The 1153433-nt window shown below is 37.5% G+C and overlaps 7 protein-coding genes and 4 long non-coding RNA genes across 36 annotated transcripts in view; 3 read left to right on the top strand and 8 right to left on the bottom strand.

Annotated features, from left to right (window-relative positions):
* Positions 1-148063: 148063 nt before the first annotated feature.
* NBEA (neurobeachin) lies at positions 148064-622014 on the top strand. Of its 11 annotated transcripts, none has more exons than XM_064645533.1 (59): positions 148254-148740; positions 232036-232267; positions 238677-238777; positions 239029-239124; positions 242956-243077; positions 248914-249040; positions 254394-254513; positions 257830-257976; positions 264862-265059; positions 265471-265604; positions 276750-276858; positions 279044-279196; positions 279954-280122; positions 288163-288242; positions 289039-289101; positions 289210-289307; positions 291035-291127; positions 294159-294267; positions 295749-295830; positions 296046-296169; positions 296491-296683; positions 296942-297964; positions 302116-302333; positions 303793-303946; positions 310888-310911; positions 313357-313537; positions 314630-314760; positions 316033-316140; positions 317819-317987; positions 319367-319462; positions 332435-332873; positions 341627-341763; positions 345729-345855; positions 349961-350088; positions 368946-369007; positions 381635-381699; positions 394261-394369; positions 397982-398148; positions 431413-431537; positions 450835-450978; positions 454083-454121; positions 465739-465875; positions 517699-517816; positions 518695-518797; positions 524186-524301; positions 532694-532806; positions 542379-542519; positions 551105-551224; positions 561913-562065; positions 573795-573962; positions 593515-593604; positions 595105-595297; positions 598316-598387; positions 600905-601060; positions 601983-602153; positions 613216-613317; positions 616662-616858; positions 617594-617745; positions 620243-622014. In XM_064645533.1, the coding sequence occupies exons 1-59, from the start codon at positions 148459-148461 to the stop codon at positions 620331-620333; spliced, it is 8871 nt and encodes a 2956-aa protein (XP_064501603.1). In that variant the 5' UTR covers positions 148254-148458; the 3' UTR covers positions 620334-622014. The 11 variants fall into 11 exon arrangements, with proteins under 11 accessions (XP_064501606.1, XP_064501603.1, XP_064501608.1 ...); XM_064645531.1 differs by having other exon boundaries at positions 148255-148740; positions 341627-341781; XM_064645532.1 differs by having other exon boundaries at positions 148255-148740; positions 310888-310896; positions 341627-341781.
* Positions 467700-470510, bottom strand: MAB21L1 (mab-21 like 1). The gene has a single exon (XM_064645542.1). It carries the CDS (start codon positions 469642-469644, stop codon positions 468565-468567), a length of 1080 nt encoding a protein of 359 aa, XP_064501612.1. The 5' UTR covers positions 469645-470510; the 3' UTR covers positions 467700-468564.
* A 59154-nt stretch (positions 622015-681168) lies between the features above and the next one.
* DCLK1 (doublecortin like kinase 1) lies at positions 681169-920851 on the bottom strand. Of its 4 annotated transcripts, XM_064645545.1 has the most exons (18): positions 920528-920851; positions 917053-917441; positions 907187-907533; positions 795218-795317; positions 759025-759141; positions 746320-746414; positions 728934-729018; positions 727479-727587; positions 722596-722653; positions 721743-721862; positions 715796-715942; positions 710563-710696; positions 709830-709907; positions 709086-709182; positions 707579-707659; positions 700431-700544; positions 694711-694784; positions 681169-686056 (listed from the first exon to the last, which is right to left on the bottom strand). In XM_064645545.1, exons 2-18 carry the CDS (start codon positions 917426-917428, stop codon positions 685999-686001), a joined length of 2190 nt encoding a protein of 729 aa, XP_064501615.1. In that variant the 5' UTR covers positions 917429-917441; positions 920528-920851; the 3' UTR covers positions 681169-685998. The 4 variants fall into 4 exon arrangements, with proteins under 4 accessions (XP_064501615.1, XP_064501613.1, XP_064501616.1 ...); XM_064645543.1 differs by lacking the exon at positions 694711-694784; XM_064645546.1 differs by lacking the exons at positions 694711-694784; positions 759025-759141; positions 795218-795317; ... (1 more) ...; positions 917053-917441; positions 920528-920851 and adding an exon at positions 747332-747455.
* A 34748-nt stretch (positions 920852-955599) lies between these two features.
* CCDC169 (coiled-coil domain containing 169) lies at positions 955600-988005 on the bottom strand. Its single transcript, XM_064645558.1, has 8 exons — positions 987446-988005; positions 981326-981408; positions 980781-980891; positions 980650-980690; positions 965880-965978; positions 965631-965684; positions 962048-962124; positions 955600-958627 (listed from the first exon to the last, which is right to left on the bottom strand). Exons 1-8 carry the CDS (start codon positions 988003-988005, stop codon positions 958525-958527), a joined length of 1128 nt encoding a protein of 375 aa, XP_064501628.1. The 3' UTR covers positions 955600-958524.
* Positions 988006-992484: 4479 nt separating this feature from the next.
* On the bottom strand, positions 992485-1013308 carry SPART (spartin). Of its 8 annotated transcripts, none has more exons than XM_064645551.1 (9): positions 1013229-1013308; positions 1003389-1004221; positions 1002022-1002219; positions 1000905-1001009; positions 999061-999190; positions 998084-998278; positions 996972-997130; positions 996807-996897; positions 992485-994095 (listed from the first exon to the last, which is right to left on the bottom strand). In XM_064645551.1, the coding sequence occupies exons 2-9, from the start codon at positions 1004217-1004219 to the stop codon at positions 993909-993911; spliced, it is 1896 nt and encodes a 631-aa protein (XP_064501621.1). In that variant the 5' UTR covers positions 1004220-1004221; positions 1013229-1013308; the 3' UTR covers positions 992485-993908. The 8 variants fall into 8 exon arrangements, with proteins under 8 accessions (XP_064501621.1, XP_064501625.1, XP_064501619.1 ...); XM_064645555.1 differs by lacking the exons at positions 1000905-1001009; positions 1013229-1013308 and adding exons at positions 995748-995806; positions 1009245-1009306; XM_064645549.1 differs by lacking the exon at positions 1013229-1013308 and adding an exon at positions 1009245-1009306.
* Positions 1013309-1025921: 12613 nt separating this feature from the next.
* LOC135409670 (uncharacterized) lies at positions 1025922-1028377 on the bottom strand. The gene is made up of 2 exons (XR_010428302.1): positions 1028180-1028377; positions 1025922-1026391 (listed from the first exon to the last, which is right to left on the bottom strand). It is a non-coding gene; the product is annotated as an uncharacterized LOC135409670 (long non-coding RNA).
* A 1324-nt stretch (positions 1028378-1029701) lies between these two features.
* LOC135409672 (uncharacterized) lies at positions 1029702-1039527 on the bottom strand. Its single transcript, XR_010428304.1, has 2 exons — positions 1039447-1039527; positions 1029702-1029896 (listed from the first exon to the last, which is right to left on the bottom strand). It is a non-coding gene; the product is annotated as an uncharacterized LOC135409672 (long non-coding RNA).
* Positions 1031566-1034752, bottom strand: LOC135409671 (uncharacterized). The gene is made up of 2 exons (XR_010428303.1): positions 1032168-1034752; positions 1031566-1031807 (listed from the first exon to the last, which is right to left on the bottom strand). It is a non-coding gene; the product is annotated as an uncharacterized LOC135409671 (long non-coding RNA).
* Positions 1039528-1039673: 146 nt separating the features above from the next.
* Positions 1039674-1045872, top strand: CCNA1 (cyclin A1). Of its 2 annotated transcripts, none has more exons than XM_064645556.1 (9): positions 1039674-1039756; positions 1039863-1040011; positions 1041181-1041424; positions 1041660-1041781; positions 1042494-1042717; positions 1043349-1043553; positions 1044364-1044477; positions 1045144-1045277; positions 1045605-1045872. In XM_064645556.1, exons 2-9 carry the CDS (start codon positions 1039883-1039885, stop codon positions 1045654-1045656), a joined length of 1224 nt encoding a protein of 407 aa, XP_064501626.1. In that variant the 5' UTR covers positions 1039674-1039756; positions 1039863-1039882; the 3' UTR covers positions 1045657-1045872. The 2 variants fall into 2 exon arrangements, with proteins under 2 accessions (XP_064501626.1, XP_064501627.1); XM_064645557.1 differs by having other exon boundaries at positions 1039691-1039760.
* A 36769-nt stretch (positions 1045873-1082641) lies between these two features.
* LOC135406815 (uncharacterized) lies at positions 1082642-1085535 on the bottom strand. The gene is made up of 2 exons (XR_010426492.1): positions 1084416-1085535; positions 1082642-1083377 (listed from the first exon to the last, which is right to left on the bottom strand). It is a non-coding gene; the product is annotated as an uncharacterized LOC135406815 (long non-coding RNA).
* Positions 1085536-1150918: 65383 nt separating this feature from the next.
* The window catches only part of SERTM1 (serine rich and transmembrane domain containing 1), a 17104-nt gene continuing 14589 nt past the window's right edge, over positions 1150919-1153433 (top strand). For 4 of the 5 annotated variants that reach the window (XR_010428305.1, XR_010428306.1, XR_010428308.1 and 1 more), the window contains exon 1: positions 1150919-1151027. The gene's annotated coding sequence lies outside the window, so the exon portion shown is untranslated. Of the gene's footprint in view, positions 1151028-1152128; positions 1152188-1153433 lie in introns of all 5 variants that reach the window. The other variant, XR_010428307.1, reaches the window with a different exon arrangement.

Consider the following 1153433-nt stretch of genomic DNA (forward strand, 5'->3'; position numbering starts at 1 on the left):
GCCATCAGATCTGCAGAACAAATGCAGACACCTTGTCTTGACTCTGTCACTGCCAGAGGCCCACCCACAACCTGGGTGGGAGCAGGATATGGTCTCAGCACAAGTAGCAGCCATCAGGCTGAAGCTAAGGCTGAGGCTTTTGGGGTAGAAAAAAAGGACTGAATTACATTTTCTATTATTTTCTGTCTAGCTCTCAAAAAAAAAAAAAAAGTGAACTTATAGCAGACATCCCCACACTTGTAGAATGGTGACTGGAGGGACATAATGAGAACAACATGGCCTGTTCTAAGCATCCAAATTGGTGTGTCAACAATCTGAACAGAAACTGAAATGCTGTAAAGGGGTACTGAGCAGTAATTGTCTGGTCTGCAGAGGAGGCTTCCAAAGGCTTGTCAGTGCAGGCAGGGAAGATTCAGACCCTCTCTACCTCAGGCAACAGAGGTAGACAACAGCACTGCTGTTGGTGGAAGTACAGACTGAAAATAAATGCACTGAAGAAATTATGGCACTTTCCAAATTAGGAGGGGACACCAAACTGGGTGTCTGACAGCAGTGCCATGCTTTGCTGTGCACATCTGTGTGCAGGGAAAACATTCTTGATCCTGGATGTCCCAAGTTCCCTCTTGGTGAACACACCAGGATGCCCATTCTACCAGTATACATGATAGGCAGAAACAAAACAGTTAATGCATTCATTGAACAAAGTACCCGAGACAGATTCTCGAACACTGAGACTGAAAAAGAAGCTTCACAGGAAAGAGTGTGACTGAATTCAGTCACTCTAAATTTCCAGAAGAAAAAAGCAAAGAAAGAAGAAATCAGAATTATACACATCCAACAAAGCTTTCCTCCCTAGTTTTCAGGCTGAGTGAAATCTAGGAACTATCTGGAGAGACTTAAGTACCAGGAATCTTCTTTGGACTTAACTTTTTAACCCTGGATACAGGAGGAATGTTTGCTCTCATTTGTCTCAGCTTGGGGCCCCAAGTTATTCTAAATTTAGCCAACCTATTGCCAATCTGCAATATGAATATTTGTCTGAATCTCCAGCAAATTTTGTGATCTGATAGTATAATTTTTTTCAATTGCAAATAGCATATTAATTTATACTAAAAGATGTAGAAGACTAGGATAATACCTGCTATGGTACAATCATTTCTAAAGTAGTATATGACAAATGATTTTGATAAAAAAATGTATTATGAGATATTAGCTGGAATCTGGATGTTGAAGGACTATGAAAAACCACACAGTAAATAGACTGAAAAAGTAGTGAATTTGGTAGAAACTAAGTTTAGTAAAGAAAGTAAGGAGAGTGGTAAGACTTACCTGAATTTAATACAAGATTAAATTGATTTTGCTTTATATCATAGAATCATAGAGTTGTTTAGATTGGAAAAGAGCTTTGAGATCAATGAATTCAACCACTAACCCACCACTGCCAAGTTCATGGCAAACCATGTCCCAAAGTGCCATATCCACACATCTTTTGAACACTTCCAGGGATGGTGACTTCGCCATTTCCCTGAGAAGCCTGCTCCAATGCCTAACCACCCTTTTCAACAAAGAAATTTTTCCTAATATCCAATCTAAACCTCACTGGCATGATTTGGTGTGACTTTGTCTTGTCCTGCCACTTGTTATCTGGAAGAAGAAACCGACCTCCCCCTTGGTACAACCACCTTTCAGGTAATTGTAGAGAGTGAACCTCCAAGCCTCCTTTTCTCCAGGCTAAACAACACCAGCTCCCTCAGCTGCTCCTCACAACACTTGTGCCCCAGACCCTTCACCAGCTCTATTGCCCTTCTCTGGACACGCTTCAGCACCTGTTTTGTAGTGAGGGGCGCAAAACTTAACACAGGATTCGAGGTGCGGCCTCACTAGTACCAGGTATAGAGGGACAATCACTGCCCTAGTCCTTCTGGCTACAATATTTCTGATAAAAAATAAATAAATAAATAAATAATATGTTGTATAGTTAGCATATTTCCATGGGAAACTTATTTCCATAGTATAACCATGTTATATATTTAGTAAGACTGAAATAAGAAAAAATTAGAACTGAATATAAACTAAAAGAATAATGACAGTTGAAACAAAGCACTCACTTCATATACAGATATAAAAGTGCATGCTATATACTTGAGAGAGGACAACAGATACAGTGAATGCTCACTAGTGAAGATCTGATAAACTTTTTTGGGAGTAGACTATTGTATTAATTGTTGGCTACATTTTATTACAAAATCCCAGTGAGTGCTAGAGACAAAATATGAGAAGAAAAAATGATATAATTTGGTATTCCATTTCTCTATTCCCATTAGTGCACAATATGGCTCTTGATCTTACCTAAACATAGCTGCTGACTGACTAATAGTCACTTGAATCCACTTCTAGAATGATCTAACTAAAAAACCCCTGACCACTACATTTCTAGGCTAAGTGTACATTTAGACATTCATTATATCTACTTGTGTCATGTGTATTTATCATACACACACACACACACATACACTCCCCCCTGGCAATTCAAAATAAGACATTCAAAAGTAGCAGACTGGTTATGATTGAGATGTACTGGAGGCTTTTTTTGTCACAAAGCACTTCACACACTGGCATTACTGCTCTTCTAATATGTTAGGCATGTGGTTAACTCAAAATGAGATTTTAGTAACGTATTTTTCTGCTAGAAAAAAAACACAGCTTTGAGATGCTTCTCACAAAATAATGGCTTTTGAGAGACATGTAATTCATACAACTAAGATTTTACAGTGCTTACCTAGAATCAGTAGCAATTGTGGAGATTTAATTGGGATTACTGATGTTTTATCTCACAGAAATCCATTAAGTCTTGTTTGAAGCCAGAAATTCATACATTCTTAGAGGTAAAATTGCATTATGTATTTTTACTGTAAGTTCTCCCTTAATCAAAAAGCAATATTAGTCTCAGTATCCTTAAACTAAGCAATTTCTTTCATATTTTATTACTATATGTGCTACCATTTTCTCTTTTAGCCTCAACATGGCTTGGAAATCATGGAAATAATATTATCTTCATTCTTCATAAGGAGAATTTTTCATAAAGGGAATTGAACCACAGAGAAAATAAGAGGGTTGTCCAGTCTGGCACTGGAAGGTCATGGCAGGATCAAGGATCAATACTGAACTTTCTACTGGGTAAGATCAGAGCATGCAGCAAGTCCAGGAAAATGTGAACATTAGCAATTAAATTAATGATGTGAAATTACTAAGGCAATGATGTTACAGAGCAGCATACTTCTTCACATCTTTGACTTAATACTGTCTTTTTGCAAGTGAGTGTTTCAACTTAGAAGCATGTGAATCCAATTCAACTGGGAAGGAATTGTAGCTTTCCCCGTGCCCCTGTATCCACTGCCCTCTTCTTTTTATTGTTTGTTTATTAGCCCGATAAGTGGAACAGTTGTTCACACCAAAATTTAAATGACCTAGAGACAGCTGAGTAGAACCTTGCTGAAGTGAATGGAGAAGTTCAAATCTCACAGAATTACTCTTCTTGCTTTCAATCAGATTGCGCAGTCATGTGTAGTTTGAATGAGTCATGGATGAGTTTTTTCAGAACTGTAACAGCTGGAATCTAATTTTCATAGCTTTTTTTGATAAAAAGAAATAATAAGGCAATATGCCTAAGCTGATGACTTTTACCCTTTGTATCACACCCTTCTGGTTAGAATACGTTCTTAGGAAGTGCAAGATCTAGATGCAAATTTATAATCTGATCCTACTTCTCCTCTTATATTAATGTCACCTCCAGCTGAAGTCAAACTCTGTAGAGATACCCTTGATTTTCCTGTTATGGCTGATTGTACAGCCAGACCCATGGTGCTTATGAACCAGAAAGCGACAGGCCAGGACAGCTGTGACTCTAAACTGCTTGTTATGGCACTGATGACATGTAAATTCACAGGTTAGTTTCTCTGCTCCCAGGGTTGTTTTTGCAATCTGTGTGTGATAAAAGCCTGCAATGATCCTAGAAGTGGAGGCTGTAAATTCTGCTACGTGTTCTGCTCAGAGCACCCACAGCACCTATTTCTCATGGAGTGTGGCAACACCTGCCTGTGTTTCTGGATCCTACTGGGGTTTTGGTCAATGTCATGTGCCTGCCTTTCATGCCCATGTGCAAATACTCAGAGCCAAAAGCAGAGAAGGAGGCTCCTTGGACCTTACAGGGACCAATCAAGCACTTTAGCTGTCTGCAGAGGTGAAGTAAAGGCCCAGCAGTAATTCAAGCACAGCTATCCAAAGTCTTGCCTTGGGTATATGCAATATCTACAAGGGTCCTTGCCATTAATGTTTATCCCCACAATACCTCAGAGCTCCCAAGAAAATATTTACATGAAAAGCCCTTTAAATGAAACAAAACAGCTTTTAGAATTAGATAGCTTCTCTGTTGATTGCTCAGAAGTATTTCATCATCCCATAAGTGCTAAATGTCTATGTAGAGATTATCAGAATGTCTGTCATTTAGGCCATTGCTTCCTTGTTCTAGTTAGAACATTCACTATGATAGAATGAAAAGAAGTTGGTTCTTCATAATTTTTTCACAAGATCATGCTAACACTAAATGTGCCTATCACAGTTACCAATTCATTTTTCAGTTTGTCAGTACTGCAATAATTTTTATGGATGTGGCCATTTAAAATATGAAACTTTTACTAACTGATTCAATATCAGTTTTCCTTAACTTCCTCTCTCTTAATTTGCTTGGCAAAGTTGTGCTTAAAGATAAGCTAAGCATTAAGCATAATTTTACACTAAGTCTTAGTTTAGAAATGCTCTGCTTTCAATGTACATTTGCTTATTCATCTTTTGTAGTAATAATCATAAAAACACTCTGCAGGTTTATTCCATCAAATTGAAATTATGAAAGTAATTCAGTATGTTATGATTCCAGATTATGACTCAAACATGGTTTTCTTTAGTCAGGGAATGTGGCTAACCAAAATATTAAGTCTTTTTAGTAGCACTTTCTATATATTCTTCCCTATCTGACATAAGTTGACCCACAAGCCTAAATATGGTCCAAGTCACACTCCATAAATTAAGGAGACTTCAATAATGAGGCTAAGTGAGTCCAGCTTGCTCAAAGCTTAGAAATGTCAGCCAGATTTCTATAGGGCAAGAGAGCTATTTGGCTTTTTCTTTTAGAGGCAAACTTTAAAAAAAACACCTTCAACTTAAGCCAAGTAATAGCACTATTAAATGTGCTAGATGTTCTAGCCAGCTTACAAGAAACATGCAACTCATGCCTTATTACTGCTGCAAATGGACACAGCTGTAAAATCTGTCTTTTAAAGCCATTTTGGTCTAAATACGTGTTTTAAATCTAGACCTGAGGGCATACAGTGAAATGCCAGCCCTTTGCCTAGGATCCTCTGAAGATAGAACACTGTCAACCTGAAAAATGAAACACTCTTTCTTACATGGCTCTTGCAGGTACGTGCATGGGCTTGCTTGTACGCAACTGTAGGATGAGACAAGAATCACATTTCCTCTTTGCTGGCTGAAGAAATTAGCACCACTGCCTTTCCTCTGGAGTCCTGCTCACTCAGATTCAGTGACATATTATTGTGCACAGGAGGACCAACAAACAAAGCAGGAGCTACCAACAGACTGATGAGACAGTTGCAGACCAAGAGAAATAGTGATTTCTTTAGGTCAGTCAGCTAGAAATGGGCGTAATCAAGAACTAACACTGCAGAACTAATAAAATCTGAAGTGCCCCATTACAAGGTTGGGGTTTCTCACCTCTCCAGGCCAAGGCAGCTGTCAGGTTCACAGTTCAATAGACATAACTTTGTCAGGTTAAGACACAATGCCAAAATGCCACTCATGATTTGTCACTGTCACCACTGCCATCACAGCAGTCTGTATTCTGGTTGAATGCAGGCTTCCTTCTGATATATTACAGTACTGGGGGAAAACAAAACAAAATCTGAACAGTTTGAAAATTAATAAAAGAAATTTGAGAGTTTCATGTCTCACATGGAAAAGGAAAGAAAACTGTACTAATTTGAACTTAGTTTTCATGCAACTATAAACAAGGTTTGTGGGTACAGATAATTCAAAACATGAGGAGACTAGTCCTAGAAAAGACCTAAAAATTAGGTCATAATCATCATTCAAAACAGAGTATAGAGGAAGATTTGAAAGTACATTTAATTTTCCAAGTTTTGTGGATTATATACTAAAATTAACATATAATCACCTTTAAAGATCATGCTTTAAGTTAACAAATCGTTATATTCGAAGAAGTGATAAATAGACTTCAGTTCTACTGACAGAGAAAAACTTATGCATCACTTTTGCTCTTTGATAGTCCCTTTCAGTGCAGTAGGGGGATGAGAACCTGCCCACACATGAATGAGCTGAGTTCCACAAGGAAAATAATCCACAGGATGCACATCTTCTCTGACTTGGCCCTTAGTGACTGCCCGGGGCTGCTACAGAACACTGCTCACAGAATAATGAGTTGGGCTCCCACTTTGAATTGTCCCTGGGAGAAATCTTTCTCTGGTATACAGAAAGAGCCTTAAGATCTTTACAGCTAAATGTAGACTTCATCAACAACCTTCCTAATATTCAATTTTTTTTCTGATTATTGATCATGTCTTACTGTCCAATGTGTTCAAACACATTCACATGCGTCTCTACATTTCCAAAGATACAGATATCTCATAAGAGTTGTGATGTATTGGACATTCAGAAAAGGAAACACTCATGTCTTGGGAAGTGTGTTGTAGATATTTTATTCAGAGTATTAAATAAGGAGAAGCCACAATGGTCAACAAACATTCTGTTGATATCCGTCTGAACTATTACTGGCACGATGCTCATCTTTCTTCTATTTCTTCTTAGGTGAGATTCCAATTGTGGAGCAGATGGGAACAGAAGGCTCTGTAATTTAACTCCCAATCTCACCGTCCTCAAGAAAGAAAATAAGTGAACAATACTTACTGACCAACTTCTTTTTCCTGTAGTTCTTGAACTTTAGTGAACTAGAGAGTAAGAAAAAAGTGGGGTCATGAAAGTAATGACATCTGCTCCATTATCTCTTTTGCTTTCTTCTGCTTTTAATTTTATTAATAAAAGAAAAATGTTTTCAGCAGTACAAAATGACATTGAGCTGTTTGAACAGTGAATGACCAGAAATATGGAGTGTGACACATCCTAAACTTAAATAAAGAGATTTGATTCTCCTCCATATGATGTCTTTCTTCACCTCCCATTTATCTCTCTTCCTGTGCTCTGTTCCACCTTCAGTAGTTTCCTTTTAATGAAGGGGCAGAATATTTCAGAAGCAGAAGTTATGGGCTGTCATGTCTTATTTGTGAGCCCAAAAGCTTGACATTCTCTCTTGAGAATGAGTTATAAAACACTTGCAGAGTTGGACATCCATTTGAAACCAATTTGAAGGTTTCAGGTTTTGCTTTGATGCCACCGATTACTTCCTGCATTTCATTATGTCTTTGTAGCCCTTCACTTTCATAATTCCCATAGGCATCAGCAAATAAGGTTTAAATTTAAATGTATTTGCCCAAGCAGGTATTTTCTATCTCAATTTACTTGTGACAAGCCTAATGTACTCATATGAACAACGTGTATTTGTATATCAACTAGCTCTCAGAAATTGCCTGCTTGTGTTCAAAAAAAGTTAGGCAAAAGTTAGACTTCTTAGGTGTCAAAATATCTGAACAATATATAATTTGCAGCATCATTAGCTATCTGCATATTCAAATTATAGGACTGCTTTCTGTTTCTTTGCTTCTTTGCATTATTGGTCACAAAAAAAAGACAGGAAGTGGACATCATGTCCTGCTGCCTTGAACAACTGTAAAAGGAACTCAGAGCACCACATATAATATTTGTACCATATAGTGATTTATGCAAAAGAAAAAAAAAAAAGGTCACGTCCTCTGCGAGCACCAAAGAACAAATTATTGACAATTTAGCAATATCCTTTTGATATGACCATTGTGTTTGACAGTAAGACAAAGAACAGGGTAGATGGAAGGAATTAACTAGAGGGAAGGGTACAATTTCTATGGAAGCAAGTATGGTATGTTAGCAAATGATTTCCAGAAACATATAAAGCAGTTGAGCACAGGCTGTTCTTCATGTATATAATATTTCCTGATATCTTGAAAAATATCCCACTAACACAGAGGAGGTATTTTTCCGAGTAAGACAAGGAGATGGCTGTGCCTTTGCTAAAGCAGAAGATGATCAGTCAGCACAATATAAAGATCCAAGACAGAACCAGTGTCTAAAAGCATACTTGCTGTATATCCACTGCTTCAAATTCATGCAGTAGAGTGCTATAATAACATGTCCTTTTTATTAATTTGCCTTTTTCTGTGCAGTATTGCCAACATTTACGTCTAACAGTCTTTATTCCTTCTCCCTTACCTATTCTGTTAATTATTCTGTAACTAGCTAACATTTTAAATGTTAGTCTTTTTATTTTTAATAGTGTATGTTTTAATTGATTTTTAGGTTTACAAGGCAAAGGTCTAGACAAGCCCCAGTTATTCAGGTAAACAAATATTGTTTAGATAACAGGCCTGTAATGCTAAGGGATTTAAAGATATATTCATACAGTGATCCTGAGGCTGTGAGTAGGTCAGGTAGGAGAGAAAAAAATAAAAGTGAAAGGTCAGGATATAAGTTAATTTTGCCACAGGGTTTTCCATTATATGACAGACACTTAGAGCTCAATAAGTAAAATGTTATAAATTGTTTACTTGTGATATAAAGCATTTTTTCAAGAATTCCCGTAAAAATCCCATTTCAAAATACTTTCCCTTCCCCTGCAAAAATCATTATTTTTTATGAGTTACATATTAGAGTATTTTTTCTTGCTGACTGTAATGGGAGTGTCTCTCAGCTGAGAATCAGTAATCTTTTCAAAATCATTCTCAAATTATTGGTTCATTGTGTGCCTGGAAAAAAGGAATTAATAGAAAACTGATGTGAAAATACCATTCTGTAAACTGGGATCTATACAATAGTTTCTATTTCAATTTGCAATAATTTAAACCAGACTCAACCCTCTCACTTTAGAGGAGTATCACAAATTCACTGTGGTGTATCTCAGTATCCAGTGCCAAGCTTTCAAAAATAAATGGGTTCCATTTGTAAATATCCAGAATTTTCCAGCATTTAGGGGATTTGAGAGTTAATAGCCTAGAGCAAAATCAGTTAGCCATACATCAGAAAGGTAATATGTTTTGGCTTATGGAAATAATAGAGCATACATGCTGGAAGGGATCCCTGGGACTGCATATACTCTGCCCTTGTTAATTTTTCACGGCTTTTTGCATAAAAAAGTACACATACATCTCACTGGGTGAGAACTGTTTGCACACACAGAAATGGCACTTTAGCCTGGAAGCCTTTGTATGCCTTCACTTTTCTTTAATTCAAAAGTACTATTCATTGGAGTTGAGAACAACACATTACACAACCTCTGTGGCCAGGCTGTGGGTACCCGATGCAGTGATCTCTCCCCAGCCACTGCCTACCGAAGCAGCTGGGCTGTTGATTTGGGGAGACATGTGCTTGCACACTATGGAATACTTTCAGACTGCTCTATTTGCCCACTCTGATACCTCCCCAAATCACTTGGATCCCTTTATTTCCCCAGCTTTGTCCTTCCCTAAACATCCCCCATACAAAATCTTGCACCTCATAATGTGTCACAGACCTTTGTAGGCAGTAACCTCCCTCAGTCCATAAAGGTGATCGAGACAACATCTCCTATTGACTCATGGATTGATGTCGTCTGTGGATGATCGGGCTAATGCTCTGTTACAGCCCTGGCATGAGCCAAGTCAGGGTGCTTCATTTTCTCTGATTAGGTTACTGGGGCTCCTCTGCCTGTCACTGTTCCTGTGTGTTCCATTGTGTTCAGGGAGACAAGCCTTTTGATACATAGGGTAAAAGCCATTTAAAACTCAATGTGAATGTCAGAAAAAGATCAAATGAATGATGACATAAAAGTTCCCATTCTCCTCACTGGATGCCTATGTAACTCAGGTATTCATGTGAACATCACGCATGCTTATGTTAAATATAGTGAACCATATTTAGTAGGGAAGAGTACAAATATTTTCCTCCTTACATCAGTGTAGATCCTTCTCTAAGACTTCAACTTACTTTCATTACCATAAATGACCCCATGCTTGCTCAAAGGCAGTTTACATTCATGTGTCCATCCATGTGTTCTTAGAGACTCAGCACAGTAAGTAAACTTCAATAGGTTAGGTTTCCTTTCTTATTAGAAGTGTTTTCAGCACTAAATGAACATGAAAAGCTCCACGTTACTATAGGCAATTCTAATCAAGCCAAACTAGCTGAATAAAGATAATAGGAAAGAAATATTATTAATACTGCTATATTTGTAGAGACAAAGCTCTATTATTCTGTACTGATGATTTAGATTAATCAGCCTAAATGTAACCTGAAAATTTGTAGTAAATACATAATTAGGATATTACAAATGTATAAATTCATCAAAATATTGCAAAATTCAGTAGAAATATTTCAAAGCCATGTCCTTGTTACAGGGAACACTATTCTTTCATCAGAATTTTAGAAAGTATTACTGATGAACATTTTGGCAAATAAAATTCCCACCAGAGCTCATCTGAACAGTCCAAATGAGAGCAAGAACCATGGTAATAATTAAGCAACTTTGATGTTCATGGGCTTCAGCACTCAAGTTCAATCATTATCTGATGCTCTTTCACTTCCCAGTGCAGAGGAAGTTGTCTCTCCGTCTGAATTGCCTAAAAAAACTCCAGCCAGTGTCTGCCTTACTCTTTTTCTCTTTCCCTTCTGAAAAAAACATTGACATGGCTGTGCTTTGTAAGTTACAGGGTCATTTCCTACAAACTAATTACAGCAGATCCCAACACAGAACTCAAGGAGCACTTCTACTTATTATGCTCATCTCAAGAACAGACCCATTGGGAGATGATGAGAAAAAGGGGAGAATTCTGAATAAACTGAAAAAAAAAGAAACATAAGACAGGAAATAGCATTTCAACTGTTAATTACAGGATGACACTGAAATGGTTCAGATTACATGTGAACCTCCTCCTATTAGAGATAAACACTTAGAAGAGTTATTCAAAGAAAGGCATAATTTCCTTCCTCACAAATCCTGAAATCTTGTCCCATCCATTCTGAGAGAGGAACAACACAAAGAGTTCTCAGACGGGAAAGAAAGAACAAATGATGCCTTCCTAGTATGAGACAGTTTTCTAGGCAGTTCATTGTTAGACAGTTTCCAAATGTCACAGATGAATTAGATGGCAAACCTTGCCTTGAGTTCCATGGCAACAGAAGCATTGAATGGCAAATGGAAGGGTAGGTAAATCTAGAAAGAATGTTATATCATATCTTGCTGTGATGGAAAGAACATTGGCATCTGCCACCCGTCCTGGGTTTGAGTTTTAACAGTGGTTTTAAAATGTGAATTTAAATGAAAATAGAATTAAAGTATTACATAAAAGAATAAACCCGCTTCAATCCTCTCTAAATTTAAAAACTATTTACAGTAGGTTTTGTGTTGGTACTGAATGGTGTTTTGCAGGGGAAGAACCACACCCACATCAATACTTGGATAATCACACTTTAGTAGCCTAGAGATCTGTCCAGTTTTAAAGTGGCCCAAGTTTATGGTTTTAGTAAATCTGTAGTAATGGAAACACTACATAATGGAGTTGCCAAGATCCAGTTGATATGGAAAGTTTGATTACTGTGACAATGGAGATGGTCAAAATAGCATCTATCTGAAGAGAGTGTCAGCATTTTGTTAGGAATTGCCAAACATGGTACACCAATGTGATCTACTCACATCCTCAGGTCCATCCATCTGGTAGTGAAGCTGGACATGTACCCTGTTAGGCACACAAGCACACCTACACAAACATATTTGTGTATGACTGGCCACACTGATCAACACCAAGAGGAAACAGACAGCACCCACATAGACAACTTCATCCTGTTCCTCCTCTTCTGCTCATCTAGAGTGAAGTCTGCTAGTGGACTCCTGGTCCCTGGTTTCCCCAGCAGGTGCTGGCCCTTGGCCATGCCAAACACCAAGATTTGCTACCTCACTCCCTTTGCTGGCACCTTTGCTTCCACTTACTACCACATACAGGCTGGTCCACACCAAATATCTTCCTACTAGTTGGCTTTCAGACCTCTGGGCTCTTGAGTATCCAAACCCCAGGCCTGTTTAGTACCTGGCCCCAAGACCTCTTATTCTTCTTGCTGCTGCTCTAGCTTGGAGTTCATATGTGAGCTGTCTGTAGCTATGCTCACATACACACAGAGAGGGTTGAAGTTCCCCGGGGAAATGCTCTTGTCCACTTAGTGGTACTTAGACTGCCCATATATAAACACAAACTGGAAGGAGACCCTGTTACTTCAATCAGTCAGCCCTTACAAACAGCACCTAACAGATTGTCGTTTGGGGATTCTATATCTGATTCAACACCTGAAAGTTTTGGTAATACAGTAAAATAAAGCACTTTATGTGTCAGGAGGATACCTTAAAAGTTACTCCTGAATCACAATCTCCACCGGTTAAAAAAGAAACACACTATGCATGAAAGGAAGAAATATAATCTTCTAAGATCTTCCTTGAGTTTTTCCCTTTTTCTTGCATGTTATATGAGTCCTGTGCATCACAGGAGACCATAAATATATACAGCATTTCTTTTTACCATTGATCTCATGTTCGAAGGAGCTGTGCACCAGTTAGGACAGTGATGTAAGACACAGAGATTTCAGATTTGAAAATAAAGCTGAAAATTACAACAACCGAGTTGTAAAAAATATAACTTACCTAGGGAAAAATGGCATCACATACAGCTTCATTGGAAGCACAGCCTCTGGAAAAGAGGTATAAAAGATTTGAGCAGAACTCGGTTTCAACTAGCACAGGAGAGGATTGTGATTCTTCTGCGTCTTTATGCAGCATAGTACTGGCAGAGTCTTAAAAGCTCCCATTGTCCCAGCATTAGACAAAAACGTAAAAGATATTTTAATTTGTGCTCAGAGATGGTCCTACATCATTTTGTCTGGGATTCTTTTTGTCTGGGATTCACAAAAGTATGATTTTTTAAAATTATTTTCCTCCCTTTTCTCTTTTTCTGAGTTGTTTTTTTGTTTGTTTGTCTAGGTTTCTTCTTTTTTTCTTCTACAGATGCATCCTGTTCCCCAGAAGTAGATGTACTGTTCTATCCAGCCTAGAGTGAATAAACCTTTTCATTCCTTTCCCTTCCCTTTCCTCAAGTATAAAGCCCCTTTTGAAGTAAATAGAGTGAAAATATTGAGATTCATACATTACCAATATCTGCAACTACAAAGTCACAGATTTGTTAAACTGTTTAGAAAGCCCAGAGATACTGAACATTTTCTGTGAAGAGAAGTGAGCAATCAGTTTTGTCAGGACCTTCAGTGCAGAAAATATTCCAGTCTTTCTTGTAAGTACTTTTGTGACAGACCAGGGAGGTTTGCTTTAAAAAGTCAGCCATCTAGAGGTTACTAGGTGATTCTCTTCATCTGAGAGACAATAAAGCCATCCAGGAATGTATTATATCTGGAAATCTGTACTGGCCAATAACTGACATTTGGAATACCTACTTACCTCTTTCTAGGACTGTAGTATAGTGTAATCTCGATTACAAGCATAAAGTCTTCAGAATATTAATTACGTGGTTAAGCACAAGCTGAACTATTACTTTAAAAAAAAAATATATGAGAGATTCAGCCTTTACAGAGTCATTGCTGTTCACCCAGAGCACAATGCTGGCAATAGAGAAATTCCAAAAGTGCATCAGTGTAACCAACAGTAGGATCTGGTTTTATTCATGTAGCTGAGACCAGAAGCCACTGATGTGGTATTTATGGGGTGGCCAGGTCCTGGTGCTGTCACTTGACTCATGTAACCTGGTAGAGGGAAGTGATAAATGGTGGATATAATATCACTCACACTATTCACCTATAATAACCTTTATGTGAAGAAAAGTATATCTTTCATTATTTATGCCAAATAGTTTTTATTTAAATCATTAGCATTCATTAAGTTGACAAAAGAGACCAGTGAAGTAGGCCAGGGCAACCATATATGAGTTTCTGCCTTCAGGTGAAATCAACTTTGTGTGGCTCCATAAAATTCACTTGCCTCAGCAAGAGAAAGTAATTCTGAGGTAATTCTGAGTCCTGCTTATGAAATCCAAGCCTGAACAAAGAGTATAACATGACGTTATTTGAAGGGATTTGATATGGTTACATGTGTGTAAGAAGAATTTGATGTATACTGTTTGAACATATCTGTCAGTATAGGGAGGATCTGGTACTAAATCAGTTGTTTAAAAGTTGTGCCCAAAAATGTGTAGGTACTGTGGACTGTGTTAACTATTTCCCAAATTATCCTTTGATGGCATTTCTATCTTCCTCTAACTTTCTTTTTAGAATTCCTTAAGTTAGAATATACTGTATTTCTATATTTCTAAACTGGCAAATCACCAAGTGATCAGGAAAGTTCTTATTCCAACTATATTACATTCTATTCTCCACTCCTCAAGAAATTGCAGTTCAAGACCATAAAGATGCTGTATTTACAGTATTTGTATGTTCACTTGAAGCATTTGAAGGGCACTTTGCATGCCAGTTTAGCTACACTACTACCACCAAAAGTGCTTCCCAGTTCCCTAACCTGCATGTGCACCCTTCCATCTGCATAGTAAGATGAGACTGATGCACAGTATTCTACTCACTTCTCCAGATATAAGAAGTGCTGGAGCAAACTAGGCAAATTATTTGGGTGCTGAAGAGCCAGAACTCCAAGTTACCGTGTGTAAGAAAATAATAAAGCCAACTCAGCAACTGTGCTGGACCACCTCTGACTGGGTAAAAGGTAGGTCCAGCAGGGGGAGATCATGACAACTGACTCACGGATCACCAACCTAACTGACTCAAAAGAAGAGACAGTCTGAGAATGCGGACTGATTAGCATGAGAAGCGAGAGAATAATTAACCAGTAGAAGATAGAATGCTAATTAATAAGAGAACTACATAACTTCTAGCCAAAGAATATTAGTTCCTTTGTTTGCTAAAATATATAAAAAGTTTTGATAGTTGGTGGGCTTGATTTGTGGAATACCATTGAGCACCCAGGCTTGCGCAACTGTGAAATAAATAATCAATGTCTCTCTCAAGTGTGTAATTATTGGTTTGTTGCACGCTGGGTAATGAATCTAATTTTTTTGGATAGCAAAACAATTTTAGTATTGCAGTTAGGGCACTATAAGATCTAATTTTAAGCACCTAAGTCTAAACCCCTGCTTTAGTTAAATGGATTCCTTTTATAATGACAGAAAAGAATTAGTGACTCAGACTGGGACTTCCAAAATAAATCACACTAAATTGCTTAAGATCATGAGGAGGGAGACAGAGACAAAAGCATGGATCTCACTCAGCAACATGAGAACATATTTTATTCCACAGGGGGTTAACAACCCGGAGTCTGTCCTGCAAACACATATCCCTGCTTTTTCTTTCTCCTAAAATGAGATATAGATCACTGTTCAGGCAGAGGAGATAATGGGCAGGCCTTGCTGGAGGACGGATCACCGTGTATACTCATCTAACAGTTTCACCGAAGCACCACTCAAAGCAGTCCTCAGAGACAGCTGTGATTGATAGACACATTGTCTATTCAAGACTGTGCTAACTCAGTTGGAAGGGTGGAACAATATGCACGTTCCTGCAAAAAAAGTCTATTAACTGAACAGAGGGTGAATCAAGGTGAAACATGAACAATCAGATTGCAAGGCAAGACTAGTCTGAAATGGTCCTCTGACCAATGTATAAACATTACAGCTTAGGTTTTGGACATGGAGACGTGGCAAAGCTTTGTCATGGTCATGTGTGTGCTAATACCTTGCTAGACAAAGAATTTTTATTTGAACTATGCCTTGATAACAGAAAACCAGGCTGAGTTTGCTACCAAACTGGACCTACAGCTATGTTTTACAAAACAAGGTTAGTGGTGGAGTTTTCAAACAGCTGATAAGCTGCCACCAAGATTACAATGCCTACACTGCACATCTACTAAGAGCAGATAACAGAAGCTAAATAGAACATCTTCATAAATAGCTTGACATTATGTGAGAGATGGAGTTAATTTGACTGTTTTGCCTCAGGAAAGACCTAGCCTGCAAAAGCAGGTTGAAAAGTCCTCTGTGCAAAATTCCCCTATGACAAGTCTGTGACCAAACTAGTGTTCAGGGTACACTCTGGCAGACATGAATTTGGATACCTTTCAGAAGTAGAAGTATCCTCCACTGTATGTGAGAGAGCTCTAGCCATCTGGCCCTTCTGGGAAGAAGCCTCCTCCTTAGCAATGGTTTCCAAAGAAAGCTCTTTCCACCACTGTGTCTTGTAAGGATGACAATCTTGCATACTCCAAATGCTGCCTGGATTAGGTGCACACTGCTGCATTAAAAAGAGTGTTATGTGAAAGCGTGAGCTCAGACAGTGACCACCCATGCAGCTTAATTCCTGTTGCTGATTTTAACTACTTCAGCCATCTCTCTCTATGAGAAGTCTGGTGTAACACAGCTCCTCCTCAGCAGCATGGACATGAGCCAGTCCATACTATTGCATCTCTGCCTGCCCTCCTCCTGTTTAGCACCGCTACACAATGACCCTAAGGGGACACAAGCCAAACAGTGTCTGTGAAGAAATTAATCTGCTTTAGCTTAGGAAACTACAAGTCGAAGTCTGTGTAGTTTTACTGGTCTGTCTTTATAGTTGGTGGAGAAATAAATATCTCTGGAGGTGACACAACTCATCCCAGGATTGGTATCTGCACTGTCAATTCCCATTTCATTCCTAGATCATGAAATGCAGACCATCTATTTTAGATACCTGCCTCTGAGGGCCAGCCAGCTCCCTCAGCAGTAAGCACCATGTGCTTTCAGCAGAATTATCCTGCCTGGACAGGCAGTATGTTGTGCTGCACCTAGTCATCCCAGACCCACACCCTGGCAGACCTCACACCCTGATGTGGCACAGCCACCCTGCACCCCACTGCTGGCACACAAGACATTTGCATGGCAAAACTATCATCCTAACTATTTTAGCTACTTTGAGCCGATTCCCACCCCTCAGAGCATTACGTTATGGGGCACCATGGAAGACCTTGAGAAGGCCTGGCCAAACCTGTACGTGGGCAGTTTTCACGGAAAGGTGGCAGCAGCTTCAGGCACTGAGCAACACTTGGTTCAGGGCTATATCCCTAGGGTGGTAATGGAGGCAGTGCAAAGCTGTTCTAAAAGGTGTGTCTTAAGGATCACCCTTTTGAGTGCCTTTGTACAGGGGGAATCTAAGGTGACATGCTCAGATTCAGAGATCTAACTTTTATATCATTACAAATGAACCTTGAAAAGTGATTTTTCAGGACAAGAATGTTAAAAGGGCTCAGGATAAGATAATTTCCAGCATAATAAACAAACACATTAATCCTTATCAATCCTTATATTACATTTCTATCTGTAATGCCCATGCATTACTCACTACACCAAGAAAGGTTCATCTGCTGAAGAGTGTAACATAATAACACTGCTCTGAAAAACCAGTTAATATTTATTATGCTTGTGACACCATGAGAGTTTGAATGACTGATTTGACAGCTACAGTTAATGATAATAGACTTAGAAGCCATTAAAGATTTGATAGCACAAAATAGGTCCTTCCATTCATCACCTAGTTCTGCCAAACAAAGAAGATGCAATACTTGATGTATAGATACACGCAAAAATATGAGGATGCAAGGATACTATTGAGCCCTAAATCATGTTAGACATACAGAATACAGATGAAATCTGCATTACCATGTGATGACCATGAATTCATGTGTTTCTTTCCATAGCTGGAACCCCCAAGTCTGACTCAACTATAAACAATCACCTGCCCTTGTGGCTGCACCACATAGCTACTTTCTAGCAGACAAATTAATCTCGGGCCCTTTTCTATAAAAGGCCTGATATTATATGATGCAAGAGCAAACACAAGTTTAAGAAAGTGGGATTTATTACTACTCTGGATATCTACAGTCTAACTACAATTGTCTTGAACCCTTGTTATGTGGAACTGCAGAACTGAGTCAGGCACATCTAAGCATGTAGATTATAGACTGTGTAGATAATCATATTCCCATGGACTTTATCCAGTCTGTACACTCTGGTTTTGTTTCACTTGCTCAAAACAATGGCTTTAGAAATCATATAAATTCCATGGGGATTTGTATGCAGACTGAATGCTGTAGTTTGATTTGAAATGTTTGCAAATGAACCAGTCCCTTCAGGCTCATGATTAGATTTGTGTTACAAGAACTCACTGCACCATCACCTGAACATTACAGTCATCTCTGAATGACAAAACAAACATTTTCTACACCTTCGGAACTCAACTGAGTTAAACAATCTCAAGGTTTTTTACAATTCCATGTGAAAAAAATGCTAATAATAATTTCTTCTTCAAGAGAAAGAGCAAATCCTATCCACGTGCTTAGATGGTGTTTGATTCTTCAGTTTTTTGGGAATGAAAGGCTAGGTTCTGTTGGAAAACCCGAGGGCATTTCATTTGAAGCAGAAATGTTTTACAGAATGTTTAGTTGTGTTCTCTAAACATTAAAGTGAAAGACTCTGGTTTGCAAGTCATAGAAAATAAGGTAGGAAGTGATCTCAGAGAATCATTAAGGTGCCTTACCCTGCCAATGCTGGATATGAAATAGTGAGCCAGCAGCCACCTGTGTAGTAATTTTTATTTTTAAAATATGAAGGGATTCTCCTATTAGAACTTCCTTTCTAACACAGATTTAGCTTGCTCTTCTTACTGTTTTACTACAGAAATGACCACTTTCTACATCTGTCACTTAGGTCTTCACTTTCTAATTGATGCAAGGTCACAAGGGATACTTTTGCAGCAAATATCTGTTAAATCTAAGAGTTAAATCTTTCTTCAGTTTTTTTAAACTACATCCTTTTCTCTACTTAGTTCTTGGAACCAGTTATAATCAAAAGGTTTCTACCAGACAAGAAGGACAGAATTTGCCACTCCTTATATCAACAGCATTGCTGAGACCAAGTCTTTTCTCATTAGTTCGCAGTTTGCTGTGTTTTAGCTGGATTCATACCAGCAATAACTGGAAGGAAACAACAACCCAGATTGCAAAACTGATGTGAACTACAAATCAACTAATTCTAGTAACATTCAATGTATCATGACCTCTTCAGCACTCCCATCACACCAGATCCAGAGGAATGAGGTGTAAAAGTAGCTATATATGCCCATTTTCATCAACACATATCAGAAAACATACATCCCAGTAAGCTATAGAGAGGACAACTCAAATTATCCTATCTACAGATCGGGAAGGTCTGTAAAGAACATTGTAAAGAAATCACAGAGAACTAATTAATTAATAATTAAAGAGTGAAAAATTATAAAGAACTATGTTGCTATTATCCTTGAAAACTGACAGAGCTTTACAAATAAAAATAAAGAGGCAGAATGGAATCGGCATCTAGAATAACAAGTGGACTAAAGGAAACTGTAACAGCCATAAAATGCAGAAATAATAATGTGCTTGAGGTCTGTTGAAATTACCTCAATTTCCCCTTCAAGCCAGCAGTTATTCTTCTCTTAGTGGGAACAGTACAAGGTTGGCAGGTCTGTATCCAACCAACAGTACCATAGCCAGGGAGAAAAACATCCCTAAAAACCTCAACACAAAAGAAGCAGCTGCCTGAAATGATAAATCACTGCCAAATCAGACAGCCTATTCAAACACAAGCAAAGGCAGTAAATACTAGCAATTGATAAACACACCAAATGAAGCAATTGATGCTCAGCTCTTGTGGTACAAGGTAATAACAACCCATGCACATATCCACCCAACTGTTCTCCTTTCTGAAGGGTAGAGATGGACAGAGATATTGCTTTGGTTTCAAAAGTTCTTGCAGTGACACTTGCACAAAATCAAAAGAGGTCAACATATTTTTGATTTTCAGGAATTCAAGATGTATAGCTGATACATCTCTTATTTGTGCTATGGTCTTGAGGTCAGTTGACCTACTCCACCCAGCTGTACTCAGCTTTGATCTGAGAGGGGAGTGCAATATGTACTGCTTTCAAGGTAACATCTCAAAATCACTTTTTCCTTTTTAATAGCTCTGTATCTGCACTTCAAGTTGACAGGTCCCTTCATGCAAGAAGGGTTTCTTCTGGTCTATAACTTACAAAGCTGAACCAGGGAGTGAGGTTTGAGCTAAGCCTCAGTGCACTCCCTGAGATGTCTCCATGACCAGAACAGGGCATATAGCTTTGCATTCACATCTGCCACATGCAAAGCCAAACTGGGCAAAAAAACTTTAGAAATCTGGGTTGCCTTTTCAGCAGTATATGGCAGAGTCCATCTCAGAAAGCTCCTACAAATTACATATATCCAATATCAGCTGTATGAAGACACTGTAAGTGCTAATGGGACCATGTAGTGGATACAAAGGACGTTGTTTGACTGGTTTATCTGCACTGGAGGTAGGTGGTATGAGACTGAACAGTAAAAGAGGCCCAAGTCTTTCTCCTGTGAATGGGTCTCAGCACCAGCTTGCATCCAAACAGTAGCTCAGTGAGCAGCAGCAACAGTCTTGGGAAACCAGAGAGGTCCCAGCTGACTGGAAGCTGTTGCCTGCTTTTCAAGAAAGCCAAGGAGGACCCCAGAAACTACAGGCCTGCCAATCTCACTTCAGTGCTTGGTAAAGTTATGGAGAAGACTATTGTGGGAGGTATTGAAAAACACCTGAAATACAGGGCAGTCATTGGTCACAGCCAGAGCAGCTTCATGAAGGGAAAGTCCTGCTTATCAAAACTGATTTCCTTCTATGATGAGGTAACCCACCCAGCTGATCAAGGGAAGCCAGCTGATGTAATCTTTTTAGATATCAGTAAAGCTTTCAATGCTGTCTCTCCCAGGATCCTTCTAGACAAAGTGTCCAGCACACAGCTGGATAAACACGTCACATGGTGTTTGAGCAATTGGCTCATGGGTCAAGCACAGAGGGTAATAGTGAATGGGGTAACATCAGACTGGTGACTTGTCACTAGTGGGGTTCCACAAGGCTCAATTTTAGGCTCTGGGCTCTTCAACATCTTTGTATATGACTTGGACACAGAACTGGAGGGGATACTAAGCAAGTTTGCAGATGACACAAAACTCGGAGGAGCTGTTGGCTGCTTCAAAGGCAGGGAGGCCCTGCAGAGAGATCTCTACATATTAGAGGACTGGGCAATCTCCAGCCATGTGAAGTTCAACAAGGGAAAATGGCAAATTCTGCACCTGGGATGGGGCAACCCTGGATATATGTACAGACTGGGGAATGAGATGCTGGAAAGCATTGCCATGGAAAGGGACCTGGGGGTCCTGACTGATGCCAAATTGAATATGAGTCAGTAGTGCCCTGGCAGCCAGGAGGGCCAACTGTGTCCGGGGGGGCATCAGGCAAAGCATCAACAGCCAGTGAAGGGAGGGGATTGTCCCGCTCTGCTCTGCACTGAGACAGCCTCACCTTGAATATTGTGTGCAGTTTTGGGCACTGCAATATAAGAAAGATATTGAGCTCTTAGAGAGTGTCCAAAGGAGGGCAATGAAGATGGTGAAGGGCCTTGACGGGAAGCCGTGTGAGGAGTGGCTGAGGTCACTTGGTCTTTTCAGCCTGGAGAAACTGGGGAGAAACCTCATCACAGTCTACAACTTCCTCGTGAGGGGAAGAGGAAAGGCAGGCATTGATCTCTTCCCTACAGTGGCCATTGACAGGACCCGAGTGAGTGGCCTGAAGTTTTGTCAGGGGACGTTTAGGTTGGATATTAGAAAAAGGTTCTTCAGCCAGAGGGTGGTTGGGTGTCTGAACAGGCTCCCCAGGGAAGTGGTCACAGAACTGACATAGTTCAAGAAGAGTTCAAGAAAGTATTGGGCTTCACCAAAAGGAGCATTGATAACAAAATAGAAGACAACATTTCACTGGTATGAATAAACTGGTGTAGCCATTGCTTGAGAAGTATAGGGAAGTCTAGATACTTCTAGTGTTCCATTCTAGAAAAATGCAGTAGAAGCAACTAAAAGATCAAGAGGCTACAGCAGATGCCTTATGAGACCAAGAAGAGACTAAAAAGGCTGGGAGTAGATATTTGGTCTCTTAGTCTTTGGAGATGAGAAACTTGGATGGAATATGACTTAGGTTTGTAAAGACATGAAAACAGTGGATAAGATAATGTAGACCTGTTATTCACTGAACTGTCTACACTTTGAATTACAGACAGGTTTTTAAACCCGTAGGAGCTTGATTTAAAACATTTGAAAGAAAGTAACTCTCCAGAGGGTACTGAACTTCTGCAATTTACAGCCATAAGAGTTTGTGGATACAGATGATATCAGCAGGTTCAGAAAAGTATTAGACAACTCATGCACAATAGGTCCATAAAGAATTACTAAAGGGAGAAGAAATACACTACTTTCTGACATCCCTGACACACCAGCTGGGGTTGTGAGGAGTACAAGGAGAAGGGACAGCAGAAAATGGTGTGGCTTTTGTGCACTGCTGAAACCAGATCTCCTGTTGTCAATGGAGAGACAGAACAGGTAGCTGGATAGACCCCTGGTCTGATCCAGACAGGCATTTATTCTGTTCTTATGTTTTTATCTTCAGTCTGATGTGAATACAGCTATGTGCTAGGCAATTCATATTCTCTGGACTTCAACTACTTCATTACAAATTATCCAAAAAAGTAAAAAAGAATCTAGCAATGATCACATTGAGTGGGTATCTGAATTCTCTTCCAATTCATGAATTAGAGCTTGAATAAAAATGTTGCTCATAAAAAAGTGAGGAAAAAAAAAGAAAACAGGAAAAGTATTCTCCCATATTAACATGTTTAATTCTTCATGCAAGCTTTTGTTAGTAAAGCTCATGCAACTGCTGCCATAAAAGGATACTGTTGTTTATGACTTGGTATAGAGACTAGAGGTGGAAAGTGACCAGGTAGGAATATGATTATCTGGTATTCAATTTGTGTGTGACATTCAGAAAGCGGCAGGAAGTAAATAAGGATAATTCCATCATTATCGCATAGTGCTCACACTTTAATGCTTTTATAATGTACAGTAGCTTTCTGCGTCTTTCCACAGTAATTGCTGGGTCATCTCAGAGCACCATCAATATTCTGCAACTGCATTATACTGCATAATGCTAATGGTATTACAGAATGATAGCAGGCAAATAATTACAACATGAAGTAAAGGAAAAACAAAGAAAGGACAGAAGCATTGGGTAGACTGCATGGCATGACTCTAGATGAGGTGGGAAGGGAAATGGAAACACTTCATAGTTAATATTGTCATCTGTGTGGTTGTAGCTGATGGGTTGAAATAGCTTTTCTACCCAATCTGTTGCCACCAGAAGACTTGATTCAATGTGTATGTAAACATATGCCTCTCCTGAGCATGTGAGCAAACTACTGAAGGTCAGGGTACTATGCACTTCTTCAGTGAGAAACAGATAGATTTATGGATTTCTATAGCATGGCCCGTGACAATGATATTTCTGGAAGTTGAAAAAGAGAATGTGTCCTCAAGGTTCAGATACAAAGCCTAAATTTTCTTGATTCGACAAGGACCACATAGCATTTCATGATAGCAACAACTAGTATTACACACTTCATTGGAATTTTTATTTTCTGGAGGATATCAAGTGGCATCTGGACACAGGTGACATATACAGGGAAAAATTAAATCCTCACTCATAACTGGGCACATTAATTGAAAACTTGAAAAAAAAATCATACCTAAAATGAAATGTTCCCTTCACCCAGAAGTAGGGAGGAAGAAGCAGAAAATATCTATACTCTTTTATAATCTCTTTTCCTTACAATTTATAACAATTATTGCAGTCAAAACATATCTTAGATCCTTTGCAAACAAAGCATGAACTATAAATATAAAATATTAAATTTTTTTGTGAAAAGTTGCTTTTGTGCGATTACTTTGCTCTTTACCAGGAGTAGAGTAAATTGATAGATCATCACCATGAAAGAGTTTAAGATTTTGTATATTTTGAAATACTTATTTCAAGCTACAAAAGATATAAATGTTTAACTATTGACTACAGCTATATATATTTGTATTTTACAGAATCAGAGTTGGCACAGACTGTTGGATATCATCCAGTCCAATCCTGCTGCTCAGAGCTAGGTGAACTACCAGGTCTGTGGTCAGTTGGCTTTTGAATATCTCCCTGAATGGACACTCCACAACCTGTCTAGGAAACCTCTTCCAGTGTCCAATCACTCCCACGGTGACTTGTTTTTCCTTATGTTTAAACTGCATTTTCTATATTTCAACTTCACCCATCGCCTCGAGTGCCTTTACTGGCATCACTTGGTAGAGTCAAGGTGCATCTTCTTAATTCCCTCCCTTCAGGTACTTGTACACATTGATAAAATCCCCTTTTACATTCTTTTCTCCAGGCTGAATTATGCCAATACTTTCAACCTTTCTTGTTTGTCGGATGCTCCAGTCCCTCAGACATCTTAATCGCCCTTCACTGGACTCTGTCTAGTAAATTCATCTCTCTCTTCTTCTGAGGAGCCCAGAACTGGACACAGCACTGCAGATGTGCCTTTGACAGTGCTGAGTAGAGGGGAGAAATCACCTCTCTTGGCTTGCTGGCAATGCTATTCCTAATGCAGTCTGGGAGGTGATTGGCTTTCAGAATTATTTGCTCCATTATCTTCCCAGGGACTGAAATGAGGCTGTCCAGCCTGCAGTTCCCCAGGTGTCCTCCTTGCCCTTCTCAAAGACCATAGTGGAGTTTTTCTTTCAGTCCTCTGGAAACTCTGACAGCCACCACAGCCTTTCAGAAATGATCAGTGGTACATACAACGGTACATAGTGCTTTTATCACAATCTCAGTGTGATGTTGTGGGACCCATGTTTTCTATTTTCCCATGTGTTTTAATCTACTTTATTTCTTTCTACGATACACTAGGAAAGAAAAATTTGAAGAGCTGAAATTCTTTCAGATTTCAGACTCGAAGAAAGGTTGTATGGCCAAAACCCTCTCTGTAGTTTTGGCGGGTTTTTTTCCCAGTGATGTCTATTGGTCTTATATCAGCTTTCTCCTTTTGCAACAAATTGTCTTGCTTTAGTTTCATTCTGCCATTGCCATCACTTCAAAAGGAGTTCTGTAATTTGCTCTGCAGGAGTTAGTTGGAGGAAATATTAAAGAATTATTCTACAAGTATAGTAATTTATGACTTTGTCAGAAATAATGTTCTGAAGCTGCTTTCTTTTCCAAAAATGCTGCTACACTTTAGAGTTCCTGAAACTGTTATGTACAGCCCTATACACAGCAGCGATACTGTGCATCAGAAAAGGCATACAGATGCACTTCTTAAGAACAAAGAGTCTTATTTTGCAGTGAATATTCTTGTTCATGTGTTCTCTGAATATACTTTAAAACAGTATGCTGTTAGGCAATTGTTATCACCCCCTTTTACCACTTCATAGTGATGGTATTGGATTTCTTCCTCCAGGATTTTCATGAACTATGAGCTCCTAAATTTATTTCTAAAATAAATAACTTGCTGTAAGAGAGAGAAATTGACATTTTTGTAGAATAATAGGGCTTTCTGTTCCCTAAAACAAATCATGCTTTGAGCCTGCATTTCTGCTAACGGTGGTCTCTAGTGGAAGCATGCTTGCCGACTGTCCTCTGCTTGCATGTTATGGCTAAATGCAGCCAGGCTCACTCTGAAAGAAAAACAGAACATCTAAGTCATGAGTCAGACTGCTGTTAGCAATTAAAACAAAAAAAAACCCCAAAAATTAAAATCAGACTTTATGGCAGAACATGAACTTACACATGAACTGAGAGTTTGGTTCTCAATAGAAAATACTAGTCTACAGACACATTCCTTAAAAAACAGCTGAGATGAATAGTTATAATAATAGTTTTAGTTAAACTGTGCTTATTACATTTCTACGGGTAGATTACCAAGAAAGCCCTGGATCTCTTAGCATGACAATTTCTCCCTTACCCTATATGGTGAGTTGACCCTGGCTGGGCACCAGGCATCCACCAAAGCCACTCTCTCATTCCCCTCTGCAACTGGGCAGGGGAGAGAAAATATAACAAAAGGCTCATGAGTTGAGATAAGGTCAGGGAGAGATCACTCACCAATTACTGTCATGGGCAAAACAGACTCAACTTGGGGAGATTAATTGAACTTATTACCAATTAAAATCAGAGCAGAATAATGAGAAGTAAACCAAACCTTGAAAACACCTTCCCCCTGCAGCTCATGAAGGAGTTCCATGCTGGAGCAGGTGCATGCCCAAAAGAAGGCTGTTAACCTGGTGGAAGCCCACGCTGGAGCTGGCTCCTGGCAGGGACCTGTGGACTCACAGAAAGAAGAGTCCATGCTAGTGCAGGTTTGCTGGCAGGACTTGTGATCCCGTAGGGGACTGACACTGGAGCACGCTGTTTCTGAGGAACTGCACACCCTGTGAAGGGACCCATGCTGGAGCTGTTCGTGTAGAACTGCAGCCCACGGGAAGAATTCATTCTAGAGGACTGTCTCCTGTGGGAGGGACTATATGCTTGAGCAGGGGAAAGACTACTCTCCCTGAGAAGGACTGAAATGTGATAAAACTGACCATCACCCCCATTCCCTGTCTCTGCAATGCTGCAGGGGAGGACATAGAGGCTGGAAAGGAGTGAGGTGCTTTTAAGATTTGTTTTGCTTCTCATTATCCTTGTCTAATCTTGCTTGATTTGTGGGAAAGCATTGAAAGGGTTATTCTACATACACTCTGCTTATGCATTTGTTCCTGTGTGACAAGCAATAAACTGTGAGTTTTGGTCTATGTTGGATGTGAAGTTGAAACTGAGCAGCCTGTGCTGGAGGGTAAAGGTGGGAGATTTTGTTTTCTCTCCCTGAAGCAGCCCTGTGCTCTTGTTGCTTCAAGATGAATGAAATGAAATGTTGGTTATAATCTGACTGTCCCAGCTGATAGCTGAACCTACTGGATTGCTCCAAATAATAGCTTGCTATCTCAGAAAAATAGAGAGAAAACATTTATCAGTTTCTTATACTTTATTTGGAACATTGAGCATTTTGTGCATTTTAGAGAGGCAGTTGAACTCAGATGGGTTCTCTAAGATGCTTTTTGTGAGTAGTCCTTCACACTTAAATGAAATCTGTAAATTCTGTTGAATTTCCGTCAAGTCTACAAACCAACCCAGAGGGATGCCCTGCATTAAGTCTCACTGCATGAGACTTAATTAGGTCTCATCTGGTATAGACTATACAGAAATATTTTTCCACAAGAACAACATGGAGCCACATTTGTGATGAGCCTGGGGAAAATAAAAATTATAAGTGGAAATATAAAATGGCAATAATTTTGTGATAAGAATTGAAGTGAATTATGAGTTTCTACTGTTTTCTTAAGGCTTTTCAGTAAAAAGTTCAAATATTTTGTGAAACTTGGTGCCATCACTGTGAAAGGAGTTTATGCATGCAATCACTCCATTTGGATGGAAGATGGGAATTTAAAAAAGAAATGTTCATAGAATGTCTCAAGGGAGCTCTAAAGATCTTCTAATCCAAACCCACTAACATGCGCAGGGACGTCTTTTGCTAGATTGGATTGCTCAAAGCCCCATGCAAGCTAATCTTGAACACTTTCAGTGCTGGGGCATCCACACCTTTTCTGGGCAACCTGTTCTAGTGTCTCACCAAGCTCATAAAAAATAATTTCCTTCTTATGTCCAATCTATACCCTCCCTGTTTCTGTTTAAAACCATTAACCCCTGTTCTATAAAGATGATGTCTGTATTTTTTTCCATTGCCTCAGCTGGAGAACTGGAATTGAAGCACAGACTGAGCTAAGCTAGGTTTTCAGGGTCACAGCTCAGCAAACTAGAGAGCTTTCCATCACATCCCACATTTGTCTACCTGATGGTACCTGAGAGAAAGAAAAGGACAAAGGTGCCATAATGAAGCCAATACAGAAAAAAAAGCATTTAGGGAGCTTTCCCTTTTTCATCAAGCCCTCAGCAATATCTGAAGTTAAATGACACTGGTTTTTTGTTGCTAGGACATTTGGAGAAAGAATCGGGGGAGAGGCACTGATTCCTTTGCAGTCTGGCAAAAAATCCAAAGACATGATGATTTCTAGTTCCCGGGTCACCAACCAGCCGTGTGGGTCAAAATTCTCAAGAAACAGAATGGGAGAAGATCAACCATTGAGTTTAGTTTCCAAGTCATCTTGCATGTGGTGCTTTTTTTTTTTAAGGCACATATGGGAAAAGTGCCTTTAAGAGCTTACCAGAAGTAAATAAAACCCACTGTTATGTCAACCAGTAGACTATTCCGATTTGGTTTAATGACCTTTGGTTTTTTTTCTCTCCTGTGTCTAATTTAGCATTATGTTTGTCTTCAATTTGTGGTAAAGAAGTGTGGAATTAAACACATTTGTCAATAGCATGCAGTAGCAGTGAGATATACAGCAGGACTATTAAAGCAACACTTCTGAAAGTGTCAGACAGTGAAGTTTCTTCTGATAAACTAGGAGACTTCTCCACTGGTACTGGGTGTCTTCTTTGGTAGGGGCCTTATGGCCAAAGACTTATGCTGGGTGGGTTTCACCTCACACAACTTCTGACTGCTGAAATGCAGATGTTTGTTTTAGTCTCCTGCAGTTAATAAAGACAAACCGACCCTTTAGTAGTCTATTGAAAATGAAGTATGCCATAAAAGGGTTGTTTTTTTTTTCCTTTCCACTGATGCCAATCAAAACAACCCAGATGACTGGCAAAAGTGTAAAATCAAATGACACCTACAGTTAGCAATGTTCTTCCTGAACAGGCCATTGCTTCAAAGCTTTCAATCAGTGGTCAGAGATGTTAAAGCAAAAGCAAACTTGTTCCTCAAATTCTTTTAAAGTAAGACTAACATAAATATTAAACTAGGAAAGAGACAGCAAAAAATGTGCATATTCAGAGTACAAGTAGGTATCATAACCTTAAACTATGGATAAAATATCATAATTTTCCCTTTCTGACACTTCCTCTTGGTACAGTAATATATTCTACTATTTTTGTGCTCATTTTTAGATGTTCAACCTTTCACATGCGGCACAAAAGTAGTTTTAATGCCAAATTCAGCACTATAAATTCCATTCCCGGAATAAAGTACCTGAAAGTTCCCAATTCCCTTTGTAGATCTAACCTTTGAAATCCTTGTAGATTGGTTCAAGAAAGAGGAATTCAGCCTAAAGCAAGTGCGGAAAAGAACAGTTTTATCAATCATAGGAGTAGAGAGCATATTTCATGTAAAAATATGGTGCTCAGATAGTTTAACAAAACAAAGGTGACAGAGAGGTGATGCAATTGATTTTTAAAAATACATCAGAAAGAGAGTTATTTATTCTGAAGAAAGTGCTCTTAGAAGCCAAAAGAGACATAGACTGCCCAAGGAATAAATTAAAATGGGATATTGGAAAAAAGGTTCTATTGCTTACACAGAGAAGTCCTGGAAGAGTCTTCCAGCAAGTCTAATAAGGAAGAATGGGAAGCATATAACCTCAAATGGATCCCAACCTCCCAAAGGATGCAGTCAACTAATGCACCTGAACTACTATGACAACAGAAGGCTGGAGTCAGTGGCCCAGGAATATGCTCACAGTCATGTTTTACTCATATTCCTAACTGCAAACTTAGAGTTTTAGCTCGTATCTTGGTGGAGTAGCTTTAGCAACTTATTTCAGAGAGGGAAGATGCCTACAGGTGCCATTTAGTTGGCACTGATAACATCAGATCTCCATGGCACAATTCTGCTCTTTTCCCTGAATCCCTAGCTACTCGATGTCTGTGCCATGGCATGTTTCAGCTCAGGTAATCCAGCTACAAGGCAAAGCAGCAGTTCCAGCTGCATCATTAAAAGAAGATAGAGATATGAAAGGGATGAAAACTATCTCAGGCATACCTTACCAAATACATATATTTGATAGAGTAAAAAGGTACACTGAGAGCAAGAAGCAACCCTGACCCAGGAGTCAGTTTTACAAAGCGGAGCTGCTGAAGAACAAACCAAGTGCTATGAAATGCCCTCTTTCGTTCAGGTTCAGGCAGGCTGGGATGTGTTGTCTGATCCAAGTCTGTCCTGAAGGAGTAAGAGCAGAGCATTGCCCTTCTTTCTTTTCATCCCAGCTCTCCAGAGTGAGGAAGAAAGAAGATGCCCCAGGACTTTTGAACTACGCTGGTAATGAAGAATATAGCTGAGTCTTCCCTCTTTTCCTTACTTTCTGTGTGGTCCAATTCTGTTTCCTACCTATTCTTTGAATTCTAATATCTAATTGTAGCTAATACGTCCTTAATTTTTCCGGTATCAGAGATGCTCTACTGTAACTCAAGGAACACAAAATAAGCATTCAGGAGTGCCCCTTTCTCTGGTTTCAAGATGTAAGTGAAAAAATAATAACTGTAAGGCATGTATGAGAGCATTTTGTTGTTTTTGTTGGGAGTTTTTGGCATTACTGTTTCCTGACTGCTATGGAAAATGAGATTTGCATAGTAAGAACAGTCTTCAAAGCACTCTTCCTCCATTTGAAGACAGGACTCCTAGAGGAAGGCCTCTTCCAATCCCTGTGAACCATCCCAGAGCTGTGCTATAATCCAGCTTCTGTTCCCAGTTGTGTTATCTCAAAAAGTACCAAATGCAAAGCCCTGCCTACAGTTCCGGCCCTAGCCAACTAGTTTCACCAGTGACCTCAAGCAAGTCAAGATTTAAAATCTCCATTAGATCTGAATTCAAGGGAGTCAAGATTTAAAATCTCCATTAGATCTGAATTCCACTCCTGCACCCTGGCCTCATTTCTAATACATAAACTATAGTAGTTTTCAAAATTAGCATCCTGCAGCACTTAAACCTGGTACTTTTCATGTGGTGATAGCCATGCTCAATATGACAGTGCAAATATACTAGGCAAACCAGGGCAACCTTGCTAAGATAAATATAAAAGTCTGTCTCCCTAAAGAACCCAGATTAATTTTAGTACAACAAAAGCTTTTGGTTAGGCTGCTCTCACACAAAAGGTTTGGTGGTATGTTGTTCATTTTATTGATGATAAATGTGCCTTTTATGTTCAAGATCATAAGCAACATACGTTTAACAGCCTGACATATGTAGAGGAAAACAAATTTCCTTTCTGCACACCAGATGGAAATTATAGATGTGAGAGCTGGGAACAAAGCAACAGTATCGGTAAATCTAGTATATTAACCTATTTCAGGCTGTACAATTAGAAAAGTTATCAGTGACATCACAGCTCATGATACATACCCACTGAAGTGTCCCCTTTGGGAAGACCAATATGGGTAACTCATCATGACAGTAAAAGACATGCATCATTTAAACTACACTACACTCCCAGGTGATGAGCTAGGTTATCTGAAAGAATTGCACTGCACATGGAGCTGTTGTCAGACCCCAGGGAGTGCTAAGATTTACACAACCTTCTCTGAATGCCTGAAAAAGGAGATCACTGTGATAATTTTCATGAGGTTGATTATTCTCATAATCCATACCCAACAGATGAGTGGAGATTTTTTTTATTTTGTTTTTTGGTGCTTTGTTTGGGTTTTTTTTAATGGATACATAAGGATTAGAATACCTCAAGCAGTCAGTAGAAAATTCCAGGGGAAGTGTATGTTGGTAAGTCTTTCTTCTCCATTTCCTGTGACACTTATCTCAAGGAAGAAGAACCAATGCCTCCATGACACTAGGTTGGATTCATCCCATCTTAGCCTATATCAGAGTTTGTCAACCTCGTTTTTACAATGAGCAGAGAAAACTCAGAAATTTCAGGTAGAATTAATTTGATTTCCTTTAGACATCTACCTTTAAGAAAGGTCATGCCTTAGTGTCTGTTTCCCTCATCACTTTAAAAAGGCAGCTGAACAGAGAAATTCAGGTGCAGGCACTGTGTTTTGCCAGATTAACTACATACAGTGATTTACAATTTAAATATCCCTCCTGATCTCAAGGTTTCTTTTTCATGAGTCAGAGTGGGACTACACTGTGGTCGTATTACGCACAAACAGGAGTATATTTGCCAGAAAGGTCCCTGGGCTTTTGCCTTATCACTGTCTTAAAACAGTGTGAGCATGATCCCATGCCACCTGATGCAGTGTGGGATACCATGAACTCTGTCTCATTCTTACCTTGTTCAGATTTCCCCTACATTAAAGCTTAGTGAGTCATAAACATGCTTAAGAAACAAGACATATGACTTTTAGACCTGTTTCATTTGGAGCAGGGAACACTAAATCCAGACTTGTTTTCTCCTGGGAGAAAAATGTAATTAATACACTGGGAACTCTCCTCCTTTCTGTTTAAGCTGGGCATATAGCCAGGAGTATTAGAACATGTAGGTTCATCAGGAGAAAAAATAAAGTGGAGAGTTCAAGTTCAGTCTTAGTCTTCAAGTACTCAGCTGAGTAAAACCGCTGATTAGAAAAAAGCTGATTACAATAATGCAATGATTTGCATCAAGTTCATGACTATCTCAAAAATGAGGTGAGATTTTGTTTTCTAATTCATTATCTCTGTCTACATTTCTCAAAATTAATCCACATCTATTAACACAGTAAAATTAAGGCAGAAACACTATTTCCTGAAAGATAACGCTGCAAAGAAAGTACTGCTGCAGGGAAGGATGCTGCTAACTTTCCATCTAACCAAGGGTTCAGCACTATAGAAACATGGCATAATTAGTGCTTTCAAGAGCTATAGTTCCAATTATAATGCTAAACATATGATAGTTCCCTTGTCTTTTAACTAGTGCTTCAGATAGAAAAATAAAACTGCTGTACCACTTTGGCCAATATGTTTTTCTTCTGTCCCTGTGTAGTTAGTAAAGTATTATTTTTCTAAAGGTGCTGCAATCATCCATTTTATTTATCTCCTTTAATAACTGAAAAATGAATGAATTATACATTTCAATTAAAAAAAAAAAGTTTAATGGTGCTAGTAGGGCTAAACAAGCTCAGCCTAGGATCTCACCTAGTATCCAGTCTCCAGCAGTGAGCAATAGCAGAGGTTGTTGCATGCAAATAGGGCGAACATGTGATATTGATCAAATACTCTGAAGCCTGTAGCTGACAGCTTTGTTGAGCCAAAGATGTTATGTTTGCATGTGACTGGGAAAGTCATGGAAGAGTTAAGAAGAATCAGGCCTCTATTCATCAGCAATGGTGTGTTTGTTTCTGAAATTCTATGTTATAAATAAAAAGAGAAGGGAAGAAAATCTAACTTGTTATGGTCCGACAGTTCTTAAGGACTTTGTAAAATCATGTTGCTACTCTTCCCACCCCCTGCTCCTGGCCCTGATCTAGGATCTGGGTTCATAAAGATATGAATTTCCAATTTTGTGAGGCCAGCAGCCAGCACACCTTTCAATAAGGAGTACACAAATGCAACTTTTCATGGGACGCAGTGTCCCCTTGTACTTTTGGAGTGACAGCTAGCAGTAGTAAGTTGATGTCACCAGGGTGGCAAAGACACTACACCTTCTGAGGATCTGTTTCAAGTCACATAATCACAGAACTAATTAAACTGGAAAAACCTCTGAGATCACTGAGTCCAATCTACGAACAAACACCACCATATCAAATAGACCATAGCACGAAGTGCCACATCCAGTCTTTCCTTAAAGACCTCCAGGGATGATGACTTCATCACCTCCCTGGGCACCTCATTCCAATATCTAATCATCCCTTCTGTGAAGAACTTCTTTCTCGTGTCTAACCTAAACCTCCCCATGTGCAGTTTAAGACTATGTCCTCCTGTCTCATCAATAGTTGCCTGAGAGAAGAGACCGACCCCCCCCTTTTCAGGTAGCTGTAGAGAGTGATGAGGTCTACCTTGAGTCTCCTCTTCTCCAAGCTAAACAAACGCAGCACCCTCAGCCACTCCTCAGACAACTTGTGCTCCAGACACTTCACCAGCTTCATTGCCCTTCTCTGGATTCATTCCAGCACCTCAATATCCTTCCTGATTTGAAGGGCGAGTACTGGACGCAGTACTTGAGGTGCAACTGCACCAACGTTGAGTGCAGGGGATGAATCACTTCCATTGTCCTGCTGGCCACACTATTCTTGATACAGGCCAGGATGCTATTGGCCTTCTTAGCTACCTGGGGATTGTCTTGGTTTAAAGACAATGTATGCCGGGAGGCGGGACCTCCAATGGAATAGAAACACCTTCCTCCAAATTACTGTAAATTTGAGATTATGAGACTTTTGAGCAAAGTCCAGGAACAAATAACAGTTTTTACTAAAACAGAGAACAAAACAGAACAAAACAATAACCAAATAAGAACAGAGTAAATGTACCCAAAAATAACCCTTTCACCTCTGTGCCGCTGAGACGACACCACAGCCCTGGTGTGGTCACGTGATCACAATGGAGCCGGGGCAGAGCCGCTACCATGCCGGGTGGGTGACACGTGAAGAAGTTCACAAAGGGGGCTCCCGAGTCTCCCCAATGCGGCTGCAGTGGTGGCGAGGTACTGCTGAGGTGGCACTGATGAAAAGCGGCAAAAAGCAGCAGAAAGTGGCAGCTGCGCTGGCCGTCTAAAAGCAGCAGAAAGCAGTGGCCATGGTGGGAGGCTGGCATGGGGGGGCTGCAGGACCTGGCACTGCAGGAGTTGGTGTGGCTCAGCCTCAGGTCTCCTGCGGCTACTGATGACTCTCTCTCAACTGCAGTCCCAGGACCAAGAGGGCTCATTCCATGGCAGGAGAGACTGGCAGTGGATGCGATACTAGGACAATAGCAAAAAATGCTGGCTTCTTTTATTCTCTTCAGCTCTTGCAGAACCTTCACTTTAAGGGATCTCATTTCAGTTCCCATGGTGTTTTCCCTTCAGGGGTCCTGTCTCCCCTGCCAGCCATCCCCGCCTCACTCCATGACCACCATCCAAGTGGCATCTGGTGTGATGTGCCACTCTCGGTGTGAGGTGCAGCACAGACTCCCCATCCCTGGGTGGCTGCTCAGGCTTGGGGCTGCTGCAGGGGTGCTGCTGCCTGGCCCCATGCACAGCCATCTCCGCACACTGTCCCTACCCAAAAACTCAAGGTGGCATGGAAAAATTCGGCAAGAAGGTCTAAACCACAACAGTCACACTGCTGGCTTATGTTGAGGCAGCTGTCAACCAGCACCACCAGGTCCTTTTCCACTGAGCCGTTTTCCAGCCACTCTGCTCCCAGTCTGTAGTGCTGCATGGGGTTATTGTGACAAAAGTGTAGGACCTGACACTTGATCTTTTTGAAGCTCATGCCATTTGTCTTGGCCAACTAGGAGCCTAGTTGTGGCTCCAAAATATGGGGTGCCAAAACAATTGCCATGATTTTATTTGGGGGATTTAAATGAAATTGTCTGCAAAACTCAGGCTGATATGACCAGCCAACATGGAATCCTTTGGACTGATATTTAACAAAATGCCAGTCAATTTTGAAAACACAGAAAAATACTGAGTCCCTCAGATCCACTCATTGCTACCTACCCATGGCACCTTTCACATTTCTGTCTCTTCTGTAGCCAAGTGCTGCATTGACAGGTCTGAACTGACATTCTTTGTGAATGATGATGATGTTGCCAGAGGTCCTTGATGCTGAGACAGATATATGCTCATTTTGTTGCTACAAATGTTGTTGACTGATCCTGTTAAATCTATGTATCTCCTATGTGGGAATGTGTCATTAAAACTAGATATTCCCATGTGGGAAGATTCGAGGAATTTATAATATTTATAATGTCACTGATATTACCTTTAATCTAATTTACATATTTTCTGCTTATCAAGTTGGGGGGTTTTATTTGTTGTTTTTTTTTTTTTTTTTTTTTTGTAGAGACAAACACAGAAACAACATAAACCTTTTGTAAGCAGTAAATAGAGACTTGAAATAGTTTCCAGAAGAGTCTGGTTATTGGACTCCATCTGGGCAGTCTAGTTGTGGTTTGGTTTCATTTACAAATGGAAAGAAAAGAATCTTTTCTCTCTTGGTGATTGTTTGAAATTACCTTTCTAAAAGTTCAGTTTTAAACACAAAATTCTCCAGAAGCTTTCTGAAGCTACACTGTTCTCTTCTCTGCTGGGAGACAGCCTATTTCAAAACTGAACATAGAAACATAAAATTCTTTGAAAGCAAAGACTTTGGAGCCCACTTCAGTTCCACTAATAAAGCCCAGATACCAGCATTCAGTTACTGAAACAAAGGACTCTAGAGGTAAATCCACCTGTTTATTATACAGATAATGTTGTAGCAATAGCTGCTAGCAGGAACTTGTTTGAAGAAATAGGTACAGAAATAGAAGAAAATATGAAAGTAGATATGGATATAAGAAAAATGCTGTAATTTCCAGTAAAGCATAACAATTTCAGAAGTGAAATACTAGCTATATGCAAAAGTTTTTGCTATATACAAGTGGGGAGAACAGCCAAAGCCAGAGCTGTAATGCATGCAGTTGGCAACCTCGACCCCTGATATCCGCCATCACTACTCTCTGGCATTCATCCCTCCATGTGTGTCAGTCCTTTCCTGTATGGACTCCACTGCCTGCTCCATGGTGGATGGGGCAAGGAAGGGAAAAGTGTAATCCTGGCCTTTGCAGCTGGTCCCTGGGGCAGCAGCAAGAGGAGTTTGTGTTTATTTGCTCCCAGCTGATATCTCTGAACAGAGCTCTTCTCCCATTGCTCCTTCCCGAGGCTGTGGTTACATCTGTGTTATAATTTATTTTTATGGTGCTAATTAGACCATACTGCTAGGAGTGACCTGAATCCCTCTGCATTTTCCAGAGATTTGTCTCTCTGCAGCAATGTTATACTTTTAAGTAACATGAACTATAACTGTGTAATGCCTGTTTGTCACATCTCCCATTACAACAGATGTTTGAGGGCCTTACTATGAAATAACTCGTGGTGACTCAGTCACTGCCAGCCAGCCAGTACCAAGGCGAAGGCAGATGGGAGGCATGGAGACCACTGGGCCACCTCTTACCTGTTCCCACTGAAGGTATTGGTACCATCAACTGTGTGTGCATGCACGTTGCTGCCTAACGTGCAAGATACACCGACAGTTTGTTTCCCCAGGCAGACCCTATGTTTCATAATGAGCCTAGTACAAGTGCTTTTCTCAATGTGAAATGTGTGTAAATTTGACACAAAGCGTGCTCTAAGAATGTAGTTCAGAGCCTATGAAGTGGTTTTGACACACAGAACAAAAATTTGAGGCATGTGAATGCAGAGGTGTGAGGTGCCTGTCCCAGGAGCTGGAGGTGGTTAAAGGTGGAAAGGTCTAATGACCCTGTGCAAACAATGAAGGAATCCCCCACAGCAGCTATGACCAATTTTCATGCTTTTTTACTCCTAGGTGCTGTGGTGTTTTGTGGCAGTGGTTAAGGAGAAGATAGACTAGGAAGTTACCACTTTGACGAATCTCCCTTAATTAGGACAAGGAAATCAACAAACAGAAGAGATGCTTAAAAGAGAAACAGGAGGCACAAAGATCTGTTCAGTTGTTTATAGAGTGCAATCACAGATTTAACTGAACAACTAAAGCTCGTTAAATCAAAGTGTTAAATTTCAGCACAGATTTTAAAGAATGAAACATTCTCCCAGCTGATGGGTGCTGTGGCCACATTTCATCTCTGGCCAGCTGCTCCTTACTGATCCAAGTGATCGCTTTAGTGCGGTGAGCTGCAGCATCTCACCAGAAAGGAAGCTGGGAGTGTCCACCTACACCCTGTGAATGATGTTTGAAACCAGGGACACTCTCAATATGTCTGCCTCCAGCTGAAAACCCTATTTTGTTTGCAGGGCGGGCTTTTGCTCCCCTGCTGTCTTCTGACCTCCATCTTGATTAGAATTCTGCAATGAAGTTGGACAGTAGCACAGGGATAACAACAGAGGAGCCTTACGTGGTGAGAAAACAAGCCAAACAAAAAGACTGCAACCATCCAATATAGGACAGATTTTCAGTTCTGAACTCTAAAGAAGATATAACTAGATCTCAGAATAGTGGACTGGAGGCCTTGGTTATGTAGCAGGAGGCAGTAGATTTATTAGGAATCAGCACTGTACTGAAGCATGCCTCTACTACCCAATGAAGGACAGCACACAGCTCCCTGAGCTATTGGACGTGTTTGCAGTAAGTCCACACAGTACATTATTAGCCCAGCATTCTGACTGAGACAGTCTTTGGTGCTAGGGAAGACTGATCAGCCCAGCCTTACTGAAGGAACTGCCGAGTGCTAACCATTGCAGCTGCAGAGCAAGTCATATGTCATAATTACACTTCAGAAGGTCAGCCAGTATAATATCCAGAAATCATTCTGACCACCACATTGGTCTTACAGCTGGCAAAGGGTTAATTTCAGCATTGTTGAAACCAAGAAGGTTTTAGTGAACTGAGTGGAGGCAGGAGTCACCATGTGATATATAAAGGCTTTCACATTAGAAATAGTTTTCAAGTCCTCACAAATGTCACTATGCTTCTTTTCAAGTGACCTTGAAGCAGACTACACTGTACTTGCAGCATAACAAACTGTCTTGGAGTGGGATTAAGCACACCATGACCCATGTTTTCAGCTCCATAGTCCATTGAGTGTGGGCTCAAAGCCACCTTAGATGTGTATTGACACTGCTCATCTCTCAGAGGGTTTTTAGCTCAGGTTGTAGCATTGTCCAACTGGCACTTCTGGAGACAATTTCATGTGAGCTCTGTGGCTTAATTATGAGCCAATTTGCTGTGTCCAACTCCCTGTAACCTCCATCTAGCCCTCCTGCTCATCTGCAATAACAACAGCAGGCAAACAAGAATGATGTTGTCTCCTGGAAGGGCCCTGGCACAGCCCTCTGCAGAGCAGTGGGGATTGTAGGCAGAATTCAAATGGGATCGAATTCAGGTTACTGGAAAAGACACTGTAGATACACAGTACTGGGCTTCTGACTGCCTCAGCTTCAAACCTCTCCAACGAATCATTTGCTACAGCATGGACAAATGCAGTCCAAAAAAAACAAAGCTGTGGATATCTGCCAGACTACTGGACCATAGTGGATTCATCTCAGCCTGTGATCACATTCAACCCTGACAAAGTGTCAGCTGTATTTGGTAGCTGTTGACCAGTCCTGAGTAGCACAAGTGTGCTGTAGGTGAGTCTGAAGTTACTTTTTATCTTGTGTTGTCAATTAGAAACGGTACTCCCCAGTTTAGTGCTTTCACTGAAACTGCACCACTGCTCACTTCCCCCCCCACTAAAAACACAAAAGGCAAAGATCACAGGTTGAGATAAAACAATTTACTGGAAACAGCAATTAAATAAGAAAACAAACATTATCAGTAACAATACTAATGAAAAAAGTGCAGGTGGTTTACATGCAAAATTCTCACCAAGCCTGAGACAATGAAACTGGCTTCCTTTGTTGGACTGGAAGAAATGCAAGAGAGAGAGACAGTCCCTTTTCCCCTCCCCGACAATGACCTGAGGGGGTATCAAATAAAAGTAGGGTCTTGGCCACATCCCCTCCTGCTGGTCTGGGCCAAAAACTTTCATATATTTCTGGGTCATTGGCTTTTGCTGGATTTTTTGGTCTGCTTTAATATGTGAGACAGTTCAATCTTCTGCTAGGGAAGTAACTGGAATTTCATGAAATTTATAGGTGTAAACAAATCAGGATGATACATGTGCCACTTTAGGAGAATTTCATAGAATAGTAGAATGTTAAGCATTGAAAGGGGTTTCACAGATCCTCTAATCCCAACACGCCTGCCATGGATAGGGATAAGGCCTTGTCCAAGCTGTCCTTGAACACTGCCAGCGTTGGGGCATCCATAACCTCCCTGGACAACCTGTTCCAGTATCTCACTACCCTCACCACCAGCCTAAATTTCCCCTCTTTCAGTTCGTACCCATTAGTCCTTGTCCTATCACTACGGTTTCTGATGAAGAGTCCCTCTCCAGCCTTCCTGTAGGTCCCTTTCAGATGCTGCTGTGAGGTCCCCATGCAACCTTCTCTTCTCCAAGCTGAACAGCCCCAAATTCCTCAGCCTGTCTTCATAGTGGAGGTGCTCCAGTCCTCTTATCAACTTTATGACCCTCCTCTGGACTTGTTCCAACAGTTCCATGTCCTTATGTTGGGGGCACTAGAACTGCATGCAATACATAACAGAAATGAATCCTTCTGAGCAATTGTTATTGCCCATTTCAGATCACCTTGAGCTTCTGGGACCCTAAAACTGTACAGCGCTCTTTAAAAAAACAGAAGAACCAACTACAGCAATACTCTCCAAGAGAAATTTGAAAAGTGCTGTTAGTCTTCAATATAAAACACTTTCTTTATCTAGGATTTAATTTTATTAATTAGTATTCAGCTTTAAAAATCTGAAGTAGAGGCAGAAGGATTCAGTGTCTTTTAGATTATCATCGGTAAAGTACTTTCGTTCAGAGTTTCCAGATATGGAGGAATACTTATATATCATTATTGCAATTTTCTGATGATATTTCACTTTAGAGACCCAGGAGTATTTCAAATCTCATCAGTTCATCCGAAACTCTGGTAGATCGATTTTAATGACTGCAAATCCTTGAATGGTATAAATCAGAATAACATCTGTCATTCCTGGTTTTCACTTTGGTCTTATATTTCTTTGATGATTTAAATACATCGAAATAAAGATGCCTGACATAGTGTTTCAGTTACATTTTAAATGTCTTTTGAATAGTTCTTCATCCAATTATACACAGTCGCTTATGTAACTGAACAACAATAACATTTTTCATTGCATATGCTATACCCGTATGAAGTACTTGAGACCTTTAATAAGTTTGATGCTGCAGGGTACTAAATGCGCAAAGAAGTGGCCAAATGTCATCACCATTAGTGGGGCTGTCTGCACTGAAAATCTGGACTGACAGCAAATCATGAAATTTGAAAGACTTTCATACAAGCTTGCCAAATTCATGGGCCCCACCTTGAACAGAATAGAATAGAATAGAATAGAATAGAATAGAATAGAATAGAATAGAATAGAATTAGAATAGAATAATTTCAGTTGGAAGGCTCTTACAGTGGTCATCTAGTCCAACTGCCTGACCACTTCAGGGCTGACCAAAAGTTAAAGCGTTGTTAACGACATTGTTCAAATGCCTCTTAAACCCTGACAGGTTCGAGGCATCGACCATCTCTCTAGTAAGCCTGTTCCAGTGCCTGACTATCCTCTTAGTAAAGAAAAACTTCCAAATGTCAGGTCTAAATCTCCTATGGCACTGCTTTGAACCATTATCATGCATCCTGTTACTAGGTACCAGGGAGAAGAGCTCAGCACCTCCCTCTCCACCTCCCCTCCTGAGGAAGATGTAGAGACCAATCTCCTTTATTTCAAATTAGACAAACCCAGAATCTTTAGCTGCTCCCTATAAGACATGCCGTCCAACCCTTTCACCAGCTTTGTTTCCTTCCTCTGGACACATTTATGGACCTTCACAACCTTCTTAAATTGTGGGGCCCAGAACTGCACTCAGTACTCAAGGTGACACTGCACTAACACTGAATACAGTGGGATTTGACCTTTGATGTCATAAACCCAGCACTGCCAAGTCCACCTCTAAGCCATGCCTCTATGTGCCACACGTACATGTTTGACACATCCCAGGATGCAGTTTTTCCTCATGGATGCCAGGGCACTCAGATGACTCATATTGAGCCTTCTGCCAGCCAGCACTCCCAGATCCCTCTCTGCAGAGCTGTTCTCCAGCCACTCCTCTTTCACTTTGCACTTGTGCCTGGTGTTAGTCTGTCACAGACACAGAATCTGGCATTGGTGTCAATGGGAAATGCATACATGAGTCAATCACTCTAGATAGTGGTTGTGTTAGACATGTTCTAGACCAGGTTCTAGACACCTTAGGCAGGGTTCAGCTTGACCTACATTTTGGATGTCTACAAGGTAAATCAATACATTGATATATTGATATTGATTGCTGGTCATCCTACACTGTCTTTTTAATCAATTACATAAGCCTTTCTATGACAGGTGATTCATCTTACCTATCTTAGAAATGTAGGTAAGCATGAAAAGAAACACTTTCCAAAACTGCTTGTTCATCCTATTAACAACAAAGGCATAGATCAAAATTTGGTCTTATAAATACCACTTTTTGTTTGAAGGAAAGTTTCAGTACAATGGCATATTAGGTGCCTAATGGGGCTAGGTAGGTATTTTTGATTGATCTTTAGAATTTAAGTGCCTCCTGTTAATGTATTTTTCATTTCCAGCACCTGAGGATTACCTGGATCTTGTCCTCTCACTTTATTCAGTTGTACAGCCACAGGAGAGAGATATAACAAGCAAAACCTTTGGATATGGTCTGGTTCCTAGTCTTTTTCACAGCAGTATATCTGTGTGTTTAGGACAATGGCCAAGTCACAGCTGATCCCATATGCAGAAATGTACCTTGAGCCTCTTAAAAACCTTAGCCTTCCTAATCAGTTCATTTCCATTCACAAATCTGTAATCTTTTCTCTGGAGCACTTAAGTGCACATGTCATTCACAACCTTTTAGGGGTCAGGGATGTTAAACATTCATTGTCACTGCCATACATGTCTGGCATATCTGCTACAAGCAATCATCCGGGTTTAGTCATCTTCTTTGTCTTCCACAGCTACTACTGAGTGTGAAATGTCTATCTTTATAGGAATATCTATGATTTGTTTCATCTTCTGAGTAAATCTAAAAGACCCATTGTGTGAAACAGTTCAAAGCACCTATCTGTTGGACTGCTACTATAGTTTTGCTTAATGTGTATGTTATGCAGAAAAAACGTCTTGGACTCTGGGTTTATATGAGGTGCTTTGTAAGATCAGTAGTGTATTGTGATAGTGAGGCACCTTAAAAGGACAACTCAGATCTAACATAGGTAGAACTGCTTTTTGCAGCTTTTTCTCTCTTTCCATCTGCATTTTACAGAGCTGACAAAAAAAAAAAAAAAAAAAAAAAAAGGAGAAAAAAAGTGCCCCGTTTGAGCTAGGAAAGAATCTAGGTCTTATCCAATATTAATGGAAAGATGGTCTGAAGCCTCTGTGTATCCTGGGACAAATAAATTCGTATCTCTGGAACTTGACAGCATCATACTATAAAAAGTTCATAGAACAAATTCAGAGCTGTCCTAATCTCACAGATAAATAATTGAACATTGGAATATTTTTACTCCAACTATATTTAAATACTAAAACCTAGGTTTAAATAAAAACATTCAAATCAATATTAAACCTACTTCCTTCCCTCTTTTACCTCCTTGCCCAAGCTCTATGAAGCACCTGATCTGGAGAGAGAGAGAGAGAGACAGAGACAGAGACAAAGAAAAGAAAGAATGAATCCTATGAAAGATATTCGGTGGGGAAAAATACCAGACGCAAATAGAAATTACTTTCAATGTGTGTACACCAGAGCACTAGCATTCAGCTCGCTGAAAAATCTGCCAGTGAAATGCCAACCTTTTGAAAGGATTTTATTTTCTTTGGTTCAGCAGATTCCTTTTTCATTACTATAAGAAACATTGTAGAGTGCGCAAAGCTCTGGATAAAGTACATCAACAGCTTCAGCTGGGAAAGAAGCATTCATGTGTATGAATACACAGGATGAAGCGAAATGTCTGTTGCTACAACAATTGTTACCTTTGACCCTCTGTTGCTTGTCCTCCAGAAGATGAACCTGATACATGGTAAGCTTTACAGCCAGAAATCTATTGACTTTGAAGTGCTGGAATGTTGCTATTGAAGAACGGAAGAAAACAAAACAAAGCAAAGCAAAGCAAGCTTACTCTATTGACATTAAAGCCAAACACAACTGAAATCTCAGAACTCCAGCAGCTGTCTGTTGTTTCAGGATATGTTTCCCACGTTATGCCCACAGCATTTTGCAAGAAATATATTTCAACATCCTCAAAGATTAAACTTTAGTATCACACCCAGGAATGAAATTGTAAAGGCTTTGAGCTAAAGTGGGAGGACTGAATCTTAAAATGAAAAATTTTGTCTGCGATTACAACCAAATGAATTAATTTTCTCCTTGTAACTTCTATACTACCTGTGCAATGCACAAGATTTTACCTTAGTACGGAATGCGAGATTAAAGGGAAGATACATATTAATAAAGAGATTTTACCTTAATATTCATTTCCAAGTGCAGCTCAGTAGAGCAGTACGAATAATGATAAGCCACAGTACCATTAGAGAGAAAATCATCAATGGCAGCTGTTAAGATATGAGGTACATGAGATCTCACATGTACTTCCTGTGAAGGCAGGAGTGATCTGGGCTCTGAGAGAAGGTGGTGCACAATCATCTACAAAATACAAATAAAATAATAAGCTTTAGTTTGGTAAAAAAAGAGCATCAATCACAGATGTTTTTGCAAATGTCTCCAGTAATGTCAGCTTATTAATTTTATCACACATGAACAGAAAATCAGCTATGGTATTGATACAAAAATTAGGTATTTGTGTTCTAGTGGCATAAATAAAAGCAAATATCTTTTTACCTATCTTTCATGATGTTCATAAACTGGTGATTTAGAGCTTCTATTTAAAGACACACAGCAGATCCAGTAAAGGCATGAGCATAACCTGAGGGACTTTGTCTTCCTTTCCTCCCTAATTGGGTTTTGTTTTGGTTTTTTCCTGGTCCAAAATTAGATTGTTAAGTCTTCAAAGCAGGGACCTGAACTCAATTATCCTCTTATTTACTTCAGTCAAAGTCATTGGAGCTTCACTAACAGTAAACTTGCAAAACGGGGTGAAGAATCATACTTGCCTTACTAGATGTCTCCAAAGAAATCTGAATTGCACAGGCGTGTGATGCAGCCACTTGAAAAAGTTCACTGGATACTACATTAGTTGTTCCACCTTGCCCATTGTCATTTCTTTCATTATCACGTGACTACAGAAGTGTCATCCCTTGCTATTCTTGCACCAGAAATGAGAAGTGCTTCCTTAGGTCTGTTAATGTTGTTTCTGCTTCCAAAGATTCAATTGCAGAATGTCATACTGATTTATTATGGTCAGCTGTAATTTTGGCAAAGGTATTTCTCATTCCAAAGAGAGGTTGGCCTCCTCTCTATCCAACAATTACAAAAGAACTTAGGTCCTTAAATTCAAACTTCATATTTTTTGAAAACCCCATACTTAAAGTCTTCCTCCCAGGGGAATCAGACTGATCCATGTGTTGAACAAGGCTTCATAGCTATAAACCCCCAGCAAAGGGGAGATCTTTCCAGAGGTGTACCATAAGGTACCTGACTAACTCTGTCAAGAAGGGCTTAGCCCACAGCTCTCCTTTCTGTATTTCTTTCTTGTTAGTTTAGAGCTGCTTCTATGTCTAAGTCTTTACGGTCTAGTATAAACTCTTCCTCATGCATTATGCAGAGGACTTGCCACTTTACTATAATTTCTGGGTGCAGCCTCAGTGGTTACCAGGATTTGGAAAGTCTTCTGAATCCCCAGGGATGGCACTAGGAATTAGGAACAGTATTCTGCTTTGATGAGGACAAGAATCATAGAACAAAAAGTGCAGTAGAAACCTTTGTCCAAGCCATTTTCATGTCACTGTGACAAAATGTGTATCAGACACAGTGAAAGAGCAAGAGAAGTGAGTATCTAAGGAGCTTCTGAAAATCTGTGGAAAATTTAACTGTTTCACTAAGTCAAGGTTATACAGAGTAAGGGAACACTTTTTTTTTTGCTTTACTTTTTTTGCCCTGTAAAATTTTCTGCAATTATATGCATATGTATAAAAGTATTCAGATATTGATACAGAAATAAACTTCTAACTGATCTCCAAATATCACTTGATGATTCTGATGTTCTGTTCCTAAATGGCATAGGTAACCTTTAAAATTACCTTTAAAGTTACCTTTTATTACCTTTGCAATTTATTAGCCATTTTATATATCAAAGCTTAACGTAATATGTGTTGTAATGCTTTATAATTAGTTCATTTGTTTAAAGAGTGCTGCAGTATTTTAAATAGAGGGTTTTTTTATAGAATTTGTCTTAAAATGAGAAGTATTTCTAAGAATAATAATCAGGTTCAAGTACTGTCAGCCTGAAACACAGTGAACAAAAAAAAGTTAAAATGGAATTTTACCTTTACTTGACAGTCTCCTGCCATATTTATGGATTTTATTTTTGCAATAAAATTTGACGGGGAAAAGGAAAATGACTGATTTTCTTTGTTCCACCTATTAACTCTACATTGGGTTTAGAAAGATACATTCACATAGGGAAAAATAATTAAACCAAAGGTACTCCTAATAACCTGAAGAAAATCAGTTGAATATAATATGTTGAGTCTTCTTCGGTTACAGCGTATCATAATGATAAAATTGAAACACTTTCAAAGAGGAACATTTTGGCATGTTTGCTTTTATTGGGCTGGAAATGTCCCTTTAACATTCTGATCTAAAACTGAATTATTCACATTCTCTCACGTCTTGGAGGAATGAGATGAATTTTAAGGGAGCAGTTAATGTCAAACACACTTCTTCTGCCTTTCTCTTGGAAACATAGTAGGGCTGACTGCTTACTTCGGTTTTTTACTTCAGTGTTATTGTGTGTTTTCAGGTAAAAACTAGATCAGTAATATTGTTTCATTATAGATTTTTTCTTGCTATTTATCTGTAATTTAAGGAACAGAGAAAATACCACTTTATTCCAAGTGCATGAATCATACCTATATGATACTCTCTAACTGGTAGTCCAGAGAACATTTTGTTATGCTAAAGTTCTCTGGGAGCAGAAGACTAGCACTGAATGCACACACCAGTGGTGGATTGTCACTGGCCAACAGCCAAACACCCACACAGCTGCTCACTCACTCCCCTCTCCTGTGAGATGAGGAGACAAATAAAGGTAAAAAGATTCGTGCATTGTGATGGAAGTCCAATAGGGAAACACAAGCTACTCACAAAAGCCAAGCAAAAAAAGAATTTATTCACTATTTCCTATCAGCAGGCAGATGTCCAGTCACTTCTGCAAAAGCAGGACTTCATTGCCTGTAACAGTTACTTGGGAAGACAAATACCAAAATCATGGATATCCCTATTACTTCTCCTTTCCCTCAGCTTTTATTGTGGAGCAGAACATCATATGGTATGGAATATCCTTTTTTGTGAGTACAGGTCAGCTGTCCTGCCTATGCCTCCTCCCAGTTCCTAGCCCTCTCTCAGTGGAGAGTTTCAGCTTGTAGAGTTATTGCTTTTGGTATCTGTCACTCCATGTTTGAACTTGGACAAGTCACTTCTCAGTGCCTCAGTTTACTTGGGCTTAACATAGGAAAATTTCTCCTTCAAGACATCAAGAATCACTATTCAGAAAGTGCTTTCAGAGCCATGGACAAAAAGAGCAATAGAAGCATCAAATACCATAGAATTATTTTTAACATTTGTATTTCAATTCTGCCCTCTCTAGTTTTGTTCTGGAATTTGGCTTAGATTTATGCACACTGAATCTTATGGTTTCATCAAATTTAGTCCTCCTTCTCTCATCCTTTCATTTTACATTTTATGTGTCTCAGCTTTGGTGAAACCATGCAAACAGAAGGCTTTGAGATATTTTAGAAACAATTAAATATTTTATTCCCATTAATGTTTAGGACTGATGTTTGATTTTTTCATGTTAGCAGGTTAAAGTAAAGCCCTGACTATACCTCCTTTAGACATGTTTGTATGAAAAATAATAGCTACAAAGTTAGTCTTTGGAGTAACAATGACATACAAAATAAAAAAACAGAGAGAGATCATATCTGTTCTAGAGATGAATAGCGCTTGTTTAAAGTTACTAAAAGAGGTTCCAGGGATAAGGAAAGGAAGGGATTTCATAGCAATGTACTAGACAGTGCCTACTATGTGTACAGAAAGGATGAAAACGGCCTCAGGTACTATAAATGAGGCCGCTGCAAAATAACGAAAACGAACCAAGTTCAAAAGAATGAGAAAGAGTGAGAAAGACCATGCTGGATTCTAGTAGGATGTGCTAATCAAAGACAAGTAAACTGCATATAAATCCCAGTCAGTTTCTTCTCATTCATATGACTAATAGGGCATTACCAGGGAATACTTCTAGGAGAAAGGCAAGAATGGAGCTAAAGTTAGAGTGGCCTCAGCATGCACACTCAACCTGGTATCTAAGAGGTCGGTGCTTAACCCCAGCTAGGAGCCATTTAGACTCTTCATCACCATCAGTGAAGGGTTCCCTCTGTTAGTATGGTGCTGCACTGTTGAAATCACAGAGTGGAGGAGAGAACAGAAGTTCCACTGCTCTCAGACGAGGAAGCACACCATGCTTCGAGAGTCAGTTCTGGCCCATAGGTTGCATATGCCTCACTCCTGACTGCCTGACAGCCTTGTTCAGTGGCAGGTTGGCCCCAGCTTCCCACATCTCTGGACTTATGGCTTTTGTATCAGTGGACACCTTATGTCTCTGTGCCGGCAGTCAGGCTGCTGTGCAGCGAAGCGGGGTTGAAGCTGACCCTGAGAGGGAGCAGAATGGTGCAAGACACAATAAGGAGCACAGTCCTGCGTAGGGTTATCCTTATATACATCTGAAGCACTGTCCTGGAGGTCGTGTGTTATCTGAAACTTACACCCTTTAAACGAACCCGATTTAGTTCTCACCCCTCTCTGCAAGTACTTTCTATCAAAATGACATAGCAGTAACAGTCAATAACATACACATAAAAGTTATCATAAAAAATGGAAAAAGTGTAATAAGAGATTACCCAGTAGGTTTTTGTGGGTTTTTTTACCGTTTAAAGACCAAATGTAGAATTTTTACACTACCGAATAACCAGCCAACATAAAATGTAAATTCTGCTTTTCACTTTTTTCTCTTCTACGTGGTGCAACAATGACTCAGGCTGCACATGGATGGCAGTTTTATAAAATCACATTTCTGACCATTTCTAGTCCTGATCCTTTTTAAAGGGTAGGAGTTTTCATATGTTTCTATTACCCTCTAATTTCATGGTCTATGGTTGAACATAAGGCTGTAATTCAATTGTGGATTTTTTTCTAATATTACAAACAACAAGAGTAATGCTGATTTACATTCTTAGTGTTCACGTATTGTTATTTAGAACATAGGCAATTTATATTACAGGCAATTTATAATATATTCATTAAGGTATTTGAAGTGTGTCATGCTGGAAAAGAAGACTTAATCCATAGAATGTATAAAGCAAGAGATTACAGTGAAAGAAATCTCAAAAGGAAGAGATTACTGAGACAAAGAAAAATTAGTACAGTAGTTCACTTCCTGAGGAACAATCACTTGTAGATTGTGTGTGTGCAGCCTGCCTGCATGTACAATCAATTTTTAACCAAAAAATAGAATGTGGTTAATCAAATACTAGCAAGTCATTACAGTATAAGATATTTATAATACAATGCATGTTCCACAAAATAATGCATGGAAATTAATTAACAAAGTAATGAGGATATCTTATATCGACTTATGCTTGTCCTGGCAATATCTATTTCATGTTATGTTCAGATGAACAAGAAAGTACAGTCATAATTACAGTAGAAAAAGCTTTTGAAAGATGTGAAATCAATAGCTATCCTGAAACTGGTACCAGAAGAGAAATATTTTGCAGAGCGATTAAACTTACAACTCACTGGGAGCCACACACTGTCATAACACTTGATCTTACAAGAAGCTGAACATTTTCCCTCTGCTCTAGCAGACTATTCATGCAAGGATGACAGATAAAGTCCCATGAACAACACTGGCACTACTCTTGTGCTTACATTTAAACTGGCCCTTAAACACTTCAGATTTTGAACCAGTATGCACACTAAGATAGAAGAAAGAGCCTTTAACAAAAATTTATTAAGAGTCCAGAATTGAATTCTGTAATCCTCAAGGTCAAAGTAAGTTCTGTTCATTCACAGTCTGTGACTCATGCTGCTTAAGGCATTTTGGTTGCATATTTAAATTATGATTATCTCACAGTCTCTACCCAGGCAAAATGTCCTTTGGTCTATCTGTTGGAGCATATGCATTCATTCTACAGATCAGCTTCTGCGCTCTTGATAATAGCTTAATCCTCTTCCTTTACTTTTTAGCCAGTCTCTGCACCTCATGCCTTTAGGCTGATGCTGTATATCACTGACAAAGGAGCAGTTTTGCTGCCATCATCAGATGTAGCGGGATCCATGTGCTTTTAGTGAGTAAGGAAGAACAGAAAAAACCTGAGGTGCTCAGGCACAGGGCTTTGAACTCTACCTTAGTAGAGACTACCTTAGAGACTCCCACTCTGTTGGCTACTTTAGAGGCAGCAGAGGCAGGAGTAAGTCAGAAAAGTTGTGATGAGACTGGTAGATTTACTGTCATGGGATCTGTTGCCCATTGGAAAACAGAGATGTGGGAGTCTGCTCCCACTGACATGAGGCAGCTTCTGCTATGGAGTGTCCTCATTGCACCGCCAAGGGAGGTTAATCTTATTAATGCCTTCCCACTGAAATCATGAAAATAGATATTGTTCAGCTAAATTAGTATCTCTTTATAATAAAGAAGTTTGGTCAATAAAGATGCTAACGTTGATCGAACATCAGCAGAGAAGAAAGTATTTGACTTAAAACTTCACATGGTAAATGGATTAAAAACTAGTGAGCTGATAGATCTCAAAAGATAACTGTAAATGAATAATCTTCAAGTGTTGCTTCTTGGGATCCCTCCCGGGACTGAGGTTTCATTCTGAGGTGTGTAACACTCTTCTCAATGACCTAGAAGGAAACACTAAATCATTGCAGGTAAGATTTGTAGATCACAGTGTTAAGGATGGGGAACAGTAAACAGGCTCTGTAACTGGTAAAGAGAATGGTGTTAGGCAGTGCTTAGGCTAAATGCAAAGCAAGACAGATAAATACAAACTCATAATCAAGAATAGAAAATGTAGCTTATACATACAGGTGAGGGGAGTGTAACCTAGATAGCAGTCCAAAAAGAGTTTGAGGATCACACAGGACAAACTGAGTAAAAAAACCTAGGTCGACGCTGTCCAAAGGGCTAAAACAATCCTAGGACACACAAAGAAAGGAAATTTCCAATATGAAGAGACAAAAATATGTTTGCGTATGTGGCAAGAATATACTTCCTCTTTAGGTTTTAGGTGTCCAGAATATTGCTGAAAAATTAGAGTTCAGGGAGGAGCCATGACAAAGATTGAAGGGTTGGAAGTTCTGCTTTGAAACTCAGTCTGTTTTCCTTATCAGAGAGAAAGTTCAAGGACGAATAAATCAGTTTATGAGAATCTATATTTGGAAGAAAAGCAAGAATGAAAAACTCATTCACAGACAAGCTACAAATTTTTAACTGTTAAGGCCTCTGCTGAATTTCAAATAGCTGAAAATGTTAAAACTGGCTTTTTATTCTTTTGGGTTTTTTGGGTTTTTGTTTTGTTTTGTTTTTGGGTTTTGTTTGTTTGTTTTGGTTTGTTTTGGTTTTGTTTTGGGTTTTTGTTTGCTTTGTCTTTGGTTTTGGTTTTGTTTGTTTGGGGTTTTTTGTTTTGGTTTTTTTTTTTTAATAAAAGAGACCTTTTTGTGTTTCCCACTCAAATATACAGTAATACAAGAAGGGAAAATTTTGCCCAAACTACATGAAGGGTAAGAATATGAGATCTTAATGACTTCTTCTGGCCTTCTAATCTTTAGTGTATATTCTACAATATGTTTTAGTCTTCTGTTTAAGAATGAGTGTTCTGAATTTTTTTTCTGCTTCCCTTTGACTTGAGAATGTCATTATAAAATGACAACCAAGTTGATTAAATTGTACTAAATTTCATCTGCTGTCTTGGCAAATTTTGCTCCCAAAAGAACAGTGCATGTAAAATATATTGAATACTTTACACTATTAGTTTTTTGTCTCATGACTACTTGCTCATTCACCATTCTATATGAGCAACAAAGCCATAAGGATTAAGGGTAGAACAAATACATTTTCCATTTGAGTGCCAAATGAAAACATGGAAAAAATCCCCTCACCAAACTAAAAATCAAAACCCCATAGGTATTCAATTTACAATAGAATTATTCGTTCTTGGGTGTTTGACATATTAAAAGGAGATGGAGGGACTAGAGCAAAACAAGAGAAACGAGGAAAATGAGAAGGTGTCTCGGTGGTTTATTCCTTATGTCAACAAACCTACTTACCTCTCCCAGCTCCCACTGGAGTGTCCAGTGCTTCAGTGTGTCTGAAAGCCATCCTGCCAAAGCTGTCCTTAGCTAGAAGTCCTCTCATACAGACTTAGTAAGAGAATGTGAGACAGTGCATTCCCTATAGGACGTGTAAAATGAATGAAATGGTCATCTGCCTTTGTAGGCACTTTTCTGAGTCACAGAATGAGTGCACATGGCTAAACAGTGCAAGCCTTTTGAAGGCAGAAGTCCACCCTTGTGAGGCGAGTAGAAACCCAGAACAGCCAGAGAGGAGCTGGGAAGATGGGAAGGATGAGATATCAGAACACCCTGCTATCTCTCCTCTGGCAACATCCACACTCAGAAACAAAAGAGCATATGGACCACAGGACCATTGGACCACTATGTAGCCATAAGGCCAGGTGGCACCAGACAGTTCACATGTATATTGCCTACAGTATTTCCTGCTATAGCAAAATACTTGAGACCTGATTGAAACACTCCAAAAGAGAGCCAGAAATGCACAAATGAGAAGGACTCAAGTGCCTGAGTTCATACCCAGGCATAATACACGCATGCCATTCTACCAGTGTTTCCATCACAATGCTGCATGTTGCCATTGGTTCACTACACATTCTAATATGTGTGAGAGTAACTCAGAATACCTTAAAAACATGGTAGCTAGGATATTGTAAATGTAAAAGAAATAAGGGATATTCATCTACCATCTTCAGACTGTGTGACTTCTTAATTAATAGAAAGGAATCACTTTTACTTTGACAACATTGTCAAGGCAGCCTGTTGTGTCTTTGCTTCTGTGTAGTGTCTGAAATTAAGACGCTTGGGAGAAGTCCATGTAAATATACTTTAGAAAGTGTGGGAATGAACTGCTTTGACATTTCTAGCATTATCAGCATTTTCACAGTGACCAAAACTTAGCAAATCCAGGTTGAATTTATCACGTCATTGCATCTATTTCAACACTGCTTACTTTGCCTTACCTTGCCCTATATTTTTTGTCTTTTTTTTCCCCAAATATAAGGCTCATTGGAAAAAAAAATAAAAGTGGATGACATCCAGTCATCTCATTAGCACTACATCATGGTACACCAGTGAGCTGATGCCCATTTGTGAAGACTCCAGGCACGAAGGAAAGGGGTTGGAGCACACCCAGGTCTTGCCCCAGTGTGAAGTCGGTACAGAGTCAGGATGCTCATTTGCATCCACGAGTCCGGGATCTCTCCCAGTCCATCCTTTTGGTACTCTGCATCACTAGGATACAAGATGATGGGCATGCTAGAGGTCTGGAGCACTGTTTTCCCCCTTTAGAAATTTAGATGGTCATGCCCAAGGCCAGGTCACTGATCAGTGCTGCTGTGTGGCAAGAGCTGGAAGAGCCTTAGGGGAGGCTCTCTCTCCTTCTCTTAGGAGTTGCTTTGGAGCCAAGGCGCTTGTGTTTGGTGCCCAGCTGAGCTGCACTTTGACTACTCTGTAGCCTTAACTGTGCTCCCTCCATCTTGTGCCTCCCTGATCCTTACTCTGACTCCCAGCTTCTGCATTGACTTCCTGGCTTTACCTTGGACTTGTCTCATCACCATGGATTTGCTGGGTGAATGCTGATTTGTGTCTGATGCTGGTTGCTTTCACAGGCTTGCAGTAGACTCCTGGCTCAGGGACAGTGGGACAGTCCTGGATAGTGGCAGTACTGGCTCTGCCTGCCTTGCTAAGAATCTCAGTGTTGAATTTACTATCCAAATCTTTACCTTGGTTTTAATCCTTGATTTAAACTGTTTCAAACTCTTTACTGCGAATACTCTTCTCTTAGGACAGAAAATTAAAGACCTGTCCCACTCTCTGGTCATCTCTTGAACAGAACAGGAGATGATATTCTTAGCTTTAAACTATAAGGTCTTCGAACAGCAGACACTCTTTTTGTTCTGTCTTTGTCAAGCAGATGGGAATCTGAGGTCCTATACCATTTTCATGTAAATGAAACATAATATTAAATTATAGAACTCCCTCTTCATCCACCCAGAATTCAATCTCTATCCACCCCCACAACAGGTGGAGGATGCACAATTTTGCTAAAAATTTTTCCTTTTGATAGAGGAAATCATTTTTCAGTAAAGCTGAATTTAATCGTAAGATAGAATTACAGATAAATTGGAATACCTTTATGGCAAAGTAAGAGGAAGATAACCATGTTTAAAAGTTAATCCAGTATTTACAGTGCAGGTAAAAAGGAAAGTGAATCTAAATGTATTTTTCTTTTTAAAGGTGAGAGCTTCCACATAGAAACCAAAAATCTGACTCTTATGACAATTTTTCTGAAGTAGTGAAATGTAAGTACAAGAATGTTAGATTTGTAAATCATACTAATATACAAAGATCACATATTTTATTATATTTTCTATTTTATTATATTTCCTATATTTCCATTTTCCTCAGAAAACCATCCAGAAAATTATCAGTTTTAGAAGCTGTGTAGAGTTCCAGCTTAGCTGTATTGATCCAGTATAGGCATATATAAGCCAAAATCTCACACACATGGCAAGGAGGCTTGGAGAAAGGTTAAACTCAGAGGAACGTTGAAATTTAGAAATTTGCTTGAGCTACTTTTACCATTGTTGATCTAAATGAGAGACACCAGAGATGAAGGACTTCAAGTAGTGGAGGCTCTGAGTAGCCCCTTCTGGTGTTCAGTGGGGCATCTCTCAAGGGGGTAGAGCATTTCTCAAGGGGGTGGTGCAGCCACTGCAAACTGTCACACAGATGGAGAGGACACAGCATATGTGATGCACTGACCTCCTTCTGGAGGCATGATGAGCATTGCCCTGAAACAGTCTTCAAGAAAAATGGACCTTCAGAACTGCACTAGACAGAGTTGAGTATAATAAAAGGCACCTACAGAGTCCTACATCTGGCTCAGAAGGACTTGCGTGGGAATAAAAACTCTTTGCCCACAGTTCAGATGGTTTAAAGTGATCCAAATCAGGGACATATTCTTAGGGTCATGGGAATTCAAGATCTATATCATCATTCTCCATATTGGATGCACTCTAATATTTTATTATCAGCATATACTTTAGCTTGAAGTGAGATAAAATAACTGTAACCAATTTAAGCTGCTGAGGATGGTATAAACAAAATTTCTGCCACTTAATGTGGTTTGAATCTTTGTTCCGCAAAGTTTCAAAACAAGTAACAAAGCACAGCCCTCTCCGGGAAAGTACTTGCACATAGATTTAAGTTTCAGTCTTGTTAGCACGTGTTAAGAAAGCATTTAACACCAAGTACATGGTCAGGAGCTTTCCTGAATATGAATTGTGAAATAGAGGCTTTAGTTACAGTAAAAACCTTGGAAAGCCCAACTGTAAAGTAAGATATGTGTAGACAGATCTCCAATGGGGGATAAATCCAAACCCTCTTTCTCCTGTTAAATAGCAATTAATTCTACCCAAGTGAGTATGAAAAATTGATCCAAATGGCCTAACATACCTGTATGCTAAGCCAGGATTTTCCAGGAAACATTTTGTAAGACCCAAACCCTTAAGTTTAAAGCAATTTTTGAATATAAGAAGATAATAAATACACGCTACAAGGGATCTTAGATCTAGTTGTCATCCCTTAGTTGCATGAAAAATCCAGAAAGCTTTCAGATATCTAACAAAACCTGATTGTTGCAAAATTTCTTTTAAGCAAAAAAACTTTCCCTTTTAGTCTAATAAAACAAGACAGTTTCCATTGCCTGAATTAAAACTAAACTTTAACTAATTTTTTTTTAAAAATCCAGCCTGCCATTAAATAAAGGATATATTTGTTATACGTGGGTGTTTGATAATCAGAATTGTAGAATGAGTACAAGCTGTACTTTTTCATCCTAGATGTTTATACCACTTGATTTTAGTTTTTCAGCATGTGGGGAAAGAATGCAGTCAAAAAAATATTGCTTGGTCTGAAAGTTGCACTTTAAATAATTTATTATTTCAATAATTTTTATATTTGCCATAGAGAAGGTAACACTTAAATGAAAACAGCAGAAATATCAACATGAATAAATTGTTAATGGCTACTTTCCTTTTTTTCCCCAAAAAACCTCATTTGTTATGTCATAATAATGATTACTTTCAAGGCCTGTCATTTGCCAGTCCCACACAGTGTAGGAGGGGTGAATGAAAGCTGAAGCACATAGCAGACTTGCACAAAAGGATGCTAAAAGGATGCTATATAATGTTATCTCAGTCATTGTCTAATGATGTTCTGAGTTGTTCTTAAATTTGCTTTTATTTTTCAGAGGAGTTTAATAAAGCAAGCTTCTATTACCTTCTAAACCCAGCAAGTCATATTTTGTGCTTTTAACTATTTGCTTCATTTTGACCTGCATTTCAATGAACATGAGGCTTGAAGAATAATTATGTTGTTCAGGCAAAGATAAAAAAAAACCCACCTGTTATTCTGGACTTCTCCTCCCCTCCAGACAGCCTACTCAAAACCATGGACATTATTATCACAGATAGTATTTAAATCTCAGTTACATTCTTGAGGTCTGACTGCCACAACCACTGACTTACAGCAATTTACACAGATGATTCTTGGATACCTTACTGACAGGCTAATGGAGTCCACGAAGTCCTGAGCAGTGGTTCAGTTATACTGAATTGCACCTGAAAATAGAATGTGTGGGTAGGTTTAAGTGTCAGTGTCCAGTCTTTCAGCTACAGGTTGTGCACACATTTAATTTTATGCACATAAGCAAAGCCATGGTTTAACTTGGAGCAAAACTAAGTGCTTTAATTTGTTCTCCTACCATTTATAATGATAGTATTTCTATTAACTGAGCGATTCCATTACTTATTTATGCTCTTAAAACATTATCTGTTACTATTTTTAAAAGCTTCATTTCACACTTACAAAAAGCATGGTCCTGATTGAGCTCCCACAAAAGTCCTTTCATCTGCATTACCATTGTTTTAGTAGGTGAATACCGAGATGTTATAAGTTATATTCACTGTGTGTCAGCACACCCAGCTGTGTTCACACTGCAGCCAAAATAGCAGCTTTATACCAGCCCTGTAACATCCACCCTCCAGCTTATTCACTGTCTTCCCTGATGCCTATGTGAAGTATGTTGCTGTCTATCAGCAGCTCAGGACTTTGGTATTCCTATGGCTCTTTTTTCTAACCATGAAATGCAGTGGAAGCGAAGATTGGAAAGCATGGTGGAGAAATGAGAAGGGTAAGTGGGGCACCTGACTGAGAATTTAACCCCTCCTTCTTTCAGCTCAGCATTTTACTGGTGGCAACAGTTCTTTTACCTGACTAGCAGCCCAGAATATGCTTACCTTGGAGCTTTTCATGACTCTGAAGCATGAAACACAGAGTACAGCTGGAACATCATTTCTTTGAATGGATGCTGGAATGATGCATCCATTCCTAAACAGGTCTAGGTTAGAAGCACACTTATGGGACCATACCAGGCTGGAAATATGATATTGACTCCAATGGACTAAAAAACCTTTCTGTGCACAGGGTTACTGTTACAAACTGTGAAGACCTGATTTTGTTTCCATTTCAACAATGTGGTTCCTCCCAGCAATGGAGGTTTCTATCACAGGAAGATGCAGGATGGAAGAAGGACATTGCTCAGTCAAGAAATGAGTAGTGAGACACTGTGGAAACATGAAATGAGAATCTTGGACAGCCACTTTGGAAAAGCAAGGGTATCCATTACCAACACTGTCATGAAGATGACTCTACTCGGTATCATCTACGCTCAGCACAGGACGCAGCATGACAGGCATCATTGCTGCCTGTAAACATAATGCCTTCCCAAAATTAGAGGCACATATCTTGTCCACAGATAAGATGTCCACCTTGTTGTGCCTGTGATCTCACATGACTATTCAAACTACAGCGAGAATCACCCTTCTTTCCAGTGAATCACCATGTTCCCACAGAAACACCAGAATTAGCAGCCAAGTCTTTGCTAACCACACAGGCCAAAGTTTACATAAAACAGCACAGCATACATCAAACATGGAGCGGATACACACATGACCACCACGACACTTAAACGTTTTCTGCAGACTACTGTCAAGTTAGTGTCATCCTGCATAGATGTGACACAGGAGGGCTATTTGCAAATGAGTCTACGAGGGAGCCATAGGTAGTATAGTGATAAAGACAACAGTGGTTGCTCTAGATATCCTAAAGATGGAAGAAAAGGATTTAGACTCTAGTCAGAAATGAAGAATAGGAAATCAGTTTCAGTATCTGCAATGAAGGTAGTGACAGCATGACAATGTCCTAGTTTATGGAATTAAAAAGTGGAAAATGAGGTGTTAAATGCTAAAAATGTTCATATATATGTCAATAAATAGAAAGAAGCTGCTATAGAGGGAAAGTCTACATTCAGTTAAGAGAATAGAGAGCAGTATGATATTGTCAGTAGGAGAGAGAGGACCAAGTTTCTTCACTTTGTCTGATTTTGATATATTTTTCTTCTTTAACTTACAGGTTGGATGAGTCTTGTTATTATACAGAGGTGAAGACACTGAAGGTAAAACTGTGCCATGTTTCACAATTAATAGAGTTACTGGCTTCAGTAGAAACAGATATTACCCATGGTCTTCTAAATGCATGAGAAGATCTCAAATCAGGTGTTGTTTCTTGCCTTTTTTTTTTTTAAGTCCACGATGCTGCAGCTAAATGAATTTGAATTTTAATAGACAAAACAGAAGGAAATTTCATTTAAGTTAGGTTGTAATGCAAGATAGGAAGCCCTGTAAGCATCAGAACCAATGCATGTTCTGTCTCTGCCCTAAGTGAACACAGAGTGGACCTTTTTTCCCTCTGATTACAGAGGATAGAACTAGCTGAATAGCTATCATGAAATATTTAACATGTTGCTTGCAGAACCTTATTTATATGCCATAAGAAATGGATCTTTTCTCAGTCAGACTATTTTTTTTTTTTTTTAACTTTAAGATCCTTTAAAGATCTTGAAAGAGAACTAAGTTTGGATTTTTGGGGTTTGAATTGTTTGGGGGTGTTTTAGCCTACACTGAAAGACTTAGAGGAAACAAATTGCCTGAACCTAACAGTCTCATGTCACAGAAAAGTCCAAGAAGAAAGGTTTGCATTGTAAGCCATGGAGTATGTGTTACTTCTAAAACCGCACATTACTATGGGCTTAAAGACATCGTTTTTCCCTGTAACCTTTAGCTTGACCTTTGGTAATTAGCCACTCTTTTTTCTCAGCCCAGAGAAACAGAGGCTATTATCTAAAAAAGAAAGTTAGAGACCTTAGAAAATGTTCCAGAGTCCGTACTTCAGAATTCAGTTTGGAAGTAGCTAGCCAGTATAGACTTTCCATATAGTGTCTTTAATGTGCAACTGACAATAAAAAACTTGCTTTTAGTAACAATCAAGAATTGCTTTTCTTCACAGGATTTAATTTTAGTGAATATTGCTACATCTTGAGATTGTTGTTCCCTAATATTTTTGCTTTAAGTTCCACCTTTTAAAAAATGCATGTCCACCTAGAAGCTGCCTTGCAGAAAACTTAAATAATATTTCAGTGTTGAACCTCTTTAGACAAAGTGTAATTCAAAGTTATTTTTCACTATTAGTACATCAATTTGTTCCAATTCTTAATTTCAGGTTCTCTCATTCGACCCTTTTACGCAGATCAAGGCCACTGGCAAATCTGTGGCAGACTTTCACTGACATTCGTGGTGGGATTGGGTAAGAAATGCCGAGCACTAAGACAGTTCACAATCCATGGAAGCTAAAGGTATTTTTCCAATCTTCAGAGGCCTTTAGAATAAGACTCAAGGATATATCACGTTTCTTTTTCATTAAAAAATTGGGATATCATTCTGAGACTACAAGACCAGACCCAAGACAAAGAAAGCTGATGGGATTTCATTGATGATGAGGCTGTTTCTATCAGAGATGTATCTCTGCATTCACACTTTCCATGTTCCATGATGTCATGGAAGACATTTAAGAATATTGACTTATGTTGATCAGAGGTTAGCTCCTTTTTCTTCTTTGACAAATATATATTTACTAATTTCTTTGTAACAAAAGCCACTGTATAAAGCAAGTGAAGAAAATAGCAGGACAGGAAGAGGAGAAGGTTTCCTGTAGGGAGACTTTTTTCTCCCCAAGTCAAAAGTGAAGGATTTGAAACGTGCAAGTAAAGGCACTCTGGGGCAGGCAGAAGGAGGCAAAAGACAGAGAGAAATTATGTTTCACTCTCAATAGGACAGTCAGATGCAGTGTGAAAACAAGATATGGTGGCACATCACTATCATTACCACGTCTCCCACAAATTTTAAGTTTTACGAATTTTTCAGTGAAAAGAAAAGGGAATAAACAAAAGCATTCTTGGACTTTATTAAACAATTCAGTGAAGTGCAAGTCCATTAAAACTGCCATATCTGAAACATTATGAATGTAATTCAAATAGTTCCAAGCCTTTTGCAAAACCATTTAAACACACTTAACGTAAATTAAACTTCAAAACCATTATTGGTGCTCTGCTCTCTAACACTATTAATTGACTAATATAAACTAAACTCACTGCAAAATCTTAATAAATCATATTGCTATTAAAGTACAAAGGAAATTTCAGCGAAAACTCTAGAAAACATACCAGTCATACCATACAATAGAGCACCTTGTTCATTGACGGGAAAATGCATATCATAGAATGATAAAATATCTCATATTAGAAGAGAGCCATAAAGATCATCAAGTCCAAATCCAGATGTATATATAATCATCTGTACATTCAGTAAAATAAACCATGTGCTAATGCTAAAATGAATAAATCCACCTCCATTTCAAAGGTATCTCAGGCATCAGAATTTCACTGATTTATTCTGATATGTTTGATTCACTTTGAGATTGCTTGAATTCAGCCTTTAGTTACCAACATGTTTGCTCAAATTTGTATTAATATCAACATCATCCTCCACTGGCATCCTCCTCGCACTGTTCCCACAGCAGGGACAAGCAACATACATCTTTGTGAACTAATGAAAGATCCATCAATGTTGCCACTTCAGGGTTCAACTAGGTGTTCATTTTATTTAGATAATAGAGAAGATCATCAAAGTTGGTTTGATGTAGGATGTATTTGCTAGAAAGGTGCTTAGAGATATAACAAAAGAACTAATTTCAAAACATCTACAGAAGTGGTAAAAGCATTCACTTTGAAAAGATTTGTTATGCTATTTATGTCTAGATTAAAATATTTAACTCTCTGAAGACCAACCTTTTAACAGTCTCCTTTTAATCCTTGTTTTTAGCATAATTTTTAATTATGAAAGTATCTTCTTATTTTTATCCAGTTGTCCTTTTATTTTATTCACTAGAAAGCTTCTTTTAGTCCACTTTTTGGGCTCCCCATTCTATTGCAGTGCTCCCAGAGCTGTGGCTTCAGCAGCAGCTGGGGGAATGGCTGGGAACTCTACCAGGAGTGCTGAAATATGAACGTATGGCCCTCAATCCTCAGGACAAGAAAAGAGGTTTCTTCCTCAGCTTCTAAAATAGATGCACATTTTGGTGGGTCTGAGGCTAATGTCCCATTTTTTAATGTCACTTCTAATTACATCCTTGGTTTCTTGTCTGTTAATAACAGATCAGCTTGCTCTAGACAACTCACCATACAAATGTGACAGCCATGTGTGAGAACAAAGGAAAACTGCATTTCCTTTTGATTAGCCAGAACACACTGTGAAGCGTTCAGCTGGCTCTGTGTCAGCTGCATGAAGACTGGTACCTGATCCAGCAAAAGGTATGATGGGACCAAGTTACCCCTTCAAAAATTTTCTAGGAGTTTCAACTGGCTGGGTTAACTTGCACCAAGTCAATTCTTTACATCATGTGAAGGTGGTATCTCAGACCTGGTATTTGTTACCCTAAAATTGAATTTACTGTTGAAAGTCTCAATGTCCGCTGAAATGCAGTCTGATGCTGGGAATGAAACCAGGCTTTTTACACCTGAATAAAGTACAGGCTAGCACTGAGGACATTCCAAAAAAAGGTCATTCTATGAAAGAAGAGAGATATTCTGTACACATATACCTTGGGGATCTTTTTGTTCTGAAATGCACTCTGATACTGAGTAGACATCCTTGAAAGTCCCTGTTCCATAACCACACATATCTGAGACTTCCCATTTGAAGAGAGGTCCAGGTGTGAATTTAAGCATATAACCATCAGTTTTGCAGGATCAGGACTTCTATATTTCACTAGCAAGTAACGAGGATATTTTGAAGGGTGATGGAAACAAATGATGGAAAAGATATAAAGATTCAATATTTTGAATCTAGCAAAAACTACATGTAGGTAGGTTTATATGTGTTAATGAATTGCCATTGTCTAGGACACATATGGATTCACTGTAACAGAAGGAGCTTGGAGAAGAGGAGGTAGTCATCCCAAAATGGGGACTTGGGTGTTTCTGACTCATGGCTGCAAATACAGACACACAAACTATCCGGTTGTTTTAATGGAGGTTCAGGGATGGATACATCCTTTTGTATGTCAAATAAAACAATTTTTCTCCTTATTGTGATCTGGAAATGATTGCAAAATTTATACTAAAAGCATTTTGATTTGTGGTTCCTGAAAATCTTGTGTTTACTCTCAATGTTTATAGTGAATTGGCTTTAAAGTCAATTCAGAAAAAATTGTTATTCCTAGAGAAAAGAAATGTGGCCAAGGCTGGGTTTTCATCAGATATTTTTCCTTCACATTTATGTTTTGTCCTGTTTGACTATTCATTTAGAATTCTAAGGCTTTTTTATTATTTGTGTAATCCTGTAGGGGAGCTACTATCTAGAGGTTTTGAATCTAATACCTTAGGCTGCACAAAAGGGCCATAAGATAACCTCCTTCCTTATCCTTCTGTTGCAGTTGACAATGACTTTAAACATTCCAATAATGGAAAAGATCAGAGCTAGGAGCCAGTTTACAGCTTTTTTAAAGTGCATATACTAGTACTGTAACAACCCAGTTACAGTATGGAAAGGAAGAGGAAAATAGAATGGAAGAGGAAAATAGAATAGCTGGTGGGGAGGGGAGGGGGAAAAGAGCAAGGAAGAAAGCAGGCAGAAACATTCTTTTAGTACAGTGCTACATTTTGGAATATCAACCAAAGCCTTAAATGAAAAAAGGAAAATTCAAAGTGACTCTAAAATGTGAAGCTATTTCAACTGAAAGAGTGCCTTGGAAGGCATTCCAGCATTTCTCGTGTTGGCAGTGACTAAGGCAGGACTAGCTGGGAGCTTCCCTGCAGCTACGTTTGTCCTGTATTGTATGCTTCAAGGTCACCCATGTCACAAAGAGCACGTGTCTCACTCAAACAATACACCCTGTTTTATAAACTGCATACATTTTTTAATTGCTCTCTCTGCAAGTGAGAGAGAAGGTTATAACAGAAGAAAATTGTTCAGCAGTGGTGAAGGTCAGAAGCTGAATAGATTTGTTTAACAAACCATCTCAGTACCATCTTTTTAATCCTTTGAGAAAGGAATAGAGCAGAAGGGCTGTTAAAGTTCAGTCTACTCCATTATTAATTTGCCTTTTTTCTTCCCTATTTACTCATATACTGTAACACCTTCCACATCTAAGCAATGGCTCCGGGCAAAGCCAGGGTCTGGCCTTCAGCAAGAAACATGTGCTTGACTTACTGGGGCTTTCCAATATGATGAGGCCATGGAGCCTGCAGCTGAAAGAAACAACTGAACATTCCCTATCACCTTCACTCCTGCTGCCCCAAAAAACCACATGGGAAATGCAGCACAACACTGATACCCACAGCATTAAATCCATTTTCCGTTTCACACTTGGCAACTGCCCACTGTATTTACATAGACATACATGTATATGCAGATGGATGCTCGTCATCGTCTCCCCAACTCTGGAGATCAGTAGCATGGCTTTAACACAGTGCAGTGTCACCTGCAGATTTCGTGCCAGTGCAACTCGTTGTGCAAGGCACAACACCTGCACAAAACCTGAGTGTAACTGTTTGGATATAACAGGGACCAAACAAAAAAATATTTGGATAACAGGATTGCAAGTGTTAAACTTGCTCTTCAATAAACACAGTAGCTCTATGCATATAATAACCCACTAAGGATTTCACCTATACAGCGTATACATACATACAACCTGAGAAATCAGTAAAATGTCTCCATTGAACCATAGAGCAAAACTGACAGCAAAGTTGAAGAAGCACTGTTGTAAATAATTAATAGTAAAATAACATACAGATTGGGTCTGTCTAATACAACTGCCAGTACATGTCAACTAAGAATATCTGAAACTTTGTACTAAAATGCTTCATTCTGATGAGTGTGATAATGGAGGCCTGGCAGAAAATAAGACAGTTAAAATCCCCCAATGTTCATGATTTTTCTTGGTGTAATTGTTTGTTGAGGAGAATGGTAATAAAGGCTCTTAATATAGGCCAAAGCAAGCAGCTTCTGAGGATAAGATTGCTGCTCCACTGATTTCTGGTGCATTTCTGGTAAAGTCTTCCCAAGCAGCATGGCCTTTTTTCACTGCAGCTGGCTGGTCTATCTACCTGCAAGCTCTGCCTCAGCCCAAGGACACTACCCCAGGTGACTTTTCTTGACTTCCCTGGTTTTAAGACTCTTACAATAGGTTTTCTCCTGTGTAGAATCCTATGCACCATTGAAAAGATAAACTAAAACACCTTTAATGACATTTTCCTTAACTAACTTCTGGGGAGCAGGAACCCTTGCTACAGTTAAGGTCGCAGATCTTGGAAGGTGTAAAGAAAACCTCTTATGCCCAAGGTGTCCATGAGGATGAATGGGTACTAGACCTTCTAGCCTGAGAGTGCATTACTTTTTCATCCATCCTTCCCCGTTCCTATTTTTACCCATCCTGAGGGAACTGGACCCCAGCTTGCAGCTCAGAGACAGGCACATTAGGTGGGAATCTGTGGAGGTCAGGACCTTATGGTGCGTTTCTCACCACACTGAGGTAGGCACTTACATGGCGTGTGACGTGATACTCACTGTCCAAATCTTTCTGCTCAACCCATGCACCTTGTGAGTGCTGGTGGCTCACTCATTAAAAAAACTGCAGAGACACATGAAAAAGGGGTGCTGTCACTGACATCCCTATGCTATACAATGTCCTAATGATGGCTGTTCACTCCAACAATGGATGGATGTCAGACTCAGGAACTTCAAGAGGCCTGTCCTCTGCCTGCTGGGAATAAACTTAGCCACCATTTTAGCACTGGTAAAAAAGCTATCTTGCAGCACACTTGCATAAAATCTTTCCAAAGTTAATATATAAAATTAAAATATGGTTACCCACCCAGAATAAGTTTTTCTACTTTTTTCCCAGGTATGTGGTAAAGTCTATGAGCCAAAAATCATATTACAGGCTAGAAAGGAGTCAAAAGTTAAAATCACATATTTTTGTTCAAGAAGCCTGTGAAAAACTCTTCGAACCACCCTCCTGTTTACAATAATGGATTAACTTCTGAGTGTGAGCATTATTATTATTATTACTACTATTATTATTTGTCAATGTTTCTACTCAATTACTGATTTTGCTTTAGTTCGCTGATTTCTGTCTAGTCATCACACCTGTCAGTGACTTCAAATATTTTTCAGAAGCTGAATTTCACCCTATTGTCTTTATTAACCTAATTTCTGATTACTACATTGGCAGCAGTCATGAAGGACTGATGAAAAAATAAGAGGCATAAATCTTTCTAACTAGTCTTAGAATAAAGAGACTTTTCTGGGGAGTGTTGGAAGCTGGTTTTCTTGCCTTGTTAGAAAAGATGCAGTGGCCTTTTGACACCAAAAGGGTCTCATTAAAACACAGATATTACTGAACTCTCTTGATCAAGATTGATTTCTATTTCTTTGTGGTGTGATTAATCTAGGAAAAAGAAGCAGTATTTGAGCAAACTAGTGAAGGGTTATTCATTTATGGACAATATCTGCTCAATCAAGAGACCTCACAGAACAGCTTTTTGTTCTGATTAAGATTTATACCCAATTAAAGGTTTCAAACCAATTCCCACTTAAATCAAAGGGAACTTTCTCCACCAACTTCGATGGTTGTTGATTAAGCCTGCAGAGAGGATGTTCTTTCATATATGAAAGTTTTCCCAGAACACTCTGTTTTCCTTGAGGTAAATTACTAGTTCAAATAGCAGAAGGAGGACTCTGAGAAAAGACATTGTCTGAGAGATTTCTGAGGAAGGATATTTGCAAAGAGGCAGAGATCAGGAGATATTTTAATAATTTATGCATAAGATCCACTTTATTTAAGTCTGTACTTTACTGTGAATCATAGGTGTACGCATAAGTATCCACAGAATAATCAGAAGGTTGGCTGTTATTTATTTTTGAGAGTGTATTTAAATAAATAAATGATGTGGGCTAGTAAAGTTTTGGTTGGTTGTTTGGGTTTTTTGGGTTTGTTTTGATTTGGATTTGGGTTTGGGTTTTTTTCTACAAGCACTAGTGAAATGAAGTACTACTAGAGAACTATCACAGTAAATATCCACAGAAACCTTGTTAACTCCTGTAAGAATATTTGAAAACTAGTCAATTTTAACTTATACCATTTAATGGACCTGAGTTTACACTGAGTTTACACCTAGCTAGTTTAATTCTGGTGTGTAGATCCATCCTCTTCAACAATATGCAAGTCTTTCAATTTTTAAAAGTTGCCTTTTATTTTTTAAAGGAGTATTTAAATTCTAAAGCAATTAGAGGACAAACTTTAGCATTTAAGAACTAATCTAGCTAGGGTACTAGAAAACTCATACAATTACAGGAAATAAGCTTTTCCCAGGTAACAAGTGTTAGGAAAAGAGGAAATGAGTTCATGTTACTCCAGCAGTGGATTAGATTGGCTATTAGGAAAAATTTCTTCGCTGAAAGAGTTGTCAAGCATTGGAACAGGATGCCCAGGGAGGTGGTGAAGTCTTTATATGCCTTGGCAAGGCATCTAAAAGATGTCTAAGTGTGATCTTTAGGGACATGGTTTAGTGGCAGACTTGGCAGTGTTGGGCTAATGATTGGGTTTGATGATCTTAAAGATCTTTTTCCAACTTACATTATTGAATGATTATTATATTTTCGTCAGAATGCTATACAGGCTGCCAGTACATCCACTGCTACAGCTACACTATATGCCTCTGACAAGTTTCTAGATTCCAAAAGGGATTACAAGGAATGAAGAATCTGTTAGGACCAGGTAGATGTGTACATACATGAAGAAGGGACACCTCAGGCAATTTTCGGATTTGCAGTGAAGAATTGCTGGTATTTAGAGACCTTTGGTGTAAAGCAGTTAACGCGTGAGAGGATTTGAGGTTTCAGTTTTGGACTTTGGATATAAAGTCCACCTAAATCCTTCTCTGGATTTGGTCTGTAATTGCTAAGTACCACATCTCTCTGGGTATGTTCTTTCTCTAGTTGATCTTTCTTAACTCAAACCATATCCAGTTTTTGAGTGAGTATCAAATGGCACAGTGTTAATGTATCCCACCATTGTGCATGCTCATGCTTTTGAATGGAGAATTAATTTGAACACTGAATATCTTAAAGAATGCCAAGGAAGTCTTGCATAATGCCAGCTTCAAGAGAATTAGTCGGCTGTGGTGAGAAGAAACATTCTTGGCATCTCACAGTTCTGATCCCCTTGGCTAAGCCCTCTTTGCTTTTAATAATTTCTTAGAAAATGTAAATCTTCCACTTGTATGACAAAATCTGCAGAAATTACTGGTAACCTTTTGTAAAATATAGCACATCTGTGTCCCTACAATATTCATATTTATTTTACTAATTTTGTCCACCCGATATTCCTATCAGAATGAATCCTAAAGTTGAAAGTATCATTCCTGTTGTTGTATATATTACTAGAGTGCCTATGGACATAGCAGCCCAGCATTTTTGGAGTGCACAGTGCTGCACAAAGAGAAAACAGGAATACAATCCCCATTTCAAAAATACATCCAGCTAAGCAAAACAGAAAAACCCAAACCTTACAGTAGATTAATACAAACAAGTCAGCACAAAAACAGTTAGTAACTTTTCTTTCATATTTCTGAAGATGCAGAATAGTTCCCTAGTCTGTCTTCTGTCTTTTTGACTGCATAGTTTAAAATGTTAGAACTCAGTATCCTTACCTGCCTGCAGTGAAGATTTTCAGTCTACTATTCTGACCCCAGAAAAAAGCAGCCAAGTGGTGGCCAAGTATTACTGTCATGCAAGTGTAAAATTGAGATGAACAGCGTTCTTGAATTCTATTTTTCAGTATTTTAAAATTTTGTATTAAATTGAAAGAACACAATACACTTACGTCTAGGTCTGCCTAGTTTGCTTCATGTTAGGCTAAGTTGGAGATGTCTGAGTCAAAAGAGGAAAATAGATGCAACTGAGTTTCTCCAAACAAGAATAACTTCACCTCTGTTAGCTTCCTAGAATATCTGTCATCGCCTCATGGGGTCTGAGTCAGCACCTCAATCACAGAATCATAGACTAGAACCATTAAGGTTGGAAAAGACCTCCAAGATCATAAAATCCAGTCTTCAACTGAATATCACCATACCCACTAAACCCTATCATTAAGTGCCATGTCTACTCTTTCAGTGAAGAAATTTTTCCTAATATCCAACCTGAACCTCCCCTGGTGCAACTTGAGGGCATTTCCCCTTGTCCTAACACTTGTTGCTGGGGAGAAGAGGCCAACCTCCATTTCACTGCAACCTTCTTTTAGGTGGTTGTAGAGAGCAATAAGGCCTCCCTGAGCCTCCTTTATTCCAGGCTAAAAAACCTCACTCCCTCAGCCACTCCTCATAAGACGTACACTACAAAATGTTCCATGTTCTTTGTATAAGACCTGTGTGTAAACTCTTCTTCTGAATAAAGCATCACCCTCAAGCAGACAGGGGTTTACCTGACTTAGGGAATGTTTGCTTTTTCATTTCAGAGGCTTGTGTAGTGAGCCTTCCATTGTCAGCTGGTTTGGATATTCAGACATGTTTTAGGTACAAGGCAGTAGGAGCTGGATTCTTGGAGAAGAAGTGCTGTTTGTTGCCAGCAGAACTGGTACCTGTGCTGTGGAGTCACTTATGCTCTACTCCTGTCCAAACTAAAGGAATGAATTGGAACCACCTGTGCCTATAAGTAATTATGCCTTAAGCTCCCCTGCTTGCCTTTGCATTAGAAGAAATGAAGATCAGTGATCTCAATGCGCAGATGGTGAACAGGAGAAATACCTTTCATCTGGTGGAAGCTGTGTGCTGAATCTATTTTGCCTGTGGCACTTCAGCCCATCACCAGAGCACCCTAACTTGTTATGTTGCTTTGCCACAACTCTATTCAGCAACTTCATGTATAACTTAATAAGCAGGTTTTGGTAAAGCTTTGGAGACAAGGGCAAATAGCTATCCAAGTTTAGTGAGCAAGAATTGTACTTGACTTCATGGTCCTCAGATTGCGCTCCCTCTGACTAACTCATGGAAGATTGGTTCAACGCATAGTGTACAGCCAATTCTTCACTGTACCTTTGGGTGTAGACAGAAACAATGGCTTATGCTGATCACAGAAAGTCCTTGTTAACCTAGGTGCAATACTAAATGCAGAGAAAAATTCTTCCTTACAAAAGATGAAAGAGAAAGAGTCAAAGAAAGAGAAAATTACCCTGACAGTACCCTCAGGGAAGGAAGAAAAGAGGAAACTCAGCATGGAAGAACCAAAGTGGAAATAGAGCTGATGAGTGGAAAGTAGCCTTCATTCTCACATTTTCAAGGATCTAAATAGTTATTCTCCCTTCCCTAAGATTAAGGTTATTCTCCCATGTCAATCTAACAGCTCCTGATGTTCAAACTGAAAATCATTCCAATCTCAAATGTTAGATGACATTTTGGGTACTCTATGACATATATATCACATGCATCATTCATCCTGATTTTGCCAGCAATTTATTTACTGTTCTTACCTCCTTCTTATTTGAACAGGACGTCACTGTTTTATTTGCCATCTGTGAGCTCCATATGGTCATACCTAATGAAAGTAAGTAGTCTAAAAAAGATGACACCATTAAATAACCTTTTCTGATTAAATACACAGTCTACTTCTTTTAGACTATACTTGCCATCACTAAATGTCAAGACAGATAATCTTCTTATATTTTCTGTAGACCACACTGTTTGGGATAGCCGAAAAAAATATTGGCTGTCAAGTTAAAACTCCACTGAAATTTCCTAAAACTCTCCAAAATTAAAGTTCTGCTGTGCCTTTTCACTCAGATAAGGCACATACATATTAGCAGCTTTTCCTGAATCTCCAACTCCATCAGAAAGAAAGAGAAAGCTGATAGGCCTTTACATTTTTTGTCTTCTAGTCTTAAATGCTTGGACCCCTCAATCCATAGAGCTTACCTCTGACTCTGTGATCTCATTTATGAACTCACTCATTTTGGTGGGAACAACAGCATGGGAATTCCGTGGTGTGTTCTCAGGCACCACAAACACTGCTGTGTTTCTGAGCACTTTAGATGAATGAGCAACACAAAATCAGCTGCATCTGCCTCTCAGTTTTCTGTCTCATCAGCATCCTTTGCATTTAGTAGTCAATAAAATATTCCTAGGCTTATATCTGTAACAATGAGACCTTTCAGGCCCACAGCCTCCAACTTCCCCAGGGAAAGTCTTAGCAACCAGTACAGCATCTACAAGGTGTCCCTGTGGAACTCTTTGAACAAGATGCTTTTTCTGAAAACCCTTGAGAGAAGAGGCCAGGATTTGCTCCTGATATATTTTTACACTTCAGGGATATAATTAAGGTTGGCTTACATCTGTGAAACCCCATTAAAGCTCTGGCAGGCAGAGTCAGGACCTTTTAAGCCAGTGGGTTTCAAAGTTCGATTTTTATAAATAAAGTTGAAATAGATGCTAGCTTTATGTGGCTACAAAACTGCTACTGTACACATGAGTAGGGATTTTAATGATTAGTAGAAATCCCTAGGGTGTTGAATGAGGTTTTAAATATTGTTTTAAAATGCATTAAATGAAAATAATTAAATAATATATTGCTTTTACAATGCAACTAAAAGGGCTATGTAATTAGAATAAGGAGTAATAAACAATATTTAATTGTGGCCCTCGTGTTCTTTATAATGAGATTTGAGTAATTAGTGAGATGATGACTGAGTACTTATTACTTAGTATGACATTTGTGTTCCATTACACAAAACATCAATCACTGTTTCCCCATGACAGCTGTTATGGCAATGCCTCTTTTTCTCTTTTCATGTTACTCGGTTTGCAGATTTGTGGAGTTACCCCAAATTTTGCTTAAGCTTTTCACTGTCTGCCTTGATTGTTTTGACAAGTAAGGCCAAACTCCACTGTGATCTATATAATGTAGCATGAATGACTACTAAAAAGGAGATTTATTTTTCCTTGTGATAAACCTGCTTGTATTGAAAACCATGCTGTAAAAAAAGTCAGGTTTAAATTTTTTTCAGCGTAACTGTTCATCTATGAAGTTTATATGCCTATTTATTACAGAATTTGAAAGACCTTTTTGAATTATCTGGGAAGCTTTTTTGCAAGCCTCTGTTGATGGGTTCGTTCCATACTGTGCCCTGCTCTTCAAGAATTGAGCTCATGGTAAAACTTCATCTGAGATTGTCAAGCCTGATCCTCTCAAAGGTTTTGAAATGTAAAAAGTGAGTGTTAGTATGGAGTTTAACTAGGAGTCAATACTGAAAAAATGCTTTTCGCATCACATTTTTGTTAGCAAATATTCTATTTCCCTCAACACCACCTGAAGTTTCTCCTGTATCCATGGTCAGTCTGAATTCTATTACAATGAGGGCAGGTTACTCATAAATGGCTGGGTTCCTTGACTGCCTGCCATTTTGACTCTTTTTCTTGATGGGGAAAAGGCAAAGAAGTTTTCTCCTTGTTTATCTACTCTAGGCCAGAGTAGTTTTAGTGACTGTTGAATAGCTGGCATTCTAATGGTAAAGGAAAGGTATTAATTGCCTCTTTAAAGGTTGGGTACTTATGAGCATTTCCTGACTACATCCAAGACAGCTGTTCTTTTTTCAATGTCTGACACCATCCAGGCCTTGAGGACTGACATACTGTTTAATGCAAACATAAAAAATGGCAGACTCCTCTCAGTAAAATTAGCACGTAAGATCATAGCACCTCCTCACTAGCCAGCCACTCCAGGACATCCCACAGACACTGCTGTCAATTTTCTGACTGTTTAATGGTGAGGCTGAGATCCATGGGTGTTCCCTTACATCACACACTTCAAGTGATGAACTACAAGTACATGATATAAGAAAAAAAAGTCTTTATCAGCTGCAAAAAGCAAAGCCCTGCTGGGATAACTCGTAAGTTGTGATGACACGTATTCAACTTCAGTGACTGATTGTCGTATTGTGAATAGAGGTGAAGACAGTGCATCCTGGACTGAACTGACCATGGCAGGGAATCTAGTGACTGTGCTAAACAAAGCCAACAGCAAAAAGGTTTTTCTAAGATATGTAGACTAGACTGTTTAGCATCAACAACTCTTTCCAAGCCCAGGAAGAATGAGGAGAAAAGAACCTTTTCTACACATACAAATGGACTAAATACAGGAAATTGGTTCTGCCCTGTGTCTTTTCCTTCTCTTCTGCTGAAAAAGCAGAAAAAGGCCGATTAATGTAAGTCTATTGGCTGTCAGATAATACACTTGGTCTGAAGTCTGCAGCTCTTGGGGTTTTTTAATAGTTTTGATTTTCTTTATGTTTGCATTTTTTTAATTCTACATTCAAGGAACGGTGAAAGACAATCTTCTGGTACAAGAAAGTATTTTCATCAGAGAATTGAGACATGTAAATATTACCAGTTTGAGGCATAAAATCAATCCTGAAAAGATGCTGATCTGCAGTTGCTAGCTTGTTTGAGCTGGACAAATAAATAAGGAACCTTCTCTGACAAGCACTGTTGCTTGTGCTCAAATTGCCTCATACAGTCAATTTCATTGACTTCGAGCTAACTTTGCTGAATGTCATTAGTTCTTATTGATTTAAAATAGTTTTAAAATATATGGGATACTCCTATATCTAATGAGCTATAAGATGAAGGCAGAATAGACTCCAGAAGAACATTGGGTGTTGAAAAGGAAAGAATTAAAAAAGGGGAGAGCGAATAAAGGCATAGGGCAAATTCAGTTTCACCTAAGCTGGAACACATAAAAGCTAGATATGTAGGCTGTGTTAACTGCTTGGATTTTCTCCATAGTCATGAAGAGAAAGTGACAACTCCATGGAGCTATTAATTTCACAAATCTTGGAAAATTATTTTAGGAATGAATGAGTCACTCTTTGGGGCATCTCTATCTCTCCACTGAGTTTAAAGGAAGTACAGGGAATACCAGCGAGCAGAGGAGAGCATACCACTGTCCTAAAGACAAACCATCGTAAATAGGTCAGATTTTTTTGTTTTCTCTTAGATATCTTATTGAACTCTAAGATATAAAATATCTGAAAGGCTTTTTCATAGAGTAAGACTATTAAGTTTTTTCTCTAGCTCTACTAATTTTTAACCAAATGATCCTAAGTGTTTTAAAGTATCTGTATGCCCATATACACAAAATTAACCAGCTGTTATGTGGAAGAAGCATATTACATGCAAACATTAACATTTACATTATTATCCATGGTGGGTGTATCCTGTAAGACTGGTGAGTCCTTCAATGTGGGCTATAACCATAGAAAAGCTGAAGCATTTAAACTAGGATTTTGGTACCACGTAATCGTACTTTGCAATCTTTAAACCTCCACCCAACTGTGGACATATTTTGTGTTTGATTTCCTACAGCTTGCTCTGCAGGTATTACTCTGCAGAATTACTCCCATCTGAAACATCAGGTGCATAATTCATTACCAGGAGATACCTATAAATACATGCCATGAAGCTGTCTGACCACTTGCTAATTAGGTGCTCCAATGACTAACTTTCAAGTATCTGGACACCAGCCTGGTATCAAAGGCTGAGAGATGCAAGCTTAAGAGGCATCAATTCAGTAAGGAGACACACAACTATCCACTAGGAAAGGACATGAGTTTGGGAGTAGGAAGGTGTGTGATTGAATAAGATAATGGTCAAGGAGGCCAGAGACAGGACACAGAAGACAGCAAAATGTTCACTCTGAGACTTCTGATCATAAGATCACGCTGGGAGGAAGTGTAAAAATGGGCTCAGAAGTGGAAGACAACCCTGTAACTGCCTTGGCCTAGCCACCTCCTCTTCAGCTCTCTGGTCCTCACAGCGAGGGATTCCCAATGAGGACAGCATGCCTGGCCCTGGGACTTCCTCCAAGAGATCCTCTCTACTGACTGTGCAGTTAACATTGCTCACTTATTTTAAGGTACGTTCAAGTGCCATCTGTTTCTTCCAACCTCTCCTGAACTCTCGATTGGCAGGGGGTGGGAACCCATTTCTGGTCCCCTGTCAGCTTGAGGAGTTTAGATCCTGGTCTCTCACCACCATTGCCCTAAGAAGACACTTACAGCTTAGTTTAAGTGCACAAATCTTCTTCCCCTCCTCTTGAAGTTCCAACGTCGCCTGGGGAAAAAATAAATCAATATTTCTACAATTAGAAACAAAGAGAACAAATAAAGTCAGATGAAAAAGGACAGTTATCTGCCTTGGAACTTTGAGCTCTTTTTGCAGAGAAAAAAACCCCCCGCCTATTTGCAATACCTTGAAACAGTTTGTATCTGTCTCATATGCTTCCTGCCTGGGTGAACACCCTCATTACTAGCTGTGGAATCAAGAGTTTTCTTCTGCCTTTTCTTTCTGAGCCTTGAATTTCTGAAATGAACCCTTAGCAGCTCAGTAGTCCCTAAATAACTCTAGGAGAAGGCTAAAATATGTATTAGCATTTTCTCAGATATGGCCTCTTTTGCAACCCAGAAATCTCATCCTGGAGTGGTTCAAGAAACTGATACTTGTTCCAGATGTCCAGCAGTGTGCTGCTCCTGGTCTCCAAGAACAGTACAACCCTCCAGCAACAACAGTGCACGTGCTCAGTGGGGAGTGCTGGACCTGTGTAACAGCAGAAAATGTTGGAGTGCTCTGGGATGGTGTGCAACACATCAGATCCAATGTTTTTTTGGAGGCATTAGGTTTATAGCTCATGCATCATAGATATTCTGGCCATGTGCAATAAGTATGAGGCTACATAGAAAAATTTAACTTACTGAGCACTTCCTAAATGTCAGAAATGCACTGTACTGATCTTTGATATCCAGGCCTTACTCTGTGCCAGAATACAGTGAGAGTTGATTTTGGTTTCCCACCTCTAGGTAGAAAATTCTCCCCATGTGGCAAATAGACATCTAGCACAGACCTGACTGCTCCAGGAGCAAGCCCTACCATTGTAAAGCACTGCAATGTGTAACCTGTGTGCAACTCGGTCCTCTCCTAGGTTTAGTCTCAGCTGCCAGTTCATGTTTGCTAAATAGTGGTATTATTTACATTCTGTTTCCATTAATAACTGTACAGCATGAATGTTCAATTTTATTCTTATTTGATGAACTTTTGCATTAATTTTAGTCTGATAAACACAGGAGATGAAGGCTCAAGCACTGGTCATTAAGCCTCACTCCACTTTTACTTGCTCCCGAATAACAGCATTTACTCTACTAGATTGATTTGTGATAGCCAGGATTAGTTTCCAGGAAATACAACTTTTCTATTCTACATGAATTCTGGGAATAATACCATGAAGCTGTGCAATGACTAAAAATGGTAAGAACGGGGAAAAACAAAATTTCTCAGAAATATAACTTAAAGCAGTTCATATTATTCCTGGTCCCTTAAAGGTATTTTATCACCCTCCAACTTCAAATTTTTTTTGGTTTTGAGAAATTTTTAACTTCAGAAGAAATCATATTGCATGTAATTTTCCTTCTAACTGGTTCATCAGCATCAGGGATGCCAAAACTTTCTCTGTCCTGATGCATTCTCCATCTCCCTCTTCTAGAAATGCCAGTAAGGTGAATTTAGCAATCTTTTCTGTACTTCCGTAGAAGATAACAAATTGAGGATAAGATGGTATGAGTGGTAACTGCAGTCATGGTGTCTGCTTACTTCTCTAAATCAAGTTTAGCCAAGCCTATTCCTCATATGCAGCATATTAGGTTGTTAAGTTTGAACAGGTCTCCAAAATCTGCATATCAGTCTGGCTTCTTAACCTTGTTTCAGACTCTCTTAAAAACTCACTCCAACACAAAAGTATACTTTTTAAATGAAAGGAACTTAAAAAGGTCAATATGCAAAAATGTTGTGCTATATCTGTCATATCCACCTGAACACCTTGGTTATCCTGCAGCACCTAAAATGTCATGAGATGTGTATATTCAGTTATCATGATTGTTTACTACATGTCCAAGTTGGTTGTCTGAGATAGTTACCCATCATAACAAGTAGAGGCAGATAAACAACCCCAATAGGCCAAACAGTCAATTTGCTCTAGGCACAATTCTAAGGGAAAATGAGCCTCTCATAGTGGGTCTCTGCTTCTTTCCACTGAGTGGAAATGGAACCTAAGGCAGATAAGTCAGGCCTTCTGTATACCTTCTAGGTGTCTTAGGACAAATGAATCCCATTCTTCAAATCTTAAGTCAGTACCATTCCTAATTGAGTTAAAACCTTGTTTGTGTGTAATGCAACAGAAAAAATAACCTGGGTTACCTGACTGTTAGAACTGGACAATGCATCTTATCCTGAAAGTTCTAGGCAGATTCTGCTGTTACATGCACTGGTTCAAATAGAGATATAATCAGTGAGAACATTTTAAGTCTCAAAAAATGTTTGAATTCCTGACTAATGGAACCTGCACAATGCAATATACAGAGTTCTTTGCAGAACAGTCCAGCTGTTTCATGGCTTCTTACTGAATGGGTGTGAAATCAAACAATTTTCAATAATCTACTAAAGAATAAAATTGTTTAAAAAATCACTTTGGGCATGGAAAATAGATCCTCTTCTTTGTTTAATACATGGAGAGTATGAGCATTTTAGTAGACAACTCACTGAGTGGATCAGGTGAGAATCCAAGTTGTGCCCTGAGCCAGAGAAGGGGCTTTCCATTCCAAAACCACCACAGATAAGGCAAAACTCATTTGAGGCAGTGCTGGTGTCTCTGACTTATTTCTTCTTGAGCTTTAAGCCCCATCCACTTTGCTATAATGAATTAGTTCCACTTCATTCACCATATTAGAGGCACAGAGAAAATATTACTGGAAGTGTGTAGTTAAGATTGGGCTGTTTTTGTATTAAAATGCAAGGTGCTTGTCACAAAGGGATCTTTATAAATGGCTTGTCTACCTAAAGCAGATACTGAAAAGAATGGTACACTTTTGAGATTAAAAACAATGAAACTAACCAAAAACCTACCAGAAGAAAAAATTCTGATCATTTGAATCAAAGTATCAAGAATCAACTCTATCAAGGAAATCCTGATGCTATAAAACTACTCAGGTAGTTTTGGTTGGGTTTGCATTTTGCGTTGAATGCCCTATTAAGGTCTGTGCAAGGCTCATTTTAAAAGTCAAGGAAGTGATAGTCTGTATAAAGTGTAGCTATACATAGACTAGAAAGGAAGGTCAATAGGTTTTGATCTGCTCTATGCTTTCTTGATCATATTTTCACTCATTTTAAGAAAAGTCATGTAATATTTCCCCTGCCTTTTGAATCAGGGCATGATCTAAAGCTTAATAAATGAATTTGAGATACTCATACTCATTTCAGTCATTTACAGTCAATCTTTTACTGGGCTTTTCCTGAGGCATCCTTCTCCAAGTCTTACTTTCAAAGATGCCATCTTGCTGGTCTGAGGTTCAAAAAGAAACCAACACATTCAGAAATTTCACCCAGTACTGAGCAATTTGCTCTCGAAAAAACTACACTTTTTTTTTTCTCCTTGCAAGAAATCCAGACATATGAAGATTCAGTTCAGCTTGTTCTGAGATTTGAGATATATATAGATGAATACAAAGGGTAATGTTACAACAGCGCAACAAGTAACCTCTCATCAGGTCTGCACTGGTATCTGTCAGCATACATAGTCCTAGGCAATTACAACAGTAGAATAAAACATTTTTACTTTAAGCTTCCCTGAGAGTATATAAGGTGATAACCCTGCATCTCAAGACCTGACGTGTAAGGTATTGGAGATGTGTTAGATTCAGTTCAGAAGGACACATCCTCTTGTCTTTCTGAGTATACTGAGTACCTAACCACAGCTGGAAATCTGGGCCAGGCACTTTCACTGCCACGTCTTTTATTTCTTCGGTTCATTAGTTTGTATAAAACCACCAAGCAATACTAATTAGGCTACTATGAAAAAAAAAAAAAAGGAAAGAGAAAGAGTAAGAGTAAGGAAAGATTAGGAGGGTGCGCTGCATCTTGTAACATCATGATCAGTTAACTGTGAAATTACTGCTTATCCCCGCTATACATTTTCTATTACCCTATGGACCTTTTCAAACTCAGTATGTTGCTGATGGAAAAAAAAAACCTTTTAAAGCTGCAGGTTAAAGTCAAGGTTAAGCAAATATGCATATATGTACTCCAAAGTAAAAAAAAAAAAAAGCAGAAGATTACCGATAAATTTTTGCATTTTAGCAAAAAATACTTATTTCTAAGTAATTATTTGTTGAGATGGATGTTTGAATAAACAGGTTTGCATCAGGATATCCAGGCATTCTAACTCTGCCCTGCATGTATGTTTTAAGAAGCTCTAAGAAGAGTGTTTTATCATCCCTAGCAAACAATTTCCCCTGCACCATTGCAGCTTGGCCAGACTCCAAGTCCTGTCCCACAGAGTGTATTTTCCAGTGGATATAAAAGGATTATATTTCTCCTTTAAGGGATACATTCTGCACATGGTTAAATTCCAGAAGGATGTGATATTGATCTAGTCAGAAAGCTGTATTTTAGAACCAAGATTAAGAAGTTTTAATTCACAAAAATTCCAGTAATTAATTAAAATGAAGATTCAGGGGTTCATGTACTTTTTGCAATAACATCAATCATGATAAAACCATGATAATTGATAACAATACAGATATTATACACACACAATTTGTTGACTTGTACAGCACAACTGAGCCAACGTTTTAGTACACCAAAATGTTTTAAGAACAAGAAGCACACTAGTTATTCTACAGTGAACAACTTAAAGAAATGAGATAACAAAATTTGAAAAACATATAACTATTCACTTTTTTAAAGCCATCCTTTTTTAATAGCAGATATTTTAATAGTTCGTTTACTTTACATACTGTATGCTTAACTTCTGAAATATTTTTAGGGTTATACTATGATATGAACTATAAAGATGTCATGATGCTCTCTTATTGGAATTAGAATATAAATACTGAAAAATAAAAGATCTAACTGTTTCTCAAAACCAAAATCTTCAAATTCCCTCAAACAACAACTAATTTGTTAAACTATACATCAGATCTTGTAATAAAGAGTAGTAGTCTACGGGCGAGAAAAAAGATTTACAATAATAGCACATCTAACAAAAGAATATGAACTTAAGAATGGAATGTTGTCCTTGTCTATTACTGGTCTTCATTTCTGATCTGATTTATCTCCTCTTGAAATTGATGAAAACATTTTCAATTACTTCAGTGAAAACTGGATCAGTAACTAAAAAAGTTATTGGCATAAACCAAAAGCCAATAGGATATAAACCAGTGACTTCCCTCAGATGAAATTAAATGCTAAGAATCTCCCAATAATAGCTATGACAGTAAATGATATGTTTATTAGGCTATCCAGAGCATTAAAGTTTAATGGAGGTCTCTTCAAAATAACCATGATGTAGCCATTCTCATACGTACACTGCTTAATTATATCTTCTAACAGTACAGGATTCACTACATTGCAAACTCTGCAGCATTGTATTATATAAGCAGCAACTTTAAAATAATTAACAAATTAACATGAACACAACCTGGTATCCATTGATCACATGGCACTTTGAATCATCATTTGTGTTCTTATAGGCTAGAGAGTCTAACTAAATTACATTGGGCTTTAACCTGCATATATATACTAGTGCTTCAGTCATGTCTGTCCACAGGGAAGTACATCACCTCTTGCAACTGAACTACAAAATGACATCTAGGTTCAGCAGTGGTGGACAGTTCTGGGATGGGAGATCCTAAGATCTGGTGACGGGGACAGACGTGGAGGCTGTTGACACTAAACTCTACCTGGACAAAAGGCTTTCCCCACAGCAATAAAAGCTGGTTTATTTTTCATAAAAGGAATTGTGGCATGTAAGATGTCCAAACAGATATCAGAGGCAAGTAAGCTTCTAATCAAATATGAGAGCTTGGTGTTTTTAGTCAGGATTTAGAAGCTTGCTCTACTAAGTCCCCAGACTGTCTCAGCAGGGTGGCACAGACACCTGACACAGGAAACACGAGTCACTGCTGTTCTCTGGTATAGCTCATGGGTTATATAGCTCATGTATATAGGCTATAGCTCATAGGCTATAGGGGTTTACCTTGTCTTTTACTGATCAGTTGGGTTTTTTGCTGCAACAAGAGTAACTGTGGAATATGTGAACTTCAGTCACAGACATGACACACTGAGGATGGAGGACTGTGTTAAGGGGCCGTGTGCTCTTTAAATGCATATATTAAATGAGAAAAAATTTTTTCTGAGGAAGATAAGTCATGAGAGATACTTTAAGCTGTGCAATGTAAAGGGCATGAGACAAAATAATCACTGTTAAAAGAGACCACAGTTTTATTTCTTTTGACATTTGTGTGTGTTCACTCATCCAAAATGGCAGACAGAACAAAAGCACTGCAAGCCAGTGTCTAGTGCCAGTTACACAGACAGCACTCTCCGAAGTCTTGCCAGCATGTATGAAGGGCTTAGGTTATTAAATGGGATCGTGGTTTTATTTACCTTAGCCTTTGCAGGCCAGAGAAGGAATAATTCTGGATCAACAACTGGAAGAAGAATTTAGCCACTGCCATCTTACAGCAAATCACTGTCTGTCGTCTGGTATTAGTGTCAAGGAAAGAAAAGGAGAAGGGTCTAGGTACAAATTTAAGAGCTTAGTTAATGCATCTCTTATCGAATTGTTTTCTCAACAAAATCAAGAATATTTACTATAAAATATCAGTTTGGTCTTAGAAAATAAAGCTGACACAAATGTATGAGACATTGTGAAAAATAGCATTGATAAATTTCTTCAAATAATTAATATAGTTGCGGTGTTCATGTGCTCACAAAATAACTGATTTTTTTTTGTAATTGACACTTTTTGTAGATTCTACAGTAGTTTCTGAGGTGAGATATATATTCTACACTTTTTGCAAATAGTTCATACTATGTGTTCATACTTTCTATATTTCTGTGGTGAAGTTCATATTATAGTTCTTATATCTCATTTCAATTATTTAAGTGCTGTAAGAAACAATATTTAAAGTTGTATATAAAAAAAAATATAGTTCCAAAATGTCTTCAAGAACATCTCTGATGCAAATTTCTTCTCTATTACTTTGTGCAAGCAGTCACTGTGATTCTCTTTTTTGCATAAATGCTCAATTACTGCACGCTTACAACTAAACAAATATCCAAATTTATAAATACCAGACCAGTAACTGCATGAGTTTTATTTTCAAAAATACTAAACAGATTTTATCACATTGAACATAATGTCAATTTCACACCTATTCTAAAAAAATGGATGAACCTGCATGTGCTTAAAATTACTTCAAAATTTTAAAGGTGTAGATGACAAGGCATAGAAAATGTGAATTCATACAAAATTCAGACAATGGCTCCAGAAAAATACTCTTTACTCTGCCCAGATCTCAGAAATAGGTTAGGCCAGAGTTACTCTTAAAATTTGAAAAGATAAAGCAAAAAGTCTAATTTGGACAGGACAATTGGTGTCAGATGGAAGATGTTTCAGAGAAACTAGCACTATTAAAAATGGAGAAAATTATTTTAACATTTAGAGCACATAGCTTGAAAACTTAGACACAGTGGATTAACCCATATTGACTTTTGAATTTAATTGTATCCAAGACTTATAGGTAAATCCTGAGTTTCTTGCAAGGACTGGAACTTAACCAGAACAAGAATATGTTCACAGCTGAACTGATTTCTTCTTTTGTGTGGTAGTAATGCCTCTATGTGAAGGAATTAATTTCCATGGAGCTCTTTCCCCATTTTCCATCAGGACAGAAGTTTCAGGATGTCTTTCCCCTCTCTCCTTCACCCTACCATTATTTTCCACTAAAAACCTCCAGGAAAATGTCAGGATAATGTAAATGTAAACCAATATTTTTTATGATGCCTCCAAAATGAAAATTCAATACAACAAGTTCTTTGTCATCTTATTTTATAAGCCTTTGGTAGTACCAAGACTATATCGTGTAAGGCAAGGTCAGACAGCCCAATACTTCCCAGAGCCAATCTACGCCACATTTGTACTGGTAAACAAAACAAGCCTCAGCCTGTTTCCTATATCTGACATCAAGTGATGTGATGCAAGCTGTAAAAGTAAGAGAATATTTTCATATCCAGTTTTGAGAGAGGAAATTGAACAGCTGATGAATGGAAATTCATTAGGTCAACTCATCATTTTCCTTTCTTAATATAGTTAGCTACAAAGCATGTTTCATAGAATCATAGAATTGCAGAATTATTTGAATTGGAAGAAAGCTTTAAAGATGACTAAGCTCAACACCCACTGCCATAGATAGGGACACTTTCCACTGGACCAGGTTGCTCAAAGCACTGGCCTTGAACACTTCCAGGGACACAACTTGTAACTGACATATTTTCTAATTCTTCCACATCATCTCTGAGCAGCGAGTAGAAGAATTACAAATGGAATGAAAACCACTGAACACAATAAGCCTACAGAGAAGGATTGTTCTGGTTTTGTTTTCATTTTCATGTTTATAGCAGAATATGGTAGAGTAAAACATGCAATCTTCCTCTTTTTATTTCTTAGTTTTTTATACTTTCTGCACTAAATTTTTATTTCTTCAGTGCCCTATTTAACTGGGAATTCATTTATTGCGATTGTTGCTCATAATTTCCTGTTGTCTCCTTTATTTTAGGATACACACTTCATCAACTTGAACTACATTGTTCATCTGCTCCTTGACCTCTCACCAAGACCATTTGTTTAATTTCTATGGTGGTTTTTGTTCTAAGAGAGAGAGAAAAAGAGGGAAGGAGGGAAGGAAGGAAGAGAGAAAGGAGAGAAAGAGAGAAAAGAATGAACCTATCTATTCTGGAAATAGTACTTCTGTTTCAGAAGTTTTCATAATTTCTCAAGAATCTAAAAATCTAAAAGCCTTCTCCAATGTTTATCCTGCAAGTCTCAGCAGCGTCTCTCTTTCCCTTACTGCTTTTCAGCACTGTAAGGGTTACTAGCCTGAACTTGGGATTTCTCAGCAGTGTCTCTAGAGATACTGAGGAATAAACTCTCTTTCTCCCTGAAGGACCTAACTCTGGACCGCATAACCTGCCCAGAAGATTTTTTCAGTGGGAATTACAGTAATGTGACAAGAGAAAACCAGATAAAGCTTATACAGCCTTGGGCTATGAAAACTTGATGACACAGAATAATCCTGGGGAGAAGAGCAAGTTTCTCAGTCCTTTAAATAAGCTTGTGCCTAGAGTGCAAAGGGACTTTCCTGTGATACATGAAGAGAGTTGAATGTGCTACCAAGACAGTTAGCTTCTGCAAAGCAGGGCTTCCCAAAGTACATACAATTAGAAGGTGGAATAAACCCAGAGTTTCTCTAAGGTAAGTGAAAAACCGAAGGTTGGGCACTGCGTGGTAAACATCAGTGAAATAAGGTGCTTTCAAACAGTAGGTCTGGGTGGAATTTTAGCTACAAATATTTTTGCAGTTCTGAAGGAGAAACACTTTCCAGTTTAGGAAAGGATCTGAATGAAGGGAACAACTGTGGCAAAACAGAGTGTGAACACAGTAGATTCTGCCAAGAGAGAAATCCTTGAGGGTAAAGGAGTATGAAGGTGAACTCTCAGAGTTTTTATTGGATTAGTTCCAGTATAGTGCTGCATGTTGAAATGAACAGCAGTGATGCTTGAAACAATTTCTAGTCAGGAACCTGTTTTTTTTTTTTTTTCTTAATTCTACAGTGCTATAGATTCTGAACTGCTTTTATGTCACATTCATTAGCTGCACCCTGCTAACTAACCACTTGGGTTCTATAATAATTGCAAACTTAAATCACTTTGTTACTTTTAAACTCTTTTTAACTTAACCATCTTTGACCAATACATAAAAGCTCTTCATTATTTTATTCCCTCACTAGAGCCTGGAATCCTTGACAAGTTAACAAGAGTTAACTTATGACATTGCAACACTAAATCATAACAAAATGTCAAAAATGTAAATGAACAAGAGAAACAGAGACTCAGCTGTGGAGAGGGTTAGGAGGAATGTGTTGCTCCTCCTGTTTTCTATTTGACACCTTTTTGAGACCCTCAGAGCTGGTGACAAATTGAGAAACCCAGGTTCTTTTCTCATTCCTGTTACAATGCCAGGTACCCGCAAACCATTGCAAAACAGACTTAGCCCCAGCGTGAGCCAGAACTAGAAATCCAATTCAGTGTTTTAAATAATTGAGGAAGCCTTGCCAGAAGTCTTTAGCTCCAAGCCTCATTTCTTTGTCAAGAGGAAAATCCAAATCCAAAGAATTGCATGAGGAAAATAAAAAATAGTGCTGACCAGTGTGACAGCAGACATATATTTCCTTTAATCAAGCTAATTAAATATTTGTAGCAGCTCACATGAATATAAAATAGCATTTAGTAAAAGAAAAACTATAATGAGGAACTTGTTAATTGAATAGCTATATTAAGAAAGGGAAACCAGGAGTCAATCTAATTCATTTCCATTCATCAAGTTTTCAATTTCCTCTGTCTCTCAAAACAGGATATGAAAATATTCTCTTGCTTTTACAGCTTACATTACACAAAAAATTGGAATATTTGGAAAATCTGTTTTATCTTAAATCTCAGTTTCTTTATCAAATTTCTATCTTAGCTGTGATATCTTATCATTGAACATAACTTAGCTGTGATATCTTATCTCTTCTTATCATTGAAAAAAAAAGAGCAAGACTAAGACTGATGAGTCTCTACCTATTAAAGGTCTACCACAAGGGTTAAAGAGATGAAGAAGCTTTGTAGGATACCAATGAAAGCCTTCAAAGAAGTCTCTTTAGCTATAGCTAAATCACTGTTTTTCAAACAGCTACCCCAGGTTAAGCTCATGGCTGAACCCTTATACTTCTACCTATTCAATTACCTCATGTAGCCCCTCCAGAGCAAGAAAATTTAAATCACAGCTCAACACATTAATGCAAGCTTAAAAAATCCTAATGTCCAGTTCAGCACACAGTACCCCAAACATGGTTCTTGATCACTGAGTTCTCTGAACCCAATCTACTGTTATCTAAGAAAGCATAATGCACATGAAAATATGGATTATGAGGTTCAGTTCACTTAAACTGCTCTGAGGCAGTGTGTGGTAATCTCCAAGGAGATCTGCCAAGGAAAAATGTTGGGAATGTTCTACTTCTGCTTCTTTATGACAGGTACAGAAAGCCTGTAATGTTTCTTTTCATAAAAAATGCAAAGGATGGTGTTTATAGAGGGGTTAATTATACTCGGACAAATATTTAGTTGTATTATGGAAAGCAGCTTAGCAAGATATTTGGGATCTCCACAAAACTCGGACAGTTTCCAGGCAGAACTTTGTCTTTATTTCATCCTACAAAACAGTTAGCATGTTCCAGGAAAGGGAGCTGTCTCCTGACACCTCTGATAGGGAACAAACATTGCACACAGCAGGAAAACAGTGTATTGATTAGATAGAAAAAGAATATGCTAATACACGGGTATGCCTATGATTTTTGTAAGTGCACTGCTAAATCATCTGGAGAATAATATTACGGTTTTAGAACAAGTGGGTCTGAAAACCCTAGTTGATGCTGTGTAAGTTTCCTTCCAAACTGTCTAATTTTCATCAATAACAACTTTCAGGAGTGTCATTTGGTTTTTCGGGTAGCTTTACTGTTCCACAGTAATTTGGTTTTTAAAGTTTAAAGCTAAATGATCTAATTACTTTTGAAAACTGGAAAAGTAGAGAGATACTATCCCCATGGCAAATAATGATAGCCATTCCTAATTTTGTAAAAGCTCTAACGTCAACAGTGTTATCAGACCATGAATGATATCCCACATTTGCATCTGGAGAAACACAGCTCCCTTTCTTGCAGAGCAAAGAGTCAAAATACACAAGTTCAATGATATATATTTGATGAACTTTCACCCAAGGTGCACAAAAGGATTCCCATCTGCCCTCTAAAATGAAAAAGAAATAAGCAATTTACCAAATTACCAAATTATTTTTTAATTCTTAGGAACTTCAAATTAGACTTTTTCTCACTGTAATCAGGGAATTGAAGATCATATCTGAGTGCCCAGCAAGGCCAGCTCACTGATAGGGCTATCTTTGTGGGACACTACCACCAACCTGGGCTTCTCTGCCTTGGAGCTCTTACTGGGAGATACTTGCTCTTCATCCTTTCCAGAGCTGCACTGCATCACAGCTGTCTGCCTGGCCAGAGGTCCCATGGATCCAGAACCTAACCCAGGGGCTGACACCTTGGCCCAGCCATGGCTTATCCTCATTCCCAGGGAGGTTCCTAATGCCCTGGGCTGGGGCTGCCCTTGGTTACCCCCTAGCTCAAGTCTGTGGGCAGTGAGATGGCCCGACTGCTGAGGCTCTGCCCTGCATACCTGTGAGTCTTGGCTCACAGCTCCCCTCAAAAAGGACTCTGTCCTCCCTGCCTCCTGACAAACTGGGGTTTTTTCCAAGTTAAATATGTGGAGCAAAAGTATTTTGAAAAGAAAGAAAGGCCGACAGCTCTACTTTAGCTGCCACTTTCCACTCGTATCAAGTGGGATGGGATTCAGTCCAGATGGTCAAGCAACCACAATGTACTAGAAATGAGCAACTAATTGGGGCTAAAGTTAGGAACCTGTACTCCCTCGTCCTCTACACTGACTGATACCCTGACTCTGGAGGGAGCATATAAATCTTGCCCTCCTTCACCTACAGTAAGTCTTTGTAAATAACCCCCAAAATGTGTTTTTCATTCCATCTAGTATTAGTGATCTGTAAGTTAGGCAACTTGGACATTAAGGCAGTCTAAATAGTGGACAGACTAGAACAAGCATTTACAGAATGCAATTTATGCCACCTATCTTTAATAATTGTCTCAGGCTAAGGCACACATCTTTTACCAGCCGTGGAAGGAGCTAAATGGCTGGCCTAGACCAAAAAATAAAGTGCAATGTTTTTAGGCAAAATTCATTTTAGACATATACTTTTACACCAGTGGCTACTCTGGTAGAGCAGCCACCAATGCATTGGTTAATACATGAACTTTGAGGATACTTGATGGTGATTTATTTTGGCTAAGGTTCTGGTCTGTGTGTTGGAGTGAGAGGCAGGGCAGGTGCCTGCAGCCAGAGTCTCTCAGGGGGATTTCACTCCAAGGGATGGCAATTAATTACAACAAATTAGTAGGGTAATTTGCAATCTTTGAAAAGATCTCTGTTGTTGTTTTTTCACGTTCTGAACTTCTACTGATTTGAAAGAGATTCATTGAATGGGCTTCCGAATCTGACCATCATGAAGCTCCTAAAATCTGTATTGATTTTTAGCTTTTAGTCTAGAAACATGAGGCGGGGAGGGAAATCCTCAGTTGTGAAAGAACAACAGTTTGCTATTGCAGACAATCACTTTATGTAATAGGTCTTTGAAAACTCACCTATCTCTGATTTTAAGTAATCTTCTTTCTACTAAACAGCTATGCAGAACATCACTACACTCATATTTACAAGCTTTTCTTGACTTTTCAGAATGAATGTACCAATCAGAAATCTATGATTGTCTGGGTTTTAATGCCCTAACTGTTCCATTCTCATGTTTAACAATAGACTTCTATAATTTCTGCCCACATCATTAACAAATTGACAGAAAAAAAAGCCAGAAATCATCCTTTAGGGACATTGTTGGGAATAATTCCTCGGTTTTGTGCTTCCTCTTTTGACACAACCAATGTTTTGACAAAACCAATCCTGTTTACCTTCCTTAAACTTTCCCATCTCTCTCTCTTCCAGGATTACTAAGTGTTTCAAATGCCACCATAGCACTCTAGTGAATGCCAGATACACTAGTTCCTTGTCTAGAAAAATAATTTTTCTTTTCTAGGAGAGACGTTGTGTTATTCTGGTTTTATCTAGGGTGGGTGAAAACATGTTATGTTCTTGTACAATTTATTTCAATGCTTAATATCTTTTCAAATTTCTTCTAAAGTTTTGCTTACTACTGAAATCAATCTACTGCAGCTGATGTCGCTCTATATTTTTCTGTTTTGAAATAGGTAATTTTCCAGTCATAAAACAGCACCCAGGACTGACAGAGTAATTTTCAAACTTGATATCAACTTCCATGATTTTGGACAATAATTTTTCCAGATTTTGTGAAGGCGATTTTTTGATGGGAACATATTGTGTTTCATGAATGAGATTTCTACTCTGCTTGAGGTAATTTCTTTTTTTTTTTTTTTTTTTAAACACATACCCAGAATTTCCTCTGCCTTCCCTTCCTTATTCAATATCGTGATACTTATTCAACTGAAGCATCTAGGGAAGATGGCAGGAAGGAACAACTGAATTTTTTTATCCTCAATATCATGGTTATTGTATAGGATTTCCCCTCTTGTTTTCCTTCTTAGAAACATAGCAAAAAATATACCAAGTCAAACTAGAAGTCCATCTCCCTCAATATCATCCTTACAAGAACAACCTAAGCATCAGCCCTGATAAAAATAATAACATGAAAATATAGATGTCACTATCAACCTTTCAGGAACTGGTATTTTCCTCATCTATTCATTTAAACAACTTGAAAAAAATAATTCTGTTTATTCTAACTTCAAATTTAAATGCTAAACTAGTTTGACCTGGGGCAAGCCTGAATTGCCTCCTGCCTGAGCTTTACGATGTTTGCTGTCTCATTCTGTCTCTTTTTCTACTGCTGATTATTCTTCATGCCTTTTGAGAGGTGGCACTTGAGCCTGTTAGAACTAGAAACGTCATCCTTCTAGTTTATTTGAGGTGCAAACTCTGAAGATTTTTGCAATTATGACAAAGAAAGTCCAAACAAACAGCATATTACAGATCCTGTACTGTACCATTTAAGTATTTAAAGCTTGTTCCTCTGAGTCTGAAAATCTTAGACAAAGAGCTAATTTTATGCCTATGTAAATTTACACAGCACAAGGCCAAAATGCATTATTCAGTCTAAGATCATATTCTAAAATTGGTCTTTATATTCTCATATGCTTTAAAAACCTAACCTTAACCAACATAATTTCTTACACATGTAGTACTTATGTGAATTAGTCTTTGAGCCAACATTTCTATAAATACCTTTACCATATAATTCACTTTTATTCTCTCTGTTCTCCAGTTTCTATGTAGGAAGTTAAAATCTTCTACCATTACACAATTCCAAAGAATATCTCTTTCTAGCAATATTTCAGAGATCTCTGCTCCACTTCCCATCCAGTCTCTTGGATATCACATAATACCTCTAATCCTTTGAATATATTTCACAATTTTCCTGAAAGCTATTTTTTTACTTAAGAAGATTCTGCTTTTTCTGTAACCATCATATTTCTGCCTCATCTTTACAATATTTTGAATTCTTCCTTTTTCTTTTTTTTCCCCCAAGCTAGCAAATTCCACAGCGGTGTAAATCTTGACCTCACACATATTTCTAGCTGACAGAAGTATGGTCTAAGAACTACTGGTACTAATGTTAAGTTATACATCTTTTAAAACTTGAAAATCTCACACAATCTTGCTAGATCCATTTTTTAAGAAATCTGAAACGACATGTATTATCCAATATTTTATTTTGAAATTTAATGTAAGGTTATAAATTATTCCACTTTAAAACCTTTTTCCTGCATTTTGTATAATCTTACATACAGTTTTGCACACACTTCAGCAGGCAGTGTTTTCACTTTGAACAGTTACTTACATAAAATTAAAAAAAAAAAGAAATGAGAATTTTTTATTAAAAATATGTCTTTACATGGTGTGCATAATAATAAGCCATAAAAAAATATTCAGATTATAATCAAGAACCATTAGAGGGTTTCTGGAAATTCTGACATTGTTAGGCACTCAGGCCTGAGAGACCTACATACAGGCTTGCTATATTTCAGAGCATGAACACCTGCTAGCTAGTTCAGATACACACAGAAATTCTCAGTGTATTCCTAAACTGGTTCTCTTTCAGGGTACTCTTTCTTTAATGTACCTACAGCAATAAAGGACTACTTAGTCTGACAAGATGTCATCACTCTGTAGTAAAAAGATGGTGTTACTGAATGCATGGCTAGATATGCAGTGTTATGTTGCATTGCCTGTACCATGCCAGTGCCTCACACTGATTTATATAATTCAATCAGAATGAAGAATCTATTTCAAATTGGAAGAAGTCATTGAATTGCCACCTAGGACCTTCTACTTTAAAGAATTTAGTCCTATGTTTGCACTGCCTCAGACTGCATATTTTGGGTTGCCTTTCCCAACTTCCCCTTTCACCACTTTGTGCCTCCCATGACCTGCACTGAACAAGCTGCTGCCTCCTCAGTCCAGTGAATTGGTCATGTCTAGAAATAATGCAGAAAGGGACAGTCCTCTGGTTAAGCAGTTGGAATGACATCTCCAAACAATCACAAAATACATGTGACCATAGACTGCATATATCATACAGTACTGCAAGTATTTTTCACAGACACATCTAACACCTGTGTTCGCTTTCTACTGAGCAGTGAGAGTTCACAGCAGAACCTCAGTCAGATGTCTAAAATTAGGTGACCTGAACCTGAGAGACAGATTCCAGTTTAGAGAAAAGTTGTAATGGGCATAAATCTAAGTTCCTGAGGAGTATTAGTAAAGTCAGTGGGTTTTAAAAACACAATTAAAATCAAGCTTGTATGTGTTTTGTTTAATGGAGTTAAAATTCTCAAATTAAATAGGCTTAAATGTACTAATGAATGGAAGCTTTTCCTTCTGTCTATCTCGGTTTCTTATTTAGAAAGAAAAGCTACTCTTTTACTTTCTTTTGCTTTCTTTTACTCAGTTGGACATCTCTAGGGCAGATAGTGTCTTTGGGAGTGGAATTGAAGACTGACTTCTCTGTGCCTCTGTATTTGTTTGCAATATTTTTCTTATAGTCAAGACTTCTGAATCATCTGAATGCTCTGGAATCCAGGCTTTCATTTAAAAAAATTGAAAGCTTCTATGCTTCATAGATACAGAGAAAGGTTTGCACACATGTTCCAATTTATCTTGGCAGTTTAACAATCAGGCAACAACAACAAAAAAAGGAATTAAAACCATTGAAATAAGGAATTAAAACCTTTGAAATATCATTACTTTTAAATTGATTTGATGATAATTGGAGTTTCATTTAGAGGTTTTGAAATGTTGAAATTAGGCAATTCTGATTCCACAGTGCAATGGGACAAAATGTTCACTGGAATCAAACACTGCAAATAATAGCATATTAGCAAATGCATGCTTTAACTGCAAGAACTTATGTACTTTTGTCCATGACTTTAACTGGAAATACAATTTGGCGCAGGTAGAAAGCTAGAGTATTTCATCTCTCCCCATAATCTTCCTTAGTTGAAGCAATTTTCAAAGAATAGCTAATTAATAAGAAGGACCCTGAGGAAGGTGGGTTCTGGCATTCAAAGTGAGCAAGAATGGTGATTTCAAAGTGGAAAAAAATATTTCAAATATTAACAGTTCTGGGCAACCAACTTAAACTGAAAAGTCAGACAAGATGCTTATTCCATCTTATTTTTCCTTCACATGTTGTCAAGAAGCCTATTCCCAAAGAATATAAACATTCAAAATTTGCTTGTCTATTCCCCTATTTATGAGGAATGCAATTAACAAAACTACTGAGTAACCAGAAATATATTTTTCAAATTTTTTCAATTTTAGATGAAGTCTGGACACACTTTCAGTGATTACTATTTGCTGTACACAAAAATCCCCTGGCACTCTTTCTCACATGGCAAAGGGTTGACTAGATCCTTATTTCTTCTAGATCCATTTGCTCATTGCCAATTGTTTGTTTTCTGTAGGAACGTCTGGTCCCTAAGACAGCTTCAGGTATTAAATAAACTATGTCTCAGCGGGTTAGCTACTTATAACTGCAGCCACTTGAAAACAGTAGCAGTAGGAGAGGCAAGGGAGATTATCATATGTGTTTGAGAGCAGAACAAGAAGTCATGGAAAACAAAAGTCTCTCACAGAAATAAATACCAGAAAAAAGTCCAATTACAGAACAAGGACATCATAAGTTCTTTTTCTTCCTCTAAACAAGAATAACAATGCTGCGGAAACAGGAATTTTATATTTAAAGGCCAAGTACTTTTCAATTACACCAAATTGAAGCTTGAACAAGACAAGGATTTTCCTCTTAATGCATGAACTTCAGATTAATATTGGTGAAGGTGAAGAAAAAGATCTTACCAAATATGTGGTAAGCAAAATATGTAGTAATACCACAATAAGATAGATTTCACCACAGCCGTTCATTTGGCAGCGTAATTCCCTATATTTTATTTGTTTGGCTCATGACTAAATAGTTACTCAAAATTCAAGTCACTATCACCCAGGTAGACAATCCATACTTCAATAAAATTAGGGAAAAAAAATAAGAAAGTAAGAAAGGAAAGATAGTGAGCAGAGATGTTGACTCCTCTCCAGATGACTAACAAGGGAAATACAGCACTTGTTAAAGTTTGGTGAGCAAAAGATAATAGTGACGATATAGCATGGTCAAAATACATTCCTCATAGCAAAGTGTATTGCATATAGCATTTAATTTAGTTAATTATCTATCAGTAAGAATATCAATAGGAATATCAACAGGAAATTAGTATCTGTCTGATAGGAAACATCCAAAGGTTCTCTTGTTTAGAGATCTTCCTGTATTTTTTATAAAACTTGTCATAATTTTTTCATATGAGTCTGTGTCAGTCCTTTTCATACTTGTAATAGAGTGATTCCATTGCTTTTTACAATATTGCGCTCTTTGTCTGACTATCAGTGAGGAAAATAGGGGTTTTTTCAAATTCTAGTTACACATTAATATGTAACTTTATGATTCTGTCATTTAAAGACTTTTACATCCTGAATGTTTGTGAGGAGTTTTAATTTGTAAAAGTAAAACATACTTGAGCTCGTACTTATACTTTTGACAGAAGTCCTCACCAAGATATCCCATCTTTCTGAGAAGGCAAATATTTAAAGACTGGGGCAGCGTTTTAAAAAAATTGTTTTTTCTTGTACAAGTCCAAGCCTAAGCATAAGCAGCAGTGATGAAGAGAAAGCTGAATCATCAAACATTCTTTGACTTAAAATAGTTACATTTCTTTTAAGTGCAGTGCATAGAAAAAGTTATCAGTAATGTAAGCAGATACCAAGGCAGGAGGCATAAAAGTTGCTGCCCCTTTTGACTATATCATTTACTCAAAATTCAGGGTCCTGCAGCTTATTTCTGTTAGAAGGAGGAATGGGTGGAACCAGGTACTTTTGATGCTGACCTGTTTATTTGTGAACAGTGGAGACTAAGTTCTTTTACTCTTAAAACAGCAGGAATGAAAAAGCCAGAGGCAGTTTCCTTGCTTGTAGTTCCAATTCCCTTCTTAGCTCACCACTATTTAATAAATAGCTTCCTTTCATAGTAGAAAATCGAGAAAATGCAAGAGTGCTTCTCTCTTTTTATCTTGGCCTTCTGGTTGTTTTATTTGTGTTGAACTGTGACACTTTCAGCAATGCTCTTCAATTTATCCCATCAGTCTGCCTTCCCTCCTTTGTTGTTATCTGACATTTGAAAAAATCCTAGAACCACAAGACCTAAGGTAGCATTAAGATGCTCACATTATTAAAAACATAAGAAATGTCTCAAAAATCAAGGGAAGTAATTAAACATCCAAAAATTTTTGGTAGCTAAATTGAAGCATTTCTGTTGTTTTTTCTTTGAGCCTCTCTCAAAGAGAAGAATAGCTGTTCAGGAATCAATTAATCTGCTTAGCCTCAGTGACAGACAGCAATCACATTCAACTAATTTCAGTGAATACAGCAATCATATTCAACTAATTTCGGTGAATAAAATAGCTTTACCACTGGTTTATTTGCCATCTGGGGGCACTTCTTCATGCTCAACAATATCATTTTCTCTATGATAGTCAATATGTACAGTGTTACTGAATTTCAGGCATCTGAGCACATCGCCCCACTCCTCTGGATTTGTCTGCTTGGACTCGGGGCCAGCTTAGATAAGGGTGTGGGTGCCTGGCCTTGAAGAGAGCTGTTGTTAAGAGCCCTGCTAAAAAACCCTCGGTGAAGCTCCTCGTGAACAGGTCTGCTGAGATGCCACAGAGAGGAATCTGTTTCCTTTCCCAGGAGCTGGATTAAGATGAGGCTTTAATCCCAAGGCACTGCCAGAGCCACTCCACACTTACAGCCATGCTTGCACCTTGCCACACACCTGATGGCCGGATCTGGACTCTGACCCACAGGCTGACCTCTGGACTTGACCCCAGACGTACCTCCTGCTAGGGACTTGCCTGGCACATGCTGGACAGTTGACTGAACTGGTTACCAGCAGCCTCCTCCTGTTGCCCCTAGGTGCACCCTGAAGGTGCCCTTGCGCTCCTGGCCCCCAAGAGCAGCCAACCCACGCTAAAAGTTCAGTAAAAGGCAACAAAACCACCACCAAAGGAAATAACCAGCTTTTAGGCATCTGCATTGTACAGGAAAGCACAAGTTAAAACAACAGCCAGAACAAATGAGTACTCTGATGGCAAAGTCTGGTAAGTAAACCAAATGCAGGAGCAGCAGCTGCACTGAAAATAGTGTGTTCTACAGTCTTTCTTTTCAAGTGTACCCAAAAGCACTACATGCCTTCCTCCCAATCACACCAAAAGACACTGTGCAAACTTTGCCAATCCTGAAACACATAATCAGGAGATGTATATCAGGTTTGGACCCTGATATATAGCACTAAGTAAAAAAAAGTAAATATAGTCTATGTTGCATCTCCTTATAATGGATGGTATATTAATTTTTAATGCCATTTTTTTAAGATGCCTGGCTTAGTTCATTTAACAAGCCACAGATTTTAATGAAAAAAGTATTTGACCGTCTCCAATGAGAATGGTAATAACTAAAATTATTTCAACTACATTATTGTTAGAGGCCCCAGGTTAAATGAATTCACATCGGCTTCTAACACATTTACACACATCATTGTCTGTCTTTTTCCTGTGTCTTGTTTGATAATGCTTCTTGAAAGATTCAGCTTATAGGGAAACACAGTCTCAGACACTTTATGTTTTTTCTACATATATATTTATAAAGAAGAATCAATGGCTTCTGATCAAAGAGTGATTTATGAACATAAGTGCACAACAGAGGAAAAAATCCCCAATGTACTTGGTATCTTCTTGCTTAGCCTGTAAACTAGATGTACATTGCATTTTTTACATTCCAAGTAAAATGCAGATCCATTCTTGGTAAGCAATAACTTACTCTGCAAATTTTTTTTACTAAATCAGTAAGAGCCCCTTGCATAGTAAAATGACACCCACTGTAAAAAAGTAATGGAGAATCTGATCAACACTGATAAAAACAAAATGTTGAGGCTAAAAAATACTATTAGCTCTGAGAAACACTTTCAAGGAAAAAAGAAAAGTAACGATGCATAAAAACATGGGGTATACTAATATGCTGGTGAGCTGAAGTTATAAGTTAGTTGTATAGAGCAAGATCAGAATATAATGCAGGAAAACTGAATGGCCATGAAGACTAAAGAGGAACCAGTGAGTAGTAGATTAATAGTACAAGGTGTAGGCAGAGATAGCTCTGAGAAATTATTTGCAAGCTTAGAATTTATCCTTGGAAACTTAGGTGAATTTCAGGGAAATGAATGAAACACAGGAAATACGTCCACCAATATGAGGAGATTGGAAAATACAACTTTAGATCTAGAATGTATCCCTTTTTACATATACAGAGAAACATGAATAGTGTATTTCTCACTTTTATTAGCTGAGATCAAGATGTGTGGTTTGCTTAGACAAGCAGGAAGAAAGCTAAGTGGGGGTCTCATTGCTGTCTATAAATATCAAAAACAGAGAAAGATTCAGCTGTATTTATGCTAAAGATCCGGTCTGGCATAGGTATGAGTGAACCATGAATACATTAACAGCAGATTAGATTAGTTTCAAATAGCACAGTGAAGTGCCAAATGGGTTGTTTGGAGGCTTGAGGGAGAATACCTTCAAGGTTTTTTAATTTCTCAGTTCTAGAAAAAGGTTAATTGATACATAACAGGAGATGAACCGGCAGAAGCTGATGTCCCAGGAGTTCCCTTCCAGCCTTGTGGTACCTAAAGTGGCATGGAGGAAATAACAATGATTATCAAATATCAAGATCTACTAGGATGAGGTTGTTGGACATTAGACTCAATTGTTTACTAATCTATCTTTTTCACTACATTGCTCTGAAATATAGGGTCATTTACTGTTGGTGGAATTGTTTACCATTTTGCATAGAATATATATATATATACTATTTCTTTTATAAGAAAAAATATAAGAACTATTTTAATATTATAAAATGCTGTTACAGGAACATTTATTGTAGCATCACCCTTTCATAGAGTCCTGCCTGATCTGAATCACATTCTGTATTCACCATTTTAAATGGATACAGAATGGATTAGGGCAGAAAGGCAAAGTAGTTGCCCAGATTTTCCAAGAGCTGTACACGACACTGGAGGGAAGTAAATGCTCTAATAGTCACAGTGTTTCTCACATTGTGAAGCTTACTGAAAATAAGCCCTTTTAACCAATGACAGTGTTTGGCCTCTGTCATATAGCATGTAAGGGATATAATGGAGAGGCTTACATTCATGTTGGGAACACTGCGTATTACTCAAAATCAACGGGTCTAAAATATTTTATTCCTAGGTCTGTTTTTTTACTTGAGCCAGCTTCAGTTAGGCCAAGCACTATCACAGAGCAGTGACATTTCAAATATCTTTATTTGCTTGAGCCACTGGGAATCCCTCAGTGCCCCTTCGGACAAAACACACAGATTAAATATCAGCTGCAGCAGGTTATTAAAAGAAAGGCAAAGAATGGGAACATAATACTGTCTGAGAAACAAGAGTTTCTTGTCATGTCCAAGAACCACTTACACAGCAGCACTGAAGTAATACCTCCAAAGCAGATAGAGGAGCATGACATAGATTGTGGTGAGAACTGTGGTGAGAACCACTGGAGCCCTACTCCAGGTGATGCACAAGCACTCTTTTGCAACTGCCTGTCAGGTTTGTTTAGTATCATGCCCTGGATGAACATCGTTCTGCTACTGTTGTTGGTTATTGCTGGCTTAGTAATGGATCTCTAGCAAATACCAAGTAGTTTCCCAGATGCCTGTGGCAAGATGCCTGTAGTTTGAATAACTCCTTTGGGGTACTCTTAGTTTGACAGCCTGGATGTCTTCCTCTTCTTTCCCCTCCTCCTCACTGGTAATGATGCTTTCCCCTGTCAAGACTTGTGTTGAGCATTCCTAGGGCCATATAGCAGCTTTCATAGAATCATAGAATCGATAAGGTTGGGAAAGATCTTTGAGGTCACCAAGTTCAACTGTTCTGCTGAAGTCCTTCTGTTAAAATCTTTAAAATGTGCCAGGATAGTCAGGGCACAGGCTTATAAACTTTCAGTCTGTGAGTGGGAAAGTCAAAAAACTAAACTCAACATTTATTCTCAAATGATTTTTTTTCTTTTTATATATTAAAATATGTAGAAGTAGAAAATCTTTGAAGATTATTTGGATTTTTAAAAAATATTGGTTTCAGTATTCTGCAGCAGCAGTATTTCCCAGTGTTGTGTTAATGTGCAAATACAGTGGATGACTGTGTTGTTATTACTATTACAAAAGTATAGATGTCGCTAGTGTGAATTAAAACCAGGTACACAGATTTTCTTGCCATTTTTCCTTTGGAAACTTCCTTATTTTATTTTATTTATTTTATTTTTCCTTTTCACCATTTTTGCTCTAGAATACTTTTGAAAGGCTTGGATAAAGCTATTTATTTTAGTTTATTTCTCTGGGTAAAGGGGTTAAACTAATTGCCTAAAGGACAGGACTTGACTAGCACCAGATATGATTGTTGGAAGCCTATCATTTAGGGTTTTATGAAAAGAATGAGGAGCATAATGAGTATTCCTGCCGCATGAAGGTAAAGTAGCTTTGCATCTGAAAGTTACGAGAAGCTTCAAGAGGCAGAGAGACATGTTTTCTCCCTTGATATACCATTTGCTCTTTGCACTTGATGATCTAAATTTAATATGAAAAACCTGTGACTCTTTAGAAAGAAAAACAGTCAAAGGGAAATGGTGTCTTTCAATATACAGCAGACAGAGTCACTAAAGGTATAGCAGAACACTTTAACAAATAAAAGGTCATATGAGTTAATTAGGCTTTTTTCCTCTTCCATTTAATAAGAAACAAAGTTGCCATGGAGACTCACTGGATAATGCATTCTATTTTGTCACAAAAACACCTTTTAAAAAGAACATTTTTAGTGAGGAATTTTCAAAGTGAGTGCCCTGGAAAAAAAACCACATGAAACCTTTACTTATTTTTCTTCTTTTTCATTTATGTCTGCAGTAATTGTTCTGTCCCTGTTGTGCGATGGTTGCCTGGGAAGAGTTCTCTCTTCTGCCTATGGAACAAATAGATGGAAATAACAATTTTGGTGAGGCAGGAGTCCTGCAAACTAACAGGACACATTATCTGTGAATCTGATACTCCTGGAACCCCTGAACTCTATGAACCTCTTCTGAATTGCTTTCTAATATCGTGGACCCTAAATTCCCTCTGTCTAAATTGCTCTGTGCCTTGTATTATAGTCCCTAACCTGGAAGTAAGGTTCACAAGACAGAGAGAAGAATCTTCCTAGAGCTCTCTGTATTTCATTCTTGGCACAACGTTGAACCAGGACTAGAAAAAAAAAGTGTGGAGTAGTAGTTTCCCTCCTGCTCTTTGTATGGTATAGATGCCTAACTCAGAAGAAGGACTCCCTCTAATGAGTTTTCTACTGAGACAAAGTTTTCAATACCACTTTCATCTTGATAGATGGTGTGAAGATTGGTTCTTGGGCACCAATTTCCTCTTCTCCAGACCATGCGGCTGCTTCAGGGCTTACCACCACTTGTTTAAAGGACACCTACAAGTTTCCATAACAAAAGGGATTGCCATTGTCATTTATAGTTCTTTCAATTTTTATGACAAGAAGTTTGTCTCATGGAATATTTGAAGACTCTGAATATAATTCTAAGACTTTGAGTTTTAATACTGTATGTTTATATTTCTCTGTAGTTTTTCATTCGCATTATTGGATGATATATTTTTTTTCACCTGGAGGAACAGTCCCAAAACATTTTCTAATTTGTAATTAAGTTTACCTTGACAACAGATTTTTTATGTGAGCTTTCATATGAATATAATGTGAATTTGCTTCTCCAGTCACAGAAAGCTATGAAAATAGATGATAATAATAATAAAAATTATATTACGTTTGAAAGCGTTGAAATGCTGCCTTTCATTATTCAGTGTTTCAGAGTACTAGTGTTTAGCAAAAATAGATTAATCTTACTCAAAACCAGGCCTAAAAATGAATTATAAAATGCGTATAGTAAGAATATTTTGACGGACAGTCAGTACCTCTACACTAGGTAAAATACATAATGAAATGTAAATAGTATGTGTGCCCTAATAGATGAGAAGCACTCCATAATGCTAAACATTTTTTTTCTCATTCATTTTCAATTCCTTGTTTTTCCTTGCACCTAAAACAATTTAAGGAAATAATTACACGTACTTCAATTTAAATATTTTGTTAAAATTGTATACCACTCTCAGCTTTTTGACACACACCTAAGACCTTGTATGCAAATGAGCTATTTTGAAATTTATCACAAAGAGTCCTTATCAAGCAGGCAAGGAGGCAAAAACATCTGGACAAGCCTGATTACTGTCTCCAGACAGAGCAGAAGCTGTGTGGAACCAAGCGTAATCTATCATAGGAAAGGCTTACTTAGGGCACTTGGTAGAAGTGACACCATTTAGAGGGGAAGTAATTTTTTTTAAATTTATTCCCTGAAGGACAAGAGGAAATATTAAATATTTAATGGCTTCACAGAAAAGTAAAATTGCCTACTTTAACTCAATTTCCAAGTCTGATTGATGCTGTATTATTTCTACATCTGCATACATGACTAAGAACTTGACATATGCCCATAGTTTCTTAGAGAAATATAAAACAGCAAGTAAAATATTGGAAATACTACTATCACAGGATACGCCAAGTTGGAAGGGATCCACAAGAATCATTGAATCCAACTCCTGGCCCTGCACAGAATCATCCCCAAGAGTCACACCATGTGCCCAAGAGTATTGTCCAAATGTTTCTTGAACTTGGTGCTGTGGCAACTTCCCTGGAGAGCCTGTTCCAACACCCAACCACCCTATGGCTGGAGAACCTTTTCTTAATATCCAGCCTAAACCTCCCCTGACAAAATTTCAGGCCATTCTCTCAGGTCCTGTCACTGGTCACCAAAGACAAAAGATCAGTGCCTGCCCCTCCTCTTCCCCTCATGAGGAAGTTGTAGACTGTAATGAGGTCTCCCCTCAGTCTCCTCTTCTCCAGGCTGAACAGACCAAGTGACCTCAGCCACTCCTCACACGGCTTCCCATCAAGGCCCTTCGCCATCTTCGTTGCCCTCCTTTGGATGCTCTCTAAGAGCTCAATATCTTTCTTATATTGCGGTGCTCAAAACTGCACACAATATTCCAGGTGAGGCCACAGCAGTGCAGAGCAAAGCAGCACAATCCCCTTCCTCAACTGGCTGGCAACGCTTTGCCTGATGCCCCCCAGGACACAGTTGGCCCTCCTGGCTGCCAGGGCACTACTGACTCATATTCAACTTGCCATTGATCAGGATCCCCAGGTCTCTTTTCACAGCACTATCTTTGATGGATTTGGTTATTGACTAGAAGAATTTCTCTAGCACACAAACTAGATAGCCACTTTCAAGATGACACACTCAGGTTATCATTAATAGAGGTAATGGAAAATGAAAATAGTGTTCATAGTATATGTTATCTATAAAATATGTACTTTTAATTATTTTTCAGAGCATAAAGTCATAGTATATAGCTGTTCTTACTATTTCATTTATTTGTATTTTATATTTATAAAGAACAGATGTAAACTTCATTTTGTAGTAAAGTAGTAAATTAGCAATATATAAGGCCTTAAATCAGTTAAAATGTGCATCTGTAATACAACTTAAAATACAATTAAGGAAGCAAAAACCTCAAAAAGAGTAAAATTAGCTACCCGTGCAAGATATGGCTACCAATATAATTAAAGCATAAAATCCCTTGTTTTTCCTTCCACCAATCATATACTACAAAGCATGTAGAAGAGGACCTGTAGAGTGGGACCATATTATCAAACTTAAGATATTTGAAGGAGAGATGTTAAGCCTGAACTAATCTCTGTGGGATCCTTTGTGATCAAGAGAGGAAAACAGACACCATCAAATAAGGATTAAAGTGCTCTTTTTTGAACTCTGCTCACAGGACATAATTTTTTTTTTCTCTCCACTAGTAAAAAAAGGAGCCTAAGTTGTGCAGATTTTCCAGCTTTTGGATAGTCGAGCTAAGGGTGACTCATTTCCCTTGTTTCTTGTGAAAACTCACATTTTTTAAATGTGCTCTCCAATTTAGCTACAAGAACTTCCATGTAAGGGGAAGAGTGCATCATGTTTTATTAGTACCCAAAATAGACTGAGCATCCGATGGTTGTTTGCATCTTGAGTCACAAACAACATTCTGGGAATGTTTGGGGGGGGTTGTGTGCTCCTTACCCTGATCACAGCTTTTCATTGACATATTGGTGCTTGAACATGTCACGCAAGGTGTAGATATAACCACTTCCCCATAGAATTGCAGATGATTTAGTTAGTTAGATCCTTATAGGCAGAAAATCTATGATTGTTCATTTGCGTAAAAAAGCTTATCCAAATACTTATATTCACTTTATGGACGCCTTAGGATCAAGTGACAACTAGTTCCCCTCCTGTTCTTTCCAAAGTATGATTGATTAACACCTCCAAGGGATAACAGTGCCAACTGTTGCACAGTTGTACGAGGTAATCTTTATGCAAGGTTCACAGCCAAAGATATCCCACTTTGCAATCAGATCCATGTCTATGAGAACCATTTCCAAGATGCGGATCATTTTTGCTGATACAGTGATCCAGCCAGGAAACAAAATAAAACATCAAAACTGCTGTTGCTTCAGTATGAAAATGTTGGCATCTTCAGCATCAGCCAATTGGACTCTTGCCTTCATATAAGCCAAGTCCTTCAGTTCTATGATGAGACCAACCATACTTCTACCAAGGTTGACTTCTCGCAAATGGTTTATCAATGCAGCCTTGGAAATCTGTAATAGAATCATTTAGTGTTGCTCCTTTTAACTGAGAAATAGTTATTACTCAGCTACATTACTGACAAAACATGCACCAGACATGGTGCAAGTCATCCAGTGAGGATGTCTTCAATGGTTTCATTTTCCTCTTCATTTTTTAATCCCAAAAGAAACGGCAGACATATGGCTTTCTGAGGTACCCAGTAATTTCATGCTACAGGCATTTTTAATTTTGCTTCTGTGAACACATTTGTTTTGTTTTCACCTCGGTCTTCTTTTACAGTTTCACTGGAATCCTTCTTATGAAGATTTGCTAAAGAAAGAAGTTAATTGTTAGACCTCTTGTACTTGCGCTACCGATCTTCCCAGTTACAGTATTTCTGTTTTCTTCTTCACAGTAAACAACTTCATTACATTGCAGATGAGCAAGCAGGCATGTACTAAGAGATGCGGCTCAAATTGTTTATTTTTAATAATGTGATTCTTCAAGCAGGAGTAGCAGCCTGAGAACAAAGGGTTTGATTTTCAGTTTTAATAGTTTTTGTAATTTTAATAATTTTTAGGCATTTATAGAATTTACAACTGCATCAATCACTTTAGTGTAAATTAAAATATGAAGTAAGAAAATATTTTGTAGGAAATCAGCATTTGATGAATGATGTCTTAGTCTATTAGGGGTAGCAGTGTGCTTTGTTTAGGTAAAAAATTTTGAAAATTTTCCTGGAATTAGCTGAGATTCTTTGACAAAAGCAACAGTAATTTCATAGATGGATGTGTATCTGTACATCCTACAGAAGATCACTTTGTGGCATTTTAAGAATTTCCATTATAGACTGGGGAGACTATCTTCTCCCAAGGATTTATCTCCCAGGCTCAGACGGTAGTTCACAAGTGAACAGAAGCAACAACTCCAAAATAGCAAAAGGCATGTGTTTTTGACAGAAATAGAAACTCAAAAGAAACATGAACACACAGAGCTAGGAAAAAGATCAAAAATCGCTGTCATTTAGTATTAGTACTGGACTGTGCCATAGTATCCAAATCCTCTGAAAGCCTGACTGCACTGTTCCACTGTACTGCTGGAGGAGATGTGGGCAGGAATTCTACCTTAGCAATGATCACATTGTACTTCTTCCTTATTTTTTTCAAAATCCTGTATCAAGTGTCCAAACTGTTCTTGTAAATAGTTTAAATTCAGACCAAGTTCCAAGTGCCTTCAAACCCCACCTGCTCTTGTGGCTTGGCACATCAAATCGCTCCTAGGAAAGGTCATGGTTTCCTTTACAAAAGGACCCCACATCATTTGTTATGCCTGACATCCTCACTGCAAAGTTTCCTCCAAAATTGCCAGCTATATATAGCCTTCTCCTACTAACATAATTAAGTTACCACTAATAATAACTACACTATAGCCAATAGTATGATTAATAACTACTTAATTAATATGAATCAACTGGGGCTTGGGTCTCCCCTGTGGCAGTGAAGACATAGTTATCCTTTTTTGATTTTTCCAGTCTGCATACCCACATTTGCAAAACAAAACCCTGGACCAGTGAAAAATAACATATGTATTTAACCAATAATGAACAACTTCCTCACTGAGCCTTTTAGTGATTAAAATAATTTATAATATTCCTTGTCACTTGGGCATCTTTCTGCTTCATCTGGAATGTAATAACTTCTAAGTCCTGATTTAGAAAATTGAATTTGTTTTTTCCATTTTATTTTTAGCATATTTTCCTTTAAAACAATTTTTTTGAGCATTGATTGAAGTAATTGTAGACGTTAAAACTGTTTTTTATAAAGTATATCCGAACGGGAAGCACTTTTTAAAAACAAAACAAATAAAAAAAAACAACCACATGGGATTAAAAAGTAGACTATCAAAGAGAAACACAAGTCAGAAGTGAACCATTACATCCAAAGTGGAAATAAACCATTACAGCTTTGTTGATATGAAGGGAAAAGACCTGAATTCCACAGTTCCTAAGCAAACTCAAAATTGAGGTGTCAGGGGATTTTTTTTCAGACTGAATTATAGTCTGTTTTGTGTCTTGCTTTTGAACTTCTAGTCAAACAAACTATATTCTCTAAGCACTAATAAAATAACATAAACATATGTCAATTCCTCATGAAAGGAAAGCCACCATTAGAAATTTGGCAAATACAGTGCATTTCATTTAGTGTTCAAAATGACAGCATAAAAAGTCTTTACAGCATGTTGAGGCAATGAGATAAAACACTCAGCAGTTTCATCCATTTAGAGAAAAATACATGAAATATTGGCAGCCTGGGAAGTAAATTCATTGAATGGAAGTAGAAGCTGCAGTGCCCTTCAAAATGTATCTTGTTCTGTATTACTAAGGCTGGAGGACCCACACTGTAGTTACGAGGCAACCATCTAAGTCTTATATATGATGTTTATTTTGTAATGCTCTTTCTGGTTTGCCAGCTATGTTTGAAACCTTATTACCATATGTCAGCTTAGTGTAAGAATTCAACCTGCCAATAATCACTGTCTACTGTTTTGTATGAATAAACCTTAGAAATTTGAAGGTTGATGAGTTAATTTCTCAGAAAAAAATAATTCAATAAAATTGAATGTACTTCATTAAAGATAAGAAACTCCAGACAGTAGTGTAGAGTTTGATAATTTTAGACTTACATAACTGTTTTGAAAAATGTTAAGCGTTTAATTTTCTGTCTAATTGCCACTTCCATACACTTTATGAGATTAAAAAAAATCCACATTTTCTTTTTTTTAAGTGTCTGTGTATTAGAATTTGGTCACCTGTGAGTGTCGGTGCACAAATGAAAGAATAAGCCACTGTATTCTTGAGTCGATCTATTACTTTCATTCCTTGGTGATTTTCCAGGCCAAAGCAAAATCATTCACAGCACAAGTATAGAGGGACTTTATACAGCACTACCCCAAGGGAAACCAGGGACAAGATGCAACATAATACATTAAATCCATTTATTAAACACTATTGTTCAAAGCCTTGAGAAGAAATTTCTTCCGTAATTCCTGGAAAACTGTGGTTGTTAATTCTGTAATGAGGAGAATGGTTTCCTAGGAGGATGAATATAATTGTGTGTCTATATGCTCTTCTTTTCTTTATCAGTTCCCCTTTGTGCTGCAGGATACGTCTTGAACTTTTTTTCCATAGCTGTCAGCTTTAAATGTTTGAAAATCTGGTTTTGAATTGCACCGTATGCAGAGAATTTCAGCTATTTTGTAACCCAGGCTTTCTATAATATCTCTGAAAGCAACCACATACAGTTTCAGTTCTTTTGCAGTAAGCTCAAAATTGCTGTTTTCATGTGCCAAACATGGCAGTTGGCAGCTCGTAAACCAGCCCATGCAATTAAATGATCTGGGAATGTTTGGGGTCTTTTTTCATATGTTCCTTACCCTGATCACAGCCATGCCTAGTGCATAGAGGCAAGAGAGGACACAAGTTTCTGGAAACGGCAGTGAAGCAACTGCATGACAACTCTCAGCCTGTTGCTCATCCTCACCTACACGCCCCACCTCACACTACTTCAGACTGAGCAATGTGCAGAATTTAGCCAGTAGAGGTGGGCATTGTAAGAGGCTCATCTTGTTCTGTGTGCATTATGGTGATTCAGAGACAAAAAAAGAATGAGTACTCTGTGGACATACAATTCTATGCCCTCAGTGCATGCCTGAATTCATTCAAATCAATGTTTCTTTCCTGTTTACAAGGTTTATGCAGCTAATTATTAAGCCCTGGAGGCCTGAACTGACAGTAGAGAACTGAGGAAACCTGTATACTACTAAGTTTTATCATTGTAAGTTTTACTTGTAGGCTTTCCACATGTGTTGCTAATTTACATCCTTATGATAGTCAACTCTATTATATAGTTCACCTTAGGACTATATAGTTCATGTCAGGCCTAGCATGTTGGCAGTAGCTTGACAGAGTTGTATCATTACATCAGTCAGAGAAGTCCATATTTGAGCACAGCAAAGGACAAGTTTGCTCTACAGTAACTGGAGGACCACTATACAGAGACACAGACATCACTGTATGTGGTTAGGCTAAAAGTGATCAGAGCAATCCATACATTTTTGTCTTGAATGAAACCACATAATGGCTTCCATAATTTTATCACCTGATGCAAGGAAGTAACTAAGTAATTGAATCACGTTTAACTACATGTTGAAAATTGCCAGTAATTCCAACAGTTGGCAAGAATGGTACCATGGTTTATAGACCAGATAGAAGATTGGTTCTAGTTTTTCCATTATAGGTCTCATACCTCTTATTATAATGTTCTGATAATGGATTTTGTACTTTACTTGTAATTCTTGAGTGGAATTTAACAAACTGAAATAAAGCCCAAAGATTTCTCCCTGTGTGGGATTTGGGACAGACCGTATCTAAAATTCATGAACCTTCTGCTTAGTCCCAAAGTCACATAGAAAATACTTCAATAATGTAAAATATACTTTCTATAACAGTAAAGACCACATTGTAGAGAGGTACTCTTTTATTATTTTGACAAGATCTCCAAAGGAAGAAGGGGTAATTTGCTATATTAAGTCCACCACTGCATGAAAGATCAGTCATAATAAATAATCACATTTGTAATAAATAACCAGACAAAGCACAGAGACCTGAACTGAAGTGAAATGACTACTTTAGCAGCTGTGGGTTCTAACTAGTAACAATAAATGGTAAAAGAATCACTTTAGTCTCTATGCTTCTGTAAAACTGGTGAAACTAAGTTCACAACCTGTCTTGGTTAATTTTCCATCATAAGAGTTGGCTAATAGATTAGCGCTCATTTTTAATAATTCTTTAAGACTCAAGTAAAAGAAAACAACTCCTTCAGCTTCTAAGGCAGAACTAAAGAAAAAAACCCAAAATGCTTATTTCTTCTACCAAATTCATGATTAAATTCAAGTAGATGTATTAATTTAGTGATTTGATATTCTGATACCATTGATCTATTGATTCAATTTCAATTATTACCTTGGTTTATTTCTTCCATTAGTCCATTATTAATTAATTTCATACAGTAATGGTAGCTTTAATCAGTGTTGTAGATATTTAATTCTAGATTAGCTTGTCTTTTTAATAAAATTCATAAAAATAATGTGTTTTGATACATCCTTTCTGCTTGCAACATGGGCCAATTCCTCTAAGACAAGAGCATTCACGTGAGGTATTTAAAAAACAGCTAATATTATTTCTAAATTCACACCTTTGTCTCTCCCAGTTGTGTCATACTAATCAGCAATAAAATTGTGATTTGTTCCATGAATTGCTGCTTATATGCCTTCCAAATAAGAGGTTGTCTTAGAAATGTTATCACTACCACCGGCAGAAACAGAATGAGCAACTGGACACTGTGATTTAAAAGAAAGTAAATTGGAACTATATTAAAACCTGAGTACCTTTTGTGTCAAAGTAAAAAGTCAGTACTCATCCTTATCTGGACCAACATTTTTTTTATCATCCTTTTTTTCTGTAAACAAATACTGATTATTTTATTGAAAATTAAGCATGGTAATGGTTTAATTAAGACTGGTAATGGTTTAATAGATTCAAAATACGGAATTATGCAAATACCAAATCAACAGAGGATTTTAATACCTAATCAACACCTTGTTCTAAGAAGTTCTGTCACGATAGCACATGACTTCGGACCTGGTGGGGGATAGCATGGGAACAGTCCACAGGCAGCAGCTGCAGCACCCTGTCCTGTCACCCAAAGGCTGAAGCCAGTGGTGTGTCAAGGCAGACAATACTGTACCATGCCATTACCTATGTATGGATTACCTCATGTTTTTACCTGCTCCAGTTTATACCTACAAAGTGCCTCCAGTATGTGTGTGCATGAACTGACACAGTCACTCAAGACAATGCTTCCAGGTATAGCAGTGATTCTTCTGTGTGCTCCTAGAAGGAGTGACAGTCTGTCAATGACACCAGTGCTAATAGGGGATCTCAGCTTTTTCTGTAAGTCACATCCATCACAGCTCTGAAGTGCAGAATTGTGGTGTTTTCACCATACACAAAGGATTAACTCACCTTGAAATGTTTCCCAGCCCACCTGCAAAAATTTGGATGATCAGTCTGCATGACACTCTCTAAGATTTTGTTCAAATATTCGGTCAACCCTTCTGCTATACAACCAACATCAGCTCTGACAGAATTTCGTTATGGTGGTGTCCTCCAGCAGAAAAGTAGGCAGACACTGCATGAAGTCCTATGGGTCTTGCTGTTTCATTTACCAGGAACACATTCAGCCAGTCTCTCATGCAGCACTTGTGAGCTTTCTTCCCTTCCATCACCTTGCACTGATTCAGGACATAGCAGAGTAATGCAAACTCCATGGTGCTGCAGCTGCTTTTGGAAACCTGTGATACACTTGCCTTCTAGACAGAAAAAGCTGGTTTAGATATTACACTGAAGAATTCATGCTAATATCAGAAATTATTTTTCTGTAAGAAATCAGAGGTCTCTCTCATCAAAGGGAAATTAATGCTCATTAAGCTTTTATTTGGAAGGCCCTGGAGGACCTCTGGAATTTAGTACATAAAGGAATTTATAAGAATCTGATCTTTTCACCAACAATGCTGTGAGATGCACTCTGGGCCTCCAGAAAAAAATGTCATTATCTACAAGACATAAATTTGGATTAATGCTGGAAATGTGTGCCCAGAAAACATCCGTTTTAAAGCAGTTAATCATCCATACAAAAGCAAACTACAAATACAGAAAAATAACACCTATGAATCCTTGTTATTGCTGAAAGACATGCAGTATAATTAGGAAAACTGTCCATGGATTTACCAAATTCAGCAAAACATTCTACTCTTCACTGCAAAAGTGGTATGAATTCAGGATTTAAGGAAAATGGAATTTAAGAAAAATTGAAATGTAACCAAGTAATGGTTTACAGCTATGTAAAAAAAATCCTGCACATTTTAAGACAAAAGTGATGGGATTTTGAGATGTTATTTGCTTACATTTCAGTTATCTGTGTACTCTGAGTTTACAGTAACTTAACTGAGTTAAGTTTTTGCTCAGGCATGAAATAACTAACGAATAAATTGGATGAATAAAAGCATGGATAAAAGTTCTCTTCCTGCCTCATAGCAAAGAGGGACAAACAAAATGTAATGTCCCTGTTTTAAACATTGAATGAGTTAGGTTATTTTAAAGATAGCAGTCAGCTTGTGCTAGTCCAAACTAATATGACCAATATATTTCGTGTATTAACAACAGGGGAATCCAAGTTTACATGCTGGCTGCATAGCTGCCTTGAATTCATGTTACAGTATATAAAGCCCTTGTCAGAGAAATTTAGCCTGGCTTATAAATTGATGTGATTTTTTTAAGATTCTGTATCCGGATTTTTGGCAAATTTTCTCCTTTCCCTGCAAGGCAATTTCCCCTCAGTATTTGAGGGACAGGAATAGGGGAAAAAAACTGAAAATGGAGTAAAGAAAATTGGTATTTAGAAGGATGTGGAATCCTGAAGTAATAGGGGGATGCTGTCATACAGAATTGTAAATATTTAAAGTATTTTTGCAGAGCGTGGATACTGATGTGAAAAGTATGTGAGCAGTATGATGTACAGCTTTGCATTCTCTGGGTTCAGCTGTTACAACTGTAACACAATATGCTGGGGAATGCAACCATCAAGTCTGAAATAGAGGTGGCTACTGCTGTGCAGTACAGAAACCTGTCTCCTAACAAACACTGGATGACAAGAGCATTCTTGGATATCTAAGCCAATCAAGATCAAACATACAGTCTTCATGTTAGTCCAATTCAGAGACTTTATTTTTCCCTCTATTATCCTGACGGGAAAGAAGAGCTACTATTCATATGAGTGCATCTTCTGCTTATGCCTTTCCAATGACATACCCTACTACTGTTGTGATCATGCAACGATGAGCTGGTCACCTTCAGGGCAAGACACAAGATACATTTTGGTTCATACCACATGCACATTCTTTCACATCTCTGAGACCCTCTTGAGACAGATAGGAAAATCATGGAACTTTCAAATAGGTCAAACAAGGGAAAAAATTAGTCTTGGGGAAAGCAAGCAGATTCTTGCACAGTTTACCTGTTTAGATAACAGTGAAGAAACACTCATTTTACAGCAGCTAACGGTGAAGATGGCTTAAAGGGATTAGTAATAAAGATGCATTATATCCAGCTCAGATTCTAATGCAGTCACTTGTTTTTATTGAGCTGAAAACAGTATTTTACCTGATATTCTTACATGGGAAAAAATACAATATCGATATAACCATTTCTGGGAAATTAAGGACATTCTATAAGATAGTATAAGTCATTAAAAAAATATAAGCTATCACTTTGAGAAATTGTATTCACTTGCAAATACAATTTGGTCCTAAAACTTCATAGATTAATAACTATGGACTTACTGCAGCTGACATTATTTACAGTCAGTATTTCTTAAATCCTGGAAAGTCTATACATGTTTCCCAAGAAAAATTTTGGTAGGTCTTTTATAGACCAGGTTTGCAATTGACTGACAGAGGTGACTGTATATATAGAATGCTCATTGACACTCTACCGGCTCAAAGACCTGTCAGTGTCAAGAAAGTTATTGACACCAGCAGTGATCCTTTCTGTTGCCAAAACAACTCAGAGCTACAGCCAGCAATGACTGGAGGAACAAGTTTTATACAAACACGTAAGTGGTATGTGCAAATATATGTATACATTAACATTGGTGATACTTTTTTTGGGGGGGGGACACATGCAATGCACAATCAGTGTTATAATAAATTATTTCATGTTTTGTATTTCCAAGTCATCTCCAGCTGTTTTTAAGCTGTTACACCTAATTATTATGTTACCCTAATCTATACCTTTTTAGCCACTTCAGTGCTAAGAAGGTGATTGAAGGAGGATCCATGTGCTTTTATTTTAATTCTAATTGTATGGAGATACCTTTAGCCAACAAACACTACAGTCAGTATTGTAAAGTAAGAAGAGAGTATTTTTTGTATTAATCCATTATGATGAATACACTTACAAAAGGAATACAAAATGTAGATAAATTCGAATGTAGAAAAGTTTAAATTAATATCTTTTGGTTAAAATTCGTTTACAAATCTGGATATAAATGATTAGAGAAAAAAATTAAAAATAACATAAATGTTTTTAAGTGTTACTCTTTAAGGTGTAAGTCTGAAAAAATTCTATAACTTATGATTTGGGTATAGCTGGAATATGTCTGAAAAAGACTCCTGAATTCTCATTCAGATCCTGTTTTCATGACTTTAGCATCTGTGCTCCTCCTCACCAGGTATAAAGTAAAGAGCAATTTTAATATAACGTAAAGTTTTAGGATTTTATGTAAGGAATTAAAATTCTTTTAATTCAGAAATTAAAAATATTGTGTGCAAGTGTATATACAGTTTCACCATATTGCTACCACTTCAGAAGTAGAATTGTATGTAATGCTTGCTGTGACTGCCTAGGCTCCCCACTAGGACTCAAAAGGAATAAAAGGGTCACCCACTGAGAAGAGACACCACATCTGTGAAGCCTAGTTGGTTTAAGGAACAATTATGAAAACTGACTGGAAAGGGGAAAGAAAGTCAGAAACTGACTCCTACCATAAGGAGTGTGGCACCTTGCTTTCCCTTCCTGGAAAAAGGTGGGAATTAGGAGACTTGATTGACTTGAGAGATCAATAACTTGAAGGCATAGATTTGAAAATGCTTAAAATGGATTCCCCCCAAGTGAGAATACGTATAGGATTTCTTTGCCAAATTTTCACCACTTCAAGCACAACAGACTTTTAGTATCTGGAGACTTCAGCAGAACACTATGATATATGCTCCAGCATCCTGTATCTTTTCCAAACTCCTTTTGGACATATCAGTGGGTATTTGTACAAATAGTTCTCATTGTTACCTTATACGTAAAAAGGATCAACAATCTGATTATTGAAAAATACACACTGTGGATGTCAAAGTGAAACTTCCACTCCACTCTTTCGATTTTCTTTCAACAAAATAATCTGAAATCTTTCAAGGCTCATCTGCCTTACCTGAGATATTTTTAAAACCAGAGAGTTATTGAATGATGAAAAGAACAACTTTTCCAGCACTTCAGATTGTGAAAAATATTTTGTACCTCCCTTTGTTAGAGTGTTTTTCTACCCATTGAATGACTCAACCCTAAGTTGTCACAATACATGGACATGTTCACATACATACTATTATCAAGTTCTTTCCGAGTCCTTTAACACATTAGACTGTATGCAAAACTTGAAATAGACTTTTGAGTGTGGTTTTTCAAAAAGTTACTCTAAGGCTTTGGCTGTACACAAAGACTAAATCTATTACAGATATTCCTTATTGCTCTTCAGACAGTCACTAGGAAAAGTTTAATCTCAAGTATATCAAGCTTACTCTTAGGAGATGATGATTCAGAGTAGTCAGTCAAAAACATTTAATTAATACATGCTGTTCAGTGCTTTAGAGGACTAACACACTCAGGAGATATGCACTATAACCAGTAATATTCTCACATTAGAGATTTCCTAAAGGAAGAAAACTTTCTGCACCAGAGCATTCTGAAAAATGGAAATAATACATAGGCATGCTATTTAAATCTTTCACTGTTGTCAAGCCTTAACCTACACAGACACTTGCTGACTCCCCCACCAGCAGGATCAGGGAGAGAACTGGAAGAGTAAAAGCTAGAAAACCCTTGTGGGTTAAGATAAAGACAGTTTAAGAGGAAAAGCAAAAGCCATGCACATAAGCAGAGAAAAACAAGAAATTAATTCTCTGCTTTCCATGGGCAGGCACATGTCTACCTATCCCCGGGAGAGCAGAGCCCCATCACACGTAACTGTTACTTGAGAATACAAACACCATCACTCCAAGCACCACCACCCCCACTACTTCTTCCTCCAACTTTATATACTGAGCATGATGTCAAATAATATGGAATATCCTTTTGGTCAGTTTAGGTCACCTGTCCTGTCTGTGTCTAGTCCCAACCTCTCATGCACCCTCAACTTCCTTGCCAGTGTGGCAGTAAGAAAAGCAGAAAAGGCCTTGGTTCTATGTAAGCACTACTCAGCAATGAAAACATCACTATATTAGCAACCCTGTGCTCAACACAAATCCAAAACATAGCCCCATACTAGCCACTGTGAAGAAAATTAACCCTACCCAGCCCAAATCTCCACATCTGCAAACTGGGGAGATGTCTTATCCAACGTTCAGTGGATCCAACTGCAATGATACTGCAGTATTCATCTGACATTCAACTTAATGAGTTCAGATGCTCCTTCAGTAGACTTCTGGCCTCCCTTCCTCAGGTAACTTCCATCCATGACTTAAGGCACATCTTGTCAAAGAGGGTCAGCATTTGAGTAAGTTGAATTCTTTATTGATCACATGAACTTTTGATACATCTGATGCTTCAGAATGCTCTTGGCCTACTGTTGTATACATCTTGATTTGGAGATTCAAAACAAGATGGAGGACAAAATGCAAGCATTCAGTCTCTGCAATCTTACAATTAAAACGGTGTGTACATAAGAAAATTAAATACATCCTACTATGTCAAAACAGTCGTCCACCACAGGAGGATAGTGTTTTGCTATACTACTGAAAAATTAATAGAGAATTTTTCAGGTAGAAAACTCATCCCATGTGGGTATAAAGAGAAGACTATGCTGCACATACAAACAAAAGTGCTGTATTTATTAGGAAAAAACCCTCACAAACAACACCTCTGCAGTAGAGTAATCAAGGTATCTTATGTGAAAACTTTACCTTTTTGAACAATAAGTAGCAAATAAGCACAGGGAAAAAAGTCATTTGATTTCATCAACTGAATTGAACTCCTCCACAGACAATTACTTTCCCTTCAGTCTCACAGTTTTCTCAAAACTTGGTATGTTAAAAAGTATAGCTCACTTTGGTTTTTTTCTATTTATGCAAAGTTTATCGTGGTAATGCAATCTGCCATTCTTTCCACAGTCACATAGCAAAATATGAAACAGCTGGCTAAAAAAAGCCTGATTCCGAGCTTTCCTTATATGGCACATAGTTGGCAAATGCCTCTCCTGGATATCACAAAAATGTAATTATAATGTCATGGGGGTTTATCATTCAGATACAGTCAGTATTAGTCAGTTTGAGTCTCCTGCATGGGACTTTGAGTCTAGACAAACCATGAAAGCAAAGCATCAGCTGACAAAGCTTTTTGCTGTCTCAGTTATCCTCATCAGTCATATGTTAGTGTGTCTGTATCATTCGCCCTGATCCTCTATTTTATCATGAACAAAAATGTATTTTCAAATAGACTAGCCTTTGATATAGTGCCAATGTTGAGAATTTCTGGGATTTCCAAATAACAAGTTTCTACTCCTTCCTTACAGATTTATTGGTAAGACAAATGAACATGCCACAGAATCTGTGTAAACAGTAGCAAAAATAAATGAGAAGCATTTTCAAGGGAGTAAAGAACAATAGATACTGCCTTGGATTCTGGGAATTTTGTTTAGTATGGTCACTATGCCAAAGCTGTGCACAATCTAGTCACTAGAGTGTTAATGATAAAGATAATTTAATAGTCTGTGACATTATAACTATGAGTCTGTGTAAATAGCAGGACATATTAGGGAGAAGATTAGAATTTGAAGTATGAAGAAATCATTGTGCTCAGTTTGCTATGGACAAAAATGCAAAATTGATGAAAATGCAGACGCATTTTATAGTACAATGAGATCACCGTCTATAAGACCTTTTATCAGTAGGAAGGGAGGACTTTACTCTTAAAACCCCAAAAGCAGAATTATCCTTATGCCCTTGTTTCACTTCTGGATATCTCTTTCTCGAACTTATGTACTATGATGCTGTAAAGCATAAAATGTTATTATTAACACCATTCTGCCAGAGAAAACAGAGTAGAACTTCTACTCTCAATAAAGTTGAGCTTTACCTACATCATATATATAGAAATACCCAGAATGAGATTGTTTCTTGCAAGCCCTTAATTTGCTTTCAAATGAAAGAAAACTGAAGTATTCATTTATATATTGCATTTAATTTGAGACATTCTAAGTGGGTTAGAATATTTTAAGCTTGATATAATACCTCATGTGTATTATACTTCATATATATATTATATCTAAAATTACTTATGCCAAAAATTTTATGATAGTTTAAGGAAGAGAAGCTACTTCCACATCATTTACTGAGGCTATCTGTGGCACTTTAACTTCTCAGATCATTTGAACATATAGTATTTCAGATGCAAATAGAATAAAAGACAACTCTAAATTATGTGTTATACTTCAGTAATCAAGTGCAGACAAACGAAGTAGGCATTCATGGTCTCAATTTTCTAAGAAGCTGAATAGTTGCTAATTACAGTAGACAGTATTCTATCCCATTTCAAATATCTAGTAATACTTTATCTTTGTTACTAGGAAACCATTAATACATTATAGGGAACATGAAATACCATAGTAATGCATAATTTCATCATTTAGCCTTCTTTTTCACTTATTAACCCTTTAAATATGTATTTTCCTGTTCTTACTGAAGAGAGGAAATATTTTCTAGGACCCATGAAAGGTATTATATCTAAGCTAAAAATCCTTTACATATTCACATGGTTAACAATACATTGGCAGTCCAAATTTACACAAGTTAATTTGTTAATATGTCTCAGTGTAGAACAAGCCTTTTAGCCATGAAGGATTTCTCTGGGGCTTCTGTGAAACTAAAAAGGTTGACATTTGTTATCCATCGGTGCAGTTTATGTGCTGGTATCACATTTGCTGGAAAATAATTTAAATATGCATAACATCTTAGTTTGTTTTTTTTTTAAGTATGAAATATCAATAATTCATATGTTAAATGAAGTAGGAATTGTCAATTCCACGATACTGTGGCTTTGAGAGGAAGGTCACCTTAAGAAATTCTTACTGCCTGTTTTAGTCATGGTTTTGAGTTTACAAAATGGGTTGAGTAATCTTAACCCCACATGAATTCACTGATACAATTGACAAAATATAAAGAGCAGCATGTTCCTGTGTGTGGCTGGGAAAAAACAGGCATGTAGGATGTAAAATTTTTTGAGCCGACATCGTTGATTAACCCCTTAAACTATGACTCTGAGGTTCCACTAACTCAGAATTGGCTGCAGCTTGTTGAGACATTACTAAATATGAAGTGTGACTTCTGTGCTTTCAGAAATTAATGTGAATAAATCATATAATATTGCAGATATAATTTTCAAATTTTGATTTATAATTAATATTGGTAAATAGTTTTGGAGAGCCATACTCATACTACTTATTAAAGAACATCCATCTAAGGAATAACATGTTTGACAAAGATGTCGAATGAGGACTATATACTAAAAAGCAACAACTCGAAAAATGAAGAGTCACTGGACAAGCAGCTCAGAATGATATCCTAACATCACTTGTCAGTGTAAATGCAAGAAATTTTTGAGAGTATTTGAGAGAAGTTGACAGATTATATTTTCTCTCATTATACATTACCAAACTAGAATATTGCATGTCGCTCTTGTATTTGCACCCCTAAAAACTGTAGAAAAATTACAATAGGAACAAAAAATATGACTCATATTATTCAGAGTCAGGCAAATACCCTTTTCTTGCAGACTGAAGATATTCAGCTTATCAAAAGGAAGTGTAAATGATTGTGTACACATAAACAGATTTTTCTTGGAGATAAAGTATTAGATGAGAAAGGGTTCTGTTTGGACAAAGTTTTAAATATCCGGTTCCATAAGTTGCTGAGACATTTCAGCTTCTAAAGACATTATTTCCTGCAAATAATTTCAGTCTTACCCAATAAGAATTATTTGTATAAAAAATAAATGTAGTCCCACAAATGTAAGAAACAAGAATCTAGGTTTCCTGGATTTTGAATTTGAATGCAATTGTTCTTTTTCATCTTTAAATAAATAAATAAAAAAAAGATGTAACCTTATGAATGTATTTGTAGATGAGAAAGCAAAACATATAGAACATATAAAAGTCTATGCCATTCCATAAAATATCATCTACTTTCCATCCGCTATATAAGCATGTTTTTAAATTGTTACAAAAAATAAAAAGATAACAGAGAAAGGTGTTCTAGTATCTCATTAATCAAATCCTTCAGAAATTCAGACTGATTTTACCAACAAAATGTATCATCAATTTATCAGAAAGTACATTACTATGATAAACAATAAGGTGCGCTTCTAACTTTAAGAAACCATCTAAGAGGTGCTTATTCTCAGGCAAGTGTTATTTTTTCAGATTTGCTGATATGAGAAGTAGTGTCAATGAAGACCCACTTCGGTAAATAACAGGAATATGTGTACAAACATGCAGTGATCAGTTTTTCAGTGTTGTCCATTAGAATTTGAATTATGACTGAATATTTCCTGATGATTTATTATTTATTGATGTTTGTATAAATAAAAAAGAACCCTTAAGAATACAAGTGCACTAGTACAGAACAATAGCACTGTGTTATTCACCCTGAACTTTCTTTAACAAAAATTGTTAGCAACATGTCATATTTATGACATTCAGGAGAAAGGATCAGTGTAATAAACCTGCAACACAGAGTGCTGGCAAGAGACTGATTGCTTTTTTCCTGGCACAACTCACACAATCTGGATAATGGCCACCATATTGACTTTCACAGTGTAGGCTGCGAGAGGACAGGATGCTAATCTTATAATGTTTGTACAGTGACTCATCTTCCACATAAGTAATAGAAGCAGAGAAGGAGTAATGTCTTTGTAGTAAGTCTTTTCGCAGGAGATATTGGCAGAATCTGTGGGGTGAAATATAGGTGGCAGCAGGGGAATGAAGGAAAATTAAAAAATATGAGTAAAAAAGGAGGATGGGTACAATTGCTGAGTTTTGCAGTTCTATCTTTGTTCTTCCACAAAAATTAAGATTATTAATCCCCTGCTTTCTTAGCCATGGCTAATGATAAGAGTGGAGATTTAAGCACAGCAAATCTCCACACTCCAGAATAACAAAAGCTATTATGGCCTTCACAGTCTCAACATTTCTTTGTAGAAAAGAGGAATAATGTAGAAGTATGAGCCTGGATCGTGCAGGAGACTGAAAGAATAATTGGGGAAGGAAGGATGAGGGAAGCTGGGTTAGTTGCAGTAGACTGTGGTGTAGGACAGAGCAGTGACTGGTTTATTGGAGATCTCAGTGCATCAGGCAGGTTTAAGCAATACCAGAGTGTCAAGAATTGCAATAGGACATCTGCAGGTGTTGTAGGGTGTTGGCATGAGCATATGTGAGCATGTGGTATTGGCTCGTACATTTGTTTTCAAGAGCTGGGTTGCCATTATACTAGGATTGAAAATTGGAGCCCTGGTATGGGAGACACTAGTGTTCTCTCTCTTTCTCTATCCTTGCTCTTCATCTGCGTGTCGCTTCCCCATGGTTGCTCACTGTAAGACTGGTGAAAGAGAAGGTAGGAAAAAAACACATGACTGGGTGAAAGGAGGATGCTAAAGAAAAGGAAAAACTACTGAGTAATAGCAGCAGCCCTGATGAATGTCTAGCTTTTCAGCAGGGCTGCTAGAGACGTGAAATACGTGTTATTTGGCAGATTAGAAAATAAATCTAAGTCTGGCAAATGCTGTTGCAGTCTTTCTCCTTTTCCATGGAAGGCTTTTAAGATTAGCTGTTGATGCAAGAAATGTGTATGTGTTAAACAAAGGGAGCTAGTCATCAGAAGGAGGAGCCCAAGTGAAACACTCAACATCAGTCCTGAAGGAAGTGATAAAAAGACATAGTAAAGAGCTAGTGTGATCAAAACTTTGAGTGTCCAAAAGAGTAAGAATGAAAGTGAAAAAGACTGTTCATTAGATATTTTGGACAGGAAAGCAGGCTTGCTATTGATAATACCAAAATTGAACTTCACGTGACCTTTAAAGCACGTACTGATTTCCTATTTAGAAGGCACTTGGGAGACATGGGAAAACCACAAACCGATGAGGGAACATTACATTAGTAAGAGGGTTCAGTGAATGACAGTGAATGGGAGCAGAGTAAATATATGATCTGCTGGGATGGCAGGCACAGAAGAAAGGATCTTTGAAGGAAGCAGCATGGTGCTATGGAGAATCACTTCACTTTAAAGAGCTACTACTTTACTACTTTAAAGAGCAGGAATGTTTTGGAGAAGGCCTGCATAACTGCATGCTGTCACCAGAGAGAGGAGTTTGGAGAATATTTCAGACATTTCTAGGGATATGCAAAGGAGCATTTGTAGGAAAATGGAATTAATGAAACAGTTTCCACAGACCCTAGTCTGTGGAAACGGCTAGACAGCAGCAGGACATATTGAAGAAGAACAAAGAAATACACCAAAAGCATGTGAACAGAAAGAGACTAGAGTAGGAAATAACCTTGTGTCAGCAGAAAAACTGTTCAATAAAATGGAACAGGAGACCAATGAGAAGGACTAGAAAAAAATTGCCAGAAAGATCTCAAATTAAAAGGAATAAAATTACAAAGGTACACATGAAACACATTTTCATATAAAATATTTCATATAAATCTTACTCAAGAAATATTTGGGGCTTTGTGTTTACCTGAACACATGATTTTTAAGGAACAGGAATTATATGACTGTTTGTATTTCATAGTATATCTGCTATTCTGAGGTCCTCATCTTGACTGAGGCCTTTGAAGGTTAAATATTATGCGTACTATACTATACCATACCAAAATTATACAACAGTAATTTTATTACTTCTGTACAACAGCTAGTCTGGAAATAATATGGTATTGGGTGTATTCCTTGTGTTTGTGCATGTAAAATAATTTCAGACCCACATATACAGACTTAATTCATTTGGATCTGGAAAATACATCTAGGGTGCTTTGGGCACCCTGCCACCAGTGCTATATGTGAGCTAGAGCAAATCTGCTCACAGTTATCTTTCTAGTTGCTGTAACAGAGGCACAGAAGTCCTTTGCCTCCCTTTTAGCCATGATACAGCATTTAGCAAATATGTCAGAATCATCTGAATAGTGAATCTTTCATGTTCAGTATTCTAGATTCGCCTTGTTTCCTGAATGTCTCTTGAAAACCAAAGAGGTCACAAAGGACAAGGAGTATCCAGGATTAAAGCAGGCTTGCTTTGCTGAAAGTTTGGATTAAAATTGTTCTGCTTCAGTGTTTTAACTTGATTCTTGATTTCTCTTTGTACAAAATCAAGAACTTAGTCTTATTATTCCTGACCACGACATTAATGCTTAACAAATAATTATTAGCAAAAATATCATTAGGCAAAAGAAATAAAAATAAGAAGAATTGCGTCTGTATGCAGAGAGAAAAAAAGAAACTAGAGCAAAAGAACCTAATTTAAAAGTGAAGAGGAAGAAAATTAGTGATGATGATATAATTGCTGAGGTACTGACTACTCAGTTTTTAATGAGGAAAAAACTGGGGGAAGTAAGTATAATTAGGAAGTAATGAAGCCTCTCTAAATACAGCTGTTTATAAAATAGAGGTAAGAAGATGCTGGAATGTACAATGGCTATATTCACCATCATATTGTTTCGTACAGAAAGTACTGACGGAGGCCAGATTTTCTTCTGCTTAGACTGCTCTGATTATATATTCAAGGAGCACAAGAGTTATATAGGGAATTCTAGATAAGTTACGCATAGAATTTAACCTAAAATAATCTAAAGTAAATTGTCTAATTTACTGACAATGTTCGTAAAGAAATGAGAGAATATCAGAGAGATTATTCTCGCATTAAACATTTATAAAAAGTTTTTTTCTGGTAAGTAATGTTTGTTAACTCAACACATGTTGTCTTCTAAAAGAGCAAGTGGGTACTTATTCAAAGTTTGGAAACAATGGCTGCTGTATACCTGAAAATTGTTCTGTAGCTTAGTAGTTTCAGTTAATTTCTTGGTGGATTACAGACAGTTTCTTATATAGGGCATAGCATTTGCTATCTCCATTGACATTCCCATCAGGCAGGAATGAATATTGAAATATGTATTCTAGAGAAGTTTACTTACCTTTAAGAATTTTCTTCCAAGTTCATATTTGGGGGCATCTAAAAAATAAACGTAAAGAAATTCTTAATGATTTCTGAAATTTCAGGTCCCTGGAAAGTTGCCAATATTATTCCAATTTACAAGAAGGCCATGAAGGTAGACCCAGAGAACTATAGACCTGTTAGTGTAACCTTGATTCCTGGAAAAATTATGAAGATCATACTGGGTGCTATTGAATGACATTTAAAGAAAAAACTCTATCATCAAGCATGGCAAACATGGGTTCCTTAAGGAAAAATTCTGTTTAACTAATTTGATGTCCTTCTATGATAAGGTCACCCACCCAGTGGAAGAGGGGAACTTAGTGAATACATTTTTCTGGATTGTAATAAGACTTTTGATACTGTCCCTTATGGCATTCTTCTGGACATGGTACACTGAGTGAAGAACTGGCTGAAGGGCAGGACTCAAAGGAATGTAGAGAAAGGGGCTACATCTGACTGGCAACTGGCTACCAGCAGAATTCTAGGGGTCAATTCTAGGGCTGGTTCCATTTAATATATTTATCAATGATCTGGACACAGGAGTTTAATGCACCATTAACAAGTTTGCTGATGATAACAAACTGGGAGGTGCTGCTGAGTCTCAAGCAACAAGAGGCCTTGCAGAGGGATCTAGAGAGACTGGAGCATTTAGCAGCCATCAGTGGCACGAAATTTAGCAATTTCAAATGCCATATTCTGCCACTAGGATGGAGTAACACCAGTCACAAGATTAAATTGGGAGAGGAGTTGCTGGAGAGCAGTCCTACAGATAGGGATCTGGTGGTACTAGTTGATAACAGGCTCATTACAAGTCAGCCTTGTACCCTGGCAGACAGGAGAGCAAACTGTATTGTAGAGTGTGTCAAATACAGCATCACCAGCCAGGTAAAAGAGGTGATTATCACAATATATTCAGTGCTGGTGCAGCCTCACCTTGAACACTGTGTGCAGTTCTGAGCACCACAGTTTAAGAAGGATGTGAAGGTCCTTGAATGTGTTCAGAGGAGGGCAACAAAGGTGGGGAAAGGGCTGGAAGGCATGTCCTATGAGGAGCAGCAAAGTACTCTGGGCTTGTCTGGTTTTGAGAAAAGGAGTCTGAGTGGTAACTTTGCTGCTCTCTACGGATTCTTGAAGAGGGGAAGGGGTGAGGGAGGTGCTGAGCTCTTCCCCCTGGTATACAGTGCCAGGACACATGGGAATATTTTAAAGCTGTGTCAGTCAGGGTTAGATTTTAAATTAGAAACCATTACTTTACTGAGAGGGTAGTCAGACACTGGAACAGGCTTCCTAGAGAGGTAAGTGACACCCCAAGCCTGTCAGTGTTTAAGAGGTGTTTGGACCACGTCCTTAACTACATGTTTTACCTTTTGGTCAGCCCTGAAGTGGTGAGGGGATTGGACTAGATGATCACTCTAAGTCCCTTCAAACTGAAATATTCTATTCTATTCTATTCTATTCTATTCTATTCTATTCTATTCTATTCTATTCTATTCTATTCTATTCTATTCTATTCTGTTCTGTTCTATTTTATTCTATTCTATTCTACTCTATTCTAAATAATCTCCTACACAGGCCATTCTCTGATTTCAGATTCTAACAGATGAAATTTAACAGGTAGAAATTTCATAGTCTGTTTCTACATATAATGCAAGAGACTGTAAGAGAATTCACAAGGGATATGAACAAAAATAATCTCATACATAGCAAACTGCAAGGATCAAATTAAGGCAGGAATATTACCTTCAGTACGCTAAAATTTCACCCAGGGAATTAACAGTCATATCAATGTATGGTGGTATCAACATTCACACAGTGTTTAGGAATTGGTAACATTGAAAATTACTTGCCTGTATTGTCTTGATAGTCAGTAAACAAGTCAAATACCAGCTTCAGATGCAAGAAAATCCAAAGGGAGTGGGTAAGCCCTTTGTACCTGTTCATCTGAAAAAAAATATTGGATCAGTGTTGTTTTATAGTTAAAAAGGTGGTTTACATTTTAAAGGCTGGTTTATGCTTCATATGAAGCACAGACAGTTGCAAGTTTCATTTTACATTCCCAGGTCTCAAAAGACAAATTCAGTTCTCATGTCACACAAAACCACCCCTGTGCCTAAGTACTTCTCCATTTTTGTTCAAGACTGTGCAACTGTAAAAAACACTAGAATTTTCTCTTGCAAATAAAACCCATTTATTCTAGGAAGTAATATTTGCACAGTGCCTATTATGACAGGTTGTATCTCTAATTGGTGTCACTGGTAACATTTAAAACACAAACATCTAATGTACCAAATAAAAACGGTACTATCCAATTCAATATCAAATAAATACAAAATGAAGCAATAATGCTATTTATCCTCTCTTTCATAATTCATTGAACTAATCAATAAAATTTAACATATTTTATATCAATTATAGAATAACAGTGGATGCAGATCAAGGATATGAATTACGTTGAACCTAAATAGGTTAAACTGAAATCCATACTTAATTCCTTGAACTCTTGAACCCCCCAGATCCAAGCATTGCCTTGCACTGTCTTCTGTGTGTATAAATTCTGCAATATGATATGTTAAGGCAAGAAAGGTGGTACAGTTTGGGAGTTCTGCTATGATTGAAAACCTCTTACTTTCTTAAGCACTTTTCATGGCTTAGCTCCAGCCAGTGGCTGAAGACCACACAGCTGCTCACTCCCTTCCTCACAGTGGGGTGGGGTAGAGAACTGAAATGGTTAAAGTGAGAAAACACACGGGTTGAGATAAAGACAATTTAATAGGAAAAGCAAAGGCTGCATTCACAAAGTAAAATGGGGAATTCAGTCACCACTTTCCATGGACAGGCAGGTGTTCAGCCTGCCTGGAGAGCAGGGCTCCATCACGCATAAGAGTAACTCGGAAAGACAAACATCTTAAGTTCAGGTGTCGCCCTTCCTCTTTCTTCTCCCAGCTTTTATTGTTGAAGATGACATTATACAGTATGGAATATTCCTTTGGTCAGCTGGGATCAGCTGTCCTGCCTGTGTCCAACTCCTTGTGCACCCTCAGCCCACTCACTGGAGGGGTCGGGTAAGAGGCAGAAAATTCCTTGACACTGTGTAAACCCTGTTCAGCAGGAACTAAAACATCCCTGAATTATCAACACTGTTTTTAGAACAAACGAAATCTCACAGAAGAATGAATATTGCAGGGAGGGTTTTGTTGTTGTTGTTGTTGTTTTAATTTTTAATTGAGTTTTTTACTACTTCTGTTTGTTGTGCTGATACCTCTGCTGCCACACTCCTAAACAAGGAGATCCTGCTGTCAGCCTCCTTCGGGTCTCAAAATTCTTGGTGTGGAAAGGACACGTTGGACAGTCTTTCTTTTGCAAGATGAACAACACTTCTGAGCTCTCTTGAGGGCCACCTTGCCATGTGCAGATGATCCCTACCCAGGACATAAAGGACATAATTTGCCAGCCTTTCTCCTCAGCTCTTCTGGCCCTTCAGTGGTAGATGAGGAAGGTCTGTCCCTCTGAAGTCCTCAGGGAACTCTGGGCTGTTCATGGATATTCCTTGCTGGAGACTCACCAACAAAGACAACCTCATACATTGCATACTTCAGTTCATCAGATTTGCACATATGACAGAATTTGTGATGTGTGGTTGCTACTAGATACCTTAAGAAGCTACAGACCAGAGTATGTTGGTATTTTCTTGTGGATTTTGGGGTTTGTTGTCATGGTTTTCTGGGGAGATGGGGGAAAGATCTTGTGCATTATATTTATGCCCATAAAGTATATGGTAAAAAAATAAAAGATTTATTTTACAATTGGTTTTCAGTTTTAGCATTCTGCTTTCACACAAACCAGTTTTTCTTGATTATCAGGAACAAGTAAGCAAAGACTATCCCTAACTGATCTGTCATTCTGGCACCTACATCCTCTTTGGCAGTAGTATAGTGCAAATAAAGAGTGGGTAAGCTTAATTCTTTTTGTAAACTGTAATTCCCAAATGACAGGTGAATAAATTTTACATACTTGCCTTTATCTTCAACTATGTCTCAACTATGATTCAGAAAAGTAAAAAGGAAAATATTCTTAAAAGATCATCTCACTAAATTTACTCTTTAGCTCTTACAAGAAACATATGTTTATTAAAAAGGTGGAGCTTCATAGGCACGGCAAGCCAATTAAGAAAGACTACAGACAATTAATTACCACAGGAATCCCTAGATTCAAGGAGTTGCCTTTAATACTATGCTACTGGTGCTGTGAGCCAAGAAGGGTAACTATTGTTTTGTTCTTCACATCACTCTTTGTTGCTGAATTTATGGTGTGCACCTCCTTCCCATAACTCTTTCCCTCTTGCTATTGCTACACTCAGCAGTCTCCAACCTCTGCTTTCTGAGGGTGCCCCGTTGGCCTTCAGGAAATGCATAATCTTCCTCCAAAACATCCTACCTAACCCACTCAATTTCTTCTTAAGATAAAATAACAGACTAACCAAGATCAATCAGTGAAGAGAACACATATTATCTGTCATGGGTGAATATGTTGCTACTTGATATGAATTAGGTGCACCCTGCCCTTCTGTATGACAAAATATTGAAGATGGTAGAAGGGATGAATAGAAGATCATCTGCCATGCATTTAAAGTTAGTTTATCAACATAACATTTAACTTAACATTTTGAGAATTAGGACCTGTAATTTCTCTCTGTGACCTCTCAGCCCACTCTCCATATAATTTATAATTTGACTTTTATTTCCATTCTATTATAAGAAAACATAGAGGGATTGTGTAGATGGAGCCTTAAAAAGTATTTTACAGAATGTTTAACTGTCCACAGCAGTACAACAAATGTATATGATAAGCACAACAGCTTTAATTAATCCTATTTCTTAAAAAAAGAAAACACCTAATCTTTCTCTTATCCTCCTGGAAAACCAATGCCAAAAGTGTTAACACAGTCGTCCTTCCTGCTCTTCTATGATTCAGTCTATCTGCTTTCAGCAGTAAGACCTGGTCCATCTCACCTGCCTTTGGATTTTTAGCTAAAATTCTAAGTGCATGGTGGTGTACAGTGACCCTGAAATGCCTCTGTAGTCAACAAAGAAATATATTTTCAAAGGGTGACCCAGAACTTCAGTAGGCATCTCACTATGTGTGGATTATAGAGGGATGTGCAAACACTTGGCTTCTAGCCTAGATAATTCAGTTAAGTCTCTAAAGTGGTGGAATGGATCCTTGATGCATTCTCATACCTCCTACCAGTGGAGGCACATGGCAGTTTTCTGGCTCAAAAGGTATTAGTGAGAACAGCTAGCAAAGCATGCATTGGACAAATGAAATAGGAGTATTAGCAATCCTCCTTTGTCTAACTATTTCCTTAATTCCCTATATTACCTGCAAGACCCACAAAAGTCAAATACTGTAGGTTGTTTGGGGTTTTTTTTGTTTTGTTTTGTTTTTTTGTTTTTGCATTCATTGGAAGAAAAATTAAATGTGTATTTGCCTGTTTCTCAACTGCATTTCACTGGTTATCTAGGGTTTTGATTTTGCTACACTCTGAAAGGTCATAATACCAGGAAACCTTAACTTGACATTAGCAATAAGTCTTACCATTGAATATAGACATTACTTAAAAGAGGGATGATGGAATTTTGTCAAAATGTGACTTTTTCTGCAAGTAGTGAAGTGAAAATGTAACCACGTTCAGGTAATACAGAAAAGTGCAAATACAGGGTATAGCTAAAGTTGTTCCAGAAGATTCTGACTTGCTGAAACAGAAGAGCTGTATAAAAAGAACATGACTGAAGAGTGAGAATAAATAAATCAAACAGTGAGAACAAATAAATCATGAATAGTTCATTAAAAAGGATGGTGTAGGTTTCATTGTGAGTAATTTCAAATGGTACTAAGAAGTAGGTGATGGGTGCTGTAGAAAAAAAATTCATGACACTAGGCATAATTCTCTTAACCCGATTATTCAGAGTTGTTGGATGTGTGCAGCCATTGAGAGGTCAAAATGTTTTACTTCTCTAAAATCCAGATTGTCTACTTCAGGTCAGAGTAATCTGCTCTAGTTTTAGCAACCAAGCTAACTAATTTAGATGCCTAAGTCAGAGTCAGTAAGAACAGATGTTCTCCATAGCTAGTGAACAGAAATAGGCATCTGCAGTGAACAGAACAACTCATCCTGAGGCATTTAAGGGCCCTTGACAATGTCATTAACGACCTGGATGATGCAGCACAGCGTACCCTCAGCAAGACTGCAGATGACACTGAGCTGGGAGAAGTCACTGACACACCAGAGGCTTGTACTGCCATCCAGAGACACATCAGCTGGAGAAATGGGCTGACAGGGACCTCACGTTGTTCATCAGTGAGAAGCACAAAGCCTTGCACCTCGGGAGAAACAATCCTAGGCACAAGTACATGCTGGGGGACACCTGGCTGGAAAGCAGCACTGCAATAAAAGTCCCAGAGATCCTGGTGGACACCAAGTTGGACATGAACGAGCAATGTGCCCTTTTGGCAAAGGTGAATGGTGTCCTGGGCTGCATTAGGAGGGGTGTTGCCAGCAGGTCAAGGGAAGTGATATTTTCCCTCTACCTGGAACTGGTGAGGCCACACCTGGAGTGCTATGTCTCATTCTGGGCTCCTCAGTACAAAAGAGATATGGATATGCTGAAGACAGTCCAGCAAAGGACCACAAAGATGACTAAGAGAATGAATCAACTGAAATGAGGAGAGGCTGAGACAGCTAGGGTTGTTCAACCTGGAGAATAAAAGGCTGAGGAGGAATTTTATTAATGTATATGTATGCCTGAAGGGATGGTGTAAAAAAAATTGAGCAAGACCCTATTTGATATTGCCCAGTGAAAGGGTCAGAGGCAATGGGAAAAAATAAACACAGGAGATTTCCTCTGAATATGAGGAAACATGTTTTCACTGTGAGAGTGATTGAGCACTGGCACAGGTTGCCCAAGGAGGTTGTGGAATCTCCCTCCTTGAAGATATTCAAAAGCCATCTGAATGTGGTCCTGGACAACTATATCTGAGTGGCCTGGCTTGAGCAGAGGGGTTTGACCATATTATTTCCAGAGGTCCCTTCCAAACTCAGACATTCTGTGATTCTCTGAAATAAGTTAACATATTCCACACTCAATAAAAGCTTATTTCTCTCACTTGAGTGTGAACAGAGAACATGGTGAATAGCCAGGTTCACAGAGGCTCAGTTTCCAGACAAACGAAGTTAAGTTAGTTGACTTTATGGATTTTCAGTCACAGTTACCCAAATACAGATTTAATTGCTTAACTAACTAGCTTTTGAACATACAGGCATAGGCAAGCCCTTAAGATGACTTCTGCATTTCCTAAAATTTAATTTTCACCAGTTCAGAAAACTGTGAACAAGGTCCAAACTAGAATGTGAAGATTATAAAACGTCCTATTCCATTAATATAAGTTCAGTTCTATTTTCTGATCTGTTATATTTTTGTCTTATGAAAATGAATTCACAGGGGAAGAAAATAAAATTGCACAGTGTAAGCACAGCAACTCCAGCATAATCACTGTCAACAAAAACTATGTCATAATTATAACATTATCTTTCAAAATTTTTAAACTTCGCCTTATTCTTAGTAAATGTTATTCCTGTAGCTAATTTAGTTTGTAAGTGGAAATTTTGCAAACTTCTTTGAAGTAGCTTTAAAAACAAAAGCACAGAGAAGTTAGTCAACATAAAGTGTAATTTTGCACTGGATTCTCTTCCTAAGGTATACATATAACAAAATATTTGTTTGAAACTACTCACTAAACTGGCATTACTTAAAGCTTTGTAAATACCAAACTAAGGCAAAATTACCATGTAAGTTTTCTGAATTGTTAAAGTGCTTCCTTACTTTGTTCATGTACATAGGATCAGCTAGCATAAAGAATCATAATTTCTAAGCTGAAAGTTACAGTTCCCATTGATGACCCTCCTCAGCTGAAATCCAGTCTCTGTCATCGAGAAAAAGAGTCATTCAGGCTGGAAGTGATCCCAGGAGGTCTTAAGTCCAACCCGTTCAAAGCAGAGTCAACAGTGAATTCAGATCAAGTTGCTCAGGGATTTGCCCACAGCAAATCCATACCGACTGTTCTGAATTACCTCATTTTTCTCCATGCACCCAAAAGTGACTTTCAAGCAGACTTGTTTAATGATTTTCTTAGGGAATAGCCTGAAGTTCTCTGTAGTGTGCTTCTTTTTACTTTTGAGTACAGTACAATTGCTTTTTCTCCCTGCCGCAATCTCTATGACCATTCAAAGATAATAAAGCTACCACCCTCTCCATCCTTAGAGGTGTCTTATTTGTTCCATGGATTTTGATGGATCACGATTTTTAAGGATCAGTTCTTTACCACCACTGTTATTTCCACTCCTTCTGAAACTCTGACCCTAGGCACAAAGGCATAAACCCAGACCTGGGCACAAAGGCACAAACACAGTTTGTTCCAGCTGAAGATAAGATAATTCCAAGGTACACACCAAATACATAGTTATGGGATAATACTTGAAGATTCACAACTTTTGGATGAGAATGTTGGCTTAAATCATTTCCTTGTTTTTCTATTTTCACTTTGAGGGAAATTCATCATTCATTTCAGCAAATCTTATTCTAAATCTGGTATTATGAAGACTTAGTTTGGATGAAATTAATATTTATTATTTGTGGAAGAAATAAAAAATGTTTTAAAAACTCTGAGTTCATAAAAAAGATTTCAAGTAGGTTGAGTTTTCTTTATAAAGCAATTCCTAGTTTACCAGTTTTGTCTCTGAAACATTTACACTCTGCTCTAGATGTTCTGAAGTAGCTTAATGATTCACTAAATAAATGCATTAATTATTTATTTAATATAATACTAGATGAAAAGAAAGCAGATGGTGTCACCCACAGATTTTCCACTTTGTTAAAAATTATCATGATAGTATCAACATAGAACAGGAAGCAATATATGTTTCTGGGTTTTGCAAAGTGAAGAGATGAAAAGGGCCTGTTGTATTGCTCCTGGTGCTGCCGCTCTTGATGATGGGATCTTCTTCCTGTTATAAATGATCTAGCCTGAGAATTTCCGCTCTAGTGTCACCCACAGAAATGTTAATGACTTTTTAATCCCACCTGTCTTTTTTTATGTCAGTGTGCTACCAAGGCACCATCTTGGAATATGTGTATGCTCATAAATTAAATCAGCAGGTGATCAATGTTTAATGTTTACACTGTAAACACCTCAAGATACCTCAACACCAAATTACATTTGTATTATCAGATTACTGTAGAAAAACCTTTGGACCAGCTTCTTATCCACAGCAATATATGTTAGGACATTGATTTCAGTGGCCACCCATCGAAACGAGAACTTAAATGAATTAAGAATCTAAATCTTAATGGAAGGCTGGGGAGGGGATCCTCTTTTAACATTTTTATCAGTCCTTATTTGCTTTTTAAAGATGGATTACAGAAGAAGAAAACCTTTCAATGTCTGTATTAACCTAACGTATGTATAGCCTCTTATATTACAAAGACTTGCAGTATCACTACTAGCAATAAATAAGAATATTTAGGTGACAAGTTGCACAGCACAATCACCCAGTTTCCATTAGGAGCAGGCTGTACAGATGCTTTATAACACAATTTACAACATAAAATCTAAACATAAAGGTTCATCTATTTTAGTTTTCCTCCATACCTTCAATTTTAATATAAGAAATCAACAGTGATGATATAGCAGAAATTCTCAGTCACATAAGCAAGTCTTTCCTCCTTCTGTTTTCTTCTGGATTCATTAAGGGTGGTATTCCCACAGGAGGCATCAGAAATATGATAAAAAATCCTGTTTTCACAGAGGAGTATTTGTTTTATTGTACTAGTCCACCATTTGTTTTACAATTTGACTAACAATACGTGTTTAAAAACTAGTATAGCTATTTCAAAGTACTAAGAAACTGTAGCTTAAATCAGGGTTCTATTGAATCTAATTTATTCAAATAAGGGAAAAATCAACTTTTCCTGGCTATCCTGAAATCTGGTCAAAGAACAAAAACTATAGTCAGACACTATGAAAACTGAGAACAAGAAAAAACAAAGGGTGAATAGTAAAGTATCATATAGCTACATGCACAGTTTGAGTAGTTCAGAATTATATTTATGCAATGATTCTTTATATAAATAAAACAGATATCAGTAAAGGATGTGAAACCTCTTTGTTACAATGTATATAAAAGCCATATAATGAGACACATTTGTGCAAAACAAATTAACATTTGGATTATGTGATAAACTAGAGACATAGATCTGAAAAAAAATCACAGGAATAAATATGTACAAGGAAAACAGAAGTTGTAAATGAATACAATTATTTTTATTCCTGGAAGAATTTTTAGTACTTTGATGGCAATGAAGAATTCTGCACATTCTGATGGAATTTATTACATATGAGGGATTTTTATGTTTTTCTTTAAATTCTTTCCTCAGTTGTGTTGTGCCTAGATAAGTAAATCACCTAAAACACTATCACAAATAATTAAGATGCAAACATAGGCAATACTTGAAAATCTGTCCTTGGGTTTGCTTCTGATAACTATGTAGAGAATACTATCTATGTAGATAAGCCCGGTAATGCTTGGAAAGGCAAGTAATTGCTCATCTTGCAGTAACCAGTTCTGCAGAATGCAGGATTTACAAAGATTCCACTCTACTGTGCATCTGTATCCTAGGCACAAGAAATATAATTCTTTTTCTAATAAGCTGGTAAGAGGCATGACAACTTTATGAGCTCCCCATTTTACTCGGTAATAAAGATACCTCATTGTCAGGACTCTAAATTTGTCAAGACAGAATACATGCTTGAGAAGCTTAGCTACAACAATATGAACAGCATTCTTTCTTTTCTAACGTGGTAGAAACTTAGAGTGTTGCAAGAAGTGTCCTATATGTGGAGATCAGTAAGGAGCCTGTAGTTATCTATCAAATCTTTTTTATCTAAGTATTACAAAATAGCATAACATGGTATCAAACTACAAATTGAACACAACAGCAGAGATTTTGCGAGTTCAGTCTATATAAGTTGTCATGCATTCTAAGATATTCTTTAATATTAAAATGAGTTATGTCCATCTGCCATTTGAAACCCCGTCAGATTCTTTGAAGGTACCCATCATTCTGAAAATGTTAAAAACATTTCAGTGGAAATGTATTTGTCAGCCTAAATCAGACCTCTCCAAGAAGAAAATCACTGTAAATATATCGAGTATGCGAATCTGTGCTCTGGTTTGAGGAGGAGGTCTAAGAAAAGAAACATAGGAGGGGATACATTAATTTGAGGATAAATCATTTCAATGGAGAACTTAAGTTGAACACTTTCAAAGAAACCTGTCTAGGAGGAGCCTATATGAGCTTGGGAATTACTTCACTCTCTAGCAACTAAGTAACAAAGAAAGAAATCTTCAAAAAAAGTGACAAACAAAACAAGAGAAGCACAAGTAGAAATTTCTGTCCTTTAAGTAACCTTGGTAAATAGACCTTGCCGTACTACAGAATGAAAGGTAGTGCTCTGCTTCTTGCTGTAGAGTATCCGCACCAGAGGCTGTATAAATTGTTTTTATGCTAGTGTAAAGATGGGGGAGTTGGAGAGCTTAAAAGCAGTACAAAGGATTAAAAGAGAATAGAGAAATACTGATTTCATGTTGCAAAATCACATCATAGAAATTATTTCTGAAGGAAAATTTGTTTCAAAAAGCTGCAATGTTTGGATTATCTGGGATAATAAGTAGCTGGGACTTTTAAATTTGTAAAGTTTCTGTATTGTGGCACTGATGAATACTTTCAAATGCGATGCTTTCTTCTTTAGGAACAAAGGGTATTTGTACCATGAAAAATACTGTATGCCAACTGTATCACAGTTACACGCTGTTACACAGAATGAAGCACGGACCATTTTCTGGTTCTGAGGTCAACATTTCAGCTTCAGCTGCTACACATCTAAACTTCATATTGAAGTTTAGGGATATATACACAATATACAAGGTTACTTTGTCTAAACATTTAATTGAGCCCAATATATGAGGTGGTACACTGAAGACTGCGTCCATCACCAACAGGTAAGATTGAGCTCATTTTACATCAAAGACTAAAGAGGATACAGTGGAAACTCTTTTTTATATCCTATGCAGACAGTTGTGCTGGCACTACTCAGTTTTTTTCCTAATACTCTATTTAACATTATGTGTAATCTCCTAATCAGAGTAGTTTTGAAACCTGGTTTTCCAGTTACAGGGGTACTGCCCCAGCCACCTTCCTGGAATGATAACGTAGTAGGACAATGCTTATACTTTCTTTTGGGCCTTTATGCAGAAAGAAGTGCAAAATTGATGGAGAGGCATAAACCAAAAGATATTGAGTTTCCAGTTCAAAGAGAAGAAAGTTCCCAAGGAAGGCAGAGCCCCAGAGCTGCTGAAGGGAACTTCATGTGCAGTCCTGATTTGCATTCTTATTCAATCAAACTTTCTTAGTCATTGTTTCATTGGTCAGCTCTCACAAATAGTGTTGAGTGTAAAGAATGCTGTCATGAACAGGGAAAATACAAAGAATCTTTAAAGATTAGAAAAGAAATAAAAGTGTAAATATGATACTCTAGTGAGATCTGTTGAGCTCCTCTGTTAAATGGTGGAGAAAAACTCCATGAAAGGAGAAATTATTTGTGTAAACTTTGTCTATACTCAACACTGAAGTTAAAAGCTGAAGTCAAGACTATCCTGTTTCCCTCACACCTACATCAAATCCAAATACCTTGCAAGCTATTTATAAAGAATTTAAATACAACATTAATGTGTCTACCTGAAGCTGGAAACTGCAAGTAATTGAACTGTGTGGAGATTAATGAAAACACAATATGTATCCAAGCAAATAAGTCAAAGCTGTGTGTCTTGATGAGCCTTTGTTTTTCAACATGGAAACCTTTGAGAGGCGATGTATGCATGTTACAGTGAGACTGACAGCTCTTATCAAATATAACATTAGCACTGTTCAATCATTGTAACTTAGTTATTACTCACCAGGAAAAAAGCCTGATACTATACTGCATCATATTACTATAAACAAGAAGAGATTCAAGTTATTGCAATGTAAGAAAAAAATGAAAATAAATGGAAGTTGATGAAGGCCTAGGTAGAATATATTGTATTAATGCATTCTTAAAAGCTAACTTCTATTTACTCAATAAAATAAAAAATAAAAGCTGTATAATGGAAAAGCCTACAGCCCAGAAATGCCAAAGTAGAGTTTTCCTATACAATTATAGCTGGTCCCTTGTGCTTACATATTATGACAGTATAATTGCATGATCAGCTACTAGTTTTCAAATGATACATTAGAATATCTTGCAATAACTTTTACGGCCCTTATGAGACACATTTTGGAAGGCGTGGTTTTCCTGGGGACTTCCTTAATTCACCAGGTGTCTTGGTAAATAATGTTATTCATGGACTTTCACATACAAAAAACTTGTACATTTATAAAAAGATTCCTGAAAAAATGTGTATTTTATCACATAAATTATATTTACCTGTGAAAGTGAAGACAAATTTGTCACATTACAGAAGTGTGCAAACAGCTTCAGTGAAGCTCGGTCTTCATTACCAACTTCCCACCCTCTCTCTCTCTAAATGTCCTCTTCATTGCAGTCCTAGGAAGACTGACTAAAGAATGCCAATCAAATCCATTCAAGAACTTCAGCTGGGGATGCATCTGCTGAAGAAGTTTTCAAAATGTCTTCCCATGAAACAACCTTTCTATGGGCAAATGTAAACCACTCTAGTTTTGTGGGGTTTTTCCTTCTCCTCTATGGAGGAGTAATTTACAAAGGAATGACTTAGCACTCATCCAGTGAATGTATCATGGCCAGCAGCCAAAAAACAATATTAGAAGCTAGCTGACAGGCAGGTAATCTATTGTGTGTGGGAGGGAAACAGGGTTGTGCTGAGCTTCTTATTTAACCAACTCCTAGGGAGTGCCACTGACCAGGAATGACACAAATGATACAGAAACAGGAACTCTGCAGTCAGTGAAGCAGTTCACCTCAGAGGAAAAAAAAAACCAAAGGACTACAACAGTAGGCACGCTGATGATTTGACATTCCATAACATATGCTCCCCAGCAGAAGCCAGACTGACTGCTCCTGGTGCAGAAGTCTTGACAGAGATGAAGTTCCTGGAGAGGGTCTTAATCATCCAGGTCTCAGGCTACAGAGAGTGCCTGCTACTTCTCTCCAAGACTCCTTTGGAAGTGATGGTGTCCTCATTTGTATGAGGTGTGTTCTGCTTGAATTATTGAGCCACCAGGTGAAGGTGCCAAGACTGCATAGTGTTGGAGGAAGTGAATGGGAGGAAATCTACAAGTTCTTCATGAAGATTTGTCAGAGGTCAGCCAGACACTCCTCAGTGAGTGGTGGCTGAAAACACTTTTGACTTCCACCAACAGAAGGAATGCTCTTTCTAAAACTGCACATGCGGAACTGAAGGACACTCGCCCCAGGTGAATAAGAACATCAGGCTGTGCAACAGTAGCATAGGGAAGCTCTAATAAGCATCTATTATAGATAGCCTCAACAAGAATAGGATATGTACAAAGCTTTCTGTGAACAACGGAAAGAAGCCTCATGATTGCAGGCCCAGGTTCTTGTGGAGAGGCGGGTTTTGATCACCCCAATATCTGCTGGAAAAGTAGCATGGTCATTTGTAAGCAGTCCCAGAGTTTTCTGGAATCCACTGAAGATAGTCTTTCAACACAGCGGATACATGAGATTAGCTACAAAAGGTAATCTGCTGAGTCTTCTAACAAGTAAGGAAAAACTGACTGGTGACATAAATATCAATAGTAGCTTTGGCTGCAGTGACCATGTGATGATGAGAATTTAAGATCTTGAGAGAATCAATGAAGGCAAATATCAGCATAAAGACCTTTGATCTCAAAGTAGATTTTGGCTTGTTCAGGGATTTGCTTGGCAGGATGTCATCAGAGGCTGCCCTGAAGAACGAAAAGAGACCAGGAAATCTGACTGATCTTTGAAGACATCTTCCTTAAAATGCAAGAATGGCTCCACTGTTGTACTTGAACTTTAGCAGATATACTAGAAGGTCAATCTGAGTTAACAGGGAACTCCTGATCAATCTCAATATAAAATAGCAAGTGTACAGAATGTGGAAGTGAGGACAAGCTATCTGGAGTAAGGACAAACTATACAGAAGGATTACAGAGACACTGATCAAATATGCAGGGAAGGAATTGGGAAACAAAAAGCTCGGTTGGGTTTCAAATTGGCAAAGCATCTGCAGGGTCACAAGACATTTTACTAGTAAAACAAAAGGAAGAGTAAGAAATATGTGGACTTGTTGCTGAATAAATTGAAGGCTTAGTAACAAAGGATATGGAAACCGCTGAAGTTCTCAGTGCTTTCTTTGTCTCAGTCTTTACTGGCAAGGTGCCTGGTCCCTCCTGGGTCCCTGGGCCCAGTGGCAGAGTTTATGAGAGTCAAGTGCTACCCATGCAAGAGGAAGAGTGAGTTGATGATAATTTAAACAAGTTGAGCATATGCATGCATCCAGTAGTGCTGAAGGAACTGTCCACTTTCACTACAGGACTACTTAATATCATCTTTGAACAGTCTCAGTGATCAAGGAAAATTCCTGATGACTGGAAAAATGCAAATGTCTCAATCATTTTCAGGAAGGTTGAGAAAGAAGATTGTAAGAACAACAGGCCAGTCAGCCTTACACCAGTCCTCAGAAAAACTGTAGACCAAGTCCTCCTGGAAATAATTTCTGGCACATGAAGGAGATGAACATGTTTAGGAAAACACAATGTGGTTTTTCAAAGCAAGACGTCTGACTAATCTGATTGCCTTCTGTGAATAAGGGGGGGAACAATGACTGCTGTTTATCTTGGTTTTAGCAGAGCTTTTGACATATCTCCCATAGTGTCTTGTGTAGAGGAAACAGAGGTACTGGATGAGTGGACTACAAAGTGCATGCAGAGCTGGCTGTGGTCAGCACTTCGAAGTCCACCTGGCAGCTGATTAATAGGGGCAATTGTCAAGGGTGGGCTGATCATAAGAAAGCAGTGAAAGCCAACTGTTCCACAAGTGACGGGGAGCCAGGAGCAGAGTACAACCTCACAGGAAGCAGGGCAGGAGCCTGGGTAGTAAGAACCTGGTCCACCAGTACCTAAACAAGGCAAGTGGGGTCTGGCTGTGGTACCCAGGGTCAGATATTGTGCAGCGATCTGTAATGGTGAGGAACAGCTAAGGTCAAGCCAGGAAAACAGTGCGCAGGTCAGAGTCCAAGGCTGAATCAGCAGGACCCAGGATCAGGCATGGGTATGGCTGCAATGCAATAGGAGCTGTAGCTCAGGTTAGTGCCAGACAGTTGAGCTGCAGCCTGAAGGAGCTCTCAAGAGAAAGAAGGTCTTATTGCTGAGTGCCGTATTGCAATGTAGCACAGGCAGGGTCCAGCAGTATGGCCTCTGCTTAAAAGCAGTTCCCAGAATGCAGGTCTGTAGAAAAGGACCTAGTTTTAGGATGAGAAGATGACTGTATATAAGCAGTGCAGTTCTGTAGCAATGCAAGCTTGATCACAAATCAGGATGCATTAGTGAGAAGAGCGAGTTAGTTGAAGTGCTTGTTCTTCTCTAGCTTGCACTTGTGAGAGTGCATTTGGAGAATTGTGTCAAGTTTGGGGGTCCCTGATATAACACACTGACAAACTGACAGTGTTCATCAGAGGCCATGAAGATAGTTAGAGAACAAGAGCACATGACATACAGATAAAGGTTGAGAGCACTGGGATTTTTCATTTGTCATAAAAGAAGGCCAGGTGATAGCTAATTGCTATCTTAAGCACGCAGCAGGTGGAAACAAAGTAGATGAAGCCAGGTTTCTTGGATATACAGAGTGAAAATATGAGAGGCAATGAACAAAAGTTGCAGGAGGGCAAATTTCTGATAAGTACAAGGAGAAAAAAGTCACCGTGAGTATGGCCAAATACTGGAAGAAGATTCCCACAGAGGTTTGAAAATCTTCAACTCTGAAGATATAAAAAAACTTGACTAGCAACCTAAGTTACTCAAAATATTGAGAACTGGAGGGGTCCAAGAAGGGAGAATTATACCAGGTCAACTTCCAAGGACCCTTACAGCCTAAATCTATGTCATGCATCTCATTGTCAGCTCCACTTTTACAGATGTCTTAGAATGTGTTTTGAAAACAAGACTTAGAAACATGGTCTGATGTAACTTTTATTATAAGGTTATAATAAACTTGTATATTCTGTTCACGGTAATGAAAACTAGACATCAGTGGCTCGGTGTGCACATGGAAAATGGTGCCATGCCTGCTTCTGCAAGGGTGACCAAGGTTTGATACTGTATAATAATGTCATTAATGATCTGGATGATGGAATACAGTGTGTGCTTATTAAATCTGCAAACAACACTAGGCTGGAAGCAACTGTGTGTACATTGGAGTACAAGATTAGAATTCAAAATGATCCTGACAAACTGTAGGAATGGTCTGAGAAAAACAGGATGTTATTTAACAGACACAAGTGTGGGCCATTATTTTTAGTAGATATACTAAGTTGCACAAATACAGGATGAGGCTTATCCAGCTTGTTTGTACTTTTGCAGAACACAATCCAGGGGCAACAGAGGATCACAAGCTGAGTCAGAGTCAATGACGTCATGTTGAAACAACAAAAGCAAACAACACTGGCATTTTTTTCTTTAAAAGGTGTAGTCTGCAAGACATATGACATAGTCTTTCTGCTCTACACAATACTGTAAGGCCTCAAATGTAGTAGCCAGTCTAGCTTTAAGCACTACCTCAGGAAAGATGCTGAGCAAGTAACTCAAGATCATGACCTTAAACCCTTTTGGGATTCTGATGACAGAGTAATTTTGACTTACTTTCTTGGGTCAACTGTAAACATCCAGAAATATGTCCTTTTCTTTGCTTTGCGCCACATCTCTTCTTTTACAGTCATAGATTGAAATCATTAAGACAATATCAATAAATATCCAGAAAGGTAGTCCTAAAGCAAGGAAAAATAAATAATGCTTGAAAACTGAGGAAGAAGGGTTTCATAGCTCTTTCTTCTCTAGGGGATAGATGGTTACTTTTGTTTGTTTGTTTGTTTATTTGGCAGTGATGTCAGAAAAGAACTATCCCAAATAACACCTTCTCATTTTAGTGCAAGCAAACAAGCAACTAAATAAATCCCTTTGGTAAATCCTTCGTGCATTTTCGTTCATGAACCTTCTCTGAAGTCAATTGCTTTGCAGGAATATAATAAACATGTTTACTGGGTGTTTGTTGGTTTTGCTGGGTTTTTTTAACTATTTCCAACATAGGGAGATAATCATAGAATCACTGAATCATAGAAAGCCCAGGTTGGAAGAAATGTCCAAAGATCATGTGGCCCGACCTTTCATGGGAAAGAGAGCCCAGATGAGATTATGTAGCACCCTGTCCTATTGCATCTTAACCTCTAGTGATGGAGATTCTACACATCCCTGAGGAAGTTGTTCCAACTAATGAGTGTTCTCAATGTAAAAAATTTCTTTCTTATGGCAACTTTCCCAGTAAAACTTGTACCCACTGCCCTTTGTCTTCTCCATGTGGCTCCTTGTGAAGGGGGTCTCTGTCTTCCTTGTAGATTCTCTTAAGGTACTGGAATACTGTGATGAAGTATTCTCTCTCTCTCATCACATCATCTCTCTGTGATGAGCCTTCTCTTCACAGAGAAAAGATGTTACTCCTTCAGCCTTTCCTTGTAGGGCATGTTCTCCAGCCCTTCGACCATCTTCATAGCCCTTGTTTGGACAATCTCCAGTATCTCCACATCTTTCTTGAATTGTGAGGATTAGAACAGGACACAGTACTCCAGCTGCATCCTAACAATCTGAGTAGAGCAGGAAATAATACCCATAGTTACTGTAGGTTCCTGCTGATAATATCAATGATACATCAATAAACTATTGAGTGCTACCCCATAATAAAATTAGGCCATCAAATATATATACTTTGTTGAGATAAATTATCTTATCCACTTTAAACTTTCCGTTGATCTCCGTTCCTTAGTGCATTATAAATGTTAAATCTTTAAAGGTATAATTTGATATAAACAAGATACAAGACCTTGCGATCCTTTTTGTCTCCTATTGTTGGTCATACTGCAGTATGTGACAATATCCTTTCTGTCTAAACATTTATTTGGTTCCAAGTAGCACAAGCGAGCACATGAAGGGCATATAAAATAAATATAATTTGCTAATGAATTAGGTCTGTTTCTTCAACAAGTATATACAGTTCATAGCAACAATTAGTTCATTGCAATACGGAATTGTTTCCACCAAAAGTTAATTTCCATCACAAATTATTGTCTAGAAACACACTACAAGAGAAATGTCAAAAGTAGCGATAATTGACTCATACCTATTGAGCTTAAAATAATGCTTGTTTGTTCTATAATTTTTAAGACATCTGGACTAATTTTGTAAGAGCTACATATTTTTAACCCTAATTAGAGTTTGGAATTTATAAGAAAAAATATTTTATGCTTAAAAAGGTCATGGAAATCTAGTTGTAAAAAGTGTCTTGGACTAAAAATGGCAGTGTGGACTGACTGTGATTTGGCCATACTGTGATGAACATCAAAGGATAATTCTTTAAGTTAGCCGACAGTTTGATGTGCTGTATGAAAACAGAGTGCTTAACAAAGAGTAGAAAATATCAGGGGAGGAGACACTAACATGATTTTTCTTAAGATCCTTACTGCTATCTAGAAAATAGATCTTTATGGGCCCTCATGTTACTACATTCCCATTATGCAAGAGCCAACAATATAGATTGAAGTATCTACAGATCAAGGAGTTGAGATATCAATAACAATGAAACAAAAAATCAGTTATGGAGAGAACCAACAAAGAGGTCAATATTAATAACTGACCATTGTAATAATTGATCTAATAATAACTTCAATACTGAAAATCATTGTATTAATTTCAGTACTAAAAAGGCTGCCATGGTTAAGTTTGCAAAACATAAAAAAGATGAGAATAAAGCATTGAAATGGATTAAGCAGCTCAAACTCATTGTTTTAAAGAAAGATTTGTGAAACAATCACAGAATAAACCCTTTCAAAGCCAAGAACCTACGCAATGCATTACCATAAAAATTGTTTTATGTGTTTCCTGTAATAATATGAATCTTGCTATTTACATCTATGCAACTTTTACAATGATTATACTGTAATAAAAACAATTAAGAAAATAAGACCAATTGAATATATATCTTCATTTAAAGGTAAAAGTTATATTTTATGTGGATCTGGTTATTGTTTTACTACTTCTCAGACTATTATCTCTTTTTACTCTAAAAGCTTACGTTTAATGAATTCTTCTCAGTAGAATTTACAACCATTAGAACAAACATAATGTATATTTTATTTTTACTGCTCTGAGTGTAAAAACGAGAAATTTAATTTTGATTAATATAAATTCCTTATATATAGTAACTATATTTTTTTTAAAATTGCAACAGAATTATTCGGATAACCTGTTGCAATGAAAATCAAAATAACTTACTGAAGTCATACTCTCTTCATCTGCTTCATTGTGATTGAAAAGTTTATAGTCTCACTTGGAAGGTCTGTTACAGTGTTTCTGAAATTGCAGAGGGTATAACAAAGCTTGCCTCTGGAAATACCTACAAGGCTTTTTTTTTTTAATATTTATCTTTTTCAAGACCAAAGTAAGAAGCTATAGAAGAAGCATGTAAAACTTATTTACAGTTAAAGTAGCAAAAAATTCTAACCATTTTTTTTTACTTGTGCTTTAATGCACCCTGTCACATGGAAGGGTGTCATTAGAGGTGGGCCTATGCCAACCACACAAAATTCAACAAGGCCAAGTGCAAGGTCCTGCACCTGGATCAGGGCAATCCCAAAGACAGGCTGAGCAGAGAAAGGATTGAGAGCATCCCTGAAGAGAAGGACTTGAATCAGTAATCTGTGCTTGCAGCCCAGAAAGCCAATCGTATCCATAGCTGCCCCAAATGCAGCATGGCCAGCAGGTTGAGGGACGTGATTCTCCCCCTCCACTCAGCTCTGGTGAGACCACACCTACAGTACGGTGTCCACCTTTGGTGCCCCAAACATAAGGAGGATGTAGACCTGTTGAAGCAAGACCAAAGGAGGGCCATGATAATGATCGTATGACTGGAACACCTCTCCTTATGATAACAGGCTGAGACGGTTGGGATCATTCAGCCTGGAGAAGAGAAAGCTCCAGGGAGACCTTATAACATCTTTCAGAACCTAAAGGGGGCCTGTAAGAAAGACAGAGAGAGACTTTTTATAAAGGCATGTATGATAAGACAAGGGGGAAGGGCTTTAAACTGAGAGTAGGTTTAGATTAGATATTAGGAAGAAAATCTTTACTGTGAGGGTGGTGAGGCTCTGGAACAAGTTGCCCAGAGAAGCTGTGGATGCCCCATCCCCAAAGGTGTTCAAGGCCAGGTTGGATGGGGCTTTGAGTAATCTGGTTAAGTGGAAGGTGTTCCTGCCCATGGCAGGGGGGTTTGAACTAGATGATATTTGAGGTCCCTTTCCAAACCCAAAACATTCCATGATTCTATTTGGTGCAACACATATGCATAGCAGGGTAAGTTTAGACGCTCTGATGGCCTTTCAGTTAGTATTTCCCAGGGATTTTTTTTGAACTTACAAGAAATCCTGGTTTTCAAGAGAGAGGGGCTAATAGCCCTTCCTGAGCCTGGCGCAGGAACAAATCACATTACCCTTACTCATGGGAATAATCTAATTAAACACAACAGGAATCCTCATATGGACATGGTAAAGCAAGCAGTATTTCAATGCTACAGCGGCAGACAAAAGAAAATTCTCTACTTCTTTCAAACATGGTTCAGTCTGGATCTACAGCATTTCACTATTAAAAAAATAATATTTTTTTCCCTAGGATTCAGTGTAAGCATATGCCTGTACAGAGCAGTCCGTATTCACCAAAATAGTTCCATGTTTTGTAGCCAAGAGTCTGTCTTCTAAAGCATGTTTTTCCATATTTTCTTAGTTGAATGACTACATAATTTTTTACCCCCCAAAAATGCTAGAATGTATTGCTAGAATTTATTTCAGAACTGAAATAAAAAATGAGCTAAAACTTCACACTATTGTTAATTTTATTTTTCTTCCCTATCTGTTTGTTTGCTGTAAACCTAGGAACATGGATACAGGGGGGTTTTTGTTTGTTTGTTTGTTTTGTTGTGTTGTTGTTGTTATTATATTTGAGACCACCTTCTGGCATTTACGGAGAATGGATTCTGAGAAAATCTGAAGAATATCACAGAAAAAAAACTGTCAACTACTACAGTTGAGTGAAAAGTATGCTCTGGAAGCAAAGGGATTGCTTTCTCTCATTTCAGTGGGAAGCAAGTGTTACAAAAGGTACAGAAAGAGACAAGATCAGATCTTGTCCTCAGTCCTGTGAAGGATATCCAGTGAAGGATAAAGGAATGCACAGCATCCTTCTACACATGGTGTTGGCCTGTGTCAATGACTGATCTTGCATGCTGACCTGAAAATGGCTATAATTTTGCAAATACTGTGACTTGCTAATGTAGAACACCTTGCTGGACAGAGATCCAACTATCCATCTCATGAATGAAATTGTCACTGAGAAATTCACAGTCTTTGCAGTGAATATGTCAATATCAAGAAGAAGAGATAAACGTTATTTTAAAAGGAAAGAAATGAATCACGTTCTGTAGCATTTCTTGTGTATGTACTCTTAATTTTCAGCCTGATGAAGTTAGAATGGCAGCAAACGAACACCAGAGCTGCAATTACTACAGGGCTGAGATTAATGTTTCAAATTTGTTGTTCTTTAAGAATGCCAGTGCTACAATAATGTTCACATGAGTTGATGAATGGCTTACCTCACTGAAAGTTTGCTTATCAAAAACAAACACTGTTGATTAGAGAAGACAGCTACTACTGAACAACGTTCTAGCTTATAAAAATAAAGAGAACATGATTTTGTAAAAATTTATTTGTCAAACCAAAAATTAGTTTAAGAACTAAAGGAATCTATTAAACATAATGTTGGGAATTCATCTTCTTTTAATTTTTTGTGGTTTTTTTTTTCCCCCCACACTACATGTAATGTGTTATGTGATCTCAGCAGAGGAAATGGCAACCAGTTCAAACTGGAAATTATATAATAAAGGATTTCACTAATACAACTTCTAATAAAACTCATGATTGCAACTTTATCAAAAATTCAATGTGGAGGAATGCATGTATATGGAACAGCTGTAGTCAAGAATTACTGTAGCATTTGGGTACATGGGTAAATGACGGAGTCTTCCATGAATAGTAGTATGAAGTATGGAATGGACAATGAAACATATCAAACTATATTTTGTTATCCTGTTTTTCTAGAGAAAGGAAGTTTATGCAGTTATGTGCTTCTGGTCCATCTGTTCCACCACAAAGATGAAGTAGTCACTGACAAATTTTAAGCAAATTTAGCAATGGTTCTCAAAATTTCAAAGTTATTTTGGGATTGTTAAAAGTCAGTAAGTCAATAGAGATCCAAATTAATGTACCTACCAATAGAAAAGCAATTATAACTTAAATTCCTACCCATTTTACAGGCACTAGTCATGCAACGAATCAGAACAAGAAATCTAGTCAACTTATCAGCCAACATGAAGCTTTCAACCAACCACACTATTTGTAGCAACACATCTCACCGTACAGATGTGGATGTGAGAATAGTAAAGAGGAGAAGTGCTGGGTGTTAGCTCCTAAAGGGGTTACAATTTTTAGTGACTGTTACAGAGCTCTAGTCTTGGGTTTCAGTTTTGCAAAAGATGTCATGCATTCTTGAAAGCAGTTAAGTGAATGTGCATTCAGTTTTGGTAGTTCTGCGGTGGGACCGGTGGGAATAGAACCTTTGTCACCTCCAAGAGTATACAAAATTCGAGTATACCTTTATTCTGAATCATACATGATTGCTTGTGTTTGGTGGCAAATTGTAAAGGAATTTACTTCCAAGAAAACTTTGTGCTTTCTTGCCTCTCACAACTGATCTTTTGGGTTTTCTTCTCATCTTTTGCAGCTTTCTGAAATAATGTTGGTTCCATGATTCACAGCTAGCACTGTTTTAGTCATGTCTATGCACCTGGGGAATGCATACCCACAAGCACCTATGGCCCTTGCCAAAAAAAAAAATGTAACATACTGTACCTACAAGCACATAGAACAAACGCACCTTAGTACAAAGCTGAGGTCTTTTCTTTCTTCTCTTGGGGGAGCTTAGAGCATCTGCTGTAATCCTGGAGGATGTACTGATTGAGTTCTGCTGATTCATTGTGTTTATGCAGTTTATTACTCAAAGCTGGATAGGAGGACCAGCAATCCAGACAAATCCCCAAACGTGGGGTTACAGAAGAGTCAGGATGAACCATATTCTGAGACCAGGGGACAAGATCTGTTGTAAAATTCAACTTTGTGATGACAGTCACTATGAAGCAAAGAACATATTTTTGAAAGGTATGGATTATCTCCAACACATGCAGAGCAAATATATACAACTTTATTCAAAAAACTATTAGAATAATTTGACCCTCCTCAAAATGTTGCAGGTATTTCTGTTTCTTTGGTACTGGAGAGGCTTGAAAAAATGCCCATTGCCATGAACATCTCTGCAACCAAAGGGCTTGGTAAAACTGCTGTTGACTGGACGTTTCTGTATGTAACACCACCACTGAGCAAGACTGTAAGTATTAAGAACAACTCTGGAAATATATTTTTCCTTGAACAAGCAGCACATGAGCTCTCAGGATGGATGACCCCAAGGGTTTCACCCTGTCCCTCCCCATGCCTAATGGGAATCCATCTCAGGAGCACGCACTGCCCCTGACACCCTCACTCCAACCTGACCACTCGCTAAGCCTGGAGTTGCTAAGAAAACCCACCCAAAAGGTCCCCCCTACCCAAACACTTCCACAGAATCACAGAATGGGTCAGCTCGGAAGGGACCACAGTGGTTCATTTGGTTCAACCTCCCCGCTCAAGCAGGGTCATCCTAGAGCACATGGCATAGTATTGCGGCCAGATGGTTCTTAAATATCTCCAGTGAGGGAGACTCCACAACCTCTCTGGGCAATGTGTCCCAGTGCGCGGTCACTTTTCTCACACAACAGCCTGGGACCAGTGCGGAAAACGCACGATAGAGCCCACAGCGGCTGGAAAGCGCGGGGGCCGCCCGAGGAGCCCCGCGTGGGTCTGCTCAGCCGGCGGGGGCAGCGCAGACTCCTCACGGGCAGGGTCCCGGGAGCGGCCAGGAGAGCGCACCTGCCCGTCCCCGCAGCCCCTCCCGCAGGGGGCGCGCTGGGGCTGCGGGGCGCGGCCGGCCGCCACCCTGTCCCTTTGAGCGGCGTTGCGAGGTGTCTCCGGGGCGGGAGGGCGGCGGCCCGGGGCTCACCGGCGGGAGGCGGCCCCGCGGCCCCCGCGCACCTGTTCACCTGCGCCGGGCCGGCTGGGGGGGCCCGGCACGGCCACTCCCCCGACGGGCTCGGCGCAGGCGCCCTGGCGGCTACCGCAGGCAGGGGGCGGCAACATGGCGGAGTGAGCGGCGGCGGGCTCGGCTCCACAACAACAGCGGCAGCGTCGATCGCTCGCGCCGCCGTCCGCCCCGCGCGCCGCTCGGCCCCGCCGCGCCGCACCGCGCTCGGCGGCGCCCGCGCCCCCGGCCCCGCGGCGGGGAGGCGGCCACGGCCGGGCAGCGCTCGGCTAACGGAGCATCGGCGCCCATAATAATCCCTCATTATAGCGGAGCGGGGGAGCGGCTCCTGGGACGGTGCCTACGCCTCGGGCCGGCTCCCTGCGGCCCCGCCGGGTGCGACTGCGGTGGATGCGCGGCTCGGCCCGGCCGGGCGGGGAGGCGGCGGCGGCGGCAGCGGCAGCGGCAGGTGCCGGTAACGGCGGGGGGTAAATGGCGAGCGAGAAGCCGGTGTCGGGGCCGGACCCGCAGCCCGCGGGACTCATCTCCGTCGGGGCCGGCGGTGGAGGCGGCGGCGGAGGCGGCGGCGGCAGCGGCGTCGCGGTGATGGGGGAGCTGAGGGCGTCGGGCTCCGGGTCCGTGGTGCTCCCGGCGGGAATGATTAACCCGTCAGTGCCGATCCGCAATATCCGGATGAAATTCGCCGTCCTCATCGGACTCATCCAGGTCGGGGAGGTCAGCAACCGGGACATCGTGGAGACGGTGCTGAACCTGGTAAGCGGCCGGGCACCCCGCCCCGGTGACGCCCCGGCGGGCACCGGCCCGCGCAGCCCATCTCCTCCTGGGGCTGCCCCCGCGCCCCTCCGCCCATGTGCCACCCCAAAGGCACCGGCATCCTCCCAGCCCCCGTGTCCCTCCTACACGCACGGCCCTTCTCCAACCATCCTTCCTTCCCAAACTCCTCTTTTGCCTCTCTTTCTCCTCGTTAATCCCGCGATTTGCTCGTCTCCTCGTCGTGCGTGTGACAGAAACCCCCTCAGCGCTCCCTAAACTCCACGCAGGACCCTACCTAGTACAAACAGGCCACTCTTCCCCTTCCCAGTGCCTCGTCCCAGCTGCCTCCTGCAGAAGTGTAGTGTGTGCAATTCACATGGTAAAAAATAAGGAGATTAAGTAATTCGCAATTTCGTGTTATGGACGCTGCCCTTTAACCTAGTGGCTTCCTCGCGGGAAGAAGAGTGGCATGAACGTAGTATCTGTTTTTAATTGGAAAACATTAAGAAAACCAGCCTGAGCTGGTATCTTTTTCTTGGATGACTGAAACATGTGAAGGGTTTAACCCTGTTAGATCAGAGCTAGTTGAGCATTTTATGTAGAGGAAGGGGGAGGAGGGAGATTTTTGGGAGGATTTAATACTCTTTAATATCTGTAATCAAGTGTTAGTTGTATTGCAGTATTGTATTAGGTTTTGCTCACGTCTTAATAATCTGCCATGCTTTCCAAAACACATTCTTGTCGGCAAAGTAAGTGTTGTTACTACTTTTGTTCAAGGTCTGTGCATTGCAAAATAGTATTGTCCAGTGGTAAATAGCTGAAACAAGGAGTAGATGCTAAATTGTATCTCCTGAGTCATCTGCTCACTTCATGGAGTGAAAGAGTTACTGCAGGACTGTATGACTTAATGTTTTTGCGCTACCTACACCAAAGCCTGAGGAACCTACAGAAGCCAAGCGAGTGGATCTAAAAATGAATCACTTTCAATTATGTGCAATTTGGTGCTGTTCCTGAATGCAAAATTTGCTGCAGCAAAGCTTTTGAAGCAGTTCAGTCAATGAAATACCCTCAAATTTTACATATAAAATAGGATAGAAAAATGACTGCTCAAAACTGAATGACAATTAATTGAAACTGCCTTTGTTTCAAATGAGTTTAATGCTTCTAACCTCCAGTCATTTTATACAAAGTCACATAAAGAATATATTTTGTTTCAAACACTTTAAAAAGATGTATTCCTCTGTTTGACAGTTATTTGCATTTGACCTAGCACACACTGAATGGAAAAGCTGCAGCATGCAGGGAAAGACGTGATTTGGTCAGATCATTTTAATATTTATGGCTTATCTGAACACACAGGGTTAAAACCCTGTTAGTTTTGTGAATATATCAAAACAGTAATCTGGTATATTTCCCACTCCTTCCTACAAGCTGTTTGACAGCTTGAAATGTGACTTGTAAATTTTAATTTTTTTTTTGTACAAGTGTGGTGGAAGTCATCATAACTTCATTGGATTATTACTCATTCCTTTAAAAGTAGCACTCAAAATAAGGAAATGACATACAGTTATTTTCTTAACTGGCTTTATATAGATCATGACAGATACAAATATGTTTAATCCCTTTCTGGTTTTCTTTCTTCCTTTATTCTTTTTACTGATATTTAAGCTTATTTTAATTCTGGCTGTTAGTGCATCAGCAACTGGACTAACATTGGCTTGTCTTTGGTGGGGAGGTTAGGATATGTTTTGATATTTGTGTGGAGGACATCCAGTGCTTGCATATAAGATCCACCTACTAGTTAGTTCCTACTGTTGAAAACAATATTTACATTTTATAATAAAGACAAGAGTATTTAACAGTTCTCTCAGCATAGGGAAATGTACATGAATGTGAAACTGCTTGTGAGTCTGCTGCAGCAGTGATGCATTCTGGATCAGTCATTACTTAACAGATGGACTCTAATATACAACAGTCAGTATTCCCAAAGCAGAGAGAGGTTATATAGTGTCTACTAATTTTTTTGTTCTCAGGGCCGTGAATGTTTCAGACTTATGTTTGTGGATTTGAAACTTAATTTACTCGCATGTGAAACATAGTGAATATGGCAGATACACAGTAAATCTGATGGCATATCCCTAAACTACTAAACATCTGATTCTGTATTAAGGATTTGAATAGCAACTTTAAATAAAGTGCAGTTTTCTGTTTTAGGAGCATTCTTTGAGGGGTGAGTAAGGGTAGAGAAAACGATTTTTTTTGATATTTTTGTTGTTTTGTTTTTCTTCAGTCTTTACTAGTTCTGAATGACTTTTGATGCAAGTGTGATAATAAGTGAAGAGTGATGAAGAGTTGATCTCTGTTTTATATGTCAGTTGATATGTTAAGTCTCTGAGAGTAATATAACCACTGTGCCATGTTGTGTAACTATAAACCATTTTGGTCATAGCTTTTTAGTATAAGAATTCTGCATAGCTGAGACTTTTATCATTGGAGAAAATCAGAAGTTAAAGATTGAGATACTTTTAAAATTTTCTTATTTGAGACTCCTGCTGACTTCTGTGTAAAGCTTAAATAAGTTTATTCATTCTTCCTGCATCTGCATAAAAGCAGCAGTAAATGTCTGAGACAAAACTTTGTTTTGGTGTGCCCTTGTCATGGAGATGGTCACTCCTCTTTTCTGTTGCCGTTTTAGGGTTTGTTCTTGATCAGTTTTTATCTTTAAATGTTTGTTTTGGTGGCCACACACTGAGGTCTCTATTACTGCATTTCAGACTTACTTCATGTGGTACCTTCTGATGTGGATGTACACAGTGATTTATTGTATCTGTGAGGTGCTTTTTATGCAGTGCTGAAAATCTTTTTCTAGTCTAATATCTGATTGGATTTTCAGTTTTGCCAAATTTTAACCGTGGACTTTCAGCTAGACAGTATTTTGTTCTTGGGCATGCCTACATTGTTTATGAGATTAATTGCTTCTCTTGATGCTTTTCATAGTGTTTTCTCAAAACTTGCTGTGTTTGAAGTTCTCTTAGATTGGTGAAATTGTTTAATGGAGTATCACTTGGTACAATATCTAGTATTGCTTGTGTTATTTTTAATTGTTTAACATTACAGTAAAAGACATAATGGAGAAAGGGTTCAGCCCCTTTTATGCCGATGAATGACTTAGTTATCCTTAAAAAGACACCTGCTAGTGTTAGTACTATGAAGCTCAGATCTTAAGAATCTATGAGCTGAAGGCTTTTTTACAATGACTCTTTAGAATACAGTATTCTTTTTACCTTTCTGGAGGTAGGAGGGAGCACCTCATTGCATCTCATGCATTCTTCTGTAATAGTGTTTATTTTGATTTTGGTCCATGGGTTTAATATGAATTCCCAGGTTCAGCATGCTCTCTCTGAGATGTGTGTTCATTGACCCTTGTGTACTGCAAAGCACCAAACTAGAGAGGGCTTTTCTTAAAAAAACTTGTAATCCTTTAATTGCTCTAAGTGATTTGTCTTTGGGGATATTTTGGCACCAGTCCTGTGCTTCTGTTGATGAGCAGGCCTCTCTCCTTTGAGTAGCTCCATTAGTTTTCTTAGGGTACTGTCAAGGATGTTGTCATAGCATGGTAGATGTGCTTGTTTCTGCTAGACTGATGTTTAAAATAAAGTTCTGCACCATGTGCTCCAGCAATGTGATATGGAAGTGGAAGTGGGTCAGTCTGTCCACCTTTATTCCTCTACTTTAAGTCTACTTTTGTTTATCCTGTTTCCTAGTGCACAGTTCTCACACATGGCTTTAATTAGTTTTCTATAACATACTTTGACTGGTCTTTCCTTACAGTATTTTTACTGACTTGCTTTCTTCATTCTCTGCTTTTCCAGTATTTTAACAGTCTTGGGAATTTTTTCTTCAGTGTGTATTTTGAACTGACTCTTGCTTGGCCATTTTTCATCAAACATGACTATGTGAGTTGCATTGTTTCTTAGCTTTTAGCGTCCTTTCTCTGTTCCAGGTTGAATTTCCTAGAATTTTTTGTTTTGTTTTGTAGAGCTGATTCTCTGGCAGTGTGCAATAAGAGAGGTGAACAGGAAGCTGAATGACACTAAAAAATTGTGACTGGTGCTGAAACATGCTGTTCATTTTGCCTGTGCATCTTGAACAGATGATGTGATGCAGATTTGAACAGATTTCAATCTGATACAGGTGTAGCTAACCAGGGTTCTCCTTGTGCAATCTGGAAAGCTTTTATATATGTTTTGTCAGGCTAGAGAGTGCTTATAATAAGTAGGTCAAACACCAGGCATAGTTCAAAAAGTCTTTTTCTGTTCTTGTTGACTGCAGCCCACGCTTCTGCCTAGCTCTTCTCATTTTCTTGGCTGCTCCATCCTACTTCAGTGTTAGTCACCCATCACAAGAGGTAAGCCATTTTTTAGTGCTCTGTCACATTGTGTACTCGTAGGAGTGGCATTTGCAGCTTCAGAGCAAATGGGTTGAATTATGTGAGAGATCCTTCTCTCCCTACAGGTTTTCTGTAGTAGTGGTCATAAGGAAAAATGTAAAGGGAGGCATATTTAAGAAAGAATTTTTTCTTTTGGTACTTCTTCGGATGTTGGTTGAGGGTCTTCTTAAGATAAAGCTGGCTTTTGGTATTTGAGTTCTTTGAATCCATTTAAAGTTTTGGTTGCTGCAACACCCCATGGCACAGTTCAGCTCTTATTTGGGGAGGAAGAATCACTTGTTCGTTGGATGCTGTTGTAATCCTAAGAAGCGTGGGCCTCCTGAGCTGTAGCCTCCATCATATGACTTCTGTTTTTCTTGTGAAGCTAGCTTTGCAGGCTTGAGAATCTTGTTCCATTTTCTTGGTGAAAGCCTTCTCATTTTGAGTATAATTCTCTGCTGATAGATGGTACTGATCAAAAAAGTGAAGTTTGAGGAAGTTTTGAAGTTGGGATTTTGGTTTGTTTTGGGTTTTGTTTCTTTGTTTGTTTTACATGTTAAGTTTTGGTTTAGGTAATACTTAACTGAAAGTGGCAGTCCTGTTACAGTCTGTCCCACTGATCCCTTTCTATCCAGATCATCTATCCTACTAGGCTGTGTCTGGACATTACTGTAGAAGCTACCAGAGCCATATGAAAAGAGCAGTATCCAATGTTTGTCATAACGTTCCGTGGGCAGCTGCGTAAGAGTACTGTAGCTGTTGTTATTAATACTTCCATGGAAAACTTAGTTTTGGTTACATAAAATCTTTGAATAACTGGATGCTCAATTATTTTAGTGTAACTGATTTCTTTTGGCTTTTTTTGTCTAATCTTTGATAGTAGGTGTTTATGGGTGAGAAGTTTTTTCAATCCTTGTATCAGTCATAAAGCACTGGTGTTATCTCAGCAAGTGGCTTGGAATTTGCTGTGGTTCTGGTATAACAGGTTGATACATTTCTGTAGGCAATAACTTCTAAAAATCTGTCATCGTGAGCATATAGCTGAACATTCCTTACTGCTTAACTCTGAACAGCTATTTTCTTCTCCTGTTTACATCTTACTTGTCTTTACTTCTCACTTGTCTTTATAGGATTCAGTCCATGGATTATAAAGGAGATGAATACCTAGAAACATTTTTATTATTTTTGTCACACTGAAGTAATAAAATTTGGAGAGTGGTATTAATAAAACACCTCAAATCTTTGGCCTTTCCCCCTACTCCCTCCTGAGACCCTACCTTTGTTTTATACCTTTCCAACAAGCAAAGGGTTATCACCTTTCTCTATGATGATTCTATTTTTACAAAATTGTGACCTGATTCCCCATTTGAGCCATGTGTTTTACAGGACTAAACATTTCTCTGTGTACTCAGTTATACACTAATCTTTCTCTCTCCCTTCCATATTTTCCTTCATGGTCCCCCCTGCCCCTGCACTCAAAAGGGCAGAAGTCAAGGGGAATGGCTGATTACATTGATGAGGCTGAGGTGTAGGAGGCTGTGGTGCAGTTTTTTCTTTCATGTTAATGCTTTTCAGTGTCTTCACTCATATTTCTCAAATATATGAATCACAGTCTATATTACATCTGTAAAAAAAAAACCCACCAAAAACCAGCACTGAAAACCTGCATAATCATTTCTGAATTCCTGCTGAAGTGTTTGTTCACCTATCATGCCATATTGAATTTAGTGAAAGTGGAATGAAATCTGTGATTGGGTTAGTACCAAAACTGAGTCTTTTCTGTTCTGATAAATACTGTGCACAGTATTAACAGAATGTTAACTTAATAAACTATCCAAGCTATTTTAAATCAACCTCTTAGTCTCACCTGTTCATCACTTGGTTCTGCACTTTTTTTATTTTTTATCTTAACCTGTCTCAGTATATCCACCATTTCAGATCAACTTGTTGCTCTCCCATTACTACTGTGTTTTGTCATACTTTACACAAAACGTTATCACTGCAGCTACTTCATTAGCTGATATATTGAATGTGCCTGGTGGGCAAAGGGTCGATGTAGTAGCATGTGTTTATGTTGATGAAGTTCCATTTATGTTTTTGTGAAATTTGATCCTCAGTCACCATTTGTTTTTATGGAAATACCTCATTGTGTAGTTTTATTAATTTTTGGATAGACAGAATCCTTAAATTTCCTTTAAATCTGAATCAAATTCAGAACTTGCTTTTATAATCAGAGGCAGCAGATCTTATGAAACATCATTTTTGAATTTGATGATCTACCTCTCACTTCTGTCTTTCAAGGATTTGTCTTAGATGTACTAGTAATGATACAGTATTCAATATTTGATATTCAGCATAAAGATAATGAACAATTAAAAAATAGATTATTTTTTTGGAGAGTCACATATTGCTTCCTTAATGATAGAAACACCCACTTCAACAGTAGAATTAAGATGGATTTCAGCTATTTGAACTGTAATTTCATAACTTCCAATTTAAGAAGATTGTTAATGACACTAGTATCTAAGAGAAAGATTATTTGTTATTTCCAGTAGAGAAGCACTTCAACTTCTGATCAACCTACTGACTCTCCACTAAAATTGCATTCTGATAATTTGTATAGTTTAGCATTTGTTCTACTTTTGATGTACATGGAAAATAATAATTTTCAGTAAATAAGTAAGTCTAAGTAGTTTGCTGGTATAAATCTCAGTAACACCAAATGTTAATTCATTTAGTTTAATGCAACCCTCTTATATGACTACCCTGCTTTAAGATTTAGTTGCATCACTGAAATTGTTCCAATGCAGCAATTCTGTGAAAGCTTGCATAAATGTGAATACTGCTTATGCTGCTCCACAGCTTACAAATGCTTGACTTCCGTCTTTGGAAAATTACGTTTCTTTCACTGCCCTTTTGTTTACACTTGAAAGCCTTTCTTAACTATGCAGAATAGGTATTAGGTTTTGGAGTAAGCTGGAAGTGAGATAGGGCAAAATATTCACTTAAAAGTGAAGCTGTTATTCATATTGTGCTTTCTGATACCTCATGGCTTTTGTCATACTGGGACAGTGTAGACAGAAGGATGGAAATAGTGATTCTCTGAGTAGATCCTTCTAAACTAACTCCAGTAGCAGCAATGTGGCATTGTAAGAAATTTTATGTGATCTCACTTTCTTTTTTTTTTTTTGCTTTATAATTCTTCATATTATGTGACATATACTCATTTATAGAAGATTTTCTAACTTTTATTGAATTTTGATTGCCTGCTTTAAGAGCCACTGTAACAGGTTTTTTTCCTTCTTGTTTTGTAAAAAGAAACTAATTTGGATATTTAGAAAAGATGAATTTGGAAACATCCTTAGACTCAGAAAGGAGCCTATTGCAAAAAAGAAAGAGTTAGAGAACCTTACTGAATGCATTATACTTTCATGGCTCACCACCCCCTGTTTTCCTTCTGTTACTCCAGTGAAAATACATTATCTGTTTTTGTAAATGGCAAGGTGTACAGTGTTTGTGAGTCATATCTGTGACTGATGGCTTCTCAGCTGTTAATATTCATATATTGAATAGCTGAAACTTAAGGAAACAATTGTGTAAGAGTGCATTGGATTGAATAAGGTCTTCCAAGCAAGATGCTTAGGAGGTGGGAGCTACTTCTTCTACCTTTGTTTCCCCTAAAGAGATTTATGTAGCCTCTGCCCATGTTTTAGTCTCTGGTGTTCCAGAAGTCTTTTTTGCTGCTTCTTCTATGTCTTCAGCTATGGTGTATATATCTCCAAAGCACCTGCAGAAGTCTTCTGGGTTTTGTTTGTTTTGTTTTATGCAGCTTATTTGGTGATTTGAAAGACTTTCTCATCCACTCTGTTCCTCATGGAAATATTGCAGCCTCCATTGCATCTTAGGAGAGCATTATGTGAATTCAGAAATAGACTTCAAGAAGACCCTGTTTGAGTTGCATCTACTATCCAAGGCTGAAGTGAATTGAGTCCATCTGAAAAGAAACTTTGTCATACTGTCCTGGGCTTGTTGTATGAACCACTGAGAAGAGTCTGGCTCTCTTGTGTCTACTCCCTGCCCACCCAACCCCTTCCTGACCCCTCCCCAAATACACATACACATTTATGAGATCTCTTCAAACCTTCTCTTCTTAAGGCTAAACAATCCCATCTCGCTTCAGCCTTTTCTTTGTATGTGAGATGTTCCAGTCCCTTAATCATTCTCACATTTAGATCTTTGTTCTCCTTGTGCAGATAATAGTGCTTCCTTTTCAAAAAGTGGGAGGTGGAGTCTGGGAAGCCTTTTAATTATAGCAATCCTTGTCCTCATCTCACAGTATGAGCTGCAATATCTACCACAAATAACCCAGTCAATGTTGCTAAGCCTAACCCAGCAAAGGACAATTTACACCACATGCAGCCAGGAAGAAAACAGACCTCAGTGAGCCACAGCAGCAAGTGTTTGCTTTTCATCCATTGTGCCTGCTTCTTAATGGATAGTCTTGGATGAAACACAAACCCAAGAGTGTGTGTCAGTACTGAAAATCACAGCTATGGTTGTAGGTAAGCTTTATTTCTTGGATGTCAGAAGTATAAAATGTTACTACATTTGATATTCTACTGAAAAAGTATAAAGTTAGTGGCTTAATACTGAGTTAATGAAACTTTGTGGCTCTTTACATATACTATAAATATTACTGCCTTCAACAAATTAACGTGAATTGAAATTAAACTAAAAAAGCTATTACCATAGTCTTCAAAGTTGTAGATGCTTGATATTTAGAAGGAAAAAATATTAAAATTCAATATAGAGCCAAAGCTGTTGAAGTTCTGCAATGAGTTTGTCGGAAGTAATAGATTAATGACTTTATACGTAGTCTAATATTTATAGATTAAATGTTCAATAGCACTTTATGTACATATAACTGTATGCAACTTAGATACTGTAATATATTAAGCAAAGATGCTTGTGTAACAAAATTTTTATAGTTCCTTGTTTCATGAACAGAAAAAAATTCATTTATTCAAAGTAACTTATAATGTGCAATAATAAATACATTGTAACTGGAACGGTGTGTAGGCTATCACTGAGAGGTAGTCAGTCTTTCACAATTGATACAGTACAGTGTTTGACATTTCAAACAGTGCTCATTGAGTAGGAGCTGATACAGTCTTTAAAATGGATGGTTCTTCAGTGAAGCTGTTGATAGTTACAGGTATTTACTAAAATCAAAGCCTATTATTCCCAGAGCTCACAGTTGTAATGATTTCCCTTATTAGTAGTATTTTTTCTACTTTCAAGGCCAGGTTACATGGGGCTTTGAGCAACCTGGTGTTGTGGAAGATCATCCCCTATGGCAGGGGGACTGGAACTAGATGATCTTTGAGGTCCCTTCCAACCCAAGTTGTTCCGTGATTCTGTGATGATTCTATAATAAGGGGAAATTAAAGAAATAGTAAAGGTAACTATAATAAAATAGTTTGTGTTGGGTTGGGTTTTTTCTTAATAAAATATGTTTAAGTTCTATTTAAGAACAAATTTGGATCTACTTGGTTTGTTACTGAGTCTTTTCTTAAAAGTACCAGAAATGTAGCAAAATTATAAAAATTAAACTATTTGTTTAGGTGGAGTTTAACTATTGAGAAATTATACTTCTGAAAGGAAGCTTTACATTAAAAAAACCCCAAAAACCTAACAACATGAGTAGAAAATCCTGAGTACAACAGGTTCCCTTCTTTCAGTGATGCAGTGTCCGCCTGGATTTACAGAGACCTTGAAATGACTTGTTACATGATGTTTTATTAATTTTTGAGGAGTCTAAGGGAATTATCACCATCTGTTAATACCAGAGTCTAAGCTGACATATGGGTTTCAAAATGCTTTGTGTTGAATTTTTTTAAGTAAGAAATCCTCCTCTTAAAACTAAATACAGTTAAGAGGTTTCAGAGTGTAAATAGAAAATACCTTTTATAGTCCACATTTAAGCTCTTGGATCATTTGTCCCAGCTTTGATTTGTGGTTCTAGCCTGTCCTCTGAAGCTAGAATGGCTGCAAGTACTTGTAATTGAGATTTTTCACATGCAGGAGTTATGACATAACTGGCTTTTCAACTTACTTCACCCTGAAAAGAAAGCAGCACAAATAATGTATTTTCTTCTGACTGAGATCAATCCTAAATGTGTCTTGTACCAAAACCTGATATTATCCAGACATGCAAAAAAAGCAGTAAGAAGCCTGAAGTGTTGTTACAATCTAAATGCTTTTTGGAGGTCAGAGGAATCCTCGGAGCCCCTCGTTTAAATTATTACTTCAAAATTTCTCTCTCATATACTCCTCGTGGAGTCACAGTAGATTTTTAAGGCTTCATGGTAAGGAAGCTGATGAAACAACCTGAGCATTTTTGAGGATGAGGGTTGGCATTTTTTGCTCAAGCAGTACATCTAAACTGGCTATATATGTTTGTTGCATTAGTTTTTGAAAAATCTTGTGTTTAAAAATTCCCTTATTTATACAATTTGTAGAGTATGAATGGTTGAGGAGACCGCATACTTTATAGTACAAGCAGGACGTGGCACAGCTGCAGCTGACAGTACAGCCAATGTGAATTTTGATTTGAAATTCCTTTAGGAAATCATGAAGATTTCCTGGGAGATAGGGAAATCTGTGGTCTAAAAGTAATCCTGGCTTAAGAAAACCTCCTTAGCATTTCTATTTATTTAGAAAATGGAAATCCAGCTAAATAGTCTATACTTAGTGTAGCAAAATGAGATCTTTAAAACACTATAATGAAAGGCTACTGAGGCATTATTAAAAATTAATACAGCCAAGAGAGTTATTGAGAAAAGGAGCATTTAGCAGTAATTGTTAATACATTATGGTACTGCTATATATGGCAAGTAGCTTCCAGCTTCTTATTCTGTGTTCAGTTTCCCTTGTAATATTTTTCATTATTTTCCAACTTTTTTTTTTCTTCTCATATGTTTGTAAGTTAAGAGTAACCATTCTAGGTCAATGGGTTTATACTGTGACTGAGAAAAAAGACTTGCCTGAAGTCTTTTATTGTATAAGCATCAAAATAACCTGTAGAAGAAAAATACACTAAGTAAGAAAACTGATCTCTGGGGAGTAGAATGTCATATAAAAAACTGTATTATGATGCTTTTTGGGGATAATGTCTGGGATAATGCTCGGCTTTGAAGGTGTGGGGTTTGGGGGATTGGAGTGCTATAATCCTGGTCTCAGAGAGTGTATTGGGTTTATGTGGCCAGGTTTCGGTAGTGGGAGGGCTTCAAAGGTGGTTTCTGTGAGAACCTGCCAGAAGCTTCTCCCATGTCTAATAGAGCCTGTGCCAGGCAGCTCCAAGACAGACCCATCGCTGATGGTGTTAGTATCTGTGGAATAAAAGATTTCAGAAAGGGAAAAAGTTACTGCAGAGGAGCAATTGCAGCTGGAGAGAGGAGTGAGAATATTTGAGGGGAACATTGCTGCACGCACCAAGGTCAGTGAAGAGAGTGAGGAGGTGCTCCAGGTGCTGGAGCGGAGATTCCCCTGCGGCCCATGGTAAAGACTGTGGTGAGGCAGGCTGTCCCCCTGCAGCCCGTGGAGGTCCACAGTGGAGCAAATACCCACCTGCAGCCCCTGGAGGACCAGGGAGCAGGTGGATGCCCTGAGGTGGCTGTGACCCCATGGAGACTCTGTGCTGGAGAAGCTTTTCTGGCAGGACTTGTGTCCTCATGGAGAAACCCCTGCTGGAGCAGTCTTCCTTAAGGACTGCACCCCATGGAAGGGACTCATGCTGGAGCAGTTTGTGTAAGAACTGTAGCTTGTGGAAAGGGAACCATGTTGAAGAAAGTTGTGAAGGGATGTTACCCATGGGAGGGACACTATGCTGGAGCAGGGAAGGAGAGCAGGGAGGAAAGAGGGATGGAGACAATGTGTGATGAACAAAGCACAGCCCCCATTCCCTGTCCTTCTGCATCACTTGGGGGAAGGAGGGAGAGAAGTTGAGGAATAAGAGAGGGTGGAGGGACAGTGTTTTATTTATAGTTAACTTACTCTGATTTGATTGTTAAAAAATTTGTTTCCCCGAGTTGAGCATATTTTTCCCATTGCGGTAATTGCTGAGTGATTTCTCCCTGACCTTATCTTGACTCATGAGCCTTTTGTTGTATTTCCCCCCCATCCCATCCAGCTGAGGAAGGTAGTCATAGAATGGTTTGGTGGGCACCATGTGTCCAGACAGGGTCAACCCACCACAGAGAGATAGGTTTTGTTTAAACAGTGGAGACGTTTTGAAATACAATTCTTTAGGAGATAAGGTCAACCTGTAACTTAAATATTTTCATTTATAGTTGTAAACAGAATTACAGTTTTGTGCAGACATTGATTGATATACCGTACTACTAATTTTCAACAAACAGCTGTTTTTCAGCTTTTGAAATGTGGACTTTGGTAATTGCATTGACATTTGCAGTGGTGAGGTATAATTAAAAAAGATGTGATTGATACTTTAGAGTGACAAATAAGGCTTAGTTATGCATATTGGCTGTCCTAGATGCATTGCTGTTTCTGATACCCCAATGCGTTCTGACTAGTCATAAGAACTGGCAGTGACACTCAACTCTTTAGCAACTCCACTGTAGCCTCTGGAAAGTATTGTTTGACAGAGATGAATCAGCTTGTTCTCTCATGCAGATTGCTGATGTCTCTCTTCCTACTTGTGGAGCTATTTAGAGACTTCTTGGAGCACAGTGATAGCAATAAACAGGTTATATTAATTTTTTTTGTGTCACTAATACCACATTCTGCTCCATGCGATGTGAATGAAAGTACTTACGTTTGATGCTCTACAGCTTTTACTTACACATCTAGGGATTATTTCCTACTAACTGGTGCCTCTTGTATGGGAAATACAAGCCCAGCTTTCACACAGAAGGCTCAGAACTTGCGTCTTGTAAGATTTGTGTCTCATAGCTACATTGTGCTTTTAAAGTGCCTAGCTGAATAAAAAGAAGACTAAAACTGTTCTTATGACAAATTCATAGTGGAGGAGATGTTTTACCCTGGCTTGGAATACTATAATTAAGTGTGTGTTAGAGGAAATTGTTTTCTTTTTCAAGTCTATCAGACAGCTACTGCTATTTAAAACTTTCGTATAGGAGAAAACTGTAATTTATTTATTTTGGTGGTAAACTGGTAAATTAAAATTTAAATTTAACAAACAAATGAACAGGAATTTTGTAAGTTTGTTCTGGATATATTCAAAGTGCACTCATCTAGTTTTAAGTTAAGCATCATACTGCCATGGTGCAGTTACTGTGAGATTTCTTTTTTGAAGTGAAAGGCTGGAAGACTTTTTTTTTTTTCATAGAAGAAAGGATCAGAATCACGTTTGTATGCCTTTATTCTTATAACTGTCAAATAGTATTTTCTGTTTTGGTGGGCTGCCAGAGACAAATATATGTGTGCATGTTCTACTTGGAAACATTTGATTGTCTTTATGCCTATTTGGTAGTTGTATCATGGATGCTTACATACGATTCTCTTTTTCTTTGTGTAGGTGAGATTAACATTGTCGAACTTTGTGTGCTTTTAAACTTGCAGAACCATTCCTTTTTCCTTGTACAGGACCAGTTAAGACTTTCACAGATGTCTGGCACATTTAATTGCAAACTGCCATTGAACTGCACAGACATTGTTCAGTTGGATCATCTTTTCTATTTTGAAAATTCATGGCAAAAATGAAAGAACATGGAATGCCTAGTGAGCATCAGTAAATTAAAATGTAAATATAAGAATTTGGAGGAACTTCTATTGTATGAAAAAAATGTTAATGTGGATGTTGTTACCCAGCTTTGAATCACAGGATTATGAAGCGTTACGAGATGAACTATGAATATTGGTTAAAATGAGAAAAAAATAGCCTTGGATCAGTTACAGAATGTTAAATCGTGACTCACAGAACAATTTAGAATGGAAGGCCTCTTATTAGTGGTAGTCAAAACTGAGAAAGCATATATTCAACTGTATGCTTTGAGAGAAGGCATGGTGGAACACATGCAGATCTATAAATTTACTCCGAAATACTGTGGTTTGGTTTTGTTTTTTGTTCAGGTACTTAAAAAGATTTGATTTTACTTTCAAAAATGTTAAAGGTATCTTGTTTAAAAAAATGTGGCATTATTGGAACCCCTGTCCTCTTTTGTTGGTGGCACGTTACTTACAGATGAAGAAAATTTACTCCTCTGAGATGAAGGGGCTCTGCAGAGCTGCTCACAGTAAAAAAGTAACTAACGAAGCTATATATCTGCTCCAAGTAAGAAGATAAAACTGGATTAAAAAAGGGACATATCTGTTTAGTGAGGCACCATTAGTTGTTTTAGACATTTACTGGCCAGTGATTTCTTTATCATTGTTCAACCTAGTTGGACTTTACTTTCTTCAGAATGGAAATTTGAACTAATCTACTTAGATTCACTTCTTTAATACTTTACCATCTTCACTATTTAAATATGATTGCATTTTTAAAGCCTTCTTTTGATCTGCAGTAGTAAAATTCAGTGTAATCCTTGTCATAAGTATGTCAGTGGGTTATGGCTTTACTTTCAAATCAAGTAAAATTTTAATTGTATTGGAAAACAAGTATTGAAGATGCATTAAATGAGGATTTGTGGAGTATGGGGAGATATTATTAGCAAAGGAAACAGAAACTAAGTATCTGATGCAAGCTTTCAGTCTGGGTTATTTTTTTTTCTGTTTTGTAGGCCCGTTTGTTTCAGCTTCCATAGCTTCACTATTACAGCTTATTGGTAATTAAAATGATTTTAATTTTTTTTTAAATTCTAATTTTAAATCTTTCTTCAAAGTGAGTATCATTACTTATTAAATGAAAGTAAAGCTATCATAGTTTTTTATCTTGAGTAAACATTACAATTTCCTATCCTTAAATTTTCATGAGCATCAAAGCTGTATGTATTCTTACAGGATTTCAGGATAATTGTTTGGTTGGATTTTTTCATAATGGATTTCAAATGAAAAATACGTGTATATTTCCAACTCCGCATGCCTTAAAATAAAAACCATACTTTTCAAATAATGTTCACAGCATTGGAAGTGTGAAGTATTTCTTCTGGCTGGAGTATTTCAGCAAAATATTCTTTCATAAAAATCTTCTATGTGCTTACATTAATTTTACCAAACTATTTATGTGTGGCTGGGCTTCGCGAACAAAGATTTAGGAAGGCTCTATCCACGTTTGTTACAGGCACACTGGTGGCTTATGAGGCCAATACTAGATAGCAAACTATTTATAAAGAACAATGAAATATCAGTTTCAGAAATGTGTGATTTTGTTCTTTGTTTGGTTTTTGTTTTCATTTCTATCAGGAAGTTTCAGCTCTGGTTGCGGTCTGTGAGAGTTTTCTTTCCGTTTTGCTTTGTGGTAGACCTGTGAAGGAGGGGAGGATTTGGGGGGTTGGCGGACAAGAAGTTTGATAAGATCTGGCAATATGCACTTGCAGTCCAGAAGACCAGCCATGTCTTGGGCTACTTTAAAAGGAGCATGACCAGTAGGTTGAGGGCGGTGATTCTCCCCCACTACTCTACTCTCATGAGATCCCTCTGCAGAACTGTAGCCTTCAGCCTAAGGAAGATGTGAAACTGTTGGAGCAAGTCCAGAGGAGGCAATGAAGATGATGGGAGGGTTGGAGCAGGTCTCCTATGAAGGCAGGCTGAGAGAACTGGAGTTGTTCAGCCTTGAGAAAAAAAGGCTCCAGGGAAATCTTACTGCAGCCTTCCTGAACCTAAGAGGGGCTTAAAAGTGAGCTGGCGACGGACTTCTTACAAGGGCATGTAGTGGTAGGACAAGGAGCATTGGCTTTAATTAGACATTAGACAGAAAATCGTTACTGTGATGCTAGTGAGGCACTGAAACAGGTTGCCCAGAGAAGTTGTGGATGCCCCATCAGTGGAAGTGTTCCAGGCCAGGTAGGGTGGAGCTTTGAGCAACCTGGTCGAGTGGAAGATGTCCCTGCCCATGGCATGTGGGGATTGAACTTGATCATCTTTAAAGGTATCTTCCAATCCAAACCATTCTATGTTTGTATGAGCACTCTCTGGCAAATGAGAAATGGGCATTTCAGTTGCTTAGATGATATAAATAGAAGCTGCAATCTGTCCTTCATGTTTTTCTTGAGGATATGTTTCTGTGGGATCAGTTTTTTATCGAGAGCTCAAGTGGAGCTTACATTCAGTCTACTCAAGGTCCTTAGCCTGTGATCTCACTTGTATTTTCCTAATTCCTTGGTGACTGAGATTCAAGTGTAGTTAAAGCAGGGAGAGTGGAGGAGTGAAATAAAGGTGCTTGTGACCCTGCATAGGACTGTGTGGGGAAGCTTAAGTGTTATTGTTGTTTCAGACAGTTAAGCCTATTAGCTAGGATTTGCAAATCTGTTGTGTTCCTGAAATACCTGCTCAGTCAGAGGTTGAAGGGGGCATCTCTTAGCTGAACCTCATAGTTCTTGTGAAATGGCGTTTGTATGCTAGGTACCTTTCTTTCCTAAACTTGTTTAAGAACAGGTAAGGGTTGCATGGATTCTACTGAGTGAACCAGATTCAAGCAGGAGTTGTGCTGGCTGATGGTTGTCGTCAGATTAAGATGCTTCTCAGGCTTTGAACTGCATTAAGGCTGGCTGTGTTGAAGCTGTCCAACATCAGCTCTTCCTTGATCTGCTCTTTGTTCTCTCTTTCTCCCCACTTCTGTAAAGGGATAGTAAGTTGCTTACATTTCTCAACTACCCCCATGGGATCTGAACTTGATGGTCAGTGGGTTGTTGGCAATCCATTTGTTGTTTCACCTTTTCAGAAAATTGCTGTCTCCACTGGAAGAATTCCTAGATTTAATGACAGGTTACTGTTATGCTGGGTTTTTTTTCCAGTAAGAATGGAAGATCAGATCACTCATTCACAATGAGGGTCATGACTGAATTTGTCCTCAGATTAGCTTAATTTATTTCTATTTTGTTTACTGCTTGTCAGAAGCATTCATCTATATTCTGGATCCAAGGAAATTACCTTCTTGCCGCAACAAACAAAGGTGTTTAAATTACCACGCATTTTTAAAGATACAACCATACTTGTCTAGAAGATATCAAAGTTGTATTCTTCTGTGTCAAGATTTTATACAAAGCCATGAAAATGGATTCCATTCAAAGTTGTAGAATTTTCCTTACTGGACATCAAAAGCTTGTTACCTGGAGACTTTTTCTCATTTCTAGCAAGCTGTGCGTAGTCAAAAAATATCCAGTGCTTTTTTGGCAGAGCAGTTTTGCAATAACTTTCTGCATACATTCTGAAAGATACTTCCAGTGTCTTGTGAAATTACAAGATACTGCACAAGGATTGCTACTTTGCTTGGAACATACTCTTGTTTGTGCATTACAGATTTAAAAATAAATAAGAATTACAAAAGTTGTTCTTTTGTATGTGTTAGCATATGGGTCTCAAATTGGCAAATCTGTATTTTCTTCTGTAAAACCTGTATCATGATGAGATCCAAAATATTTTACTGAATTAATTTTACATTTTTTTTAAATTTTCTTTTACTTTTTAAATTTTACAGGGTTAACATAGTCCGTTGGCTAATGCAGATGAGCTGTTGGTAACTCAGTGATGTTACAGTGTTAGTGAAAAAGCACTGGATATGTCAGGATCCTACAAATCTTTCTTGATACTTAGCCATGGGTAGATCTTGATTGCTTCTTTGGAACACAGTTGTTGTATTTTTCAGATAACTTCTATCAGAAAGAGAAAAGATCCCACATTGGCTATCAGTACTAATACCAGGGATTCTGAAGAGCACCACAAGTGTTGCAGAGGACGCAGTGTCCATGTGATACGCATTTTAGAGGAAGTTACTTAAGACTAATTATAGTCTGGTCCTGTTTGTTAGCAACTGAAGCATACTTTATTGTTGAAGATCTGGAGTTCCTCCAGTTTATTTTTATGACTACTCCTGGAGTGCATCTTTCATTTTAGTCATCTGAAATATAATTTGTGCACTCCAGGTTCACATTGTGCTATGAAGATAAATGCAGCTGGGAAACAGTGTTTCAGAACATGTAGCGATTTCTCTGGAAGACAAACATTATAATAATGAACGCTTCCCCTTCTCCTTTCTCTTAGCTTTATTGCTGAGCAGTTGTCATATGTTATGGAATATCCTTTTGGACACTTTGGGTCAGCTGTCCCGGCTGTGTCCTCTACCAAGATCTTGCCTACCCCCAGTTGGGGTGGCGAGGGAGGAAAATATTGGAGAGACTGCTCAGCAGTAGCCAAAAACAGTGGCATGTTATCAGCACCTTTGTAGCTACAAATACAAAGCATAGCACTGTGAGGGCTGCTAAGAGGAAAATTAAGTTTCTCTCAGCCAGACACAACACATCGTTTTATATCATGGAATGGTTAATCTTGGAAGGGACCACCAGAGGTCATCTCGTCCTGCCCCCCAGCTCAGGCAGGGTCCCCTAAAGGATGTTACCCAGGTTTGTGTCCAGATGGCTTTTGAATGTCTCCAGGGAAGGAGACTCCACAACCTCTCTGGGGAGCCTGTTCCAGTGCTCTGCCACCCTCACAGTAAAGTTCTTCTCATGTTCAGGTGGAACTTCATGTGTTTCAGTTTGTGCCTGTTGCCTCTCATTACACACATGTAACTTCACGTGCACGGCCTTTTCTGCAGTCTTCCTCACTAAGTGCTAACTGAGACACCTGTCTGAAGTAAGGTTCTGTTTTGTGTGTGTGTGTGCTTATGCTTTGGTATGCCTTTAAACCCAGGCATTAGAGTCTACTACAGGAAAATACATGGTAGGAAATTGGTGCTGCCTTTACCAAATGAAATTTGTATGTGTCTGGGAAAGTAAGTAGCCCAAGTCTGTCAGCACAATTGTTAATTCCTCAACAGAGTTTTTCACTGTGCCTCTTCTCTGGAGATTTTGTTATTTTGAGACTGTGAGCATTTCCTTCCATAAGAGAATCTTAATTTTTTTTCATTAAAATATGTTGGCTTAGAATTTGGTGTTTATGCCAAATTGCACCAAAGCCCATTTAACCCACTAAACTGTTTTGAAAGAGTGGATGCATAGAGAAGAGTTAAAGAGCAGGGAGAGCTTGTAATGAAACCTTTTGCTGTTGCTGCTCTAGCCACTAGCAAAACACGGCTCTGAGACTTTTTAGGTGTCACCCTTGCACTAAGCATTGGTTCGTGCCTTTCTTCTTGAAAAAATTCAATGAATTTTTCTGCTGCTTTAGTACATATATAAAATGTGTTTTAGCATGTATTTCTGTGGGAAGGAATTACAAAAGTGCTTGTGTAGCATTTATTTTTAAAACTACCTTTTCCCAATTTAATGTGATATGCTTTAGCTCTTACGTTTTAAGAGCTGTTGATTTTTGATTGTACTACCCATTATTTTATGGGTCTCTTTTTTTTTTCTTCACATACCTTCTTCAAGCTGAAGAGTCACAGTTTACTTATTTCTTGTGGTAGACTACTCCATATCTGAACAGAAAAAAAATAGAAGTGGTGAATTGAAAAATATTTTACAACCAGCATTTCAGTTCTTAACTGGAGTGAAGAGTGTTTTCTAGAATTATACCTTTCAGTCAGTCTTAACTGGGTTTTGGGTTTCTTATTCGTGAGCTTGCTGGAACAGATTGAAGTCATAATCCCTTAGTTTTAAATCTCCTAGTTTTGAAAACATACTGTTTGGTCACATGTGTTGTGCTTCCCCCCTGTCACCGCCTCCCACTTAAGTATGTGATGCATGGAACAAATCCTTATCTTTTTGGTTTACCTTCTCCTTTTGTCTTACTGTGCCTTGCATCCCTGCTGACACTGGTTAGATCTTTTTGTCACAAGTAATTGCAATAATGATGTAGGGATGAGACTAGATGTTTTACTAGAACCAAGTTTTATGTCCGTTCATTTTTTTCAGTGGAAAGAGAATACTGGGGGAATTTGCAAAGACCATTACTAAAATTAAATTGGAAGACTCATACAAACCTGATGTGGATTACATTGGCTGCTTATAAGAAGTTGAGATTGTTGCTAGTGACATCCCCAGAATCTAGTAGTGCTGCTACATTGATTCTTTTGACTGGATTTTGGTACCTGTAACTTTGTTGCCATGACGTGGTTTATCACAGAATCACAGAATATGCTGAGATGATCCACAAGGATCATCAAGTCCAACCCTTAGCCCTGCACTGGACCAACCCCAAGAGTCACACCATGTGCCTGAGAGTATCATCCAAACTCTTCTTGAACTCTGTCATACTTGGTGCTGTGACCTCTTCCCTGGGAGCCTGTTCCAGTGCCCAATCACAGATGATACTGAACTTTGGTAATTTATCAAAAGCTTTCATTTAAGTGGATTTTTTTTCCTGATGCTTATATAGCTATCATTATTAGAAAGTAGGATGAAACTCCTCTCTTGCCATGTACAGGGCATCAGGACCTATATATTGAATTAATACTTCACAATAGGCTTTTTTTTTTTATTCTGAAAATGTTAAAATACTTAAAATGTCAGATTATCTGTTCTTTTCTATGATTCTGTTGTAACGATACTTGGGAGCAAAGAGGTACCAATGTGTTGTTTCTGGTCTTTTTAAACAGCATCTCAAGGTGTTGCTATTTTTTGATATTCCCTTGGTTTCTGTCAGGAGAACTCAAAAGAAGGTTGTTTGCCTTTTGTTAAATCTTTGGAATTTCTCATAGCAGCTCCTTAATTTGCTGATTGTTTATTTGGTTTTAGGTTTTTTTTGGTTTTTGTTTTTTTCTAAGTAAATTACTCTGATGAAACAGGGATATGGCTTTTGTTGCCTCGGTATGTCAGATTGTTAGATTTTTAATGGTTCAGTCTTGACTGTAGACAAACTGTGGCCATTTTTCAGTGCCTTTAGTTTGCATGCAGATTTGGTCAGATGACTGTAGAACTCTTCTCTGGTTTAGCTTTTCCTAATTTTGGGCACTTTTTTCAGTCTTCTTGAATTAATTATTTGTAATAAATAGCCTAACCTGCTTCTGTGAATCACATTCAAAATTCACTGTGTTTTTTTACACTTTTAGACTAATCCTGCTACTAAGCAGTGTGTTAATATAGGTATTAGCTGATCAATGCTCAGTGATGTGACCTATGAAGATGTATTTCAATTGCACTTATCGTGTGACAGAATGGGAAAGTACCATGGTTTTCTGTATTCCAGCAAAACCTAAACAAAGCAAAGTAAAAAACAAAGCTACCATCCTATGAGGGAGAAGATGGTATCTCTTGTCCTGTGACAAAAGCACTCTGCTGAAGGGCTGTGGAATGAGTAATTAAAGATACTGTGGAGTAGCAAATCTTTTCCTGGAGTTGAGTCATACACCTATTATCAGATTGTGAGATTGTGTAATTGGAAGCATGTTGGGCACCACATCGTGGATTCTCTGACAGGCCTTTTGCTGAGACTGATGACTCTGAATGTGTTGGCAGGGGAGGATAAGATGAAGTTGGAGAGTTGGTAATAATAGGTATGTAATAGGTACCAAGTCTGAGGCTATCATCATTACAGATGTCATTCAAGGAAAGGAAGAGATGGAGAAGGACTCTTACATAGATGGGAAAATGCCTGAGTTAAAATCTTTCTTTCAGCTGACCTTAGAAAAGCTTATTTTTCTGTTTCCCTTGTCTCAAGAGACTAGTCATTTATTTAGGAACCAAATTAGATCTCTCAAATTTGGTGATGCACATGTTTTCCTAATCATCTAGTGATTAATTTTCAGTTAATTTGAGATACGTTGTTGCATAGTCAAATGGTCTCTTTTCTTGAGTATAGTTAGTGATACTGACATATTCAGGTCAAAACTGGGATTTGAACTTGGTTATTTTCTTCTTGGACCTTTACAACAGTTTTGAATTTTTTAAACCCCAGACTTTTCTATTGTAGTCTATTTTTGGTTGGCTGTGCAAATTATTATACTGGTTATTATAGTGGTAGCTAAATATTTTTGAGCAATTTTGTTATAGTTGATATAAAGTGTATCTTTAAGTTTCTAATAGAAAAGCTTTGAATATGTACGATTTCAGACCACGTTTAGAATAAAATTACTGAAATCTCAGATTCATTATTTTGCCTCTTTAGACACTGTGCATATTTTTGGATTGTGCATCTGTCTCATGGGTACTCTTCCTTGTTACAGGACAGTTGCCTACTTAAAATGAGTGGTTTTACTCTTGGTTGATTTTTCTGACCAAGACACAATAATTTTTGTGGTTTTCTTTTTTTTTTAATTTTTTTTTCCTTTTTTTTTAGGATAGCTTAAATAATAAAACTTTTATTGCCATTTTCATTATGCTTTGGCAAAGAGCAATCTTGTCTGTTTATTTTCATAAGGTCTCAATCCCAAAGTTATTGACAGTGGTATCTTGTCTTACAGACTGAAGACTGTATCAATTGGAACTCAGTTTCATTTATTGTATTAGCCTTAGAAGTCATAACACTTTTAACAAAAATATAGTTATGGGTTCTTTCATCATTTAGAAAACTGCCATTTGCTATGTGTGAATCTGAGTAATGACTTTTGAGAATGAGTAATTGATTTGTACAGTAAGTGTTGTCAAAGGTGTAACTTGTAAAGCTGCATAAAACCAAAAGCCAAAAAGAAGCAGAATATGCGATGTTTTCTTATGGCAGTTTTATGGAAAAAACACTTTGTTTTTAAACAAGAACAAAAAGTTTTAAATCCTTGTCTTTAATTGTTTGTCTCTTCTGCACTGAATACCTAGCCTGAGGCTTGCATTTTGTTCTCTGCTTCAGTGATGTTATAATTGAGCATGTCTAAGGAGACTGATGGAAATATTAATTAGTAATGATTCCTAAAAGAAAGTGTTGAACACTGGAGGGCAACATTACTGTTTGCTGAAAGCAGTCGGTCTCTACATGTAGGAGAACCTGTCCTCACACTCAGTGCTGTATGCCTGCTACCTTTTCTATTTCTTGCCGTTTTAGAGTTCTTCACATATAAGTTGGAATAAATGTGACTGTTAGAGGTGACTGTTAATGTGGCCTTTGCTTTGCTGTTTCCTGATGGATAGCGATTTAATGAAATTGAGTACTGAGTTTTAGCCAAGCTTTAACATGACACTCCACAAGTGTCTGCATTTAATGAACTCCATTAACCTCTGCTTGATAATCAAAAAGTAGTCTTCCATTCTGGCTAAACTATAGGGTTTTATCATTGATTCAATGAGAATTTTTCAAAATGCATACCAGAAATGTAAATTTCTTTATTAGACAACTGAGATGCATCAAGCTGAATTTGGATGTCAGTTGGGTTTCATTCAACTTAAACATACCTGTAGTATCAATTAGATCCACAAATACCTCTGAAACACTGGCTCTGCATCTCCTAAAGATTTTATTTATTTCTTTAATCTGTATGTCACTTATAACCTGGTTGTTTGGAGCATAGCTTTTCTGTTCTTATTTGCAAGTAGTTCAGATAAAATATTCTGCTTTTTATTAAATAGAATAAGCCATTATCTTTTCGTATCCTTTAAAAACATAATGCTTATCTTATGTTGTAGCACTTCTGCCTCTGCTTGCTTTGGCATGGGACTTGCCTTTTAAGTCCTGAATTCTAATTTCTGATGCAAAAATGTGTTTGCAAAAATACTATCAAATAGCATTTTCTTACTGCCATCTCTTTAAGAATAACTGTTTCTTCATGGACCTGCTTCAGCATAATCAAAATTGTCTTTTACGGCGTAGAGAATTGTTTGTTTCTTTACCTAAAGTCACATAAGATGTCTTGGTGTTTACACATAGGTTTGGTCTAAAAGAAAGTTTAAATACACCAGATTTTTATAGCATATTGATTTAGGCGTAGTTATTGAAATCAGTGAGGGGTTTGCATTCACATTTCTTGAACGAATGTGTATGAGGTTCATTCTCAGAATTGCTTTGCAAAAGTTAGATGTCAAGGTCTTCATCTCCGACTGCTGAAAAAGTTGTCTGACTTAAAACTTCAGTTTAGGCTGAAGAAGAATGCCCTCAGTAATTTGTTTCTGAGATGGATTAATTTTCTGACATAAAACTCTATTGGCTGTATAAGGTGTATGCTTGTTGGATGTTGCCCATTGAAAGTGCTTGTGGTATCACTAGGCTGAGATCACTTTGGACAAGTTTAAGGATTGTAAGGAATAATGTGCCAAATTCTTCTACTATAAGAAATATTTAGAAGACCCTGATGTTCCTATCTCCTCATGAATATATACTAATAATGTTGATATTGAAAGTTTGGGAAAAAAGGCATTTTGTGAGGTATGAGCAACTGATGGGTAAGGAAATGTAACTATTTTGGTAGAAGAGGGGGAAAAAGAGAGCAAAGAGAAATAAGGTGACATTTGAGTGACAGTGCAAAGAAAGGATTTGGAATACAGGAAATTCAAGAGGCATCGTTTCATCAAAAGGAAAGATTAATATGCTTGGAACATGGAAGATGTGCAAGAAATGGTGTAAAACACAAAAATAACAAAGAATAAAAATAAGGATAATCCTGAGATTTGAGGAGTGGGAAGGAGAAAGAAGAGGAATGCAGATAAATGGGGAAGGAACAGTTAAACACTATGCTTTGATTTTGACTGAAAAAAATACTGTCTTTCATGGTTTATTTGGTCCGAGGATCTGGTCTTGACATTCTGTTTTAATATCCTTGATTTACAGTTTCATTTTAAACATCTGATTCTGATAAATGACAGAGGAATCTGGGTAGAATGGTTTTAGTTGTCAAAGATATTTTCTAGTATACTTGCATTTCCTTTCCTTAGATCACTGAACCACTTAAAACTAGAATCATGCTGTGAGCTCTTCCATAATTGCATAGTCATCAATAAGAACCAAGGAGGCCCTTGGTTTTGCTACACTGCTAATCAGGTTCTAGTCTACATGTTTTCATCTGTTGTGTCAAACGCTCAATGCAGTTCTGGAGTCATGTTTTCCTTTCTTCCTGAAGCCTTGCATGGGCTACCCATTGCAACCCATCTGAAAAACATTTGCCCCTTTCGCTCCACTGTGCACACATCAAGACTCATAATATCACGATAAAAACCAAAATTGACCCAAATCAAGGAAATACAGCGTTTAAACAGAAGTAGAGAGCTTGCTGTATTTGAAAGCTGATGTGTGTTGATCTTCTACTTGGTATTTGCATCTTGTAAAATAGCTTAAAATGTATCTCGTGAAGTGTAATGTATTTATAAGCCATATAGTTGCAAGTTATTGGAACTAAATACATTATTCTGCAACATACAGATTACAACTTTATGTGTGGATCATTGCATAACTAAATATTTTATTTCAAAATTCTTTATTTGTCCTGTAACCTATGATTTATATTAGCTTGATTTAATAGGACAAAGTAAAGCACGGAGGGGTCCTCAGAAAGCTAGACTGATTTATGTGCTTCACTGTATCTTGCTATTTGGAGCTGTGGTTTTATTGTAGTTGCAAATTCTGTAATTTGCTTTGACATCCACCTTCTCTGAAGGTTGAACTGCTAATTTTGTAAAAATTGTATGTATAGTGTGTTTTGGCTGTTTCACATACATTTGAAAACCAATGCTTATGCTTTTCATGATTATCTTCTTACTTTTTGAATAAGCTTTCCTGATTCAACACCTGAAAACAATGGCCTTTTTTTAGAGATTAGCTGGAGTTTACCTTTGCTTGTCCCACAAGAATAAAATGGGGTTTGGAATGGTTGTTTTACAGAAGTAATTTAAATGGCACATGCTTTGTTTACTTAGTGAAATTGTATACCTTCAAAAACCTCACCCATATAATTAAAAGAGTGATAAAATTGTAAGGGTCAAAAACTTACCTTTAATTATTCTAATACAATATTTTTTAACAAGTTAGCCTTGTTGTCCAGGGAATTGATTCCCTAAAAGTAAGTGTGTGGAAACCCTAACAGTGTTTTTACTTCAAATTATAGTGTAAATGCTTATCTGTTGTGGTAGGCATTTTAGGAAGGTAGGTTTAACATAAATGCTGAAAGCTGTGTGAACTGCAGTCCCGTGTAATTTATACAGACTCAGTTAGTTGCCAATTAAGAAACTGGAGTTGTTGACCTGGTATTTTATTTTAAATGTCCTACTATTTGTCTGTGTCTTTTGGACCATTTCAGAAAGGTTTCTCAAGGCTGTTATGAAGGAATACTACTGCTTTTGTTTGGAGTCTAAGAACCACTTTAAAGAATGATGAAACTAGCATGTTAGTTCTTCAGGTGTTTTCATACATCCCCACATGTACAGGATAAAGAAGCTTGTGGCGTTAACTTCTGAAACTTGTTCGTGGACTGTATCTGCTGATTGAGTCAATGCATCTCCTCACACACAGTTTGGCAGTGAGGAAGACTGTCTTTTATATTCTTTCTGACTTAAAGATTGTAGTAAGCTTGCATTACCTTCAGAGTTTGGATTGCTTTGTTTTGCTATTTCAATGACACTTTCCTGTAGGGGAAGAATAAGGTTATGTGCCACCTGCCGGGTACATACCTTACTCTGTCTGTGAAGGTGGAAGCGTTGCCTTTGGCTGTTTTTAAGTAGCAGTCATCCAGGATCAAAATCCAACCACCATTACAGTGGTGGAGCATTGAAAGCCTGTAATGTGGGATGATCACATTGTATTTCTGTTACAGAGTCACTGTTATGTCCTACTTTGTCCATCATCTTTTTTGCATCTTTCTTCAACCATATATCGTTGTAGTACAGCACCTGCCCACCTTCTGCCATCGCAGACTGGTGAACTCCACAGCTTTATTTACTTAGTGATACTTGAAGAAACTTTTTTCAGCTTAAAAAAAGCTGAAAACAAACAAGTAGAAACCTCCCTATGCTGGTAGATCTTAGTAAATTTACTTTAATTAGTAAATTAAAAAGTCATTAAGATGAAGAACTGGATCTGACCACTAATGAACATATTGGACTGAATGAATCAGTAGCTTATATAAAGTGTTGAGCACTTAGAAAATTAAAATATTTATTTTTTCAGGGAGGGGAAGTTTGTCATTTTGTTTGCGATACCACTAGAATTTACCTAGGGCTGCTTAAATCATTTAGAAAGACCAGGAAAAATAGTCATAATGTACAGTCTCCCTCTGTGTCACTTATTACACTAAGGATTGCTTAATTTGTGAAGTTACATTGTAAAGATAAAGTAGCCACAAAAAAGTTTTTGCTTCTTCACTCTACATGAATGACTGTAAATTAAATGTGAAATTACATTTGCTTGGGAGTAAGGTGTTTAAAGAAGGATTGTAATTTACTGATAAGATTATTATAGATTTTCTGTTAGAAATGACATTAACCTATAATTGGAGGCTGTGAGGATTATTTACACATATTCAGCATCCAGAGAAAGAATACTGTTTTGTCTGTACTCCTTTCTTTCTTTTCAGATTTTATTTTAGACTAACTTTTTTCTTATCAACTAGCTAGTAAGTGATAAAAGTGACAATGAAAATCTAAGTAAATAAGGAATATTTTATTTTTGACTAGAAGACAGAACAAGTATGATAGGTGTAAAATTAGAAAGGTAAGTGAAAACAATCCTGAGGAACCTTGCCAAAGCAGTTTTCCATCAGTGTAGTAGCTTTGTTGTAATGAACATAAAAGTTGGAATACCCAGAGTCCACTAAATTTTAAAAGATTAAGTATTTTTATTTTATAAATATTTAAAATATTTAAAATTAAGAAAAATATATTACTACAATATGGTGCTTCAGAACATATTGTTCTGAAGCAGTTACGTCTAAACATTCCTCTGAGAGAACGTATTTATTAATGTCCCTATTGCAGTGATGTGAAGCTGAAAGAATCAGACATGTCTACGTAAAGCTGCAGTTGAGAAGTCTGGTTGAGACATGGTTTTGCCTATTTCAGGTGATATGAGTTGCCCAAGGTCACCTGTGTATTGGCATTTAAGAGGTAGGCATCACCTTTTTTGACAAGCAGTTAAGAACAATTACTTAAAAGAATTTGTTAGGAAAGCATATAATGTATATACATTTATGAGTGTTGCAATTTATGGTTCATCAAGTTGTATTAATGTTTATATTGAAAGTTATATATGATATACCAAATGTTGTTCTAGCACTCAATACAATGGCTATTAAAAGGTGCCAAAAAACAAAATGTTTGTTTCCATGTATGTAATTGGAGGTTGCTGTCCAAGAATATTGATATTCAAAGTCCTGAGAAGTATCAGATTCTATTTGATCTCTTTTTCTTCACCTTAGTGTTAGAATATATAAAGTTATTTTCAAATAATTATTAAAAAAATATTGCTTCTGGGATGAGAAATTCTAATTCTTGTTCTAAAGAGGTTTAATGCTGGCTTTTTTGAGTCAAAGTTTGATTAAATAAGGACTTTGGAAGGCTTTATGAACCTAATACAGACCCTGGCTAATGTGATGCTAGGACTTAGTAATTATTCAACAACAGTCTGGTGTTTGTATTTCCTGCAGTCTGCTCGATGCAGTATGATGTCACAAAATCAGATTGGAAGTACTCCAAACAGCACCTGTAATGTCCTCCTCTGTGGTAACCCGTGACAGATAAAATTGTCACTGTCTGTTGTTTCCACTTGCTGATAGATGAATGCGACATCTGTTACTTAATGAGTATCTTAGGGAGCAGAGAGAAAGAGAGAATGTTAAAGACTTTTTTTTCCTATCCACATAGATCTGTATATTAACCTAGTATGCTTCATTTAGTTTTATCAAGGGAATTTGTAGTTTCATTTGGGGAAATTGGTGTCTGTTCTTGTATTTTGCTAAATAAAGTAGGGCATGTCCTATGACACGTTTCACTATAAAAGACATTTAATTGTTGGGAGGCAAGCGTGCAAACATAAAATTGTGAGCCATGATGATTCCATAATCTGATTCTGTGGCTTTTATCTGACTTTTGAGGGCGCTATTTCTTATATCACCCTCCTCTCTTGCGGAGGAGTGCTTGGCACATGGCGTGTACGTACCTTCCAGCAGTCCCTCAGCAGTGTGACGGGTGTGAGGTGTGTGTGCTTTTCCTGAGAGGGGTGACTAACTGAATCAGAGCAGAATCCCCCATTTGAACCATTACCTTAAAAATAAACAAATAAATTCCTTGATCTTGAACTACTATCTTGAGGTCTTTGTTGCTCCCAAACTGGAGATTTGCAGTGTTATTCCAATTTCAGGATGATTCCATTAAAGCTGAGTGTGTGTTACTGACAATCCATCGGCTGTTGAACTGCATGAGGCTGCTGGGATTTGCAGAGCAGCCGCTCCTTGCTGCATGAGTCAGCAATGTGTTCAGCAGCACGAGACCATTCTTTCTTAAATATTTGGCTTGCTCGATCCCAATCTGTTGACCTTAGCAGGAACTGTACGTGTTATGTCAGTAGCAGCAAAAACTAATAAGTCCAAGTCATCTTCACCAGCATTTCTAAGGAGTTTAAGTATGAAGAAATGCAATGATAATATATAACAATGAAAATTATTATATATTATTATATAATAAGAGATCAGGGGAGGCGCAGGTCAGTATATCTGATAAGTGTACTGGTAAACAGCTAGAAGCCACAACTCAGAATAGAATTAGAGAGCATGTGGGTGAACACTGGAAAAGTTTTGACAAGTTTTAAAGAGCAACATTTTCTGAAGGAAACTATGTGTATGAACACTTGATATAATCCAAAGTATTAGGCTAGATTTTTCACCAGAATCTCTTAAAAGAATCTGAACTACCATGATGTAATGAGAAATTCTTACATGTGTAAAAGCTACTTAAAATGTACAATGAAAAGAACAAAAATAAATGCCCCGATTTCATACTGAAGGTCACCAATGGAATCCCTCAAGGATCTGAACTGAGGCCTGTGTTCTTAATATATTCATAAATCATTTAGAAGAGAAATGAATAATGAGGTGTCAAATTTGCAGACACTACAGGGTAATTCAGGATAAGTAAAAAAAAGTCCAACTGATAAAATGGCAGTTGAGTTCAATGTAAATAAGCAGGTATATGGAGAGGGAATAATCCTAATATTACATATAGGTGTAAGGTCCTTCAGTTGATCGTTACTACTCAGAGAATAAAACCTTGTAATTGAGATAGATTAATGACAATGTTAGCTCAATCCTCAGTTGCAGAAAGGGAAGTTTAAGGAGTCATTACAAATGCAATTGAAAGGAAAAGATTGGAACAGCATGCCAGTAGGGAGAGTACAGCTCTGCTGAAATAATGATACAGAGAGTTGAACAGATTTGCTGTTGCTTCTAACTAGAGTTATGTTAATCTAACAAGTAGAGAACATTCAGAATTCAAGATGCTTTTCAACATAATGTGTAGTTGAGTTCTGAGACAACTTGCTATGGGCTTTTGCAGCAGAAGCCGTCACATACCAGTATATACCCACTTAACTCAAAAAGTTTGAAGACAATACTGCAGGTTCTGGAGAGAAAATTAGGCCGAGTGATGTATATGCTTACCTTATGCTTATGTTTTTTCCATGATATCTTTTGATGTCTTGTTAATAAACAGGTATTTTCTTAGATAGATGGGTTTTTTTCTGACCTAGTATGGCAGTTTTTACGAAATTTTTCAGTATGAAAACCTGTATTCTGGCCTCAGGCTTTAATTAAACCTCTAATTAAATTCCTCTCATGAGGGAGAGGTGCGAGGGAAGAAGAAGAAATATCTTTAGTACCTCTTCTCCTGTGGTGGTGGTATTAATGTATGGCTCTCTTCTAGTCCTGCTAACACTGGTAGTCTGACCTTACTACTGATACTCCTTTTGTCGCGCAGCTTTTTGTAGATGGGAAGTGGTTCTGTTTGCTTTCCTGTTAGCATGCTAATCCTGTTCTACTACAGCACTACACTTCCAACACGCTAGTGTTTCTTTAATTCGTCAACTCCTTTTATCAGATTTAAGAACCTGAAGGGGAGCTAAAAAGATCTGCTAGAAATAGAGGTTTGCTTCCAGCTTTGCTGTGGATCAGGAAATAAGGTTTGAAGCTGGATTTATTTAAAGGTCTATCTAATTATATAAATCAGCCTATCTATAGGTATTATTTCCCCTCCTCTCTCTAAACTGATTTGAATTAGAGCAGGATAACCAAACTGGTTAATGAAACATTATTACCCTGAATGGGAACTGGAACTAGAAGAACTTAACTGTAGCTGTCCCTGAATTGAAGAAGGAAGTTATTCTGTGCCATGACTCATTAGCTTCCCAAGGAGACAGTATCTGTGAGGTTAGGGTTGTTTGTGGCTCACTAAGAAACAGTTTGTCTGTTAAATATCTTTATAAATTCTCTGGACAAGGAGATCAAATGCCCCCTCAGTCAGTGTGCAGATGACACCAAGTTGGGTGGGAGTGTTGATTTGATGGAGGACAGGAAGGCTCTACAGAGAGATCTGGACATGTTGGATCAATGAGCTGAGGCCAAGTATATGAAGTTCAACAAGAAGAAGTGCTGAGTCCCACACATCAACCCCATGGATCTTTACAGGCTTGGCAAAGAGTGCCTGGAAAGCTGCCCAATGGAAAAGGACCTGGCGGGGCTTGTCAACAGAGGCTGAACATGAGCCAGCAGTGTGTCCAGATGGTCAAGAAGGCCAGTGGCCTCCAGGCTTGTGTCAGAGATAGTGTGGCCAGCCGGACTAGGCAGTTATGCCCCTGTTCTCAGTGTTGGTGAGGCCACACTTCGAATCCTGTGTTCAGCTCTGGGCCCCTCACTGTAAGAAAGACATTGAGGTAAAGGACCATGTGCAGAGAAGGGCAGCAGAGCCAGTGGAGGGGTTGGAGCATGAGAAGCTGGGGTTCTTTAGCCTGGAGAAAAGGAAGTTCAGGGGGAACCTTATCACTCTCTACATCTCCCTGAAAAGGGGGTGTAGTGAAGTGTGGGTTAGTTTCTTCTCCCAAGTAACAGGTGATAGGACTGAGAGGAAGCATCCTCAAGCTGCACCAGGGTTTGGTTTAGATTGGATAGTAGGAAAAATTTCTTTACGAAAAGGGTTGTTAAGCATTAGAAAAAGCTGCTGAGGGAAGTGGTTGAGTCCCTGTCCTTGGAGATATTTAGGAAATATGTAGATCTGGCACTTGGGGTCGTGGTTTAGTGGTGGACTTCATAGAGCTGGGTTAACAGGTGGTCTTGGTGATCGTAAACATCTTTTACAACCTAAATTATTCTACAGTTACCATATTTGCTTATAGGAATTTACTTAAACGCATTTAACAAGCTTACTACTCATTCTTTGAACTGAAAACATTTAGTTACAGTATATAATTGAGTAAAGAAAATGACTGTTTATTTTATCTGCTCTTTTTTGCCAAATTTTGAAATGTGTGCAGGTAGTACAGTGTGTGTGCATGCACAATAGGATACAGCTTGAAAACATTTTTGAAATCATACTACTTGTGAAATCATGTTTCTATATCTAAAGTGGATTTTGTGTATTTTGAGATGTGCATCTCTCAAGCATTCCAGTGTTGTTAAATACAGCAAAAGTAAACGTTGCCCTTATTATAACTATTTCTACTTGACTAAGTGTATGCCTGAGGCAGTTAAGGCCTGTGGGTGTCTGGAGAAGAGACACCCCTGAGAGGCTGCAACCCATGGACGACTCATACCAGAGCAGGGAGAGCCCTGAGTTTCTGTTACATAATGATCCATTTATTGATGGACATAAAATACATATATAAGTAGTATTTTTCCTGGCTTTTTAAAGAACTACTTGAGAGATCTGACTAATTTTAAAAAAAAAAAAAATCACATATGTCTTGCATGCAGCCCAAATTAGGCAATTTAACCCCTCGTGTCTAGCCAAGCAATATGTTACTCTAAAATGAGCTGAACCTGCTAAACAGACAAGAAATTTATTCTAGTTAATGTTTCATTTCGTCTAGGTCTGTTTTTACTGTATTGAATTGGGGGTGATGTAGCCCTTGGGGATATGGTTTACGGGTGATTATGGTGGTCCCGTGTTGACATTTGGACTAGATGGTCTTGAAAGTCTCTTCCAAAATTGATGATTTTGTGATTTTGTGTTTTGTTGTTTGCTGTTTTATAATTTCTTCCTCTGATATGTCATTCACTTAAAGACAAGGCCATATTATATATGTTAAGAGTGTGATATTTTAAAATATTATCCAGTACACCCAAAATAGTGTGTCAGAAGTTTGGCGTTTAGTTCTAAAAGAACATTTATTTTGGGAATGACAAAGTAGGCTGTTCACTGGGAATATCTTGCTTTACGTTAAGTTAAATGTATCAGTGTTGCAAAGTACTTGAAGGGGTTTTTGTAGGGTCATGCAAACACAGGAGATACGTGTATCCTAATTTCTGTAGATGCTTTTACAGGAGACTCATTATCCTGATTTAATAAAAGGCAGATAATACAGTTGATTTATAGTTTTCACTTAATGCAAATTTTTCATCAATGACATTCTTAACTTTCAATATTTGTACTGAGTAACCCCGTCCTGCCCTAAGGTTCACATTTCTTATTATAAATACCTGAACAGTCAAGCCAGTGGCTATATGAGTATTATGGTGAGCACTGGACTTGCACAGCTCATGGTATAATATCTGTAAATCAGCTTACTAGCCATGACTTTCATCATGTACCACAACATGCTACTATGTAACTACTATCAGTGTTAAGTAGTTTTATGTTATATTTATGATATACTGTTTTGTTATGTAGCACGACTAATTGTCCATGAAAGTATGTATATATACACATTCAAGTATATTGTTCAGTACCTTGTGTTCAGTGTGTGTATGGGCTATTTTTGTACCTACTCTGAATCTTTTGTTTGAATTATGTAGCGTGCGTGTAATACAAATTATTCACCTAACTGTTCTTGGTAGCATCTTAACATCAGATGCAGTCCTGCAGCAACCAACAGCTTATGTTAATTTTTGCTATATATAGCTTTTCCTGTCTTTTAAACTCTGCCTTTACTTTTCTTCAGAATAAATTAGTATTTAGAGATCAGAATTATTTTTTCTCAGTGAAGGATAGATTCAGTATCAGTTGAAATTTCTGTTATTTTGTACTAGGCTGGCTGTAGAGCCTAGAGTTTGAAGTGGGGAGCATCATTCAGAATTGCAAAAGGGATACCTAGTGAAGGGGGTACTATGCACACTTATGCAGTGTTATTACATAAAAGTGTAGCAATGTAGTGAAATCAATTACAAAGAAGTTCTGTATCATTGTAGTTGTCCCACTTTGACTTAAGAACCACCTCCTCAGGTTTTTTCATAGATGTTGTTACTCAGCTAAATCTCTCATTTCTTCCTTACTTCTCCTTTCTTTTGGGTTCCCTACTGAAAATATGGGAAAACATAGAATCATAGAATATGCTGAGTTGGAAGGGACCTATAAGGATCATTGAGTCCAACTCTGGCCCTGCACAGGACACCCCAGGAATTACAGCTTGTGCCTGAGAGTGTTGTCCAAATGCTTCTTGAACTCAGAAAGGCTTGGTGTTGTGACCACTTCTCTGGCGATCCTCTGGGTGAAAAACCTTTTCTGATATCCAGCCTAAACCTCACCTGACTCAGCTTCATGCCATTCCCTCGAGTCCTGTCACTGGTCACCACAGAGAGGAGATCAGTTCCTGCTCCTCCACTTCCTCTAGTGAGGAAGTTATAGACTGCAATGAGGTCTCCTCTCAGTCTCTTCTCCAGGCTGAACAAACCAAGTGACCTCAGCTGCTGCTCATACGGCTTCTCCTCAAGGCCCTTCACCATTTTCGTGGTCCTCCTTTGGGTGATCTCTAATAGCTTAGTGTCTTTTTTATATTGTGCTGCCAAAAACTGCACACAGCACTCAAGGTGAGGCCACACCAGTGAGAGCAGGGTGAGACAATCCCCTCCCTCAACCAGCTGGCAGTACTTTGCCTGATGCCTCCCAGGACATGTTTGGCCCTCCTGGCTGCCAGGGCACTGCTGACTCATATCCAACTTGCCACTGATCAGGATCCTCAGATCTCTTTCTGCAGGGCTGCTCTCCAGTCTCTCATTCCCTAGTCTATGAACACAGCCAGGGTTGCCACATTCCAGGTGCATAATCCAGCACTTTTCCCTTATTGAACTTCATATGATTGGTGATTGCCCATCTCTCTGATTTGTCAAGGTCTGTCTACAGAGCCTCTCTGTCCTCAAAGGAGTTGACAGCTCTTCCCAGTTTGGTTTCTTTGGCAAACTTACCAAGTTGTTGAGGAGAACTGGTCTGAGGATGGAGCCCTGCAGAACCCCATTATTGGCCAGTCATCAATCTCATGTTACCCCATTCACTGTAACTCTTTGTGCCCGATCTGTGAGCCAGGTGCTCACCATCATGAAACGTGGTTATTCAGCTGTATGCTGGACGTTTTGTCCAGAAGGATACTGTGAGAGACAGCATCAAAAGTTTTGCTGAAGTCCAAAAAAGATTACATCAACTGGCTTCTCTTGATCAATGAGGTGGATTACTTCGTCATAAAAGGAAATCAGGTTAGACAAGCAGGACTTTCCCCTCGTGAAGCCGTGCTGGCTGTGACCAATGACTGCATTGTCCTCCAGGTATTTTTCAATACCTCCCAGAATAATCTTTTCCATGATTTTACTGGGCACTGAAGTGAGGCTGACAAGGGGTCAGGACCCCTTACTGGGGTTGTCCTTCTTGGCCCTCTGGAAAACTGGGACAATGATCACTATCGGAAGATGGTCATCTAGGTCATCTAGGACCTGCCTGGATTCCCAAGACTACTCAAAAATCACTGAGAGAGGCTTTGCAATGACATCAGCCAGCTCTTTGAGGATGCTGGGATAAAACCCATTAGGCCCCATAGATTTGTAGGGATCCAGCTGGAGCAGCAGGTCCTGCACAAATTCAGGATCAACTGGGAGTTGATTGTTTTTACAGTCATAGTCCTTCAGATTTCCATGATTGCATTCTAGTCATCCATTAATTTGCCAACACTATTTTCAGACTACTCCCAGGCAACATTGATAAATTCTATTAATAAAGTTGTTACCATGTGAGTCTTTTTCCTAGATGAATATGATTTTTCCATTTATGGGAGAAGTAGGAGAAAAGCACTGTTTAACACACTTAACTGTACCATTCGATGGATGAACTGTTTGCCTTTGCCTCCTTTATCTGAAGACATTTCCTCTGTGAGCATAGAGTACTTCTGCCAAGGAAGTTTGTATTTTCTATCATTTGAGTTCTCAGTTGCCCAGAGAATGCTCAAAAGATGTATTGGACAAGTTGTACTCAATCAAGCTTTTTTTTCCAGTTAAGACCTTTTGATTACTCTTTTGGACACAATGTCTTGTTGGACTTTCCTGTACAGGAGTTGCATGGGTATTTGCATATCTTTCATACAGCTCTGACTTATTATAGCTGGGCATTTATCAGTGCCTCAGTGGATGTGTAGCTAGCTTACTAAAAGATTTCATCATTTCTAACTTGTTATACCACCTCACTTAATGAGGTTATGAAGATGATGCATAATTTCATTTAATGAATACTGCTCAGGAGACACATCTAGGATCTGCCTGTGTCATAATATAGGCAATAAGCACAACAGCAGTCTGGTAAACACAGCAGCATAGAACTGTTTTAATCTGGTCGAAAGTCTTTAACTGATAGCAGCTCCGTGCTTCATAAACTTGTCAACAGTGATAGGCTTTTTGGCTGTAAGAGATTATTTCCGTATAAATGTTGGCAAGCTCGTGCAAGATATTTATCACCTGAATAACATATGGAAAATTCAAGTCGCATTCTGAAAGAGGATCATGGTTAGCAGAGAGTCTCCACTTTCTTATACCAGTTGCATTTTTCCTTTTCTTATATAAAATAGACAGTAAGTAAAGCCTGAGTCCTGCTGGGGAAATTCTTTAATTCCAAACTCAACACAAATGGTGTCATAATTGCTCTCATGGTCTTTTAGTGTGCCTCAAAGATTTTAGCAGAGGTAAGTGCAATGTCTTTTTTGGATATCAGCTCTTCTTCATTGACAGTAAAGCTCATCCATGATAACTTCATTTTGAAAGAGTGGCAGTTTAGTTGTTGGTGTGTCTTATGTGGAGGAGAGGTGAAAAAGAAACACTAACTATCAAACAGTTTCAAAAGAACAGCTATTTTTTTGTGGCAGTGCGTGTTCTAAAATAGAGTACTGCTTTTAGATTCCCTGCTGGCATTTACAGATCAACATAAATTATTCTGTAAAACTGGCAGAAGTCTTTGGTGATTAAAGATGTAAGACTTCATAGTCTCTTGAAATGTGCATTTTGATTTGGGCCATTTACGTTATGAAGTTTCATATTAGTTAAAACCTGAACATATTTTAAAAATTTGTTTCTGCCATAAAAAAAATTAATGTGTTTTATAAGGTTTTAACTTTTGTAATGCTCACCTCTTGAGCAAAGCAAGGAATTCAAGTTAGTGTCTGGAAATGTGAAACATATAGGAATAGCTATGATTTTTAATACAGTGGGATATGAATATACATATCTAATGCACATCTTAGCACAGTAGGATTAAGTGTCTAAATTTTGTAGCAGGTGAAAAGAGATGTTTTCATTTGCCTAGCATCCAGATGGTACATGGAAGAAAATAGGTTAATCCCTGTTTTGTATACGGAACTAGTTCATACTGATTAGCAGATTTCTTTTCCATGGAAATTTCAGTCTGGTTACTGTAGAGCTCTGTTCCTTTGTTGTTCCAGCATTTCTGTTTTTATAAGGATATTGCATAACATGCAGATCTCTGTGATCCTGGAGTTCTTGAATGCTATGATACAGCTTTTCTTAATCAAATCCTTCATAAAAAACACAGTATTAAAGGATGCTTTGAATGTTGTTCACTCTGTCATGGATGTTCTGTTGAGAACTGTCAATACGAACAGTCTGCTTCACTGATAATGCTATTTGCAAAAATAAAGTCCTTTACTCATAGTAGAAAGAGAAAGGGAAGTTTGAAGGTAATCGTGCTTGAAAGCACTGTTCTGACCCCTTATTTTAAATATTTATATCTACTTTGCTTTGACTTAATAGTAGTTGTAGAATTTGCTTAGGAAATGTATGTGTGTATCTATCCAAAGGGTTTTTTTCCACAGGCTATATGTGCTCCAGAGAAACCAGTCCACATAAAGGAGCTCTGCAGCAACTTAGAGAGTTATATAGGGCAAAGTGGATACTCTTCAGTTTCTGAATTGCAAATCACTCTCTCTTATTGAAAAGATGTTGCTAGAAAGACCTCAGAAGCAGAAGGGGCTTCTAATCAGCCTTTTCCCAGAGCAGTGGTTGGATATATGGTGACACAGTTAGAACCAGATATGGAATAATCTTCTTGTGGGGCAACTGCAATTTTTCCAGAAGAGACAGGAATGTCCATTTTAGTTGAAAGCAGTCACAATCCCTTTCCAGCTTCATTGGGGGAAAAAGTAAATTAAGCTAAGAAATAAGTTTTATAAGTTTTTTTGTTGGTGGTGGTGGTTAGGTGTTCTTGCTTGATCTGTTTGTTTGGGGGTTTTTTAGACAGTCCTATCTTGTTAAATTGATGGTGCTAAGCTGTTGTTTCTTCAAAGTTTTCATGTCTTCGTACTACAAAAGGTAGTACTTATTGCAAGTGTCAAAAGTGACCTTTTTTGCCCCTAATTGTTAGAATGCACTCCGGTGATTTTTTTTTTTGTCAAAAACCTGACTATTTAGACATAGACTATGAAATGACTATGAATTCCTTCCAAATAATATGATAGTAATGTTAAATGTTTAAAATGCTTTCAGTAAGAGGAGCTCAAATTAACTTTTTCAGTTAAAGAATACAACCTACAAATATTTCTAGGTCAAATGAAGTGATGGTTTGAATGACCATTATAGCAGGTTTCCAATACAGGAAACTTACATCTAACAAAAGAATAATTTTTGGCTATAAATATTTTAAAATACAGTTTCCCTCCTTAAATGACTTGATTGTTTTTAGCTTTTTGGAATATTAAATGCAGACCTAAGGAGAGGCTGATAATATCTGTGGAGGAAGAATCACTGGTTTTTTATGTAAAAGTCAGAGATATAATGAACTTTACTGTTTGTCAGTATTGCTACTGGTAATGCCTGTTTCTTGGACTTACATCAAAATCCATGGTTGTTTTCTGGGCCTGGTTTTTAGAACCTTACCTTGTTTTCTTGCCTTTTCTCACAAGAGATTTAGAAAAGGCCATAGTGCAGTTTTTCTTGCATATAAAATCAAATTGGTGCTTACAATTAGTTGTCAGAACCAAGGCAGGCTGCAACCCTAGACAGAAACCACAGGGATTTCAACTGTTCCTGTCCTTTTTTTTTTTTTTTTTCCTATGAATGTTGATGGCTTTGAAGTAAAAAACCTAGATTCTTATTTAATTATGTGACTTCAGAAATCAGATCCAATTTGAATGTAACCGTTTAGTGGTATACTTTTCTGAAATTGCTAATTTCAGGAGACTTTGGGGGCAGGGGAGGAGGGTGTATGTATCCAGGCCTTTGTGAGTTTCATAAGGAGTTTTCTAGAATTAGGTCATAATCTTATTTTAATTCAAAGTAATTTATTAGAGGAATACATGTGCATTTTCAGAGTATCAGAATCATCTTACTTTAATTGTGTTTAAGGAGTCACTGCCTAAACTACTTTTGTGCTTTTTCAGTTATGTTTTATAAAGGAAAGCTCAATGCTTGTTAGGTATTAAGATATTCTAATATATCCCTAAATAAAGCATGGTTGCTGAGCTTGATACTGCCTTTCTGTCAGTGAGCATCAAAGCCTAGTATTTTAGAAGTGCTTTTGTTGGTAAATATGTGTAATTTTAGGTGTTCTAATTACAGTTCCTCAAAATCAACTTTGCATTTAAAACAGGCTCAGAAATAGTGCAGGAGGTTTGAGACTCAGTTAACTGAGTTCCTGGTTCTTCATGACAGTGGACCTTGTAGGTCCACCTTTTCACTTATATCCATCGATTAAAAAAGAGTTGTGGATTTTACTCTTTTTTATCTTACCCTGTTCCAGAAATTTGAATGCACTGATAGCGATGAAGATACTAATAAACTTTAATAAGAAATAGATAAAAAGTACTTATTTTTCCAAGAGGCCTTTGTGTTGAGGGGTGGCTTAACCCTTCAGCAAGCAGACATTGACACTCAACCAATGACTTTTATCTGTTTAGTTAAATTTATTTCTTAGATGCATTGCTGAATTAGAGCTTTACTATGATGCGTTTACAGTTTATGCGATAATTTCAAATGTAATTTTAAATTTTAGTTTTAATAACTATTTACTATTAAAGAATAAGTTTCTCAAAGATTTAAGTAGTTCTAGATGTGAGGAATTGAACTGACGTAGATACATGTTATTTTCTGGGTTTAGTCTTGAATGGCTTCCAGATGTGGGACATTCTCTCCTTTTGTGTTCTTGCTGAAATATAGGCCAGGCTCTCTAAAGGTAGGGACAATTTTTCTAGTGTGTTCACAATGCTGGTGATTTGAGTTCCTTATTTAATTATTCTGATAAAAGAAAAATATTTGTTAAACATTCAAATACAAACTGTTAATTTACAGCAATAGAAAGGAGACCTTTGTTGCAACAAGTAATAGGAAAGAACAGCAAAAATTCTGTTAGTGTTTGCTGTGTGATTTTTGTCCGTCTTGAGTAGTTTCTGTGCTGCTTTACATACAGGGAATCTTACTCTGCTGGAAATCTTGGTAATTATCCTTCAGGGCACAGCATTTGTAGGTCTTCTCAGAAACAGAACTGTGTTGTTGCAAGCAAGAATAAGCTGATGCTTTGTTTACTGTCCTCTTTCTTCCTGCAAGGACAAATACTAGGTGCCTGGGGAGAGAGGAAAAAGGAGGAAGACCTGGCAAGGTGCTGAGGCTCTATACAAGACTTGCTGGATGGAAACTTTAGTGTAGTCTGACAATGTTTTTCTTTTTAGCGGAAAGAAAATGAGATCCAACTATATATAAAGTACACTCATTTTAATCAAGCAAAATCTGCACCTTGTGGAGGAGAAGGTATATTATGATAATCACCTCCATATGTGGCACGTTATAGATATCATTTTTGTAGTGTTTTCTTTAGTGAAATGACTCAATTAGTTTTGCTTTGATATTCCAAAGATTTTAAAATTATTTTTTAAACTGACTTGATAATAAAGGAAAATTCACTGACTGCAGTCTTTGTTAATTAGGAGTTTGTGTGTATGTCTTTGTGCTCCCTCCTGCTTACTGAAGGAAACCTGAAGAGGACCTTTCTAGTGACTTTGCATTTCAAAGTGCTAACATAGGTCATTGCACTGGCTGGGGGTAAACCATCCATGTGCTCTCCCAAACTGTATCTGCATTGGCAAATCCTGTTTGCTTAGAGAGCAAACGCTGCAGTGTTTGAGATTTTAACTTCCTGAGAAACAATATGGTCAATACCCATCAAACTTCCTTTACTGTAACAGTAAGAATTAGGAGCTTGGGAAGCTATTCTTTTAAGAAAAATAAAATATTCTTTTCTATATTAGAAAATTTGAAATATAATTAAAGAAGACAAAATAGAAAAAAGTAATTTTAAATAATGCTTTGTCTTTCAGATTAATAATTGAGTCACTGGTTCTTAATTTACCTACCAACTGAAAACAGCATTGATTAAGTTGCTTAGAGCTTTTTGTTCCTTTGGATTCTTGTGCCTTAACTTCCATGTTTAGTGCCAAATAAGCATCTCACTTCAGGATTTATACTGCATCTGGCTATGAAAACCTATTTTGTAATCCAATTTCATGATGCAATGAAAAAATTTAAAACGCAGATGTAATAAACAGAACCATCCTGTCTTGTACTCTGAGATGATGTTTTTTCTCCTCCTTTCAGAGAGTTTCCTTGAATTCACATTTCAAATACATTGTTTAGTTAGCTAGGAATTATAATTTCATCAAGTAATTAAATATTCAAGAGCATGGACAATATTATAATTAGTATACAGCAAAATATTTTGTCTAAACACATCTTACCAAACCTGAAAATTATGGTGTTTTCCCACATTGACTACAATAGAGAGTTAAACTTGGCAGTTTGGCTACTTCTTCTAGACTATGCTGCCCTGCTGTAGCTTCATTTTTGAGTTCATCTATCATAGTTGATTAAAGACTTAAATGGAAATCTTAGATTAGTTAGATTATGTAGATGAAGAAAAGCAAGTGACTATTAAATTACTAATCAGTCCAAGAAGAGAAACTGCTGAAGACATTAAGTGAAATAAGTAAATTCATCAGTTTTATTTTGCTCCTGAAATTCACTGAACTCTTGTATATTGTGATAGCTCAATTTTAACTCCTGTGGTTTGTTTCAAATTGGAAACCAAAAGGGTGAGTCTTGTTCAAATAACAGCTATGGACTTTGTTGTAACTGGGGTTTTCAGGAATTTGGAATTGAAAGTAGAAATTTTGGCCAAAAGAGAATGCCATTAGTTTATTCCGACTTGAATAAATACTTAATAAGAGACTTATATCACACTTGAAAGGCCTTATTGTAAGGTAAAACATACGCAGGTATTCTTCCCAGGAATGCCAAGGCAGTGGAAGGATTAAAAAAAAAGATTTATTTCAGATGCAAGAACCATTTTTTAACTATGCTGTGCACACTGGGCCCTTGGGGAAAAAGGCAATGTCCTGCCTTCTCCAAGGCTTTTTGTATCTTCTCTGTCTCCTCCCCTACCCTCTCTGCCCTAAGGCGGCCTTGTACATGTCTGCAAACATGTTACCTCTCCGCATACCAGGGAGATGGCTTGCTCACAGCTTCTCCCTGCAACTTTCTCTGAAATGCAGAAGGGGAAAAAAAAAAATCTAACCCGTTTGAGAAGGCATTTTAATCTTCCTAAGCGAAATCGAGTTTTAGCTTTCCGTCACAAATTCTTCTGAAATTGTATCCTACACTTATCCTATTAGAAAAAAAAAGAATAAAAATAATAAAAATCCAGTAACTGACAAAGAACTGACCAACACAGTCCCTGTGTTTGTTGAGAACTAAATTAAAATTGAGGAGAAAACATATGAATGTGTAAGTGCTCAAAGTCTGATCTGAAAGGTTTCATTAGATGAAGATAGGTAGAGTCTTTCTAATTTTAAGCTATTGGAAATTTTTAGAAATTGTATTTATACAGAAGTCAGAAAAGTATGTTCAGGAAAATGTTTGAAATATCTTTTCTTTGAATTTCAAATGCAAACTTGAAAGTTTACCTTTTAAATTACATATCTATATATTAACTTTTATATAAAAATGAACATATTTACTTGAAGTAGATACTGTAATATATGGTTTTGGTTCCAGAACCACATAATATATTTGATCATATTACTTTTAGTTCCTGGCATCCAGAAACAAGGTGACTATATAAAGTCTTCTAAACACTTATTTGAATATTGTCCTCAGTAAGTCACTTCATCTCTCTTATTGAGGTTTCAAAGGAAATAATTTTACATAGTAGCGAACAAAAAGAGGTTTTTAAGTAAGAATTTAAAACTTTACAATTACTATTTTGATACTTTTGTAGTTTGGAATAGCTTTTACCTTAGGCGAAAACTGAAATGCATAATTTATATTAAACGTTAATTATATTTCAAGTTAATGCATTGTTGAATATCTTGATTATTCAAAGGCCTTCAAAATATCATCTTAGTTGACTGACTGCGCTCTAGCTCTGCTCTGCTGTGTTAAAACAAGTAACAGTTCAATGCAGACATGCAAATGTAAGTTGATGATTTAACTGTATGTTATGACTGTTTGCCAGACACAGCAGGTTTAATTAGTGAGGCCATTATGACATTTTATTGAAGTGTGAACAGAGAAGCACCTCTATGGACTTGGTGTCTCTGTTCATTCACTTGAAGCTACTTCTTCACTTAATACAAAACACTGGGTGGAGAAAAGAAAGCAGATGGCATTGCTCAACCTGGCAAGATCCTGGCATCCTTTGAATGAGTTGATACGGAAAGTGAAGCAGCACAGTCAGCCCACAGAAGTAGGTTGCTCTATACCGTCCCATCATTTTGGTCCTGGTCTACACTGATCAGCAATCATCCCTCATCCTGGTCTCATCCTAGCCATTACCATGAATTTCAACATCAGTATTTTCCTGTAGTCTGTGGGCTTCACTGCTTAAGCGTTGTCATTCCAACAACCCCAGGCCTCTGACTGTTCCTGGAATTCAGTTCTGAAGCAGTAACTTAGTCCCTTTTGCCACTCTGAATTCCCTTTGAGTATCAGTGTCACTTAGATGAAGGGAAGAGATGATTGCTCCAGCTAACATCATGGGAATTACAGAATACTAAAGAAGCGTGAAGCCAGTTGAAGGAGAGGAGTGCTGTGTGAGCAAAGATGAAGAGAATTCTGGTCTGGTGAAATTTGCAATGTTCTGCTTTGTGCGAACAAGTTCTCTGTGATTTATGACTTTGTTGCAGGAAAAGGTGCTGCATTAATAGCAAGAAAATACAATCATATATCTCCGTTTACATAGTATTAAATTAGTTTACACCATTAGTAGCCTTTTGTTAAGTAGAAATTATATCTGATTTCTCTAGATTGTGTGGATTTTCAGTAAACTAGCAGTATGGAAGAGCTGAATTCATTCAAACTAGTTGAATAGGCAGAAATTTTGGAGTCAGAATGCATATAGTAAACAAGGATGAAATATATAGCTAAAGAGGAAATTCTGTTTGTTCAGTTTGAATGACATATATAGGTAAGGTTTCAGCTGAGTAAGCTTCTAGGAAGTGATGCATGTGCAAAAGGCAATTTAAATGCCTGGCACGTTGCTTTTAAAAAACGAAACAAAACTTTCGCTGTGGATGTTTTCAGTAATTTCTTTCTTCTTTAAGATTAGAAATCTTTCCCAGGATAAATTTATTTTGTTCAGAATTACTTTCTTGACATTATTCTAGGGGAAAAGCTGAAATAATCCCAGTCTAAACAATGATGTTATAATAATTCTGTTAATTTATAGAAAGGAAAGGATGACTTGCATGATTGCAAGAGAATGTAAGCATTATTTACCTTTCTTTTTGTGCTGTGTAGTATGAGTGTCAAAGTCTGCTAGATATTCTGCTTTATAAGAAAAAGGAAGTCCCATGCTAGAGTGCGTTTTATGTGACATTGTTTCATTGTGGTAATAATTATTGTGGCTTTCATGTCCATTTCTTATTAAAGAGAAAACGTGGTTTGAATTTAGGTGTATGTCAACCATAATTTCTGTTTAACAAACTGTAACCTTGAAACATAAGTAATTATTAGATGTTATATAGGCAGATGTTTTTCACAGACTATGGCCTGAACATCATGAGTACAATGCTGTTCTCCTGAAATCGATCTTTTGTGTGCATACTTGCACATGCACACCAATAAAACCAGAAAAGGTTTCTATTAAAGACTTACCAGTAAAAAGCATAGTATTAAAAAAATGTGTAATAGTGCCATCTGCTGACCTCTGTCATAAAATAACTAATTTGTATGAATGAGCACTGGAAATGTCACTGCAGAAAAAATTAGAACACCAGTCAGTTGACCTAAACTGAGAAATGAGTCAAATCTGCTGAGAGAAGTTAATAAACTAATGTAATGAAAACCAAACCCGAATAAAACTGTAAGTGAATGTTGATCGCAAGGAGAATTTTCTTGGCAATTTTTTGTACGTTGACAAACAATGAAATTTCACAGTAAATTAAGGTCGATCTGATGCTTTCTCGCTGTTCAAAAATGTTTCTGACTTTGTTGTGGCAGTCAAGATTAAGAGTTTCGCTGTCATGTGGTGAAACATGCATCTAGAAAATTCATCCAGCATGAGGGCATACAGGAAATTATGGCTAGTCACATAGCTGTCTTTATTAAAGACTCATTTGGATCATTGGAAGCAACATAAGAAGTATGTAGACCTGTTGGAGTGGGTCCAGAAGAGGGTCATGATGATGATCAGAGGGCTGGTGTACCTCTTTTATGAAGACAGGCTGAGGGAGTTGGGGTTCTTCAGCCTGGAGAAGAGAAGGCTCCAGCAAGACCTGTAGCAGCCTTCCAGTACTTAAAGGGGTTTACAAGAGAGCTGGGGAGGGGATTTTTTTACAGGGGCATGTAGTGATAGGACAAGGGGAAATGGCTTTAAACTCAAAGAGAGTAGCTTTAGATTAGATATTAGAAAGAAAGTCTTTACTGGAGGGAGTGGTAAGACACTGATACAGGTTGCCCAGAGAGTTGCCCCATCCCTGGAAGTGTTCAAGGCCAGGTTGGATGGGGTTTTGAACAATCTGGTCTAGTGAAAGGTGTCCCTGCCCATGGCAGGGGATTGGAACTAGATGATCTTCAAGATCCCTGCCAACCCAAACCATTCTGTGATTCTGTGATTGTGAACATCCTTCTGTCATATTACCTCTGTCCTGCTTCTATCCTGAGCAGCTTTCTATAAAGTTTTCATTGTGGCATGCCTGTTCCTAGAGGAACTTCATATAAAGATCACTCTCACTAACAGTTATATAGAAGCACACTTACCACTTGGTTTGAGTTGAGGAATAAGCTGAAAGGGGCTCCTTAAAGTAATTGTTTGCAACATCTGAAAGGGCAGAGGTCTTGGAACTGAAGATGACCTCAGTAGACTGTTTCAAAGTCCTGAAAACTGACTACGAGGCTGGACAGTGAAGATTCCTGCAGGCTTATTTGTACGTTTGGAAGGACAGGCCATATTCAGTATTAGGTAAACCATTTGTATTGTCGTTGTTTTTACTCAACGTGTAGCAATAAAGGGTTATAGTTGCTAAATTTCATGTAATTAGAAGAGCTTTAGAGAGAGAATTATCCTAGATTGAGCTAATCTTCCTTTATATTGCACCGTAGTAAAACAAAGTCACAAAACCACTTGAGTGCTATAGTACTCTTAAAATAGTGGGAGAAGTAGCTGAAAACCTTAATTTTTAAGATTACTTAAAAAATTCACTGTTTGGAATACCTTTACTTCAGGATATAACAAGAATTACCACAGAATCATTTTGCATATGAAAACTAGAATCCGTAGTATATCAGTAGCTACTGCATTTGAGCAATATCCACTTATTTTGTTACTGGCTTAATGGCTATTCTTTGTATTGCAAACATGAGTAGTTTTTAAGTTTTATTTTTAATTTACATACTGCAGACTTTGGGTCATGTACTCAGATCCTGTGTGAACAAGACAAATAATTGTCATACAGTTTCCTCTTATCTTCAAAATAGCAAGAAGGATCCAGGAGTCTTCAGCCTCACCTAAATCCCTGGGAAGGTGATGGAGCAGCTAATCCTGGAAACCATTTTCAGCACATGAAGGATGAGAAAATCATCAGGAGCAGTCATCATGGCTTGACCAAGGGGAAGTCATGCTTGACCAACCCAACAACATTCTCTGATGAAGTCACTAGCTTGGTAGATGAGTGGAGAGCAGTGGATATTGTCTATACCTGAACTTCAGTGAGGCTTTCAACACTGTTTCCTGTGAGATTCTTGTAGAAAAGCTGTTGATATGCAGAGTGGATGAGTAGACACTGAGGTGGCTTGAAACCTTGCTGAATGGCTGGGCCCAGAGAGTGGTGATCCGTGGCTTGCAGTCTAGCTGAAGGCCAGTTACCAGCAGTGTACTCCAAGGGTCAATACTGGGTTCAACATCTTCATTAATGATCTTGATGATGGTACAGAGTGTACTCTCAGCAAGTTTGCAGCTGACACCAAACTGGGAGGAATGGCTGATAGCCTGGAAGATCATGGTGCCATCAATAAGCTGAAGAAATGGACTGACAGGAACCTCATGGTGGTTCAGCAAGGGGAGCTGCAGAATAATACGCCTGGGGAAGAACAACCTATACACCACTATATGTCAGGGAGCCAATCAAATGGAAATCAACTTTTCAGAAAAGGGCCTGGGACTTCTGGTGAGCACCAAGTTGAATGTGAGCCAGCAATGTGTCCTTGCAGCAAAGAAGGCAAATGTTACCCTGAGCTCCATTAGATGAATTACTGCCAGCAGATGGAGGCTGTTGATCCTTCTCTATTATTCAGCACTGGTGAGGTCACACCTTGAGTTGTGTCTGGTGCTGGCCAGCCCAGTACAGAAGATAATTGGACATACTGGAGATAGTCTAGAAAAGGACCACTAAAATCATGAAGGAACGAGAGTCTCTCTCCTGTGAGTAATATCTGAGAGAGCTGGTGTTGTCTAGCCTGGAGAAGAGAAGGCTGAGGAGGGATCTTATTAATGTATAAATACATGATTGCAGGTTTTATAGAGGATGCAGCCAGTCTCAGTGGTGCCCAGTGACAGGACCAGAGGGAATGGGCACAAACTGAAACACAGGAGGTTCCTCCTGAACATCAGGAAACATTCTTTTAATTTTAAGGGTGACAGTGCACTGGCACAGGTTATCCAGAGAGGTGGTAGAGTCTCTCACCTTATGGATATTCTCATCTTATGGATATTCAGAAGCCATCTGGACACAGTCCTGGGCAACCAGTTCTATGTGGCCTTGCTTGAGCAGGGGATCTAACCTGGCTGTCCAAATTTCAGCCTTAGCCATTTTGTGATTCTGTGATATACCTTTGAAGTTTTAATAATAAACTAACAAAATAGGGGTAAGTTGCAAGCATTTTACTTTCAGCAGCTCAGAAGTAAAATTTCTATTAGATTACCTTGCTTCTTTTTAAGCAAGTCATTGAGGTATTGTTTTATTTTACAGCTTTTGACTTTTAGTGGAATTAGTCTGGGATGATATAGCTTTAAAACAAATATGAAAACAGCTCACCCCAAAAAACACCCCAAACCCAGCCTTTCTAACAAACCTTGATTGGATGATTTGAAAAAGATTAATTTACATTCTCCACTGAACTCCTTCAGTGATTTCCTTGTGGCCATGAAAAGTTGCAAAATTTCAGTGAAGGCCAGTTGTCTGGATGACTGTGTCTTTGCTGTTGCTGCCATCACTGAACACCTGTGTGTACCTTCATAACGTAAAAATCTACATGTGATTAACTGAATAGTTCTCTGTATTTCACTGAATTGCCTAGATTTTTACTGTCAAGAGTGAGTACTTACATTGACAGCTGACATGTAGTTATTTAAATTGAGCGTGTTTAAACTGTGCTGAAGTTCCAGCTGGCATTCCTATAAGACCTCAAAGTTCTTCCATATTGCTTCTGTTCTGAAAGCTGTGCCCATCCAGGTTTCTGATGGGTCTCCAGTTGACTTTGCATAAGAGTCCCATTCTAAAACAACTTCTTTTTTTCGGTGGACCTGAATTCTGTTCAGTTTTTTCTGTTTATCTTTTCTAAGTTCTTCTTTTACATTTCTGAAGAATCAGAGATTTCCTTTTCACTTCTACTGCATGTAATTATTTTTTACTTTTAGTACGTATTTTTTGTAGTTAAGAGAGTAAAACTTGTCTCCCTGTACTTTGTTCTCCTCTTTTTTGACAATTTATGCTCGTGTATTTTTTCTTTTTTTCTTTTTTAAATTATTTTTCTCCTTTACTCTCTATCATTGTTAAAATTGTCTTTTTTTTCTTAATCTAAGTGCCAAGACGCCATTGTAACCTCATCTCTGATGTGTTAAAGTACATTCTCCAAACTTTTCTGTTTAGTCCAAATGTGTTCCTTTTATTCTGGCCATATTTTACAACGTTTTATGTCCATTTAGTGACCTTAGTTTGATTTTTCTCTTTGAATGTAAACTGAGTTTAATAACAAGTTGATGATGAACCTCCTTGTTCACTGACTGTCTGTCTGGCATGCTGCTATTAATACAACTGAACTTTTATTCTTATTGACCCCTTCTGTTTTTTTAGAGTTCTGTGTTATTTTCTTCCCAGTATTGAATAAGTAGTACTGACTTCTTTTCAAAGTACACTGCTGATGTCTATCTTGCAGAACACCTCATAGGGCAATTTGAGGTCTGTTCTTTAGTCTAAGCTATATTTTAAGATTTAAAAATCATTTTTTGTGCTCATGCAATTAAACAACAACAACAAAACAAGAATGAACAAAACCTCAACATATAGTTGATTTACATGGAGGTTTTGTGGTAACAGCTTTAGCTTCGAGGTGAAGGCTAGTTAGAATTTTTATAGGAAATAATAAAGAAATTTGCTTATCTTTAAAATAACCTATCTGAAAAGACAGTCTAATGGGAGTTTTTAAAAATGTGATTTTTAAAAAAATATTTCTTCTATTTTTGACAGCAGTAAGCTCAGTTTTCTGGAGACAAAGGTGTGCTGACTTGTGGCCCCCCAGTGCCCATGTTAGACTTAAAAGACTGATGCTCTTCAGTATTTGGGGGGGATGGGTTGGTACTCAGGGGGCTTCTTTTTGTAGTGCTTTCAGTAGGGGTGATTGTTTGATATTGGCTTTGTATTTGTGTTTAGCTTTGGCCTGTGGCTCTGGTATCACTGCTTCTCACTTTCAGGTTTGCCTTTCTCTGCACTTCATTTTCATTTATAATTCTTTGTTGTTGCTAGGGGAATCTAGGACTGTAGCTCTTTTTATTTTACTGTCTTACAATGGGTGTAAGTGCTTGCAGCACAGTAGGTTTTCCAAGTTATTTACTTTTTACTCTCCAGTGAATTTTCAGGTGTAATAACTTAATTTACCTGTCTTGTACAATCCAATAGCTAGAAATATAAAATTTCCATGAATTATTATGTTACTCATTTTTAAAAATACTTCTTTTTGGAACACAGTCTTAAAGATTATGAATGTGTTTTATTTATAAAGATGAGAGATAGGTTTATCATTGAGTTTTTCAAGTATTTTTTAACATGTGACTCTGTGGATGGGTTTTTTTCAGGGTTAACTAAGATCAGAAGCCTTAAGGGAATTGCATCAGAATGCCTAAGGATTTCACACTTACTTAGTTTAAAGAATGATGTAAACCTCATTGCTTCCAAGTCTTTAAAATATTTATTTTTGAGTTCCTTATTTTGTTAGGTATAGCTGAATATTTCTAAACTTGTATTGCTAGAGGGAAAGGAAAGCAGCATAAAATGAGGAAAAAATCGGGAGAGGACAAGGATTGTAGTCCTTTTGGTTTCTTGTATGCTTTTTTTGTTGTGTTTGTTTGTTTGTTTCTTACACAGTTTCCAGGTACTCCTCACTAAATCTAGCCAAAGAGCTTTAGGCCTAAATAGTTTTGCCACTGCCTGGTATGCCAGAAATGTAAGAAGAGGGCTGCTCATGCATGGTAGAATGTGAAAACTAATTGGGTTAGCTACCAGTGTCTAACTATTGCCTTACCATTGTCATGCTTTGGTTGGATAGTCTTGCTTACTCATTTAGTTGACTGTAGAATTTGCTGGTGAAGTATAGAACACAGTTTAACTTTTCAAAAAATGAAAGATAATGTCTGTATGTTTTTCCCAAAGCTCTTGTATTTCACAAGGGTTTATCGGCTGCTGTGTAGACCTTCCAAAAGACTCAGACTAATGAGTCCTGATTGACGCAATTTACACTCCTATTCCATGGTTTGTGTGGAATAGCAATCTTTTTATTGATGCGAGGACTTCTTAAGGCACTTCTAAAGAATATAGGTTCTGAAACTTTTCTGGTGCGTGGTTGCCAGATGTATAGGTTTTATAGAAAAAAAGGACAAAATCTCAAATACCTTATGGATAAGTGTGTTCTTCCTTGAGTGAATCTTCTTCTCTTTCTTTAAATATTTTTTTTGCATAAATGCCTGGTTCCTCACTAACAGGGTAGGCTAAGCAAAAGCTTTTTTTGATATATTTGGAATCTTGAAAAAGACAGTTTTACTTTTCCTTTTTCAATATGGAAATTGCGCTGAAGTTAAATGAAATTCTTGTAGTTGACACTAAAATCTGTTTAATGTAAACATTTAGCAACTGATATTTCTAATTTGAAGTTACAGTAATATATTTCCATTGCAGAGTCAAAATGGTTGGTGGTTTGACATTAAAAATTCTTTCCTCCTTGAAGCGTTTCTCTTTCCAGATGTTTTAAAAATTATTACAAAGGAAATATTTGTAATGATTTTGTTTAGTAATGCATGACATTCTCTCTGTATATAGTTTTGTTACCTATGAAAATCTACAGCTCGCATAAAAATTTTCATTCTTTTAGCACTGTGTTTGCACAGAGAAGGGAGTGGAAAGGAAGCCAGCTGGGCCTGGGCAAAAGACACATTGTGTATCTCTGGTTGCATTACAGCAAGGTCGTTTGGAACAGACACGGAGCAGTGAGACGCAAAAGTCTGTGGGATACTAGAGGCTCTTTTGTTAATGCTTAATAAGCGTAATGTAAGGGCAGCTGACAGTGGAAGCAGGTGGAAATGCTGTAAGTAATTACAAACATGAATTTGAGAACTGCCGAGTGAATAAATTGAGAACATGAATATTTTACTTTATATGTTTTAACATGAGAATTTTTAAGTCTACTATAAATAGACGGAATGCTAAAACAACAAATCTTTATGCCCTTTAACTAAAGTCACTTAGCATACAGGATCTGTATATGTAATGTTGAGTCGTGCTTTGCAGTTCTATATGGTATGCATACAGCTTGACTGTACAGTAATTTACAAATTCCTAGCAAATACTCCACAAAGAAGGCACATGTTATTATAATAGCACAGACTGGTTTTTGTATCTGAAAACTCATCCATTAATTACTTCAGTAAAACAAGAAACCAGGCTCAATAGTCAAGTCTTTTTGCCATCAGGTTCCATGAGCAATCTAAAATGTCTTTTGATGCAAAAATCATTTACTTTGATATGACATTTCTCTAAATAAAATCGAATGGTTATGTGATGATAACCGAAAATAAAGTTTTAGGCAGAATTATGGGATTCTCTGTAATAAGATAAGGAAGATGAAAAATAACCATGTTCTGATTCTCTGGACATGTCTCGCAAATAGTCACAGTACTATTTCTACCCTTTTTCCTTAATTTGTATATTAGCTTCAGATAGTGTTCTCACTTTGTACCTTTGATTTCCTTTCTCCTCCAAATATTATATCTCTAATGCAGAAAAGTATTTGAGGTCAGGTGAACCAGTTTGCGTAGAGGGATTTTCTCAGTAATCAGCCACACCTTCAAATCTGTTACTGCATACTGTTTTACAGTTAGTATGACAGTATGCATTGTTGAGATTTAAAATAGGATATTATCTCCATTAGTAATGCAATTTTCCTTTTAGTTAAAAAGTCAAAGCCTTAGGTGCATGTTGCACCTTCTGATCTGGCGTTTTCTTTTCTTGCAGAATGGTAAATGGTAAATGGCATTGCTCTGCTTGTGTAATAAGGTGTCATGAGCAAAATAGCCTTTACTTGGGGATTTTTTACTTAATTTATTGCCAGTTAACACAACCTTTGGTTACTGATTTGAGTGTTGGGGAGAACCAAATAATCAAACACTTAGACCAAGGCTTTCTTCCGCCTGTGCCAGGCTGGAGGAAAGCTGAATGCCTGTCCTCCCTCCAGTGCCAGCTTGCCCTGCTGTCACTTTGTGGTTCTGGGTTCATCCCAGCTCCTCCAGCAGGCTCTGGGTAGCGCAGTTGGGGTCATTTGCATTGCAGTTTGCGTCTGACACTTCGTGCTTCTCGATGATCTCTGCTGCACACTTTGCTTGCTCGTTTTTCCTGCAGCTCTTTGCTTATTAATAGTTTCCCCCTGCCACACAGGGCTTCTTCAGGCTTTCCTCTGACAGGCTTTTTTTCGGTGGTAGTCCCTTGGGGTGTTGCTGCTCTGACGGTTGTCCCCGCAGCTACTGTCCCTTGGGGGTGCACACACCTGTTGTAGTGAGCTGTTACTCACCCCAAGAGCATGTTGGTGTCCCCTGTTTTGGGGACTGAAAGGACTACTTGCAGCAGTTTTGGGGCCAGCGGCAAATGACAGTGACCAGCCTAGGGCAGTTCACATCCATTTCCACACAAGGCCTCGCCTTCTGAAACCAAAGCCCTCCCAGCTACACCCTGTACAAGCAGTGTTTGTCTGTAGAGTTTCTGTGTCATTTATTTTGGAAGCTAAGGGTGAGAGAGAGGGGGAAGTATGTGAATAAATGGAGAAGCCTGAGAGCCATACTTGTACAAACACTGTGTGAATTAATCGATGTTTCAGTATATAACTCCAGCAACTCGCCAGGTAAATATGTTGCTTTAACTTGGAGGGTCTCTCAGAAATTGGAGAATTTTGTCTGTCACCTTTAATCTGTACTTGTGCACTTTCATTTTGGTGGGCTTCAGAAGAGGTCTGTGCTTGCATCATGAGAAATAAAGTACAGTCCTGATAGATTTCTGCTCATGACCTCTTAGAGAGCTGCTTCCGTCTGGCATCCCCTTCATGACTTAGCTTTTGTGCCCTGAAGCTCATGCAAGCACCAGCTCCATCAAATGCTGTTCAGTGCCACCATAATTCTTCCTGACCTTTCTTAATTCTGAATAGCATTAAATTTATAGAGGACATGTTAACTGAAGTAAGACACCTCTTCTCCAGATGAAGCTACTATATTTCTCCAGTATAGCTTGTGTCCTAAAGGGCATAACTGAGGGAGGTCCAGTCCTCTGGTGCTAATACCAGGTAAGAATGGGCTGCCCAGTGGTGGATTCACCATCCCTGGAGGTTTTTAAGATGAGATTGGGTGTGGCACTTAGTGCCATGGTCTAGTAACCAACCTTTGAACTTGATGATCTTGCAGGTCTTTTCCAACACAGTCGATTCTATGACTTTAAGGATAGCTGGTTAAGGATGGAGGATTTTGGCAACCCTCCTTCCTCAGCAGAAAGAGACTATTTTGTTAACTTTTGTATTTCTGTGGCTGTTTTTTATTCTGCCATAATGTTGAATGTGACCTCCCTGTATTTTGTTTCAGAATGTGCCACTGTTTAATACCAATTCTAGCATTGCAACGGTGGTAAATTTGTTTATGTCCCTACTTGTGGGAGTACTTTAACAAACCAACCCCCCAAACCAGACTTTGCTGTAGAGAAGGGATGTTCATTAATACAGTAGCATCTCTGGGACTGGCAGTGTCTCTGTTTTGAGTGTATAACAAAGTTTTACTTACTTCATTATATTTTGTTTGTCTGTGCCTGTTTTGTCTGTTGTCAGTTTTGTAACAGTTCAGGCTCCAGTGTTTAAAGCTGAGTGTGCTGCTGTTCAAAGCTAAGAGCTATGAAACCCCTGATGTTCTGGTTTCTTGCTTGGATGATAAGTGTGTTAATTATATTTAAATGCAAATTGTATGGGGAAGAATCAGTCACATTTTTTAAATGAAGTCTTTCTTAAACCCAGGGAATTAGAACTCTTAATTTCTGCATTTCAGTTTACTTTTTAAAAGAAAAAGTCTGCTCAAGATAACAATCTGTATGTTCCAAATGTATCGGTGCTCTGCAGGGTGAGATACTGCATATGCTTATAGATCCTTATAGATCTAAAGAATCCTTTTCCAATGGAAAAGCATGGACAAACTATAAAACCAAGAAGGTTGCAATTATTTAGTAACTCAGTGACAAATCTACTGAATATAGTGCCTCTTTTTTGAGACCTGATCACATTAGTCATTTGCACAGTGGAGCATTTGCATCACAGAGATTACTTGGAGAACCTGTAGTAACTGTACAGGAAAAATAGCTTCCTGTAAAGCTGCAACATTTCCTTTAGGTCCCAAATTGCTGGACTAGATGACTAGGTGATGGACTGAAGGGCTTGTATTGTGTTTTCATTCAAAATTGTAATAATTTTTTTTGTGATAAATCTTGAGAATTATATTTTGATAGAGACATTGTAGAACAGAAGTAAGATTTAGACTAATGTAAATTTATTTATTTACAGAAAGGTAAACATAAGCATAAATAAAAATTTAAATAAATAAATAAGTAAATAAAAGAAAAAAAACCCTGTGTGCTGAAAGAATGGCCTAGACATAATCCTTATTCAGATAAGAACCTGAGGATTTCTCTCTACAAAGGGAATAGAAAGTAAATTCATGAACAAGGTATGGCTAATGAAGGAGCACTTAGAAACCAGGAAAACTTAGCATTAATACATTGGACAGTCCACATAAACGTCCATATTTATTACTTGTATTCTCATGCATATTTTTATACATTGCTTTTCCATAAATTAGCTATGGTAATTTCAGTGATTCTTCTTCTGGTACATCTTGAGAAAAACTTTTCCCAGTTCAACAAGTGAATACAAAAATAAAGCTATTTTAGTATTCATTCAGAAAATAATAGAACTTAAAATTAAAACATTAAATTTGATTTTATAAACAAATTTTGAGTACTATTATTTAGCTTTATTCACAGAACAAAAAGTACTTGCATAGTTAAAAATGGGAGGATAATGTGCAGAAGAAAGAACAGTGAATTAGGAAGGAAGAAGATAAGGACATTTTGAACTAGGAGCAAGGGGAGGACAGACTAAAAAGAGGATCTCCTTTATATCTTTATTAAGATTACATGTAAGAAAAATATTCGAATCACCTAACAACTTGGCAAAATTAAATGGAATTAAACCTTTGTATTTACTGGGCTCAGATGAGTGAGGAACTCTGAAATGCAATTGTTTTTCTGAAGAACTAAACAAAAAAGTTGAGAGGGCTTTTTCATGTTTATTTTCTCGAGTGCTGCTTAGGAGAAAAGTTTTTCAATATGCATTTGGTTATGTTTATTTGTTGTTAAAGGAATTATAAAGTTCTAAAAGTAAATAGCTGTTAGGTTTCTCCCAACTCCTCTTTTCTCTTTTACTTTCTTCTCTCTGTTTTTCTGCATAATTTCCTTTAAAATGTATGTTCATGTGCTCATGTAAATTTCTCTGTAACAATACATATATAATACATTTTTAACTTTTTTCTTTAATTTTTTGTTTTATTCTCCTATATGCCTAGAATGCCTAGAGCTTTTTTTTTTCCCCCTTCTGTCTACTAGCCTTCAAAAGGAATTTATTTTATGTCTGTGAGAGAACATCTTGCAGAAAAGGACATAAAGCTCAGTCAAATGAACTTATCAAAAAAGATGAGGTGTGACTTGATTTGAAGCATATAAGGGCTTCTTTGTGGTAAGAGTTTCTGTAGTAAAAGTCTTGTTAATTTAGTAACAAAACATCGTAAGGGCAAATGGCCAAAAGCTACAACCAGGAAAATGAAAAATGAGATGTACATTTTTAATAGAATGAAAATCACTGCAAGAATTTACATCTTCTTACTACCCATTTTTAAATAAAGATTTTGGATCTGTTTATATGGTCTTTTGCAGATCTAAGCACAGTCAATCTCATGTTTCTTTTGGAAGAACTTTATGATTTGCTTAAATTTAAATGCATTCTGACAGCTGCTGCCTTTTAAGATGCCATTCAGACAAGAGCAAACTAGAGTTTTTCAAAGAAGCGGTTTAGGGGATGCAAACATTTTTTTCCCCATTGCTATTTTGTCAGTACACTATCACAAATACTCAGTCCAAAGCAGGCACTTTGTGAAATAATTGTATTTAATGTCAGCATCAGGTCCTTGACCTGAAACCCCATTTGAACAGGTATTTTCTGAGTGTTACGGTGTAACCATCATGTAAATTGAGGTCTGAATAGGTTTGTCATCAAGCTTTCATATGGAAGGAAACATCGCAATACATTAATTTCTTTTGTTAGGTTTGTGCATCTGATGATGTAAGTTTTTGCTCACTGTCCCTGGTTTTGTTCTTAATGTCTGTGTTGTAGAGTAGTACAACTTAGGTCTTATATTTCCTTCAGTTGTAGATATTTATGAACCATATTGTGACATAAAGTATTTTTTCTTGGTGTCCTCTCATCTGATAAAACCATGACTACAGTGAGCAATTTTGTATGATAAATGCCATGATATTCCCTCTTCTGTATGCAGGAATTAAATAAAACCATTTTTTACAATGGTTAGTATTTTTAATCACCTTTTACTCAGAAACCTCTTTCTTGAAAAAGAGGCATAAATGAAAAGGATAGAGGGGTTTATCTTAACCTTGCAAGGTGGAAGAATAAGAAGTATTTGTATGGGTGTTCTTGATATGGAGGGGCAGTAGGTATGTTTAAATGAAGTTATGTCAGCAAGAAGGCTTTAATATATTTTTCTTACAAACATTACAAAAAACCCCATAAATATTATTTCTACCAATTCTGTAAAACTAGCTTATAGTTTAGCAATTTAATTACCGAATTTATGATAAAATACAATGAATCAAATGTAAAGTCAGATGCATGTTTTTATTTGAATATTTCCTCAATGTGATGATTGTCACAGGAAATAGCCTCGAAAGTTAAAAAGATAACTGGACATAATTGAACTTCTTAATTGCATCATTTGCTAAGCTTCATCAGAATTATTTTCTTTACTGTAGCAGTGGCAGTGGTTGAATCTGTACACCAGTCTCTGAAGCTTGCAGTAAAGCACAGAAAGTAACCTAGTTTCTCTTCTCCCTCTCATAATGAAAATACAAAGTAAAGGCTTTTTATAAGCTTATTTTGTAATGGAAATTTTAGCAGCCTTTTGAATGAACAGTTATGTCTTTGTTTCCATGGAGCTAGCACTAAAATAGCTCAAGAGCGGTGTGGTTGTATTAAGAAGCTATGTTAGGGTTTCTTTGGGGAACTTTCCACTTGTTCTAGTCAAGGCGATTTTAATCAAGGCATTTGTCAGAAAAATGTTAACTGATCAAAATGTTTTCTGTGCTCATCCCTTCCATGAAGCCTTCCCATCAACAATAGGAACTTTGACACTTCTGTGTATAAACACTGCAGTGGTGACTTCATCCACAACCTACATGCCTACAGGAGGTATGTGATGATATGCAGGTTTCTTGAGTTTAGGGGAGTACATTTCTCTGTTTATTAAGAAGTGTCCTTGGACTCTTCGGAAAATTTTAGTTTCATCTAGTTGTGAAATTGGAGTGAAAGGGGGTTGGTGGTGTGCTGAGTTTATTTATTTTTGTAAAGGTTGGAGGATTAAACTGTTTTGTAGCTCTCTGTATGGCTGTTTAGGATGTTTCAAAGTATAGAATCATAGAATCAGTTAGATTGGAAAAGACCTCTACAGTCATTGAGTCGAATCATTAACATAGCACTGCAAAGTCCACCACTAAAGTATGTCCATCAATGCCACACCTATAAGTCTTTTAAATACCTCCAACGATGGGGGCCCAACTACATTCCTGCACAGCCTGTTCCAATACTTGATAACCCTTTCAGTGAATAATTTTTTTTAAAGTGTTTAGTGCTTCAGAGATCCTAGTTTTTCAGGGTGGCAGAACCTGAAACTGAAATCCTGAACCTGATGATTATTTTAGGATAGGTTTTTAGTAGATGATTTTCAGCATAAGGAGAGTAATTGAAAGTGACTAGTTAATACTGAAAGTGTAGTGTGTTTTCACATGTGAGAGTCAGTGCAAAGGTCTGAACTATCATCTGGTGTTTTGTGGTCACTAATGACTGTGAAGGTATGTACTTCTCTCATGGGACCTCTTGTTTGCTATGGAATAAGTTTCTTACTCTCCTCTCTGTCCATCCCCTTAAAACTCTTTCCTAGCCCAAGGGTTGCTGCTGTATCTCTTGGAAAGAAAGCCCTTAACACGGACATCACTCCTTATTACTAGATTCTGATCTATATTTAGGAAAGTGGGTAGTTTGTATCTCAGCAGGGGACATCAGAAGAAAACACTTCCATTTTAACCTTAGACTAGTAGCCTTAATGCATCATGTTAAAATATGTAGTCAGTATTGTAAGTATGTAAGCGGTAAAAAAACCCTAACAAAACAAAACCAAAACAAAACTTCAGGAAATCTGAGAAAATAACAGATGGATCCAAGACATATCCTTTATAGCTTGTAAAATAAAAGCAGTGTATGTTTAGTGTCAAATGTTTAACCAGCTATTTCAAAGGACTTCAAAAGTTTTACAGAGTAAGTATCCTAAGCACTATGTAGTGGCTGATTTTTTTTCTAGCTGTGTTACTGTAGATTATTTAATCTGACTAATCTGGTGTTCCTTTGTTTTGAGACAGTCTGGTACGTATGGATTTGGGAAATACTTGGGGCTTCAGCAGCTGTGGAACTTGAAAAATCTTTCTGAGATTCCTGTTCTGTAGATGAGTAAGACAAGACATCTGTACTCTGAATACTTGCTGAAGTACCTGATTGTCTGGCCTACATCCAGCCGTCATTTTGCTTTACACTCATGTATTTACACTTGACTTTTCTCACTACCTGGTGTTCAGCTCAAACCTTGGCTGTGTTCCTGCCTTGCTATTTGAATCAGCTTTATCCAACTAGTGCCTCTCTGACTTTAACATTAAACTTAACTGTTACATTAAACTTCTGTAGCTGAAGAAACTTTGTCTTTCTTTAGCAAATAGTGAGAAGAGGAAAGTTACAACGGTCACATATTTATCAAGCATTTATTTATACCAATAGTCAAAAGCCTTAAGAATCAGATGAATAAACCTGTATGAATCAAACAATGAAACATCTCGAGAAGGTTGTGTATACTTCCATAGTTACTTGTCCTTTACCTTGGTGTCATCTCCCATGTTGGTTTGAATTAGAGTAATATGAACAAAATTATTTTTTCTCATTATTATCCGTTCCCTTAATTAATTAAAACTGGCTTTGAAATGTCTATCTACTCTATCTGTTACGATTTTAAAAAGGCTTCTGCAAGGAAAGATTAGTCTTTCTTTGCAGGTAAGTTTATAAAACTCAGGTAAACTGATGTTCTGAAGTTTACTAAGCCTCTTGCAAATACTTTTGGGTAGACTGTTTTTTATAAAATCAAGAAACTAGTATTTTGCTATGTTCAACATTAAATATTGAGTTGTTGAATAAAGGTACTGCCACATACACATAAACTGAATTCTTAACGTTTACTGATACTCCAGATTATCTGGAGACCCCTTTTTGTAATCAGCTAAATTGCTTGCACGCTATTCTTGTGGTCCCCAACCAGAATTATCCTGTTACCTACTTGAAGGTTCACCTGACTAACTGCAGTATGAATCACAACCTTTTGTTCTCTCTGAAAATATAGCAATGTATTGAAAATTTAGTATAAATTTGATTTTTCCTTCTAGTTAACCTACATATGAATACATGCACTTTATGCTGGACGAATATTTACAAAAGCCTGAGCAGAACTGAAAGAAGCTGAGCTTGCATATTGTAACTATGGAAGCACCAGAGTCTGATCACTTCATAGACAGCTGTTTTCTGGGACATAGCATGTGAGAAGCATTATCAGGGCTTTCCTAGTATTTTTTCTGTGCCTGTACTTGGTAATATGCATCCCTTTTGCATGTCATCTTCAGTTACCCAGTGTTGACTATATTCACATTTTAAATGTGATGAATTGTGGACATTTGGAAATAAATATTTGAAGAAAGAAATTGAGAATCGTGTGTAATATCTGCAGTTAAGCTCATTTTTGCATATTATAAATCACTATTTATTGAAGAGCTGAGAGATTCATGTAGCTTATACTTCTAGTAGAATAGTACAAAGCTTTGTCAGTATTTTCAGTTTTGAACAGGTACTTTCAGAGTTTTCTCAGATTGGATCTCGTCTTTCACAATCATTTGCAAGACTGCTAATATTTGGACAGGTCTTTTGTAAAGAAATGTTAATAGTTTTACTTAGTAGCTATGTGGAATATTTTGCTTTCTGTATTTTGAAGCTGCCTGTGTTGTTGTTGCTGATTTTTGCTCTTTTCAAAGATGGAAATTACTTTTCAGGTATTTCCAGATTTGACAATTTCAAATTAAAACAGGAGGAAAAATACCCCGTGATACTCCAGTTTTCTATAACTTTTGTAAGAAACTATAAGCACCTGACCATAATGGCTTTTGTTATAAAGTGTGGTAAGGCACTTAGTCATCCATGTCTTTTGTCATGTGATTTCTTGTTTTCACATATTGTGAATGTTAAGCCTAGTTTGGTTGTAACCACATACATCTTAAAATGCCTTTTCTAAATACTATCATATTTTGATTCTTTCACAGCATGAAACTTTTAACCCGGGACATTTTAATATTTATTTCATTAAACATGATTACAAATTGATGTTTATTGTCTTGTGGTCCTGGTTACTGTTGATATTATAGGAAATACTGTGCTGCCCTTAAACTACACTGAAACGTGACCAGGAAGTGTTTATCCCTCTCTCCCACCTCTTGCCTTCTCCCCATGTTGCACATGGGTCTCTGCAGTTGGACTGAAGGCTTGCATGGTCTCCTTTAGCATGGCTGCTGGTACCAGAACCTCAGTGGGGGGAATTCTGCGTGCGTCAAGCTACTCTTGCGTTGCAGCGACTATTTAGCTTTGATTGACATCAAGTTAGGAGAAGGCTGGTAAAAAAAAGCGTTTTTATTAATGAGGGAAAAATGAAATTTAAATTTCTCAGCATCAGTCAAGCTTACAGTGTGTTAGTAAAATGCGGATCTGAGTCAACAGCAAAGGGAGGGGGAAGCGTCTAGGCTAGATCAAATTTGCATCTGTATTGGAAATAATATTACTCACAGTACCAGAGATTACTTCTCAACACAGAGGAGACATTTGGAAGTTGTGTGACAATATCTCAGTGGATCGTTCTTTCCACACAGCACTCCGTAGGAGAAGCGTTCAGAAGTAAACCCTCAAGTCTTTTATGGGACTGGAGAGGGAGTGACATATGCTGCTTAAGGTTAAGGTGAAGTCTGACACCAGAAGTTTCACTGGCACTTCTTGGAGGACAAATTGATAGAGATTCAGGTGCTTTCAAGTGATAGACATTCTTGACATTGTCATACTTAGTTTGCAAACATTGTGATTCTGAGTAGGTGAAATAACCTTGTTACAAAAAAATTAGAGCCTGCCCTCTTTTTCTTTGGGAGTGATGCCCACTTTATGATTAAGGTATTAGTTTTCTTCTGGTTATTAAGAGCAGTCACAATTTGGTTTTTCAACTTTTCATTTTATTTAGCTAGTTATGACTAAATACATTTTCTTTTGTGGTTTTTCCTGCTGCCTAGACAAATGAGAAATGTACAGAAGACAAAGAAACATAGAGTAATTGGTTAGTTACTTAGACCTTCAGAATCAGAATAAAGCCATCCATTGTTTTTTTAAAAAATATGAAAATTAGAACAACCTAATCTGACTACTGGAGTTCAAAGTTCTGGTAATACTATGGTTGGAAAAAGGTGGGGGTTTTCCTCCTTCATGTACTTCTGTAACTTCTGTTATGGAGAGTATTTGTATGTGAAATTTTTTGAGAAGATAAGCCTCAGCTATATCTTAAATGGAAAGGTCTCAAGAAGAACTAATGGAATACTTAGTTGTTTCATTAACTGAAACAATTGAAAGTGAAGTAGTTTATTTGGAGAATAAAATCATGGTTATTGCCTGCATTCAGTAAGATAAGAATATCATTAGATTTGCCATGTAATAAAAGTTGGAAGGAATACTGGAAAGAGAGATGCTTGAACTTCTGATCAAGATTTTACAGTCAGTTTAATGACTATGTTCTTGTGAAGTTGTTCTCGTCTGTTTACATATAGGATGAATTGTCAGACTCGTTTCTGATTATTAGCTATTTGATTAAAGAGCGCTGGAATGAATTTTCTGTTTTGCCAGTTGGTAATGGTTTCTGAAACCTCACTTCTGAAAGAGCTTTTTCGGATTATGATTATTTAAATAGCTGTGCTTTTTCCATTTATATAACTGTTCCGTTTCCTCTGGATTAACAATCAAGTACTGATTCTGTTTTACACCAGACAAAAGGAGAAAACCACACTCTCCATGTTAATCATAATGAAGTAAGACATAAGGCTCTGAATATGTTTGGTAACATTTTAATGTAAAATAACTTCTATATTTTATTAATTAGTTATAAAAACATAAATTAATGTTAAATATTCATTAAAGTAAAACTGCATTTCATAAAGTAAAAATACAGAATACCAAAACAATACTTTCAGGCTGCTTTTCTCAAAGTATCTTTTTTGCTCTGTAACATTTCACATATTCAAGTTTCAATTTGGAGTGTTTAAAATGGGATCTGAAAAGTCCTTTTGATAGATTCTGCTGGATTTATGGCATTAAATATTTTTAAATAGTGAACTGTAGCTACAGTTCCTTTTTATATTTTATTCCTCTTTCTAAATTGTGTAAAAGGTTGAAAGGGGATGGAAAGTAACTGAATCCAGCCATTTGAATAGGCTTTGTTTAGAATTCCTTTCCTTTTATTACTGCTTAGTAATTCATACTTTCCCCCAAAATTGAAATGTGTGTATATTCTTTTGAGATGATGAAAAAACAGTCAAGTTTGACTGGTACCTTGCATGAATTACTTGTAATATGATTATTTTTTTTCTTACTCATTTCAATAGGTGACTGGTTTTTTTATTTAATTTTTAATAAGGAAGGTGTATTAAACTCCTTTGAGTTCCAATTTCTTTTCTAAAATGTGATTGAAGAATATGTTAGGCATCACCAAACGTAATCACTTCAAATGAAAACTGTGATAATTTTAGAGCCAAAGTCTTCGTTAATAAAACATGGCTACATAAGGAATGTGATTAAAAATGTGTTCTTATGTGAATAAACCTCTCTTTTCTTACAGATCCCTCCTCCTATTTTTTTTATTAATTCTGCTTACTAATAAGCTAATAATGTGCTTCTGCTAAGTAGAGGTAAATCTTATTTAGGTACTGAGAAAAAAATTGTCATAACATTTTTTGTACTTCAGCAGTTTTTGTTTTTTAACTAAGAAGAGTACAAATTTCTCTTTTAATGAAATGAAGAACACTTGATTTTCCACCATTGTGTAAGATCTACCCCTGTAATTATTGACTTTTGATCTGTAGTTGTCTTGTAATCAAATCAAGTAATATGTGACCTCAGTTTTACCCAGTTACATGATGCTTTGAAAACAATTCTTAGTACATATAGAGCTGTGTAATTAGATTTGCAGATTGAGTGTTTGGAACTCAGACCACAGGAATATTGTTTTCAAAATCTGGGTCTGAGTCTTGGAGAGACCGTAAAAGAGCATCCTTAAGTATTCCCTCCAAGCTTCAGCCTGTATTAGTTGAGTAAACGATGAACGAGTAGAGTAGCAAAACATGGAAGAAATGATAAGACAGGATTGAGTGTTTTGTTGAAAAACTATTGTTGTATGTTCACCGTATTTTTTGTAAGCACTTTGCTTTTTTTTTGTGTGTGAACAAGCTGAGGGATAATGTGCTGCTGAGAGAACAGTACCTTTTCTTTTTTAATGTTGTTTGAGGGAGGAGAGAGTTTAGTATCCTAATTCTTTATTAGTAGACTTATCCTTTTATTTGAAACTGTGTTTAGCAATTATGTATAAATATAGCTTATGATGGGAATCATAAATGGGGAAGGTGATATTTTAACTCTGTTGTTTACAGAGAAGTATGATGCTTATGTTACTGTATTTATGTTGTGTGCATATTTCCAAGAACGAGTGTGTGGTGCAGTTAACATTTTTCAATGGGCTTTCAGAAGTCTATTTCCTCCTTATCTCCTAAGGAGTAATAGAAGGCTAACTTCATTTCATATGTGCTACCCTGTATTAACTGTGAACTCTCACAAATGTTCTTATAAATGGTCTTGCATTTATGTTGGCTTTGTGGAAAATGTTTTGGTTCTTAGTATGTATTCGTTCATTTGAATACATGCCTGGAATAAAGACAAGTACCACAGACATTCAAACACTACAAAAAAAAAATCTTTTATTGCAGTGAGAATATATATAGAAAAAGAAACTACTAGTAAAAAGAATCAAAAGCTAAAAAAAATACAAAAAAACTACTTTATCAGTTGGCATTCATACAATACTACGAACAGCTTTTATTACAGTATTAACTGGTAAAAAGGGAATTAAAGGGATACAAAAAAAGGATATAAAACATTTGCTTTCTAGGTTGCTTCCTATCAATAAACTGTGCTTACCTACCCAGACAGGCCAGGGCTACCAGGATCTGCAGCAGCTGGTTGGTACCCATGCTTAGCAGGCAACTCTGCAGAGCAACACAGTCTCAATGAAAGGATGAGTATCGCTCCTGCCAGCAGTCCTGACACCCTGTTTTATCAGCTCTACATTACCCTACGTAGGGCCAGTACGTAGTATAAGGGGATGCTTGAGTGGCAACCAAACACTGCCTGTTCATTACCTAATAGCAACAGTCTGCGCATGCCCTGCTGTAGGGCAAGGGGTGAATGACCCCTGCCCACATCATCTTCCTCGCACCATCATCTTTCTCACCCCAATGTACAGTCTCTACCATTGTATTTCAAGGTTGTTTGTATCTATCTTGCAGTATGGAGCCAAGCCAAGGAGGAACTCAGCTATGATAATAGGGGACATCTAGTTGACTTGCTAAAGACACAATGGACCTTACAGTTAACTTGTGCAATAAAGTTACACTGTACAATACTGTGGCTGGTTTCACATCCTAATATAATTACTTGCTCACCCCTCTATGCCCCATAGATCATCTAAATCCAAAGTACCCCCCTTACATAGTAGCAATCAGAAAAGCAGATTAAATATTAGGAAGCATTAATAAGGAAAAGATGAGCAATGCAAGAGTAATTTTTATGAAATTATGAATTAATGATATGTCTGTATTTTGAATGTTGTATGAAGTTCTGGTGATTTCCAGTCTCAAAAGAATATATTAGAACTTGCAAAAAGTATGAAGGGTAAAAAGTGTGATTAAACATGGGTTTTAGATGAGGAGTGACTTAACAAAGTAGGATCGTTCAGCTTGGAAGAGAGATGACCAAGTGTATTTGAAACAGAGGTGAATAAAGGGAAGAACGTGATAGAAAACGTGTTTTCTGCTTTTCAAAGTGCAAGAAGTAGAGGGCTGAAATTAAATAATCCCGTAGCAGATGTATAGCAAGATATTTCTGCACAAATCATAAGGAAAATGTGTGACTCATTAATTCATTACTAAGGGCTAAGGTTCTAAAATGTTGAGAGTTCAAAAACTAATCAGAGAAATGAATGGAAGAAAATCCATTAGCTTATTGAAACAAAACTGTTATTTCTAGAGCAAGAAATTCCTATGTCACAAGTACCGGGAGATTAGAATGCTATAATGGAGAAAATTCAGTATACGCCTATGCCGTTCTTACACTTTTTGCAGATACTTACCCTCTTGTCACTGAGTTTCAAATGCTGAGATACTTAATGTAATGAAGATGCAACAATCTTCTTAAATAAGGGAAACTCTGACCACTAATAAATTGTTTCTTATGCTTATTTATCTGCCTTTCATTTTCCTCCTTTAGAATTATCCTTTGTGATTAGAGTTGCATTATTGTCATCTCCTAGTCTGCTGTATAATTCTGGCCTTTGTTCTTGACTGTGCTATCATCTGTAAGTTAAAGAGAAGATTTCATTGGATGAAGACCTGCATAATAAATTTAAAAGAGGGGGGGTAAGGCAATTAGGTGCACTTATGGCTTTGTAAAACAATTCATTGTGGTCTGTGTGGTGCCTCCTTTAGTGGTTGAGGTTTTAGGTTTTATTGTTGCACAAGGAAAGTCTTAAATCATTAATGACAGCTAAAACCCTGTGGGAGTCCAGTCACAAACTAGAACAATTATCTTACACTATCTGAGAGTTATTTAGAGAAGAAAAGGGGACAAATATTGACAAATCTAGTTAAAAAAAAATCTTAGTCTTATAAATCTTAGTATCAGGAATTGGCTCTGTAACGAAGGGGAGATTCTTCTTGTAAGGACTTGGAAAAAATAAATTGGATTACAGAAGTTTTAAGAGTTTGTAAAGCACAATCCCTGTCCTTTATTTTGTTCACTTTTGAGGACAAGAAAAATGTAACAAATAGTATAACTTCTGTTGATTTTCTTAAAAAAAAAAAAAAGGATGGTATGGACTGTCTTTGCTTGAAAACTTAGTTGATTATAATTAATTAGTTACCAAAATTAGGCTACCAAAACTAAGTCACAGGAGATTTATGGCCATTGTTAGAGAATCTGGCTGTTGATTTTCCCAACCCTTACATATAAAATTCATGTGTTTGTGTAATGTGGTGGTATTCTGCATTTTTTCACCTATTAAACAGCATTATGCTGTTGCAAACTATTGTATTTACTGAGAAATTAGTGTTTTTTGCACTAACTAATTATATTTAGAAGAGTTTTGTTAGCTATAAACGAAAATTTATATGACAAAATGCACTTATCAAGGGAACAAAGTAAGTTTTGAGATAAAACCATGCTTGTTTATGCCTCTGACTGTGCTTATTTATAAAATATAGTCAATTGCCATTTCAGTCTTAACAAGAATTAGGTAGATTCTACAGGAAACCTTTGCTCAAGCTCCGTTAATAAGTTTAACTCTATAATAGGTATTATTTTCCTATTATTTGCTGCAGTCTACATATCTTGGTTTTAAATATTGCATAACCATGATTTATAATTTTGAGGCTTTTCAGAGTTTTTGAGTTTTTTGTGACAAGAGGGAAATGAAACATTTCAAAATTAAAGCAGTTAAAGATCCTAAAGAAACCCAAAACTTAAGAGAAAAGTGGACATGAGAATGGGACACTTTAAAAAGTGGATTATATAATTTTAGAAGTTAAAGTGGGTAATCGATAGCTTAATCTTAATGGGAGGAATATAAATAATTCCTTTACTTACCAAGCAACAGTGCAGTGGTATAAAAAAGCAACCTGGGTTTATGGCAGCCGGTACTTAGCATGGTGAGTTGCGTGTGTTGGTACATAAGAGGGCTCCTTAATAGTGAGGATAAAGCTGGTAGTGCCAGCAGAGAGCAAGTGCTTTGCCTCTCTGTTTGTACCTCAGGGGAAAGAAGAGGACAGTAAGTAATCTATTTGTTTTAGATTTACACGCTAAAGGTCAATATATGACGGTTGCTTAGAAGAAGGTAGTGGGCTAGGTGCGTGGGACTAGTGGCCTTTGTCCTGATGGTATGTGGCTGTTTTCTTGATCTTACTTGATGTATATAGGTACCACATACACCATAATCCTCATGATCAACATCCTTTGTCATGTTTTTCTTCTCGAATTGTTAAGTTATGTGTCCTTGATCTGCCTGGGAACAATCCCACTATTTCAGACTATTCTGAAATAGACCCCATCATTTTCCAAGACTAAAATTCTGTTAACTGTATTGCTGCAATTTATTCTAGTCACAGAATGCATCTGAGTTAACATACAAAAATAAAAATTGCTTTGACATTTGAATAATAATAAATTAATAAAACAAAAATAAAAAATAAACCCCAATTGTTTTGATTTACTGGCAACTCTGTTGACTAAAATCATCTGTTAGTATTTATTGGAAATACATTCTGTTTGCTTCTGTAAGTGAAGGTGAGGAAACAGGAGTGTGTACGTTCTAGGATTTTTCAGTTGTTTTCTTTAAAAACAGACATTACTATCTGCACAAACATTTTGTGCAGTACCATTTGTTGTGCAATTCAAACTAGATTTAAACCAATGTGTAATTATTGAAAATTTATTGTTTCTTAGTCTTTCAACATTTTGATGACTGATAACAGAGTTATCTCTGATAACTCTGTTAAACCTCTTCAAGCTTTGCTTTATAGGGATTATTCGAATTACCTAGAAAAAGAAAAATACCAGAAAGCTACATGTAGTTTGTGACTCTTCAAAAATAAGTAAGGGATGCTGATGACCTATTAGATTTGCTTGTGCAAGTTACAGTGGTACAAATGCGTAGTCTTATTAGCAGAAGACGCTAGAAGAGGCTACAAAAATAGTTGCCAAAAACATTTAGTTTCCCAGAATACATTTTGTTTGTGAGTTTGATAACTCTCAGTTATCTCAATTTCCTTCGCCTCTCTTCTGGCAAGCCTATTCTTCTTCGTTTTATTTATTAAATTGTCACTAATTGTTCCCTTTTTTGAGGTAAGGAGGTCCGTTATCTAACAGGCTGATCTCTGTTTGATTAAGTCAAATAGCCTAGTTTGTGGTTTTTTTTATGGTTTGTGGTTGTTTGTTTATTTAGATTGTGGTTTTCTCTCTAAGGCTCCCTGATACTTAGAAAATGTCTGACTTTGTCAAGTATGTGCTTAAAAAAGCAGGCGAGAGAAGCAGTTAAAATTTTCTCCTAGCAGATTATTAACTTAAACAGACTTGTGTTCTATCTTAATGATACTTGTTTCAGTAAATCGTATGTATACTTGACTGCAGTTGATCTACCACTTTTTTTGATTTTTTTTTTAATGCATACTCACATTAATATTAATGTGCTGGATTTTGGTATAGCAGTGTAACCATAATTCTAATTTTAAAGTGTTCTAAACATACCTGTACAGTATTTTTCTCTTGATATGACTTTTAGATGTGTGCCTTATTCAGAAGAGCAGTTCTGTGATTTTTTTTTCCCCCCATTAAAACATCTTTAGTATTTTATTTATTTAATTTCTGTTTGATACTTATATTATCAGAGGAGCAAGTTGATAAAACTCAGCTAATCTGACCTGGATAATTATGGGTTATATAATTCTAATATACTACATTACTACAGAAATCCTACTACAACAAATATAGTTCAAACCATGCCTTGATTTTGTGTTCTTTTTAAACTAGACTGTCATTTCCATCCATCAGGGTTCATGAGATTTTTTTTGCAATGAAGTTTCAGCCAAAGAATTTCAACACATCCTCATGATAAAAAAAATCAGACACTGTTCAGGATTTAGTACATGGGAAAGGTTTTCTGAGCAGCACAACAAAATTATTTTTTTTTCCTTTCTTGCACCAAAGCAGCTTATAATTTTGATACTAAGAATCAATGAAGGGAGTCTGGAACAATGTCTCGAGACACATAGAAATCAGTTCAAATGCACAAAAATGTTTATTTCTTAGGTCCTGTTCCTTTAAGGGAGTTTGTTTGGAACAGCTTGCTGAAGTGACTTAATGATGCTACTGCCATTACTTCAACATTACCATTATCATTAGATAGGCATTGACAGCTGCTATTTTTCAGGGCTTATCAAATGAGAAAACATTTCTTCTGGGACTTGGGGAGTACTGGAATTGTAAGACTGGACTAAATGGATCTTGACAGACATACACCTTGTGTCTGTTACAATCTATATTTGCACATTCTAACACTTACCCTCAGCAAGTTTTCAGGTGACAGGAAGCTGAGCAGTGCAGTTCACACAACAGAAGTATGGGATGCCATCCAGGGGGAACCTAGGCAAACTTGAGGAGTGGACCCATGAGAACCACAAGTTCAAGTGCAAAGTGCTACACCTGGGTCAGGGCAATCCCAGACATGAGAACACACTGGGGGAGGAAGTCACTGAGAGCAGCCCTTCAGAGAAGGACTTTGGTGATCTCATGGATGAAAAGCTGGATAGACCCAGCAGGGTGTGCTCACAACCCAGAAAGCCAACTCCATCCTGGGCTGCATCAAAAGAAGGGTGGCCAGCAGGTCCAAGGAGGTGATTCTGCCCCTCTACTCTGCCGTTGTGAGACCCCACCTGGAGTGTTATGTCTAGGTCTGGGGTCCTCACACAAGAAAAACATGGATCTGTTGGAGCGGGTCCAGAGGGGAGCTATGAAGATGATTACAGGGTTGGAGCACCTCTCCTATAAGACAGTCTGAGAGTTGGAGTTGTTCAACCTGGAGAAGAAAAAGCTTCAGGGAGACCTTATAGCAGCCTTCTAGTACCTTAAGGGGGCTTATAAAAAGGAGGGAGAAGACCTTTTTGTACAGGAAAATAGTGACAGGACAAGGGGCCATGGTTTTAAACTGAAAGAGGACAGGTTTAAATTATATGTTAGGAAGAAATTCCTTATTGTGAGGATGGTGAAACACTGGAACAGGTTGCCCAGAGAGGCTGTGGAAGTGTTCAAGGACAGGCTGGATAGAGTTCTGAGGAAGTGGAGTCCTGGTCTCCTGGGTGGTATCCCTGCCCATGGCAAGAGGGTTGGAACTACATGATCTTTAAGGCTCCTTCCAACCCAAATCATTCTATGATTCTATGTGCTTCAATGAAAGTTCACACCCTCTTTAAACAAGGTATTAGGACTGTTTTTCTGTCAGCTTTGGCATGTGAAACTGCAGGATGACTGTGTAGATAACTATATAATTTTGTAAAATAAAACATCAATGGTACCTAATAAACCTGTGTGTAATTTTTTTGCAACAAAGGTGGTTTCTGTTTGACAGTTGCAAACTTTGTCCATTCATTGTACAAAATCTTACTGCTGATGCCAGCGATCTTATTTAGAACTGTCTTCACAGAAACTGAAGGAAGGTAGACAGTTCTTCAGTAATTTTTACTGTCTCTTCCTGGTTTATGTCCCAAGATGATGTTCCGAGGCACATAACAATGACAACAGGAGGGCATTGTTAAGTGCAAAGTTAGTCTCCATTGCCTATAGAGTCTTTGTTCTTTCACAGTGAATAATATCTTCCAAGCATTTCAAATAATTTTTTTGTCATTTCTCTTCATGCTTGGAAAATATGATCTAAGATTTAAAAAAAAAAAATCAAAATTATTAACTTATAGAAAATTACTGTGGGATGGGAGAAGGCATGATAAAATGCTCTTCCAGTGTAATAGTGGTGTGAATTGTAGGCTTATTTGAAATGGGGAATAAACAGGCTTTATAATGTATTCAGTGAATTTGAATTTTTAATATCCTGAGACAAACAGAGAAGTGTGACGGTTTAGGAGGAACTCAGGGGGCCATGCTCAAGGTTAGTTAGTTGGGTTCATACCCTTAATAAGCAAAGTTTGCTGTACTGTATTATGGGTTGATACTGTGTAACTTGCAGTTTTTTCCTTCAGTGGTTTGTTAAGACCACTTACACAAAATTCATTAGAGGTTACTGAATTGAACAGTGAGTTTAATGGGCAAAACTGTGTGAAGTAAATTCAGGGGCAAAAGCTAAAAGTTTTAAACCCTAATGGATTGTTCCCAGACAGTAAATAAGCACTCACTACCTTACCCGCTCTCTCTCTCTCACATATACACCAGCACAATGAGCAAAAGCAAGAAAAAAGTGCATGGATTGAGATAAAGGCAGTTTAATAAGTGTAATGCAGGGGCAACCACTAGCCACCTCCCATAAGCAGACTGATGCACAGCCAGTCTATGTACAGTGCCTAGTTTGGAAAGACTGCTTCTTTGAGTTCTTGCTGACCATAGTGGTGTGGGATATCCCTTTGGTCAGGCAGGGTCAGCGGTCCTGACTGTGTCACCTTTCGACACATTGCCCTCCCCCACGCCACTTGCTGGGAGGGCAGGGTGAAAAACAGGCAGCCCTGACACTGTGTAGACACCACTCAGCAATAGCTAAAATATTGGTATTTTATCAGCACTCTGTTTTAGTCACAAACATGAAACACAGCACCATATGGGCAATACAGAAACCTACAGCAGTATCCTCCTCCCCAAAAGAAAATATAAGAAATTAAAGTTATTTTTAAGATATTTTTAACCTTTTATAATAACAAGCTCATTCTTCAAAGTACTGAAAGCTGAACATGTTACTTCATTCATATTGTCTCAGCAAGTAAAAAGGACACTTAAATTCATTTCTCAGGTTACTTCAAAATTGTCAATAAATGTACTAGGTAGCATTCCCTTAGTGACACACTGCTGAGTGCGTGCTGTACATTATTCAGGGTAAAAATGGTTTTGAAGCTAAAATGAATGAGGGCTCATTTAAAAGGGGTGTGGTAATGTACAGAATTACATCTTGCTGTAATTCATGTGAGAATCAGTCTTTTTAGTGCTGTCATTTGTTTATAAACCATACTGGTTAAGATTTATCTGACATAACTATAGATGTGCCTGTCTGAACTAGTTGTCCTTTTATAGTCAGGGAAAAGTACTACATTCCCAGAGAAAGATTTATTTTATCCTGATGTTGCATCTAAAACCAGTGAGATGAATCACTTACCTAAAGCACCTTTTACTTGCCAATGATGGTAAAGGGAATTTTGAAAAATAGCCCAAATAGCTGTAATTCATATATCTAAAGAACTCCATTCACCAATTAAGCATTACAAATGAAAAATACCTGCCTAAGATTTAAGATTTTTTTACCTCTGATTTTCTCTGTAGTTATACTGATATATTTAGGTTAACAAGTGTCATATCTTTCATTGAACAGTTAAATTTATTCCATTTAGCATTCTAAATGCTTTTACCTGAAGAAATCTTTTATGCATCTGAAGAATAATCTTCCTAAAAATGTGAATTAATTGTTTAGAAATTTAGTGGTTAAGTTAATGACCAGAAAATAGTAACTTGGGGTTTTTTCCTGCCTGGGTCCAGTACTGCTTTTCTCAGACTACTGTGTTTTAATGCTTAAACTGGAGCCCTGTCTTTATAAAAGAAGCAGGAGCAGTCTGATTCCATATATTTTGAACCGATTGTGAAATCAATTCAGTGTTGTTTTGTAGAAAATATGTTCCAGTTTTGACATGTCATGGTTTGAGAGCCTCAAAAAATCTAATTCCCTAGTTTAAACCCCCTCCCACATCTCAACCTAATGTGGGATGATTTTTTCCAGACAAAACAAGAGACTCAGAATGGGGGAAAGGGAATATATTACAATGACTGTACACATAAATATTATAATACATTATACACACGATCTCAACTATCTCTACCATGACATAAGTATTTACAATGGATCAGATCTCTTCTCCCCTCCAAATAAAAGTCCAGGAGGGAAGAAGGACAGATCCTTTCCAGTCAGAGCAGTAGTTTCTAAGGCATCAAGCTTTCTTCTTGTCATGCATTCAGCAGCTGTGGCTGGATCTCTGCCAGCACTCACGAGGGGAGTATCCAAGCCCCCTCGGCCCCGTCGACTCCAAGCGAGGGGTCTTCCGTGGGCTACGTTCACCCCAGACAAAGGTCGTTCCACCACGGTCATACCGCGAAGCACAGGGGGTCTTCGTGACGGTCTGGTATCTTCAGGGGACTCAAGCCCCTTGCAGAGCTTCTGTGCCCTGCCTCAAGATGGCTGCGAGCTTCTTTGTAGCTTACAGCAAGGGAGGGACCCCAAGGTCACCCTCCTACACACCGTCCTGGCTGAGCTCTCAGGGCAACCGAGCTTCTTAGCTCCTTTACTCCAATTAGGACTTTTAATCAGTAAGAGTCCACCCCCTCCATTTTGGAGGGATCTCAAAGAAAGTTTTAGGGGAGTTTTGGAGTTCTTACCCCCAAACTTCCTCTCAGTAGAACTTATTTCTGCTCTCTGCTGCAGTTCTTTCTCTTTCAGCTCTCCTTCCAGGAGTTCTCTCTGCGGTGCTGCATGCTTTTGTTGCTTTGTCTTATCTCTTCTGGCTCTGTGCCACCATTTCTCCGGTCAGTGCTGGCTGTTGCTACTTCTGCCGCTGCCCACGGTGGAGAAACATCTCCTGGCTTAACTACAGACACTTAGCCCAGTCTAACACTGTTCCAAGTCTCTGCAGTCCCCCCAGCTGGGGGACGGGGGCTGGAGCCCCCCTAGGGGGGCTCCTGCTCTCTCTCTCCTCATGGTCTTACAACATGGTCACTTCTACTCCAACCAGACTACAACTCGTCTCTTCCAGTCTGGTTGTGGTATGTTTATATTTCGCAGGAGCGCGGATTGGTTCAAATCTCAAGTGTCACCACCCCCTGGGGGTTACCACTTTCTTAGCTTCAGGGGGAAAACCTGGTTCAAACCACTACAGACAAAAATGTTATATGATGACTTTTGTTATCAAGGGTAAAAAGCTTATTAATTTTCTTTTCAAAACAGTAAATTGATTTGGGATTTTAAGATATTTTCACTTCTCATCCAGAAGTTATTTTTCAGCTCCTTTCCTGTGGACCTAAATGCCGAGTCAGTTGTTCTACAATGCCTAGAAAGATAGATGAACATCAGGGAGATGAAGAGAATTAATAGTTTTGTTTCCAGATGCTTACCTCCTATACCTACAAGTAAAGATAGTTTATTCTAGTCGGATATGTGTATATTTGAACCTAAAGTGCTTCAGTCCAAAATAGATGAGGCTTGTTGTCATGTTAACTGCCCTCATTTATTTTTGCCTTCAGAAAGGCAGAGCAATAGTAATTAATTAGGAGAGAGAGGGTAGGAGTGTCTTGGTGCAGATTGGTCCTGGATGTCGTTAGGGTTGTAGTAATTATACTATTGTGATAATTCACTTTTTTCAGTGGCACTGTCTGTCTAGTATTCTGGAATTCATATCCTTGATTTTTGTTTAAATAAATGCTGATAGGATTCAAACTTTAAGGAAGCTGGAAAGAAGTGCTTCTTTGACAGCAATGAATTGCAAATTCAGTGATTTAAACGCTTGAACACTTTGGTTTACATAGTTCTAATATATTTCTTTCATCAACACAAATATAGAAAATACAGGTTTGCTAATGTAGATGGGGAAAACAGGGTTATGATAAAGAGCTTTAGTTTTGTGGTAGATAAGTGCAGTCACATTTCACTTTATGATCAATGAATGTGAAACTGAAAAGCATCTTTGCCTACTCAGAACTGTGTAGGGATTAAATACAAGAAAAGAAATAGCAGATGGATATAGATAATGCCGCCTTCTCCTTGTACGCATCATTGAAATGGAGAACATTTGAAGAAGCAAAAAAAGCTGAGAAAAATGTTGTCTTAATGATTAAAAGTAAGTTTTGATAGTACTGGTTAGTTGTTCTTAAGACTGCAAATCAGAGAAGTAGAAAGAAACATGTGAAAAATATTAAACAGAAACATCCAGTTTAGAGACCATGAAACTTATTCCAAAGTATGAGTGCAGAGCATGGGAAGATAGACTATTAAAATTTTTTGATACTTTATCTAGTTAACTTGAAAGTAATTGCAAACAAAAATGTTTTATTTGCTCCCCCTGCACTTCAGATTTTATGTTTTATTGTTGTTACTCTATTTGTTTTACTTTGTCATTCTTTCTTTAGCAGAATGCACTAGTGTATTTCATTTAACAAAAAAAATAGCAAATGCTTCTAAAATTTCTTTTTGTATCTCATACACGTCCTAAGATCCTTATGCTTGACAGTTGCTTGGGGTTTTTAATCATGGATGAAATTGTGTTGAAAAACCTTCATATCTTCAGGATTTTTATTTTTTTTTAAATCATCCTAGAATAAGTTTGTACCTCTGCTTTATTTGAATTTTTCAGCATTCAGTGGTATGCTGATGTTCCATTTGTGTCTTCTAAGACTGTCTGCCCTGTTTCTTTTCTATGTTTCTTTTGCTGTGTTCAGTTGATGAATTTTCAAATTGAGATGGCATCTCTTATTTGAGAAAAGGAGCCTAAAGGGCAACCTAATTACTCTCTACAGCTTCCTGAGGAGGGGAAGTAGAGAGGAAGGCTTTGAGCTCTTCTCGCTAGTATCCAGTGCCAGGAGGTATGGAAATGGTTCAAAGCTGAGTCAGAGGAGGTTTAAACTGGATATTAGGAAGCATTTCTTTACCAAGAAGTTGGTCAAACACTGGAGCAGGCTTTCTGAAGAGGTGTTTGTTGCCCTAAACCTGTAAGTGTTTAAGAGGCATTTTGATAATGGTGTTATCCTCCTGCTTTAACTTTCAGACAGCCTTGGAGTGGTCAGGCAGTTGGACTAGGTGATTGTTCTTGATCCCTTCCAACTGAAATATTCTATTTTCTGTTAACTTCAATCCATTCTTCAGAACCTTATTTGAAAAATCTGATACTAAATAATTCCAGTTTTCACAAGTTAACAATTTAATTCTAGATGTTCAGCAGCAAATGTTTTATTCCATTTCAAGAACTGGTATAAATATACTATCTGAGATATGTAGACAACTTCTCTGTTTTGGGGGAAGATCTCTGTTCTAGATCAAAAGGGCATAAAAGATCAGCCTAAGTTCTGCATAGATGTGGCAGCTTAGGAAGAAACACTTTTATTGCACAGCATAATGAAAGGCAGAAACTGAAGAGTAGCCACTGTATTCAGAAAACTGGAGATTCTGAGTAGAGCAGCTGCATTTGAGAATGGTGATGTAGATTAAGGTAGGTTCTTGGAGCAACTTGCAAGTGTCAACCTGTCATTGTAAACATCCTCAGGATAAACAATATAGTCTAATTTGCTTATTACTGCCAGTTCAGTACGACTTTGGGAGGGGTTATGTTTGTTGACCACAGTCATCTGACTTGGAACCTTGGTCGGAACATTAGTTTGCTGATTCATTTCTTACAGCCATGCTGTGAAAGATGCAGAATAGTTAAAAAATGATACATCAGCTTCATAAAGTACAAGCAATATTTCAGGATACTTAATTACAGTGAAAGCAATCTTTACTGAATATTAAATATTCCCTTGAAGAATGCAAAGACTGAATGTTTGACATAAGAAAAAAGATTGTATTTGAGATCTATGATATGGAAAGAACACTGATTTATGGTACGGTATGCTGGCTCCTGTAAGGATTTCTATCTATGTTTTCATATTGTACTCCAGCTGAAATTTGTCTTATTACAGAAGTCTTCTATATACTTTATTAAAAATAAGTTATTTCATGGCAGTAAGATTTAACTTTTTGGTATGTGGTGTTGCATCCACAGTTGTACCCAACTGATAAAGTTGTAAATTCAGGATGAATTTTTAATTGCTTACTGACAGTTTTTAATATGGCATAATTATTTGAAGTAGTACCTTCAGAGACTTCAAGATCTCTTTTCTGGCTGATAATATCAGATTTGTGAGCCTGTCATTCTGTACATACACACGAGTAAAACTATAATAATATGGTATTACTTTACATTTACTAATTTTGAATTTTAATCATGGTTGCCTGGCCAGTCGATATCAGAAAAATCTTCACAACTCTCAGTAGTTGGTGGATTTTAATTGCATTTAATGATTTCTGACTCTTCAGTAAACTTCTTGCTTCCATTAGTATCAGCACATGTTACCAGCTCATTATCACTGTGGTTCTTCGCTGATCACCTCCCCATGTTGTGAAGACTGTCAACCTACGGTCTTCCTTGGGAAATGCAGGTGCAGAAATGTCATTAGAGGATACAGTTTTGTAGCGAATCTTTTACTTCTCTTGTTGGCTGAATTGCATTTGATTGTTCACATTTTAAAGCAGAGTTTGTTGCTTTGTATTACTTCTTGAACACCATTTAACCATGTTAATTTATTTCTTATACTCACTTCATTTTTGGTTAGATTTTCTTAGTCATCTGAAACTACTTTTATCATGACTGTTAATATTTTTATTTCATGATGGTTTTTAGGTTGACTACTTTAAAGAAGTTACTCTCCCCCACCTTCCTAAATTTTTGCCATCATTGTTAATTAGTTCATTAATTTGTTTCCTTTATTAAGGAATTTGATTTTAATGATAATTATGATCATTGTTAGTGGCTTGAAATATGCTTAAGCTGCAGTTATGGGCAAACAGGTACATTTTAAAATGTACATAGTTTTCTTTGGTGAAATAAGCAGTCACTCTGATGGACTGTAAATCTCTTTCTGGCAAATGGACAAATATCCTACTGGATAGTTTGTAGCCCAGTAGAAGATTCTCCATAAAACCAATTTTATTAGCATTCAGTGTATTTTGATACAGATTTGCTGCGATGTTTTATAAAGAGAGACAGCTTGTTTTTAACAGTACTGAAGTATCCCGTCACTTCATACCAATATAGAAACTGTTTCAGTCTTTTAAATATTACATATTAGTATCCTGATTTATATTAGCAAGCAAATGCAGTTTGAATTATTTTAGAGTCTGTAATGAATTATTTACATAGTTTTACTCATTCTATGTTAGCTTATTACTTGAGCAAGAATTTTACAATGAATAGTGTTTGAGGAAAGGACATCAGTTGTATTGCACCTCTTAATTCCAGCTGAAGCATTACTGGATTTTTCTTTGTTTTTAAGTCCATGTTATCAAAAGGAAATGGTGGGATTCATCTCACCTAAATTTGGCATCTGAAAGTTGTGTATCTAAATATTAACATAGAATTGTTGAGGCTGGAACAGAAGTCTGGAGATTCTCTTATCCAACCCTCCTGCAAAAGCAGGGCCAACTAGAGCCAGTTGTCCAGGTCTGTGACCAGATGGCTTTTGAATGTACCCGGTCTTGAAGACTCCGCAAATACAATTTTTCATCCTAGATTTCCTCCATGGAAGGAAATGGAAAAAAGTAGATACTTCCAGAAGGTGTTTAATTTCATTTTAGAGTAAGCATCTAAGTGAGTTCAATTGAATGTCTTCTACAGGTGCTTGTTTTACCGCTGTGTGTTTTTAACATAATGTCAGAGAGGCTTATCCAGGTGAAGAGATATCTGAAAATGCAACAACCCAGATTGCTGGTGAAGTGTGCACCAGTTGCTTTGTTTTCAGAAATACAAACTTTACCTTTTCTTGAAAAGAGAGTGAAAACTCTGTAAATTAATTTCATGATTCTAAAGAATGACCATAGAAATTCTGTGCTTCTAATATTGAAATTTTTTTTGCCTTCCCTTGGTACACATTATGTGTTTACCAAATATGCAAATATGTGATATGCAGTCACAAGTTTTAAATTAAAGTACTATTATTGTTTACCTTGGCTGAACGCCAGGTATTCACTGGGCCTGCGCCCAACCTCCCTCCGGAGGGAAAGGGGAGGAGGAAAGAGGGAGAAGAAGGGAAAAACTATGAAAACCGAAACTGCCAAGAAAGAAGGCTTTATATGTTCATAGAGAGAAAAAAAATTATAAAACTATACACACGGAGAAGAACTAACAACAAAGATTACTTCCCCACAATGAACGCTCTTCTCCCCCGAAGAAGCAGCCCGTCCACCACTGTGCAGCTATCTGGAAGAGAAGAAAACCCTTACTTCCTTCCCATCTTTTATATCTGAGCTGACATAACATAGCATGGAATATCTTGTTGGTAAAATATACATCAGGTGATCTATCCTATTTCCGTTTCCCTCTCAGTGAGGGTAACAAACCCATTACAAGTACTAATTATAGTTAGGTTAATAGTTTTATTTGAATGCAATTAAATATCTCAGGAGAACTAAGAAGGTAGTCAATTTATATATGTAGCATATTAGAAGTTGTTATGTTGGAAAATTATAAATTGTCTATTAGCAATTAATTGATAGAGAAAAAGTAATTGGAAAGTGAATGAAAAGTATGAATTAGGGTGGGACCCAAAGCTAGTACTTGCTTAATTGTATTAATTTTATCTGAAGATTGGGTCTGAAGAAAGTCTTTGAATATTTGGATAGGTTTAGCCATCAAAAGAAAGTTTGCGTAGTATTTCAACTTGTTTCTTTTTTGGAGTTTAATTTGAAGGCAATATCAACTGCTTTTAAGTAGGCTGTAGAACTGCCTTCTGTTAGAGGTGACTGTTGAAATTATGCACTTGTAAGAGATTAATTCTTTGAATATCTTTAATATCTTTAATTAAAACATGTTATTGCAATTTTAATTGTATTACTTCATGAAACAAACAGAAAAGGGAAGGTCTTAAACTGAAAGAAGGATGGGTTTAGATTAGATATTAGGGAGAAATTCATTACTATAACGGTTGATGAACTGGAACAGTTTGCCCAGAGAGGTTGTGGAGGTATTCAAGAGATGGCTGGATGGGACCATGAATAACTTGGTCTAATAGAAGATTCCCTGCCCAAGGCAGCAGGTTTGGAACTACATGATCTTCTAAGGTCCCTTCCAACCCAAATCGTTCTGTGATTCTATGAAATGTAATATTTGTACTTTCAAAATTCTTCAAGTTACTAGGATAAAGTAGGATGCATGAGAGTCAGGCTTTGTTTCCTTAAAAATTAAAAGAGGTTTTTGCCAATAAAAGGAGAATTTTTTTTTTAAACTAATCTTCATACTCAGTTCAGTAGGGTCTTTTGAGTTCGCCTTTTTTAGGTTACATAGGTGACTGATCAAAATTATTGAATTCCATTCCTGAAGATATATCTGACTATATCTTCTTTTGCTGTTTTTTTCCCTCACTCCTAATACAGGCTTGGTAGTTGTGCTATTTAATTAGAGCTCAGGGCTCTGGATAGTGTTTTGCAAGTATCTGGATGGACAGGAGTCAGGCTGAGTGCTTGTGCCCTTCCTAGTGCAGTCTCTCCTTTTCACCAGGAGTAGGTTTCTTTCACCACACAGTGAGCTGATCTGTAATATAATTATGCAAATTTACTGTGTCCATGTTGGTCCAGAGCAGATCACTGATTCTTTTCCTGGACATGACTACACGATTGTTTGGGTGGGACAATGGAAAGGGCAGTAAGGTCTTGCAAATACATAACTAAGGACAAATGTTGGCTTATATCCAGGGAAAAAGCTAAGTTATTTTCTAGTGTCCTCTGAGAATGGTAGAAAAGCCTCAGTTGCTTTTGAGCTTTTCAGGTTCTGCGCTACGTCTGTCTGAGCCAGGCCACCATTTCAATTACTTCATAGAAAGGAATGTTTCAAATACATTTTGATTTGATTTGATTAAAATGTTGCATTCAGTACTGTGACCAAATTGAAGGTAGTATTTTATGATATATTTTATGTGTTTATTTTTTACAGGCTTTGTTTTGTATAGCATGATGGTTAATTTGCTCTTAGAGAGCATAGCTGTGAGTTTCTCTTATCAAAATTGCCTCTCTCATCATGTAAAATATATTCAGTATTGGTCACGATGAAGGTATGAAAGACACTAAACTATGTATTTCACAATGTAATGCTGTTCTTGTTTTCTTTTTTAGCTGGTTGGTGGCGAATTTGATCTAGAGATGAACTTTATAATCCAGGATGCAGAGAGCATTACATGCATGTCAGAGCTTTTGGAGCACTGTGATGTAACGTGCCAAGCAGAAATCTGGAGTATGTTCACAGCGATTCTACGTAAAAGTGTGCGTAATTTACAGACTAGCACAGAAGTTGGCTTAATTGAACAGGTACTGCTGAAGATGAGTACTGTGGACGACATGATTGCAGGTAAAAAATTGCCAACTGATAAAATGTTATTCCGTTCTGGAACTGCCAGTGTTTTGTGATTATGAAAGGGTGTGAGATGTCTTGGTTTTTACTTAAAGTGATATTTTGGTTAGTACTGCTATTGAGTCAGAATTACTATTTTATCAATTTCAGGAAAATGACAAAAATATATTCTTAGTCTAAAATATATGTAGATACATTGTTAAAAATAACTGCCTGTTAATTCGTCTCACAAGATAATGTTATGTTGGTGATAAAAAAGCAATTTTTAATATAATTAAAAACTGTACAGTTATACTTTCTAACTACAAGGTAATATTTTGGCTTTTTAGAGCATTGATTATTTTTAATTATTTGGATATTAGAATTATTATGGTCCATTTTAAACAAAACCTCATTTTACAGCATATCAGAAATTATTCATAGGTTTTAATGCTGGACATATAAATTATGTTAAACAATCATTTCCTAATGTATAGCTGTGATCCCTCTCATGTCTCTTAATTTTTTATACATGTGGCTTTTAACATCCTATAACTTTTTGTGGTGTTAAAAAGATAGCATGCTTTGTTTGCTTACTGAAAATATGTGATGAAGTTATTGCACAGCTAAGGTTTTCAGAGTATGTTTGAAGGAGTTTATGCTATTCCATGCTACATCCTCTCAGTAACAGGGTACAGATTGTAATCCTGGATTACTTGGTTAGAGGAGCAGGGTTGGTTGCCACATTTAAATATGGCAGCTGAAGAGATACATATGATTATATTTATTTTCCTGGGGGGGGAACTTAGGCAGTTTCTTTCAACTCAATTTGAAAGTAGTTCATAATTTTTATATAGTTTGTAACTGATAGGATAGTTAAATTGTGAGGCACTTTAGAAAGATTGAAGAGGTTTACCTTTATTAATTCTGAGGTTTTAGTTGATGATTTGATTCCTGACATATAAACAGGTTTTGTGGAACAGTAAACTAGCAAGGATTTCTCAGGAGAAGGAAAAGGAGGATAACAGCAGCATGAAAACTGGATTACTGAGGAATGATTTTGTCCTTGGCTTTTCTTTTTTTTTTCGGTATAAGGGTATCTGTAATATTAAGTATTAGGAAAAGCTACATTCTATTTTTCAAAGCAAGTTATAATCAACATCTTGTTGATTAGCAATGTATATGTAAATGCTAAAATTAGAAGTGTTATGCTAAATACTGTACTGTGAGATTCAGACTGAAGTATAACAGACCAGTAGATTCACAAATTATGTGTTTCACCAAGTATGTTTTGTTTTGCAGTACTTGTAAATATATTAGAAGAGTATAAGGCTGAAGATACTCTTTCATTCTGTTTTAACTATAACATATTATATGATGAGAACACACATTTCTATTTTGAAGTTTTTCATGTTTAACTCATGGAAATAATGTTCTTATATGAGTAATCACACTGATAAAATTTGTCCAATTTGAGATCCCCTAAGTAGTACTTCTGTACGCGGCATATAGGACTGCAATGATGTCTCCATTAGAGAGAATTTAAAAAAAATTGCTTAGCTAATTACAAGTCAGAAATCAAGAGCACAGGATCTGGCTTTCAGGAGCATTTGGTAGTTGAAAAATCATTCTGAAGGTACAGATATTAATATAAGCCAGGGGTAGTACATGAAAAAAAACTCTAATGGATCCTCTACTTCATAAATCTTTTTTCTGAGAGTAGTCACACAGTAGTTCAGAAAGAGATCTTCTGCAGAAAAAACATCAGTAAGCTTGATCTTCAGTATGCTTACATGGACAAAGGGAGCCCATATGTAATTTAAAATCAAAACTGAAAATTGGAATTCTGATGAAATTTTAGATGTGCAATGTGTTTCAAATTATTTGAATAGTTTTCTATATATCATGAGCAGGGATTGAACAGAATCACACTTTGTAGGGTCTCTCTCTGATAACTGTAAATAGATGAGAATGTGAGTTTTTTGAGAATTTTTTTTGATAAGACATGGAAGCAACAAAATTAATCATTTGCTTTTCTCTCTTGATTTCTGTAAGCTCCTCACCACCCTTTTATAAATGGTAACAAGTTGGTAATAAGTCAGAAATAACAAATATGGTCCTGTAATAACTATTTCAATGTCAGATTTTTTATGACAAAATCAGCGACAACTAATGCAGTATCTGTGCTCCCTAACCTGCTATGCAGATGTTGAGGTCATATTTGACACAAGATGTCTGTAGAACTGCTTTACTCCAGATATTTCTATGAACTTTCCACTCCAAGGGAATGAAGTAAAACATTTTGTGCCAAAATGTTTTTTAACATTGAGGGAAGATGTTTTGAATCAGAGTTGTGTTAGTTTTTACTTCTAGGAAGTTAGTACCACTTTCTTCACAAAACAGTCGGTATTACTCTGTCAGCCCAATGTTTTGAAATTGGCTTTTTTCATCTGTAAACGGTACATGTTTTCTGGGATTTTTTTATTTGGTTGTTCTGGGAGTTGCTTGTTTGTTTTTAGGTCATCTCACTTGTACCTTTGTGAAACACTGTGATTAGGCCTAGATGGGATTTAAATAGACAAGACAGGCACAATCTCTGTTTTATGTTCTGACAGCATGTTTTCAGGACCAGTCTAAGTCTGAAGCCACTCTTCTCTGATTTTATGAAAGTAAGACTGCAGCAAATGAACATTTACCCAATCTTTTGCACTGAAAAGAACTTGTCTGTCTGTTTAGATGAAGACTGTCAGATTCATGAGGTTCTCAGCACTTTAAATATCTCACTTCACATGATTTTACAGATTCTGTGGTCAAAAATAAAGCCTAATCATCTTGAAAGTCTCTATTGCAATCCAGATGGGCTCATTGCCATTTGTATTTCACGTTGCTTTCCAGAAGCAGCACCTGTCAGAAGTCATCTTTATGCTGTGATAATCTATTGTACTAATAAAGGGAATGGTCAGCCCTTTTAACAGTGGTTAAGGAAAAGAGAATATTAAAATATTTTCATAGATAATTGGTGCTGTGGTTTTTTTGTTGGTTTTTTTTTTTTTTTAAAAGCGTCACAGGATCTTCCCTGAGGGTTTCACTTTTTACAATTCTCTGTTTCCAGGTGATGAGTAGTGAAGCAGATCATCTGCTCTGAGGGACTCTTTAGGATAGTATGTAGTACCTTTACAGAAGTCTGAATGGTGTATGAGAAAGTAGCCTGAACTGCTACAGAGTAGATATGTCTCCCTTAAGTGCCATTTTATTTCCCACAGTTCTGTTGTGATGCTGTAGGTAATTGTTATAAAATTGCTAGTTACTAAATTCTTCAGCACTGAAACAGTTCCTAGTTTTCAAGCAACAATGTTGGCTTTTGACTGCTCTGTCATTGTTGGACTGTTAACAAGCTCTTTCAACTCATTCCATAAGAAAAATGGCAAAATGATCACATTCTGTATTTCCAACCTGTAGAAATTAGTTTACTGCACCAACAAGAGGTAAATTCACAATTTCGTGGTCGTCTGTTGTTATAAGCTTAAGGAGGAATGAGGGCAGTTTCCTGAAGTTGGATTTCCAATACTGTTTAGTATGTCTTCTAAAGTTAATACCAGACTATTTGTTTTGACATATGCACATTGTTACTTGAAAGACAGGCAGACTCTTTTATTATTGTATTTTCATATTAAATGACTGCATTAATCATTCCTTCAAGGTTGCTGGTTAATTTTTAGATCATATGAAAATTGCTTAGTATAAAACTATTCAGAAGGTGCCATTAACAGAAATTAGAAATGCTTTAAAAATGAGAAAAAGTACCTGTTTTTTCCTTCTGGACTTAATATTATTTTACACAATCATGTTTTTGAAATGAGATCATAGATTCCAGTCATATATGTAATGTTATTTAATATAAAAAAAAAAGTAGACATTAAAAAAATCCAATTCTAGTACGTTTTCTGACCCTTGTCCATTTATAGATGAATGTATTATTAGGATTTATAAACCAGATGTGGACTGACTCTTTTATGAGATTTCTAATAAGTATGAATAAAATTATGTAATGAATTGCAGTTATTTTTAAGTCTTGTTATATTGAAACAAGAAACAAACCTTCTTTAGAGGAGTTTATAGCAATATCTTTAAGTAACCTTAAGTGCTTCGACTTCCACAGATGTTGTTAGCTTTATCTCTACTTGTTACCTACTGGGCTTCAATCTTCCAGGTCATTGTTTTACCCACAGTTGCTAGGGAGCTTATGTTTCCTTTTGTCCATCAATGTTTAATTCATTACTTATAAATATGTATTTCTAATGCCTGTAGGTTATCAACATCTTCAGTAGAAATAAGAATTTTTCTGTACCATAAGGTACTACAGGACTATAACAATGAAAAAAAGAAGCACATGCTCAGTGATTTTTAGAATCTGCCAATCATTTCTGTGTTTGACTGTATTAATTTACACTTTTGTCATCTATTACAAGATTTTTTTTTAATGCTATTCTGACTTTCACAAGACAACTTTGCTTCTATACAGTATTTTTTCTCTGTAAAGGAAGCATAATTTGAAGTAGCATGATCTGGAAAGCAAGCTAAGACTAGAAAGTGAGAATTGAGAAATTCCCAGCCAAAGATTAGTATTCACTTGTGCTTATTTCCCTTTCTGAGTTTTCAGTGTGTTACTGTTCTCAGTTTCTGATCATGTACAAGATGTGCAAATCACTGCCAGCTTCACACTAGAGGCTGGAGACTGTACAGTGAAGGGGGCAGATGCATGTAGGTACTAGAAGAGGATCTGAGTCATAGAATTCACCACTGTGAAAAACAAGACATTTAGTTTTCTTAGCTGTATTTTGTTTTCCCTAATTCTGTCACAAATATAATGGGACAGTAATTTAAAGGGAACATTAAATAAAGAGAAAGGGGAAGGGGAGAAAAAATTCTGTACTTGAACATTGGGATGTTCAGATCTTACAGTGAAAATGTCTGCTAAGTTGCAGTGCTTTTCTTTTGCCTTTCCTGTTATGCAATTTCACTCACCAAACAGCTTGTTATGTCTCCTGTAAATGAAATGATATTTTGTTCTTCACACATGCCTTTTGCTTGCTCAGGTCCAGAGGCTAGTCTCCTAGTGGAAAAAATTCAATAGGTATTGATAGTTTTGCTAAAAAACACATATGTATGGATTTGCAGAGAGAAAATTTCTTTTAAAACAAAATATGAAGTGTCATTTAAAAAATGTATGCTTCTGAAGACTCCTCTTTGACAGACTCTGTAAGAGTCATCCTTTCACTAATGAAAAAGGAGAACATGCAACCATACAAATACAATAAAAATTTGTATGTAGAAGCCCATGTTTTCTACAAGTTTGGGGGGGAGGATTTTGTGATTGTTGAACAGATTGGAAAAGTTTGTTAATGCTGATTCTGTTGTTTTGTTTTGGAAACTCTGTACTTCACTGCTTAATCTTTGAATTAAATTTCTTATACCACCTCTATGAAGATGAGCAAATTACTTTTCCTCCTGCTAGAGGAAATAGTAATTCTTAGTAGTGCATTTTATTCCAGAAAAAAGTGTGAGGTCCAACATCCCACAAGCTAACAAATTCTTAAAATGAAATTCTGTTTTTTAAAATAAAAATTCAATTACTAGCAGTAGGTTTAAACCTGATACTCTCTGAAAGGCAGATTACTTATTGTTCTTACTCTAAAAGTCTATGGGGTTTGGGACGTTGTAATGAAAACTGTATTACTTAAATTTGTTAGCAATCACTTCTTTTTATTGTGCTCTTTAATTGTTTTCTTGCTATGATTTTCTGAATTTTTTTCCTTGTGGGTCTTTTGCTTTGCTTTTGTTTTTGTTTGATTGTTAGATTTTGCTTTGATTGGTTTGGTTTGGTGGAGTTTTTGTTGTTTGGGGGGGGTTTGGATGGGGGAAGGGTTTTTTTTCCCCCTGGTCTCTCCTTCTGGTAAAAGTCAGAAGCATTACCACTGTAGCAAAAATGTGGGAACTATACAAACTATCAGTATAATGTGCTGCACTTAAGGACAAACATCTTTTAGGTCAAAATTTTTTGACAAATATTAACTTCAGAGGAAGGAAGAACTCTTATCCCAAAAGTATACAGCAGAAAGGAGCAAGCTAGAAGTTTTTAATGTGTCATGAATGTTGTGAAATGGGACCAATTAATTCTCCAAAAATTTAATTTTTTTTTTCAAAGTGTGATGCAAAATTTAAAACTGGGCATGTAGTTTTTTTCTAAAAAATGCCAAAGCAATGAGAACGTGAAATCCTTTGTGAAATATTTAAGGCATTAAGTTTGATTTTTAGAATTTGTGAATACACTTACTTTTAGAAGTATTAATTTTTTGGCTTTTTTTTTTATTTGTTTTTTCAAAACAATTAAGTTCAGAGTTCAGAATAACTTTATTTTCCTTTGAAGATCTCCTAGTTGATATGTTGGGGGTTCTTGCCAGCTACAGCATCACTGTCAAAGAGTTGAAGCTTTTGTTCAGCATGCTTCGAGGCGAAAATGGAATCTGGGTAAGCTGTGATTAGATAAAGCAATAAGTGTCATTCCATTAGAGATTAAAGTTAATGTAAATTGTCTCCTGGGACATATAAACTTGAATTAATTGTTTTTCTCATGTTGACTGAACATATGTTTAAGAAATATTTTTGCTAACTACTTCAGAGTTAATTTGCTTTGTTTGAAAACTGTCCACTTTGCATTGTAGCCTATAGAGTACAAAAATGATTGTATTGACTTTTATGCAATTTTCTTGTTTTCACAGCCAAGACATGCAGTTAAATTATTGTCAGTCCTTAATCAGATGCCACAGAGACATGGGCCTGATACCTTTTTCAACTTCCCAGGCTGTAGTGCTGCAGTAAGTTTTCAACCAAAATACTACAATTTCAGGAAGAAATAAATAGTCCCTTATTTGCATTTCCTTTAATTTGTTTCAGAAATGCGTGAAAAGGAAGTAAGAGGATAAATTCATGCTTGAGTAGTGTATATGTTTTCTTCCATAGATTTGCAAGGTAGTTATGTTGTTGAGAAGTTGCACTTGTGAGGATGGAATGTCAAGCAGCAGATTTTTCTTTGGGGAAGTTACTGTAAAAGTGAAACCTGAAAATTCCAAAGAACAGTGTTATTTTATTAGAATAATGTGATTGATATTATATAAAGGAAAGGGCTGAGGAAAATCTAGGAATGAACTTCTGCATGTCATCACAGTTTACAGTGACTGCTTAGTCATACATTTTATTATAAATTTTTCTGCTTATCTGAATTCCAACAGCTGTTTACTTTGCATCAAGGCAGTGATTTAAATGCAGTCTTCTTTTTGCTTTTCTTCATGAGATAACTTACAACGGCAAAATTGTATTTCTTTCCAAACCTTCCCAAATGGATATTCTCTCTTTCACTGACTGCATGTACTTTCAGAAAAAAAGCTACAAATAAATTAAAATATTGTATACAGATTTATAGATTATTGAGAGTAAATACAAACGGGTAAAGCAGAGTAATCCATATTTGAGGTTCAGTTCTATTCTGGTATGGATCAGGATATACTTATGGTAGAACATAGAGTCTTTTAACAGAAAATAATCCTGAAATTCCTGTTTTCTCATGCCAGTGCTTGAAGTCTGCTCTACTTGCATTTTATCAGTAGCTGTTTTAGCTGGGTCTCTTTCCAATACACACAAGGGGGTTCTCCTCTACCCCTCTTGGCTCTTTGACTTCAATCGAAGGTCTCTCTCTCTTCCGTGAGCTGTGTAGCAGGGACAAAACTTGCTTCACCACATCATATCATGGGGTGTAAGACCCCCATGAAGGCCCCTTCCTCAGGGGATTCACCCCTGAGTCAGAACGTCTCGGGCAGCTTTCAGTTGAGAGCCTTTGCCTCAAGAGTTCTATCAGAGCTCCTGTGCTCTGTCTCAGCTGCCAGCTTGGCAGCAGCAGCGGGGGCGAGCAAGGCCACCCCCTCTGCATTCCGTCTGGCCATCCCAGTCCAGCTCCGGGACGCCTGAGCTTCTTAGCTCCTCTCTCTCTCCGGTGCTGCAGCACTGCAAGACTCCTCTCAAGTAGGAGGTCTCAGAGGGGTTTGGGGAGTTTGTTTCAGTTCTTACCCTAAACACTCTCTCTGTAGAGCTTAGTTCTCTCTCTGCTGCTGGCTCTCTCTCTGCTGCTGGCTCTCTCTCTCTCTCTCTCCTTGCAAGAGTTCTCTCTGTGTTGCTTCAGGCCGTCTCTGCTGCTTCTCCTTATCTCTTCTGGCTCTCTGCCACTGTTCTCCAGTCAGTGCTGTTTCTACCACTGCTCCTTCTGTCCACTCATGGTGGAGAAAACTCCCAGCTTCTCAGTCACAGACTGCGGTCCAGTTTAATACTTTTTCCGAGTTTCTATGCCCCCAACTGGGGGCTGGGGGGCCGTGGCCCCCCAGAGGGGCTCCTACCCCTTCTCCTTGTGGCTCTACAACATGGCCACTTCTCTACAACAACAACTACATCCTTCTTTTCCGATCTGCTTGTGATATGTTTATATTTTGCAGGAGCGCTCATTGGGTCCACAAGTGACACCACCCCCTCGGGGGTTACCATTTTTTTAACTCCAGGGGGAAAACTTTTTTCCCCCACCACAGTAGCACTGATAATCTTCTTCAAGCACAAACCACTGCCTCCATTTCTTGTGAATACAGTTGTTGGTTTGGCAGATTGCATCAGGGAAATAAACTGGCTGAAAATCGCTCTTTTACACCTGGGCTATTTTTCTAATGACTTCTTTGATCTTGTTGGATATTCAGCTGTATAAACAGGTGTGTCAGCAAAATGCATAGTGCAGATTGTGTAAGGAATTAATTAATGAGTTTTGAAAGGGAAAGTTTCATTTCGTACTGCTAAATTAAAGCCACAGTTAACCTCTGCTAAAAGTAGATGCAGCAGCAAGACAGGTGTTGCAGAATATGAATGTCTACAATGACACGTACTGCTTTGACATCTCTGGGCTTCAGAGGCAAACCCTAATGAAATTTCTCTCTTAAATTTATCAGAGGTTCAAAAAAGGTTTTGCAGGGAAAGAATTTCACATATTCCTCCCCGTCCAAAGATATGCATCAGTTACAGGAGCGTAAAGCTCTTAATCGAAATGCCCAGTACACATTTCTCTTTCCTTGGATTGGATCCTTCCAGGATTTTGTTTTACATAGCACTCAAGATTGACTTCAATCTGTAAATCAAGACGTATGAGTTTCAAATTTACACTTCTTGAGTAGTGCATGTTGGATTACACTATGAAGTTCTGGAGAGGATACATCCTCTGAAGTGGACCAAGGGCAAATATTTATAAAATGATCCAAAAAACAAAACACTTCATTAGAAGAGAATGGATAGGACCTTGTTCACTAGCACTGAGTTCAAGTTTTCAGGTGTGATGCACTGTGTTGACATCAGACAGAGAAACAGTATAATTTTTAATTGGCATGATAAATATCAGATTGGTCCTCTTTAAAGTTAGGTGCATGCTGCTTGTATAACCAAGACTTCTGTGGCAGTAAAAAGAGCCAAGAGTCTACTGAACCAGTCTAGTGATATGCTTCTGAGACCTGCTTCACTATCCCAGCTGAAGGACTCTTCCAGAACTGTATTACATCTCTGCCAGTCTGTGTAAGTGGCATGTTAGTCACTCCATTTGGACATTAGTGGTGGTGGTTCCTAGGTGTTGTTCCCATTTGTCATCAAGCAGCTCTTCTTCTGTTTCAGGCAGGAAACTCCTTCTCAGCAGGCATATCCCAAAGGTGTTCCTTTAAATGTTTAGTACCAAGCTTGAAGCAGAACTGGTGTTTTTTCTTTTGTCTTCCTAAGTACTAGCATGATCAGAGCACATTGCTGTATCTAATTATAAAATTTACTGTGGTTTTCCTATTTCTCTGCTCTTAAAATTGTATCAGCAATTGACTTGCATATAAAAATGATGGAAAAGTCAGTCACAGAACTCACTCACGCTTGTCCTATCACTACATGGCCTTGCATAAAGTCCCTCTGCAGCTTTCTTTTAGGCCACCTTTAGGTACTGGAAAGCTGCTATGTCTTCCATTTCCTCCCTAATCGTTATTCAGGGCCTTGCCCAGGTATAAGGAGTTCTCTGAAACCTCTTCATCAGTCAGCCCCTAAAAATGAAATACTGAAAAATTTAATTTCTTCCCAAGACATCCCTTACTATGGATGTATTTAACTGGGAATTGGAGTAAAACTTTCAGTCTCTTACCTTAATAGATGTTCATAGGAAAAAAAATCTGATAGTGCTCTTACAATTCAGAGAACAACCTTTTTTATACTGTAGTTTTAACAATGAATCTTTATAGTGTGATCTGTTGATTAATTTGATTTAATATTTAAGTTTATAGATGAGATTAATAATTATTGAAAGCTAAATTTATGGTTTAATTTCTGCAGAAGTATTTTTTCTATTTTTGTTCTGTTAATATCATTTTGTGTCCTCTAGTGATAGAATTTATGTAGTTAAAAATTAAAGTATTTTAAAATAGATGAAAAAGTAATGCATTTATTCAAAAGCACTATTTGAAGTTTTTTCTGTATTATTTAAAGTTAAAGCAGATCTACAGATCTAGAACAACAGGATTTTAGAAAGACATTACCTTTAACAGTATTTCTCAAAAAATTAACTTTTTTGTTTCTTTTTTTTTTTCCTCTTCTTCCAGGCAATTGCATTGCCTCCTATTGCTAAGTGGCCTTATCAAAATGGGTTTACTCTTAACACCTGGTTTCGTATGGATCCACTAAACAATATCAATGTAGATAAGGATAAACCCTATCTCTATTGGTAAGTAACTTATAATGCTGCAGGTATGATTTGTTATGTCTTCCTAGTATCAGTTAGTCTTTCTCATTGTTTTTAGTTCCCCCCTGCCAAATATCTGCAGATTTTAATGGCTGCTTACTGTATACAAGCTCCTACAAAGTCATCTGTCCTTTTTGCTTTGCAATTTATATATCCATGGTTGCAAGATATGTGCTTTGTGGATTAACCATAAAATCTAGTGTGGTGGTTTCTTTAGGAATTTTAAAATATAATATTTCTTAGAGCTTTAAACTGAGAATGTTGTCGCATTTTCTGTTTGGTGTTTAAGATTCTTGTCTGATGTTAGTTCTACAAAATAAATATGTTATATTCAGCGCGCACTGTCTGTATGTTAGCTAGAGGTAATAGAAATTAGATCTGTGAATATAAAAATGGCTTACTGATCACCTGTTCCCAAAAAATGTGCAAATTTGGTGTGAGTGTAATGCATATAAGAGAAACTGAATATACCAACATCAGAAGGAAATTAGGAACAATGCGAATTCTTACCATTTTTATATAGTGGCTCAAAGCAAGCTATAATTAATAATTCAAAATAGGAAAAACATTCAAACTAGATCTTCTTTACAAAGATGTTGGACTTTGCCACATGAAAGTTTGAGTCACACGCAACCACCACCAAGAGGAAGATACTAAAGCAAACATTTATTTTCTTTTAAATGTACTTTTGAGGAGGTAATACTTTTTTCTGTTTACCTAGGTGAAAAATATGTCATACAAATTAACTCTTTCTTTTTAGTTTCTTCTTAAAAGTAATCTGTCTCTTAAGCAATCTTTATTTTAAAAGCACTAACTTAGTAGCATGGACAGCTTCAGATAGTGCTCTGATTTGAGGCAGAGGTGATGAAAGCAGTCAGCTAGAACAGGTTCCTTGGGACCTTCTCCAGTCAGGTGATGCTTACAAATGGAGAAGGGAAGCAAAGAAATGTTTTCACATTTGCCAGATGTGAGGGAAAATTACTACTGTTCTGTAATTAGCTAAACACTAAGCCCTACTTCAAGAACTGTAAGCCAATTTGTTTTTTTCTTTAAAAATAATTTTAATTATCTCTGAGGATGATATTGGGCAGCTTCTAACAGACAGTCTATTAACACCTGTGTATTGGGACAATATTGTAGTTATCTTACCAATTATAAAATGAATGTAACAATCCTGGAAAGAAAATTAGAAGTTTGACATTTGCATGGATGATAAATAACAAGGCAGACCAGTCAAGTTCAAATAGTAAGATTCAGAATTACATAGCACAAATTTTAGTATAAGCCAACAAACATCATATACCTAGCAGTGAATAATGGGTAGTTATATGTATGAGTAGTTATATATAAGAAAGCAGGGATTACAGTAGGATGTTAAAGGTTGATATAGGTTACCAACTGATCATAAACTGCTTCTTCATTGCTCTAGCTGAAAAGAGCTAATGGGATCCTTTTAAGGATAGTCTGAACAGAGAAGAGAAAAAAGGTGATGTGATCCCTTCCTGAAATCTTGGCAGAAGCATTACTGAAATGCCATTTACAGTTAAGAACTGGTACTTTTAAGAGGCTGGTGGAAAAATTGGTACTATTCATAGGACACCTGGGAGTGAACTGTGCCCTGGAAGACACATTTTATAATGAAACCTTTCAAGAAATAAAAATAGTGATGAAAGTTAGGATGCTCTTGGCTTCTGTTTTCAGAATTTATGCAAAACCTAATGTTGATGGATTTTTTTTTTAATCTGAGATCCAGTGGGTAGCCTGCAAAATAGGAAAAATCAAACTTTTAGACACACAATACTTTATCAAAGTTAGAAGACACAGTATAATAATCATCATCATTAAATAGATTTTTGGAAATGTTTTCTAAAAAATAAGGTGTAGATTCTTTGTCTTATAGACATGCAAATTTAGAAATTTAGGGCTAACCTTATGCATGGTCAATTGGGAAGTCTCCCTCCTCTAAATCTCTATACTTCTTCCTGCTAAAAAAATAACTTCTAAGTCAGGCCTGGAATTTGATAAGATCGATACGGATACTAAGATTGATTTTTGATCCGGTTTTTTGTGTTGTTTTGTTTCATTATTTTTTAAGAGATGTTTTCTTTCGGATTATGTATCAGGCTCTGTAAAAAAATTGGAGGGTGAACTGAGGCCAGATTGTTATAATTGTTGCTTCTTGTCAATTAATCATCCAAGTGATTCCACAAGCATTTAATGGAAGAATGGCTAAAACTTCTGCAAGTGCATTCTACATTTTATTTTTGCAGATGTAAGGACAAGGAGAAAAAAAAAAAAGCCAAAAATCAAGCTTTCTAGTATTGTCAGTCCTTCTCTAGACCTAATAATAATAGAAATAATGCAGAACAGTTGCAAAAGCACATAATGGAATTCCAAAGTTAGTAGAAAGGAACTTCCCCTCCCCCTCATTCAGGCAAGAATGTATTAATATCTTCTCAGTACTATGATCATATGTTAAATTGCTTGTAAAATCCTAAGGTAAAGAAACTGGAATCCCTAAACAGTTCCCTGGTGGATGGAAGAATGCTTTCGTGTAATGGAAGTGTAATAACATTCAGTAGCTGCTTTGAGAAACTGGCTGAAATGAAACATAACTGTAAAGGTTTTATGAACGAACTGTAGTAAAATTGTATACCAGCTGCTCTGGGAGGTAGTTTAAGGCTCATAAAACCATATGGCTGTTGACAGTACTGCTCTTGTTGTCTCTGTGCATTTCATCTTTGGATGTGGCAAGTTCTACACATGTAGGTAATTTGTAAGAGACTTTCTTTGCAGTATCCTAGAGACCAGTCCTGGCCTACTTTACCTTTGGCAAGAAGTAAAATACGAAGATTAACATTATATACTATAATGTTGAGGTAAACAGAGAACATGTCTGAGTTCTCAGTTTCTTAATTACTGTTGTATTAGAATTCTAATTGTTTGGAGGAAAAAAGTAAAGTCATGTTTATAGAATCTTTTATTCTATTTATTCTATTCCAAGTTGAAGAGCCCTGCTAAGAAAAGAGCTGTTTTTCGTTATGTCATTGCTTTATTGTGTTCATATGCTGAACTCTGGGAAGTTAAAGTGCTTAAAATTTCAGGAACAGCCTCATTTGACCATAATGGTGACAAAATCAGCCCAGTAACCAGTAAGGATAGAAAATGAAAAAAATTTTAAAGGTGTAGATGTTTCTTCAAGAGACATTCTTTATTTCAAAATGCTTACTAGCTCCTATCGAAAGTAGTAGGATGCATCTTACACAATTGTAATAATGTTTTATCAAGTAAAAATGTGATGATATTTACAATGTTTGGCAATTTAAATTGGTAATTTAAAATAAAACATTTTATGTAACATCTCTAATCAAATAATACCACATCATATGTCAGGGCGTAGTGAATCTGTATTTTTTTTTAATATCCTTCAGTTTGGGATTCTGTTAAACAAAACCATTTTAGACTGTAGAGGTGACTTAGTTGCTGAAAAACAAATTTGTCATTGTGAGAGATACAGCTACCTGCTGAAAAATTTTTTGAATGGCATAAGGCCCTAAGGAGGTAAATCAAATCTCAGACCAGCTCACAACACAATCAGTTATTTTTATTGTAAAAGCTGTAATTTAAGTTTTTAACCTTCATGTTATTGTACAAAATTCACTGATGTGGTCGTGCAGGTAATTTGTATATATAGGTAATGTAGATTGTATGCATATATGAATGATATTCACTGTTCCTTTTGTTGAGGGGTTAGCCGCCTATGGGGTCATTGTGGAAGCCAGATCATTGATGTGATCCAGATTAAAAATAGTCTTCAAAAGATAAAGGGGAATGTCAGTGTTATAAATTGTCTTCATTGTTGAGGTCAGTGGTAATGGACAGTATGTAATTTTTCTCTTCATTCTTAGATTATGTATTGGTTTATTTAGAGAGGAGTTTTTACGTTTATTAAAAAGAATGCCCTTTTTTTTTTGCAAAGAGTGGTGTATGGAAGCCCTTTACTAAAGGCTGTGGCAGGGAATAATGCTCCTTTTCAGCACAATAGCTTGAGGGGAGAGAGAATTGTGTACAATGTATAGAGGCAGATGAAAGAATGAAGAAGACACAGCTTGAATTTGAGAAAATAAAGAGATATCCTATATATACTTCAAGACTGGACGGAAGGACCTCTGGGTGAGGACCCATTAGAGTGCAGAAAATTCATCTCTAGATGTTATTATTCTTGTTTAGCCTCATCACTCTGTTTTTAACATTTAATAAAAGTATTCTAATTTATTAAAACAAAAATGGCTTTCTAGAATTCGGTAATTTGAATGTCTGGTTTTTGCCTCCTTTAAAAATTCACTTAGAGGAGAAGAATGTGTAAACCCTGACTACCTCAGGGTCTTATCACACCACCTATCTTGTAAAGAATCTATTTTTTTCATAAAGTCATGATTTATGAGTAATATTTTTGACAGTGAGCAAAGAGGAAAATCTGATTCTCTCCTTCAGTGATGTATGCATACACATTTAACTGTAATTTTCTGAAGATGGAATTAGGTCTATAGCTATGCAATTTTTCTGCATATTAAAATCAAGGTTATATCTTTGTAGTAGGGTAAACTAAAGATATAGAACCTAATATATAGAAAGATAAAGATATGTAGCAGCTATTAAGTAAGATGAAATCTGAACTTAGTGCTTGTTTGTACATTTCACTTCTTAATGTTCCTAGCAAAAACCTAGTAAAGTGTTTGATGAAAATGTTGCAACAAAGAAACCATTTAAAACATCACTGTAAGAATATGAAATTACTTTATACATTAGCTACATTAAGAGAATGAAAGTGTTAATTAGTGGGCTACAGGACTTTATACAAATGTTCAAAATTAGTAGTATCTTTTCTCATACTTGCAAAGCTTCATTTAAGAATTTATTGATGAAGTTCACCATCTAGACCTTGTATTTCAGCCATTGGTTATTTATTTAGAGAAAGGTTGAAAGCTGTATGCTCCTTATTAATCATAGCAGACTGCTCTTTACTGTACTTAGCTTTTCAGAAAGCATTAAGTGACAATGGATGTAGATATGGACTTACGCATTTTGAATTGCTCTGTGTAATGCCATTTGTGAATTTTGACCAGCTACCTTCGCAAACTGTTTTTTATATAAGTCCAGTATTTCTCTTTACAATGCTTTTGATTTCAAATATAACTAGAGAAATGTATGAGATTTCTGCATTATCTGTCTTCATGACGTTTGTCACAAGAAGGCTGAAAACCGTTACTAAACTTAGTTTCTTAAAATTTCAGTCCTTTATCCATTTGACAAATGAAAATAAATTCACCACTCAGATGAATAAACCTTCATAGATCATTAGCCTAATTAATTCATGTCTTGAAAAATAATTCTTTTGCATAGTAATTGTCTTGAATCCCAATTTGTATGTCATACCATCTGCATTTTTCTCTGAACCCCATAAAATTGCAAGGCAGCTCACACTTGTTCTGTAATGGTTATTTCTTCACAACTTTAATCAGATGTATTATTTTAAATTATGATGAATTAGGAAACTGAGGGGAAACGTGATAGGTACAATATTTAATATCTTGGATTTTAGTAAAAAAAAAAGTACTGATTTTTGAAGTGTAGCCTGGAATCAATTAAGTGCTGAAGGTGAGTAGCACCCCCCAAAGAATGCTGGGAGAAAATTAAGTTCACCATTCCAGGTACTAAGTTATTTTCTTTCTCATGGCGATTTAAAGTTGTATTTGAATCTCTTTATTATACAATAATTCCCCTTGTCCCAATTTCATTCATAATTCTTTCTTTTCAGTTTCCGCACTAGCAAAGGTGTTGGATATTCTGCTCATTTTGTTGGCAACTGCTTGATAGTTACATCATTGAAGTCAAAAGGCAAAGGTTTCCAGCACTGTGTGAAGTATGACTTTCAGCCACGCAAGGTAAGCAAAGTGGTATTTACAATAAAGAATAACATTGAAAATGTGACAAAGTACTTCTGGGAAGAAGGACTAAAATCTCTTTTGTGTTACTAATACTTTCTTTTTTATGAGTAACTGCTCTGATGATCATGCAAATTTTTATGTCTATTACAGTTCAGAATCAATTAGAAAAAAAATAATTTATAGAGTAACAGTTCTATAAAGTCAGCTTGTTTTTTAAAGTACTGCTTAATTAGCTTCAGACAGAGAAGAATTCTGAGTATTTGTAAAATGATTTATTTTATTATTAAAACTCCCTCATTCTGTTTCTGAAAATTCTGTACCTGGTAGCTTTGTGGCCAGAGTCTTGAAAAATTTTGCTGGCAATGCTGTATGATATAAGGCCCTGAACTTTCTTCTGTGTCAGTGATGTTTTGGGATTTCTCATTTTTCATAGTATATCATGATTATATCTGTAGATCATATCAGTGTTCATTTCTACTCTATGCGTAGTAATCCTAGGGGAACAATTATTCCGCAGCCTTCAAAATTGCAGTTAGTTGACTGAGGCACTGACTTTCCATACAGCAAGCATTATGTGTTTATCATTGATAGTGGTGTTGTGTATATTTTGCTGTGAAGCTCATTTCTTTTTTTATGGGCTTAGATTTTGTATGTTGAATTTCAGTGCTTGTTTTGTTCTGAGAAACCAAACTCTTAGGGAGGGAATGCCATTGTTCACACATCAGCTTAATGTTCTACTATTTTTCTTAGTATGTATTTGTGATTCAAAATCACTGATTCTGATTTCATCAGGTAGCTTTTGTTCACTTGTGGTTTTTTTAAAATGAAGTAGTGTCTTTTTCTAGCATATTACTCGAGGATATATAAAGCCTTATAAACACGTCTGCTGAGTCTATCAGAATGAATCAATTCTGTTTTGCACATTTAATTTTATAGACAGAAAAGTGTTGTGATAATTCAATTTTCTTTTACAGTAGCACATCTGATGCTACTGATGAACACTGAACCTGGAACAAATGAACAAATGGAATTGTTAACTTTCGTATTATGTTATTGTTAATTAGACTGTGGGATCTAGCTGATCTTTACTTGCTGATGAAGTCATAGAATCATAGAATCATAGAATCATAGAAGCGATTGGGTTGGAAAAGACCTCCGAGATCATCGAGTCCAACCCTTGGTCCAAATCCAGTCCATTTACTAGATCATGGCACTCAGTGCCACGTCCAAGCTGCGTTTAAAAATCTCCAGGGATGGTGAATCCACCACCCCTCTGGGCAGCCCATTCCAATGCCTGATCACCCTCTCTGTAAAGAATTTTCTCCTGATATCCAACTTAAATTTCCCCTGGCGGAGCTTAAGCCCGTGCCCCCTTGTCCTATTGCTGAGTGCCTGAGAGAAGAGACCAACCCCCACCTGGCTAGAACTTCCCTTCAGGTAGTTATAGACGGTGATGAGGTCACCTCTGAGCCTCCTCTTCTCCAGGCTAAAGTCATGTCTTTCATATTTTAGCAAGACATTATTTTGATAATTTTTAATACAAATGACTAGTTTTCTTTATGCCAACTCTAGAAAATTTTAGCTTTTGCTGTTCTACTTAAAATAGCTAATTGTGAAATACTAGTACACCTATATCTCATTATATGAATAGCAGTTTCAGTTTCATATCATAATAAGCTGATCTGCTGAAGTATGTCCAAATATAACTCCCATGATAGTTTTATATTTCCCAAAGTTTGTGCTTCATACACTTTGGGTCATATGCCAAATTTGGAAAGTTTTTGAAATACATGTTATAGAATATATTTGCACGTGGTTTAATATATTTTTTCCATTACTAAGTTGTGTTTACACGTATATGGTAAGGTACATAATGCATAATGGAGGAAATAAAATGTGTCAAATACAACTTCTGGCTCTAACAAGTCAAAATGTGTACTGTTTAACATGTAAATTGATTTTCTTCATGTTTTTTAGATGTGACACTGGTTTCACTGTGCAAGCTTTGAATGTGTAGATATGTATTCAAAAATTGTGTACTGATTTACAGAGCAGCTAACTGTCCAAATGCTAACTTGAGAGGTGTGATTTTTGCAATCAGATGTACTATTTCCTGTAGTTTTTTGTATTTGCTTACAGGCATAGACATTTCAGCAATAGGTTTTGCCAGAAACATCATCCTCATTAAACTTCTGAATAGTTTTTTTTTAATTTTTGGTAAATCACAGTAAAATTATATATTCAAATCACCTAGTCAAAAGCTTTATGTAGGCAGATACGAAAGTTACTATGTTCTTCATGTGACACCATTCACATAATGTGTAATCTTAATTTAAAACTTTAAGATGTGTCAAGTTTAGGCTTCAATTGGTGTATTTTAATAACATTGTAAAAGGAAGCATTTATAAAAACGTATGGAGAAATTTGGTATTATATCTCCAAATAAAAAATGTGGGTGTAATACAGTAGACTGACATCTCAAGAGAGCTACATAAGCTGTGGCAGTGTTGTATTTGATACGTCTATACTGCTTTTTTGGTGCTTCAAATTGAAATTTTTGTGTGTTAGTAACCCCTAGTAATTTCTACTCCCTTGAGTTCCAGCCTCAACATCAATCCTTTTAAAAGTATAGCAGGAAAACAGTGTAGTCAAGAGCAAACAGCTTTTTCTTTTAGGTGTTTCTAATTCTGAACACCTTTACTAATTTTAGTATAGACAGAAATAAATTCCACATATTGGAAATACTTAGTGCGTGATGCCTTATCTTTCTGATTGTACTGTGCTATGGAGTAGAAATATCACTTCACAGTTGGTGACTAAGCTCAACAGATTTCAGCAGTATAAAAAATGGACAGGTTGTTATCTAAAGTGTCTTTGAGCACTACCTGAAGAAGCTCTTGTTACAGCTGAGAGGCATGGTCTTTGTGCATTTTTGAGAAAACGATATAGGAAAGGAAACTACAGGATGAATGTTAAATAAAACTGTATTACTGACTTTGAATATTAAAAAAAAAAGATTTTTTCAACTAAAAGTTGAAGAAAAATTTTGTGTAAGATTATGCAATGTGGTTTGGTTTGTAGTGTATTAGGAAAGTCCTGAAAATCATGTCCTCAGATACAGAATAGGAGAGAAATCAAAAAATCACTTGTATTTGCACTACCTTGCTGTAAACTGGGTGGCATCTTACTGGTACAAGGGTTCAAACTTTTAAATAGCATATACATTTAGATTTATGTACTTTTGAAACTTTTTAGAGAGTTCAGACATTGATTCTTGCTTGACTTTGTCTTGAAAAATGCTGAATATGCTTGAATATACAAGATTTGCAATTTTTCATTTTTAAAGGAACTGTGAAAAACTGCCTTTATTTCTTAAATAAAAAGGTGTTTGTTAGTGCTAGAGAAATTGCCTGAATGTAAAGATACAAAAGGCTGAGCGAATATACTATTAGTCAAAAAATCCAGTAGAATGTTTAAAAGCTCCTCACAATGTACCTAAGCATAGATAAGTAGCAAAGTACAGACAACTGTAAGTAAAAGGAAGTTGTTCAGAAAGTTGAAGTTGTGTCAAAAGAGTACTTAGAAAAGTATAAGTTATAGCAAATAATATGCAAAATTATTACAATTCAATTTTTTTTCCTGTGCTCGGATGACTAAGGCTTAATAGGAGCCTTTGAAGAATATCTTAACATAAGAAAAAAGCTAAATCATTTAATTGCATCATTGTTTACTACAACACAAGTCTGTGGGGATGAGTCAGAGGAAGTGTCTGGAATTGAAATGTCAATAGAAGAGAAATCAATGTAAGAAATAGTAATTAAAAGGCACCCCAAGTTCCAAAGAAATTTGAATACAATATTTACCAAACTTTCAATTGGGATATATAATCCATTTTTTCAAAGAAATTGTTGATGGAAAATGCTAAAAATTTTAAGAAATGCCTTTGCCGATATTTAGAATTACATATTATCATGCCTGATTTCTTAGCAATCAAAATGGGTAGAAGCTAGAAAAATGGAAACGAAGGATTAGAAAACATATAGATAATATTCATATCTGGGATAAAGCAATGTGCTGATGCACTGGAATTCTTGTCTGCTGCTTCCATTCAATTATTTGTAAGATTCTCACTTTGTAGAAGAACAGGTTTGTGAGCCAGTTGATACACTCTATTCCTGAAGACCTGTGGGCATTCTGAAAGCCTTAAAAAAGAGAATTTATACATGTAAAATACAGTGATAGAAGGATATGAATCAAGTGAGCAAGCAGGAATCTCAGGAGGACTTTTATTTTCTTATAGCGAAGTATGCATTGTGAACTTGATGGTGTTTGTCATCCTCTATTTAGGAACTGGCTTTGAAAACCTGTGTTACTCCTTTTATCCAGATTTGATAGTGACAAATATGAGACAAAGAGTAAACCATTTTTTAATACTTGAATACTTCCCTTGCCGTTTAAGATGTCAATTTAGTTATTTCTAGTGTAGGAAGACAAAAAGCAGTATTTGACTGGACTAGTTATGATAGCGATCTGGGATAGACTTTGTGTGCATGCATGTGTACATGTACACGTGTATTCAAGAAAATCAAAGCTCAGGGTTTTTTGCCTTTTTTGCCTTTCCCAGTCTTAGATGAGTTTAATGATTCAGTTTTGAGGGAAACTTCATGTTTTCTTCTTGAACTTATTTGTTGCGGACATAATGATTCTTGTTAAACAAAGTATTTGAAAGACCACAATACTTGTACTTGGAAGCATTTAACTGTGATGCTTTCTCTGTTTGATTATAAAATATATTTTAATGATATGATAGGTGTCCAAAAATCGGTGGAATGGTAAAGAATAGAGGAAAAATATCAAAGGAAACAATCAGGATAACATCTTAAACCGGGCTGTAAAATTTGCTATTATGAATTTTTTCTTTTTAATTTATAATTTTTGACAGACAGCTGTGATGCAAAGGCAGAGCTATGTGATAAGAATTTGTTAATGTAAGAGCACATAGCTCTGGATTTCCCATCAGAACTGAGTTGTGTTTTGTGTGTAGTGTGTATAGTGTTGAAATTAAATTACACTTTCAGGAATCAAAGTTTTTTCAGCTTTTTAATTGTATGTATGCAATTTTGTCTCTAATCCCGTAAGGGGATGCTGGTAGGTACATCATTACATTTAGGCACAATTCTACTGACTGGACCTGAAGTTCCAGTGACTTGACTTAAAATTTTATGGGTTTGCAAGAATACATCTGTTTGTATAACTTTATGAGACTGGTCACTTATTTTTTTATGCCATTCATTAACTTTATATTTTATAGCACAAAAACTGATTGTACTGATTGTTCTTGTCTTTCCAGTGGTACATGATAAGTATTGTACACATCTATAATCGATGGAGAAACAGTGAAATACGATGTTACGTGAATGGTCAGCTGGTATCCTATGGTGATATGGCCTGGCACGTTAACACAAATGATGTAAGATTTTATTGTCTTCCTTTTTTATAACTTTTTATTTTAAGGTTAATTGGAAAAGAAAAAAAAAGTACTGTATTTGTTTACCTCGTGTGATAGAGTTACAGATTTGACAGATTTAGCTTGAGAAAAGTCCTTAAGAAAACCTGATTTGTTCTGCCAAATAACTATGCATGCTGCCAATGGATACAAAATTACTGATTTTTGTAGACGTGAGATTCTGCATTGGATTCAAGAGGAGATATTTGTTAATCCGTAGAAGATTTCTCTGCTTTTCGCCTTAAGGAACATCAAATTTTAAGTAGGCTCTTTAATTGAAGTAGAACAGACTAGCCTCAGCTATTATCAGAGTCATATTGCTTTAAGCACTGTATAAATATAGTAAGAAATCATTTCGTCTATGCAGAGTTTACAAGTTTAAACCAACAAGAGAGAGAGAGAGAGAGAGAGAGACAAGGATTAGCAAACAGAAGCATGGAGAAGTGTCCAAGGAGATATAATAATCTGAAGTCTTAAATCTGTCTCCCAATTACAAGTATATTTTTCCTATTGTTTCACTTGCAATTAGTAAATAGGTGGTTGACCAATAACAAAAAAATGCTGTGCTAATGTTACAGTATTAATATTTAAGTAATATTGTTAGCAAGTACAAATTAGCTGCTACAAAATTTCTTACCTGCAATACAGAGCAATTTGAGTGGGTCGTAAGCTTTTACAGACATGTGGTCCCTTGCTGGCCATTCAAACCAGTTAAAAGATATTGAGAGGTGTACAATTGCACAGCATTAGTAAGCTTTGAGCAAAGATACAGTGAGCTTGCAACTGTTTGTCCAACAGGTAGAGAGCAGTCATTTTTACCAGAAGATTGCATGCATACCTGTAAATACACTTGTATCTATTAACTGGACTGAGATCAAATAAAAATTTATTCTTACGGGAAATGCATCTGCTTTTATATTGTTTGTAATTTTATTATTTTAATGACATTTTTATAAGTTCCAATTTTAATGTTTTGGGGTATGTACACTCTCTTTCTGTACCTTCTACTTTGGAAAGCTTGAGAGTCTACACCTAATGATGCAGAAAATAGACACTCTTTCTGACCCAAAATTCTGGATGTGACAGGCATACAAAATGGTTTTCTTGTGCTTTGCCTTCAGCTAAAGCTGTGATAGACTTTCAGAGGTTCTTGATCCATCAGCTTGCTACACTTTTGTTATTTTTTTATTTATAATACGATTCTCAGTTTTTTCTGACTGACTGTGTGGGATAACAAAACCTGTTTGTACTTAAGGAAATGAGCTGTCTTTCACTAAATGCTAGAGGCAAAGTTGGATTTGAAAGGAAGGGTTTAAATATTACATGTTAATTAAAGTAGGAGGGCTCTGCTTGCTAAAGCTTCTGATTGCCGTTCTTTGTTCTCTTGGTAGCATTTCTACTTGCAAGAAAAGGCAGGCCTTTCAGTTTTTGCAGAGCATGGGTTTCCCCTTGGTGATGTAAACGTTTTTGTGATAAGTGGAATGTGATGACTGAAAAGCCACTTGAGGTCTCCGAGGACCTGGGCTGTTACTGGTGTGTGGAGATCTGTAGTCCTTCATGACAAATGCTAAGCGGGAAGAGCTGCTGTAAACTGGGAAGAATGAAAAAAGAAAGAACTGAAATTACTCCAGAGTAGCAGACCTAGAGTGTGATTATGTGTAAAACTCAGAATCTATTGAGAAGTTCAATGGCTGTTGTACAATTAATGATTACTAGAAGAATTCAGGAAAATGCCATTGTAATAGGCAGGAATGTATATCTCAGAATATTTAAGTACAAATTAGGAAAAAAATGACATTGGTAGCTCAGACAAATTCCTCAAATAACCATTAACAATGGCAATTGCTCAACATTAATTGACTTAACACTTTCTGACAGTAATGGCACAGTGTCAGGAAAGCCTTCAAGGCTAAGCAAGACTTCAATGAACTAACTGAAAATTATTAGAAATTTTCACCATTAGATTTACCAGGAGTCATAGGGGTCTCATTAGCCCATATTTTACACTGTGCATCCTGGATATGACTTTATGAATCAATATTAATGTATTTTTTTCAGAAGTTTTTTAATTTTGTCAAAATAATTGCTTAAAAAATAGAAAGGGAAATTTTTTTTCCAAGGGGAAAATATAATTAAAAGAGGTATTTGGTCAAAAGGAGGATAAATCAAAGATAAAAAGCTGGATACTTCTTACCTCACCCCATCTCAAGGCTGAGCTCCAGATCTTTGACTTCCTCCTAACTGCTTAGACAGACTCCCCTTTTCCTTGTTAATAGCCTATTCACCTAGATCAGTTTCTGTAACAGTTCACCATATTTCCTTCCATTCTCTATTTTTCCTTAAAGTAAAACTCAGCAGTCAAGCAAGATGAAAAAGCAGGCTTCCTAATGCAGGTTCTACTGGTTTGCTGATTCAGCTCAAAAAGTGAGATGTGAGATGTGATCCTTATTTCCATTCGGTAAAGTACATGTGACTCAAGGAAGCTGACAGAATAGCCTTCAAAGATCCTTGAGCTTCCTGTTGTTGTCCTTTTGTGCCGCATCTTGTATTCCGCTTCCCCAGGTCTTTGTTCTGTACAGGTTTTTTTAGAAGCACCAGAAGAACTTAACATGAATCCTGCAAAATAGCCACAAAAATCACTTCTAATCCGAAAAAATAGGAAGTGGATAGATGGAAACTGCAAAAGGTCTTTGTACAGAGGGATAGTTATTAGAAGAAGGAATGGAAAATACCAACTCTTGTGACTATAGAAGGCAGAAGAGAATTAGGTCAAACTAAATCATTATAGCCTGTGGTCATAGAGAAAAACTGTGCACCGGCTGCAAACTAGAAAAATCTGTGTTTGGGGATTTTTTTTGTACTAGAGATATTTAGCTCTGTTAGCACAACAGTGAAAGAAGAGGGCATTTCAGCATGTGTTCTTGTGAGTTTGCAGTGGGAGTTCTGAGTATAATTACAAGGAACTTCAAGGCTTTCGTATTTCGAGAAGGCAATAGGGAAGGTTATTTGGTAATTGAATGTACTATTCTAATTTTCTCTGTTGTATTTTGACCAATTAATAGAAAACAAATCCTAGCAGACAGTCATAATAGCATTGTAATGCAGACCTGTAAACCAGTTAACGCTACAATATTCAAAATTAAGTTGTTCACCACAGCAAAGTAATAAATGATTGATAATGGTTGGTTTATCTTTTTAATTACAGTCTCCCTTTATTTTTGGCTTCAGCAGCTGTGCATTAATATTATTTCATTATTAATATTGCTTTTTTCTGGTACAGAGCTATGATAAATGTTTTCTTGGATCTTCGGAGACTGCTGATGCAAATAGAGTGTTCTGTGGCCAGCTTGGAGCAGTATATGTATTCACTGAAGCACTCAACCCAGCACAGATTTTTGCAATACATCAGTTAGGACCTGGATATAAGGTAATAATGGATCTTAAAAGCATAAAACTGGAAAAAGTAAATGATTGATAGATATAATTGGAAGATACATATGGATGTAGATATTCCTCCTAGTATCATGTATATTTTTTCATGTGATTTGGTTTCAGCAAAAGAAGACTATTTCTTCAAGTATCCTAACTAATTTTGACTTTCCAACAGCTTTTTGGAAGATGCAAGTTTCTTTAAAGCTTAGCTGAAATACGTTTGTATGTGAAATTTATTACTTTGGGTCATACTCAAATTAGAGAAATTTTGTATTCAGTATACTGAATACCGTGGGAATAACTTTCCTCTCTATTCTCTGTGTCTAAAACCTGAGTTAAGGCAGATTAACATTCAGCAAGGCATAATAAACTAATTCTTTCAAATGCATGGTTTCAGACAGTTCTGCTGAAGTACCAGTTGAACTTTTTACTCATGCTTTGCCAGTGACATTTGGGGGACAGTTTGGACAAATTAATGGTGCATGGATCTCTAGTCAGACACTAAAGTGCCTAGTGGATAATACTTGAAAATTAATCTAACCTTGGATAAACACTATTGAATTTCTACAATCAATTATTCCCAAATTTTCTTTTTTTTTATTTTTGAAATCTCCTGTGATCTGAACTAGACTTTCAGTTTTTTGGTATATGCAATACACTCTGAAAATAAAAACCTTTAAAATCCAAAAGTAAATATCAACATTTAGATTCTAGTAATATTAATTTTGTGTGCTGAAATTGACTGCTCTAAATCATTTGATGATAGCTAGCACTTGAATGACAGCGAGAGTTGCAAATTTCTTTAATGGTAGGTGTGTACTGTGAATAACCAAATATGTGTCAGCGTTACTTGGAGAAGAGGAAATCTATTGTATATGGTTGATGGTTAAAACTGCCCTGAAACTAAAAATGTTCAGTCAGTCAATAGATATGTATTACCTGTGCAAACAAGGAGTATTTTATTCCAAACTTAGTACTGTACTAAACAAATATTTCTGCAAATATATTTTGGTCATACAAAAGAAACTAATATAACTTTATACTTCTTAATAATAAATGTAGTAAACCTTTATGAATTTATTAAGTTCCAGAATTTGCAGCAGCATACTGATGTGATATCAAATAGGAATAATGTTTTCATGTGTTTCAAGAACTGAAAATTATTATGAAAAGTTTTGTGAGTGTTGAAGGGGTTGATAAGGCACATGTGCTTTCATGATAAATGACATTTCCAGTAGTTATTACACTAACCTTATTACAGTTTTGTCAAATTGCCTTTCTTGATTCATAGGCTTCCATTAAACTACATTTCTTCACACCTGTACCTTCTTATTGATTTTTTTAAAAATTCAGTTAGATAAATTTAATATTTTGGAGATATTCTTCTTTGGTATATCATATTTTTAGATTTGGTCATGTACCCAGCACAGTTAATGCCCCCTTGTTCTCTGAAGGAGTTTCCTTCCTTGTCTAAAAATCTGAAAGTATACTTTACTAATTAATAGCAGCTGAAAAGAACAGGTTCACAGAGTGGACCCTAGAAATAACTTTTTATTTAACTTCCTTATTTCCAAAAGGAAAAAAAAGGACAAAACAGAAGACTTTTTTCTCGCTTTCTTCCAACCCAAGATCTATCCACATTCAAAAAAAAAGGAACCACATCCTGTAATTTAGAGATCTCAGAACACCAATTGTAGCCTTCACTCAAAGCCTGCCTGTTTCACATCTCATTTAACTTCATTTCTTCAGTTCAGAATACTTAAGTATGGTATTTCTTAATCCAGAGGAGCCTCAATTGATATGTAGCTTGAATTGCTGAACATTAGAGATCATATTCTTGCTCTTGCCTAACTTCCTAAAGAGCAACTGTTCTAGATGCATTGTGAACTCTGGTAGTGCCAAACTTTTTCTCCCAAAGGAAGATTATTCAAAATAGTTGAGAATTTTTGGAGAGTGTCTTCATACATATGTTTTTTTCTTCCCTATGACAGTCTGTGGTAGTTCTTTTGATTTACAGTTCATACTGTGGTCCATTATATCTGAGGATCTGATTCTTTAGGGGAAGCAACCATCCCTCTACCTACTTTGTTCATGAAAAGAGACTATGATTTTGCCTATCATTCAGCTGCCCTCACAATCATTCCTAATGCTCCTAGTCTGCAATGACTGCCATTGAGACCTCTGGAATGCAGAAAAATATGTGTAATCTACCAGCATACAGGACAGTGCAGTAGGCACACAGCTGTGAATATACATAGTATGTATTGTTGCAAATAACACCAAAGGCACAAAGTTCAAGAAAAGGCAGATCTTGATCTACAAAGAAAAATGAATCTGTTATACCTTGTCCCACCTCTGTTCGGTGGTGCAGGTAGGATTAACTAGAGAAGTCATTAAAATAAGCCTTATTTATTATGCATATAAAATAATTATATAATTATGTATTAATTATCTAATTATATTTTAAATATTATATATAATATTTATATTATTTATAGCACATTACATGCTTATTACAGAGTGTTGTAACATAGAAACAGTTAATAATACTTCCATGCTGATCTTGCTCAGCATGTCCTTCTGAATGCATTTGTTTGTAACCAGCATGACTTAGTACAAAGATTTATTTGTTGATCAAATAGATGTTTCAGTTTGAAATAAATAATAAAGAGGGGAGGAGGGGCAAATATACTTAGAACTATGTGATTTGTCTCTTCCCTGTTGAGTCATCCTAAATTAATCCATAAGTTATCTTGAAATTTAAAATTATATTTAGTAGAAACATAGTAGGATTCAATATTTGCATTCCTAGGTTTTGTCCGTAATAAAGCATGCTCATTTTGAGCCTTGTTCAGCCTTGCTGAACAGGACTTTTACCTATTGTGTTGACACTTGACACTTGTTAGAGATGGAAGAAAGAAAAAAGAAATGAGAGCACACTTTCTCACTGTGCTTGTTCTGCTGCCCATCCTTGTTCCCAGGCAGCAAAGAAAAGCCTGTCTCAGCTGGGATTCCAAGGGGCTGATAAACAGAATAGAGGCGCAAGGAAGGTAATTTGGGAGAAAGAGATGCATCTGATAGCAGTGTTTGGTGCTGTTTATAAAGGAATGTTTCTGAAAGTCCTGTCCTAATAGCCCTGGGAAATCTGTGCCACTTCTCTTAACCCTCCCACAGACATTTCAAAGGAAGTTATCAGATTATTCCATATGTTGCTCTTCATCAGTGCTGCAGTGTCAATCTTTTTGTTACATATGAAGGCTGGAATATGAGTATATTCATGCATACACATACACAAAACAACACTGAAAATTCAAATTTGCTTAAACCAATTACGTAGTACAAAACATTATTTTATGTGTGATTGCTGAACTTATAGTAGCAAAATGGAGTGAATAGTAAATCAAAAAGCAGCACTCTTGCTGCTAAAGGAAAAGGGAGAGCTGCTGGTGTTTAAGCAATGCTCCTGATCAGGCACACTGCTGGAGTAATTATTGGCTCTCTGTTCCCTCTCCCATTCCTGTAGGAGCTACAGCTATCCTTTATATGGATCCTGTATATATTTTTACCTGATATAGAATATGTTGAATCTAAGGCTCTTTTTTGCCAGCTTGATGCTTTCACACTGCTTGTACCAGACCTCAGAGTAGCATTCCTTCAGTGACCAGTAACTTACCATTTACTATTTGAGCTCCTGTGCTCAACAGCCTCTGCTATCCTCCTGAGGCTGTATTTTCCCAAGTCCCCAGTATGATATGCATATGCATAATTTCTTTTCTCTTTCTGTAGATCAATGTTAGTAATAAAGTATCATACATCAGAATTTGTAGCCTCTCTTTCCATTCCATATAGTAATCTTTTGGGTAGGAGATCACCATTTCCAGTTTATGATTTGTTAGGCTTTGATGGCAGAATGTCCTTTTAATTCCTTTTCTCAAAAAAGTGTGAGGCAGTATTATATTGTTTCATAACATATTTGTGCCTGACTTTCAAATAATGATCTCTGATAAATAAATTCTTGAGACATATTGAACACTGAAAACTAGGAGATAGATTAATGCCAAAATTTGTTTATAAAACTGATTTAAGTTAAGCAGTTTAGAATGTTACAAAATTTCATGGCAATGAAAGTATACAATTTTATGTTGAAACACTGACATATTTAAAACAGCAAAGTTATGAAAAACTGTATAGTGGAAAAACCTTTAGAGTTTTGGAATCTGACAAAACTTAGAGGCATGAAAGATTTTCAGGGTAATAGATGTTTTCATTTGACAAAACATTAAAATATAATACATGCAGCATGTAGATATCTTTAGAAATCAATGGAATCACTATATTTTTTTCCTCTGCAGAAAGTGCACAGAGTATCTGTATGGTTTAAAATGCCCTCTGGGGAGAAATACATCATCACCTTCCTCAGGACAAAACTATAATATGTAGCAGTCATTTTCTGATAAGTGATGTAGGCAGCCATATAAACAGAGAGCCAGCTCTCATGTTCTAAGCGTAATACTCTTTGTTTGGGGTTTTCTGCTTCAGTAAGTAGTGTGGCCCAATAGGAACACATTTCTAGATTAAAACATTTAGTGCTGAGAACTGAATACTCACAGTGTGTAGATTTTGGGGTTTTGACTTCAGATTGGTTTTAGTCTGATCCTTTGGGCTGAATGAATATCACCTATTGCAGGACTTTTGAGTTTCAGCCTAAAGGAAGTCTCTTTGGTTCTGAACAGTTTTGCAGTATGAACAGAGTAGTAAGTGGGAATCACTGGCAGTTTACCTACAAAACAGACTCCTAACCCAAACGCAAATCACAGAATCACAGAATGGTTCAAGTTGTTTGAAGGGACAGCTGGAGATCATCTAGACCAACCTCCTTGCTCAAACAGGGCTGTCTAGAACTGGTTGCTCAGGACTATGTCCAGACAGTTTTTTTAGTGTCTTCCAAGATAGAGACTCTCTCACCTTGCTGGGCACCTTCACAGTGAAAAAGCGTTTCCTGATGTTTAGAAGGAACCTCCTGTGTTCCAACTTTGGCTGTTGATGCATGTCCTGCCACTGGGCACCACTAAGTAGCCTGACACCCTCTTCTGTTCACCCTCCCTCCAGATATTTATACATGAGATCCCTTCTGTGGCTTCTTTTCTGCAGGATGAAAGTCCCAGCTCTCTCAATCTTTCCTCACAGGAGATATGATTCAGTCTCTTCATGATTTTAGTGGCCTTTCATTGCACTCCCTCATTAAGTCCATGGCTCCCAGTGGGAGCCCAGAACTACAGGTGTGGTCTCACCAATGCTAACTAGAGGGGAAGAATCACCTCCCTCCACCTGTTGGCAACACCCCTCCTAATGCAGCTAAAGATATCATTATCCTTCTTTGTCAAATGTAGATTGAACCATTCACTTATTGTCGCCCTTACTAGTTGTGTTTTCTGTTATGGTACCTGCACCTCATACGTTTTCAGCATGGCATTGCAGCCTCCCTTCTGCCTGACATCACCCAGACTGGGATGCTGCTGACCAACAGATCTGCTCCAAGCAGATCTCCCAGCAGCTGCAGTCGGGTTCCCACTCTATTCAGATTATGCTCCACATACAAATGAATGCTAGTCACAAGACCTTCTATTGCCATGTGTCAGTCACTAGAGCAGGTGCACTTTCCCATCATTTGGCTGTTAGCAAGATAATTTTGTCAGCATTTCCAGCAGCAGTGAGAGCTCTGCAAAGGCTGAATAGGGTTTATGGGGTTATGTTATTGGTAGGAACATCTAATTTGTTTGGAAAGAGCAGTTGATAGCCTATAAATTGCCTGTTTTAATTCTAGCATGGAAAACAAAAATCCTAATGATGGTACTTTTCAATAGTTTCATGACATTTCATACTGGGGGGGAAAGGGGAAAAGAAAATTTGGTAGGACCAAAGGGATATAAGGAGTATTGTGATGGCTATATGCAGTGAGAAGTAAGTAAAATTATTCATATTAACCTCAGAAATAAATTATTTTAAACTGAGTAAATATTTTAAAAATATCTTACATTTTTATTGCTTAATTAAATGTTGGTAATTTCTAACAAATTTCCTTTGTTTGTATCAGTACAGCACTGTGTTACTACTAGTTGTCTTCTTGCCACCACTAAATGGTTGTTACAATAGTTATATGCCAAGTAAATCTGACAGTGCTTTGCAGAAAGGCAGAAATCTATCTTCTTGTGCTTGATTGATTTGTCAGTGTTGCCAGAAAAACTTAGTTTTAGATAAGATACGAGTCATGGTATGTTAGGAGTAACAGAATTTTTCAGCCTTCCTTGGAAAAGCTCTGAGTTTAAGAATCATTAATTTGAAATACGGCATTTATAATTTTATTTGGATTTTATTTTAGTATAAGTAGCTCATTTATATATACTCCTGACTGTTAATGTAGCATGGATTTTAATGCTGTTCAAAAGTAACTATTCCTTTAATCAAGATGGTATATCATTTTATATTCTAATTTGAGTGAGTCTATATAACCTAAAATACAAAGTGATTCATTTGTTCATTATTTTTAATGTGTTATATGCTTACTTTTTATTTTAACATATTTATAGCTGCTTAATCTGACACTTTTTTTTCAGGTAGTTACTTCTGAAACTTGTTAACACTGATGCTGAAAGGAGAGATACTACATACAATACCAAATATTGTATTGATGCATTGGTGTGGTGTAGAGTAAATAAAAAAATTGTCTAATTGTTCAGTAGCATTAGGCTACTGGTAAATAAATGAAAACAAAGTTTAGTAGTTTCTATATGCCCTCTCAAGTCCCATGTAGTCTTTGCACATTTTATGGCAAGGTTTTTGTCTAAATTAATTACTTTGTAAAACTTCTGTTTTTTTTCAGAGCACGTTCAAATTTAAATCTGAGAGTGACATTCATCTGGCTGAGCACCATAAACAAGTGCTATATGATGGGAAACTTGCAAGTAGCATTGCTTTTACTTATAACGCGAAGGCTACTGATGCTCAACTATGCCTTGAATCCTCACCAAAGGAGAATCCTTCAATTTTTGTACACTCCCCCCATGCTCTTATGCTTCAGGTTTGTGCTGCTAAATTGATGTTATGAGATTACTGTTAGCTGAACATCACTTGTATAACCAGAGGATTTGTGTGCTAGTGTACAGAGATTGTTATTTTGTATTATATAAGCTCTTAAGATAGCTTTCACTTGACCTGTTCTTTCTTCGCTCACTTTCTAAAGCAAGAGATTATTTCTCCCTTAAGAAATATATACTTCATACCTTATATAAGGCACAGTTTGCCATGATAAAGAAGTTTTTCTGTTTAATGTTTGCCTTAAATATAGTGATTATAATTTAAATATAAGTAAGGAAAAAAAATTAAAACAGGTTTGCGTTCAATTTGGTGTTAAAGTGCTCCCAAATTATATTTTAAACTGTCCTTTAAAATTGAGATTAATTGAGGTTTTTCCTTTTTTTTATTAATTTAGGATGTGAAAGCTATTGTAACCCACTCCATTCACAGTGCAATTCATTCCATTGGAGGGATCCAAGTTCTTTTTCCTCTCTTTGCCCAGTTAGACAATCGACAGCTGCACGACAGTCAGGTGGAAACAACAGTTTGGTAAGCTACTTTCAACCAAGATTAAAACTAAATAAAGCTTAGCATATTTTTGTTTTTATTGTGGGAATGTGCTATATTTTTCTGCATTTTACCCTTGTTTCCTCGAAAAAAATATTATTTTTTGAAAAGTAGTTTACTGTACAATATGTAAATTGTATTAATCTGATGAGATTCTAGATGGAACTGGCATAAAATTGATATGAGTAAATAATGAATTCAAATCATTCTAGAGTCTCTAAGGGTAGTTGGGTAGTTTTATGACAGTTCTTCCAAATTCTGAAAGAAACCAATGTGCTTTTACTTGACAGTGCGGTGTCAAGCTTCTCAAAGTCTGTGTCATTTGAACCCATATTTCATAACATTCAATATTAATTCATTCATGATCAGAAAGTCATAGAGCTATGATCAGTTATCAGTCAAAATGTTAAAATTGTGGCAGTGACTGGGAACACACTAAGAGAGTTTTAAGCCAGGACCCATGAAGTCTCTGCTCTAATACTATGGAAGACATCCCTAAGTTGAAGAGCTTGCACAGCTGTTAGATGAATGCTTCCATGGGTATCTTGAAAAGGACTACTTAAGAGTCTGTCAGTACTCATGCTGACTTAGAATCATGGAATCCTTTAGGATGGAAAAGGCCTTTAAGATATTGAATCCAACCATTAACCGAGCACTGTCAAGTCCACCACTAAACCACGTTACTAGATGCCACATCTGCACGTATTTTAATTACCTCTGAGGATGGTGACTCCTTGCTCAAAGCTAGCTCAGCTATAATTATTTTTGGAAAGAAGATCTCCTGCCACTTGTTTGTCAGAGCAGGCTCCTGTCCTAGTGTCAACATAGGATATTTAAACTTCTCAGTAGAAATGTGTGGCCTAAATCTTTGGAGGTAACAAAACTGAAAAGGTAGTGCTGAAGAACTGGTATAGTGTTTCCCTGTAGGATGATCTGTAACCAAAGCCTGATAGAAAGCATTGTTTAGGGGCTACATAAGCTGACTTTTGTATTTGAATAAATTGTTAAAATAGATGCATAATGCAGAACACATGGCTTATTTTCCTGCTTAGAATATTATTCTAGTAATTATTCTGGATATTTTCTATTGCATTAGATAGTTCATTAATAAATTAGTTAACTTAAAAAATAACAAATACAAAAATTGCTAAAAAATTTGAAAAATTTAATCAGAAGTGATACATTGCCATAATTTCTCATGAAAGATCACTTGTCTCAATTTAAGAAATTTATCAATCTGGTGATGTTTTGTCAGTCATCTGTTTTCCCCTCTGGTAACTCAAGTATATGTAGCTAAGATGACTGCTGGTTTTTATTTGTTTCTGTAGTGTGAAAAGTTGATGTATTTCATGAGAATATTTAAGTACAATGTTAGAAGTAATACCACAGTCTTAAAAATTGTGAATTCTACTTCCAAGCGGTATAGTGGTGCAAATTATTTCATTCAACATTAAAGTCAGAAAAGCTGGTTGTGTATTGGCTCCTGTGGGATATTTACTTTTTCGTAGTCTGTTTTGCAGGGTGTACCTTGCATGTATGCAATTATGGTGAAGTAAGGGAAATAGAAAAAGAATGCTTGGTTTGAAATGAACTCAGAAAAGAAATCCCTGTATATTTTATGTACTGGCAAAGCAGTAGGCAAAAATGTTTTATTCTAATTTAAGGAAGATTATGTGTGTCCCTACATAGGAATAAAATACATGTTAAATTCATTAATGATCTGAATCTGTAATAGAAGACTAAGTAGAAACTAGATCTGTTTAAAAATTGAGAGCTAATGTAATATAAGTTTTAGAAGTTGAGATAAAGACTAATTCTTCCGAAGTGTGTGGTCTTCCCAGTGAGTGAGAACATTCATAATCAATTTAAAATGTACAGAACATTTCTGGAGTTTGTTGAACTGTAAGCAGAAAAAAAAAATAGTTCTTGAATAAGTGAATGCAGTTCTGCTATAATTAGATTATATTCTAAACAGAGATCTGTAATTCATTATGTGATTGTACGAATGCATAATACAAAAAGATGTGATCCTAACTCAAGAACATATTCAAAAAATTTTTAAGCAAATGGATGCTTGATGAGATGTAACTTAAATGTTGAATTACCACAGTTTTGGTGTATGTGCATTATTTTATCATATTTTATTTAATGGGATATTGTTATTGAGAACAATAATACTTTAAGTGAACAATGAAGTAGGCAAATAAAAGAACAAAAGATGCTTCATGGAAGTATACTGTTATGTTTTTAAAGGCTTGTGTGGCTGTAAAATTTAATTTTTTCTGGTGGCCAACTGGAGGAATGTAGAAGTTGTACCTCAGATAGTTGTGCTACCTTCTGTCCTAATGTTTCCTGGGAGGTGAGAATAAATACTTTGATATCTCGGTGTAAGTGTCCTAGGTTTCCAGATTACATTTCTGAATCTTCCTCACCTTCTCTCCTGGAAATACCAAAATCTGTTTAATAACTTCAGGGTTCTCAGTTATTTGTTTTGTTGTTTGGTGGGTTTTTCTTTAACATTGGAAGACGTTTGTTAATATGACTGTGAGGGAACACTTTGCTTTTCGATCATCTTGATCCACTTACAATTGCAATTTTTCTATATTAATAGATTAATTGTAAATTAAATTTTAAATTATAAAGCAGGGCAATATGAATATATCAAGTTTGTGTTTTAATGGTATTTTTAATAAGTGTTCTTTATTCCTGTTATATGTATACCCTTGTGTGCCTTATCTACATCTTCCATGAGACTAAGTATTGAAATTAACCTACAATTCCACTTCTGAAACACTGAATAGATTCTTATGCTCTCATACACTGAAATTAAAAAAATGGAAACTGTTCATATCTTAAGTATTTTTTTCTCAGGTGAAATAATGCACCTGCTGTTCAGGAGAGTGGTGCTTAACTACATTGCCAAGACTGCTACTTTTCAGCTTGCTTTTCATTACTCTGGTTAGAATAAAAAAATTAACAGTTTAGGTCAATAAGGTGTTTTATGTAATGAAAAGAAACATAGAGTGCTTGTGGTGCACTGAACATGACTGGATGCTAGGTGCCCACCAAAGCCACTACATCACTTCCCTCAGCTGTCCAGGGGAGAGAAAATATATCAAAAGGCTCTTGGGTCAAGATAAGGGCAGGGAGAGATCATTCCCCAGTTACTATCACGGGCAAAACAGACTCGACTTGAGGAAATTAGTTTAATTTTTTACCAAACAAATCAGAGTAGGATAATGAGAAATAAAACCAAATCTGAAAGACATCTTCTCTCCACCCCTCCCCTGTTTCTGGACTTAACTTCACTCCTGATTTCTCCGTCTCCTTTCCTCAATGGCACAGGGGAACGGGGAATGGGTGTTCCAGTCAGTTCATCACTCATTATCTAAGTGCGGCTTCTTCCTCCTCAGCGAGAGAACTTCTCACACTCTTCCCCTGCTTCAGCATGGGGGTCCCTCCCACAGGAGACAGTCCTCCATGAACTTCTCCAATGTGGGTTGCACAAGGCTGCAGTCCTTCAGGAGCAGACTGCTCTAGCATGGTCCCCACAGGGTCACAAGTCCTGTCAGCAAAACAGCTCCCACATGGGCTTATCCCTCCATGGGCCCACATGTCCTGCCAGAAGGCTGCTCTGGTGTGGGCTTCCCACGGGGTCAAAGCCTCCTTCAGGCATCTACTTGCTCTGGTGTGGGGCTCCTCCAGGGGCTGGATATGTGCTTCACCATGGACCTCCAGCCTCACCATGTTCTTCACCAAGGGCTGCAGGGGCATCTCTGCTCCTGTGCCTGGAGCACCTCCTGCTCCTCCTTCTTCACTGACCTTGGTGTCTGCAGGGCTGTTCTCACTCCTCTCTCTGATTGCAGTTGTTGGGTGGTTTTTGCCCCTGCTCCTTTATGCCAGAGATGCTGCCTCTCTTGCTGATGGGCTTGGCCTTGGCAAGCAACAGGTGTGTGTTGTACTCAGCCGGCATTGTCTCTGTTGGACATGGGGAAAGCTTCTGGCAGCTTCTTAACAAAACCAACCCTGCAGCCCACCTGCTACCAAAACCTTGCTGTGCCAACCCAATATAATGTTTTTTTCTGTTATGAAGCCGCTGTTGTTACATTTGGTTAAATTATATGGTAATATGATATGAATTTGCTTTGTTCACTTACGGTCTCTTGTATAAGGTTATGAACTAATTTGAGTCTGCTGAGCATTGACATACAGACTGACTCTGACAAGGTACTGGGTGTGCAGTCTTTGGCACTGACCCAATTTCATCCCAGAATAAATAACAAGTTAATTCAGATGAGGTTGTTGCTTCGGACTGTACCACATTGGGAAAACATTTGAAAATAGAGGGAACTGTAGCAGTTTCATTAAATAGGTGAAGTCATTCCAAGAATTGTTTTACATACTTTTTCTAGAAGTTCCTAACTGGATTCACTAGATTGCATACACGATACAATAAAATTTAAAAATACATCTACTGTTTATCATACTAAATAAATACAGTGCCTTAACTCCTTAAAGGTAATATGTACACCCACCTAGAATTTGTAGCAAAGTAAATGTAAGCAACTTTTCAGACAGTTTTATTGCTGACTCTATGTTCACTATTTAATATAGATAGCTCTCTTACAGAGTGTATTGCCCACCTATTCTAAGTCAGTGATATGGAGACATTTTTGAAGGATGCAACAACTCCTCTATAAAGTTTATAAAGGTTCCTTTCCCAATGTTAAAATGTAAATGTTTAATGTGTTTTACTTTGGTCAATTAATATCTCATTAAATTTTTCTTTTGTCTTTTTACTATTTTTTATATTCAGATGAAGAGGTTTTGGGTTCCTGTCTGGTAGTGTTGCTGCATCTACTTTTTAAGATTAATAGTTTGATAAAAAATAGGTGGTTTTCCTATCAGTTTCTGCAGATATGAAACAGCACAGCTTGACAGGAATTAGGATTTGATGTATTGATTTTTTATTAGCTTATTATGAAAAATCCGTGGATTTCCGATAATTTTTGTTCATGTCTTTAGTTTAACTGAATTTATCTTAAGATCATGGTAGCAAATAAGATGAATGCCAAGTAGTATCCTACTTTCCTAACCTGTCCTCTCATCCTGTCTTTCAAGACTTTTCTTGTCACAGCTGGCACAGGTATTTAAACTTGAGAGGAGGTATGGAAATAATTATTTCTGAGGTTGTTACATTTGCCTTTTTGCCTCTGATGGAGAGCCAAGGTCCCAGTCCATTGCTACCTGTGGTCTACAATTTAGAGTTTGCAGTGTTGAGTGCTGATAACCCTCTCCCCATGCCTTTCAAAGGGAAGATTGTTGAGTATCACTCCTAAAATTTCACATCTCTAGTGTAACCTAGCTGTACTCAGATAAAATTGGTTGTACTGGAATTTTCCCAAACTGTGACAGCAGGAATGTGACTTGCCAAATCAGACTGCCTGGATGATAGTTCCACTGTATCATGTGATAGAAATCTTTTGTAAGCTACCGTACCTCTGCATACTCCAGAAGATCCAAGGACTATTAAGGGTGGCTAGTTTATTACTGGAGTCCATATCCCAAAATGTTTTGCCTGTAAGCAGGGATGACTTGCCTCTTTAGTTCTCCCACACAACACCTAGTCATCTGACTCATTTTATGAATGAAACACATTCAGTAGTTTTCTTTGATTGGCCTCAGCACGTGTTACAAGAACAAAAATCAAAAAGGCAAAAGAAACAAATCATTTCCCCTTTTTCTCCAACAAGCTTACAGACAGAAAAAACACAGTTAAACTGAAAGCTAAAGAAACACTTTAGAGAGCTACCATAGCTGTAGCTCATGGAAACTTCCTCTCCATCCCCACCATCCATCCATCTCTTCTACTCTGGGTTTATCTTACCTCTAGCCTGGTTAGGGGAACCCTTCTTGGCTTTGTGGCACATAGGCTTTAGTGGCCGTGACTGCATAAATACTCATGAAGTGACTATTAATGTTGCAGCAGAGCAATTGACTGTTTTAAAACATGCACATGTTTTTGATTTCATGATTTAGCAGTGAATATAACTTGATGAAAATCCCGTTTTGTATTTCCAAAATGTATTATAAGTGCAGTGAAAATGATTTCTCAAATCCTTGCTTAGCCTTTGTGCTTTGATTTTCTTCCTGAAGAACTGAAGTAAGGAAGGGGAAATCATTTCTTATCTTCTGTGCAGCATAATATATTACCAATATAGTAATTGATAGTCCTCCCCGAGGATTTCTAAGTTCATACTGTGAAAAATAGTAAATATTCTGATGAAGTAAGAAATTTCTTAATAAATCAGACAAAGTCATTTAAAACTACTTGTTAATAATGCAATGTAACGGTCAGCCAGCAGATGAAGAGCAATAATAATAATAATAATTTACCTCAATACAGACAGTATTGTGTTCCGAGTTTAAGGGGCAAGTGCCTTGAGAATTTGTTTAAAAACAAAACATTAATTGTTGTTTTATGATTTTTCTTAATACCACTTTACCTGTTTATGCTGATTAGTTTTCAATAGTTATCATATTAACAGCCTGTGATGAAGTTGATCATACAGTCTTTTTGTATTATTTTGGAGAAGCTGACAATACAAATGGAGTAAGTTTATAAAGGTTCCTTTCCCAAAGAGAATCAGACAAAACAAATACATGCATCATTCTCTTTTATGTAGACTCTTAAAGTTAAATCATCTGTTATTAATCAGAATACTTAGATCTTCACAGAAATATGCCTACTTTAACTAAAAGTGCCTTTTGTAAAGCCCAATCCAGATAACTTTATAATACACAATACAAGATGGAACTTAAATTAAGGTAAATTTAACAGAGAAAATTATCATGGGAATTAGGAGACTAGAGAAATTGATCCGTGTGGTGGTTTAAAAATAAAATAGTGTAAGAGAACAACAACAACAAATCTGAGACAAATTTCACTTTTATCCTAATTATGCAAATTCCTGACTTTGGAGGTACTTCTAAGCAGTATCATAACTATTAGAAGTACTACATTGCCATGCTTTGGCCTATAACCTTTTTTTCACTGCTTTTTAGTAATGGAAAACTACTGGAATTTTTTTCTCTGAAATTATTTATTTTTTCAGTAGATATCATAGTTCTCTGATTTACTGTTGGTTGACACATATACTTTCATTTTCTATCTGTATCTTTGCTGCACTGCAGACATACTGATCAGTTCTAGGTGGGGCATGGTATACAGGAGATGTAGGAATGGGCTGAAGTATCCTTTATATTTACCTTTGTATCTAGGGCAGTTGAAAATAGGCAAGAATGGAGAGAAATTTTGTATGGCAGTGCACAGAATTTTGCGAGTTTAATGTGAACCCTACAGCAATCCGATGCATGTTAGTTGTTGGTAAGTTTGTTAAATTCTGTTTAAAAAATTGTTCATCTTAGAGGACAGTCTTCTAATTAATATTATTTCCCCTCTGTCAACAACAACCATTTTAAAAGCATGATTTTGGCAACCTGGTTCTGCTGATAAAAATTTTTACATTTCAAATCTTCAGGTTTAATTTCTTTTCAGCTGCCAAGGTGACTGCATAAGTTGGCTATCCTCAGAAATTGTTAAAAGTTCTGGATACAGTCCTCTGAATTAGACAGACTAAATTCTTAGGATGCAGTATTGAGAAGAAGAGATCCATTACATCAGTATGGATTTTTATATCTAGATACACACACTTAAATATTGACTGAGTTCAGTCTGAGCATGTAGGGAAAGAAAAGTTTTGAAGAGGTTTGGAAAGTTTGTCTGAGAATTGTTAACTGTTAGGTCTTTTTCAGGCAGATTGAATGATCTCTAGCATAAAGTGTGAAAGGTAGAAAATATAACATGTAAAACCAGTGTTGTGTGTAACAACTGTTACTTAGTGCAGCTTATTCCTCCTTTCTCTCCCAAAAAGAAGCTTCACCTGAAACAAGTGTAAGCAACCTCTCTAGAGAAAAAAAAAAACACAAACCACAAACACTACACAAAAAACAAAACAAAAAAATACTCGAAAAGAAAACCAAAAAATCAACCCCTCAGACTAAGCATATAATCTGTTTTCTGCCTGGCTCTGATCATCATCATCTTCAGGGAGTAATAACTTCAGTACTGTACATGCCATGAGAATTTAAAAACATTTCCATTTTGATTTTATAGTTTGTCTAGTAGTTAAAATATTACAGATCTTTTACTTACTTCATTTCCTGCATAATAACATGGACAAACTGCTAAATTTAATTATAATGCTATTTTTTATCAATACTGTGGTCCTATACAGTATTCATCTCAAACTTCATTGTGCCTCTGTGTGCCTGCCAGATGGTTCTCCTTAACTGCTGCTTTTTCTGGTACTTGGATTTTTTTAATGTGCTTGAAGGTGTAATGATGCATTCACATGTGCTATCCCAAGATTTGAATTACTATATACTACAGTCAACTGTATTATTTATGGTGGCAATCTCAGATAATGCAGAAGGATTAGAAGCTAGAGTTACTGCTTGCAGACCTGAGATGACTCTGCAGAGCTGAGTATCTTTATGTGTCTGGATTGATATATGTTAAAAGCCATTTGGGAATTATGTAAAAGCATAGCTCATTCACAAAGGTATTGGCTGAATTAATACATTTTCCTGGAACTAGAAACACTTGGCATCACTTTACAGTAACAGCTAGGGTAGCTCTGTGCAGAGCTAATGTGGGTAGGCAAAATTAATTAGTTCAGCCATAGCCGACATAAAGATGGTTAATATCTAAAAAGTAATATTTGGACTCTACCTGCATCTGAATTATTACACTTTTTTGAGTTGGTCTTTCTTACACAAAACCAGCTTGTCTGTTTCTGTGTCTGTGGCATGGTTAGGTATAAGCTGGTCACTGATTCACTGATTATTTCTGAGTTGACTTGTGTTTTTTGTGTTCTTAAATAGAAGGAAAGAGGAAGTGTGTCTTATAACTTGCATTTAGAATCCTATCAGAAGTTCTAACAGTTGTATAGAGATTGTACTGATATAAGAACAGTTCAAGCCCATGACTTTACATCGAAATTCATAGAATAGGCAAGTAAACTGCAATACAAAGAAAAGGGCTTTTGATAAAGTACTTGTGGAATGAGAATCTGTTAAACTTAAGTCTGGTGGCATGGTAATGGTAAACTAATCTTTTAAATCCATTTTAAGAATATTTTTGACATTTCAATATAATATTAATAGTATTTGATATTGTAATTTAGATTCTAATCCTGTAAAGATGTATGCTTTTTCTTAACTTTGTGCATAATGGGTGATTGTCCTAAGTTATAAGGTTATTCATTGAGGTTGGTAGTAAGCACCATCTATCCATATGAAATTTTCTTTGACCTATTCGATTTAAAAAAAATATTTTCTAAATATAAAGCTTCAACCCTTTATATGATCTTCTTATGGATTTTCATGTAGTAAAAATTATTAGGATCTTATTTTATATGACAAATACAATAGAAACTTTTGGTCAGGGTAAGAAAAAACTGATGCATACAACCTGGTTTGATATTGATGTGACAGCTTGACAGGCTGTTTTGATAAAAGCTTTGGAGTACTGTAAATGGATATTATCTGTGTTCTTTTACTGCTGACACTCTGTGGAGCATTCTGTATGTGATTTTAGATGGATTATTATGACCATTCAACAGTAAAGCAAGACAAGGCACTATTTCATGTTCACAGCATGTACTTTGGCTACACTGTGTACTTTATGCATGGCAGCCTTGCTCAACAAATAGAATAAATCTTGTTTTCCTCAGCACATTGATTATTTTTTGATGCTGGCATGGATTAACCAGTCTCAACATTTATTTCAAAGTAAAAGATTTTATTTGGAGAGCAAGAGAACCTTTAGATGACTAGATACTGTAAGTAAAGTTGAAATTTATAAAATGCAGGTTGGACGTTTCCTTTAATTCACTTTTTCATAGCTGCTACCTATGTGAGAACTTTCATGGTTGCAGATGCTTGTCTGTACAGCTAGGAACTATTACACCTATTTTATTTTCAGAAAAGGAATAATGACTTTATGTATGCATTGTATATGCACTACAATGCATTCTTTCATCTATCTTTTTGAGATGTTTGAAAAATAATTTTAAATATTTCCTTTCTGTTACAAATATAGTTTGTTTGTTTATTTTTCCCTTTCCTCTTGTTTTTCGCAACAGTGTATTTATGTTCCACTCTCATCGCCCAAGAATCAGTTGTGATTTTCCCCCCCCCTGTGATGTTTCCATTGCAGGTTTTCATAACAGTTGCATGTTCTTGCCAATTCTATCCCCTGAAGTCTTCATATCTCTTCTGTTTCTAAACTGTAACCTTCTCTGAACACTTTTTTTCCCTCCCTGTGCTTTATGAACGCTTCACTTAAAGATACTGCTGGGATGGGCTGCTGGGCGATTTCCTTGTGGCCTCTAAAGTGTTTCTGTGCTTTCCTAACTGGATGAAAAGTGATCCTCAACTTTTATTTGGTCAGGCCTAGATATTATTCCTCTCTTTGGTCTGAAGAAAGTACGAAAGAAGCTCTCCACCCTGCTCTTGTTTCACAGTCATTTGTGGTGGGCGTTATTGCCCATGTGCGTGTTCAGCCATTTAATGCCTCATTTCTGTGGTAATAGTGACTCTAGGGACAGAAGTGTGGAATGATGACACACCTAGTGGCTGCAAATTTTGCTGTTTAGCATAGTTAGTGTGGATAGTAAAATGTTTGACACAATTCCTGCCTGCATCTAAACGCTGTCAGCTGGATCCCACAGCATCTCCTGCCTCTTTCAACTGCCAAACTTTTGGCTAGAACTGCAAACTCCCAGACTGGATATTTAAAACCTGGAGTAGTCCTGGTCAAACCAGGAGTACTGACAGCATGATTTTGCACTTATTTGAGTATGAATTCCCACTCCTAACACTGTAATATAAGAAAAATAATTGGAGAAATTTGTTAACAGAAAAAGTAAGATTTCTATTCTTTCAAGAATAAACCTCTTTAAGCCTGTTTCTGTTCACTTAATAGCTGGTGATTATTGAGAAAGTAACAGATTGGCTTTTCTGCAATTGTAATCTGAAAAAATTCCTGTTTTTTACATGCAGTGCTACCCTATTGGCTTTCTTGGTTGAGCTTCTTAAGAGTTCAGTAGCCATGCAAGAACAAATGCTTGGTGGAAAAGGCTTTCTAGTAATTGGCTATCTCCTTGAAAAGGTATGTTTGGAGAGTTTTTATTTTTGTTCTTAATATTTCTACTGTCATTGTAGTACTTTCAATCACTTGGCTCAAAGGACTGTTTTCAGACATGATGAGCAGTTATCACAAAACTGAGGTTCAGTTCGGTTGTCTGAGGAATATTACCTGCCTTCTGGACCAAAGCCCTCATGAAACCCTGTTGCTCTGATTTCATAATCTGCATAATCTGAAAACCAACTACTGTTAGCTATACTAAGACAATGATACTCTAATGATTGAATCTCATGGCTCTAACATTCCTGAATGTCTGCTACTGGATTTTTCATTAGCATGAGGTCAGTATAGCAATCATTTGAGAAGAAGATAAAAATCATAATCTCACCCTCAAAAATATACTGAATTTTGAAAAAGAATGATAAATAGTTTGTCTCATTCTGCTCCCTTTGTTATTTGCAGCTAGGAAAATACATTCTTATAGTAGAAAGCATTTACGTTCACTGAATACCTAAAAGCAGACTATTTTCTATGCTTCTATATTTTCAGTACTAAGCAAGTGTGATTTAGAATTTCAAAGAACTAGCCTAAGGTGGTGTTTTTTCCTGTGGTAGGTTTTCTTGTGACATAACCAGAATGAATTTACAAAGCTGTTACCTCCGGTTCTGTAAGTTATTACAGGCTAGTAATGGGCAGGCAAGTGAGCCCTCATGGAGTCTCTTTCTCCTGAATAGAGCACTGTGGTTTACACACATTGAATACATCAATTCAGAATGTTGTACACCAAATTAAAAAAAAAAATAATTTGCACACTCTTCTAATTAGCATCTGCTATGATATTAAACTCAGGCTGTGTGAATATTTAAAGGATTTTGATTGATCAAAACAATTCTTACAAAGATGCTGTTTTCTGGGAAGTTTGCTGCTATATTCACTTAGCTACAGTTTTTACTACATATTCACTGATCTGTATTCACTTAGCTATAGTTTTTTAAAGTGCTACAAGGTGTTTTATTTTTTCAGTATATGCTTATATTAATTTGGCATACATGGCAGGAAAAAATCCTTTTGCTTCCTAAGCCAGTCTCAATTTCATTATTTATAAATTATCTCTTGTATCTGTTGTTCATTTGCATGTAATCAAATACTTCAGAGGACAGAAAGCGCTTTTTTTTCCTGACTTGAATTTCCAAATGTTTTTGTTCTTATTAGTTGCAGACTATTTATTGTGAATCGTGATGTACAAGCCAAAGGAACTTCAGCATCCAGACTGAACTTGTATTACTGAAAAACAGACTTCAGTTCTAAAAATAACAAATCTGCATATTCCCAGACTGTACTTACAGCAATAAAAATAATTGGAACATAGAATCATATAATCACTTAGGTCGGAAAAGACCTTTGAGATCATCAGGTCCAACCATTAACCCGGCACTGCCAAGGCCACCACTAAACCATGTCCCTCAGTGCCACATCTACACATCTTTTAAACACCTTCAGGCATGGTGATTGAACCACTTCCCTGGGCAGCCTGTTCCAGTGCTTTACATTTTGTAGAGAAGGCAAAGGGAAGGATGTTTAGTGGCTTTTTTATTAATTTGTTAATTTAGTATACAAAGAAATTTGTCAAAGTCTTCATGCCACATTACTATGTAAGAGCAGGTCTCAACAATAATTTTATAGCATATGCTATGAAACTGAAAGACTCTTCTGAAATTTGAGGAAACCTTGAACCCAACTCCTTCAAATACCTACTTATGTTTAAGAAACAAAGGCAAGGCTACCAGTAGTGTACATTTACATATTGAGACACCCAATTCCAGTAAGACACATGATTAACTTAAGAAGAGTTAAGGACTTCAGATGAAATTCTCAGTGCACTCTGCTGTAAAATGTTGGATCCTGACTGGCTTCTAATCAAACAAAAACAAAACCAACCAACCAAAATACCAAACAAACAAAAAAAGAAAAAATATTTAACCATAGTTACTGATGAATATTTTAACTTGTTAAATATAGGCATTAGAAAGACTATTGATATTATTAGAAAGTAGAAGTTGCCTTCATATGCAATGACATCAAAACACGTGAAGCTGCATGTATTTAGTGATGATGAGATGGGTGAAAATACTGATTCATAGTTCTGCTGTAAGTATATTAAGGAGGAAGGCTTTTCTTTATCTTTGTTCTTCTGATTATTTCCCCCCAGTCATCTAGAGTTCATATAACCAGAGCAGTTCTGGAACAATTTTTGTCATTTGCAAAATATTTGGATGGATTATCTCATGGAGCACCTCTACTGAAGCAATTATGTGATCACATCCTTTTTAATCCTGCTATCTGGATACATACCCCTGCAAAGGTAGTTGTACACTTGAATAATGTTATGACTCTCCTACAACAAAATGAAATGCCTGTATTCTTTTGTAACATGGTACTTAGGTTTTTGGGTTTTTTATTTTAAAATATGGTAATAGCAATGATTTTTTAGATCATGAAGTCTATACCCTGCTTAACTATGTACTCTAATGTCTTTTATAAGTTTCTAAAAGTAGTTAAATTATTGGACTGTTTCTGGAAACCCAGTCCCTTTTTCAGTGGTTGCATTACATTGTTTTCCTAAAGATTAAGCATAAAATTATGTATTTTTAATTGTAGGTGAAAGATGACACGTTTTGTTACACATTAGCGTGAGCTCTCACTTTAATTTAAATTATGTATTTTAGTTTGATAAAATCTATAAAATGTTATTGTTCACCTCTGGTAATAATGAATTAGTTGTTTTCCTAAGTAATCATAGTTGAGATATGTGAACCAAATTGAAAAGTGGCGTGGTCCTAAAATCTGAAAATATGTACTTCTAGTATAAGAAGTCAGAATGGAAAACAAGACTGTATGTTTATCATTACTTGGATCATAAAATCATAGGAAATTTAGTTTGCAAGGGACCTCTGGATGTCGTTTCTAGGTATCAGTCAAGTCCCTGCCCTAACCAAAGTTTTAATTTTTTTTTTTTAGTTTTTTATATCATATCCAAAGTATATATTAAAATAAGTCCTACAACTTAAGGTTACTAATACAGAACTTAGGTTTACGTGGGTAACTGTTTCATTCTTCAGGTGCAGCTGTCTTTGTATACCTACTTGTCAGCTGAATTCATTGGAACTGCTACAATCTATAACACCATACGCAGAGTAGGAACAGTCCTGCAGTTAATGCACACACTGAAATACTACTACTGGGTGGTTAATCCTGCTGATAGCAGTGGCATTACTCCTAAAGGATTAGGTAAGTACAACATATAAGAAAGGAAATATGAGCATTTCTTGTGTAGGAATATTTATGATGTTCTTGTGTGAAAGCTCCTTGGATCTGTAGACAAGGAGGTAAATAAATGGCAATAGTTGATAGCAGTGGTCAAAAGTAGAACTATGCAAGTACGTTTTGCTGTATCATATGCCCCTGATGATAATTCCCTAGCTTAGCTCAGGAAGTATTGAATGACAGCAACAACAGAATGCAATAATAGATACTGGCTAAACGCTGCATGTTACAGATGTGTATTAGAGCAAATCATTCTAATCCTATATACTCTGACTGTAATGTCATTACATTTAGCTGTCTACTTGTGTAAAGCAGAAAGGATTTGGCTGAAAGTCTCTTTAAAAATAATAGATAAAGGAGAACTTATTAATTTTCTTTTTTCTGTAACTACTACTGTCATGCTGAGAAATTGAATAATTGGGGAATGTTTCAGTACTGTCAAATATCCAAATATTCACAAGTATGACATATAGAACATATAAATTATTGGATTATTCTTCATTTGTAAGTGAGCTGTATGCATATGGTTTTTCTTCAATTTTTTTTCAATAAGTAAAAGCAGAAGGAACAATTCTTATTCTAAATTAGGTATCTTAATAGACGTTGGAAGTTGTAGCTTGTTGAGGCTCACAGAAAGAGCTGCTATAGGATCTGGGGCATCATTTTTAATTCTCTCAGATGAACAATATTATTCATGAAATTATTAAAATTTATTTTAAAATACCTAACAAAGTTGTTCTCTGTTCATTTGGATGAAAAGTTTGTAATACTAGATTATGAAAATTAACTGTGGTTGTTACTTAATTAGCTTGAAATCTTTGTCAGTGATAAAATATATTTTCCACTTATACTGACTCTGGATTCCTGCTGCAAAAGTAGAATTAACTTCAATTTTGGTACTACAGTGAAGGTAGTACCTTCTAACTGAGTTAGACGTCTGTCAATTATAGACAGTGGAATGCAGGAGTCAGTTGCCTTAATATGGGTTTCCAGCATCATTATAATCTCTCTGGGCCATCCCACCTGCCTTTCAGAAGGATGCAGGTTTCCTGTGCATACAACATCATATTTGCTTGTTTTGGGTAGATATTTTGCATTTACTTGTTATGGGTAGAGATTTTGCAGGCTTTATGGCATGTCAATTCACACTGGTAAGTATGTTTAGGAAGCTGTGTCCTATCCGGGGTTGACAAGAGACTTGATAAGTGTTTTGTTGGAAAGGTGGTTGTTTTCTAGACAGCATTGGCTCTATTGATTAGATTTCCACTGACCTCAGTGGAAGGTTAGAAGCTGGTTTCACGTGTGGGAACTACACTGTAGATGTCTGAAGTCAGGGTGAGCTGAATCCTACCCTGGTACTGTCTTTATCCAGCTGCATGCTTTCAGAGCTTTACTCTGTTGATGGTTACACTGCTGTGTTGCATAGGTGCAGTTTTACCATCAGACAAGTTAACCATATCTGAGCTCAATGAGGAATTAGGATGTTTAAAACTCAGCTGATCAGCTTATGATATATACATTATGTTTCTGACTGTTAAATGACCAAGTGTTGGGAGGTGAAGCTTTCAGGTGTCAACCATATTTACACCGAGATAGAGACCTGGAAAATTGCTTAACTATTTTGAGACTGTAAGTTTAATAATACTGTCTATTGGATATGGCTGTCACTCTTTTGGGGAATTTTTTTTTTTTTTTTTTTTTTTTGGTTGGTTGGTTATTTGGGTTTTTGTGTGTGTGTGTTTTATTTGCTTGCTTTTTCTTCTGGTAGTTTTGTTTTGTTTTTAATTAAAAAATTCGCTTACTTCTGCGTTGTGATACTACTACCTAACAACACTTTGAAAATGTACTGGAGATTACAGGCTGCTTCCCTCTGGCTAGGCTTGCTCTTTAGTGGAATCAGTGACATTTCTTTGTGTAGAAAGTATGGCTTGTTTTTATCTCCCCCGGATCTTCCTCTCCACAGTTAGCTGTATTTTTGGAGTATTTGTATGTGTACTGCCAGTTGAATAGCTGCAAAAAACTATATAGTGTATTCATCAAAATCTGAACAGAAGGCATGAGGTACACAAGGACACAAAATTAGGCATGACAAATGAATCAGTTAACTCTAAATTAGCATATATACGGATGGTTTACTTCCCTACCTCTTCTTTTATTCTTACCTGTTTAAGGATATATTACCTTGTCTTCTCGTTTGTGTTAATTCCAGGCAAATTTTTTTTTTTTCCTCAAGAAGGCAACTAGGTCAGTCCTTGAAAGGTAATCAGACAGTGCAAATTAGTGGTTGCTTGGTGCAGCAGTTTGACAACAAATATCACAATTTTTAAGGCCTTCATACAGTAGTTAGGAAGGTGTTTGATAAACTGTGAGGACGTGCATGTTTTCAAAAAATGTGTTATTATCCACTATATCTGAATTTTTTCATTTTTTTCTTTAGTTAGATTTATAAATAAATTTGACTTTTTAAAGGTTAATATCTGCTTTTTCCTTGTTCCTTATCCTCTTCTTTCCTCCCTGTGTCTTAGACTACAGAAAGTCCCCTGTAATTGATATAACTCTAAAGAAGTGTTTTGTAGTATTCTCTTTTCTGTCTGTAAGAATGTCTTTCCTTGAGTTGGAGAATGTCAGCGTATCAGAAAGACCAGTGACACTGCAATGAATGTGAAAACCCAGAACAGCTATGGAATTTTCTCTGTGCAAATCAGCACTAGGATTCTTTTTGCTATTGTTTCACGGATAACTTCTGCTTCTGACTAAGATAGATGTAATAACTGTGGTAATTTGCAAGCAAATGATTGGGGAAATATAATAATTGCTGAGGTGATGGGTTGCTAAATTTAATTTCACATTAACTTAATTTCTTATTAGATTTTTATCAAATCCACTAGATTTACTCTCAATTGATAAAATTCCTGAAAACTTCACCAGCATATTACATTGATTTTCTTTACCAGATGCACCAATCCTAGTATTTCAAAAAAGTTAACTCTTCCAGGATTTTGGTTTTGTGCTGATTTTTATTAGCCTGCATGTCATGGTTTGAGATAGTCCCCAAATCCAATTCCTTAGTTACATCCCCCCTCCCACATCTCAACCTAATGTGAGATGGGCTTTTCCAGACAAAACACACCAGACTCAAAGTGGGGGAAAGGGAATATATTACAATGACTGTACAAATAAATACCATATCACATTATACACATGATCACAACTATCTCTACCATGACATATGTATTTACAATGGACCAGATCTCTTCTCCCCTCCAAATAAAAGTCCAGGAGGGAAAGAAGGACAGATCCCTTCCAGTCCTTAAGCAGCAGCTCCTCTTCTGTCCTCCATGCAGCAGTAACCGGGTTGTTGTAGCTGGATCTCTGTTCAACATACACAAGGGAGTCTCCAAGCCCCTCGGCTCTCCTTCGGTCCAAGCGAAGGCCTCACCTGTGGACTGCCAGCAGGGACAAGACTCGCATCACCACAGGCATATCACGAAATGCCGGGGCATCTTCGTGAAAGTCCCTTCCTCAGGGGATTCAAGTTCCCGTTTGCAGAGCTCCGTGCTCTGTCTCTCAGGCTGCCACCGCGGCAGCAGTGCAAGGGGGGGGGAGCCAAGGTCAACTCCCCCCGCATTCCATCTGGCCATCCCGGTCCAGCTCCAGGACGCCCTGAGCTTCTCAGTTCCTCTCTCTCTCGTGCTGCATACTCCAAGGCTCCTCTAAAATAGGAGTCCATGTCCCTCTTCTCCAAGAGGGGCTCCAAGGGAGTTTTGGGGAATCTGGTATCAGTCTTACCCCAAACTCTGTCTCTCAGCTGCTGGCTCTCTTTCTCCTGGCTCTGTCTTCCAGGAGTCTTCTCTGCGGTGCTGCATGTTTCTGTTGCTTCTTGGTCTTATCTCCTGGCTCTCTGCCACCTTCTCCGGCCAGTGTCGGCTGCTGCTCTGCGCCCATGGAGAGAACATCTCCCAGCATAACTACAGGCACCTAGCCCAGCTTTATGCTGTTCCAGGTCCCTGCAGCCCCCCAGCCAGGGGCTGGGAGGGGGCCAGAGGCCCCAAGGGGCACAGAGCCCCTTCCTCGTGGCTCACAACATGGCCACCTCTTCTACAACAACCAAACTACAACTCATCTCTTCCGGTCTGGTTGTGATATGTTTACATTTCTGCAGGAGCGCCCATTGGGCAGAACTTCAAAACTTCTAGGGGTTTCCACCCCTTGGGGTCTACTACTTTTCTCAGCCTCTGGGGGAAAACAAGGTCCAAACCACGACACTGCATGCAGCTACTTCTGCCACATGTAACCAGCAAGTGTATAATTTGTTACAATGTAGAATAATGTATAAAAAAGTAATTTGTTAAGCAAGAAAGTTACACTGTAAAAACACAATGAGATGAATTTTAGATTTGCTGCATTTTAAGTAGCATTTGATATCTCAGAATGGAAGATATTGTTCATTGTCTATGAACAGTAATTTTACTGTATGAAACAGAAAAATGTCATCATGTGAGTAAATGACAGCTGAAACTCTAAGCTGACTCGACATGAGGCTTTTCAGATCTGAAGACTTTAGTGGAAATCTTGCCGATATCCGAAATTTGACTTCAAGTGCTATAGTACCTTCATATAATTTGCTGTCATATTAGAGAGTAAATTTATTCATGCAGACATTTTAGTAGTGTGATGTTTTCTTGTCTTCTAGGCATGTCCATTTTTATGTGGCGATACTTAAACACTTTTTAGTATTAGTAGTTTGATTTACTATTACTTGCAGACAGTTGCTTTGCTTTAGGGTTTTATTGCCTTCCTCTGTCTTAATAAAGCACAAAGTGGGTGAATTTTCAGTACTGACAGTTTAGTATCCGTTATTTTAAGTCCAAAGTGGCTCAAAATTAAAGTTTCCTATTTGGCTAGTGCAGTTTTCTTTTAAAAATTAGTTTCCCCCTTGTTTGTCCTAGTATTAAGCTTATAAAATGGGAGATATAAATACTTTGAATTATTTAAAAGGCTCAAATACTTATTTTAAATTTAGGGTTGTATCTTCTCTTTTGTTATTGGTTTTCCTGTTTCATTGTGGTATTTCTTCTTAGATTCAGAATACTGAATTCATATTGGTCTTTTTTTTTCCTTCTGAAGTATTAGAAACACTGTCTCAAAATGTGAAATTATCACCTTTCTCAATAATTATACTTAGAAGGTTTTATATTTTAGGTATAGATCCACATAGTGAAAGTGAGTTATCTGTTTAAAGTGACAAGTTATACTTTTCTTTTGGTGTTGTTTATTTTAAATTTAAAAGGAGCATAAAAAGTCAAACCAATTTCCACAGGAAAGAATGTCTGAATTTTATTATTTATTTTTTAAACTTGAACTGTGGTTATAGCTATTTTTCTTGATTTGCCACATGCATGCCTTTAATATTTTGTTAAATCATACAGAATAAGGATAATAGGGTTGCCCAGCAGTTGCAGTATCCAAACACACAGCAAAGAGGCAATGAAGTGAAAATTATCTAAAATATATAACTTCGTTCTGAATATTTCTTTTTGTGGATTTGGGAAATGAGTAAGAGGATAAGTGAGGAGATAGTCAACTCTATCCTGCTATTGGTAGATGGTAGATGGTGCATTTCAATGATACTTCAAGCTGACAGAGACATCTTAGCATTCTGCTATCAGTCGTCTTTGATGTTTTGTCTTTTCAAATTATACTCCAGACCGATATTTAAAGATTAACCAAGCTGTAATTGTCTTTCTGAAGGAGCAAAATACATCTATTTTAATATCAAAGCAATCGAGAAAAATTTAAACACACTTTTTTATTTTCATCTTTGGATGTCTACTAACTATTGGATAGTTTAATTTGTTTATTAACCTTTTGAAAGAAAATTAAAATAGTTTTGCACTCTAAAAAAATCTTCCATGTTTCTGAATTAATTTGGTGTTCAATTTCTGCAAATTTAAGAGAGAAGTCATTAGAGCCCACCAGGATATTTATGCCTTGACAAATCTTCGCTGGAATTACTTACCAACTACATGACATTCTCTGGAAATACTAATGAGCCATCAGTGAGAAGGCATAAAATAAAAGTAATAACAGAAAAGTAAAGTAAATATTGTGGAGTTTTCTTCCTAAGACAAAATAATTTAGGATTCTCAGTGTTAACAAGTGTCAGAAATGTATTGTACTAAACTGCAATTTCGGACCCTTTTGTGGTGCGTTGTATGAAATACTTGCTGCTTCATTGTTTGTAGATCATAGAATCATAGAATAAGCAAAGTTGGAAGGTACCCATCAGGATCATCCAACTCCTGGCCTTGTACAGGACACACCAAGAATCACACCATGTGCCTGAGGGCATGGTCCAAACACTTCTTGAACGCAGACAGACTTGGTGCTGTGACCACTTCCCTGGGGAGTCTGTGTTATATGAGAGAAATGTGCATTTAAGTTCCAGACTACTGTGTAGCATAGTAAACTCTCGACCTGAATGGCCAAGCACTTCTGTTTCTCTACTAGTGCTTCCTATGTGCTTCACAACCCTTACTGTGAATGGTCCTTTATGAGTAGCATCATGCCTCCTGATAGAGAATGCATGGTTGCTAATGTGCAAGTTATCTCACATTAAATAGAGTTTTCAAGAACGTTCTTCATGTCCAATATTTTTGAACATGAACTGTAGAAGTGAGATTTATGAAAATTATTATAAGGAGAAATTAATTATAGTTTTTGCGGATAGAAGGAGTTGCACAGTTATTTCAAGGGTTGGGTTAAAGTGGAACTGAATTCTCATTAGCTTTACAGCAGTAAGAAAAATAGGTCCTTCTGTGACCCACATAAGATGTGATTTTATTTATGTGTTCATGGAGATCAGATTCTGCTATCTGTTTCATGTTGTATTAATGTAAGGAGTAGAAAAATCATGTTTTTCACATATTAAGAAAAATCAAAACAGATGGAAGAATGTTGCATTTGGTTGCTGGTAGAACTGATAACACAATGTTTTATTTCCAGAGACAGAATTAGAAATCATTATTTTTGTTATTCAAAGCTCCCAATCATTTTTGTTGGGTTTTTTTTTTGCTTTGTTTTTTTTTCCCACACCTGTACTGACTGTACTTAACTCTGTGAATATGTTTACGTATTCCTTCTTAATTACTTCTGCTTTTGTGCCTCTATAATTGCTCTATGCTGCAGGGAAGAATTGGATAATGTTTTTTTTTTTCTCATTTATTTTTGTCAGGGTAAAACTGGCTAACTCTTGGTATGAGTGTATATTTAAAAAAATCTGACGCAAATCAGGGGCTATCTGTGATAAATACATACATAAAGAATCTAAGAGCAGGAAATGCTTTAGTGACTCATACTGGTGTGGTATAAAGGAGACATCCTTTCTCTTTGCCAATTAACAAGAATGTTACTATTTTCTATTATGAACTTCTGGTTGCTGTACCAGATCTTAAAAGCATCATCTTTGTAGTTGTTTTGATTCGGGCTTGGTTTTAGTCTTTAGCAGTGCTGATTGTCAGTTTCTGAATGACACTGACACTGAATTATCTATATGCATTAATGGTCACAAAGATTAATAAACAGTAAATAAATAATAAATAATCCTTTCTTTGTTGGTTTTCATTCAGATGGTATTTAGCGTTGTGGCTTCCTTCAGATGATATTTAGCATAGTGGCTTAGTCGTTCCAAGTTGTTATCACATGTTGCTATCTATCTATTACTATCATCTTATTCCTATCTTTTATCTTCATGTGTCTTTAAAAAACTAAATAAAATTGAATATGAATTTCCTTTTTCTCCAGCTGGAACATCACTTGTACTTGAGTATATTGCTGTTGAAAAATGTGATTCTGAAAGGTTATAAATGATATAATTTGCAAATGTGAACTTTTATATAAGAGTAGACCACGAAATCTGCTGTGGGAATTGTGATTTCCTTAAGAAGCTGCAGTCATTAAATGAATTAGTTTATATTTAAAAGTGCTATATTTTGCTTCTTCCAGATGGTCCTCGACCCTCCCAGAAAGAAATCATATCACTAAGGGCATTTATGCTTCTGTTCTTGAAACAACTTATATTGAAGGTAATGTAATCTGTTCCAGAGGGAAAACATTCAGATGTGTTATATATGTGTAATAGAATCTTTCACAGTAGAACATAGGTAATACCTATCAGGTATTGTATCTGTTTCTGGTCAATTTTAATGTTTATGGGCTTACTTCTAATCAACATAAAGATGGTAAATCCATACAATATTTCTTATTACCTCACCAAACTCTGCCATATATATTTTTAAAATTATTAATGTATTTATATTTAAGAGATTAACATATATTTAAAATAATAATTATTAAATATTTTTATTAAATTAATTAGATTAGATTACATTAGATTTATTAAATTGATCAAATGAAAAAGGTAATGGCAATTGTTAAGTTAGTAGTTGCTTTAACCTTCTTGTTGCTTCTATCACTGGTTGAAGTGGTGTAGGACTCTTCCTCTCTGTTACAGCTGAACACTAGCCTTTGAGATATAATCTTCTATTTGAGATTAGATTGAAAACCAGTATTTTCTGGCTTGGCCTTTTCTGCCTGTTTTTTCTATTTTGTCTCCAAAATTGGAGGAGTGACAGTAATAGTTTGTAGTATCTGAGGGTGCACACTATAAGAATCCTTTCTGTCAGGAACAGAAAACTGACCTCATACTGTTTTGAATTGCCAATGTGATAAGGAAAAGCAGTGGAATGATTGTGAGAATTTAGTCTTTTAAATTTAAATAGAAAAGCTGTAAGGTTATTTGATTTGGTCCAAATTTTGCTTGAGCAAACTTGAAGAATGTATTTTCTCTGAGTGATGTCCTTCCTTTTGTTTTTCTTTTAGGATCGAGGAGTTAAAGAAGATGAACTGCAGAGCATATTAAATTACTTACTAACAATGCATGAGGTACGTTTCTATAATTACTTATCTTCTACTGTTACCAATTGTACCAGCACCATGGGAAGCTTGCTGTTGAGGTTAGTTTGTAGAATAACACTGATGCTTGTCATACAGGATGAAAATATTCATGATGTGCTGCAGCTGCTAGTGGCACTAATGTCCGAACATCCAGCATCCATGATACCTGCCTTTGATCAGAGGAATGGGATACGGTAAGGCTATGAAGTCGGAAAATACATTAAAAGTAATTCCAGTATCATGACTCTCCAGTTTGCTTCTTTTTCACGTAAATATCACACTTGCTGATCTTTCAAACTTCAATTTTATTAACTTAGACTTTATTTTTGGACAAAATGAGTGGTTACAATAGGTTGGAGGAAACAAGACTTTCCCCTAAAGATTATCATTATGATATTTCAAGGTAAATGTATTGTTGTACTTGCTTCTTAATCTCAAATAGAATGTATAATTAACAAGATGCATCAAAAAGCCGAGTATCTACCTCAGAATAATTCTGAATATTCTTTCTTGGTATGTTTAACATTTTGTGGGGAGAAGAAGAGGAAAAGATAAATTCTGCCCTGGCCACTCAAATTTTCTTTGAAAAGAGTGGAATTCAGGTGTTTATCTTTTTGACAGTGAAATTAATAACTGATAATTCCCAGAGAAGTGGGCTTTTTTTTTTTTGTTTATTTATGCCTAATTTGGCAATACAGATCTTTTTCAGGGACAAATACTTTTCATGTAATAAATTAATATTTACTATGGAATTTTATTTTTTATTGTTCTGAAAATATTTTGAAAAATGCAAGGGACTTGAAAAAAGGAAAAAAAACCCACACAACATCTGCTGCTTAATGAAGTCAAGATTAATTTTGCCTAAATACTAAGATCTTTGTATAAATACGTGTACTTAAAACTGTTTGAATGACAATGCTATTTGAAGGGAGGACACCTTGTACTCCTGGTTAGGAATTTCCTTTCTGCTTGTACTTTGTATTCAGGCAGAATTCTATTCCTGACACCTTTGAAAAGGGTAGGACTGATCTGGAAGACTGAAGACATCTTTATGTAACATTCGTAGTACCAATATTCAAACTCTATGATGGTGCAGTCTTTGTGTTTAAAAGTTTGTGTTGAAAAACTGGGAAGAATGCACAGCATTGCAACATTTAAGTATTGAAAAAAGAAACAAAAAACCTTACATAGAATTAGGTGTTCATTTGCTTAGGTTATCAGAGGACAAAAGCCTCAGCCTCAAAGGCCATTTGATAATAGCGTAAGTCCTTTCAAAAGAGGAAGATAGTGTCTGCTAAAGCACTTCTAATGGAGAAAGACTAGCAAGAATGTCTAAATGCTGAAGCGAAGCTAAAATATAAATTCAAAACTTCCTTGAACAATAGCCCAGGGGAAAGGTAGTGTTTTCTGTCTCTTGGTGCCTTCAGATGAAGGCTGGTTTCCTTTCTGAAAGACTTCAGAAATTGTGCTTAAACCTATCATATTAATTAAATATGTAATAATTAAATCAGTTAATTATTGAGGCCTTTTTTTAATCCAGGATTTAAAAACAGAAGGGTGTAAAAACCCAAGATTTTCACTAGCATCCAGGTACTCTTAAGAAACTCCAGGATGTAACCTTATGTGTTCCAGTCTGTTTTTGTCTTAAGCTACAACTGCTCAGACTGTCTTTTATTTGATTGTTCCAAGATAGAAGTATAAGATGGCGCTTTCTATTATAAAACATTCAACTGACACCATGTCCCCAACCTCAAGAATTCATAATCAAACTCTTATGTTGTGCTTGATTCTTTCAGTATATCCTTCCATTTTGTGTAATTGCTATTTTTATCATTTTATTTCTTAATAAAAACCCCTGTTTAGTGAAATACAATCTATATATATAATGTTCAGTAATAATCTTACTGAATTTCTTTTTCAGAGTAATTTATAAATTACTTGCTTCCAAGAGTGAAAGTATATGGGTGCAAGCTTTGAAGGTCCTTGGATATTTTCTTAAACACTTGGGTCATAAGTAAGTGTGGTTTTAAAATTTTTATAGTGGTGTATTTAAGTTCACAATTCTTGTCTTTCTGTCATAATTACTATATGTTCTTTGACAGTCTTTAGAAATTACTGAAAATTGTTATATTTTCTGATTAATAACTTGCACAGTATTGCCTTTATACATTGGGATAAAATGGATTTTTCCACTTAACTTGCTATTACTATGATGTTTGAAATGATATGTTGATTTCCAAATAAATGATATGCTGAAACTCAAGTCTTAAAACAATGGAAAAACATTTTCTAAAGAATATGTTTTATAACTGTATATTGCATGTTCAGATAAGGTTAACAGGAAACATATGATTGTGATCAAAAATTTGTTTCTGGAATTATCAGTGTCATTGCAATAAAATTTTCAGGGCAGTACTTTTAAAAATAGCTTTAAAAAGATGGAAAAAATCTTTTTACATGCAGAACATGTTATTGACATGGGAAAGTTTCAGAAGGAAAAGAAGCAAATCAAGCAAGCGGTATTTAAAAAAGGAGTTAAGGACATACTTCTGTGCAAGAAATACATAGAAGATGTGGCAGCAACAAATAATCACATTTAAAAAGACCAGATGTCATGAAATAGATGTACTTAGTCTCATCTTTCATAATATGGAGTCAAGAAAGCATTAACAAGCATGAAGTGCCATGTAGCCTGCTGTTACTCACTTTTCCCCATCTACATGTGGTGTTAAGCTTCCTGCTGGGATTAACCCCAAACAATATTTCATTGGAATGCTGTGCAGTATAGAAATTAACCACGTGCTTCACAGACTTCATCATGTAAGCCTCCTTAGAAGGGAAAGGGGGTAGGAGTCCAGCCAGAGTGTGGTACTGCTAGACATGCTTTTCTCAGTAAGATCAATAAAGTATGACTGTATAATTGAGAGACAGCTGAGAATATGCTCCTAAATGGGGTTTTTCTTTTCGGATCCAGCCAGTCAAATAGCGTTCTGGGAATTAATAAAGCAAATTGATAGTCCACTCAAGAATCTCTAAGGGCTTTTCAAACATTACTTACTAAAAATCATTCACATTAATAGGAGTTGGATTAAGTAAGATACACAAGATGAAGGTTTGACTTGTCAGAGCCTGGTTGTGTCCAGATAAGTACATTTGTTTACTATATTTATCGTTTATCCAGAAAATCAAGTAGCAAAGTATGTTGGTTGAATGTTACAGAAAAAGAAAAGTGAGAATTTTCAGAAGCTGAATTTCACTTCCCATTCCTTAGCACCTACTTGCAATTATGGATATATCAGTGTAGTTTCCATTGTTGACTGAACATATGTACTTAGCCTAAATTTAAATTTATTTTTTCATGTAATTGGAGTAATTGAAACCCACTTGAATATTCTGTGTAACTTTCAGAGGTTTTTAAAATTTTCAGATCTCTGAACATCTCCAAATGTGCATATTTTATATAGATTTCAGCAAGATTCCTCCCCCATTTCATATCTTACAGCTAGTGCTTTTGAGGTGTGCCTGTTTGTGAACATACATATATGTGCATATGCATGATTTTATAAAATTAGTCAACGACAGGAATGTGGGAAACCGAACATAGGTTTAAGGCGTCGGCACAGGAAATTCTAAGCAATTATAAAATTATAAACTACATAAAATTATTAACTACATAAAATTATAAAGCACTTATATTTCTGTTTCACAGTACAGGAAGCAGGCATTGTATTTTAATACACTAAAGCAGAATTGCATGAAGAGATATTACATGATTTATGAAATCTTAACCGATACAGTATTATAACAAATGTGCAGGTACAAAACCAATTACCATTTCTGTAGTTCATATATATGCATCACAGATGAAGCTATACAGTGGAAGTAATTGATTCTTGGGAGAAGTGACCAGTAAAGTGTTAGATGAGGACCTGAATAACTTAATTGATTTTTCTTTGTTATCTGCGATGATAGACTAATTTGTCTAACTTTAACAGTTGACAAAATCCTGTTCTCTTCCTTCTCTGCTATATTTGATTCTTTCTATGTCACTACTTGAAATCATAGTCCATTGTTTACTTTTGGTTTTTATCTGCACATTTAAACCTTGCAGTGAAAGTCCTCTTTCATCTGCTAAATCAAAGTATACAAGATTGAATACATGTACACTTTCTCATAAGTAACTCATGAACTCCCTTTTGTGCACAGAAGAGTACACACTGGTGTAAGTTGTTGCCACTCTCTTTTGTGGTTATTTGAAAATTATAATATGATGTATTAATTTCAAAAGTTCTAGAATAAATCTATGTAATTTAAACCTGTGTTATTTTCATTGGTAATCAGGAGAAGACAGTTTCATAGCTTTTGAATGCATAAAATTTTCAGAAACTTTACTGTACCTTATGTTATTTAATATTTTTCTTCTACTTTAATATAGATTGTTAATTATTTTGAAAAATGTTTTTTATTTCATATTCATTATAGTAGTAGGTAAATTTAATGATACAAAGTATGAGAAGTACTCTGTTTATTTGTGATGTTATATCCAATTTTAAAAGGATAGCGTTTGGGGACAGATGGAATTCATTGATCTGAACTGTTCTCCAATAATTTAAGATTTGAGTGGTTTTTGATACTAGATATGAAATTCACTTCAATCACGTGCAATTTCATAACTTTTCAGGATCACACTTTAGCCAGCCTATGAACATCTTGAACTTTCTTAGCCTGGGTAAGATAGAAAGGGATTAGTTTGTCTTTTTCCACCATGAAAATCATGAAGGGTAGAGAAAGGTGTGTGATTTATTTTATACAAAAGCCCATCTTAAATACAATATTACTGTCTGAGAACCTTTGCGTATTGCTACAATTGTGTTCATATTGGGATATATCATAAATGATGTTTGTTTCCTCGTTTTTACAGAATAACAAGTTTGGGAGCCTTTTAGTACAACAACAAAATATTTAGCTTTCGGGTTTTATTTTACATTTACTTAAAATGTTCAACAGGCTTGGCATTTGCCTAGTGTTTTTGTTTTCCTTTACAGGCGAAAGGTTGAAATCATGCATACTCACAGTCTTTTCACACTTCTTGGAGAAAGGTTGATGCTGCATACAAATACAGTGACCGTTACAACATATAACACGCTTTATGAGGTACAAATTATTAAAGATTTTCATCTCTATTATAAAAAATATGACTTTAAAATATCTGTGCTTTACAAGATTCTGAAGACTTTTGAGAAAGTGTTAGAAATTTTAAGAAAGGATTTCTTTGTTCAAAATATATTTTGCCATGTTTTAGCTGTTTTTATTAAAAATGTCATAATTTTTACGTAAGCTCTGTAAAACTTTCCACTTGTGATGGAAGAGATCCTGTTACTTCAGATGTTCATTACTTTCCCCCCCCAAAAAAGAGTTACTGCAGATCTCTAATTGCTCTTACTCCTCCATTGTTTGGAGGAGTTTGTTTCCATTGAAATGGAAAGTGCTGGAGTCAGAGGTGCCTCTTTATTTCTTTTTTTTTTCTTTTTTGTACCCATCCATTCAAGTTTACAGAATTTTGAAAAGTGCTGTTTTTCTTTTTTTAACTATGTCAAATGATAAGTGAACACAGCCATTTTTATATAGCAAAAACTGCTTCAGGTGAGTGAGTATGACCTCAAAGCATTCAGCTGTTCTACCAGGTTCTTGTAGAAACTTCAGTTTTGTTGATGAGCAATTTTGTTAAAGCAAAATATTGGCAACATCAAGTTGGTTGAAACCTGTGTCTTCATGCCTATAAATGCATAAATTTCACACCCAATCTTCAATTATTTCTAAAATGGTGACTTAGAATAGAATCTCTTGCAATTTCTGAAAACCTTATGGACAAGAAGGATTTTTAATTTTTTTTAGTCCGAAATAGATGTAATGGATAGATGCTCAGGAGTGCTTCCAGAAAAGACACAGAAGACTAAGGGAGTGCTTGGTCTTTAGGGTTCTAAGTTTGAGTTTGATGTAGAAAATGTTCTACTATGATTGTGAAAACCTAAACATCATCTATTAGCCAATGCCTTAGACATCAAGATCTTTTTTATTGCGCATATCTAAGCTTACCTTGTATGGTTTGGCCACATGGGTCTCACAGTCTGCATCCTACATTCAGTTTTCTGATAGCTTCTGTTATTGGTATTCTCAGAAAATATGTATCTCATTGAATGGAATGCTGTCTCTGACTCTTCCTCTTTACTATGTGGAGAAAAGTAAACCCACTTATAAGAATTATTTGGTTTGGATGTGCATGAAATCTATGAGAATAATTTTTGATGTATGGAGCTTGTGAAAAAATTTTTAAACTGTGAATGTATAACACTATGAAAAATATGAATGAAATATCTTTAAAATACCATAATTGTATATGTAGTCAACTAACTAAAGGGTTAGTTAACCAGACACTGTGAACCATGAAAATCTTGATCCCCGAGTGCAGGAATTGCTTTATTCTATTTTTCAAGTATTAAAATATTTTACCTAACTTTTTTATATGAAGTTACAGTGTGGCCATGGTAAATGCTCTTAACAAATTTAGAAATGAACAAAGAAGTGCTGTAGTGTTTAATTAATAATGGTAAAAGTAAGTTAATATTCTGTTTTAGATTTTGACAGAACAAGTATGCACACAAGTTGTTCATAAACCACATCCAGAGCCAGATTCAACAGTGAAAATTCAGAATCCAAGTAAGGACAATATATTGTGTTTTTATGTTAAATGTATCACCTAGAGGTTGTGGGTTTTTTGGAAGTAATTTGATTCAGAAAGTGAGAACAATTCCTTCATGTATCTTAAATACATATAGCTTTCTGTGACTACTTACATTAGTTGCTGACAGGAACTATTTTCTTTTCTTAAACATTGTTACAGTGCTTTACATAACTAATTTATTCTTTCAAAGTGATTCTTAAGGTGGTGGCAACGCTGTTAAAAAACTCCACGCCAAGTGCAGAGCTGATGGAAGTTCGACGATTGTTCTTATCTGATATGATAAAACTCTTTAGTAATAGCCGTGAAAACAGAAGGTATGTCACTGCAAATAGTATTTTTTCATCCTTGATTTCTGGGTAGTAGCAATCTGTTATACTCTCTGTGGAGTTGTATACTCTTAAATGAAATATATTTAAAATAAATTTAATAGTTTGTGTTAGCTTTTCTGATTTCAGCAACTAATACTTCTTCTGTTTAGAATATAATTTAAATTTTCATTCATACTGAAGTATTCTTAAGTTTATTTCTACACTGGATTGATGTTCAGAGAAGATGTTCCTCCCATCTTAACCATCATAATGTTAAAATAAAGAAGCTTTGTTTGGATATATTTTGACCTAATTATTTCACTTTAGATGTTTACTTCAGTGTTCAGTGTGGCAGGACTGGATGTTTTCTCTGGGATACATTAACCCAAAGAACTCTGAAGAGCAGAAGATCACAGAGATGGTTTACAACATTTTCCGTATTCTCTTGTATCATGCAATAAAATACGAATGGGGAGGCTGGAGAGTGTGGGTGGATACTCTTTCTATAGCTCATTCCAAGGTAAGAAATGGCTCGTGGATGTTTTGTTGTTTTTTTTTTTTAATACTGGTAACTCCCCCAGAGGGACTAGCAGTATAGTAAGACGAAATGTAAAGTGATTTAGTGCCATCTGGTGGCTATCGCTATTCATGTCAAGATGGCATTTTTTTGTTAAACGCTTTGTAAGCTGTATGTAATGTGTCGTTAAGATTCTTGTAATTTTTGTCCAAGTTCATGTAGTGTATATTCAGCCACATAATCTATTCTTTTCTTTTTAAGGTCACATATGAGGCTCACAAGGAATATCTAGCAAAAATGTATGAAGAGTATCAAAGGCAAGAGGAAGAAAACATAAAAAAGGGGAAGAAGGGGAATGTGAGCACCATCTCAGGTCTTTCCTCTCAGACAACTGGAGCAAAAGGTGGCATGGAAATTCGAGAGATAGAAGATCTTTCACAAAGTCAAAGTCCAGAAAGTGAAACAGATTACCCTGTCAGCACAGATACAAGGGATTTGCTCATGGCTTCAAAGGTGTCAGATGATGTGCTTGGAACTGCTGAGAGACCCGGGGGAGGAGGAGTGCATGTGGAAGTTCATGATCTTTTAGTTGATATAAAAGCTGAAAAAGTAGAAGCTACTGAAGTAAAACTTGATGATATGGATTTATCACCAGAGACACTGGTAACTGGAGAAAATGGTGCACTTGTAGAAGTTGAATCTCTTCTAGATAATGTATATAGTGCAGCTGTTGAGAAGCTCCAAAACAATGTTCATGGAAGCGTGGGTATTATTAAGAAGAATGAGGAAAAAGATAATGGTCCATTAATAACTCTGGCTGATGAGAAAGATGAACCTTCTACTAACAATACCTCATTTCTCTTTGATAAAATACCTAGTCAAGAGGAGAAACTTCTACCTGAACTTTCAAGTAATCACATTTCTATTCCAAATGTTCAAGAGACACCGATGCATCTTGGTGTAAATGATGATTTGGGATTGCTTGCTCATATGACGAGTAGTGTAGATATAACTTGTGCTTCAAGTATAATAGAGGACAAGGAGTTCAAGATTCACACAACTTCAGATGGAATGAGTAGCATTTCTGAGAGGGAGTTGTCTTCATCATCTAAAGGATTAGAATATGCTGAAATGACTGCCACAACTCTTGAGACAGAGTCTTCTGGTAGCAAAACTGTACCTAGTGTTGATGCAGGAAGTATAATATCAGATACAGAAAGATCTGATGATGGTAAGGAAGCAGGGAAGGAGATAAGGAAGATCCAGACAACTACCACAACTCAGGTAAATTCCAAGTAGCCATGTATATGTCTGATGTAATCACCGTTCATTGATGCGTGATAAATTAATAGTATGAGAGCTGAGAGATGTTTGAAGTGTATTTCTTCAATTATATGAAAAGTGTCCATCTTTGAGGCCTAATTGCTTTGAAAATGCCATAATGTATAAGGATTCTGAAGTCTTTCATGTCTGTATAGAAAATATTTATTACAGTTGTTCAGAGAATGTTGCATGTAATCAAAGATCATTTTTAAGGATGTTATCAGGTGTTAGAATTTACTACCTTCAAGATTTTACTAGCTGACTTTATGTCTGGTATGTATATCAGTATTTATCTCCTAGGATTTTCAAGTTAAGCAGACTTACTGCAACTATGGAAGAAGAAGCAAGCATAAATTGCAAAAATTGCTCCGCTCAGTACTGCATAGTGTCTACCAAATTGTCAGAAGAAAAAGTTTCAGGGATATGCTCAAGTACACGCAAAGTATGTCCTGTGATGAAAGAATATAGATCAGTCTTCCTGCTTTGTTCTTCATAGCAGCAGTACTTTGAGAAAAACTCCAGGGAATGGACATTTAACTTATTGGAACAACCTTTTGTTTTCCAAAAGAAATAATTTCCCTTAAAAAAAACCCAAAAAACAACCACCCAAAACCACTCAGACCAGTAACACTCACTTCTAAGTCTCTTCTTTTATGGTAAGAACCTCTGTTTTTAAGAGAAAACCAGATGGAGCTCTTGCATTCCCTAGGCAGGTATTATAAAAAACAGTTGCGGGTTCTCTTGTAAATGTTTTTCCCATAACTATGAAAATCCTCATAACATCACTGACACCTTGTCAAGCCTTGTGTAGGGATCCTTATATTTAAAAGCATTCTATTTAATAAGGAAAAAACCCTGAAAGCTCTCAATAGAAATAGTATTATTTCTTATTATCAGTTATGTTTTAAGTCTTAAAATTAAAGATTATTAATACCATGGAAATTGATAAGTGGAATGAAAGGATGATACCAAGACAAAGAGCAGTCATGTTTTTGTGGGGTTTTTTGTTTATTTTTTTCTTTTGAAATGTGAACTTTTGTTTAAAGAGTAAAAGACAAGTGAAATTTGCTACATACATATATGCACCCATAAACACAGTGAATTTGTAAGGTAAATCTTTAATGAAAAAGATAATCTGACTTAGTACTAGCTGCTGTAGAAAATCCTGTTGGTGTGACTTTGGGACTTTTCTGGGTTCTAACCAATTTTCTTGATAAATTTCACCTAAGAACAGTTGAATTATAAAAATGTAGATTCCTCAAGCCTATAATTATTTGTTAGGATTAAAATGATACATAGATCTTAATGAGCTAGTATCAGATCATTCTAACATAGGAAATAAAAAATGCTTTCGAAATGTTTTCTTCTTAGCCACTCACAAAATTACTAATGTATCATTTGGATCTGCATATTACCTACAAACTGTGTACTCATTATAAGTCTGACTCTACAGGTTGTTTAGCTCCTTTGAGTCTCCACATATTACTTAAATTACAGTAATTTCCCACTAAAATCAATTACAAACTACAATGAATTGATTAAAATATGTATCCATTAATATATCTTTTAAATAATTTTCTTAAAAAGAATTCTCAACTGAGCAACCAGCAGAATTGTTATTTTCTAATCTCTTTTTTGGGTGTTTCGAAGTACCCTGTGAACTCTAAGCTGTCCATGGTTATATATTATCTCTTAAAATGAAGTTAATGTTAATAAAGAAAAGATTGAATAGGTATTAAATAAAACATAAATAGAACATTTTTGTTTTCATTAGTAATGAGCAATGTTAATTTTAGCATTTTTACAGCAGAGCTGGGGTCGGAGTTTTGATTGCTGCACATGTGGTGACTGCCCCATTAGAGTTGATCTCCTTGAGACCACTGAAAATGACTTAAAGACCAGCCACCTAAGTGTAGATAGTTGTGTTTCATGCTTGTTTATGCAATGACAATTCACATCAAAGCCCATTCTTGCAAATATGGTATTATTGGTGTGTGAGTCAACACAGTCGGGTATCCAGAACAACCACAAAACCACAGCTGAAATGCAAAGAGTAAATTTATTTCATAGCCTCACTAACCGGAAGATCCTGAAGCAACACCTGGGTGGAGACACCCAAGTGGGAACACAGGCAGGCACCATTAGGCTCAGTCCATCCTGAGGGGCGGTGGGTCTGTGATTTGCACCCATTTATCAAGGGCCCATGTACATGTGGTTTAATACCATGCTGTGATCTCCCCTGTACTTCTTGTGGTCTCTGAGCTTTGATCTCTCTCCCAAAGCAGAGAGCTCAAGCATGTGCTTGACAGTGCCTCCAAGTCTCTGTAAACACCTATGTTATCTCTGCATGGAAATTCTACTTCTCAAAACAGAGAGAGGATAAACAGCAGTAGCAGATAAACCCCCATAATATCTGGGGTTTCTCACGCTGATATTCTCCAGGCCTTGGCATTCCCAGTTACAAGGTCACTTGAGTGAATCTACCATCCTCCTTGCCATTCTTCTGCTTTTAACTCTTCTCTTCCAACAATTGACTAGATGAAAGCAGTCGTGGTACAGTTATGATTCTATTACTGCTGCTGACATGACAGCTACCTGTAATTTTACTCAAAAAAAGTGGTATGTGAATGGAGTTGCTAACCTCAAATTCTCTGAACACATATCTACGGTCAGCTCCCTGCCTTATCAGTAAGAAGCAAACTGTCTTTTGTTCAAGTTGACTGAAAGAAAGCAAACAAATTGCACAACAGAGGCGGGAACTACTGCTTACTTCCAAGAAAAGTTAGTGCCTTTATCAATAATAGATCAAATATTGAAGAATATAAAATTCACTCTTTTCTATGTTCCCAACCAGGAAAGACTGAAAATAGAATTGAAAGCACTATGCAGAAGATTCATACAAGAAAAAAAGAAAAGAATCATTTAAAGTTAATTCTAAGAAAAACATAGGAAATGAAAGCAACATTAACTATTTTGCTCCCTATAGGTCAAATCGAATGAAGGACACCTGCCCTGCCCTCAAAATCCAGGCTACAGGAGATCAAAATCTGACTAAAGATATAGGAAACTTTTCATCTCAACTTCAGTGCCATGTCCATTTTTATATTGCTAGCAGAAATATTTTGTAAAGTTCTCTTTTGCTTTTTAATGTCCAGATTTAAAATAGTATGCTGAGATTGGGAAATTAATATGTGAGCAAAGCAAGGATACTTTCTATGTTCTTAGTTTTAAACTAATCTAAAGTCACTTAAAAGTAATTTCAAGGATTAGACTTTGTATTTCTCCCTTTCAGAGATGTTGTACATTATAAGTTGTTGTTGTTTTGAATATTTACCTTAAATTCAGTGGTAATGTTTGTTCCTTACTACTTTTACCTTCGCTGTATACTCATATCCTCTCTGTGTATCATATCATATCATAGTATAGCATATCATCATAACATATCATCATCCTATCATATTCTCTATGTGTATCTTTTACTTTTGTCTTTAATCACCAAGTAGAAATACTTATGACTATGTAGTATTGAAAAGGAAAGAAATTCACATCCACCACCTGTTGGGAGAATCTAAAGATTGTCCTGAGGATCCATAAAACTGTTAACGAATTAACAAAGTGTTAGGAGACTAGACTTAATTCCCTAATGATCCTGCTAAAAAGACCAGATAAATAAATTGGTTTTGAAAAATGAGGAGCTGTCTAAAAGTACGCTGACTCCTTGAAACTATCACTGTGTAGTTTGTCCATTTTGAGTCAAATCTTCAAACAAAATTGTGTTATCAGCACAAAAATATAGTTGTTTCCTGTAAACAAAGTCTAGTCACTGCTGACCTTGCATGTGCTACATTTGGTCTTTTCTGTAATACTTCAAGTGAAGAACTTAACTGTAAACCCTTGGTGAATATCTGAAAGGGAAGCCAGTCAAAGCCTCTCAGTTCTGGTTGATTTGTATTGGAGCAGTTCATTTATTGAAGGATAGTGCCTGCCTTGGAATATCAGTGTCTCCTGTAGTTTGTTGCTGAGTTGTTTTAGCCTATCCTTTCTCAAATTTTGCATTGCATTCAAAAACACATTGCAGAAAGTTGACATGGTTTTTTAACCTGTTGATATAGGCAGTACAGGGTCGATCTGTCACCCAGCAAGACCGGGATTTACGTGTTGACTTGGGATTCCGAGGAATGCCAATGACAGAAGAGCAGCGACGGCAGTTTAGTCCAGGTCCACGCACAACTATGTTTCGTATTCCAGAGTTTAAATGGTCTCCCATGCACCAGCGTCTCCTGACAGACTTGCTTTTTGCACTAGAAACAGACGTACATGTTTGGAGAAGGTAAGTGGGTGTTTCTTCTTTAACTCCTGATTTGTGTTTCCATCAATAAGGAAAAATTAGGTGTTTTCTAGAGGGGATGTTACTGGGATAGTGGGAAGGGAAAGAGTTGGTGTTAGCTGAAGTGCCCTTCTGTATCTTCTGTCTTCTCTTTTTGCTCCTTCCCAGCCTGTAACAGCTCTATTTCACAAGTAATTTCTGCTTTCTTGAGGGATTGTGTAACTCCTACATACCTAACTAAACTGAGCTGCTCTTTCAGCTTATGTTTAGCATTATAATCTACTGTTTCTATTCCAGGCATGAGGACAACTTGTGTGTCTGCTAGTGGGCATTTTCTTAATTGGTCAATTAAAAGAGAGCTTGTTTGCTTGCAAGCCTTATAAATAAAACCTCTTTTCTATTACATTTTCTAAGGAAACGCTGTTTCTATAAGCAAATTTCTTTTTTTTCATTCCAGATCCTGCTTGGGGTTAGTCTTGGTGGCTATATTATATCTTATGACAGCAATGTGATTTCCTAGGGGTTTTGTACATGTTAATAGAGATATTCAAGTAACTATAATACAATAGATACAATTTAATCTAGTTTCCAGTACAGAATAGTTAATTTTCAGAAAACTTGAGCATATTTATATCAAAGGAGAAATTTATATTAGATTTAATTTCTAGTTTGGTGAACAGTTCTGTGATACTCACTTGGAAATAGAAAATTTTGATATTTTTCTTTTGGCCAAGTATGTGGGAGAGGATTGTACTTTGTGTTGTATATTTCCAGTTGAAGCCTTTAATTTTGTTTGCTGGCTGACAACAATGTTATTTTGGGGAAAGACCATACTTACAGACCAGAGTACTTCTCAATATTTTCACACAGGGGTTTAATATTTCTGGGAGTGACTGTTTCATGGGACAATTTCTCACGAATTAGGAGTTGCTGAAATGTCCCCTAATCTTATTAGCATCTGTGGTTTGCAAAGCTAATGTAAATGGTAAATTTAATATCAGTTAATAAAGTTAATATTAGATCAAGGTATGATCATGTTATCAAGTGTCTCCTTTAAAACAGTGGTAGGTATTATCATTAGGTGTTATCAAGTGCGCTTCAAATGGCACTTGTGCAGCATGGTGAACTCTCAATGTTAAATAGTTACTTCCATACTGCAGAAGCAACTCCACTGATTTTAGCAGAACTGTCTGTGAATTAAAGTACTGGTTGATGGGAATAAAAAGTTATAAGCCATTGTTCTCAACTGAGTATCTGAATCTAATCCTGTGTGAAAATGGATAGCAGTCGATTTGTTCATTAGTCTTGTTCCTATTTTTATACAAATTACATGCAAATTTTTGTAGACCATATTTCTCTAATGTATCAAGAAACATTCACAGTCTGGTTGCAAAGATTAAGTTTATCTAAACTTTTGTTTTAGTTGTTTGTTTTTAATTCATCCTTTCTTCTGTTCTTGCAGTCACTCCACTAAGTCTGTGATGGACTTTGTCAATAGCAATGAAAATATTATTTTTGTACACAACACAATACACCTCATTTCCCAGATGGTAGACAATATTATTATTGCTTGTGGAGGAATTTTACCTTTGCTGTCGGCAGCCACATCCCCAACTGTAAGTACAATATTTCCACCTAGTGGTCATATTAGAAATTGTTGTTATTAGTGCCAACCATTATTTCCACCTGACCTTCCTTCTTTAGGGACTCCTGTCCCCTCTCTGCCAATTTCTTACAAAAATTTAAATTTACAATCAAAACTGTTACATTTTGATATACAGAGTGTTTATAAGATTTTGCATTTGAAATGCTAGTTTTATCAGAGAAGTAGTACTAAGTAAGAATAATATTTCATAGGTATTTAATATTTCATTTTAAGGGAAGACCATTAGGACAATGATTCCTGTAATAAAATTGCATGCGTTATTGATATTCATGAATCTGTTTTGCATGGCTGCTATTTGTTTGCGTGCCAAATGATACCAGAACTCATCCCCTCACTGCTCTATTTACTTCTTCCTTCAAGAGGTCCTTTCCCTTTTTTTTTTCCTTTTTAATTTTGTATTGAAAATAACTGATATTTCTATCTGCTCCAATATTCTTAGTAAGTTTTAAGTTCTTAGCAGATCACTGCTCAGGCAGGCAAAGTAGCTTCATGAAAAAGGGAGGAATATTTTGTAAATATTATGTAACTGACAAGAGTAATTACAGCGTTTGAATGTGATGCCTTGTCTGTGCATATAGTATCTGTGACTATTTCTTTCATACTAAATGTTTTATCTTGAGCATCCTGTAAGCATCTGTAGTTAATATTGATCTTTGAAATGGAGACAATGAGACTGAGAAGGGACAAAGAGGCTCCTCTGAAATGTGGCTAAGTAGGCAATGGAGGCTACAAATATAGTTTGGCAGTAAAAGCTCAGTTCCTTGTTGTAGCCATTCAGCAGCTGAGATTACTTTAATTTGCCTCTACTGTTACTTCTAGCTAGCTAGAGAAAAACTGTTTTTGAATTATTTTATTTGAAAGCTATGAATGCATGGCTAGAGATTGGCTAAACATTAATATGATTTTCAGACAGGCAATTAATGGTAAAATGTTGTCTCTTTATTGTTTTAACTGTGTTAACTGGAAAAAAAAATTGCTATAAGCAAAAGTGAAAGACTTTAATTGTTCCTAGTCGCAAGAATGACAACAAGGTCCTGATTTTGCAGGTGCTTCATTGTAAATATTGACAAGTATGAGAGAATGCAGACTGAGCCATCTTGAAATGTAGGCTGTGCTATCAATCTTTAGATAAAAGGACATTGGGAGATATTTTTGAAACAAACATCTTATGCATCATTTGAAAATGATGATGTTTTGACATCTTTTATATAAAAATATAAAATGGGCACAGCATTAATTAGGCTGCAATTCCTTTGAATGATCTTTGAGGGTTTTAGCTCTTATCCTGGTTTATGATACTGCAGAGCCATTCTATGGAAAAATAATTTTGAGGTTCACCATTTCCCTCTATTTATTCTGGATGATACGTATCTGTGTGTGTGTAGGTAATTAGCTGACACAGCTTTGTAAATTACACACCTATTTGTTAAAATACTGTGTGTTGATACTGCCATGCTAAATAACAATGATTTGCATGCATTGATACAAAAGAGTACATTTTTCAAATTTGTGTATTATGCATGCACTTCTCCACTACATGGGGACTGTGTGTATTACTTGAATGCTCTACTGTCTGCTTAGGACAACAAAATAAATTGTGAAATAAAGTAATTCACTAAAAGATCAGTAGCTGGCTTCAAATTCAATTAATTATACTCTATGAAATTAAAAAAACAAAACAAAACAAACAAACAAAAACCAACCAAAAAAACCACAATCAAGCAACAAAAAACAAACAAACAAACAAACAAACAAACCAAAAAAACCCCAAAAAACAAAACAAAACAAAACAAAAAAAACAAAAACAAAAAACAAACAAACAAACAAACAAAAAAAAACCAACAAAAAAAAAAAAAAAAAAAACAACAAAAAAAACCAAACCAAAAAAACCCCCAAAAGATCACTTTTACCCCAAATGTACAAGTAGGGTCAGAAGCAGTTGATAGAATCACAAATAACTCTCACCTCATCTAGACAATAATTTCGTAATCACTTCCACCAAGCAGAGAACTTCTCCCCTCCCATTCAACTCCATTCCTGTTCTGTCATTGCCCATCCATAAACATTAGCAGGAAGGTGGATATATTCATCATTGTGACAAAGAGTGAAGCACATGCTTCCTCCTTCTTAGAGAAGGTATTCTCCCTCAGTATTGTTCTGAATCACAGCTTTGAAGGGAGCAGATGCCCTGTTGTGCATCAGGCCGCTTGTGAATATCTATGATATGATGAATGAAAAGAAGTTTCCTACTGATTTTCAGACTTCTAGTACTTGAGCATCCTTGAACTGCTGTGGAGAAAGTGGATGGATTGCTAGTTTGCGATATATTTCTTCGCAGGCTTGAAAGGGCAAAGTAGTTCGGTGCTAGCAATCGGTTACAGAAGACTGACTTACTCTCCTCCTTCCAATAGCTGCTAATGGGAAGAGAAAAGAGGTTTGAAACTGGAAGATTTATATGATGTCTCCACTGCATAAAAACACTTAAAGCAGGTCTGCAAGTGACACTTTCTGCTAGAGTAACTCTCAATGGATGAAGGAGCCAATAGGCTTTCTCCCTCACTGACTCAAGGACTAACAGAATCACCAAAATGGTTGTGGCAGGAAGGAGGATGCTGCTGGAAGTCATTTGCTCCAAAACCGCTGCTCAAGCAGGGCCACCTAGAGCCGCTTGCCCAGGGCTGTGTTCAGACAGCTTTTGACTGTCTCAGAGGATGGAGACTCCATCACCTCCCCTGAGCAACCTGTGCCAGTGGTCAGTCACCCTCACAGTAGAAAAGTATTTCTTGATTTTCAAGTGGAACCTACTGTGTTGTAATGAATTATATCAATGAATGGGTTTTTATCCACAAGATAGAGTCCAAACTTTGTGTTGCATTTCATGAATCCCTTCCAACCTCAGCCATTCTTTGGTTCTGTGTGATTTTTGTGATTCAGTAATTTAATCTGGGCATGGTATTAGAAGTCCACTCAGGCAGTACTGCACTGCTCTTAGAAACGGAAGCTGTTCACAGGCTACATAAGCTGCCTCACCGGGTCAGCTCGAGGACCCATCTACTTTAGCATTCTGCCTCCAATAGTGACTCTTTGCAGCTCACATTAAAATAGGGAAGTCTGAGCAAGCATATTGATTGTTCTACTGAAACTTCATTTCAGCGTTTAGGATTTCAACAACTAGAGAGCGTGTTTGGGCTGTCATATTTAATAACCGCTGAGGAATTTATCCTTCTAGAGTTTATCTAATCTTTTTTGAACCTATTTATGCTTTTAGCCTCCATGATATTCTACGGCATTAAGCCTGACAAAGCAATTATATAACATTAGAAGCACTTCTTGTCTTTGTCTTTTTTAAGCCTCCTTAAATGCATAGTCACAATGTGTCTTACTGTTTATGCTATGAAAGGAGTAGTTAATTATGTCTTTATTCAGCTCCATATCATTTATGACTTTGTAGGCTTGAGTCATATCTTCTGGTGTGCCTGTTTGAACCCATAGCATCTTCATCTTGTTTAGTCTCTAATCCTCCATATTTCTGTTCTGTGGAGCTTTTCTGAGGTGTCAAAACCCTCATATTTTGCAAATCCCATAGAATACATATTCAATTTATCAACATGTATGAGCTCATTTTACTTAATTTCTTCCTTCTTCACTTTCATGGATGCTGAGTCTCCAATATTGCCACTGAAGGCCTTTGGGGTCCATAATCAAATTTTAAAGTAGTAGTTCTTACTTGTTGCCTCTTACGGGGTTTTATTTGTGGCATAGGTCACGTATTTACATATGCTTATAAAAATTACTTTACTTTTTGGTCTGGAATAATGAGCAATGAGAGCAAGAAGAACAGAGAGTAAAGGTTATTCAACCCTTTAATTTCAGGATGATTAAAACAGTGGTGGAATTCAGGAAGAGATTAGGGTAAATTTAAGTATCCACTTGAAGTACTTATATATGGCCTAGATTTCTAGCTGGTAGAGAGCTATTCCACAGTAACAAATGATTCAGCTATCTCTGATGTAGACATCTACCTATAGGGTCCAGGGACTGGAATGATTGTTAACCTGGAGCTGGATCCAGCTACTTTTTATGAGATACCTTACTTGTTTTCTAATGGGGAAGATGACAAACAGAAACACATAGTTCCTTTTTTACCTGTCTCATAGGCCTACTTGTCCACAGTTCCTTGACTTCAGTGTGTGAGTCCAAGTTCAAGTAAGTCTGAGTTCATCCTGGGCTGCTTGTTTTTAAACAGTCCTAAATTCTGTTGAAAAACTCTCTTCTCAACAATCTGCTATAGAGTTGTTCTTACATGTGTCCCATTGCCTCTCATTTTTTTAAAAGGCATTTCACGAATTTCTCATTAGTAGAATAGAATATTAGATGCTTGAATTAATTAATCTATTTGTATAAAAGAACCAAGGATAAATTTAGAGAAATGACTTTGAGAACATTGGAGCAATTGCAGTTTTGGGTTTTTTCTTCTGTGCAACAGCTTCTGCATTGCTTTCCCTCCCTTGCTGAAAAAGCAGTATTGTCACAGTTTCTTTAAAAAGATGAATGTTTGGAGAATTTCCCATTTCAAAAAGACTTTTTTCCTTTGCATAGTTTGGATTTGGAGTAAAATGGCAGTTCTTCTGGGATGGGTGAAAAATTACTCCATGATTCCTTGTCTGCTGTAGAACGGACAGTCTTAATTATGAAATTTCCTCGCTATTAAATTCTTGTAGTAGAAATCTGCCTTTTGTCTTGTTGTTTTGGGTTTTTTTGTTGTTTGTTTCATTTGGTTTGGTTGGTTGATTTTTTTTTAATCCAAACTAGGATGGTCTAAATAGAGTCTTTAAATATAAACAGAAAAAAAAAGGAAAATAAAATAAAACATGCATTATTTGTGCAAACAAACCACTCACAGACCTGTGAGTGATTGAAGAATGCAGAAAAGGTTATGTGTTTGTATGGAATACAGGGGAAAGTTTACTGTAATCCACATTGGTCTATTCCCACAATTTTTAATATTTCCCTCAATTTCCATTCTATACTACTTCTGTCCCAGAGTCTGTACAAGAACTTACTTCAAATGCTGATGGTTTTAAAGTGTTGTCAATTGTATATATGAGACAATTTAAAACTGGAGCAAATATTAACAAAAAATATGAGCAGTTCTGTTGGTTTACAATATAAACTGGAGTGTCTTCCACTTTTGATCCTGATGTCTTGCTTATTAAATTTGGGATATAAGATAACTGCCACAATTAGAGGTAGGTCATAAAATATAAAATACTTTTTTCCTTTTTTTTTTCTCTTTTCTGTGTGGGAGGTCTTTGAGGCTTTTTTAAAGAGATTACAGCTAGAAGGAAGACGTTTTTAAGATGGTGTGCAAGTGCGAAAAAGGGGACCTATAAGGAAAAACATTTGCAGAAGATGCTTTCTGTAAATAGAAGCGGGTTGCCAGATAAAACATTTTGTGTACAAGCTAGCAATTTGAAATAATCATTGCTTGCTACAAGGATAGCAGCTGTGACAAGGACTTGAGGACATTGAAGAAGGCAAAAGAAATTTGAGGAGTTTAAATATACGTGACAATTAAGAGTAAATTTCCAGACCTCTTTGCAATCAGTTTATTTTTTCCACTAATTCTATGAGGTCTATAATTCAATTTTTTACTAGCTGACTTCAAAACATCAGCTCTCAAATTGTGATCTGAGGGCTGCTGGTGTGATATGAATGGTCCACAAAACTCCATTAGACATTTAAAGATAGTCTCATTAGATCTGTGGATTAAAAGCCGAGATGTAATTCCTGGGTATAGTATTAGCATTACCATGTTCAGGACTCATGTGATGCCACAGGTGCTGCGTGATCTATAACAATTCTGAGATTCACCAATGGCACACTGATATGAGAATTGTCAGCTAGTAATTGAGATATAATAGTCACAGGTTAATTCTTGAGATGCATCTAGCTACAAAAGGAAGAAGACTCATTTAAAAACTCTTTGAGTATGGTATTTTCTGTCCCAAAAGGAAAGAAAGCCATTCATTTCAGCTTGTTTTTCTTTCTTTTAGATTAGATTTTTCCACTATTTAAATGACAACAGTACTGACATACTCGTGAAAATTCAGTTTCTTTCTCTTTTTAAAACAGAAGCAGTGGAAACTTAAGAATTTGTTCTTAGCCCACTGTGATAATAGAGAAAGTACTTCTACCTAAAATTAAAATGTAAAAATTTAAAACATATATTTAACTTTGAACATTGGAATTTGAAGACTAACTTGGTCTAAAGGACTTAGTAAATCTTGATTTTTTTTCCTGTGGTTCAAAAACATTCTAATATCTAGTTTGATATTGGTTTACATTGGAGATATCACACCCAAATGTAATATAATAGTAAGCTATCTTGTGTTGCTTCTAAGGAAGCAACATTATGCATGAAGAACTAGTTTGCTTTTCATGATTTATATTTGTTTTGTCAAAGCATTTTAAACATATTTGCCTACTCATACAAGGACTAACTACTTTATTACATTTCAGTTGAATGGCTTGTAAAATGCTCATTTCTGTGTAATCAGTTGAAACATTACTTTGGTTTACATTGCTTCATAAAATTACTCTATGTACTATATAAAAGATGTACATTGGTTGGAAGAATCAGTGTTTACATGAAATGCCATAATACAAGATTTAAAGTTTTCCTTGTGCATAGCTGTTTTAGAAGTCTTTATTTTCAAATGTTCATGCTGAGCTTAAATGGTTTGCTGTTCTAATTAAAAATTAAACAAATGTATAATTCCAAGATACTAATTTGTTTCAATTTACCTTGCATTTTTAGTTAACTTAAATAATTTTCTTTTTTCTTTTATTGTTGTGATCTGTTGTCTGTTTTGTCTGTTGCATGTCCAGGGTTCTAAGGTTAGTATTGCGGCTGTAAGTTTCAGTTTTTTTCATTTTCAAAAATACCTTATTTTTGATCATTTAATGTTTTGGCTCTTTTTTTGTTGTTATTATTACTATTATTTTTCTATATCATGTAGTAGGATGTGAATAGGAATATATTTGGTGTCATATAACTTTTCCTACCATATTTCCCTTGAGTAACTTAATGCATTGTCAAGTCTGATGCTTACTGTTACTACTGGACTGAATGTAGTCCAGTCTGTGAGCTAATTTAAGTTATAAATGCAATTGTCAATAGAAAAACTCTTTACGTCCTGAACATGTCAATTATATGGGAGACTTGTTACTTAAAAGTACACTGAGTAGTCATGAAATGGTGATCAGTTCACTTTTTAATTTAAAGAGTTTTGGAGCTACCCCTATCTAAAATATTGCTAATACCTGAAGGCAGCTTGATCAATACTGGAGCTTATTTTAAATGCTATTAGAATATCAATGTGCTGTATTTAACAGGTTGAACTGATGGTAAGTTTGGTGTAAAAAAATGTGTTAGTTGGTTTTTTTCTTCCATCTAGTAGAATTTTAGGGAGATTTGTAAAAAAAATAAGAGTTTTTTTTTTAAATTCAAAGTTTGCAAAAATCTTGCTACAAATACACTAAAGTGTTATATTAAATGAATTTATTACATAACTTACAGAAATAAAAATAAAAAGACAATAAGTATCCTGAGAGGTTTAAGACTATGTTTGACACAATAAAGTTGAAAAATCAACAGCAGGCAGTCAGTAGGCTGCAAGCAAGCCTGGTGTTATTTCAAGCATGAGTTTGAAGTTCAAGTTTCTATAACCACCTATGAGTTTTTCTAGCAGACTGTTATGCAAATGTGTTTTCTTCGGGTGAGTACTTTCAAAAAATCATGTTCTAGTCTGTTATAAAAAACCAACAAGTTATTTTTCAAAAATGTAGGAACACAGCACAAACTAAACAGGGGAGCCCTGGCTAAAGAAGATAGGCCAAAAAATCTTTCTTCTGAGAGTTGTCATTTTACTGTTTTTCTGATCTTGTTGGGCACTTCAGACAGATGACAGCCCTTCCCAAATCACTCATGTAACCGACATGTTACATCCTTAAGAGAAATTAAATGAAGGGGTATCTATCATTGTGGTGACACATGCCACTTTATATCTTTTGTCTTTCAAAACAGTTGTTTCCTTAATACTGATTGGCAGTTTGCACTTTTACAATTTTGGATGTAAAAATATTCTAAAAAGTAAGTCATGAGTGAGGCTAGTAATTTTTAAGAGTATGGAAATTAAGGAATTTTTGATTTTCTGTATTTTTTTCCTTTGAAAGGAAATGGCCTTAAGAGCATAAAATTATGTTTTTATAAATACTTTTAAGCAAATAAATAAAAATTAACAAGCACACTGAAAGTAGTACTTCTCAAAGGGACTAAATTTTGTGTTCAGAAAGCCTTGCAATCGGAAATCTTGTTGACAATCAATAAGAATCAGCCACCTGTAGACAATTTTTAAAATAGTATTTAAGCATATGATTCCAGACACAGACAAGTACTAAATGCCTTTTTAAGTTTTGCCTAAATCCAGAGGTAAAAGTGTTTAAACAGATATGTATGTTTTTATTTGGGCTGACTGTTTCCTCATTTATCTCCACTGTTAGACACATGAATGTATTTGAAAACATGACTCTATGCATCTAAGCATCTTTTTGGAGAAAAACATGATCCCCTTTTAGCTTTCAGAAATATTAAACTCAGTCAGCCTTCTTCTGGGGTTTCCTGCTAAGGAGAGTCCAACAGTACACTCTCCAACAGTACATCAGAAAAGAAATGGCCACTCTCTGGGAGTGAGCTGACCCTAATATCACTTATCACATTTTTACTTCCCCCCTTGTTGTTTTCTTCAGGGAGCAAACATACTCACTTCTGAGTTACAGGAGAATTAAACTCTGTCAGGTTTCTGAATGCTGTAAGCATTCTCAGGGAGAATTGATTCATGGAAACAGAGCAAAACTGTCTGGTTTTTCCCACTCAACTCCTCACATTTGCTTGTTTATATACAAGAAACATAAAAGATATACAGAGATTAATTCCTTTCATCCATTACCTGTCTGTTTGCATAACCTATGGAAGAATGTAAGAGTATATTGCACCCTGATACACCATGCATTGTTTTACTATCTGCCCATACATTGTCTTTATCTAATTGCTAATAACTTTCTCATTTATATTAGACTTTTTCTCATCTGTTGCAGCATGTAAATGTAAATAATTTTCTCACTCCTCATGCTGTCTTTGAATTTCACAACTTATGCTAATGATGTCAGTAGGAGATTTTTAAATAACTTTTCAATGTATCTGTCATTAAACGTAACAATTTAGATTTCTATGCATACGAGCCATCTTTATATTTCAGTTGTGTTCAAACTGTTTAATTTGATTATCTCCTTTTAAAGACTGAATTGGAAAATATTGAAGTGACACAAGGAATGTCAGCAGAGACAGCAGTAACGTTTCTCAGCCGTCTGATGGCAATGGTTGATGTACTAGTATTTGCCAGTTCTCTAAATTTTAGTGAGATTGAAGCTGAAAAAAACATGTCTTCTGGAGGTCTAATGCGACAATGCCTAAGGCTTGGTAAGTTGGCAGACAGTACATTTTAAATAATTACTTACAGATCAATGAGGTATGGATGGATTGAATAGTGACACGTAGGAAAGGGCTCGTAGACTATGATGTGATAAAATAAAAATCCCATTTGTTATTGATTTGATACATTTTTAAGGTTGATTCAATTTAACCACAAAAACGGCATCTGAAATAGTTCTTTCTTATGTGTTTCAAGCTGTATGTATTTGGGGGGAGTAAAAATGTTAAATAGAAGTAAGTAATTGGATAAATGTTTTTTATCTTAAAGCTGCTTTACTACCTGCATGTTACAGGTGTTCTTATCCAAGTCTCCATGAATTTTTAAGACTGTTTGTAGGCTCTGTAAGATAAGGAGCATGGGATGCTTGTGCAGGCACTGTAGACCTAAATATATGTGGTGTATGGCACCTCTCTTCACTATTTGCTATTTGCTTTATAATGTTACAATTAATGTAGGAAATTTATAAATTAATTATATTACAAACTATTATATGCAAGCTATATCACTTTATCTTTGCAAACATTAAATTTTGACTATCATCTGGCATGATGCTGATTTTGCTAAGGTTATATTCTGCATACTTTTTCATCTCTCAAACGATGAATTTTTTTTGTAAGCCAATTATGTCTTGTTATTATTCATACCACTTATTATGTCATTGATAATTTTACTGTCCTGTTATAAAACTTGTAGTGTATTCTCAATTATCAATCTTTTTATCAAATTCCCAATAACCACCTTCTATTTGTTTCTGTTCTATCTGTACATAAGTACTTTCAGATTTTAAGTGTTGATAGCTGATCAATAACATATGAGAGCTCCAATTCAAGGACTAAGAATTTTTACATTTCAATGTAGTGATACAGCAGTTACATAAAATATTTAGTTGTTCAACTAAAGAATGAAACGAATAAGTCACCGTAATCCTTTCTTAGTACTGACAGAGTCTCTAGTGTGAGAACTATATTTCATTTACTATTTGGACAAATCAAACTAATTGTAGAGACTGGTAATTGGTGTTCTGGATATAATAATGAGAAAATATTCTAATTTATGGCATTTTCATTTCTTCTTTTTAGTTTGTTGTGTGGCTGTGAGAAACTGCTTAGAATGTCGGCAAAGGCAAAGAGAGAGAGTGAACAAGACGTCATTAATTGGCAGTAAAACTCAAGATGCTCTTCAGGGTGTAACTTCAGCAGCAGCAGCCAAGGTAACCCAGTCTTCAGTAATCAACAGCAATTACAAGTCTGAATCACTGCATTTAGGATCAGAAAATAATTGTAACTGCTTTCTCAAATATCTGGCAAAAGCTTAGGTTTTTGCTATTAACTGATTGAGGGTAAAAGTATGTGAGGGGGGTAGTTTGAAACAGGAAAATTTTAATGCAGTAGTATGACTGGAGAAATCTATTTCGAGAAGAAGTCTCCTTATTCACACTGATCATTTATGGCTGCATAGCTATTTTAGTCTGTGAGAACACTTGCAGTTTTGATGAAATCCTCCAATCACATCTTTGTTGGTGGAACATCTGAGTCCCAGTAACTTCAACACATCTTTGCATGCATATTAGGCATCAGTACTTACTCTCTGATTTGAAGAACAAAACTTATTGAATATTCAATTATAGCTTAGTTTTTCCAGTTTCATTAATCCATTGTTCATCTTTTTTCTTTTCTTTTTTTCTTTTTTATTTTTTTTAACTTTAAGACTTTGTGAATTCCGAGACTAAAATCTGAAAAAATTTAGCGTAGCCCATGGCTAAAATACAACACATTGAATGATGTAAAGGATTCCTTTTTTTTTTTTGCTACTATATTTTCATTACTACATTCAGTAGTTTTTCTTCTCTAAAGACTTTCTCAGATAGCCTTCACAAACTCAGCTCTCTTCACAATATTATTTCATTAAATCTCACAAAAACAGTACATTTTTCCACACTGTCACATTCAGTGCAAAGCAAATCAGTATAAGGAGGCTTCTAGGTGTTCAAGCATCATTTGTAATACGTTATTATTTTTTAAAGAAAACATACTACTCTATGTTTTTTTAATAGCAGTTATTCTGTAAGTAGTCTGTAATAAGTCTCAATAAAATTAACATAAATTATTTTTTTAATATTTCTGTTCAGCATTTTCAAGCATAACACACATATTCGAAATATTTTATTGTTCTGCTATGAAACAGCTGTAATCTGAAATGAACTTTTGTGTGCAAATTATTATCTTAACTGTGGGTAGAGATACAGTTATTCTGAGCTACTGGAAAGATGTAACAATTTATATCTAAATAAGTAGTATTAAGAAAATAATTCAAAACATTGCGTTATTTCTAGAGCCCTTGTCTGAGTATTATGTTGGAAGTATATTGGTACTAACATATCATCTAAGATTGATGTAATGTCTGAAAAAATGTCAAATTAAGGTTTTAACAGAAATACTTTGATACTTGGGAGGACAAAAATCTCACTACTTTTTGTTTTTAGACTCCTCTTGAAAATGTCCCAGGCAACCTTTCTCCCATAAAAGACCCTGATAGGCTTCTTCAGGATGTTGATATTAATCGTCTACGAGCAGTTGTTTTTCGTGATGTGGTGAGTAATATGTGTTTTATTTCTTTCTTCTGCAAAATCATCACTTATATTTTGATTGTACCAGAATTAAAAATATCCTTGATGTGTTGCACTTCATATATTTTCTGCAAACCATCTGCTCGTGGCTTTGTAACCACCAGCCGCTTTTTGCACTTTCAAATCATATTGGTTAACCTATTTGAGATTAGTAGTTAACTGTGTTTAACACTCAGCCTTGATCTCATATTAGCCAACAGCCAGAATAATTCAGTTATGACCTATATTGATTAAAATTATATTACTAAAAGTGTCAACTACTTGTCCAACCAGAGTAGGAGGAAGGTTTATTATATCTATTACAGAATTGCAGCAAGTTGATTTATAGACAATTTTTATTTCTGCTAAACATATGCATATACTATATATAAATATATATAAAACTGGTTTTCAGATTTTTTGGCAACTGTTTTTATGTTTTAGCACAAAAATTCACCACAATATGTTTGGTTTTGCATGTAGTAGAATAGGAATTATTTTATATATGCAAATATATATGTTATGTGTAAACTTCTGCAGCCTGAGTCCAAGTGGTTGGAAGTGAGGACCAAAGTTAGAAATAACTTTAAAAAGAAGAAAGTAGAACTTGACACACAAAAAATTATCTGCTGGGATGACCTGATCATCTTGAATTTGAGTGGCAATCTTCTGTCACCTATTCTCTTCTTAAGTAGTGGAGAAGGGAATACCAGAAAATATGTTCCTGGCATTTCTGTAAAATAACTTAGTAAGAGAATTTCTAGTTATTTTAAGAGTTGCAAAAACATGCAACCAAGTTAAATAACACACAGAAAACATGGAAAGTAAGCACTGGATTTGTAGCAGAAAGTACATACTTGTGGAATTGAGGCAAGGCGAAACCACTGTAGGAGTAGATAGAAGCTGAAGTCTTAATTCTGTCGTGTTGAATTTTACACCATAATAGCAATAATAATAATAAAAGACATTTCAGTGTAACTACAGCAACTTAAATTCAATCAGGATGATATCTAAGCCATAGATGACAATTGCCATTGAACAGCCCACTATGTGGGAGGAAAAGAAGACAGCTAAGTTGTTGTGATCCTGGCATTTACTTAAATCAGAGTCCTGGAAAACTAGAATTGCTGCTGACAATCCCTTTGAAGGGGAAATTTGAATGTACGAGCTGGGATTTATTGCTGGAAGAAAAGCAGTGGTATATTCCCCCTGCTTTTACAAGTCACCAGAAGCTGTTATGCCTCCAGTGTCAGCCAGAGAAACATCAGTGAGCTTAGTTTTCCCTCTCAGTAGTAGTACTCTTCAGATTCTTGTGGCAGGGACCTTCAGAGTCTCATCCTTGGGGCAACAAAAGACAGTTGCCCTTGCTGCAGGGAAGTCTTGAAAGCACTCAGAGTACAGTCAGGCCTCTCTTTTGAAAAGCTCCACAAATCCAGAGATTTGTGCAGTTGCCAAATAACCTCCAAAATTCAGTACTTAATACGTGCTGTGTGCATAGTACTCCCCTGAAAATACATGAAATCTTCTAAGTAATCTATTTGCTGCTATGCTAATAGAAACAACATTTCAGAAAGGTATTATTTATTAAGCTTTGTAATGATCTTGTATGAAAATTCTTTGGAAATATCCAATATTACAGATGTGTTTCTTTTTTCAAACACAGGACGACAGCAAACAGGCTCAGTTCTTAGCTTTGGCAGTAGTCTACTTTATTTCTGTTCTGATGGTCTCCAAATACCGTGATATACTGGAACCCCAACGAGAAACTGCGAGGTCTGGGAGCCAGGCAGGTAGAAATATCAGACAAGAAATAAATTCACCAACGAGTACAGGTAAATTTGTTTTCTTTAAATGTTACTTGAATTTTTTTTAATACTGTAATTATTTTACAAAGTGTTTTTAGTGAGTAGCGTAAGATCCTCATAGGAAATTACATACTACTTTTTCCTATATAATGATTTTGTTTTATAAAATACATTGGCATATTTCAAGTATTCTGTGTATTTACTTATATGGTATTACTAATTTTCATTTCTATATTGCTTTTTTGTGTCTTTATTTTTCTTAAACTTGAAAATAATTAGAAGGAAACAGGGTTCCTGATAGAGTTTTAAGTTGTAAAGTAGAAGATAGTTGACCAACACAACTTCCTGAATCTGTTTTGTGTTAGGAAGAACAGATATCTTTAACTCTATACCATGAAAGGAATGAACAGCAAATACAGCTGCTTGCCCACATGAACTCCTTTTGTTTGAGTGAGGTTTGTTTCTGAAAGGGTAGTAGTAGAGGACTGAGTACTTTCTTGGAGTCCTGCTGTGTTGGTGCCTGCATTTAAAAGCCTACGGTAACAATGTAATAAAAAGGAAACATTGCTATTGCCTCTTTTACTGAACTGTTAGTGATTTTTACTAGCAGTAGTAGTGTTTTTACTGACATATGTTCTTCAGCCTGAAAGGGAGGGAGTCTGTTAGTTGTCAGAAATTAGGAATGCAAACTTTACCCTGCTTTGTTTCAAATATTTTGCACTGTCAGTCTGGTGGGTTTTCTTCAAGTCTGATTGGATTGATTATAACTCTATCTCCTGTGTTAAAAGAGCTGAAAACAGTAGCTGAATTTATCCATGAAACTTTTAATGTATGCTTTTGTTCTTGTATTGATCTTTAATTATTTTCTTCATTTATGGAGTTGCTAATTTTCATTCGTCATAGAATTTTTCTTCCAGTTTACGTCATATTTACATTAAGTCATTATTTTGATTCATCATGATGTTTTAATTTGCTAATACTTAAAGTCAATGTGCTTGTAGGCTTTCTGTTTTAAATATACTAAATGAATGTTGTCAGTTTTGAGAAATCATAGTTTTTGTGCCTTCTTGATTATATATTATGGTCCTGCACTAAGAAACTGCTAGTTTCAGTGAACTGTTTCATCCATTCTTGTCTTGCCTATTTGCATATATATATATATATATATATCCGTGTCTCTTTTTCCCCATAAATGTTGCTCTTGAAGTGCCCAAATACTAGGTGTGCTCTTTCCTATCTCTTGATACAGAACTTGTTTTTTCCCTTTAGAAATGCCTTTTTTTTTTGTTGATAATACCATATTTGCATGTTTCAATGAGATAGGATTTCTGTCATGGATCCACAGTGGACCAGGCCACACATGAATACTAGCTGGCTCACATTTGATTCCATGATTTTCTCCACAGTTGTGGTCATACCATCTATCCCTCACCCAAGTTTGAACCATGGATTCCTTGCCAAGTTAATTCCTGAGCAGAGCTTTGCCCACTCATTTTACAAAGGTAATATTAACATCATCTCCTAACCTGTTTGGGTGTTCTTATTTAATGTAATGCAATTCAAGAACTAACTGTGATGTTATTGTTGATAAATAAGTATACGCCTCAGGTTACATGGAGATCAGACCTGATGATACCTTTAAAACTTTAACTTCCTGCCTACATTTCTTTAGAAAATTTCTCTCCCACTTTTACTACCATTTATTATCTTTATTTATTATGAAATAAAATAATTTTAAAAAAGCACTCAGGAGGAGGGAATGGATACAGGAAAATTTAAATGCTTTTGGTTTGTGGTTATTCTGCTACAATATTAGGTCCATAAAAATCAAATCAGGCCTACTTTAAAAATATTGCATACTGCATGAAGTATGTAGTACTTTTGTAGTATTCCCTTTCCCTGTATCTTTTGCTGTTCTTTTGCCTTCCTTTCTCGCTTTTTTCCTTGACTTCTTGATGGTATGTAAACCTCTGGTATTGTATGTGAATTATTTTATGCCTGTTAGTTAATGTGCTGTGCTGTGTTTTTCTTGAAGGAAACCAATTTTGTTACCAGAGCAACTATTATATGTTTTGGGGCTGCTTTTTGTTTTCTTTGTTTGTTTGTTTTAATAGATACTATATAAGGTAGCCGTATGGGCTTTTTCTTTCATTACTTGAAAGAGAGGGTTACCTGAATGTAACGTGTCAAGTTTGCATGTACAAATGTTGCATTTCCACATTTATTTGCCTGCACTGTGCTGTGAACAAATTTAATCTGATGAAAATGTTCTTGGTATAACTTTTTAAAAATTTTTTGTGGGTAAAAAGGCTGATTTATAAAAAGCTTAAGCGATTTAGAATGCATCCAGTTTATAAAGAATACTTAACTTCCTACTTCGGTAATAAAGTGACTTATATTCATCATATGCTGTTCTGGGAGCGTTATGTTAAAATGTTTATTACATAAACTCTCACTACGTTAATCTGTCATTTCTTAAACTTTGGTGTGTGCATGTATGTATATTATAAGTTGTTTTATTTTATAACAGTGAGTAAGCCAGGGTTTATGATTTTGATTCGTAAGACTATTGTCTGCCATACAAAGAAAAAATATTTTATATTACTCAGTTTCCTGATTTGTTGTTCTGACATTGTTGCATTTGTACGATTGATCCGTCATTGATAGAAAAAGGAATAATTTGATCTTAATGCCGAAGAGTACTACAGAACTATGTGGTACTACACAATAAATCCCTAAAATTTCATTAAATATTGGGTTTTCTCCTTTTTTTTTCTTGGTGCGTTTTCTGGGTTGGGTTTTTTGTTTTGTTTTCTTTGTTGGGGGTTTTTTGCGTTTAGAGCAAGTTTCTGTGTATCAGACATAGGATATTTTATTTTTAACCACTTTTGCTTGAAAATTAGGATTGGCTAGGCTGCCTCACAACACACTTACTTAATGACATTTTAATTTTTATTAAATTTAATACAGTAAAATACATTATGCAACATAAATGGCATTATATTTCTATTTGTACAAAGCTCAACATTTGATATAATGGATGGCAAAGCCAGGGGAAAAAACAAATAGTTTTTCTTCTTATTCGCATATAGTACCTGAATAAAATATATGTATCAAAAGCAGAAAAAAAGGTTAAGAAGAAATGGCAGCAGTCATACGAACTCATCAAAATATTTAACGTAAAGCATTTTTTAAGAATTGGGACTTCTATAATATTGTCTATAGTATTTGTTTTACCTTGAGTTAAAGTAAAATAGTTTTGTTTTTGAAATAGTTCAATAGAGCTATAGTGAAACTGTGAACAGGATACAAAAGAAAACTGGTTTAGTTTTAGAAATAAATTATTCAATAAAGGTAATGTTATCTGTAGTTTTATTTTATTTGTTGATATCATCACATCCTTCAGGGTTTTAACTTTCTGAGATCTTAAACTCTTACACTTAACTGCTTCACCCATTAGAGGGGAAAAATATTTCTGCTTTTTATATTCTGAACCCGGTTCCTCAGTTTTGAACATTAGCAAGAAGTTAAAAAAAATTGCCAACACTGTTAGAAAAGGCTAAAAGTCAAAACATTTTTTCATTTTGAGAATCTTGAATTCCAGTGGCTAAGCCAATTGTTTTCTTTTTAGAATCTGACTTGCTTTCAGATGTTGGCAGATAGCATGTAATATTTGAATATTACTTTCAACTCTAAGGCAGTTTAACTTAATACAGAGTGGTTTAATGTAGCATTGAAAATTAAATACACAACTTTAAAGCAATGTCCTATTCATTAAAAAAATTATAGAAATTGAGTTGTTACCTGGAAGTGAAGTCTTTTATTTTATTAATTCTACATGACACTAAAGGGATATAAAGAATTCGTTATTTGTCAATACAGCAAATTGTGTCATAATTGTTAGAACTGTACAGGAAAAGATCTCTATAAATTAAAGAAGAAGGATTGGTTCATTAAAAGAAATTAATATATCTATTGCTAGGAGATGGAATCTAATTAGAAACTTGTCAGGGGAAGGACAAGATAGAAGTAGGTATATTACCAGTATTTAAATAAGATACCTATTTTGTTCTTTGTGATGGTTTGTGGTTTTTTTCTTTGCATAGGGTGATATCTTTAGTTAAAATCTATTTAAGATTGTTTTAGACCCTACTTGTCTCAAGCACAAGTATGTGATTAGTGTATCTTTCTTATGAGTAGCTGCAGCTGGTGCCAAGTGCAGGTTACAAGAATTTTAACATCATTATACTTGATATGAAACTTTGCCTAGTTTATTAATGTTGTTATATATGGATAAAACATAGTATTGAATCAAAAGACTGTAAACGTTTTGTGGGGAAATATATTCTAGCTTTACTTACAAATGTTTGTAGGTGGTAAAATAATACTTTTTTTACTGATATTCAAATATTGTTCATAAGTTAGATGTTACGGTGCTTGAAGATGCTTCCCAGGAAGGAAAGACTATTGCAGTAGTACCATGACTACCATTTAACAGTAAAAATATTTCCTTATAATGTTCTATACTTCTGTATTTATGTTTCTTTCTAAGATGATTCATGGGGAGGAGAAAAATGTATCTCTATCTGTAGATTTACTCCATGTCATGTTTGTTGAAAGTGCTTGAGTTTCTCCTTCTTTCTGATTACTTTAAAGGGTCTGCAGTATTTCTAAAATAATCAGTGCTTAGTTGGACAAAGCAGAACTTGCCAAATGAAAAGAAAGCTCCCTCTCTTCAATTTAGCTCATATTTAGTATTACTCCTTGAAATAATTCATTATCACCATCTCAAGGAAAATAGCAGATAAGAACTATTCTCTTGCATCTGAAGGTTGTCTGTGAAACACAGTCCTACAAAAGTAATGTTGCCAGACTTGCTTTTTTCTGTTCATAATACCAAAGAATTAATTAAATTAAGAATTAATTAATTAATAAAATATGGAGGTGTAGTAAAGATGGGAATAGCATTAAAAATGATTAACCAAAAGCTCTGTTTTGGATTTTCAATTTTTCATCTCAAAATCATCAGTCATATGTATCTTGTACTTTCTGAAAGTATTAGTAGTGAATCAAGATCTGAGCTAGTCATCCTAACCTCCCTTAATAATAGGTGTAGAGAAGTCAGAGCATGTTTAGGGTGCAATTCATCTGACTTGCTTAAATATCTACTTAAAAGAGAGGTAAGCTGGCCTCTGGAAATGCCTATCTTTTTCCATTCACTGTAGATGTTTCTGTAGACCTCTGCCTTGGTCAGATTTGTCCTGACTCTGAGACTAGGCTTAACTGAACTCCAGACACAAAACTTGCTTTATGACAAAAGCTGGAATGAAATTTTTTGATGTCAGGCTCTTAACCCAATCTAATGACGTTATGTGCCTTATTAATATCCTCATCCATAGCTACAGTTGGTTACAGATATGTTCTCATATAGATATATATATATTCTTCTTTAAGACTACCACATGTATATGGTTTAAAAGTTGGAACTATATATCCATCTAAACAATTACATAATGTCTTCAACCTAATGATTGGCAGACACGTTCTCTTTGTACATGACATCTGATAAGTCTGAGCAATGCATATCATTGCCCCTCCAAAAGCCCCTTATATCTTCTCTACCTATTTAACAGTGTGCAAGGCAACTAATCTGCGCCTTTCTCCATTGTAAAGTATTTTAAATACTGATTTGTATTGTATTGAGAGGATTCTCAGTTTCTTCTTTTTTGTCTTATGAGTATTCCAGTCTCCTTTTTTGCCTGCTGAGTACTTGAGATCCTTGAAGGAAGACTATCCCTTGCAGTCTGATATACTAGCAAACCTCTTTAAAATCTTTAGCTTTCATCTTTAGCAGCATCTTCCACAATGTTCAGGTGTGAAAAATCCTAGCTGTGTTGTATTTAGTAGGGAAGATGTGCTAAAGCTTAATCTCAACTCCCAGTGATGGGGAATGATTTCAAGTCCTTTGAAAATTTTCCTTTCAAACTCAGAAGGGTGAAGATAGTCCCAGTAAGCAAAGCTACTGCCTGTAAAAGGCAAACAAGCTTCTTCTGTTATACTTTACATGCAATTACATGAAATTAATCTTAACATCAGAGGTTAGGTTCAGGTCTTTGTAGGATGGTTATCAAGACTCATAAGGCTTATGACTTAATGGCATGTTCTGAAAATGCACCTGAGCAGTAGAACTTGCCAGTTCCCACAGCCCTCTTAAGATAAAAGTATGTTAGTTAAGGCAGAATTAGTGGCCCTTTAGTGGTCAGCAAGAATTACACTTGTGAATTGAGCATAAAATGCTGAAATTTTTATTTCTGAAATGGGAGCAACTGGAATAGCTTAGAAAATACAGTTTTGCTCTCTGTTGTTTTCTCTAGTTAGATAGGGATGTTTTCCCCAAATTGGTATGAAAATATCTGTTATGTCTGGAAGATGTGGAAGTAGAGACTGAAAAACAGAGTAGACCTTTCTCTTACCAGCAGAGGGTAATCATTACATATTTTGAGAGAGAAATTTCTTTTCCTCGGAATAAGAGAAATAGAGGAGTGTGGCATCTTCTGTTAATAACAGCTAATCAGCCTTATCATGTAAAACCAAGTAACCTCTTCAAATTACAGGTGCAAATCTGAAGTAGATTTAGCTATAGTGGTCAGGATCACTTAAGATGAGCTTTCTCAGTTCTGGTTGTTATTGAAGATATCCTTGCTTACCTTGATGGTTTATTGGACTGTTTCTTTCAATAGTGCTTCCACATCTACAGCAGTGGAAAAGTGTAAAAATATAGATATGTATATATATATATTATTACACTTCAGCTGGCAGCCTGTTAATTATGGACAGCACAATTAATGTTAACCAAAAAATGGATACATATTTTCTGTTGAAAATTGATATTTTCATTTAGCATTAATCAGGAATGTTTCAGAAACTAAAGCATTGCAATGGTGCAATTCACTTTATAATATATTGTGTGAAGAAAATTTGTATGTAGGTTATCACTAATTTTCATAAAAAATGGATTGACTTTTCCACTCCCTTGCTATCACAGTCTGTATTTTTCCCAAAGCACTGTAAATGAATAGATTTCTTAAAGGTATGTGCTACAGATGGACTGGAAGCTATTGATTTTTTTTTCCTTGACAGAACAAACTATATTAAAAGGTTGCAGAAACAGCTTTTTCTTTGAAGACAAGTAAAGCATCAAGTTTTTCAGATCTTCTAGGTATACAGTACTCTGGGAATTACATTGCTACACTGTTGTTTGTATTCCTAATGTAGTAGTGTAGAGATTTACAGACTATTTTTAAACTATTTTGCATAACAGTAGCAGTCTAACTATGCAAAGTGGACTAGAGGACCAATTTCCATTATCTGTCAAAACATGCTTTGCCTCCAGAAGGCCCTGACAAAATTCATGGCTCCATCTTCTGCAAAATCTAATTGTACATGTATTTTCAAGAAAGGAGAATGTTATAAGGAACATGAGTGATAATCATGATAATCATAAAATTCCAATTCTACTGAATTTCTGACTGCTGCTCAAAATAATCACACTGGTCTTCTGATGAAATATATGCTGCTTATTCCAACAACATCTGAGAAGACATGCATTTGAAGATCATGAGAGGGTAATGAACACATCTTAATCTATTGTTTATTGTCCTTCACCAGCTACTTAAGGCATCATAGGAGACATTTGCACATACATTTTATTATTAATTGATCAGTCATTATATACGCATGAAGCGATTGTAATAGGGATTTTTGTAAATAACATCAATATTTATTTTCACTTGTACAAATTACAGATGTTTTAAAAGTTTTTGAGTTGTCAAAGTAGTGCTTAAAACAAAATGTTTTTAGTATAAATTTTATTGTATTATGGAACATACTCTCTGCTTTGCTGTTGACTTTTGCTGCTGGATGCTGCAACCTACGTGATTGATTTTATTTTTTTATTTCTTTTGCAAGCAATGTCCAATTACGAAAACATCATCTTTCTTAACATGTGTCAGAAATACAGATATTATCATAGATACTTGTAATCTACTTTTTAATTATGTGATTTTGAGCTTACACAATAAAAAAATAAATAAATGAAAAAAATAGAAACTGAAAAATAACAGAGAAATTCACCTAGAAAAAAAATATTACTATATCTTTCCTAATTTCTATTTGGGTTTTGTTTCAAAAATGTAAACACCCGGCTTTATACTCTGAAGTTGACATTTCTTTAATAGAACTTCTCATTTTCTTATTTTTATTTTGTCTTCAGTCTTTTTTGGTTAATGCCTTGTTAATGCTTTGCTTTAGGATTGCTGGAATTTTGTTTGGCAACTAGGTAATCAATCAGACTGATGTCTTATCCATCTAACGCTGAGTGAAAGAGTTTTGATTAGTAAAGAAAAATTAAGACATTGATTAAAGACATTGCTTAAACAGATCAAGAGTTATGTCTGTCATAAATAGCTCTTTCAATACCCTTTCTATGGCGAAGGTAGAAAACTGCCCTGTGTGTCTGCCTGAGCGACTGTAGGGAAAGAAACAAGTGATAAGACTTTTGAGGAATTTGAGCGCATAGAAGCAATTTCTAGTGAGCAAAAAGAGAAGACATGTACTTATGTGTGTTCACCTGTGATATTTTTCCTAGCTGAGAGCTATGTCCTTTCTCCTCACAAATCAACTCTGGTTAAAAAGAAATTCCGAACCTGCTGCATTAAATCACCTATCTCAAGATCTGTGCCTTTCCAATTGCCAACCCACCCCAGAGTCTTTCATATCTGACCTTCCCCAGCCCCCTTCAGCTGTGTTGGTTCTGCACTCAGACATGCATGTCAGAGCCCTTGGGTATCCCTGCTTGTGGTTCCTCTTCCCAGCCAGAGGCTGTCATGGCATGTGCTCTACTTCCACCTCTTCATGTGCACGATTGCTGGCATGCTGTTAGAAATCTGATTCTGCGCTGTTGCATTGCTGTCCTTGTGGAAGGAAAGGACCAGTGTTTGATCTGGCAGGAATTTCAGAAACCTGGATAAATACTCTAGATGAATAACAGATGGAGGCTAAATGCACGCTGCATTTATCAAAGATTTTCATAGATAAAAGCCTGATAGTGCAAGAAGGACAAATTGTAACCCTACGCCAGGCTATTTTTTCTCACTTTTAAATATTTCAATAAATGAAGAAACTTGCTTTAAAATGTTTTAGAAAAGCAAATGCCTATTAATGCATAGTTACGTGAAGACTAATATCAGCCAGGTTGCCAAAATGAGTAGATGTTACGAGGTTGGGCCATGACCAGGATCACTAGAAAAGGAATTTTTTCTCTCGACCCTTTATAACTATCACACAGAAATAGAAATGCCAACAGAAGAGAAGGTCCTGGGGAGATACAAAAGCAGCTTGGAATCTTAGGGCGATTTTTCTCACTGTTGTGCCTCATCCTCTGAGGACATTTCTGTTGCACCTTCATTCTTGCTTACTCCTCTTAATGTATTTTTAAATCAGATCCTTATTACTCTTTGATTCTGTCCCCATATTTAGTTTCTCATGTCAGTTTAATTGTACTGCTTCATATACATGAAAATTATTAGACTGATGTTGCTAGGAAGAATTTTTCCACTCTATTTTATAGCCTAGAGTTTAGGAATTGATTAGTTGACTTTTCCACCTATGAAGGAAGCTGTAATATCACTACCTAGTTGGAATGAAAGCATTTTCAGCTTGTAGTGTACTTCTGAAAATTTGTAGAAAACTACAAAGGGGTGTATAAAAGGCAGCTATTAAGGTTATCACCCTTAGGATAAGGATATCATGCCTCAAGATAGTTATACAGAAAACAACTCATAAATTTTCCAGTCCACATGCAGACTGAAAGGTGGCAGCAACTCCTATATCAAGATTACCCAAACCTTCCATTGTCAAATGTTTCTACATTGTTTGCAGCAGAAATTTGACAATAACTTGGGATAGTATGACTTCCCAATAAATTTTCAGCCATATCGTAAGCACTTAAAAAAATAATTTTCGTACATTTTACTTTTGAAAAATTTCAGCTCATTTTTACTTAGTAGGGAGGTTTAATGAGATGAAAAAGATTAAAGGATTACAGGAATTTACACACAATTTTTCCATTTTTTAAAGTAAAAAAATATTAAAAGCAGAATATTTTGTATTGTCCTTTTTAATAATGGCAAAATTGTATATATTTACCTATAAAATGTCTCATTATTAAGTTAATAAATAGGGGCAGTGTGGATTGTATTTTTTAGGCATATGGAAGCAGTGCAAGAGCTATTTAGGTAACTCAGTAGGTTAAAACAATTACAATACACTTCATAAATCACAAGCAAACAAGATATTTTAGGGAAGCAGCGTGACGGATGAGGTCACCAGATATACAATATGTCATTTAGTTAACTTAAGCCCATATTTTTTCCATAATGTAGACGAACTCATTAGTTACAATGAAAAACAGTAAGAAGGAGGCATCTGGCTTCCAACTGCCTGTTTCTGACAGGGTTAAGATCACTAGATCTAGTAATGTTTCTGCTTTGTCTACTGACATAGCCTTGTACTGTAGAAAACTGATGAGGTTTGCTGAAAATTTAGAGGCTTACTGTCACAGTCTTACAACAGACAGATGCAATCAGTTGTGTTTTTACTTCTGTTCATGTTTATCATTGTGATAAGTCGCTTTAAATATTTCGGATTTTTATAAAAGCATACACATTTATGGTTTAAGATTTTTCTAAATCACTTTATGGAGCAGTATTCTTCATTCCTGAAATCTGAAGGCAATAGGAATGCTGGGACATGTTATAAAAGAATATAAAACAGAACTTATGGATATGTAGTGTTGTAACTAAAATTGGTTGGTTTTGTGACCTATGCTAAGAAGTTTATAATTTACCTAAATAGTAATGCTGATCAAGAAGGTCTAATAATACATCTTTTCAGCCATATTTATCTGGATTTCACATATCCTAATTTGCTATATTCTTATATTAAAGCCAGTTATAAAGAATTTTATCTGTTCTGAGTTTATTATCCTTTGATTCATAAAAAGTAAATTGGACCTTTTAAACCTTTATTCATTTAGCTTGCTTGATGTTTTAAAAATGAGTTCTAATGCATTGGACTTAGGTAGGTTTTAGAGATTGTTATTCACAGTGATAAATCAGACTAAGCTTAACTGGCTTAGTGCAGCATGTTCATATTAGGTGTTGGAGACATGGTAAGAAAAGTAAAGATACAAATCTTATTTCTGTGGAAATCAAGTATCTATATGCTTATCTGAGTTTAGAATAATTCCCTTCAAATTTTTTTCCCAAAATAATTTTAATTAGTATTATGTATGTCATATTTAAATTCTACATGCAAAAATTTAATTTTACTTCTATTTTTAGCTTCAAATGATGCAGGCCTCTAGGCATTTTATTCGTATTTGGGAACAAAGGATTACAGGGCACCTGCTGAGTAATTAACTATAGTCCTATTTCTAGCATCTCAAAATTAGTTCCACTTTTTGAACTTGCTACTCTGACTGGAAAACTATTCCATAATCTTAATTATATATTGATGGCTGTCACTTCCCAAACTTAATTTTATTCCTGGCAAGTTTTCACTCAATTATTCTCATTCCAACTCTTCCATTTAGCTTAAATTCCTTTTTTTTTTGAGTTTTCACCCTGAAAATACATATGATAGCTGTCGTAAAACCCTTCAGTATTAGTTTGACCAGACTACGTCAGTCAAACTGTTTTTCTGCAGTAGTAGATTGGTATGTATCTTCCATCTTTCTCAATTATAACAGTGTACACAGTATTCCATAGTGAATCCTACCAAAGCCTTCTCTAATGCCATTAATAATGCCATTCGGTCATTTACAGAAGATGAATTCCAGTTATAACGCGAATCTCTGTGTTCTTCACTAGATGCATAGCTTTTCACCAGTAAATGTTATCTGTAGTTCTGCCATAATGCTTGCTTATAATCATCCTTCTTTGACCATCAATTGTGCCTTGTAACTTTGTCGTCAGCAAATTTCAGCCAAATATTTTTAACTGGAATCTTTATTAAAATTTTGAACAAGATAAATGCCATGGTAGTTTCTCTCAATCTGATGGGGTTTTTTGACTTTTAAAACTGAGTGATGACTCCTTCTTAGCCAGTTGCTTTCCCCATATTTTATGAATTTCCAGGTTCTCATGACTAAATTAGCTTCTGTTGTGACCAGCCCAGCTTTACTGAATTTACTATATTGACCCTTATTTTCTTTAAGCAATAAATATTTAAAAAGCTCTTTTAGCAAAGTCATTTTGTAGTCTGTCTCATTCCATTCCATTACTATTCTTTACTCCAAAATAAATCCCGAAGTCTTACTTACTCTTGAATGTTGCAGTTGTCCAGATAATTTTTTTCCTATTTCTAAAAAACGAGAAACCATGTGTGATTTTCTCCATTCATATGTCACTGTCTCCACTTCCCTGTTTGGCAAAAGTGCCTGCTACTAGACCAGTAATATTATGGACTGTTTCTTTTAAAAATGGCTTGGAGTCAGTTCATTGCTATGATTTTAATGTATTAAAATCTTTCTTCTGGTTTAGATAAGGTATTTGACTTTCCACAACTGTATTTCTATTATATTTCCTGTCTTTAGTTTTCTTTTCAGTGCTGTTGACCTTAATGAAAATTGAGGTTAGGTGTAACCTAACTTCACTATGTAGTGGACTATTGTCTTTTTTCAGTGCCCTCTTTCCATTTACATAATAATGGAGCCTTATGCCATTTTATTTACCATGCATTTCATGGGCAACAACCTGCTTGACTGGCAGTCCAGTCCTGATCTTCCCTTCAGTTGAGAAGTGTTGTCTTTGCATGGATGAAGTTTAAATAGACAAGCAGAAAATTCATTAGGATCGTTCTGTGGATCAGATGTCCTTCTGTGCCAAATATAGGCAGTACTAAGTAGATACGAATCTTTTTACTTCCTGACCTGGCAGATGCTAAATGCATTTGATGCAGCTCATAAATCCAGTTTCTACTTCCTGCTTCACAAAGAAGAGCTCATATCTATTTGATAAGATACGTTTAAGGTACTTAGGAGAAAAAGGAGGAGGAAGTGGCTTCAGTGTTTATGGCTTTTAAAAGAAGAAAACAATACTCCTTATAATGGGTGATTCTACTTTGTCTTTTTAAAAGGCACTTCTGTTCTATCTGTATCTGTTTCTTAATAATTGTACTCATGCAGAATACACAACCATTAGTTCAAAGACATAAATAATGTCATATAGATTTTTTTTTATGTGCACGTACACATATCCAAACTTATGCCCATGTGCTAAATAAATATTTTACACCTGACTTTACTGAACAATTGGTAATGAATTATGAGGTTGTTATTAAATTTACATTGTTGAAGCACATTTTGTTTGTATTAGTCAGAGCTTCATCCAAGTATATTGTAAAATATTTCCCATAATATTTACACCACTATATCAGATTCATAAAAAAAAGAAGCATTCTTATTTCATACATAGGCCAGCTAAATTTTATAATCAAGACAAGTAATCCAATGAAAATAATGTAGTTTGAAAATAAAGTATCATTTTCAGTGAGTGCAAGCTTTTTGTCATTAAAAATAGCCATAGTTTTTTTTGCTTTAAAAGAAGTAACCAAAAAGATGAATATGGAAGTTACAACTTAATGAAGCTGTTATGTCTGTTTCTCTGAAGTAATTAATAGAGGTATGCTCTTCTCAGCTACAAGATGTTGCAGAGTTTGTTTCAATCTGAAAATGTTCCAAACTCAACAGATTTCACTTGCCTATGTCTATAAAAACTGTATTTATTTTATTCTTGAATATTTCCTGAATTACAGAATTTTACCTTTTCTGGGAAAAGGGGAGTTATCTAAAAAAATGAATAACAACACATTTTTTCACTCATGTATAAATGAATCTCTATTAAATGTAACGATAATTTGTAAGATATGTATAATACACACTTTAAAACATGAAGCAAACAAAATGTCTAGCAATTTTCTTTTGAATGCAAGATTCATATTTGCTGACAGCAATACAAAACTTAAATTTTACAGTAATCTGAAAGCATAAATGATTGCAGTTTTCTCTTCTAGTAGACTCACAGGTCATACAGTTATGTAGTCTATAGGTTATAATTTTTTTTGTTGTTTCTGCTGGAAGTGTTTTGCTGCTTGATTACTGTGTGAGTAGTGGGGTGTAATTTCTGAATGTTACTGAATTTGCATAATGTGATTTTGGGCTCCCTCTTCCAAGCTGGTATATATGCCAAACAGCTGTTGAAAATGTTTTGTATGTAGAATGACTTTTTACAGTTTAAACTACTATGATTTGTGGGCTTTCTAACACATTTATGTCTTTCAAAACCTTATGATCATATTTTTAGGGGGAAAAAAAACAAACTAAATTATTGTTCATAATCTCTATTTCACTGCAGAGACACCAACTGTATTTCCAGAAAATATTAAAGACAAAGAAACACCGACACCAGTTGAAGATATTCAGCTGGAAAGCTCTATTCCTCATACAGATTCTGGAATTGGAGATGAACAGATGCCCAATATTTTGAATGGGACGGACTTGGAGACCAGCACAGGCCCTGATGCTATGAGTGAGCTGTTATCTACTTTGTCTTCGGAAGTGAAAAAATCTCAGGAGAGCTTAACAGAAAGCCCCAGTGAAATTCTGAAACCTGCATCTTCGATATCCAGTATCAGCCAAAGTAAAGGCATCAATGTCAAAGAAATACTGAAAAGCCTTGTGGCAGCCCCTGTTGAAATTGCAGAATGTGGCCCGGATCCAATCCCTTACCCAGATCCTGCACTGAAGAGAGAAGCTCAGGCTATTCTTCCCATGCAGTTTCACTCGTTTGACAGGTATATGGCTGGATTAATTATTTTATATTGACGTAATTCAGAAATTTGAAGATTTTTTTTATTTTTTTTTAAAGGTTGTTCTTCTATGGGTTTGTATTAGACTATGTTATTAACAGCTGCATTACTTCTCCTTTTCTGAATATGGACCATATAGTATAGACAAAAGTTATTCACCTTGTTTTTCTCTGTTAGCAGTGAATAAAACTCTACAAAATACTTGAAAAACAAGCCTGTTGCAAAGAAATATTTTTGCAATAAAATCTTTTTTTTCTTTAAAACAGCATTTTAGTGAGGAGGAGGAGGGGTAATATCTGCTGATATAGAACAGACTGTGCAGAAATTCAGTTGAATATTCTTTCAAAGGCTTAAATCTTAATTGGATCCATCATTGCACTGTTTTCTGGTACTGAAATGCTTTGACCATGGCAAGTTATTTGCATGGTCGTGGTAGAAAACAGTTTCCTTTTAGGTCTTTAAACAACAAAAATGCTCAGAAGTTAGTGCTTAAAACTGAACTGCTAAACATTTTCACAGAGTCCTTTCTTTATCTTTTTGGGGTATAGCTTCTGGGTTTCTAAAGAATATAGTTTTCTTTAAATGTCTAGTCCCTCTTGGTCATCCTGAACATAGAAATTGTGACAAGTTGTGCAATTGACCTCATCCATTTGGGTTCAAATGTAACTCTTATGAGTGTTGATGGTTTTTTTCTCTTAAATAGATGATCCTGCTATCTGATATTGGTGAGTGAGGTAGATCAGTATTTTTTTAATATAACCAACAACTATGAAGGAAAAAATTGGCAGATTCAGGCAGGTCCAGCAGTTTGGGAAGTGTTGCATTCTTTTCTCCAACTAAAGAAATGTTATTGAACTGGGGGCATCTTGATAAAACTACTGATGTTCTTAGCCCACAAGGCCTCAACTGTCTGGTTGCACCTCATGGTGGCATTATTGAATGATACCCATTGTTCAGGCAAATACTCCTCTGTACAGTTGGTTCATACTGTCAAAGTACTTGAGCACTTTGGCAATCTTTGGAGGCAAATATGAGTGGTGATGGTGTCACTTTTCCAAATTACAAAATGAAGCAGATTCATATGCTAACACTGTAACTTTTCACAGGGGATGAAGCAAAGGTTAGGAGGAAAAAAACTTTGAATAGTGTATTGATACAATATTAGAATTAATTTAAGTATTAATTGAGAAAGCAACATGAATTTTGGCTTGTGGTGATTTCTGAACATTTTGTGTTGCCTACAGTATCCCAATTACCATTGAAAAACTGAAAAAAAGTACGGCATGATTATTTTTCTATACTTGCTCATGTAAATATAATTGGGTTTACCAATAAAAAATAACAGTTAAATAAGATAAGCTGCTTATTTTTAAAAAGCTGCTTATTTTTTAAAAAGTGTTAAAATTTAGCACTATGCCTGTGGACTTTATTTCTGTAAGATCTTCTCTTGCTGTAGTTTATGCAGCTTTTGGTACTTCACTGCACGATGTGGTCATCTTTATTGTCCCTAGGGAAAATCATGAGCAATGGAGTGTATTGTTTTGTCAGGTTCTATTTGTTTCAGGTTTTTTAAAATAAACACAGTGTTTCCATATTTATAAGCAAATCTAGGTTAGAGAAATGCATTTTTCACCTTAATCTAAAGATATTCTTAGTCCTTGTAAGGCTAGACTATTTTTTCTTTTTTTGCCTTTTTTTTTTTTTTACATTTGGATGTCTGAGTGCCTTGTGAAAAAAGAGTTGAGGTAATAAGTAATTCGTAGAAAAATAACAGTATCTTCATTGTTTTAAAGATATTTCTTTAACCATGATCACTGATTTTATGTGCCAGTAAACGCCATGTAAAGCAAACTCCTGTAAATAGAATTGAAATTGAGAATTCTATTTTAGCATTTAATATGGAGTGTTTTGCTCTGCATGTTTTTCTAATTGTACATTGCTAATATGTCCGTAAGAGTCATTGTGTAATAGGTACAGTGTATTCTTCCTTAGAATTTGTGCAGTCATAAACAAAATGTAAAAGCAGAAAAAGTGTCCAACATGTTTTGTCAAATGGAACTTGTGTGCAGTTAATGTATGCAGCAGTTCAAGTACTATCGAATGTAAATGATGAAGTGATATTGATGAAAGGAGGGGATTGAGGTCTCGGGGGGCGCTGATGACGGATTGAACAGAAGCGGCCTTGCACCACACGTAACTCAAGTCTGTCGTCTTCACCGCTCAAAGCCGTAATGGGAGGTGGCAGTCTGAAATGAGTTGCCACGGCAAAGAGTATTATTTTTGAAATGCTTTCACACAAATCACTAGGCCCTGCATACAACTTAGTTTCATGCTTTAATGTCATCAGGAGGCACAAATTGGTGTGTCTAATTGTTTGCCACCTGCCAGCAAAATGAGCTGCCAGGCAGCCAGACGGGTTTGATTGTCTGTCAGCTCTTCAATAGATTGAGAGTGACAACATCAAAAATTTCACTTCGAACTCTGAAGCTTTGAGCAGCTTTTCAGAGACCTCTTCCCCACAAGTGCTTCTGGACAACTGCATTTTTCAATTACTTTTCAATATATTGCTGCCTTCTGTCTCATCTGTCTTAAGGTAGCTGTAATTACATTATGAGCTATATAAACAGATTTCTGGGACACTGGAGCCTGGATCCTCAAAGTTATGACATGTCTTTTAACGTCAGACTGAATTCCTTGAAAATGGTATCCAGGTTGACATTTTCAGAAGCAAACACGAAGCGTTTTTCACCCAGATTTGCTACTAATGGAGCATAACTCACCAATAATTCCTTTTTGCCTTCTCATCTTTTGTCTGACAAAAATCAGGCTCTGTCATTGATTTTTAGGATTTGGGGATTTCTTGTTTCTCTTTTTTTTTTTTTTTTTGGCAATTTGCATTTGTCCCACTAGATGCAGCCTAGACCATTATGGTTTATGAATTTATTTGTGATTCTACCTAGTGCTGTATTCTGAAGCTTACACTTGTTCATCTCTATTTTTTTCTAATAGAGATTTTTTAGATGGGTGCTATCATTGAAATTGAGAGTGCATTGCCACCTCAGCTTTTTGTTTAGAAAAAAAATCATCCTAAATTTATGAATAGGTTCAAATCAACCAAAAATGGGTATATTAACCCTCAATTTATTTTCCTCAAGGTGTAATCATAATCCCCATGTCCATCACTTAGAAATCTGTACAAAACTCTTATCACCTGTGTAATGTGTGTCTTTCCATATTCATATTCATATTCGTGGACTTGTAGGTATATCTGACCTGAAGTTGATGCGAAATCAGCATCTCTTTACTCTCTAGTATAATTCACTGGGTATACAGATGAAAATTGTACTAGATTTTTCTCTTGATTTTTTACCTCAATAGGCCTCTGTAAAATCACTATAAAAACTGTATTGACTTTTACAGGACTGATTGCTGCTTTTTAGCCTTTACTTTTATTTTTTTTTGCGTCATATATGCAAGATTAGATTCCTCACTCATACTTGTCTATGCCTCATATTGATTGCTTCTTTGGGTTCTTTAGGTTTGATCATGTTTCTGACATTTACTTCACTTACATTCTATTCACTTTCTTCAAACTTAATAAATTTCCAATATTTCCAATTTGTCTATTCAGCTAAGACCAGTCATCTTTCTTGATAATTAGCTTTTTTATCTTTTACAGCTTGCTTTCTTTCTCGTCAATATTTTAGATCATTTTAGATGCTTCAGCTAATTTATCCTGAATGCAAAGGAGGGAATTTCATTGGGAGTACCTCACTCTTCTGCTTGATCTAAGATTGAGGATCCAAGAACTTCCAGTCCTTGTCCTAAAACTACACCTGAGATGATTCGCTTTCTTCTATTTAGAAATAAGCAATTTTTAGTAGATTAGGATCATTTCATGTACTTTAAGATTTGGATGTTTTAATAAATGTATGGTATCAAATAATTGAAAGAACTCATAATAAATAGAGATTCAACACTAAGGTTTCATTTGCATAAGTCTCAAAGATTATGTCCTTCTGTGAGCTTTCCCTATCTCTTCAGTATACCTCACATTTTTTTAATCCAGTTTTTCTTCTCCATGGCTGCTGCCTCCGAGTTACATCTTTCCTCCTAGATTTCAGATTAATCTTATCTTAGTGCAGTCAGCCTAATAAGAGGTTGTCTAAAGTAAGATTCAAAATGTGTTGTTAGTATGTACTAACAGTGACATGTTACAGACTCAGAACACAATCTAGGGTTGAATTCAGAAAGAACAGAGGGTACAACAGTATACGTGTTTCATAAAGGACTGGGACATCTACAGAGATATGGAGAATATAAGTAACTTTCAGAGAAGAAATATTAAGCTTTCTTTTCAGAGCTTAAATGAAGCTAACGGTAGGAACAAGCTAGCATGTAATAAAGAAGACAAATTGTCAGCCATTTTCTTTTGTGATTTCTTCTCAAACATCTGACAGAAGTTGCTGTTTGACACGGAGTAATTATGTGAAAACCTTGCCTGAAATCTGTGCTGTTTTTTTGAAGAACACTTCTTGAAAAATCCTCATGCTTTCTGCCGCTTTGAGGGAGGAGAGGAGGAGCAAGAAATATTAATTCAGACTTAAGAGATTTCACATATCCCACAAGAGAGTAAAGTGATCCTAATTTAATTGCTGCCGCTCAGATAGGTAGCGCAAGACATCCAGTATTGAAGGCTTATCTCTGACCTTTAGGTTGACCAGAGTTATTAGGTTGGAAAGCCTTTAAATTTTAAAATGGAGAAGAGATACAAAATGTGAATCACAGAGAAAGAGGGAAAATATTGCACTGCATAACCTGATTTGTCTGTCATCAGCACTGGGTAGCTAAATATTTAAGTAAAGTCAATTTGAGAAAGTATTTTATTTTTAATTTCCATTTTCTCTTTTTGCAGTTCAATGCATTAATGGCATTATTTTCCATCTACTTATTTCATGCAAATTTCTAAAACCCAGAAGAATCCTGTAGCTATTTGCTGATGTTATTTAATGAACCAGCAATGCATAAGTGGTATGTGAGTTGAATCAACAACACTCACCTTGAGCATGATATGAATTACGATAACTTCAGGCTTAGGTTTAAAATTGGTAAAGGACACTCATGGAGTAACAGAACAGTGATTAGTAGTCACAATTATATTTAGAGTTTTAAACCACCCAACGAACAAAGAAATGAAATCAGTTGCTACAGACAATTGCTACTAAATTTATGCTGCCTAAATCATTGGGGATCATTCGAGACCATGATGGTGGGATTCGGACAATTGCGGACCAGTTTGGAACATTTAGGAAGTCTGAAATGCATTGTACTAAAGAAGACATAAAATTAAATGATAGAAGTCTATATATTTTTTTCTTCCAGCCTGTAGATTTCTGTTCCTCCATGACAGAAAAATCTAAATGCCTGACAGATACATGTAAGGCATCTATCACAGTAAATTCATTCCTCAAATCATATTATGCTCAAGTAAATAGCCATACTTTTTTCATAAGTCTGTTTTGGTTTGATTTGCCTGTTTTTACTGTATGTGCTGTTTAAGTGGTTTAATTCATTAAAAGACTTTTTTTTACTTGAAAGCAGTCAGTCATCCTCTTTCACCTGTCTTGTTCTGCTGTCCCTCTGACTGTTTTGCACATTTTTGACCATTCTGTTCTATTGTTCAAATATTTTTTCTGTCTGCTTTATCTGAATGTCATTCTCTATTCACTTGCTGCATTTTGTTTTATCAGTAGGAATGAGACATTTTGACAAGGTCACCATGTATGACATGTCAGAAAGCTACATTTTCTTTCAATCTGGGATGATAATGTCTCACTGATTTTCCCTATTCTTATGGTAGAGAGGTTTCTCTTGATATTTCTTGATAGTTTGTAATTTAATAGCACCTGGCCTGTCTTAACGTGGTGATTTAGACATATGAAATAATGCCAACTGTGTGTAGAATGTTAGTATCTGTGGGATATGGGAAGGATTGTCCTTCTTGTTCTGGAAGCTTATTTTCAGTCCTAAGCTGCACTCATAAGAAAAGAATCTTTGCATTTATAGCAGGCCGGTACATTTGGGGGTTGGACTAGATGACTTTTAAAGGTCCCTTCCAACTGACACTGTCCCATGATTCTAATACATCTGAGAAGTAAAGCTGGCATATGTGGTCCTTGCTATGCAAAGTTAGATGATCTTTTGCACACTCTGGAAGACCACTGAATTGTCTGAAGGTAAGGAGGAAGATCTTGAATTTATCTTCATCTTTAGAAAAGTAACAGGAAAGTAAGAAATACTTCTTCAGTGATTGTATTGGCAATTTAGCAGATACCAATACCAGACCTTATATGAGGGAAAAATTGTTTTTCTTAAAATAAAACCCAAACCAAAAGAGATGTCATCCCTCACACTGTCTCACGTTTTCAAACACTAGAATGGGCATGTGTCTAAAGAATCTGTCCAGCATTTCAGGCATCCTTCCTGCTTGCATCCAGATGAGAGGTCCAATGGCATGGAGAGCATGAGATGAAATCTGTAAAGTCTTCCTCACATCTCCTGGGTTCTTCATATGTCAGCAACTCTTTCCAGCTTTTGGATATGCCTTTGGTTTTTTCCCCTTAAGGACCAGCCTACAGTCTCTCTGTCCTTCCCAAGCTCTTCAAGTCATTGTTCTTCACCGGTTTTGTCTGCAAGGTCGAGTTATCTTATGAAGCTACTCGCTTTCCTGTGGTCTTGCTGACCTGATAACCATGTGCCATTAGCATAGGCCAGTCAAAGATGCCTTTTCATGCCGTGTCTTTTGTTCTTGTGCCTCAGCACCCAGATATTCCCATTCCTTTTTCATTCACACCAGTCTCAGCCTTTCTATTGCAATTCTTAACAAAGGTGGTAGGTAAGGACAGTAGTTTCCTTTTGAAATTAATATATTTGGGAAATGCTCCCACTTAAGATACAAGTCCTAATGTCTTCTTGTGTTTCTATGGCACTACAGGGACTCTGCTCTTGAGTACTCATTCCGTATTCATGAATAAGCCAAACTCAAGTATTTGATTGAAGTATTAATTGAGCTAGAGATCTTTGTATGTGGATTGGAACTAATTTTAGGAAATTTCATGGTGTTACGGAGCAGATATATCTAACCCCTGTAGACACAGCTTTGTTCAGCTGTAGCTGCTGCTATGTAAACACTTCATATCAGTAACGATTGTAAGAGATTATTAACTACAGACAAAAGTAATTATTTTAGAGTCACTCATCTTAATCAATAGCTATTGCGTTGTTCAAATTCATCTTCTTCTAATTTAAATTGAATGACACAAAAAACCATCAATAAGCCTAGAATTACCTTTCTAAAAGTACATGCTTCAAGGTAGGGGTAATGGTGTTGTTCAGAATGCAGAGACATCAACTGGCATTGTAACCCATCTAAAAAGAGTGAGAAAAAAATGCTTATGGATGGTTTTGTACACTATCATCACCGGTCTTTAAAATTCAGGAAGACTGAAAATTCAGACCTATAGGAACAAGGTACATTACTGTAAAACATTGTGCCACACCTTTTGATTCATCATATGCCATCCTATTTACACAGAAGTGTTACAAAATAATTACCAAAGAAAGTTCTTGAGCAAAATGTGGCCTTATTACCCTAAGTAATTTCCTTTTCCGGTTCTTTTTTTATCACAATGATTAATTTTAATGAAGAGTGTATCTGCTTAAACAGAAAACATGTAAATAATCATGAAAATATACTGTTCAAAATTATCCAAATATGATTTGTCTCATTTTTGTTTTTCACTCACATTTTCTACCAAAATAGACTTTTTAGGAGCAGGGTTTCTTATAGATAAAAAGAAATATTAAATAGAAAAATGTCAATATAGTTGTATGCACTATGGCAGCTGTCCAATATTGAAAAAATATTGTCTCCTAGAAGCAATTCCTTTAGTTTTCAAACTTAAAAAAAAAAAAAAAAGTATTTTTTAACACTAAGTGAAAAAGTGTTTGTTTGAATGCGGTATTTTCTACTTATATTTGATATTAGGTTGTATTCTTTTATATGAAAGCCCTCTTCTCAAAAGCTTCAAATTCTCAAGACTGCTTTTTAAACAATAATATCAATATTGTGAAAGCAAATATTCATTGTGTTGCATTTTTGCTAATCAATGTGCATCATGTGCTATTGATCTAGATAAGTATAAAGGTTTTCCAGAAGTCTGAGTCCAAAACTGTGTTTGTTAGTCAGCTATGTTTGGAAGACTGATATGTTCACGGTACTGAAGAATAAACTGCTGTATTCCAATGTTCTGATGATTAACAAAAAAAATTTTATCTTAGGTAACTTCAGTAAGATCAACAAATTAACATACTCATTAAGACTGCATGCATATAGACTGCTAGACTGCTGACATAATTTCCGACAGTTAACATTTTCTTTGCAAATCTAGAACACAGGTGATAGTGTTCTCAACATATCATTGAAGAGGTGGGGTGTTTCCATTTTGTGGGTAAAGACAAATTAAGTTTCTCAGAATCGCATGAAGCTGCAAAGGATAGGAGTATGATTTTAGGGCCTGTGAACTTAGTTTTACCCTATTTCAGAAAGGTTCAGAAAATTTACAGTACTATGTATTCCTCAGCAACAGAATTATACAGCAGTCTAAACCCATCAAAATCAAAAATTCTTCCTGGCTCTGTTGTGCAGTTTTAATAATCTGCTGTTTCTTTTTCCATAGGAGTGTGGTTGTACCAGTAAAGAAACCCCCTCCAGGTAGTCTGGCTGTTACCACTGTTGGAGCTGCCACAGCTGGGAGCGGACTGCCACCGGGTAGTACACCTAATATATTTGCTGCAACAGGAGCTACACCAAAAAGTATGATTAATACAACAGGTATTGTCCTTAAATATTTTTGTGACCCTCATTTTTATTTGTTTGGGTTTTTTTGTTACCTTTAGTGGTGTTTTGTTTTTTAATCATCTTTTTGTTGCTGTTTTTGTAGTTCAGAAATAAAACCTGGACAGATTAAATCTTGGCCTTTATTAGAGACAGTGTTTTCTCTTGGTCTATGTTTATAATCTTTGATAGTGCACATTGAGCTTGCACAGCCTTAAATAAGTTAATGCATAGCCTCAGTATTTTTTGTAAGTGTAGATTAGCGGGTAAACGAGCTAACTTTTCTTGCTCTCTGCAAAAGAGGATCTCTGTGTGATACATACCAATTAATCCCTCCTTATTTATCAAAGAAAGAAAAGACAACTTGCTACTTAATAAATATATCGTAGATTGTGGAGCTGAATATTTTGGACAATTGCTATTTGTCAATTAAAATTATGCCATGATTTTTGGAAAGTTTTTCAGTAAAAAACTACTTAATTTAACTGTACTCATGTCTTAGCAGTAGTTGTTTATTGTGATCTATAGAAGGAGGACTAGACGTTCTTTTTTAATTATTTATAATAGTAATAATGGGATTATCTATCATGAAGGAGCCTGTTGACCATGGAGAAATGTTTCCATTGAGAAATTAATCCTTACAAAGAGCAGCTGATATTTACTTAAAATCCTTTGAAATGTCTGGCTATGGTCTGTTTTCTTTCTAAAATAAGCAAAAGCACTTGAGAGAAGAGCTCTCTTCAAGGATATCACAAGAGTTGAGATATTTGAAAATCTCCCTGGGGTTGCAGCAAATAGAGGGGGAAGCTTTTGGCATCCTTCTGCTATGTGGAGTAATATGAAGACACTCTTTTTTTTCTTTCCTTTTGCAGATTGCCTTTAATACCTAGTAATAGAACTTTGATTTTTCTAAGGATAAAAAAAATCTTTAAATCTAATTATCCTGAGGCAGATGCAAGGAATGAATGCTCTGAATAATGTTATCACTTCTATGAACAGTTGCATTTGTGTAGACAATTCTGTTAATCTTGAACGGATTTCCTTTTAGGTATTCTTATGTCATGAAATAAATATCCTATACTGGAAACCCTGTTTTCCAAATGATACTGATTAGTACTAAGCTTTTCAGTCTTCTCACTGATGAAAGATCTGAACTGTTTTGGCTGGAGTATAGTAGTTCTTGTTTGTAAGTAATTGCATTTTAAAATCAGTCATTTTCCCAATACTTTTCTTAGTAGAGGACAGTATTGCAGATGCTATTGTACATTGACTGTGGATTAAAGGCTGCTTATTTTGGTAGATCTTATATATTGGTTTTTTTTAAAATGCAATTGGTTTTGATTCCTAATCTATGGATTATCTTGATTAAAGGAAAAGTATTGATTCAATAGAATTTCAGCAAGTATGAGATTTAATTAGAACTATATGTGTACTGAATTTCTTTAGTAAAGGATTTTATGAAGATTTGAATTTTTGAAGATTTGAATTTTATATTAACGTTTTACAAATGCTAAACACATTAATGACAGTTAGTAAAAGTATTATCACACTGAAAACATTCAAATATCTATTAGATTAAAGTGATCGTTTTGCCCTTTTTAATTAAGGCATGCCTATGGTAGTTAAAACAGTGAATCATGTATGTCAGTTTTTGAGATATAAGATAAAGTATCCAGATACTTTCTGGTTTATATACTTGTAATCTATGAAATTTATTTTTTTTTCCTATGGTAAAGAAACAGAATGCATTTTTTTAGAAACACTAGATGTCCTCCCAAACCTATTTACAGTTGTTTTTACAGTATGTCACAGATATGCTAGAAATTCAGTTGTATCTATGAGGCATTTTCTATGTTGGACTTGTGTGAAAGGTGTTTTTTTCAGTTATTCATGGATTGCAATTGGTGTTTACATTCCACCTGCCATCGCTGTCATAGTCAATGTCACTGTCACAATTTAATGAGATGTATGTTACTGAAGTCCTTTAGTTCTTTGAATGTATCTTTGGGGAGATAGGTTTTCTTCCTTCATCTCTTTATGTAAGAAACTGGCTTTATAGGTTTTAGATTGGATTTCTGTAATTCGTATCCTGCTTCTCACTTCTATGTTAATCCACTAGTTCCAGCTCTGTTTGACCTTCTCTTCTGGAAGCCTAGCTGGTTAAACAACTTAGCAACTGCATTTTTAAACATCCTTAATGAAGAAAATTTTACTTTGGAAGAAAAAAGGAAGAAGCAATAAAAATATGTATTGTCAATGTATATATGAATATAAATATGTAAATAGTATAAATATACGCATGGGCACACACACACACACATATAAATATATGAAGCCTTAATCCTTTTTAAGCTATCCTATTCCCAGTTAAGTTGCTGTGATTCTGAGGCTGGGAGAGATAGCCTACCTTATATTTTTGTGTTTCTTTCTCAGTATGTTTGGGTACATTTACAATTTGTATTTAGTCCAAGTCAGAACACCCAATGTAAACCACAATCCACCTCCCACTCCCATTATTAAAACAACAGCCTAAATCAGTTCCTAATCTAAATCCAGAACTTCACCAGATACTCCAGTGTCAGCAAGCCCAGCAAATCTTGCTGCATTTTGAAACTCTTTTGAATGTAAATGTTCTTAAATGAGCCAGTCAAAATTCTAATCTTTAATTATTTTGTCATTAAAAATTATCTAAAGGAAAATAAAAAAAAAAAAAAAAAAATCATACCTGCTGCCAGAAAAATTTTCACTATTACCAGCATATGACTTCTCCTTCACTACTGGCTGACTGCTTAAACAGTGAAGAATCTATAAATTCTTTGTAGATCTCTGCAGGAAACTGAAAAAGAATATATACCTGTGTAATGCAAAGGACAGTGTTGTGTCAACTGCTAAAACTGACCAGCAATAAGGACTTAACAATTACAATTTTTTAAAATTGCCAGAATAATGTCGTTGATCTCTAAACAGGGGGTATCCGCCCCTCGTTGCTAACTTGGATAAATCTTATTGCCTGTCAGCCTCATCTCTGGTAGCATTGCAGTCCCTCAGGCTTTGAACTCCAAGTACAAGACTGTTGCTACCTCTCTTGCAGTGATGTGTTGCAGAAGGACTGTATAGCAGAACACAGACAGCATTTATCACAGCACTCTCACTGCTCATGGCCACTCTGAGCCTTTGCTGGTTTGCTTCAAAGAGGCTGAACTCATAGTACCGTTTCAGCAAACATGATAGATTGGCATTTAGAGTCTAAGTTTAGCCCTTAGCTCTGACCCAGATCACTTAAAGTATAAATGTATGCTCTGTCTGAATCTTTTTTTTCTGGGCAGCTGTTCACAACCCATTGAAATGATACCACCACTGACTTCCCTACTTTTAACATCTTAAAATTCTCCTTGACTTGAGGAAGAAAACATAAAAATTGTAATTAGAGTCTTAATACACCTCAGACACTAGTTTCCCCCATTACTCCTTGAAGAGAGATACATTTTCTATCCTCTCTGTCATTTTTTAATTTGTATTTTATTTTCTGCCTATAGTTGCAACTGGGCAGTCAAGTGTGTATATACAAATATTTTCAAAAAAAAAAATTAAAATTCTGTTCTCCACTCAAGCTCATCTTAAGTATACCTTTATTTTAGAAAGATCTTGCTTTACAGGATGATGTAAAAATGTTTTCAACTTTGGAAAGTAATTTGGGAATAATGAAAATGAGGTAAGGATTTATTTTGCCTGATTTTCAATAGCTTTTTAAGTTTATTATTTTTATAGTAGCTAAATAAGGTATTAATTAGTATGATAATTATATGGGATGGTTTTCATTATTTTATAGTAAATAACACTACTTCCTTACTTAGAAGTAGATTAATAATACAAGGACTATATTAAAGCCTCTAAAAGTTTTCTTTCTTTAGACTGAATTAAGATCTGTGTTTTTTGGGGGACAGGTGCAGTAGACTCAGGATCTTCTTCTTCCTCTTCGTCATCCAGCTTTGTGAATGGTGCTACCAGCAAAAATCTCCCAGCTGTCCAAACTGTTGCTCCAATGCCAGAGGATTCAGCTGAAAATATGAGGTACACAAGTTCTATCTTTTTATATTAATTATAATTTCTCCTCCAAAAGTAGTGTAAAAAGAAAAAAAAAAGCTCACCTAATATGCGTTATTGTAGTTATATACATTGTACTATATGTAACTTTTTGTTACTAAGAATGTATATACTAAAATAACACTTCACTGAAAAGTCTGACTTGCTCAGCTGAAGAATCTAACTTATTCAAACTGTGCCAGACACTAAAACTTCATAAAAGTAATTTTCCAGTTAACTGGCTTTTTACTTTGTACGGTGAGGATAGTATGAATTGGAACATGTGAGCACAATTTGATAATGGAGTACTAGCAACTGGAAAGAGAGACTCAACCTCTTCTGATCAAGTGAAAGCCTTAGTTAAACTGGAGAGGACAAAACCAGACCTGTGTTTGTGCAGCTGACTAAATGATGCACCAAATCTGAGTTGGTTTGGCAAGAGACTCATGCCCTGGGGTAGCTAATACCTTTCTTACACTGACTGGCAGCCAGGAAAATGCCTTCTGAAATTCCTACTAAATATCTGGTATAACAGGTTATTGCTGTCTACAAGTATTCAGTTTTGCTGCAGCACACTCCAAAGACAATTTTTTACCTTTTCAAGGGGCACACATGTCTGCCCTATAAAGCTGACACAGGATATACTAAGGAGTGGCCGAGTGTCCCTTAGTTGGCTGGCCACTGCAAGGTATGTTTTTAAGAATTTTGGAGTGGAGAGAGCAAACTAACTGTTTATTAGCTGTTCATGAGGTAACAAGCTTAGAAGCTCATGAACAAGAGATTTCACTCCCAAATGAACTAGAAATTAAATAAACCTAAATCAAGGGTCTTATGTAACCCATAAAAAAATATCAGTGCTTCAGTGATTTAAAACACAGTGACAAAAAATGCCTTTTTTTTGCTGGTCCTATCTGAAGGATCAGGTGAGTGGTGCAGGTGGAATCACATCAATGGGTGCAGACACAAGTTTAAGGCAGAAGGACTGTTGGCTCCACTGCAAAAGAATGCAAATGTTCAAGGAGAGAATGACCATTTGTATGATGTTATTTATTGCTTGACAGTTTTATGAGGCAAGTTAATGAAATTGTGGTGTAATTAAACCACTCCTTTTTGCTTCTTGTCTTCATATGCTAGGACAATGCTTCTCTGAGGGTGAAATCTTTTTTAAAATTCAGATATGCATATTAAAATTAAATTGGTAAAATTAAATAGGTGTGTTAAATTTCAGTTGGATCATTAATTAGTTTCTTTTTCAGTTATTTTAAACAATTAAATGTTCTTGTTTTTTCACAGACATTTTTAAAGTTTTTGTCCTGGAATCAAATAAAAACTTGAGTTGCACAATCTGGAACACAAATTTTGAATTCAGAATTTGAACACAGAAGTAGTTGTACTCTGAGTAGTAACTTAAATTAGTGACTGACATGTAAATAACTTAAAATCTAATCAACCCAAGGAACGTCTTTTGGGTTTATTTTCCTTTCCTCTGACCACTCCCCCAGCCCCGCCCCTTCTGCCTAAGAAACAACTTAACCTTTATTTTGATAATATATTATTTTTTGTAATGTCATATGAATTCATTGTGCTTTAGCTTTTATGAGATTAAAAGTCAGACTTGTTTGTGGGGATAGAGAGCATGAAGTGAAAGCTAACTTATCTCAGCCTTCCTTTATAGCAATTGCATAAGAACAGAGCTGATTATGGCTGTAGACTGAGCAAAGGGAGGAGGAGAATGAGGTTGGATTTTAGCCTTGGTTTGGAGATAGAGGTTTGGCTTGGAATGAGGTTGGGAAGGTAGCATGCTTGCGACTGGGGCAGTTTATGCCCTCACCTCTCTTTGTACTTCCTTGTGATCAATTCAAGGAGTAGGTTGTAAGAATTGTCCATAGGAGTCTTTTTGCTCACAGTTTTAAGAGTGTTTCTTTTAATCTGATGTTGCTGCTGTGGTCTTTCAATCTTTTCTGACAAAGTTTATCACCTTTCTATGTATAAATTATATTGTTTATATATATAAATTATGAATGTATACTATATATATTATACATGTAATATAATAATGTATATAATATATATTATATATATTTATATATAGCTTATTTTCAGATGTGTGTTGCCTTTAATCTGCAAATTAAATGATCTTGAATTTGGAAGCTATCAAGAGTTTATTTGCCTTGAATGTCCAGAAATGGAGAGGAAAAACCAAAATATTACTTCTTTACAGAAACCCCTTAAAATCTCTTAGTTCATACATTAAATACAGTAACATTAATCTCCATAGGGATTCCCTTATGATTGCAGTATACTTTATAAGGTATAATAAAAGTTAGAAATTGCTGTAGAATCAGCTGAGTCTCACTCCTTTGTGTGTATGAGTACAGGAAAAGTAGTGGATGGGCCACCTGCTTCCCTGAAAAATTTTTTTGGATATCTGTGTAAATTTATTTCTTCATTTTTGCTTGTTCTTTTTGGAACTGTAGGACCAGAACTCTAGTCAGTTTTCAACATGTAAATGCACCAAGGAAAAGCATTTTTTTCTTCTTTCTCTATTTAAATATCAATTTCTGTCCTTTGATATGCATTTTTTAGAAGTACTAACCTTTGATCTCATTTTTTCACAGAATATTATTCCAAATTGACCATTAATGTGCCCATTGTAAACAAGATCCATCGGCTGCCCATTTGCTAATAAGGTGTTTATTAGTAGCTCGTCCAAGGTGTTGATTAATAGCATATCCACACCTCCAATATTACTTGATTCTTAAATAAAAATTGATATTAATTTAAAAACATTGGAATTTGAATTTTTTTTAGTTTTGTCACTAGAGGCTTTACCACAGTGAAATTTGCTTCAAATAGTCTTTTAAAACAAAGGCTGGTGATATGAATCCATCCTTTAGGGTATTAGAAAATCAATATCTGAATTTCAAATCAAACCGCAGCACACTAAAAGAAAATAAGCTATAGGAGTTCAGTAAAGTAATTTTATGCTAATGAAGGAAAACTTCCAATGTGTTTATAATGTCAGCTTTCTTTTTAAATGTAGGGATCTTCACGTGATCTGAATTAAAATGTCTACATTTATTTAGTGTTTATAGATAGTATATAAAGTATAAAATTTAAATGTCAGTGATCATTCTCTTAGATTCTGTCAATAAATGTTACTTCTTCCTATAACTGCAGTTTTAAATGCCAATATTTTGGTGCCATAATGCAAACACAGTGAAAACCCAGCAATCTTAAAAAGAACAGCAAAAATTCTTAGTAGACTAGGATATGTATGTAATTTCATTTCCATTTTAAAGTAATAGTTTATTTCTTTAAGATAACACCTCAGGTTTTTAACCTTGGCATAAGAGTTCCAGAGGGCAAAAGTGTTACATTCTGTCAAGTTTAAAAGGGAAGAAAGACCCTTAAACAGTACAACCCTTAGCACGCTGATGTTCTCATACTTTTTGCTAGGTTTGTATTCCCAGACAAAGAAATATTTTTTCTGGTATTTAAGAAGCAAACAGATGTCACAACAAAAGGAGAAATTAAGGACCATACCGTGCTTCAAAGAGTCTCATCAGGCAGAGAAATATAAATGCCAAGGCAAAGCGATCATTTTCCCTCAAAGTTGAAGAAAAGTATATTGGTTCTCTTGATATCTGCTAGAATGCTTTCTCAGATACTTCCTTGCAATACTAAATGAACAAAAAAGCAAATTGCTTGTGATTATTTCGGGTGAATAAAAGAGCTCTCTTTTCAAGCTTTCAAATGTATATAAAATTATGAGATGTGGATAAGCTGAGATAGGTGAAATAGACTTTATTTGAATATCTGGCATTCTTATCATGTTTGAAAATGAGAGTAAAAATTTTACTTGTTCTGGAGTACTCTGCAAATGCTGTAGAATTTATGAGGGTAACACACTGCTGACATGGTATTTCCATTTACTTAAAGCCATTTAATAACTGTAACGTTTAAACAAATTATGATCATCCTCTTTTCTGAAGAAGCTTACAGCAACTTTTAAAAACAGGTATGATTTGAAATAATTTTTTAACTTCTATTATGAAATATTCTTCTAATAATGGTCTCTGTTTTTTCACAGTATCACTGCAAAGCTTGAAAGAGCCTTAGAAAAAGTGGCCCCTCTCCTGCGAGAAATTTTTGTTGATTTTGCCCCTTTCCTGTCCCGAACATTGTTGGGCAGTCATGGACAAGAGCTATTGATTGAAGGTACTGTTTCTAAGATTATATTATTTTAACTATTAGTCTTCTGATATGAACAATTTTTCAGTTTCACTAGACTTTATGTAACTATTTTTGATAAATAATCGGTTCTTAATATGTTGTGATTTCAATTCCTTGCATTTCATTTCATTCAAAGAAATTAAAAGTGATAATTTTGGAACCCCTTTTTCCTTGAGATTGCTCTGCAAAGACACATCCTGTAGCTTAGAATGCAAAAACCTCTCTGTAGTTTGCCTTTCCCTCTTCAGAATAATTCAGTGCTTCAGCCTGACTTTGAGAAAATAGTGAAAAATACAATTAAAAAGTATAATCAATTCCGTTAGGAGAAAGTAAAAGGAAGACCCTGCTCCAACATTATTTATGAATGTATCTGTATTTGTTAGGGATGTTAGTTCCTGAGGTAGGTTTGTTTGATTCACACAGACAGATAAAGAGTTGTCCCTAGAGGGGAATAAAAAGTGAAGACTTTTAAAGAAAAGTATCCTTGAACACCTTCAAGGATTTTTTAGGGCTTTTATTTGTTGTCTTTAATACTTCATAGTTAGAAAATTTGCCTCACAAATGAAGCAGCAAGTAATGCAGAAATTATGCAGAAAGTCCAAATATGGAAATCTCATGCAGAAAGTAATGAATCACTACTAATGCAGTTAAAACAGTGAAGGCAGAATTTGAATGAGCATGCACTGCTCCCACATCGTATAGTCAGAGGAATATATTCTGCCAAGTAAACTTTTTCCTTCCAGGATTGTTCTTACACACAGTAGTGCTTTTTATTGAGAGAAAAAGTCTCATTAAGGCAAGGTTTATAATATGTGAAGATCTACACGGAAGAAAATAAAGCTTTGTGTTCAAATTTCAAAACCCTTTCTATTATTCGTATGTTTTATGTAAACATTAGTGTACAGTTTTTCTATGGACTCAGTTATTACTCCTCACAATGTTGGCCCTTGTTACTAGAAATATTTGCAGCTTGTAACTGAAATCTTCTAAAGAGCCTTTTCTTTTTTTGTCTTCTTATTGTTTAATAATACTATTATTTAATAATACCAAGGAATGGTGTAGTAATTCACAGAAGTTTCAGGTATTTTATACTGTTAATTTTATAGCTGTGAGTAAGTTGCACTTCTCACTTAATGACACCTGAAGTTAATGGTCTGAGATGCACATTGGGATGACTGTAAGATATTTGATGGATTACATTCTTAAATCTCTTTGTGAAGTTGGTTGCATTATCCTTGCATTATCCTTTACCATTTGGCAATTGATTAATGGTACTATAGTTTTTATACAATACAACTAAAATTGTCTTGGTCTCACCTGAGTTTATTTATAGATTAAAAAAATTCTTCATCAGTGCTGTTCTAATTTTGTCTTTTGGTCAGATTCATAGCATGAACAAGGCTACAACAGTTCCCAGGATATAACAAAGAATGAAAAGCTAGAGGCCACAGGAACCTCACAACTGTACAGCAGTATTTTATCTCAGTGCCTATCCAGAGAAAACATGTTACGTTGGCTGTAGCATGCTTCTGATAACCACTTGGAGTGCCATTCCAGATTTTGCCCCATCTATGACTCAGCCTCCCAGTTCGGTCTCAGAAAACACTGTTTACAAACCAAACACCAAGTTCCAAAACAAGTAGTGTCCTCTGCATCACGTTTCCTTAATCTTATATCTAACCTTTTCAATCATCTCTCTCATTCCTTATTTGTAAAAACTAGTCCTTTCTTCCAAGATATTGAAATAATAATCTGTACAGAAAAAAATCTAAGCACATCATAGATTTTTACATTGTAGGACTTGAATTTCTGTTTACTCCCTATGAAATAGTTTTGCTTTTTTACTTCATAGCAAAGAATTCATAGAGATGCTTTTTTAGTCATTGTATACTTCTCAAATTTTCTTTCTTCATTGCCTGTATGAGACCCTTGATCTCAACTGAACTGAATTTAAAAGAGAATTCTAAATTCTCTCCTAGTCTGATACCTGATTTACTTTGAGAAATTTCCTGTCATTGCTTACTGAAAGCCAGTGGTGGTCCTTGAAGTACTTGAAAGTGCTCTCCAGGTAATGACTCTACAAAACAGGTTTTAAGTGACGTTATTCAAAATACGTGAAATCCAGTGGGGCTTTGATAATTGAAATTTGTTTTTTTTTAACTGGCAAGCAGTAATTAGCGTGACAGTTTTATATGAAATAGTTTAATTTGTTGCTTTATATGTAAAGATTTTAGTTATAACAATCAAAAAGGAGCAAATAAACTTTATATAATTAAGTCTTAAGGCACTGTCTGTTTTTCAAATTGATCACTATTAAAAAAGTAACTATCTGTTGTGTTCTCTGAAGCATGTCCTTTTTTTCTGATTATTCAAGCTCGACACATAGTAATACCTTCCCTCCTTTGCTGTTTTTCAAAACCTCCTTATGGTATGAAGTCTTTCCTATCAGATTTTATTAAAATCTGAACACTGTCAGGCATCCTCAATGGCATGTGCTTTTTCCTGAAGCCCTCTCTAGTGCTCTTGTACATGTATGTGTAAGAAATACTAAATAATTTTCAGAATTGGTAAGAATATCCACACTTTTGTAGCTGAGGTTTTGCACACTGGAGAGCACAAAATAAAATGGAACAGAGAACAAAATTAATTTTAATTCTTCTAAAACAGGTTAATTATGCAAACTTTCCAGAATGTCTGATGCTTTAAGATAGGTATTGTTAATATATTTTTGGAAATGTGCGTATAACTTAGTTATGATTTCACCTTTTTGTAGTAGTTCAGCTGCGTCAAATTTTGGTGAAAAATCTTGCAGTCATATCCTGCCACTTCATCTTCCTTTAGCTTGTATCATCATTCTGTGCCATGGAAGACTGGCTGATTTATTGCTTGAGTAAATTATACTTAATATGTAAGTGGCTTCTTAAGCTTTGATTAGAATTGAAATGAATAGGCTGCAATGATCTGGTTAGTCTAGACCAAAAACTAAGACCACTCATACTCAAAATTGTTAATTTTTCTTGTTTGTTCATGTAAATTCCCAAATGTGACTGGTAGCAGAGGAACCCTATCAAGTAGTAATCTGACATGGCAGAATATATTTATTGGTAAATATATAGATGAGGAGTCACGTATTTACTTACTAAAATGACTAAATTACTAATTAATAAAATAGTTACTTGCTCCTTTTTCCAAAACCAGTTTTTTCTCCAAATGTATCACACTCAACTGAATTTCAAATGTTTCATCAAGTTTTGAGAATATTTTTAAAGTGGAAAATATCCTCACCGATGGCTTAAAAAGGACTGATTTGCAATTGAATGCAAATAGCTTCAAACAGAGTGTACCAGAACCAGCCCAACACTGCTGTGGTTCATCAACTGAGGTTCTTTCAATGCCTCAGAGAACAGAAGTTGCAAAGGTTAAAATCGTCCATATAGAAATTAATTGGAAACAAACATGCAATATGTGTAGGTCACATATTTGAGCTTAGCAGTGCTCATTGTGGAGTTCCATTTAACACTTGCACAGATATGTTTTCACTAACTCTGGTTTCCATATGGTCTGCAAATTCCCTCCATGTAAAGTGCATTACAACATTCTAGCTTTTAGGCGAAAATGTTACAGGCAAATGTAATCTGATCTGTAGACTAAAGAAAAGCTATATCCTCTTCTTGTCAAGCACAGATGGGTAAAAATATTTTCACTACAGCTATTCTTGGAGTGTCTTGAACTGTAAGAATAGGTCCACCACTGAAACATAGTCACATCGAATGCTTTCCCTTCTCTTTAGTAAGATACCAAACAAACATCACCAATGATTTTATTTTCCTATATCATTAGCTGGGTAGCCAGGTAGCCCTTCTCCAAAAGAGGTCTTACGAATTCTTTGGCTTACATTTGATATGTTTCTAATACACGCACAGTTCGAATCAAATGAAACAGGGAATGGTTTTGCACTGATAGGAGCAGAATCTGTTTCTCCTCATTAACTCACCACATGGCCCTGTGAAAATATTCAGTAGAAGTGCTGATGGACTAGCTTTGAATGTTGTTTGACAGGAGGCTTCTTGAAACAATTGAAAAATTGCCCAAAACATTCCTTTTGAAACCACGGATAGAACTTGAGTGCTAAATGACACTGCTTTAAAAGACAAGTGTGACATCACTGTAGCATCTATCAATATTGTGATTAGTTTCTTATTTCCTTGAACAATACTGAGTTTTGCATTAGGAAAACCAGGGCAACCATTTTCCTAAGATACTGTGGTAATCTGGAAATATCCCATTTTCCTAAGATTCTGTGGTAATCTGGAAATATCCCTTTCTGGGGAACAGTTACTTTTTTGGTGCTTAACATGGCCCTTGGTTTCTCTAAGAAACTTTTCAGAACCTTTGCATTGTGCTCAGGAGCACAGCTGCTATAACGTAGGGAAATGCATGCTTTTGCAGAACTTTTTTTCTCCTGTACATATGATTCTCTCATTCTTTTATCTCACTCTGCCACATCCAAAATATTTTTGTTTGTGTGTCCAGGCATGCTTTCTTTCAACTAATTAGACTCATGGTAATTGTAATTGCTCTACCAGTCTGCAGCACAGCATGTAGCCAACATTCTGAACAAAAGAAATAAATTAATAGATATTATCAAGTAAGAGGGGAAAGGAATAAATAAATAATGTTATTATTTTAAAATTTGTATTAGCTGGAATTAAGAGCATGCAAATGAAACCTTAAGATATTCATATTCCTGAAATTTCTATAACCAACTTTTTGATCCTATTTTGCTATTTTTATTAACAGTCTTTATTACTGTGCAGAATTGTTACTGGCAAAACTAAGTGCTTAGATGGAGATATACAAAATGAGAAGCAAAGGCATTCCATTGGAGACATATGTCAAAAAAGCCAGATTTCAACACACTCAGAGGCTGAGTCCAGTTTTTAGGAGCAAAGAACATAGAATATACCTGCAGGGTAGGAGCTAACAAATAAAATCACGCAAACAACGTACGGATTACCAAAATAATTGGGATACCTGGCTTTCTTAGCTCAGTGCTGAGGCAACAAAGATTTGTACAATGCCTAAGATGAAGAGGTGATTTCATTTCTGTGCACAACTTCAGTAAAACTCCTACTATCTGGTTCTGTAGTCAGCACTTCAAGAGTGATACGTACACATTGCAGAGAGAACAAAAGAGAAGGGCACAAGAGTGATTGATGGAAGGGAGATAAAATCCACAAAGTACAATGTAAAGAGTTTGATTTGTTCAATATACCAAAGAGAAGAGATAAAAAGAAGTTAAATACTACAGGATGTCTTAGCCTTTCTACCAACAGAATGCCTAATGAGGGTAAATATAATGGAAAACTTCAATAGGGCTTACCCTCAAGTGTTGTGATCAATGTTACTTGTAGTCTTTATGATGTTTTAAACATTCTTTCTAAATGGAGTCTTCAAGCCGGCTTCTCAAGAGGAAAAATGTCATGTGTTTGCAGGATGGTTTCGAACTTCTTTGTGGGTTTGGAGCCTGTGAACCCCCATTTTCTCTGTGCCATATCCTGCAAGGAATGATAGACTGCATTAACCCTAATTTGCCTTAACATTGCCATCACTGCATCTGTTCACATGGTCATAGACAGGTGTACGTCAGTGCCAGCTAGCCACCTGCAGAAATCAATAAAAAGAGTGGTTTTTTTTCCTTGTTCTGCAGTTGACTGCATCTTAACTGTAGATGCAGTTGGGAATATATCCTCTTCCCTTGAGGCATCAAAGATGGCCAGTGTTGATCACATTGAGTGAGGAGGATCAGCCTTTAACTCTTGATAACTTTTCAACGTGTTGACCCGTTTCAGCCAGTTTAACAGAGGTTGCTTAAAAGATGCGATTTTTACACAGTATTCACAAATAAAAATATCTGTTTAAAGAAAAGATACCCTATAATTTCTTGGGTGAGGCAATAGTTACATGTGTGTTTCTTAATCAGATTCATTATTTGCTCTGCACTGTTGTTTGGGGTATACCATCAACATTTAGTGAAGAAATGGAAAACTGAATAGTAACTTCAAAAAAATCTCTTCCAATTTATTTGCAGCTGTGTAATATACTGTATTGGTACAATACTATGGGTATTGCAGCATAAGGAACAGGAAAGCAATTGATAATGGGAGACTGAGAGAGTGGTAGAACTCAACCCTATTAGACATCAGAGAATCCCTTTTAGAAATCAAGGTGAATGTTAAAACTCTGCAGAGAGGTCAGGCTATTGTCATTTTCTATGTGTGTCTCCCTGGACATGATCACTCTGTTAAATCAGGATAAGGAATCTCATGGAGTTGGGAACTCTGAATTTGTTTTCAAGGCTAAGGAGTTCATAATGTATTTCTTCTCTGCCCTGCCACATCCCAGTCTTTCCTTTCCATGTGCCCTGGGTGTCTCAGTATACCTTCTTTTCTGTCTAGGAAGGAGTGATGCTAGATATTTGGCACAGTGCAGATAAATCCAGTGAATTTCCTGACCTAGTCTTCTGTAAGAGGTTTCCTGAATTTATGCTAGTAGAATTCCTATTCATAAATTTCTTTTTATCTTCTCTGTAAACAGTCACAAAAAGATCTCAGAGAAATCACACTACTGCCTGAAAATAAGCCCTGTTTAGATAAAGAGGTTGGAACAATAATGAATTACAGATAATGATTTTCTTCAGTAAGTGTAAAGTTTATATATTTTCCTTTTTTACTTTATGAATTTCTGCAAGTAATTGGCAAGATTAGGTTTTTTTCATGAGGAAAACAATGGGTCATTTTGAAACAGGGCATGAAATCCTCCAATGGATATAATTTAAAATACTGCTGCTGATTGAAATCCTGCCCACACATGTTGTAATCCATTCATAAACAGGAAAAAATGTTAATGAATTTCAAACTGCGATTTATAACCATGTCAGAAATTTGTTGTAAGAAATTCTCTTTCTATAATTGGTATGATTAGCTCATGGTATCTTAATGACAGGCTCCACAGTGTGCTCATGTTTCTGCTCACACTTTGGAACTGCTCATGGGTTTTACTAAAAGTGTCAATGAGTCAGATACACACAGAGACAGAAAACAACACTAGTTTTCCAAAAGTCTGTATGATAGGAACAAAGAAATGCTGAAGTGTTAAGTGGATATTCAAATCTGCCTATTTATCTACAGATGCTCCAGCACAGTCAAGGTTCAAAGCTTTGCATCTTCCATGGTTTTTCAGAGTATGCTAGTAGTGACAAGACAGATGCCAATTCAGAGGAGAACTGAAGAGCAGGTGCCAAAAAAGAAGTCTCTGTTATTTATCCACATTGAAATCTTCAAACTATAATGACCCCAACACCAGTTACAGAACATTTTTCTTTCACACAGTATTCCTTTATGACACCTTTAAAGGGATATCATTACAAACACCAGAAAGAGGATACACATACATTTGATTTTGAAGATTTAACTCTTGATTTACTGAAGTTCCTGTGTGCAGAAGTATGTTCTGAACAGATGTTTAACATGGCAGGAAACATTATAGTTCAGAGATCCAGATAGCAACTAGGAAATGCATAGCATCTGGCACCTTTTTGAAAGTAAACCTGCCAATAATTAATTACACATATGAGCCACTCGATCCCTGTCTAATGAGTTGGACACTTACTAAGATGTATTAGACTATGGAACAGAGGTTAACTGCTCATGCCCTCTCCTCTGTCTTTGACTTGTGTGGTCCCAGTGTAACTTAAGAGTAGAAATTGCTGGCACTCAGATTATATGTTGTTGATTATATTATCATTATTACATTGATTAATAATCAAGATATCTTTACAAGCCAAAACTTACGGTGTTCCCATTAAACAGAAATTGGTGTTGTTCTTTTGCATTGCCAATGAAGAAAAATAATTACTGAAAATGTGAGACTAATTGGAAAGTTCAGTTAGGAGAGTGCAGCTCTCTCCTATATTTTTATTATATAAAAATAATAATAAATAAATGAACTTAGGAAAGCAAAAGCTGGTAACTGTAAAGTAGTCAGTTTACTGGAAAGAAGCTCTGAAAGTCATCCTTGAAAATATATAATCCACTAGATGTTTGAAGTTACTATATAACTGTTGAAAGTGCTACTATAAAAATTTTATTATTAGAAACCAAAGAGTGCCAATTGCTGTTCTTTTAAAGCACATAAGAAAATACAAAAATACTAGAGCCTTTAAAGAGCAAGAAAAGGAGTTAGTTGTGATCCTTGTGTCCCACTTACCTTCAGCAGTATTAACCACTTTCTCACAAGTTTCTTTTTCAAACTAGTAGCCTGTATTCCAGTTTCAAACCATAAGGCCTGGAAAAGACTGGTCTTTTTGCCTTAGAACTCTAGAAGAATACCCTCTCTGATATCTTCATAGTCCATCTTTGTTGTAATACCATCCAGGTCAGGTGTCCTTCTGTCTTTCTTCTTCTTCTAACTTTCAGCTTTACTGGAAAGTAATTTACTTTTTAGTAAGTTTTCCTACCACAACAATAAAAAAAAGGTAGCAAGAGACCTATTTAAAGTTATTTCGAGGAAATAATTTTTAAAAGATTCTGGAGAAAGTTCTTAACATGTACAGGCACTACTGTAACACAACCTGTAGGTGGACTCATCATATCAGGTATACAGCAGTGCTGTATGGTAACACTGGACTAAGTTGTAAAATTTATTTTTTTTGAGAACAGCCACCTTTTCCCCCCTTATTACTTTCTCCTCCACTGTCCAGGTCCAAAGAAAAACGAGGTGGTATGCCAAAAAGGTATTCAGTATCTACAGGATGTTCATGCTGAGACTGAAGCTCCCCACAGGCAGAGGTTCTCTGGTTCTTATTCCACTTAATTCATCATTCAGAACTCAGCAGGGGACTCTGCCTGATTTTGGACTTGAAACAGTTAGGCTGGTGTTTGCCCCACCCCTTGTCCTCTAAAGGCTTAAAAGTGGAATCAATCTACTTTATTATACCGGGAATATTTTCCAGAGAACTACCTAGCTGTGATAATCTATAGAGTGCAAATGACATCTCTGTATCATGTTTTGCCCTGAAAGATGTATTTCTCATGAATAGTCTAATGATCTTTCTCCATGCAGCCTGAGCTCTATGTACAAGTTATTTACAAAATTCATCTCACTGGGGCTGGTCACAGTTTTTCCTTGTATATTCCTTAACTCTGTGTCTACTTATCACCTGTTCTTATGATGCAGAAAAAAACATTTTAATTAGTGACAAATTTTTCAAGGGTTAGAAAAGGAATATTGCACACAAACTCTGGACTTAACTTGAGAAACTACTTGAGATTCACTAGAGATTCTCAAGATTCACTTGAGATTTTTAAGATTCATTACTTGAATCTTGAAAAAATATTTGTTTATAGAGCCCTTTTTGATAGGAAAAAAATGTTAATTATAACATAAATGTTAACGAACCATCAAGCTTGATTTATCTATATATTAACAGACTCCGTTCAGGCCTGGGATTGTTTTTGCAAGAACTAAGATACTATATCTTTACTGTGTTCAGCGTAGCTTTATGTTAAATTTTATGCCCCTCAAAAAAAACCTCTCCAACCTGCTAAACATCTATTCTCTTATATCTTATTTTTGTTTGATGGTGTATGGAGTTTTATGATTTGGTCTCTTTATACTTGTTGTCTGAAAATTTTCTTGCAATGAGAAACCCTCATGCTGAAAGAACTTGTCATACAACAGAGACAGTTGTGATATGTCAAATTAAGACGGCAAAGTGATGTCAAAGCAGGTCTAGGGAGAGTCCATAACAATGTTACTGTCAAGTAAATAAAGAAAACTGAAACATGAGAAATACAAGTTATTTCAAGAGATCTATGACTGTGGTATGTTTCTTTGTTTTGAGAGACACTGTTTCGGAATGATTACCATTTGTCAGTAGGGCTTCAGGTTAGGAGTAAGATCTGATGGCTGCCAAATAAGGTCATCAAAGTTCACCTTGGAAAGGGAGATATTTTTCTTCTTTGTTATCGAATTCTCAGAAAACATTTATCATATAAAAAAAATATTAGTTTACCAACAGTTTGCTCAACTAGATACAAAAATTAGTTTTGCTATCCAGGAGATCACACCTAGTTAAAATAATGATCATCTTGACCTTAGAAATTTAGGAACTTGCATGAGCTCTGTGAAGTTCTGTTATACTTCCCATTTGTGGCTGCACTGGTTCACTCAGTGTGGCCCCACGGTTGCCATAAGGAAGTAAGGAGGACCAGTAAAGAGTAAGTGGGTTTATTGCTGTGCAGCTTAACCTTTTCTCACCATCCTTTTTTATCATTCACCACACACGTTTCAGTTGTGTCATGCCATGATGATAGTACCTCCCCTAATACTAGGAAAGAATATAATAAAGAACTAGAAGGAAATAGTAGAAAGAAGAAAACAAAAGGCAATTCAGATGTTTACAAAAAGAGGAGAGAAAAAAAAAGAATAAATAAGTGCAGAAAACAGGGTGTCAAATAGGAAAAAACTTATAGACTGAAGCTAAGAAAAAGTTGATAAACTTCAGGAGTAAAAATAAAAATTCATACCTAAGGAAAATATAACATTGAGTAATTCCAGAAATAATGATATTCCTGAGGTCATACCTATGATCAATTTGCCCAGGGTATCACTTTTGACAGCTTTAGAAATAATTGGAAAAGGTTCTTGAGATGAGGAGAAAGCACCATAGGTGTAGTGAAGGTATGAAATATAAACATTTGCTTTTGTCAGTGAGTGAAATTAATATTCTTATTTCTGCTCGTATAGTTCTTTAAAAATAATTTACTGTTGAGGTAAAACTTCGAAAATGTATTTCCTGTAACATAGATTTGAAAGGAGGTGAAGGACACAGAAAAAAATAGAAAGGAGGGGTAGATTTTTCTTCATTTAAATGAGAAAATTTTGAGGGATCAGTAGAATATAAAATCTCAGAACAGCTGCATTTTTCCAGATGTATTGAATATGTGGCAATTTCTTGAATATGTGAATATTTCTTTGGTATCACTTGTTTCCGTATAGTAATTTTTCTACAAATTTAATCATAAACTTAACAGCTTGATCAGGAAAGAAATGACATCCTGGGAAAATAATACATGACAAAATTTGAAAAATCTTTTAAATTTTTGCATTTTAAATTAACTTTTGAAGGTCTTTGCCCATTATCTTTTTTTTTTTTATTATTTATTTCTTCAATTGAAATAAAATATCCTGGGCAGCAGCTGTGGCAGAAATTTATTCAAAACTTTAAGCCACTTATTTGAATAATTTCTTAGTATAAATAGGAAAATGAGAAGACTTTCCTGATCATCTTTTGATTTTCACAGTGGACTGTTGGGTATGGGGGAAAAAATGAAATGCTTTTCATTGAGATTCTTTCTAGATAAATAAGAGGTTTGGATTTTCTAGAACCTGTTAATTGTAGGTTGGGTTTTTTTAGTTCTTCCAGGCTTCTGCAGAAATAAAATGTTTATAAGTTACTCAAGTCTACCAGAAACTGAAGTACACTTCAACAGAAAAGCAGTGGTTCAATTTTACAGACATTTTCAAGATTAGAGATATTTTAATTTGATCAACTGCAGTGCATTGTAATCTCTGGTTTGGATGTTTTCACCCAAACTCTAGAAGAGGATTTTAGGAGAAGGAAATACATTTCATTTAAAAATTAAATTTAGCAAATAATAATTATAATAGCATTAAAAAAAATGCTTTACCTAAATTTAACAGGGAATTGTTTTCCTGTAACTAACATTTGTGTTAAATTCTTTTATATGAAAATAATATTTTTGTGTTATTAATGCTGATCAGAACAATTTTTCAATTGATGCATGATAGATTGATGTAAATTTTAGGTTCTAGTATAGCAATTGGATAAGCATCTTATTTCACTGTGTCAAACCAGATATTTGGAAAGAGATCTGACCAAAGAAATACTGTTTTATGAGAGTGACAGGGAAACACAAATGCATATATTGAGTAAATTCCAGTGGACCACTGGCCAAATAAAAAATTACCACAGGCATTAAATGAAAAACTGGATCAGTTTTGGAAATATTAAACTGTATTAAACTGAACAGTGCAAGTGGCTTTTATTTTATAGATGAAATGATCTCCTTCTCATTTGATGAATGAAGATTTCTGCATCCCATTACACTAATGGAAAATTGTCAAAAAATCCACAGGTTTGCATAGGACTGGACTCTTCAGAGTACTGTGGCACCAGCATCAGTTTTGTCAATATCATTACAGCTCATGGGATTACAGTATGAAAGTCTGTAATTTTAAAAACTAAATCATGTATACATTATAATAAATCCTCTCTCTGTGGGTATACTCTCAAGGGTTTTTGCCATTCTCTGATTCCATCTGGATGTTTTTTAGTCCGCATTTAGATTCCTTTTTAGTAACTGCAGTGGTGAAGAAGTATAGGTTTTCTCTAAAATAAAATAATTCAAGAAACCGTTACATAACATTCTTATTCTTTTAAATATTATCCTAGTAATAAGATCTGTTTTATTTTACAAATTTGACTAAAAGGGCTGAGCCATTTGAGTTGGGTTTGATCAGATTAAAATCTGGAGGGTTTTGTTGATCTGTCACTGTTTATTTGAGGTGTTTATCTTAAGATGTGGGTCCTAAAGATTTCTGATAATATCTTTAAAGTATTTCATTTAATATCTTGGATGATACCTTTCCTAGATTTCCAGGTACCAGATACAAAGAATATTGCTGTGTTGGGCAGTGTCTTTCATCATAAAAAAATCCTTTAAGAATTATAACTGTCTTGATGAACTAAAAAGCACTGAGTCAAATTCACATTCACTGTGTTTTTCTATGTCACTCTTCTGTTCTGTAAAGGAGATCTACACATACAAAGAATTGTCTGGAGTACTAATACAGCCATCCTTCATGGTCCCTAGAGTTGGTGGTAATGTCAGTCAAGGCTGCTGAAGGGATTGTTAAATCCATAACCATGACTTTGTTATTTTAGTGAGTTATGTTCTTTGAAATAGTGTTTTCTTTCATCTAGTAAAAGCAAAGTTGTAATTATTTTGCAACCTGGCTGTGATTTCCATCTGCAGACTTTCTTCGACTCTTAAATATGCTTTTCGTAAATTAAGACCATTAGTGTAATTTAAATGTCTACAAAATATGTGACATATGTATGGTTCTAAAACTAATTTTGAGTGTAATCTTGCAAAACTTTACATTCTGTTAACAGTCATCTTTTTTTTTTCCCCTAATAATTGCTTTGCTTGGAATAAGAACATCTGTTGTTTCAGAATAAATTTTACATACTTGGCATTTACTTTCACCTATCTTTATATTTTCTCTCCATACTCTCTCTTTTCAGATCTGTAGGGAACTCAATAGCAATTTGATAATTGATTAAAAATATTAAGTTCAATCTAGTTTTCTCTGAGTGACAGCCTATGGAAGAGAGGGAATAATGTGGATTTAAATTATCCAAATAATTTTAATGGTCAAAAAAGGAATCCAAGGTTATTTCTTTGATATTAAGTTGAATTTAGAAAGATATTTCAAGGAATCATTTACCGGATTTTGCTGGCAGAAGAAACATGGTTAGAAAGAACAAATAAGTATTAAGGAAAACTCACATTTCCAACCAAAATGTCACCATCACTTTTTCCCTAGTACTTTCACAGCCAAAATGTGCTTTAGTTTCTGTCATCAGTGTGAAATGTCCTTGAACTTTGTTGTGCCATTTCTAACAAATGCTGAAAAAAGTATAAGGGAATAGTCTATCAAAAATGAAAACACAATTTGTGAGTGGTAATTACTGGAAGAATATACCTATTCTGTCTCATGGCACAGAAGTAACTGAATATCACAGGGATATCACAGTATGAGTTACCCATAATTATAGTGAACGATTTGAAACAATATAGTTTTGTTTAAAGTAGATGAGGACTATATCACTAGGAAATAAAAATTAGCTTACCTTAAAAAAATACAAAGGAGAATTTTAGTGTTTTCTGATTTTCTGTTTTTTCTAGTTTAAGGTCCTTTTGCTCATTTCTAGGTATCTTTAACACACTTTCATGTTAATAAAATAATGGATATAACAGCATGTGTTTATTTTTTCATAAGCTTTTCGTTTCTATACAAAGCTTCCGTAGTTTTGATGACATGCTATACAAGAATAATAAAGACTAAGTTTTCTCTGTGAACTGGGTTAAATGGATTAAACTTTCTCAAACTTTTTATTTAGCCATACCTGAGATTTTTCAGATAAGAAGAAGCTATAATTGAGTGAAAGATTTCTGCAGGTTCTAAAGTTTTGTTAATTGCATCTTTTTTTCTTAGTTGAACATGAGCTGTAAAAGCATTTAACTTTTGTTTTTGCTAATATTACAATTGATTCCAGTTCCAATAAGGGTTTAAGTTGACACAAAGTAAAATCATTGAAAGAAAATGCAGGCAAACCTTGATAAATACCAGATGAAATTGTGGTGGTATTAAGTTAGACTCATACACACATTGTATTAATAATAATAAAAAGGAGTTCAAACCCATGATCTTATTTCATAAGGATTTTTTTAAAAATTGATTTTATCAGCCTACATTACATTTCTTCAAAATGGAAATTCATGCTGACTAGTTCAACATGGTGAGTTGGAGGTTTTGAACCCATGAGTTCATTAATGCCACAGTCATGACTAAAACAGTATAGCTGAAATTAATCTTTTTTTAGACATTAATAAGTCATAGTGAAAAGAAATAATTATCATGTCTTTGGGCCAACAGAAGAACACTGAAAAAGAAGTCAAGTAAACCAGAGCATTTCAAGATAATTGGCAGGCATACATCATTTATTCCAGATTAGCCAAGGTCATGCACTTGATGCTCCCAGTTTTTGCATCCATATATGTGGTCATTGTTGCCATCAAATTCCTGAATTTTGATGGCTATATTTAATGGACTGAGAATAGACCATGAAGAAAAGTACTGAGAACAGCCACTGTAAAAAGCACGTACTCCATTCAGTTAAACAGTGACCTTTTTAACCTCGCTGTATGCAGGAAATATCCACTTGTATTTTAGTAATTACATTAGCTTCCTTAATGGCATTTGGTACAGATGGTATAGGAAGAACTTATCTGCAGCTGAAGAATGCAGGCAACAGTTTTAGTTTGAGTTGTGAATACTTTTTCTCATTAGAGTTAAGGAGGGGGAAGAGAACTGAAAATTTGTGTGCTCTCTTCAATCAGAGCCATTATTTTTCAAAGGTTTTTATCTTTTTTTTCTTATTATGTTAAAACTAATAAAATTTTGCACATGCTAAAAATCTCTTGTTGAATCCTGTAAAACAGAGAGAGGAAGAATAAATGCAGTTATAATGCATTTGGGACTTAGCAAATTAATTAGAAAATTGATATTTATTCTGATTTATACTACAAATTCAATTTGATTTTATGAAGATACCTTAACCATTTTGTGTTCTCTTTTGTCTGTAAAATGGGAACAGAACTTCTTCTATCCCTTTTTTTTTAATTTTTGCCTGTTAGAATATAGACTGTCTACTGAAGGAAATTATTTTAATTCCTCTGCCATGCCAAAAGCAGTGAGGCAATTCACACAAGTTGGACTCCTAGAAGACAGGATGGCACAAATTTAAAAACCAAAAGAGCATTAAAATTATTTCTGGTCTATGAAGGAAAAGTTAAACAGGACAGGGATTGTGATTCTTGCTTAACTTACTCCTACAGCTTTTGATGATGTGGGATCTTCATAAACCAGAGATTACATTTTGACAGGTTTTCCTAATAGGCAGAAATGGATCTGTCCTCCATTAGGTCTGATCTGTTTCTGTCATTCTCTGCTATTGACTGCACAACAGCTCTGAAAGTAGACTTTGAAGATTAATTATGTTTTACGTAACAGTAAAAAAATCGTTATTTATTTCAAATATTATCTGCGCAGTCAGAAACAAGTGAAAATGGGAAGAAGCACAATAGAACCCTTAGCAGCTATGGGGGAGGAAATGAAGCATATAATGGAGGGCACACACTTTCCCTTGTGGTTTGACTGGAAGGAGTCTCTGAAGTGGGATTAGGGGGCGGATAAGTAAAAAACTTATAATGTGAAGTGGTGGCCCTGCTATGAATGTTTCACATTTCTGTATTCTGTTTTACTTTAAGGAATTTACGGTATGAGTATTTAAAGATGAATAGAAAGTATTTCTGTTTCTATTTCTTTTCTCATACCCATCAAGATGTGTGGGATTCCCCATTTTCTGTCTGGGCTACTCCCAGTTCTGCTTTTTTATAGCCAGAGTGCTGCACGCTTAATTTATGCTATAGACTGAGGCAAACATCTTTGACACCGTGAACTTCCTTTATGAGGCTTTGCTATCTCACTCTGTATTTTCATATGTGAAAAGTGCTACAGTCTCTAAGATAGTTATTTGTTTCTTTTGGACATGAAAAATAGCCTCTTAGAATGTCGTTTTTATGAGAGGTATTAATGGCTATTATCAATGGGTTGTTTCATCAGGCAATTACAGAACTGGTTACAACTAATGGGCCTGCTGACATGCTAACTGGTTGTCAGCTCTGTATCCTTCTCTTTCTTTTCATGAATTTCAGCAGAAGGAATTTAATTCTCCTTTCCAATGCTGGAATGCTGCATCCAAGCTTGCAGTTGATTAGATGTGATATACAAAAATTATCAAGTAATGTCCAGAGAAATAGTGATAAGACATCAATTTTAGGTCAGATGACCAGTTTACTTGAACCTGTAGAGTCATTAAGCTATTAAAAGTCAGAGAGATTATATAAAAATTCTTATTATTGTAAATATATAATTTTGCACTGAGTTAATTATGACTTCCTTCAAACAGAGTTATGTTTTCTCATGTCTACAGCTTTGTGTTATTAGGACTGGATCATCATTGTTTTCTGGATGATAATCATGAGTATTTATTCTAGTTTTGTGCCATTTTGGGCATGTTTGTTTTGGTCCACACTCCAAACTTTTTTATATTCTTTGAGGCTACACAGGTAGTGTAAAAACGCCAGCTGTCTTTGACAGTTAAGAACTTCTAATTAAATTAATTTTGGCATAAACTAATAATTTTTGTGTTTCTCTGTAAGGGATATAATTGCATCAGGTTTTCTTTTTGAAAACTTGGTGAAGATGCAAAGAAATTACTGCTGGTGCATAATCATTTTTATGTAATTTAGTTGGTTTTTCCATAACTGTGTATGGTGCTTATTCTGGATACATTTGTTCTTTCGATGTAAAATCAGAAGTAAAAGCATGTACAAATTTAGAAGATTGTAGCATGGGGATACGTTTCCAAGAGCATTATTTTGCCTTAGTCATGCTTTAGTACACCTGAGATTTGATTTTGATGACAGAAAGGTAATTTTTTTTTTTTTTTTAGTTTTACAAAATATAAGATGAATTCATAATACACCAGACAACATTCTATGATGAAATATTTGATATATCTGTGCTACCTGCATTGGTTTAACTGTAGAGTTCAGTCTTCTGTTTGGATTTTCTTTGTCAGCTTTCAAACAGTGGAGGTAGCTTGCAGGTGATGAGTATCTCATTAATCTTTCTGATCTTCTAGCACTTAGGCATAAGAATAGCTGATCAATTACAGCAATTGTCTCCCTAAATGAGCTTTGCACATCTGCCTCTTATTTCATTAACTGTCTGCACATATATCTGATAGAATGTAATCCTAGTAGCTTCTTACAGCTTGTTCTGTGTTACTATAAAATAAGGATGGGCTTGTTAGCAAAATGGGCACAAAAGCGTATTTATCCAGTGGCCAAAATAAATATACGTGCCATTATGTAGGAGTGCTTTTGTCTCTAATTCGTGTTGGTAGAAACCTATTTAAAGCACATCAGTTTGCTTTTCAGCCTCTTATTTAGTCCTTACTTGAGTTTTTTATTTTTGCATTTACCATTTTCATAACACAAACAAAGTGTTTTCATGCCCTAAAGCATGATATCAATGTCTAGATGATTTTAGATAACAGAGCCTACCATATATAAAATTAACAGTAGAAGTGAAATTTCATCCTAGTCTCCTTACAATGCATCTTTTAAATAATTAGATATGACATCCTTCTCTCAGAAAGCAAATTTACATTTCCAAAGCTGCAAACAAGTATTTCATAGTGACAGTCTTACTAGGTATGTATTATTTAAATTAATTACAAAGCAATGAGTAATAGTTAGACTCCATAATTCAAGGTTTGTTTTAAGAAATATGCCCTACAAATTATGGGTTGTGAGTTTAATAAAAATAAGATTTCACATGAAGGCCTCTTTCATTAATACTCAAGCTTTCAGTTACAGGATAATCAATTACCATCTGAAAATTAAAATAGTTTCTAAGCAGAGGTTTTTTTCTCTATCTGTTAATAAGTGATCAGTTTATTCATAAGAATTTACATTATTTAATATTCAAAGTTTGTTTACTTATGTTTATATCATATAGTAAATTGCTTTGGATTATACCAATATTTATTTATTTATTTATTTATTTATTTAAATAGTGAACTAAGCTGAAGGCCAAAAATACTTCATTAACAAACATTGTGTCCTGAACTGGTATAAATTATTCCAGATGATTCTTTGGTGCTTTCTGAATATTTAAGAATTCTTGAATCTGAAATTGTCAGTTAATTGTGCTTGAAACTTGTTTCAGTGTGTTTGAGTGATAAAAAATATACATTATACATATTTTATGGATTTCAGAAACCACGGAGCTATAATAGCAAAATATCTTTTAAATTCACTTTCGACTGTTTATTGCAGGTCTGGTTTGTATGAAGTCAAGTACCTCAGTGGTTGAACTGGTTATGCTGCTTTGTTCACAGGTAAGACATTCTCTAGTTTTGATTGTATTAATTTCTTCGCCTATTGCTAAATTGCTGCCAGCCTAATAATTGCATCTTGCAGTTTACTTCACTCTGACATTTCAGTTACTCTCTTCTGGTAATATATAAATTGTATATTTTTTTTAAATATATATTTCATAGTTTTTCTGTATTTACAGGGTATACAAAGCATATTTGCATTTGTTTTCTAAAAGTGTATGGATGCACGTGATGCATTTTTCCTGTGTATGAACTCTTTCAAGCCTGTTCTTATTTAGAATATGTGAATAGGATAATACTGTTGTCATAATTTTATGTCAAAATCTGTCTTTTCATTAGTAATTTTAAAAATTTTACTTTGTGCTGACTTTATTACTTTTGATATACATGACAACTGATTGGATATTTTATGTAGCTGTCAGTATATAAAAAGGAGAGCAACATGATTTAGGTGTTCCTCAAAAACTGACAGAAGCAGAATATTTCTATTAATATTTCTATTCAAAAAATTCTCTGTTTAATTATAGCATAGCAATAATGCTTTTCTCAGAAATCTAAATCAATTAACGCTTTGAATTGCTTTCACAAATAAAAAATTCAAAGCTAAAATAATTTCTCACACTGTGGATTATTTATATCTCAATTTTAATAATTTTTGTTTTAGCAGAAGTGTTATTGGCTAATTTCGTATATATACCCTTTTACTTTAAACTACAGGTTATCAGCAAACCTTTGAGAACTTTGTTCATTTTGTAAAATTTAAGAAAAATACAATGGCCTAACAGATCCAAATAACTTTGCAAGTTTTTATAATTCTCCAAAGTCTCATGACAATGTTTCATTTACCAGGTTCTCCACAGAATTATAATACCAGTTCAACTCAAACCAAGTTAGTGTATAAAATGCCCAGGTTAACTTATTATATTATTATTGAAGAAAATTACTTGTTTATAGCTTTACTTGAGCATTCACTGCTGCACATTGAGAGCATACACCAAAAATGTACTGAAAACAAATGAGTTTCTGGGGGCACTTGAAATTAAGATCTACTTTTGAGGAATCTATCTGAAAATAATAAACATTTACAGCTAATTTTGGGGAAGGGTGTTCCAACTTACCTGTGTCTTGCCAGTCTGTAGGCTGCATTTCTTCAAGCTTGTGACATAAGGAAATCATTAGATCTTCTTTTCCTTTTTTTCTCTTCTCTTTTTTTTCCTTCCTCTTTTAGAGGGATATCAGTTAGGGAAAAGTAAAAGAAAAATACATCCCTGGCAGGAGTCCTCGGTGGGATTTGAACTTCAAACCTCCTCTAGCAGGGCACTTGAAAAATTTGTTACCTAATGGTGAAGTCCTGGGTTCCAGGAAAATTCCCAAAGATCCATTAAGGCTTTTGAGCTCTATGTTCATGTCATGCAATTTTTTTATTTTTCTTTTTAGCAACTCTTGAAACATTTGTTTTGAGGGAAGGAATAACTTACAGTCCTGTCTTCCATAGCCTTTGGTTTTACTGCAATTCTCAGGAATAAACTGGAATGTAGCATTAGGGTCTAGTGTCTTTGATGGCCTCATCATCTAATCATAGGTTTAACATTACTCATTTGCTGGCTCCAGGAATTCCTGCCATTAAGGGCCCTAGAGATGAAACTTTGCCTCAAATATTGATTGAAAGGAAGAGAGAGAAATTTAAGCTCTTTCTGCAATGCTTTTTCTTTAGACATCTCAGTAAAGCTATGTAACAAATGCAGCTAAAATCAATTTGTTATTTTTATGACTATTATGCACGTTGGGTTTTATTTCAAAGTATTTGATTGTTTTAAAAATAAGATGCATTTTACACCTGTAATAATTTGAAGAGCCTAATAATTTTGAAGTTTCAAACATTTATTTTCTTCAGTGTTTGCTTGGAAGAACTATTTTCCACCTACCTAATTACTTGGGGAAATTGCAAGCTTTTAGTTTTTATACCCCATCTGATACTTCAGGGTTGTTTTCTTGTCTTCTAAATAAGAAGACTGTGTCTCCTCATGTCCATTTATTACTTCAGGAGTTAATGCTGTGGTGTTGGTGGAGTGATGTTAATTGTTTCTGCAGGAGTTGGTCAACAGGGGGCTGCAATGGCGCAAATTGCAATCTCCTCCTTTCACCTTCCTAACTCTTGGAGTATTGCTTGTGTACAATTGCATCTCCACAGAATATTGTCTTTTATACTATAGGTGTAAGCAAACCAGTCTCTAGTTCTATTCATCTGCAGTGAAAATGCTGGGTTTTTTTTCTATTTACATTTTTAAACTATCTGTCAAATTAAAACATGAGATAAATGCTACAAAAATACTAATACATAAGATGGTTAGAAGAAGAGAATGGCAGATAGACAAATATTGTAATCCAGCCTAATGCTAACAGAACTTGTAATTAGGATCTTACAAGCTGTTTTTTGTAGCAAATGAGGATAACTCATGTGGAAAGGAAAGGAAAGGAAAAAAAGAAAAAAAAGAAAAAAAAAGAAGAAAAGAAAAAAAGAAAAAAGAAAAGAAAGAAAAAAAAGAAAAGAAAGAAAAAAAAGAAAAGAAAAGAAAGAAAAGAGGGAAGGGAAGGGAAAGGAATAGTGCTACCTGAGCTTTTTCAAATGAAAGATTAATTAATATGAGCTGGAAAGACTATATAAAGTACTGTGGTTTTTTAGTATTCCCTATGTAACTAGGGTTTTTCTTCCTAACATGGGTAAATCCTTCATATTCAGATTGAATGACATTTTACAGATTATGTGGGGAAGTTTGAAATGTGTCACTCAAAAGATAGATGACGATAATAAAAACCTTTGAAAAGTACAATTTTGTTTGCACAGGACAAAGTAACTTTAGACATTGAAAAGGAAAGGGAAATGCGAAGTTTGTTTTCCTTTCATTTGCTACAGCAAATTAGATGCTTTTATGCTTTTTATGTTGGAAATTCCATGTTAACGACTACAGATTAGCAAGGATGTCAGAATTTTTTTTCTTATCTGAGCTCCTGAATAAAATCAACATTGCCAGCGGCTCACATCCAAGGTATGGTCTAAATTTACATGAAATATCACATTACAAATGTCTGAAGGTACATGTCATGGATAATTCAGTTCATATGGGCAGCCTTTTAGACTCTGAGGGATATGCAATCAAGGCTTTCCCCCAAAGGAATTTGGAGTTTCTGTGAAAAAAGACATTTTAAGTTTTAAAGGAACTCCTGTAGTTATGATGCATCATTTTTGGGTTCAGAGAAGAATAAAAAGAACTATTCTGTAATTTCAGAATCTCTCTAGTACTGTAACTTGTACTTGCTTGCATCCATTGTATTTTATCCTAGTATTACCTACTTCATTTGATTATCACTGAGGTTAATTTGAAGGCTTTATTTTCTTTATTTCTTATATAAGCCATAATCATACATCCAAGTACTTGAAATCAATTTTTTCTAGATAATTAATAATAAACATATAATGATCCTCACTTTTCCTAAAATAGGCATTTTTATTTGGATTTAGTCTATTTTAACATAAAATAGATGAAGATGTATTACGTTTGACAAGATCTGTGCTTGATTAGCTGGTCTTTGTTCCCTCAGCCTAGTTGAGCATGTCACAGCTGTGTTGCTGTTGGAGTGGCAGATTTCTTCAATAAACCATACAGTTTAAAGAAAAATACGTTAATTTTTGCAGTGTAGTTCCTTCTTATATCAGATTTAGATTTTGATTACTTTTTTCTTTTTTTTCTTTTTTTTTCTTCTCCTAGCCAAAACACTACAACAGTTTCTGATTACTTCCAGATCTTTTACAGATTCTTCTCTTTGGGGATATAGCTTCTGCAGAAACTGAGTAGTTGTATCCCAAAGGAGTTTTATCTCATGCCACTTATATTTTTTTGTATCTTATCTATTAACAAAGGAAATTAATTTTCTTAAACACAGTGTCCTATTATTTAAGGCATCTTGCTACTTGATCTGTTTAAAAGTATAATTATTATAAGGATAAATGGTTATTTTCGAAAAACATACTATATCATTTGTGATTGTATAGAATATCTGATATTGTGTAGAATATCTGATAAATTTCTGAATTTTGTAGTTTTTCAATACATCATTCATAATGTATTTCCCCTCCCCCTACGCTGGAAGTTCAATCAAGATTGTCATTAAGGAGCCTCCAAAGGAAATATCTAAAACTAGAAAGCAAATGATCTGATTCTGAATCACTATGTTGAGGAAAAACATTTCTTCTAGATGCTATTCCTTGTAAACAGGCTTTTATTAGAAAAAAAAACCAAAACTGTATGAGAAAAATAATATCCATAACCAAAAAATGCTTTCCTTAAAACTGGCAATGAAGGAGATTCTCAAAGAATTGGTAGCATGTAAGTCCCTCTTATAAGTAAACTGTAAGTAGATTCAGAAAATTGTTTACTTCTATGAAAAACTGTAGAACTTAAAGTGCCTTAAATAAAGAAAACTATGCCTGGAGTATATCCATAACTTGAAAAACCCCAGTATGTAATTAATTAAATTGAGCTTCAGCTAAGCTTTTCAAATGTTGGTTTAACAGTGTGAGCTTCATAAATGAGTTGTGGATGTCTAGGCTTTCTTATATATTAACTTGGAAACTGCTTGGACTGAATGCAAGTCTTGTCTCTCTGTATCACAGGCAGTCATTCAGTACATGCTTAATCAAAAAACACCTGTGAAGGATCTGCTCCCATGCAGCAGAGTCCATAGAACACTTTCTAGGAGTTTGATACATGTCAGCCAGTAGCTGTATACTACAATGTGTACCCTACAGCAGTCAAAACTATAAAGTAGCAAAATGGGGCAGAAGACGGTAGAGGTAAGGGAAGAGAGTGCACACCTTGTTGTCCTAAGTGGCAAAAAAAATTTTAAACACTATCAAGAAATTAATCCAACTCCAAGGAGAGGTGGAAAAACAAATGAAAAAAAAATACCCAAAAGATGTGCCTGGCCAGCGTAAATTCTAAGGAAATCCTCACTGAGTGGTAGGTTTATCACTGAAAATACAGGAAGACTCATCAGCCAGGCACTGCAGGGATTTCAGTAGGCACTAGCATATCCGTCTGTATTTTTGTAGTGCAAACAGGAGACAATACTGCATATCATATCACCGCAAAAGTCTGAATTAAAATGTATTGTAGAGGGGAAGGACACATGCAAACATGCAGAAACTCATTGTTTCGATAATCCTTTTTTCCAGCATATCTGGAAAATGTTTACCCTAACAAAGTTCTGCATCTGCTACACTGCTTCCGTTCTGCAGCTTCTTCTCTGCTAACCCCACTTTTGTATCAGTGCTGATATTTATAAGACTAACTCACAAACACATGTGAAAACTGCTGAGACATTTGTTTCCTGGCTTAATGAGTTAAGCTGACTATGAGCCTTGTTCAAAAGCCAGAAGAGCTACTCAAAGAAAAGGATTCAGGATCACAAATTTGGGAGCACAGAGAAGAAGAGAAAAAACATGATTCATGTTTTCATGGCAGCAAGCTGTAAGTTCAGATCTCTACATCTAATAGAATCATACTCTTAGGCTACACTTTCAGTGGTCAGTCTAGGCTCTCTCTGGCCAAGATCACCCTGGCAGAAGTATTGTATTTTCTTCATGCCTAGGTCCATGTTGCTGCTCAGTCCCTTTCATCAATATATGTAATGGTGGAAACAGTCACATCAAAACTAGCTAAATTAACTCTGAGTAAAAAAGTTATTTTTAACTGATTATACTGCTAGAGTAGCCATAAAAGCAATAACTTACAGCACGTGGCAGGTAGGATGGCTGGGGCTGTAGGAAAGACAGGCTGCCTCTGACAGTCAGGATAAAGGAATTTTGGCATTTGATGGGAGAGCAATAAGTTAAAACAAACAAACAAAAAATCCCACAGATTTTCATACACTGGACAAAGCACTGAAAGGGTGAATAGGAAAATGTGAGCAGTGTAGCTCCAAGCTGAGGCTTTGTAATTGCACATTCTACCACAGGCTCAAATTTAAGTTCAATAAATGGAGTCTTTGTGCCTGAAGCTAGTACTTTCTGTAATATTCTCATCCTATTTGGACTACATAAAGGTTCATCAAGACAGAAGCAATAATTCTGCTGTGTCCTTATCCAGTATCACATATGGTACAGCTTGAGTGTGTACTTATGTTTTGATATTGATTTTGGGCTCTTCACAATCCACAACATGGTCTATACACAAAAAGGTTGTTGTATGCACTTAGTGTGATTTCCAAAATTAACTCCAGTACAAGTTAGAGGAGAAGCAGAAAACCTTTTCCTTTGTATATATTTTTTTTACTCTAGAAATTAAGTGGTTCGTTGACTAGAGGGTTTATGATTTTGTGCATGGGTTTTCTGCTGGTTTTTTTCCCCTCAACATTTCTCATTTGCTTTATGGAATTCTGGAAAATAATTTTCCAAAAGGTGATTATTTTGCACGAGATTTTTTTTTTAATTATTATTATTTTATAGTAAAGAGAATTTACATACATTAATTCCTTATCTGTGTGTGGAATGTCTTCCAGCCCAGTCTCAGTCTTCATCTCTTAGTCATCTGCTTCTGGTAATCTAACTTTCAAATGGAAACCATCAATATATTCTTTCCTACTCATTGAGCAATTTTGCTTTCTTCATCATTCTGTGAGGTGTCCTTCCAGATTCCTGTACACTCAGAAAACTAATTCTGTGTTTTGCTTTTAGTAATAAGCAGGATGTTGTCTTTTTTATCTTACAGTAGAGTCATCTTGGAACTTCTGATCCTTTCTTTTACCTGTCCTTGTCAGAGTATTTTTGTCAAAAAATGTCAAAGAATACACTTATTGCACACCAGTGAGATGCTGATCTGGAAGTCTTCTAGTTTTATGGCAAAACAGGCACGATCGGAAAACTGCAGGAATTACTTCCCCATATCCTAATATGGAAAGGTGTCTTCCCCTGACTTCTCTAAGTTGCCTACAATTGAGAAGGATCTTAGATCAAAGAGGAACACCTAGAAAGTCAGTCAGATGATATTTTTTAAAGGGCTGAGAAAATGTGCAAAGGTCATTACTGGAGACCATCATTATTAATAAATATACTATAGTTTTGAGCAGTTTCACTATAATGGAAACAATATGAGGACTAGTTTTCTGTACATTCAAAGATCTTTTATTTACTTTTGAAAGACTTCAAATTAGTTATCTACCTCTAACATCAAAAACTGGTGAGGTAAAATGTGTACTGGCTTTTAGGATTAATAGCCATACATAGTGATACATGTTTTAATAATAATTCTAGCGTCTCTTAAATGAAGAACTACTTTTCCAGTCAGGAAGTAAGTTCTAGAAGTTGTGGAGATATGTATATCTTCTAACACATATCTTCTGTCTATATTAGAAAAAATACAGAATTTCTACAAGGTGATGAAGGTTAATTTTGTATAATTTAAATAAATGTGTCCATTTCCCTAGTGTTTGGATAATGTAAATGTTTTTGCAGTTGTAGATTTTTTTTCTCCTTTCTTCCAAAATACCAATGAAATATTCCTCTGGGAATGTTTGACTTCATTTTCAAGATAAATTGGGCAATTACCACAGGTGATTGGAAGGGCAATGGGTCTCTGTGTTTCCAAGAAAGTGAAATATTAACATATTACTCCAAGTCAAGAAAATGGAGGAAAAATGAGACCCTAGTCTTGTGAAAGTGAAATCTAAAACTTTCTATTACCTTTGTTGCATTGTTAAATTCATATTCACAAATACAATGTTATGAAAGTTTCGTTTTCTTTTCCTTTCTGTTATTTGGCCAGAAGCCACAAATATTTGAATACTTGCAGACTTGCCCTCTAGGAGGATGTCATCAGTCACTTTGCAACTTGCTTATTGTGGGAAATAGCCACTTTTAAAATGGATGACCTATCACAAAATCCTAAAATTGATCCCAAATTGATTGAAAGGATAGACCTAAAGTACATTTTATTTATCATCTATCAGCAGTACACATATGAGTGTGAGAGACGTATACAGGCAGTATAACTGGAATTCTTAGATCTGATTCTCATTCCAAACAATAATGGAAGGTTTTAAGACTTCAATATCTTTAGATAAATTCCTCTAGGAATGGTGGGGACAGTCCTATGATCTTAAAAAAAATATTATCATCTCAAAAATTTATGACTACAGTGATCAAAATTTTATGAGGCTGTATCTTGAAATTAGTTAGTTTTGCTATTTTTACTTACTTTTAAAGGAGAAGGTTTTCTGCCAGAAAAGAAACACAAAACATTTCTTTCAATCTTGTAACATTTTTTTTTAATATTTCCTCTTAAATGAAGTAAAGCAAGTTATTGGTGCAAGTAAAGTTATTGGTGAAGTAAAGCAAGTTTTTGGTTATGAATTTGTTGGTGATTTTAGAAGGTAACCCAACATGGAGTTCAAACCCAAGCTAAATTACATGTGTGTTATGAATTGCAAACACATTTTTATAAAATTTCCTCTTCCTTCTCCAGACAAAAGGTAGCACCTATTCAGCTCCACGCAAGATTTTCCTCCAAACATATTCAAGGGTCTAGACAAAAGAAAGCTGATATAATAGAATTTCATCTATTTCAAGAAGTTTTAATTAAAATACAGTGATTGAAGAATTGAGGTGTCAACTGAGTTATTAATATCTTAGACTGGAAAATTCACTAAATGTTCAATATGACAAAAGAAAAAATACTCAGATTAATTTAAGACATGGAGAAGAGAGAATTTCAGAGAAGATACAATTGATTGAGACAGTGGAACTTGTAGTGGAAGGAGAATTGTAGGGTAATTACTACACCAGGTATCTGTCCATTCTGTAACTGCAGTTTCTGGAGAAGCTTGAAATTTATGACAAAATTTTAGACTTCCTTGCAGAAAGTAGAAGGGGTGAAAATCACCATTCCTTTTCTTTACAGTAATTACTTTTTAATACTATCACAAGATTTTTTTGAGATATTTTCTAATCATCATGAATAAAAATTCAAAAATTTTATTGCAAAAGTTTAGTTGGAAAGAAGTCTAATATAAAGTAAAAAAAGTTCTTACCATGCCAACCCTGGTAGTTCCTTTTTTTGCTCCTTCATTATTTTTTCCAGGGCAAATGGCAAATTCTCTGTTATCAATTTAAGAGTTGTTAAATTTATGAATAACTTATGTCTGGAATATTTTTTTTCTTTTGTGCTGTAGATTGGAGAATTTTAAAGAGATAGGACTAGGAAAATACACTGAAAAGTAAACCGTAAAAACTGTAACTATATCGGAAGAAAATGTATGTCATGATTTAAAAGAAAACCAACTGAATTTCAAGTAATATCTGTACTGTGTTTTGGTTCATTGTTTAATATTTTTATCCTTTTACTCTCATCTTGATGTTATTCATCTCCTGTCTCCCTCTGTGTGGATAGTTTCGTAACAGGATTCTGAACCTTCTGTCAGGGAGGTATACTGATGCCTTCTGTATGCAGTGACACTTTTCAAGCAACAACAGAGTAGATGAGGAGTACAAGCTAGGTGGGGACAGGAGGGTAGCAATTGCCATTATCCTAATAATTTAGTGCACAGTTGATACCTTCAATAGAATTTTGCATAATATAAAATATTTAGAACATAGCCATACTGGAAGTAATTGAACTAAAAGTCTAAAGTTACAATGTTTAGTGATTATATATGAAAATAATATTTTTATTTATTTCAGCATGAATAAAGTTAAGAATTAAATTCTCATTCTGTTTTTAATGCAAAGAAGCGATGGCATCGTTCTTGAACACTATCTGTGTTTGACATAACATACCTCTATCTTTGAATCTTCTACACCCCACTTTGTTCCGAAAGGTGCACTGCTGGCAGTAATAGTCATCCCCGCTGCCATATCAATAGGACCCCCAAGGAAAGAAAGATCAATGCATTCTTGTATAGAAGTAGTTCTCTGGTACATGATTTTGTCGAGGGCTTCTGTTATTTCAGCATGCAATTGGCATCAGCGTTTTTGAGGCACAGAAAAGTCTTCTAGCTCTTTTTTTAAGGCCAAGAAGATTCATGATATGAACTTCACCAAGACCACACGAGATGTAGTGCAGCCATTCAAGCACTTAGCTGCTAATAACCAAATGTCTATGCTATGATTCTACTTAGCTGTAGCATAAATCTTCCAACTATTGTTAGTACATCCATTTCATGTGGTGTTTATCTTTCCACTTCTTGCATCTTGAGGTTGAGAAAGATTTCTGTGGAATCCAAGAAAATATAAACAAAATTGTTCCACATCTTAATCCAATTTTTAAAGTGCATGCAGTCATCTGAATGGCCATTGCAAAGGCAATTATAATGCTGGAATTTTTTAGTATTTCCATCCAATGTTTGCATCTTTTAAAAAGGAACTGGAAAAAAGAGAACCAGGTGCCTCTTCACAGGTCATCTCTCATGATCATGAATCTGTTATGTTAAATTATGCCTAAAAGTGAGAGGAAATTGTAGTAGTAATAATTATCCCCTTATTTGTGGATTAGTAAAGGGTTGAGAGTTTGTAGTGAATCTTGTAGTAGCTAGTTGGTAGTGAAGGAATGCATGAACCACAAATCCTGGTTTCTTTCTTGTTCTGCATCATTATGTTTTCCACTAGGTTTTGGTAGATAGTTGGGCAGGTTTCAGACATTTTTATTATGAATAATTACTTTGGATAAATTGATGAGATTTTCTGCTTATGAAGACATAAGAGCTTTGTTTGCTTCCACATAGATATCTTTTGGATAGATGGCTTTTTAGGTACCTTAAGATATCTCACATAAAATCCAGTTAGGCATTTTGGATGTCCTGTAGAATTCGAGACATTTGCACTGAGCAGGAAGATCTGACAAAATACTTGCGAGAATCTCTTATTCTTTTGCAGACACAGGTAGACTCTCTGCTTCTCTTTAAAAATGTAATTAGCATGCTTTCTTCTACCTGTCTTAGGAAGCCTTTTTTCTTTTCTTCTCTGTCTTTTCAATTTCTTTGCTGATTTGTACCAGTTCTGCTTTCCTGACTGCAAAGTCATTGCAGTTGTGGTGCAGAAAAGCATCTCAAAAGAAAATGCTAATAGGGGTTGTTACAGTGTACAGTAACAGGCTCTGATAAAAAAAAAAATTCTACTCTTCAAACACTGTCTTTAACCCAGACTTCTGTTTCTTAAAATGTCACGAGGTGATTATGCAATTGAATTCTTTCATTCTCAGTTTCTTAGAGTGATTTTGTACTCCACCAAGGTGATTTAACTGCTTCCAAAAGTTAGATCATTAGACTGGCTTCAGTTACTGCATTAGCAAAATTAAAACACAGAAGAAAGGACATTACAATGGTTTTCTAGCTCACAAGCTAGAGGTTTGAGTGCTGATACTCTGTCTTCTCTAACTAGGAGTTACCTGCTCAGTAATGGGTCAAGAGTATGTTCATTATTTGGGTATTTTACTAGCTTGCTTTTTATGGAGCCAGTCATGAGTACAAGATTATTGTTGCTGGGAGTTTTTTAAGATACATGACTCGGTCAAATCTGTGAATTCTCATATAATCAGTAAGAAGCACTTAGTTGATTAGTTACTAGATTTCAAAGTTATTTTTTGACAAAATTTCCTTATCTATACAAGGCCATCTTTTTTTTGCCCATATCAGGAAAGAAACATTGAGAATTTCTACCTGATTTTCTTAGTCCTCAAAAAAGTGAAATGTATACCAGAATACTTCTGTAACTGTAACTCTCTCTACCCGTTTTTGTTTATAACGTGAAGTCTGAGACTCGAAAATTTCTCTATGAACTGTAATCCAGCTAATGTACTTTGATTTTTTTTTTTCTTTGTAAGGAAAAGGAAGTGTTTATTACTCTTAAAGAAAAGTTTTAAGGACTTTTCAAAGGAAGTAATCTTGACTTTCTAGAGAGATATCTCAATCTTTTTTCATCTCAAGTATCAGAAATCAGTTGGTGTGATAGAGACAGTGAGTTGTCTGACAAAAAGCTGTTTGTTATGCATTGAGAATTTTCTTTTTAACTTAGTGGTATATGAATTAAAAGCTTGTTATCTTTTAATATTAATTAGGTGGTTTACACTGATTTGAAATTTGGTCTTGGAAATCTATGCAACAGTAAAAGACTTTTAAAAAAACAGTTTGTGATCACCGGCTGGTTTTGTTTTCACTTATAAGGAAGAAGCAAAAATTGAATTCAAGGGGGATAGATGATACATAGGTTATTGTCTTCCCTATATAATAACATATGCAAGGTGTAACAATGAAGCAACGTGAAGAAACTTCTGCTGTGGTACTTTGTTGCACTTATGTTCATTGGACAAGTGTATGAACTGGAGAAACGAGATGTGTTTTCTATTCTCTGGACAGGAAAAATATAAATTGCTTAAGGGTGAAACAGAAGACATAACCACTTAAAATTTATTTGAAAATCAGAATGAATTATAGTTTCTAAATGATCAGGTCGTTCTTCTCTGGGGGAAAATATTAAGAAGTTCAGCCTAAATTCAGTCTCTTTAGGAAGTCATCGGGTCATATTCAGATATGTGGTTTAAAATCCTTGGGTTTTGATCATGTTATATTTTATCTTCTTAGGAATGGCAAAATTCTATTCAGAAGAATGCAGGACTTGCATTTATTGAGCTCATCAATGAAGGAAGGTAATGAATTTTAAAGCTTTTGAACAAGTAGTCATTTTGCATTTATTCCATTGGGTGATAATACTTCTTCACGATCTGTTCCAAAAAGATTCTGAAAAGGCCATTTTAATTAAGAGATTTATTGTATAAATACTTAATATAGTAAATATTTCATTTTGAAATGTGTACATTTTGAAAATTTTGTTTATTGACTGAAGGAAATAGAGTTCCCATGAACTGTATATAAGTTTGGAGTTATCCGAGAATTGAACCACCATTCTCCAGAGTAGCAAGGTTGTTTTACCCAGACAGTCCAGGGAGCCCAATCTGCAAACCCATCTGCTGCTCCATCTGTTTTAGGAGCACAGCGTTCATTTTACAGATGTACTTCTCTATACTACTATTTCATGATGAATTATTTTATCTAGAATTTTTGGTCCAATTTGAGTCTGTAAAACATACATGACGTTATGTTTATATGAGCTTCCTTAGTTTTGCAAATTTTTATGATACTTTAATATCAGTCCTCAAGTAATTTTGGTGCTGTATCTATGTTCGACTGTGTGCAATGTTTGTCAGTACTTCTAGCCAGCAAGCTGGGCAGCAAAGGGAGACTCTTCGGTCTTCCTGGTAGTGGAGTACTCGAGATAAACAGAACCACTTCTGTAATGTGTGTGACTCGTATTGGCCAATGCATTAAATCCAATTGAATCTACATGTTTTGTTATGTGCAGATAAAAAAAATATAACAATATACCTGTTGAAGAGATGTTCTCATTTTATGTGTGATTTCTTTTTTTCACCAATGATATCTCATTGGCAAAGTGAAGTATCAAATCTTCTCTTTATTGTAGGATATTTTTTGTCTAGCTGATATTTCAGTGGTTAAATAGTGAATTTATTTAAAATAAAGTTTAGAAAACATCAGAGTATAGAAATATAGGAATATGCGTATTCAAAAAACAGGAGTGTGTAGTTATTACCGAATTTTTGGCTGATGTAAATTCTCCTAGATTCCCTGTGCACACCGAAGTTACACCACAATATAACAGAGGGAAACATAGTCCTTCCATTGGAAATTCTTCTTGCTATGAAGTACCAGTATGAGTTTTTATACTATAATAGGGTTCACCTGAGTGGGTCATGTACTGCACATTATACAATAAATATTACCTGGAAATAGACTGAATAATTATAATAAGGTTATGTTCTTGGATAGTAATACACAGCACCATTTTGACCTTTTTTTATTTTCTCAGCCAGGATATTAAAGTCAGATATTGTTGTATCATAGCTATTGATAAAATGATCCTTCTGAACAGATCCTATACCTGCATATTTTTAGCAGTCAGGTATTAAGATGCCAGTGGACCTGATCCCCTCCAAGTGACTTTTCAAAATAAAGTAGTATTTAAGAATTGCTACTTAAATCTAGTCGAAGGAAATTCTAATCAAACTGCCCTTAGATACATAGATATGAATTCCTCTGTATAGTTTTCTCAGAAAGGCGTTTTAGAAAAAGTGTATGTGCGTTACTAGAACACTCTTCTTTGCAATCAGCCCTTTTTTTTTAATTTACCGTTTTGGGTATAAAGATAACAATCCTTTAACTGGAAATTGTTATAAATATTTATTCTGCTTAATAGCTAAACTTGTGAATGCAATTCATCAATCATAGCTAGAGAATGCAATTGTGCCGTTGTCAACAATTAACAGGACATAAACAGTTGATGAATGTGCAGCTGAATTAAAGTGCTCCCTAGGATAACCTGAAATTATAAACTGGATCATTTAAAGGAATCTAACAAAGGATCTTTATAATTAAAACAAAGCAGGGTTAATGGGATGTAAAATTGCATATAATCACTGTGCAATAATGATTGAATTTTAAATTATTAAAATCAAAATGAAGACTAAGAATATTTTGAAGGACTTTCTGGGTAAGATTTTGAGAGACCTGGGTAATAAATCAACAGTTTTGAGACAGAGCTTTCTTTTGAGCATGGAGGAAAAGGTTTACATGTAATGTAGAGGATCGTAGTCTTTCATTAGATGTCTATGTTTTAATAGACAAATCACCATGCTATAAGGTGATTTTCTGAGTATTTAACTTTTGTTATTTCTTCTTGAAATAATTCAAATGCCTTTCTGATCCTTGACTTTATTATAAATATTCTGAAATAAAATATTTCAGTTTAGTTGTTTTAAAAAATAACAGCTATATTCCTGTTATTTAAAAAATTGCATTTTCATTTTAAATTGGTTGATTTACAGTATTTCTGTTTTTTCTTGGTTTAGATAATGTTTTATTAGGCAGGTCTGAATAACACATACTTGTACAATTCAGTATACAGACACTCTGATACAACTTTCTAAAAATAGAACTGTTGTAACTGGTAATTAGTGTTCAGTGTAATGAGATCTGACTATAGATTTAAATTAATACTTTCAAAGTCTGTAATATACCTGAAAGATTTAGTGACATCCTGGTTATGATCTTGAACTTTATGCTTCTTTTTAATCATACTATGAATGTGTGATGTTGAGGGTATCACACATGTCAAGAGCTCCACTGACAGCAGCTTAATTAGGATTTCAGGTTTACATTGGGGTATACACATAAGTAGGCTTCTTAATTTAAGAGCTGGATGCATCTACAATGTTGGCTGTAAAAGGAGACATGAAAAGACTTTAGGAATGTTGTGTGAGGAGAGTACAGCCCACATTTGAGTGAAGTAGTGATGGATGAGGTTGAAAGAAAAGGCTGCATGCTGACAAGAATGAGATAAGATAGGAGCACCCACCTCATGCAGATACGTACACAAATGTATACAGCTTCAGCAAATGGGAGTAGAAATTACTCCACATGTAATCACAAAGCTGTGGCATCGTTGGAATGATTGAGATTTGGTGGGATAGCCTGCACTGCATGACAGAATTGCTGTGATAGACAGATACAAGTTCCTTGGGACGGATAGGCAGAGAAAGCAAGGAAAGAGTGTTGCCTTCTCTGTGAAGCTCTTCAGTGAGTTGGATGACAGTTTGATTGATAACTTTCAGGACAGGATGAGAGGAGAGTCCACTAAGGGTGACATCATGGTGAGAGTTTTTTACAGACCATCCATTCAGGGTGAGGGAAGGGAAGAAGCATTCTTTAAGCAATTTGGAAAGGAAGAACCATTCCTTAAACACTTTGAAGAAGTATCTGGATCACAAACCCTATTTTCCCATGGGGAATTTTACCCTTCCTGACAACCTCTGAAAGTGCAACAAAGTGGGATCCGTGTAGTCAAGACAATTGCTGAAGAATGCTGGGAATGACTTCTTGATGCAGGGTGATACAACTAAGAGTGACAAGCAGCTGGATCTGCTGTTTACCAGCAAGCAAGAATTATTTTTGAATGTAGTAAATAATGGTACCTTTCGCTGTAGTTACCATGAAACAGTGGTGTTCAAGATCCTGAGGGAAGTGAGGATGGAGAGTAGCAGAATACAGATTCCATGACTGCAGATTTTAGCCTGTTCAGGAAACTGATTAGTAGGATCCCATGGGAGGCAGATGTGGAGGTCAAGGGAGCTCTAGAAAGGTGGCAGGCTTTTAAGTACAGCATCGTCCAAGTGCAAGAACAGGAAAAAAGTAAATGTATCAATAGAGTGGTTTGGCTAGCTAAGGAAATTATAGTAGAGCTCTGATGCAAAAAGAGAGTGCACAGGAGGTGGAAGTAGAAGCAGGCTACAAAGGAGGAATTTAGAAACATTGCTTGAGCATGTAAGGAATGTTGTCAGGATGGCCAATAGTCAACTGGAAGTGAGACTTGGAAGAGAACAAGAGCTTCATTAGAAGGCTGACCAAAGGAAATGTGGCTTGTTGCTGAGTGAGATGGATGACAGATATGACTGAGGTGCTCAGTGCCTTACTTACCTCGTTCTTCATGAAAGTTTCTCAAGCCTCTGTCTTTAGTAAAAGGGTTCAAGGAGGACAACTAGAAACAGTGGATAAGGATTGAGTCAAGAATGCCTTCGAACAACTTGTACCATACAAGTCCATAATACCTGATGGTCTACATCTGATGGTTGTAAAAGTCCTTGCTAGGCTGATCACTATGATCACAGGTGCCTGAAGAAAGGCGAAGATAGCACCCATCTTTAAAACAGTCCACGAAAGCTCGTCAGTTTTTTTCTGTGCCTTGGAAAATCATGTAGCAAGTCCTTTTGAGACACATTTTTGGCCACACAAAAGAGAAGGTAATTGAGAATAGTGAACATGGATTTACAAAAGACAAACCTAACTGTTTACCTTCTGTGATAAAACAACCAGATTTGTTGACAGGGTGATTGCAGTGAACATCACTTACCTTGACACTGGCAAGGTTTTCATGCTGTGTCCCACAATCTTCATATATCAGAGTAGGAACTCTACATTCTGAAGGGATGGACAACTAAATAGGCAGAAAATTTACTACTTAAAGGGGCTTCAAGGGTTGTGGTTAGTTGTTCGTACCTTAGTTTGATGTCTTTGACAAGTGGAGTATCTTAGGGATCTATCCTACCTAAGAGACGGATGTTACAGATATGCAAATACAGCCAGAAAATAGCACTGGGGAAGCAGTAGCACTCAGATACAATATATAAATAAGAACAAAGGTGTTTGATTTTTCTGTCCTTGACCAATTTTTCGTGCTTTTTGTCCTCCTCACCAAGTATAACTTTTGATTGGAGGAATCCTTTATCAACGCTGAGTGGTTGTTTTATGGAGATTCAGCCTACTTGTTATCTTCCTTTGGTAGAGGATTCCTGTCATAGATATTTCTGTAAATCCGGGCACCAAATGTCTGTATTTCTATTCCAGCTGAGGTGTGAGCTTGAGCTCCCTGTTTAGATGTGGGTTTTTATAATCTCATATTCTTTACTACAGCTGTAGTCCTACCTCCAGCTCTCCTAACTCCAGACTAATAGTCACTTTGTGTTAGACAAAGCAAACGATCGGTGTCCTTGTGGGGTCAGTACAGCTAGAGTTCTTAGATCTGTTAGAGATTTTGAGGTATCCTCTCACCTTCTAGTATTGCCTGATGAGTATTGCCTCAAAGGGAAGGCTAATTCTGAGATACAGGCCATCTCAGTCGTAACAGCTGGTCTTGGATGTTATTTGAATGGTCACCATTTCAAAGAGACAGATTCCTCTTGATTTAGAAAATTCTTATATGAAATAGAAAATCTTTATAAGGAGTGGAAGAGATTCCTTTTACTCAGCTCTGAGTTTCACTGAGTCGGTTACAGCTTCTGTGGCATTTCTGAAACATTAATGGTTACCCTGCATGAAATTTATCTTGCCAATGTGCTCATGTTGTAGTCCAATAGTCAGTCTTTGCATGCTATAATTTCAGACTTTTTTCTAGCAAATTCTTCATCATTGCCCTTTTGCAAGAAATGAGACCTCTGTGTGAGATATTACCTTCTAAAGTTTATAGAAATTTACTTTCAAAGTATTTATAGCAGTACTGTGTCTTGTGGAACATAAAACCTCTTCATATCAGACTAATTTATGAATCCTATGACAGATACCAAGCACAACTATAGGTTTAATTTCTTATGAATGCCATTTAGAGGAATAATTGTCAAAACAACTGTTTGGTGAAAATATGACATATTTTGAGGCTGCTTTTTGGAAAAAATAATCTATGGGCATCTGATAAAAGTAAGTCAGAGAAGCATCTGTTTCTCTGGACATGTGAGTTGGCAGAACTTCAGGAATGAGTAGAGGAAGCAAGACCTTAGCTAAATTATAACAAATGTTCATTTTGTAATCTATTTTGAAAATTGCTGTCTGAGAATGATCTGCTTTTTTTAGTTTATTTCAAATGACAAAGATTGGGTAAAGTAAGCTCAATTATTCTGTCTAGTGGCGTAACACTTATCAGCCCTCTTTCTCTCTGTGTGAAATTATTACTAGGAAAAACTGACTGTGGGATAGCAAAGTCAGTTTAGGATAGTTAGCTAGTGAGATAAGAGTTTTCATCCTTCAGTTCTGATAGATGTAGAAATAGCACCCCAATCCACATCTCTATGTGTTGCAAGAATTTTATGAGTTTTACATGTTTCCAAGAGAGTTTGTGTATAGTCCTGTCTCTAAATCCAAAACTCTAAGAAGTTCTCCCAGGCTCTGACTATTTATCTGAGTGACTTCATGGAATGTGGAACTCTACAGTCCAGCCTTTTTAAACTCCAGTATCTGTAAAACAGAGGCTTCTGATTGATTACACATACTTTTTCACAACTTCCTTTAAGCTCTAAGCACTCCAGTATTCTAAAGTAACTTTGCTGAGGAGAGAATTCAGGAAAACTAGTTCCCTGGATTTAAAATAACTTCTTATCTATTCCCAAACAATATTTACCAATAACTCTTATTTATGAATCGGCATGTCCTCAGACATACTCTTCCCCCAGTCTGCTGTTGCTCAGAAGTCTGAGATTCTTCCATTTTTTAGTAAAGGAGAGCCTGCCATTTACTCTTATTCCTATAGATACTTAAGCCCTGTCATGCTTATTGTAAAGTACCAGAATACTTTAATTCTAGTTTTTACTTCCATTTTCCATATGTTCAGCTGGAAACTCCACAAGTATCTGTACTGAAGGATCATTTCTCTGTAGAAGGATTTGAGTCACAAGTGATTTCAGACTGCTTTGTTGATGGATTCCGTACTGAAAGTCCTTTGATTCAGCCTAAAAACAAGTTAAACCTGTTTCCTAGTAAAGGGAGCTTTAACTGAGGTTTGTAAATTTGGGGGCATTAATAGAAATCAAGCTTGTCTGGGTGAAGAGAAACCTTAAGTTACCAAGTCAGTGTTTAATCTCCACCTTATGCAGTAAGAATTAACACACAAAGAGGATAATATTTTTGCTGATCATCAGTTCCTGGTTGAGACCAGCTTATCTTGGGAAGAGCACAGCTGCACACTTGGCTGAAGAAATGGTCACACAGGATAAAGGTCAATGTCTTTTTTCTTTTGGTAAAATTTCTGAATTACTGGAAATGAGTATTAAAAAGTACAGCAAGCCTGAGGTAAAAATTTTCATGCAACTCCGTAGCCCTTTGGAAGCACTTCTTGGGTAGAGAATTATAAGTATGACCAGAAGGCCTGACTCATCACTGTCTCAGCATTAATCTAGTTACTAGGTCTTTTGAGGGTTAGTGTTTAGGGCTTGCTAAGACAAGGGTGAATGAGAACAGTGGATATAACTCGGTGACAGTAATAAGGAGATATCACTAAAGAAAATGTTTTATTTCCAAACGAGAGTGAAAATTATATGGCTCTCAAATTCCAGATCATCCCTCTGTATAGCAAGTAGCAAGTATATAGGCATTCTGTGCCTCAAGCTCCTTCTTAGTGGGATTGGTCACTCCAGTACAGGTTTAGGAAAGATACAGAGGATAGACTTACCCAAAAGGGAGTGCTCTGTAAAAAACTGTAGATGGGAAACAGTTGGGCAGATGACAGAAATATCAATCAGGATATAATGGGTGGGTTTCAAACCTGCATTGGTATAAATATTACACAGTGTAAGGTTTTACATAAATATTTTATAATGTAAGAGTACATGGAGTTCACCTTCTTGAAAATATATGCTAAAGTCTGCTGATTCATCTTTTGGAAATGTCTGAGGAGGTAGAAGACCAATCTATCACTGAAATTTTGTGCAAAATCATAGAATATAGGGCTAAGAAAAAGGGAAATACAATTCTAGAATTTTATCAGAAGGGATATTTCCATTGAAATAAGGCAGCATTAATGTTACTATGTAAATAGCGACTAAAACCTGTCTGTCTAGAATACTGCTGACAGCTTTGGCAATGCATTTGCAGAAAAGGTAAAATCAGCCTATATTAGTAAAAACCCTCTTACCAACTGTTTTGCCATAGTCAGAGAGCTGATTTACTTGGCCTAATAAAATAGGAGTAGATGGAATATTAGAAGGTCAGCAGAAGGAAGAACTGTGTAAACCTAAGGGCAATGTTTGCATAAAAGGGAACAGTAAAGGCTGCTCAAGAATACATTTGGATTGGAAAGTAAAAGGGTTTTAATGTTCTGAGACCCTTCCAAATCTGTGTTGGAGTCAAGAAACTCAATCACATTTTCATATGCTGAACACACATTTCATGAGCTAGATTTCATGAAAATGGCTTTAACAAGCTAAAGACAGTTAATTAAATAGTTTCTATGATGTAGCTGTGTGTTGCAATGAAGGGGCAAATTTGCTGACCTAGAGGTCCTTGTTCCTTTCTCTTAATTGTAGTGTGTGAAGGAAAATTTTTATTTTTATTTAATGTATTGGCAGTCTTTGATACTACTGAATGTAAGATTTCTCCTGGTTGAGATTATTTCTGAATAATTTCTTTTTTTTTCCTGTGAGAATCCAAAAATAGTTGTAAGCCCTTATTCTCATGCAAGAAAAGTCAGAGGTTTCTTTTTTTTTTAATTTTAATCTTATGCCATGCATGTGATTGAGTTAATGAGGACTTAGATAAAATGGTTAGTATTCAAAGGATGGTGACATTAACATGCATGTTCACCACGTGTAAACCAGTTAGGACAGTATGCTGAGTAGTGCTGTGCCCATATGAATTTGAGATTCAGAGTTAGCTGGCTATGACTTAATCCAGATATAACAGTAATAACACTTTTGCCATCTTTTTCGTAGTAGAAATGTAGTTTGAAAATACATCGTAACTTTCAGTTAGAAGTAAAAGTCAGTATCAAAAATTATTTGTAAGTAGGGGGTTTAAAATTCAAAAAGTAACAATTATCCTTGAACAAGTACAGCAAGCACAGAAGCAAGTAGCTTCGCAAAAATGTCTGTAAGACATTGCTTCCCTGACCTTGTAGTAGCTGCCTCTCAATGATAAGATGACACATTTAACTGCTTTAACTTATTATGCTTCTGTTTTCAGCCCTACATTCTTGCACTTACAAAACAAAACATGCAGGCCAAGATATTTTGAGGCATTTTGGAGGCGTGCAAGATTTCTGAATGATGGCCTGGATTTTAAACCTTCCCGTTTTTTTCAAAAGTCTGTCTGACAAGGGATTTTAAGACTAATGTGATTATTAATGGTCTTCTAGATACAAAAGCATAGTTTATCTAGTCTTTGGAGTTCTGTGTTAGGTGCATACAAGCACCTAAGGTAAATGAATCACAATATGTCCCTTACTAGCACATATTGATACAATATTATCTAGTGATTATATAGTGTTGACAGGCTGTAGCTTCACTTTGGTCATAATCCCAATTTGTTAACTACCATACAAACAATTTTTCATCTTTTTCTTGAAGAAATTGCCATCAGTGATAGAGATATGAGAATGCATGAAACAACTGGCAAGACACAATTGAAATAATACTGAGATACCCATAGATAAGACTTTTGACAATAAACAAAAAGGGTGATAGCATAGTTTTCAATGAAACCAAGTAGCTTGGACTGGCCTTTGTTCGCACTGCTTAAGGTTAGCACTTGCTAGAGCAGAGTGTCTTCATTCATCCTACATAGCACTTAATCCAGTTCTTCCCTGAAGCCTGTGCAGTTCCTGCTTCACCATAAGATATCATTATTATTTTATCTGTTTAGTTCAGATTGTTTGGATTAACATGAGGTTTACTCTCTTGAATGATGTGTTCCATGTGTGCTGGGGTATGGCATGAAAACATCTGCAGAACTTTCTTGGGTAGCATTGGTCTGAGTTTAAATTGATTAGGTTTCTTCACTGTGTCTCCCGTCAACTGTTCTTTGGATGATGACTATATTTTCTGGATTGGAGTGAGCCAAAAAATTGAATGGAGGCTCAGCTAATGATTTCAGTGCTGTAGGCAGTCAGGACCCAGTACTCAGGCATGTTCCTTGATCACCTCTTATTTGTCATCTCCTTGACTTTGGACCATGAAGACCTGTGGCATTTCAAGGTTACCTGAGTATGGCTTAGTTTGGCTAATGTACTGTCCAAAAACTGCAGCAACTCCAAAGTTATTCTCAGATGCATCAGTTCTCTCAGTCTCTGCAGCAGAAAGGACCGTTAGAGGGGTGGGAGGTCAAACTGAGGTCACCAGCAATTTTAGCCAGCTGGTTTGAACCTGCTGCCGCATGTCTATAAAAGTTTTCTGTAAAGCAGCCAGAGACTTCTCCCTGTGTATTCCCTGGCAAGAAGTTTATTTATAAGTTATGCAAATTAGCATTCTTTGGGCATCCATTTGAAGTCCCCTGTAGGTGCATGAAAGGGCACAGAGAATGTGAACACTTCTTACTACAGATAAATACAATTACGATGAATATGATATTTATTTATCATTGCTCGTGAACAGAGGCAGCTTAGATTTTTACGTATTTGTTTGTTTGTTTTGTGGGTTTTGTTGTTGGTTTTGGTTGGGTTGTTTTGGGCTTGTTTGTTTGATTTCGAGGTATAAAAACCATGCTCAGATGTCCCAGATAATAAACCCAGTGGATTGGAGTTAGTCTTCATCTTTTCTCATCAGGTTCATGGTGGTAGGGAAACCTATAGCCATTCACCTAAAACTATTTAGAATTAGAATTCTTGTCTGGACCACAGCTGGACCATTTGCACTGTGCTCTGTTTATTCCATAGGTTATTCATTCAGGAAGGAATGTGCAGCTAGTAGACACTTGAAATCTATGTGTTTTCAGTTTTGAAAGCCTAGCTAGTTGCTTCCAGGTCATTAATGTCATGTGGGAAAGTTCAGGAAGACCTGTGATGCAAAATATGATTAAAGATGTTAAATACTCAGTTCTTCATTTTAGAGAAGCTTGTTTATGTCATGAATCACGGAATGGTTGATGCTGGAAGGGACCTCTAGATATCATCTAGTCCAACCCCCTGCTAAAGCAAGTTCACCTAGAACAGGCCACACAGAATTGTGTCCAGGCACCTTTTGAATATCTCCAGGGAAGGAGACTCCACAACCGCTCTAGGCACTCTGTTGCAGTGCTCTGTTACCCCAAAGTAAAGAAGTTTTTCCTCATATTCAGCTGTAACTTCCTGTGTTTGTTCATGTCCATTGCCCCTTACCTTGTCGCTGGGCACCATGGAAGAGTCTGGCCATATCCTCTCGACACCCACTAATGTTCACTCCTAATCCATATCTGAGGGTGCTTCTACGCTTACCTCTTAACAATAAAAATCTGGACTCTTAACAGTAATAAAACACTGAAGCATATTTTCCAGCAGGGTAGATTAAAAAAGCTAAATTTTGAAGACTACAAAGTCAGCAACTTTAGTCTTTAGCTTATAGTTTGCAAAATACTTTTTGCTTTTGAAAATAGCAAAGGGTTAGATAAAAGCATGAATGCCCAATGTGAAACCTTGATCCAAGCTTGTTTGTCTTCATCTCTAAAGAGAGGCCCCTACACTTACGTCTTCCCTTGCCACACACACACATATTAAATATTAGTTCAGGGTAATTTCCTTCCTTCACAGATGGTAGAGCACACCAAAGAAGGCAAGAATAGAGTTCAGATCTTTCCATCTTACAGGTGTATGGTCCACTAATCATGGCTTTCATTTCTAATAATTATAATTTTCATTTGTGGTGCGTCCAACAGCAACACCAACCTTAGGGTGGAATTTGCTAGAAATCTCACATTCTTAATATAAGAATCTCTGAAATTCAGCGTGTTTCCCTGATGCTGCAAAAAGGAAAATCCCAGACCATGATCCAACTTGACACAAAAAGAAACAGTTCTTCCTGACACTAAACAGACCTGTTGGATCATTTAATCCTAAAAAATATTTCCTCCCTGCTGATAAGAAGACCAGAGTAATTTGTAATAGAACGGCCAACCCTAGATATGGACTATAGGGACGAGAAAGCAGTTGCTTCCATTATTGCTGCCCAATAAGATGTTAGCATTTTTAACAACACAGTGTTGTTTATGCTGTAATTTTATTGTGCATCTCATGGTATTTTGTGGCTTTTACAAAAGTCTTCATTTAAGGTGTCTGACTGACATCCTCAGTCAGTCCAGTTTTAATCTATTTTTATCTTCTTTTAAAGTAAGATTTGTCTAGTTCTGATACCTTGAAAACTTGTAGATATGGTGCACCTTTCACTCTAGTGTTTGAAAAACATGAGAACTACTAAAATTATTTTGCAATTTTAATAGCACTTTAAATCTTCAGTAATCTCATGATTTTTTAAGACTGAAATTGGAATATCTTTATTTAACAATATGATGGTACAAATAAAAGTTTAAACAGTTGTCTTGATTTTTTTAAATGATAGTCCGGTACTCATATTCATATTGAGACTGTTGTTAAAAACATACTCAAAATATAATACTTCCATAAAGAACTTTCCCCTTCAATAATAAAAACTTTCTTCAATTTAATGTAATTTCTTTATGCTTTCACCAATGCAGAAAAATTTGGATCAAATTAATTTTTTATGTCAACTAATTTGGCAATTAAATTGCAGTAGTTTCATTTATTTTAATTTTTTTTTCCATTTTAAGTAAATCTGATTAAATAGTTTATTTGAAGTACATCGAAAGGTTGATTTTGATTTTTCTTATTTTAGATTATTATGTCATGCAATGAAAGACCATATAGTGCGTGTTGCAAATGAAGCAGAATTTATTTTGAACCGACAAAGAGCTGAAGATGTCCACAAGCATGCTGAGTTTGAGGTAAGCCTGAGAGCTGGTGCATTTCTGTTTCTCTGTTTTCACTCACTTGTCACCTAGACTGTAACCCCATACAATAAGAATTTTTTTTTCTTCCAAGGAAGAAATTTACATTGAAAGCATTTCAAAACTAGATTTTAAAAGCTTTAGTAATGGTCAAACACAAGGAATGAGTTTAATTTCTCATCTTGTCACTGAAATTCATAAAAGTATTTACAGCTTGAAGAAAAGCCTTAATCTGAATGTCTAATCTGATATGGCGGACAGTTCACAAAGAACTTTTCTGATTTATTGAAAATAGTAATGCAAATCACATTAGTAATTTTTTTTTGTTGAGTTTTATCAACAGAATATATGAGTTGAGTAAGTAAAGCAATTAATACACTTATGATAATTCATCAAAAATAAGAAATAGAAATGTTTTATCAAACAAACAGTATTTTAAGGTCATTTTGTTAGAAAGTCTCAAAATTTGGAGCACTCTAGAACATTCACCTGCTATAATTTATATATTGAAATACGATATTGCATATCTTTCTTGATAGTTAGGAATCATTGAACATTGACATTAAGTCTGTTTAAAATGTCTATTCAGTATTGAAAGAAGTAACGGAACAACTGACTCCAATAACTCTTTAATATCTATAATTCTTATTCTGAAAAGGAATTAGCATTCAATCGTTTTTTTTCATCAATGAATGTTGCAATATACAATTTAAATTACATGGTTTGAAAGTGATCCAAATGTAAAGAAAAACTGTTTTAAAACTCGTTCAGTTTAGCAGATTTTCAACTAATTATACAGAATTAATTTTGTTCCTACAAGAAAAAAATCATGCGGAAGTAACGGGGCAAAGTTAAAACTTCATTTTTGACGTGACTTTATCAAATATGGGTTTGCATTTTTATGGTGTTTTATACATTTCAGTATCACTGGGTTTTATCATTTCCAAACCTGCCTTGTGTTGGCATACATTTGTGTAGATGTAAGTATAAATGTGCAAGCATACATTTCCATGTTTTAATGCTCAAATGACCTAACATTAAGATAGACTGACATAGTATTTATGATAATAAATAGCTGTATCAATTTATTCATCTGTCAGAAAATGTCAACAAGCAGCTGGTGGCTAGAAATAGGATCCAGTAATCTTAGTTTTGATGAGGTTTTTATCTTCTTGAAACAGCTCTCTTAAATGTGCACTTTGATGTACTAGTTCTTGTGCTCCTTGACCTATCTGAAAAGTGTGAGACATAGAGATATCTGTTGTCATTTTGAATACACATAACCTTTACTTCATTTTGTCAGAGCAGACAGCAGACACTTGTCGTATGGGATTGCAACAACTTTATTACCAAGTTTATACTGGATATTTTGAACATAGGTAAAATCACATTTACAATTAAGTGTATGTCAGAGTGAAGTTTCATATTGCCTCAACAATAAATAACATTTGATATTTATCAGAGCATCATGCAGTAACCTAAGATGACAATGGAAGATTGAGTTATCTGCTCTTTGAAGAATACATTGAGGTATAAAATCTGTCAGAACTCTAGACAGAATGAGAATATTCAATTAACTTCCAGCTTCTGTTAGCAAATAGGATTTAGAATATTAACTAAATTCCCTAAAGGAATAGACTTAAGTCAGTCTTATTGTCTGGTGAAGAAACCAACATTTTTCATATATGAAAATTTTCATTACATTTGTCACCTGAAAAGCCTCAGATAAACATTTTAGATGAGTAGGATAAAAACTGCAAGTCATAAAAGAAAATTATGAAATGTAGACTGTGTTAAATGCGAAATTCCCAGGTACTTAAATAAGGTGATGGTTAGAATGTTTTATAGATTGTCTTTAATAATGGTGTGAATACAACTGAACATTTTACTATTCATCTACTTGAAAGTAGTAAGGACAAAGAAATTTCTGGTAGTTTTCTGTTACGTAATTGTAAATCTGTCCTTTTGTTTTAATAAACTGTATTGGTATATGTTCTGGGGTTTAGTACATGTTAATAATTGCTCTCAGCTAGAGATGTGGGGGGATATTTTATTTTATTTTTATCCTTTAAACTTTAATTGAATCATTATGGGTGAAATTATTTGGTCCAAGCTGCACCAAGTTACTGTGTAGTGGGGAGGCCCTGAACCAGCATCTAAAGTTTATCCCGTGACTTGTAGTCAGAGCCAGGGAAACTCATCCCAGAGTGGTTGCTTCACAGTTAACTATTGTTTTGTTGACCTTTGTAATTGTTCAGGAAAAAAATGAAAATTTAATTTTACTGTCCAATGAGCTGGTGAAATATTAACCTCATTACTAAAGCAGATCATTGTACTAATTGGTGCTTCACTGTACAAGAAGATAAATTGAAAAATGAATTAACCCTTTATGAATTTGTGTAACCATTGTTCTTTTCCAGATAGATTACTTGAAATAATGTCTGTAAACACAATGGAAAGACCACTGTTAAAATCTTACTGAATGCTAATGTGATCTGTACTAAAACGGTAGCATGCAGAAATATGAAGAATAAAATACAATTTAGTATGAGGTTAATTTTAATTGCTCTTTTGAATCCTAGAAAATTGGATTCTATTTAGTACTGTGTTACAGCATTGAGTGTTGGTTAAACATGGACAATAACTGAGTGCAATAATGTCCCTTAAAAGGTATTTTTTAAATTAGCTGGTTTGAGAATAATCTAGCCTTTTAAATTTATACCTAGAAAATCATAGTGGATTTTTTTTTAATTACTCTGGCTGCATTCCCTTCCTTTGGACATTTTTAAAGAATTTTACTAGGAGGAGAAATTGAGTTTGAACTTAACATGATTTTGACAAAATAAATGGAAAAATATTGTGTTTATTATACATAAAAAAAGGATTTATCAAAAAAAAATACACTATAGAATGTTTACTGTTTAGAAACAAATTTGCATGAAGTCCGATAACCACAACATTTATTTTAGAGGTAGTTTTCTCTTAAAGGAAACATGATGAAAATATTAGATTTTTTTCAGTTTAAAAGATGAGCAATTTTTTATCCATTATGGTTTTTAAAAGTGGTAATATGTTATGAAATTTTTTCACATTGCGGTATGAAATAGAAAATGTACTCCTTAGTTTTGTAGTTAAAGGAGTTCCTATTTAGCACCCTTAGTAATAAAATAATCAAATGGCTTTTTCATTTTAGATCTTAATGTAATTTAAAAATCAAAACCAGTGTATGTAATTTTTTCTTGTATATTTTGCTATGTATGTTATACCTGTATTTATACCTGAGAACACATGAAACATTTCCCACGAGACGCTAACTTTTAATGCATATCCTTGGTCACACATATACACACAGAGATATATGGCTAAATGTGGTTTTTTGCAATTCTGTTGTCTTTGCCCTTGGTATTTCAATTTTTACGTGTTCTAAGTGAATGCTTTTTCATGGATAGTATATACTAGGAGAACCATTTCAATGGAATGGTATGACCTTGTCCTCTGAAAAGTATTTTAATGAATTCTTGTAGTATTTAAAGAGTTTTAGTAAATAATAATTTTAAGGCAATTCTAAATATCCTGTCTTTTATGAAGTGGATGTGCTTTCATTCCTAGTCACAGTGTGCTCAGTATGCTGCTGACAGAAGAGAGGAGGAGAAGATGTGTGATCACCTCATCAGTGCTGCTAAGCATCGAGATCATGTTACAGCCAATCAGCTGAAACAGAAGATACTCAACATACTAACAAATAAACATGGTGCCTGGGGAGCCGTTTCTCACAGGTAACTTGCAAATGTAAAATGTGTGCGGCTTTAATCGTTGCTTTCAAAATTTAAGAGAAGCAGGCATTGTATAACTGAAATATGAATGTATTAGGAACTTTAATGTACTTAAATGTAGCACGTGCAAAGCTCAACATAACTAAAGTGCAGCTCAACTCTGCAGGTATTCCTGTTTAAAAAATTAGTTTAAAAAATATATAAAATATATAATTTCTTCCATATGTAACTGGTGTAGTGTTTGAGGTTTTAATCAGAACTGTATTGAGTACTGTTTTTAAAAGTGCATTCTATTCGAAGGTGAAATTAAACGTTTTCATATATCATGCAAAAAATCAGAGCCTTGCTCTTCTGAATCACAAAAATAGCCAGTGGCTAAGGTGCTGACCTTCATGTGGAAGACTTGAGCTGAAATTGCTCCTTTCCTTCATTCAGAGCCAGGTCTTGAACCTGGGTCTGTCATGTGAGTGCCCTGTCTGCAAGAGTAGAGACTGCCAAGTCTCTCTCTTGTTTGTCCATTCTATCCACAAATATTTGATTATTTATTCAGAGTGAAACAAACAAAAGAAATCAAGGTAGTCCTGCTCCCAGATACCCAAAATTTTACAGCTTGATTGTCTACTTAAATCCTATTTAAGTCTGCTCTGAGTCAGGTAGAGCAGAACAGAAAGTTCCCTCATTCCTGAAAAACCTTTTCAGTAACAAACTAGTTGAAATGGATAGACTAATGCAAAAACTTTTTTTCTAGATAAATATTCATTAAAAATATATTTTTGTTTAGATTGACTACATATCTAAGGTTTAAGCCTATTAGAAAAGTTGCCAAGTAGTTTATTTGACATGTCAGAAAGAAAGTTTAATAAATACCACATATATTCTTCATTCTTTTTGTAATTCTGTCTAGTTGGTTCTTGTAGTTATACAGTGTTTAAAAAACCCTGAAATTCTTCATATTCATTATCTAAAGGAATCACTCTTTCCTGGATGATGATGGAGATGTATTTATTTTTTAAGGTGGGAAAAAAAAGTGTGAAAATTCAATCTTACAGAAACTCTGCAGTCTAACACCAGAAACATTCTGATGGAAATTACAAAAATGACGAGTAGAAAATTGTGATATGGTTAATTCAAAACAGTCTTAGTCCATAAGGGATGCTTATGTTATCTCTAGTTGAGGCTTAAAGCTGTGTGCCTGGAGAGTTGAGCATGATGAAAATAAATGCAATTTTCAATCCTTTTAATGTCTTTGAATAATGAATAACAATTTTTTAATAATGTTGTTGCTCAAGTTTGTGAATGGCTGCAGCCACTTTGCAGGCTTAAATCAGTTCCTGGTCACTAACTTTTCCATGAAACTATCTCTTCCTAGGGCTAGGTAACTTTTATCTTAAGGATTGTTTATGGCATCCTTAAAGGGCAGGAGTCCACTGCTGCAGCTTTTTTTTCTCTTAAGTCCATGATAGTTTTTGATGGGCCGTAACACAGCTTGACACCTGTGAAAACCCTATCAAATTTCATACACCAGACAAAAGAAACTTATTTTATCCCTGTCATGCCACTTCACCAATGCGTCTGCTTCTCAGTTACTGGCAGGGCTGCTTTCCGTTTTGGTGCTTGCTGTGTTAGGTGAAGCTGTTGGCTTCATTATGTTTTAGCTGCAGGCAGCTGCTTAACCTGGAGAATGGGGGACATGGTGACAGCACAAGGTCTCCAAGTGGGGTTCCCTCTTCGAAGGAGCCAAGCGGGAAGCAAATGGCCTTGCACTGGAGGTTTTGCCATGTGTGCCATGGCAGCTTTGTGATCCAGCACACAAGTGCATCTTCTGTCATGAGACCTAGTGGATTGTGAATGGGAAGGACTAGGATGACAACAGGGAAAGGGAGATGCCCAGTGGGAGAGCTTCTGAGCCTTGTTAGGGACTGAGGTCATTCATTCTTAGTGGGCAGATCTGAAAGGCATCAAGGGCAGAAAATGGAGAGAGGTCTCATTAAACTCCTCGGGCACAGAAGGCATAAACTGTTTTTAGTTAGGTAGCTCCTCCAATACTCCAATATTGAGATGGGTTCCAAAATCATACACACCTCTGGTCTTGGCTGGCAGGAGACAAAACAGGACTCAAGTCTCTGGTTTTAGTTCCTGACAAACATTTGCAGCATTAGCAGATTCTTTATTGACTGTACCCCAGGAGATACAGCCTGACTGGAATACTTTAAAACAAATGGAAAAACCCGGGTTATCATTCCAGACCTCTAGACCTCTGTAGTGATTCCATCATTTCTGTCAGGGAAAGTGTTCTCAGTTCTGAAAGTGCACTGATGGTCTCCTGTTCACCTTAGGAGCTGAAGACCCTTCATTGAAATGGTGAATTAAGGAGATTGTCCTCAGGCCCAGAAGGGGCAGGGGAAGAAACAGGCAGCCACTTCTGCACAATAAATACTTGGGTAATAGCAATGCCTTTGACATCCAAAATGGATAAGATAATGGTAAGAAAATATTTGGGCAAACATGAGTGTGATTCTTCAAAGCTTCAGTTCTCTATGGCATACACAGCTGCAGCTACTGAATTACTGATAATTGTAGCATATGGTACTCATACATAGAATCATAAAATCATTTAGGTTGAAACGGATCTCTGAGATCATCAAGTCCAACCATTAACCTAACACTGTCAAGTTCCTCACTAAATAATTTCCCTAAGTGCCACATCTACAGTCTTTTAAATACCTGCAGGAATGATGGCCCAACCACTTCCCTGGGCAGCCTGGTCCAATGTTTCACAACCCTTTTGGTGAAGAAATTTTTTTCCAAATATCTGATCTAAACCTCCCCTGGCACAACTTGACACCATTTCCCCTTGTCCTATATGTTTTTGTTTATCTCTTCTCAAGATAAACAATTTTTAACTTCTTTAACATTGTTGCTCATGTTGCAAAATGTTACGTTCTTATTTTGTTAAATATGACCCAACTGTAGGGAACCTTTTTTCTTGTGTTTGCAGTTCAAGGCAATGAGCTTGTAAGCCTCCCCAGCTTTTGTATCTGTGTGTTTTGTCTTTGCAGAAAGCAGCAACCAGCATTTACTATTTAATCTGTAGGTGCCACAAAGTTTACTCTTTGTTCATTAAGAAACAAAGAGACTATTAAGAAACACAGAAGGCTAGTACTGAGAGGAAAAACAAGAGGTCTGATGAATGAAATATTATAGTATTTTTAAATTATGAAATTTAAATATATTATCATAAACTATTCTCAAAATCTTTGAAGAAAAAAGAATGAAATTGAATGGTATGAGTCAACAAAATATCAAATGAAACCTTCAGTTCCAAGTTCCATTATAGTTACATATAGATAGCTTAAATAAAAATAACATAAAATCATAGGTGACTTGCATTTCAATTAGCTTCCTGATTATCTATCAATTTATGAAGGTGAAATTAATTACAGGCAAATACTCAACAACTTTAATAAATTCCTACAAATGCAGTAACAATGTACAACCAATCCATGTCCATACATTAATCAATCAGTAGAGTTTGAGTTGGTCTGAAAACCTCTTACTCTTTCATCTTCTGAATAGAAATAGTAAATAAGAGTTTTGAAAAAAAAAAAATTAGTTTTTGTTTCTTGTCAGTGCTAGCATGTTTCCTTTATGTCTTAATGTGAAAACCAAAATTCTTTTGGCTGGTTCCTTGCAAGTGTGAGCATCAACTCCTCTACAACAAATGGAAATTACTGAATCATCTGATTTTCCTCTACATATCTCAGACAAAGAATAATAGATTTCAAAATAATTCTCATTATTTTGTTACAAATCCTCTTTGTGCCCTTAAACCAAACTAATTCTGTTTTTCACATTTTGGTAATTTGACACTTTTAGGTATCTTCATAATAGCTTACCCTAATCATACTGGTTTTCCTGTTTTTAATTTTAGCATTATACCAAAATTAGAATTCTGCAGGTTTTTCCAGTTCAGATGAGAAATTGATTAGTTGTTTATTTCTTTGATGCATTGCCACTTATTCAGAGTGGATATGCAACATTCTATTTCCTTGAACTCAGGAAGAATCAAATAGTGTGTTTCATAGCTTAGCATTCAAAGCTTCCTTAAGCCAGCACTTACCCTTTAGCTTTTTTCAGGGTTATAGTTTTCATGTCACAACATATGCTTCCTTCTGTCTTCTCTGTCAGCTTCATATGGCACTTCTCTTCCTCCCCATCTGCTTCCCTCCCCATATACATCTTTCTTTAAAAAAAAAAAAAAATTAATGAAACTTGTCTGTACACACAGTTCGAATTCCTTATCAGCCATATGCATGCCTGTGTTTTGGGCCATAAGCTGTTACTGTATTACTTAAGCTTCTTGGTTTTATCAGATATCTCAACTTTTCAAACACTTTTATTCAAGAATACTGTATATGAAGCTCTACCTTACAGTTTCTGTAGGTTTAAAGCAATCTGGGGCAGTAAGAAGAGTTCAGCATTCCAATTAGTGTTCTAAATCTAAATATGAAGTGCTTATTATAGATATTTTCACATGATCAGTTTTGATATTCACAAGAGTCCTACTATAATCAGAAAAATGATATTTAAAAATGAGACTTGGTTCTCCTGCTTTCTGTGATTTGATGAACGAGGTTCCACCTACATTAAAGCACTTTACAAAGAGCAAGTATACAAGGGCTTTTTCTGTTCAAATCCATCTTTGGTTAAACTAGACACCCATAACAAATTAATCATTCATGGTGGAGGGCAGAGCTGTCAAACTCATTCTGTGGTGAAGACCAAATTCGTCTGGGGAGACAGGCTTGAAATAAAAAGTTTCTTGCCAGACAGCTAGTTCTGCCTCTCACTACAACATGTGCTTCTGCAGAGACTCGGTTCTGCTGGGGGCTGAGAACAGAAAGAGAACTTCCCTTTCCCAAGCCTATGGGGCTTGGTAGTTAAATAAGTTGATTCTGGCGCAACACTGGTTCTAAACCAAATATTTCCATTTTATAACAAAGGAGGCCAGATCACAGGAATTTAGTATGAAATTGTTTCTCTTACAGCCAGCCTTTGGCATTCTCTAATTCCATCTCTATACTAGCTGCTGTCTTAGGAACTTCAGAGAAGCACAGAACCTATCCTGTCGCTCACTGCAAATCGGCTTCATCTGGTTTATCTATTCATTCAGTTCTGGCTCGTTTTAACTGCTAGACATAAATTACAAAGGCAGCTTTAGAAAGTGGAAAAGATGTAGGACCAAATCCTGTCTGCTGGATCCAGAAGCATGTTTGACATGCCCATTGTTAGAGGGCTTCTTAAGGTTCTGCACTTTTCCACATTCTCTGTAAGGACTATGAATTTTTTGTTTCTGGAATTGGTGGGATTTTTTTTTTTCCTCTGCAGAATATATACTTTCAGATTGGCCTAATAGAACTACACACTTTAGCTTGGTCATTACCTATCCTGTTACAAGTTCCAGATATTTATTTCTGAGATGATTTCATCACAACAAAAAGTTTAGAAAAGGCTTTTCTGTCTTCTGTTGTTTTTACTTAGCTGCACTACTTGAGATACTTTGAGATCAGGAAATTTGTCAGCAGCATTCATGTTTTCAGTCCAGTATTAGTCATCCTTCTATAGCAGGATTTAAACATAGATATGAGTGAGATGATTTTGCTAGTCTGATCACTCCTTTGTAGTATTTGACATTGCAATCTACTCTTTCTTACTATGCTTTCAACTTTGTGGCTTCTCTAAACCCCCTACCTATTGCATACCCTCTTTCTTCCTCTCTCCCTGAATGCTTACCACTGTGGTGGAAGGCAGAGAGTATTTGAAGAAGTTCTTGCTAATGGTGCTGTGGCATTTAACAAGCATGATGGAAAAAGGGGGATAGAAGAATACTGTATTCTTTTCTAATAATGGGAGGTTAAGTGTAGGGTGCTATTTACAGCATAGAGATACCTGCCAAGAAAAGAGTATCGTATAACCAGAGATGGGCTGTACAAGTGATTGCACAGTTTGCTTATGTGAGATTTATTCAGTTCTGTATTTGTGCAAGGTTACTCAGTTAACTGTTTCGAACTGTGGTGCTGTTCTATGGATTTTTTCCCACATCTGGAAGAAACCTCTTAAGAAAACATTTTCTTTGGAAAGAGGTAGTGTTTTTCGATGTTGAGAAACATGTGGTACTCAGGGAAGACTTGTTCAACTCCACGGAAAGACTTGTTTATCTCTAGGAAGTACAATACATTGTATTTCATATTAAAGAAGGAAGGCTTCTGCATTTTCTTTCACATTATTACTTCTGCATTAAGAAGATTTTTTTTTTCTTTAATCTGTTTTTTTTTCTACTTTGTTTCAAAATATTCTCTGTTTCTGCTTAACTTTGGTTTTCTCCTTTTGTTTCATGGCAAACACAAAGCAGAAAGTTTTGTGAATTTTGGTTTTCTTTATCCTTAAGAACAACAGATCTTTAAATGTCAACTAGGACAGTAATCAGAATACAAACCCAAATTGCATACAGTCAATTTACTGTGCATCTAGTGACTGGTTTATTAAGGAGCTTGCTCCTTCTGAAGTCTAGCCATAGAGCTAGCATGTGCATGCAGTCACAAGACTGCAGTCACAAGAACAGCCATAATGGTTCAGACCTGTGGTCCATCTAGCCCTGTAACCTGTCTTCAGCTGTAACTGAATGATTAAGAAACAGAAAGACAGGACAAGTATTAGGTGGATAGGTCCATCTAATACTCACTCAGAGTCCTTGAATTTTCCACTTAGGATTTCCTAAGGAATCTCAGATTCAGGCAGTTGATTTTGAAGTTTCCATATCTCAGTAGGCCCTCAATATCCAGCTGCCTTTCTTCATGTTTTCCTCTAGTTCCTGCAGCAAAAAACAAGCTCTGCAGTGGTTATCAGAAGACTGGACTAACAGTTGCCAGTACTGGACAATGTTCCTAGCATCCGTGCTCCTTCTTTCCTCCAATTTAGATAGAAGTAGAAACTCAGTAAAAACCATGAGGTAGATAACACTTTCCTCACATGATTATAATATTTTCTCACGTCTATCCAGTAATATCTGTGTAATATAGCAGCGGATTTCCCATCTTCCCCATATGTAAGAGCAGAAAGCAAAGAATAAAAAAGGAAAAAAAGCCATAGATGTGAAGACTGAATAAGAAAATTTTATGCTTTTAAGAAAGCTTTATTTGCTCAGAAATGAAAATTCTGTGGTTCGTCCTTTATTTTCTGATATAAAATGGTTAAGAAAGATCCTATTTTTAAGTCACAATAGGCTGCTTACAATACAGGGTTCTTTCCCATGAGATGCTTCAAGTAGATTACAGAAGATGAATATAAAGCTATTTTTCTAAGAGAAATATGTAGTATTTCGATAGACTTCTCAGACATTTTTTGTTGGAAACATAAGAAATGTGACGTTTAACCAGGAGTGAAAACCCAGTGCAACAATTTTGATTCCCTTTGTCTCAAAACCTTAATGTCTTTTACTTTTTTATTTGAAATGTATTTATGTCCAACCATACCACTGTAAAATAATTTGAGACATTCAGAAGAGGGTTTGGAAATGAACTGGAGATTAAATCATCTTCGGACACTGAGGAAGGTGTAGTATGGTACATCCCAATTGCATGCTTTGAATCTCCCTTTCTTTGAGGGAGGGGAGAGTGGAATTCTGCAGACACCTCAGAAAACCTGTTCCATTTCTTTGAGAGATTTATAGTTGAATTTGTGCATTATAGGATCATTTTCTTTGCTAAAAATTACATTAATTATACCTGGCTTTAGACCTAGCCCTTCTCATAGTTGTGTCTTCCTAGTTACTTTTTCCTCATGGCCATGTAATCAGCTAAGATATGTAGTAGACTGATCTGTTTTTCTTGTCTTAGTTGCTCGGACTTTTTTTTTTGTCCTCCTCTTTTACAGCGGGCTAAAAATCAACCTTTGTGATGATTTTCCCCCCCCATTTTTAGTTCTCTGTGGTAAAACATTTTCCTTCTTCAAACTAGTTTAGAGCTTTCCTAAGTCAATGTGTCAATAATATGGCTCATCTGATGCTAAAAGAAAATATTTTATCTCTGCTTAGCAGGTTTTTGTTTCCTCATCATGTGCAGTCTTCATCTATCCATACTTTTACCATCAACCAGAAATACTCTGTGCTTGTGCCTATTTCACTTTATCTTCTCTTGCTTTGTCTGCAGTAATTTCTAACCTGCTGGGAACCCTATCTTGCAGTATTACTACAGGGGGAGTGATGGGCAACTGCTGCTCCCAAGCACTGCATAAGAGGTCCTATTTTTGGGTGTATAGGGAGCATGGACACAGAGGCCAGCAACCAGAGCTTGGTGTTTCTGTATGCATTTTGTTAGTACAGTCTGTATATTCATAGATACTAAACTGTGAATATCATCTTTGGACAATTCACATTTCTGATTTCTGAAAAAAATTGCCAGCAGAAATCTCTCTTTCAATTGATCACTTTTGGTTGCGGTTTTGAGGTGTGTTTGTTTAATTGATTGATTTTAGGTTTTTAAAACAGTGAAAAAAGACATTTACACAGGTTTACTGTGACTGATTCAGAAACACGATGTCTGTCATAGATGTCACATGACTTGAAGGAGGTTACTATACTTGGTTATACTACTTTCTTCGTTGGTAAAATAGATATGGTAATGCACAATATAATTCTAAAGACTATTTACATCACTCAACTTGGTGTTGAAAGTACTGTGTAGGCTTGGTTTTATTACCTATTTTTTCATTTGTAGATTTGGTACATTTGTTATTATAGCATTTACTTTTTCTATATAACTGTGTTTTTAAATAACCTGTAAGATCTGGGGTTTTTTCAGCAGTAATATCTGTTCACGCAGAGGTATGATCTCTGTGTGGATATATTTCTTGTACACTTACAGACATAATATTTTGATGATGACAGATTGCAAGCTTCTCCCAATATTTGGGCTCCCCAGTATATTGATATCTGCTGTCAATAATATAGATTGTTGGTTGGGCTGTAAAACTTCATTGCTCAGGAGTGTTATATTTTGAAGTCATCTGTCATGGATGTGTTATAGAGATGGGAGACTATTTATGTTGTGGCATTTTAAGTAACTCAGTAAAACCCTTTAAAATATACAGAAAAGGCTTATTTACTGTCATCACTGCTCACTTAATCCTGTGACCTTGACATGATAGTATACCCATAAGGCTCCCTGCAAGTAGTTCAATAAAAAAGATGAAAATCACAGTCTAGTGATTGTTTCAGCTTCATGAATATACTGTCTCGTGACATAAGTATTTCTTAAACATTCAATAGCACTGAATCATTTTAAAACACAATAATGTAGCAAATTGTCCAATTGTCTAGATTACTAGAAAAAACACCAAAAACTTCATAAGACATGGGTACTTCTTCTGTTCAATTAGAGAATACTAACCATTGTTTTGAAAAATAGTCTGCATAAGCAAAGCTAATAGTCTAGTATTTAAATTATTTCTTAAAATTTAAGTGTACCTACTTTTCAGATTTCCTTTTTTTTTTTTTTTCACTTTTCTCCTAATATCAGATTATTTTTATTGGAGGGGGAATGCTTTTTGGTTTTGTTACAGTCATAAGGTGAATCTGGGAAAGATGCATGTATAAGAAACTTCTTTAGATGATTTACTAGAAACTATGTTTGCACTAATGGTAGGAACCAATAAAAATATACATAAAGAGGAAGGTAAATTTGATGTCTCTTAGGCTCAATTTAGAAATACTACTGAAGCCTTTGGGATACTTTGCCATAAGAGTATGTTAATTTTTATACATCTCGTGTTATGTGGAAACATGGAGGAAAGTAAAGCATGAAATATTTGCCTCAAAGTGAGTGGAAGTGTTGTTTTGGTATTAAAAAATGTTCATTTGCATTTCCTTTAATGTATAGACATTCAAGTTTCCAATTTCTGTTAGGTAACAAGGCATTGTTTTCGGTCTTTTACACTGAATAGTACTCTAACCTCTTGTGCGTTCTTGACTAAAAAGTGGAGTTTTCAAAGTTGATGACAGCTTAATAGTAGAGGAAATTTATTTAGTGAACTTCAGACAGTATTTTCAGTGGTAGAGTTTCACATTGAACTGTTGAGCTAAAAATCTATGAAAATTAATTGAGTGAAAGCTGTCAGAAAAGAAGAGCAGCCAGGAGTAGGATGTGATGTGTATCCACCAAACCAAAATGGACTCTACTGTCCTTTCTGATTTAATCTCAATTAAGTACCACTGAAAAGCATGAGAGAAAATAAAAATCTACCCCACATTATTTGGCTAAGTGCCAGACAAGGTTGAATAAGAAAAAAATAGTTTCTTTCATAACAGTCTTTCCATTTGAGATCATCATGATGGGCTAATAAAAATCTATGTTTGCATACTCTTAGAGGACCCAGAAAGACAAACTGTTTAATTGTTCCCCAAGTATACATCACCTTTCATTTTTAACAGTCTTGGAATTAAAAATGTAGAAAAAACATGATTGGAAATTTGTGGGAATGGCAACCAATTTCTCTGGTAATGGCCTCAATGAAAACTATATGGTCTGTTAAATTTTAACAAAGTATGTGTGTTATAAAGGTTTGAAGCCTGATGAAATAAAACCAAAGTATTAAAATTAGTATAAAAGACAGATTAGAATTTATGAACAAATCAATAATGCTAGAGAAATATTACCAGTTGTCTTAAAAAAAAGGAAAACTACTTTTTACATACAAATTATGTTTCTCCACTAGGGTAAATGATCCTTTAATATATCAGATATGCTCAGGCTTAGTTTTTGACTGGGTTATTTGACTAAAGACACTGTGTACGTTGTTGCTGTAACTTGGTGATGAATATATTATCTTCCCTGGAAAGAAATAGATATGTTTCTTCTGCAACACAGAGGTTAGTAACACCTTTTTTATTATTTTGAAAGCAGAAAAGAAAGGGGTGAATCTTCTCCCTTTCCATAGGCATGCTCACCTCTTTTCACTTTGTTTTCCCTCTGATGGTAAAAAAAAGCCAACCAGCAACAAAATCAAAAAAATTTTGCTTATCCACCATCAATGCAGAAACATTAAAGTCTGAAGTCCTTTATGAGCTGAAATAATTTTGGAGAATTCCAGGAAGGACTAATCTCCTAATGGAAATTCTAAGTTCTGATATGTCTTCGCGTTTTACAGTTTGCATCAAGAAGGAGAAGAGCTCTTGGGTTCTTTGTCTGAAGGAGGGAAAGATTGTTGGTATATTCCAAGATTTAGTCTATATTTACATAATGACTTAATTTCTTTTCTGAACCAGCAAGCAATAACAAAGGGGGAACATGGTTTACAGGATTTATAGTCACAAGACCTGTGGATCCTTCTTCAGATTTCTCCCTAAACACAGTTGTCTGTGCAATTCAATCTAAATCCAGTTACCTGCCTCCATTTACAGTATCCGGGTGTTTCCTACCTTCCAAAACTTTCCTGTAGACTTGGATCATGGAAAGGTTTTTCACTGCCACTTTACTGAGTGCATTCAGTAGTTTATACTCTCCAGTATAAAGAAGACAAGGGAATGTAAAATTCATCTTCATCTGAATATTTCATGTAATGAAATCAAGAATTAAGATAGAAGTACGGCAAAATGCTGTTTCATTTGCTTATGCATGCATTTGTCCTATAGTATGAATTATGTCACAGAGTATAGTTTTTGAGATTTTCTTCAGCAATGTTGCTTACTTATTTTTAGTTTTGTGATGTAACTATTTATTTGCATTTTCAGTCTTACAGATTATATAATTGGGCATATTTGTCAAGGAACTGAATAATGCAGGAATATTTTGCATGTGATTTTGAGGATGGGTGAGACTTGTTTATCTGTGGGTCAAGAAAGCAATAGCAGTGAAAAAATGGTGTGTTATTTCCATGATCTAAATGTTCTGCAGCAGTAGCAGCAGCTGAGCAGCTCACTGTTATTCAATGCTACATTAACTTTTCCATTAATGCTGGTGCTGTAAAATATGAAGCCCTTAAGCACTGTGAAGTTGCTGCCTGATTTTTGTTCCTTTACATGGCTGCTATATATTTGCATGCTACAACCATTACATGGATAATCACCATCATTACTTTTTAGAAGGTCATTTTCTTATTGTTCTGCATACTGTTAGATACAGGAAAGCCTTAACAGAAGAAAGGATCTTTAAACACATTCACTAAAAATGCTGTCTTTTTAGCTATTTGTTACTACAATTAGATGATGGCAGCCTAAATGTCAAGAAGATATGATCTAGGTTTTTCTTTATTTATTCAATAAATAAAAAACAAAACCAAAAATAACCACCACCCCCCAAAAAAAAACCAAACAGAGACCACAAAAGCTCTGTTTTTCCCTAAAAACAACATTAAACAAAACCGCTTCATTTCATTTCCCCCCATTAGGAGGGAAATTATTAAATGTTATTTGCACCAAGGTGAATTTTTGTTATGTAATAAACATTATTGTATTTTCAAAATGCTGTATTTTTAAAAACCTGAATGACATTTGGAGATTAGAATTATGATTATTCACATTTGAAATATTTTAAATATTTTTTGAAAATATACACGTTTGTGAAAATAGTGGATTTAATAAGCTTCATTAACAAATCAGAGCAGCAATTCAAGGCACTTCGAACCAAGACATATTGACCATTCCACCCACTCTCTCCTCAGGATTCACAGTATAGTTTATATGGGAAAGCAAGATTCTTTCTTCAGCTATGAAAGCAGTCACTTTATGCCCTAAATAATGAAGTTATAATCTTGGTGTTGCCAGTGAGGTGACACCTCAACGCTGAATAAATCATTTCAGTCTTTATCTATGCGCCTCATTTTCCCCATCTGTAATACATGAATCATTGTACTTTGCTAAAAGATTCGTTCAAAATCTGTTGAAGGAAGAAAAAGCCCTAAAAATAGTGCTTTATTAAAATATTTTATTTTTAGCTTTATATTTATATTTTATATTTATATTCGTTATATAACTATATAAAATTATAAATATATAAAGATATAATATATAATTTTGTATTATTTATATTTACATTTTATATTTCGTTTTAAGGTACTCAGTGCTGGTTTGCTTTAGTTTTAAACATGCTTTCAACGTGCAATTCTTTGGGTTTTGCAATGTCTCAGATTCACTCTGTTCACTGTTTTGATGGTAAAAATCAGTGGCATCTGAATTAGCATCAGAATAATAACAGGATGAGTTTGTGTGATGGCTCATATACTGTCCATTCTAGCTGCATAAGCCATTACTGTTGCACTTAAGATCTGTTTCTGGCATTTTTGGAACAGGATGAAAAGGCACATCTGATTTGACTAGCAAGTTCTTACTTCTATGTTCAGTTGGATGGTTCTGTTTCTTTCCTGTGGTTTTCTCTCCCACCTCTCTGTCTTACAGAATTTTTGTGATACTAATTTTTTTTTTTTAAATCCAGGTATTTTGATGTTTGCTATTATTTTATTTCAGGTACGTGTGAGAAGATAAATTTAGTATCCAAATGCTAAAAATAACATCTTATATTCTATAAAAGAAAAGACTATCCATATTGAGCCCTAAATCTACAAAGAAATTTTACTCTGATTTCGTGACATTAAATTTACAAAAAAAGTTTGGAATTTATTATAGTCTTTCCATTATGAAAATATTGCTTTTATTTCAGGAATTTCACTTAGTTTCTAACTTATTAATTTAAGAATTTTTTGCATTTCTGTTTAGTAAGCAGCAGTCTGAGTGGCATTTTTTCACCAGCACAAGTTCCGAATGTGCATTTACCAATCTAAACCCTCTTGGGTCTTGCCTGAATCTCATCCCTGGACTGTGTCCTTCCAACACAGGATTATGGGTTTTCTCAATTATTTCTCTTATGCTGCTGAGAAAATTATTTTACACTTCTATCCAGGGTGTATTTCCTCCGGAAACCTTGTTAAGTATCTTCCCTATATTTCTGCCCTTGCTGGAGAGTATATCTGTATTTACCAGTAGTAATGTGGCACTTAGAAATGTTTTAAGCAGCTCATAAAGGGTCTTTTGGGGATTGGTAAAAAAGGAAGTAAAGAAAGTAAGTAATTGGTTCAAACTTTTAAATTATTTTTAAGCTTCTTTTTGGATTGAATAAGATATTTGGGATGGATGAAATAATTCAGAAAAAGAAAAGCTGTACAATTAAAAATGTCTTGAAAAATCAAACTTTTTTTTAATGAATTCAGTATTTCTATCAGTTTGAATGGGCTGGCGCAAAAATTAATAACTACATATGATCAAATAACATATAAAATATAGTATGTTTTGAATACTGAAGAACAACAAAACTCTTAGCACAAAAAGCAGATCAGAAAGCCTAAGGTAGATAAAACCAAATATGCTTGTGTAAAGAGTATTGTTATGTAAATGTGAGATAAAGATCTTTGTTTCATTAAATAGCTCATTCTACTTTGAGAATTTGTTTTTTCTTTGATATATTGAAAAAATAATCATCCTCCCTGAAGCATTAAGTGATTCTAAATTTGGGAAGAAAAATAGCGAACATTTTAACTTGAAGTTCTAGTTTGTTCTGTTCATTAAAACTGAAAGGAATCTCAAGAAACTTGATCAGAAAACAAAGGGAAGTTTTATGATCTGACTTGGTATGAATCCAGTTAAAGGATTAGCAGTGTTAGTCAGACTCTGAAATGGAAAGGCAAAAGGATATTATTCAAAATACATTTTAACAGTGATTAGCTGTTACCTGGAAAAATAGATTTCACTCAGTAGAATGCTATATTTTGCTGAAAATCAAAGTTTACAAAATAGATTTCAATATTTTTTAGTATGGCAGGTGATGAATGTTCTCCCACAGAGGCTATATCAGAAAATCAATATTTGTAAAATTGAAACAGTATAGGTTTGTATTGATCCATGTGGCTAAATCAAAATGAAAGGCTTTGTAACAGCTTTCTTAGACAGCCTGCTACCCAGTAATGGCAAACTATCAATTTTAGCTTTCCACTGATAAATCAGCTTGAAAATTGGATGTCAAATTTTTTTTCTTACTTGAAGTAGTGATTTTTTTCTTCCCTCTAACCTTTCTTGATGTGTTAGATTGGTTTATAAGACTAAGCCCTGCCTTTTTGAAAGCAGTTGTCAAAACTGACATTTAGATATATTTTGAAACAAAATCTAAACTCTTAAAGCCCAATTTTTTCTACTAGCTGGCTTGATGGTAATCCTATATGTACACCTCTGTGTAAACAAATATGAATATGTGTTTAATACTTGAAAATTGCTTTGGTTTAGTACTTCAGGTATATATGTTTCTCCCTTTTCTGATCTCTGGAATTCACAAAGGTCAGGTCTTCAACTGCAGCTTTTAGAAACTAATACCTCAGAAACTATTTCAACTTTCAGTGGTTAGGAAGATTGATTTTTCTTTAATTGACTGATTTTCTTTTTTATTTTGTGTTAAGTGAGACTTTATGAAATGATAACAAGAATATCAGTTTCAGCTGCAACTTGTGTGGATGCTTGCTCATTGTTTTTAATGATAGAGAAAACAGGATACAGATTTTCTCAGAAAAGAGCAAAATCCGTTATAATAGTGGGGGGAAACCCTTTAATTTGGGTCAAATGCAGTAGTTTTCAGTGGCAGTTAACAGTGCCATACCTTCATGTCTGTACAACAGAATATAAGTTAGCTCGAGTGGGTATTGATCGTGAAGTTTGCTGTTGTATAATTACTTTTGGCTGTAGAAAAATGTGGTGTCTATTGATCTAGATGGAAGCATTTGACTAGCAGTTTCCCTTGGCTAAGAGTGAGTGTCATCTTTCAGCCATGATAAATGGTAACACTCTGGGTCAGCATAATTACTTGGTGCTGAAATGAACCTCCTGTACCCTTCTCCTCTCACATCAAGGAACCGCCATAATCATCTATATCTGAAAGCCATGATTTACTGAACTAACCAGCCCCTTAATAAAGTCCTTTCCTCCCCTTCCCACAGTACGCACCCACATTAACTGTGGCTCTATACTATTATTGTAAAAACTAAGCTGTTCTGTTCTGAATTCACAAATAAGATTAATTTTTTTTCCCTAACCCCTGTCAGTTGACCTGGACCTGCAGGAGGCCACTCTTGCAACACTCTTTTAATCTTAATGTTTAGTATTTATGTAAAAAAAAAAAAGGGAGAAATATTGAGGTGTTCATAGTTTTGATACACTGCTTTTTAAGTCTTGGAACCAAATGTTATTAATGCACTGTTAAATTATTAGTGTACTGCAGTGAAAATTGCTGTATGAATTTATTGTCAGTAGTCCTTTAATTTTATAGAGTAATGTGCACTCTGGATGTGATGTCTTTCAAGAACAGATGAGGATATCTTTTCACAATTTGCTGCTAGAACAGCTTCATTTAAAATAATTTTGACACCTCATTTAATAGCAGTTTTATATGTAAGATTTTTAAGCCATTTTTCTCTTTGCTTGTATGTCTAATAGGTGACAAATATGTTATTAGAAATAAGAAAATAATATTTATTGCTAGAACAGAAAACTATGATGATTTGTCTTGTTTGGCACCTTTTTAGTGGGGAGTTTTCCATTTGTTATCAATATTTCATTAAAACTTTGTATCACGTTGTTGAAAATGGATTTGTGTTTACTTGCCAGTAGTATAATATGGCCCTGGGGTAATGACTTTTTGTTAAGTAATGTTAGTTAAAGAAAATCTGGCAATAGTTTTAGATCATTTTAAGACAGCTGTGAAGGGTTTGGATAAAGGTCATTTTCAATGATTGTGCTTAGTTAAATAAATGTGAAGGGTTTTACAATGGGAATCTTGCTTTTCAGTATGCTGTCATAAATTTCCCCTTAACACATCTGGGAATATGAAGTAAAATGTAGTTGTTTCTGCCTTGAAGGCAATGTATTTTATACTTTCCTTTGCTTTGTTTGTTTTCCCCTTATAATGCTGTTTATTCACATAACTAGAGTTCAAAGGTTTTACTTTGTCATAAATTAAATCTTCTATTCTCTGACAGTTTGTGGGACCCGCTGGATATAATTTTCAAGTGGTTGTAACTCGAAGATTTTTTTGCTGAGATTTAGTCGTTAAAAGTGTTAAAATTTCTGACAACTCAGCCTCTATTGTGACCCTGGTTCATTGCTTGCTCTCTCCCTTGGCCACAGCTGGCCTCTTGCTGTTCACAGCTGAAAAGTGAAATCAATGCTGGGTCTAACAAAATGCAGATGAAAGCCATTCTGATCATATAGAGTCATTTCCCGTAATTTTATCAGCCTTCAGTTTCTTAAATGATCTCTGGAAATCATTGTTTGTTCATGTGAATACAATATTGAATTTTGTGATAAAATGTCCTGTCTTTCTAAAAAGTAATACTTTCTTAAACATTAATAGTGAGGTACAGCTCACATTGCCATAGCACAGTCTTTTAAAATATCAGTCCTTCCCCTGTTCCCTCCTGAAGGGAAGCCTGTCAAAGAGCTGCTGGCTGAATCCTGCCGACTGAGCCTTTGGAATCTTACGAATTGAGATTTTTATGTTCTACAAGGCTCAGAGCTGGAAAGTAAGAACTCTTACCACGTGTCAATCCATATTTCCATTCATCTCACATCCTTTTTATTTTTATTTGACCAAGATTGGTAGGAAAGCTATGTTGCAGTTAGAGGTGGCAGTGTATGATGTAGCTTAATGCTGCAAAGGTCACAGAACTACACTGAGTTTGATGGAAAACAGCCTTTCTCCTTATTTTAAATGGTTCCTGCTTTGATTACAGGCATTTATTATAATTATCAAGAGATTAGTCTGTTGTTATAGAATCCTTGTAATGGAACCATTTAAAAGGAATATAATGGCAGTTTATTGGATTTTGGAAAGGAAAAGAGAACAGATAAAGTGGTGGGTTTTAAATGGATCAACTGCTGCCTTAAGCATACTGATTTTTTCCTTTTGTTAACTTCGCGTTTCTTTTTCCACAGTTGTCAGTTACATACTAAAGAAACCACTTTTTTCAGATTCTGAAGATATTTTATTTATAACATTTTCATTGCAGTCTAATCCCATGGAGTTTAGTTGTTGTAGACATTCCTTCCAAAATGTTCTTACACTATACGTATCATAAAAAGTGTACTGTCTGGCACAGCTGCTTTGTGATTTTGTTAATATCTCCATTGAAATAATAGCAACAAAAAAAAGTATTTTTGATCAAAAATATGCGTAAAAGAAATTATAAATTCTATATTTTATCAGTTGCAGTGCAGCTAGGGTGATTTCTCTTTCATATTAGCAGAATACCATAATATTGATGAAACCTGGTGAATTTCTTTCATGTTTGTATCAATTTCCCTTTCTTAATAGTGTACAGTTATATTTACTGCACTTACTCCAAAAGAATAAATGTTAAGATTATAAATCAGTCATCTTATTTAAATGTTACAGAATACTATTTGTGACCTTGCAGTGGATGTAAGAACGAGATGACATTGGAAAAAAAATAAAAGCTCATAAACTTGGGGAGTTTTATACTAGAAGTTAGTTTATATTTCAAGACCTATGAATTTTGCAGTCTGTGTAAGTATGTCTTATCCTTTGTATTAACACCTTCAAAGGTTACATTCTGCTAAAGAATAATTACAGAGCCTAAATCCTCCTGCTGAAAACATCATATGCTCGTTAGCTGAGCAATGGCATGAGTTAGTACTGCTGTTAACCTGGGGAAGAAAGTTAATTGACTCAAACTTAGTTGATATGGGTCTATTTAATAACAGTGGGAAATTAGCCCCCCAAAACAGTGAAAAACAATATAACAGCAAAGTACACGAATAGGATTACAAGTGTACTGTTTCAATATTTGTTGGCTGCCAACAGAGGAGGCCAGGGGAGGAGTGTAGTATTTCCCTAGGTGACTTTGTCGTGATACTCCCCCAGCATATCCTCCCAGCTTTCAGCAAATTGTAGCTCAGGGACTTCCTGAGCCAGAGGTGATATCCGTGAGTTTAATAACTTCTGGTGTTTTTTCCCCATCTGTGAAAGGAAATGTCTGATCCCTTTAAGAACTCATTTAAACTTCTGCTGTCCATGATAGTGTTGAGTTCCATACCTTGAGTATGTAGTGTGAGAAATTCACACAAAGTGCCTCATTGTTTGCTTTGAACTTGTTGCTTGATAACTCTGTGTTCTCACTAAGTCTTTTCTTATGAGAAATAGTGAGTCCTTGTTGCTGATTCACCATCTTGGTTCCATTCATAATATTAAATATCACTGTCACATCCTTCTCAGTTATGGCTCTATTCTTTAGCTGTGGAGCTCTGAAATGGCCTTTTTCACCTTCCTGGAGGCTCTTCTAGCAGTCAGTATCTTTTTCTGGAGCAAGTCTCTGTTAATCCTTCCCGCTGGAGCTATTTTACTTTGTGTAATAGCCAGAGAGAAGGGAATGATACACATACGCGCTTGCTTATGTCTCCTTCCCCATCCACCCTCCCTCCTGCATCTGTAATATGGCAGCCAGGTTGTGGCTTTATTGCCAATAGGAAGCCAGCTGGGAAGGACCAAACTTACCTACCAAATCCACAGTCCTACACTGATTCAATATTTTCAAAAGGGGGAAAATGTTAAAGCCTTGGATTCTGAACTAGGGTAATGTGGTAAGAAATGAGCCTGGTTCTGAGCCAGATTGTAATTCTATAGTTGTAGCCCTTTCATTCCACATTCCAATTAGTGTTTTATGAGCTAACATCATCAGAAAAGGCTGACAGTGTTCCATTCCATGAAACTTTGGTGATTCATGGGGAAAGCCTGCTGTGTCCACCATAGCTTTTCTTGTAAAATAATATTTATTCTCAGATAGAATCAGCTGTAATGGTCTAGGCAAAAATTATTATTGATATGTATGTTTGAGAGATAAACACTTCACTGGCAAAGCCTGAAAAAATAATTTTGATTTGCTGTCACAGGCTTTGAGTATCACTGGAAGATTGCAGGTATCATGTTATATAGTAAATGGCATTCTGGTGCCTTTAGCTGTTGGTGTAGTTAGAGTGAATAGTGGTTCCTTCATTTTTTGATATACAATGTGCAAATTAAAAAATACTTTGCTTGCAAATATAACTTGAAAATTGACTGTGATTCTTCCCCTTGTGGATACACCTTGAGCACTGAATGACACATAGCGACTCCTGGGCAAAAAATGAATCCAGGGAGTAAGACTTCTCAAAGCAGGAAGAGATTCCTCTTTGTCTTTCTACAAATTTCCATATAGTCCTAGTGCCGAGTCTACTACTGCTTTGGGAGCATTATGACTGTATTATGCTCATTGTATTTTGTTGTTTTGATATGCTGTCAATATTCTCCTATGGAGCAAAAGTAGAACACAGATTTTATTTTATTTCTTTCAAAATTTTTTATCTCACACCGGAAAGGCATTTAATATCAGAAAGAGCAATGGTCTAATCTGATTGCTTTCTTCCTGCTTAATTTCAAAGGCTTGCTGCAGTCAAATGAAGGTTTTGGAGATGTTCACTAAACAGTTTTTATAAACATTTGTAGTGAAAACGCCAAGTATTATAAATAAATGAGCTATTAGCAGCTCAACCAGCAATCCTCCATAATGTTTCCTGGTTTTCCCTTGTACTCTGAGTTTTTAGTGTTTCTTGTGAATCTGCTCTGAAGGCAGACTCTGAATGGTTTCATGCCATCAGCCATTTGCGTGGTGGCAGAGCAGAACCTAAGGGAGGAAATGTCTGAGACTATGTGTTTGTGACTATTAAAACTCTAGCAAATTAGTGTCTGAGAAGAGTGTATTACTGAGAGTCGGTTCTGGATTTTGTGTTTCACTGAGTGTGAGATTTTTAGCGTGTTTCTTTTCTACTGCATTGGCTGTGCTGAGGGCTACACAGATATTTATGAGTTATCAGCACTGGGGTTTTGGTTGTGCAAGGACTAACAGTCCTGCTGCTGCCCAAAGGCTCAAGACTTTCTATCAAGTAAACAAATTTTTGCAAGGGATACAATTACTGATAGGGAATAAGTTCTGAATCATACTGTTTCTCACTGCTCACCAAATCACTACAGTCAGAGATATACTGCAGTTGTTAGCGGTGTTTTTTTCATTACCAATCTGTTGAGTTACACTGCCTGTTTGGGAGATAATATTGCTCATATCAGGAATTAATTCATAACACAGTGTTGTAAGTGTGGTGGAAGGTAAAACTAGAGTATTTTCATAGCATTTTATGTAGACATGATGGTGCAGTGTCATTTTCCAAAGCTCTCCCTGAAGCTAAATAATGGAAGTATTACATATATTTTACAAGGGATATGATAAATTGAAGCAGAATGCTTATTTGCTTTTAACAGGAACACATTTTTTTGTGTGCCTTTTTTTTCCCCCCAAAACCCCACAAGAAACTTTTGACAGAGTTACTGTTAAACTAGAAAGATCTGTTCATTTCATTTCCATAATTCAGCTTTACTGCTCCATGGGAGGATATTGCTATTAGAACAATAGTAGATCAAATATATTTGATGTATGTGCAGTTTGTATGTGCAGTTTGGAACCACATCACTAACTGCAGAAATTACAGAACATCTACAGAAAGACAAGGATGCTTCAAATCAATGATTATATGAGTATGACTAAAGCATCTTAACTTGGATGGTTTGGAAAGACTTACGGAAGGCCTTATTCTATAAATATCCATAGGCAAAACAGTATAGAGGAAAGAACTATTTCATCTTCTGCTGATAGGACAAGGAGCCTTATGCTAGTTCAGTTAAACATTAGGGAAAAAATAACAGCTCTTGAGCAATACAGAGTACAGGCCTGATGTGTGTATTCACTGACTTAGTCACATGTTGCCTTGGTTGCTTAAGTAAAATCTATATACTAGACAAAAGCTACTCTAGGACTTAGAGTTATTTATTTAATTAAAAGTCCTGTAAGTCATGAGATGAAAATAAACTCTACATTCATTTTCTATATAAAAGATTAATAATCTTTCTGAGTGATTTAGCAGCTCTTCCCACTGGTGTCACTTTGTGCTACAGACAAGGGAAAAACCAGCTGTGTTTCCTGACTATCACACAGAATTGCCTAACAGATTAATTAGCTAATAGGAAGTAAAACATTAAAAAGTATATCCAGAATAATGGATTGTCAGATACTTTGCATGCCAAAATTCTTTAAAGCATATAATTATTGTTTTCTTGTTTTTTCAAAACCCACAAAAATAGAGATTTTATTTCAAGGCAGAAAACAAGGAAGTTGTACCTTGGTGTCACCTTTTTTTTTTTTTTTTTTGTCATGTCTGCTTCTTCTCCTGTGAGATTTTCAGAGCCCAAAATAAATCATTAGGTCATGCTGATATATTTTTGGATGTTTTATAGAAGACTGTTTCTATACTTCTGAAGAACCTCTTGACTGTCAGAAATAGAGTATATATAGAAAAGTTTTGATTTACTTGCCAAGCTAGCTTTTTAGCTCTCACAAAAATTCCCAGGAACAAAAAGATCAAAGTTAAGATTACTTCAGTACTTATTTGATAGTATTGTAAACATGGTCTCTATTAAAAATTGTATAGCATTCATGGCCATGCCACTTGGCAAGTGTTTATTTCATCAATACAAGTTGCATTTGGGGATAGGAATAACTATTTATACTCTAGACAAGACATATCCACTAACTGGGCCAGCATGTCTTTGTTTCAGTTCTTAAGAACAATGTTAGGTTTAAAGCTAAATGTGTGCTTTCTCTTAACTTATGCTGTACTTTTGGATGATACTAACGAGAAAGAGAAATCTGTCCCAAAAAAACTTTCAGGATGCATAAAACTTCAAACTTCTCCAAATTTTGAATTCAGATACTTCCAATTACCAAGCCTGAAATGGCATTTTGCAAAAATAATCATTCTGATTAAATAGGGTATTATTAGACTTGCATTTTAATAAACAGCTCTGCATGATGTCAATTAAACAATTGTCTACGTAAAACTTTATTATTTATTTGTTAGATTTTGGTTACTGTTGCTAGGCCTGAAGGAAGCTAATTATTTCATCTCAATGCCAGGTTTATAAGTTAGCTGTCTTTAAACAGTTGCAGCTTGAATAATTTATCAAGGTTTGAAACAGTAATTCATTATGGATTTTTAAGAAATAGTATATATAAAAATAAAGCTGTGTGTCTTAGTTTTAGAATAACACTTTAAAATATTTAACTAAAACATTTTCTCTTTCTTCTAATTAAAGATTTTGAGAGACTAAGTTTCTATTCCTGGATGCCACAGCCTTTGAGCCATGACTTACAAACAGGAGTAACTAATGAGACAAGTCCTAGCTGTCTACCTCAACTGTGCTGTTTCTGTTAAAAGCACAGCTCTAGATTTTTTTGTTAAATCATTGCTGGTTTGTCTTGAAACTGGACTGTAGTTTGTATGCTCAGTAACTTCTTCAGGAGTTCTTTCACAAGAAATTCAGACACCTTAATCTGTGCATCTGGAATGGAGCAGACACTTGGGACAGCATCCTCATCAGCGGTCACATATGTTATCCCTTCTTAAAAGTCTGAGCCTTTATTGTTTGACCTTTAAGTAAGCTAATGAGGCAGCAAAGTTTTCAAGAGCTTCAACATGCTCTTTTACTTTGAAATCTGGAAACTGTTTTTTCAGTTGCCCAGGCAAACCAACCCAAACTGAACCAAATTTTAGCTACTGTTTAACTCTTCTAGAGTTGCAGACAAGTCATAAAAGCTCAGATTTTTTTTTTTAGAAGCTAGGACCCTGCTGTCCCTATATATATTTTTAATATGATAGATAAGATCTTGAAATACAAAGTAAATTGTTTTTCTTGTAAAACGTCCCTCCTTCATCAGACCATTTTCAAAATCTCAGAACTTCTGCATTGTGCTGATGTAGACTGTATGGGGGTGACATTAAAAACAAGGGAGGGATCCCAACCTCCGGCTTTGTTTTTTGGAGTTTCTTAATGCAGTGGTATTATTGTCATTCAGAATTCAGTAGGAAAATGGATTGTTATATTTTGGGGGTTTTGGGGTTTTTTTAATTTCTCTTCAGAAAAGGTAGAAAGAACTACCTAAAGAATCTAGCTGTGTTCATTCCACTCAGGAATATCCTATCATCTACGTAAGTAGAGTAGTTGGTACTCATGCAGGAGGCAAAGGAAGAGGGGTCTCTGTGAGATTTGAATTAAATTGTTCTTTCAGTCTTCCCTTTTCAGTATTATAGCTGAACCAAGCAAATAATACTACAAGACAAGACCCCATACAGAAAAATGTTGTTTTTCGGGGAGTTGAGATTGGGGGTGTTGTTTTGGGGTGAGTTGAGATTGGGGGGGGGGGTGTTAATTAATTTCTCTGCAGGAAATGAGTCAGACAACAAAATGCTATACTAGAGGCAAAACATAACTACAAGAACGAGTTCTCTTACTTTCCAGTGGTAATAACACCAGTTTATTTGGTTTTTCTGCAACCATTTTTCACCTTGCCCTGGCAGAATTGAGTCTCTATGCTTACTCAAGGGCACTTTCATGTTCATGGTTGAAAAGCTGAACAGAAGTAGTGATCTATATTATCAGATGAATCCTGTCTACAGTTGTTGCTGGAAGAATATTTATTTGAAGCTCAAGGAATGAACTATAATTGAATATCTGATTTAAACAACGAACCAAACAAACAAAACTTAATTCTGTAATTATTTTAGGTAGTATCATAAGGACTGTATTTATTAAAGTTAACTTTGTTCAAAAAACAGCATCCTTATGGCAAAATTAATAGTTGTCCTAAAACTTTTTCCATTTAAGTTATTAAATCAGCATTTCACTGTGTTAAAATTAAGATAAAGAAGTTATTTTCTGAGATGCTTTTCTGATTTTTTATGGATTATAGCTGTAAAATCACAGAATACTTTCCAGACAATTTTGACAGAAAGTCATGTTATTTCATGAGAACTTCTGGTTCTGTGTTCAGAAGACACAGACTACTATTTTTTTTTTTTTAATTTGACACATAATGTGCTTAAGAAACAAAATAATATTGCTACCAGCAGGTTATATGCTTGTAAAAACAGTAGAAGAATTGAATGGAAATTTTGTTTTAAAACCCATTTAAATCAGAAAATATTTTGATCAAATCTTCTGGTAAACAATTATGACGTTGTAAGTTCCCCATGAAAATGCTTAATTTTTTCTCTTTCATTTTTCTAAATTAATAAGTTCTCCAAATTTTTTATTTTCATGTTGTATTTCCTAACAGCAGGAGTGTGTATGCTAATGTCATGGTGCCTATTTCAGATGTGATAACAAACTCAGTACTCAAAATATAAAGTAAATGGATTTTTTTTTTTAAATTGGGTGATAATTTGCTAGATCAAGTTTTGTGTCAGTGAACCTGTGAGATATTTCTACATTTTGAATAAGAAAAGCTGCACATTTAGCATAGAATACATTGTACTTAATTGTAGCCATTTACAATTATGCTTCTAGTCTAAGCCATTCTATCTGTCTCTTTTTTGCAGTCATTTAAGAAAGGCAGAGGCAACCCCAATACACTATTTATTCCATCTTGGAGCTTGTTATACTGTGGCATCATGGTAGTACTTATGAAATCTTACTAAGTGCCCATTGTGCTGAGATAGCATGACATAAAAAAAGTATTAAAAATAAAAATATTCTAAAGCACTCTATGTTCTTTCAAGGTATTTTCCAAAAGTGAATTTTACCCAAATTTTCATTTATCTGAAACTATAAAATGGCTTTTTGGGCTTTGGGGGGTTTGTTTCTTCTTATTTTGGAGTGATGGTAACACATCGCGAAATAGAATAAAGGTTCCAAATCAGACATTTGAGTTAAGCCACAGCGTATTGTTCCAACCACTTTCTCTCCTTTTTTTTTTTAAGATAGTATGTCTTAATTTTAACCTTAAAATTTACTTCATTTTAGTGTTTCTAGGAGTACAATTCCTAGAATTTGATGCAGTTTCATTCAGTTGTTACTGATAGTTTGTTACGAAGCATATAGCTTTATGCATGGTTAGTCTTATTTCCCTAGAACTACTGCTTCTTGGTATAAGTTTACTACTATTTAATAATATATCAGCCATTCCAGATTTAACATCTCATTCTAAGCTTTATAATTAATCTGGGCAATCAGTAAATTGTTAGTCCTTGTTTGTTTGTATATTCATTATCAGTTTGTTCCTTCAGACTCTATGTAATATACTAAAAGCCACAATCTCAGGAATTAACTGCCTTATAAGTTTGTGGTTTAAGTACTACCATAGCTAAAAGAAACATCCCTATTGTCACAGCCTCCCTTTCACATCTACTGACATTACTCTCCTTTCTAACATCTCCTCTAACTGAAGATTAATACGAATGGAGGGATTTCTGTTTGCAGCTTTCTCTTTCTACTTTTTGTCTTTTGAGCTTCAGTGTCCTCAATTTTTTCACCAAAATTAAGTCACAGAAGTTTCTGGAGCTGGAGAGTTTCATTAAGAATGTGTATTAACCATACCTTTTCCCAGTCCCTTAAGAAGAAAATAAAAGCTGTATAAAACACTCCGTCTTTTCTGGCAAGGATGTTACCCTTTAAAACAGTTCTTAGAAAATTCCTCTCCATGAATTTGGTGGATGTCTAATCGATAGTCATCTTCTGATATTTTTTGCTCTCTTTTCATTTATAGCCAATTCTCTGTTCTCTCAGCTTTGTCCTTCATTATTAATGCAAGACCATTAGTAACATAATCATAGGAGAGAATCTGTGTCGGCAGTTTTCCTTCTGCTTTTCAAAGGTGACTCCGCTGCTCCTATTCTGATGATCTATGGTAGTATTCGCTGTTACTTTGAGTTCCTCTGTGCTCTATTTCACCCTTATTTCGAAGTCCACATGGAAACCCTTCTCCTCCACCCAAACCGCACAAAGCAACAACACACAAATACCAATCTCTGTAAAAGTTTGCAGGTTTATGAATTGCAGCCATCCTTCACAGGTGTAAACAATTCAAAACTTTTTATTTCCTCTTTTAAAAACTTTGGCTATCCCACAATCTCCTCAGGGAAACCTGTGGGTCAACTGGTATGTAATCTGCTGGTAACTTGTGCTGCATTAATTGTGTTGAAATGAACTATTTCCCCCTTTTTCTGTTCATAAAGTAATCACAGAACCCCACAGATCAGCCCAAAACTTCACAGATTTCTAGAGTTCACTGCCTTAAACAAAACTAGCTCAAATTCACAAGTCTCAAAATATTATAGAATATCTAACAGGTATTCTTGATAACCCACTATTCATCCATTTATCCATCCATGATTGACATGGATTTATTTCTCTTCCCATCCATTTCCACATTTGTTTCTCTTCCACTAGTTTCCATGGTCACTGGATTTCTTCTCACATTTCTATTTCTTTACTACTTCTCCATTTTTTCCTGCTCAGTGCTGCTTTTTCTTCACAATTCAATAATTGCATTTCAAACCTTTTATGGTTTTCCATTTCCCAGATGATGAAAAATATTCCTAGAAGAAATCTTTTAATCTGTCCTTCTGTTCCATTCCTGCTCCAGTGTAATTATTCCAATTAATATTATCTGTTGGTTGGCCCCTGTAACTTTTCTAATTCCTCACTGCCTAACTCTGGACTTTTCTATCAAATCCTTTTTTCATTTTTCAGGCTCTGACTTCATCTACATTTCTCCTCAAATTCCACCAGTCATTCCTGTCTGATGTATCTTCTCATTTTAATTTTTCACGTTTTGGCAGCTCTAAAAAGGAGGTACAAAAATACCTCTCATCTCCCCTGAAAATTCTGAATTTTATTTGTTTGATATTATTCTTATTTTTCAGTATTTCTAGTTTTTATTCTGGGATTCTCTAGCATACCCTTTGGAAAAAAGAAAAATTTAGCTCAGTAATTTTTGTAACTTAAAAAATCTTTTAATGTGTGTGTGGAGTAACTACTGGAGTAACTATTATGTTCATTGATGTTTCTGATATTTGTTTCTATTAATGTACAACGAGGCTTTTCTTTTAGCCTTTATAATGTGGAATGTTATATTTGCATGCTTGTCTCATCATCTTGATAAAATCAGCAAATACTGTGTCTGATTCAAGCAGAATCAGAAAAACCTTCACTCTAAAACAGTGACTGTATATTGCTATACCACTTCTGAACAGTGTTGGCTCCTTTGTTGTTACAGAAGATTTTTGCTACTTGAATCTTCTGGCAAATAGGTTTATATATTGGCCTGTACTTTTTAACTGTTACAAATATTGGATAAGTAATAATTTGTATTTTTTATGGTTTAAGTTTTCTTTTACTTACTTTTTTTTAATGTCACAGATTTTCTGGTCTTTATGTTATCTTAGGGAAATGCTGTATACTTTCCAAATATACTTTATTTTTCTCATTTCCAAAACACAGAATTTCACGCTGTGACAAGAATTATTTTTCCTTTTCAAAATATGTAACATAAAAAGCAACCAGGACTAATTCTTGAAATTATAGATCATCAATTCCTTGCCTATTCTATGTGGTTTCCCAGTATTACAAAGACTATGGATTCTCTGAGATCCTTCCAGTTCTGTGACCCACCTCTTTTTCAAAACAACTTTTTCCCCTCCCCCCCATGCCTGCAGGCTTGTTCCTCTTCATTAACATACTCAAACTTAATCTCTTCCATCTGGCAGCCCGTCCTTTGGGCTGCAGTCTGAGGATCTTTTATAGACATTTGTGCTGCTACTCTGCACTGTTCATATTTGCCTCTAGTTGCTGTAGCTATAAGTGACATATAGCAAACTGCATTTGTACATGAACAGGGACTGGGTTTTACAGCCATGAAGCTGCTGTCACGAATGCTGACTGCCCACAGGGTGGACAAAGACCTGCTGTTTAGGAGAGCTAGTATTCATAAGTTAAAGAAACAAACCATTCCCATACACTTCACTGCAGCAATGGCCATAGGAGTTAGCAGAAAATCTTTTCAAAAGTTGTCTTTTAAATGTTCAAGCTATGGAGATGTTGTGAAAAGGTAGGAAGAACTTTGCTGACATTCCTCTTAGTTGTTTTGATGGCAGAGCTCTTCACAATTTCTCCTCCAAGAGGGTAGTTGAGCTCTTGGAAACACTTTAGTCTATCTCTATAATCTTTGTCCCTAAATATATGGAAGAGTTGTTTGGTATTATTGTAAGATTATTGTGCAGAATTCTGGGGAGATCTGAGGTTTAGAGCACTTGGGAGACTTCAAAGCTGTTTGCTCTAACTTGTCGAAGTCCACCTTGACTACCTAACACCACTTTGCCTTTCCATCCTGTGCTGGCCTTTAACAAGAAAAATGTTGTTTGAAGGAGGAGAACATATACATCGAGCAACTGATGATGACAGTGGCAGTGAAACAGAATTTGTAACCCTCCAGTAACTGTAATAAAATAGACTTTGTTCCATTAAAACATGTACTTTCTTTGTATTAACTACATGAAATACTACACATCTGAAATTTGGGATTAAATTGCTGCATGCACACTATTCCAAATAAAATTTTTCATTGTTAGTAACCTTGTAATATAACTATTTTTATGCCAGTCCTCATTATGATGAGAAAGGTTTATATTGGATGATACTATGGTTTATAATGAAAATATCTGGACAGTTAAACTCATGATGTGGACTTCCTTGAGTCATGTGTTTTAGGGTGAATTTTAAATAACTGTTCAGTTGAAGGGATATAGATATATTTCTTTTTTCTAAAGTCTGTAGAAATAGCTCATGAATGATGCTATAAACTTTTAGTTCTTAAAAAAAAATTCATTACAGTGTGCTTAATATGCACTTCTTCATTCAAACAAGCCTGATTCAAAATGTCACTTAACTGGTATAAGATATGGAGCAATGAGAAATTACATATAATCTAGTTGGCTGTAGAAATAAGGATTATTAATAATATACATTATTAAGTAAAGTAAAGCTTATTGAAATATTGTACTTGTCACAGAAATAAATTACTAAAATTACTTGATTTAGTCAAGTCACTTCTAGGAAAAATGAATTGTAGCAGAAAGAGATATGGGTGATTTGCAGACGTGCTCTCTTCTAGGACTGACTTGTGCCTAGTACATAATAAGAAATGTAGTTCTGCTGTTTTACAGCCATCATTTAGAACTACCTAGAAGCTACCTAAAGTCCTGAAAAATCTTAAAGCCTAAATAATATCCACAGGATTAGAATATAAGTATTTCTGAAGCACTGTAGTTTATGGGCTAGACAATTTAACACTGATTCAGTCCATAGCACTGCACTTTTAAGGCAGGCTAAATTCTTAGTTTTAGCCTGGAACTTGTGGCTGCAGTCTTCTACTTACTAGTATTTTTTATCTAATCCAGAGATGTAATAATATAACTTTTTAGGAAAATCCCACAAATTTTTCTGTCTATAATGCAGATGATGAAACTCAACCACTCAAAACTTTATGTAAGTATAACCATCAGTTTTTCAGGTGTCTGCTCTCTTTCTAAAACAATGTAGGAAAAGTATCTTGTCTTTTTATCAAAGATGTTGCTCAAAGAGTCAAAAATAAATCTTAGAGTAACTAGTTAAGATTCAGAAACCTTTTCTTTAGGGTTGAGATACCATCTTCTAGTATCTGGAAGTATGTAATAACATTGTAGGATAGACTTCTATAGAAAACTGTGGGAAGAAATTTCCATTCTGTTTAAAAAAGCCATATATATAATGTGTGATTAGGAATAATGTTTGTGTTGTGTTTTCTCAAAATTTTAATTTTGGACTATTATTATGCGTTTCAAACTTCAAATAGAATTAATCCTCTGACAATTTCATTACTTCTATACTTAGCACTTCATTAAAATAATGGCTTTAAAATCTCATTTACTTTCAGCTGAGAATATACAGTATTCTTCAGACTGATTGGTCAAAGTAATGGATAATCAGATTAAACACAGAACAAATTTAAAATGTAGTTTTTTTAGTCTTTGAATATTTCTTAATTTCATAAAAATGTTTTCTTACATAGTTGTATCATTCTTATCAACCTAAGAGTCTTTTTTATTAGTACTGTCAAGACACATGCCATTTCAGAGAACTCTTGTGTTCAAAAGAGTTTCATTGGTATCTGTACTCCTGCTCCATTATGACTTAATCTTAAATGGAAATAAAAAGGGAAAGTTTCTTGCCTTTCAAAAAAATCACTATGATAAGAAGCCTTTAGTATTATCTTTGATATCATCAGTTTAAAATACAGACAGAGAGGGCACAAGGAGACTTTCAACTTTGCCTTTTAAACCATGGGGCAGTTGTCTGCCCATTTTTTTATTCATATCACATCAGAGTCAAGAGGATTTAACAGTCACAGTAAAATTACTCAGTACTCAGCCTAGGAGGAGAAATGATGGACTCATACTTCAGACTAACACATCTGTGAGGAAAAAACTGTATTATAACACAAAACCAAAGTAAGCTATTTTACTTACCAAAGATAATTGGTACTCAAGATGGCAAGATAGTTCTATAGGACACAGGCTAGGCCATTTATGCTGCATCTTCTCACCTGGGAGCTCAGAGGCACTGCTTCAGCTTTACACAAGGTGCTCTGAATTGCTCTCAGAGAGGAAGCAGCTCCCACTGAACTCCTGAAGTTGCCTCCTCACTACTTTTAAATAAGTAAAAGGCCTGTTCTGCAAGGCAGCAATGAAAGTAGGACCTTCACACAAACTCAAGAAGCATATAGTGAAAATACCCTTCAGAATGCAAAAGCCACCAACGTTGACTAAAAATTATGGTGTGCTGCATCTGCAAGTTTGTAAGTACCTGGAAGTTGGGCTGCTAGATCCGCTCCTCTTGGTGCTCTGCCCTCCAGAACTGATCCAGGTCTCATTAGTGGTAAAGTTGGACAATAACTCATGAAAGCATTAAAAAAAGTGGTTAACTGGACTGTAAAAAACAGAAAAGGTCTGTTCTACCTTAACATATTTCTTCCTTTCCTCTGGAAGTGGCTACCAGCACATAGCTTCTCAAAATTAAGGCTATATAGAAAATAGTGCTTGAAGTAATATCTAGAAAAATCCAGCAAAGATATAGCCCTTATTCATGAGCAAAAAACTTTTATCTTTTTTTTTTTTTTAATTTGCCTTTTGACCATGCACCTCCAGAGTATTTCAATATTGCAGATAGATTGAAAATGACTGGTTCAAAGCAGTGGTTCCATAGTTATGGTCTGCAAGGTCATGATCTGCAGAATAATTTTAAGGATATAGTGTTTAATTATGAGTTTGATGATAAGGATGCATCCACAAACATTTTGGGTGATCCAAAACATGTTTAAAATGTTGGTTTAAAATACAGCTTTGCCCAAATATCTTATAAAAACATGCAGAAGGTTTGTGTTGATAAGATCAAGAAGTCGTCTTAAAGTGAAGCTGGTCATTTTGTTAGAACCAAAGTCAAATACCAGATGATTATACATGTGTATGTTTTGACTTTAATATAGATTAACAATGGTTTGTATCACTCTACAGGAGTTTAATATACTTCTTAATATAAAAGGCAATGTAACACAAAGATGGCCATGGTTCTTAATGGCTTGTATTAGCTGGAAGCTATAAAATCATCCTAGTACTCTGTTAGAGCTGGAATAATAATTTACCAAGACAATTACCACATGGTGGAACTTTTTTTCTGCTCTAATTCAGTGTTATTAATAATGAATAAAATTGCAATTTTCTCAGGTTGCTAGGGGCAGTAGGGAATTATTTCAATGAATATTTCAGCACATTAGTTTAATCATAGTTCACAAAATTCAAGTGGGCAATATTTTATACTTCTAAGTTCAGTCTGCTAAGGGACCATAGTCATTAAATTGCAAACTGTTTGCACTGAGGTCCATTCTATGATTTACTAGCCTTGTTAAAAACACTGTAAAAGAAAGCAAGCTGTGCCATTAATACTTGTAATTTGATGCTGCATTTGTTAATGGGCTCAGTGTGATTAATGTTTTTAGCAGCGGGCAGAGCATTTTGAGACAGGCAGTGCTGGGGCTTATAACATATAAATGCATGTAAAGAAATGCTAGAATATTGTAAGTTTTAGTAATAAATGGTTTTAAAAGATTGTATACCCAAAATGGAAAAGCAGCAGTGAAATTATACTGTAATGCATGTAAATACAGTTCAAGCCATGGTAGGTGCTGATGTGTGTGTTCTTTATTTTCTAGCCAACTGCATGACTTCTGGCGCTTGGATTACTGGGAAGATGATTTGCGCCGACGGAGGCGATTTGTTCGTAATGCGTTTGGGTCTACTCATGCTGATGCTCTCCTAAAAGCTGCTGTGGAATATGGTCAGTATTAGCTCATGCTTAAATATATAGCTCATGATGTTCTCTTGATGTCCATGAATCTCTGAGAATCATGTCCCTTCTTTTCTAGTGACAGTACTGAGAATTCCTAGGACAACATATTCTTAGAAAAGTGATTCTGTCAATTCTTATGCTGTAATGAACCAGAAGGCTTGAGCTTGTGGGCTGTTAAATTCTCTGATCCCCAAGGGATTCACATAATACTTCTCTAGCGTTCCCAGACACTAATTTTGAGACACTGGTAAAAGCAACTAACTTGTCTCTCCAGAGTGACTGAACAAAACTTTTAGGTCATCAAACTAATGTGTCATAACAGTTCCACTGGAGACCTTTCATGAATGAGGAATTAAAAAATATCAGAATTTTTATCCTGGCATGCATAATTTCAGACAAAAGTATGTTTTTTCCTGCAAATCACAAAATGTGTAAGAACAAGTTTAAAATAATTATTTTTAAGGATAACTTGTGATTTGAGTAGTGAACTGACTACATAGAAGCTTCAGTCTAGGAACTGAAGAATTAGATGATGTTTGATTTTCATGGAGATGTAGATAAGTATAAAAGAGGAAGAAGGAACATGCTTACAAGTTCCCTTATATCATCTACGAGTTCATATGTTAGTGACTTCTGTACAGCAGACTGAGTCTGAATACTCAAAAAATCTAAAGCAAATTTATTTCTTATGTTTGAGCTGGCGAACCTCTCTAACATATCAAAGTCAGGAGTTTTTTAAAGAATGTTAAGATGGTGGTTTTCTGTCCTTTTTTTTTTAATCTGTAATGCTGAAAAGAAAATGCTATGATTTGTTAGCATTTAGGAGTAAAAAATGGAAGTAATCATTCACAAAGCAAGTTGAACCTTTCAGCTGATGTGTAGCCAAAGGCTAATGTTGCCGGAAGTTCTGAATATGATAGATATAAAGCTAATTCTGTGTGACCTACATATTTCACCAACTTTGCAGTTGTTGAAGCAAATAGTTGGGATTCAAACAAGCTTAGACATATGAATTAATATCTGTGTGTGCAGGTATACTAGCAAGTGTAACTTAATACTTATTTAAACACGAAGGCTATCATGTGCAGGACTTCAAGTCATAAACTGCTCACGAGTTGGGTTAAGGAAGCCATTTCCCCCAGCGGTATGTAGTATTTCATATTTGACAAAGGGTTATTTTCTCCACATAATTCTAAAACATCAAAATAGAGATTTTATGAGAGGCAGGTACAAAACTGTGCTAATTTCTGTGCTGCTTTTGAAAGGCAAATAATCATCAAAAGCACAGACTTTATATAACACCTGTTAGTGCATTCAGCATACAGGAAGATTAAAGCTCAGGTGTGTACACAGGTGGTGCACATCAAACTTAGTGGTGAATAAAAATTACAATAGACTGAAGTTTGCAGAATTAAAATAAATAATTCTAGCTTTACTCATATCTATTAAAATTAACATGGAATTTTAAGCCAGCATGCATTAAAGTTATAATTCATGGTTTCTATCTAGATGTACTTACTTTTCAGAGGCTTAAGCTTTTGGATTTTAATAGTGAAACTTTTAGCTGACCTTTTTCTGTAAGAAAACATCCTTAACACTGATGTTATTTTTATGCCTCTTGGTGTTACTAATGAGTTGAATAATTTATGAGGTTGTCATGTGAAAAGGATTTGGTGCAGTTTGATGTACTTTTAGCCTCTGGTGTTGGAATGTGATTAATAAAGAGCTAGAGGCAGATTTCTTTTTTTTCCATAGGGTTTAACATTCATTGTGGCTGGGTTTTTTTATTGGCTTTGTTTTGGTAATTTTGTTTGGAACAGTTTGATAGTAAAATGCCCCTAGCTTTTAAAACTGAGCATATCACACTACAGAAAGAATTTAAAGCATTTTAAAAAAAATCGTACTGCATAGTTTTCCAGTAACAAATTTTATTTCCTGACCTCAGATACTTTGTTTCTGAGAAATAAAGTATTCATCAAAGCAAAATTTGTTTGGCTTTTGTTTCAGTTTTTCATCTTGACTGATACCTCTAGTACAAGTAATGCTATTTTGAGTATCAGTAAAATAGTGAAAACATCTTAAAAGTTTTTGTTATCTACATTGACTGTCAGTTATCATTTAGGATTCTGTGCATAAATATTGCAATGGAGGAATGTTTAGTCAAAGCCTAAGTCAGCAAGCTTCTCAGTGTCTACGATCAAAGGCATCAACTTAAATAGGTCTGATCAGGCATTGCAGAAGAGGGCAGGCAGTTTCAGCTGAGCAAAAATCACAGAGCAAAGATGACAAAATTAATCAGTCATTTCTTTGGCAGTAAACAATAAGATAGGCTGAGGGTTGCAGATGAGAGAATTTTGAGATTCCTTGGAGATGTGCCTGCTTAACACCTGATTTATCTGAGCTTGTGCAGCCATAAAGATATGACCTTGATAAACAAAAAAGTGCTTTACAGCTACTCTAGTATTAAATCAGAGTCAATGTTGGATGTATGGTTATTGTAATTATATAATATTTGCTATCATCAAGGAATAGAAGAGTCTTGGAAATTAAAACTATATCTATGATCTATGTGTTTGTTTTAAAGAAGTAATAAAAAAGGTTAAATTCTACCTTGAAATGCTTAAAAAAATGTTATTTTAGCTAATAGTGACTTCTTTCTGTAAGGAAACATGCTATGTTATCTACTCCTGGAAAATAATATTATCTCAAAAAAATTCTGCTACAGTGAAGTTTCTATGTAACTACAGTCTGTTAGTCAACTCTGTATGCATGTTTGGATGTCCATCTTTTATAAAATAAAATATACATACATATTTGTATATGTGTGTGCATATGCATACATATGAATATATGTTCAAAGTACCTGACAAGTAAAAAATATTTCAATGAGAAATTATGACATATTTCTATGGCTGTATAAAACAGTGTGAAAAATTATAGTTTATTCTTATAGCTATATACTTAGCTGTCCTTAGAGACTGTATGTATGTCAGAGTCATAGCAACATTCTCCTTTGAGATTAGTCTGCTCCACTTCTAAGAATTTTATATTAGGCATTGGATTTGTTTGCAATCTCTTAAAATTACTTTTATACCCAGATTTAAAATGAAGGCATAATTAGTTCAGCATTGTATCTGCTGTGCCCTTTCACTTTAGTTAAATTCTTACTTGAATCGAAATATAGATTCATTTCTTCCTTTTGTGATGCTAAAAGGATGCTACTTACTGCAGTATCAAAGTGCAAGCTGTAATGGAATTTTTAACTACCTGGAAATTTTTAGTAGAGTTTTAATTTTGTAGTGTCAGTAACTTAAACAGTTCTTATTCTAAGTTTAGATGGAATTTCAATATAATTGATTAAATTGTAGCCTGAAAAGAAAGAAAGAAAACAGAAAAGATTGCATAAATTATTATAAACTCTACTTTTCCTCCCCAAATTTTACTGCAGTAGATACGTGAAATATGCAGATATGACCCACAAGTCTTCTGTACATGCGGTGAAAGAACTGTCTCTTCGAGTTAATCACCTTAACAGTTTACAGTCATTGGAGATTAGTATAGAAGAGACACTACTGTACCACCCTGCCAGTAAAACAGAATACAGGTCCACAAAGGTCAACTTAAGAGCAAAGTAGTTACTTTATTAAGCTTTGATCCTTCAGTCTTTAAAGATTGTGATCTACAAAAAATTTGTATGTAGATGGATTACAAGAAAGGCCACATTTTCTAGACTACACTGGAGAAAATGGACATGAACTCAGTGCCCATGTTCTAAACATACATGTGTAAGCTGGTCAAATATATCTAGTGTCTGTGCTTGAGAATATTTAGCCTGTTAAGCTGATTATCATGACAGATCCTAAATGCTTAGAATGGAAAAAAAAAAAAGGCCTTCGTAATGTAATATGTAATGTGTTCAGGTTTTGAAATAAAGCTACATATGTTTTATATGTGCGATATAGCCACATATGGCTTTTGAACTTGCTTATTTTAAGATGCTTATTCCACTATGTGTTTGGACATCTAATTAGCAATCTTATTTCAAGGGCAGTTCTAGCTGAAGCAGACTGCAGATGGCTCCTTCTGGGATTTGTCTTTAGTGTTGTAAGCTTCACCAAAATACTGTGTGTGCTTATTATCAGAAATATGGTCTCATTACACAAGCAGAATTAAAAAGCATCAGGTTTGGAAACTGAAATGTTCAGAAACATTGGAATATTTGTAAATCTGAAATCTGTTTTCATGATAGCAGATGAATTTTAATGGACCATCAAAGATTCCTTCAGGCTTCTGAAGAACTTAAATTCCCAGAACATTTAGCTTCAAACAAGTGCTACCTTAAAAGAAAGTCTGTGTGAGTTCCCTGCTATGAAACTGGGGAGCTGAAATACATGGGAACCCATACTCAAACCCATACTCTTCAGAATGAAGTATCTGCATGTCTCAGGGACCCTAAAGGAAGAATCAATTTTTTTGAGGTCCTCAATGTTAGAGAAATGTCTTGAGATGAACTTTCAGAAACTCTAGCTCTAGAGCAACCCCTCAGTGCTGAGAAGTCCAAAGCAGTTGATTCCCACAGCTTCCGAGTTCTATCTCATGAACTGCTGGGCTCCCTACCTTCTGCAGACAGTATTAGAAGACAATCGAGGGAGGAGTGTCCAGAGAAACTGTTAAGAAGCTAGTTTCATTTGGTATGCACCAAATGTTGTTCTAGAAAATTAAGTCAGTGTTTTGCAAACAAATTTACCTGACAATTTCACCTGATAAGACATTTGAAGAAATCATAATCTCCCATGAACTGGAGATGCTCAATTTCATCATCTCTGTTCAGAGGCTGTGTTGTAAAATCAAACACGTTATTCTAGGAAGTCTGAATGTCCACCTAGAAGCTAGTCTTCATTTCCCTCCTGCATTTTAAGTTTTACACTTTGATTTATTAGATTGTTGACACTAATGACATTGCTAATAACGTAGAGGTGTCTTTTGTCAGTTGTTACAGTAAATTCAAGACTTTCTGTCAAAGTTACTGCATAATTTTATATATCTGAAAAAGTTAGTTTACTTTTTCTCAGTCATAAAGATCTCAGACTTCATTGTCTTCACCCTGTCTTTTTTCTGTGCTTATTGAAAATGCCTAATGTATTTCCAGAACAATTTCAATAACACTGATTTCAGAATCATCTATAAGAAAGAAATATATTTTTTCATTAACTGATTCCAAACTGAAAGCAAGTTGAAGACAACTGACACTGGATCATCACTTATCATAGTTTTGCTAGCAGGCCCACTAAATACATAAAACGCAGTTACTTTTCTAAGTGTATCTGCAGTGAGAGCATTCTGTATGTACCATCTAAGAGATTAAAGACCAAATTATGCTTTCAGTTTTGTCTATGAAATATTGTTTTCTTATACCATGTCTACATGAACAGCCTTACTGTCCAGGTTGAGTTTGTAGATCTTTTTGTTGGATTCTTTAACATTTACTTTTACTTATAAACTGATCCAGATATCTGTTGATCGCTAGTGACAGGACAAAAGGCAACGGGCATAAAAATTTTTTTTAATGTCATGGTGGACAAACAATGGACAGGTTGTCCAAAGAAGTTGTGTGGTCTCCATCCTTGGAAATAATGAAAACCAGCAGCTATATTCCCCTCTTGAGCCTTATCTTTCCAAGATAAAGAAAGAATATCTACAGAATATCTGGATCAGTTTAGTAGTAAAAGTAAGTGTAAAAGAATATCTATGTCTCTCTTGTACTGGGAAGCCTAGAACTGAGTGCAGCACTCCAGGTGTGGCCTCACCAGAGCTTAGCAGAGAAGGATGACCTTCCTCAACCTACTGGCAACACTTTGTCTGATGCAGCCAAGGTTACCATTCACCATTGCTGCTCGTGTTCAACCTGGTGTCCATAAGGACCCCCAGCTCCTTTCTGGAGAGCTGCTTTCCAGCTGGGGGACCCCCAGCATATACTGGAGCCTGGGGTTGCTCTTCCCCAGATGCAGGACTTATCACTTCTTGTTGAACATCATGAAGTTCCTGTCAGCCCAGTTTTCCAGCCTGCTGAGATCCCTCTGGATTGGCAGCATGACCCTCTGGCATATCAGCCACTCCTCCCAGTTTCATGTCATGTGCAAACTTGCTGAGGGAACTCTCTGCCTCATCAGTCAGATCATTAATTAAGATGTTGAACAGGTATAAACCAGTTCTAATATCAATTTGCTCATGTTTGGTATATTTATTAATACTGAAGTTGAGTTTGTTGTGACTGCATAAGCCAAGACAATATTTTCTATCCTTTTTCTTTCCCCCCTTTAGTTAATGCACTAATTAGCCACGCACACACACAATTTCATAAAATATGTTGCTCTGGGGACATACAGGTGATGACCCTTATCTAAGATAATTTCCCAAACTGATATTTAAGTAATATCTTAGGTATAAATACATAAGAGAAACTGAAGAATGAAAGCCCTTGACTAAAAGGAAACCCTGTTCCCTCACCCCATTCATGCACACTTATTTTAGCCTGTAAGTATATACAAGTTGACCATTAATTGTGAGCAGTTTTAAGAAATAGCATCCACTTTATGGGCAGAAAACACACATATGTTACTTGATGTTCAGTGGTGAGCATTTTAAGAATATGTATGCAATCATTAAATTAATCCATAACAATGCTTCCATTTGGCAAGTAAGTCCTCTTTGTTCTTTAATCTACCATGTGAGACAAACATTCTGCTTCACTTGAAGCACCTAAAATAATACTTCTCCTATTACACAACTTCCTTTCAGTATATGAACTAGCTTCCACATTGATTGTGAAATCTCCAGTGTACTTTGAATGAGTTTATATCTGAATTGAGTGCCCGAAGGAATCACAAAAATCTGTCTTTTTTTTTAAGTGTAGCAATATAAGATTTTCATCTACAGCCTTATAATTGTAGCCCAACAGTGCCATCCACTGCTTCTCCAAATAATCTTCCAAATATTTCATCCTCACAGGATTTTAGGGAAAATATTACATATTGTGTCCTGTTAATATTTTACAGGGTAATTGCAAGATGCAGTTTTGTTTAAAGAAAGTCTAGGAAGAAAAGCTTGCACTAGGTAATAGAAGGATCTGCAAAGCACAGTCTTAGTAGTGAGAATAATTAAATCTAAAATACTAGATTTAACTTGGTCTTATTTCTAATATTTCCTACCCTCTCAGTCATAAATATATTCTCATTAAACATATCTACTGCTGTGGTAATCCTTATTGTTATAACCCACTATAATGTAATGAAAGGCACCTTCAAAATGTAAACAGCAATAGAATTAGCTTAGGTAGAGTACTGAACACTATTGTGCTGAATTGTACTGAACACTCAGTGTCTGAGCTTCTGCTCTTTGAGTAAGTGATGGAAATGAGTTGCAATTGCATCCTAGTAGTACTTTGCAGTCTCTAAATATCTTCGTCCTGTTATATGGTATTTCTAGCATAGAAATTTTTGTGGCAGCTTTATAATAAGTTTTAAGAACAGTTTCATTAAATGGCCATTTTTTTTCTAATGATTTCCTCAACTCTTGAATGTCAGAATCTCTGTCTTGATTCTAATTCAAACTTTTCACAGAGCCAAATAGGATATGAAAGCTTTTCCCTCAAAATCTCCATGTTGGGTTTCAAATGCCTTTCCTCAGAGATTTTCAGGTTATCTGGCATGACCTGAATTTTAGCTGCTGTTATAGGTCTGAGCTAATAGATTTTACTGCAGAGTTTTCTAGTTTTTTACCAGCAGTTAGTATAACTAACTCTGTTTCTCACTTCTTCATCTGAAAGTATATGGTGCCAGAGTGTTCTTGAAGTAATCAAATTGGACTGGAAAACCATTCCTAAGACATAAAAATTGCAACCATTGACAGTCTTAGAATTCTAGCTTCCTTTTTCTCCCTTCCGTCATTATATTTTCATGTAAAAAGAATACACAATATCTCTCCATTCTGCCAAATGAAAGTAATTTATTTACCAAACCCCTATGATTACTATGATGATAAATATTTTCAAATCCATGTGATGGATGTATTTTATCTATTTATTCATTTCTATACTTAACTGACAAAGAAATAGAAGTTCTTGACCCATGTATATTCAGTGAATCTTACAGAAACATTTCAGAAGAACATTCTGTCAGTGAAAGTCTAGTAATAGTCCTTCAGGACAGATTTCACAGCTGGGTCAATTCAGGTCTCAGGACTCAGGTTTTAATATGTGCTTTTCATATCTCCTATTTTCTATGCTTTAAATCTCCATATTGAGGAGTAAAAGCACTTTAAATCTCCATATTAAGGAGTAAAAGCACTTTAAATCTTCTTTGGCTATAGATAAAACACAAAATATTCCTTTTCTAAATTTTCTCCAGTCTTCTTATTCTTGATGTCTTGACTGCAGGACTTTGTTCTCCACTTTGTATGTAAGTGGAAATATGTATCGTTTGTGTTTTCTGAAGACCTGGCTAGGACAGCCTCCGTAGCACGCGGCTGGAATGGAGGGGCATTATTTCAGCAGTGCCTCAACCTTGCAGCCTAGAGTTAGGAGATCATAGTATAGATTTTAAAAGACTTTACTGTCCCACTCTTTCTGACAGTCAATAGGAGGCATGACAGGCTTTCAGGCAATTGGCTCAGGTTTCTGCAAGTCTTTGGGCTACTTGCAAGGGTTAAGGCAACAGGATCAGACTGTGGGAATCTCTTCAATATAGGTGATTCCTTGTCTTTCACAAAACAAATGGAACTGGTATGTATAGATTTTGAAAATAAAGGAATTAATTTTCAGAGACAATACATATTTTAAGATACCTAAGTGTTTTGACTTATCTTTTTGCGCTGTTTAGCATTTATCACATAAAATCTATTTCTATTATATCACATTAACATTACTGTAGACATCTTATGTAAATAGTAAGATTTGTACACAAGAAACACAAAGTATGTGTTCGCTAGCTATTCCATATCCTTACAAGTAGAGTGAGTTCTTCAATACCACTTATTTTGTGCATTTCATTATTTTATAGTGCTAGCTTTGAGATGCACACGAAAAGCATTCAGTACTGTGAGTTTCAGTGTGGTGCAAGTTACAGGGCAGGGATCAAGAAACACCTTGTGAAAGTAGTGTATTAAAAGCCAAATACATTTTATGGAAAAGTTAAATATACCACTAACCAGCATGATAAGGAAGACACCTTGTTAGGAATTGCATCAGCATATCATGCATGTTTCCAATTATTTAATTTTGTTTTTCATATCATGTACATTACATCATGGCATGACCTTTTTCTTATCCTTATTGTGTGCCTGAAGAGTGTATCTCCCAGAGTATTTATATAACGTCCTGAACGTCATCTACAATAGATATACTTTCCCAGCTGAAAGAACTGTGCATAATGCTTGTGTGTTTTATTGGTGTCTCTTTTGCCATATAGCACAAGTCATTCAATCCTATGCCCATAAAAAAGCTGATCCTAAATAGCAGCTCAGCTCTCATCTGAATGGAAAATAGTGTTGCTAGTGTTTCCAAATTTAACATAAGCATAGAAATTTTGCAAGTATCCCTGTAGTTACATGGAATGTTTGTGCTCCTTGTAATCCTTGTGAAGCGGAATCAAAGATGTCACAGACCCCATGCAGCAACTTAATGGAAAGTGAAATAAAATACTGCTCTCCTTTTTTCTTTACTGCTGACTGCTGCTAAGATTTCTGTGAATTAGCTTTCCTTAATACACACACAGGCTTTCTGCCTGGGACAGTGATTACCATTCACCCATTTCAGAGACAAAACAATGGAAATCTTGTCAATTATCTGTTGATTGAACTGTTTTAATTACAGACCCTCAAAATCTTTTTATTACTGATATTTTGTGTGCCACTACTGTTTCACTTTTCATCTTCTAGGCTGCATGAAACAAAGACATTTTATAACTGCAACTACTTTTGGTTAAAATAAGAATTAAAAAGAAATAAGTTTTTAAAAAGTGCAGAGTAAAAATCTGTTCTAAATCAAGGAAATAGCAAAGCTTTTATTTTCATTTGATAGATAATTACTATCTATGGATAGCAATGGATAGATTACTTTGATAGATAATTGCTATTGCAAGATAATTGCTAACTCGGAGGAGATTATATATAGCAGCCTGGCCCAAACAGAAGTGCTGTCTGTTGTTACTAGAATGTGGTCGCTTAGCAGCACTAAGAGTTAAACACAAATATCCCAGTGTTAAGGCCACATTGCTGCCTCACAAATGTGTATATCCTGTAGGTGCTGCCCTTTGTCTAGTGTTGCTATAGGCATTGATCGACCCTGAAATATAAGTTGTTTCTCCCACCAGTTACTGCTGAAGTGAAAATATGTAGACCACTTCTGAAGATGTGGTCATCTGTGTGAGGACAAAATGAAATTTGTACAGATAGAAACCACAGTGCAGCATACTTGAAACAGTTGGAACTGTACCACAAAAGGCAGCATAATGGAAAGTAAATCTAGATGTTCTAATGACATTTTTACATTTACAAATATATTTATATATAATGGTGACAGTCCTTTTATGAAACAATTGCAGGTGACATTATGTTTAGGAGATTTTCTCTGTGTAAACACTGCATAAGATGGTCCTTCTGTATGTCTCAGAAGAGCAGAATTTCACTTGAAAAGATTACCATTCCAGAAAGCAATAGTAATTTCGGACATCGGCAAATGGCTCTCTCAAAGTACTGATCGTGAGCTGTTGAGTCTTTCTTCTGTAAATAAGTAGTCTTGATAGAAATTGAAATGGTTACCTAACTACTGGAATTACAATAGCTACTATAAAATAATTTTAAACTTATTTCCTCACCTTCATTCCCTGCGCTAGAGAATGAATTTTTTAGCTGTCCTATTATGTCTCTGTACAGCGGCTGTTTCCAAAGAGCTGATCTGTTTTGGATCTGATAGCAAAAGCTTAAGTGGTGAGGGGCAAAATTGCCTTCTAGCAAAGACATAATCACCCATGCTTTTGCCACAGAGAGGGAGAATTGAAAAATTAGAAGACAGACCACAATACTACAGATACGTAGTATGTACTTTCTTTTTAAAAATATTCAGGTTTGGACCAATCCCATGGTTTGGAGGCACTAATTGTTAAATATTGGGTAAGGGTTAGAATTTTTGGGGTAGAATACCTAGTATGGGAGTTAGGATCAAATTTCTTAGAATTATAGAATCATAGAATCATAGGATAGTTTGAGTTGAAAGGGACTTTAAAGATAATTTAGTTCCATTTCCCCTTCCATAGAGAGGGATGCCACTTCCATTTCATGGAATTTGAGAGATGCCATGACATTCCTTACATGCCACTGCTTTATCAAGTGTTTGTATTTCCAAAGAGAATTTCATTTCTTTGTCATTATTAGCCTTTTCAATTAGAATTTTTGGGAGCAGGGAGCAAAATTAAGGCCAGCATACGTGGGTGCAGTTCTTCAGTATGGAGTGTGCCACTTCAGAAGTCTGACAACATTGATCCTGGCTTTAGGGTCTGCAAGCAAATATAGTCAGAACATGGCTTTTTCTGAAGAATGTGTGCTTAGGAACTAATCTAAAACTTTCCAGACATAATCCAGGCCTGAATGTTAAGACATGACACAGAGGTATTTTTCACTTTTATTTCATCTTAAAAAGGTTTTATTAGATGCTATTTCAAAAACATAGAATGCCTCGTTTAGCAGATTTATTTCATTATTTCATTATCATGTCATACATATTTAAATTCAATCACCTTTTGTTTATCACCTGTTAATTGAATTTTTCTATTGAAATAGTTTAATTACCCTCTTCAGTGGCCTGTCTTAAGAAACCTTTGCTTACATGTGAATATTTTGAATTAAGGATAAATGAAATCCCTTTTTGCTGTCAAAACCAAATTGTGAAAACACATTGCATGGCTTTGAAAATCAGTACACTCTATTAGCAGACCTGTCAATATAAAAAGTGCATTCCATTTCCACCTCTTGCTCTAATAACCTTTTCTATGTTACTCAGAGGCAGTTCACATAATCAGAGTATATTGTCAGCTTACTGGAGTTGGGGAAGCATGAAATGAAAATCACGTTAATATTGATCCAATTCTCTTACTTGCTAGTGTCCTTGATGTCCTTTGCACTGAGCAATAACTGTTGGTGTGATGTAGGTATTTTCCACTCAGCTTTTACTGTACTTTTGTAAAATGGCTTGAAAGACATTTAGGAAAATTTAATTGCTCTTAATTATTTTGCTTGTGTATCATCCTTGCCTGTTGAAACAATCCACAGCAGAATTTGGTTTCTTTCTCTAATTTATCAGAATATGCCAAGGTGCTGCCTTTCAAACTGTCAGGGATTTGTAGAGGTCACCAGTCATGAAATATGAATCCATTCTTGTGTGTACAAGTTACAGTGGCAAACTACATCTTAATCCAAATATAAACATTTGACTGTTTAAAGTTCCCATTAGAGGGACTTCCTCTGGTTCCAGTCAGAATGAAGACTGCCTTTCAGGAGCCTAAAATACATTGAAATGTTTGCTGGACTGGGCATATCTGACTCTGTCACCTGCTGGCTGTTTGCAGTCAGTGCTGAATCACTGCAGGGTCCTTCCTCTTATGCTCTGAATTCCTGAAATCTCAAATATATATAATGGCAATATTGACAACTTCTAAAACTTAATTTCACAACCACTCTGAGTCTGTTTTCCTATCTGTAAACTAAAAAGTATAATGAGTGCCCACCATAGTACATTCACCTTTATTTTTATGTAGGATCTTTTTATTAATATACAGCATTCTGACTTTAACTACAGGTATGTGTTGTTTAAAAAGCCTCAACCTCATCTGAGAAACATGTTCATTCTGGCCTTGCCTGTATTTTCAGTCTCCTCAGTGGCATAGCTTGTGTCAGTCTCATTTTACAATGCAAAATATCTGAGAATTTTAAAGAGGAAAACATATACAGCAGTAAAGTACTTATTTATAAATGACTTACACGAAGAAGATAATTTGGTCAGATATTAGGTATATAGAATGTCTATGATTAAATTTTCAGGTATTTATTATAGAAAATAAAAATGTGGTTTGGTTTTACTTCTGGTGGAAGTATTTTCCAGTACAAATATATGCGATTTTTAATTTCTATGCAATTTTCATAGTTTTTCTCCCTCATTTCTTCAAAGATCTTTAATAATGAAAATGTGATTTAGATTTCTCTGGTTTTTATTAAATCTATTAAAACCAGCCTTCCTTTATTAACAGTCCCCTCTCGATTCTCTGGGGAAACTAAATTATATGCCAGTCAAAGCTGCCAGTTCCAGAAACACATTGCAATTTAAATAGCAACTCCAGCAGACACAGGTGGGGACAGTTCATCGTGATATACCAGCACCAGGCTGCTACACAAAGCCAGATTAGTCTCTTGAGCAGACCCAAGAATACCTGGTGCACATTTCCCATGGAATGAGCGCAGTCCTAGGAGGGCTGGCTCTGTAGTCGTATGGAAAGATACTAGGCTGAGATGGAGTGGTCACCATGCTGATGATTTAATCTTACTGGGTTTTGTAGAGGTCAGTTTACAGACTCCTAGGCAGCTGCTCTGCATAACTGTGACTGCTGAAAGGGTACTGGTACCTAATCAAGTTAGGAAAGATTAGCAAAGATAGCAGGGGTTTAAACTGTTAGAATATATAAAGCAAGAAGATTATCTAGCAAATCTTTTTTCTAAGTATTTTAAACTATTATTAATGTCAAATGAACAAAAAAAGGTAGATAATAGTGTTACATTTTAATTCTGTGCATAGGTAAGCTCAGTTCTTCCTGTAAAAGAAAAAAAATCTCTCTCAAGAAAAAGCCTTATTCTTTCAAACTCTGTTGATAAATTATATTTTACCTGTGATATAATTTCATGGTTCACATCACAACCTGTCAGGTAGCCTCTTGTGAGAAACTAATTCTGAATTCCTTTATTAATAAAATACTAAAAACTGTCTTATGGGATTAAAGTTCAGCAAGGAAAACAGTGTTCTACAGAGCAGTACATTCCAGTGATCTGTAAGGAGTAGAAAGCAAGTTTACCCTTAAAAGTTTCTGAGGAGAGCTAAGCTTCACAAAAACTCTACTTTAGCCACTATAAAAGAGAGTTTTTAATTAAATGCAGAATTTTACTGTAAAAAGAACAGACTTTACTTATGTCAAAATGCTCCTTTAGAAGCCACATAAAACTGTAAAAGACAGTATATGAAAAAGATTTCTTATAGAAAAGAAGAACACCATCCCATGAAGCAGATTTCCAGATGTTTGGAAACATTAGAATTTCCTGTCAGTATATTTAGGTAACATTAAAATGAGGTTAACTTTCCATTCTGCCATCTCTCCTCAAAGATCAAAGAAGACTCACTGCATAAATTGCCTTATCGGTAGTTTGTTGAAGTAAACTATGGAAACAACTTTATAAGAAGCAGTAGTCTCCTTTTGTTGGTTACAGTATTACCAAGCAAATGTTTCTTAAAATTAACCATGTTTTTAGCCTCATTTTTACTAAATTCAGAGAGGAAAAGTATAATACACCAAATTTGAATATATAATAAATGGATAGAAGTAAAGAGAGAACAGAAAACTCCCTCACTGTGTTCAACTAAAGCATATTAATTAGTGTAATGTCTAATGAAATACGTGTACATAAGCATAAATGTAATCAACAATATGTTTGTACTGATAATTTTAAAGTTTTATTTAGAATCAGTTTAGGGGGATCTGGGCACTTACAAAGTCTTTGAAAAGTAGATTGCATCCGTAGAAACCTGTTGTGACCTACAGAACCCAATTGGGAATTCATTGACTTAAATGAAAGTAGAGTGGCAAAAATTCAAATGTTACAATAAAAATACCCACCTGTCCATCCCCAACTGATTAAATATTACCTGTATTAAATACTTCTAGGGGCTGTAGTTGCAAGTTAGCGTGAGATTCTCCTGTTCTTGAGAAAGTATGAGGTTTTGAGGGATTTTGGTAATGGTTTTGTGGTTGTTTTGAGGTTTTCTTGAATGCTTAATAATTTCTGTTTAAGGAAAAATAATGCTACTGGAAGAGAGATTAGTAAATTCTTGGCAATACTGTACAAGTTTACTGTGCAGCTCATACAACCTTTCAGATATATAAAATACACATCCTTCCATGGAAGTTGAGGTTTTATAAAAGAGCAGTGGTTGGTTTCTTTAATTTCTTCTAAAGATGAGCTGGTTTCGATTATCCTGAAGTTACTGTAGGAAGCCAGTTTGTAACATGCATATTTACAAAAATAATCAAGATGAAAACAGGTGTAACAAAAGAGGGATTTTTTTTTTTTTGATAGCTTATCTAGTCCTATACGTACATTTTCTTTAAATACGTTTAAGACAGAGCCTTTGAGTTTCAGCTTCACCTGGACTTTGGTGCAACCTGAGTGATTTATTTCCTTTCATTTCTTTGCAAAATGTATTTTTAAGAAATAGTTTGCTGGTTATTTCAAAGCTCCTTTCCAAATCCCAGTCTATCCCTTAAGTTTATCCCTTAAAACATCCCTTCAGAAGGAACTTGACTAGGACAAGAACTGATAGCATCTGCCAATTCCAGTTCTCTGTGCTCCAGTGTCACAACCTTGCTTTCTTGAAATGACATCTAGTTTAATTTTATTTTTTTTCTTATTTGAATGAGTTTGAAACATTTTCCAATTAGACTTAGGAACTAAGTCTATTTATTTTCATATTGTGTCTTTAAGACACTCCTTGTGTGTTAAAGAGGTTTAAATATCTGGACATGGATTTAATTTCATTATAATTTTGCTGGGGCTCTGAAAAAAAAAATTAAGTTTTGATTTTTTTCAAACACACTGAAATATCAAGTACTCATTTATTCATCTCTCCTTTTTATATCATTGTTAACAATACTAGACATAGTTTTATGTCATATAATTTTTTATTCAGTTTGTTGTCTGGTTTTAAAGAGATGAGTTGTTTTTCTTCTTACTCTTACTTGTAGAGGTTCTCTTTTTTTTTAAACCTTTTTGAAGTCATCTTGAAATATAAAAATAGAACATCTGTGACAGATCTGGTTTGAACGTATTTCACATTTCAGGATCCAAGGAGATCTGGTGGTCTGTGGTATTCGCTTGTTAATTTCTTGATGAATGGGTAGAAAGGCCACGAAGTGCACTCAGTACAGCACGTCTTCCGAAGATAGATGATCTCAAATAAATTCTATTCCCAATCACTTTTTGATTTGTTAGGTGTTAAACCATTTCTTTGTAAGGACAGTGTTTACAAGCCTTGTAATGAGACAGCCCTGTGAGACCTTACTCCTCTTGCTGTAATTTTGATAAATGGAACTCTAATTCATAAAGGATATAGTGATTGAAGGGCAACTCTGGGTCTCGTACACTTTCATTTAGATAAATGTTTGGTACAGTATAGCAAAACTGAGGTGCACTCAACAAAGTGATAAATTTTAACAACAGCCAAACCAGAGCTTTTTTCCATCAAGACAAAGAAGCACTATTTACTGTATTTCCTTTAAATAAATGTATTTTTAATATTATGAACCAGAATGGATTTTAGAAACATTTGTCTTATTACTAAGCTCCAAATTTGTGAAACTAATTTAATGTCTTCTATTCCACCATGTTTCTTATACCTGTGTCTGGCAATATTTCTATAACCTCATACCCTCATCACAAGGGATTTAAAATACCCCAAATTTCATGTTCTTATGATGTTATTTTGAGTGTTAATAATAATCTGGGGGTTTGGACTTCTTTTCTTGTAATTTTAAAAATATGTTTTCATGCATAAATAATTTTAAAGAATTGTCATAATCAGTTACAGAAATGGTTGACTCTACACCAGATTAGTACTTTTCGAGTAATTAATTTGAAGATTATCACATTTTATAAAGCTCAGAAACTTACATAACACTCACTAGAACTACCAAAAAGGAAGAGAACACTGTTTTCATGCTTTCTTCCTTCACTGTGTTAGTTCATCTCAGGCCTGGTCTTCTCTAATGTCACATGCTTCACAACAGGAGCTGTTACTTGTGTCAAACTCCCGTGCTGTAAACACAGTTTTAACAAGATCCTGACCTACTGATTAAATACTCAGGACGATTCTGGTGTATTAAAACTGAAATTCTGTTACAGCACATTAATTCTTTGTGTTTTTCCAAGCTCCTACCTTTCTTGCTTCTTTTTGTGAATTAGAGACAAAAAAAAAAATACAAACCAAACTGAAAACTTCTACAACCATTAGATAACTGATCCGGTTTTATATTGGACAGATAATTACAGTTAGTTGTATTAAGTGAAAAACCTATGCAAGTGAAATAATGATCACAGCCTAATAACTGAACACACCAAAACACAGCATATTAGTATAGAGCAGCATTGTCTTAATCATTATCAATATGGACGTAATGGAGTCAGCAACAAACAGGAAGACTAGACATCCTGTCCTTAATTTTGAGCTTTGTGAAAAAAAAGGGGTTTTGCTTACTTGTTTGTCTTTACATTTTCAGAGTTTCAGAATATAGTTTCGGAAATAGCGATACTGAAATAACAATACTGAATAAAAGGTTAATATTAGGCAATGTAAACATGAGTTATCTCAACCTGTGATGAAGTCCCATATCAAGTGGCATGTTAACAGTGATCTTCAAACAGAATAAACACACCTACAGAAAAATATGCCTCTAGCATTTTTATTTATATCCTGTGACTCTGATGTGCACAAATTAATTAAAAGACTCTTACTAATTATAAGAGTAGGAAGTAAAATCTTAACACCTTCACGACTGTAATAACAAAACTGCCTGACACATCAGCTCCATTTCATGTATCTATTTTCACTAACCTATCTGCTTACTATATTCCTGTTAGTTGTTCTGTATTAATAGGAGGCCATGAGTCTTTCTGGGCTTTACCTCAACATTTTACATCTGCCATAGTAGTGTGCACAGAAACAGAATCACAGAATATTCTGAGTTGGAAGGGACCCACAAGGATCATCAAGTCCAACTCTTAAGTAAATGGCCCATATGGGGTTTAAACCCACAACCTTGATGTCATTAGCACCATGCTCTAATTCATCCTGTTTAAGTTCAGGCATTGTGGAAAGCAAACAAAATCCACATGTGCGTGGTTTTGCTCAGATTTCACACATCATTCTGTAGTTTACTAGGAAGCAAATTTCCAAATTATCCTATAAAAAGGAGAAATTACTTTTGGATTTTATTCCTTGGTTAACAGAAGTGGAGATGCCCAGATCTTGTATGGTCCAAGGTGAAAGTGCAGCATTTTCTGTTTAAGAAAAAAAAAAATAGAAAGCTTTCTTACCTGATGCTACTGTGAATCCATAGTACTGAAAATAAAACTTATGACCTATCCCCAGCTAAGAAAAAAAATCCTGTGAGGAAGTCACAGCAGTTACATGAAAACTATTCATTATATGAAAAATACTTATGATTCTATCATTTGACCAAATAATGATTAATTTTTTATACCATGAGAATAAACTCTTGATCTTCCCAAAATGTACTAAGGTATATCTCCTGCCATAAGGAACCATCAAGCTGAATAGAAAAAGTAAGTTGTAGTCAAGAAAAATGAGTATTACCCATGATAACCTTTGGGTAATTGGCACATGTCCATACACTAACATTTTTACTGTGCTCCTTAAAAACACACACACAGATGCGCACCAAAGTTCTCTCACTGTGCTTGTCTTTTTTCTGTCTTTTCTGAATCTCTGCATAGCCTCCCTTGTTGTTACTGTATATTGAGATAACCCATCTCCTACTTCACCATCCTGTCTCACCTATCTCAAAAGAAAAAAATCCTGACAGATTTTGGATTCCTGAAAGCAGCTTCTTAGTTTCAAGTAGGTGGTGTGCTCTCCCAGAGATCAGTCAGAGTCGGGGCACCAGAAACCCAAGAGAAACTCCTGCTGAATTTCTTGCAGGTGGAAAACTAATGGAACAACACTGAGCACAAAGTAAATACCAATTATTAAAACCAGAACTTTGGTCTTTGCAGAACAGTTTGTATTTTATTCAGGACAGGACAGAAAAAAGAGTAAGACTGCATATTTTTTAAACCTTGGTAAAGTTTTAGAAAATGTTTCTTCCCTTTTTCGATAAAGATGATTTATACTGTATTTTTTTTACTACTTGACTGTGGTTGTTTTATTCAGCTAAATTCACAACATTTGTAACTTTTTTAGGCACTGAAGAGGATGTAGTGAAGTCAAAGAAAACTTTCCGAAGTCAAGCTGTGGTAAATCAGAATGCAGAAACAGAACTTATGCTGGAAGGAGATGATGATGCTGTTAGCCTGCTCCAAGAGAAAGAGATTGATAACCTTGCAGGTAATTATACTTTTCATTAGAACTAAGATATGAGCCAAAAAGGCTCTTTTAAACTTGTTAGCTCTTAACCTTTATGGTTAGTGTCTTAGTATTGACAGCTAAGCATGTAATTGCAGTATGAACAGATTCTTTGTATTCTAGATTTTATTACTCCTTCCCTACTTCCAGGAACCGATAATCAGGGGAACTGATTACAAAGCATTTGCCAATTGTACAGTCTTTGAGCAAAGATGTGAGAAATAGCAATACCTCAAGTGCCTTTATTACTGCCTGTGATTTGTTCAAAAGTCTGTAAAAACCACTGTGGAAACTCTCTTTTTTAATTATCTTTTTAAATGGAAATGCAGACTAATTTTACAACTCAGTTTTGTGAGTCAGAGTGTGGCTGTGTGCATTCATGACCTGCTCCCAAGTGCCACACAGCTTGTGGAGAGACACCTACACTCCTCCTGGCCTCCACTTCTCGCAGTGATGGAGTTTAGGGGGATCTGTAGTATCTCAACCCATCTGTCATAGCAGGAGAAAAAGTTGCCCATTTTGAGCGAGGACTAAGACAGAATGAAGCTGTAACCAAACTATGAACTTTGTTAATTAGCATACGAGCTGGGAATGAACCCTCCATAAATATGCACACGAGACAGCCCTTCTGGTCCTTTCTCCCTTGGTGAAGGATGCAGTGAGATCCCAGTTTCATCCATCTTCTAGAAGGTTCTGTTACAGATCTGTCTTGAGCCAATACTACCTTTCCTGGGGAAGTACTCTGGAAATAAAGGCATGTTAAAAGTCAAAAATGCACTCTCAGATGGGATAAAAATGTGAGAACTATGAAATTCGGTATGAAATTTTTTAGATTAATTTACTTTGGAATACATTTATTAAACTACTCCACTGAGGGAAAGTTTTGTAATGTCATGATTTTTTTCTTCATAATTGAATTTCTAAAATATCTGTCTTTGCTCCTATGCTTTCTTCTGATTCCATAGTGGAAGTCTGTAGCAAAGCCAAGATCATAAATGGATGACTAAAAAATAAAAATAAAAACAAAACAAAAAGAAAAAAACCATCCAATCAAATAAAAAAAATTGCCTCTGTGGAAGTTAGTCTCATACTTTGAAACTAGAGCAGAGGAGAGGGGGGAAATAAATGCTTTTATTTGGGAGCAACAATCAGTATATGTTTATCACAGTTAATATGTCAATCTGCTTGCTTTCTCAATCTGCAGCTAACCATTGCTGAGACACTGTTGTCCAAAGTCAATAAAGTAGTGCATCAAGCAGGACTATGAGTGGGAAAATTTGATCAGAGTCCCTTTCTCCTTTAGAAGGAAAAACTCAGTACTGCTTTGGCTAAATTCTGATATCTAAGAACAGTACTTCCAATTAGTATGCATAAAGTATCTTAAAAAGCTGTTTAAAGGCAGCAATATTCATTTACACTGAAATATTGATTAAAACTGCTAAGTGGGCATGAAAAATTCTTACCCTGTTTGGAAAATCTGTCAGCTATGATGTTCTTCTCTGTGTCTTAACACTGCAATTTTGTTCAAACGCACTGATGCAATACAATCCTTATAGCTACCTCCCTCTGCAAAGACCTAGTATTTTAATGTGTCCTTAAGTATTAATGTGCAATGTATCCTGTTACTGGAGATCGCTGCTGGATGACATTCCCTTCTCCTTCAGTACATGGCACAGTCATTCTAGTCCTTTGCTTTTACAGTTTGTAGACACTGGGAAATATTGTCAGTATTGCAAAAGCAGAAACAATAGTGAAACAAATCAACTTTTGAAATATTGGCAGGATGACTTTGTGTTCCCCATCAATGCTAATAGAGCAAGCAAACTGCTTCCAAGTGTGGTGAGGTGATGGGATAAAACCAAAACCTGTGAACTTCTCAGAAAGAACCTACATTCAACTATCTGATTTTTACTATTAGATTAACTGCAGCCTTTGCTACTTGACTCTCACTCATTTTTGGAGCTGAAGTGATTTTGAGAGTTAATAGTCACACACAGTATCATATGTGTCTTCTGTAAATTTTGCCCACTGACCAAAAAAACCTGAATCCCCCAATACCCCCTGTTTAGCTACCAATTTTGCATGATTTTGCATATAGCGATGTCACTGTTTTTCACAATTTTCAATGTATAGAATGTGACTCTGAAACTTGAGTCCAATAATTGAAATCAAGAAAACAGTAGGCAAGGAAGTTAGGTTTTATGCCTAAGAAGATTAGAACAACTTCTGATGGCTCTGAAGAGCCACATTGTCCATTCTTGTCTAATTCTAAAGAGATATATAGTTCAGTATACACGATCAGGAAATCTTTGGGATATATCAAGTTATGGTATAGCACAGCATCATTTATATCTAGTTACTTTTCAAAGTGGAATGACACATAGGAATTTCTATATTCAGATATGCCTCCAGTTTAACTTTAAAGCTTAAATCAATTTAAACCTGGTTTACAACGATTTGGACTGTCTCAGTAAAGGACAGGAATTAAACAAAATCTTTATAAACCAGGTTTCAATTGATTTAAGATTGCCCACGTTTTAGTAAAACAATTTAGCATTGTTTATTCCATTAACTAAGGCACATTTTAAACAGATGAGACCTTAGGTTTCAGAAAATTTCTAACTAAGAGAATATAAATAATAAAATATTTTTATTTGTGAACTTAAAACTGAAATAAAGGAAAGTTTGAAACAGATTGAGATCATTCTTAGGAAGTTATCTGTGCATACCTTTTGTTCCAGAGACTCTTTATAGTTTTTCATCAACCATGTGGCACAAATCAGTGTAAAGTTCTCTTTGATAAATTGCATATGGGATGGAGAATTTTTAAATAATTATAGTCTGAATATTTGTATTATATAATCTTATATTCCATATATTGCAATTGCAGTTGGTCAGATTTCATTATATTAAGCAACATTTTAATAAAATATAAAAATCTGATTCCATGTTATTATAGTTATAAGTTTGCATCATGATTTTTAACCAAAGGAGTATTGAAACTGTCTTACAATATGAGTTAGCAAAAGACTTTGTTCTTGTTTCAGCATTTACATATTAAAATATTTCGCATGTTTCTGTTTCAGTTTTAGCTCCTTTTCTTCCCAGACTGTTCACTTCAAGAGGCAAGTCACATCTCTCTTAGAACTAATGATTGAGATAGCCCAGTCAATTTTAACAGTTTCCTAATATATTGTGAATCTGTGGGTAATACAATCAAACCCACTGTAGTGAATTGATACTACTAACTCTTGGCCTTTTCTTTTCTGCTTATATTTCCTAAAGCTGCAGTAGGGCTCTTAAATACTTACCTTTTCTCTTAAGATCCTGAGAATGTAAATTTGCTAACAGTTTGTCTCCTGCTTAGTAGGTGATTTTTTCAGAATGAAAAATATGTGGATGTGTTCTGATATTGTAAGCTTGCATTCTTACAGGGGAATATGTTCTAATAGATATTGAATTTTCTTTTCCCAAAGTTGTTTTTTTTAAAGCACCAATCTTGTAGTAAACTAGATCATTAAAAAATAAAATAAATGTTGATCCACTCTAATTTTATGAACTTTACATTTTAGAAAGACATTCTCTTCTCTTTTGCAAGGACACATTTGACTTGCTGAGACTTGTTTGTGTGCATTTCAGAGCAGAATTTAGCCTTAATGACATTTTTGAAAGATATATGTTCTTAACTGGAGAACGTTTCATCTATTTTGTCATATAGCTGGTGATAACAACAAATATATCCCAGCCAAGCAAAGTAATCTTGACAGAGTCTTTTGCTACCCTCTAAAAGAGTAGTTTCTAGAAAGAAAGAAAGGAAATAAAAATAGGAGGATATGAGGCTTTGGGTTATTTTAGGAAGACAAAAGGCTTTGGAAGGCATCTGTCTGGTTACTTGCGTGGGCTTAATCAACTCAGAATCTGACTTCCTCATCAGCCATGGTGAATTACAGCCTCTCAACAGTCTTGCAAGAATAAATATATGTTATTCATTCCATTATATGAGCAGATTGAGCAATTCATCCAGGTAAACACAAAAAAGCCACTAACTGCCTTTAATGCACCTTAGTCTTAATGTATCTTAACCTTCACTAGAGAACCTTCTCTTCTTCTTGGACGTTTGTCTCTAGGTGGAGACAATGCAGATGTGCTAGGAAGGTTTGAGAGAGCTGCAACATCCCATCACTGCCCTAATTTTAGAAACTCTGAACTTCAGTGTAGAAATATTTCTAGAAAACAGCATTATTACTGTTAAACAAGAGCTGATGTTCTGTCCAAGCCAGCTAGGGTAGCTGGCCCACATTGGCTTGAGAACTAAATGTGATAAGCCTTCTATCCAGACTTCTTGAGAGTGTGCTGAGTGTGTTGGCTCACTGCCCTGTGCTAAAGAACACACTAGGTCATGAGGATTTGACAGCCTATATTATTATTAATGGGATATAAGACCTTTCACTTCCAGGTCATCTGTTTGAAGTCCAGACAAAACTGGTGGTAACCAAACATTTTCAACATCTGTTTTGTGGCCTATGCAAAATAAGCCTTTTGTCTCATTTCAGACAAACTAACAGAAATCATCATAATTTTGAGCACTTTCCAATTGAAAAAGTACTTGATGCTGTCATTAGAGAAATTGGAAGAGTGCCAGAAGTTTACTACATAGAGTTACAGTTAAAATTGCATAGCAGTTCAAAAAAAAAAAAATCACTTAGCCCATAGGGAAATTTTCTATTCCTAGTTCTAACAAAGAACTCATTTACATTTCTGAAATTATTTTGAAGTCTTGCATAGGACCAGATGCAGTAATAAAAACACAAACACACCAAGGAACTGCATCTAAAGCCACTAAAAACTTCCAAATTAAGTATTTGTTGGAAAACTTAAACATGACTGACTCATCTTTATATGTATATTATGCATTTCATAGTTGTACGTTTATATTTTGAGTTACGGTAATATTTCTTATGGCCAAAGTCTGACATGGAATTTTCTTTACAAGACTTGACCAGTGTAGACAATCTCTGGTAAGCAATGCTGTAGTCACCTTTTTTTAACCTATTCTTAAAGAGTAATGAAGGAGCATATTTTCTTGCATTTTCTTATGTTACCATCTCAAAATGATTTTAAGATATGTAGGATTATTTCTCATGTTTTTGTTAATGGTGTTAGACAAACAGTAGATTTTCTTAATTAAAAAAAAAAAAGAACAAAAACTAGAGCCTCTACGAAGAAGGCAGAATTTCTAAATTATTAGATTTTGCAGGAATATAAAAAAATAATTTGTTTGGGGCCAACCAGAGAAAGTTTTGTTATGTTATCTGCTGTTAGAGTAATAGGCTTAAAGGACTGAACAGCACATTATATTATCTCCAGCAGTGACCACAGCCTGTCCAGGAAGTTTAGGAGCAGAGGAGAGGAATCATTGTCATCCCTCTCAGCTCCTGGAGAGCAAAGAATGACAGTGGTTACCAGAGTAATCTCATCTTTCCAACCCTTCTCCTCCCTCCCTGGTGTGTCCTCTCCCAAGAGGCTTGGAGAGCCCTGCTGTCTGCCACGTGCTCTCCTTCTACTGCAGCAGTTGCCATCCATACACCAGGGGCTCTGATGGTCTGGGGTGCCCCAGGGGGCAGAAAGCAGCAACCACAGGGGAAACCCAGGAAGGACTGTAGCAAGTACACAGTGATTAGCTTCCTAATATTTCTCTCTCAGGCTCTAACAGCTTGCACTTCTAATGCTTCCAGAGTCAGAGGTAGTAGTTATTAGCTTTCTTTCTTCCCATTTTCTCTCTCTCTACTCTCCCTTACACTCTCTTTCTCTCACATTCTCTTTCTCTCTGAAGGTGACTAAAGTACCTTAAACTTTGCCATATTTTATGCCTTTTTCTTTAAGAAACTATGTGTGTATATGTGCACACACCAGTTAAACAACAAATTTCAAAGTTTCAATAGAAAACACCAAAAAAGTCATAATATTTCTCCTAGTTTTTCAAGCTTCTTGGTGAAAACTATTCACTGAATTCAGCATGCATTACTGAGTAGTTCTCTCCCTTCAAACTTCATTATTCTTGCAAATTAGCATTCAAGATAGGAATTTCACTGGGGGGGTTTCTTCTCTGGGAAAGTGACAGGAATGTGGAAGAAGAGTGATTCCACTTCCCATTCTATGATACATACGTAACCACACAAACCTTGTACTTCCAAACATGGAAATTCAATTCAGCCAGCTTTCTGTGGTTTCTGGTATTATGATATTATATATTCAGATTTTGATCCTCAAGTCTAAGTATAAAAAAGAAAAACATATTTGTATGAGTTTAATTTAGAATATAGATTGAAGCATAAACTGAAAGCAGTTATACTTTTGATATGTAGTTGGCTTTCACATTGAAAAAGAAAAAGGCCCAGTTTCTATAACATACTATTTTTAAACATCTCAGTGTTTATTCTAGTCATTTTTTCCACATTACTATACAGAATAGCTTAATATTTTATAGGATGTTTGTCAATCACATATGACAGTGCTTCTAAGCACAGTTTTAAGACCTTAGTACACCCACTTAAGATCTGAGCATCTTCAACTTTTAAAATGGCAGCCAAATTTCTTGCTTTCCAAGCTTTAAAATTGTATTTATGAGTCGCTCTGAGAGTGCTTCATGTGCTCTTACTGTCCACTGATATGTCTATTTAAATTTCCTTTTTTTCCCCATAACTTGAAAAACTTTTTATTTGAAATTTCTGAGGCTGCAAAATTAGACTACAGTGGAGCCTACAACTTCACAGATCTGTCTCCCTTGTCCCAAGGTACCACACCCTGGATGGAACTGGTTAACTGATAAAAGATCAAGCTGATTAGCTACTTGATATATAGGAGACTGCAGAAAGACAGACCTAGGCATAGAGACTCCACCATTTTGCATCTTTTTTCATCTTCACTATGCAACTGGTTCCCTTTCAAAAATCCCTGTAATCTTCATAAAAATATATTGGGACTGGCCAACATAGATTCATGATAGGAATGTACCCAGAACTGTATTAACAGTACCTATGTTTAAACTAAGCACTTTCATTGACCTATGGAAGGATTTTTTTCCCCCCTCTGATGTTATAGAAGCAAACTAAAAAATCTATCAAGAAGACAGTCTTGGTTTCGTTAACCAGAAATTGTACCAGAGATAGCTTCATCCCATGCTTTTGACTTGTCTTTCCAAAACGGTTTATGTGAACATCCTCTGTCAGCCTCTCTCTTTGTAACTTCTGTACCTGGAAGCCATTTTGAAGAAACTTTTAAACAGGAGTAAGGACTTCGGAAGCAATAAAATTCCACCAATGGATTCAGGCTGTTGAGGAAAGAAGTCTTCATGACAGAGCCTGCCACATCACTTCTCCTTTTATTAGGTACCAGAGAACCTTTGTGGAAGTACCACAACTTTGGGAAAGCAAAACGTGCAGTCAACGAGTAGACACAGTTGCCCTAGAAAATATTCTCTATATGTTCTGCTGTTGTTTAGAGATCCTCGTAGTTTCAGAAAATTTTGAAGTTACAACTACTGCACCTCAGGTAATTTTTTCAAATATACCTGTCAAGTTAGATGCTGACCCAACAATTTATTTTGTTGTTCCCACGCACATATAGGAGTTAGTATCCAAATAAGTGAACTTTAAAGTACCACAAGGTACCTGAACATAATATTTCTGTTCACTATGGTCTGAAGAAGTACAAAAGCTTACACCCTGAAGAGCTTTTCTAGAATGGAGACCAGAAGAAATAAAAGCTGAGAGGCTCACATCTTTCCTTTAATTTCTAATCAATTGAGCTCTATTGGCTTGACAAGGTGCACAAACTGGACTGTGTAAGAATCTGCCAAGTCTGATTCACTCAGGCTGTGAACTGGGATTTGATCCCTTGTATTACTGACTCATTATTACAATTTCCTGTTTCAGTGGTATACTGTTATAGCAGGATGCTCTCTCTGCATTCTCTTTTCTTCCTTGAACATTAAATATGCTTTTCTAAGGTATGGTTTTGTTACTTTTTGATTAAATAGGCAGCTATAGTGATTTTCTCAGAGAGAAAAACTGTCCCTTATGTGGGCATGTTCAGCATCACTTAAGGTTTTCTAGGTTGAAAATGTACCATAGGTTTTACCTGAAAATGAGGAGGAAGCTAGTGCAGGTCATACTGCATTTCTGTAGTATACTCACATCTGGATGCACTGCTTAGCAATCAAGTTCTTACTTTCTAAAACATCTTAATTTACTCAGTCCTTCCAAGGTATAGCTGCAGGCAGAGCACGCTGCATGAATCTAATTTTGAAGTGGCAAATGTGTGCATTGCAGTAGTGAGGTCCCTATCCCAAACATTTACATTTCTGGCCAGATGTGAATCATTAAGAGGAGCCTTGATTATTATTAATACCTGATCATCTGGCAGGTTGGTGCTTGGACACATCCTGGAAAAATACTAAAACCATGTAAGCCATTCAGAGCTTCAGCACAGTTCAAAGGTTCTCATGTGTGTCACAGAGCAAATCAGACTTTATCTGCAAAAGGGGGCAAAAGTTGCTTTTCTGAGTTGCTTTAGGCTGACACACAGCTAATTGTTCCATGCGACCTTCAGTGATTCAGTAAGATTGACTTTGATATGGTGTTGAGCTTGTCTTTGCATATTCTGTAACTGTTCTATTAAGTGGTTGCTTTCTATCATACTTTGAATGACACAAAGAGATACTTATTCCTAAGAATATTGGGAAACGTTTTCCCTTGGGAAGAAGTGCTATTTTGTATTTTTCTTTCAATGAGACTAGGAAGGTAGGGAATTCAAATATATAATATATAATAATATAAATCTATAATATAATTTATAATAATTTATCTGTGAAGGTACATATGTCTCAATTCAAATATATGGGAAAGTATGTATATGTTTGAGAGAAAATTACTGTTTTTCTTCTTAAGCAACACTATCTTTAACTATTTTCATAATCTCATCAAAACTATGTATTTATTTCTTACTGTTTTATTCATAGTTGTAATATGTAAGATTATTTTTACTTACATTTTCTTTTTAATCACACACGTTTGCTTACTGTTATGGCAACCACTTAAGAGAATTGAGTTGCTGTAATTGTTTAGTCACTGTTGCTGAAAAAGACCATTGAAGTTGATCTTTGATGTTAGTAGTAGTAGTGCTACATGCTTTATGGAGGAAAGGGGGGAAAAGTGGGGAAAATTTTGAATATCAAGGCCTATTCACACTGGCAATGACATTTAGACAAACAATAAAATTCAATCCCTCTCTCACAATATGAAACATATGATTGTGCAGGAGTAAAAAGCCAACAAAGTAAGCTTGGATATCTCTGAAAACAGGGGAGAGGAATTGGGGACGTTATTGAGTAGTGGAAGAGAAAACCAAGATTATAGTAATATTTAAACTTACATTCTGGTTTTCTGCATTTAAAAAGTTGTGCAAATTATCTTTATTGAAACTGTTGAAAGTAATGTGTAAAGGGAGCTTTATATGTACATTCTTGTAAAAGCCTTGGCTTGAGTGAAGGAGTTACTGCCTTTATTTGCTATAGAGAAGAACAAACTGGGGGCAACTATCCTCATGTAAGTTCAATATATTTACTGCAGAAATCTTTTTAAAGGGTAGTTTGAATCAGATTTATGATGACAATGGGAATAAAAATAACTAAATTCTGTGAATTGTTTTTTAGGAATCTTACCTTGTTTACTTGTTATTTACATGGTCCTGCATGTACTATATTAGTGTTGTTAGTTGGTTGAAATATTTTTCAGACTACAGAGCTTTTCTCAAAGGCTTCTGGTGCCTATACTTCTTTCTGTTTCCATGCTACGTGATTTATATTACATGAAACTGAAGTTTTTGTGTGCGTGAGCATATGTTACACCTAAGTTGCTTCAAGTATAAGAATTTGTACTCATTTTAAATACAACTCAGAGTCAGATCCATTTGGCTTTAAAGTACTGAGGGAATTTCAGTTGTCTTATTTCAGATACCTTGCAAGTGATTTTTAATAATTATTCATAGTATTTAGAATTCTTGTTTAAGTATCATATCAAATTACAAAATGTAATTTATGCAAACTATTTTACATAGTAAAAGTATTAGTTTCAGCTAATCTATGTTGAATATATGTATATATAAGAAAAGATTTATATGTTTTTTCTTTTAAAATAGCATCAGCTAAAAAGTAAATATGTTAATATCCACCACTTTTTTCAGAGTAATTACCAGTAGATTATAGAGTAATAACCAGTAGATTGTAAAATTAAAATTAAATTGATCTAACCAATAGAATATGATTTCAAAGTATTTGTCCAAGCAAATATTTTTTCATCTATAAGTTACCACCAAAATTTTATTTTAAAAGTTAGACTTCTAGGTCTGCAGCAGCTAAATTTCTTGGTTTTGTAAATCAGCATATAAAAGCATATGCCTTATCCTCCTTAGGAGTAATTGTGCCAAATTTTCTAAGTAGATATACCTGTGGTGTAATCTTCAGTCTCATGAACGTAACACACGTTTAGTTCTTACAGTTAAAAATGACAGTTTATGAAAATGTTTGTAATTACCAGTTCAAAATACCACTATTTGGGAGCTTTCCTTAAGAGGTATAATTTTACTGCTATTGCCCTAGGACATAGCAAACTTTTAAAAATAATAGAACCTTTCACTTGTCTTGAGTTGCTTTACTTGAACTTGAAAAATACAAGAGCTAAGATAGGAGAACTAAATGTAGGGACAGAAGTCTCTGTTTAACAAAATTACACAGAGGAGGAGGGAGATTATATTCTGCTTCTATTCACTGGGACCTTCTAATTTCACAATCATTTACTTTTGGAAAGAAAATATTATTTTAAAATGTATATGTGCGGTAGCGTTTATTTTAGAAATGTAAATCACATGTGCAGACCACAGGGATCAGGCAAAGGGGAAAATTCACAATTTGAACAGATTGCAAGACCTGTGGATATGGAGTGTTGTCTAGTTTCGTTTTAAGGCCAGAACTTCCTTGGTAGGTCGCTGCCTCTCTGCTGCGGGGTGCCCCAATCACTTCGGAGAGGTGTGGAAGAGACAACGAAAAGATCCTTAAAAAGAGGTGCTTTTGCTTAGCGTCCCAACAGCTGACAAGCGCCCTAGACGGGTGTCACCTCCACAAACCCCAGGCTCTTGGGCGAAGCTGGGCAGCCACAGGTTGGCTTTTCCCCCCAAGCGCCCTGGGTGCCGCCGGCGGCTCCTGCGCTGCGCAGGGAGCGCCCGGCAGCATCCCCAGGTGCCGCTCCCCCGGGCAGCACAGCCCCGGTCCCGTGCTTCTCCGAGGCTGCAGTTGCGCTAGAAATGAATATTTACATCCCCTGGAAAAGCGCAGCTCGCCGCCACCAAGGGGCCGGACTGAGGCTGGTAGCCGGAGCTCGTTATCCTTCCCGAATGTGAATGAGCCCGTCCCGCGGCTCTTGGCTCAGGTGTGCCCGGCTTTTGTTTCATTAGATTATCAATTGGCTTTGGAAAGGAGACCCAGAGCTTCCCGATAGCGCGGTGCCATATGGAAAATCTGCGCTATTCTGATTATGCTCTATGTAAACATTTTAATATCGGATCCTTAAAATCCAGGGACTATCCCAAAGGGGATTAAAACATAATCCTCTCTCTATATAGCTGTAGTGGATTAATTTCATATTCTCTCAGTGGCTGGCTTGCTCCCTGAAGGCTACAACAAAAAGACTCAGTGCTCCTTAAACATGCTATGGAATTGCAAGTTGTAATTGGAGATTTCCAAAGGACAAGTGTAAAAATGACACACTGTTAATACCGATTTTTTTATTTCATTTTGTGCTTTCAAGAGAATTTTTTTTAAGCTTAGTTTGGCACCCCCTTCCACAAAATCACATAATTTGACTGCTGTTTTTATGCTTTCTACCATTTTTTTTTTAACTGAACATAAAAACAAACACAAGGAAACGTTTTCTCATCTGGAAAGTACAGTAATGCTCATTCCTTGTTGCATTGTGATACCTCTGACATGTTTACATTGCAACAAATCTAGGGTGTCATTTGAGCACAATGCAGGGCAGATGCCAAGGTACCAGTCTGGGAGCTTGGAGCCTTTTCTCGGGAGGAAAAAGCCAGAAATCCACGATTTCCCCTGCATTCAGTAATGGGCTAAGAAGTGACTGTTCCCTTTCCCTCCACATCCGCCCCTGCTTTTACAGCTCTGCCCCTTCCTCCAGTCCGTGAGGGCACATCGCTGGCACATCCAGTAGCCAGGGTACACCATTATCTTCTGGATGGCAGATTATAAGGTTTGGCCTTTTGACCATTAAATACCGGTGGCTTTATTTTTATTTTAGCCATACAACACCAGGGAAAAGAGGTAATTGGATTAAATTGATGTTCTTCCTTCTGGAATTCAGCAAAGCCCACAAACGGCTCCTTAAAGTGATAGAATACCGGGTCACTTCCAGAACACATCTTCCAAAGATGCTTTTCTCACCACACAAAGGCCCGGGAGCCCATCACCGTGTGGCGGGCCAGGTGGACCCGGAAAGGTCAAGAAGAGGGGTAGGACGCTTTGCTTGACAGGGCAAGGGCTTCTGCAGGGCAGGGAATCGCTGGCTGCCCAGACCCCCCTTCTGTAAACACAAAGAAAGGGGGCCTGGGGAATAGAAACCCAAATCCACTTGTAATCGTACAAGAGAATCGGGCGTAATTACTTGAGCAACCTAGATGAAGATTGATGAGGCTTTAAAGCGGCGTTTCGGATCGATCATCCTGCCCTTTGGAGCCTGCTGCCGGGCTTCCCCGGCTCGGCTTGGCTCGACTCGGCTCCTTTCCCACCGCCAAGGGAGGGAGAGAAGATGGAGGCGAGACGGGGAGAGCAGCAAAGCTAACCCGGCGCATGTGATTCCGATCAGCTGACTGGGGTCAAGAGGCTACCCCGGTTTATTAGGAGATGGAAAACAATAAAATGAAAGAAAATAGAGTTTGTATCAATATTATCCCGTCTGCCACGCTGGGCTGCTGAAAGCTGTCACCGAAACTCTGCGTTTTAGCTTCCCCCTGTAGGCACAGTAATCCCTGCCTCTCTCTTTATTTATTTTGCAGCGTAAATGACAAAATATTGTGCAATAAGGGCTCAAATTGGGTGTTACAGTAAAGTAAAGCATTAACAACATGACAGTTAGATGCGTCGATACAGGAGTAATTTGGGCTAAGTGAGTAATTTGAAGTGTTGCTTGCAAGAGCTGGTGGTAAAGTGTGCGGGCGGTGCTGGGGGAGGAGGAGAGGGCGCATCCGTGGCTTTAGCCCCGGTGTGAGCTGCCGCCCCGGGCTCGGCTCAGCCGCGCCAGCCCCCGCACCGCGCTGCTTGGAGGGGCGAGCGGCCGGGGATGGCAGCGGGAGGCACACGGCTCTCTGCCCCCCGAGCAGGGGTTCCCTTGTTGTAGGGGAGATATTTTAGCTGCGAAAAACAACCAAACCCCTTTTTAGTATCCCTCGAGATGGTCAGTTTGCCAGTTTTGAAAGGTGCATCAGTCAGATGTTGTACCCAGCTTCTCGATACTGGAGCTTTTATTATTTGCATGTCAGATGCGTGTTTGTGCGTGCATGTGGCTGTGTGTGTTTATGTATGTGTATACAAATTGCCCTACGCGCTTTTGAGGTTAAATCTGGAAGACTATTCTATATATAATATTTTTTTCGAATTAGAGCAATTGAGCTGTAAAACACGGACACTTTCAGCTTTAACAGCAGACTGCATTCATATTCAAGATGCGATGGTGAAAAAGTAATCCTCTGTTGTTTTTTGGATTAAAGCAGAAGTGGTTTTTGGGGGGCTTTTTGGGTTTTTTTTGGTTGGTTTTTTTGTTTTGGTTTGGTTTTTTTCCTAAATTAAAACCTAACAATTTGTGTGGACAAGGCTGCCTTTTACAGCAGGTTTTCCCCATCCCATCTTTTCAATGCCCGTGAAAACGTCTCTCATAAGGAATATATTTGAGCGAAATATTGTAACGGTAATTTTAAATGGATAAGCGGCAGGGAGTTGAAACAAAAATGATCTTTCCGTAAATATATTTAGCGATGATAGCCTCTGTGTGCGTGGGGTGTTGAAGTAGGTGTAAATAAAAATAAATTAATAAAAAAACACAAACACCCCCCCCCAAGGAAAAAAAAACACACACACACAAACAAACTCAAAACCCCCACGATATTTCGCATTACTTTCGGAGCTGAGGTCTGGACCCAGAGTTAAAAATAATTCTGCTAGCCTTACAGGGTCGGTGTGGCGGGCAGGGGCTGCAGGCTGCCCTGCCCTGCGTCCCCGACCCGGCCTCGCCGCCGTGGGGACCCTGCGCTGCCAGGTCGAAGCTGCGTGGAACGAGCCACAACTATCGCACATAAACAGCGATAGTGTTAACGAGGAGCAAAAGGGCATGAAAAGAGAGGGAACCTTCTTCTAAGAGGCAGCTATTTTTAACCCTAACCCCTCTAAATTTCTCTGCTGTGATTTATCTCGCAACCCTGGAGCTCACAAACTCGCTTCTGCCCCGGCCGCAGAGTTCAAAGCGCTGGCCGCGGGCAGGGGGGGAATAAACACGGCGGTTTACAAACAGGGTTTATGAGGGGGCTCGCCGGGCGCTGGCTCGGCAGAGGGAAGGGGAAGGGCCACCAGGGATGGGCCGGCCGGGCGCCTCCAACCTGACGCCGCTGCCCTTGCTTTTGCAGGCCCCGTGGTCCTCAGCACGCCGGCACAGCTCATCGCCCCCGTGGTGGTGGCCAAGGGGACGCTCTCCATCACCACCACGGAGATCTACTTCGAGGTGGACGAGGATGACTCGGCCTTCAAGAAGATCGACCCCAAGGTGAGTGCGGCGTGCGGGCGGCCGCAGCCGCGGTCGCGATCCCGGTCCCCGGTCCCGGCACACGTGCGCCGTGGCCGCCCCCTCCTTCCAAACTCCGCTCCAGTCTGCCGCCTTTCGCTGCATTAAAAAAAAAAAAAAAAAAAAAAGGCGCAATGTATTAATGATGTTAAATCCTCTATTACGGCAGCGTGCGGGTTTTCCAGCAGCAGCATTTCGCGCGGTGCCTTTGTATGAACGTGGTCAGATTTAGTAGTTAAGCCAATTGCTCTGAAATCCCTGGAGGGAGCAGCAGTCCCAGCCCGTAGCCTTCCCGACACACAGTGCACACAGTGGAGAGTTTTACCCCTTCCGAGGATATCGGAGAATCCCGTTATTTCAAGAACGTTAGTTTCCATGTAAGAAAATACGGCGCATTTTGTAAACATTGTGACTGCTGAAATAGAAGTTAATGCTTATTTTCTGGGGGGAAAAAAAAGAGGGGGTGGGGGTGGAAATAGTCATGGACTCGAAGACTTGTTTCCTGGGAAAGCTGTTTCTTTCTGAAGTCATTTATTAGTACCAATGCCCCAGCGCCGCCCCCCTCCCCCTTCCCCTCCCCTCCGTGAAAACCTGCAGCCCAGCCGCAATAGATCAGGGGTGCGTGACTTGAGCGGAAACCTTTGCGTGGCTTTTTCCCCGCGGGAACGGCGCAGGGGCTGCCACGGGGGGAGGAAGGCAGACAGAAGGGACGTGTCTAACAGGGCTCTCCTCTCGTCTGCATCTCTTTTTATTCTTATCACTCTTGCTTTATTTCTTTGCTATTGCACTGGGAAATGTTGGCTGAGAGGAAATAGGGGGGGTACTTTTACAAAGGGTTTGGGGTTTTTTAATGCAGAAATATCATAAATAATTTCCAAGAAAATTCCTCGTCTGAATGTTTGCAATAAGGTGATTTTTCTTTGGCGAATAATTTGTCAAACTCGGGACGTTCTTCTCAGTGCTGGGGTAAAAAGTTTCTGTCAGAATTTCTGGATATAACGATTTCCCTAAAGTGCACCCGCTGGAAATAGTTGCTAATGGATGTTACATAGGCGATCGGCCTCTTTCAGCACTTGTTGACTGTTAGGATCCTAATCAAAATTCGCGTTGTTTTTCTGAGTTTTGATTTAAAAGCCGCTTTAAAGAAATGCATCCTGAGAGGGACCAGGCGGTGCGATACGGACAGGCGGGTTCGGATCGCTTGTAGTTTTGTCGGCACGCACATGTTATTCCCTCTGAATGCCCTGGGAGCGCAGGGACTTGATTTCTGAGAGTGCAACTGGCAATCTTACCCCATTCGTAACGGATTTGTAGGTCAGAAGTAATATTGTTGTTCATTTTATTGGTGCCGGCTTTCACCTATAAATTTTATTTTCTTCTTTATTAGTACCTGTACCAAATTGCTAGTTTTATCAGACTCACTGCTTACTCAATACACTGCTTCATGGATATGTTGTGTGTTCTCAGCTTTGTTCGAACCCGAACAGAAACAAATCAGCACCGCATAGTAAACCCTTCAAAACCAGATTTGTTTCTGACAGCTGAAAAACTGTAATTGCATTTAATAACCACGTTTGTGAATGACAGTTGCTGATGGTCACCTGGAGCTAAATTATAATATGTTTGTATCACGAATATTTCCCTATTCTATGAAACTATTCAAAATGCAAAATCAGGCGCCTGCCCTTAAGTTTTTGCTTTGCAGGATTTAAGCAACTGTCCACAGAAAGGCAAAATCCACTAAACATAGCTGCCTTTGGTTTTTCAAGTAGAAAACTTGACCTGATATTGAAACACTTACCCATATGTATTTTACTTCATTTATTAGCTTGTAATTAAATAAATCAGCAACAGAAATTAAAATCTAAATCACAAAAGGTAATTATCCAGTGTATTTCAAGTGCATTTTCAAATATATAATTCCAATATTCAAGCATTATTATATAAGCAGAATCCAAATTTCTTTTGAATATATTTAAATAACATTTCAAGTATATTTATGGAATGTTAGAAATAGAACAAGCAATATATATGAAACGAAAAATGTAAACTTGTTAAGTTCAGACACTTCAAAAGACAATTAACAAAAGTACTGTGATAAAATCTACCTTTTTAAATGGTATCTTCTCTTTAGCAGAAAACGTCCTTGAAGTATCCAAAATGGCAATTTAACTTCTGTTCACCAAATCACAAAACACCAACATCCACAATTTCAAAGACAATGTGAGATCACAATATTTGATACAAATTAAAAGGTACATTAGGGTTTGTTCAGGTGGCATATCCAAATAGCATTTACTCACAGAGGGTTTACATAAAAATACCGGGGTTTGTTATAATCCGTTGGTACCATTTTTAGGCAGAATGGTCACAATCGTGTTAAATTACGGCCAATTCTCTTTTCCAGGTAACGCTTTCCTTTTTTCTTATTTTTTTTTCCTTCACCCCCTCCCTCCCCCGAGAAACTGCAAAACTGTGAAGAAGAAGAACGATGCTTGCTGTTCTCATTTACTTTCTTTTTTTCTTTGTGAAGAGCCTAAGCTATATTCCTTTTTAAAAAAGAATATTATTTGCATTGTCAGGTGGAAATATTTGACTTTTCGAATAGGCAGCCTAAACTTCAATGAGAAATTAGCAGATTTATCGGTCAGGCTGGTTTTATAGTTACCCTCTAAAGTTTCTCCAAACTTTTCGGGTTGGTTAGTATTTCCCTGGCCAGTCGCCACGTTTGTTTGGCTGCATTTTCCAGGGCCGAGTGAGGTTTGCCCTGAAAGAGGTCTAAGTTGGGCAAGAAGTAGTGGGGGCACCTCCTGCACTGAAGGCAGGAGATGAGCTGCAGTAAAATCCCGTTGAGCCGGTCCCCTAGGCATGACTCGTCCCAGTCCGATTCGCGGGGATGCTTTTCGCATTCGTAGGAAACCAGAGTCTTCATGTGATAATTATTCAGGGGCTGGCCCGGCAGCTCAAGGTGACGGTCCCGTAAGGTTTTGAGGATGGAGAGGCATTTCTTCCTGCAGCCGCCCATCTGCAGTCTGTTCTCGGCTTCTGCGAACTGCAGCACCCAGGCATCGCTCTCGGCCGAGCTCTGCTTGCCGGCCAGAGAGTGGCACTCCTTGGACAAGAGGTTGAAGCCTTCCGCCTTGACCTCCGCCACCCGATTGGGTCCTGGCCAGGGGATGTGGGGAAGCGGCCAGTGGGCAGCACTCCGCGGCCAGATCCCTGTGCACTTGAAAGCCGGAGTGATCTGCACGACGTACCGATCCCTGATCCTCAGCTTCACTTCGCTGGTGTCCGCCACCATCTTTACTACGTCTCTGTAACTGCACTTATCCACGGCTTGAGCCACCAGAGTCTGGAATCTGGACCGGATTTTGCGAGCGGAGAGGTAGCCAGACGCCGTGATGAACTCCACCCAGAGGGACATGCTCCTCTTGCGGCCGTCGCTTAACTTTAACACAGCGCAGCCCGGCAAGGAGCCGTCGTCCACGAAGTTGAAAACCCCCATTTGGTTCAGATACAGCACGACTTCAAACTCCGTGGGGGAGATGACTTCCAGCCCCTCGTAGCGATTGTCCATCTCGTTCAAGGAACTGATGAAACGAGGCTCCTGCACCTCCACCTCCTTCAGCACGTCCGACACCACTTTGCAGACCTCTCGGATCGTTTTGGCGATGGCAGCTTTCCTGGCTTGGCATTTCTCATTGTAGTATTTATTCAAATGATACACCAGCTTGGCCTGGGCCGCGATCATGTTGGGGCAGAGATCCGGATTGTATACCGGAGTCTCGCAATAGGCTGTGGGATCCAATGCGGCTGCTAAGGCTGGAGCCAACTTCAGAGGAGAAACAGGCTGCCGCACTCTGAAATGTAACAAATGTTTTTCAAAATGCGCCGGGGCTGCTGCTCCTCAGATGCTCTCTTCCTGCTTTTTTAGATCAGCCGTCTTGAAGTGTGTGTGGCGGGGAGGGAGGGAGGGGGGAGCGGGCGGGGGACTGGAGGGGGCGATATTTTTCCTTCCCCTTTTTTTAAAGGGTCCGTGAGAGAGAGGAAAGCATCGAGAGCGGCACCTTTCCCAGCAGCAAGAAAAAACAAAAGTTGCACTGAGACACAGCAAGGCTTCCAGTAGTCAAAATAATAAAACCTCTTCGTATTTATTTATGTTTTCCCGTAGTAATCACCGTGTGTATGCAGGGCGGTTAATCAGCTGGTGGAAAAAAAGTGCCGTGTGTGTATGTCAGAAGAAGCTGGCTCTTGGTTTGTATAAGAGCCCAGATGCACTCGTGTGGAAATTATAAAGGCAGGGCCAGGCAGGCGGGCGGCCAATCGCCACTGGGCTCGTCACTGCAGCCTCTTTCAGCTCAAACGCGGCTAATTAATCCCACTCTAGGAGATAGATATGTATACACAGCCACACGCACACACACACGCACACGCAGACACATATAGGAAGGTAGAAGGTTACTGGCTGAAAAACCGCCCCGGTCCTCTGTACGCTCGGAAATCAAGAGAAATCGCTCTCCTTTGGGTGTAACTTGAAGGGTATTAACGTTTCGAAAGGACTTGGCAAAACTGTGCCGCTCCGCACTGAATCCCTGCGTGCCTCCCTATGGCCGCGACGTGAATGCAGGTGTATTAATGGGCATCCATCAACTAGGGAGCTACAGACTGGGCTGGCTCCGGCAGGAGCACAGGCGTAAATTCATTAACTCCCACTTGGCGTCACATCATGCTGTCCTTTTGCTCCTGATAGTTGTCTGTAACTGCAAGCGAGAAGTTGTGTTTGTTTGGGTTTTTTCTTTTTTTTCTTTTTTTCTCTCGTGAACCGCCCAGTGAACAAGGCAGCGGATTCACGGCTAATTTAGTGTTCTTTGGAATAAAATATTACGCAGAAGTCCACGATTTGTATTGTTTTAAAAGATCTTCTGACGGGCTCTAATCGATTTTGAAGTTTAATGCATTTCGGCGTTGTCTCTGCCTTGCTTTTTGTATTTGTACCTTATGAAGGGAGAATCAATCGCTAAACGTATCTGTCAGGTCTTTTTCACGTTCCCTCCAGAAATCAAGTAGCAGATACTGACGGTAAATCTCATTTGCCAATTCTTAGCTTCGTTTTTTGTATTCTGTATTGCGCTCTGATATGTTGTGAAGAGTGGATGTTCAACTGCTTTTTGAGACTCAGTATTTATTAATTTCAAACCTGGAGGATTTATCGTATAGCGAGCTCTTCTAGCAAGCTGCGCTTAGTAAATGTGCACACGGGAGGCACGCTAGAGACTGCAAACATGCTGGCTTGCTTGTCTGACAGTTTGGGGTTTCGCCTGTGTGATGTGTAATTAGCAAATTTCCCCTTCGGTACTTTAGGTGTTTGTAATCGGGACCTTTATTTGCAAATAAATTGGAGTTGTAAACTCCTCTGCTTCACAGCATTTACTGAGCTTCACTTCAAGAGAACCCTAAATTTTATATATATATTTAAGAAAAAAAACCAAAACAGCAAAGCTTTTGATCGCTTGGAATCTTTAATCTACTGACCGATTACCAATTCCTAAAGTAACTGTCACAGGTACATCCGTCGCTGAGGAAAAGTCATGCCACAAAGAACATTTCATGATATTTATTCAGCGTATGAATGCGACCAACTTTATTGCACACAGCGGAGAAGTTGTGATTGTGAGCTTGGCTCCCTTGGTCTGGCGGTTGTGTGGGTGTTCCCGTGCCGCTCCAGAGGAGGAAGCTGACCGGAATCTTTTCCTGCCCATGAGTAGAGCAGGGCTGGGGCTGTAGCTGAAAAGCTGCAGGTGACAGGTCGTCCCGAAGAGGCTTTTCCTCTTTCCGGCCGCAGCCCCTAAGCCACCGGGAGAAGGGCGACCGCTCTCCGGCTGTTTCGGGTGGAGAGGAGGTAGTTTCGGCCCGAGTTTTCTCCCTTCTACGTATAGTTTCCCGTCCAGGCGCCGGGCGGGACACGCGTGCCTCCCCCCGGCCGCGGCGGGTCGGGCAGTGGAAGCGGCCCCGGTCCCGGTTGCTCCGGAGCGGCCGCCGAGGAGCGCGGCCGCCGCCACACCCGAGGTCCGGGACTGCCGCCTCCCTCCTTCTCTCCCTCCTCCCCTGCGGGGCGTGAGTGGCCGCCGGGCTGTGGACTCCCGGGGGCCGGCTGCCCTCGCCTTCCCGGAGCAGGCACTTAGAGAGGTCTGGGCCGGCTCCGCGGGGACAGGCGGGCGCCTCCCCACCGCTCTTACCGGCGGCTGCCCCCGGCTGCTCGGGGAACCTGCCGCGGCGGGGGCGGAGGTCTGCCCTCTTCCTCCTTCCGCTGGCTCGGCAGCACCGCCGCGGGCCCCGTCGGCGGGCGGGCAGGGGGAGGCACCTCGCCAGCCCGGCACATCCCGCCCCGCTGCCCCGAGGATGGGGCCCGGCACGACCCCAGCCCGCCCCCCGGGGCCGGGGGCGATGCCGGTCGCGCCCTGCCCTCAGACACGGGGCGGCGTTGGCAGCAGCGGGGCGCGGCCCGCCTGTGCGGGGGAAGGAAAAGCGGTCAAGTTGGGACCAACTCCGGCGGGCGGGTTTCGGGGACCGACTGGTGCGAGGGAAGGCCCGCTGCGGCCGCGTTCCTGGCCCCAGTTCCCGCCCTGGGCGGCGGCCGCTGGGACCCAGAACCCTCCGGCTCGAAACCTCCGGCGCTGCCGTGTCGGGGGAGGCTTCTTTGGGATGTAAATGTTAAAGAGCCCCTTTCCCGCGGGGTCACAGACCAACGCCGGGTAAAACCGAAAGTTACAGCGGGCGGACAAAAGGTTGTCCCTCGCCGAGGGAACAGCCCTTTCCTGTGGAGGGAGCACGCCTCAACTTCCCAGCGTTGCGGCCGTCTCAGAGCTGCACTTTAGCGGTGGGAATGTTCTGGGCCAGGTTTTTCTTATTTTTGCCCCGTGGGTTTTGATTTGGTAATTTCAGTTGCTAAAGGCAAAAGTGGAAAGGTCGTACCTTTAAGCCGTCAGAAGTCGTAATATTCATAATGCGGCAAAATTAATTTAAATAAAAATTACATTTTATATCCTGAATCACAGCTTTCAATGTGTGATGCTAAGATTAAACTCTGATGTCAAGTAACACAGGTTATACATGTTTATTTTATCTTGGTGGCTGTGGGAAATATTAGCTTTAGCCGTGGCTAAAGATCTTTAGCACTGAAGGTCACCCTTCACTACAGCATTTCATTTCACACATACACAACAAACATTTGATAGTTTGAAAATTTGTGGATTTAGGCATCGCTGACACCAGTCAACCACTGAAATGTGACTGTTAAGTTGACCCAGTCGTTTAACAAGAGAAGTCGTCAGTGGCTTGATTGAAATGACGCTGAAAATTATTATCTGTATTATATATATGATATAAAAAAATGAGTATTTTTCAAAGCTTCTGACCACTTACTGCAGTTAATTTTTCTCTGTAGTTATTCACATCTTTTTTGTAAACTATAAAAGGAACACCTTTTCAGCACTGAATTTTATTTTTATTGAGTTTATTGACTAACGGGTTGTTTTGGAAAATTGGGATCAAAATCATCTCATTAAACTAATGATTGATCATTTGTCATGATAATGGTACCATATGATATTGGTGACTTACCAAATTGCTGTTTTCTGGATATTTCCCCTAATTAGGGGGTACTATAACAGTATTTGTTGAACTCTGCTTATTATTTCAAATCTTTCAAACTACAGTGCCTTCTCGTGTAGTGCTCACGTTAGCCAAAAAGTCAAATGGTATTGAAAATCTTTGGCTACGGGTACTTGCCCACATCCCCAAAATGCAATTTGGAAGAAGAAAAAAAAAAAAGAGAGAAAAAAAGAAAGTTGCCATACATATAAATTTAACTAATAATTTCATATGGTGAAAAGTGTGAGTTAAAATGCAGATACAAAGAGCTTGCGTGGATATCACTTTATATTTCTTATTATATAGTGATAGTTCTTCCACACACAACTGCTCATGAATTTTAAAGTTTTATTTTTAATATCTGCCTATTGCACTAGGGAGGTAGGAAGAAAAAGAATGAAGCTGAGTTGATTAAATTATTTATCCCTACTGCTGAAGTGAGTTTGAAGGCTCATTGAATGTATCTGATTTCTTGGCTCCTCTTTCTTCCCTTCCCCCCTCAGTTCTTCCTGGTTATTTCATCCATATCATCCTGCCAGCAACAATAAATTCACTTTTTTTTTTTCAAGTAAGAAGAGACAGATATTTGTGCCAGGTTTGCTATATGTGTCACATTATATAAAATAGGCAGCATAATTTTTTTGTGATAGAAGTTGATGGTACCTGCAATTTTCTGTATTCTTATTTTGTAGTTTACTTTTTGCCTCCACTTTCACATTTAGGAACAAATGAAAAACTGAGTTGCTATAATGTTCGCGAAAGTGCAATTTTAATGAATTTATACACTTCATTACTTAGATTTGTGGGTATAAATTTCTGTATAGTGTGGTACACAAACATTTTTTCTCTGTTTTCTGCAGTTTTCTGCAATTTTTTTTTAAAACTGTGACATAGCTTCTTTTAGAGTACTTAATTAACATTCATTAGTGTTAAACTTAACATGTGTATGTATTCTCTTCCTATTAAAACTTAAAAGAAAAACATGAAAAGTGTTTGCATTACTGTTGGACTTGGTCATCCCAGGTCTTACGGATGAACTGTTAATGCTTTAAATTCCTCTAATCTGCAATCTGTTAACAGAAAAACAGTAATTGATTTGTTTTCTTTAAAATCCTGTGTCTCAAAAGTAAACATGGAACTTGCACAACTGTAATTTTAGCTAGAACTGCAGAAACGTGCAAGAAGGAAAAAAATGCATTGAATTATTCATTTGGTTCACTTCTCCATCGACTTCTCCAAAGCCAGACATTCCATAAAGTACAACATTTTATTTAAGCAGTCCAGCATTGGTGTTTTTTTTTTTTTTAAAGATCTCTAGCTTGAGAATGTTCTTTTTTGCTGAACTGCTGAAGGAGTGTGGAATGAGTGGGGATTAGTGCCTTTTAATCTGCTACATCTGTAGTGGGTCATCCAACACTGCCGAACTCTCATTACTCTCTCATGCTATATATGATTAAATAACTGCAAATATTGAACACTGACCTTGAAAATAAAGCTTTATGTGTTGGATGAGCAGCTTCCAAAGGCTTCACATCTAAACTAACCTTTCCCCTTGGTAACTTCTAGTCCTGCAATATGTTGTCTGAGAGAGGACTAGAGTGTTAGAAAAAGTGAGTCAAAATTGAAGTGTGGGAACGTTTGAAATGCATCATTATATAAACTATGGCGTCCCTCAACTTGTTAATATTTTAGGAGTAACGCAACAACTCATTAGCCCAGTCAAAATGGGAGAGTGATATGTCTTGAACACACTTATCTTTGTGATTGGTGTTTTTCTGTAAGCTGATTTCATGTTGTCTAGCAAACTAAACTACATCATCTTGTAGGGAGCTGCTAGAGATATTGAAATTATCAGAAGATATGTTGCTTAACATCTTTGAACATTAGCCAATATGAAGTTATAAGTAAGCACCATCTCTTTTTATACATTTGATTATATTATGTGTTTATTGAGAATTTTCATGCTGCCAATACCTTGGGCATGTTATGTCCCTCTATATCAAAATGAAACTTGTATATATGTATGGTAAATTACCTGTGTAACTAATTTTATCTTGATTTAGCTATAAAAAGACATACCTAATATATTTCAATGCAGACTTCTATTTTTTAATGTAGTGTACAGCTCTCCAATATTTTCTTTCCAAATAATGGTGAAGGGAGGAGTTGAGTGAGTTGGTCATGAGTGATTAATACATTTCATTGAACCTTATGAAGGCCCTGATCCTGCCCATGCACACGTGGTTAATGAAACATTCAGCTGTTTCTGGTGAGGTCATGGGCACTTTTAGGCTCATAGTGAAGTGCACAGGCAGCTATTTGCAGGATCAGGGCCAAAGCAGAGTAACACTTGGAGGTTAACATTTGTAGAGGATCAAATACAGTGAGCCTCTACAATATCTAATGCATCAAATACACACGTTTGTGAGGAAATACGTTTTTGGCTCAATATCTACACTTCTGTCAAGCAGCACTTCCCTATTAATTTCATTATGTTTTAGCCATAGTTCAATTAGCCTCTTCAGAAAGGATGGTGCTATTTTGTCCATGCTCCCACAAAAATGCCTTCCCTAACCCACTCTAAAGCCCTTCCAAGGAGGGTGAGATTATTCAGAAAAATGAGTGAAAGAATATACTTTGAAAATTTCCATTAAAACTATATTTTTCATGTACTTCCACATATTTGGGACTATTTATATAACTCCCCAAATCTACAGAATCTTTTAACAGTCTTAAATGTCAGCATCGTACTTGCTAAAACACTTATTGTTCCTAAAAATATCCTAAAACACAATGAAATTAATAGGGAAGTGCTGCTGTAATATAAACATGTCAACCAACCTATTATTTAAGGAAGAAGAGGTGAGATCTGTTATGAAAAACTTGATGCTTAGATCTTTTGACCTTTGAAATATTTTCCCATCACCACTCTGAACTTTCTTCTTTAACTGGTGGAACATTGTCATTGTGTAGAGCACAATATTTTACCTAGGAGAAAATTGAATCTCTTATTAGGAGCAGCAAATCACTCCAGGGGTCTTCTTACTTGAATTTGAAAATTGATCCTAGATCACCTACTATCCTTCCTACTTTTCCCTACCAGTTTTTTAGGCCAGCTCTAAGACAGCATATACCGAACTAGATCCTTTGTGGCATAGTGCTGGTGTTCCTGAAATGAAAAAGGCTATAGAAATAGCATGTAGTCTTGTAATTTCATAAATATACAATAAAATTGTTGAAAGAGAAATATTAGCATATGGAAATATCTGTTTATCTGAAAGGAATAATGCTATCAATTTTTGTGATAGTTGAAATAGACTGTGCCTTTCAGGCATGTTATCATTTATAATAAATTAGTGCCATTGAAAAGAAGAAAAAAATTATGGTGTATCTGTCAGGGTAGTGACAATGTTTTCTCTTAAGTCTCTTTAGTTTTAGATGAGGCAATACTGATTTTAATGAGGTTATGCAGTGTGTACAGGCCTACTAAAAGAGAAGTTACTGTGATAAACATGATCACGTGTTATTTTCAGTATATGTTTTACCATCTCTATTTCTTGTTTTCATCTGCAAATTATTTCCAGGAATGAACTGGCTAATTTTGGCTTCATTTTTAAAAAAATAACCTTATCAAAAAGAAACAATAAGTTCAGAACTCTTACTAGCCCACTGAATCACTAGTACATGGCATATGCTAGGATGTGCCATAATGCTTGCCATTTTCAGCTACGCTTCAAGACATTGCTTCTTTAAGTAGGTAAAAAATGACAGCAAATATGTTGGACAACAGGTTTTCTCATTATATTCTGTGAGTACATTCATTATATTTTATTAGTCCTTAACTGCAAAGATGAAATAATATAACCATTTATCTTGGTAAGCCCATTATTTATAATCTCTACATTAGAAAACTGCATGGATCTGCATGGATGTTTTTTTCTACATGTAGTATTCCGATTTTTGACATAAGGGATGAGAAAAAACTTTTCAGGTTAAATCCATAGCTAACCTAATCTACTCTTCGTAGGCAAACTGTATCTCAGTGGGGTAAAAAAAGTCTTCTCTCCCTCATCCCCGCCCCTCCACCCCCTAAAATTCAGTTCTTCATTTGTTTTGTTCACCACGCTGCATTAACACAGTTTTCCCTTGTGTGCATCTGCCAGTGTACAATTTAGCCACGGGCATCTGTAGACCTTGTGGTGATCAGTATTGCAGGCAAAAGCCATATGTGTTTAAATAAAAAAAAAATCTCTTTATTTCATTTGCTGTTTTAACTGGATGGATAACTTCTGTGCCTCAAGACAGAGGAAGAGAAAATACAGAAATAATTAATTGCCTCTATTCTTGAGGCAGTTTCATTTTCCCTCTCCAATATGGAATGCTTGTCAGCTTCCCTGATAAATGACTGCATGTATTTGCATAGATTTTACATTAACACAAAAATTAGTTTTATTTGTGAAAAACTATTTTACATAATAATGCAAAATCTAGCATTATGGATTATGTTTCCAAATTTGAGAGGCTGTGGAGAAATAAGGGGTTTTTCTTGTTTGCTTTTTAAAATTCTCTTTGATTTGTGTGGATTGGTTGTTTTTGTGGTTTTTTCTTTCATGTCAAGGCATATTCATTTCTAGCTTTGTATTTTGTTTTTGTAAAAACAACCAAATCAGGGTCTCTTAATGTTTACAAACCATTTATTCAGTCTTTCATAGATTGGATAATTGATGGTAGTATGAAAACAACTTCTTTCCTAAACCTCTACATATTCCACATATTAAATACACTCTTAATTATGAATGCATTTGCAAAATCTCATGAAACTGTTTTGAAAAAAACATTGCATCACACTTAGCTGTTAGATACACTATTAGAATATACTTTAAATTTCTAAAGCTGCTATTAAAACAGTGCTCCATCAGGTATTCTTTCAAACCGTTAATGTACTGCATTTGGGTGTATGTCAGTGTAGGACTGTTTTTTTCCCTATATCTAATAACCTGTCTGTTTTAAGCAATTAGGCACTCCTGGATTAGAGTGATGGTACTATACCTCTAGTTAAAAACTGTGTTTTATTCACGATTTGTCATGTCCGTAAATAAAATTTACGAATCAATCAGTCTGAAATATCTGTGAGGGGAAAATATACTGCCCTAATTTTGAGCCAATTGTACTTATTTTCAAGTGACACAAATTGGATGTTTGTTCATGTGATAAACACGGTGTCTTGTTGTCTAAAGACAACTGCTAATTGTATATCAGCTAGTTCTCCAGGCTGAAGAAAATACAGATGCATTCACTGCTGTTATTTCATGCTCTATAACGAGAAGAAAATATTACTCCTTATGAAGCATAGTATACTTGATGGCAACTTAAGGTAAAAGAGTGCCTTTGCCACTTCTTAAATCTGGGACACCCTAGGTGCCAGCTGTCACTGCTCAGCTAATGATGACAAATGCCCCTCTCTATGCAGATTGCAGAGCTTGCAGGCTGCTATGAAAGGCAGTCAGATTACCTTTCTTCAGATAGTAACTTAACCTTTTAAACTCAAGTGTCAGAATGAAATTATTAGCTGGGATAGTTTCAATATCTGTTTCTTTAAAAAGGAAAAAGAAAATGAAAAGAAAAGAAGGCAGTGACTTCAAATAATACCATAGCAGCTCATATTCACAAATCATTTTTGCTTCTCTGATGTTTTAAAAATAGGAAATTGCTGCCACTGTGCCTGTGAGCACTCTGTGGAGTTTGCTGGCATTGAATGCTGACCTCTTAGTTGCACTACACAGAAATGGGGCCAAGTGGGACAAATTCTGTCCTTGCTTACATCCATGCAGTGTTGCTGATGTACAGATCTGACAGATCACAGGTTAACGGATGTTATTTGTAATAGACCTTAATTGATCTTATGTATTTTGGATATACTCAGCTCTCTCCATGACAGTTCATGTTACTACTCTAAGTCTATGAAATTCAGCTACATTACTCTCTATCAAAATAACTAGGTATTTATTTTGTGAGTAAAAGTAGTTTCACAGAACTCAGTGTCACATGGTTAATATTAAGTTACTAATTTAAATATATTCTACAGTCAGAGTTTTGTAGTTACTTTCTATGTTTTCTTGGAAGTAGCTAACAGATGTGAAGATGTTAAATAGTTCCTTAACAGCATGTCAGAAATGTAACACAGTATAATCACTGGATATGCCACCTGAAGTGTAGGGTACTTTTCGAGTGTGTGCACATACATCTGTCTGTATTTTTCTGTGAGTCTATTTCTATGTGTTTATACACTTGAATATGAAAGTAAATAGACGCGTCGGCATCCATATTAATATGTGTACACATGCACTAACCTACACATGTAACATTCAAACAATATATTTCCACGTATATATTAAAATACTGACATATATGAGTATGTTTAGCACATTATATTTGCCATTAAAAATGTCTGTACAGTAAGCTGTGTATGGATATCAGTTTTCCTTTGAGTTGAACCATATTTTTATTACAGGAAACAAGTACTTAGACCAATATTTTTTCATGAACAAATCTCCATAGCAGTGGGCAATAATAGAAAACTACAGAAAAGATGTGGAAAGGCATTTAATGAGATGACCAGGAACACTATGGTATATGCATGCGAAGAAGTAAATAATGAGAATAGGAGGAGAAAAATGTGCATTTGGTATGAGATTGGAATGTCCCAGACAAAAAATAATTATTATGATTGGCAGAAAGTACAAGAGGAAGAGAAAAATATGCAAGTTTACAGAGAAGGCTAAGATGAGATCAATGTTGCAATAACTTTAATGTAGTACTAGTTCTGTAGTAGTCATTAAAGGTAATCTGATCCATGTACAGAATGTTAATTAATATTCTTTTCTCCAGAAAATAATAGATCTGATTGCTGAGATATGCCTTCTCAAAGATCAGTACTTACCTCTTTTGGTAATATGATTTATAAAAGCGAGATGCTGGTTAATATTATATTAGAAATGTTTCCAGTTAAAGTTTGGGGAAGAGTGTTTGGTTCTGCTTATGCATAAGTATGTTAAATTTAACATCCTGTTTTGTTTTGTTTCGCTTTGTTTTTTTCTGCAAGTCATTATGTTCAAAGTATTTAAAACTATACGTTTTATTATTTTGAGCAAGTGTAGCACAATCTGGGAAATAAAAAAGACAAAGATCTAGTGCTTCATACTCAGCTTTCTCAGCTTGTTGGTTGAATAGGCATCAAATGAAGTCCAATGCCTGTACAAAAGAAATGTTCCTTGTTTGGATTTGCCCCATCTGTGTCATCTGGTGGCTTATGCAATAGGAGGTGTTATCACATGAATCCAAATGCACAAGCCAGTTGTTTTATGGACTCTTTCTGTGCTTGGAGGAGTTTATAAGTTGCCCACTCTATTGTGTGTCACTCCCAGATGACACGTGTGCATTCTGCTGAGCATATTTTGGGGGTAATTATAACTAATGAAGCCTGGTACACAGCTTGTTCACAGAGTGATTTATTCTGCTCCTGTCTGATTCCTGAGAGTTCTGTAAAATGGTTATATTGTGCCCTCCACTTTGGACACGTATGGGAGCATGTGGTATTGAGTCCATCAGAGCAAATTTGCTATTCAGTCTACCACAGACTAATTACAAAGATACTGACTGAGTACATCTGTTTAAAAATATAGACTTGGACTGAAATTATAAATGGGATCTGTAACTTTAGGGATATTGACTAGAGTATGGCTCGTTTAGTCATTTACTCTTCCCAGACTTGCAGTAACCCACTTTGATGTACTGCTGTTAAATGGCTCAGAGTTCCTCTGAGCCCCATCAGTTAAGGTTAGGTTCCCTTCATACCTTTTAGCAAAGCAGATTTTATTATGCAATTTGAGTTCTGATAGGTGGTGATATTTTGTGGAAAGATAGATTTAAAAGTTGGGAAGAAAATACCTTGTAGCTTTGCAGGTTTCATAAAGCAACAAGAACAAAAAGAATTATTACTGAAGCCTGAGTGTCAACCTTTATTTAACCTTAGATCTACCATTCTCACCCTAATTTATCTTGACTTACCAGTCTCTCAGAAAAATAAATCCACTGACATTAGTGGGACTCATCCACTATACAAGAAATACCTATACATTTGTTTGCCAGGATGATTCTAAAAATCTTTTTTTCCAAAACACTAACATGCCTCTGAAGTCACAAAGTAATGGGGCACACAGAAGCTTCAGGCTTTGTCACTTCATCTACCAGATTCACAGCTACCCAAGCAGGCTGGATGTTTTTTCAAGTATCTTGGCGTCAGTGTTCTGTAATAATAGTATTCAGTTATATCCATCTTCAGTTATATCAGCTTCTCCCATCTTTACCCTTAACTTTGTATCCAGATTTGAAAGACTTTTGCGTCTTATTTTTTTCAGTACTTAAACAAAATTTTCTGTCATGGAAAAAAAAAAAAGAGAGAGAGGTTAAAAATTACAGTACTACTTGTAGGAATGGGAGAAGGGATAAATACTTATTTTAGTACACATTTGGTACACATTTTTGTAAGGCTGGAAAATAACTTCTTAGAAAATACAGTTCACATCCTTCCTACTGACTGCATGAATAGAAAAATAGTTTTACTGAGAATTAATTATTGTTTTAATTTCTTTTTGTGCAAACAACCTGGAGTGTGCTCAAGATGACATTATCAACACTGGGGGTGAGAGGATACCTCTAGCTCTCAGAAGTGCATGGTATAAGATGACATTCCTTAGCTAGAATGTTAGGCAAGAGGATGTGGTCACCAGCAGGCCTGAAGTTTACCTGTGCCCTAACCTGTCCCAACAGTGAAGTTTATAGTATTGATAGCATTCATCTAAATCAGTACTTTCACTGGGAAAGGAAATAAAGTAGAATTTCAACCTATTTTTAATCTTAATAACCATGAAGATGGAAGGGGTCGAAGGTCTGCTGGTGCCTTCATTTTTGCTCCTGAATTTGTGTGGAGCATTGTGTGATTGCAGTGTTATATATGCACAGTGATAACCATCAGAAGATGTGACTGCTGTTTGTATATGATGAGTGTGAATATACTTGTACATGTGTGTGGAAAAACATACAATTTGAAAACTGGCTGGTTGGCTGAGAACAATTGTATCATAAGGTAGCAGTTACGTTTCAGTTGTTTTAAATAAACAGAATGTGGTTTTGGGCTTTATGCTTTGTTCGGGATTTCCTCTGTAAACAAAAGTTCCAAGGACAATTTTTACATGATGATTTATAGTGATACAAAATCTGACCTGGTTCCCTGATGATAAAATTTTGATAGGTTTTGGCTTTTAGGATGAAACGTGTAATATCTGCATATCATGCTAGATATTACAAGAGGGTTGCTAAACTGACAACACATAGTTGAAATCCTTAGGTATGATACATGTCACAGAAGAAAACAAGTATTTTGCATGCTTAGTAAGGTTTTTTTAGGTTTTTTGTTTGTTCTGTGTTAAAGGACTGTGACAAACTACAAGAAATTACTACTATTAGAAAATGCCTGAAAATGAGCAGTTGTTTTGTTGTTGAAAGATTGTCACAAATTTAAAGAATGGATACCTGCAATTATGGGTTTGTGCTATTAAAATATTGTAGTTGTCAGGTGAAGTGTTGGTTGCTGAGTAATCTGCTCATGTTTAGCCAGAGTAGATCTATTCTGTATAATTTTAAACATTTAATAAAATGTTAAACACTGATGGTCCAAACCAAGCACTAGCTAAAACAATGACACTAATTACATAAGATGTAGTTGGGTCAGTGAAGCTTACATGTCATTCATTCTTTTGCGCTGACCAAACTTTTGATGCATGAACTCATGTCTTAGCTGGCCTCTGAAAGAGTTTGTATCAGAGCAGAGTGTGGCCTTCTGAAAGCTGGGAATTGCAGCTGCAGTTTCATCCCCTGTGCTACTTTCCCTTCTTCTGTAAGCTGCATTCATTTTATTTCCATTGCTTTGCTACTTTACATGAATTTTGTGACAGGAATTTCTATTTAAATTACCTTGAACCTAGAAACGTTTTCATCCTATGCCATGCCAGGGCTAGTGAATGTAATATGCTTATCAGGCATGGGTAGATGAAAATAGTTTTAATAGTTTTTCATTCGAGTATTTAGGAAATAGTAGTGAAATAGCACTCATTAGTACCTAAAATGATGAATGTTTAGCAGAAATTTGAAATAAGAAGCTAAGTTGATTTTTGGGCAGTAAATTCTTACCTTGTTAACCTCACCAGTGTTAGCAGCAGACTTTCCTTTCTGGTGGTGAGCCATTACCTTCCCATTACCTGGTAGTCTCCAAGGTTTGTGGGGCCTGGCTGAGTAGTTGGACTGTGTGATTTCTAGAAATTCTGAAAAAGTGCTGAGAGAAGAATGTTTGCCATATTCCACATGTGCTGATCAGTCACACAGTGGACATGTCAGACTGCTTGTAAAGCAAACACTGGCGTACTTGAGTTTAGTTAATGTGTAAGGAATTTGAACTCCAACCTCACACTGACCCTGTGGTATTGTATGTGTTGTGCAGTCAAAATTATAGTGATTCCCTTAAAACCTCAATTTTTATATCAATTTAGTGAAGTTTATACAGCTTTGTGGAATAGAAGAAATAAATCACAAACAAGGAAAAGTAAAAAATATGCTCTGCTTGGGTTAGGAAAAAAAGTGACTGGATGGGATGAAGATCAGGGCAAAGATATCAAAGAGAATGAATTTGAAACGGAAGAAATAAAAATTTTCAGGCAAAATTAATTTGAAAATTAGTAAAATTTGTTTCATTTAAGGGACTGAACTGAAAAAAAAAAAGAAGCAATATAAAAATCCAAAGGTGGAAATCAGAGGACAAATTAGGAAGGAAGAAGTAGTTCTTTGCTTAAACAAGTTTGAAATAAAGTGAAAACACGTATAATGATAAATACTATACTAAGCAGAAATCCCAACTTTAAAAAATATCTACTAGTGCACCTAAGCACAGTTGGCCCATGTGATGACTCTGATCATCGGTAGGTATGCTGTAAATTGTCAACATTCCGCAGAATTACTCTTGGCTGTTCTTGAACTGACCCAGCCTCAATGCAGTTCCTGCTTTTGTGGGCAGAAATCATTGCTTTGTGAAAGGAAATAACATAGTTCTCCAAGAGCTGCTCTCCAGAGCCCCAGTGACAACAGCAGTCTCTTCATCATCCTTCACTGATCTTAAAGGTTAACCTGTCCAGAGGTTTATGAAATCTATACAGTAAAGGAAATCTTTTTTATTATGGGAAACAGGATATATTTGAGAAGAGGGAGACAACAGGAAATTCAGAAGTTGTGAGGGAACATGTACAATGAAGTTCATGGCACATCTTTAGGAGTGTAGATAATTATATTGACACCTTGGCTGGTATTTCTTTACCTTCTAAGTTAAGTCCTAAGAGTAGGACTAAACAAGACCTTTGTATATGCAGAAACTGCTAAACTTGCTTCTATTGCATGGTATTGTATGTTCTTAAATTAATGTTACTAAACATGGGCCTTATGAGGCTTTCATTCACAGGCCTACATTATTTGCTATTGGTCTTGTTTAATATGTATAGAGTGACACACATTTCCATGTTGCCTTAGAGAAATAAAAACTATGTGATTCTGGCCTCATTTTACAGTCTAATTTTGGCAAATGCAAGAAACTGTGAAAAAAAAATAGAAAGAAGAGATAGTGGAAAAGGTGAAAAGGTCATAATAAATGAAGATTGCTACTACATTATGTAGGAAGTTCGTATGTCTGACTTTTTTTAAAGTTGGTATAAAATGGTATTTCTAAAAGGACAATGATGCAAGAAAGAAGTTCTTTTTAGGGGTTAGGACTGGGAGAAGCAACCATGGAAAGGCAAAGGTAGAAGATGTGGGAATTAGATTTCCATTTGATGTGAGTTTGTTCGGATTGGTCGAGGCTGCTGAGAATTCATTGAGAGGTGTTTGAACAAAATGCAGTGGCCAGTATAGGAGGGAATATTTCACTCTCTCTGTTCCCAGGTGGATGAGTTGAGGATCATAGGGTAGGCAAGCTGCAAAGTAAGCTAAGTGAGCCAAACAGTAGTGGTGTCAAGGTTTCCCAGAAATGCATAGTTCATGGACATAAAACATTTAGCTACAAAATGTATGTGTATATAGGAATGTAGGCTCAATTCACAGCTCAAGAAAACCCAACAAAAAATCTTGTCAACCCTGGGTAGGAAGAGTGTGACATTGGTGTAACATGGTAATATGTTATTTTTTTAGACATGACTGCAGTAATGCATCACGTCACCTTGTTGCAATATCAAGCCTGTAATGGTACTTTCTCACTCCTTTTGATGCACAGAGTGCTAATATGGCCCTTCAGCTTTACAGGGCGGAGCACTAATATATCTGGGTCTTCCTTTTGTGTAAGTTTGTGGACTCATTTGTGAAAATTGCCATTTCAGACAAATACTACCATTCCAGTGTTGTGTTTCATTGATACTTGGTGATCTATCAGAAAGTTTGCTCAAGTGTTCAATGAAAGATTGATTCATCTTTTTAGTCATACAGACTGCAAAAGTGTTTGGAGCTCTTCATAAATTTTAAAGTGATAGTCTATCTAGAATACCTTTTAACACAGAAGCACAGAATCAGTTATTTATACTACTTGTTTAAAGGCAGTGTTCTTAATTATGAGTTTTCCCCTCTAACAGCAAAAAGTATAAGCTTTGAGTGGAAGATTTAAATATCTAATTATATTAATCAGACATAAGTCCCCACAAAGACTGAAGTAGAAAATATCTGTACGAGGGGATGACATTCCGACATAAAAGCTGACTGGTTTTATGGGTTTTGTGTGACCTCAATGGTAATAATACGTTGCATGTAGGAAGTGGTCAGTTTTGCACAACTACAGTTTGTTTTGTTTGGGGTTCTTCTGTTCTTCTGCTTAGGTGACTTGTAGTAAAAGTATGATTTTTTTTTTGTTTGTTTTGTTTTGTTTTACTATATGAGTGAAGCAAATAAGGTGCAGTGGCTGTAATTCCAGTTATTAAATCCGTTCATTTATTAATGTTAATCATTAGGTGGTTGTTAATCTGGCTAAAAGGACATACACAAAAAATGGTTTTGTGGTAAGAAAGCTTCTCTGTCTCAAATAAGGGACACTGGATGTAGAGCTCGGAACAGTACATTTCACAGAAGCGCATAGGATCTGTTTACCTGGTTGAAATTCAAATTGTTTTATTATGGTGTCAATTCTTTGGTTTTGGCAGCACTTCTAAAGTGTCTATACACAAAAGGACTACCACAGTGAATGAATGCTAGTGTTGACACCACCTAACAAGCAGGGATTATGTGTTTACAGAAGAAGTAATATGATAGGTCAAGTATAAGAGGCACTTCTCAAGAGCACTTCACCACATAATGAGTGACTGACTAGAAAGTGCGGAGCTGCCACTCTTTGGCTTCGTTTCAGTGTTGATGCCTGCCTCTCTCCTCCAAAGCCCTCTTGATCATGTTCAGCTGCTCTGTTCTCATGTGGTGAATAATAGTAGAGTAAAGCTGCTTTTCTGTCTCATTTTTCTTGCTAATTTACACATTCAAGCCATTTTTTGTTTGCTATCCTTATTTGCTATTCCCTTTTGTCAAGGCACTGTTCTCTTTTTTGCCTCAGGCCTAGGAACTAATTTGAGCTTCTATAATTACTTCATGTTTTACACCTGTCTGCATATCATGCACCCCTTGTCTCTGTGCTTAAGCTGTATATATTTCCTTGGAAGCAAAAAAAAAAAAAAAGAAAGAAAGGCTAGTTTTCATACACAAGGAATCCCCAAGTTTCTCCTCTCAGTCTTCCTACAGGAGAAACACAATTAAACTGTTGAGATGTTCTCAGCAATGCAGCTGACCTTTTGGGTTCATGAAGGACAAATGAATGCTGTCTGTTCAGACAGTTTGTGTTAAGACATTGTTGAGCAAAGAGCCCTGAGCTTTGTTCCTCTTGAATGAAGCAATGGTTGTAGTCATTTTAAAATCATTAAGAGCCTGAATGCATGGTATCATTCTACAGTGTTTGCTCTACAGCTGCTCTTCTGCTTTAATAGCAGCTTATTAAATTTGGGTCAAGCACACTCTGAAGAGTATCACAATGAAGAAACTGTTCAAAAAGTTACCTGTTTAAAAAAAAAGGCAATTGATTAGATTTTTAACTTAAGTGACAGCTGCAATTCATTGCCTGTTCTTTGTGGTGTCTTGCAGCCTTTTGTAATTTGGTCTTCATTTTGTAAAAGCTTTCTTGAATAATCCAGGGTTGCTTTCCACTCTGAGACCGCCTCAATCCAATTAGGAGTTTAACAAGGGTCAAATTAAGGAGACTTTACACTTCATGTTTGCATCATTAGCCATAAGACTGTTTTGTGTGTGCACGACTGTGTGTCGAGGGAGGAGGGGAGGCCTCAAGATGAGGCAGACACAAAGCTGTCATCCACCATGTGGTGCATCCCGCTACTGAATGAAGGCACAGCAGGCTAGGAACAACATTTCCAGTTGTCTTTTGGGGCTGTCGTCATGTGGATTTCAGCTGGTACATAGCTGTTTGGGGTTACAGGTGCTAGCTAGAGCCGAAGAAGAAGAGCGCATTCTGTGTCTAGTCTTTTCTCTACTGGTAGTCTATTGTTATCGGACAAATGACTGGGAAGAAATGAAGTTAGAAATCTCTTGAGCATTCATTATTTTTGATGAGATGACAACTACCCCAGTTCCTTGTTCTCACTACTCATGCTGTTTCCTGTTATTTTTTTGAAAACATAATTTTTCTGTGTGTTAAGTGTATCATACAGTGTGAACTTTTTTTATATCAGTAGTCAGCAGGCTTTCGATAATCAGATGTGCGTATAGAGGACTACAAACATGCAGTTGTATTTTCTACAATAACAAGTATTCTAAAAATGGTGCCATTTTACTTATGCAATTTTTGACTACGACTGCATTTTCCTAATGAATTATTTATAGAAATTGTCAAAAATTAAAAAGAAAGCCATAAGACCCTCTTTTCTATATAAGATTGTTCTTAATGACAAGAAAAATTCTCCTGCTAATCACTGTTTAGATGTGTGGGATATTGCTGGAGAACTGTTGCAGTGTCTCTTTAGCAAATGCTTTGTGCTGCTACATACAAAGTAACGATTTATCTAAAAATAACACTTTCATTGTTCCTCCCCCCCTAAACCCGTTAATAGGTACTTTAGTATCATGCGAGTTTTCATAGTTTAATCCCTTTTCAAAAGCTTTTCAGAATAAAAGCTCTAAATGGTCCTCAGTATTAATTTGATGTGACTTCTGTACAATATGGTTTGAAACTCTCAGAAGCACATTTTTACAGCTTACCCCTTTTCACTGGATCAGTGTGTGGAAAATACCAGCTAAATGTTTCATGGAGTCTCTGCTGTAAGCCTTTTTTGTTGTCTCGCAGATGCTATAGCCTTCTAGTGATTTTTATTTAGTACCATCGTTATTAGATAATACTTAAGCCAGATCAAAAACTCTACATAGATTATTGTTAATTGAATTTAAATTTTAGGAAATGCCCCTTAAAGGATAAATTTAAAAGAAGTTTTGACCTCTCTCTTGAATGTCATTTGATGAGAATTTACCTTCAACAGTAAACTGTGCATAATAAATGATGATTGCGTCTAATGTAGTCTGCTTTTGTAGTCAGTCAGATCTTTGCTTGCATTTAGACAGGAATAGCTGGCTTTAGGAGTTTGGACATTCATGAATAATTACATTTTTAAAATGCTCAGCTCTCAGTGAAGTATTAATATGATGTGTCTGATAGAAGTAACAAGAAATAATTTAAAACTTGTTCTGTCAACCTCTTTATCAAACAGGGAATGTATTTTCTGTTTGTATTCCAGTATGCACAGTGACTGGTGAAATAAAAATCTTGACTATCAAGTCTTTTTCATAACACATGCCTCCTGTGGTGATTTTGTTTCCTCAAAACCACTGCCTAACTCTGGAACGAGAGAGTTCAAACAGTAACAAATGGTGTGTGGGCGTGTATATTGTTTTGGTTTGGCTTTTTCCTTTGTTACCCCAACTTTTAAGGCTTTTGCATAAATTTGTATCACAAATGAAGTGAATGTGAATTGTATGATAAATCTGTTTGGAGATATTTGGGCTGTTCTGAGCTCTAGATATCCAAGAGGATCAGGATAATATGAGATTCAGAATACCACAGATTTTCATTCTTTATTACTCAGTTTCTTTAGTCCAAGAGAGCCGAGTCACTTCACTCTAGAAGGATGTATTCCAGGTACTGTTTAATGGTAAAATAGGGTGTCACCAGATATTTTAACATTAAAGAAAGCTTCCATCACTGATTTGTAGTACGTTTTCATGACTGGAATGTATGTTTTCTTGAATGTGTATCTGTTCAACACATACCAGTTTATTGTTTTCTTAACCTGGTTACCTTCAGGATGGTTCTTAATTTTATAATTTCAGCTTCCTGCAGCCTGGAAAGATGCCCTTTACAAAATTTTAACAAACTAAAACAATGAACTGTAGTGGTTAGGAAATAACTCCAGTAACATGAAATGTATTTTCTAGTCTGATATTTTGTGTTTCATAGGCTGAAAAGTGCTTTATTCATTCTTCAAAATGAAACTAGTGAACACCTTCCCATGCTGATAAAAGTCCCATTTGTTTTCCTGCTAGATCCTTTTATTATAGTTTTGGGGTTTTTTCCTTTTTATATGCTTTGTTGTATAAGTGGTCTGCAAGAAAAAGAAACAGGTTTCACAGCTGCGGTGACAGAATTTACAGGTTGAAAGAAAAGTGGGTGTATGATTGGTGAACATTACAGTCATTATTTCCTATTTATCTTCCACAAAACACAATGAGAGAAAAAAATAAAATTAATATCTGTATTTCAGTGGGGTGTTTTACAAATGTACATACAGACATTTGTATGTAAAGAAGATACAACCTTTGAGCTCTTGGGAAGTTAGCAGAGTAGGCCGTAGTGTCACAAACATTCTACCCTCTCTACCAGTATTTTTGTAGCTGTAAGGGGAAAGATAATAGCACGATTTATGCATCTGTGTAATTTTCTAGGAGATCACTCAGCCACCATTTCATGCCAGTGCACAGAGATCTGAAGGTGTGAATGGTAATCAGGGTGTTCAAGTAGAGCCTAAAAATTTCTGTCAGCTACAAACATTGGAATTTTAGATAAACAGATTCAGAACTTACATAATGTTAGGAATTAAATATTTCTTCTTCATTACAGTAAGTCTGTACTCCATAAATTCTTAAAAGCAATGAAGCTTTAAAGGCTGCTAGTCTAAACTTTGAGACTTTCTGTATCAGTATGTAATTTTTCACTGCTGTTTAGTGTTATACAAATGTTTTCCTCATTTTAGAATTTATATTTTCTCTTTATACATATGTATTTTCTTATGTTTCCGTGTTGATGTAAAACATAATGTCTATCTATACGAAGTTATTTGGATTCTTATTGTAACAAAGTTACTATATACCTTGTTTGTATTGTTTTACCTTCTTACTGCTAAGGTACAAAACTGTTTACTAAACTTAGTTTTACTGTAAAAGCAACTTCAATATCAAATTGATTACATTATTATTTAGAAGAGTATCAGATGCCAGCTTTATTCCTTTTAGAAGGCTATCTACACTTCTTGTGTATAATGAATTTAGTTCTCTTGAAAGATGCTGGATTGACAGCCCTGAAGACCAAACTCCTTTATTTATGCATGAGCAGCAACAGTTCTGCCTTTCCCACACTGCCCTCCTGATATGCTTCACCCATGACCTGAAGGATCCCCCTTAAGGGTGACAGCTTAGTAGCCGTCATACCCATTCACTCCTCCAGTCCTCTGCTGAGAATGCCAACAAGAATGCCAGGGTAGTGGTGCCTTTTTGCTGAGAACATTTAATAATGGCCTTTCAGGTTGCAGTGGGCATCTCATTTTCCATAGATTACTGAAGGGCAGCCTGTGGGTGATAACTTTCAGGCTCTTTGGGGTAAGGGCAAAGCAGTGGTCTTAGGGTAATTAAAGGCAAGACCAGGATTTGGTTCAATTATTGTATGTAGTCTGGTAAATTAGAGTTAAAGTCTCTAACCCATTACCAATTTCCTGATTGAGCTAGTCTTCTAGGACTTTTATAGCACTACTAATGTTTTTCAGACCCTCTTTTACTCACTGAAAAGAAAGAATGCTTTCTGCAAGCACAGGCCACAAATAGCCCAATTTCTTCTGGCTTACAAATGCAAAGCATAACTAATTTGATAGTGGACTCTGCGTAGTTTAGTTTGACTCAAAGACTTTATGGGCTAAATGAGTATGCTTCTGATCTCATTTATGGTAAATTTAAATTCCATTTGAGTTACATGTGGGCATAAGCACAACATTTAGTTCCCTGCATATAACTTATGTACTGGATGTTTGTTATTAGTCCTTCATGAGACATAAGATACAAATATATATGCAGAATTATAATGATAAGGTGGTGTAGTGCTAACAGAAACTCTAACTTATTCCCTGCAATAAATGTATTTATGATGTTTTGCATCAGTGATTTATATTGGAAATATGTGCATCTGAGCTGCAATTCATTTGCCCACTTCCGCATGTATTTTGAGAAAAATGTACCTGGAGTTTGATTTTATATTTCTAGTTGTTCCAGAAAGTAACACATGCATGTGTTTAGAAAAACAGCATTAGAAAAAGAAAGAAAATAGTAACTGTTGGCTTATGCTAAATGGGTATATTTTCAGTATTCAGTGGAGTATTGAAATATTCCAGGTTCTAAATAAGAACAGACAAACCTGTGCATATAAAGAGCTCCACATGGGAATTTATTTGAGATTCCTTAATGTATGATTTAAGTGTTTGAATAGTAAAATAATTTAGTTAAATATACATTAAAATCATTAAGTGAAAAACATGATTCTATATTTCAGAATATAAGAACCTACATTGTAGGTTCTACATGCAAACTACAGCTACATGCAAATCCCTCATCATGTTGTAAAGGTTATCAATGGCTCTTGAGGGGAAAAAACCTTCCATTTCAGCCTGATTGTTTCATATTTTTCAAAATGAATGTGTTCTTAACAACCTGTATTTAAAGCAAGCCAAAATTTAAAAAGAAAATATTTTAAAATAATTTAGTTCATGTTTGGAAAATATTTTTCATTCACTTAAAATAATTTAAAACAACAGCCTTTATAAAAGTCTTTATAAACAGTCTTTATATAAAAGTTATTCAGCTAGAAAAAAATAGACAAAACCCCCCAGTCTCAAAGTAATTTTCCCAAGGGTTGTAACCTCCCAAAAAACACATTTAATTATAGTTGTTTATAATACTTAATTATTTGTTGAAAAATGTACGATGTTAAAATAATAGTGAAATCACATGGCAGTTTTATAGTGACCATAAGTTATTTTTCTCTCCCCTCTGCTCGTTGATAAAAAAATGGAGAAAAATCTAGAATAAACCATATCCTCCTCCGTTTCTGGACTCTGCATTGCAGGAAGGAAATAAATGAGAAAAAAGTAGATTTTAATTTTATATCAAAGAAACCCTTGAGGTGGAAAGTTAGGGAAAGCTGCATTGGTTTGTAGCACACAAAATGTCGCTTGAATTTTGCTGCTCAGTAGTTTGATATACTCATTTGCTGATGCGAAATGACGAGGGCTTAGAAAGCAGAGTTTTGTTTTTTAGCTGTCTGCAGACCTAGTGGGGCCTTACAGAACCCAGTCAGCAGGTCATTAACTCTGGAGAAAACAGCTTGCATTAATATGCTCTAATCCGGTATAATTAGTCAAATTACTGCACGCCGACTGGCTTGTCATGTGTTGTCAGATTTGGCATGCAGGCAGGATCGCCAGGGTCCCTCTGGAATGCCACCCTGGATCAGGGAGAAGGGCTCATTTGTAGTACTGTGGATTTCTTGATGAGGAAAGCAAACGGAATCAGCAGCATAGCCTCACAGAAAAGAAAAGAAAGGGAAGGCAAAAAACCCCCAAACCCAACTATCAAAAAACCTGATCTGTTATTATTTTGCTGAGAAATAGGGAATTCATGTGATGGGAACCATTTAGGTTGATACCTACTGTTAGAAAGAGGTACTGTTCAGTTGCTTCTTATGACTTCTATGTATCTAACAAAACTGGAGATCCGCTGTACTATAAAAGATTAGCATTCATAAAAAGATTTAAAATAAATAATTACAAGAGGATCAGCTACAAATTACCTACCGCACTGTGACACAGATTATTAAACTACCAGCATGTGTGGGTGCATGTGTGTGTGTATGTGTGTGCTCGTGCATGTGCATGTGCCCCTTTTTCCAGTAGGGGAGGAGGTTATTAAACTATAAAAGGGCCATATTAGCATAAATTTACAAGAGCTCTTGTTCTGGCGGCATGATAAAAACCTGTGTTACCTTTGCATTAACACTGAATTGCTTGTTGTGCTTTTGGCAATGACAGATAAGTCAGTGTAATTCCCCATCGCAACGGAAATGATGCTCCAGATTCCAAACGCATCCTGAAGATGTCACTGACAATAATCTTCAAAGAACGGCCAGTGAAAGTGGGCTGTATGTTTGCAGGATGATATACTGCAAATGACAGGAAGAATTATGTGAGTGAAGACGAATCTGTAACATATTATTAAGCAATTTCACGAGAATAACAGGGATAAAAGGATAATGGATGAGGGTGTCATTATTACCTTCATGTAGAGGGAAAGCAAAAGCAAAGGTAGAGAGACAAGATTAATTGAGGAAGGGTGAAGCATTCATTGCTCATCAGCTCTTTTGTACTCTCTGCTCCTGAAATTCCAGACAAAAAAAAAAAAAAAAAAATTGCTCAGGGCTGCATTTTAATGCATCTGGCAAGACAGAGCCAAAAACTGACAGGGCACTTTTTAGTCACCTCCCTGCTTCCATAAACACACAACAGCTATTACTCCTGCAGTCTTCCTGTGGTCAGAGCAGTAAACTGGTGGGATGTTCTTTTTTTTTATCGCAGCTACTGTTTTTAATTGTGCTTTTGAGCTCAGCAGTTTTATCTGTCAGTGGTGTGGAACTGAACAGGTCGTTCCCTACGCATTGTTTGCATTGCACTGTTGCAAATGGAAGCAGACTGTACATAATAGATGTCAGCAGAAAGGCTTCTTCCAAGCACAAAGGCAAGCTGGAGTGTCCTGAGACATTAGTGACAACATAAAATTATGTCAAGGCATCAAAGTTTTACAGGTTTTAATATACAAGATGAAGAAACTGGAAGTCATTTGTCAATTGTGCAGACCAGCCCTGCAGTGTTAAGTATAATTCCCATCGAAGTCAAGTTTTGCTTACTCAGAGAGTTATTACTGGGTCAATAATTTCAATTACCATTCTTATTTTCTATACATTCTCCTAGTAGCAGCTGATTTTATTGCAGGATGTAGTTTTATTCCATGTGCTTTTCAAAATCTTGATATATAATACAGTTTTTCAAAATTATTCAAATATTATACAGATATAGAAAGTTTTCTCCTTATAATGACATTTACTCTGTGTACATTCTAATTTAAAAAAGGAATGTCATGGACCTGGATAATTAAGAACATATAACTATTTGTATTCAGATTATGCATTTAGGGGTTTAAGCCTTCAAAAATTAAAGAAGTATTCAGCTTCCTTGATTTTCTTTTCTGTCTTTATTTAATAATAACGGTTTATTGAAGTAAACAGTTGTTGTTTGTTTTATTTTTGTTAAGTCATTAAAATTATTCCAAAGTTTTGACACTGAAAGAAAAGAGAAGAAATTAATTTCTCATCTGCTCTCTGGGAAAAAAAGGAAGTTTTTGTAGAACTTTACTGTAAGGAAGAAAGAGGAAAACATGCAGTTTGATAAGAAAGAAAAAAGGGGAAGAGTGGAGAGAAATAAACCTCAATTGGTTGTTGTTTCCCAAAATAAAACTTTGGTTTGATTTTTTCTTTGTGCATTTCTTAAACTGAACTGTTCTCATATGGTAAAGGGCATATACAGGATTTCAAAAAGAATAGCTAAGGTCAGCAGCACAGGCTTACTCACTGGCATAGTCTGAAACCAAGGCACTGGGGAAGAAGGATTTTTTTTCTGCTACCTCATGCATAATGGGTTACACTGGGAGGGGACTGCACTGTATTGCAGTAGATTTATCTATCACTGATAAATATGTGTGTGAAAAAGGTAAATAGCGCTTTTGTTCAAAGTTATGCTTTGATACATTAGCACAAAAATATGAGATGGTTGTTTCAGCAGTGTGAATGCTGTGCTGCCCAGGAATTAAATGATGCTGCGAGGAGCCTCACAGGACCAGAGGACTACTCAGGTTCATTACAAAGATTTTCTCAGTAATTTACAAGATCTCAAGCATAGATCTATCACAATATCTAACACAATAACTTACTTGAACAATGTAACTTAGAAACTGGGTCATCCCACATGCAGAACACATTTCTGTGCCTGATAGGTCATTCATGTTCCTTTTTGTGGATTTTACTTGTTCCTAGTATGCAGTACAGTTTCTATGTAGAAAAGTCTAAAATCACTGCCGTTGTCAATGATAGATAACCCTTGTGAATTTTCCTATTTATGCTCAAAGCAATTGTTGCTAATGCAAATTCAGACTGCACAGATATCTGATTGAAGACATTCATGTCAGTCTTCAATTTGTCACTCTTAATATTTTAATTTAAATAAAAAATATATTGACCATAGTGATAGACTGCTTAATATCTGCAAAACCTTTTTCCAAAACACATAGTACATTTTTGGCTCTATAAAAGGATGCAGAGATTCTGCTCCTAACACCTACCTCTCTTGTCCTGAGGGAGAGAATTCATTTGCTCAATTGGCCCTTCTTTTCACCTAGCTTGGCCTATTCTGTTCCAGTATTCAGCAGTGTAATGTCTTGCAATAAACCCCTGCAAAACAGACCAAGAATCAGGGAAAAAGTGGGAATCTAGTTGTGTTCTTCTTGTCCCTCACTGCTCAGTGTAATGTTTGTTTGACTTTATTGAGCCTGTATATTAGAAAGGGGAAGGAGGTAGAGAGGAAAGCATTTGTCCTTCAGAGACTTTATTTTGCTGTGACTAAACGATGCTCATAAGAGCACAGTGCACTTCTTCATGACTGATTTTAAACTAAGCCATAAAGAAATGTAATTAGCTTTGCAGGTAAAATGCAAACAAAAACAAGTTTGCATTTTTTTCTCTACTGTTTGACCTACCAATCTATTGAAAATTCTGTACACTTCAATTTTACCATGTCAACATGTGGCATATACATCAGGTGGCTTACAGTTAGTGGGGATTATGTGCAACCAGAAAAGAATCCAGTTTGACGATAAGATTCTGAGATGAGTTTACTTGACTCATCATTATAAAAGAAATCTCATTCTTTTGCACACAAGCTATTCATACATGGGCTGAACTAAGCAGGGTGGAACCCACTGACTCTGAAAAACTGGCTTTATGGAAAGTTTTGGACAAGTATCTGAACTGATGTGTTCATACTAAACTGAAGAATAGTTGCCAAGGGAATTCCCTCACCCGGGGAACCAGAGGGACATCCTGACAAGACATAGCGATGCCTTCATTGTGTGGCATCACCACCTTTCGATGTGTATTTACAGAATGCAAGCAATACTGTAAAAGATCAGGATATTATGGGTGTCTTTTGTTTATCCAATGCGCCCTCTCTTTCTTTTATCACTTAATTATTTGAATAGAGGGATGTGTTCACTTTCTCTCTCCCTGTTTCATTGTGCTTAGTGCTGCTCCCCACACTTTTTAATGATGTTTCTCTGATCAGAGTCCCTTTCAATCCAAAGCTACTGAAATCAGTGGATGGACATGGAATGATTTCAGTAGATTTTGGATAAGGCCCAGTCCTTCTAAAATCAAGCAGTTCTGCAATTCTGATCAAACCTTTTGCAGTTCAATGTTTATGAAAATCCTTGGATGTTGATGGGTTCTGGAGGCATGGAGGTACTACCATCCTCATCAAACAAAGTCATTTATCATTGAAGAAAATTCAGACAGCTAAGAATACAAGTTCAAGCTAACTTTAATTGTGTTCCTATTATGTTATGGTTTATACTATTGTGAGTTTTACTTGAAATGTTTTTTGAGATATGTAATATTTCAGTTCAATATTTTTCATTTCCCACCTCCTTGCCCTCTAGTGGACAAATGAGCTCATTATTGTCAGATCCCCACACATTTGGGACAGTAATTAGCCATAAGCAGATTTTTCCTCTTTACAAGAAGTGATATTTTCACATAAAATAGGTCTTGGGTTGTTTTACTCTTTGGTTGGGATCTATTTAGTTTATCTGTACTGAGATAGGAAAATGTTACTTCACAGTGTTATTTGATGTAAGCTTCTACAAATTTGGAATCTTTTTAGGAATATTTTGCTCAGTGTCATAAATAAAGATCCCAGCAGGACCAGACAGACTTCCCATATTCTAAATTTTTAACAATAAGTTTGAAAAGTCATGCTTGTTGATTCATTCCACTATAAAATGGCAAAAAGTATTTCAAGTGTTTGGGTTTTTATGGAACTAGTTGGCATTTTCCATTTATGGCTTTTTCATAAATATTAAAAGTACCCAAAATTTTCCTGCTGGCAGTGAAAGCTGTTCCAATAGCAACCAATTGATTTTTAATAGGCGCTTCCAAGAATAATTATCTCACTCGACTTTTTTAAAAATGCAGCTTGACCACCTTATTCTCCATGGTAAATGTGGTACAATGTAATGATGCAGAAGACTCATGTCAGTGTTTTGCATTGGAAGGTTGAAATGGCCAAAGGGAAGGTAACTCTTTTCATTCACTAAGGTATTTCACAAATTATTGTGGCCTTGTTTTGCTTATGTTTAACAGTCTTGTAAATGAATTATACCACAGGCTCTTAAGGATAAGTGATTAATACCAAGTAGGAGAAATGTACATATCTATTTTTCCTCCTAAAGCAAATAGGTGTTTCTTCTCAGCAGTTCCTTATACATGGGTGAAATACTCTTTCATAGGACAAGAAAGTAAGGTCATTTTATAGGTTCCTGATAGTGGGAACCTGTGTGTCAAAACAAATTTGGACTTTCTGAAGTATTTCCAGATTCTGCTTCAAACTTCCAAAGGTAACAGCTGTCAAGACTACTCAACACTTTTGAAAACAAGTCCAAAAAGCAGTATTAATATTTATGATAGCTAACATGTCTTATTTAGATGCTGCTTCTAGAAAGACAATGTAAAAAAATCTCTTATATGTTTTTCTGTAGTGTTAAATTTTTAAATTATTTCTAGTAATTTATATAAAATGGATTGCTCTGTCAGTCAGCAATGCTGTCACAGCTCATTTAATTAATTTACTGAGTTGACATCAAAATACATTTAGGAAAAAATTCCCTCCAGTTCAGGTTTCCTCTCCCTAATTCTGCTTTATCTGCATTTTGCCTAATGAAGAGGAAGGCAAGTGATTGTGGTAATTTTGCATCGCTCTCCATTTTGTTTGGAAGTGTATACTCAGTCTTGTCTCCATTTCCTGGTCTTCTTTCAAAGGAGAAACACATCTTTTAGCTAACATTTTAGAGTATAAAATGGGAAAATTGCAAATACACAGAAGAAATAATACTTTTTAAAAGGGATTGTATGGTTTTGGCATGTACAAAAATGCTCTAGTACTACTACATTCCAAGAGGATGTATAGATTTAAAATACTTTTGTGTGCTTGACAGAGGTAGCTAAAAGTGAATATAACATTATCATAAGATATGGTGATTAACATTAAATTTGGATAGAAGAATGTTGGATGCTTATCATGATAGGAAAAAGGTTAATATTTTAAAGTGAGGCTAAAGGTTGACAGGAGAAAAATTGAGTTAGTTTGCGAAAAAGAAATTTGTTTCTTTAAGTGAAAATTGGGGTCAAGAGGCCAGCGCTCTCCACTTCAACATGAATGAAATAAATTAAATAATATCACCATAAAGCAGCAGTGGATAATCTAATGCTAAAGTGGTACATAGTGGTTTTGAGAAAGATACTGTCTGTGAACAAAAAATCTGTAGGAATGGTCTTTCGAATCAGTGTGTTTGTTTTGTTTATGTATTTATTGCTATTGTTTTAAAACAGAATAGCTTTTTTCAGTTGAAGGGTTTAAAATTTATGCAGTGCCTTTAATTATTAACAAAGGTGGTAATGCTGATGTTCCGAGAAAATTACAATTTTATTAATTGCATTCTGTCTAGCAGAAATTTCTGGCATTTCATATGGGTGTGCTTTTCTGTAGCACTTCTTGGCCCAACTGGTGTGGGATATTAGACTATGTTTCCCCATCTTAAATCAGAGGAATTGACTGTGTATGTCTCTTTGGTCTCTCTATATGTGAATAAAGATAAGACATAACATCAATCTGTAACTAGTCATATGAATAAACCAAATATAGGAGATAGGAAATCTATCAGTGTCATTCCCCTTCATGTCAATCTATGCCTTTGACAGGCAGACCTGTGCGGGTAGTTTACTGTCATCATGACCAGTATGGTGTACCTTTGTTTCTCTAATAATAAGCATATTTTTCTCCATTCTCTTTATCAAAATAATTTAAAAAAAAAAATCCTGAGCATGTTTCTTATTTCCTCTTCTCTAGAGGATTTTTGCAATCTTTATAGCTCATGTATCAAAATACTAACAGGTTTTCACTTGCTTCTACTGACCCACTTTTCAGACTTATAAAGATGGCTAGGGGATTGTAGGTTGAACTATGTTTACATTTGTAACTATGTTCCTTGCAGAAGTGCATTTGTGCTGAGTGCTCACAGGAGGTGTTTCCATTTGTATGTATGCAGTAACCCTCTTCTATTTGAGGTTGTTCTTTCAAGACTACAGATAGATTTTGAGTAATGGTCAGCTCCATTATGTATCCTACTGCGTAAGTTTGCAGACTGGGTCCCTGATGGGGAGTTTTAGGCTTTGCTGGAAGGTCGAGGGTCACCACTTCTCCTTGGCATTGTCAGTGGTGTCTGCAGCTGGCATCAACTTCGTTTTAATTTTTCTCAGCTTTAACTCTTATCTTTAAATTGTGAAAGAGATTATTCCTTCTCTCTTTCCAGAAAAGTAAGATTATACCTAGGTGAATACCTAATACCTCAAAATGGAAAAAAATAATTCTGATTAGTCCTCAGGTTGAAAAAGAAAGTTAATGTGTCTTACTGATTTGGACCATCTCATTCATACAGAAACATCAGGGTGGCTGAGGCTTTAGTCAGCATATACTTGGCAGCTGAATCTAGATATTACCCTTCTGTCTGGGGTCATAGTTTGTTTTAAAAGAGTTATGTATGAATTTTCTCTAAATTGTAGCAGAGGGTCATGAATTAGTGTCTAAATGTAGGCTTGACAAGATTATTATAGTCTGTATTTCATGCCAGAAACAAAGATGAATAGAGATAGCAAGCTTTTAAACAGACTTTCTGACATCTATAATGTCAGCAGAGAGTGAATGAATGGCGGGATGTAACGACAAATCTTCATCTCTTATTATTTTATAGGGATTAGATGAGCCTATGCTCATTCATAATTTCTTCCTAAAATAATTACTAAGTACTACATGAACCGCTCATTTTCCATTCCAGTTGGCTTCCAAATAATGAAAATTGTTTACTAAGATGTACATATTAAGATACATACACCAGAAGATAAATATATTTTGATTTACACTTAGGAGTAGATAGGATACACATCCTTAACACTTTGCATTTTCATTTTAGCTGAATGTGTATTTTTAAGTAAGTTTATTTTTGTCTAGACCTAATAATCTGGTTTAATGCCTTTTGGGAGAACTACTTTTTTGTTTGTTTTTTTTTTTTTAATAATAATTCTCAGCCTCTCCTTCTGTGGATTTACTGATTATTAGATTTCTGGATTAGAGATCTGTGTTAGCAATTTTTGATTATTAAATTTCTGGAGCGGAAATCTCTGTTGGCAATTTTTGAATGAGAAAGACAGGATGCTTAGCAGTACACTACTACCTTTTCATTATAGACCCATTGAAGATGCATGTTTAAGGTTTTCCGTTTTGCTCTTCATGGTGGGTGGGGAAATAGGAAAGAATCACCTATGCTGAGGCTGAGGGCTCTAATACTTTTGTTTAAATTGCTATTCTTTGGTATGAATATTAATTTCCATTGCAGGAGCACAAACAGCACCACCATTCATACTTTGGCAGTTCTTGCCCAAATGATAATATGAACCCTAGAGTGATGACTATGAAGAGATATAATGTTTAATGAGCCCAGTTGCTTTGAATTAATAAGAACACATATCATAATTCACACATTTTTGTGAAAATAGCTCCACCGATGGTTGCAGATAAATTTATGTCTATATATATGTTGGAAAAGAGTGTGTATACATAGCAGTAGATGCAGCAAAAGCATATCCAGGTGCCACAAATACTGTCTCATTTTCACTTTTTTTGTAACTGCTGGCATTAATGTTTGTACTGGTCTTATTTTTGTTAAAAAAAAAAGACAGAAACAGTTCCACTAATGGAAACCAGCAGCAGTGCTAGCAGCTTTAAAAAAATGTTCCTCCCCCCTCTCTCCCCCCGCCAAAAAAGGTTTGTAATTGAAACAAAAAGCATTGTTTCGATCCTATTTTTTTTTCTTTTTCTTTTTCTTGAGCCCATCCTGTCAGGCTGCAAGCGTGAAAGTTATTTTCTGGTGGCGTGATTAGATTGGGGCTGAACTCTCCAGCTGGCAGGCCTGTCTGTGACTGGCGGCGGCCTGTCCCCAGTGCTTGTCATCTCCTGACATGCCTGACAGGATGGGGACAGCAGCCCCAGACAGGTTCATTAGATGGTGTTTCCTACAGCTGGGCTAAAAATATAAAAAAAAATAATGAAGTGGAAAAAATAATAATAAAAAAAAGGCCATGCTTTGTCAAGGCCCAAGCTGTGGGGGCCTTTCTTGTTGGTTTAAACCAAGGCCTTGTTTTGACAAATTCTGATCTGTGCGGTTTTTAGATTTTCTGACACATTTTTGTTTTCTTCCCCTTTGGCCTGCACTCTTTGCACTCTGCCTTGTTGCTGCTTCAAAATCCTAACACTGCCTTCCCGGGAGAGCAGGGAGAATGCTTGTGAAGGGCTTGGAAGAAAAATAGAGCACTACAGTGAAACAGCAATAAGTGTTCATTTCCATGGTGATCAGCCCAATGGCACAAAAAACAACCTTGGGACTCTCAATAAGCCAATTACAAGAAAGGTTAAGAGGTTTATAGTGCCAGAAACATGCCATCTACATGAGAAAATAGTATCATTACTAGCAATCTATGCTGTTAAATACATTGCTGTCTGGTGCTGCCAGAAACATAAGCTGTTTATTTTATTTTGGGAGTTTTGGAAGCTGACAGAGTTTTCCAATGATATTGTCAGGCTTTGGTGCAGTACATCAAAAATCTACATGGTTAGATTATAAAACAGTTAAAACCAGTAGTAAAACAATTTGAACGCATTACACATATTGGATGTCACAGTGTTAATTAAATGGGTTCAGACTCTGAATTTCCTACAGATTTGTATTAGATCTTCACTTTAGATTTTTATCATAAAGACAAGGGATTGGTACATCATCTGTAATCAAAGAATCTCCTATAAAATTTTTGAAAAGAAAAAGACAATACCTTTTTTCTGTTGCAATTATAAAGTACCATTTAATGCGTTTAATTAATGAACTGGTGATTGTAGATTGACTCCCGTGTTGCCTACTGGGTTTTTTTAGGGAGTGTCGCACGCTGGCATGTAAACCACTATATTAGCTACTGGGGAAAAAAGGAAAATATTTATTATTTAATTTACTTTGCCCCTCTGCTTAGGAGTGAGGAGAGTATTACTGCCTTTTATGTTTTCTGCATTCAGCTGCTTGCAGTGTGAGCACTGCGGCTGGAAACCAAGCCCTTCATTCACAGAAATCCTAGCACTTACCTTTCCTTTTATTGTTAGTTACTGCTGCTTTAGTTCATGGTCTCTATGACAACTGTTTAAATTGGGATGGGCAACTGTCATCTGGAGTATTACTGAAAGAAAAGTGTTAGTGAGCACACAGTTCCATAGATAGAGCATTTCAATATAATCCAATTTTAATTGAGCTCCAGAGACTTTGATGTGCTGCCGAAGGTTGGGAGAGAGCTATTCCAGGGAGAAATTAAAGCAGCCCGGCAAGGCTTCACTACTTCAGACTGTCACCATTTTAAATAAGCATTAGCATCAGACTTAACCTTCCCTATGAAACATCTCACTTTTTCCCCCCCTAGTTTTTTTTTTTTTTTTCAATATGTATAAAGGCACAGACACTTTCATCTTTTTATATTCATTTCTATATTCCCTTGATTAAGTTTGAAAAGCATGTACTGGACCTGAGATGTATCTGAGGCTGTCTATTGGACCTTGCATTACAATTCATAGAAAGAAGTAGAAGCAAAGTGAGGATTAGTTTGCAACAGTCAAATGGCATGTGTTGGATTTTCTCTCTAAGACTGCTCTAAGAGTAACGTATCATTATGCTACAAAGTTGAGTGAGGACTTATTTTATCTTGGTTTCATCATTACTTCCCTTAATAAAGAAGAGCAAATATTTCATTGTAGATTCTCTTACTGAGAAAACTAGGTTCTTTCCATAGCTATGTGTCCACTGGCTGGGTTTTTTTATTGTCGTTGAATGGTTTTTTTCATGTATAACAGGCAAAAATAGTCATATAACATTTAGAATAACAATTTGCAGTTTATCTATGGTTTTGCACGGTGGGGGGATTAGATTTTTCTCTTACAAATGTGTGTACATGCAAAAAATTCTAAGAGGAAGGAACTTCATAATAATAGCGCAAAACTGAGGATCACTGTATATTTTCCAATATATTAATATATGTTGGACAGTATTTCAAGTTAGAGAGCTAAGACACATTTTTACATGACTAATTTTCCTGGCTTTTAATTACCCCAAAGAAAAGATGCATCTTGTGAAATTGAGTCTATTAGAGATAGACTGTTACATCGGATGCTTGTATTCTTTGGAAGGAATGTGATATGCATCAAATCCAGACTTAGCAGAAATTAAACCAATCACAGTACAGGCAGTAATCTGTCTATACAAGTTAATAGCATTTATTTTCTCCTTAAAGTAATTAGCCTGTTTCCCACAAAAAAAGAAAGGTAAGAATCTAGATTAACAGCAGAATTTGAGTAGTTGGCTGTTGTAATCTATTAAAAAAGTGGAAATATCTAATCTCTTTGTAAAGCTTGAGATGAATCCCATTTTATTAATATTTTTTAATTAAATAAAAGTTAAGAAGAAATTAATTGAGGCTATATGAGAGAATCCTTTTTGACTGGGATTGGCACACTTTTTTATAGTTGCATAGTACCCAGAAGTCCATAAAATTTAAATACCTTCTGTGGTTGAGCAGCTTGTAGTAGATAAAAACAGAGGCACATTCACACAAAGTACCTCTACATGCTGACAGGTGTTGCAGTAATTTCATACTGGGAACCTGGAGTTCACCACAGGAAAGCCTGTGAGTATGCCCAAATTTATGACATGCAGGTTTGCATTCCAGTTGGCTAGAAATTCAAAGAGGAGGGAACTGTATATCAAATCTGCTCTAGCACTTCCCCTAGCTATTGCAGATGTCAGACATCACATGTGGCTCAGAATCCATTTTTGGCAACCAGCTGAGTAGACTCTTCATATTCTTCCTAGTTTTCATGAGAATTTTTTGTACAGGATTAAACCCCCCAAATACTGTAATTATCTGTAATTTTGACATTTACATTGCTGAAATTAAACAAGCTGATAGTTATGGGAAAGTAGACACAGAATATACAGAATGCACATACAAAAAAAATTGTGTAAGTATGGCTCCATTTATTGAAAGAAATATAAAAATCATTTATGGAATTTATATATGCAGTTTACATTTGATATATGCTAATTTTTGCAGGTTTTATATTTTCATATTTTGGGGGGTGGCTTTCTCAGTGTCTAATGATAAAAAAAAAGTTATTTAAAATAAGTACAGAATGCATAGGTACTTTTCCTGTAATATTAAAGCAAAATAAGAAAAATGAAATGCAAAGTAATTAAATTAATAGTTAGCTAAAGCAGGCAGTTAACAAGCATTCCAAATGAAAATTCTCAGAAGAAACTTTGCTATTCTTTCCTTGCGCAGACTTAGTAATATTAGATAATATTCCATATATAATAATAAAAAGTACAGTAGAATTTTGGTTGCTGTTTGGACTATGAATTCCCAGTGCATTCCCAGTGCATTTCTCCAGCAGTGCAAAAGAAACTCGTCTTAAGCTCATTTTAAGTGGTTTAATAAAGTATTAGTTGGCACGGCAATATATTATGAAGATACTTTGATGTATGTTCACCATTATTTACAGATAGTGTAATTGTTCTTTGGGAACACTATAAAGTGACATAATGTAGAGTAACCCTGAATCTACTCTAAATTCTGGCACCGAGCAAACTGAGTTCCAGAAGTCATTGATGCTCCATACCCAAGACTTCACAGCTGAGTAGATGCAATTCTCTGCCATGTGCTCTAGGATGACCCTGTTTGAGCAGGGAGATTGGACCAGGTGACCTACTGTGGTGCCTTCCAACCTGACCCGTTCTGTGATTCTGTGAGCTGTAGAATTTTGAATTTTACAAAATGTAATGCAGAAATTTTGGGGATGGTGAGGAGGTTTTAGATATATAATATATACCACTTTATAATTAACGTATTTCTTTTAGCTTATAAAAATTAATTTAAAATATTTTGCTAAAATTTCAGCAGTAGAAATTGCTCCGATTATATTCCTAAATGTTGAGATTAATGAAACAGCTTTTGTATATTAAGTTAAAAACAAATATTACTGGGTTTTGATCAATATTGTATAGGAAGAGATATTAGGACCAGAAACTTAAAAAAATTAGGCTTAGTAGTAGAAAAAAAGTTCTATTCTATTTCCTCTTACAGATCTTAAATCATATGCATTCTGCACTGAATAAATCAAACGTGAAACTGTTAAAATCCAAGATGCTTCCACATATCTTCTGTATGACATTAAATTCACATCTATAAAAAGAGGGACATGAAACTGTCTTTCTACCTGTCATTTAGTAGAAATGGGAAATGTTTAAAAAAAACCAATATTTAGAGTTTTCTTAAGACCAATTATAGTGCCTTCAGTTACTGTAATGTTAAGGACTTCTAATATGGTACATTTGAGCATTTATACATTTTTTTAATTGCATTGCACTTTTGAATAAATATATGCAAATTCTGGGGGAAAAAAAAAGATCTAGAGAATTTTATGATGGCTTTATTTTGGGTAAGAACATGTCACATACTTAGGGATACCATACATTCTTTATTCTTCAAACTATTCCTACAATTTTTTTTTTGCTTTTGCTGAGTCCCATGACTTATCCTTAGTGCAAGAGAAAAACTAGTAATCCTGATGATGAAGTAAGCACACCAAAGGCACAATTTTAGAACATAGAATCACAGAATCATTTAGGTTGGAAAAGAACTCTGAGATAATCGAGTCCAACCTTTGACCAATTATCACCTTGTCAACTAGATCATGGTACTATGTGTCACGTTCAGTCATTTCTGGAACACCTCCAGGGGATGATGACTCCACCACCTCCCTGGGCAGTCCATTCCTATGTTTAACAACCCCTTCTGTGAATAAATTCCTTCTGATGTCCAAGCTGAACTTCCTCTGGCACAGCTTGACTCTTCACCAGCTCTGTTGCCCTTCTCTGGACTGACTCCAGCACCTCGGTGTCTTTCTTGAAGTGAGGGGCCCAGAACTGGACACAGGATTCCAGATGTGGCCTCATCAGTGCTGAGTACAGGGGAACAATCTCTTCCCTGGTCCTGCTGGCCACACAGTTTTTGATACAATGAGAAACACGAGTTTCTAGTCCTTTCTGATAATTGCACGGTCAAATCCATCAGAAACCAAGGAGCCTAGTTTCACTTTTTCCCTATGTTTGAAGGGATCAGGTTGCCTTCTGTCTTGGCAAATTATGACCAATGAGCAATGTTTGCTTTGCAATCTTTGCAGAAACATGACAGAAGTCAGAGAGCTTCTCTTTCTATTGCTTAACCTGTTGTACATGTGCAGGAGCTTGCCAGGAGCTGCTTCCCTCTGCCTTTCCTTGGGGCAGCACAGAACTGTGGCAGCTCACTCATGCACTGTCCATCCCGAACCAGTTAGGAGCACTCATCCAACTCTGAGCTGCTCATTGAGAGCACAATGGTGAGGTGGAGTAGATGAAAGTGTTGGGGAAGGGTGTCATTTGGGTTCACGTATCTTTGAGTTAGAAGGGAACTGAATCTGAGTGCCTATCCAAACTTCTCACTTTAGGCAACAGAAAACTTGTTTGTTTTCATGCTGGTGTTTGAATCTAGTCTTGCAACTCTTCTCAGCTAAAAGCCTCACAAATTCTATGAAATACAAGAAATTCACTAATATTTCAAGTTTAATAAAGCTACATTTTCTGTCAAAAACTATTTAATGAATAAATATCCTACTTTGATTTCAAGTTACAAGAATTTATCAAATTTGTAAATATTATGAGTCCTTTCTTTCCACTGCCTTACTTTTGCTAAGGAGAATAAATCAGCTAACAGAAAAGAAGATCTCTATTTTTTCTTCCTGAAAAAAAAAAGTTTTTACTCAGATCCTGTCAATTTTATGTCTTTTTTAGCATGTGCACTCAACTGAAAATGTAATTTTTGCAGTTCTAATTGAAATAATTTGATTGCATTTCGCTGAATGTGGTGCTGGGGCAGAATTGCTTGGAGGAGTTTGAATCTAAGTACTGAGATCACTGTTCGCCTGTTTGGGTTGTTCTCTGAGCACGAGCTGTAGAACGAGAATGGAATCATCAGTTCTGTTAGCATTTCTCACTAGATTTGAGTCTGGCATCCCATTGTGCCAAAGTTAACAAAAAATCATCTTAAACCTTGTGAGGTAATTGACACAATCTGCTTCAATCCTGTTGCTGACTATAACTAATTGAGCATTTCCACTTTGAATTTTGCACCATTATTTGTTTTCTCAATCCCTGTGTTTTGAGTCGAGCTGTGCTCTAACACAGTTTTCTATGGCACTAGAATGTATTTGTCTTCTACTTCTCCACATGTACTGTTGCCCAAGCAATCACTATCAGCTTTATTCCTGGCTTAAAATCCTTAAATCAGCTGAAACCTTTGCTTAGAACAGTAATTGTTGGCTTTGTCTTCAAGTAGAGCCTAAAAAAGGCCTCTGCTTACCTTTTCTAAGTTGATGATGTCTTATACTACCTCTTCCTGATGCTATTCTTCCCAAGAATGTCAGTCTATTGCTGGAATTTCATGAGTTGCCTAAACTGACTATCTGTTTGCATGTTGCATAGGGAGGAAACCAGGCAAAGGCACAGAGATGTATAATGTCCATAAAATCAATGATAAAATAATTATTATTTAGAATTCTGTTGACACAAAGGTAATATTTTCCCAGGTCAGCAGCACTTATCCTTATATTTAAAACTATGCATTTGTGTTTCACAAAATCAGTGTTAGAAAGAATACATTTAGAATACATAAGATATTCTCTTTGGATTATTTGATCTGGATGTTAACATTCAGCAGCAGCATTTCCATAGCTGGGAGCAGGGGTTTTTTTAACACTAATTACTTTATTGCAACTACTTCTCAAAAAATCCCAATATCCTTTCAATTTCTTGCCTAAAACACAAAATCATAACATGCAAAACCATTTTGCCAATGAAAAGAGAAAAATGGCCTTCAAATGGACCAACTTCAAATAATTTTTCAGATGACTGAAAATGAGTGTGGGAATAAGAGCGTCTATTGCTTTCAGCTGAGTGGGCATTGTTTTAATAGATACTGAAGTGGTATGCTGACCAGAGAAATCAAATTTAGAAAAGGTTTGGGTGAACAGAACCTCATGTTTCAAGACAAGGGGCCTCTCGAAAGCTTAAAAAAACATTGGAAGTAGAAGTATAAGCTGAGAATATTTGGCAAGGAAGTAAAGCCCAAAACCACAAAAATAATATCTGCATTTTTTATATCCCTGAAGACGAGGAGAAAAATGAAACAGGAGTGCCAATATTTATTTTTTAAAAAAGTCTTAAAAAGAGTTTTAAAAACTGAAGTGAATTGAGAAATTGTAATGTCACAATACTCAGCTCATCCTGCACAGCATAGCATTACAAGATCTACTTGGAGGAAAGCTTTTAGGGCTTACAAATAAAGAAACATTTTACACAGAAGCTGGTTATAAAGGGGAAAAGAGACCTTAATGTAAAGAGAAAGTGAGAACATTTTACTAGACCAAAATGTGCAAAGAAAAAATGATAGCATAGTATTTTGATGAAATTTACTCCAGTGTGACTGTGGGAGTTGAGGCAGAGGGGATGTCCTTACAGTGGTTTTAAATGTATGAAAAAGTAGTAAGAAGTCAATGAAACACTAGGACATTAAATTAATTTGATTTGCCCTTTCTGTCTGTTTCCATTCTCAGTTTCCCATTTTAGAAAAGCAAAATACAAGGTGTTTCATTATTTGAACTTACGTGATATTTTCTTAATAAATATATTTTCTTAATAAATGTATTTTCCTTTTACACTTACATATCTTGACATGATATATCTCTAGTTACAATGTATGCTTATTTTTCTTGCTAAATATGAAAGTTGGTCATACTCAGTACTTCATTAAAAATTTTGAAATTATACAATGCCTGCTCAATATAGTATTTCATAAACCCTAAGAGTCTGATTCCATGCCATCGATGTCTGTCATCCCAATCTGTATTTAGAATACATGAAGGAATCGTGCAGTCTGCCATGTACTTCTAATGAGCTCTTGTACTGTTAGATTCTTCTGGAGAAGGTTTGCTGTATGTGCATATGAGCCATTTTTCTTAACCTATGAAGATCTGCTTTCAGAATTTCACATTTTCCTTGAAGCAAATAGCAATGCTAGAAAACTCTTGAAGATGGAAAATCCAAATCCCTGACAGGAGAGAATAATTTTCAGTAATCATTTTCATGTGTTTCTAACCTCTAAAAGCATACAATGATGCCAAACTTTTATGAATACCTATTGTGTACCTGGAACAGATGCATAACCATACTTCTGTAGTTGGCTCTAAACAGCACTCTGAAGAATATCCATACACTGTGATCTGTTTTTGTGAAGTCCTCCATGTTTTCTCCTCCATGGAGTGTGTCCAGCGAAGGGCAACAAGGCTTGTGAAAGGACTAGAGAACATGTCTTATGAGGAATGGCTGAGGGAGCTGGATTTGTTTAGTCTCAAAAAGAGGAGGCTTGGGGGGGGGACACCTCATCACTCTTTACAACTCCCTTACAGGAGGATGTAGTGAGGTGGGGGCCAGTCTCTTCTACCATGCCTGCAGTGAGAGCATGAGAGGAAATGGCCTTAAGGTGACACAGGGGATATTCAGATTAGATAGTAGGAAAAATTTTTTCACTGTTAGTGTGGTCAGGCATTGGAATAGGTTGCCCAAGGTGGTAGAGTCACCATCCCTGAAGGTGTTCAAGAGGCATCTGAATCTGGCACTGGGTGATATGGTTTAGTGGTTTCGGGGTTACAGTGGCAGTGCTGGGTTGACGCTTGGACTTGATGATCTTAAAGGTCTCTTTCAGCCTTGACAATTCTATGATTCTTGGCAGGCATTTTTTAAGTGCTGAGGTTGCAAATTTGGAAGTATCCTGTAAGATGCTGATGTAGGGAATGTATCAGGTAAGTTCAGTGGGTTTTATGGTTACTAGGATGTTACAAAATGGTTAATATGAAATCAGCTGCTGCTTTGTGATTGAAGCATGGCTTTGCTTGCTATTTCAAATATAACTATAAAGGTTAGTAGCATTTCCCACAATGATAATGTCTTTTTGCCTCCTCTCCTTGGCATCTATTATTATTATTATTATTTTCTGCTTATTCATATGCAAAAAAGACTAGGTGACACAACAAATAAGATTCCAGCTTTTTCATTATGAACCTCTTAACTCACTGTATACTTAAAAGCAGGAGGTACAGTTTCCACCAGACAATATGGAGGCATAAGACCCAAGCAGAACTTTTTGGGTAGTTCATGCCCATCACAAATGTTTGGTTATTTCTCAGGAGGAGGATAGTGTCAGACTAACAAAAATATACATTGTTGGTTTTTTTTAAGTTTAGAACAGAATTTCATTGTAAAAAGCACTTTCTCAACCTCAGGGAATATTAAATATTCATTTGACAAGGACAGACAAGGGACCTTCAGACAGTTTCTCTTCTCTCCTTGGTAGCTGCATTCACAGAAAAGTCTGCCATGAAAATCTGTGTGCAAGCTCCTGACCTGAAAACCTGGAGCAGCAAGGCTGCTTTTCTTTTGTTCATTTTGGTAACATAGGTTTAGGGACTTCAGCGTAACTGAAATGAACCAAGACTTCCTTTCTTCTGCTCAAGGTTGAGACATATGAGATAGTTTGAATAGGATTTCGGTTTGTACTTCATTCACCATCACCAATTTTTGGAAGACAGATTACCTGCAAGAGTAAACTGTGAGTCTAAGAGACCACAGTATATGTAGATGACAAGGGCTTATTTTGTATTGGAAGAAATACAACTTTTCAAGCTCAGTTTAAAAAAATAAAAAGACAAAAAAGGCACAGAATATAGTTAGTGCATAAATAAAATAGTTGTATCTAAAATTGGCAGTGTTAAAGAAGACATGCTGAGTTTGATGAAAAATGCAGTCCTGCACACATAATTCAGAACACTTAAAACACTGAAAAATAGACTTGAAAAAGATAATAAAATTAAATTGGACTGATGTAGGAGGAGAATGGGAATATACAGTGTGGTATTTTTAAGCATATGTCTCCAGACTTCTGAATCAAATAAAAGTATGAAACATTTCTTTGAGTTGGGCTACAAAGACACAACAGCAACCCACAAGGCTTTACTTAGTCGAGACAAAGCTATTGAAATGCAGAGTGAATGCTTTCTGAAATTATTAAAGCTGAAGAAGTAGGAGGGGTAAATCAAGGAGAAAAAAAGGATAAATTCATAGAAGTTTCTTGCATCTCTAGAGGAAAAAGAAAATGAAATCTACCATGTGGCAAAGACAATACCCCATGTTGCCAGGTAGCAGAGCCATCTAACAGATAGATGGGATTTTGATGTCTACACTAAGGACGTGCCAGAGCTCTTTTCCTTGATGTTCTAACTAAAATAGTGGCATCCAAGTTAAAGATTGTAGTAGCTGCACTCAAGCACTGAACCAGACTGTCTTTATAAAATGAAAAAGTGTCTTCAGGACCAAAATTACAGTATTCTTACAAGTCTTTCTGATCGTTGATAAAGGAAAATGCATTTAATTTCAGGAAATGGCTATTTTATTCAGAAAACATGGCTCTGAGGATCACTTTCAGACTCGAAAAATAAATAATCTATGGGAATTTTGAAATGAGCCGGCTCTACTACAGATAAGTACAAGGCAATCGTGTCCCTTACTGCTCTTGTTTGATAGTATTAGTATAAAAGGTAGTGAGTAATGAAGGAAATCAGGGAATTAGTGTTTTGAAAAGAAATTAAAAAAAAACAACAAAAAACCAAACCCACAGAACATATCAACAAAATTATATTACATGTTAATGGATATATGTGTTTTGCATTAGATATTAACAAAGCTTGAATAATGTTAAAAGTATCAGTTGATACTTTCATTGAGAAATCAGGTTAGAATTGAAATACCCTGAATCAGAAATCTGGTTTTAAAAGACCAATGATGAATTAGCACTGAAAATGGCAGATTCAATTCACATACATAGGCATTAATGAATTACCCAAAAAAGCTATTTTTTAAAGAAGGAAGTATGCAACAATTCTTTGCAACAGTATGTGAAAAGAATTCACAGACTGTTCATAACATGTAGTTAACAACTGAGAATAAATAATACTTGTACTGGTTGCTTTCCTTGATTTTTTAATAGCACCTGATTTTATGATTATTTCAATTCCAAAAACAATTAAAAGAAAAGGGCCAGAATATCCTTTTGCATGCTGTGTCTGGTGCTATGAGATACTGAGAAATGCTATAAAGCAGCAAAAATAAGCCTCAATACATAAGTGTTCCTTCTGTGGAGATAATCTATCAGGCATTCTAGCAGTATTTCTGGTTTTCTGGTTAATGCAATGCCTCAAAATTCCAACTGTTAATTAGCAGTTAATTATAAATAATTGAATAATTACTGATATAGATTTATTACTAAAATGTCTTGACTCTTAATTGAAAAAAAAATCTTGATTACATCAAAATAAAATTAAAATAATGAAGCCTTCACATTTGAACCAAGTAGGAAAGCACTGCAGTAATGGTTCTGCTTCTCTTCTGTAGAGCTTTTCATCTGCATCCCACACTGCTTTACTAATTTAATCTAAATAAATGTCAACAATAGATGTTTTTCCATATTACAGAATCCTGAGTTTTAGAGAATTCTTATTCCCCTGTTAGGTGGGAGCTTCGTCTTGCTGCAATGCATCCTAGCAAATTTTTGTTGTCTGGCCCATGGACCCATTGATATTTTTAAAACATACTCATATTCCTGAGCGAGTGAAAGGGTTTTACAAGGCGAAATGTGCTTTAAACCAAACAGCTGCAGCTAATATTAAAATTGAAAAGTGTGCTTGGGTCAAATGTAGATATTGGCTGATTGGTTTTTATCTCAGTTTATCTGAGATATATCTAGAGTTCTGTGCTTAGTCATGAAGTTTCAACCATTAAAACAGGCCTAGACAAAAAGTCTTCATGACTTTTTTTAGGAGAAAAACTCATAAAGCTATCAAGATAAGGAGCACTGACTTTAAGTATAAAGAACGAAATGTTGGATGAAGAAAATTGTAATTTTGGCTTCAGATTACTAGGTAATGTAATTTCAGTGTCTTTTGGTTAATGAAGTGATTGTTTCCATGTTTTAAGATAATGAAATATATAATACATACAGTCTGTAAAAACATGTAAAATAGCCAGGACTTAATTCATGTGATATGAGAAAATGAAACACTAAAAATCATTCTGGAAGAAAAAAATTTATATAAGTCTTTTAAAGGATTCAAATTCAGCAAAATTAAATTACTTCAATTTGGCTGTTATAAGAACAAGAAAGAATCCTGCAAAAATGTCGGTTATATCTGCTGTAAATTGTAGATATCTAATAACAGAAGGTTTAATGCATCACATGAAAATGGTGTTAGATGAATGTTATGGAGAATGGCAAAAATGGGTAGTATATCTTCGACAGGAAATTGATACAACAGAAATACTGAAATAATTGAGATTATTTGATAATGGCAATGATAATCTGATATTTGTAGAACTAATAGACAGTTAAGAAGAGTGTAATTGAGGACGGTAATTGAATTATAGACTCCTTCCTTTCCTCTGATTTCCTATCTGTTCTGCTGTTGTACTGGAGTGCTATCTTAAGCCATTCATTTCATAGTGGGCTGAATGTACTTCTGCGTAGTTACAATTGCTTTATACTTAATTAAATAGAGGAAGGAGTAAAAGGCAACCAGTGTATGATTGATTGATTTAGTGTTGATCTATAATAACTAAGCTGTGGTATATATCAATACATCATAAATGTATTACTGTGAATCATCTAAAATGCTAATACATAGGATATAGCCAGTATTAAACATTTTTCTTTACAAAAAAAATAACTAGAAATGTTTTTTACATGAAAAGTGATATCCCAAAGCATGGTGTTTTGTCAAGAAAATAATTCTTTGGCAAATCTTCTGGCTGCTGTAAATCTGGTTACACTTACATACATTTAAACTCCTCTCTCTAAGAGACTGTTCTCATATTTTAGGTTTTTAAACTTGAGCACTTTCCTCCTCCATATCTTAAAAACCTGTGAATTTACAAAAATTATATATCGGATAGCATCAGAATACATTCAAAGAAGGTGGGTGCTTAAATCTTCACAGTCATTGTTCTTAACCACCTGAATTTCACATACATGATACCAGCTGTATCCTAGCATCTGATCTCAATGAAAAAAAAAAGAAACAGGGAAAATTTGGTTTATTTAGCTTATCAAAGAGAAAGCTAAGCAGTAACTGGATCCAGTCTGTAATTAGCAACACAAGAAAAAGTCATCTGATACTAGAAGACTCACAGACAAAGATACCATGGGACCTACCGGAGTTCAAAGTAAAAATAAGGTGCAGATTTTTAACCATTGTAAGAGTTTAGCCTATGAGGTAGTAGTACACAACTGGCCTGTGTCTGAATGGAAGGAGCATATAGTTTCTTGCATATATCTGAGGGATCTCCAAAGAAATCAAGCCCCTCACCTTTTTCCAAGCTGTGTTTAATTAGGGTGGAGAGCTGAGTTGAATGAAACAGTGCCATCAGCCACAGCATTGTTCTAATTTTTGTCTGTAATTTATTCTAATGTGAACAGTAGAGGGGAATGAGTGTGTTCCTCTGACCAGTTTCCATCAGGGACAGAATTAACATTTGAACACTCTTCTATGTGCTGAAGCGCATTTGTATTATTGCTGTTGTTACTGTCATCTCTGAAATAGACTCATCATGGTTATGAGAAAAAGGTTGTACACCAAGAGCGCAAATTTAAATTAGCTTTTTCATATATGAAGACATTGCTAACTTGAAGCTGCATCAGTGAAAAAACCGAAGGAATACAATTCCCATTACCTCAAGCATGAGGGATCACTGACAGCAGCAGCATATGGTCTTTCTAACATTTCCCTGTTCAGAAGCTGGGGTAGGTCATGATTACAGAAAGTAAAGATCTCTGAACGAATAGAGCATTGCAAGCTGGTGTACTGACAGTTTCTATGTACCTAATGGAGAACAGAGATATTCAGTCTCTCCAGTCTGAAACCTTTTTGCATTTCTCTTTAGCAAAGGTGTTCACTGTGGTTTTTTCACTGAGGCAGTAACTCTCAGTGACTGCAGCCTAGGCAAAGGCAGAGTCAAGAGCCTGGGAAATGCAGGTCGGTGTAGTGAGGGTCCCTATTCCAGACAGCTGACTCCTTGTAGGAGTGTCATGGCATAATCCACCTGAGCAGATGTGGAGGGCTGAAGGCAGCCTTCCATCTAATGAAAAAGATTGGAAAAAGGTTGTTTTACAGTGCATGATACTGATGAGATGGTAATCCACAGAGGAGATAAAGCTGATACCTAATTAAATTGTGTCTTTTTTTTCCTATTTTCCTGAACATCCTGAACACTGAAAGAAAAGTGAAAAATATTATTTAAGTATTAATATCTAGTCTTAGATCTACATTCAACTGAGAAACTGTCAAACTGGAAAAGCAATGCTAATCTTTAACTATTTTATTTTAAAATATTTTCACATTATTTTTAAAATGCAAAATTACAAATCATTAAATTTCGTTCATGGTTTGGGATATTAAATGTAATTAAGTTTAGAAAAGTGACTACTGGCATACTGTTCTGGCTAATTTTTATATTTATTAATGGAATGGAGGGACTTGTAATTTATGACCCTGAACAGGATGTGAATAGCAAGTTAAATGATTTTGGTTGTACTTTGCATAAGACAGTCTCAGAAGTAGATCTGATAGATTACTGACAGTGGTGTCATGCACACTATTGGAAGAAAATACAGCTAAGCATGATTGCAACTGTGTCCATTTCCCTGTGCTTGCTTGTAGAGGTTGGGTTTGGGGGTTTTTTTGAGGAAAAGAAGTTGATGTGACTTATGAGAAATAGTTTTAGGAATATCAAGTTATGGTACTTACTAATATTCTTCTAACAACAGGTATACTTCATTGCATTTCTTAAAAACATTTAAGTTCATGTTTTAACTCACGGGTTTTAAGTGTTAAAGAGATATGATTAACTTAACTGTGCTTCATGGATGGGTAAAATTTCCTGTGTTCTTACACAATATTTTGTTGAAAAATCCAGCTAATAGCTGTCACCTCGACTTTCTTTAAAGGTCCTCGCCTATACTGAAGGCCTCCATGGAAAATGGATGTTCAGCGAGATTCGGGCTGTCTTTTCAAGACGTTATCTTCTCCAGAACACAGCTTTGGAAGTGTTTATGGCAAACAGAAGTAGGTCGTAGTTATATTTGTTGCATAAAGTTGTGCTAATTATTTATTATCTTAGAATTTAAACTCTGTGCTTCCTTCGATAAAGTGCTTAGATCTGTTCAATAATGCTTATTCTTGCATATATTCAGTGCAAATTGTGTTAAAATCAATCACATAGATCAATCTCACTGCTTTCTCTGCAGCAGGGAGATTTATTTGCAAAACCACATCATTGCAATTGGTAAATTCTTCAGATGTTTGATAGGAAATTTGCTTTTACTACTGTCGCACCCCTCTTCTCAGTTTCCATATTTATTTTAGTGAAAAATATAAAGGGATAATTCCTTTTCTAATTATAAACTGAGTTAAAGTAAAAAAGTACCAAATAATAAATAAATAGATCCACTCAGTTTTCTGTATGTGCTACTATGAATGGTTGGTGGGTGGTGAGTGGCTGGTGAGGTGTGTCAGTGGTCTTTTGCCCTGAGGAGCTTTGATGTAAGTTTTGATTTCAACCGGGGAGGGAATTAAACAATTCCTTGGCCCCATGTGTTTTAATGCACCAGTTAGAAGACCAAATGCTGTGCCAACTACTGGACAACTTCTCAGCCTGATAAGAGGCTATATGGGTTAATAGTAAGCTGTGGTTCCTCTGAAATAAATGACACTCAGATCTTCTGCAAAATGGGAGAGTTAACGCCAAAACGTTAACCAGCTAACTATACACAGTTATGAAGTACAGCAGGAATTTCTGTTGTACCTTGGATCCCCAGGAGGATAACAGTGGAACTGACTTCTCTCCCCAAACAGAAATCAGAGCATTTGAAAAATATATGCAGATGGAGAAACAGACATTCTGCAAATGTTTTACTATACCATATTTTCTTTTCTTCATTTAGCTTCTGTTATGTTTAATTTTCCTGACCAAGCAACAGTGAAAAAAGTTGTGTACAGCTTACCACGTGTTGGAGTAGGAACCAGCTATGGTTTGCCACAAGCCAGGTAATTTAATTAAAATAATTAGTATATTTTGTGTTTATTATTTTATAAAGTTGATGTTTTTTGAATGTCAATCCTAGAACATTATTCCTGCCATGAAACTCTAGATTTTCTCCTTCTTAAGGTTACTTTGATAAACTTTACTTGCTATATGGCCTATTAGTATGGGATAGAAGTAAAATTTTTTTAAATTAGATTATTAGATTATTTGTTTTTCCAATTACAGGAAATAAGTACCTTCCAGTGAAAAAAAACATACACCTTATCTCTTCAAAGTCTGGTTTCCAGTCAGATTTTATAAATTTATAGGTAAATGTTCATCCTTGCTTTGATTGTTATGCAGGATGTGGAACTAAACTTGACTAGGTTTTGTGTTTGCTGAATGTAAATTAATTTTTTCTGTATGAATGTGTGTGTATTTTACTTAACTGCTTATCAGCATGGTGGCTATTTTGCAACTTCCAAATTGCTTCTATACATTAGTAATGCATTATTCTTCTTCTGTTTCCAAAATTAAGAAGGAGAGATATTTTAGAAAGACCAACTAAGGTTCAGTCTTAGAGATTTTCAACATCAATATCAAATCAGCCTATGACCAGAAATAAGGCTGGAAATTTTGAAATCCTATATTATAAATGTATTTCTATTTCAGTGATATGTAAGATGATCTTCATGTGTACTTCACTTAGTCGGAGGGGGAAAATTTCCCACCTGACCTTTTTTTTTATTTGCTTTTTTGTTGTTTAGGGGTTTTTTGTTTAGAAATATCTGTTCAGACCCAAAATTGTTTTTGAGGGTGTATCAGCAGAAATGTGGTGAAAAAATTTTTAGGTTCAGGATTAACTTCTGGTCAAAGTGAAACAAGAATAAATAAATATAAAGGAGAGAAGAAGCAGCAGGAAATTCACAAAATATCATGCTTTGGGTTCAGACATCCATTTGGCTTGATTTGGTCAAAAGCCAGTGACTTACTCATCAGTGTAATGTCTGAGGTGTATCTTTCTCTTTCTTGAAGTCATTTCCTACAAACTAAGACTTCACATTGTCCTTGTTTTATCCCACTGCAAAATGTGGAAATACTTTGAAGTGTCAAAGCATTTTTAGAACTGGAGAACTATTTCATTCCCAGCTGAACATCATTCCCTGTCATGAGCTGGAGAGTCTCATGATACCTAAGGCTTGATCTCCTGAATGTGCTGAAGCTTTTAGGCAAACTGCCAGATTTCTCAAGTTTTCATTGAGATCAAGGAGAATTTGGGGCATTTATTTGGAAAGCGCATCTTGTTAATATTTGCATTGCTCTTCCATATACTCAAGCTAAAGGAATTGCTGTCTCTATGTGGAAAGTAATAGTGTTCTTTTCTGAAACAGAAATGGCCACATGTTCTAGCACAAACAAAATGCAAATTTCTCAATCAGAATTTCTTATCTACAGTGACATTTTTTACTTTTGAAATTCATATCCTTTGTGCATTATTCAGTGAATAATTGTCTGGAAAAGTTTGTTGATATATAATTATTTAGAAAAGTTTCAGCTTCAATATAATATGCAGTTATTTCCATACCTTTTTGATTAAAGTTCAATTTGAATCGAAAATGGGCTTGCTAGCCTTCAGAATAGATCTGGCATATGGCAGTGAAGTTGTTTTTCTTTCTTTGTTTTTGTGTGTAATCATGGTATGATTTATGCACAATAAAGACCCTGTAATCATGGTTTTTTTCTTTTTTTTTTTTCCCTGTCTACATACCACTATTATCTTCACTAGGATTGCAGTGGAATAATTGGGAGGAAATCTGGCTCTATAACTGCTCTGTAGTTAATCTAATCCTTTGTTGATGTTAGAATATAGTTTCCCTTCCTATGAATATGTTGGCTCTGGCATGCTAATTTTTAAAATTATGCTTGTTTGTATAACTAAGAGAGGGAGAAATTTTGCTGAGTAATCAAAAGGAGCTACTATGCTAAAATGCCTTTTTTATCACCAATTTTCCAGCTTAGGCTGTACTTTATGTCAACAAAAGCAGACCTTTCTGGTTGTTTTGCTTAATTTCTTTAGTTTTATTTATGTAAGTAATATTTCCTCTCTGATATTACTCTGATAAACACGTCATTTAAAGTTAAATACAGTACCATAAAGACTTGTATTAGTGATGAAAAGATTCTGAAGAAGTAAATTACTTTTAATGTAGTACAATTGACTTCAAGTGCAGTTCAGTTTTCCTTGTGAAATCCTGCAATTAACAAAGATGCAGTAGATGAAGTAGAAGGAAATAGCAATGTTTATGCACTAATGGCACAAAGTATTGGAAGCAGGTGAACCAGTATGTCTTCCTGAAACCTTACAGACCTGCTGTTCTGAGCAAGTCTCCACTTTGCCACTTTTCTACCTTTTCCAGCAGCCTGTCTAATGCTTTGATTCAACAAAGTATTCAAGCCTGTGCCTAATGTTACAAAGAAGTAATTACATCCTTAAAGTCAGTCACATGTTGAAGGATTCAGTCTGATTTGGTAATCAAATTAGTCTGTCTTTGATAAATGCATTTTAAGTGTTCCTGAAACACATTGCACTGATTGTAGTTTCCTTATGAATTTGACAAATGTTACAGCTGGGCAGACAGTGCTGTGCCTTTTAACTTACTTCTGCAGGTCCATGTGATTCTACATAGGTAGGGTAGTATCCACATTTTTACCATGCTGTTATCAGACTACTTTTGAGGGTTTTAACACCTCAGGTGTAATTTACTGATGCCTTTTTTTTTAAGGATAACACCAAGTTTAGAAACCAACTGTGAGCTGCCTGATGGTTTTGTAAGTGTACAGAGATCAAAGAATTTGTAAAAGATACAGTATCTTCCTTCACCACTAAACTTATGCTGGCACCTTCACTGAAATTCTGTGAGCTGTTAATGCATTAGAGAAAACCATAGCTCCAGTTATTAAAGCTAAGAAATTCAAATTATGAACTTTTTGCTGCAAAAACTGTGTTTTGAGAGTTACCATAACTATATTCAATATCAGCTTACTAAATTAAAAGTGACTGTGAAAAGAGTTGTGTCATACTCCACATATGGAATATATAACATCCCTTCCCTCAACAAAATGGCATGAAATGTTTTCTAAACACATTTAAACGTATAAAACTTGAAAAATTGAATCATTCCGTTGTACTTCAGAGTCTTCTGCAGTTTCCATTTTGAGTAGATGTTTCATGGTTCTCTAGAAGCAAAGGAAGCACATTCATTTCTGCGAAATAGTTTGATCAAAGTTGGGTGGATTTAGCAAAACAGAAAACAGTGGGTCTTCCTGTGTTAGCTGAAACAAGCAGTCATGGAACCAATTTATTGTGCATAATTTTTTCCAGTCTTTGCTGAAATAACTGTGAATCTTTCAAACACCTTAGGTATGGAGTAAATAAGGAAGTTTTTTGGTATATTTTGATTTTCTGTAGAGTGTGCTCAAATCAGGTATTCAAATGTGAAGTCCAGCACTTGACAGTTTATAGATTTTTGAGACTCCCTAGAAGACTGTGAATAAAGTCTAAAAGCAGCTACTAAGCTGTACTGATGCATAAATATTTTGTCACGGGTGGAACACAAAGTTGGTGACAGAAATGCTTTGTAAATTTAATGATCTCCTTAGTATTTTTATTTTCTGTGTTGACTAATTTGTGTGTAGTGTTAGCCAAAATTTTCTGGGAACAATATGTCTTTGAGAGTTCCACTGTAAAACTAATTGTTAATCTATAAAATGCAATATAAAATATGATTACATTCCAATATTTCTTTAGATACTTGTTTCATAAGAAGTGTAATAGAAATAACTTTAAAACATTTTGTATTGCCTCCTGTGTAGTAGTAAAGTGTATTTACCTTTGGCATCCTAGAGTGTACTGTAAAATAAGGCTAGTCAATGTGGCAAGACCCTATGTCCTGCTATTTGGGTGAATACACTTGCATGGTCATTTCTGTATGCCCTATTTGTAACCTGAAGTATGGCAGACACTGACAACCTGCCCACTTGCAATTTAGACACAAAATTGTGCCTGTACACGCCAATCGCATACCAATACTCATAATTTCTCTGGAAGTAGAGTTTAGTGCATATATAGAAGTATGTACATGTATCTTTAGAAGTAGATGGTTCACATTTTTGTAAACACTGCCCAATTTGACAATTTGCATATAACTTTAAGAAAATACTGAGCATTCAGAGTCTAGAAAAAGTACAATTAGTGTGCTTAGTGTGCAACTAAAAGCTGAAGCATTGTGTCCCTATTTACTCTTGACAAGCTATAGAAGTACTACTAGATATATTCTTTAAATTCAACAAATTCAGACTACACATTGGAAACCCTCTTTGTTGTTGTTATTTTTAAGAGGTATAAACATTTTCCTTATTTTGATACACTTATAAGATCTAAATTTCTGTAAAAAAATGTATCTGAGGATATTTTCTCCTTCCAAAGATTTTCCTTGTCTTTTTTTTCAGGCAAGAACTATTCTCTCTAGAAATGAGTTGAGAGCAATGAGCGTGTTTCTACTTTTTGCAGATTGTTTTCTTTAATACATTAGTCTAGACTGACTCTAGTCCCCTATATTTTACCAACCAGGGACAGAATATACAATGGATAATTTAGAACTTGGTGTATGGTATTTGGTTATTGTGATGTTGACAAATTGAATGCAGAAGAGCTTAAGTTTTCTGCTTTTCTTTTCCTTGGCATGTAGTTTGATTCTCTCTCCCTTATCCAGTCATGAAAGTTTTAGAAAATGTGTGGAAATTATCGTAAAAGCTTCTGCTCCTCTTTCTAATTTGAATTAAATACAATTCAGAAGTCATTATGGAGAGATAGATGAACAGGTGAGCAGATAACTGAGTAAGCCCTGTTTCTTTCAGAAACCAGGCTATAAATAGAAGTCTTGAAGCTTACTAGGATATAGGAAAGGATCATGGGAAGAGGTGCACAAATTGTGTAATAAATATCTTCAACCCATGTGATGGAAATATATGGCACTTTAATCTATCACTCACTCACCTTAATGAACTTATCTCAATATATACCTTTGAAACAGGAAATTGGTATTCCTCTTTTCTTCCTGCTAGACAAGCCAGGCACCAGGAGGTCTGCAGTTCTTTTACTCCCGGTCTTTTAACCAGATTCAGAATAAAATAAAACACAACATATTATTCTGATTTATTACAATGCTGTAGTAGTGGTAAAATAAAATATAGTTCTTAATTTTATCCATTTCTCAAATAAGGTAATAGTATCTTCTTGACATAAAAAAGCCTCTGAGAGAATCTGAAATTAATCACACTAATTATGTTGCCCTACATCGTAACATTTAAGATGACTCTTAAAAAAATAATTCTTTAAATGTATTTCCTAGGAGAATCTCTCTGGCCACACCCCGACAGCTTTATAAATCCTCCAACATGACTCAGCGCTGGCAGAGACGGGAGATATCTAACTTTGAATACTTGATGTTCCTCAATACTATAGCAGGTAAGGCTTCTGACGATTTAATCCTTCATAATGCGTTTGTTTGTCAAAGTCTTAAGCACCGTGACTCGATAGAATACATTTATCCCTCTAGAATTCAGCTGCAGCTTTGTGATAGATTCGGAAACACACACATTAAATTTTATCAGAAAATGCACAACCTATCACTGAGACTTTAGATTCATGTGTTGCTGTGGAGGCTGTTCCTTGCTCCCCTTCTGCCATTTCCTCTGCTGACAGTTTTGTCTGAAGCTTTATTAGAGTCAACAAACCATTGCCAGAGAGTGTCTGGAAATAATAATGGGAAAATGTAATTTCACTACTTCATCATTCTCTGCAACAGCAACTAGACAGCAGAATAACAACAGTATTCTGCCTAGTACAGATGTCACCTGGATTGTGATATGATTAGATTACAGCATCTTTTCTCATTTAGTTCTTTGAGCTGAAGTATAATATCAGATTAGGTATTTAAAATGAGAAATAACTGCCGTAGACATCCATTTGTTATTGGCAAAAGAAGAGCTTTTCTGGCAATTGTCATTAATTAAACATTCACAATGATATTATTCCTTTCACCTTTCCCTTTTCTATGTATTCTCTCCTATGGTAATTTTAAATGTAAAAATGTTTTTTAGACCATATACAAAAATTTCCAGGAGGTTGTCTACTACTAGGATTCCTGCCTGTAGCACACATGCTGCTTATAAACCTGCCCGTGGAGAGCCTTCCTCAGACATTTCACTTCAGTGAGCTTTAATTTGAAACCCAAATTAAATTCCACCAGGCATCACTTTGTACTCTAGTGTTACAACTCTCATCTTTACTTGGTCCTGACTTTTATGCTCAAGGTTATCCTCAGGCCAGATATAAGATACATGTCAGTGTGAAACCTAAAAGTAGCACTCGTTACACTGACTAGTCTGAGGACAGTCACTGCATTCTGCCCAGTAGGGCAGTGGCAGAATTCAGGAGCTGTCAAATTCGCTTGCTTTGAACCTTAAGGCTTTTGCTGCTGTGCATGGTAGTCATCTTCCATATATCCAGTCTTATAGATATTAATAAATGTGTCATCAAATTATCCCGATGTGGTACAGAAGTGCTACTACTGAACAGTTGGAAATCTGAGGGCATGTTTACCTTATGCAGTGAAGCAAAAAGCGGAGTCCCTGAAACTACTGGACATCTGGGTTAGAAAGTCCATATGGTGAAGTCCAATGAAGGCTCACCAGCTTGGTTCCCAAGCATTATAGCTACAGTTCCGCAGTTCTCTGCTGGAGGAAGGAGCCTTGCTGAGCGTTTATTGCCTCTGGCACAGTGCCATGAGAATGCTGCTATCCTGATTCTGGACACTGGCCTGTCTCCAGCTGCTTCATGGCTCTTTAACATCAGCTACCCTTCTGGTGATGAGGAAGTACAGGCAGAGCCTTGCAAGCTCTCTTACTGCCTCACCCAGACTTGGAGGATTTTTCTGGAGAGCTAGGAAGGTAGCCTAGGTCCTCTCAGTCCTTGTCCAATACAATAACGACAGAAAAGTCCTTTGCTTGTAATTTCCTTTTTATGTATTCATTTCTTCTGTAAGCAGTGAGACTAACTCTCTTTAAATGGGAGTACACAAGAGCTGAGCCAATTTTTTTATAAATTATTTTTCATTTTTAATCAGTTTAAAATTTCAAGGTCATTTACTTTTAGGTACATCACCAAAGCATCCAAACCTAGAAGACACCATTATGTCTGAAGTCAATTAGGAATTCCAGTGACACACTAAAGTATTCATCAGTAAACAAAATTCAGCCTGGAGAGATTCCTTCAGAGTATCTCAGAGGTCTCAAAAGAAATGTTTTTTGACCTTTTGTTTAATACTAATACTGCTGGGCATGTTTTGTAGCCAAACACTTTGGGTGGTTGTACAAGACAAGTTTCTCTTAAGTCATCTGGTAGCATTCATCTGCCTTACAACAGGATGACTTGACATTACCATTCTAGGTACCACCTGCTATGGCCGAAGTTTGAAGGATTACTGACTATTTGTTATTTTTGGTGTATATTCATGAGTTTGTGTTGTATTTGGAAAAGTAGATTGGTCACTACCTTTGGAGTATCTCTCTCTGACTCAAAGCGTTTAATTTCTAGCAAATTTATGTGTATTAGTCTTATACTGGTAAATCTCATAGATTCATATAATCTAGATCAATCTAGTTTTCTATTCTAATGAAGTCTGTACTTCATCTAGGTAGCTGACTTCCAAAAACTCGTTAAGAACTTGGGGGCATTGCAAAGAATCTCATCATAAAGCTCCTGGCAAACCAGAAACCCACCCACAATGGAGTGCACCTGAGCTCCAAGTCCAATCATAGGGAAGAAAGCTTCAAAACCTAAATATGTGTTAGACAGCCTAAAAGTTCTCACATCCCCAAGCTGATTGCTCCACTATTGCGTGGCATGGTACTGCCACAGACTGAGATCTGGGAAACTGCAGGCAGCCTGAATGACACTGCTGCTTTTACAGCTGTGCCTGTATTTTCTGTAAGTCTTCTGTTGAAAAGCATTCCTCAGAAATATTCCCTTTACAAGAAATGGATGTTTTCTAATGAAGCACTAGAAAAACTAATAACTCTATCATAAATACAGTACTGGAAGCAAAGTACCTCTAGTACTTGTTGCCCTAGTTTTGATAAGAGTTATATACACTGTTTTGATAACTATCCATGTACATCTATATTAAACAGGCACAAATTCTTAAATGCACTGTACACAGGACCCTCGTCAGTCAGAAGAAAATACAGAAATTTCTATTTTGTATGCAAAGATAGAATACAGAATATGCTTGTGACCTCCTTTCCTAAGTGAAGACGTGTATTTTCTTTTTTTTCTTCTTGGAAATCCAATTTCCAAATACATTTTTAATTATTCTCTTTTGTAATGAGATTCCATAAGAAATATTTTCTTAAAAATTGCAACTTCTTTGCCAGTAATTGTTCATGTAGGCAGTGATGACCTAGTTTCGGAATATAACTGTTTATTTAAGCAGCATCTTATTCTCTAACAATATTATTGTTCTTAGCTATTGAGAAATATATGCATCAAATTTTTTTTATTCATGTCACCATTTAACTCCTACTGACTTATTCAGCATATCTGAGCTGTAGCTTAGTCAGAAATATGGAGGTTTGACACTTCAAAAAAATGTGGATTATCTGTTGGTAAGTAGATGATAAGTAAGGTCACTTCACTGTTTTTCCTTCTCATCTTAGTAGATGTCCATTAACAACGTGGTTTAGTGCATCTTTTGCTAATTCTTTGTAGTTTCCTTTTTTTTTTTTTTTACAATGGTGTTTATTTAATATTTAGTTCTTACAAAACAGTATGAAAGCACTCCCATTTTCTTGTGGTCCTTTTCTGAAATTACTCAAGAAGCAGTAGCCTTGGAAGAGAGACGTTCAGAACTAAGGATTCTGACACCAGCTCATTTCTTTTGTTTGTGGCATCATGCAGATGGGTCCTTTCCCACAAGAAGTCTTTTGCCTGCTTGTTAATACTGTTAATTACATAGACTGGTTGGACTCTGAACAACAGAACCACTGAAATAAATATATGAATCTCTTCTTAAATCTCTGCCTGTTTTGCTGGTATGTTTATCCTGACAAGAATGGCTCCTGCCTATCCTATATGTTGTTCATGTTTGAAATACCAAAGTGTCCCTTTGGAAAAAATCCATCTTCCTATGACTTTTGTTTTAATCTTTACATCAGCATCTGAAATGTTTCCACACTTCATTTTTAGTTTAACTGTTTCTGCTGTGATCTGTAGTCACGACTTAATAACTGTCTACTTCAGCTCTCAAAGATCTCTCTTTCTAGTTTATTTCCTATCCAAGAATATATGACTGTTTTCACTTGCGTTGGTTGGCCTGATGTCTCATTGCAATTTCAGTTCAAAATCGCTCTCCATCTTCAAAATTCTATAAAGTCTTGTTTCAACCTGTTTCTCTGGCCTTCTAGTTTCAATCTTCTCACCTCCCTATTCTGTTTCCAGGCTCTTCACCTCTTTCTTGCCCTCTTTTCTGGCTCAAGCATATTTCATCATGTTTACAGCTCAGGGTTTTCGTCCCAGAGGTAAACACTGCACTCTGCTGCTTATCAATCAGCCTCAGTGTTACCCCTGGTTTTTGTCCTGGTTGTGTAGACAAGCCTTCCTGGCCACCTTCCCCCTCCTCCTTTGTATTTCTTTCTCAGGGATCCTTTTGCTTTGAAGACTTGGAAGCAGCTATGATTATGCTAATTGTCCTTTCTGCATGGGACCAGCATATGTGTCAACTGAACCCTCTGGGTGATATAGGAAACAAGTAATTGTTACTATTCTCAGTTACAAGGTTATTGAAAAGATTATTTATTGAAAAGAGCACTTAGAAGTAGTCCCACCACGGCAAAAGGGATCAAGAATAGTGGGAACAAGAAGTCGTTTTGTAATATGGTTGCAGTGCTCACTCTTTTAGTTAGAAGTCTAGTTTTCAAGTCTATTTCTCAGTATTTAACTGATTCCTGCTGAGTTTTTCTTTTCAAATTGTAATATATTAAATATGTGATAGCATTTGTATTTATTTGAATTTTAAGTCTTTTAAATCCTTTATGCCACAGCTTTTAAAAGAAATGGAGAATAATTACATCCTTAATTCTTGTGAGCAATTTCTTGTAGTGGGAAGAGTATTATTTTTAAAGGTTTGTGGAAAAAAAATGACATCTTCAGTTAGGTAATAAATTTCTTCCCCGTCCCCCCTTTTTTTTCGCCTGTTTAGCTTTTTCCACTTTTTTACTCTGTGATGTACAAGCCCTCACTGGTTAATTATGTATATATTTAGCTACTGCATGTGTTGGGCTTATTATTGTCATCTAATTAGATGTAACTTGAACTACTTGCTTCTAGAAAAATCATTAAAAATTCTTTCCTAATGACCTAGAGATGACAAAATGTCTGTAAAGTGTGAAGAAGCAGACAAGCACAGGAACATCGCTCTTAAAGAGTGTTAATCCAGATGCTGCAATCATCTAATTAAACAATATTTTGCTGTCATTAACATTTTCACCAAGGAATTGCAGTTATAATTTCTTTGTCAGCTGTCTCTAGCTCGCTTTACCTTCAAAACTGAAGTGCCATATAAAAACATTAAATTGGATGGTTTAATTAAAAACTTTTGTGTTTTTTTTTTTTTATGAAGAAACATAAGATCTCATTTACTATGCCTCATTTTTATTGTTCAAATAGATTAGTGTCACAGGCTTGCGATATTTAATATTCAGCCTTTAATATTAATCTCTGTAAACCTACTTGAGGGAAATCTGAAGCTTCTGAAAAGGTATAGAGCCTACTGATAGTGGTACAGGTTTTATGTTTTATATTTATTTAGCTAAAGAAAGAGCCAAATAGTTCTTGCTGGAAGAACCAGACAATTGATGAGATGGCTAAGTATATTCATCTGCTGACTTTATTCTGAAAATCATTAGTTGTGAAGCCAGAATTGATCAAGACAGCATTCCTAATAAAGTGAAACCACTGATATTTATGCATGTTTAGAACTATGGACTTGTAATCCCATTATAGGCCTAGATCACTGTCCTCCACTCAGATAAGTATAGATGTATGGTCTTAACTTACCATGTAGGTTTGGTTGTCCTCTCACAATTTAATTTATAGTTCATGTTCTTGAGTCCATTTTATTTGTTGATATTAAGAAAAAAATTGTTGTATTAATAAAAATAAATCATTAACTTTTTTATTAAACAAATTAATAGCTATTCTTAGTAGTTAATCTCTTCATAAATAAAACATGTTTTATAAATATTGAAGTAGGAGAGAAGAAAATATTTTGTTTATTTTTTCACAAGACTATGCTTATATTTATCAAATACATAATCACAAAGGCTCTGTTGTTTGCCACTTATCCTACCTAAGCTGAGAGATAAACCGCTTCAAATTGTTTCTCATTGTGGGGTAAAAAAATGCACACAGGAGTTACTGCAGTGTTCTGACATGGAACTAATGTCACATGATACTTTCTTCATGTGTCTATACTATAAGTAATCACTCAACAAAGAAGAGCTCACAGCGGCTAGGCTCAGGATTGCTTTTTTTCTTGACTTATTCACAGATTTATGATTTTCCCATATGGAATGGGAACAAAAAGTCAAAATCTTTTGGTTGAATATTGAAATTAAATTGATATGAAGTAAATGAAATAAGTATCAAAACTAAATGAAATCACAATATGAAAAAATCTTGGTTTTGAAATTAAAATTAATTTTGGATAACCCTACATTTCCTTTCAAAATTTTGCAAAAGGATGTTCTCACCTTTTCAAATGTTTCTATAAAGTGGTTACAGTTGAAGATCTTTGCTACTCTGAACTCTTTTCCGTTGAAGTTTTGATTCTGAAGAATCTTTATTTTTGCTTATGCTTTGTAATAAACTACAGTCATCTCAGTCATTCTTTTCCTAGATCTCGAATTTCTTTTAGTCTGCTGTCTACATAAACACAAATGTCTTTCTATTGTGGAAGCTTTTGCACACTCCTCTGTTAATTAAGGATTCTGATGATGAGAAAAACTCTTATTGTATGAAGCTATAGTTTTATAGAGGCCATATTTTATAGAACTCTAACTTTGATAATCTCAAGAAACTTTACAAGACATTTGTAATTAAACTCTTGCCAAAGAGGAAAATAATATTCCGACTTGATGTATGTGGAAAATGAGGCAGAGTTGTCTTTCTTCAAGACATATAGAGCGCTCTCCCTAGAATCTAAAAGAATTAATATTCTACCAGAGAATACCTTTCCTTTTCCACCGTTATATGGATAAAATCTGGTATATTTCTTGATTTAGTTCTTTGATACATTCTTGTTCTGTCTAAGAGTCATTTTGAATTCATTCATTCATTCATTGTTATTAAAGGAGTGGTTTTGTTTCTATCCATCTTTGTGTGTGTAGTGCACAGTGCTGGCACTGCATTTATATCAAAGTCGTATTTGCAACTCATTGTTTTTTATATTCTTGTGAACATTTATGTGTTCAAAGTGTAAAAATGAGGACACACAGTTATTAACAATATGCACTTTTCCTGTATTCAGTGAAACTATGTACAAAATAGAAACATGCTTTTTGTTCAGCAACTTCTATTGAAAAAATGAGGGGTTTGTAGAGCAGTGAAAGTTTCACATTTCATTAAAGCAGAAATGATTTTTGTGGAGAATTGCAACTGCAACTCAGAACAAGGAAGCCTGTGTTTTCATGTGCTGGGTTTTGCACCCCAGGAATCTGTCCAGAATCTGCAAGGAAGCAGTTAGTAAAACAGGGCTGTAAATCTGCTGCAGGACTGGGAATTGTTAACCTGGATTATTTCAGTCTGCTAATTATATTACATAAACAGACACACACACACACACACACACACACACATACGCATATATATATTTATGACCGGATTTTGCTTCTAAAGACTCATGTTGCATATTGTGTGGTTCTCACCATTTTCATAGGGTGGATGGTTCTGTACTGAACCAACCAAATGAAATGAGAAATTTCATTTGTCTTATCAGTAAAATGTTAGAGTCTACTAAATACCAGAGAGCGCAGAAATAGCTACCTTTCCCAACACATTTTTCTTAGTGACAAATTCATATTTTTCAGTTTATTGCAGTTGCAGGTTGTTCTTTGAAATGGTATCTAAAGGTGGTTTTTGCACATTTGAGCTGCTGGGATGATAGCAAGGCTTCTTTCATGATTGAAAAGAGTGGCCTGGGACAGTCAGCTCTGTCTTTTAGGGAGGAGAAATGTTTTTTATTTTCAAAGTGATCACAAAATGGTGTTAAAGCAAACATGGCTTTCACCACTTTGATTCCACAGTTGCAGTGGAATCTCACCACTTCTTCAGTGAAGAAGAACCACAGGGAATAATGGGTTAATATGGACTATCTGGGATAGACCTAGATTTGCAAACCTCAAATTTAGTCCCTTGCTGTTTGGAGTCTCATTTAATCTTTGCCAGCTCTGATACTGCATAAAGTTGCTAGGAAAATAATATTCTAGTTCTTTTAAATTTCTACAGTCATGCTATAAAAATATCTTAATGGAAATATAAAAAGAAAACGTTTATTGGCATATGGTGTGTTTTAGCTGATCTTGAAAGACACTGTGCTCTTTATATTATGTTGATTTCTGTGTTGACTTCTGATTCAACATAAGTACATCTAAATGGCTGCTTTTGTCTGGAAGATTTATACCTGATTCTGTCAAGTGGTGGAAACTGGGAACATGTGATGCAACAAATGTAACCACTAGATTGTTTTCCAGCTGGAGAAGTGGACGCTGTTTCCTAATTCTTAAAACTTTCTTTTTAATAGGACGAACATACAATGATCTGAACCAATACCCTGTATTTCCTTGGGTTTTAACAAACTATGAATCAGAAGAGTTAGACCTGACCCTTCCAGGCAACTTCAGAGATCTTTCAAAGGTATGCTTCAATTTTGTCAAAGAACAGTCAGCCAGTCCTTTTAGGAAGAGATTTTGTTTTATGTTTATAGTCTGGTTGCGTAAGGTCTTAAACTCATAAAAGTCTGAAATGGACCTTTCCATTTTAGAATGATTTTGTAGTGAATCTCTGCATTATGGTACTTCCATGTCCCTGACTTTACTGGTTCCAAATGCAGGTACTCCTCCGTACCTTCTGATTTATGGAACGTGATTGCATCAGACCACTCAATCTCACTAATTATCTCCCCTAGTTTATAAAAGCTAATCCTTTGGAAATAAAAAGCTTAAACTAATATTTCACTTTATTTTGCAGTGACTAGAATACTAATATAATAGCAGCACTTCCTTTTGGTTTAATAATTATTTAGTAAACAAGTATTTTGTATTTTAGATCCTGGAGTATCTGGTCCCTATTTTTATTTGTTGGGCTTTTTCCCTCCAACCAGGTTTTAGTGTTTTATAATGATAAAGTCCCTGGTATTTGTTTCTCTGATAAGATCACATTGTTGTCTATACCTGACTTCGGTACTCTAGTTGTGTCAACAGACTGGAGAGAAGATCTGTCCTGGCCAAGTGTAGCAGAAACCTATAAAGGGGCTCTACTTTTGACCAGCTAAAATAAAGACAAAAAAAAGGGCTTAAAACTAAGTTATGAGAATTATCATTCCTGGTTCCTATCAACTAAGTGTGTGCACTATCTTACCAGTGAAGGTGGGTAGTCCTTCAAAATCCCCAGTGTGAGGTTTCGGTTTTTTTGAGTGCGACAGCTTTTTTACATTCTTGCCACAGCTCCTCAACCAGGAGGGAGAAGTTCCTTGTACAAGTTGAGTGAGGCTCAAAACCACAGGAAGCTGTGACTCACTGACTTAAGGAGTGAGACTGGAGACAAGAAAATGACCCCCAAGGCCTGTTCCGCAGTCCTGTACTGCAGCCCATGCTTTCCCTTCTGCTACTGGTCAGTCATTAAATGTTTCTGGGGCTTCTGCTTTAAGTCTGGATTTCTTTCCACCTCCCTTAAAGCACACATCCTGGGGAGCAATGAAGACATCCTGTCCTGGATATGTCACAGTCTCATCCCTGTCAGAAAGAGTATGCTTGCAGTATCTCCACATGTATTGTAACTATTCGCAGAAGCCTGCTTTGTGAGACATCCGAAATAATTTGAGTAGGACTTGAATGAATAATAGCAGATAAAGATACCTAAGTTTTTTCTCCCTTTTTTCTTAGACAAATAAATAAATAAGTAAATAAACCCAGAATTTACACTACATGCACAGTATGCCTCAGATAGAAACAAATAAGCTGATAATTTTCTTAGGTTTTGTAAAAGTTCTGACCTTTCACTATATTAGGTATGTTTCACAAATGTGTGTTTCAGTTCTGTAACACTATTGTAATCTGTGCCAAGAACAGTAAAAGATCCACAGAGACATGACTTAAATAAACACCTGTGATTATTTTACACTGGCTTGTTCCCTAGCATGTATAAAAGTATTGCTGGTTCAGAGTTGTTCAGAGTGATAAACCTTGCACTTTTCAAAATCTCTCAAACTCACTTGCAAGTATTAATAGCACTGTGTGTGGTGAAGTGCAACAAGATTAGACAGTGTCTCATAAGTGCTTCACTAGGTGCTTAGTTTTGGTTGAATCCAAATTTTTATGGCAGTCTACTATAGTATATAATTGCTACAGGAAGTGTGATAGCTGAATAAATAGATTTTCCTCATGAGTTAGTAAAGACTCATTATGGAATTAGTGCTTGTATAGCTTATTAAGTATCACTGCACTTTTGTTAGTGCTGTCCTTGAAAGGAAATGTAAAATCGAGTCCATGGCTATTTATTTTCATCAAGAATCCATGCAATGTGCCGCTTTCCTTGCCCAATTTGATAACTGCATTCTCTTACCAAAAGTTATCAGTGGTTTCCTCTGGAACAGATAGGTTTTTGACCACTGAAAACAATCCTGCACAGAACTAGTATAGGAAAATATTCTTTCATTTCTGGGAATATTTGTGCTGCATTTATCCCCTGGATGTGTGAGAAAACCCATGTGAAATCTCTAAAGTGTTGTGGAATCTCTCAGGATAAAAGGTTTGTAATTGTCTATTTTTTCCAGTATTCATTATAGTAACACCTGATAGATTTCATTTCACCATAGTTTTAAAAGGAAAAATAGATCAATTATTTATTTTAAAATGCAGTGACCAATTAGTATGAAATACCTTACTTTGTCCATTTGGGCTGTTATGCATTACTTGCGTCCTGTTTCAATTTTTGCATTATCAGTAAAAATATTCAAAATCAGAACATATCTGAAGTATTTCCCTGGCAATTCTGTTTTAATTTTCAATATCGTCCTGTAACTGTAAGTGAGCCCTTTCTTTCCTTGTTAGGGAGGTGAATCCTGAGTAGCCTGGTGCTTAAATGCAAGAGTTAGTGATTTATTGTTCACATTATTGAACCAGGGTGTGCTATCAAGTCTCAGCCAGACCTTGGGGGGAGGCACACACAGTATCCTTTCCATGAGGAGCCACTTCCTTCTGTCGGATTTTACCCTGCAATAGAGAAATGTTTCTGCAGGTTTGATGGCAAATCCAAACCTCCAGCTAAATTGTTGATGGATAAAATCTCCTTTGTCAGTTCCTGACCTCCTGTCTCCCTGCAAATTTGCCCTTCTTTGTTTCACAAAGCCTTGGTTGTTGATTTTTAGTAATTAATTCTCCTCAAACCATCTTCTGAAATTATTTAGAATTCTAACACTACTGCATATGTGGTAGAAGCCCACAAAAGGAATTGAATTAAAAGAGAAATCACTTATCATGCTTTGTTTCCTTGGTTTAAAGTACTTTTTGTAGTTAAATGTAGGTGCTAAATCTAACTTCTAAAAATAATTATTTTATGTATTGTTGCTCAAATTTCATACAAAGTTCTAATGTCAGTTCTGATAGCTGACAACAATGCTTTTAATTTTTTTAAATCTTTGATTCCTAGGCTTTCTCTATAAAATATGACACACTACCTTTGGGATATCACAACTCATAAGTGACCATACAAGTCAAATGCAATTTATATGTTTCTTGAAGATGAAATTAGATGTGTTTGGCTTGCTTACGATCTCAGTAACAGAGTAAAACATATGCCTTTTTTCATTTAGCTCAAATTTAAATATTTACATTTCTGCAAAGCCATCTTGAACATGTAACTTGTCCTTTCCTTCCATGCCATTTTATTCTGGTTTAATGTAGTGCTCCTTATTGTGGTATTTTTACATCTAGATGTTACTTGTTCTCTCAGAAAAATTACTTTTAAATATTAGTCTAAAAATTCCTCTGCCTTTTTCTTTGAAGTGTTTGAAAATTCTTTTATCAAGGCTTTTTTTTTTGTTTTACATAGATAGTTTTAGATTCAAAATCAGGGTCCATGGCCATGGAAGGTGCCATAGCAGTGAAATATATTGGACCTCTCATTTGATTAGACAATGTAGGTTCAAGTTTTATTCATTACATACACTAGGCTAAAGGTTATATTTATTGTTTGACAGGATCAAAAGCTAATGAAAGAGGCTGTCATAGATACATAGATTATCTTTTCACTATCAAACCACCAGGTGATCTGCTTATTTTCTTCTTTGTTGAGATTTCCTTTGGAAGAATACCTAGGATATCAATCATTAGTCCAGGAAATATGTATGCAGCCCTTACAGTACACTGATTTTTTGTGGAGTTCAACACACTTAAAATGTGGTATGTTTTTTTTTTTATAAAATTGTATTACTTTTCCTCCTAAATTATAGTGAACTCATGGTTTTGACATGCTGCATTGTCCCTGCTCATTAAAGTGTAAACGGGAATTTCTCCTCGTTTACTTCCAGTCATACATCCTGTTAAATAAAATGATTTCTTCACCAGGCAAAGTAATACTAATATTGACATGTGTATGAAACATCACACGCCCATTCAGAGAGTGGAAAGAATTATGTTTTGTTAATATAGAAGGCATTTGACTGATGGGTGGTGATAAGCATAACCACTTTTCCTTATTACTGTGCCATTTCAAGAAAAGGAAGTGATAAAGCCCCAAGGCTTCTAAATGTAATAATGCAAATGAACACATCCAAGTGTGAATATTTCAAGGCAACCACACTTAATACTTCCAAAAATGTATATGCTGTGGAATGGAGTTTATGGGCTTATTAGGAGCCACTTGCTGGAAAAATGAAATCGGCTTCTGTAACTTAAACTTCTATCTTTACCTCATACATCAAAAGAAAAACTAGTTTAATTCTCTTTTATTTTAAGCCACATAATTGAACACAATTTTCTTAAATAGAAAGTTCATTTACTGTGTGAAACTTCAGTAGTTTGAATCTGCGAGAACTCTGTTATTATTGATATCTGCTCTTAATATCAGTACACCTAAGAAAAGCTGTTTATAAATTTGGATGAAATTACGATTTATTTTTAAGTTTAAGGTACCATCCTAAGATGTTCTACTTGTAGGTTGTTGTTCAGTGGATGTTTTTTAATAAAAAAGCAAGCAGTCAGGTAAAGCTCAGTCAGTTTTCAGCCAGAGCCAAATAAAGCCATGTTCAATAATTCTTTTATAGTCACCTAAAATTTTGTGCAGTACACTACAGAAAAAAAAAAAAAAAGATAAACAGATAAAGTAGCTGCTGCATGAATTAGAGTCAAGATAAGCAGACTCTTTCAGTGACTAGATAAACAGGATGCTACATTCAGTTCTGCTTTCATGAGAGAATGTAGTTCTATGAAGATAGCTGGCAAAGCAGTAAATATTACATGAGCTAACATAACATGTCCAGTGGATATAAACACTAGATGTATTGACAATACTCTTGGTCAAAGGCCAGATGTCTAAAGAGATTAGCCAGGTAAAAAAAGAATTACATTAATAGTAGTGTGTTTTTAATGTTAAAGTAAATACTTACTTTATTTTTGAATGGAAGAAAGAAATCTAAAATAAACTCAAACAGAAGCTTTTAGTACATCAGAAGTGAAGTGGATGAATAAGCATTGTCACAGAGTGAGTTGTTTTATCTGTTTGGAGTAAAGAATATCCTATAAAACTATTTTATGGAAAGTTAATACTATTTGATATTAAGTCCTTACAGAGGGGGTTTTGTAATAAAAAGGCAAATGGTGTGTTTTGAAAAAACATTTTATGAAACATTATGGAAAGAATTTTTTATTTAATGTTCGGAACAATTTATTTGACTCAAATTCAGTTTCTGTATCCGTCTTATGGTTAAGATATGGACTGAGACACAGTATATGGATTGAGCTTTGCCTTTGTATTGTTTGTGCAAGTCATTTTAATCAGTGCACGCAGCAGCAGAATCTCAATGAAATGGAAATAAAATTATTTTCTTCCATTATATGAAGATATAGGGATTGATCCATAAACAAAATTTATCTTCATTTTATAGCCATAGTATTAGATTAAAGCAAGGTAGTTGACTTTCTGGGCTGAGAAAGGCATAGTAAAGCTGTGGAAAAGTGACCAAAACTCTATATACCCTACACATTTCACAGGAAATGAGAGAGACTACCATTACTGTAGAACTTGTCATCTAGCAGGACACATGCTTTGTCAGAGTAAAACTGGTTTAGTTGCTAGTTTGTACAACTGAGATTTAAAATCTTTACAGAAAATCCACTGAGGGATGAACTATTACCATTACTTTGGATAACAGCATTTTGCCACTTGGACATTAAGATAATGCTGAGGAAGCCAGGGCAGACATTGCTGAATTTACTCCCTGCTATTTTAGATATTGGAGCATTTTCCATTATCATTTTCCATTAATGTGCAGAGAAATGGTTCACATCAGGGTCTCCATGATTGTAGAGAAAAGGGAGATCAGCTGTTCCTTGTATTACTTTGCCACAGGCCAGAGATAACTGATGTAATGCTGAACTAGAAACTGTAGAGTCATGTGAGCATGGGCAGCTCTCAGCTTTCATCCCCATGCAGTGCTGCATTGAGACAGTTGCACCGCTTCTGGGATTCCAGTTGTCATCTTGATAAATGGAGCTGTGTTTTTATGCTAGCCCCTCTAGAAGTAGCTGAGGAACTTCCAGCACACCTTTGTATTGCAAGCTATAGTCATACCTGAGGAATCTCCTCATGAATGCTATAAAACTTCATGGAATGAGAGAAATTAATCTGTATCTCTGGCTACCAGCCAGAACACTAGTTCATCCAATCCAGGATCTGTCCTGAGAAGGTGAGGTGAGACTTTGTAGCTGAAGACAAGCTCTATCTAACTTATTTTTTCCTTCATCTTCTTTTCTTTTCTTTTCTTTTCTTTTCTTTTCTTTTCTTTTCTTTTCTTTTCTTTTCTTTTCTTTTCTTTTCTTTTCTTTTCTTTTCTTTTCTTTTCTTCTCTTCTCTTCTCTTCTCTTCTCTTCTCTTCTCTCTCTTCTCTTCTCTTCTCTTCTCTTCTCTTCTCTTCTCTTCTCTTCTCTTCTCTTCTCTTCTCTTCTCTCTTCTCTTCTCTTCTCTTCTCTTCTCTTCTCTTCTCTTCTCTCTCTTCTCTTCTCTTCTCTTCTCTTCTCTTCTCTTTCTCTTCTCTTCTCTTCTCTTCTCTCTCTTCTCTTCTTTTCCTTTCTTTTCCTTTCTTTTCCTTCCACTCTGGGTGCAAGGAAGGGTAATCCCAGAAAAAAAGATTCTTCCCAGAGATTTTCCCATGAAAATTTCAGTACAATGCAAGAACTCTCATTGGTATTTCACTTAAAGTCTACATTTTATTCAGCAGATGTTTTCTGCATTTCAGAATTTTTCTTCAAATGAATCATAAAGTAATTTAAAGAAAAAATATATTCTAACTCTGAAAAGAATATTGATGATGATGAAGAATACAGCTTTTCAGGTTTATCATTTAATACAATTGAACATGTGTCTATCTTCTGAAGGTAGATTATTTCACCTACTTATGCAGGCATTTTTACATGAAAATGGGAATGAACCATCGTACATCCTTATGTCTTTTAACTTTTAAAGTAATATAATACTTCTCATTGAAGAACCTAGAAAACAAAATGCTGTTTGCATTAATATTTTATGTGACTTTGAAAATCATTGTCAAATTTTTGATAGAAAGCACCTTTTAAAATAAATACAAACATATATATAATATATTTTTTTAAAAAAGTTATTTAAAGATATAGTTTAAAGCATCATTAAGATGTTGCTAGCCTATAAAATAAAATACCTTGTAATTATTTTTTGAGCATCAATTGTGCCTCACAGGTCTTGTTACTATAGTCAATTTACAGTGAATAATGAAAACACATAGCTTGTTTGATGAAAGACTTCTAATCAGCATCAAATATATTTTGAAAAGCCAGGAGTTTTCCATATTTTCAATCTTGCATTAATTACCATATTCATTTTCTACTGCACTTTCAAACATATATGTACAATAATATTGTGACAGATGATTTCTCTGTCTTCCGTAGCCTCAAAATTCACTGCAGCACAGGGTAAGATGCACCTTCATAGTGGAGGTAAAAATATTCTCAGGGTGTTTCTCCATTACAAAATACAATCTTGCCAATTTATCCGCTATTTGGTGTTTCCTTCTCAGAGGGGGTGAACATTTCCTTTTAACAGACTAGGGTGTGAATTACTGCTTTAGCTCTTGAAATATGCAGTTGGGACTGGAATTTGTTCTGCCAGAGAAGTGGATGCACAGTACCTTAATGAGGGTGATGTCAGCAGGATCCATCCAGTCCCCAAAGCAACCCAGAGCCCTGATATAATTTAGCAAAGTGTTCATAGATCTACACAGTTTGTCAGTGTAATAGGAAAACAATGTCTTTTAATAAGTCAGTCTTTCAAGGAAGTTGTTGAACAATCATTTCAATATAGTGGCAACTTAAAGGCTATAATAATGCCAGTGGGTTTCCTGACAGTGGCAGGAAGTGTAACAAAAACAAGTACGACAAAAGTGCAAATATTTATTTTTTTCTATTTCCAGTAGTTGGGAAACAAGCCTGGAAAGTGCTAGGGAATGGCTCATAATTCTTTTTCAACAGTTTTGTGAGGTCTCACAGTGCAATCTGCACCAGATAACACTGATCCTTTGGGATTACTCATGCATTTTACACATTTGAGAAACATATTAGCATCTCCATGACACAGCGAAGTATTAAGCATCCAGACTGTTTAAAGTGAAAAATACTGAAATTACAATGTTTTAAAATGTAAGTGTTCACCACACTACTATTTAAAAACAGGATCTAAACTGTTAAACCAGAAAACATCATGTTCTATGTCAGCCTTTTTAACAGCCATCTCAAAAAACATTGCAGTGCTGAAAAAATAAAATACTTGTAGCTTTACAATTTTTTACTTACATATGTAATGTAGTGAAACACACTGATTTGACCTTGTACCGGTATTTCCATTCCAAATTACTTTGGATTTTAATTCACCAGAAAAAATTATGTGGTGGAATAAAATGCAAGAATACCTGTTAGCATTTTGAAAAGGGGCAAAGTCATTGTGTATATGTTTTTCTCAAGTTTTAATACCCTTAATAATATAAATTCTAATTAAACTTTTGATTACTTCAAATCAAGTAATCACTAAAAATTATAGTAAGTTTATACAATTATTTGGTGTGGAAGTGTGCTCTTCTCTAAGTAGTAAAGTCCGTGTGTTTGGTTAATTTTACTTCAAAAGCTTAAATCTGTATTTTCTTTATACAAGTAACTTTTGTATCACTTAATAACAAGTATATTTTGCAAAAACTTCTGAGATAAAGTGGGTTAAAAACTCATAAAATGCATGTATTCCCTAAGTAGCCGCACCAAAACCTACAGTTCCTACTCCTGCCTTACATATATTTTGTTTTTTACCTAATTTGTATAGATTGTCTGTTAAGTTTGCTCACAATGGACTTGGAATTTGAGAATGATTTCCAAATTCTATTGTTTTCAAGTACAAAGCTTATTTGCTTTGCTCAGTAAATAGTGGCTTTGTTCAGACAGAAAGTATATCCAGTCCTCAGGACTATGCATGCTTTTTAAGTATTTCTGCTTAGGATCACCAGACACCATCAGCAGTTCTGTGTGAAATCTTTTCATCATGAACTGCGCATTACTAAGTATCCTTTGTGAGCAAAAGTCAGTTTTCATTAGCTGTGTGATTATGGTGAATGACAGCAACAGAAATATTAGTTTGGCCTCAATGCATTTTAAATGCAGTTTTAGAAGTCTATTTCCAGAATAACGTTACTGAACTAATTGGGAAATAACATATACTTCAAGAAGGTCTTGAAAGTTTGCAGATGTGGATCACTTATATTTGTCAATTAAAATAAGGAAACTCATAAGACTTCTAGTACACAAAGTCTTTGAAAATAAATTCTAAGATTACAGCAATCTGGAGGGGTTACTACAGCATGGAACAAGTTTGGTTGCAGAGTCTCCTGTGTAGTGAATCTTAATGCAGAATTAACCTATGACATACCAGACATGCTGCCCTTCAGCTGATAATATATTTGACCTCTTATCACTTTGCAGCCTATTGGGGCTTTGAACCCAAAGAGAGCAGTCTTCTATGCAGAACGGTATGAGACATGGGAAGATGATCAGACTCCACCTTATCATTACAACACCCACTACTCTACATCTACTTCTACATTGGCTTGGCTTGTTCGTATTGTAAGTATTTCTGGATCGTTGTTGTAATTAAATCTTTATCTACAGCATCTTTTCTGTCACTAACTACTGTTTCAATTTTTTTTTTTAAATGAAAGCACCTTTCTATCAAAATCTCATTGTTCTTCCCTACCTTAAAAACTTAGAAATTCTCTAGGTATACTGTATATCACAATATTAATTTGTAGTGATCAGAGGGTCCTTCCTACCCAAACAATCTGAAATAAATTTAAACACAAAATTATGGTGGTATAAGGACATAAACAATGAGAAGAATGCATCTAAAACTAAATCCTCCCAAAAAAATATCTCTACACAATACTGAAATCTGATACTACTCATGTATTAATTTATTATTTTTGGCTAGGGACAGGTGCATACAACATTAAAGAAAAGCCTTTTGTAAAAAGAACCTTAAATTGTCAAATTGAGAAGGGAATTATAGAACCAGTTTTGTATTAAAGCAGCATAGAGTAATATTTTATGCAAATGAACTATGCTACTCAATGAATTACTATCTCTACAGTTTTCAGAAATGTAAAACTGTGGGTTCTAAATTCAAACTGCTGTGTCAGTGTTGGAAACCTCATACTTAAATCTTATCATCAAAATCAGATCTAGGGAACGGGACCAAACTTCAAAGATGGAATGAATCTGAATTCAGCTTACGTGCTATCACTATGATTTACAGAATAGAGTGTTGATGAGAGACTGAAGGTTCCACATAGAAACCTGAATTAAAGAAAAATTGAGTCACTGTGTAATTACTTAACTTCAAGTACACCCTGCCAATAAAAATGTGTTGCTTAAGGTATATTCTAAGCATGTTTTGCACACAACAAAGCAAAACAGAGCCACACAAAGCTTGATATCTGAGTTTTCACTCATCTCAGGTTCCATTAGAGATGTCCTTTTTTTCTGCTCAGAAGGGAAGAATTCATGTGTCTGTGAGTTCAGGATATACTTCTTAAACCATGGGAAACTAAGTGTTGTTTACACTCCTATGTGGGGTGATCACTGTATTCCTTATAAATGTTGCTAAATTATTCATGTACTGTGAATACATTTTATGGCACACATGTGCTTGTTTGTTGCCTTAAAGTATATTAAAAGCAGTAGTTTTATTTGCATGTTTATCTATTAATTTTGGCTGCTATTCAACAAAAGATCCTCTTGCTAGGCAGCAAATTCTTGGACCTGAAAGTCTGCTTACAGGCTGAAGGTACAACACACCAAGAAGTGTTCATTTCCTGTATAGGTTAATGCAATGCCATTTTTACTACTGTAGATGTTCTTGCACTCTTTCTTTTCTGACCTAAAAGAGCAGGAGTACAAGGTCTCTGTCTTGATGGCCTTGCAGTATAGACCTGACAAATTATATTTGTTAGAGCAAACAATATGTGTGAGAATAATAATCAGAAAAGGAAAAACAGTGCTTTCCAGAGAAGAGGATGCAGATGGAAAGAAGCCGAAAACAACAGAGAACTTAAATACAGGGGTACACCTGCATAAGTACTTCAAAGATTATTTAAATATGATTGACCAACAAAGAAAAGCAATCTCTAATGGGAGTAGACAACAGAAGTGAAGGAAGACAGGTGGGGGAAAGTTTGAAAACGAAAAAAGAAAATAATATGATGAGTCTGGATAAGGCTGCATGTGGAAACCCAAAATAAATATTTGAAAATAAATGTGTGTAGAGGAAAAAATTATAAAGTCATAGTGATCCTCGGAGAGAGATTTTTTGCTATAAAATAAAGGATAAAAAATCCTAAGGTATTGTGCCAGTGAAGCTGATAGATAAGGCTAGGTCAGATTTCTGAAGGTTAAAGTGGTATTTCACGCCTGTGAATTTCTTGAACTAGTGCTTTGGTGTAAGTTTGTGATGAAGACTGTGTAAGAAAAGGTAAATTACAGTCTAATACAGGAAGAGAAAGGTGACATTAAGAGATGCAGAGATTCAGACAGAAAAATGTTTTCAGTATTTTAAGAGACTGGAGAAGATTCATGGGAATAGATGTGTTACAGTAGAGCTTTCGGTAGACAGTGACAACAAACTGAGAGTGTAAGAGGCATAGAATCTAAAATCATGGGAGAAGACTGTAGATCAAAGAATAAAAGAAAAGGGAAAACAAAAAGAGAGAAATTAAGTGAAAATGAGCAAGCAAAGAAACAAAAAAACTATGACAAGAGGTAAATTGGAAATGAGATAGTCTAGATAGAAGCAGAACAAAACAATATAGAGTAATGGGGATCCAAGGGGAGAAACTGCCTGCCTAGACCTTAGGATTGGAGGAAACAGTATTTGCAATAGCAAAGGAAGTTTCAGCCACTCTGAAGTTTATATAGAGAGAGAGAATTTTGTAATTGCCACAAAACCTTAAAAATCATCTTGCTTTTTGGCTTTGACAGATGCAATCTGGTTTCTGTCAGTTGTCTTCCAAACATTGCTTTTAATATCTTATTTCTGAACCAATTCTGTGATAATCTGCCTCGTATTTCCCTCTGTTCCTTTCCTTTATCTGATGTATTGTAGTGGGTGTGCTCTGCCTCCACATCAGGTGCCCACCAAACACGCTCTGTTACTCCCCTCCTCAGCTGGGCAAGAGAGAGAAAATGTAAGCAAAGGCCTGAGGGTTGAGATAAGAATGAGGAGAGGTCACTTACCAGGTATCATCATGGGCAAAACAGACTTGACTTGGGGAAATTAGTTTAAATTATTACCAATCAAATCAGAGTAGAATAGTGAGAAAACAAGCCCAAATCTTAAAAACACCTTCAGTCCCCCCCCAGTCCCTTCTTCTTTGGGCTTGACTCCCAAATTCTCATGCTCCTTTCCCCTCCCTCACACAGGAGGATGGGAAATGGGGGGTATGGTCAGTTCATCACACATTGTCTCTGCTGCTCCTTCCTCCTCAGGGGGAGGACTCCTCACACCCTTCCCCGCTCCAGCATGGGATCCTTCCGACAGGAGACAGTCCTCCATGAACTTCTCCGAAGTGAGTCCTTCCTGCAGGCTGCAGTTCTTCATGAACTGCTCCAGTGTGGGTCCCTTCCACAGGGTGCAGTACTTCAGGACTCCAGTGGGATCCCCTGTGCAGTCACAAGTCCTGCCGGGAGCCTGCTGCTGCACAAGCTTCCCAGGGGGTCATGACCTCCCTCAGGTATCCACCTGCTCTGCTGTGGAGTCCTCCAGGGGCTGCAGGTGGATCTCATGGTGGATCCCCATGGGCTACAGGGGGACAGCCTGATTCACCGTGGTCTTCACCACAGGCTTGCAGGAGAATCTCTGCTTTGACACCTGGAGCACTTCCTCCCTCTCCTCCTGCACTGACTTTGGTGTCTGCAGAGTGATTTCTCTCACATGTTCCTCTGTATAGTGTTGTTCTTCTGCAGTCTTTCCCCCGACCCTTCTTAAGTGTGTTATCCTAGTGGCACTATAGCTATAAGTGATGGGCTCAGCCTTGGCCAGTGATGGTTCTGTCTTGGAGCCAGCTGGCATTGGCTCTGTTGGATATGGTGGAAGCTCCTGTCAACTTCTAGCAGAAGCCACTGCTATAGCCCCCCCACTACCAAAACTTTGCCACACAAACCCAATACACATATCAGGCTAGTTTTTTAAAAAACTCATGTGCCTTAGCATCAGTTCTGTCCTGCATAATTGATTTTGATATCATCAATCTCTGCCTCTGTTTTGTCACTAATAAATTTTTCACTGGTAGTACAGTTTTCTCTTGAGTTCTTTTGTATGCTAAGAGTGTCCAGTAAAAATCCATCTTTAAAAGTTACTTATTCATTATGTTCTCAAAAAATCAACAATGACAGCATATATTTTGAAGCTACAGGTAACTACAGCAAATACAAAAATTTTGTTATTAATTTCTGTTCTTCTGCCTTTCATTGCACTTAAAAGAATAAGGTGTATTGCTTAATTGGTGCTATGAGCTACAAGTGCATCTAAAATGGTTATGTTTCCTTTTTTTGTGAGTTAGTTGTGCAAGTCCAGGTATGTTCCCTTCTCTTCTGTGGAACACTAGCCAGTTTCAGGATAAGCAATGGCCATACCTCACCAGGCCATATATCATAATGATTGTGATCCCTTTTGAAGATTGTACAGCTGACCTTGAATTTCTCACAAACCAAGATAATATGTACACCCTCTTTCTCTGCAGCCCCTTGCCATGTGTGCAAGCACACATTCATATGTGAGGTGAAATTGTGATTCTTAATTTACCTGAACATGTTTATTTAAGCTATTCCATTTTACATTTTAGACCACTACATCATGCTAGAATTCTGAAAGGACAGGCAACAATCCTCTAACTAGCTTTATAAGACATGAACTGAGCCACAGCCTAGAAATACTTAGTGCTATATTTACAGGTGAATCCTGCATGATGTCCAGGAACAGCTTTATATCCAGAATCAACTGTTTATTGAAAATGATCAGCTTTCTTTCAAAGTTGAAGAGTATATTAAAGATTAGATAGCTACTTTACAGAGAGAAATAATGAATATGAAAGTCTACCATATTGTTCAGACAGGTTAATAATAATGCTAAAAAAACAACAGACAACCATTATTTATATAATATTGCCTTTCCCTCCTTTCAGGTGTTAACTGAAATGAAACCATGATTAAACATTTTTGCACATTACACATGTTTACATGTAAACACAAGAAATTCTACTTACCCTGTAGGAGCAAACATCACTCACAGGTTTGCTCCAGCAAACAGAATAAAAAGTATTCTAGAAAGGGATGTGTTATTCTGTTGACATAGTTCAATTTTTCTGTAAATGAAATTGAATATTCATAGTTTATGGCTTGGTGACCTTATCACCTGGTTCAAGAGTAATTTGCTTCATGTGCATTTCCATCTGGAGCAGTGAATATTTAAGTTGCAGAAGGCAGAATAGTTTAAACCAATGATTGTTTGCACTTGGTTTAAATCAAGAATGCTACATCAGAGTGCCATATATTCCAGTGACTTGACCTGAGAAGTAGACAGAAGGAAAAAGAAAGGTAGAAGAATGAATTCTGGCTTGAATCATATAGAATGTAAATATCAACACTGGTTCCAGATATTTAGGTGAAATAGGATAGAGTTATGGTACAATTGGATGCTCTTAGTAGTTGCTGTTGAAGAAGTTATGTTTGTGTGAAACAGTTGCATCTTTATTGAAACAGATATCACTATTAGGGAGCATGATTCTCCAACATGGTAGTCAAGATGTTTGTAGAGAATAATTGTTTTCCAGTTTCTGTTGCAATGACTAAGTATTTGTACAAGATAGAAGAAATTCTGGATTTATTATAAGTCGGGTCTGATTGAGCTAAAACCAGTTTTTAGTGAGATTCAAAGGTGAGAAGTACTGGAAGTCCTCTGGTAAACAGGATTGAATCTGAGTCTTCTTTTTGGTAGATTTGAGCAGGACAGTCATAGCTATATCAGACAAAAGGTCTACATCACTCCGTCAAATCCCTACATACTCTCTCTGTCTCCTCTTACAAATGACTGAAAAGACATTTTTGTTTGACATAGGATGTCTTAGAATGAGCACATCCCTTCCTCCTCCCTCCCCTACTCCCACAATAAATGATTCAAATGAGTCTGGGCACTGTTAAAAGGGAATGGAGGGAGAAAAGTGCTGTTGAACTGAAAAATTCCTTGTTCTCAAAGCTCAAGCTTGTATTCAATGTAATCAAGTACCCCACAAATTTCTCTTCTTGTTGGCAGTGAACAAGGCATGAATTTTATTCAGAATATTTGAACGAGTGAGATGGAGTTATAATGAAAACATTGTGCAGCTTTATAGCTTTCACAGCAACAAAACCTTTACATGAAATGACAGTAATCGGTATCATAGAATAACAGTATTTAAATGAGTATATTGAATACAGATATGAATTATATTTATATAATATAAGCACTTGACTTCCCAGAGAATAAAAATTACCTTAAAATTATGTGAGAGGTCTGAGATAAAGCCAGTGAAAGCTCTGAATTTCTGCTACTGATTAAAAATCCAAAAAGATAGGCACAACAGGCCATGGCAGGATAGCATAATAGTGCTCAGCTGCTAAAAGTTTAATCCTTGATTATGAATGTTATTGCTTTTGTGTATTTGTCTTAGATGCTTAAAATAATATTTTCATAGAAGTTTGGATTAATATTTTTACATAATTTATTGTAATTACATCATTTTTCTGGTTTCTGGTTTCTTTTTTTTTTAAATCCATCAATTGCGTCTGATTTCAGAACCTCAGCAATGATCCACAGTCTGCTCCACAATAATATTCACAAAAATTACATGTATCTTATTAAAAAAAAATGATAGGTAGGAGTTGGTAGAAGACTAAATTATTTGTACTCAGATCAACAACAGTATAAGCAAGCTAGCAAAAATAGCATAATTGCTATTGCAAATATATATAGGTAATTTGGAGGAGGAATTCAGTTAAAACCAAAATAATTGTAATATTAAAAAACTGTAAATTTAATGTTAAAATTATAATATTAATAGAATTTTAAGGTAAATTAGAATAATCTAATTCCTGTGTATGTTGTTGTCCATTTCATAGTTCTGGGTCTGAAGCATGCACATTTTCATTTATATTTTACATAAAATTCACTATGTGGAGCACTGTAAAATCTGATAAAAACTTAATTTATTTTCTTTCAATATTTCATTTCGTGGTGGTAGTTTATACTACTCACCTAGTCGAGCTACTGTTAAATTTTAATATTCTGTTTAAATTATAAACCTCTTCCTCACCACAGTCTTTCAATATTTACGAGTGCAAACGAAGTCATTGTTTGCAATGGGATTTGGGGTCCTCCAATAAGTAATTATACTGTGATGATTTTGTATTAAATTCAATTATTTTAATTAATTATTTAACACATATTAGGATTCTCTGATTAGAATAAGTGCACTGATGAAATTATAGTTATGAGATCCTATTCTTTTGAATCTGTACTTTAAAAACAAATTCCCAGTGTTTTAAGAGGAAAAAAATATGGATAAAAACCTCAACCATTTAATTAGCAGTAGAATGTCTTGCATTATTATAATGAAATCAATTCCATATTTGCACCAATAGACATTGGAAGTTAAGAAGAAGAAATCTTTTTTCAAATATAAATTATTCCCTTACATGTGTCATATGTCAATATGATGTCAATAAGACATCATTTCTCATTTAGAGAAAAAAATATAAACTTTTTTCTTCTTTGAAAGAAAATAGCCTGTGTTGACTGTTGTGTAATTGGGAAGACATGGAGTAAAGATAGAGAAACAACGGTCTCTAGACGTCTGAATTCCCTCTTGCATTTTCCTCTTCTCTTAGCTCTCTTATTCACTGTATATTTAGCAATATGTCTAGAGAGATGGAAGTTGCTTCTTTCCTCTTTGCCAAAGTCTCCTGGGAATGTTTAAACAGGTCCCTTTTACCTGATAATTTCACACCCAAGATTTAATTCCTTACATATCTGATCATTGGAAAGTTTGTTAATCAGAAGACAGTTCATAATAGAATAAATCACAATTGGTATTAATATATAGAATAAAATCAAAATAATAGATGAATAATAGTGTAATACCAATTGTGATCTGCTAATTATGAACTGCTTTGATTAACAAACTTTCCAAATGATCAGGATATGTAAGGAATTAAATTTGGGTGTGAATTTGGTAAAAGGGACCCTGTTTAAAACATTCCCCAGGAGACTTTGGCAAAGAGGAAGAAGCAACTTCCATCTCTCTAGACATATTGCTAAATATACAGTTGAATAAGAGAGCTAATGGAGTGGTGCTGGAAAACCAGGTAGCTGGCAATGATCTCAGTATTCAGGTCAAATAAAGATTTGGTCCTCTGTTAACTCCTTCCCTGCAGTGGAATGTGGGGACATGAAAATGGGTTATCCAGACTGTCTAAGACTTGAGCTCTTCTTCCCCGGAAGTTAGTAGCTGTTTCCATTTAGTAACTACTGGGATCGTGGTTTCAGATAGAATTAGCAAAACTAAAGACTCTGAATATTTAATCTGTCTCTGCCCCAAAGTAATGATGAAGCTAGGTTTCCTATAACCATAGTCTGCCTCATAATGGCTATAGAGCCATTCTACTCACCATGAGGCAAAGTGGAACATACTGAGGTCCTTTCAATTAAATGAAAAGGAAGATTAGGAGAGGGGATTTTTTAAAGATTTTATTTTGACATACCAACATACAAGGGGTAAACAAAGCACAGTTATATAAATAACACAGAGTGTGTTTATGGTGGTAGCAATGAAGTAGGAAGTCACTGTGAACTGGATCTGAGCTACATGGGTCTGCTACTGGTGGGTAATTAGTGTTATAGAAGAGAACTCAAGATTTGTGTGTGCAAAATGTGTTAGTGCCAATAAATGTATTCAGGTGTTCAGTGCAGATACCCATGCATACATATAATTATGAGGTGCCATGTTTTTCTTCTGCCTTTATGAAGTATTTTGATCTACAAAAGGCATTTGGAGTTTGACAGAAACCTGCTGCATGATTCCTTGTACTGTTTTCTTAATCTGTCTTAATTTCATTAACTACAGGAGCCCTTTACAACATTCTTTCTAAATGCAAATGATGGCAAGTTTGACCACCCAGATCGAACCTTCTCTTCAGTAGCCAGGTCATGGAGGAACAGCCAAAGAGATACCTCAGATGTGAAGGTAATATATATATCAAATAAATAGATAAATCTGCATTTTCATTTGTGGTGCTTAGTTTTAGGTAAGAGGATGCTATATTTATTTTATTTTTATATATTTATATATTTTAATTTCTTTGTATTTAGTATACTAGGTACAGTGTAAATAAATAGATGTTACTAAAGTTTATTGTTCTAACAGAAACAATCAAAGATTCTTTGAAGCTGAGTGGACAAAAGGTGTTTTGTTTTTAGAGAAAAACAACCTAACTGATTTAATTTAGATCAGATAATCAGGAGATGGAGAAAAGCCCAATAAATTGTTCTTTCCTGCTGTTAACTCAATATTTGGCCCACTCTATAAAACACAGCAGGAATTGGATTTGACCTTAAAGTGTCATATTGTTATAGCTTGCCTAGCTCTGGGTTTGCATTGCCTGGGGCAATTAATAAAGCATTAATGACAAGACCCATTTAAAATGTTGGCTTTTCTGTACAGCTTTAGCTTTTACTTGAAAGTGCCTGGGGATATTATGCAACAATACACATTAGATTAAAACAACTTCTACACGATATACAGAAACAGCCAGAGAGCAGGATGATTTTACTGTTGTTTTTTCTTACCTATTGTTAAATACAAAGGGCTATTGTTCATATACATGAAACCTTATCAGAAAGAACCCAAAATCTAGTAATATTTTGAATAATATGGTCCTTTCTCGAGTCTCATTTTCTAGTAATAAGGTAGGCAAAGGCTGCACTATACCTAAAATTGCTCTGTTTTAAAAAAAAACTTTTTTTACAGTGAATATGTTTCTCTTCTATTTTTATACTGCCACTCATACTAGGAAATTATAAAGTCAAGGTCATATTGCCATTATATTTTTTGCTTATCTTGGAAAAAAAAAACAAAACAAACAAAAAAGTAAATTTGTTGATTTATTTTATTCCAGAGCTCATGTTTCCATAAATAATTCTAGCAGTTTCCGAAGTGTATGTGGATAAACCATGTTGTTATTATTTAGTTACTAGTTAGAATAACTAATTGTAAATTGTATAGCCATCTCAACATGTGGGAGAAAATACTTTTTAAAGAAAAGAAACTGACCTGGACCTCCTACAACCTATTTCCTATCTATTCATGTTCCTCTGGAAGTCAATAATATTTTAAGTGCTATCACAATATTTTAAGTGCATTAGGAAATTTCCTAATTTGGAAGGAATTTGAGGTAAAATCTACTATATTTGTTATATGTTCAAAGTGCTGACATTTTAATTTTTCCCTTTCAATGAAATCTCGTTTTCCTGGAATTCCACTAGAATATCTGCAAAAGTGACTTCCTAGGAGTGAGGCTCAAACAAAAGATAAGAGCCTTAAACTGAGGAATAAGGGAAGACAGTTGGAAGTGACTGTAATCTTCTTGTCTGGCTTTAGTACACAGGAGGAGGGCAGTTAAATACATTGAGGCATTGCAAAAGATAAAGGAATATCTGAGGACAGACGGAGAGATGGTATTTAGCTAGGCTATATAATTAGTGAAAGGATTGTTCCTAAACTAGCAACCAGATTAGTTCTCAGTAAAACAAAGAACTGAAATGTTTGTATGAAAATACCAGCAGCCTTGTGAACCAAGTGGGGTAGTTTAAACTGCTGCTGCCAGGTATTACAAGGATGAAGGAATTATGGATGGATAACAGCTGCATTGCAAAATGTATTGGTATTAAAAAAACAGATACCTTCAGAAAAGGAAGGCAAAAGGTGAAGAAGTGGGGTAGCTATGTACTTTAATGTCATTGAATTTAAAAAAGAGATTTTGGAATAATGGGTAAAATAGTAACAATTAAGGGTCAGAGTTCCACTGGGGGGAAAGATTGTCAAACAGTGTGTTCCAGAATACATTTGGCAATCTACTATAGAGCCCCAGAGTCAGATTTATATATATATATACATTTCAGTTACACAGTTCGAAAGAGAAATACTTCTTGGATCTAAGTCATTACAAAAAATCTAATATGGAAGGCATAGAGGAGGTATATTAGCCAATAAATGTTTTCTCCATATTTTCCCTGACCTGTCTGTTCAGGAATACTTTAGGGATTAAACATGCTGCTTAAAATATGTGTTTATTAATCAGTGAAGATACAGAGAAGGTGGGTTTAGAAATTAACCTTGAGTTGATTTATTATTAGTTGATTCAGCTTAACATAAAAATAGATAAACAAAAGCAGATTCAAAAAATGAGCTGAATCTTTAAGTAATGCTAAAACAAATAGAAAGCCTTAATAACCTATCTAAGTAAAAAAAAAAAAAAAAGTAAAAAATAAAAACAAGTAGAAATTAGAGGAGATTTAATACCAGCATTCAATGTATTGCATCATCTGTTAAGTCCACTGAGGTACACTTCAGTAGCCTAAGCAATATATGTCAATGCACTGCTGTTTTGTCTTCAGTTTAACAAGGAAACTGTAAGATCAACAGGATGACAGAAAGCTTATCACGAGACCAAAGCTTTATCCTTAGCTTATAGCAACTAGAATATTTCATGGCATCTAATTTCCCCCTAAAACAGTCTGATTAGTCATTCATTCAGAGATATTATGTTCTTGGAGAACACAAGTTATTTTCCTTTTCCTTGTCCAATTTTTAGTATGCATTCATGCTGGATAAAGCAAATGCTTAGTGCTTTCTTTGCGGGAGCCAGCTAGTGGAAGTATGTACCCAAAATGGAGAGAGCCATAAGAAGAGCAGCAAATGTGTTTAAGGAGTTGGATACAAGTAGAAAAAAAGTGTGTATGTATGGGGTAATTAATGTCTAAGAGTGAAGATACATAAATGCTATGAAATATGGAAACATGAAAGAGAGAAGAATTGTTTGTCAAGGAACAAAGAGGTAAACCTCAGAGGAAAGGGATCAGAGTGGAAGAATGCTCACCCAAGCAACAAAGTATGAAAAGTTAAAGTGAAATTGAGTATTCTTTGAATTTGAATATCCTCACAAGGGAAAGTAGTAAACCCCTTATTTCTAAAGTTTCTTTTGTAAGTAGATTGGCAAAGCACTGGAAAAGAATCAGGGACAATCATGAATTGGCAAGAGAATGTGTTAGTTGACCCTTTAGGCCCTTTCTGTTTGCAGAGTCTGTGTTTCTTAGCGATAAATCAAGAATGAGTATAGCAGCTAATTGTTGCTGTTGTTTGTTGCTTAAGATCTTAATGAACTACATTTCTCAATGCCATGACATCAGGGCCAACTTTTCCCTGAGGCCTTGAAGTTCATTCTGCAAAAGGATAGGAAACTGAACTGTTACTGCTAATACAAATACCTCATTTTTTTCAGATTGTTGTGCTACTGCTTGGAATGCCTTACAGACTTTTCAAACATTTTAATCCAGTTCTCAGGGACTTAAAAAGCAGTGAGATTTGGGGAACCACCAGGCAACCCCCTCAAAATCTCTACTTATTTTTGCCACTATCCTAAGAGCAACATCCACTGTCTTGCACAACAGAAGAGCTTCAGCTCTGACAGTAGAAATCATTCAAAAAGTCGTGTCCAGCAGTCTGGAAACTTCTAATATTCTCCAGGACTCCTGTAAGAAAGTAGAGAGTATGCAAAAGAGGAGGCGTGCTCTGTTAAAAGTTTTAGCATATTTGTGTAGCTTCTTCTGGCTCTACATGCAGTTATAAATGTGGGAAGAGGGTTGGCAGTGTGGATTCCCATGTGATATACATGCTGTAAATTGTTTTCCCATCCTTAAGATTTTTCGAGTCTTTATAGTAAATATTTAGTACATGGAATACAGGCTACCCATCAAAGTTGTACACTTTGAAAACTGTTCAGACTAGCAAGTGTTCATCTTTCATGTATTCCTTATCATACATTTGAAATTCATCTAAGCTGCTTTAAGTACATTAATCTCTGATCTTACTAACCTCATTAATTACTGTGGCAGAGGTTATGAAATAATTTTAAAACAGTGTGTGGGATTAATCTGACATTCCTCATTGCTGTGCACAGTGAGTTGGCCACAATTTTTGCTTTCAAGTACTATATTAAATAGTCATATGAATTGCCTTAATTCTTTATTAGCAAGGTCTAATTTAAAAAATACTTTTTAAATTAATTTTTAGGAAAATAAAATCTGATGGTCTTTTTCATCAGTTACTTTTTAAGAAAGAGGAATATGAGTCACTTTATCCTCAAATGCTTAAGTCAGTGCTGAAGTAAATTGAGATTTTTTTAAGCACTGCAGACACTTTCCACGACAGAGTCCTTTTGCGACCTTGATATAGTTTAAAAATACATTCAAACCACTATTACAAAATTCTGCATTAAAATTTAAAAACCAAATACTTGACATTTGCAAAAGAATATATATCTCTTTAGGAAGCTGCAATTTTTTGAGTCTGGCTCCTTTTCTCACATGCATGTGTCCTCTCTGGCATTCTCTCTCTGTTTCTCTCTTTCTCCCTTTCCCTTCCCTCCTTCCCTCTCTACCTCTGTGTAGTCTCCTCTGGAACTAAATTACTTCACACTGAGCTAATGAAAACAGGGCTGTGGCAGTAGTTTGATCAGCCTAAAAACCCAGCTGTAATTCTGGCATCTTGAGTTGTGGCAAAAGGTAGACCACCTTTGAAAAATGTAGTGTAGGATAGATTATTGCCCAATGGATGATTAAAGATATACTTAGACCATTTTGTTCCTTATACTTGGGCTGTTTTGGTTCATTTTCAAAGAAACTTGTTCACCTACAGTGGATGAAACAGAATTAATACGGTATGTGCTATGTTAGAGTGGTAACACACAAGGGAGAACCTGGATAACAATTTATTTTATTGTGTCTCCCTTTATCAACATCGACCTTCTCTCAAGATAATCAGTACAAGCTGGAGGAAGAATGAACATTCATGGGGTGACCTTTGAGGAAGCAAGTCACCCGGAAATGACCATAAGTTGGCCAGTCAGCTCTCACATTTTTTTTCCTTTCCACCTCCCCCTTGCTGCAGTTTTTGTTAATATTGACTTCCCCAGAGCCTCCTGTTAAGGCACTAATCTTCCTTAATGCCTCTCAAACTTGTTATATTACTTTTTGAATAGTCTGTTTAGAAGTTAGAAAGGTAGCTCTGACAAAATGTCATTAAGGTGCCTTAGTGTGAATTAATGCTTAATGGAGGTACTCATGACTGACTCATTGACCCAGTACTAGACTCTTGTGGAATTAATGCATGCCAGAGGATCAACCTTTTGGAAGGAAAAGAAAGAAAGAAAAAGAAATGGCAGCTTTAAAAGCTTGAAGTGAATTATATTAGAAAAGTGAAAACGTCTGGGTTGGATTTTATTTCATTGGGAGGCCATAAAATGGTATACCCTTAGCAAAACATATTAAGCACAAACGTCAGATTTGATGCAAGTGGTGTACAATTATGATAGTGTTAATAGTGGTCCTCTATCACCTGAAGACATATTTTTAAAGTTTAATTTCTCAGCAGTTTGGATTTGTCACAGGCTTGTAAATTAGAAAATGCATTTGGGGGATGTTTTCTTATATGAGGACACAAGGCATATAATACTGTTAACTATACCTTGGGGTTTTAGTATAGCTATTAAAATAAACTAGATATCACATTTACAGACAAGAAATGTCTGTTATAATATTCATTTTACCTTTTTTTTTCATCCTTCAGTAGCTTTACTGCATCATTCTTCACCTGAGAAAAGTCAAGCTTCTCGAGCTGTTTGAAAGGTAGCTGACTATTAAATGATAGAAAGCTAACCTATCTTATCAGAAGTGTGAATGAAAGGAGAGCAGAGGAGGTTACCAGTTTGTGAAATATCAAGGACAACTAGACAGAAAGTACTACAAATAGATTTAGATCACTAAAATCCCTATTTTTATTAACTCTTTGAACCCTAGATATTTCTTGTGGTAAGAAATTACCCATGTCAGGTTATGTATTCAGAAAGATTTATTCAGAACCTTTGATATGTTTTGGCAAGAGCAAAGAAACCAAACGTTGGTTTTCTGTGTCTTCTTTCTTTGCATTCTCTCATTTTATACCTGCAAAATGATATAACTTATGGGGAAGGTCTTTTTCATGGAAGTTTTTTTTATATGTATTTTCCTTCATGTCTTGATTTGCACTGGATGGCACAGTGTGTGTATTGTAGTAAGAAAATACTTTGAGGTTTGTTTTTCATGAACATTGGTATCTTGAAACATAAACCTCTCAAGGTCACAGTAGCTTCAAACAAGCATTCCTTTGCATAGACCTGGCTTTTCATTGACCTTTTACCACTAGTGCCACTGAAGGTGCAATAGGAGTTTTAAGAATTCTGTTATCAACTATTCTGTCTGTCAAGAGGAAAGCGGATTGGGAGACAGAAGGTCCTCTGTGGGCTATCCCTTTGTGTAAATATCATCCCTGAGATACATTTTTCTCCTCCTAATTTTTGAGTCTCCTTGTCCCTATCTTCAGGTGAATTTAACAATGACCCTTCTAAAGTATGAGGCTGGTGATCTGTAAAATGTATGTTGTCTGACAAATTACACTCTGTGCTAAATGAATGAAAAATAACAGATGCTGTCAGAAAAGTATGCAATCTCAATCTCCGATCGAAAGACTACAGAGGTTGATAAAAGCATTTATTTTGGCTTCTGTGTGATCAGCATGTGATAAAATATAATAAGGTTAAAGTATATATAGGAGTAAATAAAGTTATACAGCATTTAGCAATAATTCTGCTAGATAGTTTGGGGAGTTTGAAACTATATTTTGCACTTCTCTAACTAAAACTTAGCAATGGAGCAATACATCATTGTCTTTCATTTAGACTTTTAGGAGCTGAAAGACTGTAGAGCTGGTAGAATAATGCTTTTCAAACATTTAATAAACTATGCAAAGAGAAAATAGTAATTTATTCTCTGTATCTGGGATAGACTGATAGCTAGGACAAGGGAAAATGGACTTAGATTGTGTAATGAAAGATTCAAGCCAGTTGTTAGGTAAAACTTCTTCAAATGAAGAGCACTGAAGTCAGTTGATGGAAGGATTGTGGAGTTACTGTCACTCAAATTCTGGACAACAGGGTAGACAGATATCTTGCAGGATAGATGGCATAGCTGAACCTCATCTGGAATGGAGGATTGGACAAGGTCACCTCCCTAAATGTGACCCTGAAGCAGTTATTTATTTGAGTATTTGTTTCCTATCCATAAGGAAAAGCACTAAAAGAGCTGGCTCTCTCTTGTCATAATCTTTATTAGAATATGAACTGGCACATAGCCATTTGTGAAACAAAGAAAACCCAAACTTTAGCTGAGAAAAATGTAAATACTTTTTGAAAATATCTCTAGCCATTGCTGATGTTATTTTTTCCTGCATTCTTGTGTTTTTTCTTGCAACTTTCAGTGGCTTCTTGGGCCCCAGTTGTCATCTTATCATCTCTGCTGAGAGTCACTCCTGTCTTCTCCTTCCTTTTCACAGCAACCTCTCAAGCTCCATCCTTGTTGCCTCACTGTCCTTGCTAATCCTTCCTCTCTCTCCTTCTCCCAGCTTATACTTCTCCTAGCAAAGCATGCTCAGGGGCCCCAAGGAAGGGAATATTGGCCTTTCAATCCCCAGCCAGTGCCTACTATTGGCATGAGATAGAAGAGACAGCTGCTTTAATTTTTCACAGCAGAATAAAAATTGGACACATAAAACCAAACTTTTCTATGATACTTATCTACGTTATTTGTATTTTCTATGCTTCTAAGTAGCTAAATACACATTTTGAAGATGATTCCAAATGTTAACAAGTTCATATATACCACGTGCCACGGGCTTTCACAGCAGGTCTGTGTTTTAGTATATATTAATTCATTCTTTAGAAATGAAAAAGGATTTATTTATCTGAGCTGTTTTTAAGTGCTGTGGTTTCTTAGTCTAGTCAATAGTGGAGACAGCAAAATGACTAGAGGAATATTGAATGTTACCACAGAAAGCTGAATGGTTAATACGAAGTATGGGAAATATGTAAGTATCTGGGAAAGGTCACATGCGACATTGCTCATATTTCAAGAAAACATTTGATTCATGCTAAATAGTACTCAAATAAGCAAAGAAAATTGTAGGCTGCACTAAAAATAACATTGGAGAGAATGCTGAGGCTATAACACAGCATGTTTATTAATTTTTCTATAATATTATGTTTAGTTTTGTTACTTTGACTAAAAAATGAAACAGAAAACCCAACAAACCCCCAAAAAACAACAACAAAAAACCTACAAAAACAGACAAAGAAAAAACAAACAAACAAACAAAATACCAAAAAAACCTTACCAGGAGATGTGTAACTGAAATTACTAGGGTTCTAGAGAGGGTGTTATTTGAAGAGGATTTATAAGTCTGGCACTGGTTAGTTTCCAGAGCACAGGAATAAGACAGTTTCAACTAAACATACACAACACAATAAATCTTATGAAGAAAGTTAATAATATACTTTTGTTTATTCTGTTTATGTTTTCTGCTATACCAGACAAGGGAACATTAAATTATACTGAAAGCAAAGAGCAACAAAGATAAAATTACTAAATGGAAATACCATTAAAATACTCAGTGACTTAAATCCCTTTGTTTCAAGATGCCCCTGAAGCCGAAAGGTTAGTAGAATTGAGTTAAACACTAGATGTGTCTCTGGGTAGCACAAATCTTTCAGGTATGTTAGGTGTAAAAGTCCACAATTACATGCTAGGACATTTAAAACTGAAAAAGGAAACTTATCTTTGATGGAATCAAAAGTCTTGCTTCCTGTGACATTACAGGTTAGTATGCCACCATATTGAATAGAGATCAATAATAATTAAAATTCTGTGGTATGTGTTTCAAGGCTTTTATACAAAATAGAAACAAAATTTGGTTACTTTTTTTCTGTAATAAATTGTGTTTCATTTGAATATTGGCCTTTAATTTAATTTTGAATTTTTCATATTTCATAATTCTGAGGTCCTTATGAGTTTTTCCTTTTTTTTTTTCTTTTTTTAAGGTAATGATCTTAGTTTATCAGTAATTTCTGTGGTAGCATATGTTGGGTTGTGACCTACTCTTAGTCCTGAGTTAGTAATAATTTGTTGAACTCCTGAAAGATTACTGTATAGTTTTCTCCAACTGTGAGGATTATTCATTCTTCTTTGGGATTCATTAGAGCAAACTGAAAAGCTTCTTCTGGAACCTGAGACTTAGCGAATCCTGTTTGGGGAAAAGGGGGTAAGACTGCTTTTAGAAATACCCTGAATAAATTAGAGATGTATATAATAAAACTTAAGATTGTCAGGAAAATAATCTTTTTTCTTTTAACCTTATAGAATATTCAGGATTATTTTTACTTTGGCTTTGCTCTAGCTGCTGTTTTATTACTTACTGCATGTAGTAATTTCTTTTTTTTTTTTTTTTTTGGAATAGAAGATTGTTTCATAATGAGCTATCCAAGTTCAGTGATGTCTCACTTGGTTAGTGTTTTGCACTGGTTAGATATTAATTGGCACTGCATTTTAGTCTAATCTGAATTCAAACTGTAGTGTATTAAAATGATGTAAAGAAGCAATTAAACTGCCTCTCTAAACATGCTTAAAATTGTAACAAGTACACTTTTTTTTTTACTTAATGAATTTGAAAGGACCATCTATACTTTAACTTCTCTCTTCTCTATGGAGTTGCAAATCAGATTTAATTAGATAAGTTTGTGTCTGCAGTGATTTTTTTTTTTACTCTTTGCATGTCTGCAGCCTTTGAAAGGCCCATGAAGAGATTCAGGTTTCAGGTGCTGTGTCAACAATTTTGATCATGTTACACAACTGAAGGCCATAATGCTTTTAACAATGTAATTTGGTGAATTTAATCTATATCTGGATATTAGAAAAGAGATAGTGAGCTTTAAAGCTTTTCTGTTGTTATTGCAGTTCAATACTTACTGTTAAAATAATAGCAAAAAATAGCAATATTTATTATGTCAAAATGAATTTCTATTTAGCTCTTCTGGAAATTGGGAATAACTTCACATCCTTACTTATCTGTAATGTATTATACTATGCAGATAACCGTTGCTATGCAGTTGCTATGCTATATTTCACATGAAATATGCTAGTCTATATTTCACATTTTAAATATCATGTATATCTGTTTGAAGGGCATTTGTTGTACTGAAATCTTTCTCTCCGTGTATTTTTGAAGTTTTCTTAGAGTAGAAAAAATCATTCATCCCGAGTTATTTTTCTTTATATAAGTAGTCAAATTGCCACCTTTTCTTATGCAATTAAAAATATAGAGAAACTAAAATCAAGACAGTGTTATATCTGCAACTTTTTCACTTTTTAAGTATTTTTGTTAAATCTTGATTAAAAAATCCAATCTATTTTCATATTGAAGGCCTGGCATACAGTTGCTTATATCTGTTATTCTGAAGAGGTCCTCCCTTATGATATGCACTGCTTTTCCAAAGTTGTGCTTTTCGTAAAAACAGGTATGGGGAAAACAAAGATTGAATATTTTGTTATGAGAAAGAAGTTTGACTGTAAGTACAAGAAAACAAATTATAAAATTTCTTAAAACAAGTGCACAGAGACTCAAACAAAACCATGAATGCTTTAATGTGTACTACAAAGGAGACTGATTCTGGGAGCACCGTTCAACATCTCTGTATAAATATGAAGTCTCATTGTGTGTTTTCTCCTTGCTAGGAGTTAATTCCAGAATTTTACTACCTACCAGAGATGTTTGTCAACAGTAATGGCTATAATCTGGGAATCAGGGAAGATGAAATTGTCGTGAATGATGTTGATCTCCCTCCATGGGCCAAGAAGCCCGAAGACTTTGTCCGTATCAACAGGATGGTAAGCTGTACTTTAGTTTAACCTAAGTAAGGGGTTCCGTGTTTTAATAAGCTAACCTAATTCTGTTTTCATCTCTTTAGGACTAGATTTATAAAGTAAAAAGTGAAGGAGAATTTGAAGTCTGCCTTGCTTGACAGAACCCTTTATTTTACAGTGGATTTTCCTTACATGTGCCCAAATTATGGAAAGTTAAATTCAGTTATTTACTCTCTCTTGAGAGAGCATCAGATGGGCACGAGTGGGACAGTACAAGATAGCCTAAAAAATTTGTGTGTCCCTCTTCACCACCTTCTACATTAAAAAAATAAAGGATTACTATAAAGGCTGTTATCTTGCAAGACATCTTGTATTCCTTATTCGCCTGAAGATATGCACTTCCTGTTCATCAGAGATGAACTGGAAGTGTAGAAATGTGAACATAAGCCAACAACTGCAGTCCCTGAAGAAATTTTGCAAAAGAACTGATCTGATGTAAATTATTACAAGGCCTGCAGAATTTAAGCAGAAAGAACATTTATGTTTTATCTTTTTCTCCTTCATTTGTTGGATAATTATTTTATTATTGATAGAGTTAATACATATGTATTCTTTTATTAATTTTTAGGAATAGCAAGGTATATTCTGATGCTTTAGTCAGCAGTAGTTCAATTTATGGTTCTGTTCTGGAAATAGTTCTTCCTTAAAATGCATATTGCTTGTCTTGCTTATAGAGTCAGGACTATAATTTTGGTAAGCTATGGTTTTCTATTCAGCTGCAGAACTGTTCAGCTTATGCATTATTCCCAATAGTGCTTTTGTGGTAACATTTTAAATCTAGTATTGGTTTGGTCCTATTTTTTTCTGATCAATTTGGCAATTTAATTTGAAGCACTGTCTATTTAAAGAAAATTGTTCTTCAAGAATTGATAGAAAAAAGTAGCTCTATGAAGTTCAAAAGAATAGAAGAATGTTATAAAAACAAACTTATTCCTAGATGTAGATGATTTAGAAGTACCCTCCATTTAGAAGAGTAAGTAGTTTGACATATGTACAACAGCCTCCTAAGGAAGTGAGTGCAACCTCATCACTTGAGACATATGAAACACAGCTATGAGGAATTATTCTGTCATTGACAGATTAGTCTGTCATTGACAGGAAGAAGCTGAACAATGTTTCTTGGCTGATTTCTCTTATAGCTGCATATTTTGTAAAATTATTTTTAAAATCAAATAATTGTCACTGCTGATGGAAAGAAATTCAAGTGCAATTTGACTAGTAAAGAAGGAGGTGTCCTCAAAGGATCACTAGAGTTCATTAGCCTTCTCAAGTGTGGGATATGCAATCACAGGTACTCTGGAGTGCCTGTGTCGCTGCACAGAGCCCTTTCTTGGGTAGTGTTTGTGGCTAGACCCAAACTGAGCCAAAAGGTAAGCACACTAAAGTTGACCTAAGGGTTTAGTTTTGACATCTGAAAGAACAGTAGTGTGATTCCTTTGTGGAAAAGGAGAAACAAGCTGCCCCCTATAGAAGGATGTAATGAGAGATGCATATTAAGGACTCATTTTCAGAAATTTTATAAAGACTTTTCCTTCCTGTATCTTAAATTGAGTTTTATTCATCTTTCCTTTCCACAAAGATGGAATGATTAATAGGAGGATATGTGCACTATGTGATAAGAGATAACCTGAAGAAAAGCTTTATCTTTAGTTTCTTTCATTTCCCTTGTGCAATTTCTGCTTGGTTTTTTTTGGTTTTTTTTTTTTTTTGCACTGTTGAAGAAATCAGCTGCTTGCATGAATTTAGAGTACAGGATTTAAATCCCTTTAGGACTACACTACATGATAGTTAGGTAATGACTGATTCCATACTTGTGTAAGTCTGCTTAGACTGCAAGGAGACAAACTGATATTAAGATTAGAGGAGTATTATAATTACAGGTTTCAACGAATTGAATACTTTGTAGATTTCTAAAATCAAAAATTATCTCCCATATGTGTCAGACCCTTCCGATACTGTTTTCCCCACAGATGTGAGCATCATGCCATTATTATACAGTTTTGCTGGGAGGCAGTTTCTGCATGGCCTTTATTCATCCCATGATCCCCTGATCATGCTCTTTTAGCAAGAGCATGATCAGTAGTTAAAATCCAGTTCTGTGCAGATACATGCTATCTTCAAGTGAGAAGTCTGCGGAAGTTTCCAAATAATAACAAAGTTAGGAATTGCCTGGAAAACAAGAGAAAGAGGCATAGATTTATTTGAATTAGATGCATAAAATACACTGAAAATCACCTTGGAAGGAAAGAATTAAAGATGTTCAATAAGAAGCAGAACTCTGGAAACAAAAATAGTACCAAAAATAGAGCAGTAGCAAGGTAAGGGTGACAATAAGTGGCAATTAGATTAAACAAAACTGTAATTCTCTATTCACCAGAAATAAGTGTATTTTGATGCAATCTATGGAGAATCATTGCATCGCAGAGGATGTAAACAGTTGTACCTGTCTGTGGTTCTTTTGATACTGCACCTGGAATACTGGATTCACATCTGGGTGACTAGAAAATAGAAGCATTCATATTTGGATGGAGTTCAGAGGATAAAAGCAAAGTGAATAACTTTGGGACTTTAAGAGCATGATATATGCATAATATTTTACAAAGCTTATTATAAAAGAGCAAGTAGCTAAAGAAGGATAATCCCTTTCACAAAAATGCAGATAGTATTCACAAAAAATGCAGTAAGAAGTAATGGAATTACATTTTGAAAATGCAATACTTTGAATGTGTAATAATTTTTCAGAAACACTTCTTAATGGAGGGTTTTGTTAACACATACAACAAACTGCCAGTACACTGTCTTTTTGGTCACTAGACTGGGACTGGTCAAAGGAACAAATATAAAGGGATTGGGGAGGTTGACATTCCCTACCCTAATGTCTGATTCCATTATTTGAACCGGACAGCAGATGTATTATGTTAGGTCATCCCCAGGCCAAGTTTGACTGTTATACAAGAATCTATCTTAAGAAAAAAAAATAGCCTGGGTGTGATGCTGACATGTAAAACACAGCAAGCTTGTGCAAGCCTGGAATTTCTACAGCAACTTAGCAAGCAAGCAGAGAACACGTTTGCAGAAAACTGAGAAATATTTCAAGTAAGTGTTATCCTGATCCCTTGTCTAATAAAATCAGCAGTAGTCATTTCACCTCAGTGGAAAGGATCCTATGTGGTACAGCACAACATACAGTGGGATCTTGTTTTTCCCTAGCTGACACTATTTTCTTGTGTTCATACATACTTTTTTGATTGCTGCAGGCATATATAATGTGTAATTTTATGTGGGAGTAAGTACAAATCCTTATATACTACTTGCACATTTATGAATGTAAACATTTTCTTTAAATCACAGCAAGAATTCCAACATTTCATCCTGAGACTTACCAAAGAAAGCAGAGAATAGCCTATAAAACATCAAGAGGCACAGTGTCATAAATGAATGTATTTTAACCAATTGGTTAACAAGCTTTACTAAAATTCTGTGCAAATTAATAAATGGCAGACAGGGGTTTTGAGTTATATCACTTAATTGTTCAGCTGGGTGTTTTATGCTTCAACCTAAACACAGAAATGAACGTGGAAATGGTTTTCCATCAAAAGAGATTCCTTTAAACTTGTGGAAATTAGACTTATTCTAAAGACCAGAAAAGACATTCAATCAAGTTACTTTTAAGACCTATTACAGTAGCTTCTAAAACACTCAGTGTATACATTAGGGATTTTTGTAGCAGTTTTATTTATCCATACAAACCTAGACTGATTACTATGGAGTTACTCATGAAACATTAATAAAGCACTATGTTCAATGCTAACACGATTATGGTCTGACCTCAGCGGTGGTACAAAGGACAGAGGCAGAAAGTGTCCCTGATAACATTACACTAATGCTGGGCTCATCAATCATAATCACCCAGTTTACCAGGAAAAAAAAAAGCCACGCATAAAACCTTCCACAGATGTGCATCTGTAGTCCTACTCAACCTCTGAGTCCCCACAGACTCTGAGCAATCCTGAGAGCCAGAAATAGAACAGATTCAGTCAGTAAGTCAAGCATGTTAAATCAAGGCAGGGAACACCACTGTGAAACACTGAAGCAGAGCTTTTATAATAAGCATTCTTTAGTTTTGAAACAAAAGATGTGAGATTGTGTAATTCAAAGTTAATTACAATGATATTTTCATTATGGCTTATGCACATATTAAATTACAAATTGCAGTGCTGAGTAAAATGCATTCACTATAAATTATACTTTTGAGAGATTAAATGATGTCCTGTTTTTGTTATGCATATTTTGTTCCTATTACATAACTGTTACTAAGATTGAATTTTCTTTCTGTCTCTGAAATGATTTATTTGCACTCTTGTGCTGCCAATTACATTTTTGTACAGTTCCCTGGCTATTCAGAAGCATGCATAGTATTTCATAATTAAAAAGCTTCTTGAATAGTCATTAGAAACATCTAGTATGCAATCTCTTTGCTAGGAGGATCTGGAAAATTTATCTTTTCCTCCTCACCATTCAGCAGCAGTTGACATTTCTTTTCTACCAGATAAGCACAAGATAAGACTTTATATTACTTCCTCTGTAGTAGCTTTGATTTTATTTTGTGGATTGCCAAGGTTACTTCTCAATGCAATTAAAACTTATTCAGGCAACAGGGGTTTCAATCTACTTTGGAAATAGCAATGATTTTTTTGGTTTTGAACTTCCTATATTGCTGAAGAATCCTATTTACATTTTGAAGATGCTTACATAAAGGATCAGTTTCTGTGCAGACATCCCTGAATAACCCAAATCTGTAAAATGTACTTCTGTGTAACTTTTTTTAAAATATTACTTTTCTTAAATGAACATAATTAATTTCAGATACCAGTATTGCCTGGTTTGTTATATGAGGAAAGTCAAGGATTTTGCTTCAATAGTAAGTACAAGAAATGGTAAATGAGTTGGAGAAATATTGGGTAGAGAGGATCTGTATATGCAATGGCTGCAGAGGAGCACAGATGTGAGGGGAGAGAAGAAAAACCCAGCTCACAGGCTGAAATGACTGGTGGTCTGTTATTGAGCAGATCTGTAAAGCCAAACTACCTCAGTGTAATTATAAGAAAATATTTTTAAATATACTGAATATAATTTAATAGCAAGATACAAGTGTTTTTTGGAGAGACAGATAGCATATAGATATGGAAGGGAAGGGAGCAAGGCAGGACCTGCAGAAACAGGAGAGACAGATGCAGCTGTGGTACAGACAAGGAGCAGCATCAGAGCTTTCCACTTCTCTGGTTACACGAAATACCTGGAGAGCACAAAATGTTGTGTTAGAAAGAGGTTGGAATAGCATATTTTGTAAATCAAGAACTTCTGACACTTTACAGAGCACATAGCGTACGTTACAATAAAAACCACTGCCTCCTAATGGAATCTCTGTGAAAAATACTTTTAACATCAAGTTAGGATGAGCAGAGGGGAAGTGTGCAGCATTCATACTGCATAGAGGTCTAAAAAGAGATATAGTGCTTGTTCCCAGGAAGCAGTAACTTGGTTTATATTAACTTTTTTTTAGTCTATACATAAACTTACTAATACTTATTTGTATTTTACAACACCTACAGATCAGATTTCCGGCCTGTGGAACATGGGTGCATATACTTGCCTGCAAATACACAAACCCCACAAAATATGTATACACGAGATGTATAATAATGCTTGCAAATTATCTGCTGGCAATAAAAGTCACTTTACTGAAAACAGTAACAGGAGAAACTCCTTCCTCAAAACAAAACCCATGAAAAAATACTGACTGGAATATTGCTATTTGAAAATGAAGCCTAATAACAGTTATTCAATCAGACAAGTTCAGTTTGAGAGTGCCTGAATTAAACTCTGTTTTCTGTACATTTTAATTATAGTAGAAAGCAAGCTGGATTTCTGTTTAACAGTAAGAATCTTCAAAAACCATAAATAATATTACATCATTATATAAGTAATATTTATTATTGCTTTTTTTAAACAAAAAAGTTTTCTTATATTTCATATTAAAGAGATGCTCAAAAATTAAACCCCCGGAAATGTTTTATAACCAAAATGTTCTTGAAAAATGCTTTAGCACCGGCCTATTTTGAGGATATTATTGTTATCTTTTTCTATATATTGTTCCTACTGTACCTACAAATTATTTTCTATACAGTAAATTCTCTCGCCCTATTCCCTACTGAGCACTGCATATTCTTGAGAAACCAAACGATGTACTGTTGACAGTGAACAGCTCATAAATTTTCAGGAGGCACTTACATGGATAGGGAGCAGCCTGTGCATTAGAGCAAATTAGGGAGAGGATTCCGCAAGTATCGCATGAGTAGCATTGCAGAAGTACTTGGAGAAACACCAGCAAACCAGGTCAGACCTGACATAAGAAGCTTTCTCCTGACTAACATTAATCCAGATTATAAAGCACAGATCAGAAGCCTTTTCCCTGAGGGCCAGTGGGACTTTGTAACATTTTAGTGGCTCGTTCTTGAGTGCACCCTACCTATTGTTCATGCCCAGTGCCCTACCCCACAGGACACCCTGACTGGGGCACCATGAACATCACACAGCACCCGTTGCAGCCTGAAGCTGGAGGCTGTGTGGTGCTATGGCCCATGAAGAGTCATTCTGCTTCACAGCTCTGGCTCCTCTCTCCATCATCCACTCTGGTCTCTGCCCCAAATCCTGCACCACCCCAGTCTTACATCACACAGCTACTACCCCTTGATACCCCCAACATCCTCAGAGCCTCCTTGACAATAATTCTTCTGAATGCCACATTTGTGTGGAGTTCTGAAATTTATATTTCAAAATAATTAAATTCTCGTGCCACAGATTTACTCACAATTTTCTCAAGAAACGGAGGTATTTCCCCAGGGAACTAAAGACCCCAAAGTTCTTTAGAGAACCATTAGACCTCTAAACATAGTACAATAGACCTGTTTAAAGAATTGGAGACATTAATATTCAACTGCTAAAAAGTAACTCATTTAATAAGTTATTAAAGAACTATTAAGCCTTGTGAAATAGAAGTTCTCCAAACCTGCCAAGGCCTTCTCTGAAATGACAAGCTGCTTAGTAAGGGCTTGTCATGTGAGTGGAAACTGCCTCAAGGAAATATAACATAGATGTTCAACTCTCCTAACTCTTCTAACTGTAAAGGTCAAAAAAAGTGTACCCCCCCCATGAGCAAGACTGACAAACTGATGGTAATGGACAAGGTACTCAACAGTTTTTTACCTCAGTCTTCTATTGCAACCTCTCTTTCCACACCTCTCGAGTGACTGGACTGCAAGATGGGGTCTTGGAGAGCAAAGTCTCTCCCACTGTACGAGAAGATCAGTTTTATGGCCACCTGAAGAACCTGAACATACTAAAAGTCTATGGCATCTGATGAGTTGCATCCCAGAGTCCTTTGGGAATTGACTGATGTAGTCGTCAAGCCACTCTCCATAAAATGTCATAGCAGTCAGGTGAAGTCTCTGGTGAGTGGGAAAAGGGAAACATTGCACCCATTTTTAAAAAGGGTAGAAAGTAGGATACTGGGAATTACTTAACTGTGAGCCTCACCTCTGTGCCTGGGAAGCTCATGGAACAGATCCTCCTAGAACCCATGCTAAGGCACATGGAGGAAGGGAGGTGATTTGAGACAGCCAGCATGGCTTCACCAGGGGCAAGTCCTTCCTGACCAACCTAGTGGCCTTTTACAATGGAGTGACTACATCAGTGGACATGGGAAGGGCTACAGATGTCATCTGTCTGGATTTGTATAAAGCCTTTGACATGGTCCCTCACGGCATCCTTCTCTCTAAATTGGAGAAAGGTGGATTTAATGGATGGACTGTTTGGTGGGTAAGAAATTGGTTGGACGGTCACATCCAGAGGGTAATGGTCAACAGCTCAATGTCCAGATGGACATCGGTGACAAGTGGTGGTCTCTACTGGGACCTGTACTGTTTAATATCTTCATCAATGACATAGACAGTGGGATCGAGTGCGCCCTCAGCGAGTTTGCAGATGACACCAAGCTGAGTGATGCGGTTGCCACACCTGAGGGATGGGATATCATCCAGAAGGAAATGAAAAAACTCAAGAAGTGGGCCCATGGGCCTCACAAGGTTCAACAAGACCAAGTGCAAGGTCCTGCACCTGGGTTAGGACAACCCCTGGTATGAATACAGACTGAGAGATTAACAGATTGAGAGCAGCCCTGCTGAGAAGGATTTGAGGGTACTAATGGATGAGAGGCTGGACATGAGCCAGAAAAGTGCACCTGCAGCTCAGAAGGCCAACTGCATCCTGGACTACATCAAAAGAAACATAGCCAGCAGGTTGAGGGCTGCCCCTCTGCTCCCCTCTTACGAGACCCCCACCTAGGGTGCTGCATCCAGCTCAGGGATCCTCAGAAAGGACACTGACCTGTTAGAATGGGTCCAGGGGAGGGTCATGAAGATGACCGGAGGTCTGGAGCACCTGTCCTATGAAGACAGTCTAAGAGAGCTGGGGTTATCTAGGCTGGAGAAGAGAAGGCTCCAAGGAGACCTTATTGTGACCTTTCAGTACTTAAAGAGGCCTATAAGAAAGATGGGGACAAAATTTTTAGCAGGACTGACTGAGGTAGGACAGGGGATAATGACTTAAAATGAAAAGAGGGTAGATTCAGGGGAGATATAAGGAAGAAATTTTTCACAATGAGGATGATGAAACACTGGAACAAGTTGCCCAGAGATGTGGTGAATGCCCCATCCCTGAAAACATTCAGGGTCAGGTGGGACAGGTCTATGGGCACCTTGAATTAGTTGAAGATATCCCTGCTCGTTGCAAGGGGATTGAACTAGATGATCTTTTAAGGTCCCTTCCAACCCAAACTGTTCTACTGTTCTGTGTTTCTGTGATTCTAGCACCAGAGGATTTTAGATGAGATAATGGGAGAAATATGCTCATTCAGCTCAAGTGTTGATTTTTTTCAAATTTACTCTCCCACTCTTGAATAATCAAAAGCTTTGTCATTTTCCTGAAATGCTCTAGAAGTAGCAATGCTATATTCTAGAAGTAACAATGCTATTTTTGAGCAAAGGAGATGCCTAATAATTTTTTGTAATTACTTCTTAATAAATAAATTATAGATACAGATGGAAAGAAACTTTAAATATGCAGAATTCAGATGCTCAAGAGAACAGTTAGGCTGCTCACCGTAAGTTGATTTGAGATAGATGCTGGAAAGATAACAGACTTCAAATCCTAAATTCTTAAAATGTTTTATTACATACAAAAGGAACATTAAAAATTAAGCATTTAAAAGTAAGGAAATGCTTTATTTGTGGTGACTGTGGCATACTTAATTTTATCCTTGCATGCTAGCATCCTGCACTCTAATTGAGGTAAAAGTCCAGTGAAAAAGATTGTATGAGATGATGTAGTTGCTGACTGCATCATGTTGTACACACACAGTGTAACATAATTAAGGATTTGGCATTTTTTAGTTATTTATTGGCAGTCATACTTTGAAACCAAATAGTATTAGTTTAATAGTATTTCGTATTTAGTATTAAGCAACATTAATCCTATTTAAATAATATCACTCATGATATGCATGTGGTGACTTCTGATTATGAAAAAGAAACAACAAAACTTTCTATGGTTGTCTGCAACATTTCTTTAAAGCTTTTTACAGTATGTTGAACTTAAGCCCTTTAAAACTGAACCACATGTCAGCTTTTAAGCCGGAGCGTTCCCATCCATTTTCCTCAGAAATAATAGTCCCCGGTTTTGACAGAAAAGGGTCCGGTTTTCCACCAAAGCACAGAGAATTCCTCTTCCACGATGATCATTACAAGGAAAATATCTGAGGAACGATCGCATGCGGTACCCAGCAAGCCAGCCCCACGTGATTTGCCCTATCTGAGGCTGTTCCTGGCGACGGAGGGTGGGCAGGGGGCAGCTGCCTGTAAGCAGTGAACAGTAGGGTGCTACAGTGACCGATGATTATTTTGGAAGCAGCCTCCTTTTGATGTAAATGAACAAAATGAATAATCTTTTCCCAACATTTATCTCCGTGAAGAATCTGAACTTTCCTTGGGCAGACGTGAAACTATCGTAGCTGGGTAGTGTTTGTGCTTAGTAGTGGCACTGTGATAAAAACAATGGAGGAACTAGGATTTCTCAGGGGAAGGAAAAAAACCCACAATCTTTGGGAATGAAAAGTGTTAGGTAACGTACAGGGTTACTTTCAGCTCTGCCTGTATGCAGTGAGTAGTAGTAAGGTTGACATAGATGTTTACGTAATAAATTGTACTAAGGCTGGTATGTTTTCAGCAGAGCAAATCAGGATCTTTTTCAGTGGTGCCCAGTGACAGGACATGAGGCAATGGGCACAAATTGAAACAAGAAGTTCCCTCTGAACATCAGGAAACATATTTTTCACTCTGAGGGTGATGGAGCATTGGCACAGGGAGGTTGTGAAGTCTCCATCCTTGGAGATATTAAAAAGACATCTGGGTACAGTCCTGGGCAGCCTGCTCTAGATGGCCCTGCTGGAGCAGAGGGTTTGGACCAGGTTATTTCGAGATGTCCCTTCCAAACTAAGCCATTCTGTGATTCTGTATTTTCTTTTATTATTTTCTAATAAACTAATGAAAAATTAGTTCCCAAATTTGAGAATTGAACTGCGCTTGTTCTCATCAAAGGGAACTAGGCATATGACACTGTTCAAAATTGGGACTGTGATGGAGTTTGGGCAAGGACATGTATAAAAACTTCGTCAATGAACTATAAATCTTTATCTAAATACCTGTTCCTTTTTATCACTGTTTGTATTTGAAGGTAGCATTAGGAATAAAGGAATGAGTGTGCCAGAATGCTATCTTAAATACGCAATGAGTCTTTATAGGAGAATGATTTGTGAATCAAGGTACAGACTCATGGAAAAATAGGACAGGTAGTCTGGTAGAGGGGTAAAGAGAAACTGTGTAATGCCTTCAGCTTTCTAAAACTCCAGTTCAGGCAATGATATCTACTAAAGATGCCAGTTGTGTCTGATAAAGACATATGGATTGGATCAGGCTCAAGAGTAATACTATCATCATTTCCTCTGTCTAGAATTAATCTCTTTCCACATGCTGAGCAAAGGAATAGCAATCCTTAAACCCATTTTTAAACTAGCTGGTCATGGCTTCTGTTTTCTGTAGTGAACCAACCTAATATCAGAAATGAGTGGGAAAATTGTGATTGATTTCTCCTTTGAGAAACTAGTCACAAGGTGCACATGGAGTTCAGAACCTCATTTTCCTGATACAGCTTTTTAATTGTCAAATTTTCATTTTAGATTTAAGGCTAATTGAACTAGTTAGAAAATGAGTTGGAAGATTGGTTTTTTGAATGTTTTTCCCACTTCCATCAGGTTATTTTGAAAAATTATGTAACTTACTTGACGAGCCCAAAAATTTATAATTAAAACCCTTGCAGTTGGGAGAAACCCAGTAGCTAAGAAGAAACATGATATAAAATGAAGGAAAAGAGAATATCCTTTTAGTCCTTCTCTCAGTATATCCAGTTACAATTTTTAATGTTTGAAGGATTTCAAATGTATAAAATAAGCCTGAACAGAAAATTTAATAATACCCATTATGTTTTCTCAGTTACTTCCTAACCCTGAATTTCACTTGCAGGCCCTGGAAAGTGAGTTTGTATCATGTCAACTTCATCAGTGGATTGACCTTATATTTGGCTACAAGCAACGAGGACCAGAAGCAGTGCGTGCACTCAATGTTTTCCACTACCTAACATATGAAGGCTCTGTGAACCTGGACAGTATCACTGATCCTGTCCTCAGGGAGGTAGGTGTTTACTGCCGTTTCATTCTAAAAACTGCTGTCATCTCACAAGAAATGGTACTTCTTCCATCTTTCACTGCTGGAGAAAATTGGTGTGTGACTTGATTCAGAATTTAGTTCCTAGGCGACTTCAGAAGCAAGTTTGAATAAACTAGCAATAAAACAGATGTCCCTAATATATTTAATAGGCAGTTATGATGTGGGAAATTGTAATGCAATGTACAGTCTGTAATATATAGTCTGCTACTTTTTATCATATACTTTTGTTAAGTTCACTTAGTAGAACTGAAAAACTGAAAGAAAAAACTGCATCATTGTCACAGGGAAAAAAAATCTAACCTTTTCAGTCAGACGATGTTGGTGAAAATATGTGTCTGAGAAAGAATATATTTGCTAGATTTACAGCAGCAAATATTCAGATTACTTTTGTTTTAATCACATAAAGTATAGTTAAACTGTTACCTAATCAGAAAATGTTTGCTATTTGTTGTGCATACAAGTATTTATGTTTGTATATATGTATGCGTAAAATATATATATGTGTATATATATACAAGTATTTTAAATTAATTGGTAATTTTTTTTAAAAATTGTTATAGATATCCTCATACATGTTTCCTTCCAGTGAGTGTATTTGTTTTTAGTAAGACTATTAGTTTGAATGATGATTTTCTAATACCATCCATTTGTTGACTAAAACAATTGAAATTTTGTGCAAAGTGTGAAGAAGCAACAGCTGCTAGATGAGTACTGCTGTGATGAAGCTCTACACACAGTCTTCCATTCCCCCAGATAGCTGCCATCTGCTGTATGCAAAACAGTAATAATTTATACATTGCCAGGCAATGAGGTTTTGTTTGTTTGTTTGTTTGTTTTCCAGTCTTGGAGATAGAAATCTAGAGATTTCAGAGAGAAATAGATTTGAGAAACCATTCATATTCAGCTAACTATTGGGGTTTGTCATGTTGGTTTTTAGCAGTGTGTTGCTGCATCCTGTTGCATTTGATGCTTTTTTAGGAGTGGAAATAAAAAACCATTCAGACCCCTGGCTTCCTAGAGCTGGATTTTCACTCTATGCATTGCAAAGTTTAGATTTTCTAAGCAATTAATATTTGCTTAGTTTTAAGAATGACTAGAGTTGCTTTGATTCCCCTTGCCTCACATATTTAATGTTGGTATGTACGTAATAGTTTTCTGAATTCAAAACGTTGAGCATGAAAAGAGTCATGCTTTTCTAGAGATACAAAGAAGCAATGCTTTTTAAAGTATAAAACAGGTGTCAAGCACCATGAACACAAGGGATTTTCACGGCTTAAGGTCCTGATTTGCATGGGCAGACTCCTGTGTCTTGACTTTAAAGGCCTTCTCCCACAGGGCAGCTTGTGGGATTGAGGTCTATTTGTCTATTCACCTTATTTAACATCTTATAACACGATGAGACTCTTTAGCTCTCCTGTGACTCTACTTACATGCATAACTTGTCATCAGAAATTTAAAAAAATTAATGGAGATGTTTTTGTTCACTCACTTGTACATCTAACCCATGCCCTTTCAGTCAATAACATATAAACCTCTTCTTGGGCTATTTAACTTTATCTTCATTGCCACAAGTTGGATTTGTAAATAAAATTCATTGTTAGCAATGAGAAGGCAACAAGTCCAGGAAAAACGAATCCTTCTAATTTTTGTTATATATAGATAAAAAGTAGTATGCATCCATTTAAAAATAGTGTGCTTTCTCCTGCTAGAGATCTCAGGCATTGTTGATTTGTGCTTTGTCATTAGAAGATTTAATAAATACTTTTTATTCATTTCTAATCAGGATTAACAGTACATGTGTAAATATAGACAAATTTAGGCCTGCCTTCTGTTTTCCTGGGCTCTGTTTGTAAAACTAGCAGACATTCTCTGGCCAGTAATAAAGCATTTGACATCTTGATGATCTAGTGGACCATATATTTGGATGTCATGTTTCTGTTACAAATATGTGTATTGTTTTCTTGGCTTTTTTGTTGTTGTTTGTTTTGGTTTTGTTTTGTTTTGTTTTATTTTATTTTGGCTTTTTGTAGATATTCCAGAAAATAAATTAAAAGCTAAAAGATATTTTAAAAGCCTCTGAAGACCCCTTATAAATGCAGAAATGTAAGGATAGAATACTAGCACCCTTAAAAGTAGCGATAACAATTGTTTATCATATTTTACAGTGGTAGGTGGTGATGTCTGGCATCTTAATTTAGAAACACTGCAATTTAGCATTGATTACACTCTGCAGTTATCCAGAAAAATGCATGTCTCAGTATCCAAATGCTCTTGATGTTTATTTTGTAAACAAACTGAAATATTTTGGTTTTGTCTCATGGAAGATGGCAATGTTCTCAATAAATGGTGGTAAAATGTGCCGATCAATACAACCTTATTGTCAGGAGCCATTATCAGGCCAATGGGCTCAAGCATGGCAGTAACCTCTTCAAACTGTGGCCGTAACTAATTTCATATTGAGCTGAGTCCCAGCAGAATCTATCCAGTGAAATAAGTCTCCAAACAAAAAAAAACAAACCTCCCATTTAGGTCTGAGCTGATTGAAAGACATAATTTAAACTGGCAGGGCCCCATGACCTGTTTATGCTATACCTTGGTGTTTTCATTTTCACCCTTTGCTCGAGCATCTCACTTAACCACTAAGGAATATGTTCTTAGCTTTCTGTGAAGAACATTAAAGAAGTCACTTCAGTAGCCATCTAACTAGAAAAAAAGTATTCAATGGTGGAACAACTTATCCCTGCCATTCCTTGCCTCTTTCTCACATGCATAGACCTCCAAGAACTCTCTACTGTTTAACAGTGGAAAAATGGCCATCCTGTGCTTTTTCTCTCTTTCAGCCTATTCAGTAGAAGACTTTGCGTCTGACTTGCTTTCTTCTTTTTACATTTTGAAAATTCCCAATGGTTGAAACCAAAATGCTGGATAGAAATAAGTTTTAGATTACTACAGTCTATGAAATCACATACATCTGCTTCTGTAATAACTCTTTGGCAACTTAAGAGCTGCACTGGATGGGTAAAATAAGCTGATTTCATTTCAACATACTGATTTTGATTTTTCAAACAACTTTGTAATTTTCTGATACCACAAAAAATACTTGATCATAATTTATCTCAAGTAGCAATGAGAGCAACATGAAAGTCCTGATTTACATGCTCCACAGAATGTATAAAATTGAATTTTATGGGTTTGATCTTTTATGATTAGAAATTGGGAAGTTCTCCAGTTCTATCGGTTCTAATGGTCTCTCTTAGTCTGCCCATTGCAAAATGGTTTTCATATTGTAATTAGGAGGGAAAAAAATGTGTAACAAACATTTTCCAGGCCCCAAATTATAATTTTTTATTTCAACCTATTTTATTCTATTGCTAAATTCTTTCCTTTTGAAAGTAAAATCAGTGAGGTGAAAGCTTGAAGAACAGCTTAAGGATATTGATTCATTCTTATTTGATAGGTGGAATAATGGATGCTGCACTAACCACAGCAATTACAACATTAAAATGTCAAGAAATTAGAGGTCAAAATAACAGATAATTTTCTTCCTTTTGTCAGATTAAAAATTGACACTGTTTGACAGCACAGGATTTCTAGCTGAGAAAATTATGACAGCTTAACTCGTCTTGTACTCGTAAGGCAGTAATTGATAATGAACTTTACCATGACAGTCCTCTCCTGTGGAGAAACATGACAGAACATCCATGGTACAAAGTCTGTATCTCTTTTAAATATGTAAACAGTAGTTATATTGGACATTAGATGTTATTTGGAATTGTCTTTACTGTTAGTTTACATCATAATCCAAATCCTTTCCTCTGGACAGACTTGGCTGACTTCAGGGGATTGATGCTGAGAATGCTAATGTATAAAGAACAACATAGGAAATGTGGTTTATTTGTGATGCTCCAGTGCTACTGGTCCACTTCTTTGGTAAAATACAGTTCCTCCTCTGGTTTCTCCCAGAATGTCTATAGATTTTAGGAGTCTCATTTTTTCTCCAAACACCTGGAAATCTGGGCCTTCAAAAATCCTAGAGATGTGTTTTTTTCAAGTTAGAACCTTGTATGACACAAAGTGTTGTGGCTGAAAGGGAAAAACAAAGCCATTCTGGTCATTAGAAAATGAAACAGATGAGTTAAAATTATTTTTGCTTAATACTACCTTAATTTAATACCTTATAGATTAAACACAAAAAAATGGGCACTTTAGTGCATACAAGGCTAATCACATGTAGTACTGAAAGCACATTTAGTTGAAGAAAAATACTATTTCAGGTTTTCTGATTAGTTTTATTTGGGTTTTTGTTTGTTTGTTTATTTTTAAATCATAGCCAGATCTCTGTTTATTTCTTTTTTAGACTTTCACCTAGTTTGTGATTAGAAATATTTTGAAAAACCATTTCAGCTTTTGGATTGCCCTAGACTTTAGACTAACTTGGTGTCATCCTTGTGTTAAGTTGCAAAATCCAGCTTACAGCGACTTCCCTGTGACTGCTACATCTTCACCAAACACTTGTATTCCCCTCAGTCTGGCCGGAATTGCGTGTGAGAAGGAAAGCAAGGCAGTGTGAAGCTAGTGGGCTCAGATATTTTTCTGAGCAGCCACCTGTCAAAATACCTGAGCATACTCGCAACTCGCACAGCAAATTGAAAAATGATTAAAATTACTAGTGTTTGACAGGCAGTTGCTGTGCCCGTAAACTAATCCTAGTAGAACAGTTTTTCTGGAAGCTAACAGAGCATATGGCCTATGCAATATTTATTTCTTTGGTGGTGACTTGATATTTAGCATATTTAAATAATTTGAAAAGTCATAATGAAGAAGTAGATGCAATGCTTTTCAGCTACCCTCATTTCTGGGTTATATTTTTCCTCTTATATTTCCCTCTGTTATCTCTTTCTTTGATCTGACAGGAATAACAAAGCATCCCTCTGGATCTGCTATAGTGAAATATGCCCACAGGAAGCAGAGTAGATCACATCAGTTTTCACTTTTTTTTTTCCTTTCTTTTTTTTCCCCCTCCTTGCTGAAACACTTTTTGCTACTACAGAGGGCTGACATGATAGGGCTGTCAAGACTCAGTAAGATAGATATATCTTTAACAAAAGGAACTGGAATGCTAGCCTTTCCCTGGTGACTGAACCTGGCAAATTTATGAGGAAAAAATTAACATGCCATTCTAATAGCACTATATAACACTTTCAAGGTAGCACCAGCCCTTGCCACCATGTGCTCGTTCATTCTTTCGCTCATAGTTATCTTTATTTATTCAGATTTCATTTTTAACTCGTTAAGATCTTTTTCTTCTGGGAGCCGTTTCTTTGATGTGACAAGAATATCAAAACCACCCCTATGGATCTGCTTGATTGAATTGTACCCACAGCACTGGCCACTTAACATGTTCACTTGTACTTAATTGCCTCCATACAAGGGATGGTCTTTCCTTCCTTTCTGCTTAGGCATGAATACGGATAGTGGCGAAATTAGTAGGAAGCTGCATGTAGTATCAATGCCTACTTTTTTCAGAGTTAATTGAAGGTATTCGAGTAAAAACTGTCATTAAAGTAGAAATTATTTTCCTATATGCCAAGGACTCCTCTTAGAAATGTGTACTTGCATTCTATTGATTTTTGTCAAGAAATCTACATCTCCTTCATTCCCAAATACTGTTTTTCCCAGACATACATTTTTTTTCCAAATTTATACTGATTTGGGGGAAAAAAAAGTGATTATGTTATACTATTTTTGGCCTGTGAGTGTGTTTTGTATGCATTAAGAGATTATCAACAGAAAACTAATGGAATTTTTATGTTTCACTCTTGGAACAGCTAGGGATATAACAGTGAGTTTCAGAGATCAATATACTCTTCGCTAAATGGGAAAGGAATAATTTTTACTTGCTGTCACTTTGTTATGATAGTTCTCTGTAGATCAACAAGAAAAACATAGGGACTTTTTGAGGGTAAAATATTTATTTTTGTAGGTAAAGATTCCTGCAAAAGACACTGAATACAGGAAAATACACTTTAAATTAGAATATTCAATAAGGAATTATATAAATTGCATGAAGTCAGTTACCATGCAGTAATTTCCCAATGTTTAGGCTTTTATTTGGATTTTAATGTATGCACTTTTATCTGTTTGTTGTTCAGAGGAAAGGGCTTTCAGAAGGTGCTTACTTCAGAATAACTGAAACATTTTAATTATGCATCCAATTTAACTATGAAATAACTTTTTGGGAGCACCTACCCTGAGTAACACAAGCCATTTACAACAAGGAGTCAGAAATCGTGATCTGATCTATAGGACTCAAATCTGAAAATATCCTTCTACAATTCCTTAAAGCAATTATCCACAGTTAGATTAATGATTTATCACAATATCTCCAGCTAATGAATGTATTAAAGATGGTCAGTTAGTCAGTATTTTAGAGAATCTGTGATGTTCTGAGTCTATGACCATTCCTGGATCATGCTGTTATATGTTTATGGGAATTAAGAATCTTTTCATAATCAAGAAAGGGCACAATTCATGAAAGCAAAAAAAAATTGTGGCATACAGGTGGGGGTTTTGTCCAAAACGGCATATTAGTTTTGGGATTTGTTTATTATTTATTGTACTTGCAATTAAAAAGTTCAGCATTCAGATAGAGCTAAGCACTGCCACTCAATGCACATCACCAACTTTACACCGACCATTCAAACCAAAGAACTGATGACAATTTATTTAGCTGATGAGACTTCAATCAACCTATTCATTCATTCATCAGAGGAATACTAGGGTGAATTTTAAATAACCCATAGCCCTGGAAAATATATTCTAATACTTCAACCCACTTGAAGTATTATTTGGAATAAATTGTTTGGCCCATTCTCATCTACATTAGAAATTTTGTATGCATTTTAAATCCCAGAGTCTTACCCAAACTGAGTTTAATGTTTTGCCTATATGAAAAAAACATTAACTGCAATTGCTCTCTTTTATTGCTGAAATATATAAAAGAAATATATATCAGTCTTGTACATGAAAATTTCTTCTTTATTGTCTGGGGTTTTTCGGTTTTCTCCATATGGATGACAGGTAGCAATTATTGATTTTTAAAATTAACAACAAGCATTTTCACATAGACTGAAAGTGATATTTTATGCGAAAGAGAGAGATGGCGTGAAAATTGCTGCATCTGATTGTAGCAGAAATAGCTGGAAGGGGCTTCTTTTTTCCTATTAGCACAGATTTCAGTTATATTATGCTGTCACTACCTCAGTATAAATTAACTATTATTCAAAACATTTCCCACACAGTAGTTTATTGGAACAGATATTACTAAGTCTAAGTATCTAGTCATTCACTTAGAAAGATGCAAAGCTGAGCTTTCTAAGTGTTTTAAACATATTGATAATGTGCCTCTTTAATGTCACTTCGAAGCCTGTATACAGCATATCTATATTATTGTTTTCAATTTATGTCAAGAACAAAGTGAAGTTTTGAAGAATGTGTTCTGGGAAATAATCCAAACAAAATTATTTCTTTATAACCTAAACCCTGCAAATAACTGAGAACATTTATTTTAAATGTAACAGTATAACCTTGTTCCAAAACTGAACTTCTAATATACACTGAAACCTGATGAATACTCTGTGTGACAGCTTTCAGTATGTATGGTTTACCTACTTCTCTGTCAGTCCTTTTTCAGTTGTAAGTTTTGAAGGTTTGCCTGTTCTCTGAAATAGATCTTGTGTCCTGCAGTGGATAAATTGAAAGTTGGCAGATGGTTGGATCCTCATCATAACTACAATTTGTAGTGAAGTATGTGTGCTTTCAAAATCTCAGTGCACCTTCTTGAAGTGGGAACAAGGCAAATGATTTGCGATAGAAAGATCAGGCTGAGAGCAGAGAGATAAGCCAGCATTTACTTTCTGTTCAGATGAAAAACGAAAACCACTAATGTTATATTGCCACATTCTTTACTTAATTTTATTTCATTAACAAGGACAGATTTTACTCAAGAGTTTTGCTATTTTTTTTGTCAAAGCAGAAGTAGAACATAAAGTCACATTTTTAATTTTTTATGATTTTATATTTATAAAAGAAGAACAGATACTTTGGTTTACTGAGCCTGTCCTACTTTCCAAGCATTAAAAATGTCTTCAGTCATTGTGTTTTATTTCAATAATAAACCAGAGCAAAAAACATCATAGCTAAATTGCATACTTTAGTGATTAAGTACCCTTTCCTCTTTTATTACTGCCAAGCTTTCAGAAGACCTGTTCTGCAGTTTGCCTCGCTGTTTACCTCATTTTCTTTTGTGTTTTCCTACAGGGGAAATTCTTAATTGTAAAAATAAGTAGAAATAAATGTGATGTGTATGTTCTGCACAATGGCTTTCTGAAACATGTGTAAGTTATTCTACTGGCAGCAAAGGTTACTCATTATCTGAGCTATTAATAACATTTATTTTCCACAACAATTAGATTCTCTAGGCTAAATCCTATACTTTCATTTATTTATTTCTACATCAAAAGATGTCACTGTCCCAGTAGTTTTAAAGACTACCTACTTATGATTATTTGAATCCTTGTCATCTATCTGGCCAAATTGCCACAGGGTATGAAAAGTCGCTAGTAGAGCACCTTTCTCTCATGTTTTGGTTGAAATTCCTCATGAAAATGCTGTGTTATTTTTTATGCTGCTTTACCAAAAAGATCTCAGAGAGGAAGAGCATCCTAGTGATAAGAGGATGGAGAAGACTGATTTAGGAACAGGATTTCAAGAGTTGGATGGAAAATAACAGTTAAAATGAATGTGTAGCAGAAAGGCAAGAATATGGAGAGTTCATGCCAGCTGAGATGGGGATGTTGCTATGTCTGATTCCAGATTAACTAGCATTTGCAGGGTCAAATTTGTCAAAACAAAAGTTTAGACAAAATGGCAGACATTTTCAAAGTTCTGTAGGCTATAATTTGGCTGTAGACATAAGATAAATTGTAGAAGTCTCGTTAAATGGATCATCTCAAACTAGAATGAGCAAACACTGTGAAAATCAGTTGTTAGGAAGAATGTGCAATGTAGGCAGATAGAAAAATTGTGATGTTTTCATCTGAATCTTTTATTCTGTTACGTTCTGTTACGATGATAGCTGTAAGCATGATATGAACACAACTGCTTTTTCAGTAACTCCATTAATCTGTGCCTCTTATGATTACATTAAGTTCTATTGTAAGTAATTGCATTTGTTTTGTTTTAATTCATGATTATCTTTATAAATTTTTAATTTCTGAAAAATTAATGGTTAATGTAGAAATTTTTTTAATTGATACATCATGAATGGAATTTTTTCCAGACAGCCAGGTCTTCTGTGGTCTTCATTGTTTAAGACCTGCCATCTTTGGTCCTTTGATTACTTAATTAGGCTAAAGTCAATAGGTTTAAAATTTGTGGTCAAAGTTTCAATGTTTCCGTGAAAACTCCTGCTGATATTACTGTTGCATTTTTAGGAATCAGATACCTTTGCCTAAAGGACTCTGTGCTCCTAAAAATGACATTTAAAAACATATGCAGTCTCTTCAACAAAACCAAAGACAAGGAGAGGTAATAAATAGTATTAAACCTGACAAGGTCCCCAACAAGTTCTCCCTTCTATCAGCACAGAGTAAAATTTTGCAATCTGTAAGAGGCAGTGCACAATTCAGATGACATCAGCATCCCTGAAAACCATGGAAAGTAGCCCAATGCTACTTCCTTATCTTCACTCCCAGTTACTTCCCAAGCACTTAACAAGTGTAGGGTACTTGTAGTTTTTTCTTTTCTTCTGGCAGCAACATGGGAACCAGCAAAGCCAGTCTCTTTGTGCTCTCTGTGACCTTTCATTGCTAGAAGTCACAAGCCATCTAGTCACCCAGCTTGAAAGTCAGGGGTCCTTCAGAAATATTCAATGCCAAAGTTTCCTCCAAAATACCACTGTTTTTTTCACTTGGTGCATTGGCCTATTGAGAGCTGTGAGTGGAAGTCAGGCTGACTGCTTCTGCTTGCCAGACCAGGCTGTAGAATAAGGACAGAGGTGCTCAATTTTGCTGTTTTGTCCAGACTGGAGTTTTCTCTATGTCTCTTTCCCCAGGAGATCTTCATGAACCGTAGAAGTTTCTTTCTTCTGCCTCAATGGAGAGGAAAATAACAAGAGATTTTTAACAAGTACCTTCTCTGTTTTGTAGCATTTTTACTCCTGCACAGCATCTGGGGCTTTATTATGGTAGGACTATAAATGTAGAATACAACTGTCTTCATTGCCACAGAATAACTAGCTTCTGCTTTCAGCTCAGCATTCTGGTTAGTGTAAATGATGATGGATCTGTGCAGTGTGAGTTTGAAATCCTTTTAAAATTCATTTTGAATAGTAAGAAGACCAAAAGTAGTATCAATTTTTGCCCAGAATAAAGTCCTGGATGTGCTGTAGTGTTTAACAGGTCAGGGTGAGCAGCTTCTCCATCTGATGAAGAGAAGTAATAATGAGGGATGAACGAGGGAAAATGGAATTGCATGGGAAGATGAGTACTTACACAATTCCTGTCTCTTGAGGGAGGGAGTATGAGAGGCCAGATGAACAACAATGAGAGGAAGAGGACAGAAATGACATTTGGAGCTTTTGTTGAAAAGGAGAAGGAAGGGAAAGGATTGGAAAGGGTTAGAAATTCAGTCATTGGGAGCCTTATAGAAGTGAAGGAATTAACACAGGAACAGATAGCTCTAGGTATTGTTATTAATGCAGAGAAATTATGTTTGCAGCCTTCCCAAAGCTTTATGGGATTTTCTAGTGTTGACCTTTGGGACTTATTTTTTAATTAGTGAATTCATTGAGATATTCTATAATATAATCTAGTTAAGCATTTCTAAACAACACCAAACCCTCTTTATTTTATATACTTTTGACTTGTAAAATTCAGCAGGTTTCTAAATGCAGTTGATGGTATATTGAAAAATACTACCGGCAATTTTTAGCCTGGCACAACTGGAACTTCAGGCTCTCTGGCTGTCACACACTACTTTTCACATGTGGAAACAATTGCAGCGTCCCAGACAGAAGCAGTGTTTTTGGTTTTTTTTAAATGCCTGTAAATTTTAGTGACTGCCAACTAAGAGATGCTAATGACAGTTTTCATACATATTTTGTTTTGTTTTTTGTTTTCCCTTTTGTAGACTTTGAGAATGTGTAGTGGTTCCAGTCAGAAGAGAATCTGCATTTAAAAATTCGGAAAATTTTTTATTTTTACCAAGAAAATGTAACAAATTTATCTATGCTTTAGAAAAGCCTTGAAATAACTTTTCATTTTAGGGCTAATGCACTTGGAATCCTAGCAGCCTTTTGAGAAAATAATATTTGTTTCATAAGTTTGCTCTGTTTCAAAAAAAAAAAAAAAATCTCAAAGATCTAAAAACTCAAATTAAGACTTCATCATCCTGGCTTGTATTTCATATGCAAAAGAGAAAAATAAATTAGTTAAAGGGTGACATAAGGCAGAGGAAAGGAAACACTTGGCTTAAAAGCAAAAACTCTTGAGTGGGAATGACAAGAAGTACGAGATATGTATAACCTAAGACTGTAATCTTAAATTTTTTAAAAATAATGGAGACAGAAAGGTGCAGGCAAGAATAGCTTCAAGAGGAATTTTGGAAATAACAAGAACTTGAATTTCTTGAAACTTGAAACTGGTGACAGAAACTCAAGAAGAAAGGAACAGTTTGGCCAGAACAGAAGATGATGTTCTGAGTAAGGTATTACTAAGGCCTTAGAGTGAAGAATTTCTCTTTAGTAACAGGATTTATACAACAGGAGTCACACTGGGGAAATGAAGCTGGTTTGGCTTGGTTTGCAAATACAAGATACATCTGCAATTCTGTATGCTGTTAGGCTTTGATTACCATCATGTAAAGGAGTAGTACAAAAGGGTAGTATCAATGGGGAAATTGTATGTTACAGGTGTACATTTTAGCAATTTACATTGCAGAATCAAGATGTCAAGAGAAGTTTGTTCCATAGACCTAAACACCACATGGGAAAGATCATCTAGATAGACCTCTCACTCAATAAATCACATAGAGCTTTTGTCCATGTAGCGTTTTGAATCTGACCATAAGGGTTGGTATCTGAATAATTAAGAGGATATGGAAGTCTTTCCTTATATAGATAGAGTTTAGGTAATGAGAAGTTATTTCAGCCAGTCACCTTAAATATTTATAATCCCAAAACAACAACAAAAATTCTTGTTTTAAAAGAAATGGGAGAATGACTTCAGAAAAGATGAAATCCTTGTTTCTGAGGGTGCTCATTATACAACAATAGGGAAATGATTTAAGGACAATTACAAGTTATCTAAAACTAAAAAATCCTGATTGCCCAGATTTCAAAACCTTGACTAGTTATGTCATTAAGTTACATATTTGATGAATTATTGCATCATGCTATTACATCTCTCACAAAAGCAATTTAGCAGTAAAATATTTTCTGATGTTTGTACTCAGTAACTTAATGATCAAAGAAAGCAACGTTTTCTTCTATAAACTTAATGCAGATTTGGAAGTATGATGACAGAGCAATGATTTCATTTGGCTTGACATCAGTGAACACAAGAGTTTCAGTAAATGTTACCAATCTTTATGGTACAGGAATAATTACAAACATGAACATAAGAAATACAATAGTTCAACTGAAGAAATAATGGCATAAAACTGGAAAAATAAAATGTTTTTTATATGAAGGGTGACATCATTACTTTCTGAAGCTACCTGAGGAGAGGAAGTGGAGATGGAGGTGCTGAGCTCTTCTCTCTGGTATTCAGGGACACATGGAAATGGTTCAGAGCTGTGCCAGGGGAAGTTTTTACTTAACATTAGGAAGCTTTTCTTTACTGAATGGGTGGTCAAACGCTGCAACAGTGTTTAAGAGGCATTTGGACAATGCCCTCAACAACATGCTTTATCCTTTGGTCAGCCCTGAAGTGGTCAGACAACTGGACTAAATGATTGTTGTAGGTCCATTCCAATTGAAATAGTCTAGTCTAGTCTAGACTGTACAAAAGAGAAAAAAATAATTTTTGAATGTATTTTTAAACAAAATTATAAATAAATATATGACTTCAGTTCCGGGCTATGTTTAGAGTTTTGCAGAGCATGGACTTTAAAGCAAAGGGATGCTCCTTGTCTGCCTTGTATATAGGCAAACAGCAGGGAAGAAAAGGCAGTGAAATTTCCATGGTCTGAGTGGAAGACCCATTCCAGGGAATGGCTGCTAGAGACGAAAAGGAAGCATTTGTGCTCAGGCACATGGGAATCTTGCTCATGAGGGTATTCCTGAAAGAGTAAAGAACACTCTCAGCTTAACCTGCCCTGGCTGGAGGAAGTCTGTCTGTGGTATTTTTGCTTCACTTTCTCTGTTTCTGTTTGTGAGATGTATTTAATTTATTTCCCATTTGCAGTCCATTAACCAAATGCTTGCTTAAGCTGGCAGAGTGTTTAAAATACTTTTTATCATGAGTGGCATATTGGACTACCAGGGGCAAGGATGAGAGAGCTATAAGGGTGAAAGAGGGGAGAACAGGGTATCACAATTAGTAGCTTAATGAGGTAAATGTGAAAGTTAATAGGCAGCACTCCCCGAGACAAACAAGATCACCGATGTGACTCATGCTTTTAAAAAGAATGGGAGATCTTACCTTTCACATTCCCATTCCTTTCATAGTACTCTCTCCTTTCACAGGGGAATGAGGAAGAAGTGCAAGGCTGGACATTCTGGGAGGAAGCTGAAGGTCAGCTCTGAGCTGTTGGTGTTCTACTAGAGAGGTGTTTAATTGCACACTGGATCCAGTGAGATACATTCTGTGAGGGGAAGGAGCTTAAGGATGCCTCTTTCTCCACTGCTAAATTAATTAAGTAGTGACCTGTGGAGAAAATCCATTTCTGTCCCTTTTAGTGGATCTTGCAGTTCCTTGAGCATTCTGATTAAATAACCGACTGTATTGAAGCCTCTAGAATAGATGAGTCATTGCTTTTGTTTAAACTACAGCACTTCTTTCCTCCAAGCATACAGTAATAAAATGGAATTCGATATTCTTAATCTAACTTATCGAAAGTCCTGAAGATACCAGTGCTGCTTAACATCTATAGATGCAAAGAAAAAAGCAGTATCTCACACCACTGGTACAAAACAAAAACATTTCAAGTTGTTTATGTTACCCACTAAAGGGCTGTCAATCATATGTGACATGGAGTGTTGGGGGCTGTTGAGTGTGCTGGGTGCATGTGCAGGAGAGCACATAAAGAATTCCTCTGTTTACTTGGATGAAAAAATTAAGTAAACTTATAGGAAAGGCAGAGTTGGATGACTATTGCTGTGGCACATATTTCTCAAATTCCTACACATTTTTGCTCTTCGTTAGACTCAGTCCCTATGCACAGGGGAAAAGGGATTATAGAAAAACCTGAATGTGGTAACAAAGAATAAAACACACCAGGATTATGGGAATTAGCAATAAAAAGCCTGAATATGCAAAAAAAAGCACAATAAAAACATAGAGAAACTCAGATAATAAATATTTTAGAAAGTCTACCTGACTGTGGTAGTAATTAGTGAAGATGAATAAAACAAGGACACTTCACATAAGAATAAAATTAGTCTTACTATCTGCAGTGCAGTCTGTTTTTTAGGAATTTCTTTCTTCCCTTCATGACTCATAGTGAAAGTGCTCATGCTTTAATGTTTCTTCATTATAATAATGATAATCACTGGACATCTCACTTAGCAAAGGCAATTTTGCAAATGAAATGGGCTGTTAGTATTTTCCTTGGTGATTTTACCTGCATTTTTAAAGAACAATTTTAGAGGAAAAGTATGTTAAAAATAAACTGCTTCATAGCTTACCCTTTTTGCAGAGGTATGTCAGATAGACAAAACCTTCATTTCTGTGATGTTTCAGATGAGTCAGTTCTAGGATTTTCATTTAGATTAGAACTGTGCTTCTGAAATTAATGTACCAGCCATCCCTATTTGCCATGCTTTCATTCAAACAGCAGAGCAGTTTTGGAGTGTGTGAACTGGCTCCCAAGCCACAGAAGCCACGTGTGCCAGGGGTGCAGCTGACAGAGATCAGCCACTGTTGGGGTCTGCAGACCTCTCTGGCGCCAGCCTGGGGGGAAAACCAGGGCATGGTTTCAGCATGGCTTCCTCAAGAGAAACATGACTTCCTCTTCTGCATGGTATACAGTGATAGGACACGTGAATGGTTCAAAGCTGCATATGGAGAAGGATAAACTAGACATTAGAAAACATTTCTTTACCAAGAGAATGATCAAACACTGGATCGTGCTTCCTAGAGAGGTCGTTGATGCCCCAAGCCTACCAGTGTTTAAGATGCTTTTGGACAATGCCCTTAAGAATATACTTTAATTTTTGGTCAGCAGTCAGCAATTTGTCTGGAGATCATTGTAGGTCCCTTCCAGCTGGAATGTCCTATTCTATCCTAAGACTAACTCTTTTGCTCTGCAGCTCTGCTCCTGTTGAGTTACACTTCTTGCTGGTGGAGACACTGCCTATGACCACTAAAAAATAATTCTTACACATAAAGAAATAGAGTGCTTGAAATATTGAATAGCATATTTGTATTTATTTCAACCAGAATTAAGAAACAAAACCCAAATACTTCAGTAGACTACATAATGAGCAAAGCAGATGTATCAAACTCTTCATTCAATGGGAAACTGACACTAAGGCCTCATCCTCCAGGGTGCAGAGGAGCATCCAAGTGTCCTTGTGAATGTACAGTCTGCCTTTAAGAATTAAAATTGGAATCCAATAATTTATTTTCTTTGAGCAATATACATTGAGAATATTGATCATTGTATCTAAGATTAGTATTATTCATAAGATTTGATTACTTGATATATTGATTTCTTGACCAAAATGTACGCAAATATGTAATATAAATCCCTTTATGTTGTTGTTAAATGTTATTGTTGTCTTAAGTACTATGAAGTTGTGGGGTTTTGAGTGCACAAATTACGGTGTGTGAGGTCAATTAATTTTAAGCCTTGAATTACCAGCAAGTTTGAAGAATTTTTTCTTTCCTCATTCTGACCTATTATTATCAACTAGTATGCTAAGAGCTATTTTATCTTTCTGAATACATGATCATATCCTAACAGATACTCCCTGAAGTATCCGGAGTACAAATCTCATTTTATGTGTATTAAAAACAGTAGGGAATCTCAAATCAGTTCACTAAATAGCTTTTCTGCAGCACCTTATTGAGAAAGAGAAAACTAATATAACTGCCATTTTGCTGTTTTGAAAGCGTTAAATTTGGCAGCCATTGAATTCCAAGCTTATATTATTTCTTCACAAAGGACATTTGAAGGTAAAATGAGAAGAAACTTTATTTTATTAAAATTTGAAAGTGACTAGAATGTGTGTCTCAGGGACTGGAGTAGTCCTTTGCACACAATATTCAAGATCTCATGGGAGAAAAGGAATTGTTTAATAAGAATGAAATGTTTAATACCATTAAATAATCTAAAGTTTGATGATTTACAGCTCAAGAAAAACTGTGGTGTACACTTAGCAGTTTTCAGTTTAATTTCAGATACAGACAGAGTTCTCTTGTAAACAAATCAATGTATTACATTATTATTCACAGATCCGTTCTGTACCTGCTTTTCATTTTGTGTCAAGCTATCTGATAGGAGGCAGCATTAAGAATACCCTTGGGCCAGTCACTTTATCTCTGTGTGCTTATGTTTATCTTCTGTGTTAAGTTTTGACAAGGTTTTTCTGTCCTTTGTAAGTATTGTGAGCTCCAGAGAGGAATACCAGTTGGAGCTGTGCACAGCAGTAGTGTTGTGCAGACTGCAGTCTCAGTGCAGTAGCTGAATGTTATGAGTATATTTTAAGAAACATTGCTCAATTTCTTTAATGCTTCTAAGAGGTGTCAGTTTTACAAATGGTGTTTTAGAATGAAAAGGATAACATTAGTATCCATGGGGTGAAGGAGAGGTGGTTATCTTGTAAGTGCAAGCCAGCAAAAGTATTCAATATTCCCTGAATATCAAGGTCTTGATTCTGCATTGTTTCTGCTTGCAGAAGGACTTGACATTAACTTAAATGTTTTAAAATTATGGAAGCGTAGAGTATGTGAGTGCAGCACATCTTCAGCTGTAAAATAACACTTGCTTTTGACAGTTATATTTTAAGTGTCCATTCCTCATAATCTGAAAAAAACAGGAGAGCTTGTTATTGTAGTCTGCTTCTCTTTCTTCTCCTTATTACTACCATAAATCTACCTGAACTGAGAGGGAAAACCAGAAAAGTTTATTTACTGGAGAATTTACAGCCAAACAATCAGAATTTGCTAAGACTGGACAACATGAAAGTTAATGTGTAAATTAAAACTGGACTGCATGGAAAAAAAATTTAATAATTCATTTCAGTGCTTCTGCGAGAGACCATAAGTATCATTTGAGGGATTGCTATAAAGGGTGAGAGAGGGAAATCTGGTTTTTTTTTCAGTATTGCTGCCAAATACAATTCACACTCTTATTTCAACACAGAATTCTTTCGAAAATTAAAATTAAATTAACCTTGATAATTATTTGGAAAAAAAATAGAGAAATGGAGGTTACTTTTCTGAAAATATAATTGTCAGCTATATGTGGAAGTATATATCACACAGTGCCTGATATTGTTAATATTAGTATTTGTGATTTTGAAAAAGAAATTCACAAACAAGTGCAATTCCTTTCCCTTCTTCTCACCAGGCACATCAGTTCTAGAGTACTGAATGTAATAGAAAATTCTACCATTATGTGACTTTTATACCCCTGTATAAAAAATGTCTGCATGAGTAAAGGCATCTACACAGTGTGTAAAGAGATACTATTATGGAAATGTACACACATATACACATATGCCCACACAAATGCTTCGGTTTTGTATAAAATTCATCTATGCTTTTAAATTAATTCATCATTAAATGATGTTAATAAAACCTGAGATGCTCACCAGATCCTAAGAAACCCTCTGTGCCTTGGAGGCTGCAAGTTCACTCTGAATTAGTCAACAAACAAGAAATCATCTGTACTGGGATAATTACAGCATCAAATATGCTAGGGCTACAATCCATTGAAAGTCCTTCAGCCACTTGACTGGACTTTGCACTATGTTTCTTTTTCAGCAAACGTTTATTTGTGGTATTCCATTATATACCTGTCAATCTAGGGCATTAAGAGTGGTGGACATCAGTGACCTGTTAGGAAATCTCTCTGTAACATCTGTTCTTATGTCTATGCTGTGAAGCAGAGGGAAGCGCAGATTGGCATGTAGAAATGACAAAATATGTACATTAAAAGGATTCTTCTGTATCATGAAGTATTCATTGTGCTTCTTACCAATTTATGTCTGAAAGAAATAACATAGTTTACCAAGATAGTAATGTTTTTGGTGGTTTATCATGTTACTTCTGTGTAGCCAATGAAAAATTCATGAAGCTCACAAGAAAAATATTAAGGGTCAGTAGTTCATGGTACAGTATATAGAGGTACATAATGCACAGTGCATTTTAAAATCTGCCAGTTTAGTTTTTTATGAATGCTTTATTCTCAATTTTACAAGGTCAAATAAAATAGTACATATCTGAAGGATAAGGAATATTCTTTAATAGTATTGATTCTACAATTAGCAATCTTTTACCACAGTTTTTAAGAATATATCTTAAATATATTTTTGTTTGAATGAACTATTTGAGTAGCAGAAGCATTTCAGTATGTGGGCTGTATTCTACCTATGGAACTAGTCAAGATTTATTCTGAAAGCAGAATTAAGTCTTAAAGAATGTGTTGAAATTGCTAAGTTTTCATTTCAAACCTGTGAAGCCTGAAAACCCATGAAAAATGCAATAAAATTAAGGATGAAATAAACATTCAGTGAATGTATGCAAATTGGAAAGATTTCTATGTTAATGTACCTGACAAGATTTGTATCTGGCATTTTTTTGTTTTCATCTACTAAGGTTGTTGAAATAGTAAGTATTTTATTTTATTTTATACATAAATTTTCTTTCTCAGTTTTCTTTTCTTTTCCCCCATTTAAGATTCCAGAGGCTTATTTTATTAGAGATCCTCATACTTTCCTCCTTACAAAGGACTTTATTAAGGTATATATGTTGTTTTTAGTGCAAAAAAAAAAGCTCTCTCAAGACCTGAACTGCATGTCCTCACAGGTTAACATTTTCACATATAATGCCATTTACTGGAAATGAGAATGGTTAGTTGGTTAACTGAAGCATGCTGAAAGGAGAAGCAAAGCTTGTCTACAAAATACTAACACTTGGATGAGTCTGCAGCCTGGGAGGAGAGCACCGGGTGAATTTTCTGGACTTTTTTCATGGCTGACTTGGGATATGCCTGCATTGTCACACAGTGTGTTGACCTCTCTCCTTGATGCATATTGCTCATGACAGTCCCTCTCCCTTGCCCGCAGGCCATGGAGGCGCAGATACAGAACTTTGGACAGACGCCATCGCAGTTGCTCATTGAGCCCCATCCACCTCGGAGCTCTGCCATGCACCTGGTGAGACATGACTGCTGGCTGGGAATGCATTCCCTTTGAACCGTAGGATCCCTTGTAGGTCATAAAGTACTCATTAAAGCAACACTTTTAATGCCATCCATTGCCCATGCAGCCATACTTACTTCTAGTAGCAACAGCTCAGAGTGCTCTAGCAGAGCAAGGTGGAGGTGTGACTAGCTTCAGCTTCCCATAGTCCTGGCTTTTCCTTTCTAATATTGTATAAGAAGGCCCTATCTTAAAGCACATACACTTGATAAATACATATTTGGATTCTTGTTTCTGCAAGTGGTAGGAATGACCGCAGGCTTTCCTTAGAGTGAGCATGTTGTTTTGTTTTAAAGGATGCATTGTTAGGGGCTGATTTATGAACAATGTATGCTTGAAAAAAATGAAGTATTGGAGTTCAAATAAATCATGCTGGAGTCCTCCCACCCATTCCCCCAGGAGAATGCAATGTATATTCTGAATTTAAATTTGATCTCCAAAATTCATTCCCATCACATTCTTCTCTGTGCTTCTTGCAAAGAATTGTATCAAATAACCAGACTGAACAAGACAGATCCCTGTGCCCCTCAGTGCCTTTGATAAAATGCTTAGAGCTAGATATTTCTTTTGAGCTTTGTAAATCAACACTAATACATGCAGTAGTTTCAATTATTTTATCTATCTACAAAAAAATTGTTCTATCTAATTGTACACTACAAAAGTAGGAATTGATCTGGAAGTGTTGTGTTATTTTAAGTAATGTGTAGAAGTCAAACATAATATTTATTTTATATTCCTAAGATATGGATAATTTATTTTTAATAGTAATGCAAAGTGATAAGCAGCAAAGAATATTTGAACTTCTATTCTTTTTGTTATAACAGTGATTGAAAAAAAATCATAAAAACCTGTACTCAATAACTATCATTGTCTATATACAAACAATTGTGTCATTTGTACAATAATGGAAAAGACTTACATTATTATAACCTTATTAGGTTAAAGACTCCCTAATAAGCATATGCTTTACATAGAATTAAATGGTCTATGTTTGGAAGTGCTGTATCTCATATAAGGAATTCATTAAGAAAAATTAAATATCTGTGAGTTTTTGAGTCCCTCTTAAAATTTCTTTTTTTAACTCGTTGTTTAGAGAATTAATATTTATTATGTATTAATTGATTAACTCATTACCACATATCTCTCTTTTATGAATATTAACTGCTGAATAATTTTACATTTTACTGTATACTAATTAATGCTAGTGGTCATTTTGCGCCTTGTAATGATAACCCTTACCGTACCTATTCTCTACTTATCCTCGTGTAATGTTCCAACAATAGCTTCTGATCTTGCTCTCCTCCATCAGTAGAGTAGATGTGCAGGTAGTGTTGTTTTCCCTGTATGTGCACATACTTGCCTGCTCTTTTTTAACCTCATTTTCCCTCAGACCTCCTCACTAATTGTGTTATCCCTTCTGTTTTCTTCTGCTCTCTTCTCCTTTCTACTCAACAGTGTTTCCTTCCACAGAGCCCCCTCATGTTTAAAGATCAGATGCAGCAGGATGTCATAATGGTGCTGAAGTTCCCCTCAAATTCCCCTGTCACACATGTGGCAGCCAACACACTGCCCCACCTGACCATTCCTGCCGTGGTGACCGTCACTTGCAGCAGGCTGTTTGCAGTCAATCGGTGGCACAACACAGTAGGTAGGTCCTCACAGGCACCTTTCATTCAAATTTGAAGACACCTTAACAATTCAGCTTTAATTTTGAGTTCAATTTAGCTCACTCACCTGCCTGTGCACAAAAATTTACTGTTTCTTCTGGTTTGTGTCAAATAATCAAAGCTTCTGTTTTCTCTGGTGTCATTCCTAGAAACACTCTCCCTAACAGCAGCATATCACCATGGCAGCCAATCGATTTGTGATTACTTCAGGATCAGTCTTTGATACAATGCTTTTCAGGAGAGTGCTGCTGTTCTTGACACAGCCAATATTAATATGTCCCAAGTTTCAGGGAGCTTACATCCCTGTCTGCTGCTTGAGAGAGATTTCATGTCTGTTCAGGAGCTTGTAATATGCCATCCCCTGGGTCACTGTTAGATTTTCTGGGACCCTAAGCAAGCCAAAGCAGCCAGATGCTGAACTATTCTGAAGAGAAGTTTCCTCATTCTCTCCCAAAAGGTCACTGAAAAATTCCCTTCCAGCCCCTCTGCTAACCTCTCCATATTGCCACTAGGACTGTCCACGTCACCTGGACATGTAGGTGCTGAGATTGTCCCAGGCATTGCTAAGTAGGTGGTCGGGCCATGAGGTACTGTCACAAGACTTAAAAATAGGTTTCATTTGCTAAGGTAGCCTCCTGCTGTGATAGCCCTTATGCTGCAATATCTGGAAACTTCTGGGTTTCTTCCCACCTAAGAAAAAGAATACCACCTGGTATTTGAGAGTGTAACTCAATATCTGGCTCAGGAGCTTTGTAGAATCCAAGCAAAAAAGGAAAATTCCTCCACTCTGTATGCACAGGAGAAGACCCTGGACAGAAATAGGTCATACTGGTGAGAGATTTGTGATATTTAAATTAGATGTCTACCTCCAGTATAGGGATCCTAGATTCCACTGACTTACCTGTAAACATCTCCTAGGTGAATAATTCAAATCAGGTATCCCATCTCTTGTGCACAAAGCTGGACAAAGATTGTTGTTACATGCAATAATTCGAGGAATGAAAAGGAGTTCCATTATAAACATACTGTAGAGGAACTATCAGAGCAAGTAAAGTCCATTTCATTCTGAATTCTTGAATAGCAATAAAAAGTTTAATATCACTCTTATTCCAAACGTCTGAATAATGTTGGCATGAATATTAAATTTTGCATGTGTTCAGAAAGTACCTGTTCTCTGTTTACAAACAAACTCTTCATGGTGATTTAGAGAATACGACAGGAACAGAACAGAATATCTGATTGCCTTTCACAAATCTATACATTTATGATACTCATCAGGTGTAACTGTGTTACAAGTAAAAAATGGTTTTACCATTTCTTTAAAACAAAAGGGAAAAATTTAGAGGGGAAAAAAACAAATAAAACATTTTAAAAAAAAATTTTATTACTGTATCCTCAATGGAAGACCCAAATGTCAGGAATGACTCCAAGGTGCAGAAATTGTGCCATATTATTTTAATGCTCTTTTGACTAACATTAATTGGCTAACTCCTAATTATTTGCCCTCAATTTTTCAGGGATACTGTCCCTGAAAAGTCCAGGTACTCTATACACCATTCATGTCTCCTCTGTTTGAGGAAGCTTTTTTAGTACTGGAGTAGCCCTTTCTCATCCAGACTGTCAAGTGAGGGGAAGCCAAAATTCCTACCCATACCTTACTGTGAAGGAGTCAAGGTCATTAATATTGCAGTATGCTGGAATACAAGGGTTTCCTTAACAACTTGCATTTGGAGTCATTTAGTTTAGCTGAAGTCGTGTTGATCTTTAGGGTACATGTGATTGTAAGATTTTAGTTTTTCATCTATACTCTTGTAAAACATAAGTCGTGTTGCAAACATGAAGAATTAATTCGTGGCATGAACCAACCATAAATTAAATTTCACACCAGTTGTAAACCTTTGGTTTAAATTGCAAAGAAAATAATACTTTTTATTATAACAGAAAGAGACAGGAAAATGACACTATTTAGAGAATCAAAACTCATTGTAATGATTTTTCTTTACTTTTACATCATGCCTGGCAATGTCTTTTATTTTGCAAGAGGCTAATCCAGGACAGGGTATCAATTTCCTGCTATTACCATAATATTACTTTAATAACTCACAACTCCAGTGTAAATGATAGGTTTATTACAGAAATGTATACACAGACCACTCATTGTAGAATGTATGTAGAGCTTTGGAGTTTATAAACAGCAGGAGGCATTTACATAGCCATCTCATAATAGAAGTGAATTAATTTAATACCAGTAAAGATCTGTCCCAAACTGTTTTGATTTTGAAAGAAGAGATGGAAAGTAGGGAAGGAGAAGATCTCAGAGCAATGTTTCAGAAGATGGCAGAACTAGCTGTAGACCAGGTTTTCTTTTACCTCTTCCAGTTGTCTATTGCAGTAGTAGAAAATGGAGTTTATTCTTCAGAAATCTGTATCTCCTATTATGGAGGATATTCTTGTGCGACATGGCAGTTCATAACAAAAATTGTTCTTTCAGTAATGACAGTTTCACTTATATGCTAGGGAAGGTGCTCAGAAGAGCTAAAGGAATGCTGTCTGTGCATGAGAGCAGATAACACTAAATATGCAGACACTGATACACGTTTGAACATCTGAAAGGCTATTCAGAATTGAACAAACAGGAATAATTGTGGCAAATTTACTGTAGCCTGCAGTATTACAGCTAAAAATTCTACATAAATGCATGAAAAGATCCAAAAATAATTCTCTGTTATACTATTTTAAATAAGTTATTTAATGAATGTTTGTGGCTGCAGAAATTGTGATGAAGTTAGCACTGCTACATTTATAGTTACTAGTACATAACTGAAGAATTAACAAATGTATATTTGTGTAGCACAGAGGAAGGAATCTCAAAAGATTAATAGAAAAATAGTAAGAAGTTACTTTTTTTTAAATAGATAATAACTCAATAGTGAATCTTTAAACCTAGAAAAATCATATAAAAAGGTTTCTCTATGCTTTATTCTTCCTTTCATGGGTAGGTCTTCGGGGAGCCCCAGGATATTCTTTGGATCAAGCCCATCATCTTCCAATTGAAATGGATCCATTGATTGGTATGTCAAGATGAAAATGTAATGATATATTTGAAATTATGATTTTCAAGAATTATTGATTAAGCTATATTTGTATATTATGCTTCATTTAACACAGAAAATAGGAAAATATTTATTCTTGTCAGTCCTGGAGAACTAAAAGCATTAACTTTTATTAGCTTTTATTGATGCTGAATGAATTACATGAGTGCTATTTGTTATTAACATCACCAGCAATTGGTATTTAAGAAACAACCAATTAAGTCAGTTACATTGTCAGCCTATATCTATAATGCTGTTGGCTTATCAGGTCACATTAGTAAAATAAAATGTGCAGGTCTGGTGGAGTTCACATATTTTCTTTTCTTACAGCCAGAATTGTGTTTATCAGCGAAGATGTAGATCTATTCATTTTCATTCAATTTATGATTTGGATTGTTTTCGTTGGCATTACTAATTTAATAATGAAAAGACTGGATTTTAAATTGATGCATGATAGCATTTTTAAAATCCAGAATTTTTAAGGAAGCCAATTATTTTGAGGAATAGCATCTGTTAAAACTCTTTGATTGCAAGACTCCTTAGCGGTCATAATTTCTCATTAATTGCAACTATTTGATTTGTGGTTATTTTGTTTCAGTAACTTGAAACAGAAATTGGGCATGGGGAAGGTTCTTAGAGGCAATTTTGTAGCATTGGTAAGGAAAAAATGCATTTTTAAACATCTCCGAAGCAAAAGCTCCTTTTTTGCCTGTGTCAATATTCACAGTTGAAAGATTTATATAGAAGTACCTCAGGAGAGTTAGCTTTCTCATTCTGTGTGCTTCATTTCATCATAAAATGCAATGGTTTTCAGTTTTTTTCTCTCGAAAACTAGGGCGCAGCTATTGCGCCCACCTGTTCTGGAAATTTGAGTAATTTGTTATTCATTGTTGATGGACATAGAGGGTCTGCTAATTTAAATCATGTTCTTAGAATGTATGTAAACACAATATCAACTTTCACAAGCAATTTTAAAATATGATTTTTTTGTTGAGTCTCTCATTTCATTCAGTTGTGAGCAATTTAAGTAGAATAATAAAAAATAGGGGAAAAAATTCAGATTATGATGTGCTTTAAGTTGTGTTCCTATGTTAGGAACACAGCTTCTCAGAGTGACTTTTATCTCACCTGACTTCAGTTAACTGAAGTCAGTTGTCAAGATTCCCTCCATAGCCACTGTAGAAAGACAAACTGTCCTCTGGAGCTGTCTAACACTTAGACAGCTGTTACAGGGTGAGAGGACTTTACATGTGAAATGATGTCTTCATCTCCAGTGAGACTGGAGGGAGTGTAGGTAATTTACTTAGATTATATACTGAACTTTTAGAAAATTGATATTAAGTGAGATGGAACACACTTTTATTGTATTGCCATATCTTGTCTGCTGTGTCACAGGGAGTAAAGAGCACATTAGCTGGGGACTCCCAGTCCTTCTTAACTGCTCCATTTGGCAGTTGGGGTGGTGGGACTCTGCATAAACCATTCCTTTTCCCTTTGTCTGGGAGAATTTCCAGGTTTCATTGCCTCTTTTGAGATTACTGCCCAAGGCCTGGCTCCCTGCTTCAGGAGTAGGTGATAAAACCTACTTTTCCTGTATCAGAAAAACACATTAGGTTTGAAAGATTCATAGAATCATAGAATATACTGAATTGGAAGGGACTCATCAGGACCATCGAGTCCAATTCCTGACCCTGCACAGGATGCCCCAAGTATCACACCATGTGCCTGTGAATATTGTCCAAACACTTCCTGAATTCTGTCAGGCTTTGTGCTGTGATCATTTCCCTGGGGAGCCTGTTCCAGTGCCCAACCACCCTCTGGGTGAAAAAGCTTTTCTTGATATCTAACCTAAACCTCCCCTGACTCAAGTTCTCAAGACTGATGCCTTTTCCTGAAGTCCTGTCGCTGGTCATGAGAGTGAAGAGATCAGTGTCTGCTCCTCTACTTCCCCTCATGAGGAAGTTGTAGGCTACGATGAGGTTTCCCCTCATTCATTGGTTGAATCCTTATGTCTTTGATCTGATTAAGCATCTGGAGGTATGGGAGATGCCAAGGTCACACAATACAAGCTGAGTTACTTTATGTAGAAGAGATACCAACCAGCAAGAATTGACTTTCTGCAGTATTGTTTGTGCTGACTTAGTATTTTAAATGGACTTCCACCACTTTCTGCTAGTTCAGATTGGTTTGGGGGAGTACTTCAGCAGAGCACCTAAATTATTACCACCTATTATGCAGCGTGTCAGGCAGTTTGTAAGAAATTGTCATCTCCTGTAAAATCTTTTCTCTTATTCAAAGCAAAACTAGAAATCTCACAATAATTTTGTGTTTCTGACACACATATAGACAGCTCTAAATGTTCATATTCAAAATGCTTACTCAACAACAAATTCACAGTTCATTGAAAGTTAAATGTATTCATTTTCTCCTGTAAGTGCATGACAGGAAGGTGTTGAAATGGCTTACTTGTAAAATGTGTTTTGCATTTTGTTACAGCCAATAACTCTGGTGTGAACAAACGGCAGATCACAGACCTTGTGGATCAGAGCATCCAGATCAATGCACATTGCTTCGTGGTCACAGCAGATAACCGCTACATTCTTATCTGTGGTTTCTGGGACAAGAGCTTTCGAGTTTATTCTACAGAAACAGGTGACCCTAAATACAGCTCTCTGTTTCTTTGTGGGTCACCAAGTGGACAGAGACTATTATCTTAATAGTACCATATCTAATGCCTGTGCTTACTTCTCAATAACTGATAAAGGGCAGTTTATAAAATACTTCATTATTGTTTGAACATAATAGCTTTAAGATGGTTTTCCAATGGAAGATAAAGGATGTAAAAGGAAATAGAAAGGCATACAGTTTTATTAGTGGTAACTTTTGAAAACCATAGTTATTTTCAGGAAATTGATCATATCAAAAGTATCAACCAAAAATTTTGTTACAAAAGTTTTATGGCTGTATTGTTTCTAGCTCTATTTATTTCATGTAGTAGGGAATTAGGTTGCATAGCCTGCTACAGGAACTGATATTTTGTTTCTTTTTCTGATTACTTAGCTTAATATCATTCAGTATATTGCTAAAAATATATTGCTAAAAACTAATTGCAATAATAGAAAGAAGGAGGTGATAATAACAGTAAACCTTAGTTTAACATTAACATAGAACAAATAGACAGTTTTAATATAATAATGTAGCACAATTCTGGAAAAGTTCATGTGCTGTCTTATGCATATCACTCATGAAATTCATAAATAGTGTTCTAATGCCAGTGCTTAAATACTGATGGAGCCATAACTCCACTTAATATTCTGTGACTGCAGCACTGACTTGATTTTTCAGAGATAAGGGTTAGACTATGGATTGACACAGAGCACAGCCTTCAATAGGAACGAAAAAAAGAGGAAAAAAAGGTTTTATCTTTTTGGTTTTTTAATCCTGTCATAGCATGTAGTGAACTCTAATTAAGGGACATGAGACAGAAGTTTCATTTGAAATGAATATTAATTATATAGGTAATAATTTCTAAGTGTTAAAAAAATGAATTTGTATGACTTTGCACTCCCACCAGGAAAATTAACTCAGATTGTGTTTGGCCACTGGGATGTCGTGACTTGCCTTGCCAGATCGGAGTCCTATATTGGGGGTGATTGCTACATTGTGTCTGGGTCTCGTGATGCTACATTGTTGCTTTGGTATTGGAGTGGCCGACATCACATTATAGGCGACAATCCAAATAGCAGTAAGTATCCTTTAAAAAAACACCTTCCTGAGAGGTCTTCTGTCACACCTATCCATTTTAACATTCCTTCTGTCAGCTTCAGAAGTGATTACCAAATATATCGATTACTTCACTTATAGATTGAAAGTTGGTATAAGAAGAGCACCACATGCTAAGAAATTCATTGATTACTAGCCAAAAAAATGCTTAAACACTCTGTGTGTGGTAACAGATAATAGGATGGGAGTGTAGTTCTTAAATTTGTATCACTTATTGCATCATGTCATCATAAACTAGAACAAGATGGTTATGGCCTTTAAGTGACAGGACATATATCACTATATTTTGACTTTCCTTCCCCTAGAAATAATTTTTGGCATTTTACTTTACTCCCTTTGTGCTACAGCATGCTGTATCAGCTGCTTGCCTTTTCAAAAAAGGAATGTTTCACATGCCATGGAATTAAATGAAACTCTCTTGGGAAAGGTCTTTCTAAAGCAAGCAAAGCTTTGGAGAATCAATATGACTGAATAAAAATAGAAAAAGATAAAATGTCAGGAAGAGTTTACATTTCATTTGCATGGAATTATCAGTGCTTGGCAGAGTGAAGGGGACATGATAATAATAATTAGTATTAATATATATAAAAGGGCACTTAAAGCACTCTAATTTAAAGGTCCCTTCACCCAAGTCAGAGATATGACCAGAGCTAAAGACAAGAGCAACTTTTATCCATATACTAGAACTGTACTGTACAACACTAAGTCCATTTCATCTAAAGCAGTTTCTGAATTCTGATGATTATTTTCAACACAAGGATTCTATCCTTGGAAAAAAATGTAAGAATCCATCACTATCAGTTTTGATCACTGATTCAAATACTGTCTGGAGCAGTACTGTCAGTTACAGACATGTAAGTGAAAGTATTACTTCAACTGAATGGCTGTTAGAAAAGTGTTTTATTTCAAAGTAAATATTTTGTTAATTTTTCAGAAGTAGACTTTTTATTGAGTTTTAATATTTTCCATTTGTCTGTAAGCAGAGCAAAGGGGAGACGGATGTAAGCCTCGCTTTTTCACTAGATTTAATTTGCTTTTATAACAGAGGAAATGGAGGGGAAAAAATAAAATTGTGTTCCCATAACAAATTTCTCTAATTTTTATGTATATCCCAGGACTTTTTTAGCATGTAATTCTCTGATATGGAGAAATTCAGTCAGTGTCAGAGCACTCTGTTTAGGTTGACACCATTTTGTTTCTTTGAATGCCTGTGTGATTCATGTCAAGTATTAGTAATTTCTATGTTAGGAGAAAAATAAAAAGAGCTTTCTACTTTCATTTAAAAAAAAAAAAAAAAGTAAGACTTTCCTTTACCTCCTCTGATTATTATGGGGCTTGGACAGCCTTGCAATTAGCATCTCCATTCTGGCTGATACAAAATGCTTCAATTCTTTTCCAGATAGAATTATTTCAGTTCTGATACTGTTTTGTCATCACTTACATATCTGAATGCACAAATTGGTATTTTTGGCATCTCCGATTTAATATCTTAGCTGCATAACTTTGGAAGTGTCTGCCTTGGACATCTTGGAAGGATATGTATTGGCTGACAGAAATAAATGAAAACAAAAATTAATTGTATGACTTGCTCTGCATCTCTACCTCTATATGGATAAGGCTAAAGAAAAGGTCTTATAATCAGGTTCATGGGAGACTGTGCTGCAAGTAGTCATATCCAGTCAAATGAAATCTTACAGGCACAGGTACCAGAACTCAGGAAGATTAAATACCTAAGTCCACTGTGGTTGCTTTGAAATATATTGATACAGTTTTTAAATATCCATGTTGAAGACATGTTAAAGACTGATGTTGAGGAAGATTGATGTCATCAATATTATTACTATCTCTATTCATTGAATTAAAGTTACCATGGATATGCTAATTATGTACTAGGACTGTACTATAACCAGAATTTCATGTGTTGCAAACCTATCCTTATTAACAGCTACTTTGACTTTTAATGAACATACATTAATGGGGATAGATCACAAAAACAAAGGGGTTTTTAAAAAAGGGCCTTTAAAAACTTCTACGATAATGAAATGCTTCTGCTGAAGTAATGACTGGTAGTTTCTGTTCCCTACCACAAACAGACATGATGGTTGTCCTATGACTGATTCCCTGTATACTAGTTTTCAAGACTGAAGCATTCTCAACAATCCTTATGAAAATATGTCTGAAGTTTTACATAGTTAAAGCCACTGAAGTACTAAAGAAATCTTTTCTAATCTACCCTTCTATAGTTGCTGGTAGAAGATTAGGATTTATCTTATAGGAAAAATGAAAGTGAGATGTTCACTGTAGGTCAAATCCAATTACTTAAGATCTTTAGAATCAATTTCCAGAAAGATGTAGGTGATAGTTGCAGGGGGAAAAAGAGGGATTGGTTTTTTAAAAGCTGTCATCTGGAGACACAGATAAGGTATTTTATACCACAGGCTTTAAGAAGGTGAAGAACTCAAAGAAAAATGTCAGGTATAGTACCTATCTGGATTAGATGCTTGACTTTATAATTATCTTTTAAGCTGAAACATGGTTAATTATCAATTTCAGCTTCAATACATCCAATTACCAAAAGGAACTTTAGTTGTTTCAGAAAATCTTAAGGGGGAGAAAAAGCAAACCCCAGTTCTAAACAGTTTGTTTAGTTTAGCATTTGTATAGAAAAATGTAGATACTATTTCATTCGAAAACATAGCAGTCACAATCACTTGTGTGAAATTTCACTTGTTGTGAAATACTCTGGGGCAAAAGATTGTCAGATCAAACTTCTTACAGATTCTGCTAAAGTTCCATGTTCCAGAATCTGATCTTTACTAAAACAACTTGTATGTCAACAATCTAACCTGTCAGACTAGTGTAGAGTCTTTTACTGAAATACCTGTGCAGGTATGTGCTCAGTGGGTGACTTCAGCTGTGTCTGTGGGAAAACCAGAAGCAACTCTGGTTTAAAGAGGAGAATTGAGAAAAAATTGCATCTTGGATAAGACTCTTACAAGTGGCTGCTCTAGCTCAGTAGTTGAAAATTCTCCTATAAGAGCATGTAGGCTTCATTTTATAATTTTAAAACAATTGTTCCAAGCAATGCATTTATTAAGTTATCACTTTTAATCTACAATAAGTATAAAAAATGAGTTTCTGGTTTAGTTTGCACTTGTCATTGAAGTTTTACCAGATTTTAAATACAATGTTTTCCACAGAGTAGCTTTCAAAAATAGCTTGTAAAAAACCTTCGATGAGTTCATCCAGACAGTGGGAGACTAAGTTCTTGACCACTAGAGACTGATCCTCATTCCCATATTCACAAGCATATGCTGACTATCAGCTATAAATTAATGTGTGAGGGGACCCTGTGAACCTCCGGCTTTAGTAGAAAGCAAAATTCTTTTCTATGCTCTTGTTTATGGATCTTACATGACATGATGATTGCATATAAGTAGAGATAAATCAGGAAATCAGGAGCCCAAACTACATACTTTCAACAGCAGCATATAGGGCACATCCTATTTGTCTGGTCTAACAAACTGATTTCATGGCCTTGCCATTCCGAAGTAGAGGTGATAGAAAAAGGTCCTAGGCTAGACTAAAAAGACTAGACTAAAAGGCTGGTGTTTGGGGGATGCTCCTGGAAAGTGAGAGATGTGGCATGATCTTCTGTAGGCTGAAGGGCCGTTGAATGCAGGGGTTTACATATGATTGAACCTCCCTTTATTTCTTTGTCCTTGCTTAGTTAAGTACCATCTTTGGGAGAAAACACTGAAGTGAATGAAACTTTGTCCTCTTGCCAGGGTTATATATCTACTTTCTAAGCCAAAATTGCTGATCTGAACTGGCTAATCTGAATCTACACTTTATTAAGTTGATGACCACATTATATAAATCTGCTGCAGTTGAGAGAACAGTAAAATGTGCCTCTTTCCTCTTAGTAAGGCGCGGCACATAAAAAGTACATAGTTTGCATATTTTAATTCTTTGAAATGATATGGGAAATGTAAATCTTTGCAGTTCTTAGAGATTGAAGAGTGATAGATTTTGACAATTTGTGGTTTGATTTTTTTTTCTCTTACAATATATAGGGATTTGCTTTAAGTGAGTGCTAATTTGTATACAAATTTCTTCTCACATAGCAACTGTACTAGTCATCACAAAAAGGAGCAAAGAGAGTATATGATATGCCCTGGAGTTCAACATGTATCATTATAGTTGTTTTATTTTTATATTTTATGATAGCTTTATTGAATGTCTATCTCAAACAAGTGACTTTGAAAATGAGAATTATCTCAGAGTCTTTGAACAGGTATACCAAAGTGGATGATAGAATTTCAGAAAAGTGAGGGACAGATGCTTTCATCTGAAACAGACACAAATTCAGAAACTAATTTGGAAGTGATAAAAATTAATTTGCACACTTTAATTGGAATCAGACTCCTGCATGAAAGAAAGGAAGGGTAGGCAGCTTGTGCTAAAGGCTGATTGAATTTTTTGTCAGGTAAGTATGTTGGACTTGGCCATTTATCCTCTTGAGCCTCTCCATGCAATATATTACATTCACCCTCTGACTGGTGTTCTTTAAAAGGATCAATGCTATTCCTGTTTTTTCCCTAGAGCCTGAAATTTCATTGATCTTGGGACTTGACATTTCTTATTACCTACTGTAGCTTCCAAGATGATGGCCACAAGAGGTGTGAGAGTTAACCCCCCTTTTTCTAATGGGAACTGTGGTGACCATTGGAACATATTGTGTCTATCAGCCCTAACCTGGGTTTGTTTAGCATTGTAACATAATCTTTAAAGGTGCTAACAATTCATCCTGTTCTAGTGAGTGTATTCTGTATATATCTAAAAGGAAGGGTAAGCATTACCATAAAAGATCTTTGTCAAGTTAACCTGCATTTTTTTTGTCTGTCATGAAGTATAGCTTTTTGTATTTGTTTTACTTAACACAATTTTGAAACAATTTAAAATTGTGAACATCAAGGGTTCTGCAACTTTATGTCTTGAAAAAATAGTTGTTCTGAAATCAGAACATTCACATATTGTTATTTATAGCTCTACATTTTAATATGCTCTAGCTTAACCTTGAAAGGGCAGTAGTTTAAAAGTAGCCACTGCCAAGTGGACTGGATGGCTGTCTGAAGGTCCTGCACAAGGACATGGACACATGTACTTAAAGAGTTATTTTATTATGACACTTGTACATTTGTACAATTTAAGTAATAATTTTTAAAATATAGTATCTTAGCACTGTTCTGGCAGAGTAGAAGCTCTCTGAAAACTAGTTTGTAGTTTTTACTGGCACTGTCTCTACTCTGGTAGCCAAGACATTTCTCTCCTAGGACTGCTATGTAAAAGTAAATGAACCAATAATCCACCTGAGCTAAGGCAGTTATCTCTAGTATTTTATCAACAGATATCTGTGCCCATGCTTTGCTGCATACACCACAGGAACTGTACAGTGCAGGGTGGTTCAGCATCTTGACGAAGTTCCCAAAGTTATTTAGTGGAAGTGATAGGAAGAGATGCTACAGATTCACACTCTTCTGTCCTCCACTATTGTTACAATCTGCTAAAATATTGCAGAAAGAATTTTTATATTCGAATATTCCCTTGAGCAAAATTAAAACTCATACAAGTTATCTGTTGAGACCAAAACTGTTTTATTAATTGCTAAGAGATGCAAAGAGAAAGAGGAAAAATTAAGAAAAGGGTAGAAAATGCTAAGATTAATTTTTAGAAGCAAAGGAAAAAGATTACCACCAAGAACTACCTATTCGTCCAAGCTGACTTGTGGAGGGGTGGGGGGGGCAGAGGGAGAGAAAGAAACAGTTTTCGCCGTTTTTTTTTTTCTCTGACTCCACCGCTTTTCGGTGATGTTATCTCTTTAGCTGCAGGGGGGTCTGGAATGCAGCCAGGATGTGGGCTTCTCCGCAGCTCACGCCGTCACTCACACTGGCCCTGTCTCAGGCTTGTGCAAAGGTCTCGGTCCTGCTGTACCTCTCAGAAATAGGGTTGGGGTGGAAAAAACTCACGTAGGAAGCATGGTGGGTCCCGGTCTGGTCCACTCCAAGACGGCAGGGGTCCAGCTTCGGACAGGCAGCTTCCAGGCGGCAGAAGGAAAGGTGAGGGTGAGGCGGAGGACAAGTTAGCGGTTGTGGCCAACTCTCTCTTCCATTCCTTGTTCCCCAATTTTCCCAAATTTCTCTTCAGCTTTTATAGTGTTCAAAGGAGGTAGTCTGTGGTGTTTTGGCACTTAGCCCTGTTCAGATGTTCACAGAGATATGATAAGGATGGACAATACCAGGATCCTTTGGCAGGAAAACTCCCATGGGAAGACTGGTGAGAACTTCTAGTGGAAAACTGACACAGAGGTTTTGGTAGGAAGTTTTTGACAGGCAGAAACAATGGCGAAACATAATTTTTGGCATTTGTATGTTATCTGTCTGTTACAACTATGTCTTTCCTTTTGGAGTCTGGTTGGTGCAAGGTACCCGAAAGTCCCCTCACGCAGGTGAATGGTTTGTAGCTGTATGCAATGCTGCTCGCATTTCTTAGCCCGAGCTGAGAATATTCTGAATATGTTAATATTCTTCTGTCAGCAATCTTTCTTTTACACCCATTGCTCCTTCATGTTGTGGACAGCGGTTGTAGCCTTATCTTTTCATCAAACTCCAGTATGGTTTTTTTTCACAGTATATATTCAAGAAAGCTATTACATTTTCACTTCCATGAAAGCCATAGTACTTTCTAAGATTTTTTTTTCTGATAAGCATCCCCTCAAAAGTCCTAACAGTAAAGCAAATAGTAAATTATTTTCAGCAAGTAATTCAGCTGTAGCCTTGTACTTGCTTTTGTCAAAGTCAGAGATTAAACGGAAGCTAGAATTTGCCTTGTGGTCTCATTTTTTTTATATAGAAGACTCCTAGATTTGTCCCCATGGCAATCTGTATATAATTCTTGTAAAAGGACAATAAGAGAGAAATAGTAACAGTCTGTTCTCTTTCTTTCCCTCTTCTTTTTTTCCTTACCGTGCAAGAGCACCATTTGTTCACAAAGAACCTGAAAATTGTATTAAGCATTATATTTTTCAGTGAGAAGGGAAGATGTGTTTTATTTTAGACTTTGTAAAAAAACTTACATGTTTGGAAATACAGTGCTGATTTTTTTCCTTTGCCCTCTAGTAATTCAGTTCAAAGGTGCTCCTTTGGGGAAATTACAGGGAGTTTACAGTGATGGTATCTCAGTTCTTAGGTAAGATATTTTCACCTGCAATTCCCTTAGAGCTGCAGCCTTTGACCTTTGACTGCATCTGTCAGTGGTGATGTGACAATGACAGAATATTTTGCTAGATTTTGAATGATTCCTGGAGTTCACAAGTTCTGTCCTTAGGAATAAAATGTAATATGACTGAGGTTCATGCCACAGCTTTTTCTGTAGAAAGTATCAGTGAATAATTTTTTCTTTGAGCCCTAAGGGGAAAAAAACCCATTTTCAATTACTGCTAGTAATGTATGAGATAATGTATAATAATATTCCATTATTAATTTGTATTTACTGAAAAACAAGACAAAACAAGGCTTATAGATATATGTTTCAGGGCAGTTATTTCTTATAAACATTTTCCTTTATAAAAAAATAAGTCAATTAAATATGCTTAATTTGCATATCCAGAATTTTTACAGTTCCATGATGTTATAGTGCTTTCCTAGGAAACACTGAGGAAAATGTCCTTTTGGAAATTTCATTATTTCTTTTTCTTTTAAAAAATTTCTAACCACATAATAATTTGATTCATTCAATTTGATACAGTCTGATGACATTTCTGTAATCAGATCTTAAGCCAAGATGGCCCTTGAGCATAATTTCTCTTTTTTTCTAGGAGGACACAAAGAAGGGAAAAAAAAAAAGAAAAAAGTGGAAAATTCTGAATCTAGTTTAATTGCTGTTTTCTTCTTTTTCTTTTATGCACATGGAGAAAACAAAACCTTAAAAGGAGATGGGGTTCTCAAAAGCAATGCTGATGGGGAAATTATAAAAATCTGAATCTCAAAATGTAGCCATCTTTTATGAGATAGAAAAAGCATCTTTTTCTTTTTGTTTTCCAACATCCATCCTTCCGTAGCAGTAGAGCTCAGTTTTCAGTTCACATCTTCAGTTTCCAGACCAAAAAGAAACTTTTATTGCAATCTCGTTTAAGCTTGGGAAACTAGGACTTACTGGGATAGCTGTTTGGATTAGAGGTAAGAAAGTATTAGTGTGTATGTACATTGCAACAATAAGACCAGTAAGATTGAAGCAACCTCTACCACTAAGTCCAAAACTGAAGTAAATCCATGGTTGCTAGCATTCAGCTTATTCAGAAAGATATTAAAATACATGGAATTTTTATTAAAATTTTCATGACAGGAGATGTTAGGATTTGACAAGAAATACTCTAGATTCATGCTAAATTTTCAAGAATTACTGTTCTATACGTTTCTGGCTACCCAAATTTTAAGCAAGAACTTAAAGCTAGACAGACACAGAAATGGTTTGCTACAATGGGTAAAAAGTGGCAAGCCCATCCCTTCAAAGGAGTTTTTTTAATCGAATCAAAAGGAAAGACCAAGACGGATGATTTATTCTGTAAGTACATAAGTGGAGAAAACACTAGAGAAGGAGAAGACCTGAAGGTAAAGGACAATGCTAACAAAAGAACAAAGAGATGCTAGAATAAAGAAACAAGAATAAATTCAATCTGAAGTTCAGACTATTTCTTTCCTTTAGAGTAGGAAAGGTCTGAAATATCCTTCCATGTCATGTACCCAGATAGCCATTTCATTAATTTATTAACTGGTTTATATGATATAAGTGTCTACAATAAAAAAAACTAAAGTCATTGACCCACAAAAGTCTATCCAAGCCTCCATTCCTAATGCATATCTTTCAAAAACCTATGCCATATTGCTTAGCTACCCAGGTAGTTCCCTTTTTAATTTGTTTTAGTGTTTAAGTATATTTCCAGTTAGAAAACTGCATTTTATTCTAGAGTTGAAATGTGTGCAACCATTCCCCCAGTGGACCTTGCTATGCTATTAGCTGCAAGATAAATTTCTGGGCTATTGGTCATCTTTTATGACCATGACTCCCAGTTACAGTAGTCAAGTCACTGCTTTGCTGCCTATGCAGTGAAGAGAAAAAACACTTTAAACACTGTGCAGCCTCCTGTCTTATTCTCTATATGAGTTGTGTGACTCTCCTTTAAGCTCATTTCTGTAAATTTGGATACAAGACTTTCACTTTTCTGGTCTACAGTGACAAAAGAGTTCTTGCCTCCTATTTGCTATGCTAACGTATTACACTGAAAGTTCATGTTGAGGAAATTTTCCTTTCTGGCTCCATAAATTCTTCTCTATATCACTTTGTTCCAGAACAGAATCTCTCTCCAGTGAACTGAGCTTATGCTTGTCCAGGAAAATTGACCTTCCACCTGGCTGCATTGAAAATATATGCAACACATTTTGCTACCTTTTTATTTACCTAGGCAATGCAGAGAATGATATAATAATGGCTTTCTCTTGTCATTGATAAACTTTGAAACTTTGCTTCAAATTTGTTATTCAAACTTTGCATCAGTTTTATGTTACAAGCATGTCTTACCAACAAAGATTTTATATTATCCCTTAGATAACATTACTGGTTAGTGTTCGATCAAGAATCAATTTCCAGCTCCTAACTGCACACTCTAATCCACACCCTATTTTACTTATATGTAGCTCGTAGTATACACCTCTCTATGGAAAAAAATTGATGATCTGTCAATGAACCAGCTTCTGTGCCATCCATGTTGTCCACAGTCAGTTCCATATAAAACAGGTTTAAATCAAAACACTGTATTACTAAGTCAAATATCTTGGGAAAAAATACATAGAGCCCATTTTAACATAGCCATGTTTATCAACTGTACCCCTCATCCTATCAAAATGAGATAAGAAGAAGACTCCCATTTCCAATACAGCATGGTGACTAGTATTAATGAGATTTTTACTTCCAGTTCTTCTTGACAGAACTGTGGATAAACCAGTTTGTTATTTTGCATAAAATTAATGTTACAGTAATTTATCTGTAGTTCCCTAGGTGATTTCTTTTGTCCTTTTTAGGTATTTCAACTACATGGGCAGAACTCCAGTCCTTTGGAATGTCCCAGTTTTCTGTATTTCATTTGTACAATGTAAATATAATCAGATGAACTCTGTATTATCCAGCAAGTTGTTAATTTTTTATTTACAATTGACTTGCTTTGCCTGGCAAAGCAATATCAAATACTGAGCATCTGTTATTATTAGAAACAACAGAAATGTTGCTGTTTGTCATATAAACACTCCATAAATGCCCACTTGTTTGAACCCCAAATAAAATTCATTTCCATCCTGAATAAAAAGAATAAATATTTAGGGAGAAGTCTATCCTATTCTCTAATAAATTTAATGTGATAAAAATGGCATAGGTATCCATATTGATGTATCTAAAATTGCATATACCCATAAACATTTTTACACATATTTTAGTCTGTAAGCATTCCCCGTGTCTCTGAATCAATATTATCTATACAATAGCAGTATGTTTCTAGTACAGTGCTGTTTGTCCTCTCTTCCTACCCCCAGTTTTGTGAAAAAAATTATGATCATTAATATTAGGAACATCCTAAACTCATACTACTCTTTAGGTTCATAGCAGAAGTCTGAAGACATATAGGTTTAACAGCAGACCTTTACATTACAGCTGTTTGTAATACTACCACACTTTGTGTTCTTTTAATTAATTTATTAATGCACTGGAAAGTTGTTCTTATGAAGCTTTATGCTACCTAAATATATTTTGCTCATTGTGCTAAGTATGAGATATTTAATCACACTGCACCTCTCTTTGATGCTTACTGATTTGAAGCAAATTATAGCGAAGTTCTTTTGTTGATAAACCAGGTCTGATTTGGCATTCCCTGTTGTTTTCTTTTTCTTGTTCTTCTCACTTTTTTTGTTCTTTAACAGGTGATTATCCAGCTCCTCGCGCTGTTCTAACTGGCCACGACCATGAAGTTGTCTGCGTGTCAGTCTGTGCAGAGCTGGGACTTGTTATCAGTGGTGCTAAAGGTCAGAAATGTTTTTATGATTTAAGTCTTAAATTTTTAGAGTCTTTTTTAGTGGGACTTCTCAGACTTTCTGCACACCACATATACTTTAATCATCCAAAGTAATCTCTACTAAGACGTGTTGTAATTCTGGGGGAATCTGAATCAGTTTACTCTGAAAATTGTTACTTACCATCTGTACTTATGAGTTGAGATATAAAGTAAATTGTTCATTGCTTCCAACCATTAGTCTTTGCAGCTATTCCCCCAGTTCTGAAAGGTTCTTTTATAGAAATGTATGCAATAATTCTAATGACATCTAGTGATTTTTAAGAAACCTATATATGGAGATGTGTATTTTGGGGAGGTCCAACTCCAAGTTCTCCACTCTGATCTTAAATGAATGGTAGTTTCTAGCACTGACCTCACTTTCCAGGGCAGCAGGATCAGTTTGCTTGGCTTTGGATCTGTGTACATTTTATCCAGTAGGGGGGTTTTTTTGCAGTGATTTCTAAATAATAATGAGCACTGCAGGTTTGTTGTTATCTCTCTTAATGTTTTTCAGTCATCTGTTCACACTTTCTCATTGTTATGTATGAAATCCAAAGCACCCAAAAATTGCTAATGCAAGTGTTCAAAATCCTTTCCAAATCTGCAGCAGTCTCTTGTATAACTGGTAATCAATGTAAATAAAGCACCAGCCTCAGTGAGTGTTTGCTTCACCCTTCCTTACTCTCTCCTTGATTTGTTATATTTTAGTTGTTTTACTCATCTTCTCCTCTTCCCCATTAATTCCAAGCCCACTTTTCTCCCCCACTGCTCTGTCTCGTTGAACTTCTTAATTTGTCAAATTGCATGTCTTTTTTCCTTTCCTATTTGCCTCTCCCTCCTCTCCCTTTTCTCTTAGTTTCTTTTGTGCTACATCATCTCTTCTCCCTTCTTGTTTCCTTTCTATACATTACCCTTGTCCTTCCTTAAGCTTCTTTTTTTATTTTCCTGTCTCATTTCCACTCTACTCCTACATCCACTTCTAGTGACTTGCTTTCTCTGTCTAGAGTGATGCCTGTTTAATTCATCCCCATGGATATCTTTGTACTCCTTTTTCAAAAGTTTGCTACTTCTGAGGGTAAGAAGAAGGTGATACTTGCTCTGCTGGCTTTTGCTCATAGCTGAGCTCCTGGGTTATTTTTTTTTTATACTGCCTTGGAGCTCAACATTTATTTTCAAGCTGAGTGTGAAACTTTTGAGTAAAACCATGTTTTAGGAAAGCCCATTAGGAAATCCTAATGGGTAATTAACTGTCATGATGGCATACTGCATAACAGTCATAGGCAAAGTCAAGACATTTGGGAAAAAAATGTACAGTGATGCCGATCCTAAAATTTTTCTCTTGCAGCACTGCTATTTCTTACTCTTTAAGGCAGGTTCATACACTCTTGCTGCCATAATAGCCTACTCTTTCTTTTTATAAATTATAGTCTATCTTTTTATAAATTTCCTCTTCTTAAAATAGATGGAATCTGTACTCTGTTATCTTCTGCTTCATTAAGTGTATGATGTTTTGGTAACTTACACATTTTTAGAGGTAAAGGCTGATGGAGAACCAAAGACTTTTAAATCAAATTCAGAATATGTTTGTAATTGATCAAGAGAAATGGAGGCCCAGTCTGTCTCCTGAGGTACTCTTCTCGTGTCCTTCCTCTTCAAACTCTAGTCTGTATAAAAAAATGCAGAGAGAAAATAATTTTTTTTTTATTGCTGTTTTCCAAGAGATGCTTTTTTTAAAGCTTCTTCAGTTCTGTTCTTTCCAGTCTTTTCCAGTTTCTTAGGTTGTATCTCATGGTAGAGCTGCATTGCCCTGCCATCCTGCCTGAGTGCAGCCTGTGCTTCCTGGTGGGCAGCTGTTCCTCTGGAGCTGGCTGTAGCACTGCGATAACACGCACAGCGCTCAAGAACCTGCTGAGGCAGGGAGACAGCAAATATAGGACTCCTCTGAGTAAAATCCTGTGTGTCAGGTTGATTTTTTCACATTCTTACCCAACAAACCCAAAAGAGAGTGGTCAGTCTGTATGTCCTTACAATAGCGTCCTAAATCAGATGTGCCTTTTTGTGTCCATGACAACTCAGCTGTGAAGGTATTACACTTTTCTTTGGAAAAATCTAACAAGGTAACTGTTCTAAATGTGGAGGCATCACTTCTTGTAAAATTCTGGCACTTTAGTATTTCCAAAGCTGAAACTCAACTTTTTGAGAAAATAAGTTAATTCCATTGCAGTAGTATCCCATGGACACAGTCAATAAGTCAGTGCGCAGTCCCTCTGCATAAAGACTTTATGCAAATACAGATAAAATCATGTTTTCAGAGGGTTTACAAATGAGGTCACTGATGCTGTAATTCATTCTACCTGGGTAAACCAGCTGCTGTGCGCATTTCAGAGAAGTTAGAAGGGCTTAATGCGGGGTGGCTCAGTCTGACAATATGATTTTACTTTAAGGGTCATAAGCCAGTTGGATAAGGAAGAGATTGCTGTGCTACCCAGCAGTATCCTGTGATTCATAAAAGACAACAATTAGTATTTACTGTGATTCATTACATTTATCACAGAAGAAACTCTTTTTCTCGCTGAGAATATAGATCTCTCTTTCAAAAGAGCTTTTCTCAAAAATCTTGGAATGGAAATAGCTTAATTTTGCATCTTAAAAATGTTCATTGTAGTTTTCATAGCTGTTTGTTTCTTTCATGAGCAGTAATAAAAAAATATTAAAATCTCATATTTAAATCTCTCTGGAGTAAATGGAGTTATAGTGTGATGTCCTAAAATCTCTTATAGTCCAAGTATCATTGTAACTGTTGGCTATCAGATGACTCCCTTTGCTAAAACGATTCAGGACTGAAACCTATGCATAATATGTTCATTGGGGCAGAGGATCTACAGGAACTGCCATTGTCTGTAGGAGAAATATGCAGTAATACAATCATATGCCCTCTGGGAGTTGCTTCTACTAGTCACTGATAGAGCCCCATCTGTTTAATTTGATTGGACAGGCTAAAAAGAGTTCATGTTGTTGGAGAAAATCAGTAAGACTGAGACTTCTGAATGCTTGGAAGCAGGAAAAAGTATTTTAAGAGATAAATCAATAAAACCTACTACCAGTTTTAGGCATGTTGTATCTATTTTCTTGATATGCGAACTCTTACATTTCCTTTCCTGTTGCATGTTTTAAATTCCTTGGGCAAACATCGAGCTTCTCATATCACATGCAGGACTAATGTGATATAAATGTGTATTATGCATTCCTTTTGTGCACAGAGTATATAGTTTGTATAAGCAGAAAATGTATGATATATTATGTTTTCATATACAGAAGGTCCTTGCCTAGTGCACACAATTACTGGAGATTTGCTGAGAGCCCTGGAAGGAACAGAAAACTGCTTGTATCCTCGCTTAATTTCAGTATCTAGTGAAGGTCACTGCATCATCTACTATGAACGAGGACGGTTCAGCAATTTCAGCATTAATGGCAAACTCTTAGCTCAGATGGAGATCAACGATTCAACCAGGGTAAATCTAAATGCAAACAAACATTTTTTGTGTGTCATCTTTATTTATTAAAATAAATTGAATTGATTTGCTGTATGGTTTAAAGGTAATCATATATGTAAAATTGCTGCCTTCTGGTTAAGTCATTGAAACACATATTCTTTCATCACCATGTCCAAATACAAAAATGCACTTGAGCTTTTCCAGAATAAATAAGAACAAATAGTTTATGATCCCACACGATTCCTAGAATTTTTGTTTGGAATTAAATTTCAGTGGGAAATATGTCTTTGAAACAAAATGCTCTGAAAAGTCTTCATTCTTCATTTATTACCCAAGACATGAATTCACGCCTTCGGGACTCTGCTCTCTCACTAGCAATTGAAGCAGCATTAAGAATGCAGATCACTGCTCTGCTTTAGATGTTAGTGATGGCACCAAGTATTGTAGAACAAACTACGTTATGTAAAAATGCTGAACTCAAGTATTGGCAGATTCAGCTAAAGAGCTTTTTTGTTATATATCATGTTTAAAAGCATACAATTGTTTTATTTAAAGTGGATTTGGATTTATTTAAAATCCAAAATTTGTTGGTTTCTTTTTGACTGGGGAGAAAGAGGATTGGAACTCTTTTTCTTGAAATTTAAAGTGGATAAAACATAAGAGATGCTTATAAGTTGACTGATTTTTTTAAATATTGAGACAATATCCATAAAAACTAACTGTGTGCTTGGGATTTGTCTTTTTCTCCTGAAGGCCATCCTGCTGAGCAGTGATGGGCAGAACCTGGTGACAGGAGGAGACAACGGTGTAGTGGAAGTATGGCAGGCCTGTGACTTCAAGCAGCTCTATATTTACCCTGGCTGTGATGCTGGCATAAGAGCTATGGATCTGTCTCATGATCAGAGGTGAATTTGCCTTTCATATTTGTATGTAAATGCTAAAATTTCACAAAGTATACATCTTCATGAACTTTAAGTTATGAATTTATTGTATGCAGTCGTTAACAGGATATGTAAAAAACCATTACCCCTGTTGTTATCTTGTTGATTTATCTGACTCAACACTTCCTCTGATCCTTGAGTCTCATAATGCAAGCACTTAACATTAAGGTGAGATCTTATATCATTGAAGTCAGTAAGCCAGACACTCAGCCAGCAAGAAATGGCTAAAATTGCATTAACTGAAGAACATAGGAATAGTCAGACTGGATCAGAGTGCAATAGTACCTATTAACCAATGCCTGAAAGAAACAATTAAAAAAGTTTGTGGTACCTCTCTGATTTTCAGCCATGTAGAACTTGAGAACTTCTTGGGGTTGCATCTAGTCCATGTGTAACATTATCAGTGGATTGATCCATGAGAATTGAATGTGGTCATTTCCTTTAACCTTCCTGAGCAATGGAGATGCAGTGTACAAGCCTAGATTTTTGCAGTACTGCTGTGTCACTGAAATGCCCACAGTCAATGTACAAGATACATGCATCTAGTCCCTCAGTCTTCTACTGTGATTATATTGTAAGCCTATATGTTGCATTTATACAGAGTTATGAGTGGTTTTTTGTTTGCATCATGCATCAGTCTTGTATTCCTTATCAATATACAAACTCATGACACGCAAAGAATTCCCAGGATATTAAAAAAATCGTACAGCGTTCATTTAAGTTAATTTTTTCTTACACTTTTCAGCTTTCCTATTCATTCTGTAAAGTAACAAAAACACCTTTAAGCAAAATAGGTATCTAATTTACTCAGGTATGCACAGATGACTTGAAACAATTTTTTTTGCCTCAAACTTACTCTTATTGAAAATAACTTACAGAAAGAAGCCTATTTGCTTCTAGAGCTTTGCCAGTTTATACTTGCATCATATACTCTGAATTGTTCAAAGGGATTTATTTACACTGAAAAAAATTCCAGCTAGCCTATTTTCTCCATCCCTTATTGCAATACAAGGCTGGGAAGCCCCATCTGTACAAAATGCTTTAAGGACCTGCTTAACTTTAGACACGTAATTAAGCAGAGGGTGGTTTTTGTATGGTTTCATAGAAGTTGTGCTAGACACCTTATCCAATATTTAAACTCAGCTACCAGAATTAGATATGGGATAACTGGAGAATCCCCTCAACTATTGCTACCAAAACAACATAAATCTGGGGCTACATTTCAATATGAAGCTTTTTGTGAGTACTAGGGTGTGATCAGCTTATGATTAAGGGACCAGTTCAGTTGTCTTCACAGAGGCATCTCATTATGTCTGGGAGGCCCTAGGATATCCAGCTGATCCCAGCTGCAGCCCCACGTGCAAAGAGCTCCACGTCCTGTGTCCCAGCTGCTAGCCAGCATAGACATGTCAGCCATCCTAGGTCACCTCTAGTATCATGAGATACCTGCAATTATGTAGCTGGGTTCTAAAACGTCTGAATGAAAGTGTTTTCACACAGATGTCTTCTTGTGAGCTAGAGGAATAAGTTTCTGTAATAACAGTGGTGATTTATTTGCTACAGCCTGTGGAATATAAAAAACAATTAAGCTCATCCTAAAGTACATGTCCAGTGACCTGTAGAGAGTTGATCTCAGGCTGCACTGAAGGTGCTGGTCAGGGCCTAATTTGATTGTCTACTCATAGCCAGTTAGTACTGTTTGAGATACCTCGGTGGTCTGAGGGTGACACATGGCAAAGGACCTAGTGAAGACCCACACCTTTCTGCAGAGGCAGCTGGAATCAAGGCAGGACACGTGAGAGCATCTCAAATGACATTATTCTGGAACACCTCTCCTATGAAGACAGGCTGAGAGAGTTGAGGTTGTTCAGCTTGAAGAAGATCTAACTTTAGGAAAACATCATTGTGACCTTTCAGTACTTAAAGGGGGCTTACAAGAAGGAGGGAGAGCAACTTTTTACTTGGGCAGGTAGTGATAGGACAAGGAGGGACAGTTTTAACCTAAAAAAGGAGAGATTCAGATTAGATATTAGGAAGAAGTTTTTAGAGGATGGTGAGACACTGGAACAAATTGCCCAGGGAAGCTGTGGATGCCCCACTCCTGGAAACATTCAAGTCCAAGTTGGATGGGGTCCTGGGCAACCTGGTGTAGTGAATGGTATCCCTGTCCACGGCAGGGAGGTTGGAACAGGATTCTATGATTCTAAGATTCTTTGATTTTAATTACGTGAAGGTGAGTGAATGGACCTCTCATCTCCCATGGCAACATGGAAGTTTGGCTCATATGTCAACACCTAAATGTAGCATCTCCATTGCAAACTTGGTCATCACCCATGATCTTAATCTTCAGACAGTGTTGCAAAAAGTGCCTTGTTCTTTTAGCTTTTTTACTGTTTATGATAAACTATCCCTCGAGAAGGTAAAGGAGAATTAACATTACCATCTTTGATATCTTTTTCAGAACTCTGATTACTGGCATGGCTTCTGGAAGCATCGTAGCTTTTAACATAGATTTTAACCGGTGGCATTATGAACATCAGAACAGATACTGAAACTGAATGAAGAACTGAAAGCCCAGGTAAAGCTGAGAGCACAAGTGCTGCAATGAAAGGTGTAGTCTCTGGTGGAAAACCACGTCTGCATTGACCTCCGTTGTACATTCCATTACACCCAGCAATAGCTGTACATTGTAGTCAGCAACCATTTTACTTTGTGTGTTTTTTCACAACTGAACACCAGCTGCTGAGAAGCAAGCTTGTATCATGTAAATTATATGAATTAGGAAATGTTTTGGTAATTATTTCATATATCTTTCTTTATTGAGAAAAGGTAGTAGGATGCGCCACAAGAGACTTTTGAAAATTCTGGGGAATCTTGTGTCCAGTTATTTCAATGTTTAGGCTTTAAACCTAACATGCATCCCATCTCCAGCCTCTTTTCAAGCTGAGATTAAAAAAAATATGTTTGATACTTTGTACATCAGATGCACATCTTAACTTTAAAGGGATACTTTTGTAAAAGTAAAACCTTGTATAAAGAACAAAACTGTTTCTTAATTTTATTGTGGAGTTACAACTTGCATGTACTTTAAACCTGGTGTCTTGAAGGAACAGGTGCATTCACACAAATCAGACTGGAGATCTGCCTAAGGGTACAGCTTGTTTTAAAGGGTTGAATTTGGGAGCAAACAGTAATTTTGACATTTCTACCCACACGTTTTTCACTTTTCGAATCTAAAGTTTACCCCTATGAAGTGGAGTTCTGCTCGTGAAGCATTTGGATAAAAAGCCATCATTTGCCATATTTATACTTTAAACAATAGAAATCAATTTCCTCCCTTTTAAATTCAAAAACTAGACAGAAAGGGAGCAAAGAGGGAAGTTCAGTTTAATGCTTTGTAGTGCTTAATGACTCCCAATACAGACAAAGTGCTATACTTCTGGATTATTAATATTTGGCCTACAAAACACGGGCAGGAGCCCTCATTGATTTTTTACCTTATTTGTTCTCTAAGGAGCTGAGCCTTAGTTTCATTGTAAAGGTGACTGAGGTTGTTCTTTTCAGTTCTTCTGAAAATCTCACCTGAAGCCACTCAGATTAAGGCACTTCATCTTTTACAATACTGTAATGATAATTATCGGAATAATTTTCTGCACATTGTACTGATCAAATTACACACCCAGGGGTATATACACTTTAATTCATGTTTCTTCTTTGTATATTTGGTGACTGTATTGTCATAGATGTACATATTGTGTCGGTAGGGCTATGAGGCATGTAACAGGAATGTAATTTTCTCAGAATTTACACTCACTTGCAGTCATTTATTTAAAAAGATAATGGATTCTTTGTATTGGCACTTTGCACCAGAAACATATCATTATTTATTGATGTGATTACTTATTTGTTATTCACCTTGTATTAGTAAGTTTAGCACTAAATTTCCTTCTTCATTGTTGTTTGTATTTATGATTCGGCAATCATGGGGATCAGCGTAATGATTAAGTTATTCATCACCTGTCTGTAAGCAATATCTTGAGTTCGTAGCTTAGAATTGGGAGACTATTGAACATCTGGAAGACAAGTTCATTTCATCTTGGGATCATGGTGAAATATTTTGGATATATAAATTCCTTAAGCTATTGTAACCATGTTTTATTGCAAACATGTAAAATATGCCAGATGTGTGTGAGTTGGAAATCAAAAAGAAAAATAAAATATGCAAAGAATTCAGGGATTGCTTTTCATTTCAATAAACTTTTTGTCAAAACATTCACATTATCATTAGGAATAAACAATTATTTTAAGAAATCCTTACTGATATGCCAAGTATATGCCAAAAATTATGCATGTCTGGGTGGTTGTATTTCCTAGGGTCTCAGGAAAAAAGCCAGAGGTTACAGAGTGAGTTTTGCAACTCTTTTGATTGTCAGTACATGGAGAGAAGCTATCAGAGATACTCTGTTCAGCAGCAGTGAAAAATCAAAGCCTTTAAGGGTTATTTAGGATCCTTGTGAACAGACAATAATCTTATATAATAGACCTTGCACAGAGCAAAGATCTAATGAGAGCAATTTTGGATATCTCCCAATATCTAATACGATGGATAAATTTAATCTTATTTTGGGCATTGAAAGTTAGATATTTACAGTATCTGCATATCAAGACAAAACAGGTGGGACAAATTGCCTTTTGGAAATGCTGAGGTCCCTGCAAAGATTACAGCAAGTAAGTGGAGATAGATATATGTCTGAAAGTCAGATGTCTAAGTTAAGGTAGCAATCATAAACCAAATGCTTTCCTCATAAGTAGAAAAATCCCAAAAGTTTTCAAATTCTCAATAGCAGAATAGCAACCAACACTTCAATTTGTTGCCCTACTCATTGCCTTTACATTTAGAAGGATTGTTCTTTAAATATTTATCAAAATGAACTAAAGCCAATACTTGAGAACCTTATTAGAATATAGTATATTTTTGAGCAGATACTATTTATATCAATCAGCTTTCGAATATAGAATAACCAAAACTGATTATTTTTTAGCTGGAGGAGATATGGAGGAGGAGATGAGAGGATTGGTGTGTTAACAGTATTGTGAGAAACAGTTTAGTGATATGTCACAACCTCCATTCCATCATTATACAAGTATCACCCGTAATTTCATATATTATTCAACAAATTGATTTAAAAATACGCCATTGCAATTAAACAAAAATGGATATTGCTATTATTTTAATTAATACTGTTGTTTTCATAAAGTCTCTCAGCATGACATGAAATACAATTTAGTCACAAATTAGAAGTTTTTGTGCTCAAGCAAACCTTTATATGAGAAATTTGTCATGAGTTACAAGAATAAAAAAAAATCCCACTGTATTGTATTCACAGGTAGGGGTACCCAAACAAGTTGGGCTCATAATAATAGTAGTAATGTAATGTTACTACTACTGCTACTACGACTACTACTACTACTACTAATAATAATAATGTGCCAACTCCATTATGGTTAAAGTTATAAAAATAGAGTTTCCACAAAGGCACAGGATAAGGAGAATATATTAGAGAGCTGGTATAGTTACATAGACCAACTCGATATAGTTTTTGTGGTGGAACGCCCCTGCCACCTTGTACTCTCTGTTTAATTTCTATTTATTAAGAAAAAAAGTTGTATGATTGGGTCAGGATATTTAAATTCCTTTATTGCATTTGTTGATTTGTGTTAATTACATTAGTATACAGCTACTTGTTGCAGGGTCTCTTTTTGTAAACAGACAATATACACAGATCTCAATTTACATCATAAGTCTTTTCCAAAGCTTCAGCTGCCCATTTCTGTCACACAGTATATCTAGTCTGACTCACTTTTTTTCTCTATGGAAATTAGAGCTACTTATCCCCAGAGAGTCTCTGAGAACTGCTTGTGGAACATGAAGCAGCTTTGACCAAACCAGTTAAATGCAATTAATCTCTCAGCTAAGGGAGATGCAGCATTAAGGATAAAACTGTGCAACTAAAGTATGCCTACAATGTAAATAATGCACAGTTATTGGCTGTGTTTCTGCCAGTTCATCCTAGGTTAAGCTCTTGACTGTAAGCCATTGCCATACAGGAGAAACAATGCAACAGCTATGAGGTGTATTCCTTGTCCAGATTCTACCACTGTTGGAGGAAATGCTGATTTCTCTACATGAGCAATAATAAAATAAAAGCTTCTGCATATTTTCCCCCAGGAAACACTAGTTAGGCTCAATTTGCTGGGAGAACTTTGGATAAATAATGATTATGCTGATAGACAATCTTGTGGGTTGTGCTTGTAGAGCTAAAAATGCTGCCTGTGAACAACAGTTGTGGTGAGTGCTTGTTATAATACGGTGCATCAACCCTGCTGACAAGCAAGCAGGATGTTTGAAGCAAGCCTTGTGCTCCCAGGGATAAAAGCATTTGAAGCAGACACAGGGAGCGAAGGGCTGACTTATGACAACAGCAAGAGAACCACCTCCTGATACAAGATGTCTAGTACATATAAATATTTCATTTGGATACTTACTGCTGGAGTTTATGCTCACATTTTTCAAGGATTTAACTGTGGACTGGTTTTATTTGGGCTTAAGTGTGGACGTGTGAGTGTGTTACTTGCAAACTATGAAAATGCGTGGACTAAAGTTGGTATTTAAAGAAAAAAAGTAATGGAAGTTTATATGTCTGTGCAGTACAGTTTATAGACTCTAACCCCAATGATTATTTTTGCAACATCTACAGTTAACTTTCAATATGTGAAACTGACAAGGAAAACAAGTCCTGAACCTGCTTTCTTGTAAAGTTTATAAGCTGTGGCCATAGAATTAATTTACAGAGGGATTTACGTAGATGAAAATCAGCCAAACAGCTGAACTTAGTTTACAGGTCCCTCCATAGTGATATCATGCCTAAACTACACTACAGCTCCACACTGTTACTAGAAGTAAGCTCTCTCTCAGTTGCACCCCATTTGCACAAAAAAGGACTTGGGTAATTAATGGGTACCTATGTGCAAAATTTGGAGTCTGGAGTGCTTTTTATTCATGAAAGGGTTGGCATAAAGGCTCTGTGTGCTTAAGGGTGCCACAATGCCAAGCCACCTTCAGCCTAGCATTCCTAACATCAAGAAGAAAATATCCTTTTATGTGTAAAACTAGGTAGAAAAAAAAAATCTCTTCTGGTAAGAGAAGACTACAGACAGCTAAAAGCTATCTGCAACAGGGGACTTGACTTAAAAGTTTCATGTGTTTATACTTTGGAGGGACTTAGTCTATTCAAGATGCTGCAATGACCAAGCCCTATGGCAAAGTTAATTCTTGTATCACGAGTGTGCAAATTTAAGAATGATGCGCTTGGTTTCCCTCACTGTGTAGCAGAACTAGTCCCTGCCAGAAAAGGCAACAGAACAATTGAAAGTGGTCTTTCAGTCCCACTGTACAGCTATGTGTATAAAACCAGTGCCTATGACTTTTCAGATACATTAGTTTGTACAGAGCTATCAAACAGGAAATAAAACAGTACATGGTGGCCAGTGTCCCTGCATTCACATCTTTCCAAATAATAGTAGCAGAAAAAGGACTGTTTCAGTAAGAAGGCAGCAGCACTCTGGAAAGGGGCCGGGGACTTGGAGAAAAGTCAGAGGGATAGATTTCTCCTACAACAAAACACTGTGTCCATTTCTTTCAAATAGGCTGGGACAGATTGTCCCAGCTCTACCTTGCAATGTCCTTTTTGTATCTCTTTCCTCTACTAAACCCTTCTGTTCCTGTTGTTTTAACTTGCCATGAAGAGCGGGCTATGAGTCAGATTTTCTCTTTCCTGCAACTATGTCCTTCCTGGTATCCATGACATGCCCCCACTCCCCTCACTGGGCTCCAGAAAGCCCACACAAACCTCTTAATCAAGCTTCTTGATGTCCCCATATGTCTTGCAGGAGGTAAAAGCCTGAAATGAAAAGGGTATCCTATCTTTCATCTATCTGTTGGTGCAGAACCAGCAGTCATATAGGAGTATTATTATCCTATTAATTAACACAAGTCAGGGCCCTTTTCTGACCTGAAGGTAAATGGCATGACAGCCTTTAGCCATGCTGCCAGACTCCTTAGGATCAGCCATTCACCCATCCTAGCCCATGCACACTGCAGGGTGTTGTTTAGACAGTGATAAGTTAATGGTGTACTAGGTAGACCATGCAGATGAGCACAGCACAAAGCCCAAGCCTCCACCTTTCATTGCTCAAGTTGCTAGATGTAGACAAGGCACCTGCAAGGAGCCCCTTGTGGGCTCCATGACCATCAGCATATCAACCATATTACAGAGTCATGACAGATGGTGCTTGGAACTCAGCAAAAACTCCTAGCCACAAGTTTATGCACCTGTTGAAGCACTGCACCCTAAGACTACAGTTACGTAGTCCTAAGCTTTTGGATCACTCACTACAGCTATCGCAATAATGCACTTGAAAGGTGCTCAGCTCATCAAGACCTTTGGGATGCTTAGACCCACATTCTCCTTGTGTGTTGCCTTATGTATACATGTACGTGAGCGAATATCAATATTGACCTGAAAGAGCTTCTACTCACTCTGTAGAGGTATGTGGTCAGGGCTCCTCCTTTGCTACTCCTCCATGAAGATCATTAAAATCAGCTTCAGATCCATGAAACTGGATACTTTGAAAAGAGGTAATAAGCTCCCATCACCATTGCTGTAGCTTCCTCTGTTGTCAGAGGCTTATGCCCTAACTTGATAAGTCCCTCAATGGTAAGTTATCTCATGGGAGATGAGCCTGAGAGCCAGACACCTAATGTAGCACTTATGAATGTCAGCTGGAAAGGATTCTGCTGGGACATAAAACTCCAGACACGTAATGAATGAGTATAGATCCTGTGCAGGAGCTGACTATAGATAGCCTATTCAAAATATTCCTCTTTCTATGTGGGCCATGATTAGTGTCCCAAAGGGTGCTGATCCTTCTTCATCGACGGATGATCTGGCCAGTACTCTAGACAGGAATATCTGCAGAGTTCCATGCCAATCCATAATGTATGTGATAGGGCAACACATACACAACTAGAAAGATTAAGGATCTTGGTTTTCTGCAAAATTCAATCTGTTAATTGAGGAAGGGGTGAAAAGCTGGGTTCTGATATACATAAGGATAAAAACTTGGGAAAAAAAAGGTGGCTTGCCTGCAACTTTTCTTCAAGATAAGTTTCCTTTAGGGTGATTTTCAGCCTACTGCTCAACCCCTTTTTCCTAAATATCTCTCTGTATCCTATGAGTTCTGGCACCCCTTTTGTCACCCTGTGTTAGCCATGGGGAGGGAAGGACCTCTGTGCCTTTCAGAGCCACTCACAGCACAGGTATGCATGCGCGTGTGCAAGGCCACTCAGTTATTGATCAGGCTTTTTGCTATTTATGGAACTTTTTAGCAATAAAGCAGACCAAAATTAAGAAAGTCATTATTAAATCATAATGTTAGATGGTACCAAGTAGGAGAAACGGAGCAATGAACATTCTAGGACAAATCGAGGAGTCTTTGCCCAAGTCAAAGTTCATTTTTTGTATATAAGGTAAGCAAAATAAGGCATCACCGCACACAATCCCAGAGCAGACTGGGGATGTGCATAGGAATCTTTCCAGATTAATAGCTGCATCCAGTCATAAACCAGACTTTGAAGAGTAAAACACTTGTATTTATATTGCCACCACTTAAATTATACTCAAATCTTCTTTTAAGAATCTAATATCTCTCTATATCTGGCCTGCAAACAATCAAATTACAGGACTGCAACTCCTGGAAATATCCATTTCTAGGCATTTAATGTGGATCTACTTATAAGTGCATAAAACCTCCAGTCCTTCTTGCAGACTGCTTTTCTTTTCAGACATCAATGTTTGCAGTAATTTCTCTTAAGCATATTTTCAGTACAAGTCCTCCTCCTTAATAGTGCTCTTTTCTACAACACTGTGCTGAAAAGATTTCTGTACTTTCCATAAAAAATAGCATTCAAATACAAACTATGCGTTTCAAATGAAAAAAGGCTAAAGAATAGGGAAACTTTAAGCAAGCATTAACATAACTGCAAAACAGACCCAGTGAGAGGCTTTTTTTGAAAGAAAACATTTGAAATCTCAGGTCAACAAAAAATTAGGAACTCAAAAACAAATAAAAAAAAAGAAAAGAACTTTTCTGCAGGATTACAGCAAAAACAATCAGCTTTTGGACATTGGAAATAACAGCTACCTTTAGATATACTGACATGGATGTGACTGTTATTTCTTCATCAAAATATTGTGCAATATTAGTCAAATGTCTTTCATTAAATCATTTTTATTCATTTTACACTTTTGTAAACTCATCAAAACTATCAAGTCTATTTGTTACAAATTATTTTGATAGCAAATAATCTCGTTATTTTAATAAATTAATCGCATACTACCGTTTTCCATGGGGTCCTGTCACAATGACAAGCCTGTCATAATTTGATTAATTTTTCCTTTTATTATTTTGGCAGGGATTTTGTGTTTTAATCAGTTTATAAAGAAAAAAAAAACAGGGAAAAAAATCAATAATTCAAGAGACACCTCATCAATACCCTTTAAACTCTTTGAGGTAAATTACCGAATACACTGCCGTGAGACATCTTACATTAACAGAAAATTTAGTCTCAAGCACATGGAAATTAAATAGTCCGTATTATTTAATGTATAATTTTCACAGACCGACAGGTCAACTTATAGTATTTTCATTAAGAACTCCTAGCATGACATAGTGCCACCTCTAAAGTCCCTCAGGTAATTTCTTTGCCTTGTGTAATATCCCAGGCTAGAGAGATTTCTACGAGGAGTCCTCAGCTCATTTCAGAGGACCAATATACCACCAGCCAGCAGGGAGAACAGACTCAGTTTGTCCTGGAGTTGAAGCACTGGTGTCTTCCTCTGGTGTGGGTAATTTGTGAATGGATGCGACTTAGCTTGACTGATTAATGAAACTGTTGTGAGACTTTCAAATAAGGCATTTGGAGAGAAACAAGGTGATCCCCTTGCATACTGGCTGAGATAGGGTTTTCTTCCTATTGTGGTTTAATTCCAGCTGGCAACTAATCTCCACACAGCCACTTGCTCACTTGGTCCTAGTCAGGTAGGGGAGAGAACTGGAAGAGAAAAGTGATAAAACACATGAGCTGAGAAAAAAACCAGCTTAATAGGTAAATCCAAAGCTGCTCACACAAGCAAAGTAAAACAAGGAATTCATTCACCATTTCCCATGAACATATGTTCAGCCATCTCCAGGAGAACTCTATCACGCTTAACAGTGACTTGGGAAGTCATCACTCCAAATGTCCTCCACTTCTTCCCCCAGTTTTACAAGCTGAGCATGGTATCCTGCAGTATGGGATACACCTTTGGTCAGCTGCAGTCAGCCAGTCCCAACTGTGTCCTCTCTCAACTTCTTGTGCACTCTCAGCACAGTCTCTGGTGGGGTAAGAAGCAGAAAAGGCCTTGGCTCTGTGCATACCCTGCTCATCAGTAAGGAAAACAGCCCTGAATTATCAACACTGTTTCCATCACAAATCCAAAAACATAGCCTCACATTAGCTACTTTACAGAAAATGAACACTAGCCCAGCCAAAACCAGCATGTTCTTATAGAGAAGTATTTGTTTAAATTGAGTCTTTCACTATATTTCCTGAATTAAAGTAGTGGTGGAAAAAAATGTTAGAAAAAACCCTATTCATACAAAAAGGAGCAGAGATGTCAGCCAGGACATTGCCAAATGACACCGTATCTTGAGGGGACACTGCAGGTGCACAGGCCCTTTTCTATCTTCTGACACCCCATGGGTTTTTTCTATGGGCTTTATTGATAGAACATGGGAAACAAGAATTCGTAAAGTCAAACCAAAGCACTTTCTTCTACTCAGAGACAGTGGCTAAATACTCCAAGTCCTGTCAATCTATGATGTAGAGACATCCAGAGCAGCCACCAAACCTGAAAATGTCTCATCTGTCTGAGATGTTCCTTACCATGAGAGTGTGATAATGCATTTTTTAAAAAAAATCTGGGGAAGGATTAGTTGCAGAGCCAAATGCTTGTTTTATTAAACCAAAGGCAAGAATGCAAAAAACTTTATATCAGGTAGGCTGGCATCCCAGAAAACGTTGACAAATTAGTTACAAGGACTGGTTTCATATTTGCATCCCAAACATGCTCAATTTCCAGGTCAAAATGAGGAGGATTCCATTTACTGTCTCACTCCCAGCCTCCACACCTTGAGTGTCAAGTCAGACCACATTCCACATCTCCAGCAACAGCGGTGCCAGGGAACCAGGAGAGGTTCTCAGTTACACCTGTGCTCCCCCTGGGCCACAGGTGTGGCTGGAGGCATCAGAGATGTAATCCTGGTGTGGTGGCAGGGCTGGATGGATGTTGCTGTCTGGATTCATTACACGATATGTTCTTGATGCGTGAGAGGCACCAGCTGCTCCCTGAGGAGGTGTGACACCAATGGCCAACAGGTGCCATCGCTGCGGAAGAGTTCTGAGTAAAATCATGTTACTTTACTGACAGCCTTTCTTCTCCTTCATTTCTAATTAGTTATTAATACCATACGTGTTTCAAGCCAACACCGTTAGAGAGTAGGGGAAGAGGAGCCTGGGCTTCAAACCCCTCCTTTGAGGGAACCTTCTGCCCAGTCAAGGCAGGAAGAGAACAGTAATTTTGAGCATAAATTGGGGAAATATCATATTAAAAAAGATGTGTTCCTTGTGCATTGAACACTTCCTGGGGCTGCCAGGGGCAGGAGAGGGACAACACCTAGAGTATGCTTAAACCTTCATTTTCAGCTGGACCACACCCTTGTTGCACTATGGCAGTTATGCATGTTATGGTACAGGCTGGCCTTTCAACCACAGATTAGAGCCTATTAAACGATAAAAAATGCATTTGCAGGCAACTAGCTAGCTCTTATAGTAAGACTCATAGGAAAGTACTTAGTGGTTGACTGGAAAATATATTATTGAGGAGAAAACCATGAAGATATAAAAAGAAATCTTATAAATGTCACTATAGATGAATACACAGCAACATTTTAGACAGAATATTTTTACTCCAAGAAAAAGAAGATATCTTCCATTTTAATGAGCATCCTAAGTGATGGTGATGTATACCAACTGGAGATCTTTTACATATGTTCTGTGAATTGTCCAGAGTAACACACAATTGGCAACAGACACTAATTAGAAAATGCATATGATCCTTTTGCAGCCTAAAGTAAATCAATTGAAAGACTGGTTTAGGAGGCACTATGGTTACTCTTGTCTAACTTTTCCTTCTCAATGAACTTTAAAATATTTCATCTTTAGCTTTTCAGTCTGATATTGATCTCAATGCCTTTTGTCTATTGGTGGGAAGAGATTTTACAAAAAACTTGGGTTTTTTGAAATGCATCTCATACAATTTTAAATAATTTCAACATAATGTGCTAGTAAGTGCAGTAAACGTTATTTTCTGTGATAAAGTGGATCTGCTTTAAGCATGGAAAGAAATTTTAAAAGTAAAAAATTGTTTTCACATGTAAAGCCACTTTTGAGAAGACTCTGGAACTTGAGGGGAATTTTATAGAAACACCCGCTATTTGTGTACAGAGGACAGCTAAATAAGGTTTGGAACAACAACAGAAAGAAACCCCAGGTTTCATTAGCAACTGTTTTTTACCATTTACCACTTATCCATTTATTTGCTATTGAGAATTTTTTTATCGATTAGGCCTATGTTGATATGTGCAAACTACATCTGAATGTGCAAAGTATATCAAACACAGGATCCTCACTGTTCTGTATTCTCCAACAATGTTCAAGCAACCCCAACAGCCAATTTAACCCGAAACCATGTTTTTGGTGAAACGATTTTTAACCTCAAGCTCATTCGAAATTCTACCTTTATTTCTATTTGCATCTTTTGTGCAATCTTATTTATAATTATAAAATATATAATTCAGCAAAACAGAAACAAAGAAGCTATGCTATATTCTGAGGTGGTTATTGTTCATAATAGCTGTTACTAGAGCTGTTACTATATCTAATTGTACCTAATAAGTGTAACTCAAATGTCAGAAACAAAAATAAAAACAAGTCAAAGTATTTTTCTATTAGTGAGTTGTCTAGATTTGACAAGCCACATGTACTATTGAAAATACTTCAGTTCTTGTCCTCTTCTATTTTTGTTGGTCATGTACCCACAGCTGCAAAGGATAACAATTTTTATTAAATAGGTATGTTTAAATGGTGCAAACACAAGCAACCTTTTTTAGCCAAGATCATTCAAATGTTGTAAGATCAGTAAATCTACCTTCATGATTGGCAGCTGACTAGAAAAACACTGTGCAATCTTACTGATTCTATCATGGAAGTGCAGGGGTGATCAAATACTGTGAAATTTTCATGAAGCTTTTTTGTATGATCTTTCAATATTATTTTCTGTTGGTGAAGGTGATGGACTGGACAATTAAGAGGAGCGACACAGTCAACAAACTAGGATTGTCAGGCAGCAGGTAGAGAGCTTATATACCTCTGATTTTCAAAAACTTTTCCTGGGAATGCTAGATGTGCCAACAGGACTCCAGCTGAGCAGCAACTAACAGAAAATAAACAACTGAACAGCAAATAAACACAAGGGAACTGCAAGCACATAGCTAGGTTCTTCAACAACCCTATTTTCTTACGGGATAATGAGACTGGACGACTCATTTATCAAAGCTTTTCCAAAGCTTTGATAAAAGCACTGTATTGTCCTCTTCTCAAAGCAAAGGAATCAAGTTGTCCTGAAGAAATAATACAAATCACTGTTTGTATGTTCAACATGTTCAACATGTTCCTCCCTGAAGTAGGAATATCCAGATAAAAGAAACTGGGAGCAGCACCACTCTTGTCTGAGTAACACAAGTGTCTCCAGCTTTCTAACAAGTAAAGCCGTGTTGCTCACAAGCACCCTATTAGCTCTGTCTTTCAAAGCCTTATCTAGGGGAACTGCTGCGAAATCAGGAGAGAAAATAAGAATTCAGTTGTCATAACACCCTGAGTGAATCACCTGACTGAACTCTCTATCTTCAGAAACCAATCACTGTAACTGTGAAGTGGAGCAGGAGAGCCCACCTTCATGCCAGTTCCAGCTGATAAGTAGAAAGTGACACTTGGTAATGTTAGGCTAAATGCTTCTCAGAATGCCCGCATCTGAATTAACGAAAGACTAGATGCATTCCTTGATTTCGCTAACAAGTTCACTTTTCCTTATCTATCCACTGCACTAAAAATCAATGTGTAACTGAGAATGTGAAGTCTAAAGGGACTCAAGACACTTATTACACGAGACATTTAAACTCAGTGCTATTTACAGTAGAAAATTACACTTGCCCATGAGGTAACTGTGAAAAAATGTTTCTTGAAATTTTAAAATTTTTTCATGCACTTCAAAAAATTTTAGTCACCACATAGATCTTACGAAAAAGAAGACTGATGGGTATTGAGATACGCAAAGGAGACATTTAGAATCGACTTTACCATTACTAAATCTAGTTTACAGTGATACACTGGCTTACAGGCCTGGTTAAATTCTAGAGGAACAGACCTAATGGCAACATTTATCTGTATATCACACTTGACACTTAATTTGTCATAGTTTTCTTTGTGTCTCCCAGCAAAGAAGACAACTAGATTGAAGTCTGAATTTCTAATAAAAGCCTGTTGTGACCCCCTGAATTAAATCATATAATCATTAGCATTTTAAGTGTAACACCTTAGTAAAGATGCCTCCTGAAGACTGAAACTCAAAGCTTACCAATTCCTGTCTAGTGTCTCCCAAAATGAACTGATTCCCACTGAGGTAAATCAAGTACAGAGTCTGTACATACGTTCCTGTCATTGAGCTATTTACCAGTACACAGACAGGTTTCAAGTCCATTGGTTGAGACATGCTCTGCAAGGAAATGCACCCACTAAACCCAGGATATGTTTCACTCAATGCTTCAGTTGTGTAACATCAGATATCAAAATCTGTACATGTCACCCCAGGATGCCTTTATTGTAAATGGAAATAAGTAAACATGCACTTGTGGAGAGGGAGCCATTTGAACTATTGAGGTACTTGTCTTATGTATATGAGATATTTAAGGAGAGAAATCTTTCTGTGGTAATACATACTTATTTTTCTCCACTAGTAACAAACACAGCCTGGGGTGACTGGCTCAGATGTAAATGCCTCACATCTGTACAAGTCAAGGCATTACAAACTGGTATTTGTCCAATCTCTCCTTTCCATTTGGTCCTGCCAAATTTGGACTCTCCCTACCCTGCAGCTATGGCTTCTTCTCCCATCTGTCAGGTAAAATGAGTCAGTAAGTGGAAAGGGGTACCTCCTCCCCCTTTTTTGTACACCACTGTCTTCATTCTTGACTAGATCAGTTCTTTAGATATATTAAAGCTTAGTCACACTGTCCAACCATCATCTCTCCAAGCTGTGTTACAGGTATTGCTAGAATAATGTTGAAGGAGATAATGTGTAGAGCAGTGGGAGGTGGAAGGGAGGAGGAATACAGAGGACCACAGGAGTGGGATGAGCTATAAAACCTGGCATACTCTGCAAAGAATGGGTTTCCCTGGGGAGCACAACCTGAGGCACAGGTTGTGTACAAAGAAATACATCTGGGAAGCATCTACTGCAAGTCATGCAAATACAAGGAGAGAGGCTTTTCTGATTGGATTTTGGTGGCAGTAGTTTCAGCATGATTTTTTGTCTCCTGGGCCTCTAAGCGCCTGAAACTGTGATTTCTGTTTGCATGTTGCAAATGAATAAATGGATTTGCATTTTACTGTATCCTGATTTGAATTAAGGATGATTTCATGCAACTTGCCTACAAAAAAGAATTCCTCACACAGGATACAGCAAATTCAAATCACAAGGTGAGGGCTACAGAAATAAGTGGCAAATTCACCAATACCCTATTGAAGATATTCAAAGAAGAGCTCAGCAGTCCTTCATAAAAGGTTAGCAAGCAAGACTAAGGTCTGGAGATCAGGTGAAGAAGTGCCTCCCAGATACCACCAACAGTCAAAAAAATTCCCCAGTGTTTGAGGACCGTGGTTGAACCCAGAGATGTGTCCTCAGTTTGTGCAATTTCTGGCAATTCAAGACTACAGGAATGTCTTAACAGATCAGGGAGTACGGTTTCCACGGCAGAAGTTTGCAGCCAGAGCTATTATCTGGGCAGAGGAAGGGAAAAGTGGACAGGAGGGAAGCCTCAGCATGTTCCAACACATCTGTGATCTAAGGACAGGAGGTATATTGAAGGACAAAAATAAAACCTACAGCATTATGCCCTAATGAGAAGTCAGAAAATAACATATTTGTATTTGTATCTGCCTTTTAAGGTCTGTTGGCTAATGAAGCATACAGCTCAAATATTGTCTCAATTTCTGTTCCTTAGCTATGGAGCACAGATGCAGCAAAGAGTTAGAGACAAAACAGAATTAATTTGCTAAATAATTTAACTGAACAGGGTGAGTTAAGCAGATTCCCCAAAAATGAAATTCATTATAATAAGTCGGCCTTACAGATAGTACAAACACCTGCCTGAAATACCTGAGAAACTCCACTGAGAACATTTCAAAATGTCCCATGAAACTGAAAAAACTGTCTTGTGTAAACCGTTGTGCATTTTACATTTTATTTGTCATACTATGTTTATTTTATTGTTGGGGAAAAGAAAACTGGTTATTAAAAACATTTGATTTCAGTCCAATGTTTTCTATAATTTTACTTTGTCAACAGATGGGGGGATATCTTCCAAACACATAATGGGTTTATCAGTTTTCAAATGCAACTGCTGCCAAATTTCTAATGTTAGAGTCTTCTCTCAGCTATAACATAGTGAAAACCACAATAACTATATAGAGATTTGCAAATTTTTGATATTTTGAATGAAACATAATTATTTTAATATAGTATATTTTGTATTATTGCATATGTGCTGTCTGGTAATTAATTACCAAATGTCATAAAAGTAAAATGGTTTGGTGATAATATTCATTAGACAGAATGAACTCCTGAATGGCTGTCGACCTTTGTTCTTAGTTAACTCTGATACAGAACTGTATAAATGACAAAATGCAGTATATCACAATTTCTAAGGTTGGTCTGAATTACACTACTGACATTTTATGACATATATATATATATATAGGGCTGACCAGCTTTTAAAATTTTATGTAGTGTTTGTTTTGGAATGGAGGTAATTTCTGTGGTTATGGATTAGTAGCACAGCTTGGCTTTTCCCACTCCCTGTTACCTCAGGCTATAGCCAGAGAATAATTTTTGTTTGATATTGCCAACTTCAAATTTATAGGTGCACAGCTCAAACCACCAGTTGCCAGAGGCACTCATAAACCCTTCTTCCTAGCACAAACTATCAATATATAACCCGATCAGGAGCGTGCACTGAAAGTAATGGCTCTTTGTTTCCTTCCAGCTGCAAAGTTCCATTGCTGGCCACACAGGATTTGGATAAGAGGAAAGCAGTGATAATTACTGTTCTTTGACAGATGCCTCAGCAATTTCAACCTGCTGATATTCAATACGATGAAATAGCCCTATTTGGAGCCATTCATCAGAGAAAATCGGGCCAAACCTCGCATTTGGTCTGAATGAGGCTAGAAGGACTCAGTAGTCAGTGCCTAACATGGAACTGTGAAGATGAGGAGAGGTCAATGTGAAGGTCCTTCTTCTCTTCTTCCTCCTCTGCTTAATCAGGACATTTCTGGCAAAGTGGAATTTCTACAAATCACAAATTTTCAGAAATCTGAGAATTCTGGAAGAAACAACTTTTCAAATAGCAATTTTATCAGAGAAAGGAAGCCCAGAGTTGTGTCTGTAAGGTGCTGATCTGAGATGTGAGGGAGTCCTTAATACAGGGCAGTTTTTGAATTGTCAAGACCAGTTTGAGGAAGACTGAGCATGGTCTGAAGCCTGTGAGAGTACTGCTCACATACCCTGGCACAGACACAGGCACGAAAAGAGTTCACCTTACATCAAAAGTGTTCAAAAGAGGATTTTATTACATTCCAGTGGTAACAATAACCCTCTTCTAAACCTCAGAGTTGTTACCAAAAAAAATATTAAAATATCCATCCTTTATTCATATCTGCCATGGGAAGACCTTTGCAACATCAATGAAAGCTCAAGTGGGCTGCAAAATTTATGCTATGTGGACAGGAGGCTTTTAATAAAGGCATAAAAGAAGAATGGATGCTAAGCATGACAAACATCTGCTCAAGAAAAAAGCAGGTGAAAATCGTCTTCATCTGCCCAGGCCTACCACTGTTCTCTGTGCCCTTCCTGACATAGAAACAGGATACTAAAGGCTCAGCTTTCACCATCTCCAAGACTTACCCAGAAATGTGGAACAGTTGAAAAATACTTCAGACTGTATAATTTAGGAGATCATAAAACCAGTGGGAGAGTTTGAAAATTATTTAGATTTATGAGCTGATGCAAGTTGCTCAGACATCCACACGGTCAGAATCTCTTCCATGAAGTCAAACTGCTTGAAGATCAAAGCATCTGTATCAACATTTTAACCAGGCATGAAAAAAGAAAGCCACAACATACAGCAGATGCCCCTTTGTCTGCCCTCAAATTGTCAAGAGGTAGCAACTTTCAGTGCTATTGGGCAGGGCACACAAAATTTACACATGTAATATAGAGAGGGAGGGAGACCAGATGGAAAGAACAAAACAAGCATTTGCATGGAACACCAAAAATGACAAAAATTGCTCACGCCCTTGGTGAATTTTACTCTTTATAATTTCATGTTATACATACCATTGTACATAGAAACTGAACATTAGGAAGTTTGCACATTTCCAGCAGTGATGGTGACCAACAACATGTCTAAACTGACACAGAAAATGAAACAAATTACTAAAATACCTTTAAAGAAGGTGTCATCTCCATGGTCTACATCAGGTAATGAGGCTCCCACAAATTAGAATATTGGGAATGACTGTAATTTCATGACCATGACTTCAGGAAGTAATCTCCATTGTGGATCTTCATTCTTTCATGGCGATTCATGAAATCTGAGGGGATATTAGTAATTCGTAGTAAATTCTGTATCAATCTACATTTAAATATAAACACAATTCACTCTTTTTTTTTTCCCCTTTAAAGGTACTATGAGTTCTTTAAAAGTTAGTGGACTCCTTTATTTTACAGAGCAAGATAGGTCTGGGCTGAGGCAGGAGCAAAGTGGAAGCCACAGTGAGCTCAGCTGAAGCAGGGAAAAGAAGGCTATTTTAAATAAGTGTTCAGCAAAAAAAATCCCTCCAGGAGAATCAGCACTTGTAAAAGATCCCCAGAGGGAGCCCTATTCTCCCCTTATAAAAAGAATGGGTGCCAGACAGTCCATTTTTACTATAACAACAAGCTGCAAATTCTTCCCTCCCACTATGGACATTACCTGGTTATGCAGGACTCTGCTTGCAGGGTCAAGAACCTCACATTTTCCTTCTGAATGATGAAGTCCATTGTAATGTGTCTTGCAGGATTTTTTCCTCGGGCCTTCCTAGATGTGATAGGAATGAGGCTGCCTTCTGTGCACCCACTGAGCTCATTGCCAGTTTCATTGTTCCCAGAGAAGGCAGCTGCTGAGGGAGAAAGGTAGTGGGGGCTTGTCCCAAAGACAGCTCTGAATGCAGGATAAACATTTTGAAGCACAATCGAAATTTTAAAAAAAATAAAAAAGACTGAGAATAGAAGATGGGAGCAATATGTTCACATTAACACATTACTCAGAGAACAACCTACTGTAATTGGATCTTTTGGACCTTTACCATAAGACTCACTTTTAATAGACTAAATGGCAATTATTAAGTATGAAAATGCACATATCCCTATGCTTAGATCTGTGCTTGGCTAGCACTGGCCTTCTCAGACAGACGTAGACATTAAGGCTGTTGCTATGTGATAATAAGTTCTATTGGAGGGACCTACAAGAAACCCACTGACAACAAGTATCCCATAGTACAGATATTACGGAAGAGATACTCAGTAGATCTGAACAGTTTGATCTCGGCTTTCCTGGAGGTGAACTTTAACCTATTGCTTCTTTTACACAGGTGTCTTTTCAAATAGCAGAGAGAGAAAAGCCACTGCCTTTTTCCTTTGTGCTCACTCAGCTTTCAGATGGGGGCAGACATGGGACAGCCTTACCCAAAGCAGCCTATTTGCAGCTAGCTCAGGCATGCTTAGCTGCAGCTACAGTTATGATTTCCATTCAGACATACCCTCCAAGAGTCATCCTTCACATTACTGTGTCACTTCTGCGCACTGACAGTACTTTGCATTACAGGGACACCTTCAACATAAGGACTGTAAAGTACTCTACAATACCAGACTACTTATGAATTAAGCTTTGCTTGCACTGGCAAGGAATTCCTGTAGTGAACTAAATGCCCCATCCAGCCCCTGAACAATTTCATGAGACTACATAAATCATCTTAAAGGATATATGGGATCCCTTGCCTTCCCAGCCCTCCTTCTTCCCCCACAGATGTATGCAGTGTTGATTATTGCCTGCATTAAGACAAATTATATTTAGTAGAACTGAAGCTGTACACATTTTTAAAGCAGACTGGCTCTGTGGGACTGTGTGAAGAAGCTATTCTACGCAGGCAGTAGTTCACAATCATTGTTTGGTTCTTTGTTTTCTGATTTTTGATTTAAAAAAATGCTACCCTACAAAACATGGGATGCAATAAAAATGAAAATGAAGGAAACAAAGGATTTCACAAATGGTGAAACCAGTCAGAAACCTGATTAATGGGAAAAATCCCAGCAGAATTAAATTCTTTTATTCTCACATTTCTCTATTAAGAGAGACTTCTCAGGAAGCTCATTCTCACATCAGCAGTGTACCCAATATCCAGGGAATAAATGAGCAGGAACTCACTGCGGTGCCAGACTTCTATCAGCCATTAGAGCAGGACAGATTTACAGCATGAGGCTGTATAATAAACCATACTTATGGTGATAAATCAGTTCTCAGAAGAGAGAGAAGAATGTTTTCCTATGGACTGTTGAGGTTAAAGCAAAGGAGTGGACATACTGTATACCATGACAGCGCTGCTGTGTGAGCGTTGGTAATTCATGAAACCTTTTCCTGCATTGTCCATCTTTTTAGTATGATATTTCCTTTTCTTTCAAGTATTCATGCCTGTGAAGGGCTTTGGGATTCTTAGGTAGGAGATGCTGCAGAAGCACAGGTTTGCAATGCTTCTCTAAATAGGCAAAAGGGTTTAAAAGGCTTTTTAGTGTTTTACAGGGATGGTTGGGGAGAAATATACATTTCGGGGGGGAAGCTTAGCAATCATTTTTTAATGCAAAATGGTCAAAAGGTGAAAAGACCACTGTATGACCCCTTTCAAGTGGTGTGATAAGCTGGAACCACACATCTGCAAGACATTTAGCAGGAATAAAGAAAGCATCCTGATAACAAGAGTTAATCAGTTATCATGGCCTCACCAGCACATTCTACCCTGCTTAAAAAGAGAGAGGAAGAAATAATCTGAAAAAGGACCAGCATTCAAGGCACATATTCCTGAAAGAGAAGCTTTACAGCAAACAGCAAAACCGGTTTGTCATTGGTGAAAAATGCAGATTTCATTTACAAGGCATGGAAGAGACAATATCTGTTTAACAACTTCAAATTTCTGTTGTTTTTAGCAGCAGATCAACCAAGAAGAATGGGAAGAATTTATTGTGGCCTATCTCTCCTCAGGAATAGACAATGGGGCAAGAAGCAGAAGGTGCTCAGGTGTGATTCGGTTTGCACAACTCACATGCACTGTGCCACATATACAGCAGAGCTAGTTGTCCTTAATTCTATTTACTGACAAAGGAGAAAAAAAGAGTTTCAAGAGCTCTTCTTCTAAAGCAGATACTTAAAATAGATATCTGCTAGCTTAAAATGCTTGTTTCTCTCTTTTGTCTATAAAGAGAGTTCAGGATGACTAACTCAAGTTGAGACAGCTTAAGAAGATATGAGGAATCCCATCCCAAGATTCATACCAAGAAGAATTTCCTCTTCTAATTGTCCTGCCACAATGATACCTGTCTCAATGCCATGTTAATTCCTTACAGAAATAGAGCTGTTCAGAATAATCTCATCTATATAAAGAAAGGAAATCTGAGAATGGTGCTTTGACCTCAGAATTGTTTTATACATGTATTATTACTTCCTTGCTCCGGTTCCAGGCATATGCCAAAATTGATTGTGAAAATGGTCTTCTTCTTTTTGCACCCAGTTTTTCATGCACCTGCACAAAATCCTCTTCTTTGCATCTGAATTCTAAGTGCATCTGAAATTCTAAAGCATCTGAAATTTTCAGGCGGCTATTGTAAAAAAATAAATCCCTGGGAACACTGCAAACGTCATTGCAATGTTAGGTATGAAACAATGCCTGCTTAACAATGGCATTAACAAAACTTGCTGGTATTTGTGGCAAACTAACATTTTCAGATTTAAAAAGGGGAATGAGTATATACTAACAAGCAAATCATCAGCCTGGACTGAAACAGGTACTGCTTTCTGATGATGATAAAGTGCAGCAGCACCTCAGGAGAAGGATTGCATTAACTAAATATTTTTACAAGACATAGCAAGACAGGCCCATGGAGCTTAGTGACACTAAATGCTAACATAATATAAATATTTAACAACCTCTACTTCCAAGAAAATTCAGTCCACATGAAACATAGATTAGGATTGTGTATCATGAGCCTATTCCAGTATTAGCATTAATGAGATATAAACTGGCCAGCCAAAGCCAAAATAACAAAATAGTTGCTAGAAAACAGCAGCTAATCTATATGCCATGCTGTCTTCAGCTGTCTTATGATGGTCTGAGTCCAAGCTACAGTCAGTGATACTTACCTAAAAGTCAGAGAAGATTAGTAAGTCAGGTGTCCTAGTCCACAGTACTGGGCTGAAAGATAAAGTGGAATTCATTTAATCTGTTAATCAGGATTCTAACATTCAAATGCCCTATCCTGAAGCTTTTCTAACTGACATTGTGTTGAATGATAAAGTTAATATCAGTTGACAGTTTGCCAGAAGCCATTAATATAAACTCTCGGTTTTGTTTCAGAGCTTGTTAATTTTGTTGTGGCCTTAGAAGACGAAAAATCCAAAACCCACTATGCTCTCAATTCTTCCTTTCTTTCTTTCTTTCAGTAAAATTTTCTCCTCACACACTTCTTTTTTTTTTTTTTTTTTTTCAGAAAAAGAAGCAAAAATGAACCTAGACTTTGTTTATACAATACTCTGCACTGGTCCTGGATTTATTTTTGAAATCTGGTAAACTCTCCTTCCAATTTAAATTGATTAAATAGATACAGCTGAGTAAATGGAGAGAGCTAGGCTGTAAGTCATATGTTTTCACTTCTAAATTACATGTAGAAGAACACAAAGAAAGAAAGCAAAGAAGAAAAAGTGTACAGAGAGGAGTTCACTGCTTTCAGGATTAAGAAAATAAAATTACAAACAAGGTTTGATTGCAGCCACATTTTGATCTCACATAGCAGATGTTGCGGTCAGCTATGGCCAACTTACTTACACCAGTGGCCTGGGATGCAGAGCATGCCTCTTACTAAGTAACACAGAGCAGGTACACAAAAAGAATTACCAAAATGCAGCTGGAATGCTTCCATAATTAAGTGCTCTGGTCAAAAATATTTCCTTTCTCTTAAAAATAAAGGATATCTCCAGTCCTAATGCAGCAATTGGCGTCTGTAATTCTTCAAAGAAGTAATCTAGTAACTCTAGTTAGTTCTATTATTTTCTTACCAAAAGCACATATTAGACTGCGTGCCAATTCCTTTGTGAACAAGAAATAATTAAGATACTGCAATGAACTTAATGGTTTCCTCAAAAAAAAAAACAAACCCTAGAGGCAAGTCTTCGTAGTCAAAAGGGATTTTATACAGTTTTTGTTAAACTGTGAAGAATAAAACAGGCATAATTTTCTTAATATTGAATTTTTGCCTCCAGATATGTGGAAATACTAAATATATAGAAATCTTTGTACATATGAAATAGAAAACAAAATATATAGAAATACTAAAAATTTAGTAAAATAGCTTTGTGTAACCTGGAAACAAACAGATGTCTACCCCATCTTGAAAAATAATTTATGTACTTTTCTGCTCAAAAGAACCTGCCTAGGCTAATTTGCAAAGAATTTTTGCTACCCCTGAAAGAAGACTGTGGAAATAGCTTCTATATCTTCCCTGAAAACTGTTGAAGGTACTATGGCCTTAGATAGACATACTTCTTTCCTTAATTTATACACAAGGTTATTAAAGCAAACTATTTTGTTTCTTCTCTGTCTTTCATGTCTTAGTGTTACAGCACTTGGGATATGTTTGTATTAGGAATTTAATCCGCTTTCGCCAGCACTTTCCTACAGTATTTACAGTAACCCTTGTTGAATTATTTCCGTCCACATTCCACATGAATGCTTTCTCTTTCCTCTATGTTTGCTCTAGGCAAACACAGAGCACAGACTTATACTGTGAGATCCAGTTCTCACTTTTATTTAATGGGTCAAACATATTTTCCATGTTATGTTGCCCATTATATCTCAATATTTGGTCATAGATCCAACCATATGTCTAATCACTACATGACAGAAATTATATAATATATGTGAATAATTTCTAACACATATAGTTAAAATGCTGCTAAAAATATTTTTTCTGCATAGGGGAATTTTTTTAATAAGCAAATGGGGAGGATCCTTCACATTACAAATAGCAGAAGTCCAGGATGCTCTCAGGTTTAGTATTTTATCATGTGCAGCTTCATACTCCCAAGTCTCTGAAATGACAGTTAGAAGACAAGCAGTACAGTTCTCAAACCCAATATTGTGCTATTTCTGATTTGCAAAAATTAAGTTTCTATCTCACTAGAAGTAAGAGATGATAGCTCCACAGTTTGTAACAGGGACACCATGGAAACTGCTCATTGAATTCACCAGGGGTCTGCTCTGTGAGCCTGCAAGCTCCTAAAAGAAAAAGGGTGCCAGACAAGTAGAATGAGCAACATTCACTGAACGATGAAGCTGGTGAAGGGATCTAGAGCACAAGTCCTATGAGGAGCAGCTGAGGGAGCTGGGCTTGTTTAGCCTGAAGAAAAGGAAGCTCAGGGGGACCTTATTGAGATCTACAATTATCTGAAAGGAGGTTTTAGTGAGGTGGGGGTCATAAGAACAGAGGTAGACACTGATCTCTTCTCTGTGGTGATCAGTGACAGAACCCGAGGGAATGACCTGAAGTTGTGTTCGGGGGACATTTAGGTTGGATATTGGAAAGAGGTTCTTCGCCCAGAAGGTGGTTGGATAATGGAACAGGCTCCCCCAGGTAGTGCTCATAGCACCAAGTCTGTTTGGAAGATACTATCAGGCACATAGTGTGACTGTTGGGGATGGGTGCGGGGCCAGGAGTTGAACTTGATGATCCTTGTGGGTCCTTTTCAGCTCAGCATATTCTGTTATTATGTACATATACTAATGAATAAATGTATGTAAGCTTTTGATTTTTAGATATATTCTGGGCTTTGATAATATTTACTAGTCAGCAAATTTCATGGTATGTCTGAATGCAACAGAAACATACAGCATCCATCCCTCCACACATTATAAGTCTCATGTACATCCAGAAGGAACCTATCCCAGCAAAAACACTGTGCAAATGAGAGTGACTATTTAGTCAGTGGAGAAAAATGAGGTCTACTTCACAAGTCAGGCAAGAGGAATTCCATCCAACCTGACTTTCACAGGGATCAGGGTATGTGCTAGACCATGGGCTTTTTCAGACAGTGAGACTGTAGCAGAGGTAGAGCTGGGTAAGAACTAGGGACATTGCCACAGTGTAAACAGTTTGGCAGGACAAAAACCTTACACTCACTGAATCTGAAACCACGAAGGCACAAGGTGATTTAAGAGTTCATCTCCTTCTTCCTGAAGGACCACATGTATCCAGTGCAATTAAAGAGTATGTTTCCCCCTTTCCTACCTCACATGTATTTCTCCTTTCTACAACAAGAAAAAGGGACAAGCGATGCCTTTCCCTGGAGAAAGACCATCACTCCAGAACAAAACCCTACCCTTTACATTTAAGCCATCGAAGATCTAATATTAGAAGGACAGAATCATTCATTATATATAATCCTACAGCAGTTCCAGTGGTGTGCTGCACAAGAAATGATAGCTGCTAAGAAGAGAAACTGTACTCATAAATAAAGTCTCCACACCCAAAATTCCAGGAGACATGAATTTGGCTCAGATTCCAGCAACTCTGTTTTGAATGATCCATTCAACACCAGAAGTGATGAAGCAGTGTAACAGTGATGCAGCATATATGTTTTATAATCATCAGTATTGGAGACCCAAGGGTTTAAAAACCAGGCCCAAAATACACCAAGAGAAGATCGGAACAACATGTGAAATTGCCAGCCTCAAAGAATACTGTGCCTTTGTCTCAACCAGCCACAGGGTGAGCTGGAAAGCACCAGCTGAACCTATAGCAAAGTAATTTTTGTTAATGAGGAGGAGTACTAAAGGCTGTGCCTTTGTTCAGCAGGGAATCATGTAACATCAGCAAGATTTTGCAGAATATACTTGGTTGATCAGCCTACCTGATAAGAAAACCAGCCTCTCTGAATGGCCACAGCAAGGGGCTGGCAGGAGATGGCTGTCCTTTGGATCTGAGCTGAGACAATTCTAATCTCATGGCACTAGCTATAGAAAGTCCACTGTAAACGGCACTGATTATTTTCTGGTTTCCATCCCTGCAGAAGGAACAAAAATCTTTGAGTACCCAGGTGGTACTTGAGTCTTGAAACTGGAGACACATAGAGGTTATCTCAATATAAGTCATCCTGTGACAACTAGAATGAATGCCTGGCTCCAAGGCTTGCAGGCCTGTAGAGCTCAAGCAGCGCATTACTCCTCTGTGTGGCTTCTGCAAGATGTGATACATGGATTCCACTTTCTTCTGCTGCTCCAATACAAAAACTGCTGTTTAAATATTTACCTATCACATGCTCTTCTAATCTGTGTCTCAGTCAATTATCCTTCTGTCCTTTCATTTCACGTTATCAATTTAGTTTTGATTGCTAGTCACAGCAAAAGATCACCAAAGAAGGAAAATTGCTGATTTAAAAAGTAGGTGGAAAATACTGAAAATCCCTCTAATGTACAGCTGATGAAATTTTCCAGCTTGGTTAGTTTTCTGCATAGGAAATATTACTGTCCTGAACTAAGATTTTCCTAAAATCAAATTAGCGTTGAGCTAGTGGAAGCTTTTATTTATAGCACATAAGCCTTTTTTAGAAAGTCCGTCCAGTAACAATTTCTATTTAGCAGCAGACTGGGGCGATTTTGCAGTAGGTCTCCTTGGGAGAAAGCCCTCAAGACCCATTGGTGTGTGTCCACACTTACTCAGTGCTGAACAGAATGGTAAACAACTGAATGCGCATACCAGCAGTAGAATTAATTTTTAGTCACTTTTACAGGAAAGCATTTTCAAGTTTCAAACATTGGTCTTCCCAATTTTAAATCTGACCCCAAGATTAATTTTGTGAATTGAGAAATTAAACAGGCTGGTTTTACAGATAAAGGTCAATAAAGTTACTACATCAAAACTCAAGTTTGCTGTCTCTGTTTTACATCAAGGAAATATTGTAAAGGGAAAAGATTGCAAATATCAACTCCTTATTCTGAAATTCCATCTCTCCATTCCATCTCTCCTTGTTTCACCCTGCATTAATCGAGTAAGGCACTGACAATCATACATTTTTCCTTGTCATATGCTTCAGCCATTGTGCAACCTGGATAAGCATAGATACCAGGGACTTGAAAAGGGTAAGTTACAGGGAAAGGACAATCACACCACTTAATCTGAGTTATAGAAATCATTTGAAGAGCAGCAGTGAACCATGGAATATATTTATTATCTCTCTACACATTTCAAGATTTCTTCACACAAGAGATTGTCATAGCACAATAGACACAGAGATGAACAGATCAAGCAAAGAGATGAACAGATCAAGCAAAGAGAAGAACATACCTTGGGATCAAGAAATTGTCTATTCTTATCCCAAAGAAAAAACAGATTGCAAGATCTCTCTTATGCTTCAGATACTCCAACCTTTTTCTACTTTTGTTAATATGCTTAAAATACAAGATTTATGATGATCTATTCTGAAATGGAGCTTACCTTGGCAGTCCAGGCAAGGGAGGATTAAACCAGAACAGTGATCTGGAGACAGACAGTTTCTCAAGATGAAGTAAAATAATTATAACAGAAAAGAAAACAGTATTATAGGCACTGAGATGATGTCCCAAAGGAAAATGCTGTACACTCCTCCCTGCCACCTGTGATGTGAACATCCCAGGAGGTACAAGGAAGAGGACTGAAAATATTAGGTTCCCCACCTCAGCATACACAAAGCTGAGTGTTCAGGTCCTGTATGTTTAAGCAGCCAAATACACAAGTTGGCAACTGAGATGGGTGCTGCTGTGTTGAGCACAGAGGCCTTGCAGAGAGCAGAATGATGACAGCAGGCATTACCTGCTATCTCATCTTCAGCATTACAAACAGGTGGGCTTTCCTATAACCTTGTGACAATGTACCATTAGGGATGAGACTAGTGTCTGTAACTGTGTGCATCTGCACATACATGTGTGTTTGGCTGGTTCCTGCTTCATGATTATTAAAAATATATTGCAGCAGGGAAATTACACCCATGTGCTTTAGCCTGGGCTTTTGAGTGTTCAGGAACAACTTTTCAGCGAAGCATTTTTGATTCCTACCTTGCTTTTGCTCCAGGGCACTTAGACAAGAAAGCAATTGTAGTTTGAAAACCTCTCAGTCCGTGGTAGCACAGCAGCAAATACCAGTTTGAAAACTGGCAAACCAAACTTGGCAGCCAAAAGGACCAACCATATCCTGGGGTGCATCATGCACAGCATTGTCAGCTAGTCAAGGGAGATGATTGTTCTACTTCTCACTGGTGTGGCCTCACCTCAAGTACTGTATGCAGTTTTGGATGCTACAGTAAAAGAAGGGCATCAAATTATTAGAGGATGTCCAGGGGAGGGCAACCAAGATGGTGAGAGGTCTTGAGGGCAAGGCTTATGAGAAACAGCTGACATCACTTGGTTTGTTCAGCTTGGATGAGAGAAAGCTAAGGCATGACCTCATTAAGCAGTGACCTCACCACAGTCTACAGCTTTCTCAAGGGTGACAGCAGAGGGGAGGTGCTGATCTCCTCTCTATCGTGAGCAGAAATAGAACATGAGGAGATGGAATGAAGCTGAGCTGAGATTGGGCATGAAGAAAAGGTTCTTCACTGAAAGAATTGTCAGTCATTAGAGCAAGCTCCCCAGGGAAGTGGTCACAGCAACAGGCCTGTGACAGTTCAAGGACTGATGTTTTTAGTCATATGGTTTATTTTTAGATAGTCCTATAGAGAGCAGGAAGTTGGACTCGATGATCCTTATGGGCCCCTTCTAACCCAAGATATTTCATGATCCTCTTAACTACTTGGGCAGCACAGTACAAGTCACTCAGGTTGTCTCTATCCAAACCTCATAGCCTAGCTTCCTAGCCAGGCCCTCAACAGAGATGTGTAGCCATGAAACTTCACAGTAAACACCATATGAGAAGGGATTTGCTACCATTAGCAAGGGCAGTTTTCACTTATGTGACAATATGTGCAACTGTTGCTGTTTTCATGTCTACACACACACAATTGGTGTTATTTGAATTATACTACTACTGATAGCAGTATACTACTGATATCTTCCTGAGGAGCTAATGGAGCAAATTTTATTTGGACCATACCAAATGGAAACATGGCACACATTTGTTAACAGACTGTGCAGAGTTTTGTGAGGCAGAACTGAAGAAATCAGTCCATTGCTATTTCTGACTTTGCTGGCTGGCTGGTTTTAGCATAATGTTTTCATATTGAAAAACCAAGTCCTACAACTGCAAAGGCTAGCACAGCCTGGCATTCAGAAAGGACAGCGAGAGGTTTGTCTGGGGAATACATTAATAAACTGAGTGAACAGTGGATGTGGCCTTGCTAAAATCTAGATTTTACTCCCATCCTTGCCAGAAATTACTTTTTTACAACCTGTGCATTATGTAACTTGCAAAATGGGTAAAAAGTGCTCACAAATATGGATCAGAAACATTGCAGCAAAATAAATGTTAGGAATAGTACAGAACTATTGATAGAAAATGGTAGTTAACATCAGTCTACAACCCCTTGATTCCCAGCCTAATGCAGTGCTTTTATAGGACCCAAGGTCTCTACTTCTCTTAAAGAGGTGGGGGAAAGCAGAAGGGAGTTCTTTCTTATATAAAGGCATATATAGTGTGTGCTGCTCTGAAGGGCTGTACAGGGGCAACTAAAGGACTGTCACTATGTCGCCTGTATGACATCATGTAGTATGGGGAAGATGTGTAATTTCTTGCACTCGAACCAGGTCAAAACCTTGAAGAAAACAGTTGGCCTGTAGGACAAGCAAGCCCTTTTTATTCTGAAAGTCATTAAGCCTAGATTCTACAGTTCAAGAGCGAAACGAAGAATGTTATAGGTGATGTGGGTCATGAGGTACCTTAAAATCATCTAGTTCCAACCCCAATGCCATTGAGCAGGGATACCTTTCACTGGGTGGTTGCTCAAAGCCCCATCCAACCTGGCCTTGAACACTTGCAGGGTATCCACAACTTCTCTGGGCAACTTGTTCCAGTGCTCACCAATATTACAGCAAAAGAGCTGTAATATTCCTAAGAGCTAATCTAAATCTACCCTCATTCAGTTTAAAGCCATTACCCCTTGTCCTATCACCACATACCCTTGTCAAGTGAATGGGGTAATATCAGACTGGCAACCTGTCACCAGTGGGGTTCTGCGAGGCTCCATCTTAGGCTCTGTGCTCTACAACATCTTCACAAATTACTTGGATGCAGGACTGGAAGGGATACTAAGCAAGTTTACAGATGACACAAAACTTGAGGAGCTGTTAACTCCCTCAAAGGCAGGGAGGCCCTGCAGAAAGACCTCAACAAATTGGAGGACTGGGCAATCTCCAATCATGTGAAGTTCAACAAGGGGAAGTGCTGGATTCTGCACCTGGGATGGGACAACCCTGGACATATGTACCGACTGGAGAATGAGATGCTGGAAAGCAGTGCTGTGGAAAGGGACCTGGGGGTCCTGGTCGATGGCAAGTTGAATCTGAGTCAGAAGTGCCCTGGCAACCAGGAGGGCCAAAGGTGTCTGGAGGGCATCAGGCAAAGCATTGCCAGCTGGCTGAGAGAGGTGATTGTCCCACTCTGCTCTGCACTGGTGCGGCCTCACCTTGAATATTGTGTGTAAGTTTGGGAACCACAATACAGGAAAGATATTAAGCTGTTAGACAGTGTCCAAAGGAGTGATAGAACCCAAGGGAATGGCCTGAAGTTGTTTCGGGGAGGTTTAGGTTAGACATTAGAAAAAGGTTCTTTGCCCAGAGGGTGGTTGGGTACGGGAAGAGGCTCCCCAGGGAAGGGTAACAGCACCAAGCCTGACAGAGTTCAAAAAATGTTTGGACACTACTCTCAGTCATATAGTGTGACTCTTGGGGATGGTCCTGTGCAAGGTCAGGAGCTGGACTTGATGATCCTTGTGGGTCTCTTCCAACATGGCATATTCTGTGATTTTGTGATTCTGTCCCTTTCCAGCCTTCTTGTAATCTCCCTTTAGGTACTAGAAGGCTGCTGTAATGTCTTCCCAAAGCCTTCTCTTCTCCAGGCTGAACAACCCCAACTGACTCAGCCTGTCTTCATAGAAGAGGTGCTCCAGCCACTCAGTCATTTTCGTGCCCCTCCTTTGGAGTCACTTCAACAGGTCCATGTCCTTTGTATGTTGGGTGCCCCAGAGCTAGACATAGTACTCCATGTGGGGTGTCATAAGAACAGAGTAGAGGGGGAGAATTACCTCCCTTGGCCTGCTGGTCACACTTTTTATGGTGCAGCCCAGGGTACAGCTGGTTTTCTGGGCTGGGAGCAGACATAGCCAGGTCACAAACAACTTTTCATCCACTAACACCTCAATTTCTTCCTCTCCAGGGCTGTTCACAATCCCTTCTCCACCCAACCTGTGTTTGTGCTTGGGATTACCCTGACCCACGTGCAGGACCTTGTGTCTGGCCTTGTTGAACTTCGTGAGGTTTACACAGGCCCACCTCTAGAGCCTGTCAAGGTCCCTCTGGATGCCATCCCTTCCCTCCAGCATGTCAACCACACCACACCACACAGCTTGGTGTTATTGGCAAACTTGCTGAGGGTGCACTCAATCCCAATGTCCATGTCACCAACAAGTATGTTAAACAACATCAGTCCCAATAGGAACTCCTGAGGGATGCCATTCGTCACTGGTTTCCCCTGGGACATCAAGTACCCAGGTAGCATGAACTGGCCCAGTCACTGGTGTCTGATCAGACAGACTGGCTCAGAGAGTTTAACACCATCAAACAGGTAACAAATGAAGTACAGGGGACTTATCCTAAGTCTTTCTTACCTATTCAGCTGTTTTGGAGGTAACCGCCAGTCAGTCTTACTGGAATTTCTCTTTAATTAAATAAAATCTTCAGTTGTAAAAAAAATATAATAACAATCACAGGATTAATGCAGAGAGTGGTCGATTTGGCAAAAGAGAAATCTGCTTATTCTGGTATAGCTAGCAGACTAAGATGAGCCAGCCAGTCTGAATTAAAATACCAAGTACTTGGGATAAGGCTCTTGCATGTCTGCATGTGAAGATTGTACACTTGAAAAGCAAAGCAGAAATTTGTAGTGGAAACAAGCCTTTAAACAGGTTGGTCTAGTCTCAGTGAAGTCAATGACAAAGTATGAGATTATGATGTCCTATGAACAAGGACTGTGAAACTGTGTCCTGCCCTTTAACCAGCCCTATAACAAGCAAGTGTTGGATGTCAAAACACCTGACAGTGACTGCCATGTCAGAGAGTCATTTGCTGGATTTTCTCCTCATAATCAAATTGCAGATAACTCACTATTTTGCCATCTAATCACTGGCTGCTGCACTGAATATCTTTTTACATTAATCTTAGCTTTCCCAGACACATGGTTTTTCAACTTGTAAAGCAGCTCTGCCTTCACTCTAGAATTCAGTGGTTCGGGCTAAAAGGGACTCTTGACATTCAGTATCAGTGAATGAGCTGGTGATATTAGTATCGAAGGCTTCCCTGTTATGACAGTCCAGAACCTCAGCAGAGGGTTCAGAGGTTTGGGTGGCAAGGCACAGGCTGAGCATAAAAATCAAAGAGCCTATTATGAGGACTAACTCCACCTAGAGACACAAAAAATGAGTCTGGCTCATTTATTTTGCTTTCCATATTGATAAATCTGCAACTCATTATGTAAAACGTATGCCATCTCTTCAGTTGGATGCAATACGAAATCTTCTGAAGAGGGAAGCTTGTTTTTTTCTATTAAAAATGGGAACTCTTTTTATTTTGCTAAAATCCCTTTTTCCCTCTTTTGCCAATTTGCATTTAGTCACAGTCTCCTCAAATCCTCTTCTTATGCTTCAGTCAAAAATGTAACCAAGGATTTCCAAAAGAGCAGGGGCAGAGGGAGAGAGAATTGGCAGGAACAAGAAATTATTTTCTCCGGTATTTCATGATAATTTTTAAGTACTTTTTTTGATTTGTCTTCCTTACACCCATGTAGCATCCCCGTACAATCAAGAACAGATGTTACAACAAGAAGAGTTCACCCTTTGACCCTGAGATCTCATTTCTTCTTTTCTCTGGTGCATGTTTAAATTTAGAGTGAAAACCATACAAAAATGCATGAGGGTGGGGTAAGCTGTGAGGCAGGGGAAGAATCTAATTTTGGAAAGTCTTCCCTAGCAAACCTTCTCCAACTTCCACTTGTCTCACTTTATTTGTGAATGTCTCAGTCCCAGAAGTGAAGACAGCTGAAATGTGTTCAGATATCACAATGAGCGGCATCGCATCAGGGTACCCAAGTGCGTAAATTAGATCTCCTTCTCCAAAATTATTTTCAGAAGACACGACCTATTGCCATTCCTACTGTGCATAACATATCGCAGTCCATGAGAGCCCCTTGTCCCCATTAGCCCCATGCACAAGCACCTCTTCAGAGAGCTGTCTTGTAGATCTCGAACTCTTTCCTCCACAAACGCGAAAAGTTTTTACTCATGAGCAATTAAAAAGTTAAGCAAACATAAAACCATAGTGCAATATTATCACTCCCATTCTTGCCCTATTATTTCCTAATTTTTTTGTCATTCTTTTTGCACTGACTCTGATCAGCACCCTGTGCTGCCTTCCAACCATCCTTGCATTTCTGCCCATTGTGGGATATGTCCACTGCTCTGCTCCCAGCCATCCTCTCACAACTCTCCATCCCTGGGACACCCAGCTGGCTGGAGGCAGGGTGAGTAGGGCAGGCGCCAGCTGCCATATCTGCGACAATCTGTGACAAACAGCTGGCGAGCGCTGAGGAGCTTGTTGAGAGCACCTGCCAGTTGTGTTGTGCAGGGCTGCTGGCAGAGACCGTAGCTCCCTCTGTGATCTTGGTTTGAAAACGGAGCCCTGCGCCAAGGAAAGCAGCACTCCTGAACAGCCTGCCTTTCCCACCACTGCTTGCCGAGACTGCCAGGACACCCTCAGGTGCTCCTACAGGAGCAGGACAGAGACTTCCCAAATGCTGTGTAACAGACACACTAAAGAAAGATGACCAGTTAGTGCAGGGACATCTGAATATCTTCACTCTCATAGCTTCTCTCTCAGTGGTGGTTTTTCTCTGCCTGCATTGCTTGCATCAGAACCATGGAGCCCTGTGCAGCTCAGAGAAGGAAGTGTTGCCATCCTGTCACGGGCCTCCTATCCCTATGCTCCCTTTGTGTTACAGAGTCAGTAGCACTGCCAGTGACATGCAGATGACAGTGTTGGGTCCTTGCCCCTACCAGAATCAGCTCATGCTCCCCACTCCAAGAGCTGTGAGAAAGAAAAACATAAGAAAACCCATGCAATTATAGCCGCTATATCTCAGCACATAGTTCTGAACTTGCTGTAGCCCTTTGTCTGCCCTGGTTTTATTTGTTCAGAAGATCTTTTTCTCAGGAGCTTACTTCTCGGCTAAATGCCCTGGTCAAAATCATTCTCATCAGCCACAATTTTCTACTCTGTTCTTTTCCTCTTATGTGTCTTTTCATATATCTGAAGTGCACCTCCCTGTTCTTCCCGATATATGTATCTTACAATATTTGTAGAGGTAAGATGTCTACCCATCTTAACCATCCAAATACCTTTGTTTTCTAACAACTAATGTATGGGTTTCAACTTTCTAAATCTTGATACTAAATATAGTTCAGTGAGGCATTTAAACTCCTCAGAATATGGATTGTTTACATATGTTCCTTGTAATAAAGGAAAAATTAATTAATATTTGACTGATGCAGAAGGGTACCTTGGGAACCAATATTTATAAAATGGTAGAGGACTTTCTGAGAATGGAGAAAAGAACAGAGATTAGAGCTGGCAGCTCTCCATTGTGTGGCCACTTACTGTCGCAAAATCCAGCAAGAGACAGCTCCCGCCTTTTCCTTTTGATTTCTCTGTTTAAATCTTTCTCTCTCCCAAAGCTTGGGAGAGAGAATCTTTCTCTCACCCAAAGCTTGACCACATGACAGTACATATTCACATTAAACTGATTATTTCTGTCTGAGCTGTGTGTAGAAGAGGCAGTTTTAACCTCCACATAAGAAATGTCTCTTCTTGAAATATCCCCATTCACTGCAGAAGGAGTTGCATTTCACATCCCTAACAGACTCCTACATTTTATGTTAACTTCTTGATGGTAACCAGGCAAAAGAATGCCTGGTTCATCTACATTAGAACTTGATTAAAATGCCCAGATAAGGTAACTAGACACATAGAGATTATCCTAAAAATCTACAGGTTTCAGATACTATTGATCAGATTAAAATTTCACAATTCCTGAGCAGTATCAGCCACTTGCCACAAAATTGTTCACAGATTTACTTGATTAACCTTAACACAGTTTATAGTTAACCAAGCTTCATTGTTATACATGGGGGTAAGAGAAGGTTCATGACCTGTTGAGCTGGTGCTTCCCCGTAGGTAGAGTGCAAGCACAGAAAGTAAGAGCAGCTGGATTTGCAGTGAGAAATAAATATCCTGATTGAACAGATTTCTCCCAGCAATAACTAGGCCTCCCTCTTTCTGCAGATACATATGTGTATGGATAAAAGTGGTGCACCTTGAGAGTGAGACTGTAAGCAAGCTGGATTAGTTAAAAAACTGAGCATCCTGCTGGTTGATTCAGCAAGCTATCTCTACAGTCCCATTGGAGCAAGAGAAGTATGGCTCTATTTCCTCCTTTCCCTAACCTCACAGCTGTTGGGTCAAAGGATCATATAAATCCACTAATCAAGCAAAAATGTATAACAAAATCCAATCAGATGTATTTTATTAATCTGTTGCAGAAGATGCTGACATCATACAAATGCAGGTTTATAGGAATTTCTTGACAATTCTGCTAAAATAGAACAAAACAGATAAATCAGTCAGAACAGCAGTTGTAGAATTTCAAGAAGGAAAGCCTTTTTATAGCATGGACATGACCCAAAATAATTTAGAAAGTCTTATTAAAAGGAGCAGGATGCAGCATTTCAAATGTTTCACCATCTCTAGCTCTGTGATAAAGATTTCAGGAACTAACAAAATTAAGCTGTTCACATCGTTGGTTGCACATCATCTCTGAAGCCACAAGGAAGTACCTATCATCACTTTATTTTTTTCCTTTCAGTTTTGTGGTATGCTGTTGGACTGCACGCAGGAATGGAGTCCAGAAACTCCCAATTTAGGATTTGCTGTAGGATTTGCTTGTAACTTATACAAGTTACAAGCATTTCTGAAAAGCCCAGAGATCCTCATATCTAAAAGTTACAGGGCAGCATCCTGCTGTGCCAGGTGGCATACAAATAAGGACTGCTTTGAAAAGCTCACAGTGTAACATAAGAAACAGAAGTTTCAAGCACACAGCCAAGAGATCTCTATCAAAAATCAAGGCCCTTATGGCCAGCAGGATTCTCGATGGTCTCAAAGGAGTAACTAGCAAGAAACTCTTCAATAAAGCTAATGGAGAAGTACTCCAGGAGAAAATGGGAATGGAATGGCAAGCCAAGTGAAATAGAAAGGACTTGTGACATTTTTGTCATCTTTGATCAAAGGCAGTGAAGACTGTGAGACCACTTACAGGATGCCTACTAGAGTCTTGGTAGCACCCCAAAAATATCCTTTTTTGACTGGCATAATTTTGATTCAATATTTGTCAATGCTGTTGTTTGTTATATTGCCATTATCAACCATGTCCTCAATTACAATCTGCCTTTCTAACTTCACTTTTACATCTGAATGGTAAGTACTCTTCAACATGATCTAGGCAACGAGGCTGTTCTAATGTTTCTCTTGTCCCTCTGAAATTTGCTCGCACCTGCGAAGCTAGGGGTTATTTATATTCCCCCCCCCCCCTTAGCTGGATTTTCATATTTGTGTATATTAAATCCAAACATGAAGATTATAAAAATATTTGTTGAGTTTGCTTTTCTGTTTCCAAGCTCAGAGATCTCCCTACTGGTTGTCCTAGTATGAGTTCCAAAAGCCTGAAACTGGTTGTTTAAGGGGAGTCTACAGGAATGTAAAATATTTTCCCTCTGTGAATTCTTCTCAACACTCAATATCCCAAAATTCTATAAACATTTAAACCCAGATACTGTCCTCTTAACTTTGTCAAACTTTGGTTCTGCTTCTCTATCAAAGGAGGATTCTTCAGAAGATCCATGGAATATTCATTCCTTTGAGTAACTTTGCCAACCCACGTAATTATTTTTTATCTATTTCAGTGTGAATTTTGGAGTACCATCTACACTCATTTGAAGGCTGAACTATAGATTTTCTTTCAGAATCCTTTCCAGCCTCATGTGCTATCACACCACCTTCTTTTTTCTCTGCATCTCTTCAGCGCAAGCTTAATATCTCACAGTAGCAAGTTACCATTTGGCTCATAAAAACTTCTGATTTCTATGTTTGAGAAAATTTCTTCTCTAATGGATTTTTGTCTGTTCTCAGATCATTCTATCTTTTCACCTCTACTGCTGTTACAATTACATAAGTAATATTCTGTGGCATTCTTTACACTTCAGGCTACGTAGGCTATTCTATCTTCTTTTGCTGACGTGGCTGGATTCCCTTTTTCCTTTGTCACTTATCTTCTTTGTGGTTGTCCTTGCCGTTCTTCTACACATCAATACTGTCCATTAACTTTGTTCTTCATCACATCATCATGTTTTGCCACTGCAACTCTCCTTAGGTAGTTGTCTGACTTCCAAATTTTCTTGTTTGGGAGCTGTCTGAACTTGTCTGCAAACTCTCTTCTGAGCTCCATAAAAGCCATTGGCCTAGAACCTTCTCCATCTGCTACTGAAGCACCTCTTGTCTATGCTATGTGAATTAGGAATACACTTCAGGAGAATGTAGACCCCCTGGATTCTGCTTTTTTCAATTTATTTTTTTTCCAGAGATTCACTTCATTTTTGTCTCACATTCCTTTCTCTTCTTAATTCCTGCTCTTAAAATAGAAAAGAAACTCCCAAAAATCATTAAAAGTCATGCACAACAAAAGGAGACTTATAACAGAATCACAGAATATGCCAAGTTGGAAGGAACCCACAAGGATCATCAAGTCGAACTCTTAGCTCTGCACAAGACCATCCCCAACAGTCACACCATGTGCCTGAGAGTATCATTCTAACCCTTGAACTCAGACAGGCTTGGTGCTGTAACCACTTCCCTGGAGAGCCTGTTCCAGCACTCAACCACTCTCTGAGTGAAGCATTCCTTTTAGTGTCACAGCTGAACATTTAAAGAAAACATCCACATTGATATAATTTATAAATATAATGTTTATCACTATTTTGCCATTGTTAAGATTCAGTGAAAATAATTTCTGAAACTTTTCACTCCTATGGCTTTCCTGCTTAAAGAAAACCTCTGTGCGAATATCTGTCAGAATAAAACCTTTGCCTTTCCGTTGCTCCTCCTCATTTGCTGCATAACACTGTGTGTTGTTCACCTAACGTGTTCCACACAAGAAGTTACTGCAAGTTTCTTATCCAAAATAGATTTTTCAGCCTTCAGTGACATTTTGCCTTTTTCCTGCATAGGGCCTTTTATGAATTCACTAACTATTGCTCTATAAGGAGATATGTTATTTACATTGGATCTACTCTTTAACCATTTATTTGATTTTACCTTATCTGACATTTTGTTTCTCAGCCCACATATACTTAAGCAAACCTGCTTAGAATATTCCCCATTTCTGTATAACTTTTAGTTCCCACAATTGCATATCTTCTGCAGATTTATTCGACTCCCTATCCGCTACCAACATCTTGACATTAGCAAACAACCATTCAGTAGAAATCTTTTCCCATGACTTAATTTGGGAATCAGTTTTTCCTCCTTTCCTTTGTCCACCTGAAAGTTTAAGCTCTGAAGGTTTTCCTCTGAAGCAGCCACAGTAGTCTAAGCTAACTGAATTAGCCTTCCTCACATCCTGCACCTGATGATCCTCCCCGTCCAGAAACCACAAGGAAGTTGATCCAGGCAGTAGATTCTGGAACAAACCCTTCTCTGCTGAGGGGGAAAAAAAGTCAAATTAATTGAATCTAATGACTTTGAAGCCTTCAGTAACAATCACCAAACATGGAAAGACCTCATCATTATCTCCCCTATTTCACAGTTTATTTCTTTCAAGCTCTTCAGATTAATACCATCTGCTCCTGGTAATTCACTGCATTTGTCTTTCTCAAGTTGCTTTATAACTTCCTCCTGAGAGACTGCAGTCTCTCTTAAGGCCAATGTCTGGTTTCCCATAGGAATGCCCTTCGAATAGCACCTTCCATGGAAAACACAGATGTAGAAAATTTGTTTGACTTCACTCTTAGCTAAGCCTCCTTTCCAGCTGACTCCTCGTTGCCTAACATGAACAGTCACTTTTGCAATTTTCTAAACAATAACAGGTACCTGTGTATTTCTTGTATTGGAAATATTTTTGTATTTTAGACAAAACTTTCTTGTACTTATGTAGCATCTTTATAGTCTCAAAGTCTCTTTATAGTGTTTATCCCCAACATTTTTAGGGGTAGAATGTTTCAGACAAAGAATTACTAGAATTCTAATAAATATTTTCCTCATTTTTAACCATTTTTCTTAATGTTCACAACCATTTTTTTTCCCTGGAAGAATACCTATTGATTAGAAGCAAGTTGAACCTTCTAAATTCCTCATCTCAATTAACTCCTGCACTTACACAATGAATCTTTTCCTTTTTTCACAATTTCTAAAATGAATTGTCAAATAATCAGTTACTTACGCTGCCAGTAAATTACTCCAACGTGCCATTCTGCAAAAGCCAATGAAGTGATGCACTAATTATACATCGCTAGAGCTGCCAGTTTAGTATCTTACAAAGGAATAGTCTTGGCTAAGACATTGGGTTTGAATGTCATGTATGGGTGCTGCTTGTTTAGACAAAAACAGTAGCATGAAATCTCACCGACTCAGGAAATTATGGAGAAGCATGCAAATTCTGCTGTCAAGCCAACAAAGTAAACAAACTAAGACACAATGGGATTAAAAGACGGGATAAAAGTCTGAGATCAAAGACTCCTCATCAGAAACTCTCATGCACCAACAGTCACTTCTCATGCAAAATGAGTTGCAACTATACTGAAATCAGACAGGTAGAAAAAGCAATCTCCAGAACAACTAGAATTCTTGGTTTCTGAGGGGTTTACAGCATCAAATACAATTCCTTAGAATACTGTTATAAACAATTTGGAAACTAGTAAATGCTACAGTGAACAGGTGTAGAGGACTTCCTGCAAGGTTTTCCAATTAATAGGCAACTGTATTCTGTATTTCTGTTTTGCAGTGACAGCAGATTCAACAGCAGTGAACCCTGTTCTCTAATTATGATGTGCCAAGTGGCTCAATCAGTTTGCAATCTTTCCTTTTTAGGTAAATCAAAACACAATTAAATAAATAGTGTACAAAAGGTAGGAGGGTATTCTCTGAACAAAATATTTCAGAGCTAGGTAATGTTGAACTGTCATCATCTGACGACAATGTGGAAAGAATCAATCACAGAATACTTTTGTTAGGTTTGAAAAGAAGAAATTGTGTAAATAATATAGAATGAATAGATTGCTAACAACACCACCTAATAGCTATATGATGCCTTTTATGCAGTTTCAGATATATATGATAATTTCTTCTAAAGTAAGTGTAATACTTAAATTCTTGATAGTCAATTCTTGTAGAATACTAGTAAATTCTCTAACGCTGAAGTCAATTGTGTGACTATGATTTTACCACATTCCTTGACTTACTGAGTTTCCGTTGGTTTGCTCAACCAAGGTGGGATTTATAAGGAAATTAACCTGCGGGTTGTGTCAGTGTGGTATGGCCATAACAGTCAAAAAAGACAGAAGAAATCTTTTCGGAACCAGTCATGTCATGGCTTACTGGTGACTTTTATTCCTACCTACCACCATTTGAAAGTTGGATCCGGCTTTAAAGCAGATCTTGAAAGTCTTTTCCAAACTGGTTGATTCTATGATTCTGTATAGAAATATTATGCCTTCAACCTTTATTTCCTGGAGAATTTCAGATATTTCTTTAAAAGCTTTCTACTCTATTTGAGAGGATTTTCAAACTCTACTTACAAAGTTGTTGCAGGTTTTCCAGGTATTTCCCATCTTGTAAAATAGCTGCTGATTGTACAGCAAGAGGAAATAACTTTTCATGTCCGTTTGGTACACACCGTCTTGCAACTTCATTGAACATACTCTTATTTCTGTATTTTGATAATGGGTGTAAAAATACTGAATGTTCACCTGTGTTTATCAGTTATTTCTTATCACATTTTCATTACAACTTTTTTCTCTCTCTTCTGTCTAAAGAAAGCAGATCACGGTATGAATTAACAATTTTCATTTTCTAAATGCTTGACAAGAATACACCTCTTCCTGTTGATATAATCTGAACTAAACATATTATATAGTACTACTTGTGTTGTTAAATATCTACTGATGCATTTACATGACTTTATCACACTTCCAGAACTCTCATTGGCCCTTTTCTAAAATATTGCTGAGATTGGGTTTTTGTAATGGTTTTACACATTGGGTAGAAGTCATAATTATATTTCCATAATAGTACCCAGGTGTGTTTCCTGAGTTAATATAGAATCCAGCAAGGCATATGACTAATTAAAACTTCATTTAGAATCAGATACTCTTGAGAGCTGTGCATAAATGACTTTATGACATTTTTAAGCATACAGAAAAATGATCTGTGGGATATGTCAGCTGCACCATGGCTCTCCTGCCTGATAGGCAATTAAATTTTTTTTATAGTATATCCTTCTCTATTTTAGACTTTTGAGTGTTTAGAATAAGCAACAAAAAATAAATTTTTTTAATGTTAAAAAAAAAGTAAATGAAGAAGCCATAACCCTCAACCTAATGTCAGTTGTTCTAAGTGCTGAGGTAAGTTTTACAAGAGAAGGCCACGGAAGAGATTATGCAATGGGGTTATCGAAAGCCAGACTAGTCTTGGATACAATAGCTTGGTTCTTGGTTATAGAGTCAGATTACAAACCCTGCAGGTAATAAAACATGGCTCTGAAACAGAAAAGGAGTATAAAGTTATAAATAGAAATTCACTGTCAAATATTTCTTCAGCATCAGTGGAGATGAGGCACAGACGGAGAGGAGATTAAATCTACAGGAGACCTGGCGTATATTAATTAAGTGTCTGATATTACAGAACATGTCTGGGGTAAACATAACCAATCTCATCTTGGTGAATTGATTTTCTGATAGTGTCTTGAAGACTAGTGGCCAGTATCCTCGATAAAAATCTTTACATCTGCATTACTTAGTGAAATCAGGAAATAAGCATCACATTCTGGGCATTTATTAGATTTAGTTTAAATTCTAAATTCTTGCATGGCAAACAGCCACTTTCTCTAGAGTTACTGAACTTATTCCCTATCAGATCTAAAATCAACTGTGAAAAATCTTTACATAAGCCTGCTGGGACTCCATCAAAGCCAGGTGTTTTGGCAAGAGATAATTCTTCATCTGATCTCCAAGTTTCCTAAAATATCACTGTCTTTACTGATATAAGCTAGAAGAGACAGGAACTTATGTGTAGTTTACTGAAATGGAAAACAGACGTGCTGTGCACTGTAACACTATGTTTTTCTCATGCCTTTAAAAAGATTCAAACATTGATATAACTAAGCAAAAGCTGTATTAAAATAATCTAAATAAGCTTGCAAAGTCGAATACCAAGATAAGGAAAATCTAAGCAGTCTTCACTCAATCCCCATTATACTTGTCCCTTACTCTACAGTATCATTCTAACACAATAAATTATGCAGTCCCCATTATAATAAAAAAAACCAGTCTTCTGAAAATTTGGGAACAAACTCAAGTTCCAGAATTAAAAGTTAGCTACCCATCCCAACAGAGTGTTGACACGTACACACATAAGTACACATTGATCATTTCTCCTTTTGCAAATTATTTCCCAGTGCTCACTTAAAAATAACCTTTTTTATTTTTCCTAGCAGCTTAGTGATTTTCCTTTCCTTTGCATGCAGGTAGGAACTAATATAATTTTTAACTTATGCACTGATGGAGGGAAGTTTTTTTCTCTTCTCACCTTTCCAAACTCTAAGTATATATATGAAATCAATAAGTAGTGCAAAAAAGAAAACTATTAAGAGATGCAAGTTCGTATCTTCTAAAAGTAGAACTGTGTCTCGGCAAATGTAACAGGAGAATGGGGCAGAAAAGGGATGGATAGAAGCAGTTGTATGCGAGAAAAAGAAATAGTGAGAAAACTGTTACATTGTAAGCTGAAATCTCAGCAGCTTATACTAACACTTCTACTTAAATACACAATAAAATTTTCATTTTACTGTTACCTCTGACTTTTTCAGAACTCAGTCATGAGCTTTTCATTCTCTTGTATAGCATCTACAGCAACAAGATCCTGCTTTGTAGTTGTTGCTCCTGTGCATTGCTTTATGGCAATAGCAAAAGCTTCCCATTTCAGATTTATCTCAGAGAACTTTTTAGCCAACATAGACAACATCATAGTTTACTATATGATATATGGATGCTTCCGATCAGCTCAGTTTTACTTTCTAGTTGGTTCCACAGTCTTAGTAGGCTATACATGTGTATTATCAGCAGAACAGACCATTTAGTACATATTTTTTCATATACTTTTTATATAATTTATTATATGCTGCACACTGTGGTATAAATCCACTGAAAACCTTATCTGAAAAGAAATTCCACTAGAACTAAGAGAGCTAGTTTTCATGAAAACTCAGCATCAACCCCGAATCATAACAAAACAATGCGTATTTGAGAGGAAGCCATCAGAGAACTTGAGAACTTGGAACATATTTCTCAGAACTGTTTTTTCTCTGTGTGTATGTATCACTGGTCCCTAAGTAGCCCAAGTGATAGTTGGAAAGGCTAAACAGATGACTGCTCAATTGTTCGAAGTATGAATTCAGTTAAAGTGTCATGGCACTTTATAGGTATTAATCACACAAACTCTTTTCCAGTCCCCAAATCTGTTCTGTAGGTATATCTCCTGGCCATTTCTTCTATGCAAGCTGAATAATTAATAACTAGCATGAACTTCTAAAGCCAGTTTTCAAGTTTTAATTCAAGCTTTGCCAATCTACTCAAATAGCATTACGAACATGTTTATATATATACACATGCACACGTATATATATGTACATTTATATATATGTGTGCGTGCTCATATGTGTGTGTGCATAAACACATGTGTATATGTATACATTACTTTCATACAGGAGCAGCAAGCACAATGAATAGAAGATTTACACTTATTTACTTTTTAATAAGTACAGACTTGAAAATTTTAGGGAATTTTTCTAAAGCAAGACTGAACTCAGCAGTAGTATTTTACAGCTGTTAGTGAAAGACCTTTTTGCATTTTCCTTTTTGTAGGGGTTGTGGCCCTTACACTGTTTTATTTTTATAGCTCCTTAGAACTGAACAAGCCAGAAACTAAACTAAACTCAGCTAAAACCATTGTGGTTAATCTAGGTGTGAAGCATGACATGAAAAAGGGAGTTTTGCCGAATTTCCACATGAAACAATAATCAGCCTGGCTGAGTCACAAAAGCCAGCCCATGTCTACTTGTCTGGGATTTGGGGGACTTTTTTTCCTTTAGTTTTTAAGTAATGAAAATTAAAAAATCCTAAGAAACATTTATCTATGTTTTTCTACATCTCTTAGAATCCTGGGGAGGACTATAAATCTCAACCTCCTTCATATTTGGAAATACAGGGGGAACCCAATCTGAAAAAAATTAACAAAAATAAAGAGAGAAAGAGAGAAGGATAGAAGGAGAGAAAGAAAGAGAGAGAGAAAGAAAGAAAGACAAGGAAGTTCACATGAATGAAATGACTTTGGAAATCTCAGTCTTACACTACATCAGATTTACTAGAACTTGTGTCTCAGTCATGAGGAGGTACACATGAAAAGCTTAAAACTACATTCATTGACTGAAGCAAGTAGCTTCATATCTCAGCTTCATCATTCAGATCAACCCATGAGACAACTCTTGTCACCAAAACAATACATCAGCTGAAATGAAAGTTTCCTTGCTAATTTTTTACTCTTAAGGTGCAGAGGTCTTTCTTTTCCCTGAAGTAATCCCCTAAAGTTTAGATAATTTATAGCCTCTGTCCTCAATGTGCAGTAGATATTATCAAAAGTAAGCATGAAACAGATGAGTACAAAATATGGTTCCTTTACTTTTCTGTAAATGGGTTATAGTTACACTATAAAAGTTTTTTGAACTTGTGTGACAACAGTACTTGGAATTTTTCCCTTTGTCCACAATTCCTTGAAATTTTTGTAAGGAGACTGGGACAGGTGGAACCCCAAGGAAAACAGAAATTGCTGCTGCAGCAGGTCAGCGTCCTTAGGCTTCATTTGGCACAAGAGGAGACACAGTAGAAGTGAGTCTGCATGTCTTCAAGCATGGAGTGTGCTTTGTGTGCTGTAGGGGACAGACAGAGTGAGACTTCCAAATTGACAGGAGCTTTCCAAGGGACCAGGGATCACTGGGCACAGGTGGTAACCCTAGAGAAAGTCCCTGGGATTGCTGAAAATGAGTCATCAGTAAAGGACCCCAGGGGAAAAGGGAGAGTTAACCACGGGTCATTGTTATTTCTGTTTGACTCAATCACTAGAGTTTTATTACTTGGGAAGGCAGTTAATTACCTTAGCCCAGATGTGAACAAAACCTAGTTCTTCAGTATTCAAAAGCTTTTCAGTCTCTCAGAAGCATTCACTAGGAAAAAGTCTGACAAAGCTTCCTTGGCTAACTGATCATTGGCCACAACTTGTCATCTGTCATCAACTTGTGACACAAATAAAGCACTTTAAGGTATTTGCCCAACTGGCTGCCTCTGCAAAATGCCTGTACAAGCACTCATGGCTAGGCTTTCCAAACGAAGATTTGGGAAAGGCTCTACCCACAAGCACTAATGACTTGGTGAATATACAAAGATACGAAGCAAGCATTCCCCCCTCACCTAAAATAACCTTTTCAAATGTTAGATAATTGCTGCTTCTGGATGCAGCAAATCCTTGCAATAATAGTTTAGCATAAAATATAGCAGAGCAGAGGATAAAGTAAAGACCAAGAGATATAAGGCAGTGTCTTAAAGTTAGTAGCTTCATTTATCCTTAAACTTTGTTATATGACAGTATACAAGCAACACGTTTTAAATGGGAATCTAAACAAAAAGTGTTTGAAAAAAAAATTCCATCAAGCAGCTAAGAAAAAAGCCATCTCCACATAAAGGCATTTTATTCAGAATGGGACAGTAAAAACCTAACCATTACCTTAATGGAATTTTGGGTCTGAGGTACCCAGGAAGATGGGAGGCCCAGATTAAAAAGGTGGGGACAAAGCAATGCTGGCACAGTGCGTTGCTCGACTTGGCATGCTTACCAGTCATAGAGTACAAACTTTGCAAAACAGACCACCCATGGGAGCTGGCAACCTCAGCCACAGCCTCCAGCTGCCATTAGGGTTAGGCTTCAGAGAGCCACAAAGCCCACAGCTTCAAGGGCCCTGGGGATAGTATTGTACTAGCATTGGTCACTCCACACATTTATAATCTGGGACACCCATGATGCTGGGGACGTCAGTGTGAGCCCTGAGCTGTCCTTAGGGTTATTGTCAGAAAGCCACAGAGGGAGCAGCTCCAAGAACATTGGGGCTGGAAAAGACATACCATGGGGACCATGCCACTGCACCAACGTTGCTGCCTCCACAAATTACCAAACTGGACAACCAATGCTGCTGAAGACCTCTTCCTCAGCCCCCAGCTGCTGTTAGAGTTAGGGTTTGGGTTCAGGAAACCACAAAGCCTACAGCTCCAGGAGCACTGGGGCTGGAAAAGGCATGCCAAGCAGAGCATGGCACTGCACCAGCATTTCTGCATTCACACTTTACAATCTGAACAACCAATGCTGTTGGATACCTCATCTTCAGCTCCTATTAGGGCTAGGGTTCAGAGAGCCATAACAACTACAGCTCTAGGGACACTGAGTCAGGAAACAGCATGCCAAGAGGGGTACAGCCCTGCACCAGCATTTCTCCTCAACATCTTTCTACTTTGGGACACCCACAATGCTGAGGACCTCATCAAGAGTCTCCAGCTGCCATTGATGTTAGCACTAGGTTTCAGAGGTCCACAAAAGCTAGAGCTCCAGGGACACTGGGGATGCAAACAGCATGCCATGGAGAGCGTGGTGCTGCACCAACATTGCTATTGCAACGTGCACTGCTGGATGCAGTGGGCAAGGTGCAGGAGAGACGGATCATCTGTCTAGGGCTAGGGCTGGCCCTGCCACAGGTCAGGGAGAGGGATGACTGTATTCCCTCAGCTCAGGCTAAACAAAACCAGAAACATACATTTATTCATATTATTCAAAACAGACAACAGAGCCACAAATGTTTATGAAAGATGTAGACAGAAAAAATAAAAGAATCAATATATTAATAGACATTTATCTATGAATAATTTTCTACAAAGTGTTCCATCAGGAGTCACCTGCTGTTTGTAACTGGCCAGTACCAGGACTATGGCTAAACTGGGTCTGAACCCTTTGTCCTCTCTCTTTGGCAGCTTGTTGGTGTGACTCAGTAAGGAATGCATCTGTCATTGAATCCTGCATTCTCCATAATTTCATAGTTAGAAACATGCAGTGTGCTGCATGTTTGTAGCACACTGGCTGTGTATAATTCATTCCTAATGTTTGTCCAGAGAAGACAGCAATCAATCAGTAAGGCAATATGTTTTGAGTGCCTGGTCCTGAACTTACACAGAGAAAGATGAGGCACATACTGTGCATGGATCTGTAAAAGGAAGATGAGAATGGGAAAATGAATCTCCCTATTCTCAATTTTGTAGGTGCTCTTGGATCTAGAATAAAGAAAAACAGTTTTCATTGTTTGCCGGCTTGCTTTTAAATAGAAAGTTTTGGCTATTTAAATTATTTTTCTTCCCCTTGTAACAAAGCTGTATTTTGTTGACACACTCATTTAGTTATGAGATGGAAGTGGGTGCTCTGACCTATTGCACAGCAAGAGATTACAAGACAGGGATTACAGGTCTATTTTTGTTGAAGACTATTAGTGAAGGACAGAAATCCTTTACTCAAGCTGGGCTAAGGACCGAAATAACTTTTTGTCCCCTGGTTCAGATTAGGCTTGTAGACCAACTCACACCTTACAGAAGGTAGAAAAAAAGGGGCACAAAAGTACAAGACCTGTTGTGTTACACAAACTCTGAACAGACTCAGATGTTCCCAAGTCCTGTTATGTACCTATTGGATCACACTTCCTAAAAGTAGTATTTGCAGAAAGCCAGCAGAACAATTAATCCATCAGCTGATCAAAAGGGAGGAAGGAAGGGGAGGGAGAAGATCTACTGTGCAAATAAACAAATAAGACATTTAAACTAGAAGTCATCAAATTAGCATGACTAATGACAAGCTGCAGGAAGGATTTCAAAGATGTGGAAATTGGTGGTCTATCATCCTAGAGATAAAAAAATCAGAGTTGTTAATATTCAAGAGCTTGCTTTTGAAGCTCTGGATCATTCACATCTCCTATACAGTTTTTCCATATAAAACCAACTGAGGCCACTGGAGAAGAATTGAATTACATGGCAAGTTATATAGATGAAGAAGTGAGAAAACAAATAGGAAGAATAACACGAGTTTCTTAAATTTTAAGTTCTTTTACATGAACAAAAGAGAAACACGCTGTTTAAGTTAGCAGAACAAACAAAGCAAAGAATGGGAAGAAACTTCAAGTGGGAATGACTCAGCCTATAAACCTAAGGGCTCAGTAGGAAAAACAGACAAGGGAGACAGAAACAAACTTAAATTTAAGGTAGAGGACATTTAAACTGGATTACACGGAAAAAAATCTGACTCAAAAAGTTATTGGCAGATCAGGCTGCCAAGGGAAATAGTTCAGGATACAATTATCAAAGAATTTAACACTGGAACCAAAGAGCATTGAGAGGCTTATAACATTTCTATATGAGGCAGATTCACCCTGATAAAGTTAGTGGCCCAGACTAGACAGTGCTGTGATTCTTTACAGCCAGATTTCTCCTATAAAAAACAGAGTGGAATTCATTTTAGTCATTTCCAGTAAATTAAAGCACATCAAACTATCTTTTTTTTACTTAAATGCTGCAATGTGTTTGTCCTCAGAGTGTTTGTGCTGTGCCCAGGTTTACAAGGTTATTGTCATCTGACACATGCACATCATTAATGGTCAGGGCTGAAGCACTATTTCTGTAAAAAGCAGTGGGCTGGGGCAAAAGAGCTTTCTGGTCCAAGTGCCAAAAAACAATGCCAGCTTCTACTGCCATATGGCATGGGGACAAGCAGCAGGGTCAGCATTTCACAGTAGGTTGCCTGGTTTCCTTCCCCAGATTGATGAGCGTTAGCCAAGGAGCTGTTCATATAGGCTTGAAAAGGAGTGCCACTTCTGTAGTCAGCCTGTGCGGATTTAAAAAAAAAATAATGCAAATATTCAGGGGTTGGGTTTTTTGGGTTTCCCCTCCCCCTCCCTGATCTTTTTCTTTGCTTCATAAGGGCTGAATGGTAACTTTTAAGGAAAGTTATCTGGAAAAATCAATGTTTCTTTTGAGAAGAAAATTAGAATTATGAAATAAGGGAATGTTTTTCTAAAAAAGATATTCGCAGGACTCATATATTGAAGAGGTCTATTTTAATGTCACCTGCATTCATGGTCAAAAAATTCAGAACAGTGCATTCTGTGCTGGAATGATCAAAATTATGCAATTCAACCTAGGACAGGAAGTCTAGGAGCAGCCATTTTCACCTCTAATTTCAGCACATCAAGTCAGAAAAAAGGAAGACAAAAGGGATAAAAAAAGAGGAAGAGTAATAACATCCCTTCACAATCAGGGAGGAAGCAGAAGTGGGAGAAAGAGGGGAAGAAGATGAGGGAGCTGTTGCTTCCTCTCAGGGCTTTCCTGCCATTATGCTATATTGCAGGACATTGAGATCAAGACCTCAAGTTGCAAGTGGGAAAAGGTGACACAAAAGCTGCAAAAGCTGGTCCTGAATGCCCATCATACTGCCTGCAGCTCAAGGCAGCATCAAGCCAGCCCTGCACCCATCCCTTCAGCCTCCACAGCTCAGCACACCTTGCAGAAAGGCAGCAGGGTGCAACCTTTGGGCCTTTGGGCAGGAACACTGCAGGCTCCCATCTGCCTCTCTATGGTACAAGAGTCAACAGCTAATTTAGGTTTCTCTCAGCTTCTGAGCTGCTGATTTTCACAATACTTTTATGTCCTCGACTATTTTTTAGAATTCTGCCTCTTCTCTCCTTATTGGTTGAAATCAGCCATGACAGACTCAGAAGTTATGAAGGAAGGAGTGGGTGAGGATGACAGTAGGACAGGCATAGAGGAAAAGAAGTAAGAGTTAAACTAATGGTATTCTGACAACCAAACTAATGAATTTTCTCCATAGGTGCTGGTAAGTGATGGTACATTGACAGCTTTGGGGGGCACAGAAGCCCCATTGGAGAGTGATTTAAGACACAAATGAAAGACAGCACATATGAGACAATGAAAGTCCTATGGGAGATTTTTCTTTCACATTTGGACTTCACGTAAGTCCAAAAAGAGTTTGATGCTTGATTTCTAGCTATCCCATTCAATTTTCTGACAAGTCTAAATTTCCATTACCTCCTTTACAGTGTAACCCCAGTCACTGGAGGAGTAAGCACACAGCCCTAGTGTCCCAGGGAAACAGCTGCGTGAGGGAACTTGCTGCCTTTTGTACATTCACATTGAAATGTATGGCCATTTTACTCCAAATTCTCATGATTTTGTTTAACTTTTTCTCCCTCTGTTATCTTTTCCATGAAATAGTTTCTGGAAAAGTACTTTGAATTTATCCTCTTCACATCATAGCCCATGTACATCACCCATATGCTTCCTGTGCTTTGCTGTAGCTGAAAGCACTTGGGCTGAACAGGCTTTGAAAGCTTTGCCTTTAACTGATTTCCACATTTGTTTCAGAAATGGGAGCTCAAAGAAATATCCTCTTTCTCCTCTCCCTGAACTGGGCTGTGGCACCCAGTCACTGGGGTGGCAGAGAGGAGAAAGGGCACTAGGGCTTGAAAACGAGCAGATTTTTTAAAAAGGCCAGGGTTTCCCTGAATGTCACTGTCTCAAGTCAGGTGCAGTGTTGAGCTAGCCCCATCAAAATTTATTCTTTTTAGGAAAAAGGTCCCAGAAGGAGTCCTTGAACTTCACAGATATGGGCCAGACATCTTATTTTAAGCTCAGAGTGTTTATACCAGAGAGAATAGAAATAAAAAGGATTTACTAATGCATCTCCTCCTGCCAACTGCATCCTTGTAGACATGTCCTTTCTCTCAGTTGCCACTTCAGCCAAATCCACTGATTTTTGATTGTAGCAAACTCTACACAGCCCTCTTCATTCCTCCAGATGGTCTTTCCATCATCCTCGAGCTCAGGTCATGTCTGTTCCTTGCTGTTTCAGCAGATTCCTTGTTTCTAGGTGTACTACAGCTCAGCGCACAACCCTCCAGGAGGAGGTAGCTGCCGCTCAGAGATCACTGCTTCTCTAAAGAACAACTCACACAAAATAAAAATTAACAAATAAACCAGATCTTGTCCATTTCATAAACTTTGGTTACTCAAACTGACATCTCATTTTCCTGCCTTTTTCTTTGAAGAGCTGTAGTACATCTGTGTTCTGCTTCAAAGGTTTAAAATTGTCCACCAATCCAATGCTGGTGTCAGAGAGATGCCACATGTTACTCCTGTGATTTGGGCAAATTGAATAGTTTCTGGATACTAACAGCTGCACATGCTCACCAGAGGTTGTTAAGAGTTTTACTTCTAAAACTCTTCACTTATTTGATGTGTTTCACGGCTTTCACCATGCCAGCCTGCTGTGAAGTTTCCCCACGCAGAGCATAACCCTGTAGTTCAACACAGCATCAGACCTGCAGACAAGAGGTCAAAGCATAAGCAGCCTATTCATTTGGCCTAAAAGAAAAATCCACAGGTTTGGGAATCAGGCAGAAAACAGAAAGTCTAGTCCTTCAAAATGGGGAGCTGGGACAGCCCCTATGCTGGCATGGTCTGTGTGAGCCAGCTGACCGCTCCTCTCCTAAGTATAGAATTGCATTTCGCTGTCACTACATCATTTACACGCTCATGCAGTGTGAAATGTTCTGCAGCCAGAGCAGCTGGCTGGCCCTCACTGATTCCTGCCATGCCAAACCATTTAGACCATGAGTCACGGAAATCCTGGAGTCAGGAAACTTTCTTTGTTCACAGTGTGTCAGGTTTTTTGCTCTCCTCTTCAGCTCATCACTCTTCACTGGATATGTTCTCTTGATTTGCGAACTGCTGGTCTCCAGGAATTTCACTGCCACATGGTTATTTGTGGTTTGGATTTTTCCATCTATCTCAAATATATATATATATTATATATATATATAATATATATATATATATTTATCAGTCTCCATCCCACTCAAGCTCCAAAGATTGACTGTGTTCCTCTTTCAGGATTTTATTAGCAGCCTCAGGGCAGCACAAGCCACTTCCTGCCAGTCTGCATTCCTATACAGGGAATACAACGTCATTAAACCTTTCCAGTGGCCCCAGAAAATTTCAGCCTATGGGAGTTATGGTACCATCAACCTTGAGTCCAAGCAGGAACCTACAAGTTTCCCTTCCAAGTATAGCTACTATAAAGGGTAAAGGTTGACATTTTAAGGGCAACCACTGCATATTTTACTCAAATTAGGCTACTGAGCATGCTCATACATGCAGTCAGTAAGTCTGCTACTTAACGGATTCATTTGGGTTGCATGGGAAAGACTGCAGAGAACAGTGATCAATTTGTTCTGACGTGAAAAGAGAAATGTATGTGTCATGGTTTGAGATAGCCCCAAAATCCAATTCCCTAGCTCCATCCCCCCTCCCACATCTCAACCTAATGTGAGATGGGTTTTTTCCAGACAAAACACGCCAGACTCAAAGTGGGGGAAAGGGAATATATTACAATGACTGTACAAATAAATACCATATCACATTATACACACGATCACAAACTATCTCTACCATGACATATATATTTACAATGATCAGATCTCTTCTCCCCTCCAAATAAAAGTCCAGGAGGGAAAGAAGGACAGATCCTTTCCAATCTTTATGCAGCAGCATCTTCTAAGGCAGCAGGTTCTGTCTGTCTTCTCCACATGCAGCAGCTGATTGCTGGCTTTCTGCCAGCACTCAACGAGGGAGATATCAAAGTCTCTCTCTCGGCCCCATCGCCTCAACCGAGGGGTCTTCCGTGGGCTTCGTAACCCCAGACAAGGTCGTATCACCACGTCATATCACGAAGACACAGGGGGGTCTTCGTGAAGGTCTGGTATCTCCAGGAGACTCAGCTCCTTGCTTGCAGGGCCTCTGTGCCCTGCCTCTCAGGCTGCCACCGTGGCAGCAGTGCAAGGTGGGGGGAAGCCAAGGTCAACTCCCCCCGCATTCCATCTGGCTGTCCCGGTCCAGCTCCAGGACATCTTTTGAGCTTCTCAGCTCCTCTCTCTCCGGTGCTGCTGTACTCCAAGGCTCCTCTAAAATAGGAGTCCATGTACTCCTCCTTTCTTGGAGGTCTCAAAGGAGTTTGAGGGGCTGGTACAGTCTTACCCCAAACTCTGTAGCTCTCAGCTGCTGGCTCTCTTTCTCCTCCCTTTCCAGGAGTCTTCTCTGCGGTGCTGCATGTTGTTTTCTGCTGCTCCTTCAGTTCAGGTCCTTATCTCTGGCTCTCTGCCACCATTTCTCTGGTCAGTCCCAGCTGCTGTCTGTGCCCATGGAGAAAAACATCTCCCAGCATAACTACAGGCACCTAGCCCAGCTTTATGCTGTTCCAGGTCCCTGCAGCCCCCGCTGGGGGCTGGGAGGGGGCCAGAGGCCCCAAGGGGCTTGGAGCCCCTACCTCGTGGCTCACAACATGGCCACCACTCCTCAACAACCAAAAACAACAACTCATCTCTTCCGGTCTGGTTGTGATATGTTTACATTTCTGCAGGAGCGCCCATTGGACAGAACTTCAAAACTTCTAGGGGTTTCCACCCCTTGGGGTCTACCACTTCTCTTAGCCTCTGGGGGAAACAAGATTCAAACCACTACAGTATGACACTTTCTCATTTGCTACAGATGAATTAGAAGAAAATACTATAATTAATTATCTACAGGTGTTTTCTTAGCAACAACAAAAACACCAACACAGTTCTCAAAAAATGAATGCAGAAAACCAAAAAACTTTTCTGTCACACACAAGTGAGGGAGGATAGTGTTCTTCACTGATGCATAGGAAATTGGACCTATATGGGGGAAAAAAAATCAGGATTTTCTCCTCCTTTGGCAAAGGGAGCCAAAGGGAAGGGACCACTACTGCAGGAATGTGACTGCACATCTCTAGTGAAACTTTAACCCATCATTTCAGTAAACAACCAAATTGCTGTGTTATAGCAGCAGGATTGTTGTCTACAACACACTTCCTCTCTTTGTGTTGTGGTTATCAATGCAGAGGGAACCACTTGGTGGGCCACTGTGCTTTGCTTCCAGCTCTGTGGCTGCAAAGTCAGCAGGTGGAGCGGGCCTGTGGGGCTCTGCAGCCTTCAGTAATTAAGTGTGCATTAAGAAAATAGTTTGAACAAATTTGTAACAAAAGGAATCTAGGCCAAAATGCCTTCCTCAGTTGCAGTTTAATTTAGCATTGCCTGGTCAAAAATGAGATATTTCATATTCTTAAGGAAAAACTGAAACTGACAAATTCATTACTTGATCAGGCTAATCTAGGAAATTAAGAGGTAATTCTGAAGAAATAATGAAAATTCTCTAGTGGCATATTAATTATGATTTTCTTTTCAGCTATTAAGAAAGAAGGATTATGGATGTGGCCAAGAATAAAAAGAGATATATTTTCAGGGTCAGTGAATTTATCTTTTCAGGCGTGTAACAGAAAAGAATAAACCGATTTCCTTCAATGTAGGCAATTTGAGAAGCCTTGGACCGGATATGTCCTTTTTTCACTATATTGCATAATTAAACTTGCTATACTTCAGACTTCAGTATCTGCTCAAATACATGCATATGCATGGTTTTTATCAAAAATCCAGCAAACTCTCATAATAGACAACTGTCTCAGTACTAGAAGTTTAACTTTCTAGTCTTAATGTCATTTACTAAATTTGTTACCTGTGTATTTTGTTTCTCCTATCTAGAGCTTGTATAAAAGGATAACGATCTGGGGAGTATCCTGAAGCATTACAGTATGTTTACATGGCAGTGGCCCTTAAATAACAGTACCAAATTCTATGTTACATAAAGGGAAACAAATAGTGAATTACCAAGATTTCTGTTCAAGTGTTTTCTCTGCCTGGAGTGCAATCTGTCTGCAGTTCAGAATGAGCAGCTGGACATAATCTAGATCCTATCTTCCTTATCAGTCTGTTGCCCAAACAGAAGAATCATGATAAGACTTGGATAGTTCTTTGATGTACTGCTACTAAGCTTTTCTTTTTTTTTTCACATTTCCGAAGTCCCATTTCCCTGAACATAACTGAAACAAGTAACAGAGGGCAAGTAGGAGATTTGAACATGTTTCCTGTTTAGAAAAATGAAAGCAAAACCCCAACTCAACTGCTTTCCAGGGAAGACTTGGTTATGACTATGTACTACTGATTTGCAAGCTGCCCACAGGGTTTCCGTTTGCTGCCTGATGTCTGCTGCCCCATTTACTGTCTGGCATATGCTCACAGCCAGTGCAGAGGCAACAAACCAGCTACATTCTTTAGCCCCTTTGCAGAAGCGTGTCTTTTAATATTATCATGGATTCAAGTATCATTCAAAAAGAGGACTTCACTGGCTTTCATTTATCCAGACTAAATGGTATTTCAGGCATCAGCAGAAGCTTTTGCTGACTGTACAGTGCAGAGAAACCCCATGGCTGTTGGCGTTTTCTGGCAGAGACCAGCCGTGCAAATGCTGGCACACAATAAGCCAGGGTTTAGCTTTCTACCTCCACCATCACAGGTGGAAAACATGGGCCAGGCAGCGCAGCTCTGGGGCACAGCAAGAACCTACAACCAGGGCAGCATCTAGGCTTAAGGTTTTCAGAAACTGCCTTTTCCCATATTGAAGGTTAAGTGGTAACAAATAATAAAACTCTATGTCGTCTATCATCCAGGAGCAAGTGACTGCAAGATAGAACCTCTGCATGTCTTCCATCATTGTCCTTTAGAAAGCATTGGAAAAACCTAAAGCATAGAGGTAATTTGGAGACAACACACGATGCCTCCTTTCCACATATTCCCAGTTTTACTGAGTGTATGCAATGTCTAAACATAAATTATTGTCTCCCAACTTCCTCCAAGTCTTTCTTCTTTTGTAACTACAATATTTCTTCACATCCTCCCACTCTTTCAGTTTATTCAAAATAAAAATTCTTTGAAAGATCCAAATATAAAGAACAACAGTGTAGAACCTGATCCTGACAAACACAACATACACTTTCGAGGCCCTACCCCTTACTTTCATGAACAATTTAAGTCATTGCTTCTGTTGAAAGTAGTCCTGTCTTCCCACTGCAACAATCACTTTTTTATATACCCTTTTTCTTTACATGCTGATGTATGGGAGCAATGAATAGAACCAGGTAATTAATGCAGGGTAAAGCTTTTTTATTTCCCTGGAGCAGTTTCTCTGCTCTGTTTTACACATGGACGTACAATATTTGCACCACACGAGAGAATTAGATTGAAGGAAGGAGAAAGAAACAAATGGCCTGGAGGGGATGTAGGTGTCTGGAAGAGAGCAGAGGAAAAAGGGGTTGACAGTGAAGGTTCATGAAGGTGTTCGCAAATCACTAGCCTTCATTTCAGCATGCCAAAAACTTGTGCTGCCAATAAGATGGAAGACAAACTTTTCAGGAAGACTAAGTCCAAGAGGGAGAGTACATGCCTACAACCTTGTTGTAAGTTTATAATCCCTGTGGGGAAAAAAAAAATATTCTAGACAGACATCTTCTGACAGACTCTTTAGTTCTGCACCTATCTCCTGCATCAAGAAGCATTCCATGAATCAGTGGTTAAATAGAAACTATTAACTTGTAAATGAGAGTAGGATAAAATACGTACTTTTATCAACATGGACCATTCGCTTAAGAGTTGGACCCGATGATCCTTGTGGGTCCCTTTCAACTCAGAATATTCTTTGATTCTGTGATTTCTCTGGGAACATTCATCTTGTGTCACAAATAAATAAAATGGCATTTTCCTGCCTTTCAGCAAAAATAATCACAGAGCCCCAGTGGGATCTCATATTACTTGGACTCCTTACTTGTAGCTTTTATACTCCAGCACACTTGCTGATAATGTATGAAGTACAAAATTAAAACTAAATCGTCAGAATAAATGAAAACGTACACTATGCAATGTATTATCCTCTGGCCCTTTATTGTATTTCTCCATTCATCTGCTAATTCCCAAAATCCAGCCATTTACAATGAAACTTCCAGTCATTAGTGGGATTTAGCAGGCTTGCACTGTAAAATAGTATTCACATTTCTCATGAGAATTCATACATATAATGTTGCAGGGCACTAGATACAAAGCCTCTCAGTCCACAACTATATTTTATTTCCATACACCTATCCAAATCCACCTCCTGTGCTGGAAAATTAACACATGAAGTGAGAATTTTCTGAATAGTGACTTCCTTTTTTTATAACCATGCTCATTGAGACTCACTTTGGTGCAGAGGCTTATGTGGGAAAGCTACGATGTGGCTGCATGACTAATTTTTCAAGCCTGTGCACAGCTTCTCAGGAATGCAGTTGGATCTTATTCCTCGGTGGCTTGCTTGTGATGACTGAATTGAAATATATTGTAATGATTCTCTGTTCAAGAATCATGAAGTTATTAGAAGTTGAGACTAGAGTTGAAGTATTAAGTGATTTTTCCTTTTCTACTCTTCTATTACCTACTTAGAGTAAATATTTTACATAAAAGTAAGCAGTAACTTAAAAACTTAGCTCAAAAATTAAGATGATAATATCAGATCTCATTTCTGTTCCTTTGCATTTTGAAAAATCCCATTTGGCTTCCCTCCTTATTTTTGCATGACTATGTACCATATAGAAATAATTTAATTAGTACCTTGAAAATTAGAGATTCATCTATGCCATTCAAACCACATAGCAGTTCCTAAGTTTCTTACTTTTCAAATGAAATGAAACTTTTCTAAATTGAAATAATTTAGAAATTTGTTTAAAGGTCACTACTTCCTTAGATGGTTTTTTAGAATGCATGAGAAAAGTGCTATTTAATTTCACACTGAAGTAATCCTTCAACAATTTCCTTTCAGGCAGAATATAAATACTTATTACTAATTCCTTAATAAAATTAAAAATAGGTTAACTTTGGACCAGTTTTTTTTTTCCCCCTCAGATAAGACACCAAAGATCAGCACAAATGGCAAATGATAAATTGGCCTCTTAGCATTATTCCACAATCATCCTCCTCCCTTCTTTTTCACATCAACTCTCTGTGGAAATGCCTCTCCTGAAGTGCTTCTTGTTTTAGTATCAGTCAGTCAATTTGATTCCTCCCGCCCCTTAACTATCAATAGCAAAAGTTGCTGAGATCTGATGTTACCTACCTTAAATTCTAACTCTACAGTGAAGCAATTTCACAAAGACTACACCTAATTAAGATTAACGATAAACACCAAATTGCCAGAAGTTCATCTTTTAAAGGTTTATTTGCCTTTTCCTACATGCTTGGATTTTCAGAAGAGAAAAAAAGTGTATCACTCTCCTTTGCAAGATACAGCACCAGGAATTCCCTTGGACATTGTATTTATACCTTACAAATAATCCTCTCTTTCAATTTACCAATATCTTTCTTTCCAATTCTCAAACTCTCACAATATGATGGGCCCCAGATTCAATAGCTGTGGGCATTCTGTTTGAAAAGAAAATAAATTTATAGGTGCTTTTATTTATATCAGACCCTTCTGGTCTTATTAGCAAGTTTGAAGCTTTCCAGGCACCTAATGGAGAAGCGCAGGTCAAAAAAATAATTGCCTCTGAACAGCAATGGTGGTAGTGGTAATAGAAATAACAGTAACAGCAGCAGCAGTAATAGTCATAGTAGTAATGTCAGCTCTTCCTGAGAGTAACTCTAGACAAGTAAGCTAAGCTTCTTTTTCATCACTGTGGGTTTTTTCTCCAGACACCTAAAATTAGATGTGTTTGAATAACTTATCACTAACTTTAAAATCTGTTAGATACATAGAAATAAAGGTATCTTTTGGCTTTCTGAGTCCAGAATCTTCCTACAAAAGGACACACATATGAGGATGTATCAGAAACACCTCAAGAGGAAAGTTTCTCATTAACAGATCAAGTTGCACCTAAAAATCAATTGGAGTTTCTTGGTTCCAATGGTTCTATTGGAAAAACTCTCAAAAATCTGTCTGACAGTCGGTCGGAAACCATCTTCCAAAGGTCAGTCTACATTTGTCATGGCTAATCACTCTAATCACTTCCTATATGTTTTTTCTAGCTCTATCATTTGGTGTAAATAGTTATTTTCCCCATCTGATATTTACACATGGCTTGACAAAATGTGCAGCACTGTAAGTGGGTGCCTAGAAAATGGCACAACTCTATCTGGTGCCCCCCTCCCCCCACTTAGGTACAGAGAATACTTGTGGACATGACTGAGTGCTGTGGTTTATCACTCAAGTCAATCACTAAAAAGGATTAGGAAGACATCTCCATTACAGGTGGGTCAATCCACAAATTCTTTATTTCATGGATACTTTGTCCCTTCCTCTGTCCTCTGCTACAAAAAACTGCAGACAACATGAAGCCTCAATATAGCAACTCAATTCTTACTGAAGCCATTTGGCATGGGCTTTCCAAGTATATATGCAGACAAGTATAAAATGCATAGACATCACTTTTTGAAAGCTGTCATTTCCCAAAGGACCCACTGAGGTAGAAGCATGCTGCAGAATTGCTACTAAAAACAATTAATTTGCAGCCATTTTTTAAACACCTAATTTCCCCACTAGCCTGTATGCAACACTACTTCAAATAGCTACACACAGTCTCATTTAGTGAATATATGAGGAAGAGGTCTGCATTATGTTTGCTAAAAGAAATAGGATTTCAATTCCATCTGCCTCTGTGTGTGTTTGATTTGTGTATTAATTATGCCTGTTTGTAGCCGTAAATTTGCTCCAGCTTAGTATGTGATTAGCTCCGTGCATGAATTCACTACACTGTGTGGCTCCCTTGCACTTTTACAGTTTTCAAATGATTCCATACTTATGCTTTTTAAATTGCTTTTAAAACCCCTCTTGTTCAGTGTGAGCTTTCAACTCTGTCTTGTTCAGACAATTTTTTCCCTTAAGAGAAAACATGTTCCTTTGATTCGTCTCTTTGTGGACCCTTTTCACTGGTGTCTTGTCAGCTTTGTCTATGGTGTTCTGTAAAACACAGAACAAAACTGCTTCTTTACTCAGTCTTATAGGGAAATTCAGCATATTCACATTTAGCATTTTCTACGTGGAATGAGTTAAACTAATGGGTTTAGGAATTACATAAGCACTCAGTAGGGTGTATACATACCCATTACTGTTCAAACTTAAAATGCTTGTCACGTCAAAATAAAACTCTCCCACATGTGGAACATTTTTGCTCTTGATCACTGAGTTTTCTCCCTCGTTTTCAAAAGTTCTGAGCTGTCACCTTTGTAGCTAAAACCTGCAAGATATGCTTGAAAATGTAACTCATCTGAAATGAGCTGCATAAAAACCACCTTTGTGTCTGTGAATGTTTGTGTACAATCAGAAAATAAATGTTGAAGCGGTCAAGTTGATTTCTCTCATATTTTAGGAAAAGAATCACTCTGAGCTGAAAAATTGTATGCCAAGTTTCTGCCTGAAGCAAATTTTTACAATCAAATTAAAAACCTTTGAGACTAAGAGTTTATAATGGAAATACTAACACAGCCTTAACCATGGCAGCACTAGCAAGCACTGCAATAATATTAGGAAAGCTCTTCCTGCCCACAATCTAAACTAAATAAAAAAGATGCCATTTTCTAACACATACCCCAGGCTAGTAAATAACAATGATTTAATGTACTTGCCCTGTGGTAATATAGTAGCACTGCAAACCTCAGAGCCAATTTTTCTCTTCTTTTCTTTATTTTTTTTCTTTTCAAGCATATATGCCCCATAGGGAAAGGATTGCAATTTAGCTCTTATTTGTGGATATATCGCTTTCATTTCAACAATTCTTGAAAGCCTTCCTTCTGTCATATGCTACTGTATGCGAGCACCCAACTGAATAAAGACCCATCAGGCTTTTTCAGGAGTTTATTCACAGGTTTGGCTTTCCTTATTGTAGTATGCACCACATTTAAATTAGATGAGGGCTACTGTAACGCAGTAACATTGTCAATGACTGGAATCTCACTTTCCCCTCTAACAGTCTGAAGCAAATTAATGTATTGGTTGTTCTTAAACAAGTAAACAGTTTCTGCTACAATGTCAAGGAAAAAGAATGTGTTCATTAATATGAACAATCTTCATCTACAAAGATGATTTACACAATGCATGTAATGAGATAGCTTTCCCCTAACTAGTACACTACCTAACTGAAAAGCTGATTCTTAGGACTTTCTTGAAATTACAATATTGTTTGTTTACCAATAAGAAAGACAGTCTCAGTCACCTATGCCACCATTGTAAGCTCTATAGTAAGTACTTAAAAAAAGAGAGATTTCTGGAATCACTTGTGGAATTAATAAAATTGATAACTACAGACTTACACTGCATCAATGATACATATTATTCCTGTGATAAGTTGAGCTAAAAATAAGATTAATTTGGTTATAGAAATTCCTTAAACAACAACACTTAAATAATTTCAAACTTGAAATTTTTCAAGAATTTTCTGAAAAAATCAGCAAACACTGGCTAAAAAAGCAAAGCAGTTTGGATACACCAATGTAATCAGCATGCCTAGTGCTTTTCTGTTAACCCTCTGAGTAGAACCATAATATTCTGGATTTTTTGTATAATAATGCTATGAAAATTGTAACTTACAGCAATACTAATTTATATGTCATGACTTAATAAATCATGTTCTAAATACATTTAGGCTAGGCCCATCATCTCGTGAGTGATTAATCCATCCTAGAATTTTAATTATCCATTAGAGAAGCAGTCTCTAGCACCTATAAGGGAAATTTAGATTATTGCCCTAGATTAGATGCTAAACTCCTAGATGGATGAAATTAGATAAAACAACTCCCGGCTCACCATTATTCAATTAATCCTGTGCTATCAGTACTATATTTTCACATCAAAGTTTGCTTACTGCATGTAAACTCACTAGAATATTGCACTTAGGTTGGAGTCCATGTTATCCCTGCTTATATTTAATTGAGAGGAATTAAGCTGGAAGTGACCCTAGTCTACTTTCCTGTTAATACTAAGATCAAACTGTCAGGCATCTCCAGAGACGAAACATTAGATGACCTGAATCACCCTTTGGAAGTGTTCCTCTCCATCTCCTCGGTGATAGATGGCGCCTACCACAAGTGCCATCCGTCTCTGCTAACTACACAGGCTTAGTGGGAGGAAGTTGGCCTTGTATATATAACAAGTATTAAAAAAAGCAATTGTTGCTACATTTAGCAGCAATACAATGCTTAAAAATTCAAAAGGGAAAAGTCAGAAGGACTGGTACATATTACAGTAAAATGACCACAGTGTGCTATGTGCTCTCCCAGATTATCACATTAGAAATAGCCTATTATGTTTGATTTCTTTTTTTCATTGGTGTTGCAAATATTTTTAGGGCCATATATTCTGTCTTCACTTACCCCCAGGAATTCAGAGGTTAGATTGAAAGAAAGGGCAGTCACTGCCAAACAAGCTTAAGCCATTATTACTTCCATGAAACCATACATACATATACATATATATGGTTATATTAAAAAAATATATATGGGTATATGGATATATTTAAACCTATCATTGAAAGTCTTTTAAAACAGTTCAAATATTCAGATACCTTTTCTTGAAGACTAAAATAAGCTATCAATATTTTGAAACCCAGTCTCTCACAGACCTAAAAATAACTAAAAAATATTTTTATAGTTATGCTCATAAAACATGAACGAAAGATCAGAAACATATAAGATGTTGGGTATTAGTTGGATCTTCAGGATCTAGGATTTTTTTTATATACATTTTAAGTAGTACAAGATGGTGTAACATGAAGGAACCAAACATTTTAATGATAATCCTGTATTCCAAAGCAAAGCAAAGGTGATAGGAATATCCTAGATGGCCTTTTGAATAATATTTCTAATGCATAAAGTGAAGCATATTTTTATATTTTTTTTTTCTCCTGACTTCCCTCTCTAATTAAGAAGAATGAACATCATCCTTTGCTTTAAGACTGCCAAATTTTTGCAATAGACAAGGAGCATGTGGTATTAATGGATGCTTTTTTATTACCACAGGTATGTCTTGCATTACATGGCTGAATTGTATCTCTTCTAAAGGGAAGGCTGTTATATAATGTGGGATGGCCAGCACTGGAAAAATGTATGCCAGATCCTGACCTACTGTAAATTAGTGTAGGTAAGTGGCAAGGAAGGCTTTACCTTGGCTGAGGGTTTGATCCTATGGAAAAATAATCCCTCTCCTATCCAAATGTTACCTAATTACAACCATTAACATTACAATGGCAGTGGTTGTGCCCCATCTACTCAGCATCTTATCTCTTCAATGCGACTAGAGTTGGATGGTCATAGTCAAGGATCTCAAAGACACAGCCCTTTCCCAAAAACTAAAATCTTAGAGCATTTGTATGGCAGTTCCTTGGTTCCTTAACCTTCTGCCCCAGTGGAATTCTTCAACAAGATGCTTATTTGCTTCACTTGGGTTAAGATGCTGTTACTCAGGTTCCAGACAAATGAAGCCATGCACAGGCCTTCTGCCCATGGATATACATTCAGAGATCAGAATTTCCTGATGACTTAGATGACTTGCCACTAAACTCATAACCTGAAATTTGGTGTCTGATGTAAGCTTCCACTAGCAGTTCCTTCTACAGTCAATGTAGTGAGACAAATTGGTTAATTAAAACATGAGTCCTGCCTAAAATTCATGCCCATGACAGATGAAATGAATCAAACCTGGAATGTTCATCTCTCTATATTGCCTAGGAAGCCTGGAGAACTAGTTTCAACTAAGCATCTCACTTCTACATTTTTAATATTGGGTGAATTAAAAAAAATATATTAGCTACTTGTACCACTTGTGTGAAAGTTCACAAGACGAAATTCCTGTGTTTAAAATATTCCAAGTTTTTAATATATAAATTTTCATGTCTGAGGTAATGAAAGATGCACTTTGTAGGATGGAAAAACAGAATTCCAGTGTTTCTTGAAATACAGTTCAACTTCCAACTAGATAGTTCCAACTAGAAGTGCAAAAGAGCTTTACACTAGCTCCAACAACTTGCAGGTGCACATTTGCTGCCATATGGACAGTTTCATGAGCAAACACAACTCACAATGGGAACAATACTGTGGGCAACTAGCCTTGTTTCTGCAAAATTTATTTATGCTTCCCAGAAAGATCAGAAAAACTGCATATCATTTTAGGGAGCATATTGATACTTTGAGCTGTATGATATGAAAGGAAGAAAGAAAGAGAGAGAGGAAACCACATTTATGTGACTTTTAAAAAACACTGTGAGAAAACTTTAACTTTAGAGGAGAAAAATTCTATTTTATATGAGTAATAAGAGAAATTATAAATTTCACAATGCTATTTTTTATTTTAGAACATGATTTTGAAAGTTGCCTTTTTCATCCAAGTGAAATTCTGAACCAGGTAATTTTTTTCTTCAAATTATCACATCTGAAGCAAAAGTCCACACAGTGTATTATTTTTATAGAAGCCACCTTTAGGATAATGGTCAAATAAAAAGCTATAATGCTGTGTTGAGGTTTTAACAAACTAGAAATATATATACACTTTGTGTAAATACCCATTTTATTAAATATTACAAATAGAACTGGTGAATCATTTTTAGTTTCTCCATCCTAACACAAAACTTCTGCTAATTCAGTTTAGGGTTTACACATATATTAAATTACTTGTCTTTTCCCTGATTTAGAAGTACTCTAGCTATTTTAAGGGTAGTTCTTCCATTCATCAATGTTAATCCTTTAAAATGACTGCTGGAATAATGAGGTTGTGCTGAGAGGATGCCTGTACATTTCTGAATGTGGCGCAAAGGAAACAGGAACTTCTCAACTAGATCATTACATACTATTACATGACAGAACGTGTCCTCAAGCCACTTTCCAAGACTCAATATTGTCATTAGGAGAAAACTATATGGAAGCAACCTTTTGTGGCCAGCATCATGTCATCTTCTGTAAACCATGAGGATGCCCTAAACTGAATTTCCCATTTAGCCTGCATAATGTCTTCCAATAACAGTCACTGTGGAAGTACAATGAGCTGCTGTAGAAGATACCATTTGTTTAATTTTATTTTCATTTTTAAGTCTATATCTGTAACTTCTAAGCAATAGTACATTTGATATATTTTTGGCCAGAAACAGGCAAGGAACTTCAGGATACTATAAAAGATATGTGCGTATAAAAGCAAAAAAGCCAGAATAAAACCCTAATGTGGGTTGTCAAGATTTAAGTTGATCGTTTACTCAGAGGGTTAACATGTGCTAAAATTACATACTGCAGTTCCTAGCTCCACTGATGAAAACATTCACTGCTTCTATCTTTAAATAAAAAAGCAAAATAGCCTTAACCCTTTGAGGATCATATTAGCAGCAAGTTGCAATCTAAACAGAGAACAAGTATTTCAATCAATTAGGAAATTATTCTTACAAAGATTCTGTGAGCACCCTTTTGCATTCCACCATCCCAGCGTATACTGCTGGATAGATCAGTTGTAATCATTCCACACAGGTCTGAAGAAGTTTCAGGGTCTCAAAGGGTTAAAGCCAAGACTTTTGAGTAAAAGTGTTTTATTAAAAGGGTGAGTTAGGTGAGCGAACAGTCTCGGATGAACTTGGTGAATAATCTTCCGATTCGGAGTTGAGTTCAGGTGGAGCTTGTTGTGCCTTATAACGTCCCCTCACATCCTGGTTGCGTCTTCGTCGGAAAACCTGCCTCTCCTTATCAAGAGCGGTGGTCTGGCAGGGGCATAAAATAAGAATAAATGAAATTAGGCTGTGTGTGAAACGCAAAGGTAATGAAAACCATGAGGTTTTATGTGGCCTGCAAATACCAGGGATAATAAATGTTCAGACCAAATTAAACCTCTTCTGTCTCAGTCAGGTCTGAAAGGTTGAGCCCACAAAACAGCTAAATGCTTTAAAAAGTGCATTTCCCAAACCTTAAGAGGTAGTGTGACATCATCAAGCAGATACAGTGCCATATATATGAATGCCATATGTTCTACTTCTGGATGCTATTAATTTCATCCTTTAACAGATTCGAATTTCAAGCCAAATACCAACTGACCTTCCCCCACCCTTGTCAAAGTATAAATCTGTTTCTACAGGCAGGGCAGAGATGTACGTTTGTCTTTGATTTGACCTAATGAAGGCCGATATACACTCATCTGTGCTCAAGTCAGTGCAATCATCTAACAAAGATGGATTGTGATGAAGTTGTCAGACAAGAGAGAAAAACAAACACCAAAGGGAGCTAGCCCAGCTCCCTGACACATCATGCTGCTCAATGGATGTTCTTAGGGAGAACGCTGAAAAGCTGTGACGGAAAGACCCGTTTAGCCTGACCATGCTGTCTCTTCCTGTTAACCAAGGTCTACCGAATTAAATATTCTGCTAATTTTATCTATGTCTATATAAGGTATCTAGGAATAGGAAAAAAGAATGTTTACTTGATGGCTTTACTTTTTGATGATTCTGCCACTATTAAGAACCCAAGTCTTAATAAGATGGCTATAACTTCTAGCCACATTCTTTCTTCCGCTTTTCTGGCACAATTTGCAAGGTGAATCTGCAACCCAAGTAAGGGCAGCCTTAGTCTAACTAACAATTTCAAGCATGGGACTGAGTTTTGCTGTTTTCTTGATTATGGGATATTAGACTGTAGTCCCTGAAATCACTGTAAAATTTTAAGTTCAACAGGATGGACTTGATTCAGCAAGAGCACTTTGACACATGGCTGGCTGCCTTCTGAAGCAGGGCTACCTTCTTAAATCATGACCTGTGACTGTTTTGGAAAAAGCAAGATGGGAAAAGGCAGGTGTCTAGTAAGATGACATACAAAATGCAACCAAGTATCAAATCATGGCACCGGAGGCAAAGATAACTTCGAGAACTGAATAAGTTTCACTGATAAGGCTTGTAAAATTTGTTCCTATAATAAAAACCTATTTAAAAGATTGCAGCCAAAAGGTTATTCTACTTCAAAGGATTTATTGTGTTCTCTTGAGGTATGCATGATCGATTTCTCTAGAAAATTTACCAAGTTACAGTGTGAGCCCCCTAGGAGAGCAGAGATGTATTTATAGCCAACATATTTTTGAGAATAAAATGAAAACTAAATCCATCATAATGGTGCAGAATAGCATTATAGCAATCCACACTTTCAAATAATGCAACCAGCATTCAATAATGATGTAACAGAGACAAAAGGATGGGCAGGAGTACAGAACTACTATAGCAAATGGATTTAGTTAGGTTAAATTGATGAACTACTATTTTTGTGTCTAGAACCTTTATAGCACTACTTTAAAACAGTAAAATAATAAACTTTGTTAAGTTCATCTCCATATTTTAAATAATAATAGCTACAAAATCCAACACTTTTCATCCGCCAAAAATTTCTTTGTTTACTGCTTATCTTTTAGGTAAGAGCTCTAATTAGTATTTTCAATGCCTTCTACATTTCTTAGCCTTGAACCAATTCAGCTTTTGATTATTTTTAATGTGAAACAGAAGAATATCTAGATCATTTACACACAGTGAATATACTGCATACAGTATGTAATTCTGTGTGAAAATTGAAAAGAACGGCATATATTACCACTCTATAAAATACAGATTTCCATTTAAAATATTTTTTTTAATGCTTACAAGAAATAAGCACTTACTTAAAGTTTAAGCCACATCACATCACCCTGTGGTAATAGATACTCTCCCCTGAGAAATGTAAACATTTCTGGTTGAATAAATAAAAATACTTGTATTAAATTCCAATTTTATTTTTAAAATCTGCTATATGAAAATGGCAAATGTATATGTAAAATCTGAAGGTATTTAAAATTAGGTAAGTTACACAGAAGAAAATGTATAAGAAATTTTTTTTGAAATTTAGCCTAGGATATTGCTTTTTATAAAGGACAAAAATGACTAAACAACAGGACATCTTTTTAAAGATGTCTTTAAAAATAAACCCCAAGATATTAGCTTTCTACTATTGTTGGGAAAGCTTTAGAGACTTTGCTTTAAATCTATTCATTTAAATATACATAAAGGCACTCCCTTCCTTAATAATAAAAAATGTTAAGCAAAATAACCCTGATGGTCTCACCTAATCTACCACCTTATGCTGCTGTAGTTTGTAGGATCAAATATTTCTGGCTTCCTAACCCTTCAGAAACTTCCTGAGATATTTTTTGACTGTGTTTTTCTTTTCATTTTTATCTAAAGTTTTCCCTGGATTTGATCTAATTGGTCTTTGTAAAGACATGCTTGCAGACGCAGGGGCATTATTGTGGTTACTCTCCTGGGCTGAGAGACATGCAGAGCCTTTCTCACCCAAACAGCTTATCGAATAAAAATGTATAAAGTCACAGAGAGGCAAAGTCAGTATTTATCTAGTGAAAGCAAAACCACACAAGTCATACTCTAATGTTTAATGTTTAACATGTCAGAACTACCAAATGGGGCACTCCTGGCCACAGACAGAGTGCTTGGGCCCTAAGCCTGCAGGAACAGGCTTATTTTGCCCAATGTTAAAATGAAGTTTGACACTTCTCGTGTCTATAACACCACTGGATGGTATTGCCTCTCTGCATTCTGCACAAATGAAATTTTTCATTTAATGATGTTACGGTTATTTTTTACTTCCAAAGAATTGCAAAATACAATAGATCAAGCCTTTGGAATGCAGAGTAGATGGTAAGAGAGATAGATTTGAGCACTTCCCAGATTTCATAGATTTCACAGAATATTCTGAGTTGGAAGGGACTCACAAGTCCAACTCTCTTAAGTGAATGGCCCATACGGGAATCGACCTCAATGACTGTAAGTGCTTTGTAAGTGCAATTTTCATCTACTGTACTCTCTTGTGCATGTGGGCATATTCCAAAAATCAGCTTTTTCATTATCATTGATGTTTTTGTAACAAAGGCCTCTTATACACATTGCCTTGGTTTAACAGATGTATTCTTTCACCTCCTGTTCATCTGGTGGTTTGCTAGTGCATGAACCAGTCCACTATGGATTTCCAGGGCATTTCTACTTCAAGCTCTTTCAATAAATAATAAAAGGATCTGAAGTGCACTTATGCTTCACAGGTCTGCAAAACCCAGATTTTCATTGTCACATTTTGATGTTTTATTTTTCCTGGCTTGGGGTTACAGAGTGACAACTTTGAGCACTTTATGATTGTAACGACAACTAAAATGTAAGGATAGCATTCTTATTCAAGATATGAAGCTGTTCTGCAATCCATATGAGGAAAGGTAGAGCTTCTTAACAGCAGACAAGTGGATTGCCTCTAATAGTTTGGTGCTTCTGGGTCTGAAGTATTTCATCAAGCACTAATGTATTTTGCATCAACATTTAGTAATCCTGACACCCACTACCAAATGGTTAACAAGCCATTTTTGGAAATACATTTCATTTGAAGTAACAGAGCATGATTTTAAAATAGCTGTTTTTGTCACCTATATACTAAGGTGCAACTAGCATTTTTCCAGGATTTTTCTTTAAGGAGTGTCTTCATCCTAATTTCTATCACTCGATGTTACAGAAATCCTGATTCATGTAAATTAATTTTTTTATTTTGGAAAACACTGAACTGTGTGCTTATGAACAGATATTAAAAAACTACAGCTGCTTTGATATATGTGTTGGATTTGCAGCGGGAAGAGCCTTATTTCAGTTGTGGGATGATATTTTCTGTCAGGTCAGTAATTACTGAATTAGAGTAACTGCATTTTTTGAAAGTGAGCAGTGATTGTTATTCTTTTCACTTGTCTTAATTTACTGCTGGCCACCAAATATAGATATATATTAGTTTCATTAATAAAAGAATATTATTGTGCATTTTGCCTCTTAGTCCATCCATTATTCATACCAGGCAGGAGACTAAACTGGGGATGCAGCTGTTCATGTATTAATCTAAGAAACCCTTCCCTTTGCTTGCTTTTATTCTGCAGGAGCATATTTGCAATTTGTTAGCAATTTTTGTGATGCTTTGTTTAGTGCTAGAATTACATGAACATATGTAATGAAACACTAGTATTTTTCTTCCAGTACGTTCTTTTATATACATGTATGTGTACGCACAAATTTAAATTTTCACACCTAGACAAGTTTATCCTATTTCCTTAAACTTCTGACTAGTGACCTCTATACATTGAGATATGTAATGTCAGGTTTCCTTGCTGTAAAAATGATCATTAAACATTGCTCATGGCACAAGCCAGGCAGCCCTTCAGTCTCATCTTTTTTTAATTTCTTTTCCATGGGTTTCTCAGGCTATATATATATATATAAATAATATATATATATATATGTGTGTGTGATTGATTCATGAATCAAGACACTTTTTTGAGAGTACTTCAAACTTAGCAATGCACCTCAGTCCAGGAGTGAGACACTCATGTTATTTTTAGTCCCTCAGGCACAAGGTATAGCTAAGTCAAGTTACACGGTGATTTGGAGACGTGCAAATGACCACATCGAGGGGGTAAATTAATCGAGTGGATTTGAACCTAGACCTCCAAATACAAAAGGCCAGTGCTTTAGCACACCATGTAACTTCTGACATGATATTTAGCTAAAATGAAAGTAAAAAACAAAGAAAACCAAATCAATTTGATATATGATTAGTACTGTATTGGTGAGTGAACACAAAGACAAGTATTCTATGGACATAACTGCTGAATCCATATTGCTATATTTAAGTTTGTGTTTACTCTTTGACATCCCCCATTTTTAGAGACACAATTCCTCAGCTGGTTTCAATTACACGTGAAAGAGACTCAGTGCCAAGTTGTTTGCATGAGTGGATTTTGTTTATAGTTTGTAAATCAGTTGTGGTTTTTTTAGTCAAAGAGCAGGAGAAGAGATTTTAAATGATTTTAGATATTTGCTTGTATTTACCAATATTCAGTTTACAGAGGGTTTTATGGTACTAAAAATGGCACTTTACAGATAGCAAGCCTAATTCCCAACTTCCTTGTCCCATCACCGAGACATCTGGCTGTAACTTTTGACTTGAAAGTGTATTGTATCCACCTGGGACAGGTGTAAGTAACTCAACAGATGCAATGTAATGTGAATTAGGAACTAACGACAGAGGATGGAACTCTGGGTTTGAAAATGAGCTATTCAGATACATTTTTAACTGTGAAAGTGAGAACTGCATTTTAAAAATCCAGTATTTTATGAATTCAATATTGACCAGATTGATGATTTTGTTAAGCATCCAATGCAATTCATCTCCTTTCTATTATCATTACATAGATAGATCATTAATGACTTTCCCATACGTTTCCTGGGTTTTATTTTGCCCATTTAGCTATTCTACAATGTCTGGGGATATATAGAAAATAACATACCCTAACATTTTATTCTGATCTTATATATAATGCTACATATACTAATATTTTCTACTAATATTTTATGTTAGATACTATTATTCTGGTATTCCCTTGATATTCTGAATCAGCTCAAACTTCAGGGTTTTAACTGGGACTCCAGGTCTTGTCCCCTACTGATGCTGCTTTGGCCTTTTCTGCACCTCTAATTGCAGGGCTGATGTCCCAACATCATTAGGTGGGTTGCTTTTAAAACGTGTATTACTCTGGAGTCCAAATGATTTTACTGGTTTATCTCCTGTATTTTTTCCTGATCCTCATATTCAAGGAACCATGTAAAATTTTCCGGGCACTATAGCTCATACCTGCTACAATAACTACTACTGTACATAAGGTTTGTTCCATTTCAGTACCTCAAAAAAATCATGTCACTTCTGTACATATTATCCTACTTAAATGGAACAAAAGTATGCAGAATGAGTGATCAGAAAAACAGTATTTTGAAGGAATTTGAAAAGGAAAGTCTTCTAGGCAGAGGAAGAAGGTTTTCTGATTATTGAAGGAGAAAATAGTGCCATTTAAAAAGAATTTTAGAAAACTGTCAGAAACTAGGGATGAAAACAAAGAGGAGTGCAGAAGAAACGTGTAGTTTAACACTAACAAAGGGAGCATTACATTTTCCTTGGGACCTGCTTTCATTTTTTTGCTCTACTTGTGAATTCAGGTTAATTTTCATAGGCCTGTGCTGAATTATCTGTTTTATAGATGGGAATTGATGAACCTTTTCATATGCTTTGCATCTGCGCTACTAAAAAGTAAACACTTTCTACACCAAAACGGTTTTATTTAGACTAAAGTGTTGGTCATCAAAGCACTTGCTTGGTCAGAGGTATCCTCTCCTAGTGGATTTCCTTATTAAACATCTACCCCTATAAGCCCTGCTCTCCCAGTTTGCCTTTCCACACTAGGTGCTCAGTTTAGAAAGCCTTAATTATAAACATTGTTGTTACTGCCCCCAGCTGGAAAACAGAGCAGTTTATGTATGAATAAGAGAGATTATCGCCCATCTGCTCCAGCCCATTATTCAGGGATGTGTCATTTTGTATGCTGATGGCCATTACAATGCTTTAGTCAAATGGCCCTTTTTTTTTTTTATAGCTTTATTTATTTACCAAGTTGCAGAATTAGACCCTTCCCCCTACATCCTCAAAATGCATATGGTTTTTTTCAAAACCTGGGCTAAGCAGTTAAACTGAGTCAAGGCCAATCTGAGGAGATGCTCGCTTTTCGCACAGCCTCCTTTTCTGGTGGTCTGCTCCCCCTGAAGGTGGAGTTTTAAAAGATCCAAACATTGTGTATAGCAAATAGGAAGATAAATAGAGCTCATGCGAGCTTCCCCCCATTTTACAGAGGAGGCATTGAATTTGCAACTCTTTGTCAAAGTTCTGCTTGATACAAAATGCCATCTTTCCTTCTCAAGCAGAAAAGAAAAATTCCTCTAATGCTATGAAGCACACAGAGCTAAAACTGGGCACTCAGGCCCCATTCACCTCTTCTTCAAACCAAGGGGCACAGATGCTGGGCGGCCGTCAGGGCTGCAACCCGTGAAGCATGATGCCAAGTGACAAGACAGATCAAGCAGGTTTTGCTGTGCCCTCACAGGTCATGGTAGGTTTATAGCCACTACCACAAGTGCAGTAGGCTGGAATTAGATGAATTACAGGTACTGCTGCACACTCCAGCACCTGGAGTGAAAGTCTTTCTCAATTTTTGCTAGCCAGCGTTCAACTGATGGATTGGAACTATTTTTTTTACTTTTTGCCTGAGAAATAGGCTTAGTTTTGGTTTGGGGTTTGTTTTTTTTTCTTTCCCCAGAACATCCATATTTAAACTACGTAGCCCTTAGTGTGCGCGCAGGGAATCGTTAGGTTTTATGGAAAGCGTGCTGTAGCCCAATCCATGCACTTGGTGACATGATCCAGAGTGGGAGTTATACTTTACTGGAAACATTTGCAGTGACCATCTCTGCTGTTTTGCTAACGTGGTTAATTTGCTGAGTTTTTACAAATCTCTCACAGACAAGCTTTTAAAGGCAGTGTTAGAAAATGCAGGTTTCAGAAGAAACTTATAAAAATTTCTCCAGCTTTCAAAATGTAGGTCTTGTGAGTAATAAGAAAGAAAAAAAGACAGCAAGTAACCACTTGATGGAAATTCCAAGACTCTGGATTTATTGAGGAGGTGTGTGGGCCTCTCGTGGGCTATCAGACCTGGATCCCTCCTTGCCCCTGCTGCAGAATAAGCCTCTCCCTCCCAGAGACCCATTTTATCATACAGGTTAAGCCAGTTAACAACAACCCTGGCACAGTTACACAATGAAGAAAAATATATTCAAAAGACTCATGCAATATTTAAAACAAAATCAAATCAAAATAAATAGGTATCAGAAGGGTTTTAAAAAGAAAAGAGAAGGAATGCATTGTTAGAAACACAAGCTTACCAGCACATACAATGCATTGTATTTCAGTGAACTTGGGAGAGTTTCTACAGCCCGTGTTATGTAAATGCATTGTTCAATCTAAGGTAAGGATTGTGTTTAATCGGTTTAAAATGACAGTATATAGCTCCATATCTTGCATGGAAAAAAGAGGAAAATATATGCTGAGAGCCTGTTGCTACTCCGTGTGTTTTGAAACAGGAGCATAGGGGAAGCAGATGCCTTAACAAGCAATAGAGAGGGGGAGGGTGAGTACTTCAGCATATCTGGTAGATTTTCTATATACACTGTCCTTTTAACTATAGGGGAGATTGATATTGAGCATGTGCGATGAAGAGAAAGCTGGCAATGTGGGTGTGAGGAATGGGTGAAGAAAGGGAATGAAGGGGTGTGGCATCTCAATCAAGATTAAAACGAAACTGATAAAGCAGCATATGGACCCGATAACAAATCAAAAAGCATGTTTATCCACTGAAGGAACTGGTTAATGGAGACTGCCAGCACGTTGCCATGGAAACACTGACTGTTGGCGCTGCACCATCTCATACCTTATCCAATACATTCCTGGTTGTTGGTAGTAGTCCAAAGACCCTGATCTCTTGATGGTAAACCCGTGGTCCAGCTGAGCAGAGAGAAACGGGGCAACTCAGTGGATCAACATTAGGCTAGAGAATTCAGACTCCAGAGCAAGCTGTTCCTTATTTAGCGCATATTTACTGTTTTCACTTTCAGAAGGCTCTTATCTAACATCCTAAAGCTACCTCCCGCAGAAGAAAAAAAAAAAAAAGGTAAAGAAATAAAAGAAAAAGATACTAACTCTAGATTTGGTCTTGCTAAATTAGAAGCCAATTTATTCAAACTAAAATGGAATTTGTGAAATAGATTACTTAATGCATAATGCATTCATTTAAAAGTCTGACAAATATCTTTTTACCTCCAAAGACAGTATTGCCCTTTTAAGTTGCACATACCAGTAATAGAATATTATCTTTTGCAATTAAATTGAGAAGTTTAATAATTAAAAAAAAAATTAAATGCAGTGCAACCATCACAAGGAGCAGGCTAGACACACTACACAAGGCTTAAATTAGACTGCTTCAAAATCATGGAATGTGTAAAGACGAAAAGAATCACATTTTGATACCCCATCAATCATGGTAATTCATTTCTAAAAATGCGTTAACCTTGGAAAGTAGGACTACTCAGAGCCATGAATAACATTGTTTATCATTTCAGCTTACACCTCATGCTCAAAAAGATAATAGTACAAAACTATTTGGTTTAAAATTGCACCAATTAAAGTCAAAATGGAAATGAACTTAACATTGTGTCCAGGAAAGTATGCCAGTGATATTACTTAAGGAATACAGATTTTTCAAGTTTAGTCTATCATTAGCAAAATCATGTGCATAGGAACAAAGAAAATGTGTTCTTTTCCCTAACCCTTCAGTGCTGCTCTAACAGACGGTGGAGACATCATTTAGCTGAATTAAATAAAATTTTATGGGAAAATATCTACAGAGACACTCTGTCTGCTTTAAAACTGTTAGTTGTAACGATTTTCAGATTTTGCCCTAGGAAGAGAAAAGGCCATTTTGTGTTTCAATAAGAGCATGGCATATATTTCCAATACCGATGATAGTTTCTAATTCTAAATCAGAAAAGCAGTTCAACACACTTCAAGGGGAGTTAGGAATCAACCACAAATTTGAATTTTTCTTGATGACTCCCCTTCAATAATTTAATAATTTATTCCATTTTGTTAAAACAATGCCACTTTCATCTTATTTTGAATTATTTAAAGGACGCTTCCTGTTTAAAACCATGGGGACCTTGTACCTAGAGTTAAATTTGTGTTTGCTTAATTACACTGGTCTGCTATTGCCATCTACTGGCTTCCTTGTATGCTGCACAAAAAACACACAAAAGGGATGTTTTTCTAAAAAGCGGATTAAAAATATTGCCCTAAAATTGAATAGCTAAAAAAATAATACAGAGAAAATGGTGAGAGTCACTTCCTAACACGAGTTGGAAAAATTTTGGCAGTGTGGAAATTCTGCCATGAGAAACCCGGCTGTGGACAATGATCCCAGGACAACACAGATAATAGATGGGAAGGGATAGTCGAGACACAGGTTCGTCTTTAAGGCAAGCAAAACTTACAAGCTGAATTGGCTTCTCTTCCACACCACCCAAGAAATCCTATGACTAAAAATACCACTTGGCATTTGTAATTTTTTTTTTAAAATTGGTAAAAGGCAGGGCAATGACCCACCCACTGCCTTCCCGTTGCCAGGGCCCTGAACCCAGGACCCTGTAAGCAACAGAGAGCTGCACCAACTTTCTGAGCAGCTTTTCTCCTTAGCTGTTCTACTCAATTTCTCTGCTTCTCCAGACAGAGATGCATTACCAAGACAGAGAGACCTCATCCAACCTTAACAGCAGAATAACATTAGTCTTTTCCTCTGTCTTAACACTGGCAAAAGTACAAGCACAAAAGTGATGACATACAGGCAGAGCTTTAACACTTCAGACAAGGACACATATTAAACGATGCTTGGTTCATACAAGGAATTACAGCACACCTCTGTGTCGCAGAATCATTCTTTAAAAGTGATTTGGGCTCCTAGTCACTCTAGGCACTATCACTAAACCCAGAGGATACAACCACAGGGTATTATTTCATGGCCACAGTAAAAAAAAAAATGGGGTTGCCATCCTTGGAGAATTGAAGGGAAAAAAAATCTACCCTCAAATTTCAAAAAGGCTAGTTAGTAGAAGTCCGGTTTTACATTTTTAACTGCAGTATGTTTTATAAACACTGTCACAGAACTACAAAATACTGCTCCTATTGAAAAGCTGTATGAGAAACATGATCCTGCAAATATTTTGGCATATGCTTAACAGTAATGTGGCCATTCTGACACAGACTGAGGGGCACTAGCCCAGCCTCTGTCTCCCACAGAGACTGGTAGTAAATGCCTGTGACAAGAATTTAAGAACAGAGCAAGTAAAGTGATATTTTTCCTACATATTCTCTCATCAGCAAACAGTGTTTTTTAGGGATTTGCTAATTCTCTTGCTGTTTTAAAAACTATTTCTCCAATTAAAATTTTGCTGGCAAAGCTATGTTTGTTCAAGGGAATTTTTTCCCAACTGACATAGTTATGCTGACAGAACTTCTAATGATGTATTATTATATCAACAGAAAACTCTCTTTGCCTGTAGAGTTAATTTTGTTTCAGAAATCATACTGCTACATCAGCAAAGCAACTACTTTGCTAGGCATGCTCAACATGTTCATTATGGTAGTTTGTCCAAACTGACAAATCCTTCGAAATGTGGACAAACTTGAAGTCTGGACACATGCATGAGAAGTAGGATGTCTCTGCCTTGAAATGTCAGAGACAACTTTTACTGAGGATTACAGCATCAATAAGGCAGATATAAGTCTGAACCAGAGGAGTCAATGGAATTTGAACACTTCTGAAGGAAGCAGTAGCCACAGTCGATGTATGTAAAACACATGTGGCTTCAAACTTCCTCCCAATCAAGCTGACCACGAACATATGTTTAGGAACTTAATTTTCATATTATAGTTTTAATTGGTGCATATGATAAATACTCCTTGAGATCTTTGAGGTGCGTTATATCTTACCATCGGAGAAAACAGGCATATAATACCATATCATACCAACGTGAGGACAAATTAAGAACTAAATACCACATATTAGCTATCTCTGTACATAAACAGAATTATAAGATTCAAAGTAATGCTAATATTTATCTTTCATACTATTAAGTAAGCTACAGAAATATATGCACATACTAACACATTTTCACAAACACAGACACAGATGTGTTATATAATGTATAGAAGGCATCTCTATATATTATATACACAAGCACTCTCTCAAAAAGTTACAGTAAACATACAGGCAGGCACAAAACCCCATTATTTTTATAGAAAATATAGTTAGTGCATGTCTTTACTGCGGAACAATGTTACAACATCTGTACATACTTTGAAAGTTCTAAATCTAGAGCAGTCTTTGTTAATAGGATTTACTTCTGTGATATTTGAGATTGCACAGCTAAAGGAAGATTCTCAAACCTAAAACCCTGATGAAATGCATATCAAATATAGATTAAATTGGTTTTCAAATGCAGAAACAGCATTTAAAGGCATTGCTGTTTTGCTTTTGGCTTTCTTTTACACATTAAATTATTTTGTAGGAAACAAAACTAATTTATTTGTAAAATAAAAATTATCTAGCATTCTAGAACATTATCAAAATATTAAAGAGGTCTATATTTCCCCATCTCTTCCAATTTTTTAGAAAATAATTGACACAAGCTAATCAAACCACTTTCTGAATTACATAAAAATATTCTACACATTTCTACTTTATAGGCCAAGTTACAGGATTAATCATGCCGGAGTATGAAGTTTGCCCACAGAGATGATCACTAAAAATATTCTGTTAAATTTCCAAACACTAAAAAATATTTAGAATATAATTAAACATACAAGTTTTTTTTCCTGATGTATAATATTTTGCAGTGGAAAGATTCACTACAGTGTCTTTCTCATTACTTAAGTTTTAAACTGCTGCAATCAATTCCTTGGCAAAGCAATTGGGGCAGAGAAAAAAAAAGAGAAGGGCGGGGAAATTAAAAATATAAAGGAGGCGAGGGATGGATGAGGACAGAGGCATCATTTCTTGCTTTTAAGCTTTGAAGTCATTAGCATGGAGGATCTGAGCAGTAATTCTCATGGACAAGCGTGCTGGCAGTCCATTTAAAAGGAACACGATTTCAGCTAGTCTATACAGAACATACCTGCAGTTCAGATGAGCAATGGGTATGTGATGTTTTAGTTGTGGGAGAGCTGTTGCAGTATTATTGCTTAAAAATGAAAATAAATAAATGCTGACCATGTTAGCTGATGGCTGAGAAAATCTAGGAAAAGCATGAGGAACAACTTGCTTCCATGTTGAGGACGTTCAGGGTAGGAAAGAGTAAAGAAAAAATATGAGAGGCACAGCTTGAAATTTTAAACACTTATACCAAGTAACTTTGAGAGAGTATCCATTTTGCTGCACAAGCACTTCACACCTGTGAGCCAGATTGCATGTGCTGAGCTGAGTTTACTTCATGCTGATTAAACTCAACACTGGAGGGGCTGAGCTGAGAAACATGAAAGTGGAAACAGTACAAGAAAGTGTACATGTGCAGTCACACCACCTGCAATTTATGGAAGCTGGGAATGAACACTGAGTAATCTGATATGGGAATGGTTACGTTTAACATGTCACTTATTTTTAGTGACTATTTGGAGTGTTCACATTACTATGAGTAATAAAGGAAAACTTACAGACACAGGCAGATGTATCAAAAATGTGAAGGATGTGCATGTTATTATTCAATGGCATTAGTATGAGTAATCTCATCATATGCTGAATATATTCTGTGCCCATGTATATCTAATACACATGTTCATCTGTGAGAAAAAAATAGAGTTTTATGGTATGTACACTACACTGAGGATGCCATTGAAACATCAGTAAAGCTTCGTCAAAAGTTTGGTCAAGCTTAGTTTCAGAAGCTCCCGACACGTTCTAACCTAGAATGGCTCGACTGGAATAGCAAGATGAGAGAAGGCAGCAAGGAGCTCCATTAAGTCTTTACCCAATTAAGCACTTCTGGTGAAAGGGAAGCAGCTTCTCTGTGGCACTACAATAAAATGCTGCTGCTCAGCTAAATCTGAAGTGGCTAGACTCATGAAACATGAAGGCAGCAGTGAGGCATCATAGCTCCCTTTCACGTCTTCAAAGAGGAGAAGTTTAGGCCGCCATATAGATTTTCAGTTAAAATTTTGGAACAATTTCCATTTTAAAGTGGGGCTGCCCTTCTGCTACAAACCTCTGTGTGGCCTCAATCCATATTATGAGTATGCTGCCAATTAAAATGTCATGATCCCATAGTTCAAACTATCAAATCTACATTGGAGTTAAGTCCACTGATCTTCTGGTAAAATGTGGAACTGTGTGTACAGTTATATCGCCTAGGGCTGTTCAATAACAATGTGACTCACAAGCAGAATCAAGGGAAAAGTTGTGCAGAATACCAGTCTATGCTTATATTAATTAAATGCTAGAATTATCTAAAGATTAATCCTCTCTGTTTTTCTTTGGTGGAATGTCCTAAACACATACTGTCTGATGGGCACATAGATGTGTTTCAGCTGTGTAATTCAGATGCTTACTGCTATGACAGAAACTCCAGCTGCTGTGCTGTTCGGCTTAGGGCCTGTGTTGAAATGCTTCTTTATCTTCCCAGCTACTGAGAGCTGATGTTCATTCTCTGGAAGGCCATCATCCTAGAGAGAAATAAAGAAAAATAAAACTTCAGAGAGAAAAGGCGAAAGCAGAGAATTGCAGGGTGATTCTGATAGCACCTGTCAATACAGAAAAGTTTACAAAAAGTTTGTATTAAAATATGGGTCAATCATTGCCTCCACCAATATATCTAAGGTATTTATAAGATGAACATATTATGGAATGAACCAGTCTCTCTCTTCTTCTTTACTCAATCTTTTCTTCTCAAATTTTAGGTAATGTGAATTAATAATAATTGTTAAACATCTTATTTTTATTTTTACCATGCCTTAAACACCACTGCCTAGTTATTTTTAGGTCCATTAATATTTCAAAGCATGATAAACTCAGACCTGTTTATGATTCTGTTTACTCATCACATAAATTTAACGATAATGACCTCAAAAGTAAAAAGTATCTAAGAGATTAGAATAACAAAAGGTCCTATTTTGGCAGGATGAAGGAAAGGATCTTCGGTGAGTCCCACAGTGAGGAAACCCAGATAAGATGGGAGCTGAGACATGCCCTGGCTGAGAACCTCGGAGTGGGTGAGGAGGAGACCTGACCAACTCCAGGAGGCATTGTAGCACGTCTGCAGGCCAGGCCAGGTCAGGTCAGGCGTAAGCTCATGGCTTGTGGTGGCATTCCCCACAGCTCATGACAGTACTGTACTAAAATCCTCGCTAACCAGAACTACCTCCACAAATCAAATCTTCAACTGACTGATAACAAGAGACTGCAATTCCTTACCCCAGTCCCAAGGCAAAGAAGCCTGGGATGCTGTGGGGAAAGGTACATGAATGCAGAGGAAAGGTACATGAATGCAGAGGTACAGATTGCCTGGGAAAGCAGAGAAGGACTGGAGCCAGCTATGGGTGGCCTCTTCCTCCATGCCAAAATGTCTATGTTCTCAACTTGAGCTAACCTGAGGTAAAAGTAGGCACACAACTGCATGGCTAAGTAGAAGCAGACACATGTTCTGCTGTGGCACACAGCAAGTGAGCCAGCTCTCCAGCCCAGACACCATGCAGCTGGTCTGGGACATGCCTCCTTCCAGCTGAGACATCCCACTTTGCAGAGAAACCTGGATATCTGCACCTAGGCACACCAGCAACCTCCATGCTGAGACAAAACCATAGCAGAGAGAAGGGAGTTTGCAGTTTTGCACAAGTCCTCAGGTTGGATTCAAGCCCAAGAAAAGGGGAGTTTTTTTAGAAATTGTAGAAAAGATCCTTATGCCTGAAAAATGTGCAAAAAGCCACTGCTCAGTGAGACTTCCCCACTAGCAGAATATGCAGGATTACAGGCAACAATATGCAGAATAGGTGGAATAGGGAGATAAACACGCGGGATATCAGGTCACTGGCCACACATCATGGTCATCCCAAGCTAGTACTGCATGGTGTGTGTGGCTGACAACAGTTGAAAAAGTTCTTAAACTCCACTTAAGCAAAATCATAGCAGAATACAGGCAAACAAGAGACAAGATCAGAATGGAGAGAGATGACAGACACATCTTTTTCTGACTTCACATCAATTCTGAGTGCACTTAAAGACTTACAGAGCTGCTGCAGTAAATCATGAGTTCAGTGAGCCTATGGGAATTTTAGAGAGGTTGGTAGGGTTTGTTATTTATTTAGCTTGGGGAGTTTGTGTTTAGAGATCCCTTACTCACCCCTTTAAAAAAAAGTCTCAGCTGGCAAAATATAGTCAAGTGCACACAGCTGCAAAACACAAAAACCAAAACAATACGACCCAGTAGCTGATTATTGTCTAGCACCGGGGAGTCTTGGCTCGGTAGTATATGACCCCTAAAAATAACCTGCTTTCCATTGACCTTGCCTTTCCCAGAAGAAAGCTAAAGTGAATTTCTCTTCAATAAAGGAGGAAGAAAAAATAAAATCATTCTCTTGGCTTTCTTGACATGAAAGACTGCCAAGCATTCATGTCATCTTGTCAAAAGACTAAACTACGAAGACAATAGTCATATTTTATTGGTGAAGCACTACACCCTCACTTTTGGTGGCAGCATGCCACAGACACATAGTTTGGGCTCCAGCTTTTATATGAAATATTTCACAGCTCAATTTAAGATGTAGCATAGGGATATATTGGAATTCCTCTATCATTATTAAATTTTTATTACTACTGTTGGTACCACCTGACATTTAGTAGTTATCATTTTTTTATTCAAGTGTGCTTTATAAACAAGTCAGTATATATTAAGCTGGCTCCTGGAATCACTTCAGTGAAAAATAAAATAGATAGCTATTGAGGGTGAGAGATGACAGCTATTTAACTAAATATAAAACAAGCTGTTCTGCATTTTTAAAAGACAAGAAGTAAAAAAAAAAAAAAACAGAATCAAAAACATCATATTGACCAGAGTCAGCAGGGTAAGTTGTAGAACTGGAGAATAGGGTAAACATTGCTGACAAGAATTTCATTGGGTTGCTGTAATGGGAAGGATGTCAGACCCCAAAGAGGTTAACTGTTCCTTTCCTCTATTTTCAAGATTTTGCTTTTTTCAGTGGGTTAGGACCACAGAATTTCATCTCAGATTTAGCAGTAATCACAAGATCTTTTAAAGACGACTAGTGATTTTTGGTGTTCAATCTGGGAACTTTAAAGGGTCAAGAGCTTCAGAAAACATTGACTGCTGATGCTCTGAAAGAAGAGCTCTCCTGTGCATGACTCAGAAACGGAACAGTCAAAATCCATTGAGTGTTTGAAAACTCTGGTCCAGAATTTGAGTTTTCACATGGACAATGTAAACTGCTTGGAATGTTAAAATACTTCTGTTTTTTGTGTTATTGTTTTTGGTTTTTTGTTTTGTTTTTTTTTTTTTTAATCACCCTCCACAAAATACCTTTCATGGTCTATTTGAAAGAAATCAAACTACTATTAAAAAAAAAAAGAGGTATAGTGTCTTGGAGTCATTCCAGTAATTAATAAAAACTGGTTTCATACTTGCATTGTTCTCTGTGGCAGGAGACATTGCCACTCAAAGGAAAAAGAGGCGTTAAAAAGATGTAATGAAGTTCAGGATTCCCAGACTCCTACTGCCCTGAAGCACTTATATCCATTTCACAAGTTGGTCACAAGACCTTTACTTTCCAGGTCTAAAATCATCAGATGAATAGATTATTATACAAATAACAACAGGAAACCAGAGCAAATAGAAGTTCTGGAAAAGCTTTTGACGTTTCCTCTAGGGATTACAGGGAAACGTTTCTTTGTGCAGTGTCCTAAGGTGTAACCAAAAGTAGTGCAGCTATGAAACAAGAAATGTCTTTTTAAATTAAATTCCTTACAAATATTCAGCTTATTGCTACTTATCGCTTGGTTATTCACTTCTTTTGCACACAAATTTCCAAGGCAAACACAGGGAAGGAAATATGTAAAAGCTCCAGTTTTCCGAATTCTTTTTAGGCTGCTGTGTGCCATCTTTCCTTCTTCGGCAACAACACAGATTTTATGTTGATTATTTTAACAGAGAAGGATTTAGGGAATGCAGTCATTCAGCATTTGCTGCTCAATGATGTATTAGGAAACAGTTACTACTTATACAACAAAAAAAGAGTAAGTTTGTCCTGTAGCTTGTTTCAGGTTATCAATAACATCAATGTTTAAAATGCCAGATTTCAAGCTTCCAGTCTCTTTTATAATTCTTTGGCTTTTCAGAGACTTTGAGCAGGTAAAGGAAAGAGCTGGGGTCCCCATGGGGGAAGTATAAACAGATGGATTTGTTTCCAGGTCCAAGCGTACTGCATAGGAGAGGTGACTGAATAAACTAAATGAAGGGGGCAAAGAACTGTTGCTGAATTGCATTTAGAATTCAAGATCTCCATCTGCGGCAGTGGCATGTAGCCAACATCTTTTCAGGTTTTGTTTTTTTGAATTGAAAACAGCTGGGATATCACTGACATAGGAACTGCTTTACTGGCCTGACTCTGACCATAACAAGTTTTGCAGTTTCCAAGAGGATTCCAGCTATTTTTATAGCAAAAACTGAAACTAAAATGAGAGTTTGCTCCTACTGAAACTGTCAAAGCACATTCCAGGAATCTCAGCAATTTACCAAGTAATCACATAGTAAGCAGCTATAAAGTGGAATGGTTATTTACAATCTACAAAATGGTTTTATACAGTGTAAGCAGTTACAACACTTCTATCAAAGGTTTGATCAAAGAAAGAAAATGTTTCTTAAAATTGTTGAAGAAAACACATGCCTACTTTTCAAGCCAGCTGTTTTATCTAGTATTTTAGCTGCAGATTTAACACTCTATGAATAGGTTCAAAACTGACATAAGAAAACTTTTGTGGTGAACTCTATCCCAGCTGAAACCAGGACAGAAAGGGAAAGTAAAGTCCAGCATTTGATGCCATGAAAAAGTATTTAAGCAGGTTACCTGTGAAAATGGAATGTAGGTGAAAATTCCCCATATCTTCTCAGAAGGCCAGCATGCAGATAATTGCTCAGGTAATTACAACATATAGATTGCAGAACCTTTTGTAAAAAGTGATGAGTATATTAATTCCCTGTCCTGAAGCTGGGAAATTGAGATAGAGGGAGACTGTGTGGCAGACTTGCACCTGATCAAACAAGTGATGGCATGGGGATGCATAGCTGGATCTAACACCAGTGTACCATTATGCCTCGGTATACCATCAGGCTGACCCTGCTAGGCTATCTTCTAGTGTGTCTGCTAGGCTAGACACACTTCAAGGAAATGCCTTTTTTCATGTAATCATTTAAGCACCTGTTTCAACTCAGCCATGTTCTTATTTCTCCTAATGTGAATTAGGATTATAGTGCCATCTAGTTAATTTTATGCCTGATATTAAGTGCTTCCATGTGTGATGCCTTGAAATAGGAGCAATGTTTGGAAAATGTTCAAGCACTTTTCTGAACTGGTCCCAGCACTGGTTTTTTGTCTTTCAGAAAAAATATCTGGAAGACACATACGAGAATTCAAAAGCAGTTTTGATCTGCATTATGAACTATCTTTAGTGTATTGCTGAAGACAAAATGCTGATTCGTCTCAGTTGCTAAAAGCAGCAGTTGGGTAGAAAAGAAGGAATTACAGAAAGGTCATGGAATATTTGTTTCACTTACTTACAGATTAAACTTCTACAGGTTTGATTGCAGAGAATTATTACCACCATAAAATTACGAGAAGTGCAGCAGAGCTAGATCAAAGATGAATGGAATACTGTATGTTGTTTCTGACAGTGCATTGTTGTCACTGTTAAGAAGTAGTACCTTTAACAAAGACAAGTAGATCTTTAACTTTCCCTGTATATCCTCTAATTCCTGCCAACCAAGTACTTAAGAACTCTGTGAGCCAAGACTTATATCCAGACCACTATATTTAATAGGCTCCAACGGGCTCATCCTCCAAAAATTTATTAAATTCCCTTTTGAATCCATTTATACTTGTCCTCTACAGCACCTTCTGGCAAAGGGTTCCACATGTTAACTTATTGCACAGAAAACCAGGAATTTGCCAAGGTTTTGTTAGCAGAGTTCTAGAGTGTTAAAAGGCTTTAGTCCCCGTCCCCTCTCCCCTCCCATCCCCATCAGCAGGTACTATTGAGGGCAGAGAGCAGATCCTCATGTCACTTGCACACCATCAGCATCAGGTTACTAACAAAGAGCTGCACTCTTTTTTTAATATATTGCGCTAAAATGGCTTCCTAAAACACACCATGGTGTAATTGAATTAAAAAAAAAAAAGCATCTGGGAGTAGCATTAATATTTCAAATATATTTTTCAGAAAAAGGTGAAGATAAGTGACCACATCCTTAAATGGTGTAAACAGGTGATATTTCAGTAATCTCAGCAGCAGTGTGCTGATGAGTGTGCTGACACTGAGGGTGACCTGGCCTCCCTGTGGCTTCCAGTCAGTCAGTTCCATCTCTTCCCCTGCAGAACTCCAGAAATCTCCACCCATCTTCCTCCGATGGGGACACAGAGACACCTCAATCACCAAAAGGCATTATAAACTGTGACAGAACACTGTGTTTCAAGGACAGCCCCTGGCATCAAGGAAAATTAGTATTTCAGGTGCTTGAATGTCACCTTAAAAGTGAAAAGATTTTCATCAGATGTTTTCCTGCACTCTTTGTACATCACAGAAGTTCTCTGCATGATAAAAACATTTACAATTTTAAAAAAATGGTTTGGGCAATAAGGAAGCCTCCAAGTCTAAAACATATACTTGGTAAATGCTTAACTGATCACCACTACTCTGGATGACATGGAGGACATTTTCATAAAAAAAGATTAACATCTGAGGTTACTGTATATTTGAATTTTTAGAACAGTGTTTTAGTGGGAAAGGGATTTTGGATACAGCAGCTGAGGGACCAAATTGTATTCCAGCGAGGAATGCACACTCAAGCTTGCAACAAACAAAACAAGGCATTATTTCTTCTTCCTTCAATTTTTTTTCTCTGGTTATCCCAATTGTGTTTCTTTTCTCAGTTGTCCCTTCTGAATTTGAATATAGACTGTCCCATATTTTTATTGCTTGTCATCCAAATATTTTAAGACATGTTAAATAGTCTGAAATAATTAACAAATATTAATTATCATCAGAAGCTAAATATGATTCTAAAGGTTTCCTTGTTTCATTCTGGATCAAGTAGCTTAATACTATGAACTACATTGCAGTAACTCTTAATCATGACTGTGAGATTTTTGAGTCCATCTGATTTTAGGAGAACAAAATGTGTCACTGAAGCTTCAAGCTGATTTTTAGACATATAAATTTATCAAATGTCATTGAAATTTGTTGAAAATCTGGCTCAAAATATTTCAGAGAAAATGTAGCTGAGCATGCATATAATAGTGTAAACTCCAAGGTACATGTCATACACTAAATAAGCATGTAACCCAGCTTATTTCCAGTTAAATCTGTGGCATTTTTAGAATGTGCTGGCTTTCAAAAGGGCATAGCAGGGACTTGACAGGAAAGAGCTCAAAGATGCCAAATTGCAAGAAGCATCTCCAAGTCTGAAAATACTTACATTAACCCATGGATGCTCAAGAACTTGCAAGGCTGAGAACCGCAGATCTACATCTACTTGAAGCATCATTGTGATAAGTTCCTGAGAAATGGAACACTGGGTCAAATTTAGAGAACACTTTTAAAGAACAAATCAACACTCACTAAAGAGCTCTTTAACTGATTTTGTAAGAGTGCTCAGAGGGAGAGTGAACTACCAACTGCAGAAATATATTATTTAAAAAATAGAACAACTATGAACTGCTGAACATCCAGATGAACTTTTAAATCAATATCTATCCGTACCTTGAAAAGCTAGAAGACATTTCTGAGTTACAGTTCTGAAGCCACTGTTTAACAGAAAAGCACTTAATACATAATGTGCAAAACAGATGGTTGCATGAAATTAGGTTAGATTCCCATTAGGAAAAAGACAGTTTCTCTGTAAGAAAAAAAGCCAGCAAATCTAGAATTTTACTTTAAGCTCTTGTAAAAATGTCATAGAAAATATTAAAAAAACCCCAATGTTTAAAAACATTTTTTCATCCTCTGAATTTCTCTGCAATTACCTAGTTTTCAACTAGCATGTAAATAAACATATATATAATTCCACCACTGAGTAGAGTGCATGGCAAAAACAGGATGGTAACATGGCAGCAAATAAAGGTGTATCAACAAAGACCAAAGCTAGTAATTCTTAGTGAAAAGAAAAGTTAAATGAATAGGCTAATGCTTCAAAACAGAAATTTTAGACTGCATTATTTGGAAGAAGGAGCTTCACAGGAAAACACCACTGGCAAAGGACTTGCAGAGTTCCTAATTATGATGCTATGAAATGAAGCCTGCTACAACACAACGATGTGGTTTAGAGGACTTTCAACTCTATGACTGTATCTCATTCATTAACCTCACTAGTTAAGAGGCTAAATTGATCACCCTCCACATATCTGTAAAAGCAGGACGTATCTGCTTTAGAACACCAAAGGCTACAGTCCAAGAACTGTGACCCAAACAAGTCTGTATTTCATACCATGATACAACAATAAGGCAATGGGGAGGCCTAGTTCTTTGACAGAAAGAAACAACCCATATAACATCTAATGGGATTAATAAGGGAAACCAGCCTCCCCATAATATTATTACATAATATTCAAAAGCTCCAGGTTGGTACTTGGTCCTCCCCATAAGTCCATACAAAGCACAGTCCCAGGGAGCATTCAAGCTAAGAAGTGTAGGTCAAGCGAAGTTATTTAAATTTTTCTCAATCAGTAAGGGCTACTCATGTTTCTATTGTGTGCAACATCACATAGCAATATGATGTCCTTTCAGAACAGGGTCCATTTCAGAACCACCTGGATTCTAACAGACAGTAACCATACAACAACATACTCGGTGACCCAGAGGACTTTATAGGTATAGCAGGAGATGAATGAGACGTCAAATACAGCGCTATGAAAGAACAACAGGCATTAGATACTCTCACTGGAAATAATAATGGAGAAGAAAGTATCAGTAACTATAAAACTCACCTTTGCAGAATCAGAAACATTATCCCAATATGGAGATGGAAAATCCACCTGTCCCATCAAAATCTGATCAAAAAGTACTTCTTGGTCATCTCCACTTCTGTAAGGTAAAAACAAAAGAAAACCAACAACAAAACCCAAAGAAAAATTATTTCCAAAAATGGTTCCAATAGACTTTTTGAAATTGCTTTTAACTGTTGATCCATTAGTATGCTTATGGAAGCTGTTGATTCCCCCCAATCATGCAGCCAAGGGTGTGACTGGTGAGATCATAAAACACAATGCGTTCGGTGCACTCTTTCTGAAGTAACAGGCTAGTCTTTAGGATTACCCATAACTTTGCAATTGCTTTGAGGGAAATAAAAGATCTGACATGTCCTTATTAAGTGGCTTACTTTTTAAATACCTTTTACCAGCCACAAAATATGTTGTGTTTGGTCCATGAAAGAAGATGCTTATTTCATTGTGTATTTAAAACATCAGGCAAAGGCACATGGAATCTGTAATGGAGGCTCTTGTTTCGTAATACAATGAAGTTTAAACTAAAATAAACAAACACGAGACAGAGATCCTATAGTAAAATCACAGACATTTATGGGGTTTGTGTAAAACACTGTGCAGAGCACAGGAAAAAAACCAAACCCTACGAGCAGAGAACTTTTACCAGTGGCAATCTCTATGCTTAATGCAAAAGCAGCATAGGGACTAGTTTGCATAACAAGGATGGTTGAATAGATTAGTCCATACCCACGGAATGGAGGAAAACCACAGAGCAGGATGTAAGTAATCACACCCGCTGCCCAGATGTCCACCTTCAAGCCATATCTAGAAGTGTGAGAGACATGGTTAGAGACATCGGACTCCTATGGACAACAGCGCAAGAAGAGGGGAAACATTCAGAATTATTAATAATTTCTTATAAATTCTCATCTGAATTTTACCTACCTATCAATCCTAATTCTGCTTTCAAATATTTTTTACATTTACATCTTAAAATAATAATTAGATCAGAATGTGTGAGTGCACAGAAGAAATTTGGCTGTAATGCCTATCATCATGAAGTCTGCAAAAGTGACACAGCCTGCTCAAGCCAGCAGGCAGTTACTCTGTGGAACAAATCAGAAGAGGACAGTGTGTGATAATGAAATAAAATTAAGTGAATGGTAGTTAGCAGTTTCTGAGAACAGTTTAAGAATTACTTCTTGTATCTGTAAATGGCTAGTTAGTAACTCAGTGTTAAGATGAGAAGTTTGAGGTCAACAACTGGCAGAGATTGACCAATACAACTCCACAGCTGGCCTTGTTCTGAGCTGGTTTGGATAAGACAGCCTCCAGAGGTCCCTACTAATTTAATTGTTCTGCAACATAGCCAAGCAAAGGCAGCATAAAAATCTTAATTGCAAGAACTCCTATCTGGCACAATGTCGAGAATATGCTCCACTGTGTACACATCAATGAATCATTATTAAAAGTGATTTACCCAGTTTCAGCGATGATTTCTGGAGCTACATATGTTGGGGTCCCACAAACAGTATATAAAGGTCCATCCACTATTGTTGCTAGGCCAAAGTCCCCTAACTTAAGGGACTTGCTTCCATCTTGGTGTTCATAAACCTAAGTCAGGAGGAAAATTCAAAAGTTTACCACAATACCATCAAGGTAACTACTATATCATTTACTAACTGCCTGAAATGTTCCTTCTTATTTACAGTAATTTTTCTCCTCCTTACATTCAACATATTCCTCTGTAAGCTTTGAAAATTCACAGACAATTTGGACAAATTCCCTTGAACACAGACAGGGTGTTCAGGAAAGACTTATCTCACCAGTTGGCCAACAAAGGACATACCACTTGCTTGACACTAAAACCCAGAAGCAAATGCATGGCATTCCAACAGTGGCTTTCTGAGGTTAATTCCCCACTGACAGCCAATTCACAGCATAGGGTTTTGAGTTTAAAAACTCTTGCACAGAGCTTAAAGGTTTGCAGAGGAACTTCAACTACTTAGATAATACAAAAGTGACTGCACTGTTCCAGATTCTTCTCTGTGTGTTGAAATCACAAGACACAAACCTGGCTGGACTATTTCACCTAGACATACTGTCCTCTCCTTGGATGACTGTTAAACACCAACCAGTGTCTTACTGGCATGTTACCATCATGATCAGTGGGACATAGGCAGTTAGGGCTGCTAATGGATATACATGACAATCCTGTCTTAAAACATGGTCTTTACAGCAGGAGCATGATCTTTCATGGGTTTTTATGGGTACAAAGGGAGATTAAGATATGGTCACAAGAAAAACCACTAAAAACATCAGTAAAAAATACACAATTTTAAAGGTCGGTTCAGAGCAAAAGAACAGCCCTAAATTTGTAATCACTGAAAACTTACAAAAAAAAAATATTTAAAATAAAAAATACAAAAATGTATCTAACTTAAACACGAGGCTGTGAGTCTTTCTAAAATTCAGCTGCTGGTTTGAGTTCTTCCTTCCCATTTTGATATGTTTTCTACAAAGGCACCTTAAAAAAATAGAAATGGTCTACAGAAGGCCTTCTTTTAGTATATATGCATCACTTCATTATTTTGCAACCCAAATCAAAGCTCCATGTAGCCTGGCTCCCAATAGTGATATCCTGACAACAATTTGCAGCAAAACTGTGCATAAATAGAAGACACCATACTTCTCGATCAAAACCAAAATCATTCTTAATACATATCTTGACCAGCTACTCCTAAATCACGTTTATCTACAACTATTTGAAGAAGAAAATACTAGATTTTTTTTCTTATAAATATCCAATAAATTCTACAAGGGACCCTTGAACAGTTCGTTTGGTACAAAACCAATTCTTGAAGTCTCTCACTACTGTTCACTATGCTCATAACTAGTTATATTATACAGCCCCCATCCCCCAGTTTCTCCTTAGTCATGTCTAGAGAGAAAACCTTCTCTGTCCTGAATCTCTGCTTACCAGGTGATACAGTCACAAGCAGACACTCAGAATACACGAAGTTCTTCTCCTTTCATTATGTTATTTTTAAGAATTCAACCGGACCTTTAAGAGGACCAGCAATTTAAAACGGATTCATATTTCTCTTCTACTAAGCCAGAAAAAAAGATATGCTTATAGAAAAGCACCAGGAAAAAAAAAAGGCAATTATGGTTTTATTAAAAACACAGATTGTTAAATACATCTGGTTCCTGAAACTAAAGAAAGTGCTCTTCTGAAATGGCAGTAATAAATCTAATTTCAACAACAGTTTTAATTAAAGTCTAGAGACTAGGGCTTTAAATATTCACTGGCAGAAAATGTAAAGTGTGCACTTAGACATCAGAGCTGGATTCAGCCTAATTAGCATTTCGTATTCTATTTCATGCAGTTACCTTTTATAAAACTTTTTCTGCATTGTGCTAACCTAGTGAACATTAGTAAGTTCCTTCCTTCAACAGACCATACCTTGTGTGACTCATCTACACTAGAAACTAATTACAGAAGAGGTTGGTTTGGCAACATTTACCAATGCAGAAGGTTTGATACTGTGTATTTTCTAGTATTTTACTTCATCTGTTTCTACGAATTACTTTCGTTGGAAAACTATTTCAGCTGACTTGTAAAACTGAAGAAAGTAACTTTTCCTCACCCCGTTGTAACTCCATATAAAAAGAAGCCCAGTGTGAAGCTGTGGTATGTTACTTGCCAGGCAAGGAATGGGAAAGGTCATGTAATGCTCATGGTATTCAGAATAAATGCTATACATGTTCCACTGCATTTAAATACTGAAGGGCAATTAAAGAAATGGGGATTAGTGCAAATTGCCCACTATGAAGTGCTTTCACTGTTTTAACTAAGCAATAAAACTGTGTAATTGTACAACACTAATTGAATGCAGCCACACATAATTGTGTGCCACCATATGTATCCTATTAGTATAAAGACTGTCAGTATTTTCTAAGCTGCTCTTGTGATCAGTGCAGATGGCAACAGTCAGAGAAGTTGTTCTCTAGGGTTTATTATATGGCTATAAAGACATCCCATGACTTGACAAAATAAACATACTAAATAGCAGCAATTATGAAAAATGTTCCAATTAAAACATGGAAGACACTCCCTAGAGAACAAAGAAACCCAAAAAACCTAAAACATCACAGGTATTCAGCATATCCTAAACTCTTGGACAATTGACTGTTAAGTAGCCTTTTCACACCTTGAGGATAATATATAAGGATAATAATTATCCTTGAGGATAATATTTAAGCATTTACTAAAATAATGGGTACTGCACATAAGACAGGTTCACACACACAGAGATTTACTAGCAGGATATATAGCCCACTGCACACATCAATTCTGAGCATGGAAGTTACTTTTGGAGAAAAGGAAAAACCAAGAAGAGAAAGGAGAAGGTGAAGGGGAAGGCTCTCCCTGGGGCTGATAATAGATGAAATAAAGAGGCTCTGGATGAACATCCTCTTCGGGGTGCCCTCTCCAGAACACCATGTTCCCCTTCACTCCCCATGTTTTTCCTCAAGTAACTTGCTCATTTTCCCTGTTGTTTTTTTCTGCTAGTGGGGCTGTTAGCCTTGGAACATGTATTGACCAGGGTAGATGCTGTTTCCAACCCCATCTAGTTGCTCTGCATTGGGCAGGCCTGTTATAGGTTCCTCTGAACTTAAAGTTACAACCTATGGTCAGGAAAAAGGCAGTGTAGAAAGGGCTGATTCTCACACTACTATCCAGGAGAACCTCCTTTAACAACACTACCAGCTGTCTGCACGTGCAAAACTGTGACAGTAACAGAGGGAAAGACACAGCACAAGAACAATGAGGGAAAAATACTGCCCTGATCACTTAGGTGAAGGGTTAAAGAGCTGCAAGGAAAAGGGCAGGCTACAAAAGGCAAGTAGAAAGTATTTAGAAAAAGAAAGACTAAGACCCATGTGACATTTTTCAAGTGTTTTATAAATGCCATTAAAATAACTAATTGCAATCTTGTGACACAAGGAACCACACATTCCATTTGACAGCTAAGACAGAAGTAGAAAGGTTCAGAGACACTAAGAACAGTGTCAGAGCTGGGGTCAGAGCTCAGGTAAGTTCAGGTGCTTACCAAAGTGCTCTTCTAAAGCAGCATTCTTTTCTTTCAAGGACCTGATAAACCTTAGAGAATTAATATAATTTGCGAATCAAATGTTGGCTTTTGAGAATTAGGATGCTGTAGGAGGTTAAATGCCACACCCTCACTGCTCAATATCAATATCAATATCAATATCAATATCAATATCAATATCAATATCAATGCAGAACACTGGAAAAGTCATTCAAAAACAATTCAGCTATAATGTGAACAGTGTTATCACACCTGGTAATTAGCAGAAAAGCTGGGCAGGCAAATCTAATCCCCTCCCTGCTGTCCCCATCTCAGCTCACCTTTCTCTCTTCCCTCAAAAGCTTAATTCTGACAACAATAGACTTTAGGCATTTATAGACAAGTCAAGACAGCAGCAGGGCAAGCCTTGCCCTAGGCCAAGACCCTCCTGCACACTACAGGCACAGCATTAAGGAATCCTGGCATGTCATTGCTACAACATCTGCATGTAGCCACCTATCAACACCAGCACCAGGGCAGTGAAAGGAGCAAAAGGGCCGAGAAAGGTGTATCAGTCATTATTGTCTAGTGAAACTTCTACTCAGTATATTTTCATCAGTTTACGGAAAACAAGGGCAGGTTACTTCCTCACCCAGAACAGCAAAACCACTGTCCACTAGAAGAACTTAAACTGTAAAAATCCCACTCCCTGGAAGATTAGTAAGATCTACTTGACTCGACATTCTCATAAAACCTCTTCAGTGTCAAATAGGACTAAATGTCATGGCAGAGAGCAAACAACTGAAAGAACTGATCTTCTATGATTCTATGAACATTGTTTTATGGTTGCAGAATATATGGAGAATTGGGACATCTCAATTTTGAGTTACAGCTGGAACATGTCAGCAAACTTGAGAAAACTCAAAACAGTGAAATAATCAGAAGAAGTTAATTTATCAGAAGAAATAAACCTATGTGAAGGATACAATTGCTGCATTCAAGAGTGCAAAATTCTTAGAAGAAAGACTAATTGTCATGGTATGTTTTCCATTGCCTTCAGTGGATAAGGTTCATGCAGATTCAGTCAGAAAAAGGAAAATTTAGGCTGTCTATTTGGGAAAGTGGCTTAATAAAAAGTGTTACAGGATTATTTGGGAGATGCAGTAGGGGAAGAAAGGACACTGAAGTCTCTTCCTGTCTCTGCTCTGATGTATGACACGATTAGGGCACAGCACTTACGTGCACCATACTTGTAAAACTAAATTGTTGCCAATTACTTAGGTAGCAGCAAAAGTACAGAATAGTCTGCTGAGGACAGAACACTTTTATATTTATGAAAAACTTGAAATTATCTTGAAGTTTACTAAAAGGTCACTTCTAGTGATTCCAGGAATAACTTTACTGCTGTGTCCCGCATAACAGTCTAGACATACCACCCTATGTTACTGTTAATTATAGCTGTTATTCTTAGAAGAGCTTTACAATGCAAAGGTTAAAATTAAAAAAAACAATTACTTAAAACATTGAAATAAACTGAGTGGATGTGTGGAAGGAGGAAGAAGTTCTCTCACACACTCCCAAGTTATCAACAATACTGAAAGCTGAATCTTCACTTACCAGTAGATTCTCCGGCTTGATATCCCTGTGGACAATGTTCAGGCTGTGAAGATATTTGATGGCACTGGCCAGATTGTAAAGCATTCCACTGGCATCCCGCTCTGTGTATTTGTTGGTGGAAGTAATAGCATCAAAAAGATCTCCTCCCTGGAGCAAAATTACCACGGGATATGAGCAATACTGCTTATGAAATAACGAAAATATTTAGGGAAATCAAGGAACATAATTTATAGAGGAGGAGAAGAAGAAAGAGGAGGAGGAGGAAGAGGAGGAGGAGAAGAGAGAAGTAGCACAGTTTTCCTTGCAGCTATAAACTAGGAGTATTGTGATTACATATTATGTCAGCTGAGCAGATCAGTAAGTCAGAACCTTTCGTTATGGCTGAGTTGGTCAGCCAAGAGGCTGGAGCCTCTATTGCAAACTGTTCCCACCTGCTGCTGCTTTTGTAACATGTCCAGCACTTGCCAATCTGTGTGTTCAGAGCCTCTGTTACAAATTTCTGGCAAGACTACATACTTGCTTGTCATGATGCCATGTACCAACTCTTTCCACTCTTTATTATAATCACAAACAGACTGATATCAAATTTTTGCCCAGTGCCTGACTGAACCCCAGAAAGATGAAGGAATTCTGAGTAAAACTGAAATTAGCTACCTGTCCTCAGTGCTATCGTCTGTTTTCATCTCATAAATCTTTGAAATCATGGATTTTAGAAACCAGCACTTTCTCTACACAAAACGTGAAGTTTTTGGTAGTGTAATGCCTCTTGTAGCTAATTCTGAAGAACTTTACAGCATGTATGTCAGACACTGGAAGACACAGAGGGGTAGCTTGTGCAATTTCCAGCTCATCATGCTGCCTAATTCAGCTAGAAGGTACTGCCAGTGAAAGAAAAAACAAGAAAATAATAGAGAGAAAAAAGGAAAGAATAAAAGAAAAGAAAAAAAGTTAAGTAGAAATCCTCAAAGTTGAAATCATCTTCACTGGGATCTGAGGCAACCATGACATTTGGACTGTATTTCCAGAGATGAGCCAGCAAGTGGGAAGGAGAGTATGTGAGACAAAACTGTAAGTTTAAAAATGAGATTAAGAAGGAAGCTTGACAGAGTGGAGGAAAACCCAATCATCTTTTGAGAGAGACTACTCAAAGGTATTGAGCCTCTAGCCAAAATCAAAGCAGAACCATAAAGAAAACACAGTCCAACAACAACAACAACAACAACAACAACAAAAAGAGTGAAAGGATAATTCTGCAAAAACAATGCAAAAAAATCTCTGGTGCAGTCAAAATGTCAAGAAAAAAACCCACAGGAGACTGTATTTTGAAGAACATGTAGGTTTTTCTGAAGGCAGCAGAGGAGTCCCAGCTTTTCCAACTCTCATGATTTTATCAACAGCCTCAAGATTATTTGAGGGTTGGGTTTTTTAAGGCTCAGCTCCAGAGTAAACACTTTTTCCACAAAGAGAAAGGATGAGGGGGAAAAAAGAAAAAAAATAAAAAAGAATTTTTCCAGTAATCATGGCTACAGAGAAAAGGGTAGGAAAAGAGAACCACCAAAGACTCAAATCTGATAAAACAGACTTTACTTGTTATAAAAAAACCCAAACAAACTATTAAAATTTTTGCATCGTTGAGGTGCAGCTGAAGTATGCCAGAGCAGGTTTATTCCCATTGTAGATGCAAAACCCCAGCTCTTTGGAAACTTCTTACAGCCAACCATTGTCAAATCTGGACCACATCAAACCTCTTACTCTGGCTGGTGACTGTTCAAGACACATCAAGATACAGTGTCAAGGAAAAGGAAGAACAAAAGGCCGAACTAAACCAGATAGAGGATTAGAGAGAGAGAGAGAGAGAGTGAGCAAATATTTGGCAAAAGTACAATACCATGTACTTCATGGCATTATCTGATCCCTAAGTATTAGACATCAGCATGTGGGAAAGTATGTGAGATAAATAATCTATCTTCCCTAAGCTCCTTCCTGTGAAACCCCTGTACCAGCTGCTTTTTAACATGAGGTAGTGGATTAGACAGATCTTTGGTCTTATCTAATATGTTCCAGATGCTCAGGAGAAGTGTCAGTAACTTCAGCAAAACATCTGCCTCAAAAGAAAGAATATAGTCCAAGCTGAGATATAAGAGGCAAGAAGGAAAGAAGCTGAACCTTAAAAAGAGAAGGAAAGATTTTGGCTTGAAGTTAGAAGAAAATAAGCAAATATTCATGCACAGAAGAAACATAAACTCGGAAAAAGATAGAGGCTGCAGAGCAATTTAACAGATGGTCAAGCCAATCTGAAGCAGAATAATTTTCTCCATTTAAGCAGTCTACTGTGCTCAGTAAAGTTTCTTACCAGGTAGCCTGATAAGAACAGAGAGCATATATTTAGTCTGTGGGATTCTCTGTGTGGTTAAAAGAGAGATGATATCCTGGAAAGAGTTAACAGAGCTGACGGCTATATCAGGCAGAATTGTTTTCAGACTTTCTTCTCCCCAAAGAGCACTTCAACCTGCAAGGTTCTGCTAAGCCGATTCACACAGCAGGTCACTATCATTTATTCAGGCACAAGGGGTGAGTTCAGGATGACATTTCAGTCTTAAATCCCCTGTTCAGGAGTGAAACGGAACCAGGAACATCTGAATGCAGTTTTTGTCATCTGTGCACATGAGGAAGTGTACTTGGAAATACAGTAACCAATTATTTATTTATTACCTTGCTATGTAAATGATATGATCTCTCTTTTTCTTCTGCAAAAGTGAAATCATATCCTGGAGTAGTAAAGGAAACTCTGCAATAAATCTTGCTTCTTAAATTGGCCAAACCCCTGTTAGGTTTGAATAACAATTTTGTTTCTCTGTGTAAAAAGGCAACGTGCCAGAAACCAGGTCTTTGCTTCCTTTTACAAGCACCACTTGCAATGTGTTTATATTTGTATTTATGAAGTGCTTTTTCTTACACTTTACAAAGCCATGAATGGCCTATCTGCCATGAGGTGAGGGCAGGATTTTCAGCAGCCACTTATGTCAAACATGTTACTGCCAATTAATGCAGGGTGGTATTAACTGAAACCGGGCTCTGCAGTATCAAGCCTTTTCTGCTTGCCTTTCTTTCCTGTCTGTGAGTTTGATTTAAAGTCAGGTCTTCAAAAGTCAGTCAATAACAGATGGTTAATCAATTCTAACAGTGCACACTATGAAATGGTAACAATCAGCAATTGGTGAATTAACAATTAATGTCCTTCCAGAAATACCTTCCCTGGTGCCCATAGAGTCTTTTTTTCCCCAATTAAATATTGAGGAATAAGTTCTTGCTTCAAAGAAACAAAGTTGACTTTCAAGAAGCAGGACATTTCTTCTAAATTTCTTCTATTATTCCACGTAAAAGTAAAGAATGTGAAAACAGTGCTCTCTAGGATACCAGAAGTACAGAGATGTCTATAAAGCCCTTCCATAGCACAGCTAAAAGCATAAATATCTTAGCATGTGCAGCAATCTTGAAGAGTAAAGAAGAAAGAGCACAAGAAAACAGATTTTTCCAGAAAGTGAATATAATGCATGGTTTTCTTTATATACATCTTTTAAACTAGTTATTTTCTAAGAGTTGTCAGTCCCCTCCTCTCTCATTTAGCTGAGTAGGACTTCAACTAAAAAGCCATTGGAGACTACAGTTTGCACATTTTTCAACCATGAATAGCACAGCAGGATGCACCCATAAAACCAGCTATGTGCTTACTATCTTGGCAGGTTAGACAAGGCACAGCTTTTACTTCTTAGCACACCTCCTGGGGCCAAGATGAAGGATTTGTCAATGCAGGCTGAAGCTGTGGCTACATTAGATTACAATGCTATGTAAGAGGATTGAGGTACCTTTGAACAAGCTCTCATGGACACTGGGAAAAAACTACAGTAGCATGGATCTCATAGTGAGCTCACTTATCATGGAATAGAGCAGTAATTATGATTAAAATAGTGTTAGATGGCTAATAGTATCTGACCTCAGGCTGCACTATTTCACATTGCATGCCTAAGAGTGAGAGAGGGCTGTGATTGTGAAGGGAGTGGGAAAATGATTCTGGGACTGGTTACACAGAGGGATTCACAGTGGGAAAGAGTGTCAGTAATTTTGTTTTTTTCTTAGGATGTAACCTCTCCATTAGAGAAAAAACAGGTATGCTCCTTGCCATCAGCATCTCCCAGTGTGCTTCCTCAGAGCTTGGAGGTGGTGGACAATAGGGTTAGTGGGACCATAAGATCCACAGCACCACTCAAGCAAAGTGGGGCATCTGTCAGGCTCAGACCTAAGAGGACAATGTTGCCATCTCCTCAGCTTTGGGGCATGGCCTGAGCCCCTCATAAATAACAAGACTGTCTCAGACTGCCACAAGGACAGGGAAAATCTATGGCCATCCACCCATGAGCCATACTTGTCAGTCTCCCAGCTCTGGACTGGGAACATGGCTTGTGTCACTGGTGCTGCCACAAAGCATAGGAGATAATGGAACAAAACAAAAAAAATTGTCATTCAACTTGCTCTCATATTCCAGACCAGAAATTGAGAAGTTCTTTAAGAAACACTTGTACCTGGGATTATCCTATGTAAAATCCCAATGAGGTGACTACATTAAGAGCATCCCCTTATGTCCATCTACAATCAGAGCAAAGGAGATTATAGTCTTGCTTGCCAAAAATCGCTTTGTGTCATGACCCCTGATGGTGCCTGTTTCTAGCCATGGATACAGAAGATGCCCACTGAAGAGGACCACACTCTGAGTGGAGTGATCTGGGTGACAGGGTTCAGAGTGCCCAATTTGCTCATGTGTTGAGCATGCACACACAACAGACCTGCACACAGATGCTGCTGCTGCACAACTTTATTGTCATATTTGTTCATAAACACTTAAAACTGTGGATTTCCCAGGTGTAGGTTGCCCCTGGAGAATGTGCTGATCAGGATACAGAAATGGAGGTGGCTGCTGAAAAGATGTCCTTCCCACAAAACAGTTGAGGAAGAAAGGAGAATCACAAATCCCACTAGTGAATGGGAAAAACAGGTGTATCCTGTTAAAGTACACATGGAGGACAAGACATCCTCAGTAGTTTTCTGTTCTAATTTGCACAGTTTATGCAAATGTATTTTTATCACCTTTTGTGCACAGGGACATACTTGTGTATTAGTACCAGAACTGAAAGCTAAACTCATACTTGTTGCCCTGCACTGTTGACATTATGGGGGCAAAAGATGACATGGTCTGAGCTTCATAATTGAGTTTGAATATATAATTCTACCAGAGAGTGAAATAAATGCATGAGATCTGGAAGTTACTATGAAGAAATAAATGGGGTCCAAAATATAAAATACTGCATTCCAAAATTTACTTTTCAGAATACAACCATGCTTTACATAGCAGGCTTTTCTCTTTCACTTCTGCCTTACTTGAGGTTAAATTTAGATTGCTATCAAGGAGGCAAGTCTGACACTGTGTTAATATAAATCAGAAGAGAAAAAAGACGTAATATTGCTTAGATTTAACATAAATTATAAAAAATAATTTAATTTTTTTATGGAAGAATTTTTTATTTTTAAGGCTGGTATTTATGGCTCTTTGGACTGGGTGTATTTTCAATTCACTTCAAGGCAGACTATTACTTTTTAAAGAGACTTCTTCTGACCAAGCAAATAAAACTGGTGATCCCCAAAGTACTGTCCACAGAGCACTTCCAAATGTGGCTTACAGCAAGTTAGACAAATATTTTAAATTTTCAAAAACTAAACAAAAAAATCTGACAGTGGGTTATACATCTTTCAGTAGTATGCTAGACTACTTCTGGAGACTCTTTCCACTCTGAATTATTCTATGATCCCATGTGTTTTAGTAAGCCTTGGTACCAATGGAATTTCTCAAGATGATTAAAACAATTCATAAGCAGCTTGTCTCCAAAACACTCACCTTTACAAGTTCCATGACAAGGTACAACTCAGTTGGCATGTCCATCTCCTCAATTAGAAGTACAATATTGGGATGCTTGACTCGTCTTAAAATAGATACCTCATTCTGGATCATGTGTTCCTGCCACACAAAAAAAAGTCTTTAATGACTACCAGTTGGTGGGAAAAAAATTGAGAGTGGAAAAAGCAGAGAGAATGGGCCCTGTGTGAATTCTTCAGGGTTTTTGGAAAACCTAACAGATGTTGCCTCCAGCAATACAGAAGGAACATGTCTAGAAACAATATCAGTGTGGTAACTGAAAGAAGAGAGAGTGAAACATAGAAAAAGAAATGGACGAAATTAGATGTTTCTGATGCAGAGAAAAATTAAATACGGGAGCTTTTAAAATTTTCTCTGATCCAGAATCTTTTGATATAACAATATGATAGCATCTTCTCAGAGAACTTCTTGTTACAGATTTCAAAAGCTAACAGTCACTTGTTATAAGACTGACATTACTTTGATTAACCTACTCTTCAGACACAGTGACTGGTGTTGTTATAATTATTCATATTATTTTTCTGTTTTCTATAACGTGGAATTATGAAAATTAGAGGACATAATTATAGGGTAAAGAACAAAGAATCACACACAACCAACCAGTTGAAGAATCAACACATGCATCTGGAAAATCATACAACAGCCTTTTATACTGATATTTCAAGAGTCTCCAGAGGGCAGGCAAAAGCTTCAACCAAAAAGATTTTAGTAGTTGTCAGGAAGGAGACAAATACCAACAGCTTCCCAAACTGATCTCTCACAAAACATTTCTTGGAAAAAAAATCTTTTGGTCTCAAATTTTTTTTGTACTCACTTTTCCTCTACATTTACTCTTTTTGATTATTTTCAGAGCATATTCTCTACCAGTTGATCTGAGGAAAGACAAAAGAAAAAAATTTTATGTTCAATCACACTGAATATTTTTCTCAGTCAAGTTTATACTTGTCATTTGAGTACAATAAGTCTAGTGAAGAATTCTATTCAAGTATTCATTTTTTTCAAGAAATGAAGCTTAGATTCGATTGGTATTGTGAACTTGAGCCAAAGCAGTTGAATATGTGTGCCTGAGGAAAAAAAATCAAACTTTTTTTTTAAATAAAGAGATTGGAATGTTTTCAAAACAAAAATCACTTGATTTTTTTTAAATTTTGTAATAGTATTCTGATTTTTATGTAAAAACACCATATATTGTCCACAGATCCAAATATTTTCAAAACAAAAAAGATTCTTTTTCTATTATACAAAAAATATAACCCATCAAAAATACTTACTTACTTTTTACTTAAAATGAAAAGAAGTCATTTGTTTGCACATCTGCACTCACAACTGCTATGATAAAAAGGTCAGTCCTTGGATTAATGTTTTATGTATTCAGTTAAATATGCTGGGTTTTAGGACAGAATGTGAAAGATTGGGGAGACAGTAAAAAATTACAGAGAAATTAGTTCAGGATGAGAACACATTTCCTTTTAAGCATTGTGTTCTTTTGAAACCTTATATTTATCACTACCACATATATGTAGATATCTATTATATAGAATGCTAACATAAAAAAAAAATTAGCTTCTAGACAAGCTAACAGTATCAACTTCCATTTCTTAATCAAGTTACAAAACCGAAAGATGACTATAACAATGAAAACAAGAAGCTCTGTTCACAAGCCCTACTTTCACTGTAAGATTAAATGGAGAATGGGTAATATAAGAAAAAGTCTTATTGAAACATTTTTATTTTTTAATAAGAACCTAAACAGCTTAAAAAAGTCTATTACATTGCCCTTAGGATTATGTTTGATTAAAAATAACGAAAGATAACCTTTCAAGAATACAGGGTCATTTTTTCATTCTTCATTTCACAAAACATAGTTAAACCAATACATTAAATTGATACATAGTATGTTAAACAGAGAAATTAATGTGTCTACAAGTGTGCTCAGTCTGTCAAATAGGACATGCAAAGTGAGTGACTGAAAGCACTGTATCTGGAAATCAACTGGGCATTTTCATTGCCATATTAAAACATGAAGAACTCCTCTGACAATGATGTATCACTAGTTGTTAATTTAAGAAAAAATGGGTAGTTCAGTAAAAAGCAAAGAAAACCCCAAAATATTAATTCTGCTTTAGTTCCCAGGTCAGCAGAGAGCAAAGACGGTCTTTATTAGGACATCTATTAAAAGGCTATACAAAGAAATCATGCAGTATAAATAAGTTTATGACTTGGGAAAAAAAAGTACAACATGTCTGTTCAAGATTTATGCAAAGAAAAATTAAAAACTTCTCATATCTGTACTTCCCCACAAAGGGGTTTAATGCTACAGCCCCCTGAAATGGGTCACACTCCATGCAGGGTGCCCTTTTCCAGTGCTGCTGTTCAGTGGCTACAGTCAAAGCTCAGTGAGGGAACAGGAAGAGTTCTGGACATTATTTTTGGGGACTAGAAGGAGGGGATAGAACAAGAAATACTAGAAATTAAGATATTTGGGGTTCAAACTCTGAAAAAATATAGCCTCTTTCAGTAGGAGTCTCTTTCAAGCTGCTTGGTTGCCCTAGGAATGCTTCCTTTCTGTCATGAGTAAGGAAATTGATGTTTTTTGTTGGCCATAGGAGACTCCATGTACTCCAAAATATTGGGAAACCTGAGCTTGTGAGGAAATGTCAGAATTTGGAAGTATCTGAAAGTTAAAAATGAACACATATAAAAACACCGCAGGACAAATTGTGCATACGATGGAGCATATATGTAACAAGCAGATGACAACCCTGACTGCTCTGTGTTTTGGTAAAAAGAAAATTAAAGCTAAGATAATGCAAATCCTTTTCCCTAAAAAGCTGCAGAACTGCAGGCTGTCAGCATCACTGCAACTTACACATTGCCAAAAAATATGCACAGCTATGCCAGAAACTCAACCATGAAACATGCATCTCACGTCTCACCTATTGCTCACTCCAAACAATAAAAAGGTACCACAAAAAGTAGGCAACACATTATGGCTGGACAGAAGTCTGGACCCACTGAACTACCGCAGGGCACAGAGTTAAACCTCTAGTGCATACGAGGGCTCGATACCTGGCTCTTTTAAACTTTTGCAAAGTTCACAGTGATTTCCGTTGCACTGTAGAAAAAAATCTTTGTTATTTTTGTGCATGCATTAAATGTATTTTTGTATGTCTGCCTGTGTGCTGACAGATGCTCAGAATGAGATTTAGAAGTCCTCGCATGAAAATTTTGAATATGGTTTTGGTTTCTATTTGAACTGTTCATTGGCAGAGGAAAATGCCTGTGAATGTATTGAAGTGCTGGAGTTGTTAACCAGTGCGCACAGAATGATCTCAGAGCTATGGAGAAGAAGTATCCACATGACCAGTGAAGTTGTGTAACAAGACCCATTCCTACTTGCTTAACACCTCATGGTGCTATTCCTTTGAAGTCTTTGCACACAGGAATTGTACTTCAGAAGAAAGTGGAAAGGTCCTCTATCCCAAGTATCACCCCATCAATTCTTGCTCTGCAAATGATGGACATATCAGACTTTGAAGTGAGGTGGTTTTTGCTCAGAAAGACTGCAAAGAATGTTTTTGAAGGGGTTTCACACGTACTGGCTTTAATTTACTCTCTGAGTCTTTAATTCTCCTTCCACACTTGTGATGGCAAGGGTATACTGATTTAGAAGTGGAAACCAACAGAAATAATTCCACTTCAATTTTCAAGCTCTGCCAAAGTAGTAGCTCTCTGATATAAATGGAATCTACGGAATGGTATAACTCAGAGACCACAAGACAATGTATCTGGGAATACCTGGGTAATCACGCTATTTGAGCACATACTCATTAGATGTGCTATGCTACCAGATACTTCTGGGACCCGTGGGATATACAAGAGGACAGGAAACAGTTTTCATTCAAGCTCTCAAGGATATTGTAATCATTATTATTTTTAGGTGTGTCAAGACCTATATTTAATTTTGTTCATGTATTTTGTCTCAGCTTGGGAAAAAATTGTAAAATGCACACTAGCAGATTCGTACTGTCTCTCAGCACGAATGGCATTTTCAGCTGAAAGACAGTGTCAAAACCACAACCTTTCTTTATTTTCATTTGTAATTTTCGTTTGTCTCAGATACTATTCACTTTACTTTCAGCTGCCTTTTTCTCTTTTCTTAGTTATGTGTTTTCACCTATCTTTTTCATCAGTCATGGCCCTCCATAGGGCTTTACAGTGCTTTCTTGTTTTCATATTTTTTGCTTTGCTTCCTTTAGTTTTTCATATTCTCCAGTTTTGTGTTGAGACCCTGGGGTTTGATCTGAACAACTACTGCCCTCTGGATGGCCAGCTCCACCGTGAACTCACTCTGGCAGAGCTCTAAAGGCCTCACCAGAGCTTTGGCCAAATCCCACAAGCACACTGTCAGCTGATACAAAATTCACTCTTCTCCTTTTCCCCAGCAGCTGTCTTAATGGTCTCTGATTTGCTAGACACTTTCAGATGCAGAGCAGGACCTGTCTTTTTCCAAGGAGACTAGTTTAAAACCAGTCAAGCTAATTTATCATCATCTGCCATGAGATCTAATCTGACTCTCTAGGGCTAATATAATATTCTTATAGGACAAAGAACAAAAGTTCTTTCTTTGAGCCCAAAGGTGAGGTTACAGTATTCTGTAAGAGTGTTCTCTCTAGGATATGATAAAAGGGGGTAGAAAACTTAAATGAAATTAAATGAAATTTCATTATCAAACCTTGACATGTCTATTGTTCTCTCTTTTGGACATCTCTACCTCTGGCAGCTTTTTGCTTTTCTGCACTGTTACTATCTAACATAAGCAATCTTACAAACATTTCACATACAGGTGAAATACCTTCTGGTTTTTATATCCCATATTCTCCCATTTTTAACAATACCACTAAAAGGCACCCACAGTTCTGCTTAGTTCTTGTTCCCTGTTTTTTACACTCTTAAGATTGGGTACAGCCAACTTAAACCTGAACAGATTTAGAAACAGACACCTGAACTAGTCAACCTGGACATTTTCAGCAACACTGATATTTAAGGGGACTTGTGACTTCTCTAGTCTGGAGCAGATGTCTAAAATCAGTGACTGTTCTCACCTCTTAACAGTAAAGGTCATTGAAGAAGTTAGATTCTGGTGTCTGCAGTGAGGCTCATAAAGTTGGAAGGAGCATATATAATGGCACAAAGCAGGCAAGCAGGAATTAGATGTCCATTTAATTAACAATAAACATGAAAGAGATTAATCCTCAGTGTCAGATGGCAGAATAGATGGATCCAAGGTCAGTTCTTTGTGCTGACCATCATCACTACATCACACAACAAAACTTCCTGACATCTTTACAGGATGCCCCTACATGTGAAATGTTCCACTGGTCTAATGTAAAAGGAGACTTGCAAGAACATACTGCAAGAAAAGTGCACCAAAAAAGATTTAACAAAAAGAACTGCTAAAATCATGTGGAGTGCAGCAAAAACCCCCAAAAGATATAAACCCCACAAAGAATTAAATTCATAGATTGCCCCTTGAACTCACTCTTTTTTTCATATGAGAGGACACAAAGTTTTTCCATCTGGCATTGAGACATTACCTTATTACATGTTTATATTCTACAAATAAAGACATGATCTAGAAAAAGCATGACATTAATGATTATTTTTTTGCAGTAATAAGCATATTATCCTCCTCACCTTTCTATACACTCCTTCACAACAGCAAAATTTCCATCTCCTATAGTCCTTCCAACTTTATATCGCTCTGCTATCGATGCTGGAACCTGGAAACCTTCCTCCAACACTTCTGAAAGAATCATTAGTACATTTTTATTGTTAGTGAAGGAAACACAGATGTTGCACATAACATGTATTTCAAGTCCATGGTTCAGGAGCCTGGAAACCATTCAGTCAGTGTCTCACTTACTGTACAGTGAAACCATGCTGCTGACATTGTATATACTCAACAGGTTTCACGCAGATACAATAATGAAAAATAAGACTTCTGGGGGCTCAAACATACCACCATTCGAGTGTTACATAGTTTACCATTCCCATTGCAATATGCCCCCAAGACAAAACCAAAGTTGTATTTTTTTAATTATGAAAAGGCCTTTGTGATCCGCACAAGCGCAGACCAACCTCCAAAAAGGGCTGGAACTCCTTGACACAGCATGATTAAATATATGTACCAAAGAAGTCCAACACTCAAGCACTTATTTTATTACATCCTGTAAACTGAGACATCCATAAAACTCCTCATGTGCTAAGTGCTAGTTCTCCCCATCCCCCAATATTAAATATTTAGTTTTTAAACAAATGTTCTCAATAATACTACCTTGCATGCAACCTGGGTACCAGATGTTTAGGTAAAATTGCATTACACGGTGTCTAAGCATACAAAAAGTTTGTAGTTTAACGTGTTTTAGTGCTCATTCCTGTACCATTATTTTTAAAGGTATTTGAAACAGTGTTACAAATACCTAACATGCTTCTAAAAGCTGACTGTAAACTGCAGCTGATACAAACTACCATATAAATACTGTAATGTAAAAAAAAAGTTTCTCAGAAATGTGATCTGTGTTTACACTCTTTAAGACAGTGCTTTTAACTATATCTTTCTCTGTCCTTTGTTGCAGCTTAGTATTAAAAGTGAATGTTATGACACAAGGAGGCCGGGTTTTGCCTGAATTCACAGACAGCATGAAGAGCAATTCTAAAACAGGAATACACATACACACATATATGTATATGTGCATAGTGTTCAAGCAGACACTATCCCTTAGCCAACTTGCTCAAAGCCTTAGTATGGGGTAAGACTATCCATTTCTGAGTAAAGACCTAGGACCGTGTGTTCTTTAGTACCATGATAGATGAGACAAAAATACTGAAATAAGCCAGCCAGCACTGTGTTGCTTGCAGAAATAACATCTTGAGCATTCTGCAACAAAAATACCTCTGAAGAGTGATGTCCAGATCAAATCTGATCCAGAGCGAACCTAAGTGGTTTGCTACGGCTGAGGAGCCTCCTCATGGAAAGTCATCCAGCCTGCAACGCTCCCACCTTCTCCGACAGGAAGAATGACTCATTTCCTACACAGCTGCTGTTATCACTACACTGACTGCTTTGAAATGTCAGCCTCCAAATGTTACCTTCTGCAGGTCCATCATTTTCATCCATAGAGCTGCAAACTTTGGTGGATGCTAATGAGGTAGAGGAGCCACTGTGTTGGGAGCTCTGGAAATGGAGACACAAATGAAAACAGATGATTTTTAAGAAACATGAGTACCCCCAGCATGTTTCTGCTGGACACATGTCCCAGAGAGGCTTCAGTGTTCACAATGTAAAGTATCAATTTACTTCAGTGGAAGGATATGGGAATGCTTGGGAAGAATCCAATTTTTCCTCCAAAATTACTTTTGGTACCCCCACGTACATGGAGATATCCCTGATACATCATGTGCAGCAGTGTACAAGAACACTTTGATGTATGCTCCACTAGTTTCTCCCTATTCCAGATACATTTTGGCAGGGAAAACTGAGGAGCTGTATGCCCTCTGCAGGCAGGAGATTGTGTTCTCAGAGGCCCTGTTAACCCAGCAAGCACTAGAGGCAAAAACGTCCATAATTGGCTTGGTTATGGGCAGAATTCCTCACTTATACAAACCTCCCGCTGGAGAAATCCTCTCCAGTTGTGTTCTAGAAGGGAGAAATCATTATTGTAATGTATGGATAAAATAAAATGTCAGGGTGAACAATGATTGGTCTTTTGTAAAAAAGCATTTGACTGGGTGTAATTCACTTCAGGCATGACTGTACTTCTGTTTTAAGTACTTGAAATGCAACTGTCTGAGTTTGTACATTTAATGGGGGAGGACAGTATTTCTATAGTATCTAGAAGGAGACTTGTAGGCACCCACCTTGGCTACCAGAAGTATTGGAGGCAGAATCTCACCAGGGAAGCTTTCCAAAACACCTATCAATGTCTATCAGTTAACTACAGACTCTAAGCATGTACTTTAGGAAAACTGTTTTACCATGCATCTAGATGGATGATACTACACAGACATATGGGATGGACTGGATTTCACCCAGAACTTTTATTCTGTGGTGCGTAAGAATTATACTAACACACCTTTGGGATTCTCCCATCTTCAGAAGAAATCAGAAGCAGCTACAAATGTAACGATGGCTCTTCAAACTTACAGCCAAACTGAGCGTTTCCTCAGGTCCTCGTGTTGCAACATAAGGTAAAAATATTCACAGGATTTTCAAAACTAAAATGTTCTTGAGTTCACATAATTCACATGCTGAAAGGTTACAAAGTGCTGCAGTATTTCATTATTTCCTTCAATCTATATATTACATAAATTGCAGGCTGTACTGCATGTAACTAACACTATCACTTCCTTATCAGTGTTTGTAAGGTTTTTAGATGCCCATAGAGTGCCAATCCACTTTTGCAGATTAAATACAGCTACTTTGGAATGGTTTTTCTCGTTTGCCGCTGCAGAACACAGCGGATGGCTGGAGCAAGAGCAACCAAAGATGCAGCAGCTGGGATCTTTGCCGAGTATGGAGCCAGGGAGAGGACAGTCAGCAGACTTAAAAGCTGGCCAGTATGCTGAGTTCATTTGAACAGAATAACTTCTCATTTCTCCCATATTAGATTAAGCTCAGATAATCAGACAAAGCCTGAACTTGGCCCATTTTTCACTAAATAATCTTGAGAGCTTGCACATCCCATCTACCAAGAGATTCTTTGCCCTTTTTTCCTTTTAATCAATGTCAGCTCACTATTTTCATCCAGTCAAGCATTTCTTCTGAGCTTTGACCAGAATTAAAAAATGCCTTAATCAGTTTTTGAACTGCCTCTTGACAACAGAAGTGAGCACTGACTGATTTTATGCAGTTTGCTAAGATATTCCTGACCTTGTTTAATGGTTAGGATGTGTTTGTGTATGTGCTCTTCCTGTGCTAAACTTTACAGGACACCTCAGTAAAAACTTACCTCTGGTTCATTTTTGAACAAATGAGCAGATGTGGATGAAGGTAATGGAAAAATGCTAGGAGTTCTCATGTCTGGAGAAGTCACTCTGAAACACTATTTTTATTCACATGTAATGGGAGAATTGTTTCCTTTACAGTCCTGCTTGTAAAATAAGCAGAAAAATATGTTTTCTCTACTCATTCGACTGTGTTTGTTTGTTTTCCTAGACCAGGCATCCAATTTCATACTTATTTTATCACTCCACAGTATTTTCTTCAAGGAATTACCATTTAATTATTTTTAATATTTATTACTTCTACAATAAGGAATTAATCACTACAACATTTAAGGGGTATAAACACAAAAAGATTAGTGCTAGATTTTCAAAAGATTACTAAACAGCTACTTTTAAATTTTTTTGCATTTTAAATGGTGAGATTGCACTTCTCAGTATATGTTCGGTCAAAGCCACTGACTGCACACTACTGCAGCTTTCTTTAGCAGCCTGATAGTCTCTTTACAGACTTTTGCACCCTTTGCTTTCATCTGTGAGTATGGGAGATGGGAAAATCGAGACCTAACTTGGTGGCCCCATCTTTTCAGAATGTATGCCTAGAGAGACTCAAATTTCTATTTGAGGACCTAATTTTTCAAGGACCTTAAAACAAGGTTTAGCTGAGAACAGAAACTGCTCAGTCCTTCCAAAACCAGACACCTTCAAGGGCCCATTTTAACAAAGTGCTTTAGCAAGGGCTTCAATTTAAATACAAATAATCTTGATGGTCTACACGATTGAAATTAAATTTAATCCTAAATATGTTTTAGGTATAACTCCTTAAATATGTATTTTACCTAGGTTTCATCTAACAAACTGAAAAAAGCGGCCTGTAAAAAACTGAAAGGAAATTAAAAAAAAAAATTGGTCTCATATCGATGTTTAAGTGGCCCTATTTCTTTTCTTACTGACCCTATATAAGGATGGGAAGGCTAAGATGCTATTAGTTAACTGAAGAACTGAAGCAACGTATCAGTAGCATATACCATATCACTGGTCTGCAAAAAAAGCATACTGCTCCTTTAATGTCATCTGCCTGTGAAGCACTGGCATGGAAGCAGAGGCAGAACTTGCCAGTGACAAGGAAGCAGCAGCTAAGAAGACATGTTAAAAATACTCACCAAGATTTTTTAAACTTTAAATAGTAAGTGAAAAATATATAAAAACATACTTTTTATTACCTTTGTTGAACCTCTCCTATTAAAACAACAGACTAAAAAGAAATCGGGAACTGGAAATACATTCACCAAGTCTGCTGGCGGCCCCTTTCACAATTAAAGAGACGTTACTAGATAAACACGACACAAATATTTCTGTCTTTATTCAGTCCTCTGGAACAACATGCAAGCCATTTATTTATTTATCTTTACTTCAGCTAGAAGGGCATTCCATTTATTTAGACTTTAATTAGCTCGTTGTTCTCACAAGCTGAAAGCCCTCCGGGTCCAGCAATCCTTGTGGGTCTCAGTGTTCCTTCCAGTTGGCTTGCCAATCGCGAGGCAGTCTGTCGTGCGCGCTGTTGCTCTCACAGATGTGGACCCCATTAGGGATCTTGCAGATGGGGAGGGGGGAAAAACAAACCCTAAGCAAGAGCATAATCTCTTCAACACACAGACTTTAATGCAATTAGCTGCTTTAATTTTAAGAGATGCTGAGATGCTTGGAATGTCATCACTTTTACACAGATTTAAAAGGGTCCAGTTGCACAGGTTGCCAGCACATGGCCATTTTTATGGCACACCTTCATAAAAGCGATGGCATAAAAAAATCAGGTCTTTGGTGTAAGGATTTCAGATCCTATTCAGGTTTATATAACAGATGGTCAGCACACCACACGTCTCATTGATGTGAATCGAGACATTAGTGCTATAGTGTTTCATCCATGTCTCACTGGGAGATTTATTTAGCAACTGTTTGGTAAATAGTTTGTAACTCAGTGGAAATTGTGCTAAATCCATGAAAAAAAAAGGCAGTAAAATAAAAACTACTGTAATTTCTCTCTCCAAATACTCACCTTTGTCCTAAATTAATCTTAAAATACCACTCCAACTAAACAGCAGGAATTACTCTTGTGGACTACTAGTGTCAGCAGTTATGAAAAGAGACTTAAATAAGTATGACTAGAAAGTTTGTTAATGCAAATCAGATTCCTGATTCTCAAACACTGCATTCTATTTTCTAAACCTCTCAAAACCTTTATTAGTGCATATGGAGCCTACAAAGTCTCTCAACAATAGATTCCTTTGTATTTTTCTAATGTGAAGGAAGCATCTGGATGAAATATGAGTAACAGAAAAGCACACAGGTGTAAAGCTAAGTTTGGATCTCATGCAGAGTTTGCTCTTTTAGAAATGGGCTTAATGAACTGAGGATTAAAATCATAAACAAAGTCTAAATTCAGGAAACAGGATAAGGAAATTATTAATGTCTTTAAATTACACCACCTAAGATTGTCCCTATTCCAAAGAATTCTACAGAATTGAAAAAAAAAATACAAAAAGATATGTATGTCAGTAATATGTGTAAGATTAACTTCAACTCAGCAAGGAAAAATAGCATTAAAACCAAAACCAAGCAGTTAAGCAACCATGCTCGCGACTTTTGGAGCCCATACTAGTGTTCAGTCTGGTTATAAAAACCCTTTGCAAGGTAGCTGTCATGAATTTCTGACACAGTCAGTTCTTTTCACTAAAGATGATCACGGTTAATGGTAAAATAATGACAAAAGTCCAGTGCAAGTATTAGCTTTGAAGGACTTTGAAGGGATCAAAAGATTCCTGTAACAGCGTTAAGCAAGAAAAAGATCAATCAATAAACAGCAAAATGGTACATCACCAGAGAACAAAAGTAGACAACAGCTGATTTAAAACAATAAAATAATGCATTTTGATGCAACTTTTAAGAAGATAAACTGTTTGGTTTTTTTTATTATTCAGAGAGAAGCAAAGGGTTACACTGAAATTCCCACTCCCAACTATATCCAGTGAAAATGTTTTCCATTTTCTTTTGTTTAACCTTACATTTTTTTGCCCAGCCAGATGAGACAAGGGGAAAAAACTTTCATGTAAACAGTACAGAATTGGCAAAAAAATTACTTTATGGAGAAACAGCCAATCCACAATCTTCATGCTGAAAGAATGGAAACCAATAAAGTTCAGTGTACGGAAAGAGAAATGATGCAATTGTTTTCTTTTCAAATTTGTACACTGCACTAAACTGGCACATCAGATCCAAATTTATTTATAAACTATTTAATCTGGAAAGGAACAACAAAATAATATATGTAAACCTGCTACTTATCCACAATTCTACATCCTGCCCAGTTCTGAGAGAGGCTCTACATAGGGAAGTGATTTTTTTTTTGTTCATTTGTGCAATTCAGGATTTACACAGCTTGGAGAAGAGATAAGTTCAAATGACACAAACAATTTTCTGGTGTATGTTGTTCAGGGTCTTGTGTTGGTTTTCTTCTTTGAGGGACAGAGGCATAAATGGGAGAGTTTGCAAGGAAATGGAGCTGACAGACTGGAGTTAAATTTGCAAACTGAAGCACTTCATTTTATTAAGATTCCCTTACTGAGCTTCAGTATTGGATGCTTATACACTCATCTGATTTGTGTAACAAGAAAATTCTGAAAGACCAGCATAGTTTCCTACACGGTATTTAACAGTAAACTTAAATACAACCTTCACTAGCTCCTAAAGCTGCTTCCAAAGCTGAGCCGTAATTCAGAGTGTAGGTTCACTCAGCCTTTGGCATCCTTCAGAAAAGATTAATGATATTTAAATAAAAAAAAAAAGGGAGTAGTATCAGATTCATGGTATTGGAAGTTATTACTGTATCCTCACTGTGGTTAACATTAAAAGTTACATGTGCAGTGATGCAATGTGAAGGTTTCCTTTTACCTCTTCTGAAGTTATCTGGAGGTAAAATTTTCCAGTCAACTACAGAATACATAGTGAAAGGCCATTGAAAGAGGCTCTTACTTCTTCCACCTAATTAAGGGCACAGCACAATTGCCACTTTTAATCTATTTGAGTTATATCTTAAAAACCCTCCTGATATTATCTCTTTCTTGGTAGAGACAGAAACCTAATTATGTTGTTTCTAGTCTTCCTCATTTCTCTAGTACTGTTTCCTTCCTATGTCTGTACACCTTTTTTAGGCAGACCTATTTACTACCAGAGGATTTCAAAACTAGAACTTTTATAAGGCCCACAGATCCCTCCTGAACATCAGCTGAAGCATTAAGCTGGCAGATGACATGTCAGAAATTGTAACATCTCTCTTCCCCTGCTCCTGTCAAACAAGAAATAAAACTAGGCTATGGATATCTATTTTTAAAGAGTGGAAAAATATATCAAGAAAATGAGGTACTTATTTTAAAACACTGCTGCTGTGTTTCAGTACTATTAGCTTTTCACAAGCATATTTTCCTAATACTTTTCTGAAGGGGAGTGCTGCTGTAGCTGAGTTGTCAGTAGGGACCTGGTACCTTGCTTTGGATAGTCTACAAATTCCCCACTTCACACTTCAAATCTACCCCCTCATGTACACACAAACTTACCCATAAGCAATTCAAGGCAGGTATATTTACTGTCTCAAAAAGACCCACTAGAAACCAAATTCTTCCTTGAAGGATTTTTTGTATCTATATACTAGAGACCAGAGTTTATTATTAAAAAAGACACTGAATACATCTACTGTTCAAAGGAACATGATGCATGAATCCCATATGCTTATTCTAAGGTTAGATGGACAATGCTGATCCAAAATCAAAAAGTAATACCAGCTGCAAGTATTTTTTTTAAAGCCTGTTAATCTGGTTCCGAAACAAACTCACTGAACAGTGTGTATTTTTTAAATATATTTATTACATCACTTACAATAATCTACAGTAATGTTAAATCTAGTGAAACAACAAATTGCAATCAGGATGACATGGTCAAATATGAAACACAAGTACAATACAGTATGATGAAACAATGGCACAAAAATGAAGGTGATTTTCTTCAGTTGATTATAAGAAAGAAAACATTCATCGGCATTTATTTTTGCAAGTTTTACATTTTTTTGTTGATAAATCAACAGCTTTCTTTTTGGTTTCCTGCATCACATTAATACAAAAATGGTACATTTTTAAAAGCAAATATCCAAGCACTTTTCATTAAAAAAAATAATTGTATGCATAACTTTGTAAAATCTTAAACTTATGTTGTAAATGTGCCAATATTTACAATATTATAGTGCAACTAAGAAAATGAAGAGACCTTAGCACAAACATTGTTAGCTCCTCTTTCACTAGAGTCCAAATTCCAAAACACTGTATTGCAGGGCAAACTACAACCTAATTACCCCATATAACATCAGACAACAAATACACACTGAATACAGTACAGCTTTTTTCATACTTCACTGCTGAGGGTTAATTTAAGCAAATTCAAATATAATGAACATGGGCAAATACAGACACTAAAATGCATATGAATACGTATGTGTGCACTGCGTGTGTTTTCCACTCTTTGCTAACGTGTGTGTACACAACACATATATCTACATACCCATTGCCTTCTGCAGGGAGTTAGGGCGCTTAGCCTGTGTGAGATCAGGTGCCAGGTGAAAAGAAGCAAACTGAGCCAGAGGAATCGTGTTATGACAGCAAACACAGCTCAGAATAGCCCCTGCTCTGCTCAGCAACCCCTGCTTTCCGAACGGAGGGGTTTCCTGGGTATAGCACACCCATTTCCAAAGAGTGTGATAACCACTTGCCTGCTTTGCTCTGTATGTGAGGCTACTGCTGGCTGTGTTACATAACGATGTTTTTCATCACTCACAGTTACAAGCTCTCATCCTGTCACTAACAGATAAAACTGAAAGTGAAGATTAAATAAAGAACAATCTTGTACTCTGTTGCACTCTATTAACTGGATACAACAAAAAGCACAGACAACATTAATCTAAGTGTTCATCAAGTAATGAGGTAATTTAGCACCATGAAGATTTTTTTGTCTGTTCATTTCTCTACTATTTTTGACAAAACAGTAAACTTGGGTTGATCAGAGGTTCTTTTCTATATTATTGTTAATTCATTTTAACATTCAGAGTGCAGACATTTTCGTACCATGCTGCACTATATGAAGTTCAGACTGCAGTCTGGATTATGAAACTGCAAAAGAAACCACTATTATTTATCTCAATTGTTATGCCACACCATCTCACCCCAGTTGTTCTTCAAGGTTGTTGAATACCATATATGCTTTCTTATAATACACATTTATAGCCACAATATTAATGCCCCAGAATTTTCATCTTTCAGCCAAATATGCCCTGCGAAAATGGTTTGTAGAGAAAAATAACTAAATATAATGTGTTGTTGCTGAATTATTTTACAAACTGGAAAGTAATTTTCACATTGCATAATGAATGTTAAATATTTTACTGATTTTAACAAAAGAAATTCTAATATTTCATGACTTAATATACTGCAGAACAATGTGGTTCAAGAGGAGGCATAAGACTGAACATGTCAAAATAATACCATTTCAAATTTAGGATTAATGTTTTGTCTGTGTGTATGTATTTGTGCATAAGGTCCTATCCTTCCTACCTTGGAGTCAATGGCGGTTTTGCCACTAACTTTGCTCAGTTTGAACTTAGCCCTTGTCTGTAGATGTGATCTTTTAAAATTGTACAGACTTCTTCAAGGGAGCTGCTCAGCAGGTACTGGTTGGTGCAGCTCCACTGACTTAAATAGAGCTGTAGTGAATCCCACTAGATGAGCGTCCTCCCATTAGCAACATTTTCCCCACTTATTTGTTTAAAGCCACGAATGTGACATAACTGCACATGGATTTCAAAGCCATTAATCTATGTAAGCGTGTATGTAAATATAAACACACACATTCTGTGCTTCACACGTGAACTGTTCGTTGCATAAAAAAAGTAAAGAGATTTTAAAAAAAACAAAACAGAAAGTTGCAGAAAGCATTAGAGAAATAATCACAAATATTCATAAAGCTCAAAGAGAAGCAAAGCATTCACAATCTATACAAGACTCTTTAGCTACATCATAATCACCTTAGAGTAGGCACAAATAATGCAGCATAGAGAACTATCAGAGGTTCAAACACTATAAAGTTGCTTAAGCTATTCTGTTAATCAATGCAGTTGATGAAATCTAGGGACAAACTAAAACCTGTGCTGTTGCAAGCAGAACTACAGCATCAAGAAACACAATTTCAGTTTCACCCATAAAGTGAAACCTTCTGGTCTTGCTCAAAAGAAACATTTCATTTCTGCTCATGTATAATGGGAATTACATTCCACACAAAAAGGATCTCAAAGTCTATAAACAGTGTACCTTTTCAATCTCCAAGGGACTTTCATTCCTTAAATGAAATATTAATGATACGTATTGCCCCTGAATAGCCCCTTAATATAAGTCATATGTTGAAATGATTAAATGCTATGGACTAGCATATTCTTTTTTAAAACAGTCTTGATGGAGAACTCGCTATGATAACAATTACTGGTATAAGGTCCATTTTTATTTTCCACAGCTAAGCAAAGCCATGGGATTCAGGTTTGCTGGCAATCTGTGCTCCCTGTGCAGAACAAACATTCTTAATAAACTGCCTTAAGCAGCAGTAGCCTATATGGAGACGGGAGGAAAAATAAAATTCCTGGAATTTATTTTCTTTGCAGGAAAAAATGATTTTCAAACCATCAGTATGTATTTCATTCAATCTGTTGGAATTGCCTGAAGTTTTGGAAACTGATCCCAATGCACCTTTACATAATATGCATTTCTTGGGATCAATAAAACATTTTATAAAGACATAACCTCGCAACAGCTGAAAATGCAAGTAACTTCACAGCTATGAGCTTTTTCAAGTTCAGAACAACCTTAGGATTAGGGTATGGGGCAGGGGACGTACTGTTCTCATGGCTGGGAACAGTTTTAGGTTGAAATCTGAAGCAGGAATGACAAAACATGCATTTCAAAAAGGAATGACCTAACTGCTCCAACAAACCTGCCAGATCAATGACTTTCTCTTCAGGTGATACTGGAACCAAGTGTTGAAAACAGAGAAGGTAAGTTTTGTATTCTGCTGCCCTTTTATTCCTTTTTGCAAATATCCTCCACAAATAAAATCGTATTGATACAGTGAAGCCATAACATCACATGCCAATATTTTCCATCCACTGAATTTTATTATTTTATTTTATTAAATCAGTGTAAAGGAATTATTTCACTACATTTAAAAGTTGGCATGTGGCAGCTAAGTATTTTCTGCAATTAAGTAAATTTTCCTGATTTCAAAATATATTAAATCATCACTAAGTAGCTCAAAAATATAATCTCTATAGATTTTTGTTGAGAATCAGAATTACACTGATTTCTAATTCTTAAATCATTAGTATTTGAGAAAATGAAAGGAAAGGTATAAGACTGCAAACACGTATGATCACTACACTGTGGGCTTAAATATAACATACAATGGAAAATATTGCTATTACGTAAATTAAGTAGACTAAGATTCTCACAGTAAAGCAGCAGAAAACAAATAAAAATTAGTAGGTATGTGTTAAGCAACTGGTTATAATGCACGACCTACTTTAACACTAAAGGAGTTTTGCATATTCATGCTGTACAAAATGACCACCTCTAGAAATTGTGAAAACACAGGAATTAGGTCAATAGGAGGATGATTTATAATACCACCATTTCTATAGGCTTTCATTTTAAAATGTATAAAATGTCTTATTATAGCAAACACAAAATCATGCTCCCATTTTTAACATAAGGGAAAATAATCACTAGTTTCTCAGACAAAATGTGTATATGTATGTCAGATGACACTGCTAGCCATCAGGGCCCCATACTTCCTCAATCAGAAATCTGTCTATATTTACTTGCAACACATGGATGATCAGCATTAACAGCTCTCGCCAGGTAAAACATTCATATTGCCTGTGAACACCCTTCTGTTTACAGTTATCAGATGGTAAGGCAGTGAAGAGAATTTGAACGCTGCTTTGAAAGCATTCACTTTTGTCCTGTTACCACACAGGATTTCTTCACTTTCTTTTAATTTAGATAAAAAGACTAAACTTAGAGTGTTCCAAATGTGCGCGTCGAGATCAGACAGCGTGGTGCAAGCAGTTTAATATGGCAGGTTTTTTCTTTTCTGCATTTTACCTATTCGTTGCTAAAAGCAAAGTATTCATTAACTGTTCATACCAAAATGAACAAAGATACCTATGGTAAAAACAGAACATATAATCAGTACCTTAGATGATAAAAATAGCCCTATTCATAACTCTGCCCACTATGGATTTGTGCGTTATATTCACTTTATCCAATCCTTCTTCATTAAAGTATGCACAATGCTGTTCTGGATTTGACGGACATATTCAATGGCTCATTCATTACAAATTCTTGCATTAAAATGCAGTGGTAAAGCCAAAAATACCCCCACAGACTGGAATTAATTTGGCCCCATGTTGTTAATACTAAATATGCAAAACTCTTTTGTGCGATTCACTATTACTGTAAATTAGCAGCTATTTTCTTTAAAAATGTTAAACCTTCATCAAATCACAAACCATAAACATTGTTCCATTTTCTCTTTTACACTGAGTCTCCTACTGAATCCATATCATCCGAAGAGAGTGGGCGATACAGGTCCTGTAAGATGAAGTGCAGTATAGATTTGTTTATTGTGTTTGATTTGTTGGACTGTAACTGTCTTATATTCTTTTGGTTACTGTGGACCAGAAGACATTGTTTAACATAAAATACACATGTTCTATATACTCATATTTTTGTCTTAATGTCATATTATTATTTTTTAATCAACAAATAGATGGTTAGTAAATAAAGCTGAAGTTTCAATGTACAACATATTCTATGAGGTGATTATTTTTTCTTTAATTCTTTCCAATTAAACACTATTAAAACAATATTTGTCTGTTCTGGAGAGTCTCCTGATGGTTTGGAAACTTGGAAATATGAATTTAACCTTAAAGGGAGTGTATTTTCCTTTTTGCTGTTTTGTAAACAGCAGTAGTAAAGTAAGTGTTTACCTTACATAAGGTAATAAAAACTTGCCGCCCACTGGTGATACAGCATAGATCCAACAACATTTGAGCCCCGGAATGCTGACACTGAACATTGTTGTTACCTATATCGTACTGGCAAATGGTGTCTTTTTTCCACAGTTTTTCTGTGTCAGTGTGTATGTATAAAAAGATAGTGTGTTTTACATTTATCCCCCTGTCGTGGTCTCTTTCTGATGGTAGCCAAGCAACCAGCTCATGACAGCAGAGGGAGAGTCTGAGTGTGCAGATCCACTTCATTCTTTCAACACGCACTCCAAGCATCCTCTGACAGATCAGATAATCCTCAAAAGCCAGTGGTGTTAGGGTATGATACATTGCCCTATCTCACCTACACATCACAACAATCCTTGTCAAGACACACTACAGTACAGAATGAAAGAGAAAGTTCAGAAAAGAGAAGTGGTAGAGGACAGGGTACTGTCTTTTTAAGGTGAATTAGGCATAACTGATGGTTCAGAGGGGTTCTGAATAGGCAGGTGCCCAGCACATCTCATAGGCATTCTCTGATATCTTTAAGGTGTTTTTGGGGATCCTTTCAAAATAGAACATATGAACAAAATACAACAAAAAAACTTGTAAGACAAAATACAAGAACACATGAGAATGGTAACACTGATGGAGCCAGCTTTAGGGTTGAACTTGGTTGGGCTGGATTGGGTTTTTTTAATTGCAGGAAGATAACTGAGACAAGAAATGAACAAATCTGAAAGCTATACTAAAAAACAAGTACCAGCTAAAATGAATGCTTCAAAATTTCAAATTTACAAGGTTCTCAGTAATCTATGCAGCTTTATGTTTTATTTGCAGGCATGATGTAAAAGGGATTCAAGTCCCTTAAAGGGGATTTTGATTCCCTAGAATACTTATTCTGTATGTATTCTGCCAATGGGTGTGCATACACACAGTAGAAGATATGTTAGACTGGCAGAGTGAAAATTAGATTTTAAATACATTTCTATTTTGTTGAGAACAATCCAGACGAGAAGAATTTTAAACAGACAAGACCATCTTCTTCTGAATACTAATTAGTTGGTTAATTATTAAAATTTCTTTTGAGCATATACAATTTGAGAATTTCTAACATATAGTACAGAAAAAAAATCTTTTGATTTGCTAGAGAGGGTAGCACTCCAAACTTTTGAATAGTATCTCCCAGGTGACTGTCTTTGCCTCTGAATATAAAAAGATATGCATTGAGAACTGACAAAGAAGATATTTCTGACTTTTAACATTTAGAGAATATTTTTATGTTTATTTTAATAACTCTATGGTTGTTTAAAAGCAAAACCATGCACAAGATTTCAGTGTCATTTTCTCTTTTTTTTTTTCATCTTCTTTTAAATACTTGAAACTTTTAAAAAGTTTTCTTTTCTGAAAGAATTTTTTTGCCTACAGTTAGCCAAAGAGCTGTATTTCTGGAAAATAGGAGGAGAATCTATTTATTATTTTGCACAGATTTATAAAAAGAAAAAAATTGCTGAATGAATCAGACTTCTTGCCATATACAACTCAAAAAAACTCCTATATACGTAGAATTCAAGTTATTTGTCTGAATAGTCAAAAGGTGTCTTAAATCTAATTTTTTATTATTCTATAGGTTGTAAACTCTAAGGAAGTAGAAAAATATTTAAAACAATGACAAGAAACAGAAAATCAGGTACAAAGTATAAAATATGTCCACCTTAATTGAAATGATAACTGATTAGAAGACAGTGGAAAAAATAAGCTCAGAAACTATTACAAAAGCTAGTTAAATAAAATGCAGGGGTTGGAACTATGTATATTTATTTTTGTAATTCAAGTGCTAAAAACCTGAATTTCAAAAAGCCTCTGTAAAAAACCATAATGATGTACATACCAATTTAAAACAAGAATCTTAATTTCTTATTTAAGAGTACATATAAAGAAATAATTAAACTACAAGAAAGCATAACTATAGCACACAGCCTGCTAGTTAAAATACTCAGAAACTGAAAACTGGTTGACAGTTAGCTCAGATAGCTGATAAATTGTTCCTAGTTCACTTTTCAACTCCATGTATTACACCCATGAAATTAATCTTTCAAGTCTTACTTTCCTCAAATATAGACTGAACTTCACACAAGATTATCAAAAAATATCTTTCCCTGATTTCTGAATTTCTGGAAACAACTCATCCACATACATATGCAAGAGAGAAAGAATAAACTTTATCTTTTTATATTCTCACTTCTGAGGGTAGAAAATTTTACCTGTGAGATTACAAGAGTACTGTTTTCATGAGTATGTACCACAGCAGCATTTTTGGCTTTATTTATATCAATGGAAAGCCTTCCATCAAAGGCCAGTATTTATTTTTTTTAAAAAGGTGAGTGATAAAATGTCAGTAAGTAAGCTGATTAATCCCTGTTTTAAGTTGCCTAATGCACTCCACAGGTCTTTACTATTCCCAGGGAGAAATCCCTCAGTTTGTGAAATTATCTTGCTTCTGTGCCTCTGAATTCAAAAGCATGACTTCTTCTCACCTGTACTTTCCAGGAAAAACACTGGTAGCCTCCCTAGACTCCTCAGCATTGACATCCCAAGCCTAAACTCCCCCATACCACTTGGATGGGGATGCTGAAGAGCTGATTGATTAGTTATGTCAAGGGGAACCAGGTTATGCTTGAGTAGATGTTCCCTATTGCCTTCCAGACCCAGTACCTACCACTGGCACCCCACATACCTGACGACATGAGGGAACAAGCACTACTCTAACTGCACAGAGAGAGGTGAAGGAAAACCCAAATGACACAGTTGAGATGAATTATTTCAGTTCTAAAGCAGTAGATCCCTCAAACTCCAGGTAAAGAGAGAAAGCCAGACCAGTCAGAAGCCCAGCCATCACCCTCAACCCCAGACTGTGGCTCTAACAGCCGACACTCTTCTTTTGAGGTAGGAACACCTCACCTCTCAACACTGGGGACAAGATGGGCACTTAAATCAATCTTCTCTTCTCTCCTCTATGTCTGTCACATGATACCAGCATTTAACAACCTTCTAGGGAATAAACCTCCTCCTGTAAGCTGATTTGTCAGCCCTGTAGCTGAAGCCAATGAAGACAAAGCAAAACGCTTTGGGTTCAAATTTGGTTTATGACAATATGGTACACAAAACAACCTGTCCTTTAAATAAAATTTAAATGGCAACACACAAAATATGATACTTAAAGTAAACAGAACATTATTTATACTGCTAACAATAAAATTATGACTAGTAAGCACTGTTTAATGCCTATTTTACTAACTGTAATTTATAACCTTTATAATTATATTATTTATATGTTATATTATATTATTTTATATTATTTATGGGGTTTTATTATGTTTTTCTATTAAAATTATAACCTTTAATGTCACAACCATATATTTTTACACTGAACTTCTAGCTCATTCACTTTGCAAGTTAAACATGAAAGCAGATGAAATAAATTCTCAGACCAAGTGTAAAGTTTCCATCACTGAACTTCAGAGAAGTTGATTTTGTAACCTAAATAATATTATTGCAATGCATTTTACATGATTGCAATCTATTTTCTGAGGTCATGGGGACTGAATATGAATATCCAAGAATGGAATTCAACTCTTTAACAATGTCTTATCTCTCCTGTAGTTTGCTTCAATATTTATTTTCTATACAGTTAGCAATCTGATTATGTTACCATTACACAGCCTTTTACATCCAAATACTGCCACTAGGTGATCCTGTTACACTTACAAGAAAAAGAAGCCCATCTGTTCTCCTCTTCACATTTGAAAGTCAGAAACCATGTGGCTAGAAACCCCTCGTGTCTAATGGTGCTGACCACATGGATCCCACTCACACATCCACAAACATTAACAGATAAACATTTCTTCACTGTGAAGAGAGAAGCATCAGTGGTGAGAAAGAAAGCTTAGGAAAGTTACCAATGAAAAGCAACAGCCTTACAGCAAATGCAAATCCACTGTATACTGGTATCATCCATTTAAGCAGACGCCTTCACATCACCAATGTATAATTCATTTGGAAGACTCTTTGTTCCTTTTTCAGTGACTTATTTATGATTCATTATAAGCTTGAGAGTAAGAACAAGCAGGTGTGGAAGACATTACACTTAAGGAGATTTTAGTACCAGCTTACCCAACTGGAACTTGCATCTTTATTCTCTGTGTATGAGATGATGAAAACCATGACACTACCCCGAGATTTCAAGTTCCCAGTCACTGACTAGCTCTATACTGCAAGATCACAGTTGGCTTCCATAGCTATAAACAAGTCATAGCAGAAACCCAGAGCTGTAGAGCTGTATCCCAGCCGCAGGTAAGACTTGGGCACAATTCCTCAGCTCCCTGGTATATATCAGACATGAAGAAGGGTCTGCAGGCTAGAAGGGAGTCGTTCGTACTACAGCTATTCCTGATCTGGATATCTGGGGAATCAGGTCTACACTGGTCCCCTAAGTCAAGCACTGCCAATTTTGTATGTAATCCCCTTATTTTGAGAGACACAAATTATGTCTTTATTTAAAAACTGAAAAGGCAGAAAAAGCATGTGTTCAAACTGTGTTTATAAACAGGTCTGAGATACAGAGTACTGCCTTAGGGAATCTTTCATGGAGAACCGATTACAGTTTAGAAAATAGCAGAAGATAAGATACATAGACATCTGCCCTACTGCTTTTGAACAGATACAATTAATTAAATCAGCACATGGAGCCTTTTGGGTTGAACGAGTGATATTTTATCAGAAGGTTCCAATAGTAATACAGGTACTACCTTAATTCTGGATGCTTAGGAATATTGTAGATGCCTCCATACAAGATAACTAGGGGGAACACACAGCTACTAGCAACTCTCATCCAGGAAAGTGACTGACAGGTCTCACATTTCCTTGGCACTGATAGTATCTTCACTGCACAAGTCTCTGATATAACAACTAAATTCCACAGTGCATTCTTCCACCTTGTTTCAAAATCAAAGCTGTTTGAAGGTTGTGCAAGTGACACAATGGCAGTTAGGAAAAAAAAAATGTCTTTGATGATGTGAACATTTCCTTCCAGTTGTGAAATGTTTGGAAAAAGAAAGTAAAACAAACAAACAAAAAGTCTTTAAAAAAGGAGAGAGACAACCCCTGTTTTCCCCCTCAAGGATAAACCAATTCCCAGCATACTTAGTATTTTGACAGACACAGAACAGTTGTATTCCACTGTAGTGTTTTACAAACACATCAAGGACTGTATAGCCAGGCTCTTCCACCCTAGGGCTCTACACACACACACAAAGAATCAGAGGGGAGAAGGCTATTGGATAATGGCTAAGCAGGATTCTCTCCAGTCATGCTCAGAAATCAGTTTCCTTATTTCCTTACCCTCTGTTTCCGTAGGCTTCCTGGGCTGGTGGGAGATGGGCTTGGAGACTTCCCAGAGCGGGGAGTAGAAAGCTGGCTACCAGGGGTTCCATTTACTAGAAGGACGAGAAATCGAAAAAATAAATACAAGGCATTATTAAAGGAACAAAAAAAGAAACATTTTTTTGCATTCTTTGTTGAACAGATTAATTCACTTTTGCTTAATGTTTTAACCATTAAATAAGGTAATTCACAAAAGAACTGTTTCCTTAGAGTTTCAGCTCATGAAGACAATTTTTATACAGAGTGAAAGCAAATAATTCACAAACCTGAAAAGACTTCAGTCAATGGCAGAGAACATGATTGTGTTTTCTTAAATTGCATTGTTCCTGTACTTGAAAGTGATGGGGAACGAGGTGCTTTGTTAACCTTAAAAGACACTTGTGATATGTAAACCTTTTCATTCCATTTAGCTATGGTTTGAAGTGCTACCCACTAAAAATAAAATACAGTATTGCTTGCAAGAACAAATCAGCTGCTTGCTTTTCCTCACTCATTCATTTAAAGAGATTATTGCAATACTATCTGACCCAAACATTACCTTAGACTTAACCCAGAAGGGCTTTCTAGAGGCAAGTAAATTGGATATAACTCCTCCAGTCTGACCTACAGGAAAGTATCACTTTCTCAAATAAGTAAGTTTCTTCATATATCTCAGTGCCTATCTTTTTAGAAGCATCTTTGCATGCATATGACATTATCCAGTAAATTAACAAAACAATACCAGCAGAGGACAGAATTCTACTACAAAGTAATCACACGAGCGGCTATCAATATTCACACTGAAGCACTGATAGAAACACTACAAAGCGTGTATCACATCTACATGTAAATATTCTTAAACAAGTAACTGTTATATCACAGTCCACATTTGCAAGCACCAGGACAAAAAGAATCAACAATCAGAATCCCACATTCTGAATCTTAGGAGAATATTTACATAATTAGGATATAAATAAGGCATTTGACTTACCTTCTATGAGCTCTAACATGGACAAAATCCTAGTGTTTAACCTGATAACAGCAAGCAGCAAAATTCCTACTCTGTACTAAGCCAAGCTGTAGCCAAACTGAGAAGCAATGGGATTAGTTAAGGATAGCTGGGGTTGCTCACAGAGTGAGCTGAATGCGATGCAGGATTCATAAGCAGAAGCCTTTTCTGCGTAAGGCTGACGTCTTCAGAGCAGCAGTGGGAGGTGCAGGTGCTGTCTTAGGGCTACATCAAAGGTGTCAATTAAGCATAATGCTGCTGCTTCACAACGCTGAGCCACCACAACCCCCACTCGCTTTCCATGGAGCCCCAAAAGCCTAAGCAATTTTATATGCTGTGCACTGAATCATAATGAGGTGCCTTTGGGGGCAATGTACCAAATGACTCATCCAAAAATCAAAATGACAATAACTCTTGTAAAACCTTGGCTGACTGGGAATCTAGCAAATGCTAATTCCTTTGGATAATACAGTAGGTATTTTTAATAGATTCTTCTTACTTTTTACATAACACATTGTTCTCACTGGCTAATACTGGGCCCACACATTATAAGGAAGAAGCATGTATACCTACCACACCACACACATCAATAAAACACATTATACTGCATGATAAATAATGATCACTTAATAGTGCCTGGGTTCTATGAGTGATCCAATCTCAACATCACTTTGTGCAAGGCATTGTTTAAGATAAAAGTTCAATCTATTTGCATAACCATAGGAACAACAAGATACACCAATTGGATTTAAATAGGCTGCTTTTATAGAAAAGGATTCCACTCATCTAGGCTTTGAATTCTCTTTATACAGAGGACAATGGTTTACATAGATCAGTACTCATTCAAGTGCTGTATTAAGTGCTGGGGGAACACACACGCATACGTATGTATGTATGTTCATACAGAATTCAGCAAAACATCCTATAGGTCTGGCCAATAATGACTAAAATCAAATTTATTATCAATACCATTGAAGTCATTTAGAAAAAGAGCAGGATGAGGACATTAAAAATGAGCTTTCTGGATTCTCAAAGTTCTAAAGTTTTAAAAGGCTCCTTATAAAGAAATATGGCGTTATTTAGAAACTATTATTAAATCACTGCTATTCACACAGAGCTAGTCCTCAAGACTGCTGAGTAACAGGACCACTGCTCTGCCTTCTCTTTAAACCAAGCAGATACTCTCAGCTATTATAATAAGAAAATTTAAGATAACACATACACTTCAATACACCTTGTAGCACTAGGAACCAGTTACTGTTCCTTATAGATGGACCCCCTTCCCCATAACTTTCAACAGTATTTTTTCTTAGAATTATTATGATAATTATTCTGTCCTGAAGACAAAGACTCAAGGCTACAAAGTGGAACCAGACAAATAGATGCAATGGTGTATTTAACTATTCATGTATTTTCATATTGATGCATATCATGTTGATGAGTATCTACTGGAATGAGGAAAAAAAGTATCATAAATCCTAAAAACTACTTACTTGTCACCAGAGTATCCAGAGTGTTTAAACTAAGCTCAAATGCTCTCTTCACCAGCAGTTTTAAAAAAGAAAATTATGAGAGTTGTGCCTATGTTGGCCATCTCTAACATGTGAAATCAAGAGCACAATTAATGATCAGGAGGTTTAAGTGAAGCTTACTCACCTCTTTACCCATATCCAAAATATAAAGGTGCTAAGCACCTAAAATGTGTACTATACAAGGACTCCCTATGGAGAGCTGTTTTGAAGCTCTAGACATGGCAATTAGCACTGGAGATGAATATCTCTTACCAGTCTTTAGGTATCTATTGTATTGGCTTCTACATCTGCAGTAGTTTTCTAGACCTTACTTTAACCAAGTTGCTGTAGTAACACGAGTTGCATGAAAGCAACCATCTAAACCTGACCTGATGAACAATGTACTAGGAGAATCCACTGCAGTGTAGACTTCCAAAGCTACATAAGATGAATCAAAACCCACACACCCAGAGGTTTAAGATATGTTGGAGATGAGGCAAAATCATCAAAATTCTCCCCACCTGTTAATTTTGGTGGATTTTATTCCAAACACACAACTCCGTACATAAACTCTGATGAATGAAAGCCATACGGAGCCTACATTAGGGAAAAGGGACTCAGGTGAGGTGGGTTCTATTCCCAACTCTCTGTATGCATCTGCACATACCATCTCTACCACTTGTTTACTTAGGCTTTAAGTTCTAGCAGAATGCACTCTTGTACATGTTATGTTGTCAGTCTTCTGGATGCTCTGCATATCTGGAGATATACTTTACTATTACTAATGATACTACTAATGTAGTCTTTAGGACTGACATCACAACAGGAATGAGATGGTAATTCCTAATGCTTTCCCAGTGTGTTCCAGAGGCCCTCCTTTTTTACGTTCTTGTTTATGGCTTCCTGTCCTTGTGAGTCATTGTATTGAATTTGCAAATAGAGATGATATTAGGTGCTGTGTAGCAGAAAGAGACTGGAGTGATTCTGATCCCCTTGCTGAACACCACTCACAATCATTACACCATTCTTATACAAGCTGTTCATGACCAACAAATGCCGTTCATGCAGTTTGTTGCCGCTCTTGGCAACAAATACATGAATAAAAGCTATAATATTTAATAATAATCCTAAATTGCCCTAAAAGCTACTTCTAGGTGGAATGCATTTTGGTTGGAAACTGCATTCCTGTCCAGTATCTGCACCGCATTTCTCACTTACTGACACAGCACGTTACCACAGGGAACACTGATGTAGATAAAGACACATGAAATTGGTAAATCACTGTTGTGATTAATCATGTTATTGAGTGAGGCAAAAGGTTACTTGTCACTTTTTATTCATGAAATGGCAGGGGCCAGAGACTTCAGCTTAACACACAGTACCCTCCCATCATCTCATGAAAAAGATTTATCAGTTTAAAATTTCACAGATGAAATATGTATTAAAAAGCTAAAACAGTATCAAAATTATTGTGGCTGCTCTGAGCAGAATGTATGCAACCACTTAGCTGTGAACTCCTTTCCTTACTGTCCTCTCTTGCTGAAGATGCATAACAGGGCAAGGACCTGCCTTTGTATTTGTTTTTCCAGCACCTGGCACACCTGTGAAGGTAGAAAACCGCATAAAACAGAACACTAGAGCTGGATACCAGGATCTACTGACATAAATGCAAAATAGGCTTTCATATGATAATATTTATAAACTAGTGAAAATGCTGCAAATAAAAAGAACTTTGATGGCATTCCAATAAATAAATTTTGATAGGGCATCTTTTTATTAAGTAATAAAAACAAAAAGTAAGAAAAAGTGAATTAAAGCATCAAGTGACAATCTGAGAAGCCACAAATACCACTGCACTGTATAAAAATAATACTTTCCTATAAAATAGCCTGTTGATTTGCTAGCATGTTGTACTCTATAATACATGTAGAGATGACTGTGTTTTTAAAAATTGGTTTTCCAAACACAAAAGTATTTGTGAAGGAGAAAGAGAGGAAGGGGAAGGAAGGAAGAGGGGAAGACACAAATTATGAATAGGACAAGTTAACCTAAAAATTATTTACAGAAGTCACAACATGTGTAGGTCATATTCAGCCACTGTTAGCTAGAAAATGCTGATGTGAGATCATTGACTGCCACAATTACATCTGCAGGTTTTCACTGTCCTTTCCAAAACATTTTTGTCTCAGTAAGATTATGTATTTGCAAAGTAGTTAGGGAATAAACCATATCTTGCCTTTTCGTTCCTTCTTCTTTTGTATTCTACTTGTATACATTGTGTCATTTTTGTCTTCACAGCAAAAGACAGTGTACAGAGCACCATATAGGCAAGTGCCCTCAGTACAACTCCCCGATAAAGACAAGGTTTTACAGGTTCTACCCTACCATGCAACTGGTTGAGAAAAAAACCCAAATACCAGTACTGCATTCATTTTAACCGGTGCTAAACTGTCCTTTTTATATTTAATCTTTTCTAGAGTTTATGTCAAGAAGTTAAGCAAATAGAAGAAGAACATCTCTCTGCCACTGAAGACAAATCTTGACAGACCCACACAGAGCTTTCAACTGATCAACAGATCAACAAATTAGAAATGTCAACAGAAAGGATCACCTTCAGGTCAGGTTTACATTCCCCATCCCAGCAGCCACCAGTACTTGAGTCCCTGTTAGTCACTGGTACCTGTGGTAGCCACACAATGTAACCCAGGCAGTGCAGAGCTCAGCCGGGACTGTAGCCCCCGAATACGTTCAGCCACTATAATGTCACTATGATATAGCACTTCTACCTCAAACAGAAGTTAGCTACGTCTGCACTACCAAGCAGAGAAGTGCTGTAGATGCAGATATTGCAGATGTATCTTATACCTCAGAAGAAAGGAGACTGCCTTGAATATGCAATTCCCTGGAATGCACTAGTATTTGTTTTTCTGCAGTCTCAAAAGGTGGGTAAGCGCCTCTTGGTTTTTTTCCCTCTGCACTTCAGCTGATATCTATGATCTTGGCTGCTAATTTCATGTAGTACCTAATCGAGAGAGCATCTACATGTACGTAAGATTAATGAAAATATTTTGAACTGTTTTTCCTATTTAGAAAGACTAGGATTCTCAAATCAGTCCAAGTGAACAGACTACCAATTCTGAGCATTTTTCTTTATTAAGGGTTTAACTTTTTAATCCTTTAAGAGGGCTAAACTGTTCAGTCTAACCAAATCTATTTCTCTTAGCCACTCTTGATTTTTGTAACAGAGTACAAAATAATAAAACCTAATTTTTTAATGATAAGTATCAAATACAAACACCATAAATAAAAAATTAAAAGGAAGCCATGATCAAAGCAAAAATATCTGGAAATCCTTGGTTCTGCAGTATGACTCCATCACTCCCATGGGTTTGTACTTGTGGCTTCAGGAAAATTTTGCTTCAGCATATTTATTACAAAATCTGTCAGCTGAATACCTACAACAGCGAGAATAAAACCGTGTGACCTCACCGAAGACAATATGATACATCATGTTCCTTCATTTGGGATACAAAAGACTTTCTTCAGTCAGGTGGTTGAAGAAGGATTGTTCCTGGCTAACAGCCTAAGGATGAACTATCAAAATAAATGAAAACATATCTTATTGCAGAGGAACACCTCTACCTCTTTTTTCTCAACTTTTTAGCAGAGAAAAGCACAAGCATCTGATCTAGAGAAGCCTTCAATAAGGTTCAATTTCCATTCCTAAACCACTTCTTTCTTTAGGGGACATCTACAGTTTTGATCAGGGTTTAGTTTGACATGCAGGTTCACAATTTCTTTGCCCAAGTACAATTTAAAAATATCCCAACAAATTTTCCTTTGTAATATGACCTACTCTATCCATTCTTCACATATGTTCCCTTTGTCGTCCAGAATAGGTATATATCAACCCAGTTATTCTTGAAATAGTCACTTGTCACTAAATAAACTAAACTTCTAAATAAATTTTTTAAACACCAAACCTGAATTGCTATCACAAATAAGATTTCAAGCATCTAAAATATTCTGAGTGATAATTTGAAGGGAACAGGAGATTGCTCAGAGGGGACAAGAAGTAAGGTACTCAACCTGGAAAAAAAGAAACTAGCTACTTTTGATGAGAGCAGGTCCTGGAAATTACAGTGAGAATTTCAGAAGCTAAACCAGAGTTCACTTGAATGAAGCATCTTTCCTTAATTTAGTGGACCAAGAGTACAGTAGCTTCAGTCATCACATGCTGCTCTTGATTTGATTAAAAATAATGATCACGAAGAAGTGCTGCTTTCTCTGAATCTGTTAACTCTTCAGCCACACTGAGGCTGCCACCAAGTGTTAATTGGCAGCTGGACAGAAGCTGACAGCTACTGAATAGCCCCACAACACTCATAATTTTCAGTGACCAGCAACAGGTTGATATGCAGTCTCACTGAAATTAAACAACTCTTATGATGCCCTTTTCCGAATACTATTTGATGTCTACAAAAACACAACAAAGTGTTTTACAGGCTTTAAGAAGACATCAGAAAATTAAATAGAGGTAGGATTATCTATTGCACTTGGAACCAGACTTCAGCCCTCTGCCTGCCCAGGAGGTCACACTACCTTTCTCTGCTTTTCTTCTTTGCCTTGTTCTCTGCTTCTCTTCTCCATTTAGACTGAAAGCCTTTTGAAGCAGACAGTATCTCAAATGAATTTGTAAAAAACCAGAAAGCAATCCTCTTGCAGTGAGATTTATGTCTTGTGGTACTGTTTTGAAACACTGTCAGATGTAAATAAAAAACTGAAGAAAACATAATAATGGAGAAGTCAGCCCTTACCACAGATATTCCAAGCTTGCGTGTACTCTTGTAAGAAAAAAGTATTCTGTGTTTTTATATAAAAATAGGATGCATCTGCTCTCAGGAGCCGGGGAGGCTACCAGGAAAATATAAGCACATTAAACTTATGCTCTGTTATGAAAAAAAAAAGAAAAAGCAAGGATGGAAGAAAGGTCAACACTACCTATGGAAAAGCATACATTCCTCTGAAATATGCCAAGAAATGGTGTAAAGGCAAATGCAGTCTTTTTGCTCACTGTAGACTGTATAGCTCAAGAAATAATAGGGAGCGTGTGTTTCCCATTCCCTTACAGACTGATGCATGTTAGTTAACCAGAACACAGACTTGAACCTGTGTGGCCCTGAGCACTTTGGTTTTGATAAAGGTCTTTCCCTGTAACCCTGCAGCCTACTTGCCACTCACAGGTTCCCCTCTTTGCCCCATGCTGCTGTGGCAGTGTGCCCTAGCACTTGTGGGATAGTGTTTTTTATCCTGTTGCTCCTATGCTGTTATTCTCATGGGTATGTATCCGCAAAGTCTGAAAGTGCTGTCATAGTAGGTTCTGTGTATAGAGCTTTCAGGCTTGCCAAGGAAGTTGCCTTTACATGTGATGGAGAGAAACAGGCACCTCTAAAGGGTGAAAGTTATCTAACTGCCTTGGAATTATCATTAAAAGCTCTTTTTCCCCCAGTACCAGATGAGATGATGAGGGAAATGGTTCTCCAGAGCAGTGGTTGGGTTATCACCAAGGAGAGAGGACATTCAGTGTCCTTTGCCTTCTCCTGCATAGAGTCAGGGGGCACCAGAACAGGGTGAGACTGAAACAGAAAGTGAGGGCCTTCAAGCAAAATAAAATAATTTAATTACTGAATTCATCTTCAAAGCACTGGATTTGATAAAACGTTATTGTTTCAAACCTAGAGGTGCAAAAAGGAGAAACAGACACAAAACCAACAAATGACCAACCCCCCAAAATAACCCCTTTGACTTCTATAAGCAACTTCAGAAGCTATTAGAAAGTTCATCACCTCATACCACCATTTGCTCAGAAAAAGGAACTCATGGACTTCATTGCATTTATAAACATTTAGTTCAAGCCAAAATTTGGCTTAATTCACTGACCACTTGAAATTCTATGTCAAAGAAGAGAAACTCTTGTTGAGGATGACATTTAAACGCTTAAACCAGAGGAGATGGTTTACATCTCTTAGCATTATTTCTCTATTATCTCTTATGTATCTATTTCTCCAACAATGGAAAAATGGCCCAAAGACTGTGCCTTCATTAACTCTAAGAATGATGAATTCAAATCAGCTATCCTGTGCTGGATGGGAGGAAAAATAATGTTGAATACCTACATTAAAGGCTACACCATCCTATAGATGCACACAGAAGATAATGAAGGGTAACTAAAGGATATCCTTTCATTTTACAGTTTTATCAGTTTTAATATCCAACTTTGAGATTTTAACATTGGTAAGGTTTGGAGACTTGGCAGGGAGCCAGCTTCAAACCATATCATCCTTATCCAAACTACCACAACATCTTAACACAGCCTTTGTCTATGCAATTCTCCTTTTTTTGGCCCATGCAGTTATCCTTGAGTATTATCTTAATATGGACATTAATGTAAGACTGAAGCAGGCATATGATCATTTTGTGCAGCTAGAATGTGCAGACTTCTCAAAACACAGCAAGTATCAAACAAAAGGAGTCAGATTTTTCTAATTAGCAACATGCTCTTTTCCATATACCTTACTTAGCTTTTTGTCAATGGTACCCTATCCAGAATGCTTTCTGTCTGTCCTTTATCCCTACTTCTTTCAACTTGGTTTTATGACAAAACTCTTCACAAAATGATACACCTTTAAATTTTTGGAATATGTATATATTGCCTTTGATCTGAGTAAAGAATCTACTCTTTTTCTTGAGTATTTTATGTATATTGCGAACGAAAGAAAAATCCCTAACAGTAGTTTAAAGATGAACTGAAAGCAATTTAAAAACATAGAATAAAAAATACATGTACATGCACTTAGCAGTAACAACACAACAACAAAAGCATAACTTGCAGTTATGCATAAGTTATTCAGGAGATTCTCTAATACTGAGATGTTTAATGTAGACATCATGGCAAAAATTATCTGCTCATACGTGCACTAGATGGCAATTTCTCTATTTTGCTACTGTTACAGGTACATAATTCCTAGAAATAGGCAGTATTTTTAGGCCTGCTGGATGGAAGAGAAGTAAAATCTATACATATTGTTTGTATTTCACAAGAGAACTTTTTGTCTAAAAACATCAGAGTCAGTTCTTTTTATTTCTATTGTTGGTTTTTTTTAATGCAATGTCTAATATAAAACTGCATTTTTTTAAAATTGTTGAGTATTTTTAGTTTTATGTGATTTTAAAATGATTCTTGAGAGCAAGTGTCCACTTCATACAATATTGCTTCCATATATAAAAATAATACTGATGTAAGTACTCATGTATGTAAGGTTAGAAATAGGCTTTCTGTAACACTCACACAATTTGACCTCACTATTTGCAGAAGGCAAACACAAGAGATACAGAAAGCCAAATCAGAGCCATCACCCTCACTAATAGAAACAGATTGAATTGTTTATCCTTTTAAGTTGTTACACACTGAATAGAATAGAATAGAATAGAATAGAATAGAATAGAATAGAATAGAATAGAATAGAATAGAATAGAATAGAATAGAATAGAATAGAATAGAATAGAATAGAATAGAATAGAATAGAATAGAATAGAATAGAATAGAATAGAATAGAATAGAATAGAATAGAATAGAATAGAATAGAATAGAATAGAATAGAATAGAATAGAATAGAATAGAATAGAATAGAATAGTTGGAAGGGTCCTACAACAATCATCTAATCCAACTGCCTGACCAATTCAGGGCTGACCAAAAGTTCAGCATGTTTAGCTGAGGAGAGCGATAGAGCAGCTTTGGTGAGCACCTGGTATCCAGCCAGGGTCAACCCACCACATAGTCTTTGATCACCCTCTTGGTAAAGAAATGCTTCCTACTTATAGAATCATTAAGTTGTTTAGGTTGGAAAAGACCTTTAAGATCATCAAATCCAACTGGTGACCCAGCATTGCCAAGTCCACCACTAAACCATGTCCCTCAGTGCCACATCTACACATCTACACATCTTTTAAATACCTCCAGGGATGGTGACTCAACCACTTCTCCAGGCAGTCTGTTCCAGTGCTTGATAAACCTCTCAGTAAAGAAATGTTTCCCAGTGTTCAGTCTAAATCTTCCATGGTGCACCTCTGAACCATTCCAACGTGTTTTGTCACTGGATACCAGAGAGAAGAGCTCAGCACCTCCCTCTCCATATCCCCTCTTAGGAAACTGTAGAGAGAAATCAGGTCGCTCCTCAGCCCCTCCTTTTCTCCAAACTAGACAAGCCCAAAGTCCTTAGCTGCTCCCTATAGGACATGCCTTCCAGCCCTTTTACCAGCTTTATTGTACACCTCTGGACACATTTGAGTACCTTCACATCCTTCTTAAATTGTGAGGCCTAGAACTGCACACAGTGCTCAAGGTGAGGCTGTACCATTGTTAAATACATTATGATAATCACCACTTCTGACTGGCTGGTGATGCTGTATTTGACAAATCTCAGGATGCAGTTTGCTCTCCTGATTCTCAGGGCATACGGCTGACTTGTAGTGATCCTGCTGCCAACCAGCACCACCAGATGCCTATCTGGAGTGTTGCTCTCCAGCCACTCCTCTCCCAATTTATACTTGTGCCCAGTGTTACTCCATCCCAGGTGCAGAATCCAGCATTTTTTCTTGTTAAATTTCATCCCACTAATTATCGCCCAGTGCTCCAATCTATGTAGATCCCTTTGTAAGGTAGCCTGTCCCTTGAGAGAGTCAACAGCACCTCCCAGTTTGTTAGCATCAGTAAACTTGTCAATGGTCTATTCAACTCCTGCGTCCAGATCATCGATAAAAATACTGAATAAAAGTGGTCCTAGAATTGCCCCCTGACGAAATGCTGCTGCTGACCAGTTGACAAGCAGATGTAGCCCCATTCATTACAACCCTTTGAGCCCTGTCTTGCTGCCAGTTCTTCACCCAGGCTTCTACCAGTTGACAGCCTGTTCTGTCAGCACCCCATACATTTTTGTAGGGCTTTGTCCAACACTTTCTGTAAGAAAACTTAATTGCAGTGTTCAAATGATTATGTCAAATAGGCAGGCCATGGACCATATTTTGTCAAACTATTATGTGCCTATTTCCTAAAAATGTATTGGTTTTACATAAGAAATTTTTGAGATGGTTACATCTGTCATCAGCACAGCCCACCTGAAATGGTTTGCGTTTTTAATATTTTCCCTACACTGTTTCTTTTGTTTCCATAAATGTAATGATATATTAATTATTATTGTATTATAATGAAAATATTCCTTTTTTCCCCCACAAGCTCTAAAATAATCTCCTGATCTGTTGCAGTGGTTGAATATGTAATGTATTCTGGTCAGACCTTTTTAAAAGTGAACTGCAAGAAGTTAAGATTTACTGACCTACACTTCCCCAGCATTAAATTAAAACAGTACTGTTTCTCTCAAGTTCAAATCCAACATGGTACCACTTAGTCAACATAGCAAAAACGTTGCTAGTCCCATAGAAGTCCCAAAAATTTGTTATGCACAGCAGAACAGCTATTTCACTTAGAAATGAGCACACACTGAACAGGAGTTCAGTGTCCATTACCTGTAGTCACAAATGAATATTCATTACAAAAGAAACCCAGAAAGAGTCTGCAACATTCACACACCAAACAAGGCCTCCCTTGCTAAAGTTTAATTTAACTCTGTTCCACCTAGCTACAAAGAAAGTTACTTGATATGTTTAAGAAAGAGCTACTCTGGGCTTGTTCCTCACAATCGATACCTCATCCCATTACCTCTTTTCAGGTTTCTTTATTTCAGCTGTTGTTAGGATGTGTAGGAGGCAGATTGCCTACCAGCCCTGCTACCCACATCTATGTCTCTGTGTCTCATTGTGTCTCTCCCACTTTCCTCCTTCTCAGAGTTTATCTCTCACTGGGCCGTTCTGATCACCATCTCCCCACAAAGACCTTATTTGAATTGAACCACCATGCCAGAGTATGACTTATAAAACACTGAAGTTTTATTTTGTATTGGGAAGACACTTGAGAAAATAACTGAATTTTAGTATTAGTTGTTTCATACGTACATTTTTCCACAGAAAGGTGGAACTTTAAGCGCATTGCCCACTGTATTGAAACAGAATGGTTGCTGTTGTTAAGACAGATTGCTCGCTTGCTTTACCTGAGCTAGTAGAAGCTGGAGACTTGCTGCGTCGGGATGGGCCTGGGCTTTTGGTGGTGCTCCTACGTGAAGTCGATGCTATTTTGGTATAGGAAGTGGATTTCACCACCCGACATTCTAAAAGACAAAGAAACTGCATAAGTTAGAAATCAAGAAAGCCAGCAAGATTCTGTAACAGAAAGAGCACTGAAAAGTGCAAACATTTTGCCCACGCTTGTTTTCATTCACCTTGAGGAGTTTTATGAGAAAATATAAAATCTGTATAAATGGCTCCATTAAAATTCAAGTACAGTATGTACCATATCCCAGACAAAGAGAACTACTGCAGTAATCCAGACTTTTAGATACCATGGTTACTGCAGGTAATCAGAACAGTTTAATTTAACAGTGCTGAGAATACACATAAAATTTCTTTGCTTTTGAAGATTTCAGCATAAACAACACAGTGATTTTTTTTTGTAAACAATCCAAATGCAGTGTAAGCATTTTTGTCAGTCTAGGCAGTCTCCTCTAGAAAAACCGGAACACTGTTTCTATGTATCAAAATGTTAAGATGACGCAGGTGTCTACCACTCATGAAAGACTTGAAAAGTGAAGCAGGTTTGTTGCTTCTGCTTAATCCTCTAGTGAGCAATAGCACACATCGTATAGCACATGCAATTCATCACAGGTTGAAGGAAATGGCACTACTTGCTCATAGGAGAGATCAGTAAAATCAATGAAGAAGCGAAATTGCCCTCCCACTTGAGAACACTACAAGATGTTCAGGTTAGAGTTTATATACACCCACACATCTCTGTAGGCATCCTTGCATTACGCCTGCAAAATGGTTTTTGGCCCGAGGATGAAAGAACTTAGTGTGCACAGAGCTGATGTCTTGCACTCCTAAATGGATACTAGATTAATCACCAGACGTATTATACACTTGGGAAAAAGAAAAGATTTCCACTTCTTAGACAATATACAATTAAAAGTCTGCAGCAATGTTTATACTGTCTTCACCTGACAATGTCAGTACACTTCACTTGCTTAAAAATACATCAGTAAACATTTAGTTCTGTATCAGACCTGTTTCCCATTTTCTTCCCATGGTTAAGGTTCCTCAACAGAGGTTAAGAGAAATAAACAAGAGTTTTTATTTCCTATTCAGAAAACACCGTGTACAAGTCTGCACATTATTTAGTCTTCACAGATCAGTGGAGCCTGTAACATAGTTTAGACAGATTAGAGAACAAAGGAATAAAATTGAGCATAACTAATTAACTTACACATATCCACCAGAGACTGATGTCATGAAATTTATTTCTCTTGGCTGCCCTAACTCTCCATCTTTCATCAAGCTGCTGAAGGAAATAGAAGCAAGAACTGATGCGTTACTGAGGGAACATCCAGCACAACTGAGAGCTGAGAGGACAAGAGAAATGCCTTGGTCTCCCCAAAGAAGCTTTTCTTCCCAAACTTTGCACATTCCTAATGCCCAATAGTAGCTAATTTTTTCCTGTATACATTTTATGTGATTCACTGATAACTACTCTTGTTTTACACTGAAATGGAGAAAAACATTTACTCTATGAGGAAATCATCAATTGAAAACAGGAGGAATCAGATAAAAACTCTCAATTAGATGCCATTGGGTAAATATAGCAGTAATCTTACACTGATGTATTGACATAAACAATTGCTCCAGAAACCATAGACAACTTGAATGTAAACAAGTTCTTTACCTTTCGTGTAAACAAAAACGTAAAATTTCCAAACACCTAACAACACTTGTATGATCTTGTAAAACTACAATGTAATCCCATTGTGGATTGTGGGCCTCATTCACTGGAAACAGTCAGGAAGGCAACTGCCTATTCTAATGGTCAACAATCAACAAGACTAAAGCAGAATGATTCAACCAACCAAAATGCATTAGAATATATCATTTGCTCAGTAGAAAAACCTAAACAGTCCATGAAGAAAGGAGCTAGTTTACTAACACATAAAAAGCTTTCCTATTTTCAGCACGTAAAGAAAAATACTTAATCTATATCCCTCTTTTGGAATTCATGCTAAGTACTAAGCTTAGTCTCATCTTATTACAAGTATTAATACTCATTCAAATTCTCTCAATACCTTATAAGCACTCAGAGTTAGAATGAGGTTAGAAAGAAGATTCTGCATTTGAATGCATATTTTCTCTCATAATATTGGAAAGGACCAAGTGGAAAGTGGTACAAAAGGAAAGGAGAGGCAACTAAATGCACATCAAGTTTATCTTTCCATCCTACTCATACAGTGCTTTTGAGGACAATACTCAAGACAGCCCTTTACCATTTTCACCCAGCCCACTCAGAAACAAAATGAAAAAAATTAAAAAAAAGTCATTCTTAATCTGAGACTTTGTCAAACATGGGCAAGAATCATGTGGATGACCTGAACTGAAGAGGCTAACAGCATCTTGTCACCATCTTCCTTATCTTCCAGAAAGAAGTGCTCACATACTATGGAGGGGAGTTAACAATTTTGGGAAAGAGGGAAGCTGGCATCTGGCTGCACCCATTAGGGTATTTGACTATCCCTCACTACTGACAGTCTCCTTAGAACAGTTAAAGTTCAGAGTGGTCTGCTGTGGTGGGTTGATGCTGGCTGGACACCAGGTGCCCACCAAAGCTGCTCTATCACTTCCCTCCACAAGTGGACAGGGTTTTATGAGTTGACATGAGAACCGACAGAGATCACTCACTGAATACCATCACAAAACAGTCTGAACTTGGGGACATTAACTGAATTTATTACCAACAAAATCAGAGTGTAGGATAATGAAAAGTAAAATAAATCTTAAAAACACCTTCCCCCCTGCGCTCCCTCCTTCTCAAGCTCTATCTCCTCCCCCTGCAGCAGTGCAGGGAGATGGGGAATGGGGGTTATGGTCAGTTCATCACAAATTATTCCTGCTGCCACTCAGGAAGAAGTCTTTCCCCTGCTCTAGTATGGGGTCTTTCCCACTAGAGACAGTCCTTCATGAACTTCTCAGATGTGAAGATGTGTCTATTCCACAGGCAACAGTTCTTCACAAATTGCTCCAACATTTCCACAAGGTGCAGTCCTTCAAGAACAGACTGCTCCAGTGTGGGTTCCCAACAGGGTCACAAGTTCTACCAGGAAACCTGCTTTGGAGTGAGCTTCTCCCTCCATGGTCCACAGGTCCCTGTCAGGAACCTGCTCCAGCCAGCACAGGCTTCCTATGGGTTCGGAGCCTCCTTTTTGGGCATCCACCTGCTCTGGCGTGGGTCTCCTCCACGGGCTCCAGGTGGATCTCCACACTCCGACTGACCTCCCTGGGCAGCATGGAAACAGCTTGCTTCCCTGTGATCTTCACCATAGACAGCAGGGGAATCTCAGCTCCACAGCCTGAAGCACGTCCTCCCACTCCTTCTCCACTGACCTTGGTGCCTGCATAGTTGTTCCTCTCACAAATTTTCTATTGTCTCTTCCCTGGCTACACCTATATCTGCCCAATAACTTTTTTTTTCCTTCTTAAATATTTTATCACAGAGGCATTATCATAGTTTCTGATTGGCTCAGCCTTGGTCAGCAGTGGGTCCATCCTGGAGCTGGCTGTCATTGGCTCTGTCAGACAAGAAGGACGCTTCTAGTGGCTTCTCACAGAACTCACCCCTGTTACTTCCCCCCCCCCTGCTACCAAAACCTGGTCATGGAAACCCAATTCAACTACAAATCATCCCGATGGGCTACACATAGACCATGACCCGTTATTTGAATAACCCCACACTAATGGCATATTGCCCTTTGAGGAAGTCACCTCTTGCAGCCAGCTGAACTTTAAATCTCTACCCACAGGAGCAGAAACACAGATGATCATATGGCAATTTAAGAAACAAACAAGCATCACAGGATCATAGTATAATCCAGCTTGGACATGAGAAATTCCCTATTCCAGTTTCCATCTCAAAGCTTGAAGAAGCCTCCCATTCATAGTCCTGGCCCACTTGGGGTCATTTCAACTGGAGGAATGTGGCAGGGCATAAACAGTGCAGGAGGATCTTGGAGAGCATCAGCAACAACTTTTGTTCCAAGTGATAGAAAAAACAGTGAGAAGAGATGCTCTGGTCACACTCAAAAAAGGAAAGACTCTCCTAGAATGTGAAGGCCAAAGGCAGCCTTGGCTGCACTGACCATAAGATAGAGGCATTCAGGATTGCGAAGGGACTGAAGAAGGGTAAAAAGCAAAACCACAATTCTGGACTTCAGGCGAGCAGACTTGGGACTCTTCAGGTATCTGCTTGGAAGAATCCTACTGGATAAGGCCCTGGAGGGAAGAGTGACTTGAGAAAGCTGATTAATATTCAAAAATCAGCTCATCCAAATTCCAACACAAACCATTTCAACAAGAAGGAAGTTGTTAAAAAATGTCAGGAGATCTGCATGGATGAACAAGTTGCTCCTGACAAAATTCAAACATAAAAAGGAAGCATAAAAAAGGTGGAAGCAGGGACAGGTAACCTGGGAGGTGTATAGAGTAAGTCCAAGAATGCAGAGAAACAGTTAGGAAAGCCAAAGCTTAACCAGAATTAAATTTGATGAGAAATGTCAAGGGCAATTAGAAGGGCTTCTTTACATACAGAGGGAACAAAAGGAAGACTACAGAAAATGCATACCCATTGCTGAGTGAAACAGGGCCTTGGTGACACAGAACATGGAAAAGGCTAAAGGATTGAATAGCTTCTTTCTCTCAATCTTTACTAGCAAGCCTGGTCTTCTGGAATTCCAGGTACCAGAAACAGGGTGAAAGCCCCAAGAAAGGAAAACCCACCCTGAGTGGAGGAGGATCAGATTAGAGAATACTTAAGCAAAAGAGACACGTAGGTCCAAGGGACCTGGTGGGATGAACCCTGCAGGTGCTGATGGAGTTGGCTTACATCCTTTTGAAGTCACTCAATAATATTTGAATTATAATGATGATTAGTATAGTCATTTGAAGAACCAGTAAGTCTCACTCCTGTCTTCAAAAGGGTCATAAAGGAGTACCCAGGGAACTACAGGCAGATCAGCCGCACATCAGTCCCTAGGAAAGTAACTGTGAAAGTGAATTTCAAGGCACATTAAGGACAAGAAAATCATCAGAAGTAATCTGCATGAATTCACCAACAGGAAGTCATGCTTGACCAACTTGATAACTCTCTGCAATGAAATAACTGGCTTGCCAGATGAGGGGAGAGCAGAGGATATTGTCTACCAGGAGGACTTCAGTGAGGCTTTCAATGCTGTCTCCCATAAAATCCTCATGGACACACCGCTGATGTACAGCCTTGATAAGCAGACAGCAAGGTGAAAACTGGATGAATGGCTGAGCCCAAAGAGTGGTGATCAGTGGCAAGATGTCCACCTGGAGGACAGTAACTAGTGCAGCACCCCAGGGGTCAGCACTGGCTTTAGTCCTTTTCAACGATTGCATTAATTACCTGGATGATGAGGCAGAGTGCAGCCTCAGCAAGTTTGCTGATGACAAAAAACTGGGAGGACTAGCTAATAACACCAGAGGGTCATGCTGCTATTCAGAGGGATGTTGAAATACTGGAGAAATGGGTGGACAGGAATCTCATGAAGTCCTGCATCTGAGGAAGAACAACCCCAGGTACCAATATATCTTTAGGATTCCGTTAGCTGGAAAGCAACTCAGAAGAAAAAGACCAGAGAGTCCTGGTGGACACCAAGAGGATCAAGGGCTAGCAACGCAGTCTTGCTGCAAATAAGGCAAATAGTATCCTGGACTGCATTAGAAGTGTTGCCAGCAGGTGATCCTGCCCTTTTACTCAGCACTGGTGAAACCACACCTGGAGTACTGTGTCCAGTTCTGAACTTCCCAGTACAAGAGAGATATGAAGGTACTGGAGAGATCCCAGCAATGGGCCATTAAGACAATTAAGTGACTGGAGAGTCTCTCCTATGAGGAAAAGCTAAGGGAGCAGGGACTGTTCAGCCCAAAAGAAGAGAAGACTCAGGGAGGTTCTTATTAATGCTTATAAGCAATGCAGAGTGCAAAGATGGACTCAGGCTCTTTTCAGCAATGTCCCCTGACAGGACAAGAGGCAATGGGCATAAACTGAAATGCAGATTTTGTCTGAGCTTTTTACTGTGAGGGTGACAGCACTAGAGAGAGTTTAGAGAGGCTGTGAAATTTACATCCTTGGAGGCATGGTCCTGGGCAAGCAGTTCTGGTAACCTTTCTTGAGCAGAGGAATTAGACCAAATGACCTCCAGAGGTCCCTTCCAACCTCAACCATTTGAGATTCTGTGATTCTCAGGGCTTTTGCAGTTGTTTCCAGAAAATCCCCAAGGATGGACACTACCTGGGCTTCTCAGAAATAGATCTGCCTCCCTGGGCAAACCTATTCCAATGCTTGATGCCATCACAAATGTTTTTCTTAATATCCAGTCTCAACCTCTTGTTTCAATTTATATCTATCACCTCTCATCCTCTTACTATGCATGCCTATGAGGAGACTGTCTCCATCACCTTGATGGAGACGAGATGCTGCCCCATGGGCACTGGAGGCTATTGGTAGGTACCCCTAAAGTGATTTCCTTTTCCAGGATAAACAAACCCAGCTCCATCAGTCTCTCAGCACAAGGCAAGTGCTCCACCTCCCCACCATCATAGTGGTCCTCCTCTGATTTCCTCCACTTCAGTGATGTCTTCTTTGAAATGGGAGACTTTAAACTAGACACAGTATTCCAGATGTGGTGTCACATGTGCTGAGTAGGGTTAGTTCCCTGTCTCTACTGAGTCCATTCCTGTTCATACATCTCTGGATGCTGTTAGCATTTTTTGCTGTCAGGACAACTCTCTCTTTAGTCTAAGTCACAGAAATGTTCTTTCTCCCTGTTTATAGTTATACAAGCCCTTTTGAGCTCAATTATTAACTTCTTTGGTACAATTTTCTTTTTCCTCTCAAAAATAATTCACAGGTCATGAAATTTTAAAAGCTTACAGTTCAAATGAGTATATATTCTCTTTGCTTAAATAACTGTGAACCCTAAGGTAAATTTGTCAAGTGCCATGTTTCCTATGAGTTTAAAAGTTTACTCAAAAATGACATGGGCTACCATACATAAATGGTATGGCCTGTGGAGAACTATGTAGGAAAGCCTTCATTGCTGCACACACTAGGGTCGAGCAACTCCTGTCTTCAAAGGCTGGGGCAAGAATAGTTACAGAGTCTAAAAGGACTTATAGTCTTGGGTAGAATGTAACCAGGCTGCTTATTGTAAATAGTTCTCAGCTTCCATGAACAGTTTAAGCACACAATTCTGTTGTCACATTTAGTTTGTAAAGTAAAATTTTGCTGCAGGGAAAGATCCCACTCAGTGACCACACAACCACTGCTTGTCTCCTCAAAGACATTACCATAATCTGCCTGATGCTGTAGGAGAACTCTGTATACATGAACAAGAAAGGAAAAAAACAAACCAAAAATGCATGTTTTATTAAAACTTATTTTCTACACAGAATCTACACTGGTAAGGAAATAAATACATACCTTCTTCTCATCAACAGTATTCGGATAACTACACAGTGAATAAGCCATGAAACAGAAGAGTGTATTTTCCCCAATTTTTTTTAATGACAAAACTGTATCAAAAATAGATCAGAACTCCTGACAGAAGAGAGCTATACTGCCTTTCTCATTCATGTGAGCATGCTCAGCCAAGAAGAAACACCAAGTGTTTCTATATTATGTCCAGTAAGGAAAGAAATGTTTCACAAAACCTCAGTCCTTCCTCTCAACACTGACTGACTAAGATTAAAGGAAAAAAATGGTGACACCTATGGTAACGCAAGGCAAAAAAAGGTTGACTTTACAGTCTGATCACAGGCTTTATTGTTTTCCAACTCAGAATACAAGATAAATAAGAAAGTTTTTCCAGCCAAAACATCTCTCAATAAGATGTTCTATTGTATAACTACAGACAGAGCTACAAAGTAGGAGAGAGAAGTACAGGCTAACCGCAGGGAGGCTAACAATGCAACACTGTAGTCCCTTTATAGTGTGGAATATTACCACAGAGGTCTGAGGCATTTATTGGACAATAAGGCTGAGAAAAAAAAAAAAAAAAAAAGAAGAAAAGAAAGGAAATATCCCAAGGCTACAATTTTGACATAACTGAGACACAGTAGGGACAAAATACGGTAAACAAAGTTATGAGATTGCACAGTGGTGTCAATGACAGTAGGAACCAGCACAACTAGGACGAACACCAACATATACTGTACTTGTCAGCTCTTGACTCTTCCTGTTGCCAAATGTATAATATGTAAGCATGAGGTAATTAAAGGATGCTAACACACAGAATCATAACACCTGCTGTCTCCAGTTCCTTGATGTTTCATTTTCAAAATGCTACATTAGCTTTTATGCTCATTAGATTTTACAATGGCAAGAAAGCAGAAGAGAGTAACTAATCTGCAATAAATGTATCATAAAATGAACAAATTTAATGTGTTTCTAGTGAAGACTATGAGAAGTTATTTAAATTACCAGGGGATCAAAAAGGCTTACTTGTCAGCTACTCAGAAGTTGACTGTATGGCCTTTATGAGTTCTTTCTGGGCAAAAATATCACTCTCTGCTGTGTTTTGCTTTTCTTTGAGGTCTATGTGTAGGAAATAGATGTTATATTTTTGGTATCCCTGACAATCTGTTTCTCTAAGACAAGAACATTTAACTTGGTTTCAGCAACAGCTGTATCCTACAGATAAGCAAGAAAGGAGGATCAAGGATGTCTTGCTTGTTGGTAAGCCACTTTACTGTAAGCCTTAGGCTGGTACCTTTTACCACTGCTTAAAGACATTAGCATCACTAGCAATGTCCTCAGGCCAATCAGTAGATCATTACCCCAAATGCAGTACCAATTTTCGTTTTTAATTTTAAGAGTAATTTGTTCCATGTTGCTAATTCTTAATGCAGCTAATAAGATTTTACGTTTCAACTGCATTCATGCCTTCAATTAATACCAGTAATCTTGTGTTTGCAGAACTAAGTTTCACTCTCTTCAGCAAAAGGGAACTGGTACCATCCTGTCTAGTGGCATTGATACACACTGCAATCACACTACCCTACCAATAAATGGCAGCTATGACTTGTAATTACAACATATTCAAAAGGGTAACTATCATACAGTTTCCACAAATGAAAGGGATATAGAGTGTTTCACAGAGGTTTAAGTAATTTAAAATCTTCTATCGTCATGGTTGTGCCTACTTCAATTTTGTTCTGCATGTCTTCCTTCAGTGTATTCCTGATGCAGATGGACACTGATGTACATGTGGAATGCAAAACCCTAAAGTTTTTATCCCATGTACTAAGCTATCTGTCACTGTAAGTGCATGGGGATTTGAGATATCTCATCTTCTGATTTGATTTCTTACCATTAACTGGTCCTCCACTCATGATAAAGATTAGGAATACTGTCTATTTCTACTGTGTGCCAAATATTTGTAGTAGCAAATACCTAAATCTCCATTTTTTTTTCTGCCAAGAAATATACTTTCATTGGGGTATAAAAATATAGAAACTTTTGGATTTTCTTTCATGTGAAAAATCATTCTCTAATTCTGAAACTGGCGAACTATTCACTAACAAGACAAAAACTATATACAATAAAATACAAACAATTAAAGTAATCTATGCCTTATTAAAAATTAATAAAATAGAGAATCTTGAAAGGTCTTAGGAACACAAATAACTTCACCCAACCTAAGAAAGCTTCCAGATGTAAGTACTACCCCAAAAATGCCTTGTTAAGTTAGAAATAAGGAACGTATTTGTGCATTCACACATTATCACTAATATCTCATTCTGCTCTAATGTATAACCTTCAAATCTGAATTCAAATGTTTCTAAATTCACTGAAGTCTAAGTATTCACCAGAAGAGGGAAATAAATGGATTGTATGTATAATCAAAATGTTGCTTCAAGTATTTCCTACTTTTTCTTCAAGCATGTTCTGGTCTTAAAGGCAATGTTGGGAGGATAGAACTCCTCTAGTACTAGAGATCTATAAATATGATTCATACATATGAACTATTCACTCCATGGTCCTTCTGCAGTCAATGGAATGTATTCATTTCTGTGACCTATCTTAGGAACCTGTAAGTTCAAAATGAATGACTATATATTTACTTTTAACAGGAAATGTCTAAGATAGTACAACTGATTACAACTGCAAACAGCTGTACTATTTTTATTTACTGCCTCAGCATTATTCTTCATGAAACAAAGAAAAGTGTCGTGCCTTTGCTTATAGCTTTCATTTTCTTTCTGTGACAGAAGTTTGTTCTCTGCATATGTAGTCTAACAACAAGTATCTCTCAAATATCTCTGATGAAATCAGGGGAAAAATTCATCACTGAAGCACCTTACTTTATCTGTACAGTTTGAATGGCATTTTTCTTGGCATTGTTTTATTCATGTAACTAGAGATGAAATGAAAGGATGGTACAAATTAATTAGTTTAAATATTAACTATTAATATGATGAACTATTCTGTTCATCAACATCAATGGCTTGCTCTCCTGTTCAGCACAAAAAGGTAATATTTGTTGTATTACCTATTAAAAATAATCTTGTTCTTTACTTTGAGAATAAACAAGCCTCCTATCCAATTCATATGGTAATTACAATTCATCATCGTAAGCACCAAGTACTTTTTTTTTTAAATTACAGCCTAAGAGAAGTGTGATTGTTGCAGTTCAACAAATTCTGGGGTTCTGGTATTATTACTTGCTGTCTTAAAAGTATAAATTGTTTTCAACTGTTTTCTAGTTCAAATTACTCTTTTGAAAGTTTAAAAGTCCAAGCCCTTTCCACAGTTAGAAATGTAAATCCTCGTTTGCAGAACATCATCCTCACATGGAAAGCATCAGCTTAAAGGTATTACGGAGAAACATCCATTCAAAACAGTTAACTTTTAACACATTTTAACCAGGTCTCCTGAAGTTACAGATTTTTTCTGTGTAACTGATTTGTGGTGAGCAAGAAAATATGTAACTAAACTGCCCTACTTATTTCTGCTTTGATTTTTCTTTCAAGTAAATCTGCCTATTTATAATGTACTTATCAGTCTAACCACTTTATTGTGCAGTGTTAAGTTTTAAAAGCCTTTTTTTTTTCTTTCAAAGAAAGAAAACATACTATGCTGGGATAAAGATTATAGTCACAACAATTAAGCACAAACCAAATTCCCATGGCTCTTAGACAGCTAATTAGTTAGATTAGCAAGGAGTCTTGCACAAAGTAAGGGAAATACAAACTATCCATTAAAAAACCAGATGAATATGAAAAACCAATTGTTGTATGGGGTTTTTTTTCATTTAAATGATCATTAAAAAGACTAACTGCAATCAGTCAGACAACACTATGTTAGCAACAGCAAGATTAGAAGACAAGACACACTAAGAAGAGAATAGGTTATAGAGAGTTCTTTGATATTTTCAAATTAGCAAAATGTGAAGAATATTTAGGGATACATCTGAGACAATCTCTGAGCTATCAGACATTGTTTTTTTGAGAATTGTGAATGATAAGTAAAGATCCAAGAGAAAATGTCAAAGCAAATGCCTATCATTAAAACTGGGACAAAACAGAAAAGTGGGAGTTGCAGAAAAGACAGCCTAATTTGAGATTATTGAAAAAATTATTCAAAGGGATGATATAAAGAAGACAGAGTCAGGCTCCTTTCCTTTTGATTTATGGCAAGACAAGAAGCAATGGGCACAAACTGAAACATGGGAGGTTCCCTCTGAAAACACTTTTTTAACTCTGAAGGGACCAAACACTAGCACAAGTTGCCCAGAGACGTGGTGGAGTCTCCAGCCTTGGAGCTATTCAAAAGCTATCTAGACATGATCCTGGGCACCTGGTAACAGATGACCTCCAGAGACCACTTCCAAACTCAGCCCTTCTCCGCCTCTGCGACAATACAAAGCAATACAGGAAAACAACCATTTGAAGCTTAAAAGATATTAAAATTACATGTAATAGTCTAAATAGTTTTGTCAAGAATAAACTGTGTCAAAGTAGTCTTTGTATAATAGGATAACGGGTGGGACAGTAGAGATTATAAGTTTTTCTACTCAGAATTTTGAAACTCAAGCTGCAACTTAACAACTGGGCTGTTTTTTAGTTGAAGTTGCACAGCAACTATGAAAAATGAAAAAATAACTAATTTAACAAATTCTGCCATATTAGTCTTTGTGAGTCAGCCACAATTTTCTCAGATATGTTTTTTATTTAAAGTCTTTCTTGTCTAAAGCATTCATTTAGAAGTTTGAGATTATTCCATATTGAAGAGTATTCCTTGTCTTGGAAAGGATGCAACATTGAAGCTATTTCTGAACAGATAAGGAACAGCTTACACTAAAGACATAATGTAAATCCAATGCTTACTAACTTAATTTTCTGTTTATTTTCTCAAAAAGACAATTTCCTGCAAAGTCATTCAAATGTACTTTTTTTACAAGAAAAATATTTTAAAAAACCCAAATACCAAAAAATCGAAACACAGTTGAACCCATAAGTTAACTTAAGAAACAGGTTTATTCACAACATACTCCTGTCTTCCTCTAGATATTCTAAGAGAGAATGTGACTTGTTCTCACAAACTTAAGCATACAGATAACAATGTTGTTCAAAGTCACAAATACTGAAACAGACAACTATGCCAATGAAAAAAATATTGTCTGTATAATTCCTAACTTCCATTCTTCCAGTATCTTCAAGAACATTGTAAAACCACTTTGTAACCAAAATGTAGAAATATTGAAGACAAAATATCCTTGCCTTAACTTTCCAATTTGCTTCTAACCTCCCCACAGTTTTGTGTCAGTCCCAGCCTCCCATATGTCTGTTCCTCCCACAAAAAAGCCTCTGCACTTTCTCTGACACCAACTTCTATGAATAGAAAGCTCTCTCTGAGGCAACCTGCACAAGGCAGCTTCCCTCTCTGTATGATCCCCTGATGATTTTATAATTTAACTATTGCAATTGAGATGATGTAACACAATGCAAAACAAACAGATGGGCAAGAGATATAAAGCGTGGCCAGGCCAAAACTGGAAAACATCACTGCCAGAAATGTTGTTGGGCTCGCAGCTGCTGACATTGCTCCTGGGATATGTGTACACCGAGGCTTTGCTGGCAGCTGTGTTGCTGGCTGAGGTTTGCAGCATGTGGTTCTACTTAGATGCCACAAGCTGGGCTTTGTTTGCTTACTCCACATTTACAGGTGCCTGCATGCAAACCTATGGAGATAAAAGGTAATTCTGGATGCCAAAACTCTGTTGAGTAGATCAGACATGTTTTCCTATGCTGAAATGAACAAATGGGAATTTTTTTAATGAGGCATATTTACTTTGTGACTGCAGTGTAGAAATCTGGATGTACCATCCTAGAGTTAACTTGAGTAATACCCTAAGAGGAGCTCGGAAAGGTAAACTAGCATACGCTAATTTCTGTGAAGCTGCAACAGACTGCTTGACTGTGTGAGAGTTTATTTAAATCTCACTTGGGCATCTCTAGTATTAACAGGACTTCTGTGATGGTATGGAAGAAAAATAATTAGTCCCTGTCAAATTTATTTCCTAATTATTATATTCCACGCTGTCTTTATGTGACACAAGGTGCAGTTCATTAATCATATAAAAGCAGAGCACTAGAGACATTGATTTAAGGAAAAGTAACTTAACAATAAAGAAATACTGGGAAAAATATACAAGCATTATAAAGATAAATGAGTGCAAAAGCAATGATAAAACACAAGAGAACATGATGAATCAAACCTTCAAGTACTTTGATTGTTCAGTCTCAACCCACAGCAGCTACAGACTAAAGCCAGGAGCAAGGAAAGCTTTATGGACTGAGCTATACAATTCAAGTGACCAACTGGAACTGCTGAAGAAGGACGCCAGGATCCCAGTTGCTTGAACTGTTTCAGTCAAGCAGCATCTTTTAAAGTAGCCAACCTGATGCACAAATTGCCTTACTGGTCAAAGAGGAGCTCCTTCTCCTAATATTCACATCTGAGGAAGCCAAAAAACAGCTTTCTCGCAACTTAGAAGCCAAATAATCTATGTCCCTCTCACAGGTGAGAGGAACACAATGCAAACAGTAGAGTCTGAAATTAAGTATTGTAAACCTGAGATATTTATAGATACAAAAGTAATAGATATAGATGCAGAAGTAAGGTTTTAGATAGGTCAAAAGCCATTATAGGGGCAGAAGGCATTTTCAGAACAGCATGAATACTGAATTCATACCTTATTTCCAGTAGAGTAGGATCTGTAGTATCTAAAATACCTAGATTAACACCTGGGCTGCTTTGGAACAGGCAAATTCAAACAAAGTTTTTTATTTTGTTCATTATTTCTTCCATTCCTTCACTAAAATTTTTAGGGGGTAAATATGACTTTAAAAAAAGTAATGGGTAATAGAGGTATTCTGCATATATTCCGAAAAATCTCACTCTATTCTAACAAACTTGCAAATTACATACTGATATGTAACAAGGTAACACAGTAGAATTACACAGTTGTTATCTGCAAAATTGGTCCACTTTCAGTAATTATTGAGGTGTCAGAACACATGAAAGGAATGGATTGATGAGGCAGAAGGATATAATGACCTACATATATTTTATTAAGGCAAAAGATATTTTGTGGCTATTGATGCAAAGATGATAGCAAGATTTACACAAATGCTCCCAAAACTAATCAGAGACTTAGAGGCAGAAGACATCATCAGACACAGTTCCTACTCACAGGCCCCTCATCAATGATTTAATATGACAGAGGGGACTGCAGCTTCATTATCTGGTGATATTTTATTTATTCATATTTAATTACTGCATATCATAACAATTTGAAATTTGACTGCATTGCAAGAGACAAGGGAAGGAATGAAGCTGTTCTACTGGCTATACTAACACATCTGCTTCACAGACCTACAAGGATTCACTCAGCCACAATATATATTAAAAGTGAAAAAACACTTATATTCTACAAATGAGTTACAAATTCTCCACATTAAAACTGGGTGAAATAAACATATACGTCTTCAAAATTCATGTAGTGGACATGAAGAATTCTATTTATCTTCACTATAGGCTGAAAGCATTTGGGCCAAAATCCCCAATTTAGGTGAACCATGAGCAGAAAAAAAAAATGATGGCAGAAGAAAAAAAGAGTAACATGACAAATTAGCAGAACCAAACTTCTCCCCCAGTGGGAGGGAGAGGTGAAGGCCAAAGGGTAGATTAATCTTGCTATATCATATGGTCTTGATCTTAAAAATTTCTCTGCATGTTTAGCAGAAATCACACGCACAATGGGGAGACTTTGAAAAGATCAGGAGCCAGAGCAGATTAAGATGAAATGGGGCCAGATCCAAAAAGCCGTCAACCTCCCACCCTTTCCTGCAGACTCCCATGTGGGCAGGAGATTGTTTCATGGCTCCGAAGTGCTCGTCTATGCTGAGCTCATTGATGAGTGCTCTCGCTCCCTGTGTCTCTAACAGAGAAGGAGTTTTGACTTCTCCTTACACAGCAGTATGAACTGCAGCTGTGGACACACGTCTTTGTAACCCCTTTTACTTTGTGGCCCCAAATTAATGTGCAGAACCTAGCTGATCCAACCACACCAAAAAAACAGATCCATACCTAACCATAATAGAAATAGGATTTTTAAAAAGCAAAAGAAATAAGAAATGTTGTTACCTATTTTAAACAAGTAATTTAAAAAAAGAAGACGGGATCGAGCAGATGATCAGGTTACTGCAGCTTACCCAGTTGCTGAGTGTCAGCTGAGTCAGAGCAATTATCTGCATATATGCATGGTAAAAAAATGAGTTAATGCAACATGTCTTAGCTGAGCCTACAATAGAAGAAGATTAAATTTTGTGCACATGCACAATTTCTACAGCTGAGCTGATGTGCGATTACTTTTCAAGCTATTGAAATTGCTTGTATATGTGAGCTTTAAAGTCTATCAAACCAGCAAATAATTAAGAATTTAAAAAAAGGAATTTAAAAGGTTATAAAATAATCTATTTATTTAATGAGTGACACAATGACAAAAAAGCAAGAAGGACCCCTAAAAGTTATAAATGCTGTTTTAACCATTGATCTGAAACCTCAAATGCATTTGTATTGAAAATTATTTTACTAATTTGCTTTTAGAACAGCTAGGTGGAAAAGCATATGTTCATTCACATAAATCTCACAGCAGTGTTTTCACTCTCTTTCAAGATAAAAGATAATTTGTTCCATGACTTACGATCTCACTGACTTCCCATATTGAATTAGGCATCTGAAACAACTCCTATCATCCTGCAAATTATTATTAATATGGTAGCATACATACATACATTGACTGATACCTTTTATTTGAATTCATGGTGGGTGAGGATAACACAATAATTTTATGAGAGAGGGTTATACGTCCACTAATGACAAACTATTACAAACATTCACTCAGTACTTTCATGCAAAGCATGCCAAACACACACAAGTACATAATTCCCAGTTTTACACTGGCACAACTATTGCATTCTGTTACTTGAGAGAAACCTTGTGTGAATCAGATGCTGTGCTCCCCGTTCTTCATTATGAAGAGCAATTCAACAGACACTTTTATAGTTGCTGCTGTAAACATCTACTTCAGTTCTCCTTATCTATTCCTGTTACTTTTTTCCCTCAATTTCCTAATTAGATGACTTACATTTGTTTGCTCTTTCACTATTACCCTATAAAACTCTACCATTCAAGTTATTACTCACTAAACTAGGCAGAACTCTTTCTTCTTCCCCATAAAGTTTCCCTGCAATCATAACTCCTTGCTACTTTCCCTCTAATATTTAGATGTGCTTGAATGAAATGCATTGGCTTGTACTAATGCAATGCATGTGTTTACAGAACACAGCAGGCACATATTCCATTTTCAAAAGACATAACAAAGGAACAGCTATTTATGAAAGTTTCACTGTTTGTGTTTCTCGCTTCCTCTTTACCCCCCACCCCATCCCAGAGTCCAACTAGAACATCTGGGTGAACTGGATTAAATAATGAACTCTTTGTTTGAAGAAAATTCACAGGAAACGTTAAACTTCTCTTAAGACTTGAAAAGTTACTGCATGGGAGCCAGGACAGGAGAAAGTCAAGGAGTCAAATGGAGAACTGTGGTTCTTCAGGATAGAAATGTACATGTATCACTCAGATGTGTGAAGTTCTACCACAGACACCAGAGTCCTGGTGAAGTATGCAGCAGCAAACTCACATGGCAACATTGGGATCCTCTGCACCTCTTCTCCTTGAAGGAAAAGTCAGGGCTTTTGTGGGTGAACTGTAGGTCAAAGGAGACTATAAAGAATTTGGTCTGGTCTGTTATCTTTGTCTATCTCTGCACAACTTTCTACATGTCAATGTATTTCAATAGGGTGTATGCTACATTTTCTTTTGCTAAACTACACCACAGAGAGAATAAAGTAGATAATAAAACCCAGAGAAGTTATACAAGAGGTGTTTTTCCAGTTCAGTTTGGCGAGGAAGCTTTTTATACCAATAGAACTCTACATGGACCCTAGGTTTAATACAATGCAATGCTTTTTATTACTATGGCAAATGAGCAATTAATTTCATTGTAATGTGAAGGTTAACTTAAGTAATATGGAAAGTTCTACGGCATAAATTTTAGATGTAAGCATTGGTTTATGGTTTTGATTTTTTTTAAAATCTGCATAGATCCAGTCCCCAAAGTTAACTGTTAATCTTCTATATCTGGACACAATTGTACCCAACAAAAGATTTCTAGAGACGTAGCTATCTAAATATTTTATGGCTCCCCTAGCAATTTGAAATGGAAAATGAATCTCTATGGAAGCAATAGAATTTGAGCACAGCAGTGTGCTGCTGATCACCACATCTTGAGCATAAGCTATTTTTTCTTTATGTACGTAGGGGGTGGGAAAATATGTGGTGATTTTACTGTATTGGTACTATAGAAGCGGAGAACACCTACATAAAGCAAAAGCCTTATGCCTCGCTTATCTGGATTTATTCTACAACCAACTAAGCGACAAAGGAGACAAGGGACACTCTTATCTGCTTTCCCCTTTTTCATCTTACATGGAAAGAATATTAAACCAGTTGGTTTAAGCTGTTATCAGATACAGGACCTAGACTCACATTGTAAGACTCACCTCAAAAACTGTCAGCTGCATGACCTGAAGATGAGCCATGTTGCACATAGTAATGAGAACCCCTGCACTCATCCTAGTGAAGCTTGAGTTTCCCTACGCTGGGAAATTTTTTCTGCAAGTTCACCTGATCAAAAACCTAATTTTGCACTGTTGTTCAAGTACACCAACATGAAAAAGAGAGCTATATATTTTGTCCTCAAATTCTAGGAAGCAATGCAGAGAGGCTGCAGCAAAGGATTCTTTTAGCATATGCATCAGTAAAGAAAATTTATTCTCAAAGCATGCTATAAAAGAAAACCAAGAAGTAATCCAGTCCTACCAATTTTTTCCATCTTCTTCTACAAAACTGTCTCCCTCATTTCTTTCAAATTTCTGTACAAATATCAATTTTGTATCTGTACATCATATTGAGTACCCAAAAAAAACTGACAGAATTGGTTTAGCAGATAGCCTTCTTTTAATACTATATCTCATATCCTAGCTTTTATGATTTCCATAATTAAATGGCCTTGAGCTATTTTCCACTTTACATATATGATCTACAGGGCTAAATGTCTTAAAAGATGAAACAACAGAAAGCAGACTTTTCACAGTTTATTTCACCCTCCAAATATTTTTAGACTTTTTTTAAAAACAGCAGATGTTTAATATGCACACTTCAGTGCACATTCTCGGCTTGTACATCTTGACTTCAATTGAATTATCATGAAGGAATTATGACAATATATATTAGCTGATGATGTTTCTCTTGGATTGTATTTGACCATTCACAAACTTCCTAACAAGACTTCCTATTTTCCCCATCTTTTCCTAAATAAATTATCCATAAATTTCTGCAATGAAATTTTAGGTTTGTTTTAACTATGTTGATCTGATTTCTTTTTTTTACTCTGAACAGAACAAGAAAAATGAAATTTGGAAATAAGCCTTATTTAAGGGGTAGGAGTGCCTAAATACCACTCTCCTCAAACCCAAACTTGTAATCAAGTTTCCGCTTTTTTTGACAGTGAGTTTGCTTGTACCATAAGCAACGCCACCAGCATAAGTAGGAAGTCCTAGTGGTCACTCCAAACATATTAGACCACCAAAGTCAAAGCACAGAAGATAACAAAGGCCAATATAATTTGAGTTACAAGAAGAAAAAAAGAAAAGATTGAAAGACTTTAATGTAACAGTTTCTCCCATTAATATAAATATATATTCCTATAATTCCATTTTCACATTTGTAACAAATTAGTTTTTGTCAGTAAAAAGAAAGGAACACAGGATACTTTTGTTTCAAAGATCACTAATATTTTAAAATTAAATGATCTAAAACTGCATTCCTGAGAAAATTCCAGGACACAGAAGCTTTCACTCAGTAACAGTTTTAAAGAATATCCTTAACTCAGGCAGAAACAAAAGTATTGTCTACCAGCATCTTACTACATCTTGAGGCTTATTCTGTCTCTCCCCTCCCTCCCCTCTTCCCTAGGACTAGGTGGGGGTTGGTTTGGTTTTGAGACGATACGCTGAAGTAATAAGAGAGTAGGAAGAGAAACTGGAAGAGGAAAATATAGGACCTAATGGTGAAGAAGTTACTCTGGAAAGCATGATCAACTATGTAAAATCTGAAAAGGGTGAAAGAAAAGAAGATGCAGCCAATGCTTGGTGAACCAGCCAGGAATGGACAACTAGGAAACCCTGAGAAATCACATTTCATGGGCTGGAAACAACACAAGTAACACTGGGGCTGCAGCTGGATAGCAAGCAAATGACCATAGAGAATCTGAGAAGATTAAATGAGAGGAAGTCCACCAGTGCCAGCTGTAAGAACAGTGGTGTCCTGGATAAGGAGTCACAGTGTAAGACTAGCCTTTTACATTTCCAAGTTAAGAAGACTGCAAGCATCATGTTTTCTAGTGCTATTCTTGTTATTATAGCAATTTAGCTCAATGTATCTTGCTTTTAAAATGACCTTTTCTTAAAAAAGTTTCAAGCTATCTAAAACTTCTCCCCCTCCAAAAAGTTCAAAAATATTTTAATAATACAAGTATTTCTTTTCTTTGTTTTTACCATACTTCTAGGTCTTGACAACACATTAAAATTTTTTGAACATTTTCACAGAATTCTTTGACATAAAAGATGTTCAATAAATTCTATTGTGTTGCATTTTTTTCTAATTTTGCTTTGATGATTTAGATGTTCAAACATCTCCAAGCACCTGACTTCTGTGAGGATTTAAATCCTCAGGCTAATGACTGCAGGATAAGTCCTAGATGGCACATTTGTATCATTATCCAGACATCATGCTTTACTGATATCCCAATGTAAAACATGCAATGCTTTTCTTGCTTTGGTAATTAGTACCACTATTTAAGATAATTTTTTAAAATAAAACAGCAATTTTAAAATTTTGTACTTCTACTGAAGTGCATGTCAAGAGATGTACATAGAAACACCAAATTATTCTTTTCTGTGACTCATATTTAGCATATTGCCACATTTAAAAGGTAAGATATTTGGTGCCAAGAACTTTTGTTTCTTCACAGCTCATGTGTATAATGTTGCCTACACCACATCATGAGCCCTCTTTTCTACTGCAAAACACATTACTGAGATTATATTAAGTGCAATATTACAATTCACTTCAACTGAACATTCAGTTCAATGTTACAGTTGAAGCTGCTTGACACCTCCCATTATAAAATGTTATTTACCAGTTGCTTATAAATCTTCATGAACACTTTAACTATGGATTGAAATCTTCCATGTTTATTGTCTGTCCTCAGACTGACTTACCCAACTTATAAGTCCTCAACTGATTCCCAAAAAGTTAGAGCAGGTTAGAAGAAAGTTTATTTGTCAGGTTAAAGAAACTAGAGGAAGCAGGACTGGAACTTCCCACACACTAACTGATTCCATAAAACTTCTCTCTAATGAGGTTCAGTTTTTCTCTGATTTATACAGCTATGCAGAAAAACAACAGTATGGCAAAAATACAAACCTCTAGAAGTGTTTTCATGTGATTAAAAGCCTTCTTTAGAAGTCTTCAAACCTTACAGAGATACTTTCTGAAGATCCTGCCTGCATCATGGAGGATCCATCTCCTCTATAGTTTCTGCCCACTGCCCTCACGTTTGGGTGGGCCATGTTGTACAGCCACCACTGAGCATCTCTCACTTTGAGCTATCAAGTGAGAAGCAGGACTTCCTTTCCAATTTTCCCTTCTGATAGTCTGAGGCTATGGTTGTTCCATTAGGGAAAGGAGACCTGAAGACTCACTGTCTCATATTCTCATTGTTGTCCTGTGAGGGACGGCAGAGGAAGGAGGAAAAAGCCATGCTGAAGCAGTGGGGGAGCCAAAGAGTAATGAATTAAAACATAGTCTGAATTCGCTAATGTTTGTGGGTCTGATTTATTTAATATATGCACAGTATATTAAATAAATATACTCTCCAGTTTAGATTTGGAGAGGTTTTTCCCTTTTCTTTTTAAGTTGAAACACTTTGCTTGATTTTTTTCATATGAAGAGATGTTTAGAAATAGTAAAATTTTACCAAATACCAAACACTAAAGAAACAAATTACTTCTAATCTTAAAAAAAGCAAAACAAAACCTAACTGCAAAAAGACGTTCTGATAAGGCAAGTGCAAATCAATAGATCATTAAAGGAATAAAATTCCTAAACAATGGAATCTGTATACTGGTGATTAAAGTCTTATTCCCATTTGTGTACGCATACACACATATGTCTATCCAGAAGGTATTTTTAGTTCTTTCCTTATACTGTCTCTGCCCTTACAATAGTCCAATTTTATCTATTTCCACACATAATTTCTATTTCTGCCTTTCTCTATCACAGACCACGCATTACCGCTCAGTTGCTTACAACATGAGGGTAGAGGAAAACATGTGAACTGATTGATTCCTTTGGAGAAATTTTGAAGATAGAGAAGGCAGGCTAAAAATTTTTAGCATGAAATTTCTTGAGCATGTAGCTCCAATGGCTTCTCACCAATATTTCTAAACAACATGTATTATCCCCCGTCTTGTGACAAGGTGAGCCAGCAAAGATGAGACCACTTTCCTTGGGCAAGGGGTTATATTCTAAGGCAGTACAGCTTCAACACTGTGCCTAAAGCACACCAGTAAATGCTTCACCACATTTGATAATCTTTTGGCATCTTACAGCACAGATAATATATGCAAATACTGGAAAAATTAGCAACAGTTTTAAGATGTATAAACCAACATCTACTTAAACAGAATTCTTCTAACACCCAATTTAACTGTCCCCAGACAATTATGCTTTTATTTTGCCCCTGTTTATCTGTGAAGTTATGGTTTCTAGCTAACCTATGCATTGTTTTACACACCCAAAGATCAGATATTTAAGTCTGAGATTTTAATTAGTGCTCTGTGGCTTTGAAAAACCCAGGAGATACATAATATTGTTTCATTGAATTTCATTTTTCCTTCTTCATTACTGGGTTTGCAGATCACAGGCAACTTTAAAGAAAATGAGGCCAACTTCAACTAGACTAGCAATGATGGCACGCACTTATTCTGCCTAGTTAGGCACTTCTAATACACACAATATGTGGCATCTAAACGCTTTCCAAGTGGGAGACTTGACAGCAATGCTACTTCTAATGATAAATGCACAGCAAGTGTATGCTGCAGTAGGAAGAATGCACTCAAACTGTTAAAAATCTTGTTTTGGGCTGAGGATCTTTTTTTCCTCTCACTTCTCATGTTCTCAATGTACGCACAGTTGCTGTGTCAGAATTTCCCCTCATGGTAAGCACTAATTACTTTCCATTGCCCATCCACCTAACTGCATCATCAGGTTAATCAGAAGAAAGGTAAGTAGTATCACTGAAGAAAGATGTGAGGCAGAAGTCTTATGGGTGAATCCAGGAAGTCTATTTCACACATGTGTGGGAGGACAGGAAAAGAAAGCTCTGGAAAACATGGTGGAAACTGGCCACCAAAGTCAGGATTACTTGTGGAAGTGCAGATAACATTAGGAACTGTTTAGAACAAAGGTAGGTTCTCTTAAGGGATTTCTGGGTCATTTAAGGGAGAATTATGTTCTAATATCATTCAGAAAGCATCCATTATGTGCTTATAAGAGAAATGCATTTAAAAGTTTTCCCTGTTATCTGTTGAGAAGAGAAACTACTCATCTGAAATCTCTGTCATAGCCAACATGCTAACATGACCTTATTTGTCATGGACATTCTTTATCAAATTATGTCCACAAGTGACTTTTTTTCCAAACTTGCCATATAAGCAGAAAACATTTTTTCATAAGGTTGATCTCTCAGGAAAGCAGGAATGTTCCTACTGAACTATTCTATTTTTTCTTGAACATTAATCTCAATGTGAAATTCATTGTTTCATTCAAATATATAAAGAGTATTTGAAGAGCTAATGTGAAAACACAGATATAGGTAGTGTTATACATCACAGAAAGCTGGTCTGTTGCCATACATTTGAGAGCTTGGAGGAGGTGTGTCCTTATATGCTCTAATGATAAAGTAAAAAAGCCCACAGGATGTCAATGTTCTGGGACAGCAACAAAAACTATACAAGTTGTTTTCAAACCAATAATTTGAAACACGAGTTATGAGAACATGAGCACTTATTGAAATCTCCCACATTACTGTTTTGCTGGAAGAGAAAAGGCTGCTGCCCTATACTATGCAGGCAACACTCTCCCCCAAAGGCAAAAACTCCAAAAAGCTACATGGCTGTAATTTAATGGAGACTATTTACGTGCTTTAAAAAGGAAACTTTACCTACATTCAACTGTAGCAGTATCATTTCAATAAGTAACTATCCACTGAGCTTCAATAAAAAATCAGGCATTATACTAACTGAAGATCACTGTTTACTTAATGTATATGAAATGTCTAAGTTCATTGACAACAGGAAAAAAAATACCTAGAAACACAAAATTGAAAATACTGGTGTAATTAAGGAGCTATGACTATTGTGACTTGCGTAATGATGAAGTTTGCTGGGGCTGGATTGTCATTTTCAAAGTTTAAGGTTCCTTCACTCTTGAAGTGGTTTTACAGATGCAAAACAGATTTCCAAGATTGTGGTCCACCTGGGTGATGAGTGATCAAGAGCACCTGCAGTGGTGCTCCATTACGTTACCTGGCAATTAGGACACTAAATTAAAGAGATGACAATTAAGGTTTAATGTCTGTATATCTTTTGCTTATAAATGATGGTGGACACAGACACTGCAAACTATCCTAAGAAGGAATGAGCTGAATGGAAGTGCTTTTTCTCCCTGATGCATGTCCTTACTTACTAGACTGTAGACACATGCACCTTCTTACTTCTTCTTCAGTTTCATGTTTCTTGCATTCCTGCATGCAAAATATCAGGACACTTGTTTTGGAGGCAGAAAATGTGGACCAGTGCCAATAAGAATTAGCCTATTTTAGCCTACCAGGAAGTCACTGTTTTTGGTACCTTGTATAGCTCAATAAATATGCAAGTTTTTAGGCTAATTACAGATTTTCCCATGGCAAGAATATCAAGCATCTTGAAATCCTGCCAAAAATGTTGGCTGTTCTGTGCTACCTTCCTATGTACCTACAATACTTACCATGAAACTATGGCTATGTTTACTTTGCATTTCTTGCAGGTTTTCCTCTCATCTTATCCTTTACCAAACATCATTCATCCATCCATCCATCCATCCATCCATCCATCTAAAACAGTGTTATTATCACAGCAGGGGGTTGAGAGGGTCACCTCTTTTTACACCATGCCTCTGACTTTCCTATGAAAAGCTGTATCCAACTCTAGACCAATTCACCAATCGCCAGTCACACACTTCTCTAAATAATGCAATTACTCCAAATTCTAACCTGTGTAACTGGTATGCATTTGGTTTTGGTTGGCAGGGACATGTAAGTAGGTGTAGATTGGTTGTAACAAGTAGGAAAAGGAGATGAAAAATTTGAAGCTTTGAGGAAGAAAATAGAGGAGTTTTAAAAGCCGTATCTTTGTTCAATTTGAACGCAAGCTGTTATATAAGTGTCTGCTGCAGTAGGTTTGGTTTTAAAGAAAGTTAAAGAGGCACACGCTGGCTCTCTTGCAGCAAATAGAGTTATTTAACATACCTCAAGGAATTCAAAATATTACAGACTGATTTTTGTCTAATTAGTGCCTCAAATCTGCCTGTAATAGGAGTACTGAAAGTTAGCAGGCAGTAATTTTTAAAGAACAAAACTATAAACTGATGTTGCCTGAAGAGTAAAAACCACCCGGTATTATAATGGCTTTTTAAAATTACAACAGCACTTGGCAGCCCCTTCTTCCCCCCCCCCAAAAAAAAAAGAATGCGTTCAGTATAAAATACTAATGATTTAGAATGGTTTTTAGCAATTTTTCACACACAGAAGAAAAAGTACTGAACTGTGACGTAAGAGAAATATCAAACCAACCAGGGCCTAAGGAATCTACAAATTATACAGGAAAAAAAGACAAAATTGGAAATTCAAACTTACTACAATACAGACCTCCTCAACAGTTACTTTTTACAGAAAAAATCCACACGCACCAAACAATTAAATACAGCAGTCTTACTAAAGCAAAGCACTTTTATATGCTGCTGTTAAATCAATATTCACACCTGGACACACATGCCTCACACCATGAACTGTGCTGCAACATGGGCAACAAAACCCACCTGTCATCTAAAGGCACATACAATTGCCAGCCCACCCACATTTTTGCTTCTTCAACCTCCACAGTGGTACCTCCAGACTTACCGCAACATTGCTCTACCTATCAACAGAAAACACAGAAATTAGCCTCCCAAGTTAAAAAATGCCAAGGACTCCAGGACTATGTCTAATTCAAAAATCCCTAAGCAGCTTTTGCCCCTAATATTAATGGGTTCTCCTTGAATGCTATCTGGTTCAGGCAATTAAATTTTACTATAATTATTTAGATAAAACTAAAGTAAACAGGCTGAGTCATCCTTGCAATAGGCTAACACTGGGATATTGGGAAAATGTGGCTTTACTAAGAACATCTGCTAATACCACAACGCTTACTGAGGTGTGTAAAGTCCTAGTGACATTTCTTTTTCTGAGAAAGTTTAAATAATTGCAGATTGAAAATGCATGTTAGGTTGGAAACAACCCATGAAACCATCTTTCATTCTGTATATCACAGCATACTTCTGAGACTGGTCTGAGGAGTGTTTTGAAGTTTACACATGAGTTTATTCACAGATTGATGTTCTCTCTGAAAACTCAAGGAGACTATTTTTATTCAACGTGGAAAATCAGATCAATAAAAAATGACAGACCAGTTTTACTAATATCAGGCTTTTTGCTTTACAGGAAGGTGCAGAGCATTGAATTCTGTCACTATCTTAATAGTATATACAAACTTGTTTTTTCCTCAACAGTGACAGGTCTTACTTGTACATAATGAGTTTTGCAATTGATTTAATGTAACTTTCATTTCTCCAAAGATTCTGATTAGACAGGGGGCTTTTCCCCCATGACATATTTCATTTTTGCTGAATATAGAGGCCAAAAAATTGAAATAGTATATTGGTCATTACTACACTGTATCATGACTTCAGTTCATGGTGTTTTGTTTGTTATCGTTTCTTGTTCTTTTTTTTTTTTTTTAATCTCCACATCTGGCTAAAAACTTTACTCAAAATCAGCATAATTTTGGCAAATGTGACTGTGAATACTTCCATGCCTAGGTTTTGGTATAGACATCTTTGCTAACCAATTCTTTCTAGGCTTTCCCTTTTCTGCCAGTTGACTTTGGACCCTTATCAAAATATTTTGGACAGATGCAAACCTAAGACAGCTTTTGGCTTGCTTTCTGGTTGAAACTCCAGATCTCCTCCAGTGTTCAAGTCCCCAAACTCTTAAGTCTAATTAACTTCACTAATTATCTCAAATTTTCAAACTGTTCTACCTTAATATAAAAAAAATCCCTTAATTATTGGACTGCTTTGGTTTTCTTTAATCTTCTATTCAACATGAATGAAATCAATATATGATTACAATATCTAATGTTCTTTATAAGATGGCTTTTTTGTAATATCATTATTCTTAACAGCACTATGTCTAAATCAATAAACATTCCCAGTTAGCATTAGTAGCATTTTATCTGCAAAATGCATCTAGGAAGTTTAACACATCTCATAATATTTTACTATGTCTCCCACTGGTAAAAACTACACAGCTATCTGTCTGCATCTAGTCTGAGCTATGATCTCAGTAGACTCCCATTAGAATCTCAGGAGAGAGGTCCTCCCCAAAGTGATTTGAAAAAAATATCAATTCTATCTTATTTATGTAGGTTTGTCCTTATTATTAAATGCTTAAGTATGAATTTAAAAATTCTATTTATAATTACAATTTCAAGCAATTTATTTGATCCCAAAGTTCTGCTCCCTGTTGTATATTTCCCATGGTTTCCCAATTTACATTTTTCTAAGCAGAAAACAATATAGCCTATCTTACAGACCTGCAAGAGAGCAACTGCTATGCAAAAATAAGTCTGTCCTATTTTCTGAAATCACTTATTCTGTAGATGTCAGTATGTGCTTGCAGAACAGAAAGAGCACGTAAAGTTAAAGACAGAAATAATTTGTATAAAGCTTCATCAAATTTGTTCTCTTCCAGGATTTTTTTTTCTTCCTGAACATCGTGTCCTCATCAGAAACTGCCTTGCTCTGGAAGTTGTCTTCCTTTTTTTGGTAGACAATCTTAACAGTTCTAAGTAGCTGTGAAAAAAATTCTCTTTTCTATTCCAGGGTAACAGGAAACACTAAGCAATTTAAATTTGTTTGTCTTCTAACCACTCTCCACTCTATAAAGAATAATTAGCAATCTTCCAAAAACTTCCCTTGACCCAGATTCCTCAGTTGAAAGAATGAAATCTCATGTTAGCCCCCTTCTTGCTTCAATAAATTTTAAGTCCCTAGAAAATTTTCTTCCAAAAGGAAAAGAAAAAAAAAAAGTGTTACAATTCCTCTGGAACAAAATTTTAAAAGCTCTGACTGAAGAATAAAAGAACCCAAATCAGAGCTCCATGACCCACCACCTACGGGTATTCAATTCCATGGCAACATGAGACTTCCTAAAGATTACTCAGCCTTATATTACTTTATGCATATTATTAGCATCCAGTTCTCCTGCAGGGAGCTATGCTATGAAAATAAGTTTATTCAAAGGTGACTGTTCACAGAAGCAACCTGAACTGTCAGGTAAGACTCTTGAGGTTTTCAGTGGGAAATTTCTGTAGGTTGCATTTTGAAAATAACAGCACTGAACCACTGTTGAAGCCTATATAGTGAGCCATCAGTTTTGCAGTGCAGAACAACACAGCCATTATACAGAAGTCTTCTATTGGCCTTTATACTTGATATATTTCTGTCTGTATACACACCATCTCACTAAAGGTGGACGAGTATATAAACATGAATACCTATCACTGATGTATTCCACTTTCTGATTTTATCACTTTGAAATATTATCCAGCTTGTGTCTGATTCTCTCTCAGCTGTTGTACTAAAGTTTGTGTTTGATAAGACTTTAAAAAAAAAAGTCTTAAGTATTAAGATAAGTATTAAGGATAAATATATTTTCTTCATATGCCTTTGCAATGTTTTTATTTTCTAAAATCTAATGAACTCTGCATTTTGATAATTTTTCTCTTTTTGAAATATTTTGCCAGTATAAGAGAATCTGTGGACAGCTCTGGCACTAAAAAAGTGTACACTTACTCAAGACATGACAAAACTCCAGATATAGGGCGTGTATCTAGAATGGAAAGCAGAAAATTGAAATGGTAAATTTAACAAGTCAGTCCAATTTTATTGCTGATGAGTAGAGTCTAATCTCAATATAAAATCTCTGATACAACACCCTACCCAACAAACAGGCAGGTCTCCAGGGCACATCCTAGTACTGTTTAGCAGACAACATAGTTTGTTCAGGTTCTCAAATTGAATAATAAAGCACCGATCCTGTAAGAACTACTCATCTCCAAGCTGTCTCATACCAACTGGAGAAAATGGGACTATGTTGTTCACCCAAAAGATCTCCTGCAATAGAACATCGTTTCAGAAATTGATCAGATCCTCACAGTTTCCGGCATTGGAAATGATCTACAAACTGTAGACAAGCATACTTGTCAAGATTACTAACACTGTATGCTCCATTTTACCAGCTAATTAACAAGACAAGAAAAGTATAGATAAACATATGGAAAAGGTGATTTCTAAACATCTCGGATGGTAAACTACTCTATGCTTGTCACCAAACTACTTAACAACTTGGTGGAGGAGGTTATAATATACAGCCACTATCTGCTACTTCCATCATCACTGGAAAAGTAAAATGTAAAGTCTCTCCTAAAATGAATTTAAAGGAAGCTGCTATTTTGGCAGCTATCATCTTCTGAGTATAAGACTGAATACACAAGCTCAAAACTAACCTATGATCTAGAATGGAGTATTATATAAATGTGGAATAGGCTCAAAAGCTGTATAATAAATCAACTTCCATGAAAAAAGAGATATGAGACAGTCAAACTAAGAGCTTGAGTCCCAAGATCTACCCTGTTATGTCTATCAAATTTCTGTGTTTCTTTCCCAGAACTAAAAGTTTGTTTGTAAAACTGGTCAGAAACATTGGAATTGCACTTTCTACATCTGAATATACAATTGAGATGTTCATAGTTTGGGAAAATAGCTTAAAATGTTTGTAAGAAATATCTTCTCCTGGACCACCCGATTAATCTAAATGTTTGCCTGGCAAGATTCAACTCAGGAAGTTACAACACAAAAATAAAATGAAAGAGTAAAAATATCAAGCTATACAAAACCAATAAATACATTCTGTCTACTCTGTTATTTACTATTTAATAACATTACCAGCTATGATTAAAATCCCTTGTACATTAAGATAATAATATGGATGATGTTTAATAACAATTTTTCTTTCGTTTGAAACAAGCTGAAGTTTTATATTATAAATTCCCAATATAAATGCAATTTAATTATTACGCAAATGTTATTGAGGAAATCCTTGATATTTTTGAATGCAAAATTTTTAGCACTTTCATATGCTAAATGAGCCTTACCGTGGAAAAACATTGAAGAAATATGCACACTCAAACCTCCTTATGCAAATGAAATGGGAATTTCCACCAGTTCTAATTTATTGGATGGCGTTTCATTCATGCTATTTTTAACAGAGAAAGCAAATACTGCAGAAAACATATTGAAGAACATTTGGTTCAATGAGCAGAATGAATAAGCATTAATTGCAGTCTTACTGTTTGGCTAGTTTCAATGAGAGACTGTTTTATAAGTTGTAAGTGATCATGATGTTTTCTGGTTATACATATAGACAACTTTTTCACAGCAATGTGGATGAAAAGGAATAACTATGCAAATATACATGCATGCATGGTGAGGAGGTGGGGAAAAGGAAAGAAGAGAGATGCACTTCACTGTAAATCTGGACTGGAAAGTACATATGTAATCTTCTTGAAAGCTCTAATGTCCTTATTTGTATCTATAAATCTGCCAGCTGGGTGGAAGCAAAGATTTATGATTTAAGTGATCAAACTTTCCTGCTAGAGATGCTTAGGCAGAAAGGTGAGAAACAATGTTTCAAATAAGTAGACCTATGAGACACACGATAGAGAATATTCAAAGCAAATAGCTTGCAGACAACAGATAAAGAAGTGGGCTTATGTAATCAAGAACATCTATTAAAAAGGCATATATTAAGAGAAATCCTACACAGAAAAAACCCTGAAGTTCTGTGAATGCATTTTTCTTATGAACAGCTCATTTGACTCAAGTGTTACTACAGATTTTATTTAATGAACACCACATGATATTATATTAACAGCCACCTGATGATCACGCTAACAGCCTGTTATGAGTATTTACTGAAGATCAGTATTCACTTTTTAAAAGTTTAACACAACAGAAACAAGTGAGTCACTCACACGCTGCCATATGGCCGAGTACTTCCACGCAGCCTGAGCCGAGATGGGCACATGGGCCAAGGGAAGAGGGGATGTACTTTCAGCACAGCTGGATACGAGTGGTCTCAGTGAGGGGATGTAGTTTTTCGCAAGTTGTGAAACTATCACACACTACTGGATAAATGAGAGACCCTATTAATGTCATTATTGTCAGGAAGGAAATGAGGACAACTAGTCGTGTGTCAAATGGGAGGGAGCTGAGAGCACTCTGAAATTGTCTGCAGCCCTATGAAAGGGTGGAGATGAAAATGGAGGTCCTGGAGTAGGAAAATAAAGGGGGCATTGGATGCAAATCCACCAGAAAAACAACTTCTTTTCTTCTACCCTTTCTGAATCACTAGTCTAAATGGTACATACAGCCAGAGGACTGGTCCCTCCTGCCTTAGTTTGTTTCTGCTTCATACATAGAATATCTGTCTCCAAGGCCAAGAAGCTGTTGACATTTGAAAGTATCACACCGCAGTGGAACATTTTATATTTATGCCTCTGTTGAAAGCAAACTTATATCTCAAAGTCCCCAGAATCCACCATTACTTTCCAATTGCCAAAGCACGAGTTTTTGACGAGGGCAGAGTAAGTCAGCCAGCATGCTCTCCACTCCTAAGTTCAGCCAAAAGCTGCTTAACACATCAGTCTCTGTCCTATAAATCAGGGTAGACAAGGACTATAACTTATTTCCCCTTCCTCCCTCTTTTAGGAAGGACAGATTAATGAAAGTTAGGGTAACATGACAGTTATTAACAGGGATAAACATGATACTCCTGACCTTAACCACAGTTATTGGATCAGATGCGTGTGCATGCCTCCATGCGCTCACGCACGCGTGTGGACATCACAGGACTCAGATTTTCCTGGCAAGTTGTCTGCTGCTGGCAAGATGAAGCAGTAACACTGCTGGCACAGAGATGCTGAGCAGAGGACTAACACAGGCCAGCAAAGTCAAAGTGAAATTAGGTTTCAAAGATTCCAGTCTTAATTTCCCCCTAAAATAGAGTAATTCTCATCATTGTTTCCATCACAGTAATATGTGATTTGGACAAGCAATCTGCAGTTGTTTTCACATCCAGACATTCTATATTGGTTACACTCTACTTGGAGGCAGAGACACTGGCTTTGGCCAGCTGAGACTGCAGCTTTTGTATATATGATGCGTCTCAGTATGTGATGAAGTCTGCCATACTTAGGTTTGTGCAACTCTTAAGCTTCCAAAGCACTCAGCCAACATTAACTGAACATAAAAATTAATTAAATTTTAAAAAATTTAAGTCTGATACTACCAGCCTCAAAAACTCTCTTATTTTACAGTGCTAAGAAAGAAATATGTGTATAAGCCAAGGAAATGTTCTCATTTATGGCCAATCTCATGAGTTATTTATATTGCTAAATCCTATTTAGATGCCTAAATAATAGCGGATTGCAAATATTTTTGTGATCATGGCCCTTAGACCCTAATCTCTGCCAAGACACAGCTGAAGGCTATAGAAAACCATCCTCTGACCTCTTTGAAAACTGAACAGTCATCAGTTAAAGAAAACGTGATTTTTGGGAAAGTTTCCAAAACTGCAAGCTAACAATGTCTGAAGCAGCCACTGCCATACTCTATAATAAGGAATTTTTCTTCTTACAAGGTGGCTGATGCAATGTGTCCTTCATTAAAATAATGCTTTTGTGCTTACACTTCCCACACAAACTTGCTACAAAAATAGCATCACTACTGATGCTTGACAAACAAGGAGTATTTATTTCTTAATTTTATGCTCACTCACATGCATCTTCATGTCCCATTTGCAGTTTTCTTGATGGAAGTGTCTGTGGCTATCGTATCTGTTGATCGCGTCAGATACGGAGATGATTGTTAGGAATTATGATGGGGATAGTTCCTATGGTTTCTGCATTTCATGCAATAAAGTGTTAATATGAAAACCATCTGTACATCAAGGCAGAGAAGAAACTGCAATGTATAGTGCCAACTGCTTGTTTTTTCTCTTTGATAGATCCCTAATTAACTGACTTTTTTTTAACTGATTGCTAAAGGGATATGCAATGCCTCTTCCTGAAAGACATAAAACAGAGAAGGGAGATGACATAAAGAAGGAACACACACCCTTCTTCAAGGACAGGTTTGAGCCTGAAGTCAAAGCAAAGAAAAGCTGAACTAATTGTTCAGCCAAAGAAAAGAAAATTGATGAGGCTCTTGGAAGCCCACAGATCTTTTCAGAGAGAAAGGAATCATCTGTTTCCCATATTCACAGGAGATAAGAAAAGTAGCAATGGGTTTCATTTATAGCAAGGTAATCTGGGCTAAGATAGCCAAAAAACAGTGAGAAGGGTTCACCACTGGCATAGAACATCCCCGGAGGCCACAGATTCCTCCTCATCATAGGCATTAAAGGGGTTTGTTAGACAAGCATGTCAGAAATGAGATGGGGAATGGTAATCCCACACTTACATGGGGAGATTGATTCACTGACTTCTAGGTTGGCTTTTCTAAATTTTTGACTCTTGCAAGAACAAGCCATGGGAGCAGAATAAAGAAAGATGACTAGAGATAATGCAGACTGATGAGTCTTTTGACTTTTCATTTCTGATAGGGTGGAATTAATCTCATCCTTAAAGTTTTTTTCAGCAACTTTATAGACATACAGTGTAGATAAGAACAGCTAAATCAGGCATACAGATGTGTTTACAAAAGCAAACCAGACATTTCTGGAGAATAATTCACATGAATTGTTCGAAACATACACTTTCAACTGAGTTGACCAAACATCTACCATCTATCTTGTCAATAGATCTAAGTTTTATTTATTGGGAAAGAAACCTGCTGTGAATGGCTCAGTTGCAGGTACCTACTCTCTTGATACTTAATGTTAGCCAAAATGAATCCCACAACAGGTTTTCGAATCCCAGAAACTTTGTCTCTTGCTTGCCTCTAGTATAAGGAGTTCTGAACCCAGATCACAAAACAAGGGCATTCTTCCTCACTGAGAAGTAATTCCCAAAAGCCCAGAACCCTGATTGTTTATGTATTTATTCTCTCTCCTTTTCTTTCCCACTTTTTAATTTTGCTGTTCTTTGCTTCTCCAGCTGCAACACTTAAACTGTTATTCTCATCATCTGTCTGAAATGGAAATACTGGAGGGACGTAGTGACCGACTAGCACAGTATTGCTTCATGTTGCTTTTCAGGGAAGCAGAGACAGGCTTTACAAGACTTGCACAGTTGGACAGCACTTCCTAATTATTGTAATGTTTTTAGATTAACTACAAGAAACACACAGACACATTACAATCACACAAATTTCATTTGCTAAGCAAACAAGTTAAAACTCCTTTTTTTGTAATTCTCCAACTCTTGCTCCAATCTCGGAGGAGGTTGACTAAATGTATATCAGTTGGTACATCAGCTAAGAAGTTCTCTGATACCAAACTTCCCAAAAAAGAGAGAGTAAAATTGATGTACACTTTTCAAAGCAATTAGAGACATAGACTGGAATCTGATTTTCCCTCTTTTCTTCACTCCTGCAGTAAAAACAGTCAATGTTCACTGAATCTTTACCTAGTAGAAAAGCAAACACTACTAAAAATAGTTGAAGTTGTATTTTCAGTCTAGATTTTAAGCTTTTATCTTTTTTTTTTTTAAGCTCAGTATAATATGGTTTTAAGCACCAAATTTTTAGAGAAAGATCGTGCTTACTCAAAAAGATGCTGATATGTCAGACAAATAAAGACTAAGGAGATACAAGCTATGTCTGTACTTTGACACGAAACCTCCAAAAAACAGCTATGTACTTCAAAACGGGATTTAGACAAATCTGTTGTCAGTACTTCTTGAGTCAGTGCTGGAAGAACTGCCCTAGAATGCACTGTGAGGAGACACTGGGCTGCTGCCAGCATCACCTTTTAGATAAGAGACACAAGTGAATCCAGACTATGCAGTCAACTACCTGGCCCTCCTCTCATCTAAGGCAAGGACTGCCATGCTGGTCACATAGCCACCTGGGAAACTCCTCTACTGCTCAAATGTCTTCCTTACCTTTCTAATTCCCATCCTAAAGATGTATAAAGCTATTTTTCCACAGTTAGTACATTTTGCCTTGGAGGCAACTACAGCAATTTCATTACTTCAAACAGCAGATCTGGTACACTATTTGATTTTTATTTCCATATTATGAAGTCCTCTTGAGAAGGCAGAATATGTTCTTGCTTCTGTCTGTGCCTGATACCAAATGTCATTCCCTTGCCCAGAAGATACCTCTTTTTTCAGTCATTCTTTAACTCACAATGTCAGGTCTTCACAAGTTGCTGCCTTCTCCTCCTCACAAGCTAATGGAGCATTTGTCTGGATCCAGGTAAACCAAGAAGCCCTTCAGTTTCACAGGTTAGTCAGAGAAATACAATTGCACCATCTTGAATTGTGACTATATAATTGCATCAAAAACAATGATGAAGCGGTGAAGTTAAACAAGTAGGCACATAATGACTATGAAATAGTTACTACTGTAAAGAAATCTTCTCTAACCAATTTTTCAGTCAAGTTTCTCAATTGTAAGGTTTGGGAGCCTGAGAGATTGTGATAAAGGAACACAGTAAATTCAAACAGCAATAAAACTAAACACTAAGAAAGATCTTACAAAAAAGGAGTTTTCCACCAAACACATACCTATTTCCTATGGTATCTGAAACTCAGGCTGAAGTCAAGTTTTATGCTGTATAGGCAGACAGCTTTATTGTTGCTTTTAGATCTTTTATTTTCCATATGTAGAATCAAAATATTTATTCTATTTTGGAAATCAGTTTAGGTGATACAGCTTTAGCTTAATTAGCATGATATGGAAATCTGCCCTCTACTCTGGTTGTAAACATTTTGGAAAATACATCTTCTTACCACTTTCATCCAACAAGAAGTCATCCTGGTAACGGAACTTTTCTGGTCCACATGCAATAAAAATGTCATCATCGCCAAAAAAATCCTGAAGGCACATCACCTGCAAGCAAAAAGGAAAGGAAGACATTGTATGAAATAACCAGAATTGTAACAATAAGTCCCTCTTTGCCTCCATCTCCCTGAAAATTCTTCACTTTTAATGGAATCAGCAGGGCTTCATCTCCAGATAAATTCCAAAGCTGTGTTCTGACCATCTGTTACAAGTGAGAAACAGATTTATGAACACTGCAAGGAAAGATAAGACAAAAAGCCATAACTGTCAGATTTATTACATGATGCATCAACAGGGTTTGAGGTAAATGCCTTCTGTTTGCGCACAAGGTAGCATTAAGTAGTTAGTGGATAATTAATCTGCTTTTGAGCCCACATCTCTATCTTTTGAATGCAATGAAAGAAGGTTAAAACTTTGTATGCAGAATGAAACGTAGTTATTTCAGCAAAATCTCCCTGACAGGGAATGAAATTCATATGTGTGAACTGAGTTTCCCTCACAAACTCTTCCTCTATGCCAGAGTCAATGTGAAGTCTCTTCGAGGGCCCCAAGCTGAACAGGAAAGTCAGATGAGCTGGTAATAATTCTTCCAGAACTGAGTAAAAGGATAATCTCTTTCTTACTCCCAAATACGAACAGTGAAGATTACATTGGTGTACTTTTATGTCCATACATGAGATTACAGAGGAGATCTTATTGCAGACTTTCAGTACTTAAAGGGGGCCTGGAATAAAGATGAGGAAGACTTTTTAGTAGGGTCTGCTGCAATAGGACAAGGGGTAATGGTTTTAAACTAAAAGAGGGTAGATATAAGGAAGAAAATTTTTATGATGAGGATAGCAAAACACTGGAACAGAGAAACGGTAGATGCTCCCTCCCTGGAAGCATTTAAGGTCAGATTGGATGCTCCTCTGAGCAACCTGATATAGTTGAAGATGTCCCTGCTCATGGCAAGGGCATTGGAACTAGGCGAGTTTTAAGATCTCTTCCAACCCAAACCATTCTGTGATTCTATGATTTCCTTATAAAAGCTTTTAGTTCACAAGGCACTACTTAAAAATTTAAGTTAAGGTAATTTCCATACATATGGAATCATATTGAATAATTTAAATCATATTAAAAAAAGAATCAGTGACTACCAAAACCTGACTTTGGGCTTACTGATCCAACTTTGACAAATTTTAAAACCAAATTAGTTATCTGACTACCTTGCAAAAATAAACATACTTGGTAAAGTCTGTTCTCACTTCACATTTACAAGAAGATTTTAAAATGCTATGTTTGCTTATTTTTATATAATGTTTTGTAATTCAGTAGGGCACTAATGTTTTAATAGACCAATTTCACAGAATCACAGAATATGCTGTGTTGGAAGGGACCCACAAGGTTTATCGAGTCCAACCCTTAGCCCCACACAGGACCATCCCCAAGAGTCACACCATGTGCCCTAGAGTCTTGTCCAAATGCTTCCTGAACTCAGACAGGCTTGGTGCAGTGAGCACTTCCCTGGGGAGCCTGTTCCAAGGGCCTGTTCACCAAACCACCCTCTGGGTGAAGAAGCCTTTTCTAATATCCAACCTAAACCTTCCCTGAAACAATTTCAAGCCATTTCTTCACATCCTGTCACTGGTCACCACAGAGAAGAGATCAGTGCCTTCCCCTCCTCTTCCTCTCAGGAGGAAGTCATGACTGCAATGAGGTCTCCCCTCAGTCTCCTCTTCTCCAGGCTAAACACACCAAGTGACCTCAGCCTCTCCTCACACGGCTTCCCCTCAAGGCCCTTCACCATCTGCGTTGCCCCCCTTTGGACATTCTCTAAGAGCTCATAATCTTTCTTACATTGCAATGCCCAAAACCACACACAATATTCAAGGTGGGGCTGCCCCAGTGCAGAGCAGAGTGGGACAATCCTCTCCCTTGATGGGCTGGTGATGCTTTGCCTGATGCCCGCCAGGAGGACATGGTTGGCCCTCCTGGCTACCAGGGCACTGCTGACTCATATTCAACTTGCTGTCGACTAGGATCCCCAGGTTCCTCTTGCCATTGCTTTCTAGCATCTCATTCCCCAGTCTGTATGTACATCCAGAGTTACCCCATTCCAGGTGCAGAAGTCAGCACTTTCCCTCGTTGAACTTCATATAGTTGGTGGTTGCCCAGTCCCCTCATTTGTCAAGGTCTCTCTGCAGGGCCTCTCTGCCTGCAAGGGAGTCAACAGATGCTTCTGGTTTTGTGTCATCTGCAACCTTGCTTAGTATTCCCTCCAGTCCTGCATACAAGTTGTTTATGAAGATTTTGAAGAGCACAGGGCCCAAGATGGAGCCCTGCAGAACCCCACTGGAGACAAGTCACCCGTCTGATGTTTCCTCATCCACTATTACCGTCTATGCTCGATACATGAGCCAATTGCTCACCCACCACATGACATGTCTATCCAGCTCTGCGCTGGACACTTCATCCAGAAGGATACTGTCAGAGATAGTATCGAAAGCTTTACTGAAATACAAAAAGATTAAATCAACTGGCTTCCCCTGATCAACTACGAGGGTTACCTTGTCATAGAAGGAAATCAGGTTTGATAAGCAGGACTTTCCTCACATGAAGCTGTGCTGGCTGTGACCAGTGGTTGTGTTGTCCTTCAGGTGTTTTTCAATACCTCCCAGAGTAATCTTCTCCATAACTTCATCAAGCACTGAAGTGAGACTGACAGGCTTGTAGTTTCCTTGATTCTCCTTCTTCCCCTTCTTGAAAATTGGGACAATGTTCACCAGCTTCCACTCAGCTGGGACCTCTCCAGATTCCCAAGACCACTCAAAAATCACCAAGAGATGAGTCCTATCAGGTCGCATAGACTTGTGGGTATCCAGCTGGAGCAGCAGATCCCACACAATTTTGGGGTTGACAGGAGTTGATCATTCTCACAGTCATGGTCCTCAAGCTCAGGGCACTAAGATCCCCTTGGTCTGTCACCCGTGTTGAAGACAGAGGCAAAGAAAGCATTAAACACCTCTGCCTTGTCTCTGTCCCTGTTTATGAGGTGACCATTCTCACCCTGTAACAGACCAATGATATTTCTATACTGCCTGTTATCATTAATATATTTGAAAAAACTCTTTTTATTGCCCCCCACATTTCTGGCCAGCTTCAACTCCAGTTGAGCTTTGGCTACATGAATTTTCTCCCTACAGCAGCAAGCAGCATCTCTGAATTCTTCCCATGTCACCTGACCTTGATTCTACTGGGCAAACGCCTTCCTTTTTTGCCTTATTTCCAAGAGAAGATCCCTGCTCAGCCAAGCTGGTCTTCTGCCTTGCCTGCTTGACTTCCAGCATTTGGGAATTGCCTGCTCCTGTGCCTTTAGGAGGTGGTGTTTGAAAAGTGACCAGCGCTGATGGACCCTAGCATTTTCTCAGGGGACCTTACTTACTAATTCCCTGAGCAGCCTGAAGTCTGCTCTCATGTCCAGAGTCGAGGTTTTGTTGGTACTTTTCCTCCTGTCAACAGAGATTTTAAACTCAATAACTTTGTGTTCACTGTGGCCAAGGCAGCCCCCAGTCTCCACTTTGCTCACGAGATCCACTCTGTTGACAAGCAGCAGATCAAGGAGGGCATCTTTCTGAGTCAGCTCCCTTAGGACTTGTGCCATAAAGTTGTCATCCAGGTTTTTTAGGAATCTTCTGGCCTGGAATGTATCAGCTGCTTGATGCTCCCAGTTGATTTCTGGCAAGTTGAAGTCCCCCATAAGGACAAGAGCAGTTGACTTGGAAGTGTCCCTCAAGTTCCTCAAAGAATAATTTGTTGCCATCATCGTCCTGGCAGGTAAGTCTATAGCAGACTCCCACAATGACATCCACATTATTTGTTCTCCCCTTGATTCTTACTTGGAGGCTCTCAACTGTGCCATTGCCAACCGTGAGCTCTATACATTCTAACCCTTCTATTACATACCCCTTCACCTCTTCTGCTCTGCCTATCCCTCCTGTGGTGCCTGTAACCATCCAACACGGCACTCCAGTCACAGGACTCATCCCACCAGGTTTCACTTATGCCAGTGATATCAAATCTCTGGGACTGGACCAAAGCTTTGAGCTCCTCTCTTTTGTTCCTCACGCTGCATGCATTGGTGTAGAAACATTTCAGGTGTGTTACAAGTCTACAGACAGGAAAACAACGCATGAAGAATCTCTAAAAATTGACAAAGCAGTTGAGAACAGTCCATCTGACCCAGACAAATCCCCTCAAAAAAAACAGGGGAGGGCAATTCAGCATTTAAAGCCTATAAAACCACAAGTGAAAGAATTAGCTAATGAGATTTTGCTAGATTTGGGCATTAAAAAAGCACTATCCCCTCAACCCAGAGTAACTGGTGTTTAGGCATTATAAAATTCATATCATGCTTCCCAGAAACATGCCTGAAGGCATCTACAACAGTTATGAGCCTCTATGGTAGAAATATTTTAAAGAAGAAAAATAGTGGTATATGTCATGACTAGCTTATAGAGTAAGATTTATAACTAAAACAGTTTTAAAAGTAGAACATTAGCAAATGAAAAATAGAAAATTGAGAGAAAAACAACTAGAGGAAATAAATACCCCCCAAAAAAGACAAAGGTACTTCCTAAATTATCCTTTCCTTAAGCAATGTATATAGTTTTAAATTCAGGTCCACCACAACCGTATTCCTATGACCATTATCACCCTAACACCACACTCTACCTGAACACCAGCATCAAAAATGTAAATATTTGATAGAGCTTTTTACCATGTTCCTACTCAGTTTACGTTTTATTAGTGTATCAGCCTCAGCAACCTTTAAATAAACTCATTTATTTCCCATCTTTTTTTTTGTCCATAAGACATATCCTGCCTGTCTTCCCACCCCATACTCCCACCAAGCTTCAAACATCTCTTCTTTTCAGTCAAGTTCCTCTGAAATTGCCACCTCTCCCACAGCATGTACAAAACTACTAATTTGCAGATTAACATTAAAAATCCTGTGATTTCCTGTTTGCCTCCTAAGTTTGACACACTTCTGGGGAGAGATAACCTCTACATTTGCATTTATACTAAGCAGAATATTAGAACCAAACCAGTAACAGGCGACTCTAGGCACAAAGTTGAGCTATTTTGACAACAAGCATAAATAAAAATTCAATTCATATCTGATTTTTAAAAATTTATGGATTTAATAAAACTCAAAAATGCTTGGCTCTGCACAGTTAAGACGGTTCTTTCAAGCCTAAAAAAGACATTTAAATGCAGGCAGCTCAACTACGCCAATATTTAAAGCATCTCAGGTTCAATCAGTGCAATTTATATGCAAATAAGACAGAAAATAGGATTAACATGTGAAAAATAATTTGTACTTAGATATCTTTGGCTTTTATTAAACTTTACACTTAATACTTAAAAAGTTCTTATGCTTGCCTCTTTTCTCTTTGCCCTCAGCTTCATACTCTGTATGTAAAATTACAGGGGTTTTTTGCCTCCTAAGATTTTAATTTGGGCATTATAATTCTAGCTCTTAGAAAGCTCATAACAAGATCATAATTTCCCTCCAAACCCATCTTCCTCTGGAATAACTTCTATTAAGGTTTCCAGTATCTTTTCATACTATAAGTGGAAGGCCTTAGATGTCCTTCCCTGTCTGCATTTTTCATCCTTTCTGTCTCAGCACTCCTAGCCCTCTGCTCCCAGGTTCACACTTCTCAGAGGTTATATTGAAAAGTCCTTCCAGAAGGCATCTAACAAATACACAGCGCCCCCTTCCAGGCTTTTTTGGAGAGAAATGAGCAAGCACTTCCTATTCACATTCAGTCACCACCTAAGCAACAGGACACACTTTTTATTACCCATTTTCACTTCTGGAGAGCACAGCTCCTCAAAAGTTATAGTTTAGAAGATCAATAATTTGTATCACCTAAGATGGATTGTGCAAGTGCTTAAGAGGTCAGTCTGCTCTGTTGCATGTGTTTAGCTTTAAAATTAATCAGTTTTTAAACCAGTGAATTAGAAAAGCCTCCCTTGAACATTTTTGTTGTTTTCAGGTCAGAGAATCCATCTTCTTCTTTTTCACAAATAACTTTTTATCTTTCATATTTCACCAAGAAGTTTCTCACAGTGGGGAGAACAAAGCCAATGCAGGAGCAGTCAAACATACGCCTTAAATAAAAAGAAATCAAAAAATGTTTTCTACCACACATATGGTACCAAATACACTGTGACACTTTTAAACAAAAACCTTTCTGGCAAAGAAGTGTTATTTAACATTAATAGTGTCTCTCTTATACTTTCTAAGGAAATGAACAAATAAGAGTAATATTAGCAGAGGTCAGGGAGTCTTTTCTTCGGTGGTAAGAAAGACAGCAAGCAGCAACAAAGAAAATGGATCACTAGTACAGGCTTTGGCTATGTGCAAGTCACATAAACAAGACTAGCTGGCCTGGCTAAACAAAACAGAGGAGGAGGAAGAATTTGCCATGCCTAAATTTTCCTGAGTAAGTTGTACACGCTGAAGCCTCAATCCCCCACAACTCATTTCCCTAGTACACAACTTAAGACACCCATGTGCCCTTCCAGTGGGAAACGCAGGTGTCTGACAAGGAAGAACCCCAAATTATTTTTTATCTCAGCAGTTGCTATGGTGCTTTGACCCTCTAGTCCCCAGAATAGACCTGGGGGGAACCTGGACAGGCCAGGTACCCACAGCCACCGGGGGAGCACAAAACAGATCAGCAGAGTTGGTCCAGAAGGAGAACAGAGCAGAACAGCAAACTTGGCTACAGGCCCAACCTCAGGACTGGCTTTGCACCAGATACACCATTCACTATAGGCACTTCAAAAATTATTTTCATTTTTCCTTCTTTGTTTTAACAGTTGAGTATCTGGAACTAATGAGAAATCTTCTAACTATTGTGGAGCCTTTTTTTTGGTCTGAAACACTTAAGTTCACCTCTGTGAAGCTGGTCTCTTGTTATGGAGACTTATATCTACTAAAAATAGGAGAAATTGTGCTTCAAATTTTGGAGCTCAGAATAGCAGTTTGTAGAGCCAATAACTCGTTACATTCTCTCACCACAAGTAAGAAAGAGCAGTCAGTAGTGGTGTGGAGGAGGTGCAGAGTGAGGGAGAGAGGAACAGAGAGGAAAGAGAGGGAAAGGCAAGGGGAAGATGGGGAAAGAAAGAAGAGGGAGGGAAGCAAGGAGAGAGGGAGAGATGGAGAAAGTAATTCAATCAATCTTTTCTCTAAAAGCATGAAATGAAAGTCACAGATGTAATCCCCTTTTATAACTTCTGTCTTCTGGCTACAGTGGGATCAGGGACCCTTTAAATTCACATTTTAAAACACATGCACAAAAAAAACAGAACAAAATTTTTTGCATATATCAGCAAATCAAATACTTTCCTATTCTTTTAGAATTGACCATATATCAAGTTTAAAATGAAAACACTGATATTTTTTAAAATAAAAAATATTCAGAAAATAAATTTTTCCACTGTGTTCAGGAAGAGTTCATAGCATCAGCACATTACATCACCACCACCACCACTATTACTAACTCACATTTTTGTTACAGTTTTCATAATGCTGGGTTCTTGGGCAGAAAAGAAGGAGGGGGTGTTCTGTGTGCTTGTCTTCTTTTAATAATAACAACTTAATTAGAGTCAAAGCTGAAAGCTATTTTGTATGAGCAATGAGAAAACTTCAAGCTGGCATGTCCTCAGGCACCACAGCTTTTGGAGCTGAAAAGAAAAGCAAGGACAAAGAAATGAGGTAGTTAAAAGTAAAAAGATGCAGAAGGCTCTAAGGGGAACTCAAATGACATGGGGGATAGGGGGGTTATGAAAAGTAAAGGAGAAATGAAGCATGGCAAAAGGAAAATATGAGGCACTAAGGAAAGAGGAGACATGGGCTGCCAGCCAGGAGAACACACCAAGGGTGACAGAGGCTGGTGGAGAAGGAACAGTGCAAACGAGGGGGTAGGCAGAGAGTCAGCGGCACGTGCCTTCCAAGCATCACCCCATGGTCAGCCAGCTGGGAAATTCTAAATCTGTTTTAAAGTAGCTTTCTTGAACCTTAAACAATCTGATGTTGAGTTTGATTACCATTTCCCTGATAGTGAAAAAGACATTAAGAAAATGTTTCATCCTTGGAAAAACCTTACTGTTTAAATGACTCATGATTTTAGGACTCTGATTCATTAATTTTGTGTCAAGTTTTATTACAGAGCTCCCTCTCATTTTCCTGCTACTTTTGGTTCACTCAGCCTCGCTGTTAAATTCCTAGACAGGTCTCTTTAGTTATTCATGTCAAAGGAGCTCACTATTTTTATTTTTCTCCTTGTATTTTGCATTTGTCTGATTTTTCAAATCAAAAACAAACAAACAAAACAAAACACCCCCCCCCCAAAAAAAACCCCCCCAAATCCTCCTTGTTTTAAGATTCAAATTGATCTCTACTAATGTTTTCCCTTCATTTGTCTCCTTAACTAAACTGTGTTTTCCACTATCCACCACCTTTTCAGTATTTATTTTTATTCATTTTCCCACTCTTTATCTATTGCTTCGTGGAGGAACATCTCAGATTAGATACTGAACTGATTTTACTGCCATCTATCCTGGCAGTCAATAATAAGTCTCATGACAGCTATGGATATTCCTGAGACCTTATAAATCATAGAATCAATAAAATGGTTTGGGTTGGAAAGGACCTTAAAGATCCTCTAGTGCAACCCGCTGTAATGAGCAGGGACATTTTCAACTAGATCTGGTTGCTCAGAGCCCTGTCATTGGCCTTGAACACTTCCAGGGATGGAGCATCCACAACTTCTCTGAGCAACTGGTTCCAGTGCCTCACTATCCTCAGAGTAAAGAATTTCTTCCTAATATCTAACCCAAACCTACCCTCTTTTAATTTAAAACCATCTAAAACCTTATTGTAACAGGCCCTGCTAAAAAGTTTGTTCCCAGCTTTCTTGCAGGCCCCCTTGAGGTTAAGAAAAGCTGCAATAAGGTCTCTCCTGGGCCTTCTCTTCTCCAGGTTGAACAATCCCAACTCTCTTGGTCTTTCTTCATATGATAAGTGCACCAGTCCTCTGATCCTTTTTGTGGTGCTCCTCTGAAGGTCTTCTGAGAGGAGAGTAGAGGGGGAGAATCACTTCCTAATCCTAGCAGAAATACAGAAAGAGAAGAGACTTTCCACATTACTACATTTATCTCCCAGCCAGTATAGGGTTGCTTCCCATATTAGCTTTCCCAATGCTTTGTTCAGTTTTGTAGCATACTGCTTAATGTATGCTACGTTAGAGGACAGACCAGTAAAAATCAGAAATTAATCATTCTATACTGGTGTAATTGCTTTCTAGGTAATTTCTGTGAAACAAAAAATCCAAATTATCAATAATTTTGGGAAGGAGAAAGAAAAATACTTATTGCTTCTAAATACATTTGATAGCAAGGGTTTTTTTCTTTTTTCCTTAAGGAACATCAACCACTCCATTCTGTGTGAAAATATCCTTTCTGAGGGAAAGGAATTAGACCTCAACTGGAATTCACAGACCATCACATTTGAATATTTCCTTCAAGATAAAGGCAAGTCTATTTCCCTTCCTGTTGGCTCAGGCTCTGAGGCTTTTATTCATGCTCTTTCACATTTATCTGTCGTTACACATATGCTACTTCTTGAGATCCGGTCATCTACAAAAAATATCTTTTATCATCAGTATATATATACTTCCTCTATCAGCTTCTGATCCAAGTTCTCTCCTCAGGTGATGGCTTAGCTGAAGGCATTGGGAAGTATCTGCTACACATTTCCGAAGTTAAACAGCACCAAATTCATTCTTTTCTGCTGGAGTGAAATCTCCATGGTGACAACTGCATCATCAAGCTGTGAGAGCTTTTCAGTGAAGAAGAGCATTTTATCATAAGATTCTCATTACAAGAGTGCCCTCTGTAAATGAAGAGATGTTACTCTGAGGGTTTCTGTAAACAAAGGGATGTTACCATAGGGGTTTGAGCTGGCTGAAGCTAGTCTTTACCAATTGGCTTGTGTGGCCACACTGCAGATTAATGCCTCTGACACAGTATGTGTGTGTCCCCAAATTAGATGACCACAAGACACCATCATAGTTAAAAACATATGAATTTTTGTACCCAAAACCAGCAGAAGTAGTTTGCTCTTCTGCTGCCTCATAGGAGCAGATGGAAAGCCAACCAGCATCCTTGTGCCCTGGGGAGTCACACTTCACCCACCCCATGCCCACTTTCCCCTCAGCTGTCTGCTGGTCAGCACTGGCTCAGGACTGACCTCTATTCATTTTGTTCCCTCTGACACTAATACAGAGGTTTCTCTACTTTTTTAGTTGTTGAGGATGTAGTATCAGTCTACTTCTACAATGTGTGTGTTCATCAACATTTATTCTGTGATATACACACCTCAGCCTGTATGATCTTAATCCAGCTAAGACGTGGCAAAAAAATCGGTAGGAACAAAGCATCTGTTTTCCTCAGTTAAAATATGCATTTCTGCCTTGGTCAGTAAAGTTTTTTCATAAGGACAAGAAAACCTGTCCACACTGTGCTTTATACAGTAATCTAAATATCCTCAGTTTTGTTTTTATGTGTTGCACTAAGTGATGGTACACCTCAAGAAAAAAATCAACTTAAATTAAGATCCCAGATTTTGCAAATGTGGCAAAAAAAATCCTCTTGAGAAACATGTTCAATTTGTGAAAAATGTTTTTAAAAGCCTTCAACTTAAACCTTTAAAGTCAGATATAAAGACAGTAGAAACTTTGCAGCTCAAATGCACTGAAACTACTCTACCTTAGCCCAAAACATTAGGTTAAGCCTGCACAGTTTCTTTGTTATGTTAAAACTAATTTAGCAAACAAGCTTCTTTTTTGAGGAGAGCAGGGGATATTTCCCAACAGACACCTCATGGGCTTATGCATGATTGCAGTACTGAGAAGCACTAACATTCAGATTCATTACAGGTTTCTCTACAGGAACCACTAACATGACTACTTCAAACTTCTTCTATCAAAAACACCTTCATAGCAGACAGGATAAGAGCCATGAGAATGTGGCTCCTACCCATACCCAAAAATGACCTCTCCTTGAGTGTTACCGTACTTTGACAGCTGCACTAACACACAATTGCTCTAACTAGCTAGTGTGGAACAAAATAACAAGTGTTCACACAGGAAAAAAGAAAAATGTAGGGATTGCATCAACGAGCCTAAAGTGTGCATCTCCTCCTTTTACCTACTTTTGAGTCTCCTCCATCAAATATAAACTTGCTGTCTCCCAGTTTTCTCACCAGCTCATTGCTTCTTCTGTTCCCTTACTCCACTACTCAAACCCTTCAGTGTACTAAAATTTTACTTCCCTCAGCATCTCTTCTGTATGAAAGTCTCCAGCGCTGACTCCTGTTCTCACAGCCATCTCTAACTTAAAACATGACCATTGCCCTCTCACTTCAGTAATCTCTTCTAAACTCAGCTCCCTACATCATACACCACAACAATGTATCTTGCCCAAGACAACTTCTACTAGAGTATAAAGCAAGGCAAAAGTAGTTCTATGTCCTCTACTGTCTGACCTAGGGTGACACAGAAAGTGGGATCAGGTTTTTTTATTGCCTCTTTTATTCGTACTGAGAAAGGAGTACTGAGCTGCTCTTCCCCCAGCAGCTCCGCTCAGTAACACCTACAGGAAGCAGCAGCTGGCCAGGTATCTGTCATTTTAACACAAGTCAGAACTACTCCTACATCTGGGGACAACAAACATGACAGGTTGTTTGTATTAATAATTGTATTAGCATTAATAATATTGTTTAAATATTTTATATTTTTATTAATAATTTTAAAAATACAGCTGAAGTACTGTACAAGCAAGTAAGCAGAAAGGCATACTCATGAGCAATTCAAGGACTGTGGCAATTTCTAAACAATGTTTTTGGCAAAGAAATAGGAAAGTGAACTTTCATATTCAAAAGTCCAGCAGGATTAAGAAGTGAGATGTCCATCTGTCACAAACACATCCCCAAGCATTCTTTTTCCCTATCAACTATGCAATCCATATTCCTACAGCACAATAAAAGGGAAATTACTTTGCAGCCCCAGACAATCTTGCTCATAAAGTTCAAACACATACACCAGTTAAACATTTCTCCGAAACAATTAATCACCTGGCCACACCGACTACAGTCTTCCTTTGCACTGAAGCAAACTGAATCCTGCTAGTCATCATAAAAAATACCATAGCAATTGCACAACAGATCAGCATGCTTGTGATGGATAATTCAAACATGAAAACAAAGCTTGTACAGGGAGAGAGAGGAAAAAAAACTCCTCACACATTTAAAATAAATCAGTGTTAAACAGAGGATGTTTTTCAGAACAATCAAACACTGACAGAAGGGCTGATTTAATACCGGAAGATGTAATTAATGGGCCAATGGAAACACTTTTAAGACTCGATGGCAGAGTTCAACTACATCTGGAATAATTTTTTTCCTCTGCCGTATTCACGTATTTTCCTTTACCAGTTGCAATACAACACTACCGTTTAGTGGTCAGACACACAAAGTGCGGACTCCAGAAGCCCTCCTGTATTTTTGTCCAAACAGGTGGCAACTGTTTGTAAATACTGTACTCACATAAGCCTAAGAACCAGGAAATTAATATTACTTTAATTTCTGATCACTAAGCAAAAAAAAAATTTCTTTGAATTCAGGTGCTTGCCTTGTCAGAGGCACTAAAATAGTTTCAGAGACTGAATTTCAGAATGTGTATGTACAAAGGAAACAATTTACACAGTAGGGTTTTGCTGAAAAAGATAAATGCAGTACCATGCACCTGTTAGTTATTTTTTTAATTATTATGATGGAATCCTACTGTTAAACACTCAGAAAAACTGAGCACAGAATATGTTGCCTACGAGTTAAGGAGCAAGGAATCCTAAGGAAGCTTGTTCATGACTTTCACTACTATGGCTATATCCTCTGCGTCAAGATGGTCTTTACTTTTACTTACATATCATTCAAATAATTGTAATCCTGCAACTGGACTCGAACAAAAACTGCTGGTTTCAGAGCAGTCTCTTAAACTATCTTAAGGACTTGTCAGTGCTAAGTTCTTCAAAGCAGTGATACATGCAAGCTCATTGGCTGAAGGAGGCCTTTATATGACAGAATCTCTCATGAAAGAAAACTTCACAATTTGAAGGCCATATAGTAGAAAACCTAAGTGGCTCTTCGATTATCAGTCACGTCACAAGTGAAAATAATACTTTTTTCCTCGGTTGGAATATTACTTTTTAGAATACCATCTGAGAGATATTAAAAAATTAAAATCCACAGCTTTGTTCTGTTTGCAGCAGAGGACTGGACTAGTTTCTTATGTCTGTGTCTAAAGTTTCTAAAATAAGCAAGAACAAGCAATTAAGAATTTTCATTGTTCACATTTCGTGACAAATTTTAGCTGATGATCCCTCTAGTTGCTTAGAGCACATGAATGAGGAGGCAGAGACCAGCTAGGTGAAATGAATTCATTCAAAAGATAAAGGCAGTAAGGTGGCAATTCCTAGAAATTATAATTACAGGTTTGGAGATAAGAAGGAAATGTCTTTTTGAAGTACAGATAAAAATATTTTTCAGGGTAAGCTTCTAGCGCTAGATGAAATGAAACATTGTACTCAGTCATGCCCACTATGTTTAGTAAATGCATTATAATGGCCCACTATATGAAATGGCAATTAGGGGGTCTGCTATTTCTGAAGTAGTTTTAATGCATTTCCCCCAGACCTTGCAAACTTGCATTTCATTCATAAATCTCAAAAATAAGGTGCACGCGATCAATGTTTCTCAAAATCTGATTTTTCCAAATACTTGCACACCAGTAAAACCTTTCAATTGCAATTTCTCCATGAAATCAATACAATTTTTCAACAAAAGGCACTCTGATCATTTTCCTGAAAGTGTACAATACTGTTATTTCCATGTTCAAGTAAGAGATCTATCAAACTCATGCTACAGGGTAAGTATGAATCCTTGAACTAAGTTAGAACAGAAGCATTGATTAACTTTCTACCTTGATCCACTATGTACTTTTCCAGAAGTCTGCTTGTTTTTGTGAAGTTCTGCTCAGCAGGAGGTTGTAAGCTGGGTCCTTCTCTCCTTGGGTGGCCAGATGCTGCTCTCTACCTTCCCAGTTGGGAATTGTGGGAGCAAGCTGCAATCATTTTTTGAGATACTGGGATATAACACAACCTTCCCTTGGAGACTGCAGGAGACACAGCTTCTCTGGGAATTGGTCTAAATAAAATTTACTAGTTGTCTGGATCTGAATCCAGATGTAAATTTGTAATTTTAATTTAGATGTCGCTTTATAACAGAAACAATATTATATACATCACTGACTGATATACGAAAAGGTCAAAGTTATAGTCTCCACATCATTACAAAAGCACCCAATTTAGAGATTACCATGTCTTCAGGTCCTCCCTGGTGGCATTCCAGGAGGCAGTTTCTTTAAAGACCCCTAGAAATAAAGATTTCCTTTTGTCTTTCGATTCAGAGCAATATAATTTTGTCAAATGTGGGAATATTTCTGCCTTTCTTGTTCGTGTGACCAAGAGCGTGTGCACTGCAGAAGTAGGTCAAACCATGAAATTTGTATGAGTTAATATCTGAACCAAACCAATCATACCTTGTACCTGCAGCAGAACCAGATTTCAACAGGCGATTCAAGTAGCAGAGGGACTGTGCAAAAACATATAGCTACCCAAATGCATTTAGAGATGGGAGATTTATTTTCTTTTCTTTGAAAGCATTTTACTTCTGAAATCCTAGTGCTAGAATGCAGGCATCACCTTAATAACCATGAAACAATGTTCTCATGTTAGTTTACTGACTAATAGTGGATTCTGGTGATAATGCCATAAATTCTATTTCTTTCAGGCATAATCATTAATAAAATGCATGTGGGACAGCACTCCATCACATAGTGTCTGGAACTAACTGAGATGTATGGCTTTTGGCTAGATACACATGCTAAGTTAACGCTCAGCATGCAACACTGAAAAAGAGCGACATGGTTGACTTCGGAAAAAAAAAAAAGGAGGAAAAGGGAAAACAGATGTCAAGGTTTCAACAAGCCATTGCACATTGCAGCTGGAACCAGCACAAAACCAACAAAAGTATGCCGATAATGTAGCATTTCATGTAACGATAAGGGCAATAAAATAGCACAAAATGCAAGACCTCAAATGGCTAAACACCTTCCTCAAATTCCAGAGGGTCAGCTGGGCTGAACAATAATAGTAATCCTTTAAATTAACCAATCAAATGATTCAACAATTAAAGCTCTTCATGCTCAAGAAAAGTGAAAATTGAGAGATTCCCTTTCTTCTAAGTGCAGAATATGGACAATAAATTTAAAATCCAATCCAAACAGACATTCAGATGCATGCAATCTCATCACCATCACTTTTGAAACTATTTGGCAATAGTTTTCATTATGACAACAGATGTTAACGAGATGGATAGAGAGCATGTTAAATAAACATTAATATTAATATATAAGGATCTTTCTAGCAAAGTCACTGTTCAAATTATTTATTTCCTGAAGAGCATTTCTTGGGAGATTAATTAGGGAATTAGTCTTGCAAGTAACTATTATAAGTTCAAGGTATTTCCATTAACAAAGACTGTATCTTTCAGAAAAACTACTAGCAATGTAAACATGGTCTACATGTATAATCTGGACTCTGGTGAAGTGATTCTTGTATTTGCCATTCTCTCTGGGCTTTGGCTCCTTAAGACAGAGCAGCAAAGGTAGGAAATGTGCAGAAAGAGAATCTAACTTACAAAAATTTACAACATGAAAGAGTTCAAAAGCTTAAGGATGAAGAGAGATTAGACACAAGCAATAAACAAAAGAATATGGAATTTTAAGCCCAGCTCTGTTGAAGAGACACCTTGGTCAGAACATTGTCTATACATCACAGGCAGGCTAGTTACAAGCGTTAAGATTTCTTAAGCATGCTGAACATGGAGATTGCTTTCTCATGTAAGTGTTTCTTACTGAAACACAGCCTGTTGTGAGTGAGTCTTTCAGTAAGCAAGTCCTGGGACATTATTAAATCTAGTAAGAAAAAATAAGCAGAGTTTATAAATCCATGAATATGACATGAACCATCAGGATTAGAGCTGACATCAAAGAAAGCAAGTAAAATCCTCAGACTGACACTTGGAAAAAAGATTTAAAGGCAGTGATACACAGAGTCACAACCGACACTCAAAGATTTGAGAATTAAAATGAAACCTGCTAAGAGGTAGCTGCACAAAAAGATGCAGTCAGTTTAAGTTTCAAATAAATCCCTGCCATCAAAACATATAATAAATTAGCGTAACAATGGGAGTTGAAGAGGAGCTTTCTCAAGCACACCAGAAAGTTCTAGCATGATGGCATAGAAAACAATTCCTTCAAAATCCCTTCTGTTTTGTTAAAAAAACCTTTTTTTTTTTTATTTAAGCTATAAACTGTGAAAGGAGATACTTTTATTAATAATTTATGTCCAGAACTGTTAGTTTTAAGATAAAAATTATTAGAATATACTGGTACCATTATCATTAAAATATACTTATTGCCTAAGAAAATGTAAATGAAAATTTTTAGATGCCATATAACCCTTCCACATTCATCACTGACCTGACTGCTGTGTATTTATAGATTGCACAAGCCAAAAGCATTGCATTCATGCTTAGTTTCTAGAAAGTTCATCCTCATCTGTGCACCTTTAGGTTGACTTATTTTAAGCTGTAGCATAGCTTAGAAGAAACATGTGGAGACATAGTAAGTACCAAAGGAATTTATGTTTTGATTATTTTTGACATAATAAGACATATCAAACTGACACCCTGATGCAGATGCAAATCTTTGCTGGTGTAATGGTTTCGAGTCTAGGTCTTCCTTCCTGGCAACCAGGTCGGAACCAAGGAAGTATTCCATCCTATTCCTTTATGTAATCAAACATATAAATATGAGGGGAGGAGAGATTGAGTCTCTCTTCTCTTCCGGCGAGGTTTGGAGACAGCACACTCCCGCAGCCAGTCTCGCTCGTGTGGGGGAGCTGAGGCCTGGTCGGGTCTATGGGGTCTGTTGTTTCTGCCGATCCAGGAGGCAGAGGGTGGCGGTGGTGTTTGGCACGATTCTGCTTTCTCAAGGGGAGTATTAAGATTTTCTTTTGTTAGTTCTTTATTGATTGTGTATACCTGTTTTGCTTCTTTTTGGTTTTGTCCCTTTTCCCTCTGGGAGGTGTTTGGGGTTCTCTTTTTATATATACATAGTATTGTAACTGTATATAAATGTGATATATGTAAATATAAATACATATTGTCCTAGTTCTGCTATTTCGGGTTTTACAAATTTTTTTTTCCCTCTCACTCTTTGCTGTGAAGGGGCAAGGGGAAGGACGCTTTTCGCTGGGTCTGGGGGACTTGGTGAGGAGCCAAATCAAAACTAAGACAGCTGGCAGTGCAGCATCTCTCACATGCAATAGCTGTAACAAAAATATTTGCCAGATGCGTTTGGAAAGGTTACAGTATTTAACAGACAACTGACAAAGAACTGACTCAAAACCCAAATGAAAAAAAAATAAAAATTAAGCAATCTGGGCTTAGGCACTAAAGCCCCAAATAACTTGCTGACCTGGAGGCCCAGAAGTCCAGCAAACTATTTGGCTCTTAGGCTGTTCCCTGCACACAACTTTATAATCTTCTGACTTGTATCCCCGATGTTTTGATTCTACTACTTATTACGAACTCAGTCTTCAGCTACAAATCCTTCACTTTTGAGATCCTATACCTTGTAGACAATGATGTGATAAACAAAAATGAAAGAAGTCAGGCCAAAAAATGTAGGAAAATTTTAGTTCATTTGCTAGGCACAGATAAGCTTGAGAGAAAGATACAATAACAGAAAACAGCACCACGTTGGGAAGGGAAATTTGCACAAAAAACAATTTCACCTATGTTAACATCTTGCTGTGTCTCTGAATTTCCTTTTCACTCACTGATGCTTTTCTGCAGCACAAAGGGAGGGCCATATCCCCAGGAGGACAGCCATTCTCCACACTGCACTCTACGGTTTGCATCCAGAACAACTCAGAACACAGAGTTCTATCCATATACATGTCTCTACACATCCCATGTATATCAATATCAACAGAGCTAAAGATCCCAGGATCAATTTGTAACTGCCAGCATAATGAACCAGAAAACGTCTGTCCTATAAAGAAGGGGGGGTGGGAAAGGAAGATAAAGGTTTGTCCAAACAGGTTATCTCTTCTAAGTTTAGGTAAGTCTGTGACATGTCATAGCCTGAATCTCTCTCCTGTGTTTGCATATGGTTTTGTTGTTGTTGGTTTGGGGTGGGTTTTTTTGTTAACTGAGAAACTGAATTAGGTTTCTCAGAGGAAAAGTATCTTAACCACCTGAGAGCAAAGATGATGCTGTGGATATGCTAATTGTCGAAGCTGGGTCATTTGTGCAACAACAAAAAAAATAAAAATAATTACCACGTCAGGCAAAAGTAGAAAGAAGGAACTGATTACACAGCCCACAGATGGTGACACACTCTGACAGGGATGGAAGTAATTATGAGTCCCAGTCTTAGTACTGGGACTATTCAAGGAGTCCTTGAATGATATTCACAAATATTAGGCATGTGACAGGGATAAGCGCTCTCATATTAATGGCAAGGCTTCAATTACTCCGACTAGCTTCATTAGTTTGGAAGTGCTGTTAATTACTTTCAGCAAGTGCAGGTAGTGCTTCAAAAAAGTATGAGAGGCTTTTCTTTCTTAAACGATATTGCAGTAATAACTCGATATTGGAATTCAAATTTTAAGTCGTTTTGTTTCTTAAAGGAAAACCTGAAAAGGGGGAATATGAACACAGAGAAGTCATTTTCACAAACATGCTTGCACAGTGCTGCCATGGGCAATACAGTTCAAGGGCTCTCTGCATAGTCACTCTTCTCAATGTAAGTTAGGCAACAATGTATATGAGAAGCATTTGTTTTCTATTAACTACATAATTACAATTTTCTAGCAAATTTATAACAGGCAACAGATTCACTTAGCCAAAACTATCTCACACACACTTACTAGAGTTTCCCCATCACTCAAAGTTAAATCTACAATCCCCAAAGATGCTTCTTTCCATCCCTTTGCATTTTTCTAGTGGTAGTGCCTTTTGTTCAAGATGATCAGCCTTTAGTATAACTTGTCTTTGCAGAAGTCAAGAGATTGTAGTCGTGTTTTGCCTTCTTATAAGAAAAAAGAACCTGAAAGTATACAAAATGCCTTTTGAGCAGTAACCTGGTGTAGAAATAACCTACGAGACCCAGAATAAGCTCTCAGTAGGAGCCAGAGTTTAGCACCACCAGCGATGGATCTATATAAGGCCAGTGTTAGGATGTAGAAATATGTTTTATAAGCCTTTTTACTTGGCAATGTATGATTTGGGCACAGTGTAGGTATTAACAGTTCTTCCAAACACAAATATATAAACTGTATTTCTTTTCACCAGCTGTTATTCACAGAGGGAATGTATTCACAAAAGTTAAGTTCATGAACAGAAGTTCTTGGATGGAAAGAGACAGATTTTAGAAAAGGCGGTTCAGAGAAGGAGCACAACTTTAAGTGTTTTGAATAACCTTCAAGAGGCATCTCTCTGCTGACAGGCACAGAGGCTTACAGTCTCAGTAAAAATCTCTAGTTAGCCTTTGTAAACACTGGAGTGAATTTACTCAGCATCATTAGTTGTCTCAAGACTTCCTAAACCCGTGAATTAGTGCAGAAGAGGGACAAAATAGAGGCATGGCACTGGAAAAGAGCACTAATAGATATGACATATCTAAAGATCCTCCAGAGTACATTAGAACTTGTTTCCGCAAACAGAAACTTGATCACACAAGTAGTGTATTAATTTATTTAAAGTGACTCAGAAGTTAATGGAAAATATTCGAGAGGGGAAAAGCCACCTATGCCTGAATGGCACAATGACTCAACCAATTTGAAGGCTCAGGAGAACATAAAGATCTAAGTTACTTTCTGGGGCATCTTCTAAAACATTTCTTGTGCAAAGATTATTGTCCACCTTACTGAGTTCATTAGTGGCCATTTCAGAATGAACTCACTATTGAAAAAGAACCAGCCATCACACTAACGGCAGGCAGCAGCCTTGCCTTCCCTCTTAGCAAGCCGTGAATATTCAAAGAAATGAATGCTGCTTCCAAATGAGGCTAAACAGTTACTTGTCCTGCAGTGGCTCCAGAGGTCTTCATTCAATTTTAACTACCCAGAGCAGATTTCAAAAACTGAGCAACGTATGCCGAACTTGCTTGGATTACCATATCTTTGCATAAGTTTAGTTGGCGTGAAAAGTTAGCGTTATGACACTTGAATATTCATTTGAAAGCAGAGATGCCTACCGAGAGCGTGCTCAGAAAACACTGGCGGCACGGAGATGCCGTACAAGAAGGGCTGCAGCGGGGCGGAGCTGCCGCCCCGCGCTTGCACACACGGGGGAGCTGCAGCCCCGCTGCTGCCTCAGCCCGCTCCAATCCCCTCCTCACCCTCGGCCGGAAGAGCCCAGCATCCGCAGGGATGGGTTTATTCCAGATTTTTAGACGCTCTAGCAGAGACTTACGGCTTCATACTCGACATCTTTCTATCTAGACACGCTTACGGGGAAAAACAGTAAATAAATGGAGAAATTAAGGGGAAATAAGGATCATAAGTGAACTCTTCTACATCCTCAAGGAAGCTTTCATTGCAGAACTTCAAAATTATTGATTTCTAGTTTTTTTAGGGTGAGAAATACAGGAGAAAGCCTTTCTCCCTTTCCAGCACTTCAAATGCATGAACTTAGCTTTTCTTAAAGCTGCACTTGCCTATGGGCAATCACCCAAGCTAGTGCTCATAGTGTGAAATTTGTTTTTCACACTTTCTCCCATTTTGTCTGAACATCAGTGAACAGATTTTAATGTGAGGGTGACCGAGCACTAGCACAGGTTACTCAGGGAGCTCATGGAGTCTCCAGCCTCAGAGACAGTATAAAGCTATCTGGACACAGTCCTGGGCAGCCTGCTGTAGGTGACCCTGCCTGAGCAAGGGGGTTGGACCAGATGGCCTCCAGCGGTCTCTCCAGTCTCAACAGTTCTGTGATTATGTGATTTTCCCCCCCCCCTTCAGTTCACTTTCCCCTGTCATCACCCTCTCACTCTTACTCTTTTTCCTATTAATATCTGCTGCCTTAATTGTGTAACTCCCACCCTTGTAGTCTCTTCTCACTCTTCATCTCCTACTTTTTCAGTCTTGGACAGTGGAAGAATATTCTGCCCTTGTGAAGCTAACTGGAAGAGGCTACGTTTGACAACTGAAGCTAATAATCAGGTCCTACTGAAGCATCTTCCTTCTCTACAGTAACATGGGACAAGAGGCACTACAGGAGAACATCATCACCATGGCTACAGGATATCAATTCAAGCATACACGCTATTAGACATACTTTGTGTAACCAGTAAACTGCACTATTTGTATCAACATAAAAATTCTTCCCTTATGTCACAAGGGCTGCTAACATGCTGGAAGTAAATGTATGCCTCATTTGAGGACCTGCCGTATACATAGTAAGTATTCTGCAAAATCAAGGGTTTTTTTCTTAAAATCCTGATTTTTAAAACTAATTTTAAGGGGTGATAAGCAGACCTTAGATAGGTTTAGAAGCCAAATCCCTAACAGGAGTCTATGACCATGCTTCAAAATAGCTCACTTCTTTAAAAGAAAACAAAAACAAATTCAGTAAAAGTCCCTTTCATAAAAGAAAAGTGGAACAGGAATAAATAACCTGTTGTATGCCCCTAATTTACCAGCAAGAATTCTCACCACCACTAATTCCTCTCAGTTTTGCCCTGTGAACAAATTCCTCACCAACTTTACTTGGACATCAAATTATAAAGCTACCTGCATTGACTAATCTCACTCCCAGAGGCCAAACTATTCCTGACCACGTTCCTCAGGAAGAGGGGTAACCATTTCATCTAGCTGTGGAAACTTCAGTCAAACTCTGGAGTGAAGAAAAGGCTGTTTTCCCTCCAACATCACCTGCCCCAGTGAGGGCATGTGGCATTCCTGAGGGAGGGCAGAACCAGCTCAGGAAAGATCTTCCCTGCTTCGAAAAGCTGAAACACGCCATAAACAAAAGTTAGGAAAAAAGCCTTTTATGCTCTTTCCGTTGCCTCTCAAGCTCCGAGCTTACCTCCTGCCACACAATTAAAGTTGTCTTAAGAGTACTAAAAAAGTAGTATTGAGTTCACTGCTTACATCCATGAAACTAAAAACTCAAGCCTGTCATGGAATGACATATTAAAACTGTTTCAGGACTGGGACTTGAACTATTGTGACTACTGAAATGAGAAAAGAATAATCTTAGAGGAGAAACAGTAAGCTCAACCCTGAGGAATATCTACTGTACCTCTGTGCCTTTTCCACAAGTCCCTACTTCTCACTAACAGAAATAAAGGGAAAAACTTTGAGAGAAGTTTCAATGTACCTCATAGAAAATTCTCTCTGTGGCTAAGCAGCACTAAGTGTTAAATTCAGTTAAGTTTATAGTTGGCATATGATACACGGGGCCATGTTGCTGTACTTTGGCTACAAGGTGACATGCAACTCTGTAGCTTTGAAATGCCCATGTGCTCTCAGGCACATGGTGCACACACCTGAGAATGGGAGAGATCTCCCAAGATATTTACACTTTTTGTTCCTCATTCTACTGGTATTTTTCAATGTTTCAAAACACAGCAAAATCCATATCCTTCAACTGGAAAGATTTATGTATTTTTAAAAAATTTCCAATTTCAAAAATAATGTCACAGTCCTATGTAATCCTATCATTTGTTTGCCAAGTCTGCTTCTCAGCAAAAGCCCTACCTTCCAACAATTGCCTACTTTCTTGTTACAGTCGTAGCAGCAGTGTCTTGATAAATAGGTGTTTCCATGGAGATGACAAATGAATATCATCTATGTTGCAATGAGCTGCTGGTTTCATCTCGAACCATTAGCTTTCAAACCACAGCTTATTCATTATTCATTTGCAGTAAGGAAATGGCTGAAACCCCGTGCATTACAGCAGATTAAAATCTGTGCATGCAGTCTAGAAATAAGTGCATCTGTCACCATATAAAATGAATAAAACTCCTTGGGATTAAATTATTGATCCTAGAAGGTCCTAAATGTCTAAAAAATTTCTCCCCTCAATTAATAGGATGCCTAGATAAAGTATGGGAATTAAGACACATTTTATATATTAAGGCAGGCAGGGGAGTTTCAGGAGGAAAAAAAAACCAGTACATGACATTCAACTTTTTTTTACACTGTAAAAATGACACTAAATGTTTTTCAGAAACAGGCTTAAAAACACAAGTCATCAAAACGTTGATTCAACAGCTTAATAGAAATTTGTAAATTCTTATGCTTTTTCATGCTTTTTGACTGTTCTTGTATACAAAACCCGCATCCGAATTCCATTCAGAAAATGTCATTCTTTTATCACTAGCTGACAGGTGACTGAAGTCTTTGGCAGCTCTGAGAGAGCCTAAGATGGAGTAGGAGACAATATTTTAAGTTTTTTCATAAAAATAAATACCTGCACAGTTGATGTAGTTATTTTTAAAAAGGACCTTAAAGCTCATGAGAGCTTTCCACTGGGCAAGATGTCTACTTTTGCCTGCTCAACTTAAGAGAAATATTTGTTCTTCAATATTTAAATAAATTAAAGGCTGTACAATTTTAAGATAGTTAATTTAATTAACATACAACACCAGTGGACTTCATTAAAATGTTTTTTCTGTCTTATGTCCTGGGCTAGAAGGAGGGGAAAAAAAATGCACTGTTATTGTCACAAGTAGCACATTCTGAAAGAAACTGTATGTCTTCTGTACTTCTGCATAAAATGACTTCAAATTTATGGTAATTTGAAGAAAAAGAAATACTGTTTCATAAATGCTGGCCTAAGACTGGACTCCTTGGAAGGAAGGAGTGTGCGACCAATGCCTGAAAGACACAGGAGACACATCCACTGCAGTGTCACGTAACAGACTGCTGTTATCTGTCACTGCCTCTAACAGCATTCAAATTTACTGTAATTGAGGTAGGCAGGAATTTTTTGGCTGATTTTGAGGTGGAAGCTGTCTATATGTACGTGACCTGGAGGATATTTTGCCTGGCTGAAAGTTATCATGCATCTGATCCAGGGAAAAAACAGGACACATAAAAGTGGAACGTCCTTCACACTTGCCCTGTTTAATAACATCCATGCTTTTTCAGTTTAAGCACTGGAGTTGTCCTGGGAAAAGCATGTCAATTAGAGTAAGTTATAACCAATTACAAGTCTCTTCATTTGAATTATTGTCCATTAAGAATTGACCTGAGTTTACAGAACACATTTCATTCACATAATAGGCTTAATACCAGTGTGACAAGAGGTCGAAGGGTAACAAGAAATGATGAACCAGGATTATTTTGTTACATAGGAAGGGGACGATGAGCTCATTTTTTTCCACTAACACAGCATGCCATTTTCATACTACTGCTTATCTCACCTACTTCCTCAGATTACCATGAAGCTGGAACAACCACATGCTCCACTGCACAAACAGCCATCTCCATAATGTCTCTTCATATCTCACGGATGAAGCTTTATCCAAGCATAACATAGGGACGAGATGAAGCAAGCAATAAAGGCCAACTTTTATTCATATCAAGAAATATGCAGACAGTCTAGACAAAGCGCTGAGCTCTTCCTGTGCAGGTCTTCTCATGTGGAGTAGCACATCTACTAAGTGGACTTTTCTGCAGAAACAAACTTGCCAGGGTCTTTTTTTATTGTTGTGGACAGAGATGGGGGAGAGGAGGGTGAGAGCTAGCCACTACCCAGCCTTTGCAACTTTTGAGGATTTGATCCAACACATTTAATTTAGAGAGCTTTTCTTCTCTGAGAAGAAAAATGAACTCTATCTCTGAACTCAGAATAGAAGTTGTAATTGAATCTGTCCATTATTGCAATTCGCAGTAGTTAAGGTCTGAAGCTGCCTAGGGTTTGAAGTGAGACATTTAGGACACAGGCTGTCAGAACATGGACTTATCTCTCAGATCTCTTTTCTTATTTGGCAGGAAATATGAAATGCTCTCCTCATACTCTTCACTTGCCTCTGAGCACAGATCCGTAATAACCATGACAGCATGTTTTTACTCACAAGCAGAAATTGTAATTTTCAGAGGAAATAAAAGCAACAGGCAGATAGACAAAGCCATGGAAACCTTTCAGCTCAGCACAGCACAGTGAGGATTCCAGTGTCGAGCTAGATGACTGATAGAGTGAAACACATGCCCTTTTCCCTTCAGAAGAAAAACAAGAAACCTCAGGATGAAACAAGGTGTTCCAGACACAATGCAATGGAGTACTTTTTTATAACTTTCTAAGATAAACACACAAAAGACTTATATTTTTGGTCATATTTACTGGAGCCACAATGATCACTCTGAACTCACTGTACACTAGCTCTTCTGAAGGACAGTGTGATGCTGAGTGTAATGCTTGCAAATACTTGTTTAACCTATAACTTCTCCCTGCTTGCTCTCTCACACATTTGTATAAACCTGTCACCGTGTGCCCACCTGTTAGAGCTTTTACCTTCTCCAACTGGATACGGAGATGTAACTCTGCAGGCAGACAGCACAAGACAGTCTGAATCCACTAAGAAGCAAGCATACATACTCCTTCACCAGAAAAATCACTGCAGCCACCATTCTCCACCTGGTGCAGAAGGAAGCTTTGCTGTCTGACAGCTTCCATCTTGTATTATTTTCAATTAGACACCGTCATGCTCAATACATTTGACCTTTTGAAATCTGCAGCTTTCAATTCAATTAACAAATATAATCCTGTATTTACTACCATTTAAAATACCTTGCAGCATTAAAAAAAATCAGCAAGTTTAGATAATGTCCATGGGAAAACGAGAACACATAAATTTATATAACCAATCATTTCTAAGGTGACAGTGAAGTTTGAAAATCACATCCGTAAAAGTCCAGAGCTAGAAATTGAGATGCAGGAAGGGCTAATTAGCAGCCATAACAGACTAACGAATGTACTGACTCCCAAGAGGGAACAAAGGTTCATACACCAGTATCATTTGAGCTATACAGATTTAACCCCTAGGCCTAGGAATACAATCCTGTGGGTTCTGTTCTAATCTCAGTTTCAGTCTGACCTTCCAGAAGCCACCATGCGATTTGTCCCAGTTTAATCAACGTATTACAGTACAAATATATTTTTCGTACATTTACAAGTGTTCTGGAGTTTGGATCGTTTTCAGTAAAAAGCATAATGCATTGGAGGAAGTTAATTTTCTTCAGCAGTGAAGAAGAACCTTAATCTTCTGCTTAAAATCTAGAATAAGATACGAAATGTTTATCAATGAAAATTATTTGGCCTTTGTTCAATGACATGATATTAAAGCAAGAACATATGATCTTCAAAAAAAAGGTTTGCACTAATATCCCTTCTCCTATTAGGAAATAACTGAAGTCCACAGAACAGAGTTTTTATTTTGAAGTTGTACAATACTGTGATCTTAGGGCAAAAATAAGCATTTCAAGCACAGAAACTCTGATTTATTCATGTTAATGTCACACTGCATGAGGAGAAATAATCTTATTCTCCTATTTCAGCCAAGCATGTCTCTATACAACATGGTCCCACAAGGTAGGTAGGACAGTCCAGAGCAGCTGCCTGACACTGTTGAGAAGTCATCCTGCCACTACCTGAAGCCAAACCCAGTGTGCAGCACTATCAAAACTGTGGGTCATTGCCATCAAAGCCTTCTAGCAACATCCACTTGGCAGAAAAAGGAGGAGAGGCTCAACTATGTCTTCTCCACAACTTACAAAAACAGGAGAAACATAGCAAAACTAGGGACTACTCATCTGCAGAACCACTCTGTAGCATTTCTTACCCAGTGTTTCTATCTCGTGTAGCTTATCTAATTTTCTCCTTTCCTTCCCAGCTTGAGTATCTGGGGTGACCCTCCACAAGCTGCTGGCAAGCAATAGACTGAGGGATTCCTCAACTAAAAAATTGTGGAAGAAGATGTAACAGGATGGAAAGGTCAGGGCTATCTATGTTATTGTTCTGCAGCCCCTTGAAGGACCAGGCTTGAAACCCTCCTGTCATCTCATGGTGTCAGAAGCCCAAAGGAGAGCCAGGAGAGAGAAGCTCAAAATGTGTGACATTCCTGTGAGTGGAATCACAAGCTCTCATCACATAGTCCACATTCACCAGGCAAAAATAAGGCCAAGCAAACAGCTTTTGACCACTGCATTTTGTCAGCTTTGAAGTCAAGCTCCACGGCTAAAAGGCTTGTCGGGCATTTTCAGAATGTACATATCATCTTTGTAGTTTCCAATGTGCTTGATGATGGATTGTAACCAGAATGGACAAAACACCACTGCAGTACCACTGCAAGGAAGAATCACTTTAATTTTAAATTACTATTCTCTTCTGAAAGAGAATATTTTGGTCTCATGAAACCTGCTTTTTCTAATTTTTTCTCTGCAGAAGGGAGAATTTGTGTAAAGTGTAAAGCTGGTTGCACTAGTAAAGATAGTATTTTGGATCATCATCTTTGATGCTAATGTTGAGTTTTTAAATCATTTGACATTTTTCACATCAGTGTCAGTTCAGCAAACAGCAGGAAAATCTTCAGCAGCAGATAGTCAGCCATTTCTCTGTTACCAGCTAGAATAAAACTCAAACAACTCAAGTGCTTTATATGGAAGATTTAGCCTTTCCATTCATTGGAGCAGGGACAGCACCAAGGTCAAAGAAAAGCCTTATTTCTCTCCCGATAAAAGTTCCAATTTGCTCAGATTTTATGGTGAGCATGCATTACTCAAATGCACTTCCCATAGAAATGTATTAGAATCTGACAATCTCTTTTTCTAATGCTCTGACTCCAAAGGGGAATTTCCAGTCCCAGAAAGTGAAAAGCAACATTGGGGAGGATGTGCTCCTCCCAGCTCTATGGCTCAAGAACCAAAAATCCCCCTTTTTCCCTGTGCAATTGCCACTCCAGCCACCAGATGCTACTGCGGCATTAGAATGGGAGCCAGGGATTGCAGCTACTATGCTCCCCATAGTCCACTACTGTAGAATGGACATCACACAGCCTTTAATTACACGATCACACATTGTCTCATCCCCCCGAGCTGGTGTCCTTTTGAAGAGGATAATGAAGAAAGCTGTTATCTGTAGAACATTTGCTGAAAACATTGGCAGGTATGTATTGAACAAAATGAGACTGCAGGAGAAGAGGAGGGCGTCGCGACTGCACACAATGAAGCTGTGCTGTTAAAGAGACAGTTGAAAAGGGCTGCATAGTTGGGAGCCTGGGTACAGACACACCGTTCTGGCTACCCAGAATCAGAGGATATTTGAGACACTGTATTTCACGTCTCCATGTCTCCATTTCCTCTGTACAGCAGATAGCACCTGTCAACATCTCTGAAATACTTTATAAGTATTAAACAGTCATTCTAACCCATTGATGCATTCACACATTAACTACTAATAGCAGTAAGACTCAACATTGCACACAGTATAAAGAATTAAATAATTTAATACACAGTTATTCATGTAATTTTTTGTTATAGTTTTTCAAAAAAACTAAATATGCACAAAACTCATAAAATAATCTGTATCCAACATGTTCTAAGGATCTTTGACAGTAATACATATTTAAAATGCAGCAATACAACTTAGGCTCCAATCTCCTCCCAGGTCCACTGAAAGAAAAATTCAGAAGCCAAGGTTAAGGGGAGGCCTTCCAGTAGGATGCTGGTAAGGCAGCCAACACACCACAGCCACTGCTCTCTTACTGCAACAAAACTTGAGCTTCAGTTCCCTGTCATGAGAAGAAAGACAGCCATGGTATCTCCTGGATGGCCAAATGACACGAATGAAGATGAACAGAGAACAGGAATGGGTGACGAAGCCTAGGGTAAAGAGTTCAAACAAGTATCCAAACTACATAGAAGCCCTAAATTTAACACTCAACTCTTCAGCCATTTGCAGTCATTTTCCCCATTATGTTGCAGCCTCAGTGAATGTCCAATAACCTTTGCATTACCTCCCTCCCCATCTGATACAGTCAACACATGATGTCTGTGCACTGTCAACCAGAGAGTTGGAATCATGCAGACATGTCATAAGTGAAACCCCTCTGACTCTTCCTCCCTTCATGTCCAGTCCTGTGTTTTGTATAGCAGCCACTGCCTGCTCACACTAGAGCAGTGCAAACAGGAGAACAGCAATAGTCTGTGAGGCTGATCTCTGCCATCACAGGGTAAAAGGAAGAAGGAGAGGCACAAGGTACAATTAGTACCCTAACTTATTCAAGGCAAAGTCACCTTATCACCAAATTGAAGGTAATCACACCACAAGAGAGAACAATTATGCTTTTTTCCTTTATTAAAAAAATTCTTAGGATTGCAATGTCCTGATAAGCAATCAGGCTCAAACATTTAAGTTCAATATGAAGAATCTACAGTCCCTTTCTATGATCTCATTTCCTTTAGATAGCATTTTTCCTTCATCAAAAATAAATCCTTATCCCTCCCCACTGATTCTCAGCTCCCTGCTAGAAACACAGTCAGTCCAAGATCAAAGCAGAGCTTCTGTGCTACTGTCCTCTGCTTTCTAGCAACTGTCCTGCCCTGTCAAGAGTTTCAGCCTTGCCTGCAGTCATCTAAATGCATGGCACACAGATCCTCTTCCTCTCATCTTCCCCCTTTTCCTCCTTTCAGAGAAAACAGGAGACTGTGAAAGAAGCCAGGTTTCCTCTATTGCTTTTCCCTATGCATTTTTCAGCTTGTTCTTCACTGCAGAGCATTCAGTTAGGTTCATAAAGGGATGTGTCTAAAATGGCATCACTAAGCTCAGCAAACATCAGAGATTGCTTTTGTATGTACAACTGCCTGTAGTACAGTGCTGAGGGGTACAGAATTGGGACGAGGTAAAGAACAGGAGCAAGAAGGTTAAGGAGTGAGGTAGACAGTAATAAAGGGAGAAAGATCACTGTTCAAAAGCACAAAAGGATGCAAAAGCCAGATCTTTCTGGATGAGGACTTCAAGTTTGGTAGCTTTTCCCTCTGATTACTCATCTGGACTTTACTGTCCGGACTGGCTCGTCGTTGACTAAAGAAAGACAGGGTTTATTTTTGCTTTTTGAATGTTACCAACATTTCAAAAGATTTTTTTTGAAGCAACAGGACAGTTCTGCTCTACTTCCTTAAGTAAGTTTTGCGGACTACTTTTTTGATGTTGGCCACAGTGAGTTTACAGAGACAAAGGCAAGGGAATGAAAGAAGATCTACCCCCCCAGACGTGGTTACTGTTTGGCTGAGTGGGGCAGCTGGAGGCTTCAGGAGGGAAATACAAATGCTGCAGTTCCCTCTGCCTTGTGGGAATGGGTTGCCGTTCTCAGACTATGTAGGTGCCTCAGAAGATCTTCAGGCCTCAAGGTATCTAGAGTACTGCTCATCACCTACAGAAGGGGTGCCTCTAGGAAAATAGTGCCTCTAGGTTCATTATCAAAATCCGAGAGCTTCTTAAAGAAAGGAATTTTAGGAATATTATCAAATTCCAACACTTCCCAAAGAGAGGGATATTAGGAACAATAGTCCTGTTTCTTGTGAAAACTTTGCTTCTCTTAAAAGGTAATATAAGTGGTAAAAGATCATTTCACTAAGTTAAACTTGAACAGAATTTAAGCACCCGACACAAAATCCTTCAACTCCCGGCACAGTTCAGCAGCATTTTAAGCCTGTTTCAAGCAATTTCAGAAAAAATGTAATTTCTGTCTCTCAGCTTCTACCATCACACTGATAGCAATCACATTTTAACCATAGAAAACCTTTGAGAAGGGTGTTTAGGCTCAGCTGGCCTAAAAACAGCATTGCTGATTGTGATGGAACTTGACTGCCATTTTCTATTCATAAACCCTTCCAGTTCCTGCAGTGCATGGTGTTATGCAAGGCCATTTTCCAGTTATAATGAGATTTAAAATAACTAGAGAGACAATCTAGAAAAAAATAGAGCACATGCACTAGGTATTTCTTATGCATTTCAGCTTCAATGTAAGTAGGGCTTCCTGATACATCTTCATACATTGGTAGAGAAGTGTTTTGATACAATTAAGCATTGGATTTGGAGCCTGATTGACCCTGAGCTTAGAGCTGTTTTAATTTCTGAATGCTAACTTTTTTGCTTCAAAAGAATTTTCTTATTTCTTTAACTTTGCCAAGTACAATACCACAATAAGGTAAACAGCAATTGCTAGGAGTCAGCAGCAGACAGCATCACAACTGCGATGGCAAGTAGGAACGTGCCTCCACTGTGGAAACAAGTAACTGCCTGGGAAGGTAAAGTAGCCCCTACTGAGCCTGTGCTGCTGCAGAGATACTGCTTCCAATGGTAGCATGTAAATTTAAAACTACTGTGGAAATCTCCACTGTGTGCTCTTGTGACAGCAGCACAGACAAATAATGAGGCTTTCACATGAATGTCAAAATAGTATTTTCCAAAAGGTGCTCTTTAGAAGAAACAGGAGTGAAATGGAATCCTTTGCCAATTTTAATTTTCATGCAGCAGTAAAACTGTGGATGAGGGTGGAGGCAGTTGCATTTGATGGATTTGCTGATCATGCATAGCTTCTTTCCCCTATGACTGCAATACTGTTAATAAAGGAGGGTATGAAAGACAAAGCCAGAGGAGTTCTCTTACATATCATTATGTACATATGAAATGAATTCAAAACACTTTAACTTTCTGACTTTATTTAGCCCAATGAGTATTATGTTCTGAAAGAGGCAGAGAACAAGTGCAGATTTTCAGCAGCTGTTAGTAAGCCACCATTCGAGCAAAATACACACTGCTTTGCTGTAGGAGAACATGCTAAATGACCTAAATGTTGGTAATTCTCTGCCCTTCCAAAATTCCTAAAAGGTGCCAACTTGGTGCCTGTGAAGGACAAACACATCCCATTACAGTTCACATGGAAAGACCCACAGAACAGCACTGAGGACTGTCCCAAGGGACAGGAGCTGTGCAGCAGAAGGCTGTCTTGTGCCCTTCCAGCTTCCCAAGGACTCCTCTTTCCTTCTTCACCTTCACAGGCCTCTGGAGGACTATGGAGCTCATCTGACGATAGTTTTCAAATGGTTGACTTGTGAAACAGTGACATAAAATTCCCACTTTCCAAGGCAACAATCTCATCCAAGCATCTCAAGGAAAACAGTCACAATTTTCCATAACTCTAGCCTGCTAATAAATGGCTTGATGAGAAGACACATAGGTGCTTTCACATACAAGCCGCCTATTTTATGCACTGGCAACAGGAACTTCCTATGTATCTGTGCAACTTTAAGAGGCAGAACTCTGTTGCAAAGACCTCAAACATCTACACCTTGAGAGATTTAGTCAATTTTCTTTGCACTCTTCTTTCTTCACTGATTTGTGATACATCCCAGTTCCAAGGTCTATGCTCTTTTCCCATACAACAAACATTTTCAAGCACAGGGAAACTCTAAGTTCAGTTTTATTAAGTAATCTCATTGCATCCCTAATTCTAGCTTCTGAACCAACCTACTGAAAATATTTATTTAAATGATACTTCCACATAGAAAAGAAGACAAAAAATATTAGTATGAAAAAAACATAATTGCAGGCAACAAAGCATTCTTGAAAAGCATTTTCATTCTCTTTTTTTCCCCTCTCTGCAGTATTTCTTCTAAAAGAGCAGTTAAAATGACAAAAAATGCCATTCTAATTCAAGACCTCTCTAGGTACACTTGACATTTTAGAGCAGCTCAGCCTCATTTGCCCCTTTGCCTGTCTGCCTCGCCAGCCACCCAAACATTTATTTATCCTCCAGAGATCAGTACGGAATCAAACTTTATCTCAATTGCCATTTTTTTCTTCTTCCCTTCTACTAGAATTAACAATACTCTCTTCCATCACTGCACAGTGACTGAGCTTTCACTTTTCCACACTTCAAGATGGGAAATGCATGCCTGACTTTTTGTTGAAAACAACAGCTGCATTTCACTGTATCTGTTTTTAATATATTTTACACAGTCATGTTCAAAAAAAAAGGCAAAATAACACCTTATTGAGTGCTAAATTTGTTTTATGGATAAAGAACAGTACATTGACTATGTAAGCATGTTACCTCTGAAGTAATAACCACAATCTGAAAATTACTGGAGAACAGAAACAAGTCTGATCTGAATGCATAAGCACACGCTCACAGCTCCAAAAGAAGATGCTCCCCAGCTCTGAATGGGTAGATATTTCTTCCATAACTATGGGCATAACTGATGGGAAAAAACCAGAGGTTTTTGTTGTCCAGAACCTGTGGCTTGGATAATTGAGATAGCATGGGCTAAAAGCCTTTCTTGGTTTGGTGGTTAAACAAAAGCAATTTAAAGTATCTTTTATTAAATCACACAAATGAAAAAAAGGTGAATAAATAGTAGCACAGTAAAAGCTCTGAAAGGACAAAAAAAAAAAGACAGTACAAATATAAGATAAATTCCCACCTCCAAAGACTCAGTATACTGAAAATGTTCAAGCAAATTAGGAAGAAAAGTACTAGTATGGGTTCTCTGTGGATAAGGATGGCAAACTGGTTACTAAAGAGGCAGAAAAGGTTTATCCTGCATTTCAGAAGTGCCAGAAAAGTTTTTACTGCATTAATTCATAAAGAGAGTTTCAGGAATTAGCTGTTACAAAAAAAAAAGAAACCTTTCAAAATTGGAAGAGCTGTATAAGTATCATCCAAAAGTCTAGAAGAGATTAGCTGAAAAATAGCCTGTCTTGTTGAAATATAAATTTTGGCTGCTACAGAATCTTTTAAAGCCTGGAAGGGCACCAATAGAAAACAAAATGTCATTTCAGATATTTGCAGAAAAACTCTAGTTAGCCTGACACTACTCCTGATAAATGTAATAGACTGGGGAAATAAAGAATTAAAAGATTGGTATATAATTAGAGTTGGTCGATGCAATTCTGTGGAAAAATCTATTTTGTCAAATAAACCTCTCTGATGAAATATCAACTTTGTTGATTAATGTAACTCCATAGATGCAATAGAGAAACTTAGATTAAATATTTGAGTTGTTATTGCAAGACATTCTGATTCAAAAATTAGCAGTATTCAGTATCAGTAAAGCACATGATAAACTGGATTAAGATGGGAGAATAACAGTTCCCAAACAGTAGCTGCAACTGGGAAATCACCTTGAAAAGGCAGCATTTTCATCAGGAATCCACAGGGACTGGCACTGGGCTTGATGTTTAACAGTAATTTTTTTTCAGTGAATGACCCCAAAATAAATATAATAAAATCATTGCTTTTAAAATTTGTGACAGAAAAAGGATAGGCATAATAAGTAACAAGTGCCTTACAAATCATGGTTTATAGATTTCTAATCATTCTGGACCCTCATGTAACATCTAAACAAGTAAGTGCAACATTTCCCTAAAGAAGGCATGTCAGCTAGCTCTGACCAAAAAGCATTCCAGGGAGACTTCAGACAATTTCATGTTATGAACAACAGAGTTCCAGGGACAGGAGATGCTGTAGAGGCCAAGAAAGACAAAGAACAAAGAAAAATGTATAAAATGTGACATATTAAATAAAATTGAGCAAACCAGAGTTGTTTAGTCTGGAGGGAAAAAAACTACTAGCTCATAAGCATTTGTATATAGAAAGGACTATTGCATGGGAAAAAGATACGCTGCTAGGACAGAAAGAAATTTAATGATAAGCACGGAAGATTTAGGTTAAACTTTAAGAAAACCTTTCTGACAGCAAGAACAATAAAATACTGGGAAATGTTCCACAGAGAAGTTGCAGAATCTCTTGGAGGTTGAAGTTTTAGGCAAACATATGCCAAGAGTTGGTCCTGCCTTGGAAAAGGGAGTCTGTCCCAACAGGCCACTGAACCCCTTGGACCCTTTCAAATATTTTTCTCCTACAATGCTATAGCACACACACAAAACATGAATACAATTCCCTACTTCTGAGAGAACAAATATTCTTCTCCCTCTTGTCCTGCCAAAACCTAATGTATTTATGACATATTTAAATCAGCACAGATAAGAACATCTGCAGTCATGGAAACTCAAGGCCTAGATAAGAACTTGTGAGTTCTGATCAAGTATCTTCTTGTCTTGATGAAAATAATGTAAAGACATAAGCAGTTTCCCAAGTCATTTAGATAAGATCTCTAGATATTCCAAATTTTCTTGTGCAGAAAAACATCTACCTCCAAATCAGACTACTTTGAGGTTTTTGGTCAACTCATCCACAAAGATGATGCTATCTCTAAGTAAGACAATCTTCATGTTTTGACCCGAGGTGTCAAAACCAATTTGGTTTTACATTCATATTCTTCTCATCAATACAAACTTTTTGGATATAAAGAGGACAGGATGCAGCAAGTTCTATCTTTTTTTCTAGTATTTTTTTCTAGTAAAACATATATTTAGAATAACAAGTTTTAGGAAATATTTATTACATCTCTTAAAAGGACTATTATAAACACAATACACTTGGCATACTCTGCAAAATCAGAGTCTGTTTCTATATTTGGACTCTCTTCCTAGCATATATCAAATATCCCTGCATGTTTCTCTCTTACAATTCATCTTTAAAAGAAAAGGAAAGAAGAGAGCCAAGGGCTTCCAATGATCATTCTGTGCCACATAGAGCGTGTAAACGACAGCAGCATCCCCTCAACCAGCATGCCTGTGACAACCTAGGAAGAGCAGGAACTGTTCTTTTCTTCCCTCAGAATACCCAATCTCAATTAAAAAACATACTTCCAATGTGATATGACACTAATGAGAGATAATAATCTTCCTGAGAGACTGAATAACATCACTGAAGAATCAGTCCAACCCTATTTGATGCTGCTAACTCTGAAACTGATAACTAGGGCAAGAATCATAGAATCATAGAATTAGCTGGGTTGGAAGGGACCTCCGAGATCATCAAGCCCAACCGTTGATCCAATACCGCCGTGGTTACTAGACCATGGCACTAAGTGCCACATACAGTCTCATCTTAAAAATCTCCAGGGATGGAGAATCTACCACTTCCCTGGGCAGCCCATTCCAATGTCTGATTATCATCTCTGTAAAGAATTTCTTCCTAATATCTAACCTAAACCTCCCCTGGCAGAGCTTAAGACCATGCCCTCTTGTCTTACTGATAGCTGACTGGGAGAACAGACCAACCCCCACCTGTCTACAACCTCCTTTCAGGTAGGTGTAGAGAGGGAAGAGGTCTCCCCTGAGCCTCCTTTTCTCCAGATTGAAAAAAAACAGTTTCCTCAGCCTTTCCTCATAGGACATGTGCTCGAGTCCCTTCACCAGCCTTGTTGCTCTTCTCTGGACCTGCTCCAGCACCTCAATATCCTTCCTGAACTGAGGGGCCCAGAACTGGACACAGTACTCAAGGTGTGGCCTCACCAGTGCTGACTACAGGGGAAGAATCACTTCCCCGGACCTGTTGGCCACACTGTTCCTGATACAGGCCAGGATGCCATTGGCCTTCTTGGCCACCTGGGCACACTGCTGGCTCATGTTCAGCTTCCTGTCAATCCAAACTCCCAGGTCCCTTTCTGCCTGGCTGCTCTCCAGCCACTCTGTGCCCAGCCTGTAGCACTGCAGGGGGTTGTGGCCAAAGTGCAGGATCCAGCACTTGGCCTTGTTGAACCTCACCCCTTTGGAATCAGCCCAACTATCCAGCTCGTCCAGGTCCCCCGCAAAGCCCTCCTGCCTTCCAGCTGATCGACACTCCCCCCCAACTTAGTGTCATCTGCAAATTTGCTGATGGCAGACTCAATCCCCTCATCTAAATCATCAATAAAGATATTAAACAGAACTGGGCCCAACACTGATCCCTGGGGGACACCACTAGTGACCAGCTACCAGCTGGATGCAGCACCAGCCACCACCACTCTCTGGGCCCGGCCCTCCAGCCAGTTCCTGACCCAGCACAGAGTGCCCCTGCCCAAGCCGTGGGCTGCCAGCTTTTTCAGGAGTATGCTGTGGGAGAGGGTGTCAAAGGCTTTGCTAAGTCCAGGAGACACATCCACAGCCTTCCCCTCATCAACCAGGTGGGTCACCTGTTCATAAAAGGAGATCAGGTTGGTCAGACAGGACCTGCCCCTCCTAAACCCGTGCTGACTGGGTCTGATCCCCTGTCCATCCTGCAGGTGCTGTGTGATTGCACTTAGGATGATCTGCTCCGTAACCTTGCCAGGCACCGAGGTCAGGCTGAAGGGTCCTCCTTCTGGCCCTTTTTGTGGATTGGCGTGACATTCGCCAACTTCCAATCATCTGGGACCTCCCTAGTGAGCCAGGACTGTTGGTAGATGATGGAGAGCAGCTTGGCAAGCTCTTCAGGCTCTGAAAGTAGCTTTATATTCAAATGAAATTTTCAGCTTTTTCTGTAAATAGAAAATGGATTTTTAACACACCCACACATACACATGCACTTGCTTATACATACAGTGGTAACTTTCAGGAGTTTTCAACTCTCTTCAGCTTAAATAACAGACATCACATCAGACCTTTATATTATGATCATAAGCATTTTAATTTAAAGTTGAGATGGAAACTAAGAAGGAACTGAAACCCATGATCAATTGTGCTAGCTCAGAATGAAAGTTATGTCTGCTTGTCATGTTGGTTTAACTAACTGCATTAGCAGTACACAAAATATTTAGTGACATTGTTAATGGTTTATATTTTTCTATGAGAAATTACATTAGACATGGCAATTAAGTGTAAAAACTGTTTTTTATTTCTATTTGAGCTCTACCACCTGTAACAAAAAATAGCAAACAGAAATTCCCTATTTAACATTCCCACATTATTCATGACTGTATGGACCTCAAATCCATTTCCCTTTTGTTGGCTTTCCTCTCCATGCTAAAAAGTTTTAGTCCTGGAATAAGTTCCAGGTCTTTTTTCCATGACATCTACTCTTCTCTGTAGAACAAAGAAAAAGCAGGGTTGGGCAGGACTTGGGCACAACTTGAGGAGCGTGCATGCCTCTACAGTGCTGTGAGCATCACCAGCATCTGCTATTTTGTCTCCAAACCACTTCTAACACCCCATTTTCATCCTTGACCACTCCTGAGTATTGAAGCCAAGGCTTTCAAAGAACAATCCATTTCAACTTCAACATTATTTTTCCTTAACAAAAACAGCTTAGATTTAGAAATGACCCCTTGCCTAGTTAGGTGTATCACTTTTCATCTGCTGACAAGAAGTTACATTTGTGGTTTCTTTCTGGTCCATTGTTTAATATCATGAAATACACGTGTAAGTCTTTGACACAAGGAAACTGACTTTCGCAATAGGAAACACAATGACAATGCAACACTGACCCTTCTTCCCAGATATTTATGAGCCTGATGAAGTCCTAGCATGGATCTGATATTACTCCCACCATCTGTTTCTCTTTTTTTCATTCATTACAGGCCAAGCAGACATTTTCTTTCCATGATGCTCCCTTACTTATCCAACTAATTATTACTCCAACCATCTGAATCTAACTGAGATCATCGTTTCTTGGCTTACATATAGCACTCCACAAAATGAACCTTGAAAAGAAAGTTGAACTTGGAGGGGATAAGAAAACTTATGGGCAATTCAGACTGGGTATTTCATTTACAAGAAATGGCACAGTCGTAAACAAAATAAAATAACCTAAGTCTATTTATTTCTGAGCTATGATTTCCAAATAACTTCAGATTTTTTAAATATTCAGTATGGAACCAAATTTCACAAAAGTCAAAAAATTAATTGCAGGCTTTTTGTTTGCTCGTAATTCATGCTTACCTCTATTTTTGGGCTAATGACATTTTATTTACTCATGCTAACATGGGGTTTCTGCCAGGGATAAACATGCTTTTTCATTGCATTCAAGTCTGTTCTTTGCCTGCTAAAATTTTATGTGTTTTTATTCTGCAGACTTATCTGTAGACCTCTTGGGCATCTCCTCACACATTACATCTCATGCCTGTGATGAAAGTTAAGTGAAAGAAAAAGGTCAAAGAAAGACCACAAAACAGTGCAGAGGATTGCAGGGAAGTGTGAGATAGGAGTCATTTCTGCAAGTCTTATTTGTACAGTAAGACTTGACAGCTCTGTTTATACTTTATTTCTTTATCTCATCAGTCTGTGTTCCAGTTTAGTCTATAAATGGTTTGGGAAAGGACTATACTGTATATTGTCCAAAATCTAGCACAATAAAGTTGGTACTGTTTGACCCACATACAACACAGTTCAGCTGAAAACTCGTTATAAACAGACCATTTCCTTTGGGCTCTCTGCTTCCTCTTCATATCTGCAGAAACTATATCCATGTACCTTAACATCCTCCCACATATGCCAACAGAAAGCAGCTATTGATCCCTATGTTATTACCCAGTGCCTAAGTAACAGGTACTCCAATTTAAAACACCTCATTTCAAGTTGTTCTGTGTTCAAAATTTGGAGGCTGGCTTCCAAAATAATTTATTTTCCTATTTTCTTTAAATAGTATAATTCACAATGATATTGTTGCAAACGTGGACAACAAGATATACACACACCCACCCTTCTGTAGCCCTTTTCCTGAATTTCCCTGTTGTCACGGCCACCAAAATATTCTAACAGCCCCACAAATTTCTCCACAGGGTTAAAGATTTTGGGTTGAGTGGGAAGGAGATTTCAAATCTTTCTTTTTCAAGGCAAAACCTTAGGAACTTCCTTAAAGAATGGATGCTAAAAGGCTGTTGTGACCTCACTTCATATGAAACCCAGACTGGATCCTGACTTAAGCAGGAGTTAATGAGTTGAACAGTCTGACATGTTCATTTGATAGGGAGTGATGAAAGGCCAGCTGTCAGATTTAATTTGTTTGAAGATAAGCTGATTTATTGCTTACAAGTAATATGGCTGGCACAGGGCATGTATCTCAGTAATGATATATTTCAAACACTATCACAGAAACATTCAATTCTGGTAGAGTACATTCACCGTTCAGTAAAATAAATGCAATTTTTGAAACAACATTTTAAGTTAACATTTTTTCTGTATCTTCCCATGTGGAAAAAAAAAAAAAAAAGGCAAACATGTTTTTCTGCTAATTTAATAGCCAAAACGAGGCCTGTCACATGACTTTAAGTGTTACATTACTTTCTACCTAATACTGAGCAAGGACCTTTAAATGGGAAAAAGATTAAACAAATGGTCCTTACAGGATAACCGAAGAAAGGAGAATTAAAAGCAGCAGCAGCAGAGTCAACAGGGTGACAAGGTATAGAGCAGCTGAGTGACAGGATAAGAGGCAGAAGATGGATAGGATATACCAAGGTGAATCCAGAGAATCAGAAGGGATGGATACAGTTACAAAGAAATTGGACAATGTACAAAAGTCAAATGTATTGCCCTTTTGCTGATGGAAAATAGTAACCAAGGTAGAGGTTAAACAGAGGAAGTTTGCAAGCTGTTTAATGGAAAAGAAAGAGTGAAGAGACTGGGGTGTGAGAGTCTACTGGAGAAGGCAAGAAAAGGCAAATGGAGGTGACCAGCTACCACTGCCTTCCAGCTCCAAGGCCAGGTGGTTTTGAGATGGAGAAGTCTCCATAAGGAGCACTGCCAAAGGCAGGAGTTTAGACAGAGTGCAGTACAACCACAAACCTCATATGAACAGATTTTGGTTTTAAGATCTGAAGTGGGCATTCCAGAAAAAACAAAACAAGACAAACTAGATAAAATCAGACACCCTAGTCTCTCTTGCATCTGCAACTACTGCTCTATATTATGCCTTTTTCCATGTTCACAGACAGGAAGCAAGACTGTGTTCTCTCTTGGAATTCTCAACCCCATCTCCATGCTTACTGCACTTCTGGCCATGTCTCTCAATGTCCACTGAAATAACTCTTTCCAAACTCCTAAAGGATCTCTTCCTTGTCCTCACCAGTTCTCCACACATCCCTGTATACCGTTAACAATATGTTGCATCAAGGAGCAGTACTGCAACATTTCTAAACACCATTAAAAAGTGTTTCTAAAATGGGCCGTAGAAGAGATAAAAATGAATGAATTCATATTTCATCAACCACCTCTTTTTTTTTAAACAGAAAAGCTTAAAAGTATTTCAGTCATTCATTAAAAAAAAAAAAAAATCCTCTCTGTGATGGAATTTATTTTATAAAGGTTACTTAAACAATTCCAGGTATACAGACTTGGTATCAGGAAACAATGCAATGGCATTTTATCTTAGTCAGGGGTATAGTCAGGGTGAAAATACTGGTGAAAATGAAGGCAGTAAGTCTTCTTATGAGGCAAAGCTGGAAAGAAATTGCATGAGCCCCAGCAAGAAACAAAGCATCTGCAGCCAACAGGAAGCTTATGTTTCACATTTACCCAGACTTCTGTAGAGATGATTTCTCAGGGAACAGAACTTGAATTGTTCTCATTTTGCTTGGAAAGAAAAGGCTACAGTCCTGATATGACGAGGAAGCTCAAGAGCCATTCACAACAGTAGCAGCATGAAAGAAACATTTACTGCTTTTGAAACAAGAAAAGAGGAAAAGGGAGTTGTATTAAGTGTTGTAGGCATCACATGAGGCAATGAGAAAGCCTCCCACCAGGCTTCACCACAGCCACAACTCGAGCTCTTAATGCCAACTCATGCCATGCCTGTCCTTGCAGTGCCCACTTACCTCCAGAGTCTGAAGTACTTGAGAGCTTCTCTCCCTGCTAACTCACTGCCCTACCAAGAAAGGCTTCAGATACTTGATGGCCTTAATATGTATTTCTTACAGCATAGGGCTTCAAAGTAATTTTTGTATTTCAGTCTTGAGGCAGAGTAATGTAGTGCCATCTCATCTCACTGCAGCAATATTCTCTGTTGGCCACCCCTTGCTGAAAAATATGCCCTGCACATGTACATTTGTCTCTCAGGCTGAACTGTGTCTCTCATAGGAAACCACTACCCTTACTATACAGTCCCTTTCCAGAGATGATCAGGTCAGTTCTGTGATGAACTTTACAGCAGCTACAGCTTTGAAAGCTGCAAGTTGCATAAAGAACTACAGGTTTTTATCAACTACTTTTGCTCACATTACAAGAGCTGATGCAAAAATGGAAAAGAAATTAAGTCAGTACTGATTCTGAAGTTCTGCCAAGCGTATTCTGAAAAATATTAATTGTCTCTGTGATAGAAATTGCACATCAAGGAGGACCACTCCTTTCTATCTGAAGGAGTGAAACTGCTGCCATTACCTGAATTAATCCAATGTATTAACAGGCCATCTTTTTTTATTTAAGTTTTAAATTACTATTTACTATGTTGTCCTTTATCATTCTTTCAAATTGCCAGTTTATTCCAATGATGTTTTTCAAAATGCAGCACACTACCAATTAATAAAAAAATAACAGCACATACTTTTATTTATCTCCAAATTTGTAAAGCTCTGTAATTAAGACTAAAAATCAAATTAAGTCAGTAAGACCAGTTTTAAAAAAAAACCTGAAAATACAGACCATTCTACTGCCAGTGAGATTAGTCTTTGAATCACTGCAAGTAACGTGACATCCTGCAAGATGCCACATAGTACGTGGTATGCCAAAATCAGATTGACCCTTCTGAAGCGCACAGATGGAGCACATAGCCATCACACTTTGCACAGTCAACATACAGTGAAATATCTCTTTGCTTCTTGGAACATAGTTTATTCTTTCCTAAATGCATACCAATATATTTGACACTTGCATTCTGCCTAACAGACAAGGGCAGGTATGCAATGTTAGATTATGAGCAGTGGGGCAGTCACACACATTTTGTAACCAGTGAGAATTTGGAGAAAAAGAGTAGCACTGCTGAACCCTGATCTTATCTTTCTGGATGGTTACCAAAAGTCCCTCTGCTGAAATGCAGTGTATGATCCTCAGGAAATATACATGCAAAAGTAGGCTCAGTCTGGTTTTAAAAATTTTTGAAATTAAATTTACATCTCTCATCATCTCATTGACATCTACAAGTTATTAAAGCCTTTGTGCTAGAATTGAACAGAAAAATCCTTTTGCATTAGAGCATTGAACTTGTATTTCAAAAGCATTCATCTGCTGTCACTTTGAATGCAAGACAATTGGCATATCAGCATGATCCAGGGTAATAAAAAGCACTAGCTGAAATTAAGCCAAGATCCATGTGGTGGGCTGATCCTGGCTGGATGCCAGGTGCCCATCAAAGCTGCTCTATCACTCCCCCCCTCAGCTGGGCAGGTGAGAGAAAATAGAAGGAAAGACTCATGGGTTGAGATAAGGACAGGGAGAGATCAGTCATCAATCACCGTCACGGGCAAAACAGACTCGACTTGGGAAATTAGTTCCATTTATTACCAAGCAGATCAGTAGGATAAAAACCAAATCTTAAAACACCTTGCCCCCACCCCTCCCTTCTTCCCAGGCTCAACTTTACCTCCCTAACTTTATTTTCTCTATCTCCTCCTCCCCCAGCAGGGCAGAGGGATAGGGAATGGGGGCTGCAGTCATTTCATCACACATTGTCTCTGCCACTCTCCTCAGAGGGAGGACTCCTACCACTCTTCCCCTGCTCCAGTCACCACTCTCCCATGGGTGACAGTCCTCCATGAACTTTTCCAATGTTCTTCCCACGGACTGCAGTTCTTTACAAAGTGCTCCAGGGTGGGCCCCTTCCACGGGGTGCAGTTCTTCAAGAACAGACTGGTCCACAGCGGGTCCCCTGCAGGGTCACAAGTCCTGCCAGCAAACCTGCTCCAGGGTGGGCTCCTCTCACTGTGGGGCCACAGATCCTGCCAGGACCCTGCTGCAGCACAGGCTCCCCACAGGCCTCCTTTGGGTATCCACCAGCTCTGACATCCAGGGGCTGTAGGTGGATCTCTGCTTCACGGTGGACCCCCATGAGCTGCAAGGTCTTCACCATGGGCTGCAGGGCCATCTCTGCTCTGGCATCTGGACCATCTCCTCCCCTCCTTCTTCACCGACCTTGGTGTCTGCAGAGCTATTTCTCTCATATATTATCACTCCTCTCTCTGGCTGAAGTTGTTGTGTGCCCTTCCTCCACCTCCCCTCCTTCTTCTGAACACTTATCCACAGGTGATGTGCTGTCACTGATGGGCTCAGCCTTGGCCAGTGGTAGGTCCATCTTGGAGCCTGCTGGCATTGGCTTTGTAGTACCTTGGGGAAGCTTCCAGTAGGGTTTTAAAAAATCCACTCCCATAACCCCCTGCTACCAAACCCTTGTCACAGAAACCAAATCTACTCCAACATCATATCATTAACCTGCTGTTGTATGTCAAGTAATTGTGTATATGCAACATCTTGCATAGCAAAGTAATTAAATTAGGTTGGCACCCATTTCAAGATCTTTCTTCAATAATGCAGACAAACAATTATTTTAGTTGCATTCCTGCTTCTTAGATGTTAGGCCATAATTAACTATCTTACAGATAAAAAGTAGAGGTCACAAGTAGTTCTACCTGGAGACAGAAACAGATGAAGAGATCAGTGCAAAGTTGGGAAGGGAAATAAAATTAACGAGATAAAGAACAGTGTTTATGTAACTGAATCGCATTATACTGCAGCATTTAATTTAGTTCCAGAGGAAGGAAAGATATAGGAAGCAGAAATGATATTTCATTTGGATCTTCTTTATTAAGCAGAACAAGGCAGGGTAACTTAGACCAACCCAGTAAAATCAGATGAAGAACAACACCACCTCAATTAACATTTAAATTTATATCTCATCAGAGCTTCAGGCAAGAGAAAAGCCTATGAACACTGGCATTGATGACAGCACTAGTGACCTGAGACTATGATAGGTGTCAGCTGTCACGGTGACATCCCAGAGCCTCTTTTACACTGGATTTTTACGTACTAGGAAAAGTTAGAGAGAATTGCTTAACTCCAGAGATTATGACACTTAACAGCAACTATCAGCTTTAATTGTGATTTTATTTAGTTTCAGAAAGAAAAAAAATTAAAATTTTCCAAAGTTTAGAGTTGTAGACCTTATTAAGATGATGGAAAAGCTTTAACGGACAGCCTTAACAAAATCCTGTAAAATTGATACTTTGAACAATGACCCCTTATATCTAAGTTGCAGATGTCATATTTTAGCAGAAATGGTACAAGCAACTCTCTACAATTCAAAATATGAGGAAAGTCCTTGTGACACCAAACACGGTTCAAAGCCACATGTCAGAACAAGACCTATTTAACCAACCAGAAAAAAAAGCAGGAGTTTTAGACAGGAATTACAAATCACACCAGGCTTTTATTTTATTATAACTTCTGTTTTAGGCGATGGCTTTTGTTAGAGAAGATTTTCCATGGACAACACTGCAGTTCCTGATCCAGCCCTGAACTGACATGTTCTGCCTCACTCTGGACAGCCATAAAGAAAGCGCTCAGGGTTGTGCATTTCAGTAAAGAGTTAAGGTGAGAACTATAAAAAGCAGTCCTAAGCAACCTATCTCCATCACCCTTTTTGAAAAAGGAATCTGGTCAGATAAGAGCATTCCTAAATATGACTTGAGAACAATTTACATCCATTTCACATATCAGTTCAGGGTTAAAAAAAAAAACAGCTGGAGGGAAAGGCAAAAACCCCCTGAAACCTAGCACTGCACTGAAACAGAAATATTCATGTAACCATTGTTTTTAAATTATGACAGTATTTTAAATTCTTAACAAAATATAGACAGGCCCTGGTCTTTTTATATAGATGATATGTAACTTAAGAAACAGAAAGACAGATGAATTTATTGCAGTTTTGGTCACTGCAATATAGCAAAGATATTAAGCTATTAGAGAGAAGTAAACTGAAATCATCGATAGCTTAGTAAAAGCACTTTCTGTGTTCCTAGAATGATCATCAAGATGTGTCAAAGAACAGATGAAACCTGAAGTTTCACCTATCTCAGAACCAACCCACACCCTTCCATAGACTGTGGAATACTGATAATAAGCCTTGTCTCATAAAGAAGGCACCCAATGCATACATGCTACTTTGATCCATAACATTTGAAATGTCTTAGAAAATTAATATAAACTATTTTTATTTGGCTAACAGCACTGAGAAGGCTTAGCTCATCCCTTCCTGCAAATCTATTTTACATGCAAAAATACTGCAAAAACAGTAAGACCTACAGAAAGATGTGGAGGATGACATTTCTTTTGAAGAAAACTGTAAAAGAGGGGAAATATAAAGAAAATGAAGGCAGATGGCAGTCAGAAATGGTTAGTTTTATTTTTTTTGATCAACGCAGAGGTGAATAAGGTTTTCCTCTTCATTGCCTGTTACCATTCTTTACTGTAGCTTCAAGGGTGATGGTAAGTGAAACACTCCTGCAGTGAAAATAATCTAGTTTCTCAGCCTAGTTGATGGTACAAAATCTTCTCCTAGTGACCCCAATTCATATAATCTAAAAATCTTTAAAATCTTGAAAATCTTTAAACCAATCATACTCCAGGCTTAGCTTTAACTTAATCTTGTCCCGGTCTGAACTTCTGACTTCTGGAATCCAAACTAAACTGTTTTAGACTTCATTAGTCCTATGTCCAATTCCTTAAGAACTTGCCACCTTGGAGACAAATCCTCTGCACACAGAAAGATCACAGAGATGAAGGTCTTTGGCTTGGATTACTCTATTATCTCAAAGAGAAATCCATATTAGAGGCCTTCTTCCAATGCCCTTATTCCCCTGTTACCTGCTCACTTCCACTTAAAGCTTGTCAGTAACTCTGCACAGAATCCTTCCTGTTCTGCCTCTCCCCCAAGCTTTCTTCTTTCTTTGATCTTTTATTATATGTGTCTCATCCTTCGGATGTTACTCAAATAATCCTCTCAGCCCCTGGTTTCCAGCAATTTGGGGAAGTTTTAAGGCAAGATTCCTTTTAGAATTAACCATCCTGAGTTCGATATCCTCTTTATATTTCTCTCTAATTAATGCCGCAGCATTAAAGTTGAAGTTTGTGTTTAAATAAAGTATCATTGTATACAGCCCATGATTCTTTCAAATGCTACAAAATTCACTGTATGCAACTTTATAGAGCATTTTATATATTTTTATATAGTCTTCCCACAAATACTAATTACAAATACAACCTTCCCTCCTCCACATCTTTTCCTCCTACAAGAAACCTGAATAACTGAAACATCCATTTTAATTGGAACTTCCACTAGTAATTACTCTCTAATAGCCCCTTTCAAAATCAATTAAAAATGCTTAGCTCCCAGGAAAAAGCCTTAAAAAAAATCCTAAAAAACTATACTAGCCAGCTACAGCTTATGGATTCTTGAAAGATACTACTATTTCTGTTGGTCTCAATTTTTTCTAGGATAGTCAACAGAAATGAATAATACCTATAGATATCAAGTGACAAGGTAAAAATAAAAAGGTATATTAGCAGACCACATCTTTCATACATTTGAACAACTACCAGGACTTTTCTACTTCCAATGTCTACAGTCAGAACAAGAGACTGCAGATCAAATTGAAGACATTAGAGCTCTAAAACATATTAGTTCTTAAAACGGATACACAAGGGTAGCTTATGATCATCTACTGCAACCCACTGACTAACCTGGGGTACAGCTATACTCATAATTTTTACAGCTGCAACTGCAGCAGTTCTGAAGTCTAAAAGACAATCTTAACTGCCAAAAATTGTACCTATAAAAATTAATCCACAGAGTTCCCAGTACAATCAAAAAATGTGACAGTTTATCAGGATTTTTTGAAACAGAAAATGAAATGCAGTAAATTTAGACATAAAAGATACTGGAGTTATGACTACTGTGCAACTTAGGTAACATCACTAACCCCAAATCCTCACCCTTGTTGTTTAGCTATATTTGGTGGCTATTTATTAAACTAATCCATCAAATACGAGGTCTGTAAGACTTTCACAAAATGCAACCCTCCTTAGCATCTTTTCTAAGCACTATATACATAAATGACTTTTGCTTTTTTTGCCAAGGAAAAACTGAATATCAGCTTGAAAAGCAGGCACTGACAGAGAAGAAAGCTACAGGAGGGCTAATCTGCAGCAGTATTCACCCTAGCTTACAAGAATATTAAGTACAAAGAATTAACACAGAGCTTCAATTCTGCTCCAAAGTGGTTTTAATTATAATTATTCTATAGCAATACTTACTGCCTTTATTTCTACTCATCCCAAAACTTGTGTCATTGAAGAATAACCACATGTAAGGTGCCATTCCCAGTCTCATAAATATCCAGAACTCCTGTCAAGTTTCTGGTTTTGGTCTAAGAATACCAATCCCTTCAAATACTACACATGCCTTCAAAGAAAAGTGGCAACCTGTTTTGGTTTTGAGAGTTTGAGAGAAAACTGCCTCATACAAGCTAAACTGAGCAGATCTTTAGATGCCCCCCAAGGCTACAGTCTGGTTTTCCAAAAGACAGCACTAAATCACAGCAACATATTAATAAATCAATGGTAGCATATACTTGGTATATAAGTCTGAAGGAATACTCTCTTGTATAGCACTTTACACTATCGGTCCCAATGCTGTCCTTTAAAAAACTGCTCAACAGTCATCTCCCCAAGACTCCAAAAATCTAAACCTTGTAATTTAACACAGTTCTAAGATTTAAAAGCAGCAACATCCAGAAAGAAATACCACTACTATGCATATATGAAAAATAATTTCAGCAAGGGTTTAACCCATCAAAGAGCACAGTGGGAAGGAAAAAAAAGTTTCAGTGAAACAATGCAAAAGTAGTGTAGGAATAGCCCAACCTCTGATACAAGTAGGTGGAAGAGGTGGATTTATTACATAGCAAAATCAACATGCAAATAAGCATTTTTAATGGGAAAAAATCAACAAAACAAAAAATAAACCTAGAATAATACACCAGCAAATCCTTGGTTTGTCATCAAAAGTTATATTTTTACTTCTGAGTGGATCTGTCCAACCTAGTCTAACTAAAATTATGCACTAAACAATAGGTCCAGCCTATTTTTTGCCCCCTTCCTTTTTTTTTTTAAGCTCACAAAATGAAACTGTTAAGATCTAGCCTGAAAAATAAATAATCAAGTTTTCATAACTGCACAGGAAAGAAGTCACCATATGATTCCTTTACTACAGAGGCAAGGGCAGTTTAAAGAACATCGGAAGTCCTCAGTAGCAGCTTGCAATTTATAATAAAGTTGCTTGATCTGCATTTAATGACAGAATGTTCTTGGAGATTGTCTCTAAACATTGATAATTTTCAGCTTCAGTGCCATAATTCTGCTCCTCCTGTGGCCTGGAGAAGAGCACAGGGAGCAGCTGTTTTAATATGTGGTGATATTAGGGTTTCCCAGTAGATGTGGTAAAATGTGTAACCAGAAACATCTAAAAAAGTATAGAAATAGGAAAAAGAAAACATTTTATTTTCAGAGAAGGCTTCAGGAAAGAGAAGCAGAGGCTGTTGTCAATTGAATAACTTTTCAAATAGAAGAAATAGTATGATCCTGGAACTGAAACTGCTCTGTGGTAGAAGTTTTTGAGGAAGCTGTTCTGGCACACATTTTGTTATACTGGACAACACTACTAGATAGCATTAACTACAAAAGTTACATGCCAAAATAGAATGGCAGCATAGTTTGGATTCATGTTATAAGATCTTAGTTGTCCATTTTCATTTGTATTGGATTAGTTAAAACTCAACCCTAAAGCTGTTTTAAACTTCCAGAACAGCTCCCCTTCACCAAACAGAAAACAGTTGCTGACTCTTGCCCTGTAAACATAATTTTAATCAAACCCAAGTATTTCTGGTTCCCGCTTTGATGGCAAAGAGATTCTACACCTACAATATAAACTTCCAATCTCAGTACAGATGCCAAGCCAAAGTCTAAAGATAGGCATTCTACTCCTCTGCCTACCCAACAACTCCAAACAGGGCTTTGCTGATCTGCTTCCTTAGTACTACATACATAATTCTTGAAAAAACACACTTGTGTATTTTATTGTCAGGGAAATTCATGATATTAGCTTGTGATTCCTAACCAAAGGGACCCAGTTATCTTAGTCAATTTGGTAAAGGACTGAAGATGGAGGTGCAAAACAGATAGCAAAATGCTTATCTGGTCATATTAGTTTTCCAAGCCAAACAGATGGTTTATTTCTTATGCATCATAAAGAGACTCTCATTAAGTACTCAAAATCCAATTCTGTCATACATGCAAAAATTAATTCCTAATGTAGCAAGTGGATTTTAACTCCGTGTTTTGTGTTCTTGTGTAAAACAGGATGAAAAAACATCGGAATTTTTCTCATTGGGAAATGAGGATTTGGTTTAATTAAAACATTTTGTGAGAACATAGGCATTTCATCAATATTTTAAATAAAAACAGTGCCAATGTTTTTGAAGTGCTCCCTCCACAAATGAGATTGATATTTTGTCCCAATTAAGCACAAAACTGACATATCAGAATCTCCCACAGAATGAAAATTCCCCATGAATAGTTACAGGCTTGAAGCTTGAGTCTGCAAGCAGTTGTCATGATCCATTTCAAAGGCTACTTCTATTTACAGCAGAAAAATGCTTCACGAATATGAACTGGAAAAGTCTTGAAAAAAATACCACAAAAATAATAACAATGTAAATTCTCCAGTTCTACAGTAATTTCATTGTCCTTGAAATTAGAAATGTCCATAGCCCATTTGCAGCAAAACTAAGATTTCTTGAAAGAAAATCCACAAAAGCACATGTTTTTTAAAAGTATTGACTCTTCAGTTTTGTACATATGTAAACAGGATTGTTCAGTGACACTACAGAACCACACTGAGCCACCAGGTTGAGGGGATGAACAGGGGCAAGAAGTTAACTTACAAAACCATGCAATCTTCACAGCAAAGCAAAACATGATAATGAAATTCTCTTGAAGTTTATTACTTTCTAAACATTTCAAATCTCAACATATAACTTTAGGACAATTTTTTTTTCTACCTTCCCTTACAATTTTTAACTTGAATCTATCACAGTATTCAGTACCAGTAGCATTAGAAGAGAGGTGAGGCATGAAGTTCCTTTACCCTTCTCCATAGTGAAACTCCACGTGCTCTTAATATTCTGAGCGCTACCTCTTCAATTATGCAAACTTTTGGGATTTCTTTTAGGACTGAATCATTACGGATATACAATTCTTCCAAGGTTAGGAATTAGGTTTTAATTTACCCTTCACCCAGCATGAAAAACATACATATTTCCTAATATTTCTCAACCTTGTGAAATACACTTTATATTCCATTAGCAAACATTGTAACAAACTGATACAAAAAGATTTAAAAACCATCTTCCTACGTATGTTCATGACAGAAGCAAAGATAGCAAGTCTAATCATTCCTAATCTGCAGGAATTCTTGTAGAACTTGAACTGCTCAGAAGGCAGCGTTGTTCTTCTAGGTGAAAGCAAGTATCCAATTTTTTTATTCATATCTGTAGTTAACTGAGAAATGTTTTCCTTGAGTAACATCCATTTAGTAATAGGTTTTCTCAAATATATATTTGGTACAATGCAACATATATACCAGAACAATCCCTGAGATTCTGTACACGTGACTACTGCTCACTATGCTCAATAACTGAATAGTTGCCAGTTGTTCATCCCTTTTGGCCTGAGCACAGAGGTGGATGAGATCAGCAAACTTTGTCAATAGTATGAGGAGTACTCTCCCCTCCTCTTCTATGCTCAGTGTGCTGCTGGCCAGTAGGAATTTCTGTCCAGCTGACAAAGACCTAATCAAGACAAATTACTGAAAGTTGGAGCTGGATAAATTCAGATCGAAATGTGCACCATATGTCTCAACACAGGAAAATATTAAACCACTTATAGTAACTACCAAGGTTTATGGTGGATTTTTCAATCACTGGGAACTTTTTAAAAATGAGTGTTTATGAAAAAATGGATGTTATTCAAATATAGCTACAACACTGGAAGATAAAATAAGAAGAGTAAGCCCCTTCGTTCTGCTTTACATGGCAGATTGGGGTAGGTGACCACAATAAATCCCTCTGGTCTTTTAATTTCTGCACCCATGGATAATTTCCCCTCATTTTTTCTTTAATAGACAATCACTGTGCTCTGTTACAGAGACAGTCATCCTATTGGTTCACAAGGCACTGGAAATAGTACTTATTTTGTACTTCATTGCAGGTTTGAATTAAAGCCATTATGGTAACGGTTCATCAGCTCAACAGTTTTAGGATGCTATTTGCCTTATTCTATTCCCTCAAGAAAGCAGCCCTAGTTAGCTCAGAAAGTGACCTACTTGACTGAAAAATATAGGCCCAGCAAAAGCACCATCAGCAAGCATTGAACCTTCCAGGGCAGGGCACTATGTACTGTGTTCACAATGTGCTGCTCTACTACAATCCAGTCTTCTCTTTCCAACAGCAAGATAATACCAAGACAAAACCTCACTACAACAATGCCTTAAGAATAATGGTCATGATCTCTTCGTTACTCATTTTCTAACCTCCTAGTAAAGAGATCCAATCAGAAGTACACTCTTTATCTAAGTAAATACCATGCCTCACTTTGATACTCATTCCAATCACTTCCCTTTGGTCAATCTCTGCATTAAAGTGACACACTACTGGCTCACAGGAAATCTTGAATTCTTTGCAGATGTTAGAAAGAAAAACAGAAGTTAGCCCTTTATGTTTTTTCACTATATTAAGGATATTGTTGGAAAATGTCTTCCCATAGCTTTAAGCACATCTGTATGCTGACATTAGCAGTTGCCTTGGAAACTAAACTACTCAAAATGTAATAAGGACAGAAGACGTGTCAGCCAACAGCTTTAGAATTGTTCTCATCATTAAACAACTACACCACTCACAAATCTCTACAGTATTACAGGCACTGCTGGTAAGTAATTCAATCAACAGATGTTTTACCCTTGCAAAACAAGAAAGTTCCTTCCAGTAAAGTAGCTTCTACCATTTTTGCATTTGTAGGGGTTCAGGGTGGGGTTTTTTTGGTAGAAGAAGGTTAGATTTAGGAGAGAATTAGCAGAGCCCTGGTTATAGCTAGTTATTCAGCACTCTGACATGTGGAAGGGAGACAAACCATACAATAATGGCTTTTACACTTCTCATTCATGCAAGACAGAGCCACAGTCTTCACTTAAACATTTCAGTATTGCCGATTGCAGTGCAAGATGTACAGATGCAAGTGACTGAAAAAGAGCTGCTGAAAGAAATGACTTTAGGATTTGTGCATACAGAATAAAAAAATTTTAAAAATATATTATCTGTCAGGTTCATGGTTTTTCTCATCCAGTTATAGAAACAGTACAATAGTCACTAATAGAAAAGTAGAGTTCAGATGACTGTTCAAAACATACCACACTGGCAAATAAGTCAAAAGTCATTCCTCTGACTGATGTAAAACCCTTGTAATATATAATATTTTTAATTTTCTGTAATATATCAAACATGCCCTAAGTTTTGAATAAGGAATGCAAAATCCCACATTAGCACGCAAGAGAAGAATTTTCAAAAGCGTTCAAGGTCATCTTTGCTTGAAGATATCTTCTTCATGAAAATATAAGAAAACATAGCCTTCTTAAAAATGTCTGTTTAAGGAGATTTTGCATTAAATTCAGGAGCAGAGTCACTCATGCCCTTCCTTCAAACACATCCCTTAGACCCACAGGCAGAGCAAGGGGGACAATGAAGAAGTAAATTTGACCTTAGGAGAAATTAACTCATGATACCATCAGTAGCAGGTGGATGCCACAAGGGTTCACAGAAATACATATCCATGTTCTTTCACTTACTGCTGCTGGGGATTCTTTCTGTAACCCTATAGTTTAGATGTCATGATTCTAATAAGAATTGTCTTACCAATATGACTCTCAAAGACAATTTCTTATGCCTTCATGTCTTTGTAAGTACCACCTTGCACTCCTAGAGTTTTGGGGGAATCTATGACAAGCCTAACTGTAAGACTTGCTTAGTTGTTACCAGTGACTGATTAACAGTTCAAAATGGCAACTTCCTTTCAAACCAACACCGTTCATTCTCCCACAAATCACTCAAAAAGCAGAGGAAAAAAGGTTAAGTACATAATGCTTGAAGCTTGCTTCCAGCTCATCATCTTTCTTAGGGCTTAGATGACCCTAGATATCCCAAATGACCAGCAGAGCCCCTTGCCTTAATCTGCAAGGATGCTCATTGGAAGCAGCTCTCCATTCCTCCCCCTTTACTAAATGCCCTATCTTAGAAATATTGTCTTGAAATTATTTTTGTAGTTTGATTCACTACTTATTTCCTACTGTGTTCCAAACACTCCTCTTATCTCCCTATCAGTCAAAATAATATGCATAATTGTCACAATTATTAATTCTCCAGCATATTTTTCCTCTTTTTTTAAATACTTTCAGATCACTAAAGTTAGTCTCTGACAAGAGTCTGATCTGTGATAAAGATGTAGAGTGAAACGGATTCTGTATGAGCTTCCTTTTATCTTTCCTGGCCTCCAGCATGGCTGCAAGCTTTACCTCAAGGGATGCAGCAGCTTCAGAGCAAACCTCCAGACCTTTCAACCCAGAGCTCTCCATGCAATTATTAATATGGAGCTGACAAGTTTTAAGAAGTGATTTCCTAGTGCCCTTGTATTGGACTCCAAATGGTCTTCTGTCACAAGCAAGGCAGCAGTTTAGGAAACCCACAATCTGCCATCTTGTGTATACAGTATGGATGAAACCTTTTCAGAAAGATGCCAGTGTTGGGGAAGTTGCTATATAATGTTTTCTAAGCAAGTAACTGCATTGCTTCATACAGGTGGGGCAGATTAATTATTCAAGCAGTTTGATACATCAGCTGTGCAGTTTCCAAGACTTGCAAAGGAAAGGCGATGGTACAATCAGATAATAGTCTGCAGTCTCAGTGGACTCTCAAAGTCCTTGTTCATGTCAAATACTATTTTGTAGGCAACTAATGCATAAGCTTGGTTTGGTGACAATTATTAAATTTTTCTTTGTAGCATCAGGAAGACAGAGAAAGTACTGGCATAACAGGTAAACTGCTCAGGGTCTTTGAGTTTTTGCTTAATACTTTACTTATATGATCTTACAGGAGAGGGTCGGGCAGGGGGTGTTTGCAGGGCAAGGGGTCCATCAGGTTTGTTCTGGCAGAATGAAAGAATTAGAAGTTAAAACACTACCCTGTGACTTTAAAAGCAAGTATATCACATGCCAAGAAAAGTTTCAGCATGCTGAAGACAGAGAATATTTAATGGAGGACAGCAAACCTAAAAGGGTAATTCATTGTATCAGTCGTATCAGATTATTTCAAGAGGAACTGAATTGCCCTGTGGAAATATTTACTTATCTCTAAACAATTAGCTTAGACTAGACACTGAACTTCAGAAAGCTAGTGCTAGGTGAAATGCATCACCCCTTCCTTTATTCTCTTCTACCTCTGTACCTCCCTTTGCCTGCTGGAACATAAGGGAAATAGTCCCTGATTGTAATTCATGTAGGACTGACACCATTGTACACTGTTCAGCATCTCAAGTTTCTTGCGTATTAACCCCTGGGAGTCTCTAGCCTAGAGGGAACCAGTAGGATACAGATATAATATATATATAATATCTGGCTCTCATAAAACAATAATTCCAAGGCATAAAATCCCAGAAACTGAGTTTTTCATTTGTTCATAGAATATTAACTTACAAGTGTTCTCTCCTACCTCCAAACATCACAAAATAAAAATAAATAAATAAATAAATAAACCATACCACAGACTTCCAGCGGAAGTACCTCTTCAAACACTGTCAGTCAGTGGAGCAGGCCTTTCAAATGAGGCACAGCAGGTAGCTCAGGGAAGGAAAACTTCAATCTCTCTTGCTGTTTTCTTTAGGAACAGACTTAATTTCAGCAAACACACAGAAAATTTATATAGCTACATCCAGACTTAGTTATCTAATAAATTCTTTGCTGAATTTTTATTATTCAATTAGTGTACTGTGGTAGTTTGAGACCCCCAAAATCCAATTCCCAAGTCCAAGCCCCCTCCCACAACTCACCCCAGTGTGAGAGGGGGTTTTCCAGACACAACACAAGACTCAATATGGGGGGAAAGGGAATTATATTACAATCACTACACAAATAAATATTATAATACATTATATATACAATCCTAATTATCTTTCCTATGATAAAGCAATATTTACATTGGATCAAATCTCTTCTCCCTCCAATAAAAGTCCAGAAAGGAAGAAGGAAAAGATCCTTTCCACTCTCAGAGCAGCAGTGTCTCTCTTCTTCCATGCAGTAGCTGTAACTGGATTGTTGTAGCTGGATTTCTTTCCATTACACGCAAGGGGTCTCCTCTCACCCCTCTCGGCTCTTCAACTCCAATTGAAGGTCTCTCTCTCCCCCGTGGACTGCGAAGCAGGGACAGGCTCGCTTCACCACGTCATATCACAAAGTGCAGGGGTCTTCGTGATGGTCCCTTTCCTCAGGGGTTTACCTCTGAGTCAGAACGTCTCGGGCAGCTTTCAGTTGAAAACCTTTGCCTCAAGAGTTCTGTCAGAGCTCCTGTGCTCTGTCTCAGGCTGCCAGCTTGGCAACAGCAGGGGGGGGGCAAGGTCGCCCCCTCCGCTTTCCGTCTGGCCATCCCGGTCCAGCTTCCAGGACATCTTGAGCTTCTCAGCTCCTCTCTCCGGTACTGCTGAATTCCAAGACTCCCCTCAAGTGGGAGTCCACCACCCCTCCTCTCTAGGAGGTGTCTCAAAAGGGGTTTTGGGGGTTTTGGTTCAGTTCTTACCCCCAAAAACTGTCTCTGTAGAGCTTAGTTCTCTCTCTCTCTCTCTCTCTCTCTCTCTCCATTAGACATCTCTGTGTCTTCTTCGCTGCTTTCCTCTTTTGGCTTTCAGCCATAGCCTTTGCTCAGTGCTGTTTCTGCCGCCACTCCTGCTGCTGCTCACAGTGGAGAAACTTCCCCCAGCTCTCAGTTACAGACCTCGAACCAGTTTAACACCATTTCAGAGTTTCTGCAACCGCCAGCCGGGGGCTGGGGGGCCATGGCCCCCCAGAGGGGCTTCTGCCCCTTCCTCGTGGCTTCACAACATAGCCACTCTCCTCTTCAATAACCTCATCATCCTTCTTTTCCAGTTTGGTGTGATGTGTTTTAATTTTGCAGGAGCGCTGATTGGGTCAACACCAAGAGAGACAACACCCCCTCAGGGGTTACCATTTTTTCTAACTCCAGGGGGAAAAAACACGTTTTTTTCCCCACCACAACTCTCCACCCCCTCGCTCATACAAAATTAAACATATCACAACAATTTGAAAAACTAATCAACATGCAATCTTCAATAAATCAAAATATAATCAAAACCTCTCTATTACACATCAATATAGCATTATCACAAACTTAACTCTACTCTGAGTACTTACATCACTATAGCTTTACTTTCTCTACAATAGTATAGCCTGTGTTTTGTCTGGAAACTTCTCTGTTATCACAAGCATCATGGCTCTTATCTCTTTATCTCGGTAGAACCTCCAATTATGTATCCACCAGTAAATACAGATTAAAAGTCATACATCAATAGTGAAAGAATTCTGTGGCCCTAACTTCTCTTCCTACTATATTTTGATCAAACTATCCTAAAATGTCTTACCATTCTCCTTATAGTCACATCTACCTTTTTCATATTAAAAAAGTTCACATATAGAAGGTGACAGCTCTTCAGTTTAGGAGAAAATAATATCATTGAGCAATTTCCTACAAGTTCTACTCTTGCTTTTATCCATGTTGAAACCTTTTCTTATCCTTTCCCTAAGTGTTGCAGTGAATTTGCATTCCTGTCTAATCATGGGCCCAATAAAGCACAGTGCTGACACTGTAGTCAGATTTCTCAGTGAAAAGCCAATGAAGTTTTATAGCAGTAATGGCTCTTCATCACCTGCTTGGCAAACTGACTAATGGACCTGGGCTTTGGAAAAAAAAAATGCTCCCACTGACACAGAAAGGAAGGTTACAAGATTGGGGATGCATTTTAAAATATACTCGCTCACTGAAAAATTCAGGACAGGGAAAATAGCTTGTCAGACAATTTAAGTTCAGAATTTATACAGCAAGAGTCTGATCTACTCATCAGCCTCACATACATCTGCAGAGGCAACAGCAAGAGGGTTTGTTTGGGGACTGCAGATCATGCAACCTACACTCAAGCAGAAAGCATACAATATACTGATACAACAAATAGGGTGCAAGTTTGACACGGTTGCTAGCTGGTTCTTCCACTACAATATCAACTGTGTGATGCATATTTCAGCTTTGCACCATTTGCAACATTCTAAGTTGGTACTAGAGACACCCTGTATTGGAAATGACCAGCCTCAGAAATTACAGTAACATTACCTTAGTTTTATTTAAGTATTTTATAGAAACTTGGAATCTTTAGGATTAGAAAAGACCTTCAAGATCATCAGGTCCAACCATCAGACTAGCAGCAGCACCACCACTATTTACTTTAGTGCTCAAAGTTAAGAACAGAAAGATCCAGAAGATCTGTAAAATTTGACTTAACACCAAAAGCTTTACTTGATGCCACCCTAGAGCAGGGGCAGCCGGGGCAGACAGCATGCTTACATGCAGGGACCTAACATTGCACAGCCTTGCTCAAGGCTCAGTCAGATGACGTCCGGTTGGCAACCAGCAGTGTGTCCCGACCCACTCCTATTGAGCTTTTCAAATGATCTGTTACTCAAAGAATTGCTATGTTTCCACAGCATAGTCTTGGATGGAAGTGTTTTTTACAGTATGATTGCTGAATAAGCTGGCATTATGTTTCCAGGAAACATCTTCAGCATTTATGTAAATGCTCAGCAACAAGGAGTGTTGTGAGCTTTTACAGATGCTGCCATTTCAGGGCCTGGTGGACCTAGTCCCTTAGTGATACAAGAAGCTCCAGACCAAATACATGATTCAAGTTCTTGCCAGTGAAAGCCTCCCACTGACAGATCAACCACCTTCACCACTTCTGACTCTGCAGCAGAAAATCAAAGTTGAGAAATAGGCATTCCCTCCTCTAGAGAGAGGAGGAACTTTTTTGTTACAGAAGATGGGAAAAGGAAATATTTAGCAGAAGTATCAAGCAGCACTGACTAAGGCTGTGTAAACTGAGCTGTGTCTAGAAAATTGCCCAGTGGAGAAGGACCTGGTCAACAGCAGCTGAACATGAGCCAGCAGTGTGCCCAGGTGGCCAAAAAGGCCAATGGCATCCTGGCTTGTATCAGAAGTGGTGTGATCCGCAGGACCAGGGCATTGATTGTACTCAGCACTGGTGAGTTTGCACTTCAAAATCCTGTATTCAGTTTCGAGCCTCTCTCTACAAGAAGGATGTTGAGGTGCTGGAGTGTGCCCAGAGAACAGCAATGGAACTGGGGAAGGGTCTGGAGCACAAGTCTTATGAAGAGCAGCTGAGGGAGCTGGGGTTGTTTAGTCTGGAGAAAAGGAGGTTCAGGGGAGACCTTATCGCTCTCTAAAACTACTTGAAAGGAGGCTGCAGTGAGAGGGGGATTGACCTCTTTTCCTAAGTAACTAATAACATGAGAAGAGAAAACGGCCTCAAGTTGTGCCAGGGGAGGTTTCAATTGGATATTAGGAAAAATTTTGTCACTGAGTGGTTAAGCTTTGGAACAGGCTGCCTAGGGAAGTAGTTGAGTCACCATGCCTGCAAGTGTTCTAAAAAATTGAGTGGAGTTCACAATATGGTTTAGTGGGTATGGCAGCATTCAGTCAAAGGTTGGACTTGATGATCTCAGAGGTCTTTTCCAATCTTAATGACTCTATATTCTAGGTAGCTTTTTTTTTTGCTAGGAAAAAAAAGGTATGCAGGTGTTGGATCGGAACTGGATAAATGGTACTGGACAAATTTGTGGGATATAATCATTACTCAAGAACAGGTTTCCAGCTCCTACTTCCAGCAAACAAGAGTTTCCACAAGAGTAAATAAGCCACTGCAGCCTGCAAGAAGAGAAGTATTAAGACTTTTGCAAGGGTTACAAGAGTAAATGGTAGTTAATTATCTCCAACATGTTTTTAATTTTAATACCATGTTTATTTGAAATTATTAACACAGAATCTAAAACCCAAAATATTTCAGTGCTGCACAGTTACAGAAATATGCACCAAATAATGGTCATGCACTACTCAGAGGAACAGTGAATACCTAACATTTTCATGGTATTAATTTTTCATGATGTCACATTTTCCTTAAGTCAAGTCCAGAGCAATATATTAGATTTGTCACAACTTTGGGATGTTCATAACAACTATAATACTTGCATTACAAATCTTTGCCAAAAATCTGAATCAAGGAGATCAAGATCTGTAATATAATAGTGTAATTATAACAAAACAAAAATATTCCTAGCTTTCATGAACAAAAATACATTCCGAAGTATACATAGCCTAGTTACAACAATTGATTTTTCCAGATATTGAACGGGCATGTAGGAACTATGAACTTGTATGTTGCTGGGTACATAAGCACTTCATGGACAACTTACAGAAGTACCATCTTTACGGTATTCTCAAGACCTGTGCTGGGCTTCCAATATCTCAGAATCAGCCAAGCTTGACTTCACTACATTTTTAGAAAGCCCTTAGTAGGCAGATAAAAACTGTAAATAGAGAAGTAATCTCAGGTGTACTCAAGAAAAGCAAAACCTTGGACAAGACTAATGAGGCATTTATCTTCCAAAGTGGAAAGACTGTATGATGTCTCTATAGTACTGCAACAAATCTCTCAGTAACAGGGTCTGAAATGACTAAATACACTCAATGCAGTAACTGAGCAATTAACAGTAAACATGAAGAACTGGGGGGAGGGAAGGCTGTACCTTAAGTACTACCTCTGCCAGTCTTAAGTGCTTCACCCAAGCATTTATCCACGAGCCAAAGCCTTTCCATAAGGGAAAAAAACCACAAGAGTATTTCTTTATAACTATTAAAGGTAGTAGACAAGCAATATTCTAATGGTTAAAGGAAATATTTCCCTTTCCTCCAGAAAGGGCTTTAACCACCAGGTCAAACTGTGCTGGGCAACAGCACTTAATCCCACAATGAAGCTGTTTCACTTTACAAAGCACATCACAGATCATTATTAGTTTAGAAAGCCAGATAACCTGAAGGACCATAATTTTGTAGTCCAGATATTAGCATACTTGAGAGCAAAGAAAGCCTAAATGTCAGTTACTACAACCATGTCATTCTCTTGTTGTTAGTTTATAGTTTGGTAAGATTGTGGCACTCTGGTCATATGCAGAAGTTGTCCCTGAATTTTCAGGCAAGTATCTGATTTTCACACTTGCAAGTGATGATTCATCCCTAAAACCACAAAGAGAAAAGTAGCAGCATCACAGGTCACATTATGTAATTGCATAGTATGTTCACCCCAGAAGTCCCCCTGCCCTTACAGTCCTCTGCCTCTGATTCACCATACAGCTCATACCCACCACAAACTTACTCATAGGGACCCCATGGGACAACTTCATCTTTTCCTTTTCCTGTAACTCTATTGAGCAATCCTTGAAATTAATTCTGTGTTAAAAAGACCTATATTAGAATAAGAGGTTGGTAACAAGTCACCTGGAAGTGCTCAGCCCTCAGTATCAACTCTGCAACATCTGGCATCCATGACACAGTAAATTTAGTTTTGCTTTTTTCTAAGCAAGATAAGGAGCTGATAAAAGGCAGATACCAGAACAGTGACTCATAGTGGAGTACTATTTATGATGCTGAATTAAAAAAAAAAAATCTAAGACATCTCAAAGATTGATTTCTTTTAAAATCAAATGAGGACAGAAAATGCAGCTATTTCAAAAACTGCTGGTAAAGTGAAAATCCTGGTTGTAATTCACTTCCTGACAGAAATCTAAAAAGGATGAATGGGGAGAAAGTGAATAATTCCCTCCAGTCTTACTAAGGGCAAGGTAATACAATTTACTACAAGATACTAGTAAATTTTTTTGAGATATGACAATAACTTTTTTCCCCCAAAGTTTAACGCAAGCTAATCACTGATTTTTCAGATGTAGACACTTACGTATGTGATCCAGAAATGTAAGAGTACTCCCCCATACACGTCTCTTTCTATTCTTCCCCCTCTTCTATTTTGCAATGCAGTCTCCAACAGAGACTAGTTCTTCACTGTGGTAACAGCCATAATGAAGAACAAGACTTCTGTGCATATACTACCCTACTTAGTTCATGAGGTAAATACTCACAGTTGCTGTATTTATATGTTTTATGTACAGAATTATTCTACGTGCATTTCCTCACTTTCAGTTTCAACTGCCTGATCCCATGAAGAGGGCAGATGAAACGGGAGCACACAGCTATGGATAATGTCCTTTGAGCAGAATTATCAGTGATAAGACAGCAACTACTGTTAAAATGCCTCTCCTGTATCTAAATGTGAAAGTAATGGCAAACGCAAGCGTTAGTCTATTATGTCCCACAAAAAAGGTCTTTGGACCTTTGAACCTGACTTTGGAAATATCTTATAAAAATACTGAATGTTAAACTGAGATGGGAGGTTCACGCAAACTGCCACTAATGGATGGGAGCTTACAACCTCCCTGCCTTGGGCAGGGACATCTTTCACTAGATCAGGTAGCTCAAATCCCCATCCAACCTGGCCTTGAACACTTTCCATGTGAGATGGGGCACCCAAAGTCAGCTGTGAGTAGTTTGGAACACAGTGCCTCAATCAAAAGTGACTGGTGAAGGAATTTGCACCTTCAGACAACACACACACAAAACAAACATTACACAATGTGTTTTGGAGGTCAGAATAAAGAGACTCAAAACTGTCAGCTGAGGGAAGACTTGTCCTCTCCCTTCCTAAAACTAGCATGCACTGGGAAGCAAAAGTTCAATAGTATCTTATGCTGTGGTTTGGGTTTTGTTTGGTTTTTTGTTTTGTTTTTTTTTTTGCTTTTAATGAGGCATATAAGAACAGAATATGGAGCAAACACTCTCCTCCAAAATATGTAGCTCATATTTCTATTTTTATCTCATTCCTGAATTAGCATATATACCTCATTCTGAGACTTAAAATTATATGAAAGCTTTTCTATTAAAAAAAAAAGTATCTGATTAGTCTTAATGCCTTGCTTCTGAGAAGAGTGTTTCTGTTCAAAGCAAATGATCTATTATTTCCCATCAAACACTGTGTATATTTTTGTTTTGGCTCATTAACCTGAGCTGGGCAAGCTGTAAATAGAAAGCTCTGTTCTCATTGATTCAATTTAAAATTAAAACAATGGATTCAGCAAAAGAGGCAAAATGTTTATCATTAGCAATGAATCACTCCAGTCAGTACCTAAAAGAAAAATGTTGCTGAAAAAGTCTTATGATAACACATTGTAAATAGACTGAATTTTATTCACAGGCTTACTTTTAATACTAAAGGCCAGATGCTGCCTGTTAGAAAAATGTACTTCAGCTAAAACTGTCATCATCTTGTATATGCTATAATGACAGCAGAATTTCTACCAGATTATGCCCTTTGATTTTCACATATCTGTGCGTGCAGATCTGAGCGTGGGAAGGACTTGCAGATTCGCAGTTTGGAAAAACCAAACGTGGTTAGTTAAAAGCTACTGAAGTTGAGATTAGATGAAGCTTCTTTTTTCCTAGACAAAAGCCATTGATTTCCTAGGCAAAACTGATAACTCCCAATGAAGTTTTGTCAGAGAAAAGAGAATAATCATATTTGCACGTTATTTTTAATCAATCATATGTCAAGCTAATCAGGTTTGCCTAGGAAGCCAGAATCTGAAAACTACCCTGAATACTGTTATATTATCAGGGCAGAACTCACCTTTCCTGCCTAAAATGCTCAAGACAAATTTATTAAAGGTGTGTAGCAGCTCAAGCTTTATGAATCCTCCAAAAGATCTTTTTTGCACACAAGTTCCCTCTTTATCAGTAGATAAACAAAAGGTTGACAACAAATTACTTTTATATGTCACAAAATAGTTATACTACAACATAATGTGAAAGTTTTATTGATAGAATAACAAATCTACCACAAGATTTATTTTTCATCATTATACTGCTTTTTACATGTGTAGCACTACACATAACCATGAAATAAAGGCCAGAGAAAATACTATCCTAGTCTCCTAATGCACGTTTTCAGAACTGACTCAGATATTGAGGAAACCAAGGACTGATTAGTGTTTGACTATTTTTTACTTAGAATCTGAAGCCAAACAAAAAGTCTGCAAGTCGAATCCCCCCAATAATAAATCCTTTCAGATGGGCAATTCTGCCCATAATACAGGGTAATGAATGGCAACTTCATTGACCACTTTAGAGTCATAGAATCATTCAGGTTTAAAAAGACCTTTGAGATTATTGAGTCCAACTGTTAACCCAGAACTGCCAAGTCTACCACTAAACCATGTCCCTCAATGCCACAACCACATGTCTTTTAAATACTTACAAGGTTGGATATTCAAACACTATCTTGGGCAGCCTGTTCCAAAGCTTGACTGCTTCTCATAAGACTTGTGTTCTAGACCCTTCACCAGCTCTGTTGCCCTTCTCTGGACTTACTCCAGCACCTCAATGTCTTTCTTGTTGTGAGGGGCCCAAAACTGAACACAGGATTTGAGCTGCAGCCTCACCAGTGCCCAGTACAGGGGTACGATCACTGCCCTGGGCCTGCTGGCCACATTACTGCTGATACAGGCCAGGATACCACTGGCCTCCTTGGCCACCTGGGCACACTGCTGGATCATGTTCAGCCACTGTTGACCCAGTTCTTCTCTGCTGGGCAGCTTTCCAGGCACTCTTCCCCAGGCCTGTAACGCTGCATGGGGTTGTTGTGACCCAAGCAAAGGACCCATTACTTGGCTTTGTTGAACCTCATCCAACTAGGCTTGGCCAATTGATCCAGTCTGTCCAGATTCCTCTGTAGAGCCTTCCTGCCCTCCCGCAGATCAACACGCTTTGTGTCATCTGCAAACTGACTGATGGTGCACTCAATCTCCTCATTCAGGTCATTGATAAAGACATCAAACAGGACTGGACCCAATACTTGAGCTCTGGGGAACACCACTACTGACTGGACACCGGATGGACATAACTCCGTTCTCCTCCACTCTCTGGGCCCAGCTATCCAGACAGTTTTTTACCCAGGTAAGAGTGTACCTGTCTCAGCCATGGGATGCCAGTTTCTCCAGGACAATGCTGTGGGAAATGGAGTCAAAGGCTTTACTAAAGTATAGGTAGACGACATCCACTCAGTGGGTCATCTTGTCATAGAAGAAGATCAGGTTGGTCAAGTAAGACCTACTTTTCATAAACTCATGCTGGTTAGGCCTGATCACCAGCTTGTAAGACTCAAGCATCTCAGTGTTGGTGGGACTAATGCTTAAAATGCAGGGATTAGCAAGCAAACACTGAGATTATGAGACAGAAGAAAATTGAAGTTACCACAATCAAGTCATGCAGAACAAATTCTCAGTAGCCAGCAAGTCTGGAATGCCAACACACATGGAAATGAGAGAAAATGAGAACCATTTTGTTCATGGTATTTAAAAGCAAAATTATGTGGGTTTAATAGATGAGCATCTTTTCCTTGAGAGGCACTGAGGAAGACGGATAGGATTTACAGACAATCAGACATGAAAACGCATTTCACCCCTGTGACAGGCTATTTTAAGCTAAATGCTATGGCCAAAAGGCATATGTGCAGACAAGCAGTTAAAATGCTTCAGTACTACCTCTGAAGTCAGGGCAATCACTCTCGGCTCTGAAACATTCACTACACTACACAAAACATATCACATTAACATATCTTTGACACTGAAAGCATCAAAAGCAGGACAAAAAAATCTCTATATAGTAAATGGCGTTTCTTAGTTTCTTCCTTCTGAGTTACTTTGAATCCAAGAAGGCAATATCAGTATATATTTCTTTTTAATAATAATAATTGTAACAAAATAGTATCTACAGAGGAAACACAGTTTTCAAAATACCCTGATTCCTGAATACGATGGGATGTAGATCCTAAATCCTTACTCTTTGGAAGGGTGGCTTTGGCCTTTGGACTCTCAACTTTGCTGAAGGTATGTTCAGGTATGCCTAATAATACCTGAATGCACAGCACTGACATGACTGGAAGCACACATTAGTTTAATGTCAGCATTGGCTGCAGTGAGATAACTTCCACCAGAGATGTTTGTCTCCTACTGTATCATCCAGCCACTTGCTTCTGTTTTATGTAATTTTACTTTCCTATATCAGGAATATTAGAATAATTTTGCATAATCACAAAAGTAAACATATTCAAAGCAATCAGGAAATATAATATTTAACACACTGCTCTAGGGAATAAAAGTAGCCCTGTCAACTCAGATTGTCCTGAAAATTAGTTCATTAGCAGCCCTATGAGTAAACAAAAAGTGCAAGTACTCAATGCAATGTTATCTAATGAAAGCAGAAAGCCACCCTGAATAACTGGAAAGCTGTAAGCATGGGTTTACTGTAGCTTAGGTGGTAAGCGTAGAAAGCATGAACTACAGCAGAAGTCTTGCAGAGCAAATGAAGATTTTTCTGGGTGGCTTAAGTTTTGTTTCTGTAAAGGCACAAGCAATCAAAGTAAAAGATCTGTCTGTAAAGGAAGAATAAATTGTAAACAATTGCTGAGAGGATGTATCACAGTGCCTAGTAAGAAAGCCTGATACTGGTATTCCTACTCAAACAGGAGCGAGCCATGCAAAATGCCCTACTTCAAGCACTCATTCAAAGGGCCTGCTCCTTTCAGAACCTCTTTCACACTATTTTATAAGGGAACAGAAGACTCTGATAGAACTTTGGCCAACACTTGGCCTTGAATGGTTGCAAAAGACACAATATTCAGAAGGTGGGTTAGGTCTAAGATGCTTCATATGGTAAGCACTTGCAAAATCTCCAAAGGGTCAAAGAAGTCGGGAGGAAGAACTGTCTTCTGAAGAACAAACAGCACTTCTGCAGCACCAGGGGTCAACCACCAGGGTTTTGTTCACAGAGAAAAGTAAACTTTCATAACTCCCTCCTCAATAATCACCAATACCCCCCCCCCAGGCCTGCACAGATCCTTCTCAGAGAGGATTACATATCAAATCCTTGTAATTCTTCTGATCTTTCTCCTTCACCTCTTTTTTCTCCCCCAGACCATAAAAACCTTGTTGCAGGTGTCAGTCCTGATGTTCCCAAAGCTACACAGAGGACTTATTCTGCTGAGGCTCTCTGTTCCCTTAAAACTGTAAGACTGCATATGCTCAATAATCAGGGCCAGGGGAAATAGTAATCACAGGCTGGGTACATTGTGCTCTCCTGCCCTAAAATGGAAAGTCCATTTGAAAAACTTAACTGAAACAATTCAGTTGAAAGGGTGAGAAGCTGCTAAGGACTTACAGGCTGTTCTCAGGAGAAACATATCCATATCTGAGCTATTGAAAACAAACTAAAACACAGAAATAAACTTAGTTTGTAAATGGTTTTATATCAGTCAAAGAAAGACCTTTGAAATAGGATCAAACAAACAAACACTTAACTAATTTGGCTTCTTTAATTAGTTTGATAGATTGTTTGCAATATCACCACTCCGTGACAAATGTCAACCCTTTAGAGCTTGACATGGCACTCTGGGAACTTCAACTGCATTACACTATTAAGTGTGCTGTCCCAGTAAACATCCACAATCCTCAGTATAAAGCACTTGTGCAAATGCACCACCGCATTATGAATAACTTGAGTATGCTACCAACCACTGTGAACAGTATGCCGATTGATTCAGATAACCTGAATCTGTGTCAGGGTAACTTACACCTTTTTGTTGATTTTCAGGAAAGAAATTTTCCTTTTAAAATTATTTCTACAGAATGATGATCAAAAGAAATGGAAGAGCAGACATTTGGATGCTTGCATCCGATATACAACATTTTAAAATGTCAATGGATGTGTTTGACTCCTAGGCTGACTTACGGCAACGTGAATGTGATTTCTTCTTTGTAATCACAGTATAGGAATATATGCTATTCCTTCTACAAGCAAGTCTCCTTTTGTCAACAAAGGCTTCCTTTTGTTTTTATTTGCAATTATCAGTAAGTCTTTATATTTATTGAGACATAATAGCAATTTCAGCAATAGTATTTCTATTTCCTGCAATATACTTTCCGGAGAAAAAGATATACACAGAAACACAAAAACAACTAGGGAATGTTATGAAACAGTTTATCACCATATTTATAAAGGACTAAAAAATTAGAGGCAATCTAGTTCACATTTCTTCATGTTAATTTGTTTTGAAGGTACAGAGCCTTTGCTAACCTTCCTCCCTCACCCACAGTATTTTAATTGCAATCAAATACTTGGAAGTGAGTGGTTCCGTTCATGTACAGTTCCACACACACCAAGGAATCACACGTGAATGCAAGTGAAAAGTACCCACTTTGATCATGTTTAGGTTCCCTACAGTAACAGACTGTGCACTAACAAACTCCCAACTGGGAAAGGAGCCTTGGTGATCATTGATTTTTCCTGTTGATTTAAAATGAAAGTTTCCTTTAGCAGATATCAGATCAGACTACACACTCCTCTGTCAATAGCCTCAATGTATTTTTGCGGTCTCAATATTCAGGTTTTTTGATCTCTACACACTGTGTTTCCTTTATGACAGAGCCAGCAGCAATCCATCAGGGATTGTTAACTCAGGCTGTGCACTGGGTTTGTACATGATGTGTCTGCACCTCCTGGGTGAAGAACTTGCTTATCTACTGAACATGCTCCCTGTGAAGGTGAGGCACTTCGAGTTGGGATCTTAGCAACTTAGCGGGAGAGTTTCAACAGAGAAAACAAAGTATCCTGTGGTGAGTCTCTAACAGTGACGTGGCACAGCCATTACTGGTGTCAGTCAGCCACAGCATAAACTTGACTCCAAGAAATCTGCACCTCTTGCAAATGTCCCAACCACTGTGTTACTGGATTTTCTCCTCTCCTTCTCTCCAGAACTATAAAAGGATAGGTTTCATTCATATGGCAAGCAGAGTATTTTCTTGGGTTTGGGAACAAATTTGTGAGAAAAGTTATTTCCTGCATGTCAGCTTCCTTTCTGAGGCTGAGTTCAGCACTGGGAAAGTCTTCTAACCAGCATGGACAATTATGGAAAACATTTTCTTTGAAGAGGGAATCAGGTTTTTAAGTATCTGACAAGAAACAGCTGCAACCAACATCAGCTTCACTTTACAGATCCCATTCTTTAAAACAAATAAGAACTAGCTTGCAACTAGGTGCACACTGAAGAAATAAACTTTTGTGTCTATCTCTCTGAACTACAGCATCATGAGAAGAGATACAGTCATAACTTCTAGGTGCTAACACAGAGAAACACAGTACAAAAGAAGCAATTGCTTCCTGGATTACCTTTTGAAGAAGCCAGAAGCACTGCAGGGAACAAATACCATAATTTTGCAGCCTGAGCACAGAACTGATACACAGCTCCAGTGTTGATGGCCATCAACTAAGGCCAACACCGAAAAGAATTCTCATGAGTCTGCAAGAATAGAAGTTATCAGGCACAGAGAGGATACACAATACTTTACATTAAAATCAACATCCCTATCAGCTTTCTCTAACTTCTGTATACTTTTGTGCAACTGGTATTTGCAAATCTTTCTGCTCACAGCACTACAAGCTTTAGATAATATACAGAAACAGGCTGGAAGGATCGCATAGATTTTTATACTGTTCAACCTGCAGTACAGACGCTGGATACGGGCCGCCAGGAGAATTCATTTAGTTATGCTCCAGACAGCTTCATTTCCTCAGGGCAACTTGCAAGTTTAAGAAAAGAGACTTGAGGGCAAAGGCAGGATTCATTGCCCTGGCAGCTGCTGCAGCAGCTTAACCTGGAGCCTTCTTGCAATCCCTCAAGCCTATCACATCACTGAGTACCTACAACTGCACTGCTCCACAGCAATACCAAAGCTGTCACACAATGAGCACAGAACAACAGGGTTGTGAACGAGTACTTAATCCCATTCAAGCAGAAACTAACCTTCTGTACAGGTGCAATACACATGCCCTGTCAAGACCTGTAAGTCCAAAGTCTCCAAAAACATTGTGGATATGCATTGAGTTTAACAAGTGAGAGGAAAGTCACACAGCTCTCCGCTAACACTAAAAGGATCTAAACTACTAACCAACTATCGTGAATGGTCATAATCAATAGTTGATTAGGAAAATAGTATTTTATTTAGTTAAATCCCTTTACTTCTCACATTTCAGATTTACTACTTTTGTCTTGAAAAGATTGAGATTGTCCAGGAACTCAGGAGACCAGACCATCCATTGTCGAGTCATGATCAATGCAGCTAAACTTTTGTTATGTTCTTCATCTCTAAGGAAGATGATGGATACCACCTGAATACCCACCACACTTAAGAAAGAGATAGAAAACATAGTCTCAATAAATTTATAACTGAAGAAACACAATATGGAAGAAAAAAGTCTAAAGCAAGTTCTAAATTGGAAATGCTCTATGTTTTTGCATGTAAATTCTCGGGTAACACGTTAGACACCTTTTATTAACCACTCATAAATGCCAGGCACACTGGAATAGTCAAATCTCACCTCCAGTACCCTAATCCCACAAAGCTGGTTTCACAAATTCCTTATTAAAGGACACACTGACACGGTTCTGGTGAATGTCATAATAAATATGCTGCCTTGTTTAATTCTGCTATCTCACAGGAAAAGCCAGATCATTGAATAATCAGATTTAGCTATCAGCACAGCAGGAGATCTCTGTTTTAAACCCATTTAAGGACTGCAGTTACCATATGCCAGCTGACAGAATCAAGCAACATAATTGACTCAAACACTATCCTCTTGTGTTCGGCTGTTGTTTATTGCAGGACAATCTATGAAGCTGCCATACAAGAACAGCCACAGTTCCCTTTGTCAGAGTCCACTCAGCTGACAGGCTCATTAAAATGTCTTCATACAAAATCTGTATGAATAAGTGAAGCTTAGTATTTAACCATCAGAGAGGTTAAACATGTTTGCTGAGAGAGAAGTTTAGGGAGAGGAGGAATGAGAGGAAACTGTTTAGTATACAACAATTTGTGATTCTTTTTGCCAACAGAGACTGTGTGAGTTTCTCCACTGCATGCTCACTCCATTCCCATTGCTAAGATAGGGGTTCCAGCTAGTTTCCTGCACCAAAGGCAGTTTACTGGGAACAAGAAAAAGCAGAGGCTGCTTCAAGGAATGGTTAGAACCTGTGCTGTTATGGCTAGAGAACAGCCTCCACCTGGCTTAAGGCTAGCTCAGTATGCATAGGGAACTGCAGCCACACTCCTGACTGCATTGCAGACACACCAGGAGCTTTCATTAGTACAACCCCCCGGAAACTTACACAGAAATACTGGAGAGAACACAAGCACTGCTGTGACCACCACCACTCCTGAGCTTTTCAGTCTGTAGATTTCAGTTTGACAATCAGAAATCTTCAAGTTACTCAACAAATGTTTCACAGGAAAGGTATTCTCTAAGCTCCTCTATCCCTTCTGACAGGCAATTAACAGCTTCTCACGGAACAGCTCCTGTTTGAAACTGGCTGGCATAAGAAGGGGTAAAGAGGAAATAAATTTGCTTTTTGCAGTTTTGCTTTTGTTTTGATTTGTTTGGGGGCTTTTTTGGTTGGTTGGTTGGTTGGTTTGGGGTTTTTTTATTTTTAAATATGGCCATCCAGCATTTTGCACAGACTAGTGTGCTTTCATGGCAAACTGCAAATCCAGTGCTCTGCGTTTCTACAGGTACTTTAGGATTTTTTGGGGGCCGAATGGCATAGTGCAAGTACAAATCATTCACTTTTACAAGATAACAGAAAATTCTCTCTTCTGCAGGGAATCAGACTGAAACAGAGAGCTCAAAATACATAGTTCAAGAAAGCCACCTTCCAGCACACAGAGTAAGTGCCTCTTACAAATGTTATCCATTTCTATATACAAAATACAGACCAGGACTTCTTTCCAGTTACACTGGAGTTACATCAGCTGAAGAAAGATCAGAATAAGACCCTGCTCACCTATGAGTTCATATACATCACTGTAATCATCTTTTTATCAGCATAGGATAAAACTAAATTATTTCCCTTACACCGCAGTAATGAAATACTATTTATGGCATAAATGGAACAAAAAACTACCATGCTAAATTCATCTTTTGCAAGTAGTGAACATTCTGTTTTTAATATGGCCATTGAGATAATTTAACTGATATATACCACCAGCTGTCATGGAAAACTGTAAAGTAATGGAAAGCAATAAAGTAATTCCATCTCCTTGATAATAATCATCTCCTTAAGGCAATAGTTTCTTAAGTATCTTCTGATACTAAATCCACACAAAAAGAACATGAACAACTGAATATTAAACCAATCAAACTCATCTTATTGTGCTGCAGTGAGCTGACAGAAGTGGATTCATACTGCATCCTCTACAAGTATGATCAGGAGTTAAAAAAAGCCCCAAACCTTAAAAACACTGGAGTGCACCAAACCAAACATTGGCAATAGCGAGTATGATTAGGATGAACATACCCCTTTGCTGGTTTTGTGTGCATTCTTGACATGCAATATGTGAGACTAGAAAGCTGTATGAGAAAAACAATACACAACTGCATAACTAAAAAGACTGCCTGTGCTCACACATGGAGGCTGAATGTACCTAGGCAGGTAAGAAATGGTCTTTCTCGATTTTTGAGTACTAGATTTTGTCACCTCAGTAAGGACATATTCTGAATATGGACTTTCCCCCAGTCTCTGACCACTTTTTCAATGCAGTTTTATGAAGATTACATTAAAATGACAAATAAACCTCATGATTCCATACAAGATTTACTGTAACTGACAGTATACAGTAGCACAGGCAGTACAGTAATGTGAACAAAAACTGCAGACACAGACTGCCACAGCCATGGGCCATGTCATGGAAGTTTTCTAGAGCTTGGCTCATTCTTGGTGCTCTTGCATTTAGCTTGTCTTCAACCTTCCAAACATCTTTTCTGAAGCCTGAAGCCCCATGCAGCACACATGTCATTTCAGTCCTCACTTGGTATCTTCTGAACCAGACCAGTACTGCACATAACCACTCTGCTTATAAAGCCAATGGCAATGTTTTCCAACAAGATATCATTCCCAGTTAGTGTTCAGCTGGAATCAACTACAATTTCAAAATTCTTTTACTCAAACCCACTTAGCTAGCAATCATTTCCCATGTGATAGTTGATTATTTTTCCCAGCTTCGCACTTAGCTTTTGCAATGTTACAAGAAGAAAACCTCAATTTTAAATCTGTTCTTTAATATAGCTTTCAGCTCTGATACAATTTGCTGGACAGATCTTAAAAATTCTTCTTGTTCACAGCATTAATATCAATTAGTAGCAGACTTCCATTGGGTTAATGCAAAATCAGGAAATTCTCTGCAGCCAAAACCAAACTACCCTAACCATATACTGAATTTGGTTCTATATCTACTTTGTACAAAACTTCAACTAGTTAGTATTTTTACACCCTGTTCACAGGAGGACTAGAAAAGTGTCAAAAGCTTTCCTACAGTCAAGATGTATCAAATCTATTTCTCCTATATCCAGCAGGCATGTTGCTCTGTCACAGAACAGAAGGAAGGCAAACTGATACAAAGTGACTTGTCTTTGCCAAGTCTGTGTTTATTGTTGCTTACTGCACTTCACTTTATTTCAAATGCTTGCAAATTGGGTTTTTTTCTGTATTTTTCCAGCAATTAATCTGCCTGCTCTGTAGTTCTATTAGTCGTTCTGGCCTGTAGTCCTATACTTTCAACCCCTGATCCCTTTAGAAACAGGCCCTAGGTCGGTCTTTCTTCGGTTTTCAGGATTTCAATTATCATCTGTTCACTCTCAAATAAGGTCTCTAATAGCATCAACCCATTTTAGTCATTTGCCTAAACTTTCTATCCGCTGTAAGAGTATTTAGGAAAGGACCCAAAAGCTTTAGCCTCTGTGTATATATGCTAGGCTGTGTTCTGACATCTTAGCCCTTGTGCTTGTCCGCTCACAGCTAATCCCAATCAGTAAAGTAAAAATGGTGCTTACAACCTCTTTAGCAACATATGTTGTTAACTTTCTCGTCTTTCTGCCTAACAGACAAGTTCTTTCTTTAGTGATTTTCCTTGCTACTAATATATTTACAGAATGTTTTCTTGCTGCAGCTTTGCCAGCTCTTTCTTATTTTGTACCAAGTCCTTCTGATAATGTCTCTACACACGAGAACTATTCTTTTTTAAGACGTTTAAAAGCTGACCTAGTACCCCTTTTTTGCATGGCTCCTTCAGTTTCTGACTAATGAATAACTTGTAATTAGGCAGTAGCAATTATAGCTATCTATTCTTCCCAAAGAAACAGCTTGTACTTGTGCCCTTACAGAATGTCTTTAAGAAACCACTAAATCTTCTGTCCTCAGACATTGACAAATTCTTTGATTTTCTGAAGTATGCTTTCCAGGCCATTGCTTAAATAGCTACTTTCATCCAATTTACCACCCTCTTCCATCCTTTCCTTTCTTTTAGTCAGAAGCAAACACAGAAGACATTTACCATGAGTTGCTTTCAGCCTTCCTCATCAAAAGAAGTGATGAAATTTTGCTAGACTGTGCATGTTAAAATACTATTATCTAGAATTTGCCAGAGCAGTTGAAGTGCCCTTGAATACTGTATCCTGTACTTGGGAACACACATAAGTAAGAAATAGCATACTTGAGGAACGTAAAGAGAACTAGCTTCACCTTTTTTTCTTTATTGTACCTTTAGAAGCCTTTCAACAATGCCTTGGGATTAAGTAAGGATATCTTTAACACACAAAGAATTTCTCCTCTTACTTGTCCTCGGTTTTCCTTCAGTGAACTATTTATTCAGCGCTTCAGTCATAAAAATTACTGCACTTAATTGAGTGGCCAAGGGGTGATTCTCCCCCTCTGCTCTCATGAGACCCCACCTGGAGTATTGCATTCAGATCTGGAGTCCCTAGCACAGGAAAGACATGGATATCTTACAGCAGGTCCAGAGAAGGGCCACAAAAATTATCAGAGGGATAGAGCACCTCTCCTGCAAAGAGAGGGTTGGGGTTCTTCAGCCTAGAGAAGGCTCTGAGCAGACCTCATTGCATCTTCTCAATACTTAAAGGCAGCAAATAATAAAGAAGGAGAGAGACTTTTTATCAGGGTCTGTAATGATAGGAGAACAACAAACAGCTTTAAATTAAAAGAGGTAAGTTTATATTGGTCACAAGGAAAACATTTTCTTATAATGTGGCTGATGAGGCACTGGAACAGGTTGCCCAGAGAAGCTGTGGATCCCTCATCCCTGGAAGTGTTCAAGGCCATGTTGGATGGGGCCCTGAGCAACCTGGTCTAGTGAAAGATATCCCTGTCCATGGCATGGGGATTGGACTAGATGATCTTTCAAGGCCCCCTTCAACCCCAAAAAATTCTATGATTGTGCTAAATAAAGTACAGCTTTGATTTACAAGCATATTCAGTTCCCCTTATTTCAAACAGACAAACATCTTTTCCACAATTTAAGCAGCATCCTGATATGCTAGATTCCAGGCTGAAACAGGAAGGTATTTATCCTTACTACCACCTAATAAGAATAGCAACACTTACTGTGACATGATTAAAGTGGAGTATCGTAATGGGAGATTTCAGCTCACTTCTTTTCAATGTAGATCACAAACATCCCATCATATCAGGATGTGACTTTTTTTTGCATTAAATCAGTGACTGTTTCATGGAACAGCTGGTTAGGAAGCCCACAAAAGAAAATGCAATCCTTGATTTAGTCCTAAATATAGAGCAGCTCTTCAGCTACAAGATTTTGAAAACTCCTCTATGCAATAGCTTCCCAGTTGGAGCAAGGGAGTTGAAAAATAAACCTCTAGTTGCATCCAGCTTCAGAGAGTGCAAGAATGAGAAGGAAACTTGTTAAGAGAATCAGAAAGGGCCAGATAAAGAATTTAAATCTTTACAGGCACTGTGGAGATTATGAACAGAGATAATACAGGAAAGAAAAGGCAGGTACATATTTCCTATTAAATAAAACCTGAGAAAGGAAGAAAGGAAACCAGAGGCTAGAACAGCAGTGTAGGAGTGAGGTTACCCTCAAAAAAGCTGAAGTCAAGCCCAAGTAGAAAAATATAGCTCAACAGATCATAAAGTCTGGCAAATTAAATGTAAAAGCACACCAAAGTAGGTAAACCAAACAAAAGATATGATGAACAACTGGCAGAGACTAATGATAAATCTTTTTTCAAGCATATCAGGAATAGGAAACCTGCCAGAAACTCCAGGAGGCAACTCATCATCAGAATAGTAAAGGAGGACTCAGAAGATAAAAGCATTACAGAAAATATATCAACCAGGCAGATTCACTGCAGTGATGCTGACTGTATGAGACACTGGGGAGCCTCTGTAAAGAACCTTGATAGAAATATGAACACTGGTATGAATGGAGAATAAATGTTATGAGCATGAAACACCAGGGAAAAAAACAACAGAAGAGGGAATATAATAATGGCATTTGTTGATTCTACTTAGATTAGCACATCAACAAACTGCAGCACATTTACATGCAGTGTCTCAGGATACTCAAATCTAGAAGTCTAAGAAAAGAGACTGAAACTAATTCGAAATGATGCAGAGGTAAGAAAGGATGGAGGGATTAACCACATGCCTTACAGACGAAGGGTCTAGAAGCTATGATGAGAACTCAACAGCTGTACTCCTTTGCTTTTCACATCACTGCAAGGAATCCTGGACCAATGACTTGGACACACACATCTTGGTGCCTGAATGCTAAACTGTGTGGACAGAAGTATCTTGGTGCTTGTAAGCACATAGGTGTGAGAGTGTGGAATGAAACCAGTTTTGTATTAAAATAAAATCACTTTCCCCTCCTATAAAGTCTCATTGAGTTTTGTCACAGTATTGGTAAAATATTGCAACACAATATTGGTAGAATATTGCAACACAATCTCAGGATTCCCCTATGAGGACCCCTCTTTGCAGGGTACTCCATGGATGCATTTGAAATTGCAATGACTGTATGAGCAGAAACAGCAGGAAACAAAAAAACAAACACTAACAGCTTACTGGGACCAGACGGCCCTCAACCCACGAATCCTAAAGGAACTCAAGCATGAAATCAGTGAATTACTAACACAATGGTGTGTCACCTCTCAATTAAAACTATCTTGGTAGTAGAGGACTGTGTGATGGAAAAGGTGACAGACTTTTAAGAGACTGCAGTCAACACATTAAGCCTGAGATTTGTGCTGCACATACTAATAAAAACTGCAATGAAGAATGGCATTAGGAGCTATCTGGATAAATATAATGTTGTTGGAAAGAGTCAGATGGCTTTTGTAGCACAATGTCCTGACTGAAAAGCCTACTGGAGTTCTAGCCACAAACCAGTGCTGAAGGCTAATCCAGTTCCTCTACTTCAAAAGACTTTCAACAAAGACCTTCAAGGTCTCAAAGTAATAAATGAAAAAGGCAAACTACAGAAATATGCTGGGTTTGGCTGGGATAGACTTAATTTTCTCCATAGTATCTAGTACAGGGCTATGTTTTGGATTTGTACTGTAAACAGTGTTGATAATTCAGGGATGTTTCAGATATTGCTGAGCAGTGTTTACACAAAGACAAGGCCAGCAAATGGGCTGAAGGTGAACAAGAAGTTGTAAGGGGACAGAGCCGGGACAGCTGACCCCAACTCACTAAAGGGACATTCCATACCATATGGTGTCATGCCCAGCATATAAAGATGGGAGAAAGCTGACAGTGGGCCTCTGCTCAAGGACTGGCTGGGCATCAGTTGGTTGGTGGTGAACAATCATTTTCATTTGCATCACTTATCTTTCTTGGGTTTATTTTCCTTTTCCTTCTGTTATTTTCCTTTTTATTATAATTTATTACCGTTACAATATTTTAATCGTTAAACTGTTCTTATCTCAACTCATAAGTTTTCTTACCGTTACCCTTCCAATTCTCTTCCCCTATCCTACTGGGTGGGGAGGTGGGAGACTGAGCAAGTTGTTCTGTGCTGCTCTAGTTGCCAGCTAGGCTTAAACCAGGACAAGAAAAAAAAAGACTTTACAAAAAATTACTGAACAGACAATAAAACGGCAGGCAACATTCAGTGTAGTTAAATCATGCACATAGGAAAAAACCACTAACTTCAGAAAGACAACTGTGAGTTTGAGCACACAATTACCTGTTAGCAGCAAGATGTTGATAGTTATGATAAAAAGATGCATAAAATATCGGTTCCCTGCTCAGCAAGCAGTTAAAATAGGAAATAAAGTGCCAGGAATCATTAGGAAAGAAATTTCAATAAACATCTAACAGAGTTTCAGAAGAACAAAGAGGGACACTTTACTTTCCAGAATAAATGAGGCCTCATAGATGCTCAGAACTGCTTGAAGGAAAGCTTTCAGAAACTTCCTCCAGAAAGGCTGGGTTACCAGAGTACCTTCTCTTACACTCACCGCACAGAAATGGAGCATAATCCAACTTTTACCAGATTTCCCCTTCCTACTTTTCTCTCTTTCACTATGACCAGTGAAACTTCTGAAACTATCAGCAAGATAGTTTCAGAAAAGCATCTGCATTAGCATCATTCCCCAAGTCTTACAGAACAGAAACATTTAATAGTGATTGTTATATTGATCTGTCTGTACGCATTTTCCTATCACAAGACAAACAGCTAAAATAATTACATCAACATGTTCTGTGCTCTGACAATTGGTTTTTCCTGCAGGTTAACAAACCTAATTAGATGTTCCTAGGCTAGAAAAACCACCAAAAAAATTTAATTCTTTTGTTGTCAATTACTTTTTTGAGACACACAGTCACAATGAATAAAAACTGAAACACAAATTCCACTGAAACTCTACCCTACTAGCTGTTATTTTTCCACCAAAAGATAAAAGACACCAAAAAAAAAAAAAGGCAAGATATGACTAATCTGCATTCTCTTCCATTATACTCAGCTTTGAGTGGTCTACTCAAAAGCATGTCAAAAAAGGTTTTCTATATGTAACAACAACAAAAATAAATTCAGATAATTTCTGTCTAAGTAATTAACTCTAAAAGTTCCTACAACACTGTCAAATTAATGTGCCCAAAATTCGCAAAGGTGGCTCTAAACTTCCTAAGGTTACAAAAAAATAGGAAGATCTTCAATGTTTAATAGAAAAGAGGATAGAATGTTATGAACCAGATTTCTACAATTTTTTTTCTGAAGTGTAATATCAAGAAGCTTAAAATTAAAAAAGCAATGCAGATTGTCACACAAAGTTGCAAGAGTTCTGAAGCCACATTTTCAAGACAGACAACGATTATCACAAAATTAAGGACTGGAAAATTAGAGCTGCCACCATTGCAATTAAACACCTTCAAACAGGCCGTTTTGTTTAAAATTCCTGGCACCCTTGGTTTGCTCTTCCTGTTCTGTAACTGTGTAACCACTCTGATGCTGTGGGTGTGCTGACATAGTTGTTACGTAACTCCCTCGCTCCGATGTGGTATTAAAAAAATATACAAAAGAAACCCCACAAAATAGGAAAGTAACTGTCAGATAGGCTATGTTCCTCTAAGGGCTCTACTGTGACAGTTTCTGATGTCCCAGGTAGCAGAGATTCCCAGCCCCTTTCTCTTCCTTTTGCTTCTAGTAGTGTCCAGTGCCAGGCATGTCCTCCAGGACTGTGGTGATGTTCTGCCCCAGCTGTGGCTTTCCACGATACAAACACCTGCAGGTACTCTAGTTACTCCAACCTCCATTTCACAAAGGAACAATCCTCTCTTGCAGGTCCAGTTCATCTCACCTTACAAAAGATCATGCCTTAGAAATGCCTGTATCTTTTCACTGGCTATTAAACAGTCTAGACAATTAGCTTAAGGAGAGGAGGACACAAACATCTGAAGTGAGGCAAATGAGTCTTACCTGAAGACACAAGCTCGTGGCTGTATAAGCCTCCTTCCCTTCCTATTCAGGGCTATGCTGCCTTAGCTCCTCTTTGTATTCTCCTTAGGTCTCCAACACAAGTCAGTTCTCAGGCTACACATCCTGGGAGCTGAATTTAAATTCTTAATGATCTCCTTGATGAATACATACATATATAGCTTCATAAAAATTTCAAGTTGTTAACCATTACAAAGAATCAAGTGCAAAAAAATGTATGTATAAAAATAAATGGCAGTATCCATGGCAGAATTAAATAAAGTTTCCCAATTAGAAAGAGGAGTTTAAATAGACATTTAAGTGAATTAATTTGCTAACCCCCACTGTCACTGTCATAGTCTTCCCCAAATGAGTAACTTCACCTTAATAAGCAAACCAAGTCCAGTCCTACAAAGAAGCATAAATGCATTACCTTATCTGTGGTTTTGCTGCTTTTAAGTCAACAGCCACTATCCTATGCTTTGGAGAACTTTAAAAACTATCAAATCAAAGTAAAAATCTGACACTACCTAGAACTTTGTCAGGAAGTTAAGAAAGAAGAGGAATTCAAACAGAATGGGACTTTTTTGAAATGGAAAAGGATGAGTCCAGTAACAAGACGGAAAAATGACCTCCAAGCAAAACAGAATACTCCTTTCCCGGGTGACCATGGTGCCTCCAACTAGCTGGATCCTTTCAAGCATCAGCAAGAAAGTAATGCTATTCTAAGAAAGGGGCAGAGTTGCATTGTCTCCTCCAAATCCTTTTTAAGACTCAGTCATCCAACAGATACTGAGGTTTATTCAATCCTGTACTCTTATCTGAGTAAAATTCAAAACTATCCAGTTCCTATCTTTTGCTCCTTTTCACTTCTTTCTTGTCTCAGTCAAACATGACACAGAGCTGTAACTTCTCAGCTCCCTATTGTTCACTAGTATCAATTTTTGAGAAAGTTTTTCTCCATTGTTTCACACTTTCTGAACTTCATTTTTCCATCATTTTCTCTCAGCTGTTTGTCAAAAACCACAAACACTGTCTTCCACTGCAGCACTTCCTTTGCAGATAAGCTTTTTCTGCCCTCTCTAATTCAGGGCATCCTTTCTCTCCACCCTCTGATACAGTACACAATACCACTCCTCGTCACTTTAATTTTCCCTTTTTGATCTAGGAAACTTCAATATTCAAAACAGAATTGTGAATTATATTCCAAATGTCAGAAAGACTAACTTCACATTTATTAGATCCTGGTCTGAACAGTCCTTTCCCTCTTGCCTAGGATTGCAGAAGCTATCCTCCCATAGCTACATGTGAGGCTGTACCAAAAGCACATCAATTAAATACCTAAGTTAGTCAGTACCCCATCCTCAATGCCTTTACTTCACAGGTGTAAAAAAGATCACTTCTCTCAACTTCAACATAGATACATTTTCTACATTTTTGCAGGCATTGTAGGTACTGCTGAGGTTTCAGAGTACAAACTGATGGTATTACAGCACAGATACATTATTACATCCTGAGCAATTTGCTAAGGGCTATGCCTCAGTGCTACAGAAATACAGTAAGTTGAAACAGCAAAATTACTCTACATTAGTAAGAATGGATTGTCTTATTTAAAAATTACAAGAGCAGCATGGGATCTATTTTCAACATTTTTATCCCCTTTATGTTTCCATATCACTTATACAAATGGCAAGAAGCTGAAACCCCTATGATTTGCTAGCTCTCCACAAAGGCTGCAGTCACTGGAGCTCTGTATTAAAGAGCTCCTGACTAAGAAGGGCAGCTGCTAATGGGACGAGCAGATGCACCAGCCTTCTGCCAGCTGGTACAGAGGGAGAGCAGATAACCCAAGAGTTGGCTTGCCACAGCTGTGCCAGTGCTTCTTACCCCACAAGTTGCTGTTCAAAAACAAAAGTGGTTTTCCACAACAGCAGATCAGCATGAAGCACTAATAAAGTCGTTGTTCCCAAAAACTATCTGAAAATTTACTCAACTCTGCTATACATCCAAGTAACCAATGAGTCTCACTGGATTCATTTTTCTACCCAAACAGTATTATTACCTGAAATCAAATGGGAATCATCTTTGTCTAGAAAACATCATAATCTAGTACCACCTTTTAGGCGCTAATACAATATCTTTTTCTGAACTCCTCTAAAAAAACTGTGTTGAAAAATGAGTGTACTGGAAAACAGTAGGAAGAGCTTCTACCTTGTAAAAACTCCTGACTATCATATATGGCATCTGTAGACCCATGCAGTCATCTGTATTGTACCTTATCCTTGGCTGGTGAGACTCCTAGATGTGCTCCAGCCATTCCACTCTCTGGTTCTGCATTTTCTAGTCCTGCTCACTTGAATTTCAATGACACCAAAATACCTAGTAAAGCAAATTTTGTGCCACAAGCAGTATGAGAAACAGCAAAACATTTTCCAAAGTAATAAATAATCCAAAGACAGAAAGGAATCACGGTGAACTTGTGCTTCTTGGCAGCATACAATTCTCTTTCTCCTTTTCAAGAGCAATGGTAGCATGTCCACAGCTATTTTAATTTTAGAAAGTTGTGCCAGAACACTAAAACATACACCTAGTCATAACATGTTGATATAGACAAAAAAACAGATTCTAATACATCATTTGGACCATTCCAGTACAAAGTTAGTTCTATGTACAACCTTATACTAAAGGCAACACACACTTGAATCTGAATGTTTTCAAGGAATTGAATAAAAACAGGAAACAAAAATAAAAAAAAAATTGTAAACAATCTAATCTTGTAAGGAAATGGGCCTCATGCAAACACAGTGTACTGCAAACCTCATATTTTTATCTCCATAACATTTAAAAATCACTTGCTTCACTCAAATTTGACAGACAAGCAGAGGTCTCAGCTATTTAACACATCTCGTCATTGTATGATACTTTAAGTAGAGAAAGAAAGATACAAAAATGATTCCTGAGAGAAGGAGACTGCACAGGAGCTCACCACAATTTAGCATAAAGGCTGCACTGCCAAGACACATTACAACCACTGAAAAGCCTTGAGCGGTTGTTTTGTTGCATTCCAAATTTATTCACCACAGGGAGCTAGCTTTCCCTTTTGCTTTGTTTATTCTTACTTTAAAACAAAGTAAAATTTACTTAAAATATTTGTTTTCATTAAACTGACAAGTGAAGGAATGCATGATTTTTATTATTCTGCATCTTTAAAACAATTTAAAAAAAAAAACCCTCATATTACTCCCAGCGTCAAAGCTAAACACCCTGTACAGAGCCACAAAACCCAGCCTTGTAGAACATCTTAAGTTTAAAAACAAAACAAGAAAACCAAACAGATTTTTTTACCTGAGAAAACCAAAATATCTAAATAAAAATTATGGTAGCAGACACTGCCTTACTCTTCAGGGGAGAAAAGGTAACATTTTTAAAGTACTTTGTAATTAACTGTTGTTATTATATTGGCCTCAAGAGGCCAAACAACGCATTTTTCAGTCTCCTATGTTAACAACAGAGAAATGACTTGTATATGGCCTTAAAATCCCAATGTATTGCAGTAACAGTCAGAGGCGACCAAGTGGGACAAAAAGTAAATAATGAAAGCAAACGTTCATGTGAAGCCCTGACAGTGAATGCTTTTAGTTACTCATGACTTGAAGTACACCACATTGACTTTGCCATCAGCCAGCTCTCTAGCTCAAGGCAGACACTTGCTTTCCTGTCTAAGCAGAAAGAACTATTCCAATGAGCTGCAAACGCCCTGAACTTCAAGCAACATTAAATGCACACAAGTTAAGGACTTTCCTAAAGGGCTTTCTGTGAAGTGATAGAAGACATCTCCTCCTTGTTTATCCTTAACTGCTTTATCTAGAGACAAGATCACAACTATGCCCATTTTCATGTAACTTTCCTGCCACCAAAACACCATCTTAATAAAAAGATGGCATTAATAATAATATTAACATAATAAAATGATGTCATTTGCTATTCCAGTACAATGTTTTACCTCACACATCATCTTCATTTCAGAAGCTGAAAAGGTCACTCAGTTAGCAAACAGAGGTTGCTGAATAACCTTTATTTGTTTTGGTCATGTAAGCAGCATCTCTAAATTGAAGTCCTCTCCCCTGAGGCACAAAGCATCAAATAGAAAAATAAGCTAAGAATTTTTGAAGACTGATGAAAGAAAACCAAGAAGCTCTTATACAAAAGGCAAACCCCACATGACTTCACCATACACTGAGCACTACTAGTCACATGGGAACTCCCTCCTCAGAAGCTGCAGTTGAAGGGAATGGAGTAGGGGCATGTCTCTCCCAGCTGGCAAAGTCTGCTTACTCCCCATACACAGAGGTCAACTGACTCCCCATACACAGAGGTCAAGACTAAGAGATCAACTAATACCCTATTCTGACCAGAACCCTCTCCTTCCCCTGCCTTTTTTGCACTTTGTTTCCCCCTTTTAGATGGAACAATATTAACTCACTTCTAGAAATGGAAATGTTTTTCTCCAAAACTTGGCAAGGAATGATGTGTCTGGAGTAAAACTCCCCATGCCACGTAGAAGTCTCACATCACTCTGATGTGGGAAGCCTCATTAACTACAGCTTTGACAATAAGTGATTTCTTCATATGAAAATGCTTCGATTGATCATTTCCATAAGAAGTTCTTATAATTCCACAATCTGGAGCACAGACTTGCCATTTGGTTAGGAAGCTACAGCCAAGTTCATGACTACTGAAATCCTTGTGAAAACCCTCTAAAATTTGACCAAATGAACATCATTCAAATATATCCACCAGCTCTCTGCTAGGATGTGGTTTCATGAACTGCAGCCAGCCCATGTTACTGCTGTTCTCATGTGACTAGTCACATACTAGCCTTCCACCTCTGGCCAGCTGTAGCACTTTCTCCCCATCCCCCATTTCGTACTGAGATTAGTGCTTTTGGGATTCCAGTCAGCCATCCAGTCCTGGTGCTGGCACAGAAGAGGCAAAGGGAAACACAGTTGCATCTTTTGGCAGCACTGTTAACAGAACTCCAGCCAAAGAGGAACTGCTTTCTAGGATGCTGCTCTGTGTTGACAGCAAAGCTCCGGAGATTTGATCTGGACGAAAGACGTTAATTACACCACGCTCGCTTGAGCTGGTAATAAAAAAATCCCATCTCTCTATGACATTGAATATTAGCATCTTAAAAATCATCCTGAGTTTCAAAACTAGGCAAATGTCTGCTATATTTGTGAATATCACCATACCTGCTCAGAGAAAGACAATAGTAGGGAACCACCTAACTAAAGATAAGCACAAAAATAAGAATATACTGAAGGACCCCAAGACTAGTACGAAGGGAGATATGCAAAAAAAACCCTAAAATTTAAAAATCTAACCAACAAATAGCTAATCCAGGAGACTTCCTAGAAACAGTTTAGGCAGTACTATGCCAGGAGATCATGTACAAAAAAAAAAAAAAAAAAGGTCTGTTTTACAAATATTTGACTTCAATAACAAATACCAAACACTCATCTATCTAGAAGTTAGATCTGCCTTGAATATGAGCCTTGTAGGCTCATCAATTTCAGTATATTCAGAGAAGTAATCCTTACACTCTTGCTTCCCAACTGCTGGTTGCTCCTCTGCCTCCCAAATCCTTTTCCGGGAAAGAAGCTTTTTCTACAAAGATTGATGGGAGACTGGAAGAGTACTTCAATGTTTAATGTGTCTCCTGTCACTGGGTTGCCTTCCTCCGTCCTTGAACAACACCCATTTTTCATGAACTTTCTCTTGCAATCACCATACCTGTAAGCTCCTTTCATATTATCCTTCATTTTCCTATTAAAAAAAGTTTCTTCAGCAAAGCTCTCTGAAAATGGTCAAATGATGTGGTGATTTGTTAAATGATCTTAGTTAGGGATGAATTATGAGTCTTAATGTATGCTGGAAAAATTACAAAGTGATTCATTGCCTCAAGACAACATATAACTTCTAAATGCTAAGGAAGCTTATGTAACAGGAAGTATGCAGTGCCCATTCGCACTTGAGTTGAGGCTCTGGAGGAAGGCTGGGAAGAGATGCAGCAGAGCAGAGAAGCTGAATTGTAGGAGAGAAGACTGGGATTATTCCAGGAATTGCTATGTAGAAACCAATGGAAGCCACCATGAAGAAAAGCATCTGCCCTAGGTATTACAGAGCTTCTCCTGCTCAGCCCTATGGGTTTTTTTAATCTCTTATTGCTATTTTACTAGGTTGTGGTTAAGATTAGGAATCATTTGTTATAGTGAGAATATTAAGCAGGGGGTTAGAGACAGTCTCTGACCTTATTACAAAAACAAAGTGTGATGGACATACATTTGGAATGCTTGAGCTAAGAACCAAAGTGAAACTCCAACACTAGTCCACTTTCCTACTGGCCTTCCCTACTTCTGTTTCTGAAGAGAAGACTTTATATGGCTCACTGAAACAACTATATGACAATCTCTTTCGGGACCTGCAGGTCCTGTACTTTCCCAAGTTACTCTGTGAAGTACACCCTGGAAAAAACCCCATCATATAGTTCTCTACCTGTATCTGGTTCTACTTTCTACCTGACATTATCTGTCTTAACACAAGCTGAGAAACCTCAGCATAGACCTAAGTTTAAAAGACCTATCCCAGCAAAGTTTGTGATCCTTCTAGCAAAGACATTTAGTTTAAAATGCGTTTAGGTGGCTAATGATGCTGTTAAGCATCTAATAAGACTTACAGATTAAAACTAGCTGTAGGTAACTAAGTACACATAAATATCTTTTAAAATCTTGCCAAGAGTGTAAAGATGTTTCTGAAAAGTAGCTACAGGAATCTCACAAATTCCACAGTGCCTCTCAGCAGAGAAGCTTAATCATTAGTTTACAGGCCACTAACTAAGTTTGATGTCTCCTGCATTTGCCACCAAATCTGCTCACAAACGCTGTGTTGCCTGATAAGCATTTGCTTCTGGCGTATCCTAAAGATATAATTTCAAAGATCTCTGTAATTACCAATATTTTGTTTCTGACTGGATACTAATTTTCTTGTTCTAGAGCAAAATTGTACAGAAGTCCTAGGAACAGAGCATAAGCTTTGAAATAAAGTCAAAAGCGAACATCTTTTGGAGATGAGGGACAAAGAAGCCTTATAAACTGCAAATTGCTTTATGAAGTGAAATTGCATCAAGGGATAATCTACCAGCAGGAGAGGAAAGAACACACCATGTTTGCTCACACACGTTTTAAACTCTACTGAAGTCTCACATGTTCTCACAATTGTTTCAAAGCACTACAGTATTACATATGGTTTTCATCTTTGCACTACACATGAAGGACATTTTGGTTTTCATATCATAATCCTATCTTGGACTTTGGGGAATCTAACTCCTTCCCAATGCAAAATTTTAATCAGGAATCATGCAATATTTTGTAATTTCCCCAAAATACCTGCTTCTGGTCTCAAGCAATTATTCAATATTTGTTCAATTTAAATTTCAGCATACAGTGTGCAGTACCAGGGAGCTGTTAACTATTCCCAGCTGAAAAGTCTGGAAGAGCATCTGGTAGTGTAAAGAAAAGGTACGGGGTGACAGGGAGATGAAGTGAAAGTTTCATATTTTCTTTGTTATTTTTAAAATAAACCAGTTTGTAAGCTGACTGTGATCATTTGGTCTTTTACTTACAAATGCTTGGGATAGAGATTGATATTGTTACTAGTTTGAATGTTGAGAAAGTAGCCAGGCTAATATAAACAGCTTCTTGTCTTGGAATTGTACCTGAGGACCATTATAACAAAACACTATACATTAATGTATTGCACAGACACTTTATTCAAACCAAATATTTTTTTCTGACAATAAGCCCAAACACAACATTAAAATCTTATCTAGGATATGACATAAGATTCAAATGTCTTAAGTACAAAAGACCACTGCTGTTCTGCAACATGGCCAAGATCAGCAGGACATGGAACGTTGTCAGTTTGCAGCTAGATCCTGTAGTTCTCCATGTACCTGCCAAATAATGATTCACAGCAGAAGAATTCTCAAAATATTGCACAGTAACCACAAGAAAGCAACCAAGAGAAGCATTATGGTTTGCTGAATAGATCAAAGGCTGAATTATTGTAAAGAGATCTTCCTTAGGTGAAACAACCGATCAATTTAATCTAGAAACATGATGACTAACATTCACTACACAAAGTAACAGATTAAAACGTTTCCCCCTTTCTACTATCAGCGACCAAGAAACCGTAAAGCAACTAAATAAAAAAATACAACACAAACTCTAAAGATATACATATAACACATGTAATTCAACTCACTGAAGCTATACAAAAAACTCTCTAAGGATGACTACCCCAAACACTAGAGGCAGTCTCAGACACCTTGTCAAAGGATATTGAGCTGGCTTAGAACGTCCTGTCATTCACAGCCCTTCAGCACCGGGCTTCTCAGCCTGAGCCAACACCACCCTTCCAAAGCTGTCATTTGCTGATGATGAACAGAATCCAAAACGCATCCCTCCCAGGAACTGCTTGCAGCTGGCTTTGGCTCTTTCAGCTGTGCTTATTAAGATGCAGCAAGCAGACACACCTAAGGCTGCCCAGCAAAGTCCCTAGGGCTACCCTGGGGTTTTTTATAAACTTCAGCAAACTGAGCCACAGTGTACAGTTTAGCTTTCTCCTCAAATTTAAAAGCACAATTAAAAAAAAATCATCAACTTAATAGTCAATGAGAAAAGGAAGCGCATTGTCTGAAAAACTCACTTCTTTCAAAAATTTCCCTTGAAAACAACTGTGAACAATAAATATAACTTCACTTTCAAATCACATGATGAGCTCTTGCCACTGCAGTGAAAATATAGTCAAGCCTGTGCATATCCAAAAGAAAGCAAGTATCTCTGATTTCTGGTGATTACTGTGACCCTTCTTTGTTCTCTTTCAAAGAGGGCACAAAAACTATCAATATCATCTGTTGATCTCTCAGCCAGAGCAGGAGGTTTATGGGCAATACAGAAGTTCCAGCTTGAGTGATTAAACACAGCAGTATGATGCCCGACCCTGGAGCTTTTCCCCATAGCTACATTTTAATAAACCCTGGAAGTTGAACTAAATTAGACTTAATACCGCTAAGCCAACTTTGAACCCTAGGAAGCGTATTCTCCTCTGTGTGTATGTTTCAATTGTCACTAATATCAGATGTAGCTTGTGTGACTAATGAGCCAAAGCCATTAAGGTCCCAAAGGTCCCAAAGGCAAAAACTGCACAAGTTTACCTTATGGAAATAAATTTATGCCCTCCTGCTTCTTATCTTGCTGAGAGCATCCCAAATTACTATGAATTGTCTCTGTTAATCAGGATAAGAGGTCTAGCTTAGTGCAACCAAACTTTTAGATGCCATTTAAAATGGCAGAAAAATAAGTAATAGGTAAAAAGGTACATCAGTGCCACTATGTGATAGTTAAAAACAGCAAGACTAGCATTTACCTATATGCATTCATTGGGAAGGGTAGGTTTAAGGAGCTAATAGGAGGTCCTTTACTATAGAATACCTAAAGAAGTTCACCACACACTTAGAGCCTTAAGTAACAATGCAACACACAGAACACACTTTTACAAAGAAAAAGATTAAAAAAAAATAAATCTAAAGATGGCTCATGAGACTTTCAGCAACTCATGCAAAAATGCAAGCAAAATAGTTTCCCCCAAAACCCAAACATCTCAGGAGCCAGGCAGTGACTAAAGAAAGGATGAGTCCCTTTTCAAGAGCTGAACAAAATAGGACTTTTTCTGGTGCCATTTTTTGTATTATATGTACACATAATACTATATCCTAAATTTCTTCTAACACAAGGCTTGATTGGACTAGTCATTCAAGGCTAAAATGGGTCAACAATCTATTAACTGTATAGACTCCACCATACCAAACAGCTGATTTCAGTCTTTAGTAAATCAACAGCAATATTGTAAGAGGGTAATTTTCTTTCAATCATACATTATTTAGATCTCTAGACAGCAAGTATTGACAACTTTCTAAATGAAATTCCAGTCACCTTCTGATTTTTAGTGGTATTTCAGGAAAGTCTCAATTCTGTGATAACATTCTTCTGAATTACTCTTACAGGGAAATCTACCCAAAGAGATTTCTAGGAAGTTATTTACTTGGTCAGCTGAATACCTTTCTTAAGGCACTATTAGTATGCTTACAAAATTTTCTCACAGCCCAGCTCCAACACATGGCACAAACTGTAGCTAAGCTTTCTGAGAATTTTAAGATGTGCTGTGAAATAGTCATGGTTAAATTCAGTGTTTCTTTTTCTTTTCAGATATTTGGGGCAGTGTAAAAAGAAACTGGTTTTTAGCTCAGACTGTAAGCACAATCAATCATTAGGTAGCACAAACACCTTAAAACCATCATTCAGTTCCTTCCTATGGGACTGAATTATTAGAAACTTGGACTATTGAACAGTGGCACTCTCCCACACTAAGCATCAAACCAAGAAGAATACTTTGATAGTACCAAAAGCCAAGAGGAGCATGCAGGATAGGGCTGGCTGATGCAGCTTTTTTGCTGACAGCTGCAGAGCCACAGCCAGGCAACAAAAAGCAATTTATAAAGCAACCCTATCTCACATAAGCAGCACCAACCTGGGCAACAGAGAGTTTTCCTATTCAAGACCTTTTCTAGAATGCATTCTTTTTGGGATTTATAGAGCTAGTAAAAATAAGGACTTCCTTAGAAATTGATATTCATGTGTGCATTCAGCAGTCTGATTTTGGCAGAGTAGGCCATAAAGAGAGATGGAATACAGGACATGCATTTTACATAAAACATTTGTGTGGATTTGTTGTATTAAATCGGGATTTTAAAGTCTGTTATATAAGAGGAAGAAGAAAAAAAAAATCCCCAGTTTTGCCAAGTTCTATACAATCTGCATGACTGATCTTATTTAAATGAAGGTCTAATAATAATTCAGGAAGTAGCACTCAATTGTATTGCCATGTCCTTTTCTATTTTAAATGGTATTTATAATAAATGTTTTTAATTAATAAATATTTAAATAGTGATCACAAGCTCTCCAATCAACCTATCCAGTTGGAGATTAAAACATCAGAATATCTCTCCCTCAGTCTACAGCTCAAGTGCTGCCCTGCATCTGGTTCAAAACGACAAGTTTAGGTCAAATACTTGATCTTGTTGCCTGCATTTTATCAGTCTGTGCTATAACTTTTACATTAAGTGTTTTAGTATCTAATTTATTTATATAATTTTTAGGTAAATCATGCCTCAAGTGACTTGTAAAGCTATTTGGGCAACTGCAAATTATTTTAAGTGCGTTATACAGAAAGAGAATTTAATGTTCCCCACTTAATAATTCCCAAACGGTTTTTTCTCCAACACTGTAGGGCTTGTATCATGAAATACAGTATCTGAAAGAGAGAAGAAGTACCAAGGATGGGCTGCTATTCATGGCACTCATTAAAAGATAGGTACCTTCCTCATTTATTTTCCAGTGCATTCTTCTTCTCTGTTCAAAGATTTCAGATTACAGCAAATCAGGAGCAAAAGGGGGTTGAGGGCTCTGGTTTGCCCTATGAAATACCACCATCATACCCACTACTTTGTTCCTAACTCACAAAATGTAGTTGGCTTGCTTAAGGTGTAATACAATACCTGAAACCTGGTATCTAGTTTTTAAAACACTAATTTACATCAAGTTATTGCTCACTCTGGTTTCCAGAGGTTTTATCTGTGCAGACTGAATTATAGCTTACCTTATAAACATGCTCACTACGAAACAACTGACTATTTTTATTACAACGGCACAGAAAAGGTTTGAACACTTCTGCGCTTGTATTTGAAATGAAAAAAAAATATTTAGTAATAACAGTGATAACAAAAGTCAGAGATAAAACTGAGACACTGACTCAGCTTCAGAGACCTAACTTCAGTTTTCCAAGGCCAAAGAATTCCTAAATTAAGCTAAATCAAGTCCAGAAGAACTCTTGTGAGTTAGCCTGCAGGCATGCAGGTTCACATAAAGAAGGCTAGTACTCGGTGGCAAAAGACTTTAAAAAGTGTCCAAAAACTAAAAAGTAATAATGCTGCTTTTTAGCCACACTTACCCTAAAAGGCTGTGCCCTGCTCCGCACCTACAAAAGCAAAGAGGCTGCAGGTAATGTAGCTTTTCACCTAAGACATAGAACTGGAGATGCTGTCAAATTTCTAATCACTCAGCTTCTCCTGGTACTCTGTATGTCGCCTTGAAATTGCAAACTCCTCCTGGCAATTTAGCTGCAGTGGAAAATAAACTGACCTTGGCCTCTTTTCTTACACACCCGTGGATAGCCAATACTATGCAACAGCTTTTCTCTTTGACAAGAGTATCTACATTTCTGTGTATAAGGAACAGTGGTGTGTTACACCACTCAACTCACCCCCCTTGCAGCTATTCCAAACACTAATTGACTCAAAACCCACTGATGAGTAGCACTCATGTAACACTGTATGCTAATGGCCCTTCGTTAGAGAATCAATGAAAGGAGGCAGACTAAATCTGAGCTACAGATTCTATACTAAGATCAAAAGGCCCTATTTCTGTATCTACACCAGCCTCTGAGGAAGAGTCCAATTTTTTCATTCTTTCACAGAACTGGATTTTTTAGTGTGTCTATGTGCAATGTACAATATTTTGTCCTGATTGCCACTTACAAAACTAAAATGTGAATGAACATTCTCATTTGAAAATACATGTATTATTTTTTAACGAATTCCAAATTAATTCCTTTGTTACTTTGAGACCATGCACTCAGAAATTCACAGCCGTGGAACTGATGGCTGCAAGGCAGCCTCAAAAATAAAATTTTACACTAACATAGAATCATGACTCACAATATGCTCCCTCTATCTGCATTCATTCTAAAAAACTGATGAACTGATGAGAGGCGCCAGTTTGTTCTCCTTAAAAGAAAGATCAGATGGGAATCCAGATTGTAGTTTTACCAGAGGTCAAATAAAAAAATACTTTTAGAGTTCCAGAGAACTCAGGGAGTCATGTGTCCCAAGAGTTATTTTAATAGTGCTCACTTTTAATCCTGTCTTTGCTGGGATATGTAGAAGGAGAACATTAAATTGCTGACTACAAATCACAGAATTGGGACTTATTGTAAAAAACATTCACTTTTTAGCCAGAGAAACACACAATTTATTGTATGGTTGGTTAAACTGTTCTGAAAACTTGCATTTTCCAGTGCTTTATGTCTATGCAATGATTATACCTTTCCATGAGGATTCTGTAGCTGTGTATAACAGGAGGTTTGTGATGGCTTAATTACAAAAAAGAAGCCAACACCTCAATTACACTTTTAAAAAAAATAAAATTCTAGTAGTCAATATGAAGGCCATACTCCATGAAATATCAAGATTTCGCTCCCACTGTCTACTAATGCCAAGAATGAAATCACTCTGTAGCAGTGTCCCTGCCCTTTGTGCGGCAGAAGCTGTTTCTTGGCAACCAATGCAGACAACTGAGTTTCCACGGAAACGGGAAAGACTAATTTATAAAAAACTCTCAAACAAAGCAGCTATCAAGGCAACCCTAAACAAGGTGGGTATATTCTGTATTACTTCCTACAGCATTCCACCCGTTAAAAGAACCAGAAATGAAAATACTAAGTTACTAGTTGTAATTTTCATTATTTCTGTAAAACTGGATTTACAGAGAGCTAATGTTTTGTTGCATCAGAAGCCAGTAGCTCGTTTCTTCCTTCGGTTCAAGTGTGCAAATACACCTGAAGATTTATACTGCAGCTGAAGAGGAATGCTTCCCATTTCAGCCAGTGTTTTCTATTTCAGGGAAGAGGAAGGCTAAGGGAAAACAGCACAGAACAACTGTTGCAAGATGTGCCCAGAATATTGCAAGGTAGATAAAACAAGTGTTAACATAGTGAAAAGGCAGAACAATGGTGTACATCACAGCTCATTTGTGCTAAGAAATGTATACTCAAGTTTCCTATTCATTTATAAATATTTATTAGCAGAAAGTATTTTATCTTTTTTAATAATTAGAGAGATGCCAGAGATGGCCACGTCCTGAATGCATTTTAACCACAGTTACATTTTGTGTATGTGCACATGTGCAGAGCACACTCAAGGCATATATTTTAACCAGTGAACAAGGTGGGGAAAATCTCACCACATGTTGTATTTCCCAGGAAAGGAAACCAATATGACAATAAGTCCTCTCTTCAAAGAGAAAACTGGTTTATTCAGCTGCCTAGCCAGGCAACCTAACTCCTCAGAATTATATATTCCAGAGAAAGAGAGAAGAGCATACAATTGCTCAGAGACAGAGACTCACTGATGGCAGGTGACTCATCAGCAGATGCAGGCTGGATTCTCCTCCAGCCCTATTAACCTCAGCATTCCCCAGTTCACTATGACATCTCCACAGAGTTCAGGTTAGGTAGTAACTATTTGTTTACTGACTATCTGACTACTGCAAAACACAGTGACAGGAGGCCTGGCTGCCTCACGTCCTCAAGGGGAAAAGTCTCTTGCAGCACTGAGGGCATCAACCCGAGCCTATTTTTCTCAGCCATAAAATTCCTTCAAGTCATTGGAACTGCTTCAAAAATCTCTATTGCTCTTTCAAGTTTGACTTAAGCAGACCCATAGGTTCAAAAGGTATTAGGCAAGGACTGAAATAAATACTTCATATACTGTTTCCATGGAAAACTAGACCAGAACATCAGCAGTTTAAAAGAAAATGCATCCTCTTGATGCTTTCCGCAAATCCAAAGTCAGTCACACAGCTGTACTCATGCTCAGGAATTCAATGACCTGTGAAAGTCAGTGTTATCACTGGTGATTATCAGCAAGATTGTCAGGTGTGTAAAACCCAGTGGAGATAAAAGGAAGCAGTTGCTCTGGAAAAATGCTGCATATCAGTACGTTTTTGCAAATTATAAAGTGAAAAAAACATGCATCTTAATTAAAGAGTTCCCTTAGTTTAACACCTTACCTCTTACGTACAAAAAAGGAATTCTGCACAGATTCCATTAATTCTAATGGAATAGTGAAATAATTTCTGAGCTATAAGGTGCTTGGAAGAAGTTCCTTGAAGGCTTGGTGTACCAAATATTGCCTGTGAAGTTCTCTCTACTATGGTGCTCTAAGAGAGCTACAATAACTTTTGAGTTATCCTTAAAGAAACACAGGAATATAAAAAAAAAAAAAAAACACAAAGAATTTGAGTTCTTTTGACCAGACACTGAACAGACCAAATTCACTTGACCCAAGTATAAAATAGCTGGATAAGTTTCTCACATGTCTCAGAAGTGGCTTTATATTTCAACTACTTGTCTAGTCTGATGCCTTAGAAGAGCTATAGGCACTGTCATCTTAGCAAAGAGCCAAAGAAGGTGGTTAGCATACATTTTTTGCTCTCTACAGGCTGTGTCCTGAAGTGTAAGAAGTTTTTATTAGCAAGTAGGCTGTTAACTTTTTCCACTGAAATATATCATTGCATGTTCTCTGCTCTTTGAAGAGGTAGGTAAAGATACACTCTCTATTAAGCAGTCCTAATTCTCTTCTGCTGAAGCTATCGTAGTAAGTCATCTTTAACTTCCCATCATCTCATGAAGCCAGTCAATAAAACTCCACCTGGATATCTGACAGCATGATACCTTGAAGACATTTTCCAAACAGTGAATGAAAAAATCTATTCTCTACTGTCTACATGAATTTAGTTTACCTACAGAAAAGACTGTATCTTTAATCTTTCATCAAATTATTAACTTACTGGAACAAGGCCCCCGTTGTGATAAATGCAGTTTACTACTTATTTTAACAGTTTCTTCATTTCTCATCCTACACTATCCACTGGATTAAGGATCCTTTCTTATTCTGAAACATTTTGGCCAACAGTTGGTTGAACATGAGCTGGCAGTGTGCCCAGGTGGCCAAGAAGGCCAATAGCAACCCGGCTTGTATCAGAATTAGTGTGGCCACCAGGATCAGAACAGTGATCGTAGCCCTGTACTCAGCACTGGTGAGGCTGCACCTGGAGTCCTGTGTTCAGTTTTAGGCCCCTCTTTAAAAGAAAGACAAAGCCTGCCCAGAGAAGGGCAATGAAGCTCGTGAACAGTCTGGAGCACAAGTTTTATGAGGAGCAGCTGAGGGAACTGAGGTTGTTTAGCCAGAGAAAAGGAGGTTCAGCAGGGACCTTATCGTTCTCTACAATTACCTGAAAGGAAGTTGTAGCAAGGTGGCCATCAGTCTCTTTTCCCAAGTAAGAAGTGACAGGACAAGATGAAATGGCTTCAAGTAGTACCAGGGAAGGTTTTGATCGGATATTAGGAAAACTTTCTTCAAAGACAGGGTTGTCAAGGATTGGAATAGGCTGCTAGGGAACTGGTGTACTCACCATCCCTGGAGGTATTTAAAAGACAGTCAGGGACATGGTTCAGTAGTGGACTTGGCAGTGCTGGGTTAATTATTGAACTCAGAGATCTTAAAAGGCTTTTCCAACATAGTGATTCTACGAGTCTATAAGTAACAACTTTTGCACAGTATCTCTGAAAGTAATGACTTTCAGATTGTCATATAAGAGCAACACACTTCTGTATCTCTAGAGATCAGCAGCAGTGGTAAAACAGTGAGTCTGATAGTGACAATTTTTTCCACAGCCTGAAAAGATTTTAACAAATATTTTAAGGAAGTGGCAGATTGTCTGCTTTCATAAGTGATGGAGCAAAATCAGGGAAGACCAACCCAATTTTTCTAATAAACTTTTCCTCTCCAAAGACAGCTGTACATGCTATACCATATAGGAAACTATTTCCTTATAAAGCCATCTGCCACAGTTAAAGGACTCAGCCAGATGGGCTTCGCTCAGTACTAGTTCCCAGACGAACCAAACTTCACAAAGCTGAGGAAAATGTCAGCAATTATAACAAGGGATAGGGAGAAGATGGAGGGTGAAAATCCACATGAAATAAATAACTAGGACAGCACAGGGTTTTTTTGCACAGACAACACCAACTGGAGGAAACAAACAAACCAAAAAAAAATCAGAAAAAATTCTACCTCCTTATTTGTTCTTGAGAGAAGCGATGTGAATGTTGGATTGTGGGTGTATGTATGTGCACATAAGCACACATTTGCCCTTCCCAGATGGGCAAATTACTGAGTATCAGAAATTGATGCAGGCATCTCAAGAAATTAAACCTGTATTATGCAGGGTCATTAAAAAAAAAAAATCTCTTTTGCTGTAGATAAATTGTATCCTTCTGTGCAGAAATAATTTACATTTATTGGGGAAAGGAAAGAATACCCGCCAAACCAACCTTCCCTTTGCTTCCCTGACCCTTTCTAGATACCATCTTTCCTATAGAAAAGAGAAAATTAGCAAGAGGACAGCTTCCTCAGCGGTTTTGCAGGGTTGGTAAGTAGCTGATGGTCTTGCTTCTCCTCTATATGACAATTTAGAAGCAAGTGAATGAGATGTTTGAAGAAAGTTTTCACAAAAATTTTATGAATGAGAGTAGTACCAAAAAACTCAGGTTAATTCAGTAGATTTTTCTACTGCAGAATGTGTCGCAATACCTGAAACTGGTTAGCATTAGCCTGTTGGCTCAGAACAGTATTATTCACAACACTTACATCTTTTCTGAGAAAGGAAAACAGAACATGAAGCCTACAGAATACTTTCAAGTCATAAAGAACGTAGGTGACTAAAGGGAAGAAAAACTCAAATTATGGCTCCATTAACAAGACAAAACAGAGTTAGGCTACTAAGTATTTTATCTGCTAAAATTTTTATTTGAAAAGCCCTTACTTAGCTTCTGCTACAACTTTGCCAAATTAACTCATGATATGTCATAATTACTTGGATATATCGCAACTTTTGTTGACGGCAGGAGACTCTCTAAATTACTCGCTATGTTTTTGGAAATGATGCAGCATCTACCCTTCTAGGGTCTAGAGTCCTTCCTCCCTTCCTTCTTCGGGATGTATTACTTGGGATTTACCAGCTTGGGAGACAGCTGTTTCTCTTCCTGCAGTGACTACCAATAACCCTTCTACTCCCAGGGCTCGCATAAGTTTCACAGAATTGTAAATTTTCCTAACCTACATTTAACAGAAATTCCTGTGTAAAAGACAAGTCATCTTCTCATGTCTCTTCAGCAGCCCTATACTGCTTTCTACAATCTCATCTCTCCTTGCTGTTCCTCTCTGCTGTATTTAGACTCATCATTCCAGTCTATTAGCATCATCCATGACACCTTCATAGACTTCACAACTTCTGTCTATTATCTCCCCACACAGAGGCCAGTTATCCAGTCTCATGCTCAACTTCATGCCTGCTGTTTAATAATCAGCATTTCTTTCTCTACATCTCTAAGTGACTAAGATAAGTACTAATTTAAAAAGGAATATGTACACCTTGCTAAAGGTAAAATGTCTAGGTCTTATTTTGCATAAGCCTCCCATTTATCTGTTATCCATCATTTTCTGCCTAACATTGATTAAGACTGCAAAGATGGAGAAGTGGCATCTTTGTTCTTTCCAATGCAGCACACACCCACTGCACCTTAGAAAACTGTTTCAGCTCTATTTGACAAGTTAAAAATTACCTGATACCTTTTCTTATCTGCTTGGAGGTTTTTTTGGTACCAAGTTAAAAGACTTAATTCCAGGGAATAATCTAAAATAATACAGAATAAAGCTAAGGAAAGTTGGTACACATCTTTAGTGAGGCTTTGCTCCCAAAGAGCAGAAACACTTACTGTAGAGACAGACTATCATTGATTTGGGATATAAAATCTTCCCACACACTCTACCTAGGTTATTCTGAGGGAGAAAATCTGGAGTTGTAAGGTTGCCTGTCAGTTCAGGATTTCAGAATGATGTTAAGTCATGACAGGCTGCTTAAAAAAAAAAAAAAAAAAAAAGGAGTAAGCTTCAGGACTACATAATGTCTTAACATTCAGTTTGAAACTGAAGTCAAGGGAGAGACTCTCCTAGACAGGGAAGGAACTGGAAGCAGTGGTGAAGAACTTCAATCAGCATAACCAGTCATTTTTCAGAGCACCCTCTAATTTCAGTGATGCTTCTGATTATTTGCCTGTAACAGAAGTAGCACTGTTAAAAGCTTTCCTCTTCCTACAGAGGTACAAAGTGACATTCAGTTGTTCCTCTCCCTCTCCTTCTGTAACATTTAAGAGAGCAGTTCCTACTGAATGCTGTGAAAAATGACTGGCATTCAGTTGGACTCAGCACAAGAGAAACCAGAGCTTGATTTTCTTTTCTAGGACAGCCCTCCTCCATCTGCAGATGGAAGGGTTAGTTTTTTACAGGGATGCCGCATTTAAAAGCTACTCCTCCTACAGTGTCATAGAAGACTTGCCAGGAAAAGGAAAGTCTCATCCTTTCATTCTCATCACCTTCCTCCCCACATAAACAACCAAAGGATAAAACACAGCAGGCCATTAAACAAGACACTTCATTTATATACTGCTACTTAAATGAGGTTAAAATCAAGCTGCAATACTTTTGTTTGAAAGCATTTTTTAGCAAGGTGACATTCCTACAAGTACTATTAATCTATGAGTCCTATAAATCTTTACTCATTTGCTCTTTTGGTCTCACATTTAAAAGTTAGCAAATGTTTTAAAGTTAATTTTAGCTTCACACCATTATTTCTTGCTCATGACTTAATGAAATTGTCAGTTTAAAAAGAAATTCAACTGAATCATTTTTTGTCAAAACCAAAAGCTCTTAGGTAAATGTGCTCAATCTGACAAAAACTTTAACTGAAAACATCATACATTCTATTAACTACTGAAATACCTATAACATGCTTATAAAAGGTTTTATTTCATTTCTGTCTTCTGTTATAGAAATAGAGCCCTAGAGAGATTTTACCTAGATGCTTGGTATGTCCATACGACAGATATTGAATGTTCATCTCGAGTTTGTTTGCTGCTAAATTCAACCAAAAAAAAAAGAAAATTTAAGTATTAGTATTCCTGAGGTTCAGCCAGTTAGAATAGTCCTGTTCTTCCTATTTCATTCCTTAAGATACTACATCTCTCTCAGCCTTTGCTCACGGTACTGATGGCAATCAGTGTTAATATTAGTGCCAATTATCTTTACATGAGATACAGATATTTTAGTTTGCCTACCCCTGATGAAAAAGCAGATGTCAACAACTGCATTCACAAAGATGCTAATCAACTGCACAACCACCAAACACTTCTCCTACATGCGTATTTTTCCACCATCATAGCAATGAAATGCTTCTTGTGTTAAAAACCTTCAAGTGTCATGCTTACTGCACTCTTATCTGGTTTCTGTTCCTCTAGTTCCAAAAAGTCATTTGATTATTCTTTCCTACGTTAACTGCTTCATATTTGCCTTATTATATTTTACACTGATCGCAGTACGTGTTCCTAATTCATCAAGATCACACTCTATTTAAACAGATTACTCCAGAGTATTCACAATGCTCCTTAATCTGCCCCAGAACAGATGTGTTCTGGTTTAGAAACTGAAACATCCAAATATCAATTTTTTTCTCCAAGACCTACAAGCAGGCTTCTCTTTCACAAATATATGGAAAACTGAAGGTGCTGAAGCTCAGGAAGTATTTTCACGTAGCAAGAATAAAAGAAGTCCAAAAGCATTTCAGATAGCAATACAGGCCACTCAGATGACAGGAGATAACAACAGTTTTGTATTCCAGGTGCTCTCACTCTAAACCCAACTGCTTATGTGTAAACCCTGCTAGCACCATCATACCCACACAGGGGCACTGACACTATACATGCTCATGTAGCTACAGTAAAAAGTGCACAGAAAAAAACCTACTCTGTATCAGAATCAACAATGCCATATATGGACTTTTGTCATGATCATGAGTATCTATATTTTTAACCTTTTTATTCTTGAGCACCAAGACAGAATTACAGCTTGCATGAGTTTATTCTTGCGTGAACACAGGGTTTCTCATTATCAGTGCCTAGTGTGCCAAGACCATTTCCCATAACACATATGTGCTACATTCAGCTCCTTCTCAAAGTTATTTCCTCACCAAGGAGCATGTAAGTATGCCACTTAAACGCTCCATATATTGCATTAGCTTTAACTTAGATTTGGTGTGGGTGTAAATAGAAACACAGATTTCATATATGGAGAAGCAGCAGAAGGTTAAAAAAATTTTGATTATAATCATGTACAATACACAAACAGAACAAAAGATCTGGACTAGAGAATCAAGATGTTGTGCTCAGGAGACCATTTCCCACAGAACAAAATTCATTGAAAGCACCATTTTTCAGAATTTGCTGGATTTTAAATGAACAGGAGTTGTGATTAGAAATCAAACAAGGAGATAATACTAAAGGACATAAGAATAGCTGAAAAAAAAAAAATCAAAGAAAATGAAGCAGGCCCCTAGAAAACCTTCAGAAAGAGACAAACGATTTAGAGATATATAAGAAATCAAGAAAGGGAACATGAGACAGCAGGATGTTTCAAGGACAGCTAGAATAAAGAAAGAGTTTTGGATGCATGCTATATAGCAGCAGCTGCTGTTTGCCATTCAAATTAATGCAAAACAGATACATAACCTGGCTGCAAGGGAAGGCAGGTGAAGGTGTTTTAAACAGCAAACACTCTTCTTTTTAAAAGTCAGCATATGCAGTTTAGGTAACATCTGACTTCCCTCACTTTTAATCAAAGGCACTCTACCCTGGCTAATCCACAAGATGCCCCCAGTCATCCCCTACTGCCCAGCAGCTTTGAGAAAATCATTGCTTAAACCAACCCAAAAAGATAATTAAAAGCAGTTCAAACTGAGATTTCACTCTGCATTCACTTGATGAGTAAATGTCTCTTACAGTTTTAAGCTATTAAAATTCAGAGGAGTTTTATTTAAAAGAAGTTTGTGAGATCCAACGTTTAATGGAAAACCAAATCCACTAGAAAAACTGATTTGGGAGAGGCAATCAGCCTTAACTACTTAACATAAGTTTTACTCACAGTAAAATCCAGCTCTGAATTCAAAACACTATAAAGTTCTGCTGGTTCCAGTGGGAGCATACCACAGTCTGCTGTGTTCATTTTTATCAATGTGTAAAGTACCATACCCTGTCTTCAAGTCCCCAAAGACTTCTTTGCGCTTCTGTCTATGACTTCAAGAATTCAACCCCATGGAAGAAGCTCGATTCCCTTCTTGGCAGTTTTCTCAAGCAAAATTACCTGCTTGTAAGCAGGTGGTCTGACCTTCTTCAAAAATTTTTTTGGTAAAACATACGAGAAAGTACTTAATAAAATTTAAGAACAAACTATCTGATATACACCTTGTCATGTACCATTAACCGGTGACATCAGGTAAACAGTCTCAAAAGAGTTTATTTATAAAAAACCTAAGCTATCTTCAGAGCAATGCTGTCTTCATTCAGTACAAAGGAAATATTTTCACCTACTGGTAATTGTATTAGTGTCTAAATCTGATTGAGTCTGGGCATTCTGCCCCCATGAACTGGCAGACAGTAGTGGGGATTTATATTCAGAAGAGATTAAGTCATTACTTTCTATTGGATTGAAGAAATTAGTTTCAAGTTTAGAGAGGAATGGAGGGGGAAAGAGGTAGAATACATGGTACATCACTGATTTAATACTATGTAATACTGTTGTCCCTGAAGATCCTCAGGGATCAAGTCTCAGCCCCACTTCCAAAATTCGCAGAAGCAATCCTCAGACTCAGAGTGAGGAAACTGAATTGCATCTCCAACTACTATACACAGGAGAGTTCATTTAAGAAAGAATCCTTCTAGAGGTAGAGACCTGGATTCACCTTGATTAACTTGATGAGCACCTGAAAAGTATGTCACTGTCCTAGAATTGCTTTCTACAGAAAAAGGATCACGAGATGCATTTTCAGACCAAATAAGTAGAATATTCAAAGATATTCGTGTTTCTTGCAACACAAGCAACAGCAAAAAGTGTATGGCTTAAGAAGCTAGAAAGTACTGAACATAAGATGCTGTTTCAGATGCAGTTTCAGAAAATGGGTTCATAAAAGCTTAATTAGAAAATCAAGGTACAAAATTGGGCAGTCATTATCATTTCCTGCGCTGTCAGTAATTTTTGAATTATTTTGCCAGTATCAATTACCTTTTGTAATGTTTGAAAGACATTGGTTCCTATAAATGAAAGGATTAGTTTTAAGGGAAGAACACAACTAGCAACAGAATATTTATGTAGTTTGCCCTCCCAATATTCATAATTCACATAAGAATTTTCTCCTACACAACAGTTTGGCAAAAAGGTGTTGAATAGAAAACTAAGTATAAAAAAATATGTAATCAAAGACATACTTACACCAAGTCTCAGGTAGCTGTTCAAATTTGAGTTTGATTAAGTTATCATCCTTTAGTTCACTAAATCAACTTTTTTCAAAAGAGATATTGCCAAGATTTTCCAAGTGTTTGTATAAGAATTCAAGGCCCAACAATCCAAGAATAGAGTTATACAAAAATACACACATTAAAAAGAAAATATTTAAATTCTAATAAGCTACATGCAGTATTAAGAATTTTTTCTATGAATACTATAATTTAATTTCTTAGGAAAGAAACACATATGCTACAAAAAACTGAGAGAAAAATACTTTTTTTTTCCTTTTTTTTTCCTTTAGATGGTGCTTAGAATCCTCCTAAATGGCTAGAAGTTCTTAATCCTCTTGTAACAACTGGTTTTAGAAAGAAAAGAAACAACCTAGCAAATCCAATATTCATTATGCTTTCTTACAGTCTTATTACATCATACTACTTAAGAGAAAGGAAATACACACTTGCTTATGCCAATAAAAAAAGTGTTACTAACAGTAGCAGCTTCAGAGTAAAAACAAAATCGTCCCAAACAAGTTTTACAATAGACATTGTAAAATCTTCAAGTTATTGATCTCATTTCACTCAAAGTCATGAAACGTGGTATCTTAACAGGAAGGGGGCAGGGAGCAGAACAGAGAAAGTTTAGGATGGCTACTGTTTGAAAGCATCATAAAGAGATTTCAGGTATTCACAGAGAAGGTGTTTGGTCCTGAGGACTGCTTGTTACTGAGCAGTGGAAACTCCTCAATAACCACCAGTAATCTCATGCCTGTCTCCTCAAAACAGTCATACAGCATCCTCAGAGAAACCTGCAAGCACTTTTCCAAGCTCTCTTTTGCAAAACAAATAAGCAAAGAAAAAAAAAAAAAACACAAACAAAACTACCCCCAATAAGATCATTCAGTTGAGGATGTTTACATTTGCTTTTCTTCTTCCCCCCACAGAATTTAACTGAATGAGAAGATCTTTTTGGTTATATGTATATTTAAACAATGAAGCAGAGTCCAGACATAGAGGAAAAGGACACTTATTCTAGTAACAGATAGTTCTGAATGACCACACTGTCTCCTTCCCACTGAGAAATACTTCCTAACACAACAATATGAAACTCCATCTCGAGGAGTTAGAAATGACTCTTTCTTTTAAAGGCTTCTGACAGTAAATAAGCTCTCTAATGAGCAGCTGAGTACTCTTAAAGACACTAAGATCAACTTATATTTCAAGCACATTGAAGCAGATATGCAAGTTTTCAGTCTCATTCAACTAGTAGCAGCTCTTCTTTTCGACAGCACACAAGCCAATTTAAAGGTCTCAGAAGATGGCACCTTCTCTTCTTAATTTCCCAAGTCAGTCTATAGTTCCTACGGGATGCCAGTTAGCAATCGTGGAAACTCCTATTGTGAGACAGCTTTTGGAGACAGAGCAACACAGTCGTCAGTCTCAGCTTAATAAGAACCAACCCTAAACAAACACAAGGCTTTCAATTAGGAATGGGCTTCTGTTCACTCCTTTACAGAGAATTTTATTTGAGTACAATTAAAATTGTTAGTCAATGACACAATATGACATCAAAACAGCCTATCGAGAGACACAAGAGTTTAAGGAGCTATCAGAGCTTCCCTCTTACACCAGCATACCAATTGTCAGCAAACTGTCTACCCTAGCACAAATGATTTTGAACCAGATTTTTAGGCTTTTCTTAACATAGTCTAATTTGTAACAGAAGTCCACTTTTCTCAACAGTAATCACAAGAATCTTCCAAGACCCCCAGAGCCCATCATGACTTGCTGAGACAGGCAATTTTCAATTATTGATTTTTTTGTTTGTTTTTCAGACTATCCTTTCTTCAAGATAAGGGCTTTTTCCTCAGTATTGAGAAAAAAAATCCTCCTTTTTTTAATCCTTCCAGAAAATAAGTTTCAAAACACCAAAGCCAGAAATGATAGATCTTCCAGAGGAAAAAAAAAAAGTTTTTGATTAAATATACTGCAGGCAGGAAGGAGGGAAAATGAGGTGCATTACAAGTTGGAGAATGCTCTTTGGGTTTTCTTTTTAGTGTCTCTCATAGCTACATAAAAGGATCGTCTGTCAGCATGACTCAGATAGGGCCCTAAAATTCATGTTTAAAATAAGCAGAACAGGTATTTTCTGAGGAGTATGGCCATCTAGCATTCACATTAGAAACCCTTCAGGAAGGAACAGCTTGTGCAGTTTAAGCACAATGGGTTTCAGGTCCCCAGATGGTAGTGCAATATTAAAGTACCACCTCAAAAGCTGTTGATTCCCTGTTAAAATGCTTGAGTGAGTAGTAGAAACCATTTTACTTAATGTTTTCTTGCAATTAATCAGTATCTGCACAGCTACATCTCACAGAGAATTCACTGTGGTTCTCTGGTCAATCAACATCACCCCTGTGTGCCTTTGGCTGGCAGGGAGCTCCAAAACCTTCCACAAAAGATGATAAGTTACTGAGCTGAGAGAGATACAGAAGACGCACTCAACTTAATTTTTCCTATTTTGAAAAATGTGGACAATAAGTGCTATTTTGAGTGGATTGTAGCTACAACTGAAGAACAAATAAAAAGAACATGCACGACCAGTCACCCTTAAAATTAAATACACCTTCTATATTAAGAACAGAATTGATTACAAACACTGATGTGAATCAAAATTCACAGCACACATAAAACGAGTCACTTGCTGCACAGAAATTTTATTTTGCTTAATATTCATTTTGTCTGGATTGTTGTACAATATACACTACCCAAATGCTGAGTAGAGAATGTCATTCTGTATATGACACCTACCTTCCTTTATGTAGGTATTTCTGTATCAAGGATAATCCGGGTCTAGAGAAAGACATTTGAGATCTTTAATACATCCTAAAAAAGGGCAGATTTGATCAAGAATTTACTGTAGAATACAGATGTTATTATCAAATATTTTTCACTCGTTAAGAACAAAACAATAAAAAACACACCCACAGTTTAGGTGTAGGTGCAAACAGTTGCTTTTGTTTTCTTAAGAGAGTATTTTCTTACAACAGTAGCATTATTTTTAAAAACTAAGATATTGTGTGTCTTCAAAAAAGACAAGTCCACAAGAGAAGGAGTTTGTTTGCATCACAGCATACCCAGTTTATAGTGGGTTTTCACTAAAAATCAAAAGCATATTACAATATTACACTCAGTGCAGAAGCTTCAAGCTTTCTAGCATTGTGATGTTCCCTTTCCTTTCAGTCACAATTTTAATAGCTATTTTAATGGCTTAAAGAAAGATTATTGAAGGACATCTTATGCTTCACACATATACACATACAAAAGTCTTTAAATAACTGTGGCTGTATTTCATATCTATAAAGGTAATTTAATTTGACATAAAATATTTATCATAAAAAACAAAACAAATCAGATAGTGAGTTCTATTCTGGTATCTCTGCCACTGACCATTTATCTGTCTGGAGTCAAATCGACAGCATAACGCATAAACTGAAAAAATAATTTGTATGCTTGTATCTTGTTAAGCCAAGCAAACCACCTGTTCAAATAAGTAGGTCCTATTATAAATCAGATGTTTGTTCTACCAAAAGGAAATGGAGGACGTAGAAGGTAACAAACCATTGCTATCTAACCTTTAGTCCTTGTCTAAATATGCAAATTATAAATACCCCACACAAATACACACATCACAACACTTCTAAAAATGGCACTGTTTCACAGTTTTGCTGTTAAGTATGACCTTCATCAGTTTTCTCCCATTTTAGTCATTGGTGTTGTTCTAGAAGTGCACCAAGCAAACAGAAACCAGAACACTGAGCTTGTAACAAAGCAACTGGGCTCTATCTCCACACGCAGCTTGTATCCTCGATGTTTGCACTGTGTCTACACACTGCATTTTACAAAACCATATCTTGATGCACAAACTAAAAACGCCCCTTCTGTTAAGGAAAGGTTAGAAATCGAACTGCAACAGTGCAGCTACAATAAAGCAAGACACATTTTAGCCAGGAGAAAGTGTTTCTTCTCTGCATAAGTATGTGATAATATTAATGATCAACACTGACAATATCTTTTCATGCACTTACACAACCTTTTAATCTAAAAAAATTGAATATGCTTATAGTAAGAGCACACCTTCATTATCTGTATTCCTACAGGCAGCCATTAAACCTACTCATTCTATTTTTATTTTCCTTACATGGCAAAGTTGGCACAGAAAACACTTCAAGATCTCCCCCTGGAAAGCTTTTGATTTTGGTCTGAGCTCATAAGACTGTTAAACACTTCTGAGAGTCCCACCATCTTCAAATCCATCAGCATGTTACAAGGAAGTGATTCTCTCTTTCTCTAGAGTACAAACAGCATCAGTACCTTGTACCAGTAGAAACATAAGTATATCCATAAAAATACACATAAACTATTCTAGACACATTATCAAACCTATCCAGCTCTGAGGAATCATTAATAATTGAACTGCAAAAGTAGCATAAATGGAGGCCATTGTGCTTTACGATAAGATTGCAGTTGTATATTATGCCTCTTCTAACACAAATTAATTTATATTCTGAATTTTGAGAAACCTCGAAGTCAAAATACAGATTCTGATGTGTTATAAGGACGTACAAATAAACCACTGGTTGCCCTGTTTGTAGTAAAGAGAAACACATTTTTACAAAACTAAACTACATGTATGAAATTCAAAGTAAATACCTACCCAATATTAGAAAACATCAAATTTTAATCCCTGAACTGCCACTGACCCAATGAAACAAGATTGGTTAAATTTGTTGGGGCTTGTTTTTTTGACGATTGTTTTCTTGGGTTTTTTTGCAGGTTCAGTTTGTTCCTTTTCTTGTTTTGATTTCCCCCTTCCTTTTTTCTGCTATTCCAGCATTAAAAAAGTGAAATGGCTAATAGAACACACCTACTTAATCAAGCCCCTGGAGTTCTAAGGAACACTCACAAAGCATCATATGCACCTAAAATTACTGAATTTTCCAAAAGCAAGAAGGAACTTCTGGGATGGGGAATCAACCTACTGTCATAGGAGAGCTTTCCTCTTAGCAATTATAACTTTCCTCAGGTTCTGATTGTCCAAGCACTACCTCTCTCATCAAGACAAGCTCTTTATATTGTTATCAAATTTTATAGACCATCATTTAAATTCCTTTTTATCGAACACAATATTTATTAACATCTTTTAGAGATACAAATCAAAACATCACAACTAACAAGGCTGTTGTAAGAAGAGCATTTAAGCTCAGTTTCTCAATGTGTAGTGTCAGTATGGGACAATCACCTAACTTGGATGCCCAGTTAAGACTCCTGCTACTTTCTTTTTATTAGCATGAGGCATGTAATGATGGTATCCAACAAGAGTATACAAACCACGTTGCCCACCCAAACTAACAATACAGGGGACTCATGTCAATTTTTGCCATGGATGGGCAAATCCAGCGTTGGCCTCGTAAAATAACTCACAAGAGACAACTGTACAGAATAGTCTTTCTTCAAGTTATATTCCCAAAGAATAATCCCAGGAGAGCTTTATTCTCTTATCCTTACAGTAAATTACTTTTCTCAACTCAGAGATTTAAGATTTCATTGCTTTTTAAGTTAGCAATGAAAGATTTAATCACAGATTTGTTAGATTTAGCCACAGAACATAGGTTTTCCAGAACCTTCAAAGCTCCAGCAGGAGTCACAGTAGAAGTTCACAACTACAACTGAAAAACTTCTGGATTTTCCTCCCAGTAATAACTCACAGCTTGAGTTTACCAATAAAGAAATCTATCACTGTGTCCCCAACGCCATCTGGGAGATCAGGCTTTTGGGAGAGAAAAATGGAGCAGCAATTGCCTAGCAGCACAGGAAATCAATGACTTCCCCACGCAGGGGTGAGCAACAGGCTGCTCCTGCTCAGCACAGAATCATTCATTTCCCTTTCTGCCAGCAAAGCTGCTTTGTACACGCCACAGGCAAAGTCTCCATCACACTTGCAGGACACACACACCTTCCCCTAAACCCCAACATTACCAGTAGGGTTAGACAGTAAGTTACACAATTGTGCATGTATATCCAAAAAGGGAAAGGGTGTGGAGACAGCAGTCTATTGGGAGAGATTCTAGACACATTGGTTTCAGGCTATGAGGTACGTAACAAGTGTCCCAGTACACCACTGATTTAAGCTCATCTCAAAGTCCATGAGTTGACAAAGGATTCAACTGAACTATGCCAACATCAGGGCCAAGAAAACTTGGTCTTCATTTTCTCCCCAGTAGTAGGATAGCACTATATACTTGCAGGAATTAAGAGTTCTAAAAAACGTGTAAAGGTATTTTTCTGTTGTTTTAATCAAAAACATTAAAGGGGAGTTTAAAATATAAAAAGATATAAGTGAGCACATTATCCAGGAGACAATAGGCCACACTGACATCTTTCCAGGCTGCACTTTATCATAGCTAAACCACAAGTGTATTTACATATACAATGCAAAACATATATGCATCCCTTTTTTATTGAGAGAGTTTGCAGGAACCTGAATAGTCATTCAAAATCTTCTGTCAGTGTCAGAGCAGAAACCACCACTGATCTCTGAAGCTTTAAAAACCCAACTCCTTCCCCAGATTTACTAGCCTTAGTGCTTCCTGGAGCATGAGGCAAGGTAAGGAAGGATAGGAGTTGAGATTTTCCCCCAACAAACACTTGACCTTTGCCACAGACAACAACAATTCCACATTCACATTTTGCTCCAGGTCAAAGTTCCCAACAAAGTCACAGTAATGGGATCATTACAGGCATGTATGGAGTCATCGAGAACTGTACTACTGTCTGTAACTAGTGTCAGAGGCTACTGACACAAAACAGCAGACAGAAGGGACTTCTGGTCAAGCCATACTTGGCCTCAATTTGAACCAGTGCTCCAAATAAGCAGCTTGTCCATTAAACAGCCCTCTCTGAGATCAGAGGGTACTGCTGTAGCTGTTTCCAGAGCTATGCCTGCACATTAGCCCCAGTAACTGCAGATATGTTAGGACATCACCAGATCTAGCTGAAACTTTATTTGTATCAAGCATGTTTGGTAGCATTTCCCAATAGCTACGCTGTTTGCTACATGTCTGTGAATCACTGAACCTAGAATCCATAAAACGCAGCTATATTACAGAAGAAATACCATGGTCTCTAGCAGATTCTAGCTTCTGAGGAAGACTGTTCGATCATCTTTGTACCCACATTTTACACCCCTATAATTTCTTCAGTTTAGTAAGTTAAACCTGTAAATGCAAATATCTGCTTTATTTCTCTAGAGTCACCATTGCTCTAAATCAATTCAGGTCATGCTGAAATTAGCCTTGCCCTTCACCAGGTTAACAGCTTCTCCAGTTTTGCTATAATTAATACATGTACACAGACAAATTACAAATAAAGTGAAAGACAAAATAGAATAGGATTACTTTGTAATATTCTTTTCATGTCCCTCAATCCCCAAGTTCAATCAGAAGCCTCATAAGAATCGCACTGTACTGCAATTTAATAAGTCAGCAAAAAAGAGACATTGCTAGAAAGTACTTAATAAAAATAACATGTAACCTACATGAGATTCTTCAATAAATGTGAGCTTCACACATAACCCTACCTGTTTTCCTGAAAAAGGGAAAAAAAGCTCACTCATTTTCTAAGCTTGACCCTTCTTCATTGTCCATTCTAGATGCAAAAAGATTCATCATTTAGTCACTCTGGACAGCAACAGGCCTGCATTTATCACGGTTGAATGTGTCCTCACTGTTCGTTCTTACAGCTTATGGAAAGCCAAGTACTATGACTCATAAAACTGCTGTAAGAAAAAGCTGAAACAAGTTAACAGAATGAGTGTCTTTAAAGTGACATCCTTCATCCTACATTTCCGGCATGCAGAGCCAAAACCACATCACACTTTCAACTGACAGATTTAGAACTATTATTTGTCATAAATGGCAAGACCTTCACTGAGGCCAAGTAATGATTCATGATATTCCTGAACTGCTCACAGATCTTAAGTACACTTTAAGCAGTAGAAGGTCTGATTCCATGTTCTAGAAAAAGGGTTGTTTTTTTTTTTTACTAATGTACCATTCTTTTCTTTTGGGAAAATTATATTTTCTCCATGCTGAGAATGGCCATCATGAAAATTCTTACCTGTTTTCCATCTAGCGTGTATAAGCGTTTAACCACTCCTGAATCCAGCTTGATGGCATCAGTTATATCAGTAAGAACCTGTTCAAACGAATGTGCTGTCTTCTTGTTGAGCAGAATCCGGACTGCTTTCCGTGGCTTCACTCCACTCCTGATGATAGTGACTAGTTTAGGCCTAATGAAATCCTTATTCTCTTTTGCATCTGGAGCACCTCCTTTAGCAGTGGCAAGAGATGGCACTGAACGAGAAGTAGAAGTTGTCTTAACATTCACTGACCAGTTTGGGTTTACATTCTTCGTGTACTCCAGTTTCTTGAAGGGTTCTATGGAACCACATACATAACTTTCTCCTGTGGAAACAAAAGTGAAAGACCAGCAAGTCAGACTAGAGAGGAAGGGGAAAAAAAAAGAAGAATGCAGAAAAATACAAAATCAAATCCTTCTCAAATTCTTAAACGTTATTCTTATTGCTCTTGATCTACAGCACATAAAGTATTGATCTCTTCCATTCTCAGATGCTATGGATTATAAAATATATTTTTAAGATCACTCTTCAGCTAACCATTCAACAAATGCTGATATAAAAATCCTTGAAAGCAGCAGTTTTCTTTTCAGGAAACATCATTTGCACTGAGGATCACTGCTGTCAGTAAACCGTGTTCATGTTTCCTCAGTTGCCCAGTATCACAGTACTCCTGCAGCCTTCACGCTTAAACAGCCCACCCCTAACAAAAGAGCAGGCCCCAAACACTGCAGAGGAAATAACATGAAACATTATCAAAAACAACAGACTCATAAAAAGGTTGATGAAAGTGTTATGGGAGATTTGTTAACATTTGATTATTTAAAGCTTTAAGCAGCATAAACTCGGGATATGTACAGGCAAGAAATCTCACTATTATTATATAATCTCACTATATTATCACTATCACTGACTCAATATGTAATATTGGGGGAAAGGAAGGCAAAGAATAGCAATTACAGACTCCTCATCACAACAAATTTACCACACTTAAAAGAAAAATAGTGGTTATTAGTTCCAAAATGCACATAAGAACCAAAGATATTCACAGAATCACAAGTTAGAAGGGACCCATGAGGATCATTGAGTCCAACTCCTGGCCTTGCACAGGACCATCCCCAAGAGTCATATCATGTGCCCGAGAGTATCGTCCAAACACTTCTTGAACACAGACAAGCTTGGTGCTGTGACCACTGCCCTGGGGAGCCTGTTCCAGTGTCCAACCACACTCTGGCTGAAGAACCTTTGCCTAATATCCAACCTAAACCTCCCCTGAAACAACTTCAGGCCATTTCTTCAGATCCTGTCAGTGGTCAACACAGAGAAGAGATCGGTGCCTGCCCCTCTTCTTCCCCTCATGAGGAAGTTGTAACTGCAATGAGGTCTCCCCTCAGTCTCCTCTTCTTCAGGCTGAACAGACCAAGTGAGCTCAGCCTCTCTTCATACGGCTTCCCCTCAAGGCCCTTCACCATCTTCACTGCCCTCCTTTGGACGCTGTCCAACAGCTCAATATCTTTCTTCTATTGTGGTGTCCAAAACTGCACACAATATTCAAGGTGAGGCCACACCAGTGCAGAGCAGAGAGGGACAATCCCCTCCTTTGACTGGCTGGTGATGTCCTGGGAGTCAACAGTTCCTCCCAATTTTGTGTCATCTGTAAACTTGCTTAGTATCCCTTCCAGTTCTGCATACAAGTAATTTATGAGGATGTCACCACAGTTAGAAATGGAGGCAGGGAACACTGGGACTTAAGGCTTGGATGCAACAGAGATTCAAGTTTGTTGGCACTGTGCTCAAAAGGTGAAACAATAACACACTGTATAGTGATTATCAAAAAGGCAGTAGAAGAAGTGCAAAAGAACAAAGAAGTCAGAACAACATGTGAAGATGGATCACTGAGCAGAAAAAATACAGACAATGACAGCAAGATCAAAAAAGAATCATAAAATTATTTTTTGTTTTCCTTTTCTTTTTTTTAAAAAAACATTATTTTAAAGCAGAACAAAATACAGAGTGGAAGATTAAGTAAGGCACTCCAGTGCTTACTGCTCATGGTGTAAATCAGGTTAGTCTTCACTTTGCAGTAAAATTCAAAGCATTAAAAAAAGAATCTAAGATGGAATGCTTATAGAACCTTACAAGAGATAAAGGTAAGCCTTTCCTTTCAGCCACTGTAGTCATACACAAGATACATAGATGGATAGATAGATAGATATGTATATAGTAACATCAGAACAGAAAGGCTTAGCTACAGTAATGAGTGATCAAACAGTGCATATTCTGTTCTATCATGTCCCTGTCCAATAGTTCTAGTACTAGCTACTCAATTACTGCCAAGTCAGAATGCACCCATAACACCACATCCATAAAATTAACAAGCTTTAAAAAACATTAATAGTATTTTGTAGAGGGAAAAAAAAGAAATCCTACTACGATTAAGACTGCACTCAATACAATAAATACCTTCCTATAAAATACTTTGCAGAAGTGTCTTTTATGAATTTTTAAACAAAACTTGTCTCCACTTGTGCTTGCTGTAAAACATGAAATCCGCCAGAAACATCTTATTTTATTTTTGAGGGGGTTTTCATGTTCAGTCCTATCAGAGAAATTGTTCAGTTTAGTTGCATGAAGTTATTTATTTAAAAACAAGTCTTTATATTAAAACTGACTCTCAAAGGGTAGGTGCATAAATAAATGGCCATGCACAGTGAACTCAGAAGATTTACTGCAGTTTATTAAGAATGCTTTTGGTTCCCCTTCTTGGAAGGGCAGCATTCCACATTATTTTTAATATCAGCTATATTTAAAGGTCAGCTGGATTCCTTGTAGAATTTAACTGCACATCAGCAGCTCTTCATTACATACCTAATTTTGTGTAAATGATCATAAAAAAAAATCAATACAATTGAACATCAGCATTTTTGCCCTTTCTTCATTTCCAACAGTACTGTATTACATCAATAAAAAATTTACATGAAGATATTATTTTCCCTTCACAAGCTTCATATTTAGTTACAGAACATCTTGGAGGTAGAGTATCCAAGGCCGTTTAAGATGAAATATCTTTAGTAAGAGCTATTTTATATAGGTCAACAGAAATACAGACACTTCTCCCATAATGCTGTTATTTAAGACTGTTTTAGATGTTAGCCAGGGACTACAGTTCTCACGCATGCCATGCTGGTCTTAAGGGTCAGGCCTGTAAGAATAAAAACCTATGGTGTTTGTATGCAGGGGAAATCTCAGAGAAAAAGACAAAAGGTCTTCACCTAGATTTTTGTCATCTCTTCTGTTTCACTAGCATCTTCAGGAGAGAAGACTGCAAAGAAGTTTCACAAGGGGCATGACTTACAAGTCCAATAAATCCGCCTTCTGCTTTAGTTATTGCTTCCTCATCATCAGCTTTGACTAACTGCAAGGAAGAAAGTAACAATCTCTAGACACTAGATTCATAATAGAACACGTTGAAGAAGGATTCTTTGCAGATACTGGATTAAGCAAAAGGCACAGAAAATACAGCCCACTTAAGTGTCTATTTGTTTGCAGCTCCCCAAGGGAGGGGAGCAAGTCTTTCACAGTGGCGTAACTAATGAAATTTTGACTCTTGATTACAACATCAATAGCCATTAGAAAAAGAAAAGGGGAACATGCAGCTGTTTTAGGAGATCTGACATCTAGGAAAAAAAGTGACTACCAAGTCTTGGAAGGTTTCCCTTTGCTGATAGCCTCTTAAAAGCGATAGTGCAAATGAAACACACACCCTCCAAAAAGATGCACAGCACTAAAGACACGCAACATTGAAGGATAGTTCTTATAGGTCATTACAGAATTTCAAGATGTGCTCCATTTATTAAATATGTAATTTTTTTAAATATTATCTGTGTACAAAGTGGTTGCTAAGGAGACATTGAATCACTGTGTGTAAGTACTGGAGTGTTTCTGATGCGTTTCCCTCTTTGGCATATTGGTATTAGCAGTTAGTCTGTTTTCTTCAGCTTGCGGATATTCTCCCTGCAAGAGTGATCAAGGCATTGTCTCTTAAAATTATTGTATTGCTTTTCTGTGCTTAATACGATTTGGCCTAAAATGGCTTCATGAGGAAACCAGTTGATCTTAGGCGAAAACCCAACAAGGAAGAGAGAAACTGTTTGAATCATACAAGCAGAGAGGGAACAACCAACCCACTCTTTGTGGAGGCTTCAGGACCTGACAATTTACTGAAAATAATGTTGATTCCTTGGAGTAGAGTACACAGTAGGAAAAGGAAGTTAATAAAGGCCCATCTAAGGTGGAGAAAATACAATACTTGCACACTTGGGTAGTGAGAATGTTCAGCAGTGATTTATTGGGGTCTGTTTCCCCAATGGACAGAGCAAGAAATATCTTAAGAGAACAGGGAAGGGACTAGCATCCCCAGCACTCCATGCCTAGGCACACCTGCTTTTCTTCACTTCTACCCTTTGGTTTTGTACATACAAAAGGCAGAATCTCAACCTCTCAGGAGAAAGGACAAAGAATTCCGACTATCCCTCACCACACAGAGCAGACTGCAAAAGGAAGATGACCTGAATCAAAGAAGTTACTGATAGTTGGTAGTTCCCAAATGTGTTAGTTAATAGAACAATAACCTACTTTAACTACATTGCTGCTGCCTTGTCTTTCTGCAGAGTCTGAAAAAATGCAATCGTGTAAAAGAGATGGAGCATCTACAGGAAATAAATCCAATCTACAGATGTTCACCTAGCAATCAGATGCACCAGAAACTTTAAATCAGATCTCCTGTGACATCTTAAAGGACTTCTTTTGCACAACATTCTTTTTTCTCAGCTCAGACTGAAAACTCTTTTTCCCCTCATCAAAAGCCAAGTAAAAAAATAAAGACATACTTTGCCCTCAAATTTCTGCTCCAAGCAAGATAGGCACTGTACAAAAAAAACCTGGAAAGCACCTAGAATAAGAAACCCCATGGCCTTCCAAGAACTTGTTAGGGAAGACACAATGTGAATCAACTAGCTAATGGATGAAGAAAATAATCAAATAAACATTGCCGGAATAACCCTCTACTATTTTATGCAACAGGATTATTCAGCTGTTTGTTTATTAAACAATATAAGAATTGCAGGCATTTCTGCCTCAGGATCCAGTCCAAGTTTCACTAACTTTGATAGCCCTGGATCAAGTCCATGGTAAATATCCAGTGTAAATTTAATCCTTCAAAAAAATGTCCACATTTCACAGAGATTCGGCTCTACAAACATTTAAACAGATACTTTACTATTATTATTTTGATAGCACATTGCATATGCATATGAATCTTTCCAGCCCATCAATTCCCAGCTGCTGACATAGGCATGACTAAGAAGAAAGAGCATTAGCTGCAGAGGGCACAGAGACCACGTCAATCAATTCCTACAGTCTGGCCTGGCTGGGCTTCTCAACAACAACACTGGAGTGGTTGGTACAGTCAAGAAGGCAGCAGGAGCAGCGGCTAGGAGAGGGAAAAGCTGAGATAAAAGGAATGAGGTGACAGTAGGAGCAGCAAGACCCCTATACAAAAAAAGTCAGGAACTCTGTTGCAGCCCACCCCTTTAGCAAGGAGACACTGCCTTTTGAACTCTCCACTGGCAGGCAGCTTCTCTGCTGCTCTGAACACAAATGCTGTGTTCTGATGCCTGCCTCTATCACAAGAGCCTTCCTGCAGTCCTCATGTGACCCATCACCTCCTCTGCCCTGCAGCAAGGTTCACATCTCCCAAGAGTTATTAGCTAGTTACAGCTCCCACTGGATTTTAAAGCTGGTATATTCAGACTGCTACTTCAATGAGGATTGCAGCTCCAAGATAATCCCTGAGAAATATTTGGTTTTCTTTTTCAGATTATTCCTTAAAACCATTTTTGCCATTACGCCTATACAAAACATGCACATACAGATACAAGTTTTTAGAATCATTTGGGAATGCACCCAGTATTGACATGTGACAACATTGTTTCCCAGTACATACTCAGTCTTGTGGTTTGGGTTTATTGGTTTGTCTTTGACTGCCAGTTCTCTGCTGCAGGGTTGAACTTTGTGGTAGGTATTGCGGAAACCTAAACCAATTGATTCAATTGGTCATAATCAAGACTCTGAGGTAATATTATAATAAAAAATAATGAGAAAGGGATGCAGGTCTGGCTAGGGATTGATTCTGTGGTCTTTGTTCCACAAAGCAGCACCCCAGGAGTAAAAACTGTAAATACTCTGTTTCAGAGCTTTCGTGCTCACTCCTTTGTACATTGTTCATTGGTAATTCTGGGAGTAAGACTTATGAGTCCACTTCTGTTTTCAGCTTTAATGATACACTTTTGAAGAAGCAAAAGGCCTTTAGTCCTTTCCTGAGACTTTCTTTACAGCTAGAAAATTTAGCTTTTAAGAGCAACTTTATTATTTCTACATGTTTTGGTTGCATGTCATACCTAGGGAATAAAGTCACGTCACACGTGGAAACCATTCTTTAAAGGTAAGAGGGTCCTAACATCAGGTCTGACAAAAGAAGGTAACCTGAATCCATTGCATTATTTCCTTCATCTACAGTGACAGGAGAAGGGAAGTTACAGAGCATGTGAAACTTTTTCCAACAGCACATAACCCTTGTTATCAAATTCCCACGAATCTCACATGCCCTAAAACTAAAAACCCCCACAACCAGGGAAGTCATTAGTTTCAAATAAAGAGAAAATGTGTCCATACAGCTCAAAATAACCAACAGTACCAGCATACAGCCATGCCAGCTCTGAATTGTATGCAGAATGAAACTAAATATAACTGAAGCAAAACTGCTCCTTTACAATCTTTTTCCTTTGGGACTATCTTTCATATAGTTCTATGTATTTAGCTCTGGGATGAAAAACATTGACTGCTGTCTCATTTCCCCCAGGAGCTAGTTGCTTCTCTGTCTTCATGTACCGCATGGGAAGGTAAGAATATAGTAACTTCGTCACAGGCATAAAGACAAAAAACCAACACCAAATAGAGGCTTTAGACATTTGCCTTTAAATGCAATCACTAAAATCAATGGTCCCACAATCACCTAAATTCACAAGTCTCATTAAATTACTTAATGAATTCATACAGTAAGGGAATAGTCTCACCATGAAAAAAGCAATGCTTCATATTTCAATAGTTGGAGCACAAATGTCATTTGGCAAGAGGCAAAAATCAAGTGATTTTCCAGCTATTTAAACACAAAGCACAGCTTCAAGCTAATTAATGCTGTACAGACTAGCCAAACTAATAAATTTGTGTAATAAAGAGTGGAAGGGGCTTACACAAAAACCATCACTGAGCTAATAATATATGAACCTGTAGTGCACTGTGAAGGTCTACAAGTGAAACTACAAAATAAGCTACCTGCAGTTTTATACAAATAAACATAAATACCTTTTCAGATGGAATGATAATGTAGCTCTCTACTTGCACACAAAGACTGACTTCTGTAAATCCCACAGTGTTAATGGCACAAGAAAGTAAGACTGTCCAACTTGAACTATACCAGGAAGGGAAGATGTGTTCATTGAAGAGGTAAGGAATAAAGTTCCATAGGACTAAAAGAAATATCAAAGTCCTTCTTTAAAATAAACTCTTGCACTGTCACTCCTTTTGACTGACTGATTTATAACTGGTATTATTCTTCTCTAGGATGCCAAAATAAACCAATCTTACAGGTTGTTGAATTTATTTCTGCATTCAATTCTTTCTTTTCAAAAGCTGTCTCTCACTGGCTGCAAAAAGACTGCACAAATCACCGCTAACATCAATGAAACCTGTTTCTAGATGAGCACACCAATCAAATAAGAAAATGCACAAACACTGCTTTTAAACAGATGTTGATTAATATTGGTCTTTCCTCCCAGAAATTGATTTTCTCCACCAATTAAACACTGTCCTGACAAATACAGTTTTAAACTCTGCCCTCAAATTCATAACGTTGCTCTTAAGACTGGTTTCCTTTCCATTTCACTAAACATCTGGTCCTAACCCCTAAACTCCTTACTTCCACGGACAATCCCACCCCTTAAATTTTCTTTTTGGAGCATCTTCATATTGTCTCCTACTTTCCTTTTCACACAAGGAAGATTGCCAAGAATATCTGCTTCTCAAAACTTCTCCTTAAAAAGCTTTCCTCTGCTATGACATAAAAAGGAGACAACTCAGTGGTGGCTGAACACCTGCTATGCAAAGATGTGCTCCTCTTTCAGTAACCTTATTTGGCATTCCCTTTTCTTCTCTCTCCACATTAGCCACCTTCTGATTACAAAAGGCTCTCATTACATTTTGATTCTGCAAGTTCTCTCTCCTGGTGCTAAAAACTGAAATCACAAAGAAATTACAATCTCTGCTACAACTCTAAATCGGTTGTCCAGCGGCTATATATTCATCCTTTACAAGTTTGCCCATGGCACACTAGAGCCACGGGTAGAACGGAAGCAACAGTGAAAGAATTGTTCCACCTCTATTTTCTTTGAACGCAGTCAAGCACCTGCACTTAAACTTTACAGATAAGAAACCAGCTCATTTATGGCCATGTGACATTATGAAAGTTAATGCTTTCATACCTTGTACATTCTGACGTTTTATACTAGAAACCCACTACAAGCCAGAAGCACTTTACGTTGGAAAAGCTAATCTAGCTACTTTTAAAACTCGTGAAAAGTATTATTAATTTTCTAAGCCTAATATTTAAATTGATTAATGCTGACAGCTTCTTTTGCCAATAAAACTATCACTGAAGGAGTGATGAATTCAGTGTTAATGGGCAAATTAACAACTGGCATGTCTGACGTTTGACTGTCACCAAGAACCACAGAATCACAGAATACGCCAAATTGTAAGGGACCCCAATAATACTTTATACTGCAGGTACATGAGACTTATTAACAAATAATGCAATGATCTCCACAACTACCTGAAAGGAGGTTGTAGCAAGGTGGGTGTTGATCCTCTTCTCCCAAGTTAATAAGCAGTAAGACAAGAGGAAACGGCCTCAAGTTGTGCCAGGGAAGGATGAGATTGGGTATTAGGAAAAATTTCTTCACAGAAAGGGCTGTGAAGCATTGGAAGAGTCTGCCCAGGAACGTGGTTGAGCCACTGTCCCTGTAGGTATTTAAGATGCGCAGATACGGCACTTAGTGGATATGGTTTAAGTGACGGACTTGGCGGTGCTGGGTTAGCGGTTGGACTCATTTATCTTAAAAGTCTTTTTCAACCTTAACAATTCTATGACTGGGTAAGAGGAGAAGGGAAACGCTACAGGGGAGAAAAGTTTGAGATCTACCCCAGCTGAACAATGGCTACAATATTACTCTTTTAACAGGCTGCCAACATTTATGCCACTCCATGAGAGGCTAATATTTTACTTAAGGCATATTTACTGGTAGGGAAGAGTTGGAGCTCTTCACAAGGTACAGAGAGACTTAAAAAAAAAATAAAAATCCATCAGAGCTGAAATTCACATAGGTTTCATTAGCACCACAGACCTTGTGAAGTTTAACAGACTAAACTCTCATTGGCATTTGAACTTGTATGTTTAAAAAAAAGAAGGAACAGATACAATCTGTTGCATCTAGGACTACCAACACTAGGTTAAGACACAGGAAAAGGTCAGACACATTCAACAAGAGGGAAATAAATGGCAAGGCAATAATATTTCAAGGCATAATTTAAGATATTCACAATTCTACTCAGACCATTGAAGATCCTTCCTTTATCAATAAGAACAATACCATTACCTATTTTTGAAAGACTTAACAGATTAAACAAACACTGACTCAAACTTAACTTTACACCTCCAAATCTTACTGCTGACCTTCTACTAGCTGGTCCAAGGAGGTAATCTTCTTGGAGCCATCAATTGTGTAGATTGTTCTCACTCCCTGGGGCAGATTCACATTGTCGGACAGAGTTCGGGTCAGATCAGCCAGGAGAGCTTCAAAGGATCTAAACCGGTCAGGGGAGATGGCATATACAATCCCTTTGAAATACCGGTCTCCATTACGATAGAAACGAACTTTCTTGGCTTTTTTCTCGGAACTCAGGGTCTGTAGAGTACGGGTTCGGTAAAAGCTGCAGTGGGCACTGTGAGTAGGGCTGGGTAAACCATTTACCCGGGACCCTCTGCCATATCTCTGCGCTTTATCACGCTCATCAAAATGCTCCAGCTCCATATCTCTCCCAAGGGACATCTTGAAGTTCAACCTAAGGGATGCACAAAAGAAGAGAAAAAGAAACTTAAGACATTTTAAGGGAGCTCACTTTGAGACTATATTACATTACAGAGGACTGTACATTACAGAGGACTACTTTCTAGGTTGAGAAGAATGTTTGAATAAAACCATGCTGTATTCACATGGTCCTTTCACACATGCCATAAAACTATTATAAGGTAGACTTTTGTACACCATAGAAACATGACTCATCAAACCAAACTGCTAGTGATATGAAAACATTAGAAGTGTTTGTTCAAATTCAGTAACTCTGAAAATGAGGTGACAAACTTGAGCTACTGGAAAAAAGGAACAAACGCATCAACTTTCTACTTTTTCTCATGTTATATTCAGGTGCTATTTGAGTCTAGTCTACCTTCTAGACAGCTTGCCCCCACTGAACTGTTTTTTCCAACTTCTGTATCAAGAGGTGTTGTTTCAGAAGGGCAGCCAGTCGCCAATAAATAAGCAATTAAGAACTTTTCAGAGGAATAGATCTCGCAGGTTGGCAATGAGAATCAGGACTATCACTTAGTGGGTCAATCCCACTGTTAAGTCCCTGCATATTCCAACCATTGGTTTCCTTACAGCCTAAGCTTTGTAATAAATTACTTCAGTTGTCCTTGTGCAAATGCTTTACACACTCTAAACCAACAGAAGGGCTCAACTAGCATGAAATTAAAGAAAAATATATTGGGGTAGAGAGGAAACTAGTATTTTTCAATGGGCAAGCTACTTTAGTGCTCTGTAAGACTTGCAAGATATATTATTGACATCCTAAGTCTAATATTCAAATTGATTAAGGCTGATATCTTTTTTTTGCCATTACCAAAGGAGGGATAAAATCAGTGTCATTGGGCAGATTAGCAATTGGTGCCTCCCACGCTTGACAATGAGAAAAACCCATTAGCCCTGACCAAAACAATCCCAGTTGTTCAATACAGTTCACATAAATAGACGTTCACATGTTCTGAGAAGAAACCAAAGAGGAAAATACTTCTGTTCCTTTTTACAGCCAACACAAGACTAAATTCTACAAAGAGCAGGTTAATGTTCACAAATAGAAGTAAAAAAATAAAATAAAAAAAAGAATTATCAAAAAATCATTAGGTTCAAAACACATTTATTTTAAGAGCTACATAGATCTGCAGTTGTCTGCAGAACAGCAAAGCACAGTAAGTTTATTTATAGCACAGATACACAGACCTAATTTAGAAGTGGCCTCTCTGATTGATTTCCAATAAAAAGACAAAAAATGGCAAGCACTAGCTTTGTTTCAACCACTCATAATGATGTGACCATTAAGAAAAAAATTGTATTCAGACCAGTTGTAAAACAGTGGGAGGAAATACAGAAAAACTTACAGTTGCTCTTTGGCTTACAGAAGTTTGTATGAAACTAATGATTATACAACTGGACTCTGATGCTGCAAAGCTGTAGTGGATTTGCTCAGCAACTTCTCAGAGCAGCTCATGTGCTTGACTAGCACAAGCACCCAAAGGTAACCACTGCAAATGCAGGGCCTTGGTGGAAATTATTTACCCTGCTTTGGTTACAGCTCTCAACTTATTTTATTACACTGGCACAGGATCATATGCTTATGTGTATATGCAAGATTTATACCTGGAAATACTGTAAAGGCATGTAATAAATACATGGTGCAGTATATGTTTGTGTTTTCTTATATATATAAGAAAAAAGACTAATCTATGTTTTTCCCATACACCCCACTTAATTGAAATGAACAAGAATGTTTGCTGTAGCATTTTGTTGATGTTTCTTTATAGGCTAAATACAAAATATACCTTAGTGGCCACAGCTTAGGATCAAGATTGTACCGCCTCTGTTTCCATGTTCAAAAAATGATGTCACTTGTTTTAATTCATTTTCAATTACAATGAGAACCTGTTATTCAGATTTAAACAATCCTATAATGCACAATTCAGAAATTGTATCTCAAAAGCAATGATGCCTGTGCCAAGAAAAATGGATTTTTCCTTGGTCTGCTGCTTCCTTTGCTCAAACCATCTCAAACACACACACATACAAAACAAAACCAAAAAAAAGAAGTTTAGGTGAAGATATATACTTTCTTAAGAGGCTTTCAGCTTTACCTATTTTGAATGAGAGAAGGAAGAAATGTGAGTCACTGCCCTTTCTTCTGCACGCTTATGCTTTAATCAATAGCGCCTGTAATTCCCCATTTCGCCCTTTAAAACAGAAATAGAGCTCCCCTTTAACACCACACTCCTGCTATTTACAGAAAAGCGTGTTCAAACCACCAGGTCAGAGCAGACAAAGAAATCCTAAACAATTTGATCTGATCAGATGTTTCCATTTGTCTGTGTATAGATATATAGTCGTATACAGGCAAACACGGAAAAACGAACGGACACACCCCTGGAAAACCACCATGCCCAACACTTCACACCCTAACATCTGTTAAAGAATTATTTATAATACAGGTGTGGGTGAGCATTTCCATGAAACAACCACACATGCCGATAAAAAAAAAAAATACATCACGCAGCGATGTGACGGGGACCCAGTGCAGATCATACAGATACTAAGCAGCAGGACGACTACTAGTCACTGGGGGGAGGGGGGAACCGGGAAACGTGGATAAATGCGGCAGCATTTCACGAATGAAAAAGGGGCTTATAATGCCGGAGTATGGGAAACGTGTTTGAAATACCCCCAGCCCGCTCGAGGTGGCACCAAGCACTCCAGCCCCGCCGCGGGGTGTGCGCGGCGCGACCCGCACGGTGACCGAGCCGGGGGCGCACGGGGGAGCACCGCGCCCGCTACCCGGGCTGCCGGGGCCATCCAGGGGCCATCCGGCCGGGATGCCGCAGGGAGGGGAGGCGGCGGCGGGTACCCGCGCCCCCGCACACGCACCGGCACACGCGGGGCCGCCCGGGGCCAGCGCCGCGGCGTCGGCCGAGGCCGCCGCCCCACACAATGGGCACAGGTGCACACACCGCACTGCCCCGCACCGCCGGCCACCGCGCCCCGGCGGCCCCGCACGCCGCAGCCCCCGCGCAGGAGAGAGAGGGCAGGGACGGCCCCGGCCCTTACCTGTTCTCCGCAGCCTGGCGGGCACCTCCTCGCTCAGACCTGCCGGCGGGGCGCGGAGGGAAGGCGGTGGCTCGGAATGGGAAGCGGCGAAGGAGCGGAGGCTCCCCCCTCCCCCCGGCGACCACCCGGCTGCAGGCGCAGTAGTTGCCGCAGAAAGCGGCTCCACTGCCTTTGTTACGCCTCCCCTGGCTGTAGCGCGCTGCTGGGGAGCCCGGGCTGCAGCTGCTTCGCCTTTCTTCTGCTGCTGCCGGTTGCAGTGATTTGCATTAGCCCGGCCCTCATTGAAATGCGGCTCTTCACACCAGCCTCTCCCAGGCGCTCTCCAGAGGGCGGCGCCGCCGCCGCTCTCCCCCTCTCTGTCTCCCTCCGGTTGCGGCCCCGATCTTCCATCGGCGCTGGAGCCGCTCTGGGCAGCGCGCCCTGCCCGCGGAGCGCGGGTGCCAGGGTAGCCCTCCCGGGACCAGCAGGCTCTCCTGGGGCGGAATTTCTGGTCGCACCGCGGGTAGCCGCCCGCCCGGCGCCTCCCTCCGCCCCGGGGAGACCCGGCCAGCGAGACGTGCCCGATCGGAAGATGCCGATGCCCGAGGTAGGGCCGTGTCTGGCGGGGCCAGCTGGTCCGGCGTCCAAAAAACGCCTTGAGAAGTGATTTTACCAAATGTGTGAGTTGGCATTTCCATGAAACTTGCCTTCAGTCCCCAAAGCCCGATGACAGGGTTTGGGTGCTGAAGGTGGGACTGATGTGGAATTTAGGGATGAAAACCAGTGAAGCCATGCTTATTCACACCACTTGCGTGGTTACAGCTGACCTCGGAGGTGACTAACATCCACAGTTGCTACAGTTTTTATGCTTAAATTTCCTAGAAGCTGTATTTGCCCGAGGGTGTCTCAGGCTTCATCTGACTGAGTCACTCCTCTTATGGCCTTAGCCCCTCCGGTCTTGGAGCATGTTTGCTAAGGCAACCTCCACACAAAAATTCAGTCATAGGTGATGCTTTCTACTCACAGGCTTGGTTGTTCTTCACTTTAATGTAAAAATCTCAGTGGTTAAAACATTCTCGAGGTGAAGGATCTGGTTTGTTGTTTGTGCAACAAAGACTTCAACTCTGGTTTTGTCAGGTAAACAGCCCATGCATAGTCCAGGGGGACATGGAAGGGAAGAAAACACAGTCTGTCCCTTCTGTTGAAGCTGCTACACTTTGAAAGAATTAAAAATGCATTAGATCAGAGAGAGGGAATTAGTCTATAACCTCGTGGTTTATGGCATACATTTGGGAAGGACAAAAGATGGATTTGTGTGTCTGTATTATGGACAATTTATATGTTTTATATCCATAAATCCAGAGACAATCAGTGGAGCAGGGACTTAAGCCCAGGGTGCCTTTCTCCCATCTATTCCTCTAATCAGAATAGAGGCTCCTGCTTAATCTGTCTGAAGGCAAATGAAACCTTCAGTCTACAAAAAGTGTAAGACGCTCAAAAGAAGAAAGGGAAGGAGCACACCCTGTCTTTCCTTTTTCCCCTTGAGTAGTCCACATATAGGCTCTTAGGAGACAGGAGATTCCCTAAAGGAGAAAAACTAATTGTTCTCTGTCTTCATCATCCTGGAGAAGTTCTTTAATCACTAAAGTATAGAGCAGAGACAGGAGTCTTCTGGCTACACTTTTTTTATTAGGTTAGTTTTTTTTTTGAAAGGGAAATGAGCACCTAAAACCTTCAGAAAAACCTCTGCTCAAAGAAGTAACAGCATTAAAATACCTGAACATCAAAAAGATTCAGAATTCAATGTATCACTCTGTCCTCAGCATGCTCTTACCACCTAGCTTAGTATTTGTAGATCTTGTTCTAAGGAACTTAATTTTTGGTTTATGGTCAATGGGTGCAGAGTCACTTTACTATAAAGGCTGTTGTTTTTCAGATGCAAGATCCTAGAAGAGGAGCACCCCCACACTGAGTATTTCAACAGCTACATTGCTTTTTAGTCTATTGTTTTTGAAAACCTCTTGGTCTCTGTTTAACCGTAACAGATACAATGATATTAGTAATGTCGGTACACCCAATGGGAGAATGGAAACTATTTTAAAAATAATTCTGATAGTCTTGTAACAAAATTCTAGTCTTTAAACCACTTCTTTTGTAGGTCAACAGTCGAGTAAAATATTCATGACCATCTTAAATTATAAGAAAAACCAGGAGATCACAAAGATTAGAGATGGAAAATACTATCACGGTTCTGACAAAGGATTGCTCTTTAACATTTTTCACTGCTATTTTGTCCAGTTCATTTTAAATGTCTCGAGTAATGGGGCTTCTTCTTCCCAAAGGAGACATCTCTTCAAAGTTGAATTCTTCCAGTTATAAGGAATTTTTTTCTGATGATCAGGTTAATGGAAATTTCTTATGTTTCAACTCATTACTTTAGCTATAGTGCCCCGTGTTCACGTACATAATTTATTTCTCCCATTGGTGTTTACATCTCTCTAACATGTATTATTTACGTCTAGCCTAAGCGTGCAAAATATTTCACAGATGTTCAAGGAAGATCTTCACTCCAATTATATTTAAAAGCAAAGAAAAGAATGCAATATAAATCAATACAAAAGTATAAACCCAATAGGAAAGTATCTTTTAAAATGTGTTGTTTTGTTCATTTACAGTTTTGTGTCTAACATGAAGACACAACACTATAGTGTACAGTCTGATTGCTTCCGTCAAGCATGCTTACAGTGCTTTTCTTTTTGAAGTACTTTAAAATATGTTTTTTCTTTAGCTTTTTCCATTTGTTTGTTCTCAAATTAAAACAATGCCATTCTAAATAGAAATAAAACTTAAATAAAATTTAATAGAGTTTAATATAGTCACCCTGTTAACAAAACATACTGTTTTGCTAGTACAAAATTATCTTTCCTTGTTGGACAGACTTTGAAGTATTGCATTTCCTGAGCCCTTGTAATGCATCTTTATTAACCACAGAACAGTCACTTCTTAATCCCACTTTGGATAAAATAAGTAACTTGGGCTTCTCATCTCTGTTATTCTTAATCAAGACTTTCAGATCTAACAGTATTCCACCAGTGCTCTTCTGAACATTTGTAATTTTTAAGCACTTTTGTCAAACTAGAATTGGATACAGTTATGTCACCACTCAACACTCCTGTATCTGAAGGCTATACCAAATGCCTTGGAACATTGTTCTGGGAGCTTCTCTTTAGATGGCTAACCACTGTGACCCTTAAATCCTTTTCAGAGTCACTGCTTTCCAGGACACTGTCTCCAGTCTTCTAAACGTGACCTACATTCTTTGTTCCTACTGAATGACCTTGCATTCAGCTGTCTCAAAAAGCATGTTCAAATGATCCTGGCTTACTAAAGGATGTCAATTTCCCTACAGAAAAGCTGTTTTTTATTTGCATTATTTAGTGCTTTATGCATTTGATGTCATCTGTAAATTTTACAGTTAATGCTGTTAAATATTTCTTCGGATCACTCATAAATTTATGTAGTAGCAGAGGACAGCATTTTCTAAAATGTGGGGCTCAATGCCCCAAGGCAGCGGTATCAAGGGTGTGTTTATAGCTCATTCCACTTCATGTCAGGGAGGCACTCAGCTCTCAGGATGCCAAACCGGGCCAAGGGAACTGGTGCTAGTGCCATCGCATATGCCCAGTTCAGCAAACAGTCTGTGCCAGCTCCCAGCAGGGATCTGAGCAACTGGAGCAGCACCAGCCAGCTGAGCACTGCAGAGGTGTGGGGTGGGGTGGTGGAGTCCTGGCACCAGCCACACCTTGGGAAGAACTCACTTATGAAAAAGAACAGAACTATATGAATTCCTCCAGATTACCCAGGGGATGATGATTAGCTGTTTATGGTTACTTTTGCAGATCTTCTATTTAGCTGGTTTTTAATTAATTATTATGTGTTACGCTGATTTTGTATAATGCTAATCACTCTAATTAGATTGATATACTGCTGTGTGTCTGTTGCTTTACTGAAGGATATGTCAATGTAGTCATCTTTATCAATCATATTCAACAATTTCACCCAGCCCAATTTGACATGCTCACTGTCACTAATTACACAATCATTTTCTGTATTGATGGCATCACATATCAGGCCTTCAGTTGTTTTATCTGTTAGTGATTCCAGCACAGATAGAATTATATAACCAAGATCATATTTTTATGTTGTTCAAATGTAACCCTAGCTTTAGCCGTATTTTTAATACTTCCTTGGCATCCTTTTGTTTTCTGAATAGCAACATTAAATGTTCAGGCAGACCAGTAATAATTTCTTTTTAAAGTACTCATGTATGAAAAATTATTTGCATATTATTTTAGGCAAAAGCATATTACATTCCTGACTAGGATGGAACCACATTATGCATACATGATGACCACATTATGTTCTGAATCATTATTGACAATTTGAACTCTTCTCTTCTAATAACAATCCTATAATTTTTCTAGGATTATTTTTTATTCACAGTATATTTTTTTAATTCCTCTTTCTCCTTAGTATATCTGGCTGTAAAATTTCTCACTGATAATTTGTCATATGTCTGTTGTTGATATTTCACTTGTCCAAACTTACTTGTCCAAAAAATGGGCAAAAGAAAAGCTTTTGCTATATTGTCTGATCTTCTATATTTCTCTTCAGTGGTAAAACCATTCAATGTTAAAGGCTTTTTTTGCTCATTTATTGGCTTGTAACTGACTTCTTCAAGAAATTCATCTTTTTAGACTACAAATCGAAAGTTAATTCTCTTTGCATACAGCAGATCTAATTACTTGCTGGTCATTGGATAAAACATTCTTAAAGTTATTTCTACATGTTTGCCCACTAGAAAGAGGTCCCATTATAAAGTGAACACATTTAGTATCGGAAAATTATCTCATTTCACTTTCTGATATTCCACTAATATTTTCACTACGTCAACAAAAGACCTTCAACATGGTTTATCAAACTTATGTCTCTTATTTTTCTTTCAGATATTGTTGAGATGTTTCAAATATTACTATTACTATTTCAGGTATTATTAAGGACGTGTTTAAAGAGCTGTTTTTCTGATTTGATTTTCTTGCCCATATTGGTTAACAAATTGAACCTGTAATTTGGGATTATCAATTATAAATGAACCATGCATGTGGCAGGTCAAATTCTACCTGTGAAACCATCTCCAAAATATTCTCCATTGCCATGTAGTATAGAAAGATGTATATCTGAATAAACTGCTCCTATAATCTTTCTCTTTTCCAGGTTGCCAAGAAGCTGAATTAGAATAATTTTTAAGAGCAGAATCTTAATTTTTGCTCATCTTTGGTTCAAACTAATTAAAGTGAATTGATATTCTTTGCTGACTGGTAACCTTTAGCAGCAGCATTTTAAATAATTTAGAATATGTTTGTCAACAATAACCTTAACTCAATCTTAGTTGTATTCACATGCTCTAAGCTGAAGATTTCAGAAATGTCTTTTTCATTTGGAGAGAAAGCTGGAATGTTTTATGAATATAAATACACAAACTGTTTTTTGAATGACCTAAGAAGAGCATACATAGTAGTTTTGTTTACCAGTGTTCAAAAAGTAAGTTAGGGGGGCTAGGGTGGGAACAAAATTTTTACAAATATTACTTTTAAAAAGGACCTGCTTCCCAAAAGGATTTAGAGGGTGACATATTTCACCAACTGTTGGCACTTTTTAAGTAAATCCCCAAATAATTTTTTTTGCAATGTGGGTTTGGTCAGTCAGAAGAGGGTTGGAACATCACAGTAGCTGAGGCAGGATTTTATGAGGAGAAGAAGGGATACACCATAGCAAGGAGCCCCGAAGAGAAGATACAAGGACTCCCTGAAACAACATCTCAGCCTTGGCCATATTAATCATCATCACTGGTCTACTCTGGCCTCCAATCGGGAGGCCTGGAGACACACCATCTGTAACACTGTTGCTTCTTTTGAGAACGCCCACGGGATCACTCTCGATGTGGAAAGACAATGCAGAAAGAATTGTGTCCTGCAGAATATACCACCTAAGGAGTCTTTCTGCTGTGCCTTTTGCAACTGGATGTGTCTATCTCGCATTGGCCTCTTTAGCCACCAGTGCACTTGAAGCAAATGTGGGTAGAGTCCTTCCCAAATCTTTGTTCACGAAGCCTAGCCATGAATTGTGACTCTTGTGGTAACATGGCTCAAGGTAAAATCACATCAAAGTATAATATTCCATAGTCATCATAGATTGTGTCAGGGATGCACAGATAACCAAATTAGTATACACAAAGGAAAAAGAATGAAAGTTAGAGACTCTTTGAGATAAACTAAACAGAAAGACAACTAAACATAACTGAAAGTCTTCTCACCTTCCCCTGAAGAAAGAATTTAAATGCCTAAAAGTGTACTCAGACTTTAGAAACCTAAATACAAAACTGAAATCAGCCAAACACAATACCCTTTTGGACAGTTCCAGGTGCCTCCAGTTCTACTGCACCAAACTAGAATTACCCAAAAGTTCATTAAAAACTTCAGCCAGTTTAAATGACAATAATCTGGAATGATTCAAAATGAAATATCTTCAGGAGTGGCTGTTTTAGAATTACTTGTTAGAAAACGTAAGGCAAAAGCTCTGGACTGGGGTAGGTTGATGTTTGCTCTAATTTTAAAATTCTCTTGATTGTCAGCTTAGTCAGAAATAAGGTCATTGTTATCTATATGGTAACTATGTTTAGGTGGGGAAATTAATGAGGTTTAGAAGAAAATAGGGTAGCTGGCTGATAATTCTTCTTCTGCTTGTCCCTGTGATTATATTTGGAAGGTTTAGGTGCAGTCAATGTGAAATATATTCACATATAGCCTTACACAAGAATTTTGATAAAAAGAGGCTATTGCAATTAATAGCCATAAAGAACTCAAAGACAATTTTTAAGATTACATTCAAATTCATTGTTGATAGGAAGGAAAGTAGTATTAAGAAAGCTAATCCACATGATCTTAGATAGTAACAAAGCAAAACCTAATTTGCTGTGAAAGTGGAATTCAGAGTCCACTGTTTTGAATAACTAATTCATTTTGCTTTAGTATATGAAAGTTTAGTGTAAAATATCCCTTGAAAATTTATGAAGGGCTGTTTTACACAAACAGAATTACAGCTCTTTAAAGAACCTTAAATCATGCATGGTTTAAGTTTGTGAAGCTTCAATAATGGAATTTATTGTGGAAAAAGCAGTATTTCTTTAGGCTTAATGATTAATTTATGATAGTGACAATAGCAGTAGATCATGACAATAAAATTTATCTTTTTTTTCTTCTTTTTTGGGTGATGTAGGCCTAGGGGAACTGCCTCCAAACAATTATTCTTGTTTTGTTTCCTCAGTTTAATTTTATCAGTTATTACATTTAGAATTATCTAAACAACAGAAAACCTACTTCTCAGTTTAAAAAATTGGCTGGTTTTTGATGCTCTGGAATGCCACTGTGGAAGGAATCAGACATTAAATAGATATGTGGAACTTCTATGGAGCCAGAAGCTCTCACAGAAGCTAGTTTCAACCATTTTTCAGTCTTGATAATTACACAGTTATCACAGAAGAGGAAGATCTTTTCTGTTCTTTCATTGGTCAGGTTCCTTTTCAAGTATCTCTAATTCCTTAATTATATGTCCATTTTAAGAGATCTCTCACAGTGATGTCAATATTGCCATGGTAAATTGAGGTTTCCCTGTAAAACCAGGTGACAAGCTTGAGCACTAATTTCTCAGTAACACTGCTGTCTAGTGTGATGGTAATATCTCACTTTTCTAAGCAGTAGGTTACTTTGGGAGTTGAAGAGTAACCCATGTCAAGGTTGCAGGGAAAGCTTCAGCTAAGCATATTTTTGGTCACTGACTTAATTTATCCTCTGTGGAATCTCACAGTTCTCCTATCCCTCAGTCAGTCTCAGAGCTGAAGTACTCTGTCATCCATAACTTACTGAAAAGGTTGGATGAGTTTGAGTACCTTTGGGTATCCAGTAGACCTGTGAAGTGTCACACAATTAAACAGATCCTGCCTCTCCTCTTTATCTCTTTCTGTACCTCATGCATTCATGCAGCATAATACTTTCCTTTCCTAGTCTATCATGTTCCTCAGATGACATCCTAGCTCTGCAGTTACTTCCTTCCCTCCCTTCCTCCCCCTGCTCAATCACATGTTATAAGGTGCCAGACACATCCCACACCATAAACCAATCTGTAGTGCTCTCCCATCCACAGAAGAAGATAATTAAGGAATGTATGAAGTATTGTGTGCTTTGCAGAAGAAATAAAGCTCTTAGAAAGATCTTTTTTAACAAAAAAAAAACAATCTAAAGATATATTTATATTCCTTTAAGACATACAATTTTGTGATGATCATCTACGAAGTCTTGTTTTTATCAAAATATACCAGAAGTGTTGACTATGTCTCAGTTTTGTCCTTGAAAACTCAATTTGTCTCTGTCTTACAGGGTCCTGTTTTTACCCTGCTATCATTCTTCCAGCCTGTGTTCTCAAGCTATGGCTCTTCTGGCCTTGTCTTCTCAACAAGAGTTTTCAGGACCTATGGCTGTGGCCATTGACCCTTAACAGCTTATATGTTTGTTAGAATACCTACACTGAGAAAATTTCTTTTCTGCCTGTTTCCTCAGGCACGGTGCTGCCAGATCACTCCGAATATAGCGAATATCCCTTTAACCAAGCAATATACCTAATCTCTCTCAGAATAGCTCTAAATTTAACATGGTCATAAAAAAAAAAATGCTGCTAGGGATTCATCTCACAGACCTGCTACTATTCTCTTGCCTACAAAATAAAATACTAGTACACCATCTTAATTGTGCCAAATAATTATGAGTTACAATCAGAGACTCTTAAGATACATTTACTCCAGAAGCTGAAGGGAGCATATGAAAAGGGGAGGGAATTAAAATGAACTTGATAATAAAGCTGAGATTTTCCTTACTATGCATGTTACCATGTCAACCTGAGTTATGCAGCATCACATTCAAGATCTATTCAAGACCCCTTCAAAAGCTTAGCAACTAACTGGGATATTATAGATGGATTTTCAGCTGATTTTGACATCTTTTGCATGATAAATGCTTCTTAAACACATTCTTTTTCTGGTTTAATATCAAAAACAACTGAGCAAATGTTTAATTATATCCATGCAGATGGTTTGTTATGTAAGAGATAATTACTTGTCCCACTTTGAAAGTACTAAACCATGCAGAAAACATGAGGCTCAATCATTTTAAGATGTCAAGTAACTTAATGTAAAGTATTATTTCTTACACATAGCAGAGGAAAAACATGAAACCTCAATATCCTCTATGTGTCTGAGTTTTGATTGTTTAATGAGGATTCTTTTAAGTTATTATGTGAATATTTCCTCTGTTCCCTCTTAGCATCAGCATAGCTTTCCACTGCTGTTTGGCCTTTTATTGAAAACTGAAGCAATGTAAAATTTGACAGCTAATCTTTCACTTTTCTTTTTTCTAAAGTACTTAAGTATATATATAATGTCTTTATGATTCAAAATATTTTACAAATGTTTTGAGGAGTATTAGTTCTGGTTTTAGCATCTTAGATTTGAGCATTGTCTAAGCTAGTACACAGCAGAAGTTGGTAGATAGAAGCTGTTAAAAAATTATAACTTTTTTACCCATTTCCCATGTTAGTTGAGCTATTTAACTGTTTTGAGGAACAAAAGGTGCAAAAAAATATGCCTCAAAACTAAAATAAAAATATCAGCCTGAAATATTTTAAATTTGCATTCTTAGTAAAGAACCTGGACTTCTTTTTTTGTAGTAAAACACTATATTAAACCTGCAAAAGGGAATAAACCCAGAAGTGATAAATGCATTGCACAACACCATGATAATCATTTAGCTAGATGAAAGTCACCAATAATGTAAAAGTGGTTAAGCAAAGTTTATCATCAGTTGTAGAAATTTCCCTCACTTTTAAGACAGATGCTAAAAAAATTGTTCCCAGAGCAGCAGAACAAATGGAGTTCAGTCAGTAAAACATCTTGCCTGCATTGATTCTTTGATGTCCAATGGTGAGTGAGCTTCTTGATCTTTTCCTCAGCACAGACACAAATACCCTTTCCCTCTAGCCAGCTGCCTCACTTCATAACATTTTAAGGAATTCAAGGTACTTGAGCTCTCTCCTCTTGTCCAATTTGATTACATTTTCCAGTGGCTGCATGTGAGGAGGAGGCAGCTGAATAGATTTGCTCACCAATGGTAGAAGGCTGGCAGTGATCCTCCAGAGAGTGTGTGTAGTCTCTGTTGGGAGAATGGATGGCCCACACCTTTGCATTGCCAAAAACATGTTGAAAGTTCAGGTAGGTACTCAGTTTGACAGTATTTGCTCCATACTTTAGAGGAGCTCATTTTTAATTGAGCATTACTGAATTTTCTGAGTTTCGTATCTTTAGCTGAACCAGTGCAGAAAACTTCTGTCTCAGCAAATGTCTGACAGACAGATCCATTTATGTAATCCCTGCATATTCCTTGGCCAGCTCAGCATGTTCCCCAAACGCCCATAATCACAGCAAGAAAATTGTCTTCTTATGCTACTTCATATTCTGTAATGAAAGTAGGACTACAGAATAATCGACACTCCCCTTTGGTTTACTTCTGTAACATCTGCAGGCTGATAGCATGCAGGACCATAACCATACTGCCTAGTTACTAGTTGCTCAAAGATGTAACTCCTAGACCATGCTTTCCAGGAATCCTGTATTTTATCTAATCCCTGGTGATGCTGGATAGAGAAATAGTCCAGCAGACAGTGGGTATCTGAACCCAGGAAAAACCCATGACTTGTGTTGTTTTCTGCTTTCTCCTGTTTCTTTGGCAAATGGAAATAGAGAGCAAGAGGGAGAAGGAAGCAAAGGGAAAAGGTGGATTAGAAAGAAAGAAAAAAAATTATAATCATAATTACTTTTCACTTGTGTGACTAGTTTTGAAAAACGTACCTATAGCAAAATTTGTGCTTTTGACAGGCTTATGAGTTAAAAATAATATTGTTAGAAGTTGATAGTTGTATTTTGCAAAGGAACTGAAGTGATCCTAGACAAACAAAGGCTGAACTCCATAGTAAGGTGAATCCTTGAATATCTGGAATGAAAAATGCTTCTTCCTCCTTTCTCATTCAACAGGGATTGCTTTATTGTTGTTGGACATACAAGTGAGTCCTTCAGCTTCCCCATAGCCACATACTGTATAGTGCAAAGCTGGAAGAATTGCCCTAGTTTCTGCACCATTTCTGTGGTTCTGTGTGTGTAGGAAGCCATGAAAACCGCAGGAAACAACATTGTAATAGCAATTTTCCTGAACTCCCTGCAGAGTTTTTGGTGTTCGTACTTTTTCATTCTCAAGCTAGAGAGGAGACACAAAGCTTCTGAATGAGAAAGGATAAAACAAGCACAAAGCTGAAGGAAGAAAAAAGAGGAAACAAAGTCAAGATAGGCCTTTAGAATGTATGCTGCAGGTTATAGTATTATGACTCTGTCTGATGATATTATATGTGTAAAAAGACACCGATTTAATCAGTAGGAATGTGTGCTCTTATGTATATCTGCTATCATATGCTCTCACATCTATCTTCAAATTAAAATGAAAATTGTGATTATAGGTTTTAAAGAGCACTAATTACGACCCATGTTGGGTCAGTCCCATTTATATTTCACATGTGCCATCTTGAAACAACAAAGTGCAGTGTATCTTCCAAACTCAAGAAAAGCAAGTTTATGAGATGATACCCTAAACAAATTATGTATATGACTTTTTGTTATAAGATAGTATTACTTAAAATCTCTCCCTTGGGCACATAAGGAGTCCCAGAACACTTTCTCACAAGTAGAATCCAGCAGAACAAAAGCTGAACAGGTATATTCCTGAATTTATGATAAGTTAGATATGGCTATGTGCTAGGAATTGAGGGACTGCATGGCCATATAGCAAAGAGGGGGTGATTGCCATGTGGGAGCTGAGAGGAAGAAACAGGCTGCTGTGTTGAAAACTGAGGGGGAGAATGGTTATATAAAGATGAAAGACAAGGTACTGCCTACAAGCCTGATATAAGAAGATATACTTTGGGGACAATCAGTGATAATGAGAGAGAAACAGGAAAAGAAAAGGATAGATACATATGCTTATGCACACACATCAGACACAATGTAAAATAAGACAAGGGAGGTTAACTGCTTAGTGTTTGTACAGATACTCTTATGTTGTATATCCTAGCCTCTCCATCCTTTTTCTTATGAGTTTCTTATATATCCTTTTTTTCTTTTCCTCTTGCATACAAGAACAAGCTAAAATTCAAAGGAAAGCAAATTGCCTTGTTTGGGGTGTTTTGGTTTGGTTTGGTTTTAAATTGAAACATGATACAACATCCTTAAAGGAAATGTAGTCTATCCCAAGCAATCACAAATCTACCTTTCAGAGAGCCAGGGTTAAATCTACACCACATATAATATAGGTGCTGTTTGAGAGGTACAGCCCGTTGGTTTCTCAGGGCTTTCATTTGAAAATGTTTTCCATGGTGTGATTTGTGCAATACTTGCAAGCATATGCTTACCATCTAAACAGTGCTAAAGAAAATACTGCCATTTTTTTCATGGTTCAGTATATTGCAGTGGTGGCCCTTTGCATGTGACTGTGATACAAATGGCATATAAATAATCCCTAAAAGCTGAGGGGGGATGTAATGGGCCATTGGATACATGGGCCCTTTTTCTTCTTAGTCCCAGTTTATGTTGTATTCAGGGAGTTGTTGCTCTTGCAATTATTAGGTTATGTATAGAGTATTAAGGCATTTACAAAATTAACAGTTCTCTTACACTAACAATTGGAAACTAGTGTTAGTTAATCAGACCAGTAGCCTGTGGAAATAAGTACTGTGTGATAATGGGAGAAAGGGGTATATCTGCACATTCATCTCTGCCTCTCCCTACGAAGCACTCTGGAAACCCTGTAGTGACATAATGCCCAGGCATCAGCAAAGAGAACATAGCTGTGTCTTGTCATGACCAGCAGAAGGCAAACCCTTTAACCTTTCGGTGACACAGCTCTGAGTTAAAGGACTCAGTACAGAATCATGATACCAGCTCTGCCTCAAGTAATGTCAGACAGCATCTTCTCAGCTTAGTTTCTACCCTGGATCCTCCTAAAGCCTTAATCCTAAAGCTTGTCTTTCACCCTGCTGTGCCTCTGTGGTCCTCAGAGACTGTTTAATTGCCTTTTACCTCTATTATCCAGATAGAATATATCAGTGAAGTATTCATATGGATCTTTGATGGCAGGCTCAAAGAGTCTCTGCTGCCTTCTTTGCAGACATAGGTCTGCAATAAAACACAATAAAATGAAGAACAGTGATGATAGGCTCTGAATATTGTCTTACTTTTCCCAAAAGGGCCAAATGAAAACCAAGTAGGAAATGGAAATTCCTCCTCCATCCCTAAGGGCTTTTGTTACAGTCCTTGGTTATGAAATTGCAAGGACTGGAGGGTTTGTCTGTAATTGCATTACAGATTTCTATGAAGTATCTTTATAAGATCATTGCTGAATGTTTTCTTTCAAAGACTGGTTTTGAAAGAGAGGTGAGGAGATCTGGTTTATGGTCAATGCTTTATGTTCATGTCTAATGTTTTATGTTTTATCTTGACCACAGCAGCGAAAAGGTATCATGAGACTGAAGATGTCTAGGAAGTAGTATTTCTGTTGATCACATTAATTGTAAAATAAAATCAAGTCAATTCTCTTTAGATTTGAAGCATCTTCCTCAGTAACTACAGCTATTGTTTCATCTTTAGCAAGTGATAGAAGGACTGCGTACGTGGGGAATTGGTATCATGAAAACGTTTGTTTTCTAAAAGTAAACAAAGAAGTAGTTTCTAAATTCCTAAAAAGACAAACAGAGAACAAATCTTAGAGGGGTGAGATGAAGAAGGTATCCAAAACAACAGCTGAGCATGGGTGACCTACACTGACTAATACAGGACAGATAATGCAGTTATTATCAAAAAACCTAGAATTATGATTTAGCAGTACATTTAGCTATATGCTGACTGAAGTGTGTACTTAAGGCCCATAGAAATCAGTAAACTCAAGTACTTACTTAAATCTCTGCCTTTAATTAATCCATAGGAATAATAGAATTTTACTTTGTTTAGAAATAACATAAAATAGTGTGCAATAGTAGTTTTAAGAAAGTGCTAGGGATTGAACAAAAAAGTGTAATTATGTAAGGAAAGATTATGCTGCTCAAAACTGTAAGAACAGCTCTCGTGAATGAACTCAGCTTCTCTAAAGCACAGCCAAGTTCACAGAGTGGAAAAGCTGTGTTGAGCTGTTCATCTTAGATTTGCACATTTATGTTAAAGAAAATCTCACCCTGATTCAGCGTATTGCTAACAGTGGCAAAATTCTTAATAATTTCAATGTTTGCAGGGGCAGTAGACATTTGGCGTATGAGTGAAACCTGGAGATGGATATAACAAAATATAATTTAACTGAACACTATTTCCCAAGATCAAAAAAGCATCCGTTTTATTATAGGTAAGTATTATGAACCCAAGGGACTGACTAATAGTCTTTGAAGTCACTGGACTGCAGATATTTTTATTTAGAGGTCATGGTGGAGCAGGCCTATATACCAAGTTGTCTTGCTCACTCATACTCTGAACACGGTTTGGGACCCAGTCCAAAGAAGACCTAAGTACATGATTAATCACTGAGACCCAATGAAGCTATTTGCATTAGTAAAGTAATGTATATGCAGAAGTGTATGCCAAAGACAGGTATTTAGACTTTTCAAAAGATTTTTGTTGCATGATACATAATAAAGTGTTTGGATACCTCAGCAAAGTACAAAACCCATGAAATACACATGGGAACAAAGCACACATTTTTTGTGCAGGAAGGTGCAGTGGTGGACAAGTTCTGCAGGTTTTGTTTGGTGCCACTTATACAGTTGTGAGATTGCCATCAGTTGCCTGAATAATTGGTAAAGCTTAGCTTCTCTTGCTGTACCCACATTGTTAAATGCATTCACTACAGCGACATCCCTGACCCTGCCCTACATGGTGCAGGATGGCTTATGTCCACATTGGGACTTCCCCCACTCAAACAATCTGGCTGCACCCACACTGGCTGCACCCTGGGCTTCCTTCTCAAGGATCTATATGGTGCCCTGGCTGCTGAGAAAAATAATTGATTTTTAATAGCTTGTCTATTCTAGTTGAAATTGTCTGAAAAAATATGAGGATCTTGTTTCAAACTATCAAGAGCAATATTTGTATAGCATGAAACAGAAACCATGTATTACCTGTTTTGGTGAGACATGTAAGGATGCTTGAGGCAGCAAAACCTACTGAGAGTGGATTGGAAGAATGTAATGCAGAAATTTTAGCTTGTGCAAGGTAATATCATCTTTGGAGAATGGTTTTTAGCCTGAATTATCCCTAGAACTGCGCCTAGACTTTGTTTTGTGGGGAACTAAATGTTTTAGTCTAAAGTAGTGCTTACCACTGGACTAATGCGTACAGTATTGATGATCAGGGAGATCTGAGACCCAGAAGACAATGGGGGGACTAAAATATTTGGTAGCTATGAAGTACCCCTTGAGAATAGGTTATGAATAGGCAATTCTCCATTAACCATTCAGAGAGTCTAATAGCTCTCTAAAAAAATATAACCAAGTCACCTGCAAAAAATGACAATATGAATCTTATTGCTTTTCCTCATTCCACTACTGCCAAATAAAATGCTTTTTATTTGGCAATATCTCTCTGACAGTCTCCCTCTAGTATTAAAAATAAATGCATTTAAAAATTATTTTGCCATCCCCTCTTATCACAGGCTAAGGCTGACTTCTAACAAGAAACACAGTTTTAAAGTAATAAAACTCAGTGGCTTGCTCTAAATTGATTCCAGTTGTTTCCATCTTTCCTTTGACATCAGCCACGTCATTTGGAATTAACCTCTTAAGTGGCCATTGGTTCCATGTTTCAGCTTCAGTGATTCTGTAATTATAAGAGGTTATGTTTTGTCTCCTGTTTTGAGAAGTAAAAAAAATTAATTATTCATACAAGTAGGTGTGAGGAGCACAAAAGGGTATATATGAGCTGGGTATTGGGAGATCCACCCTTGACTCAATTCAAAGCTGTATGAGACCCAAGAACGGGTCATAAAAATGGTGGAAGGTGAAAAAAGTTGTTTGTTCTTTAGGCATCTGAACCCTTCCATATGAGTTTGTGCTTCCCGGGAAGTACATATGGGGAACAAAAATTCTGGAAACAGGCTGCAAAGTTGGGTGAAATGAATGTCATCCTAAGTTTCCAGACCTCTGTATGTTTGAGGTATGAGCCATGCTGGAGTATCTCACCTATGCTGCTGGACATGCAATGACACAGGGTATTACGGATATGCACAGAGAGCACTGCATGCCAAAGAGAAAAGATCGTCAACTTCAGGGGCCTTGGTGTTTGATAGGCAGCTGTGTAGGGAGTTAGTGGCATAAGAATTTCTTGCTTTACTCCACATACTCAATGAGAGGAGAAAACTGACTAAAAAACCACCGTGATCTGTGAGAAAATGAGCTGCAGATTACAGCAGATTACAACATATTTCAATCTACTGGGTAGATTACAGAAAAAAAGTACTAAGATGCCTTTTTAACTGCATACCACAGGTGCAGAAGGACTGTATTCTTTGATCCTCTATTTCACCATTATGTAAAAAAATTAAATTTAAAAAAAAATCTTCAGGCTCAGAAGCATTGAAATATAAATATTTCCTGGCATATTAGAACTGTGATCTTATTAAAAATTCATATTTTACAAAATAGGTTTTGTGAATGAAGAGCAAATTTAAATCACATATTTCAAAGTTACTGAAAATTTATTTCCTAATGGAAAGTTTTATTATCAAGTTGACTTTTTTAGCAGAACAACGCCCCATCAGAGAGTAAAAATAATTTGTTTTATAAAGGGAAGTTCTACTATAGTTACTCTGGAAATCTTCAGAAAAATGTGTGAGTGAGCACATATAAAATTAGAGCACTATATAAAATTATCTGTATATTAATACAGATAATATATAGAGCACTATATAAAATTATCTGCACTAGATAATTTTAGAGTGCAGATAGAGCACTATATAAAATTATCTGTTTCAGAAACTAAAATTTTTGGGTTTAGTATGCTAGATGATACTGGGAAAAGTTTCAAGAGGTAATTGATTTGTTTCAGTGGAGTTCTAAAATAAGTTCCATTAGATCAAACAGTATTTATAGAAAACACACAAAACAATTTCATGGCAAAACATTATTATGTATTACACAGCACCCTGTGAACTTCTACGCTATTAAGACCTGTTTGAAAATTGTGCTTTCCATAGATTAAATCTCAGATAAATGAAGCTGCTCTTGAATAACTTAAAAAATAATTCAAAGACTTGGTTGTTCATGTCAGATCTTCACTATAGGGAAAAAAAGTATCTAAAGATTTATTTACTGGGTTATTCAACAGATTCAGGAGTTATTGCAGTCACAAAATCAAGAATGGATCGGGAACAAAATAGGGTAATAAGGAGTTAAGTTGTATATGAGAGTATTCAACCTCTAACCTTGTGACCAGCAAAATATCTGTATTTTGGATTAATTCAGAATTGAAAAAAAAGAGGAATAAATTAGGTGGCTCAAGATACTAATTCTCATGTAACTAATACCAGGTTTGGATTACAGATAAGGCTGTAATTGAGATTAGCAGAACCCCTACATTTCTTACATTCCTCCATTGTAGTGTTCCTTAACAAGAGCTTAGCTTTGTTTCTCAGTAAGTCAGATCTATGTAAATGTGGTTTCACAGAGAAAAGAACAATTTCACCTTTGCAAAGGAAGATATATAAACAATGAGTAGCATAACATTGTTACGTGATTTAAGTATTAGACAGTAAAAGCTTAATGAATCATACACAACAATCTGGCTGAGCTTCATCAGCCTGAATTTGGCCCATTACTTTTGTCTAATACCCTATACATGTTTGGCTCTGTAATATGCACTTTCAAGTTTGCAGTGTAATAGAGATAGAAAAATAGTTGGATAATTAATTAATATTTGGTAAGCATTTGTTTATTCCAAATGTTTTGGTTGTATAAAACAATTTAAATTTAATGTTCAGTGCAACAGGTTAATTGTCTGAATTGCAATAAATCATGAAGATCTTATTTTTTTAATAAATTTTTCAGCACAACAGTGATTGTATGTATCATTTTCTTCACACAAATCTTTAAAAAAGTGTGAGAAGTATGTAAAAGCTTTGAAAAACATGAAGACAGAAAAACAGAAGAATAATATAGAATTAACTGGGCAACAAAATTTTCATTTGAATAAAATATCTCACAATAATATATAAGACCATACAGGGTAAGTCCTTTCTGCTGTCTCAGATTGCCAGCCAGAAGCAACTCTTTGAGAATATCCTACTAATTCTGTTTTCAGGGATTCCATGCAGGAGACATGAAAATAAATCTCAATATTGCTGACTATGGTCTGCAATATTGCAGCAATAAAAGATCTAAAAAGCCGCATCAAAATGCGACAAGGAATAGATTTGCTCAATGGTATTGTATCCACATGCACTGGCATGCTGTGTATGACAGATGCACAAGCATGCTGTACATACGTGACTCCCACATCTCTGACTGGTGTTACCATATTGCCTCACTTATACACTAAAAGAAAGGAAAAGTGTGTCTGCTCAACTGTGTTCAAGAATTTGATTAAACTGATTTTAAAATACAGATTATGTTCAGATTAACCTTCCATCCTGTGTTTGAGCCAGAATCTAGATTGTCTTCTGTGCTCTTCTGACCTATGTGATGATTTTCACAGGATTCAGTAGTGACAACACTCTGTGTATTTGTAGATTATCTTCAGATTCCATTTTGGTGACTTCTAGAAGAATCTGTCTCCAACTGTGCATGAATCTGCCAATTCCTTGCATCAGCACTGATAGTCCACAGGCAATCAAGTGAGTCAAACTAATTAGGAAATGTTTTGGGTTTTTTTAAATTCTTCATTTGGATTCTAAGTTATTTTAGATACCTGATTGCTCTTAGGCATGTCACAATATTCTCAGACAAAACAGACAAGGCTTTCACCACTGTAAGATGAAATTTGATCAAATATTTATGAGTCATTTAAAACTTCTATGTGATTATTTGCTTCACTCACACATTTTTATAAGTTAATTGTTCTAGTGTCTTTATTACATTCAATTCCCATTTTGACGATGCACAAGAACTATGTGAAATTGTTTCAAATCAATAGTGAATTCAGTGTGTCAAACTGGTTAGTGGTTGTTACTATGATTTTATATTCCACTTGAACTCAACTGTTTTCCAATACATTCTATGTATTATTTTACAGCAAAACTTCAGAGACTTTTTAGCTGCTGAAAGCCTCTTGCAAATTCATTCTGTTTTGACTGGACGACAGGATATCAGCAGAGGATGACTAAAAATCAGCAATAACAAAAAAACAGTTTCCCTCTAGGAGACTCGGACTCAGCTGGAATGCAGACTTCTCTTTGGATGGGAAAATTTTTAATTATGTAGAAAGAATAACTGCATAAGGAAGAAAACAAATAACTAACAACTGACTTCACGCAACAATTGCAGAAAGTCATCTTGATTACTTTCAAATAGAAAGTAATTATTATAATATTTCAGAATATAAGCAATAAACTACTTTTTCAGGTACTCTTTTCTGTTTCCTAGAATAAAACACCCCAATGTGATTGTGTCACTTAAACTTTTATGAAGGGAAGAAAGTCCTCCGAATGTTCTTATGCATATTGTGATTAGATTATGGAAATGTCAATCTTCGCACAGGTAATTGGTGTGTGGAATTCTTCAGGATTGAAAGGAAGAGGGAAAAAAAAGCCTAGATAGTCTGCCTTCACTATAATCACGTGTTTGTAAACAAATGGTACTATTCTGATTTAAAGAAGCTGACTGGATGACAGAGCTACATCCAGCACAGAACTTAATTGAAGAAACAGGACAACAGCTGTTAGAACTTCAGGAGGACTCCAATAGCAAACAGATTGCCATTGTCCACAGTGAAGGACACAAAACAGTGAGAGAGACAAGAAATTCTGAACTTCCATATGAGCTGGCACATTGATGATGAATGCAATTTCTAGCAAGACTTAGTTCTTCAAGATGAACCAAGCCTGTCAGAGTTCAAGAACCATTTGGACAATGCTCTCAGGCACATGAGAATCACATCAGGAGTGGTTCTTGGGGCTGCCTTGTGCAGGATTATGAGTTGGACTTTGATGATCCCTGTGGGCCGCATAGAAGGAAACTTAGAAGGAACGATTCTATGAAATGGGTAAACCGCTAGGTTTCCTTTAGAAAGGTCAAACCGTAACAGCTCTCCTTACAGAGAGCTAGGTACGCTTCATATAAAAACACGGTGGGCCCCTGAATTCCACATGGACATTAAGGATAGTGAAAGTGAGATTAATTTCATCCTGCAGGATTCCTCTTTTTCTCTCAGTCTAGTATGTACATGTTCTTCTTGTACTGGGGAGACCAAAACTGGACAAATACTCTAGATATGGTCTCAAAAGCGCCAAATTCATGTGAAGAATGAAGGATATGGATTTGAAGGCTGATGGCCTTCTTTGACTCAGGGGTGCACTGTTGACTTTTGGTCATCTTGTCATCCACTAGAGCCACCAGGTCCTTCTCTCCAAAGCTGCTTTTCAGCTGATGGCTCCCAGCCTGTGTTCGTGCCTGGAGTTTTTCTATTCCAGAGGTTCAAGTTTGAATTTGGGTTTTTTTCTTAGTTTTTGTGGATTCTGAAGTCCATAAATCAAATTATACTCAAACCTGAATTAATTGAATTTTTTATAGATTAAAAAAAAAAAAGTTAAAAATAAAAGCAATGAGGAGAGATTTTCCTTCAGATGAAAAAATTTCTCCAATGAAAGGCTTGGAACAGGCTGTCCAGGGAAGTGGTTGAGCCATCATCCCTACAGGTATTTAAAAGACGTGTAGATGTGGCACTGAGGGACATGGTTCAGTGGTGGACTTGGCAGTGCTGGGTTAACAGTTATCATATCCAGCCTAAAAGGTTGCTTCATTCTAAGATTCTATGTTTCTTGGAAGCATTGTAAACCTGCAGGGCTTTATTCCACATACTGCTGGGTAACATCTGAATGAATCTGGTGATTCTAATAAATAACCCTTGGTGCCCTATGTGAGATAATTATTTTCAGCTAATAGAAAGTCAGTAATTCAGATACAATTCTTTAGTTTATCTTTAGACCCAACATTTTGCTTTGACAGAGCAACTGTGTAAAGATTTCATTTTAGGAGGAAAGGTAGGGCTGAATGAATAATCTCAATTATTTTTTCAAGCTTCTTAGATTGGACATTTTCATACTGAAAGCAGACATTTCTACTTATGAGCCTGGTATCTGTTTTCCTTTGTGATACTTAGCTTTATTTAAAGCTTGTAGGCATAGGCAGCTACAATCATTTCAGGAAAACAAGTTACTAGTATTTCACAGTTATGCAGGTATTACTGGCCAAATATATTGCTTTCAAGTTCTCCATGGACCACAAATGATGGTAGTCTAAACAGCCTTTAATAATCTTATTGACATGAATTTTACTCCTCTGCAAACTGACAGTGCTCTGCCTGAAATAAAAAAAAAAAAAAAGCAGATGATCTTATTTTTGCTGTGATTACTTGCATCACAGTTTCTCCTGCTGATGGAAAGGCTGATCAAGGTGATGGAAACCCACACACTTGATTCTTACTCAGTATATTAAAAGATGTCAAGATGCAAGTCCTGAGCTACTTAACTTAGATAAACTTCAACTGCAAGAAAAAGGTGCATGAATAGTAATTAACAGTGAAGATTAACTTAGGCACACAGTAACTATTACTTTAATGAGAATTCAATAAATTTTTAAATCTGACACTCAGCTTATATTTATGTTGGTAATGCCATATATAAATTGAGTTTTAAAAAAATCATGTTTTACCCTGCCCAAATAACCAGATATTTAACATAACACACTTATATGATAACGTGTTGGGAACTTAATTTCGCAAATTGCAGAATTTGTTTTACCTGGATACACACTCTATACAGATGCATATTTCAAACTGTTCTACAAGGCTTCAAAACACTAGCTGGGCAAAGATATAAAGCTCTTTAAAGGTTAGTAAGACATAAATTCCTTGAGGAAAACAAAGGGATGAGGAAGGTCCTTAAGAGACACTGCTGAGGCATTTTCAATTGACAAGAACTGTCAGCAGCACCAGAAGAGGCAGAATTAAGTGATCTTGTAACCTCTTACTAATGCTTACATTTTTGTGCCTAGGTCAAGTCTCAGGACAGAGGCTACTTGTTTTTGTTAGCTTTTGTTTGTTATTTCACTTTTACTGATTTCCTGTTGTCAAAGAATCCAGAGCAAACTATACACTACACTAGAAAGTATGGCTTGAGTCCATTCCGTGCAAACCATAGCAAAGCACAACCTCTGATGATTGGAAATGGTCTAACCGATGCAGAAAATCATCCCACCTTCTCCTAAGAACTCTTGAGATGTATGAGTCCATTCCTGTGGCTTGCCATATTCTGAACTAAGCATTGATTGCCCCCTAGCCCCAATGAGTATGGTGCATCCCTGCTTACAATCTAAAAGAAAAAAAAAATTAAAAATTAATCCTGACCAGTCATATTTTATCATATTCCTGACAACTCTATCCTCCTGCACTCACAGAGTACTTTCACTCATGAAAACCTGTGTTAGCAAAGCTCAGCTTGCAAATATGGGGAAATGAGAAAGTTCTGCTTTGTACTTCTGCGTGCTTTAAAAGCTGCCTGTGAAAGGCAGAGGTGAGGGCTGAAGACAATCGTTAAGAAAAGTGGGATTCTAGGATGAAGAACTGGATCAATGCAAGCTGTACTCACCCACCACCATAGAAAGGAGTAACTTATGGTCTTTTTAACTGCAGCTGCTTTACTCTTCTTTTGGTATTCTCATGGAGCTTGGCTGCAGCCTGGCTGGCTGAGCTGATGGGAAAGGGAAGACAGGCACCTGTGTAAAAAAAAAAAATTACAGTAACACACTATCTATAAATCAGCCCAGTAAGGGTCTTCAGCAGGATCCTCAGGAAAACTGAGAGCCCAGACCAGTGCTCAAAGCATCTCGAATTTGATTATTTCTGCTTGTTTGTGAAAGGAAATCTAAAGGTCACTTAAGTCGAATCTGGTTTGAGACTCTTGAAGTAGCAGTGCAAGCTATTTCTTTGACTAGGGTATTGCTAATGACTTGCTGCAGTCTCATGTTGCCTTTCCTGTTGGCACAAAGCTCCTTTGGCAGCTGTGGTGAGTGAAAAAACTCCCTCAGTAGGTGTTGTGTGGTCATTTCTACTAAATTTCCAAGCAATATATTCTAGCGTGTTTTCCAGCTCATTATAGAAGGTGATACATAATCCTGAGACAGAAGTCTGGCCCTGGTTTTTGGAGAGCAAAGCACTGCACAACATGAATATAAAACTGTCAGAACTGCTTGTGGGAATACTTCCAGTTAACTCACATCAGGGTGCCAAGGGATTTAGTCTCAGACAGCATCTATGACAGACCTACGTATACTTGGTGCCTTTATAATGACATATAGCCACAGAAACAGCACTCAGAAGACCAATGACCCAAGCTATTACAAAATCAAGAAAAATTATTCCTGACAAAGTACAGGTTATACACTTTCCAAGATCATAGAATCCTAGAATCCTAGAATGGTTTGGGTTGGAAGGAACCTAAATGATCACCTAGTTCCAACCCCTCTTCCACAGGCAGGGACACCTTCCACTAGACCAGGTTAATCAAAGCCCCATCCAATCTGGCCTTGAAGACCTCTGGGGATGGGGCACCCACAGCTTCTCTGGGCAACCTGTTCCAGGGCCTCACCACTCTCACAGTAAAAAATTTCTTCCTAATATCTAAACTAAATCTACCCTCTGTCAGTTTAAAAGCATTATCTCTTGTCCTATCACTTTATGCCCTGGTGAAAAATCCCTTTCCAATTCTCTTGGAGGCCCCCCTTAACGTACTGGAAGGTGCTATAAGGTCTCCCCAGAGCCTTTTCTTCTCCAGTCTGAACACCCCAACTCTCTCAGCCTGTCTTCTTGTGCATGTTTCATGGACCTACTATATTGACAGTCAGCAGTGAAGAAGAATGATTGAGATACAGATCCTGAAGGACCCACATCTGTCAGGAATATCTCTGTGACATGACACAAAATGCTGGAGATGGAAGTCCAGGCATCAGATGCCTCTTATGAGTCCTTTCATTGTTTTGAAGTGTTTTTGCAGTGTGAAGATGGGGGTAAATTTCAGTTAAGCTTAGGAAAATATCTTTAGGCAGGGTGTAAAATACTGTAACACATCCTAATCAGTTCTAAGTGCCTGAGAAACCCTATTTTGGATATACCTTATACAACCAGATAGTACCTGAGGAATTACTATAGCATCATTTCCTGTCCTTTATTTACTGTAGGAGATCAAACAGCTGATCATAGTAATACTTCACTTGTTTTCTAGTTAAAATAATCAAAAGAGTTTATATTCCCCTTGAAAGCAAGCTGTGTTGCAGTAGTTGCTTAATGCATTAACAACAATGCTCACCATCTTGTCTTCTTCTTGGTAGGGGGAAAGCAGCTCAAGCTCTTCCCAAGGAACACAATCCCATTTCACTTCATGTGCCCTGACTTTGTACCACAGTGGAGGAGCCCAGAGACAAAACTGTTCCATCCCTTGAAAACTAGTGTTCATAGAAGTTGTACATTACAACATCTGGATTAACAAGTTATTATTAACATTTTCTTCAATTCATACAGGCAGAAGTCTTCAAATTAGGGAGGTGCATCAGAAAGTAAAGTGAGTCCACTGTTTAAAAAAAATAAACATTTATTGTCTAGAAGAATTGCTTGTTGCTCCTCTTTTAATTTACTTCCATATATTTTACTGCTTATTTCCCTATTTAGCACGATCCAGGTAAATTTTTCTGGTTATGTCAACTTAAATATATTGACTAATCTTCTATGTCTTTTACAAATATTCATCTGTAGTGTTTGTTCTTTACTCTTTTCATTATTAAATAATGAGATTGTAAAACCATAATTTAGAAACTTTGTAAAAAGAACAGTCAAATCAATTATGAGTTTGAAAACACCTTAATTTTCATTTTCCGTGTTCTGTATTGCAGTGACAAATAATAATCTACCAGTGGGAGACCTTTCACTGTCTTGGGTTTTTCTTTCTAGAAATCTTGCATATTGGAAGTGATTTAAGGTGCGCTGCCTCTTTTCCCTGACAACAGGCAGCCAGTTTCAAACTACCTGTGGTAGTTTCAAACTAGCCATGTTGATGATGTGCATGGCAGTCCTGTAGGGAACTCTGCAGTGGTAGTCATGGTGTTTTGTTTCTGACAATAATTTCCTGCTAACTCATTACTGGAAGTTTGAAAATGCCTTGAAAGAAGACAGGCCTCTGCTTTCATCCTTCCGAAAGTTGGAAGGATGGAGAAGAAAGAGTGTGTGCTATCATTACAGTCATGTGGGTTTTTCTTCCCATCTAGCTAAATGTCAGCCTTTTAACAATCCAGCTTAAAGACTCATTTTAACAACACACATCAAAGGCAGATTCTCAGGTGAGTTGGATGGTGTGGAAAAGTAGACAACAAATAGTGACTTACAGACATGGAGAGCACCCAGCTGAGAAACCACACTTCTGTGTTAATCGCAAAAGGACTTCAAGAAAAGCTGAGAATTTAATCTCCTCTTTGTGCTCTTGGTCTATTTTTGTTCTGGAATGGGGGAAAGGTTGGTTTCACCTTTCACTTCTTATGCAACAGAACAAATTTATAAAAATGTTTGCATTTTTTCCTGAAGGTTTTTACTCTGGCTACGGCTATTATAAAAGTGCTGTAACAACAAGAGCTCAAAAAAAATGTTTAATTTCCCTTAGGTTGTGCAAATTACAGTACTGTGCACATATCCAGGGGCTTCTGCCAGCACGACTAAGTGAGTTTTAAGCTGAATAAGAGGCCCTTTACCAACTCCATTGGTTCTTCTTTCTTAATAACTACATTCTCCTAGAACTACCAGTTTTTTGTCTGATAAAAAAAAAATTCAAAGAAAAAAAGAGAAGCAAAGGGACGAAGGAAAGCATGGACCATAGACAAGGTTAGTTCAGTTGTCAGCTCTTTGAAGAAGGAAGCAGAAGGCAGACAGCAGAGCCTGTGTCATGTAATTCTTTTGTTGTTTCCTCTGCTTTTCAAAGAGCCTTGCCTATTTGATCTCTAGCAGGTAGGTGCTGTAACCGTTTTTATGCCAGAAGCTTACCATTATAAATTCCTTTTTTAGAACTATATTTCACCATCAAAGGAAAAAAACTTTACCTACTGATCTTCAAAACAACTTGCAAGCAAAATGGCAAGCTATCATACCATCATTACCTTAATTTTTCTTTCTGAGACTCACTTTCACTTTTTTTTTTTTGGGTTGCACTCTCTCAATGAATGTGGTGCTACTTGACATTTAAATGTCAAAATCCCCTTGAATGGCATTACTGTGAACTCTGCAGCCATGTACCATATGTGACTGGCTAATACACATAAGAATCAAGAGATATATTTCATGATGGACAGCTAGACTTATAAATTCATTTTATTATTCCTCTCACCTCCTCAACCCCTTGAAAACAAATTTTCAGCTAGCTACTGTTATTTTAAGAAGAGAGTAGGGAGAGTATATACTGGCAGGCTGATCAACATAAGACACCCAACTCTACCAGCTAAAGGTTTGAGTCTGCAAGCTGTTTTTTGTGGGTGGATCTCTTGCTTAGATTGAGAAGCCTGCAGAATTTAAACTGAAATCAGCTACAGCTAAGTTATAAGACAAAAACTGTCACTTTAAAAGTTATTCAAATGAAGAAGTCACTTTACATATTATTGTTATTGTTATTATTATTATTACCCCTTTCCATTTGCTCCCAATTAGTTTTAACATACAAATGTTCTCTGTATTATTTTTTGTGTGTGTTTGTCTCAGTTTGGGCAATAAGAAGAGGTTTTAATCGCTACATCTACCTAGATGAAATCCAAAATGTGAACCAAATATCCTACTCTTTTCCTTGAAAAGCTGTGGACAAAGGCAGAGCAGGGGAGCCAGGGATGAGGAGGGAACTAAAAATATGCCCAGTACAGTCGACAGTTTCATTCAGGCTCATCTCTGTAACCCAAGGGTGTTTGGCAATGATTCAGTTATAATAGATGTTCTGTACTGTTCTCAGCTAGGACAAAATAGCAGATTTTGTCTGGTTCTTGTGCCAGTAAGGAAAGGAAGAATAAAGGACACTTTCCTGCATCAGTTTCTGCAGCAGAACATGACAGATTAATTCAAAATAATTCAAAATATTACTTCAAAATAATGCCCATAGCATTCTGCAGAAGAGAGTATTGATTTCTACTGGTGGCTGCACTTTTGGCTGTAAATGTGGACTGCTCTGCTTTACCCATTGGAGGGTCCTTCTGCCTACAGAGAAAACATTTAGCCTTCAGGAAGGGAGAATGAAAAACATGATAAACTTGCTATGATTTTTCACACTTACTCAGTCTAGACTGGTGTAAGTGGCTGTCACACAGAATCAGGATCAGGGCTCTGCTGTGCTGCAGAAGCAGTCCATGGCCTGAGCAGCCTGCAGGAAACTAGTCACTGTAGAAACCTGGGTATTACATCTTGCTGGGTGGCCAGCCAATAAACCCAACTAGTTGCATTTTTTGGTGTATAAAAATATAAGCATGCACAATTTCTACCATTCATTCAATTTTCTTGTTTCTTCTGAGTTAGAAGTCATGGACTCATTTGCAGGATTTAACTGGTAACGCCTGTCATGTTGAGCTGGAAACACCTCTAGAACATGTCAGAATTATAGTGCTTACAACGCCCACAGGAAACAGTTGTCATCCCACAGGCAAGTGAGAAATTGAGTCACTGTATCATCATCATCTCCTACAGCCCCGCCAAGTGTCCTAATTATAACATCATTCCATATTCAGAATCATCTAAGTAAAACGAAGCCTTAAGGATAAGTGCCTTGCCGGCACAACACGTCAGCTCACATTTGAATTCTGGACATCTACGCTGGGTCACGACCTGCAGGATGACCTCAGGAGGTACTGCAGGCCAAAGTAAGGGCTATTCGATATTCATCTGATGAAGTGCTTTATGCTGAAGAGAATGGATCATGGCCATCACTGGGAACTTTCCACCCAAAGCTCCCTCCCCTGTGTTCACTAGTACACATACTGACTCAACACTACATTGGTTTACTGAGCTTTCCTCCCAGTCAAAGGGGCTAATTTGATTACTTAATGGCCCTTAGAAAGCAAATTTAAAAGTAATCATCTATTCTTAGCTCAACCACTTTTCCTTTCAAAAATGTTTTCCCAAGAGCTCAGCTCAGATGAATGGGATGTTTTCCACAGAGCTGTGTAGCTTGCCTACAATTTCCACCCACCAGCCTGAAGATGGTACTGATAGTTAAAGGTACAATACAGCAAAAAGAAAGAAAACCCTCCTATTACAAACACAAGAAAATCCTCTTTCAGTTACACAACTGTCATCTGAGTAGAAAATTACAGGTATTGCAGATTTTTGTGGTTTGTCATACATTAGCTTCAAGTTTTCCCATGGAATGCAAATCTTCTCCAAGTGGGCAGATATGCTGTACATGCACTCCCATCTGAGCAAGATTGTGCAGGTAATGGTGACGGCAATTGTTAATCCCAGAAAACAATACCTGGATTCTTCCATGATGAAAACATTGTTTTCAGCAGCTGAAATGATGCCTTCTACCTGAAAATTCAAAGACAAACCCAAAACTCATAAATATGAGTCATAAAAGTTATTAAAAATCTTTGGTACGAAATACTTCCCACAGATTTGCTTCCATTTTTTTAATTGCAAATCAAATACATATTTTAGAACAATAAGCATCAACACTTGGTTTCTATTTTTTCCCCATAGGAAATAGTATCTTTTTCGCAGAGAAGCTGCAAACTTAGACATGGCACACATTGTCTAGACTGACTTTGATTTCCTACCTTTTCTACCAGGAAATTCAAGCAGTTTTTCTTGAAAACTTCCTGCATTTCTCAGGTTTGTGTTTCCACTACCCAGATGCCTCAAAGTAACTTTAGATGTTAGCACCTTTAATGCTTTCACCACAGACTTCTTCTAAAAACACAGGACAAGAAATGTACAAATAGAAAAGGCTTTTTTGATAACAATGTCATACTTGGAGAGAAAATCTTCTGGTATTTCTGCACATGCTGAAGAAACCTGAACTTATCCTTCCTGAGATTCACCAGCCTGACTAACCACTTCACAGACAGAAGATTTTTGATGCCACCACTGGGTTAAAATTGTCAAAATCACAATTTCAGGCTCTTAAATATCAGTTGTGTTTAAGGTTAGTGGAAAAGTAGAAGAGGGAGCCTGACCTGTTATATTTAAAACAGTGATTCTTGGGCAACAACTGAGATAGCGAAGCTGGTAAGAGCATCTCTCCCGGAGATGTACATATCAGAAATGTTGATTTGCCTGTTGATTTGATTGGGTGAAAAGGTTACACAAAGTCTCTTCAGCATTCCTTATTAAAGAGACCTTTTCCTTTCACTTGATTAGGACTACTCTCAGTCTTCTTGTACAAGTAAATTTCAAAATATAAAGTGGTATTTTAAAAAAAAACAAACTAACTAACAACCTGTTTTATGTAATCATTCCAGCAGGGCATTTTGTGTTTGTCAAACACCAAAGAATTCTGGATGACTGTGGAAAACATGTATATTGCAATGTACATGCAATGACATCAGTGATGCATTTATTTCTAACCTCTGTTAACATGAAAACATCTAAACGCTGAACTGTCCCAAAGACATTTGTGGGGTCTGAAATGGAGTACAGTGCAGAATTTTCTGGTTAAGCTACATTTTATCATGAAGTGGCCAATAACTGAAATGGAAGCTCTTCCCACTTGGGTTGGATAAGACAAAGCAGAGTTGACAGGAGCTCTCCACCATTCCTGGTCATCATACTGATGACTGGACTACTGGCTGGCTGGCTTAGGCTTCTCCCTCTTCAGCATCCGAGTGCTGCAAATCTAATCCTACAATTTTTAACCTTTCCAATGCAACCTACAGAGAGTGTCATCAGCAGATTCCCCTTCTGGAACCTAACTTTCAAGCCCTATATAATTTGGGCCCTCTTTGAATCTACTCTGTAAAGTCCTTTTAAAATCTGCCTTAACGTAAACTTTAACACCCCATTCTGTATTATCCAGATCCACTTTTTAAGGGTCCAGAAATCTAATGGATGCTGTTAGACAGTCTTTGCACAGATATGTGGGGCAAGTAACTTAGCTATGCTTACACTCCAGCTCAGAAGAATGCCAAAAGCATGCAGATTTACTTTAAAACATCTTCTCTCTCTTTTTTTCTTTATATGAGAATTCTACCAGTCCATTAAACTTGTTAAACTTTACAAGTAAATAAATTAAGTAAATGAATGTCCTCAGCAAATCTCTTTTGTTCTGTAGCAGAAGAATCTTCCTTGCTTCTGAGCACAGTTTTAGATTTAAAATAGTCCCTCAAAGGTATTTCTTAAGCAAACCATTCAAAGGCCTTTATAGGGTAACCTTCCTCCTCTACCCCTGCTTTGTATCAATGCTTATTTAAATTTGAAGTGTATAAGAAGTTTGATACTACAATGTTTTTATATTCATGCTGAACTTTTCCACAAAACAACTCAAAACTTGTATGTACCAGTTCTGCCTTTCATTGTATAAACCTATTATTTAGATTTTAGGGAGGTTGTTTTGGGTTGGGGTATTTTTGGTGTTTGTGTGGGTTTTTTTGTTGTACATCATCACAGCATTGTTGGGAAGGCAGCAGGGTGCTGTTTGTCCTCTGTAGTGTTAGCATGGGGTTTTTTTCTATCTTTCATAACTTTGGGCACAGAAGAATCTTCCATTTTTCCTGCTTGGCAATGCCATGGGTACTTCTCCTAAATGATAGTTCTCTGAGACCAGAAAAGTAGTCCACAAAGCTGTACTAAGCCATGCAATTCAAGTAATTTCCAGTGAAAGTTTTGATAGTGAGAGAGGAGAGGACAGACAGTTCAAAAAGGGCATAGCAGGAACCACTGTAGTTGGCGCTGGCACTAGGAAGCAGATGGTGTCGGGAAATTACCAGACTAGAAAATAATGATTGAACTCTACTATGGCTCAGACTTGCACATGACCAACTTTAATAAAATGAGATGAAGGACTAAGTTTGTAGTGCTGTGAAATGCTATGGTGAGAAAGGAGGTGCTGCAAACTGCAGAGAATAGAAGAATCAGCAATTAAAGCAATTAAGTAGAGGAGTGAGACAGCTATTTTTGCCAAGGTTTTTGGAATATCCACCCTGAAAACCACTATAGCTCCTCGCACTGAGTGCCAGCCCAGGGGCACAGTGTGAAATGCCAGATCTCTGCAGAGGTTTTAACACAAGTTCATAACTCTTCCACCTCTATATCCTTCTTAGCCTTTTCAGGAAAGACTAACTCCAATGATATCCACATGGTGACAAAATAAGCCAACAATGGAGAACGGTCTGCTATTCTGAACTACAAGATACTGTCAAATGCTGATATATACCATTAAAACCATGCATGTTGGTATAACTGCTGATTTTTTTTTTCCAATCATCACACGTCTAAAATGTGTGGCTTCCAGTAACATGTGAGATCTTAAGATGAAGCAGGGTCGTGGGGAGGACAGAGTAAGTGCATGAACCCACCCCTGTAAGGTAATTTGTACACACATGCTAAAGCTGTAAACCCTGGGCTGCTAGTAACAATCTCGGGCATGATAATCCCGTAAAGAGCAACAGCAGGTGCTAAAGTGCTTAAAGTAAATCACTCCTGCAGTCAGCGAATTGTTATTTATGTCAGCACCATCAGTGAGTGCAAATTTGACAGGATGGGCAACAGCCAGTGACCCCTGATACTGAGGGCTGGGAACTGCAGGGCATCCCCAGGCAGGCAGGGCAGGGCTGGCAGGGACCATCTTACTGTCCCCGCCAGGAGCAGCACAAACTGGGGGAGTGGTTCAGGAGGGGGGGGCACCAGGGGCAGTCCCAGCCACAGGCATTGAGAACCTCCCTGGAGATGTGGACAGCCATGGCTGGGATATGACATCTGCCTGCAAGTGGAGTTGGAGATTGAGCCCCTGTGAGGGGAACCAGGGTCAGGCCCAGTCCAGGATGACTCAGGCATCAAAGCAGAGCCAAGAAAGTGAGAATGGTTTTCTAATATAAAGTGGTTTTTTTCTAGTTTTGATTAGGTTGGAAAGAGATATTTTTTCTACCTCTGTCAAGCCTTTTGTTGATTTAGATTGTTAAGAATTCCCATTACTTGTCCAGCTTAGTACATCTGTGGATACACCCAAAACCACCAGCCACTGGAGAGGTACTAAAACAAATTAAGAAACATTAGCAAAGGCAGTAACAAACACAACACAGTATGTTTTCAGACTTGGTGCTTTGCTGCAGATGTCTGGAGTGGAAAACACAAGCACAGACATCTGCTCTTCCACTTCCTCTCCTCACCAGCCAACCAAGGACACAGGGCTCTTGCACCCCTCTGAGCCAAGGCTGAGATGTGCTTTCTGACAGCAGCCTAAAGCAAGGCAGATTATTTCATCCAAACACTTTAAGTGTATTTGGACAAATTATTCTTGCCTCAAAAATATATTATACTAACAAAGTTATGCTGTCAGCTATTACAGGCCTGGCAGGAATTGCAAAGTATTTTAATCCTCCAAGAAGACATTTGCCCAGCCAACAATTTGACTTGTCATTAGTAAATTCCTAGCTCAGCTTTTTAAGAGACAGGAACACACAAAAAAGTATTGCTCTCCAGGTTATTGATTCCTATCACAACTGCATCAGATATCTTCTAAGGTCTGTAGTGAATTGATCTATGGGGTCTATTTTCCCACCTTCATATTGGAGATCCATAGGCTTTAGGGAGAGCTTTTTAGCATAATGCAGCAGCTTGTTGGTTTGATTTCAAAAGAGTATGGAGCTTGCCAAATATCTTCAAAAGGAAGGAAAAAAAAGAGGTAATTTGTCCTTGTAAATACTGATGCAACATGAGAATAGATCTGTGGGCCTTGTAAATATGATGCTTGAAGAAGAGGTCCTCTGTTGTGTGCTGGGCTGCTGCAAGAGGAAAAGATAAACTCAAATTTGACTCAAAGAGTCAAATTGCAGCTCAGTACTGCTTCTTAGCCCAGACCCTCTACTGATCCTGGGTGTCACTGTCCCTTACCAGAGCAAGAAAAATAAAGACATTTTCAAGAACAGGATTCAAACAGGTTACTCTGAATTTGTCATCTTATAATTCCTTTCTAGTCAGCAGAGACAAATCCGGTTGATGTGTCATCTGATCCATTTTAAGCATCTTTGTTAGAATGAGAGGAACTGCACTCTGAAGGTGTCTGGTTTTTTTCCAATTGACTGCTCATGGAGTCAATATCTCAGACTTCGATGTAGGAATTTTAGGCTGCAAGTTGGGACTAATTTTCCTTCTTTTCCTCTTTTTTAAAAGATGTCTCAGTATCCTATTCCTAATCTGCACAGGACAAGTCAAGAGTGCACACCCTTGTTGCTTCATACTTCCCCCAAAATAACTCTTCAGCTGTGCACGATTTCTCAGGTCCCTAGCCTGCATTGCTCTGTTACACCACATCATCCTTTGGCAGATTCCCTACAGGACACTTGCTAGTTGTGTAGAGGGACAAGACAGCTGCAGGGGTAAGTGCCTGTTGTACAACGGTGGGGGAGTAAGGCATGTCCTGGACCTCACATGGGATCCTTCTCTTTACAGGGCTGACATTTTTCCCTTTGACAAGACTTGCGCAGCAACTGGTGTCACTGCTGGGTTGTGTTCATTGGGAAATACCCCTACATGAATCTTTACTGGTAAAGCCACAGCTGTTAAGTTTCTGCACCAACATAGCACCAATATTATTCATTTGATTTAGGTCAGGCTTACTTAGGTTCATTGTGATTTTACCTGTTGGCTTCCTTCCAGCGCTGGTGTATTTATCTTCATATTACTTCTCAGCATCAGAAACATACTATTTTCCCCAATTTACAGATGGGTACCTGAAGCAGAATTTGTCTTCTCCCAGGCAACAAAGGGAGAGGTGAGGAAGTTACAAGGGAACCAGAGCATAGGAACATTACCAGCCTAGAAAGGAGGTCTGTGGGGTGTTGCATCAGGTTGCTCAAAGAAACACAGGGAAAGCCTGGTCCCACCCACATGCTGCTCCTGTAGATGTGGGATACTCATTTGGGCTCTACATCGTTCTTAGTTGGTAGTTTATGGCACAGATTAGTGAAGTATTCCAAGATTAGTGAAGCATTACAAGCTGTAACCTATAAGGAACTACATAAAATGTTTGTATTTTTGGAAGAGAGGGTTAAACTGATCTGCCAAGTTAAATTAAGTACTGCCACCTCATTATCCATTCCAGAGCTGTCTGCCACTAGTGTGACTCCTATATGTAAAGAGATAAAACTATTGCAATTAGCTATGATTTTAGTCCATGAACTTTACATCTGCTTCCAGATAGAGCTAGTTCAAAGAACAGTTTGTGTTTGACACCAGTCTGGCAGCAATAGCAGAAGCATAATAACACAGAGGTTCGCTTATTTATTTATTTATTTATTTATTTGCCACCTAGTCAGTTTTTATATGGAGAACCCATTAAACAAAGTATTTAAGCAGTGAAATATCTTGCTTATTATTAATAATATCCTGAATATGAAGAAGCTCATCACCCAAGTTCTCTGGAACCTGTGGTTATGCTGCATAATTACACAATAATCAGCCACACAGTCAAGGCCCATCCAATAAACATTTGAATTTTATTCTATCATAGAATAATACACTGCTGCAATACTGATTCATTAAAAACAAAAATCATTATTCAATACCCTCTTAAATCATGAGACTTTAAAAGGAAAAAACAGGGCTTTTTTTAAAATTTTGAGCTTTTAAATTTATATTTTCCAGAAACAAAATGGGTAATTACTTAAAATGCCTTAGTTACCTCAAAATCATGACTCATCTGAAATCAGTGGACTTACATGAGTAACCATGTAAAGGAAGCATCCTCTCAAGTGCCAAATTTCCCAGTACACTTATGAACAGCACTTACACACTACAACCAGTATATCTGGAATCCCATTACATTCTATGCTGCAGAAAGAAGTTTGGCCAGACTCAAACTTTCACCTCTGATCCTGTCTGCCTCTGATATTTAGCTCCATTCAATCACTGACCACAGCTGTCAGCAATTCAGTTTCCCATTTTTGCTTTCAGATTCCTTCAGTTTCATGTATGATGCACGGAGACTTTAGAGGAGACAGGATTTACCTTGCAGTGGTCAGCAACTTTACAAAAAATCACGCTGTTGTGAGATCAGGGGAAAACCCGACATCACTACACTCTTATATCTACTTTAAATAAACCTAACTGTGATTCTGTCTTCTATGCCTAAAATAATAATACATACTATGCTTTGAAGGATTAATTAATCCTAAATGTGCTGAAATATTCCTATAGAAGATATTGTATAAAGCTTTGTAACTGTTCATTGTGTAAATGGCAACAAACCGCATTTCACAGGACAATACAATAGCAGTAAGAAAATCCCACACAGATAAATCCAGGAATTTCAAAACAGTTATCCACCCAAAACCACCAAACCAAACAAAAAATTCCTACATGGTTGGGGATAGCTAGAAGCGTAAAAGTTTTTTTTAGGTCCAAAGAGATAACACAGCATTTCTGAAACCAGAATCTTCATTTGCTGTTGCAAAGAAAGGAGAGTTGTCAAACTTAATCATCGGGTTTGTCCTTATTTTCAGAAAGACAGAAAGAAAATGAAATGCCAAGTAATTCAAAGTAAGAGTACAGAACTATAACCACTTTGCACAGAAAACATTACAGCTGGACATTGGATTAGAATTAGAATGTTTTAGTGCTTAATTATCATACTACTGAGTTTCAAATCCCGAGATTGCTCCTGGCAAGCTGAAACAGGGACTAAATAGGATATATCTGCTCTTCTCCTTAGGTCATTACTGTACCAAAATGTACCAATAAATGTCTCTTTTTAGGCTTCAAAAAAAGTCTCTTTTTAAGTCCTCAGTGTGGACCACGCATGAGGGAAGCATCCAAGTCTCCTGCTGTGAATAAATGCTGTTCTGCCGTATTTGTGCAATGTTTCCACCTATTCTGAGGTTCTATAGGGTCCAGACTTGAGCGCATTAACTAACATTTGATTCAGCAGTAGTAAATGTCTGCTGCGTGAATCCAAGAACTCAATCTTCTTTACTACTGCAGATGTCCCTTGTCTTTTATGCCAATAGGACCATTATGGAGATTTTTCCCCTATTCTTATCCACAAAGACAAATGCCAGCACAATCAACCTTCAGAAATTTTCCAGGCGAAAAACAGGAACAGAAGAGTGCTAACCTAATCAGCTGTGCTATGTTGTGAGAAAAAAACTGGCCAGGCAGATCACCCTGCTTATGAAAGAATAATACCAGGTGCATTATGGTAATATTAGAAATATTCATAATAAATTTCATACTATGTAAGAGAAAAAAATGGGGTTTCCATACTGAATAGGCTGCAGGTCTTTTCCCTCTGCATTTCAGAATGACACCCTTGGTCTTTCTGGATGAGTTTAATTACAGCAACACTTTAATGCTGCCAGTAATAAAGAACTATTAGTACTGCTCTTAAAGAGGCAAAAAGCTTTCATACTGCAAAGAGCTAGGGATGCTCTTAACATAATAAAGGGCAGTCAAGCAATCACATTTGCTCTGCCAAGACCTTTTAACATGTAACCCAGAGGCTTGAAGCTTCATTACCAAAACTTTTTTCCTGTTGCCACTTGAAAAATTTCTGCTGAAGTTTAATGACTAAAATGTAGGTAATAAAACTGCAACAATAATTGCATGCTTAAGAATGAAAAGACAAAGTAGTTCTATTTTCACTGAAGAGATGAATTTTAGGGCTGGCACTATTTTGGACCCTAAAAGTATAGGGATCAGTGCCACTGAAGAATACAAGAGATTTTTATGGAACACAGACTTCGGATACAAGGGTTCATCTGAGAGTTCAAATTTCAAAGAGTAACATACCAATATCAGGAAAAATAATATGGATATAGTGTTTAAAAGAAACAACCTCTTGATAAGATAGGCTCTGAAGAATCCTTAATAAAAAGTGCTCAATTTTTCTGTTATTTCTACCCATTACTACTGCCTAAAGTAGCTGGAAATGGTGCTGTGCTTCTGAACCATGCAGACAGAAAGTGGGAGTCAACATAGGATCTGTGGTAAGCCAGCTTTTAAAAAGGTTATGTTTGAGACAATAGGTTACATCAGTTTGCCTTTTTCTTCTTCTTGGTTGAGAGGTCAAAATCGCTAGAGGCATGTTTGTTTTCCATGGTTAATGTGCAGAGCTCAAGGGTCTACATAGTGTATAAAGACATTAAATATTCTCCAAGTATTCTAACATCCTCACACCCAGAATCACTGATGTGAAGCAGAATGGAAAGGATCAGAGATCACCAGTGGAAAGATGGCAACTAGAAGAAAAATTCCATTAGACAGAGGCACACTTACATTAAGGCTGCCAAGAAGACATGCCAATCTGGTTCTGGCATTACAATAAGGCACTAATACTTTCATTTTCAATTTAGAAACTTTTAATCACTTTTAAAAGTGACTGGAAATTCTTGGCAGGAACATTATATCAGTGCTTTAGTTGTGGAAGCTTGTTCACTCCTACAGTCTTTTTAATTGATCGTTTTCGAGGACTAACCATCTTCGGGTTTCCTGGAACACTGTATCTCCCTCTGAAATAAAATGGGTGAAGTTAGTCATCAAGTGTCACATTCCCTGTAAGCTTTAACTGCTAGAAATGTGCATGCTTTTTATATTTGCATATCTGATTACTATCATGAATTAATAGACCTGAGATAAAAAAAAACAAGTATATTTCTGGGTTTGCAGGTTAGCAGAGCATCTAATTATTCTACATACAAACTCAATCTTCATCTCATGATTCCTGTTATGTAAGTGATGGCATTTGAAGAACATGAATAGAATACTAAACACAGGCACTAAGAGGATGATACCTGCCTAAGGAGGCATTTTTGTCAATTAAAGAATCCCCATCAGAAAATGGAAAAACACTTCATGTAGATGTAATTACAGTGCAGGTATTCCACTCTGGAGACCCAGGCTCTCAAGCCCATGACTGTAAGAAATGCCCATAGGAAATGCTTCCAGCAGACTTCTGAAGTGGTACTCATCATGAATACATACACCACCTACATGAAACCTACTAGAGCTTCATCTTGATCATCTAAGAAGTCAGTGGAAATGTAAGCAATTCTCCAGGGAAAGAATGGTTCTTCCACAAACTGGAAGGATTACGCTCATGACCAAGCAGCATGCATCTCTGCTCCTGTGCAACGTACCTCTGTTTCTCTTCCTGTTCATTACTCGAGAGGACAGACAGCACTTTACATACTCCAATGACAATAATAATACAGAGTTTCAATGTCTTTCTCAAGTAAAGGTATTTCCAGGGAAAATAAATCACAACATCAAATCATTATATTCATCATGATAGCCAGATAAGTGGTAGAAGTTGTGATGATGTGACCTGTGCAAGTTTCAAATTTACAGGCAAAGAGCCAACAAAGTCATCCCAAGGGATCACTAGACTTCCTGACAGATCCTTTGTTCCAGCTCTGACAAGTGGTCTTGGTCTTGAAGGGAGAACTGTGCCCATACAGATATGGAGATGGTTCTACTCACAGCTGGAACATCAGAACCCAAGCCCCCATGAATGCTCAATAATCGATTGTTTAAATTCAAATTAGTTGATTACTCAAAATCAGTTGATTAATCTGTAGATGACTGTACAGCTTGATGAAGCAGACAGAAAATATCCATGTGGAATTTGTTAGGCATAAAACCTCTTTCAGTCAAAACCAGCTGGACTTACAGACTAAAAAGCCAGGTAGCTGCAGCAATGCAGTGTTGAAACTGAGCTAATAAGCCCCATTATATGCCTCAGAATAAGAGAGGGCTCAGAATGACAATAAATTGACTGCTCACATTGCATCAGAGATATGAGTCATCAGGACATCCATGTTCTTCCCAACCGTCAGCTAGCCTATCTTGTCCTCTGAATAACCATAAAAAGGACCTCTACTGAACTGAATGCATCAACAATTAGTGTTCACAATTACTACTCAAAAATCTGTTCAGTGTTGCTTTAATATACAGGTTGGGCTTTCCATACCTGTACCTATAGCTAAAACAAACATTAACCATAGTTTCTTAGTACGGTTTGAGATCCAATGCAGGCATTTCGTGAAAGGGCAACAGAGGTGAAATAAGAACTCTGGACGGAAAATCTTCAAATTATTCTCAAGAATATGCTTAATTTCAATCATGCAGGTTTTCTCTTATTTTAATGAAATTAGTTCTCATTAATGTCAGCTTGAACAAACAACCCTCAGGCTGTAAATCAATAAGGGCATAATATGACAATGGCCGTGGTTTCCTTGTGATGATCAAGGAGTGCATACTTACATTCTAGTATTTCCTTAAAATACAAACTGTGTCAAATCCCCATTCTTAAATCCATTTTGCCAACAGAGATCAAAGTTTGTCCTGAAAGTTCTAAGTCACTGGTTATAAAAGCCAATCCTTTGCAAATTAGGTCCTTTTATACTAAGAACAACTTAAAAGATGAACAATTATCTTTATGGATTTAATGTACTTTGAATAGTTAAAAAAAGAAAACCTCTTAGGTAAAATGGATTGAAAAGGGATATTTGTAATAATACACATCTTCTGAGACCAGCAGTTACAGGACACTTTATTTTATTTTACACTTCATTTTCTTTTGTTTGATACAAAGAAAATTACAGAAACACATTGTCGTATAATTTCAGGGTAGTAATGCTCTACTAAAATAGATTGTAAAAAAATCCTGACATAATCTCAGGCCAGTGCTAACTCTCAGCAAATCTCAGTATCTGGCTGATGATATTTAATTTCAATGCACAGGCAGTGAATTCTCCTGGTTCTAGCTTTCTAATCTTCTCCATATGAACCACATTAAATATCACTGGGGCCAGAAGCGACACTCTGGCATATGGGGCACTTCAGTATCCCACAGTGCTTTTTCTATATGAAGAAACTTCAGTTACAGAATTGAATTCACACTGCATTACATTAATTCATATTCTACTAATATCCTCTTCTGATGCATGAAAGTTCACTGTTCCAATTTACAAAATCCTGCGATTCTATGCTTACACGGAATGAGAGGATAAAGCTGGTAGGCAAACATGTCCACAAAATTTCATGCTCATAATTTACTCATTATATTTTCAGATGATGCCAATATATACTGTGTATGCTCGTTTTAATAATATGGGTAAGTGGGTTTTTGGAAGGGTATTTAATGTGAGATACTAAATACATAGAAACCATACTAGCTTAAGAAGTCTCTCAATACAAAGTATTTGGGAGAGTTCCAAAAGCAAATATTATATCTGCTTGCTTACACACTTTTGTAGGTATCTGCTTTTGGGCACTGGAGGAAAGTTACTGGGTTCAACAAACTTTTGATATGATTCCCTCTATTCTTCATACTTTATATTCTTAACATTTCTAGTTCAGGTAAAAAATAAATCTCCTCCAATTTCAAGCTTATCCACAAGCATTACAATCAGAAATTAATTTTATTTCCATATATCTCAGAGCAGGTGGACTCTTCAAATTTATATTTCTAACCCATACAACTAAAGAGAAATCTGTTAAACAATGAAGCCTTTGTATGTTGACATCTAAAATCACACTATCATCCACAAAAAGCTTTACAATCCATCAGCTAAAAAGGACCTAGCAAGGCACTTATTTAATTGATTTACTCTTAGTGTACTAAAGGGTATACTTGTTGCTCTCAACTCTGCAGTAATATAAAAAAATTATCCATTTCAAACACAGGTTAAAAAGAAAAACCATCAGAATTATTTTAAGATTTAAAAAGGTCATTTAAATATATGTATTTTCAACATCGCAAGATATTTAATATTAAATAAAACTGATTGAAAAACAGTATCAAAAATTATGTTAAGAGTAATACTTTGTCAGTGGGGTTATGCTTAGTGATATTTACTATGAACAGAAATTTGCAATGTTTAAAGTATATAATAAATCAGAAAACAGGAAATATAAAGGAAATTTACCTCAGTATCTGTTTTTCTCCCTTGCCAGTCAGAGCATCTGTTTTTTGCCTTTCAACAATTTTAAGTGGAGCTGAGGTCTGTAATAGCCAAATTTTTACAAAACAAGTTAAATCCTAACCACAGTCACAGTTAAGGAAGCAAATATTTCCAAACTAGTTTTGACGTACTATGGCCTTACTGACCTAAAGTATTTTAAGCACATATTATACTGATGCCATGTTGATTTAGGTAATTGAACATATACCAAAATCCCTTGCTGTGCAAAAATACCATTATTTATTAAGATGGATGATGAGAGAATATGTAATTTCAATCAGCATATTTTTGGTGACTTTCCCTATAACTCCACGTTTCCAACGAAGAAGCATTATGTTTCTAACATACTTCCCTGAATGCAAAACAAAACAAATTGTAGTCACTTAATTGTCTTTTTGAATGGTTAAACCATTAAGAATGGAAACTACATCATCAAGTCCAACTCCCTGCTCCTTGCAGGACTACCTAAAACTAAACTCTATACTAAGAGCGTCATCCAGATGCTTCTTGCAGTCTGACAGTCTTGGTGCTGTGAATAATTCCCTGGGGATCCTGATCCAGTGACTGACCACCTTCTCAATGCAATGAAGAACCTTTTCCTAATGTTCAGTCTGCACTTCCCCTGATGCTGCTTCATTCCATTTCCTCACGTCATATCTCTAGTCACCACAGAGAGGAGATCAGCAGCTCGCTCTCTGCTGCCCTCCTTGAGGAAGTTGCATACTGTGATGGATGTGGTCACTGTGGTGGTTTGAAACTCCCAAGAATCTAATTTCTAAGTTCAAGCCCCCCTCCCACAGTTTGCCCCTGTGAGAGGGTTTAGTGATGGTATAGACTTGATATCTTTTTCATCTCATGTGGAGAGTTTTCAGATAAAACACAACCATTTGTTATTGGGGGAAGGGGAAAATATTTACAAAGGTTTATTTACACACACACATATATATATTTACATTGAATTAAATTCCTCCTTTCCTAAGAAGAAAAGAGAAAAGTATTTCTGTCACTCCTCAGGCCACAGTTCCTTCATTTCAGTTTTTTGTGGCACTGGTTAGTGTCCTTCATTTTCCTGAGGCAGCAGCTTTAAGTATGGCAGTCAGGATTTTGTTCTTACTTTGTGGAAATTCCAACCCCGAGCCCGAGCCCTCAGGGGATTTTCTTGTAGATCTTCACTCCTCTTGGGTTAGAACATTGAAGGCAGCTTTCAGTTCAGTCTTACCAAAGCTCTTTTGCTCTATCTCAGCTTGCAGGCATGATAGAAGCAGCAGCAGCAGCAGCAGAGGGCAAGGCCACCTCCTCCGCATTCCGTCCTGGCTCAGCTCTCAGGACGACTTTGGGTTTTCAGCTCCTTTTTCCCTCTCTCTAGCTGCTGCTGCATTTTGGGACTCCCTAAGGGTTTGGAAGTCCACCCCTCTTCAGGAAGTCTCTGGGTTTTGGGAAAGTGATACAGTCTTACCCCAAACCAGCTCTGTTGAGTTTTCCTCTGTTTTGTTGCCAGCTCTCCCTCCTGCAGGAACATCTCTGCATCTTTCAGCTGGCTTCACGTTATCTCGCTGCTACTGGCTATCTTTTTGGCTTTTAGCCACCGTTGTCTTTGTTCAGGACTGCTCCACTGCCACTTTGCAATGTCTTCTGTTGCTGCTGACAGTAAGGAAACTCTTCCAGATCTTGATTACGGGACCCAGTCCAGCTTTGACACTATACCGGGTCTCCTGTAGCCTCAGCTGGGGGCTGGGGGCCCTTGGCCCCCAGAGGGGCTCACTGGCCCCCTGCTTCCTCCTCATGGCTCAGATCATGGCTACTTGCCTACTAAAAACTATCTTCCCTATCTTCTCTTCCATTTCTGAGGGTATGTAATTTCCGTAGGGTGCACGTGGACTATTGATTGGTCCAGTATTATCAGTGGGGCAAACCATTACTACCTCAGAGAAAAGGTTTTTCAAACCACCACAGTCACCACTCAGCAATAAGGTCACCCCTCAGCTTTCTCTCATCCAAGTTGAACAAGCGAAGCGACCTCAGCGTCTCCTCATAACTCTTGCCCTTGAGGCCTTTTGCCATATTGTTCTCCCTCCCTGGGACACACTCTAATAGTGTAATGCCCTTCTTATACTGAAGTGCTCAAAACTGCACCGAGTAGTTGAAGTGTGGCAAGCTGCACCAGTGCAGTTAGGTTTACTGTCATGTTCAGATTAGCAACGAAAAGGTAGATGTCTAAACAGAAAAGTCCCCAGGAAATTAATTTCATCTCGACCTAAAAAAGCTGTGATGGTTTGCACCTTAGACATGATTCGCTCTCCATGGATTACAGAGGATTCCTCTGCAACTACTTCAGAATGGCTATTTTACATTCAGAGAACTAAAGATAGGAATATTAATCTGAAGATTACTATTTTGCTCTCATATGATTCTAAAATCATATGAGTAAATAATTAATTGCTGAAAATATAATGCATTAACTACCTTGAGTGTCACGGGCAAAATCCTGTCCCCACTGCTCCATTTAAGCAACATGCCAGTGCATATACTTCACTTCAAACTATGTTTTATGCATGTTTAAATGTTTTTCTAGGGAGCTGAACATAGGCACTCTGCTTGATAGCATGTTCAGCAACAAAATCAGCTTTTATTTCCTATGTTTTTCCTCCAGAATTTCTTAGTTTCACTGTTAAAGTAAAGATATTAACGGTTATCATGAGCATTTGCTGGGCTTTCTCTTGGTTTCATGCTGGACAGTCAGTTTAAGCAATTCTTTCAGATTTCCCTAAGCAGCAATGAACCATGTAAGAGAATAAGTTGCCCACTGTGCAAACACATGAAACACTGCTAATTACAGGCTTTCACCCCAGTTAGCTATGACAGGAATTCAGAGACAGCCTTCTTGAGTGTCACACTAAGCTATTACTTTTACATTATTCAGGAATTAAGGGCTTTTCCAGAATAAAAAGTACTATAAATCTTTACAGATTCCGTTGCAGGTTCCTCCAGTTTGTAGTATCAAATTTTATGTATTATGTAATTTGCAGCAATAAAATTTAACCTGTGATTTCACCAAAACAAGGTGTCTTATGCCTACCTAATAAAATTAATGAAAATATGTGCTGTAAAGTAGTTTTGAACTGGTTGCCTAGTTTGTCTTTAAAAGAAGAAAGGAGAAATATGAAAAAGAGAAATTGATACTTAAGGTAGGTGTCACTCCTGCTAATAATTTGCTTCTATTCTGTTCAACTGCACAGCAGTCTTGTGACTAATGGATGGGCAAGCAAGTATCAGAAAATTGCTTCAGCTTTGTCAGCTAAGAGCACTTTGACTATGCTAGGGAACAATGAAACTCCAATTGATACAAAAACAAAAAAGTATTTAAAATTAATAAACTGTAGCAATCTTTCAATTTATAGCTCTTAACATTTTTTAAAAGCAGCTTTTGTAACAGATTTGGTATATGAATGAAGCGATGAAACACTTTGACCTAACAGCATTAACAGATGCTGTTGCTATATTAAGAAAGTGCAATGATTTTTAAAAGTTACTGGGTCACACATCTTACCTGTAGGATCTCTGAGAGGTACGTGCACCGCTCATCATTAGCTTTATGGTAAGCCTACAGTTAAAGCAAGAGATACAGGCTACCATAAAACAAAATTTTTAAAAGTTGAATCACACAGGAAAACTCCAATATACAGCAGAATGTTTTTCCAGTGACATATTTTGTGGAACTATTCTTATGTGTGTTCCACACACACTGTCAGACAACATAATAGCTTTTATAGATTAGAGGCATACAGTGATTACAAACCTTTGCTTCCTGTTTCAGTCTAAGTTCATAGTCCTTTAGCTGACTCTGGAGACGACTCTTCTCTTCTTCCAGCTGTTTAAGAACCTCCTTTAAGGAACCCTGTGGTTATAGTAAATAAAACAATGCTTTACAAATATTTCCATTCTGTATAAAGATGTCATCACCATAGCCCTTATTTATTAAGCATTATGACCTTTGTCATTCTCTTTGGTTCTTGTGCACTTTTTGTTTTCATGGTTCTGGCTGGCACACTGCAGAGACAGAAGCAATTAGCCATATGCTACAATTATTAGTTATGCACTACATTTCCATTGTGTTAAAATGATACAGGTACAGCTTTCCACACTCCTGCTCCTTGACAGATTAGCAAAGTAACCTTGTGGTGACCAGTCAGAATTGCTTCCTTCTTCTAATCAAAATTTCCTCTGATTTCAGATTTTACCAGCACATCCATTTTCAAACCACTTGCTGAGAGAGCTGCTGAACTGGCTGAAGAGGCACATGGGATGTCAAAGGTAACTCACACCAACTTGGCTAGAAAGCAGTATTTTGTGGAACTCTATCTGTCTTAGGTGTTCAGCCATTTACCTTGCCTACAATTGGGATAAATTAGGGTAACAGCAGTAGTCCATTTTGACTACTGGCACTGGCTGAATCTTTGCTTGCTGTGTAATGGAAGTAAAACACACACTCAAGCAGGACCTCCTCCACTTCTACCATGGAAAACTCCTTCTCATAATCCCTTTTATAAACTGGTCCAGTAGAGACACTCTCATAGAAGCCTCTAGCATAGATGACTTTAAATTCCTTATCTTAGAGTTTCCTCTACCAAGCTCAGGAACAATGCACTCCAACAAAGAGGAATTTGAGCAGACATGCCAGAAGGCCTGCAAACAAGGAGCTCCTGGACAAGCTCCACCACAAAAAGAAAGCCTAGAGAGGGTAGAAACACAGACAGGTAACCTAAGAGGAATACAGGGATTGTTCAGTCAGGGATCAGGTTAGGAAAGTTAATGTCCTGATAGAATTAAACCAGGCCAGGGATGTCAAGGGCAACAAGAAAAGGTATTTTATAGGTATTCTAGTGATAATAGGAAGTCCAGGGAAAATGTAGGCCCTTTCCAGAAAGAAACAGGAGACCGGGTTACCAAGGACATGGAGAAGGCTGAGGTTCTCAATTACTTCGTTGCCTATGTCTTCACCAGCAAGTGAAGGGATGGCATGCAGAGTGACCTTGACAGGCTTTAGAGGTGTGCCTGTGCAAACCTCAGGAAGTTCAACAAGGCCAAGTGCAAGGACCTGCAGCTGGGTCAGGGCAATCCCAAGCACAAACACAGGCTGGGATGACAATGGATTGAGAGCAGCCCTGAGAAGGACTTGGGAGTGATGGTGGATAAAAAGCTTGACATGAGCTGGAAATGTGCACTTGCAGCCCAGAAAGACAACCATATCCTGGGCTGCATCATAAGAAACGCAGCCAGCAGGTTGAGGGAAGTGATTGTCCTCCTCTGCTCTGCTCTCTTGAGACCCCACCTGGAGTACTGTGTCCAGCTTTGGGGCCCTCAAGAAGAATGTGGACCTGCTGCATCAAGTCCAGAGAAGGGACACAAAGATCACAGAGCTGGAGCACCTCTTCTCTGAAGACAGGCTGAGACAGTTGGGGTTGTTCAGCCTGGACAAGAGAAAGCTCTATGGAGACCTTACAGCACCTTCCTGAACCTGAAGGGGGCCTACAAGAAGGTTGGAGAGGGACTTTGTCTTACAAAGGCATGTAGTGACAGGGGTAATGGCTTTAACCTGAAAGAAAGTAGATTTAGATTAGATATTAGGAAGAAACTCTTTACTGTGAAGCACTGGAAGAGGTTACACAGAGAGGTTGTGGATATCCCGTCCCTGGAAGTGTTTTAGGTTGGATGGGACTCAGAGCAACCTAAACAAGTGGAAAGTATCCCTACCCACAGCAGGAGTGTTGGAACTAGATGATCTTTAAGGTCCCTTCCAACCAAAACCAATCTATGATTATTCAAGGTCAGTTTGTACCTGATTGTTCTTGTACTGAAATGTGTTTTAAGATAAACGTTCTTCCTCCCTGGTGTTTGTCCCCAGCATGTATAGACTGAAGACATGAGCATCTTTTTTCAACATTCATTTTACTAGGCTAAATAAACTAAACTTGGCTCACAGTCAACAACGAATCAGCTAGAATACCTAGATGTTCCTCTGCAGTTGTATCAGCTCTCAATTCATAACAGAATTTCTTTATTATTTCCTAAATCCTTTGGTCTACACTATTAAATTTTACTCCCATTTTTAATAATCTAGCCTTTAGTGTCTTTCTTTTCCTAAACAACATCCAGATCCCAATTATATTATATAATTGGTTTCAGGAGAGAGATATCATAATCTAATTCTACTTTGTGTATCAAGGTCATGCATTAAATATTAAGATTCTTCCTAAACCTGGTCCTGGAAGAACTCTGCTTGTACTCTCCCAGCAGACTCCCTCACTAATCACTGCTATCATGTTCCATTTGCCAGCTCTCTATTCTTTCAACAGATCTACTCATTTTCATTTTCTCAATTAATCAGTCACTTCCCATGTGACATGGTGTCTTTATCAGAGGTCACAATTAATAAGATTACTATATTTATTGTGTCAACAAATCTACTGTCTCATCACAGAATGTCAACAGGTTTGCCCATCATGAGACATTTTTAACAAATCCATGCTTCAGTTTCATTTTGCAACAATTATTTCTCTCTTTATCTTAAAACTGAAAAAAGTGCTTTACTCCAGCACACACAATGCACATATCTTTATTAAAACCACTTGCAGATCAGTGGTGTAGCAAGCCAGTTCTTTCAGACTCCTAAGGTACAGATTACCCATTTCCCTCATTTTAAGCACATCCAGCTAAGTTTTCCTTAGGATTTGGTTACTGTCGTTTCCTCTTCCAAGCACTTGCTGATGTTAGCTATTTTTTGCTTTGTGCTGCATTTTATTGCTTCTACCTTTACTGAAAGCTTAGGCAATATATACATTTAATTTAAAGTGAATGAATTCATGATCCCTGGCAGGCTTTTTGACTGGCTTTTCTGAAATGTTTTTGTAGATTTAAAAAATCTAAAATAGCATTACTTCCTTTTTATTCAGTATTTCTGATAAAATACGTTAATTATCACATCCACTGATATCTGTGCCTCATCATTATTATTATTAGCCCTTGATTTTTAGTCTTTATTTATAAGTATCACATACGATACAATTTCTGGCAGTAATTTAATAATATTATAGCCAAATTCATCTATGCAAATGTTATATTTATATCTATATCTGACTATGGATGGGATTTAGTCTGATGTGAGTATATCTACATTTGAGTGCCAGTATGTGAACTGAGCTCCTCCTAAGAGCCACAGTGAAGAGAATCACTGATGTGCAGTGATTCATTCAGCCAAGCAGCTAAAGAGCTCAACTTAGTTGCCATCTGAGGTGTTCTAGAGAGGCCAAGACATTCATGTGTGGCAGATACAACATATGCGTTGCACAAGACACATCCTTCTGGAGCAGTAGTGGGCTACTCTGCACTGAAACATCTGCAAGACTGTTTATACAACTATTCCATGGAAGATGCCAACCTAGATAAATCTAGATACAAATCCCTGTACTCAGCTGACTGTATTAATAAGACCTGCACTGCATGTAGTAGGAATTAAAATATCTAGCCAAGAGGTAGACATCTATATAGAGAAAAGAAAATATTTGTGTCCTAATATTTAAGTAAATCATATTGTTTCGATGTATATTTCAATATTATTTCCCAATATTATTGTGACTAAACTTTGTTTTCCCTACCCATCCTCAAGACAAATTCATCCAAACAGCTGTTGAAGAAAAAAAACAACAACATTTATGGTAAAAGTCTCTCATATCTGCTACATACCACATCTATCACTGTTATGTTCTTTCATGACAAGTGTGTACCTTTAATACTTGTTGTCCCTTCATGTTTTCATTATCAATGCTATTGCATTCCTGGCTTGTCAGCTTCTCCCATTTGTCTGCTTAGGTCCCCTGTGTAAAATACTTATCTGTCACAGAATTTTTGGGTTTTTTTATTTCTAACACAAGAACCTCCTTAGTCAGAATAGATGAATCCTTTCACGTTTTGTACTGATTACCTGACCATTGCCTTAATAATCAATTATTTCTTCTCATGACCTTAATGCTTTGCTAGGCCTTTATATACCAGATTTTCTCAGTAAGCATGGAAAGGAAGAAAACATGATTCTCCAAATATTTCCATCTTCTTTTTCCATGGAAATTTCAACTTTTTTTCCCTTTTTAGCACGCAAATCTCAGATCCAGAAGGCCAGTATCCCTATATGGTATATTTCTCAGAGAGTTTATGAATGTTTGCTAATAGTAAAAAAATACATCTGCCTGTTTGAAGTCTCGAGTCTTTTCTAGCATCTACAGATCATGGCATCTTTAATTTTTTTTTTGCATAATTTTCTGTATAACGTTAGTTATTTGGCTTCAAATTTTATTTTTCATTTTAAAAATCCTGGCTTTTACTGAGATTTCCCTCAGAATGATTTCTGTTGAAATTAAGATTTTGAAGGAGTGTGGCAAAAGGCACAGTACTTTTAAAACATGTTGCAAGAGAGAATAACCCCTCCCATTGTTCAATATGAAAAAAAAGGAGATATAGAAGAGCTGCATCTTTGGAGAATATTTTGCACATGACTGAATTGTTATTAACAGAGACATGAAAAAGAACTTGAGACATGAAAAGAATTGAGGGGTTGTTAGGTATTTTTTTCCTAATTAAAGCAGAAGTACCTTGGATGCAGATGCAAACTTTGTCCTAATACAGAGGACTCCTACAGTCAATACAGGCAATGTTTGCCAATTCAAGGAGAAAAAGTAAGCTGCAGATTAAAGAGATTTGGCTAAATTCCACTAGAGTCATGTGCTATTTCATTTCAACATCAGTGTCTCTACGGAACTAAACAAGACAGATAAAGAAGGCCTCAGCACTGTCCAACTATGAAACTAAGGTTTTTTGCTTTCTTGACCTCACTGCACATTAAAGACTATGACCATCTGACAGCATATTTTGTACAGCATATTTTGTACCACTTACTACATATTTTGTATCACCACAGTAAGCTTAAATACAATAAATACAGAAGCTTATGCTGCTCTCCAGATTTGTTCTATGTAAATCCACAGCCCACTATTTATTTCCTTACTAGATTGTCCATCAGTATTATATAAGACAGCAGGACTTGGTGTTGCAGCTGTTACTTACAACAGAGCAATTTGGTATCTCCTCCGTAATGGTACTCATCTAATTTCTTTGAGTTCCTTCATTTACAAAGTAGACTACTTTTAGATCTTTTCTTCATTAGTCTTTTCAGAAGCACTGTCTATTTTTTGCTGCCAATGCAGCTGGTCCACTGCAGATGCCTGGGCATTCATTCAGCTCTGGAGCAAGGATGCTATCCAAATGCAAGCAAACAAACAGGGCACTACACTGCTTCTGATTAGCAAACAGATGCAAATAGGTTGATAATGTGACTAAAAGTATACACTCACCATCCCTACAGTATCTGGGTACGTCATAAATTGTAATAAATCTATGCTTACAATTCTCCTGTGAAATAAGAAAGCTGTAAAATACTCCAAATTTTCAGATTGGGAAGTGAAACCCAAAATCAAAATAGGACTGGAGCTGTCACAGCTCTTCATGAAGAATTTAACATCCTAATGTTAGTAAAGCAGTCTATGCAATGTCTTACATTCCTTACATTTGGTTTTGCTGAATAACAGGTAGGCATCTGAGCTGTTGCTGTTGTGGTTGCCCATAAGTGTAAGCTTAATTGAGCTGCTTAGTTTGCTGTTAAAAGTTTTCATGGAGTCTCAAAGCAAGCCTTCCTGGAGGTCATCTCTCTAACAGAGCACAGTCTGGCAAGGATGGTCTACCCACGTTACATGAGGAAGAAAGCACATGACCCTATCTGACAGCCTAGCATTTAACCCAGAAAGAAATTAGTTGAGTTACATTTTAGTCCTCTGCTACCCTAAGAGCTTGCATTCTCATATCTCATATCCTGAAAATGCCCTTGCCACCATCATACTTAACTAGTGCTGAGATAATTTTTGAAGCCAGGCTGTTAATCAGTCAGAAATGCAAAAATTTATATGGAGGGAAAAGGAACAAGTGAGAAAGGCTGTAAGGTCATGTCTACTTCTGGAAAGGAGGCAGGATTTCAGCCACAGTTCTTGTGTATGTCTTATCAACTTCCCATTGGTTTTCCATCTTTATATGCAATCTGTTGTGAATCCCAGTCTAACTGCCTTTCTCCCAGCTAATACCTAGGAACTTTAGTCAGCTGGTTCAGCCTTTTGACTTCTGTTCCTGCATTCACGTACCTAATTGGCAATACTGAAGACTCTATGGGAATCTGGCAACACAGATGTTCCTACTCAACTAAAAGACCTCTCCAAGTCGCCAAATACTATTAAATGCAATTTCAAAAACAGACACTAGAAAATTTTAAATGGTAAAACTTCAGAGAGGTTCTAGAGGACTACTTTAGCCAGGCCTGGTTATAAGTTACCTACTATCCCTACTTTTAATGCAGTAACTGGAGAACTAGCTGAGTCCTTATATATCTGAAGTCATTAGCTGCTGTACTTCAATACAAATCAAGAGAGGAGGAACACCAGCATATAAACTCAGCCAAAACATTAAGGGCTGGATTTGCCTGTCCTGAATTCTGTGGGAAACAAGCAAAAAGAAACCTCACCAAAACAAATTGAATTCTCAATGCTCATGATTGTATGAGCAGCTTAGTGTTTAGTACTGTAAAACAACACAAAAGCAAAATCTCACAGAAAACAGAGCTTAAAGCATACAGTAACACAGACTCGTAGCAGAGTTCTTGCATAACAGAAAAGCCCCAAAACAAAGCAAGGACTAGTGAGAACTCAAAAGAACCAGGAGGTTCCCAGCTATGCAGCACTCCCCCAGGAGAAATTGCCAACAAAACTCCAGAAGGAATCAGTGAGATAAATTCCGAAAAAGCTTATTAGAAGTAGTTTAACTGAATACTGAAATGTTTGGGTTTTTTTAAGATGGATTCAATACAGGTTTTTCTACTAAGCCTTGAACAGCTGGACAATGTGTTCCTGAAAAGGAGACATAAGCTGACTAAGGCATTTAACCTGAATTTAAGATCCTTAGTTTTCAGTAAATTGTCCACTCAGAGCAAGCTGGTAAGTTAAAAGACACATTGAGATTTTAAGTGAATACTTTCTTTATGTAGCAGAATTCTGCAAGGCTTAGCATGATTCACTTTAGGAACAATTGTACATTAATCTTGTGTCCAGCAGTGACCAAGCCCAGACTTTCACAAAGGGAACGCCAATTCTCCAGTTCTTTTCTTCACACAATTTCCTTTTTACTTGACTGAAGTTACATATCTGGCTTAACACTTGCCAGAAAATGAAATTATACAGAAAGATACAGAAAGAAAGTTGAATTTTAAGGCCACCCACATAAGTTGCTCTCATTCTGGATTTTTCCTTGCCCTGATATCAGTGGCAACAGAGGTGACAATTTCTAACAATAATTACACAGCAGACAATGTGACAAATCCTCAGCTCAAACTTGCTTTCATCAGAGCCCAGCTCATGCAGACTATTGGTGCTTATGGCAATTTGCTTCAGCTCTAATCCTCTGTAAATTTTCTCCATGAGTTAGAACAGAAGCAATATACCTGTCAGTTGTATAGAACAAAAAACAACAGAAGAAGCCTTTGCAATCCATTCTACTTGACATTTTAAATGAAATTAAGTTTTGTTTAGAAAACAAACTGCCCCCAACACTATGAGGTGACATTCATTGGCCGATTTAGCTGAAATCTTTTAACATATCATTTTAAACTCATTAAGAGCAAAAAGAAATACTACATCTTTAGTTTTACTGAAATGGAAGTTGATTTTAGATTGTTATCAATAAACTCACTAGTCATATATTACTGAAAAAATTATGCCTAAGAATTATTCATATTTTGACATCCAACATGCACTTGACATATATACACTAGATCCTGTAAGAGCTTTAGGACAGGTGAGGAAAGGTTCCATATACTTATGTAGTGGGTTGACCCTGGCAGGATGCCAGGCACCTACTAAAGCCACTCTCTCACTCTCCCTCTGCAACTGGACAGAGGAAAAAAAAAAACCAGCTAAGGATTCATCAGTTGAGATAACAGCTGGGAGAGGTCAGTTACTGATTACCTTCATGGGCAAAACAGACTCACGGTGGGGATAGTACTTAAATTTATTACTTACAGGATCAGAGCAAAACAGTGAGAAGTAAAATAATCTTAAAAACACCTTCCCTCCATCCCTCCTTCCTTCCATGTTCCTCCTGCTCCCCCTTCAGCAGTGCAGGGGAACGGGGAATGGGGGTTTCGATCAGTTGCTGTTTCTGCCGCTACTCAGGGAGAGGAGTCTTTCCCCTGTTCCCATGGGGTCCCTCCCACGGGAGACAGTCCTTCACAGACCTCTCTGGCGTGAGTCCATCCTTCGGGCAGCAGTTCTTCCCAACCCGTGGTTCATTTCTCCATGGGGTGCAGTCCTTCACAAATGAGCTGCTTCACCATGGGTCCCCCACAGGGGCCACAAGTCCTACCCAGGAAAAACCTGCTCCAGCGTGGGCCTCTGTGTTCATGGGTTGCAGGTCAGAGGTAGGACCCTGCTCCATCTCGGGCCTTCCACGGGGTCACAACCTCCTTCAGATATCCACCCACTTCAGCATGGGCTTCTCCATGGGCTGCAGGTGGGTCTCTGCACCCTGATGGTCCTCCGCGGGCTGCAGGGGCACAGCTCCAGTGTCTGGAGCACCTCCTGCCCCTCCTTCTGCACTGACTTTGGTGTCTGCATTGTTGTTCACATGTTCTCACTCCACTCTTTCCCGGCTGGAATTCTTTCTGCACAATACCTTTCTGTTCTTAAATATGTTATCACAGAGGCATTACTATTACTCTAGATTGGCTTGACCTTGGCCAGCAGCAGGAATCCTGTCCTGAAGTTGGTTGGCATTGGGTCCATCAGAGAGGAGAAGCTTCTAGCAGCTTCTAACAGAAGCCACCCCTGTAGCCCTCATCCCCCACTATCAAAACTTGGCCACAGAAACCCCACTACAACTTGCCTAAATGCCAAGTGCCCCCTTGTGGTCAGCATCATCTTTAGATTCCAAACCAGACGCAGAGTGGAACTACTTTAACACAGTGTAGTAAGTGTGGGATGTTGATACCCTAAATCCTTATGTCAGTGGTCTCCACAGCTTTGATCACACAGGTTACCTGCTGACTTGGGCAGAAGGAAGTTAAAACTGAGAACTCCACCGCTGTAGTTCAGAATTGACAGAACAAGGAGTTGCTGACTCTGAAATGTTTCACTTGCTATCTCTCCTGGTAGGCCTGAAAAGGGCTGGAGATTGCTTCCTTATACATTTTTTCTGAAAGATATCCCAGAGTCCCCACCAACTGCTAAGTAATTCTTGAGAACAGCAGATAAGAATGTCACTTGACTCCAAGATTTTTCCCTGATTTTTTTCTTTGAAACAGGAAGTGTATTCTGATCTGGGCATACCACAGAGTGATTTGAGTAACACAGTCTCCTGGTTTGTGCAAGGCCACCAGGAGGAACAACTAATGCCAATATGACAATTAAAAGAAAAAATGCAAATCAAAAAGGTCTCTTGGAGGAATTCGAAGTATTTATTTGAGGCCAAATGAAAGGAGTAGGAAGGGGAAATCTAGGGGGAGGCAGAATACTGTTTAGGGCAATCAGACCAGATTACAGAACTTTCTCCAAAACACTTCCAAGTTCCAAGAAAAGCTAGGATACCAGATTTCTTCTTCTCATACAGCTACTGACAACTTAATCCAGGATGAGCAACAAGGTTCATTTAACAGTTACTTGCTAGAACTGTCAACATTTCCTATGCGATTATAAAGTGCTGATGTTCCCTATAGGCAGTTATCAACACCTACTGAAATACAAAGTCTTCATTGCATGTTTTCACAAACTCAAGATTCCCTTCCTGTCGTATTGCAATCACATATGTCTCCAGTGTGACACTGCCCCACCTTCTGCTTGCAGTTTAAAACTGAGAGCAAAACCTCTGAGGTGGTTCTGTGAGGGTCTCAGTTCTGTGGTCACTGTGCTCCCACAAAGACAGCTTTGCAAGGCAAGTATCAGAGCCTTAATGTCAGAATTTTCTCAGCTGTGGTGCTGGACATTCTGGAAAATGGTGATTTATCCCAGAAACCCTGGTTCCTTGACTAATCTTAACTAGAGCGTTGCTAAGGCAATGCTATCAGGAGTGTGCTCTTCTGAACTGATTTTGCAGTATGCTTTTCAGTATTTGCATACTAAAGCCATTATCTTTGTTCTTGCAGAAAGGGTGAGAGAGAAAGGAATAGTTTTCTTTCTGGTTGTATAGGAAATCATGCTAAGCAGAAAGATGTATTTTACCAAAACTCATTTAACCAAAAAATGCAAACAAATGAAAGCAGCATGTTTAAAAGAAGTAAGTAAAATTCATATCATGTTATACCTTAGAGAGAAGGCATTCCTTCTGTAATTATTTCTGAAGTACTGTATGACACTTGTATTATTCATTGGGACATAAAGGAAATTACTGACCAAACAGTTTTCACTGTTGAAACTCCCTTGCGCTTTTCACCATTTAGGTTATTTTTAATCTGCCCTCAGTACACAAAAATGATTTTCTAAACCCTGGCTGTAACAAACTGTGTGTTCAAGGTATTGATTCTGCATTTACTGCTACGCGACACCTACATGATTTTTTTGTATTAAAAAAAAAAGGATTATCTCACATCAGTATAAGGACTTCAGAAAGATAACTGTATATTTAAATGGTTTAGTGGTGTTTTCAATGGCAAGAAATCATTCATCAATACAATTCTAATTCTAAGTCAAAAATAGTGCAAGCCATCTGCAACAATTGCTGCAATTTATCAACACAGAAAATCCCCTGTGCCTCCTTGTTCATCACTCCAGAATTTGTATTTGTATTCTACTCTTTCATTCAGGTTTTTATAGCCTGCTAACTACCAAAGTCCCTGATGACTAATCTTTTTTTTTTTATTTTCCCTGTAGTGCTTGATATCAAGAAAATATTTTATGCTACCTATCTCTAAATGGGTTGAATTACTGTACAGATGTGTTTTTCTCCTTCTATTCACTATAGCAGGACCTTAAATGACTAGCTGAGTGAGATAAATCTCTTTAGTATCTTTGAGATAACTCCTCTTTTAAACACAGATTAAATTGTTTAGTAAGTTAAGAATTATTAGAGGTTCCTCTAGTAAGTCTAACTGTATAATTATAAGTTCATTGGGAACACAGGTTAAAAATACTTGAAAATTATATTTAATTTTCTAAATATGTTGCTCAAAACAAAATTATGAAATTGTATGATCTTGCTGAAAGAATCACTTAGTGATTTTCCCACAGAGCTTCATAAAATCACAGAATCAACTTTTAAAATCATCAAGTCCAACCATTAATCCAGCACTGCCAAGTCCACCACTAAACCATGTCCCCAAGTGCCACATCTACAGGGATGGTGACTCAACCACTTCTCTGGACAGTCTGTTCCAGTGCTTGACAGCCTCTCTGGTGAAGGGTTTTTTTTTCCTATGCAATACATATAGGAAATATATTTTCATATAGGAATATATTCCTATTCATATGCAACTGCAAGTCGAAAGCTAAATATCAGAGTGTACTTTTGATTTTTACAGACATATACACTATGTTTTATATACCCACCCTCCACATTTTTAGTTTGAGCAAATGTATAATGATGACTAGCTGAAAACTCTTTGTTTTTCTACTCACTCACCACATCTCTCTTTTATTCTCTTCTGTGAAAAAGCTAAATATTTCCCCCTAGTCCCCTGAAAAACCCTCGAAAATACAAGAAGGATTTTAACAAACCTACATGCTTAAACACCACAAAATTTTCTGTGTATTTTTACCAGTTTTACCTCTAAAAATATATTAAAAAAGAAAAACTAGCTCTACCTTCCCCAAGAGTATCTGTAAATGTACACTGATTATTCTGATAGCTTCAGTAAAAAAACAAAAACAAACAAACAAAAAACAAACAAAAAAACACCCAAAAAACCCAAAACCAAACAAAAAACCCAACAAAAAAAAACAAAAACAAAAACAAAAAGCAAGAACCTAGAAAACAAACAAACCAGCAAAACCCACAAAATACATCTATTTTCTTCTGCTCTTTCCCTCTCCCAAAAATCAAAACAAGATAAAAATTAAACATTTCACTAAACCCTTAAGCACTCTTCTTTCCTTTCCAGCTAGCAGACAGGAGAATGTATTAACATTCAGCTGGAAGACTGAAGGAAGGACTTGAAACTGCAGAAGAAAAAGCCATGGCATGGCATGTGGGCTCCAGGCTTGCCCAGACTTCACAAAGTAAGCCTAGGACTCTTCATCCTGTCTTCTAGACTCCTGGCAAGTATGAGCCTTTCAGCTGTGCTGGCATTCTTTCCTTTATGGGAACAGTAATCAAACCTCTCTGAACCATAACTCATTATAACTGGTGAGGAGGCAATGCCGTATTTAGTACGGATTAGAAATGTTCTGGACTGGTGCAGCCCAGCTTCCAGTAAAGGAGATTATCTCACTGGTAATGTCTCCTGGAGTGCTTGGCAAGGTGTAATTGGATTGGTTAAGAGAGTACTAGCCATTGGATGGAAATAAACACTTCTGATACTGTAAGCATGCACATCAGGCTGACAGGAATAACATTGTCTGAAACTAAATTTTCTAGATCAATATTCTGTCTTCAAGACTTTTCTTCAAACTCAGTTTTATTTTTAAACCAATTCAGTGAAACAGAAGAGTGAGATGTGAAAGATTTTGTTCTCTTTTTAATTGGCTGTTTAGAATAAAATATGCCCTGCCTACCTAGAAAAAAACACCATGGTCTTAGCACAACACTAAAACTGGCAAAAATGTTTACTGTCTGAAAGCCATGGATCTGATCAGAAAAAGCAGTTAATTATTCACACCCTGCTTACAACAGATAATCATTCCCACTAATAGAGCATGCAGCCTCCTCTAGGCTCAGTAAACTCCCATTAATCTTCAGAATCCAAAGCACAAAACAAGTCAGATGGTAACACTTCTATAAGCATAAGAAACAGGAATAAAAATCCTAAGAGCCCTGCATCATAACGTTCATTATCCCTGCCTATGTTAAAAGGCATTATCACATCTTTATCTACCTTCCCTATTTCTAAAAGTGGGTAAGAAGCAGAAAAGGCGTCAAAGATTTCAGCAGATGGCAGATTAAGGAAAAAGTCATTCTGAATCTAAAATGATTTGTACTTCATTTTCCACTTTAGAAAACAAAATGGCCAAAACATTTGCTGTTTTTTTCTTGCTGTTTTTATCTCAAGATTGCTTTCTTGAAATACAGGGCATGAAGTATGAGTGATAAGGAATAAAATTAAAAAATTAAAACAGATATTCCCTTTATTGATGCAAAAATTCACTGTACAATGAGGAATTTTCCAGTGACTATACTATGCAAAATGTTACTGCAACTATTCATCTATGTTATCACAGTTGATACAAAATTGGGAGTACTGACTGATACAACAGAGGATAGTGTTGCCGTTTAGAGGGGCCTCAACAGGCTGCAAAAATAGGCAGAGAGGAATCATCTGAAGTGAGAAATGCAAAGTCCTGGCCTGGGGGAGAAGTATCCTAGGCAGCAGTATATGCTGGGGTGACTGCCTAGGAAGTAGCTTGGGAGAGGAACACCTTGGGGTCCTGATGAAGAAGGTAACCACAAGAAAGCAATGCTTCTTTCTGCAAAGGTGGCCAATGGCCATCTGGGGTGCATTAGGAAGAACTCTGCCAGCAGGTCAAGGGAGGTAATCCATCCCTTCTCCTTAGCAGTGGTCAGACATATCTGAAGTGCTGTATCCGGTTCTGGACTCCTCAGTACGAGAAAGATTGGACTTCCTGGAACAAGTCCAGTATGGAGCTATGAAGATGATTAAGGAACTGGAGCATCTGACAGACATGGAGAGAGCTGCCACGGTTCGGCTCAGGGAAGAGAAGGCCTAGGGATCCTTATCAAGGTGCATAAATATGTGATGGGAAGGAATGAAGAAGAGGGAGTCAGGCTCTCCTCAGCGGTGCCCAGTGAGAGGACAAGAGGCAGTAGGCACGAACTGAAACGTGCAAAATTCCATATGGTCACAACTAAGACTAATTTTTTATTGTGAGAGTGGTCAAACACTAAATGATTCCACGATTTTGTGACCAAGGTTTAACATTTTCCCATCTATTTTTAGAACTACTATTTTTAGTCCAGCGACTCCATCTCACATGCCTTACTGCAGATTCAATCATAAACCCTTTACTCAGTTAAAACTTTCATTACATGATTCTACCCAACATTCAGATCTTATGTACCTTCTACTTAAGGATTTTATTCTATATTTTATAAATTTATAAGCAACTGCACATCTGAAAAAATACAAACATAAGCAGGACTGATTGTTTTGGCTTCTGGACCAGGTTGCTGCTATTTTTTGTCATAAAAAAAAAGACTATACAAGTTTTTCAATTACACTGTGATTTGTTGTTGACCCAACTAAATGTCACAGTACTCACCACAGGCATATGATCAAATGTGCGAACAATGGACAATTTATCTACAAATAAGCAGAAAATGTGACCTGTTGATATAATGTCAACATATAAGCAATAATTCTATTGAAAAAGTTATGGATATCCATTTCTACCTGCTGGATTTCCACGAATAAGCTCCACCTTATCTTGAAGGATATTAATTTGCCTTTCCAGCTGTTTGTTCAATTCTACTTGTGTCTCATATCTGGTTTTCCATTCATTACCTTAAAAAAAATAGAGAATTATATTTCCCAGATTATTTCATGTCATTTTAAGTAAAAGAATTTTTTAAAACTGTTCCTTTTAACTAACTGGAGACTGAGAAAGTTAGTAATCCTCATAACAAGGATCTTTGCATACAAAAGTGCCTGAAAATATAAATCAAGGAAAATTTTCACTGGGTTTACTGTGGCCAGAATATTAACCAAGTCATGTTATTCATGTTATTCATAGTTTCATTAATAATTAACAGAAAAAAAGCTAACATGGCTGCATGTAGCATTCCTTAATTTCTGATTTGAAACATCCCAGTCATGTTTGAAAAGGGAAAACTTAAATTTCTAAATAAAAATTTGAACCTCTATACTGTAAGGGCTTCCCAAAAGAATAAATTTTCTGTGTTTCCTAATCAATTAGCAAGATCCTGTAATTCTCTTACCTTCATCTTCAATACTGTTAAGTCTTTTTTCCAGTTCTGTTACAGTGTTTCTCAGTTCAAATATTGAGATTTCAAGCATCTGCCTGTGGTATTTAAAGGAGGCAATAAATTGGCTATTGCATTAGTCCTGTTACTGAAATTAGAAAAAACAGATCAAATATATTTTCAGAAGAAGTATCTATTGGTCATTCCTATGTAATTACATTATCTTGTCCATTTTTAAATGTTCTTTTTCTATATGGATACTACAGTGCCTTAGAAGCATTTCTACTTTGTGAATAAGACTGCTTCCATAAAAACCCAAGATTGACATTTCCTAAAATAGAATAATTTTCTAACAGATCATCAGAATTAAACAAATGTAGAGAAGACATTGGTCTTAATTTTTCATCTAAAAGAAAATGAACATGTTTTTTAAAACAAGAATATGCCTGAGAGATGCTATTTGAAGTTGTGAATTAATACTTCATTTTGACTCACTGTTCAATGATTAACAGTCATTTTCTAAATTGCACCCATAACAAAACCAATCAAAACAAACCATGTTTTATGACTATCAGAAAAGAAAGCCAGTAATTAAAGTGAGTGTTAAAAAAATATACAGTAGCTAAAGCCACAATTCTTTTTCAGTACCTTAATATTGAAGGAAAAAATACTTTTGCCCATTGATTAACTCTGTATATGGGTCAGCCAGGCAGTGAAGGTACCATGAAAACCAGACTCTTTCTATCTTGGAAGGTATTACCAGAAGCAGAAGGTAGCAGAGGACTTTGATGCATCAGATGTGCTGGGTGACTCTTATCCTTCAAAGTGGCAAGATGGGAGTTTAGTGTGTTACAATGCATCATATGATCTTGATCACGTCAAGAGGAAATTACTGCTAAGTTGTTGACCATATTTTTGCCAACGGCCTGGTTCTTTGAGGAGACACTTATGGAGAAATGCTCCTGCCTGTGAGATCTCAGACCACATCAGGAGGGGTGCAAGCAAAACACAACACATCAAAATGCAAGAGCAATTTGTGGTTTTGTTCTTTAAAGTTAAATCAGGAAGACTAAGATTTCAAAAAGCAACCAGTGGTTCCTGGGTACCTCAATGTTTCAGAGCCCAAACTGAGATAGTCCAAAAGAACTGAGAACACAACTCTGCAAATAAAGCCCTTTTGAAAATGCTCTACAATATCAATATGATGATTGACATCTTCGAAACCCTAGCCTAGTTCATTAAAACATGCAACAGAGAAAATTATTGTGCTTTATATTTGTTTCATGGGGGGAGAGGTTTTTTTTAAAGCAGAGCTTCCATTGCCAACATAGATCTTCATTTTCCTAATAGTTCATGAGCAATGCTCTTCAAGAAACAGTTATCTAGCCTATGAGAAATCAGAGCTCTGACAACAGAGATGATGACTGAGAAATAGTATCACCTCTTGCACTCCTTGCACCAACCCTCAGTAGATGACACTTTTTCATAGCTTGAAACAACAGATTTCAACTGGAAACAAATCAATTGATCATAAGGAAGTGAAGAGCTATGCTTGGAATAAGGATGGCTGAAGAGCTGAAATAGTAAAGAAATGTAAAGAAGAGTAATTTAAGGTAATTCAAGTATGATTTCAGTGAAAGAAACACCCTGTAGAACAGTAAGACAGCCATCTTGAATGTGGCAAGGAAGAGCTGGGTCTTCCAAGCCCTCCTTGTTCCACTGCTCTTTTTGCCCCTAGCAACATTAAATTAGAGAGGAAAAGAAATAATGACGGCATTGGTAACTTGCTGGAGACAAAAAAGGATGTCCTTTTGGATGAAACCCAGCCAAAGACAGCCTTGAAATATCAGTCAAAAAGCTTAGATGCAGGGAAACCAAAGGAAATCTGATTGCTGCTGCCTGTTTGCTCTCACTCCAAATAAAAGAGGCAGATGGCTAGGAAGAAGAAAGATAAAATCTTACTACATTGCTGCTATCATTCCGACACAAATAGATAAGGTTTCTGCAAAGCATATTCTATCAACCTCTCAGAGTTTGGAAAAGAGGAAATCGTGATGACAGTGAGTCCTAAAATTAAATTTTTTGAAGGAAATAACACTGAAAATTAGAAACATTTAAAGCTGTAACCAGAGCTGAGCTGTACCAAAATGAAATTGTTTTCCTTTTCAAAGAAATCTTAACTAAGTGCTCAGATGGATGCAGAGGGATAACACATGAAGAAAGAGTTCTTTAAACCCAATGTTTTCAGTTTTTAATTTCTGTTAATTCCAAGACTATATACAATATTTCTCACATTAGATTTTATTATTCTTTCTGCCCCATTAGCAAAACTGCAAGCCAAACTACAATTATATTTTGTCCTGATGAATATATCTACAGAAATGATAAATTGTTAGGTGTCACACTGTAATTGCTACAGTGACAGAAAGTCTTATTTCCATTTGGCAACAGAAACCCATTTTAAAAAACTAATTGTTATTAAACATTTAATACTCCAATAGCACTCAGAATGCATCCAGGGTGCAATCTTTCCATTTTAGTCAATGTATATGCAGTAAAATACAATCCCTTCTCTGGCAGACAAAGAAAGTAGAAATACACCACTTTGACCAACTCAGTAAATATCTCAGCTTTTTAATGTATCAGAGTATTTTGCATTTCTGGAGTTAGTTCTAATTGTGATAGGAAGTGGTGGTCATGCCATGTATCTGTTAGCGTGAATTTAATCCAGCTGTGTACAGCTGCCTGCCTGCCCAGAGACTTGATCTGTACTTAGAGGGACTGCGCTGTGATTTTACCTGCAACCTTATGTGTTAAACATAATGAGACATATTCAAGGCCTATAAATCTTTTCCATGTCAATGGACAATTTATAGTCATCACAGCAGAAAGCCATAAATCCTGAAAGCTCACATTTAAGTCATCAGGGGAACTTAACAACATCCTTGCATACTAAGCGTAACAAGAAAGCTCTTGTGAGAAAAGGAGAAGGAAAGTGCAGTTCAGATAAGCAGGCTCTGATTGAAACTACAAAAGAGAAAAAAATGCTAAGTTTCTTTTTAAGGCAGTGTACAGGTGCTATTTTACTTGACAATGACAGCCACTTAGGATGAAAGCCATTTCCCTGCACGTTTTGCTACCCAGACTTGGATATCTGGTACATATATCAGGCAAGAGGCTGCCTGAAGCAATTTTCTATAGTTGAGAGAGAAACCAGTGAAACATTACAGGAGAAGCTCAAGGCAAGTCATCAGTTCTAGGGCATCAGCTCAATAATCTGGCAGACCTTTATTGAGTCCTGTAGAAGACAAAATGCATAGATGCCTTCAGAATCTATGAACAAAGCAGAAACAATACTGCACAGTGCAGAGGCACCACATGGAAGAGCACATACAGTATTGAAAGCTATGGACTTGTGACACTTGCAGTCAGCAGTGTGCTGGGAAAATGCTGCAGCTTTCCTGGCAAGAAAAGCCACAGAAAATGAAATCTCATAAGCTGAATTAACACACAATTCCATCAATATTAGTAAGTAGCTGCCATGCATAAATAAATGTCTTTAAGACCTCTTTGTTAAGGATACTGCAGTATTTTGTGCCTTTTCTCTCTCTCTCTCTCTCTCTGAAACATTTGTCATGACATTTCCCAATCAAAACGTGTACTGAATCTTAATTACAACAATTCAGAGTCATATTTGAGCTGACTTCCACTAGAGTCAGAAAAGATTTTGAAAGATTTCACACTAGATCCACAATCATTGAGAATCAGTAGGTACTTTGGAGACAGACTCCTTACACACATGGATGATTCAATTTATTCTGTGAAGAAAAAAATCTCCTCGTGACTGTTAAATGAGAGTGGTAGATGGGCTGTTAGCAAACTGCTTAAATGGCACAATAATCAAATAAGCCAGTAAAAAGACAACAGGTGTGAGATGGCTGTGAAGGAATGCAGACGTCCATTTGCAAGCCACTCATCCTCAGCTCGCTTTATACCCAAGCGAAAAAAACTGGCACCTGCTAGGGTGTGAGTCATGTCATGCTAGAACAGCCAGGCAAAGTAGGTCAGATGAATCACACCTTCCAAAAGCCTTTCTGTATTCACGGACTATACATGTCACCAGTTTAACAAGCCTGGTCATTGGCAATTATGTTGAATAAATAATTCCTGTGAAATTGGCAATAATGGTATTGTCTCTTTGTACACACGAGAAATACACAGGAAAGAGCTGTAGAATCCACCTGGAGTACCTTTTACTGTCATGCCATCACTGTTAAGGATTTTATTAAATATATATTTTGCTTCCATCAGTAAATAAGTCACCACAACTTGACCTGAACTTTGGGCACAGTCTTGCAGAAGATCCTCAGGGATATTAGCAAGAACTTAAGGTACATAAATAATCCAGGTTTTCATTAATTAAAAAAAAAAATACAAATTCAAGCAGTGAAACAAAGCCAATACAATTCTACTTTTTACCTGAACACCAATAATATCAGGATCATGTGTCAGGTAAAAAGAACTGGTACATGCAGAGGATAACTGATATATTACACTGACACACTACTAAGTCAGGGAACTTACTGAAATGAAATTTGCTTACACAGTGGTGCAAGTATGTCCAAAGTCCTTTTTGTGCCATTTTGAACACAAAAGGTGCCTATAACCATTCTGACTTTGTTAATATTGGTGTCCCCCTTTCCATTTGTGAATAAACCTTTTATAAAGTCCACAACTGCAGGGCTAGTTTGAAGAGATCTGCAGTTCAGACACTGAAAGAAACACTGTTCAGGGGAAAAATCAGTATGAACAGAATGCTTGAAAATAGTAAGGAAATGTAAATATCACGGGTCTGAATTAAGGCTGCATGGGAGCTTCTGACATTTCCTAAGTTTTAATTTACTAACATTCAAAAGGCAATCGTGCTGTTTAACATAGGGGAAAAATTTATAACTTCCTAAGCAAACTGGGGAAAAAGCAACCTAGAATGCCATGGCATGAGCATCGACAATCCTCACAGCACTGAAACATTTGCTGCTTAAGCAAGGGGACTGACTGCTAACAGTAACAAGTCCTCACCTCTGCAAACTGCACTACAGAGATGCTGTACCTTCCCGGTAAATTGCAGAGCTATTTACTGACAGCAGAGAGGGGTGAAAATCCAGCTTTCCAGTTTTACTCAAAACCATGGAAAAAAGAGTGCATAAAGAGCACCTCATTGTCCATTTTATTCATCTTCCGCCAACGAGGCGTGCACCCATGGGAGGGCTCCTCTATTCTTCCTCCAGCATGGCTTCCAATCACAGTGTACTGGTTTTGCCTTGGATCCATTTAATTCTCTGGTATGGGACTATGTTTTTGACTTGTGATGAAAAGAGTGTTGATAACACAGGGATGTTTTAGTTACTGGTGAACAGTGTTTACACTGTGTTAAAGCCTTTTCTGCTTCTCACACCAGCCCACAAGCGAATGGGCTGGGGGAACACAAGAAGTTGGGAAGCGACACATACGGGGCAGCTGATCCCAACTGACCCAAGGGATATTCTATACCATGTAATGTCATCTTTGGAAATAAAAACTGGGGTGGTGGGGCTTTGTGGGGCTGCCTTGCTCTGGAAAAGGTATTAGCCCGCTGGTGGTGAGCACCTCGGAGGTTTTTAATCATTTACTATTCTTTGGTTTCTTTTTTATCTTTTCTTTTGCCTTTCTCTCAACCCACAGATTTTCTCACCTTAAGCCTTCCGATTCAATCCCGCGTCCCACTGGGAGGGGAGCGAGCGAGGGGCTGTGTAGCGTTCAGCTGCCTGCTGCGGTTAACTGCAGCTGGTCCTATTTTCCTTTTCGGCTGATATTACTTATCCTGCTTCTTCAGGCTCCTTGTCCCACCCCCAGCCCTCGGGCCAGCCCTTCCTATTGCGCACCAGCCGTAGGCGCGGTCCCACCACAGCCGTGCCGGGCAGACCCCCGGTCCCCCAGCCAGCTCCCCGCACACCGCAGCGCCCAGAGCACCCGCCCGCGGCAGAGGCCGCCATTTTGCCGCAAGGAGGCGGCGGGCGGCCCCGCACGGGCGGTGCTGCAGAGCGGCTCCCGGGGCCGCTGCAATGCGGCCTGGCCCCGTCCCCCGCCCGCACTCACTTCTTCTGCCTCTCCCGCCCCAGCTCCAGCGCCAGGCGGTCGGGCTTTGCCGCCTGCCGCTCGCCGCCTTCCGACATTGCGGCCACCGGTGCCCGCCCCGCCCGCAGCCTCCGTGTCTGCCGGCGTTGCGCGGGGCGACGGCTGCGAGCGCCCGGCGGAGCCTCGGGGAGCGGCGTGGTGGGGCCAGAGGCGGGCGGGAGGGCGGCAGTGCTGACCCTCGGCTCGGGCACTCCTTTCTCCGCAGCCCATGTGGCTCTCCCTCTGCTCGGGGCGAGACAGGGCCGGGAGCGACCGGCAGCCGGTGTCATCTTCACCTGCTCCGGCCCCGGTGTGCGCTGCCGCGTCCCGTTTGCCCGCGTGTGCAGCGGCACTCGCCCGCCGCTGCCGGGACAGCCCCGCGTGTGACGGCGCTTCTCTGCCCTCTGACCAGCGAACCCCCCGGCACGTGGCTCGGGCAGCACCAGAAATTGATGGGAGAAACATGAAACAGCTTTGGCCCAGTTACAGAGGCCATGTAGGGCGAACTGTTGCGCCGAACTTTCCATAATTTGGGGAAACATGGTTGTGTGCCGGTTGTTTTAAAAACACTTACTCTGGATGGAAAGTAGCACGGTTTTAAATAAACGCTGTGGCCCACGTGTGAAGTCAGGCACAGTGTGGCAGAGCCTGGTCTTACGACGTGCCTAGTCTGTATTTAGCACCCTCAGTAATTGTGATCTGTGTTGTGCACAAACTGGTTTTGCAGACCCTAACTTGAGACAGAAAAGCTTGGAATAATCAGGTCTTAACACTGATCAAGTCAATGGAGTTAGTTAGTCAATATATAATGTCAAATATTTTATCTCTTACCTTGGTCTGGATTCATACTTTAAAAATGTTTGATGTTTTAGATCAATTCAGGGCATTCTCAAGGTAAAGATTTCTGAGGTAATCTATCAGTTTTAATGCTGCAAGAGTGGCATCACCTCTGTCAGGTTCTTCATGCTACCTTCTCCCATCTGCTTCAGTGCCAGCTCTTGACATTTATGCAACTCTCCAATGAGCCAGTACAGCTCCTGAAACCCTGAAAACTTACATCAGGGAAAATGTTTAATGTTTGTAGCTTCTGTTGGTTGATGAGCTGAAAAGGCTCGCCAGCTGCACAGAAAAGCACTGGACTTTATGCAAGGGACAGGGTTAAAGTGGGAGTGATTAGTGCACTCTTAGATCAACAGATATCTGTTCACTTTCTCAGGAAGGAGATGGACTTTAATTTCCCTTTACTGATATACTATGAAAAAATGAAGGGTGTAGTTTCTCAGTTCACTAAGTTTGTTGCATGAGTAGTGAGCCAAATGCAATAGCCCTACCACTTGTTGGGTAACAGAGGAACTGCTTTTAAAATTTAAAACATGGGTTATGTATCACTGTTACTTTAACATAGCATAAATCAGTACTGCCATCCAAAAGACAGCCCTGAAATGTTGTGAATTGTAATCCTAAAGTGGTAGTGTGTGACACTGGAGTGGGCCAATCAACACCTCACTGATACTGCGAGGCACTAATCCAGCAGGATCTAATGTCTGGGAGTAGAACAGTAGGAATGGAGAGTGGGAAGCTTGATTCTAAGAAGAAGAAGAAGTCATTGTAATTTCACTTGTCTGATATATATTAGAGCAGAATTTGAGTCTCAAGTTATAACTGATGCTATCAGCTAATCAGTGAATTATCATGAGGTGTGGATTGAATTCAAAATTTTCTGAAATAATTTAATCAAGAAACAAATTGAGGAAGAGTTCTGCACTGTAACTGCATTTAAATTTAGCTGCTCATTTTGCATTCATGTTTTACTGAGTGCTACCTTTTTAAGATTCATATTGACAACACATTTCATACCAAACCAGTAATTTAAGTAATGACTTGGACCTACGTTAGCATTCATAACTAACACAGGATACTGAATCTTAGCAGCAAAGGTGCTAATCAGTAACCATTTTTCTTGTTACCAGTTTTTGTGAACAACTGCTTCAAGATTAATTTAACCAGCCTGAAGGATTGTTCTCCACAAGGAGGGCACATTCGTAGATCTCAGAAAGAGCCCTGGAATCAGAAGGAAGTCTGAGAACAGAGGGCACAGGGGAACTGAGAGCTCTTTCCTAATCACAGTGTATCTCTCCGCTCCAGGAGACTTTCATTTGACCTCCTGTTCAGGATACTTTCAGGTCTCAGCCTCAACTCAGGGATTACCAGGTGTCTTAACTAGGTAAGCTCTCAGGAACTATGTCACCATGCACATAAAGATGTGCCCAGACCACACCAGTTGGGTTGGTACAGGACAGCAGGTCTAGTGGTGTCCTTCCCCTGCTGGTTTGGAAACCGCAGTGGGAGAAAAGCAACAGTTTCTTGTGAACTGAGGTGTGTGTAAAACTTCAAACCTTCAACATTTTCAACAATCACAGCAGTAACATAGTGACACTTGCAACACATGAGAATTTTCCTCCATTTTTTTCTTCCAAATAAACCTGTTAAAATAGATATGTGGCTACCTATAAAGGTATTTTTATTGTTTTAAAGCTTATAATGTTATTTTTGAGATTAAAATGTTTAGTAAGAAAAGTTAGGAAATTTGGTCACAACACAATGTGTTTTGAAAGCAGAATTTTATACTTAAATATGTAACTTCATATTATATGAAGGCAATAAACTGCAAGAGTTACTTAAAAGCAAGGCAGACCAGTTGCTGAAGACAAGCATTTGGATTATGACATAAATTACAAAGAAGTAGTTATTTCTGTAGCACCAGTAACTAAAGTATGATGACTGGCTGTGTGGGCAAGGAAAAACTTGTGGATATTGTGTACTTTGACTTTACCAAGGACTTTGATATAGTCTCCCACAGTACCTTTATAGCCAAATTGGTCAGCTATAGATTGGAAAACTGGGTAATAAGACTGATGGAAAATTGACTGAGCCATCAGGCTTGAAGTGTGGTGATCAGCACTAGGACTGCTTGACTCAGGGATCAGTATCTGAGCCAATACCCTTAATTCCTCATTAACAGCCTGGAAGACTGATGTGGTTTGGAAAAAACCTTTCCCCCTGGGGCTGGTGATAGTCTCCTCCAGAGGTGGTGTTTTTGATACTGGGCTCATTCAAAACTTAGTGTGCTCTGCGGAAATTACTGGGATGGGAAAAACCCATGGATCAGTACAGCCTGGAGGCAGTAACCAGAATGCAGCTTCATAGGAAAAGACACAGGGGTCTCTGGTGAACAAGCTGCCATGAGCCAGCAAGACCTTGCAGCAAACAAGGCCAAGCCTGGGCTGCCTTAACAAGGGCTTGGCCAAGAGCCTGGGGAGATGGTTCTTCCACTCTGTTCAGCACTTACGGGACCACATGCTGGAGTGCTTAGCTTTGAACTCCCAAGGGCTGCCTTAGGTCAGGGACATAGGCACACGTGGCCTATGTTCAGTCTGGAGAAGAGATGGCATAAGGAGATCTTAGTGCTGTAAACAGCTATGTAAGAGGAAAGTGTAAAGAAGACTGAGAAGTCAGACTTTCCTCCAGTGTGCATTATGGAAGGATATGCGGCAATGCACCAAAACGCATATGAAAATCTTTGGCTTAGTATAAGGGAGAAATATTTACCTTTACCAGAGTCAAGCTGGGCAAAGGTTGCCCAGAGGGGCCATAAAGTCTTCACTGTTGGAGATAATAAAAATGTGAGCAGAATTAGCAGAATACTGTGCTCCAGCTGGACCTGTTTTGCAAAGAAGGGTGGATTACAGACCTCTGGAGTCCCTTCCAACACCATTCTGTGGCAAGCTGGTCAGCATGTTTCAGTGGAAGGTACTTTTACCAATTCTTTTTAAAGGATTACAGATTCAGTCAAGGAACATTAAGAAATAAGTTGTTGTAAGTTGGTTTTAAACCAGCATTAAACAGACCAACCCACTCTTGGAATCCAGGGTAATCTATTCAAATACAAGGGTTTAGACTTGAGGTAAAAACAGTGGTTTATACCTACAGAATGCTGAAAATGCCACAGACAGCAGTAGCTTAGAATGACTTGGAGGTCATTAAAAGTAATCTTCCCAAGACAAGATTCGACATCAATATTATAGCAGAAAAGACTTTGAATAAATTTGGAAATAGGAATACATTAGGAATAGGGTAGTAGTTCATGCAGTACACAGTAAGGAGTCTTATAAGACTTCTTCTAGGATTGCCATACATCAAAAGATGTTCAGTGTCCAAAGAAACAAAATCGAGCTGTGAATAGAAAGCAAACCTAAGATATGAGCTTTAGGGAGCTTAGTGTATAAAAGGGAGAGCTGAGGTAAGGCCCTAAGTGTGAGAAGACTGTTGCATATGGTAGAGGAAGTGGGGAGAAGCCTATGGATTTGCTACCCTGGGCCAAACTAGTGACAGCTGAAGCAAAGTAAGTTTGGTAGCATCATATTCAGCTGTGAGAATTAACTAAATTTTGGAACAATGTAAAAGGGAAGATCATGGATGTATCACTTTACAAACTGTAAAATGGGGTAGGCATCATTAAAAAAAGTCTCAAAGTAGATAAATACTATTTTGAAAGACTGGGTACACATGAACAGAACAACAGCAGGTTGAGCAGGACAACAATGCTTGCCTGATACCGATGGCATTTAAATCTTTTTTTACTCTTGGTCTCTTGAAGACCTTGATCTTAACTATTGTTTTAAAAGAGCATGAGCTACACGCAAAACCAAAGTGGGAGAAGGAAGACCCAAATAATACATCCCTATTGTAAATGCAGTTCATAGCAACAAAAATGCTTTTGCTAGTGTGAAGTTTTAGTAGCCTATAACTGGTTACACATGCTGGCAAGTGGCAGACTACAGTAACAGAAATTGTTGCAGTGTACTTTAGATGGACTTTTTTAGTTTGAAATATTTTGATTGATGAGCTTGTTTGTATTGCAGACATACCCCAGTACTGTTATTTTATTACTTCAAAAGTCCTAGTTTTTCCACTCACTGATCCGTACAGAAGCTTCCTGTCATAAAAAGGTCAAGAACAGATTAACCAATTTTAATTTCATCTTTATTTCCATAAATCAGAGTTAGACTTCAAGTGGTTAGATCCTTGTGTTTCACATTTCTCAGCCTACAGCAGCTACCACAAAATGTGCACCTATTACCATTTTAATAGACAGTTCTTACTGTGTTTTTTTTAATCTGATACAAATATCACTTGCTAACAACCATTCAGTTATTTTCTCCATTTACATGAAATGGAGATAAGTTGTAAATTGATGGCGTTCTGTTTGTTGCAGGTACAGCCAATATTAGAATATGTAGCAGCTTTAAAACTCAATAGTGAACTGTTAAATAAGTAGCGGTGCCAAAGCATCTCAAGGATTTGCCATACTGAGTTATTTTACACTGGGCTACAAAGAGGACTGCAAATCTACACAGTTGCATCTATTCTACACACCTCTCTCCATTAAAAGGGCTTACTTTTGTACCCTTTTTAAAGACTTCATACCCTTGTGCAACTATGAATTTAATGGAATAAAGATGATGACTGTTAGAACTATTTGTTCAAATATATACTGTCTTCCATTAGGAGGCCATGATATATAATCTGAATCCTTCTGGATTGCCTGCAAAGTACAGAATGCAGAGAAGTTCCTAGTGCATTCTACAGAATATTTTCACAAAAAAATAATTTATGCAAAAACATACTTCTCCTCTCTACATAAAAATCTGAATTTCAAAGAATCTTTGTATATTCCTTATGGAGTCAAGTGGAAAATGCATTTTTCTAGATCTGTAAATACTGTCTTTTAAAAGAAATGCTTGGTATCTTTGGTTTACTTATATGCTGGATGAAAAAAAAAAGTTTAAAAGGGAATAACTGCCTAGTTACCTGAGGTTCATCTTTCATTTCTCCTAACATGAACTTTGGATAAGATTAGCTGTTTGGTAGCTGAAAAGATAAATTCTCTATAAAACAATGAAACCCAATGCTTATTTTAGTAATGCATATTAAATAATACAAGGCTAGGTTAGTAAAACTAACTCAAGGATCGTTATAAACCCAAAACTAATAATTCTACTTGTTCCAGAATTAGTAATCCTACTTTTTCAGTATCACCACCTTCTTTATAAAGTGTTACAAAAATATTCACAATAGTATTACTATATTAATCTATTATTCCATATATTATTTTGAAAAAGTGCTTACAGAGGCAAGTATATGAACTGCAAACTCATAATCTTCCAGCTGCCTAAAGCCCTGATCCAGTTGTTTAAAATTCTTGTTCAATACAGAACAAGGAGTTGACAACTTTCATGTTTCCTTACATTTTCATGTCAAATTAAGTAACAGTTGCTTGGAAAGTACAGTGTGATTTATGTTCAATTGCAGATGAGCAATGCAGTTACTTGTAAATAGGAAGTTTCATCTCTAATGTAAGGCTTTGAGAAATATTTAATTGCTTTCATTTTTTACCCTTCTTCTCATTATCCAATACTTTATATTCATCTAGCACAGCATGGCCAGTTTCCTTTGCAGTTCTCTTTACAACAGCTTTGATACCAATATTGTCAATGTTAAATGCTGTCACACCAACATTGATTGCAGAATTCATAGCATCATCTGTAGCATGGCCAGCATCCTCTCCATACCTAAAGAAAGAGAGCAGTTTTGTAGATTTGTATACTTAGTTTTTTAATCTTCACTGGAATTCTTTTGAAAGTTTAGGCATTACCAAGAACAAATAATAAGCACAGAGCCTGAATGTCTTAAGAATAAAATTAGAAATTACAAAGCCATTTGAGTAAGGGCTGTTCCTCTATCAGATAGATTACCCTTTAAAAATACCAGTATGCTTCTGCCCTTTCTCCTCAAAAAACCTTCCAGTTTTTCTCCCTCTTTTCTCTCGAGTGTCAAAGAGTAGAAGACTTATCTATAGAACCATAAGAAGGGGAGAGAAGTGCAATAACCTCCAAGTCCTTACATAATATTCCCATACCCTCTATATAGAAAGCCAACCGTATCCTGGGCTGCGTCAAAAGCAATGTGGCCAGCAAGTTGAGGGCAGTGATTCTGCTCCTCTACTCTGCTCTGGTGAGACCCCACCCGGAGTACTGCATCATACAAAACCCCAAAAGGCTCGACAAAGCTATCTTGAGACTATGATGAAAATTATGAAGAGATAAAAACCTTTGGTGTCTCCCAGGGGGTGTGGGTCCAGCTTCCTTATGCTTTAGGGCGAAGTCATTAGTCTCATAATAACTACTTAATATACTCAACTGTACAGAGAGTTGAGTACTGAAAGAGGACAAGAATACAGTGAGAGCAGTAACTCCAACTGTTCCAGGCAGCCAGACATTTCCCCAGAGAGCACTGCAGTCAGACAAACCAGGCCAAAGGGAAGTATTCCTGGCAGCATCAGAATTCCAGCAGTCGGCAGAGTTACTTTTTCCCTATGTTTTTCATGACCAGAGATTCTTTGAGGACCTCAAAATAAAGCCAGAGAGAAGCAGAGAATATCAAAGAATCCAAAAATCTATAACATTATCAGTTCAGCAGCCAGAGCATATGGCTGGAACCAAGAATGAAACCAAATAAAAAGAGTTAGTAGGTTTTTTTGCTTTGCTTTTAATTCTCTGATAGAGCAACAGCCTTGAATCACCAACGATGGATCTGCAGATCACAGAATTAATCTCACAGCAAATTTGTATTTGTCAATTTAATTAATTATTTTCACCTCAGGAGCATCATAATCCAGTATATAATATCAGTAAAACAGGTAACCTCATTTAAAGCAAGACTCTAGTTTATCCAGTACAGTAAAACTAACAACTTCTTAATGTCTGATAACTAATTTTTTAGTTTGCCAGTCTCAATTGCATAATTAACTTTTTTTTTTAAGAAAAAAGTTGTGCACAGCTATATACTGCATTTATTTAAATTGTTTGTAAAAAAAGACAGTAGCATAGGACTTGAAATATTACTTCTGAAGCTATGTTTTCCCCCAATTCCGATTAACATGCAAATGAGGAGCATCTCTATATAATTCCAAAGGTATTGTAGCTAAGTTTTAGCCAAGTTTTTTTTGATTTAGAGACACTGTGATGGTGCTCCTTTAATGTTGTTCCATTAAGGGGAATTTGGCTCATTCACTGGTATTTTGAATGGCAGAAATCTTTGTCAGTGACAAAAAACAGCTTCCAAAAGAGAGATTATGTAGAATTTTAATACAATTATAAAGATAGGTTTTAAAGATTAAATATCATTTTCCATTGTATTGCAATTAGCTGCAACATTTAATTACTTATTGTTTTTCACTGAGTGTCTGTTGTCTGCTCATCTCCATATTTTCCGTTTTTATATCTAAAACAAAAACATTAATTTGAATTTATGTGAAATGAGTACCAGTACAATACCTCCTGACATTCCTACCTACTGAAAACAAACATTAGCATTAAAGCACCACTGACTAGAACTTTACTATCTGGCCTTCTATTTGAAATGCATCACAACACAACCCTGAACACCAATCTGTTTAATACTGTATGCTGATGTTTATCTTGTTACCTTCTGCTAGGAGCCTGTATGCACCTTCAGCCAACCCTTTTCAATATCTCTTTTGCTATGATTATCACCTGTTCAATTTAACCTACATGCTTTGGCTTACTCCTCACTTTCTATTAAACCTGCTGCACTTTTTTGAGGGGTGCATTTCCTATCTTTCACAATTATTTCAATTCCCTTTTTCTCCATAGCATCTTCCAGTACACACACTCAGCTTTCATCTTTCCATCATCTTAGAAACATCATCTTAATCCCAAATGTCACTTTCCTCTTCCCCCACTATCTTTTTCTAAGAACATCTGTATTTTGCAAGTTGAGGCTGTTCTATTATTGCTATTTATGCCTTAGATTTCCTTACACAGTTTTCTTTTTTTTGTACCTCCTCACTATAGCCAGAGCTGCTGATAGATGAAGTTCTTCCATTTTTCTTAACTTTAGCTAAGTTTGCAAAAATTCAGGATTAGAGCCAAGAGGTTTAAACTAGTAACTTTTTTCATAATGACATTATACTGTAGAGCGAAGATAAAAATCTGAACATTATTTGTGACAGCCTGAAGCTGTAATACTTCTACAAAAGAGAGCTAAAAAAATACTTCACACAGTCATTCACTCATTTCATATTTTTGCTTACAGGAGATGCTCATTAGTGTGCACTTAGCACCTTATCATGTGCTACCTAATTGTAGCAAAGCAGGTATTTCAGATGGTTTCCCTGCACTTTCATAAGCTCCTTTTTGCCATTATTCAAACAGAATGACAATGTACCATAGAAGATAAAATCAATAAAAATATAACTTACTTGTATTTGACAGTTTTTACAGTCTCAGTTGAAACACTTTTAGCAATGCACTTCGCTGCACTTTCTAAACCTTGCCACACTGTTGAAAATCCTGTAAAAACGATCAGCTTGAGTTCACAACTTGAAAATAATGCAATTTTAAAAAGTATAAAGAATTTTTATTACCTTGAACTCCACTTGCTGCTACAACCATAGCACCATCAAAAGTGGATTTGCCATCTTTATCTTTCTTAAGGGATTCTGGAACTAATTTGCTGCCATGCTTCTTCACATGTGGAGCCAGCTCCCTTCCGACACAGCTCGCTATAGAACACACTCCTTCAACTACCATAAAACAATGGCATGCAGATTATTTAGTAAGAACACAGAACATCTTTCCTTAAAAATCTTTACTCCTAATTAGAAGAAAGCTTCACTGAAGTTTTAAGTGTTGCTTCTATTTAAATATGCTTATTTGAAAGACAGACTTTAATCCTCACTTAAGTACCCAACTGATACAGAGCAACCTTATTTTTCAGATTCTGCACAGCTTCAGATATTAAGAAACAAGTAAGGTTGGTCTTATGGCTAAAAAGTGCTTTAAAAGAAATACATACACATCTCACACTTCAAATTTCAAGAAACTGATTCCATTGCCTTGTTATCCCCAACTTGCAGATAGGGAACAAGCTGCTGCTTTCCTGACTTGTCTTCTGTAGAAGACTTTCTTACAATCATTCCAGCTCTTCAAAGTAGTTTTATAACAACCAGCACAATTTCCTTTAAAACATGGTTGAGTCACTAGACAGTAAATATGAACATTATATGCAATTAAATAATGAAATGAAGTTACTGAGAGCTGTTAGGGTTGCCAAGCACCTCTGAACACCAGACCATTCCTATTTGGAAATTTATATGTAGTCAAACAGGTTTGTTTCAGGTGTATGAGTTTAAAAATACATAGTGACGAGAGAGCTTTTAAAATACATGGTTATCAACTTAAGAAAAGAAAGAGACAATATGCAAATTAACTGTCTAAAACTTTCAAAAGCATGTCAAACTTAAGACTATACACACTATTGTTTTAGGAACGAAAAAGATATCTCGAGGCCAAGTAATAAATACTAATCCTGAAGCATGTCTGTTGCAGGAGGTAACTAGGCACAAACTACTGTTCTCTGGATTTCATCAGGTCAGTTCCTCCACCTGTTAATTGGCTAGAGAAACCAGCTCTCATTTTACGAGGTATTTATTATTTAAGGCAAACAATATATATATTATGAGATGGAAATTTTTACCTAAGAATTGGCTGACTTTCACAGCTCCTCCAGTAGCCTGTTTTGCTACATGAAGTCCCTTTGCTACAGTTGGATTGACTTCCACAGGTTTTTCTTCTGGTTGAAGGTGTTCTCGCAGTTTAGAAGCTCCTTTGTGAATAGCTTTACCAGTATATTCTGCTCCTTTCATTAGGCCCCAGCTTACCCAAGATGCACCTAAAAGGCAAAAATTGCTTTTCTTAGAATGTACAATTTTACAGATTACGATTCCTACAGCTATCCCTCCTCTACCTCTGCAACACTGACTTTAGAAACAGTCCCGATTACATAGTCTGCATTTATACTCTTCCCTGAATGGTCCAGCATGAATTCCTACATTAATTTCTGCTCCTAAACCACTGCTTTTGAAATTAATTTTATTTAATACAGCCAGCCTTCATCCAAATGCCAGCTTAATACAGATAATAATTTTTTAATATATATCCAAGCCCCAGCTAGGTGAGAAGGGATAGAATGGCACATCTCAATGCTATTAACACTCATGAAAACATGCAACCAAACCCTCTAGCCCTCCTTGCAGATTCATATTTATTAGTCAGCTGGTGGTCATTAGTATATTCCAAAGGCACTCAGAGGAAAAAAACCCACATGTTTATCTGCAGAAATCACAACAGGTGCCTGCTGTAATATAACTGCTCATACAGGGGTAAAATTATTCTGTCACAATGGTCTGAGTCACAGGGGGTGATATCCTAACAGTGTCACATGAGGAGCCAGATTGATTTGCAATGAACAAGACTGTTGGCAATGGATATATATTCTGCACTGTTTTTATAAAGCTCATCAAGGCATCCTTTAGATGACCACAACTGGAACCAGTGAACAACTACTTCTGACCACTCAGCTTCTACCAACACACATGCACTTAGTTGAAAATACTGTTTAAATGTCACTCACAGAGGTTTATATTCAACACAGTGCTCTTATTACAACAGTACCTGACAAGATACCATGGGCAACCTTCTCACTCCATTCTGGTAACTCCTTCTGATTTTCTGCTCCTTCAGGTTGTGGTTGGATATGTACAGTCTGAGGCAAGTTAACTGCATCACTAGAGGCTTCTGAAGGCTGACAAGTGAAAGCAAAACATCTGAGAATCTACTTCGCAGCTTATCATCAGGATCATACAACATCCATTATCAAATAATATTAATGTTGTGCATGCCTTGGGGAAGTGTGGAGAAACTCAAGGGAAATTTAAGACGCAATTACTTTTGCACCAAAATGCTACACATCCAGAAAAGCTTATCAGATAGGTCAGCATTTTTCCTACACTTTCTTCATCCAGCTACAATGAAAAGATTTGCTTGCCGATATAGACATATGGTCAAGGAGCTGAGTAGGAAAAATTTATAGTACAAGTTCCCTAGCAAAACAGATACGAGACTTGCCCATCTATCATTTTTATCTTAGAGAGAAGTCCACTTTGTTGTTATTCAGCATAAGAACTGCAGTCTTTGGTCAGAGAATCCAGCTGCACTAAGGGAATGCAGCTGTCCTGATTGTTTTTTTTCCTCATCCTTTCCTCCCAAATTAAAAAATAAAGGACATTATTCATGCTGTGTGCTGTTTATGCTTTTGCAGACTGGCACAGTCAAGGCACACACAGTGCTGTGCATGATACTGCTCCCTATTTAAAGCCGGGTGGACAGGTTCTGTGTGATTTTGTGTCAAACACTACAGTTTCTGGAGTAGATGTTAATCATTCAAACACAGCAACCACCAACATAGGCCATTTAGTGTTTCTAATAAGTGTAACATCACTTTACACATATCACAGACAACGTACAATGAAACTTTAATTACAGAAAGCAAAAAAATTGTAATAGATGTAGGTTTTTGTTAAGATTCGATTTTTAGAACTTTTCCAATGTAGAAGTAAATGAAAACCGAAACCATTTCAAAGATTGAAAACACTGCTAGTTAATGACAGATAGAAAGAAAAGAAGTTTTTGTTTAGATTAAACCCATTGGCAGAACAGAATACACAATACAGAATATTTGCTATTACATGGAATTCCCCTGAAACATTTACTGGACATAAAGGCAGGCTATTGCCCATAGCTGACTGCTGCAGTAAAACAAAACCAAACCAACATTAACAGAAAAGAGTACACTAAAACTTAGAAGGTTGCTACCCAGAAGGTTAACACTGTATCACTGACATATCACAATTACTGCTTGACAGCAGTGTGAAATGTTGTGTTCAAGAAACGTTTTCAGCATGTGACCAAATTACCTCAATAAACAGCTATAGGTAAAAACCAATCAAACAAATAAACAATTAAAAGACCCAGACTATGTTCCAGATGTTATTTAGTTACACCACAGTTTGGGTCACTATGTAGAAAAACTGTCAACAAGACTTCTGAAGACTATACTAAGGAACAGAAATGGATTCTCTAATAAGACAGGTGACTCACTACTATAATTATATTAAATATAGTTGTCAACTAGATCCTCATGAATACCATGTAAAACAGACACATTAAATGGCTATCAGACTAGGCTTTGAAATATTTGTGCTATATCACAGTTTTCAAAACTCCTGAAATATGCTGACTTGGAAAATGTGGTAGCCTGCAGTAACTGCAACTGCTCTTAACAAAAAACAACCAACCAAAGCAAAAAAACCAAAAAGCCAAAATGACCCAACAAAAAAACAGCCACAGAACACAGCATACATTGCTGCTGTCAGTCAAATCAGCTGTTCTAACATGCATTCCAGTGACTATTTTATTTTGTTTACTATAAATTCTGGAATCACTGTCCTGGCATTTACCTGGACTTTGTGGCCAGACATCTGTTTAAATTTATCTTCAAAATGCGCTCTCTCAGTTGCTGGGAGCTCTGAAGATAACCCTAATCTCTCATGGGATCCTGGCACCTGTGACATCGTATCAGGGAACATTAACAAAAACACGAAGTTTTAGGACAATAAGGAGCTAATGAGATATCAAATTTGAACCCCTACTACGCAGGAAAAATGACAGCATTTTATCCATTGAGTCCTGCACTGAAATAGCCCATAATTCTGCAGTACTTTCCCCTTTTAAGTAAAAATTAGTGGCCACCTGTGCTAGTGAAATTCCCTGCTGAACTCGACAGGATTTATACCATAACAGAACTCCACCCTCATGGCATGCTCCAAACTGGTCCATCATCACTGCATTCAACTCTTGGTTGATTCAACAAAATTCTCTCTTTCATGAAAACACATAATCTTGCTATGAGCTCTTAAATAGTTATGGATTACCACTCTTCCTGAAATGGTGCTCCAGTACTCTTACAATAACATTTTGCACCTTGTTTCCAGTCACTGTATGTTATCGCACCTTTGTTAGATTATGGGGTTTTTTCCCTGTTTTCTCTACCTGTCAATATCTTACTGCAATAAGGCACCAGATTTATCTGAGATCCTATTTGAGGCAGATTTTTGAAGTACACACTATTTTCACAGATCTTCTCTGAGGCAGCTTACCATTTTTGAACTGTAAACACATTTAGGCACCATATTCCAAGAATGGTATCATCCATCATAATTTGTGTGCATGTGTGTCTGCGCACACAGGGAAAAACATGCTTTCTCCTGAACCCCAAATTTTATTTTGGGTTCTATGTTCTCTTTTGGAAAAATAGAGAAAATATACAAAATGGTCTCAAACTATGGTCTGTGCTTACAAATCAGTATTTTAGAAATTCTGTACTCCCATGTCACAGGATCTACGGTTTCATTACACAGCTGCTTAATCTTGGCCTACTTTATCTATTTCTCACTGGTCAGTTTACTAAGCAAGACACAAAAATTTGCAGTTTTACACAACTAAATGTAAATGTGAGAATATATTGATGACTTATACCTTTCCTTATTGGTATAAAGAGGCACCTCAGAAATTTACCTGGATTCGAAGGTCAGACATCTGTTTTAAGAGATCCTCGAACAGCTCTCTGTCAGCTGCTGGAAGTTCTGAAGACAGCACCACTCCTACATAGGACCCTGGTATCTGGGACATTGTGTCAGGGAACATGTAGACTCCAGTACTGCAGCACAGAACAGGAGACTGGTGACACATTAGAGGATACAACCAGTCACAAACCTAGAAAAGACAAGTACATGAAGAAATTAAAAGATGCTTTTAAAAAGAAAGACAGACAGAGCATAGTGATAAGCACCACACACTTGATTTTCCATAAAGTTTCTAGTGAAAGGTTCCCTGCTGATGGCAGAGGTATTGGAATTAGATGATCTTTAAGGTTCCTTCCAACCCAAACTATTTTATGATTCTATGATGAAAAATAAAAAGTCTTATGCCATCTTTTAAAAAAAACAAAAAAAGAAAAACAATCCCAAAAAACTACAACCCACATGACTCTGGAAATACAACTCTTCATTAGTTCTGACAGTCTAATATAGAGAAAATATTAATTTTCACAGGACTGTAATTCAGGCTGGTACCCTTTTAACTGAGGTCTAGTCTTGAGGTATAGAGGTCAATGAAAAGAACTGCCAAACAAGTCAGGATTCACAGTGCCTGTACCATCCTGTAGAACTCAGGGCAGGTTTATATGACAGGATAAATAAAATGTATGGCTGTCGCTGGCCTACTGCTGAAGACTGCTAACATAGGTGGAGCTGAACCAGCAGACTCAAAACCAGGAAGTATTTTTTCTGTATGAGACTTCCAAGAGCCAATCTTAGCAAACACAAGGAGATCCAAAGTCAGAATCCACAACGTTCATTACAGAACATGCCCACATGAAGCAAGCAAGGACTGAAAAAATACAGATAATGCATCTTTTTTATTTGTAGTTCAGAATCTGTACTAACATGGGCCCTCAAATTCCAAATTATCAGTCGCCCTAACTTCAATACCTTATCACTAAATGAGAATGAAGTGGGTAGTTTGCAAGCCCAACTGACACTGACATGTTACAGTACGTGAATCAACATGTCTTCTCTATGTGAAGGAAGAGAAGTTAATTTTATGAAATGAAAAGACGCATTCAGTCAACTCCTTTAGAAACTGGGATTCACCAGAACAGTCAGCACTTGACAACCTTGGGAAGACACAGAGGTACTTTTCACAGAAAAAGTCATAAAAGTGTATACTTGCACAAAACCATTTCTGCAACATCTATAACATTCTTCATATTATCACAAAGATATTTAGACTTCGAAGAGCAAGAACTTAGGAAGATTTCCTGTTAAGAGTTTTATGACAGTTCTTGAAATTTTAATTAAAGGCAAAAGTTATTTTCCTGTTACCTGAAGAAATGCAGGTGGACGATTCTGAGCTGCTTCACTATCTGTATCCAAGAACTTCACAATGCGTAGATATCCAGGATATGAAGGAGCACTAACCTGCCCATCAGGAGTCACAAAAAATATCTGTACTCCTTGGGGAATCAAGATCAGCTCATCTGCATCCACTCCCAGGTTTTCCAGGGGAGGTGGCTGAGTACACTTGTTGTAATAGTCCTCACCTACAGAAGAAAACTCTCCAGAGTCTGTGCCATAAGACACAGTAAAATGGCCATTGGTAGCTTGAGGAGTATAGGCAGGAGGTGCTTCATTTGGTAGACAGAGAGGTTTTCCAGAGGATGGACTCATAGCTGGAATTTGACCCTGGCTCACAGCTGCAACACCTCCATCTGCTGCGGATGGTTGACTTGGTGCAAACAGAGAATTAGGGGCAGGTGGTCTTTCTGGCTTTTCTTTGGAAGGAATGGATGGATATAACTTGGGCACCCCAGGAGGGGCATCCATCGTAGCAGGACTTGCTTCTCCAGGTGGGGTGTTTTGCTCTAGACTGCCGAGTCGAGCACGAACATTTTCCAGGGTCTCCCTCATCTTCTGCTGCATTTGCCTGGCAGACTCCCACTGGGACCCTACACACGCAGGACCCTCTGATGGAATGCTAACTCCTCGGAGCAAGTGGTCAAGCCCTTTCTTATAGTAACTTCTTGCCTCTTCCTTCTGACCCAGTTCATCTGTATTCAGTCCTTTATTGATAAAAATAAAGGCTTTCCTGTACTCTTCATTAATAGCTTTAATATTTGCATCTTCTTGCATAACTGGGTCCTGCAGTTGTTCCATTACTGCAAAATGAAATAAAAATCAATAAAAATATTCATCAATAAAGCCAAACGATGTTTACCTTAGAATAAAATGTCTTCTTAATGATAACCATACTGCATATATTAGCAGAAATCTATCTGTTTGCTTGGGACAGCATCTGATATATTATGGTTATCTCCTAATAACATTTACATTGACATGATTCCAAGACAGCAAGGAATCTACAACCATCAAATCTAGTTATATCAAAGACATTTATTTCTTAAAAGTTAAACATGAGAAGAACATGGACATGCCTGATATTAAAACTTTCATCTTAAAGATCACTAGCAAACAGAGGAGTAAACAAATAACTTAAAAAATTTAACTTTTCCAAAAGCACTAAGGTATTAAAAAATTCAGTTAACATTTTGTCTATTTAAATAAAGGCTGAACTAACAAACAGAACATTTCTATTTGAATAATTTAAGAAAAAGCACTCAACATATTTAAACAAATCTTGATCAACTTCAGCTAACATCAATACACAGAACTGGGAAATACTTTGAACAGTTAAAGCTGTGCTTTACAGAATGAAAACAGGGAATTACTTATTTCCTTTATGGTGTTTATAGAGTAAGAAAAGACAATTTGTTTTACACTCCTTGCTCCCCAGGTGAAAAATAATTGAAAGTACCAAAATGTACAAAAGGTTGCAGGTTCTAGGTCTGTTTTGGAATGTATTCCTCAAACTGCCTCATATATTTCAACAACTGAAGGGCAGAAAAGAATATGGTAGGTTTATTTGAATTCTAAACTGTGTAAAATCATTGTTTTAATGGTATGCAGATTCTCAGTCTTGGCCAAATGCAGAAAATATAAATCACTCTTGGACTAAGATAGTGCTTACAACATACAATGTAAAAAATGCCAGTGATCTAGTTTTTTGCTGGCAGCTATGAGAGGCATTGTTAATTCAGAAAAATCAGGTAATTATACTAGAAAAGACTGTACCATGAACAACAAAAACGTGATACTATATAAAAATTAAAGAGCATATATTTTCAAGCAAAACCATGATTCTCTATGTAAGATGGATGAAAGAAAGGAGACATCTGTCAATCACAATATCAAGCTACACAAAACATTGGGGGTAAGTAAAATCCAAATGCAAAAATAAAAACGCTGCCATTGCACATACAGAAGCACTAATGCCCCTGTGTGCAGCTCTGGTGAGAACTCCCACAATGCTGAGCCACACTCAAGGAAGCTGCGCCAGAACAGGAAGAGGTGTGCAGAAAGTTACTGATTTTTTCTGGATGAATCGATCACTTTTCCCTAGAGAGATGTAGGTTTGGCTTACCAAGCCAATACAACAAAGGCTGAGAGATTGGATTAGTCTCCACAAATATAATGGATGAAAAGAAGGAAGTAAATCAGTAAAGAAAAAAAGAATTATTGAAATCCAAACTTTTAATAAAATCCCAAAATAGTACCTGCTTTTAAGTTTATCTAATGTCTCTTCTTGCTTTAGTCTAATTACCAACTAAGTAAAAATACATATATATATATATATATATATATATATATATATATATATAAAACCTGGAAAATATCTTTCCTCTAGTCCAACAAATCCAGAGAAACTTAGGAAGTGCAGGTCATTAAAAGATTTTTAAAGAGGCAAAGATGAAATGCTGTGCTCTGCTCCCACACCCTTTATAATCAAAATGCAGACAGCACTTATATGACTGATGCATCTGCATCACACAACAGAAATGCCATGTCATCTGGAATGCATCTGTTCTCATGATGTGACAGGATCCGATTTCATGCAAAAGACAAGATGTGTGGTTTCAGTCCAATGACAGACAGACATAGCTAAGAATATGACAGGGACAGCCTGAGAAGGCAACCCACATGGAGCAGATCAGCAGTGACTCAAGCCACTATGCTCACTGTTCGTTCCCCATCACATAGCAGAAAAATGAATCTTGGGCTGTAGGAGATTTTTCCAATTGATTACAGTCAGTTACTGCCAACAGGCTCAGCATCTTTGATTTATACACTGGCATAAGTGTATATTTAATAACCTCCAAGGACATCAAGTTTTGAATTTATAAGCATGCTTCCGACAAGCACGACAGCAAACAATTATAATAAAAATAATTGGAAAGAACTCTCACGAGTTTGTGAATATAGCTGGGTCCTTACACAAAAGATTATACTTAATCATGCAATATATTTTATGATCTATACATGAACTATTTAGACATATGTAACTGAATTATTTGGAGCAAAGGAACCCTGGCAACTACATCATCTTATGTCAATGCTTGTATTTACTACTGAAAAGTCCACTTTTCAAGAAGAGCATAAAGGTGAAAAAAATTTAACATCAAAGACCTCTGATTTGAGAATTGTAGGTAGGCAAACACGGAAAATGTCTAGAAAATGGAGAAAGGCACGTTTTATCTATCATCACAGTTACTTCTATATAAGCAAAATTTAGGGATTTGAGACTTTTAGTGCCTGTATACCCAATCGTGCATAAAGTCCTTTCTTAAGACTTCAAGTAAACAATTCATTTGTGTGAACACAACTGCAATTCCATAGTCTATTTGCCCCATGTATATTGATTTGTTTATTCTGGGTGAGGCTAAAGCGAAGATAATTTACAGATTCCAAATAATTCTTTTATAACAAGAAGAGACATCAAGTAAAATCCTGAAGTCAGAGCTACATTTCAACTGAATAGTTAATTAATTTACTATTCATTGTACACTTGTCATACTGTCAGCAGCACTGTTCTTGCTAAAGCTCAGTCTTTATTAACACCAGAAAAGGTCTGTAAGAAAACAGAGATGTCAGCACGATCAGTGTCCACACAGCACTAGTGCACAGCGGAGGTACAAAAGCTGGCTCAGCAACTTGGAAAAGTGGGATTGTTGCAACTCATCTCTGATTGTCAGAAACATCCCAAATTCGCAGTATATGTGCAGTGTAGTTACTACCAAATTATGCATTTGGGTGGCAAAGCACTTGGAAATGGAGGAAGGAATTCACAGTAGATTTTAAGTTAAACACAACATGACTAAAAGCCCAAAGAATTGAATTTCATTCTCGGTAACTTATTAAAACTAATACAAAGTAATGGATGGTATAAAATAAGCATACTTACTTGCTCCCTCACAACACAACAATAAATATTCTCTGAAACAGAACACTGAAGTAGCAATCTGATCATATGCAAGGAATATCCTCAGTCATTACTATTTTCAATGTATGAACTTAATAGAGTATTTAAGTGTCCTGCATGTTTTAGTATTTTTCTGTAATCCATTTCTGTACAATAAAGTCTCATTTCCTCTCTTTTAAAGCAAAGTGCATATGAGAGCACTGCAAGCCAACCTTTGGTCCTGTGGCCAGTTCAGATCGGCCCAGATCTGTACTACTTAGTGCAAAATAAGATTTAGAGGAACTTGTCTTGGAGAAAGCAGGTCCAAAACTGAGCTAAGAAAAGAGCTAATGGGCATGGTAGATAATCACAGATCAATCCAGCGCTTGAGCTCATTCCATAGCCCTTTTTCTTTTATCAGTCCAGATATACTCTGTGGTTTTAAATGTCTTGACCAAAGGAGGCTATAGTGCAACAGGGAAACTTGAGTTTAATATTGTAAGCATCTCAACTATCTGGATAACCATCCTTCCTCTGAAGCAGCAAAACCCACTTCATTAAAAAGTGGCACAAGGTAAACATGAAGCCTAAGACTTGAGAGGATTAAACATCCTGACTGACAGAGGTAAGACATTCTTTACAACTCACTACTTTTGAAACATGGGAGGTATAGGGGAGGAAAATCCAAAACAAACAAACAAAAAAAATACCACCCTTAATCCAAGAGCTTTTCCTATTTGTCAACTGTTTTCTATCAGCCACTCATTAGGAGAACTACCATGCAGATAGAACTGTTTAAGCCTTATTTCTGTAGAGAAGGAGCAATTAAGAAAGTATTAGTAATTTTCAAGAATTTAAAGAACAAACTAAATTAGAATAAATGTTATGTGGAATTTAAAACAATACAAGCCAGGTACTAGCTGATAAATTTACCTTTCCATGTTTTTAGTTTATTTAAATTAAGAAGCCCTTAAATTTTTCACTAAGTGCTGGCCTACAGCTAGTTTTTAAGCACCTAGGGCTAGATGATATCACAGACTAGACAACAGAGAAAGTCAGTCATCTGATATACGACAGTAATTCTTACTCTCAAAATTACCAGATACTTCAGGAAACTCTCGTCCTCTGACATTTCAACCTACACCTCAGGTTGGTATCCCAGTACCTACATTCACCCAGCCAGCAGGTCTAACTTTCCTCTTCTCAGTACTATTGCTGTCTCAAGATGTTTATATCCAAGTAACTGAACTTCCTTCCCGACTCCTTGGTCTGTATCTCCATCACATGCTTTTAACGCAGAGCTTTTAGGCTACTTGGCACTTCTCTAAAAGGGGAATTGAAAAACCAGTCGGGCAGATAATGCCCAACACAGACATCGTTCGGAGCACCGACGTACAAAAACATTGCCTACCATTCCGTGGCCAAAGATTTCAAGGTCATCATGGAAAATTCAGTATTACATAAGATTGCTATTTAATACTTTTTCATTAGCTGTGTGCCTGCCAGTTTCTGATCATTGACAACATTTCTACACATTCAGACAACTCAAAACTATCTAACACGAATCCTTTAAAAGACAAAACACAAGGAGCAGTTATACAAAGTATTCTGACAAATAACCTCTCGCGTCCATAAGGAGACACTCAATACATTATTTATCATCATGGCTACTTCAACCTGCCCTGATCACGCCTCTCCCAGACCCTCCCTCCCTCCCACTTACCACCTGCCTGCCCGCCGCTCTCCCGGCCGCCCCGCTGGGCTCCCCGCGGCTGCCCTGCCCTGGCCTGCTCCGTGCCCGTCCCGCCGCCCTCCGTCCGCCCCAGCTGAACCAGCCCCGCTGTCCACGAGCCCCCGGAGGCAACCGGCCCCGCGGCCGCGCTCACCGAGCCGGGCCCCGCCGCCGAGCCGAGCCGAGCGAGCCCCGCCTGCGCCGCCGCCTCCCGGGTCAGGCGGCAGCGGGCGGGGCCGCGGCGGTGGCGTCACCCAGGGCCCGGCGGAGGGCGCGGGGCCTGGCAGCGAGGGGCGAACCCCTTCGTGACCGACCGGGAGCGCCTTGCTGAGTCTGGCAGTGACATTCTATACAATTCATAAATAATACTGAATTAGGCAATTTATCCTGTTTCTTCTTGTTGTTGTGTTGTTGTTTTGTTGGTTTGTTTTTTTTTTTTTTGGGGGGGGTGGGCGGGGCAGGCTACACAGAAGATTAAAAATGAAAAATTGAAAGTGCAGAATTAGAAAGCAGTGCGTCTCATACTGTACCCGTAATTAAACAGGTTTTTTAATGCTCTTGATGTTTGGAAGAAACAGATGTCTGCATGTTGGATTCACTTCCCCATAAATTAATTTCTCTGGGAACATGGAAGATAATGTCTCTTTTGTCTTCTGGTTTTTGGGGCTCACACCACCATCAAGCACTAATGTGTCAAACTGAAAACTAATGTATAGCCCCAGTGATAGCCAGTATTGTTTTTTCTATTGTTTTTCAGTGGCCAAGGGGCTTTGCCTTTGTGGTAAATTGCATTAGTAATTTGATTGCATGTAGTCTTTTCATCTTTGCTGTAACTCTCATTAGCTGTGTGTGTGAATGTGTGTACAAAAGCTCATATACCCAAATTCTAGCTAAATAATTGATACCAGTATCTAAAAGAGGAAAAATAAGCCCTAAAGGCTGTCATTCTGAAGATTAAAAGTCTCCCTTTTCATGTCACGTTTTCAAATTTCATTTTGACTTTTACTTTAATTGTGCCAAAATGACTAGCTGCATTGTTTGGAAAGATGCCGTGTTTCCAGAGGTGGCTGTCTCATGATGAAACTCATTTCCCAGCCTGGACAAGGTGGAGATGGCTATCACCCTGAGTGCTGGGCTGTGGGACAGGGGAGCTGCATTTGTGCACTGATAGTGTCAAAAAATCCCAAAGAAAAATTATCTCAGTAAATTTCCAGCACTTGCCTTAGAACATGAACTTCCAACTTCTCGGTGAAACAGTTGTTAGAATTTCTGAATATAATCTCGCAGTATATTATTGCTTTGCAACTTTGATAGTCAGTGCTAAAAATCTGCAATTTGACTTCCACATAGAAAATTTCTAACCAGGTTAAATCTAGCAAAGGTGCATTCTGTGGTGCATGGCTCTTTACCTGAGCTAGCTTTTAATGAACTTGCTGCGTCCCAGGCATGTTGAGGCCCATTAACTTGCTTTCTCAGATACTGTCATGCTGACTGTGAATCAACCTTTGACACACTCAGGACCACAGAACATAGGAAATTCAAAGTAAACATTGTGTTTAGGTAGTGGCAGCCCTGTCCATCACTGCCCTGGCAGATGGGTTTACCTCTTAGCTTCATTTAGCTCCGAAATATCTCTGGAAGTTTGTTACACATTGTAGTTTCTAGCATAATGTTTATCTAGGAATTCTCTGTTCCAAACTTTTCACATGCCCACTCTTCACTTCTTTTCCTGCCAACAAGAAACAGAGAGCAACCTGGAGGAGAGACGAGCTGTCCACAAAATCAGGAAGAGTTCCTCTCTACAAACACCAGTGAGGGTAATATAGTGAGGATGATGTTTGTATATGAAGCAGTATGCATACAGATGAGGGTTTGGACAGGTGGAGAGGGCCATAAACATTTGTTTAAACAGATGGTAGGATGGGCTTGGGTAGCTAGATGTCCTTGAATTACATTATGTGCATATATGCAAGATTTGCAAGGAAATAAAAACCAGTTTTGTGATGAAGAGTGGCACTCTCTTCTGAAACAGTGCTGCAAGTGAATAGAGGGACATTTTAATTTTTTTTTTTAAGCATGCAGGAGGTATCTTCACCAACACTGTTTCGTAGTAGTAGACCTTGCAAGGTCCAGAAGTCAGTAAAGGGCACAGTAGTGTCACGAGCGAGGGAGGGATGAGCTGGTCAAGTGTGCATCAAAGGCACCTAGCTGTGTGCTCTGAGCTGTCAGGAGCATGCAGGCACATGGCCCTGACAACCTTTCCTTTCACCAGATGCTGCTCTGCCATATCAGCCCCCCTCACAGGGCAGCTTGTATCTCCTGTGAATTTATATAAGCCCTAGTACTTTTGCTTTAAGTCAGAATTAGACTGAGGGATGAAATGCTATCACTACATGTTCCCTTCTATAGCTATAGAAATAAACTGCTCTGCCTCACCTGAATCTGCAAAATTTAAACGGTATGTTTATTCTGCAAGTCTTCAACCTCATTTGTAAACGCTAACTCTGCTTGTGGTGATTTCAATCTTAACAACCACCGTGGGCTTGCTTAATTTTTGTCTGCACTTTTGCAAAAAGAATTTTTACCGAATATCTCCTTTATTTAAGTTCTACATAAGCTAGGCAATATCTGTACTTATGTATGTATTTAGGTATATAAGCATGTGATAAACAAAGTCTCGAGTTTCTATAAGTTTCGAATAATAGTTTATTATATGGTAAAAGCAAGCAGCCGGCTGGGTGACAGAAATGAGACCAGTTTCCCAAATCTGCACACACCTACTACAGGGTACATTTAGTATTTATCTTAGCTACTTCATGCATATTAATTATATCATATACATATACATTCTACAGGTTTTTGCTAAGTATTTAATATATGGGTTTTCTTACAGCTAAAGCTAAAAGGGTTATCTCTACAACCAGTCATAATTCATGCATTCTTGGACGAACAGGCACCTAAAGATTTAAAGTTCTACTATATTTTATCCTTAGGATAGTAAGGAGGTTTTAGGCCTCTTGACCTTGTGAGGGTCTGTTTTATTTCTTTATGGGGGTGTAATTAAGTTTTACAATCCGTTTGTTTTATTTTGATGTAATCACCCATTTGTTCCACGAATCACAATTATTTATATATCACAAGCATGTATATATCCAAGTTGTTTAAACGTCACAAACAGAAAATCACTGAGGGACCTCAGACTGATCTGTCAATGTTAGCAAAAAATGGGGGGTTAGGCTGAGAATAAAAAATATGTGATAATTCTCCAAAACCACTTACTAGTATGCAAATAAATTTAATTGACTCACACCAAATGTCAGTATGACTGTAACCTGGTTACACAGCTGACAGGAATCATGCTTTGTAGACAGAGTGCTTTTAGTCAGCAGACCCCCAAATACTGATGGAAGCAAAATAAATCACTGTTGTGTGGGTAGAACTGAATATATAATTATTCCACAGCTTGTAACGATAGTAAAACCTTTTATGGTAGATGAATAGATAATCTCACTGTAATAATCAACTTTTTTCTGACTTCAAACTCCATAACCATTTGCAGATAAATTGTCCTGAACCCAAGTGAGGAAATGGCAATAACAGCTGTCTGACAAAGGTAATATTGCACCTTTTTAAAATTATGCCAGCCACTGACCTCAGAGTGAACTGGCACTTCGTTAAGGTGCAAGAACTTGTCTTCAGAGTGTATGTGCAGTGTTGATAGCGTTGAGCTACAAGCAGGGGTAATGCACTTGACAACCTGGATGGCAGAAGAGTGTGAAACATCTGAAAAGGCACCTACCTCCTGAGACAATCTCCTCTAGTATTCCCACTCCCAAAGGGTGATGGAATAACCTGCCTGTTAACAGTACTGCCTTGGGAAGGAGGAGGCTCTACCAATTCAAAGACACAGATACAGGTCCAGATACCATCTCTGCATTGCATTTGATCACTTGCCAAGCTGCAGACATTTTGTGCAAGGTTTTTTCCTGCCCTTCACTGTGAGCAGTCATTTGCATGTGTGTAATCCTTAAATCTGTTTCCCTAATCTACTGTATTCTTGTGTTGAATAGGAGTACCCTCAGAGTAAGCACAGAAAATGTAGACCATTTTATGGGACCCCAGATTTAGCATTTCTTACCTTCAGAGGTTCTACAAGCATGGTCCTCAAGTCCAGCCCAAGGAAAACTTTTCTGGAAAGGGATCAAAATGCTCTTGTGGGGTCTGCTAACAGCAGGGCCTGCAGCAATGAGGATAGAAATATGAGAACTAAGGAGACAGATGAGGGACCAGCTTAAATTGACTGGGAGTTCACTTTGTTAATTCAGCAGTACATAAAGTTGACAAAAATGGTCAGAAATTGACAAAATGGTTAGAAGAGGAAATACCAGGGAAAAACCTGGCTCTATGAAGACTAGTGGTAACAAAGCTCTTCTGTTGGATTGTTTATAAACACATTTCTGCCAGGACAGACGGATGTAAAGCTGGGCACTACAAAACTCAAGTTATTCATACATGTTGATTACAATATTGAGATGCTGCTTGTTCAGCTCAGAGAAAAGATAAATTCAAATGCTGATGGAGTCAGTATTTCATCATGCCCCTTTATGGCACTTTGGAATACTGGCTACTTTATTAGATAGCAGCTATTTGTTTTCCAGAATGATTTTACATACTGTCATACTGCAGAAGGCAGCAGAGGTGGTGAAATATATTTATTTCAGCACCAAAGTTGGAGGGGCACTTTGCACTTCATAAGTCCGGGAGTGAAATTTTTTACAATTAATAAGTACTGTATTTTGCAATTTATCCTCGGGTTTTTTTGTTGTTGTTTTAGGGATTTTTTTTGGAGGGGAGGGGGCATAAGGCTACACAGAAGATTAAAAATGCAAAACTGAAAGTGCAGAATTAGAAAGCAGTGCATCTCATACTGTATCCATAATTAAACACTTTTTTAACACTCTTGATGTTTGGGAGAAACAGATGTCTGCATCATAAATTAATTTCTCTGGAAACAAGGAAGATAACTTCTTTTTTGTCTTCTGTTTTTTGTGGCTCACACCACCATCAAGCACTAATGTGTCAAACTGAAAACTAATGAATAGCCCCAGTGATATCAAGTGTTGTTTTTTTCTATTGTTTTTCAGTGGCCAAGGGGCTTTGCCTTTGTGATAAATTGAGTTAGTAATTTGATTGCATATAGTCTTTTAATCTTTTAATAAGAAGCTGTAACTCTCATTAGCTGTGTGTGAGTGTCCATGTGTGTACAAAAGCACATATACCCAAACTGTACCAGTCCAAAATCTTATTGGCAGAATTAAGGCCCTGTGATATAATGTATGTAAGAATAATTTTCATCAAGATTATGCCACAGATGATGTGGGAAAACACCTCTTTTCCTAATGATTTAGATAAGGCAATCTGTGACCCTGCCCGTGGCAGTTCTGGCTTGTTTTCTTCTAATCTCAGCTCTTCACAATTTGAAACTCAGACTAATCTCCTGTTGCTTGAATTAAAATGGGTCTGATGGCTGTTATTTTGTAAATAACAACATGTATTCTTGCATCTTCCTTTGATAAATCTGGTATTGACCAGTTTTTGGACTAGAGAATTGTATTAACTTGTCCTGTGCAAGGATATATGTCATATTTTGTGTCCTGTTCGGTATGGATATATGAAATACTAGTTAAAAGACATCTGCTTATGTAGATTTCCTCTCCTTTTATGTTTGTCTGTCTCTGGATAAGTTTCACAATCTAGTTAGAGTACCACTCTGTGTGTGCTAGATGAAGCAGAATTTTTTTTTCTCAGGTGGGAAGCAGATAGCTTTCCCAATAGCTTTCCACTTAGAGACTGTGTATTTAACTTGGTGGCATGTCTGTCCTGTAATTACATTATTTTTCTCCACCTAGGAAAGAAAGTTGAAGGACTTGTATGTCTCCAATTGTTTTGAAATACAAGCTCCTCAAACTGATGGGCAGGAACTTAACCAGAGTGATTCTAACTATCCACTGAGTAAACTCAAACAAGAGTCTGACTCTGCACAGCTCTGTACATAATGCTCTGGATGAAATGTGAAAATCAGTTCTTCTAGTTCCCAGGTCTATATGCTGAGCCCACCCATGTCCCTGTCAGTATCAGGGCAAGTCCTGTGCATGTGTCTTCAGTCTCTTGGTCCTTTGGTTACCCAAAGAGGTGTTCAGTAGGATGCTTGGTGAATCAACATCTTGAGCATGCAATGATATTCATCCTGAAGTGGCTCCATACAGCTACAGTACAACTCAAATAGTACAATGAGAATACTGAGGGTTCAGCTGACACTATAAAATGCTTCCAAATGGTTTATGAATCAAATGTGATAATAAGGATATTTGTTAAACAAAGTTTTTTGTAGAAATACTGACCTCTGGTAGATGAATATCAAATGGGAAAGCAGATCTAGACTTCAATTTCCAAGTGTGTGTTTTAACTTAATCATTAACTCCATTCAGCTGAAGGCATGTATAAACTTTTGAAAAATAAGATCCTGCATTTGTAAATTTGTTCACCATCCCATGCAACAATTTTAACCTTTTTGTTCTTATCCTTTCAGCATGCAAAACAGTATTTTATAATATTATAATTTCTTTTTAATAATGAATGCTGCCATCACCTCTTTAAATTGACAGAAGTGCAATTGGAATTTTTGTATCTCTATTCTGCTCTATTCCAAACTGAAACTGGAAAGGTTTGTGTCTAGCAGAACTTGACTAAAGATATGCTGATACTATGTAGCTAGATGGCAGCATTCACATTGCTTTGAGAAAAACTATGGTTATTTAAAAGATTTTTTGAAAAATTTGGCTGCTCTGTAACAGTTAAATGGCATGGTCCTGTTTTGAAATGTGCTGCCTAAGAATGTATGAATACCTAACATATCTGAATATTTGACCATTTCACTTAGGTATCTAAATTGGAGATGCATAGTTTGGCCCTACAGATGAGTATGAAGTGTATATTCCTCCATTTATCTAAAAAGATAAAAATCTGATTATGTGTCTACATATTTTAAAACAGGCTAATGCATTATTATATGATTCCTTTTATTTAAGAATTTTGTAAATAATATAGTGCAATAAAATACATTCTTTTTATGTACATACTCCATTTCTCTAAAATTTGAGGCAATAATAATGGGAAAATTTAATTGACTCAACAGGCATTGAATCATTCCTAAAATTATCTTTTTTTTTTCCTTCAGTAGAAAACCTTCCAAAATCATTTATTTAATTACGAAAGCAATTGAACTTAGTCAGTAAAGTGCACAAGCTATTGAACATGTCTGTAATAAGCTAATCTGTAAACACAGTGAATAGGGAAACAGATGCCAGCTTCAAATCCTAAGAAGCTACTTTAAACACCATTAGAGGGAAATATATGTTTATGATAGTATCATGAAATAATCTACAACAAGCTTGTTTTGATGATACACAACATTTCTTCCTTTCAGACACAGAACAAAACACTTATTCGACAAAGTCTTTCTCAATGTCTAACAAGCTCCTTCCATCTATCCCACCAAGCCTTACCGATCTCCCTCAAGCATAATCCTACCACCTCCCGCCTCGCCCTGTAAGGGGACAAGGACACCTTTCAGAACATTACAACATTTTTCTCCCTGCTTACTGAACATGGGCCAGCAGTGTGCCCAGGTAGCCAAGAAGGCCAGTGACATCCTGGCCTGTATCAGCAATGTATCCTGGCCTGTATCAGTGCGTCCAGCAGGACCAGGGCAGTGATTGTCCCCCTGTACTCAGCACTGGTGAAGCCGCACCTCAAATCCTGTGTTCAGTTATGGGCCCCTCACTGCAAGAAGGACACTGAAGTACTGGAGCATGTCCAGAGAAGGGCAATGAAGCTCACGAAGGGTCTGGAGCACAAATCTGATGAGGAGCAGCTGAGGGAGCTGGGGTGGTTTAGCCTGGAGAAAGAGGCTCAGGGAGACCTTATCATTCTCTACAACTACCTGAAAGGAGGTTGTAGCCAGGTGGGGGCCAGCTTCTTCTCCCAGGTAAGAAGTGACAGGACAAGACGAAATGGTCTCAAGTTGCACCTGGGAGGTTTAGACTGGATATTAGGAAAAAATTCTTCACTGAAACGGTTATCAAGCACTGGAACAGGCTGCCCAGGGAAGTTATGGAATCACCATCCCTGGAAATGTTCAAAAACAGGAAGGCATGGCACATGGGGACATGGTCTAGTAGTGGCTTGGCAGTGCTGGATTGGACTTGATGATCTTAAGGGTCTTTTCCATTGGTTCTGTTTTTTCCAATTCCACTCCTGGCTTCTTAAAAATTGTCTCTAAATGTATGAAAATTATATATTGATTTACTCATGAGATAATATTTCCTAGAACATTTCTTTGCTTGACATTCCTGTGCTGAGGATTGCAGTGAGGAAGAGAACATCAGGGAAGCTTCTGAGCTGGAATGACTTGTCTTCTCCGTAAGGACAGCAGAGAATACAGATGAGAAGTCCAAGAAAGCCATGGACTGTTCAGACCCTTAAACTAAAGTAAGTTAAATATTAAATTAGTGTTTTCTGATGTCTTCTGAAAATCAGCTCTGCTACATTTAAAGAGTTCATGGGAATGGTTGTGGGCTACATCAGACAGGTTGGCTCCCTAGCAGGGAGAAAGAAGAGGAAAAGCTTACAGGAGTGGCTTTCCACGGGTGCTAGCCACCACTTCAATGGTGACACTAATCATAAGAGCCTTTAGGATTGTGCTGACCTGATCTGGAGGCCAAAAGAGATCCCGGCATTGTCTTTTTTGGTGAGCTGTTGCTGTGGCCTCAGCCATAAAACAGGGCTGAGTTTAGTGCTGCTATCACAGTTCAATTATTTATGTATGTCAGCTAACTCTCCTTGGAGGTACCATTGGAAGAACCTTTTCTGACACTCTCTGTACTTTCTTATCTCTAGTTTATGGACTAAACTGCAGAAAGGAAAGCAGGAAAACTATGTAGTATGCAGAGGTGTCAGCCTGAAATCAAATAATACTGCAGTGAAAATCAGGCTTTGCTCAGCGCCTATCTGTACTGCAGACTATAGGACAGTACAGAGATGTTTAAAACTATTTTCAGTATTTCTGCATAACACTGATGGTTATACTGTGGACGTATCTACTTGAAGTCATTATGTAAAGCCTAAGCATGATTTTATTAGCAAAAATGTATCATTAGATTTCTATTGAGTAATTCTGCTTTTACAGCCTTGTTTTGACTGCATTGCTTGCTAACCCATAGAATAAAATCTTGTTTTACTCCTGCAAATCCAATGCCTGTGCTTTTTAGTTTATAGGAAAGTTTTTATATTTATCAGTTCAATGGAGAACTGCCGTCAGAAACTGACATAAAGCTCCAAAGTTTCTGCAGATGGATAATATCAAGCAAAGGTCAGTAAATTTCATAGTAAAAAGCTGTATAATATGGAACAATGGTCAATAGTTCATTAAAGCTCATCATCAGAAGCTGTAAAAGTTGAATGAAAAAATCACCTGAAAATTCACAGATCTGTTACCAATATTTAGAGAGCTCAGTGTGAAGCCTTAGCCTTGAATACACAGGTAAACATACTAGGTAATATATTACTTTGCAGTATGCTTGAATTTGTTTGTACATTTGCTAAGCATAGAGAAATATGAGACCATGATGATACAGAGACCTAGGTACTTACTAAATGTAATGACTGACCTGCTGTAACTGGACCTACTGTAGGATTTTGTGCAAGTGTCTAGAGAATTTGTGACCTGTTAACCACTTTGCTTATGCTAATTCTTCTTTCTAGGTTAGGAGGCTGCATCCTTTACTCAGACATACCTCATGGTTATTCCAGCTGTTGTTCTAAAACTGTATTAATAAATTACAGTAAAACTACTATTTTCTACATTCAATCTTCTTGAATGAAGGAGAAATATGTATTAAATTTCATGAACATGAAACTTTCCTGAAATTAAATTGGTATTTTTTAGTTTTCTTGAATTTACATTAGACTTCAGAATTATTGTAATCGAAATATTTAATATCCTTCCTTTTTATAAAAGGATTACAAGGAAAACCCTTCTGGGGCTAATTTAAAACAAACAAGTCCCAATAACTATTACTGAGAACTCTTTAACCTACATGATAAAGTATGTGTATGATATTGAAATGCAAGTAACAAGGTAATATCTCAATGATTACATTTTAATGAGTTTCATACCTTTTATTCCCTCAGTGCTTGGGACATTATTATATTCCATCCTGATTATTTTATTACCCTCAAATATTATTAATTTATTAAAATATTTAAGAAAACATGCTATGCAGCTTAATATAACCTAGATTTTTTTTTTATGTGCAATGTCTCAATACGTGCTATTAGGGAATTCACCTGGTTTGAAGTCTGTACTTGTAGGATCAATTTCCTTCTCACAGATCAAATGAACTAATATTCACTTCACCCTTCAAAAATGCAAGAATTCATGCTATTTGGTTCATCGTGGAATGCAGAAAGGCCGAGGCCATAATTACCTCAACAGTCAAATCATCCTGGTTTAAAAACCAGCCAAACAAAAATAAGCCATTAAAAACTGGGGTTTTTTTCTTTGATTTGCCAGGCATTTTAATGGCACTGATGCCATTCATGGTAGGTTCCCATCATCTGCAGATCTAACGGGGTGATGAACTGCAGTTGGAGGTGAGGAACTTGTTAAAATAGCCCTGCTGCCAGAGAAAATAAGGCACCAGCAGCACCCTAAGTATCTAAAATACACCCTCTAGGCTATTTATGGGGTGTGCAGTAGTTAGTTCATTTCTTTTGCTAGCATAAGCTAACAATAAGCTAACAATAAGGACATGGATCACCGTTCTTTGTTGAGAACAGCAGCTCTGCAAAACTAAGGCATTGTGAGAAAGGCACACTTCTGTGCACAAGGAAGTATGTGCATTTGGAGGATGGTGGCTTACATCATCAAGGAAAATGATCCTTCTACACTGTAGGGGTAATTTGTTTTCTGGAAGAATTTGTAACGGGAGCTAGGAACTCTGTTTTCACTAGGAAGGCTTTCTGCCTAGAAGGTAACTTTCTCAAAGGCAGTTTCAATGCTTTCTTCCCCCCCTCACATAGCAAAAGAAGTTCTCAGCCTCTCTCTCTGATACATGAGAAGAGAGAGATAACGTACAGAAATGCTATAGGGCTGTTGCAGCCTGGTGAGAGTCAAGGGGGCCAATGATAATAAAGCTAGGGAGTGAACAGGAAGTTTGCCTTTTTCTCCCTGGGGCCCGGTGCATAAACTGTACTTTGTAAGTTTCTTGTGTTGTGGCCTTCTAAATAAACTTTTTGAACTCTTTCCACTGCCTTGGCATTTCTGAGGATACTTGGGTATATTACTTTATATAGACATTATCAGCTGTCAGTGAAAGGTAAATTAATAGATATTAATAGTGGCTGCAGTTGGGCCAGGAGTTCTTAAGCTGAAAGTGGAAAAGGACATATGTCCAATGCCTTGTTCATGTTTTGTGATTCGCTTTCTGTATAGCCCAGGAAGTGTCTTGTCGCTGATAAAGTCAGAACGGCCAAAGCGACAGAGATATCAGACGTAGTCCAGGTGTGAGGTGAACAGGAAGCTGTTTATTGCTCTCAAGTGTTTCCTTTATACTCTTTGTACACTATCGTGCCACAACACAATTGGTCAAAAGTCTCTAGCATAAGGCACTGTACATATTCTCATTGGAGAAACAGAAGACACTGTGCTGATTGTCATTGGTGACCTGAGGACACTGCGCACATTTGTCATTGGTGATATTGAAGACACTGTGCACACTGTCATTGGTGATATTATGCACATTTTGATTGGTGACCTTTGGTCTGGGCTGCATTAAGTTTGTTCCGTCCGGCATCACAGTAAATATTTCCTTAAAGTTGTTTACATTCCTCGTCACTAATTGCCAGGCTGCTGACAGGTTCTCTGTCAACCCCGACAGTGTCTCACTGTGAGACAGGTAAAATATACAAGTTTACTGTGAAGCAGTTGAAAACCAAGGTGTTTTCAATCTCCACATAGAAAGGAGGTGTGCAGGGCCACCAAGCTGTATTCTCACAGTGACTCCTGAAAACTTGTCCTCTGCACATAAAGGGATTTGTGTAGGGACTGAAAAGAGAAGAGAAAAAGGCTTCCCAATCCTGAAGGTGTAAGGATATCCCTACCTGCTTAATCCATGTCTCATATGCAGTTGCCCTTTTTTTTCCCAGATGTTTTGATTCTTCTTTCTCATTCTTTTAGGGCTGTAACTGACACAGGCTAATGCCTCCAACGCACCATAACAGCAAGTACTTGCAAAGAAGTGAGTGCACAAGCATTCACAGTATTAAATAAAACCACTAATTTCTTCAGTTTCCCCATAGAATAACTGTTCCCTAAGGAATCAATATTTTGGCCCTGTCATTTGTTGCGTATATATGTTAGCAACTAGGTTGATCTGGGGCTGTAGCCTTTTAAAGCACATCTTTTGCTGCTCTTTTATAATGTCAGCATTCTTAAAACTATCAGATGAGAATGTCATTATGATCAAGAACTTGTGAGGAATGAAATACCTCAAGGTTTGCTGGCTGTCCACAGCTTCAAAAGAGATGGCCTGTGCACAAGACACTGATGTCTGGCTGTGAGCCTCACTTTTGCCTGGCTCCCCTGGGCACAGCTGCTGTGGGAACTGAGAGCTGGTCTTTGAGAAAGTCCAGGAGTGGTGAGGATATGCAGACAGGCACTCCAGGCACCACTCTCTTTTTATTGAAGTCTCTGCACTTCTTGCACAAGTGACAATAAGGATCAGTTAATTAGGAAAACTGCAGGAAGGTCTGTTTGCTGTAACTGTTGTATATCTGCAGAGGCCCAGGTGATGTGGGGTGCCAGCTCTGCTGAGAGCACCTGGGGTGTCAGGAAGTGGCACTGGCAGGTGTGAGAGTGCTGGGTGGCATGAGGGGTGTGGGGGGGAATCCCAGCCAGGCAGCCAAGGACAGGGGGAGGGACAGGAACAGGTATGGTGCAGCCCAGCTTGGTATGCAAGGGCCCAAGAGGCTGTGCATCTGAGATGTGGGGGTGGGCATATCTTGTGGGAGCTCCTAAAGCAGCAGTTGCTTGAAAACTGACAAACTCCATCTTGCTTCATCCCTGCCAAGACCCACATAATAAGTCCTTGCATTTCCCAGCCTCTCCCCACTGCCCTGGGGACAGCTGCTTACTGTGGTTTTGAGTCAGTGTAAGCAGCAAGTCCTGTGTATCAGCTAGAGAAGTTGACTTACACAGCTCATCCTTCATGTTTGTTGTAGAATTGCTTGTGCTTTTCCTCAGAAATGAATGAGTTTCTGTGATTCCTTTGTCTGGTGTATGCAGTTAATTAAAATTTCTGGGTGCAAAGCTTTTTTGAATGAAATGTCCTATATAGATGTTATTATCATTACCAAAATGATGTTGAAACCCTGCTTATCTCCATCTTATTTTCCTACTGTGGTTCCTTTGGAAAAAGGCATAATAATAATGAATAATGTGACGATACCATCTTTTCTATTGCTTTAGTTTTCTAGATATGTCAGTATTATCTGTTTCAGCAGTCATCATTGCACGGAATCAATATAAAGTCTTATTAGGAGACTGCATTACAGCTTAAATTACACTTAGCGATCACCTTGAGTTTGCTTGTCTGTCCTCCAAGCAAATTCTAAGCCAGAAAGCCATTGGACCTTAGTTCTCCTGATGTACATCACCTTTACAAACAACTCAAGTCTTAAAAAATTAAATTCATTCAAAAAAATAGTGTCCTGTGTTCTTAGAAATGAAACAAATCCTATCACTTCACTCTTTCCTAATTAAAGCTGGAAAAACACTTGGTTTATGACTTGGAGACAGACAGTAAAGAGACAATATGCATCACTCATTTACTCTTTCTTTCTGAGACTAGTATCACTGGATCTGCACATCAATATTCTACAGTGATGAATAAACAAATATCAATAGGCACATAGAGAAAGTGGCTCTTGATAAACAGTCATTTATAAAAGACTGCTTAGAGAAGCTGTTACCAGTGGAAGAGAGTGACCTCCCATGTATTTGGTTTCATTATGAGTTTCTACAAGTTGTAAGCTAGTTGATGTGTAAACTAGTCCTAATTAGCATGACTGCACATCAGCTTGAAGCTTTCTCAGTAGCTAATATCAGCAGTGCTACAACTAGCTGCATAACTGAAGAAATGTGTGGCCATGCTACACTGTTGGAATTACAAAGGTATTGCAGTCTATTAGTAAAAGACACTGCAGGTTAGAAGATCAGGTATTTTGGATCTTAGAGCAGTAGGGATAAAATCTATACAGAGCTTAAGGTGTAGTAACAATTTCTTTGAAATAGACTAAGCAAAACCATTCTTTTTTTTTAAAAAAATCTAGATACAGGTCTGGGCACCACAGAAGGTGCCTAGTGAATGCTAAAACAAAGACCAAAGGGCACTGGAGAGAGACATCCTTGTCATCTTTTTGCTACTCTTCTCTCACCTTACTTGCATCCATTAGGCCCAGAGGGGTGTGCTGTGCATGGGGCACCCCACAGGCCCAGAGGGGTGTGCTGTGCATGGGGCACCCCACCAGCTTTGCCTGTCTGCAGTCCCAGCAGCAGACGGCCCTTTGTTTTTCTTTTCATTTTTTTCAGCTTTTCTTTTTCAGCTTTTTCTAAGTCCTGTGGTTTATGTTTTGTTGCTCACCAGAGGGAGATAACAAGAATAAACTCCTTTGTTCCAACCAAGATAAAAGCACAAGAGGGAAAGATGGCATCCTTCATCTTCCTTCAAATCAACAAAAGGTGGTCTGAGAGAATTCTGTGTGTGAGGTTGTGGATTAAGGAGGTATATTGAGCCAACATGAGGCCAGGGCAGTCTGCTTCATCCTCTTGGCATGCAGCAGCAAAAGACTCGCAGGAGAAAATGTCTTTCTGCAGCAATTCCTATACATTTCTATCCAAAACATCTATTTCTCAGTAGGAAGGAAAGCAGTAACAAATTGTTCAAGATCATGGGTAGCCAAAAGATCCTGACCCTGCAAGCTGCATATCAGAATCTCCTATAAGCTTTGGCACCAGTTTGCAGGCAGCAGCTTTCTCAGGGTTCTAGCACTTCATTTTTGCAGGATAAGGCTACGCTGGGCAAGTTGGTGATGGCAGTCTTAGCAGGACATGATGTTTGCTTTTTCCCACCACGGAGAGCTCAAATAATCTCCTTAGCACACTCTGCCCTATGGGGGCTTGAGGACTATTCTAGGCCTATGAGACAATGCAGATCAAGAATTAAAGGGTAACTGCTCCAGGTTTAGATAGCACTCTGAGCATTAAAATCTCCACTTTTGCTAAATATAGCTTTTTCAGAAAGAGTTGTTTAACATACAAAAATCAAAATGAATATAAAGCCCTTGGTGGCCTAGATCATTAGATTGAAGTTTCTTGCCAAGAAGGTATTTTTCTCTTTACTCCAAAAATGAAATTACTACATTATCCAATGTCATATTCCATTTACACTTTAATTTGTCTACTTGAAGACATTTTTATAGAAGTCTACCCTGGCCACTGCTCTGGAGCTGAGGTGACTGGGAGCAATCTATAAAGTGATTAGGACAAAAAGGGGACAGGGTTCACATTCCCTTAGTTAAGGAGACATCTGGCATGAAGCCTCCCCCATCTTAGCTTGGGTCACTTATTACCTCAGCATTGTTACCACCAGCACTAACAATTTTATGAACCTAGGCTGTCATTTCCCAGGCTTTTCAATGGTCTTAAAACAAGTTCTCAGAAAAAAAAATTCCTTTGGTATGAAATAAAATAAATGCAACTCCCTGAAAATACTTGTTTTATCTCAGTATACCTTCTTGGTTTTTTGGTCAGGCCAGAAAAGAAAAAAGAATAATGCCACAATCTTGATCTATGCTACCAGGCAGCAGATTCAAACCCTGTGTGTTGACTAGAGGAATGGATCTCTCTGGTAGCCCCGCTTCGGGTAGCAGGGTTTCCCCTCAGTGAAACACTTTGGCAATGCATTCAGTGAAATGCCAGGCATATCAGTTAATATGGATCTTGCTACAAAGCATGATTTTTGTGCACTGAAAAAGTCATGCATGTTCCTTACTCAGAGGCTATGCACACTCTTTTCAAATTCATTGTCAAAAGCATAAAGAAACAAAATTATATTTCTTTAAATATAGCATATCTTATTTTTCTAATGTCCTTACTTTGCAGTGAGTTTCTATACATAATGCTGTGCATTGTACAATATATGTTGGTAGTATTATTGAAAAGCCAAGCACAAGGGAAGAAAAAATATTAAGTTTATCTCATTTTCTTTAGGTGCCTCCAGATAAAATTGTAAATGTGTGTTTTCATAAAGCTTTCCAGTTCTCACCATCCAGTACTAATCAAAGCTTTGTATAAATTCACTCGTCTTGTCACAAGCACAGAAAAAGTATGGGGTAATTAAAAATGTTATACATGCATATGACCAGATAATTTTGCATATTTTGCTATCTTTGTTTTGAACTTTTGCAGGGGAAGTCAATGCTGTCCTATTAAGAGAGCTCTTTTATATGTGTGTGTATTAACCGTAGCAGTACTTGCACCAGCAACACAAAATTCACACATAAAGTTGAGCTAATACAGACAGGACATTCACTCTCTTCCCAAGTGCTTTCCAATATAATTTAAAATAAGTTGCAAAGGAAAGGAGTCATCACTGGGAAGAATAAAGGGAGAGGACAGGATGTCTCAGATAGCACCGAGATATATAAGGCATTGTAGATTTAGCTCTTCTTTTAATTTCCTATGTAGCAAGCATCTGGCTGGGTGGGTATTTCTGGCTGCTTCTGATAGCAGGGAAAAGCAGGAGCCTGCTCTGCTGGGAGCTGCACAGACAGATTTCTTCAGTGGGACATTTCTCCCCTCTCAGTCGAGGCCACATGGTATTTCCAGAGGTATTTCCATGGTATTGCAGCTTTGTTGCACCCAACAAAGCTTGTCTTTCTGAGAGCCATGTTGCCTTTGTAAATCAGGGCAGTGGGGTGTAATTGTTTCCTTGTTATTTGAGGTCTCTCTCTTCCATTGGCCAGAGCTGTCCCTGAGTCAGAGGCCCAGTGCACTGTGCACTGCAAAACTTGTGAGAGGCGAGGTGATGCTCTCGTTAAAGTAACTCTGAATCCCTTGGGAACATCCTGACTTTCAAGGAACTCAGTTTGTTGTTTGACCTGTTTTCTTCAGAGAGGCCACTGGAGAACACAGAGGAAAGATTTGACATATGGTGCTCACACTGATACATTGGGCAGAATCACAGGAATACGTCATTCATGAATCATTCTGCATTAACTCACCTACAGCTCTACAGAGAATACAACTTGTAAAAAAAAATCTTAAAATGTTACCTGAGGTACTGCATAGCAAATTGATTAATAATTAGTAATCCACTAACAACAACCAATTTCTAAAGTTTAATAGAGTTCTGTGATGAAAGGTTGTTTCAGATGGTTATAGGGACTATAGATTTTAGGAACTATAGATTTTATATGCATACGTATATGTTTGATTTCTTACCGCCTTGGATTTTGTATAATCATATGGATATGGAAAAAATGCTAGAAAGCTCCATCAAGTCAGACAGATAGTGACACAGTTTGGATATTTACAGATGACCAGATGGGTGGAGAATTCAATCCACTTCTGTGAAGACAAGGGTGAAAGACCAGGCTCTAAAGCCTAATTTGGACTGCAAGAGATAGGAATGTTTTTATCAATTAATTAATAGTGCATTTATTCCGCAAACCACTTGTTTTAGTGGCTTCTGAATATATCGTTTTAGCAGTCTTTTTTATTTGCAAGTCTCAACAGATCATGCAAAAAAATGAATTGTGTCTTGGCAGTCACAAGGTTAGTCTGCTACATATTTAAACAGACTATTGAAAGAGAATTTTTTAACAGCTAAAATCCAAGCACCTGGCAAACAGAGTGTTTTGCAAGGAGATTGGTTATTTCACTTGACAGTTTTATTAAACTTTAATCACCTTCTCAATGAGTGCATTGTTTAGTACCTGCTGTTCCTATGGCCTAAATCGGGGACTTTTTAAATATGAATACTTATTTTTCTGATTCTCAAGCACAGTGCAGTTCTGCTGTCTTTCATTATTAACTGTAAACCAGAGACAGAAATTGTGGAGATAAAAGGAAGCAATAAAACAACATTAAAGTGCTGTCAACACTAGATTTGTCAAAAATTTAATGAGCTTTGCCATAATGGGTGTTGATCATAGGTAATATATCAAATGCCATTCATCACTCAACAAAATAATATACTTTTAGGAGACAGTTGTAACTGTGTTCTGCAATGATGTGGGTAGTTATAGACAAGATTGATGTGTGCTGTGAGCAGGTGCCATTGCTACCATGCTGCAATTAAAAGCTATGTGCATTACACAATGTTAAAGTTGTCTCTTACCCAGTATTTGCTTCACAGAAAGCCTAAATAATGGTAACAGAACACCCAGCTCAACTGGACCTATCTCCTGATAGCCATTCCTATGTTTTTACACAGATAAGATGTTTCCCTCCATTTCCCTCTAATCTCTGATTCTCCATGCTGCAAGAATGCCTGTGGCATGTGCAGCTGAGGCATGTTAGAGTCAGTAGGCAAAGCTGTATGGTAAGTCTGGCGACTGTGGATCCCCCAGCCCAGTGAGCAAACACCCATTATAATGCAGCCAGGCCTCATGGGAGACAGCCTTTATGACAAGCATTATGCAATGTTAAAATTTGTGGCACAGGGAGCACAGAGAGACACTGTAATTGCTCTATCATTGCCCCTGGTACCTAGGAACCTTGCCTCCAGTTATATTCTAGGAAAGTGAAAAACCAGAAGAGTTTACTGAAGGACTTAAGGGCAGATTTTCCAGCTGAGTCAGATCTTTCATTTCCCTTCCAAGTTTTTTCTGCAACTATAAATCTAGTTGTTTCCATTGTTTGCTTTCACTTAACACTTGTGGAGATGAGAAAATTAGGTCTCTCACATCTGATGGGTGCCATCCTCCACTCATTTGCATTGGTGTAACCAGGTAGTTGCTAAACCCGTGAAAACAAGAGGAACGAGTAGTTATCAGACCAATGACTCACACCTTGTGGGTGTGCACAAGTAATCTCGCAAGTGTCTTGCATGATGGGGAATCTGCTTGGAACATGATCCTTTGTGTCCACCAGGAGTTGTGTAGAAATGAATAAATGAGTTGTGTAGCCTGAATAAAAAAGCAGTTGACTTCAGAGTGGACACATGTACTTAGACATCCAAAAACTGGAAATCATTTCAATTGCACAATTACCTTTATGTTGTTTTTTACAAAAAATACTGGCTGGCTTTCTTGCTAGCACAAGTTGAGAAGATTACATCAAAGATAATAAAAAAAAGCAGTTTTAGAGGAAAGCTATGGTATGTCAGACCAAGTCCTTAAAATCTTTGTTGATCCCAGTAGTCTGACTTACTCAACCGCTTCCTCCTTATCAGAGCCCTCTTCATCTGTAGAAGGAGTACCAAAGAGTCTGACAAAATCTGACCACGTATTACCTGGACCTGGCTGTAAGGTTCAATACATTAATATTTCTGAATCTAAGAAAAAAACGTTTATACGCACTAAGATTTTACTGGTACCCCGATCGGCAGTATTCAGTATTCTTCAAATATTTAGCTACTGCTTTATTTTAACCACCTTTTGTCACTGATCCATGTGATATCAAGACATCAGGACATCAGCAATGTAGGCCAGAGCCTATGGACTATTACGTGAGGCTATGGCAGATGTTCTGTGTAATCTAACATGGAGAGGGAGGGGGAAAAAAGCAAACCCATAGTAGCTATTATCAATGGCTCATGCCATACAGTGCATATAGGACTGGACCTGACACTGGCATTGAGTTACTTAGCATTGAGGGGCCCAGGATAGACCAGGAAGCTCTAAATCTGGAGCATTTAGAGGTATCCTAAATGTCAGCCAAAGCATAAACAGTATTGTTTTGCTTTTTTGAGGCATGCCAAATCACTTTTGGATTGAGATTTGTGAAATTCCTTTCTAGGGTGCTCTGAAAGATGATATCAAGGTTGTGAAAATGGCTAACCAGCTGTTTAATGAAGTCCTAATCCAATAAATGCTGCAATGAATGGAAAACCTCATTTTGACTCCAGTCACTGTTAGATGAAGACACCAATCTCCTGAGATTCCTTACAAAATCCAAAACAGTGCAGCCCAGTTCAACACCCAGTAGCCAGGAAGTTGACTTGGATCAACAGCTGAGGAGTTTTTGGTCCATCATTTCACTTTGGATATTCACAGTGTGTGGACATGACAAAAGTTTGTCTTTCTCTTATTTCACAAGGATGAAATCCAAGCTCAGTGCCTATCACTGCACATACAACACAGCAAACCCTCAGTCCAATACCTGCATCACCCCGTGCTCCTCCAGACTGAGGGAGAACCACCTGCCAGCAGCCACCTTCCTTGGTAACTTCCTGTTCTTAAACCACAGTTCTTCATGGTCATGTCATTTGTTTCAGTCTGTTTTTATTGACTGGGTAAATAACTCCCTTGATTACAGCAGTTACAGTTTTCCCTGGGGTTATGTTTGGCAACAAGCTGCTCACCCTTCCTTAACTGCACTGTTAATTAGGAGGTCTGTGTTTCCCTTCTTGTCAAAAGAGACTAAACTTCCTGCCACTGGAACTCTTTCTTCTGCCTTCTCCTACAGTGAGAGAACAATGATTGTTCACTTGGTTATGCTTCAAGTCTTCTGGATGCTTTTAATAAAATCTGTAATTAATATTTTGAGAGGATTTCTACCTCCTCCCCCTCCCCCCGTGTCTGAGCACATCTTGAGCACAACTTTTTAATGGCAATAAACAAAACCAAAAAATAGTTAATTGCACCCTCAGCATGACTCTGACATTTCTCTGAACGATGCAATAAGTCTTGGATGGCTACATGTGAATGTCTAAAAGATGTCAGTGTTGTACTTGTAACAAGCAACCTGACTCCATTAACTAATTATGGGTTAGAGGGAAAACACTGCCAAATCTTTTGTGGTGTTCAAATACAGGGATGCTGGACTTTCTGGGAACAAAGAGCAAGCTATTAGTGCCCTTTTCCAGGTTTTAGAAGAAAGCAGCAATAATCTTTCACCTGTTAAAATGTATAAAGAGCATGAAAGGCTTCAATGTACTCCAGCTGAAGCCGAAGACAAAACCAGACGTCAATATAAGCAGAAATAAGCCCAAAACATTCCCACATGGGAAACTGATAATAGTATTGTTTCTAAATACTGAGTATGTATTACTTACTGCCATCAGATATCACAGACTGAGAGTTGTTAGACTTTGAAAAAATTAGACATTTATGCTTCTAGATACAAAATAATCACAAGAGATTGTGTTCGTCTCTCATAACCTGTTTATAGCCAAAGGAGGGAGAAAGGCACCTCCTGAGACTGACTCAGTTTTTCAGTTTTTAGGCTCCAAGTTTAAAATCAGATGCACCCTTAACTTACAAGAGAACATACATTTCACATGTGTAATCAAGAGAAGACAATTTTTCAAGCAAGACGTACTACACTTTCCATAACTAGCCTACAATAAAAATTTATTATTAATATGCCACTGATCACTACCAGGACCAGAAATCTGGAATATACTGAGGATGCAGCTTTCTGTATTCATATAATGTGCACTTGAAAGGATTTTGTATTTTTCTGAATAATAAAGTGTTGGGCCTTGCCTGAGGTAGGCTGTTCAACTAGATGAATCACAGATCTGCTAGGAAGACTGTCATGTACTTAGTAATGTATTCTTATTCTTACCTATTTTCATATTCTTTTAAGAGCTTTATATTACATTTTAAAACCTCAACCTGACTTTTTGAAAGAAGTATTATTTATATAGTCATTGAACAAAAAATATATTTATTGGCTCTGAAGAAACATACTATTCCCTACTATGAAGTGCCATGTTCAATACTTACAAATCCTTTAGCACTTTGTACAATAACATTTCCAACTGCTTTTGAGTTTTGGGAACCCCTTTTGTACCAAAAGACTACATAGATAGGTTATTACAATGCCTTAGGACAGAAATCACAGGTGTATTTAAAAACTTGAGCCTAGGAGACGGTGATGCGATATATGCCATACCTATGCAGCCTTCAGCATCTATTGTGATGATATAAGAAATGGCAACTCTGTCACATGCAAAGTGTGGATTAGATAAAAGTGACAGGGAGGCAGATTGAAAACTGGCTGAAATGCCAGGCTGAAAGGACAGTAGTCCAGTAAGGACTACTACTTCAATGAAAATTCCTATACAACTTTCTCCATATATTTCATTTTGGAATATTTTAATTTCAGAAAACTTTGAAACTCCTTCATATTTGAATTTATGCATTTTTATTTATTAATTTTTAAGTGTTTCATAACAATCAGGAATAGTAGTGCTACAGAACAGAAGGAATGTTAAATTTTTAAAATCAGGAAAAGAGTTAATACATTTTACTGATTGAATTTTTTTTTTTTAATATCATATCTCAGGTTGATTCATTTCAGTGCACAGGGAATCTAGAGAAGGTATGCTGTCCAACCACAAAGTAGTAGTTTATCTTCATGATTCTAGAGCAAAATTAAAATAACAAGAATATTTCCTCTATGTATATTCAGTGTGCTTGCTTGTGATAGTGCCCATTATATACTACAATAGGTATTTTATGACAAAAATCAGCATTAAAAAGATATGAAATTACATTATCAAAATTTTAAAATAAGTTTTGCATATTGATTTCTATGGGAAAACCTCATTTCATTAGAAAATAAAATTGTGTCTTGAGGCAAGAAATACATTTCAAAAAGTCCTAATTTCCAGCAAATTTGGAAATCTGTTTAGCTCTCTCAATTTCTCCAGATTATGACTGTTTTACTAATACATTTCATAAGCAGCATCTGAGAAAGAGCATCACATAAGAAGAGGAGGACCTGATCCCCTGCATGTTATGTATACATAAACTGGAGCTGAAAGTCTCCCACGCAGCAGAGGAGAAGTCTTTCTGGACACTTCCAGCCAGATGTTGAGAAGCCTCAGTTTCCCTGAAAGGAAAATGCACACATTAAAGATACTCAGTGGCATCCAGAACCATGTTCTGATGGTCTCTGGTGAAAGAGCCTACTCAGGGACTGCCAAATAACCACACTGGCACCATGTGCTGGGGAGGGACCCTGGGGAAGAGGAATGTCCCTATGGTGCTTGAGCAGGACTGCTACAGAGAGGAACTGGCCTTACCTGCTGGGGCTGATCTGCCATGACAGACATTTGCAGGCAGAAACGTAATTACCATGTTCCAAAAGGAATACTGAGATTAAATGAACTACAAAGAGACAGTAATTATAGGAGAAGCAGAAAACAGTGACCTTCATGTCCTGTTTTGATATATCTGGCTCCAAAGGCTCCTTATTCACCACAAAACAGTGGGATCCCATGTCTCCATCATCCTAGTGCTGAGATCATTGCAAGAATCAGGTACAAAGCTCTCTGCAGTGCACAAATATATGCTGGAAAAGGGCCACCATGCATTTCTGTCCAAAAATAAGATCTGAAACCCTAAAACGCTGGTAAAAAAATAAAAGTGCTCTACTCTCTTGTCACTAAGCAAGTATAAAAAAATAAAACAAGAGAGACTGAATACATATGTCAGACATTAAAAGGAGATCTAAATTCAGTAAATGAGAGTTCTATAAGCACTGTCTCTGATAATATATTCTATTTCAAGAAAGGCATTTATTTCTCACTATCTTATCAGTACCCCAGTGGTAGTCTGTGAACTAGAGATAAAGAGAAATAATTTTTTTCTGGCTAACAAATGAATTCTTACAGTCCTGAGCTGTTTAACAGATAAAGACTTTTCTAAAATGGCTATAGTTTGCTCATTTCTCAGATGTCTATCTCTTTTCAGGAGGGTATCAGAGGTAAAGTTTCCACGGACTTTAGAGTCAACCTATGGATGCTCATTAACTACCCAAGAACAGGACGTGTGGCTTCTGGGGAGGCAAGTAGGGAAGGATGAAAACAGAGAGAAGGCAGCATCTGAAGGACAGAAGAACAGACACCAATCTCTTGACTGTATAGAGTAAAAAGGGAGGAAGGAGTTTGCAGTTCTCTTACTATGTTTTCTGAGGAAAGACCTGCTTCCAGTGTAGGAAATTAGGTAAAGAAAAACATGCAGGTGAAGGCTTATGGAGTCACTTAGTCCGTGATGCTACAGTCCAAACATAGCTCTACAGGAACTAATTTTCAGAGAAGACTTGTTTTGATCTTAGAGGCCAAAAGGTCTGTTAGATCATCACATTGATCTTCTTAACTATTAGCATACCAAAATCTGGTTTTCCCCAGTTACTCCAGTATACAGTCTGGTAGCATGTATATTTTTTATATAATGTATATCTTCAGTAAAGGCATACTGAAAACCTTGAAAGACACCCTGCTTTCCCCTGGGAGCTTGCTGTAATGGGTCACGTTACAAACATTTGCTTTATGTCTAATTGGAATCTGACTGTTTTCAGGTACCTATCACTGAATCTTATTATCTCCATGTCTGCTAAAATAAATGGGCTTTTCAGGCTTGGTATCTTCTTCCCAGGGGAATCCTAATGCAATCCTGTCATCTTTCAGTCTTCTGCTTAGTAAGATGTTAAGATATTTAAATCTCTTCCTGTAATACACTTTTTTTTTAATAAAAACCTCCCCCTTTTTTTTTTTAGCATTTATTCTGTTCTGCATCCTTTGCTACACTTTCAACCTCTTTTTTATATGCAGAATTTGGTTTTCCCTACTAAAATCATTGTGTTTTCTACATTATGGAGAAAACATAAACTGAATTTGGAAATCCAAACTCTGTGATCTCAAAGCTTCTCAGATGTCCAAGATGTAGTCAAGATTAATGTAAGCAAGCCAAAGAGCAGATATGACTACGTCAATAGGCTTTTAAAATTTTAAACAATGTAAAATAGAGGTGCTGAATTTTCCAGTCCTCTGTTTTCCCCTCCTAATTACCCATCTCCACTCTTTATATACAAATCTGCTCTATATTTAATAATTGGATTATCCTATTGTTTGGATTTCTTTATTCACACTGTTTGGATTTTTTTTTATTCATACTAGTCTTTTAATACCTCTCCCTCCCACAGGGTCATTTTTTGCAGCTCTGCATTGCATTTTCTTGAGAGGTATACACTTGCAATTACAGGTGCTCTATAAATCATCATCACTGTGAATCACAGACATAAATAAACAAGGTTGATGAAAGACCTTTTACTGCTATCAGTTACAACATAAAACGGGTTACACAGACAAGCTGTGACCTGTGAGATCAGATTGGTATCTACAGTTTTAATCTCTGTTCTTGGCTGTGGTAGAGAAAAATGGCTATCATTTATCACTAGCAAAGCATGCAGTAAGCAATAAGAATGTGTGAGCTCAACTACATTAAACAGCAGCTGCTGTGCACATACATAAGCAGTGATGTACCATACATCTACTACAAACATTATGAATACATTGTGATTATGAACACAGAGATATTATAGGTGACTTGAAACAGTAGAGTTCAGATAAAGTGTAATTGCAATGAGCAAACATCATTAACTAATTTACTTAAATAATCCAGGGCCAACTAAAATTTCTCCACTACACGGTGGAGAAACCACACACTATTCCAACTAAACCAAAATAAAAATGCAGGGGAACTATCCAAGTAATGGAAGAATTTGGCTACTTTCGTTTCCTCTTTCAATACACTGTCCTGGCCATAAGGCTAATAATCCTGGTATACAGTTCAGGACAAACAGTGCATTGCTGCAAGCAGCCATATATTTACATTTTCTTATTTTGAAAATAGAGACACTGCAGTGCTTCAGGTATGATCAGTACAGTTCAGCCTATTTGCTTCACAGGTTATGGAATCCACACTGATGGCTTGATGTCTTAAGGAGCTCATCTGACAGTTTTGATGCATCTAATCACTGCCTTCTAGAGGAAGAAGGGGAATGAGTGCCAGCAACATGAATCTACCAGGCAATGGCTCTGTTAAGCCATCCTCTGTCTACTCTCTCATCCATGCACAGTGGCATGAAATCATGTACTTCACATGTAATGCACAGAGTTCAGAGGACAACTTCTCTTCCAGTTTAGATAAAACATTGCCAGACTCCACAATGCTGAATATTTCATGCAAAGCAACAGTCACTTGTCAAGATTCACTCTGATAAATAGTTGTAGTTTTGATAATTTCCTCCAAAACCAAAATATGCATTGATTTTGTTCAGAGATTGTACATGCCTTCAACAGAGACTTTCAATTTGAAATAAATTCTTGAAATATCAAAAAAGCTAAATTACTGAAAGATAAGATCTGAAAGTTTTAGTGTTTGAATTCTTTCTATTGTGAGTCGAAAAGGAAATCCCATATCAAACTGCTATTCTATTAAGGAAAATATTAAAATGGTTTCAGACAATTATAATGACCAGTTCTGCTCACATCCTTTAGTTTAGCTGTAGCAAAGTTTTTCAGCATAAATTTGATCTTGTGCAAAGTCACAAAGAAGTCACCACTGCCAACATCTAACATACAGCATTTACACTGGTACTTCAGAGCTCTGCTGAGCTGAGGCCTTCATGAATAGCCTTTGCCTTCACAACACTACAGATGTTAATCATTGCACCTACTTTTCCGAACAACAAAGATAAAAAATTATTTCCCAAGATTACTGTTGCTATTGCTATAAATTTTGCCTCAACTTTATTACAGATAGCTGATCTTCAATTAGTCACACGAGAAAAACTCATCTGCTTTATATGCATGTAGGCCACTACATTTTAATTACTAACACAAACAAGTAGAACTGATATCAACAAATTAACTGTTCTTGTAATCATAGAATCACAGAATGGTTTGGTTTGGAAGGAGACCTTGAAGATTATCCAGTTCCAACTCCCCTGCCATGGGCAGGGACACCTTTCACTAGACCAGGTTGCTCAGTGCTCCATCCAGCCTGGCCTTGAACACCTCCACAGTTAAGGCATCCACAACTTGCCTGGGCAACCTGTTCCAGTGCCTCATCACCCTCATAGTAAAGAATTTTTTTCCTAATATCTAATCTAAACCTACTCTCTTTCAATTTGCATCCATTCTTCCTTGTCCTGTCACTACATGCTCTTGTAAATAGTCTTGCTCCATCTGTCCTGTAAGTTCCTTTCAGGTGCTGGAAGGTCACAATTAGGTCACCCCAGGGCCTTCTCTTTTCCAGGATGAACAATTTTAATTCTCTCAGCCTGTCCTCATAGGAGAGGTGCTCCAACCCTTTGATCAACTTGGTGGCCCTCCTCTGGATTAGCTCTAACAGATCAATGTCCTTTCTGTGCAGGGGACCCCAGAGTTGGATGCAGCACTCCAGGTGGGTTCTCACCAGAGCAGAGGTGCAGAATCACCTCCCTCGACCTGCTGGCCACACTGCTCTTCATGCAGCCCAGGATCCAATTGGCTTTCTGTCCAGATGCTGCACTCTGAGAACTAGTCTGTGATTTGTAACCTGAGAAACAGTGCCCAAGAGCCAACTTCCACAGAATCATGGAGTTAGAACATGAGTTCCTTTTGAAACTTTTCAATTGTGAGTAGAAATGAACAGTAGCTGTCCATAACAGCTGAGTAACAGATACCATGAGAATAGGGACCATAAATTAGGAGCCTGACTGAGACAGACCTAGAACACAACAAGGGCATTTCAGCATGCACTTCAGCAATATCGGGCTAAAGGACCTGGCAGTGGAGCTAGATGGTTATTAAAGAGAGTGATTTGAAGAATTCAGAAATGTCTATTTCTGAATTATGCAGTACTGTTTCAAGGTTCTGTCAAAGTTATGGGTGTTTTCCTATGTTGTTCTGAAATGAAAAGCAGAGTTGAGATAATAATGTTCAGTGAAGGATATTAATTTAAAACATGGACAGGGCTAAAGCATGCTATCAGCTGCTTTATGATACAGAGAAGCTTTTAAGGGAATAAAATAAGGACAGCAGAAATGTTTGATTTTAAGCTTGGTGTTTTCCCTTCAAATACAGCACTAAAGGGTACAGTTTATATTCTATCACTGTTCCGATATTGAAAAATCTCATTTTCTCGTATTTCTGGGTGAAATGGGAGTAACTGCAGTGGTGCTGGGCATCCTACATAGTCACAAAGCTAGCAGGAGCAGCCCAAGACTGCTGTGGAGAAGCAACCCCAAAGCTGGAAATGTTTGGAGCAGTATTTGTCACCTGTTACACCACTTGATTCAGAAACATTTTTGGGGGCAACTTCAAGCTATTCTGCTGATACCCTCTAGTACAAGGCTAGTGTATCTTATGATCCCAGTAAGAAAGGCACTCAGTCTCCTGACTCATTCCCTTATGTTTTATATTTAAACGTTTTACTATTGAATACATGATTTCCATTCTTTTCAGAGCAGATTTTGAAACTATCAATTAGTATTGATTTAAGGTCAGAATAGTGTCAGCTACTTAAAATATAATTAGAGACAGAAATCAGAGTCCCGATACTCCTGAAGTAGAGAAATGTTTCTAAATTGTAATTTGAAGCAAAAGGAATTTTTTGCTTTGATGGAAAAATCTAATTTTTTTTCTTCCTTTATTGCTAAAAAGTGTGCAACTGGAATTTTTGCTTCCTCGTAAAATATATAAACTTCAAAAGCTTTTTATTTAAAAATATTATCAAATCTGAAAATTTTAATTAAAATGTAGAATAGTCACACATTTAGAAATTGTTTCGAATAACATTAACCTTCTTACACTGCTCTAGGTTCTACATATATTGCAGCACAGGATTTCTTCAACGTTTTTTAATAATCCCACCAAAACAATAGGATAAGGAGTATTTAAAGTTCCGCTTAAGCTAATGTTTAATTTCAGTGGTTGGAAACTATTTTGATTTATTTCAGATATTCAAACTTCATATGAAAATATTTAAATAAATGTCCTCAAGTGAAGCATTCCTTGTACAAAGCTGGAGTTCAGAAATTAAAGAAGAAGAACACAGAAGTACAGCATAATCTTCTGTTCCCCTGACCTGCATTTGCCCACGCCTGCAGCTGTGACAGCTCCACTATGATAACTACCTGCTTACAACCCTGCTGCTGTAAGGACATGAAGCTCCTCCTACCGAAAAGGAAAAAAGTAGTGTGACATGGACAATGGATTAAACACAGGTAAAGTTTTTCAACTTCACATATACCACTTACTTCCTATAGTAAATTCCTTTTGGGGGGTCAGGGGAAGTCACTTAAAAAATAAATATAAGAAAAATGAGAAGAAAAAAATACAGCCCTTAAGACAGGCTGGATCACAAGAACTGCAAAAATCAATTCTGACATAAGACCCTGCTTGATATATCCAAATTTCAGATTTCAAGCACACTGGAGAGCACCTCAAGAAGTACCACCACTGCCAAGGCACAGACAGTTTTGACAGAAGTCTCTTTAACTTGCTCTTACAGATCTGCAACGAGGGAAATCCCCAAATTTCCCATGCTCTCTCTTCTGGGGCATCACAATTCTGATATCTAACCTAAATCTCATGCTGAGGTTTCATCTGCTGTACTGCTTGCTCTTTTGTCTTCACTGTGGACTTTCAGAGGGCTCATGTGCCACATAGGCTATATTCCTGTTTGTTCATGCTAGGATAGCCATAAGCCTGGTGAATCATGCCCAGACTGAGGTTCACTATAACCTCCTGATTCTTCATGGAGCTGCTCCCTACTTGGCCGTTCCCCACCCTACATTTCTGCAGTCACTGGCTTTGACCTTGCCTTTGTGCTTCAGGAGCATCCTGATTCTCCAGAACATTTTTCTAGTTTGTCAAGATCATTTCTGAAATCTAATCTTGATCCCCAGCATATTCCCAGTCTTCTCAGCACCACAGTCGGTGTTACCCACAAATCCAGCAAGCGTGCTGCCTGTGTCATTATCCATATCACGGGTGGAAAACTTCGACGGCACTGGATGAACCTCTGCGTTTATAAAGCTCTGCATTTCGACGGCTGGCAGCTGAGAACTGCTCAGACATGTAACCGTACAGCCCCGCATGCAGTTCTGCAACTAGCTGTCCCTTGCCTTGGACTCTATCGAAGTGCCACAGGAGTCAAATCCACGCTTAAATGAACTATAATCTCATTTTTCTCCCTCTTCATTTATCAAAGAGGGACGTCGAACTTACACAGCCGCCGCTGTCGCTTCTGCACCCTTCCCTCACCCTCCGCGCGTTCCGCAGCGCACCTGGCGCGGCCCCGACCCCGCCGGGGTCACCATGACGACCCGCCGCCGCTGGGGCCGGCGGGGCGGCGCGCCGGGGGTTGAGCCGCCGGGCTCCCAACCGGCCGCGGCCAACAGCCACCGCCTACACCCACCGCCTATTTAGGGGCGCCGGGCGGGGGGCGGTCTCCGTGGGCCAGCGGCGAGCGGAGCTGAGCCGAGTCGGACAGCGCGGTGCGGGCTCCCTGGCAGCGGGGCGGACAGGAGGGAGGCAGGCAGGCATTGCCCGAGGCGTCACTGTTGTGGTGGTTTAGAGGATTTTACTCCCCCTCCCGCAATTTAATGTTATTTTTGTGGGGTTTTTTTTCTCTCCTCCGAAAGGTACCGACGTCGGGGCGGCGATGCGTCGAACCGGTGAGAAGAGCCGGGCGGGGCGGCGGCAGTCGTGCCCCGCCGCCCTCCGCAGCACCGGCGGGCGGGCCGTGCTGGGGGTGCTGACGGAGAACCGGCAGCAGCGGCCCGGCCGCCAGGTGAGCCCCGCTGCCGGCGGCACAGTCTCCCTCCCTGCCCGCCGAGAGGCCGCATTCCTCCCCGCGGGCCGGCGTGGGTGAGCTCCCCGTCCCGGTCAGGCCCCGGGGCTGGGGCCCTGCCGCCGGCAGGAGCGGTGCACGCACCGGCTCTCGAGGCTGCAGGTGAAGGCCTGGGGATGACGGGGTGAGTGGGTGACTCAGGCTCCAGTTATATAAGTGTGAGTTTCCCGAGAAGCCCTGGTCAGTCCTAACTTGCAGGCACTTCCTCGTGGAAATACTCTTGAGTAAATAATTCATCCTGGAAAAAAGGGAGACTTGAGCATTTACCACCTGTAGTGTAGCAGGTAGTTTAAGGAAGGGCTGTTCACTGGTGCTTACCCAAAGGTCCCAGTGCTGTGTGCTGGCCGTATTCCCTTCAAGGTGCCAGAGCCTTCAAGAAGCTCAAGTTCATGGCAGGTTGTCTGTCTGGCTTTTCTGTTCCTTGGATCCTCCTGGGGTCTGCTGGTGTGGCAGGGAAAATGTTACCGTGCTGACTTACAGGATCTAACATAGCAGCTAGTACATGTACACAAACTCTTCTTGGTTGTGACTCTGTAAAGCCCCTAACTCAGTTTGTGGCTTACTGGTAGTAGACAATGTGAAGGACTGTAGCCTGGTCACACTGTAGCCTGTAGTCCTAGGGGTTGCGATGCTTAAGCGCAAAAGTTCAGACTTCAGTTTTTCAACTCTGCTTGAAGTGCCTTCTTGCAAGTGAAGTCCTTCATAAGTCTGTGGCAATGCCTAAGCACTTCTATTATGTTAACTTGCTGCACTTGCAGCTGCTCCTTGCCAGAATTGAATGTGGAGCAGACTCTGCACTTTCCAGCCCCATTAGAACCAAGCAGCACCCTTATTCTCTTTGGTGTTAGGCACTGAATGTGGGGCTGCTTCCCCCCCCCCATTCCTAATTTTCACTACACCTCACCCTTTCTATGAGGAATCTGTCACAGCAAGACAGCAACAGGTGGTAGTTCTGAAGCACCAGTTGTAGCTGGTGGCTTTTTCCATGAACTTTTATGTTATTGGTGTCTGTTAAGCAAGGAAAGTGTTTTCTTTTTGAAAACAAGTGGTACTTGCTGTTTTCTTCCTGAGTAGCCCTTCCACAGCATATATTGTGTGCTCTGCTTCAGGGTGCTGCTGTTACCAAGCACTTCCCTGGCTCTGAAAACACCATCCCTTCATCTGGAAAAGATGAAGTGTCCAGCTGCTTGTTCAATGCTGCATCGAAGCAAGGGTTTGCTATCTACATAGATGACCCAGAAGATAAAGAAAACTACAGCTACCAAGTGTCTGAAGAGCTGGAATCAAGCCAGTGTGACCTGAATACTAGTGCAATGACATCCAGTATTCACCTGCTATTGGATCTGAGTTCAGGTAACTCCTATTACTACTCAGATGGTATCCATAGTGCAACTACACGTAGGGTGGCTATGAACTGTGAGGGTGGTAAAGTAGTGAGTAGCTTATGTTACATAAATAACACTTCAAGATAACTTTGTTTGTGTCTACATGAGGCACAACACTTCTGAGTTAAAATAGGAAGGTGCAGGAGGAGGTGAAGGAAGAGGTTACTTACACAAATGTCTTGCTGCTTCCTATTACCTGTTAGGATCTCCTATGGTAGTGGACACATCCTTCCAGTCCCAGCCTGAGGATCACATGGAAGATGTCATAACTCTGACTGTGGAAGAGTATGCAGAAGACATTCATCAGTACCTTCGAGAGGCTGAAGTGAGTGGCTTGTAAGAAGCTTACAGGTATTTGTGGTCCCTGTGATGGGCTACAATATTGCAGAGATGTATGGCTGTATGGCTGCCCTGGGATAACCCAAGGCTGCCTCTGAACTACAGAGGAGGGAAAGCAAATAGTAAAAGTAATCTCTGAAGGCAGCATATAGTCAGTGATAAGATCTTTCAGGATTATTATGTTCCTGAAATTTCCTGTGATTGGAGCATCTCAACTCTTTGGGATGAAGAATTCTTGCAGATGGGAATAGAATGCTGAAAAAATACTAAAGCAGTTTGATATGATCCCACTGACAGCTGTCCTGCTATAGAAGCAGTTTTTCCTACCTTTGTGTCAGAGTAGTGAAGTGCAGGCTCCGAATAAGAAGAGGGGGGGAAAAATGTGAGTTGTTCATTTTCAGGTCCTTCTGAATGACTTAATTGTTTGATGGCAAAGGCTCTCTGTAGTCCAGGAAGTCTTTTACTGTTCTGCTGCTAATCCAGTAGCTTCTATCTCTTCAGTGTAGAAATACCACTTTCTAGAGATGCCACTAGCTGGTAATTATTACAACTAGCACTATAATTGTACTTAGTAGTAATAGTTATTAACAGTGGAACAACTGCTGCTCATTTTAGTGTAAGTGTAAAGAATGTTAAGCAGCTCAGAAATCCATAGTTCTCTTTGAGGTGAGCATCCTGATTCAACTCTTTCCAAACAGCTAAGATTCAGACCCAAGCCCTATTACATGAAGAAGCAGCCAGATATCACAACAGGAATGCGTGCCATCTTGGTAGACTGGCTGGTGGAAGTAGGGGAAGAGTATAAACTTCGGACAGAGACTTTGTACTTGGCTGTGAACTTCCTGGACAGGTTTCTTTCCTGCATGTCTGTTCTCAGAGGGAAGCTGCAGCTTGTCGGAACAGCAGCGATTCTTCTGGCTGCGTAAGTATTTCATCTCCTGAAGTCTTGGTGAGGTAAAACTGATTTTTGGACTCAGTCTCATAGAAAAGGAAGGAAAGAAGCTTGCAGTAGTAGGTAGTTTCTCATGATGTCTCAAGATTAGCAACTTCAACTACGTTGGCGCTAGCAAAATCAAAGATTTAATGTTTGATGTGAGGAACTGTAGTGGGGAAACCTAGTAACCATAACAGCAGGAGTGAAAACACTAGTGTGTTAGGCTCCTAGCCTGTAGGGCTGCAGTAGATTCACAGTTGCAATCTGCAATTAGCCTTCAACTGCTTTAAGTAGACAGGGTAAGCAACATAGCTTAGTGCATGGGGTTTTGTCTGGAGTGTGTTGTGTTACTGAGACATTCCTACTGAAAGTTTGCTATTAATCAAGAGCTAATGTGTGTGAGAGAGTGTGTTTCTATCTAGACTGATGACTTAGAGTTCCTCTAAGTATATTTGCCCAAATTTGAACCTAAATTGTTAGCCTGGAGGAACAAATAAAATTAGAGCTCTACACAAGTCTTAGTAATGTTATATGGTCATCCTGACATAGGTTCAGCAGAAAGCTTTCTTTTGCTATAAATTTCAAGCTGGCAAATGTGGCTTCTATATCCCTTTTTCAGGAAGTACGAAGAGATCTACCCACCAGAAGTGGATGAATTTGTCTATATAACAGATGATACCTACACAAAGAAGCAGCTGCTAAGAATGGAGCACCTGCTTCTCAAAGTGCTTGGGTTTGATTTAACAGCCCCAACCATCAACCAGTTCCTCCTTCAGTATATTCAGAGGTGTGGAGTCTGTATGAGAACAGAGAACTTTGCAAGGGTAAGAACTGTCTGCCTTTTGGGATTGAGGAGGGAGAAGTGATCCTTGAAGGAGCTGCAACAGGCCTAAAAACTGGATGTTTTGTAGTCCGTGGCTTGTGCTGAGATTTTTGGATAAATGTCTCATGGAAGTCCTAGGTTTGGCCTACCTGTCTGAACAGGCAGTTATGTGGTAGAACTCTGGTTGTTTTTTTCAGCAGTGCCTGTGTAGCAAGTCTGTCCTGGATTTGGTACTACTGCATATTGCTACACAATGACACAGAATGTCTGCATAGCTGCATTGGACTTGCATGGAGTAGGCAACCCTACTTAGAAACGGCAGGCTTACAGTAAAATGCCTGACTCATTGCTTCTCTGTAAAGGGTATAGGGATGTACTGTGACTCTACTTCAGCAGAGCCCAAATTTTGCTTCTTAGAGCTGTCCATTTATTTGTGATCTCCAGGTAGGGTCCACCTATGTAAATGAGCCTTAGAGGATGGGAAGAGTGTGTCTTTGTTATTTTTACAAAACTTGAATTTTCTAAGTCTCTATCTGTAAAATTATGTCAGAGCTGATGATGGGACCAGAACTTCAGAAGGCTGTAGATTTTTTCAGGCTTTGGCAAAACTTGGTCTTTCTGCCTGCCCTGAAACATGCTAGAGGATCTTCTGTAAGATCAACAGGACTAGAATGCTAGTTTTTCTCACTAGACATGTAACTCGTGTTTTTTACACGATACTGAGACCACTGCCAAACTTTAGTGCTTGCTGTATTGGACTGATTGTACCAGCTATGCTCATTCTTGAAAAACTTAGGGTTTTCTTGTTCAGTATCTTGCAGAGCTGAGTCTTCTTCAAGCTGATCCTTTTCTGAAGTACCTCCCTTCACAAATTGCTGCAGCAGCCTACTGTCTAGCAAACTATACAGTGAACAGATCTTTCTGGGTAAGGACAACTGTATGTTAATAACTAGATCAAGCACTTTGTTATTTTATGTTTCATTAGAACTGAGCTGAGAAGTAGGAGGAGTAGCTGCAGAGTACGTTGTTATAAAGGCTGAAAACCTAGGATGAGTAGCTGCACCCGGGTTGATGCAACTACCCGATAAGTTAAGTAAACCTGAAATATCATGCCTCTTCACTGAAATGAGAGGGACTTCCCTGTTTTGCTCATTTACATCAAGCCTGTACCTATGGCCTTGCTAATCCCCAAAACTCCTTCCCCAGAGACAACACAGGGGCTTTCTGTGAAGCAGGGGAGAACTGAATGTGTCTGTTTGAGTAATTACCCTGAGTGGCTTCTTTAATGCAAGTCTTGATAGGCCTTCCAGCTGTGTGTTGGAGGAATAGCTTTAGAAAAGAGCATGATCCAGAAGAGATGTAATGGATGCCACATGCTTAGAGCAGAAGGAGCTTGTCAGATCTCATGGCAACAAGGAAGACCTAGAGTGAAGCTGATGGCAGAGTACACTTGAATCTTCTTCATGCCTAAAGAATCTAGAGCGAGCACTGATGTAGTGAAAATGGTTTCTGCTTCCATAGGAAATGCATCTTCTAGATGACTGACTGCAATAGAGTAACACTATTTTTTTCTTTTTTCTCATCTGACCAGCCAGAAACACTTGCTGTGTTCACTGGGTATTCATTAAGTGAGATAGTGCCTTGCCTGAGTGATCTGCATAAAGCATGCCTTGATGCTCCCCATTGCCAGCTGCAAGCTATTAAGCAGAAGTATAAGCACACAAAGTAAGTAACCACTAAGCCAGTGTTCTGTAACTTGTAGACTATAAGCACCGGATGACTCTGGTTTAGCAGCTTGGGCTGTAGCTGCTGTAGCTCACAAGCTTTGCATAGTGGTCAGCTTCTAGTTCTGAAGCAGAAACCTCTGTCAGCCTCGTAGGAGATCTTTTCTGAACAGAAAAGTAACTAATCCATGAGTACACAGATGCATGGGATAACAATTCTTTCTGTGCTATTGCAGGATGATTCTTCTCCAGTGCATTGCACAAGCAGGTGATAGCTTTAGATTTGCCAGCTAAGCTAATATCTGTAGTAACTGTATTTCTATTCCAGGTACCTGCAGGTGTCTCTTCTGGAGCTCCCAGCAGTTCTTCCTCTACAGTAGAGACTGTGGATTCTGGACTTGAAGATTACTTTGTCCCAATCAACAAAGCTGGTCTAACATTTCATAGAGCACTGCAGGTCATGTGTCTGTAACCATAGTGATCAGAATGGTTTTAAGCTTATATTTTTTAATGAGATGCCTTTTTTAAAGAGAATATTAGACTATAGCTCTTAACATAACTGACAGCACTTTTAATAAATGTCTTATTGCACTCTACTTCTGTGAATCTTCTGACTCCAGATAATATCTGCAGTAACAGTAAGTGGAATGAATTGTGGAGTGGTTTTTTGTGTGTTGTTTGTTTGTGGTGTTTTTTCTTGGGATATTTTGGTGGTTTTTTGGTTTTCTTTTTTTACTAAATCACTGTAAGCAGGATTTATAAGATGGCTGGAGTGGATAAAGAATGGCTTGAACCAACACAACGTGACATCTCCATAGACACAGGTTATTTCCTGCAGTCTTATTTGTTTCTTCCTCTTCTATAAAACAAGATCACATAGCCATGAACAGAAGCTATTTTCTGCAGCTTTTTTACCATATTGGACTGAAAACATCTACTGAACTCTGAACATCTTTATAGAAGATCATCAATGTTGAGGTAAAAGTCAGACTTCCCTTTATGGAGGCAAAATAGGGGGATTGCTCTGCAGGAAGCTGGAGGAAGGGAGACTGGCTGGCAGAGCTTTAGGAAAACTTCAAACACTGGTGGGTAGACTGCAGTAGAGAGCAATGCTAAAAGCTGTGAGGTACTTGAACAGTAGTACTGGGATGATGGAATTGAGCTACATGGCTCCTGAGTCATACTTGTGGTATGGAGTAGTCTTATAGCATAGCTGTCTGAGATGACCACTTATGCCACTAGAGCACTGCTGAATATGTCAAGGGAGGGTGATGGGACAGAACTATCTTAGCCTGAGCTGCTACACTGTCTTATGTCCCACTGTCAGTTATTTGTTAGGTAATGTTTTAAAAAAAACAAAACAGAAAAACCCCCAAAACAAGAACCCCACACACTACCTTGTGTACTATTAAACATAATAGTCCCTGTCCAAAGTAGTTAAAAAATCAGTTGGACATATTGGTCAGCATTTTAGAGAACTATAATCCACTTGTCTAAATGGCAAGGTAAGTCTGAGGCATTCACTTACTGCAAGAGTTTAAAAATTTCCGTGCTTACTGCTTCCTAAGAGCCATCTGTACAGTCTAGTATGTGTTTCCAAGCAAGAATAGGCTTAATGCTTGACATCAGTACTTTATTCAGCAGACATACTAAGTATGAACTAAAAAGCCTCTTATTTTGGTTTTAAAACCTGATTATACTAATGTGTGTGTCATGACTCTTAGCTTCAGGGGGTTCACTTCCCTCAAAGTGTGTAAGTCTTTCTTCCCCTTGATTCCTCCCTGTGCAGGCTGGTGAATCCCCCTAGTAATGCAAACGCTTGTATTCCTCCAAAGTGGTGGTATTGGTTATGAGAGATTTACTTATCTCAAAGTAAATATCCTTTAAGGGAGGGGAGCATTCCATTTCAGTCTAGCGTAGACAGTTCATGGTCTCTTGCTTCAAACACTTTCTAGTCAAGTAAATGAGGCTGAAACCTCGTGTTAATAACTCACTCTACTTGTAAGTAATAGTGCTTGCTGAACTGCAATTACTGTAGTGTTGGGTATTCTTGAAGCAGTAATAAACATCTCAAGTACAGGACTGTTTTCCTAGTATTACAGCAGTTTGAAGGTATTTATATGGTCATGCTGCAATAGTAATGGGGAAGAGATGAGTTTTGTTCTTATGAACAGCCTATGTCCACAGCCATGTGTCATATTCCTGAGCCAACAGATTTGGTGTATCTAACAAAGTAGGAGGTGTCTGGGTCTGAATTCACTAAGTGTTTTAACATGTGGACTCTTCGTAGAATCCTAACTTTTGTTCTGTTTTACTTTCTTAGGTTTTACTTACAGCTGCAAGACAATTACAATAGTTGCATTTAATCTTTTTGGAGCTTCAATTCTTTGGTATGCAAATGTGCCTGGTTTGGGGGGTTTTTTGGGTTTTTTGTTTGGTTTTTTTTTTAAGCTATAATATAAGAAGAGTGTGCTTCATCTGTTTTCTTGTTTTATAACTATTTTTCAGCTCAGTTTTTGACTTAAGTATTCCTTCAGTCCAAGAGCTAAAAAGGGAAAATGAAAAAAACCTAAGTGGTTAAGATGAAGAATCACATAATACTGCAATGTGAATGCTAATAACGAGTTTAGGCAAGATGGATTAAATTTGAATTTGTCAGACACTAGAAACTGATCTTGAAGTGGTCTCATCTGAGATGTGTAATAATGACATTTTGAATGTTCATGCTCTATTCTCATTTCCTTTTGTTGGATTTGTCTTATTCAGAGCAAGGAAAATAGTCTTACTGCTCTTGTATGAGTGAACCTTGACTCTTTCAAGGTGAAAACTGGGTGCTATTTCCTCTCTCATTCAGTGTGAATTATCACACTTAATTCTGACCTCCTCCTCATGTGGGCTGTTCTCTGCCTGAGATCAAGGGATAAAAGATGCTCCAATTTGGCATAATGTGATAACAAAGGTGAAATAATGCTGTTTTAATAAGATGAAGTGCTTGAATGCAGATGCAAAAACACTTGCGTACTAAAAGATGTACTGAAAATCAGGTATACGGGAATATGGATTTATAAGGAGGGAGATGAAAGCAACACAAAAGGAAGCTTTCACTTTTCATTGGTGTAGTGCCAATGCTATACGGAAAAACTAAGAGATATAAAGCTCACAGCCTTGCGTGATGTTTGAAACAGAAGTAGGCTTCTTGAAGACAGCCATATCCCGGAAAAGAAATAAAGGCAATAAAGTCAGTGTTAAAGACTAAAGAGAGGTAGTCTCCATTTTTGACCATCCTGCTTAGTGGCTAGTAGATAATGGCCACAAATAAGACCTCAAGTTTTTTTGTTCAGTGTGCAGTTTTGGAAATGTCAAGGCTGATCATGTTCGGTTAGCTCTGCTGTGAAGATCAGTCTCTGAATGTCAGCATATGTATTTCAAAGGCAGAATATTGACTTCTTTGCAGGTCACAGTATCTTCCCCCGTTTAAAATGTACTGGGACAATATACCAGAAGTAAAAGCTACCAGTGAGACAGCAGGCTGAGCATATCCAAGGAGCTTTGAGGGATCACTCAGCACTTAGTGGAGTAGGTTGGAACTGAGAAGTGTTGAGGATTTTAACTTTAACCCATGATGTTCAATTCAAGAAATCTTTAATGGTATTAAAACCAAAACCGTCTCTAATCTTATTCTAGCAGTTTCTCTATTATCATGCTGTGACTTTCAAGAGACCCAAATGTGCTGTGGTTGTATGATCCTGTTTCTTCTGTGTTTAGTTGACTTTTTTAACCAGTGATTAAATATTATAGCTGTCTCTGGTGTCCTAAGAAAGCTGTTCTTTATAGCTGGGGATGTATTGTGAATCCCTTGTTCCCATATGATTAAAAGAGATAAGCAGAACTTTATGGTAAGGTGGTAATTTAAGAACTATGGTGTGCCTTTGTTTTCTTCTTCTCCGTAATGAGTTAAGGATGTCTGAGGGCTAATTGGGCAGTTAGAGAGAATGCTTTAACCGTGTTCAGAATAGTTAAGCTGTTGATTCATGACTGAAGGTTGTCTGCCTTGCTGGGAAATCTGCGTGTGTGATTAGTCTTCGTGCATACCTGCTTGTTGTCAGTTTTACAAATGACTGGAATTGGCTCTGATTGCTGAGGTTGGTACTTATTTTAGCCCATGACCTTCAAGCAGCTTGTGGGGCTGCTCTTAACGATGAGAAAAAGCCAGCAACATCAGCAATTGCTTCCTGGAATTAAGCTTTTTATCTTGCAATTTTCCTCATCACCTGCTTCCCCAGAGTAAGATCATCATCATATACTGAAGAGCTGTGCAGACCGTGCTAGGGAGATGTGAACTGGAGGAGGTACAGACCCATCCCCCTACTCAGACCCCTGTCAAGCTGAGTCTTATGGAGTTTAAGTCCTCTACTAGTTATAGAGGATGTATATGTTTTCCTACTGCATCAGACAAGAGTCGCATTGAATACTTAATTATTTTTTGCTGTTATCTGTTTCATAGTTTTACTCTTGTATGGTAAGATCACACTTTCTCCTGGATGCTCTTGTATGTCCAGATTGCATCTGTTTAATAGAAAAAAATACAAAGCTTTGCATGATGAGATGTCCATAATGAACATCCATGACAACAAGTTTATGGAGTATGTGCACTTTATCTGGTGTTCCTGCAGAGATGTAGAGAAACGGTGGTTTAGGAAGCGCCTTTGATAAGTACCTAACACAGCCAGTCACAACTCTTCTGTGTGCTCTTTGTGGTCTGTCACTGTAGATGGCAGCCGTGCAAACATTGAAGAGAATTAGCACAGACAAACCTACAGGACAGTCTACAGAAAGGTGCTGGGCATATGACACAATTAATCCTAAAATACATGTCTACCTACATCAGATTAACTTGTGTCTAGGCCAAGACAAGGAAGACTAGGCAGTCCTGGCCCTAATCCTCCTGGAGGTAGTAAAATAATGGCTCTGTCCTGGAGTTTTATGCAGTGCTTGTGTAGTTGGGCTGTGCTGGTAGTGAAAAATAATGGTGGACTGAGCAAGGGCTGGTTCCTGGCCAAATGTCTGTCTCCGTTTGGCTTGTTTCCAGGATTTGTAGGGCTAGCTTGTTTTTTAAGTAGATTTGTTTTGGAGAGAGCTTGTTGGAGCAGGACAAAATAGTGTGAACTAACAGGCTGTGTGGCTAGCTGGGCCCAGAGCTCAGGCTTGCTGTCTTCCCTTTTTTGTCCTTAGCAATGTGTCCAGAATGACCAAGTGTCCCTGCCATTAGTACCAGTAAATACCTAGTTAAACCATAAGGGAGTCCTCAGTCCTTGTTTTTCAGATATTCAGACCCTCTTTATTTGAACACAGAAGAGCATCACTGGAGCCAAGTGCTGAAAGAACAGGCTCATAATGAAGCATTGAGTTCTGGCCAGAAATAGTCTCACCGCACCATCTGCAGCCAAGCTTTTTCTGCTTGTTTATTATTGTTTGTGGTTTGATGTGTAAATAACATGAAAAAGTAAGAAAGAGAGTCCTAGACCCCACAGTGTTTAACAGATTAGGCATTTGGTACTACTTAGTGAGCTGCTTACAGTAGAATATTGTAAACTCCATCCCTGTTTAGGCAGAAACTGAAGTGACATGTGTCTCAAAACATCTCAAATCGTCCTCCATTTGGTAATTTTTTTTTCTCTCATAAAGAGGATAGAAATAACTGGGAATTAACAAAATGGATGGCAAAACAGATTGTAGATGAGCAGCAATATCGGTGCAGATACTGAGGTGGCAGAACCAGGTTCCCTCTGAATCACATTTGCATAGCACGTGCTTTCGAACAGCATACTGTCCTAAGTGCCGTAATGTACTGTCACCTCTGGTTACTGAAGAGGAACAGTGTCGGGTTCAGCCCTGCGGGAAAAGACCTTGAGGTTTTTGTTGTATTAAACCAGAAGCAAAGAGCGGACTGACTCACAGTACGACTGCTGGCGACGCTGTATTCTGATGGTCTCCGAAGGACAGGACCAGAAGAGGGCACCAGCGTCCTTGGTCCAGGGTTTGAGGGGAAATCCAACTTTAGCTTTTACCAAAAGTGTACTGGGTCAGAGCCCAGAAGGCTGTTTGATCTTTGACTCTTTTTACATGTTTTTGGGTAGCAATATGCATGATCATTACAATAATACAGTTTTGTTCAATTAATTTTTTATTAAATGTAACCAGATTTAGCAAAGCTGTAATGTAAGGTTGTCAGCCATGCTGCCTAGCTCTCACACATGGTGCTTTAGGGATACTTGTGGAAAATAAATTATCTTTTCAGACCACCTGTAGTCTTGTACTATGAGGTTAAACTCATGCAAATAATCAATCAAACACTTTCAGTGAGATCTTTTTCCTGGCTATAAAAATCAGGCTAACTGATGTTGACTTGAAACTTGCTTCAGACAGGATAAAAATATGGTGGAAGCTGCTAATGTTCATGACATAACTATTCTGTTCATGTCTGATGGAGGAGCATCTCTTTATATTCCAGATTGGATAGGTGAAGCCCTTGTAATATGGTCTGTGCAGGAAAGAGGTGCATGCTTGCCAATGTCTCCCCCCGTTTGAAGGAAGGAGGGGGGGGAAAAAATCAACTATAATTTTTAAGTTAGAGTGTTTCTCTTGCTCACTGAAAACTCCAGTGTTAATTCTTGTTTCAAGGTAATCTACTTATATATACAATGTTTATGTAGGACAGTTATTGTCCAGTTCATAGTACTTACATGTCATTTTTTTAAATCTTAGTCATGTTTTCCTTGTCCTGTCCTAACTTGAATTGAGTTTTGCTTTCATAAGCTTCTCCCCTATTCAAATTTATAGTTTTCGTTTTCTACAGCTATTTCTAAAATGTAGTTTCTCTCAACTTTAACCTGTAAATAGAAGGCAGGAGGTACACTGAAGAGTCAGTGGAAAACTTCTGTCCAGAACAGTCATCTGTGTGCTGCAGCAGTGTCTAACACTTCAATGAAAAATTTGTCAATAAAGCGTATTTTGAGTCAAAGGGAAATATTTCCTCCGTGGACAGTTATGTTGCTGAGCTGTGAGTAAATCTGGATTCCTTACGCTTTTTATGCTTTTGCAGATATTTATACAGATGTATTTTAAGACAGTTGCTGAACTAGTTGTCAAATGGATGGGCTGCCTGAGGCACTCTGTTGGACATTGACTAGAGGAAAACAAATGTTTTGTTCTGGCTAACTAGCAACTTTTGGGTGGTGTTGCTGTCTCTGAATTAAAGAGGTACCAGGGAGAGCAGTATGTGTTCACATCATGCAGGCATATCTTCAGTAGGCACTTGAGCCCCCATGAACAAATGCAATTTTCTGCATATGCCTGTGCATCCACTAGTTGGACATTGTACTCCTTCCTCTCTCTCTCTTTTCTTGTAATTTGGTGACTGCTCACAACTTTCAAATGATGCAGAAGAGTGATGTCACTCTGCAGAGGCTCCTTTGTCAGCAAGGTAATGCTGTGCAGGGCTCCTGGCCCAGAGCTAGCAAGTAATAAATCTCCCATCATGCAGGACTGGCACACTAGTGCTGAACAGAGCACAGCCAGGTTTAAAAGTATGTCCCTGCACCAAGTCTTAAACATGAAGTTGGCTCCCAATCATTTTTTACCTACTTATCCTGTATCACCTGGTACAAAAGATAAGCCCAGCAGAGAGTAAACAGGCTCTGATGGTTCTGTCTTTTTCAGCAAGGAGTCAGTGCATAAAGCTCTGCTGCAAGTTGCCAGAAAGTACAAAACTGTACTTTCTGTAAATGGCTTCTTGTCTTTGTGGATGGGCTTTAGGCTATCATGAAACTCATAGTATAACCACAGCTGGTGTTCCCAGATCACTGAGCTGGGCAGTATGTAAGCAATGTACGAGTAGGTTCTGCTGTTGAATATCGTTCTCTGGGCCAATTCAGGGGTTACTGTCTGGAAACTGCTGATCTCTGTAACTTGTGTTAAAACAAATGCTGACTGGACTTAACTGGGGAAAAGTCCTTTATTTTATTGTCAGATGAAACCTCTAGAACCTTTCATAGCTATCTTGTGAAGAGAAAGCATTTTTTTTAAAGCAAAACAAACAACTCAAAAAATCCCACATCCACCAAACTTAGATTCACTAATCAAAGTATCATAAACACTACATTGTCAATCTTATGTCAATACTGTATGCAATTCTCTCTATCAGAACACAATACTAATCAAAATTTGGTCTTTCCTCCATCTGGAGAAGAGAAACTTGTGGGTTCTTTGGGATAGGAAAAGCCTCCACAAGGCTGGTTGGTACATTAGAAAAAATAATGTTTTAGAATATTTGGTGTTTTTTCTTGTATGGTGGGACATGAGTGATCATTCTAAGGATGCTCAAGGAGATTCTGGGAATTTCTTTATGCTAACTTGTATTAAAGATACTGAAAAATTGAAGATTAACAGTAAGTGTAATAGTATAAAATTCAATGTAACATTACAGCTAAAAGAGAAACTCATGATATTAAATGTAATGAATCCATCTGCCTTTAATCTATAAGTGACTTTGCTAAAGGAGTAAAGTAAATCTAGTAAATCACTAGATTTTTGTTTACTAGCCTTCTTGACTGCAACTTTCTTGAACTGTTGAAATCTTTGTTGAATCTCACACAGTCATCAAATGGGACCTGCATTTTATGATCAGAGTGTAAGATAGGAAAATATTTTACAAATATTTTACTGTACTCTGCATCCAGGGATGATGTTGCAAGTTATTTGTGACCCAGAACCCTGCATTGTTTGATAAAAAGCTTGGCTTCTTGTATTTTTTTCTAAGTGAAGTTCTAATGTCACTGTAGAGAGCCAAGCAAACACATGAAGCCTCCAGTGCTCACCAGTAAGCACTTGAACCAAAATGAATGAGTAGTCTTAATGTGGCTGATCCCATTGTGCAGGGACTGAACAGGATCATGGCTTCTTGTTCAGAGAAAAAGAACATGATCAGTCTTTTGGGTAATTCATTAAGTCTCATTTGTATTCATTCTATCTTTAATAAATGTTTTGTGTGATCCTGCTGAGCGGACTACTTTTCATTTGTTTTACCAGTGGTTCTGCTTTCTGGACCCTTTAAGATACTTTAAGTCTCATATTGTACTTCAGCCACAGAAGAAGCCTACCTATATAATTTGAAACAAGTGGTATGTTAAGATAGTTTTAGGTGATGGTTAGCTAGAAAGGCTGTTGCAGTTCAGGCTTTGGAAATAAAAACTGATTGGATTATTTTGCTCAATATGGAGTCAAATTGTATAGAGGCCTTAGCTGATGCTGTCTGTATAGATGCATAGGTTTTTGAGGTCAAAAGAGATTATCAGACTTTCTAATGCCTTTTATACCTGTTTAACCATGTTTGGTTGCTATTGGAACCTTTTTATTTTTATGTGTCTGACTCTAATTTCAAGTCCCTTAGTTGCTGTGGTTACATTCTCACATGGGAAGAAAATGCAGTTAGTGAAGGACTCTAACTTAGCTGATGTAAGAAAAACTAAGTTAAACCATGGCTTTTCTACTGTAAACAAAATGACCTGAGTTTTTAGTGCCTTTTTTTAATGTAATAAATTATTCCTAGCTCTCGTACATTTCCAGCACTCCTTTCCAGTTACTGAACATCCTCTTAAAACATGGGTGTCAGAAGATGGGATGCAGCTCTCATCATGGGCTCATGAAGGTAGCAGATGTAAGCTGCAGGTCTGCATGGCCCACAGTCCCTGAGGAAAGTAATTTCTTAATGAGCACTGAGTGTAAGCCCTGGCAGCTACACGATGTTGAAGATATGGCTCTTGCTGAAGCCTGCTTGTACTGAAAGCTGATTCAGCATTTTTTTTTTTCCCCCCAGTATATACAAATCAGAGGCAGTCTGTCTGCCTCCTGGCAAGTTACCCAAACCATCAGTTACTCAGGAGTGGGCCAGATGTCTTCTATGCTGAGAAGCACTGCTAATGTATACTAAATGTAGTTATTATGCTGGTATTAAATATCACCTTCTGTTTTTTATCTGAAGTCAATGTCACTAAAGGACTTCAAGCTCTTCAAGGCATTTCTTTAAACTTCAAAGGTAATGGCATGGATTTTGATCCCTACTTTGATTCTTGTAATGCTCACCTCAGAGGTGCATGGATGGTCAGACATGGCTTGGACTTCTTAACTTTTGTAAGTGTAGTGGAAGCAAATAATTAAGGTAAGGGAGTTTGTTTAAACAGTTTACGTAGGTAGAGCTCTGAATTTAGTGGTGAAGAACACAGCTAAGCCTGAGGTATGCAGTGGTGCCTTTCCCTTAATTTTTCCTGACAGCATCATGTTTTATCCTTCCATGTGCCTTTGAGGGCTGGGGGACAGAGAGCTTGCAGTGGAAGAGGATTGAGTTAGGGATCACCTAGTTACATGGCTCTGCTAGGTGTCTGTGGTGATGTGCTGGCATAGAGGGGCTGCAAGGTGGCCTCGGTGATGAGGGGCCAGGGCTGCCCTGTGTGGGGGACAGCATCTTCTTGCTGGCTCCAACCCACCCAACACAGGGCATGGCTGAACCCTACAGCCAACATGGTGTTGCCTCGGTGAAAGTGCATTTAAGAAAGGTGGAAAATACCTAACAGGAGGAAGCCTGGGCAAAGGCCAAGGCTGGAGGCAAAGGAGGTGCTCTGTGGCTCCAGAGCAGATATCCCCTGAAGTACCAGGAATGGGTCAATGCCAGTACAGGCGCAAGTGTGAGGGAGGTGGAGTGGCAAAGAGGAGCCATTACAGACTGACTGCAGCTTCTTGCACTGCTTGGAGCAGGGAGAGGAGTCTGGAGGGAGGTCAGGCCTTGGGAACAAGGGAAGGAAAGCTGTTTTCAAGTTTGCCTCTTCCTTTCCCATTAACCAAATCAGTAGTTAAATATTTATTTTAATTGGCAATAAATTAATTTTCCCAACTTAAGTCTGTCATGCCCGTGACTGAGGAAGCAGGATTTGTTTAGCCTGGAAAAAGATGGCTAAGGAAAATTGTTTCCAACTGTTTAAAAGAAGATTGTTAGAAAGCAAGCATGGGATTTCTCTGAGGGACATAACTGAGGCTGGGAGGCAGCAGCTGCAACCAGCAGCCAAGGAAACTCTCTGAACATAGGGAAAAATACTTTGCTATGAGAAGCACTGGTGCAGATTGCCCAGAGATGTGGTGGGACCTCTGCCCTTGGAGGTGTCCAGAGGTCAGTGGAACAAGCCTGGAACACCTGCTCTGCCTGTGAGGTTAGCTCTGCTTTGTGCTGGAGGCCTCCAGAGGTGTGGTGTAACTTGGATCCTCCTGTTGTCCCACAGGATGCACTGATGGAATGGGCAAACTTAACTGTAGAGATGCTGGTTTTCCCCTATGTACCTGTTCAACTTGAACAGCTAAATGTTAATTATAGTGACATAAAACGATGGTGAAGAATGACAAGGGCAACCTTTTGTGAAAAGTGTGGAGTAGTCTCTAGAGCTTCCAAGCAACAGAGCTTCTGCTATTTAGTATGTTACTATGTGAACTTGTTTTGATATATATACACATACACATTGAGGAAAAAATGATGAAGGGTTGTATCCAGACTGCCTGTGGTTGATGCCTGACCTGATCACTGTGACAGCTAAGGCTGAGAAAACGTTGGCAGTTTTGAGCACCTATTTCTGACATCTGGAAGAAGTTAGGAGCTATGGTCACTAACAAGCAGTCCAACTGCAAGTTAATTCTCAACTGTAAGCAGTCTTCACAGTGTTGAACCTTAGGATGCATAGTACAGCTTGGGATATATTCTGCAGAGCCCAGGCTGATATAGCAGTTGTCTTGCTGTAGCTTGGAATCACAGGTATGTTGCTTTGCTGCCATACATGCCAGAAATATATAGTTATCTTAATTGTGAATCATATATGACAGTAATATTTTTGTTTCATCAATGCTTATCAAAGCTATTAGAATTAAGAAAAATAAAAAAAGGATAACCAGATTCTTTGCAAAGCAGAAGGCAATATCTTCAATCAATTTATTTGATGTGCAATCTTGTGCCTTTGCAATCTTGTGGCTTGATTCTTAGAAATTTTAAAGTGAGAAGTAGGAAATTTATTTCAGTAGTAAAATTCTCTGCAGATGTGGTGTGTAGAAGGGCTTTTGTATTTTTCTTCCCTCTATGAGTACCTGTGTACACAGCCTCTGACTGGTTTGAACTTGTTCTTGGTCATCAGTGTGCTGATACCCTCGATTAATTTTGAGATGCTGCACAGAGGTTCAATGTGTGATCTGCCACCTGTGACCCTCCGTTCTGTCACAGTCATCTCTGTCATAATTGATGACAGAAATGTTGCAGTTTTCATAACTCTTTCCATACCCATTTGATCCATTGTGCCATCTGCTACTGTGATGAACAGAAAAGTTATTTGGTAACTTTGACCTTTGTAACCTAGAAACCAATTCACTCCGTGGCATCCAGTAACTTTATGACAAACAATTTTGGGCTAAAGCTAAACTTGATGCTGAGTGTGAAAGGTTCCACTTGACTGACGCAGGACCTGGAGAAAGTTTTCAGGAGTGCCTGAATGACCTAGAATCCTAGGTCTTTATCACTTTAAGATTTATACTCCTGAATTATTTAGGTACTTAAAAACTGTCAGAATCAGTGGTAATGCTTGACTGAGGTTCACTGTGCAGCTTATTCTCCTTTTGAAGCACACTAAGGAGATCATTAACTAATTCACTCAGCTTTGATTTATTTTAGCTGATTGCACTGTTAATGTGGCAATGGGTGGTTGTAAACCGTGACAATGTTTCTTTTATGTTATTTAGGAAAAAACTCATTAATATTGCAGAAGTTGACATGTTGTAAGGTACCAAGAGCAGCGATGTAGCTGTCTGCAACCTCTGTGAAGGTTTTGTATTGTCAAAGTAGTGCCAGGCTCTATTGCTAACTTACAAGGGGGACACATACTGCAAGTTTTTTGGTCATCTAACACTTCACTAAACATTGTGCCATTTACCTTGGTTGTGGCAGCAGCCTAAAATGATTTTTGGACTTTGAAAGTACTATGTAAACACATTTACTCAAACTTTCACAGGAACCAGTGCTGTAAAAATGTCTCAGCAGTAACCTAACAAGAAACATATATTCTGTTCACTCCAGGGTAGACAGTTCTGCATATTTACATATTGCCTCTGCGTTAATAATTCTAGGGATAATTGATTTCCATTTCTGGAAAAGACTGAATATTGCATTAATATGTTGAGTAGATGAGCAGCTGCAGTGTTTATAATCTTTTGCCCTTATTTTATGGGAAATGGCTTCAAGTCCACATTGGTATTACGTAAATGTGGTAACTTCATGCATTTTTGTATGTTTTTTTTGTTTTTCCAGAGATTTTGCACAGTTGTTTTGCGAAATGCTATGTTTATAACTTCTTAAAAACAGATGTGTTTACTGACTAAAAGGAGCCTGAGAGTTAGGTTTTGAACTGCTTTGAAGCAGAAAAGTGGGGTGGGGTTTTCAAAGGCACTCAGTGTTGAGCTCATCTGTATTCACACTGAAGTAGGTGGGAGTGTCAGAACTCCTAGGCTTACTTGAAGGAATGATGTGAAGCATCATTTTCTTAGTTTCTCTGCCTGCAAAAATGAAGTTAATAATAATCCCTCAAAGCCATGTCTAGTAAGAGGAACAAAAAACCTTGTTGGAGTGTCATATAGAAGGAAAACTTGTTGTATTGGAAACTCAGATTTTTCTGGTTTGGTGTTTGACTGATCTAAGTTAGCCTCCCTTCTTTTGCAAGAAACAGAAACAGGGAAGAGAGTAACTGAGCAGACGTTTGAGACTGGTAACATCTGGTCAGAGAAGGGATCTGGTCAAGAATGAAGACAACTAGTTAATGTGCAATGGATGAGGTGCAGAGATAGGTGGTTGGTTGGAGCTTGCCAAAAATGAAGGATTTGAGGAGCTAGAAGAACTGAATATGGGGAGGATGAGTCTGACTCTCATTAAATAGTTTGTATAATCTTCCCTTCTCCAGAGGCCTTTACTTATGTGAGTTAGAGCATTCAAAACTGCTTACACAACCAGGAGAAGAGTAAACAGGTGGGAGGAAAAAAAAAAACAAAACAAAAAAACCCAAAAAACACAAACCCCCCCAAACCAGAACAGAAATGAAGTAAAACTTTCTAAATCTTTTGGGCTTGATGTCAGCCCTACCAGGAGTAAGGTTCTTGCTGAGGAAAAGAGGAGGTTGAAAAGACTTTGTTTTCACCTGTCTTACAGGACTCTTTTGCCCTGGGACATCTCTGTATAGAAGCTCTGGGTCAGAGACACCTGCTGTTAATGGTTTATATGCTCTGGAGCTCCTGGATTCAATTTTGCTCCTGCTAGGGCAGATTAAGCCTCTTCAGTTTTTCATCATAGTTGTGACAAATGGGAACCCAGCAGCTCAGTTCTTTTCCTCTGAAAATCAAGCTTTCTGTATGGGTGGTTGATAAATGGAAGTCTTGAAGCTTAAAATGTCCACCTTCTGTTCTTCTTACCTTTTTTTTCACTTGTAAAGGTAAACCTATTTCAACATAGCTTTCTGAAGATATTCTGAGGCTTTTTCCTGAACAATTAGCAGGCATAGAAATGTATGTGAGAAAACAGTGTTAGTAGAACATGAAAATATGAAATATGAACATGGAAATATTTCCATGGGTGCCCAAAAGAAATAAAAATCTATGTATCCACTGCTGAGGCTGGACAGGCAGAAGTTTTAAACATCTTTTCTGCTTCAACCTTCACCCTTTGGTGTTGTAGTTGTACTGTTAACTATTGTTAGTGGCAACAAGATGAGAAGTAGAACTACGGTAGCTGTAATGTTGAAAGAGTGAGTCATTAGCAATCCCTCCTCAGAACTGGAGGGGAAGTGCGTTAAAGAAAATTGTAAAAGGCAAATTTAGGTTTGTGTGGGATTTTTAGTAAGTAATTTTTTCTTGATTTTTAGTGAAGCTTTTCTCTATGATGACACAAAATTAAGGGAAGTGTGGGTTTGAGGAAACAGTGAGGTTGTGCGATTGGTAGGAAGGTGTACTCAGATGGTAGTTGTCTCTAGTTATCTAAATGTATAGTCATTAGCAAAAAAATATTTGCACTAATGACTTAGAAGAGTAGCATGCTTATAAAAGTGCAGGTGGCCCTAAGGTGAGCAAGGATGAAGATCCATGGAGGGAGAGCCTTGGTGTTTAAACAGTCCTGCCAAGCTGAAGTGCTATGAGCAGATTATGTCCTTCTGTAAGGAGAAATGCACATTTTCATGGGAGGCAGAAGTAGGAAAGCTGGGGAATGCAGAGTGGGTACTGATTGCTGGGAGAGGACCATGTTTCAGACAGGAGTCAGCAATATCAGGCTGGGAGGTGCTAAGGGGAACCTACTTTGGCAGGTGTAAATGCAGTCCTTGTGTATTTCTCAGAGCTGTAAAGGCAACTCTGAAAGGGTCTGGAGAGAGCATTGCCGTCTGCTCACCATGCACAGCTGCTGCAGGAGGCCTGGCTTTGCTCACCTTAGAGAAAGGAAGGCGTGGTCTTCAAATACAGGTAAGGAAGGAAGTAGAGGGCCAAGAAGGAGTAATAGACTTATGTTTAAAGTGATGGAGGCTTTAGTTATCTCTAAAGCAAAGAGCTGTATAGCAGGACATCTGAGCATGGAACTTGGTTGTCTTGGTGATATTACTTCTGGAGGTTTTTTAAGAGCAAATCTGACAGGTAAGTATCTACTGAGCAATACAGGTATGGGTGCTGCTGTCTCAGGGATGGGAAGGGCAAATAACTGCATGAGAAGATACTCCTAACATAATAGTATGGTATTTATGAAACACTTATAAAAGTGGTAGGGCAGAACTCATATGACACTGTTCTCTTCACATTTTCACAGGATATGAGTAAAAATATGGCTTTTTACCTGCCACTTCTGCCGAATCAGGATATAGCTGGAGGCTTGCTGACTATCCAGTCGATGAGCAAAATGCTCATACTGGCACTCATTAAAACATGGTTTGGAAATGCTGCTGATGCTAGAGAAGAGAATAAAAGCAGGCTCACGCTCTCATAGCTCTGTGGACTCAGCACTGTTCTGTGTATTCATACTGTCTTTGCAGTTGCAAGTAGCCCTGATGAACATAATAGCCATATAGCTAAAATGAATATTAGCCACAGGGACTTGACCTGGTTGTACTTGTACACCAAATGCTCCAAATTAAATAAAATAATATTAATAATGAAATTGTGATGGGTAAACATGGGCAACTGACAGCGGTTCTGCCTTCATGCTTATGAAGACAGTGTAAAGTGGAGATTAAAATGCTGATATGAAATCACTATGTAAAAGGGCAGGTGGTTTGTCTCTGTACTTTTTGAGGGAAGAATGTGATCTGTCTTTCAATAAACCTAACTATGTACCATCTGGTGCCTTGCTTTTCTGTGCTGATAGTAGTGATAACTTCTATCTCCCAGGCTTTTGATACATGAGATGTCTGAAGGCATCTAAGAGGCACTTTCTTGGAAGCATCAATTGAGCATAATATTTGAAATTACACATCACCCCACTTTTTTCCCCTTACAGTTGGACTCAGTGATCTTAAAAGCTTTTTCTGACCTAAATGATTCTATGTTTCTAGTTTGGTTACTTTTTTCTTTGCTTTGTTTTTGTTTTTGTTTTTTTGGGGGGGGTGTCATTCTTTTGGTTTGGTTTTTTGTTGGGTTTTTTTTGTTGTTGTGGTGGTGGTGTTGTAAAAGAGGAAACTGCTGAAGAGGAGGAGGTAGCTCTAGGACTTCGGATTTTGAAGACTGCTCATCTGAAGGCTTTCTCCTGTGGAGAAAGAATGCACAGAATTAATTCTGAATTTCTATAGTAAAAAAGAGATGACAGACTTCTCTGCCAGGATAATTCAGTAGGAAGGAAACTCAGAAGGTCTCTAGTCCAACCTGATCACCATGGTTGAAGTGGTCAGCCATGAAGGCAGACCTGGCTGCTCAGGACTTTATTCCACGTGTTCTTGAAAACCATTAAGGGCAGAGATGGCACAATCTCTCTGGGCGATGTCTTCCACTGTTTACTGTCCTCATGGTGAGAATATTTCTCTATATAGCCAGTTTGAGCATCCTTTTTTTTCAACTGTTTATTGTGTCTCATCCTCCCAACATGCAGCACTGTAAATAGCCCAGCTCTGTTCTCTTTGGACTCATCATAGGTACTGCACAGCCTTTTTTCTCCCTCGCTTCCATTAGTGATTTTTTTTTTTTTTCAATTTTATCTCTAATGTATTTGTCGTTGGGTATTAGAAAATCAGTAATACCTCCATTTCTCACAGATAAACAACTAATCTCAGATAAATAAACTTATTTACATGTCCTGTTGATCTGACAGTAAGGTCTAACTCATCTCCAGCTTTAGACCCATAAACTTAGGTTTCTGTGTTTTGAATGCTTTGACTAGAAGTGTTGAAGCTCCCATTGTATTCAGTAGAGGTGAAGTCAAAATGGCAATCAGAGCAAAGAAGTCATTTGTCTCACACTTTGATCTGCTTAGCTGTCTTGTTCTCTGGAGTCTGCTGGCTATAGTGGGCCTTGACTCACACACAGCCACTTGCACTGCACAGACACAAACTTCTTCCTGAACCTTAATTCCACTATAGGAAACTGGCTCAAATTGATACAGGAAGTCAGCAGCAGAGTATCATTTGAACTCACATTTCGTGCTGGATGTCCTACACACTGGAAAAAACATTCTGTTTCAGAAGAACTGCATGACTTTGTTCTGTGAATATCAGAGGACAGGGAGGCACAGTTTGTTGAAAGCAGTCTGGAGAACGCTGCTCACATGCTCTTTATATACAAAGCTTGTTTGACAGTTCTGCAACAGCATTGTCTGTGGTTTCCAGTTCAGTGGCATTGGGACTAAACACTGTGATTTATTATTTGAAGTAATTTACTTAAAACTTTGACAGCCTCCTTTGGCACTGATGTGGAGATGACAGTGAATTCAATATTGAGTAAATTAATGCCTGTTACAGAGGTGAATTCAGTGCACATGAAAGTAGAGTGACAGTTGTAATAATTTAACACTTCTTCTAAGGGATGAATAGTTTCTTTGATTATGAAAACCTTTAGAAATTATAATTCCTTTTGTGGTTACTTAGATAAGAGTGCACTATTAAATATATGAAATGAAAGAATACTGAAAAAGGTGTAAAATATCTTTCCTGTTCAGAGGATTTTGCTCTGTGGTATTTAGCTGAACATTGATATCTCCCTGTTCCCTAGCTCCTCAGGCTCTGTCAGATTGCATTCCACACCACTTGTCTGACATTGATAGTTTCTTGGTATCCCAAGGAGCCTCTGTCTTTCAGGATAAGGATTTTTGTTTAACTGGGCTGGGGAAAATGACAGATGAGCAACTGGAGATGAACACAGGGTGACACTGGGCTTTGCTAGTGGTAAGTGTGACGATTGCGGTTTGGAAAACCTCAGGTTTTCAAGTCTAGATGGTTCTTAATTACTTTTAAAAGAAAGCTTAAAGGAGTCGGTGTGAGTCTTCTATAAATGTGGGGAGAGCAGACAAAGTTTCTTGTTACATTTTTAGTGTCCCACAAAGATAAAGTTGCCAGAATTATGAAAAATGAGAATACTTAAAAATGTAAAATTTTAATGCAGAAGCACCTAATAATTCCATCATTTCTTCACTACTTGTAAAAGACCCAAACTTCCCATTTTCTTGCCATTTCTACTTCCTGTCCTTTATGTCAAATATTCTCAAATGGAAAAGCCAAAAAATCTGAAAATCTTATTATGTATATGGCTAGATATCTGCAATGTGCCTAGTGCTGCAGTGGTTTCATCTATGTACAGTTCTGGTTGCTCGCATTGAACAAAGTTGAAATCTACGGAGCAAAAGAGGGTTAGTAGGAATGGCTGATCTTTTCTGATGAATCTCTATTGCAAAAGGAAAGTAAACCAATTTTTTCTAGTTTTCCCCAGATTGGAATTCAACTCTACAGATACAATATATATTATGTATATTAAATATATGAATATATGAATACTAAAAGGGAAACAATCTCTTCAACATAAGAAGCATGAAAAGATGGAACTTAAGTTTATACTGTTTCTAGACATTGTGGAAATGAAATTCTGGAGCTGTCCTCCAGTAGAAGCTATGGGCCAAGAAGTAGCTTACTTCTTCTGGATTATGGCAAGGGAGTGTAAAATGTGATAACATATGACAACACACTGATAAAGAAGCCCAGAGAACAAGCCCAAGTTTCACCCCCCTCTATTGTTAGCTTGCTCCTTAGTGTTACCTTGGTCTGTGCCAACTAGCACTCTCAAAGGTGCCATCCAGGCATGATTTCAGTGTCCTTCAAGGCTTCTACTCAAAAAATAATGTGACTGCACCAGAATGGGTTCTCATGGCTCTCCATAGGTTTCCAAGGGATTTGTACTTGTAAATGTGTTCTTGTACCGCTCCTGGGAAAATTTGACTACTGCTTCGTGTCTTGCTGGCTCTCATCTCCAAAGCCTGTCCATCCTGTAAGACAATTCAGGTCTTCCAAGTCAGTGCTGGCCAATCATCAACCTTGTATAATGGTCTCTTGACCACCTTGGGAGAGGTCACCCATTTCAGGTGATACAATATTAACATTGTGTATCTGTACATTTACTAGTTTTCTGATCTCAACCAATGGAAGAAGCGGTAAGAAGCCTTTGAAAGCTGTACAAGATCTTGAAGTCTAGTGGAAAAATTTAGGAGCCAGGCAACCTGAGTCCATTTTCCCTTCAGTGTGTGACATAGCAACTTCCTCAATTTTCCTTACTCAGAGAATTGATTTGCACATGTCAGGGTCAAGCCCGTGTGCATACCAGTGCTCCGGGACAAGGCAGTGTGATCACTGACACCCAAATACTAATTAGGATACAGCCAAACTTGATCACTTAGACACTGCCAGATCCCAGAAGGCTTCTTTAAATCACGTGATCTCTCTTTCTAAAGGTGGATGTTTTCAAGGGGTCTTTGGAAAGTCAGTAATACTCACATCAGGTTCTCGAAGGACTGGCTTAATTTAACCTTGTCACTATGCCCAGCACAGGCTGGGACAACCAAGTATGAGGAAGAAGATTCAGAGTATCCTCTGTGATATGAGATTATCACACACCATTGGTTTTCCACTTTCTGAAAATAATTGCTGGTGGTTGTGTAGGGCAGCACTGTGTGAAAAGCCTGAGGCACCTGATTGACTGAATAGCTGCTATAGGTAGTTACCAGATCTGCTATTCACTCTGACATCTCCTGAAGCTACCTATGAAGCAGTCTCAGTTAATGGATGCTTTTGCAAAACTTGTAGTCTTATACAGTTGTGAGCAGGAAAAGACCTACATTTTTGGGATGTTCTTGTTAGTAGTGCCAACAACAGGAGGAGTGTATTACTTGGAGGCCTCATATTTTATTCCATTTCAGAAAATTGTATCTCTGTTTTACCCTTTTTTCTACCCTTGCATGTGTGCTCCTGTAAAGTGTAAGAAGACACGCAGGATTTCTCTGTAGCTCAGGCAAAGACAGAGCTGGAATGGTAGTGGCCAGCTCATGGACAGTAAATGAGAATTGACGGAGAAGGAACTATGGGCAAGTATCTTGAAACCTTGAGTTTTCTCTTTTTTCCTCCCTCTCCATTAGTGCTAGCAGGTGGCACTAAGCCATAGCCCATGGTGATGACTTATGAGGGAGTCCAGAGGCACTCTGCTCAGAGATAAGGAAATCCTTGCAGAGTTTCCCATTAGCACTGACAGAAGAGCAATTTTGAGGCCTTCCTGTGGATCAAGAGCTCCATTAACCCCTGCATTTGAGAAGGGCATAGGCTCACACTTCATTTATTGTCTGCCTAAGATTTAAAACAACAATGTGACCTGAGTTTGGATTTTTTTCAGAGCTTCTGGCTCTGAAACTTAAAACAGTGAAATTCTGAAGTTCTTCCATTACTACACTGAAACCTTTCAGGATCACTTGTTGCCATGGGCATGTGCAGCTGAGGAAGATGTGCTACTGGATTTTATTTTTGAGCAGCTTATGTTCTGATAGCCATTGAGATATATATAAGGTTGTGATATTTATAGCTCACTTTTTCAAAGGCTGAAGCTTGTTCTAGAATATTTTTTCAATTTTTCCTTCCTTTTTTAACAGTACTAAAACCAGTATTTTCTATTCACTAATTTTGTAAAGCTCAATTTTTATATGACTTTCAGAAACAGAAATAAAGATAACTATCTCCTGCCCTCTTTTCTTTTTAAAAAAATTAGTAGCCTGTGTAGTTTAACTAGACCAGGCATCAGGTACCTGAAACAGAATGTTTTTATTTATGTCAGGTAAAATCAAGAAATAAACTTATTAATGAAAACTATGAGTAATGAACTGTTCTGCTTTATATGTATATTGCTTTATATCAGTCACACAGGAAGAGTGGCCATCTTGTGGATAACTCCTTGGGATGGAAACAATGTTATATATTATCTGTTTTCTTGAAAGGAAAATGTGGTTTGTGTTTAATACAAATCTAAACATAGATTTGGTTAGTTTTAACTGTAAGATATTATATGTTATCTTTATATCTGGTTCTGATTTCTTAGTATTTAAAATCTTAAGGCTTACAGCTGATCGTCCTTCTAAAGTCCTTTATTTTTCCCTTCTTCTCATCCTTGTTTTACATGAGGAAAGTTTCCTTATCTGATGATTACAGATTATGCTATTTAGGTAAAATTTGCTGCAGTAAATAAATGTATTTTAAATTAATATATTCGTGTTTGAAATTCTATTTTCATTTATTCTGAAGTTGTAAAGACTCTAAGTATGGATTATGGAGTTTTCAAACAAAAATAAAATAAAAGCCAAGTCTATTCCTTGTATACTAGGGCTCTTCCATCCGTCAGGATAGAGGCACTATGCAATGCACTTACATAACAAGAACCTGCAGAATTATTTTGCATTTACTGCAGAATCTGTTCACAGGTAAAAAAGCACCAACATGTTCTCTTTTTTGATAATCAAAAATTGTGAGTACTTTTATTCAGGTGTCTTTGGGATATTTTGATGATTTGTACCCAGGTAATTGACCTAATATACACAGGCCAATGGTTGATTTATTGACTTTGGGATTTTACAGAAAACATCTTCTTGGATTTTAATTCAATGTGAAAAGACAAGAAGCATGTTCTTATCTGTACTCCCAGGAGGAGTGCAGTAGCTATGTCCCCTCCCTTGCCTTTTGATTACATTTAAGCTCACTACTCATGCTTTAATTGATTTTTTTATCAAATGTCCTGGAGCTTCCACACAAATGAACGGAGTTTAAATTTTGTGTTTATTATCTGCTAATATGAAAAGCACAGAGTTATTAATTTATCTTATTTTTCTTAGGCCTGTAATGTTAAAATTTTTGTCAGCTTATGCAAGCATTCCTTATGAAGATCAGATCTCAGAGTCTAGGGGCTTATTTTCAGGATCTGTTAGCCCCACAAGCATACAGCCTCAGTCCTACCCATGGTAAGCAGCAGTGAATTTGTATCTTGGAAAACATTGGAGAAACAGATCCACTATGTCAAATTAGGGCTCTCTGAGAGGAAAAGAATTCAAGCAATATTGTATGATTAGCCAAACCATGCCTCTGGAGTAATATTCTGCACATCACAGATACCTTTGGCAAGAACTCATCAAGCCGGTTTCCCAAAGGTGATGGTTAGGTGTAAATGTTTTTCTCAGTCACGTTCAATGTTCTTTCTTCCTGAATCCTGCATAGTTTTTCCCTACCATGTCTGTCAAATGTGTCAGCTGGGCTTTGGCCCTCCTGAGATTTTTATGTGAACCAAAGGTCCTCCAAAATCTAAGGTTCCATATGAATGTGCCTCTAACACATAGTAAATCTGAACTATATATGAGCACAATGTTCAGGCCTTTTTATACATTTTTTTATCAGTCAGTGAACCTTTGCAGTGTCAAGGTGGAATTCATTCAGTTGACCTAAAACTCAAATGTCTTTTCTAAACCAGCTGCCTAAGCTTGGACTCCCTATAGTCAATGAATGGAGAAAGGCACCTTCAAAAGCTGTTACCCCCTGTGTCTCATACGGGCCTTAAGATGAGACAAACAACTCCCTCAAGGTACCAATTTCCTTCTGTTGATGCCACAGGAAACTTAACTTTCACATCTAATCTTGGACATCCACAGTGATTCCAGTAATATTTCCCTTAACTTTCATTGCAATAATAGGTTGTAATGGTGATGTAATTGCTGCAGAAAAAATGCAGATAAGAGAAAAGGGAAATGAGAGAAAGGCATGGGGAGAAAAAGGGAACAAAATGATTTTTCTACAGACAATAAACAAAATGGTAAAGTAAAACAGAGGATACAATGACAGTGATCCTAAAAGGCTCTAATTTTTCCATTGAATGAGGTGGCAAGGCACTGAATAAATAACAATACTTAGTCATTATTTTAAGGTTCCTTCTGTTCTTTGGCTATGCTCATGTCCCCTGTTGATATCCCAAGGATATACTTAGGTTTGGTCTCAAAATTGAAGAGCTCCACATTGCTAAGAATCTTTCCTCTTGGGTAACTTGGATGCCTCTATTCTTTCTTCCCTAGCATGATCTTTTATCTCCCTGCTGTCATCTCCAGAGACTGGATGTGATTCCCCAGTTTCTGTCTCTGATATTCTCCTTTTTTTTTGTAACTGTGCCTTCTGAAGATATTAGAAGCCATCTGCCACTGATTAAAAGTGACCCATTTCTCTTTACTCTCGTAGTTCATCCTTGCTCATACTTTCTGAGAAGTTAAATTTAATTATTCTGCCAGAAAGGAAGTCTCTGGAGTACTTTAAGACCTCTGTGGAGCATCAGGATTTTAATACAACTTTAGCTTCATACAACCATTTACAATTGATCATCCAGCCCAATGCACCTGAGGAACTGATGTAGTCTTAATAAAAATAGACCCTCACAGAGCCAGGCTAATGTGTTCATATCACAGAGGTGAGAGTATGTGGTTCATTGACTGTTGTGTCTCTAATGAAGGAGAGGATAACAGAAAAGGCTATGGATCTTCCTAATTCCTCAGTAGATTTCTAACCCTCAGTAGAGTTGAGAGTGACTTGATATTTTAGACCCCAGATTCTCATTAGTTTGGAAAATTATACTTGAACATGTTGTCCTAAATCAGTGATGTCTTAAGGAGGAAAGAGCTTTTGTTCACAGGCTGTGGCAGTACTTCAGCCACCTCCTGTGGTGTGTGGCTGAGCTGCGCCCACACCTCCCACCAAACTCATCAGTGGGGCTGCCTGCCTTAGTGGAAACAGTGTTGATCCTCCTACCTGCCCAAGACACTGATTTTTGCAGTTCTTCACACTTAAAAAAACCCAAATCCTGTGCTATCTCAGGGAAATGTTTAATTATAGGTTTGGGTTCTTTTGGTATTTTTATTATTTCTTTATATTTTTATGATGGTTAATACTCTTTGGCACCTGAAGGCTTTGTTCTCTAGTGTGGTGGGGGAAAAAAGTGTTTTTCCCCCGGAGTTAAAAAAATGGTAACCCCCGAGGCAGTGGTGTCTTGATGTTGACTCAATCAGCGCCCCTGCAAAATTTAAACGTATCACACCAGACCAGAAAAGAAGGATGATGTAGTTGTTGGAGAAGAAGTGGCCATGCTGTGAAACCACAAGGGGAGAAGGGGCAGGATCCCCACTGGGGGGCCATGGCCCCCCAGCCCCCCCAGATGGGGTTGCAGAAACTCGGAAACAGTGTTAAACTGGACCGAGGTCTGTGACTGAAAAGTTGGGAGTCTTTCTCCACTGTGAGTGGGCAGCAGGAGCAGCGGCAGAGACAGCACTGAGCAAAGAAACAAGCAGCAAAGACAGCATTGCAGCTAAGCAGAGAGACACAGAGATGTCTGATGGAGAGAGAGAGCTCAACAAAGACAGTTTTGGGGTAAGAACTGAATCAGATCCCCCCAAAACCCCTTTGAGACCCCTTCCTAGGAGGAGGGAGTGGACTCCTACTTGAGGGGAGTCTTGGAATGCAGCAGCACCGGAGAAAGAGGAGCTGAGAAGCTCAAGACATCCTCGAAGCTGGACCGGGATGGCCGGACCAAATGCAGGGGAAGTGACCTTGCCCCCCCCACTGCTGCCAGGCTGGCAGCTGAGACAGAGCAGAAGAACTCTGGCAGAACACTTAGGCAAAGACTCAACTGAAAGCTGCCCTAAACATTCTGATTCAGGGGGAACTTAAATCCCCTGAAGAAAGGGACTGTCACGAAGACTCCTGCACTTCGTGATATGACGTGGTGAAGCTAGCTTTTGTCCCGGCAATCGCAGTCCATGGAAGAGAGACCTTCACTGGGAGTTGAAGAGCTGAGAGGGGTGAGAGGAGACCCCTTTGTGTGTAATGGAAAGACACCCAGCTACAACAATCCAGCTACAACTGCTGCATTGAAGAAGAGAGACACTGTTGCCCTGAAAGTGGAAAGGGTCTTTCCTTCTTTCCCTTCTGGACTTTTATTGAAGGGAGAGGAGATTTGATCCAACGTAAATGTTGTTTTACCATAGGAGAGATAGTTAGGATTGTGTATATAATGTATTATAATATTTATTTGTGTAATTATTGTAATATAATTCCCTTCCCCCCATATTGAGTCTTGTGTTGTATGTGGAAAACCCCTCTCACACTGGGGTGAGTTGTGGGAGGGGGGCTTGGACTCAGAAATTGAATTTTTAGGGGTCTCAAACCACAATATTTAGAAATGCTGGGCAGGCAACAGAAGACTGCAGAAACACTTTCTCTGCCTTTCCCATCTATGTGGAAAAGAAAGAAATACCTTCTTTTCCAGTGAGCCAGAGTGGGTTCAAGTAGACAATCTCTTTTTTTATCTAACTTTGCAAGCTGACTTTCTGGGTCTACTTAGTCTCATAATATCCTGTTCATAGACCTCGAAATGGTGACCATTATTTTGCTGGTGATGAGAGTTGCTCTTCCAATTCTGAATCCAGGAGACCTCATGGAAACTACTCCTCACATTCAGAATATGAGCAAAAGATGTTGTTTATTGATAAAAAATGAACAATTGAAATGTGTTAACAAGTGAATTAGATGTCATCTTATGCTGCTTCCGATGCTGAGTTGAATAGTGACAGCATCAGATGGACCCTTTCTTTGGTGTACAGCATTCTGTGCACCCCCATCTGCAGTGGAGCGTGGGCTAACAGAGCTTCCCCACTTTTATTCCAGCACATGCTCTTTTTACATTCCTTCCTTTGTAGCATAAACAGCTTATATATCATGCAGTTGGACACTGTTTATACAGAGTTAACCGCTGCTAAACTTGTTGCCAGACCTTTGTCCACTGACACTAGCTCCTCATGATAACAAATAACATCCATGTTTCTGCTACAGTTGCCATTTTATAAATGTTATTTTTTCCCAAAAACATTAATAAGTTTAGATTTTCCCTCTGCATCTTTTTGGGTATTAGTCTTAATTCAGAAGCTTGGAACACTTACAGTTACTAAGCTAAAAGTAACCTAGTTTTCCATTATTACATTGACTCTAACTCTAGATAATTTTTGATGTGTGCATGAGGAAGACAGAACAAAACTTGGTCTTCCTGGTATTTTAATATTGTGACTTTCCTGCTGAAAATATTCTTGACATCTGGACACTTCAATTTCATCCTTGTATCTAGTTAACAGATCAACTGGCAGCCTCGTCATAATATTGGTGCATTTTGGTTGTAGTAAGAGGAGTGTGAAGAATCACTGGAGGAACTGCAAGTGCCATCTGTGTTTCGGGTTTATGTTAATCTTTGTAGATGCAATTCTGCTTCATTGTCACTGAAGTTCTTGTGTCAGATCCATAATACAAATAGATTCTACCCCTCTCCATAGAGAGCTTTCTATTTATCTCAAAAAAACAATTCTAAGAGAAGACAATGCAATATTTTATAAGATCTGTGTGGAAGAATGCCCTCAAATTCCAATTGCTAAACTAAATAATTAGGTCGCTAAAATAGTTGGGATAAGACTATTCTGCCTGGAAAAATAGGCATATAATATCTTAAAAATAGCACTGTAGGTAGAAATAACAAAGATAATAAAAACAATGTATTAAGACACATTTTCTGCAGCTTCCTATATCTACATGTAGCAGATCCATAAAGGACAGAGTACTTGAAAAGAAAGCAGTAGGTTAAGTTGTATTTTAAATATATACACTACTTTGCCTGGGCAGCACTATTGTAAAACTGTATAATTCAATAAAACCAGATAAAAGCAGATTTAATCTGTATAAATTACCAAATATCAAAATGAATGTTTACCGATATGCCTAAGTTTACTCTGTAGTTAACCAAGTCAGATGCTTTTAGGGAAGCCAGCTTGTAGTGTACACTTGGTTAAACGGGCTTTTTTCTAGCATTTGTGACACCTATGACTAAATGTTTTTATCACAAAGTCAACTGAATGTTGACTCACTCAAAGGCAGAGAGGCTCTGCAGGGAGATCTTGACAAATTAGGGCACTGGGCAATCACCAAACACATGAAATTTAACAAGAGCAAGTGCCAGATTCTGCACCTGGAACAGGACAACCCTGGATGTACATACAGACTGGGGAATGAGAGCCTGGAGAACAGCACTGCAGAAAGGGACTAAGGAGTCCAGGTTGATGGCAAGTTGAATATGAGTCAGCAGTGTCCTGGCAGCCAAGAAGGACAACGGTGTCCCGGAGGGGGGCATCAGGCAAAGCATTGCCAGCTGGTCGAGGGACATGATTGTCCTGCTCTGCTCTGCACTGGTGAGGCCTCTTCTTGAATATTGTGTGCGGGTTTGGGCACTGCAATATACAAAAGCTATTAAGCTCTTAGAGAGCATCCAAAGGAGGGTAACGAAGATAGTAAAGGGCCTTGAGAGGAAGCCATATGAGGAGTGGCTGAGGTCACTTGGTCGTTTCAGCCTGGAGGAGATTGAGGGGAGACCTCATTGCAGTTACAACTTCCTAGTGAGGAGAAGAGGAGGGGCAGGCACTGATCTGTGGTGACCAGTGACAAGACCTAAGGGAAAGATCTGAAGTTGTGCTAGGGGAGGTTTGGGATGAACATTAGAAAAAGATTCTTTACCCAAAGGGTGGTTGGACACTCAAAGAGGCTCCCCAGGGAAATAGTCATGACACCAGGCCTGATAGAGTTGAAGAACTGTTTGGATGATACTCTCGGGCACATGGTATACCTCTTGGGGATGTCCTATGCAGAGCCAAGAGTTGGACTCCGTGATCTTTGTGATTCCCTTCCAACTCAGGATATTCTATGGTTCTATGACTTTGGAATTGCCTAGATTGTATTTTTCTGTTTGCACAATATGTAAGACTTTCTACTTTAAACCTGAGTGCCCAAGAAAATGAACTCTAGGTAAAAAATGAATTAGAATTAAGCACTAAGATTCCTAGAAATTGCATGTTATGCTGAGATAACACAGACCTCAAAGGTGGTTCATGAACCAGTTGTCAGTGACCTGACAAAACTGTTATCTCACATGAACACAGTCCTTGGAGTGTTCTGTTGCAATAGTTAACTGGCAACCAGAAAAAAAAGTACTGTGAGCAGAACTACATGCAATTAATCTTTTAAGAAGCATAATTTAATTTTCTATTAAAAATGGTTTAACTGAAACTTTTAAATTTTGCTTAGGGGAAAAAATGCACACATCTTAGATCAGATTCTTAAAAGTATTCAGATGCTAGAATGTCAAGAAAAATTTGGCCCTTGGTCCACCTTTCTCTGTGAAAATTCAAAATATGTAAGTTATGTTCTGTTCATATCTGCATAATTACATATTCCCTCAAGGAATGAGCTTTAGTAAGTTTCATTTTTGCATATTAATTTCTTAGCTAGAACATTTAATCATAAAGTTGAGAAACAAGAAACCTTTAATCACCATTAAAGAAGTGGGAGTTTTAGAAAAGGAACGGTGAGGAACACTGATCACCTGCGGAGTCGTTCACCTTTGGATCACTCTTTCCTGTTGAGGTCTCCTTGGGAGTAACCAAGAGTGTCTCTTGGTGTTTCCTTGATTACTTGAAATAAACTTGTAATCTCAGGCCATCGCCTTTGCTTCATCTGTGACCTGGGAGCTTCAGAAGAGAGTTGAAAGCCTGGCTGGCTACAGAAATATCAAGGTTAGCTAGAAAAACCAGTATTCCCATCAAGGAGGGAAGCTTTACCTGTGTGAGAGTGACTCGCTCCATTAAACTGCCCTTTCTGCAAACAGAGGACTCCAGTTCCCACCTTAAACCAGCAGTCTTGCTGTGTCAGCTCTTTATTGGAATATACTTGTCTGAGCTGTTGTGCTTATAGTCATGGATGCAAAAAAACCTCCAACAACCACACCATTATTTTTGCCCATGGTTGGTGGTATTGACAGGTAAATGCTGTTCCCTCTTATCTATATCTGCAAAACAATAAATGGCCTGTCCCATGGCTGTACTTCTTAAAACGCTGCAGGCCTGTCAGTGTCATCCCTGGTTTCCCACAGAAATGAAATTTTATACTGTTTATGTCGGAGCGGCAGCCTGTGTCTTTGGCCAAGTCCAGGCCATGTGGTTGAAGGGAGCTACCTCACACACAGTACTCTACAGATCTTGCTAAAATGGTTGGCTGGATAGAGAAAGTGTATGTGCTCTGACTGTGAGAAAAGCTGCAATGTCTACCTAAACAACAGACTCCGAGAGAGCATGTGAGAGAGCACAAGGGAGTGCAAGAGCATGCACAGGGATACACATGTGCTTGGTGCTAAGGTTCATATCTAATGCACACTATTTCAGCTATCTGCATGAATCAACCTAAAGACAGAAATCCAGGAGAAAACAACTTGCATTAGTTCTGCAGCTCATCAGCCCTCTGGTATAATTGCTTCAGTGATGGGCCAGAGACACTGTTTGATATGTCTGTGCACATTATACGAGTCACATTCTGAGCTAGTTAAGATATAAGAACTTTGCTTGATGTTTTATGAATCATACTACTTAGATGTGTTAAATGGTATAAAACACTTTCAAAGAAGCGCAACATTATCTTTTGATCTTCAAAAATAACAGATCCAAGGGTAAGTAAAACAAATTTATTAATTACTGAAGCTGAGTAAAGCACACTTTAAAGGCTTTAGAGCTAGTAGCAATAGTCATATGAAGTAGAAAAGATTTGTCCTATCATCTTGGTTATACGAGTATGTCACATAAACTCAGATTAGGTCAGTGAAGTTGAGACATAGAGCTAATGAACACAAGACAGATATCATAGAAACATAGTATCATTTAGACTGGAAAAGTTCTTTAAGATTATCAATGTCATATAGCCGGTTCTCCAGTCCTCAGAGTTACACTTGATGCCTTTCCCTCAAAGGAGGAAAAGTAACAGTTTAAAAAATTAAAGTTATTTGAAATATAAAAGTACTTTTCAACTTGTGCCCTTTCTGCTGTACAACTGAAATGAGGTGGCATTTGTGTAATTTTAAATTCATTGCATTTTGAAGTATGGGTGAAATGAACTGAAACATGGAAGTACATTTTCTTATGTAGCACTCTGGAAAATAAGCTATTGCAGTCAGTCATTTTTTGGAGGAAAAAAGAATTCTATTATTGAGTTTCTTACTTGATGCCGAACTAGTCTGCTTGGCAGAGTTAATCAAACATTGATTCTTGGACTAATTTTCACTTTACTGTGTGAATATGTGATAGCAGAGAGAATAGTCTGTACTGATGAGGTATGCACACTGGCTTCCTGTCTCTGTCTTTGCCTTTGCAGAGCTTGGAAAAGCTTTGAACACAAGCCATAAGGGAGATAGAAGGAATTAAGAGGCAAGTTCCGTGATCAGAGGCAGCAAATAGAACTGATATGTGCAGTCCAGACATTTGTCATCTAAGTATTAAGTCTGGGATAAAGCCCTGTGGCTTGTGTTCCTTTCCAATGTGGAAGCCTTTTGGGAGCTCTGCATAGTTAGCAGCCACAGCTTTTCCTCTTTACAGGAGGGAGGATAATTCTTCCTCGAAACACTTATTCTAGAGATGGGATTGTTGCAAAGGCACAGTACTCTGAGGTCTGGACACTGCCCTTGGACTAAAATTGTCAGTATTGCCTCCAAGTCAGGTAGACCATGGAGTCATTCAGGCATCAAGTCATTGCTTGTTTCCTATGGGAATCTGATCTGGGATACTCAATGTCTGGAACTTCTCAGTGGGCATACAGCAGGAGTGAAACACTGCTCTTTGTCACGTATTCTCCTCAGAGGGTGATGCCACTTTTCTAACTACACAACTATCTAAACTCTTTCCATGCTGAATCATTATCCTTCCCTCCATCTCTTATTCCTAGGTTATTGCAAAGCTGTACTTGCAGAAGTCCATGTAGTCATTGTATTTTTCAGTATTCCCTTGTTATGTCATCTAATTTTATCTTCTCTCTCTTTCTCTCTCTATGTTCATTCTTCACTTTGCACTGACTTCTTTTCAGTTCCACCAAAAAAGCTCATAACTGTCAAGGCAAAAGCTTTCTTCTTTACAGTTTCTACCATTTGGAACAGATTTCTTGTAAATCTCTGCCCTGTTTTTCCTTTGGTTTTTGTTTAGTCTTTTGTTGTTGTTGTTTGGTTTTTTGTTGTTGTTTTGGTTTTTTTTTTTGTTTTGGGGGATTTTTCTTTTTTGTCATTTGAAAACAAATCCCTCCTTCTGTCTCTTTCCCTTGGCTCATCTCTCCCTCCAAGATACTGTAGTTTTTCGTGCTGTAACTATTTTTTCACTTTGTATCTGAGGCCTGAAGCCAAAGTCTGATATTCTAAAGCCTGGATTTCTGTCCTTCCCCTGTATATTTTGGAAATGGAAGATGTTTAACCTGAACAAGGTTCTGTTAGGTTGTTTCTGAGAGTAGGTTACAAGAGACAAATTCACAAGTACTTTAGTAACGTGTAAGACCAGTTGAAATGTTCCCAAGTGTTTGTTGTATGGTTCAGGAGAGATTTTGTTTTAGAGGAAATAGTTTTCTCCTTCAGTGAAGACAACATTTTCAGAACTCTTTAAAGAATTAACTAGAAATAAAAGTCATCATGACTGTAAATTTTCCAAAAGGAGGTGAATTGCAAAAATTAATAATAAGACAAAAAGCAAAGATGAAATTTCTTCTCATTAAATAAATGAAGAGCTCACACTCATGAGATTAAAGAGATGTCTCTTCTCCACCTGTCAAAGCTGATTGCCTTTGTAGGTACAAAGACTCAGATCAAGGTTCACTCATATTCCTTCATTGTAAGAAAGATATGAATAACGTGCCTAGTACTCTCTTTTAGTGGCTGTGTTTCTGTAATGCTAATAATGGTAGGAATGTTCTTCCATTAAGGCATGAGGGATTTAAATCCATAAATAATTTGAGTGAATAGAAATGATTTCCCATCCCTCAAGTGACCAAATTGATTTTTTTATAATGTACAAAAAGGGAAGAAAGGTGCCATTAGTATTGAACGGTAATACGTCTGAATGGATCTCCTGTGATTTCTGCAAGAAAAGGCATCCCGTCTCTGAAGCTAGTGAATGTCTGCTGTACACTTAAAACACTTTACAGCCTTTATGTGCTAAGGTTAGTGGTAAGGAACAAGGTCAGTATACTTGGTAGATTATATAAAATGCATTTATTTTTGTAAGAAAGTCAGAGCTTCATACTGACAATATTTTAAACGAAATATCACAGGTACTTCAACAAAAAAAAATTATTTGTTCTGTAACATGAAACTGGAAGCTGATGCAATGAAGAATGGGGTGAAATGTCTCTAGAAAAAAAGTGTGTTATCACACATTTAAAAGTAATACAGTGTGGCTTATTCATCCCTCTCTCTGCCTGTATATAAGCATGCCAGAAAAGCAGTACCACAGGGATCTGGGTTTCATGCCCCCTGTTCTGCTCCATATACACAGCCTAGCTGTAACCTTGAGTTGTACATTTTGGAGGACAGTTTCAAGATCAATTTTCCAATTCAGCTTCTCTAACTGGAGCCCTAGCTGTTATAAGTTGATTGTCAAGTTTTGTTATATGGGGTCTCGCCAGCCACTGCATTGGTATGAAAGGAGTTTTAAATGAAAGTCAAGTATAGTATTTTTATTCTGAATCTATGTGTGTGAAAGGACAGGTAATTAATTCAGCATGAGAATTAAAAGGGATAACTGGAATTTGTTAGAGAAGTAAACAGCGGACTGCTGCTCAGGGGTCTCGGCAGACTGACTCCTGGATCTGTGACTACCACCAGCACAGTGCATTCACAGTACAGTGCTTAGGCACCACAGATACCTCCTGCCTTCATCTGCAGGGAGACCAGATCTTCTGTAATCCCAAATCTTTCCATCACTGGGACTGTGCAAGGCCAGTTTCTTCTCAGCCCTTAGCAGACTTGGCACATTGCATAGCAGTCTCTGCTCTACAGTCAAGTCTTTTGTTTCCATGAAGACCAAGTCCCAGAATCTAATAAGTAGCTGTGAGTGAATGCAACACAGCAACACTGATTCACCTTCATTTGCAGGCTGACACTTGCTAGCTTGTTTTTGTTCCTTGTTTGAACTACTGTCAGTTCCTCTCCATAAGCAGGCAAAATCCACACCCCCCCTATTGCTGGTGATGAGGTACACAACCAGACTAGCTGACAAGGTACTTTTAGCCAAAAGGCATTTTTGCCCTGGAATGTCTTTAATATGGACATCAGGCAAAGCATCGCCAGCCAGTTGAGGGAGTTTATTGTCCCACTACACTCTGCACAGGGACGTCCTCACCTTGAATATTGTGTGCAGGTTTGGGCACTGCAATATGCAAAAGCTATTAAGCTCTTAGAGAGCATCCAAAGGAGGGCAACGAAGATGGTAAAGGGCTTTGAGGGGAAGCCGTATGAGGAGTGGTCGCATGAGCCTTGGTCTTTTCAGTCTGAAGAAAAGGAGACTGAGAGGAGACCTCATTGCAGTTACAACTTCCTAGTGAAGAGGAGGGCCAGACACTGATCTCTTCTCTGTGGTGATTTGTGACAGAACCCAAGGGAATGGCCTGAAACTGTGTCTGGGGAGGTTTGGGTTGAACATTAGAAAAAGGTTCTTTACTCGAAGGGTGGTTGGGCACTGAAAGAGGCTCCTCAGGGAAGTGGTCACAGCACCAAGCCTGACAGAGTTCCAGAAGGGTTTGGATGATACTTTCAGGCACATAGTGACTCTTGGGAATGGGTGCAGGGCCAGGAGTTGGACTCCATGATCCTTGTGGTTCCCTTCCAACTCAGCACATTCTGTGAGTCTGTGATTCTGTGACTTGAACAAAAGGTGGCACAGAGACCTACCTATGAGTTTACTACTGTTAAATGACTGAAATGCCGTATGAAATGTGTGTTGAAGTAATTATACCCACTAAAACCTTTCAATTAAGATGTAATTTTCCACCAGAGACAACAGGCAAGATTCTGTATCCAAGGTAACTCCACAAAGCGCATTAGAGATTGACTGAATTATACTACAGCAAAAGATAGTAGAATTGATATTTTTAATTTCCTCTTATGGTAGTTGCCCATCAGAGACCTGGAAAATACTTGCCTAAGTTATTTATATGATGAACTGAGGTAAGATGAATAAAGGTTTATTTTACAGGCCAAAACCTCTTAAGGAGCATTCACCAGCAAGTTAGGTGTCTTATACTGACCAGATGCATTGCTGCTGCAGCAGATTTGTTAGATTCTGTCTATCATGCTCCTTGCTGAAACTGAAATCATTACAGTTAGACATTTAAGAAATCTAGGCCGTGACCTTTTCTAACTTACTGTCACAAGGAAGGCGCAAAAGCATATAAGCTTCAGCCTTCATCTTTAGAGCATATTCAGGGTGACAGCAGATCCATTGCATTTCATTTCTGTGTAGCACAATCCTTTAATTCCTTAATTCTCTTTATAGCAAATACAGTAAATAAATATATATATAACCAGATGGGAAATATGGAGGAAGGATGAGAAGAATAGCAAATGTAAGCCCATGTAAGTTATACAAGCTTATTAAAACTTATATAGTCATTTAATAGAACTCTATGTAATGGAAGACCTTCCCAAGACACTAGGGAACAGGGCATTTTCACAGTCTTGAAAAGGTGGTTCCTATCCACAAATATTTTTTCAATGTGATGCTGAGTCACACAGGACTCAGTGTCCACGATGATAGGTAGGGAAGCTCAGATTTCACAAGAAGATAACAATGTTGGGTGATTACAATAAATCCACAGACACAGGCTTTTCTACCAAGAGTTTAAAACTCTTCTAAGCTACATGCAAAATTTATATCCTTGTATCCCATTGAGATTTATGGAGATCAATTTGTTTAATTTCCTCTCTAGTGGCCTTTCAATGTCCTTAAATTTATCTTTAGAGCTCTAATGCTATGGCCAGTTATATCAGAGAGATTCTATTGTGTTTTCTAATAGAGGATATTAAATATGTAATACTATTTAATATATAATAACATTTTAATGAAACATTAAATAAACTGGAAGTAAGAGGAAAAAGTCCCCATCTACTGCACCATATTTTTATTTAATATTTGGGTGAGTTTCCCAGAAAACAACAATTAAATTTTCTGAAAAAAATCACAAGTTCTGTCAATTCTGTCAAGTCTGTACTGTGCCCTAGGAAATTAGCCCTTATGAAAAACAAGATTCGCCATTTTGGGGCAGAAGAGAACTTGGGGCCCAGAAGTGAAGTGCTGGAGGGTGTAGAGGCAAAGCTGGCACCATTTTCATGGCACCACATTGCCATAGCCCACAGAGCTGAAAGTACACATCTGCAGGGCACACTTTTAACCTGACACTAGTTAAAAGCTTCTCACCTTGCACAGATGAACCTGCACCGTGACTGCCTTCGCAGGCCTGAGAAGTTATGTCCAGTTGCAGATTCTGTAAGCTGACAGCCTCTGTAAGCACAGATGCAAGTCTTGGACCTCAAAAGCAAAACTTCTGAGCTGCTGCAACTCCTGACAGCTATTAAAGTGTAAGATGTAGTTTGAAAGAGTAGTTTATCCTATTGGGCACAGAAGATAACTGTATTTCTTGGGCCTTTTGATGTTAAAATGGATTCTAACCACATGTCGGGGTAAGCATGGCTGATCTGTAACCCTTGTGATCAAAGGTCTGGGATTGAATAGCAGCATCTCTGTAAAGACTAATAGATACAAAACCCACACTGAATATGTCAATTTAGGTATTTCTAGCAGAAATACATAAAAAATGGGATGCACAATGCTTTTCTGATTTCAGAAAGTTTTCAGTTTCTTTTTTGGAATTCAGGTTCATTTAATTCCATTTAATTTCTATTCTTACTGTTCTCCTCTACTATCACCCTCCTTTACTAGACAATATCCTATTTACTTCTCTTCCTGTGAATTTGCACATTGGAATTATCTTGACGTCTAGACCTAACATTTTTATTAAGCATGTTTTTACGTTTTAAAAGTGGTGGAAGACTGCATACTCTTCAGTACTGTATGCCTGGTTAAAAAAACAAAAAAAAATTTTTTTGTCTCCATGCTGGCTACTTAGTTTGTAGCTACTGCTAATGTAAGGATCAGATCATAGTTTATCTCTAGGGTCCTGTCTCCAGGAATATATTTATCCGAGTGTGTTGCTGAGTCAGCCCTAGTGACACATCATGCCCCCTTGGCTCTGGAGCCTGCCATGCTCTCTCTCTCAATTATGTTCTGTAGAAGCATCAATAGCTTGTGTCCTTTCTTCAGCTGCCAGCTGATCATTCACATTGCTCCAGTGTACAGTGTCTCAGTGGAGTTTCTATCAGTTTGACCTTTATGTTTCAGATTAACAATAAAGTCGAGAAGCAGGTACTGAACTCTTCACTCTTGTGACCAGTGACAGGACTCGAGAAAATGACGTGAAGCTGAGTCAGAGGAGGTTTAGGCTGGATACTAGGAAAAGATTTTTCACCCAGAGGATGGTTGAGCACTGGAACAGGCTTCCCAGGGAAGTGGTCACAGCACCAAGCCTGACAGAGTTCAATAAGTGTTTGGACAATGCTCTCAGTCGCACGGGGTGACCCTTGGGCGTCATGCATAGGGCCAAGGGCTGGACTCAATGATCCTTGTGGGTCTCTTCCGACTCAGCATATTCTATGCTTTTAATATACAATTACAACTTTGGGTCAATATTCTGTGGTTCTCTTTTCATATGAGGAATCAATAACAGTAATTTAGAGAATTATCCCCTCCCCTCCCCCCTCTAAAAGATTATAGCTGGTTTGGAGTAATTTCAGGTGTTTGGACAACTGCCTTTTATTGACATTACCACTTAAAACTTTAGGTTCTTTCTTTCACAAACTCTTTCTATTGCAGGAAACCTGCAAGATAACATAACATGCAGAGGACTTTATTTAATTTCCAAATTGCTCTTTTTGTCCTATAGAAAGTCAGCTGAGAATTGAAATACATTTCTTGCTTTCTCTCCAGATTCACCTGCCATCAGAATCAGGGCACCTGACACAATCACAGCCATGACACAATTCAGCCACGGCAAAAACATCAGATGAACTTCATGTGGCTGGTGGGGCAGGGGCTGATCTCAAGTGATGTTTATATTGAAGAGCCTGTAAGGCCTGGCAAAGGGATTTAACCTACTGTGACACCTATATTCAAATGCTAGTCACAGGGACAGAATAAAAATATTTAATATGCAGGCTTACAAAATCAGTGTTTTCCTCTTCTCTCTTTTGACAATATTTTCAATCAGAGTGACATTTGATCCTATGAAACTGATTGTCTGCAATTTTTGAAATGAGTACTTAATGCCTTCTGTTCCGTCTTTCAGCATTCCTTGGCAAAATATGTACTTTACAGTTGAAGAATTATATGATCTAATTATTTCAGCCCATGCAGCAACTCGCTTCCAATCGCTTCCCTCACTTTTGAATTAGATAATTGCAAACCCTGATGCTTGATATCCACTAATCACCTACTTGAAGTATCGATCTGAAGCCTTCAAGTCTCCTAGAGATGAGAAATAGACACATAATGACTTGATTTCTGCAGAGAGAGACAACTGGAACACACTGACAGTTTTGTATAGGAAATGACATCACCAGCAGCTTCACCTGCCTTCCAGCTGTGCCTGAATTATATAAAACATCCTCCAGAACCCCACCAATATACCCTTTTCCAATGGCTGTTGGCTCTGACTTTTGGATCATCTCCCATTTAACAATTAGCAACACTACCTTTTCTTCTTCATAGCTTTCAGAAAATTATACATGAGTAATCAGATCAAAACCCTTGATGTTTTTACTTCCCTTTTATGTTTTCAGAAGAGTTTCATTAATAGGTTGGAATCACAAACTCCTTTTTTCTGTTCATATATACACCCATGTAAATAAATCAGAGAGAGACAGAAGTTCAACACATGAACAGCCTCCCACAGAGATTCAATTAAACCTTGCTGGGTTAGATTTCATTCTGGAAGAAAAAACTCAACCAGCCTCAGGTTTTCACAGCTGAATCACAAGTATGCACTTTTCATAAAACATATGCGTATACTCAGTGCTTTACAACCTAATTGTGGTCCTGGGCTTAAATGATTCACATGTTGCACTGAAGTCTGCATTTTTAAAGGCATTTTGAACAAAACAAAAAAGAATTCTAAACAAAAAAACCTATTCGGGACAGGTTGGAGAATTAGAAACATTATGAAAAACGAATTAGCCCCAAAATTCTTCTGCCTTGTGCCATGCATTATGAAACAGCAATAAATGCCTTGAAATGTCTCACTGCTAAATTATCTGTTTTGAAAATGAATTATTAGTGAAACAGACGATTTAACTTGAAGTAAGGGACCATGTGTTGTGAAGATCTCTGTATTAAGTCACCCAGGAGAGTGCTTTTACATGCAATTCAAATATAAGCACCTGCCTTCCAATTATCTAATAATTTGTTTCTGCTGTGTAGTCATCCCTGGGTGCAGGCATTATCCCAGGGTAGACACGGGAAACTTGGTGTAAAATTTTAAGTAAAATCCTGCCTTTGATTTCTTACCTTGCAGCTTTCTCTTTCCACACTCATCAGTTCAGAGGAATAAGAGAATTCTCCAGGTCTTATGACTGTGATAAAAAGACAAGGCATCAGAAAATAGACTACTGTACTACGCTGGAGCAGTGACCTCACTGGCACATTAGCTTTTCTTTCATAGAAATCAGGCTTTGATGGCCTGAACACAATGAAGGAGAAGTGGAGATTTATCTGCTTGTATAACTTCTCCTCACTCTTTTCCCTTTATCAGCTCACACAGTAGTTACTGTGGGCCACAACAAAAATTTGAGGTTAGGTTAAACCACTGTAATTAAACACACTCAATGCAGTTGTGAGGTGCCCAGTAACTACATTTTACCAATTGTCTACTATTTTTGTAAGATGCTCAATTTTTTCCTCTGTTAGATTTATGGCAATGCATTTGTGGTTAATTATATGTTTGAAAAATATTTCTGCTGCCTTTGAGTTTCACAGATGATCCCTTGAGAAAAAGTAAATAGGAGAATTTAATTTACTTCTTTATATTGCATATTCTTCTTTGTGCCAAACCTCTTTCTTAGATTCCTTCTTTGCATTAGTAGCCTGTATTTTCTTACTTACCCTTTACTCTAAAAACCTTCCATCACCATTGCTAGCTCTAATATCTGCCAGGACCTTTTTTCAGGTTAAGGCTATGAGAAGTGCAGATGATGGTTAGATTGTACAATGGGATTATGGAAGGATAATGGGAAACAATGAGAAAAGAGGGACAAGGCACTCTGTGGTAATAAAGGGAAGAGTAAGGGAGTGAAAAAGCATCAGTAAGAGGAGAAAATACAATACAGATACGAAAACCAACAGGGCAAGTAAATCATTAGTTACTGTATCATAACAGTATCCAAGTATTCCCAGTGAACGTATGTAGGAGGCAACAATGCCATGTCAACAACCTCACTGCACCCTCCCAGAGGGTCACAGGGCAAGGTTTAAATAATTTCCTGATGGGAATGATTCCCCATTTTGCCTTTGGGTAAAGTATTAGGCAAATGATCACAAGCGGTCCCAACCAAACCAGTGCCAGGTGGTAAATTAAACACTAAGAACTGGGATTAGAGGACACAGTGCTGGTGTGTAAGGGAGGAGGTTGATAAGGATAGGTTACATTGCAGTAGTTTCTTCATTATAGCTGAAATACTTTTTTGTCATTTTGTTATGCCAGTATTGTTAAACTAATTTGCTGGTTGGCATGGTGTCCTGGGCAGGAGGTGGTGCACCTTTCTCCTGGGCAAGAATTTTATATGAACAGGCCCCTTACAGCAGACTGCTGAATGCTGCCGCAGCCAAAGCGCCCCAGGCATAAATGGCAGTGAGAGAGAGAGCTCTATAGTTGTCAACTAATATATGTTGGTTGTCATCCAACATATGTGTGATAGTTTCAGTCTAGGCCTTCCTGGAGACCAGCTTGTAACCAGGAAGGAACTAGGGAAGTGACCAAGGAAGTATTCCATGCTATTCCTTTACGTAAACTGAGGTATAAATAAGCCGGCCAGAGAGACCTCTCTCTCTCTTCTCTTCCGGCGAGGTTTGGGAACAGTAGGTCCCTGCGTTGGTCTTGCTTATCTGGAGCTGAGGCCTGCAGCGACTGCTGTTGTCTGCCATGCATGAGGGGAGAGTGCTGGGCTGGATTTGGCTGTCCCGCTCTTCTCTCTTCTGGCAGCTGAAGGCGACGGGTCTCTCTGCAGACGGTCTTTGCTTGTATAGGCCAGGGCCTGCCTGCTTGGACCTGCCGTTGTCTTTGGTCCCTTTGGGAGGTGTGGGGAGTTGGCTGGTGCCTCACATAGTTCTGCTGTCTCCTTCAGGAAAGTATTTAATTCGTTTTTTGTATTTATTCGCTAGCTCTCTATTGAAGGGGTATATTTGGAGGATATTTTGGTTTTTTTTAGTTTTTTTATCCCTGTCTCCCCCTCCCTTTTCCCTTTCCCCCCCCTCGGGAGCTCCCTATCATGTGTACAATATATTCAAATTGTATATAGATAATTGTAAATACATGTAAATATATATTTTTTATATAATTCCATTGGTTTTGATTTCTCTCAGTTTCTATAGTTTTTTTTTCCCTTTGCCTAAAGGGGGAGGGAGGGAAAAGGCTTTTGCTGAGTTTTGCAGACTTGGCTGGAAGTCAGCTCTAACTTGCTCAGTATGTTATTCCCTTTGGGAAACTGACAAAAAAGAGGGGATTCCACAAAAAAACATGTATAAAGTTGTGGAGGTCCTTACTACAAGATTATGTAAAAACTAAAAGCTAAAAGCTTCAAGAGGAATCACAAAAAGTTGGAGGAAGTGAAATCCACAGAGTTTTTAAATATATAGAAACTTTTCCTTCTTGAAGGAGAACCTGTGCCACAAAAGTTTGGAAGCTGAAGGCTCTTGGAGGGAATATTACCTATGTTTGCCCTGTTCTTAAATTCACTTGATGGTGAGATGGTGTAACATGGTACAATAACTAGTATATTCTGAAATTAGCTGAAAATTTGAATTTATTATATACATATGAATAATGCTTCTTTTGATACCAAACTAAGCGTGGATCACGAAAACCACCAGAAACGCCAAAAAGCAATTATTTCTTGAGAAACAACCAATCCCTCTCTTATCTCTATGTTCAGGTTTTAGGAGAGACCCACACACTTCCAAGTCAAGAGGATGAAATCGAAAGGGACAGTTCTGGCAGAAGAAAGACATGTGCTGAGAAGATACAGTAGTTTTACAGCACAGTAATGTGAAGGAACAAGATTCAGGATGGGAGAGGTTCCAGGTATGGAGAAAAACATACAGCAATTGACAGGACTTTATTTATATGGACCTTAGAGTTATTATATGGACTTTACTGTTATTATGTGGTTTCATTGTATCCACACTACACAGTGCACAGCCTGGACATGCCCAGGCTTGCCACGAGTTTTGCCCGCTCCCTGCTTCCCCGCTCCCTTCTTGGATAGGCTGAAGAAGCTGCAGAGGAGACAGTTACCATTTACCCTTTCCTTCCCCGGTTCCTCCCACGTTGCTCCCTCTTTGCCTGTGTCCCTATCCCGATTTGTTCCCCCGTTTGTCTGTCTCATGCTCCACCCCATATTCTAGCCCTTTCCCCATCTGAAACTCATCAAACCCCTACACCCCTCAATAAAGTATTCCAATTGCACCTCTACCTTGTCTCCGGACCCATCCGTGCTGTGTCACAGCCCCATCCCCCCTCGGACCATGGCACAGGAATTTTCCCATACCCGTTCTCATGCTAAATCTGCTGTTCTACAGAAGGAAATTACTTGTCTCTTCTGCTGTTTCACAAATGTTAATGGTTTTATCATCTCTCCTCTGGCTAACATTCTCCTGTACTCAACAGATGACAGCCACTGTATTTACTTGAATTGTCTACATCTAGTACAAACATAATAGTCAAACCCAGTACTATTGCTCCCAAACTACATTACTGTAGAGTCTGCTGTTCCTGTTGCAGACCTGAGAAAAGGTTTGTATGGTTGAAAATTTGTCAGTTGGTTCCACCCAGATTAGTTCTAAAGGAAAAAAATTCCATGTCTACAAACCTTGCACTAATCAAAAAATGCAAAACTTGAAAAAGAATGTGAAGGAGGGAGGAAACACAAGCCCAAAGAAAACAAAACAGGATACATGGGGCATTACATAGCGGATGTGTTGGGTCTCTGGTAGTCAAAAAAAAATAAATAAATAAAGACTAGTAACAATGAGAAACTACTTTATCCTTATTAGATACTGCCTGAAAAATCCCCATAAAAGACTAGGGTTTAGGGGCTGGTATTATCAAATGATAGATAGAAAGAGAACAACTTTTCCCTTTAAACACTGTTCAGTCTTTCCATCACAAAAACAGGCAGTGTGGTGCAGTCCAAATTAAAGGAGAAGCAGTATCACAGCTTCCTGCTAGAAATTACAGGATTTCTGATCCAGGGCTGCTTGTGTCAAATTGCCATAGTCCTGGCATGTACTGTCTCTTTCAATGCCATTTTTTTTAACTGCTGTTGGGCAATGTGGCCACGTACTGCCAGATTCTGTCATCAATACAACCAGAATAATCCACGTGCACTTGGAACTCTGCAGGCAGATGGATTAGGGGTGGACTTCAGAAGAACAATGTCATGGTTCTGCTTGATGTGGAGAGGTGCACTGTGACAGGACACTGAGACAATAAATACGCTGGCGGGCTCCAACACAAGAAAGACATACACCTGTTGGAATGAATCCAGAGGAGGGCCACTGATTGATCACAGGTCTGAAGCACCTCTCCTATGAAAAAAGGCTGAAAGATTTGGGGTGGTTCATCCCGGAGGAGAGAAGGCTCTGGGGAGATCCTATAGCACTTTCTAGTATCTAAAAGGGGCAACAAGAAGGCTGGAAAGGGACTTTTCATGAAGGCAAGTAGGATAGGACATGGGGGAAGGGCTTTAAACAGAAAGAAGGTATGTTTAGACTAGATACTAGGAAGAAATTCTTTACTGTTAGTATGGTGAGGCACTGGAACAGGTTGTTCAGAGAAGCTGTGGATCCTCCATCCCTGGAGGTGTTCAAGACCAGTCTGGATGGGACTCTGAGTAACCTTGTCTAGTGGAAGATTCCCTGTCCAGAGCAGTGGTATTGGAACTATTCCTTCCAATGCAAACCATTCTGTAATTCTATGATTCTATCCTGTTGTGGAAAAATCAAATTAGGTGACGTAAGAAAAGGGAACAGATAAAATAAGAGAAAATAGAGGTTTAGAATACTGATGTAAAACGAGAAAAAAACCCTCAAGTGAGTATTTCCAAGTGAATCACTTTAATTATGTTGCAAATATAAAGTCTCCCCAGTATAACAATCTCTCTGTGTGAGTATCTGGACTACAGGAATTGTGTGTTAACTTGTAAGGTACTTCTGTCTGCAGAGGATATTGTACACAGATAAGAAATTGTAATGATAGAGTTACTGATCCTCTAACAATTATGAAGGAAAACATCTATGTTTTACCTCCTGTTCTGCAATGTGAGACTCCAACATTCCTGCTCTCATGACATCTGAAGGTAGCTAGTGCTGTGAAACTGCACCCTCTTCCTCTACTGTAATAAGCCTTTAACAAGTGACATTTGTTATTAGCAGCACCACTTGCATCACAGGAAATAAGTTCCCACTAATAGGTTTCCTATTCACCAACTATGTTATGGCTTATAATTTGTCTTCATACATTTTGCTGAGCTGAAACACAGCATAGAGGGGAGGAAAAGACAAAAAAAAGGGAAAAGGTTCTTATTCTGACTTACGCAAATATATCTAATTATATTCTGTGCCATTAGCATTAAATGAATTGCTGTTTCTGCTGGGAGTTGAGAGCCAGCAAGTTTCAGAGCTGTAGCTCTGCCTACTCCATCAAGCAGTGGAAATTTGTGTGGAAAACAGCAGCTGTCTTTGATGATGTTCATAACATGTTTATGGGTAAAACAGCCTCTTTGTGATGGATATCTTATTAAGTATATTAATACAGGAAAATATTTAATAAACAGTTTAGCCTCATCATCAACTGAAGGAACTCATGAGGGCTTCTGAGGTCATTGTGTTAGTCACGTGCCCTGTTGCTTCAGGAATCCATCTTGCTTGCAGGGTATGCATGTTACTCATGAAATCTGCAACCTCTTGAGCACGTGGCCTAGCACAGAATTAATGTAGACAATGTAGATAAGCTAAAAAGAGTTTAATTTTTGCCGAAATTTTTCAACTAACTGAGGTGTTTTGTTCTTGGTCAATATTTTTTAACATTTTATTCCAAAACCTATGATACCAAGTAGCCTTTTTAAGGCCCCTAGGACTTAAATTTAGGTAGAAATACTAAAATCTCTCTGGTTATTTTAAAAATACAAATAAAGACTTTGCGTAATCTTATGTTGTTAATACTGCAGAAATAAGCACATTTCATATTTTGTCAGTATGCTCACCTACATACCTATATGTCTATGAGTTTCCTTGTTCCAGTCATACCATGAAAAATCATGTCTGCTTAAGCTTTTAGTCAGCTTCTTGTGTTTTATAAGGCAAGAAATGGAATTTAAAAACATAACATTTTCTAGCTGTTTTTTTTTTAATTTAAGGATTACTGTATGCAAGACAGTACAGAACACAAACACATTATTGGTCACCACTTCAAATTAATGAAAAAACAACCAAGATATGGTGCAGTGCATGAGAAGTAAAAGGAATTATTCAGGTTATCGCTCAGTATATATTATTGAGGTATCTATTATATTTCTAGTCCTGGCAGTCAGAAGCTATCTGAAATTGATGGAATGCATGAAAGTTTCATGTCCCAAGCTTGTAAGAACTTTTTCGTTTCTCCATTCTAGTAAATGAGGAATCTACCACTCATACCACTGCAGCACTGCTAAGATTGTTTAAGACCTGGAACACGGCTTGGTTCCTGTGTGCAGGAGAAGACTTAATGGGAAGGCAGAAGTTGTTAATGATATTAGCATAAAGATGTTTGAATGGACTTTCTACAGACCAAGTCAAGGATCTGCTTCCCAGCTGAAGATGATGGTTTCAGAAGTATCAGAGCAGACCTTCTGAGATGTAAACAAAGGAATCAACAGAAAAACTGTTGATTCAATTTATCCCCCATCCTTGACGTCTCCTTTGCTTGCCATGCACAACCATCAGTACTGACCATGCTCAGTGTGTGTTTCTGCAAAATGAGAACAATGACCCTGTAAAGTGCTTGGAGGTCTGAAGAAAAAGAGCTTACTTTTAACACATACAAGGCTATTATGACCATCTTCTGAAAGTCAGTTTAAATCAAAGGAGCTGCCAAATGACAATAAAAGAAGAAAATGAGTGAAAATTTCAATTACATATGTGCAGACAGAAGTGAGTGGAACTGAGTGGAACAATTTAATCTGCGGTATCATAGAATCATGGAATGGTTCGGGCAGGAATGGCTGGAACCTTATCTGTCACCTCTGAAATGAGCAGGGACATTTTCAACTAGATCAGTTTTCTCAGAGCCCCATCCAACTTGACCTTGAATGTTGCTGGGATTGGGGCATTCACCACCTCTCTGGGCAACCTGTTTGAAAATTTCATTGTCCTCACTGTAAAAAATTTCTTCCTTATATGTAGTCTAACTCTACCTTCTTTTAGTTTAAAGCTATTAACGCTTATCCTACAGGCCTTACGATAAATTTTGTCCCCATCTTTCTTATAAGTCCCCTTCAAGTATTGGAAAGCCATAATAAGGTCTCCCCCAAGCCTCCTCTTCTCCAGGCTGAACAACTCCAGCTCTCTCAGCCTTTATTCATAGGAAAAAATATGACTAGCTAGTTCCAATTTCAAAGCACACTGAGAAGATATTGGATTAGTTTACCATTTCAGATGACATCAGCTATAATTTTATTAGGTAGAGGCCTTTGGATGCTATTTTGATCCCTGATAATTAGTAATAGTGATAAATTTATAGTGCTTCGATGTTAGCTGTTCACTTCAAAGAAATCACATCATTTCACCTTATTTTGTGTGCCAAAGTGGCTTCAGGTTGAGTTCAATTTCTCTTTCTTCGGTCTCCTGTAATGCAGTACTGCAACCCTTGGGAATTTATGCAGAGTCAACTTGTTCTTGATCCTTCCAGACTCATTCCCATAAATAAGTACTTCCAGAAGCATCTCCTACAATTGCTGCTTTTAACATGGGAGGAGGCCTCTCCTCTTCACTCAGAGTAACTTGCCGTGTCATACCAAGACTGATCTGGGTTTTGCCTCATCTGGGATGACTAATGTTTTAAATATTTAAAAACCAGTGATCACACTGAGACATCTGCGGTCATTACATGAGTGTTTTCCTTCATTTTTCCCCAGTGGAAGTGTGCAGCAATTACTTGCTCTGTTTCTATGTGCAACACACTTGGAGGGTCCGGACTTCAGCTGTGCACCTAAAGACATCTCTGTAGAAGTTAGTGGAGCTTTGCTGGTCTTTACAAAAACCCATCATCATACCTCAAAAAGACACCTGAGTCCCACATGGAGGTGTTTTCCACCATTCCCTGTGTTTGTTAAGTAATTTCTTCCCCAGCTGAATCAAGGCGTTGCTGGCTGATAAGCTCACTGTTATGTTACTGGAAAGTTGATCCTATTCAGCAGCACTGCTGTTTAACTCACTGCCTGATCAAGCAATGTGCTTTGATTTATGTAGTGTCAGTGAACTTCAGAAAGTAAAAAAAAAAGGTTGAACCAAGCACCAAACTACATGCTGCGGTGCAAAAAAGAAAGTGTGTATATGTTACAGTATTGACATTCAGGGGCACAACCTGTGTGTAAACCAGTATAAAGTAATGGTTAAAATTCCAGAACATTTTTTACTTCCTGTGGGACCACGACGATTTTGATAGAATATACATTTGGCAATGCCACTACATTGTTGCATTGACCAAATGCCTGACATTAACAGGAATCATGTTTTTTCTCACAGAATCATTCTCAGGTGCATTTTCAGGTCACCCCTTAGGCTTTTCTCACAGGGAATGGAGGAGGCATGACTGACTGCAAGCATTCCCACATGGGCTTTCATCTACTGACCACCATCTGGTGGTAAAAACATGGTGGCACAGCCTGTGGAACTGGCTTAGGCTGTTTCATGCATCCAACACAGCAGGGCTTTCCCTAGAGCAGTCTACAGTGGTACGCCCACCACCACTGGTGTCCTCTGAGCTCTCTTTGCAGCCATATCCTTCATATTATGTATCCTTCATACGGTACTGAGAGCACTGTGTGTGTGTGTGTGTGTGTGCGTGTGTGCATAATCATTCACCAACTCTTATGTCTTGATGTTCTTACCAATGCCCATGACATGTGGTCTCAGCTGCATCTCACTTCAACCGTCTTAGAACACATTTGGATACAGATTCTGAAATAGTTCCTTGTCAGAAACCTTTCTTACAACCAGTAATAGACATCTGAATAGTCCCTAGTGATTTTCAGAGTGTTCTTTGCTTAGATTGCTCTGGCCAAATCTGATACCACAGGGAAAACTCTCACCTCCTACCAAACCCTGCAGGAAGGGAGGAAATTGAGCACTTACAGGACCAGGCCATTTGGCATCATTCTTGTTGAGCAGGTCATTTGTAGTTTGCAAATCCCTGAATCCTTCCTCAGCACATGGAAGGGATTAGACACAGCAGCATCGGCCAAAAGACTGACAGCTGTGATTCATACTGAAGTGTTTCCTGCTGGGGCAGATTGTAAACACTGAAAAAATGCAGGTGGCCTCTCCAGACAAAGAGGCACTTTTTTATTTCCTTTTTTTTTTTTTTTTTTCCCCAGTTCTGGTATGTCCTTTCTGTGGAGGACATATCTCTTCTTGTTCATTAGACTTGTTGGAGATTTATCTCTAAATTGAGATTAAACTTCCTGTACTAAGGGTGAGTACTCCAAAGAAGGTATACTATCTACATTGATGTTAGCAGGAAGCAGAAAGATGATGAAGGTGAGAAATCCTGACTTTCTGGAAGAGTACTGTGCAAAAAGTAGAGCTAGGATCACACAAAGGGAGATTGGGCACACAGGTTTGGTGTAATCTTTCTGAAGAGCACCTGTGTTAATAAGTAGGATTTAATTCACCTGTATCAGAGATTCCCAATTCATTTCCCACCCTATTGAGAGTGACAGCTCATCTATCTGCATTTGTTGGACCAGAAAGTGAGATAACTATACCTGACTCTTTTCTAGGGCTAGGAGATAGTATCTTAATAAAAAGTTCTGTGAAGTACTCCTCAATAAATAATAAGCAGTAATGGGACAGAAATGTTGAAGTTATCAATCAGCTTGATCTTAGGCAAATATATTTTCCTTGAGCAGAAAGGTAAAAGTCACTGTCTCTATCTTACACAGACTGAATGGAATTTCAGAGGGCTATGAGAGGTGAAGGTTAACCTTCCTGTGCAGTAATAATGTATTATAGGTTTGCACAATTGAGTAACTCCCTGTATTCATTACATATAAGAACAAGAAGGAGTCACTCACGTATGAAAACACCTTATTTGACTAAAGCATGTCCTTCAGAATTGTTAATAAGGCTGAGACTGAAAACACCAAGAGCTGGAGGATCTTGCTCCTCTCTTCATTATTGACTTTAATGGGAACTTGTCCTTATATTTAAACACATGTAAAATTTCTCATTGAAATGTGTAGTACTTAAGCTTCCAAATATGTCTATAAACGCTTCCAAGTATGTCTTTCTCCACTAGATTTAAAACTTCTTGTGTATCCAGATTTTATTACCTGTAAAAGTACTTAGGCACAAGCATCGAGCCACCGGTCATGCTACTTGTGATACCTTAAACAGTCTGATCCTGCCAAGTTTTCTCTGGTCCTCAAAGGTCTTACACAGAGCCTACTTTGAGTATACATGTATAGTGAGCTCTGTTGGCTTGATTTCTCAGCCAATCTCTATTCCTTCCTTTTAGGAGGTTGCGAGACAGGTTTTTTATAAATCCATGCTGAAAAGTGATATGGAGAGCAGAGATTTCTTTTAACACCTGTTAGCGGACAAGGAGAAAAAATGCTCTGGGCCGCTTGCAAACTCCCACAACAGAGAGTGTCAAAAAGCAAGGAAAGTTTGTGTTATTTTATAGATAATGGACATGCTTTGCTTTTAGTCATGCACATGAAAATGTTAATTTACTGTATGTTTTTTAGCATTCTGGTAGTGATCTGCTATTGCTCCCATCAGACAAAGAAGGAAAAAGGGATAACACATTCCTTAACAAAAAATATGGGCTAGACAGGAAAGAAGAGTTTCCCCCTCTGATTATCTGTGGATACTTTTATCAGACAGTGAAAAAAATATTTAAAAAGAAAAAAGTTTCAGGAATTGGCATTATCACAGAATCACAGAATATGCTGAGTTGGAAGGGACCCACAAGGATCATCGAGTGCAAACCTTAGCCCTGCACAAGACAATCCCCTAGAGTCACACTATGTGCTTGAGGATGTGCTTCTTGGTTCTGTCAGGCTTGGTGCTGTGACCACTTCCCTGAGGAGCCTGTTCCAGTGCCCAGTCGCTCTCTGGGTGAAGAACCTTTTTCTAACCATCAATCTAAACCTCTCCTGACACAACTTGAGGCCATTCCCTTGGGTTCTGTCACTGGTCACCACAGAGAAGAGATCAGTGTCTGCCCCTCCTCTTCCTCTCAAAAGAAAGTTGTAGATTGTGATTATCAAACTTTGCAAACTGTAGTGATGTATTTTTTTAGACATTTAGAACTGAAGCCTTACTTAGAGACAACAAATTGTAGTTTGGTAATTGCCCTTAGAATGACAGAATATACTCCCTTTTGGTGATTAATTTAAATTATTATAACATTACCAAAACTTTAAATATTGCATGGTAAAAAAAAAAATTGTAGTAAAACATACACTCCCTCAAAGTGTATAATATACATACACTCCCTCAAAACAAATAATACAACATTTTCCTTTGATGAAGATGTAAGATATCTTAAGACAGGAACAAGGGATTTTCTGGCTGGTTAAACATCTACAGTGTAGTCATCTATGCTGAACTTGACAGCTTTGCTTACCCTTGGAGTAGCAGGAAAAAAGGCACTTATGGGACATGTGTCATGTAGTCTGTTTTAGGTAGCTCCTTTAGGACAAAATGAATCACAATCCCAATGTGGCTAGATGACAAGCTCAGACATAGAGATCCACATTTTCACATGTGTGTTTAGCCCCACCAATCCTATCCCAGTCTCTTTCTCCTCCACAATACACATGGCTTGAACCACATAATTCCCTTCTTCTTCCTCCAAATCCTCACTAAAACGATCTTGCACACAATCTGTCTCTACATGATAGTAGTTCAGGCTCATAAAGATTTCTTTCTTGTTGATCTCTATGCCCTCCAGTGATTTGTCACTAGAGAAAGTTGCTTTCCTAAGCTGAAGGGCTGCTTTGGGTTCTGAGGAGTGAAGTGTCTTACCACTTACAAATTCCTTTTTGCTTTACTTGTCATTCCAAATTCTTTGGATTCAGCTCAATGGATTCACATCATAAAGATTATCTTCAACTTTTTTCATGATAGTTTACACGCAATACTTGTCAGAGGAGATAATCAGTTTTTGATGGTGTCTGGCTGGAGTAATTTTCACCCCTTAGCACAAAAAAGTGACTTGCAACATTCAACTATGGCATATCATGCACTTTTAAGGATTTGCAAAGAACGTGTGGATTTCTGCAGCTTCAGAATGATTTTGTGAAAGCTCCTACGGTTGTTCAAGTTGCAAAAAGTCTGTTCCGTGGAAAAAAAAGTGTTTCTTTTCCATGAGTTTTGCTTGCCTGCAAAGGCACTAACCTTAAAAAGGAGTGGAAGTTAATCAGTGCTCTGCCTGTATCAATCTGTATGGCCATGTTACCTTATTAGTACCGCAGAACCTGTTACCTTTGCTAAACCCAAGAGTACCTGCTAACTGTGGTTATTCCCTCAAGTAGCAGACTCCATACAAATAATATCTGCCTTTGAGATGCTTTCCTGAAACTTGATTTTCTCACACTGATTTTTACTGGTTTGAAGCAGAGGGGTCTGCACATGATATGAAGAACATACAGGTTAACTCTGTAATTACTCTTTTTTCTCCCCTTTTGAAACCAAGAATTCTATGAGATTTGATTCAGCACAGAAAGGTAGCAAAGTTATAAAAACATCATGACACCTGTTGCAGACCCAAACCTTTCTTTGGTTTCGTTAGAAAAAGGCTTATAGTGGTTTTAGTGGTACATCTCTCAGCACCTTTTCTTGATGCATCAGTGTTGCACTCACATGTGGTTAATCCACACTCAGCAACTCCTACAACCCTACTAGTGTCAGAGTTTGTCTTTCAGGTCCAGAATCGTTCCATCAGTGACAGAGCAGTAGTTGTTGCAGCAAGATCCACAGTCTGTACTATCACCATTGCCTAGCTCTGTTATTTTATTTCTGCTGTCATCTATCTACTCTTGCCAGCAAAAGGAATAAGGCCAAGTGGGAAAGGCAATTCTCAAATGTGTCTCTGCTTTCTTCAAGAGCAACACATTTCTTCTTGCCTTGGCCCCACTCCTTTCTGTTGAGTGTGAGATCTTTCCCTGAGTCTTTCAAGCTTTTTCTTTCTACAAGCTTTTCTTTGGAAGCATTTTAAGTTTCTCTTCTGGCCTCTTACTATAAATTTTCTGTAAGGAAGAATCATTATTGAGGTGATTGTTCTTAATATCACTCTATAGGTTCTTATAGGACCTACCTAATTTTTTCAAGCATTTTGAACAAAGCTTCACCAGTAGATATGACTTTCTGAAATCTAGATATCTCAATAATTACTTGAGTTATTTTTCTTTCATATGACACTAGGTAGTTGCCTAGCCTGCACCAGTCCCAGTATGACATCTATCAATGTGGGAAATCCAAAATCCATTTATTTTCCAAAGTACTCATCACTTACATAATTGAAGTACACTTCAAATAGGTATGTGATTGAAGAATATGTAAAATTATAAAGAGTTGAATTGAAATGTGCTTGGCACTTCTCCCAAGTATTGCTTAGAGATTTTATGCTTCTTCAGAGCGGATGTCATCAGGGGTATGATTATCCTCCAGCTAAGGAATAAATTATTTCCATGCCACTCTATGAAGAGCTTTATATATGACTGTGGAACAGAGTATGTCATTAAAATGCTGTCCTTCTATATCCTCTTGGGCACATATGTGATGTATAGTGCCAGTTCTTATACTTATTTCTTACAAATCGCCATCTTGGAACCATTTATTAATAGTAAAAAGAAAATAAAAATCCAGGTGATATTAAAGGTACTCTTCAAAAATACAGTTTTAAACATCAATGCCACTGTTTTGCCTTGCAAGTTTGGTTCTACATACTTAAGCTACGTTTGACTTTTAGTGACTGATGTATTGTTAACAGTGGTGGATACTTTTTGTTTCAGAAGAACTGATAGTTTAGAAGGAGTGTATATTAATGCAGATCACTGGAACATCAGCACAGATAAGATTATTCAACCCATTTTGGCCTAGGTGTATGAGTGTACTATAATTGTAAATCTTGGATGTAAGCAGGCAAGCATTCAGGTGAGACTTCAGTTTTGTTCCGTATGTTGTTCTTATATTGTTGCCCTTCTGAATTAGTTATGTTGTAAGTCTAAAAGCAGACTTGACTGAGCCAATGATGTCATGTAAATTGTTTTTCTTGATTCAGGTAATACGGTGCTATGCTCCTCTGATTTCATTCCCTCAGCTGGTACCTGCCTTTGATCAAACTCAGATGACTAAGAAAAACACTTATATAAGAACTAGCTATATATATACTCCTCTTACAGTTTCCTGTTGTATGGAACTTAAACACTTCCAAGACAGAGTTCTTCTCATACATTGCTAAGGTCTAAAATAGGTCATACATATGGTACCTATTTCTGTCCATGGACCATAAAGCCAGTTTAAGATTAAAGGCTCAGTCATGGATGCATATGCCTACTGAATGCATTCTTGAAGCCTGACTATGCTGACATAGGCTGGAGCATCCTATTTGTGGTGACAGGTGTTCACCAGCAGCATAACATCCTGGGTTTTTATCATAGTTTATGGATGCAAAGAATAATTATTTCCTTCCTATTAATTATTATTCCTTCATAATAATTATTTTCTTTAGTCAGTAGAGCAGAAAATATCTATTTAGCATTTCGATAAGCTCCACAACAACTGGTAATGACTTCACAATAAATTCTAGGAAATTGTACCTTGAGAATTTTTCTTTCTCTATGTGACCACACAAAGTCTTAGCAAAAAAGAAGACTTCATCTGATGAGATGAAGCCAGGGTAAAGAAATTGATGAATTCCTTAGCCAAGGCACAGTTTGGGAAAAGTCTTCTTTTCCATCTACTAGCATTGTGAGAAAAATCTTCATAAAACAGAAGCTGGTATGTTGACCTTTAACGCAGGCTGGGGAGAAAGCCTTGACTCATCCACAGCTAGTTCATCATCTTGCACCTGACAATGTGTGCTAGTATAAAAGTAAACCGGAGAAAGAAATGAACCCAACTCAAGAGATTACAAGTCAGAGTTACAACTTACTAAGAAGATTACAATAAATGCAATGATACAAAGAAAACTGGTTTTAACCCCCGAAGACAGATTTGCCCCCTGGGGCAGAAACAGAACAGTTTTCATTAGCCCCTGTGCTGAGCACTCCGTGGCCCCCTGGATGCAAAGCAAGAGGTTGGTCCAGATAATGGTTAAAGTACTCTTGAAGTAATGATTGCAGTCCTGTTGAAGTTCTAGTCCTCCTCTGGATCTGACAAATGGCACCAGGAGTCCCGAGCCCCCAAGATTACATATGCTTAGTTTCAGGTGGGAATGTCCAGTACCTCCCCCAGGGCACGGAGTTTCACAATGAGTGATTTAACTCTGTGAGTCATGGGATACTTTTAGAGTCTTTGATGGTCTAGGTCGTTGCAGCTGCCTGTTATGCCAGTCCAGCATGGCCCATTAGCAGAGATGACCCCTCAGGCTGGGTGTGAAGGCGCTAATGCCTTCTTTGAGGGGAGTCACTACAGCTGAGTCATTGGTGTGAAGACAAAGAAACACTCCTCTGCCTTGCAGAGTTCTTTAACATCCAGCTTGTAGCCCGAGGTGTCGGGTGTGCCTTAGGCAGCTGCTGCAAACAATCTATTTATTGACAGTCCATCAGAAATGACACAGAGGGTGTAGAATACACAGTTTTGGTTATACCCACATACTGATAAACTGGTCCCAGCCTCTGTAACTAGGATACAATGGCAAGGTTCTTAATGCCCATCTTCTTTGCTTCAGCATTGTATGTCTGTACATATGTATATCCTCTACCTCTCTGTCTTTACTTTATTTTTGTCTGAAAATATATTTTTCTGTACAAGATTTTACATTTTTTAGACATTTCCTGTAAGTTTTGTCTCTGCCAGAGTCATTGTTGTCTTGCTTTCTTGACAAAGTATTGATCACAAGTTATTTCACTTGAAAGCTGTTGTGACACTTTGATGATCTGTAAGTGCTATATTAGCTTCATTCAGATTTCTGGAAATGTCAAGAACTGGAACATGCTGGCAAATCCAGGAAACCTCTCAGAAAACTATCCCTTTAATAGACATCCTGGAGAGACAGCTGTGTGGCATTGGATTTTCAGAAGCTGGTGAAGTTCATATGTTTTCTTTCCTTCTTTGGAGATGTTTCCACTGGCTCATCATTCTTTAGGGCTTTATATTTACAATGAGAATTCCCTGTTTACAGTGAACTGCTCATTTTTTCTCCCCTTTTTCTTCAGCATCTAAATAAACAAAATAAACAATAAATAGATAAAAAAATATACAAGCAGAACAAAAAATTGTCACAAAATTGTCACATTCCTAATAACATAGAAAAATTAGCCCTAGAAAAAGAACTCTGTTTACCGACATGGAGATAGTCATCTAAACTTTTGCCAGGAATCAGTTCTTTGCTGATCCAAGAATGACATATAGAGTCATCCCACCTGCAATGAGCAGAGCATTGAGCCATCCTTTTCATGGGCCTCACAGAGCTGCTGTGATAGAGGAGTGACTAAGATGCAGGAGGTGCTGTTGTGCTCTGAGCTTTAGCAGAGATCTCTCTGCAGGACTCTGGTGAGGACCATGGTGCTGACTGCAACACACAAGCGTGTCTGGGACAGCATAGCCCTTCAGAGCCAGGTCAGACCTGCGCAGATTTTGAACCCATTTAGTTCTTAAAACCACCTGCAAATTAGGATAGTGAAAGGGGAGATATCTCCTGTTAGCACCTATTATTTTATTAACTAAGGACTTAAGAGAATCTTTACATACCCCATGTCTGTAAAGTAAACTATAGCCCTTCAGCTGCATTCTGTATTTGTTTTAGAAAATGGAAAAAACTATTCCCAGTGAAGTTTTTTTTCATTGCTGGTGCCACAATGAAAATAAATTAGAATCTTTTTTCTGCATACTAATAAGGCAACCATTCTATTTAGCACCTCTAAATTTAATAGTGGTCATAAATCTTCTGACTAGCTTTCCAAAGTGTCAGGGAATGAATGTTTTATTTGGTCTTTTCTCTGTAGAATAGCAATATTTGTGATCTTCCAGTGGTGTGTAAGCCTATCTATCACTTCTTAATGAGGGAATATGAGAGGATCATACTGAGATCAAATCATTCATGTCTTCTGCTCACAGGGTCAGGAAATTAATAATCACTGATGACTTTCCTCTTCAGTCATCGCACCACAACTCAACCTTAGTTTGTGTCTGACTGAAGCCTCTCAGGGAAACCTTTCATGGCCATTTTCTTTTCCTGAGGAATGGCCAATCTTTTCCAAAGTGTCCCTAACAAGCACAAAGCAGAATGAGCTTGCTGAGCATCTGCTTTATGCAAATGGCTCTCATCCTGGCAAACCTGTGTGCTTGCCACTGCTCAGCACCACATCTTCCCACCTTCTGCCTCTCCTGTATTCAGCCTCTGCCAATGTATTTCTCTAACTTGAGTTTGTAAAAGTAATCTAATGAAATATTTTTTAAAAAACTAATCTCCGAAAGAGAAGTTTTATTTTTAATCTAGATCTTTGATCCTCTGAGTTTACATTGACGCATCTCTAGGAGGGTTGATTTGGGTTAGGTTGGAAGCAATGGGGATGAAAAGATGAGGAAAAAGGTATTGGTTAGGTCCACCCTCCACTGACAAGCCTACTGATTAATTAAACCACATGCTCTGTAGTGAGCCAGCTATTTCCATTTACTCTTTCTGGTTTTGACTCCTTGTACTTTTGTGGCAAATCTTTTTCTCCCTTGTGTTTATGAGATGATCAAAGTTAGTCAGGGTTGCACTGCTGCAAACCATAAATGAAGCTTTATTGCCCTGAAGAAATGTTTTGGTTTCAGTGAAGCTTCTATTGACTTCAGTTCAGTGAAAATAAATGCTGCAGCTGAAAACTTTTTGCTTTACAAAGATCTCTCAAATTCTTACAAAGACAATTTAGAAAAAACCAATTTTTAGGTTAAATGCAGAAAATTCCCTGATGATCAAAGATAAATTGCCAATGATTAAGCAAATGAAGAAAGTATAGTCTGTTCAAGATATGTCTTTGAAAGGTTGTTATTTCAATCAGATTCCCCAACAAAATGATTGTGTTTATTCCTTTGGCTTTCTAGAAACAGAACCTTTCAAATTATATTTTTTCACTGAAGCAAAACAAAATGGGTACCCACGACCTGCCATCCTATCTTGTTTATATTTACATATATATATGTCTGTGTGTGAAATATGCTTCTATGTTTACTAATTATGCTTAAGATTAATAAAATTCAGATTATGTTTTTCAAATAATTTAATTCATCTTTATATTGGGGTAGGGTAAACAGTTTCTAACAAGGAACTTATGAATATTCTTTCTGTCCAGGAATTCTCTGTGAACAAAGCCTAATTATTCTCAGTGTAATTGCCATTCATAATTATTTCCTCAATAATTCATGCAAATAATTTGCAGTCATAGTTCTTCCTTAAGTAGGTTCATTGAGCCCATTTGAATTCTGAGCTATGGTGGTTAGCATGATCATTCTGTATGTTTCTATTCTTGATGGCAGAGGCAACTGAATCAAACTTTTCGTTCAGCGTAAGTGCTCTTCAAAATTGGGATGGATTTATGTGTGTGATTTAGTACTTTTCAGTGATGGAAGCAAATTGACTGCAACTCTTTTAATCAATTATCTGGTGCAACCCAAAACTTTTGATGACTAAATTCTTGAATTCGATAGTCAGTCTGGAACAAGTTGTGCTGTTAATCATCCTGAATGTAAACTTGCTAAAAGATTGCTAAAAGGCAAACCAGTGTTTTAAACATCAAAGGAATATTTGGAAAGGTAATTTTAATCTGCTGCTGATAACATCTAGGTATAAATATTCTCACTAGCCCAAGAATATGTACCAATGTACTTTATAGAAGAATCGGAAGGGAAAAAAAACTCAGTTGAAATACGGTAAATTGGTTAGTCTTTGAAAGAAATCCTCAGAGAGAAAGAGAGAGAGATCCCTTCCTCTGACTGTTGATTTCAATCTCAAGAATTTCAGTGACCAAAACTGCTTGATTTAGACAGAAGAAAACGGAAATTTTAATTAATTTCTACTTGAGATAACAATTAAGGTTTATTCACTCAGAAAACTGAGTTTGGGGTGGGTTTTTTTATTAGTTTTCTTGATGTTGGTTTTTTTTTCCTTTTTTTCTATTTGCCAAGCTTCAAGTTCTTACTAATACCATTACTGCAAAGCTTGCTCAGTTTATTGGCATATAAGATGATAAATAAACTGCTTTAACTATGACATCGTTCTTCTGATATTTGACCAATTAAAAGTGGCGTAACATGGAGGAGTGAGTCCCAATGGAAAGAGGCAACTTCTTCTCACAGTTGGGGCACTGGTATCAACATCTGAACATAAAGACACACTAGGATGATCAAATACCTATAGCTGCTGCAGCAGGGCATTAAATGGTGGATGCTAAAATGCCTGACTTGAGACAACTTCCTCCCCACTCTCAAAGGACAAACTAATTCGTTAGGTTTTGCAGTCTAACACGTGAGACAAAAACTTTGGCAAATGCTTGCTCAGTGTTGTCATGCTCTTTTGAGCGATTTAGGAGCCAGACTGGCACTTCAGAGGCTGAGACCTCTTTGAAATTGCTGGAGCCCCTTTCTTGGAGAACCTGCATTGAAACTGTGGAAGAAGACCAGGATCTGCACTGCCACCAAAGGAGAACACCAAAACCCTCACCTGCCAGGTTACTGTAGTCTTGCCTGGCGCACTGAGGAGAGATAGTGTTTGCCACAGCCACGATCCTTCTTCTAGTGCCCAAAAAGATTAGATCAAGAAATTCTTCATGCTGATTATAAGATCTCAGACATTGTTGAAAATGTGAGGCTTCTGCCTCTACAATCCCAGGTCCAGCTGGCAGCAAGGCTGAACATGTGTTCCCTGTTAGCACACACACAAAATGCTTGAGATAACATATGAATGCTTGACATACACATATATATATATAGTTGGCTACACAGATTAGCACAGACAGAAAATACCCATCACTCACCCAAACTTAAATGGCAATGATGGCCCAGTCCTATTCCTCCTTTTCTGCTGATGGGGATTGAAGTCCTCTAGTGTAGTCCATGCACATGTGTATGCATTCACAGAATGGATCAATCCCGCTGGAAAGGACACTCAGCCCATCCTTTAACCTTTCTGGCACTTGGATCTATGAGCCTCTCCCTATGATCTCCACACTCCTGGGGGCAGGGACACCCTCAGGCAGAGTGTTGGGGCAGAATGTCTCCTGGGGCCATGCCCTGGGTGTTTTCCAGGTCCAGGGGCTGCTCAGCTTCCTTAGGCACTCATCAGTGGCTGGGTCAGGGACTACCTGGGCACCATGGGGTTAGAGGGTTCCCACTGCTGTTGCTCCTCTGCTCCTTTGCATTTGCAGCAGCCAGCCCTTAATCACAGCTCCAAACATGATCCTACTTATCCATTACTGATATGCTAAAGGCGTTAATTGGCAGTAAAACTGACAGTCACGTCCCTGTTTATTACATTTTCATGTCCCATTTTATACAATTTTTTCAATAAACCATTCAAAACTGACTCATATTTACAGTAAATTAGCTAAATTTGACTTTTCACTCATCAAGAGTTGTCTGAGTGCTGCTGTGGTCAGATTTGTTCCATACTGACAGGGCAGAGCTGATCAAATTTAAGTCCAAAATTAGCAATTATTTTCTTGTTCTGGTTTTTGATTATTATTTTTTATATTGTCAACAGTATAAAGCCTTGCTCAGTGGATACTTGTTGTAAGAATGAACATATGGAAAATATTTAGATAATCATCCTTAAAAACTCAAGAGAGAACTATGGCAAGGACCACAAGCAGAGAAGTGCATGTGTAACAGATATCTACAGTGTATAACTCTCATTTTAGTAAAAGCCTATGTCTGGAAGTTCCAGTGCAAGTTGAAGGATTCTGGCTGAGGTCTTTACTGAGTGGAGGTGGACCTTAAACACTGTATTTCACCTAACATTGACAACGTGCTCTTGGAGTTGGATTCACAGGCATTCAGAGAGCACACTCCTGGTTTCCTGGCAGCACCTCTACATGGGTCTGGGATCAAACTGGGCACGTGGAATTTCTGTTAATATCATTAGCCAATATTCCTGCAAAATGTATCTCCCAATCAACGCTGTATTGCCACACCCTGTTCTTCCAGATCTGTCTGATACGATGACTTCTGTTTCTGGGTGATCCAACTCAAAAAGGTCGTGCTCCAAAGAGCTGATCAAGCAGCATAAAAAGGAGTCTGTTCAACAGTGTCAGATATCCCAAGTGAGCCTTTTCTGTAGATTTCTGTTTGCACTTCTGACAGCAGCATCTTTTTAATAGAAGGCTGGATATACCCTTTCATGTTGTCATTCAAAGAACATTTTCAGGAAAAGCAGAAATAGGCCTAACAAATACAATGTTGGGGGGTGGACCAAAAATTTTTGTTTAAGGATTTTCTGACTAGTAAATTAGAACCCTGTATTTTAAAATAAACTAATCATCAGCGACCTTTTACTGTTGCGATGCAAATTTGCAGAGGAGCTTAATGGGTTTGAGAATACCATGTGTAAGTGTAAGGTCTCAGGCTTCATTACTCTGGTGGATTGCTCCAGTGAAGGCACATCTCCACCTGGGATTTGCCTGAGCTCAACAAACATTTCAGTAAATCTTTGTTTTCCTGTTATGTATGTGTGGCAGATGGCCAGACCTAAAGAATGCTGGAGGGGAAAGTACTGAAATGCTCCCCAATGTACTGCAAAGGAGCTGAGGAAAGACTTCATGCCTTGTCCACTGATAGGGGCCCCAGGTAGTAACTACCAGCTGCCTGATTTGCTCTGGTTTTGGAAACAAAAACAGAGCCTTCTGCATTTTCCAGAGTCTTATCGATGTCCAAATTGAAATTGAGATCTGAGATGAGTGGTGTTCCTCTAGGATCTGTATTGGGACCAGTACTATTTAATATCTTCATCAGTGCCATGGACAGTGGGATGGAGGGCACCCTCAGCAAGATTGCAGATGACATCAAGCTGAGTGGTGCAGTTGACACACCTGAAGGATGGGATGCCATCCAGAGGGACCTGGACAAGCTCGAGAAGTGGGCCCACAAGAACCTCATGAGGTTCAACAAGGCCAAGTGCAAGGTGCTGCACCTGCATCAGGGCAACCCTCATTATCAATACAGACTGGGAGGATGAAGGGTTTGAAAAAGAGCCCTGTCAAGAAGGACTTGGGGGTACCGGTGAATAAAAAACTAGACATGACCTGGCAATGTGAGCTCACAGCCTTGAATTCCAACAATATTCTGGGCTACATCGAAAGACGCATGACTAGTAAGTCAAGGAAGGTGATTCTCCCTCTCTACTCTGCTCTTGTGAGACCCCACACAGAGTACTGCATTGAGCTCAAGAGACCTCAGCATAGGAAAGATGCGGACACATTGGAGCATGTCCAGAGGGTGGACACAAAAATGCATCTCTCCTATGAAGCCAGACTGAGAGAGTTGGGGTTGTTCAGCCTGGAGAACAGACAACTCTGGGGTGACCTTATTGCAGCCAGTACCTATAGGGGGCTATGAGAAAGGTGGGCACTGTCTTTTTAGTAGGGCCTGTTGCAACAGGACAAGGGGTAATGGTTTTAAACTAAAAGAAGGTAGATTTAGACTAGATATGAGGAGGAAATTTCTCACATGAAAAGTGGTAGGACACTGGAACAAGCTCCACAGAGTTGGGGAATGCTCCATCCCTGGAAATATCCAGGTCAGGCTGGACAGAGCTCTGAGCAACCTCATCTAGTTGAAGATGGCCCTGCTCATTGCAGGGGATTTGGAACTATATGACCTTTAAAACTCCCTTCCAACCCAAACTATTCTATGATTCTATGACTGGCTCTGGCTACACAGGCCTCAGCTGCGATAGTCACTTCTCCTGTGGATCCATGGGAAAGATCCTTCTTCCAAATCAGAGACCAGAGCAGAGGAGGTCACATGCCTAATGTGCTATGTGACACAGCTATTTTTAAAGGCATTTAAATACCTAATTCTGCTGAAAGACTGAAAACATTTTTAAGGGTTCACAGGACTATGGCTTGGGCATTGCATTATTTGCAGCTGTGCAGCTGTGCCACGACGATTTGGTAGTTTCTAATCACAAAGTATGATGGCATCCTCAAGCCAAGGCAAATGTCTGCCAGCAGGCTCCTAGGCACCCTGAGAATCCAATCAATGTCCACTTGAAGTGTATCAGCATTTTGTACGGACTTTCAGATGGTCAATTCACAGTAGAAGAACCTTGAACCCTTTCTATTTGGGATGAATTTCAACTTGCCATTCCAGGCAGTCTCACAGATTTCACTATCTCTTCTGCCCATTTGCTTTCTCCTCTTCCTTCCTGATGTTAAGACACAGAATGAAATCCATATATTTCTGACTGTGTATTGAACCAGAGGGAACATTTTCATTAAACCTAGAATTGAAAATTGTATTGTAATCACTGAGATGCTAAAAGTCAGGTTTTCAAGTCCAGGAGATTTATAAAGTTTTAAGAGTCTCTCACTGAATCTTCATGCTCCCGGAGAAAAGCTTTTAGAATCAGCCACAGATAAATAATTTCAGGATATATTTATGCACATATATATGTGTGGTTTAGAATTCTGCCCACGACTTCAGTTATTCTCAGGAATGGTGAGTATAATCCAGCTCGGTTTTCTTTTGCAGCAGTTCCAGTCAAACAGAACACAGAATAGCTGTGGCCTTAAGCTGTTGTCTACAAGAAAACTTGCCAACCTAGTACAGGACTTAAGCAAAATCTGTGTCTGATGGATTTCTCACTGTGCTCTGAAGTGTTTCCGTATCTCTTCTTCTCCACTTTTTAGAAGCTACAGACTCACAGTCCTTTATCTCTAATTGCTGAAAATTCACCTTCCTGCTCCCCACTTCTCTTGGTTCTGTGAGCTATCAATCAGCAAAGAGGAACTAAAGTCATAAACATTAGCACTGAAAAAATCGAGGGGATTCCTGTTGCTCAGAAAGCAAAATTTGGTTTTCTAATTAAGAGACATTTTGGATACTGCTTAATGGCTTCTGGAAAACATATTGCTGCTTCCACCGAATGCTTTGACAAAGTTACTTTGCTGAGTGCACTGGTAGTCTGGTTCACTGGCCCTATTAAAATGTTGTTCTTCACTTCTCCTGAAACTCTGCTTTCTAATTTTCTGTGTTAATAATCCTCGAAGTATCCTGATATACATCCCTAAGTACTTCACAGAGAAATAGTCACTCTGGGAAGAGTTTTTCCTTTTTCTTTGGCATCTGGGGGACACTAAACCTCAAATGAATAAATACATGCTACCAAACAGCAAAAGACCTTGTGCTTGCAAAAGAAAATATGCCACTCAAGATCTTTATTATATCCTTTACTTTGTCCACAAAGTGAACATCTGGGCATCATTCTGAGTCACATGCAGCTGTCTGTAGGAGGCCTGAAAATACAACATAAAATACCTCACTCAAAAGAGATTCTTGAGCTGTACTTGCTTGGTTTCTCATTCACTTCCATATCAGAAAAAAAAAAATCTTTGAACTAAAACCTTAGTTTCTTATATCTGTATTCCATAAAAGCTGAATATCTTATGTGAAATGACAGAAAGAACCAGGGCACTAAATTATTCAGAGGCTTGCTGAGAAGATATGGGACTTATCATAATGAAGGGTAAATCCCTGTCCAGGTTGCTACTCGCTGAAAATTGCTTCTCTCGATTTCAGTAGCTGGGGTGAGATGTGTGTTGTTCTTATTGTAGAGCCTTTGCCATCAGTTCTCTATCATATATGTCTGCACTATGCAACATATTTAGAGTCTTATGGTACCTGTTGCAGTCTGAAATGAAGTCGTTTGAGTGTCAGCAAGCTGTTGGGTGCAGGAATGGGTTCTTCCCAGGGCTGCTGGCAGAGCAAGACTGTCCCCGGCACCTGAGCTGCCTTCAAGGGAGGTAGCTGCTCAGCATAGAAGTATTTCAGTGTAATGTCCACGTTTGTGGCTGGAAGAACAGAGGTGAGCACTCAGCTGGAGTTTGCACAGGGAGCTTGCACATGTGCCCAGGGGTGACCCAGCAGTCCAAGCTGTTCTGATAGTGAGACAGGTCTGCATTGCAGCTGCCCATTTGGTGCCTGTCCCCTACACAGTGGGTGTCTTTCCCATGCTTTTGGTAAAATGTGCCTACAAATACCATACACAGTTAAAGAGCAAAAATAAAAATTCGTGAAAAGCAAAGAAGAAGTTCCTTCTATTTCTTTTCTTTACTTCTCTGGGAAAGTATGAATAAAAATAACAAAGGCTGCTTTCAGTGATTGGGTTCAGTGGTCTTCTGGAGGAAAAAGACTGCAGATGGAGGGGTTGTGAGGAGTGTGGTGGTTTCTCTATAGGAACACCACTCCCTCATCGCCACCATAACAGAATATTTTAAAAGAAATAATGAACCTCAGTGTAATATTTGCTCCACAATTTCTGCCTGTAACTCCATTGCATTATAACACTGCTGGCATAACGTCAGTGAGGTTTTACCCATTTTCAGTTTGTCATGGATATCTAAGACTTCTTGTAAAATCTGAATTCTGCACTGGTGTTTACTATAGGATGACATTTTGGTGAGAGACTGGAAGTCTGGACTTCAGCCAACAAAGCTTCTTGGTTTCACATGGGAGAAAGATGGCTGGTGCCATTTGCTACCTCTTCCAGCTTATGAATTTAACTAGGGAAAACTCATATTTTCTCCATATAGGCCCACAGAAAGTAGGAAAATTCCTGCTGTTTTTAAGTGCAGTCTTGTGGAAACCACGGCCAGTGGGTGGAGGTGGCAGGATGGCTCCTTTGTGGGGGTTCTACGACTCACAATCTATATCTGCATAGACATATCAAATGGCAAAGAGCCAGGGAGGAACCTTATGATCTTGTGACCAAGGAGCATCAGCTGGCTCTTGCCTACATGGCTTAGGGTTCGCCACAGGGAAAACCAGAACAGAACAGAGCCAACTATATCTACAAACATTTGGCTTTGAGTGCTTCCTAGGTCCTGTGTAATGTATTGTGGCTTTAATAGAGGACTACACTCTTCTGTACATTTTTTCCATTTCAGAGTACCTTATAGTGGTGTTACAGGTCACCAGAATTCTGTTTCTATAGCCTGAAACTGAGTACATGTGTTGAATACCTTGACCTGGGGCAGGAGGACACATGAGAGTGCTTGAGTGTGTATAGGCAGTCGGGATAGCATCAGAGGACTGTGTGGGGCATAAGTAACCAAAACTGCTCAGCATCATTCATAAAGTCTTTGGAGGGCTCTTTCTGGAGTGACGTATACTTCTATTTTGCCCAGAAGAAAATTGGATGAAGTAGCCCAAAGCCCAGCAGGAAATGAACCATTACCTAAGCACTGTAGCCAACCAAGGTGAGATGTTAAAGCTTTGTTCCTGTTTTGTTCTAATTAGCAGTGCTAACATAATTACTGTCTCTCTAGATTTGCAGGTCTCCTATTATCTCCTGGTGATCCACAGAGTTTATGGAACTATCTTTCACTCATCCTGCAAGGAGGCATCTACCATCACACAGGGAACCACAGCGGGAGATTTCCTTTTGTACTCTTCCTTCTGTGAGATTTACGTCAGGAGATGCATGACCCAGTGACCATGCAGGAACCTTTTGGCTCCCAGGTGTCTTTTTCTCTATGTATTTAAGAATTCTAGAACATTGTGTGTCATGTCTCACAACACAACAGCTTCTTCCACTTCCAGTAACAATCCTCCAGTAGTTCAGCCCATCATGGGGAGGATCAGCCTGCCTTCATACATTCGATGAGAAAAGGAAGTCAGCATTTTTTTAGCTCTGCCTTATTTTGCCTGTAGGAGAATCAAGGACTTCAGCCTAAAGCAGGTTGCTAAACCCATTCTGAGACACCAAAAATAAAAGGTTTCAGATTTGCAGATGTTCAGGTCACAGGAATCAGAAGAAGCTGTAGTTCAGCAGCAGTCCTGAAAAAAAGGCTATGTTAATGCAATAACAGAGCCCTGGTCCTAGGCTTGCAATGTTTGGAAAATCAAGCTGTAAATGCTAAGCTTCTTTCTGCATTTTATTTTGCAGTAATACTTAGTGATACTGAATTGGGATTTAGAATTCCAATGAAAAGTGCCTGAAAGACACTGTGTTCACAAATGGCTGCTTACACATTTGCATAGAAAGGTCTTTAAGGCTTCCCTAGAACAACTTTTCAGGTACTTGCATCTTATGATCCACAATAATATTCCATAAATGTTACTTCCTGAAACTATAGATGCTTTAAGATGTCAGATATTTCTCTTCTGTGAGAGGAGATATGGGACTCCTACTCCATCATGGCAGCCTCCTACTTCCAGAGAGCACTGCACAGCCAAAAGCTTTAAAAGCTCAGATAGTAGTGTTGTGTGAGTTTGTCAGTCTTCCAATAAGTGCTACCATTATGAATAAAGATAGCAGAACTGGGACAAAATTTGAAGGCATTTTAATCAAATGACCCCCCTGCAGGCACAAACCATGAAGAACAAATCTAGTCTATTTAGCACAGCTCTTGCCACATTATTCTGACAAAGCTTTTGTTATTAGTGCTCTATTATTATACCAGCATTCACCTTCCATTGGATTCACAAAGTAAGGTTCAAATAGTTGCTATGGCACAGATTTTTAAAATGTGTTCTTTCTTAGCATCTCTCAAGGGAGATAAAGTTCATTTTAAGGAAAAAAAAGTGAGATGAGAATGTCAGTTTTAACCTACAGAAATATCTTGGGGTTTTTGAGTTCAGACCATTGCAGCAATAGTTACTGCAGTTTAGTAGTAGAACTGCAAACTGGGAGGCTGAAGACCTCAAATCTTCAGAGCTACAGCAATTGTAGTACAAGTATTGATTCTGGGTTACTTCCCTGCTGCAGGAATTTAGTGAGAATGTAAACACCATTTCCAAAGAGTGGTTTTAAGGTGGAACAGCATTCTGAAGAAAATATATCTTCTTTAATTGTTGCTGATGAGTATGCTAAGAGAACTTGTAACAGTTTGGAAGTTTCTTTATTCATCAATTTACTGAGTCAGGTTTTTTCCAGAAGGATTATTTTCATAAGTACCTGGATTCAAACTGTAACAGACACCGACAGCCTCATGGCAAGTCTACATCTTGCAGGTAAAATTCCAGTAGCAAAAGGTCAGGTCTAGTAAATTCCTTCCAAGTAGTTAGGAAAACAAAGACTGAGTCTGTTATTCCATCAATTCTTGGCTGAGATATAAGCCAGAATTAACAGAGGTGCTACTGGCATAAGGAAGAACTGGGTGTACCCTGTGTGCAATCTTAACATACTGGGTGCAATTCTACTCTGATAAATGTAATGCTTTGTGCTATCTTATTGCTGACAATGTAAATTAGTTTTGTTAGTAGTCATTTGCTGAGTATCAGTTGAAAGACAGCCAAGGTTACTAAACTAAAGTACCTATTGTAACCTTACCAGGTCAATCGTAAACAGTTCACTGAATAATTGAAGTTTGAAAGGTTTTGAGTGCTTCTGAAGGCAAGAAAAACAGTAGGTGCTCAGATGCTTGCGATGCAAAGTGCCTGTTCAGGGATCTAACTTCTGACATCCATTTTGTAAAATCATTGGCTTATATAATCAATGCTTTGCAAAGCTGCAAGAGATGTCTGCCTATCATATAGGAAAGGCAGAGAGGTCAGATGTGAGAATAATGCAATATTGGAAGAGCAACTTCTTAAGTAACCTCTGCTTTTATCTGCAGGGGAGGGGAAAGAGAATGGAATAGTCTCCTTTCACACATGTAAATATGCCTAACCCTCATCTGTGATAACAGCTACAGTGATAAGGAAAAGCTGCAGGTATCTCAGTTGCAGTTGCAAGAGATTTCTACTGGACACAGTCTTGTAAACTTAACATTTGCCCAAGTGGTCCGTCTAATCCAGTAGCTGCCATCACGCAGAGCTATGTACCAGGTGCTTCAGATACCGGTGCCACAGCTGGGATTTCTTCTACCCCACGGGAAGCTTCTCCCCCATACTTGTTAACCAGTAAATGAATTATTGAAAATATTACTGAGGATCATTTCATGGAGGGCTGTCTATTTATAACTACAGATGTTATTACAGTCCACATAGATGAGACCTTGGCCCTCTTATCTTCTGTTTCAATGAATTCCACACGTTAATTATACATTGTGCTAAAGTTGGAAATATGAAAAATTCTGTTGCATTTTCTTGGAAAAGAATTCTTCAAAGGCCTTTACTCAGCTCTTCAGGCATCCTCTGAGAAATGCATACCAATATGGAAGGTCATGTCTTTTGACCTATCTGTTGGAAGTGAAACCTGATATGAAGAGTTTATTAAAGAAACAAACAAAACCTGAAAAACACAACCCAAACAAAGCCACGACAACAAAGAACAAATATTCTATATGGGTTTGAATCCAAACTGCAAAGCCGAATCCTGCAAACTGTGTGAGCCAGAATCCAAATGCTCATCCTAGGAGGTCTCAGCCCAGAATCTATCTCTGTTCCAGAATCGCTGGGTTCTTTAAACCAAATTTTCAAGTGTTCAGTCTTTTTGAGACTTAAACTTTGAAGCTCTTGATATGGCAATTATTTCGCAAAGTTATGCTTCTGAAGTCAATGTGAAGCAACCTTTGCAGTGCCAGCAGTGTGATGATGACTTGGCTACTAGAGTGCTCTCTGCTGCCTGCTGCATTGATACCACCGCTTTCATTTCTGGTCTGTAGGATTTCACATAGTGATAGTGAAAACAGGGATTTTGCCACTGAAATTTCTTGTGATTTTAATCAACTAATTTTAGGAAAAAAGGGATTTGATAAACTTGAACAGACAAATATTAAGAAACAGATTTTTTCCCTACTCTTATGATTTTTTTCCCTACTCTTACGCTTCCCCCCCCCATGAATCTTTCATTTAATTTTCTTTTTCTATACAGACACTGTGATCATTAACTATATCTTTGTAGTGATTACAAAATAAGGAAACTTTGAATGAGTAGCCTGCATGCATTTGGCATTCCTCTTGTACACTGTAGAAAAAGAAGGAGGGTCAAATTATTACAGTGGAATCCTTTATTGCCCTGGTGTGAAAGAGTGTTGCTTTTTTTCCTTGAGATGGTCTGGATTTGCACGGCTGGGACAAGGGCAAGAACAGTTCTTTGTCCACAGTATGTGTAGGTTGCATAATCTTCAGAGCAGAAGGGAAAGTACATACAAGTATGTTTATTACTGTCACTGCAGAGGATGGGAATTGGCCACCAGCTCTGGTCTCCAGTGAATATTGAGGCTCAACTGCAGTGTTAAGAGTTGGTTGAAAGGATAACTGCTAGCACTTCGGAAAAAAAAAGTAGTTCTTAAAAATTAAGAGTATGAAGTTCACAGTAAAAAAGAGCAGGTGAATTTTGTAATTAAAAAAACAATACACTGGTGAATTGGGAAGTATTTATGGTGAAAATAATGAGAAATTATTCTAATTGTTTGGCAGATCCTTATGATATACCTGCTGTCTCATAAAAAAATTTAGCAGCATGGTCCCCACTCCAGAACATTTACTGTCCAGAGGATGGATGTGCAAAAGAAGTCATCACCAAAGAAGTTTTCTTTTTGTCTTTCAGTTTGGTAGTTGTTTCATTCATTACCTTTCTTGGCACTATGAAAGAAGCAGTTCTTTTGGAAGGCTATGAATTATTAAAGGTTGTCAGATGAAGAGGAGATCTTTTATCCCTATGCGTATATTACAGGCTGCTACCAAAGAGAATAGTCTGGGAGACAGACACTCTTTTGTTGAGCCAGTGCTTTGGAGTTTTTTTGTTCTTGTGCACATGAGCAGCTGACAACAAAAAGGTATGTGAATGCAAGGAAGGATAGGGACAGCACTTAAAGCTTCATCATCAGTTAAGAATCACAGAACCAATTGGGTTGGAAAAGACTCTTAAGATCACTGAGTCCCAGCCTTCCTTTTGTTCTTCCTCCTGTTCCTTCTCCTACTTCTTTTTCTCCTTTTTCTTTCAGCTTTTTTTCTTCTATTTTTTTCTATACAATTCCTCCTGATTTTGTTCATCTTCGTTCTTTTTTTTATCTTTCACCGTCCTGTGTTCTTACCACTGTTCCTCTTTTCTCATCACCTTCTCACTCAGTTCCTCCCCATTTTCTTCAAATTCCTTCTACTTTTCCTTGTCCTCTTGCCTCCTGTTGCATTTTGTTACTCCTCCTGCTGATATTTCCTCTTTCTTCTTCTCCTCCTCCTCCTCTTCCTCCTCCTCCTTTTTCTCCTCCTATAAAGAGATATTTAGAATTGTACTCAGTTCTGGAGGAATGGGATATTGGGAGGCTGACCAGTATCTAGGAGGCATTAGAGACATTTTTACTTGTAGAAGAGTAAATATAAATGTAAAAGAAAAACAAAACCGTCTTAGATAATCTATAGGCAACGTTGTGGCTAGTATACCCATTCCCAAGAGGATGAAATTCACTCCAATTCCATCCAGTCACATTTCAAATATCCAGAAGAGTGTAGCAGTTCATCAAATCCCAACTGATTGTAGCAACAAGAGAACTTACATTTATACATTTGTTAGAAATTCAGGAAAATAAAAAAAGTATATTGGCAGAACAGGAATCAAGGGAAATTGAAATGTGTTAAGAGTTTTACTAATTGGTTAATGAATATTTTCTAAATTCTGTAGCAACATTATAGTGTAGACCACACAAGTAGTTCTCTGTGAATTTAGGAATTTACAGCTTAGATATTGTTGGTTCACTCTGAAGTCAATGAGAGGATGAAAGTGGTGAATGAAGCTTTGAAGGAAACACTCCCAGTGGCCTTTTGCTTTTGAAATGCATAAGATGTCTTCAACATGGGAATAATGTTATCTGCTCATGTACTATAAGAGGAAAGGACTTGGGCCAGGAAGCTTCCCAGCACAGAGAAAAACTGATAGACAGTGGCCCAACTGAAAAGAGACTTAGTCTTTTACTGTTTGCAGGAGTTATTGTTCACCATATTTGCTACCTCAGTCACTCTCTGAAAGATACTAATTGTGACCTTGGTATTGCAATATCTGAGAGCCTCTCACATGCCTCCATTTATTTAGCCATAAAACTCCCTCCTGCAATTCAGAGAAATCACATTAGCTGCATTTCCAGCAGAGAACTGAAGCACAAAGAGCTTAAGTAACCTGTCAGAGATGACACAAGGAGTCTGCGGTGGATCAGGAAGTAAGCAGCAAAAAACATTTCAGCCACAGCTTCAATATCCCTTCCCTAGAGCCCCCTTGTGCAGCCAGAGCTAATGCATTGATAGGAATTGTTTTACAACGGCATGTAGAATTACTAGAACTGAGTTTATTCCTTTCTAATGGCTTAGTCATTCATCTTTCAGATATTCATGTGGAAGTTGGCATCCAGTGAGCTGAAACACTACTGTTGCAGCTAATGCTAAAGCTGAAACACAGCTTTAGCAGTGCACTAGTCTTCCATCAATGGAGAAGCAAAACCAGAGCTCATCCCAAAATCCCCACAATGTTTCTCTCAATGTAGAGTGTGTAAAAACAGTCTGAACAGCTCTCGGAGACTCTCTTTTTCAGTCCATATTTTAAAAATTTAGCTTTTAATGTTCTTACTGCTGGGATACTTCATTAGAAAGGTTTTAGCAATCAGAGTTGCTATAATCTCTGAGTAGTTCTTCTAGGGACTGTTGGTGAGATTTAATGGTCAGGGTCATATAAAGGTCCCTTTTTTTGAATTCCAATCATCCTCAACCAAAAAACCCCAAAACACAAAAAAACAACAACAACAACGAAAGAAAACTGTGAGGCTAAGTAATTCTTTAAATAAACTAAGAATCTGAGAGCAAGATAAGCAAGCCAAGATGTTACAGTCAGTCATTTGCTTTTCTAATATTGGATCTGTGCTTTTGCCCTTATTGCTGTTTGTGTTTACTGTTGATTGACTATGTCCTGCTGGCCCTGCATACAATTTTTGCTATCACAAGAAAAATGCCATAGCCCAGACGACTGTTGTACTTGCTACACATCTAGAAAAAAACATAGATGTTCCAGAGAAGGCCTTCCTCTTCTATTGACTGAGGATACATATGAATTGGGACAGCTCTCCTGTGAGCCACTGAACAGACAGTTGATAACATCTGGCCAACTAACACCTACTGAGACTCTGTGGAGGAAGCCTTAAGCTTGTCTTTCCTTTTTTTGGGAACCTACAAAGCTGTGCCTTTCTGCTGCAAGAGGAGCAGTCTGGTTGCTGCCATGACAAAGACATCACCTGAAGTCAGTGTTCTTCTTCCGTGTTTCTGAAATGGCTTGTCCCTCATGTCTGCCAGGAGGGATTGCTGAGATTGCAGTTATACCTGGACACTTTCAGCAGGCATCAAAAAAAGACCTTGTTCTCTTCTTCTTCCTTGACAGCTGCACCCTGTGTCTAAGGGTCAATAGCTACAGAAGAACACTCATCTGTGAGGGCTTGAAGATGGTACAGAAAGACTTGTGCATGCCCTTCACACACACATTTCCAAGCTGTGACCCAGCTCTAGGGATTCAATAGCCCTGCCACAAAAACTGCAAAAAAGAGGCCCTGTCTGTATCTATCTGTGGAGATAAGCCACGACTGTCTGTGACCTTGTTCATGGTATATTAAACAAGTACTTCTACCACAGTCACTCTGCTGCTTCCAATTCAATTCATTGCTTGAGCATGATTTTTTCAGGACTAATTACATCTAATCATGTGTGACTTAGACACGTGAGCAAACTAAAGGTTCAGCAGCAAGGCATGAGATGAATGAGAATTTGATTGGCAAGTTGTTGCGGCTTAACTCCAGCAGGCAGCTAAGCACCACACAGCCACTCGCTCACTCCCCCTTCAGTGGATAGGGGAATGAATTAGAAGGGTAAGAGCACAAAAAATCTTAGTTCAAGATAAAGATGGTTTAATAGTTAAAACCAAAACAAACCAAAAAACCCGACCAACCAACCAAAACCACAAAAACCTGAAACATGCCCTCCCCACTCCCCCGACAAAAAAATAAAAAAAGGAGAAAACAAAACTAAACTAAGAAAAGCAAGTGATGCAAAAAAAACCCTGGTTGTTCACCATCAACCAACTGATGCTCAGCTAGATCCCAAGAAATGGCATCCCTGGACAACCTCCCCCTGAGTCCAGACCCGCCTTGCCCCCCATTTTATTGCTGAGCATGACACTGTATGGTATGGCATATCCTCTTGGCCAGTTGGGATCAGCGGTCCCAGCTGTTTCCCCTCAACTTCTTGTGCACCCCCAGCCTATTCACTGGCAGGGCAGAGTGGGAAACAGAAAAGACCTTTATGCTGTGTAAGCACTGCTCAGCAATAACAGAAACACTGGTATGTCCTCAACACTGCTTCCACCACAAATACAAAACATGGTATCTGTGAAGAAAAATAACTCTATCCCAGCTAAAACCAGCACATAAGGACAAAAAGCCATGAGCTGTAAGCAATGAAAAACCAGAATGTAACCAATCCCAAAGAGACCAAGTAAAGCACAGAATGTCTCCAAGAAAGTGAGAGAACATGCAGAATTTATTTTTAATACAAAAGCTAGTCATGAAAAGGGAGATTCTCTTCATCTTTGTTTTCAGACAAGGAGAGGACAGGGTGCAAGGGACCACGCGAGGATGGAAAGGTCTCTCTTCAGGAGGGAGAGCAGCAAGATAAGATGGGCTTTGAGGTAAGCAGATTTTGATAGACTTAGGCAACTGGTAGTAAGATCTCGAGGGAGGCAATTAAATTGGAAATGGGGTAGATGGACATTTCTTTAAGGAAATGTTCTTGAAAAAAAACCTGCCAACTGTCCCAGAGAGGAGGAGGTATGAGAAGTTTAGAAGGAGATGAGTGTGGCTTATTACTGAGATCTTCATTGACCCAAGCTCAAGGGGCACATAAAAAGACAAGTGAGAGAAGATTGTTGAGTGCAACTCTAAAACATAGGGAAATCAGGAAAAGAAAGGCATGAAATGAGATACCTCTGTCTCTCATCATGGTGTGATTTCTTGTTAGCTTCTGTAGGAACACCGGTTATAAGGAGACAAACAGAAAATGCGTAATCCATTATCAGTAGAGAAGGAAAGCTATTAACTGACTATGCTCAATGGCTTTTGCTTGCAACTGTGTTAAATGATTTTTTTGCTTCCCCTAGTAAAAAGGTTAACTGCAATCAATTGACCAATCATTTCAAACCCATGACAAAGGGACAAGATGCACCTCAGAGTGTATCGCAGCTGCAGCAAGAGCAGAGCTGTGTGAAGCTGTGAAATATTTGAGTTCCTAGGAGGCTGGGAAAGGCAGGGACACTGCTGAGCCTGTGTGAGAGGGGAAGGGAGAGCCAGGCAAGCCAGTTTTCAGGTCTCAGAAAGATCCTGCAAGAAGTAAGCTTTTTGGAAGTATTAGAAGAAAGCCAGATGTATGAATTTTCATGGGTTTACCGAGATTACTTAGGATTAAATGTCCCAAGGGTGTGGTAGAAGACAGGTTGAGTTACAGTCACTCCTGAATATAAGGCAGGAATTGAATGGTTTTGAAAAGTAAAGCAGGCAAGCACCAGCCCTGAACAAGAAGATAGCCTACCAACAAGGCAAGGAGTTGTCTGGTTCTCTCAGCTATTTTACCATCAGTTCTGGATTTCCTTGACCAATTTTTCTTGCTGCAAAAAAGCAAATAAAATGGTTGGAGGAAGGGGGAAGGTATGACTTACGAGGAAAGATCAAATGCATTGGGATTGTTTAGTCTGCAGAGAGAAGGTTGGTGTATGAGAGGTGACTGCCAAAAGGAAGAGAAGCTGATCTCCCCCTGGTGTGAGCTTGTAGGAGGTCATGGGCTTGCGCTGCTGCTTGGAAGCTGAGAGCTGTCAGGAGCCTTACAAGTGAGGAGGATCCTGTCCACTGAGACATCTTTCAGCTCTGCATCCTCCAAGTCTCTGTGAGAACTGCAGCCCAAAGAACCTGTCAGCCAAAGAGCCCCCTGGAAACAGTGTGGGTGGGTCTGGGTGGGCTGGACGAGATGGCATCGCAACTGCTTAAGGATGAGCTGTGTTTAGTAACTTCAGTGACAAGCTGAAAAATCTTGCAGGGTTTTTTGGTACAGCTCCTTGGAAACTTTAGCGGACACCAATGTCATTGAGGCAACACAACATAAGCAACTAGCCCTCCATGGCAAGGCAAGGACCCTGCTCTCCACAGCTCCTCTGCATGGTGGAGGGGGCTGGAGCTGAAATGTCACTGAACTCCCCAGAGCTTTGCAGCTTTTGTTCCAACCATATCAGTGACTGAGCAGTTTCCAAATAAAAAACACACTCGCATAAATCTCTCTAAAGACCTTGCCACTGCTTTTCTCATTTGTCATGAATATGGTGCTGATGCAGAGACAGAAGGAGATGAGAAAAGCAAATGGATGCTTGCTATTCATGAAAAATATCTATGCAGTTGAATCAACTGCTACTATCAAGAGTCCCCACGGAAATAGGCCCTTGTCATGATGTGCTATTGCCAAATTTTAGCTCTGATTATCGAATTACAACCTTGTCAAATCATCTCAGACAGTGGAGCTGCATATTCAGGAGACAGAGAGAGCAGTTCCCTGAATGAAAGGCTGGGTCTCTGCACTGAGGTTGGATGGAGCAGCCACAGAATGAGGCCCCTTCTACAGCAGAGACATCAATGAACAGAAACCACCCAGCTGCCATTCAAGTGGCTAGAGACTCCGAAACATTAAAATAAATAAAATAGGATAGGTTTTGGGGTCAGAAAATGGTAGCTCTGTGCAGCTTGGCTCAATGAAAGTCTGCAGCAGCAGCCATATGGGATGAATCCAGGAGACATGCATGAAGTAGACCTAAATTGAAAAGGTAGTTCATGACCTAGTAAAAGGCCAAGTGTAGTGACATCCTAGGTTCAATGTGGCTGGTTCGCAAAAATCCCATGTGTATTTTAGAGAATTCATTGGCTTCTGTACTGTCCCTATCTTAACAACATCAGAAAGGATTTTATTTACATAAAATGCAGTTTCAGCATAGGTATGATGTGAAAACAAGATCAGAATGCAGAGCAGAATAATTTCAAATCAGGTGCCTTTGACACATGGCAGTACCTTACCATTTTAGTATGCAAAGTTTGGCTTGGCCAAACTGCTGAGCTGAATAAAGCACATATGCCACTCTCAAAGCCCAAAAGAAACATTGCCAATTTTATAAGTGGTTAAACTAAGCCTAGAGGACTCTTGCTTTCAGAGACAGGAAGTAACCATCCCTGGCTTCTCTGAAGCTATGAGTCTTTGAAGACTGTGACTGACAGGCTCATTAACATTGAACAGCCTCAAACGCACACTGAGTAACTCAGTGAGCTAATTAGAGGAACACTGGGACAAAGAAAGCATGACAATAAAATATTTCTGACGTTAATTAGTGGAAGGAAAAATGTGAGGCTGAGCTCCCCAAAAGAAATGTGAGTTGAGGGTGAATAATCCTGCAGGATGCTCAGTACTTGGGGCAGCTTCAAGGCACACTCCCAGAATGCCATTGCAGCAGGACACGGAGCAGGGACACAGGGGTCTGCACATGGCAGAGGGATGTGTCCCAAGCAGATATTTGGTGAAAGAAAGAGAGGGGTAAATAGCTTCTGGAAAAGACCTGTCTTTTCCAGACAGAAAGTGATTTCTTTCTGCCTGTCTCCAGCCTGATATGCAGACTTTACTTCAAGCAGGCTAATGTGAAATGCAAAACAATGAGGAGGGAAGCAAATTTAGCCCCCAAATTAAGCAGAACTCAGGCTAAGAGTAAGGAAGTGCAGGAAAAAGAGAGCAGCTGTGGGACTGGAGTGGTATTAACATGTGTTTCTGTGCACCTTAACTATCTCCCACATTGTTTTAAAAACACACTAATTTTTTTTTCCTGTACCTGTCCTCTATCTCCCTAATTGCCTCCAGCTGGATATCTCCAGGACACACTTTTACCAAGGTGCACTCCTACAGCTCACACACTTATTTTCCTTTCTGTGAGGCTCAGTAGCAGTGGCTCTGGTCCCTGCAACGTTCAGGATCAAGTGTAATCCCCCTAGAGGGAAAGCATCATTGTCTGGCTCCACTGGCCCTCACCCAGCCAGGTTGTCTGTGCTGATCCTATTGCTCTGTCCACACACATATATAACCATTTCAAACAGGAAAAATGCTATTCAAAACTGCTAGCATCAGTCTGGGAGAAAGCAGCATGGGGTGATTGCTACTGCAAGGGTGTCCAAGGATCTCAATGAGGTGGGAGCACAGCGGCTACTCTGCCCCAGCACCCCTGAGCACGGAGATTCTTCAAAGAGAAATGCAAACACAGTTGCATATGTCTTTCCTTTTTAAAATAAAAGAGAAGGAGAGATGATAGTAACATTCAGAGACTAACCCTAGGGATGTAAAGAGACGTTCAATAGCAGATGCAATTGCCATAGTAAGGTGGTACAATTTCACCTCCCACGTGTTAACAGAGAAGGGAAATGATGTGTTTTCACAATTGCATCTTTCTTCCTCATATACAATCTCATTTGACCTCAGCACGACATATGGGTTTTCGGGCTTACACTTAACAATTTTCTTTCCTCATGTAAAACTAATGTATGTATTTTTCCTGATGGTGGTATTAAAATATTCTTTGTGGTGTCTTTAAATTTGTTCAAAGGACAAAGAGTTGAAAGTCACTCTGCTTTAGTGTGTAAAACATTCAATTTTTTTTTTAAATTCACAAAATTTCTATTCCCCATAACAGCTGATTACATCATTTGCCATAATTTTTTTATGCTTATTTCTGGTGAAATAGCTTGAAAGAAACTATATAGAATAGCCAAATAGAATTATTTGGATAGGGATTAGAGCAGTATAAATAATAGAAAAATCACCCCAAAATGTCATCAGGGAGAATGTGCTGGTTTTTTCTGAAGGCCTTTATCACCATCACATCTGAGCAGTGTTTTTATATTTAATGATCAAAGAAAAAAGAGTTGTTCTCCTGCAAGGCATGGTATATGTGTTGCATAAGACTTTCTGAAAGCACAGGAGATGGTCAGCCAACCGTCAAGGTTATATTAGGAAATCCTGTCCAAAGAAATATGGTCTGCATAGAGCTTAAAAGCTGATGATGTGACAGCCTTCTGATGACGATGAATTTTATCAGGAAAAAAGCTGTCACCTCCCAGCAGCTGCAATGTGGTTGTTTCCACCTGGGGCAGCCAGAACCCCCTTAGCAGCTCCAGTCACTGCTGTGGAACTGAGAGTTTTTCCTTTTAGGGAGATAAGAAGTGACTGAAACTTTGCATTTTTGCCTCTGCAAATCAGAAGAAGTCTAAAGCTCAAACAGTAACAAAAATTTGATCTGGGCAACCAGAAGAAGAGATTATAGTATTTTCAATTCTTTTTCTGTATTACTTACCTGTTTTGCTTGCAAAGAAAGGGGCTCTTGTTTTTAATCAGAATTAGGAGTGTGAAAGTTTTAGCACACTCCCTCCTAGGGTAGCCAGTGTTTTGAAATAATAATGAAGAGATTGTTGATTTTAACAGTGGGCAGAGGACAAAATCACGCCAGGGAATAAAAATAAAATTGCATAGCCCCCAAAGGCATGCACCACAGAAACTGAGCAGTTTTGTTTCTCTTAGAGCTGGAAAACAGCACGTTCAGGTCAGCACAGATTGCACACGGCAAAGCAGTGCAGGTTTAACTGAGGAGGAACAAAGACGGAAAAATTATAAAGTCACTTCTTAAGAGAAAACTTAGTCCAAGAACACACTCTGAGATTTTCATGCATAAACACCTCCTGACTTCAGTCGAGCCCCAGTAGAAGGGCAACTTTCAAGAAGACAAACACCCTCAGGGAAGGCAGGCACACCAATTACTAATTGCTCAGATACAAGGAGGGCATCAGTCTCACCCCTGTGCACTGTGCAGTCAAAGCATTCCTGAGTCTGTTCATAGACAAGCAGTAGCTTCCCTTAGGAAAACATTGCTAGTATTGAGCACCCTAATTGTTTACCTATCTTGGCTTCTTTATGTCAATTATTTTCCTATCTTGGCTTCTTCAGCTCATATTGTTCTCTTTCTCAGGGAATGATTCATACTTTCCTTATTTTTCTTAATTTTGTGGGAAGTTCTCTACGTGATTTTATACCTCCTCTGCAATTTTAAAATGTGTAAAGATTTGTAAATACCCATTTTGTTGCAAAATCATAGGAAAAACCTCATACCTTCAAAAAGTCCTAGAAGCAAATATTGCAATATGAAATACAGAAACAAAAGTACATATTACCATGTCTCCCTCCAAATGTAAAAACACAGTATAATAAAAGAAGCTAAACATTTTGATGTGGGAACTTTGAAACCTTCACCTAGTAGTTCTGGAATTTCATTTATTTAGGGAAAAAACCAAAAAAGACAACAGTCTGATTTAAGTGTTTAAGCACATAAACTATTGACTGCAATTATTTACATTTTTTCTGAAAGTCTCTACGAATCATGACTTTCTTTATCCAATAGAACACTACTCTGTTTCTGGAAACCAGGAGAACAGGACAAGAAAACAAAAGAAGCTATTTCAAGGGATTTAACAGTTGAACTGGAGAAATTTTGTTATGTGTCTCTAGACGCTTTCTCCTAACAAGAGACAAAATAGTTTCAGGATAAAACACACACAGAAAAATGTCTAAGAAAATGTATTAGAAAATGATAGTCCTTCTACACCTTTTTGAGTAGCTTATAAACACCAGTATAATGAGTCCTGTTCTGTTCAAGTCTTTAAGTTCTGCCAGAGCATGAAATGAATACTTGGGAAAGAAGAAAAATCCCCTATGCACATTACTTATAAAACATCAATACATGGATATTAAATATCAATTCAACATTATAATAATTTAAGGTTATAATAAACTAAGTCAGTATCTACTGACTTCTCTGGGCTTTTAAGATGGTTTCCATACTCCTTCTAAAATGTGTCAAAATTGCTTTTGACCTCATTGGTTTCACTGAGATCTTTCCATGTAAGAAACAATCTAGATAGATGTATATTTAAGGTTTTCATTTGATTTTTATCTTTTTCCTTGTTGTTCTTCCCAGTTATGGTAAGGACTTTGGAGTTCATCCACACTATGAAGGAAGCTCTAAAGCTTTTTGGCTGTGCTAATTCAGCTGTTCAATATTGACTGAGTAATACTTATGGGCTTTCTAGCTACCTATGTGTAAGCGCAAAATTCTAGTTTTAAGCATAAATCAGATATGGGTAGATAAAGATAAGGAGAGTACCAAATAGCTACACAACCCTAAAGAAAAGAAAGAAAGCAATAGACAGGTATAAATGGGATTTCCCTCAGCTACCTTGATTTGTCAAAAGGTATGTGTAATCTTCTTCCTCATTCATGTGAGCTCTCTGAACGGTTGTTTCTAGTCAAAGTTAGCTGTCTGGGGTTTCTCAAGTCAGGGGAGACACTCAAGAGCCACCAAAACCTGTTTTGTCTGTTTAGCTGAGGGTGGGAGGACCCGAAGTGCTGATGAGCATTGCTTTTCTCCATTGGTACCACTGAGGCAGCTCCATGGTTTTTAGATGACCAAAAGTAAGGGAGATCCTTGCTCATAGTGATACACCAGCTTCTTTATGTCTGAAATTAATCATTTAGTCTGAGAATGCACAAGGACATTTTTGTGCCAAGAAACAGGAGCAACTTGACCTCCTTGCACAAATAAATGCTGGTAAGTAAATGCCGGTAAGTAATTGACAACTGCCTCTACATTTTCTAAATCACCCCACCCATCTTTACATTTGCTAGTTAGATAATTGGCAGCTGATTAGGTGCATTTATTGTACCATGCTCTCCGCACAGCATCCTTTATCTTGTGTGAGAGATTAAGAACTGTGTGATTGCTACAAAAATAATCATGATCACTGTTCATACTCAGGGACTTTTACACATATTTTATCTAAGAAAAAAAAAGCTGTGAAACAGGTAGTTAAAAAAACATGTTAGGATTTTTTAACTAATTAAAGCCCAGACTACTTTGTCTGTCTCCCTCAGACTGAACTGCAATTAGAGAAGCCAGTTATCACTTGTGTTTTGCAAGGCTTCAAGTTTTGGCCCTTAACTCTGAACTTACCACAAAACCCCAGGAGGTAAAGATAGCACTCTTGATCACTAACCTTTGAAACAACACTTTTATAAAGCAAACCTTAGGCAGCAGCTTGTCATCTGTTTCCAATTTGCAACTTTCTTAACCTAGCAGAGCAATAGAACTGTCATATTTTAAAGGTATCATCTTTGGGAGAGTGCCAAAGAATCGCTCCAGGCATTTATTCTTTTACAACATAGATGATGTCATTTAAATACTTATTTCTCTGCTGTCATATATTTCACAGTGCATTTGGGGTACCTCATTTCTCTGATTAAACATAGATTTATTTATATTTTGGCATTTCTATAGTACAAAATTATTGGGGTCCTGGTGAACTCACAGGTATGTAATGCACCCCCCCCAGTTCCCAAATGGCTCATCAGACTACATCATTCAGGCTAAGCACATCTTAACCTAACAGTTATGATTTCATCACTCTCTCCCCTGAGTAGCAGAGACAACGCAAAGGGAACAGAATTCTTCTCTGCTAAAAAAGCCTTTCTCCCATTTCTGTTATGTAGTGTATTCCTAACCCACCCAGTGTCAGGGATCCAGGTCCTTTCTTCACACACTTTACAGCTACCAACCAGCTGCCTACAGCCAGAATGGCCAGAGCTGTCTGTCTTTGCTCTGACTTACTTCTCTACAGGATTAATTTTTTCTTTGCTCTTTAGTAACAACTGTTAGCTCTCAAGTTACTAAAAATACCTGACCATCTATGATCTATCGCTTGCTTTGATAAAAGACATATTTAATTGTAGATACAGATAGTTAAAATAGAGACAAATTTAACCCTGTGTAATAGCCATGAAATTACCTGTTTATGTGATGAGTTCTTCCCTGAGTACCTTTTATATATATTCTATATGCAACATAACTAAATGTAATTAAACAGCCTAGTTGCCTGTCCTTTAATCTGGTTGAACACCAACACCTGAGTCACAGTTCAGAAAACAACTTAAAATTACTTAATCTATTTTTTTATCATAGACACATAGAATGGTTTGGGTTGGAAGCGACCTTAAAGATCAACATGTTTCAATCTCTCTGCCATAGGTGGGGATGCTACCCACTAGACTGAGTTGCTCAAAGCCCCATCCAACCTGGCCTTGAACACAGAGTTCTCATAGTTATTCATAGCTCCTACCTGCCAGTGAGCTATGTGTCTACATAAAGCTTGACTTGCAGTTAATTTGCTCAGAATTCTCATTCACCAATTGGTCTCTTTGTCTTCCAATAACTATACTGTGAAAAAAAAAAAAGCTTCTATCCTATTATTCATCCAGAAGGGTATGAAGTGCTTTCATTTCTTTACGTTGATTGACATAAAAATGCTACAGGTAAATTGAGGACTGTGCTCATCCTCTGAAAACAACACCAGGCTTTGTCAGGGTAACTAGTCTGTCATGGTCTGTTTTTAAAGTAATTTCAAAAAAATACTGAAATAGCCTACACAAAAGCTATATTATATATTGATATTTGAGCACACCTTCTTGGCTAGAAACCTTGTTTTGGTGGGGGGGGATATTGTTCCTGATAAGTAGGTAGGAGATGAAATAAATAAATGATACCTTGAAAAACAACTTTTATGTGACAATTTCTTTTTCCAGTACAACTCAAATAAAAAGACTATGCACCAACTGATAAAAATTTACAGCAGGTGTAAAGTAGTTGTGGTTTTATACTTAAATCTTGAAGAAGGAGCTACTTCTTTGTTAGAATAATAACTTTTATCACCGAATCAGAAATCAAACTATGTATAATGCAATCTTTTTGGCTGCAAGGTATCACATTTCAATCCATGACTTATTTAATTAACACCTCATATGAGTCCTGTAGTACACATCAGGATACCCTATTCTGTCAGCTAACCACTGGTTTACATTTACATTACATCACCATTATGGGCCATAATGTCACCTCTCATGACCTTTCAGCAAATGTCAGGAGAAACAGCTAAAGTCTTTTAACTGTCTTATCAGTTGTGACAAATCAGATTATCTCAGCACCTTAGCATTAACACATTCTGGTTTTAACACGTGAGTACATGGAGAGGTGTCCTGGGTTACGCAAAAAATTCTGATATCCACCTTTTCTTTTCTCCACACATTCCTTTTTGGCTTTTTGGTATTTTGCCTTCTTTCTAAAAAGACTTTAAGGAGAATGACTCAAATGTTCCACTACCTACAGGTGTTTTTAGAGACTGGACTATTGGTGCTCATGGCTCAATCAGCAGTCTGCTTTGCTAATAATGTGCAGAGTGGCCACCCAGGCTAGAGGCTGAAGGCATGCACATCCGACAACCCAGGCTGCAAGCTGGTTGTTTAACAAGATAAGGAAAGGGGCAATCCCTACGAGGTGGGATAGTGTTTCTTTTTCCTTACACAGATGACTCAGTTGTGATAACTCCCCAAAACATTCACACCCAGCCTGAAGATATTCGTCTCTTGTTGATGAACCATAATGGGCCAAAATGGACTCAGCTGCACTGGCGCTAAGAGACAGCTGCAACTTCTTAGAAGGTGCCAGAGACTCAGGATATATCATGTGACTCACAGTATTACATCATCCAGGGTAAAATTCCCCACCCCAGGAGAGGTACAGAAGGTATTCCCATCCAATCTTGAGCATATGTAACTGAGTTTCAGGGCTTCCCTTCCCACGGGGGTTTCCCCCATCACCTCAATGTATCCAGACCGTGACCACCACTTTGACAGGACTATAGCCACCACTCCGACCGATGAACATCAAAATTGCAACAACCAAGTCTCGTTGCTGGATCCACTGGGTGTCTTGTGGATCCTTCCAGTTGCCTGGGGGGTCCACAGCGTTGCTCCCACTGCCTGTACCAGCACCACAGCTTCACTCTAGCGCAACACAAGCATGTGCTGGTATTGAATCCCAGCTATCCGCTGTTCCCTGCCAGTGCTGCCTCTCCAACAGTTCCTGCCAGGTTTTCCAGGTGGGGGAGACCAGCTGCCATCCCATCCGGTGGGTGGGGCTTGGGAAGTTTCTCCTCATTGGTTGGTTTAACCCATTTTTATCAGTATTGTTATTAGCATTCTTGGTAAAGCGTTATTTTTTCACTTACATCTGGTCTCTCTCTTTGTATTGGAGAAACTAGGGGTATTTTAATCTGAAGGAGGAGACTTCTGTCTGATGTTTCTGCCCCTCCAAGTTTTCTCAAACTGAGACAGGAGGAAATAGATCTGGTATCTTAATGGATAATAGGGAAAGACAAGGTAATTCTTTTAGTTCATGTGTTTTTCCTCCTCTTGTTAAAAGTGGCAATATTAAACAGAAATGTTAGTTTGGGGGAGTGAGTTATGACAGATTCATTTAATTGCAGATTTTGGTGTTTATTTCAGAATTTAAGATTTTAGTAGAACTATAGAAATGCTGAACAGAAGGCCTATCATCCCACCATACTGAGAATTAGGCATCCTTGGACCATACTGGAGGGATGTTTAGCTAAATTTCATTAAAGTGCTTCAAATAAGAAAGATTCTCATCCATTCCTAGTCCAGGGACAGGATGCGAAGAGCAAGATTTGTTTAAATATTATTAGGTGGAGTCCATCACACTTTAGGGGTAGGTTTTGATATTGGACTGGATGATCTTATAGGTCTTTTCCAACCTAAACGATTCTATGATTCTAAGCATGGGCCAAATGTAATTTTTCAGTCATCTAGTACAATACAGGTCCAGACTGCGGAGTACATGGGTAAGTTACCTAATCATAAGCTTACTCCCAGAATGGTTTGTATTCATACTAGGATTTGGTGGGGAAAGCAGCTAACTACTGTAATTTCTGGCGTTGCATGTGGTCATATATGAGACACGTGTTCTGCTGTGTCTAATGAAGCACAGTAGAACTGTACCTATGTTAGGTACACTTAGTACAACAGTCTTTAAAAGTATGACAGCTACTGACTTAAAAACATCGAGTGAAGACAGGCGTGGGAGAGAAATACAGTAGTGAAATTAAATGTTTCAAGTGCCATAAACAAGTGGCATATAAATAGGAGCAATTCTGAGATCACAGTTTTGGAAAATGAGGATGTGAGCGCTACAAGCACAATTCCATTTAGGTAATGTATGGAGATTTAATGTTGATGTTGAATATAAATGAATAGTAATTGATTTGACTTATTTATTTGAGAGATAAACCCACTCATTTTTGAGCTACAGGAGTTGGTAAACCAGATAATATGATTATCACCTTTGAGAGCTGTCACTAGCTCATATGTACAAAACTGAATAACAGGGATTGCAGCCTAATCTTAAAAGGTTCCGACAGTATTCCTGCTGCAAGCCAACCTATATCACACACGTAACATAATCTTGCTGCCACGTACATTGAACAGCTAAGGAAAAAATATTTGCCATAACAAAATGCTTTGATAACTAATTGACACAGACTTAATATAGCACTGTGCTAATGTATTGGTAAAATGCCATCCAACACACCAAGAGCCAGGCTGCAGGAAAACAGAAGGAGGATATGTGCTGATTCTTCATGATTTAATATGGCCACAGGTCACCAGCAGTCAGAACTGGGCACAGTTAACAAAAATACGCCCTTGAAACCCATTTGATCTTCCCAAACACTTCACTAAGGCACAGTGAAATCACAAGAGAAGGTGGTGGGTGGCTCAGGTATGTCTTTTGTGACTCAGTATCCAAGGAACACAAATAAAGAACATGGATACGGAAGTGGCATGGAAGCTTAAATTAAGAGAATAGGCAAACAATAAATAAAAGCAGCGAACAGAAAGTGTAGCTCAGGTCAGAACAAATTTTTGCACAACTGTTGGAAAAATGAAAGAAGAAAAGAAGAGGAGTTTTCTAAATTTATATGCAACTAGAAGAAAGGCAAAAATTTAAGCTACAACAGCAGGACAAGGCAAACAAGGAGCACCTGAGTTATGTCCAAGTGTAGATAAAACTGAGCATGCAGTGTGAATATTCTCTCTGGCTAATCAATCTCTGGAGAGAACAAGAGAGCTTCTTGCAAATAGAATGCTGTTAATCAAATCTGGATGGGAAAAATACTGTGAAAATAATGTAATGTATGTACTAATTAATCCTTCAAGCAGGGAGGAGAGTGCTTTTTTTTGCACTTTGTCAAATAATAGAACACAGTTGGCTTAAAAGGACCTCAAACCACTTGCAACCAAGGTTACTTCTGGTTAAAGGAAATCTCTCCTATGAGAAAGAACACTCCTAATTATTTGGATAAAATAAAGCCATCTTAAGCAAATGCACAGAATTTCAAAACACTTACAATCCAAACTACTAGTTTTTAGTATAGTTTTTATCAGCCTTATAGGATCCACCTGCACCTTATGCTTAACCACTGAGACTAAGAGTTAACTTGGGCGATAATAAGCTAAAATATGCCACATGTGATACCTTCCTTGCTGAAGTGTGAGAAAAGTCTGGACACAGAAAACCTTACTTCTGCAGACAGGCTTGCTTTCCCCAGAAATGTAAGTGTAAATGTTGGTTGTCACAGACTCATTTTTCCATATAAAAATAAGTTGCCTCACATTTTTCATGTGTTGGTGAAATAGATCCATGGGAGTTGATCTGTCAAAGTGAAATTGAACCAGGGAAACACTTTATAGGAAAACTGACAGTTAATACACAAAATAGAACAGGATTCATGTCTTTTTTTGTCCGCAGTCGTCACAGAAAGTAGAAAGTCTGATCTGCACCATCAGGCTTTTGCTAAAAAGATTTCTCATTGTGAATGTGAAAGACTGGAAATGTGCAAGTCCCTAAAGGCTTCCGAAAATCAGAACCAGTGAATGGGACAAGTAGCACTTCCATCCAAGTGATAGAAGGGTAAGGAAACAAAAATGCTCTGTCACCTAGGGGGAGGTAACCACATGCTAAAGAGACATGTGGGGGTTTTAAGACTAAAAAAAGTATATGTTTATATTTTGTGCAGAATAATTTGGAATAGGAGATCAGCTCTTTACCGGTGCTCTGCATTGCAAAGATAATTTGTGTAATAAAAGGGATGTATGGAGGAGTATTTTTATAATGTGAGACTGGAACAGGTTGCACAGAGAAGTTGTGGATGCCCCATTCCTGGAAGTGTTCCAGACCAGGTTGGATAGGGCTTTGAGCAACCTGGTCTATTGGAAGGTGCCCCTGTCCTTGGCAGGGGGGTCAGAACCAGATGATCTTTACAGTCCCTTTCAACCCAAACCATTCTGTGACCCAAGCCATGGACTGTTTGATGTCAAATGGAACCATCAGCAGACATCTGATCAGGATATCCTCTTCAGACAGCACCAGCTGTAATTAGTTATTTGGGAACAGGATTTTTAATAATGGAAAATAGAAAGGTGGATGCGAGTTGACTGAGCAGAAGTAGATGTTGGGATATGCATCTATACTAAAGGGAAAAATAATACTGCTTAGTAACTGTTATCTTAGAAGATGTAGGTCTTCTTTGTTTATAATATCCTTACCTTAGATTTCATTTTCACTCTCCATATATGAGAAAGTGGGAGATGAGCTATAATTACGACTTTTCCAATCTCTCTCTTCCAATGGAAGTTAATCCATTATCTAAAGGGAACTCCACTGTGAGAATGAAGTTGACACGGTATATAAATAAGTCAGCTTTTGACATAATATATGAACCCACTAGCCTTAAAACTGATAGCATTATTTGATTACAATTATGGTAAAATAAGAAATTACATGCACAAAGGAGAAAAAAACCCTCACAATTATTTTGTATGTGATGTTGATTTAGAAGCACATCTCTCTAATATGTGCATAAAAATTAACTCTAGTCTTCTTAAAACATGATAATACTTTGCCCACCAAAACACGCTGAAACTGTAGTACCACTTGGACTAGTGAAAGTTTGTATTACAGCACCATGGAGTTAGGGCAACCATGTGTTATCCAGACGTTCAAATGAGTTTTTCAATTCAAAGTTTTTTGGTGCTAGAGTAAATTTAAAAAGAACAGTAAGTGCAAAATGTGATATGCACAGTTTACTGTATTAACACCAAAGAAAAAGCAGCAGAAATAGCAGAATTCTTTTCCCCAGTGAATAAAAACAATGAGGCATTGTATTTAATTGTAAGTAATGACATCCTGCTTCTAATATAAATAATATTTATTTATTTGTATTTCTGCAATTTAATCCCAGGTAAGATTCTACATAAACTATGGTGCAAAACCAGAGCTATACTTCATTGACTCTTGGCTTTTATGCTAAGCATTACTACTAAAACTTAATAATAGTTTAACTTTGGAATCTCCGTTCTTTGCTTATACAGATCCAGCAGACTCAAGATGTGAAGCCTTGTAGAGTTAGCACAAGGGCCTTTGAAAGTTTGCTAAAATCTGAGGTGCTAGGAACAAATGCAAGAGATGTAGAATACATGGTGACCGCAGAAAGGTGATGAGACCATTAAAACTCCGGAATCAATTGATACTGGGTTAGCTGGCATCTGCATCCTTGCAGGATGGGCTGCAGACACGCCTCTTCTCCTTGGCTAATTCCCTTCTCAGATCTGTGTTTATCAGACTTTTTTTATCTCTGTTTTTCTTAACTACATCCAGAGAACGGCACAAACCATCCTACCCCAAGAGCTGTACTACTAACAGGCTGCTTTTTAGCCCAAGAGAAAACAAAACAAAACATAAAACAGGGGGGAGAAAAAGAGGAAAAGACCTATGCACAGAAATATTGCTTTTGTTCCAGTTCAAATGAAGCTGAAAACAGAGGGGATCTCACTCAAGCTGGACCATAGTGGTACCACACAGAAACCTCAGCCTGATTCCCAAGGCTGACAGCTGAAAGGGAAAAAGCTAAACTGTAGATTAGTCTGTGTGCTAAATAGGAGCAAGAAGAGTAACTACTGTATAACTCAGTGTGTTAATTAGTAGAACATAGATTACAAGCCTTAGGAAATGGCAGAAGAAGTAGTTTCTCTTTGAATTTAAAAGCACTGTAAACTTGTGCCTGAGGATTATTTAACAACAGATTTCCTCCTATCAGATAAATAATAATTAATCAATTTTAAAAGCAGGAAAACTTCAAAATTTTTAAGCATTAACATCTGATTCAACTGGGTTAATCTAAAGGTCCCCACATACCCTCAAATGAAAATACCTTGGTTTTCACAGCAGAAAAAAAAAAGAATGCTATTGGGAAGAAAGGGAAAAATTCACTTTAGAATATGAGAATCATCCTTTAGAAGGATTTAAAACTCAGTTCAACCACATTAGGTCCTAAACAATTGGAAGAAACATTTTCATATTTCCCCTTAACAGACTTTAGCCTGACTTTTAGTTGCCTGCAACCTGAGGTTGTCAGCAATTCTGACTGACGCCCAAATGTGAAGCACAACGTTAACTGTCTGAGAGATGCTCTCTGGTTTTTGCAGGCATTTCCTCATGTCTTGACTGCACACCAAGAACGATTCACCCAGAAAGGTGATCCTCTGGCAGTGCTCCCTCTGCTCCGGGAGTGAAAGCTACTCTCCTCCTCATAGCCAGCATACATTTTTTACCTGGTATCAAATATACCTGTACACATCCATATTGTCAGTTTATGATAGGGGGACAACAGACGCTTTCCATTCCTAGGGTATGTCACTTAGGGCCATGTTCACAGCAGGTTCCAAGTACAGCCATGGTCTGGGGAAGATGCTGGAGTCCATCACAGCAGCATACAGCACCATGAATGTTGCCCAACAGCCCACCACAGCCTCGGGCTCGGGCAGGTGAGCAGCCACATGCATCAGAAAATTTCCTCTTTATGTAGCCTTGTGCTGGGGCACAGCACTGGAAAAGCAGGCAACAGCAGCAGCAGAAACTATGGAAAAGGTGGAAAAAACAACTGATCACTCCCAAAACATGTCTCAGATGAGCTGACAACTGTCAAGCCCAAGACAGACAGATCAATGACTAATTTGAAATAGCAGCAGCAACTCACTCCTCGGCTGGGCTTATCGCACTCAGTAAGTTGGAGGCTGTGCTGTTGCTTAAAGACTGCAAAGCAAGTCTTTGGGGTTTTATCAGAAGTAAAACGAACCTTTGGGAAAGGTGGCTCCCTGACTGGGGGATATGGAGCAATGCTCAGCGGTGCTTTGCAAACAGCCTTGGATTACAGGAGAGCAGCTTCACTGCCAAGCCATGTAGACAAATTGATGACTAATTTCACTAGTAAGTGACCGAAAAGAATACTGAAATTTGCCCATCTGATCTAATGGGGGAAGAGTTTGTTCCTAAATCATGTCAGCCTCACCTCTTCCCACCAATGCATCCTCAAAGGATTTATGGGAAACTTCAGCCTGCCCATGCCTGGCACCTCGCCATCCCCTGAAACAACTCCACTGATGGGGTATCCTGCTGCATCAATGCTGATCTAGTACTGTATTTCCTTCCCAAGTACAAGGACCAAACTGTACAGGGAAAACCTTAAAGACGAAGGTAAAGAGCTGACACCTTCCTCTTTGACTAATCATATTCTCTTAGTGGTGGTGTTGGTCTTCCTCCTTTTCCAGCTCCTCCCCCACTCCCTCTGCTCTCACCCATCTCACTCAGGCCTACAAACAGCCATATATGTCTTGGGATAAAGAAGCAATAAATTACGGAACAAATAACACCACCCAAAGAAACAAAAGCTCTCAAGAATGGCTATCCATTATATATTTCTTACCATCGAAGTAATAATTGCTCCTTGCATTAAAACTGTCTGCTACAAGTCTTTTATGCAAAAATTAAGACATCCATTACAATAACAGCCCTTAGTCCTTTTGCATTACATTTTCAAAATACTTTGTAAGCATTATATTATGTTATGTGGTATACATTAAACTCATTGCAACAAACAAATGAGATTATTGTTCTCTTTCAGCTAGAATATGGTATATAGAATAAGAATAATATTAAGAGGAAGACCCATAAAGCAGGGCCTTCAAGGAGGGCCATGAAGTTGATCAGAGGGCTGGAGCACCTCTCCTGTGAAGACAGGCTGAGACAGCTGGGGTTGTTCAGCTTGGAGAAGAGAAAGCTCCAAGGAGACCTCATAGCAACCTTTTGGTACCTAAAGGGGACCTACAAGAAAGATGGAGAGGGACTTTTTACAAGGGCATATAGTGACAGGACAAGGGGTAACGGTTTTAAGCTGAAAGAGGGCCGGTTTAGAGGTATTAGGAAGAAATTCTTTATTCTGAGGGTGGTGAGTCAGTGGCACAGGTTGTCCAGAGAAGTTTTGGATGCCCCATCCCTGGAAGTGTTCAAGTCCAGGTTGGATGTGGCTCTGAGTGTGTTGGGGAAAAAAAAAAACAAACAAAAAAAGAAAGTGTTTTCCCCCTAGAGTTAAAAAAAATGGCAACCCCTGAGGGGATGGTGTCTCTTGGGGTTGATCCAATCAGCGCCCCTGCAAAATTTAAACATATCACACCAGACCGAGAAAGAAGGATGATGAGATAGTTGGAGGAGTAGTAGCCATGTTTTAGACCACGAGGAGAAAGAGGGGCTAGGAGCCCCACTGGGGGCCACGGCCCCCAGCCCCAGCTGTTGGAGCTGCAGAAACTCGGAAACAGTGTTAAACTGGACTGAGGTCTGTGACTGAAAAGCTGGGAGTCTTTCTCCACTGTGAGTGGGCGGCAGGAGCAGCGGCAGAGACAGCACTGAGCAAAGAACTGTGGCAGAAAGCCAAGAGATAAGAAGAAGCAGCAAAGACAGCATGCAGCAACATAGATATCCTGCAAGGAGAGAGAGAGAGCCGGCAACAGAACAGAGAAAGCTCAGCAAAGACAGTTTTGGGGGTAAGAACTGAATCAAAGCCCCCCAAAACCCCTCTGAGACCTCTTAGAGAGGAGTGGTGGACTTCCAAACTCTCAGGAAGTCCTAAAATGCAGCATGCAGCAGAGAGAGAGGAGCTAAGAAGCTCAGACGTCCTGGAAGCTGGACTGGGATGGCCAGACAGAATGAGGAGGAGGGCCTTGCCCCCCTGCTGCTGTCAAGCTGGCAGTTTGAGACAGAGCAAAGGAGCTCTGATGGAATGCTTCAGGCAAAGACTTTCAACTGAAAGCTGCCCTAGATATTCTGACTCAGGGGAGCTTGAATCCCCTGAGGAAGGGACCTTCATGGGGGTCTTACAACCCATGATATGACGTGGTGAAGTGAGCCTGTCCCCGCTATCGCAGTCCACGGGAGAGAGAGACTTTTGCTTGGAGTCGAAGGGTCAAGAGGGGTGAGAGGAGACCCCCCCTTGTGTGTAATGGGAAGAGATCCAGCTACAACAATCCAGCTACAGCTGCTGCATTGAGGAGGAGAGACTGCTGCCCTAAAGGTGGAAAGGATCTTTCCTTCTTCCCTTCTGGACTTTTATTGGAGGGAAAAGAGATTTGATCCAATGTAAATACTGCTTTATCATAGGAGAGATAGTTAGGATTATGTATATAATGTGTTATAATATTTATTTGTGTAGTGATTGTAATATAATTCCCTTCCCCCATATTGAGTCTTGTATTGTGTCTGGAAAACCCATCTCACACTGGGGTGAGCTGTGGGAGGGGGGCTTGGACTCAGAAACTGGATTTTGGGGGTCTCAAACCACGACACTGAGCCACAGTTTGGTCTAGTGGAAGGTGTCTCTGTCCATGGCAGGGGGTTTGGAACTAGGTGATCTTTAAGGTCCCTTCCAGTCCAAACCATCCTGTGACTCCATGATTCTAAGACTATCACAGCATATTTTTTTTATATTTTGAGCAAGGTCTCTCTAAAGCCAACCTCAATCATAGTCTTTTTGTCTCACCTGTTTCTGTCAAAGGTAGAATTAATTTGTGTGGGGCATCCGGGGGCAGACATTTCTGATCTTTAAAAAGTACAGTTCCATAAGGCATCTGGGGTTCACCTTCACATACTTAGGTTCCTCCCAGTCCCTCCACCTCTGTTTGCCTCCTGCATGCCATCATAGTGTTCACTCAGAAGAAGGGCTAAAAATCCCAACTGATGCTGCTGCTTCTGTGTATAGCAGATACTCAGGTCTTACAAAGAGTGCTTTGATCTACAAAGCTATTAAATGATATTTTCCTTTACTTATTTATGCAAAACACTTGGTGCAATTTAGCTTGAAGAATATATTAATGCTAATTAGACTTCAAATTATAAGAGATGAAATTCTGTCACCAGTCCATGTTTAACCACTGCTGTTCCCATTGTCACTGCTGATGACTCACCCATTATTAGCACTTTTGATAGCCAAAAGTGACAATGCCTCCAGGCCAAAAGCCCTAAGAAGGCCAAAAATCCAGTATGCTTTTGCATGAAATTTTTTCACTGAAATATAGAACTTTGACCATTCAAGAAGACTCTACTATCCTTCCTTTGATTTGCTTTGAATGGGTGGGGATTTATCCAAAACTATAAATCAGGTTATTTTATGCCCAATATCCTGGAGTAACCACAGGACACTTTACCTGTGAAACTATGTATTTATATACAAATTTTATGTGACCATCCAAGAACATACCCTTCTTGTATAAACACTTTTTGCTTGAGCAACTGATTAGTATCAGCATTTTGTGTGTGAAACTTAAGGAATAATGTTGAAAGTAGAGGCATAAATATCTATGAGAATTTTAATTTGTAAATTAAATTTATTGAAAAAGGTTTTTATTCCTTGTAGCTGATGTTATATCAGAGGAATTAAATCTATTTCTGCTAAGTTATTGTGGATGGATACTACTATTGCTGAATGGATCAAAAAAACCACCTTATCTTTGTTTAAATTGCAAGACCTTGATAATGAACTCCCACTGGCTAAAGCAAAACAATATATCTTTAAAATAAATATTTATAAATAAATATTTATAAAATAAATATTCATTATAAAATGAATATTTATAAACTTTATATACGTTTTCCTGGAATTTATATGCATCTATCTGATTATTAGCATTCTTCAGAGGAAAAATAGCATTCAGTGGTTTCAGTTACATTCAGAAGCAGAAATCAATCTCAGGGTTTTCAGATACTGGAGAGGAAAACACCTCTGCAGCCATCATTCAGAGTCTAGATAAAAGGAGATAAAATGTAGCTCAGAGAGGAACAATGTTCAATATTATGGTGAAACTATTTGATTAATAGAAGAGGACCATATAAGGCTGCTTTGATAGCTCTTTGAATTTCAGACATAGCTTTGTTGTCCTGACACACACACAGAGAACCACAGCAGTAAGTCAGCCCGTCTTGCTCCTCCTTGCATCAAGTTTTGTTATTGAGACTGTGGCTATAATTTTACTTACCACAGTGATGAGTTTATAAAGAGTCTGTGGTCTGTAAAGCTGGTATCAGGGCATTTCCCTCCTCTGACTTGCATCTAGTAATTTAATTTTTCTACTTAGGTGTTCATGCTGTGCTTTTGTTTTCAGAAAAACTAATGAAATTAAGCGGCCTCTTAGAAATGCTTCAGTGTCTTCCAGCACAAGATTAAATGAATGAAAGAACATTTTTAACAAATAAAATAGCTCAGCTGGGAGGGATAAATGAAGAAAAGAGGCATATTCACACATGGCTGTTGACATTCTATAGAAGAAAACACACGTGGTTCGTTACCTTCTTAGATGAAGGTGGCAGTTTTAAATACTATAATTATTTCCCAAGTTCAGAACAGTGATATACTACAGAAACTCAAATACCCTGGTAAGGTTTAAGGGATAAATTCCAGCCTTATAATCCTACTATGGGATATAGTGTGGGGAAAAAAATCAGAGAAAGCAAGCAGTTTTTATGCCTCTTGAGCCCTTGGAGACCTCTGGCAATGTGAAGGCTTTCTCTTCTGCAGTCACTATATGCCCACCTGTATCTTTGCAGCCCATGCTAGGGTAAGAAATAGAGGAAAATAAGACTCTGCCATAAGGGAGTGATAGAATTAATTTGAAATGTGTGTATCACTATCATAGCTAGTTTTTTGTACCTGGACTGTATATTGGTTTTAGACCTCTGTCCCTTCACAAAGGGGCAACAGTGTTATTGCAGAGATATATCAACATACAGAATTAGTGGGAACATTAGTAAATTAAAAAAAAAAAATTATTATCCTTTATCAGCTAGTGATTTAATACAATTAATAGAAAGCCAGGAGGCATAATGTCACAACTTGCAAGATAGGAAACAGGAAAATAGTTTGTTAAGAATTAATTTTGGGGAAAAGCGGGATGCCTTTCATTTAATTCAAGCAATAATTTGAATTTTTGTGTCTCTGGTACTTGTACAAAGAATACTTTAAAGCAATAAAACAAGCTTATAGGGTATAAGTCTCCATGGGATTATTGCTAAAGCCTACCAAAAGTACACTGGTACAGTTCAGAGCTATAAAATACATTTAAAACTTTCTGAAGTGATTTGACATGAAAAGAGCTATGTTAATCCATTCAGCTTGGCATGGGTTGACTGTATCAAAACAACCAGTCTTCTTTCAGTTAGACAAGTAAATAACTAGAAGATGGTAAAACTGAAGACTTTGGTTATTACTGAGCTGGGCTTAATGGAAATAAATTATCCTGGGAGAAAGGCTTAAATATATGTCTCACATTGAAAACTTGTGAATTTTAATAACTAATTCTGATGCTTTTCTATTTATTAGGTGAAAAAATCAAACTCATATATTCAACTTTTCTGGGAATTTATTACTGCTGAATAATAATAACTCCTTTGTTATTGTTAACTATTTTACACATATTAAAACCAATTACTTCAGTTTAAGGGCAACAGAAATACTAAGTCACTAAGCATCACCTTCACCTGTGATGTTATTTGCTGAGGACTTTGCATCCATTACATGAAAGCACATCCAAAACTCAAAAGGTTGATTAAATAGCACTCTTTGATGTTTTGCTGCTTCCAAATGTCAAGTCCCTCACAGTTCATGTGACCATAACCAGGAACATGAATTTACCTCTTACTGATAATCAGGACTACAGACCAAGAAACGCAGCGACTTACTAAAATGTATGCACATACCAATGTGTAAATTATGAGAAAGCAACAAAGAATCACATCATAAAAAGCTCGTGGAGTTTTCATTTAATTCCATGAAAAATCAGATTTTAAGCAGAGATGAGTCTGTTGTAGTGGCAGAGAGTGAAAGACTGGCACCAGTTGATCTCCTTTAATTAGTTATGAAGGACAACTTGGAACAGAGATTATAAATCAAATCACAATTTTTTTTGCCATAGCTCTTCTGCTGACAAAAAGAAATAGTTGCCAAACAGAATAGTTTCATGGATTTCAGTACTGGGGAACATGGCTCAAGAAAGCTCTTCCTCCACTTTCTGGAAAGAAACTCCAGAGGGAGTGATGGGAATAAATCAGTTTCTGGCTGACTTTTCCTTATAGGGCTTTCTTTTGACACTCATGTGAATCAGTGGTGCCCATAGAATGGCATGTGCATAAAATTATGACAAGGGAATCATCCCCAGAATGCAGCTATTAGCTCACCATCCTGAAACTGCTAAACCATCTTTCTCACTCATCCCTTGAGTCTTCTCAACAGTGATGTGTTTAGCTTTGCTCCATTTTGTTGGGTAATAACAAATCATTATGAAATAAAATCTTTTTATAGCATCTTTCATTGAAAGAGCTCTCAAATAGTCTAGCATAAGGAAAGGACATTGGGAAATGCAATGAAGAGGGCTCATTAGAGACACCAAGACAAGTCCTGTTCTCCCCGTGCTGCCTTGTCTCTCCCACCACAGAGCTGGCCCTCCAAAGACCTTGGGTGATTTTTGAAAATAAGAGTAAGGTTTTCCAAGCTAGCAAACACTGAAAATCAGGAAAGGGAAAAACTTTAATATTAGAATTAATCAGACTGACAAAACACAGGACATTGCATTCATGACACAACTATGCATAAAATCAGATGAGAAAGCATAACTATTCTTGTCCTGAGTTTTCTGTTTAAAAACTTGAGGAGAGACTACAAAAGAGAACCTAAGGAGTCAGGAATAAGGGAATTGTAGTCTGTAAGTGGTCTGAAGCCCAGCTGCGTAACATAGCATATATTATATATTTGCTTTAGGATAAGAGTATAGAAAAAAGCTCCACTTCCAACAAGGAGATAAGCATGTCCAGTGAAGATGTGTGTCTTTCTATTAGTCTTATGCTTAGCATCCCTGACTGCAGTCAAGAGATTACAAAGGCAAAGGATCTGATGTCGATGTCAACGAAAGCCTCCCCTCATGTGCATGTTTAGTACTCCTCAAAGTCAGATCCAGCTTATTTAAACACTGTCTCAATCAAAAAGCCTGTGAAAATTGCACTTGCAATTAACATAGCTGAGTTTTGGGAAGAAAAAGAGCTTAAATCCCTTTTATATATCTTTGGTGTCTCTGGCCAAAGACAACCTATGATTATTTGCCTTTGATATTTTCAGGCTCTAAACCAGTAGGGAATCTGCTTCTTTTTTTGCTAGTGCTTCAAATGTGAATAGATCACAGAAAGAGGCAGGAACAGCTGCTATTTCTTCACTCTTGGTTGGTGATAGAACTTGCATTTTATTATAGTGTTGAGATGAAAAGCTGATCTTCTCAGAATTCCTAGTTCCTAGGCTGGCATGTGCAGATGCACTCAGAAGCTGATACGTTATCAGAATTATTCTATCTCAGTGCTGATGTCACAGCCCTTCACATTACCACTCTCTGGAAAATTAGCTAAGGTTATCACACAGCTCATAGATTTCCTCTGATTTTGATGAAATAGGGACACTGCAGGAAAAGGAAATGTTACCCCTCAGAGACAAAGAGAAGCAGCAGCCACTGATCTTTGAGACGCTAAAATTATCAAAAAAACTTCCACTTCTCTGAATTATAATGAACTTCCTTTCCTTACACTGCTTTAGGTTTTTCTCAGCTCAGAATTTATTACTGTATTAAAAAAAAAAAAAAGGCACCTTCTAAGGAAAGAGAGGACTCCTTTGGGAATATTGCATCCGACATAAAGATGAGCTGCAGTAGCTGTGCTTCATCCCCTGAGTAAAAGACGGTCCCACATGAGATATGTCTTGTGCTTTGCGTTTGTTTTCCCGTCTCACTATTGGCTCTGCAGCTGGCTCTGTAAGCTTCAGACAGGAGGCCCCCCATGAGATTTGTCTCTACTATTGTTGCTTCTGCTGTTTTGTGGAGATGAGTTTGATATTTTGGTGGGATCATTTATCTTTGTGATGGAGATCCTGATTTTCAATTATACTTAAGCCACTTTGGAGTACCTGGCAGTGTAACAGGGCTTTAAAATCATCTTAGATCACATTTGTACCCACTTTAAAGCACTTCTGCTCTGACAGAATGGTATTAGATGGTTGTAGAGCATATTGGCATCAGATTTGTAATGTTTTGATTAACTAACAGCTATGTAACTATCTTTTGAAAATGACATGAATATTAAAACATCACAGGTAAGGATATCAGAGTAGCTCTGCCTGGGATATGTCCAGTACTCATAAATGGATCATCAGACTAAAGACAAAATTATGTCTTGAATGGCACTTCGTATTGTGTATTATAATGAGAGAAACTCTGATCTGGGAATTTATCGGTAACTATTATAGAGAATAGTGTTGGCTGACTAATTATATGATATAGCAATGAGAGTGAGGAAATGCACTTCATAGCTGAGACCAGACTGTACAATTTGGAAGCAATACTCAGGCTGGCTTCATAGAAAAATGCACATATATATAATCTGAGCCAATTGGTTATATCAGCAAAGGGCATAGATATCAGTGAAAAATGGATTGTACTGACCAATGCAGTGATATGCTTTTGGGAGAGATTTTGGGTTGCAGGGAAGTAAAAGGTACAGAACAATACTTGATTTTGGAAATCCTGGTTTTGCACTTAAAGCTTTTCCAGTTCTGCTATGAGATCTATGAGGACAGAAAACCCTTTCCAGATGGCAGTCACTGCCTGACATAAGCAATAGAATAAAATAAATAAATAAATAAATATAAAGGGCGATAGGAGTTGGCTACTTGGTTTTTCATTAAAATGCTTAATTGTACGTGCATATTTGGAGATGTCTTATGGGAGCTGAGCACCCAAGATCCCAATACAGATAGTGGAGAACTAGTGCTCAGCTCAGCTCAGTGCCATTTGAGATGCTCCTAGGCATCCTGCCTGCATCGTAGTTACCAAGTAAGAAACCCGAATGTTTCCTATAAGCCCTTTTTGTATCTACCAGCATTCCACAATGTCTCAGGTATCCTGTGATATCTAAAATGCCATGGATGGTATCTGTGGGCAACTGAATCAAGTCCAAGGTGCCACAGATTATGGGTTTAATCTGTCACCAGCCCCAAAACACAAATCTCCAGGAAAATAAATTTTTGTGGTTGCAGTGCTTGCAGGTACAAATTCATACAGTTATGTATGAATTTCATTGCCTTTAAAATAGAGTGCAACTTTCTCATCTGGCTCTGTACAGGATTCGCTGTTGGCTATTCATGCACCCTGATTCCCAGAAGAAGCAGCAGTCCCTGAACATGAGAAGACATCACCATCAGACCTTGGACACTATCTGTGTACTTAATGTACCTCACTGCAGATATGTCCTAAACAAAGAACCATCTAATAAACATTAAAAAGATTCTATGAAAAATGTTAATTATTAACACACAGATTTGACTCATGCCAAGGTTTTACATCACGAATAAGCAGCATATGAGGCACTTGTCCTTTTATTAACATGTGAATATATTAATATGATACAAGTGACATTTAGGGAAACGAATAGCCCATTATTCCATAGGGGTCTCATTAAAGACAACCTCTCCTAAGGTTGCTTGATGGCAAATTTCCTAAGTGGATTAGTAGGAAGCATGGAAAAAATGAATGAACTTTGCAGTGACTGCTCTTTATAATGACTGCAGGTAATTAAAAAGACCAGAGGTATCTGGAGAATTGTAGGTCTAATAATGGTGTAACAGTATTTTAAAAACATCTAACGATGGAGTTAATTGAGCTTTAGAATTTATTTAGGCAGTCCTTGCATTAACAAGTATCTTTTATGCGATAGAGGAATTAGAAGTTAAATATTGGCTCAATAAGTCTTTTAAGACTTTTCCTATTTGCAGTGTTAGCCATTATTAAATACTAATGTTTAGGTAAATTATAGTGCTGAAATCTTTTCAGTATCAGAAAATGTTGCCCTGAAAACTCATTAACTTTTGGCCACCATGTTCACAAAAAAATACGAGACAAAATAGGTGCTTAAGGCAGTGCTACAAGCTGAGTACAAATCCAGAAACTAAGAGGACATAATCAGGTTCAGGAAGGCATCACTACTCACTGCCTTCCCCTGTGAGCTCTGTGAAGAACAAGGGGAGAGCCAGCATTCTGGGGGAAAGACTATCTTTCCAAATAGCAGAGAGGTTTATTTTTATCCTGGCTCTCGGGAGAACTGCATTCTCTATATGTAAATGTTTAAAGTGTATATCTCAGCTGGACAGCTGAGGATCTGATTTGCTTGGGCGGGATTTAGTTCATTAAACTGCTATGTTTCTATATCTTAATAGTGTAGTGAAGCAGCCTTTTCTGATGAAGTCCCTAAGTTCCATAGATAGTCAAAAGGAGGAAGATAAATGGCTTTAAAGCACCAGAAAAGGTCATGTACACCTAACTCCTATACTCAAACTTCGATGAGTAAGAACTTCCTCTGGAGGTTTTCATGATCACCTAATACTTTCCATTTACAATAAAGTGAATTTAAGCATTTCAGAAAAACTCATCTTCAGTTTTAAAATATGGCTCTGTTAGATGCATAATTTGGCTGACCAGCATCCAAACATGCACTTCAATAAATAAATTACTGTGTCTTTGTAAGGATAAAAAGTTGTCAGGTACAAATTCTAACCACAAAGATAAAGGGAGAAATTTGGATAAAACATTTCTTTGGTGACTGATTTCATGACAACATAAAATGTTCAGCATTTCACATCATAATAGCCAGCAGAAGGCTGGAATTCTCGAAGTTCTCCAAGCTGTATTACACCTGGATGGAATACTAAAGCAGAAAAGACAGTGAAGCCAAGCAGACAGCATGGATATAGCAACACTGTTGGCAGACATTCCTGCCACATGGAGGAATTAAGAAAGTGTTTGCTTACTCCACCACCTAATGACTCTGAGCTGGTAGAGGAAATCATATCCAGAACCAACAAAGCAGTAATAATAGCAGTAATATGGAATTTCCCATACTTTTCTGCATTCTAAGGCAGAAAAGCTATTAAATTCACTATAGCCATGCTGTCTTGTAGGCAATCTAGTAGCAGCAAGAATGACACTGAGCTCTGGAGGCCTAATCTCACTGAGCAACAGTCAAGCCATGTCTCCTTGATGTGCCCTTTCCAGGCCAGAACTGCAGAGTCAACCATACCCACCCAGTGCACTCTCCTGACCTTCAACCTCATGCTCTGACTCCAAGGCAAAGTCAGTACTTATCTGGCTGCAACTGTATTAAAAAAAAAAAAAAAAAAAAAAGAAAAGAAAAGAAAAGAAAAGAAAAGAAAAGAAAAGAAAAGAAAAGAAAAGAAAAGAAAAGAAAAGAAAAGAAAAGAAAAGAAAAGAAAAGAAAAGAAAAGAAAAGAAAAGAAAAGAAAAGAAAAGAAAAGAAAAGAAAAGAAAAGAAAAGAAAAGAAAAGAAAAGAAAAGAAAAGAAAAGAAAAGAAAAGAAAAGAAAAGAAAAGAAAAAAAAAGTGGCTTTGTAATTATCTTTTTTTTTTGTATTCTCACCATCTGAAGACTCCATATATTTTTTTCTGCTTTGCTGTACTGTCTTCTCTTTTTCTAACCTTCTCTGAAACTATCTGTCTTCCCATTTCTCTGTTTAATGCTCTATTGGTATATTTTATAATTGCAAAACATTTTGAGACATATTTGCATGAAAGACACTGTCCTGAGGAAGGGCCAGCTCACACTGTGCTGTTTGCACAAAAAGCCAGAAGGAGGAAGAGCAATAAAAGAGCAACTTAATTACTTTGGAGCTGCAGCACTTCCCACTACCATGGCCTCTGCATGAGGTGCTGACACAGCCACCAGAGTTGACTGAGAGGCCTGATCTTGCTGACAGCTCCTCTGGTGCAGCTTTACGCAGTGCCACTGAGCAGCTCACAGCAAAAGGACAAGCCACAAAGAGCAGCAGGACATCAGTGATGTGACCCAATCTAAAACACTTAAAGAAATACCAGTGACCTCCAAAAGCCTTTCTGCCCTGTTCTCCTTTGCTGAACAAATCGTACTCTCTTCTAGCAGTGCTGTTCACCTCCCCTTGAGAGCTGCTTTATTCAGGAAAAGAGTAAAAAATCAGAGCACAGCTGCAAAAATGAATTCCCACTCATTGCCTAAGTACTGGCATTTTTTGTAGCTGTACAAGATGGGATGATATGACCTAACCTACATTATGTAGGTTGAGATTGTGAGACTTACTGGATAGATCTAGATCTGACTTCTGAGTTTCTTCTAGAGTCAAGGATTACTAGTGACTATGGCTGATGATGTGGGATAAGCATGGTCATCAGTAGGAAGCACTTAGGAGTTTCCTTATTCCTCAAAGGATTAGGCTTTGAACTAAAATCCAGTAAAGTGATAAAAGTCCAAGGGATCACAATTTGTTTTCTTTAGAAAATACTGATTTTTGTGGCCAGTGCTAGCAACAGCATGCCCTCTGTTGCATCTACCTTTCCTTGTCTTCCTCCTGCTTGACCTTGGGGAAACTCTTGATGTATGTCCCAGCTTGCAATTCCACTGCTAGAACAATTGAGCTATAACAGAAGCATTTCTCTTGGCTTCTTTCTTTTTTCAAGATCAAATCCTTTTGCTTTACCACTTTTGCTGCTCCTGTCTCCTTAGAGTTTTGTACCTGGGCCCCTCTCTGCAAAATCAATGTTGAGAACTTTAATGCACCATCTGTCTCTGTTTATATCCAGTGACATCCCAGATACAGGGCTTGTACCAAAGAGTCCTCTAGTCTGAGTACACAAATAAGAAAAGATATAGCAAATTCTTGGTATTTTTTAAAATGGTTTCAGCAGGGTTCTTCACAACTAATCTAATCATTGCCAGTAGTGTAGTAGGTGTCTACAATTTTTCTTTCCCTACAGTTTCAACAGGCTTTGTGTCTTATTTCCACAAAAGATCATGCAATCAGCAAGTTCACTGTCAAATGTGCCCTTTTCTGCAGTGGCTGCAAGTTGAAGTGAGGCAGTGGTCTGCTTCCAAGTTAGGGATATCATAGCACTAACGGATAGGCTATTCTTTTTGTGTTCATATACCATGCACATGACTTTCCACCCTGAAAAGCCATACCTAAATAAAAAAACACCCCCAAATCCACAAAAACATTTACTTCCTTTTTCAGAGGTGAAACAGAAAGGGCATTTTTGCCACTTCAAAGCCAACCTCATCTCTTTTTTATGCCACTGCACTCACCGGTTTTATCAAAGAGAAATATGGTTCAGTCTTGGGAATGATTTTCCCTTTAAGTTTTATACTTATTCATATGTCTTGTTCTTCCAAAAGTGACTGTACCATGATATTCCAAGTTACTCTTCTACTGAAACTGTGTAGACTGTATCAAAGAAAGCACAATTCACAGAAGTGCCTCCACAGCACATTAAGAACTGCACAGCTCCCTAAGAGCAATTTAAAATGAAGAACAACCTTTCCCAACATCCTTTCAGAACTTCACATGGACATTAGCCAGATACAAGACTGAGCTGCAGAGGGTGCATTAAACTCCCCATCTGCTCTTCACAGTGCTCATCACTGATTTCTAACCCACAGTAAAGTCATTTGGCCAAAAAAATCATAGTGGATGAGACAAGTATACCAGAAGCCAGCTGAGCCTTTCCTTCCACAGTGTCCACAGAAGAAAATGCGCCTGATCCAGCCAGCATTTTCTCACTATTTGATTTCAGAGCATGTGATATCTGTAGGTAAGTCATGATCCAAATAAACTAGGGAAGCCAGATTTTATTGTTATTTACACTACTTTATAGTCACTATCTCAGCTGGTCTTGGCACAACTATTAACTCACTGCCATGTACATGATATCAGAGTATCCCTGAGAGACCTTGAAAACTTGGAAGAGTTTTAGAAAGACGCCTGCAAGTTTCCACTTCCCAGGGAGCCGCTTTTCTAATCCACTCCCTTGCTGTGCCCAGCTCCCGGTTGTGCTGCCACTATCCGACCCTATGCAGACGGTTTGCCCCGAAGGAGCACGCGTTTCCCACGGGTCGCTCTGCCCTGTGGGATACGGACTTCACATGGTCTCTTTGGAAAAGGATCAGCCCCGGGGATGTATGCTGTGGGACAGCCGTGGGATGGTAAGAGCCAGGTGTTGGGGTGGGTTTGTGCGATGGCCGGTGACTTCCATCCTCCAACGCCAGTGAGGCGGGGGGGGTTCACCTCCCCTTCCACGTGAGCGCAGCGCCTCTCCCAGGCTCGCACACAGAGGGCGCGCTGGGCGGGCGGGACGACCCCCAGTCCCCAGCCCTTAGCCCCTGCCACATCACAGACCGCCCGTACGGGGCGATGCGGCAGCGGCTGCTCTCCTCCTCCTCCGCGGCCCCGCAGCAGTGAGAGGCACCGGACAGAGGGCGGCGGGGCCGGGGGGGGGGGCCGGGTCGGGGGCGGTGCTGCCTCCGCGGCCGCGCGGGACAGACGGCAGCGGGAGCCGGGGCCGGAACCGGAGCCCGAGCCGGGCAGGAGGAGCCGCAGTGGGAGCCGGGCGTGGTGAGCGGAGAGCGGTGAGCGGAGCTGCCCCGGCCCCAGCGGGGCGGCTGCGGGCAGGAAGGTGCCGCGCTGCCGGCTGCGCCTGAGCCGGAGCATCCCGGCGGGGTCAGCCGCCTTCGTTTTCCAAGGGAGGTGGGCACTCCGGGTTTGGGGTGCTTTTTTTCCCCCTGCTCTAGTACCCCGTGCGCGTTGTTCGTGCCCTCGGCCGGCAGGGCTGCCCGGCGGCCGGGCGCTGTTGCTCGCACGTCCCGCAGCGCCGGGGCTGCTCCTCCCGCTGTCCGGCAGCGGCTGAGGCGGGTCCCGGCGGGTTTGGGAAGCCGCCGTGAGCTCAGGAGCAGCGCCCGCCGTGCCTCGCCAGTGCTGCTGCTCCGAGAGAGCCTTCTCAGCGGTTTGCCTGTCCTGTGCCGTAACCAAGGGCATTTGGTTTTCAGAAGCGTTTAACTGAGGTACGTGTTAGGCCTGTGTTTGTAAAGAACCTGTTTTTAGCCTGACTGACTTCGTGGTTTGTCAAAGTGTTTGAATTGAATGAACGCTTCTTCGGTTCGGAGAAATTGCTTTTGTTGGAGGCAGAAAGGGGAACGTTCTAGGAGAGCGTGGAGACAGCATCGGGGTTGTGCTGGTTCTGGAAGGAGGGATGCGGAGAGAAGGGAGGCACAGGCTGGTTTCCATCGCTGAAAGATACTGCAGACCAGGGGTGTGATAGTGCAGAGCATTGGGTCATCACTGTGCAAGCACATTCTTGGCTCTGTGGGCATAGATTGCCCATCATAGATTGCCATGCGTGTGCTCTTTCACATTGTTTGCAGGAAGATGGCGGGAAAAGAATTGCTCCCTCTGCAAATAAATTGTAACATGCCTATCTAACGTACTGACAGAAGAGCTGAGCTTAGACAGCACAGCAGTAGAAAAAAAAAAACAGGATGGGTGCACAAACACTTTATGTCTAGCTAAAAGCTGCAGGCTGTTACAACATCATTTTGGTAGAGGTAATAAAGTTTGGAACAGAACAAACTCTTCCTACGCTTGCAAATGCTAAACAGTTAGAGGAAAATTGTGAAAATAGTGGTAAAGGGCTGAGCATTTGCCATGTTGATTAACATGTATATAAGCAAAGACAGTTAGGAATGCATATTGACTATTATGAAATTTAATTCTTAGTTAATTATAGTAGAATGGGAGAAAGGTGGAGACGTATAAAATCTGGACCCTACAGGATGTATATCATGCTGGCAGTTTTATTCTGATAAGGGATCCAGATGGAGGGTTGATGTCTGTTCCCTTGTGATTTTGCTTTTACTATCATTCTGAACCCACTGTGACTTCTCTGTGCCTGAATAGACCAAAACGAAAGGCAACCTGAAACCACCAGCTGCTTTCTCTCTATAATGCCTAGAAGGGCTTTTTCTCTTTAGAGATTGTTGCTGGTTGTAGCTGTATACTGGCTGCCTTCGTTCCCCACTTCTTTCTCAGACTTGGTCATTCATGTCACCCGAGGTGGGGGAAGGAAAGGCAGGCATCTCACCCCTGCCTCCCTCATGTTTCCCCAGCTTTCCTCTGCTCTGGTGAACAGGCTTGCCTGCCTGCTGACTGCTACTTGCTATATCTAGTAAGTGTGCTTTGCTGTCAAGAGGATAAATGCTGTAGGACCATGAACTGGTGGGGAAGGGGTCCTGGGCTATTTCAGCATCGAAGTCTAATCTGGTACTATCGCCATGTAGATGACTGTATGTATATGAAGTTATTGCCGTTTGCATTTTGTTAACTTATTCAGATGTAAAAGGCTGAACTGGGATAGCTCGTGTCTGGTGAGTGTCTTTGTTCATAGTTGGGTCTTAGTGGTGCAATGGAAATTATAAGCTTATTCTGTAAATTCCTCATCAGAGCCAGGAAGCAATGCAGTTTTTCCCCTGGCACCCTATCTATGCAGAAGAGGAAGAGGAATTATCTTAACGACAGAGTGTATTCAGAAGTTGCTGAAAAATGTGATGTTTCTGATAGGTTTGAGACTTGGAATTTTAAAAGTCCATTACTAAAAAGTCAATATATTTTCACCTCTACCTCCTGCACTCTTTTGCAAGCACTCCTCCCCCTGTGTCTTCATGACTCCGGTTACCTCCTTTTCCTGGCTTGCGCAGAGGAAATCCTGTTATGACACAGTCGATCCATGGCGCTGCTGCAAAACCCACCTCTTAGCCTGCCACTTCATCTGCATCTCCCTTCTTTGTCAGTCCTTCTGCTGCTCCCCCTTCTCCCCTGTATCGGACATGTCAGTCGCAGGCTTCACTTTCAGGTGTCCCCACACATGATGTACCACCTCTCCAGCTTTACCAAGACATGCCCCCTGGGCTTTGATCAGCCTGTACTCTCAGCATCTTTCTCCCTCAAGCCATCATCTTTTTGTTTCCCCAAGCTCCTTGCACTTACTTGTAGTTTCATGTAAGCACCTTGTCCATCATTTCTTTAATTTCCTTGAAATGTCCCAGCACATTTGTTTTTGCTTTGATGCCTTCAGCATCTGGTGAGATGCTTAAGACCAGCCTTCACCGCTGCTGCCACCATCCCTGTCACTGGAATTACTCTGGCTCTGGATTTGAGCACAACATTGTCCTCTAAAGCTAGGACATCTGAGAGGCACTTCTTGAAAGATCACTCCATCTAGCACCAGCAGAAAGTCTCCTTTCATAGTGCATGTTATCCTTGCTTGCTCTTTTTTGGCATTTCAGGTGCAACCCTGCCCCCTTATGCTTACATAGCTCAGCGTGGTTCAATGTGACTCCCTTTGCAATAGTGTTGTATCTTCACCTAAGTTATTGCAGACTGTTTTGCAAACAGTGGCTATATGTAAATATAAG

The sequence above is a fragment of the Pseudopipra pipra genome, chromosome 2, assembly GCF_036250125.1.
Source record: "Pseudopipra pipra isolate bDixPip1 chromosome 2, bDixPip1.hap1, whole genome shotgun sequence".
In the NCBI taxonomy this organism is placed as follows: Eukaryota; Metazoa; Chordata; class Aves; order Passeriformes; family Pipridae; genus Pseudopipra; species Pseudopipra pipra.

What these genes read in the sequence shown, in the direction of transcription:
- NBEA (XM_064645531.1), top strand. Translation starts at nt 148,459, where the DNA reads ATGGCGAGCGAGAAGCCGGTGTCGGGGCCGGACCCGCAGCCCGCGGGA. An exon ending in AGTTAGGACCTGGATATAAG is followed by an intron (nt 257,977 to 264,861) that starts GTAATAATGGAT and finishes GTTTTTTTTCAG; the next exon opens with AGCACGTTCAAATTTAAATC. An exon ending in CTTCAGCAGCAGCAGCCAAG is followed by an intron (nt 314,761 to 316,032) that starts GTAACCCAGTCT and finishes TTTTGTTTTTAG; the next exon opens with ACTCCTCTTGAAAATGTCCC.
- MAB21L1 (XM_064645542.1), bottom strand. Translation starts at nt 469,644, where the DNA reads ATGATCGCGGCCCAGGCCAAGCTGGTGTATCATTTGAATAAATACTAC.
- DCLK1 (XM_064645543.1), bottom strand. Translation starts at nt 917,428, where the DNA reads ATGTCCCTTGGGAGAGATATGGAGCTGGAGCATTTTGATGAGCGTGAT. An exon ending in AAATGATGGACCTGCAGAAG is followed by an intron (nt 727,588 to 728,933) that starts GTAACATTTGGA and finishes TGATTCTTTCAG; the next exon opens with AAGTGTTGGAGGAAGGTTTC. An exon ending in GGTTTTCCTCCATTCCGTGG is followed by an intron (nt 709,183 to 709,829) that starts GTATGGACTAAT and finishes TTTACCTTACAG; the next exon opens with AAGTGGAGATGACCAAGAAG.
- CCDC169 (XM_064645558.1), bottom strand. Translation starts at nt 988,005, where the DNA reads ATGTTTCCCCAAATTATGGAAAGTTCGGCGCAACAGTTCGCCCTACAT. An exon ending in TATTCGTGGAAATCCAGCAG is followed by an intron (nt 980,691 to 980,780) that starts GTAGAAATGGAT and finishes GCTTATTTGTAG; the next exon opens with ATAAATTGTCCATTGTTCGC. An exon ending in GACTGAAACAGGAAGCAAAG is followed by an intron (nt 965,685 to 965,879) that starts GTTTGTAATCAC and finishes CTTTAACTGTAG; the next exon opens with GCTTACCATAAAGCTAATGA.
- SPART (XM_064645551.1), bottom strand. Translation starts at nt 1,004,219, where the DNA reads ATGGAACAACTGCAGGACCCAGTTATGCAAGAAGATGCAAATATTAAA. An exon ending in GTCCACCTGCATTTCTTCAG is followed by an intron (nt 1,002,220 to 1,003,388) that starts GTAACAGGAAAA and finishes TGTCTTTTCTAG; the next exon opens with GTTTGTGACTGGTTGTATCC. An exon ending in TGTCTGGCCACAAAGTCCAG is followed by an intron (nt 999,191 to 1,000,904) that starts GTAAATGCCAGG and finishes TTCACTTGTCAG; the next exon opens with CCTTCAGAAGCCTCTAGTGA.
- CCNA1 (XM_064645556.1), top strand. Translation starts at nt 1,039,883, where the DNA reads ATGCGTCGAACCGGTGAGAAGAGCCGGGCGGGGCGGCGGCAGTCGTGC. An exon ending in GCTATTGGATCTGAGTTCAG is followed by an intron (nt 1,041,425 to 1,041,659) that starts GTAACTCCTATT and finishes ATTACCTGTTAG; the next exon opens with GATCTCCTATGGTAGTGGAC. An exon ending in GCAGCGATTCTTCTGGCTGC is followed by an intron (nt 1,042,718 to 1,043,348) that starts GTAAGTATTTCA and finishes TCCCTTTTTCAG; the next exon opens with GAAGTACGAAGAGATCTACC.